We start from the raw sequence: 1,153,433 nt of genomic DNA on the forward strand, positions 1-1,153,433 counted from the left end.
TAGCGAGGGGATTTGAGTATAGGAGCAGGGAGGTCTCACTGCAGTTGTACAGGGCCTTGGTGAGACCACCCAGTTGTGTATTGTGTGCCATTTTGGTCGCCTAATCTGAGGCAGGACATACTGGCTATTGAGGGAGTGCAGCGAAGGTTGACCAGACTGATTCCCGGGATGGCAGGACTGACATATGAAGAAAGACTAGATCAACTGGGCTCATATTCACTGGAATTTTGAAGAATGAGAGCGGATCTTATAGAAACATCTAAAATACTGACAGGATTGGACAGGTTAGATGCAGAAAGAATGTTCCCGGTGTTGGTGAAGTCTAGAACCAGGGGTCACAGTCTAAGGATAAGGGATAAGCCATTTAGGACCGAGATGAGGAGAAACTTCTTCACTCACAGAGTTGTGAACCTGTGGAATTCTCTACCAAAGAAAGTCGTTGAGGCCAGTTCGTTCGATGTTTTCAAAAGGGAGTTAGATGTGGCCCTTACGGCTAAAGCGACCAATGGGTATGAAGAGAAAGCAGGAATGGAGGACTGAAGATGCATGATCAGCCATGATCATATTGAATGGTGGTGCAGACCCGCAGGGCCGAATGGCCTACTCTTGCACCTACTTTCTATGTTTCCGTGCTTCAATCTTCGCAGCAAACGAGAATCTGAACGACAGACAAGCGACATACAACTTGTAGAGACCCCTCATTTTGCAAGGTATTGATACGTACGTTGGAGGCCAATACAGCTGGATAGATTAGCAATATTTTCTTTACCCAGAAATGTGCAATCACTAAAATTGTCTTGATGCTCTAACTTAGGGTCACACGAGAGCATGCAACGTAGCAGCGTGCGCAACAATTTTCAGCAGATGAGTAAATGAAGCACAGTATCATATCTGCATAATTTCGTGCAGCAGAGCAGCTGCTGCTAGCTTTAACTGAAGGTTGCTGAAACAACAATCGCTTTCGCCGGGTGCAGTGGCGCGTGCCTGTGATCCCGCTGCTGGGAGGCTGAGGCTGCAGGATTGCTCGAGGTCAGGAGTTCTGGGCTGCTATCGCCTGTGCCGATCGGGTGTCCACACTAAGACCGGTATCCACATGGTGGTCCTCGGTTAACCTGGGATCACCAGGTCCGATGAAGAGGGGTGAACCGGCCCAGGTCGGGAACGGAGCAGGTCAAAGCCCCCGTGCTGGTCAGCAGTTGGGTCGCACCTGTGAATAGGTGCTGCAGTGCAGCCTGGCCAATACAGTGAGACGCATCCTTTTGCCACACTTTATGCATTTTAATCAGAAAAAAAAACGCAGCCATCGGCAACTTTGCAAACAAAATCAAACATCATCGCATCAACTCTACCAGCCTTTACAACAAAAACACCAAATAAACCTCGCACTTTACCACACGGAAATCTTCACCAGCCCTCGACACATACACACACACACACACACATTCACACGCTCATGCACATGCACACACAGTCTGCTCATCATCTCCACTGCATTCAAATACCACATTCCACACTTTGTCTCCTTCACATTCAACTCACTCTCACTGCTCCCTGCAGCTCACTGCAGTCACTGCACTTGCACAATCACCAGTTTACACAGCTATGCTCGCCGTGACCACGAGAGAGCGTAAACCTCATTTCATCCTCCTGCGCACACGACCCTCGACGAAGTAGTGTACATTTCGTTTGCCAACCATGCGAATTCACCCTGGCTCTCTGCTCGTTTCCTTCCTTTTCATTCATTCACTTACACCATTCAATGTACTTCCAACATTAGAAAAACTAGAAACTTTTCACTGCACTATGCCCATTGAAAATACAACTGAAGGAGAAAAAGCAAACGTTTCATTTAATTTCCACTTACTAAGTTATCTCCAAGCCACATTTTGAGATCACCGTAAACCCGTTGTTCAACGTCGTCGCTACTTATCATTACATCAAGGAGAAAGCCAGGGCAGAAAATAGGGGCCGAGGAAACAAGCTGATTGTACCTTGACAGTTTCACTTAGTAAAAACTGTGCCTCAAAGGGAAACATTTGTAAGAAGAAATTACTCTGCTCTGCTGCGGAAACACCAAAGGGCAGAAAACATTAGTGGGAGTTGTGTACAGACCAGCAAGCAGTAGTAGCAAGGTTGGGGATGGCATCAAACAGGAAATAAGGGACGCGTTCAATAAGGGTACAGCAGTTATCATGAATGACTTTAATCTGCATATTGATTGGGCTGACCAAACTGGTAGCAATACGATGGAGGAGGATTTCCTGGAGTGTATAAGGGACGCTTTTCTAGACCAATGTGTCGAGGAAGCAACTAGTGAGCAGGCCATCCTAGAATGGGTCTTGTGTAACGAGAGAGGATTAATTAGCAATCTGGTCGTGAGGGGCCTCTTGGGGAAGAGTGAACATAATATGGTAAAATTCTTCATTAAGATGGAGAGTGACACAGTTAATTCAGAGACTCGGGATCTGAACGTAAAGAAAGGAAACTTCGACGGTTTGCAACGTGAATTGGCGGGGATAGACTGGAGAATGATACATAAAGGATTGACGGTGGAGAGGCAATGGCAGACATTTAAATATCACATGGATAAACTACAACAATTGTACATCCGTGTGTGGCGAAAGAATAAACCAGGCAAGGTGGCTCAACCGTGGCTAACAAGTGAATTTAGGGAAAGTGTTAAATCCAAGGAAGAGGCTTATAAATTGCCAGAAAAAGCAGCAAACCCGAGGACTGCGACAAAGTTAGAATTCAGCAGAGGAGGACTAAGGGTTTAATTAGGAGGGGGAAAATAGCATATGAGAGTAAGCTTGCAGGGAACTTAAAAACTGACTGCAAAAGCTTGTATATATATGTGAAGAGAAAAAGATTAGTGAAGACTAATGTAGGTCCCCTGCAGTCAGAATCAAGGGAATTCATAATGGAGAACCAGAAAATGGCAGACCAATTGAAGAAATACTTTGGTTCTGCCTTCACTAAGGAAGACACAAATAACCTCACGAAAATACTAGGGGACCGAACGTCCAGCGAGAAGGGGGAACTGAGGGAAATCCTCATTAGTCAGGAAACGGTGTTCGGGAATTTGAAGGGCCTGAAGGCCGATAAGTCCCTATGGCCTGATAGTCTGCATCCCAGCATATTTAAGGAATTGGCCCGAGAAATAATGGATGCATGGTAGTAATTTTCCAACATTCTATCGATTCTGGTTCAGTTCCTATGGATTGGAGGGTAGCTAATGTAACGCCACGTTTTATAAATGTAGGGAGAGAGAAAACAGGGAATTATAGACCGCTTATCCTGACATCGGTTGTGGGGTAAATGTTGGAATCAATTATTAAAGATGAAATAGCAGCACATTTGGAAAGCAGTGACAGGATCGGTCCAAGTCAGCATGGATTTATGAAAGGGAAATCATGCTTGACAAATCTTCTAGAGTATTTTGAGGATTTAACTAGTCGAGTGGATAAGGGAGAACCAGTGGATGTGGTGTATTTAGACATTCAAAAGGCTTTTGACAAGGTCCCACACAAGAGATTAGTGTGCAAAATTAAGGCACATGCTATTGGGGGTAATGTACTGACGTGGATAGAGAACTAGTTAGCAGACAGGAAAGAGTGGGAATAAACGGGTCCTTTTCAGAATGGCAGGCAGTGACTAGTGGGGTGCTGCAGGGTTTAGCGCTGTGACCCCAGCTATTTACAATATACATGAATGATTTAGACGAAGGAATTAAAAGTAGTATCTCCAAGTTTGCAGATGACACTAAGCTGGGTAGCAGTGCGAGCTGCGAGGAGGAAGCGAGGACGCTGCAGGGGGATTTGGACAGGTTAGGTGAATCGGCAAATGCATGGCAGATGCAGAATAATGTAGATAAGTGTGAGGTTACCCATTTTGTTTGCAAAAACAGCAGGGCAGATTATTGTCTGAACGGTGACAGATTAGTAAAAGGGGAGGTGCAACGAAACCCTGGGTGTCATGGTAAATCAGTCATTGAAGGTAGGCATGCAGGTACAGCAGGCAGTAAAGAAGGCAAATGGCATACTGGCCTTCATAGCGAGGGGATTTGAGTATAGGAGCAGAGAGGTCTCACTGCAGTTGTACAGGGCCTTGGTGAGACCACCCAGTTGTGTATTGTGTGCCATTTTGGTCGCCTAATCTGAGGCAGGACATACTGGCTATTGAGGGAGTGCAGCGAAGGTTGACCAGACTGATTCCCGGGATGGCAGGACTGACATATGAAGAAAGACTAGATCAACTGGGCTCATATTCACTGGAATTTAGAAGAATGAGAGCGGATCTTATAGAAACATCTAAAATACTGACAGGATTGGACAGGTTAGATGCAGAAAGAATGTTCCCGGTGTTGGTGAAGTCTAGAACCAGGGGTCACAGTCTAAGGATAAGGGATAAGCCATTTAGGACCGAGATGAGGAGAAACTTCTTCACTCACAGAGTTGTGAACCTGTGGAATTCTCTACCAAAGAAAGTCGTTGAGGCCAGTTCGTTCGATGTTTTCAAAAGGGAGTTAGATGTGGCCCTTACGGCTAAAGCGACCAATGGGTATGAAGAGAAAGCAGGAATGGAGGACTGAAGATGCATGATCAGCCATGATCATATTGAATGGTGGTGCAGACCCGCAGGGCCGAATGGCCTACTCTTGCACCTACTTTCTATGTTTCCGTGCTTCAATCTTCGCAGCAAACGAGAATCTGAACGACAGACAAGCGACATACAACTTGTAGAGACCCCTCATTTTGCAAGGTATTGATACGTACGTTGGAGGCCAGTACAGCTGGATAGATTAGCAATATTTTCTTTACCCAGAAATGTGCAATCACTAAAATTGTCTTGATGCTCTAACTTAGGGTCACACGAGAGCATGCAACGTAGCAGCGTGCGCAACAATTTTCAGCAGATGAGTAAATGAAGCACAGTATCATATCTGCATAATTTCGTGCAGCAGAGCAGCTGCTGATAGCTTTAACTGAAGGTTGCTGAAACAACAATCGCTTTCGCCGGGTGCAGTGGCGCGCGCCTGTGATCCCGCTGCTGGGAGGCTGAGGCTGCAGGATTGCTCGAGGTCAGGAGTTCTGGGCTGCTATCGCCTGTGCCGATCGGGTGTCCACACTAAGACCGGTATCCACATGGTGGTCCTCGGTTAACCTGGGATCACCAGGTCCGATGAAGAGGGGTGAACCGGCCCAGGTCGGGAACGGAGCAGGTCAAAGCCCCCGTGCTAGTCAGCAGTTGGGTCGCACCTGTGAATAGGTGCTGCAGTGCAGCCTGGCCAATACAGTGAGACGCATCCTTTTGCCACACTTTATGCATTTTAATCAGAAAAAAAAACGCAGCCATCGGCAACTTTGCAAACAAAATCAAACATCATCGCATCAACTCTACCAGCCTTTACAACAAAAACACCAAATAAACCTCGCACTTTACCACACGGAAATCTTCACCAGCCCTCGACACATACACACACACACACACATTCACACGCTCATGCACATGCACACACAGTCTGCTCATCATCTCCACTGCATTCAAATACCACATTCCACACTTTGTCTCCTTCACATTCAACTCACTCTCACTGCTCCCTGCAGCTCACTGCAGTCACTGCACTTGCACAATCACCAGTTTACACAGCTATGCTCGCCGTGACCACGAGAGAGCGTAAACCTCATTTCATCCTCCTGCGCACACGACCCTCGACGAAGTAGTGTACATTTCGTTTGCCAACCATGCGAATTCACCCTGGCTCTCTGCTCGTTTCCTTCCTTTTCATTCATTCACTTACGCCATTCAATGTACTTCCAACATTAGAAAAACTAGAAACTTTTCACTGCACTATGCCCATTGAAAATACAACTGAAGGAGAAAAAGCAAACGTTTCATTTAATTTCCACTTACTAAGTTATCTCCAAGCCACATTTTGAGATCACCGTAAACCCGTTGTTCAACGTCGTCGCTACTTATCATTACATCAAGGAGAAAGCCAGGGCAGAAAATAGGGGCCGAGGAAACAAGCTGATTGTACCTTGACAGTTTCACTTAGTAAAAACTGTGCCTCAAAGGGAAACATTTGTAAGAAGAAATTACTCTGCTCTGCTGCGGAAACACCAAAGGGCAGAAAACATTAGTGGGAGTTGTGTACAGACCAGCAAGCAGTAGTAGCAAGGTTGGGGATGGCATCAAACAGGAAATAAGGGACGCGTTCAATAAGGGTACAGCAGTTATCATGAATGACTTTAATCTGCATATTGATTGGGCTGACCAAACTGGTAGCAATACGATGGAGGAGGATTTCCTGGAGTGTATAAGGGACGCTTTTCTAGACCAATGTGTCGAGGAAGCAACTAGTGAGCAGGCCATCCTAGAATGGGTCTTGTGTAACGAGAGAGGATTAATTAGCAATCTGGTCGTGAGGGGCCTCTTGGGGAAGAGTGAACATAATATGGTAAAATTCTTCATTAAGATGGAGAGTGACACAGTTAATTCAGAGACTCGGGATCTGAACGTAAAGAAAGGAAACTTCGACGGTTTGCAATGTGAATTGGCGGGGATAGACTGGAGAATGATACATAAAGGATTGACGGTGGAGAGGCAATGGCAGACATTTAAATATCACATGGATAAACTACAACAATTGTACATCCGTGTGTGGCGAAAGAATAAACCAGGCAAGGTGGCTCAACCGTGGCTAACAAGTGAATTTAGGGAAAGTGTTAAATCCAAGGAAGAGGCTAATTAATTGCCAGAAAAAGCAGCAAACCCGAGGACTGCGACAAAGTTAGAATTCAGCAGAGGAGGACTAAGGGTTTAATTAGGAGGGGGAAAATAGCATATGAGAGTAAGCTTGCAGGGAACTTAAAAACTGACTGCAAAAGCTTGTATATATATGTGAAGAGAAAAAGATTAGTGAAGACTAATGTAGGTCCCCTGCAGTCAGAATCAAGGGAATTCATAATGGAGAACCAGAAAATGGCAGACCAATTGAAGAAATACTTTGGTTCTGCCTTCACTAAGGAAGACACAAATAACCTCACGAAAATACTAGGGGACCGAACGTCCAGCGAGAAGGGGGAACTGAGGGAAATCCTCATTAGTCAGGAAACGGTGTTCGGGAATTTGAAGGGCCTGAAGGCCGATAAGTCCCTATGGCCTGATAGTCTGCATCCCAGCATATTTAAGGAATTGGCCCGAGAAATAATGGATGCATGGTAGTAATTTTCCAACATTCTATCGATTCTGGTTCAGTTCCTATGGATTGGAGGGTAGCTAATGTAACGCCACGTTTTATAAATGTAGGGAGAGAGAAAACAGGGAATTATAGACCGCTTATCCTGACATCGGTTGTGGGGTAAATGTTGGAATCAATTATTAAAGATGAAATAGCAGCACATTTGGAAAGCAGTGACAGGATCGGTCCAAGTCAGCATGGATTTATGAAAGGGAAATCATGCTTGACAAATCTTCTAGAGTATTTTGAGGATTTAACTAGTCGAGTGGATAAGGGAGAACCAGTGGATGTGGTGTATTTAGACATTCAAAAGGCTTTTGACAAGGTCCCACACAAGAGATTAGTGTGCAAAATTAAGGCACATGCTATTGGGGGTAATGTACTGACGTGGATAGAGAACTAGTTAGCAGACAGGAAAGAGTGGGAATAAACGGGTCCTTTTCAGAATGGCAGGCAGTGACTAGTGGGGTGCTGCAGGGTTTAGCGCTGTGACCCCAGCTATTTACAATATACATGAATGATTTAGACGAAGGAATTAAAAGTAGTATCTCCAAGTTTGCAGATGACACTAAGCTGGGTAGCAGTGCGAGCTGCGAGGAGGAAGCGAGGACGCTGCAGGGGGATTTGGACAGGTTAGGTGAATCGGCAAATGCATGGCAGATGCAGAATAATGTAGATAAGTGTGAGGTTACCCATTTTGTTTGCAAAAACAGCAGGGCAGATTATTGTCTGAACGGTGACAGATTAGTAAAAGGGGAGGTGCAACGAAACCCTGGGTGTCATGGTAAATCAGTCATTGAAGGTAGGCATGCAGGTACAGCAGGCAGTAAAGAAGGCAAATGGCATACTGGCCTTCATAGCGAGGGGATTTGAGTATAGGAGCAGAGAGGTCTCACTGCAGTTGTACAGGGCCTTGGTGAGACCACCCAGTTGTGTATTGTGTGCCATTTTGGTCGCCTAATCTGAGGCAGGACATACTGGCTATTGAGGGAGTGCAGCGAAGGTTGACCAGACTGATTCCCGGGATGGCAGGACTGACATATGAAGAAAGACTAGATCAACTGGGCTCATATTCACTGGAATTTAGAAGAATGAGAGCGGATCTTATAGAAACATCTAAAATACTGACAGGATTGGACAGGTTAGATGCAGAAAGAATGTTCCCGGTGTTGGTGAAGTCTAGAACCAGGGGTCACAGTCTAAGGATAAGGGATAAGCCATTTAGGACCGAGATGAGGAGAAACTTCTTCACTCACAGAGTTGTGAACCTGTGGAATTCTCTACCAAAGAAAGTCGTTGAGGCCAGTTCGTTCGATGTTTTCAAAAGGGAGTTAGATGTGGCCCTTACGGCTAAAGCGACCAATGGGTATGAAGAGAAAGCAGGAATGGAGGACTGAAGATGCATGATCAGCCATGATCATATTGAATGGTGGTGCAGACCCGCAGGGCCGAATGGCCTACTCTTGCACCTACTTTCTATGTTTCCGTGCTTCAATCTTCGCAGCAAACGAGAATCTGAACGACAGACAAGCGACATACAACTTGTAGAGACCCCTCATTTTGCAAGGTATTGATACGTACGTTGGAGGCCAGTACAGCTGGATAGATTAGCAATATTTTCTTTACCCAGAAATGTGCAATCACTAAAATTGTCTTGATGCTCTAACTTAGGGTCACACGAGAGCATGCAACGTAGCAGCGTGCGCAACAATTTTCAGCAGATGAGTAAATGAAGCACAGTATCATATCTGCATAATTTCGTGCAGCAGAGCAGCTGCTGCTAGCTTTAACTGAAGGTTGCTGAAACAACAATCGCTTTCGCCGGGTGCAGTGGCGCGCGCCTGTGATCCCGCTGCTGGGAGGCTGAGGCTGCAGGATTGCTCGAGGTCAGGAGTTCTGGGCTGCTATCGCCTGTGCCGATCGGGTGTCCACACTAAGACCGGTATCCACATGGTGGTCCTCGGTTAACCTGGGATCACCAGGTCCGATGAAGAGGGGTGAACCGGCCCAGGTCGGGAACGGAGCAGGTCAAAGCCCCCGTGCTAGTCAGCAGTTGGGTCGCACCTGTGAATAGGTGCTGCAGTGCAGCCTGGCCAATACAGTGAGACGCATCCTTTTGCCACACTTTATGCATTTTAATCAGAAAAAAAAACGCAGCCATCGGCAACTTTGCAAACAAAATCAAACATCATCGCATCAACTCTACCAGCCTTTACAACAAAAACACCAAATAAACCTCGCACTTTACCACACGGAAATCTTCACCAGCCCTCGACACATACACACACACACACACATTCACACGCTCATGCACATGCACACACAGTCTGCTCATCATCTCCACTGCATTCAAATACCACATTCCACACTTTGTCTCCTTCACATTCAACTCACTCTCACTGCTCCCTGCAGCTCACTGCAGTCACTGCACTTGCACAATCACCAGTTTACACAGCTATGCTCGCCGTGACCACGAGAGAGCGTAAACCTCATTTCATCCTCCTGCGCACACGACCCTCGACGAAGTAGTGTACATTTCGTTTGCCAACCATGCGAATTCACCCTGGCTCTCTGCTCGTTTCCTTCCTTTTCATTCATTCACTTACGCCATTCAATGTACTTCCAACATTAGAAAAACTAGAAACCTTTCACTGCACTATGCCCATTGAAAATACAACTGAAGGAGAAAAAGCAAACGTTTCATTTAATTTCCACTTACTAAGTTATCTCCAAGCCACATTTTGAGATCACCGTAAACCCGTTGTTCAACGTCGTCGCTACTTATCATTACATCAAGGAGAAAGCCAGGGCAGAAAATAGGGGCCGAGGAAACAAGCTGATTGTACCTTGACAGTTTCACTTAGTAAAAACTGTGCCTCAAAGGGAAACATTTGTAAGAAGAAATTACTCTGCTCTGCTGCGGAAACACCAAAGGGCAGAAAACATTAGTGGGAGTTGTGTACAGACCAGCAAGCAGTAGTAGCAAGGTTGGGGATGGCATCAAACAGGAAATAAGGGACGCGTTCAATAAGGGTACAGCAGTTATCATGAATGACTTTAATCTGCATATTGATTGGGCTGACCAAACTGGTAGCAATACGATGGAGGAGGATTTCCTGGAGTGTATAAGGGACGCTTTTCTAGACCAATGTGTCGAGGAAGCAACTAGTGAGCAGGCCATCCTAGAATGGGTCTTGTGTAACGAGAGAGGATTAATTAGCAATTTGGTCGTGAGGGGCCTCTTGGGGAAGAGTGAACATAATATGGTAAAATTCTTCATTAAGATGGAGAGTGACACAGTTAATTCAGAGACTCGGGATCTGAACGTAAAGAAAGGAAACTTCGACGGTTTGCAACGTGAATTGGCGGGGATAGACTGGAGAATGATACATAAAGGATTGACGGTGGAGAGGCAATGGCAGACATTTAAATATCACATGGATAAACTACAACAATTGTACATCCGTGTGTGGCGAATGAATAAACCAGGCAAGGTGGCTCAACCGTGGCTAACAAGTGAATTTAGGGAAAGTGTTAAATCCAAGGAAGAGGCTTATAAATTGCCAGAAAAAGCAGCAAACCCGAGGACTGCGACAAAGTTAGAATTCAGCAGAGGAGGACTAAGGGTTTAATTAGGAGGGGGAAAATAGCATATGAGAGTAAGCTTGCAGGGAACTTAAAAACTGACTGCAAAAGCTTGTATATATATGTGAAGAGAAAAAGATTAGTGAAGACTAATGTAGGTCCCCTGCAGTCAGAATCAAGGAAATTCATAATGGAGAACCAGAAAATGGCAGACCAATTGAAGAAATACTTTGGTTCTGCCTTCACTAAGGAAGACACAAATAACCTCACGAAAATACTAGGGGACCGAACGTCCAGCGAGAAGGGGGAACTGAGGGAAATCCTCATTAGTCAGGAAACGGTGTTCGGGAATTTGAAGGGCCTGAAGGCCGATAAGTCCCTATGGCCTGATAGTCTGCATCCCAGCATATTTAAGGAATTGGCCCGAGAAATAATGGATGCATGGTAGTAATTTTCCAACATTCTATCGATTCTGGTTCAGTTCCTATGGATTGGAGGGTAGCTAATGTAACGCCACGTTTTATAAATGTAGGGAGAGAGAAAACAGGGAATTATAGACCGCTTATCCTGACATCGGTTGTGGGGTAAATGTTGGAATCAATTATTAAAGATGAAATAGCAGCACATTTGGAAAGCAGTGACAGGATCGGTCCAAGTCAGCATGGATTTATGAAAGGGAAATCATGCTTGACAAATCTTCTAGAGTATTTTGAGGATTTAACTAGTCGAATGGATAAGGGAGAACCAGTGGATGTGGTGTATTTAGACATTCAAAAGGCTTTTGACAAGGTCCCACACAAGAGATTAGTGTGCAAAATTAAGGCACATGCTATTGGGGGTAATGTACTGACGTGGATAGAGAACTAGTTAGCAGACAGGAAAGAGTGGGAATAAACGGGTCCTTTTCAGAATGGCAGGCAGTGACTAGTGGGGTGCTGCAGGGTTTAGCGCTGTGACCCCAGCTATTTACAATATACATGAATGATTTAGACGAAGGAATTGAAAGTAATATCTCCAAGTTTGCAGATGACACTAAGCTGGGTAGCAGTGCGAGCTGCGAGGAGGAAGCGAGGACGCTGCAGGGGGATTTGGACAGGTTAGGTGAATCGGCAAATGCATGGCAGATGCAGAATAATGTAGATAAGTGTGAGGTTACCCATTTTGTTTGCAAAAACAGCAGGGCAGATTATTGTCTGAACGGTGACAGATTAGTAAAAGGGGAGGTGCAACGAAACCCTGGGTGTCATGGTAAATCAGTCATTGAAGGTAGGCATGCAGGTACAGCAGGCAGTAAAGAAGGCAAATGGCATACTGGCCTTCATAGCGAGGGGATTTGAGTATAGGAGCAGAGAGGTCTCACTGCAGTTGTACAGGGCCTTGGTGAGACCACCCAGTTGTGTATTGTGTGCCATTTTGGTCGCCTAATCTGAGGCAGGACATACTGGCTATTGAGGGAGTGCAGCGAAGGTTGACCAGACTGATTCCCGGGATGGCAGGACTGACATATGAAGAAAGACTAGATCAACTGGGCTCATATTCACTGGAATTTAGAAGAATGAGAGCGGATCTTATAGAAACATCTAAAATACTGACAGGATTGGACAGGTTAGATGCAGAAAGAATGTTCCCGGTGTTGGTGAAGTCTAGAACCAGGGGTCACAGTCTAAGGATAAGGGATAAGCCATTTAGGACCGAGATGAGGAGAAACTTCTTCACTCACAGAGTTGTGAACCTGTGGAATTCTCTACCAAAGAAAGTCGTTGAGGCCAGTTCGTTCGATGTTTTCAAAAGGGAGTTAGATGTGGCCCTTACGGCTAAAGCGACCAATGGGTATGAAGAGAAAGCAGGAATGGAGGACTGAAGATGCATGATCAGCCATGATCATATTGAATGGTGGTGCAGACCCGCAGGGCCGAATGGCCTACTCTTGCACCTACTTTCTATGTTTCCGTGCTTCAATCTTCGCAGCAAACGAGAATCTGAACGACAGACAAGCGACATACAACTTGTAGAGACCCCTCATTTTGCAAGGTATTGATACGTACGTTGGAGGCCAATATAGCTGGATAGATTAGCAATATTTTCTTTACCCAGAAATGTGCAATCACTAAAATTGTCTTGATGCTCTAACTTAGGGTCACACGAGAGCATGCAACGTAGCAGCGTGCGCAACAATTTTCAGCAGATGAGTAAATGAAGCACAGTATCATATCTGCATAATTTCGTGCAGCAGAGCAGCTGCTGCTAGCTTTAACTGAAGGTTGCTGAAACAACAATCGCTTTCGCCGGGTGCAGTGGCGCGCGCCTGTGATCCCGCTGCTGGGAGGCTGAGGCTGCAGGATTGCTCGAGGTCAGGAGTTCTGGGCTGCTATCGCCTGTGCCGATCGGGTGTCCACACTAAGACCGGTATCCACATGGTGGTCCTCGGTTAACCTGGGATCACCAGGTCCGATGAAGAGGGGTGAACCGGCCCAGGTCGGGAACGGAGCAGGTCAAAGCCCCCGTGCTGGTCAGCAGTTGGGTCGCACCTGTGAATAGGTGCTGCAGTGCAGCCTGGCCAATACAGTGAGACGCATCCTTTTGCCACACTTTATGCATTTTAATCAGAAAAAAAAACGCAGCCATCGGCAACTTTGCAAACAAAATCAAACATCATCGCATCAACTCTACCAGCCTTTACAACAAAAACACCAAATAAACCTCGCACTTTACCACACGGAAATCTTCACCAGCCCTCGACACATACACACACACACACACACATTCACACGCTCATGCACATGCACACACAGTCTGCTCATCATCTCCACTGCATTCAAATACCACATTCCACACTTTGTCTCCTTCACATTCAACTCACTCTCACTGCTCCCTGCAGCTCACTGCAGTCACTGCACTTGCACAATCACCAGTTTACACAGCTATGCTCGCCGTGACCACGAGAGAGCGTAAACCTCATTTCATCCTCCTGCGCACACGACCCTCGACGAAGTAGTGTACATTTCGTTTGCCAACCATGCGAATTCACCCTGGCTCTCTGCTCGTTTCCTTCCTTTTCATTCATTCACTTACGCCATTCAATGTACTTCCAACATTAGAAAAACTAGAAACTTTTCACTGCACTATGCCCATTGAAAATACAACTGAAGGAGAAAAAGCAAACGTTTCATTTAATTTCCACTTACTAAGTTATCTCCAAGCCACATTTTGAGATCACCGTAAACCCGTTGTTCAACGTCGTCGCTACTTATCATTACATCAAGGAGAAAGCCAGGGCAGAAAATAGGGGCCGAGGAAACAAGCTGATTGTACCTTGACAGTTTCACTTAGTAAAAACTGTGCCTCAAAGGGAAACATTTGTAAGAAGAAATTACTCTGCTCTGCTGCGGAAACACCAAAGGGCAGAAAACATTAGTGGGAGTTGTGTACAGACCAGCAAGCAGTAGTAGCAAGGTTGGGGATGGCATCAAACAGGAAATAAGGGACGCGTTCAATAAGGGTACAGCAGTTATCATGAATGACTTTAATCTGCATATTGATTGGGCTGACCAAACTGGTAGCAATACGATGGAGGAGGATTTCCTGGAGTGTATAAGGGACGCTTTTCTAGACCAATGTGTCGAGGAAGCAACTAGTGAGCAGGCCATCCTAGAATGGGTCTTGTGTAACGAGAGAGGATTAATTAGCAATCTGGTCGTGAGGGGCCTCTTGGGGAAGAGTGAACATAATATGGTAAAATTCTTCATTAAGATGGAGAGTGACACAGTTAATTCAGAGACTCGGGATCTGAACGTAAAGAAAGGAAACTTCGACGGTTTGCAACGTGAATTGGCGGGGATAGACTGGAGAATGATACATAAAGGATTGACGGTGGAGAGGCAATGGCAGACATTTAAATATCACATGGATAAACTACAACAATTGTACATCCGTGTGTGGCGAATGAATAAACAAGGCAAGGTGGCTCAACCGTGGCTAACAAGTGAATTTAGGGAAAGTGTTAAATCCAAGGAAGAGGCTTATAAATTGCCAGAAAAAGCAGCAAACCCGAGGACTGCGACAAAGTTAGAATTCAGCAGAGGAGGACTAAGGGTTTAATTAGGAGGGGGAAAATAGCATATGAGAGTAAGCTTGCAGGGAACTTAAAAACTGACTGCAAAAGCTTGTATATATATGTGAAGAGAAAAAGATTAGTGAAGACTAATGTAGGTCCCCTGCAGTCAGAATCAAGGGAATTCATAATGGAGAACCAGAAAATGGCAGACCAATTGAAGAAATACTTTGGTTCTGCCTTCACTAAGGAAGACACAAATAACCTCACGAAAATACTAGGGGACCGAACGTCCAGCGAGAAGGGGGAACTGAGGGAAATCCTCATTAGTCAGGAAACGGTGTTCGGGAATTTGAAGGGCCTGAAGGCCGATAAGTCCCTATGGCCTGATAGTCTGCATCCCAGCATATTTAAGGAATTGGCCCGAGAAATAATGGATGCATGGTAGTAATTTTCCAACATTCTATCGATTCTGGTTCAGTTCCTATGGATTGGAGGGTAGCTAATGTAACGCCACGTTTTATAAATGTAGGGAGAGAGAAAACAGGGAATTATAGACCGCTTATCCTGACATCGGTTGTGGGGTAAATGTTGGAATCAATTATTAAAGATGAAATAGCAGCACATTTGGAAAGCAGTGACAGGATCGGTCCAAGTCAGCATGGATTTATGAAAGGGAAATCATGCTTGACAAATCTTCTAGAGTATTTTGAGGATTTAACTAGTCGAGTGGATAAGGGAGAACCAGTGGATGTGGTGTATTTAGACATTCAAAAGGCTTTTGACAAGGTCCCACACAAGGGATTAGTGTGCAAAATTAAGGCACATGCTATTGGGGGTAATGTACTGACGTGGATAGAGAACTAGTTAGCAGACAGGAAAGAGTGGGAATAAACGGGTCCTTTTCAGAATGGCAGGCAGTGACTAGTGGGGTGCTGCAGGGTTTAGCGCTGTGACCCCAGCTATTTACAATATACATGAATGATTTAGACGAAGGAATTGAAAGTAATATCTCCAAGTTTGCAGATGACACTAAGCTGGGTAGCAGTGCGAGCTGCGAGGAGGAAGCGAGGACGCTGCAGGGGGATTTGGACAGGTTAGGTGAATCGGCAAATGCATGGCAGATGCAGAATAATGTAGATAAGTTTGAGGTTACCCATTTTGTTTGCAAAAACAGCAGGGCAGATTATTGTCTGAACGGTGACAGATTAGTAAAAGGGGAGGTGCAACGAAACCCTGGGTGTCATGGTAAATCAGTCATTGAAGGTAGGCATGCAGGTACAGCAGGCAGTAAAGAAGGCAAATGGCATACTGGCCTTCATAGCGAGGGGATTTGAGTATAGGAGCAGAGAGGTCTCACTGCAGTTGTACAGGGCCTTGGTGAGACCACCCAGTTGTGTATTGTGTGCCATTTTGGTCGCCTAATCTGAGGCAGGACATACTGGCTATTGAGGGAGTGCAGCGAAGGTTGACCAGACTGATTCCCGGGATGGCAGGACTGACATATGAAGAAAGACTAGATCAACTGGGCTCATATTCACTGGAATTTAGAAGAATGAGAGCGGATCTTATAGAAACATCTAAAATACTGACAGGATTGGACAGGTTAGATGCAGAAAGAATGTTCCCGGTGTTGGTGAAGTCTAGAACCAGGGGTCACAGTCTAAGGATAAGGGATAAGCCATTTAGGACCGAGATGAGGAGAAACTTCTTCACTCACAGAGTTGTGAACCTGTGGAATTCTCTACCAAAGAAAGTCGTTGAGGCCAGTTCGTTCGATGTTTTCAAAAGGGAGTTAGATGTGGCCCTTACGGCTAAAGCGACCAATGGGTATGAAGAGAAAGCTGGAATGGAGGACTGAAGATGAATGATCAGCCATGATCATATTGAATGGTGGTGCAGACCCGCAGGGCCGAATGGCCTACTCTTGCACCTACTTTCTATGTTTCCGTGCTTCAATCTTCGCAGCAAACGAGAATCTGAACGACAGACAAGCGACATACAACTTGTAGAGACCCCTCATTTTGCAAGGTATTGATACGTACGTTGGAGGCCAGTACAGCTGGATAGATTAGCAATATTTTCTTTACCCAGAAATGTGCAATCACTAAAATTGTCTTGATGCTCTAACTTAGGGTCACACGAGAGCATGCAACGTAGCAGCGTGCGCAACAATTTTCAGCAGATGAGTAAATGAAGCACAGTATCATATCTGCATAATTTCGTGCAGCAGAGCAGCTGCTGCTAGCTTTAACTGAAGGTTGCTGAAACAACAATCGCTTTCGCCGGGTGCAGTGGCGCGCGCCTGTGATCCCGCTGCTGGGAGGCTGAGGCTGCAGGATTGCTCGAGGTCAGGAGTTCTGGGCTGCTATCGCCTGTGCCGATCGGGTGTCCACACTAAGACCGGTATCCACATGGTGGTCCTCGGTTAACCTGGGATCACCAGGTCCGATGAAGAGGGGTGAACCGGCCCAGGTCGGGAACGGAGCAGGTCAAAGCCCCCGTGCTAGTCAGCAGTTGGGTCGCACCTGTGAATAGGTGCTGCAGTGCAGCCTGGCCAATACAGTGAGACGCATCCTTTTGCCACACTTTATGCATTTTAATCAGAAAAAAAAACGCAGCCATCGGCAACTTTGCAAACAAAATCAAACATCATCGCATCAACTCTACCAGCCTTTACAACAAAAACACCAAATAAACCTCGCACTTTACCACACGGAAATCTTCACCAGCCCTCGACACATACACACACACACACACATTCACACGCTCATGCACATGCACACACAGTCTGCTCATCATCTCCACTGCATTCAAATACCACATTCCACACTTTGTCTCCTTCACATTCAACTCACTCTCACTGCTCCCTGCAGCTCACTGCAGTCACTGCACTTGCACAATCACCAGTTTACACAGCTATGCTCGCCGTGACCACGAGAGAGCGTAAACCTCATTTCATCCTCCTGCGCACACGACCCTCGACGAAGTAGTGTACATTTCGTTTGCCAACCATGCGAATTCACCCTGGCTCTCTGCTCGTTTCCTTCCTTTTCATTCATTCACTTACGCCATTCAATGTACTTCCAACATTAGAAAAACTAGAAACCTTTCACTGCACTATGCCCATTGAAAATACAACTGAAGGAGAAAAAGCAAACGTTTCATTTAATTTCCACTTACTAAGTTATCTCCAAGCCACATTTTGAGATCACCGTAAACCCGTTGTTCAACGTCGTCGCTACTTATCATTACATCAAGGAGAAAGCCAGGGCAGAAAATAGGGGCCGAGGAAACAAGCTGATTGTACCTTGACAGTTTCACTTAGTAAAAACTGTGCCTCAAAGGGAAACATTTGTAAGAAGAAATTACTCTGCTCTGCTGCGGAAACACCAAAGGGCAGAAAACATTAGTGGGAGTTGTGTACAGACCAGCAAGCAGTAGTAGCAAGGTTGGGGATGGCATCAAACAGGAAATAAGGGACGCGTTCAATAAGGGTACAGCAGTTATCATGAATGACTTTAATCTGCATATTGATTGGGCTGACCAAACTGGTAGCAATACGATGGAGGAGGATTTCCTGGAGTGTATAAGGGACGCTTTTCTAGACCAATGTGTCGAGGAAGCAACTAGTGAGCAGGCCATCCTAGAATGGGTCTTGTGTAACGAGAGAGGATTAATTAGCAATTTGGTCGTGAGGGGCCTCTTGGGGAAGAGTGAACATAATATGGTAAAATTCTTCATTAAGATGGAGAGTGACACAGTTAATTCAGAGACTCGGGATCTGAACGTAAAGAAAGGAAACTTCGACGGTTTGCAACGTGAATTGGCGGGGATAGACTGGAGAATGATACATAAAGGATTGACGGTGGAGAGGCAATGGCAGACATTTAAATATCACATGGATAAACTACAACAATTGTACATCCGTGTGTGGCGAATGAATAAACCAGGCAAGGTGGCTCAACCGTGGCTAACAAGTGAATTTAGGGAAAGTGTTAAATCCAAGGAAGAGGCTTATAAATTGCCAGAAAAAGCAGCAAACCCGAGGACTGCGACAAAGTTAGAATTCAGCAGAGGAGGACTAAGGGTTTAATTAGGAGGGGGAAAATAGCATATGAGAGTAAGCTTGCAGGGAACTTAAAAACTGACTGCAAAAGCTTGTATATATATGTGAAGAGAAAAAGATTAGTGAAGACTAATGTAGGTCCCCTGCAGTCAGAATCAAGGAAATTCATAATGGAGAACCAGAAAATGGCAGACCAATTGAAGAAATACTTTGGTTCTGCCTTCACTAAGGAAGACACAAATAACCTCACGAAAATACTAGGGGACCGAACGTCCAGCGAGAAGGGGGAACTGAGGGAAATCCTCATTAGTCAGGAAACGGTGTTCGGGAATTTGAAGGGCCTGAAGGCCGATAAGTCCCTATGGCCTGATAGTCTGCATCCCAGCATATTTAAGGAATTGGCCCGAGAAATAATGGATGCATGGTAGTAATTTTCCAACATTCTATCGATTCTGGTTCAGTTCCTATGGATTGGAGGGTAGCTAATGTAACGCCACGTTTTATAAATGTAGGGAGAGAGAAAACAGGGAATTATAGACCGCTTATCCTGACATCGGTTGTGGGGTAAATGTTGGAATCAATTATTAAAGATGAAATAGCAGCACATTTGGAAAGCAGTGACAGGATCGGTCCAAGTCAGCATGGATTTATGAAAGGGAAATCATGCTTGACAAATCTTCTAGAGTATTTTGAGGATTTAACTAGTCGAATGGATAAGGGAGAACCAGTGGATGTGGTGTATTTAGACATTCAAAAGGCTTTTGACAAGGTCCCACACAAGAGATTAGTGTGCAAAATTAAGGCACATGCTATTGGGGGTAATGTACTGACGTGGATAGAGAACTAGTTAGCAGACAGGAAAGAGTGGGAATAAACGGGTCCTTTTCAGAATGGCAGGCAGTGACTAGTGGGGTGCTGCAGGGTTTAGCGCTGTGACCCCAGCTATTTACAATATACATGAATGATTTAGACGAAGGAATTGAAAGTAATATCTCCAAGTTTGCAGATGACACTAAGCTGGGTAGCAGTGCGAGCTGCGAGGAGGAAGCGAGGACGCTGCAGGGGGATTTGGACAGGTTAGGTGAATCGGCAAATGCATGGCAGATGCAGAATAATGTAGATAAGTGTGAGGTTACCCATTTTGTTTGCAAAAACAGCAGGGCAGATTATTGTCTGAACGGTGACAGATTAGTAAAAGGGGAGGTGCAACGAAACCCTGGGTGTCATGGTAAATCAGTCATTGAAGGTAGGCATGCAGGTACAGCAGGCAGTAAAGAAGGCAAATGGCATACTGGCCTTCATAGCGAGGGGATTTGAGTATAGGAGCAGAGAGGTCTCACTGCAGTTGTACAGGGCCTTGGTGAGACCACCCAGTTGTGTATTGTGTGCCATTTTGGTCGCCTAATCTGAGGCAGGACATACTGGCTATTGAGGGAGTGCAGCGAAGGTTGACCAGACTGATTCCCGGGATGGCAGGACTGACATATGAAGAAAGACTAGATCAACTGGGCTCATATTCACTGGAATTTAGAAGAATGAGAGCGGATCTTATAGAAACATCTAAAATACTGACAGGATTGGACAGGTTAGATGCAGAAAGAATGTTCCCGGTGTTGGTGAAGTCTAGAACCAGGGGTCACAGTCTAAGGATAAGGGATAAGCCATTTAGGACCGAGATGAGGAGAAACTTCTTCACTCACAGAGTTGTGAACCTGTGGAATTCTCTACCAAAGAAAGTCGTTGAGGCCAGTTCGTTCGATGTTTTCAAAAGGGAGTTAGATGTGGCCCTTACGGCTAAAGCGACCAATGGGTATGAAGAGAAAGCAGGAATGGAGGACTGAAGATGCATGATCAGCCATGATCATATTGAATGGTGGTGCAGACCCGCAGGGCCGAATGGCCTACTCTTGCACCTACTTTCTATGTTTCCGTGCTTCAATCTTCGCAGCAAACGAGAATCTGAACGACAGACAAGCGACATACAACTTGTAGAGACCCCTCATTTTGCAAGGTATTGATACGTACGTTGGAGGCCAATATAGCTGGATAGATTAGCAATATTTTCTTTACCCAGAAATGTGCAATCACTAAAATTGTCTTGATGCTCTAACTTAGGGTCACACGAGAGCATGCAACGTAGCAGCGTGCGCAACAATTTTCAGCAGATGAGTAAATGAAGCACAGTATCATATCTGCATAATTTCGTGCAGCAGAGCAGCTGCTGCTAGCTTTAACTGAAGGTTGCTGAAACAACAATCGCTTTCGCCGGGTGCAGTGGCGCGCGCCTGTGATCCCGCTGCTGGGAGGCTGAGGCTGCAGGATTGCTCGAGGTCAGGAGTTCTGGGCTGCTATCGCCTGTGCCGATCGGGTGTCCACACTAAGACCGGTATCCACATGGTGGTCCTCGGTTAACCTGGGATCACCAGGTCCGATGAAGAGGGGTGAACCGGCCCAGGTCGGGAACGGAGCAGGTCAAAGCCCCCGTGCTGGTCAGCAGTTGGGTCGCACCTGTGAATAGGTGCTGCAGTGCAGCCTGGCCAATACAGTGAGACGCATCCTTTTGCCACACTTTATGCATTTTAATCAGAAAAAAAAACGCAGCCATCGGCAACTTTGCAAACAAAATCAAACATCATCGCATCAACTCTACCAGCCTTTACAACAAAAACACCAAATAAACCTCGCACTTTACCACACGGAAATCTTCACCAGCCCTCGACACATACACACACACACACACACATTCACACGCTCATGCACATGCACACACAGTCTGCTCATCATCTCCACTGCATTCAAATACCACATTCCACACTTTGTCTCCTTCACATTCAACTCACTCTCACTGCTCCCTGCAGCTCACTGCAGTCACTGCACTTGCACAATCACCAGTTTACACAGCTATGCTCGCCGTGACCACGAGAGAGCGTAAACCTCATTTCATCCTCCTGCGCACACGACCCTCGACGAAGTAGTGTACATTTCGTTTGCCAACCATGCGAATTCACCCTGGCTCTCTGCTCGTTTCCTTCCTTTTCATTCATTCACTTACGCCATTCAATGTACTTCCAACATTAGAAAAACTAGAAACTTTTCACTGCACTATGCCCATTGAAAATACAACTGAAGGAGAAAAAGCAAACGTTTCATTTAATTTCCACTTACTAAGTTATCTCCAAGCCACATTTTGAGATCACCGTAAACCCGTTGTTCAACGTCGTCGCTACTTATCATTACATCAAGGAGAAAGCCAGGGCAGAAAATAGGGGCCGAGGAAACAAGCTGATTGTACCTTGACAGTTTCACTTAGTAAAAACTGTGCCTCAAAGGGAAACATTTGTAAGAAGAAATTACTCTGCTCTGCTGCGGAAACACCAAAGGGCAGAAAACATTAGTGGGAGTTGTGTACAGACCAGCAAGCAGTAGTAGCAAGGTTGGGGATGGCATCAAACAGGAAATAAGGGACGCGTTCAATAAGGGTACAGCAGTTATCATGAATGACTTTAATCTGCATATTGATTGGGCTGACCAAACTGGTAGCAATACGATGGAGGAGGATTTCCTGGAGTGTATAAGGGACGCTTTTCTAGACCAATGTGTCGAGGAAGCAACTAGTGAGCAGGCCATCCTAGAATGGGTCTTGTGTAACGAGAGAGGATTAATTAGCAATCTGGTCGTGAGGGGCCTCTTGGGGAAGAGTGAACATAATATGGTAAAATTCTTCATTAAGATGGAGAGTGACACAGTTAATTCAGAGACTCGGGATCTGAACGTAAAGAAAGGAAACTTCGACGGTTTGCAACGTGAATTGGCGGGGATAGACTGGAGAATGATACATAAAGGATTGACGATGGAGAGGCAATGGCAGACATTTAAATATCACATGGATAAACTACAACAATTGTACATCCGTGTGTGGCGAATGAATAAACCAGGCAAGGTGGCTCAACCGTGGCTAACAAGTGAATTTAGGGAAAGTGTTAAATCCAAGGAAGAGGCTTATAAATTGCCAGAAAAAGCAGCAAACCCGAGGACTGCGACAAAGTTAGAATTCAGCAGAGGAGGACTAAGGGTTTAATTAGGAGGGGGAAAATAGCATATGAGAGTAAGCTTGCAGGGAACTTAAAAACTGACTGCAAAAGCTTGTATATATATGTGAAGAGAAAAAGATTAGTGAAGACTAATGTAGGTCCCCTGCAGTCAGAATCAAGGGAATTCATAATGGAGAACCAGAAAATGGCAGACCAATTGAAGAAATACTTTGGTTCTGCCTTCACTAAGGAAGACACAAATAACCTCACGAAAATACTAGGGGACCGAACGTCCAGCGAGAAGGGGGAACTGAGGGAAATCCTCATTAGTCAGGAAACGGTGTTCGGGAATTTGAAGGGCCTGAAGGCCGATAAGTCCCTATGGCCTGATAGTCTGCATCCCAGCATATTTAAGGAATTGGCCCGAGAAATAATGGATGCATGGTAGTAATTTTCCAACATTCTATCGATTCTGGTTCAGTTCCTATGGATTGGAGGGTAGCTAATGTAACGCCACGTTTTATAAATGTAGGGAGAGAGAAAACAGGGAATTATAGACCGCTTATCCTGACATCGGTTGTGGGGTAAATGTTGGAATCAATTATTAAAGATGAAATAGCAGCACATTTGGAAAGCAGTGACAGGATCGGTCCAAGTCAGCATGGATTTATGAAAGGGAAATCATGCTTGACAAATCTTCTAGAGTATTTTGAGGATTTAACTAGTCGAGTGGATAAGGGAGAACCAGTGGATGTGGTGTATTTAGACATTCAAAAGGCTTTTGACAAGGTCCCACACAAGGGATTAGTGTGCAAAATTAAGGCACATGCTATTGGGGGTAATGTACTGACGTGGATAGAGAACTAGTTAGCAGACAGGAAAGAGTGGGAATAAACGGGTCCTTTTCAGAATGGCAGGCAGTGACTAGTGGGGTGCTGCAGGGTTTAGCGCTGTGACCCCAGCTATTTACAATATACATGAATGATTTAGACGAAGGAATTGAAAGTAATATCTCCAAGTTTGCAGATGACACTAAGCTGGGTAGCAGTGCGAGCTGCGAGGAGGAAGCGAGGACGCTGCAGGGGGATTTGGACAGGTTAGGTGAATCGGCAAATGCATGGCAGATGCAGAATAATGTAGATAAGTTTGAGGTTACCCATTTTGTTTGCAAAAACAGCAGGGCAGATTATTGTCTGAACGGTGACAGATTAGTAAAAGGGGAGGTGCAACGAAACCCTGGGTGTCATGGTAAATCAGTCATTGAAGGTAGGCATGCAGGTACAGCAGGCAGTAAAGAAGGCAAATGGCATACTGGCCTTCATAGCGAGGGGATTTGAGTATAGGAGCAGAGAGGTCTCACTGCAGTTGTACAGGGCCTTGGTGAGACCACCCAGTTGTGTATTGTGTGCCATTTTGGTCGCCTAATCTGAGGCAGGACATACTGGCTATTGAGGGAGTGCAGCGAAGGTTGACCAGACTGATTCCCGGGATGGCAGGACTGACATATGAAGAAAGACTAGATCAACTGGGCTCATATTCACTGGAATTTAGAAGAATGAGAGCGGATCTTATAGAAACATCTAAAATACTGACAGGATTGGACAGGTTAGATGCAGAAAGAATGTTCCCGGTGTTGGTGAAGTCTAGAACCAGGGGTCACAGTCTAAGGATAAGGGATAAGCCATTTAGGACCGAGATGAGGAGAAACTTCTTCACTCACAGAGTTGTGAACCTGTGGAATTCTCTACCAAAGAAAGTCGTTGAGGCCAGTTCGTTCGATGTTTTCAAAAGGGAGTTAGATGTGGCCCTTACGGCTAAAGCGACCAATGGGTATGAAGAGAAAGCTGGAATGGAGGACTGAAGATGAATGATCAGCCATGATCATATTGAATGGTGGTGCAGACCCGCAGGGCCGAATGGCCTACTCTTGCACCTACTTTCTATGTTTCCGTGCTTCAATCTTCGCAGCAAACGAGAATCTGAACGACAGACAAGCGACATACAACTTGTAGAGACCCCTCATTTTGCAAGGTATTGATACGTACGTTGGAGGCCAGTACAGCTGGATAGATTAGCAATATTTTCTTTACCCAGAAATGTGCAATCACTAAAATTGTCTTGATGCTCTAACTTAGGGTCACACGAGAGCATGCAACGTAGCAGCGTGCGCAACAATTTTCAGCAGATGAGTAAATGAAGCACAGTATCATATCTGCATAATTTCGTGCAGCAGAGCAGCTGCTGCTAGCTTTAACTGAAGGTTGCTGAAACAACAAGCGCTTTCGCCGGGTGCAGTGGCGCGTGCCTGTGATCCCGCTGCTGGGAGGCTGAGGCTGCAGGATTGCTCGAGGTCAGGAGTTCTGGGCTGCTATCGCCTGTGCCGATCGGGTGTCCACACTAAGACCGGTATCCACATGGTGGTCCTCGGTTAACCTGGGATCACCAGGTCCGATGAAGAGGGGTGAACCGGCCCAGGTCGGGAACGGAGCAGGTCAAAGCCCCCGTGCTGGTCAGTAGTTGGGTCGCACCTGTGAATAGATGCTGCAGTGCAGCCTGGCCAATACAGTGAGACGCATCCTTTTGCCACACTTAATGCATTTTAATCAGAAAAAAAAACGCAGCCATCGGCAACTTTGCAAACAAAATCAAACATCATCGCATCAACTCTACCAGCCTTTACAACAAAAACACCAAATAAACCTCGCACTTTACCACACGGAAATCTTCACCAGCCCTCGACACATACACACACACACACACACATTCACACGCTCATGCACATGCACACACAGTCTGCTCATCATCTCCACTGCATTCAAATACCACATTCCACACTTTGTCTCCTTCACATTCAACTCACTCTCACTGCTCCCTGCAGCTCACTGCAGTCACTGCACTTGCACAATCACCAGTTTACACAGCTATGCTCGCCGTGACCACGAGAGAGCGTAAACCTCATTTCATCCTCCTGCGCACACGACCCTCGACGAAGTAGTGTACATTTCGTTTGCCAACCATGCGAATTCACCCTGGCTCTCTGCTCGTTTCCTTCCTTTTCATTCATTCACTTACGCCATTCAATGTACTTCCAACATTAGAAAAACTAGAAACTTTTCACTGCACTATGCCCATTGAAAATACAACTGAAGGAGAAAAAGCAAACGTTTCATTTAATTTCCACTTACTAAGTTATCTCCAAGCCACATTTTGAGATCACCGTAAACCCGTTGTTCAACGTCGTCGCTACTTATCATTACATCAAGGAGAAAGCCAGGGCAGAAAATAGGGGCCGAGGAAACAAGCTGATTGTACCTTGACAGTTTCACTTAGTAAAAACTGTGCCTCAAAGGGAAACATTTGTAAGAAGAAATTACTCTGCTCTGCTGCGGAAACACCAAAGGGCAGAAAACATTAGTGGGAGTTGTGTACAGACCAGCAAGCAGTAGTAGGAAGGTTGGGGATGGCATCAAACAGGAAATAAGGGACGCGTTCAATAAGGGTACAGCAGTTATCATGAATGACTTTAATCTGCATATTGATTGGGCTGACCAAACTGGTAGCAATACGATGGAGGAGGATTTCCTGGGGTGTATAAGGGACGCTTTTCTAGACCAATGTGTCGAGGAAGCAACTAGTGAGCAGGCCATCCTAGAATGGGTCTTGTGTAACGAGAGAGGATTAATTAGCAATCTGGTCGTGAGGGGCCTCTTGGGGAAGAGTGAACATAATATGGTAAAATTCTTCATTAAGATGGAGAGTGACACAGTTAATTCAGAGACTCGGGATCTGAACGTAAAGAAAGGAAACTTCGACGGTTTGCAACGTGAATTGGCGGGGATAGACTGGAGAATGATACATAAAGGATTGACGGTGGAGAGGCAATGGCAGACATTTAAATATCACATGGATAAACTACAACAATTGTACATCCGTGTGTGGCGAATGAATAAACCAGGCAAGGTGGCTCAACCGTGGCTAACAAGTGAATTTAGGGAAAGTGTTAAATCCAAGGAAGAGGCTTATAAATTGCCAGAAAAAGCAGCAAACCCGAGGACTGCGACAAAGTTAGAATTCAGCAGAGGAGGACTAAGGGTTTAATTAGGAGGGGGAAAATAGCATATGAGAGTAAGCTTGCAGGGAACTTAAAAACTGACTGCAAAAGCTTGTATATATATGTGAAGAGAAAAAGATTAGTGAAGACTAATGTAGGTCCCCTGCAGTCAGAATCAAGGGAATTCATAATGGAGAACCAGAAAATGGCAGACCAATTGAAGAAATACTTTGGTTCTGCCTTCACTAAGGAAGACACAAATAACCTCACGAAAATACTAGGGGACCGAACGTCCAGCGAGAAGGGGGAACTGAGGGAAATCCTCATTAGTCAGGAAACGGTGTTCGGGAATTTGAAGGGCCTGAAGGCCGATAAGTCCCTATGGCCTGATAGTCTGCATCCCAGCATATTTAAGGAATTGGCCCGAGAAATAATGGATGCATGGTAGTAATTTTCCAACATTCTATCGATTCTGGTTCAGTTCCTATGGATTGGAGGGTAGCTAATGTAACGCCACGTTTTATAAATGTAGGGAGAGAGAAAACAGGGAATTATAGACCGCTTATCCTGACATCGGTTGTGGGGTAAATGTTGGAATCAATTATTAAAGATGAAATAGCAGCACATTTGGAAAGCAGTGACAGGATCGGTCCAAGTCAGCATGGATTTATGAAAGGGAAATCATGCTTGACAAATCTTCTAGAGTATTTTGAGGATTTAACTAGTCGAGTGGATAAGGGAGAACCAGTGGATGTGGTGTATTTAGACATTCAAAAGGCTTTTGACAAGGTCCCACACAAGGGATTAGTGTGCAAAATTAAGGCACATGCTATTGGGGGTAATGTACTGACGTGGATAGAGAACTAGTTAGCAGACAGGAAAGAGTGGGAATAAACGGGTCCTTTTCAGAATGGCAGGCAGTGACTAGTGGGGTGCTGCAGGGTTTAGCGCTGTGACCCCAGCTATTTACAATATACATGAATGATTTAGACGAAGGAATTGAAAGTAATATCTCCAAGTTTGCAGATGACACTAAGCTGGGTAGCAGTGCGAGCTGCGAGGAGGAAGCGAGGACGCTGCAGGGGGATTTGGACAGGTTAGGTGAATCGGCAAATGCATGGCAGATGCAGAATAATGTAGATAAGTGTGAGATTACCCATTTTGTTTGCAAAAACAGCAGGGCAGATTATTGTCTGAACGGTGACAGATTAGTAAAAGGGGAGGTGCAACAAAACCCTGGGTGTCATGGTAAATCAGTCATTGAAGGTAGGCATGCAGGTACAGCAGGCAGTAAAGAAGGCAAATGGCATACTGGCCTTCATAGCGAGGGGATTTGAGTATAGGAGCAGGGAGGTCTCACTGCAGTTGTACAGGGCCTTGGTGAGACCACCCAGTTGTGTATTGTGTGCCATTTTGGTCGCCTAATCTGAGGCAGGACATACTGGCTATTGAGGGAGTGCAGCGAAGGTTGACCAGACTGATTCCCGGGATGGCAGGACTGACATATGAAGAAAGACTAGATCAACTGGGCTCATATTCACTGGAATTTAGAAGAATGAGAGCGGATCTTATAGAAACATCTAAAATACTGACAGGATTGGACAGGTTAGATGCAGAAAGAATGTTCCCGGTGTTGGTGAAGTCTAGAACCAGGGGTCACAGTCTAAGGATAAGGGATAAGCCATTTAGGACCGAGATGAGGAGAAACTTCTTCACTCACAGAGTTGTGAACCTGTGGAATTCTCTACCAAAGAAAGTCGTTGAGGCCAGTTCGTTCGATGTTTTCAAAAGGGAGTTAGATGTGGCCCTTACGGCTAAAGCGACCAATGGGTATGAAGAGAAAGCTGGAATGGAGGACTGAAGATGAATGATCAGCCATGATCATATTGAATGGTGGTGCAGACCCGCAGGGCCGAATGGCCTACTCTTGCACCTACTTTCTATGTTTCCGTGCTTCAATCTTCGCAGCAAACGAGAATCTGAACGACAGACAAGCGACATACAACTTGTAGAGACCCCTCATTTTGCAAGGTATTGATACGTACGTTGGAGGCCAGTACAGCTGGATAGATTAGCAATATTTTCTTTACCCAGAAATGTGCAATCACTAAAATTGTCTTGATGCTCTAACTTAGGGTCACACGAGAGCATGCAACGTAGCAGCGTGCGCAACAATTTTCAGCAGATGAGTAAATGAAGCACAGTATCATATCTGCATAATTTCGTGCAGCAGAGCAGCTGCTGCTAGCTTTAACTGAAGGTTGCTGAAACAACAAGCGCTTTCGCCGGGTGCAGTGGCGCGTGCCTGTGATCCCGCTGCTGGGAGGCTGAGGCTGCAGGATTGCTCGAGGTCAGGAGTTCTGGGCTGCTATCGCCTGTGCCGATCGGGTGTCCACACTAAGACCGGTATCCACATGGTGGTCCTCGGTTAACCTGGGATCACCAGGTCCGATGAAGAGGGGTGAACCGGCCCAGGTCGGGAACGGAGCAGGTCAAAGCCCCCGTGCTGGTCAGTAGTTGGGTCGCACCTGTGAATAGGTGCTGCAGTGCAGCCTGGCCAATACAGTGAGACGCATCCTTTTGCCACACTTTATGCATTTTAATCAGAAAAAAAAACGCAGCCATCGGCAACTTTGCAAACAAAATCAAACATCATCGCATCAACTCTACCAGCCTTTACAACAAAAACACCAAATAAACCTCGCACTTTACCACACGGAAATCTTCACCAGCCCTCGACACATACACACACACACACACACATTCACACGCTCATGCACATGCACACACAGTCTGCTCATCATCTCCACTGCATTCAAATACCACATTCCACACTTTGTCTCCTTCACATTCAACTCACTCTCACTGCTCCCTGCAGCTCACTGCAGTCACTGCACTTGCACAATCACCAGTTTACACAGCTATGCTCGCCGTGACCACGAGAGAGCGTAAACCTCATTTCATCCTCCTGCGCACACAACCCTCGACGAAGTAGTGTACATTTCGTTTGCCAACCATGCGAATTCACCCTGGCTCTCTGCTCGTTTCCTTCCTTTTCATTCATTCACTTACGCCATTCAATGTACTTCCAACATTAGAAAAACTAGAAACTTTTCACTGCACTATGCCCATTGAAAATACAACTGAAGGAGAAAAAGCAAACGTTTCATTTAATTTCCACTTACTAAGTTATCTCCAAGCCACATTTTGAGATCACCGTAAACCCGTTGTTCAACGTCGTCGCTACTTATCATTACATCAAGGAGAAAGCCAGGGCAGAAAATAGGGGCCGAGGAAACAAGCTGATTGTACCTTGACAGTTTCACTTAGTAAAAACTGTGCCTCAAAGGGAAACATTTGTAAGAAGAAATTACTCTGCTCTGCTGCGGAAACACCAAAGGGCAGAAAACATTAGTGGGAGTTGTGTACAGACCAGCAAGCAGTAGTAGGAAGGTTGGGGATGGCATCAAACAGGAAATAAGGGACGCGTTCAATAAGGGTACAGCAGTTATCATGAATGACTTTAATCTGCATATTGATTGGGCTGACCAAACTGGTAGCAATACGATGGAGGAGGATTTCCTGGAGTGTATAAGGGACGCTTTTCTAGACCAATGTGTCGAGGAAGCAACTAGTGAGCAGGCCATCCTAGAATGGGTCTTGTGTAACGAGAGAGGATTAATTAGCAATCTGGTCGTGAGGGGCCTCTTGGGGAAGAGTGAACATAATATGGTAAAATTCTTCATTAAGATGGAGAGTGACACAGTTAATTCAGAGACTCGGGATCTGAACGTAAAGAAAGGAAACTTCGACGGTTTGCAACGTGAATTGGCGGGGATAGACTGGAGAATGATACATAAAGGATTGACGGTGGAGAGGCAATGGCAGACATTTAAATATCACATGGATAAACTACAACAATTGTACATCCGTGTGTGGCGAATGAATAAACCAGGCAAGGTGGCTCAACCGTGGCTAACAAGTGAATTTAGGGAAAGTGTTAAATCCAAGGAAGAGGCTTATAAATTGCCAGAAAAAGCAGCAAACCCGAGGACTGCGACAAAGTTAGAATTCAGCAGAGGAGGACTAAGGGTTTAATTAGGAGGGGGAAAATAGCATATGAGAGTAAGCTTGCAGGGAACTTAAAAACTGACTGCAAAAGCTTGTATATATATGTGAAGAGAAAAAGATTAGTGAAGACTAATGTAGGTCCCCTGCAGTCAGAATCAAGGGAATTCATAATGGAGAACCAGAAAATGGCAGACCAATTGAAGAAATACTTTGGTTCTGCCTTCACTAAGGAAGACACAAATAACCTCACGAAAATACTAGGGGACCGAACGTCCAGCGAGAAGGGGGAACTGAGGGAAATCCTCATTAGTCAGGAAATGGTGTTCGGGAATTTGAAGGGCCTGAAGGCCGATAAGTCCCTATGGCCTGATAGTCTGCATCCCAGCATATTTAAGGAATTGGCCCGAGAAATAATGGATGCATGGTAGTAATTTTCCAACATTCTATCGATTCTGGTTCAGTTCCTATGGATTGGAGGGTAGCTAATGTAACGCCACGTTTTATAAATGTAGGGAGAGAGAAAACAGGGAATTATAGACCGCTTATCCTGACATCGGTTGTGGGGTAAATGTTGGAATCAATTATTAAAGATGAAATAGCAGCACATTTGGAAAGCAGTGACAGGATCGGTCCAAGTCAGCATGGATTTATGAAAGGGAAATCATGCTTGACAAATCTTCTAGAGTATTTTGAGGATTTAACTAGTCGAGTGGATAAGGGAGAACCAGTGGATGTGGTGTATTTAGACATTCAAAAGGCTTTTGACAAGGTCCCACACAAGGGATCAGTGTGCAAAATTAAGGCACATGCTATTGGGGGTAATGTACTGACGTGGATAGAGAACTAGTTAGCAGACAGGAAAGAGTGGGAATAAACGGGTCCTTTTCAGAATGGCAGGCAGTGACTAGTGGGGTGCTGCAGGGTTTAGCGCTGTGACCCCAGCTATTTACAATATACATGAATGATTTAGACGAAGGAATTGAAAGTAATATCTCCAAGTTTGCAGATGACACTAAGCTGGGTAGCAGTGCGAGCTGCGAGGAGGAAGCGAGGACGCTGCAGGGGGATTTGGACAGGTTAGGTGAATCGGCAAATGCATGGCAGATGCAGAATAATGTAGATAAGTGTGAGGTTACCCATTTTGTTTGCAAAAACAGCAGGGCAGATTATTGTCTGAACGGTGACAGATTAGTAAAAGGGGAGGTGCAACGAAACCCTGGGTGTCATGGTAAATCAGTCATTGAAGGTAGGCATGCAGGTACAGCAGGCAGTAAAGAAGGCAAATGGCATACTGGCCTTCATAGCGAGGGGATTTGAGTATAGGAGCAGGGAGGTCTCACTGCAGTTGTACAGGGCCTTGGTGAGACCACCCAGTTGTGTATTGTGTGCCATTTTGGTCGCCTAATCTGAGGCAGGACATACTGGCTATTGAGGGAGTGCAGCGAAGGTTGACCAGACTGATTCCCGGGATGGCAGGACTGACATATGAAGAAAGACTAGATCAACTGGGCTCATATTCACTGGAATTTAGAAGAATGAGAGCGGATCTTAGAGAAACATCTAAAATACTGACAGGATTGGACAGGTTAGATGCAGAAAGAATGTTCCCGGTGTTGGTGAAGTCTAGAACCAGGGGTCACAGTCTAAGGATAAGGGATAAGCCATTTAGGACCGAGATGAGGAGAAACTTCTTCACTCACAGAGTTGTGAACCTGTGGAATTCTCTACCAAAGAAAGTCGTTGAGTCCAGTTCGTTCGATGTTTTCAAAAGGGAGTTAGATGTGGCCCTTACGGCTAAAGCGACCAATGGGTATGAAGAGAAAGCAGGAATGGAGGACTGAAGATGCATGATCAGCCATGATCATATTGAATGGTGGTGCAGACCCGCAGGGCCGAATGGCCTACTCTTGCACCTACTTTCTATGTTTCCGTGCTTCAATCTTCGCAGCAAACGAGAATCTGAACGACAGACAAGCGACATACAACTTGTAGAGACCCCTCATTTTGCAAGGTATTGATACGTACGTTGGAGGCCAGTACAGCTGGATAGATTAACAATATTTTCTTTACCCAGAAATGTGCAATCACTAAAATTGTCTTGATGCTCTAACTTAGGGTCACACGAGAGCATGCAACGTAGCAGCGTGCGCAACAATTTTCAGCAGATGAGTAAATGAAGCACAGTATCATATCTGCATAATTTCGTGCAGCAGAGCAGCTGCTGCTAGCTTTAACTGAAGGTTGCTGAAACAACAAGCGCTTTCGCCGGGTGCAGTGGCGCGCGCCTGTGATCCCGCTGCTGGGAGGCTGAGGCTGCAGGATTGATCGAGGTCAGGAGTTCTGGGCTGCTGTCGCCTGTGCCGATCGGGTGTCCACACTAAGACCGGTATCCACATGGTGGTCCTCGGTTAACCTGGGATCACCAGGTCCGATGAAGAGGGGTGAACCGGCCCAGGTCGGGAACGGAGCAGGTCAAAGCCCCCGTGCTAGTCAGCAGTTGGGTCGCACCTGTGAATAGGTGCTGCAGTGCAGCCTGGCCAATACAGTGAGACGCATCCTTTTGCCACACTTTATGCATTTTAATCAGAAAAAAAAACGCAGCCATCGGCAACTTTGCAAACAAAATCAAACATCATCGCATCAACTCTACCAGCCTTTACAACAAAAACACCAAATAAACCTCGCACTTTACCACACGGAAATCTTCACCAGCCCTCGACACATACACACACACACACACACATTCACACGCTCATGCACATGCACACACAGTCTGCTCATCATCTCCACTGCATTCAAATACCACATTCCACACTTTGTCTCCTTCACATTCAACTCACTCTCACTGCTCCCTGCAGCTCACTGCAGTCACTGCACTTGCACAATCACCAGTTTACACAGCTATGCTCGCCGTGACCACGAGAGAGCGTAAACCTCATTTCATCCTCCTGCGCACACGACCCTCGACGAAGTAGTGTACATTTCGTTTGCCAACCATGCGAATTCACCCTGGCTCTCTGCTCGTTTCCTTCCTTTTCATTCATTCATTGATGCCATTCAATCTACTTCCAACATTAGAAAAACTAGAAACTTTTCACTTCACTATGCCCATTGAAAATACAACTGAAGGAGAAAAAGCAAACGTTTCATTTAATTTCCACTTACTAAGTTATCTCCAAGCCACATTTTGAGATCACCGTAAACCCGTTGTTCAACGTCGTCGCTACTTATCATTACATCAAGGAGAAAGCCAGGGCAAAAAAGTAGGGGCCGAGGAAACAAGCTGATTGTACCTTGACAGTTTCACTTAGTAAAAACTGTGCCTCAAAGGGAAACATTTGTAAGAAGAAATTACTCTGCTCTGCTGCGGAAACACCAAAGGGCAGAAAACATTAGTGGGAGTTGTGTACAGACCAGCAAGCAGTAGTAGGAAGGTTGGGGATGGCATCAAACAAGAAATAAGGGACGCGTTCAATAAGGGTACAGCAGTTATCATGAATGACTTTAATCTGCATATTGATTGGGCTGACCAAACTGGTAGCAATACGATGGAGGAGGATTTCCTGGAGTGTATAAGGGACGCTTTTCTAGACCAATGTGTCGAGGAAGCAACTAGTGAGCAGGCCATCCTAGAATGGGTCTTGTGTAACGAGAGAGGATTAATTAGCAATCTGGTCGTGAGGGGCCTCTTGGGGAAGAGTGAACATAATATGGTAAAATTCTTCATTAAGATGGAGAGTGACACAGTTAATTCAGAGACTCGGGATCTGAACGTAAAGAAAGGAAACTTCGACGGTTTGCAACGTGAATTGGCGGGGATAGACTGGAGAATGATACATAAAGGATTGACGGTGGAGAGGCAATGGCAGACATTTAAATATCACATGGATAAACTACAACAATTGTACATCCGTGTGTGGCGAAAGAATAAACCAGGCAAGGTGGCTCAACCGTGGCTAACAAGTGAATTTAGGGAAAGTGTTAAATCCAAGGAAGAGGCTAATAAATTGCCAGAAAAAGCAGCAAACCCGAGGACTGCGACAAAGTTAGAATTCAGCAGAGGAGGACTAAGGGTTTAATTAGGAGGGGGAAAATAGCATATGAGAGTAAGCTTGCAGGGAACTTAAAAACTGACTGCAAAAGCTTGTATATATATGTGAAGAGAAAAAGATTAGTGAAGACTAATGTAGGTCCCCTGCAGTCAGAATCAAGGGAATTCATAATGGAGAACCAGAAAATGGCAGACCAATTGAAGAAATACTTTGGTTCTGCCTTCACTAAGGAAGACACAAATAACCTCACGAAAATACTAGGGGACCGAACGTCCAGCGAGAAGGGGGAACTGAGGGAAATCCTCATTAGTCAGGAAACGGTGTTCGGGAATTTGAAGGGCCTGAAGGCCGATAAGTCCCTATGGCCTGATAGTCTGCATCCCAGCATATTTAAGGAATTGGCCCGAGAAATAATGGATGCATGGTAGTAATTTTCCAACATTCTATCGATTCTGGTTCAGTTCCTATGGATTGGAGGGTAGCTAATGTAACGCCACGTTTTATAAATGTAGGGAGAGAGAAAACAGGGAATTATAGACCGCTTATCCTGACATCGGTTGTGGGGTAAATGTTGGAATCAATTATTAAAGATGAAATAGCAGCACATTTGGAAAGCAGTGACAGGATCGGTCCAAGTCAGCATGGATTTATGAAAGGGAAATCATGCTTGACAAATCTTCTAGAGTATTTTGAGGATTTAACTAGTCGAGTGGATAAGGGAGAACCAGTGGATGTGGTGTATTTACAACAAAAACACCAAATAAACCTCGCACTTTACCACACGGAAATCTTCACCAGCACATGCACACACAGTCTGCTCATCATCTCCACTGCATTCAAATACCACATTCCACACTTTGTCTCCTTCACATTCAACTCACTCTCACTGCTCCCTGCAGCTCACTGCAGTCACTGCACTTGCACAATCACCAGTTTACACAGCTATGCTCGCCGTGACCACGAGAGAGCGTAAACCTCATTTCATCCTCCTGCGCACACGACCCTCGACGAAGTAGTGTACATTTCGTTTGCCAACCATGCGAATTCACCCTGGCTCTCTGCTCGTTTCCTTCCTTTTCATTCATTCACTTACGCCATTCAATGTACTTCCAACATTAGAAAAACTAGAAACTTTTCACTGCACTATGCCCATTGAAAATACAACTGAAGGAGAAAAAGCAAACGTTTCATTTAATTTCCACTTACTAAGTTATCTCCAAGCCACATTTTGAGATCACCGTAAACCCGTTGTTCAACGTCGTCGCTACTTATCATTACATCAAGGAGAAAGCCAGGGCAGAAAATAGGGGCCGAGGAAACAAGCTGATTGTACCTTGACAGTTTCACTTAGTAAAAACTGTGCCTCAAAGGGAAACATTTGTAAGAAGAAATTACTCTGCTCTGCTGCGGAAACACCAAAGGGCAGAAAACATTATTGGGAGTTGTGTACAGACCAGCAAGCAGTAGTAGCAAGGTTGGGGATGGCATCAAACAGGAAATAAGGGACGCGTTCAATAAGGGTACAGCAGTTATCATGAATGACTTTAATCTGCATATTGATTGGGCTGACCAAACTGGTAGCAATACGATGGAGGAGGATTTCCTGGAGTGTATAAGGGACGCTTTTCTAGACCAATGTGTCGAGGAAGCAACTAGTGAGCAGGCCATCCTAGAATGGGTCTTGTGTAACGAGAGAGGATTAATTAGCAATCTGGTCGTGAGGGGCCTCTTGGGGAAGAGTGAACATAATATGGTAAAATTCTTCATTAAGATGGAGAGTGACACAGTTAATTCAGAGACTCGGGATCTGAACGTAAAGAAAGGAAACTTCGACGGTTTGCAACGTGAATTGGCGGGGATAGACTGGAGAATGATACATAAAGGATTGACGGTGGAGAGGCAATGGCAGACATTTAAATATCACATGGATAAACTACAACAATTGTACATCCGTGTGTGGCGAAAGAATAAACCAGGCAAGGTGGCTCAACCGTGGCTAACAAGTGAATTTAGGGAAAGTGTTAAATCCAAGGAAGAGGCTTATAAATTGCCAGAAAAAGCAGCAAACCCGAGGACTGCGACAAAGTTAGAATTCAGCAGAGGAGGACTAAGGGTTTAATTAGGAGGGGGAAAATAGCATATGAGAGTAAGCTTGCAGGGAACTTAAAAACTGACTGCAAAAGCTTGTATATATATGTGAAGAGAAAAAGATTAGTGAAGACTAATGTAGGTCCCCTGCAGTCAGAATCAAGGGAATTCATAATGGAGAACCAGAAAATGGCAGACCAATTGAAGAAATACTTTGGTTCTGCCTTCACTAAGGAAGACACAAATAACCTCACGAAAATACTAGGGGACCGAACGTCCAGCGAGAAGGGGGAACTGAGGGAAATCCTCATTAGTCAGGAAACGGTGTTCGGGAATTTGAAGGGCCTGAAGGCCGATAAGTCCCTATGGCCTGATAGTCTGCATCCCAGCATATTTAAGGAATTGGCCCGAGAAATAATGGATGCATGGTAGTAATTTTCCAACATTCTATCGATTCTGGTTCAGTTCCTATGGATTGGAGGGTAGCTAATGTAACGCCACGTTTTATAAATGTAGGGAGAGAGAAAACAGGGAATTATAGACCGCTTATCCTGACATCGGTTGTGGGGTAAATGTTGGAATCAATTATTAAAGATGAAATAGCAGCACATTTGGAAAGCAGTGACAGGATCGGTCCAAGTCAGCATGGATTTATGAAAGGGAAATCATGCTTGACAAATCTTCTAGAGTATTTTGAGGATTTAACTAGTCGAGTGGATAAGGGAGAACCAGTGGATGTGGTGTATTTAGACATTCAAAAGGCTTTTGACAAGGTCCCACACAAGAGATTAGTGTGCAAAATTAAGGCACATGCTATTGGGGGTAATGTACTGACGTGGATAGAGAACTAGTTAGCAGACAGGAAAGAGTGGGAATAAACGGGTCCTTTTCAGAATGGCAGGCAGTGACTAGTGGGGTGCTGCAGGGTTTAGCGCTGTGACCCCAGCTATTTACAATATACATGAATGATTTAGACGAAGGAATTAAAAGTAGTATCTCCAAGTTTGCAGATGACACTAAGCTGGGTAGCAGTGCGAGCTGCGAGGAGGAAGCGAGGACGCTGCAGGGGGATTTGGACAGGTTAGGTGAATCGGCAAATGCATGGCAGATGCAGAATAATGTAGATAAGTGTGAGGTTACCCATTTTGTTTGCAAAAACAGCAGGGCAGATTATTGTCTGAACGGTGACAGATTAGTAAAAGGGGAGGTGCAACGAAACCCTGGGTGTCATGGTAAATCAGTCATTGAAGGTAGGCATGCAGGTACAGCAGGCAGTAAAGAAGGCAAATGGCATACTGGCCTTCATAGCGAGGGGATTTGAGTATAGGAGCAGGGAGGTCTCACTGCAGTTGTACAGGGCCTTGGTGAGACCACCCAGTTGTGTATTGTGTGCCATTTTGGTCGCCTAATCTGAGGCAGGACATACTGGCTATTGAGGGAGTGCAGCGAAGGTTGACCAGACTGATTCCCGGGATGGCAGGACTGACATATGAAGAAAGACTAGATCAACTGGGCTCATATTCACTGGAATTTAGAAGAATGAGAGCGGATCTTATAGAAACATCTAAAATACTGACAGGATTGGACAGGTTAGATGCAGAAAGAATGTTCCCGGTGTTGGTGAAGTCTAGAACCAGGGGTCACAGTCTAAGGATAAGGGATAAGCCATTTAGGACCGAGATGAGGAGAAACTTCTTCACTCACAGAGTTGTGAACCTGTGGAATTCTCTACCAAAGAAAGTCGTTGAGGCCAGTTCGTTCGATGTTTTCAAAAGGGAGTTAGATGTGGCCCTTACGGCTAAAGCGACCAATGGGTATGAAGAGAAAGCAGGAATGGAGGACTGAAGATGCATGATCAGCCATGATCATATTGAATGGTGGTGCAGACCCGCAGGGCCGAATGGCCTACTCTTGCACCTACTTTCTATGTTTCCGTGCTTCAATCTTCGCAGCAAACGAGAATCTGAACGACAGACAAGCGACATACAACTTGTAGAGACCCCTCATTTTGCAAGGTATTGATACGTACGTTGGAGGCCAGTACAGCTGGATAGATTAGCAATATTTTCTTTACCCAGAAATGTGCAATCACTAAAATTGTCTTGATGCTCTAACTTAGGGTCACACGAGAGCATGCAACGTAGCAGCGTGCGCAACAATTTTCAGCAGATGAGTAAATGAAGCACAGTATCATATCTGCATAATTTCGTGCAGCAGAGCAGCTGCTGCTAGCTTTAACTGAAGGTTGCTGAAACAACAATCGCTTTCGCCGGGTGCAGTGGCGCGCGCCTATGATCCCGCTGCTGGGAGGCTGAGGCTGCAGGATTGCTCGAGGTCAGGAGTTCTGGGCTGCTATCGCCTGTGCCGATCGGGTGTCCACACTAAGACCGGTATCCACATGGTGGTCCTCGGTTAACCTGGGATCACCAGGTCCGATGAAGAGGGGTGAACCGGCCCAGGTCGGGAACGGAGCAGGTCAAAGCCCCCGTGCTGGTCAGCAGTTGGGTCGCACCTGTGAATAGGTGCTGCAGTGCAGCCTGGCCAATACAGTGAGACGCATCCTTTTGCCACACTTTATGCATTTTAATCAGAAAAAAAAACGCAGCCATCGGCAACTTTGCAAACAAAATCAAACATCATCGCATCAACTCTACCAGCCTTTACAACAAAAACACCAAATAAACCTCGCACTTTACCACACGGAAATCTTCACCAGCACATGCACACACAGTCTGCTCATCATCTCCACTGCATTCAAATACCACATTCCACACTTTGTCTCCTTCACATTCAACTCACTCTCACTGCTCCCTGCAGCTCACTGCAGTCACTGCACTTGCACAATCACCAGTTTACACAGCTATGCTCGCCGTGACCACGAGAGAGCGTAAACCTCATTTCATCCTCCTGCGCACACGACCCTCGACGAAGTAGTGTACATTTCGTTTGCCAACCATGCGAATTCACCCTGGCTCTCTGCTCGTTTCCTTCCTTTTCATTCATTCACTTACGCCATTCAATGTACTTCCAACATTAGAAAAACTAGAAACTTTTCACTGCACTATGCCCATTGAAAATACAACTGAAGGAGAAAAAGCAAACGTTTCATTTAATTTCCACTTACTAAGTTATCTCCAAGCCACATTTTGAGATCACCGTAAACCCGTTGTTCAACGTCGTCGCTACTTATCATTACATCAAGGAGAAAGCCAGGGCAGAAAATAGGGGCCGAGGAAACAAGCTGATTGTACCTTGACAGTTTCACTTAGTAAAAACTGTGCCTCAAAGGGAAACATTTGTAAGAAGAAATTACTCTGCTCTGCTGCGGAAACACCAAAGGGCAGAAAACATTATTGGGAGTTGTGTACAGACCAGCAAGCAGTAGTAGCAAGGTTGGGGATGGCATCAAACAGGAAATAAGGGACGCGTTCAATAAGGGTACAGCAGTTATCATGAATGACTTTAATCTGCATATTGATTGGGCTGACCAAACTGGTAGCAATACGATGGAGGAGGATTTCCTGGAGTGTATAAGGGACGCTTTTCTAGACCAATGTGTCGAGGAAGCAACTAGTGAGCAGGCCATCCTAGAATGGGTCTTGTGTAACGAGAGAGGATTAATTAGCAATCTGGTCGTGAGGGGCCTCTTGGGGAAGAGTGAACATAATATGGTAAAATTCTTCATTAAGATGGAGAGTGACACAGTTAATTCAGAGACTCGGGATCTGAACGTAAAGAAAGGAAACTTCGACGGTTTGCAACGTGAATTGGCGGGGATAGACTGGAGAATGATACATAAAGGATTGACGGTGGAGAGGCAATGGCAGACATTTAAATATCACATGGATAAACTACAACAATTGTACATCCGTGTGTGGCGAAAGAATAAACCAGGCAAGGTGGCTCAACCGTGGCTAACAAGTGAATTTAGGGAAAGTGTTAAATCCAAGGAAGAGGCTTATAAATTGCCAGAAAAAGCAGCAAACCCGAGGACTGCGACAAAGTTAGAATTCAGCAGAGGAGGACTAAGGGTTTAATTAGGAGGGGGAAAATAGCATATGAGAGTAAGCTTGCAGGGAACTTAAAAACTGACTGCAAAAGCTTGTATATATATGTGAAGAGAAAAAGATTAGTGAAGACTAATGTAGGTCCCCTGCAGTCAGAATCAAGGGAATTCATAATGGAGAACCAGAAAATGGCAGACCAATTGAAGAAATACTTTGGTTCTGCCTTCACTAAGGAAGACACAAATAACCTCACGAAAATACTAGGGGACCGAACGTCCAGCGAGAAGGGGGAACTGAGGGAAATCCTCATTAGTCAGGAAACGGTGTTCGGGAATTTGAAGGGCCTGAAGGCCGATAAGTCCCTATGGCCTGATAGTCTGCATCCCAGCATATTTAAGGAATTGGCCCGAGAAATAATGGATGCATGGTAGTAATTTTCCAACATTCTATCGATTCTGGTTCAGTTCCTATGGATTGGAGGGTAGCTAATGTAACGCCACGTTTTATAAATGTAGGGAGAGAGAAAACAGGGAATTATAGACCGCTTATCCTGACATCGGTTGTGGGGTAAATGTTGGAATCAATTATTAAAGATGAAATAGCAGCACATTTGGAAAGCAGTGACAGGATCGGTCCAAGTCAGCATGGATTTATGAAAGGGAAATCATGCTTGACAAATCTTCTAGAGTATTTTGAGGATTTAACTAGTCGAGTGGATAAGGGAGAACCAGTGGATGTGGTGTATTTAGACATTCAAAAGGCTTTTGACAAGGTCCCACACAAGAGATTAGTGTGCAAAATTAAGGCACATGCTATTGGGGGTAATGTACTGACGTGGATAGAGAACTAGTTAGCAGACAGGAAAGAGTGGGAATAAACGGGTCCTTTTCAGAATGGCAGGCAGTGACTAGTGGGGTGCTGCAGGGTTTAGCGCTGTGACCCCAGCTATTTACAATATACATGAATGATTTAGACGAAGGAATTAAAAGTAGTATCTCCAAGTTTGCAGATGACACTAAGCTGGGTAGCAGTGCGAGCTGCGAGGAGGAAGCGAGGACGCTGCAGGGGGATTTGGACAGGTTAGGTGAATCGGCAAATGCATGGCAGATGCAGAATAATGTAGATAAGTGTGAGGTTACCCATTTTGTTTGCAAAAACAGCAGGGCAGATTATTGTCTGAACGGTGACAGATTAGTAAAAGGGGAGGTGCAACGAAACCCTGGGTGTCATGGTAAATCAGTCATTGAAGGTAGGCATGCAGGTACAGCAGGCAGTAAAGAAGGCAAATGGCATACTGGCCTTCATAGCGAGGGGATTTGAGTATAGGAGCAGGGAGGTCTCACTGCAGTTGTACAGGGCCTTGGTGAGACCACCCAGTTGTGTATTGTGTGCCATTTTGGTCGCCTAATCTGAGGCAGGACATACTGGCTATTGAGGGAGTGCAGCGAAGGTTGACCAGACTGATTCCCGGGATGGCAGGACTGACATATGAAGAAAGACTAGATCAACTGGGCTCATATTCACTGGAATTTAGAAGAATGAGAGCGGATCTTATAGAAACATCTAAAATACTGACAGGATTGGACAGGTTAGATGCAGAAAGAATGTTCCCGGTGTTGGTGAAGTCTAGAACCAGGGGTCACAGTCTAAGGATAAGGGATAAGCCATTTAGGACCGAGATGAGGAGAAACTTCTTCACTCACAGAGTTGTGAACCTGTGGAATTCTCTACCAAAGAAAGTCGTTGAGGCCAGTTCGTTCGATGTTTTCAAAAGGGAGTTAGATGTGGCCCTTACGGCTAAAGCGACCAATGGGTATGAAGAGAAAGCAGGAATGGAGGACTGAAGATGCATGATCAGCCATGATCATATTGAATGGTGGTGCAGACCCGCAGGGCCGAATGGCCTACTCTTGCACCTACTTTCTATGTTTCCGTGCTTCAATCTTCGCAGCAAACGAGAATCTGAACGACAGACAAGCGACATACAACTTGTAGAGACCCCTCATTTTGCAAGGTATTGATACGTACGTTGGAGGCCAGTACAGCTGGATAGATTAGCAATATTTTCTTTACCCAGAAATGTGCAATCACTAAAATTGTCTTGATGCTCTAACTTAGGGTCACACGAGAGCATGCAACGTAGCAGCGTGCGCAACAATTTTCAGCAGATGAGTAAATGAAGCACAGTATCATATCTGCATAATTTCGTGCAGCAGAGCAGCTGCTGCTAGCTTTAACTGAAGGTTGCTGAAACAACAAGCGCTTTCGCCGGGTGCAGTGGCGCGCGCCTATGATCCCGCTGCTGGGAGGCTGAGGCTGCAGGATTGCTCGAGGTCAGGAGTTCTGGGCTGCTATCGCCTGTGCCGATCGGGTGTCCACACTAAGACCGGTATCCACATGGTGGTCCTCGGTTAACCTGGGATCACCAGGTCCGATGAAGAGGGGTGAACCGGCCCAGGTCGGGAACGGAGCAGGTCAAAGCCCCCGTGCTGGTCAGCAGTTGGGTCGCACCTGTGAATAGGTGCTGCAGTGCAGCCTGGCCAATACAGTGAGACGCATCCTTTTGCCACACTTTATGCATTTTAATCAGAAAAAAAAACGCAGCCATCGGCAACTTTGCAAACAAAATCAAACATCATCGCATCAACTCTACCAGCCTTTACAACAAAAACACCAAATAAACCTCGCACTTTACCACACGGAAATCTTCACCAGCACATGCACACACAGTCTGCTCATCATCTCCACTGCATTCAAATACCACATTCCACACTTTGTCTCCTTCACATTCAACTCACTCTCACTGCTCCCTGCAGCTCACTGCAGTCACTGCACTTGCACAATCACCAGTTTACACAGCTATGCTCGCCGTGACCACGAGAGAGCGTAAACCTCATTTCATCCTCCTGCGCACACGACCCTCGACGAAGTAGTGTACATTTCGTTTGCCAACCATGCGAATTCACCCTGGCTCTCTGCTCGTTTCCTTCCTTTTCATTCATTCACTTACGCCATTCAATGTACTTCCAACATTAGAAAAACTAGAAACTTTTCACTGCACTATGCCCATTGAAAATACAACTGAAGGAGAAAAAGCAAACGTTTCATTTAATTTCCACTTACTAAGTTATCTCCAAGCCACATTTTGAGATCACCGTAAACCCGTTGTTCAACGTCGTCGCTACTTATCATTACATCAAGGAGAAAGCCAGGGCAGAAAATAGGGGCCGAGGAAACAAGCTGATTGTACCTTGACAGTTTCACTTAGTAAAAACTGTGCCTCAAAGGGAAACATTTGTAAGAAGAAATTACTCTGCTCTGCTGCGGAAACACCAAAGGGCAGAAAACATTATTGGGAGTTGTGTACAGACCAGCAAGCAGTAGTAGCAAGGTTGGGGATGGCATCAAACAGGAAATAAGGGACGCGTTCAATAAGGGTACAGCAGTTATCATGAATGACTTTAATCTGCATATTGATTGGGCTGACCAAACTGGTAGCAATACGATGGAGGAGGATTTCCTGGAGTGTATAAGGGACGCTTTTCTAGACCAATGTGTCGAGGAAGCAACTAGTGAGCAGGCCATCCTAGAATGGGTCTTGTGTAACGAGAGAGGATTAATTAGCAATCTGGTCGTGAGGGGCCTCTTGGGGAAGAGTGAACATAATATGGTAAAATTCTTCATTAAGATGGAGAGTGACACAGTTAATTCAGAGACTCGGGATCTGAACGTAAAGAAAGGAAACTTCGACGGTTTGCAACGTGAATTGGCGGGGATAGACTGGAGAATGATACATAAAGGATTGACGGTGGAGAGGCAATGGCAGACATTTAAATATCACATGGATAAACTACAACAATTGTACATCCGTGTGTGGCGAAAGAATAAACCAGGCAAGGTGGCTCAACCGTGGCTAACAAGTGAATTTAGGGAAAGTGTTAAATCCAAGGAAGAGGCTTATAAATTGCCAGAAAAAGCAGCAAACCCGAGGACTGCGACAAAGTTAGAATTCAGCAGAGGAGGACTAAGGGTTTAATTAGGAGGGGGAAAATAGCATATGAGAGTAAGCTTGCAGGGAACTTAAAAACTGACTGCAAAAGCTTGTATATATATGTGAAGAGAAAAAGATTAGTGAAGACTAATGTAGGTCCCCTGCAGTCAGAATCAAGGGAATTCATAATGGAGAACCAGAAAATGGCAGACCAATTGAAGAAATACTTTGGTTCTGCCTTCACTAAGGAAGACACAAATAACCTCACGAAAATACTAGGGGACCGAACGTCCAGCGAGAAGGGGGAACTGAGGGAAATCCTCATTAGTCAGGAAACGGTGTTCGGGAATTTGAAGGGCCTGAAGGCCGATAAGTCCCTATGGCCTGATAGTCTGCATCCCAGCATATTTAAGGAATTGGCCCGAGAAATAATGGATGCATGGTAGTAATTTTCCAACATTCTATCGATTCTGGTTCAGTTCCTATGGATTGGAGGGTAGCTAATGTAACGCCACGTTTTATAAATGTAGGGAGAGAGAAAACAGGGAATTATAGACCGCTTATCCTGACATCGGTTGTGGGGTAAATGTTGGAATCAATTATTAAAGATGAAATAGCAGCACATTTGGAAAGCAGTGACAGGATCGGTCCAAGTCAGCATGGATTTATGAAAGGGAAATCATGCTTGACAAATCTTCTAGAGTATTTTGAGGATTTAACTAGTCGAGTGGATAAGGGAGAACCAGTGGATGTGGTGTATTTAGACATTCAAAAGGCTTTTGACAAGGTCCCACACAAGAGATTAGTGTGCAAAATTAAGGCACATGCTATTGGGGGTAATGTACTGACGTGGATAGAGAACTAGTTAGCAGACAGGAAAGAGTGGGAATAAACGGGTCCTTTTCAGAATGGCAGGCAGTGACTAGTGGGGTGCTGCAGGGTTTAGCGCTGTGACCCCAGCTATTTACAATATACATGAATGATTTAGACGAAGGAATTAAAAGTAGTATCTCCAAGTTTGCAGATGACACTAAGCTGGGTAGCAGTGCGAGCTGCGAGGAGGAAGCGAGGACGCTGCAGGGGGATTTGGACAGGTTAGGTGAATCGGCAAATGCATGGCAGATGCAGAATAATGTAGATAAGTGTGAGGTTACCCATTTTGTTTGCAAAAACAGCAGGGCAGATTATTGTCTGAACGGTGACAGATTAGTAAAAGGGGAGGTGCAACGAAACCCTGGGTGTCATGGTAAATCAGTCATTGAAGGTAGGCATGCAGGTACAGCAGGCAGTAAAGAAGGCAAATGGCATACTGGCCTTCATAGCGAGGGGATTTGAGTATAGGAGCAGGGAGGTCTCACTGCAGTTGTACAGGGCCTTGGTGAGACCACCCAGTTGTGTATTGTGTGCCATTTTGGTCGCCTAATCTGAGGCAGGACATACTGGCTATTGAGGGAGTGCAGCGAAGGTTGACCAGACTGATTCCCGGGATGGCAGGACTGACATATGAAGAAAGACTAGATCAACTGGGCTCATATTCACTGGAATTTAGAAGAATGAGAGCGGATCTTATAGAAACATCTAAAATACTGACAGGATTGGACAGGTTAGATGCAGAAAGAATGTTCCCGGTGTTGGTGAAGTCTAGAACCAGGGGTCACAGTCTAAGGATAAGGGATAAGCCATTTAGGACCGAGATGAGGAGAAACTTCTTCACTCACAGAGTTGTGAACCTGTGGAATTCTCTACCAAAGAAAGTCGTTGAGGCCAGTTCGTTCGATGTTTTCAAAAGGGAGTTAGATGTGGCCCTTACGGCTAAAGCGACCAATGGGTATGAAGAGAAAGCAGGAATGGAGGACTGAAGATGCATGATCAGCCATGATCATATTGAATGGTGGTGCAGACCCGCAGGGCCGAATGGCCTACTCTTGCACCTACTTTCTATGTTTCCGTGCTTCAATCTTCGCAGCAAACGAGAATCTGAACGACAGACAAGCGACATACAACTTGTAGAGACCCCTCATTTTGCAAGGTATTGATACGTACGTTGGAGGCCAGTACAGCTGGATAGATTAGCAATATTTTCTTTACCCAGAAATGTGCAATCACTAAAATTGTCTTGATGCTCTAACTTAGGGTCACACGAGAGCATGCAACGTAGCAGCGTGCGCAACAATTTTCAGCAGATGAGTAAATGAAGCACAGTATCATATCTGCATAATTTCGTGCAGCAGAGCAGCTGCTGCTAGCTTTAACTGAAGGTTGCTGAAACAACAAGCGCTTTCGCCGGGTGCAGTGGCGCGCGCCTATGATCCCGCTGCTGGGAGGCTGAGGCTGCAGGATTGCTCGAGGTCAGGAGTTCTGGGCTGCTATCGCCTGTGCCGATCGGGTGTCCACACTAAGACCGGTATCCACATGGTGGTCCTCGGTTAACCTGGGATCACCAGGTCCGATGAAGAGGGGTGAACCGGCCCAGGTCGGGAACGGAGCAGGTCAAAGCCCCCGTGCTGGTCAGCAGTTGGGTCGCACCTGTGAATAGGTGCTGCAGTGCAGCCTGGCCAATACAGTGAGACGCATCCTTTTGCCACACTTTATGCATTTTAATCAGAAAAAAAAACGCAGCCATCGGCAACTTTGCAAACAAAATCAAACATCATCGCATCAACTCTACCAGCCTTTACAACAAAAACACCAAATAAACCTCGCACTTTACCACACGGAAATCTTCACCAGCACATGCACACACAGTCTGCTCATCATCTCCACTGCATTCAAATACCACATTCCACACTTTGTCTCCTTCACATTCAACTCACTCTCACTGCTCCCTGCAGCTCACTGCAGTCACTGCACTTGCACAATCACCAGTTTACACAGCTATGCTCGCCGTGACCACGAGAGAGCGTAAACCTCATTTCATCCTCCTGCGCACACGACCCTCGACGAAGTAGTGTACATTTCGTTTGCCAACCATGCGAATTCACCCTGGCTCTCTGCTCGTTTCCTTCCTTTTCATTCATTCACTTACGCCATTCAATGTACTTCCAACATTAGAAAAACTAGAAACTTTTCACTGCACTATGCCCATTGAAAATACAACTGAAGGAGAAAAAGCAAACGTTTCATTTAATTTCCACTTACTAAGTTATCTCCAAGCCACATTTTGAGATCACCGTAAACCCGTTGTTCAACGTCGTCGCTACTTATCATTACATCAAGGAGAAAGCCAGGGCAGAAAATAGGGGCCGAGGAAACAAGCTGATTGTACCTTGACAGTTTCACTTAGTAAAAACTGTGCCTCAAAGGGAAACATTTGTAAGAAGAAATTACTCTGCTCTGCTGCGGAAACACCAAAGGGCAGAAAACATTAGTGGGAGTTGTGTACAGACCAGCAAGCAGTAGTAGCAAGGTTGGGGATGGCATCAAACAGGAAATAAGGGACGCGTTCAATAAGGGTACAGCAGTTATCATGAATGACTTTAATCTGCATATTGATTGGGCTGACCAAACTGGTAGCAATACGATGGAGGAGGATTTCCTGGAGTGAATAAGGGACGCTTTTCTAGACCAATGTGTCGAGGAAGCAACTAGTGAGCAGGCCATCCTAGACTGGGTCTTGTGTAACGAGAGAGGATTAATTAGCAATCTGGTCGTGAGGGGCCTCTTGGGGAAGAGTGAACATAATATGGTAAAATTCTTCATTAAGATGGAGAGTGACACAGTTAATTCAGAGACTCGGGATCTGAACGTAAAGAAAGGAAACTTCGACGGTTTGCAACGTGAATTGGCGGGGATAGACTGGAGAATGATACATAAAGGATTGACGGTGGAGAGGCAATGGCAGACATTTAAATATCACATGGATAAACTACAACAATTGTACATCCGTGTGTGGCGAAAGAATAAACCAGGCAAGGTGGCTCAACCGTGGCTAACAAGTGAATTTAGGGAAAGTGTTAAATCCAAGGAAGAGGCTTATAAATTGCCAGAAAAAGCAGCAAACCCGAGGACTGCGACAAAGTTAGAATTCAGCAGAGGAGGACTAAGGGTTTAATTAGGAGGGGGAAAATAGCATATGAGAGTAAGCTTGCAGGGAACTTAAAAACTGACTGCAAAAGCTTGTATATATATGTGAAGAGAAAAAGATTAGTGAAGACTAATGTAGGTCCCCTGCAGTCAGAATCAAGGGAATTCATAATGGAGAACCAGAAAATGGCAGACCAATTGAAGAAATACTTTGGTTCTGCCTTCACTAAGGAAGACACAAATAACCTCACGAAAATACTAGGGGACCGAACGTCCAGCGAGAAGGGGGAACTGAGGGAAATCCTCATTAGTCAGGAAACGGTGTTCGGGAATTTGAAGGGCCTGAAGGCCGATAAGTCCCTATGGCCTGATAGTCTGCATCCCAGCATATTTAAGGAATTGGCCCGAGAAATAATGGATGCATGGTAGTAATTTTCCAACATTCTATCGATTCTGGTTCAGTTCCTATGGATTGGAGGGTAGCTAATGTAACGCCACGTTTTATAAATGTAGGGAGAGAGAAAACAGGGAATTATAGACCGCTTATCCTGACATCGGTTGTGGGGTAAATGTTGGAATCAATTATTAAAGATGAAATAGCAGCACATTTGGAAAGCAGTGACAGGATCGGTCCAAGTCAGCATGGATTTATGAAAGGGAAATCATGCTTGACAAATCTTCTAGAGTATTTTGAGGATTTAACTAGTCGAGTGGATAAGGGAGAACCAGTGGATGTGGTGTATTTAGACATTCAAAAGGCTTTTGACAAGGTCCCACACAAGAGATTAGTGTGCAAAATTAAGGCACATGCTATTGGGGGTAATGTACTGACGTGGATAGAGAACTAGTTAGCAGACAGGAAAGAGTGGGAATAAACGGGTCCTTTTCAGAATGGCAGGCAGTGACTAGTGGGGTGCTGCAGGGTTTAGCGCTGTGACCCCAGCTATTTACAATATACATGAATGATTTAGACGAAGGAATTAAAAGTAGTATCTCCAAGTTTGCAGATGACACTAAGCTGGGTAGCAGTGCGAGCTGCGAGGAGGAAGCGAGGACGCTGCAGGGGGATTTGGACAGGTTAGGTGAATCGGCAAATGCATGGCAGATGCAGAATAATGTAGATAAGTGTGAGGTTACCCATTTTGTTTGCAAAAACAGCAGGGCAGATTATTGTCTGAACGGTGACAGATTAGTAAAAGGGGAGGTGCAACGAAACCCTGGGTGTCATGGTAAATCAGTCATTGAAGGTAGGCATGCAGGTACAGCAGGCAGTAAAGAAGGCAAATGGCATACTGGCCTTCATAGCGAGGGGATTTGAGTATAGGAGCAGGGAGGTCTCACTGCAGTTGTACAGGGCCTTGGTGAGACCACCCAGTTGTGTATTGTGTGCCATTTTGGTCGCCTAATCTGAGGCAGGACATACTGGCTATTGAGGGAGTGCAGCGAAGGTTGACCAGACTGATTCCCGGGATGGCAGGACTGACATATGAAGAAAGACTAGATCAACTGGGCTCATATTCACTGGAATTTAGAAGAATGAGAGCGGATCTTATAGAAACATCTAAAATACTGACAGGATTGGACAGGTTAGATGCAGAAAGAATGTTCCCGGTGTTGGTGAAGTCTAGAACCAGGGGTCACAGTCTAAGGATAAGGGATAAGCCATTTAGGACCGAGATGAGGAGAAACTTCTTCACTCACAGAGTTGTGAACCTGTGGAATTCTCTACCAAAGAAAGTCGTTGAGGCCAGTTCGTTCGATGTTTTCAAAAGGGAGTTAGATGTGGCCCTTACGGCTAAAGCGACCAATGGGTATGAAGAGAAAGCAGGAATGGAGGACTGAAGATGCATGATCAGCCATGATCATATTGAATGGTGGTGCAGACCCGCAGGGCCGAATGGCCTACTCTTGCACCTACTTTCTATGTTTCCGTGCTTCAATCTTCGCAGCAAACGAGAATCTGAACGACAGACAAGCGACATACAACTTGTAGAGACCCCTCATTTTGCAAGGTATTGATACGTACGTTGGAGGCCAGTACAGCTGGATAGATTAGCAATATTTTCTTTACCCAGAAATGTGCAATCACTAAAATTGTCTTGATGCTCTAACTTAGGGTCACACGAGAGCATGCAACGTAGCAGCGTGCGCAACAATTTTCAGCAGATGAGTAAATGAAACACAGTATCATATCTGCATAATTTCGTGCAGCAGAGCAGCTGCTGCTAGCTTTAACTGAAGGTTGCTGAAACAACAAGCGCTTTCGCCGGGTGCAGTGGCGCGCGCCTATGATCCCGCTGCTGGGAGGCTGAGGCTGCAGGATTGCTCGAGGTCAGGAGTTCTGGGCTGCTATCGCCTGTGCCGATCGGGTGTCCACACTAAGACCGGTATCCACATGGTGGTCCTCGGTTAACCTGGGATCACCAGGTCCGATGAAGAGGGGTGAACCGGCCCAGGTCGGGAACGGAGCAGGTCAAAGCCCCCGTGCTGGTCAGCAGTTGGGTCGCACCTGTGAATAGGTGCTGCAGTGCAGCCTGGCCAATACAGTGAGACGCATCCTTTTGCCACACTTTATGCATTTTAATCAGAAAAAAAAACGCAGCCATCGGCAACTTTGCAAACAAAATCAAACATCATCGCATCAACTCTACCAGCCTTTACAACAAAAACACCAAATAAACCTCGCACTTTACCACACGGAAATCTTCACCAGCCCTCGACACATACACACACACACACACACATTCACACGCTCATGCACATGCACACACAGTCTGCTCATCATCTCCACTGCATTCAAATACCACATTCCACACTTTGTCTCCTTCACATTCAACTCACTCTCACTGCTCCCTGCAGCTCACTGCAGTCACTGCACTTGCACAATCACCAGTTTACACAGCTATGCTCGCCGTGACCACGAGAGAGCGTAAACCTCATTTCATCCTCCTGCGCACACGACCCTCGACGAAGTAGTGTACATTTCGTTTGCCAACCATGCGAATTCACCCTGGCTCTCTGCTCGTTTCCTTCCTTTTCATTCATTCACTTACGCCATTCAATGTACTTCCAACATTAGAAAAACTAGAAACTTTTCACTGCACTATGCCCATTGAAAATACAACTGAAGGAGAAAAAGCAAACGTTTCATTTAATTTCCACTTACTAAGTTATCTCCAAGCCACATTTTGAGATCACCGTAAACCCGTTGTTCAACGTCGTCGCTACTTATCATTACATCAAGGAGAAAGCCAGGGCAGAAAATAGGGGCCGAGGAAACAAGCTGATTGTACCTTGACAGTTTCACTTAGTAAAAACTGTGCCTCAAAGGGAAACATTTGTAAGAAGAAATTACTCTGCTCTGCTGCGGAAACACCAAAGGGCAGAAAACATTATTGGGAGTTGTGTACAGACCAGCAAGCAGTAGTAGCAAGGTTGGGGATGGCATCAAACAGGAAATAAGGGACGCGTTCAATAAGGGTACAGCAGTTATCATGAATGACTTTAATCTGCATATTGATTGGGCTGACCAAACTGGTAGCAATACGATGGAGGAGGATTTCCTGGAGTGTATAAGGGACGCTTTTCTAGACCAATGTGTCGAGGAAGCAACTAGTGAGCAGGCCATCCTAGAATGGGTCTTGTGTAACGAGAGAGGATTAATTAGCAATCTGGTCGTGAGGGGCCTCTTGGGGAAGAGTGAACATAATATGGTAAAATTCTTCATTAAGATGGAGAGTGACACAGTTAATTCAGAGACTCGGGATCTGAACGTAAAGAAAGGAAACTTCGACGGTTTGCAACGTGAATTGGCGGGGATAGACTGGAGAATGATACATAAAGGATTGACGGTGGAGAGGCAATGGCAGACATTTAAATATCACATGGATAAACTACAACAATTGTACATCCGTGTGTGGCGAAAGAATAAACCAGGCAAGGTGGCTCAACCGTGGCTAACAAGTGAATTTAGGGAAAGTGTTAAATCCAAGGAAGAGGCTTATAAATTGCCAGAAAAAGCAGCAAACCCGAGGACTGCGACAAAGTTAGAATTCAGCAGAGGAGGACTAAGGGTTTAATTAGGAGGGGGAAAATAGCATATGAGAGTAAGCTTGCAGGGAACTTAAAAACTGACTGCAAAAGCTTGTATATATATGTGAAGAGAAAAAGATTAGTGAAGACTAATGTAGGTCCCCTGCAGTCAGAATCAAGGGAATTCATAATGGAGAACCAGAAAATGGCAGACCAATTGAAGAAATACTTTGGTTCTGCCTTCACTAAGGAAGACACAAATAACCTCACGAAAATACTAGGGGACCGAACGTCCAGCGAGAAGGGGGAACTGAGGGAAATCCTCATTAGTCAGGAAACGGTGTTCGGGAATTTGAAGGGCCTGAAGGCCGATAAGTCCCTATGGCCTGATAGTCTGCATCCCAGCATATTTAAGGAATTGGCCCGAGAAATAATGGATGCATGGTAGTAATTTTCCAACATTCTATCGATTCTGGTTCAGTTCCTATGGATTGGAGGGTAGCTAATGTAACGCCACGTTTTATAAATGTAGGGAGAGAGAAAACAGGGAATTATAGACCGCTTATCCTGACATCGGTTGTGGGGTAAATGTTGGAATCAATTATTAAAGATGAAATAGCAGCACATTTGGAAAGCAGTGACAGGATCGGTCCAAGTCAGCATGGATTTATGAAAGGGAAATCATGCTTGACAAATCTTCTAGAGTATTTTGAGGATTTAACTAGTCGAGTGGATAAGGGAGAACCAGTGGATGTGGTGTATTTAGACATTCAAAAGGCTTTTGACAAGGTCCCACACAAGAGATTAGTGTGCAAAATTAAGGCACATGCTATTGGGGGTAATGTACTGACGTGGATAGAGAACTAGTTAGCAGACAGGAAAGAGTGGGAATAAACGGGTCCTTTTCAGAATGGCAGGCAGTGACTAGTGGGGTGCTGCAGGGTTTAGCGCTGTGACCCCAGCTATTTACAATATACATGAATGATTTAGACGAAGGAATTAAAAGTAGTATCTCCAAGTTTGCAGATGACACTAAGCTGGGTAGCAGTGCGAGCTGCGAGGAGGAAGCGAGGACGCTGCAGGGGGATTTGGACAGGTTAGGTGAATCGGCAAATGCATGGCAGATGCAGAATAATGTAGATAAGTGTGAGGTTACCCATTTTGTTTGCAAAAACAGCAGGGCAGATTATTGTCTGAACGGTGACAGATTAGTAAAAGGGGAGGTGCAACGAAACCCTGGGTGTCATGGTAAATCAGTCATTGAAGGTAGGCATGCAGGTACAGCAGGCAGTAAAGAAGGCAAATGGCATACTGGCCTTCATAGCGAGGGGATTTGAGTATAGGAGCAGGGAGGTCTCACTGCAGTTGTACAGGGCCTTGGTGAGACCACCCAGTTGTGTATTGTGTGCCATTTTGGTCGCCTAATCTGAGGCAGGACATACTGGCTATTGAGGGAGTGCAGCGAAGGTTGACCAGACTGATTCCCGGGATGGCAGGACTGACATATGAAGAAAGACTAGATCAACTGGGCTCATATTCACTGGAATTTAGAAGAATGAGAGCGGATCTTATAGAAACATCTAAAATACTGACAGGATTGGACAGGTTAGATGCAGAAAGAATGTTCCCGGTGTTGGTGAAGTCTAGAACCAGGGGTCACAGTCTAAGGATAAGGGATAAGCCATTTAGGACCGAGATGAGGAGAAACTTCTTCACTCACAGAGTTGTGAACCTGTGGAATTCTCTACCAAAGAAAGTCGTTGAGGCCAGTTCGTTCGATGTTTTCAAAAGGGAGTTAGATGTGGCCCTTACGGCTAAAGCGACCAATGGGTATGAAGAGAAAGCAGGAATGGAGGACTGAAGATGCATGATCAGCCATGATCATATTGAATGGTGGTGCAGACCCGCAGGGCCGAATGGCCTACTCTTGCACCTACTTTCTATGTTTCCGTGCTTCAATCTTCGCAGCAAACGAGAATCTGAACGACAGACAAGCGACATACAACTTGTAGAGACCCCTCATTTTGCAAGGTATTGATACGTACGTTGGAGGCCAGTACAGCTGGATAGATTAGCAATATTTTCTTTACCCAGAAATGTGCAATCACTAAAATTGTCTTGATGCTCTAACTTAGGGTCACACGAGAGCATGCAACGTAGCAGCGTGCGCAACAATTTTCAGCAGATGAGTAAATGAAGCACAGTATCATATCTGCATAATTTCGTGCAGCAGAGCAGCTGCTGCTAGCTTTAACTGAAGGTTGCTGAAACAACAAGCGCTTTCGCCGGGTGCAGTGGCGCGTGCCTGTGATCCCGCTGCTGGGAGGCTGAGGCTGCAGGATTGCTCGAGGTCAGGAGTTCTGGGCTGCTATCGCCTGTGCCGATCGGGTGTCCACACTAAGACCGGTATCCACATGGTGGTCCTCGGTTAACCTGGGATCACCAGGTCCGATGAAGAGGGGTGAACCGGCCCAGGTCGGGAACGGAGCAGGTCAAAGCCCCCGTGCTGGTCAGCAGTTGGGTCGCACCTGTGAATAGGTGCTGCAGTGCAGCCTGGCCAATACAGTGAGACGCATCCTTTTGCCACACTTTATGCATTTTAATCAGAAAAAAAAACGCAGCCATCGGCAACTTTGCAAACAAAATCAAACATCATCGCATCAACTCTACCAGCCTTTACAACAAAAACACCAAATAAACCTCGCACTTTACCACACGGAAATCTTCACCAGCCCTCGACACATACACACACACACACACACATTCACACGCTCATGCACATGCACACACAGTCTGCTCATCATCTCCACTGCATTCAAATACCACATTCCACACTTTGTCTCCTTCACATTCAACTCACTCTCACTGCTCCCTGCAGCTCACTGCAGTCACTGCACTTGCACAATCACCAGTTTACACAGCTATGCTCGCCGTGACCACGAGAGAGCGTAAACCTCATTTCATCCTCCTGCGCACACGACCCTCGACGAAGTAGTGTACATTTCGTTTGCCAACCATGCGAATTCACCCTGGCTCTCTGCTCGTTTCCTTCCTTTTCATTCATTCACTTACGCCATTCAATGTACTTCCAACATTAGAAAAACTAGAAACTTTTCACTGCACTATGCCCATTGAAAATACAACTGAAGGAGAAAAAGCAAACGTTTCATTTAATTTCCACTTACTAAGTTATCTCCAAGCCACATTTTGAGATCACCGTAAACCCGTTGTTCAACGTCGTCGCTACTTATCATTACATCAAGGAGAAAGCCAGGGCAGAAAATAGGGGCCGAGGAAACAAGCTGATTGTACCTTGACAGTTTCACTTAGTAAAAACTGTGCCTCAAAGGGAAACATTTGTAAGAAGAAATTACTCTGCTCTGCTGCGGAAACACCAAAGGGCAGAAAACATTATTGGGAGTTGTGTACAGACCAGCAAGCAGTAGTAGCAAGGTTGGGGATGGCATCAAACAGGAAATAAGGGACGCGTTCAATAAGGGTACAGCAGTTATCATGAATGACTTTAATCTGCATATTGATTGGGCTGACCAAACTGGTAGCAATACGATGGAGGAGGATTTCCTGGAGTGTATAAGGGACGCTTTTCTAGACCAATGTGTCGAGGAAGCAACTAGTGAGCAGGCCATCCTAGAATGGGTCTTGTGTAACGAGAGAGGATTAATTAGCAATCTGGTCGTGAGGGGCCTCTTGGGGAAGAGTGAACATAATATGGTAAAATTCTTCATTAAGATGGAGAGTGACACAGTTAATTCAGAGACTCGGGATCTGAACGTAAAGAAAGGAAACTTCGACGGTTTGCAACGTGAATTGGCGGGGATAGACTGGAGAATGATACATAAAGGATTGACGGTGGAGAGGCAATGGCAGACATTTAAATATCACATGGATAAACTACAACAATTGTACATCCGTGTGTGGCGAAAGAATAAACCAGGCAAGGTGGCTCAACCGTGGCTAACAAGTGAATTTAGGGAAAGTGTTAAATCCAAGGAAGAGGCTTATAAATTGCCAGAAAAAGCAGCAAACCCGAGGACTGCGACAAAGTTAGAATTCAGCAGAGGAGGACTAAGGGTTTAATTAGGAGGGGGAAAATAGCATATGAGAGTAAGCTTGCAGGGAACTTAAAAACTGACTGCAAAAGCTTGTATATATATGTGAAGAGAAAAAGATTAGTGAAGACTAATGTAGGTCCCCTGCAGTCAGAATCAAGGGAATTCATAATGGAGAACCAGAAAATGGCAGACCAATTGAAGAAATACTTTGGTTCTGCCTTCACTAAGGAAGACACAAATAACCTCACGAAAATACTAGGGGACCGAACGTCCAGCGAGAAGGGGGAACTGAGGGAAATCCTCATTAGTCAGGAAACGGTGTTCGGGAATTTGAAGGGCCTGAAGGCCGATAAGTCCCTATGGCCTGATAGTCTGCATCCCAGCATATTTAAGGAATTGGCCCGAGAAATAATGGATGCATGGTAGTAATTTTCCAACATTCTATCGATTCTGGTTCAGTTCCTATGGATTGGAGGGTAGCTAATGTAACGCCACGTTTTATAAATGTAGGGAGAGAGAAAACAGGGAATTATAGACCGCTTATCCTGACATCGGTTGTGGGGTAAATGTTGGAATCAATTATTAAAGATGAAATAGCAGCACATTTGGAAAGCAGTGACAGGATCGGTCCAAGTCAGCATGGATTTATGAAAGGGAAATCATGCTTGACAAATCTTCTAGAGTATTTTGAGGATTTAACTAGTCGAGTGGATAAGGGAGAACCAGTGGATGTGGTGTATTTAGACATTCAAAAGGCTTTTGACAAGGTCCCACACAAGAGATTAGTGTGCAAAATTAAGGCACATGCTATTGGGGGTAATGTACTGACGTGGATAGAGAACTAGTTAGCAGACAGGAAAGAGTGGGAATAAACGGGTCCTTTTCAGAATGGCAGGCAGTGACTAGTGGGGTGCTGCAGGGTTTAGCGCTGTGACCCCAGCTATTTACAATATACATGAATGATTTAGACGAAGGAATTAAAAGTAGTATCTCCAAGTTTGCAGATGACACTAAGCTGGGTAGCAGTGCGAGCTGCGAGGAGGAAGCGAGGACGCTGCAGGGGGATTTGGACAGGTTAGGTGAATCGGCAAATGCATGGCAGATGCAGAATAATGTAGATAAGTGTGAGGTTACCCATTTTGTTTGCAAAAACAGCAGGGCAGATTATTGTCTGAACGGTGACAGATTAGTAAAAGGGGAGGTGCAACGAAACCCTGGGTGTCATGGTAAATCAGTCATTGAAGGTAGGCATGCAGGTACAGCAGGCAGTAAAGAAGGCAAATGGCATACTGGCCTTCATAGCGAGGGGATTTGAGTATAGGAGCAGGGAGGTCTCACTGCAGTTGTACAGGGCCTTGGTGAGACCACCCAGTTGTGTATTGTGTGCCATTTTGGTCGCCTAATCTGAGGCAGGACATACTGGCTATTGAGGGAGTGCAGCGAAGGTTGACCAGACTGATTCCCGGGATGGCAGGACTGACATATGAAGAAAGACTAGATCAACTGGGCTCATATTCACTGGAATTTAGAAGAATGAGAGCGGATCTTATAGAAACATCTAAAATACTGACAGGATTGGACAGGTTAGATGCAGAAAGAATGTTCCCGGTGTTGGTGAAGTCTAGAACCAGGGGTCACAGTCTAAGGATAAGGGATAAGCCATTTAGGACCGAGATGAGGAGAAACTTCTTCACTCACAGAGTTGTGAACCTGTGGAATTCTCTACCAAAGAAAGTCGTTGAGGCCAGTTCGTTCGATGTTTTCAAAAGGGAGTTAGATGTGGCCCTTACGGCTAAAGCGACCAATGGGTATGAAGAGAAAGCAGGAATGGAGGACTGAAGATGCATGATCAGCCATGATCATATTGAATGGTGGTGCAGACCCGCAGGGCCGAATGGCCTACTCTTGCACCTACTTTCTATGTTTCCGTGCTTCAATCTTCGCAGCAAACGAGAATCTGAACGACAGACAAGCGACATACAACTTGTAGAGACCCCTCATTTTGCAAGGTATTGATACGTACGTTGGAGGCCAGTACAGCTGGATAGATTAGCAATATTTTCTTTACCCAGAAATGTGCAATCACTAAAATTGTCTTGATGCTCTAACTTAGGGTCACACGAGAGCATGCAACGTAGCAGCGTGCGCAACAATTTTCAGCAGATGAGTAAATGAAGCACAGTATCATATCTGCATAATTTCGTGCAGCAGAGCAGCTGCTGCTAGCTTTAACTGAAGGTTGCTGAAACAACAAGCGCTTTCGCCGGGTGCAGTGGCGCGCGCCTATGATCCCGCTGCTGGGAGGCTGAGGCTGCAGGATTGCTCGAGGTCAGGAGTTCTGGGCTGCTATCGCCTGTGCCGATTGGGTGTCCACACTAAGACCGGTATCCACATGGTGGTCCTCGGTTAACCTGGGATCACCAGGTCCGATGAAGAGGGGTGAACCGGCCCAGGTCGGGAACGGAGCAGGTCAAAGCCCCCGTGCTGGTCAGCAGTTGGGTCGCACCTGTGAATAGGTGCTGCAGTGCAGCCTGGCCAATACAGTGAGACGCATCCTTTTGCCACACTTTATGCATTTTAATCAGAAAAAAAAACGCAGCCATCGGCAACTTTGCAAACAAAATCAAACATCATCGCATCAACTCTACCAGCCTTTACAACAAAAACACCAAATAAACCTCGCACTTTACCACACGGAAATCTTCACCAGCCCTCGACACATACACACACACACACACACATTCACACGCTCATGCACATGCACACACAGTCTGCTCATCATCTCCACTGCATTCAAATACCACATTCCACACTTTGTCTCCTTCACATTCAACTCACTCTCACTGCTCCCTGCAGCTCACTGCAGTCACTGCACTTGCACAATCACCAGTTTACACAGCTATGCTCGCCGTGACCACGAGAGAGCGTAAACCTCATTTCATCCTCCTGCGCACACGACCCTCGACGAAGTAGTGTACATTTCGTTTGCCAACCATGCGAATTCACCCTGGCTCTCTGCTCGTTTCCTTCCTTTTCATTCATTCACTTACGCCATTCAATGTACTTCCAACATTAGAAAAACTAGAAACTTTTCACTGCACTATGCCCATTGAAAATACAACTGAAGGAGAAAAAGCAAACGTTTCATTTAATTTCCACTTACTAAGTTATCTCCAAGCCACATTTTGAGATCACCGTAAACCCGTTGTTCAACGTCGTCGCTACTTATCATTACATCAAGGAGAAAGCCAGGGCAGAAAATAGGGGCCGAGGAAACAAGCTGATTGTACCTTGACAGTTTCACTTAGTAAAAACTGTGCCTCAAAGGGAAACATTTGTAAGAAGAAATTACTCTGCTCTGCTGCGGAAACACCAAAGGGCAGAAAACATTATTGGGAGTTGTGTACAGACCAGCAAGCAGTAGTAGCAAGGTTGGGGATGGCATCAAACAGGAAATAAGGGACGCGTTCAATAAGGGTACAGCAGTTATCATGAATGACTTTAATCTGCATATTGATTGGGCTGACCAAACTGGTAGCAATACGATGGAGGAGGATTTCCTGGAGTGTATAAGGGACGCTTTTCTAGACCAATGTGTCGAGGAAGCAACTAGTGAGCAGGCCATCCTAGAATGGGTCTTGTGTAACGAGAGAGGATTAATTAGCAATCTGGTCGTGAGGGGCCTCTTGGGGAAGAGTGAACATAATATGGTAAAATTCTTCATTAAGATGGAGAGTGACACAGTTAATTCAGAGACTCGGGATCTGAACGTAAAGAAAGGAAACTTCGACGGTTTGCAACGTGAATTGGCGGGGATAGACTGGAGAATGATACATAAAGGATTGACGGTGGAGAGGCAATGGCAGACATTTAAATATCACATGGATAAACTACAACAATTGTACATCCGTGTGTGGCGAAAGAATAAACCAGGCAAGGTGGCTCAACCGTGGCTAACAAGTGAATTTAGGGAAAGTGTTAAATCCAAGGAAGAGGCTTATAAATTGCCAGAAAAAGCAGCAAACCCGAGGACTGCGACAAAGTTAGAATTCAGCAGAGGAGGACTAAGGGTTTAATTAGGAGGGGGAAAATAGCATATGAGAGTAAGCTTGCAGGGAACTTAAAAACTGACTGCAAAAGCTTGTATATATATGTGAAGAGAAAAAGATTAGTGAAGACTAATGTAGGTCCCCTGCAGTCAGAATCAAGGGAATTCATAATGGAGAACCAGAAAATGGCAGACCAATTGAAGAAATACTTTGGTTCTGCCTTCACTAAGGAAGACACAAATAACCTCACGAAAATACTAGGGGACCGAACGTCCAGCGAGAAGGGGGAACTGAGGGAAATCCTCATTAGTCAGGAAACGGTGTTCGGGAATTTGAAGGGCCTGAAGGCCGATAAGTCCCTATGGCCTGATAGTCTGCATCCCAGCATATTTAAGGAATTGGCCCGAGAAATAATGGATGCATGGTAGTAATTTTCCAACATTCTATCGATTCTGGTTCAGTTCCTATGGATTGGAGGGTAGCTAATGTAACGCCACGTTTTATAAATGTAGGGAGAGAGAAAACAGGGAATTATAGACCGCTTATCCTGACATCGGTTGTGGGGTAAATGTTGGAATCAATTATTAAAGATGAAATAGCAGCACATTTGGAAAGCAGTGACAGGATCGGTCCAAGTCAGCATGGATTTATGAAAGGGAAATCATGCTTGACAAATCTTCTAGAGTATTTTGAGGATTTAACTAGTCGAGTGGATAAGGGAGAACCAGTGGATGTGGTGTATTTAGACATTCAAAAGGCTTTTGACAAGGTCCCACACAAGAGATTAGTGTGCAAAATTAAGGCACATGCTATTGGGGGTAATGTACTGACGTGGATAGAGAACTAGTTAGCAGACAGGAAAGAGTGGGAATAAACGGGTCCTTTTCAGAATGGCAGGCAGTGACTAGTGGGGTGCTGCAGGGTTTAGCGCTGTGACCCCAGCTATTTACAATATACATGAATGATTTAGACGAAGGAATTAAAAGTAGTATCTCCAAGTTTGCAGATGACACTAAGCTGGGTAGCAGTGCGAGCTGCGAGGAGGAAGCGAGGACGCTGCAGGGGGATTTGGACAGGTTAGGTGAATCGGCAAATGCATGGCAGATGCAGAATAATGTAGATAAGTGTGAGGTTACCCATTTTGTTTGCAAAAACAGCAGGGCAGATTATTGTCTGAACGGTGACAGATTAGTAAAAGGGGAGGTGCAACGAAACCCTGGGTGTCATGGTAAATCAGTCATTGAAGGTAGGCATGCAGGTACAGCAGGCAGTAAAGAAGGCAAATGGCATACTGGCCTTCATAGCGAGGGGATTTGAGTATAGGAGCAGGGAGGTCTCACTGCAGTTGTACAGGGCCTTGGTGAGACCACCCAGTTGTGTATTGTGTGCCATTTTGGTCGCCTAATCTGAGGCAGGACATACTGGCTATTGAGGGAGTGCAGCGAAGGTTGACCAGACTGATTCCCGGGATGGCAGGACTGACATATGAAGAAAGACTAGATCAACTGGGCTCATATTCACTGGAATTTAGAAGAATGAGAGCGGATCTTATAGAAACATCTAAAATACTGACAGGATTGGACAGGTTAGATGCAGAAAGAATGTTCCCGGTGTTGGTGAAGTCTAGAACCAGGGGTCACAGTCTAAGGATAAGGGATAAGCCATTTAGGACCGAGATGAGGAGAAACTTCTTCACTCACAGAGTTGTGAACCTGTGGAATTCTCTACCAAAGAAAGTCGTTGAGGCCAGTTCGTTCGATGTTTTCAAAAGGGAGTTAGATGTGGCCCTTACGGCTAAAGCGACCAATGGGTATGAAGAGAAAGCAGGAATGGAGGACTGAAGATGCATGATCAGCCATGATCATATTGAATGGTGGTGCAGACCCGCAGGGCCGAATGGCCTACTCTTGCACCTACTTTCTATGTTTCCGTGCTTCAATCTTCGCAGCAAACGAGAATCTGAACGACAGACAAGCGACATACAACTTGTAGAGACCCCTCATTTTGCAAGGTATTGATACGTACGTTGGAGGCCAGTACAGCTGGATAGATTAGCAATATTTTCTTTACCCAGAAATGTGCAATCACTAAAATTGTCTTGATGCTCTAACTTAGGGTCACACGAGAGCATGCAACGTAGCAGCGTGCGCAACAATTTTCAGCAGATGAGTAAATGAAGCACAGTATCATATCTGCATAATTTCGTGCAGCAGAGCAGCTGCTGCTAGCTTTAACTGAAGGTTGCTGAAACAACAAGCGTTTTCGCCGGGTGCAGTGGCGCGTGCCTGTGATCCCGCTGCTGGGAGGCTGAGGCTGCAGGATTGCTCGAGGTCAGGAGTTCTGGGCTGCTATCGCCTGTGCCGATCGGGTGTCCACACTAAGACCGGTATCCACATGGTGGTCCTCGGTTAACCTGGGATCACCAGGTCCGATGAAGAGGGGTGAACCGGCCCAGGTCGGGAACGGAGCAGGTCAAAGCCCCCGTGCTGGTCAGCAGTTGGGTCGCACCTGTGAATAGGTGCTGCAGTGCAGCCTGGCCAATACAGTGAGACGCATCCTTTTGCCACACTTTATGCATTTTAATCAGAAAAAAAAACGCAGCCATCGGCAACTTTGCAAACAAAATCAAACATCATCGCATCAACTCTACCAGCCTTTACAACAAAAACACCAAATAAACCTCGCACTTTACCACACGGAAATCTTCACCAGCACATGCACACACAGTCTGCTCATCATCTCCACTGCATTCAAATACCACATTCCACACTTTGTCTCCTTCACATTCAACTCACTCTCACTGCTCCCTGCAGCTCACTGCAGTCACTGCACTTGCACAATCACCAGTTTACACAGCTATGCTCGCCGTGACCACGAGAGAGCGTAAACCTCATTTCATCCTCCTGCGCACACGACCCTCGACGAAGTAGTGTACATTTCGTTTGCCAACCATGCGAATTCACCCTGGCTCTCTGCTCGTTTCCTTCCTTTTCATTCATTCACTTACGCCATTCAATGTACTTCCAACATTAGAAAAACTAGAAACTTTTCACTGCACTATGCCCATTGAAAATACAACTGAAGGAGAAAAAGCAAACGTTTCATTTAATTTCCACTTACTAAGTTATCTCCAAGCCACATTTTGAGATCACCATAAACCCGTTGTTCAACGTCGTCGCTACTTATCATTACATCAAGGAGAAAGCCAGGGCAGAAAATAGGGGCCGAGGAAACAAGCTGATTGTACCTTGACAGTTTCACTTAGTAAAAACTGTGCCTCAAAGGGAAACATTTGTAAGAAGAAATTACTCTGCTCTGCTGCGGAAACACCAAAGGGCAGAAAACATTATTGGGAGTTGTGTACAGACCAGCAAGCAGTAGTAGCAAGGTTGGGGATGGCATCAAACAGGAAATAAGGGACGCGTTCAATAAGGGTACAGCAGTTATCATGAATGACTTTAATCTGCATATTGATTGGGCTGACCAAACTGGTAGCAATACGATGGAGGAGGATTTCCTGGAGTGTATAAGGGACGCTTTTCTAGACCAATGTGTCGAGGAAGCAACTAGTGAGCAGGCCATCCTAGAATGGGTCTTGTGTAACGAGAGAGGATTAATTAGCAATCTGGTCGTGAGGGGCCTCTTGGGGAAGAGTGAACATAATATGGTAAAATTCTTCATTAAGATGGAGAGTGACACAGTTAATTCAGAGACTCGGGATCTGAACGTAAAGAAAGGAAACTTCGACGGTTTGCAACGTGAATTGGCGGGGATAGACTGGAGAATGATACATAAAGGATTGACGGTGGAGAGGCAATGGCAGACATTTAAATATCACATGGATAAACTACAACAATTGTACATCCGTGTGTGGCGAAAGAATAAACCAGGCAAGGTGGCTCAACCGTGGCTAACAAGTGAATTTAGGGAAAGTGTTAAATCCAAGGAAGAGGCTTATAAATTGCCAGAAAAAGCAGCAAACCCGAGGACTGCGACAAAGTTAGAATTCAGCAGAGGAGGACTAAGGGTTTAATTAGGAGGGGGAAAATAGCATATGAGAGTAAGCTTGCAGGGAACTTAAAAACTGACTGCAAAAGCTTGTATATATATGTGAAGAGAAAAAGATTAGTGAAGACTAATGTAGGTCCCCTGCAGTCAGAATCAAGGGAATTCATAATGGAGAACCAGAAAATGGCAGACCAATTGAAGAAATACTTTGGTTCTGCCTTCACTAAGGAAGACACAAATAACCTCACGAAAATACTAGGGGACCGAACGTCCAGCGAGAAGGGGGAACTGAGGGAAATCCTCATTAGTCAGGAAACGGTGTTCGGGAATTTGAAGGGCCTGAAGGCCGATAAGTCCCTATGGCCTGATAGTCTGCATCCCAGCATATTTAAGGAATTGGCCCGAGAAATAATGGATGCATGGTAGTAATTTTCCAACATTCTATCGATTCTGGTTCAGTTCCTATGGATTGGAGGGTAGCTAATGTAACGCCACGTTTTATAAATGTAGGGAGAGAGAAAACAGGGAATTATAGACCGCTTATCCTGACATCGGTTGTGGGGTAAATGTTGGAATCAATTATTAAAGATGAAATAGCAGCACATTTGGAAAGCAGTGACAGGATCGGTCCAAGTCAGCATGGATTTATGAAAGGGAAATCATGCTTGACAAATCTTCTAGAGTATTTTGAGGATTTAACTAGTCGAGTGGATAAGGGAGAACCAGTGGATGTGGTGTATTTAGACATTCAAAAGGCTTTTGACAAGGTCCCACACAAGAGATTAGTGTGCAAAATTAAGGCACATGCTATTGGGGGTAATGTACTGACGTGGATAGAGAACTAGTTAGCAGACAGGAAAGAGTGGGAATAAACGGGTCCTTTTCAGAATGGCAGGCAGTGACTAGTGGGGTGCTGCAGGGTTTAGCGCTGTGACCCCAGCTATTTACAATATACATGAATGATTTAGACGAAGGAATTAAAAGTAGTATCTCCAAGTTTGCAGATGACACTAAGCTGGGTAGCAGTGCGAGCTGCGAGGAGGAAGCGAGGACGCTGCAGGGGGATTTGGACAGGTTAGGTGAATCGGCAAATGCATGGCAGATGCAGAATAATGTAGATAAGTGTGAGGTTACCCATTTTGTTTGCAAAAACAGCAGGGCAGATTATTGTCTGAACGGTGACAGATTAGTAAAAGGGGAGGTGCAACGAAACCCTGGGTGTCATGGTAAATCAGTCATTGAAGGTAGGCATGCAGGTACAGCAGGCAGTAAAGAAGGCAAATGGCATACTGGCCTTCATAGCGAGGGGATTTGAGTATAGGAGCAGGGAGGTCTCACTGCAGTTGTACAGGGCCTTGGTGAGACCACCCAGTTGTGTATTGTGTGCCATTTTGGTCGCCTAATCTGAGGCAGGACATACTGGCTATTGAGGGAGTGCAGCGAAGGTTGACCAGACTGATTCCCGGGATGGCAGGACTGACATATGAAGAAAGACTAGATCAACTGGGCTCATATTCACTGGAATTTAGAAGAATGAGAGCGGATCTTATAGAAACATCTAAAATACTGACAGGATTGGACAGGTTAGATGCAGAAAGAATGTTCCCGGTGTTGGTGAAGTCTAGAACCAGGGGTCACAGTCTAAGGATAAGGGATAAGCCATTTAGGACCGAGATGAGGAGAAACTTCTTCACTCACAGAGTTGTGAACCTGTGGAATTCTCTACCAAAGAAAGTCGTTGAGGCCAGTTCGTTCGATGTTTTCAAAAGGGAGTTAGATGTGGCCCTTACGGCTAAAGCGACCAATGGGTATGAAGAGAAAGCAGGAATGGAGGACTGAAGATGCATGATCAGCCATGATCATATTGAATGGTGGTGCAGACCCGCAGGGCCGAATGGCCTACTCTTGCACCTACTTTCTATGTTTCCGTGCTTCAATCTTCGCAGCAAACGAGAATCTGAACGACAGACAAGCGACATACAACTTGTAGAGACCCCTCATTTTGCAAGGTATTGATACGTACGTTGGAGGCCAGTACAGCTGGATAGATTAGCAATATTTTCTTTACCCAGAAATGTGCAATCACTAAAATTGTCTTGATGCTCTAACTTAGGGTCACACGAGAGCATGCAACGTAGCAGCGTGCGCAACAATTTTCAGCAGATGAGTAAATGAAGCACAGTATCATATCTGCATAATTTCGTGCAGCAGAGCAGCTGCTGCTAGCTTTAACTGAAGGTTGCTGAAACAACAAGCGTTTTCGCCGGGTGCAGTGGCGCGTGCCTGTGATCCCGCTGCTGGGAGGCTGAGGCTGCAGGATTGCTCGAGGTCAGGAGTTCTGGGCTGCTATCGCCTGTGCCGATCGGGTGTCCACACTAAGACCGGTATCCACATGGTGGTCCTCGGTTAACCTGGGATCACCAGGTCCGATGAAGAGGGGTGAACCGGCCCAGGTCGGGAACGGAGCAGGTCAAAGCCCCCGTGCTGGTCAGCAGTTGGGTCGCACCTGTGAATAGGTGCTGCAGTGCAGCCTGGCCAATACAGTGAGACGCATCCTTTTGCCACACTTTATGCATTTTAATCAGAAAAAAAAACGCAGCCATCGGCAACTTTGCAAACAAAATCAAACATCATCGCATCAACTCTACCAGCCTTTACAACAAAAACACCAAATAAACCTCGCACTTTACCACACGGAAATCTTCACCAGCACATGCACACACAGTCTGCTCATCATCTCCACTGCATTCAAATACCACATTCCACACTTTGTCTCCTTCACATTCAACTCACTCTCACTGCTCCCTGCAGCTCACTGCAGTCACTGCACTTGCACAATCACCAGTTTACACAGCTATGCTCGCCGTGACCACGAGAGAGCGTAAACCTCATTTCATCCTCCTGCGCACACGACCCTCGACGAAGTAGTGTACATTTCGTTTGCCAACCATGCGAATTCACCCTGGCTCTCTGCTCGTTTCCTTCCTTTTCATTCATTCACTTACGCCATTCAATGTACTTCCAACATTAGAAAAACTAGAAACTTTTCACTGCACTATGCCCATTGAAAATACAACTGAAGGAGAAAAAGCAAACGTTTCATTTAATTTCCACTTACTAAGTTATCTCCAAGCCACATTTTGAGATCACCGTAAACCCGTTGTTCAACGTCGTCGCTACTTATCATTACATCAAGGAGAAAGCCAGGGCAGAAAATAGGGGCCGAGGAAACAAGCTGATTGTACCTTGACAGTTTCACTTAGTAAAAACTGTGCCTCAAAGGGAAACATTTGTAAGAAGAAATTACTCTGCTCTGCTGCGGAAACACCAAAGGGCAGAAAACATTATTGGGAGTTGTGTACAGACCAGCAAGCAGTAGTAGCAAGGTTGGGGATGGCATCAAACAGGAAATAAGGGACGCGTTCAATAAGGGTACAGCAGTTATCATGAATGACTTTAATCTGCATATTGATTGGGCTGACCAAACTGGTAGCAATACGATGGAGGAGGATTTCCTGGAGTGTATAAGGGACGCTTTTCTAGACCAATGTGTCGAGGAAGCAACTAGTGAGCAGGCCATCCTAGAATGGGTCTTGTGTAACGAGAGAGGATTAATTAGCAATCTGGTCGTGAGGGGCCTCTTGGGGAAGAGTGAACATAATATGGTAAAATTCTTCATTAAGATGGAGAGTGACACAGTTAATTCAGAGACTCGGGATCTGAACGTAAAGAAAGGAAACTTCGACGGTTTGCAACGTGAATTGGCGGGGATAGACTGGAGAATGATACATAAAGGATTGACGGTGGAGAGGCAATGGCAGACATTTAAATATCACATGGATAAACTACAACAATTGTACATCCGTGTGTGGCGAAAGAATAAACCAGGCAAGGTGGCTCAACCGTGGCTAACAAGTGAATTTAGGGAAAGTGTTAAATCCAAGGAAGAGGCTTATAAATTGCCAGAAAAAGCAGCAAACCCGAGGACTGCGACAAAGTTAGAATTCAGCAGAGGAGGACTAAGGGTTTAATTAGGAGGGGGAAAATAGCATATGAGAGTAAGCTTGCAGGGAACTTAAAAACTGACTGCAAAAGCTTGTATATATATGTGAAGAGAAAAAGATTAGTGAAGACTAATGTAGGTCCCCTGCAGTCAGAATCAAGGGAATTCATAATGGAGAACCAGAAAATGGCAGACCAATTGAAGAAATACTTTGGTTCTGCCTTCACTAAGGAAGACACAAATAACCTCACGAAAATACTAGGGGACCGAACGTCCAGCGAGAAGGGGGAACTGAGGGAAATCCTCATTAGTCAGGAAACGGTGTTCGGGAATTTGAAGGGCCTGAAGGCCGATAAGTCCCTATGGCCTGATAGTCTGCATCCCAGCATATTTAAGGAATTGGCCCGAGAAATAATGGATGCATGGTAGTAATTTTCCAACATTCTATCGATTCTGGTTCAGTTCCTATGGATTGGAGGGTAGCTAATGTAACGCCACGTTTTATAAATGTAGGGAGAGAGAAAACAGGGAATTATAGACCGCTTATCCTGACATCGGTTGTGGGGTAAATGTTGGAATCAATTATTAAAGATGAAATAGCAGCACATTTGGAAAGCAGTGACAGGATCGGTCCAAGTCAGCATGGATTTATGAAAGGGAAATCATGCTTGACAAATCTTCTAGAGTATTTTGAGGATTTAACTAGTCGAGTGGATAAGGGAGAACCAGTGGATGTGGTGTATTTAGACATTCAAAAGGCTTTTGACAAGGTCCCACACAAGAGATTAGTGTGCAAAATTAAGGCACATGCTATTGGGGGTAATGTACTGACGTGGATAGAGAACTAGTTAGCAGACAGGAAAGAGTGGGAATAAACGGGTCCTTTTCAGAATGGCAGGCAGTGACTAGTGGGGTGCTGCAGGGTTTAGCGCTGTGACCCCAGCTATTTACAATATACATGAATGATTTAGACGAAGGAATTAAAAGTAGTATCTCCAAGTTTGCAGATGACACTAAGCTGGGTAGCAGTGCGAGCTGCGAGGAGGAAGCGAGGACGCTGCAGGGGGATTTGGACAGGTTAGGTGAATCGGCAAATGCATGGCAGATGCAGAATAATGTAGATAAGTGTGAGGTTACCCATTTTGTTTGCAAAAACAGCAGGGCAGATTATTGTCTGAACGGTGACAGATTAGTAAAAGGGGAGGTGCAACGAAACCCTGGGTGTCATGGTAAATCAGTCATTGAAGGTAGGCATGCAGGTACAGCAGGCAGTAAAGAAGGCAAATGGCATACTGGCCTTCATAGCGAGGGGATTTGAGTATAGGAGCAGGGAGGTCTCACTGCAGTTGTACAGGGCCTTGGTGAGACCACCCAGTTGTGTATTGTGTGCCATTTTGGTCGCCTAATCTGAGGCAGGACATACTGGCTATTGAGGGAGTGCAGCGAAGGTTGACCAGACTGATTCCCGGGATGGCAGGACTGACATATGAAGAAAGACTAGATCAACTGGGCTCATATTCACTGGAATTTAGAAGAATGAGAGCGGATCTTATAGAAACATCTAAAATACTGACAGGATTGGACAGGTTAGATGCAGAAAGAATGTTCCCGGTGTTGGTGAAGTCTAGAACCAGGGGTCACAGTCTAAGGATAAGGGATAAGCCATTTAGGACCGAGATGAGGAGAAACTTCTTCACTCACAGAGTTGTGAACCTGTGGAATTCTCTACCAAAGAAAGTCGTTGAGGCCAGTTCGTTCGATGTTTTCAAAAGGGAGTTAGATGTGGCCCTTACGGCTAAAGCGACCAATGGGTATGAAGAGAAAGCAGGAATGGAGGACTGAAGATGCATGATCAGCCATGATCATATTGAATGGTGGTGCAGACCCGCAGGGCCGAATGGCCTACTCTTGCACCTACTTTCTATGTTTCCGTGCTTCAATCTTCGCAGCAAACGAGAATCTGAACGACAGACAAGCGACATACAACTTGTAGAGACCCCTCATTTTGCAAGGTATTGATACGTACGTTGGAGGCCAGTACAGCTGGATAGATTAGCAATATTTTCTTTACCCAGAAATGTGCAATCACTAAAATTGTCTTGATGCTCTAACTTAGGGTCACACGAGAGCATGCAACGTAGCAGCGTGCGCAACAATTTTCAGCAGATGAGTAAATGAAGCACAGTATCATATCTGCATAATTTCGTGCAGCAGAGCAGCTGCTGCTAGCTTTAACTGAAGGTTGCTGAAACAACAAGCGCTTTCGCCGGGTGCAGTGGCGCGCGCCTATGATCCCGCTGCTGGGAGGCTGAGGCTGCAGGATTGCTCGAGGTCAGGAGTTCTGGGCTGCTATCGCCTGTGCCGATCGGGTGTCCACACTAAGACCGGTATCCACATGGTGGTCCTCGGTTAACCTGGGATCACCAGGTCCGATGAAGAGGGGTGAACCGGCCCAGGTCGGGAACGGAGCAGGTCAAAGCCCCCGTGCTGGTCAGCAGTTGGGTCGCACCTGTGAATAGGTGCTGCAGTGCAGCCTGGCCAATACAGTGAGACGCATCCTTTTGCCACACTTTATGCATTTTAATCAGAAAAAAAAACGCAGCCATCGGCAACTTTGCAAACAAAATCAAACATCATCGCATCAACTCTACCAGCCTTTACAACAAAAACACCAAATAAACCTCGCACTTTACCACACGGAAATCTTCACCAGCACATGCACACACAGTCTGCTCATCATCTCCACTGCATTCAAATACCACATTCCACACTTTGTCTCCTTCACATTCAACTCACTCTCACTGCTCCCTGCAGCTCACTGCAGTCACTGCACTTGCACAATCACCAGTTTACACAGCTATGCTCGCCGTGACCACGAGAGAGCGTAAACCTCATTTCATCCTCCTGCGCACACGACCCTCGACGAAGTAGTGTACATTTCGTTTGCCAACCATGCGAATTCACCCTGGCTCTCTGCTCGTTTCCTTCCTTTTCATTCATTCACTTACGCCATTCAATGTACTTCCAACATTAGAAAAACTAGAAACTTTTCACTGCACTATGCCCATTGAAAATACAACTGAAGGAGAAAAAGCAAACGTTTCATTTAATTTCCACTTACTAAGTTATCTCCAAGCCACATTTTGAGATCACCGTAAACCCGTTGTTCAACGTCGTCGCTACTTATCATTACATCAAGGAGAAAGCCAGGGCAGAAAATAGGGGCCGAGGAAACAAGCTGATTGTACCTTGACAGTTTCACTTAGTAAAAACTGTGCCTCAAAGGGAAACATTTGTAAGAAGAAATTACTCTGCTCTGCTGCGGAAACACCAAAGGGCAGAAAACATTAGTGGGAGTTGTGTACAGACCAGCAAGCAGTAGTAGCAAGGTTGGGGATGGCATCAAACAGGAAATAAGGGACGCGTTCAATAAGGGTACAGCAGTTATCATGAATGACTTTAATCTGCATATTGATTGGGCTGACCAAACTGGTAGCAATACGATGGAGGAGGATTTCCTGGAGTGAATAAGGGACGCTTTTCTAGACCAATGTGTCGAGGAAGCAACTAGTGAGCAGGCCATCCTAGACTGGGTCTTGTGTAACGAGAGAGGATTAATTAGCAATCTGGTCGTGAGGGGCCTCTTGGGGAAGAGTGAACATAATATGGTAAAATTCTTCATTAAGATGGAGAGTGACACAGTTAATTCAGAGACTCGGGATCTGAACGTAAAGAAAGGAAACTTCGACGGTTTGCAACGTGAATTGGCGGGGATAGACTGGAGAATGATACATAAAGGATTGACGGTGGAGAGGCAATGGCAGACATTTAAATATCACATGGATAAACTACAACAATTGTACATCCGTGTGTGGCGAAAGAATAAACCAGGCAAGGTGGCTCAACCGTGGCTAACAAGTGAATTTAGGGAAAGTGTTAAATCCAAGGAAGAGGCTTATAAATTGCCAGAAAAAGCAGCAAACCCGAGGACTGCGACAAAGTTAGAATTCAGCAGAGGAGGACTAAGGGTTTAATTAGGAGGGGGAAAATAGCATATGAGAGTAAGCTTGCAGGGAACTTAAAAACTGACTGCAAAAGCTTGTATATATATGTGAAGAGAAAAAGATTAGTGAAGACTAATGTAGGTCCCCTGCAGTCAGAATCAAGGGAATTCATAATGGAGAACCAGAAAATGGCAGACCAATTGAAGAAATACTTTGGTTCTGCCTTCACTAAGGAAGACACAAATAACCTCACGAAAATACTAGGGGACCGAACGTCCAGCGAGAAGGGGGAACTGAGGGAAATCCTCATTAGTCAGGAAACGGTGTTCGGGAATTTGAAGGGCCTGAAGGCCGATAAGTCCCTATGGCCTGATAGTCTGCATCCCAGCATATTTAAGGAATTGGCCCGAGAAATAATGGATGCATGGTAGTAATTTTCCAACATTCTATCGATTCTGGTTCAGTTCCTATGGATTGGAGGGTAGCTAATGTAACGCCACGTTTTATAAATGTAGGGAGAGAGAAAACAGGGAATTATAGACCGCTTATCCTGACATCGGTTGTGGGGTAAATGTTGGAATCAATTATTAAAGATGAAATAGCAGCACATTTGGAAAGCAGTGACAGGATCGGTCCAAGTCAGCATGGATTTATGAAAGGGAAATCATGCTTGACAAATCTTCTAGAGTATTTTGAGGATTTAACTAGTCGAGTGGATAAGGGAGAACCAGTGGATGTGGTGTATTTAGACATTCAAAAGGCTTTTGACAAGGTCCCACACAAGAGATTAGTGTGCAAAATTAAGGCACATGCTATTGGGGGTAATGTACTGACGTGGATAGAGAACTAGTTAGCAGACAGGAAAGAGTGGGAATAAACGGGTCCTTTTCAGAATGGCAGGCAGTGACTAGTGGGGTGCTGCAGGGTTTAGCGCTGTGACCCCAGCTATTTACAATATACATGAATGATTTAGACGAAGGAATTAAAAGTAGTATCTCCAAGTTTGCAGATGACACTAAGCTGGGTAGCAGTGCGAGCTGCGAGGAGGAAGCGAGGACGCTGCAGGGGGATTTGGACAGGTTAGGTGAATCGGCAAATGCATGGCAGATGCAGAATAATGTAGATAAGTGTGAGGTTACCCATTTTGTTTGCAAAAACAGCAGGGCAGATTATTGTCTGAACGGTGACAGATTAGTAAAAGGGGAGGTGCAACGAAACCCTGGGTGTCATGGTAAATCAGTCATTGAAGGTAGGCATGCAGGTACAGCAGGCAGTAAAGAAGGCAAATGGCATACTGGCCTTCATAGCGAGGGGATTTGAGTATAGGAGCAGGGAGGTCTCACTGCAGTTGTACAGGGCCTTGGTGAGACCACCCAGTTGTGTATTGTGTGCCATTTTGGTCGCCTAATCTGAGGCAGGACATACTGGCTATTGAGGGAGTGCAGCGAAGGTTGACCAGACTGATTCCCGGGATGGCAGGACTGACATATGAAGAAAGACTAGATCAACTGGGCTCATATTCACTGGAATTTAGAAGAATGAGAGCGGATCTTATAGAAACATCTAAAATACTGACAGGATTGGACAGGTTAGATGCAGAAAGAATGTTCCCGGTGTTGGTGAAGTCTAGAACCAGGGGTCACAGTCTAAGGATAAGGGATAAGCCATTTAGGACCGAGATGAGGAGAAACTTCTTCACTCACAGAGTTGTGAACCTGTGGAATTCTCTACCAAAGAAAGTCGTTGAGGCCAGTTCGTTCGATGTTTTCAAAAGGGAGTTAGATGTGGCCCTTACGGCTAAAGCGACCAATGGGTATGAAGAGAAAGCAGGAATGGAGGACTGAAGATGCATGATCAGCCATGATCATATTGAATGGTGGTGCAGACCCGCAGGGCCGAATGGCCTACTCTTGCACCTACTTTCTATGTTTCCGTGCTTCAATCTTCGCAGCAAACGAGAATCTGAACGACAGACAAGCGACATACAACTTGTAGAGACCCCTCATTTTGCAAGGTATTGATACGTACGTTGGAGGCCAGTACAGCTGGATAGATTAGCAATATTTTCTTTACCCAGAAATGTGCAATCACTAAAATTGTCTTGATGCTCTAACTTAGGGTCACACGAGAGCATGCAACGTAGCAGCGTGCGCAACAATTTTCAGCAGATGAGTAAATGAAGCACAGTATCATATCTGCATAATTTCGTGCAGCAGAGCAGCTGCTGCTAGCTTTAACTGAAGGTTGCTGAAACAACAAGCGCTTTCGCCGGGTGCAGTGGCGCGCGCCTATGATCCCGCTGCTGGGAGGCTGAGGCTGCAGGATTGCTCGAGGTCAGGAGTTCTGGGCTGCTATCGCCTGTGCCGATCGGGTGTCCACACTAAGACCGGTATCCACATGGTGGTCCTCGGTTAACCTGGGATCACCAGGTCCGATGAAGAGGGGTGAACCGGCCCAGGTCGGGAACGGAGCAGGTCAAAGCCCCCGTGCTGGTCAGCAGTTGGGTCGCACCTGTGAATAGGTGCTGCAGTGCAGCCTGGCCAATACAGTGAGACGCATCCTTTTGCCACACTTTATGCATTTTAATCAGAAAAAAAAACGCAGCCATCGGCAACTTTGCAAACAAAATCAAACATCATCGCATCAACTCTACCAGCCTTTACAACAAAAACACCAAATAAACCTCGCACTTTACCACACGGAAATCTTCACCAGCACATGCACACACAGTCTGCTCATCATCTCCACTGCATTCAAATACCACATTCCACACTTTGTCTCCTTCACATTCAACTCACTCTCACTGCTCCCTGCAGCTCACTGCAGTCACTGCACTTGCACAATCACCAGTTTACACAGCTATGCTCGCCGTGACCACGAGAGAGCGTAAACCTCATTTCATCCTCCTGCGCACACGACCCTCGACGAAGTAGTGTACATTTCGTTTGCCAACCATGCGAATTCACCCTGGCTCTCTGCTCGTTTCCTTCCTTTTCATTCATTCACTTACGCCATTCAATGTACTTCCAACATTAGAAAAACTAGAAACTTTTCACTGCACTATGCCCATTGAAAATACAACTGAAGGAGAAAAAGCAAACGTTTCATTTAATTTCCACTTACTAAGTTATCTCCAAGCCACATTTTGAGATCACCGTAAACCCGTTGTTCAACGTCGTCGCTACTTATCATTACATCAAGGAGAAAGCCAGGGCAGAAAATAGGGGCCGAGGAAACAAGCTGATTGTACCTTGACAGTTTCACTTAGTAAAAACTGTGCCTCAAAGGGAAACATTTGTAAGAAGAAATTACTCTGCTCTGCTGCGGAAACACCAAAGGGCAGAAAACATTAGTGGGAGTTGTGTACAGACCAGCAAGCAGTAGTAGCAAGGTTGGGGATGGCATCAAACAGGAAATAAGGGACGCGTTCAATAAGGGTACAGCAGTTATCATGAATGACTTTAATCTGCATATTGATTGGGCTGACCAAACTGGTAGCAATACGATGGAGGAGGATTTCCTGGAGTGAATAAGGGACGCTTTTCTAGACCAATGTGTCGAGGAAGCAACTAGTGAGCAGGCCATCCTAGACTGGGTCTTGTGTAACGAGAGAGGATTAATTAGCAATCTGGTCGTGAGGGGCCTCTTGGGGAAGAGTGAACATAATATGGTAAAATTCTTCATTAAGATGGAGAGTGACACAGTTAATTCAGAGACTCGGGATCTGAACGTAAAGAAAGGAAACTTCGACGGTTTGCAACGTGAATTGGCGGGGATAGACTGGAGAATGATACATAAAGGATTGACGGTGGAGAGGCAATGGCAGACATTTAAATATCACATGGATAAACTACAACAATTGTACATCCGTGTGTGGCGAAAGAATAAACCAGGCAAGGTGGCTCAACCGTGGCTAACAAGTGAATTTAGGGAAAGTGTTAAATCCAAGGAAGAGGCTTATAAATTGCCAGAAAAAGCAGCAAACCCGAGGACTGCGACAAAGTTAGAATTCAGCAGAGGAGGACTAAGGGTTTAATTAGGAGGGGGAAAATAGCATATGAGAGTAAGCTTGCAGGGAACTTAAAAACTGACTGCAAAAGCTTGTATATATATGTGAAGAGAAAAAGATTAGTGAAGACTAATGTAGGTCCCCTGCAGTCAGAATCAAGGGAATTCATAATGGAGAACCAGAAAATGGCAGACCAATTGAAGAAATACTTTGGTTCTGCCTTCACTAAGGAAGACACAAATAACCTCACGAAAATACTAGGGGACCGAACGTCCAGCGAGAAGGGGGAACTGAGGGAAATCCTCATTAGTCAGGAAACGGTGTTCGGGAATTTGAAGGGCCTGAAGGCCGATAAGTCCCTATGGCCTGATAGTCTGCATCCCAGCATATTTAAGGAATTGGCCCGAGAAATAATGGATGCATGGTAGTAATTTTCCAACATTCTATCGATTCTGGTTCAGTTCCTATGGATTGGAGGGTAGCTAATGTAACGCCACGTTTTATAAATGTAGGGAGAGAGAAAACAGGGAATTATAGACCGCTTATCCTGACATCGGTTGTGGGGTAAATGTTGGAATCAATTATTAAAGATGAAATAGCAGCACATTTGGAAAGCAGTGACAGGATCGGTCCAAGTCAGCATGGATTTATGAAAGGGAAATCATGCTTGACAAATCTTCTAGAGTATTTTGAGGATTTAACTAGTCGAGTGGATAAGGGAGAACCAGTGGATGTGGTGTATTTAGACATTCAAAAGGCTTTTGACAAGGTCCCACACAAGAGATTAGTGTGCAAAATTAAGGCACATGCTATTGGGGGTAATGTACTGACGTGGATAGAGAACTAGTTAGCAGACAGGAAAGAGTGGGAATAAACGGGTCCTTTTCAGAATGGCAGGCAGTGACTAGTGGGGTGCTGCAGGGTTTAGCGCTGTGACCCCAGCTATTTACAATATACATGAATGATTTAGACGAAGGAATTAAAAGTAGTATCTCCAAGTTTGCAGATGACACTAAGCTGGGTAGCAGTGCGAGCTGCGAGGAGGAAGCGAGGACGCTGCAGGGGGATTTGGACAGGTTAGGTGAATCGGCAAATGCATGGCAGATGCAGAATAATGTAGATAAGTGTGAGGTTACCCATTTTGTTTGCAAAAACAGCAGGGCAGATTATTGTCTGAACGGTGACAGATTAGTAAAAGGGGAGGTGCAACGAAACCCTGGGTGTCATGGTAAATCAGTCATTGAAGGTAGGCATGCAGGTACAGCAGGCAGTAAAGAAGGCAAATGGCATACTGGCCTTCATAGCGAGGGGATTTGAGTATAGGAGCAGGGAGGTCTCACTGCAGTTGTACAGGGCCTTGGTGAGACCACCCAGTTGTGTATTGTGTGCCATTTTGGTCGCCTAATCTGAGGCAGGACATACTGGCTATTGAGGGAGTGCAGCGAAGGTTGACCAGACTGATTCCCGGGATGGCAGGACTGACATATGAAGAAAGACTAGATCAACTGGGCTCATATTCACTGGAATTTAGAAGAATGAGAGCGGATCTTATAGAAACATCTAAAATACTGACAGGATTGGACAGGTTAGATGCAGAAAGAATGTTCCCGGTGTTGGTGAAGTCTAGAACCAGGGGTCACAGTCTAAGGATAAGGGATAAGCCATTTAGGACCGAGATGAGGAGAAACTTCTTCACTCACAGAGTTGTGAACCTGTGGAATTCTCTACCAAAGAAAGTCGTTGAGGCCAGTTCGTTCGATGTTTTCAAAAGGGAGTTAGATGTGGCCCTTACGGCTAAAGCGACCAATGGGTATGAAGAGAAAGCAGGAATGGAGGACTGAAGATGCATGATCAGCCATGATCATATTGAATGGTGGTGCAGACCCGCAGGGCCGAATGGCCTACTCTTGCACCTACTTTCTATGTTTCCGTGCTTCAATCTTCGCAGCAAACGAGAATCTGAACGACAGACAAGCGACATACAACTTGTAGAGACCCCTCATTTTGCAAGGTATTGATACGTACGTTGGAGGCCAGTACAGCTGGATAGATTAGCAATATTTTCTTTACCCAGAAATGTGCAATCACTAAAATTGTCTTGATGCTCTAACTTAGGGTCACACGAGAGCATGCAACGTAGCAGCGTGCGCAACAATTTTCAGCAGATGAGTAAATGAAGCACAGTATCATATCTGCATAATTTCGTGCAGCAGAGCAGCTGCTGCTAGCTTTAACTGAAGGTTGCTGAAACAACAATCGCTTTCGCCGGGTGCAGTGGCGCGCGCCTGTGATCCCGCTGCTGGGAGGCTGAGGCTGCAGGATTGCTCGAGGTCAGGAGTTCTGGGCTGCTATCGCCTGTGCCGATCGGGTGTCCACACTAAGACCGGTATCCACATGGTGGTCCTCGGTTAACCTGGGATCACCAGGTCCGATGAAGAGGGGTGAACCGGCCCAGGTCGGGAACGGAGCAGGTCAAAGCCCCCGTGCTGGTCAGCAGTTGGGTCGCACCTGTGAATAGGTGCTGCAGTGCAGCCTGGCCAATACAGTGAGACGCATCCTTTTGCCACACTTTATGCATTTTAATCAGAAAAAAAAACGCAGCCATCGGCAACTTTGCAAACAAAATCAAACATCATCGCATCAACTCTACCAGCCTTTACAACAAAAACACCAAATAAACCTCGCACTTTACCACACGGAAATCTTCACCAGCCCTCGACACATACACACACACACACACACATTCACACGCTCATGCACATGCACACACAGTCTGCTCATCATCTCCACTGCATTCAAATACCACATTCCACACTTTGTCTCCTTCACATTCAACTCACTCTCACTGCTCCCTGCAGCTCACTGCAGTCACTGCACTTGCACAATCACCAGTTTACACAGCTATGCTCGCCGTGACCACGAGAGAGCGTAAACCTCATTTCATCCTCCTGCGCACACGACCCTCGACGAAGTAGTGTACATTTCGTTTGCCAACCATGCGAATTCACCCTGGCTCTCTGCTCGTTTCCTTCCTTTTCATTCATTCACTTACGCCATTCAATGTACTTCCAACATTAGAAAAACTAGAAACTTTTCACTGCACTATGCCCATTGAAAATACAACTGAAGGAGAAAAAGCAAACGTTTCATTTAATTTCCACTTACTAAGTTATCTCCAAGCCACATTTTGAGATCACCGTAAACCCGTTGTTCAACGTCGTCGCTACTTATCATTACATCAAGGAGAAAGCCAGGGCAGAAAATAGGGGCCGAGGAAACAAGCTGATTGTACCTTGACAGTTTCACTTAGTAAAAACTGTGCCTCAAAGGGAAACATTTGTAAGAAGAAATTACTCTGCTCTGCTGCGGAAACACCAAAGGGCAGAAAACATTAGTGGGAGTTGTGTACAGACCAGCAAGCAGTAGTAGCAAGGTTGGGGATGGCATCAAACAGGAAATAAGGGACGCGTTCAATAAGGGTACAGCAGTTATCATGAATGACTTTAATCTGCATATTGATTGGGCTGACCAAACTGGTAGCAATACGATGGAGGAGGATTTCCTGGAGTGTATAAGGGACGCTTTTCTAGACCAATGTGTCGAGGAAGCAACTAGTGAGCAGGCCATCCTAGAATGGGTCTTGTGTAACGAGAGAGGATTAATTAGCAATCTGGTCGTGAGGGGCCTCTTGGGGAAGAGTGAACATAATATGGTAAAATTCGTCATTAAGATGGAGAGTGACACAGTTAATTCAGAGACTCGGGATCTGAACGTAAAGAAAGGAAACTTCGACGGTTTGCAACGTGAATTGGCGGGGATAGACTGGAGAATGATACATAAAGGATTGACGGTGGAGAGGCAATGGCAGACATTTAAATATCACATGGATAAACTACAACAATTGTACATCCGTGTGTGGCGAAAGAATAAACCAGGCAAGGTGGCTCAACCGTGGCTAACAAGTGAATTTAGGGAAAGTGTTAAATCCAAGGAAGAGGCTTATAAATTGCCAGAAAAAGCAGCAAACCCGAGGACTGCGACAAAGTTAGAATTCAGCAGAGGAGGACTAAGGGTTTAATTAGGAGGGGGAAAATAGCATATGAGAGTAAGCTTGCAGGGAACTTAAAAACTGACTGCAAAAGCTTGTATATATATGTGAAGAGAAAAAGATTAGTGAAGACTAATGTAGGTCCCCTGCAGTCAGAATCAAGGGAATTCATAATGGAGAACCAGAAAATGGCAGACCAATTGAAGAAATACTTTGGTTCTGCCTTCACTAAGGAAGACACAAATAACCTCACGAAAATACTAGGGGACCGAACGTCCAGCGAGAAGGGGGAACTGAGGGAAATCCTCATTAGTCAGGAAACGGTGTTCGGGAATTTGAAGGGCCTGAAGGCCGATAAGTCCCTATGGCCTGATAGTCTGCATCCCAGCATATTTAAGGAATTGGCCCGAGAAATAATGGATGCATGGTAGTAATTTTCCAACATTCTATTGATTCTGGTTCAGTTCCTATGGATTGGAGGGTAGCTAATGTAACGCCACGTTTTATAAATGTAGGGAGAGAGAAAACAGGGAATTATAGACCGCTTATCCTGACATCGGTTGTGGGGTAAATGTTGGAATCAATTATTAAAGATGAAATAGCAGCACATTTGGAAAGCAGTGACAGGATCGGTCCAAGTCAGCATGGATTTATGAAAGGGAAATCATGCTTGACAAATCTTCTAGAGTATTTTGAGGATTTAACTAGTCGAGTGGATAAGGGAGAACCAGTGGATGTGGTGTATTTAGACATTCAAAAGGCTTTTGACAAGGTCCCACACAAGAGATTAGTGTGCAAAATTAAGGCACATGCTATTGGGGGTAATGTACTGACGTGGATAGAGAACTAGTTAGCAGACAGGAAAGAGTGGGAATAAACGGGTCCTTTTCAGAATGGCAGGCAGTGACTAGTGGGGTGCTGCAGGGTTTAGCGCTGTGACCCCAGCTATTTACAATATACATGAATGATTTAGACGAAGGAATTAAAAGTAGTATCTCCAAGTTTGCAGATGACACTAAGCTGGGTAGCAGTGCGAGCTGCGAGGAGGAAGCGAGGACGCTGCAGGGGGATTTGGACAGGTTAGGTGAATCGGCAAATGCATGGCAGATGCAGAATAATGTAGATAAGTGTGAGGTTACCCATTTTGTTTGCAAAAACAGCAGGGCAGATTATTGTCTGAACGGTGACAGATTAGTAAAAGGGGAGGTGCAACGAAACCCTGGGTGTCATGGTAAATCAGTCATTGAAGGTAGGCATGCAGGTACAGCAGGCAGTAAAGAAGGCAAATGGCATACTGGCCTTCATAGCGAGGGGATTTGAGTATAGGAGCAGGGAGGTCTCACTGCAGTTGTACAGGGCCTTGGTGAGACCACCCAGTTGTGTATTGTGTGCCATTTTGGTCGCCTAATCTGAGGCAGGACATACTGGCTATTGAGGGAGTGCAGCGAAGGTTGACCAGACTGATTCCCGGGATGGCAGGACTGACATATGAAGAAAGACTAGATCAACTGGGCTCATATTCACTGGAATTTAGAAGAATGAGAGCGGATCTTATAGAAACATCTAAAATACTGACAGGATTGGACAGGTTAGATGCAGAAAGAATGTTCCCGGTGTTGGTGAAGTCTAGAACCAGGGGTCACAGTCTAAGGATAAGGGATAAGCCATTTAGGACCGAGATGAGGAGAAACTTCTTCACTCACAGAGTTGTGAACCTGTGGAATTCTCTACCAAAGAAAGTCGTTGAGGCCAGTTCGTTCGATGTTTTCAAAAGGGAGTTAGATGTGGCCCTTACGGCTAAAGCGACCAATGGGTATGAAGAGAAAGCAGGAATGGAGGACTGAAGATGCATGATCAGCCATGATCATATTGAATGGTGGTGCAGACCCGCAGGGCCGAATGGCCTACTCTTGCACCTACTTTCTATGTTTCCGTGCTTCAATCTTCGCAGCAAACGAGAATCTGAACGACAGACAAGCGACATACAACTTGTAGAGACCCCTCATTTTGCAAGGTATTGATACGTACGTTGGAGGCCAGTACAGCTGGATAGATTAGCAATATTTTCTTTACCCAGAAATGTGCAATCACTAAAATTGTCTTGATGCTCTAACTTAGGGTCACACGAGAGCATGCAACGTAGCAGCGTGCGCAACAATTTTCAGCAGATGAGTAAATGAAGCACAGTATCATATCTGCATAATTTCGTGCAGCAGAGCAGCTGCTGCTAGCTTTAACTGAAGGTTGCTGAAACAACAATCGCTTTCGCCGGGTGCAGTGGCGCGCGCCTGTGATCCCGCTGCTGGGAGGCTGAGGCTGCAGGATTGCTCGAGGTCAGGAGTTCTGGGCTGCTATCGCCTGTGCCGATCGGGTGTCCACACTAAGACCGGTATCCACATGGTGGTCCTCGGTTAACCTGGGATCACCAGGTCCGATGAAGAGGGGTGAACCGGCCCAGGTCGGGAACGGAGCAGGTCAAAGCCCCCGTGCTGGTCAGCAGTTGGGTCGCACCTGTGAATAGGTGCTGCAGTGCAGCCTGGCCAATACAGTGAGACGCATCCTTTTGCCACACTTTATGCATTTTAATCAGAAAAAAAAACGCAGCCATCGGCAACTTTGCAAACAAAATCAAACATCATCGCATCAACTCTACCAGCCTTTACAACAAAAACACCAAATAAACCTCGCACTTTACCACACGGAAATCTTCACCAGCCCTCGACACATACACACACACACACACACATTCACACGCTCATGCACATGCACACACAGTCTGCTCATCATCTCCACTGCATTCAAATACCACATTCCACACTTTGTCTCCTTCACATTCAACTCACTCTCACTGCTCCCTGCAGCTCACTGCAGTCACTGCACTTGCACAATCACCAGTTTACACAGCTATGCTCGCCGTGACCACGAGAGAGCGTAAACCTCATTTCATCCTCCTGCGCACACGACCCTCGACGAAGTAGTGTACATTTCGTTTGCCAACCATGCGAATTCACCCTGGCTCTCTGCTCGTTTCCTTCCTTTTCATTCATTCACTTACGCCATTCAATGTACTTCCAACATTAGAAAAACTAGAAACTTTTCACTGCACTATGCCCATTGAAAATACAACTGAAGGAGAAAAAGCAAACGTTTCATTTAATTTCCACTTACTAAGTTATCTCCAAGCCACATTTTGAGATCACCGTAAACCCGTTGTTCAACGTCGTCGCTACTTATCATTACATCAAGGAGAAAGCCAGGGCAGAAAATAGGGGCCGAGGAAACAAGCTGATTGTACCTTGACAGTTTCACTTAGTAAAAACTGTGCCTCAAAGGGAAACATTTGTAAGAAGAAATTACTCTGCTCTGCTGCGGAAACACCAAAGGGCAGAAAACATTAGTGGGAGTTGTGTACAGACCAGCAAGCAGTAGTAGCAAGGTTGGGGATGGCATCAAACAGGAAATAAGGGACGCGTTCAATAAGGGTACAGCAGTTATCATGAATGACTTTAATCTGCATATTGATTGGGCTGACCAAACTGGTAGCAATACGATGGAGGAGGATTTCCTGGGGTGTATAAGGGACGCTTTTCTAGACCAATGTGTCGAGGAAGCAACTAGTGAGCAGGCCATCCTAGAATGGGTCTTGTGTAACGAGAGAGGATTAATTAGCAATCTGGTCGTGAGGGGCCTCTTGGGGAAGAGTGAACATAATATGGTAAAATTCTTCATTAAGATGGAGAGTGACACAGTTAATTCAGAGACTCGGGATCTGAACGTAAAGAAAGGAAACTTCGACGGTTTGCAACGTGAATTGGCGGGGATAGACTGGAGAATGATACATAAAGGATTGACGGTGGAGAGGCAATGGCAGACATTTAAATATCACATGGATAAACTACAACAATTGTACATCCGTGTGTGGCGAATGAATAAACCAGGCAAGGTGGCTCAACCGTGGCTAACAAGTGAATTTAGGGAAAGTGTTAAATCCAAGGAAGAGGCTTATAAATTGCCAGAAAAAGCAGCAAACCCGAGGACTGCGACAAAGTTAGAATTCAGCAGAGGAGGACTAAGGGTTTAATTAGGAGGGGGAAAATAGCATATGAGAGTAAGCTTGCAGGGAACTTAAAAACTGACTGCAAAAGCTTGTATATATATGTGAAGAGAAAAAGATTAGTGAAGACTAATGTAGGTCCCCTGCAGTCAGAATCAAGGGAATTCATAATGGAGAACCAGAAAATGGCAGACCAATTGAAGAAATACTTTGGTTCTGCCTTCACTAAGGAAGACACAAATAACCTCACGAAAATACTAGGGGACCGAACGTCCAGCGAGAAGGGGGAACTGAGGGAAATCCTCATTAGTCAGGAAACGGTGTTCGGGAATTTGAAGGGCCTGAAGGCCGATAAGTCCCTATGGCCTGATAGTCTGCATCCCAGCATATTTAAGGAATTGGCCCGAGAAATAATGGATGCATGGTAGTAATTTTCCAACATTCTATCGATTCTGGTTCAGTTCCTATGGATTGGAGGGTAGCTAATGTAACGCCACGTTTTATAAATGTAGGGAGAGAGAAAACAGGGAATTATAGACCGCTTATCCTGACATCGGTTGTGGGGTAAATGTTGGAATCAATTATTAAAGATGAAATAGCAGCACATTTGGAAAGCAGTGACAGGATCGGTCCAAGTCAGCATGGATTTATGAAAGGGAAATCATGCTTGACAAATCTTCTAGAGTATTTTGAGGATTTAACTAGTCGAGTGGATAAGGGAGAACCAGTGGATGTGGTGTATTTAGACATTCAAAAGGCTTTTGACAAGGTCCCACACAAGGGATCAGTGTGCAAAATTAAGGCACATGCTATTGGGGGTAATGTACTGACGTGGATAGAGAACTAGTTAGCAGACAGGAAAGAGTGGGAATAAACGGGTCCTTTTCAGAATGGCAGGCAGTGACTAGTGGGGTGCTGCAGGGTTTAGCGCTGTGACCCCAGCTATTTACAATATACATGAATGATTTAGACGAAGGAATTGAAAGTAATATCTCCAAGTTTGCAGATGACACTAAGCTGGGTAGCAGTGCGAGCTGCGAGGAGGAAGCGAGGACGCTGCAGGGGGATTTGGACAGGTTAGGTGAATCGGCAAATGCATGGCAGATGCAGAATAATGTAGATAAGTGTGAGGTTACCCATTTTGTTTGCAAAAACAGCAGGGCAGATTATTGTCTGAACGGTGACAGATTAGTAAAAGGGGAGGTGCAACGAAACCCTGGGTGTCATGGTAAATCAGTCATTGAAGGTAGGCATGCAGGTACAGCAGGCAGTAAAGAAGGCAAATGGCATACTGGCCTTCATAGCGAGGGGATTTGAGTATAGGAGCAGGGAGGTCTCACTGCAGTTGTACAGGGCCTTGGTGAGACCACCCAGTTGTGTATTGTGTGCCATTTTGGTCGCCTAATCTGAGGCAGGACATACTGGCTATTGAGGGAGTGCAGCGAAGGTTGACCAGACTGATTCCCGGGATGGCAGGACTGACATATGAAGAAAGACTAGATCAACTGGGCTCATATTCACTGGAATTTAGAAGAATGAGAGCGGATCTTAGAGAAACATCTAAAATACTGACAGGATTGGACAGGTTAGATGCAGAAAGAATGTTCCCGGTGTTGGTGAAGTCTAGAACCAGGGGTCACAGTCTAAGGATAAGGGATAAGCCATTTAGGACCGAGATGAGGAGAAACTTCTTCACTCACAGAGTTGTGAACCTGTGGAATTCTCTACCAAAGAAAGTCGTTGAGGCCAGTTCGTTCGATGTTTTCAAAAGGGAGTTAGATGTGGCCCTTACGGCTAAAGCGACCAATGGGTATGAAGAGAAAGCTGGAATGGAGGACTGAAGATGAATGATCAGCCATGATCATATTGAATGGTGGTGCAGACCCGCAGGGCCGAATGGCCTACTCTTGCACCTACTTTCTATGTTTCCGTGCTTCAATCTTCGCAGCAAACGAGAATCTGAACGACAGACAAGCGACATACAACTTGTAGAGACCCCTCATTTTGCAAGGTATTGATACGTACGTTGGAGGCCAGTACAGCTGGATAGATTAGCAATATTTTCTTTACCCAGAAATGTGCAATCACTAAAATTGTCTTGATGCTCTAACTTAGGGTCACACGAGAGCATGCAACGTAGCAGCGTGCGCAACAATTTTCAGCAGATGAGTAAATGAAGCACAGTATCATATCTGCATAATTTCGTGCAGCAGAGCAGCTGCTGCTAGCTTTAACTGAAGGTTGCTGAAACAACCATCGCTTTCGCCGGGTGCAGTGGCGCGTGCCTGTGATCCCGCTGCTGGGAGGCTGAGGCTGCAGGATTGCTCGAGGTCAGGAGTTCTGGGCTGCTGTCGCCTGTGCCGATCGGGTGTCCACACTAAGACCGGTATCCACATGGTGGTCCTCGGTTAACCTGGGATCACCAGGTCCGATGAAGAGGGGTGAACCGGCCCAGGTCGGGAACGGAGCAGGTCAAAGCCCCCGTGCTGGTCAGCAGTTGGGTCGCACCTGTGAATAGGTGCTGCAGTGCAGCCTGGCCAATACAGTGAGACGCATCCTTTTGCCACACTTTATGCATTTTAATCAGAAAAAAAAACGCAGCCATCGGCAACTTTGCAAACAAAATCAAACATCATCGCATCAACTCTACCAGCCTTTACAACAAAAACACCAAATAAACCTCGCACTTTACCACACGGAAATCTTCACCAGCCCTCGACACATACACACACACACACACACATTCACACGCTCATGCACATGCACACACAGTCTGCTCATCATCTCCACTGCATTCAAATACCACATTCCACACTTTGTCTCCTTCACATTCAACTCACTCTCACTGCTCCCTGCAGCTCACTGCAGTCACTGCACTTGCACAATCACCAGTTTACACAGCTATGCTCGCCGTGACCACGAGAGAGCGTAAACCTCATTTCATCCTCCTGCGCACACGACCCTCGACGAAGTAGTGTACATTTCGTTTGCCAACCATGCGAATTCACCCTGGCTCTCTGCTCGTTTCCTTCCTTTTCATTCATTCACTTACGCCATTCAATGTACTTCCAACATTAGAAAAACTAGAAACTTTTCACTGCACTATGCCCATTGAAAATACAACTGAAGGAGAAAAAGCAAACGTTTCATTTAATTTCCACTTACTAAGTTATCTCCAAGCCACATTTTGAGATCACCGTAAACCCGTTGTTCAACGTCGTCGCTACTTATCATTACATCAAGGAGAAAGCCAGGGCAGAAAATAGGGGCCGAGGAAACAAGCTGATTGTACCTTGACAGTTTCACTTAGTAAAAACTGTGCCTCAAAGGGAAACATTTGTAAGAAGAAATTACTCTGCTCTGCTGCGGAAACACCAAAGGGCAGAAAACATTAGTGGGAGTTGTGTACAGACCAGCAAGCAGTAGTAGGAAGGTTGGGGATGGCATCAAACAGGAAATAAGGGACGCGTTCAATAAGGGTACAGCAGTTATCATGAATGACTTTAATCTGCATATTGATTGGGCTGACCAAACTGGTAGCAATACGATGGAGGAGGATTTCCTGGGGTGTATAAGGGACGCTTTTCTAGACCAATGTGTCGAGGAAGCAACTAGTGAGCAGGCCATCCTAGAATGGGTCTTGTGTAACGAGAGAGGATTAATTAGCAATCTGGTCGTGAGGGGCCTCTTGGGGAAGAGTGAACATAATATGGTAAAATTCTTCATTAAGATGGAGAGTGACACAGTTAATTCAGAGACTCGGGATCTGAACGTAAAGAAAGGAAACTTCGACGGTTTGCAACGTGAATTGGCGGGGATAGACTGGAGAATGATACATAAAGGATTGACGGTGGAGAGGCAATGGCAGACATTTAAATATCACATGGATAAACTACAACAATTGTACATCCGTGTGTGGCGAAAGAATAAACCAGGCAAGGTGGCTCAACCGTGGCTAACAAGTGAATTTAGGGAAAGTGTTAAATCCAAGGAAGAGGCTTATAAATTGCCAGAAAAAGCAGCAAACCCGAGGACTGCGACAAAGTTAGAATTCAGCAGAGGAGGACTAAGGGTTTAATTAGGAGGGGGAAAATAGCATATGAGAGTAAGCTTGCAGGGAACTTAAAAACTGACTGCAAAAGCTTGTATATATATGTGAAGAGAAAAAGATTAGTGAAGACTAATGTAGGTCCCCTGCAGTCAGAATCAAGGGAATTCATAATGGAGAACCAGAAAATGGCAGACCAATTGAAGAAATACTTTGGTTCTGCCTTCACTAAGGAAGACACAAATAACCTCACGAAAATACTAGGGGACCGAACGTCCAGCGAGAAGGGGGAACTGAGGGAAATCCTCATTAGTCAGGAAACGGTGTTCAGGAATTTGAAGGGCCTGAAGGCCGATAAGTCCCTATGGCCTGATAGTCTGCATCCCAGCATATTTAAGGAATTGGCCCGAGAAATAATGGATGCATGGTAGTAATTTTCCAACATTCTATCGATTCTGGTTCAGTTCCTATGGATTGGAGGGTAGCTAATGTAACGCCACGTTTTATAAATGTAGGGAGAGAGAAAACAGGGAATTATAGATCGCTTATCCTGACATCGGTTGTGGGGTAAATGTTGGAATCAATTATTAAAGATGAAATAGCAGCACATTTGGAAAGCAGTGACAGGATCGGTCCAAGTCAGCATGGATTTATGAAAGGGAAATCATGCTTGACAAATCTTCTAGAGTATTTTGAGGATTTAACTAGTCGAGTGGATAAGGGAGAACCAGTGGATGTGGTGTATTTAGACATTCAAAAGGCTTTTGACAAGGTCCCACACAAGGGATCAGTGTGCAAAATTAAGGCACATGCTATTGGGGGTAATGTACTGACGTGGATAGAGAACTAGTTAGCAGACAGGAAAGAGTGGGAATAAACGGGTCCTTTTCAGAATGGCAGGCAGTGACTAGTGGGGTGCTGCAGGGTTTAGCGCTGTGACCCCAGCTATTTACAATATACATGAATGATTTAGACGAAGGAATTGAAAGTAATATCTCCAAGTTTGCAGATGACACTAAGCTGGGTAGCAGTGCGAGCTGCGAGGAGGAAGCGAGGACGCTGCAGGGGGATTTGGACAGGTTAGGTGAATCGGCAAATGCATGGCAGATGCAGAATAATGTAGATAAGTGTGAGATTACCCATTTTGTTTGCAAAAACAGCAGGGCAGATTATTGTCTGAACGGTGACAGATTAGTAAAAGGGGAGGTGCAACAAAACCCTGGGTGTCATGGTAAATCAGTCATTGAAGGTAGGCATGCAGGTACAGCAGGCAGTAAAGAAGGCAAATGGCATACTGGCCTTCATAGCGAGGGGATTTGAGTATAGGAGCAGGGAGGTCTCACTGCAGTTGTACAGGGCCTTGGTGAGACCACCCAGTTGTGTATTGTGTGCCATTTTGGTCGCCTAATCTGAGGCAGGACATACTGGCTATTGAGGGAGTGCAGCGAAGGTTGACCAGACTGATTCCCGGGATGGCAGGACTGACATATGAAGAAAGACTAGATCAACTGGGCTCATATTCACTGGAATTTAGAAGAATGAGAGCGGATCTTATAGAAACATCTAAAATACTGACAGGATTGGACAGGTTAGATGCAGAAAGAATGTTCCCGGTGTTGGTGAAGTCTAGAACCAGGGGTCACAGTCTAAGGATAAGGGATAAGCCATTTAGGACCGAGATGAGGAGAAACTTCTTCACTCACAGAGTTGTGAACCTGTGGAATTCTCTACCAAAGAAAGTCGTTGAGTCCAGTTCGTTCGATGTTTTCAAAAGGGAGTTAGATGTGGCCCTTACGGCTAAAGCGACCAATGGGTATGAAGAGAAAGCTGGAATGGAGGACTGAAGATGAATGATCAGCCATGATCATATTGAATGGTGGTGCAGACCCGCAGGGCCGAATGGCCTACTCTTGCACCTACTTTCTATGTTTCCGTGCTTCAATCTTCGCAGCAAACGAGAATCTGAACGACAGACAAGCGACATACAACTTGTAGAGACCCCTCATTTTGCAAGGTATTGATAAGTACGTTGGAGGCCAGTACAGCTGGATAGATTAGCAATATTTTCTTTACCCAGAAATGTGCAATCACTAAAATTGTCTTGATGCTCTAACTTAGGGTCACACGAGAGCATGCAACGTAGCAGCGTGCGCAACAATTTTCAGCAGATGAGTAAATGAAGCACAGTATCATATCTGCATAATTTCGTGCAGCAGAGCAGCTGTTGCTAGCTTTAACTGAAGGTTGCTGAAACAACAAGCGCTTTCGCCGGGTGCAGTGGCGCGTGCCTGTGATCCCGCTGCTGGGAGGCTGAGGCTGCAGGATTGCTCGAGGTCAGGAGTTCTGGGCTGCTATCGCCTGTGCCGATCGGGTGTCCACACTAAGACCGGTATACACATGGTGGTCCTCGGTTAACCTGGGATCACCAGGTCCGATGAAGAGGGGTGAACCGGCCCAGGTCGGGAACGGAGCAGGTCAAAGCCCCCGTGCTGGTCAGTAGTTGGGTCGCACCTGTGAATAGGTGCTGCAGTGCAGCCTGGCCAATACAGTGAGACGCATCCTTTTGCCACACTTTATGCATTTTAATCAGAAAAAAAAACGCAGCCATCGGCAACTTTGCAAACAAAATCAAACATCATCGCATCAACTCTACCAGCCTTTACAACAAAAACACCAAATAAACCTCGCACTTTACCACACGGAAATCTTCACCAGCCCTCGACACATACACACACACACACACACATTCACACGCTCATGCACATGCACACACAGTCTGCTCATCATCTCCACTGCATTCAAATACCACATTCCACACTTTGTCTCCTTCACATTCAACTCACTCTCACTGCTCCCTGCAGCTCACTGCAGTCACTGCACTTGCACAATCACCAGTTTACACAGCTATGCTCGCCGTGACCACGAGAGAGCGTAAACCTCATTTCATCCTCCTGCGCACACGACCCTCGACGAAGTAGTGTACATTTCGTTTGCCAACCATGCGAATTCACCCTGGCTCTCTGCTCGTTTCCTTCCTTTTCATTCATTCACTTACGCCATTCAATGTACTTCCAACATTAGAAAAACTAGAAACTTTTCACTGCACTATGCCCATTGAAAATACAACTGAAGGAGAAAAAGCAAACGTTTCATTTAATTTCCACTTACTAAGTTATCTCCAAGCCACATTTTGAGATCACCGTAAACCCGTTGTTCAACGTCGTCGCTACTTATCATTACATCAAGGAGAAAGCCAGGGCAGAAAATAGGGGCCGAGGAAACAAGCTGATTGTACCTTGACAGTTTCACTTAGTAAAAACTGTGCCTCAAAGGGAAACATTTGTAAGAAGAAATTACTCTGCTCTGCTGCGGAAACACCAAAGGGCAGAAAACATTAGTGGGAGTTGTGTACAGACCAGCAAGCAGTAGTAGCAAGGTTGGGGATGGCATCAAACAGGAAATAAGGGACGCGTTCAATAAGGGTACAGCAGTTATCATGAATGACTTTAATCTGCATATTGATTGGGCTGACCAAACTGGTAGCAATACGATGGAGGAGGATTTCCTGGAGTGTATAAGGGACGCTTTTCTAGACCAATGTGTCGAGGAAGCAACTAGTGAGCAGGCCATCCTAGAATGGGTCTTGTGTAACGAGAGAGGATTAATTAGCAATCTGGTCGTGAGGGGCCTCTTGGGGAAGAGTGAACATAATATGGTAAAATTCTTCATTAAGATGGAGAGTGACACAGTTAATTCAGAGACTCGGGATCTGAACGTAAAGAAAGGAAACTTCGACGGTTTGCAACGTGAATTGGCGGGGATAGACTGGAGAATGATACATAAAGGATTGACGGTGGAGAGGCAATGGCAGACATTTAAATATCACATGGATAAACTACAACAATTGTACATCCGTGTGTGGCGAAAGAATAAACCAGGCAAGGTGGCTCAACCGTGGCTAACAAGTGAATTTAGGGAAAGTGTTAAATCCAAGGAAGAGGCTTATAAATTGCCAGAAAAAGCAGCAAACCCGAGGACTGCGACAAAGTTAGAATTCAGCAGAGGAGGACTAAGGGTTTAATTAGGAGGGGGAAAATAGCATATGAGAGTAAGCTTGCAGGGAACTTAAAAACTGACTGCAAAAGCTTGTATATATATGTGAAGAGAAAAAGATTAGTGAAGACTAATGTAGGTCCCCTGCAGTCAGAATCAAGGGAATTCATAATGGAGAACCAGAAAATGGCAGACCAATTGAAGAAATACTTTGGTTCTGCCTTCACTAAGGAAGACACAAATAACCTCACGAAAATACTAGGGGACCGAACGTCCAGCGAGAAGGGGGAACTGAGGGAAATCCTCATTAGTCAGGAAACGGTGTTCGGGAATTTGAAGGGCCTGAAGGCCGATAAGTCCCTATGGCCTGATAGTCTGCATCCCAGCATATTTAAGGAATTGGCCCGAGAAATAATGGATGCATGGTAGTAATTTTCCAACATTCTATCGATTCTGGTTCAGTTCCTATGGATTGGAGGGTAGCTAATGTAACGCCACGTTTTATAAATGTAGGGAGAGAGAAAACAGGGAATTATAGACCGCTTATCCTGACATCGGTTGTGGGGTAAATGTTGGAATCAATTATTAAAGATGAAATAGCAGCACATTTGGAAAGCAGTGACAGGATCGGTCCAAGTCAGCATGGATTTATGAAAGGGAAATCATGCTTGACAAATCTTCTAGAGTATTTTGAGGATTTAACTAGTCGAGTGGATAAGGGAGAACCAGTGGATGTGGTGTATTTAGACATTCAAAAGGCTTTTGACAAGGTCCCACACAAGAGATTAGTGTGCAAAATTAAGGCACATGCTATTGGGGGTAATGTACTGACGTGGATAGAGAACTAGTTAGCAGACAGGAAAGAGTGGGAATAAACGGGTCCTTTTCAGAATGGCAGGCAGTGACTAGTGGGGTGCTGCAGGGTTTAGCGCTGTGACCCCAGCTATTTACAATATACATGAATGATTTAGACGAAGGAATTAAAAGTAGTATCTCCAAGTTTGCAGATGACACTAAGCTGGGTAGCAGTGCGAGCTGCGAGGAGGAAGCGAGGACGCTGCAGGGGGATTTGGACAGGTTAGGTGAATCGGCAAATGCATGGCAGATGCAGAATAATGTAGATAAGTGTGAGGTTACCCATTTTGTTTGCAAAAACAGCAGGGCAGATTATTGTCTGAACGGTGACAGATTAGTAAAAGGGGAGGTGCAACGAAACCCTGGGTGTCATGGTAAATCAGTCATTGAAGGTAGGCATGCAGGTACAGCAGGCAGTAAAGAAGGCAAATGGCATACTGGCCTTCATAGCGAGGGGATTTGAGTATAGGAGCAGGGAGGTCTCACTGCAGTTGTACAGGGCCTTGGTGAGACCACCCAGTTGTGTATTGTGTGCCATTTTGGTCGCCTAATCTGAGGCAGGACATACTGGCTATTGAGGGAGTGCAGCGAAGGTTGACCAGACTGATTCCCGGGATGGCAGGACTGACATATGAAGAAAGACTAGATCAACTGGGCTCATATTCACTGGAATTTAGAAGAATGAGAGCGGATCTTATAGAAACATCTAAAATACTGACAGGATTGGACAGGTTAGATGCAGAAAGAATGTTCCCGGTGTTGGTGAAGTCTAGAACCAGGGGTCACAGTCTAAGGATAAGGGATAAGCCATTTAGGACCGAGATGAGGAGAAACTTCTTCACTCACAGAGTTGTGAACCTGTGGAATTCTCTACCAAAGAAAGTCGTTGAGGCCAGTTCGTTCGATGTTTTCAAAAGGGAGTTAGATGTGGCCCTTACGGCTAAAGCGACCAATGGGTATGAAGAGAAAGCAGGAATGGAGGACTGAAGATGCATGATCAGCCATGATCATATTGAATGGTGGTGCAGACCCGCAGGGCCGAATGGCCTACTCTTGCACCTACTTTCTATGTTTCCGTGCTTCAATCTTCGCAGCAAACGAGAATCTGAACGACAGACAAGCGACATACAACTTGTAGAGACCCCTCATTTTGCAAGGTATTGATACGTACGTTGGAGGCCAGTACAGCTGGATAGATTAGCAATATTTTCTTTACCCAGAAATGTGCAATCACTAAAATTGTCTTGATGCTCTAACTTAGGGTCACACGAGAGCATGCAACGTAGCAGCGTGCGCAACAATTTTCAGCAGATGAGTAAATGAAGCACAGTATCATATCTGCATAATTTCGTGCAGCAGAGCAGCTGCTGCTAGCTTTAACTGAAGGTTGCTGAAACAACAATCGCTTTCGCCGGGTGCAGTGGCGCGCGCCTGTGATCCCGCTGCTGGGAGGCTGAGGCTGCAGGATTGCTCGAGGTCAGGAGTTCTGGGCTGCTATCGCCTGTGCCGATCGGGTGTCCACACTAAGACCGGTATCCACATGGTGGTCCTCGGTTAACCTGGGATCACCAGGTCCGATGAAGAGGGGTGAACCGGCCCAGGTCGGGAACGGAGCAGGTCAAAGCCCCCGTGCTGGTCAGCAGTTGGGTCGCACCTGTGAATAGGTGCTGCAGTGCAGCCTGGCCAATACAGTGAGACGCATCCTTTTGCCACACTTTATGCATTTTAATCAGAAAAAAAAACGCAGCCATCGGCAACTTTGCAAACAAAATCAAACATCATCGCATCAACTCTACCAGCCTTTACAACAAAAACACCAAATAAACCTCGCACTTTACCACACGGAAATCTTCACCAGCCCTCGACACATACACACACACACACACACATTCACACGCTCATGCACATGCACACACAGTCTGCTCATCATCTCCACTGCATTCAAATACCACATTCCACACTTTGTCTCCTTCACATTCAACTCACTCTCACTGCTCCCTGCAGCTCACTGCAGTCACTGCACTTGCACAATCACCAGTTTACACAGCTATGCTCGCCGTGACCACGAGAGAGCGTAAACCTCATTTCATCCTCCTGCGCACACGACCCTCGACGAAGTAGTGTACATTTCGTTTGCCAACCATGCGAATTCACCCTGGCTCTCTGCTCGTTTCCTTCCTTTTCATTCATTCACTTACGCCATTCAATGTACTTCCAACATTAGAAAAACTAGAAACTTTTCACTGCACTATGCCCATTGAAAATACAACTGAAGGAGAAAAAGCAAACGTTTCATTTAATTTCCACTTACTAAGTTATCTCCAAGCCACATTTTGAGATCACCGTAAACCCGTTGTTCAACGTCGTCGCTACTTATCATTACATCAAGGAGAAAGCCAGGGCAGAAAATAGGGGCCGAGGAAACAAGCTGATTGTACCTTGACAGTTTCACTTAGTAAAAACTGTGCCTCAAAGGGAAACATTTGTAAGAAGAAATTACTCTGCTCTGCTGCGGAAACACCAAAGGGCAGAAAACATTAGTGGGAGTTGTGTACAGACCAGCAAGCAGTAGTAGCAAGGTTGGGGATGGCATCAAACAGGAAATAAGGGACGCGTTCAATAAGGGTACAGCAGTTATCATGAATGACTTTAATCTGCATATTGATTGGGCTGACCAAACTGGTAGCAATACGATGGAGGAGGATTTCCTGGGGTGTATAAGGGACGCTTTTCTAGACCAATGTGTCGAGGAAGCAACTAGTGAGCAGGCCATCCTAGAATGGGTCTTGTGTAACGAGAGAGGATTAATTAGCAATCTGGTCGTGAGGGGCCTCTTGGGGAAGAGTGAACATAATATGGTAAAATTCTTCATTAAGATGGAGAGTGACACAGTTAATTCAGAGACTCGGGATCTGAACGTAAAGAAAGGAAACTTCGACGGTTTGCAACGTGAATTGGCGGGGATAGACTGGAGAATGATACATAAAGGATTGACGATGGAGAGGCAATGGCAGACATTTAAATATCACATGGATAAACTACAACAATTGTACATCCGTGTGTGGCGAATGAATAAACCAGGCAAGGTGGCTCAACCGTGGCTAACAAGTGAATTTAGGGAAAGTGTTAAATCCAAGGAAGAGGCTTATAAATTGCCAGAAAAAGCAGCAAACCCGAGGACTGCGACAAAGTTAGAATTCAGCAGAGGAGGACTAAGGGTTTAATTAGGAGGGGGAAAATAGCATATGAGAGTAAGCTTGCAGGGAACTTAAAAACTGACTGCAAAAGCTTGTATATATATGTGAAGAGAAAAAGATTAGTGAAGACTAATGTAGGTCCCCTGCAGTCAGAATCAAGGGAATTCATAATGGAGAACCAGAAAATGGCAGACCAATTGAAGAAATACTTTGGTTCTGCCTTCACTAAGGAAGACACAAATAACCTCACGAAAATACTAGGGGACCGAACGTCCAGCGAGAAGGGGGAACTGAGGGAAATCCTCATTAGTCAGGAAACGGTGTTCGGGAATTTGAAGGGCCTGAAGGCCGATAAGTCCCTATGGCCTGATAGTCTGCATCCCAGCATATTTAAGGAATTGGCCCGAGAAATAATGGATGCATGGTAGTAATTTTCCAACATTCTATCGATTCTGGTTCAGTTCCTATGGATTGGAGGGTAGCTAATGTAACGCCACGTTTTATAAATGTAGGGAGAGAGAAAACAGGGAATTATAGACCGCTTATCCTGACATCGGTTGTGGGGTAAATGTTGGAATCAATTATTAAAGATGAAATAGCAGCACATTTGGAAAGCAGTGACAGGATCGGTCCAAGTCAGCATGGATTTATGAAAGGGAAATCATGCTTGACAAATCTTCTAGAGTATTTTGAGGATTTAACTAGTCGAGTGGATAAGGGAGAACCAGTGGATGTGGTGTATTTAGACATTCAAAAGGCTTTTGACAAGGTCCCACACAAGAGATTAGTGTGCAAAATTAAGGCACATGCTATTGGGGGTAATGTACTGACGTGGATAGAGAACTAGTTAGCAGACAGGAAAGAGTGGGAATAAACGGGTCCTTTTCAGAATGGCAGGCAGTGACTAGTGGGGTGCTGCAGGGTTTAGCGCTGTGACCCCAGCTATTTACAATATACATGAATGATTTAGACGAAGGAATTAAAAGTAGTATCTCCAAGTTTGCAGATGACACTAAGCTGGGTAGCAGTGCGAGCTGCGAGGAGGAAGCGAGGACGCTGCAGGGGGATTTGGACAGGTTAGGTGAATCGGCAAATGCATGGCAGATGCAGAATAATGTAGATAAGTGTGAGGTTACCCATTTTGTTTGCAAAAACAGCAGGGCAGATTATTGTCTGAACGGTGACAGATTAGTAAAAGGGGAGGTGCAACGAAACCCTGGGTGTCATGGTAAATCAGTCATTGAAGGTAGGCATGCAGGTACAGCAGGCAGTAAAGAAGGCAAATGGCATACTGGCCTTCATAGCGAGGGGATTTGAGTATAGGAGCAGGGAGGTCTCACTGCAGTTGTACAGGGCCTTGGTGAGACCACCCAGTTGTGTATTGTGTGCCATTTTGGTCGCCTAATCTGAGGCAGGACATACTGGCTATTGAGGGAGTGCAGCGAAGGTTGACCAGACTGATTCCCGGGATGGCAGGACTGACATATGAAGAAAGATTAGATCAACTGGGCTCATATTCACTGGAATTTAGAAGAATGAGAGCGGATCTTATAGAAACATCTAAAATACTGACAGGATTGGACAGGTTAGATGCAGAAAGAATGTTCCCGGTGTTGGTGAAGTCTAGAACCAGGGGTCACAGTCTAAGGATAAGGGATAAGCCATTTAGGACCGAGATGAGGAGAAACTTCTTCACTCACAGAGTTGTGAACCTGTGGAATTCTCTACCAAAGAAAGTCGTTGAGGCCAGTTCGTTCGATGTTTTCAAAAGGGAGTTAGATGTGGCCCTTACGGCTAAAGCGACCAATGGGTATGAAGAGAAAGCAGGAATGGAGGACTGAAGATGCATGATCAGCCATGATCATATTGAATGGTGGTGCAGACCCGCAGGGCCGAATGGCCTACTCTTGCACCTACTTTCTATGTTTCCGTGCTTCAATCTTCGCAGCAAACGAGAATCTGAACGACAGACAAGCGACATACAACTTGTAGAGACCCCTCATTTTGCAAGGTATTGATACGTACGTTGGAGGCCAGTACAGCTGGATAGATTAGCAATATTTTCTTTACCCAGAAATGTGCAATCACTAAAATTGTCTTGATGCTCTAACTTAGGGTCACACGAGAGCATGCAACGTAGCAGCGTGCGCAACAATTTTCAGCAGATGAGTAAATGAAGCACAGTATCATATCTGCATAATTTCGTGCAGCAGAGCAGCTGCTGCTAGCTTTAACTGAAGGTTGCTGAAACAACAATCGCTTTCGCCGGGTGCAGTGGCGCGCGCCTGTGATCCCGCTGCTGGGAGGCTGAGGCTGCAGGATTGCTCGAGGTCAGGAGTTCTGGGCTGCTATCGCCTGTGCCGATCGGGTGTCCACACTAAGACCGGTATCCACATGGTGGTCCTCGGTTAACCTGGGATCACCAGGTCCGATGAAGAGGGGTGAACCGGCCCAGGTCGGGAACGGAGCAGGTCAAAGCCCCCGTGCTGGTCAGCAGTTGGGTCGCACCTGTGAATAGGTGCTGCAGTGCAGCCTGGCCAATACAGTGAGACGCATCCTTTTGCCACACTTTATGCATTTTAATCAGAAAAAAAAACGCAGCCATCGGCAACTTTGCAAACAAAATCAAACATCATCGCATCAACTCTACCAGCCTTTACAACAAAAACACCAAATAAACCTCGCACTTTACCACACGGAAATCTTCACCAGCCCTCGACACATACACACACACACACACACATTCACACGCTCATGCACATGCACACACAGTCTGCTCATCATCTCCACTGCATTCAAATACCACATTCCACACTTTGTCTCCTTCACATTCAACTCACTCTCACTGCTCCCTGCAGCTCACTGCAGTCACTGCACTTGCACAATCACCAGTTTACACAGCTATGCTCGCCGTGACCACGAGAGAGCGTAAACCTCATTTCATCCTCCTGCGCACACGACCCTCGACGAAGTAGTGTACATTTCGTTTGCCAACCATGCGAATTCACCCTGGCTCTCTGCTCGTTTCCTTCCTTTTCATTCATTCACTTACGCCATTCAATGTACTTCCAACATTAGAAAAACTAGAAACTTTTCACTGCACTATGCCCATTGAAAATACAACTGAAGGAGAAAAAGCAAACGTTTCATTTAATTTCCACTTACTAAGTTATCTCCAAGCCACATTTTGAGATCACCGTAAACCCGTTGTTCAACGTCGTCGCTACTTATCATTACATCAAGGAGAAAGCCAGGGCAGAAAATAGGGGCCGAGGAAACAAGCTGATTGTACCTTGACAGTTTCACTTAGTAAAAACTGTGCCTCAAAGGGAAACATTTGTAAGAAGAAATTACTCTGCTCTGCTGCGGAAACACCAAAGGGCAGAAAACATTAGTGGGAGTTGTGTACAGACCAGCAAGCAGTAGTAGCAAGGTTGGGGATGGCATCAAACAGGAAATAAGGGACGCGTTCAATAAGGGTACAGCAGTTATCATGAATGACTTTAATCTGCATATTGATTGGGCTGACCAAACTGGTAGCAATACGATGGAGGAGGATTTCCTGGGGTGTATAAGGGACGCTTTTCTAGACCAATGTGTCGAGGAAGCAACTAGTGAGCAGGCCATCCTAGAATGGGTCTTGTGTAACGAGAGAGGATTAATTAGCAATCTGGTCGTGAGGGGCCTCTTGGGGAAGAGTGAACATAATATGGTAAAATTCTTCATTAAGATGGAGAGTGACACAGTTAATTCAGAGACTCGGGATCTGAACGTAAAGAAAGGAAACTTCGACGGTTTGCAACGTGAATTGGCGGGGATAGACTGGAGAATGATACATAAAGGATTGACGATGGAGAGGCAATGGCAGACATTTAAATATCACATGGATAAACTACAACAATTGTACATCCGTGTGTGGCGAATGAATAAACCAGGCAAGGTGGCTCAACCGTGGCTAACAAGTGAATTTAGGGAAAGTGTTAAATCCAAGGAAGAGGCTTATAAATTGCCAGAAAAAGCAGCAAACCCGAGGACTGCGACAAAGTTAGAATTCAGCAGAGGAGGACTAAGGGTTTAATTAGGAGGGGGAAAATAGCATATGAGAGTAAGCTTGCAGGGAACTTAAAAACTGACTGCAAAAGCTTGTATATATATGTGAAGAGAAAAAGATTAGTGAAGACTAATGTAGGTCCCCTGCAGTCAGAATCAAGGGAATTCATAATGGAGAACCAGAAAATGGCAGACCAATTGAAGAAATACTTTGGTTCTGCCTTCACTAAGGAAGACACAAATAACCTCACGAAAATACTAGGGGACCGAACGTCCAGCGAGAAGGGGGAACTGAGGGAAATCCTCATTAGTCAGGAAACGGTGTTCGGGAATTTGAAGGGCCTGAAGGCCGATAAGTCCCTATGGCCTGATAGTCTGCATCCCAGCATATTTAAGGAATTGGCCCGAGAAATAATGGATGCATGGTAGTAATTTTCCAACATTCTATCGATTCTGGTTCAGTTCCTATGGATTGGAGGGTAGCTAATGTAACGCCACGTTTTATAAATGTAGGGAGAGAGAAAACAGGGAATTATAGACCGCTTATCCTGACATCGGTTGTGGGGTAAATGTTGGAATCAATTATTAAAGATGAAATAGCAGCACATTTGGAAAGCAGTGACAGGATCGGTCCAAGTCAGCATGGATTTATGAAAGGGAAATCATGCTTGACAAATCTTCTAGAGTATTTTGAGGATTTAACTAGTCGAGTGGATAAGGGAGAACCAGTGGATGTGGTGTATTTAGACATTCAAAAGGCTTTTGACAAGGTCCCACACAAGAGATTAGTGTGCAAAATTAAGGCACATGCTATTGGGGGTAATGTACTGACGTGGATAGAGAACTAGTTAGCAGACAGGAAAGAGTGGGAATAAACGGGTCCTTTTCAGAATGGCAGGCAGTGACTAGTGGGGTGCTGCAGGGTTTAGCGCTGTGACCCCAGCTATTTACAATATACATGAATGATTTAGACGAAGGAATTAAAAGTAGTATCTCCAAGTTTGCAGATGACACTAAGCTGGGTAGCAGTGCGAGCTGCGAGGAGGAAGCGAGGACGCTGCAGGGGGATTTGGACAGGTTAGGTGAATCGGCAAATGCATGGCAGATGCAGAATAATGTAGATAAGTGTGAGGTTACCCATTTTGTTTGCAAAAACAGCAGGGCAGATTATTGTCTGAACGGTGACAGATTAGTAAAAGGGGAGGTGCAACGAAACCCTGGGTGTCATGGTAAATCAGTCATTGAAGGTAGGCATGCAGGTACAGCAGGCAGTAAAGAAGGCAAATGGCATACTGGCCTTCATAGCGAGGGGATTTGAGTATAGGAGCAGGGAGGTCTCACTGCAGTTGTACAGGGCCTTGGTGAGACCACCCAGTTGTGTATTGTGTGCCATTTTGGTCGCCTAATCTGAGGCAGGACATACTGGCTATTGAGGGAGTGCAGCGAAGGTTGACCAGACTGATTCCCGGGATGGCAGGACTGACATATGAAGAAAGATTAGATCAACTGGGCTCATATTCACTGGAATTTAGAAGAATGAGAGCGGATCTTATAGAAACATCTAAAATACTGACAGGATTGGACAGGTTAGATGCAGAAAGAATGTTCCCGGTGTTGGTGAAGTCTAGAACCAGGGGTCACAGTCTAAGGATAAGGGATAAGCCATTTAGGACCGAGATGAGGAGAAACTTCTTCACTCACAGAGTTGTGAACCTGTGGAATTCTCTACCAAAGAAAGTCGTTGAGGCCAGTTCGTTCGATGTTTTCAAAAGGGAGTTAGATGTGGCCCTTACGGCTAAAGCGACCAATGGGTATGAAGAGAAAGCAGGAATGGAGGACTGAAGATGCATGATCAGCCATGATCATATTGAATGGTGGTGCAGACCCGCAGGGCCGAATGGCCTACTCTTGCACCTACTTTCTATGTTTCCGTGCTTCAATCTTCGCAGCAAACGAGAATCTGAACGACAGACAAGCGACATACAACTTGTAGAGACCCCTCATTTTGCAAGGTATTGATACGTACGTTGGAGGCCAGTACAGCTGGATAGATTAGCAATATTTTCTTTACCCAGAAATGTGCAATCACTAAAATTGTCTTGATGCTCTAACTTAGGGTCACACGAGAGCATGCAACGTAGCAGCGTGCGCAACAATTTTCAGCAGATGAGTAAATGAAGCACAGTATCATATCTGCATAATTTCGTGCAGCAGAGCAGCTGCTGCTAGCTTTAACTGAAGGTTGCTGAAACAACAATCGCTTTCGCCGGGTGCAGTGGCGCGCGCCTGTGATCCCGCTGCTGGGAGGCTGAGGCTGCAGGATTGCTCGAGGTCAGGAGTTCTGGGCTGCTATCGCCTGTGCCGATCGGGTGTCCACACTAAGACCGGTATCCACATGGTGGTCCTCGGTTAACCTGGGATCACCAGGTCCGATGAAGAGGGGTGAACCGGCCCAGGTCGGGAACGGAGCAGGTCAAAGCCCCCGTGCTGGTCAGCAGTTGGGTCGCACCTGTGAATAGGTGCTGCAGTGCAGCCTGGCCAATACAGTGAGACGCATCCTTTTGCCACACTTTATGCATTTTAATCAGAAAAAAAAACGCAGCCATCGGCAACTTTGCAAACAAAATCAAACATCATCGCATCAACTCTACCAGCCTTTACAACAAAAACACCAAATAAACCTCGCACTTTACCACACGGAAATCTTCACCAGCCCTCGACACATACACACACACACACACACATTCACACGCTCATGCACATGCACACACAGTCTGCTCATCATCTCCACTGCATTCAAATACCACATTCCACACTTTGTCTCCTTCACATTCAACTCACTCTCACTGCTCCCTGCAGCTCACTGCAGTCACTGCACTTGCACAATCACCAGTTTACACAGCTATGCTCGCCGTGACCACGAGAGAGCGTAAACCTCATTTCATCCTCCTGCGCACACGACCCTCGACGAAGTAGTGTACATTTCGTTTGCCAACCATGCGAATTCACCCTGGCTCTCTGCTCGTTTCCTTCCTTTTCATTCATTCACTTACGCCATTCAATGTACTTCCAACATTAGAAAAACTAGAAACTTTTCACTGCACTATGCCCATTGAAAATACAACTGAAGGAGAAAAAGCAAACGTTTCATTTAATTTCCACTTACTAAGTTATCTCCAAGCCACATTTTGAGATCACCGTAAACCCGTTGTTCAACGTCGTCGCTACTTATCATTACATCAAGGAGAAAGCCAGGGCAGAAAATAGGGGCCGAGGAAACAAGCTGATTGTACCTTGACAGTTTCACTTAGTAAAAACTGTGCCTCAAAGGGAAACATTTGTAAGAAGAAATTACTCTGCTCTGCTGCGGAAACACCAAAGGGCAGAAAACATTAGTGGGAGTTGTGTACAGACCAGCAAGCAGTAGTAGCAAGGTTGGGGATGGCATCAAACAGGAAATAAGGGACGCGTTCAATAAGGGTACAGCAGTTATCATGAATGACTTTAATCTGCATATTGATTGGGCTGACCAAACTGGTAGCAATACGATGGAGGAGGATTTCCTGGGGTGTATAAGGGACGCTTTTCTAGACCAATGTGTCGAGGAAGCAACTAGTGAGCAGGCCATCCTAGAATGGGTCTTGTGTAACGAGAGAGGATTAATTAGCAATCTGGTCGTGAGGGGCCTCTTGGGGAAGAGTGAACATAATATGGTAAAATTCTTCATTAAGATGGAGAGTGACACAGTTAATTCAGAGACTCGGGATCTGAACGTAAAGAAAGGAAACTTCGACGGTTTGCAACGTGAATTGGCGGGGATAGACTGGAGAATGATACATAAAGGATTGACGGTGGAGAGGCAATGGCAGACATTTAAATATCACATGGATAAACTACAACAATTGTACATCCGTGTGTGGCGAATGAATAAACCAGGCAAGGTGGCTCAACCGTGGCTAACAAGTGAATTTAGGGAAAGTGTTAAATCCAAGGAAGAGGCTTATAAATTGCCAGAAAAAGCAGCAAACCCGAGGACTGCGACAAAGTTAGAATTCAGCAGAGGAGGACTAAGGGTTTAATTAGGAGGGGGAAAATAGCATATGAGAGTAAGCTTGCAGGGAACTTAAAAACTGACTGCAAAAGCTTGTATATATATGTGAAGAGAAAAAGATTAGTGAAGACTAATGTAGGTCCCCTGCAGTCAGAATCAAGGGAATTCATAATGGAGAACCAGAAAATGGCAGACCAATTGAAGAAATACTTTGGTTCTGCCTTCACTAAGGAAGACACAAATAACCTCACGAAAATACTAGGGGACCGAACGTCCAGCGAGAAGGGGGAACTGAGGGAAATCCTCATTAGTCAGGAAACGGTGTTCGGGAATTTGAAGGGCCTGAAGGCCGATAAGTCCCTATGGCCTGATAGTCTGCATCCCAGCATATTTAAGGAATTGGCCCGAGAAATAATGGATGCATGGTAGTAATTTTCCAACATTCTATCGATTCTGGTTCAGTTCCTATGGATTGGAGGGTAGCTAATGTAACGCCACGTTTTATAAATGTAGGGAGAGAGAAAACAGGGAATTATAGACCGCTTATCCTGACATCGGTTGTGGGGTAAATGTTGGAATCAATTATTAAAGATGAAATAGCAGCACATTTGGAAAGCAGTGACAGGATCGGTCCAAGTCAGCATGGATTTATGAAAGGGAAATCATGCTTGACAAATCTTCTAGAGTATTTTGAGGATTTAACTAGTCGAGTGGATAAGGGAGAACCAGTGGATGTGGTGTATTTAGACATTCAAAAGGCTTTTGACAAGGTCCCACACAAGGGATCAGTGTGCAAAATTAAGGCACATGCTATTGGGGGTAATGTACTGACGTGGATAGAGAACTAGTTAGCAGACAGGAAAGAGTGGGAATAAACGGGTCCTTTTCAGAATGGCAGGCAGTGACTAGTGGGGTGCTGCAGGGTTTAGCGCTGTGACCCCAGCTATTTACAATATACATGAATGATTTAGACGAAGGAATTGAAAGTAATATCTCCAAGTTTGCAGATGACACTAAGCTGGGTAGCAGTGCGAGCTGCGAGGAGGAAGCGAGGACGCTGCAGGGGGATTTGGACAGGTTAGGTGAATCGGCAAATGCATGGCAGATGCAGAATAATGTAGATAAGTGTGAGGTTACCCATTTTGTTTGCAAAAACAGCAGGGCAGATTATTGTCTGAACGGTGACAGATTAGTAAAAGGGGAGGTGCAACGAAACCCTGGGTGTCATGGTAAATCAGTCATTGAAGGTAGGCATGCAGGTACAGCAGGCAGTAAAGAAGGCAAATGGCATACTGGCCTTCATAGCGAGGGGATTTGAGTATAGGAGCAGGGAGGTCTCACTGCAGTTGTACAGGGCCTTGGTGAGACCACCCAGTTGTGTATTGTGTGCCATTTTGGTCGCCTAATCTGAGGCAGGACATACTGGCTATTGAGGGAGTGCAGCGAAGGTTGACCAGACTGATTCCCGGGATGGCAGGACTGACATATGAAGAAAGACTAGATCAACTGGGCTCATATTCACTGGAATTTAGAAGAATGAGAGCGGATCTTAGAGAAACATCTAAAATACTGACAGGATTGGACAGGTTAGATGCAGAAAGAATGTTCCCGGTGTTGGTGAAGTCTAGAACCAGGGGTCACAGTCTAAGGATAAGGGATAAGCCATTTAGGACCGAGATGAGGAGAAACTTCTTCACTCACAGAGTTGTGAACCTGTGGAATTCTCTACCAAAGAAAGTCGTTGAGGCCAGTTCGTTCGATGTTTTCAAAAGGGAGTTAGATGTGGCCCTTACGGCTAAAGCGACCAATGGGTATGAAGAGAAAGCTGGAATGGAGGACTGAAGATGAATGATCAGCCATGATCATATTGAATGGTGGTGCAGACCCGCAGGGCCGAATGGCCTACTCTTGCACCTACTTTCTATGTTTCCGTGCTTCAATCTTCGCAGCAAACGAGAATCTGAACGACAGACAAGCGACATACAACTTGTAGAGACCCCTCATTTTGCAAGGTATTGATACGTACGTTGGAGGCCAGTACAGCTGGATAGATTAGCAATATTTTCTTTACCCAGAAATGTGCAATCACTAAAATTGTCTTGATGCTCTAACTTAGGGTCACACGAGAGCATGCAACGTAGCAGCGTGCGCAACAATTTTCAGCAGATGAGTAAATGAAGCACAGTATCATATCTGCATAATTTCGTGCAGCAGAGCAGCTGCTGCTAGCTTTAACTGAAGGTTGCTGAAACAACCATCGCTTTCGCCGGGTGCAGTGGCGCGTGCCTGTGATCCCGCTGCTGGGAGGCTGAGGCTGCAGGATTGCTCGAGGTCAGGAGTTCTGGGCTGCTGTCGCCTGTGCCGATCGGGTGTCCACACTAAGACCGGTATCCACATGGTGGTCCTCGGTTAACCTGGGATCACCAGGTCCGATGAAGAGGGGTGAACCGGCCCAGGTCGGGAACGGAGCAGGTCAAAGCCCCCGTGCTGGTCAGCAGTTGGGTCGCACCTGTGAATAGGTGCTGCAGTGCAGCCTGGCCAATACAGTGAGACGCATCCTTTTGCCACACTTTATGCATTTTAATCAGAAAAAAAAACGCAGCCATCGGCAACTTTGCAAACAAAATCAAACATCATCGCATCAACTCTACCAGCCTTTACAACAAAAACACCAAATAAACCTCGCACTTTACCACACGGAAATCTTCACCAGCCCTCGACACATACACACACACACACACACATTCACACGCTCATGCACATGCACACACAGTCTGCTCATCATCTCCACTGCATTCAAATACCACATTCCACACTTTGTCTCCTTCACATTCAACTCACTCTCACTGCTCCCTGCAGCTCACTGCAGTCACTGCACTTGCACAATCACCAGTTTACACAGCTATGCTCGCCGTGACCACGAGAGAGCGTAAACCTCATTTCATCCTCCTGCGCACACGACCCTCGACGAAGTAGTGTACATTTCGTTTGCCAACCATGCGAATTCACCCTGGCTCTCTGCTCGTTTCCTTCCTTTTCATTCATTCACTTACGCCATTCAATGTACTTCCAACATTAGAAAAACTAGAAACTTTTCACTGCACTATGCCCATTGAAAATACAACTGAAGGAGAAAAAGCAAACGTTTCATTTAATTTCCACTTACTAAGTTATCTCCAAGCCACATTTTGAGATCACCGTAAACCCGTTGTTCAACGTCGTCGCTACTTATCATTACATCAAGGAGAAAGCCAGGGCAGAAAATAGGGGCCGAGGAAACAAGCTGATTGTACCTTGACAGTTTCACTTAGTAAAAACTGTGCCTCAAAGGGAAACATTTGTAAGAAGAAATTACTCTGCTCTGCTGCGGAAACACCAAAGGGCAGAAAACATTAGTGGGAGTTGTGTACAGACCAGCAAGCAGTAGTAGCAAGGTTGGGGATGGCATCAAACAGGAAATAAGGGACGCGTTCAATAAGGGTACAGCAGTTATCATGAATGACTTTAATCTGCATATTGATTGGGCTGACCAAACTGGTAGCAATACGATGGAGGAGGATTTCCTGGGGTGTATAAGGGACGCTTTTCTAGACCAATGTGTCGAGGAAGCAACTAGTGAGCAGGCCATCCTAGAATGGGTCTTGTGTAACGAGAGAGGATTAATTAGCAATCTGGTCGTGAGGGGCCTCTTGGGGAAGAGTGAACATAATATGGTAAAATTCTTCATTAAGATGGAGAGTGACACAGTTAATTCAGAGACTCGGGATCTGAACGTAAAGAAAGGAAACTTCGACGGTTTGCAACGTGAATTGGCGGGGATAGACTGGAGAATGATACATAAAGGATTGACGGTGGAGAGGCAATGGCAGACATTTAAATATCACATGGATAAACTACAACAATTGTACATCCGTGTGTGGCGAATGAATAAACCAGGCAAGGTGGCTCAACCGTGGCTAACAAGTGAATTTAGGGAAAGTGTTAAATCCAAGGAAGAGGCTTATAAATTGCCAGAAAAAGCAGCAAACCCGAGGACTGCGACAAAGTTAGAATTCAGCAGAGGAGGACTAAGGGTTTAATTAGGAGGGGGAAAATAGCATATGAGAGTAAGCTTGCAGGGAACTTAAAAACTGACTGCAAAAGCTTGTATATATATGTGAAGAGAAAAAGATTAGTGAAGACTAATGTAGGTCCCCTGCAGTCAGAATCAAGGGAATTCATAATGGAGAACCAGAAAATGGCAGACCAATTGAAGAAATACTTTGGTTCTGCCTTCACTAAGGAAGACACAAATAACCTCACGAAAATACTAGGGGACCGAACGTCCAGCGAGAAGGGGGAACTGAGGGAAATCCTCATTAGTCAGGAAACGGTGTTCGGGAATTTGAAGGGCCTGAAGGCCGATAAGTCCCTATGGCCTGATAGTCTGCATCCCAGCATATTTAAGGAATTGGCCCGAGAAATAATGGATGCATGGTAGTAATTTTCCAACATTCTATCGATTCTGGTTCAGTTCCTATGGATTGGAGGGTAGCTAATGTAACGCCACGTTTTATAAATGTAGGGAGAGAGAAAACAGGGAATTATAGACCGCTTATCCTGACATCGGTTGTGGGGTAAATGTTGGAATCAATTATTAAAGATGAAATAGCAGCACATTTGGAAAGCAGTGACAGGATCGGTCCAAGTCAGCATGGATTTATGAAAGGGAAATCATGCTTGACAAATCTTCTAGAGTATTTTGAGGATTTAACTAGTCGAGTGGATAAGGGAGAACCAGTGGATGTGGTGTATTTAGACATTCAAAAGGCTTTTGACAAGGTCCCACACAAGGGATCAGTGTGCAAAATTAAGGCACATGCTATTGGGGGTAATGTACTGACGTGGATAGAGAACTAGTTAGCAGACAGGAAAGAGTGGGAATAAACGGGTCCTTTTCAGAATGGCAGGCAGTGACTAGTGGGGTGCTGCAGGGTTTAGCGCTGTGACCCCAGCTATTTACAATATACATGAATGATTTAGACGAAGGAATTGAAAGTAATATCTCCAAGTTTGCAGATGACACTAAGCTGGGTAGCAGTGCGAGCTGCGAGGAGGAAGCGAGGACGCTGCAGGGGGATTTGGACAGGTTAGGTGAATCGGCAAATGCATGGCAGATGCAGAATAATGTAGATAAGTGTGAGATTACCCATTTTGTTTGCAAAAACAGCAGGGCAGATTATTGTCTGAACGGTGACAGATTAGTAAAAGGGGAGGTGCAACAAAACCCTGGGTGTCATGGTAAATCAGTCATTGAAGGTAGGCATGCAGGTACAGCAGGCAGTAAAGAAGGCAAATGGCATACTGGCCTTCATAGCGAGGGGATTTGAGTATAGGAGCAGGGAGGTCTCACTGCAGTTGTACAGGGCCTTGGTGAGACCACCCAGTTGTGTATTGTGTGCCATTTTGGTCGCCTAATCTGAGGCAGGACATACTGGCTATTGAGGGAGTGCAGCGAAGGTTGACCAGACTGATTCCCGGGATGGCAGGACTGACATATGAAGAAAGACTAGATCAACTGGGCTCATATTCACTGGAATTTAGAAGAATGAGAGCGGATCTTATAGAAACATCTAAAATACTGACAGGATTGGACAGGTTAGATGCAGAAAGAATGTTCCCGGTGTTGGTGAAGTCTAGAACCAGGGGTCACAGTCTAAGGATAAGGGATAAGCCATTTAGGACCGAGATGAGGAGAAACTTCTTCACTCACAGAGTTGTGAACCTGTGGAATTCTCTACCAAAGAAAGTCGTTGAGTCCAGTTCGTTCGATGTTTTCAAAAGGGAGTTAGATGTGGCCCTTACGGCTAAAGCGACCAATGGGTATGAAGAGAAAGCTGGAATGGAGGACTGAAGATGAATGATCAGCCATGATCATATTGAATGGTGGTGCAGACCCGCAGGGCCGAATGGCCTACTCTTGCACCTACTTTCTATGTTTCCGTGCTTCAATCTTCGCAGCAAACGAGAATCTGAACGACAGACAAGCGACATACAACTTGTAGAGACCCCTCATTTTGCAAGGTATTGATACGCACGTTGGAGGCCAGTACAGCTGGATAGATTAGCAATATTTTCTTTACCCAGAAATGTGCAATCACTAAAATTGTCTTGATGCTCTAACTTAGGGTCACACGAGAGCATGCAACGTAGCAGCGTGCGCAACAATTTTCAGCAGATGAGTAAATGAAGCACAGTATCATATCTGCATAATTTCGTGCAGCAGAGCAGCTGCTGCTAGCTTTAACTGAAGGTTGCTGAAACAACAAGCGCTTTCGCCGGGTGCAGTGGCGCGTGCCTGTGATCCCGCTGCTGGGAGGCTGAGGCTGCAGGATTGCTCGAGGTCAGGAGTTCTGGGCTGCTATCGCCTGTGCCGATCGGGTGTCCACACTAAGACCGGTATCCACATGGTGGTCCTCGGTTAACCTGGGATCACCAGGTCCGATGAAGAGGGGTGAACCGGCCCAGGTCGGGAACGGAGCAGGTCAAAGCCCCCGTGCTGGTCAGTAGTTGGGTCGCACCTGTGAATAGGTGCTGCAGTGCAGCCTGGCCAATACAGTGAGACGCATCCTTTTGCCACACTTTATGCATTTTAATCAGAAAAAAAAACGCAGCCATCGGCAACTTTGCAAACAAAATCAAACATCATCGCATCAACTCTACCAGCCTTTACAACAAAAACACCAAATAAACCTCGCACTTTACCACACGGAAATCTTCACCAGCCCTCGACACATACACACACACACACACACATTCACACGCTCATGCACATGCACACACAGTCTGCTCATCATCTCCACTGCATTCAAATACCACATTCCACACTTTGTCTCCTTCACATTCAACTCACTCTCACTGCTCCCTGCAGCTCACTGCAGTCACTGCACTTGCACAATCACCAGTTTACACAGCTATGCTCGCCGTGACCACGAGAGAGCGTAAACCTCATTTCATCCTCCTGCGCACACGACCCTCGACGAAGTAGTGTACATTTCGTTTGCCAACCATGCGAATTCACCCTGGCTCTCTGCTCGTTTCCTTCCTTTTCATTCATTCACTTACGCCATTCAATGTACTTCCAACATTAGAAAAACTAGAAACTTTTCACTGCACTATGCCCATTGAAAATACAACTGAAGGAGAAAAAGCAAACGTTTCATTTAATTTCCACTTACTAAGTTATCTCCAAGCCACATTTTGAGATCACCGTAAACCCGTTGTTCAACGTCGTCGCTACTTATCATTACATCAAGGAGAAAGCCAGGGCAGAAAATAGGGGCCGAGGAAACAAGCTGATTGTACCTTGACAGTTTCACTTAGTAAAAACTGTGCCTCAAAGGGAAACATTTGTAAGAAGAAATTACTCTGCTCTGCTGCGGAAACACCAAAGGGCAGAAAACATTAGTGGGAGTTGTGTACAGACCAGCAAGCAGTAGTAGCAAGGTTGGGGATGGCATCAAACAGGAAATAAGGGACGCGTTCAATAAGGGTACAGCAGTTATCATGAATGACTTTAATCTGCATATTGATTGGGCTGACCAAACTGGTAGCAATACGATGGAGGAGGATTTCCTGGGGTGTATAAGGGACGCTTTTCTAGACCAATGTGTCGAGGAAGCAACTAGTGAGCAGGCCATCCTAGAATGGGTCTTGTGTAACGAGAGAGGATTAATTAGCAATCTGGTCGTGAGGGGCCTCTTGGGGAAGAGTGAACATAATATGGTAAAATTCTTCATTAAGATGGAGAGTGACACAGTTAATTCAGAGACTCGGGATCTGAACGTAAAGAAAGGAAACTTCGACGGTTTGCAACGTGAATTGGCGGGGATAGACTGGAGAATGATACATAAAGGATTGACGGTGGAGAGGCAATGGCAGACATTTAAATATCACATGGATAAACTACAACAATTGTACATCCGTGTGTGGCGAATGAATAAACCAGGCAAGGTGGCTCAACCGTGGCTAACAAGTGAATTTAGGGAAAGTGTTAAATCCAAGGAAGAGGCTTATAAATTGCCAGAAAAAGCAGCAAACCCGAGGACTGCGACAAAGTTAGAATTCAGCAGAGGAGGACTAAGGGTTTAATTAGGAGGGGGAAAATAGCATATGAGAGTAAGCTTGCAGGGAACTTAAAAACTGACTGCAAAAGCTTGTATATATATGTGAAGAGAAAAAGATTAGTGAAGACTAATGTAGGTCCCCTGCAGTCAGAATCAAGGGAATTCATAATGGAGAACCAGAAAATGGCAGACCAATTGAAGAAATACTTTGGTTCTGCCTTCACTAAGGAAGACACAAATAACCTCACGAAAATACTAGGGGACCGAACGTCCAGCGAGAAGGGGGAACTGAGGAAAATCCTCATTAGTCAGGAAACGGTGTTCGGGAATTTGAAGGGCCTGAAGGCCGATAAGTCCCTATGGCCTGATAGTCTGCATCCCAGCATATTTAAGGAATTGGCCCGAGAAATAATGGATGCATGGTAGTAATTTTCCAACATTCTATCGATTCTGGTTCAGTTCCTATGGATTGGAGGGTAGCTAATGTAACGCCACGTTTTATAAATGTAGGGAGAGAGAAAACAGGGAATTATAGACCGCTTATCCTGACATCGGTTGTGGGGTAAATGTTGGAATCAATTATTAAAGATGAAATAGCAGCACATTTGGAAAGCAGTGACAGGATCGGTCCAAGTCAGCATGGATTTATGAAAGGGAAATCATGCTTGACAAATCTTCTAGAGTATTTTGAGGATTTAACTAGTCGAGTGGATAAGGGAGAACCAGTGGATGTGGTGTATTTAGACATTCAAAAGGCTTTTGACAAGGTCCCACACAAGAGATTAGTGTGCAAAATTAAGGCACATGCTATTGGGGGTAATGTACTGACGTGGATAGAGAACTAGTTAGCAGACAGGAAAGAGTGGGAATAAACGGGTCCTTTTCAGAATGGCAGGCAGTGACTAGTGGGGTGCTGCAGGGTTTAGCGCTGTGACCCCAGCTATTTACAATATACATGAATGATTTAGACGAAGGAATTAAAAGTAGTATCTCCAAGTTTGCAGATGACACTAAGCTGGGTAGCAGTGCGAGCTGCGAGGAGGAAGCGAGGACGCTGCAGGGGGATTTGGACAGGTTAGGTGAATCGGCAAATGCATGGCAGATGCAGAATAATGTAGATAAGTGTGAGGTTACCCATTTTGTTTGCAAAAACAGCAGGGAAGATTATTGTCTGAACGGTGACAGATTAGTAAAAGGGGAGGTGCAACGAAACCCTGGGTGTCATGGTAAATCAGTCATTGAAGGTAGGCATGCAGGTACAGCAGGCAGTAAAGAAGGCAAATGGCATACTGGCCTTCATAGCGAGGGGATTTGAGTATAGGAGCAGAGAGGTCTCACTGCAGTTGTACAGGGCCTTGGTGAGACCACCCAGTTGTGTATTGTGTGCCATTTTGGTCGCCTAATCTGAGGCAGGACATACTGGCTATTGAGGGAGTGCAGCGAAGGTTGACCAGACTGATTCCCGGGATGGCAGGACTGACATATGAAGAAAGACTAGATCAACTGGGCTCATATTCACTGGAATTTTGAAGAATGAGAGCGGATCTTATAGAAACATCTAAAATACTGACAGGATTGGACAGGTTAGATGCAGAAAGAATGTTCCCGGTGTTGGTGAAGTCTAGAACCAGGGGTCACAGTCTAAGGATAAGGGATAAGCCATTTAGGACCGAGATGAGGAGAAACTTCTTCACTCACAGAGTTGTGAACCTGTGGAATTCTCTACCAAAGAAAGTCGTTGAGGCCAGTTCGTTCGATGTTTTCAAAAGGGAGTTAGATGTGGCCCTTACGGCTAAAGCGACCAATGGGTATGAAGAGAAAGCAGGAATGGAGGACTGAAGATGCATGATCAGCCATGATCATATTGAATGGTGGTGCAGACCCGCAGGGCCGAATGGCCTACTCTTGCACCTACTTTCTATGTTTCCGTGCTTCAATCTTCGCAGCAAACGAGAATCTGAACGACAGACAAGCGACATACAACTTGTAGAGACCCCTCATTTTGCAAGGTATTGATACGTACGTTGGAGGCCAATACAGCTGGATAGATTAGCAATATTTTCTTTACCCAGAAATGTGCAATCACTAAAATTGTCTTGATGCTCTAACTTAGGGTCACACGAGAGCATGCAACGTAGCAGCGTGCGCAACAATTTTCAGCAGATGAGTAAATGAAGCACAGTATCATATCTGCATAATTTCGTGCAGCAGAGCAGCTGCTGCTAGCTTTAACTGAAGGTTGCTGAAACAACAATCGCTTTCGCCGGGTGCAGTGGCGCGTGCCTGTGATCCCGCTGCTGGGAGGCTGAGGCTGCAGGATTGCTCGAGGTCAGGAGTTCTGGGCTGCTATCGCCTGTGCCGATCGGGTGTCCACACTAAGACCGGTATCCACATGGTGGTCCTCGGTTAACCTGGGATCACCAGGTCCGATGAAGAGGGGTGAACCGGCCCAGGTCGGGAACGGAGCAGGTCAAAGCCCCCGTGCTAGTCAGCAGTTGGGTCGCACCTGTGAATAGGTGCTGCAGTGCAGCCTGGCCAATACAGTGAGACGCATCCTTTTGCCACACTTTATGCATTTTAATCAGAAAAAAAAACGCAGCCATCGGCAACTTTGCAAACAAAATCAAACATCATCGCATCAACTCTACCAGCCTTTACAACAAAAACACCAAATAAACCTCGCACTTTACCACACGGAAATCTTCACCAGCCCTCGACACATACACACACACACACACATTCACACGCTCATGCACATGCACACACAGTCTGCTCATCATCTCCACTGCATTCAAATACCACATTCCACACTTTGTCTCCTTCACATTCAACTCACTCTCACTGCTCCCTGCAGCTCACTGCAGTCACTGCACTTGCACAATCACCAGTTTACACAGCTATGCTCGCCGTGACCACGAGAGAGCGTAAACCTCATTTCATCCTCCTGCGCACACGACCCTCGACGAAGTAGTGTACATTTCGTTTGCCAACCATGCGAATTCACCCTGGCTCTCTGCTCGTTTCCTTCCTTTTCATTCATTCACTTACGCCATTCAATGTACTTCCAACATTAGAAAAACTAGAAACTTTTCACTGCACTATGCCCATTGAAAATACAACTGAAGGAGAAAAAGCAAACGTTTCATTTAATTTCCACTTACTAAGTTATCTCCAAGCCACATTTTGAGATCACCGTAAACCCGTTGTTCAACGTCGTCGCTACTTATCATTACATCAAGGAGAAAGCCAGGGCAGAAAATAGGGGCCGAGGAAACAAGCTGATTGTACCTTGACAGTTTCACTTAGTAAAAACTGTGCCTCAAAGGGAAACATTTGTAAGAAGAAATTACTCTGCTCTGCTGCGGAAACACCAAAGGGCAGAAAACATTAGTGGGAGTTGTGTACAGACCAGCAAGCAGTAGTAGCAAGGTTGGGGATGGCATCAAACAGGAAATAAGGGACGCGTTCAATAAGGGTACAGCAGTTATCATGAATGACTTTAATCTGCATATTGATTGGGCTGACCAAACTGGTAGCAATACGATGGAGGAGGATTTCCTGGAGTGTATAAGGGACGCTTTTCTAGACCAATGTGTCGAGGAAGCAACTAGTGAGCAGGCCATCCTAGAATGGGTCTTGTGTAACGAGAGAGGATTAATTAGCAATCTGGTCGTGAGGGGCCTCTTGGGGAAGAGTGAACATAATATGGTAAAATTCTTCATTAAGATGGAGAGTGACACAGTTAATTCAGAGACTCGGGATCTGAACGTAAAGAAAGGAAACTTCGACGGTTTGCAACGTGAATTGGCGGGGATAGACTGGAGAATGATACATAAAGGATTGACGGTGGAGAGGCAATGGCAGACATTTAAATATCACATGGATAAACTACAACAATTGTACATCCGTGTGTGGCGAATGAATAAACCAGGCAAGGTGGCTCAACCGTGGCTAACAAGTGAATTTAGGGAAAGTGTTAAATCCAAGGAAGAGGCTTATAAATTGCCAGAAAAAGCAGCAAACCCGAGGACTGCGACAAAGTTAGAATTCAGCAGAGGAGGACTAAGGGTTTAATTAGGAGGGGGAAAATAGCATATGAGAGTAAGCTTGCAGGGAACTTAAAAACTGACTGCAAAAGCTTGTATATATATGTGAAGAGAAAAAGATTAGTGAAGACTAATGTAGGTCCCCTGCAGTCAGAATCAAGGAAATTCATAATGGAGAACCAGAAAATGGCAGACCAATTGAAGAAATACTTTGGTTCTGCCTTCACTAAGGAAGACACAAATAACCTCACGAAAATACTAGGGGACCGAACGTCCAGCGAGAAGGGGGAACTGAGGGAAATCCTCATTAGTCAGGAAACGGTGTTCGGGAATTTGAAGGGCCTGAAGGCCGATAAGTCCCTATGGCCTGATAGTCTGCATCCCAGCATATTTAAGGAATTGGCCCGAGAAATAATGGATGCATGGTAGTAATTTTCCAACATTCTATCGATTCTGGTTCAGTTCCTATGGATTGGAGGGTAGCTAATGTAACGCCACGTTTTATAAATGTAGGGAGAGAGAAAACAGGGAATTATAGACCGCTTATCCTGACATCGGTTGTGGGGTAAATGTTGGAATCAATTATTAAAGATGAAATAGCAGCACATTTGGAAAGCAGTGACAGGATCGGTCCAAGTCAGCATGGATTTATGAAAGGGAAATCATGCTTGACAAATCTTCTAGAGTATTTTGAGGATTTAACTAGTCGAATGGATAAGGGAGAACCAGTGGATGTGGTGTATTTAGACATTCAAAAGGCTTTTGACAAGGTCCCACACAAGAGATTAGTGTGCAAAATTAAGGCACATGCTATTGGGGGTAATGTACTGACGTGGATAGAGAACTAGTTAGCAGACAGGAAAGAGTGGGAATAAACGGGTCCTTTTCAGAATGGCAGGCAGTGACTAGTGGGGTGCTGCAGGGTTTAGCGCTGTGACCCCAGCTATTTACAATATACATGAATGATTTAGACGAAGGAATTGAAAGTAATATCTCCAAGTTTGCAGATGACACTAAGCTGGGTAGCAGTGCGAGCTGCGAGGAGGAAGCGAGGACGCTGCAGGGGGATTTGGACAGGTTAGGTGAATCGGCAAATGCATGGCAGATGCAGAATAATGTAGATAAGTGTGAGGTTACCCATTTTGTTTGCAAAAACAGCAGGGCAGATTATTGTCTGAACGGTGACAGATTAGTAAAAGGGGAGGTGCAACGAAACCCTGGGTGTCATGGTAAATCAGTCATTGAAGGTAGGCATGCAGGTACAGCAGGCAGTAAAGAAGGCAAATGGCATACTGGCCTTCATAGCGAGGGGATTTGAGTATAGGAGCAGAGAGGTCTCACTGCAGTTGTACAGGGCCTTGGTGAGACCACCCAGTTGTGTATTGTGTGCCATTTTGGTCGCCTAATCTGAGGCAGGACATACTGGCTATTGAGGGAGTGCAGCGAAGGTTGACCAGACTGATTCCCGGGATGGCAGGACTGACATATGAAGAAAGACTAGATCAACTGGGCTCATATTCACTGGAATTTAGAAGAATGAGAGCGGATCTTATAGAAACATCTAAAATACTGACAGGATTGGACAGGTTAGATGCAGAAAGAATGTTCCCGGTGTTGGTGAAGTCTAGAACCAGGGGTCACAGTCTAAGGATAAGGGATAAGCCATTTAGGACCGAGATGAGGAGAAACTTCTTCACTCACAGAGTTGTGAACCTGTGGAATTCTCTACCAAAGAAAGTCGTTGAGGCCAGTTCGTTCGATGTTTTCAAAAGGGAGTTAGATGTGGCCCTTACGGCTAAAGCGACCAATGGGTATGAAGAGAAAGCAGGAATGGAGGACTGAAGATGCATGATCAGCCATGATCATATTGAATGGTGGTGCAGACCCGCAGGGCCGAATGGCCTACTCTTGCACCTACTTTCTATGTTTCCGTGCTTCAATCTTCGCAGCAAACGAGAATCTGAACGACAGACAAGCGACATACAACTTGTAGAGACCCCTCATTTTGCAAGGTATTGATACGTACGTTGGAGGCCAATACAGCTGGATAGATTAGCAATATTTTCTTTACCCAGAAATGTGCAATCACTAAAATTGTCTTGATGCTCTAACTTAGGGTCACACGAGAGCATGCAACGTAGCAGCGTGCGCAACAATTTTCAGCAGATGAGTAAATGAAGCACAGTATCATATCTGCATAATTTCGTGCAGCAGAGCAGCTGCTGCTAGCTTTAACTGAAGGTTGCTGAAACAACAATCGCTTTCGCCGGGTGCAGTGGCGCGCGCCTGTGATCCCGCTGCTGGGAGGCTGAGGCTGCAGGATTGCTCGAGGTCAGGAGTTCTGGGCTGCTATCGCCTGTGCCGATCGGGTGTCCACACTAAGACCGGTATCCACATGGTGGTCCTCGGTTAACCTGGGATCACCAGGTCCGATGAAGAGGGGTGAACCGGCCCAGGTCGGGAACGGAGCAGGTCAAAGCCCCCGTGCTGGTCAGCAGTTGGGTCGCACCTGTGAATAGGTGCTGCAGTGCAGCCTGGCCAATACAGTGAGACGCATCCTTTTGCCACACTTTATGCATTTTAATCAGAAAAAAAAACGCAGCCATCGGCAACTTTGCAAACAAAATCAAACATCATCGCATCAACTCTACCAGCCTTTACAACAAAAACACCAAATAAACCTCGCACTTTACCACACGGAAATCTTCACCAGCCCTCGACACATACACACACACACACACACATTCACACGCTCATGCACATGCACACACAGTCTGCTCATCATCTCCACTGCATTCAAATACCACATTCCACACTTTGTCTCCTTCACATTCAACTCACTCTCACTGCTCCCTGCAGCTCACTGCAGTCACTGCACTTGCACAATCACCAGTTTACACAGCTATGCTCGCCGTGACCACGAGAGAGCGTAAACCTCATTTCATCCTCCTGCGCACACGACCCTCGACGAAGTAGTGTACATTTCGTTTGCCAACCATGCGAATTCACCCTGGCTCTCTGCTCGTTTCCTTCCTTTTCATTCATTCACTTACGCCATTCAATGTACTTCCAACATTAGAAAAACTAGAAACTTTTCACTGCACTATGCCCATTGAAAATACAACTGAAGGAGAAAAAGCAAACGTTTCATTTAATTTCCACTTACTAAGTTATCTCCAAGCCACATTTTGAGATCACCGTAAACCCGTTGTTCAACGTCGTCGCTACTTATCATTACATCAAGGAGAAAGCCAGGGCAGAAAATAGGGGCCGAGGAAACAAGCTGATTGTACCTTGACAGTTTCACTTAGTAAAAACTGTGCCTCAAAGGGAAACATTTGTAAGAAGAAATTACTCTGCTCTGCTGCGGAAACACCAAAGGGCAGAAAACATTAGTGGGAGTTGTGTACAGACCAGCAAGCAGTAGTAGCAAGGTTGGGGATGGCATCAAACAGGAAATAAGGGACGCGTTCAATAAGGGTACAGCAGTTATCATGAATGACTTTAATCTGCATATTGATTGGGCTGACCAAACTGGTAGCAATACGATGGAGGAGGATTTCCTGGAGTGTATAAGGGACGCTTTTCTAGACCAATGTGTCGAGGAAGCAACTAGTGAGCAGGCCATCCTAGAATGGGTCTTGTGTAACGAGAGAGGATTAATTAGCAATCTGGTCGTGAGGGGCCTCTTGGGGAAGAGTGAACATAATATGGTAAAATTCTTCATTAAGATGGAGAGTGACACAGTTAATTCAGAGACTCGGGATCTGAACGTAAAGAAAGGAAACTTCGACGGTTTGCAACGTGAATTGGCGGGGATAGACTGGAGAATGATACATAAAGGATTGACGGTGGAGAGGCAATGGCAGACATTTAAATATCACATGGATAAACTACAACAATTGTACATCCGTGTGTGGCGAAAGAATAAACCAGGCAAGGTGGCTCAACCGTGGCTAACAAGTGAATTTAGGGAAAGTGTTAAATCCAAGGAAGAGGCTTATAAATTGCCAGAAAAAGCAGCAAACCCGAGGACTGCGACAAAGTTAGAATTCAGCAGAGGAGGACTAAGGGTTTAATTAGGAGGGGGAAAATAGCATATGAGAGTAAGCTTGCAGGGAACTTAAAAACTGACTGCAAAAGCTTGTATATATATGTGAAGAGAAAAAGATTAGTGAAGACTAATGTAGGTCCCCTGCAGTCAGAATCAAGGGAATTCATAATGGAGAACCAGAAAATGGCAGACCAATTGAAGAAATACTTTGGTTCTGCCTTCACTAAGGAAGACACAAATAACCTCACGAAAATACTAGGGGACCGAACGTCCAGCGAGAAGGGGGAACTGAGGGAAATCCTCATTAGTCAGGAAACGGTGTTCGGGAATTTGAAGGGCCTGAAGGCCGATAAGTCCCTATGGCCTGATAGTCTGCATCCCAGCATATTTAAGGAATTGGCCCGAGAAATAATGGATGCATGGTAGTAATTTTCCAACATTCTATCGATTCTGGTTCAGTTCCTATGGATTGGAGGGTAGCTAATGTAACGCCACGTTTTATAAATGTAGGGAGAGAGAAAACAGGGAATTATAGACCGCTTATCCTGACATCGGTTGTGGGGTAAATGTTGGAATCAATTATTAAAGATGAAATAGCAGCACATTTGGAAAGCAGTGACAGGATCGGTCCAAGTCAGCATGGATTTCTGAAAGGGAAATCATGCTTGACAAATCTTCTAGAGTATTTTGAGGATTTAACTAGTCGAGTGGATAAGGGAGAACCAGTGGATGTGGTGTATTTAGACATTCAAAAGGCTTTTGACAAGGTCCCACACAAGAGATTAGTGTGCAAAATTAAGGCACATGCTATTGGGGGTAATGTACTGACGTGGATAGAGAACTAGTTAGCAGACAGGAAAGAGTGGGAATAAACGGGTCCTTTTCAGAATGGCAGGCAGTGACTAGTGGGGTGCTGCAGGGTTTAGCGCTGTGACCCCAGCTATTTACAATATACATGAATGATTTAGACGAAGGAATTAAAAGTAGTATCTCCAAGTTTGCAGATGACACTAAGCTGGGTAGCAGTGCGAGCTGCGAGGAGGAAGCGAGGACGCTGCAGGGGGATTTGGACAGGTTAGGTGAATCGGCAAATGCATGGCAGATGCAGAATAATGTAGATAAGTGTGAGGTTACCCATTTTGTTTGCAAAAACAGCAGGGCAGATTATTGTCTGAACGGTGACAGATTAGTAAAAGGGGAGGTGCAACGAAACCCTGGGTGTCATGGTAAATCAGTCATTGAAGGTAGGCATGCAGGTACAGCAGGCAGTAAAGAAGGCAAATGGCATACTGGCCTTCATAGCGAGGGGATTTGAGTATAGGAGCAGAGAGGTCTCACTGCAGTTGTACAGGGCCTTGGTGAGACCACCCAGTTGTGTATTGTGTGCCATTTTGGTCGCCTAATCTGAGGCAGGACATACTGGCTATTGAGGGAGTGCAGCGAAGGTTGACCAGACTGATTCCCGGGATGGCAGGACTGACATATGAAGAAAGACTAGATCAACTGGGCTCATATTCACTGGAATTTAGAAGAATGAGAGCGGATCTTATAGAAACATCTAAAATACTGACAGGATTGGACAGGTTAGATGCAGAAAGAATGTTCCCGGTGTTGGTGAAGTCTAGAACCAGGGGTCACAGTCTAAGGATAAGGGATAAGCCATTTAGGACCGAGATGAGGAGAAACTTCTTCACTCACAGAGTTGTGAACCTGTGGAATTCTCTACCAAAGAAAGTCGTTGAGGCCAGTTCGTTCGATGTTTTCAAAAGGGAGTTAGATGTGGCCCTTACGGCTAAAGCGACCAATGGGTATGAAGAGAAAGCAGGAATGGAGGACTGAAGATGCATGATCAGCCATGATCATATTGAATGGTGGTGCAGACCCGCAGGGCCGAATGGCCTACTCTTGCACCTACTTTCTATGTTTCCGTGCTTCAATCTTCGCAGCAAACGAGAATCTGAACGACAGACAAGCGACATACAACTTGTAGAGACCCCTCATTTTGCAAGGTATTGATACGTACGTTGGAGGCCAATACAGCTGGATAGATTAGCAATATTTTCTTTACCCAGAAATGTGCAATCACTAAAATTGTCTTGATGCTCTAACTTAGGGTCACACGAGAGCATGCAACGTAGCAGCGTGCGCAACAATTTTCAGCAGATGAGTAAATGAAGCACAGTATCATATCTGCATAATTTCGTGCAGCAGAGCAGCTGCTGCTAGCTTTAACTGAAGGTTGCTGAAACAACAATCGCTTTCGCCGGGTGCAGTGGCGCGCGCCTGTGATCCCGCTGCTGGGAGGCTGAGGCTGCAGGATTGCTCGAGGTCAGGAGTTCTGGGCTGCTATCGCCTGTGCCGATCGGGTGTCCACACTAAGACCGGTATCCACATGGTGGTCCTCGGTTAACCTGGGATCACCAGGTCCGATGAAGAAGGGTGAACCGGCCCAGGTCGGGAACGGAGCAGGTCAAAGCCCCCGTGCTGGTCAGCAGTTGGGTCGCACCTGTGAATAGGTGCTGCAGTGCAGCCTGGCCAATACAGTGAGACGCATCCTTTTGCCACACTTTATGCATTTTAATCAGAAAAAAAAACGCAGCCATCGGCAACTTTGCAAACAAAATCAAACATCATCGCATCAACTCTACCAGCCTTTACAACAAAAACACCAAATAAACCTCGCACTTTACCACACGGAAATCTTCACCAGCCCTCGACACATACACACACACACACACACATTCACACGCTCATGCACATGCACACACAGTCTGCTCATCATCTCCACTGCATTCAAATACCACATTCCACACTTTGTCTCCTTCACATTCAACTCACTCTCACTGCTCCCTGCAGCTCACTGCAGTCACTGCACTTGCACAATCACCAGTTTACACAGCTATGCTCGCCGTGACCACGAGAGAGCGTAAACCTCATTTCATCCTCCTGCGCACACGACCCTCGACGAAGTAGTGTACATTTCGTTTGCCAACCATGCGAATTCACCCTGGCTCTCTGCTCGTTTCCTTCCTTTTCATTCATTCACTTACGCCATTCAATGTACTTCCAACATTAGAAAAACTAGAAACTTTTCACTGCACTATGCCCATTGAAAATACAACTGAAGGAGAAAAAGCAAACGTTTCATTTAATTTCCACTTACTAAGTTATCTCCAAGCCACATTTTGAGATCACCGTAAACCCGTTGTTCAACGTCGTCGCTACTTATCATTACATCAAGGAGAAAGCCAGGGCAGAAAATAGGGGCCGAGGAAACAAGCTGATTGTACCTTGACAGTTTCACTTAGTAAAAACTGTGCCTCAAAGGGAAACATTTGTAAGAAGAAATTACTCTGCTCTGCTGCGGAAACACCAAAGGGCAGAAAACATTAGTGGGAGTTGTGTACAGACCAGCAAGCAGTAGTAGCAAGGTTGGGGATGGCATCAAACAGGAAATAAGGGACGCGTTCAATAAGGGTACAGCAGTTATCATGAATGACTTTAATCTGCATATTGATTGGGCTGACCAAACTGGTAGCAATACGATGGAGGAGGATTTCCTGGAGTGTATAAGGGACGCTTTTCTAGACCAATGTGTCGAGGAAGCAACTAGTGAGCAGGCCATCCTAGAATGGGTCTTGTGTAACGAGAGAGGATTAATTAGCAATCTGGTCGTGAGGGGCCTCTTGGGGAAGAGTGAACATAATATGGTAAAATTCTTCATTAAGATGGAGAGTGACACAGTTAATTCAGAGACTCGGGATCTGAACGTAAAGAAAGGAAACTTCGACGGTTTGCAATGTGAATTGGCGGGGATAGACTGGAGAATGATACATAAAGGATTGACGGTGGAGAGGCAATGGCAGACATTTAAATATCACATGGATAAACTACAACAATTGTACATCCGTGTGTGGCGAAAGAATAAACCAGGCAAGGTGGCTCAACCGTGGCTAACAAGTGAATTTAGGGAAAGTGTTAAATCCAAGGAAGAGGCTTATAAATTGCAAGAAAAAGCAGCAAACCCGAGGACTGCGACAAAGTTAGAATTCAGCAGAGGAGGACTAAGGGTTTAATTAGGAGGGGGAAAATAGCATATGAGAGTAAGCTTGCAGGGAACTTAAAAACTGACTGCAAAAGCTTGTATATATATGTGAAGAGAAAAAGATTAGTGAAGACTAATGTAGGTCCCCTGCAGTCAGAATCAAGGGAATTCATAATGGAGAACCAGAAAATGGCAGACCAATTGAAGAAATACTTTGGTTCTGCCTTCACTAAGGAAGATACAAATAACCTCACGAAAATACTAGGGGACCGAACGTCCAGCGAGAAGGGGGAACTGAGGGAAATCCTCATTAGTCAGGAAACGGTGTTCGGGAATTTGAAGGGCCTGAAGGCCGATAAGTCCCTATGGCCTGATAGTCTGCATCCCAGCATATTTAAGGAATTGGCCCGAGAAATAATGGATGCATGGTAGTAATTTTCCAACATTCTATCGATTCTGGTTCAGTTCCTATGGATTGGAGGGTAGCTAATGTAACGCCACGTTTTATAAATGTAGGGAGAGAGAAAACAGGGAATTATAGACCGCTTATCCTGACATCGGTTGTGGGGTAAATGTTGGAATCAATTATTAAAGATGAAATAGCAGCACATTTGGAAAGCAGTGACAGGATCGGTCCAAGTCAGCATGGATTTATGAAAGGGAAATCATGCTTGACAAATCTTCTAGAGTATTTTGAGGATTTAACTAGTCGAGTGGATAAGGGAGAACCAGTGGATGTGGTGTATTTAGACATTCAAAAGGCTTTTGACAAGGTCCCACACAAGAGATTAGTGTGCAAAATTAAGGCACATGCTATTGGGGGTAATGTACTGACGTGGATAGAGAACTAGTTAGCAGACAGGAAAGAGTGGGAATAAACGGGTCCTTTTCAGAATGGCAGGCAGTGACTAGTGGGGTGCTGCAGGGTTTAGCGCTGTGACCCCAGCTATTTACAATATACATGAATGATTTAGACGAAGGAATTAAAAGTAGTATCTCCAAGTTTGCAGATGACACTAAGCTGGGTAGCAGTGCGAGCTGCGAGGAGGAAGCGAGGACGCTGCAGGGGGATTTGGACAGGTTAGGTGAATCGGCAAATGCATGGCAGATGCAGAATAATGTAGATAAGTGTGAGGTTACCCATTTTGTTTGCAAAAACAGCAGGGAAGATTATTGTCTGAACGGTGACAGATTAGTAAAAGGGGAGGTGCAACGAAACCCTGGGTGTCATGGTAAATCAGTCATTGAAGGTAGGCATGCAGGTACAGCAGGCAGTAAAGAAGGCAAATGGCATACTGGCCTTCATAGCGAGGGGATTTGAGTATAGGAGCAGAGAGGTCTCACTGCAGTTGTACAGGGCCTTGGTGAGACCACCCAGTTGTGTATTGTGTGCCATTTTGGTCGCCTAATCTGAGGCAGGACATACTGGCTATTGAGGGAGTGCAGCGAAGGTTGACCAGACTGATTCCCGGGATGGCAGGACTGACATATGAAGAAAGACTAGATCAACTGGGCTCATATTCACTGGAATTTTGAAGAATGAGAGCGGATCTTATAGAAACATCTAAAATACTGACAGGATTGGACAGGTTAGATGCAGAAAGAATGTTCCCGGTGTTGGTGAAGTCTAGAACCAGGGGTCACAGTCTAAGGATAAGGGATAAGCCATTTAGGACCGAGATGAGGAGAAACTTCTTCACTCACAGAGTTGTGAACCTGTGGAATTCTCTACCAAAGAAAGTCGTTGAGGCCAGTTCGTTCGATGTTTTCAAAAGGGAGTTAGATGTGGCCCTTACGGCTAAAGCGACCAATGGGTATGAAGAGAAAGCAGGAATGGAGGACTGAAGATGCATGATCAGCCATGATCATATTGAATGGTGGTGCAGACCCGCAGGGCCGAATGGCCTACTCTTGCACCTACTTTCTATGTTTCCGTGCTTCAATCTTCGCAGCAAACGAGAATCTGAACGACAGACAAGCGACATACAACTTGTAGAGACCCCTCATTTTGCAAGGTATTGATACGTACGTTGGAGGCCAATACAGCTGGATAGATTAGCAATATTTTCTTTACCCAGAAATGTGCAATCACTAAAATTGTCTTGATGCTCTAACTTAGGGTCACACGAGAGCATGCAACGTAGCAGCGTGCGCAACAATTTTCAGCAGATGAGTAAATGAAGCACAGTATCATATCTGCATAATTTCGTGCAGCAGAGCAGCTGCTGCTAGCTTTAACTGAAGGTTGCTGAAACAACAATCGCTTTCGCCGGGTGCAGTGGCGCGTGCCTGTGATCCCGCTGCTGGGAGGCTGAGGCTGCAGGATTGCTCGAGGTCAGGAGTTCTGGGCTGCTATCGCCTGTGCCGATCGGGTGTCCACACTAAGACCGGTATCCACATGGTGGTCCTCGGTTAACCTGGGATCACCAGGTCCGATGAAGAGGGGTGAACCGGCCCAGGTCGGGAACGGAGCAGGTCAAAGCCCCCGTGCTGGTCAGCAGTTGGGTCGCACCTGTGAATAGGTGCTGCAGTGCAGCCTGGCCAATACAGTGAGACGCATCCTTTTGCCACACTTTATGCATTTTAATCAGAAAAAAAAACGCAGCCATCGGCAACTTTGCAAACAAAATCAAACATCATCGCATCAACTCTACCAGCCTTTACAACAAAAACACCAAATAAACCTCGCACTTTACCACACGGAAATCTTCACCAGCCCTCGACACATACACACACACACACACACATTCACACGCTCATGCACATGCACACACAGTCTGCTCATCATCTCCACTGCATTCAAATACCACATTCCACACTTTGTCTCCTTCACATTCAACTCACTCTCACTGCTCCCTGCAGCTCACTGCAGTCACTGCACTTGCACAATCACCAGTTTACACAGCTATGCTCGCCGTGACCACGAGAGAGCGTAAACCTCATTTCATCCTCCTGCGCACACGACCCTCGACGAAGTAGTGTACATTTCGTTTGCCAACCATGCGAATTCACCCTGGCTCTCTGCTCGTTTCCTTCCTTTTCATTCATTCACTTACGCCATTCAATGTACTTCCAACATTAGAAAAACTAGAAACTTTTCACTGCACTATGCCCATTGAAAATACAACTGAAGGAGAAAAAGCAAACGTTTCATTTAATTTCCACTTACTAAGTTATCTCCAAGCCACATTTTGAGATCACCGTAAACCCGTTGTTCAACGTCGTCGCTACTTATCATTACATCAAGGAGAAAGCCAGGGCAGAAAATAGGGGCCGAGGAAACAAGCTGATTGTACCTTGACAGTTTCACTTAGTAAAAACTGTGCCTCAAAGGGAAACATTTGTAAGAAGAAATTACTCTGCTCTGCTGCGGAAACACCAAAGGGCAGAAAACATTAGTGGGAGTTGTGTACAGACCAGCAAGCAGTAGTAGCAAGGTTGGGGATGGCATCAAACAGGAAATAAGGGACGCGTTCAATAAGGGTACAGCAGTTATCATGAATGACTTTAATCTGCATATTGATTGGGCTGACCAAACTGGTAGCAATACGATGGAGGAGGATTTCCTGGAGTGTATAAGGGACGCTTTTCTAGACCAATGTGTCGAGGAAGCAACTAGTGAGCAGGCCATCCTAGAATGGGTCTTGTGTAACGAGAGAGGATTAATTAGCAATCTGGTCGTGAGGGGCCTCTTGGGGAAGAGTGAACATAATATGGTAAAATTCTTCATTAAGATGGAGAGTGACACAGTTAATTCAGAGACTCGGGATCTGAACGTAAAGAAAGGAAACTTCGACGGTTTGCAACGTGAATTGGCGGGGATAGACTGGAGAATGATACATAAAGGATTGACGGTGGAGAGGCAATGGCAGACATTTAAATATCACATGGATAAACTACAACAATTGTACATCCGTGTGTGGCGAAAGAATAAACCAGGCAAGGTGGCTCAACCGTGGCTAACAAGTGAATTTAGGGAAAGTGTTAAATCCAAGGAAGAGGCTTATAAATTGCAAGAAAAAGCAGCAAACCCGAGGACTGCGACAAAGTTAGAATTCAGCAGAGGAGGACTAAGGGTTTAATTAGGAGGGGGAAAATAGCATATGAGAGTAAGCTTGCAGGGAACTTAAAAACTGACTGCAAAAGCTTGTATATATATGTGAAGAGAAAAAGATTAGTGAAGACTAATGTAGGTCCCCTGCAGTCAGAATCAAGGGAATTCATAATGGAGAACCAGAAAATGGCAGACCAATTGAAGAAATACTTTGGTTCTGCCTTCACTAAGGAAGATACAAATAACCTCACGAAAATACTAGGGGACCGAACGTCCAGCGAGAAGGGGGAACTGAGGGAAATCCTCATTAGTCAGGAAACGGTGTTCGGGAATTTGAAGGGCCTGAAGGCCGATAAGTCCCTATGGCCTGATAGTCTGCATCCCAGCATATTTAAGGAATTGGCCCGAGAAATAATGGATGCATGGTAGTAATTTTCCAACATTCTATCGATTCTGGTTCAGTTCCTATGGATTGGAGGGTAGCTAATGTAACGCCACGTTTTATAAATGTAGGGAGAGAGAAAACAGGGAATTATAGACCGCTTATCCTGACATCGGTTGTGGGGTAAATGTTGGAATCAATTATTAAAGATGAAATAGCAGCACATTTGGAAAGCAGTGACAGGATCGGTCCAAGTCAGCATGGATTTATGAAAGGGAAATCATGCTTGACAAATCTTCTAGAGTATTTTGAGGATTTAACTAGTCGAGTGGATAAGGGAGAACCAGTGGATGTGGTGTATTTAGACATTCAAAAGGCTTTTGACAAGGTCCCACACAAGAGATTAGTGTGCAAAATTAAGGCACATGCTATTGGGGGTAATGTACTGACGTGGATAGAGAACTAGTTAGCAGACAGGAAAGAGTGGGAATAAACGGGTCCTTTTCAGAATGGCAGGCAGTGACTAGTGGGGTGCTGCAGGGTTTAGCGCTGTGACCCCAGCTATTTACAATATACATGAATGATTTAGACGAAGGAATTAAAAGTAGTATCTCCAAGTTTGCAGATGACACTAAGCTGGGTAGCAGTGCGAGCTGCGAGGAGGAAGCGAGGACGCTGCAGGGGGATTTGGACAGGTTAGGTGAATCGGCAAATGCATGGCAGATGCAGAATAATGTAGATAAGTGTGAGGTTACCCATTTTGTTTGCAAAAACAGCAGGGAAGATTATTGTCTGAACGGTGACAGATTAGTAAAAGGGGAGGTGCAACGAAACCCTGGGTGTCATGGTAAATCAGTCATTGAAGGTAGGCATGCAGGTACAGCAGGCAGTAAAGAAGGCAAATGGCATACTGGCCTTCATAGCGAGGGGATTTGAGTATAGGAGCAGAGAGGTCTCACTGCAGTTGTACAGGGCCTTGGTGAGACCACCCAGTTGTGTATTGTGTGCCATTTTGGTCGCCTAATCTGAGGCAGGACATACTGGCTATTGAGGGAGTGCAGCGAAGGTTGACCAGACTGATTCCCGGGATGGCAGGACTGACATATGAAGAAAGACTAGATCAACTGGGCTCATATTCACTGGAATTTTGAAGAATGAGAGCGGATCTTATAGAAACATCTAAAATACTGACAGGATTGGACAGGTTAGATGCAGAAAGAATGTTCCCGGTGTTGGTGAAGTCTAGAACCAGGGGTCACAGTCTAAGGATAAGGGATAAGCCATTTAGGACCGAGATGAGGAGAAACTTCTTCACTCACAGAGTTGTGAACCTGTGGAATTCTCTACCAAAGAAAGTCGTTGAGGCCAGTTCGTTCGATGTTTTCAAAAGGGAGTTAGATGTGGCCCTTACGGCTAAAGCGACCAATGGGTATGAAGAGAAAGCAGGAATGGAGGACTGAAGATGCATGATCAGCCATGATCATATTGAATGGTGGTGCAGACCCGCAGGGCCGAATGGCCTACTCTTGCACCTACTTTCTATGTTTCCGTGCTTCAATCTTCGCAGCAAACGAGAATCTGAACGACAGACAAGCGACATACAACTTGTAGAGACCCCTCATTTTGCAAGGTATTGATACGTACGTTGGAGGCCAATACAGCTGGATAGATTAGCAATATTTTCTTTACCCAGAAATGTGCAATCACTAAAATTGTCTTGATGCTCTAACTTAGGGTCACACGAGAGCATGCAACGTAGCAGCGTGCGCAACAATTTTCAGCAGATGAGTAAATGAAGCACAGTATCATATCTGCATAATTTCGTGCAGCAGAGCAGCTGCTGCTAGCTTTAACTGAAGGTTGCTGAAACAACAATCGCTTTCGCCGGGTGCAGTGGCGCGTGCCTGTGATCCCGCTGCTGGGAGGCTGAGGCTGCAGGATTGCTCGAGGTCAGGAGTTCTGGGCTGCTATCGCCTGTGCCGATCGGGTGTCCACACTAAGACCGGTATCCACATGGTGGTCCTCGGTTAACCTGGGATCACCAGGTCCGATGAAGAGGGGTGAACCGGCCCAGGTCGGGAACGGAGCAGGTCAAAGCCCCCGTGCTGGTCAGCAGTTGGGTCGCACCTGTGAATAGGTGCTGCAGTGCAGCCTGGCCAATACAGTGAGACGCATCCTTTTGCCACACTTTATGCATTTTAATCAGAAAAAAAAACGCAGCCATCGGCAACTTTGCAAACAAAATCAAACATCATCGCATCAACTCTACCAGCCTTTACAACAAAAACACCAAATAAACCTCGCACTTTACCACACGGAAATCTTCACCAGCCCTCGACACATACACACACACACACACACATTCACACGCTCATGCACATGCACACACAGTCTGCTCATCATCTCCACTGCATTCAAATACCACATTCCACACTTTGTCTCCTTCACATTCAACTCACTCTCACTGCTCCCTGCAGCTCACTGCAGTCACTGCACTTGCACAATCACCAGTTTACACAGCTATGCTCGCCGTGACCACGAGAGAGCGTAAACCTCATTTCATCCTCCTGCGCACACGACCCTCGACGAAGTAGTGTACATTTCGTTTGCCAACCATGCGAATTCACCCTGGCTCTCTGCTCGTTTCCTTCCTTTTCATTCATTCACTTACGCCATTCAATGTACTTCCAACATTAGAAAAACTAGAAACTTTTCACTGCACTATGCCCATTGAAAATACAACTGAAGGAGAAAAAGCAAACGTTTCATTTAATTTCCACTTACTAAGTTATCTCCAAGCCACATTTTGAGATCACCGTAAACCCGTTGTTCAACGTCGTCGCTACTTATCATTACATCAAGGAGAAAGCCAGGGCAGAAAATAGGGGCCGAGGAAACAAGCTGATTGTACCTTGACAGTTTCACTTAGTAAAAACTGTGCCTCAAAGGGAAACATTTGTAAGAAGAAATTACTCTGCTCTGCTGCGGAAACACCAAAGGGCAGAAAACATTAGTGGGAGTTGTGTACAGACCAGCAAGCAGTAGTAGCAAGGTTGGGGATGGCATCAAACAGGAAATAAGGGACGCGTTCAATAAGGGTACAGCAGTTATCATGAATGACTTTAATCTGCATATTGATTGGGCTGACCAAACTGGTAGCAATACGATGGAGGAGGATTTCCTGGAGTGTATAAGGGACGCTTTTCTAGACCAATGTGTCGAGGAAGCAACTAGTGAGCAGGCCATCCTAGAATGGGTCTTGTGTAACGAGAGAGGATTAATTAGCAATCTGGTCGTGAGGGGCCTCTTGGGGAAGAGTGAACATAATATGGTAAAATTCTTCATTAAGATGGAGAGTGACACAGTTAATTCAGAGACTCGGGATCTGAACGTAAAGAAAGGAAACTTCGACGGTTTGCAACGTGAATTGGCGGGGATAGACTGGAGAATGATACATAAAGGATTGACGGTGGAGAGGCAATGGCAGACATTTAAATATCACATGGATAAACTACAACAATTGTACATCCGTGTGTGGCGAAAGAATAAACCAGGCAAGGTGGCTCAACCGTGGCTAACAAGTGAATTTAGGGAAAGTGTTAAATCCAAGGAAGAGGCTTATAAATTGCCAGAAAAAGCAGCAAACCCGAGGACTGCGACAAAGTTAGAATTCAGCAGAGGAGGACTAAGGGTTTAATTAGGAGGGGGAAAATAGCATATGAGAGTAAGCTTGCAGGGAACTTAAAAACTGACTGCAAAAGCTTGTATATATATGTGAAGAGAAAAAGATTAGTGAAGACTAATGTAGGTCCCCTGCAGTCAGAATCAAGGGAATTCATAATGGAGAACCAGAAAATGGCAGACCAATTGAAGAAATACTTTGGTTCTGCCTTCACTAAGGAAGACACAAATAACCTCACGAAAATACTAGGGGACCGAACGTCCAGCGAGAAGGGGGAACTGAGGGAAATCCTCATTAGTCAGGAAACGGTGTTCGGGAATTTGAAGGGCCTGAAGGCCGATAAGTCCCTATGGCCTGATAGTCTGCATCCCAGCATATTTAAGGAATTGGCCCGAGAAATAATGGATGCATGGTAGTAATTTTCCAACATTCTATCGATTCTGGTTCAGTTCCTATGGATTGGAGGGTAGCTAATGTAACGCCACGTTTTATAAATGTAGGGAGAGAGAAAACAGGGAATTATAGACCGCTTATCCTGACATCGGTTGTGGGGTAAATGTTGGAATCAATTATTAAAGATGAAATAGCAGCACATTTGGAAAGCAGTGACAGGATCGGTCCAAGTCAGCATGGATTTATGAAAGGGAAATCATGCTTGACAAATCTTCTAGAGTATTTTGAGGATTTAACTAGTCGAGTGGATAAGGGAGAACCAGTGGATGTGGTGTATTTAGACATTCAAAAGGCTTTTGACAAGGTCCCACACAAGGGATTAGTGTGCAAAATTAAGGCACATGCTATTGGGGGTAATGTACTGACGTGGATAGAGAACTAGTTAGCAGACAGGAAAGAGTGGGAATAAACGGGTCCTTTTCAGAATGGCAGGCAGTGACTAGTGGGGTGCTGCAGGGTTTAGCGCTGTGACCCCAGCTATTTACAATATACATGAATGATTTAGACGAAGGAATTGAAAGTAATATCTCCAAGTTTGCAGATGACACTAAGCTGGGTAGCAGTGCGAGCTGCGAGGAGGAAGCGAGGACGCTGCAGGGGGATTTGGACAGGTTAGGTGAATCGGCAAATGCATGGCAGATGCAGAATAATGTAGATAAGTTTGAGGTTACCCATTTTGTTTGCAAAAACAGCAGGGCAGATTATTGTCTGAACGGTGACAGATTAGTAAAAGGGGAGGTGCAACGAAACCCTGGGTGTCATGGTAAATCAGTCATTGAAGGTAGGCATGCAGGTACAGCAGGCAGTAAAGAAGGCAAATGGCATACTGGCCTTCATAGCGAGGGGATTTGAGTATAGGAGCAGGGAGGTCTCACTGCAGTTGTACAGGGCCTTGGTGAGACCACCCAGTTGTGTATTGTGTGCCATTTTGGTCGCCTAATCTGAGGCAGGACATACTGGCTATTGAGGGAGTGCAGCGAAGGTTGACCAGACTGATTCCCGGGATGGCAGGACTGACATATGAAGAAAGACTAGATCAACTGGGCTCATATTCACTGGAATTTAGAAGAATGAGAGCGGATCTTATAGAAACATCTAAAATACTGACAGGATTGGACAGGTTAGATGCAGAAAGAATGTTCCCGGTGTTGGTGAAGTCTAGAACCAGGGGTCACAGTCTAAGGATAAGGGATAAGCCATTTAGGACCGAGATGAGGAGAAACTTCTTCACTCACAGAGTTGTGAACCTGTGGAATTCTCTACCAAAGAAAGTCGTTGAGGCCAGTTCGTTCGATGTTTTCAAAAGGGAGTTAGATGTGGCCCTTACGGCTAAAGCGACCAATGGGTATGAAGAGAAAGCTGGAATGGAGGACTGAAGATGAATGATCAGCCATGATCATATTGAATGGTGGTGCAGACCCGCAGGGCCGAATGGCCTACTCTTGCACCTACTTTCTATGTTTCCGTGCTTCAATCTTCGCAGCAAACGAGAATCTGAACGACAGACAAGCGACATACAACTTGTAGAGACCCCTCATTTTGCAAGGTATTGATACGTACGTTGGAGGCCAGTACAGCTGGATAGATTAGCAATATTTTCTTTACCCAGAAATGTGCAATCACTAAAATTGTCTTGATGCTCTAACTTAGGGTCACACGAGAGCATGCAACGTAGCAGCGTGCGCAACAATTTTCAGCAGATGAGTAAATGAAGCACAGTATCATATCTGCATAATTTCGTGCAGCAGAGCAGCTGCTGCTAGCTTTAACTGAAGGTTGCTGAAACAACAAGCGCTTTCGCCGGGTGCAGTGGCGCGTGCCTGTGATCCCGCTGCTGGGAGGCTGAGGCTGCAGGATTGCTCGAGGTCAGGAGTTCTGGGCTGCTATCGCCTGTGCCGATCGGGTGTCCACACTAAGACCGGTATCCACATGGTGGTCCTCGGTTAACCTGGGATCACCAGGTCCGATGAAGAGGGGTGAACCGGCCCAGGTCGGGAACGGAGCAGGTCAAAGCCCCCGTGCTGGTCAGTAGTTGGGTCGCACCTGTGAATAGGTGCTGCAGTGCAGCCTGGCCAATACAGTGAGACGCATCCTTTTGCCACACTTTATGCATTTTAATCAGAAAAAAAAACGCAGCCATCGGCAACTTTGCAAACAAAATCAAACATCATCGCATCAACTCTACCAGCCTTTACAACAAAAACACCAAATAAACCTCGCACTTTACCACACGGAAATCTTCACCAGCCCTCGACACATACACACACACACACACACATTCACACGCTCATGCACATGCACACACAGTCTGCTCATCATCTCCACTGCATTCAAATACCACATTCCACACTTTGTCTCCTTCACATTCAACTCACTCTCACTGCTCCCTGCAGCTCACTGCAGTCACTGCACTTGCACAATCACCAGTTTACACAGCTATGCTCGCCGTGACCACGAGAGAGCGTAAACCTCATTTCATCCTCCTGCGCACACGACCCTCGACGAAGTAGTGTACATTTCGTTTGCCAACCATGCGAATTCACCCTGGCTCTCTGCTCGTTTCCTTCCTTTTCATTCATTCACTTACGCCATTCAATGTACTTCCAACATTAGAAAAACTAGAAACTTTTCACTGCACTATGCCCATTGAAAATACAACTGAAGGAGAAAAAGCAAACGTTTCATTTAATTTCCACTTACTAAGTTATCTCCAAGCCACATTTTGAGATCACCGTAAACCCGTTGTTCAACGTCGTCGCTACTTATCATTACATCAAGGAGAAAGCCAGGGCAGAAAATAGGGGCCGAGGAAACAAGCTGATTGTACCTTGACAGTTTCACTTAGTAAAAACTGTGCCTCAAAGGGAAACATTTGTAAGAAGAAATTACTCTGCTCTGCTGCGGAAACACCAAAGGGCAGAAAACATTAGTGGGAGTTGTGTACAGACCAGCAAGCAGTAGTAGCAAGGTTGGGGATGGCATCAAACAGGAAATAAGGGACGCGTTCAATAAGGGTACAGCAGTTATCATGAATGACTTTAATCTGCATATTGATTGGGCTGACCAAACTGGTAGCAATACGATGGAGGAGGATTTCCTGGAGTGTATAAGGGACGCTTTTCTAGACCAATGTGTCGAGGAAGCAACTAGTGAGCAGGCCATCCTAGAATGGGTCTTGTGTAACGAGAGAGGATTAATTAGCAATCTGGTCGTGAGGGGCCTCTTGGGGAAGAGTGAACATAATATGGTAAAATTCTTCATTAAGATGGAGAGTGACACAGTTAATTCAGAGACTCGGGATCTGAACGTAAAGAAAGGAAACTTCGACGGTTTGCAACGTGAATTGGCGGGGATAGACTGGAGAATGATACATAAAGGATTGACGGTGGAGAGGCAATGGCAGACATTTAAATATCACATGGATAAACTACAACAATTGTACATCCGTGTGTGGCGAAAGAATAAACCAGGCAAGGTGGCTCAACCGTGGCTAACAAGTGAATTTAGGGAAAGTGTTAAATCCAAGGAAGAGGCTTATAAATTGCAAGAAAAAGCAGCAAACCCGAGGACTGCGACAAAGTTAGAATTCAGCAGAGGAGGACTAAGGGTTTAATTAGGAGGGGGAAAATAGCATATGAGAGTAAGCTTGCAGGGAACTTAAAAACTGACTGCAAAAGCTTGTATATATATGTGAAGAGAAAAAGATTAGTGAAGACTAATGTAGGTCCCCTGCAGTCAGAATCAAGGGAATTCATAATGGAGAACCAGAAAATGGCAGACCAATTGAAGAAATACTTTGGTTCTGCCTTCACTAAGGAAGATACAAATAACCTCACGAAAATACTAGGGGACCGAACGTCCAGCGAGAAGGGGGAACTGAGGGAAATCCTCATTAGTCAGGAAACGGTGTTCGGGAATTTGAAGGGCCTGAAGGCCGATAAGTCCCTATGGCCTGATAGTCTGCATCCCAGCATATTTAAGGAATTGGCCCGAGAAATAATGGATGCATGGTAGTAATTTTCCAACATTCTATCGATTCTGGTTCAGTTCCTATGGATTGGAGGGTAGCTAATGTAACGCCACGTTTTATAAATGTAGGGAGAGAGAAAACAGGGAATTATAGACCGCTTATCCTGACATCGGTTGTGGGGTAAATGTTGGAATCAATTATTAAAGATGAAATAGCAGCACATTTGGAAAGCAGTGACAGGATCGGTCCAAGTCAGCATGGATTTATGAAAGGGAAATCATGCTTGACAAATCTTCTAGAGTATTTTGAGGATTTAACTAGTCGAGTGGATAAGGGAGAACCAGTGGATGTGGTGTATTTAGACATTCAAAAGGCTTTTGACAAGGTCCCACACAAGAGATTAGTGTGCAAAATTAAGGCACATGCTATTGGGGGTAATGTACTGACGTGGATAGAGAACTAGTTAGCAGACAGGAAAGAGTGGGAATAAACGGGTCCTTTTCAGAATGGCAGGCAGTGACTAGTGGGGTGCTGCAGGGTTTAGCGCTGTGACCCCAGCTATTTACAATATACATGAATGATTTAGACGAAGGAATTAAAAGTAGTATCTCCAAGTTTGCAGATGACACTAAGCTGGGTAGCAGTGCGAGCTGCGAGGAGGAAGCGAGGACGCTGCAGGGGGATTTGGACAGGTTAGGTGAATCGGCAAATGCATGGCAGATGCAGAATAATGTAGATAAGTGTGAGGTTACCCATTTTGTTTGCAAAAACAGCAGGGAAGATTATTGTCTGAACGGTGACAGATTAGTAAAAGGGGAGGTGCAACGAAACCCTGGGTGTCATGGTAAATCAGTCATTGAAGGTAGGCATGCAGGTACAGCAGGCAGTAAAGAAGGCAAATGGCATACTGGCCTTCATAGCGAGGGGATTTGAGTATAGGAGCAGAGAGGTCTCACTGCAGTTGTACAGGGCCTTGGTGAGACCACCCAGTTGTGTATTGTGTGCCATTTTGGTCGCCTAATCTGAGGCAGGACATACTGGCTATTGAGGGAGTGCAGCGAAGGTTGACCAGACTGATTCCCGGGATGGCAGGACTGACATATGAAGAAAGACTAGATCAACTGGGCTCATATTCACTGGAATTTTGAAGAATGAGAGCGGATCTTATAGAAACATCTAAAATACTGACAGGATTGGACAGGTTAGATGCAGAAAGAATGTTCCCGGTGTTGGTGAAGTCTAGAACCAGGGGTCACAGTCTAAGGATAAGGGATAAGCCATTTAGGACCGAGATGAGGAGAAACTTCTTCACTCACAGAGTTGTGAACCTGTGGAATTCTCTACCAAAGAAAGTCGTTGAGGCCAGTTCGTTCGATGTTTTCAAAAGGGAGTTAGATGTGGCCCTTACGGCTAAAGCGACCAATGGGTATGAAGAGAAAGCAGGAATGGAGGACTGAAGATGCATGATCAGCCATGATCATATTGAATGGTGGTGCAGACCCGCAGGGCCGAATGGCCTACTCTTGCACCTACTTTCTATGTTTCCGTGCTTCAATCTTCGCAGCAAACGAGAATCTGAACGACAGACAAGCGACATACAACTTGTAGAGACCCCTCATTTTGCAAGGTATTGATACGTACGTTGGAGGCCAATACAGCTGGATAGATTAGCAATATTTTCTTTACCCAGAAATGTGCAATCACTAAAATTGTCTTGATGCTCTAACTTAGGGTCACACGAGAGCATGCAACGTAGCAGCGTGCGCAACAATTTTCAGCAGATGAGTAAATGAAGCACAGTATCATATCTGCATAATTTCGTGCAGCAGAGCAGCTGCTGCTAGCTTTAACTGAAGGTTGCTGAAACAACAATCGCTTTCGCCGGGTGCAGTGGCGCGTGCCTGTGATCCCGCTGCTGGGAGGCTGAGGCTGCAGGATTGCTCGAGGTCAGGAGTTCTGGGCTGCTATCGCCTGTGCCGATCGGGTGTCCACACTAAGACCGGTATCCACATGGTGGTCCTCGGTTAACCTGGGATCACCAGGTCCGATGAAGAGGGGTGAACCGGCCCAGGTCGGGAACGGAGCAGGTCAAAGCCCCCGTGCTGGTCAGCAGTTGGGTCGCACCTGTGAATAGGTGCTGCAGTGCAGCCTGGCCAATACAGTGAGACGCATCCTTTTGCCACACTTTATGCATTTTAATCAGAAAAAAAAACGCAGCCATCGGCAACTTTGCAAACAAAATCAAACATCATCGCATCAACTCTACCAGCCTTTACAACAAAAACACCAAATAAACCTCGCACTTTACCACACGGAAATCTTCACCAGCCCTCGACACATACACACACACACACACACATTCACACGCTCATGCACATGCACACACAGTCTGCTCATCATCTCCACTGCATTCAAATACCACATTCCACACTTTGTCTCCTTCACATTCAACTCACTCTCACTGCTCCCTGCAGCTCACTGCAGTCACTGCACTTGCACAATCACCAGTTTACACAGCTATGCTCGCCGTGACCACGAGAGAGCGTAAACCTCATTTCATCCTCCTGCGCACACGACCCTCGACGAAGTAGTGTACATTTCGTTTGCCAACCATGCGAATTCACCCTGGCTCTCTGCTCGTTTCCTTCCTTTTCATTCATTCACTTACGCCATTCAATGTACTTCCAACATTAGAAAAACTAGAAACTTTTCACTGCACTATGCCCATTGAAAATACAACTGAAGGAGAAAAAGCAAACGTTTCATTTAATTTCCACTTACTAAGTTATCTCCAAGCCACATTTTGAGATCACCGTAAACCCGTTGTTCAACGTCGTCGCTACTTATCATTACATCAAGGAGAAAGCCAGGGCAGAAAATAGGGGCCGAGGAAACAAGCTGATTGTACCTTGACAGTTTCACTTAGTAAAAACTGTGCCTCAAAGGGAAACATTTGTAAGAAGAAATTACTCTGCTCTGCTGCGGAAACACCAAAGGGCAGAAAACATTAGTGGGAGTTGTGTACAGACCAGCAAGCAGTAGTAGCAAGGTTGGGGATGGCATCAAACAGGAAATAAGGGACGCGTTCAATAAGGGTACAGCAGTTATCATGAATGACTTTAATCTGCATATTGATTGGGCTGACCAAACTGGTAGCAATACGATGGAGGAGGATTTCCTGGAGTGTATAAGGGACGCTTTTCTAGACCAATGTGTCGAGGAAGCAACTAGTGAGCAGGCCATCCTAGAATGGGTCTTGTGTAACGAGAGAGGATTAATTAGCAATCTGGTCGTGAGGGGCCTCTTGGGGAAGAGTGAACATAATATGGTAAAATTCTTCATTAAGATGGAGAGTGACACAGTTAATTCAGAGACTCGGGATCTGAACGTAAAGAAAGGAAACTTCGACGGTTTGCGATGTGAATTGGCGGGGATAGACTGGAGAATGATACATAAAGGATTGACGGTGGAGAGGCAATGGCAGACATTTAAATATCACATGGATAAACTACAACAATTGTACATCCGTGTGTGGCGAAAGAATAAACCAGGCAAGGTGGCTCAACCGTGGCTAACAAGTGAATTTAGGGAAAGTGTTAAATCCAAGGAAGAGGCTTATAAATTGCCAGAAAAAGCAGCAAACCCGAGGACTGCGACAAAGTTAGAATTCAGCAGAGGAGGACTAAGGGTTTAATTAGGAGGGGGAAAATAGCATATGAGAGTAAGCTTGCAGGGAACTTAAAAACTGACTGCAAAAGCTTGTATATATATGTGAAGAGAAAAAGATTAGTGAAGACTAATGTAGGTCCCCTGCAGTCAGAATCAAGGGAATTCATAATGGAGAACCAGAAAATGGCAGACCAATTGAAGAAATACTTTGGTTCTGCCTTCACTAAGGAAGACACAAATAACCTCACGAAAATACTAGGGGACCGAACGTCCAGCGAGAAGGGGGAACTGAGGGAAATCCTCATTAGTCAGGAAACGGTGTTCGGGAATTTGAAGGGCCTGAAGGCCGATAAGTCCCTATGGCCTGATAGTCTGCATCCCAGCATATTTAAGGAATTGGCCCGAGAAATAATGGATGCATGGTAGTAATTTTCCAACATTCTATCGATTCTGGTTCAGTTCCTATGGATTGGAGGGTAGCTAATGTAACGCCACGTTTTATAAATGTAGGGAGAGAGAAAACAGGGAATTATAGACCGCTTATCCTGACATCGGTTGTGGGGTAAATGTTGGAATCAATTATTAAAGATGAAATAGCAGCACATTTGGAAAGCAGTGACAGGATCGGTCCAAGTCAGCATGGATTTATGAAAGGGAAATCATGCTTGACAAATCTTCTAGAGTATTTTGAGGATTTAACTAGTCGAGTGGATAAGGGAGAACCAGTGGATGTGGTGTATTTAGACATTCAAAAGGCTTTTGACAAGGTCCCACACAAGGGATTAGTGTGCAAAATTAAGGCACATGCTATTGGGGGTAATGTACTGACGTGGATAGAGAACTAGTTAGCAGACAGGAAAGAGTGGGAATAAACGGGTCCTTTTCAGAATGGCAGGCAGTGACTAGTGGGGTGCTGCAGGGTTTAGCGCTGTGACCCCAGCTATTTACAATATACATGAATGATTTAGACGAAGGAATTGAAAGTAATATCTCCAAGTTTGCAGATGACACTAAGCTGGGTAGCAGTGCGAGCTGCGAGGAGGAAGCGAGGACGCTGCAGGGGGATTTGGACAGGTTAGGTGAATCGGCAAATGCATGGCAGATGCAGAATAATGTAGATAAGTTTGAGGTTACCCATTTTGTTTGCAAAAACAGCAGGGCAGATTATTGTCTGAACGGTGACAGATTAGTAAAAGGGGAGGTGCAACGAAACCCTGGGTGTCATGGTAAATCAGTCATTGAAGGTAGGCATGCAGGTACAGCAGGCAGTAAAGAAGGCAAATGGCATACTGGCCTTCATAGCGAGGGGATTTGAGTATAGGAGCAGGGAGGTCTCACTGCAGTTGTACAGGGCCTTGGTGAGACCACCCAGTTGTGTATTGTGTGCCATTTTGGTCGCCTAATCTGAGGCAGGACATACTGGCTATTGAGGGAGTGCAGCGAAGGTTGACCAGACTGATTCCCGGGATGGCAGGACTGACATATGAAGAAAGACTAGATCAACTGGGCTCATATTCACTGGAATTTAGAAGAATGAGAGCGGATCTTATAGAAACATCTAAAATACTGACAGGATTGGACAGGTTAGATGCAGAAAGAATGTTCCCGGTGTTGGTGAAGTCTAGAACCAGGGGTCACAGTCTAAGGATAAGGGATAAGCCATTTAGGACCGAGATGAGGAGAAACTTCTTCACTCACAGAGTTGTGAACCTGTGGAATTCTCTACCAAAGAAAGTCGTTGAGGCCAGTTCGTTCGATGTTTTCAAAAGGGAGTTAGATGTGGCCCTTACGGCTAAAGCGACCAATGGGTATGAAGAGAAAGCTGGAATGGAGGACTGAAGATGAATGATCAGCCATGATCATATTGAATGGTGGTGCAGACCCGCAGGGCCGAATGGCCTACTCTTGCACCTACTTTCTATGTTTCCGTGCTTCAATCTTCGCAGCAAACGAGAATCTGAACGACAGACAAGCGACATACAACTTGTAGAGACCCCTCATTTTGCAAGGTATTGATACGTACGTTGGAGGCCAGTACAGCTGGATAGATTAGCAATATTTTCTTTACCCAGAAATGTGCAATCACTAAAATTGTCTTGATGCTCTAACTTAGGGTCACACGAGAGCATGCAACGTAGCAGCGTGCGCAACAATTTTCAGCAGATGAGTAAATGAAGCACAGTATCATATCTGCATAATTTCGTGCAGCAGAGCAGCTGCTGCTAGCTTTAACTGAAGGTTGCTGAAACAACAAGCGCTTTCGCCGGGTGCAGTGGCGCGTGCCTGTGATCCCGCTGCTGGGAGGCTGAGGCTGCAGGATTGCTCGAGGTCAGGAGTTCTGGGCTGCTATCGCCTGTGCCGATCGGGTGTCCACACTAAGACCGGTATCCACATGGTGGTCCTCGGTTAACCTGGGATCACCAGGTCCGATGAAGAGGGGTGAACCGGCCCAGGTCGGGAACGGAGCAGGTCAAAGCCCCCGTGCTGGTCAGTAGTTGGGTCGCACCTGTGAATAGGTGCTGCAGTGCAGCCTGGCCAATACAGTGAGACGCATCCTTTTGCCACACTTTATGCATTTTAATCAGAAAAAAAAACGCAGCCATCGGCAACTTTGCAAACAAAATCAAACATCATCGCATCAACTCTACCAGCCTTTACAACAAAAACACCAAATAAACCTCGCACTTTACCACACGGAAATCTTCACCAGCCCTCGACACATACACACACACACACACACATTCACACGCTCATGCACATGCACACACAGTCTGCTCATCATCTCCACTGCATTCAAATACCACATTCCACACTTTGTCTCCTTCACATTCAACTCACTCTCACTGCTCCCTGCAGCTCACTGCAGTCACTGCACTTGCACAATCACCAGTTTACACAGCTATGCTCGCCGTGACCACGAGAGAGCGTAAACCTCATTTCATCCTCCTGCGCACACGACCCTCGACGAAGTAGTGTACATTTCGTTTGCCAACCATGCGAATTCACCCTGGCTCTCTGCTCGTTTCCTTCCTTTTCATTCATTCACTTACGCCATTCAATGTACTTCCAACATTAGAAAAACTAGAAACTTTTCACTGCACTATGCCCATTGAAAATACAACTGAAGGAGAAAAAGCAAACGTTTCATTTAATTTCCACTTACTAAGTTATCTCCAAGCCACATTTTGAGATCACCGTAAACCCGTTGTTCAACGTCGTCGCTACTTATCATTACATCAAGGAGAAAGCCAGGGCAGAAAATAGGGGCCGAGGAAACAAGCTGATTGTACCTTGACAGTTTCACTTAGTAAAAACTGTGCCTCAAAGGGAAACATTTGTAAGAAGAAATTACTCTGCTCTGCTGCGGAAACACCAAAGGGCAGAAAACATTAGTGGGAGTTGTGTACAGACCAGCAAGCAGTAGTAGCAAGGTTGGGGATGGCATCAAACAGGAAATAAGGGACGCGTTCAATAAGGGTACAGCAGTTATCATGAATGACTTTAATCTGCATATTGATTGGGCTGACCAAACTGGTAGCAATACGATGGAGGAGGATTTCCTGGGGTGTATAAGGGACGCTTTTCTAGACCAATGTGTCGAGGAAGCAACTAGTGAGCAGGCCATCCTAGAATGGGTCTTGTGTAACGAGAGAGGATTAATTAGCAATCTGGTCGTGAGGGGCCTCTTGGGGAAGAGTGAACATAATATGGTAAAATTCTTCATTAAGATGGAGAGTGACACAGTTAATTCAGAGACTCGGGATCTGAACGTAAAGAAAGGAAACTTCGACGGTTTGCAACGTGAATTGGCGGGGATAGACTGGAGAATGATACATAAAGGATTGACGGTGGAGAGGCAATGGCAGACATTTAAATATCACATGGATAAACTACAACAATTGTACATCCGTGTGTGGCGAATGAATAAACCAGGCAAGGTGGCTCAACCGTGGCTAACAAGTGAATTTAGGGAAAGTGTTAAATCCAAGGAAGAGGCTTATAAATTGCCAGAAAAAGCAGCAAACCCGAGGACTGCGACAAAGTTAGAATTCAGCAGAGGAGGACTAAGGGTTTAATTAGGAGGGGGAAAATAGCATATGAGAGTAAGCTTGCAGGGAACTTAAAAACTGACTGCAAAAGCTTGTATATATATGTGAAGAGAAAAAGATTAGTGAAGACTAATGTAGGTCCCCTGCAGTCAGAATCAAGGGAATTCATAATGGAGAACCAGAAAATGGCAGACCAATTGAAGAAATACTTTGGTTCTGCCTTCACTAAGGAAGACACAAATAACCTCACGAAAATACTAGGGGACCGAACGTCCAGCGAGAAGGGGGAACTGAGGGAAATCCTCATTAGTCAGGAAACGGTGTTCGGGAATTTGAAGGGCCTGAAGGCCGATAAGTCCCTATGGCCTGATAGTCTGCATCCCAGCATATTTAAGGAATTGGCCCGAGAAATAATGGATGCATGGTAGTAATTTTCCAACATTCTATCGATTCTGGTTCAGTTCCTATGGATTGGAGGGTAGCTAATGTAACGCCACGTTTTATAAATGTAGGGAGAGAGAAAACAGGGAATTATAGACCGCTTATCCTGACATCGGTTGTGGGGTAAATGTTGGAATCAATTATTAAAGATGAAATAGCAGCACATTTGGAAAGCAGTGACAGGATCGGTCCAAGTCAGCATGGATTTATGAAAGGGAAATCATGCTTGACAAATCTTCTAGAGTATTTTGAGGATTTAACTAGTCGAGTGGATAAGGGAGAACCAGTGGATGTGGTGTATTTAGACATTCAAAAGGCTTTTGACAAGGTCCCACACAAGGGATTAGTGTGCAAAATTAAGGCACATGCTATTGGGGGTAATGTACTGACGTGGATAGAGAACTAGTTAGCAGACAGGAAAGAGTGGGAATAAACGGGTCCTTTTCAGAATGGCAGGCAGTGACTAGTGGGGTGCTGCAGGGTTTAGCGCTGTGACCCCAGCTATTTACAATATACATGAATGATTTAGACGAAGGAATTGAAAGTAATATCTCCAAGTTTGCAGATGACACTAAGCTGGGTAGCAGTGCGAGCTGCGAGGAGGAAGCGAGGACGCTGCAGGGGGATTTGGACAGGTTAGGTGAATCGGCAAATGCATGGCAGATGCAGAATAATGTAGATAAGTGTGAGATTACCCATTTTGTTTGCAAAAACAGCAGGGCAGATTATTGTCTGAACGGTGACAGATTAGTAAAAGGGGAGGTGCAACAAAACCCTGGGTGTCATGGTAAATCAGTCATTGAAGGTAGGCATGCAGGTACAGCAGGCAGTAAAGAAGGCAAATGGCATACTGGCCTTCATAGCGAGGGGATTTGAGTATAGGAGCAGGGAGGTCTCACTGCAGTTGTACAGGGCCTTGGTGAGACCACCCAGTTGTGTATTGTGTGCCATTTTGGTCGCCTAATCTGAGGCAGGACATACTGGCTATTGAGGGAGTGCAGCGAAGGTTGACCAGACTGATTCCCGGGATGGCAGGACTGACATATGAAGAAAGACTGGATCAACTGGGCTCATATTCACTGGAATTTAGAAGAATGAGAGCGGATCTTATAGAAACATCTAAAATACTGACAGGATTGGACAGGTTAGATGCAGAAAGAATGTTCCCGGTGTTGGTGAAGTCTAGAACCAGGGGTCACAGTCTAAGGACAAGGGATAAGCCATTTAGGACCGAGATGAGGAGAAACTTCTTCACTCACAGAGTTGTGAACCTGTGGAATTCTCTACCAAAGAAAGTCGTTGAGTCCAGTTCGTTCGATGTTTTCAAAAGGGAGTTAGATGTGGCCCTTACGGCTAAAGCGACCAATGGGTATGAAGAGAAAGCTGGAATGGAGGACTGAAGATGAATGATCAGCCATGATCATATTGAATGGTGGTGCAGACCCGCAGGGCCGAATGGCCTACTCTTGCACCTACTTTCTATGTTTCCGTGCTTCAATCTTCGCAGCAAACGAGAATCTGAACGACAGACAAGCGACATACAACTTGTAGAGACCCCTCATTTTGCAAGGTATTGATACGTACGTTGGAGGCCAGTACAGCTGGATAGATTAGCAATATTTTCTTTACCCAGAAATGTGCAATCACTAAAATTGTCTTGATGCTCTAACTTAGGGTCACACGAGAGCATGCAACGTAGCAGCGTGCGCAACAATTTTCAGCAGATGAGTAAATGAAGCACAGTATCATATCTGCATAATTTCGTGCAGCAGAGCAGCTGCTGCTAGCTTTAACTGAAGGTTGCTGAAACAACAAGCGCTTTCGCCGGGTGCAGTGGCGCGTGCCTGTGATCCCGCTGCTGGGAGGCTGAGGCTGCAGGATTGCTCGAGGTCAGGAGTTCTGGGCTGCTATCGCCTGTGCCGATTGGGTGTCCACACTAAGACCGGTATCCACATGGTGGTCCTCGGTTAACCTGGGATCACCAGGTCCGATGAAGAGGGGTGAACCGGCCCAGGTCGGGAACGGAGCAGGTCAAAGCCCCCGTGCTGGTCAGTAGTTGGGTCGCACCTGTGAATAGGTGCTGCAGTGCAGCCTGGCCAATACAGTGAGACGCATCCTTTTGCCACACTTTATGCATTTTAATCAGAAAAAAAAACGCAGCCATCGGCAACTTTGCAAACAAAATCAAACATCATCGCATCAACTCTACCAGCCTTTACAACAAAAACACCAAATAAACCTCGCACTTTACCACACGGAAATCTTCACCAGCCCTCGACACATACACACACACACACACACATTCACACGCTCATGCACATGCACACACAGTCTGCTCATCATCTCCACTGCATTCAAATACCACATTCCACACTTTGTCTCCTTCACATTCAACTCACTCTCACTGCTCCCTGCAGCTCACTGCAGTCACTGCACTTGCACAATCACCAGTTTACACAGCTATGCTCGCCGTGACCACGAGAGAGCGTAAACCTCATTTCATCCTCCTGCGCACACGACCCTCGACGAAGTAGTGTACATTTCGTTTGCCAACCATGCGAATTCACCCTGGCTCTCTGCTCGTTTCCTTCCTTTTCATTCATTCACTTACGCCATTCAATGTACTTCCAACATTAGAAAAACTAGAAACTTTTCACTGCACTATGCCCATTGAAAATACAACTGAAGGAGAAAAAGCAAACGTTTCATTTAATTTCCACTTACTAAGTTATCTCCAAGCCACATTTTGAGATCACCGTAAACCCGTTGTTCAACGTCGTCGCTACTTATCATTACATCAAGGAGAAAGCCAGGGCAGAAAATAGGGGCCGAGGAAACAAGCTGATTGTACCTTGACAGTTTCACTTAGTAAAAACTGTGCCTCAAAGGGAAACATTTGTAAGAAGAAATTACTCTGCTCTGCTGCGGAAACACCAAAGGGCAGAAAACATTAGTGGGAGTTGTGTACAGACCAGCAAGCAGTAGTAGCAAGGTTGGGGATGGCATCAAACAGGAAATAAGGGACGCGTTCAATAAGGGTACAGCAGTTATCATGAATGACTTTAATCTGCATATTGATTGGGCTGACCAAACTGGTAGCAATACGATGGAGGAGGATTTCCTGGGGTGTATAAGGGACGCTTTTCTAGACCAATGTGTCGAGGAAGCAACTAGTGAGCAGGCCATCCTAGAATGGGTCTTGTGTAACGAGAGAGGATTAATTAGCAATCTGGTCGTGAGGGGCCTCTTGGGGAAGAGTGAACATAATATGGTAAAATTCTTCATTAAGATGGAGAGTGACACAGTTAATTCAGAGACTCGGGATCTGAACGTAAAGAAAGGAAACTTCGACGGTTTGCAACGTGAATTGGCGGGGATAGACTGGAGAATGATACATAAAGGATTGACGGTGGAGAGGCAATGGCAGACATTTAAATATCACATGGATAAACTACAACAATTGTACATCCGTGTGTGGCGAATGAATAAACCAGGCAAGGTGGCTCAACCGTGGCTAACAAGTGAATTTAGGGAAAGTGTTAAATCCAAGGAAGAGGCTTATAAATTGCCAGAAAAAGCAGCAAACCCGAGGACTGCGACAAAGTTAGAATTCAGCAGAGGAGGACTAAGGGTTTAATTAGGAGGGGGAAAATAGCATATGAGAGTAAGCTTGCAGGGAACTTAAAAACTGACTGCAAAAGCTTGTATATATATGTGAAGAGAAAAAGATTAGTGAAGACTAATGTAGGTCCCCTGCAGTCAGAATCAAGGGAATTCATAATGGAGAACCAGAAAATGGCAGACCAATTGAAGAAATACTTTGGTTCTGCCTTCACTAAGGAAGACACAAATAACCTCACGAAAATACTAGGGGACCGAACGTCCAGCGAGAAGGGGGAACTGAGGGAAATCCTCATTAGTCAGGAAACGGTGTTCGGGAATTTGAAGGGCCTGAAGGCCGATAAGTCCCTATGGCCTGATAGTCTGCATCCCAGCATATTTAAGGAATTGGCCCGAGAAATAATGGATGCATGGTAGTAATTTTCCAACATTCTATCGATTCTGGTTCAGTTCCTATGGATTGGAGGGTAGCTAATGTAACGCCACGTTTTATAAATGTAGGGAGAGAGAAAACAGGGAATTATAGACCGCTTATCCTGACATCGGTTGTGGGGTAAATGTTGGAATCAATTATTAAAGATGAAATAGCAGCACATTTGGAAAGCAGTGACAGGATCGGTCCAAGTCAGCATGGATTTATGAAAGGGAAATCATGCTTGACAAATCTTCTAGAGTATTTTGAGGATTTAACTAGTCGAGTGGATAAGGGAGAACCAGTGGATGTGGTGTATTTAGACATTCAAAAGGCTTTTGACAAGGTCCCACACAAGGGATTAGTGTGCAAAATTAAGGCACATGCTATTGGGGGTAATGTACTGACGTGGATAGAGAACTAGTTAGCAGACAGGAAAGAGTGGGAATAAACGGGTCCTTTTCAGAATGGCAGGCAGTGACTAGTGGGGTGCTGCAGGGTTTAGCGCTGTGACCCCAGCTATTTACAATATACATGAATGATTTAGACGAAGGAATTGAAAGTAATATCTCCAAGTTTGCAGATGACACTAAGCTGGGTAGCAGTGCGAGCTGCGAGGAGGAAGCGAGGACGCTGCAGGGGGATTTGGACAGGTTAGGTGAATCGGCAAATGCATGGCAGATGCAGAATAATGTAGATAAGTGTGAGATTACCCATTTTGTTTGCAAAAACAGCAGGGCAGATTATTGTCTGAACGGTGACAGATTAGTAAAAGGGGAGGTGCAACAAAACCCTGGGTGTCATGGTAAATCAGTCATTGAAGGTAGGCATGCAGGTACAGCAGGCAGTAAAGAAGGCAAATGGCATACTGGCCTTCATAGCGAGGGGATTTGAGTATAGGAGCAGGGAGGTCTCACTGCAGTTGTACAGGGCCTTGGTGAGACCACCCAGTTGTGTATTGTGTGCCATTTTGGTCGCCTAATCTGAGGCAGGACATACTGGCTATTGAGGGAGTGCAGCGAAGGTTGACCAGACTGATTCCCGGGATGGCAGGACTGACATATGAAGAAAGACTAGATCAACTGGACTCATATTCACTGGAATTTAGAAGAATGAGAGCGGATCTTATAGAAACATCTAAAATACTGACAGGATTGGACAGGTTAGATGCAGAAAGAATGTTCCCGGTGTTGGTGAAGTCTAGAACCAGGGGTCACAGTCTAAGGACAAGGGATAAGCCATTTAGGACCGAGATGAGGAGAAACTTCTTCACTCACAGAGTTGTGAACCTGTGGAATTCTCTACCAAAGAAAGTCGTTGAGTCCAGTTCGTTCGATGTTTTCAAAAGGGAGTTAGATGTGGCCCTTACGGCTAAAGCGACCAATGGGTATGAAGAGAAAGCTGGAATGGAGGACTGAAGATGAATGATCAGCCATGATCATATTGAATGGTGGTGCAGACCCGCAGGGCCGAATGGCCTACTCTTGCACCTACTTTCTATGTTTCCGTGCTTCAATCTTCGCAGCAAACGAGAATCTGAACGACAGACAAGCGACATACAACTTGTAGAGACCCCTCATTTTGCAAGGTATTGATACGTACGTTGGAGGCCAGTACAGCTGGATAGATTAGCAATATTTTCTTTACCCAGAAATGTGCAATCACTAAAATTGTCTTGATGCTCTAACTTAGGGTCACACGAGAGCATGCAACGTAGCAGCGTGCGCAACAATTTTCAGCAGATGAGTAAATGAAGCACAGTATCATATCTGCATAATTTCGTGCAGCAGAGCAGCTGCTGCTAGCTTTAACTGAAGGTTGCTGAAACAACAAGCGCTTTCGCCGGGTGCAGTGGCGCGTGCCTGTGATCCCGCTGCTGGGAGGCTGAGGCTGCAGGATTGCTCGAGGTCAGGAGTTCTGGGCTGCTATCGCCTGTGCCGATCGGGTGTCCACACTAAGACCGGTATCCACATGGTGGTCCTCGGTTAACCTGGGATCACCAGGTCCGATGAAGAGGGGTGAACCGGCCCAGGTCGGGAACGGAGCAGGTCAAAGCCCCCGTGCTGGTCAGTAGTTGGGTCGCACCTGTGAATAGGTGCTGCAGTGCAGCCTGGCCAATACAGTGAGACGCATCCTTTTGCCACACTTTATGCATTTTAATCAGAAAAAAAAACGCAGCCATCGGCAACTTTGCAAACAAAATCAAACATCATCGCATCAACTCTACCAGCCTTTACAACAAAAACACCAAATAAACCTCGCACTTTACCACACGGAAATCTTCACCAGCCCTCGACACATACACACACACACACACACATTCACACGCTCATGCACATGCACACACAGTCTGCTCATCATCTCCACTGCATTCAAATACCACATTCCACACTTTGTCTCCTTCACATTCAACTCACTCTCACTGCTCCCTGCAGCTCACTGCAGTCACTGCACTTGCACAATCACCAGTTTACACAGCTATGCTCGCCGTGACCACGAGAGAGCGTAAACCTCATTTCATCCTCCTGCGCACACGACCCTCGACGAAGTAGTGTACATTTCGTTTGCCAACCATGCGAATTCACCCTGGCTCTCTGCTCGTTTCCTTCCTTTTCATTCATTCACTTACGCCATTCAATGTACTTCCAACATTAGAAAAACTAGAAACTTTTCACTGCACTATGCCCATTGAAAATACAACTGAAGGAGAAAAAGCAAACGTTTCATTTAATTTCCACTTACTAAGTTATCTCCAAGCCACATTTTGAGATCACCGTAAACCCGTTGTTCAACGTCGTCGCTACTTATCATTACATCAAGGAGAAAGCCAGGGCAGAAAATAGGGGCCGAGGAAACAAGCTGATTGTACCTTGACAGTTTCACTTAGTAAAAACTGTGCCTCAAAGGGAAACATTTGTAAGAAGAAATTACTCTGCTCTGCTGCGGAAACACCAAAGGGCAGAAAACATTAGTGGGAGTTGTGTACAGACCAGCAAGCAGTAGTAGGAAGGTTGGGGATGGCATCAAACAGGAAATAAGGGACGCGTTCAATAAGGGTACAGCAGTTATCATGAATGACTTTAATCTGCATATTGATTGGGCTGACCAAACTGGTAGCAATACGATGGAGGAGGATTTCCTGGGGTGTATAAGGGACGCTTTTCTAGACCAATGTGTCGAGGAAGCAACTAGTGAGCAGGCCATCCTAGAATGGGTCTTGTGTAACGAGAGAGGATTAATTAGCAATCTGGTCGTGAGGGGCCTCTTGGGGAAGAGTGAACATAATATGGTAAAATTCTTCATTAAGATGGAGAGTGACACAGTTAATTCAGAGACTCGGGATCTGAACGTAAAGAAAGGAAACTTCGACGGTTTGCAACGTGAATTGGCGGGGATAGACTGGAGAATGATACATAAAGGATTGACGGTGGAGAGGCAATGGCAGACATTTAAATATCACATGGATAAACTACAACAATTGTACATCCGTGTGTGGCGAAGGAATAAACCAGGCAAGGTGGCTCAACCGTGGCTAACAAGTGAATTTAGGGAAAGTGTTAAATCCAAGGAAGAGGCTTATAAATTGCCAGAAAAAGCAGCAAACCCGAGGACTGCGACAAAGTTAGAATTCAGCAGAGGAGGACTAAGGGTTTAATTAGGAGGGGGAAAATAGCATATGAGAGTAAGCTTGCAGGGAACTTAAAAACTGACTGCAAAAGCTAGTATATATATGTGAAGAGAAAAAGATTAGTGAAGACTAATGTAGGTCCCCTGCAGTCAGAATCAAGGGAATTCATAATGGAGAACCAGAAAATGGCAGACCAATTGAAGAAATACTTTGGTTCTGCCTTCACTAAGGAAGACACAAATAACCTCACGAAAATACTAGGGGACCGAACGTCCAGCGAGAAGGGGGAACTGAGGGAAATCCTCATTAGTCAGGAAACGGTGTTCGGGAATTTGAAGGGCCTGAAGGCCGATAAGTCCCTATGGCCTGATAGTCTGCATCCCAGCATATTTAAGGAATTGGCCCGAGAAATAATGGATGCATGGTAGTAATTTTCCAACATTCTATCGATTCTGGTTCAGTTCCTATGGATTGGAGGGTAGCTAATGTAACGCCACGTTTTATAAATGTAGGGAGAGAGAAAACAGGGAATTATAGACCGCTTATCCTGACATCGGTTGTGGGGTAAATGTTGGAATCAATTATTAAAGATGAAATAGCAGCACATTTGGAAAGCAGTGACAGGATCGGTCCAAGTCAGCATGGATTTATGAAAGGGAAATCATGCTTGACAAATCTTCTAGAGTATTTTGAGGATTTAACTAGTCGAGTGGATAAGGGAGAACCAGTGGATGTGGTGTATTTAGACATTCAAAAGGCTTTTGACAAGGTCCCACACAAGGGATTAGTGTGCAAAATTAAGGCACATGCTATTGGGGGTAATGTACTGACGTGGATAGAGAACTAGTTAGCAGACAGGAAAGAGTGGGAATAAACGGGTCCTTTTCAGAATGGCAGGCAGTGACTAGTGGGGTGCTGCAGGGTTTAGCGCTGTGACCCCAGCTATTTACAATATACATGAATGATTTAGACGAAGGAATTGAAAGTAATATCTCCAAGTTTGCAGATGACACTAAGCTGGGTAGCAGTGCGAGCTGCGAGGAGGAAGCGAGGACGCTGCAGGGGGATTTGGACAGGTTAGGTGAATCGGCAAATGCATGGCAGATGCAGAATAATGTAGATAAGTGTGAGATTACCCATTTTGTTTGCAAAAACAGCAGGGCAGATTATTGTCTGAACGGTGACAGATTAGTAAAAGGGGAGGTGCAACAAAACCCTGGGTGTCATGGTAAATCAGTCATTGAAGGTAGGCATGCAGGTACAGCAGGCAGTAAAGAAGGCAAATGGCATACTGGCCTTCATAGCGAGGGGATTTGAGTATAGGAGCAGGGAGGTCTCACTGCAGTTGTACAGGGCCTTGGTGAGACCACCCAGTTGTGTATTGTGTGCCATTTTGGTCGCCTAATCTGAGGCAGGACATACTGGCTATTGAGGGAGTGCAGCGAAGGTTGACCAGACTGATTCCCGGGATGGCAGGACTGACATATGAAGAAAGACTGGATCAACTGGGCTCATATTCACTGGAATTTAGAAGAATGAGAGCGGATCTTATAGAAACATCTAAAATACTGACAGGATTGGACAGGTTAGATGCAGAAAGAATGTTCCCGGTGTTGGTGAAGTCTAGAACCAGGGGTCACAGTCTAAGGATAAGGGATAAGCCATTTAGGACCGAGATGAGGAGAAACTTCTTCACTCACAGAGTTGTGAACCTGTGGAATTCTCTACCAAAGAAAGTCGTTGAGTCCAGTTCGTTCGATGTTTTCAAAAGGGAGTTAGATGTGGCCCTTACGGCTAAAGCGACCAATGGGTATGAAGAGAAAGCTGGAATGGAGGACTGAAGATGAATGATCAGCCATGATCATATTGAATGGTGGTGCAGACCCGCAGGGCCGAATGGCCTACTCTTGCACCTACTTTCTATGTTTCCGTGCTTCAATCTTCGCAGCAAACGAGAATCTGAACGACAGACAAGCGACATACAACTTGTAGAGACCCCTCATTTTGCAAGGTATTGATACGTACGTTGGAGGCCAGTACAGCTGGATAGATTAGCAATATTTTCTTTACCCAGAAATGTGCAATCACTAAAATTGTCTTGATGCTCTAACTTAGGGTCACACGAGAGCATGCAACGTAGCAGCGTGCGCAACAATTTTCAGCAGATGAGTAAATGAAGCACAGTATCATATCTGCATAATTTCGTGCAGCAGAGCAGCTGCTGCTAGCTTTAACTGAAGGTTGCTGAAACAACAAGCGCTTTCGCCGGGTGCAGTGGCGCGTGCCTGTGATCCCGCTGCTGGGAGGCTGAGGCTGCAGGATTGCTCGAGGTCAGGAGTTCTGGGCTGCTATCGCCTGTGCCGATTGGGTGTCCACACTAAGACCGGTATCCACATGGTGGTCCTCGGTTAACCTGGGATCACCAGGTCCGATGAAGAGGGGTGAACCGGCCCAGGTCGGGAACGGAGCAGGTCAAAGCCCCCGTGCTGGTCAGCAGTTGGGTCGCACCTGTGAATAGGTGCTGCAGTGCAGCCTGGCCAATACAGTGAGACGCATCCTTTTGCCACACTTTATGCATTTTAATCAGAAAAAAAAACGCAGCCATCGGCAACTTTGCAAACAAAATCAAACATCATCGCATCAACTCTACCAGCCTTTACAACAAAAACACCAAATAAACCTCGCACTTTACCACACGGAAATCTTCACCAGCCCTCGACACATACACACACACACACACACATTCACACGCTCATGCACATGCACACACAGTCTGCTCATCATCTCCACTGCATTCAAATACCACATTCCACACTTTGTCTCCTTCACATTCAACTCACTCTCACTGCTCCCTGCAGCTCACTGCAGTCACTGCACTTGCACAATCACCAGTTTACACAGCTATGCTCGCCGTGACCACGAGAGAGCGTAAACCTCATTTCATCCTCCTGCGCACACGACCCTCGACGAAGTAGTGTACATTTCGTTTGCCAACCATGCGAATTCACCCTGGCTCTCTGCTCGTTTCCTTCCTTTTCATTCATTCACTTACGCCATTCAATGTACTTCCAACATTAGAAAAACTAGAAACTTTTCACTGCACTATGCCCATTGAAAATACAACTGAAGGAGAAAAAGCAAACGTTTCATTTAATTTCCACTTACTAAGTTATCTCCAAGCCACATTTTGAGATCACCGTAAACCCGTTGTTCAACGTCGTCGCTACTTATCATTACATCAAGGAGAAAGCCAGGGCAGAAAATAGGGGCCGAGGAAACAAGCTGATTGTACCTTGACAGTTTCACTTAGTAAAAACTGTGCCTCAAAGGGAAACATTTGTAAGAAGAAATTACTCTGCTCTGCTGCGGAAACACCAAAGGGCAGAAAACATTAGTGGGAGTTGTGTACAGACCAGCAAGCAGTAGTAGGAAGGTTGAGGATGGCATCAAACAGGAAATAAGGGACGCGTTCAATAAGGGTACAGCAGTTATCATGAATGACTTTAATCTGCATATTGATTGGGCTGACCAAACTGGTAGCAATACGATGGAGGAGGATTTCCTGGGGTGTATAAGGGACGCTTTTCTAGACCAATGTGTCGAGGAAGCAACTAGTGAGCAGGCCATCCTAGAATGGGTCTTGTGTAACGAGAGAGGATTAATTAGCAATCTGGTCGTGAGGGGCCTCTTGGGGAAGAGTGAACATAATATGGTAAAATTCTTCATTAAGATGGAGAGTGACACAGTTAATTCAGAGACTCGGGATCTGAACGTAAAGAAAGGAAACTTCGACGGTTTGCAATGTGAATTGGCGGGGATAGACTGGAGAATGATACATAAAGGATTGACGGTGGAGAGGCAATGGCAGACATTTAAATATCACATGGATAAACTACAACAATTGTACATCCGTGTGTGGCGAATGAATAAACCAGGCAAGGTGGCTCAACCGTGGCTAACAAGTGAATTTAGGGAAAGTGTTAAATCCAAGGAAGAGGCTTATAAATTGCCAGAAAAAGCAGCAAACCCGAGGACTGCGACAAAGTTAGAATTCAGCAGAGGAGGACTAAGGGTTTAATTAGGAGGGGGAAAATAGCATATGAGAGTAAGCTTGCAGGGAACTTAAAAACTGACTGCAAAAGCTTGTATATATATGTGAAGAGAAAAAGATTAGTGAAGACTAATGTAGGTCCCCTGCAGTCAGAATCAAGGGAATTCATAATGGAGAACCAGAAAATGGCAGACCAATTGAAGAAATACTTTGGTTCTGCCTTCACTAAGGAAGACACAAATAACCTCACGAAAATACTAGGGGACCGAACGTCCAGCGAGAAGGGGGAACTGAGGGAAATCCTCATTAGTCAGGAAACGGTGTTCGGGAATTTGAAGGGCCTGAAGGCCGATAAGTCCCTATGGCCTGATAGTCTGCATCCCAGCATATTTAAGGAATTGGCCCGAGAAATAATGGATGCATGGTAGTAATTTTCCAACATTCTATCGATTCTGGTTCAGTTCCTATGGATTGGAGGGTAGCTAATGTAACGCCACGTTTTATAAATGTAGGGAGAGAGAAAACAGGGAATTATAGACCGCTTATCCTGACATCGGTTGTGGGGTAAATGTTGGAATCAATTATTAAAGATGAAATAGCAGCACATTTGGAAAGCAGTGACAGGATCGGTCCAAGTCAGCATGGATTTATGAAAGGGAAATCATGCTTGACAAATCTTCTAGAGTATTTTGAGGATTTAACTAGTCGAGTGGATAAGGGAGAACCAGTGGATGTGGTGTATTTAGACATTCAAAAGGCTTTTGACAAGGTCCCACACAAGGGATTAGTGTGCAAAATTAAGGCACATGCTATTGGGGGTAATGTACTGACGTGGATAGAGAACTAGTTAGCAGACAGGAAAGAGTGGGAATAAACGGGTCCTTTTCAGAATGGCAGGCAGTGACTAGTGGGGTGCTGCAGGGTTTAGCGCTGTGACCCCAGCTATTTACAATATACATGAATGATTTAGACGAAGGAATTGAAAGTAATATCTCCAAGTTTGCAGATGACACTAAGCTGGGTAGCAGTGCGAGCTGCGAGGAGGAAGCGAGGACGCTGCAGGGGGATTTGGACAGGTTAGGTGAATCGGCAAATGCATGGCAGATGCAGAATAATGTAGATAAGTGTGAGATTACCCATTTTGTTTGCAAAAACAGCAGGGCAGATTATTGTCTGAACGGTGACAGATTAGTAAAAGGGGAGGTGCAACAAAACCCTGGGTGTCATGGTAAATCAGTCATTGAAGGTAGGCATGCAGGTACAGCAGGCAGTAAAGAAGGCAAATGGCATACTGGCCTTCATAGCGAGGGGATTTGAGTATAGGAGCAGGGAGGTCTCACTGCAGTTGTACAGGGCCTTGGTGAGACCACCCAGTTGTGTATTGTGTGCCATTTTGGTCGCCTAATCTGAGGCAGGACATACTGGCTATTGAGGGAGTGCAGCGAAGGTTGACCAGACTGATTCCCGGGATGGCAGGACTGACATATGAAGAAAGACTAGATCAACTGGGCTCATATTCACTGGAATTTAGAAGAATGAGAGCGGATCTTATAGAAACATCTAAAATACTGACAGGATTGGACAGGTTAGATGCAGAAAGAATGTTCCCGGTGTTGGTGAAGTCTAGAACCAGGGGTCACAGTCTAAGGATAAGGGATAAGCCATTTAGGACCGAGATGAGGAGAAACTTCTTCACTCACAGAGTTGTGAACCTGTGGAATTCTCTACCAAAGAAAGTCGTTGAGTCCAGTTCGTTCGATGTTTTCAAAAGGGAGTTAGATGTGGCCCTTACGGCTAAAGCGACCAATGGGTATGAAGAGAAAGCTGGAATGGAGGACTGAAGATGAATGATCAGCCATGATCATATTGAATGGTGGTGCAGACCCGCAGGGCCGAATGGCCTACTCTTGCACCTACTTTATATGTTTCCGTGCTTCAATCTTCGCAGCAAACGAGAATCTGAACGACAGACAAGCGACATACAACTTGTAGAGACCCCTCATTTTGCAAGGTATTGATACGTACGTTGGAGGCCAGTACAGCTGGATAGATTAGCAATATTTTCTTTACCCAGAAATGTGCAATCACTAAAATTGTCTTGATGCTCTAACTTAGGGTCACACGAGAGCATGCAACGTAGCAGCGTGCGCAACAATTTTCAGCAGATGAGTAAATGAAGCACAGTATCATATCTGCATAATTTCGTGCAGCAGAGCAGCTGCTGCTAGCTTTAACTGAAGGTTGCTGAAACAACAAGCGCTTTCGCCGGGTGCAGTGGCGCGTGCCTGTGATCCCGCTGCTGGGAGGCTGAGGCTGCAGGATTGCTCGAGGTCAGGAGTTCTGGGCTGCTATCGCCTGTGCCGATCGGGTGTCCACACTAAGACCGGTATCCACATGGTGGTCCTCGGTTAACCTGGGATCACCAGGTCCGATGAAGAGGGGTGAACCGGCCCAGGTCGGGAACGGAGCAGGTCAAAGCCCCCGTGCTGGTCAGTAGTTGGGTCGCACCTGTGAATAGGTGCTGCAGTGCAGCCTGGCCAATACAGTGAGACGCATCCTTTTGCCACACTTTATGCATTTTAATCAGAAAAAAAAACGCAGCCATCGGCAACTTTGCAAACAAAATCAAACATCATCGCATCAACTCTACCAGCCTTTACAACAAAAACACCAAATAAACCTCGCACTTTACCACACGGAAATCTTCACCAGCCCTCGACACATACACACACACACACACACATTCACACGCTCATGCACATGCACACACAGTCTGCTCATCATCTCCACTGCATTCAAATACCACATTCCACACTTTGTCTCCTTCACATTCAACTCACTCTCACTGCTCCCTGCAGCTCACTGCAGTCACTGCACTTGCACAATCACCAGTTTACACAGCTATGCTCGCCGTGACCACGAGAGAGCGTAAACCTCATTTCATCCTCCTGCGCACACGACCCTCGACGAAGTAGTGTACATTTCGTTTGCCAACCATGCGAATTCACCCTGGCTCTCTGCTCGTTTCCTTCCTTTTCATTCATTCACTTACGCCATTCAATGTACTTCCAACATTAGAAAAACTAGAAACTTTTCACTGCACTATGCCCATTGAAAATACAACTGAAGGAGAAAAAGCAAACGTTTCATTTAATTTCCACTTACTAAGTTATCTCCAAGCCACATTTTGAGATCACCGTAAACCCGTTGTTCAACGTCGTCGCTACTTATCATTACATCAAGGAGAAAGCCAGGGCAGAAAATAGGGGCCGAGGAAACAAGCTGATTGTACCTTGACAGTTTCACTTAGTAAAAACTGTGCCTCAAAGGGAAACATTTGTAAGAAGAAATTACTCTGCTCTGCTGCGGAAACACCAAAGGGCAGAAAACATTAGTGGGAGTTGTGTACAGACCAGCAAGCAGTAGTAGCAAGGTTGGGGATGGCATCAAACAGGAAATAAGGGACGCGTTCAATAAGGGTACAGCAGTTATCATGAATGACTTTAATCTGCATATTGATTGGGCTGACCAAACTGGTAGCAATACGATGGAGGAGGATTTCCTGGGGTGTATAAGGGACGCTTTTCTAGACCAATGTGTCGAGGAAGCAACTAGTGAGCAGGCCATCCTAGAATGGGTCTTGTGTAACGAGAGAGGATTAATTAGCAATCTGGTCGTGAGGGGCCTCTTGGGGAAGAGTGAACATAATATGGTAAAATTCTTCATTAAGATGGAGAGTGACACAGTTAATTCAGAGACTCGGGATCTGAACGTAAAGAAAGGAAACTTCGACGGTTTGCAACGTGAATTGGCGGGGATAGACTGGAGAATGATACATAAAGGATTGACGGTGGAGAGGCAATGGCAGACATTTAAATATCACATGGATAAACTACAACAATTGTACATCCGTGTGTGGCGAAGGAATAAACCAGGCAAGGTGGCTCAACCGTGGCTAACAAGTGAATTTAGGGAAAGTGTTAAATCCAAGGAAGAGGCTTATAAATTGCCAGAAAAAGCAGCAAACCCGAGGACTGCGACAAAGTTAGAATTCAGCAGAGGAGGACTAAGGGTTTAATTAGGAGGGGGAAAATAGCATATGAGAGTAAGCTTGCAGGGAACTTAAAAACTGACTGCAAAAGCTAGTATATATATGTGAAGAGAAAAAGATTAGTGAAGACTAATGTAGGTCCCCTGCAGTCAGAATCAAGGGAATTCATAATGGAGAACCAGAAAATGGCAGACCAATTGAAGAAATACTTTGGTTCTGCCTTCACTAAGGAAGACACAAATAACCTCACGAAAATACTAGGGGACCGAACGTCCAGCGAGAAGGGGGAACTGAGGGAAATCCTCATTAGTCAGGAAACGGTGTTCGGGAATTTGAAGGGCCTGAAGGCCGATAAGTCCCTATGGCCTGATAGTCTGCATCCCAGCATATTTAAGGAATTGGCCCGAGAAATAATGGATGCATGGTAGTAATTTTCCAACATTCTATCGATTCTGGTTCAGTTCCTATGGATTGGAGGGTAGCTAATGTAACGCCACGTTTTATAAATGTAGGGAGAGAGAAAACAGGGAATTATAGACCGCTTATCCTGACATCGGTTGTGGGGTAAATGTTGGAATCAATTATTAAAGATGAAATAGCAGCACATTTGGAAAGCAGTGACAGGATCGGTCCAAGTCAGCATGGATTTATGAAAGGGAAATCATGCTTGACAAATCTTCTAGAGTATTTTGAGGATTTAACTAGTCGAGTGGATAAGGGAGAACCAGTGGATGTGGTGTATTTAGACATTCAAAAGGCTTTTGACAAGGTCCCACACAAGGGATTAGTGTGCAAAATTAAGGCACATGCTATTGGGGGTAATGTACTGACGTGGATAGAGAACTAGTTAGCAGACAGGAAAGAGTGGGAATAAACGGGTCCTTTTCAGAATGGCAGGCAGTGACTAGTGGGGTGCTGCAGGGTTTAGCGCTGTGACCCCAGCTATTTACAATATACATGAATGATTTAGACGAAGGAATTGAAAGTAATATCTCCAAGTTTGCAGATGACACTAAGCTGGGTAGCAGTGCGAGCTGCGAGGAGGAAGCGAGGACGCTGCAGGGGGATTTGGACAGGTTAGGTGAATCGGCAAATGCATGGCAGATGCAGAATAATGTAGATAAGTGTGAGATTACCCATTTTGTTTGCAAAAACAGCAGGGCAGATTATTGTCTGAACGGTGACAGATTAGTAAAAGGGGAGGTGCAACAAAACCCTGGGTGTCATGGTAAATCAGTCATTGAAGGTAGGCATGCAGGTACAGCAGGCAGTAAAGAAGGCAAATGGCATACTGGCCTTCATAGCGAGGGGATTTGAGTATAGGAGCAGGGAGGTCTCACTGCAGTTGTACAGGGCCTTGGTGAGACCACCCAGTTGTGTATTGTGTGCCATTTTGGTCGCCTAATCTGAGGCAGGACATACTGGCTATTGAGGGAGTGCAGCGAAGGTTGACCAGACTGATTCCCGGGATGGCAGGACTGACATATGAAGAAAGACTGGATCAACTGGGCTCATATTCACTGGAATTTAGAAGAATGAGAGCGGATCTTATAGAAACATCTAAAATACTGACAGGATTGGACAGGTTAGATGCAGAAAGAATGTTCCCGGTGTTGGTGAAGTCTAGAACCAGGGGTCACAGTCTAAGGATAAGGGATAAGCCATTTAGGACCGAGATGAGGAGAAACTTCTTCACTCACAGAGTTGTGAACCTGTGGAATTCTCTACCAAAGAAAGTCGTTGAGTCCAGTTCGTTCGATGTTTTCAAAAGGGAGTTAGATGTGGCCCTTACGGCTAAAGCGACCAATGGGTATGAAGAGAAAGCTGGAATGGAGGACTGAAGATGAATGATCAGCCATGATCATATTGAATGGTGGTGCAGACCCGCAGGGCCGAATGGCCTACTCTTGCACCTACTTTCTATGTTTCCGTGCTTCAATCTTCGCAGCAAACGAGAATCTGAACGACAGACAAGCGACATACAACTTGTAGAGACCCCTCATTTTGCAAGGTATTGATACGTACGTTGGAGGCCAGTACAGCTGGATAGATTAGCAATATTTTCTTTACCCAGAAATGTGCAATCACTAAAATTGTCTTGATGCTCTAACTTAGGGTCACACGAGAGCATGCAACGTAGCAGCGTGCGCAACAATTTTCAGCAGATGAGTAAATGAAGCACAGTATCATATCTGCATAATTTCGTGCAGCAGAGCAGCTGCTGCTAGCTTTAACTGAAGGTTGCTGAAACAACAAGCGCTTTCGCCGGGTGCAGTGGCGCGTGCCTGTGATCCCGCTGCTGGGAGGCTGAGGCTGCAGGATTGCTCGAGGTCAGGAGTTCTGGGCTGCTATCGCCTGTGCCGATCGGGTGTCCACACTAAGACCGGTATCCACATGGTGGTCCTCGGTTAACCTGGGATCACCAGGTCCGATGAAGAGGGGTGAACCGGCCCAGGTCGGGAACGGAGCAGGTCAAAGCCCCCGTGCTGGTCAGTAGTTGGGTCGCACCTGTGAATAGGTGCTGCAGTGCAGCCTGGCCAATACAGTGAGACGCATCCTTTTGCCACACTTTATGCATTTTAATCAGAAAAAAAAACGCAGCCATCGGCAACTTTGCAAACAAAATCAAACATCATCGCATCAACTCTACCAGCCTTTACAACAAAAACACCAAATAAACCTCGCACTTTACCACACGGAAATCTTCACCAGCCCTCGACACATACACACACACACACACACATTCACACGCTCATGCACATGCACACACAGTCTGCTCATCATCTCCACTGCATTCAAATACCACATTCCACACTTTGTCTCCTTCACATTCAACTCACTCTCACTGCTCCCTGCAGCTCACTGCAGTCACTGCACTTGCACAATCACCAGTTTACACAGCTATGCTCGCCGTGACCACGAGAGAGCGTAAACCTCATTTCATCCTCCTGCGCACACGACCCTCGACGAAGTAGTGTACATTTCGTTTGCCAACCATGCGAATTCACCCTGGCTCTCTGCTCGTTTCCTTCCTTTTCATTCATTCACTTACGCCATTCAATGTACTTCCAACATTAGAAAAACTAGAAACTTTTCACTGCACTATGCCCATTGAAAATACAACTGAAGGAGAAAAAGCAAACGTTTCATTTAATTTCCACTTACTAAGTTATCTCCAAGCCACATTTTGAGATCACCGTAAACCCGTTGTTCAACGTCGTCGCTACTTATCATTACATCAAGGAGAAAGCCAGGGCAGAAAATAGGGGCCGAGGAAACAAGCTGATTGTACCTTGACAGTTTCACTTAGTAAAAACTGTGCCTCAAAGGGAAACATTTGTAAGAAGAAATTACTCTGCTCTGCTGCGGAAACACCAAAGGGCAGAAAACATTAGTGGGAGTTGTGTACAGACCAGCAAGCAGTAGTAGCAAGGTTGGGGATGGCATCAAACAGGAAATAAGGGACGCGTTCAATAAGGGTACAGCAGTTATCATGAATGACTTTAATCTGCATATTGATTGGGCTGACCAAACTGGTAGCAATACGATGGAGGAGGATTTCCTGGAGTGTATAAGGGACGCTTTTCTAGACCAATGTGTCGAGGAAGCAACTAGTGAGCAGGCCATCCTAGAATGGGTCTTGTGTAACGAGAGAGGATTAATTAGCAATCTGGTCGTGAGGGGCCTCTTGGGGAAGAGTGAACATAATATGGTAAAATTCTTCATTAAGATGGAGAGTGACACAGTTAATTCAGAGACTCGGGATCTGAACGTAAAGAAAGGAAACTTCGACGGTTTGCAACGTGAATTGGCGGGGATAGACTGGAGAATGATACATAAAGGATTGACGGTGGAGAGGCAATGGCAGACATTTAAATATCACATGGATAAACTACAACAATTGTACATCCGTGTGTGGCGAAAGAATAAACCAGGCAAGGTGGCTCAACCGTGGCTAACAAGTGAATTTAGGGAAAGTGTTAAATCCAAGGAAGAGGCTTATAAATTGCCAGAAAAAGCAGCAAACCCGAGGACTGCGACAAAGTTAGAATTCAGCAGAGGAGGACTAAGGGTTTAATTAGGAGGGGGAAAATAGCATATGAGAGTAAGCTTGCAGGGAACTTAAAAACTGACTGCAAAAGCTTGTATATATATGTGAAGAGAAAAAGATTAGTGAAGACTAATGTAGGTCCCCTGCAGTCAGAATCAAGGGAATTCATAATGGAGAACCAGAAAATGGCAGACCAATTGAAGAAATACTTTGGTTCTGCCTTCACTAAGGAAGACACAAATAACCTCACGAAAATACTAGGGGACCGAACGTCCAGCGAGAAGGGGGAACTGAGGGAAATCCTCATTAGTCAGGAAACGGTGTTCGGGAATTTGAAGGGCCTGAAGGCCGATAAGTCCCTATGGCCTGATAGTCTGCATCCCAGCATATTTAAGGAATTGGCCCGAGAAATAATGGATGCATGGTAATAATTTTCCAACATTCTATCGATTCTGGTTCAGTTCCTATGGATTGGAGGGTAGCTAATGTAACGCCACGTTTTATAAATGTAGGGAGAGAGAAAACAGGGAATTATAGACCGCTTATCCTGACATTGGTTGTGGGGTAAATGTTGGAATCAATTATTAAAGATGAAATAGCAGCACATTTGGAAAGCAGTGACAGGATCGGTCCAAGTCAGCATGGATTTATGAAAGGGAAATCATGCTTGACAAATCTTCTAGAGTATTTTGAGGATTTAACTAGTCGAGTGGATAAGGGAGAACCAGTGGATGTGGTGTATTTAGACATTCAAAAGGCTTTTGACAAGGTCCCACACAAGAGATTCGTGTGCAAAATTAAGGCACATGCTATTGGGGGTAATGTACTGACGTGGATAGAGAACTAGTTAGCAGACAGGAAAGAGTGGGAATAAACGGGTCCTTTTCAGAATGGCAGGCAGTGACTAGTGGGGTGCTGCAGGGTTTAGCGCTGTGACCCCAGCTATTTACAATATACATGAATGATTTAGACGAAGGAATTGAAAGTAATATCTCCAAGTTTGCAGATGACACTAAGCTGGGTAGCAGTGCGAGCTGCGAGGAGGAAGCGAGGACGCTGCAGGGGGATTTGGACAGGTTAGGTGAATCGGCAAATGCATGGCAGATGCAGAATAATGTAGATAAATGTGAGGTTACCCATTTTGTTTGCAAAAACAGCAGGGCAGATTATTGTCTGAACGGTGGCAGATTAGTAAAAGGGGAGGTGCAACGAAACCCTGGGTGTCATGGTAAATCAGTCATTGAAGGTAGGCATGGCAGGTACAGCAGGCAGTAAAGAAGGCAAATGGCATACTGGCCTTCATAGCGAGGGGATTTGAGTATAGGAGCAGGGAGGTCTCACTGCAGTTGTACAGGGCCTTGGTGAGACCACCCAGTTGTGTATTGTGTGCCATTTTGGTCGCCTAATCTGAGGCAGGACATACTGGCTATTGAGGGAGTGCAGCGAAGGTTGACCAGACTGATTCCCGGGATGGCAGGACTGACATATGAAGAAAGACTAGTTCAACTGGGCTCATATTCACTGGAATTTAGAAGAATGAGAGCGGATCTTATAGAAACATCTAAAATACTGACAGGATTGGACAGGTTAGATGCAGAAAGAATGTTCCCGGTGTTGGTGAAGTCTAGAACCAGGGGTCACAGTCTAAGGATAAGGGATAAGCCATTTAGGACCGAGATGAGGAGAAACTTCTTCACTCACAGAGTTGTGAACCTGTGGAATTCTCTACCAAAGAAAGTCGTTGAGGCCAGTTCGTTCGATGTTTTCAAAAGGGAGTTAGATGTGGCCCTTACGGCTAAAGCGACCAATGGGTATGAAGAGAAAGCAGGAATGGAGGACTGAAGATGAATGATCAGCCATGATCATATTGAATGGTGGTGCAGACCCGCAGGGCCGAATGGCCTACTCTTGCACCTACTTTCTATGTTTCCGTGCTTCAATCTTCGCAGCAAACGAGAATCTGAACGACAGACAAGCGACATACAACTTGTCGAGACCCCTCATTTTGCAAGGTATTGATACGTACGTTGGAGGCCAGTACAGCTGGATAGATTAGCAATATTTTCTTTACCCAGAAATGTGCAATCACTAAAATTGTCTTGATGCTCTAACTTAGGGTCACACGAGAGCATGCAACGTAGCAGCGTGCGCAACAATTTTCAGCAGATGAGTAAATGAAGCACAGTATCATATCTGCATAATTTCGTGCAGCAGAGCAGCTGCTGCTAGCTTTAACTGAAGGTTGCTGAAACAACAAGCGCTTTCGCCGGGTGCAGTGGCGCGCGCCTGTGATCCCGCTGCTGGGAGGCTGAGGCTGCAGGATTGCTCGAGGTCAGGAGTTCTGGGCTGCTATCGCCTGTGCCGATCGGGTGTCCACACTAAGACCGGTATCCACATGGTGGTCCTCGGTTAACCTGGGATCCCCAGGTCTGATGAAGAGGGGTGAACCGGCCCAGGTCGGGAACGGAGCAGGTCAAAGCCCCCGTGCTGGTCAGTAGTTGGGTCGCACCTGTGAATAGGTGCTGCAGTGCAGCCTGGCCAATACAGTGAGACGCAACCTTTTGCCACACTTTATGCATTTTAATCAGAAAAAAAAACGCAGCCATCGGCAACTTTGCAAACAAAATCAAACATCATCGCATCAACTCTACCAGCCTTTACAACAAAAACACCAAATAAACCTCGCACTTTACCACACGGAAATCTTCACCAGCCCTCGACACATACACACACACACACACACATTCACACGCTCATGCACATGCACACACAGTCTGCTCATCATCTCCACTGCATTCAAATACCACATTCCACACTTTGTCTCCTTCACATTCAACTCACTCTCACTGCTCCCTGCAGCTCACTGCAGTCACTGCACTTGCACAATCACCAGTTTACACAGCTATGCTCGCCGTGACCACGAGAGAGCGTAAACCTCATTTCATCCTCCTGCGCACACGACCCTCGACGAAGTAGTGTACATTTCGTTTGCCAACCATGCGAATTCACCCTGGCTCTCTGCTCGTTTCCTTCCTTTTCATTCATTCATTGATGCCATTCAATCTACTTCCAACATTAGAAAAACTAGAAACTTTTCACTTCACTATGCCCATTGAAAATACAACTGAAGGAGAAAAAGCAAACGTTTCATTTAAGCCACATTTTGAGATCACCGTAAACCCGTTGTTCAACGTCGTCGCTACTTATCATTACATCAAGGAGAAAGCCAGGGCAAAAAAGTAGGGGCCGAGGAAACAAGCTGATTGTACCTTGACAGTTTCACTTAGTAAAAACTGTGCCTCAAAGGGAAACATTTGTAAGAAGAAATTACTCTGCTCTGCTGCGGAAACACCAAAGGGCAGAAAACATTAGTGGGAGTTGTGTACAGACCAGCAAGCAGTAGTAGGAAGGTTGGGGATGGCATCAAACAAGAAATAAGGGACGCGTTCAATAAGGGTACAGCAGTTATCATGAATGACTTTAATCTGCATATTGATTGGGCTGACCAAACTGGTAGCAATACGATGGAGGAGGATTTCCTGGAGTGTATAAGGGACGCTTTTCTAGACCAATGTGTCGAGGAAGCAACTAGTGAGCAGGCCATCCTAGAATGGGTCTTGTATAACGAGAGAGGATTAATTAGCAATCTGGTCGTGAGGGGCCTCTTGGGGAAGAGTGAACATAATATGGTAAAATTCTTCATTAAGATGGAGAGTGACACAGTTAATTCAGAGACTCGGGATCTGAACGTAAAGAAAGGAAACTTCGACGGTTTGCAATGTGAATTGGCGGGGATAGACTGGAGAATGATACATAAAGGATTGACGGTGGAGAGGCAATGGCAGACATTTAAATATCACATGGATAAACTACAACAATTGTACATCCGTGTGTGGCGAAAGAATAAACAAGGCAAGGTGGCTCAACCGTGGCTAACAAGTGAATTTAGGGAAAGTGTTAAATCCAAGGAAGAGGCTTATAAATTGCCAGAAAAAGCAGCAAACCCGAGGACTGCGACAAAGTTAGAATTCAGCAGAGGAGGACTAAGGGTTTAATTAGGAGGGGGAAAATAGCATATGAGAGTAAGCTTGCAGGGAACTTAAAAACTGACTGCAAAAGCTTGTATATATATGTGAAGAGAAAAAGATTAGCGAAGACTAATGTAGGTCCCCTGCAGTCAGAATCAAGGGAATTCATAATGGAGAACAAGAAAATGGCAGACCAATTGAAGAAATACTTTGGTTCTGCCTTCACTAAGGAAGACACAAATAACCTCACGAAAATACTAGGGGACCGAACGTCCAGCGAGAAGGGGGAACTGAGGGAAATCCTCATTAGGCAGGAAACGGTGTTCGGGAATTTGAAGGGCCTGAAGGCCGATAAGTCCCTATGGCCTGATAGTCTGCATCCCAGCATATTTAAGGAATTGGCCCGAGAAATAATGGATGCATGGTAGTAATCTTCTAACATTCTATCGATTCTGGTTCAGTTCCTATGGATTGGAGGGTAGCTAATGTAACGCCACGTTTTATAAATGTAGGGAGAGAGAAAACAGGGAATTATAGACCGCTTATCCTGACATCGGTTGTGGGGTAAATGTTGGAATCAATTATTAAAGATGAAATAGCAGCACATTTGGAAAGCAGTGACAGGATCGGTCCAAGTCAGCATGGATTTATGAAAGGGAAATCATGCTTGACAAATCTTCTAGAGTATTTTGAGGATTTAACTAGTCGAGTGGATAAGGGAGAACCAGTGGATGTGGTGTATTTAGACATTCAAAAGGCTTTTGACAAGGTCCCACACAAGAGATTAGTGTGCAAAATTAAGGCTGCTGTCGCCTGTGCCGATCGGGTGTCCACACTAAGACCGGTATCCACATGGTGGTCCTCGGTTAACCTGGGATCCCCAGGTCTGATGAAGAGGGGTGAACCGGCCCAGGTCGGGAACGGAGCAGGTCAAAGCCCCCGTGCTGGTCAGTAGTTGGGTCGCACCTGTGAATAGGTGCTGCAGTGCAGCCTGGCCAATACAGTGAGACGCAACCTTTTGCCACACTTTATGCATTTTAATCAGAAAAAAAAACGCAGCCATCGGCAACTTTGCAAACAAAATCAAACATCATCGCATCAACTCTACCAGCCTTTACAACAAAAACACCAAATAAACCTCGCACTTTACCACACGGAAATCTTCACCAGCCCTCGACACATACACACACACACACACACATTCACACGCTCATGCACATGCACACACAGTCTGCTCATCATCTCCACTGCATTCAAATACCACATTCCACACTTTGTCTCCTTCACATTCAACTCACTCTCACTGCTCCCTGCAGCTCACTGCAGTCACTGCACTTGCACAATCACCAGTTTACACAGCTATGCTCGCCGTGACCACGAGAGAGCGTAAACCTCATTTCATCCTCCTGCGCACACGACCCTCGACGAAGTAGTGTACATTTCGTTTGCCAACCATGCGAATTCACCCTGGCTCTCTGCTCGTTTCCTTCCTTTTCATTCATTCACTTACGCCATTCAATGTACTTCCAACATTAGAAAAACTAGAAACTTTTCACTGCACTATGCCCATTGAAAATACAACTGAAGGAGAAAAAGCAAACGTTTCATTTAATTTCCACTTACTAAGTTATCTCCAAGCCACATTTTGAGATCACCGTAAACCCGTTGTTCAACGTCGTCGCTACTTATCATTACATCAAGGAGAAAGCCAGGGCAGAAAATAGGGGCCGAGGAAACAAGCTGATTGTACTTTGACAGTTTCACTTAGTAAAAACTGTGCCTCAAAGGGAAACATTTGTAAGAAGAAATTACTCTGCTCTGCTGCGGAAACACCAAAGGGCAGAAAACATTAGTGGGAGTTGTGTACAGACCAGCAAGCAGTAGTAGCAAGGTTGGGGATGGCATCAAACAGGAAATAAGGGACGCGTTCAATAAGGGTACAGCAGTTATCATGAATGACTTTAATCTGCATATTGATTGGGCTGACCAAACTGGTAGCAATACGATGGAGGAGGATTTCCTGGAGTGTATAAGGGACGCTTTTCTAGACCAATGTGTCGAGGAAGCAACTAGTGAGCAGGCCATCCTAGAATGGGTCTTGTGTAACGAGAGAGGATTAATTAGCAATCTGGTCGTGAGGGGCCTCTTGGGGAAGAGTGAACATAATATGGTAAAATTCTTCATTAAGATGGAGAGTGACACAGTTAATTCAGAGACTCGGGATCTGAACGTAAAGAAAGGAAACTTCGACGGTTTGCAACGTGAATTGGCGGGGATAGACTGGAGAATGATACATAAAGGATTGACGGTGGAGAGGCAATGGCAGACATTTAAATATCACATGGATAAACTACAACAATTGTACATCCGTGTGTGGCGAAAGAATAAACCAGGCAAGGTGGCTCAACCGTGGCTAACAAGTGAATTTAGGGAAAGTGTTAAATCCAAGGAAGAGGCTTATAAATTGCCAGAAAAAGCAGCAAACCCGAGGACTGCGACAAAGTTAGAATTCAGCAGAGGAGGACTAAGGGTTTAATTAGGAGGGGGAAAATAGCATATGAGAGTAAGCTTGCAGGGAACTTAAAAACTGACTGCAAAAGCTTGTATATATATGTGAAGAGAAAAAGATTAGTGAAGACTAATGTAGGTCCCCTGCAGTCAGAATCAAGGGAATTCATAATGGAGAACCAGAAAATGGCAGACCAATTGAAGAAATACTTTGGTTCTGCCTTCACTAAGGAAGACACAAATAACCTCACGAAAATACTAGGGGACCGAACGTCCAGCGAGAAGGGGGAACTGAGGGAAATCCTCATTAGTCAGGAAACGGTGTTCGGGAATTTGAAGGGCCTGAAGGCCGATAAGTCCCTATGGCCTGATAGTCTGCATCCCAGCATATTTAAGGAATTGGCCCGAGAAATAATGGATGCATGGTAATAATTTTCCAACATTCTATCGATTCTGGTTCAGTTCCTATGGATTGGAGGGTAGCTAATGTAACGCCACGTTTTATAAATGTAGGGAGAGAGAAAACAGGGAATTATAGACCGCTTATCCTGACATTGGTTGTGGGGTAAATGTTGGAATCAATTATTAAAGATGAAATAGCAGCACATTTGGAAAGCAGTGACAGGATCGGTCCAAGTCAGCATGGATTTATGAAAGGGAAATCATGCTTGACAAATCTTCTAGAGTATTTTGAGGATTTAACTAGTCGAGTGGATAAGGGAGAACCAGTGGATGTGGTGTATTTAGACATTCAAAAGGCTTTTGACAAGGTCCCACACAAGAGATTAGTGTGCAAAATTAAGGCACATGCTATTGGGGGTAATGTACTGACGTGGATAGAGAACTAGTTAGCAGACAGGAAAGAGTGGGAATAAACGGGTCCTTTTCAGAATGGCAGGCAGTGACTAGTGGGGTGCTGCAGGGTTTAGCGCTGTGACCCCAGCTATTTACAATATACATGAATGATTTAGACGAAGGAATTGAAAGTAATATCTCCAAGTTTGCAGATGACACTAAGCTGGGTAGCAGTGCGAGCTGCGAGGAGGAAGCGAGGACGCTGCAGGGGGATTTGGACAGGTTAGGTGAATCGGCAAATGCATGGCAGATGCAGAATAATGTAGATAAATGTGAGGTTACCCATTTTGTTTGCAAAAACAGCAGGGCAGATTATTGTCTGAACGGTGGCAGATTAGTAAAAGGGGAGGTGCAACGAAACCCTGGGTGTCATGGTAAATCAGTCATTGAAGGTAGGCATGGCAGGTACAGCAGGCAGTAAAGAAGGCAAATGGCATACTGGCCTTCATAGCGAGGGGATTTGAGTATAGGAGCAGGGAGGTCTCACTGCAGTTGTACAGGGCCTTGGTGAGACCACCCAGTTGTGTATTGTGTGCCATTTTGGTCGCCTAATCTGAGGCAGGACATACTGGCTATTGAGGGAGTGCAGCGAAGGTTGACCAGACTGATTCCCGGGATGGCAGGACTGACATATGAAGAAAGACTAGTTCAACTGGGCTCATATTCACTGGAATTTAGAAGAATGAGAGCGGATCTTATAGAAACATCTAAAATACTGACAGGATTGGACAGGTTAGATGCAGAAAGAATGTTCCCGGTGTTGGTGAAGTCTAGAACCAGGGGTCACAGTCTAAGGATAAGGGATAAGCCATTTAGGACCGAGATGAGGAGAAACTTCTTCACTCACAGAGTTGTGAACCTGTGGAATTCTCTACCAAAGAAAGTCGTTGAGGCCAGTTCGTTCGATGTTTTCAAAAGGGAGTTAGATGTGGCCCTTACGGCTAAAGCGACCAATGGGTATGAAGAGAAAGCAGGAATGGAGGACTGAAGATGAATGATCAGCCATGATCATATTGAATGGTGGTGCAGACCCGCAGGGCCGAATGGCCTACTCTTGCACCTACTTTCTATGTTTCCGTGCTTCAATCTTCGCAGCAAACGAGAATCTGAACGACAGACAAGCGACATACAACTTGTCGAGACCCCTCATTTTGCAAGGTATTGATACGTACGTTGGAGGCCAGTACAGCTGGATAGATTAGCAATATTTTCTTTACCCAGAAATGTGCAATCACTAAAATTGTCTTGATGCTCTAACTTAGGGTCACACGAGAGCATGCAACGTAGCAGCGTGCGCAACAATTTTCAGCAGATGAGTAAATGAAGCACAGTATCATATCTGCATAATTTCGTGCAGCAGAGCAGCTGCTGCTAGCTTTAACTGAAGGTTGCTGAAACAACAAGCGCTTTCGCCGGGTGCAGTGGCGCGCGCCTGTGATCCCGCTGCTGGGAGGCTGAGGCTGCAGGATTGCTCGAGGTCAGGAGTTCTGGGCTGCTATCGCCTGTGCCGATCGGGTGTCCACACTAAGACCGGTATCCACATGGTGGTCCTCGGTTAACCTGGGATCCCCAGGTCTGATGAAGAGGGGTGAACCGGCCCAGGTCGGGAACGGAGCAGGTCAAAGCCCCCGTGCTGGTCAGTAGTTGGGTCGCACCTGTGAATAGGTGCTGCAGTGCAGCCTGGCCAATACAGTGAGACGCAACCTTTTGCCACACTTTATGCATTTTAATCAGAAAAAAAAACGCAGCCATCGGCAACTTTGCAAACAAAATCAAACATCATCGCATCAACTCTACCAGCCTTTACAACAAAAACACCAAATAAACCTCGCACTTTACCACACGGAAATCTTCACCAGCCCTCGACACATACACACACACACACACACATTCACACGCTCATGCACATGCACACACAGTCTGCTCATCATCTCCACTGCATTCAAATACCACATTCCACACTTTGTCTCCTTCACATTCAACTCACTCTCACTGCTCCCTGCAGCTCACTGCAGTCACTGCACTTGCACAATCACCAGTTTACACAGCTATGCTCGCCGTGACCACGAGAGAGCGTAAACCTCATTTCATCCTCCTGCGCACACGACCCTCGACGAAGTAGTGTACATTTCGTTTGCCAACCATGCGAATTCACCCTGGCTCTCTGCTCGTTTCCTTCCTTTTCATTCATTCATTGATGCCATTCAATCTACTTCCAACATTAGAAAAACTAGAAACTTTTCACTTCACTATGCCCATTGAAAATACAACTGAAGGAGAAAAAGCAAACGTTTCATTTAAGCCACATTTTGAGATCACCGTAAACCCGTTGTTCAACGTCGTCGCTACTTATCATTACATCAAGGAGAAAGCCAGGGCAAAAAAGTAGGGGCCGAGGAAACAAGCTGATTGTACCTTGACAGTTTCACTTAGTAAAAACTGTGCCTCAAAGGGAAACATTTGTAAGAAGAAATTACTCTGCTCTGCTGCGGAAACACCAAAGGGCAGAAAACATTAGTGGGAGTTGTGTACAGACCAGCAAGCAGTAGTAGGAAGGTTGGGGATGGCATCAAACAAGAAATAAGGGACGCGTTCAATAAGGGTACAGCAGATATCATGAATGACTTTAATCTGCATATTGATTGGGCTGACCAAACTGGTAGCAATACGATGGAGGAGGATTTCCTGGAGTGTATAAGGGACGCTTTTCTAGACCAATGTGTCGAGGAAGCAACTAGTGAGCAGGCCATCCTAGACTGGGTCTTGTGTAACGAGAGAGGATTAATTAGCAATCTGGTCGTGAGGGGCCTCTTGGGGAAGAGTGAACATAATATGGTAAAATTCTTCATTAAGATGGAGAGTGACACAGTTAATTCAGAGACTCGGGATCTGAACGTAAAGAAAGGAAACTTCGACGGTTTGCAACGTGAATTGGCGGGGATAGACTGGAGAATGATACATAAAGGATTGAGGGTGGAGAGGCAATGGCAGACATTTAAATATCACATGGATAAACTACAACAATTGTACATCCGTGTGTGGCGAAAGAATAAACAAGGCAAGGTGGCTCAACCGTGGCTAACAAGTGAATTTAGGGAAAGTGTTAAATCCAAGGAAGAGGCTTATAAATTGCCAGAAAAAGCAGCAAACCCGAGGACTGCAACAAAGTTAGAATTCAGCAGAGGATGACTAAGGGTTTAATTAGGAGGGGGAAAATAGCATATGAGAGTAAGCTTGCAGGGAACTTAAAAACTGACTGCAAAAGCTTGTATATATATGTGAAGAGAAAAAGATTAGCGAAGACTAATGTAGGTCCCCTGCAGTCAGAATCAAGGGAATTCATAATGGAGAACAAGAAAATGGCAGACCAATTGAAGAAATACTTTGGTTCTGCCTTCACTAAGGAAGACACAAATAACCTCACGAAAATACTAGGGGACCGAACGTCCAGCGAGAAGGGGGAACTGAGGGAAATCCTCATTAGGCAGGAAACGGTGTTCGGGAATTTGAAGGGCCTGAAGGCCGATAAGTCCCTATGGCCTGATAGTCTGCATCCCAGCATATTTAAGGAATTGGCCCGAGAAATAATGGATGCATGGTAGTAATTTTCTAACATTCTATCGATTCTGGTTCAGTTCCTATGGATTGGAGGGTAGCTAATGTAACGCCACGTTTTATAAATGTAGGGAGAGAGAAAACAGGGAATTATAGACCGCTTATCCTGACATCGGTTGTGGGGTAAATGTTGGAATCAATTATTAAAGATGAAATAGCAGCACATTTGGAAAGCAGTGACAGGATCGGTCCAAGTCAGCATGGATTTATGAAAGGGAAATCATGCTTGACAAATCTTCTAGAGTATTTTGAGGATTTAACTAGTCGAGTGGATAAGGGAGAACCAGTGGATGTGGTGTATTTAGACATTCAAAAGGCTTTTGACAAGGTCCCACACAAGAGATTAGTGTGCAAAATTAAGGCTGCTGTCGCCTGTGCCGATCGGGTGTCCACACTAAGACCGGTATCCACATGGTGGTCCTCGGTTAACCTGGGATCCCCAGGTCTGATGAAGAGGGGTGAACCGGCCCAGGTCGGGAACGGAGCAGGTCAAAGCCCCCGTGCTGGTCAGTAGTTGGGTCGCACCTGTGAATAGGTGCTGCAGTGCAGCCTGGCCAATACAGTGAGACGCAACCTTTTGCCACACTTTATGCATTTTAATCAGAAAAAAAAACGCAGCCATCGGCAACTTTGCAAACAAAATCAAACATCATCGCATCAACTCTACCAGCCTTTACAACAAAAACACCAAATAAACCTCGCACTTTACCACACGGAAATCTTCACCAGCCCTCGACACATACACACACACACACACACATTCACACGCTCATGCACATGCACACACAGTCTGCTCATCATCTCCACTGCATTCAAATACCACATTCCACACTTTGTCTCCTTCACATTCAACTCACTCTCACTGCTCCCTGCAGCTCACTGCAGTCACTGCACTTGCACAATCACCAGTTTACACAGCTATGCTCGCCGTGACCACGAGAGAGCGTAAACCTCATTTCATCCTCCTGCGCACACGACCCTCGACGAAGTAGTGTACATTTCGTTTGCCAACCATGCGAATTCACCCTGGCTCTCTGCTCGTTTCCTTCCTTTTCATTCATTCACTTACGCCATTCAATGTACTTCCAACATTAGAAAAACTAGAAACTTTTCACTGCACTATGCCCATTGAAAATACAACTGAAGGAGAAAAAGCAAACGTTTCATTTAATTTCCACTTACTAAGTTATCTCCAAGCCACATTTTGAGATCACCGTAAACCCGTTGTTCAACGTCGTCGCTACTTATCATTACATCAAGGAGAAAGCCAGGGCAGAAAATAGGGGCCGAGGAAACAAGCTGATTGTACTTTGACAGTTTCACTTAGTAAAAACTGTGCCTCAAAGGGAAACATTTGTAAGAAGAAATTACTCTGCTCTGCTGCGGAAACACCAAAGGGCAGAAAACATTAGTGGGAGTTGTGTACAGACCAGCAAGCAGTAGTAGCAAGGTTGGGGATGGCATCAAACAGGAAATAAGGGACGCGTTCAATAAGGGTACAGCAGTTATCATGAATTACTTTAATCTGCATATTGATTGGGCTGACCAAACTGGTAGCAATACGATGGAGGAGGATTTCCTGGAGTGTATAAGGGACGCTTTTCTAGACCAATGTGTCGAGGAAGCAACTAGTGAGCAGGCCATCCTAGAATGGGTCTTGTGTAACGAGAGAGGATTAATTAGCAATCTGGTCGTGAGGGGCCTCTTGGGGAAGAGTGAACATAATATGGTAAAATTCTTCATTAAGATGGAGAGTGACACAGTTAATTCAGAGACTCGGGATCTGAACGTAAAGAAAGGAAACTTCGACGGTTTGCAACGTGAATTGGCGGGGATAGACTGGAGAATGATACATAAAGGATTGACGGTGGAGAGGCAATGGCAGACATTTAAATATCACATGGATAAACTACAACAATTGTACATCCGTGTGTGGCGAAAGAATAAACCAGGCAAGGTGGCTCAACCGTGGCTAACAAGTGAATTTAGGGAAAGTGTTAAATCCAAGGAAGAGGCTTATAAATTGCCAGAAAAAGCAGCAAACCCGAGGACTGCGACAAAGTTAGAATTCAGCAGAGGAGGACTAAGGGTTTAATTAGGAGGGGGAAAATAGCATATGAGAGTAAGCTTGCAGGGAACTTAAAAACTGACTGCAAAAGCTTGTATATATATGTGAAGAGAAAAAGATTAGTGAAGACTAATGTAGGTCCCCTGCAGTCAGAATCAAGGGAATTCATAATGGAGAACCAGAAAATGGCAGACCAATTGAAGAAATACTTTGGTTCTGCCTTCACTAAGGAAGACACAAATAACCTCACGAAAATACTAGGGGACCGAACGTCCAGCGAGAAGGGGGAACTGAGGGAAATCCTCATTAGTCAGGAAACGGTGTTCGGGAATTTGAAGGGCCTGAAGGCCGATAAGTCCCTATGGCCTGATAGTCTGCATCCCAGCATATTTAAGGAATTGGCCCGAGAAATAATGGATGCATGGTAATAATTTTCCAACATTCTATCGATTCTGGTTCAGTTCCTATGGATTGGAGGGTAGCTAATGTAACGCCACGTTTTATAAATGTAGGGAGAGAGAAAACAGGGAATTATAGACCGCTTATCCTGACATTGGTTGTGGGGTAAATGTTGGAATCAATTATTAAAGATGAAATAGCAGCACATTTGGAAAGCAGTGACAGGATCGGTCCAAGTCAGCATGGATTTATGAAAGGGAAATCATGCTTGACAAATCTTCTAGAGTATTTTGAGGATTTAACTAGTCGAGTGGATAAGGGAGAACCAGTGGATGTGGTGTATTTAGACATTCAAAAGGCTTTTGACAAGGTCCCACACAAGAGATTAGTGTGCAAAATTAAGGCACATGCTATTGGGGGTAATGTACTGACGTGGATAGAGAACTAGTTAGCAGACAGGAAAGAGTGGGAATAAACGGGTCCTTTTCAGAATGGCAGGCAGTGACTAGTGGGGTGCTGCAGGGTTTAGCGCTGTGACCCCAGCTATTTACAATATACATGAATGATTTAGACGAAGGAATTGAAAGTAATATCTCCAAGTTTGCAGATGACACTAAGCTGGGTAGCAGTGCGAGCTGCGAGGAGGAAGCGAGGACGCTGCAGGGGGATTTGGACAGGTTAGGTGAATCGGCAAATGCATGGCAGATGCAGAATAATGTAGATAAATGTGAGGTTACCCATTTTGTTTGCAAAAACAGCAGGGCAGATTATTGTCTGAACGGTGGCAGATTAGTAAAAGGGGAGGTGCAACGAAACCCTGGGTGTCATGGTAAATCAGTCATTGAAGGTAGGCATGGCAGGTACAGCAGGCAGTAAAGAAGGCAAATGGCATACTGGCCTTCATAGCGAGGGGATTTGAGTATAGGAGCAGGGAGGTCTCACTGCAGTTGTACAGGGCCTTGGTGAGACCACCCAGTTGTGTATTGTGTGCCATTTTGGTCGCCTAATCTGAGGCAGGACATACTGGCTATTGAGGGAGTGCAGCGAAGGTTGACCAGACTGATTCCCGGGATGGCAGGACTGACATATGAAGAAAGACTAGTTCAACTGGGCTCATATTCACTGGAATTTAGAAGAATGAGAGCGGATCTTATAGAAACATCTAAAATACTGACAGGATTGGACAGGTTAGATGCAGAAAGAATGTTCCCGGTGTTGGTGAAGTCTAGAACCAGGGGTCACAGTCTAAGGATAAGGGATAAGCCATTTAGGACCGAGATGAGGAGAAACTTCTTCACTCACAGAGTTGTGAACCTGTGGAATTCTCTACCAAAGAAAGTCGTTGAGGCCAGTTCGTTCGATGTTTTCAAAAGGGAGTTAGATGTGGCCCTTACGGCTAAAGCGACCAATGGGTATGAAGAGAAAGCAGGAATGGAGGACTGAAGATGAATGATCAGCCATGATCATATTGAATGGTGGTGCAGACCCGCAGGGCCGAATGGCCTACTCTTGCACCTACTTTCTATGTTTCCGTGCTTCAATCTTCGCAGCAAACGAGAATCTGAACGACAGACAAGCGACATACAACTTGTCGAGACCCCTCATTTTGCAAGGTATTGATACGTACGTTGGAGGCCAGTACAGCTGGATAGATTAGCAATATTTTCTTTACCCAGAAATGTGCAATCACTAAAATTGTCTTGATGCTCTAACTTAGGGTCACACGAGAGCATGCAACGTAGCAGCGTGCGCAACAATTTTCAGCAGATGAGTAAATGAAGCACAGTATCATATCTGCATAATTTCGTGCAGCAGAGCAGCTGCTGCTAGCTTTAACTGAAGGTTGCTGAAACAACAAGCGCTTTCGCCGGGTGCAGTGGCGCGCGCCTGTGATCCCGCTGCTGGGAGGCTGAGGCTGCAGGATTGCTCGAGGTCAGGAGTTCTGGGCTGCTATCGCCTGTGCCGATCGGGTGTCCACACTAAGACCGGTATCCACATGGTGGTCCTCGGTTAACCTGGGATCCCCAGGTCTGATGAAGAGGGGTGAACCGGCCCAGGTCGGGAACGGAGCAGGTCAAAGCCCCCGTGCTGGTCAGTAGTTGGGTCGCACCTGTGAATAGGTGCTGCAGTGCAGCCTGGCCAATACAGTGAGACGCAACCTTTTGCCACACTTTATGCATTTTAATCAGAAAAAAAAACGCAGCCATCGGCAACTTTGCAAACAAAATCAAACATCATCGCATCAACTCTACCAGCCTTTACAACAAAAACACCAAATAAACCTCGCACTTTACCACACGGAAATCTTCACCAGCCCTCGACACATACACACACACACACACACATTCACACGCTCATGCACATGCACACACAGTCTGCTCATCATCTCCACTGCATTCAAATACCACATTCCACACTTTGTCTCCTTCACATTCAACTCACTCTCACTGCTCCCTGCAGCTCACTGCAGTCACTGCACTTGCACAATCACCAGTTTACACAGCTATGCTCGCCGTGACCACGAGAGAGCGTAAACCTCATTTCATCCTCCTGCGCACACGACCCTCGACGAAGTAGTGTACATTTCGTTTGCCAACCATGCGAATTCACCCTGGCTCTCTGCTCGTTTCCTTCCTTTTCATTCATTCATTGATGCCATTCAATCTACTTCCAACATTAGAAAAACTAGAAACTTTTCACTTCACTATGCCCATTGAAAATACAACTGAAGGAGAAAAAGCAAACGTTTCATTTAAGCCACATTTTGAGATCACCGTAAACCCGTTGTTCAACGTCGTCGCTACTTATCATTACATCAAGGAGAAAGCCAGGGCAAAAAAGTAGGGGCCGAGGAAACAAGCTGATTGTACCTTGACAGTTTCACTTAGTAAAAACTGTGCCTCAAAGGGAAACATTTGTAAGAAGAAATTACTCTGCTCTGCTGCGGAAACACCAAAGGGCAGAAAACATTAGTGGGAGTTGTGTACAGACCAGCAAGCAGTAGTAGGAAGGTTGGGGATGGCATCAAACAAGAAATAAGGGACGCGTTCAATAAGGGTACAGCAGATATCATGAATGACTTTAATCTGCATATTGATTGGGCTGACCAAACTGGTAGCAATACGATGGAGGAGGATTTCCTGGAGTGTATAAGGGACGCTTTTCTAGACCAATGTGTCGAGGAAGCAACTAGTGAGCAGGCCATCCTAGACTGGGTCTTGTGTAACGAGAGAGGATTAATTAGCAATCTGGTCGTGAGGGGCCTCTTGGGGAAGAGTGAACATAATATGGTAAAATTCTTCATTAAGATGGAGAGTGACACAGTTAATTCAGAGACTCGGGATCTGAACGTAAAGAAAGGAAACTTCGACGGTTTGCAACGTGAATTGGCGGGGATAGACTGGAGAATGATACATAAAGGATTGAGGGTGGAGAGGCAATGGCAGACATTTAAATATCACATGGATAAACTACAACAATTGTACATCCGTGTGTGGCGAAAGAATAAACAAGGCAAGGTGGCTCAACCGTGGCTAACAAGTGAATTTAGGGAAAGTGTTAAATCCAAGGAAGAGGCTTATAAATTGCCAGAAAAAGCAGCAAACCCGAGGACTGCAACAAAGTTAGAATTCAGCAGAGGATGACTAAGGGTTTAATTAGGAGGGGGAAAATAGCATATGAGAGTAAGCTTGCAGGGAACTTAAAAACTGACTGCAAAAGCTTGTATATATATGTGAAGAGAAAAAGATTAGCGAAGACTAATGTAGGTCCCCTGCAGTCAGAATCAAGGGAATTCATAATGGAGAACAAGAAAATGGCAGACCAATTGAAGAAATACTTTGGTTCTGCCTTCACTAAGGAAGACACAAATAACCTCACGAAAATACTAGGGGACCGAACGTCCAGCGAGAAGGGGGAACTGAGGGAAATCCTCATTAGGCAGGAAACGGTGTTCGGGAATTTGAAGGGCCTGAAGGCCGATAAGTCCCTATGGCCTGATAGTCTGCATCCCAGCATATTTAAGGAATTGGCCCGAGAAATAATGGATGCATGGTAGTAATTTTCTAACATTCTATCGATTCTGGTTCAGTTCCTATGGATTGGAGGGTAGCTAATGTAACGCCACGTTTTATAAATGTAGGGAGAGAGAAAACAGGGAATTATAGACCGCTTATCCTGACATCGGTTGTGGGGTAAATGTTGGAATCAATTATTAAAGATGAAATAGCAGCACATTTGGAAAGCAGTGACAGGATCGGTCCAAGTCAGCATGGATTTATGAAAGGGAAATCATGCTTGACAAATCTTCTAGAGTATTTTGAGGATTTAACTAGTCGAGTGGATAAGGGAGAACCAGTGGATGTGGTGTATTTAGACATTCAAAAGGCTTTTGACAAGGTCCCACACAAGAGATTAGTGTGCAAAATTAAGGCTGCTGTCGCCTGTGCCGATCGGGTGTCCACACTAAGACCGGTATCCACATGGTGGTCCTCGGTTAACCTGGGATCCCCAGGTCTGATGAAGAGGGGTGAACCGGCCCAGGTCGGGAACGGAGCAGGTCAAAGCCCCCGTGCTGGTCAGTAGTTGGGTCGCACCTGTGAATAGGTGCTGCAGTGCAGCCTGGCCAATACAGTGAGACGCAACCTTTTGCCACACTTTATGCATTTTAATCAGAAAAAAAAACGCAGCCATCGGCAACTTTGCAAACAAAATCAAACATCATCGCATCAACTCTACCAGCCTTTACAACAAAAACACCAAATAAACCTCGCACTTTACCACACGGAAATCTTCACCAGCCCTCGACACATACACACACACACACACACATTCACACGCTCATGCACATGCACACACAGTCTGCTCATCATCTCCACTGCATTCAAATACCACATTCCACACTTTGTCTCCTTCACATTCAACTCACTCTCACTGCTCCCTGCAGCTCACTGCAGTCACTGCACTTGCACAATCACCAGTTTACACAGCTATGCTCGCCGTGACCACGAGAGAGCGTAAACCTCATTTCATCCTCCTGCGCACACGACCCTCGACGAAGTAGTGTACATTTCGTTTGCCAACCATGCGAATTCACCCTGGCTCTCTGCTCGTTTCCTTCCTTTTCATTCATTCACTTACGCCATTCAATGTACTTCCAACATTAGAAAAACTAGAAACTTTTCACTGCACTATGCCCATTGAAAATACAACTGAAGGAGAAAAAGCAAACGTTTCATTTAATTTCCACTTACTAAGTTATCTCCAAGCCACATTTTGAGATCACCGTAAACCCGTTGTTCAACGTCGTCGCTACTTATCATTACATCAAGGAGAAAGCCAGGGCAGAAAATAGGGGCCGAGGAAACAAGCTGATTGTACTTTGACAGTTTCACTTAGTAAAAACTGTGCCTCAAAGGGAAACATTTGTAAGAAGAAATTACTCTGCTCTGCTGCGGAAACACCAAAGGGCAGAAAACATTAGTGGGAGTTGTGTACAGACCAGCAAGCAGTAGTAGCAAGGTTGGGGATGGCATCAAACAGGAAATAAGGGACGCGTTCAATAAGGGTACAGCAGTTATCATGAATTACTTTAATCTGCATATTGATTGGGCTGACCAAACTGGTAGCAATACGATGGAGGAGGATTTCCTGGAGTGTATAAGGGACGCTTTTCTAGACCAATGTGTCGAGGAAGCAACTAGTGAGCAGGCCATCCTAGAATGGGTCTTGTGTAACGAGAGAGGATTAATTAGCAATCTGGTCGTGAGGGGCCTCTTGGGGAAGAGTGAACATAATATGGTAAAATTCTTCATTAAGATGGAGAGTGACACAGTTAATTCAGAGACTCGGGATCTGAACGTAAAGAAAGGAAACTTCGACGGTTTGCAACGTGAATTGGCGGGGATAGACTGGAGAATGATACATAAAGGATTGACGGTGGAGAGGCAATGGCAGACATTTAAATATCACATGGATAAACTACAACAATTGTACATCCGTGTGTGGCGAAAGAATAAACCAGGCAAGGTGGCTCAACCGTGGCTAACAAGTGAATTTAGGGAAAGTGTTAAATCCAAGGAAGAGGCTTATAAATTGCCAGAAAAAGCAGCAAACCCGAGGACTGCGACAAAGTTAGAATTCAGCAGAGGAGGACTAAGGGTTTAATTAGGAGGGGGAAAATAGCATATGAGAGTAAGCTTGCAGGGAACTTAAAAACTGACTGCAAAAGCTTGTATATATATGTGAAGAGAAAAAGATTAGTGAAGACTAATGTAGGTCCCCTGCAGTCAGAATCAAGGGAATTCATAATGGAGAACCAGAAAATGGCAGACCAATTGAAGAAATACTTTGGTTCTGCCTTCACTAAGGAAGACACAAATAACCTCACGAAAATACTAGGGGACCGAACGTCCAGCGAGAAGGGGGAACTGAGGGAAATCCTCATTAGTCAGGAAACGGTGTTCGGGAATTTGAAGGGCCTGAAGGCCGATAAGTCCCTATGGCCTGATAGTCTGCATCCCAGCATATTTAAGGAATTGGCCCGAGAAATAATGGATGCATGGTAATAATTTTCCAACATTCTATCGATTCTGGTTCAGTTCCTATGGATTGGAGGGTAGCTAATGTAACGCCACGTTTTATAAATGTAGGGAGAGAGAAAACAGGGAATTATAGACCGCTTATCCTGACATTGGTTGTGGGGTAAATGTTGGAATCAATTATTAAAGATGAAATAGCAGCACATTTGGAAAGCAGTGACAGGATCGGTCCAAGTCAGCATGGATTTATGAAAGGGAAATCATGCTTGACAAATCTTCTAGAGTATTTTGAGGATTTAACTAGTCGAGTGGATAAGGGAGAACCAGTGGATGTGGTGTATTTAGACATTCAAAAGGCTTTTGACAAGGTCCCACACAAGAGATTAGTGTGCAAAATTAAGGCACATGCTATTGGGGGTAATGTACTGACGTGGATAGAGAACTAGTTAGCAGACAGGAAAGAGTGGGAATAAACGGGTCCTTTTCAGAATGGCAGGCAGTGACTAGTGGGGTGCTGCAGGGTTTAGCGCTGTGACCCCAGCTATTTACAATATACATGAATGATTTAGACGAAGGAATTGAAAGTAATATCTCCAAGTTTGCAGATGACACTAAGCTGGGTAGCAGTGCGAGCTGCGAGGAGGAAGCGAGGACCCTGCAGGGGGATTTGGACAGGTTAGGTGAATCGGCAAATGCATGGCAGATGCAGAATAATGTAGATAAATGTGAGGTTACCCATTTTGTTTGCAAAAACAGCAGGGCAGATTATTGTCTGAACGGTGGCAGATTAGTAAAAGGGGAGGTGCAACGAAACCCTGGGTGTCATGGTAAATCAGTCATTGAAGGTAGGCATGGCAGGTACAGCAGGCAGTAAAGAAGGCAAATGGCATACTGGCCTTCATAGCGAGGGGATTTGAGTATAGGAGCAGGGAGGTCTCACTGCAGTTGTACAGGGCCTTGGTGAGACCACCCAGTTGTGTATTGTGTGCCATTTTGGTCGCCTAATCTGAGGCAGGACATACTGGCTATTGAGGGAGTGCAGCGAAGGTTGACCAGACTGATTCCCGGGATGGCAGGACTGACATATGAAGAAAGACTAGTTCAACTGGGCTCATATTCACTGGAATTTAGAAGAATGAGAGCGGATCTTATAGAAACATCTAAAATACTGACAGGATTGGACAGGTTAGATGCAGAAAGAATGTTCCCGGTGTTGGTGAAGTCTAGAACCAGGGGTCACAGTCTAAGGATAAGGGATAAGCCATTTAGGACCGAGATGAGGAGAAACTTCTTCACTCACAGAGTTGTGAACCTGTGGAATTCTCTACCAAAGAAAGTCGTTGAACCCCAGTTCGTTCGATGTTTTCAAAAGGGAGTTAGATGTGGCCCTTACGGCTAAAGCGACCAATGGGTATGAAGAGAAAGCAGGAATGGAGGACTGAAGATGCATGATCAGCCATGATCATATTGAATGGTGGTGCAGACCCGCAGGGCCGAATGGCCTACTCTTGCACCTACTTTCTATGTTTCCGTGCTTCAATCTTCGCAGCAAACGAGAATCTGAACGACAGACAAGCGACATACAACTTGTCGAGACCCCTCATTTTGCAAGGTATTGATACGTACGTTGGAGGCCAGTACAGCTGGATAGATTAGCAATATTTTCTTTACCCAGAAATGTGCAATCACTAAAATTGTCTTGATGCTCTAACTTAGGGTCACACGAGAGCATGCAACGTAGCAGCGTGCGCAACAATTTTCAGCAGATGAGTAAATGAAGCACAGTATCATATCTGCATAATTTCGTGCAGCAGAGCAGCTGCTGCTAGCTTTAACTGAAGGTTGCTGAAACAACAAGCGCTTTCGCCGGGTGCAGTGGCGCGCGCCTGTGATCCCGCTGTTGGGAGGCTGAGGCTGCAGGATTGCTCGAGGTCAGGAGTTCTGGGCTGCTATCGCCTGTGCCGATCGGGTGTCCACACTAAGACCGGTATCCACATGGTGGTCCTCGGTTAACCTGGGATCCCCAGGTCTGATGAAGAGGGGTGAACCGGCCCAGGTCGGGAACGGAGCAGGTCAAAGCCCCCGTGCTGGTCAGTAGTTGGGTCGCACCTGTGAATAGGTGCTGCAGTGCAGCCTGGCCAATACAGTGAGACGCAACCTTTTGCCACACTTTATGCATTTTAATCAGAAAAAAAAACGCAGCCATCGGCAACTTTGCAAACAAAATCAAACATCATCGCATCAACTCTACCAGCCTTTACAACAAAAACACCAAATAAACCTCGCACTTTACCACACGGAAATCTTCACCAGCCCTCGACACATACACACACACACACACACATTCACACGCTCATGCACATGCACACACAGTCTGCTCATCATCTCCACTGCATTCAAATACCACATTCCACACTTTGTCTCCTTCACATTCAACTCACTCTCACTGCTCCCTGCAGCTCACTGCAGTCACTGCACTTGCACAATCACCAGTTTACACAGCTATGCTCGCCGTGACCACGAGAGAGCGTAAACCTCATTTCATCCTCCTGCGCACACGACCCTCGACGAAGTAGTGTACATTTCGTTTGCCAACCATGCGAATTCACCCTGGCTCTCTGCTCGTTTCCTTCCTTTTCATTCATTCATTGATGCCATTCAATCTACTTCCAACATTAGAAAAACTAGAAACTTTTCACTTCACTATGCCCATTGAAAATACAACTGAAGGAGAAAAAGCAAACGTTTCATTTAAGCCACATTTTGAGATCACCGTAAACCCGTTGTTCAACGTCGTCGCTACTTATCATTACATCAAGGAGAAAGCCAGGGCAAAAAAGTAGGGGCCGAGGAAACAAGCTGATTGTACCTTGACAGTTTCACTTAGTAAAAACTGTGCCTCAAAGGGAAACATTTGTAAGAAGAAATTACTCTGCTCTGCTGCGGAAACACCAAAGGGCAGAAAACATTAGTGGGAGTTGTGTACAGACCAGCAAGCAGTAGTAGGAAGGTTGGGGATGGCATCAAACAAGAAATAAGGGACGCGTTCAATAAGGGTACAGCAGTTATCATGAATGACTTTAATCTGCATATTGATTGGGCTGACCAAACTGGTAGCAATACGATGGAGGAGGATTTCCTGGAGTGTATAAGGGACGCTTTTCTAGACCAATGTGTCGAGGAAGCAACTAGTGAGCAGGCCATCCTAGAATGGGTCTTGTGTAACGAGAGAGGATTAATTAGCAATCTGGTCGTGAGGGGCCTCTTGGGGAAGAGTGAACATAATATGGTAAAATTCTTCATTAAGATGGAGAGTGACACAGTTAATTCAGAGACTCGGGATCTGAACGTAAAGAAAGGAAACTTCGACGGTTTGCAATGTGAATTGGCGGGGATAGACTGGAGAATGATACATAAAGGATTGACGGTGGAGAGGCAATGGCAGACATTTAAATATCACATGGATAAACTACAACAATTGTACATCCGTGTGTGGCGAAAGAATAAACAAGGCAAGGTGGCTCAACCGTGGCTAACAAGTGAATTTAGGGAAAGTGTTAAATCCAAGGAAGAGGCTTATAAATTGCCAGAAAAAGCAGCAAACCCGAGGACTGCGACAAAGTTAGAATTCAGCAGAGGATGACTAAGGGTTTAATTAGGAGGGGGAAAATAGCATATGAGAGTAAGCTTGCAGGGAACTTAAAAACTGACTGCAAAAGCTTGTATATATATGTGAAGAGAAAAAGATTAGCGAAGACTAATGTAGGTCCCCTGCAGTCAGAATCAAGGGAATTCATAATGGAGAACAAGAAAATGGCAGACCAATTGAAGAAATACTTTGGTTCTGCCTTCACTAAGGAAGACACAAATAACCTCACGAAAATACTAGGGGACCGAACGTCCAGCGAGAAGGGGGAACTGAGGGAAATCCTCATTAGTCAGGAAACGGTGTTCGGGAATTTGAAGGGCCTGAAGGCCGATAAGTCCCTATGGCCTGATAGTCTGCATCCCAGCATATTTAAGGAATTGGCCCGAGAAATAATGGATGCATGGTAGTAATTTTCTAACATTCTATCGATTCTGGTTCAGTTCCTATGGATTGGAGGGTAGCTAATGTAACGCCACGTTTTATAAATGTAGGGAGAGAGAAAACAGGGAATTATAGACCGCTTATCCTGACATCGGTTGTGGGGTAAATGTTGGAATCAATTATTAAAGATGAAATAGCAGCACATTTGGAAAGCAGTGACAGGATCGGTCCAAGTCAGCATGGATTTATGAAAGGGAAATCATGCTTGACAAATCTTCTAGAGTATTTTGAGGATTTAACTAGTCGAGTGGATAAGGGAGAACCAGTGGATGTGGTGTATTTAGACATTCAAAAGGCTTTTGACAAGGTCCCACACAAGAGATTAGTGTGCAAAATTAAGGCTGCTGTCGCCTGTGCCGATCGGGTGTCCACACTAAGACCGGTATCCACATGGTGGTCCTCGGTTAACCTGGGATCCCCAGGTCTGATGAAGAGGGGTGAACCGGCCCAGGTCGGGAACGGAGCAGGTCAAAGCCCCCGTGCTGGTCAGTAGTTGGGTCGCACCTGTGAATAGGTGCTGCAGTGCAGCCTGGCCAATACAGTGAGACGCAACCTTTTGCCACACTTTATGCATTTTAATCAGAAAAAAAAACGCAGCCATCGGCAACTTTGCAAACAAAATCAAACATCATCGCATCAACTCTACCAGCCTTTACAACAAAAACACCAAATAAACCTCGCACTTTACCACACGGAAATCTTCACCAGCCCTCGACACATACACACACACACACACACATTCACACGCTCATGCACATGCACACACAGTCTGCTCATCATCTCCACTGCATTCAAATACCACATTCCACACTTTGTCTCCTTCACATTCAACTCACTCTCACTGCTCCCTGCAGCTCACTGCAGTCACTGCACTTGCACAATCACCAGTTTACACAGCTATGCTCGCCGTGACCACGAGAGAGCGTAAACCTCATTTCATCCTCCTGCGCACACGACCCTCGACGAAGTAGTGTACATTTCGTTTGCCAACCATGCGAATTCACCCTGGCTCTCTGCTCGTTTCCTTCCTTTTCATTCATTCACTTACGCCATTCAATGTACTTCCAACATTAGAAAAACTAGAAACTTTTCACTGCACTATGCCCATTGAAAATACAACTGAAGGAGAAAAAGCAAACGTTTCATTTAATTTCCACTTACTAAGTTATCTCCAAGCCACATTTTGAGATCACCGTAAACCCGTTGTTCAACGTCGTCGCTACTTATCATTACATCAAGGAGAAAGCCAGGGCAGAAAATAGGGGCCGAGGAAACAAGCTGATTGTACTTTGACAGTTTCACTTAGTAAAAACTGTGCCTCAAAGGGAAACATTTGTAAGAAGAAATTACTCTGCTCTGCTGCGGAAACACCAAAGGGCAGAAAACATTAGTGGGAGTTGTGTACAGACCAGCAAGCAGTAGTAGCAAGGTTGGGGATGGCATCAAACAGGAAATAAGGGACGCGTTCAATAAGGGTACAGCAGTTATCATGAATGACTTTAATCTGCATATTGATTGGGCTGACCAAACTGGTAGCAATACGATGGAGGAGGATTTCCTGGAGTGTATAAGGGACGCTTTTCTAGACCAATGTGTCGAGGAAGCAACTAGTGAGCAGGCCATCCTAGAATGGGTCTTGTGTAACGAGAGAGGATTAATTAGCAATCTGGTCGTGAGGGGCCTCTTGGGGAAGAGTGAACATAATATGGTAAAATTCTTCATTAAGATGGAGAGTGACACAGTTAATTCAGAGACTCGGGATCTGAACGTAAAGAAAGGAAACTTCGACGGTTTGCAACGTGAATTGGCGGGGATAGACTGGAGAATGATACATAAAGGATTGACGGTGGAGAGGCAATGGCAGACATTTAAATATCACATGGATAAACTACAACAATTGTACATCCGTGTGTGGCGAAAGAATAAACCAGGCAAGGTGGCTCAACCGTGGCTAACAAGTGAATTTAGGGAAAGTGTTAAATCCAAGGAAGAGGCTTATAAATTGCCAGAAAAAGCAGCAAACCCGAGGACTGCGACAAAGTTAGAATTCAGCAGAGGAGGACTAAGGGTTTAATTAGGAGGGGGAAAATAGCATATGAGAGTAAGCTTGCAGGGAACTTAAAAACTGACTGCAAAAGCTTGTATATATATGTGAAGAGAAAAAGATTAGTGAAGACTAATGTAGGTCCCCTGCAGTCAGAATCAAGGGAATTCATAATGGAGAACCAGAAAATGGCAGACCAATTGAAGAAATACTTTGGTTCTGCCTTCACTAAGGAAGACACAAATAACCTCACGAAAATACTAGGGGACCGAACGTCCAGCGAGAAGGGGGAACTGAGGGAAATCCTCATTAGTCAGGAAACGGTGTTCGGGAATTTGAAGGGCCTGAAGGCCGATAAGTCCCTATGGCCTGATAGTCTGCATCCCAGCATATTTAAGGAATTGGCCCGAGAAATAATGGATGCATGGTAATAATTTTCCAACATTCTATCGATTCTGGTTCAGTTCCTATGGATTGGAGGGTAGCTAATGTAACGCCACGTTTTATAAATGTAGGGAGAGAGAAAACAGGGAATTATAGACCGCTTATCCTGACATTGGTTGTGGGGTAAATGTTGGAATCAATTATTAAAGATGAAATAGCAGCACATTTGGAAAGCAGTGACAGGATCGGTCCAAGTCAGCATGGATTTATGAAAGGGAAATCATGCTTGACAAATCTTCTAGAGTATTTTGAGGATTTAACTAGTCGAGTGGATAAGGGAGAACCAGTGGATGTGGTGTATTTAGACATTCAAAAGGCTTTTGACAAGGTCCCACACAAGAGATTAGTGTGCAAAATTAAGGCACATGCTATTGGGGGTAATGTACTGACGTGGATAGAGAACTAGTTAGCAGACAGGAAAGAGTGGGAATAAACGGGTCCTTTTCAGAATGGCAGGCAGTGACTAGTGGGGTGCTGCAGGGTTTAGCGCTGTGACCCCAGCTATTTACAATATACATGAATGATTTAGACGAAGGAATTGAAAGTAATATCTCCAAGTTTGCAGATGACACTAAGCTGGGTAGCAGTGCGAGCTGCGAGGAGGAAGCGAGGACCCTGCAGGGGGATTTGGACAGGTTAGGTGAATCGGCAAATGCATGGCAGATGCAGAATAATGTAGATAAATGTGAGGTTACCCATTTTGTTTGCAAAAACAGCAGGGCAGATTATTGTCTGAACGGTGGCAGATTAGTAAAAGGGGAGGTGCAACGAAACCCTGGGTGTCATGGTAAATCAGTCATTGAAGGTAGGCATGGCAGGTACAGCAGGCAGTAAAGAAGGCAAATGGCATACTGGCCTTCATAGCGAGGGGATTTGAGTATAGGAGCAGGGAGGTCTCACTGCAGTTGTACAGGGCCTTGGTGAGACCACCCAGTTGTGTATTGTGTGCCATTTTGGTCGCCTAATCTGAGGCAGGACATACTGGCTATTGAGGGAGTGCAGCGAAGGTTGACCAGACTGATTCCCGGGATGGCAGGACTGACATATGAAGAAAGACTAGTTCAACTGGGCTCATATTCACTGGAATTTAGAAGAATGAGAGCGGATCTTATAGAAACATCTAAAATACTGACAGGATTGGACAGGTTAGATGCAGAAAGAATGTTCCCGGTGTTGGTGAAGTCTAGAACCAGGGGTCACAGTCTAAGGATAAGGGATAAGCCATTTAGGACCGAGATGAGGAGAAACTTCTTCACTCACAGAGTTGTGAACCTGTGGAATTCTCTACCAAAGAAAGTCGTTGAACCCCAGTTCGTTCGATGTTTTCAAAAGGGAGTTAGATGTGGCCCTTACGGCTAAAGCGACCAATGGGTATGAAGAGAAAGCAGGAATGGAGGACTGAAGATGCATGATCAGCCATGATCATATTGAATGGTGGTGCAGACCCGCAGGGCCGAATGGCCTACTCTTGCACCTACTTTCTATGTTTCCGTGCTTCAATCTTCGCAGCAAACGAGAATCTGAACGACAGACAAGCGACATACAACTTGTCGAGACCCCTCATTTTGCAAGGTATTGATACGTACGTTGGAGGCCAGTACAGCTGGATAGATTAGCAATATTTTCTTTACCCAGAAATGTGCAATCACTAAAATTGTCTTGATGCTCTAACTTAGGGTCACACGAGAGCATGCAACGTAGCAGCGTGCGCAACAATTTTCAGCAGATGAGTAAATGAAGCACAGTATCATATCTGCATAATTTCGTGCAGCAGAGCAGCTGCTGCTAGCTTTAACTGAAGGTTGCTGAAACAACAAGCGCTTTCGCCGGGTGCAGTGGCGCGCGCCTGTGATCCCGCTGTTGGGAGGCTGAGGCTGCAGGATTGCTCGAGGTCAGGAGTTCTGGGCTGCTATCGCCTGTGCCGATCGGGTGTCCACACTAAGACCGGTATCCACATGGTGGTCCTCGGTTAACCTGGGATCCCCAGGTCTGATGAAGAGGGGTGAACCGGCCCAGGTCGGGAACGGAGCAGGTCAAAGCCCCCGTGCTGGTCAGTAGTTGGGTCGCACCTGTGAATAGATGCTGCAGTGCAGCCTGGCCAATACAGTGAGACGCATTCTTTATGCATTTTAATCAGAAAAAAAAACGCAGCCATCGGCAACTTTGCAAACAAAATCAAACATCATCGCATCAACTCTACCAGCCTTTACAACAAAAACACCAAATAAACCTCGCACTTTACCACACGGAAATCTTCACCAGCCCTCGACACATACACACACACACACACATTCACACGCTCATGCACATGCACACACAGTCTGCTCATCATCTCCACTGCATTCAAATACCACATTCCACACTTTGTCTCCTTCACATTCAACTCACTCTCACTGCTCCCTGCAGCTCACTGCAGTCACTGCACTTGCACAATCACCAGTTTACACAGCTATGCTCGCCGTGACCACGAGAGAGCGTAAACCTCATTTCATCCTCCTGCGCACACGACCCTCGACGAAGTAGTGTACATTTCGTTTGCCAACCATGCGAATTCACCCTGGCTCTCTGCTCGTTTCCTTCCTTTTCATTCATTCACTTACGCCATTCAATGTACTTCCAACATTAGAAAAACTAGAAACTTTTCACTGCACTATGCCCATTGAAAATACAACTGAAGGAGAAAAAGCAAACGTTTCATTTAATTTCCACTTACTAAGTTATCTCCAAGCCACATTTTGAGATCACCGTAAACCCGTTGTTCAACGTCGTCGCTACTTATCATTACATCAAGGAGAAAGCCAGGGCAGAAAATAGGGGCCGAGGAAACAAGCTGATTGTACCTTGACAGTTTCACTTAGTAAAAACTGTGCCTCAAAGGGAAACATTTGTAAGAAGAAATTACTCTGCTCTGCTGCGGAAACACCAAAGGGCAGAAAACATTAGTGGGAGTTGTGTACAGACCAGCAAGCAGTAGTAGCAAGGTTGGGGATGGCATCAAACAGGAAATAAGGGACGCGTTCAATAAGGGTACAGCAGTTATCATGAATGACTTTAATCTGCATATTGATTGGGCTGACCAAACTGGTAGCAATACGATGGAGGAGGATTTCCTGGAGTGTATAAGGGACGCTTTTCTAGACCAATGTGTCGAGGAAGCAACTAGTGAGCAGGCCATCCTAGAATGGGTCTTGTGTAACGAGAGAGGATTAATTAGCAATCTGGTCGTGAGGGGCCTCTTGGGGAAGAGTGAACATAATATGGTAAAATTCTTCATTAAGATGGAGAGTGACACAGTTAATTCAGAGACTCGGGATCTGAACGTAAAGAAAGGAAACTTCGACGGTTTGCAACGTGAATTGGCGGGGATAGACTGGAGAATGATACATAAAGGATTGACGGTGGAGAGGCAATGGCAGACATTTAAATATCACATGGATAAACTACAACAATTGTACATCCGTGTGTGGCGAAAGAATAAACCAGGCAAGGTGGCTCAACCGTGGCTAACAAGTGAATTTAGGAAAGTGTTAAATCCAAGGAAGAGGCTTATAAATTGCCAGAAAAAGCAGCAAACCAGAGGACTGCGACAAAGTTAGAATTCAGCAGAGGAGGACTAAGGGTTTAATTAGGAGGGGGAAAATAGCATATGAGAGTAAGCTTGCAGGGAACTTAAAAACTGACTGCAAAAGCTTGTATATATGTGTGAAGAGAAAAAGATTAGTGAAGACTAATGTAGGTCCCCTGCAGTCAGAATCAAGGGAATTCATAATGGAGAACCAGAAAATGGCAGACCAATTGAAGAAATACTTTGGTTCTGCCTTCACTAAGGAAGACACAAATAACCTCACGAAAATACTAGGGGACCGAACGTCCAGCGAGAAGGGGGAACTGAGGGAAATCCTCATTAGTCAGGAAACGGTGTTCGGGAATTTGAAGGGCCTGAAGGCCGATAAGTCCCTATGGCCTGATAGTCTGCATCCCAGCATATTTAAGGAATTGGCCCGAGAAATAATGGATGCATGGTAATAATTTTCCAACATTCTATCGATTCTGGTTCAGTTCCTATGGATTGGAGGGTAGCTAATGTAACGCCACGTTTTATAAATGTAGGGAGAGAGAAAACAGGGAATTATAGACCGCTTATCCTGACATTGGTTGTGGGGTAAATGTTGGAATCAATTATTAAAGATGAAATAGCAGCACATTTGGAAAGCAGTGACAGGATCGGTCCAAGTCAGCATGGATTTATGAAAGGGAAATCATGCTTGACAAATCTTCTAGAGTATTTTGAGGATTTAACTAGTCGAGTGGATAAGGGAGAACCAGTGGATGTGGTGTATTTAGACATTCAAAAGGCTTTTGACAAGGTCCCACACAAGAGATTCGTGTGCAAAATTAAGGCACATGCTATTGGGGGTAATGTACTGACGTGGATAGAGAACTAGTTAGCAGACAGGAAAGAGTGGGAATAAACGGGTCCTTTTCAGAATGGCAGGCAGTGACTAGTGGGGTGCTGCAGGGTTTAGCGCTGTGACCCCAGCTATTTACAATATACATGAATGATTTAGACGAAGGAATTGAAAGTAATATCTCCAAGTTTGCAGATGACACTAAGCTGGGTAGCAGTGCGAGCTGCGAGGAGGAAGCGAGGACGCTGCAGGGGGATTTGGACAGGTTAGGTGAATCGGCAAATGCATGGCAGATGCAGAATAATGTAGATAAATGTGAGGTTACCCATTTTGTTTGCAAAAACAGCAGGGCAGATTATTGTCTGAACGGTGGCAGATTAGTAAAAGGGGAGGTGCAACGAAACCCTGGGTGTCATGGTAAATCAGTCATTGAAGGTAGGCATGGCAGGTACAGCAGGCAGTAAAGAAGGCAAATGGCATACTGGCCTTCATAGCGAGGGGATTTGAGTATAGGAGCAGGGAGGTCTCACTGCAGTTGTACAGGGCCTTGGTGAGACCACCCAGTTGTGTATTGTGTGCCATTTTGGTCGCCTAATCTGAGGCAGGACATACTGGCTATTGAGGGAGTGCAGCGAAGGTTGACCAGACTGATTCCCGGGATGGGTTGTGGGGTAAATGTTGGAATCAATTATTAAAGATGAAATAGCAGCACATTTGGAAAGCAGTGACAGGATCGGTCCAAGTCAGCATGGATTTATGAAAGGGAAATCATGCTTGACAAATCTTCTAGAGTATTTTGAGGATTTAACTAGTCGAGTGGATAAGGGAGAACCAGTGGATGTGGTGTATTTAGACATTCAAAAGGCTTTTGACAAGGTCCCACACAAGAGATTAGTGTGCAAAATTAAGGCTGCTGTCGCCTGTGCCGATCGGGTGTCCACACTAAGACCGGTATCCACATGGTGGTCCTCGGTTAACCTGGGATCACCAGGTCTGATGAAGAGGGGTGAACCGGCCCAGGTCGGGAACGGAGCAGGTCAAAGCCCCCGTGCTGGTCAGTAGTTGGGTCGCACCTGTGAATAGATGCTGCAGTGCAGCCTGGCCAATACAGTGAGACGCATCCTTTATGCATTTTAATCAGAAAAAAAAACGCAGCCATCGGCAACTTTGCAAACAAAATCAAACATCATCGCATCAACTCTACCAGCCTTTACAACAAAAACACCAAATAAACCTCGCACTTTACCACACGGAAATCTTCACCAGCCCTCGACACATACACACACACACACACATTCACACGCTCATGCACATGCACACACAGTCTGCTCATCATCTCCACTGCATTCAAATACCACATTCCACACTTTGTCTCCTTCACATTCAACTCACTCTGACTGCTCCCTGCAGCTCACTGCAGTCACTGCACTTGCACAATCACCAGTTTACACAGCTATGCTCGCCGTGACCACGAGAGAGCGTAAACCTCATTTCATCCTCCTGCGCACACGACCCTCGACGAAGTAGTGTACATTTCGTTTGCCAACCATGCGAATTCACCCTGGCTCTCTGCTCGTTTCCTTCCTTTTCATTCATTCATTGATGCCATTCAATGTACTTCCAACATTAGAAAAACTAGAAACTTTTCACTGCACTATGCCCATTGAAAGTACAACTGAAGGAGAAAAAACAAACGTTTCATTTAATTTCCACTTACTAAGTTATCTCCAAGCCACATTTTGAGATCACCGTAAACCCGTTGTTCAACGTCGTCGCTACTTATCATTGCATCAAGGAGAAAGCCAGGGCAGAAAATAGGGGCAGAGGAAACAAGCTGATTGTACCTTGACAGTTTCACTTCGTAAAAACTGTGCCTCAAAGGGAAACATTTGTAAGAAGAAATTACTCTGCTCTGCTGCGGAAACACCAAAGGGCAGAAAACATTAGTGGGAGTTGTGTACAGACCACCAAACCAGAAAAAACGCAACCATCGGCAACTTTGCAAACAAACTCGTTGGGCTAGACTTTCCACTTTCAGGCTGAGGCTGAAAAAAATGGGCCTTTTTCTAGCGATGCAGGATCTATCGCCTGTGCTGATCGCCGGCTCAAGGCCCATTTTTTTTGCGATTTTCCACTCCGCCTTACCACAGCGATGTCAAATGGGCGATGTGATTTCTCAGCGATCTCACGATCGCCCAAAGAAAACGGAAGTGAATGGAAAAAAAAAGCTTCCCTAGCAATGCATTACTGCGCATGTGCGTGTTGTTTTTTCAGTTGATGTTCTTTCCCGCGTTTGTGGAGGTCAAGGTTCTTCACACATGCTCAGAAGCTCTGGGTGGGTCTGGGAGAGAGAGAGAGAGAGAGGAGAAAGGAAACATTTTGAGAACTGGTAATTGCTATCAATTTAATGGAGGGATCTTTTGAAAGGCGAAGTGCCAAACCCTTCAGTGAGGAGGCCAATGAGGCCCTTGTGAACATTGTCAGTGAGAGGTGAGAGAATCTGACATGGGGTGGGCATGGGAAACCTCTACCCCATGCATATCAGAGGATTTGGGCAGAGATTGCCGACGTGGTCACGTCGGCATCCAATGAAGCCCGGACACTGGACCAATGCCGCAGACGCTGGAACAGCCTACTTTCAGCTGCCAGAGTAAGTTGAAATTTATAATGATCTTAATCGTAACAAGAATCTGCAATGTTATTCGCTTACATTTAAACATAACTAAATTATGAATAACTTTATGCAACCCAGCATAAAGTTAAATGTTGTAATGTGAAATCTGCAACGTAATGCTAATTTGTAATAGAACATTTTAATCTGACAGTCTTAAATGTCTTCAATATCTTAAATCGCCTGCTCCATTTGCTTATGCCGTGCAATGTTATCGTATCATTTACAGAAAAAAGTTTCAATCAATAATCGGGAGCAGCGCAGGGCGGGCCGTGGCTCTGCAATGTTGCAGCCCCAGAACCCCTACAAGGAGCTCGCGGTGGCCTTGGTGGGCCCAGAAAGCCGTTCGGACACATCCCGTGGTGTGGCCGAACCCACTCTTGAGACCTGTGAGTCATGAGAAATATGCATTGTTCATTTGTAGATACAGAAAATATCGTAGTTACTCATGTAATGTTATGAAATTAAAATGTAATTTAATGTTATGCAATGTGATGCAATTACAATCTAATGTTATGCTAATATAACATAATCTGATATATAATGGTGATGTACTATAGATGTTCGAATGAGGTCATTTTAGGTCATGTTGAAGCCTGTGATCAGCTGTGCATAGGTGGTGAATGAAAGCATTGCAAGTTTTTAATTAGAGAAAAATTGTAATGCAATGACTTGAATAATTAATCGTTGCTTATCAAATTAAAGGTCAAGTGGTCGTCGAGTCGTTGGAGTCAACTGCCACTGAACTGTCTCCTACATTGCAGGAGGCTGAAGAAGAGAAGCCACTGCAAACTCCTGCAATAATGCTTCACCAGAAGGAGGAGGAGGAGGAACCGGAGGAAGAAGAGGAGTTTTTTTTTGTTGGTGGGGAACAACCAGCGGCCACCTTGGTTGAAATGGAAGATGCACCGGGACCAAGCGGTGTGCAGGTGGTGACGCCAAGGCGCGTCACATTGCAAACGCCGACCCCACGGAGGTCTGGCCAGTGTGGCGAGCAATTGCCTGCCTTGGAGGGCCAGACAGAGAGCTTGATTTCCCTGTGCAGGGAGACGGTCGCGATCGGTTGCGACCTTATCCAGGGGTTCAAGGGATTCTCAGCGAGCTGGAGCCAGTTCTCTGCGAACTGGAGCCAGTTTCCAGCATCCTGGAGCGAGTTCTCGCAGAATTTGTCCAACTGGTCTTCTGAGCAGTCACTGATTGCAAGGGAGATCTTGGAGGCTATTCGGCAGCAGACAGCCACAACCAATGACCTACGGCATGCGTTGATGGCTGGACACGGCGCTGCACCCCAAGGTGTCGAGTCTGCTCGCAGCGAGAACCCTAGCACGCAAGCGAGTACGGAGGGCACAGTTCCTCCAGACTCGGAAGTAGAGCTCCAGGCTTCCGGTTCCTCTCCATCACCTCCACCACAGCAGGAAGTCTTGACATCCCACTCTGCACGACGTCTTGGTATCGGCCAAAACGGGCGGGTGGGGTGTGAACACGGGGTGGGACTGGATCTGGAGGGAAACGTGGCTGCAGGTAGGGAGGGGGGTGTTGTTTTCTATGTAGTTCACTTGTTTTAAAATGTTCACTTGCTGTTATTCCCTTGTTATTGTTACTGTAATTGTTATTGTTATTGCCACTAAATTAGCCAATATTATTCAATAGTTAAATGTTCACTTGTTATAATTACTTAACTGTTCACTTTCCATTCTTTCTTAAATGGTCACTTGTTAGCATGACTGAAATGTTCACTTGTTGTCATGACTGAAATGGTCACTTGTTGTCATGACTGAAATGGTCACTAATGAGCATGACTGAAATGGTCACTTGTTGTCATGACTGAAATGGTAACTTGTTATCATGACTGAAATGTTCACTTGTTGTCATGACTGAAATGGTCACTTATTAGCATGACTGAAATGTTCACTTGTTATCATGAGTGAAATGGTCACTTGTTATCATGAGTGAAATAGTCACTTATTAGCATGAGTGAAATGTTCACTTGTTATCATGAGTGAAATGGTCACTTGTTATCATGACTGAAATGGTCACTTATTCGCATGAGTGAAATGGTCACTTATTAGCATGACTGAAATGGTCACTTGTTGTCATGACTGAAATGATCACTTGTTGTCATGACTGAAATGTTCACTTGTTAACATCACTTAATTGCTCACTTGTTGTCATGACTGAAATGGTCATTATTAGCATGACTGAAATGTTCACTTGTTATCATTACTTAAATAGCCACTTGTTCTGTAAATTTCTTCTTCATGTAACGTTTTGGGGATTTTGAGGGAAGGGTGGGTTGGTGCGGGGGGTGGGGGGTTGGAGGGAGGGTGTTGTTCATTCGTTGTTTTTAAAAAAATTTGTCTGTTGATAAAAAAAATATTTTTCTAAAACTTTTGTCCCTTCTCTCTTATTTACATAAATTTTACAATGTACAGTTTCTCATGCTTAACTGTTTGTTTATTCAGTTTAACCATGCAAATGAAACTTTTGATTAACCGTTACTGTAACTGAACGTTTGTGTAAAGTCCTGTCCCCTTAGTACAGATGCACACGAGGCATGTAGTGAAGTCAAGGTCACTCTGGACCTGCACCTTTATTTCACAGCTCTGGAATGCTGCACTTGCCTGAGACCTGTCCTTATATACCTGTCTCTTGTAAGTGCACCCCTGGTGGTAAGGTATGCTGGTGGTTACAGGTCATATCTTATTACAGTCATGTATAGCATGTTAGGATACAGTTATATATAATAATGTAAGATACATGACATCACCCACCCCCAAGGTCATATTGTCTTTATACGTTCAGTCTCTCAGGTGGTCTACGCTCTCTCGTGGAGCGTCTGAGTTGTGGTTCAGTTGTTTGCCTTGGTGTCTGTTTTTCTTTGGGTGTGGTTGCTGGTTTCTTGCCTGGGCTGTCTCTTTCGATTGGTGTGATTGTTGTTGACTCGCCTGGGCTGTCTGTTGGGATTGCCCTTTCCTCAGGTTGTTCCCTCTGTCTGTACACCAGGTGTGGTGCGAGTTCCACTTTGTAGTCTGCCTCTGGTTCCGCAGTGTTGTTGGTAAATCTGCTTTTGACTTGGTCTACATGCCTCTGGCAGTTTTTGCCATTGTTCATTTGTACTACCAGTAGCCTGTTTCCTTCCTCGCCTGTTACTGTCCCTGCAAGTCATTTGGGACTCCTGCCATAGTTTAGTACAAACACTTTGTCCCCTATCTCATTCCATCTCCCCCTCGAATTTCTGTCATGGTACTCAGTCAGCTTATGGCGCTTTGCCTCAACGATTTTGTGCATGTCTGGGAGGATTAATGAGAGCCTTGTTTTTAAAGTCCTTTTCATCAACAGTTGCGCGGGGGGGATCCCAGTCAGTGAGTACGGACGAGATCTGTATGCCAGCAGCAGTTGCGACAGGCGACCCTGCAGCGTGGGACCTTGGATTTTAAGCATGCCTTGTTTAATGATTTGCACTGCTCTCTCCGTCTGGCCATTGGAGGCCGGCTTGAACGGTGCCGTCTTGACGTGATTTATGCCGTGGTCAATTATAAAGTCTTGGAATTCTGCGCTGGTGAAGCACGGACCATAGTCACTGACCAATGTGTCAGGGATTCTGTGCGTTGCAAACATGGTTGCGAGGCTCTCCACAGTGGTGGAGGTTGTGCTCGAGTTTAAAATGGTGCATTCGATCCACTTTGAAAATGCATCTACAACTACGAGGAACATTTTGCCCATGAATGGGTCCACATAGTCGACATGCTTCCGCGACCACGGTTTGGTAGGCCAGGGCCAGGGGCTCAGTGGAGTCTCCCTGGGGGCATTGCTGAGTTGGGCACAAATGGTGCACCTTCGGACGCAGAGCTCGATGTCTGCGTCAATACCAGGCCACCAGATGTGAGATCTGGCTATGGCCTTCATGAGATCGATCCCCGGGTGCTCGCGGTGGAGCTCCCGGACAAATGCCTCTCTGCCTCGCAGAGGCATGACTACTCGGCTGCCCCACATCAGGCAGTCTGCTTGAAGTGATAGCTCATGCATGCGCCTGTGAAAGGGTTTTAATTACTCGGGGCAGGCATCGTGAGCCTCTGCCCAGTCACCGGTTAGGACACATCTTTTTGCTAAGGATAACGTGGGGTCACTGGCCGTCCAGGCTCTGATTTGGCGAGCCATCATGGGCGAACCTGTGCACTCAAAGGCATTGATTGCCATGACTATCTCACAGCCCTGTTCGCCAGACCCTTCCGTGGTCGCCAGGGGTAGCCTGTGTCTGTGCCTTTTTGTGTAGTCGTAGGACGCCAGCATGAGTGCCCACCGTTGAATTCACGCCGAGGCGTTGGCATTTATTGCCTTGTTCTCAGATAGGAGGGACGTGAGGGGCTTGTGGTCGGTTTCTAATGCGAACTTGGCCCCGAAAAGGTATTGGTGCATCTTTTTGACACCGTACACGCATGCGAGCGCCTCCTTCTCTACCATTCCGTACCCGCGCTCCGCCCGCGAAAGTGACCTGGAGGCATAAGCTATGGGTTGTAATTTGCCCGCACTATTGACATTTTGCAAAACGCACCCAACCCCATACGCTGACGCATCGCCTGTGAGAACTAGCTTTTAACCTGGGTCAAAGAAAGTCAAAACACTGTTGGAACACAGAAGGTTGCATGTCTTATTGAAGGCGCGTTCCTGGGCGTCCCCCCAAAACCAATCGTACCCCTTCCTGAGTAGCACATGGAGAGGCTCCAGCAGCGTGCTTAAGTTCTGCATAAAGTTCCCAAAGTAATTGAGTCGCCCGAGAAAGGCGCGCAGTTCTGAGACATTCCGGGGCCTGGGTGCCAGGTGAATTGCTTCTGTTTTGGACTCTGTTGGGCGGATTCCATCAGCGGCAATCCTTCTGCCCAAAAATTCAACCTCGGGTGCAAGAAACAGGCACTTGGATTTCTTGACTCGTAGGCCTACCCAATCCAACCGCTTCAGTACTTCCTCCAAATTACAGAGATGGGAGTCAGTGTCCCTGCTCGTGATAAGTATGTCGTCTTGAAATACAACCGTCCCCGGGATGGACTTGAGCAGACTCTCCATGTTGTGCTGGAATATGGCAGCTGCCGACCTGATGCCGAATGGGCATCGATTGTACATGAAAAGGCCTCGATGTGTGTTGATGGTGGTGAGTAGCTTGGATTCCTCGGTCAATTCTTGCGTCATATACGCAGATGTGAGGTCTAATTTTGAGAAAAGTTTACCTCCAGCGAATGTGGCAAATAAGTCCTCCGCTCTGGGCAGCGGGTACTGGTCCTGTAGGGAGACTCTGTTTATGGTGGATTTGTAGTCCCCACAGATTCGTACAGATCCATCAGGCTTCATGATTGGGACGATGGGACTTGCCCAGTCACTAAATTCCACAGGTGATATCATGCCTTCCCGCAGAAGCCTGTCTAGTTTGTGTTCAATCTTTTCCCTCATCACATAGGGTACAGCTCTGGCCTTGTGATGGACCGGTCTAGCATCCTGTGTGATGTAGATTTTGTCTTTGGCCCCTTTGAAAGTGCCTACACCTGGCTGAAAGAGATGTTCAAATCGCTTTATAACTGTTGAGCAGAAAGTCCATTCCTCTAATGACATGGCATGGACATCATCCCATTTCCAGTTTAGTTTTGCCAGCCATCTTCTCCCCAGCAGTGATGGGGGGTCTCCGGGGACAATCCACAGGGGAAGTCGGTTCACTGTCCCTTTATGTGTGACAGAGAGCATGGCGCTGCTGAGGACTGGTATGATTTCTTTGGTATAGGTCCTGAGTGTGGTGTCGACCCTTGTGAGTTTTGGTCTGTCTCTTTTATGCGGCCACAGTTGCTCAAGTTGTTGAGCGCACATGAGAGATTGACTCGCTCCCGTATCCAACTCCATGTTGACAGATATCCCGTTGAGTAGGACCCTCATCATTATAGGAGGCGTCCGGTTGTAGGAGCAGCGGCCATTGATCGTGTTGACCCGCTGTACACCGATGTCCCGGGTACTGTCCCCACCATCTTCTGGTCCGCTTTCCGACCCATCCGATTCGTATACCAGCTGAGCTGCCGTTTTTTTGCACATGCGGGCCAAATGCCCTATATATTCACAATTTCTGCAAACAGCCTGCTGAAATCGACATCCCCTTGACGAGTGCCCACCCCCACACCTCCAGCACAGACCTGTTCCGTTGTTCAAAGAGTTCCCAATAATGAGCTGCGTCTGGCTGATCTCTCTTGAGCTTCTCTCAGTTTGTAGTTGATTGCTCGCATTGTGGGTTGATGAGGTGTGAACGGTCATTCCTGTGGCCCTTGATGGCTTCTGCCTGCTGTCGAGAGCCTGCTCTCCCAGTTTTGTCTGTGTGTTGGGGTAGCAGCTTGATGGCTTCTGTCTGCTGTTGAGAGCCTGTTCTCCCGGTCTTGTCTGTTTGTGGCAGCTTGTTTAGTGCTGTGAACTTCTTCTTCCGATATTTCATTAGTTGTCATACCTGCATTGTAAATCAACCTCGTTTCTTCTTCCCCTACCAAGAATGTCTGTGCAACCAGTGCTGCTGCCTCTAAGGTCAGGTTCTTGGTCTCTATCAGCTTTCAGAATATGCCTGCATGGCCTATTCCTTCAATGAAAAAGTCTCTCAGCATTTCTCTCCTCAGTTCATCGGAGAACTCACATAAACTAGCCAACCTCCGAAGTTCCGCCACGAAGTCGGGTATGCTCTGACCCACACAGCGTCTGTAGTTGTAGAACCTGTGTCTGGCCATGTGTAGGCTGCTCGCTGGCTTCAGGTGGTCTCTTACCCGTGTGCTCAATTCTTCAAACGACTTGCTTGCTGGTTTCTCAGATCCTTCATTAAAGCGTATGTTTTCAAGCCAAAGCTGGTCAAGAGATGGGCTCTTCTCTTGTCTGCCTTATCGCCGCCTAACCAGTCTTTGGTTACAAAGCTTTGCTGGAGCCTTTCTATAAAGTCCACCCAATTGTCTCCCGCATTGTACTTTTCATCTAATCCGTTGTTCGCCATTCTGTGGATTCTGTAATCCCGTAACCCATCGCCACTGTAAAGTCCTGTCTCCTCAGTACAGATTCACACGAGGCATGTAGTGAAATCAAGGTCACTCTGGACCTGCACCTTTAATTCACAGCTCTGGAATGCTGCACTTGCCTGAGACCTGTCCTTATATACCTGTCTCTTGCAAGTGCACCCCTGGTGGTAAAGTATGTTGGTGGTTACAGGTCATATCTTATTACGGTCATGTATAGCATGTTAGGATACAGTTATATATAATAATCTAAGATACATGACAGTTTGAATATCTACAACAATAGGTCATGCGAAGCATTCATTAATAAGCTGCTGACGTAAAAGCTTAGCGGCCGTGTAACTGCCACTGGCTACCGGTCTTCGGGAAAGGTGACGTGGTACCGGTGCTAGATCACCAGGCTGATTAAGCTCCCCTATGTCCTCGCCCACGTCCTCTCCAGCCTGTTCCTCCTCTTCATCTTCACCGGCTGCCTCATCGGTCTCATCTCCTTCTGGAGGTGGACCTGCAGCATGATCTGGCATTATTTGTCCTCTCTTTATAACTAGGTTATGCAGCACGCATCACAAAACAATAAACTGTGCTACCTGATCAGGGTGGTACTGGAGGCTGCCTCCCGAATGATCCAGGCATCTGAAGCGTTGCTTTAGGACTCCAATTGTCTTTTCAACGATGTTGCGAGTCGCTATGTGACTTTCATTATACCGTCTCTGTGCTTCAGTGACAGGATTACGCAGAGGGGTCACGAGCCAACTGGCAAGACCATATCCTTTATCACCAGCATCCAACTGTGACCTTCTGGCTGATTGACAAACAGGTCAGGGATAGCACTTTCACGTAAGATGTGTGCATCATGGATGCTGCCAGGAAATGTAGCATTTACTGTCATAATTGTTTGATTGTGGTCGACCACAAGCTGCACATTTAGTGAGTGGAACCCTTTGTGTTACGAAACACCTCTGCGTTCTTTAAGGGTGCTTTCAGGGCGATGTGCGTGCAGTCTATTGCTCCCTGCACCTTGGGGAAGTCTGCTATTCTTGAGAAACCCAATGCCCTCTCGGTCTGTGCCTCCCTGGTCATTGGGAAGCATAAAGGGCTTCAGTCACCTGTCGAATGCAGCAGTGTGTAGCATGCTGAGAGATATGGCAGATGTCGCCAGCTGAAGCCTGAAAAGATCCCGATGCGTAAAAGGCTAGGGCAGCAGTAATCTTCACTTCAACGGACAGTACGGTTCTGATGGTGCTGGAAGGCTGCAGATCACCCTTGATGAGTTGACATATCTCATCGATGACCTCCTTCCGGAATTGCAGCCTCCTAAGACAAGCATTTTCAGACAAGTTCAGGTCGGATTGCTTCTCCACGTACCTTCGTTGGCGAAACGGTCTCCTCCTCTGTGTGTGCCACCTCTTCGATTCATCCTTTCAGTAACCAGTATGTGAGCAGTTGCAGGGAAAGCATAGGCCCCATAATCACTATCACTATCAATAATTAGTTTCACTAATTTTAATAATCTCTCTACTCTATACTCTCTAATCATTAATGATTTAGACAAGGGGATTAAATGTAGTATCTCCAAATTTGCGGATGACACTAAGTTGGGTGGCAGTGTGAGCTACGAGGAGGATGCTATGAGGCTGCAGAGTGACTTGGATAGGTTTGGTGAGTGGGAAAATGCATGGCAGATGAAGTATAATGTGGATAAATGTGAGGTTATCCACTTTGGTGGTAAAAACAGAGAGACAGACTATTATCTGAATTAGGAAAAGGGGAGCTGCAACGAGACCTGTGTGTTATGGTACATCAGTCATTGAAGGTTGGCATGCAGGTACAGCAGGCGGTTAAGAAAGCAAATGGCATGTTGGCCTTCATAGCGAGGGGATTTGGGTACCGGGGCAGGGAGGTGTTACTACAGTTGTACAGGGCCACACATTGGGCAGTGAAAAGATCTTTGATCTTCACAGGAGGGTCTCCTCTAACACTCCTAACCCACCACACACCTACTCAGATGCTCCTAGATGGGAGGATTAAGGACGGGATGGTGAGCAGTGCCCGCATTGCTCGCTGGACCCTGCTCCTCTCCCAGATGGACCTCAGAGTAGAAGGCCCCCACGAGCCAAGGCTCACAGCCAACCTAATCTACCCAGGAAAAGCCCAGTGGTGCTCCATAGAAGGGGTATGGGAGGTGAAAGTTGGCCTTCGGGCGGGGTTACACCTACAGGCCGGGACATCTACGTGGACGGGTCCAGCACGGTATCTGCTGGCGAGTGACTCACCGGCTGTGGAGTCTATGACCCAAGGGCAGGTATTGCTCTGGCAATCAAGCTCCCCAGCACCATGAGTGCTCAGCATGCTGAACTGTCTGCTGTAATGTACATGGTGACCCACCCCGAGGAATTCCCGTACACGATTTGCTCGGAGAGTATATTCACCTGCAATTCATGTACGGAGTACCTGGCTATCTGGTCTCGTCGCGGATACACGTCCGCTGACGGGAGACCCCTGGCAATCAAGCCCCTGCTGGAGAAAATCATGACAGCGGTGGGAGAAGAGGGAAAGGTCGACATATCTAAGGTGAAGGCCCATTCAAAAACCGAACCACGTGCAGAGGGAAACCAATAGGCCGACAAACTGGCCAAAGACTGGCCAAACTGCCCGCACGGGAAAGTTTTGGGACCGCTATGACACCTGCCGCATAGCAGCGGTCAAGAAGAAGAACACGGCAGCAGCGAGTACAGGAATAGCTTTGGCCCCGGACTTAAAAACAGTTCAGGCACAGGACCCGGTCCTGAAAGCTGTCCTGAATGCGCTAGCGAGAGGAGAGAGAGTAGAAGGTCCATACGGCACAGCAGCCATTACCGTTAAGGAAGGCATGCTGTTTAAAGAGGGACAATGGATCGTGCCACAGCAGCAGCAGAGGGAATTCCTAAAACTGGCCCATGAGGGTCCAGGAGCGGGACACCCCGGGCCTGAGACCACCTGGCAACGGGTGGAACAGGCAGGATGGTGGCCGGGACTCAGGGAGGATGTCTGCGTGTTCTGTGCGAACTGCCTGGTGTGTGCTGCGAACAACCCTGACCTCCAGAAAAGGAAGGTGTCCCTAGGACACGTCAGCAGGGTAGAGGGACCATGGCAGTCAATCCAAATTGACTGCATCGGGCCCCTACCCACCGCCCAGGGAGGCTACAAATACTGCCTAGTCGTGGTGGACGTGTTCTCAAAATGGGTTGAAGCCTTCTCCTGCCGAACAACCACCGCACTCGGGACAGCTAAGATTCTAGTCAGGGACGTGTTCTCCTGGTGGGGTCTCCCACAGTATGTGGAGTCGGACCAGGGGAGCCATTTGACCGGGCAGGTAATGCAGGCAACCCTTAAGGTGCTCGGCATTCAGGGGAAATGGCACGTTGCCCACAACCCACAGTCATCAGGTATTGTGGAGCATTTAAACTGCACCATTAAAAAAAGACTACTGAAGGAAACGGGAGACTCACCCCAAAAGTGGGTGGAGGTCTTACCATTGGTCCTAATGGGGATCCGAGCCAGCCAGTCAAAGAGCACCGGGTATTCCCCATACAAGCTCATGACTGGTCGGATCATGCGGACCCCCACCCATGTCCTAGCCCCGGTGCTCACAGAAGGTCAGCTCAGAGAGGTGAACCGGGATCGGTTTGTCAGGAACCTGTTTGAACATAAGAACATAAGAACATAAGAATTAGGAACAGGAGTAGGCCATCTAGCCCCTCGAGCCTGCTCTGCCATTCAACAAGATCATGGCTGATCTGGTCGTGGACTCAGCTCCACTTACCCGCCCGCTCCCCATAACCCTTAATTCCCTTATTGGTTAAAAATCTATCTTTGACTTGAAAACATTCAATGAGCTAGCCTCAACTGCTTCCTTGGGCAGAGAATTCCACAGATTCACAACCCTCTGGGAGAAGAAATTCTTTCTCAACTCGGTTTTAAATTGGCTCCCCCGTATTTTGAGGCTATGCCCCCTAGTTCTCGTCTCCCCGACCAGTGGAAACAACCGCTCTGCCTCTATCTTGTCTATCCCTTTCATTATTTTAAATGTTTCTATAAGATCACCCCTCATCCTTCTGAACTCCAACGAGTAAAGACCCAGTCTACTCAATCTATCATCATAAGGTAACCCCCTCATTTCTGGAATCAGCCAAGTGAATCGTCTCTGTACCCCCTCTAAAGCTAGTATATCCTTCCTTAAGTAAGGTGACCAAAACTGCACGCAGTACTCCAGGTGCGGCCTTACCAATACCTTATACAGTTGCAGCAAGACCTCCCTGCTTTTGTACTCCATCCCTTTCGCAATGAAGGCCAACATTCCATTTGCCTTCCTGATTAACTGCTGCACCTGCAAACTAACCTTTTGGGATCCCACTATTCATCGGGGACTTGGCCTGGAGGGTGGTGCACAGAGCAGTGCCGTGCAATAAATTTTTAAGCCGGTTCACGGACTCCCAGGCCGCCTGCAATTTCTGCGGTCTGGAGGAGTCCGTGTTCCATGTTTTTATTGAGTGCACGAGGTTGCAGCCCCTGTTCCATTATTTGAAGGGGCTGCTCCTGAAATTCTGGCTGCACTTCAGTCCCACTCTCCTGATCTTTGGGCACCCTGTGCGTAGGGGAGCGGATAGGTCCGAAGGCCTCCTCGTAGGACTGCTCCTGGGCACGGCCAAGGGTGCCATCAGCCGGTCCAGGCAGCGGGCGGTCGAGGGGGTCGTTCAACCTGACTGCCTGCCTCTCTTCCGCTCTTACATCCGGTCCAGGGTGTCCTTGGAGATGGAGCACGCAGTGTCCACCGGTACGCTCGCGGCCTTCCGCGAGAGGTGGGCACCGGAGGGACTGGAGTGCATCATCACGCCCGGCAACCAAATTTTAATTTGATTTTACGTTTTAAAGTTTAATTTGTTTTAATTGCCGGTGCTTTTAGTGTCCCCCTTCCCTTTTATAGGGGGCACTGGGGAAAAATTGTGATTTTAGTGCCCAAAAAAAAACCCCAAAAAAAAGAAAAACACAAAAAAAAAGGGGAAAAAAAGGGCCTTGTAAATGTCTGGTGTGTCACCCAGGTAGGGTGGCACGGTTTAATGTCTTTTGATTTTGCAGATAAACTCCAAAAAGAGTTTCATGGCATGCACAAGGATCTAAATGCGTTTCATGCACAAGGACCCCCAGGTTCCTCTGCACCACAGCATGTTGTAATTTCTCCCCATTCAAATAATATTCCCTTTTACTGTTTTTTTTCCCAAGGTGGATGACCTCACACTTTCCGACATTGTATTCCATCTGCCAAACCTTAGCCCATTCGCTTAACCTATCCAAATCTCCTTGCAGCCTCTCTGAGTCCTCTACACAACCCGCTTTCCAACTAATCATTGTGTCATCTGCAACTTTTGTTGCACAACACTCTGTCCCCTCTTCTAGGTCATCTATGTATATTGTAAACAGTTGTGGGCCCAGCACTGATCCCTGTGGCACACCACTAACCACTGATTTCCAACCGGAAAAGGACCTATTTATCCCGACTCTCTGCTTTCTGTTCGCCAGCCAATTCTCTATCCATGCTAATACATTTCCTCTGACTCCGCGTACCTTTATCTTCTGCAGTAACCTTTTGTGTGGCACCTTATCGAATGCCTTTTGGAAATCTAAATACACCACATCCATCGGTACACCTCTATCTACCATGCTCGTTATATCCTCAAAGAATTCCAGTAAATTAGTTAAACATGATTTCCCTTTCATGAATCCATGCTGCGTCTGCTTGATTGCACTATTCCTATCGAGATGTCCCGCTATTTCTTCCTTAATGATAGTTTCAAGCATTTTCCCCACTATAGATGTTAAACTAACCGGCCTATAGTTACCTGCTTTTTGCCTGCCCCCTTTTTTAAACAGAGGCGTTAAATTAGCTGCTTTCCAATCCGCTGGTACCTCCCCAGAGTCCAGAGAATTTTGGTAGATTATAACGAATGCATCTGCTATAACCTCCACCATCTCTTTTAATACCCTGAGGTGCATTTCATCAGGACCAGGGGACTTGTCTACCTTCAGTCCCATTAGCCTGTCCAGCACTACCCTCCTAGTGATAGTGATTGTCTCAAGGTCCTCCCTTCCCACATTCCTGTGGCCTGCAATTTTTGGCATGGTTTTTGTGTCTTACACTGTGAAGACGGAAGCAAAATAATTGTTTAAGGTCTCAGCCATTTCCACTTTTCCCATTATTAAATCCCCCTTTTCATCTTCTAAGGGACCAGCATTTACTTTAGTCATTCTTTTCCGTTTTATGTATCTGTAAAAGCTTTTACTATCTGTTTTTATGTTTTGCGCAAGTTTACCTTCGTAATCTATATTCCCTTTCTTTATTGCTTTCTTCGTCATTCTTTGCTGTTGCTTAAAATTTTCCCAATCCTCTAGTTTTCCACTAACCTTGGCCACCTTATGCGCATTGGTCTTTGATTTGATACTTTCCTTTATTTCCTTGGTTATCCATGGCTGGTTATCCCTTCTCTTGCTGCCCTTCTTTTTCACTGGAATATATTTTTGTTGCGCACTATGAAAGAGCTCCTTAAAAGTCCTCCACTGTTCCTCAATTGTGCCACCGTTTAGTCCTTGTTTCCAGTCTACTTTAGCCAACTCTGCCCTCATCCCACTGTAGTCCCCTTTGTTTAAGCATAGTACGCTCGTTTCTGACACAACTTCCTCATCCTCAATCTTTATTACAAATTCAACCATATTGTGATCACTCATTCCGAGAGGATCTTTTACTAGGAGATCGTTTATTTTTCCTCTCTCATTACACAGGACCAGATCTAAGATGGCTTGCTCCCTTGTAGGGTCTGTTACATCCTGTTCTAAGAAACAATTCCGTATGCATTCTATGAATTCCTCCTCCAGGCTACCCCGTGCGATTTGATTTGACCAATCGATATGTAGGTTAAAATCCCCCATGACTGCTGCCGTTCCTTTTTCACATGCCTCCATTATTCCCTTGATTATTGCCCGCCCCACCGTGAAGTTATTATTTGGGGGCCTATAAACTACGCCGACCAGTGACTTTTTCCCCTTACTATCTCTAATCTCCACCCACAATGATTCAACATTTTGTTCATTGGAGCCAATTTCATCCCTCACAACTGCCCTGATATCATCTTTTATTAACAGAGCTACCCCACCTCCTTTCCCTTCTTGCATATCTTTCTGAATCGTCAGATACCCCTGTATGTTTAATTCCCAGTCTTGGCCACCTTGCAACCATGTTTCTGTAATGGCCACCAAATCATATCCATTTGTAATGATTTGTGCCGTCAACTCATTTACTTTATTTCTAATGCTGCGTGCATTTAGGTAGAGTGTTTTCATCCTAGTTTTTAAATCATGATTTTTAGTTTTGACCACTCCTGCAGCCCTTTTATATTCAGTGGCCCTTTTTGTTTCTTGCCTTTGGTTTCTCTGCCCTCCACTTTTAGTCATCTCTTTTCTGTCTTTTGTTTTTGTCTCCTTTTTGTTTCCTTCTGTCTCCCTGTATTGGTTCCCATCCCCCTGCCATATTATTTAACTCCTCCCCAACAGCACTAGCAAGCACTCCCCCTAGGACATTGGTTCCGGTCCTGCCCAAGTGCAGACCGTCCAGTTTGTACTGATCCCACCTCCCCCAGAACCTGTTCCAATGCCCCACGAAGTTGAATCCCTCCCTGCTGCACCACTGCTCAAGCCACGTATTCATCTGTGCTATCCTGCGATTCCTACTCTGACTAGCATGTGGCACTGGTAGCAATCCCGAGATTACTACTTTTGAGGTCCTACTTTTTAATTTAGCTCCTAGCTCCTTAAATTTGTCTCGTAGGACATCATCCCTTTTTTTACCTATGTCGTTGATACCAATGTGCACCATGACAACTGGCTGTTCTCCCTCCCTTTTTAGAATGTCCTGCACTCGCTCGGAGACATCCTTGACCCTTGCACCAGGGAGGCAACATACCATCCTGGAGCCTCGATTGCGGCCACAGAAATGCCTATCTATTCCCCTTATGATTGAATCCCCTATCACTATCGCTCTCCCACTCTTTTTCATGCCCTCCTGTACAACAGAGCCAGCCATGGTGCCATGAACTTGGCTGCTGCTGCTCTCCCCTGATGATTCATCTCCCTCAACAGCACTCAAAACAGTGTATCTGTTTTGCAGGGGGATGACCAGATGGGGCCCCTGCACTACCTTCTTTGTACTACTCTTCCTGCTGGTCTTCCATTCCCTAGCTGGCTGTGGATCCTTCTCATGCGTTAAGACCAACTCACTACACGTGCTACTTATGTCATTCTCAGCATCGTGGATGCTTCAGAGTGAATCCACCCTCAGCTCCAATTCCGCAACACGGTCCGTCAGGAGATGGAGGCGGATACACTTCTCACACACGTAGTCGTCAGGGACACCGGAAGTGTCCCTGAGTTCCCACATGGTACAGGAGGAGCATATCACGTGACCGAGCTCTCCTGCCATGCCTTAACCCTTAGATACCCTTAAATTGGTAACAACAATGTTACAGTTTATTTACTGATAGAAAAAATAAAAAGAAAAGCTACTCACCAATCACCAGCCAATCACTTACCCCCTTGGCTGTGATGTCACCTTTTCATTCCTTTCTACTTCTTTTTTGCCTTGTCTCCCCGCTGTAGCTGCACAAGTCACACCTTTTATAGGCTGCTCCGACACTGCTCCCACCTCTCACCAACTGCCACTGCCTGTGGAACACCCGCTGGGCCTTTATAGGCCGCTCCAACGCTGCTCCCGCCTCTCACCAAATGCCACTGCCTGTGGAACACCCGCTGGGCCTTTATAAGCCACTCCGAAGCTGCTCCCGCCTCTCACCAACACCTCAAACAGATTCACTGGCAGGCTGCTAGTAACATGGGCAGACAGCATCAGGGGAACTGATTGCTGCTCGAACCCATCAAACACCACGAATGGGAGATAGGGAACCAGGTCATTGTGAGGAACTATGCTCGGGTAGGGGTTTTTGAAACATTATATATGGGGCCATACAGCATTGTCGACAAGGCAAGCCCGATGGTCTATGCCATAAAGCTGCCCCGCCATACTAAGTGGTTCCACATCAACCAGTGCAAGCTGTACAACCCAGGGTCAGCCAAGCACAGAGGGCAGCCGGGAGGGGTGAACCGTCCTCAGGACAGGGACCCTCCGTTGGCCACCCCCGATGGTGGAGGGTCTACAGGGAATGTGGCAGGCTCAGAAACCGTGCCTATAGGGGCGGTGAATTGCAGTACTGGAGGGGCTATCCCACCCATTGTTTGGAATTCGGACACACCCCCCTGTAACCCAAGCCCTGAGAAGGACCCTCCGTACACCACGGCCAAAGATACCGTGGTCACCGGCATCTGAGCCTCAACGTTCTACCCTAGGAGAAGGGCAGCCCAACAGGGAAGGCCAAAGGTCAGAAGTACAGAGGCCGCTTAGAGTAGGGACCCCCAGCCAGCCGCCTCCAGTGGTGAGGGACTCACAGGAGCAGTAGCAACGAGCTGTCCCAGAGACAAGGGTCTCCAGTTAACCGGCTGTGGAGAAACCCTAGCATCCAGGCGGCTATCAGGCTGCACAAGGCATGGGCCTGACAGGGACTAACCAGGCCACCAGGAGACGGGTGGCAGTTGTACATAGCTCTCATTTTTAATTTAAGGCAGTTGACTGCACCGTTTTACATTTTAAGTTTAGTTTAGAATTAAGGTTAATGTTGCAGTCATGTTTAGGTGATTGTTTTGAGTTTGTCTTGTGTGTCAGCCAGCCTGAGAGCAGTTCTCAAGGGCAGGATCCAGACATTACTGGGTGATGGACAAACCTCAGGAGACCAATTGATGTTGTTTAATTTTAATCTATGTTCTTCCGTCTGTAATGTGGTTGTACATTGCCTACATGCTGGTGAATATAATGTAACTGAAATGAAATGTAATTGTGCTGAAATGCAATTGTAGTGATGGAACCCGCTCCAAGCTGGGAGGGTGTAAATGTAAAAAGTTTGTCACTGTAAAGAGAAAAGTGTATATCTATGGTGATGGTGCAGAAGTGTAATACATATTTTGGATATTAGTTTAGTTAATTTATGGGGAAGGTTATCTCATGGGAGTCAGCAACTTTGCTCACCTGGAAGATGATACCATAAGTGATATGGTATCACAGAGGGGAATGTAGAATTTACCAATATTTCGCAAAGATTCCTGGTACCTTTCCCCTGCAGAGGAGAAGAATCTCTTTCTGGACTTTTAAAATGAGTTTTAAAGGGGGAGACGAAGGCTGCAGGGGTTAAAAGGGGATACATCCATGGAGACCCCCCCACCGCCCCCAGCCAGTGTTTGGACTTTTTGAAAAGAGAATTCAAAATGGACCTAAATTACAGAAGCCTGAGATCCCCTAAACATCTATGGGAAGCAGCATATCAATTTTAAGATTCTACAACATTTTGGCTGCGAAAAAGAGTTATCGAATACAGGAGGTGGGGCTAACCTCTGTAAAGCAGATTCATGTATTAAGGATCCCAGACCGTCTGGGGGGAACTATGCAACACCAATTCACCCCCTAAGAGGTAATCAAATTACTCAATCAAGCACAATGGAAATCATGGGCCGAACTAGATGGTCAGAAAACTGGACAATCCTAAAACAATGCAAAACCAGTGATAGCACATTATCACACCCTAATCGAGTTACTGCTGACTAGCCCACCAAAAACACCTGACAAAGGAGACATTTGAAAATCAATGGACAGAACAGTTTAAACAAAGCCCAAGAACTGATTTGGCACAAAGATAAGGAAGCCTGTTTTAGTATAATGGAAGGCCTGTTCTGGCAGTTAGGTGTGCTTCTAGAGACACTATTAAGTTAGCAGTCTCGTTGCATAAGTTCTACACCAGCCTCGAAAAGTGGGACCCCGAAACATCGGCGAAAGAATCTCTAAAACCCAGAAGGACAGCACCACGACAACAAACAGGCTGTCAAAACGACTATCAGAAAGATGCGGGCCATCGCGACCAACCAAACAGTCAACCGGAACCAACCCGACAAAACTGAAGAAAAAACGAAGATTTTCCACTCTACAAGCTGGTCCTATACTACCAAGGGGTACAGACTACAGAACGTGGACAACTAAGGCGAACCCAGGAGTTGGAGCTGTCAAAAGGAGATTGGTGAGCATGGCCCCTGAAACCCCACAACTATAACATAGTTAGTGAGGGGAATTGGGAGAGCGGGAGGCTGGGATAACTTGTGTAAATGTATCTGCATTCTGCTTTTTACCCCATTTACAGTTTAAGCTGTATTCTTTTCGCCACAGGCTGTAATTTGACATTTTATTCAAATGTGTTATACCCCTCAGTGTGTATTGGTATTAATATCCTGTGTGTTATTAAAGGTGTGCATTTTACTTCTTTTTAGACACAATAAAGCCATACCTGCTTCCTACCTTGAAACCGATTGTCTGTCCAAGTCTGTCACAGTCCTTTCATAATTCCAGTGTCTAGAACCAAGGGTGTGGGAGCGATTTAGAACCATTCATATAATGTTAGAAGGGAAAGATGACCCCCTGCAAACCATCCTTTACAGTATGAGACTAAGCTTGCAGGGAACATAAAAACTGACTGCAAAAGCTTTTATAGATATGTGAAGAGAAAAAGATTAGTGAAGACTAATGTAGGTCCCCTGCAGTCAGAATCAGGGGAATTCATAATGGGGAACAAGGAAATGGCAGATCAATTGAAGAAATACTTTGGTTCTGTCTTCACTAAGAAAGACACGAATAACCTCCCATAAATACTAGGAGACCGAGGGTCTAGCGAGAAGGGGGAACTGAGGGAAATCCTCATTAGTTGGGAAATGGTGTTAGGAAAATTGAAGGGCCTGAAGGCCGATAAATCCCTATGGCCTGATAGTCTGCATCCCAGCGTACATAAGGAAGTGGACCTAGAAATAGTGGATGCACGGAAGTAATTTTCCAACATTCTATAGACACTGGTTCAGTTCCTATAGATTGGAGGGCAGCTAATGTAACGCCACTTTTTTAAAAAAGGAGGGAGAGAGAAAACAGGGAATTATAGACCGGTTAGCCTGACATCGGTAGTGGGGAAAATGTTGCAATCAATTATTAAAGATGTAAAAGCAGCACATTTGGAAAGCAGTGACACGATTGGTCCAAGTCAGCATGGATTTATGAAAGGGAAATCATGTTTGACAAATCTTCTTGAGTTTTTTGAGGATGTAACTAGTAGAGTGGATAAGGGACAACCAGTGATGTGGTGTATTTGGACTTTCAAAAGGCTTTTGACAATGTCCCACACAAGAGATTAGTGTGCAAAATTAAGGCACATGCTATTGGGGATAATGTATTGACGTGGATAGAGATCTAGTTGGCAGACAGGAAAGAGTGGGAATAAACATGTCCTTTTCAGAATGGCAGGCAGTGACTAGTGGGGTGCCGCAGGGTTCAGTGCTGGGACCCCAGCTATTTACAATATACATTAATGATTTAGACAAAGGAATTGAAAGTAATATCTCCAAGTTTGCAGATGACTCTAAGCTGGGTGGCAGTGCGAGCTGCGAGGAGGAAGCGAGGACGCTGCAGGGGGACTTGGACAGGTTAGGTGAATGGGCAAATGCATGGCAGATGCAGAATAATGTGGATAATTATGAGGTTACCCATTTTGGTTGGAAAACAGGAAGCCAGATTATTACCTGAATGGTGACAGATTAGTAAAAGGGGAGATGCAACGAGACCTGGGTATCATGGTACATCATTCATTGAAGGTAGGCATGTAAAGAAGGCAAATGGCACACTGGCCTTCATAGCGAGGGGATTTGAGTATAGGAGCAGGGAGGTTTTACTGCAGTTGTACAGGGCCTTGGTGAGACCACACCTTGAGTATTGTGTGCAGTTTTGGTCTCCTAATCTGAGGAAGGACATTCTTGCTATTGAGGGAGTGCAGCGAAGGTTCACCAAACTGATTCCTGGGATGGCAGGACTGACATATGAAGAAAGACTGGATCGACTGGGCTTATAGTCACTGGAATTTAGAAGAATGAGAGGGGATCTTATAGAAACATATAGAATTCTGACAGGATTGGACAGGTTAGATGCAGGAAGAATGTTCCAGATGTTGGGGAAATCCAGAACCAGGGGTCACAGTCTAAGGATAAGGGATAAGCCATTTAGGACCGAGATGAGGAGAAACTTCTTCACTCACAGAGTTGTGATCCGGTGAAATTCTCTACCATAGAATGTCGTTGAGGCCAGTTCGTTAGATATATTGAAAAGGAAGTTAAATGTGGCCCTTATGGCTAAAGCGATCAAGGGGTATGAAGAGAAAGCAACAATGCGGTACTGAAGTTTAATGATCAACCATGATCATATTGAATGGTGGTGCAGGCTCGAAGGGCCGAATGGCCTACTCTGGATGGTCTGCACCTGGGCAGGACCGAAACTAATGTCCGAGGGGGAGTGTTTTCTAGTACTGTTGGGGAGGAGTTAAACTAATATGGCAGGGGGATGGGAACCTATGCAGGGAGACTGAGGGTGGTAGAATGGGGGCAGAAGCAAAAGATAGAAAGAAGAAAAATAAAAGTGAAGGTCAGAGAAACCGAAGGCAAAAAGCAAAAAGGGCCACATTACACCAAAATTCTAAAGGGGCAAAGTGTGTTCGAAAGACAAGCCTGAAGGCTCTGTGCCTCAATGTGAGGAGTATTCGGAATAAGGTGGACAAATTAACTGCGCAAATAGCAGTTAACAGGTATATGTAATTGGCATCACGGAGACATGGCTCCAGGGTGACCAAGGCTGGCAACTCAACATCCTGGGGTGTTCAACATTTAAGAAGGATAGACAGAAAGGAAAAGGAGGCCGGGTGGCATTGCTGGTAAAAGAGGAAATTGATGCAATAGTAAGAAAGCTTGGATGATGTGGAATCGGTATGGGTGGAGCTACGGAATACCAAGTGGCAGAAAACACTAGTGGGAGTTGTATACAGACCACCAAACAGTAGTAGTAAGGTTGGGGACAGCATCAAACAAGAAATTAGGGATGCATGCAATAAAGGTACAGCAGTCATCATGGGGGACTTTAATCGACATATTGATTAAGCTAACCAAATTGGTAGCAATGCGGTGGAGGAGGATTTCCTGGAGTGTATTAGGGATGGTTTTCTAGACCAATATTTCGATGAACCAACTAGGGAGCTGGCCATCCTAGACTGGGTGATGTGAAATGGGATAGGACTAATTAGCAATCTTGTTGTGCAAGGCCCCTTGGGGAAGAGTGACCATAACATGGTAGAATTCTTTATTAGGGTGGAGAGTGACACAGTTAATTCAGAAACTAGGGTCCTGAACTTAAAGAAAGGTAACTTCGATGGTTTCAGGCATGAATTGGTAGAATAGATTGGCAAATGTAACTTAAAGGGTTGATGGTGGATAGGCAATGGCAAACTTTTAAAGATCGCATGGATGAACTTCAGCAATTGTGCATCCCTGTCTGGAATGTGGCTCAACGGTGGCTAACAAGGGAAATTAAGGAAAGTGTTAAATCCAAGGAAGAGGCATATAAATTAACCAGAAAAAGCAACAAACCTGAGGACTGGGAGAAATTTAGAATTCAGCAGAGGAGGCTAAAGGGTTTAATTAAGAGGGGGGAAATAGAGTATGGGAAGAAGCTTGCCAGGAACATAAAAACTGACTGCAAATGCTTCTAGAGATATGTAAAGAGAAAAAGATTAGTGAAGACAAACGTACGTCCCTTGTAGTCGGATTCAGGTGAATTTATAATGGGGAACAAAGAAATGGCAGAACAATTGATCAAATACGTTGTTTCTGTCTTCATGAAGGAAGACACAAATAACCTTCCGGAAGTACGAGGGGACCGAGTATCTACTGAGAAGGAGCAACTGAAGGATATCCTTATTAGGCGGGAAATTGTCTTTGGGAAATTGATGGGAGTGAAGGCCGATAAATCCCCAGGGCCTGATAGACTACATCCCAGAGTACTTAAGGAAGTGGCCCGAGAAATAGTGGATGCATTGGTGATCATTTTCCAACAGTCTATCGACTCGGGATCAGTCCCTATGGACTGGAAGGTAGCTAATGTAACACCAGTTTTTAAAAAGGGAGGGAGAGAGAATGCAGGTAATTATAGACCAATTAGCCTGACATCAGTAGTATGGAAAATGTTGGAATCAATTATTAAGGATGAAATAGCAGCGCATTTGGAAAGCAGTGACAGGATCGGTCCAAGTCAACATGGTTTTATGAAAGGGACATCATGCTTGACAAATCTTCTGGAATTTTTTGAGGATGTAACAATAGAGTGGACAAGGGAGAACCAGTGGATGTGGTGTATTTGGACTTTCAAAAGGCTTTTGACAAGGTCCCACACAAGAGACTGGTGTGCAAATTCAAAGCACATGGTATTGGGGGTAATATACATAAGTGGATAGAGAATTGGTTGGCAGACAGGAAGCAGAGTGTAGGGATAAACGGGTCCTTTTCAGAATGGCAGGCAGTGACTCATGGAGTGCCACAGGGCTCAGTGCTGGGACCCCAGCTCTTTACAATATACATCAATGAATTGGATGAAGGAATTGAGTATAATATCTCCAAGTTTGCAGATGACACTAAGCTGGGTGGCGCTGTGAGCTGCGAGGCGGACGCTAGGAGGCTGCAGGGTGATTTGGACAGGTTAGATGAGTGGCCAAATGCAGTACAATGTGGATAAATGCGAGGTTATCGAATCTGGGGCAAAAACGCGAAGGCAGAATATTATCTGAATGGCGGCAGATTAGGAAAAGGGGAGGTGCAATGAGACTTGGGTGTCATGGTTTATCGGTCATTGAAAGCTGGCATACAGGTACAGCAGGCGGTGAAGAAGGCAAATGGTATGTTAGACTTCATAGCAACGGGATTTGACTATAGGAGCAGGGTAGTCTCACTGCAGTTGTACAAGGCCTTGGTGCGACCACAGCTTGAGTATTGTGTGCAATTTTGGTCTCCTAATCTGAGGAAGGACATTCTTGCTATTGAGGGAGTGCAGCAAAGGTTCGCCAGACTGATTCCCGGGATGGCAGGACTGACATATGAAGAAAGACTGGATTGGCTGGATTTATATTCACTGGAATTTGAAGAATGAGAGGGGATGTTATAGAAACATATAAAATTCTGACAGAAATGGAGAGGTTAGATGCAAGAAGAATTATCCCGATGTTGGGGAAGTCCAGAACCAGGGGTCACAGTCGAAGGATAAGGAGTAGGCGATTTAGGACCGAGATGAGGAGAAACTTCTTCACTCACAGAGTTCTGAACCTGTGGAATTCTCTACCACAGAAAGTCTTTGAGGCCAGTTCGTTAGATATATTCAAAAGGGAGTTAGATGTGGCCCTTAAGTCTAAAGCGATCAAGGGTTATGAATAGAAAGCAGGAATGGAGTACTGAAGTTGCATGTTCAGCCATGATCATATTGATTGATGGTGCAGGTTGGAAGGGCCGAATGGCCTACTCCTGCACCTATTTTCTATGTTTCTATGTTTCTAGCGAGAAGGGGGAACTGAGGGAAATCTTTATTCGTCAGAAAATGGTGTTAGGGAAATGGAAGGGACTGAAGGTATATAAATCCCCTTGGAAATAGTCTGCATCCCACTTAAGGAAGTGGCCCTAGAAATAGTGGATGTATCGGTAGTAACTTTCCAACATTCTATCGACTCTGGTTCAGTTCCTATGGATTGGATGTTAGCTAATGTAATGCCACTTTTTCAAAAAGGAGGGAGAGAGAAAACAGGGAATTATAGACCGGTTAGCCTGACATCGGTAGTGGGGAAAATTTTGGGATCAATTATTTAGGATGTAATAGCAGCACATTTGGAAAGCAGTGACAGGATTGGTCCAAGTCAGCATGGATTTATGAAAGGGAAAACCTGCTTGACAAATCTTCTACAGTTTTTTGAGGATGTATCGAGTAGAGTGGATAAGGGAGAACCAGTGGATGTGATGTATTTGGACTTTCAAAAGGCTTTTGACAAAGTCCCACACAAGAGATTGGTGTGCAAAATCAAAGTGCATGGTATTGGGGGTAATGTACTGACGTGGATAGAGAACTAGTTGACAGACAGAAATCAAAGAGTTGGAATAAACGGGTCCTTTTCAGAATGGCAGGCAATGACTCGTGGGGTGCCACAGCTTTCAGTGCTGGGACCCCAGCTATTTACAATATACATTAATGATTTAGACGAAGGAATTGAAAGTAATATCTCCAAGTTTGCAAAAGACACTAAGCTGGGTGGCAGTGCGAGCTGCGAGGAGGATGCTAGGATGCTGCAGGGCGACTTGGACAGGTTAGATGAATGGGCAAATGCATGGTAGATGCAGTATAATATGGATGAGTGTGAGGTTACCCACTTTGGTTGCAAAAACTGGAAGGCAGATTATTACCTGAATGGTGAAAGATTAGTAAAAGGGGAGGTGCAACGAAACCCTGGGTGTCCTGGTGCATCAGTCATTGAAGGTAGGCATGCAGGTACAGCAGGCAGTAAAGAAGGTAAATGACATACCTACCTTCATATCGAGGGGATTTGAGTATAGGAGCAGGGAGGTCTCACTACAGTTGTACAGGGCCTTGGTGATACCACACCTTGAATATTGTGTGCAGTTTTGGTCTCCTAATCTGAGGAAGGACATTCTTTCTATTGAGGGAGTGCAGCGAAGTTTCACCAGACTGATTCCCGAGATGGCAGGACTGAAATATGAAGACTGGATCGACTGGGCTTGTATTCACTGGAGTTCAGAAGAATGAGAGGGGATCTTATAGAAACATGTAAAATTCTGACAGGATTGGACAGGTTAGATGCAGGAAGAATGATCCCGATGTAGGGGAAGTCCAGAACCAGGGTTCACAGTCTAATGAAAAGGGGTAAGCCACTAAGGACCGAGATAAGGAGAAGCTTCTTCAATCAGACAGTTGTGAACCTGTGGAATTCTGTACCACAGAAAGTCGTTGAGTCCAGTTCGTTCGATATATTCAAAAGGGAGTTAGATATGGCCCTTACGGCTAAAGCGATCAAGGAGTATGATGAGAAAGCAGGAATGGGGTACTGAAGATGTTTGATCAGCCATGATCATATTGAATGGTGGTGTAGGCTCGAAGGTCCGAATGGCCGAATCTTGCACCTACTTTCTCTGTTTCCGTGCTTCAATCCTCGTAGCAAACGGGAATCTGAACAACAGCCAAGCGACATACAACTTGTAGCGATCCCTCATTTTGCAAAGTACTGATACTTCAACGCTGTCGGCCAGCATAGCTGGATAGATTAGGAATGTTTTCTATACCCAGAAATGTGCAATCACTAAAATTGTCTTGATGCTCTAACTTAGGGTCACATGAGAGCATGCAATGTAGCAGCGTGCGCAACAATTTTCAGCAGATGAGTAAATGAAGCACAGTATCATATCTGCATGATTTCGTGCAGCAGAGCAGCTGCTGCTAGCTTTAACTGAAGGTTGCTGAAACAACAAGCGCTTTCGCCGGGTGCAGTGGCGCGCGCCTGTGATCCCGCTGCTGGGAGGCTGAGGCTGCAGGATTGCTCGAGGTCAGGAGTTCTGGGCTGCTGTCGCCTGTACCGATTGGGTGTCCACACTAAGACCGGTATCCACATGGTGTTCCTCGGTTAACCTGAGATCACCAGGTCCGATGAAGAGGGGTGAACCGGCCCAGGTCGGGAACGGAGCAGGTCAAAGCCCCCGTGCTGGTCAGTGGTTGGGTCGCACCTGTGAATAGGTGCTGCAGTGCAGCCTGGCCAATACAGTGAAACGCATCCTTTTGCCACACTTTATGCTTTATAACAAACAACAAATGCAGCCATCAGCAACTTTGCAATCAAACTCTTCTTTTATCCACATGTTCACCTACCACGCTAATCTTGCGACCCGCACTTCTTTTCCCACTAACATCAAACATCATCGCATCAACTCAACCAGCCTTTACAACAAAACCACCAAATAAACGTCGCACTTTACAATACGGAAATCTTCACCAGCCCTCCACGCACATGCACACACAGTTTGTTCATTGATACTCAGGGCTCAGTGCTGGGACCCCAGCTATTTACAGTATACATAAATGATTTAGATGAAGGAATTGAGTGTAATATCTCCATGTTTACAGATGACACTAAGCTGGGTGGCAGTGTGAGCTGTGAGGAGGACGCTAAGAGGCTTCAGGGTGACTTGGACAGGTTAGGTGAGTGGGCAAACACATGGCAGATGCAGTATAATGTGGATAAATGTGAGGTTATCCACTTTGGTGGCAAAAACACGAAGGCAGAATATTATCTGAATGGTGGCAGATTAGGAAAAGGGGAGGTGCAACGAAACCTGGGTGTCATGGTACATCAGTCATTGAAAGTTGGCATGCAGGTACAGCAGGCAGTGAAGAAGGCAAATGGTATGTTGGCCTTCATAGCAAGGCGATTTGAGTATAGGAGCAGGGAGGTCTGACTGCAGTTTTACAGGGCCTTGGTGAGGCCTCACCTGGAATATTGTGTTCAGTTTTGAACATAAGAACATAAGAATTAGGAACAGGAGTAGGCCATCTAGCCCCTCGAGCCTGCTCCGCCATTCAACAAGATCATGGCTGATCTGCCGTGGACTCGTAATCTGAGGAAGGACGTTCTTGCCATTGAGGGAGTGTAGCGAAGGTTCACCAGATTGTATCCCGGGATGGCAGGACTGACATTTGAGGAGAGACTGGATCGACTGGGACTGTATTCACTGGAGTTCAGAAGAATGAGAGGGGATCTCATAGAAACATATAAAATTCTGACCGGACTGGACAGGTTAGATGCAGGAAGAATGTTCCCGATGTTCGGAAGTCCAGAACCAGGGGACATAGTCTAAGGATAAAGAATAAGCCCCTTAGGACTGAGATGAGGAGAAACCTCTTCACTGAGAGAGTTATTTACCTGTGGAATTCCCTACCGCAGAGATTTGTATATGCCCATTCATTGGATATATTCAAGAGGGAGTTAGATGTGGCCCTTACGGCTAAAGGGATCAAGGGGTATGGAGAGAAAGCAGGAATGTGGTACTGAGGTGAATGTTCAGCCATGATCTTAGTGAATGGCGATGCAGGCTCGAAGGGCCGAATGGCCTACTCCTGCACCTACTTTCTATGTTTCTAGGTTTCTATGGTCATCATCACCACTGCATTCAACTACCACATTCCACACTTTGTCTCCGCCACATTCAACTCACTCTTACTGCTCCCTGCAGCTCACTGCAGCCACGACACTTGCAGCATATCCAGTTTACACAGCTATGCTCGCTACGACCATGTCATCCTTCTCCGCACATTACCCACTACTAAGTGGTGTACATTTTGTTTGCCAACCACTCGCATTCATCCTGGCTCTCTGCTCGTTTCCTTCCTTTTCCTTCATTCATTTATGCCATTCAATGTACTTCCAACATTAGAAAAACTAGAAGCTTTGGACTGCACTGTACCCATTGAAAATACAACGGAGCAAACAATTCATTTAATTTCCACTTATTAAGTTATCCCCAAGCCACATTATGAGATCACCGTAACCCCGTTGTTCAACGTCGTCGCTACTTATCATAACCTCAAGCAGAAGGCCAGGGCAGAGAATAGCTGCCAATCACTGTGCCTCCAACATTAGCAACACAGGAAACTTCGGACTCCATTATTCAAAACAATAACTTTTATTTATAAAGCGAAGTAAAATGTCCCAAGGCGATTCACAGGAACATTCCGAAATAAAATTTGATACTGAGCCACTTAGGGAGATATTAGGGCAGATGACCAAATGCTTGTTCAAAGTGGTAGCTTTTAAGGAGGGTCCTAATAGAGGAAAGAATGCAAGAGAGGCGCACAAAAGCTTATGGCCATAAAGCTGAAGGCACAGCCACCAATGGTGGAGCGATTGAGGGTTGAGGGAATGGAGGGATTTGAAAATAAGGATGAGAAATTCAAGTCAATGCAGTGCTTAATTGGGTGCCAAAGTAGGCTAATAAACACAGGGGTGATAGGTGAACGATACATGGTGTGACACAAAAGCAAAATACTGCGGATGCTGGAATCTGTAATTCTCAGCGGGTCAGGCAACATCCATGGAGAGAAACAGATTTAACGTTTTAGGTCAATGACCCTTTGTCAGAACTGGGGAAAGTTCAAAATTAACAAATTCTTAAGGAGCCCACTGAAAGCAGGAGTGGACGAAAGATCAGAAGGAAATTTATGTGATAGGGTGGAAGACAGGAGAGATTTGAGAGACAAAAGTGATGATATGATATAATTGGGATTACGGAGACATGGCTCCAGGATGACCAAGGCTGGGAACTCAACATCCAGGGGTATTCAACATTCAGGAAGGATAGACAGAAAGGAAAAGGATGTGGAGTAGCTGGTTCAAGAGGAAATTAACGCAATAGTAAGGAAGGAAATGAGCTTGGATGATGTGGAATCTGTATGGGTAGAGCTGTGGAATATCAAAAGGCCGAAAACACTAGTGGGAATTGTGTACAGACCACCAAACAGTAGTAGTGAGGTTGGGGACAGCATAAACAAGAAATAAGGGATGCGTGCAATAAAGTTACAGCAGTTATCATGGGCAACTTTAATCTACTTATAGATTGGGCTAACCAAACTGCTAGCAATACAGTGGAGGAGGATTTCCTGGAGTGTATTAGGGACGGTTTCCGAGACCAATATGTCGGGGAACCAACTCGAGGGCTGGCCATCCTAGAATGGGTGATGTGTAATGAGAAAGGACTAATTAGCAATCTTGTTGTGCGAGGCCCCTTGGGGAAGAGTGAGCATAATATGTAGAATTCTTTATTAAGATGGAGAGTGACAAAGTTAATTCAGAGACCTATGCAGCGGGACAGGGCGAAGTAATATGGAGTCAGAAACAGATGGTAGAAATGTAAAAAGCAATAGTGGAAGGCCGAGTAAACAAAGGCAAGAAACAAAAAGGGTCACACTACATCATAATTCTAAAAGGACAAAGGGTGTTAAAAAAACAAGCCTGAAGGCGTTGTGTCTTAATGCAAGGAGTATCCGTAATCAGGTGGATGAATTAACTGTGCAAATCGAAGTTAACAGATATGATGTGATTGGGATTACAGAGACGTGGCTCCAGGATGATCAGGGCTGGGAACTCAACATCCAAGGGTATTCAACATTCAGGAAGGATAGAATAAAAGGAAAAGGAGGTAGGGTAGCATTGCTGGTTAAAGAGGAGATTAATGCAATAGTTAGGAAGGACATTAGCTTTGATGATGTGGAATCTATATGGGTAGAGCTGCAGAACACCAAAGGGCAAAAAACGTTAGTGGGAGTTGTGTACAGACCTTGAAACAGTAGTAGTGATGTTGGGGAGGGCATCAAACAGGAAATTAGGGGTGCATGCAATAAAGGTGCAGCAGTTATCATGGGTGACTTTAATATGCATATAGATTGGGCTAACCAAACTGGGAGCAATACAGTGGAGGAGGATTTCCTGGAGTGCATAAGGGATGGTTTTCTAAACCAATATGTCGAGGAACCAACTAGGGGGGAGGCCATCTTAGACTGGGTGTTGTGTAATGAGAGAGGATTAATTAGCAATCTCGTTGTGCGAGGCCCCTTGGGGAAGAGTGACCATAATATGGTGGAATTCTACATTAGGATGGAGAATGAAACAGTTAATTCAGAGACCATGGCCCAGAACTTAAAGAAGGGTAACATTGAAGGTATGAGGTGTGAATTGGCTAGGATAGATTGGCGAATGATACTTAAGGGGTTGACAGTGGATGGGCAATGGCCGACATTTAGAGACTGCATGGATGAACTACAACAATTGGACATCCCTGTCTGGCGTAAAAATAAAAAAGGGAAGGTGGCTCAACCGTGGCTATCAAAGGAAATCAGGGATAGTATTAAAGCCAAGGAAGTGGCATACAAATTGGCCAGAAATAGCAGCGAACCCGGGGACTGGGAGAAATTTAGAACTCAGCAGAGGAGGTCAAAGGGTTTGATTAGGGCAGGGAAAATAGAGTACGAGAGGAAGCTTGCAGGGAACATTAAGACAGACTGCAAAAGCATCTATAGATATGTAAAGAGAAAAAGGTTAGTAAAGACAAACGTAGGTCCCCTGCAGCCAGAATCAGGGGAAGTCATAACAGGGAACAAAGAAATGGCAGACCAATTGAACAAGTACTTTGGTTCGGTATTCTCTAAGGAGGACACAAACAACCTTCCGGATATAAAAGGGGTCGGAGGGTCTAGTAAGAAGGAGGAACTGAGGGAAATCCTTATTAGTCGGGAAATTGTGTTGGGGAAATTGATGGGATTGAAGGCTGAAAAATCACCAGGGCCTGATGGACGGAATCCCAGAGTACTTAAGGAGGTGGCCTTGGAAATAGCGGATGCAGTGACAGTCATTTTCCAACATTCCATTGACTCTGGATCAGTTCTTATGGAGTGGAGGGTAGCCAATGTAACCCCACTTTTTAAAAAAGGAGGGAGAGAGAAAACAGGGAATTATGGACCGGTCAGCCTGACATCGGTAATGGGTAAAATGATGGAATCAATTATTTAGGATGTCATAGCAGCGCATTTGGAAAGAGGTGACATGATAGGTCCAAGTCAGCATGGATTTGTGAAAGGGAAATCATGCTTGACAAATCTTCTGGAATTTTTTGAGAATGTTTCCAGTAGAGTGGACAAGGGAGAACCAGTTGATGTGGTGTATTTGGACTTTCAGAAGGCTTTCGACAAGTCCCACACAAGAGATTAATGTGCAAAGTTAAAGCACATGGGATTGGGGGTAGTGTGCTGATGTAGATTGAGAACTGGTTGGCAGACAGGAAGCAAAGATTAGGAGTAAATGGGTACTTTTCAGAATGGCAGGCAGTGACTAGTGGGGTACCGCAAGGTTCTGTGCTGGGGCCCCAGCTGTTTACTTTGTACATTAATGATTTAGATGAGGGGATTAAATGAGGGGATTAGTATCACCAAATTTGCAGATGACACTAAGTTGGGTGGCAGTGTGAGCTGCGAGGAGGATGCTATGAGACTGCAGAATGACTTGGATAGGTTAGGTGAGTGGGCAAATGCATGGCAGATGAAGTATAATGTGGATAAATGTGAGGTTATCCACTTTGGTGGTAAAAACAGAGAGACAGACTATTATCTGAATGGTGACAGATTAGGAAAAGGGGAGGTGCAACGAGACCTGGGTGTCATGGTACATCAGTCATTGAAGGTTGGCATGCAGGTACAGCAGGCGGTTGAGAAAGCAAATGCCATGTTGGCCTTCATAGCGAGGGGATTTGAGTACAGGGGCAGGGAGGTGTTACTACAGTTGTACAGGGCCTTGGTGAGGCCACACCTGGAGTATTGTGTACAATTTTGGTCTTCTAACTTGAGGAAGGACATTCTTGCTATTGAGGGAGTGCAGCGAAGGTTCACCAGACTGATTCCTGGGATGGCGGGACTGACATATCAAGAAAGACTGGATCAACTGGGCTTGTATTCAGTGGAGTTCAGAAGAATGAGAGGGGATCTCATAGAAACATTTAAAATTTTGATGGGTTTAGACAGGTTAGATGCAGGAAAAATGTTCCCAATGTTGGGGAAGTCCAGAACCAGGGGTCACAGTCTAAGGATAAGGGATAAGCCATTAAGGTCCGAGATGAGGAGAAACTTCTTCACCCAGAGAGTGGTGAACCTGTGGAATTCTCTACCACAGAAAGTTGTTAAGGCCAATTCACTAAATATATTCGAAAAGGAGTTAGATGTAGTCCTTACTACTGGGTGGATCAAGGGGTATGGCGAGAAAGCAGGAATGGGGTACTGAAATTGCATGTTCAGTCACGAACTCATTGAATGGCGGTGCAGGCTCGAAGGGCCGAATGGCCGAATCTTGCATCTATTTTACATGTTTCTATGTTTCTACTAGGGTCCTGAATTTAAGAAAAGGTAACTTCGACGGTATGAGGCATGAATTGGTTAGAATAGACTCGCGAATGATACTTGAAGGGTTGATGGTGGATAGGCAATGGCAAACATTTAAAGATCACATGGATGAACTTCAACAATTGTACTTCCCCATCTGGAGTAAAAATAAAACGGGGATGGTGGCTCAACCGTGGTTAACAAGGGAAATTAGGGATAGTGTTAAATCCAAGGAAGAGGCATATAAATTGGCCAGAAAAAGCAGCAAACCTGAGGACTGGGAGAAATGTAAAATTCAGCAGAGGAGGACAAAGGGTTTAATTAGGAGGGGGAAAATAGATTATGAGAGGAAGCTTGCTGGGAACATAAAAACTGACTGCAAAAGCATCAATAGATATGTGAAGAGAAAAAGATTACTGAAGACAAACTTAGGTCCCTTGCAGTCAGAATCAAGTGAATTTATAATGGGGAACAAAGAAATGACGAACCAATTGAACAAACACTTTGGTTCTGTCTTCATGAAGAAAGACACAAATAACCTTCCGGAAATACTAGGGGACCAAGGGTCTAGCGAGAAGGAGAAACTGAAGGAAATCCTTATTATTCAGGAAATTGATTGGATTGAAGGCTGATAAATCCCTAGGGCCTGATAGTCTGCATCCCAGAGTACTTAAGGAAGTGGCCCTAGAAATAGTGGATGCATTGGTGATCATTTTCCAACTGTCTATTGACTTAGGATCAGTTCCTATGGACTGGAGGGTAGCTAATGTAACCCCACTTTTTAAAAAAGAGGGAGAGAGGAAACGGGGAATTATAGAATGGTTAGCCTGACATCAGTAGTGGGAAAAATGTTGGAATCAATTATTAAAGATGAAATAGCAGCACATTTGGAAAGCAATGACAGGATTGGTCCAAGTCAGCATGGATTTATGAAAGTGAAATCATGCTTGACAAATCTACTAGAATTTTTTGAGGATGTAACTAGCAGAGTGGACAAGGGAGAACCAGTGGATGTGGTGTATTTGGACATTCAAAAGGCTTTTGACAAGGTCCCACACAAGAGATTAGTATGCAAAACTAAAACACAAGATATTGGGGATTATGTACTGATGTGGATAGAGAACTGGTTGGCAGACAGGAAGCAGAGAGTCAGGGTAAACGGGTCCTTTTCAGAATGGCAGGCAGTGACTAGTGGGGTGCCGCAGGGTTCAGTGCTGGGACCGCAGCTATTTACAATATACATCAATGATTTAGATGAAGGAATTGAATGTAATATCTCCAAGTTTGCAGATGACACTAAGTTGGGTGGCGGTGTGAGCTGTGAGGACAATGCTAAGAAGCTGCAGGATGAGTTGGACAGTTTAGGTGAGTGGGCAGATGCATGGCAGATGCAGTATAATGTGGATAAATGTGACGTTATTCACTTTGGTGGCAAAAACATGAAGGCAGAATATTAGCTGAATGGGGGCAGATTAGAAAAAGGGGAGGTGCAACGAGACCTGGGTGTCATGGTTCATCAGTCATTGAAGGTTGGCGTGCAGGTGCAGCAGGCGGTGAAGAAGGTAATTGCCATGTTGGTCTTCATAGCTAGGGGATTTGTGTATATGAGCAGGGAGGTCTTACTGCAGTTGTACAGGGCACTGATGAGGCCTCACCTGGAATATTGTGTTCAGTTTTGGTCTCCTAATCTGAGGAAGGACGTTCTTGCTATTGAGGGAGTGTAGTGAAGGTCACTAGACTGATTCCCAGGATGGCAAGACTGACATATGAGGAGAGACTGGATCGACTGGGCCTGTATTCACTGGAGTTTAGGAGAATGATAGGGGATCTCATAGAAACATATAAAATTCTGACGGGACCGAACAGCTTCGATACAGGAAGAATGTTCCCGATGTTGGGGAAGTCCAGAACCAGAGATCATAGTCTAAGGATAAAGAGTAAGCCATATAGGACCGAGATGAGGAGAAACCTCTTCACTCAGAGAGTTGTTAACCTGTGGAATTGTCTACCACAGAGAGTTGTTGATGCCAGTTCGTTAGATATAATCAAGAGGGAGTTAGATATGGCCCTTACGGCTAAAGGGATCAAGGGGTATGGAGAGAAAGGAGAAAAGGTGTACTGAGGTGAATGATCAGCCATGATCTCATTGAATGGTGGTGCAGGCTCAAAGGGCCGAATGGCCTATTCCTGCACCTATTTTCTATGTTTCTATGTTTCTATGATGGGCCAACTTGAAATGGTAATGGTAGACATTCGAAAAAGATGATTCTAGATAGGATCTGAATGGCGGAATAATTTCCAGCTAGCATGGGAAAAAGAGGGATTGGTGTGAGTTCAGACATGGGCAGCAGAGTTTTAGATGACCTCAAGTTTAAACAGTGTCGAACATGGCAGGCTGGCCTGGAATGCATTGGAATAGTCAAGTCTTGGGGTAACAAAAACTTGAATGAGGGTTTCACCAGCAGATGAGCTGAGGCAGGGACAGACGCAGCGATGTTCCGGAGGTGGAAATAGGCAGTCTTAGTGATATGTGGTCAGAAGTTCATTTCAGGCTCAAATATGACAGCAAGGTTGCGAACAGCCTGGTTTAGCTTCCAACAGGGAGAGGAACGCAGTCAGTGGCTCAGGAATGGAGTTTGTGGTGGGGACCAAAGGCAATGGCTTTGGTCTTGCCAATATTTAATTGGAGGAAATGTCTGCTTATCCAGTGTTGGATGTCAGACAAGGAGTCTGAAAATTTAGAGAGCGGGGGTATAAAGAGAGTGCAGTATCCTCAGCATACATAAAATCGTAAAATCATAGAATGAATACAGTACAGAAGAAGGCCATTCAGCCTGTTGAGCACATGCTGGCGCTCAGCTAGACCCACTCCCCTACCTATTCCCCGTAGCCTTGCAATTATTTTCCGTCAGATACTTATCCAATCCCCTTTTGCAAGATAAGATTGAGTCTTCCTCCACCATCCTTTCAGGCAGCGCCTTCCAGATCTTAACCACTCACTGCGTTAAAAAGTTTTTTCTTACATCATCTTTGGTTCTTTTACCAATCACCTTTAATCTGTGTCCTCTGGTTCTCGATCCATCTGTCAATGGGAACAGTTTCTCTAACTATTCTGTCCGGACCCCTCATGATTTGAACACCTTTATCAAATCTCATCTTAATCTTCTCTGCTCTAAGGAGAACAAACCCAGCTTCTCCAGTCTATCAATGTAAATGAAGTCCCTCATTCCTGGAATCCTTCTTTTAACTCTTTTCTGCACCTTCTCTAAGGCCTTCACATCCTTCCTAAAGTGTGTTGGTCAGAATTGTACACAGTACTCCAGTTGGGGCCGAACCAATGTTTTATACAGGTTAATCATACGTTTGTACTCTGTACCTCTATTTATGAAGCCTGGGATCCTGTCAACCTTTTTAACTGCTTTCTCAATCTGCCCTGCCACCTGCAATAATTTGTGCACACATAATCCCAGGTCTCTCTGTTCATGCAACCCCTTTAAGATTGTACCATTTAGTTTATACTCTCCTCATTCCTTTTACCAAAATGTATCACTTCACACCTTCCTGTGTTAAATTTCATCTGCCATATGTCTGCCCATTTCACCAGCCTAACTATGTCCAAGTAATTAATATATATCAAGAAAAGCAATGGACCTAGACTGACCCCTGGAGAACACCACTGTATACCTTCCTCCAGTCCGAAAAACAATCATTCACTCTCTGTTTTCTGTCATTGAGCCAAATTTGTATTCTTTTTGCCACTGTCCCTTTTATTCCATGGGCATCAACATTTCTGACAAGCCTATTATGTGGCACTTTGTCGAAAGCCTTTTGGAAATCCATGTAAACTACGTCAACCGCATTACCCTCATCAACTCTCTCTGTTACCTCATCAAGAACTCGACCAAGTTGGTTACATATGATTTGCCTTCAAAAAATCTGTGCTGGTTTCCTTTAATTGATCCAAACCTATTTAACTGACTGTTAATTTTGTCCCTGATTATTCTTTTGAAAAGATTCCCCACTACTGAGATTAAACTAACTGGCCTGCAGTTGCTGGGTTTATAATAACACCTTTTTGGAACAATGGTGTAACATTTGCAATTCTCCAGTCCTCTGGCACCTAAGTGGCATCTAAGGTGTATTGGAATATGATGGCCAGTGCCTCCACAATTTCCACTCTCAATTCCCTCAGCATCCTAGAATGCATCCCATCCACCCCTGGTGATTTATCTCGTTCAAGTATGGCCAGCCTTTCTAATATCTCTTCTTTATCAATTTGTATCGTAGCAAGTGTTTCCACTACCTCCTCCTTCACTATCTCTATGGCAGCATCCTCTTCCTTGGTGAAGACAGATACAAAGTACTCATTTACTACCTCAGCCATACCTTCTACCTTCACGCATTGGTCTCCTTTTTGGTCCCTAATCGGCCTCACCCCTCCTCTCACTAACCTTTTGTTGTGTATGGAGAAAGAGTCAGACTGAACACTGTGAGCTCAAAGTAAAGTGTGACCTTAGTCTTTTATTGCAGGTCTCCAGAATGCCTCTCCAGCCTGTGAAGCCCTCTTAAGTACCTGTGCTCCGAAGGGATTATGGGATCCCTTGGGACTCCGGGGGATGAGCCCTCTGGTGGCTGTACAGAGTAAATACAAGTCCACATATATAACAACATTCCCCCCCCTCAAAGTCAGTAGTGTAACTATTTACAATGTGAGTCGATCTGGGGCCTTCTTGCCCTGGTTGATCATCTCGGTGTGAAAGCTGGTGTTGTTGAATCATTTGTTGGGCCCTCGCTGGGCTGCTGTGCAGCTGGCCTTGCTGGGCTGCCTGGTGTGTTGGGCCCTGCAGGGCTGCTGTGGATGATGTGTTCTGCTTCGTGGTCAACCTTGGTGGCAGTTGCCACTGGTCTGTATGTTGGGGGATCAAAAAAGATGGGGTCCAAGGTGGGTTGCTCAGGATAGTCCGTAAATCTGAGTTTGATTTGGTCCAAGTGTTTCCGGTGAATGAGTCCATTTGAAAGTTTGACCCGAAACACCCTGCTCCCCTCTTTGGCCACAACAGTGCCGGGAAGCCACTTGGGACCTTGTCCATAATTTAATACAAACACAGGATCATTGACTTAAATCTCGTGTGACACATTTGCGCTATCATGGTATGCACTTTGTTGAAGCCGCCTGCTCTCTACCTGTTCATGTCGATCAGGGTGAACTAACGAGAGCCTTGTCTTAAGTGTGCTTTTCATGAGCAGTTCAGCAGGTGGGATCACAGTGAGTGAGTGGGGTTTCGTGCGGGAGCTAAGCAGGACCCGGGATAGGCGAGTCTGCAGTGAGCCTTCAGTTACCCTCTTTAAGCCTTGCTTGATGGTTTGCACTGCTCTCTCTGCCTGACCATTGAACGCTGGTTTAAACGGGACAGATGTGACATGTTTGATCCCGTTAAGGGTCATGAATTCTTTGAACTCAGCACTGGTAAAACATGACCCGTTGTCGCTCACCAGGATATCGGATAAGCCGTGAGTGGCAAACGTGGCCCGCAGGCTTTCAGTGGTGGCAGCGGACATGCTAGTCGAAATTATCTCACATTCAATCCACTTGGAATACGCGTCTACAACCACAAGGAACATATTACCCAAAAACGGGCCTGCATAGTCGACGTGTACCCTAGACCACGGTTTGGAGGACCAAGACTATAAACTTAGCGGTGCCTCCCTGGGTACATTGCTTAACTGCAAGCATGTATTACATCTGTGAACGCAGGACTCGAAGTCCGCATCGATATCGGGCCACCACATGTGGGATCTGGCTATCGCTTTCATCATTATGATGCCAGGTGGGTACTGTGGAGGTCATTGATGAAGGTGTCCCTGCCTTTCTTGGAGACAGAAGGCAGTCTGCCTGGAGAGACATTTCATCTTTGCGCCGTTGGAATGGCTTTGTCTCTTCCTGCATTTCCACTGGGACACTGGGCACACAGCTTTTGACTGGAGATAATAAGGGGACCTGGCTTGTCCAGGTTTTGATCTGCCGGGCAGTGACGGGTGATTGCTCACTCTCAAATGCTTCCATAACCAAGGCTAGATCTGCGGGCTGTGCCATTTCCACCCCCGTGGTGGGCAATGGCAGCCTACTGAGAGCATCGGCGCAGTTTTCTGTGCCTGGCCTGTGGCGGATGGTGTAGTTGTATGCGGACAATATGAGTACCCATCTCTGGATGCGGGCCGATGTGTTGGTATTTATCCCTTTACTCTTGGAAAACAGGGATATAAGTGGCTTATGTTCAGTTTCCAATTCAAATTTTAGCCCAAACAGGTATTGATGCATTTTCTTTACCCTATAGACACACGCGAACACTTCTTTTTCAATCATGCTGTAGGCTCTCTCGGCCTTAGACAGACTCTTGGATGCATAAGCAACCGGTTGCAGAATCCTGAAATCATTAGCTTGTAGCAATGCACACCCGACGCCATATGATGACACATCACATGTTAGTACCAAACACTTACATGGATCATACAACACAAGCAATTTGTTTGAGCATAACAATTTTCTCAGTTTTACAAAGGCATTTTCTTGCCTTTTGCCCCAAACCCATTCGCCCCCTTTTTGTAGTAAGACATGCATTGGTTCTAACAGTGTGCTGAGACCCGGTGAGAAGTTACCAAAGTAGTTCAAGAGTCCCAGAAACGACCGAAGCTCCGTCACTTTCTGTGGCCTCGGTGCGTTCTCGATTGACTCTGTTTTCGCGTTGATGGGCCTGATGCCGTCCGCAGCAATCCTCCTTCCCAGGAACTCCACTTCAGGTGACAGGAAAACACATTTTGAGCATTTTAACCTGAGCCCCACGTGGTTGAGTCGACTAAGAACTTCCTCCAGGTTCTGCAGGTGCTCGACTATGTTTGTACCTGTGACCAAGATGTCGTCCTGGAAGACCACGGTAATATGTCCTTACTATACAGTACAAATGCACACGAGGCCCATACTAGAGAGAAGGTCACTCTCTGACCAGTAACCTTTATTTGCCAGCACTGAAGTGGAGAAGATGGGTGGAGCTCCCCCTTTTAGACTTGAAAGTCCAGGTTCAGAGTGTCTTCCACAAGTTCACCACCTAGTGATCAGTGTGCTCGTGGTGTACAACTTAGGTCAGCTTATACATGGGTTACAAGGGACAGTAGAATACATGACATCACCTCCCCGCCAAAGTCATTTTGGGATCACAGGTTAAGTCTCTCTGGTGGTTTATGCTCCCTTGTAGAGCGCCTGAGTTGGGCTCCGGTTGTTGGGCGCTGGCCTGAGTGTCTGCTCTTTGCGGTGCCTCAGGCCTGTCCGGACTGCCCACAGTGATTGGGCTGTCCTCCACTTGGTTCGGTCACCTGTGGTGGAGTGAACTCTACATCGTGTTCTTCCTCTGCTTTTTCTATGGGGTGGCTGAACCTCCTTTTTGTTTGATCCACGTGTTTGCGGCAGATTTGTCCATTGGTAAGTTTAACTACCAGAATCCTATTCCCCTCTTTGGCAACCACAGTGCCTGCGAGTCATTTGGGCCCTGCAGCGTAGTTGACATCAATACATCGCGCCCTCGCATTCCCATCATGGTAGTCACATTGTGGCGGGCGGAACCCCTGTGAGCGAATGTGGTCGGGATCTATTGGCCAACAGGAGAAGTGATAAGCGGCTTTGTAGGGAACCCCCTTGGATTCTGAGCATCCACTGTTTGATTATCTGCACTGCTCGTTCCGCCTGCCCGTTTGAGGCCGGCTTGAACGGTGCCGTTTTGACATGGTTGATACCATTTCCTCCCATGAAGCCCTGGAATTCAATGGTTGTAAAGCACGGGCCATTGTCACTGACCAATACATCTGGTAGACCATGGTCGGCGAACATTGCCCGTAGACTTTCTACCGTGGCAGAGGATGTGCTTGAATTGAGAATGTAACACTCGATCCATTTGGAGTAGGCGTCTACAACAACCAAAAACATTTTTCCCATAAAAGGACCTGCACAGTCTACATGGATGCGTGACCATGGCTTGGCGGGCCAGGACCAGGGGCAAAGGGGGGCTTCCCTGAGCGCATTGCCCAGCTGGGCACACGTGTTGCACCTGCGAACACAAAGTTCCAGGTCTGCATCTATCCCTGGCCACCAAACGTGTGACCTGGCAATTGCCTTCATCATGACAATGCCCGGGTGCTCATTGTGGAGTTCTCAGATGAACGCCTCTCTGCCCATCTGGGGCATGACTACTCGGTTACCCCATAGTAGGCAATCGGCCTGAATCGAGAGTTCATCCTTGCGCCTGTGAAATGGTTTAAATTCCTCAGGGCATGTCCCGTACCTGGCTGCCCAGTCCCCATTCAGGACACATTTCTTGACTAAAGACAGTAGTGGGTCTCTATTTGTCTAGACTTTGACCTGACAAGCTGTCACGTGTGAGCCTTCGCTTTCAAAAGCTTCAACAGCCATGACCATCTCAGCAGCATGCTCGGTTGCCCCCTCGGTGGTGGCTAGTGGGAGCCTGCTGAGTGCATCGGCACAGTTTTCAGTGCCCAGTCTGTGCCGAATTGTATAGTCATAGGCGGCTAACGTGAGTGCCCACCTCTGTATGTGGGCCGACGCATTCGCAGTTATGGCCTTGTTGTCGGCCAAAAGGGACGTTAGGGGTCTGTGATCTGTCTCCAGCTCAAATTTCCTGCCAAACAGGTACTGGTGCATTTTTTTTACTGCATATACACATGCAAACACTTCCTTTTCTACCATCCTGCAGCCCCTTTCTGACTGGGACAGACTTCTGGAGGCATAAGCTACTGGCTGTAACTGACCATTGGCATTAACATGCTGCAACACACACCCGACCCCATAGGACGACGCATCGCACATTAAAACAAGTTCCTTACATGGGTCATATAGCGTTAACATTGTTGGAGCATAACAAATTGCGTGCTCTGTCAAAATCCCTTTCCTGGCTGTCCCCCCAGACCCATTCACGACCTTTGCTTACGAGCATGTGTAGTGGCTCTAGCAGCGTGCTCAATTTGGGAAGAAAGTTACCAAACTAGTTCAGGAGCCACAGGAACGAACGCAGCTCCGTCGTGTTCCGGGGTCTAGGTGCTCTCTGGATCGCTTCCGTTTTGGACGCAGTAGTTCTGATCCCGTCTGCTGCTACCCTCATCCCCAGGAATTCTACCTCCGGAGCTAGGAAAACACACTTCGCCTTTTTCAGTCGCAGAGCTACCCGGACCAGTCTGCGTAGCACCTCTTCCAGGTTGTGGAGCTGTTCTTCAGTATTGCAACCCGTGATGAGGATGTCGTCTTGAAAAACCACTGTCCTTGGAATCGACTTGAGGAGACTTTCCATGTTTCGTTGAAAGATCGCGGCGGCCGAGCGAATCCCGAACGGACATCTGTTGTACTCAAACAACGCCTTGTGTGTCGTGATGGTGGTCAGCTTCTTCTACTCACTCGCCAGTTCCTGGTTCATGTAAGCTGAGGTCAGGTCCAATTTTGAAAAAAGTTTGCCACCGGATATCGTCGCAAAGAGGTCCTCCACTCTCGGCAGAGGGTACTGGTTTTGGAGTGACACCCAATTGATGGTGGTCTTGTAATTGCCACATATCCTGACCGACCCATCCGCCTTGAGCACCGGCTCGATCAGGCTCGCCCAGTCACTGAATTCGACTGGCGAGATGATGCCTTCCCTCAGCAGGCGGTCCAATTTGCCTTCTATCTTTTCCCGCATCACGTACGGCACCGCTCTGGCCTTGTGGTGTATTGGCCTGGCGTCCGGGTTTATGTGAATCACTACCTTGGTCCCCATGAAGGTGCCGATGCCAGGTTGAAATATTGAGTCAAATTTGTCCAGGACCTGTGAGCATGATATTCGCTCCACAGAAGAAATTGCATTGACATCGCCCCATTTCCAGTTCATGACAGCAAGCCAACTCCTCCCCAGTAGTGCGGGACCATCCCCCGGGACAATTCAGAGTGGCAACCTGTTCTCCGAATCTTTGCAGATCACGACTACCGTGGCACTGCCGAGCACCGGAATGATCTCCTTTGTATATATCCGTAGTTGTGCGGCAATCGGCAATAATTTTGGCCTCCTGGCCTTGGGCGCCCACAACTTGTCGAACTGTTTGTTACTCATCAGGGACTGGCTGGCCCCCGTGTCTAGCTCCATTGATACTGGGGTGCCATTGAGGAGCACTTTCATCATTATCGATGGCGTCCTGGTGTATGAACTGTATATGTGCTCCACATGAATTCGCTGAACTTCAGCTTCCAGCGATTTCCCCCAGTATCCATTTGGCCTCATAGGGCTTACATCGGGCCCATCCTCCTCGTACATTAACCTGGCTGCAGGCTTCCTGCACATACGCCCCAATTGACCGCTGACATTGCAATATTCCTGATACCTGCAAGCACAGGCTGTGTGTTTGCCTTCACCTCCAACATGAGCCATTGTTGGAAACAAAAGGTCCATTACCAGTCGATCGTCTCTGACTGTCTCTGTAACTGTCCTTAAATGCACCATTGACAGGTGTTGATGGCCCCATTACTGGCCGCATTGTCCCTTGCGGTGGCATGAATCGCTGTTCAGCTAGACATTGTCTCCGTTGAATTCCCCCTTTGGGTTCGACTACATGCTCGGGCATGTCCAATTGCCCCTGTCTGCCTGGAGAACTGTGTGCTGCGTTAACAATGTTGACTCCCTGTCCATTTGCTGCATTTAAACCAAGATTTTTGTCAAACATCATTCTGGTCTCTTCCTCCCCTGAGATAAATGTCTGGGCCATCAAAGCCGCCATTTCCAGGGTCAAGTCTTTGGTCTCAATCAGTTTGCTGAAAACCCCAGTGTGCCCAATGCCCTCAATAAAAAAGTCTCGCAGCATCACCGCTCTGCATGCATCTGGGAACTTACATAGGCTCGTCAGTCGCCGGAGGTCTGCCACGAAGTCTGGAACGCTTTGCTCTTCTCGGCGCCGGTGCGTGTAAAACCAGTGTCTCGCCATGTGCATGCTGCTCGACGATTTAAAGTGTTCCCCGATCAACTTACTGAGCTCTTCAAAAGTCTTGTCCACCAGCTTCTCTGGCGCTAGAAGGTCCTTCATCAGGGAGTACGTCCTGGATCCACAAACCGTCAGGAGATGAGCCCTGCGTTTGTCGGCCGAATCCTGTCCCAGCCATTCCTTAGTGATGAAACTTTGCTGTAGTCTCTCAATAAAATCGTCACAATCATCACCAACACACTACCTCTCATCTGTGCTGCTCGTGGCCATGCTCGCGTGGTTTAAATCCCATCCTCGTCGGCAATAATATGTCCTTACTCTACAGTACAAATGCACATGAGGCCCATACTAGAGAGAAGGTCACTCTGTGACCAGTAACCTTTATTTGCCAGCACTGAAGTAGAGAAGATGGGTGGGGCTTCCCCTTTTATACCTGAAAGTCCAGTTTAGGAGTGTCTCCCACAAGTTCACCACCTAATGGTCAGTGTTCTCACAATGTACAACTTAGGTCAGTTTACACATGGATTACAATGACAGTAGAATACATGACATACGGTGTGCGGGACCGACTTCAGTAAACTTTCCATGTTTCTCTGGAATATCGCCGCCGCTGATCGGATTCCAAACGGGCATCTGTTATAAACAAAAAGACCTTTGTGCGTGTTGATGCAGGTGAGGGCCTTCGATGATTTCTCCAGCTCTTTCGTCATGTGGCCTGTTGTCAGATCCAGCGTTGCAAAGAGGCCGTCGGCTTTTAGTAGTGGATATTGGTCCTGCAGGGAGAAATGATTGATAGTTACTTTGTAATTGCCACAAATTCTGACGGTGCCATCTCCCTTGAGGACTGGGACAATAGGACTGGCCCATTCACTGAACTCGATCGGTGAAATGATGCCCTCTCTTTGTAGCTGGTCTAGCTCGATCTTTACCCTTTCTCTCATCATGTACGGTACTGCTCTCACCTTGTGATGGATGGGTCGCACCCCCGGAATTAGGTGGATCTGCACTTTTGCTCCTTGGAATTTCCTGATGCCTGGTTCGAACAGCGAAGGAAATTTATTTAAGACCTGGGCACACGATGTGTTGTCAGCGGGCGATAGCGCTCGGATGTCGTTCCAGTTCCAGTGTATCTTTCCCAGCCAGCTCCTGCCGAGCAGCGTAGAACCATCGCCCGGTGCCACCCAGAGTGGTAGCTTATGCACTGCTCTATTGTAGGAGACCTTTACAGTAGCACTGCCGATTACAGAAATCAGTTCTTTCATGTAAGTTCTTAGTTTCGTGCGAATTGGAGTTAAGACTGGCCTTGAGGCCTTGTTGCACCACAACCTTTCAAAAGTCTTTTTGCCCATGATGGACTGGCTTGCACCCGTGTCCAGCTCCATTGACACCGGGAGTCCATTTAGTTCAACATTCAGCATTATCGAGGGACAATTCGTGGTGAATGTGTGCACCCCATGTACCTCTGCCTCCTCTATCTGAGGCTCTGGTTCGTTGTGATCCTCCGTGGATCTATCCTCCTCTGCAACATGGTGGTTTGCAGGTTTGGGCTTAGCAGCTCGTCTGCACATTCGTTGGAGGTGTCCCATTGTTCCACAGCCCTTGCAAATGAATCCTTTGAATCGGCATGAATGGAAACGATGATCACCCCTGCAGCGCCAACAAGGTGTTAATGGCCTTGCATTCATCACCCTTGATAGTGGACTCTGAGCCATCTGCAAATGTGCAGCTGCAGGTAAGTGTGACCTGCCCTGTACGTTCCGATTTGAAAAAAACATCACTTTGTTCACAGTACTTGTAGCAGCACTTGTGTGCTGAGAGATTTGCTTTGTGTTATCACTGGTGGCAATGAACGCCTGGGCCATCACTGTGGCCTTACTCAAGGTTGGGGTCTCTACAGTCAAAAGTTTGCCAAGTATGGTTTCGTGGCCAATGCCAAGTACGAAAAAGTCTTTGAGCATGTGCTCCAAATGTCCTTCAAATTCGCAATGTCCTGCAAGGTGTCTTAGCTCAGCGACATAATTCGCCACTTCCTGGCCTTCAGACCTTTTGTAGGTGCAGAACCGGTACCTCGCCATCAGAACGCTTTCCTTCGGGTTCAAATGCTCTTGGACCAGTGTGCACAAATCATTGTCCGATTTCTCCGTGGATTTCGCTGGATTGAGTAGATTTTTCATGAGGCCATATGTTGGTGCCCCACAGACAGTGAGGAGGATCGCCCTTCATTTGGCAGCGCTCTCTTCCCCATCTAGCTCGTTGGCCACGAAGTATTGGTCGAGTCGCTCCATGAAAGTTTCCCAATCATCTCCTTCCGAAAATTTCTCCAGGATGCCCACTGTTCTCTGCATCTTTGCGTTCGCTATCTGTATCTCGATGCCAGTTGTTGTGTATGGAGAAAACGTCAGACTGAACACTGTGAGATCAAAGTAAAGTGTGACCGTAGTCTTTTATTGCAGGTCTCCAGAGTGTCTCTCCAACCTGTGAAGCCTCCTTAAATACCTGTGCTCCGAAGGGATTATGGCATCCCTTGGGACTTCGGGGGCTGAGCCCTGTGGTGGCGGTACAGAGTAAACACAAGTCCACATATATAACACCTTTTACTATTTATATGCCTATGGAAGACTTTTGGATTACCTTTTATGTTGGCTGCCATTCTATTCTCATATCCTCTCCTTAACCCTCTTATTTTTTTTCATTTCTGATTTGACCTTTCTATTTATAGCTTGATTCTCAGATGTATATGCAACCTGACATTTGTCATACCCGTGCTTTTTCTGATTCATCATATTCTCTATCTCTTTTGTCAGCCAGGGAGCCCTGACTTTAGTTGCCCTGCCTTTCCCCCTTGTGGGAATGTGCCTCAACTGTATCTGCACTATTTCCTCTTTGAAGCAGCCTATTGTTCCATTAAAGTTTTGCCCGCCAATCTTTGATTCCAGTTTACCTGAGCCAGATCTGTTCTCATCGCACTAAAATTGGCCTTCCACCAGTTAAAAATTTTGAGGCCGAAATTGCCCATTTTTTAAGAGTGGTTTCCGCCTCATAGAGAAGGTAATGGGGTGGAAATGTGTTACCGCTCAGTTGGAGACCAACGTTGCAACATTGGCCTCATCCCTTTTTCTGCCAGAGAAGGTTACCGCCTCGCCTGTGTTTCCGCCCCATCGGCCACGCGCCGACCCCTTAGCACCCAGCAGCGACCCCTTTCCGCCCCGCAAGGGAAATTGCCCCGCGGGAATGGAACAACTGCCGGTCGGTGCCCCCGACAGCTTTCCCCGGCGGGAAGCTGCCAGTGGCTGGTCGGCACATCCATCCTTAAAGGGGTGGGCACTCCACCACGGCCGCCATTTTATTTTAATTGTCGGCCGACTCTGAAGTCAGCCCACGGGTTCGGCTGGGCCACCAACAGGAAGCTCCGCACCCCACCTTGGGTGCCGGACCGCTGGCCGAAGCCCTTCCTGGTGGTCCAGTGAGCACCGCTAAAGTGGCTGCAGAGCTCGCAGTTACCTTCCCCTTTAATTGAAGGGGAGGGACTTTGTGATGCATTTGCATCGCTCTAGTGTCATAAGAATCGCGCTGACATGCTCAGCGCGACACTCATGACACTGCCCGCCTTCCGCCTGCTATGACCCACTCCTGCCCCTCCGCCGCCCGAAACACTGCCCCGACATTCTGAAATGGAAAAAGAGGACAAAATTGTTCAAATCAGCACCACATTGATTGGGGCGGTAAATCAACAATTAAATCGGTAAGTGCACCCCGTTGGGGTGGAGGGCATTTTTGGCCCCTTTTACTCTAGATTTCTCCCTTTCCTGTTCCATAGCTAATCTAAACCTTATGATACTATGATCACTGTTTCCTAAATGTTCTTCTACTGATACTTGCTCTACTTTGCCTACCTCCTTCCTCAGAATCAGATCCAGCAATGACTCGGGCTGGAAACATATGGACGCACTTATTTGTACTGTGAAAAAGGCTACCATGCTCCACCCTTTGTCTATGATTGGTTCCCTTGGAAGATAAGCCACACCCTGAAGTTTCACTGGAATGTGTAACTGGAACCGCCCATCCCAAGGTCTCACCAACTTTGCAAATTGTAACTCGATCCACTTTGACTTCCTGAAGCGAAAGAGGACAAAGCTCCCCAGAAGACAACAAGGGCCAACCAGAGTGTCTTACTCCAGTCCAAGTGCATGCCTCCCCCAGTCAAAATGCCTTACTCCAGTCCAAGTGCATGTCTCCCCGAGTCGATGTGCATTACCCCAGTCCAAGTGCATCCCTCCCCCAGCCAAAGTGCCTTACCCCAGCGCAAGTGCGTCGATCCCCCCCTCCCCCCCAATCATAGATGGGGCAGGCATTGTGTACAGATCGTTAACAGGTTTGTTGGGTATGAAGTGGACAGTGACAGTGTCGTGACTTCTAGATATCATCCACTCCAACGATGTCCCTTGTAGGGGGTTGGAAGAATGTGATCTATCATCCCCCCACCCGTGTCTCCCCACCCCCCAACCTTGTCCCTCACTCTTCCCCAATCTCTCTCTCCCCCCACCCCCCTCCGCCCCAGCCTTTCTCTTCCCCCCAGCCTCTCGCTCTCTCTCCCCAGTCTGTCTTTCTCTCCCCCCAGTCTCTCTCTCTCTCTCCCCCTAGCCTCTCCCACCCCCCCTCCCCCCCCCCCCCCCCCGCCAGACTCTCTCTCGCTATTGGGCCCACGCTGGCCACTCTCGGGCCCATGACCGCCGCTATCGTCGAGGGAGCGAGTCAGTGAGGGAGCAAATTGGGGCCTAGCAGGTCCTGGAGTGGAGAGGAAGAGAGTCGGCGAGAGAGCGAATCGGCAAGGGAGCAAGTCAGGGCCTAGCGAGTCCTCGGCGAGTCCTGGAGGGGAGAAAGAGAAACGGCGGTGGAGAGTCGGAGTGGGTCGGGGCCTAGCGAGGGCGAGTCCTCAGGGAATCAGCGGCGGAAGAGAGTCAGGACCTCAGGTCCTGCTTCTCGGCACCACGTGGAGGGAATGATTCAGGGCCCGGGAGGGGACTGGGTTGGGGGGAGGGGGGAGCATGACAGGGGCGGAGCTTGTCACCTGTCAGTCAAAATAAAGAGCAGTAAAGGAAGGGGGGACAGGCGGTGGTCGACAGACGGCTATCTGTCAAAAAGGTACAGTACAAATAGTTACTTCGGAAACATATTGATCAATAAAGTTTTCCTGAACACACTTCGGAAGTTTACTGGAATTGACTTGGAGTTTAGAAAGATGAGAGGGGATCTCATAGAAACATATAAAATTCTGACGGGACTGGCCAGGTTAGATGCAGGAAGAATGTTCCCGATGTTGGGGAAGTCCAAAACCAGAGGACACAGTCTAAGGATAAGGGGTAGGCCATTTAGGAGTGAGATGAGGAGAAGCTTCTTCACTCAGAGAGTTGTTAACCTGTGGAATTCGCTACCGCAGAGAGTTGTTGATGCCAGTTCATTGGATATATTCAAGAGGGAGTTAGATATGGCCCTTACAGCTAAAGGGATCAAGGGATATGGAGAGAAAGCAGGAAAGGGGTACTGAGGTGAATGATCAGCCATGATCTTATTGAATGGTGGTGCAGGCTCGAAGGGCCGAATGGCCTACTCCTGCACCTATATTCTATGTTTCTATGTATCTATGTTTCCCCTTCTCTGCCCCTTACACCATTATGATCCCAGTCAATATCAGAATAGTTGAAGTCTACCACTATTACCACTCTATTGCACCTTGCTGTAATTTCTCTGCAAATTTGCTCCTCTATATCTTTCCCACTATGCGGTGGTCTTTAGAATACACCTAGTAGTTTAATGGCACCTCTATTATTTCTTAACGCCAGCCATATAGATTCTGTCCTTGACCCCTCCAGGACATCCACCCTCTCCAGCACTGTAACATTCTCCTTAACCAATATTGCCAAACCACATTCTATTTTTCCGTCCCGAAATTTCCTGAACACCTTATAACCAGGAATATTTAATACCCAATTCAGTTTTTTTTTGAGCCAGGTCTCAGTTATTCCCACAACAGCATATTCCTTTGGGGCCATTTGCACTTAGCAGTCTGCGCGGCTCCCGGCCTGTGAGCACCATTGGAGCAGGCTGAGGAGCGGAAGGAGCAGCATGGTGGCGAACCATTCCAGGGAGTAGCACGTGCTGGGACAGGAGAGCGATTGCAGTGTAGAAGGCAACTGGATTGGACCTCACCAAGATCCAGGTCGATGATTGGAGTGTGGTGCAGGTACAGCAGGAGCGGCGAGGTTGGGGCGCAGGAGCAGTGAGTAATCATGGAGCGATGTGATTGGGGCCCAGGAGAGGCATGAGTTCAGGGCCCAGAAGAGGCAAGGGTTCAGGGGCAGCACGGGCCAGCCTACACTGCGATATGTGTGCGCACGAGATCCATGCAGCAGAGCTGGTCTCCAGTCGTCTTGATTAATCCTTGCCACTGGACCAAGACCTAGCTCTGTCAAGCCCGTGTCGTGGCTGGTGTGCAACGGTCACCACACGTTAAAAAAATCCACGCACAGGCATCTTCCATCCTACAAGATTTAGTTCGGGACCTGGAATATTAGGAATATTGAAATACCTCTGAACATTTTGGTGTGGAAGCAAGTCATCCTCGATTGGAGGGACTGTCTATATGATGATGATTTGTGCCTGCAGCTCACTTACATTGTTTACCATGCTTCATGTGTTCACATACATACACTGTAAGCCCATCTTAGACCATCCTGTATTCTCTCTTAGATTGACCCCACCTAATACCTTACTATCTCTTATTTTAGTGCTCGCTGCCTCTCCCAATCCTTTGAGCACTTTATTTCTCCTTTCTAACATTACATCCTGGTGCCCATCCCCTTGCCAAGTTAGTCTAAATCCTCCACAACTGCACTAGTAAACCTCCCCATGAGGATATTGGTTTTAGCTCTGTTGAGCTACAACCCGTCTGGCCTATACAGGTCCCACCTCCCCCAGAACTGGTCCCAATGCCCTAGGAATCTAAAGCCCTCCTGCACCATCTCTTCAGCCATGCATTCATCTGCTCTTTCCTCTTATTTCTATACTCACTCACTCGTGGCATGGGGAATAATCTAGAGATTACTACCTTTGAGGTTCTGCTTTTTAATCTCTTCCCTCGGTCCCAAAATATGCCTGCAGGATCTCATCCCTCTTTCTACCTTTGTCATTGGTACCAATATGGACCAGGAATTCAGGCTGATCACCCTCCCCCCTCAGAATGATCTGCAGCTGCTGAGAGCCATCCTTAAGCCTGGCACCAGGAAGGCAGCACACCTTCCTGGAGTCATGCCTAGGGCCACAGAAATCCCTGTCTATTCCCCTAATTAGCGAATCCCCATACCACTATTGCTCTCCAACTCTTCTTTCTCTCCCACTCCCTGTACAGCCGATCCACCTGTGGTGTTGTGGACCTGACTCCGTGCTGTACTCCCCAGATAACCCATAGTCCTCACCAGTACTCAGTACCGAATACTGGTTGGAGAACGAGATGCACTCATGGGACTCCAGCACCATCTGCCTGGTCCTCCTCTTCTGTCTGGTGGTCACCCAATCCCTCTCTGCCTGCACATGCTTTATCTGCGGGGTGACCACCTCCTGAAACGTGCTATCCACGAAGCTCTCAGTCTCACGGATGCACCACAATGATGCCAGCTGCTGTTCAAGCTCCGAGACCGAAGGTTCAGCTCCTCAAGCTGATGACACCTCCTCCACACGTGGCTGTCCAGGACACGGTAAGCATCCTGGATTTCCCACATTGCACAGGATGTGCATTCCATGGGACTAAGCTGCCCTGCCATGCTTCTATTTAACAGATTATTAACTAAACTAGCAGGAATAAATTTAAAACTTACCAGCTGCTCACCAATCAGCTCCTTCCCTGGTTGTGTCATCACTTTAACTGTTTTGCAGTTTTTGCTTTTGTTGTTGTTGTTTTCACTGGAGGTACTCTGCCTCCTCACTGCCGCAGCTGTTAAAGTCTGAAGTGCCTTCTGGCCTATGATGTCACTCCTTGAATTTTGTGGTTGAAGGCTCTTTATAGCACCTCTGATCCCGCTTATCTCGCCGCTGATCCTGTTCCTCATGATGCTCCTCTCGACGCTGATCCCACTCCTCTCACTGTCTATGGAAACTGTGGAAACCGACTCTGTGTTTTCAGACGATGTCACTGAGGGGCAGTATGTAGATGACAAATAGGAGGAGGCCAAGCATAGATTATTGGGGGTTACTAGTGTTAATTAGAGAAGCTATTGCAGGTGATTGGCTGGCTATGATTAGATCGATAAGAATGGAACCAGCAAGTGAAGTCCACCCAGCTGGATGACGGCGGAGCGGAGTTGGAGGAGGTTGGTGTGATCAACTGTGTCAAATGCTGCAGACAGTTTAAGAAGGATGAAGAGGGATAGTTTACCTTTGTCAGTCACATAGGATATCATTTGTAACCCTGATAAGAGCCACATTGGTACTGTGGCAGGTGTAGAAACCTGATTGGAAGGATTCACACATGGAGTTCCAGGAAAGATTGGTACAGATTGGGAGGTGACAGCATGTTCAAGGTCTTTGGTGAGGAAAGCTAGGTTGTAGATTGGGTCAAAATCCTGGAACTCTCTCCTTAACAGCACTTTGGGAGCACCTTCACTTCACGGACTACAGTGGTTGAAGAAGGCGGTTCACCACCACCGTGTCAAGGGAAATTAGGGATGGGCAATAAATGCTGGCCTTGCCAGCAATGCCTATATCCCATGAATTAATTGTTTTTAAGTTGGGATGGTAGTTTGCAAGGATAGAGGGAGCAAGTGTTTTTTTTGAGGGGAGGGCTGAGGATGGCAGCGTTGAAGGAGAGAGGGCATTACTTGATGAGATAGAACTGTATATCAGCTAACATGGGAGTTTTGACAGCATTCTTTGAAGTCTCTTAGGCATGCGGTTTAGTGGCTTGAGAACTATGAGAAAAGGTGATCCTTTTCAACATTCACCATGTTCCGGCCATAGATGTAGGCTTCACAGGCAAACACGATCAGGAGAAGTCCTTTCTCAATCCGTGCATTTCTTGTCTCTGCTGCTGTCAATGCCCTAGACGCACGGTTGTCCATTCTGCATCATTGCTGCTCCAAATCCAAATTGAGATGTTCCGCATTGTAAAGTGAATTTTTCTTTGAGATTATCAAACCTAAAACTGGCGTCTGGGGTGACCACTAATTTAATTAATTGCAGCACCAATTCTTGCGATTCTCCCCAGATTCTCTCTGCTTCCTGCTGTGTTAAATCTCTGAGCTATGAGTTATGACAGATGTGAAAGAAACTTACTCAGATATTGAGCAAGTCCAAGCACTCACCGCATCCCTGATTCAGCAGTCGGTGCCAAAACCACTTTAACTTTGGTTGGATCCACACGCAGTCATCTTTCAACAGCAACATGTCCAATAAAAGGAACTTCTTGCATACAAAGTTTCATTGTTATCTTTGTTTAACACCACCCCATGATAATTGCATCTCTGTAAGAAAGCTTCTAGGTGTTGATCATTGTCTCGAATTGCTACTTCAAGCATTTCTCCGAAAGCAACCATTACAAAATCAACTGCAATGACCTCTATCCCGTGCAGTCCTTCCACCAGCTCATGCATTTTTTTTTGGAAACTTCTGGTGCTGAGCTAATCCCAAATGGCATATGCTTTCAGTGATATCATCCAAAAGGTGTGTGGAATGTAGTATGATATAATGACTGTTCATCAAGATTCACGTGTCAAAACCCATTTCAGACGCTGAGAGTCGTGAAGACTTTAGCACTGTGGAGGCGTGTAGCTATATCTTCAATAGTTGGTAGAGGATAATGTTCTCACTTGATAGCCTTGTTCAGGTCTTTAGGATCTAAGCAGATGCGTAGTATGCCATTCTTCTTAGGTACGACTATCATCGAACTGATCCATTAGGTTGGCATTGTTACAGGAGCGATGGTGTCCTGTCTGACCAGACCATCCTGGGTTTCCTTCAACTTATCCCTTAAAACCACTGGTACACAACTTGGACATGTTGGACCAGATCTACTATCTTGTCGTGCCTGATTTGATATTTTCCTTCAAGTTTTCTAACCCTATCACTGAATACCCGAGGGTGTTTCAGTATTAAACTCTCCTTAAGAAAATAAGTACATAAGAACATAAGAAATAGGAGCAGGAGTAGGCCATTTGGCCCCTCGACTCTGCTCCGCCATTTAATAAGATCATGGCTGATCTGATCTTGGGCTCAGCTCCACATCCCTGCCTGCTATCCATAACCTTTTACTCCCCTATCGTTCAAAAATCTGTCTATCGCCACCTTTAATATATTCATTGACCCAGCATCCACAGTTCTCTGGGGCAGAGAATTCCACAGATCTACGACCCACTGAGAGAGGAAATTCCTCCTCATCTCAGTTATAAATGGGCGGCCCCTTGTTCTTAAACTATGCCCCCTAGTTCTAGATTCCCCCATGAATGGAAACATCCTCTCTGCATCCACCTTGTCGAGCCCTCTCATTATCTTATATGTTTCAATAAGATTACCTCTCATTCTTCTAAACTCTAATGAGTATAGGCTCAACCTGCTCAACCTATCTTCATAAGTCAACCCCTTCATCTCAGGAAGCAATCTAGTGAACCTTCTCTGAACTGCCTCTGATGCAAGTATATCCTTCCTTCAATAAGGAGACCAAGACTGTATGCAGTACTCTAGGTGTGGTCTAACCAATACCCTGTACAGTTGTAGCAGGACTTCCCTGCTTTTATACTCCAGCCCCCTTGCAATAAAGGCCAACATTCCATTTGCCTTCCTGATTACTTGCATACTAGCTTTTATGCATTACCCGCATTACCTGCATACTAGCTTTTTATGTTTCATGCACAAGGACACCCAGGTCCCTCTGTACTGCAGCATTTTGTAATCTCTCTCCTTTAAATAATCATTTGCTTTTTTATTTTTCCTGCCAAAGTGGATAACCTGACACTTTCCCACATTATACTCCATCTGCCAAGTGTTTACCCACTCACCAGGCCTGCCTATATCCCTTTGCCGATTATTTGTGTCTTCCTCACAACTTGCTTGCCCACCCATCATGGTATCATCAGCAAAGTTGGCTACATTACACTCGATCTCTTCATCCAAGTCATTAATATAGATTGTAAATAGTTAGGGCCCCAGCACCGATCCCTGTGGCACCCCACAAAAACTGTTTGCCAACCGGAAAATTACCCATTGATCCCGACTCTCTGTTTTCTATTCGTTGGCCAATCCTCTATTTATGCTAATATATTACACCGAACCCCGTGAACTTTTATCTTGTGCAGTAACCTTTTATGTGGCACCTTATCGAATGCGTTCTGGACATCCACTGGTTCCCCTTTATCCACCCTGCTTGTTACATCCTTAAAGAACTCCAGCAAAATTGTCAAACATGACTTCCCTTTCATAAAACCATGCTGACTCGGCTTGACTGTATTAACTTTTCCAAAAGTCCTGCTACTGCTTCCTCAATAATAGACTCCAGCTTTTTCCCAGTGACAGATGTTAATATGTCCTTACTATACAGTATAAATGCACACGAGCCCATATTTGAGAGAAGGTCACTCTGTGACCAGTTGCCTTTATTACCAAGATCTCAAGTGATGAAGGTGGGTGGAGCTTCCCCTTTTATACCTGAAAGTCCAGGTTAGGAGTGTCTCCCACAAGTTCGCCCCCTGCGGTCAATGTTCTCAAGGTGTACAACTTAGCTCAGCTTATACATGGGTTACAATGATAGTTGAATACATGACAGATGTTAGGCTAACTGGTCTATAATTTCCTGCTTTCTGTCTCCCTCCTTTTTTAAATAGGGGCATTACATTTGCGCTTTTCCATTTCGCTGGGATCTCTCCAGAATCCAGGGAATTTTGGTAGATTTTAAACCAATACATCCACTATCTCTACATTAGTTGCAATCTACCAAAATTCCCTTGGATAATGGCTTGTAGACATTGATCGCATATACCGGGTGCAGTGCAGTGGCGCACGCCTTTGATCCCGCTGCTGGGAGGCTGAGGCTGCAGGATTGCTTGAGTTCTGGAGTTCTGGTCTGCTGTCGCCTGTGCCGATCGGGTGTCCACACTCAGACCGGTATCCACATGGTGGTCCTCGGTTAACCTGGGATCACCAGGTCCGATGAAGAGGGATGAACCGGCCCAGCTCGGAAACGGAGCAGGTCAAAGTCCTCGTGCTGGTCAGTAGTTGGGTCGCACCTGTGAATAGATGCTGCAGTGCAGCCTGGCCAATCAATTCACTAAATATATTCAAAAAGGAGTTAGATATAGTCCTTACTACTAGGGGGGGTCAAGGGGTATGGCGAGAAAGCAGGAATGGGGTACCGAGGTTGCATGTTCAGCCATGAACTCATTGAATGGCGGTGCAGGCTCGAAGGGCCGAATAGCCTACTCCTGCACCTATTTTCTATGTTTCTATACCATTACTCCAGTAGATGGTGTTCTATTAATTTCATCATTATCATTGTATATAATCATGTCCATACCCAGGCAGGCCTTCCTACCCAGCAGAGTTCGTATAGTCGTACTTTCGATGAGCATACAGTCCAGCTTACAACTATAATCACCAGATTGGAGCAGAATTCGTACCTGTCCTCTAACAGGGAGCAGGGACAGATTAAACGGGGCGGGGGGTGGGGCGTGCGGCAGTGCAGATGGGGCAGTCGCCCGGGGCCCAAGCCTAGATTGGGGCCAGGCAGGTTTGGATTAAGGGTAAGGGTAAACAATATGACATAAGTGGCAGAGCAAGAGTGCACCGAAGTCACGAGGACTCAGGCGCATGTTATTCGCGACTTGATGTCATCATCATCATCGTCAAAGGCGGTCTCTCTTATCGAGCTTGACTTGTTTCCACACCAAAAAGGAATGAGTTTGCAGGTGTTTCAATGAAGGACCTAATATTACAGGTCCTGAACTACATGCTGAAGGGTGGAAAATACCTGTGCCTGAATTTTTTTAACGTGTGGTGGCCGTTGCTCGCCAGCCTCCACACGGGCTTGACAGAGCTAGGTCTTGGTCCAGTGGCATGAATTAACCGAGACAACTGGAGTCCAGCTCTGCTGCACAGAGCTAGTGCGCACAAATATCACTGTGTGGGCTTGATGTAAACAGACTCGAGATGCACTTTTTCTAGAGATGCATTCTACATACAAATCGGGGGCAAAAAAAAGGAAAGCGTGCCAACTATGTGAGGAGCAAAAGAGATGAGAAGTAGCTAAACTGTTTAAACTGGATACATTTTCCAACTAAAGCACAAGATCATGAAGATGAAGGCCAAGACAAAGCTATGCATTCAACTTCAACAGCGAAACCACAAGTGGCACCTGACCCGGAGTTGGTCGCGTTGGAGCTGCAAGTCTGAAGGTGTGGTGCCCAGAACTGCTACAGTACTCCAGATGTGGTCCAACCAGGATTTTGTATAGCTGCAGCATAACTTCTACCCCCTTGTATTCTAATCCTCTAGATTTAAAGGTCAGCATTTCATTAGCCTTTTTGATTATTTTCTGTACTTATTTGTAAGGGGGTAAAGAGTACACTTGAGTAAGAAGCATAGGGAATTAGGAGGTTCTGAGAAATCGGGAGTTCCTCTGTCTGTCAGTATGGATTGTAATATTGACCGATTATGTAAAACTCGCTTATGTATGTAAAGCACGCTTATACACTTGCTTACATTGGGTTAAGAAGAGGGAGGCAGCAATTCCTGATGGTTAAAGAACCATCTGAAGTAGCTAACATTGCATTGACCCTTAGCACAGAAAATAGAAGATGAAAACATACACTCAGTACTGAAACACAAGGACAGTGGAGAATCAACATCCTCGAAAGATAGCATACCCTGGGAAGCAAGGTCAATCAACACATCGAGAAACTGAGGCGAAGTTGAACACATTCCAGAAGGGTGACATCATGGGAGATGGACAGGTGTGGGAGAGCCACTCAGAGCCAGTCTGAGCCGTAGGCCAATCGGTGGTTTTGTAGGAGGGTCGCACAAATCAAAAAATCGTATAACTATGCTTGTAGAACTCTTGTACTTTGAAGTGTTCATTGGAACATTTCCCAAGCATGTTCAAATAATAAAACCGGTAAACCGAGGTATCGTTTGTTTGATTCCGTGATCGCTATACAGAGGATAGGCATTGATTTCTTATATCAGGGAATCCACCTTTAAGGAGAGAAGTCTTCCTTTTACCCCAACACTGTTCATGACATTTTATTGATCTATGTACCTGTACCCCCAAGTCTCTTTGGACCTCCCCTGTTTTTAGCTTTTCACCATTTAGAAAGTACCCTGTTCTATCCTTTTTAGGTCCAAAGTGGATGATGTCACATTTGCCTACATTGAAATCCATTTGCGACACATTTGTCCATTCATTTAATCTATCAATATTCCATTGTAATTTTATGTTTTTATCTACACTGCCTACAATACCGCCTTTCTTTATGTCATTGGCAAATTTGAAAATGTGGCTTTCTATGCCATCATCTAAGTCGTTACTTGATTTTATAAATAGAGCTTTAGAATATAAAAGCAAATAGATCATGCTAGAACTTTATAAATCCCTGCTTAGGACTCAGCTGGAGTATTGTAGACATTTCTGGGTAGCACATTTCAGGAAAAATGTAATGGCATTAGAAGAGGTGGTTTATCAGGATGTTACCAGCAATTATGAGGAGAGGATGGAAAAGTTAGGACTGTTTCTTCTTACAACAAAGAAGGTTAAGAGGTGACCTAATAGAGGTTTTCAAGATGATGAGAGGTTTTGATAGAGTAAACAGGGAAAAAATATTCCCTCTGTCAAGTGGGTCAATAACTAGAGATTTTTTTTTAATTCCTTCCGGGATGTGGGTATCACTGGCAAGGTCTGCATTTATTGCCCATCCCTAATTGCCCTTGATAAGATGGTGGTGCGCCGCCTTCTTGAACTGCTGCAATCCCTGTGGTGAAGGTGCTCCCACATTGCAGTTAGGGAGGGAGTTCCAGGATTTTGACCCAGCGACAATGATGGAAGAGTGATATATTTCCAAGTCAGGATCGTGCGTTACTTGGAGGGGAACTTGCAGGTGATGGCACTCCCATGCGCCTGCTGCCCTTGTCCTTCCAGGTGGTATAGGCCATGGTTTTGGAGGTACTGCCGAAGAAACCATGGTGAGTTGTTGCAGTGCATCTTATAGATGGTGTACACTGCAGTTACAGTGCGCCGGCGGAGGAGGGAGTGAATGTTGAAGTTGGTGAATGCGGTACCAATCAAGCAGGCTGCTTTCTCCTGGATGGTATCAAGCTCCTTGAGTGTTGTTGGAGCTGCACTTGTCCATGCAAATGGAGAGTACTCCATCACACTCCTGACTTGTGCCTTACAGATGGTGGAAGGTCTCGGTCGGTGATTGGAGTGTGGGCAGGTGCAGCAGGAGCGGCGAGGTTGGGGCGAGGGAGCGGCGTGTGATCATCGAGCGATTTGATCGGGGCCCAGGAGAGGCGAGAGTTCGAGGCTTAGCAGAGGCGAGGGCCTTGGGGCAGCACGGGCCAGCCCACACTGCGATATGTGTGCGCACTAGGTCCGTGCAGCAGAGCAGGTCTCCAGTCATCTTGGTTAATCCTTGCCACTGGAATAAGACCTAGCTCTGTCAAGCCCGTGTTATGACTGGTGTGCAATGGCCACCATACATTTAAAAAATCCACGCAAAGGCATCTTCCACCCTTTAAGACGTAGTTTGGGACCAGGAATATCAGGTCCTTCATCGAAACACCTGTGAACTCATCCCTTTTTGGTGTGGAAGCAAGTCATCCTCGACCCGAGGGACCACCTAAGAGAGAGAGATGGTGGAAAGACTTTGGGGAGTCAGGAGATGAGATACATGCTACAGAATACCCAGCCTCTGACCCACTCTTGTTGCCACAGTATTTATGTGGCTGGTCCAGTTAAATTTCTGGTCAATGGTGAACCCCAGGATTTTGATGGTAGGGGAATTCGGTGGTGATAATGCCATTTAATATCAAGGTGAGATGGTTAGACTTTCACTTGTTGGAGATGGACATGGCCTGGCACTTGTGTGGCATGAATGTTACTTGTTACTTATCAGCCCAAACCTGAATGTCGTCCAGGTCTTGTTGCATGTAGGCATGGACTGCTTCATTTTCTGAGGAGTTATGAATGGAACTGAACTGAATCATCAGCGAACTTCTGACCTTATGATGGAGCAAAGGTCATTGATGAAGCAGCTGACGATGGTTGGGCATAGGACCCTGTCCTGAGGAACTCCTGTAGCAATGTCTTGGGGCTAGGATGAACAACCACAACCATCTTCCTTTGTGCTAGGTATGACTCCAGCCAGTGGAGAGTTTTCCCCCGGATTCGCATTGACTTTAATATTACTAGGGCAGCTTGATGCCGCACTCGGTCAAATGCTGCCTTGACGTCAAGGGCAGCCTTTCTCAATTTACCTCTGCAATTCAGTTCTTTTGTCCATGTTAGACCAAGGCTGTAATGAGGTCTGGAGCCGAGTGGTCCTGGCAGAACCCAAATTGAGTATCGGTGAGCAGGTTATTGGTAAGTGCCACTTGATAGCAGTGTCGATGACACCTTCCATGATTTTGTTGATGATGGGGTGGTAATTGACCAGATTTGCCCAGAGAGTGTTGAACCTGTGGAATTCTCTACCACAGAAAGTTGTTGAGGCCGATTCACTAAATATATTCAAAAAGGAGTTGGATGAAGTCCTTACTACTAGGGGGATCAAGGGGTATGGCGAGAAAGCAGGAATGGGGTACTGAAGTTGCATGTTCAGCCATGAACTCATTGAATGGCGGAGCAGGCTAGAAGGGCCGAATGGCCTACTCCTGCACCTATTTTCTATATTTCTATGTTTCCATGTCCTGCTTTTTGTGGACAGGCCATACCTGGTCAGTTTTCCACATTGTCAGGTAGATGAAAGTGCTGCAGCTGTACTGGAACAGTTTGGCTCGAGGCACGTCTAGTTCTGGAGCACAAGTCTTCAGCACGATATACAGGATCTTGTCGGGGCCCATAGCCTTTGCTGTATCCAGTGTGCTCAGCCGTTTCTTGATATCACGTGGAGTATATCGAATTGGCTGAAGACTGGCTTCTATGATGGTGGGAACCTCAGGAGGAGGCCAATATGACTCATCCATTTGGCACTTCTGGCTGAAGATGGATGCAAACGTTTCAGCCTTGTCTTTTGCACTCATAGATTCAAAATCATTGGAAAAAGATCTAGAGAGGTGATGAGGGGGAAAAAATCACTCAGAGAGTTATCAGGATCTGGAATGCTCTACCTGAAAAGGTGGTGGAAGCTGATTCCAGAAATAATTTAAAACAGTTGGATTGGTACTTGAAGATGAACAATTTACAGGGTTACGGATAAAAAGCTTGGTTGTGGGACCAATCACGACTGTTCTTTCAAGACCCAGCAGAGGTCCTTCAATGCTGTAATTGTTAGGAATCTATGAAAACTTAGAACAAAGCCTCACGCTTCACAATAGGAAAATCTTCACCAGCCCTGCACTCATAATACACACGCGCACACACACTCCTCATCATTCAACCAACACATTCCACACGGCCTGTTCTTTGTCTCCCAACATTCAACTTGCAGAATCTCCATATAAACAACTATGCTCGCCGCGGCCACGAGAGAGCGCAAACATCAAGGACGGCGAATTCAATACTTGTTGCAACTGTTCAAAATGATGTTCCCAATCTCTGAAATGCGAGGCAGGAACCTCGTTCAATTTCAAGTATTCTCCCTAGCTGTTGCTCTAAGCACATAATAACCAATTAATCAGCTGCACTGTTTTTATATCAAAGAAAAATTCAGAAATCAGAAAATAAATATAACTTCATTTTTTATTTAACAAATGCTGCTAACTTTTCTCGCTTTCTAGATCAATGGCACGGGAATAGCACTACATATTTTTTCTTCAAAAATCATATTTTGAGTATGAATTCCTAGGTAAAGTGAATATAATTTTGTCGCAAGGACAGGAGGGAATTTGAAATGAACTTAGCACTCTCCTGTGGCGAGAACAGATGTACATTTCACAGGAGCAAAATTCCAAGTAAAATGTCAAACAGTGAACAGCAGAGAGCGGTAGCAGTGAGCTAACCCCAAAAGGGCAAAAACAGCGTTATTCTTTGGAAATAATTTATTGCATCACATGGAAAGTGAATTTGCAAGTACAGCGTTCAGAAAGTGACTGAGCAATTATTATAGCTGCAGTTGATAAAGAGTGCGGTCCAAAATTAGGTAACTTAAACTAATTTAAGGCTGGGAAATGCATCAACATTTAATCGGTGGTTGAAGAAACCAGGGATATGGGAACAGAAATTCAGAATTGCTGCTCATTGTGGAGGATAAATACCAATTGCGACTGAATTCAATAGCCTGTTTCTGTGCAATACAATTCAATGCAAAATGATGATTCAATTGGAATTGTTTTATTTTGTGTCCCACACTGTATTGGCCAGGCTGCACTCTGTAGCGTCTCTTCACAGGCACGATCCCACGACAAATCAGCATGTGGGGCTTTGACCTGCTCCGTTTCCGACCTGGCCCGGTTCAACCCCCCCTCTTGATTGATCCCACCAAGGTGGTGGTCCCCGGTTCCCTCCCCTCCCCTCCCCCCGGGAGCACCATGTAAAGACACTGAACTGAATGCGGATATATGCCTGATCGACATCAGTCCGGGAGCAGCCCAGAACCCCTGAACTCAAGCAATAGGCAAGACACGATGCAGCCTCCGAAGCAGCGTGGATCACAGGCGCGCGCGCCACCGCGCCCGGCGCCGGCTGCCTGGCTTCGCAACAGCGGCATTCATTCCGCGGCACCGGTGACGTCACAATGAGTGCGTGCTCGGGAGCGAGCGAGGGGGCGGGGCTTCTATTTTTTTTGGCGGCGCTGACGCAATTCCGGGCGAGCGGCCCTGAAGTGGCGCAGGCGCAGGGCGATCGTTCTTTTTCCTTTCTGCCGCCGTCGCCATGGGTCGCATGCACGCTCCTGGGTAAAGAGACAGGCGGGGTGGTGGAGGGGACAAGCCGGCTCCGCTCCCGCTCCCGCTTGGCTCGGTGCTCAGCGGTTCCTCGCCCCGGACTTAAGAGCACCGTCATGCCGCCGCCGCCGAGCAAGCGGAGTGGGCGCAATCTCCGAGCCGGTAATGGCGGACAAGTGAGGGTGGGAGGCGCGCGCGCGCTGCAGCTTCCAGCACCTTCCACCCCCCCCCCCCTCCCACCGCCGACAGCCGTCCAAACAGCGGCGTTTTGGTCGTGGAAGCAAGTCATCCTCGCTCCGAGCGACTGCCGACGATGTGAAACCGCGGCGAGCCGAGCTTTACGGCCACGCTGGCGTCGGGCCCGCGGCCTGCTGTGGGCCGAGGGCGGGCGGGCCCGCGGCCTGCTGTGATCCGAGGGCGGGCGGGCCCGCGGCCTGCTGTGGGCCGAGGGCGGGCGGGCCCGCGGCCTGCTGTGGGCCGAGGGCGGGCGGGCCCGCGGCCTGCTGTGGGCCGAGGGCGGGCGGGCCCGCGCGCGGCCTGTGCCGTTCAGCACGAGGCCCTCGCCGCTCATGGGGCAGGGGTAGCGGCACCTCCTTGCCGTCCTTCCCCCGTGTTGTCGTTAATCTGTTGCCGGCAATGGATGGAGCCCCCCCCCCCCCCGCCCCTCCACACGCCAGAGCCAGCGCTTCACTCGGCAATCTTCGGCGCAAGCTGCGCTTTTCAGTTAAATCTTGAGTTTGATGCCCCGGCTCCCGTTCAGCAGTTACATGGAGCAGAGCGTTCGTTTTATTAAAAGGCGTTCGTCAATAATGAATCCATTCAAGTCGGTAATTAACGTTTAACTTTTTTTTTTAAACAGCAAGGGCTTGTCCCAGTCAGCGCTACCTTACAGACGCAGTGTGCCCACCGTAAGTGGAATAGATTTTCTTGCCTTAACAGTAATTGGTGCACGTCGGAGACTGGGTCATTGAATATATTTATGGTGGAGACAGATTTCTGAGCAATAAGGGAGATGAGAGTTGTAGGGAAGTGGAGCTGAGTCCGTGATCAGATCGGCCATGATCTTATTGAATGGCGGAGCAGACGAGATGGGCCAAATGGCCTAATCCTCCTACCTCTGGTCAATCCAGCCTGTCCCTTCCAGTTGTTTTGATCAAAGATCATCAACACAAAACGTTAACTGTTCCTGACTCCAGAATTGCTGCCTGATTTGGTGGACAATTCCAGCGTTTTCTGTTTTTTTTCCTGCAAAACTGTGATGTCTTGCTCATAATATATAGATTCCACACCCCTCCTGGAACTATGTGATCTCCCCGGAGAGGTAAAAAGGTAGATAAAAATCCAGGCTAATTTGGGTGAGGAGATATTCCTCTCCGACCTCCTTGGGTGATCAAGACTATAGACCCTTAGCTATACTCCTTCATATAAACCTCAATGGAATCACTCCAAAGTCTACATTTCTCTAAAGTGTAGAGTCCCCAGCAATTCTAGCCTGTCTTGGTAACTCAAATGCTTCAAACTGGGAATTAATCTGGTGGCCTCCTTTGCACCCTTTCCTGCTCCAAAGCCTGCCATGTGGGATCAAAACTGGACTCTGTATTCTAATAGGCCTGACCACGGTCTTAAACAAGACAAAGTAAATAGTAAAATATCCTGATCTGTATTCTATGGGATGTTTAAGATCCTCTGAGGTAGACCTGGAAATAGATCTAGTCAAATATTAAAAGATAGTAAATGCTGGAAATCAGCAGTTGAATCAAAAACAGACTGCATTTATATAGCACCAGAGTAGAACACATGTCTGCAGTTTCTTCACTGAACTGTACTCAATCAAGAGTCAAGGTAGGAGACATTGGTGATGGCTGCATTTGTATAGCATCTTTCACGCCCATCGGACGTCTCAAAGCACTTTACAACCAATGAAGTACTTTTGGAGTGTAGTCGCTGTTGTAATGTGGGAACCGTGGCAGCACAGCAAGCTCCCACAAACAGCAATGTGATCATGACCAGATAATCTGTGTTTGTTAATTGAGGGATAAATATTTGACTGACACCAGGGATAATTCCCATCCTCTGTCAAAATAGTGCCATGCGATCTTTTACGTCCACCTGAGGGCAGACGGATCCTCGGTTTAATGTCCGAAAGACAGTGCAGCACTCCCTCAGCAATGTACTGCCGAGTGTAGGCCTAGATTTTTTTTTGTGCTCAAGTTCCTGGAGTGGGACTTGAACCCACAAGTGAGTTTTAAGAGGGGCTTCAATGAAGAGAGGCAGAGAAATATAGGGACAATCTCTTGGGCTTGGGGCCCAGCAAGCTGAATACATGTCTGCTGATCGTGGGATGTAGGGAGTGGAGGAGGCACACAGTTAGAGTTGGGTAATTATTGGGTTGTAGACCTGGCAAAGGTTATCATCATCATAGGCAGTCCCTCGAAGCGAGGATGACTTGCTTCCAAAGGTTATAAATATAGATGGAATTGGGAAGTATTTGTTGAAAATTATATCTGGTTGAAATCACATGAAGAGGTTGCTTACAGTCTAGTTCAACCTAATTCAGTGTTGGTGTGGGCCAAAGACACTGGCTTTGGGCTTCCCAATGTCTGGCTGCAAAAGTAAGATTGGATGTAAATGAGGGCAGTTCCACTGAGCTGCACACCAAAGGAGAGGTGTTTAAGGGGCGGTGATACCAAAAGCCACAGAGGGGTCTGGAAGGATGATTGGGATCGTTCATCGTCGTTACAAGATGTAATGTGTGACAGTCTGGTCATTTCAGTATTTTTAAAATATTTGTTATGGCATGTTGATGTCGCTGGCAATGCCTGCATCCCTAATTGCCCTTGAGAAGGTGGTGGTGAGCTGCTGTCTTGGACCGTGACAGTCTGTGTGGGGCAGGTACTATAACGGGACCGAAACTTGTTTGGAAAGATTCAAACATCAAGTTTGGGAAATAGGGCATGGATTTGCGAAGAGACATTTTCAAGAACATGAGGCAACTGAGGTGATTGCACTACCCCACCGAGAGGGAACCACTTAAAATGTCAGTCAGGGTAGCGGGTGGTTGTGAAGTGCTCTGATAAAGGATCTACAGCTGGAACATTGACAAATCTGTTCTCTGCCTGCTGACTGAGCTTGGTGTTTCCAACTTTTTTGTTTGAGATTTTCAACATCTGCAGAATGTCAAATACTGGGTCTTGTTAGTATTTTAATCATGCTTTCTTGTTATGTTTGAAGTGTTAAGTAAATTTGCTCTCTCCACCCCCCCTCCCCCAAAGAGTGCGCAATTCTTTCTTGCATTTTAAGCTGATTTGTGTTTTCAGTGTTCTGTGTCAGTGAAATGCACAAATAGCTTAAACAGGAAAATCAGTTACTTTATTCCTACATTTGATGAATCTACTTTGTTTCCTCCTAGTGGCTCAAACTCACATCTGATGATGTAAAAGAACAGATTTACAAACTGGCAAAGAAGGGCTTGACCCCATCGCAGATTGGTGAGTGCACAATTTTCGAAAGTTGCATAAAATTTACAGCACAGAAACAAACCATTAATTCCAACTGGTCTATATTGATATTTATACTCTACGAGTGCCTTGCTTTATCTCACCCTATCAATCTTATTCATTCTTACTGTTGGTGCTCCTCTGTTCTCTGCCCTTTTTACATCATATTATCTTGAAGATTATGGGTGGGAGTAGTTTAAATTGAGCTAATAAAACAGCATCTGGACTAGTAGGGTTGGTGGAAGCCGGACCTGGATGACTGGTTACACTTCAGTTCTGGATGTTAGGTCAATGATTAACGCTGACAAAAACATGCATGTTCTTTTAAACCCAATGGAATTTACAGACAGTAAGGCATTTGATTTTTTTTAAAACACACAATAGACTTGTTAGCAAAGTTGAAGCCCATGGGATTAAAGGGACAGTGGCAGCGTGGATTTGAAATTGGCACTGGTGAAATGGTTAGTTGTTTCTCACAGTGGAGGAAGCATACAGTGGTATCAGTATTGGGAGCACTGCTCTTGGATTTGTGTCTACAGGGCATAATTTCAAAGTTTGCAGATGAGACAATGAGGAGGACATGTGACTGGTGATATGAGCAGACATGTGGGAGATGAAATTGAATGCAGAGAAGTGTGAAGTAATGCAATTTTGAAGAAAGGGTGAGGCAATAGAAACAAAATGGTACAATTTTAAAGGGATGCAGGAACAGACTCATGGGGATTATGTATGTAAATTTTTGAAGGTGATGGGACAAGCTAATATGGCTGTTAAAAAAGCATAAGGGATTCATGACTTTACAAATAGAAGCCTAGAGCACAAAAGCAAGGAAGTAATGCTGAACCTTCAAAATCACTGGTTAGGCCTCAGCTGGAGTATTGTGTACAATTCAGTGTGCCACACTTGAGGAAGACTGTCAAGGCCTCGGAGAGGTGCAGGGGAGATTTACTAGAATCTCTGAACTTGCAGGGAATTTATATCTGCCAATATTTTTTAATTTTTACCAGCAGATTTTCAGGTTATCATTTGAGAACTGGAAGTGGCATCACTTAAAAGCTGTTTATTGATTTTAACTTCAGAATTAGAATAGCAAACATAAATTTCTATATCCCAATCATGCACATAAATGCCTTCTATACACCTTAATCTGGTTTCACTGAGCGCTGTGGTAATTTTTCACATTAAAACTAAGTGATGGGAACAATGCTTTATTTGGCTGTGACCCAGTGAGATCATTTATCATTAGGCGAAGTGAGTGCTCACTGTGATGACTGTTTTTCCAACCATTCGCAGTTTCCCCTAGAAAGGACTGGTCCTCGTGTTGGTTCAACCTTCCTTGGATGTCTGAGTGAGCATTTCAAAGTAACTGATCACACTTTGGTGTTGAGAATCTAATTGTATATTCTACATTTTTAGAACTGGCAGACCAATTGAACAAATACTTTGCTTCTGTCTTCACAAACGAAGACACAAATAACCTTCCGGAAGTCGAGGGGACCGAGGGTCTAATGAGAAGGAGGAATTGAAGGATATCCTTATTAGGCGGGAAATTGTGTTCGGAAAATTGATGGGAATGAAGGCCGATAAATCCCCGGGGCCTGATAGTCTGCATCCCTGAGTACTTAAGGAAGTGGTCCGAGAAATAGTGGATGCATTGGTGATCATTTTCCAACAGTCTTATCGCCTCTGGATCAGTTCCTATGGACTGGAGGGTAGCTAATGTAACACCACTTTTTAAAAGGGGAGGGAGAGAGAAAGTGGATAATTATAGACCGGTTAGCCTGACATCAGTAGTGGGGAAAATGTTGGAATCAATTATTAAGGATGAAATAGCACATTTGGAAAGCAGTGACAGGATCGGTCCAAGTCGGCATGGATTTATGAAGGGGACATCATGCTTGACAAATCTTCTGGAATGTTTTGAGGATGTTAGTAGTAGAGTGAACAAGGGAGAACCAGTGGATGTGGTGTATTTGGACTTTCAAAAGGCTTTTGACAAGGACCCACACAAGAGATTGGTGTGCAAAATCAAAGCACATGGTATTGGGGGTAATATATTGACGTGGATAGAGAACTGGTTGGCAGACAGGAAGCAGAGAGTCGGGATAAACGGGTCCTTTTCAGAATGGCAGGCAGTTACTAGTGGAGTGCCGCAGGGCTCTGCTGGGACCCCAGCTCTTTACAATATACATCAATGAGTTGGATGAAGGAATTGAGTGTACTATCTCCAAGTTTGCAGATGACACTAAACTGGGTGGCGGTGTGAGCTGTGAAACATAGAAAATAGGTGCAGGAGCAGACCATTCAGCCCTTCTAGCCTGCACCGCCATTCAATGAGTTCATGGCTGAACATGAAACTTCAGTACCCCCTTCCTGCTTTCACGCCATACCCCTTGATCCCCCGAGTAGTAAGGACTTCATCTAACTCCCTTTTGAATATATTTAGTGAATTGGCCTCAACTACTTTCTGTGGTAGAGAATTCCACAGGTTCACCACTCTCTGGGTGAAGAAGTTTCTCCTTATCTCGGTCCTAAATGGCTTACCCCTTATCCTTAGACTGTGACCCCTGATTCTGGACTTCCCCAACATTGGGAACATTCTTCCTGCATCCAACCTGTCCAAACCCGTCAGAATTTTAAACGTTTCTATGAGGTCCCCTCGCACTCTTCTGAACTCCAGTGAATACAAGCCCAGTTGATCCAGTCTTTCTTGATAGGTCACTCCCACCATCCCGGGAATCAGTCTGGTGAATCTTCGCTGCACTCCCTCAATAGCAAGAATGTCCATCCTCAAATTAGGAGACCAAAACTGTACACAATACTCCAGGTGTGGCCTCACCAAGGCCCTGTACAACTGTAGCAACACCTCCCTGCCCCTGTACTCAAATCCCCTCGCTATGAAGGCCAACATGCCATTTGCTTTCTTAACCGCCTGCTGTACCTGCATGCCAACCTTCAATGACTGATGTACCATGACACCCAGGTCTCGTTGCACCTTCCCTTTTCCTAATCTGTCACCATTCAGATAATAGTCTGTCTTTTTACCACCAAAGTGGATAACCTCACATTTATCCACATTATACTTCATCTGCCACGCATTTGCCCACTCACCTAACCTATCCAAGTCACTCTGCAGCCTCATAGCATCCTCCTCGCAGCTCACACTGCCACCCAACTTAGTGTCATCTGCAAATTTGGAGATACTACATTTAATCCCCTCGTCTAAATCATTAATGTACAATGTAAACAGCTGGGGCCCCAGCACAGAACCCTGCGGTACCCCACTAGTCACTGCCTGCCATTCCGAAAAGTACCCATTTACTCCTACTCTTTGCTTCCTGTCTGACAACCAGTTCTCAATCCACGTCAGCACACTACCCCCAATCCCATGTGCTTTAACTTTGCACATTAATCTCCTGTGTGGGACCTTGTCGAAAGCCTTCTGAAAGTCCAAATATACCACATCAACTGGTACTCCTTTGTCCACTTTATTGGAAACATCCTCAAAAAATTCCAGAAGATTTGTCAAGCATGATCTCCCTTTCACAAATCCATGCTGACTTGGACCTATCATGTCACCATTTTCCAAATGTGCTGCTATGACATCCTTAATAATTGATTCCATCATTTTACCCACTACTGAGGTCAGGCTGACCGGTCTATAATTCCCTGCTTTCTCTCTCCCTCCTTTTTTAAAAAGTGGGGTTACATTGGCTACCCTCCACTCGATAGGAACTGATCCAGAGTCAATGGAATGTTGGAAAATGACTGTCAATGCATCCGCTATTTCCAAGGCCACCTCCTTAAGTACTCTGGGATGCAGTCCATCAGGCCCTGGGGATTTATCGGCCTTCAATCCCATCAATTTCCCCAACACAATTTCCCGACTAATAAAGATTTCCCTCAGTTCCTCCTCCTTACTAGACCCTCTGACCACTTTTATATCCGGAAGGTTGTTTGTGTCCTCCTTAGTGAATACTGAACCAAAGTACTTGTTCAATTGGTCTGCCATTTCTTTGTTCCCTGTTATGACTTCCCCTGATTCTGACTGCAGGGGACCTACGTTTGTCTTTACTAACCTTTTTCTCTTTACATACCTATAGAAACTTTTGCAATCCGCCTTAATGTTCCCTGCAAGCTTCTTCTCGTACTCCATTTTCCCTGCCCTAATCAACCCCTTTGTCCTCCTCTGCTGAGTTCTAAATTTCTCCCAGTCCCCAGGTTCGCTGCTATTTCTGGCCAATTTGTATGCCATTTCCTTGGCTTTAATACTATCCCTGATTTCCCTCGATAGCCACGGTTGAGCCACCTTCCCTTTTTTATTTTTACGCCAGACAGGAATGTACAATTGTTGTAATTCATCCATGCGGTCTCTAAATGTCTGCCATTACCCTTCTTTAAGTTCTGGACCATGGTCTCTGATTTAACTGTTTCATTCTCCATCCTAATGCAGAATTCCACCATATTATGGTCACTCTTCCCCAAGGGGCCTCGCACAATGAGATTGCTAATTAATCCTCTCTCATTGCACAACACCCAGTCTAAGATGGCCTCCCCCCTAGTTGGTTCCTCGACATATTGGTCTAGAAAACCATCCCTTATGCACTCCAGGAAATCCTCCTCCACCGTATTGCTTCCAGTTTGGCTAGCCCAATCTATGTGCATATTAAAGTCACCCATTATAACTGCTGCACCTTTATTGCACGCACTCCTAATTTCCTGTTTGATGCCCTCCCCAACATCACTACTACTGTTTGGAGGTCTGTACACAACTCCCACTAACGATTTTTGCCCTTTAGTGTTCTGCAGCTCTACCCATATAGATTCCACATCATCCAAGCTAATGTCTTTCCTAACTATTGCATTAATCTCCTCTTTAACCAGCAATGCTACGCCACCTCCTTTTCCTTTTATTCTATCCTTCCTGAATGTTGAATACCCCTGGATGTTGAGTTCCCAGCCCTGATCATCCTGGAGCCATGTCTCCGTAATCCCAATCACATCATATTTGTTAACATCTATTTGCACAGTTAATTCATCCACCTTATTGCGGATACTCCTTGCATTAAGACACAAAGCCTTCAGGCTTGCTTTTTTAACACCTTTTGTCCTTCTAGAATTTTGCTGTACAGTGGCCCTTTTTGTTCTTTGCCTTGGGTTTCTCTGCCCTCCACTTTTCCTCATCTCCTTTCTGTCTTTTGCTTTTGCCTCATTTTTGTCTCCCTCTGTCTCCCTGCATAGGTTCCCATCCCCCTGCAATATTAGTTTAACTCCTCCCCAACAGCACTAGCAAACACTCCCCCTAGGACATTGGTTCCGGTCCTGCCCAGGTGCAGACCGTCCGGTTTGTACTGGTCCCACCTCCCCCAGAACCGGTTCCAATGCCCCAAGAATTTGAATCCCTCCCTGCTGCACCACTGCTTAAGCCATGTATTCATCTGCGATTCCTACTCTGACTATCACGTGGCACTGGTAGCAATCCCGAGATTACTACTTTTGAGGTCCTACTTTTTAATTTAGCTCCTAGCTCCTTAAATTCTTTTCGTAGGACCTCATCCCTTTTTTTACCTATGTCGTTGGTACCAATGTGCACCACGACAACTGGCTGTTCTCCCTCCCATTTCAGAATGTCCTGCACCTGCTCCGAGACATCCGTGACCCTTGCACCAGGGAGGCAACATACCATCCTGGAGTCTCGGTTGCGTCCGCAGAAACGCCTATCTATTCCCCTCACCATCGAATCCCCTATCACTATCGCGCTCCCAATCTTTTTCCTGCCCTCTTTGCAGCAGAGCCACCTACGGTGCCATGAACTTGGCTGCTGCTGCCCTCCCCTGATGAGTCATCCTCCCCAACAGTACTCAAAGCAGTGTATCTGTTTTGCAGGGGGATGACCACAGGGGACCCCTGCGCTATCTTTCTTGCACTGCTCTTCCTGCTGGTCTTCCATTCCCTATCTGGCTGTGGACCCTTCTCCTGCGGTAAGACCAACTCACTGCACGTGATACTCACGTCATTCTCAGCATCGTGGATGCTCCAGAGTGAATCCACCCTCAGCTCCAATTCCGCAACGCGGACCGTCAAGAGCTCGAGGCGGATACACTTCCCACACACGTCGCGCCCAGGGACACCGGAAGTGTCCCCGAGTTCCCACATGGTACAGGAGGAGCATATCACGTGACCGAGCTCTCCTGCCATGTCTTAACCTTCGATACCCTTAAATTGGTAATAACAATGTTACAGTTCACTTACTGATATAAAAAATAAAAGCAAAGCTACTCACCAATCACCAGCCAATCACTTACCCCATTGGCTGTGACGTCACTTTTTGATTACTTTCTACTTCTATTTTGCTTTCTCTCCCGCTGTAGCTGCACCGGTATGCCTTTTATAGGTTGCTCCGACACTGCTCCCGCCTCTCACCAACTGCCGCTGGCTCTCGATCTCCCGCTGGGCCTTTTATAGGTCGCTCCCCTCTCACCAACTGCCGCTGGCTCTCGATCTCCCGCTGGGCCTTTTATAGGTCGCTCCCCTCTCACCAACTGCCGCTGGCTCTCGATCTCCCGCTGGGCCTTTTATAGGTCGCTCCCCTCTCACCAACTGCCGCTAAGGGGATGCTAAGAGGCTGCAGGGTGACTTAGACAGATTAGGTGAGTGGGCAAATGCATGGCAGATGCAGTATAATGTTGATAAATGTGAGGTTATCCACTTTGGGGGGCAAAAACGCAAAGACAGAATATTATCTGAATGGTGGCAGATTAGGAAAAGGGGAGGTGCAGCGAGACCTGGGTGTCATGGTTCATCAGTCATTGAAAGTTGGCATACAGGTACAGCAGTTGGTTAAGAAGGCAAATGGTATGTTGGCCTTCATAGCTAGGGGATTTGAATATAGGAGCAGGGCGGTCTTACTGCAGTTGTGTTCAGTTTTGGTCTCCTAATCTGAGGAAGGATGTTCTTGGTATTGAGGGAGTGCAGCGAAGGTTCCCCAGACTGATTCGTGGGATGGCAGGACTGACATATGAGGAGAGACTGGATCAACTAGGCCTTTATACATTGGAGTTTAGAAGGATGAGAGGGGATCGCATGGAAACATATATAAGATTTCTGACAGGGTGGGACAGGTTAGATGCGGGAAGAATGTTCCCGATGTTGGGGAAGTCCAGAACCAGGGGACACAATCTTAGGATAAGGGGTAGGCCATTTAGGACTGAGATGAGGAGAAACTTATTCACTCAGAGTTGTTAACCTGTGGAATTCCCTGCCGCAGAGAGTTGATGCCAGTTCATTGGATATGTTCAAGAGGGAGTTAGATATGGCGCTTACGGCTAAGGGGATCAAGGGGTATGGAGAGAAAGCACGCAAGGGGTACTGAGGGAATGATCAGCCATGATCTTATTGAATGGTGGTGCAGGCTCGCAGGGCCAAATGGCCTACTCCTGCACCTATTTTCCATGTTTTGTAAATGTCACAAGTTGGGAAGGATTGATTATTTCAGCTTGGATCGGTTGAATTTATAAGGAAGTACTGTTTTAAAAAAAAAAACTGTCTTTCAGGTGTGATCCTAAGGGATTCCCATGGTGTTGCCCAGGTGCGTTTTGTTACTGGGAACAAGATCCTCAGGATACTGAAGTCCAAGGGGCTGGCTCCAGACCTTCCAGAGGATCTGTACCATTTGATCAAGACTGCTGTGGCTGTCCGCAAGCATTTGGAGAGGAACAGGAAGGTAACAGTTTTGCATTCTTTGTGTTTGATTTTATTTTTCCTTATTTGAAGGTACTGGATACATTATATAGATCTGTGGGTGACAGCAGTCCTTTGCCTCTGCTTATTTTCTGCTATGCCCAGTGTTTTTGAAGATTCAGCTGATTTCCCCTCCCTCAAACCTTGGGACAGTTAAAGCCAATTCTAGAGCCCTGCTGTTCTTTTGAGATCAACCTGCCTGGTGTATGCCAAGGCTGAAGCCTGAGATTGTTTATATAACTTCACCTGAATCCGTATTAGTCCATTTTATTTAATGGTTTGGCAGTGCAAGAAAATTTTCTACAATAATTTTGACACACAGTAAAGTGTGGCAAGCGGCTAAATTATAATGGCCCGTTATACAAGTACATCTATGAAGTTGTGCCAGTCTCCTGTTGGTGCAGCGAGCAGCCACTTTTATGCAATCATTTTCTTTACAGTGAACATCATGTCAGTGTGAAATGAACTTGCATTTCTATAGCACTTTTCACTGCCTCAGGATGTCCCACAATGCTTTATAGCCAGTGGATCACTTTTGCAGTGTAATCACTGTTGTAATCTCGGAAATACAACAGTCAATTTATGAACAGCAAGCTCGCACAAACAGCAGTGACCAGATCGTCTGTTTTTAGGTGGTGCTGGTTGAGGGATGAATATTGGCTCAGGACATGGGGGAGAACTCGTCTGTATTTAATGTAGGCACTGATGTTTTTTTTTGTGGCCCTTGTGAGAAAGTCGATGAGAAACTGGGTGTGTACTTCAAGTCTAATTCTGCAGTTGAATTTAGTTACAGCAGAATTTTGGGACAGATAAAGCATTTTGAGAGGAGCAGGGCTTGGGGCTTTATTGGCTGTGTTGGAGAGAAAGAGAATCTGGTGGTTTAACTCGATCTTGCAGATTCAAGTTTCTTGTCTAAAATATTCTAGTTCTATTAATTTTTGAATTAGTTTTAATGTTTATGCGTTGCTAAAGCTTCATTATATGCTTTCTTTATAATACCACAGTATGGCTTGCTCGGAATTTAAACTGAAGGGTGGAAATGTGTTGAAAGTAGCTGTTTGCCAAGCTCTGTTTGGGCCTGCTTTAATTTTTTTATTCAAACAGTAATTTGCATGTATTTAGCTCACAATGATGAATGTGTTATCCACCATTCGCAGTTTCCTCCAGAAAGGGGGTTTCACCCTGATGTTGGTAAATCCTTCCTTGGATGTCTGAGTGAGCTGTACAGTCATTTCTAACTTGTCAATTTTGGCTATCACTGGTATTGAAGCAACCAATAATAGATGATTGAGGGGTTGCTGGTTAAATAGCACACGTACTGCTTAGCACTTGGTCTGAAGTGTGATATTTTCATTGCAGGATAAAGATGCCAAGTTCCGTTTGATTCTTATTGAGAGCAGAATCCACAGGCTGGCTCGTTATTACAAGTCCAAGAGGGTACTTCCACCTAACTGGAAGTAGTGAGTATTTATTTACTGTACTGATAGGATTTTACTAACCAAATCTACTTTGAGTGCATTAAAGTAGTCCAGATTGCAATGTAGACTGAAATATGTGCTTGTTTAGCTCACAATGATGATGGTTTATCCAACCATTCGCAGTTTCCCCCAGAAAGGGATTTTCTCTTCATGTTGGCAAATCCTTCCTTGGATGTCTGAGTGAGCTAGTGCTACTTAATAGTGTGATTCAAATGTGCGACTGCTTGAGTTATAGGAGAATGTTGCATGTTTTGTATTGGTCTAACTCTGACTCTCGTGGAGTAGTAATTGCACCTGTTGTCGTTTTTTCAGGTTGATCAGTAACATTCATATTTTCTTATGTAAATTTTGACTAGCTGTAGATCTTGAGAATGTAAGTTCAATCGACACAAGAATCATTTATGCATCCAGTTAACAAATGAACTAAAATCGGAGAATGCAGTAGTTGAATTTAGGATGCCCATTCCCAAGGTTGGGTATCAGATATCAGCAAGTGGCAATCCTTTGTGCAAGTCTGGACATTGACCATTAGTCTAATCCTATCCCCAGTTCTAATCTAGCCTGGATTTTATTTCCTATTCCCATTTTCTCTCTGCCCAACTCCTATTGTGGCCGGCTCCTCGTGGTTAAATAGTCTGCCACTACTTCCTCCCCAAACTCACGAGTAGCGTAATTAGGGAAAGAACTTTGCATCCCTTGGTTGAGTTTTGTTCGCTTGCTTTTAATGCAATGGGCTAATTTTTCTCTTTCTCTTCACAGTGAATCCTCCACAGCTTCAGCACTTGTAGCCTAAGAAGTTTCTTCATTGGTTTATTGGATCTAAAAAAAATAAAATGCTCACATCTTGTTAAACAAATTCAGTCTGTCTGATTTTTATGATTTAATGGAGACGAGTGTTTTGAGATCACAACATTAATGTGTGGAACCACTTCAGGGCTGAGCTTCTAAATACAAAGCAGATATGGTTAGCAATAGCACTACAGATTTAAGAATTTGAAATAGTTTCGATTTGTGTATTGTTGGTTTGATATACCTCGGATCACAGATGCTGTTGAATACAGAAAAATGTGAAGTCGTAGAGTTTTGATGAGGTGAGTGACAGGAAATATATATCAAATAGTAAAAATCGTCCACATATTGGAGGGACGATTGCAGGTATATGGATTTTTCAGTGAGTGCAAGTAGAAGAGGCCATGAAAGCAAATGGGGTTTTGTATGCACAGAATTGAAACTACACATTCCATCACTTGCCCGTGCCAAACTTCTGTTGTTCACCACCTTTTTCCACACACAATTGAGCACCTCAACAATTGTACATCCCTGTCTGGAGTAAAAATAAAATGGGCAACAAGGGAAATTAAGGATAGTGTCAAATCCAAGGAAGAGGCATATAAATTGGCGAGAACAAGCAGCAACCCTGAGGACTGGGAGAATTTTATAATTCAACAGAGGTCAACGGGTTTAATTAGGAGGGGGAAAATAGAGTTTGAGAGGAAGCTTGCTGGGAGCATAAAAACTGACTGCAAAAGCTTCCATAGATATGTGAAGAGAAAAAGATTAGTGAAGACAAACGTAGGTCCCTTGCAGTCAGAATCAGGTGAATTTATAATGGAGAACAAAGAAATGGTGGACCAGTTGAACAAATACTTTGGTTCTGTCTTCACGAAGGTAGACACAAATAACCTTCCAGAAATACTAGGGGACCGAGGGTTTAATGAGAAGGAGGAAATCCTTGTTAGGCGGGAAATTGTGTTAGGGAAATTGATGGGATTGAAGGCCGATAAATCCCAGGGGCCTGATAGTCCGCATCCCAGAGTATTTAAGGAAGAGGCCCTAGAAATAGTGGATGCATTGGTGATCATTTTCCAACAGTCTATCGACTCTGGATCAGTTCCTATGGACTGGAACGTAGCTAATGTAACACCACTTTTTAAGAAAGGAGGGAGAGAGAAAATGGGTAATTATAGAGCGGTTAGCCTGACATCAGTAGTGAGGAAAATGTTGGAATCAATTATTAAAGATGAAATAGCAGCACATTTGGAAAGCAGTGACAGGATCGGTCCAAGTCAGCATGGATTTATGAAAGGGAAATCATGCTTGACAAATCTAGAATTTTTTGAGGATGTAACTGGTAGAGTGGTCAAGGGAGAACCAGTGGATGTGGTGTATTTGGACATTCAAAAGGCTTTTAACAAGGTTCCACACGAGATTGGTGTGCAAAATAAAAGCACATGGTATTGGGGGTAATTTACTGACGTGGATAGAGAACTGGTTGGCAGTCAGGAAGCAGAGAGTCGGGATAAACGGGTCCTTTTCAGAATAGCAGGCAGTGACTAGTGGAGTGCCGCATTTAGATGAAGGAATTGAGTGTAATATCTCCAAGTTTGTAGATGACACTAAGCTGGGTGGCGGTGTGAGCTGTGAGGAGGATGTTAAGAGGCTGCAGGGTGACTTGCTTTGGAGAGTGGGCAAACGCATGGCAGATGCAGTATAATGTGGATAAATTTGAGGTTATCCACTTTGGTGCCAAAAACACGAAGGCAGAATATTATCTGAATGGCGGCAGATTAGAAAGAGGGGAGATGCAACGAGACCTGGGTGTCATGGTACATCAGTCATTGAAAGTTGGCAGGTACAGCAGGTGGTGAAGAAGTCAAATGGTATGTTGGCCTTCATAGCTAGGGGATTTGAGTATAGGAACAGAGAGGTCTTACTGTAGTTGTACAGGGCCTTAGTGAGGCCTCACCTGGAATATTGTGTTCAGTTTTGGTCTCCTAATCTGAGGATGGACGTTCTTGCTATTGAGGGAGTGCAGCGAAGGTTCACCAGACTGATTCCTGGGATGGCAGGACTGACATGAGAGACTGGATCGACTGGGCCTGTATTCACTGGAGTTTAGAAGGATGAGAGGGGATCTTATAGAAACATAAAATTCTGACGGGACTGGACAGGTTCGATGCAGGAAGAATGTTCCCGATGTTGGGGAAGTCCAGAACCAAGGGACATAGTCTAAGGATAAGGGGTAAGCCATTTAGGACTGAGATGAGGAGAAACTTCTTCACTCAGAGAGTTGTTAACCTGTGAAATTCTCTACCGCAGAGAGTTGTTGATGCCAGTTCATTGGATATATTCAAGAAGGAGTTAGATATGGCCCTTATGGCTAAAGGGATTAAGTGGTATAGAGAGAAAGCAGGAAAGAGGTACTGAGGTGAATGATCAGCCATGATCTTATTGAATGGTGGTGCAGGCTTGAAGGGCCGAATGGCCTACTCCTGCACCTATTTTCTATGTTACTCTCCACCGTCTCAATTATCACCTGGTCTACTGAGACCTATGGCAATTTTGCTTGATAATTGACCTAAGCAATGTCCAGGATTTGTTAGATTCTTAGTTTTATTGAGAGGAGGGTTGCTTGATATTTTCTGAAGTTTTGTACTTGTACATGAAGAAAACATTTTCAGTGGTTCAAGGAAGGTTGGAGTCAATATGTAATGGCTTTTTAAAAAAAAAAATGTTTTTAAAATTGTGCGTTTAAATATTAAGGATTCTAATCCGGGGAGGCTTGTTCCAATTTGGTTGGGTTCGAATTGAACAAAGCAGCACTGTGTGCTATGGATTGGAAGCCTGATACGGAGATGTATTATCATTTAGCCTCTGATTTTGACATGTTAATTAATATAATTATTGTTGCTTAAGGAGAGGTTCAAAATGTTCCCATTATTTATTGCCTTCAAGAGTATAGGGAAACTGAAAGATCCCAAGTTTTAAGAATTAGAAAATATTGGTGGAATAGATTATGAAAGATACACCAGGTACTTTCCACAGGAAATATACTAAATGCATATTTAGCATTCTCCTTTATTGATGCATTGCCTGTACAGTAAAACTGCTCTACTACACCAGAATGAAAATAAATATACATTGAAATTCGGACCTTGCAGCACACGAGGCCATTCGGCCCATCACGTCTGTTGGCTCTTTGAAAGAGCTATCCGATTAGTTGCACTCCTGTTCTTTTCCCCATAGCAATGCAAATTTTTCCTATTATACGGGGATGAATTTTGATAAATTGTTCCTTGTGTGTGCACGTACGGAGTCAATGCCAGTTGGTGAATGGAACCCTTTTAGTCTCCACCACTTAAACCAGCCCCAGTTCTTTTGTAATTACAATTGATCATTCTGGCAAATGAACCCAGATTATTGAACTTTTAATGACCGATTGATCTTGGTGAAATCAGCCCCATGTAACACTTCCTCTCGCTGTCAGATTTCACAGGAGAAACTGGAAGGAGTTTATATGGATTGTTCAAGCTTCATCAATTTCACACCGTTTCTGGTGTGTTGCAAAAAAATCCGGTTTATACTTATTTAATAATATTACGACCGTTGACATTTTAGAATTCTGAATCCTTTTTGCGGCTTTTTCAATACAACAGTTATTTTTCCTGCAATGCAAATAGATAACCAGTTCATAGAATTATACAATTAGAAGGCCATTTGGTCCATTGTGTCTCCCGGTTCTTTAGTAGGGCTATCCAATTAGTTGCACTCCCCTGCTCTCTCCCCATAACCCTGTAACTCTTTTCCCTTCAAGTATTTATCCAATTCTCTTCTGAATGTTGCTATTGAATCTGCTTCCGTCACCCTTTCAGTCAGTGCATTCCAGATCACAATTAGTTATGTAACAAAAGCTGTACACTGCAAATACTGGAAATCTGAAATAGAAATGCTATGTAACAAGTTGGAGTAAAAGTAGTGAGACTGCCTACAAAGGACCACTTCCTGACTGCTACTTTGGAGAATCGCCTCCAATTGAGAAGGAAGGATGGGGAGATCTGAGCTCAAATCCCAAAGCTGACTGCTTAAAGAACGTACATTTAGAATAGTGTCTTTCATGACCTTAGGGAATCCCAAAGTGCTTTGCAGCCAATGAAGTACTTGATTGTAAAAAAAAAACTTAATTTCTGAAGTTATCAAAATTCTGCTTGAAATGATCGAACCTGATACACTGGCAACCGTGTATCGCGTTCTCACTCATAACCCACTATAAACCATGGGGTTTGTTTAGTTTGTTGAGCATGGCAAAAGCTAAGTGGATGCCATTTTCCGGGGTGGAAAGATCAGTCGGATAACCTAGAGTCCTAGTGTACATCACTGGAGTACTATGATTTACATGTGACAGGAAAGATGCTTAATCTGGCTTAGAGCTTTGTTTTATTTGAGTCATTGGTGCTTTCTGCAAACTGAATTATGCTATTGACAAAGGGTCAAAAACCTCAAACGTTAACTCTTTCTCTCCACAGATGCTGAGTATTTTCTGCTATTAGAAAAGCACTATACTGTGGAATTACGAGCTTTTATTTCAGATTTCCAGCATCCCCACAATATTCATTTTTTTACAGCTGAAAATATTCAGGTCAAGCAGCATTGGTGGAGAGAGTTACTGGTTCGGGTCGATGACCTTTCATCGGAACCGGAAGTTGAATAACTTGTAAGCAAATACAGAGCCAGGGGAAAGGGGGCCGAAAAAGAATACAAGAGCGATCTGTGAAAGGATGAAGGGCAGAAGTAATTAATGACAAATGCCCTTTAGTGATCCAAACTACTGTAATTCTGAAAAGCCAGCACATGACAAGTTACGTTTTTACAAAATGGAAACTTGCATAGAAATTATAACCGGGAAACTGTCCAGGCTGTTCTGTTGGTGTTTGTCCTTCACACAAGAAATGGGTAGTCTAAAGATTTGTTCAAAAATTGCATTTGGTTGAGTTGAAATCTTTAATTTTCTCTCCAGTAATACAATCTGCAATCATGTCTGCCAATTGAGATAAGTTCTTGCTTTTCAGACTATTTTCTGGTCCCCACTTTCATGGAAATAATCACTTTGAGCAGGGGAAGAGTTTCGGCAGTGAATATTGTCAGGCTATTTTCAGGAAGGAGAAATTTCATACCCAGGCCTGTGCTTGCTTTTGTTTTTAAATCATCATAGGCAGTCCCTCAAAATTGAGGAAGACTTGCTTCCACTCTAACAATGAGTTCTCAGGTGACTACAGCCCAATACAGGAATTATCGTCTGTCACAGGTGGGACGGACAGTCGTTGAAGGAAAGGGTGGGTGGGGAGTCTGGTTTGCCGCACGCTCCTTCCGCTGTCTGCGCTTGGTTCTGCATGCTCTCGGCGACGAGCCTCGAGGAGCTCAATGCCCTCCCGGATGCTTTTCCTCCAATTAGGGCAGTCTTTGGCCAGGGATTCCCAGGTGAGAGTGGGGATGTTGCAAGGCAGCTTTGAGGGTGTCATTGAAATGTTTCCTCTGCTCACCTCGGGCTCACTTGCCGTGTAGGAGTTCAGAGTAGAGCGCTTGCTCTCTATTTGGGAGTCTCGTGTCGGGCATGCAGACGATGTGGCCCGCCCAGCAGAGCTGCTCGAGTGGTCAGTGCTTCGATGCTGGCGGTTTGTCCTGATCCAGAACACTGATGGTGTGTTTATCCTCCCAGTGGATTTCAGGATCTTGTGGAGGCAGCGTTAGTGGTACTGCTCCAGCACTTTGAGGTGTCTACTGTCTATGACCCCCTCTCTGAGCCATATAGGAGGATGGGTATCACTGCTGCCCTGTAGACCATAAGCTTGGTGCCAGATTTGAGGTCCTGGTCCTCAAACACTCTTCTGCAGGCGACTGAAGGCTGCGCTAGACCTCGTCGTCGATATCTACCCTTGCTGATGGTAGGCTCCCGAGGTATGGAAAATGGTACAGGTTAGTGGAGGACCTTTGTCTTACGGATGTGTGTAATGCCCATGCTTTCGTACGCCTCAGTGAAGATGTTGACGATGGCCTAGCGTTCAGCCTCTGCGCAGATGCAGCCGTCGTCCATGTACTGTAGTTTGATGACCGAGGATGGGGCAACCTTGGATCTAGCCTGGAGGCGATGAAGGTTGAACAGGTTCACATTGGTTCTAAAATTTAGTTTCACTCCAGCGGGGAACTTGTTGAGTGAGATGGAACATTTCAGCAAGGAAGATTGAGCGTTGGCATGATAATGCAGCCCTGCTTGACCCCGGTCCAGATGTGGATTGGGTCTGTGGTGGATCCGTTGCTCAGGATCATGGCCTTCATGTAGTCGTGTAGCAGGCGCAGGTGACAACTTTTGCGGGTAGCCGAAACGGAGGAGGACACTCCATCGTCCCTCACGGTTGACTCTGTCAAAGGCCTTTGTGAAGTCAAAGAAGGCCATGTACAAGGGTTGGTGCTGTTCCCTGCATATCTCGGTGAAGATCATATCCGTTGTACCCCTTAGTGGACTCTGGGAGGAGCTCTTCAGCCACAGGGAAAAGACAATTGAGGAAGATTCTTGCGATGACTTTCCCAGTTGCCGACAGAGAGATTCCTCTGTAGTTGCCACAGTCGGATGTCCCCTTTTTTTGAAAATGGTCGCGATTACGGCATCCAAGATCTCCCAGCATACTCTCCTCCTTCCAGATAAGAGAGATGAGGTCATGCATTTGTGCCAATAGTGCTTCTCCGCCATACTTTAGTGCCTCGGCAGGAATTCCATCTGCTTCTGATGCCTTGTTCTTGAGCTGACTGGTGGCCTTTTCTACCTTGTGCAAGACTGGGATTTTGCTAAGATGGTGGCCGGTAGCATGTTGCAGGATGGAGTCGACATTCATGTCGAAGGCAGAGTCTTGATGAAGGAGATCTTTGAAATGTTCCTTCCAGCTAACCCTGACTGTCTCATTGTCCTCAGTCTCTCCCCATTCTTGGCCAGCAGCGGGGTGCTTGGGCCGTAGGTGGACTTAACTGTGGTGAAGAATCCTCGCACATCATGGCTGTCGGCTAGCTGCTAGATCTCTGCTTTCTCCATTCCCATCTATTCTTTAGGGTTTTTTGTTGGACCTTGGCGTTCAGACACCTGTAGAGCTGCTTTGCTGTTCCCGAATTGGGTTGCTGCATTAAGTTCAGAAATGCCTTGTGCTTGCGGTTTATTAGCTTCTGGACCTCCTGATCGTTCTTGTCAAACCTTTCTTGGTGTTTCCTGGTTGACTGACTTAGTGTCTCTTCGCAGGCGCGTGTTATGGTGACCTTGAGGGCAGACCAGGCGCTATAGACACTCTGTGTCTCAGGGTTATCTCGGATCGCCAGGTTGGCAGTATAGCTGCCTGTACATGTCTTTCTTAACTGGGTCTTTGAGTTCCCCGGTGTTGATTTTTCTGCGGCATTGCTTCGCTTTGGGGCTATATTAATATTGATGGCAGAATGGATTTGGCGGTTGTCCATCCAGCAGTCGTTTGCTCCTGTCATGACGTGGGTGATGCGCACATTTTTGCGGTCCCTCGCTTGGACGATGACGTCGTCGCGCAGGTGCCAGTGCTTGGAGCAAGGGTGTTGCCACGATGTACTTGTCCTACTGGCGGAACAAGGTGTTAGTGATGACAAGGTCGTGTTCTAGCCACTTGGTCATGAGCAGGGTACCGCTGGAGTTGGTTTTCCTTACCCCCTCTGCCGATCATTCCTCCCCAGAGGTCTGTGTCCTTACCAACTCTGGTGCCAAGGAGAATCAGTTTGTCGTCCGTAGGGACTCGGAACAGGGATTGTTCGAGGCTGGAGTAGAATTCCTCTTTCGCCTCATCTGTTGCATCGAGTTGGGGTGTATGCACTGATAACTGGCGCACTGGTTCCGGGATAGGACCTCTGACTTCAGCCTCTAGCAGGGGTCATTGGATAATAAGTAGTGACTGATTTTTCTCTCCTTTCTTTCTCCCTCTTCCCCCAGCTCATAATTGGTATATTGAGGCCAATTGTGGTTCCCCTTCAACAGTAACTACTTGCGTTTATATAGAGCCTTTAACGTAGTAAATTGACCCAACGCACTGCACAGGAGCCTTATCCGACAAAATTTGACCCTAGCCACATAGAGATATTAAGACAGGTGACCAAAAGCTGGGTCAAATAGGTAGGCTTTAACGAGTGACTTAAAGGGGTAGGGAGTGAATTCGAGAGCTTGGGCCCAGGTAGCTGAAGGCACGAGTGCACCATCAATGGTGGAGTGAAGGAAATCGTGAATGCATAAAAGGCCAGAATTGGTGCGCAGAGATCTCTGAGGGTTGTTTGGCTGGCGGAGATTACAGAGATAGGGTGGGGTGAGGCCATGTAGGGATTTGAACTCACGGTTGAGGAATTTAAAATCTGGAGGCCAATGTCGGTCAGCGAGCACAGGGATGCTTGGTGAGCAGGACTTGGTGCAAATTAGGATATGGGCATCAGTTTTGTATGAGCTCAAGTTTGTGGGAGGCCAGCCAAAAGATCATTGCTTTGGCTGTTCTGCGAACTCGGCACACGAGGGATTAAAACGTCCATGACTCTTTGATCAGCTGCTCACTGGTTTAACCACTAATGCAAAAGCAAAATACTGTGGATGCTGAAATCTGAAAAGTTCTGACAAAGGGTCAACAGATCCAAAACATTTCTGTTTTTATCACTGGTTCAACCCGTTGAGTCCTGGGGAGTGGGGCTGGAGGAGAATTTTCTTCTTTTTTTGTCCACCCACATCATAGAACACAAAAATTGAATGTGCTTTCAGAGCTAGTCAGTCCCACAATTCAACTAGTGAAAATCGAGTAATTGCACTTCTAAATGTTCACCTGGATATTGCAGTGAATGGTAGCAAAATTATTGATACTCATGACACATCATAACCTGATGCACTTCCTGGTTCAGGGTTTTAGTCCCATAAGGCTGAGTTTTATTTTTATTTGCCTCAATTGAACTGTGAAGTTAATGGAAATAAGTGGGGTTTTTTTAATTTCAATCTGATTGTGAAAAATTAACCTTTTTTGAAGGCGTTTTGATTGGTCTGCCACACTCTTAACCAAACACCACGGCCGTAGACAAGACTCCAGGATGGTTTGTTGCCTCCCTGATGCCAAGGTCAAGGACGTAATTGAGTGGCTGAAGAACATTCTGAGGGCGGAGGGCAAACGGTCATGGTCCATATAGTCATCGTCATCATGATCGTAGGCAGTCCCTCGGAATCGAGAAAGATTTGCTTCTACTCCTGAAGTGAGTTCTTTGGTGGCTGAACAGTCCAATACGAGAGCCACAGTCTCCGTCACAGGTGGGACAGATAGTTGTTGAGGGAAAGGGTAGGTGGGACTGGTTTGCCGCACGCTCTTTTCGCTGCCTGTGCTTGATTTCTGCACGCTCTCAGCGTTGAGACTCTGAAGTGCTCAGTGCCCTCTCTGATGCACTTTCTCCACTTAGGGTAGTCTTTGGCCAGGGACTCCCATGTGTCAGTGGGGATGTCGCACTTTATCAGGGAGGCTTTGAGCGTGTCCTTGTAATGTTTCTGCTGCCCACCTTTGACTCGTTTGCCATGAAGGTGCTTGCATAAAGCACTTGCTTTGGGAGTCTTGTGTCTGGCATGTGAACTATGTAGCCTGCCCAACGGAGTTGATCGAGTGTGGTCCATGCTTCAATGCTAGGGATGTTAGCCTGGACGAGGATGCTGATGTTGGTGCACTTGTCCTCCCAGGGGATTTGTTGGATCTTGCGGAGACATTGTGGCGATATATCACCAGCAACTTGAGGTGTCTACTGTACGTGGTCCATGCCTCTGAGTCATACAGGAGGGCGGGTATTACGACAGCCCTGTAGACCATGAGCTTGGTGGTAGATTTGAGAGCCTGGTCTTCAAACACTCGGTACCAATGACTGTTAGAAAGAGGGATAACGTCCTGCAGGCAGACTTTAGTGAGCTAGGAGAGATTAAAAAAGCAGGACCTCAAAGGGTAGAAACCTCCGGATTACTTCTGTTGCAATGTGCTAGTGAGGATATAGCAGATGAATGTGTGGGTGCAGAAAGGAGAGTTTTAGATTCCTGGGGCATTGGGTCCATTTCTGGGGGAGGTGGGACTGGACAGTTTGCACCTCAACAGAGCTGGGATCAATTTCCTTGCCGGGGGTGGGGTTTAAACTAGCTTGGGCAGGGGAATGGTAACCTGAGCAGATTCAGAAGGGAGTGAGGCAAAGCTGAAATTGGAAAATGGATTTGGAAGGCAGAGGAAACAAAGGTTAGAAAATAGACATCAATGGAGTTTGGCAGTGCTAAATGGTATATACTTCAATGCGAGGAGTCTAAGGAATAGACTGAGCTGAGAGCACAGAAAGACACTTGGGAATATGATATAGCTATAGAAAATAGGTGCAGGAGTAGGCTATTCAGCACCACCATTCAATAAGATCATGGCTGATCATTCACCTCAGTACCCCTTTCCTGCTTTCTCTCCATATCCCTTGATCCCTTTAGCCGTAAGGGCCATATCTAACTTCCTCTTGAATATATCCAATGAACTGGCATCAACAACTCTGCGGCAGGGAATTCCAGAGGTTAACAACTCTGAGTGAAGAAGTTTCTCCTCATCTCAGTCCTAAATGGCCTACTCCTTATCCTAAGACTGTCCCCTGGTTCTGGACTTCCCCAACATCGGGAACAATCTATCCGCATCTAACCTGTCCCGTCCCGTCAGAATCTTATATGTTTCTATGAGATCCCCTCTCATCCTTCTGAATTCCAATGTATAAAGGCCCAGTTGATCCATTGTCTCTTCATACATCAGTCCAGCCATCCCTGGAATCAGTCTGGTGAACCTTCGCTGCACTCCCTCAATAGCAAGAATGTCCTTCCTCAGATTAAGAGACCAAAACTGAACACAATATTCCAGGTGAGACCTCACCAAGGCCATGTACAACTGCAGTAAGACCTCCCTGCTCCTATACTCAAATCCCCTAGCTATGAAGGCCGACATACCATTTGACACCTTTACTGCCTGCTGTACCTGTATGCCAACTTTCAATGACTGATGAACCATGACACCCAGGTCTCGTTGCACCTCCCCTTTTCCTAATCTGCCACCATTCAGATAATCTGCCTTTGCGTTTTTGCCCCCAATGTGGATAACCTCACATTTATCCACATTATACTGCATGTGCCATGCATTTACCCACTCACCTAACCTGTCTAATTCACCCTGCAGCCTCTTAGCATCCTCCTCACAGCTCTCACCGCCACCCAGTTTAGTGTCATCTGCAAACTTGGAGATATTACATTCAATTCCTTCATCTAAATCATTGATGTATATTGTAAATCGTTACATCCTCAAAAAAATTCTAGAAGATTTGTCAAGCATGATTTCCCTTTCATAAATCCACGCTGACTTGGACCGATCCTGTGTCTGCTTTCCAAATGTGCTGCTATTTCATCTTTAATAATTGATTCCAACATTTTCCCCACTACTGATGTCAGGCTAACCGGTCTATAATTCCCCGTTTTCTCTCTTCCCCTCTTTTTTCAAAAAGTCGTGTTACATTAGCTACCCTCCAGTCCATAGGAACTGATCCAGAGTTGATAGACTGTTGGAAAATGATCACCAATGAATGCACTATTTCTAGGGCCAGTTCCTTAAGTACTCTGGGATGCAGACTATCAGGTCCTGGGGATTTATCGGCCTCCAATCCCATCAATTTCCCTGACACAATTTCCTGACAATAAGGATTTCCTTCAGTTCCTCCTTCTCGCTAGACCCTTGGTCCCCTTGTATTTCCAGAAGGTTATACGTGTCTTCCTTCGTGAATTGGTCTGCCATTTCTTTGTTCCCCATCATAAATTCACTTGATTCTGACTGCAAGGGACCTATGTTTGTCTTCACTAATCTTTTTCTCTTCACATATCGATAGAAGCTTTTGCAGTCAGCTTTTATGTTCCCAGCAAGCTTCCTCTCATTCTCTATTTTCCCCCGACTAATTAAACCCTTTGTCCTCCTCTGCTGAATTCTAAATTTCTCAGTGCTCAGGTTTGCTGCTTTTTCTGGCCAATTTATATGCCTCTTCCTTGGATTTAACACTATCCCTAATTTCCCTTGTTAGCCATGGTTGAGCCACCTTCCCCGTTTTATTTTTACTCCAGATGGGGATATACAATTGTTGAAGTTCATCCATGTGATCTTTAAATGTTTGCCATTGCCTATCCACAGTCAACCCTTTAAGTATAATTCACCAGTCTATTCTAGCCAATTCACGTCTCATACCATCGAAGTTACCTTTCTTTAAGTTCAGGACCCTTGTCTCTGAATTAACTGTGTCACTCTCCATCTTAATAAAGAATTCTACCATATTATGGGGTCACTCTTCCCCAGGGGATCTCGCACAACAAGATTGCTAATTAGTCCTTTCTCATTACACATCATCCAGTCTAGGATGGCCAGCCCTCTAGCTGGTTCCTTGACATATTGGTCAAGAAAACCATCCCAAATGCACTCCAGGAAATCCTCCTCCACCGTATTGCTACCAGTTTGGTTAGCCCAATCTAAATGTAGATTAAAGTTGCCCATGATAACTGCTTAGCTTTATTGCATGCATCCCTAATTTCTTGTTTGATGCTGTCCCCAACCTCACTACTGCTGTTTGGTGGCCTGTAAACAACGCCCACTAGTGTTTTCTGCTCTTTGGTATTCCGCAGCTCTATCCATAAAGATTCCACATTATTTACGGGAATGTTGCTTGGACTGGAGAATTTTAGCTATTGGATAGGCCGGGTTTGTCTTTGGAACAGAGGAGGCTGAGGGGAGACTCTTAAAATGTATAAAAGTATGAGGGGCCTCGAGTGGATAGGAAGGACCTATTCCCTTAGCAGAGTAGTCAACAACCAGGGGCTGTAGATTTAAAGTAATTGATAAGAGGTTTAAAGGGGATTTGAGGGGCATTTTTTTCACCCAGAGCGTGCTGGGTGTTTGAAACTCACTGCTTGAAAGAGTAGTAGAAGCAGAAACCCTCATCACATTTAAAAAAAAATACTTGGATGTGCGCTTGAAGTGCTGTTACCTACAAGGCTACGTACCAACAGCTGGAAAATGGGATTAGGTGGGATAGCTCCTTGTCGGCCAGCGTGGACACAATGGGTCAAAATAGTTTCCTTCCATGCTGTCAATGTGCTCCGGAATGAGCCGCATCTCTAGGCAAGCTATTCCAGTACAGCTTACAACACTGGCATCTATCTGACAATATATGTCCTGTCTGCAAAAACGCAGGACAATTGAATCCAGCCAATTATCGCCCCATCAGTCTACTCAATCAGCCAAGTGATGGAAGGTGTCGTCAACAGTACTATCCAGCGACACTTACCAATAGCCTGCCAACCGATGCCCAATTTGGATTTCACCAGGAACATTTGGCTCCAGACCTCATTACAGCCTTGGTCCAAACATGGATAAAAGAGCTGAATTCCAGAGGTGAGGTGAGAGTGACTGCATCAAGGCAGCATTTGACCGGGTGTGGCATCAAGGAGCTCTAGTTGAACTGAAGTCAATGGGAATCAGGGAAAACTCTCCATACCTAACACAAACGAAGATGGTTGTTGTGATTAGAGGTCAATCATCACAGCTGCAAGACATCATTGCAGCAGTTCCTCAGGACAGTGTCCTTGGCCCAACCATCTTTAGTTACTTCATCAATGACCTCTCCATCATAAGGTCAGAAGTGGGGATGTTTGCTGATGATTACAGTGTTCAGTGCCATTTCCAACTCCTGAGATAATGGAGCAGTCCATGTTCGTATGCAGAAAGATCTGGATGACATTCAGGTTTGGGCTGCTAAGTGGCAAGTAACATTTGTGCCACACAAGTACCAGGCAATGGCTATCTCCAACAAGCGAGAGACTAACCACATTCCCTTGACATTCAGTGGCATTACCATCACTGAATCCCCAACCGTTAACATCCAGGGGGTAACCATTGACCAGAAACTTAACTGCACCAGCCACATAAGTACTGTGGCAACAAGAGCAGGTCAGAGGCTGGGTATTCTGCGGCGAGTGTCTCACCTCCTAACTCCCCAAAGCCTTTCTACCATCTACAAGGCACAAGTCAGGAGTGTGATAGAATACTCTCCACTCCTGGATGAGTGCAACTCCAACAACACTCAGGAAGCTCGACGCCATCCAGGACAAAGCAGCCCGCTTGATTGGCACTCCATCCACCACATTAAACATTCACTCCCTCCATCACCAACGTACCTTTGCTACAGTATGTACCATCTATAAAATGCACTGCAGCAACTCCCAAACCTGCGACCTCTACCACCTGGAAGGACAATGGCAGCAGGCACATGGGAGCACTACCACCACCTCCACATTCCCCTCCAACTCACACACCATCCTGACTTGGAAGTATATCGCCGTTCCTTCATCATTGCTGGATCAAAATCCTGGAACTCCCTCCCTAACAGCACTGTGGGAGTACCTTCACCACATGGATTGCAGCGGTTCAAGAAGGTGGCTCACCACCTCCTACACAAGAGCAATTAGGGATGGGCAATAAATGCTGGCCTTGCCAGTATCGCCCACATCCCATGAACAAATGTTAAAAAATGTCTGATACCATGACCACGGGAAATAAATCGCGGATTAAATGTCATTCTCCACAACTGAATTTCCTCTCTTACAAAAGCAAAATACTGCTGATGCTGGAAAAATGAAATAAAAACAGAAAATGCTGGAAATACTCAGGAGATCAGGCAGCATCTTCTCTCTTGTACATATAAAGTTAGATTTTATGGCCGTTTCATTCTATGCAGCTGGTAGCAGGGACAGCAGTGTTTCTGACTCATTTAGTGTGACTGCATAGCCGCGTTTTCGGTGCCAGGGCCGGAGTTTCCTCCGTGACGTTATGGAAACCCGACTCAGAGCCGGGAAACTCCGGTGTTTGAGTGACATTTCGTCTGGTGGATGTTCGAACCTGTTTGTCTTGAAGAGGGGAGGGACTTTCTGGTTACAGCCGAACATTGCAATCAAGCGTCGCCGCCCACTCTCAGCATTTCTGGCTTTGAAAACCAGTCTGTGAGGAGCAGAATTTAATTGCGAAGTGACGAAAGGCTGGGAGTCGGGATTAAATAGGATACATTAACCGGCTGACATTCCTTCTTCCGGGTAACTTTTTTGTGTTAAGAGAGAGCTCCAGACTACTTCCCGTTTGTTTTTTGTTTAACTATAACGTCGCTGGGCTGCTGGCCTGAAGTATTGCCTGCCATGGTTCCTGTAAAGCACCTTTCCACTGAAGACTCGGCCGCCTTCATGGCTAGCGTTACCGGCTCACTCTCCGTGCTGTGGCACCTCGGGCTTACTCTGCTGACACAGTTCAGGGACTTCCTTGGCCTGTTGATCAAGTTCCACACAGGTGAGTGTGAAACTGGCACGGGTCAGCGAGTGCGGTGTTCAAACATTAAAAGCGTGTGTGTCCCTGTTCAAAGTACTGGGACTAGTGCTGGTGGTAATCCATTATTAATGTAACTCAATTTCTGTTTTCCTGAAACACGGTTTGCGCTGTCGGGCTGGTGAAACTTTCTAATCCGTGTGATGTGATATACGGACTGTAAGTGCTTTCTAACTTGATCCCCGCTGTTAACGGCTGCTCGACCATAGTGTGCAACACACCCAGTCCTGGTGGAGGGGAGGGGAGGGGAGCAAAGTGAGATGAAATCGGACGAGTGTTGTGGTCTGACACATGTCCACATACGAATGCAATGCCCATCACTGATGCTCGCTAATGGACCTTCCTTTATTCGTTTATTTGAATTTTGCCTACTCGTTTCCGCCTCCTGAAAAGGAGCGGTTGCCTGTAATAAGCCCGGAGCCAGCCACTTCCTTTCGCTTCTTCCAGCGTGGGTATGTGGTGCAGCATCCTTTCTCGTAATCTGCGTCAGAAAACCCGCACTCTGGCCCGGATTTTGCGGTCAGCAGTGAAGGAACGGCACTCGCTTTCAGCTTGCTGACAGCAACTACTCAGTTTTTGCCGACTTTTGAGCAGTCATCGGGAATCTGACCCCTCGCTACCCCCTTCACAGGGAGTCTGTGGGCAGGAAATGATACGGCGAGGGAATTGCAGATGGGATTAACAGAGATAAAATAGACAGACGGAAAAAATAAAATAAATTATAATACATATATATATCTTTTTTTAAAGATATACAACACTAATTTTCTTAAGGAATAAGACTCCACACGTTAAGTTAAAGAATGCGTTCCTTTAAAACCCCATTCTCTCTCCTCCCCCCCCCCCCCCTCTCCCTCCCTCGCTCCCCCCCTCGCTCCCCCCCCTCTCCCTCCCTCGCTCCCCCCCCCCTCCCTCCCTCGCTCCCCCCCCCCTCCCTCCCTCGCTCCCCCCCCCCTCCCTCCCTCGCTCCCCCCCCCTCCCTCCCTCGCTCCCCCCCCCCTCCCTCCCTCGCTCCCCCCCCCCTCCCTCCCTCGCTCCCCCCCCCCTCCCTCGCTCCCCCTCCCTCGCTCCCCCTCCCTCGCTCCCCCTCCCTCGCTCCCCCCTCCCCCTCCCTCGCTCCCCCCTCCCCCTCCCTCGCTCCCCCCTCCCCCTCCCTCGCTCCCCCCTCCCCCTCCCTCGCTCCCCCCTCTCCCTCGCTCCCCCCTCTCCCTCGCTCCCCCCTCTCCCTCGCTCCCCCCCTCTCCCTCCCTCGCTCCCCCCCTCTCCCTCCCTCGCTCCCCCCTCTCCCTCCCTCGCTCCCCCTCTCCCTCCCTCGCTCCCCCCTCTCCCTCCCTCGCTCCCCCCCTCTCCCTCCCTCGCTTCCCTCCCTCGCTCCCCCCCTCGCTTCCCTCCCTCGCTCCCCCCCTCTCCCTCCCTCGCTCCCCCCCTCCCTCGCTCCCCCCCCTCTCCCTCCCTCGCTCCCCCCCCTCTCCCTCCCTCGCTCCCCCCCCTCTCCCTCCCTCGCTCCCCCCCTCTCCCTCCCTCGCTCCCCCCCCTCTCCCTCCCTCGCTCCCCCCCTCTCCCTCCCTCGCTCCCCCCCTCTCCCTCCCTCGCTCCCCCCCTCTCCCTCCCTCGCTCCCCCCCTCTCCCTCCCTCGCTCCCCCCCCTCCCTCCCTCGCTCCCCCCCCCTCCCTCCCTCGCTCCCCCCCTCTCCCTCCCTCGCTCCCCCCCCTCTCCCTCCCTCGCTCCCCCCCCTCTCCCTCCCTCGCTCCCCCCCTCTCCCTCCCTCGCTCCCCCCCCTCTCCCTCCCTCGCTCCCCCCCTCTCCCTCCCTCGCTCCCCCCCTCTCCCTCCCTCGCTCCCCCCCCTCTCCCTCCCTCACTCCCCCCTCTCCCTCCCTCACTCCCCCCTCTCCCTCCCTCGCTCCCCCCCCTCTCCCTCCCTCGCTCCCCCCCCTCTCCCTCCCTCGCTCCCCCCCCTCTCCCTCCCTCGCTCCCCCCCCTCTCCCTCCCTCGCTCCCCCCCTCTCCCTCCCTCGCTCCCCCCTCTCCCTCCCTCGCTCCCCCCTCTCCCTCCCTCGCTCCCCCCCCTCTCCCTCCCTCGCTCCCCCCCTCTCCCTCCCTCGCTCCCCCCTCTCCCTCCCTCGCTCCCCCCTCTCCCTCCCTCGCTCCCCCCCTCTCCCTCCCTCGCTCCCTCCCTCGCTCCCCCCCTCTCCCTCCCTCGCTCCCCCCCTCTCCCTCCCTCGCTCCCCCCTCTCCCTCCCTCGCTCCCCCCTCTCCCCCCTCTCCCTCCCTCGCTCCCCCCCTCTCCCTCCCTCGCTCCCTCCCTCGCTCCCCCCCTCTCCCTCCCTCGCTCCCCCCTCTCCCTCCCTCGCTCCCCCCCTCTCCCTCCCTCGCTCCCCCCCTCTCCCTCCCTCGCTCCCCCCCTCTCCCTCCCTCGCTCCCCCCCCTCTCCCTCCCTCGCTCCCCCCCTCGCTCCCCCCCCTCTCCCTCCCTCGCTCCCCCCCCTCTCCCTCCCTCGCTCCCCCCCTCTCCCTCCCTCGCTCCCCCCCTCTCCCTCCCTCGCTCCCCCCCTCTCCCTCCCTCGCTCCCCCCCTCTCCCTCCCTCGCTCCCCCCCTCTCCCTCCCTCGCTCCCCCCCTCTCCCTCCCTCGCTCCCCCCCTCTCCCTCCCTCGCTCCCCCCCTCTCCCTCCCTCGCTCCCCCCCTCTCCCTCCCTCGCTCCCCCCCTCTCCCTCCCTCGCTCCCCCCCTCTCCCTCCCTCGCTCCCCCCCTCTCCCTCCCTCGCTCCCCCCCTCTCCCTCCCTCGCTCCCCCCCTCTCCCTCCCTCGCTCCCCCCCTCTCCCTCCCTCGCTCCCCCCCTCTCCCTCCCTCGCTCCCCCCCTCTCCCTCCCTCGCTCCCCCCCTCTCCCTCCCTCGCTCCCCCCCTCTCCCTCCCTCGCTCCCCCCTCTCCCTCCCTCGCTCCCACCCCTCTCCCTCCCTCGCTCCCCCCCCTCTCCCCCCCCCCTCTCCCTCCCTCGCTCCCCCCCCTCTCCCTCCCTCGCTCCCCCCTCTCCCTCCCTCGCTCTCCCCTCTCCCTCCCTCGCTCTCCCCCTCTCCCTCCCTCGCTCTCCCCCTCTCCCTCCCTCGCTCCCCCTCCTCTCCCTCCCTCGCTCCCCCCCCTCTCCGTCCCTCGCTCCCCCCCCTCTCCGTCCCTCGCTCCCCCCCTCCCTCCCTCGCTCCCCCCCCCCCTCCCTCCCTCGCTCCCCCCCCTCCCTCCCTCCCTCGCTCCCCCTCCTCTCCCTCCCTCGCTCCCTCGCTCCCCCCCCCTCTCCCTCCCTCGCTCCCCCCCCTCTCTCTCCCCCCCTCTCCCTCCCTCGCTCCCCCCTCTCCCTCCCCCCTCTCCCTCCCTCGCTCCCCCCCCTCCCTCTCCCTCGTTCCCTCTCCCTCTCCCTCGCTCAGCTGGTTGTTTTGCCTTGGAGCATTAACTTGCTCTAATCTAATTCATGTGCATGATTTGAATCTACTTTATTTTTCCTGCTTTTGTAGTATTTATCATTTACCATATCGTTAAAAATTAACTTACTCCTGAATGCACCAGCCCTAACTTTTTCTGGCATCTTTAGTGGGCAAATACATCAACTTCACACCATTGCTTTGCTTTGGTTTCAAACAATTTAGCTAGCCTGCCAACACTGACTGTCTGGGCTCACACACGTGCAGGATGGCCATTTAGTTGAAGTGCAGGAGGACTGAAAAATATAGATGCAGACCACCACAGATTGATGCCTTCATGAAACACATGTGAATATTGGAAGGGTTGGCAGTGAAGGAATTGAATGGGTGTATGCTGCAACCCCAATTGTCCCAGGCATATTGAGAGAATACTAATGGTGTATCATTCTTCTTGGTACTGTTTGCAAACGCCACCTTCCTGGTGAAGTGAGATGGATTTTTGTTTCACCACTGCTCGGTAGTTTTGGAAAAGGGACAAAATGTATGTAAAAATAAATGATCAGTTTGTCTCCATCCTAATTTTTATGTAATTCAACTCTTAGTGTGTCTTATTTTTAATAAACCGAAGATGTGCCATCCTAGTCAATTTGATTATCTTGAATTTTATACTTTGCAGTTCTTCAGCTGTGCAGAGCAATGCATTTCAAGCTTACCGAAGAGGCACCATCAAGTAGTGGGCAGATTGATGAAGTAAAAAAAGGTTATAAAGAATTACTGATCTACTCCTGGTTTGGAAGAGTGACCAGTGCAAGTGTTCTTCAGTGTGGGTCTATACAGCAAGCAGACATAATTAATTCACAGTTGAACTTAACCAAATGCAATTTAAACAGCAACAAAGGAACCTCCAAGTCTTTGTTTATATCAGAAGACAATACCCAACTAAGTCCTGAGGGGAACTGCATTCAACATTATCTTAACAAGAAGTCCAACCAAGATCATATGAGGGATGACAGGATCTGTACTACTGATAGTGAATGTGTAGCTGTCAATCACTTAAGCAGTCATTGCACAATTCCGAAAACTTTGATATATCCAACAGAATGGAACAACATGGTGACTACTAAGGAAGAGTACAACTCTACTGACAGTGATGAATGGGACGAGTCCGAGGAAGATTCTGACACTCCGTACAGCAGTGATGATTCATTTAGTGACGAGAGTGATCAGGAGCAGGATGAAATGCTCTGGAAATCTTTCTTCACTGCAGACCCTTACAATCCTCTGAACTTCACAGCTTGTCAGACCAGCTCTTTTACAAAAAGAAAAGTGTCTGTGAATTTGATTGGACATGGTTTGGGAGAACATGAAAACAGAAGAAACATCTTGACCAAAGTAAAATCATCAACATCACAGAAACTAATATTACCACAGAGACATTTTCGACAGTTCTGCAAACCCAGCAGTGGAGCAAATGTCAGATTTTATACAGGAAGGAAGTCAGCAAAATGCATAAAATCTGAAGGAGAAAACAAGGAAGTGGAGAAAGCAGTTGTTAAAAAGGTATGCTCATGTCTTCCACATCCTCTGCTATTCTGCTGCGACCATTTACACCTTCTCTGGACCCAAATTTTGTTTCTATACAAAGACAAAACAGAAAATGCTGAAAGTACTCAGCAAGTTAGGCAGCATCAGTGGAGAGGGAAACAGATTTAACATTTCCGGTCGATGACCTTTTGTCAGAACTGTTGTTTCTAAATTTGTTTCATTATCACCTGAGTTTGCCTTGTCATCACTTGTCATTTAATCACTCCTATCTCTCGCTCCTGCCTCCCACCCGATCTCAAACACTTTTTTATTTTCCTTCTCCCTTTCACCTGGCTCTGTACTTGGTTAGGTGTTCATCACTAATATCCTCCCATTCTGATGAAAGACCAATGGCCTGAAACATTAACACATACTGCCTGACCTGCTGAATGTTTTCAGCATTTTCTGCTTTCATTTCAGATTTCCAGTATCTGCAGTATTTTGCTTTTGTCCTACAGTAAACAAGCTCTCAATTACTCTCTTGTTTTTAATCTTTTTTTTCCACCTATCCTGCTCTGAAGGAACTCATTTCAGTGGCCACTCTTCACCTGGAAGTCCAGAGAGGATGCAGTATTACAGAAAGAGCATTATACTGAAGCCTAATTCTATTCTCAACTTGAGTTCGAAACACTTTATTTACTGGATAGTGATTAGCTAAATTGGCACAGACAAGAGATACAACCTGGGACCTTTTTGGTCTGTTATGGTTCATTACCATACCACAATGCATTTAATCACTGAGTCATGATGTGAATGAAAATACTAAAATAATTTTGTACCTGTCTATATCCCTTTTCGATATATTGTAGTTTGCTTAATGTCACTTTGGTTTCCTTCTCTTGCATCGATTTTACAATAAGAAAGTGTATTTAGCATTCTCTAAATAGCTGGGGAGTTTTCATAGTGTTTTGACCGACTGATTAACAGCTCATTCGTATCTTGCTGTTAATGGTTTCTGCATAGTATTCGTAATAAGGGACAGTTTTAACTGTGTGCAGTGTTTGAGACATTTCATTATGGTGATAAATTGCTGCAAGTCTACAGACTGATTATTTGCATGGTGTTTTTGACTCTGCTCATGTGTGCCCATTTATCACTGCACATGCGCATTCGAAATCGATCAGATTTCCAATGCACACTCGAGTGAGTGCTCCTAATCCAGGAGGGTGAGCTCTGTCTGTTCCCTGAAAGCAGTAATTTTAGCACTGAGCTCTGGAGCCTGGCTGTCACAATTAATGGATCAAATTACACATTGCAAAGATCTTGATTGCTCTAGCAGGCAGGATCAAATTATACATTCCAGACAAACTACTGGGTGTGTCTTGTCCTCTCAAAAGGACCAATCAGAAATTTGATGTTGCAAATAGACACGATTGCAATTCTGTTAGGCTGTGATGGTCAGATAATATGACATTTGCTACTTATTTATTCGAACACAATTAGGGATTTTGTTTCTGGTTTAAAACAGAAAAAGGTTTATCACACTCAAATCAAAACCAGAAAGTCTTATTTTCATAACCCCATAAATCATAAAATGGCAATCATTTCTCTTCCAAATATTATAGGCATATATCTCTTGTCCATTTATTTCCCCAGCCCTCCCACGCGCACGCCCCCCTCTCCCCCCACCCCCGGGATAATATAATCGGGAGAGAACTGTCTGGCTTTGCCTGCTGCCATTTTTAGAACTCGTACTCAGTACCAACCATACATGTAATTTTGTTTCAATGTAATTTTCAAACTGCAAAACCCATTTCTTCAGGCCTTCCACTAAGTCGCACAAGTGACCATTCTTCTTGTGAGCCAATTAGTGTTGCAGGTTATTCAGCTATGGGGATCAGTTTATCCAAGCTCGATCCTATCCTTACCCGACATCCAGTTCAAGCACTTTCCAGCAGGAGTTACTGGATCATGACTAGGACCCTGCCTGATTTTTGTTTTTTAAGCATCTCCTCCTAGTTTGGTGTTGAAGTCAATTTATACTGATGCAGCATCTTTTTAATCTCCAAGTTTTGTTTTCTGTGAATTATAAAAATTGTGAGGGTGAGAAACTGCTTTTCTACATTGGAATCTATAGTGAAAATCTGGAACTCTCTTCCCCCAACAAGCTGCAGAAGCTGGGGGTCAATTGACAATTTCAGAACTGAGATTGATAGATTTTTGTTACGCAAGGGTATTCAGGGAAACCGAACGAAGGTGGGTAGTTAGTTAAGAAACAGATCAGCCACTATCTAATTGAATGATGGAACAGACTCGAGGGGCTGAATGGCCAACTCCTGTCCCTGTGTTCCAACACTGATTATGGCTGGACTACCCTTCTGCAAGTACCACAGTGGGCAGTGCAATTGCCTAATAAGCCATCGAGAGGAGATAGTTTGTGAAATTTACCTCATTTTTGTTAAATAATGTTTCCACATTTATTTTATTCATTTTCTTTTCCAGCTCAGATTTTCACCTCATGTTGAAGTTCACAAAATGGTAACGTGGGCCTTTGCATCACGGGAAGCTCGCAGGGGCCAGTGGGTGCAGATGGCTCATGACAGGGCCAGATTTCTGCACAGGATTCGGAACACGGAGCTGGCAATTGGTTGGTGTCTACAGAGAATTCACAGGCAAAAAATATGGGATAAAATTCATGAGCAGAATTGAGGAAAGTGTGCCCCAATATGTGCTTAGTCCAGAAAACACTTCATGGATATACTGCAAGTGATGGATATGCAAATGTACTTTGCTGGTCTGCAGATGTGCACGGGAATGGTTCGGACAATTCAGTACAGTATGAGTGAGATTTGCATAAATCTCTCTCTCTTTCCAGGTAACTTGAGGTTTTTTTGTATCATACAGACAATGATGATTATTTGTCCATGGTAACAATCCTGAGCAGTGTCTTCGTCCACTCTTGATCCAACACACTGCACCACTGAGTCATGGAAGGTAGCTTTCTACACCAGATTTCAAGTGTCAGTTCAGGCAGGTGTTTCCCCATATGAAATAACGTGGTGGGGGGGGCGGGGAGTGGTGATGGAGAGATAATAACCACTAGTTCTATAAAGTTATAAGCGCTGTAGTTTATAGAACCATTTAATTTGCTGTATGGAAGATGAGATAATCCTGCCCCTGACAACATTGCCTTACTTTCTCTCGTTGGGGCGGAAGGGAAATCGGTGTGTTTTTGATCAACCAACAACAGTGATGGAGGCATAACCACAGGTGAAGGGGATATGGTATTCAAGTGGCCTTGGACCACAAATGATTAGCGCAGATTCAAAATGGCGGCCTCTCATCTACTGGAGCTTTATAAAAAAGCAATTTGTGCCATTGAGAATATAGATAAGTGAGTCAATCACTGACGAGAAAAAACAGAATCAACAAACTTACTAACCTGTAAATGAGGCTGAAACAAATTGCCTGAGGAGGAACAAATCAGGTATCAAATCAATGACCTTTGCTGAATCCTCATTGTTCCACATATCAACTTGGTGATATATTTATATTACAGCTGGTGCCAATAATAGTGCAACCACACAGTAAATGAGGTTCTGCTGCTCCCTCCTGAGACCTGAATTAGAGAGGTTATAGTAGCATTGCAGCAGCAATTCAAGCACTGGTTCTGGCAGCCGGCCTCTACAGATCTTTCCTAATTGGCCAGCCAGCAATCGTACTGGAATTGCTGCTGCAAATTGCTGACTTTGGCGCACAGTTCCGCGTGTGCAAGGCAGCTATCATTGGCTTCTACGGATCTTTCCCAGCCGTTGACGAAGCTTCAGCAATCAGGAAATTGTGCTTTTCAAATTTCAGTATGCAGGTACTTACACAATTATTTCTGTTGCTGCAATGTAAAGGCAGAATTCCACAGCACCAGGAGTTAAAGCTAATGCAGAACTGCTTCTGGGTGAAATAGTTTTGTCTCTCAAATGTAGCATTGGAATCTTCTGATCAAAATAGCATATTCTCACAATGATACTGAAAGTTTAATACAGGTAGTTACATTTCAAATGTGTAAATTGCAACAAAATGTTTAATGTATTGTATAATTTAATGTAGAGTTTTTCCATTTGTGTATCAAATTTAATTGATTTATTGTCTACTTTTGTTGCGATCAGCAATTCTGGTGTAAATTTGCAGAGACAAATATATATTTTGAATAAACTGTGCAAAATATAATGTACTATTTTTTTAATAAGGATTGTGGGCAAGGTGGTATGTTTTGCTCTGGATCTTGATTTTAACAAAAAAAATGGATGTGAGTTAACTGAGGAAGCAAAATCTTCTGTTTGGGGTTTTTCTACAAGATATTTTCTTTAGATTTAGCATCAATGGCTACACCTGTACGAGGACTGTCTTTCTATCCTCTCTCTTTCCCCCCTCCCCCCCCCCCCCCCCGTCCCCAACCTACAAACTGGAGTTAACCGTAACCTACTAATTTTATACAAGTAAATGTAGCAAGACCCAAGGGTTGAATGAGAACCCTTATCACTGCACTCCAGATTACTGGAATATATCACCTGCTTCCTTTATAGCTTCTCACTTTTGAGACAGAAGCATCTGCACTCTGACTATGGCTCATGCAATACATTACCAGATCAATTTATTGATAAATGAGTAGTATTCAATTCAAATAATGTTTACAGTAATTACAAACTTTTCTAAACATGTCATCCCAACTCTCAGCATTAAACTGTGCCTAGGAACAGCTCCTTTACTTTCTGTATGGCTATTTGCTGCCTTAGATTCATTGACTTGCTCTGAATCTCTTCTGGCCTCAGACTGACTGGTCTTCGTGCAATGCTGTTGAAAATATAGCTCCGAATGTCTTAGTAAAGCATATTAAAACTGGTTTGTAGTGGTTGGAGGTTCACAGGATTTAACCACACACACATAGCTGCCAAACAAATGTGTCCTCAGAACAGCCACACACAATGTTTGTAATTAAATTGAATATCTTGACTCTCCTGGAGAACAAATACACCTGGTCCAAACTCTTTGCACAAAATAAGTTCTGTTAGTAATATGCCACGTTTTAGGCTATCTCTGGTCACTTTAATAATCAGACTTGACTGTAAAACCAATCTGGTGGATATATTTTGTTTAATCAGAGTTTAAGATGGAATATAACACATTAGTTATATTGCAAAAACATACAACCGTAACAGATAGTTAATACCCATCTCGATCAGACAAATGGCTGGCGCACGTGAGCAGTTCTTTGGTTTACAGTCTCTTTCTCTGTCTAGGGCTTCCTTTAGTAAAGCTTGGGATCACTCCGTGTTCAACCAGCTCGACTTCAGTTTCGCCCTCCCCTCACACCGTCTGTACCTACAAGCTTCAGGGAGGTCACTTTTAATTCTGTTTTTTTTAGGGGTGGACCTCACACTGGAATATTGACGAGACCTTTTGCCCTCTGGAGGCTTCCCCAAAAATGTAATATCCAATAAGATTTCTCGTTCTTTGTCTCAATTTTTGTTCCAAGAACCCTCCTTAAAGATGTCTTACAATTTTGGCAACATGTTACTATCTGTTTATACTAACCCAGGGTTTCTTCCTGTGGAAATCTCTCTCGTCTCGCTCTTCCTTATCCTCTCCTATGATCCCATGAAGCCAAACCAGAAAAGTGCTCACTTTAGAAACGTTATCTCTTTTCTGACGTAGCAACATGTTTACGTTAACTCTCTCAACTTCCATTCATTATCTTCACCAGTAGGTTTGTTAAGCTAACTTCAAATCCTACCCTTTGCATTATATATAAAATACATAAACAAGGTTCAAGTCTTAACTTAAAAACAACAGATAATTGCTTAGCAACAGGGAGACTGTATATAGTACAAAGAACTATACACACCATTTCTCTGATTTGAATAGACTTTCCATCTGCAATTCAAAACAACTATTTAAAATACAGCATATATATATCCGTTTAATACATCCCTGATTTCTAACCGTTCCAATCCAAGATTAATGGCCATCATGTAGGTACAGGAGCATTCCAGTTGATGTCTATTATTCCATAGTTATATCATGCATGGGGACAGTGCAGGAAAGTTGAGGTAGAGGATCAGCCATGATCTTATTGAATGCCGGAGCAGGCTCGAGGGGCTTAATTGGCTACTCCTGCTCCGAATTGTTATGTTCTTGTATCAGTTGCTTTGACATGCTGGATGGCAATAATATATTCTCTATAGCTTGCTGAAACAGCTTAGCAGTGACCAGTTTTAGTAGTGTATGTACTGTGACTAGCAAGAAAGAATACACTAAATATTCCATCAATGCTAAATTTTTGTAAGCCTTTGTCAAAATGTGCATAATTTTGCTCAGGGCTGATTATGTTTTCAACTTTTCTTCAGAATGCGAGTTAATCATACAAAGTAAGTGCAAGATTTGCATGTATTATCAGAAAAGAATTATACAGAGGACTTAGCCCCATAGACTGGGGCACACTGGCCATTGTTGGTTGTATCACAGTTAAGTTGCTGTAGAACATCACCTGTGACCATAAAGAACAGATCTGTTACATTACAGAATCACTGATTTTGACATTCCTGAAAGCATGAGGCTCTGGTTCAGCAAGGGCACTGTGACCCAAGTGTGTGGCCTGGTGCATGAACTCAAGCAGGCAGTTCTCATCTGCACTGCACGACTGGTGACAATACTCTCAACTCTTGTGCCACAGGATCATTTTAGGCAGCCATTGGGGACATTGCAGGAGTTTCTACACTTTCGACCACTAAAGTAGATAATAGATGCCCTGCTTTGCCTTGTTCTCTACATGTGCCTTATCAGAGTCTTTAGCAGCAGCAAATTATTCAACACTCGTCCTGCATCTCCTTTGGCCATCCCAAGTTGCAAGCATCATTCATTGTACACAACAGTTGAATGGCTTAATTGAACTGAGGATTATTATTCCTTTACCTTGTCAATCATATACAACCTTTTCTATTCCTTTCTTTTTCTTTTCCTATCTATTGTGCAGACTGCACAATTTGAGGAATGTACTGGGTGGTGTATGAGTAGCAGAGACCCCTGATGTAAGGGATATATTAAGGGACTTAAGTAATAAAACATGAGTTGGAACCCCCCCAATGCAATGTCAACAACTTGAATTTATATAGCACCTTTAAGGTAGTAAAATGCCCCAAGGAACTTCACAGGAGCATTATCAAACAAAATATGACACCAAACCATGTAAGGAGATACTAAGACAGGTGACCAAAAGCTTGGCCACAGAGGTGGGTTTTAAGGAGTGTCTTAAAGGAGGAGATGGGATGAGGTTTAGGGAGGGAATTTCAGAGCCTAGGGCCTAGGCAGCTGAAGACACAGTCGCCAATAGTGGAGCAATGAAAAGCAGGGATGCGCAAGAGGCTATTATTGGAGGAGTGTGGACGATGTTTCTTTTAAGCTGTGCAGTAATGGCAAAGGTCCCGTGTAGCCCGTTCACCGGCTTCTCCATTGTAAATACTGCACATTCATGGAAATTTAAAGGGACCGAGCACTAAAATAAACAGGCTGAGCAGAACGACTTGCAGCTTACAGAGAATATTGGTTGAACATAAGAACATAAGAATTAGGAACAGTAGGCCATCTAGCCCCTCGAGCCTGCTCCGCCATTCAACAAGATCATGGCTGATCTGGCCGTGAACTCAGCTTCACTTACCCACCCGCTCCCCGTAACCCTTAATTCCCTTATTGGTTAAAAATCTATCTATCGGTGACTTGAATACATTCAATGAACTAGCCTCAACTGCTTCCTTGGGCAGAGAATTCCACAGATTCACAACCCTCTGGGAGAAGAAATTCCTTCTCAACTCGGTTTTAAATTGGCTCCCCTGTATTTTGAGGCTGTGCCCCCTCGTTCCAGTCTCCTGACCAGTGGAAACAACCTCTCTGCCTCTATCTTGTCTATCCCTTTCATTATTTTAAATGTTTCTATAAGATCACCCCTCATCCTTCTGAACTCCAACGTGTAAAGACCCAGTCTACTCAATCTATTATCATAAGGTAACCCCCTTATCTCCGGAATCAGCCTCGTGAATCGTCTCTGTACCCCCTCCAAAGCCAGTATATCCTTCCTTAAGTAAGGTGACCAAAACTGCACGCAGTACTCCAGGTGCGGCCTCACCAATACCCTATACAGTTGCAGCAGGACCTCCCTGCTTTTGTACTCCATCCCTCTCGCAATGAAGGCCAACATTCCATTCACCATCCTGATTACCTGCTGCACCTGCAAACTAACTTTTTGGGATTCATGCACAAGGACCCCCAGGTCCCTCTGCACCTCAGCATGTTGTAATTTCTCCCCATTCAAATAATGTTCCATTTTTCCTGTTTTTTTTTCCCCCAAGGTGGATGACCTCACACTTTCCGACATTGTATTCCATCTGCCAAACCTTAGCCCATTCGCTTAACCTATCCAAATCTCTTTGCAGCCTCTCTCTGTCCTCTACACAACCCGCTTTCCCACTAATCTTTTTGTCATCTGCAAATTTTGTTACACTACACTCTGTCCCCTCTTCCAGATCATCAATGTATATTGTAAACTGTTGTGGTCCCAGCACCGATCCCTGTGGCACACCACTAACCACCGATTTCCAACCCGAAAAGGACCCATTTATCCCGACTCTCTGCTTTCTGTTCGCCAGCCAATTCTCTATCCATGCTAATACATTTCCTCTGACTCCGCGTACCTTTATCTTCTGCAGTAACCTTTTGTGTGGCACCTTATCGAATGCTTTTTGGAAATCAAAATACACAACATCCATCGGTACACCTCTATCCACCATGCTTGTTAAATCAAAGAATTCTAGTAAATCAGTTAAACATGATTTCCCCTTCATGAATCCATGCTGCGTCTGCTTGATTGCACTATTCCTATCTAGATGTCCCGCTATTTCTTCCTTAATGATGGTTTCAAGCATTTTCCCCACTACAGATGTTAAACTAACCGGCCTATAGTTACCTGCCTTTTGTCTGCCCCCTTTTTTAAACAGAGGCGTTCCATTAGCTGCTTTCCAATCCGCTGGTATCTCCCCAGAGTCCAGAGAACTTTGGTAGATTATAATGAATGCATCTGCTATAAATTCCGCCATCTCTTTTAATACCCTGGGATGCATTTCATCAGGACCAGGGGACTTGTCTACCTTGAGTCCCATTAGCCTGTCCAGCACTACCCCCCTAGTGATAGTGATTGTCTGAAGGTCCTCTCTTCCCACATTCCTGTGACCAGCAATTTTTGGCATGGTTTTTGTGTCTTCCACTGTAAAGACCGAAGCATAATAATTGTTTAAGGACTCAGCCATTTCCACATTTCCCATTATTAAATCCCCCTTCTCATCTTCTAAGGGACCAACATTTACATTAGTCACTCTTTTCCGTTTTATATATCGGTAAAAGCTTTTACTATCTGTTTTTATGTTTTGCGCAAGTTTACCTTCGTAATCTATCTTTCCTTTCTTTATTGCTTTTTTAGTCATTCTTTGCTGTTGTTTAAAATTTTCCCAATCTTCTATTTTCCCACTAACCTTGGCCACCTTATACACATTGGTCTTTAATTTGATACTTTCCTTTATTTCCTTGGTTATCCACAGCTGGTTATCCCTTCTCTTACCGCCCTTCTTTTTCACTGGAATATATTTTTGTTGCGCATTATGAAAGAGCTCCTTAAAAGTCCTCCACTGTTCCTCAATTGTGCCACCGTTTAGTCTGTGTTCCCAGTCTACTTTAGCCAACTCTGCCCTCATCCCACTGTAGTCCCCTTTGTTTAAGCATAGTACGCTCGTTTCTGACACAACTTCCTCACCCTCAATCTGTAGTACAAATTCAACCATACTGTGATCACTCATTCCAAGAGGATCTTTTACTAGGAGAGGGCTGGAGGAATGTTATGAGATAGAGGGGGACACTGCTTTGAAAACGAGGATGAGAATTTTAAAATCGAGGTGGTGATTTACTGAGGAAGGCAAGTGATGGATCACCCATCAAGGGAGATATGGAATATGTATGGATATGGAATAAGTAATAGATCCTGCAATGCAAAGGATTGGGGGAATTAGATGGTATACAGGTACACTGATATAGCTGACTAGATATGCAAGTTGAACTGATTGGTCTGCATTCTCATTGCTATTGTACTGATATGGGAGCAATAATTAATTATTAAACAGTTGATACCTGCAGCTAATATCTGAACAAGAAGGATACTGCTCCCCATGGTTTCAGTGGAAGTGCAAGTTCATTTTAACAATTCTGGAATTGCCAACATGGAATGTCTGGGCAACATTGATGAAAACATGACGTGCCCGAGTGGGTCAGGCAGAATTTAAAAAATAACCCCACCATACAGTAATGTTTGGGCAAATGTCAATGGAAAAACATCCATAGTCTTTTAGTGAGCCACAAGGTGGTGCTGTAATGCAGCATTAACGGTACATTTACCGGTTAGATTTTCATACAAGTGTTGCTGTGAAATTTCCTTTATTGTGAATTCTTGTCTTTACAAACCTGTCTTGATTCATTCATCCGAACAGATCCTGACATCCACCCCTCGTTTGCCTCTAGTACTCTGGAATATTTATTCCACATGTTGATCACTCTGTGAAGAATGTCCTGATAATTGTCCTAAAATTACCCTTCTTTCGCTTGAACCTGTGTCCCTTATTGCTACTGCCACAGTTTAATTTAAAGTAATATTCGGAGCTAACTTTTTCTCTGCCCTTAACATACATATCGCTCTAAGACTGCCTCTCAGGAACCTACTTTCCAGGTTGGAAATGCTAAGTTTCTTCAGTCTTTCCCCTGACACTCGGGATTAGCTCTATGACTCTTCTTTGCAATGGTCCTGAATTCACGGCCCCTACAGGTGTGTACAAGGAATGCACGTGCCCATAGGGGCCCTGCAAGTTCCCGGTTTAGGCATACACTGTGCTGCGCCTAAATCCGGAACTTGCGATCTGTCAAGAATCCTCCTGACTGATCGCACGAATCTAGAAGAAAAGGCCCAGCGAATGCCTGTGAAATTCTTATGACTGATCAGCGTAAGTCTTTTAAAGGACAGAAAAATAATTTTTTTTCAATAATTCAAACATTTAAAAACCTGTGAAATAAGGTAAGTTTATTTTTAGACCCTTTAAAATATGTAAATTTATTTTTCAAAAAATTAAAACTTTGTTTCAAATAATTATTTAAATTCCTTTTTGATTTTATTTTAGTGATTTTTAAAAAAAATACGACTATTTTTGATTGGTTGGCCCGGCCCACATGATCCCAGGGATGCGTGTGAAACGCCTTCGTCCCTGGGATATGTGGGCTTCGCATAGAGCCCCACGACTGCAAGTCACCGAACCTCCCGGGCTACCGGGTAGGTTCGTAGATATTTTTCAGGTTGGAGGCATCTGCCCGCAGGAAGCCTCTGAGCGCAATTTCTGCACCAATGTCTTTCTTCAATGCACAACTGAGGGAGTGCTGAACTGTCGAAGGTGTCATCTTTTGGATGAGATGCAAAACCGAGGCCCTGTCGGCCCTCTTAGGTTAACATTAAGGGCTGGATTTTCAGCTTTTTGGGATTGCGTCCGTTTGCGGGCGCAAATCGCGGCAAAATCAAAATTTTCGTGCTGGGTTGACGTTAGCGCAGAGCACGCAACTTTCGCCAAATAAACATTCATGACGGGCGTGAGCGCTAACTTCGGTTTGCACCATAGAATTTGTGTGCCGCAAGTTCCGACCCTGAAAAAAAAAACATTCTCGTGCCTCTGGTCTGCTGCCCAAACGCCGGTGCAGGGCGCGGCTGCGTGCATGCGCAGTACACTTGGGGCTGAATCGACCATTTTATTATTCGGTTTTGATGATGGAGGAGGACAGTAGACAGCTTCTTGTGAAAATCGTCTGGCACGCTAACGAAGCTCTTGGGGCTGTGGAGAGGAGACGGCAGGAATTACACAGGAGGGTCGGATCTCCACCCCTGCCATCCATTTTTAACAGAATATGGAGGGAGATTGCTGAGGAGATCTCTGCCTCGGACACCGTGGTCACGAGTGGGAATCGGTGCCGGAAAAAGTTTAATGATCTTTGTAGGGTCATTAGAGTGAGTACAATTTTTATTGATGCACTCCTTTTATTGCTTAAATTATAAATCTGACGTCATTTGTTCTCATGCTGTTGCTGTCTATCAGCACTCAGTGGATTGCCTCCTAAAATGCATAACACATCGGTAGGCTTAGTGTGGCACCTTATTTGCCTTGAATGATCTTTACACACTATTAAAATTGCTTTCTGAGATCTCAAGCTGTTTCCGCACTTTGATGTCCTCCTGATGAACCACGTGCATTTTCCAAGGCCATTAAACAGAGGACTGTATTACATTCAGACAGTATGTTATAAGTGCTTTGGTGGCTATCTGTGTGTGCCACAAGAGCAGTTGCACCCTCTGGTAACCATTCCCATTTTCACCTTTGCAGGCAAAGAAGTCCCATAATCGGCGCGAGCAGGTGCGGAAAGGCGGCAGTCTGCCTCAGGCCCTGCCACTTACTGACCTGGAGGAGAGAGTGACCGGCCTCATCGGCATCTCAGGTCGGGCACCTGCCAAAGCTCGTGCTGACCTCTGCTTGCATACTGAGGGTAAGTCCTGCACACTCCCTGGGCTGGGTTGAGGCAATATGATGCATAGAAACATAGAAAATAGGTGCAAGAGTAGGCTATTCGGCCCTTCGAGCCTGCACCACCATTCAATAAGATCATGGCTGATCATTCCCTCAGTACCCCTTTCCTGCTTTCTCTCCATACCCCTTGATCCCATTAACTGTAAGAGCCATATCTAACTCTCTCTTGAATATATCCAATGAACTGGCATCAACAACTCTCTGCAGTAGAGAATTCCATAGGTTAACAACTTTGAGTGAAGAAGTGTCTCCTCATCTCAGTCCTAAATGGCTTACCCCTTATCCTTAGACTATGTCCCTGGTTCTGGACTTCCCCAACATTGCGAACATTCTTCCTGCATCTAACCTGTAAGAATTTTATATGTTTTTATGAGATCCCCTCTCATCCTTCTGAAATCGAGTGAATACAGGCCTAGTCGATCCAGTCTCTCCTCATATATCAGTCCTGCCATCCTGGGAATCAATCTGGTGAACCTTCGCTGCACTCCTTCAATAGCAAGAATGTCCTTCCTCAGATTAGGAGACCACAAGATTGCTAATTAGTCCTTTCTCATTACACATAATCCAGTCTAGGATGGCCAGCCCTCTAGTTGGTTCCTTGACATATTGGTCTGGAAAGTCATCCCTAATACACTTCAGGAAATCCTCCTCCACTGCATTGCTATCAGTTTGGTTAGCCCAATGAATATGTAGATTAAAGTTGCCCATGATAACTACTGTACCTTTATTGCACGCATCCCTAAATTTCTTGTTTGATGCTGTCCCCAACCTCACTGCTACTGTTTGGTGGTCTGTACACAACTCCCACTAGCGTTTTCTGCCCTTTGGTATTCTGTAGCTCCACCCATACCGATTCCACATCATCCAAGCTAATGTCCTTCCTTACTATTGTGTTAATTTCCTCTTTAACCAGCAACGCCACCCCACCTCCTTTTCCTTTCTGCCTATCCTTCCTGAATGTTGAGTTCTCAGCCTTGCCCCCCCCCCCCCCCCCCCCCCCCCGAGCCATGTCTCCGTGATGCCAATTACATCATATCCGTTAACGGCTATCTGCGCAGTTAATTCGTCCACCCTATTACGAATACTCCTCGCATTGAGGCACAGAGTCTTCAGGCTTGTCTTTTTAACACACTTTGCCCCTTTAGAATTTTGATGTAATGTGGCCCTTTTTGCCTTTTGCCTTGGGTTTCTCTGCCCTCCACTTTTCCTTTTCTTCTTTCTATTTTTTGCTTCTGCCCCCATTCTACTTCCCTCTGTCGCCCTCCATAGGTTCCCATCCCCCTCCCCAACAGCACTAGCAAATACTCCCCCTCGGACATTGGTTCCGTTCCTGCCCAGGTGCAGACCGTCCGGTTTGTACTGGTCCCACCTCCCCCAGAACCGGTTCCAATGTCCCAGGAATTTGAATCCCTCCCTTCTGCACCACTCCTCAAGCCATGTATTCATCTGAGCTATCCTGCGATTCCTACTCTGACTAGCACATGGCACTGGTAGCAATCCTGAGATTACTACTTTTGAGGTCCTATTTTTTAATTTAGCTCCTAGCTCCCTAAATTCGTCTTGAGGACCTCATCCAATTTTTTACCTATATCGTTGGTACCTATATGCACCACGACAACTGGCTGTTCACCCTCCCCCTTCAAAATGTCCTGCAGCCGCTCCGAGATATCCTTGACCCTTGCACCAGGGAGGCAACATACCATCCTGGAGTCTCGATTGCGACCGCAAAAACGTCTATCTATTCCACCTTACAATAGAATCCGCTATCACAATACCTCTCCCACTCTTTTTCCTGCCCTCCTGTGCAGCAGAGCCAGCCATGGTGCCATGAACTTGGCTGCTGCTGCTCTCCCCTGATGAGTCATCCCCCTCAACAGTACCCAAAGCGGTGTATCTATTTTGCAGGGGGATGACCGCAGGGGATCCCTGTACTACCTTCCTTCCACTGCTCTTCCTGTTGGTCACCCATCCCCTATCTGGCTGTGTAACCTTTACCTACGGTGTGACCAACTCACTAAAGCGTGCTATTCACGACATCCTCAGCATCGTGGATGCTCCCGAGTAAATCCACCCTCCGCTCCAGTGCCGCAATGCAGTCTGTCAAGTGCTGCAGCCGGATACATTTCCCGCACATGTAGTTGTCAGGAACACTGGAAGCGTCCCTGAGTTCCCATATAGCACAGGAGATGTATGACATGTGTCCGAGCTCTCCTGCTATGACTTAACGCTTAGATTGACTTAATTGGGCAATAACAATGCTAAAGGGTATCTACTGATAAAGAAAAAGAAAAGGAAAATCTACTCACCAATCACTTACCCCCTTGGCTGTGACGTCACCCTTCGATTTCTTTCTACTTTTTTTGCTTTCTCACCCTGCTGCAGCTGCACTGGCTAGCCTCCTCGACGCTCCTTTTGGGCCTCACGAACTGCCCCTCAGTCTCCCGCCTCCTGATGCAGTGCCTCTGGACCAGATATAATGGAGTAGCGGCGGTCCTTCAAATGAGCCTGTGCTATGCGACCTCCTTCATGTCACCCTGCCCTCTCCCCTGCTGCTAACCACTCGTCTGTTGCTTTCTACTTCCAGGTGACAGTCACAGGCACTGCATCACTCTGATCAACCCACCACGTCAGGCCATCATGTGGAGGAGGGAGTAGAGGAAGAGGAGTTCACAGAGCAGCCGACTCCAGTTGGGGGCAGGTGCCCTCTTTTTCCACTGGCAAACACACCTCGTCCGAGGATGATGTAACTTTCCTGGGCTCTGATACCTCCGAGGCTCCTGCGACTAGTGCAGCAACGCAGTTCTGGGGTCGAATCTCATATGTCATCTCTTCAGAGGGTGCGATGGCAAAGTCAGTCTGCTGACAAACGGGCAGATGTGGAACTGGCAGGGAGAGCATCCCGCTCACCCAGCAGCTCCTTGATGTCCTGGGTAGGATTCTCATGACCATCGAGAATCTCACTGCGACCATTATGGAGGTGGGGTTGCAGATTGTGTCGGTGCGAGCCGTGCAACCTGCGAGACCATCACTGCCCACACGAGGCTGGTGGCCTCTACCAGTCACACTGGAGTCCCGGAGAGTGTGGCGATCAGCCTTTCCGAGTTCCCCCAGTGTGACACTGACACCACCCCCACACCACCTGTGACGGGCACACTCGGACCCCAACCACCTGTGACTGGCACACTCAGACCCCAACCACCTGTGACTGGCACACTCGGACCCCAACCACCTGTGACGGGCACACTCGGACCCCAACCACCTGTGACGGGCACACTCAGACCCCAACCACCTGTGACTGGCGATGCCGATGAAGAGGCTCGCCAGTCAGAAGCCGGTCCTTCCATGTCACGAGCTGGTCCAGTGTCTCCCCAGATGGCATCTCCATTGCCTCTTCCCCGGCCCAACACAGCAACGCTCTGACAATGTTGCTGCTCGCTATCGTGGTGCTACTTTGGGTATGAGGAGCTGGCAAGGGAGGGTACGGGTGGGCAGGGGGAAAGCTGGTGGTAAAAGACAGTGGGGCAGGGGTGTTGGTTATAATGTTGTTTAATCACACTGCTGCATGCAGTTCATTTATGTTGTTTTATTAAAGTTTCAACGTTTGCAAATTATGTTAGCAAAGTTATAAAAGTTTACAATGTTTCATAAATTCTTTTATTCACCTTAACCATTCCTGTGTAGTGTCTCATTTGCAGAATAAGTGGGGGAATAGTCAACATGGTGGGATAGAGTGGCCAGGCAATGGTCAAACCTGCCGTTCACTCTTCAAGCAAAGTGTTCAATTATGAACTGCTGACGTAAGGCTTTTACATCAGTGAAATTTCCATGATGCCTCCCCTGTGGTTGTGGTGGAAGTGATGGTGGCATGGGTTCCTCACCAGGCTCCTCTTCCTTGTCTTGCTCCTCCACCCCTCTCCCCTCTCTCCCGAGGTGGTTCTGCGATCCCCATTGGCACATCCTGTCCCCTCATGATGACTAAGTTGTGTACCATGCAGCACACCACAATGAACTCAGAGACCTACTGAGGGATGTATTGCAGGCAGCCTCCAGAGTGGTCCAGACATCGGAAGCGCTGCTTCAGCACTCCAATTGTCTGGTCGACGATGTTACATGTGGCTGCACGGCTCTCATTATAGCGATGCTCGGCTTCTGTCTGACCTGTTCTAGAGCGGGGTCATGAGCCAGGTGGCAAGGCCATAACCTTTGTCCCCAAGCATCCAGCTCTGGCCTTGTGTTTGACGCTGGAACAAACCTGAGACACCGCTCTCTAGCAAGATGAAAGCATCATGGATGCTCCCTGGATATTGGGCATTGAGTGCCATGATGCGCTGAGTAGGGTCACAGACGATCTGTACGTTCATGGAGTGGAATCCCTTTTGGTTTTGGTAAACATCTGGATTCTGTAAAGATGCTCGCAGGGCAATGTGCACCCTGAACCTTGGGGAAGCCAGCAAATCGTCCAAAACCGACAGCCCTCTAATTCTGGGCCTCCTTGGTCATTGGGAAGTTTATGAAGTCCTATCCTGCGTGCGTAGTGCATTAGTCATCAGGCGATTGCAGCAATGTGTAGCGTGCTGCGAGATAGAGCATATGTCTCCCTCTGATGCCTGAAAGGAGCTGCAGGCATAGAAGGCAAGTGCCGCAGTCACCTTCACCTCGACGGGCAGTGCAGTCCCATTGCCACTCGTGTGCTGTAGGTCTGCCTGTATGAGCTGGCATATCTCTTGTCAGCCCTTCTTTTCGGTAGCGCAGCCTTCTAATGCACTGTGTCTCTGAGCTGCAGGTATGAGCGATGTTCCCTGTAAAGTCATTGGGGGTAAGGCCTCCTCCCCATATGTTTGCGATCTCTTTGATTATGTTGAAAATGATCATCAATAAGCTGCCTTGCAGCCCAACGCCGTATAACTATAGCAGCCTGGAATAATGGCTGACATATTATAGCCCCCATCTTTTAAAATGTCCTTTAAAACAAACTATAAACTTACATAAATTTCACAATGAAAATTATGCAGTAATGCAGCATTCTTCTCCCAATGCTTTTAATCACTCACAATCCCGACTTTCTCTTCCGTTTCCAAGATGGCACCATTAGCGTCTGGTGCGCCCGGGGTGTGACTGCTTTTTGCTGGTGGGCAGACGCTAAATCGGGCGAAATGCTCGAAAGTTCCGCCCGGGGCACTAGCGCAGCGATGCACGATGATTTATGTCATTCAAACAGTAAAAACAGCCGACAGGCGCAAAACCATCGCCGGAAGTTCTGCCCAGGCGCAAAATCTTGTGCGTCCCGTTTCACGCCTCCCCAAAAAATCATTTTTTTTGCGCCTTGCCCAGGTGCGAAACGGGGCGTAAATGAGCCGAAAATCCAGCCCTTCAGCTGTCGCGGCACTATTTGAAGAAGAGCAGGGGAGATCTCCCTGATGTCCTGGCCAATACTTTTCTCTCCACAAACACCTAAATAACCAGATATTGATGTATGTCGGACCTTGCTGTGCACAAATTGGCTGCCTCGTTTTTTACACTACAACAGTAACTGCTCTTCAAAAAAACAACTTCAATGGGCGTAAAAGCACTGTGGATGTTCTGAGGTCGTGAACGGCGCTATATAAATGCAACTCTTTTCTTGTTTCTTGGCGAGGAGAACTGAATGCAGTATTCATTATGCAATCTGAATAGAGCATTATTAAGCTGATCATTACTTCCTCTGACTTGTATTCTATTCTTTTGGCAATGTATTTCAACATCCTATTGTCCCTGCTGATTGCTGGTCTGCACACCATTCATGAAGTATGCAAGTCGTCCATTTTTTCTCCCTATGTGTCGTACTCTACCCTTATTTGCATTCATTCTCATCTACTTTGTTCTGCCCACTATGTCCAACTCATTTTGTAATTTCTGAGTTGCCTTTTTCCAATTCCATTGCCCCATCAAGTTTGGTATCATCAGCAAATTTTCATAATTATATTTTTGAATCCAAGTCATTGATGTTAATTATAAACAGCAGCAGTCCCAGAACAAAAATATACATTTGCAAACGTACTTTCGTTTTTGATAGATTCTAACCTGACTTACTAAAATGCTACATTTTCAGAATGCACGAGAATGTTAGAAACAGCAGATTATTGCCTCCCAGGACTCGCCCACATAAGAAATAATGCAGCATTTGGTAAGTCATTCCTGAGTTTAATGCTGAGTCTGGAAGAAGAGACCGATGAATTGTTCTGCATAAATCTGAATTACTTTCTCATTTTTTTTCTTTACTGAAAAAAGGAGCTCTTTGATTTGAATATTTGATGCTCAGTGGTGCAATGTGGCAGGACTGGAATGCCTTGTACCAGGGAGCGGTAGATGCGGGTTGCGATGGGGAGCTGGCGTGGTGGGGGAAGTTGTTGCACAGTCATATCGACGAGATGGCACTATTGCCTTTGACATAATGGCCCCAAGTTTCCACATGATTTGCTCCTGATTTTTAGGAGCAACTGGTGCAGAACGGAGTATCTTAGAAATCGGAATTCTCGTCATTTAGTTTGCTCCAGTTCTCGTCAGTTAGAACAGTTTCACTTTGGAACAGAATTTTTTTTTCAAAAGGGGGCGTGTCTGGCCACTGACGCCTGTTTTCAAAGTTTCGTCAGTGAAAACTTACTCCAAACTAACTTAGAATGGAGTAAGTGAAGATTTTTGTACGCTCGAAAAAACCTTGTCTTCACTTTAGAAAATCAGGCGTAGGTTACAAATCAGGCGTAGGGAATGGGAGGGGCGGGGTGTTTAAAGGGAAGTTTACAAACATTAAACACTTCAGTTTTACAAATAAAGAGCCATCATCAATAATAAATGATAAATACATCAATAAATCAACCAATAAATCAATCAAAAAAAATTAATAAGAAATAATTTTTTTTTTAAATCAATAAATAAAACATTTTCTACTTACCGACTGCAGCACCGGGAGCCCTCCAACAGTGTGCTGGGATGCCCCCCTCAGTGTGTCTCGGTCAGTGTCTCTATCTCTCTGTCTGTCTGTGTGTCTCTCATTCTCTGTCTGTCAGTGTCTGTTTCTGACAGCGAGGGGAGGGGGGTAGGGGGAGGGATGGGGGGGGAGAGGAGGGAGGGAAGGGGAGGAATGGGGGAGAGGAGGGAGGGATGGGGGAGAGGAGGGAGGGAAGGGGAGGGATGGGGGAGAGGAGGGAGGGATGGGGGAGAGGAGGGAGGGAAGGGGGAGAGGAGGGAGGGAAGGGGGAGAGGAGGGAGGGAAGGGGAGGGATGGGGGAGGGAAGGGGAGGGATGGGGGAGGGAAGGGGAGGGATGGGGGAGAGGAGGGAGGGAAGGGGGAGAGGAGGGAGGGAAGGGGGGGAGAAGGGGAAGGGGTGGGGGAGAGGAGGGAGGGAAGGGGGGGAGAAGGGGAAGGGGTGGGGGGGGAGGAGATTGGGGGGAGAAGGGGGAGGGAGGCTGAACGGGCCGGGCCCGAGACTTCGGGCAGGGCCCGTCCCCAGCACCAGATTTACAGGTAGGTGGCGTTGGGGGGGGGGTGGTGGGAGGGAGGTCGGTTTCGGTTCGGGTCGGGGGGAGGGAGGTCAGGTCGGATCCAGTCCAGGGGGGGGGGAGCGGGTGTCGGGTCCGGTCCGGGGGCGGGGGTGGGGGGAGCGGGTGTCGGGTCCGGTCCGGGGGGGGGGGGGGCAGAGGGTGTCGGGTTCGGTCCGGGGGCACGGAGGGGTGGAGGGGGAGCGGGAGTCGGGTCCGGTCCGGGGGCGGGGGGGGGGGGAGCAGGTGTCGGGTCCGGTCCGGGGTCGGGGGGGGGCAGAGGGTGTCGGGTTCGGTCCGGGGGCACGGAGGGGTGGAGGGGGAGCGGGAGTCCGGTCCGGTCCGGGGGCGGGAAGCGGGAGTCGAGTCGGGTCGGCAGGAAGCAGGAGCTGGCCGTGGGAGGAGCCTTATTCACGCAGCCCCAGTGAGGCCATTGGGCCAGGGCTAGGGGCTGCGTGCTTCGGGCCCCTCCCACACAGTTTTGGGCGCCTGGAGCTACTGCACTTGCATGCCCACTGTAGCGTGCATGTGCAGAGGTCCCGGCACTGTTTTCGGCGCAGGGACCTGGCTCCGCCCCCTACAGCTCCTGCTGCGCCGCGCCGAGGGCCAGAGGACCTGCAGGGAGGTGGAGAATCTGCAGGGTTTTTTTTAGGCGCACTTTGTGGCGCGAAAAATGGGCGTCCAGGTCGGGACTGCGCCGTTCACGGCGCGGCTCGAAACTTGGGCCCATTTTACTGTTACCTGAAGGGACAGCTCACTCTCCCAGAGGCAGCAGGCATTAGCAGCTATCGCCAATAGTCCAGGCTGCAGTTTTGGCTGTCCGCAGGCAGGAGTGCAGAACAGGAATTGGAGAAAATCAGGCAGAAAAATATTTAAGTCTGTTGTCACTGATGCTGTATATAAATGGGGCAGGTTACAGAGGGCCAGCAGCCTTAGCTAATCACAGAACTGCTGTGTTTCTATGCTACAAAAAGGGCATAAACTTTTTCTATTGCACTGTCTTCGGGAGCTGAGTAAAAAGTGTAATATGGAGAGATTGATCATCATCATCATAGGCAGTCCATCAGAATCGAGGAAGACTTGCTTCCACTCCCAAAGTGAGTGCTTTGGTGGCTGACCAGTCCAATTCGATTTGCTGAGGCTGCTGGCCCTCTGTAACCTGCCCCACTTACATACAGCATCAGTGACAACAGACTTAAATCTTTTTCTGCCTGATTTTCTCCAATTACTGTTGCAGGTGGGACAGACATTCGTCGAGTGAAGGGGTGGATGGGGCTGGTTTGCCGCCCGCTCCTTCCGCTGTTTGCGTTTGACCTCTTCACACTCTTTGCGTTGTGACTCGAAGAGGTCAACACCCTCCCGGATGCACTTTCACCACCTCGGGCGGTCTTTGGCCAGGGTCTCCCAGGTGTCAGTGGTGATGTCGCACTTTGCCAGGGAGGCTTTGAGGGTGTCCTTGAAACGTTTTCGCTGCCCACCTTTGGCTCGTTTAGCATGAAGGAGCTCCACATAAAGCATTTGCTTAGGGAGTCTCATATCTGGCATGCGAACTCTGTGGCCTGCCCAGCGAAGCTGATCGAGTGTGGTCAATGCTTCAATACCGGAGATGTTAGCCTGGACGAGGACACTGATGTTGGTGCACGTGTCCTCCCAGGGGAGGTTGATATATGGGACTTGTCTGTAGTTGAGGAAATTTTGAATGATACCTGTTAGATGATAAAATCCTGTAAATGGAAATTGTTGTGCCTTGAATAAACAGTCAGACCAGATACTGCAAGCTCAAAGTAAGATGTGACCATAGTCCTTTATTACAGAACTCAGAGTGCCTTTCCGGCCTGTGAGGCCTCCTTATATACAGGTGCTCCCAAGAGATTGTGGGATCCCTTGGGACTCCAGGGGATAAGCCCTCTGGTGGTTAGACATGGTATTTACAGGTTTACATACATAACAGAAATGTCTGGCAAATCAAGCTGCTCCATTTTTCCTGCCTTGTCCTGTTAACACAATACACTACTCATTGATCTGTTTGTGCCAATAAACACTCAATGTATTCATACATTTCCAGCTGATGGTTCACATTGGCTGATAAGAGGATTTTGTCCTTGTAATTTCTTTTTCCTTACTCCTCTTTTCCAACTAATTTTTCCACTCTTCTGATGGCATTGACCCCTTGCTGAAGTAAAATTCTGAGCCAGCAATTGGAGCACAAAATCTCGGCAAACACTCCAGTGCAGTGCTGTGGGAGTGCTGCATTGTCGGAGGTGCTGTGATTTGAATGAGCTGTTAAACCGAGGCCCCGCCTGCCCCCTCAAGTGGACATAAAAGATTCCTTGGCACTTTTCGAAGAAGAGCAGGGGTGTCCTGACCAATATTTATCCCTCAACCAACATCACTAAAACAGATTATCTGGTCCTTATCACATTGCTATTTGTGGGGCCTTGCTGTGCACAAATTGACTGGTGCATTTCCTACATTGCAGCAGTGACTAAATTTCAAAAGTACTTTAATGGCTGTAAGGTGCTTTGTGACATCCTGAGGTCATGAAAGGTGCTATATAACTGCAAGTCTTTCTGGACGGATGGATTCTCAGAGATCAGTACTATCCTCCACAACTATGTGTGACCGATAGTATACAAAGTAAGGGGAGATAAAAAAACAAGGATCCGCAGAAACTGACCCTAACAAACCGGTACAATGTACGTCCTACCTGTGAGGATAAGGATAAATACTGTCTGAAGAACAGTTAGAATACTGGCCATGGCACCGTGGAGCAAGAGGCTGTCCAAAGGGGGCAGGAGGAGGAGATGCGTAATGTGGTAGTTTTTGGGGTTTCAATAATTAGGGGGACAGATCTTTTTTAAAGGCATCCTTTGTAAGTAGGATCGAGACTCCCACATGGTATGTTGCCTACTTTGTGCCAGTGTGAGGGACATCTCAAACCGGCTTGAAAGGATGTGGGAGGGGGAGGATCCAGTCTTTGTGGTCCATGTTGGGACCAACAACATAAGAAAGAGTAGGCAAGCAGTCCTGTTAGGAGAATACCAGGAGCACAATGCGCATGCGCTCAAAACCGGCTTTTCCGATCCGTCAAGATCTGACTTGACAGATCGTCCATATCTCCACAGCCAGGACATTCGCGTGGGCAAGATTGCGGTATTTATCATTATCTTGCCCAATGGATGTCCCGAAAACTCTTATGTCAAATAAAAGCAGGCGCAAAACCTACTTTTACAGGTGTAAGAGTTTTAAAACATATAAAAACATAGTAAAATAAAATTTAAAAGAAACATTATTAATGTTAAAAAAACCTGCCCACAAAGGGAAGTTTATTTTAAACCATAATTTTAAAACTTTTTTTAAAAATCGGAAAAATATTTTTTTTATGACATTTGTTAACTTTAATTTAAATTAATTTTAAATATGTGGTGTATTTTTTCTATTTTTTATTTGTGTTTTGGTGTTTGGGGGGATGTTTATCAATCATAATAATGGGAACTCCTACTTACGGAGTTCCTATTATTATGAATGAGATAATACAGTACCTGGATTGGCTGCCCAGTGCCATGTGACTCCAGCTCCAGCTTACGGACGTCCCGACGTGCACGCGCTCCGATGCACAGTCAGTGGAGACCTCAGGACTGGGATTGCTGGTGGGCGCAGCAGGTTCAGGTGGGTGCGCATTTTTTTATACCCTTCTGTCGAGCGCCCGCGGGAACCAACCGACCGAGATTTCTAGTCCATTATCTTTGGTCCCCGCCACAAACTGCATTCCCTAACCACCGGCTCCATCCCTTTCCCTAGCATCAATCTGAGGGTGAACAAATCTGTTCGCAACCTAGGTGTCATATTTAACCCTGAAATGAGTTTACAGCCACATATCTGCGGCATAACTAAAACCGCCTTTTTCCACCTCCGTAACATTGTCCGCCTCCGCCCCTGCCTCAGCTGGTCGGATGTTGAAACGCTCATTCATGCCTTTGTTACTCCGACACTTGACTACTCCAACTCACTCCTGGCTGGCCTCCCACATTCTACACGATGTAAACTTGAGGTCATCCAAAACTCAGCAGCCCGTGTCCTAACTTGCACCAAGTCACGATCACCCATCATCCCTGTGCTTTCTCACCGACATTGGCTCCCGGTTAAACAATGCCTCAATTTCAAAATTCTCATCCTTGCTAACAAATTACTCCATGGCCTTGCCACTCCCTATCTCTGTAATCTTTTTCTGCCTCACAACCCCACAAGATGTCTGCGCTCCTCAAATTCTGGCCCCTTGAACATCCCTCATTATAACTGCTCAACCATCTGTGGAACTTTTAAGGGTTCTTTGTGGCATTTTCTGCCCTTTTGACAGACATATATGAATCTCTAATACCAGTCTTTCTTACACATCGGTGGCCGTGTCTTCAGCTGCTTGGGCCCTAAGCTCTGGAACTGCCTACATAAAGCTCTCCGCCTCGCTACTGGTCTTTCCTCTTTTTATGATGCTCCTTAAAACCTATTTCTTTAACCAAGCTTTTGGTCATCTGCCTTAATTATTTCTTTTGTGGCTCGGTGTCAAATTTATCTGTTTTGTCTTGTTATCACTGCTGTGAAGCACCTTGGGACATTTAACTAAGTTAAAGGCGCGTTATATCTAAAAGTTGTTGTTATTTTTATCACCCGCATTATCCTCGTCAACCCTCTCTGTTACATCATCAAAAAACTCGATCAAGTTGCTTAAACATAATTTGCCTTTAACAAATCTGTGCTGGCTTTCCTTAATAAATCCACAGTTGTCCAAATGACTGATAATTTTGTCCCCAATTATCATTTCTAAAAGCTTCCCCACAACTGAGGTATAACTGACTGGCCTTTGGTTGCTGGGTTTATCTTTACACACGTTTTTGAACAAGGGTGTAACATTTGCAATTCTCCAGTCCTCCGGCACCACTCCCCATTTCTAAGGAGGATTGGAAATTTATGGCCATTACCTCCACAATTTCTTCCTTACATAAGAACATAAGAATTAGGAACAGGAGTAGGCCTTCTAGCCCCTCGAGCCTGCTCTGCCATTCAACAAGATCATGGCTGATCTGGCCGTGGACTCAGCTCCACTTACCCGCCCGCTCCTCATAACCCTTAATTCCCTTATTGGTTAAAAATCTATCTATCTGTGACTTGAGTACATTCAGTGAGCTAGCCTCAACTGCTTCCTTGGGCAGAGAATTCCACAGATTCACAACCCTCTGGGAGAAGAAATTCCTTTTCAACTCAGTTTTAAATCCCCCGTATTTTGAGGCTGTGCCCCCTAGTTGTATGTCTCCCCGATCCGTGGAAACAACCTCTCTGCCTCTATCTTATCTATCCCTTTCATTATTTTAAATGTTTCTATAAGATCACCCCTCATCCTTCTGAACTCCAACGAGTAAAGACCCAATCTACTCAATCTATCATCATAAGGTAACCCTCTCATCTCCGGAATCAGCCTAGTGAATCATCTCTGTACCCCCTCCAAAGCTAGTATATCCTTCCTTAAGTAAGGTGAACAAAACTGCTCACAGTACTCCAGGTGCGGCCTCACCAATGCCCTGTATAGTTGCAGCAGGACCTCCCTGCTTTTGTACTCCATCCCTCTCGCAATGAAGGCCAACATTCCATTTACTTTCCTGATTACCTGCTGCACCTGCAAACTAACTTTTTGGGATTCATGCACAAGGACCCCCAGGTCCCTCTGCACCGCAGCATGTTGTAATTTCTACCCATTCAAATAATATTCCCTTTTACTGTTTTTTTCCAAGGTGGATGACCTCACATTTTCCAACATTGTATTCCATCTGCCAAACCTTAGCCCATTCGCTTAACCTATCTAAATCTCTTTGCAGCCTCTCTGTGTCCTCTACACAACCCGCTTTCCCACTAATCTTTGTGTCATCTGCAAATTTTGTTACACTACACTCTGTCCCCTCTTCCACGTCATCTATGTATATGGTAAACAGTTGTGGTCCCAGCACCGATCCCTGTGGCACACCACTAACCACCGATTTCCAACCCGAAAAGGACCCATTTATCCCGACTCTCTGCTTTCTGTTCGCCAGCCATTTCTCTATCCATGCTAATACATTTCCTCTGACTCCGTGTACCTTTATCTTCTGCAGTAACCTTTTGTGTGGCACCTTATCGAATGCCTTTTGGAAATCTAAATACACCACATCCATCGGTACACCTCTATCCACCATGCTTGTTATATCCTCAAAGAATTCCAGTAAATTAGTTGAACATAATTTCCCTTTCATGAATCCATGTTGCGTCTGCTTGATTGCACTATTCCTATCTAGATGTCCCGCTATTTCTTCCTTAATGATAGCTTCAAGCATTTTCCCCACTACAGATGTTAAACTAACCGGCCTATAGTTACCTGCCTTTTGTCTGCCCCCTTTTTTAAACAGAGGTGTTACATTAGCTGCTTTCCAATCCGCTGGTACCTCCCCAGAGTCCAGAGAATTTTGGTAGGTTATAACGAATGCATCTGCTATAACTTCCGTCATCTCTTTTAATACCCTGGGATGCATTTCACCCGGACCAGGGGACTTGTCTACCTTGAGTCCCATTAGCCTGTCCAGCACTACCCCCTTAGTGATAGTGATTATCTCAAGGTCCTCCCTTCCCACATTCCCGTGACCAGCAATTTTGGCATTGTTTTTGTGTCTTCCACTGTGAAGACCGAAGCAAAATAATTGTTTAAGGTCTCAGCCATTTCCACATTTCCCATTATTAAATCCCCCTTCTAATCTTCTAAGGGACCAACATTTACTTTAGTCACTCTCTTCCGTTTTATATATCTGTAAAAGCTTTTACTATCCGTTTTTATGTTTTGCGCAAGTTTACTTTCGTAATCTATCTTTCCTTTCTTTATTGCTTTCTTCGTCATTCTTTGCTGTCGTTTAAAATTTTCCCAATCTTCTAGGTTCCCACTAACCTTGGCCACCTTATACGCATTGGTTTTTAATTTGATACTCTCCTTTATTTCCTTGGTTATCCATGGCTGGTTATCCCTTCTCTTATCGCCCTTCTTTTTCACTGGAATATATTTTTGTTGAGCACAATGAAAAAGCTCCTTAAAAGTCCTCCACTGTTCCTCAATTGTGCCACCTTTTAGTCTGTGTTTCCAGTCTACTTTAGTCAACTCTGCCCTCATCCCACTGTAGTCCCCTTTATTTAAGCATAGTACGCTCGTTTGAGACACTACTTCCTCACCCTCAATCTGTATTACAAATTCAACCATACTGTGATCACTCATTCCGAGAGGATCTTTTACGAGGAGATCGTTTATTATTCCTGTCTCATTACACGGGACCAGATCTAAGATAGCTTGCTCCCTTGTAGGTTCTGTAACATACTGTTCTAAGAAACATTCCCGTATGCATTCTATGAATTCCTCCTCAAGTCTACCCCGTGCGATTTGATTTGACCAATCGCTATGTAGGTTACAATCCCCCATGATTACTGCCGTTCCTTTTTCACATGCCTCCATTATTCCCTTGATTATTGCCCGCCCCACCGTGAAGTTATTATTTGGGGGCCTATAACCTATGCCCACCAGTGACTTTTTCCCCTTACTATCTCTAATCTCCACCCACAGTGATTCAACATTTTGTTCATTAGAGCCAATATCGTCTCTCACAACTGCCCTGATATCATCCTTTATCATCCTTTCCCTTCTTGTCTATCTTTCCGAATTGTCAGATACCCCTGTATGTTTAATTCCCAGTCTTGGCCCCCCTGCAACCACGTTTCTGTAATGGCCACAAAATCATACCCATTTGTAATGATTTATGTCATCAACTCATTTACTTTATTTCGAATGCTGCGTGCGTTTAGGTAGAGTGTTTTAATACTAGTTTTTAAACCATAATTTTTAGTTTTGACCCCTCCTGCAGCCCCTTTATATTCATACACATTGTCCCTTCCTATCACCTTGTGGTTTACACTTACCCCAGTGCTACTCTGCTCTGTTGCCTCCTGCCTTTTGCATTCTTTCTTGGGGTCCTGTTCATCTGAGCTCTCACCCACTCTAACTAGCTCAGAGCCCTCTCCTGGGTTCCGAATACTCCTTGCATTGAGGCACAGAGCTTTCATGCTTGCCTTTTTATTACACTTTGACCCTTTAGAATTTTGCTGTACAGTGGCCCTTTTTGTTTTTTGCCTACGGTTTCTCTGCCCTCCACTTTTACTCATCTCCTTTCTGTCTTTTGCTTTTGTCTCCATTTTGTTTCCCTCTGTCTCCCTGCATTGGTTCCCATCCCCCTGCCATATTAGTTCAACTCTCCCTCCTCCCCACCCCCCAACAGCACGAGCAAACACTCCCCCTCGGACATTGGTTGCGGTCCTGCCCAGGTGCAGACCGTCCGGTTTGTACTGGTCCCACCTCCCCCAGAACCGGTTCCAATGCCCCAGAAATTTGAATCCCTCCCTGCTGCACCACTGCTCAAGCCACGTATTCATCTGAGCTATCCTGCGATTCCTACTCTAAGTAGCTCGTGGCACTGATAGCAATCCCGAGATTACTACTTTTGAGGTCCAATGTTTTAATTTAGCTCCTAGCTCCTTAAATTCGTCTTGTAGGACCTCATCCCTTTTTTTAACCTATAACTTTGGTACCAATGTGCACCACGACAACTGGCTGGTCACCCTCCCTTTTCAGAATGTCCTGCACCATCCTGTGTTCTCTTTTAGTCTGACCCCACCTAATACCTTACTATTGCTTGCTTTCGTGCTATCCGTATTTCCCAATCCTTTGCGCTCTTTGTTTCTATCTTCTAATACTACATCCTTGTGCTCATTCCCCTGCCAATTTAATTTAAACCCTACCCAACAGCACTAGCAAACTTCCCCGTGAGGATATTGGTACCGGCTCTGTTGAGGTGCAACCTGTCCGGCCTGTACAGACCCCACCTCCCCCACAACCGGCCCTAATGCCCCAGCTATCTAAAGCCCTCCCTCCTGCACCATCTCTCCAGCCATGCATTCATCTGCTCTATTCTCCTATTTCTGTACTCACTAACTCGTGGCAAAGGAAGTAACCCAGAGATTACTACCTTTTGAGGTCCTGCTTTTTAATCTCTTTCCTCGCCTCCTAAAATCTGGCTGCAGGACCTCATCCCTCTTTTTACCTCTGTTATTTGTATCGATATGGACCACGGCCTCTGGCTCTTTGCTCTCCCCCCTCAGAATGCCCTGCAGCTGCTCAGTAACATCCTTGACCCTGGCACCAGGGAGGCAACAAACTTTCCTGAAGACATTTTTACAGCCGTGATGTTTGGTTATGAGTTTGGCAGACCAATCAAAACTACTTCAACAGGTTTATTTTTCACAATCAGATTGAAATTAAAAAAACACTATTACCTGTACTTCTATTCACTTAGCAATTCAAATGAGGCAAACAAAAGAAAAAATAAGCCTTATGGAACTAAAACCCTGAACCATGAAGTACATCAGGTTATTATGTGTCATGAGGGTATCAATAATTTTGTTACCATTCACTACAATATCCAGGTGAATAATTAAATTTTCACTGGTTGAATTGTGGGACTGACTAGTTCTGGAGGCACATCCAATGTTTCTGTGTTCGATGATGAGTGTGGCATCAAGGAGCCATGGTAAAATTGAAGTTAATGTGACTCAGTGGGAAAACTCTCCACTGGTTGGTGTCATGTCTAGCACAAAGGAAGGTGATTGTTGGAGGCCAATCTCAGCCCGAGGACATCATTGCAGGAGTTCATGAGCGCAGTTTCCATCTTCAGCTGCTTCATCAATTACCTTCCCTCCATCATACGTTCATAAGTCGGGATGTTTACTGATGATTGCACAGTATTCAGTTCCATTTACAAATCCTCAGAAAGGGAAGCAGTCCATACCCGGATGCAGCAAGACCTGGACGACATTCAGCCTTGGTCTGATAAGTGCCAATTAACAATCGTGCCACACAAGTGCCAGGCAATGACCATCTCCAACAAGCGAGAATCTAACCACCGCCCTCTGACAGTCAACAGCATTTCCGTCGCTGAATCCTCCACTATCAACATCCTGGGGGTCACCATTAACCAGAAACTTAATTGGACCAGCCACATAAACACTGTGGCTACAAGAGCAGGTCAGAGGCTGGGTATTCTGCAGTGAGTGTTGTTGTGTATTGCTCTGGTACAATAAATGTATGATAAGTACAATGGTGCACCACAGAGGGCGCTGTGGTTGGAGACCTGAAAGTAGCTGCACGAGGCAGTATAAAAGGCTGCCCACCACACCAGTGGAGCACTCTGGAGCTGTTCAATAAAGGACTAAGGTCACAGCAGTTAGATCAACACCAGACCATGTGGAGTCAGTGATTTGTGTGCTACATACATCACATTGGCGACAAGGAAGCGGACGAACTCCACGCAACCATGGCTACTCTGGGCTCGCTGAAGGATTTTACCGTGGGCAATGATTGGGAGGCCATTACGGAAAGGCTCGAGTACTACTTCGCAGCAAACGACCTGACGGAGGACACGGACGCAATGAGAGAGAAGCGTAAGGCGATATTGCTCTCCAGTTGTGGAGATGAGGTTTACTGTCTAGTCAGGGATTTGCTGGCACCTGGGAGCGCCAGAGACAAGTCATACGAGGAGCTGACTGAACTCATTCGTGACCAGTTGAAACCGAAGGAGAGCATCCTCACGGCCAGATACAAATTTTACCATCACTGCAGACCTGAGGGCCAGGATGTCACTAAATATGCTGCAGACCTCAGGAGACTCGCGGCGCCGTGTGATTTTGGCGCACACCTTGACGAGGCTTTGCGGGATGTTTTTGTTATGGGGATTGGCCACGAAGGCCTCCTTCACAAGCTGCTAGCCACGGAACCCACAGTCACCCTGACAAAGGCCATCACCATCAGCCGGGCATATATGACCTCGACTTGCAGTACCAAGCAAATAATCCACACAGTCTCGAACCCGGCAGGCACTGTCCACAGGATAGCGCCCACCACGGACAAAATTGCAGAACGTGGCTCTGCCCGGGGCAGAGAGCATGGACCTCGAGGTCCTAGAACTCAGAGTCCGCTGAGGGGGGCCAATCAAGCAGCACCATGCTGGCACTGCGGAGGAAGCCATTGGGCTCACCGGTGCAGGTTTGCAGAGTATACGTGCCACGTTAAAGGCCACCTTCAGCGTAAGTGTAAAAGAAATAAGACTCACCATGTGGCTGAGGAGATGGTGGATGATCCACTGTTCAGTGAGGAGCAGGCAGAAGAAGATGAGGTGTTGGGACTGTACACGTGTACCGACGATTCGCCCCCAGTGATAATGGAAGTAAAAATTGACGGAGTCCCAGTGAGTATGGCAGTGGATACGGGATCGGGTCCGTCGTTGATGAGTCAGAGAACTTTTGAGAAACTGTGGGGTAACCCGGCTGCATGACCCAAGCTGGTCCCGGTCACGGCAAAGCTGCGTACCTACACCGGGGAACGGATACCTGTTCTTGGCAGAGCGGATGTGCAGGTATCTCACGGGGGTTAGACGCATGGTTTACCTTTGTGGGTCATTGCAGGCGATGGGCCAACGTTCCTCGGCAGAAGATGGATGGGAAAGGTCCGTGGGAGCTGGGAAGACTTCTTCACTCCTCCACGGACTGTTGCTCCCCGGGACCCCAAAGAGCAGCGCCGACCGAGCTGGAGCTTCAGCAGCAGCCCAGAACTCCTGCCCCGAAGCAATCCTGCAGCCTCAGCCTCCATAGATGAGCAGACCCTGGAAGGACAAAGTTGCAGGTCAGCCTCCACCCTGGAAGACCAAGTATTGCTGAAGTGCGGGCCTAATACTGGGATGCGCGCCGGCGGGGTGCTGCGGGCGGGAAGCGGGAGGCCCATCGAGGGCCGGCGGATCGGAGGGGGGCCCACGCAGCAGAACAGTCGGGCGGCGGCAGCAGCTGTGATAGAGGCGGCCATGGCGGCTGCAGGAGGGGCGGCCACGGCGGGAGCAGAGGCTGCGGCGACGGCGGGGGAAACTCAGAGGGACGTGAGGCAGAGCGGCGGAAGTGGCAGCAAGAACGGAGCGACTCACTGTGACTGATCGAGTCCAGGGAGCCACTGCTGCAAGAGGGACTGATCTGGGCCATTTTGTTTTTTTTCCCTTTCCCTCCTTCCTTGTTTCTTCTTCTTTCTTCGCCAGCGAGCTCAAGATGGTGGGGAGCCTCGTGGCAACGGAGACAAAGGCCAGCAGAACACCTAAGATGGCGGCGCCCAAAGGAAGCCTTGTGGGAGCCACAAGATGGTGTCTTAAAAGGGAAATGCTCCCGGGAGTCTCAAAAGGGCCTCACACCACTGCGGTCCCCACATAAAGACTTTTGGACTTTTGTCAGGCTAGAGCGAGTCTAAGTGTGCTATGTGAATGTAGGATGATGGATTTATGACAAGAATTTATATTTTAATGCTGGCTGGCCACTGGGTTCAAAATAATGGACATGAATTGCGAATTATGACACGAGTTAATATTTCAATGCTGAATGGTCACTGTGTTTAAATTCAGGGACGCGGATACCTGACCAACATCACCAATGGGCTAATGCGTTTTTTGATTTAGGGGATTCAAGGAACAGCTTTTTGAACTGGGGGGGAGGGCGGGGGGCAGTGATGTTGTGTATTGCTCTGGTACAATAAATGTATGATAAGTACAATGGTGCACCACAGAGGGCGCTGTGGTGGGAGACCTGAAAGTACCTGCATGAGGCAGTATAAAAGGCTGCCCGCCACACCTGTGGGGCACTCTGGAGCTGTTTAATAAAGGACTATGGTCACAGCAGTTAGATCAACACCAGACCGCATGGAGTCAGTGATTTGTGTGCTACATACACCACAAGTGTCTCACCTCCTGACTCCCCAAAGCCTTTCCACCATCTACAAGGCACAAGTCAGGAGTGTGATGGAATACTCTCCACTTTCCTGGATGAGTGCAGCTCCAACTATACTCAAGAAGCTCGACACCATCCAGGACAAAGCAACCCGCTTGATTGGCCCCCCATCCACCACCTTAAGCATTCACTCCTGGCACCACCAGTGCACTGTGGCTGCAGTGCGTACCATCTACAAGATGCACTGCAGCAACCAGCCCCAAATAAGCGTTCTCTATACAATGCACGGAGCATAAGGAACAAATTGAATTAATTGCAGTTGCAAATTCAACTTGGAGGGTATGACGTGGAAGGCAATATTGAGACATTGCTGCAAGACTAAGAACTAAATCTACCAGATTATATGGTCTACTGGAAAGATATGGGGAAATGGTAGAGGAGGAGGAGCTTTAGTGATTAAGGATGAAATCACTTCAAAGATAAGAGAGGATATAACGAGAGGTACGCTGACAGTAGATACTTTATGGGTAGAATTACGAAATAGAAAAGGATTTAAGAATATAGTAGGAGTTGTGTATCGGCCCCCTGGTATCATCTGTGAAGTGGTAGAATGCAAAAATGCAGAGATGAGACAAGCATGTAGAAAAGGCAGAGTGGTTTTAATGTTGTTTTAAACTTTTATCTAAATTGGGATAAGCAGACTAGCTCATGTCAGAAAGGTAGCAAATTTCTTGAGTGTGTTCAGGATAATTTTCTGCAACAATATATCTTAGAACCAACAAGAGGGAAGGCCATATTAGATTTAGTAATGAGCAATGAGCCAGATTTAGTTAATAGCCGAACTCTGCATGAACATTTATCTAATAGCGATCATGTGATCGAGTTCAACACTGTATTTGAAAGGGGAAATGTAAAACAGCTGCTAAGATTTGAGATTTAGGTGAGGCTGACATCAACGTAATGAGTCAGAGACTGTCCACAATAAATTGGCCAAATCTTTAATTGGGTAAATCAACAGTGGGAGGTGTTCAAAAAAGCATTTAAGGTGATACAGAACCTGTTTATACCCGTAAGGCGCAAGAGCTTTACTTACCAAAAAAAAACAGCCATGCACGACAAAAGAGGTAAGGGACAACATTAAACGAAAAAACATAGAAAAACACAGATCCTGGCAACTGGGAGAGGTACAAAGAACAACAAAAGGTGACAAAACAACTAGTAAAAGCTACAAAAAGGGAGTATGAAAAGAAACTTGCAAGCGATATCAAAATCAAAACAAAGCATTTTTATAATATCTGAAAAAAATAGGGTGTTCAGGTGTCATGTATTCAACTATCATTGTAACCCATGTATAAGCTGACCGAAGTTGTACACCTTGAGAACATTGACCACAGGGGGCGAACTTATGCGAGACACTCCTAACCTGGACTTTCCGGTATAAAAGGGGAAGCTCCACCCACCTTCAGTCTCTTGAGGTCTTGGCAATAGAGGTGACTGGTCACAGAGTGACCTTCTCTCAAGTGTGGGCTTCGTGTGCATTTATACTGTATAGTAAGGACATCATTGGCGACGAGAAATTGGGATTTAAACCACGCAAGCATGGCCACTAGCAGCACAGAAGAGAGGTACTGTGTTGGTGATGATTGGGACAAGTTTATTGAGAGACTACAGCAAAGTTTTGTCACTAAGGAATGGTTGGGACAGGATTCGGCCGACAAATGCAGGGCTCATCTCCTGACGGTTTGTGGATCCACAATGTTCTCCCTGATGAAGGACCTTCTAGCGCCAAAGAAGCCAGCAGACAAGTCATTCGAAGAGCTCAGTCAGTTGATTGGGAACACCTTAAACCGGCGAGCAGCATGCACATGGCGAGACACCGGTTTGACACGTACCGGCGGCGAGAAGGGCAAAGCGTTTCAGACTTCATGGCAGATCTGCAGCGACTGGCGAGCCTATGTAAGTTCCAAGATGCATGCAGAGCGGAGATGCTGTGAGACTTTTTTATTGAGGGCATCGGGCAAGCTGGAGTTTTCAGGAAACTGAGTGAGACCAAAGACTTGGCCTTTGAAGCGGCGGCTCTGATAGCCCAGGCAATTATCTCAGGGGAGGAAGAGACCAAAATGATTTACGGCAAAAAATCTTGGTTCAAATGCGGCAAACGACCAGGGAGTCAACATTGTTAACGCAGCACACAGTTCTCTAGGCAGACAAGGGCATTCAGAAATGCCTCAGCATGTAGTCGAACCCAAAGGGGGAATTCAACAGGGATAATGGCTAGCTGAACGATGATTCATGCCATCGCAATGGACAATGCGGCCAGTAATGGGGACATCAACACCTGTTAATGGTGCGCTTAAGGACAGTTACAGAGACAGTCAGAGATGATCGACTGGTAATGGATCTTTTCTTTCCAACAATGGGGCCTCCAGCTCATGCTGGAGGTGTGGAGGCAAACACACAGCCAGAGCTTGCAGGTATCAGCAATATACCTGCAGAAACTGCAACGTCAGCGGTCACTTGGCGCGTATGTGCAGGAAGCCCTGCAGCCAGGTTGATGTACGAGGAGGACGGGCCCGATGTAAGCCCTACGAGGCCAAATGAATATTGGGGGAAATCGCTGGAAGCTGAAGTTCAGCGAGTTCATGTGGAGCACATATACAGTTCATATACCAGGACGCCACCGATAATGATGGAAGTGCTCCTCAATGGCATCCCAGTATTAATGGAGATAGACACGGGGGCCAGCCAGTCCCTGATGAGTATCAAACAGTTCGAAAGGTTGTGGGTGTCCAAGGCCAAGAGGCCAAAATTATTGCCGATTGACGCACTGCTATGGACACATACAAAGCAGATCATTCTGGTGCGAGGCAGCGCCACGGTAGTCGTGACCCACAAAGATTCGGAGAACAGGTTGCCACTCTGGATTGTCCCGGGAGACGGTCCCGCACTACTGGGGAGGGGTTAGCTTGCTGTCATGAACTGGTAATGGGGCGATGTCAATGCAATTTCTTCTGTGGAGCGAGTATCATGCTCACAGGTCCTGGACAAATTTGACTCATTATTTCAACCCGGCATCAACACTTTCATGGGAACCAAGGTAGTGATTCACATAAACCCGGATGCCAGGCCAATACACCACAAGGCCAGAGTGGTGCCGTACGTGATGCGGGAAAAGATAGAATGCAAATTGGACTGCCTGCTGAGGGAAGGCATCACCTCGCCAGTCGAATTCAGTGACTGAGCGAGCCCGATTGTGCCGGTGCTCAAGGCGGATGGGTCGGTCAGATATGTGGTGATTACAAGGCCACCATCAATCGGGTGTCACTCCAAGACCAGTACCCGCTACCGAGAGCGGAGGACCGCTTTGCGACGCTATCCGGTGGCAAACTTTTTTCAAAATTGGACCTGACCTCAGCTTACATGACCCAGGAGCTGGCGAGTGAGTCGAAGAAGCTGACCACCATCACAACACACAAGGGGTTGTTTGAGTATAACAGATGTCCGTTCGGGATTCGTTCGGCCGCCGCGATCTTTCAGCGAAATATGGAAAGCCTCCTCAAGTCAATTCCAAGGACTGTGGTTTTTCAAGACGACATCATCATCATGGGTCGCGATACTGAAGAACATCTCCACAACCTGGAGGAGGCGCTACGCAGACTGGACTGGGTAGGGCTGCAACTGAAAAAGGCGAAGTGCGTCTTCTTAGCTCCAGGAGGTAGAATTCGTGGGGAGGAGGGTAGCAGCAGACGGGATCAGACCTACTGCGTCCAAAACAGAAGCAATCCAGAGAGCACCCAGACCCCGTAACACGACGGAGCTGCGTTCATTCCTGGGACTCCTGAACTATTTTGGCAACTTTCTTCCCAAATTGAGCACGCTGTTAGAGCCGCTACATGTGCTCCTATGCAAAGGTCACGATTGGGCCTGGGGGGACAGCCAGGAAAGGGCTTTTGATAGAGCATGCAATTTGTTATGCTCCAACAAACTGTTAACGTTATATAACCCGTGTAAGAAACTTGTTTCAACGTGCGATGCGTCGTCCTATGGGGCCGGGTGTGTGTTGCAGCATGTGAATGCCAATGGTCAGTTACAGCCGGTAGCTTATGCCTCCAGAAGTCTGTCCCAGGCAGAAAGGGGCTACGGGATGGTAGAAAAGGAAGCGCTAGCATGTGTATATGCAGTAAAAAAAAAAATGCACCAGTACCTGTTTGACAGGAAATTTGAGCTAGAGACAAATCACAAACCCCTAACATCCCTTTTGGCCGACAACAAGGCCATAAATGCGACTGCATCGGCCCGCATACAGAGGTGGGCACTTATGTTAGCCGCCTATGACTACACAATTCGGCACAGTCCAGGCACTGAAAACTGCGCCAATGCACTCAGCAGGGTCCCACTAGCCATCACTGAGTGGGCAACTGGGCATGCTGCTGAGATGGTCATGGCTGTTGAAGCTTTCAAAAGCGAAGACTCACCTGTGACAGCCCGTCAGATTAAAGTCTGGACAAATAAAGACCCGCTAATGTCTTTAGTTAAGAAATGTGTCCTGAATGGGGACTGGGCAGCCAGGGACGGGGCATGTCCTGAGGAGCTTAAACCGTTTCATAGGTGCAAGGATGAACTCTTGATTCAGGCCGATTGCCTACTGTGGGAAAACTGAGTAGTCATTCCCCAGAAGGGCAGAGAGGTATTTATCAGAGAACTTCACATTGAGCACCCGGGCATTGTCATGATGAAGGCAATTGCCACGTCACCCGTTTGGTGGCCAAGGATAGATGCAGATCTGGATCTTTGTGTTCGCAGGTGAAACACCTGTGCTCAACTGGGCAACGCACCCAGGGAAGCCCCCCTTAGCCTCTGGTCCTGGCCCGCCAAGCCATGGTCATGCATCCATATGGACTATGCAGGTCCTTTCATGGGAAAAATGTTTTTGGTTGTAGTCGACGCCTACTCCAAATGGATTGAGTGTGCCATTTTAAATTCAAGCACATCCTCTGCCACGGTAGAAAGTCTACGGGCAATATTCACCGCCCATGGTCTACTGGACATCTTGGTCAGCGACAATTGCCCGTGCTTCACAAGCACTGAATTCCAGGACATCATGGCAGGCAATGGAATCAACCATGTCAGAACGGCACCGTTCAAGCCGGCCTCAAATGGCCAGGCGGAACGAGCAGTGCAGATAATCAAACAGCGGATGCTCAGAATCCAAGGGGGTTCCCTACAAAGCCGCTTATCACGCCTCCTGTTGACCAATAGATCCCGACCACACTCGCTCACAGGGGTTCCACCCGCAGAGCTGCTAATGAAAAGGACGCTCAAAACCAGGTTATCCCTTATACACCCCACCATGAAAGAAATTGTTGAGAGCAGGCATCAGTCACAATGTGACTACCATGACAGGAATGCGAGGGCACGATGTATTGATGTCAATTACCCTGTTTTTGTCCTTAATTACGCTGCAGAGCCCAAATGGCTTGCAGGCACTGTGATTGCCAAAGAGGGGAATAGGGTTCTGGTAGTTAAACTTACCAATGGACAAATCTGCCGCAAACACGTGGATCAAACTAAAAGGAAGTTCAGCAACCCCATAGAAGAAGCAGAGGAAGAACATGACATAGAGTTTACTCCACCACAGGTGACCGAACACCGGAACCAAGTGGAGGAGAGCCCAGTCACTGTGGGCAATCCAGACAGGCCTGAGGCACCGCAAACAGCAGACACTCAGGCCAGTGCCCAACAACCGGGGCCCCAACTCAGGCGCTCTACAAGGGAGCGTAAACCACCAGAGAGACTTAACCTGTGATCCCAATAAGACTTTGGGGGGGAGGTGATGTCACGTATTCAACTATCATTGTAACCCATGTATAAGCTGACCTAAGTTGTACACCGTGAGAACATTGACCACAGGGGGCGAACTTGTGGGAGACACTCCTAAACTGGACTTTCCGGTATCAAAGGGGATGCTCCACCCACCTTCAGTCTCTTGGGGTCCTTGGTAATAAAGGTAACTGGTCACAGAGTGACCTTCTCTCGAGTATGGGCCTCGTGTGCATTTATACTGTATAGTAAGGACATATCATCTGGAATAATGGGGCCCCTTGAAAACTGGTAACAGTGATTTTGTCAATGTAAAAGAAATGGCAGACATGTTGAATAATTACTTACATCAGTATTTACAGTAGAGGAAGAGACTTGAATGCTAGACATCCCAAAGAAATGAATATTAAATAAGGGACGGACACATACAAAAATTAAACGTAAGGAAAAGGAAAGTAATGAAGAGAATAAATGAAGCACTTTGAGCAGTTCTGGGCACCACACTGTTGGAAAGATATATTGGCCTTGGAGGGAGTGTAGTTTAGATATATGAGAATGATACCTGGTCTCCAAGCGTTGAATTGCAAGGAGAGATTACACAAACTAGGGTAGTATTCCCTGTAATTTAGTTGGTTAAGTGGTGATTTGATCAAAGTTTTCAAGATATTAAGGGGAACTGGTAGAGTAGATAGAGACAAGTTATTTCTGCTGGTTGCGGAGTCAAGGACTAGGGGGCATAGTCTAAAAATTAGAACCAGGCCTTTCAGGAGTGAAGTTAGGAAACATGTAAAGGGTGGTAGAAGTTAGGTCAATTGTCAATTTTAAATTTGAGCTTGACAGATTTTTGTTAACCAAAGGTATAAAGGGAGGCAAATAGAGTTCGGTCACAGATCAGCCATGATCTGATTGAATGGCGGAACAGGCTCGAGGGGCTAAATGGCCTACTCCTGTTCCTATGTTCCTACAACCATGGCTGGTGACACCTATGTGCTTCTCCCAGGATCCCAGCTGGGAGCAGTACAATGTGGCCACCAGAGTCTCATAGAACATACCATAGACATGTGGAAGTTTCAATAAGTCAGGAGAGGTGGAAAATAAAGGGAGGCGTAGGAAGGAAAGAAAAAATGTTGCAGTTTCTTGTATTATACAAGACAATATTTTGTAATCTTTCTCTAGTGATCTATCAACTGATCTCCTGTGGTATTACTTAAGGGTAGTCTTGGGCCTAGAGTTCTGTTGTGATGTTAAACTGCTAAAATGGAGCTGGCCAAATAATTTAAGGCTACAGCTCAGATACTTCTTTTTGGAGAAGCGGTCTAAATAGGCCCATCTGAGACACATTAGAAGCTAATTGCTGATGGATGTTTTGGTAGACTGGTAGCTCTTCATGGCAGAGGTCCAATCAAAAAATAGTGGAGGCAGCAGTGGTGAGAGAGGCAGTGGCTTTTGCGGAGTGTACAGCAGTGCCCGGTGTAGAAGGCAGCAGGGAGGGGGCAGGCCATATTGGGTCACAGGCCTGAGTTTAGTGGGTCTAAGATGGGTGGCACTATGGAGAACTGCACCACCTATCTTTCCACTCTGGGTTTGGAGAAGGGGTGGAGGGAGGTGGTTATAGCAACAGTGTCACCTATCTTCACATCCAAGTTTGAAGGGGTCAATCAGTGATTAGTAAAATGTATAGGTGACTTTGATTGTGACACTAAAGTGTGAAAGACAGATTTGGAAATAGCATGGTTGACAGCAACGTTAGGAGGAAGTAATTAAGTATTACTTGATGGGAATTACACAGATATGGAAGAGTTTTAATACATTATATTATAGTTAGAGGGGCACTTAATCACAAATGTTGGCACTGCAATTACAAATCATCAAATTAAATGTCAAAATATTTCCCAATGTAACAAACTGCCGGCATCTCTTAGCCCAATAAAAACCCTTAGCTGGAATCAATTGCAGGAGCCTAAATTAAATGTATCTTGTCAAGAATCAATTAATCAACAAACTACGGTTTCCCCCAAGCTCCATATTGATAAGCGTGTTGAAATAAAACCGACCTAACCATTCATATTGATGCCCAGGTGCTTGTCTAACATACTGTTGGACGAAGGATTCTCAATGGACTGTTATTAAATTTAACATTATGTAATTTTATGCAGGGAATGAAATACTTCAAACGCGAGTTCCAGTCGCATTTTCAGTTTCAACAGACCATGAAACATGCAGCAACAGAGATCCCTGGATATATATATTTAATGAAGGCAGGATGTATATCCTATTGAAACTAATGTTACTGAATTTTAAATCTACTCTGAAATGACAGGTGAGCACAGATGCTGGTAACAATCTTGCAAACAGCAGCTTCATAATTGCTGTTCACTGTGCGTTCCCAAATGTAATGCTTATTTCAGTGTACAATGTAGAAATAAGAGAATAATTCTAGTGTTACATTGTATAATTAGCATGTCTTAAAATGAGCATTCGATTGCTACCTTGGTGGCTTTGTAAGCAAATTCATATTCTGTGCTGTCCTGATGTGAGTGGTTCCAGGTTTGATCTCCAGTCTGTGCTGAGTTAAATGAGCCCAGCTGGAGTATTAGTACAGGTATTTAAATTGATTTTGGTGCCTCTGGGCTAGAGAAGGGAAAAGAATCACTTAGGATTTCTGCCACTGATCACAATCCATTGTCCTGTACTGAAAAGCATACATATATGGCTGTTGGCAGAGGACAGGATCAAGCTCAGTTGTTCTATCGCCCATTGTGCATTGGTTACTGACATTCACTGCCTCGACTTGCAACTGAACAATTGTCTTTTGGTGAGATACAAGTGGGCAGCCAGCAATAGTGGAATCAGAGCACTAGCCGTTATTAAAAAAGAAAATTGAGCAACAAAGAAATGCTGGAGTGAATAAGGTGCATTTCCTTCTGGAGAGGAACTTGAACAAAGATGATATTAGTTTTCACCAATTTTCGATTACTTTTCTTCCTCTCTTTCAGGTATTCCCTCCTTACTGAGGTATGATACTGTGGCAGTGATTACCTTCACATACTTCACTGAAGCAGCCGTTGCTCATGTGTGAGCTTTGGTAGTGGATGTCCAAGTGTGGAGAATATCATAGCTGACTCAGTCCAATCATCAACCAGCAAACACACACATCTATGCACACTTCTAGTGTCGGCTGTTATATTGTTGAATGCCAAGAGAAGTCTTAATTACTGCCAAACAATCTTTCTGGCACTGAAAGTTACATGTTAAAAGTGTGGAGTATCATTCATTCAGATTTTAATTATTGGATTTACTAAGTTGTTGACATGCTTTGGTGCCAGCTTATTAAATCCTGTAATTCCCCCACGTTCTTCCCTTACCTGTCATCTGCTGAAGGTGCTGACTTGTGCTCTGATCCCATGTCATGATGCCAACAGCCCTCTGCTACCTCAACTAAGTTGCAGTTCTTAACCATACAACAAAGGCAAAGAAATTTGATCTCAGTTAAAATGAATTCTTTATTATTTTTTCATTCTTCACAACCACATATTTGGGGTAATTCCATGTACAATGTATACTATGAATCTAACAAAATGTTACATTGATGTTCTAAAACCAAAGAACAATCACAAAATATTTTTAAAATCCACAATAACTACATTGGTGGTTGGTTGATGCTCCTTTTCCTCCCTCACTTCCTTTCCTGATTATTTGCTATGTATAGTTCCACAAACACAAGCACTGGTTACCCTCTGATACCTTGCCCTGAAAGTCATTAATCAATATTCTTAACGGTGTGTAAATGACAGAATCCCACAACCGGCCTGATCCTGTCCTCAGCTGACATTCCCACAGACACACACTTGTGGGGGTCATTGTGGGTATCATGGCTGATTTTCTCCTTCCTATCCAGGTTGTGATCAGCTCACTCTGCACTAACAGATGATTGAGCTTGGAAACATCCCACTGGGTTAGGCTCAGCTACACACTGGGTAAACTTACTGAACTGTGGGCCCCAATTGGTTCATTTATATAACATTTTCTGATGACCTCAGGATAAGAGAATTTAATTACAATGTGATTGATTATTAATTGTGTAACATTCTGTTATATTGACTTCTTTGAGCTGGCCCCACAAAAATAGTTTTGTTTCCCTTCTTTCCTCTTTGTATTCATCTTTGTTTGTCTGTAAATGTAACATTATTTACAAAAGAAACACACTTGTCTTCTGAGTGCGTTAGGCCTAGAACTTTATTATTACTTGTAAACAGCATAATATAAACATCATCAATCATGATGTTTACATGTGTAAGACATGTTGATGTGTGTTTACTAGATGTAGCACTTACTGTTTTCCCAGCACTCAGCCAATCTGCTTAGCATTATGGGCACTGGTCAGCCTCTGGTATTTAGTTTAAGTGTCTTCATGTATAAGAGCATAAGAATTAGGAGCAGGAGTAGGCCATATGCCCTTCGAGCCTGCTCCACCATTTAATAAGATCATGGCTGAACTTCAACCTCAACTCCACTTTCCCGCCGTATCTCCATATCACTTGATTTCCCCTAGACTCCAAAAAATCCATCTATCAACCTTGAATATACTCAATGTTTCAGCATCCACAGCCATTTGGGGTAGAGAATTGCAAAGATTCACAATACCTCTGGATGAAGAAATTCCTTCTCATCTCAGTCTTAAATGGTCGACCCCTTATCCTAGTGTTGGACTCTCCAGCCAAAGAAAAAACAACCTCTTAGCATCTACCCTGTCAATCCCCCTCAGAATCTTATATGTTTCAATGAGAACACCTTTCATTCTTCTAAACTCCAGAGAGTATAGGCTCAATCTCTCCTCATAGGACAAGCTTCTCATCCCATGGATCAACGCATCCAAGGCAAGTATGTCCTTCCTCAGATAAGGAGACAAAATCTGTGCACAGTATTCCAAGTGAAGGAAGAGGCAGAGATGAACTATGAAGTACTGACTGAATAGAAAGATTTTTCATACAGCAGCAGGACAACAAATGTTCAACTTGAAGTTTTATGACATTTAAATAGTCCACGCCCCTGGTCTGTACTGCCTGGTGTAACATTGAGCTACACAAATCGAGAAGGTCCCAGGTTTGATTCTAGATCTATGCTGATTTAACTAATCTCATGTTGGATGGTCTCAATGTCCCCATGTGAGGGAGGGGAAAGAAAATCAACCAGGGTTCCCAATCCTGCTCACTATCCAATTATCCCAGCTGGAAAGTCCACTGCATGAGGATAGCACTTGGCTGTAATCTTCTCATGGAGGAATAGCTTGCCATCTCTCACTGCTGAGGCTCACACACTTAGTTTAAGTACCGGAGGCCAGCCAGACACCAGCAAGAGTCAGCACTTTAATATAAAAGGGGAAGAGAAAGTTTGAAGCCCTCAAGTGATTTTAAAATAATTACCTCAAGATTACAAATATAATGAAGCATGGAACAAGAAAAGGCCATTCAGTCCACTCCTTCCACATAACATGCATAACATAGATAGAACCTAAGATACTCAGATACTTGGCATTGATTCCTGTGATGATGGAAATAGGGGGAGATTTGTTATTTATGGAGGACAGCAAGCCAGGGTTGAATATGAAGGAATGATTATATCTACCCCAATCTATCCCATTGAGGTCTCTACTCCACTCATAATTTTCTGAAGGAAATTAAGAAAATCTGCATAACATTCACCATTCTTTCATATTCAACTTTGGCGTGCTGTCCTCCACAAATAACAAGTCTCCTTCCCCGATTTCCATCATCACAGGGATCAATGCTAAGTATCTGAGTATCTCCGGTTATATTTATCGTTAAAACCTCCAACCATATTCTCATCAGCCTTGAAACCACCACTTTGTAACATTTAATAATAGTAAATACTGTTTACATTTTTGTTCCAATTTAATTTATTTTGCCCCAAAAGTGGTGTTAGAGCAGGCGCTGGCTTAGAGCAAGTCATTTGGTGATTTTGGAATAAAAGATCTTGGGAGCAGTGGAAGTCCAGTGTCTAAGTGAATCATACCAATACCAAATCACTTGCCTTAATGTGCTCTATACTTTTGATATATGAAGATGTTGGAACAGGGTCTGCAGGGAGCTGAGACACTGCTCTGGCTATTATCTCACTGGGGACCTGATTTTCTCATGAGATTTCCAGTTTTCTTTTATCAATGAACTACTTGAGCATGAAATTAAGAAAGACTTTGCCTGTTTAATTCCAGCTTCTTTCGATGAGCTTCCAGACCAGTGATTCCTTGTTCAGGGCTCGGGTGCAAAAGGTAGTATAAATAATAATTCTAAAACAAACAAAAAGGATGAAAGGGAAGTAATTGTCAGAAATTGTGCATTGTCCCTACATATAAAGGTAAAATAAAAAAATGTAAAGTAATGACATCAGGAGAGTGAAATAAGAAATGTGTCAGAACAAGGACATTAGAACAGAAGGACAGGTTAGAGTGTGTGGCCCAAATATGTGTACTTTGTAAAAACCTACGGAATATAAGGAACAAATTGATTGAATTATCAATTATTGACCTGGTTCGGAAATTGGCCAGGGGACAGAGAGTAGGGATAATGGGCAGGAACTCAAATTGGCAGGTTGTAACTAGTGAGATCTGTATGGGAGCCTCAACTATTCATGACTTTATCAATGACTTAGATGATGGGAGAAAGAGCCACATATCTAAGTTTGCTAATGACACAAAGCTAGGCGGCATTGTAAATGGAAGCATAACAATACAAAGTGATATCAATATATTAAGTGAATAGGCAAAACTGTGGCAAATGGATTTCAATGTGGGCAAGTGTGAGTTCATCCACTTTGGACCAAAAATTGATAGATCAGAGTACTTTCTAAATGGTGAAAAGCTAGAAACAGTGAAGATTTAAAGAGACTTAGTGGGTTCATGTACATAAATCATTAAAATATCAAGGACCAGTACAGAAAATAATCAAAAAGGCTAATGGAATGATGGCCTTTATATCTAAAGGATTAGAATACAAGGGGATAGAAATCATACTGCAGCTATACAAAGCCCTGGTTAGACCACACTTGGAGTACTGTGAGCAGTTCTGGGCATCATACCTTAGGAAGAACATGTTAGCTTTGGAGGAATTATAGCCTAGATTTACGAGAATGATACCAGTACTGCAAATTACGAGGAGAGATTACGCAAACTCGGGTTGTATTTCCTGGAATTTAGAAGATTAAAGGGTGATTTGATTGAAGTTTTCAAGATATTAAGGGGAACTGAAGCGGTAGATAGAGATAAACTATTTCCGCTGGTTGGAGAGTCTCAAACTAGGGGATATTGCCTAAAAATTAGAGACAGGTCTTTCAGGAGTAAAGTTAGGAAACACTTCTACATGCAAAGGGTGGTGGATATTTGGAGCTCTCATCCGCAAATGGCAGTTGATGCTACGTCAATTGTGAATTTTAAATTTGAGATTGATAGCTTTTTGTTAACCAAAGATATTAAGGGATGTGGGCCAAAGCCGGGTATATGGAGTTAGGTCACAGATCAGCCACAATCTCATTGAATCATGGCTCGAGGGGCTAAATGGCCTACTCCTGTTCCTATGTTCCTCCGTTCCTATGTTACTGGACTCGTAATCCAGAGGCCTGGACTAATTGATTCAGCCAGATGAGTTCAAATCCCACCATGGCAGCTGGGGATTTAAATTCAGTTAATTAATTAAAACATAAATCTAGAATTTTAAAAAAGCTGGAGACCGCGAAACTACCGGGCCATGAAATTACCCTTCTGGCTCACTTGTATCTTTTAGGGAAGGAAATCTGCTGTCTTGAACCGCTCTGGTACCTACATGTGACTCCAGACCCACAGCAATGTGGTGGACTCTTAACTGCCCTCTGAAATGGCCTAGCAAGACACTCAGTTGTACCAAATCGCTGGGAAAAACAACAATAAGAATGAAATCGGCATCAACCTAGGCACTGGATTTAGACACGAAAAGGCACATTATGCAAACATTTGGGGACTTGTGCCAAGATTGGGAGAGCTGTCCCACAGACTAGTCAAGCAGTAGCCTGACATAGTCGTACTCACAGAATCATACCTTTCAGCGAATGTCCCAGAAGGGTAATTTCATGGTCTGGTAGTTTCATGGTCTCCAGCTTTTTTTAAATTCTAGATTTATTTTTTAATTAATTAACTGAATTTAAGATCCCCGGCTGCCATGGATGGATTTGAACTCATCCCTGGATATGTCCTGTCCCACCAGCAGGACAGACCCACCAGAGGTGGCGGCAGAGTGGTGCACAGTCGGGAGGGAGTGGCACTGGGAGTCTTCAACATTGACTCCGGAACCCATGCAGTTTCATGGCATCAGGTCAAGCCTGGGCAAGGAAACCTCCTGCTGATTACCACCTACCGCCCTCCTGCAGCTGATGAATCACTATGACTCCATGTTGAACCTGACTTGGAAGAAGCACTGAGGGTAGCAAGGGGACAGAATGTACTCTGGTACGGGACTTCAATGTACATCATCATGAGTGGCTTGGTAGCACCAATACTGACTGAGCTGGCCGACATAGCTGCCAGACATAGCTGCGCATGCGGCAGGTCGTGAGAGAACCAACACAAGGGAAAAACCTACTTGACCTCGTCCTCATCAACCTACATGGGGTACAACGGACATGATCTTTACGGTGCGACAACTACAAGAGAAATGCAGGGAACAGCACCAGCCCTTATACATGGCCTGCTTTGACCGTACAAAGGCCTTTGACACTGTTAACCACGAGGGACTATGGAGCGTCCTCCTCTGTTTCGGCTGCCCCCAAAAGTTTATCACCATCCTCTGTCTGCTCCACGACGACATGCAAGCCATGATCCTGACCAACCACAGACCCAATCCACGTCCCGACCAGGGTCAAGCAGGGCTGCATCATTGCGTCAAACCTCTTCTCGATCTTCCTGACTGCGATGTTCCACCTCACACTCAACAAGTTCCCCGCTGGAATGGAACTGTACTATAGAACCAGTGGAAACCTGTTCAACCTTCGTCACCTCCAGGCCAGATCCAAGACCGTCCCATCCTCTGTTGTCGAGCGACAGTAAGTGGAGTCTGCACACATTCAGAGGCTGAACTCCATCTGAAGTCATCGACAACATCTTCACCGAGGCGCACGAAAGCATGGGCCTTAAACTAAACATCTGTAAGACAAAGATCCTCCACCAACCTGTGCCCGCCACATAGCACTGCCTCCCAGTCATCAAGATCCATGGCGCAGCCCTGGACAACGTGGACCACTTTCCATACCTCGGGAGTCTATTATCAGCAAGGGCAGACATCGACGACGAGGTCCAACACCGCCTCCAGTGCACCAGCGCCTCCTTCGAAGATCAGGCCCTCAAATCTGGCACCAAGCTTATGGACTACAGGGCTGGAATGATAACCCGCCCTCCTGTATGGCTCAGAGAGTAGACACCTCAAATCGCTGGAGAAATACCACCAACTGTGTCTCCGCAAGATCCTGCAATTCCCTGGGAGTATAGACACATCAACGTTAGTGTTCTCGATCAGGCCTACATCCCCAGCATCGAAGCACTGACCACATTTGACCAGCTCCGTTTGGTGGGCCACATTGTTCGCATGCCTGATACAAGACTCCCAAAGCAAGCGGTCTACTCAGAACTCTTACACGGCAAGCGAGCCCCAGGTGGGTAGAGGAAATGTTTCAAAGACACACTCAAAGCCTCCTTGACAAAATGCAACATCCTCACCGACACCTGAGAGTCCCTGGCCAAAGATCGCCCGAAGTAGGGGAAAAGCATCCGGGAGTGCGCTGAGCACTTCGAGTCTCATCGACGAGAGCATGCAGAAATCAAGCGCAGGCAGCGGAAGGAACATGCGGCAAACCAGTCCCACCCACCCTTTCCCTCAAAGACTATGTGTCCCACCTGTGCCAGAAACTGTAATTCCAGTATTGGATTATACAATCACCTAAGAACTCACTTTTAGAGTGGAAGCAAGTCTTCCTTGATTTCAAGGGACTGTCTATGATGATGATGATGTGTTACTACCACTGTACTAAATGGAGCAGATTCAGAACAGATCTCGCAGCTCACAACTGGGCATCCATGTGGTGCTGTGGGCCACCAGCAGCAACAGCTGTAGTGCTCAAGACTTGTGCTCCAGAACTAGCCGTACTTCTATCCAGGCTGTTCCAGTACAGCGACAACACTGGCATATACCCGAAAAAGTGGAAAATTGCCCAGGTATGACCTGTCCACAAAAAGCACGACAAATCCAATCCAGCCAATTAAAGCCCCTTCAATCTACTCTCAATCATCAGCAATGTGATGGAAGATTTCATTAAAAGTGCTATCAAGCAGCACTTACTCACTAATAACCTGCTCACCGATGCTCAGTTTGTGTTCAACCAGCACCACTTATCTCCAGACCTCATAACAGCCTTGGTCCAGACATGGACAAAAGAGCTGAATTCCAGAGATGAGCTGAGAGTGACTGCCCTTAACATCAAGGCAGCATTTAACTGAGTGTGGCATCAAGTAGCTGTCGTAAAATTGAAGTCAGTACGAATCAGGGAAAACTCTCCACTGGCTAGTGTCATGAATCTTACCGAGCACAGAGTACGGTCGTTGTGGTGGTTGGAGGCCACATTGGGCTGATAAGTTGCAAGCAACTTTCGCACAATACATGTGATAGGCAAAGACTATCTCTAACAAGAGACAGTTTAAACACCTCCCCTTGACATTCAATGGAAGTACCATAATCGAATCCCCCACCATCAACATCCTTGGGGTCACCATTTACCAGAAACTTAACTGAACACATAAATACTGTGGCTACAAGGGCAGATCAGAGACTGGATATTCACGGCAAGTAACTCATCCCCTGATTCTCCAAAGCCTTTCTACCATCTACAAGGCACAAGTCAGGAGTATAATGGCATTCTCTCCACTTGCCTGGATAAATGCAGATCCATCAACTCTCAAGAAACGCGACATCATCCAGGACAAAGCAATCCATTTGACTGCCACCCCATCCACCATCTTAAACATTCATCCCTCCACCACAGTGTCTGCAGTGTGTACCATCTACAAGTTGCACTGCAGCTACTTGCCAAGGCTTCTTTGACAGCACTTCCCAAAACCATAACCTCTACCACCTAGAAGGACAATGGCAGCATGCGCATAGGAACACCAGCACCTCCAAGTTCCCTCCAAGTCACACACCATCCTGACTTGGAAATACATTACTTTTCCTTCATCGTCGCTGGGTCAAAATCCTGGAATTCCCTACCTAATGACACTGTGGGAGTACCTTCATCATTGAATGCAACAGTTCAAGAAGGTGGCTCATCACCACCTTCCCAAGGAAAGTTAGGGATGAGCAATAAATGTTGGCCTTGCCAATGACGTCCACATGAGTGAATAAAAAAATATTTACATATATACATCTACCATTTATCAGGTTTGTGTTTGTTCCAGTTCACCTTGTTGCCATCCCTGCGAAATAAATCTGTCTGTGGTATAAAATCTTCCTCGGTTCCGGTTAAGGTTAAATTTGGGCTGAGCATTAGTGTTCCATTTCCCACAGTTGGGTTCTGAGTTATGGTCAAACTATACATGGGCTCGAGGTTAAGGTTGAGAAGGCAGCAAAATTATTTTCGGAACATAGGAACAGGAGTAAGCCTTTTAGCCCCTCGAGCCTGTTCCACCATTCAATGAGATCATTGCTGATCTGCGACCTAACTCCATATATCCCTTAATACCTTTGGTTAACAAAAAGCTATCAATCTCAGATGTAAATTTAACAATTGATCTAGCATCACTTGCCATTTGTGGGAGAGTTCCAAACTTCAACCATCCTTTGTGTGTAGAAATGTTTGCTAATTTCACTCCTGAAAGGTCTGGTTCTAATTTTTAGATCATGCACCCTAGTCCTAGATTCCTCAACCAGCGTAAATAGTACTCTCCATCTACCCTATCTATTCCCTTTTAATATCTTGAAAACGTCGATCAAATCGTCCCCTCAACCGTCTAAATTCCAGGGAATACAAAGCTAGTTTGTGTGATCTCTCCTTGTAATTTAACCCTTGGGAGTCCGGGTATCATTCTGGTAAACCTACTCTGCACTCCCTCCAAGGCCAATATATCCCCCCCCGAGGTGTGGCACCCAGAACTGCTCACAGTACTCGAGGTTCGAGGTGTGGTCTAACCAGGGCTTTGTATAGCTGCAACATAACTTCTACCCCTTGTATTCTCGTACTCGCGAGATAAAGTCTAGCATTCCATTAGCATTTTTGATTATTTTCTGTTATATATGCATTAACTATGTAAACAGGCATGATATACCACCAGAGGGCGCTACTGTTGAAGGCCCCAGGGGTTACCTGCCCAGGTGTGCAGGGCCATATAAAGGGGTGCCCACCATGCTGCTACCTCATGCTGGAGTTGAAATAAATGGGCTATGGCCATACCAGTTTAAGCAGTGTACAGAGCCTTGTGGAGTCTTTATATATGTATTAAAGACATAACATTTTCTGTATCTTTTCTATGTACCTGGAGGTCCAAATCTCATTGGCTCTCCACTGTTTTTATCTTTTCACCATTTAGAAAGTAGTCTGCTCGATCCTTTTTATATCCAAAGTGGACAACCTCACATTTGCCTATATGGAAATGCATTTGGCACATTTTTGCACATTCGCTTAATCTATCAATATCCTATTGTAATTTTATACTTTCATCTCTACACTGTCTACTATGCCGCATAGTTTTGTTTCATCGGTAAATTTGGATATGTGGCTTTCCTTGCCATCATCTAAGTCGTTAATAAATACTACGGTGAGATGTGAGCCATAACTCGGCGCTGAGCAGTGCCTTTTGGAGAGATGGTGAGAGATCCGAGGTGTGGAGAATCGGAGTGAGAGTTTTGAGGTAATGCTTCCCTCTCCCAGGTTTTAGCTCCCAGCTGAGGACCGGCATTGGGATGGCTAGAGATCCGATTCGTAGGAGGAGGAGAGGTCAGAGTGGCTGCCGCCATTGCACGCACCACGTGCTTGATAGGGGCTCCGCAGTTGAGTAGGACCGGTGGCCGGAGGGAGGCAAGATCGTCGCCAGAGTCGGATGTGGACAGGGTACAGCCAAAGCATCGACGGAGCCGGGTGCGAGGGCGGAGAGAGAGGGTACAGTCCGGAACACCACCAGGATCAAGTGTGAGGGCGAAGAGAGAGGGTAGGGCCCAAGCCTGTGGTCGGAGCTGGTTAGAGGCTCAGCAGACACCATCAGGGATCGCGTCGGACAGCTGAGTCAGCCACATCCAGTGGGGGAGTGAAAATCTTGGCAGCAGGAAGGCCCAGGACGACTGGAGACCACAACCTCCAGATCAATCTGGGTGGTAAATCCTGTGCTCACAGATGGAGGTAAGGAGCAGAGATGTTTGGGGGATGGGCAGTGGGCTCAGGTAGCTGCCCTTGCAGCATGGATTTTAGGGTAAGAAATGCACCCACTATTAGGGCCAGGGGAAACTTAAAACAGTGGGGGGGGGGAGGGGGGGAAGGAGATTGGGGAAGAATGAGTGAAGGACGGCAATGGATGGCCAGCGGTAAATTTGTTCAGGGAGAGCTCCCTAAGCAGCTGCCATTCCGGAGGCCATCGGCTCAGATCTCACCGTATAGCTTGGTCTCCAGTCGTCTTGGACCACCTTGCCACTGGGCCAAGACCTCGCTCTGCTAAACCCGTGTGGTAGCTGGTCTGCAACGGCCACCCCACCTTAAAAGAACTCACGCACAGGCATCTTCCACTCTTCAAAATGAAGTTCGGGTCCTGGAACGTCAGCACCCGCATGGACAACCCCAATCGCGACAGAGCGGAACGCCGCACTGCTATTGTTGCCCGGGAGCTCAGACGCGTCAACATTGACATCGCCGCCCTAAATACGACCCGGCAGGCAGGGGAAGGCCAGCTCAAAGAGCAAGGAGGCGGCTACACCTTCTTCTGGAAAGGCAACCCAGAAGAAGAATGCCACCTCCATGGAGTGGGCTCCGCCATCAAGAATGAGCTGGTGGGCCATCTCAGAGACGCCCCTTGCGAGATAAGCGAACGTCTCATGACTTTTCGATTCACTCTAGCCCGGAACCAGTGCACTACAGTCAACAGCGTGTAAGCCCCAACACTGGAGCTACAGTTGAGACCAAAGAGGAATTCTACTCCAGCCACGAACAATCCCTGTCCTGAATCCCAATGGACGACAAACTGATCCTACTTGGCGACTTCGACGCCAGAGTCGGAAAGGACACAGACCTCTGGGGTGGTGTGATCGTCAGAGAGGGGGCAGGGAAAACCAACTCCAGCGGTACCCTGCTCCTGACAAAATGCCTCAAACATGGCCTTGTCATCACCAACACCTTGTTCTGTCAGAGGGACAAGTATAAGTCATCATGGCAGCACCCTCACTCCAAGCACTGGCATTTGCTCAACTACGTCATCGTCCGAGCGGGGGACCGCAAGGACATGCGCATCATATGCGCCATGACATGAGATGATGACTGCTGGACGGACCACCGCCTAATCCGCTCCGTCATTAACATCATAGGCAGTCCCTCGGAATCAAGGAAGACTTGCTTCCACTCTTAAAATGAGTTCTTTGGTGGCTGTACAGTCCAATACGAGAACCACAGTCTCTGTCACAGGTGGGGCAGATAGTCGTTGAGGGAAGGGGTGGGTGGGACTGGTTTGCCGCATGCTCTTTCCGCTGCCTGCGCTTGACTTCTGCATGCTCTCGGCGATGAAACTCGAGGTGCTCAGCACCCTCCCGGATGCACTTCCTGCACTTAGGGCAGTCTTTGGCCAGGGACTCCCAGGTGTCATTGGGGATGTTGCACTTTATCAGGGAGGCTTTGAGGGTGTCCTTGCAATGTTTCCGCTGCTCACCTTTGGCTTGTTTGCCGTGAAGGAGTTCCGAGTAGAGCGCTTGCTTTGGGAGTCTCGTGTCTGGCATGCAAACGATGTGGCCTACTCAGCGGAGCTGATCAAGTGTGGTCAGTGCTTCAATGCTGGGGATGTTGGCCTGGTTGAGAATGCTAACGTTGGTGCGTCTGTCCTCCCAGGGGATTTGTAGGATCTTGCGGAGACATCGTTGGTGGTATTTCTCCAGCAACTTGAGGTGTCTATTGTACATGGTCCATATTTCTGAGCCATACAGGAGGGCGGGTATTACTACAGCCCCAAAACAGCGACGGCAACAAAAACAATGCCGCAGGAAAATCAACACAGAGGCACTCAACGATTCTATTAAGAAAGTCCTATTCAGCCAGCGCCTCACTGCCAATCTGGCGACCCTTGATAACCCAGAGACGCAGAGTACCCACAGCGCCTGGTTTTCCCTCAAGGCCTCCATAATCAGCACCTGAGAAGAGACGCTCGGTCACTCGACCAGGAAACTCCAAGACTCGTTCGATGAGTACGACCAGGAGATCCAGGAGCTAATTAGCCGCAAGCGCAGGCATTTTTGAACTTAAAACAGCAACTCAACATGAGAACAAGAAAGCAGCTCTACAGATGGCTGAAGGCTGAGGTCCAGCAAAAAACCCGTGGCCTAAAAAACAGATGGTGGCTGGAGAAAGCACAGGAGATTCAGCAGTTAGCCGACAATCACGACGAGTGTGGAATCTTCAGCATTGGCAAGACCACCTACAGCCCAAGCACCCAAGGCCATACTTCACTGCTGGCCAACAACGGTGAGGTACTCATCAAGGACAGAGAGGCAGTCAGTACCCATTGGAAGGAGCATTTCAAAGATCTCCTTAACCGAGACTCTGTCTTCGGCGCGAGTGTCCTTGACTCCTCCATCCTGCAGCATGCTACCCGCCAACATCTCGGCACAACCCCAGTCTGGCACAAGGTAGCAAAGGCCATCCATCAGCTGAAGAATAACAAGGCAACAGGAGCAAATGAAATTCCCGCTGAAGCACTAAAGCATGGCGGAGAAGCTCTTTTGGCATGAATACTTGACCTCATTTCTCTTACCTGGAAGGAGGAGAGCATGCCAGGAGACCTCGGGGACGGCGTAATCGTGACCATCTTCAAAAAAGGGGACACGTCCGACTGCAGTAACGACAGAGGAATCTCCCTCCCTGCTGTTGGCCACAGGGAAAATCATTGAAGAATCCTCCTCCTCTACTTCCTGTGGCTGAAGAGCTCGTCTGAGAGTCGCAATGCGGATTCCGTCCACATGATCTTCACCGCGCAACAACTATGAGAAATGCAGGAAGCAGCATTAACCCCCCCGTACATGGCCTTCTTTGACCACACAAAGGCCTTTGACATTGTCAACCACGAGGGATTATGGAGCGCTCTCCTCCATTTCGGATACTCTCAAAAGTTTGTCACCATCTTCCATCTGCTCCACGATGACATGCTAGCAGTGATCCTGACCAATGGATCCACCACAGACCCAATCCACGTCCGGACCGGGGTCAAGCAACGTTCTTTTCGATCTTCCTTGCTGCAATGCTACAACTCACCCCTAACAAGATCCCCGCCAGAGCGGAGCTAAACTATCGAACAGATGGGAATCTGTTCAACATCCACCGCCTCCAGGCCAGATCTAAGGTCATCCCATCCTCTGTCATTGAACTACAGTGCGCAGATGATACTTGCGTCTGTGCACACTCGGACGCCGAACTTCAAGCCATCGTCAACACCTTCATCGAGGCGTACGAGAGCTTGGGCCTTATGCTAAACATCCATAAGACAAAAGTCCTCTACCAACCTGACCCCGCCACACAGCACTGCCCCCCCGATTATCAAAATCCACGACGTAGTCCATTTTCCATACCTCGGGAACTTACTGTCAGCAAGAGCAGACATTGACGACGAGGTCCAACACCGCCTTCAGTGTACCAGTGCAGCCTTCGGTTGCCTGAGGAAGAGAGTGTTTGAAGACCAGGACCTCTATTCTGGCACCAAGCTCATGGTCTACAGGGCACTAGTGATACACGCCCTCCTATATGGCTCAGAGACATGGATTATATACAGCAGACACCTCAAAGCACTGGAGAAGTACCACCAGTGCTGCCTCCGCAAGATCCTGCAAATCCATTAGCAGGACTGACGCACCAACGTCAGTGTTCTCGCTCAGGCCAACATCCCCAGCATCGAAGCATTGACCACGCTCGATCAACTCCATTGGCCAGGCCACATTGTCTGCATGCCCGACACGAGACTCACAAAGCAAGCACTCTATCTGGAACCTCAACACGGCAAGCGAGCCCCAGGTGGAAAGAGGAAATGCTTCAGGGACACCCTCAAAGCCTCCTTGACAAAGTGCAACATCCACACCGACTCCTGGGAATCCCTGGCCCACAACCGCCCAAAGTGCAGGAATAGCATCCGTGAGGGCGCTGAGCAACTCGAGTCCCATCACCAACAACAAACAGAAACCAAGCATAGACAGCGGAAGGAGCGTGCATCAGCCCAGCCTCCCCGACCACTCTTTCCTTCAACCACGGTCTGTCCTACCTGTGACAGAGACTGTAATTCCCGCATTGGACTCCTCAGTCACCGGAGAATTCACTTTTAGAGTGGAAACAAGTCATCCTCGACTCCGAGGGACTGCCTATGACGATGATGATAATAAATACTGTCAATAGTTGAGGCAGTTTCATTTTAAATAAAAATTACATTGAAAATTAAATGATTTTATTGAATTGGATAGTTTAATTTTACCTGAAGGATTTGTCAGTATGTATTATGGGGCCAGTATATTTTGTGACACTGGCCTTGCTGCTGCCAGTTTCTCAGTCACTGTGCTGGTGCCTCACAGCCAGTGGCACTCTTCTTCACGGGCAAAGGCTGTGGGGGCAGGTTCAAATTTTTGGATGTGTCAAGCACTGTCGGGGCATACTGAAAGGCTCACGTGGTTGGGGAGTGGCCATATTCCTCGAGGCTTCATCACGTGGCCTCCCGCCCTACCTACCTACCTAAACAGCCTCCCAATCTCTAATAATTTACAACTAATAAACAAAAAAAGTGTTCAAATATTTTTTTTTTTAATAATGTCCCCTTTATTTTTTTTTTCCAGGGTTGCTTGGAGCAGTGTTCAGGAGATTAATCTTCCATTCCTGGAGACTGTAGTACTATCCTGGAGTGCTGGCAACCTTACGGTGAGCAACCTTCTGAACAAATGGCCCTTCAACCATTATGCAAGAGGACTAACCGTTGTGGCATTGGCAAACTTCTCAATAAATAATGCTCAGCTATATAGCACCCCCCCCCCCAAAAAAAAATCAATATCCATTCTGTTATAATTTGCAGTAGAGGTTGGCAAATGAATTTGATGTGCAATCTGATTAAAGAATGGGATGATTTATTTGATGCAATGTATCCAGTAACAGGTATGCAATACTAAACATTGCAGAATGGGTGCATAATGAGTGATTGTTGCATAGCTGCTTGTTATCAGTGCACGTTCCCACCTCCTTCTCTCTCCCCCCACCACCCTGGCAGCTGACGTGTTAATCGGCGCTCGCTCCTCTTTTAAAGGGATTGAGATTTTTTTTGGGGTGTGGAATTGTTATTTTGCGTCGGCGGACACAAAGCCCGAGCTGCTCCTTTAACCCCGCGGCGCGTCCTTGATCGCGGGCCGATAATCCGGCAGACCATTGAGAGACCGGAGGCAGTGTTTCATGCCAGGATCATGGCGGCCGGATTGAGGCGGGAGACGCTACCTGCTCACTGGTCTTACGGCGTCTGCGGAGATGGTCGGATCTTTTTCATTGAGTACGTTTACCCGGAGCAACTTTCACACAGTCTTGTCGCTTTCAAACGCTCAATGATTTACTTTTTTAAAAAAAAATCACTATTTTATTTGTGTGTGAGACTCTCCCTTTGTTTTGTTTCCCGCAGCGATCAAACACGAACCACCACTTGGTTACATCCACGAACTGCCGAACCTGTCAACTCCGGCCATATGATCCGATCAGGTGGGTCGAGCGAGACTTTACTAACTTTTTAAAAAAGTGGCCAGTTCCTATTTGTATAGATTATTTTTTTTGTGGTTGCAATTGAGACGGGCGCAAACATAAAGTTTCAGCCTCTGACTGGGAACTCTCTCTCTCTCTCTCTCTCTCTCCCTCAATCTCTTTATTTACAGATCTACCTCGAGGATGGGAGGAAGGGTTCAGTGAAGACGGCGCCAGCTATTTCATTAAGTGAGTTGCTGGCTGGTTTTTTCTTTGTTGCTGCTGCAAACTTGTAACACTCCAAGCAGGTGAACCAGGCAAAGATCATATTTAGTTACCACATCCCGCTTTGCCTCAGATCCACCTGTCTTGCTTCCAGTGGGTGTGCTGTTGGGTGGATTTGCTTTAGCATTTTTTTTTGCTCACAAGAGGCCTTTTATTTAATAGTTCAAGCGAAAGCACAAAGGTTACTCAGAAGGTAGAATTTACTACCGGTTGAGTTTACTATTGGGTGCTTTCTGGTCGTGCAAATATTTAATGATTGCAGAGGTGATCATATGATCGTGGAATGTAAGTAACAGGTTGTCACGTGAAGTTTATAACCTGTGAGATTGAGAGTTGCAGTGTTTGAACTTGAGGCTGTATATATTTTGTTTGTGGAGTTTCCTGGCCTCGTTAGTATTTTCTTTTCCAAAATACAGCACCAGAGAAAAAGGGAAAGCAGATAAATGTCCTCTCCTTTCTGTTCCAATGCAAATCATGGACTGACTGTGTTCCCCCCCGGCTGGGTGAAACTGCAAATCAATACAATGTAGAAGCTCAGCTCGTGTCTGTGGCTGTTACGAATTAAATTGGGTTGTTGTGGTGGGTAAAAGGGGAATTTATGAATTATGCGGAATACTCCAGTGTCCCACTAATAATGTAGGAGATGTTAATCTTTGCTTTGTCGTTTCACAAAAAAGCGTTGTAATGACAATATTTTTTCCCCACATTGCAGTTTTAGAATTTGTATGGTTGCTATGGTGATAAACAGCTCCTCGCAGTGAATTGTTCAGTGTCTAATTCAAATTTCTAATGCTTTCTTTCCACTCCCCAGTAAAAACAAGTAGTGCTGATTTTAAAAATATTCCTGGTATTCTGTGTGAAGTGGTGTCCTGATTTGATATTTGTATGGGTAAAACCTGCTTATAATGTGTAGGAGTGAATTATGAGATCGTTACACAGATGAGGAGTCTGATGGTATATAACCTGCGAGAACATTTACAATCCTCATTTGAAGCACAAATTAAATTTTGTTCTGCATTTCATTATTGGCTGTCTCGTAGTTATGTAATGTACAAAAAAATTCTAGTTGCCTGTAGATTTAAAAAGCTCCTAAAAACTGTTGGTGATTTATCTTACAATATGGATTCTTGTAACACATCGAATCATAGAACAGTTACAACACAGAAGAAAGCCGTTCGGCCAGTCAAGCCTGTGCTGACTCTCGGCTCGTCCAATCTCCTGCCCTTTCCCCTGTAGCCGAGCTCCAGATATTTATCCAACTCCCTTTTGAAAGATGAAATGGAGTCTGCCTCCACCACCTTTTCAGGCAGTGCATTCCACATCTTACCCACTTGCTGTGTTTTTAAAAAAAAAAAGTTTTTTTCTTGCATCATCTTTGGTTGTTCTGCCAATCACTTTAAATCTGTGTCCTCTGGTTCTTGAGCCTTCTGCCAATGGGAACAGTTTCTCTCTCTCTCTCGCTATTCTGTCCAGACCCCTCATGTTCATGAAAATAAAATACAATTCTTTTTTATGTTCTAAGCAGGGTATTTATGTGACTGACAGTTTTTTTTTAATGCTGCTTAGTAAACTACCAGGTTATTAGAAGTGATACTGTTTTCCTTTTTTAGATGCTGATTGGAACCATGCGTGTGTATGCCATAATTCAATGGGATGGTGTCTGCATCTTTGTGACAAGTTCCAAAGGGCAGGAGATTGGACTAGCCAAGAGTCAGCACAGGTGTGACTGGCCAAATGGCTGCCTTCCGTGTTAGAATCTTTCTATGATTCTATGTTACAAGAATCCATATTGTCAGATAAATTGCCAACAGTTTTTAGGAGTTTTTTAAATCCACAGGCAGCAAGTAGCTCACCATGTTCAGTTTTCAACTGCATGTGTTATGAAGGGCTTAAGTTTGGTAGCTGAGGCAAATGTTGCTGACGATCATTCTAGGAAATTCTTCAGCATTCTTTTTAAATGGTTTAGTTAAGATCAGAATCTTACGTTAAAATAATGCTCACCTTGCAGGGTCATAGGTCATAAGTACTTCTGAAAAGTAAATTTAAATCAGATGACTATCAAAGATGTAAAGGCCGATAAATGTCCAGAATGATCTGGGCAAGGCAGTAGGAACGTTAAGTGTGTTCAAAATATAGTTAAACGGATATTCAGTTAGAATTCCAGAAGGACATGCTTTAGTAGGACAACTGTCCTTTTCTTGTCCATGACTTTCATTTTTTTTGTAAGACCTGTGCTTCATTTAGTAGTCACGTAGCTGAAACAAAGTGCAGATGCTGAAATAATTTTAATAAAATATTGTACCATCTGAATACAGACACATTGAAATACAGTAAATATAGTTTATTTTTGAACAGACAGCCAGCTTTGTCACTCCTTGTGTGGTGTCTCCTAAAATAATTTTTCTGCCTCTGGCTGATTCTCAGATAAATTGGTAGCACAAGCTAGCACTGGTCTCCGTTTTAAAATGACAAACATTGACAGGCAGCTAGAATCCTTCAAACCCTTGAGGCAGGAGCAGCCTTTTGGAGTGGAGGAGAGAGTAGTGCAGGTGAAGGTTTCCAGAATTATAAATTATTAGTCTTTGGCCAAAGGCCGAGTGAACCAGGCCTTTGGATGCAGTTAGGGACAACACAGAACTGTGAGTGTACCAGGTTCTGGGGACATGGATAGAATGATAACTGTCCTCTCTCTCTCTCTCTCTCTCTCTCTCTCTCTGCCCCAAGGGCTAGGTACACTCGCTATCCTGTCCTGTTTCTAAATATGTCTGCGGGCTTGGTTTACTTGATTCTCCCAAAATGGCTCTGATAATCCATCCCCCGACAGCCCTCGCCTGCCTCACTCTCCGTAAATTGGTGGTGTGCCTTCATTTATCTGGCCCAACCGGCACATCCCCGCACCATGAATTGGAGAATTCTGGCTGACAGTCAGGGTTAAAATTGTGCACCATTTCATGTTGCCTACAACCCCCCCAACCCCCCCTACCCCCAACCTGGCAGAATCACCAGTATCCCATACAAGTCATCCAGAGCCAGAAAAGCTATTTTAGTAATTGCCACACGAGCAGTGTGAATGGGTGCGAGTGAAAACATTCTCAATTCATCGAAAAAGTTAACAGTTTGCAACTCATGATTTTTATATACTTCCCCTCAGCCTCCTCCCCTCATGCCCCACCACCATAATGCAACTGAACGAGTGTATTGGGTATAGCTGCAGCTTAAGTCATGCCCAGTTCATGTCCCACTGCACTTCAACTGTAACTACTTTTCATATGTGTGAGGCTACTGGGTTTCAGTTTTCACAGGCAACATATTGAATTGGAAAATGTCATTCCAAATCGTCAATAAAAATCCTGATATCCAACATAATACAAATAAATTTAACCTATTCTGTTGTCTTGAAACTGTGTCCTTGGTCACATAGCTTTTATGCAAGACAGTGTTTTTTGAATTGTATGTTTTTTGAGTTGTCAGTTTGAACCTGTTCATCAGTTTTTTTGAGTTTTACTGGTTAACAAGTATATTGTTAACTTTTTCTTTAGCTAATTATGGCCATGGGTAAATTCTGAAAGTTTTCAAATCTTCATTGTGTAAAAACATATACTTGTGTAAAATGAATTTGCAAAATGTAACAGATTTCATAAAACATTTGTGATGAGGCAGATCTGCAGGGACCAAGCTGTACTTTATTCAAGCCTAAGTGAATTTACACTTGGGTGTGGATTTATATTTTTGTTTAGGTAAGATCTCCTCACTTGGTACTTGCTTGTCTTGAGTTGCATATTCTGTAGTACAAAGTCCTGTAGTTACTATATATTTTTCCCACTTTTGATAGAGGTTTCTGTTACTAGTGCCATTCTTTGGAAAGACTTATTTTCTCCACAGCAGTCAATTTCACCAATGTACAGGTTCCTTGAATATTGTGTACAGTTTTTGTTATGTCTTGAATAAAGAGTCAGACTAGATACTGCAAGCTCAAAGTAAGGTGTGACCTTAGTCCTTTATTACAGATCAGAGTGCCTCTCCAGCCTGTGAGGCCTCCTTATATACAGGTGCTCACAAGGGATTGTGGGATCCCTTGGGACTCCAGGGGATAAGCCCTCTGGTGGTTAGACATGGTATTTACAGGTTTACATACATAACACTCTGCCCCCCCCGAAAGTCAATAGTGTAACTATTTACAACGTGAGTCGATCTGGGGCCTTCCTTTTCCTGGTTGATCTTCTCGGTGCAAATGCTGGTTTAGGTGAGTCTTTTATTGGGCCCTCGCTGGGCTGCTGCGGGTGATGGGTTCTGCTTTGTGGTCAACCGCTGGGTCAGTTGCCACTTGTGCGTGTCTTGGAGGGTCGAAAAAGGTGGAGTCTATTGTGGGTTGTTCTGGATAGTCTGTAAATCTGAGTTTGGTTTGGTCCAAGTGTTTCCTGCAGTTGAGTCCATTTGAGAGCTTGACCACAAACACCCTACTCCCCTCTGGCCAAAACAGTTCCAAGAAGCCACTTGGGACCTTGTCCATAGTTCAACACAAATAGAGCATCATTTATCTCAATTTCGCGTGACACATTTGCGTGATCATGATATGTATTCTGTCGAAGCCACCTGCTCTCTACCTGTTTGTGTAGATCAGGATGTACTAACGAGAGCCCTGTCTGAAGTGCCCTTTTCATGAGCAGTTCAGCAGGAGAGCCCCAGTGAGCGAGTGGGGTCTTGTGCAGTAACTTAGCAGGACTCGGGATAAGCGAGTCTACAGTGAGCCTTCAGTTACCCTTTTCAAGCTCTGCTTGACTGTTTGAACTGCTCGTTCTGCCTGACCATTGGACGCTGGTTTAAACGGGGCAGATGTGACATGTTTGATCCTATTGCGGGTCATGATCTCTTTGAACTCAGCACTGGTAAAGCACGGCCCATTGTCACTTTTATAAGGACATTAGGCAGGCCGTGCGTGGCAAACATGGCCCGTAGGCTTTCAATGGTGGCAGCGGAGGTGCTTGCTGACATTGTCACATATTCAATCCATTTGGAGTACGCATCTACAACCACTAAGAACATTTTTCCCAAAAATGGGCCTGCATAGTCGATACGGACTCTGGACCACAGTTTGGAGGGCCAGGACCGTAAACTTAGTGGCACCTCCCTGGGCACATTGCTTAACTGTGAACAATTGTACATCACTAGAGTAAAAATAAAACATGGAAGGTGGCTCAACCGTGGCTAATAAGGGAAATTAAAGATAGTGTTAAGTCCAAGGAAGAGGCATATAAATTGGCCAGAAAAAGCAGCAAACCTGAGAACTGGGAGAATTTTGTAATACAGCAGAGAAGGACGAAGGGTTTAATTAGGAGGGGGAAAATAGATTATGAGAGGAAGCTTGTTGGGAACATAAAAACTGACTACAAAAGCTTCTATGGATATGTGAAGAGAAAAAGATTAGTGAAGACAAACGTAGGTCCCTTGCAGTCAGATTCAGGTGAATTTATAATGGGGAACAAAGAAAGGGCAGACCAGTTAAACAAATATTTTGGTTCTGTCTTCATGAAGGAAGACACAAATAACCTTCCGGAAATACTAGGGGACCGAGGGGTAGTGAGAAGGAGGAACTGAAGGAAATCCTTATTAGGTGGGAAATTGATGGGATTGAAGGCCGATAAATCCCCGGGGCATGATAGTCTGCTTTCCAGAGTACTTAAGGAAGTAGCCCTAGAAATAGTGGATGCATTGGTGATCATTTTCCAACAGTCTATCGATTCTGGATCTGTTCCAATGGACTGGAGGGTGGCTAATGTAACACCACTTTAAGAAAGGAGGGAGAGAGAAAACGGGTAATTATAGACCGGTTAGCCTGACATCAGTAGTGGGAAAAATGTTGGAATCAATTATTAAAGATGAAATAGCAGCACATTTGGAAAGCAGTGACGAGATTGGTCCAAGTCAGCATGGATTTATGAAAGGGAAATTCTGCTTGACAATTCTTCTAGAATTTTTTTGAGGATGTAAATAATTAAGTGGACAAGGGAGAACCAGTGGATGTGGTGTATTTGGACTTTCAAAAGGCTTTTGACAAGGTCCCACACAAGAGATTGGTGTACAGAATCAAAGCGCATGGTATTGGGGGTAATGTACTGACGTGGATAGAGAACTGGTTGGCAGACAGGAAGCAGAGAGTCGGGATAAACGGGTCCTTTTCAGAATGGCAGGCAGTGACTTGTGGGGTGCCGCAGGGCTCAGTGCTGGGACCCCAGCTATTTACAATATATATCAATGATTTCGATGAGGGAATTGAATGTAATATCTCCAAGTTTGCAGATGACACTAAGCTGGGTGGCGGTGTGAGCTGTGAGAAGGATGCTAAGACACTGCAGGGTGACTTGGACAGGTTAGGTGAGTGGGCAAGCGCATGGCAGATGCAGTATAATGTGGATAAATGTGAGGTTATCCACTTTGGTGGCAAAAACACGAAGGCAGAATATTATCTGAATGGCGGCAGATTAGGAAATGGAGGTTCAGCGAGACCTGGATGTCATGGTACATCAGTCATTGAAAGTTGGCATGCAGGTATAGCAGGCGGTGAGGAAGGCAAGTGGCATGTTGGCCTTCATAGCTAGCGGATTTGAGTATAGAGCAGGGAGGTCTCACTGCAATTGTACCGGGCCTTAATGAGGCCTCACCTGGAATATTGTGTTCAGTTTTGGTCTCCTAATCTGAGGAAGGACATTCTTGCTGTTGAGGGAGTGCAGGTTCCACCAGACTGATTCCCAGGATTGCAGGACTGACATATGAAGAAAGACTGGATCGACTAGGCTTTTATTCACTGGAATTTAGAAGAATGAGAGGGGATCTCATAGAAACATATAAAATTCTGACGGGATTGGACAGATTAGATGCAGGAAGAATGTTCCCGATGTTGAGGAAGTCCAGAACCAGGGGTCACAGTCTAAGGATAAGGGGTAAACCATTTAGGACTGAGATGAGGAGAAACTTCTTCACTCAGAGAATTGTGAACCTGTGGAATTCTCTACCACAGAAAGTTGTTGAGGCCAGTTCGTTCGATATATTCAAAAGGGAGTTAGATGTGGCCCTTGCGGCTAAAGCGATGAAGGGGTATGAAGAGAAAGCAGGAATGGGGGACTGAAGATGCATGATCAGCCATGATCATATTGAATGGTGGTGCAGGCTCGAAGGGCAGATTGGCCTATTCCTGCACCTATTTTTTATGTTACTATGTTTCTATGCACTCATACACTTGCTGCCGTTGGCCGGTGACCTTGTCTAACCCAGAACAAAATATGCAAGGCTAATGTGGAATATATATTCATACCCTTCCCAATTATTTTCATAGCCCCTCTTCTAGTCTCCAAGGTTCATTATTGTTAATTGTGGATCCAAGTATAGACATAGTCTACACCTGTGTCACTTTTACCTTGGTGCCATCCGGACATGTTTCCCCCTATATTTTTCTACCTCCCAAATGTCCCCTTCTCTCCTCAATGATGCTTGAGAATAATTATGTCAGCATCATGAAGACTGCCAGTGTGAGCTTATGTTTCTGTGCTCCGTAGCTGTGTGTGCCGGAGCTTGAACATAGTCTCTGCTCTGCCTCCGAGACCATAGCTTGCAGAAATTCATTTCCCTGCAAAACCCTTTCCTCCTTCATTGTTCCATCTAAAACCAAACAAGTTTACCGTAGTTCCTAGCCCCATACCCAGATTTTAAAAAAAAATCATTGTAGATTCCGACAGGTCTAATATACCGTGACCTCTCGGTTCCGATTGAAGAAACACGTTGCAAAATACATTTTTGAAATGGTTTCGGCCTTCCTGTTAATGTGGTTTGTATTGCTAAGACTTTGTTAACAAGGTGAGCTCCAAGTGCCCTGAAATATAATGGGCGTGGGTGTAGGGGTTTGGGCGGGGGGGGCGCAGGAACAGGGTAAGACAACTAAGCTCCAGTAGTTTTTCAACAGAGTGTGTTGTAACAGAGTGGAGAAAGTGCTCTAAATGTGAATTCTATAGATTTCAAAAATGTATCTGACCTTGGATTTCAAAACCTGTTTCTTGTTTAGTGTTTAATTGTTTCAATAAACTTAAAGCTTTGCACCACAAGTTGGATATTGTTAAATGATTTTTATGAAGTAGTTATAATCACCCGTGAGCAAATCATTGCCAGATGTTTTAAGTTCACTGTCACTGTAAACCTGTGGGAAAAGTACATGGGCCTTTGCCATAGCTTCTTGCAAGTTTAATTGGCTGAAGATTTTAAGTTGAGGGAAGTGAACATTGAGGATGTTTACACAGAGTCAATATATAAAAGATCTCTCCAGCGAATCTATATGCCTGAATGTTTTATCTTTTTTCCTGCCTCCATGTGTTTTTTGGAAATTAAAAACTCGGTTTAGATTTTGAAGCTTTGTGTCATGACTTGTAAAGTGTAATGGCTTCTGAGCTTGAATGGAATCAAACAGTGTGAACAAAGTGTTAAGAGACCAGTGGGATTTTGCTGAATATGATCCATGAATGAGGCTAACAATACATGCTGCATTGCATATTGTTGCACATCTTTCAGTCCATCGGCTGTAATAAGTCTTTATGGAAAAGATGCAAACTATTGGAACAACATAACAGTATAGATTGACATACAGCCAGTTACTAATTCAAAAACAGTAGACTTGAGTTCTCCTTTTTTCCTCCCCTCTTTGTTTTTTAAAAAAATCATTTCTTGCTGTGGTTTGGTTCCCTGCGTGCTGTCTGATACTGTGTCCTTTCTTCACCTTGTCACCCTAGACATTGGGGGAGGGGGTGCACTTCCCAGATGATCCCAACTTGTGTCTGCACCTAATGACTACCCAAGCACATTTTTAGTAGCGTTTAGGAATGCGAAATGTGGTTGATGGTTCCCCCTTCTCTTTTTCCCCCCCCCCCTCCACCCCATCCCCCTTTCTAGTCCAGGGTGCTGAGGCCAGCTATGGCAGTCATCTCAGTTCAGGTCAGCTGACTCACAACAGACCAAGTTTGAATTCATGATCTGTTCCCTCAGGCTCACTGAGGCTTGCAATATAATGAAGGCCCTGAGTTCAATTCTCGTTGAGTTAGCTGATCTCGGGCACTGAGACAGTCAGGGCACCGCACCTCACTGTGTTGTCTCTTGGAGGAGGTGCTGGAGGTCACAGTACTGTACTGAACATATTTAGGAGATGACAGAGAAAAAGAGAACAACTATGGAGAAAGCTGAAAAGAAATAAAATAATTTGGGAAGGTGTTAAAATCACTCTTTTTAGTTTGGGTGGGAAATTCTTCCTTTTGTATCTGTGTTTTAATTTCTGGTACAATTTAAATTAAAATGCAGAGGGTGAAAAATCAGTTAAGAATGTGCATCCAAATGAAGTGTAAAATGTAACTACCAAATGGTTCTACTTGCAATCGGTAAACATTAATCATGATTTATATGGTTGGTCTTGAGAGATCTCATTAGTAGTGTTTGGGCTGCTATTGGAAAATGATTTAAAAGTTTATAATATGATTATGTTGCTGCATGTACTTCACTGATGGCTCAGTAGTTAAGTGCACCTCATAGTCTAATAATGAGATATAGAAAATCCCAAGGTCAATATTCAACCGCAACTGAGTTATCAGCACAACCTACTCGTACAAACCAGTGAAGTAGTTTAGTTGAAACATAGAAACATAGAGAAGAGGTGCAGAAGTGGGCCATTCGGCCCTTCGAGCCTGCACCACCATTCAATATGATCATGGCTGATCATATAACTTCAGTACCCCATTCCTGCTTTCTCTCCATACCCTTTGATCCCTTTAGCCATAAGGGCCACATCTAACTCCCTATTATCTGAATGGTGACAAATTAGGAAAAGGGGAGGTGCAAAGAGACCTGGGTGTCATGGTACATCAGTCATTGAAGGTTGGCATGCAGGTGCAGCAGGCGGTTAAGAAAGCAAATGGCATGTTGGCCTTCATAGCAAGGGGATTTGAGTACAGGGGCAGGGAGGTGTTGCTACAGTTGTACAGGGCATTGGTGAGGCCACACCTGGAGTATTGTGTACAGTTTTGGTCTCCTAACCTGAGGAAGGACATTCTTGCTATTGAGGGAGTGCAGCGAAGGTTCACCAGACTGATTCCCGGGATGGCGGGACTGACCTATCAAGAAAGACTGGATCAACTGGGCTTGTATTCACTGGAGTTCAGAAGAATGAGAGGGGACCTCATAGAAACATATAAAATTCTGACGGGGTTAGACAGGTTAGATGCAGGAAGAATGTTCCCAATGTTGGGGAAGTCCAGAACCAGGGGTCACAGTCTAAGGATAAGGGGTAAGCCATTTAGGACCGAGATGCGGAGGAACTTCTTCACCCAGAGAGTGGTGAACCTGTGGAATTCTCTACCACAGAAAGTTGTTGAGGCCAATTCACTAAATATATTCAAAAAGGAGTTAGATGAGGTCCTTACTGCTAGGGGGATCAAGGGGTATGGCGAGAAAGCAGGAATGGGGTACTGAAGTTGAATGTTCAGCCATGAACTCATTGAATGGCGGTGCAGGCTAGAAGGGCCGAATGGCCTACTCCTGCACCTATTTTCTATGTTTCTATGTTTTTGAATATATCTAATGAACTGACCTGAACAACTTTGTGGTCGAGAATTCCACAGGTTCACAACTCTGTGAGTGAAGAAGTTTCTCCTCATCTCGGTCCTAAATGGCTTGCCCCTTATCCTTATCCCTGCTTCCCCAACATCGGGAACATTCTTCCTGCATCTAACCTGTCCAATCCCATCAGAAATTTCTATGTTTCGATGAGATCTCCTCTCATTCCTCTAAATTCCAGTGACTATAAGCCTAGTCAATCCAGTCTTTCTTCATATGTCAGTCCTGCCATCCCGGAAATCAGTCTGGTGAACCTTTGCTGCACTCTCTCAATAGCAAGAATGTCCTTCCTCAGATTAGGAGACCAAAACTGTACACAATATTCAAGGTGTGGCCTCACCAACTACTGTAAGACCTCCCTGCTCCCATACTCAAATCCTCTCACTATGAAGGCCAACATGCCATTTGCCTTCTTCACTGCCTGCTGTACCTGCATGCCAACTTTCAATGACTGATGTACCTTGACACCCAGGTCTCATTGCGCCTCCCCTTTTCCTAATCTGTCACCATTCAGACAATAATCTGCCCTGCTGTTTTTGCAAACAAAATGGGTAACCTCACACTTATCTACATTATTCTGCATCTGCCATGCATTTGCCGATTCACCTAACCTGTCCAAGTCCCCCTGCAGCGTCCTCGCTTCCTCCTCGCAGCTCGCACTGCTACCCAGCTTAGTGTCATCTGCAAACTTGGAGATATTACTTTCAATTCCTTTGTCTAAATCATTAATATATGTTGTAAATGGGTGGGTGACCTGCATGAACATTCCGCAGCATTGCAAAATGTTATATTGCCATATTATAATAGAAAATGTTTGAGTCTGTTATGAAGACATACAAGGTACAATTGATATTTTATAAGTTGGTAGGCTTTATGACTGTCCTCTGAGCACTGGCCTGCCTTAACCATGCTTCCTCATAGGCTCCTTTCTAATGGGGAGTATTAAATTGTGATCAAGATTGGCAACACTTAATTTTTTCTTTTCATTCCATATCCAATCATGCTAAATGCCTCATCTCAGCACTGACAGGGATCAAACTTATGCCATTTGTACCATTCTTCAATCCAAATCCAGTAGAGCATTGGATGAGCTTAATTGGGTTATATAAGCACACAGGTTTCATTCTGCCTTATATTGGTTGAAGTGTAGCTTGAGACAGTGTAAGAATGAATTGTGATTATTGTTCTGAGAAATGGGTGTCAAATATTTATACTTTGAACATTATCTGAAAATGAATTTTTAAAGGAAATATATTTGCAGTGATAATCAGTTACAGAATCTGATGACATAATTTGCTTAAAACACCATTTAACAGAAGTTGAATTCTTGTATGGTAAAAACATTTTATCTGTGTTGATTTACACTAATAGTCATTTGTATTACTATGTCTGTTTGCTTAGTTATCTGGCTTTGGTTAAAAAGTTGTTGTGCAGCTATTTGTGAATGAATTGCTGATATATATAAAAAAAACTTTCTGAATCATGAATGTTGGCAACATTAAAAATCACAGATGGGACTGGTGGTGTGGTGATGTAATTATGTCCTCTGTTGTATATCAAGATGATAAACTCTTTACCATCCCTTTAACTGTGAATGTTGAACAGGTCTGCAGGAATGAATCTGTGCTGGTCTGAGTTGGGCTGATGGTGACTGTATTATTTGACTTTAGTTATGATGTTGCATTGTATAATGCATCTATGACTGTTGTCCAATTTAATGAAGTTAGAGTTTTTCAACATTGCATATTTTGTTAAAATAGTCATCCAGTTTTTTGCCCAAGGATGCTACTTGCACTGCATTTACCTGATCGCCTTGGTGTTAGGCGCATCACCCACTTTGGTATCCGTGCTGCTACTTCTGAATGCCCATCCCCTTGCAAAAAGATGGGCATAGACCACCATCTTTACTGCTCGCTATTGGTTTTGTATTCATTCCATTTGATAAAGCTAACAATGTGTTTATTCCCCCCCCCCCCCCCCCCCCAGCCAACTTGCTGACCTGTATCAACCTTCCCCCAGACTTTGGAAATAGATCATCATCAAGTGGGATTAATTTTAATCCCCATTAACCGTGCACTTTAAATAAAAAATAGGTTCTGTTTTATATGAAAACACGAGAATTTTGTACAGTGGTAATATCATCAGTGCACAAATTAATCCTAATTTTATATATCTAAATCCCTCCTTTCCTGAGGGTGCTGTTCTGACAGAGATCTGTGCTGACTGGGATCTTCTGGTCTTTATGGCTTTGTATATGTGGTGCATTTGTTCATTAAACCTTCAGGGGAGAGCTATAATTTGAAATTTCACTGAAATATTTCTGCAATTGTTTCACTTCATGAATGGAACTCTGCAATGAATTAAGCTGATGGGCAACATCCTGCTCCATGCCTTGGGCTGCTCCTCTTGCAGGCTTTCCTGATCCACACAAACAAGTATGTTTTTGAAGTTGAATCATGTGTCTGCTGGACGTGAGTAATTTATTGTACATAATTACACTGTTCTCTTGAGTTTGTAGTTAGTATTTCTTTGCTTATATGCTGAGCCTGCCTACTGTCGCTATTGCAGAAGTGCGTTTAACATTTTTAGTTTGAGATGGTTTCTAGTATGAGTTTCTTCTGGGTTTGTTTTGTTGGCAATAACATAATAGGCCTCTGATTATACTTAAGTATGAAATTAATATGGAGTAGTTTGCGTACAAAATTGATGTGTTCTAATCTAGCACAGTTTCACTAGAACAATAAAGGCTTTTGCAGTTGCTGTTGAACATCACTTCTGTGGTTGTGCTATAAGCATAAACATTAGCAGTTGTTCTGAGATTTGCTACTGAAATAGAATTTTCTGGGTATTACACTTGTATGTGGGCATTGCTCATTGTTGGAGTATTCCTGATCGTTCATTGAGCAAGTGCACAGCCTGCTGTGGTTTTGGGATGTACAAACAAAGAAGGTCACAGGTTCCATCTCCTGAAATGGGTTCCCTTCCCAGCCTGGGAGGCAGTAGGAGCACTACAATCGGTCTGTTTGCTCCTCAACTCGATAGAAATAAATTTATCCGCAGTTTTGCATTCCTGATTGCTATCTTCACTTTTGGGTACATGTGTGCTGGTATAGAACGAGGGTAGGATCAGTGTCTGCTCCATGGTCACTGATAAGCTCATAATAAAGGATGAAACGAAGTACTGTGAGCAATGAGTAAGTGTGACCTTAGCTCCTTTTAATAAGACTCCAGAGTGCAGGTACCGCGTGGGTGGCCTGCTTATATACAGTGCTCCTAAAGGATGCTGGGATCCCTTGGGACTCCAACAGGTAGGCGCTCTGGTGGTGGTGTGATACAGGTTGCCAAGGGTTAAATACATAACATCACTCCCTCGTAAAGTCAATAGTACACTTATTTACAGGGTGAGACGATCTGGGGCTTTTCGCTTCCTTGTCGATCGTCTCGGTACAAATGCAGGTGTCGGTGAGTTGGTTAGTTCTTTGCTGGGCAACCAGCCTTGCTGGGATGCTGGGGCTGGTGAGTTTGGCTTCGTGGTCAGTCATGATGTCAGTTGTCGTGTGTGTGTGTGTGTGTGTGTGTGTGTGTGTTAGAGGGTCAAAGTTGGTGGTGTCTTCTTCGGGTTGTTCGTAGCTGTTACTGAACCGCAACTTGATTTGGTCTAAATGTTTTCTGCACGTTAGTCCATTGGCCAATTGGATCCGAAAAACACTACTCCCTTCTTTGGCTATGACCGTGCCAGCGAGCCATTTGGGACCATGTCCATAATTGAGTACAAACACAGGATCATTAACCTCTATCGCATGACACATTTGTGCGCTCATGGTACATACTTTGTTGATGCTGCCTGCCCGCCGCGTGATCGTGGAGATCAGGGTGGACGAGAGAGAGCCTGGTTTTGAGCGCCCTTTTCATGAGCAGCTTGGCTGGGAAACGCCGGTGAGTGAGTGGAGTCTGGTGCGGTAGCTGAGCAGCACTTGGGACAACCGGGTTTGCAGGGAGCCTTCCGACATGTGTTTCAGGCTTTGCTTGATGGTTTGAACTGCCCGTTCTGCCTGGCCGTTGGATGCGGGCTTGAATGGGGCAGATGTGACATGCTTGATCCCATTGCGGATCATGAATGCCTTGAATTCAGCACTGCTGAAACACGGCCCATTGTCGCTGACTCGGACATCAGGCAGGCAGTGAATGGCAAACATGGCTCGTAAGCTTTCGATGGTGGCAGTGGACATGCTTACAGATATTATTACACATTCAATCCATTTTGAATAAGCATCCACGACAATCAAAAACATTTTGCCTAGAAATGGGCCCACATCGTCAACGTGGATCCTCGACCATGGTTTGGGGGGCCACGACCAGAAACTTAGCGGTGCCTCTCTGGGTGCATTGCTCAGTTGAGAGCAAGTGTTGCACTGGCACACGCATGACTCTAAATCTGAGTCGATGCCGGGCCACCAACATGGAATCTGACTATGACTTTCATCATTACAATGCCTGGGTGGGTGCTGTGTAGGTCACGAATGAACGTTTCTCTGTCTTTCTAGGGCAAGACCACACGACTACCCCACAACAGACAGTCCACCTGCAAAGACATTTCGTCTTTGCACCTGTGGAACGGCTTAATCGCCTTCTGCATCTCCGCTGGGACGCTGGACCAGCTCCCATGGAGGGCACACTTTTTTTTTAAACCAAGGACAATAAAGCATCGTAGCTAGTCCAGGTCCTGATCTGGCGGGCCGTAACGGGTGACTTGTCATAATAAGAACATAAGAATTAGGAACAGGAGTAGGCCATCTAGCCCCTCGAGCCTGCTCCGCCATTCAATAAGATCATGGCTGATCTGGCCGTGGACTCAGCTCCACTTACCCGCCCTCTCCCCGTAACCCTTAATTCCCTTATTGGTTAAAAATCTATCTATCTGTGATTTGAATACATTCAATGAGCTAGCCTCAACTGCTTCCTTGGACAGAGAATTCCACAGATTCACAACCCTCTGGGAGAAGAAATTCCTTCTCAACTCGGTTTTAAATTGGCTCCCCCGTATTTTGAGGCTGTTCCCCCTAGTTCTAGTCTCCCCCACCAGTGGAAACAACCTCCCAGCCTCTATCCTGTCTATCCCTTTCATGATTTTAAATGTTTCTATAAGATCACCCCTTATCCTTCTGAACTCCAACGTTTTCGAATGGATCCATTACCATGAGCAAGTCCGCAGGCTGTGCCATTTCTACCCCAGTGGTGGGCAATGGTAGCCAACTGAGAGCATCAGCGCAGTTCTCTGTACCCGGTCTGTGGCGGATTACATAGTTGTATGCTGACAGCGTAAGCGCCCATCTTTGGATGCGGGCAGAGGCATTGGTGTTAATCCCTTTGCTCTCAAAGAATAGTAATATGAGCGGCTTATGGTCAGTTTCAAACACAAACTTGAGGCCAAATAAGTACTGATGCATTTTTTTTTTTTACCCCGTAAACAGCCGCCAGAGCTGCTTTTTCAATCATGCTGTAGGCCCTTTCGGCCTTGGACAGACTGCTGGACGCATAGGTGACCGGTTGTAAAATCCCCGATTCGTTAGCCTGTTCTAACACACACCCGACGCCGTAAGACGACGAATAGCAAGCTAGCACTAATCGTTTACGTGGGTTATACAGAACAAGCAATTTGTTAGAACACAACAGATTTCTGGCTTTCTCAAAGGCACCCTCTTGTGAATTCCCCCATATCCAGTCATCTCCCTTGCGCAGTAGCACATGTAGGGGTTCTAGCAAGGTGCTTAACCCGGGTAGGAAATTACCGAAATAATTGAGGAGTCCCAGGAACGACCGCAGCTCCATCACGTTCTGTGGTCTCGGCCCGTTCTTGATGGCCTCTGTCTTGGCTTCGGTTGGTCTGATGCTGTTTGCTGCGCTGCTCCTTCCCAAGAACTCGACCTCCAGCGCCAGGAAAACACACTGAGCATTTAAACCTAAGTCCCACGTGATCCAACCGACGAAGAATCTCTTCCAGATTCTTCAAGTGCTCAATGGTATCCCGATCTGTAACCAGTATGTCATCCTGGAAAACCACGGTGCGAGGAACCGACTTTAGCAGGCTCTCCATGTTCTGTTGGAAGATTGCCATGGCCGACCAAATCCCGAACGGGCATCTTTATAGATGAACAGACCTTTATGCGTGTTGATGCAGGTGAGGCCTTTCAAAGATTCCTCCAGCTCCTGCGTCATGTCGGCCGAGGTCAAGTTCAACTTGGTGATCGTCTTCCCTCCAGCCAGGGTCGCAAGTAGGTCGTCTGCCTTGGATCGTGGGTGCTGGTCCTGCAATTATTACTTTATAATCCCCACAAATTCTGACCATGCCGTCACATTTAAGTACCGGGACAATTGGACTGGTCCACTTGTTGAATTCCACCGGCGTGATGATGCCTTCTTGCTGCAGCCTGTCCAGCTTAACTTACACTTTCTCTCACATCATGTATGGTACCGCCCGTGCCTTGTGGTGGATGGGTCGTGTACTGGGAACCAAATGGATCTGCACTTTCGCCACCGAGAAGCTTCCAATGCCTGGCTCAAACAATGATGGAAATCTGCTCAGAACCTGGGCACATGAGGCATCATCGACGGACGAAAGCGCTCGGATGTCGTCCCAGTTCCAGCGGATTTTTCCCAGCCAGCTTCTGCGAAACAATGTGGTGCCATCCTCTGGCACAATCCATAGTGGGAGTTCGTGCACTGCTCCATCATAGGAAACTTTGACTTCTGCACTGCCAATTACTTGGATCTGTTCCTTGGTGTAAGTTCTTAGCTTGGTGTGAATGGGGCTGAACTTGGGCCTGTGTGCCTTGTTGCACCACAGCCTGTAGAAGGCCTTTTTGCTCATTATGGACTGACTCGCACCCGTGTCCAGTTCCATGGATACAGGAATTCTGTTCAGTTCAATTTTTAACGTTATTGGTGGACATTTCGTGGTGAAGGTGTGTACCCCGTACACTTCTGCCTCCTTGGTTCGAGTCTCCAATTCAGCCTGATCCACAGGGGATCGATCTTCCTCTACAACGTGGTGGTTTGCAGAGTTTGCAGCTCGCCTGCACATTCGCTGGAGGTGTCCCATTGTTCTGCAGCCGTTGCATGCATAGCGTTTGAACGGCATTGATGGGTCCAATGATCACCTCCACAGCTCCAACAGGGTGTTAATGCGAGGCAGTTAACGATTGATGTTGGACTCTGGGTCATCTGAGGTCGGGCAGCAGCTGGCGTGTACATTCTGCCGTGTATATTCCTGCTCGAAAACAACATTACTTTGTGCACAGTACTGGCCGAAACCTCTTTATGCTGCGAAACTTGTTTGGTGTTGTCGTTGGTGGACATAAATGTCTGGGCTATCGTTATGGCTTTACTCAGATTCGGGGTTTCAACAGTCAATAGTTTGTGAAGGATTACCTCATGGCCAATGCCAAGCACAAAAAAGTCTCTCCGCATTTGTTCTAGGAATCCATCAAATTCGCAATGTCTTGCAAGGCGCCTTAGTTCGGCGACGTAGCTCGCCACTTCCTGGCCTTCAGACCGTTTACACATGGAGAGATATTGGTTCGACATCAAAATGCTTTCCTTAGGATTTAGGTGATCCCAGACCAGTGTACACAATTCTTCATAGGATTTGGTTGTTGGTTTTACCGGAGCTAGAAGATTCTTCATGAGGCCATAGCTTGTTGCCCCACAGATGGTAAGGAGGATCACCCTTCATTTGGCAGCGTTCTCGTCCCCTTCCAGCTTGTTGGCCACAAAGTATTGGCCTCCCAATCATCCCTTTCTGAGAACTTCTCCAGGATACCAACTGTTCTTTGCATTTTTGTGCGGTTGTTCATTATCTCGTCGCCAATTGATAAGCTCATAATAAAGGATGAAACGGAGTACTGTGAGCCATGAGTAAGTGTGACCTCATTAAAAAGGAGCTAAGACTCCAGAGTGCAGGTACTGTGTGGGTGGCCTGCTTATATACAGTGCTCTCAAGGGATGCTGGGATCCCTTGGGACTCCAACAGGTAGGCCCTCTGGTGGTGGTGTTGTGCAGGTTGCCAAGGGTAAAATACATAACGGTCACAATCTGCCAAGCTAGGGTATCATTTGAAATTTGGCCACTTGCTTGAATGCTCAGGTCTTTTGATGTTTGCAGAATTGTATGCTGGAGGGATAAAATTTGAAAGAAATACAAATTTGTTTTCAGTTATCTCTATTGCTTCTTGAGTCAAGCATTGTTTTCTTTTCCCTCTAACTTCTTCAGTTCTTCACAGCTGAAAATTCACCGTATTGGAGAATTCGTTCCGAATGTGTAATCCTAATAATGGGAACTGTATGGTCCTCCATCCATATCTGTGAAGACCAAATCTGTGCAGTAAAGACAAGAAAAATGGCAAAGTGCTGCAGTACAGCAGGACCTGTGGGTACTTGTGCATGAAACACAAAAGTTTAGTATGCAGGTACAGCAAATGATCAGGAAGTCCAATGGAACCTTCACTTTTATTGCAAAGGGGATGGAGTATAAAAGCAGGGAAGTCTTGCTTCAGTTATACAGGGTATTGGTGAGGCCATGCCTGGAATACTGCGTGCAGTTTTGGTTTCCATATTTTCGAAAGGACATACTTGCTTTGGAGGCAGTTCAGAGAAGGTTCACTAAGTTGATTCTGGGGATGAGGGGGTTGACTTATGTGGAAAGATTGAGTAGGTTGGGCCTCTACTTATTGGAATTCAGAAGAAAGAGGTGATCTTATTGAAATGTATAAGATTATGAGGGGGCTTGACAATGTGGATGCAGAGAGGATGTTTCCACTGATGGGGGAGTCTAGAACTAGGGGGCATAATCTTAGAATAAGGGGCCACGCATTGAAAACTGAGATGAGGAGGAATTTCTTCTGAGAGTTGTAAATCTGTGGAATTCGCTGCCTCAGAGCTGTGGAAACTGGGTCATTGAATAAATTTAAGACAGAGATGGTCAGTTTCTTAACTGATAAGGGAATAAGGGGTTATGGGGAGTGGGCAGGGAAGTGGAGTTGAGTCCATGATCAGATCAACCATGATGGTATTAAATGGCGGAGCAGGTTTGAGGGGCCGTATGGCCTAATCCTGCTCCTATTTCTTATGTTCAAATAGGCTCATGATACTACTTCCATGTGTGTCCCAGTTACATAAGCCAACCATCAGTTTGCCTCTAAGTTCTAATGATTTTCTAGCATGAAGCGAGCTTCTGATGCGCATAATGAAAGGAGAAAATGTATAAGTTCAATGCTTGCAGTGTTGCAGAAGAACAATTTGATTGTGTTTTGTCACATCAGTATGAATGGGGCTGATCAACTTCTCTTCAGAGAGCTGCCTGGAAAATGCGATCCTGACATCACCTGCTGTAGAAGTTTACAAGGAAGCCATTCGGCCCATTTTGTCTGTGCTGGCTCTCTACTAGAGCAATCCAAAACAAATCTCACTGTCCTATATTCTTCTCCTGCTTAAAATATTATCCATTGCAATGATCTCTGCCTCAATCACTCACCGAGGCAAAACAATCCATGCTGTAACAAATCTCCTGTGTAAGGAATTTTCTCCTAACCCAGGACATTGCTTTGATACACCCCAAGTTGAATAGCCTGCCCTATAAAGACACCTCAATAATGCCTACTTAGTTGAGGCACCAGAGGGCTGGTGATTTCCTTTACAACTGTGTCGCAGCAAGGCGGTGTCTCTCTGCACATTTTCACCTGTCTGTATAGTTCCAGTCCACACGTGCATGCTATCACAGTAGTAGTGCCAAAGAATTTGTACACAGATTAGTGTTGTTTGTTTTTTTTTAATTTGTAAACCCTTTCAGTTCTAATAGACCTTTTTTAGGCCGGCAGTCCTGAAGTGGAAACCTGTGGGCGCATAAAAAGGTGAACCATATAAAAAGTTACATCCACAACAGTATTTTGTTAAATTGTGCCAGTACGTGCACTAGTTTAAACTGGGAGAAGGCAAATTTAGACCGTCCTCAGAAAGTTGTTCACAAAAAGAGTGACCAAAATATGGAATGAACTCATTGGGAAGGTGAAGTACCTGAGTCATTGGAGTTGGCTGCAGCGATGGGAAGTGGGAAACTGTGGTACTTCCTAAATGAATAAGTAAAGATGGGTCGAACGCTGTCCCTAATCTCTTTTTATCTTGTAACTTCCAAGTACTGTGTACAGTTCTGGTCACCAAATTACAGAAAAGATATGATTGCACTAGAGAGGCTACAAAGGAGATTTACGAGGATGTTGCCAGGACTGGAGAATTTTAGCTATGAGATTGGATAGGCTGGAGTTGATTTCTTTGGAGCAGAGGAGAGATTTAATTGAAGTGTATAAAATGATGAGGGGCCCAGGTCGGGTGGATAGGTAGGATCTAGTTCCCATAGCAGAGAGGTCAATAACCAGGGGGCATAGATTTAGTAATTGGTGGAAAGATTACAGGGGAGTTGTGGAGAAATGTTTTCACCCAGAGGGTGGTGAAGCTCTGAAACGCACTGGCTGAAATTTTGAGGCCGACACCTTGATCGTATTTAAAAAGTACTAGGATAGGCACTTGAAGTGCGTGTACCCCACACGGCTAAAGACCAAGAGCTGGAAATGGGGATTAGACTGGCTAGCTTTTTTTGGCCGACGCAGACACAATGGGCTGAATGGCCTCGTTCTGTGCTGTAAATTTTTATGATTCTATACTGCTATCCCCTTTGTGTAGCTTGCTACTGGTGATCGTGGAGCCTGTTGGAATGGGGAGGTGGGGATGCACTTGTTTTCAACACATCTGCTAATGATGATGCTACTGGGGTTCAGAATCTGTCTCCTTTGCATTATAACATGGTGCAGTTGGTACCATGCTACTGCTGTAGATAGCATGTCGCCGTCGTCGTCGTCGTCGTCGTCGTCATTATCATCATCATAGGCAGTTCCTCGGAATCGAGGAAGACTTGCTTCCACTCCCAAAGTGAGTTCTTTGATGGCTGATCACTCCAATACAAGAGCCACAGACCCTGTTACAGGTGGGACAGACATTCGTCGAGGGAAGAGGTGGGTGAGGCTGGTTTGCCGCATGCTCCTTCCGCTGTCTGTGCCTGACCTCTTCACGCTCTTTGCGTTAAGACTTGAAGAGCTCAACGCCCTCCCGGATGCACTTTCTCCACCTCGGGCGGTCTTCGGCCAGGGTCTCCCAGGTGTCAGTGGTGATGTCGCACTTTACCAGGGAGGCTTTGAGGATGTCCTTGTAACATTTCCGCTGCCCACCTTTGACTCGTTTACCATGAAAGAGCTCCGCATAAAGCATTTGCTTAGGGAGTCTCTTATCTGGCATGCGATCTCTGTGGCCTGCCCAGTGAAGCTGATCGAGTGTGGTCAGTGCTTCAATACTGGGGATGTTAGCCTGGACGAGGACACTGATGTTGGTGCGCCTGTCCTCCCAGAGGATTTGCAGGATCTTGCGGAGACATTGTTGGTGATTTCTCTCCAGCAGCTTGAGGTGCCTTTTATACATCGTCCGTACCTCAGATCCATACAGCAGGGCGGGTATTACTACAGCCCTGTAAACCATGAGCTTGGTGGCAGATTTGAGAGCCTGGTCTTCAAACACTCTTCCTCAGACAGCTGAAGGTGTGCTCTTTGTATTAAACCTCTTGGGATTCCAGTAGACAACATTACAAATACTTTTGAAACTGATTTGCTGAAAGATGCATCTTTTTTTGAAAAATGACTAGTGCAACCACTGACACAAACTATTCCATTACGAGTTAACAAAGTAATAGTTGAAAATTAAAAAAAAATACATTTTGCACAATGCTGCCGGAAATTATAGTTTAGTGTGTTTCTGTGAACTGTGAGCCATACACACTGTTTAAGGGCAAAACACAATCTGGGCTGTTGCTCCTGATTACTCTATGGCAGCCTTCCCTTCCCCATAATCTGTAAATGCTGTCCAATAGCCTGCTAATACTCGTCAAGGCTTACCCGTGAAGAATAACTAATTAGACAAGGTACTGGGAAATGGCTGTTGCCCGTGGAACCAAAAAAACCATTGGGGAGTCAGTGGCCCATAATTTGCGGTCGGGGGCGGAGCGAAGGCGCTTGCCGCTGGCCCCAAAGAATGCTGCCCAGGAGAAGTTGACCTTATTTGAGGTTCAATTGATTTGATTTCAGCGCTCTGTCATGGGGATTCCTATGGCGATGCTGCAGTGACGTCAACAAGCTGTCTAAGCAGCCAATCACATTGAAGAATTCTCAGACAGGAAACCAGGAAATGAGAAGCTGCTTTTATCTGGACTTTAAAAAAAAAGTTAGATTTACAAAATAAAGATTGGGATGCTCACATGGGTATAAGATAGAAGGTGAAGTATCATGAACAAACTTTACATTTTTTTAAAGTTTTTAAAAATTGTCTTTTTTATCATAACAGAGAAATTTAATACTCCATAAATATAAAAATTTGTTTTTCAGGGCCAAAACATTTGTTTAGCAGTGAACACGCTGTTAAAACCCTAGTTACATCTATTCCAACAAGGCTTTATATTTAATTGAGTAGTTAACAGTGATATTAACGCGGAAAAGCTCAAGTTTCCGCCAGTTTCATTGATTACACTTGTAACGTATGTAATCCTTGCCACCAGGTGGCGTGACTGTTGGAGTCCTAATTGTCACCTGCACATATGTGCAGGGCCAGTATAAAAGGTTAGATGCCATGTTGTTTAAGCACGCTGGAATTGTAATAAAGAAGACTAAGGTCACACTAAGTTTAGCTCACAGTACTCAGCCTTGTGGAGTTCTTCTATCCACAACAACACTGGGATTGCCGACTATTGGATGGGGGGGTTGCCACGGCACAGCCAGTATCTGAGCAGTGAATAACTGCAGCCTTTCCCCATTTAGATGCGCATGCACTAAATCCTGAAGTTACGGTCAGTTTCAGAGGGGTAATGACGATGAACGCTGAGAGTTACCCACTGCAAATTCCTGCCAATATCTTCAGAAGAAGCAGGGAGGAACGGAGGGGTGGGGGGGATAAGGACCGGGGTTGTGTGTATTAATGTGCTATTATTACCTTCAGATTGAGTGACATTTTTTTAAAGAAGCCAGTGGAACAAGAATCTAAATTTATACAATTATGCTAAATATTTGCAATTTGCTCATTAGACCTCAACTGGAGTATTCTATTCAATTCTGGGCATGACACTTTAGGATGGATGTCCAGGCCTTAGAGGATGTAGATGAGGTTTACCAGACATTCACAGTGTAGAGGACATATTCACAAAGAAGCTGGATTGAATTTCATTCTGCTATAATACATCTTCCTTCCTCAGACCACCACACGTTAAAAAGAATCCATGCACAGGCATCTTCCACCCTTCAGGATGTAGTTCAGGACCTGGAATATTAGGTCCTTCATTGGAATGAATACCTGTAACTTATCCATTTTTGGTGTGGAAGCAAGTCATCCTTGTTTCGAGGGACTGCCGATGATGATGATGATAATGATCAGAGACTTCAGTTATGTGGTGAGACGAGAGAAGCTCGGATTGTTCACCTTGGAGCAGAGATGGTTAAGGGGAGATATAATGGATGTATTCAAATTTATGAGCAGTTTTGATAGAGCAAGTCGGGAGAAACCCTTTCCTCCGGCAAGCGTCAGCAACCAGAAGTCGTCGATTTTAAAATAATTGGCAAAAAAAACAGAGAAAAAATGAGAATTTTTTTTCACACGGAGGGTTGTTAAGATCTGAAAGTGTGTTGGATTCAGTTTCCACAGGAACTTTCAAAAGGCAATTGAAATGTCCTTAAAGATGACTAAATTGCGGGGTTATTGGGGAGGGAAAAAGCTGAGGTGTGGGACTAAATTGAACAGCTCTTTCAAAGATCCAGCACAGGCATGACGACCCAAAAGATGGTCTCCTGTGCGGTAAGAACATAAGAACATAAGAATTAGGAACAGGAGTCGGCCATCTAGCCCCTCGAGCCTGCTCCGCCATTCAATAAGATCATGGCTGATCTGGCCGTGGACTCAGCTCCACTTACCCGCCCACTCCCCGTAACCCTTAATTCCCGAGTTAAAAATCTATCTATCTGTGACTTGAATACATTCAATGAGCTAGCCTCAACTGCTTCCTTGGGCAGAGAATTCCACAGATTCACAACCCTCTGGGAGAAGAAATTCCTTCTCAACTCGGTTTTAAATTGGCTCCTCTGTATTTTGAGGCTGTGCCCCCTAGTTCTAGTCTCCCCGACCAGTGGAAACAACCTCTCTGCCTCTATCTTGTCTCTCCCTTTCATGATTTTAAATGTTTCTATAAGATCACCCCTCATCCTTCTGAACTCCAACGAGTAAAGACTCAGTCTATCATCATAAGGTAACCCCCCTCATCTCCGGAATCAGCCTAGTGAATCATCTCTGTACCCCCTCCAAAGCCAGTATATCCTTAAGTAAGGTGACCAAAACCTTACTGTGATTCTATCTTTAATGTAATAAAACCTCCCACGGTGCTTCTTTATTTAAAAAAAAACACAAGTGGGACTCTGTGGGACTGGTAACTGGCAGCATATGGATCATTACAATTACAGTGTTTGCCGAGCTGTTAATGGATTCTGGGAGAAAACTGAGAAAGAGGTCAACGTCACATCGTGGCTGATTACACACACCCGAAACTCAGCTTTCTTCTGCTTTACAATTCTTATCATTTTGCAGGCAATTAGGGTCAGACTGAGGAAGAAAGATGCATTATAGCAGAATGAAATTCAATCCAGCTTCTTTGTGAATATGTCCTCTACACTATGAACAGAATGTTAGAATGGATCAACATTCTAGTCAGCTTGAGGATGAAGGGGGGGAAATGTCTTTCGTGAATAGCACTGCTTTCAGAGAAGTTAAACTTCTCAAACGTGAGCGGGATCAAAGCTTAAAATATGTGACAGTTACACACTTTTATAATCCCCAAATTTTTTCATTTGAAATATTTATGTGTTCACTTGTAAACCTTCTCGTAGGTTCCACCTCGAGTTTAAAAAAACTCACTAACACTGTGTAACTGATTTTTTTTGTTTACTTAGATTATAAAAATAATCTATTTGGTCCATGAAAATATTACTGCAAAAACACTTGGTTAAGATTGATCTGTGATTTTAAATTCAGTGTGTATGCAGGCGAGCTTCATTCTTGTGAGGCATATTGCACACATTTTAAAAGTTCTGCAGTATTTCTTATGAACGTCCAGGAAAATCAACAAGAAGCCCTCATATTGCATTACTTTGGTGTGAAGACATCTGAGATTCTTGCTGTAACCTCTAATCATATTTTTCATTTGAGACCTTAAACCAAAGTCCTGTTTGCCTGTTCAGGTGGATGTAAAATGTCCCATGGCACGATTGATAGAAGAGCAAGGAGTTCTCCTGGTGTCCAGGCCGATATTTATCCCTCCACAAACACCGTTTAAAAACAAGTTGACGAGTAATTTATCGTGTTGCTTTTTGAGTGGTCAATGCTGTGCACAATTTGACGACTGCATTTACCTACATAACTGTGACGACACTTCAAAAGCAGCTTTTTGGTTATGAAGTGCTTTGGTATGTCTTGAGGATATGCCAAGTGTTATATAAATGCAAGCTCGGTCTTTGTCTTTCTTCAGCTGGGAACAAGTTTTGCTGGTTATGCTGGATAAAGTTCATTGGCATGGCCTGGTTTGGAGGAAGAGGGTAGTAAACACGCCTGACTAGATAGCTGGAGGCACATTGCTTGTTACTGAAAGCAGTTACAAAACATCGGTTGTTAGTCAAAGCAGTTACAATTTAGTGGTTTCCTACACTTTTCTAATTTGTATTCAAAACTGAAAAAGTAGTTTTCTTTTTTTAACAAAAAAGCAGCAAAATACTGCAGGTGCTGAGAATCTGAAGAAAAAGTTACAGATACTGAGCAGGTCAGGCAGCATCTGTCAAAAACACACATTTCTGAGGAAGGATCTATACCTGAATAGATAACTGATGTTTTCTCAAATGCTGCTTGATCTGTTCTGTGTCTCCACCATTTTTTCATTTTGTTGCAGTTTCCCTAAATATACATGCCTCCCATATGAACTGAAATGTGTCCCCATGCATGTGCTGTGAATAGGATCGCCTTTAACAGGACTAACAATTGCCCTCTTAGCACAGCATTTTTGCATTGCAAGTTCTGTGGACTGTCCGCTCCCAAAAAAAAGATGGTAAATATCACTACATTATCAAATTGTATTGTTCATACTCATTTATTTATTTATTTTTATTTGTTGCTGGCATATGGGCATCGCTGGCAATTGACCATCCCTAATTGCCCTCAAGAAGGTGATCCATTGCCTTGTGGTGTGGTGCAGGCACTCCCACAGTGCTGTTCGAGAGAAAGTTCCAGGATTTTGACCCAGTGACGATGAAGGAATGGCGACATATTTCCAAATCAGGATGGTGTGTGACTTCGTTGGGAACTTGGAAGTGAAGGAGCTCCCATGCACCTGCTGCCCTTGACTTTCTAGGTGGTAGAGGTAGCGGGTTTGGGAGGTGTTGTCGCAGAAGCCTTGGCGAGTTGCATCAGTGCATTTTGTGTATGGGACACACTGCAGCCACGGTGTGTCTTTGGTGGAGGGAGTGAATGTTTAATGTGGTGGATGGGGTGCCAATCAAGCGGGCTGCTTTGTCCTGGATGGTGTCGAGCTTCTTGAGTGTTGCTGGAGCTGTGGATCCAGGTATGTGGAGAGTATTCCATCACATTCCTGACTTGTACCTTTGTAGATGGTGGAAAGGCTTAGCGGAGTTAAGAAGTGAGACAATTGCCGCTGAATACCCAGCTCTTATGGCCACAGCTCTTGTGGCTGGTCCAGTTAAGTTTCTGGTCAATGGTGACCGCGAGGATGTTGATGGTGGGGGATTCGGCGATGGTAATGTCATTGAATGTCAAGGTGAGGTGGTTAGAGTCTCATTTGTTGGAGATGGTGATTGCCTGGCGTGTGGTGCAAATGTTACTTGTCATTTATTTTTAAATGGGATAATTATGGAGTTATATCAGCTCTTTTTAACCGAGTGATGAATCATTGGTCCAGATTTTGCAGTCAGCGGCGAAGGAAAGGTGTTCACCGTTCAATACGCTAACGGCAGACCAAAGTGTCTATGCGGACTTTTGAGGGGAGATTTGTGGCGTGTGAGTGGAACAAGCAACAGCAAGGCTCTTCAACCAATCGGATAGTAGAATCCTCACTGAGACACGTAGTCTAAACCAGGAAGTATAAATGAGATTTAAATCATATACAGAAATCAAAATAAAGATGGGATTGTGAGAGAGAGATGAAAGGCACATTTTAAAAAAAAAATCCCCAACACTAATTAAATTCTGAAGGAATGAGACTCCACACTTGTAAATTTTAATTTTCAGTGCCAGAGAAGCTATTTGGCAATAATTATGACTGATCACAGTGTTTAAAAATTCACTTGCACATCAATGCATCACTCTAAATTTTACTGGTGTGTTTTTTATGTCCTTAGATGCTCTGATAATGACTCCACGAGGCAAATTATTGCACTTGAACTATAGTGACCTTAGTCCATTTGATATAACTCCAGAGTGAGGATACAATATGGTGGACTCCCTTTTATACCTGGGTACCTGTGGTGTACAGGTGACCCCTGGGCCTTCACCAGTTGCACCCTCGAGTGGTGCCAGCACAGTGTATACAGTATGAACGTTGTTGATGGTACCTCCGGTAAACAAGTCTCCATCTTATGCAATTATACAGTGACTACACAGAGTATATCTATAGTATACATATATAACATGTTTAATTAGTAAGGACAGCAACTTCACGCCCTTGCATAATTTCAATGCTGACACTATCTGTGGGAAACTGTTATAACGCAGCCTTTGGACAAGCCGTGTAACTTGAACCGCAACTTCTGGATTTCCGCATTTAACTGCGCATGTGTGAACTGTTAAAGTTGCTGTCTGATTTACTCCATGATAACGGTAAGTGCTGATAGCCTCACAGTTATTCTCAGCACAAAATCCGGGCCCATTATGTGGCAAAGATCACAGCTGGTGCCCTGTTCGGCCATCTCTGCTGGAATTGGGCACTTAGAACAGGGAACTGGAGTCGATACGTGAGTCCCCCAAACTCTTATGCAACTTTCTGGGATTTCCAAAGTCTGGTTTCAAGATCTAAGGCCAAAGAGGTTCTTTTATAATCTGGCAATTTGAGTACAAACTATTTCTACCATTTCAGTAGGTAAGATGTAAACTGCAGTCTCTCGTCTGTCTTATTTGCTCTTACTATCTGGCCACAACACAAACTATTCTGAAGCAAAATACTGCAGATGCTGGAAATCTGAAATAAAAACAGAAAATGCTGGAAATACTCAGCAGGTCAGGCAGCATCTGTGGAGAGAGCAACAGAGTTGATGTTTCCGGTGGATGACCTTTCATCAGAACTTAATCAGAATAGAAATGATTCTTCCTGTCTGATCATATAAGTTTTGTATTAACATTTCAATAACACTAAATCTGACCATTCAACATTTACCTGATGAGTTTCTCAGCAAATAGTAAGAGCAAAACAATGGCTGACTGCTTCCTGACTGAGCTGATTCTAGCTAGCTTGTGCATTTTGCTTCTGATAGAGAGATGACAACAACAATTTGCATTTATATATCACCTTTTTAATGTGGTAAAACGCCCTAAGGCACTTCATAGCGTGTGGATTTTGGATGAGAACTGGAGCACTTATTACAGAGGCTCACATAAGTAGTGGCCACTTGGGTGAGATTCATGAGAGTGATAGCTTGCTGTGAAATCATACACCAGTGAGGGATTCATCGCCTCTGGGAAGGGAGAAGATTTAGGAAGAAAATTTCAGAAAGAAGGTTTGAAGAATGTTGCTCTCCTCAAGCACTTTGAAACAGGAACCAAAATCCTATAAAATATGTACTTGCTCACCCATTCTGTATCGCTCACATTCAACATCTTGAATGTGAGCAATACAGGATGGGTGAGCATGTACAGCACTGTTCATTTGTAATGCATGATATAATCATTGCACACAGTTATCCCAATATCGTCCTGTGCTACTGTTGGAGTAGAATTTCAAATGGGCACCGAACCTTGGGTGATACTTTCACTTGTGTGTTTGTTTTCATAACCATCTGGTCTGGCACGATATCAACAATGGATAAAATAAAATTAACTTGAGCTTTACCTCTGTCTCCAGTCCTTTTGGTTTAAAATCCATTGTGCGGTATTATTGCTGTGTGAAATTGTATTTGAATGTCCATGAAATAAAAGTAGCAAGTACCCTCTCCCTGCTTCCATGGCCAATTATTAAAAAAACTATAATCAGGTACTGTAAAATAACATCTATGTCGATAGAATTGTTTGTTTTATAACTTTCATTTGTCCACATTACAATATCTTGAATTGATTCCAGTAACAGTGAAAAAAGCACACAAAGTTTAAGAAAGAGTCAGAAAAGAATACATTTGCATTTATATAGAATAAAATAAGGATAACTTAAATGCATGAATGTCAGGGCATCTCAAAGCATTTGACAGCCAGCGAATTGCTTTTGTACTGTTGTCATGTGGAGGAGGGCGGCTGCCAATTTGTACACAGCAAGATCCCCAGCAGTGAGGTAAATGACCAGCTAATCTAGTTTTGGTGGTGTTTGAGCGATAACTGTTGGCCAGAACAGGATCTCTCTCTTACTCTTTGGATACTGCCATGGAATATTTTGCATCTATCTGAACAGACAGCTGCAGTGTAACCTCTCATCTGAAGGATGGCACTTCCAACAAGGCAGCATTCCTTCAGTGCTACACTGAAGTATCAGCGTAGATTTATATGCTCCAGTTTCTGGAGTGGGTTTCTTAACTCATGACCTCCTGACTCAGGCGAGAATGCGACTACTGAGTGAAACTGACAGTTGTGTTTCAGCAGTACAAATCTGGAAGGCCTCAGATCTGTGCTGCTTTGATTGATTTTTAGCCAAGGAATTGGTTGCAGTGCTCGTGTGTCTGGGAAGTGAGAATTATCCAGGATTCCTGGTCGACATGCTGTAACCCTGGTGTGAGAAACTTGGGCTCAGCTGTGATGTGAGGTTTTGAGGTAAAGCATATTATTTGAAGGGTTCAGTACTGATTGATAGAGATTGTTGGTAGATGGGTGATGGAGGTGCATTGAATTGAGCAGTGGATGAGGCTAGTGGTGCAGTTGATAGCATATGCCATTTGAAGATTGAACTCACTCACCTTGATAATTCGTGTCAGATCATTAAACTTCTTCCTGCGCTGCATCCATTTTCTTGGAACTACACTCCAGGCATTGATCTCCACCGTTACTTCTTCCCACTGTTTCCTGAGCATATGTTTGGAGAGCTTCCTGCCCCCTCCCACCCGTAGATACAAGATGTATCTCCTTCTCTCCCCGACTTTCACCATGACCTCTGGTGTATTATCAGAAAACCTTAGTGCTGGCCCTCTCGCGTGTTCAGCCATTCTTCAATCTTTCACAACACAGCTTCAGTTCGCAAAGGACTCCCACCATTTTTTCCAGCCACAACGTGCCTCCCCTTGAAGAGATGCAGGCTGCCTTTAAGAAGTGCTGGCCACCTACGATATGGGGCCCTCTGCTGATGTTGATGTGTGTGGCCAATGAACAGCACAGGTAGTGCTGGCTGCACGTAGCAATCATGTGAAGCAGCAGGTAGCACGAATTTAAAGTGCTGCCTGCAATGCAATGAACAGGCTTCGGTTAATTGCATACCGTGATCCCTAGACCCGTTTTCTGGGGTTATCCAGTTTAACCCCAAAATGTTTTTAGTTCACGTTTCCAAACTATTGTTGTTGCTTCAGAAATTTATGAACTGGAGCACATAAGGTTTCCAATTCCTCTGGTTGGACGTATTCCTGGAGGTTTCATCACATGATCTCTCACCTCCAACTGCCTGGACACTACTGCCATTGGTTGCCTGACATGTCCATCATAAACTGCCTTCCCATACCAAAACTGAACACATTCCTCCCGTTGGGGTCAGACCGAGACTCTGTACAACTGAAGCATCGTTTCCTCCCCTTTGTATTCCAAACCCCTTGAGATAAAGGCCAACATTCCATTAGGGTTTAGACAGGTTAGATGCAGGAAGAATGTTCCCAATGTTGGTGAAGTCCAGAAGCAGGGGTCACAGTCTAAGGATAAGGGGGAAGCCATTTAGGACCGAGATGAGGAGAAACTTCTTCACCCAGAGAGTGGTGAACCTGTGGAATTCTCTACCACAGAAAGTTGTTGAGGCCAATTCACTAAATATATTCAAAAAGGAGTTAGATGAAGTCCTTACGACCAGGGGGATCAAGGGGTATGGCGAGAAAGCAGGAATGGGGTACTGAAGTTGCATGTTCAGCCATTAACTCATTGAATGGCGGTGCAGGCTCGAAGGGCCGAATGGCCTACTCGTGCACCTATTTTCTATGTTTCTATGTCCGCCTGCAGTTGAATACAGTTTTCTGTGTTGAAGGTGCAATATAAAAGCAAGTTGTTTGACTATCTTACTGACACTCACTGTTGAGCTTTGCACCTGGGCAAGGCCCCAGAGGTGGCCTCTGGAACTAAACCTCAGGAAAGAAATCGACACCTTCAGAAAAGGAAGACATTTGAAAATAGGAATAAGAATGACTGATAAGTTGCAAAGAAGAGTTCAATTTTCCCCAATGCCTTTTATTTGGCCTATTGCCAGAGTTACGCCCCTTTTTTTCTAGGACCCAACTACTCCAAAAAAAAATGTGGCAAGTTTTCCCGTTCTATTTTTTGAAATTGGCGCCGTGCAGCCTGTCCTGTCGCCTTGGGGGTGGAGCCTAATGTCTGCACCGAAAAACCGATGCCGCTCCTTCTGCACATGCACAAAAAAAAAGAGGAAAATTTTGACGTGCTTCCTATGGGCGCGCATGCGCAGTACAACTCCCGGTCTGCATTCGGCCATTTTTAAAGAGCCAGTTGTGTGTGAGATCTTTAATTCTCATTTGGAAAAATCAGAGCTGCAATACAAGATGCAATGCGGCGCAAGGACCAAGAATTTCTTACAGAATGAAGTGAAGGCACTAGTTACTGTGATTGAGGGCAGATAGCACAAGCTGGACAGCAGCAGTGATCACATAAGAATTCCAATAAACTTCCATTTCCTGGGTTTTAAGGTTTAAAAAAAAATTAAGCTTTATTAGGTATATTTATGTGCGCTTTACTCCTTCCAAAACTTTGCCTAAAAACAATGGCGTCGTTCTGCGCCGATTTTTTTCATGTGCGCTGGTTTTTCTTAAGTCCCCAAAAGGTTTTTCGGGAGTGGTCACATCCGCCGTCCTCGGAGAAATTTAAATTGGCCAAACTTAAATAATAAAAATTGGTACAGACATCAGGTTACATCAGATGCAAAAAAAAAAACTAACCTAAAAGAAGTCCTAACTAACTGAGTTACACTGGCGCACATTGGGGAAATTTGTATTTTTTAAACTTCGGCCAAAAAACGGCGCAAATCACTGGAGGAAATTGAGCCATATGACTGTGTATATAGCAACACCACTCTTCCTGGCCAGAATGGGGATGATTGACAGGGGAATTACCCAATCACACCTGGAGACCTCACTGCTGTAAGTGACTGGAATTGATTTTAAGCACATCATTTGTATGTAACAATCCTCCACTGGCTGCACTTTGCTGGATAAATAACCAATTTGTATTATGTAACTATCCCCCACTCACTGTATTTTTGGAGGAACCACCATGCTTTTATCAGGAGAAGTTGCTGTAGTTCCAGGCATGTGTGTTGGGTTTGCTGCAGACTCTTTAAAATAGACTCTCGTAAATGGACTTTGTTTGCGAAGTAAATAAACTTTTTGTTTGCTGTAAAATCTATTGCCTGCAATAAATACCTGTAATGCCCTACCTCCAACTCGTGGGCTGACCCAGTGCAAGTCATTGTCTGACACAGCGGTGTCAATAGACACTCCGAATAATGAAGTGAGGATTGGCAAACAGGCAAAAGAAAATGATCCACTTGGACTCTCAATAAAATGAAGAAGTTGGTTTGATACAAGTTAACAAACCACCTCTGAAATTAGGCAGGGACACTCTTTAAACTTTTTATATATAGTTAGAATATACAGTGGAATAGTTTTATTCATCACGAGGTTGGCAGTGGTGGAATTTGTACAATTCCACGGGAAATTTAAAATTAAGCACTACCTCTCCTCAGACACCGAATTGCAGTTCTGCAGTAATTATAGTAAGATTATTTTTGAAAAACTCCTACAATTATTCTTGCCACAATGATCAATAGATGTACATCAAGGAAACTAAAACAAATGATTTGGTCTTGTAACTGTGCATCAATCTGATCCTGGCAGTGGGTATTGGTTCTCTGTGATGAACATACTAAAGGATTAATTATTCTTGTGTTGTTGCTGGAAGTTAATTGAATGGAGCAATTTATTACCAGAAATAATTACTTTACTTTTACTTTATAAAAGCTGATGATCCAATCTATTGTTTCATATCTCTTCTCAATTGGATTACAGCCTTGTAACTCACTTGGACTCCTTTTTTATATTGTCTGTAATGTCAATTTGGTCCCATTGAAAACTATAGTACAGATTCAGTGACAGCAGGGAGCTATGCATGTGTTTTAAAGTTGTGAATGTGGCTTTAGTCCGACTTTTTTTAAGCGTGAATTCTGTGTGTTGCTTTATCATTTGGTTCAGGACTGTACCTAATGTTTGTGGTACAGGCCATCAATGGGGGAGACCCAAATTGGTGACCCGACATGAAATGACAATGTGTAGACTATTCAAAGTTATTGCTTTAAATGTTTATCAGGTTATTGAGTGAAACTCTGTTCCACTAACGGTAAACAGATTGAGTTGTCTGCAGCAGGAGTTTCTAAGCTTATTTTATTTTAAAAATTGGATTCTTAGTGTATGTTTACATTTTATACAGATATTACACATGTCCATTAATACCCGAAGGGGATTTATTGAATTCTTTAAAATACCTATTGAGCCTGTAGGTGGTGCTGTGACAGATATTTTCAGTAGATGTCACATAACATTACAAACAGTAGAACCATCTGTTACCCCATATATGGATATCTCATGCATTACTTCGACTCCAACAGTCTATCTACTTAGTGGCCCTGCAGGAGTTGATGCAATCTGTATGCAAAATCTAAAACTATTGCTCTGATCTTAAGTGTTTCCTCAGAGAGTAGACAATGTAGTATAATTATTGCTTTCTTGCGTGCACACATCATGCCACTTGACATCATTCCAACTGTCACAGGACGGGAGAGTGGAGAGCACCAGTTCCCACTGTCACAGGAGCATCCAGTCGTGCCCCGGTAACTGCCCCCAATGGAAGTGGAGTGTGGGAAATTGCACTCCGCTTCCATTGAGGGGGGGTAAGGCCAATTCTGCGGCGGGAGCAGGACTTCCACGCTGGGGGCTAAAATTCCCGGCCCCAGAAGGTTACCGCCCCCAAGATGGGAGCCTGTGCGGGGAGGCAGAGGGAAGATAAGGGGAGACGGGAGCGCGGGATGGAGGAGAGAGTGGTGGAGGTGGGGGGGGTGCGGAGAAACCCAGGGCGGGGGACAGGAGGGGCCACATTGCAGCGAAGGTCTGGAGGGGCGGGCCTGGGGGCTCTGTGCCTCGGTGCGGGGAGTGTTCAGAGTGGGGTGGATGGGTTGACTGCGCAGATGGCGGTTGGTGGATGTGGTGTGGTTGGTGTCGCGGGGGCGTGGCTCCGGGGTGGCCGAGGCTGGGGGCTCGACATCCGGGGGTGTTCGGCATTTGGGAAGGATTCTGACGGGACGGGGCGTGTTGGGTGCAGTGGGTGTGTTCCCGGTGTTGGGTGGGTCCGGAGCCGGCGGGGGGCGCTCTTGGAATGGGGGGTGGGCTGTTTGGGGCTGGGATTGGGAGAGACTTCTTCACTCGGGGAGTTGTTGGCCTGTGGGGTTCCCTGCCGCAGAGAGTTGTTGATGCCAGGTCATTGGATGTGTTCGGGAGGGAGTTGGATGTAGTTCTTGCGGCTGGGGGGGGTCGGGGGGTGTGGGGGGGAGGTGCTGGAGTGGGTGATCAGCCATGATCTTATTGAATGGCGGTGCAGGCTCGAAGGGCCGAATGGCCTACTCCTGCACCTATTTTCTATGTTTCTATGTAAAGGCGGGGGGGGGGGCGGAGGAGGGAGCTGTAATCTGTTGATTCTTCAGTTCACCACCAACATTGTGTCCTGGCTGGATTGACGGAGATATTGGTTAAGGCTAAAGGAAATTTGCTAACCTGCTAAATACTTTGGCCCATCAACTGGATGTGAATCATGGGGCTATAGAATCTCCACTTTTGTGCTTAACGCCCAAAAATGGGTGTTATTTCCGGCGTGGACATTCAAGGGTTTTCTGATCGCCGGCTTCTCGCCCATTCTCAAAACACCTAGTTTCCTTTTTGAAAATGGGCGTTACCGCAAGCGATATCAAATGGGCAGTGTCGTTAAATTTTTTTGACCTTCTGCCGTAAAGTCTAGCCGTCCTTAGCAACGGCATGGCCACGCTCGATTCCTGCGATTCAGGAGGTCAAGAGTCATTCTGACATGCGCAGAAGGGGAGACAAAAAGAGAGGGAGCTCAGAGAGCACTAAAGCGTGTGTGGCTGTGGTGTGTGCTTGTCTGGCTGTTGTGGGAGACACGAGGGAGATTCACCAGCAGCAAAAAGCCCACTAAGCACCAAGAACGTAGTTGGCACCAAGTTTTTGTCCAACAAATAAAATATAACATGGAAGGGATGGAGGAGGCCCTGGAGCTGGTAGCCAGGAACACTGGTGGCAGAGGGCTCCCAGTGGTCCCGGAGCATGGCACTGCACCCCAAGGTGATGCATCCCCATTGCCAGCCACATACGAGAGCCAGCAACAACATCTTGCTTCTGGCTCGGAGACGTTCCCATCTCTGGACTGTCCTCTCCCGTATCTGTCCAAGCAGCACTTCGGCCATTGCCCCCCCCCACTGAAGCATCGCCTGAGTACTTCCTCGGCCAGGCGGCTTGGAGTCAGGAGGGGAAGGGGTAGAAGTGGCTGGGGGAGGGGGGTTGGGGGGAAGGGTTGGTTTGTATCGAAATACTGATGACTTCAGACTAATGTTCGGTTGAAATGTTTTGTATTTAACAAAACCTTGCAGCACATCGGCTCAGATAGCTGCACCATTACACGCTGGTAATTCCTTAACATCAAAGGGTATATTCAACTTAAACTTTAACTGGCACCAAGATGATGGGCACCATCGATGTCTGTCTGAGCTGCGCACACACAGCAGTGTGTCAACGTTGTCACTCACAGCAGCGCTCTTTCAGGCAAATCTATCAGATATTAGCTCCTCACGTAAGAGTGGGATTTAACAAATGCCAGCCACACTGCTGGCGTTCGTCCACATTTTGTGGACGTTTTTTTGAGCGAGCGATATTATGGGCGATATGTGTGCGAGGTGATGAAATTGACGATGGGCGATCTCCATGGCTGCTAGTTTGGGTAAATATGCTCTTTACGACAAAGAACTGTGGACGGGCGTTAATATTGAATCTCGCCGTTAATTCTGTGCAGAAAGTAACGCTGGGCGATATTATGGGCGTTGATTTGGCCCATTCTGCTGATTCCACCCAAAAAAAGTGGACGGGTGGTGATATTTCTTCCCGGCGTTAAGCACATGGGGAAAGTAACACTCGGTGATAAATTTCCTAAAAAAAACCTGTCTGTTTCCATTTTGTGCTAAAATGGGCGATTTTATATGGGCGTTATACGTTTATACGTCATTTCAGCGGTTAAGTGGGCGTTAAGCATGCAAAATAAGTGGAGGTTCTAGCCCATGGTGTTTTCTTGCAGTGCAGGCACGTTGCGAGTAATTTTACCCCTCCCAAATCGGTAGGTTTGGGTCAGCTGGGAAGTTAAAAATTAAAAAAATTAAAAACCTGAATCCAACGCACCTTGATCCCGTCCACTTCCAGTTTTACTGGAGGTGGGATGGGGGTGGGAGGTGACCAATCGGCACTCAGGAGGCAGCTTAGTCATTGAAACCTTTTTAAGGAGGCTGCATGCCTCCATTTTAACAAGATTTCTGTTTTTAACTAATGTGGGCTGGCTTTCTCAGGCCTCGGGAAACCCGGCGGGTAAAAGGAGTCGAGAAGGGCTGGATCCATCGGCATGCACTGGTTGGGCCAAACGGCCCGTTTCTGTGCCGTATATTCTATGTAATTGACTTTTTACAGCACTACTTGTGGGCCAAGAGGAGCAGGCGTGTTCCTCCCAGCCCAACAAACTACCCTGTGATCCCCCCCAGTCAAACCCCGCCCCCTCACCTCCTGCGATCACCGTGAAAGAGAGACTTACATTTCGATAGCGCATTTTACAAGCTCTGGACATCCCAAAACGCTTTACAGCCAATGAAGTACTTTTTGAAGTGTAGTCCCTGTTGTAATGTAGGAAACGCGGCAGATAATTTGTGCACAAACAGCTCTCTCAAACAGCTGTGTGATGACCAGATAATCTGTTTGTGATGTTGATTGAGGAATAAATATTGACCAGGATATCGGGGATAACTCCTCTGTTCTTCTTCGAAATAGTGCAATGGGATCTTTTATGCCTATTCGAGAGAGAGAGGGAGCAGACGGGGCCTCGGTTTAATGTCTCATTCAAAAGAAGGCACCTCCGACAGTGCAGCACTCCCTCAGTACTGCATTGGAGTATCAATCTTGTTTTTTGTGCTCAAGTCGCTGGTTTGGGACTCGAACTCACAACCTTCTGACTCTGAGGCAAGGGTGCCACCAACTGAGCTATGGCTGATGCCATCACCTGCCCCCATCACGAGACCTACCTGCTTTTCAGCTGTGCCCTTGCTGCAGGCGTTCCTGCCAGACAGACAGGCAGCCAGCCTGCCAATCAGATGCTCTGTCGGGTGGGAAATCTGGAGAAAAATATTAAGACATAACTGCAGGACTTTCGGGGAACCCCTACTTCCAAGTTTCCTTCTATAAACTCTGCTCACAACACCCCATCCCCCGCCCCCGCCAACTCCAAATGTGCAGCTCGGTAAATATCGGGGTCTTTATGTTTCCTGTTGGCATCCTGGGTGTGTTTTCTGCCTCCTCCACCTGCTGAGCATGTTTGCCAAGCCCCTTGAACATATTTTATTTCCTGCCGATGCAGGTGGTGGTGTTCAGTACCTGTCCATACTCTTTGCCATTCACCTTCTGTTAATGGTCAACGTAGGTCACATTCCCAGGTTTCCTTCAGGTATTCTGTTCCGAGCACCCTCTTTGAGGTAAGAGCAGTACACAGGGTGGAGACGGGAGCCTGTTGGGGAGCAATGTTCCCTGTCGGCTGCAGTATGTTCCATGCACCCTGTTTCCTTCAGTGTGCGCTCCCTTCAACTTTCTGCACCTGAACGGTATTTTCAATGTAAAGGTCTGTGAACAGCCTGCGTGGGAACTTGCAGATTACTGTGCAGCCATGCACGCACGCAGCTTAGAGCGAACACTGTTGAGGAGCGGAGGGAGAGGTTTCGAGGGGGATAACTGAAGCTGAAGTCTCAATGTATGGCAGGGTTCTGGAGGTGGCGCTTCAACTGGAGATATTGGTATTGGTGATGTTGGGTGAGGTGAAATTTGTCAGCTAGCTCCTACAAAGACATAATCTGGCCCTCATGGAGGAGCTGGCCGAGTGACTCTGTGGTCATGCCTTGTTTTGTATCCAGCTTGGGTGATTTCTCTCGGGAGCTCGACATTCGATGTTGGGAGAGGGTTGATAGACCCAGTGGGCGGCACAGACCTGGCATGAGGCGGAGACCGTTGTAGCAACGGTCCAGGCTAACACTTCACTGCAGCACTACAAGAGTGCTGCACAGCCTGAGATGCCGTCTTTCTGATGAGAGGGACCTTTTACATCCACCTAAGAGAGCTCCTCTGACAGTACAGCACTCCCTCAGTAAAGCACTGAAGTGTCAACATTAGATTATTTGTTCAAGTCTGTGGAGTGGGAACAGGATGTTGTATAAATCACTGCTCTCATTAAATTGTGTATATATCTCACGCTGTGGACATTAAGACATTTGGGCTAAGAGTTTCTGCTTTGGACGTAATCCGCGATCTGAACACAAATTATGCTCACAATTGTGCTGGTTTGTGCTTTTTGCTCAAGTTTGTGCTCAAATTCATTTGCATATCGTCAAATGCAAGATCTGCCATGAACCAGTGAAATCTGGCAGCGTTTTAGAACAACTTTAAAAAAAAAAAAAATTCTTTCTTGAAAGAGTGATAACTTGGTGCAGTTTTATTAATACAGCTGAAAGTGGGTTTATCTCACAAAATAATCATTTTTAAACAGTGTCGATCCACCACTCATGAGTTACCATTTCTAAATGACCTTAATTGACTTTAGAAAACTATACTGAACTATACCAGTTACATTGGTGTACAATAGTCATTTTCTTAGTAAATTAAAAAAATTATATTTAATAGCTTTCAAAATGTTCTTATTGTCCTTGCACCAAAAAAAAAGCTTAAAATTAAGAGCTGCCTGAAAGGCCCGGAAACAGATGCAATTAGCAGAAACTCGCACTTGTGATTAATTTGATCGGGGCATGTCTAGTTTTGTGGGTGGGGTTTACTTCTCGCAATTTTTCAAAATTAGCGCAAAAAATTGTGGAAACTCAATTTGCACTTGAAATTCCTCAACCTTGGCTGATGGTGGGTGATACAAGCATTATTGTGTTCCCAGCAGATCAGACTGCACACAGGGAGGTTGAAGTACCAGTGACCTCAGTCTTTATTAAGACACTTCAGAGTGAGGAACAGGCCTTGGGGGCCGGCTTATATACAGTGCTCCCAAGGGATGCTGGGATCCCTTGAGACTTCAGGGGATGCGCTCCCTGGTGGCAGAACATGGGAGTGCATGCTTTACAGATACACATCACTCCCCACCACCCCCATCACCCCCCTCACCCTAAAGTCAAAGTGAAAACTATTTACAAGGTGAGGCGGTCGGGAGCCTTTCTTTCCCTGGTGGACTGCCTCGGTACAAATGTCTGTTCTGGTGTGTAAGCTGTGCTCTCACTGGGCTGGCGTGTTGTTGGCCCTGCAGGGCTGCTGGGTGAGCCTGGCCTTGCTGGGCTGTTGGGTGTGATGGGTTCAATTTCCTGGTCAGGGGTGGTGTCGTTGATCCTTTGGGCTCGAAAAAGGTGATGTCTGCTGTGGGTTGTTCAGGGCAGTCTGTGAACCGCAGCCTGTTTGATCCAGGTGCTTTCTGCAAATTTGTCCATTGTCTAGTTTGACTACAAACACCGACTCCCTTCTTTAGCTATCACCGTGCCTGCGATCCACTTGGGACCATGTCCATAGTTTAGCACATACACTGGGTCATTCAGATCAATTTCCCGTGATATAGTGGAGCGACCATCGTTTCTATTTTGTTGCTGCCGCCTGCTCTCTGCTTGATCATACAGGTTGGGGTGAACCAGCGAGAGTCTGGTTTTAAGTGTCCTTTTCATGAGTAGCTCATCCAGGGGCACCCCTGTCAGTAAGTGGGGTCTTGTGCGGTAGCTGAGCAGTACTCGGGACAGGCGGGTTTGGAGTGAGCCTTCTGTGACTCGCTTAAGGCTCTGTTTGATGGTTTGTACTGCTTGCTCTGCCTGCCCATTGGAGGCTGGTTTAAATGGGGCCGAGATGACCTGTTTGATCCCATTGCGGGTCATGAATTCTTTAAATTTGGCACTGGTGAAACATGGCCCGTGTCACTGACTAGTATGGCAGGCAGGCCGTGGGTGGCAAACATGGCCCTCAGGCTTTCAATGGTGGCGGTGGCGGTGCTTCCCGACATTATTTCACATTCAATCCATTTTAAAAAAAGCATCCACCACCATCAGGAACATTTTACCGAGAAACGGGCCCGCATAGTCGACATGGATCCTCGACCATGGTCTGGAGGGCCAGGACCACAAATTTAGTGGTGCCTCTCTGGGCGCATTGCTCAACTGAGCACATACGCTGCATTGCCGTACACAGGACTCTAAGTCAGAGTCGATACCGGGCCACCACACGTGGGTTCTGGCTATCGCTTTCATCATTACTATACCCGGGTGTGCGCTGTGGAGATCCGAGATGAACGTTTCCCTGCCCCTTTTTGGGTAGCAATACGCGGTTACCCCACAACAGGCAGTCTGCCTGAATGGACAGCTCGTCCTTTCGCCGCTGGAACGGCTTGATTAGCTCTTGCATTTCAACGGGGATGCTGGCCCAGCTCCCATGCAGTACACAGTTTTTTACGAGGGACAGCAGAGGATCTTGGCTGGTCCAAGTCCTAATCTGGCAGGCCGTGACAGGTGATTTATCATTTTCAAACACTTCCATGACCATCAAGTCTGCGGGCTGCGCCACCATCAACAAGTTTGGAGGCTGCGCCATTTCCACCCCCGTGGTGGGCAATGGTAGCCGACTGAGAGCATCCGCACAGTTCTCGGTGCCTGGCCTGTGGCGGATGGTATAGTTATACGCTGATAGCGCGAGTGCCCACCTTTGTATGCAGGCTGAGGCATCAGTATTTATCCCCTTGTTTTCAGCAAACCAGGATATAAGGGGCTTGTGATCGGTTTCCAGCTCAAATTTGAGGCCAAACAGGTACTGATGCATTTTCTTTACCTCGAACACGCACGCTAGAGCCTCTTTCTCAATCATGCTGTAGGCCTTCGAGGCCTTAGACAAGCTCCTGGAGGCACAGGCGACAGGGTGCAACTTCCCCGCAACGTTAGCTTGTTGTAATACACACCCGACTCCGTACAACTACGCATCACATGCTAGCACAAGTCTTTTACATAGGTTATATAATACAAGCAGCTTGTTGGAGCATAAAATGTTTCTGGCTTTCTCAAAAGCAATTCCTTGTTTTTTTTTTTTCCCCTATACCCAGTTCTCACCTTTACGCAATAACACATGTAGGGTCTCTAAGAGGGTGCTTAACCCCGGAAGGAAGTTACCAAAATAGTTGAGGAGTCCCAGGAACGACCGCAGCTCCGTGACATTCTGTGGCTGGGCGCATTCCTGATAGCCTCTGTCTTGGCATCTGTGGGCCAAATGCCGTCCGCCGCGATCTTTCTCCCCAAAAACTCCCCTTCTGTTGCCATGAAGACACATTTCGACCTCTTCAGCCACAGCCGCCCTCCAGGTTTTGTAGGTGCTCGACGGTGTCCCGACCCATAACCAATATGTCGTCCTGAAAAACCACCGTACGTGGTACTGACTTGAGTCGGCTCTCCATGTTTCTCTGGAAGATCGCTGCAGCCGACCGAATTCCAAACCGGCATTTGTTGCAGATGAACAGTCCCTTGTGCCTGTTGATGCAGGTGAGGCCCTTCGAAGACTCCTCCAGCTCTGCGTCATGTAGGCCGAAGTCAGGTCGAGCTTGGTGAACGTCTTGCCTCCTGCCAGCGTTGCAAATAGGTCGTCTGCCTTGGGGAGCGGGAATTGGTCCTGTAGCAAGAAACGATTCATAGTTACTTTATAATCGCCACAAATCCTGATCGTGCCATCACTTTTGAGTACTGGAACAATCGGGCTGGCCCACTTGCTGAATTCCTCTGGAGAGATGATGCTCTCACGTTGCAGCCTGTCCAGCTTGATTTCTACTCTCTCCCTCATCATGTGAGGTACCGCTCGTGCCTTGTGGTGAATAGGTCGTGCCTCTGGGACCAAGTGGAGCCGCACCTTCGTCCCGGAAAAGTTTCCAATGCCTGGCTCAAAAAGGGAAGGAAATTTGTTGAGAACCTTGGTACATGAGGCCTCATCGACATGTGATGGCGCTCGGATATCATCCCAGTTCCAGCGGATTTTGCCCAGCCACTTCCTTCCAAGCAGTGTGGGGCCATCGCCCGGGACAATCCAGAGTGGCAGTTCATGCACCGCGCCCTCGTAGGTGAACTTGACCATGGTGCTGCCCAGGACAGTGATAAGCTCTTTGGTGTACGTTCTCAGTTTTGTGTGGATGGGGCTCAGGGCTGGTCTGAGAGCCTTGTTGCACCACAGTCTCTCAAACATCTTTTTACTCATGATGGATTGGCTAGCACCAGTGTCCAGTTCCATGGCTACGGGTAAGCCATTCAATTTTACGTTTAGCATTATAGGTGGACATTTCTTTGAAAATGTGTGCACCCCGTGTACTTCAGCATGCCTCCGCTCTCTGAGGCTCGAAATTGCTTTGATCGACCATGGACCGATCTTCCTCTGCCACGTGGTGGTTAGCAGGTTTTGCAGAGTTTGCAGCTTGTCTGCAAGCTCGTTGCAGATGCTCCATTGTTCCACAGCTCTTGCAAACATACCCTTTGAAGCGGCATGAATAGGCTGAATGGAAGCCTCAACAAAGCCAACAAGGTGTGAATTGCCTTGCATTCATCCTTTGTTGCGGATTCTGAGTCATCTGGGTCACCTGAGGCCTGCTGGCAGTTGCAGACTCGTGGTTTCTGCCCTGTACATTTCTGCTCGCAAACACAGTTCCAGTTAATTTATGAACATTGCTAGCACTTGTGTGCTGAGAGATTTGTTTGGTGTTATCACTGGTGGACATAAACGCCTGTGCTATCGCAATGGCCTTACTGAGGGTCAGTATCTCTACAGTCAAAAGTTTTCGTAGGATGGTCTCGTGGCCAATGCCCCATACAAAAAAGTCTCTGAGCATCTACTCCAGGTAGCCATCAAACTCACATTGTCCTGCAAGGCGCCTTAGCTCGGCGACGTAGCTCGCCACCTCCTGACCTTCATATCGCTGGCACGTGTAGAACCGATACCTCGCCATCAGCACTCTCCCTCGGGTTAAGATGCTCCCGAACCAGTGTACACAGCTCCTCATACGACTTATCTGTGGGTTTCCCCGGAGCCAGAAGATTCTTCATGAGGCTGTAGGTCGGTGCCCTGCAGACCGTGAGGAGGACCGCTCTCCTTTTTGCAGCGCTTCCTTCTCCGTCCAGCTCATTGGCTACAAAGTACTGTCTAGCCGTTTGACATCGGCTATCATTTAATCATTGATTGTAGATGAATGTCCGGGTGGATGGACTTTGTTTTAATAGATTAATTTATACTTTAATTCACGTTGCCAGGTCTAGGTTCTTTAATAACATGCTTTTGAAGATAAGTCGGGCTTTTTTTTGACATCCTAAGCTGGCTGTTGACCACCTCGTTGCAGTGTTTTCCATGGTAACTGACTGCGAGCTTCCCTAATACGAAGTGTCTCTGAGCAACAGAGGTGACGGCCAGTAATCAAAAAACACCAGTCGGCTTCAGAAGTGGTGGATTGAATCAAATTGGTACCTTTTCAAAATCAAGTACAACATCGCTATACAGGTTACAGCGTTGAGAATCCAGAAGCCTTGGGACCGAGGCCGCTCCAGATTCTGTATATTTCCGGACTTCGGAACGTCTTTCCCACGTCCCGAGTCCAGAAACACCTGGGCCGAGGTAGGTAGGTAGGAGAGAGGGTGGGGGGGGGCGGGGGATCGAGTGACAGCGGCGGGGGTGTCGGCCTGAGGTGGGGGCCGAGGGGTGGGGGTAGGTCGGCGACGGCCTGACCCAGGGTCCAGATTCTGGAACATCCTCCGGATTGCGGAACAGTATGGCTCCCGGAGCTGTGGATTCTCAACGCTGTACCTGTACCACTCTAGTACAGGCAACTCTCGATTATCCGGGTCCCTCGGGGATTGGGCTATGCCGGGTAAACGATTTCTCCGTTGGAGCGAGTTGAAATTGCAGTTAATGCTTACAGTACTGCAGGTGTGCTCTAATAGCTGTCGCGTACCTTCTAATCCTTGAATTCTAGTCCTCTTGATCTAAAGACCATTAGGCTTGTTGATTACTTCCTGTAACTGTTCGTGGCATTTTAATGAATTATGAGAGGCAGTGGAACTGCGTGGGAGCAGCAGCGGGAGCTGAGGCAGGGTGGAGCGCTTAAAAGCAAGGCTCAACAGGCAACATTCGAAAGGAACATCAGAGTTTCAAAGTGACGTCGGCAACGCGCACGCACACGGAATTTGAAATGCCGTTACAACGGTTTCCCGTTGCATCCGAGTGCGGATAATCGAGAGTTGCCTGTACTTGATTTATCTTGCAGTGTTGTCTCTGCTGTCAGCCCCAGTTCTGTGGTGTTGCCACTGTCACTCGAGGAGCACGCAAGAAATGTTTTCTGAAGGCAGCAGCACCAGAGGAACAATGTAAAAGGCCACAATTTTAAAAACAAATCTGTGACTGGCTTTCCACTTGTTGGCAAGTGTGAACTCTGTCCAGCTGGAAATGAAAGTTGATTATGCCTTTCAAGTAACTGCTATGCAGATAGTTCTATATTTGCTGCAGTATAAATGGGGCAGATTCCTCAGCACCAAAGAGGATTAAGTGATTCTGTTTAAGTGATTCTGTCCTGCAATTAGTATTTTGCATTTGGAGAAAGAATATTCAGATATATTCACCGTTTAAATTTTTAAAACTTTCATTCCCCATCTTAAGATGCCTAAGTTACGTTCTCGATCTGAGAGAATGCGCCAGTTACCTTCGCCCTGGTCTCTTCCTTTGCTGTCTCTGATACTGGCTGCTAGAAAGTGCACAGAGGACCAACACATGTTGCCTTGTCCTCCTTCTGAAGTCTGTTCTGATTTTTAAAAAAAGGTCATCGACCTGAAACGTTAACTCTGTCTCTCTCTCTCTCTCTCTCTCTCTCTCTCCATAGATGCTGCCTGACCTGCTGAGTATTTCCAGCATTTTCTGTTTTTATTTCAGATTTCCAGCAGCAGCAGTATTTTTCTTTTGCTTTCTTCTCTGTCAGAAAGGACTTCGCTGCTCAGTGCTTTTGCTTAATTGTTCATTTCAGAACTGTGAACTCTCCAAGCAGGAATTTCAAGTAAGATGTTGTGAGTTTTATGACGGTGCATTTTAATCTGTGGTTCAGCCTGTTGGTGTACTTTTTCGTTGACGAGCAGTTTTTGTGTCTTCTCTTTTTTTAAGCCCACCCACCCACTCCTGCTTCTACTCACATTGGTACCCTTCCTTGTCCTCGATGACCAGCAGTCTGCTGTCTGCCACAGCATTTGCTCCTTGTTGGGAGAAGTCGGAGAACAGCCCAAGGTGACTTTTCCCTCCAACAAGAAGTGCTTTGACAGGGATAAGAATGATCCTGATTCAGCACAGACTGGGAATTGAACCTGGATCCTTGCAGTCTTAATGGCATCATACCAAAACAGCTGGTGACTTTAGTCACTGGGCCTGTATGAAAGTTTTCACAAGAACATTTTAAGAACTATATGGGAGCACATGACAACTTTTGGGAAACTGATTTGAAAAGAGGAAGGAAACAGCTTGCTCTGAAGATGAAATTCTATTACTGTGATGCTGCCATTGGAAGCCCCAACTCTGGCAATGATAGTGTAATGTGATTCAGGCAATGCTCGTGCCTCTGATAGCCCAGTGATCCACCTTGCGAGGTGCTTTCTTGCTACACTGGCAAGGACAAGCAGAAATAGGTGCTGCTGGCAATTCCAGGCCCTCTCAACCCTATCCTTCCTCCAAGTTAAACTTTTTTCCCCTCAGTGTCTTAGAATTAAGCAAGTTCGCCGCCTTTTGTCCCTTAGTAAGTAACATGAAATTTGAAGGTGCATCCTTCAGCTAGAGGTATTTCGTGTGAAATGTGTAAACCCACGCCAGTCTCAATTGAGTTTTATGCATCAGAATGGATGCTGTGGATCTGGCAGCTCTGCCACAACTGCCATACACTGAAAGAATTGATGTTTTATATCCTTAAGCCTCTGCAGAAACGGCCTTTAATTCTAATTTTAAAAATGAACATTAGTATTGGTTGCCATAATGTATAATCATAAATGATGTAAAAATTCCATTGAGTGCTAATGAGAAAATGAACACACATTGGGATTAATTTTCCCCAGGAGTTGCTCAGTTTTTTTTGGAGTAGGCTGCTTTTTTTGGCCTAACTTAAACATCCCCAGTTTCCCCAATAAATTTGCATCAGCGTCACTCAGTTATTTTTTTTTTTAGGTTAGCTTTTTATGTCAAAAGAGGGCGTTATCAACTACCTACGCCAGTTCTGGCCATTTAGGCAACTTTGGCCAGCTAGTAGTTACTCCAAATCTGCTTAGACCAGCGTATGTGGCCACTTGAGAAAACCCTTGCGGAGAGTTAAAGAAATCGGTGCAGGCAAGTACATCGGCGGCCATTCAGCCTGAGATAAGGGCGGGAAGCGGAGAGGACCGAGACCTGAACCAACCAAGCCTTAGCGAACAGACTTACAAAACCATCCTTCCTTCGCACAATTAAAATAAGAAGAAATAAAAAATTAGTCCTACCTTCAGCATTCAACTGCAATTCACCTTTCTGCACTTGGTCCGGGAAGGCAACGGGCCGGTGCGGGAGGCCACTCGGCCTGGGCTAGGGGCGGGAGAACACACGGGGAGGCTACTCAGCCTGGGCTAGAGGCGAGAGAACACACCGGGAGGCTACTCGGCCTGGGCTAGGGGCGAGAGAACACACTGGGAGGCTACTCGGCCTGGGATAGAGGCGGGAGAACACACCGGGGAGCCACTCTGCCTGGGCTAGGGGCGAGAGAACACACCGGGAGGCCACTCGGCCTGGGCTAGGGGCGAGAGAACGCACCGGGAGGCCACTCAGCCTGGGCTAGGGCCGGGAGAGAACACACCGGGAGGCCACTCGGCCTGGGCTAGGGGCGAGAGAACACACCGGGAGGTCACTCAGCCTGGGCTAGGGGGCGGGAGAACACACCGGGGAGCCACTCGGCCTGGGATAGAGGCGGGAGAACACACCGGGAGGCCACTCGGCCTGGGCTAGGGGGCGGGAGAACACACCGGGGAGCCACTCGGCCTGGGCTAGGGGCGGGAGAACACACCGGGAGGCTACTCGGCCTGGGATAGAGGCGGGAGAACACACCGGGGAGCCACTCGGCCTGGGCTAGGGGCGGGAGAACACACCGGGAGGCCACTCGGCCTGGGCTAGGGGCGGGAGAACACACCGGGAGGCCACTCGGCCTGGGCTAGGGGCGGGAGAACACACCGGGGAGCCACTCGGCCTGGGCTAGGGGCGGGAGAACACATCGGGAGGCCACTCGGCCTGGGCTAGGGGCGAGAGAACGCACTGGGAGGCCACTCGGCCTGGGATAGGGTCGGGAGAACACACCGGGAGGCCACTCGGCCTGGGACAGAGGCGGGAGAACACACCGGGAGGCCACTCGGCCTGGGCTAGGGGCGGGAGAACACACCGGGAGGCTACTCGGCCTGGGATAGAGGCGGGAGAACACACCGGGAGTCCACTCGGCCTGGGATAGAGGCGGGAGAACACACCGGGAGGCCACTCGGCCTGGGCAAGGGGCGAGAGAACACACCGGGGAGCCACTCGGCCTGGCTCTAGGGGTGGGAGAACACACCGGGAGGCCACTCGGCCTGGGCTAGGGGCGGGAGAACACACCGGGAGGCCACTCGGCCTGGGCTAGGGGTGATAGCAATCGAACTGGGGTACAAAAGGATGCAATGTTGAAATAGGGCAGGGATAGGGTGGGTGATCAGGGGTTCACACCTTCTCTGTGCCTGGTATATGTAAAATTGCAGTCTCTGTCCAAGGTAATTAAATTCAAAGATAACACCAAAATAACGGGGCTGTGGACTTTGAAGAGTCAGCCAGGATCTTGGAAAGAAAGCTTGATGTTGTTTGTAGTTGGGCTCATTGTGGCAAATAAAGTTCAATGGTGACAAATGAACATTGGAAATAAAAATAGGGAGCACTTAAACCCACTCCATTGATTAGTCTTGCAAGTTAAATTAAAGAGAGATTACACTGGTGACCAGCGTTAGTTTTTTTTTGTAAGTGAGAGGAAACTTCAAGAAAAAGACTTTTATAAAGAGCTGTAAGGCAGGAGTTACCTTGGAGCTGCTCCCGCTTCGCACCTGTAACTTCACCGACCGTGCAGTGGAAACCCCGTTTACAATAGCATCAATTTGCAAATGGCTGATTGCCAACTTGCAGCGCTACTGCGTGGCCATCACTATTCCCCACTGCACATGTGCAGACGTCCCAGCACATTTTCCAGCACAGAACGCAGGCTGCACCCCCTGAGGCGACAGGTCACGCTGCGCGGCTGCAGTGAAGAGGCCAGACAGCGGCCAAAGTTGGAACATTCTTTTTCCGGAGCATCTCCGGACGAACTTAAGCGGCGCAACTCTGGTAAGTACGCTAAAAAACGGGCTCGACCAAAATTGTTTGCAACCTTAGCTGTTTTCACAATCCTCCATCACCTTACTATTTTCATGCATTCACACCTACCTATATTGATGAGAAAATACAGTAAAGGCATATTTATGTCTGATGTCAATCTAATGACATTAAACATAAATATTCGAAGCACAATTGTATACACAAATGTGTTGGCTGTAGCAGAATACAAAATTTTACACTGTTCAGGACGATTTGTTTCTTCAAAAGGACACAGTTGATTTTATTAATTGTGGTGAATGAGCCCCTTTTGAAGCATGGACCAAAAACAAAGAAAATGTGCCCTTGTCGTTTATCATCCTCCAGACATTCCAACATGCTTCATAATCAATTAATTACTTTTGTGTAGGCTATTTCTAGCTGTTAAGAATTATTAAACAAGGAGCATAGTTGCCAAATGCACGCCTTTTGAGCACGCAGTACATATTTCAGACCCCTGTTCTCACTGATTCCAGGAGATTTTAAACTTGCTCTTCACTGCCTTGCATCCTTTCTCTTGTATGCATGTACAATATTTCAGTGCATATGCAAATGAACTAGGATGCAAAGTATTGTGGCACAGTTTGACAGGCCCTAAAGCATTGTTAGGCATATTTAGTTTAACAACTATTCTGTCCAACATATTCTGTCCAACCTTTACTCCTTGTGCCAATGCTGACCTTGTATGTCCTTCGGTTCCCCACGAGCCCCATTGCAGCCCAAATCTACCTAACTGCATCGGTTAGATTTTTCCACCCAGTGGGCTCCATCAAGGGGGCATCGGGTTGACTCCCTGAGCTGTTTGTCGTTAGCTTGTTTGATATTTGGAAAGGCTGGTGACTTGTTTGATTATTTAATGTAAAGCTATGGTCTTGATGAATTTTCATGCTTTCAGTCCTTGTGTCTCCCAGAATAATGAATGAACCAGTGTCTCTGGTTTATTTCTCATAGTGCCTCCAGTGCAAAGCAGAACGGATGGGATTTGGATCAAGTTAGTGCAGCCATTTCGTGGGCTATCAACCCTCGATTATTTCTACTGGAACCAGTTTTTAAAAAATAGTTAGAATCAAAATTGAGACATTTTAACAAGTCATGTTTTTGGAATTTTAGTTAGCCGTTTCTTAAATCTCCTGTTCAAGAAGTTTTCTCTATGGTGTGACCTGACTAAATCAAAGATTTAAGGATAAGTTACAGAAATAATTTAATTTTGCTTAATTATCCCATAGCTTTGTTTCAGCAGCAGTGGTCATCTTCTGCTCTAAATGCCATGGAGTACAATCGATGTGGATAAGTTATAATTAAGAGGACAAAGCATGTATAAGAATGTGCTTGAGAAGATGCTATGAGAATTCTGATTTTAAATATCTCCCTGAAAATTCTTAAGACAAAAGAGGAAGTCCCCAATCAGAACTCCTAATTTTTTGATGAACAGATCCCATTATCTGTAAGAGCGGGAGAAATTATTTTTTATAATTACTTGCCAGCTTGACAAATGGCAGCTTTCTTTTTTTTGCAGGTCATCTAATTAAATTTTCACTTGCCAAAAACTGTTGACTACTTCAATCCTAAAAGGGAATAAAAGATGTATTTTTTGCGAATGGATCATTAGTTGGTACAGAAGAGCTGCTATAAGCCAGCCAGGATCTTAATCCTCAGCCCAACTACCCACATTGAAAATTATAGACATATGAACCATACTCTGTATTTTGTAGAAGGAAGACTAGTTTTCAATGGTAATTAGCAATTGTATTGCCAACTATTCCAAGTGAAGCAGTTACTCTGCATTGTACCGACACACAATTCACTGATTCTAGCTGGTCCAAAAACAAAATGAGTACATCAGCACTCTATTGGTTTTTTTCTATAGCAAAGTTCAAACATAGGGTGGAGTTAGGTCTTGGTTCTATTGATTTAAAGTGTTCCTTGTGACATTAACAAGCACCACAGTACTCTAGCTTTAATCGATTTCTGCGCCTCTATATTTGCAACAATTAATTTGGCAAGCACTGCACTGGATGTGTAAATCACAAATGAAACAGTATTCTCACTTAAACATTTAACTCTACAGAAACCCTGACCACACTTGCATTTTCTTTGCTCCCTCTGGAAGGTGTCAATTTTTACATCAGGAAATAGTTATTCAAAAAAAGCAAAACACATTCAAAGAACTAGCATTCAATTACAATGAGGAACTGTTGCAATTGCGTGATGTTATAAATATAAAATTATTTTGGAGGTATATCACATCAGAGACAGCTGTCATTTTATGTTGCATGCCAGCGATACATTAATTGGTTCTTAACAGGAATTAACCGTAATATATGATTACAAAGTACAAGTACAAATATGTTGCCTGGCAACTTTTTGTCACTGATGGGCTCTTAATGAAATTACATTGAAAGCTGTTCATATAATGTAAGCAAATATCAATAATGGCAATGAGCTTTTTTTCTAAAAGAAATTTTGAACAACCTTTAATTCCAAGAGGTAAAATAGAGTTAACTCGAGTAATCAATTCTGAGGGGAAGATGAGGTATTCTATATTTTTATGAATGATTGGCTGATGGAACTCTTCTGTGTCTCTTTGATTTGTTGTCCTTTTAAAGCCGATCTTCACAGGCTTTGATGTCACATCGACAAACAGTAAATGAGAATAGTTGGCCTTTAAATGCCTTTCTCCAGATCATATCAAATGAAGTGTTGCAATCACTGATATCTGCAGATTTGGTCATATTTATTAAACAATAAAGCCTGTTTCAGTAATGGAACATTTACCAACTTCTGCAAGAGCCAAGTATTGAATTGTGTGTCAATCTGACTTTGAAACACAAGACAAACAATGTGCTGTATTTAGCTTTTAATAGTCTCAATGGTTTGTGTGATCTTGATTATTGCTTTCTGACTGAAAATATCAAGAACTGATTGCTACTCATAACTACTATTTCTTTTAATATTTAAATCTTTATCAAACCATTCGTGAATAAATGATGATTGATTGATTCAAATGCTGAATTACTATATGCTAAAAAAAAATGTTGAAAATGTATGAAAGTGTCAAAAATCTACATTTTCATAGAAACATAGAAAATAGGTGCAGGAGTAGGCCATTTGGCCCTTCGAGCCTGCACCACCATTCAATAAGATCATGGCTGATCATTCCCTCAGTACCCATTTCCTGCTTTCTCTCCACACCTCTTGATCCCCTTTTTTTAAAGTCAGAAAACAAAGCAGAGGGGCATGTTCTGGATACACCAAGCGAACAAATTTGACACCAGCAGAGCTCTTCACTTCCTTCAAAAATGTTGAAATCTACCACTGAAAAATTTGCCTATTATATCGTTTAGATTATTTTCTCTCGAAATATAACTGATGCGTCATTGCAATTTAATCATGACCGATTCATGTTATTGCGACATCCAAGATCTGGAATGTTCTGGAATCCGGACATCGGACCAATCTGTGGCGGGGTCGTCCGGAAACTGGAAAATGTTCCGAAATCTGGACTCTCGGCCGGAAGCCTCGGCCCGGCTTCCGGCTGCACAACCTCCTCCGGTTCAATCTCCCATGACCTTTTGCTGCCCGACCTCTCCCCAACTCCGGCTGACCTCCTGTGACCCGACCAACTTTCTTTGGCACGACCCACCTCCCCACCCCCTCCCCCATAGCTTCAACGACACGCCCCCATCCCCCACCTCCGGCCGACCTCCCTTGGCTTCGGCCCAACCGACTCCCCAATGTAATCCAGAGGAACTTAACTTATTCAACTGTCTTTTATTCAGTGCTGCTGTACAGTTGCTTTTGAGTTGTCAATTTTTTTTTTGTGAGGGTAGTGGGTGAGTGTGTGTTTTTTAAGCTATTCATCAAGTTTTCCCCATTTCTTACGTTGGCATGTTCTGTTGGAGGGTTGTGGGCTTGAAGCTCTGTTTTTCCACACCCAAAAACTTTTCACAGCAATCATCTGTCGTCACTGCTAACTAGCTCACAGGAACTAATTGCCACCTATTGTTATCAATGTACACAATTGAAGCACTGACCACACTCGATCAGCTTCGCTGGGCAGGCCACATAGTCTGCATGCCAGATACGAGATTCCCTAAGCAAATGGTTTATGCGGAGCTCCATCATGGTAAACGAGCCAAAGGAGGACAGCGGAAGTGTTACAAGGACACCCTCAAAGCCTCCCTGGTAAAGTGCGACATCACCACTGACACCTGGGAGACCCTGGCCGAAGACCACCCGAGGTGGAGAAAGTGCATCCGGGAGGGCGTTGAGTTCTTCGCGTCTCAACGCAAAGAGCGTGAAGAAGTCAAGCTCAGACAGCGGAAGGAGCGCGCGGCAAACCAGCCCCACCCACCCCTTCCCTCGACGAATGTCTGTCCCACCTGTGTTAGGGTCTGTGGCTCTCGTATTGGACTGTTTAGCCATCAAAGATCTCACTTTGGGAGTGGAAGCAAGTCTTCCTCGATTCCGAGGGACTACCTATGATGATGATGATTGAGTTGGTGTCAGTAGGGCACTGTTACTTACCCACACTGATTTTCCCCGTATATATATTTATGTAGCAAAGAATTAGTCGGTGACCCATTCTGTCGGGACAAAGAGTTGATTGTGGATAATCTGCCTCATGTTCTGATAAGACATGTTTCTTTCGTGGCGTGGTGGAGTTTGGTTCACATAATTCTTCAGACAAGTGTTTGGATTGTTAGCTTGTGCGATTAATGATTCTTGGAAAAAATGTCCAAGTAATTTTACATGGTTGTTTATCCATTTTTCAAATGTGTTTGTCGTTCTTTTCAATTGTTCATTGATTCTTCTGGTGACTATTCTCAACACAGTTGATAGTGCCATGTTACCGGGGTGAGGAAAGAGGAGTTCAGAAATCAAATCCTAGAGGTCTGTTAAAAGTAGTTTAATTTGTTCCAACTTTAATATTTTTGAGGCTTTCTTGTGAAGAGACTTATTGTGGAGTCGTTGACTAGCGGTTTAAACAGGAATCCAATAAATGAATCAAAATATCATTGACCAGCCCATAAATTAATGTCACAATTGCTGTGGTGATCAATCATTTGAAATCTTGCTGATGGTCAAAGTCTGCTGCACATTGATTATAGTTCAAATCTGGTCTGTGAATACCTTATCTCTATAAATAAATAGACCAAGTAAGGTTACATACACAGTGCTGTCTAGAATATTTAGTAGCGAAATGACAGAGTGAGAACAAATTGATCTAACCCTGAACTATTCTCCCTCCTGTGTTCAGTTTCTCCCCACCCCATGAATATTAAAGGAACAATTCCAGCCTACAATATTCATGTACAGAAGATCAGTTTATTATTTTTTTCTACTTTACATGAAAATTCCTTTTCAAATGGTGGTTTTCCTTCAAATTTAAATGCCAACTATGTCACACAGTTTGCTTTGGTTATTCACCAAATTCACACCTGTGACTGCTGCACGGAGGATATTTTGAATTAATGAAAATAGAAAGTGATTAAATTAAGTTATGGATTGGAGAATGCATTTGGAGGAATACTGTGGACCAGGAATCTTTAGCATCCACGGATCCAAGTTTTGGTTTTCCCTTAGAATGGCGCACCTCTGAGAGACACGCCTATTTTGTGGAACAAAAAGTGTGCATAATACCTACCTCCGTATTCTGTGATATTTTTCGGGCCCGTTCCAGGTCAGCGTGGTGCAGCAGAAGCTGCTGGAGGTGGGGCCAAGGCGTTGCGCCGAAGAACTGCCGGCAGGGGGGCGGGATTAGCTCACTGTCACATTTAGAGCCGGCAGCCCTGCGCATGTGCGCTGGAGCATGCGCACATGCGCAGTGGGACATGCATTTCATTTCTTTTCCATCTTCCTCAGCTTGCGAGAGCTATTTTGTATTCCTTCAAAAAGAAAAATTTGAGTCGCACTGGTGAGCTGCCACTGAAATCCATTAATGGTGATAAAATTATACTACATCCCTCTCCTGATTTATACCTTCAATTTTCCAGACATTTATAAACTTTTTAAACTCCCTACTCGTGTCTCAGAAAATAATATAACCATAATAATTCATAGCAATTTTATAGTCTGGCTGGCTCTCCCTCCCAGTACTTTGTACGCCTCCCCTATCCCCTGGCCGAACTAGTTTCTGCAGCTCGGAGCCTGCTGCTGCCGGGCTGTACTGCTCTCTCCTCACGCCAACATCTCACAGCTCGGAGCCTGCAGCTGCTGCTTCAGACAGGTAGGAAAATTTAATTTATTTTTTATTTGATTTATTTATCATTTTGTTATTCATGATGGCTCTTTATTTGTAGACGTGAAGTGTTAAATGCTTGTAAAATTCCCTAACTTCAATCTAACTTCCCTTCCCTCCCTCCATCTCTTGTTCCCTCTGCCTAATTTATAAAGTGTAGGCAAGGTTTTTCTGAGCGTACAAAAATCTACACTTACTCCATTCTAAGTTAGTTTGGAATAAGTTTTTGCTGCCTAAACTTGCAAAACAGGTGTAAGTGGCTGGACATGCCCTCTTTTGAGAAAAAAAACCTGTTCTAAAATGAAACTATTCTAACTCACTAGAATTGGAGCAAACTAAATGCCGAGAATTGCAATTTCTAAGATGCTCCATTCTAAACTAGTTGCTCCAAAAAAAAATAGGAGCAACTCGAGCCGAAACTTGAGCTCCACAGAATGGTTACAGCACAGGAGGACGCCATTCGGTCCGTCGAGCCGATGCCAGTTGTCTGCAAGAGCACATGAGCTAGTCCCACAGCCCCGCCCTTTCCCCGTAGCCCTGCAAATTTTTTCCTTCAGGTACTTATCCAACTGCCTTTTGAAAGCCATGATTGCGGCTGCCTCCACCACCTTTTCAGGCAGTGCATTCCAGGTCCTAACCACTTGCTGCGTAAAAGATGTTTTTCCTCATGTCGCCTTTGGTTCTTTTGCCAGTCACCTTAAATCTGAGACCTCGAGTTCTCGACACTTCCGCCAATGGGAACAGTTTCTCTCTATCCACTCTGGAAAGACCCCCTCATGATTATGAACACCTCTATCAAATCTCCACTCGACCTTCTCTGCTCTAATGAGAACAACCCCAGCTTCTCTAGTCTATCCACGTAACTGAACTCCCGAATTCCAGGTACCATTCGAGTACATCGCTTCTGCACCCTCTCGAAGGCCTGGATATCATGCCAAAAGTGTGCTGCCCAGAACTGGGCACAACATTCCAACTGAAGCCAAACCAGTGTTTTATAAAGATTTAAAGATAAAGACTTCCTTGCTTTTGTACTCTCTTCCTCTATATTCATAAAGCCAAGGATCCCATATGCATTTTTAACAGGCTTCTCGACTTGTCCTTCCACTTTCAATGATTTGTGTACGTATACCTCTTGGTGTCTGTTCCTGCACCACCCCCCTTTTTAAAATTGTACAATTTAATTCATATAGTCTCTGCTCATTCTTCCACCAAAATGTATCACTTCACACTTCGCTGCATTAAATTTCATCTGCCATATGTCTGTCCATTTCACCAATCTGTCTATGTCCTCCTGAAGTCTGTTACGACACGCCTCATTATTTGCGACATTTCCAAGTTTTGTGTCATGTGCAAATGAAATGATGCCCTGTATACCCAAGTCCAGGGTCACTAATGTATATTTAAAAAGAGCTGTGATCCTAATAACGACCCCTGGGGAACACTATGAAAAACAACCATTCACTACTACTCTGTTTTCTGTTCTTCAGCCAATTTTGCATCCATCCTGCCACTTTAATTTTGGCTAACAAGTCTATTTTGTGGTACTTTGTCAAACACCATTTGAAAATCTATATACACAACATCAATCCGCTCCTTTACTTCATCAAAGAACTCGATCAAGTTAGTTAAACATGATTTGCCTTTAACAAATCAGTGCTGACTTTCATTTATTAGCCCATAATTTTCGAAATGTCCATTAATTTTGTCTTGGATTATTGTCTGTCTAAGTTTCCCCACCATCGATGTTCGGCTGGCTGGCCTGTAGTTTCTGGGTTTATCCCTCTCTACTTTTTTTAAACAGGGGTGTAACATTTACAATCCTCTACTGCTCTGGCACCTCCTCCAAAGCAGGGTTGGAAGATTGTGGTCAGCTCCTCTGCAATTTCCACCTTTACTTCCCTCAGTAATCTAGGATGCATCCTTTCCGCACTGGGTGACTTTTTTAATTTAAAGATTGCCAGACTTAGTACCTTCTCTTTATCTATCTTTATCTTATCCAATTTCGCTACTGCCTCCTCCTTTACAGCTACATTGGCAGCATCTTCTCCAGTGAAGACCAATGCAAAGTATGCATTGAATACCTCAGCTATGCTCTCTACCTCCACAAGAATATCTCCTTTTTGGTCCCTAATTGGCCCCACCCACCCTTGGACTAGCCTTTTACTCTGTGTTTATAAAATACTTTTGGGTTCCTTTTTATGTTGGCCTCTAATCTATTCTCATGCTCTCTCTCTGCACCTCTTATTCCCTTTTTTTTAGATCTCCTCTGTACTTTTGATATTCAGCTTGGTTCACTATATAGTATTATACACCTTATATTTGCTATAAACCTCCTTTTCCTTTCTCATTTTAATCTCTATATCTTTAGTCATTCAGTGAGCTGTGGGTTTGAATTCCCTTCCTTTCCCCTCGTGAGAACATGCCTACTCTGTTCCCGAACCATCTCCCACAGTTGAATTACTGTTTTGCCAGCCAGTGTTTCATTCCAAGCCACCTAATCCTTTTCAACTCACCTGAAGTTAGCCTTCCTCCGGTTCAGTATTTTTACACTCAATTGTACCTTATCTTTTTCCATAACCATTCTAAATCTGATTATATGATCCCTGTTCCTCCAAATGCTCCCCCATTGAAACTTGCTCCACTTCATTTCTCAGAATGAGATCCACTACTGCTTCCTTCCTCGTTGGGCTGGATCAAGAAATTTCTCTTTACACATTTCAGGAATTTCTCCCCTCTTTGCCCTTTACACGATTACAACCACAGTCTAGGGTAATTCAGTTAATTGAAGTCCCTCATTATCACCACTCTGTAGTTCTTGCATCCTTCTGTAATTTGCCTGCAAATGTCGTCCTCTTATCTCCTTCCCAATATTTGGTGGCCTATCGTATACACCCAGTAACATAGTAACTCCTCTATTCTTCAATTCTTACCAAATAGATTCTGTCTTTAATCTCTCAACTATATCATCGCTCACCAGGCCAATAATAGTTTATTTGATAAATATTGCCACCTGCTCCTTTTTGCCTTCCATATCTTTCCTGAATACCTTGCAGCCAGGAATAGTAAGTTACCAATCCTCTTCTTTGAGCCAGGTCTCTGTTATTGCGACTATATCATGGTCCAGGCAGGCAATTTTTTGGGTCGGAGGGCCACTTAACAAGTTTTGGTGAGCTAATGAGAGCTGCACACCAACGTTCACCCAAAGGTGCACCGCCCCGTGGTTGCGCAAGAATTGCAAAGTCCCGTGCAGGCTGCTCACCAGCTCTTGCGGCTGGACGCGACACTGTGCATGTGTCGATGCACAGCAAATTTAGAGGGAACATTGCATAAACATAAACATTGCATAAACATACATATTAATTCAGATACTATCTTTAAAAAAAACACAAAATGTAGTGTAAAATCGTCCATCATTGCAATCTTGGCGACATCATCCGCAAACACAGCGTCAGTTTCCACATGTACGCTGATGAAACCCAGCTCTACCTCACTGCCACTTGTCTCGTCCCCTCCACGGCCTCTAAATTGTCAGACTGTTTGTCCGACATTCAGTTCTGGATGAGCAGTAATTTTCTCCAGTTGAATATTGGGAAGACCGAAGCCAATGTTTTCGGTCCCCGCCACAAACTCCATTCCCTAGCCACTGATTCCATCTCTCTCCCCAACTTCTGTCTGAGGCTGAACCACACTGTTCGCAACCTTAGCGTCATATTTGACCCTGAAATGAGATTTCAACCATATATCTGCAGCATAACTCCGTAACATCATGATGCTCCATAAAAGATATCTCTTTTGGTCACCTGGTCTAACACCTCTGTAACATCGCTCGTCTCTACCCTTGCCTCAGCTCAACTGCTGAAGCCATCATCCATGCCTTTGTTACCTCCTAGAATTCCTATTCCAACGCACTCCTGGCTGGCCTCCCACATTAAGAACATAAGAATTAGGAGCAGGAGTAGGCCATATGGCCCCTCGAGCCCGCTCTGCCTTTTAATACGATCATGGCTGATCCGATCATGGACTCAAAGTCCACTTCCATACCCTACGTAAACTAGAGGTGATCCAAAACTTGGCTTCCCGTGTCCTAACTCGCACCAGGTTCTGCTTACCCATCACCCCTGTGCTCACTGACCTACATTGCTTCCGGTTAAGCAACGCCTCGATTTGAAAATACTTATCCTTGTTCTCAAATCTCTCCATGGCTTCGCCCCTCCCTATCTTTTTAATCTCCTCCAGCCCCACAACAACCCCCCCCCCGAGATGTCTGCCCTCTTGAGCATCACTGATTATAATCGCTTCACCATTGATGGCCGTGCCTTCTGTTGCCTGGGCCCCAAGCTCTGGAACTCCCTCCATAAACCTCTCCACCTCTCTTTCCTCCTTCATGACGCTCCTTAAAACCTCCCTCTTTGACCACGCTTTTCATCATCTGCTCTAATTTCTACTTTTGCTGCTCGGTGTCATAAAAGTCCCGTGATGCTCCTTGGGACATTTCACTACGTTAAAGGTGCTATATAAATACAAGTTATTGTTATTAAATGAATGAAATGATTGATCGATCGATTACACGTTGTACTGAAAGTCTACATGGTTGCTTGGTAGAGCGGCCTGAGTCTGTGGGGCCTCCGAAGCGAGAGATGGTCTTTTTAGTGCGCTGAGTACGGGAGCCCGAGGCTTTGCAAGGCCTGAGCTATATCTGGAGTCCGTGTGCTCTGGGATCCACTCACGAAGACGGGAACTCCTCTGCTGTCATACTCTGGGTACCGGGAGAGGGAAGGCGCAATACCAGTTCTTTCTCAGGTTAAACTACATCTTTAGGGCTTGGAGTGTAGGGCCTGTGAGTTCTGGGAGTGGAAAGAGGCAGTGGCAGTCTCTTTCTTCGGTAAAACTGAGATGAACAGCCATGACTCAACGGAGGAGGAGTGTCCAGTGAGTGTGTTCAGCAGCGCCACCACCAGCCAGCGATGAGTGGCAGGTTTTCGAGTGGTTCATGGAGTCAGAGACAGATGTTGAGCCGGGGAGAGAGTCACAGATGTTGGGCCGGGGAGAGAGTCGGAGACAGATGTTGGGCCGGGGAGAGAGTCGGAGTCAGAGACAGATGTTGGGCCGGGGAGAGAGTCAGAGACAGATGTTGGGCCGGGGAGAGAGTCAGACAGATGTTGGGCCGGGGAGAGAGTCAGAGACAGATGTTGGGCTGGGGAGAGAGTCAGAGACAGATGTTGGGCTGGCTCCGAGCCACAAAAGGGAAGCAGACCCATAACAGACATATAGCAGCTGAGGGTGGGGGTGGGGGTATTTTGCCCACCACTGTCATAGTCCCATGTGAATCTGAAGTCCCTCCTCCTGCACCATTTCTCCAGCCATGAGTTAAATTATCTTATCCTACTTTTCCGATACTCATTGGCGTGAGGCACTGGAAGTAATCTCAAGATTATGACCTTTGAAGTTCTGCTCTTTAATTTCCATTGAGAGCTCCTGAAACTCTTGACTGCAGGACCTTAACCCTTTTCCTTCCTGTGTCATTGGACCGTGACTTCTGGCTGTTTTCCTTTCTCTCCACCGCCCCCCCCCCCCCCCCCAAAAAAAATGTTTTGCACCCTTTTAGTGATGTCCTTTACCCTGGCACCAGGGAGATAACACACCATGCAGGACTCACGGCAGCGGTTGCAGAAACGCACGTCTATATCTGCCTATTGAATCCTCTATGACCGCTGCATTTCTACACTTTTCTGAGCCCCCGGTGCAGTTATTTGCCCCACAGTGCCGTGGATGTGCCCGATACAGCACTCCGAGTTGTCATCGCCTTTACCGATATTCAGCACTGGAAAAACCGGTTTGCGAGTGCCACATCCCCGGAGGATTCTTGCATTGCCTGCCTCTTCCTACCCTGCTGGATGGCCACCCACTTACTAATTTCCTGATATCTCTGTAGCTGCAGGGTGGCTACCTGCTGGAACATGCGAGCCAGGAAATTCTCAGCCTATGCCTTGCAGTGACTCCAGCCATGCGTCAAGCTCAGAAAACTTGAGGTAAAGTTTGAGCACCTGAAGGCACTGCCTGCAGATGTGATTATCTAGGACACATGAAGCGTCCTGGAGTTCCCACCTCGCACAGGAGTTGCAGGCAATCGGTCTCGGCTGTCCCATCATTTTGCTTAAAAGTCTACCTGCTCCTTTTATTATTGAATTACTTATCTGGACCAAAATGTTATTTAATGCAATTTGGATCCCTTTTAATGTTGGTATCCTCTACTTAGTTAATTTAAATTAGAATTTTATCCCTTTTAGATCTCATTAATTACTGATTATTTAAATATTAATTTTTTGTCGCTTGGTTTAAAGCACATAGCTAGATTTTCAGCTCGTCGCTGTCTGTTTTTGCCCCGGTGGGGTGGCAGTGGCAGGTAGCCAGCTTCCAGCACCCCACAGGGGTTCTCGGGGCCGATTTTGGCAGGTCGCGGAGCATTACCACCCGGCAGAGACGAGCCGGTGTGCAACGCCCCTGGTTGCGATGTTGGCTCCATTTTTGACTCCCAGCCGACCTGTAGCGCTGCATGGTGCGCCCCCTGCTGGGACCGCCTGTGAAAACGGGTGGTCCGAACTGTAGCGGCTGCAGTGAGCTTAAGTAATGTCGACCTCAGGCAAGTGTGATTTTTTTTTTTGTTGCAATTTATGTTGTGGTGGCGTGAGTTATTTATTGGGATTGTTTTTGCTCTTTATTTCCAGGTTTTTCTTTTCTCCCCAGACCCCTCTCGGAGCGGTCCGAGGCCGGCTCTTTAGCTCGGGATGTTCGCATGTTCAGCAGGCTTAGCGCCCGAAGAGAGGTGCGCATCGCCTGCCTTAGCACTCCGACCCACTCTCGAGGCCCAGCTGTCCAATTTTGCTTACTGAGGAGCAAACTTTTTCCAGGCGGTATCAGGACCGCCCTACTGTCATTGGCGCCCCGAAATCCCGAAAAAGCCGAAAATGTAATCGTTTTGGAAATGTTCTCGCAAACACCCCTTCCCCCCTCCCCCCCACCCCCAGCCATATCCAGAAAGCATTTTGCAATCCTAGAATTTAACGAAGTGTTAGGTTACTGTTGGAGCTGTTCCAATTTGTTTGGCATAAGTGGAACTGCTCTGTGACAGGTTACAATATCTCAAAAGTACTGCTTCAAAGCATGATGTATTGATGAATACAGCACTTGAATCTCTCTATTCATTCTGTTCACCTGTATGGCTCCGCCGCTTTAAGTGTGCAAACCTTTACTTTTAAAATAGTAATATGACCAGAAGACCTGAGGGAAACGGAACTAAAATATGACTTTTGTCTTTACATATCTATGGAAAATATTGTAGCCTGGGAATATAAGTATTGGCGTACTCAGAATTGTCTTCTCTCCCTACCTCCTCCCCGTGCCCCTGCCCTCCCCAATCCTCCAGTGGGGTTGAGCTCATTTTAACCTTTACTATTCAGATCAGAAACCTGTAAAACCTGTTGTATTATGTTGAGGTGTAACTGTTGTGATTTGGCACTCCTGTAATTTTGGGTGTGCTCTGTCTCTTCCTCCTTCACTTATAGTCTGTCATTTGCAGCTTTCCAGCCTGTTTGAAAGTATCGCAGCCAGACTGGTACTCTGCCAGAAGCAAACCGCACAGACACACAACAACACATTGAATGTTGTGTTCACTGTCTGGTCGATTCAAGAATTAACTGTTTGCGATTCTCATGAGCAGAATAGACACCTATTCCATGCAGGGAAATGTGGCGGGCTGAAATCAATTAATTTGATCAGACCATTATTTCCATAATTTGTTGAGCTCTTGCTGATCTGCATATGTTGTGCTTAAACCTGAAATGTGAAATGACTGAAATTATTCTTTATATAATTGATTTATCTAACTTTCCAGTTGGCTGTAAGTTAAAATGGTCAGAACTGGCAGTTGTTTTCATGCCTGGAGCGAATGTTGCAGACAATGTAGCATTCTAGACTTGTCAATCTGTCTTATCCTTGACTGTTATAAAATAGTCTTTCTAGTTAAGTCGGGGGTAAACTGTGTGTAAAATGCTGGCCAAGTGGACATCATTAATATTTATCCTTTTTTGGAGTACAAATACTATTTGTCCCTTCCTGTTGCATTTTGGGTTTTCCTTCAATGTTTTTGTCATGTACACAGTTTCCAGAAGAGCAAGTCCCTTCTGATCCAAAATTGACGTATTTTCTTCTCTGCTGGATGTGGGTTCATATAGTCCGGTTATAATCATTGTGGTAAACAGTTTACCACAGCATACATGGTATGTCTTCATCTCAAAAAGGCAGAGAAACACCACCTGCTTAGACCAGATTGTACAGGCTAAAACTGCTATTTCAATTTGTTTGTTGCACATAAATTTATATGCACAAGCAGAACTGTAGGCAAGATACAGAAGTCAAACTTGCATGTAAAGTGCAGAGAAACAGAGTTGACATTTCAGGTGGGTGACTTTTCATCAGAACTGGAAAAGGTTACAGATGTAATAGCTTTTAAGCAATTGCAGAGGCAGGAAAGGGGGAGGGGAGGAAAGAACAAAAGGGAAGGTCCGTGATAGGTTGGAAGACAGGAGTGATTAAATGACGAAAGTGATAATGGGACAAGGAAAGAAACAAAATCCGGGTAGTTTGGAGAGATGGAGATGGGTTGTGAGAGCAATGGAGGCTGGGGAATGGGTGGTCATGATCAGGTGTCACATGTTCAGATGTCATGTGGTCAGAACATCACGTGATCAAAACCTCCTGGAATGCCTCCAACTAGAGTTGGCAACCCTAACCTCTGCACATAATGGGTAGCAAACCTGAGATTTTTCTGGTCTGTGTGGCTCAGCACCACATGGTGCATTTCCCAACTGAATCATGAGGGAAAATTGAGATTTGGGGATAACCCAGCTGAGGTACACTCTGTTGTAATCTATTTTATATACCTTTCATTTCTTATTAATATTTAAGTTTTCAACAATTATATATATTTTTAAATCTTGGAATTTTAGAAGAAGTTGGGAGATAATTGTAATGCTGTGTATCTGAAAAAATGTTGTACGGCGGGATTTGTGAGATGACTGGTGCCGCAGTGAACTGGACCCACCAAGCAACTGTGCTGCTTTGCACGGTACTAAGGTACCAATATAAGGTCCCTGTGGGACCTTGGTTTCAAATGATTCAAGGTTGACCCATATTGGGGACAGTGATTTAACTTTATTCAGTGCAAGCAAGACTTAATACATTACAGTATTGGAGCAGCAGTTCAGAGTTTAACTAACTGAGACTTGTATTACCACTTGCGTCTGGGTAGAAGCCGCAAGCATGAGTGAGTTGCACCTTGTTTCTCTTGTCTCTCCTCTCTTCTCATCCCCCCCGGGTGTCTCTTTGCTTCATCCTGAAATCTTCCACAATTTGTGCCTGTTGAGACCCTCTTCTTATACCCTTACACTCATTCAAAACCTATGGAATCCTCCTGAACCAATCACTGGCTATCACCCAAACCCAAAATCTAATCACAAAGATGCCACTTTCATAGCACCTTGGCTTGCGCAGGTTCTTGGTCTGATGACACTCTTACATCATCTGTGTTTGACCATCAAAACTCATCTGGGGTAGTTATGGCAGTACAAAAGTAATCTGTCTCCACAGGTTGAGTTATAGCCCCTGCTGTTGGACTTGACTTTTATAATTTACTGCAAATGTTATAACATTCCAGCACAATGGTAACTGCAGCTAACCTTGGTTCCCAGGCTAACTGCAACCTATTCAACTATGGCAATATCATTCTCGCCTCAAGTTGTCTGGTTATAGCTTGCTCACAGACTTTTAAGCACAAGAAAAAGGATTATATGTTATACATAATTTAGATTATACTTGCATTCAGTTGATGATTACAAACCTCGACATTTAATCCTGACACGCAATTATAGATCTATTTCTGATTATTATAAGATATCAAAATAAGTATTCAAAAACAACTATTATTGATTATAAGATATCAAAACAAGTATTCAAAAAAAAGCTAACATGTACTTCATAACAATCTTGCCTCTTAGCTCAGTCTCTGGAATTCCATTCATTCTCGCAGCTTTTCTCACAGACTGACTGTCGCTTTGCAAACGAGGCTTGTTGAAGTCTGCATTTTTAATATTTGGTCAAGCTGGCCTCTTCTATTTTAAGGTCTACCTAAGGCATATTTCACTAGTTTAAAAGTATGCATATTCAAGAATCTGCATGCATTGACGAACAGTTACATAATACAAACTTAAACCTACAACTAAATGCTTATTTCATTTCATCCATGTTGGCTAGTGGGAAACTGAAATGGAAATTTCTCAGGATTCTCACACAGGGCACATCCCTACAGAAGGAAAATAAAATCATGAGGGTGGGGCACACTGAGTTTCTGGCTCAGACAGAGCTCACCATCAAAGGCCGAGACAAAGGTTGCCTGCTATTTTAGCTGTAATAAGTTCATGGTTTGGGAAGGTCCAGGACAGTGAAGTGATGGACGGACTTGTTAGAAAACAAAATGCAAGTCATTTTGAAACACACACATTCTCTCGCTGTTTGAGAAGAGACTGCAGGCTCAGTGGCTCGATCGTGCCCTGTATTGTGGCCTGATGTGATGGAAACTTGCTGGTGCCATTTAAGAAAACTCGTCTCTCTTTGGATGCCAGTGCCATTGACAACAGCTTGCCTCTTTCTTGTGCCTCTGTGGGTGAGTCACTTAAGTTTGCGAACAATGCTGGTCCTTGTTGAAATGTCACAGCTGCAGAATGACAGACTCCGTTGTAATTAATTTCATCGACAGCGAAGTTACAAATGCCTTTTTGGCAGTTCAGCACAGCCCTTTGAAGTCAAAGCAACAACAAATCATATCTCAGTTCTATTTAATATCTGGAGTGAGTGAAATGCCTGATTTACTTGTAGGGTTTCCTGAATAGATGACCTAAGACAGCCTGAATTGTTTTTCTCATCCATATCGCTCTTGTGATCTTCTACGTTTTGGAACTGATTTGCTAAGTTTTTTTTCTCAATAGTATCATTTAATTGTTTTTTTTAAAATTGTTGTGGTTAGAGAAATCATAAAAGAAAAAATGTGATACAATTCTGATGTGAACACAACAAATGCTGGAAATCAATAACCTGTGAAAAGAAAAAAGGCAGGTTTGCTCTTCAAAATATTGATCTGTCTTTTCTCTGTTAGACACTTGTGGACTTGTTGTGCACTCCAGCATTTCTGTGGTCTGAGAACTCAGTTAAGTTTCAACTGAAAAATGACTTCCACCAAAATGAGTGGAGTTTTACTGCATCTCATAACTGATGGGGCTTAAGGCTGGAGGCAGCTGATTTGATTCAATTAAAATAAATGGCCAGTCATGTGCAGTTGAATTCCTTTCCATCTTTCCTCCTAAATTGAACTTCAAAGTCGTTGTTTTCAGGATTTTCTTCCCCTGTGATACAGTTCCACAGTCATCCTCGACCTCCAATAACTCACGTTAGACAATGAGTGTCAACGGACTATGGGGAACATTACAGCTGAGCCCAGTCCTGCCCAGATCTAATGATTCCGCGCACTTTTCAGCAAAAGTCATTGGATAGTGATCAGGAAGTATGTCGCATTTTGTTTTGCTCCTGAGCCCAGGGACAGTGAGCCCAATTGTTCCCCACTGTTGACCAGGCTCAAATAGGGTAAGCTCAACTCAGGCCAAGGATCAAAGCAGGGATGCTTCTGTCACACCACACAGTGTAGTTATGCATTGAGCTATTGAGAATAATTGCTTTTTAATGCATTTATTAGAATAGGAGCTGAAATTGCCCCTTTTTATAGCCCTGTTAGCGCCTCTAGGGGGAAATTGCCCCAGAGTTTAGGGAGCGCCGTGCAGGTAGCCCTGCGCCCCGTGATTCGCGTCCGGGCCCGGTGCACGCCCGGCGATGAGATAATCGCCATGCATGTTGACCCCTTACCGCCCCGCGCAAATTCCTTTTGTGCCCCACGGGGGAAATTGCCCCGCTGGCTGCGAGGCTGGTGGACATTCGCTGCCGTGGCGCCCCTTAAAGAAGAGGACTTTAGCATTTTAGCCCCCACCCCGGGCTGCCATTTTATTTTGGCGGACGACTCTTGCGTCGGCCTGACAATAGCCACCCTCGCATCGACTGGGCGACCATCATGCAGTCCGGCACTCTGTTATAGATGCCGGACCGCTGGCCTGGTCCATTGCATCACTGGTGGCGCAGTGGCTGGCCATTAAAGGGCCTGCAGAGTGCGCTGCGGCCCTCCCCTTTAATTGAAGAGGGGGTGGGGGCGTTGTCGCGTGTCAGTGCTGCGCTGATCCTCCGCATGGCGCATGGCTCCAGAGTACGGAGCTGGACTCTGTGACATGCTTTAACCCCGGGAGCAGCCTTCCAAGGAAGCAGCGTGCCAGACAAAGCGGTCCGCTTTCTTGGAGAGGCGCATGTCCCAATTCCGCGTCGGGGGGGGGGCTGGACTGGCTCGGAAGATTACTGGCCCCGATCGGAGCGTGGGGCAATTTTGGCCCCTTGGAGTTGTAACAATAATTGAGGCACTGCAACTTGGAAGTGCGGAAAATGGAGACAGTCTGAGCTGCTGCTTCTGTGGAGATATTTCCTGCATTGTTAGTGTTGTGTATCTGTAAAGCTTGCACTCCCATGTTCCACCACCAGGGAGCTCATCCCCTGAAGTCCCAAGGGATCCCAGCATCCCTTGGGAGCACTGTATATAAGCCAGCCCCTCAGGCCTGTTCCTCACTCTGGAGTGTCTTATTAAAGACTGAGGTCACTGTTACTTTAACCTCCCTGTGTGCAGCCTCATCTGTGTTAGGAACACGATAGTTAGCTTATGATTAGGAGAAGTTAGTGTGATCGTTGACTCACTGCCAACATTAATCCTGTACCTGGACTGCAGCACAACCCAAAGGCAAACTGCCTGTTCTCCAACACTAATTTCTTTGCATAGTAATCAGCTTGTCCTTTCTAATAAGCTTGTCAGAATGCTACAACTACACTACATTGCGTCTTTTGTTCCTACTTTCATGAATATATTTCAGAATTAAGAGGCTCAAGGAAGACAATATTAGAAATAATTCCTTATTTTTTTCCTTTTTTTCGTAGAGTAATGGATACGTAGAACAGCTATGTAACTGTCAATTAACCTGACGGGAAGCAGGACTTAGAATCATAAGAATAAGTAGACAGAGCTTATCTTATGCTGTGTGAAACATGATGGCATCTAAGTGTTGAGGAAGGAAAGCAATCAAGCATGAATAATATTGTGTGCAAGGTTAGACTGATATTCTGTAGTATTTCTCAATCTTGAAAATAGAGAGAAACTTTGAACCTTTCTCCATAGAGTCAAAGGTGGAATGGCTAGAAAGCTCGGTGGCCTTTTCTGATTTTATACTTGTGTACTGGAATAAAGCCTGGAGGGGTACGTGCTCTGCCTACCCGTCACCATGTGCATTGGCACTTCCAGTAAGAGATTTGTGATGTCATAGTGCTTGTTTTCTGTAATGCTGGTGTGCTCTCTCACGTGAATATTTAAATCTGCTTTAATCACACTGACCCTGCATTTATTACTCTGAAGAGCCAGTGAGAATCATCTCATTTAGAAAACTAGTTGCCCAAATGGCTGTTCACTGGAAATGACCATTTCAGGAAGGAAGAGAAACTAATATTTTTATTTATAATTGGCTAGCTGAACACTGAAATGATGATTTTGACTCAGTGAGGTTGAGGTACCGTTGGGAATATGCATTGCTAAAAAGTTAAATGTCCCTTCTCTCTCGATCCCCCATCTCTTGGTCCTTTGTCTCTTGAAAGTTAGGATAGTGGGTCCCTTGGAGTGTGTCAAAATATTTGCATGGGTTTCCCTGCAGAGAAGATTTTGAAAACCATAAATAATTCCAGAAATAGTTGAATGCTGTGATGTGGTAACTGTGGGGCCAAAATTCAGCTCCACAAAAAGGCCACTTACCGCCAGAAAGCAGCGGCCAGGCGGTAGAGTCGAGCAGCCGCCGACTTCCGGTTCAGTGGCCGCTGCCAGTGAAATTCACCTCGGGAAATTTTCTGGCGGTCCCCAATTCCGCCTCGCTGCTGGCAACCGTCCCAAGTGCGTCATCAAAGGGCGCACTGTCGATCTCCCACACCTGCATCGCACCTTCTGCAAAAGTTAGCTGCACAAATCATTAACCTGCCACGCGGTGCTCCCCGACAGCTTTTTCTGTCCGTGCGCCTTCCTTTCGCTGTGTTAGCCATGGCAATGCAGCGGCTTTTCAAGCGGAGGGCGCACTGCCGCGGCCGCCATTTTTTTATTTGTCTAGGTCAGCCCGACAATTATGCCCCTGGGTTCGGCCTGGACTTCAGTAGGTAGCCTGGCACCCACTCTAGGGTGCCAGACCATTGGCCCAGCCAAACCCCTGGTGGCCCAGTGGACCGAAGGCTCTCCCCTTGAAGTGAAAGGGGGAGCGTCATGACTCTCGCGCGTCGTGACGTCGTCTCCACTCCGTTGCAACTTCACAGCGGCAGCGACTCCGTCCTGCCTCCACTTCCGTCCCTCTAGAGTACATACCGCTCCACTTCCACCCCCATTATGACCGACTTCAGGTCCGCTGCAAAAAAACGCCAAGAGCTGAATTTACTGCAAGAGACAACGTCATCCGAAGTGGTGGAAAAAAGCACTTTAGGAGCGGACGGTGCAACCCATTTCGGGCGGAGGTAAGTTTTGGCCTCTAACTTTATCTTTTCTGGATGAGCTAGGATGAACCAAAGGTTTTCATTATCTTTATTTTTCTTGTGGAAGCTATTGGGGACAACAAAGCAAATTTATTCTTCACAGCAGCTTCAAATTAATACTTAAACTCGCTTAGAACAATGTGAGAAATGTTGCTACTTCTAAGGTACAATGAAACACTTGCTTCAAGGGCAATTTTGATGTTCACTGCTCTATTTTTGAAGACATTGGTTCTTTGAGTGCTAATTGATGACAAATGTGAGAGCCCTTGCTGATGGGCAAACATGTCTACTGGGAATTAAATTGAGATTGCCTAAACTTGTTTCATTACGGATCCTAACAAATGTTGGGGAGAATGGAGACACTAATTACTTCAGTCCAGATTGGATTCCAACTCAGGTACTTGACTGTGTCAATGACACACTGCGTATTGCTTTGTCCCTGTTGGTTTAAAAGCAAAATAGTGAACAGGCCACTTCTCTTCTGTGCCAATCCCAGAAAATTACTTTAAAAGCTTGCCTGGATGTCAATATGTTGAATGAAAAATTTGGAAGTACATGTGCAACGTCCCGAATCCAGAACTCCAAAAACTGGGACTTGTCAGAAAATTGAACATTTTGCGCATAGCTGATGGTGTCGTCCGGAATCCGGAATTATTGTCCGTAAATCAGACATTTTTGATGCAAAACCCGAAATCCGTAAATCGAGTCTGAAATCTGGAATCGTCGACCGAATCTGTGCTGGATTTTGGACATCGCTGCTCAAAACCTGGCACAATTCGTTCGATGATTCCTGATTTCAGACTCTTGATTTTCTTGTCTGAAATCCGGAAAAACCCAAAAACCAGCATGGATTCTGTCCCGAGGATTCCAGATTTCGGACGTTGTACCTGTACCAGTAAGTTTTAAACTTTTCTATGTGGGGGACCCTCTGCCAATATTAATACACTCCTGGGGACCACTGTCTAACTTCAGAAAGACCATATAAAAGCGGAATACTGCGGATGCTGGAAATCTGAAATTAAAACAGAGAATGCTGGAAACACTCAGCGGGTCAGGCAGCATCTGTGGAGAGAGAAACAGAGTTAACGTTTCAGGTTGATGAACTTTCATTGGAACTGACACAGCAAAGAGAGAATATGGAATTCTGAAAATATGTTCATGGCTTGCAGGTGAAGAGAAATCTGATGATCTTTAAGACCTCCTACGATCTTCAGTTTGAAAATCTGTGCTTTAAACCACTCTTTAAAAATGGCCCTAACTGGCTAGAGGCTGCCAACTATTTCTATCGCAAATGTAAGTACAGATTAGGGAGTCATTTAAATCATCTACCTCCTCATTCCATAGAAACCTCCAGTCCCCTCCTAAAACACAGCATTTAATGTCCTCTTGAATGACTCCAGAGTTACAAAGAAAAACAGTTCAGAATTTAAATAATCATCAGAGGCGATCCCTCGAAAACAGGATGACTTGCTTCCACGCCAAAAAAAAGGACGAGTTCACAGGTGTTATAGTGAAGGACCCGAACGACATCCTGAAGGGTGGAAGATGCCTGTGCCTGAATTTTTTTAATGTGGGGTGACCGTTGCACACCAGCCACCACACGGGCTTGACAGAGCTCGGTCTTCGTCCAGTGGCAAGAATTACCCACGACAACTGGAGACCAGCTCTGCTGCATGGACTGAGTGCGCACACATAATACAACCTACATGTAATACCTCCTGTACATTCTAGTAAAAGTGATCTCTAATAAGCTCGGGCTTCTAGTATTGTGCAACATGCTCCATTTACACTGTGAAGCAAATTCTACGACACAAATTGCAACAAATATTTGCCCGCGTGCGCACTGAACTTTCATTTCTGGCTCCAATGGTCGGGGAAGGTGCGTGCAGACCAATGAGCAGGTAGCTGGATCACTGGTTTGTTGTATGGCTAGCTGCAGTGAAAAATTAAATGAGTAGTAGCACTGGTGGCACCGTCGTCTCTGGAGGAGCCCATGAAAACCAGCTCTTGAGATGCCTCTTCACGCCTCTCCAGGGAGTAACATCACCTTTTTATTGCAGCACTGCACTGTTGTATCCGCTGATGGTGTCGATGGCAGCATTGGAAATATCCAAAATTAGTTTGAAAGGTAAACTTTGTACAAGTTTTGGCATAAAAATCGAAGCTGATGCAATGGTATATGAGGAGGGAGTTTCACATTTTGCGGGTGAAATAATTGTGAAAAATTGTGATTTTTTTTTTTCCTGCGCATCTTTTTATTTCAACTATATTGGAATATCTGGAAACTGGTTTGAAGTAGTTACTTTTTAATCAGGGAGCTAATGCACTGCATGCAGTATAAATAACACAATTACTGAAACATTTTGGGTTAATGATTTATTTGCCAATGTTACTTTAGCCCCATCATTATCTGATCCAATAGTTTCTCTCAAAGTATACGTGATGTGTCCTTGCAGCTTTTTTAATTTAAACTAAAATAATTCCCCTCCTCCCCCTCAAGTACACAGGAAAAACAGAAATCATATTGGAATGTTTTGTTTGGTGGTTTTTGTCATGTATCCTACATGGTTACTGCTTGCACTATTTACAAGGTGTGCCACCAGAGGGCACTGCAGTGGGAGATTTGTAGGTTCAGGTGTGTCAGGCCTAGTATAAAAGGCAGGCCACCATGTGTGATCCTCACTCTGGAGTTACATTAAATGGACTAAGGTCACTACAGTTCAAGCACAACATATTGTCTCATGGAGTCATTATTAGTGCATCTGAAGACAAATGTTTTTTTTTAAAGGGCCCCATTGGTGAAGCTTCTAGTTTCAAGATTTTTGACCACCAATCTCCTCTTTTTCATTCCTGAAGATGTTGATTCCATGCTTGTGCATCATCTGCAAATTTGGACACCATTCTTTCTCGTTCTATATTCAAATCAAAAGTGGTCCCAGAACAGTACCCGATGAAACACTACTATTGAGAAAGAAAGACTTGCATTTATATAGCACCTTTCATTACCATCGGATATCTCAGTGGTTTACAGCCAATGAAGTACTTTTGGAGTGTAGTCACTTGTAATGTGGGAAACACGGCAGCCAACTTGCATGCAGCAAACTCCCACAAAGAGCATTGTGACAATGATCAGATGTTTTTGTTATGTTGATTGAGGGATAAATATTGGCCAGTACAGCAGGGATGACTCCCGTGCTCCTCTTCGAAATAGTGCCATGGGATCTTTTACGTCCACCTGAGAGGGTAGACGAGGCCTGGCTCATCCAAAAGATGACCCCTCCGACAGTGCAGCACTCCCTCAGCACTGCACTGGAGTGTCAGCCTAGATTTACATGCTCAAGTTCCTGGAGTGGGTCTTGAACCCACAACCTTCCAACTCCGAGGTGAGTGTGCCACCCTCTGAGCCACGGCTGACATTGCTATTGAGATACAGGTATTACCCTTAGCTCATGTTCTGTTTCCTTCCCTTTAATCAGTTTTTAATCCCATTTTCAACCTGCCATTTTATGCAATAATCTTCAATCTTCTCCAATTGTCTCCTGTGTGGTACTTTTTCCAAGGTGTTCTGAAAATCCATGCAGCCCACATCCACTGTGTTTTCCCCATTCACCATATCTATCATCTCCTCAAAGAATTCTTTAGTTTGTCATGCATAATCTTTCTTTCTGAAATATGTGTTGGCTGTTTCTAATTATTTTCTCCATCTGTGTATTAGGTAATTTCATCTTTAATTAAAGATTCCAGAATTTTCCCTACCATATGTGTTGAACTAACTGGCCAGTAGTTACCTGGGATAGCTCCATTTACTATTTTGAAAATGGGTATTACATTGGCTGCTCTCCAGACCTTTGACCCACTGTTAAATAATGTTTAGGGTCTCAGTTAGTTCTTCTATTTCCTTCGAGATCCTTATACGTATCCTGTTTGGTCCTGGCATTTTGTCCTCATTTATCCTAACTAACTTCTCTGATGCTTTTCTTCTATTTATTATGATATATCTAATTGTGTTTTTATCCAATTCAGGATTTATCTCTCTTCCCCCAATGTCAGTCTTTTTTGTAAACACTGCAGCAAAGTGCTTGCCAAATATTCCAGCTAATTTCTGCTTATTTAGTAACTCATTATCGCCTCTAAGGGTCGCATCTCTCATTTAACAATTCTCTCTTTACTGCTATATTTGTAGAATACTTTATGCTTTTGAATATTTCTTGAGATTCTCTCCTTATAACCCTGTAATCCTTCCTTGCTTTCCTTATCTCTCTCAACTGCTTATTTTCTTGTATTCTCTTCTTTTATTCAAATCAAAGCTATCAGCCCCATATGCATCCTTCTTCAATTTAAGTTTCTTTCTAACCTCTATTTATCCATGACATTCTGAAACTTGAAATTGTCTTTTTTAAATGGTATGTATTCATTCTTCAACTTTTTAATCTGGCGATTTAACATATCCCATTGTTTATCTCCCGTCTCACCTCTGCTAGCTTACTCCATCTTTCTAAAATCTGAATGTGGTATGCTGAAAGTATCACTTCAGCCATTTCATCTGGATCTAATCTGCATTCCCAACAACTTGTGTATTTTGTGGATTTAACCTTGTGCTGAATTCAACTTTAATAGCAACATATTGATCTAAATCACCCAAAATTCAAACCAGGAATTGTCTGGAAACCCTTTGTTGTTTCTCCCCCATTTCCATTTGGCCTCAGTGCCCTCGGATAGGAAGAGGGAAAAATAAGACGGGTTGCCTGCTTCTGATCATATCCAGTGGTCCCTATTATAAAGTGTTTACATGTGGATATTGAATGAGAGCAGGAATGGACAAGAAAATTATCTCGGTGAAATCTTGACCACAGAGGATCTACAGGAAATAAGTTGAAGTGTGGAGATGGGGAAATTGTGGAAGTTTTAAAAAAAGAAAAATTATTTTGTTTAGGAAAAGACTATTTATATACTTGAGCAAAATGGTCTCGAGAAACTCCCTCACAATGAAATGTACTTTCCTGTGTACCGCTAAAGGCTAGTCACATCCCTCCACAGATTCTCGCCGTCCTGCTGTGTCTGCCCATGCTCCAATCACCGACCTGGCCCATGATGACATCACTCTTCGCTGCTGTCGCCCTCTTGCACCAGCTCACGTTGTACCTTGAAGTGATATGCTGCTCCCAGGCCACCACACCTTCGCTCCTTTTATGGCCCCGACCTGATGATGACAGGGTAGTGGTCCCATGGTGCAACACACTTCAGCTCTTATATCACTGTTACTTTTCACCTTTTATCCTGCAAAGCATGCCAGCTGTATAAATATCAGAAGCTTTTGGCACTATATTATGAGGAAAGACCATTACCCAGCAAGGAGTTGAAGGCAATATCATCATCATAGGCAGTCCCTCAAAATCGAGGAAGACTTGCTTCCAATCTAAAAGTGAGTTCTCAGGTGAGTGAACAGTCCAGTTCGGAAATTACAGTCTCTGTCAGAGGTGGTACAGACAGTTGTTGAAGGTAAAGTTGGGTTTGCCACACGCTCCTACCACTATCTGCGCTTGTTTTCTGCATGCTCTCGGCGACGAGACTCTGTGCTCAGCGCCCTCCCGGATGCTCTTCCTCCACTTCGGGCGGTCTTGGGCCAGCGAGTCCCAGGTGCTGGTGGGGCATGCGGACGATGTGGCCCGGCCAACGGAGCTGGTCAAGTGTGGTCAGTGCTTCGATGCTGGGGATGTTGGCTTGATCAAGAACACTAATGTTGGTGCGTCTATCCTCCCAGTGGATTTGCAAGATTTTGCAGAGGCAGTGCTACTGGTGTCTACTGTATGTTGTCTACTGTATGTGGTCCACGTCTCTGAGCCATATAGGAGGACGGGTATCAGTACATCCCTGTAGACCATAAGCTTGGTGCCAGATTTGAGATCCTGGTCTTCAAACACTCTCTCTTCCTCAGGCGACCGAAGGCTGCACTGGCGCACTGGGGCCAATGTTGGACAATCACTGTTTACAGACTGATTGAAATTGTCTGCCTTTGATCACTTTTCTGTCTCGAAGGTTGTTTGCTTCAGTGCTGCATTCTAAGAATTTAAAGTTATGTTGAGCAAATTTTTAAAATGTTTTGATTTGCCATTTACTTAACGAGATTATTCACATTGAGTTGAATCTCATAGTTTTCCATCTCTCCTCCCTCTTTCCTTAAATAAATAAAGAAAACTTTCTATATTTAGTGTTTGCCTTCCATTTTTCCTTCTCCTTTCCTGAAGGTACTGACTCTCTTAGCATCACCAATGCCAGCAGTCCTCCCAAAAGCATCTTGGGATGTTTCATTATGCTCAAGGTGCTACATAAATGGAAGTTGTTGCAGCTTGCCAAGTTGATTCCTGGATGAGTCACAAAGTGGGGAGCAACCAATTCGATTATGGGAGGAGAAATCATAATTTAGTCCCATCTTGTTTGAACTTGATATTTACTTCACTGGATAGCAATTGAGAATAGGATCTGATATTTTGCCCAGCATTCAGTGAGCAATTCTCTACCCCTTCCTATCATCCAGCTGAGCTCTGCTGTTTCAGTACAGCCTAAGTATTGGATCTGGGAGCATCCTGGTCTGTGTGCTTCACGACCGTGCCATTTAGTGTCTCCTGGGCTGTTACGGGGTTAATGTTTTTAAAAAGCCACAGCATAACTTCAACAGCACAAGTAAAAACTTCTGAGAACAATTGGGATGCTTGTTGTCAAAAACAAGAATGTAAAAGTCTTGTGAATTTCTGCACCTTGATCGACTGAGCTTAATTGTATAATTCCAGATTTGTTTTCTTCTGCAGGCAGAGCTAATATTCAAGAGGTTTTTTTTACAATCTGTTTTTTTTTTGCAAAGAAGCGGCTCATCAGCGATAGCTTGTCTTATTTTTAGAATACAAAGAAGTGATTCCTCATTCACAGCACAGTACATGCACGTGATGTAATCCACCCACAATTAAAAGCCAGCGGGAATCCTAATCTATATTATAAATGGTGAAAAAATGTATGGGTTGCTTTGTTGAGTGGAAGCTTTTGTTATCCTGACAAGATTTAAGGTAATTGGCAAAAGAACCAGAAGCGAGAAGAGAAGAATTTTTTTTAACGCAGAGTTATGATCTGGAATTTACTGCTGAAAGGATGGTGTAAGCTGATTCAGTAATAACATTCAAAAGGGAATTGGATAAATACTTGAGGGGGAAAACTTTGCAGAGCTATGGGGAAAGAGCAAGGGAGTGGGACTAATTGTTTAGTTCTTTCAAAGAGCCAGCACAGGCACGATTGAGCAGAATGGCCACCTTCTGTGCTGTGTCATTTTGTGATTCTGTAAGGTCGTACCCCCTATGGTGGTTTGTTGGTAGATGAAAATAAAAGCTGAAGTGAGTTCATTTATGTTAGCACTGGTAAATCCTATTAACACTTGGAGAAACAGCATGAGAGAACATTTGGTAATCCAGCCTGCTCTACCATTTTGTTGTTCAGTGTGACCCTATCTTTTTAATCCCAATTCTCCCCCTTCTTCTACATCCTTCAATACTCTTACTTCCTGGGTAAGTATCTCTGTCCCTTTTTTAAATCTTCCAGTGATAATTCCTTGCTTTTATATCCTGTACCTCTGATGATGACGTCCAACATCCCATTGGCCTTTTTGATTTTTTTTTTGCACCTACAAGCTAGCTTTTAATATTTTATTTCATTTATGTACTTGGACTCTTCATTCATCCCTTCCTCCTGTAATTTCTTATTTGGATTGTATTTGCATTTCCATTCTTCTGTCTAGTGTGTGACCTCACAATTTATGCTAAAGGGTGTGGGCTAATGTTCCATGCGTTTGCTTAATCGATTATCTGGTTTCTTCACGATACTTTCTGATGGTGTAATCTGCAAAATGTTCCCAAATCCAAGCCATTTAAGTATCGAGTGAAAAGCTGGGGCCCCAATACTGATCCGATGGGTGGGGGGCAGCGGGCAAGAGGCATTACGTGTATCCTGTTCTCTATTTACAGCATTTTATGTTGGGCAGGATCCTGCAAGCGATACTCAAACTGCCTTCATGTTCTAGTCTCCTGTTTTTATATGACAAAGAACCATGTCCTTGTAGGCAAATATAAACAAATTGGTAAAATGATGGACTGGAAGCGTGCTGCCAAATGTCACCATGGTGGTCTACCCTAGCGTCTCCAGTTTACCAATTAGCCTCCATTGGGTTGACACTTGGTGATGATGGTAAAGAGGCTGTGACTGCAGTAGCCGTTAATCACACTGGAGCCACTCTAATCCTCTGTGGCTGACGGGTGACTCTTTGAATTTTATGTTGACTTATCCTGGCAAAACTTTCAGTCCCAACGTGAGGTGCAGAATAACAAAGGATGCAATCAGTCACAGCAAATCAGACACCCTTCTTTCCATTTTGACACACCTAACCTATATCTGTGTATATTATTATTATTGTAAATTAAAAATCTTAAGATTAAATAATATATCCTTCATCTTCTGAAGTGCTGTCAAATGTTTGAGAGCATGTGCTAAGGTGCCACACAAATACACATTGTTTGTGTGAGTAGCAGCTGGAACCTAGTTTATTTATATTTTTGTTCACAAGATACTTCGGTGGATGAGGAAAGCCATTTGGTCCATCTTGATTCATCCATCCAGAAAAAAATGACACTTCCCAATGCTGCTTCTGGTTGGTTGCTTAAATAATTCGAGTTTTTTGCCTCTACCACACTGCATGGAACATCTATTCCAAGTTCTGATAACTCACTGCATGAATAAGAACCTCCTGATAGCCATTCTAAAGTTACCTTTTACTAGTTTTGAACCGTGGTCCCCAGGTCTGATTTACACTGTTTAATTTAAAATAGGCTTGTTTTACCCTTAGCCTTCCAAGCCTGGGGAAACCAAGGCCCCACTATTGGGTTGCCTGAGCTGAACGAACTGGGCACAAGCCAGAGACTTTCCCAATATGTATTGCTAAATATCATATCTAAGTAACAATGCATTTACCCACTGACATATAAGGAGAGCCCAAGTTCAGTTTTGTAACAACTATCATTTACTGTACAGAACAAGTGCTGTGAACATCCCGCTTCCTGAATCCATGCTTCAAAGTGTTAAATACATGTTTCCTGCAGTTGTAACTTTCCCCTTTCTACAATGCTCTGTCCAGAAATTTCTCTGTACCACTGAACAATATAGATGTGTTCGTTATCTAACAAAACTCATCTCTTGTAACCTCCCGGAAATCCTGCAATTCTGTACTGTATATTCTGTATATTTCAATCATTACCAGGCAAAGCCTGCAAGCATGTTTAGTAGAATAATTGAATGCTCCCAGCAAACATTGTTCCATTGTAAATGTGAAAGTCAGCATACATTTTTTACATTTATTTCATTATTAAATATGCCAACAGCCGAGATGCCGAATACAGATTTTATGGAGCTTAGTATTAACGGTATAGTGGTAGGATGGAAGGGGCGGAGCTTAAGGTTAGAAAACAGAGAGTCGGAATAAACCAATGTTTTTTAGATTGGTAAGATGCCAGTAGTGCCATGCCCTGTGTTGGAAACGTTTGTGTTCTCCTTATACTAAACGTTGTGAATATCGTCATGGAAGGAACAATAGCAACATTTGCTGATACCCAAGTCGCGGGTATGTCGACCTGTGAAAGAATACAGAAAGACATCGACAAGCTAGGGAGTGATCAGCTATGCAGCAAATGCAGTTCAAGAAAATTAAATTTTATGGTACATTTTGGGGGAAAGGAACCGTAGAATGTACATGTAACCAACTTGATGAAATTCTCAATGAAGTGGAGCAAAGCGAAATCTCGAGGTGCCATTACGCAGGATTGCAGGTGCAGAAAAAACTATAAAATCCAGATGCCCATTTGCCCTTTTTATGAAGCGGGAATTGAATCCAAAAGCAAACGGGTGATGAACCTGTACAAGGCACTGGTTGGGATATAGTTGATGTGCTGTGTGCACTTTTGGATACCCTTTAATGGAAAGGATATTGGAGCCATGGAAAATATGGAACTTTGTCACAAATCTATCATGAGCGATTTAGAAAAACTAGGGCTATGTTCACTATAGCAGTAAAGCTTAAGGGGAGATCTAATAGAAATATTGAAATTATTAAAGGGATTGAGAGGATAAATAATGGAAGATTATTTCCCGTGGTTGTCAAATTAGTAATGAAGAGGCAGAGATTTATGATTCATACTGGAGACATAAAGGGGAAGATTTTTTTTACGCATAAGTTTTTAGAATATGGAATGTATTTCTCCAAGTGGTTATTAAAGGGAGCCGGGTGAGAGCAAGAAAATAGGACAGGTAGATATCTCTGATGTGGACCTAGCACTAGCATGGGCATGATAGGCTGAAAAGCATACAATTTGTATAATTTCATGGTCATAAACTGAGAGTGCTTTTAATGTGTTCTAAGCGTGCAGCTTAGCAACAAGCTTTTCTGTGAACTAATTACTATTCTTTCACTGTGTGACTGTACAGAGGATTGAGCCATTCTTGACCAACTAGATTGAATGAAACAATGGGCTCTATTTTCACCACCATTGAGTTTTTTTGGGTGTCTGCTGATTTTTTTTTTTGAGTAATCGTGAATTTGTAACTTTGCATGCCGGCGGTGACTGTTAGCGCCGGATTTTGTTGTACGCCAGATTTTTTTGGTGCCAATCTAGTTGAAAACTGGATTCCGCGCCCATTTTGGCCATTTAAGCGATTTTTCCCCAACACATTTTTTAAGGACATCGCAGAGTGTCCTTATGTACCGTTCAGAAAAACTCTACATTAACAAAAAAATCTTTGCAGTTTAGTCTTGCTCATAAAGATGGTTTATAAATAATCATGTTAAAGTATGTTCCTTTTCATCTCTTTACATTAAAGATGTTCTGGTGTTGGCCCTCCCCTGATCCCAGTCCTGCTGCAATCCCAGGCCGAATGGACGCCCCCCCCCCTTACTTAAGGAAGGATATACTGGCTTTGGAGGGGGTACAGAGATGATTCACTAGGCTGATTCCGGAGATGAGGGGGTTACCTTATGATGATAGATTGAGTAGACTGGGTCTTTACTCATTGGAGTTCAGAAGGATGAGGGGTGATCTTATAGAAACATTTAAAATAATGAAAGGGATAGACAAGATAGAGGCAGAGAGGTTGTTTCCACTGGTCGGGGAGACGAGAACTAGGGGGCACAGCCTCAAAATACGGGGGAGCCAATTTAAAACCGAGTTGAGAAGAAATTTCTTCTCCCAGAGGGTTGTGAATCTGTGGAATTCTCTGGCCAAGGAAGCAGTTGAGGCTAGCTCATTGAATGTATTCAAGTCACAGATAGATAGATTTTTAACCAATAAGGGAATTAAGGGTTACGGGGAGCGGGCGGGTAAGTGAGCTGAGTCCATGGCCAGATCAGCCATGATCTTGTTGAATGGCGGAGCAGGTTCGAGGGGCTAGATGGCCTACTCCTGTTCCTAATTCTTATGTTCTTATGAGTTCACAGGTGTTTCAATGAAGGACCTAATATTCCAGGTTCAGAACTGCACATTGAAGGGTGGAAGATGCCTGTGCGTGGATTTTTTTTAATGTGGGGTGGCCGTTGCACACCAGCCACCACACGGGCTTGACAAAGCTAGGTCTTGGTCCAGTGGCAAGGATTAACCAAGACGACTAGTGACCTGCTCTGCTGCACGGACCTAGTGCGCGCACATATCGCAGTGTGGGTTGGCCCGTGCTGCCCCTGGGCCCTCGCCTCTTCTGGGCCCCGGACTCCTGCTTCTCCTGGGCCCTGATGACATTGTTCTGCAATCTCTCGCCGCTTCTGCTGTACCTGCCCACGCTCCAATCACTGACCTGGGTTATTGTGACGTCCAATCCAGTCACCCTCTTCACTGCCGTCGCCTTCCTGCACCAGCTCGCGCTGCTCCCTGGAGCGATAAGCCGCCACGCTGACCCCAAGCTGCCACTCGCTGCTCCTTTTATGGCCCTGACCTGCTGCTGATGTTCCCACGCAGGTTGGGGCTGCCACACTGCTTGATATAACCGTGATATATTTACATCTTTTATCCAACTCCTTGGGTAGATAAAATAACATTTGAATTCTAAGCATTAAACAAATAGATAATCATTAAAAATACATAGTATTTCTCTCTTCTTTCAGGAATATAAACATAATTTCTTTTCAATTTCTCCTGGCTGCTTTTCAGAGTGTTTCAAATTTACCTTATTTTCCAATTGCCTCTTCTCGAGCACTTTCCCAAATAGCTTAACTGCTTCTTTTGAACAGAAGAAAAACAAACTGAACTAATCATGTGTTTGCTCAGATTTGCTGCGACTTCAACAATGGAGGTTTGAATTAAGAATCAAATGCATTTTTTCATATATGTTCTACAATATAGGAATACTTACTAATAAATGACATTAAAAATGAATGATTTGACTTGGAGAAAATAATACAGCATTGGGTTTGCCCAGAAGCGCTCCGAACAGTTTTGAAGCAAATATCTGAATTGTTTGAACCCTATGATTTTGTATGTAAAACTAATAGAATCAGTAGATAGCTTCTGTGCTTTCCCTTGTTGTCCTTTTAAGAGTGCTTTACCTCATTTTGTTTTTGTTGCTTTTATTTCTTATCAAACTGTGTCCATTGAGAAACATGCTGATGAATCTGTTCAATTCTGTTTCATTTTTATCAAGGGGTAGCCAATCTGTGAATCTGCATTCTTAACTCAATGTATGTTCTCCAGTATCGCACAGCGGTACGTATTGCATAAAGTGTCTACTGCAGAGTGTTGCATAAAGATTGTTAGAACTTGTAATCAAAAGCAGGATATAGCCATAAAAGCAACTGAATCCTCGTCTGTTAACTGAGTATCTGAACACCGCGGTGCACTGCTCGGCCCTTTATTATAGACTTGATTCATGGCGCTTCTTGTTCCTCTACATAAAATTCTATTTATGTTGCAGATGTCACCATTTCTACTAGCATTCCACTGACCCATCACTAAATCTAGCTTGGCACGGACCTGTCTAAACTAATTGCAAACTTACTTTATTTTTTCCCCTGGTATGATTTGAAATGTTAGGATTCTAAGCCAAAAGCCTGGAGTCTCAGAAAAAATCTGACAAAGTCAAATGTTTGAATCCATTTTAAGTGTGCCTGCTGTGAAAAAGCTTATTTGTGCGGTTGTTGGTTCGGTGTGAAGACCCTTGTTACAATTGTTGAGCTGGAGGTGCTGAGAGGATTTACAAATCCTGTATAGTGATTGGTATGTTTTGGGAAATCTCTGATTTAGAATGTGATCTGCTTTTGGTAAGTTCTGCCATGAGAAGTAATATATACACCCGACTTACACACGCAGCTATAGACTGAACTTTGTTATTAAGTGTAAAACCTGTATACGAGGAGTTAAATTCGCGTAAGTAATACTCAACCTGTCTGGAAAAACATAATTGAACCAGCATCTGGGACTAAATTCAGGGGCTGGCAGAATTGTGAGCCGTGCATGCCATGTTGGTTTGTGACAATAGGATTAAAGAGCAAAATGCTGATGACGCAAATCTGAAGCAGAAACACAATGCTATAAATGCACAGCAGGTCAGTCAGTATCTGTGGAGAGAACACACAAGTTAACATTTCAGGGCAGATTTTCAAAACTGGAGCATAGGTGGCAAACAGACACACCAATAAATTGAAAGGGGGGGTGGGGGAGGGGAAATATATATTTTGGGGGAAAAACAAGACAGCCCCTGAAGGCAATTGTGAGTGAAACGATGCAACACATCATATGTCAAGTAATGGACAGAAACATGAAGACATGAAAAAACCAACGGGTGTGTAAATAGCTAAGGAAGTGGCAAGTCTGGGATTTGTTGAAAAATTCCAGTGACAGTCGCCCATACAATGTTGGAATGTCCTCGTTCACATGAACCCCAGTAGAAAGGTAGCTCTCAACAGACCCACAGGCAGCAACTTTACAATGGTTCTAACTGGTGGTTCTAACTGGTGAAGCCTGAACACAAAGCTGTGGGGGAGGTTTTTCGCCTTCTGTCCAGGTGGAGAAGGCGGCAGTCTGCAGAAGTTGGAATTCACAAGAGTCCGGGGAGGTAGAGAGCACACTTCCTAAGGTTGTGGCCAGTCGTTTCCGTGAATATGGAGTTGTAAAATAAAGCTAGGCTGATAGCGGGGACTAAGTTTGTGATTTCTTTTTTTGTTATGAGGAGCAATAGGAATTATATTGAACTTCACTAAAAACTATATTCTGTTCATTCGTCTATTACATATGTAAAAAAAAAATCTTAGTTTACAATAGGTCTTGTCTCAATAAAATATTTCAGTTCATCTCCGGAAGATCTGAGAAACACGTGTGGGTGGGTGCATGTGTGGAATCGGAGTGTGCACGACATACAATGAGGTGTTTTGTTGTTGTGAACCACCTGGTCATGCTGTTGTGTGTCTGGATATTAAGCGGCAACAGTTGTCGAGAATGTGGGGTCCACTTACGGGAGAGACCAATGATGCTAAATGTCTACTGCAGGTCTGAAACTTGTGATCTGTGCGTAAAACTGGACACTGTGTTCTGATTTGTGATTTAAACTGATTCAGCGTGACCTCCAGTTTTGTATTCTGTGCTCCTGTTTATAAACCTACAATCCCATCTGCTTTTCTTCAATATGGTCTTCTCAATTTGTCCTCCCACATTTTATATATCTGAAGTCCCAAGTGTTTCTGCTGTTCGGGTGTGTCTCTGGATATGCTATTGGGACGATCTCATTTGTGGATCTGTTTGGTTTTTAGGAGACTGATGATGAAAATATAGTGTGTGAAAATTGGTTTTGGTAGCTGAGGATCCTTCTGGCAGGGTCCAGAAAGAAAACTTGGTGACTGGATCACTTAAGCTTGCTGCTGGTGTTATTTTTCTAACTTGCTGTATTCAGTTGGCTATGGTCTGTGCAGATGGAACCTTTCACTAACTGCCTTAGATATGTGTAAAACAGAGTTTTCATCATGTCATCCTAGTGTGCTCTGTTGTTAACATCACATTCCGACAGTTATAATAGAATATTTTTTGATAGCAATACATTTCTGGAGGGATGACCTTGTATAGATGGCATAAATAAAAAGCTGGGTTACATAAAGCTTGTGAATTATTGGATGGATTGCTGTAGTAGGTAAGGAGTTCTGCAGTTAAATGACCCGAGGAAAGAGTAAGTTCAAGTAGGTGACAGCTCATTAAGTTTTAATTTCAACTCTGTGAGGATGCAGGAAGGAGGGAGAGTGTGTAAGATGGCTTAATTAGAGTTTAGAAGAAACAAGAAAGGAAAGTTCAGAAGAGCAATGACCATAGAAGTATTGATTTTAAAAGAGACAAGGTTGCAGTTGAGAGAGTGAGAGAACTCGTATTACACTCTCAATTGCAAGGAAACGGAACAGTTCTTTGACACTCTGGTTGCTTCGCGAGATCTTTTCTCTCCTTTTTCTGACAATTATCTCTCCTCTCCTGAAGGTGTTGAACACTTGCTAGTTTATGATTCCATGAGCACCACTCATTCTTTACGTGGCCATTATTCTTGAGTGAGCTTTGACCATATGAGCAGGCTATTTCAACAAGAGGTATCTCAGCTGAGACCAATCCTGTCCGTGCTTGCATACTTTCAGCAGGCCTCGTCTGGAGGGGAACCTGGCTGAACCTGACCCAACTATATCGTGAAACCTTCACCACCCTGTCTGCCCTGGCTGAGAGCAGCGAACTCGACACAGGTGGGGGATTGAACCTGGTTACTTTCTGGTCCGTGGCGCTCAACTAGTTTGTGCATTAACTCACTGAACCATTGGGTTGCTTGTTTTAAGTGTTTCTGAAGGGATCTGAAAATGAATCTGCTAAGGCTGTTTGAAATATGCATGGGCAATCTGCCTGTATTTAGTTTCCTTTGCCACAATGAACCATGATGTAATATAAATTATTCAGTACAATGAGAAGTTCATGTTTAAATCACGATGCAGATAAATTCTGTGTGTGAAGCTGATGTTTATCACACTGACGCTATGGTTTAGAACATTGCAGTGAAAATTTCTGAAATGTTTATTGATGGCACCCCCAGTGGTTCCAAATGGTTTCTTAATGACTTTATTAAACATACCATTTGTTCATATCCATACATTTGCCTTTAATTACATGCAGTGACTTTATTCATGATGGCCTCACTGAAGTGCTGGTCTGTTGTATCCGTGAAATTAATTTCCTGCAGTATTAAATAATGGGTCTATTTTGGCAAATTAGGTTTTATAATTAGCTAATTACTTTTAGAATGAAGTGTAGTTGATTGAAATCGGAATGGAATCGACCCTTGTAATGGTTAAGAAATTGGCACCATTCCAGGTCCTTTATTTTGTGCATATCCTTTCCTCATATCGGTCTAATTTTTATCCGTCCTCTGGGAGAGCTAGGCCATTTAAGAGTGAAATCAAGAATGACTTTTTCCCCACAAAAGGTGGTGAAAATCTGGAACTTGCTCCACAAAAGTTGTGGATGCTGGATCAATTAAAATTTCAAGACTAAGATAGATTTTTGTTAGGTAAGAGTATCCAGGGATATGGAACAAAGGTAGCTATCAGTGGAGTTGAGGTACAGATCAGCCATGATCTATAAAATGGTGGAACAGGTTCAGGGATTTTTTTTTTTTAATTCGTAGCCAATCTTTCCAATTCTTTGTCAAATCACAAACGCCAGAGGTCACCTTGCACACATCAAGGATCACTCTGCGCCAATGCTCTTAGCCAAAAGGCCTAGAGCCACTGCACCGTTCCTGGAAGTACTGCAATACCAGGTTCGTGCCATGGAGGTGGATGGGTCAGGCCCCCCACACACCTCCGTGGAGTTGGATGGGTCAAGCAACCCCACCCACCTACTATTTCCAAAAAGCATAGGAGAACCACCTTCCTGATCCAGGGAGAACCACTTTGGGGTCATGGTTACTCCCCTGTCAGGTCAGTTACGCATGATCTTAGCCAAAAGGCCGAGAAGCGATTTCAGGGAGTTGAACTGCCCACTCCTGTTCCTAATGAGGTGCTGATTTGTGCTGTGCGATGTTTTCACAAGAGCCTTCCAGTACCTTCTGAAGTGGATGCGGTGTATTTGGACTTTCAAAAGGCTTTTGACAAGGTCCTACATGAGACATTAGTGAGCAAAATTAAAGCACATGGTATTGGGGGTAATCTACTGATGTGGATAGAGAACTGGTTGGCAGACAGGAAGCAGAGAGTAGGAAAAAACGGGTCCTTTTCAGAATGGCAGGCAGTGACTAGTGGGGTGCTGCAGGGTTCAGTGCTGGGACCCCAGCTATTTACAATATACATGAATGATTTAGACAAAGGAATTGAATGTAATATCTCCAAGTTTGCAGATGACACGAAGCTGGGTGGCAGTGTGAGCTGTGAGGAGGATGCTAAGAGGCTGCAGGGTGATTTGGACAGGTTACGTGAGTGGCCAAATGCATGGCAGATGCAGTATAATGTAGATAAATGTGAGGTTATCCACTTTCGTGGCAAAAACAGGGAGGCGAAATATTATCTGAATGGTGACAGATTAGGAAAAGGGGAGGTGCAACGAGACCTGGGTATCATGGTACATCAGTCATTGAAAGTTGGCATGCAGGTACAGCAGGCAGTGAACAAGGCAAATGGCATACTGGCCTTCATAGCGAGGGGATTTGAGTATAGGAGGAGGGAGGTCTTACTGCAGTTGTACAGGGCCTTGGTGAGGCCACACCTGGAATCTTGTGTTCAGTTTTGGTCTTCTAATCTGAGGAAGGAGATTTTTGCTATTGAAGGAGTGCAGCGAAGGTTCACCAGACTGATTCCTGGAATGGCAGGACTGACATATGAAAGACTGGATCGACTAGGCTTATATTCACAGGAATTTAGAAGAATGAGAGGGGATCTCATAGAAACATATAATATTCTGACAGGATTGGACAGGTTAGATGCAGGAAGAATGTTCCCGATGTTGGGCAAGTCCAGAACTAGGGGTCACAGTCTAAGGATAAGGAGTAAGCCATTTAGGACCGAGATGAGGAGAAACTTCTTCACTCGGAGTTGTGAACCTGTGGAATTCTCTACCACAGAAAGTTATTGATGCCAGTTCGTTCGATATATTCAGAAGGGAGTTGGATGTGGCGCTTATGGCTAAAGCGACCAATGGGTATGAAGAGAAAGCAGGAATGGGGGACTGAAAATGCATGATCAGCCATGATCATATTGAATGGTGGTGAAGACTCGAATGGCCGACTCCTGCATCAATTTTCTATGTTTCTATGTCTGCTCTCCGCTACTGTGAACCTAGATTTTTTTTCAAACACAGTTGAGCCTGATTTTATCCTCTTTCAACAGCCATACGGACATACCTTTCTAGTACAGGTCACTGGATAGCAATCTGGAGCTGATTTTATTGATTTTCATATTGCATTCCAAGTCCAGGGTTGTTGAGGCAAATTCTACCACCACTATAGCTGACTGAGATTAACTAACTCAACACAAGATTGGGACCTCCTGCCCTCTCATTGTCATTAAACCTGCTGACTAGGGTGGTGCTGTTGTTTGACGAACCAACCTCTAACTTGCGGAGGCTGACCGTCACCTCTGACACCTCTTCCTCACTCCCCCTGGACCATGACCCCACTACCGAACATCAAGCCATCATTTCCCAAACCATTACTGATCTCCTTTGGAGATCTTCCCTCCACGGCCACCAATCTCATAGTTCCCCAACCCTGCACAGCCCACTTTTACCTCCTTCCCAAGATCCACAAACAGGACTGCTCTGGTAGACCCATCGTTTCAGCCTGTTCTTACCCCACAGACCGGATTTCTTACTGTCTCGATTTTTTATTTTTTCATCCCTTTTTCTTCCCATCTACATCTGCGACTCTTCCGATGCCCTCCCCCACTTTCAGTTTTCAGTTTCCTGACCCCAACCATCTACTTTGCACTACGGACGTCCAAGCCCTCTACACTTCCATCCCCCAACAGGGTGGCCTGAACACGCTCCGCTACATCCTTAAACAGAGGCCCAACCGGTCCCCATTCACCACCACGCTCCTCCAGCTGGCTGAACTTGTTCTCATATTGAACAACTTCTTTTGACTCTGCTCACTTCCTCCAAATTAAAGGTGTTGCTATGGGAACCTGCACGGGTTCTAGCTAGGTCTGTCTTTTCGTGAGATATATGGACCATTCTTTGTTCCAGTCCTACTCTGGTCCCATCCCTTACCTCTTTTTCCGGTACACTGATGACTGTTTTGGTGAGTTACTTGCTCTTGCCTTGAACTAGAAATTTTCATTCACTTGGCATCCAATTTCCACCCTTCCCTAACCTTCACATGGTCCAAGCCGCTCCACTCCCAGTCTGACCTCTCCATCCTCGGTCTCTTGCACTGTTCCAACGAAGCTCAACGCAAGCTTGAGGAACAGCATCTCATCTTTCATTTAGTCACTTTACAGCCTTCTGGACTCAACATCGAGTTCAACAATTTCAGACCATAATCTTTGCCTCTTTTTTTTTTCTGTTTTTTCTCTTGTACACGGCAGCTGTTGATGATTCTGCCATTTACACCCTACCTAGACGACTCTCTTGTTTCTTAACTTGTCCCATTACCATCTCCTTTTGCCTGTACCATCATCCATTTTGTCTTTTAATTTTGTCTGCCTTCCATCCTATCTCAAACCTTCCCTTTTTGTTGTTTTCTTCCCTGGCCCCTGCACTTAGAGACGTAACAGGTTTTTAAACTAACATTTTCCAGTTCTGACAAAGGGTCATCGACCTGAAACGTTACCTCTCTCTCCATAGATGCTGCCTGACCCGCTGACTATTTCCAGCATTTTCTGTTTTTATTACAAAATTGGGACCACCTTAGTCTTTATGGCTCACTTTGACACTTGGGCTTTCGGGGAAGCTCTCGATCCTTATCTCTTTATTTTCAAAAAAGTTGCATCTTGCAGATTTGATCTTGTCTGGCAACACTGCATAGCTGTGGTAAAATTACCTGAAAGTAATGATCATTCAAAACTCCAAGGGCTTCTTTACAATTTAAACACGAATACAAAAGCAAAATACTGCGGATGCTGGAAATCTGAAATAAAAATAGAAAATGCCCAAAATACTCAGCGGGTCAGGCCACATCCGTGGAGAGAGAAACAGAGTTCACGTTTCAGGTCGATGACACTGTGTCAGAACTGAAAAAACTTGGAGGTGTAACAGATTTTAAGCAAGTGTGGGAGGAGCACAAAAGGGAAGGTCCATGATAGGGGGTGGAAGGCAGGAGTGATTAAATGACAAAAGTTGTGCAAGGCAATCGGAGATGGTAATGGGACAAGTAAAGAAACACGAGATGAGTCCAGAAGAGATGTAAATGGGAATGACAGAATCATAAACAGGTGCCATGTGGGAAAAATAGCGGCAGAGGTTATGGTCTGAAATTGTTGAACTCGATGTTGAGTGCAGAAATCTGTAAAGTGCCTAATCAAAAGATGAGGTGCTGTTCCTCGAGCTTGCGTGGAGCTTCTGGAACAGTGCACGAGGCCGAGGTCAGAGTGCGAGTGGAGCAGAGAATTCAAGTGACAGGCGACTGGAAGCTCGGGGTCACGCTTACAGACTGAACGGAGGTGTTCTGCAAAGCGATCACCCAATCTGCTTTTGATCTTTCCAATATAGAGGTTTCAAAATTGAGATAACACGTTTATATCAGTAAGTATATTCAGTCTTGCCGTGACAATATTAAGGTGTGGTAAGGTTTGGGTGGTCTTTGTGTCTTATCAATTTTAAAGGCCGACATCTGCTCAAGGCAGTTTTTTCTTTTAGTTTAAATTTTGAATTCTGGGATTATAATGCCTGACAGTCAGGGGAGAGTACAGTGAACTTGTGTTTACCTCAGTGAATGGGATATTGTTACCCAGACTTATGAATTATTGATGAATGCAGTCGAAGTAAAATTCTCTCTGTTAATGAAGCAGGAAGGAGCTCATGAAATGTTACTATTTATGTTGAAAGAACTATTTGTTAAAGCGACAAATTGGAATTAAGAAATTACGTGAACTTCAACACTTGTTAGCAGGTTTGTGGAAAGCCATTACTTTAATCAGTTATTCTGTTGAGGTTGCATATTTAGGTTCTGTGGTGGAAAATATTTTCGATACTGTCGTGAAGAAGAAAGCAACTTTTTGGGTTGGTGTTGCAAACTTTGTCAAAACCCACTGTCAGTAATGCTCTAACACTAAGTGTTGGAACATGGGTCTGTGCTAGTGATTCCCCACCCATTGGTTTCAAAGTGCCACGTTTGGTAGTTAAGTGGAGTAAAGGCGCCATTATATTTTGCAAGCCGTGGAACCGATGCTTCGAGATGCCATCGTTAAAGAGGAGATTGAAGGAAGCATACCTGCTTGTGATTTAATCCTATTCATAATGATAAAGTGACAATTGGATTCTCTCAGATTACTCCTTGCCTACCTGTGCCAATAGTGGGCATACATAGCTCAGTTGAGGATCAAACATTTTAAAATGGATAAAACTGAGTTGCAGGTTACGACTTGGGCTTAATAAAATGATCTTTATTTTTGTTTGCACTTTTGTGAATTCAGATGCCATGTGTGCGAGAAACCATTCAGTTATTGAAATGAACAGTAAATGGATGCAACTGAATAAATAGTTTAGAATTTAACCAACAGTCTTAAACTACATTCACAGAAGATTTGGCAACATAAGTGACATTATTCTGTTTAAAATTAATGTATGCAAAGTATAAATATTTGTCTCGGATAAACACACTTGAAGTAACAATAAAGGTCATATATTATACTCTAGTTTCAAGGTCTAGAACTTGGTGAGATAGTTCTTACCTTCCAATTCCAGTACATGTCCTGTTCTTGCTGGGAGAGTAGTTTGGTCTTCTAGTCCAGGTTTTAGGTTTCCAGTGGAACAAATGAGGCTGTCGTCTTAACAATAAGGGCTCATGATCGGGATATAAATATTTTAGACTAACTTGAACTGAGAACACCCATCTGTCCAGTAGTAGGTTTTTTTGTTCTAAAGTTGTATTGTGTTTGTGGAGAGAATTTTGAGCTTACAAAAACCATTGGGGTAAAGTACTGATAGTTACAATTCTTTGGGAGTAATGTTAAGTGATGAAATTCAAGGAGGCGAAATTGCCCCGTTAGTGCCTCTGGTGGGCGCTAACAGGGCGCAAGACTGTTTTCGCCCGGGGGAGGGTAGTGCCACTGACTCCCGGGAAATTATCCAGGGGTTTGCGGAGCACGGCCATTGCCGCGCCCCGTGGTTAGCATCCCGGGCATCCGTGCAGCCAGTGATGATATCATCGCTGAGCGCGGCGACCCCACGCAGACCCCTTAACACCATGCGGGGGAAATTACCCCATGGGTCGTGACGCCGACCAACATCCGCTCTCTGGGTGGTGATTAAAGAGGAGGGCACGAGTGCCCCTGGTCACCATTTTTTTTTTTGTCAGCTGACTCTCGGATTGGCTCAAAGATGGTGGCCCAGGCCGCCATCGTGCAGCTCGGTACTCCGTCTTGGGTGCCGGGCTACTGGCAAGGACGTACGCTGCCTTGGTGGACCAGTGGAGGTCATCCGAGGCAGTGCAGAGTGCGCTTATGCCCTCCCCTTGAAGCTTTGCTCATCCCAGTAGCGTCCTGGTTACTGGAGGGATGTGGAGAGGGGGAGAATGTGCTCCGCTTCCTTTCAGGAGCGGTAAGGGCAATTCTGTGTTGGAGGTGAGAATTCCGTGTCGGGCGCTAAAAGTTCAGGCCCCGGAAGGTTACTGCCCCCCCCCCCCCATGTCTCTTAGAACATCTAAATGTTATTGACAAAAGAGCAGGGATTTTTTTTCTTATTGTGTCATTACTAATGCACTAAAATGAGGGTACGAGGTCCAGAAGAGCAGAGGGCCAGGGGCAGCACAGGCCTGCCCACACTGCAAAATGTGTGCGCACTCGGTCCGTGCAGCAGAGCAGGTCTCCAGTCGTCCTCGTTAACCCTTGCCACTGGATAAAGACCGAGCTCTGTCAAGCCTGTGTGGTGGCTGGTGTGCAACGGTCATCACACGTTAAACAAATCCACGCACAGGCATTTTCCACCCCCTCAATTGGAGTTCAGGACTGGAACATTGGGTCCTTCACTGAAACATCTGTGAACTCGTGTGGAAGCAAGTCATCCTCGTTTGAGGAACAGCCTATGATGATGATGAAATAAGCCTAGTGCCAAGGCTTAACCATATTTACTTTTCAAGTTCAGTCCCCTTTTCGCCCTCCCACTTTTCTTCCTCCCAGCAAGATTGAACATGTCTGAAAGGTTGTCACTGACAGCAAATCTCCAAAGTGAGAACCAGTGAAATGTCCCATCACCCAAATACAGCTCTGCTGGGTGAGATAATGAGCAGGTTTGTGACTACTGCGAATGTCAAGTACTTAAACAGTTGAGCTTATGGATCAACTTTGTTCATTTGTTGGCCCACCCAATGAAGACTGTGAAAAGTGTTTCCAGTTCTCCTGTCTATAATATATAATGGAGCTGTCAAAGAAAATCATTTCATCTATATTGATTTGCTGAATTTTAGTACCTTTGGAGAATTTATTGACCTTTTACTTCTAGAATGTGAGGAAATCTTTTGCAGTTTGTGTGTAATGTGTGCTTCCTTGTCTCAGTTGATTGTACACTTGCCTCTGAGTCAAATGGATATGTGTTTGTGCCCTATGCTAAGATTTCCGTTCACAATACAGGCTGATGCTTTAGTGCCAGTACTGGGAGAATGCTACATTGCCAGAGTTGCTGAGATGTTAAGCCAAGGCTCCATCAGCCTGGTCTTCTGGTTCAGGTGGACATTAAAGATCTTGTTGCGTTATTGAAAGGCATTTTCACACTGATACTTGTTCAGATCACAGAGGAGTGGTGCCTATGCGCTGACACTCTGCCTTTAGACGGTTAAAACAGTGCCCTTATCGTGGACCTACCATTTCCCCATTGAGATAGGAGAGCTGTTTCTACGAATGTCAATCGGGGAAGTTGGCACATGGTTATCTCCCACCTGCACTAAAAAAGGATCATGGATTTCTGAGTGTCCTGGCCAACATTCCTTCCTTAACCAACAAAGATTAATTGGTAATTCATTTTGTTGCCGGCAGAGAATGTTTGCTATGTTCATGTACATAACAGTAGTCTGCATTTCAAACTAATTCACTGTCTGAAGCACTTTGAGATGTTGTGATATGAGTAGATAAATGACAGTAGTATTATTATTTATCTTTTTTTGACAACCAGTGACTATAAATATACATTCTTAGAACATTTTGGGAATGTTTGCATTTTCTGTTCCTTTAAATGTTCAGAGAATGGCACCTATTCACTTTCAGTCAATGGATTTCAAATTCCTGACAACGATGCGAATTGGTATGCTTGGTCAGACCGGTGACGTGACATGTGGAAGTTCCTATGATAGAATGATATTTAAGCATAGATTTGCAGATCAAAATGTTTTGGTGCAATCTGTGGTAAAATGCTGAACCTTTTTCTGACCAAGAAGGTGTCTTGATTTGAACTGTATTCTCTGATGAAGCAATTGATTTCAGCTGAGGAAGTGCAATCAAGTCTGTGGTCACAACACCCAGGTTAGGGAGGGGAAAATTAGCCACCGTTCCCATACCTGATTTACTATTAATACTATTACTAAAGCAGACTCCATATGAAAACAAATTTCTTTCCAAACTTAAATCTTTTTTTTTTAAAGCTGCAAGCGAATCCTCTCGTTCATGATTATTATCCATGACGTGATGAAAATTGCACGAGCATGAATATTGATGGAAGGCAATGATGCACTCATGGTGAAATAGCTCACAGTCACTCGCACAAGTAGAATGGTCACCAAAGCAAAGCGGCGGAGGGCTGCTGCTGCTTGTCGAATTGTACCGCAGGAGGAATCAACAACTTGAGAAAAACGCAACTTGTGCCCTCATTTCTACATTGAATTTACAAAAACAAATTGATAAGAGTATGTGGGTTTTTGATACGTAGCTAATGACTGCATTGTAAAGTATTGATGCCGATTATGTTTGGTGTACTTAAACCTGCAGTGGGTATAATTCTATTGTGCAGACCTGTCTGTTAATTAGAGGGGTGATGAATGGTGATTTGTAACCTCTTGGGGCGCATGCTGGAAACCTTTTGTTGAAGTTTTAATACAGCTGAAGTGGTGCTGTGTGCATTTATCTTGTGGAATTATGTGCAGAATCTCATTCAAAAAAAATTCTAATGTACATATGCATCCTCTGCCTAATAATACATCACAATCGCTGTCACCTTCAGTTTTCTAATGGATTTCTCACTGAAGAATTGCTTCCTCTCCAAATTTCACTCCTTTGATGTTGGTTGTGGTTCCAGTACTTCGCCCAACTGGCCATTCACTGACGTAGGTTCGAAGGAGGGCTTGAAAGAAGGAGAGAGGGTGGAGAGGCAGAGTGGTTTAGGGAGGTAATTCCAGCACTTCGGACCTAGATGGCTGAAAGCACACCCGCCAGTGGTGAGGTGAAGAGAGTGGGGGAATGCACAAGAGGCCAGAGTTGGGGGAACTCAGAGTTCTAAGAAAGTTGTAGGGCCGGAGGTGATTAGAGATGGGGAGCGTTGCAGCCATGGATGGATTTGAACATGAGGTGAGAATTTAAGTTTGAGGTGTTGGTGGACACGACCAATGTAGGTTGGCGAGCACAGTGGTGGGGTGCTAGGTGCACGGGACTAGCTGCAGATTACGATACCGATTACGGCAGCAGAGTTTTGGATGAGCTCAAGTTTACGGAGGATGGTAGGCTGGCCAGGACAGCATTGTAATAGACAAGTCTGGAGGTGACTGGGTAGATAAAAGGGAACCAGTGGATGTAGTATATTTGGATTTCCAAAAAGCATTCAATAATTGTCTCAAAAGTTTGCTGTGCAAGATGAGGGCTCATGGAATAGTGGTAATATATAGATAGACAATTGGTTAATGGACAGAAAACAGAGAGTTGGGCTAAATGGATCATTTTCCGTTTGTCAAGCTGTAAGTAGGGTGCCGCAAGGATTAGTGCTTGAGCTTCGCTATTTGCAATCTATATTAAAGACTTAGATGAAGGGATGGAGTGCAATGTATACAAATTTACTGACTATACAAAGCTAGATGGGAAACTAAGCTGTGAGGTTGACACAAAGAGCCTGCAGGGAGATATAGACAGGTTAAAGAAGGCAGATGGAGTATAATGTGGGGAAATGTGAGGTTATTCACTTTGGTAGGAAGAATAGAAATATGGAATATTTTTGTAATGGTGAGAAGCTATTAAATGTTGGTGTTCAGAGAAATTTATGTGTCTCTTACAAGAAACAGAATTAGCACGCAGGTACAGCAAATAATTAGGAAAGCAAATGGTATGTTGGCCATTATTGCAAGGGGGTTGGAATACAAGATTAAGGAATTCTTGCTACAATTGTACAGGGGATTGAGACCACACCTGGAGTACTGTGCACAGTTTTGATCCCCTGAGAAAAGACAGACACACCTTAGATGCGCTGCAATGCAGGTTCACTAGATTGATCCATGGGATGAGAGGGTTGTTCTCGGAGGAGAGATTCAGTAGATTGTGCCTATAATCTCTGGTGTTTAGAAGAAAGGAGGTGATTTCATTGAAACATATAAGATTCTGAGGGGGATTGACAGGGCAGATGCTGAGAGATTGTTTCCCCTGGTTGGAGAGTCTAGAACTAGGAGGCACAGTATCAGGATAATCGGTCAACCATTAACACTGTGATGAGGAGAAACTTCTTCACTGAGAGAGTTGTTAACCTGTGGAATTGCCTACCACAGAAAGTTGTTGAGGCCAGTTCGTTAGATATATTCGAAAGGGAGTTAGATATGGCCCTTACGGCCAAAGAGATCAAGGGGTATGGAGAGAATGCAGGAATGGGGGACTGAAGATGCATGATCAGCCATGATCATATTGAATGGTGGTGCAGGCTCGAATGGCCTAATGGCCTACTCCTGCACCTATTTTCTATGTTTCTATGTTTATCCCCAACCTCACTACCACTGGTGGTCTGAACACAACTCCCACAAGTGTTTTTTGCCCTTTGGTGTTCTGCAGCTCGACCCATATAGATTCCACATCATCCAAGCTAATGTCCTTCCTAACTATTGCATTAATCTCCTCTTTAACCAGCAACGCTACCCCACCTCCTTTTCTTTTCTGTAACACTCTTTGCAACATAATTCTAAAAAGGACAATGTGGCTCTTTTTGATTTTTGTCTTTTGATTTCTCTGCCCTCCACCTTTCCTTATCTCCTTTCTACCTTTTGCTCCTGCCCCCATTTTACTTCCTACATAGAAACAGAGAAAATCGGTGCAGGAGTAGGTCATTCGGCCCTTCTAGCCTGCACCGCCATTCACTGAGTTCATGGCTGAACATGCAACTTCAGTACCCCCTTCCTGCTTTCTCGCCATACCCCTTGATCCCCCTAGTAGTAAGGACGACATCTAACTCCTTTTTGAATATATTTAATGAATTGGCCTCAACAAATTCCTGTGGTAGAGAATTCCACAGGTTCACCACTCTCTGGGTGAAGAAGTTTCTCCTCATCTCGGTCCTAAATGGCTTACCCCTTACCCTTAGACTGTGACCCCTGGTTCTGGACTTCCCCAACATTGGGAACATTCTTCCTGCATCTAACCTGTCTAAACCCGTCAGAATTTTAAACGTTTCTATGAGGTCCCCTCTCATTCTTCTGAACTTCAGTCAATACAAGCCCAGTTGATATGTCAGTCCCGCCATCCCGGGAATCAGTCTGGTGAACCTTCGCTGCACTCCCTCAATAGCAAGAATGTCCTTCCTCAAGTTAGGAGACCAAAACTGTACACAATACTCCAGGTGTCGCCTCACCAAGGCCCTGTACAACTGTAGCAACACCTCCCTGCCCCTGTTCTCAAATCCCCTCGCTATGAAGGCCAACATGCCATTTTCTTTCTTAACCGCCTGCTGTACCTGCATGCCAACCTTCAATGACTGATGTACCAAATACACCCAGGTCTCGTTGCACCTCCCCTTTTCCTAATCTGTCACCATTCAGATAATAGTCTGTCTCTCTGTTTTTACCACCAAAGTGGATAACCTTACATTTATCCACATTATACTTCATCTGCCATGCATTTGCCCACTCACCTAACCTATCCAAGTCACTCTGCAGCCTCATAGCATCCTCCTCGCAGCTCACACTGCCACCCAACTTAGTGTCATCCGCAAATTTGGAGATACTACATTTAATCCCCTCATCCAAATCATTAATGTACAATGTAAACAGCTGGGGCCCCAGCACAGAACCTTGCGGTACCCCACTAGTCACTGCCTGCCATTCTGAAAAGTACCCATTTACTCCTACTCTTTGCTTCCTGTCTGACAACCAGTTCTCAATCCATGTCAGTACACTACCCCCAATCCCATGTGTTTTAACTTTGCACATTAATCTCTTGTGTGGGAACTTGTCGAAAGCCTTCTGAAAGTCCAAATATACCACATCAACTGGTTCTCCCTTGTCCACTCTACTGGAAACATCCTCAAAATATTCCAGAAGATTTGTCAAGCATGATTTCCTTTTCACAAATCCATGCTGACTTGAACCTATAATGTCACCTCTTTCCAAATGCGCTGCTATGACATCCTTAATAATTGATTCCATCATTTTACCCACTACTGATGTCAGGCTGACCAGTCTATAATTCCCTGTTTTCTCTCTCCCTCCTTTTTTAAAAAGTGGGGTTACATTGGCTACCCTCCACTCGATAGGAACTGATCCAGAGTCAATGGAATGTTGGAAAATGACTGTCAATGTCTCCGCTATTTCCAAGGCCACCTCCTTAAGTACTCTGGGATGCAGTCCATCAGGCCCTGGGGATTTATCGGCCTTCAATCCCATCAATTTCCCCAACACAATTTCCTCACTAATAAGGATTTCCCTCAGTTCCTTCTTCTTACTATACCCTCTGACCCCTTTTATATACGGAAGGTTGTTTGTGTCCTCCTTAGTGAATACCGAACCAAAGTACTTGTTCAATTGGTCTGCCATTTCTTTGTTCCCCATTATGACTTCCCCTGATTCTGACTGCAGGGGACCTACTTTTGTCTTTACTAACCTTTTTCTCTTTACATATCTATAGAAACTTTTGCAGTCCGTCTTAATGTTCCCTGCAAGCTTCCTCTCGTACTCTATTTTCCCTGCCGTAATCAAACCCTTTGTCCTCCTCTGCTGAGTTCTAAATTTCTCCCAGTCCCCAGGTTCACTGCTATTTCTGGCCAATTTGTATGCCACTTCCTTGGCTTTAAATACTATCCCTGATTTCCCTTGATAGCCACGGTTGAGCCACCTTCCCTTTTTTATTTTTATGCCAGACAGGAATGTACAATTGTTGTAGTTCATCCATGCGGTCTCTAAATGTCTGCCATTGCCCATCCACTGTCAACCCCTTAAGTATCATTCGCCAATCCTAGCCAATTCACGCCTCATACCTTCAAAGTTACCCTTCTTTAAGTTCTGAACCATGGTCTCTGAATTAACTGTTTCATTATCCATCCTAATGCAGAATTCCACCATATTATGGTCACTCTTCCCCAAGGGGCCTCGCACAACGAGATTGCTAATTAATCCTCTCTCATTACACAACACCCAGTCTAAGATGGCCTCCCCCCTAGTTGGTTCCTCGACATATTGGTCTAGAAAACCATCCCTTATGCACTCCAGGAAATCCTCCTCCACCGTATTGCTTCCAGTTTGGTTAGCCCAATCTGTATGCATATTAAAGTCATCCATGATAACTGCTGCACCTTTATTGCATGCACCCCTAATTTCCTGTTTGATGCCCTCCCCAATATCATTACTACTGTTTGGAGGTCTGTACACAACTTCCACTAACATTTTTTGCCATTTGGTGTTCTGCAGCTCTACCCATATAGATTCCACATCATCCAAGCTAATGTCCTTCCTAACTATTGCATTAATCTCCTCTTTAACCAGCAATGCTACCCCACCTCCTTTTCCTTTTATTCTATCCTTCCTGAATGTTGAATACCCATGGATGTTGAGTTCCCAGTCCTGATCATCCTGGAGCCACGTCTCTAATCCCAATCACATCATATCCGTTAACATCTATTTGCACAGTGAATTCATCCACCTTATTGCGGATACTCCTTGCATTAAGACACAAAGCCTTCAGGCTTGTTTTTTTAACACCCTTTGTCCTTTTAGAATTATGATGTAGTGTGGCCCTTTTTGTTTCTTGCCTTTGTTTACTCGGCCTTCCACTATTGCTTTTTACCTTTCTTCCATCTGTTTCTGACTCCATATTACTTCGTCCTATCTCGCTGCATCGGTTCTGCCTCTCTGCATAGATTCCCATCCCACTGCCATGTTAGTTTAAACCCTCCCCAACAGCACTAAGAAACACTCCCCTCAGGACAATGGTTCCGGTCCTGCCCAGGTGCACACCATCCGGTTTGTACTGGTCCCACCTCTCCCAGAACCGGTTCCAATGTCCCAGAAATTTGAATCCCTCCCTCTTGCATTATTCCTCAAGCCATGTATTCATCTTCACTATCCTGCTACTTCTACTCTGACTAGCATGTGACACTGGTAGCAATCCTAAGATTACTAACTTTTGAGGTCCTACTTTTTAATTTTAATTCCTAGTTCCCTAAATTCAGCTTGTAGGATCTCATCCCGTTTTTTACCTATATGCACCACAACAACTGGCTGTTCACCCTCCCCCTCCAAAATGCCCTGCAGCCACTCCGAGATCCTTGACCCTTGTACCAGTGAGGCAACATACCATCCTGGAGTCTCAATTGCAGCTGCAGAAAGACCTATTTATTCCATTTACGATAGAATCCCCGACCACTATAGCTCTCCCACTCTCTTTCTTGCTCTCCTGTGCAGCAGGGCCACCCATGGCTCCATGAACTTGGCTGCTGCTGCCTTCTGCTGATGAGTCATCTCCCCAACAGTATATCTGTTTTGGAGGACAATGACCGCAGGGGACCCATGCACTACCTTCCTTCCACTGCTGTGCCTGATGGTCACCCATTCCCTATCTGCCTGAGTAACCTTTACCTGCGGTGTGACCAACTCACTAAACGTGCTGTTCACGACATCCTCAGCATCACGGATGCTCCACAGTGAATCCATGCGCAGCTCCAGTGCTGCAATGCGGTCTGTCAGGAGCTGCAACTGGACACACTTCCTACACACTTGGAGCGTCCCTGACTTCCCACACAGCACAGGAGGCGCATAACACGGGCTTGGGCTTTCCTGCCATGACTTAACCCTTAAATTAACTTAATTTGGCATCAATGCCAAAGGTTACTTGCTGATAAGGAAATAAAAAGAAAAGAAAAAGATTAAGTACTCACCAATTCACCAGCCAATCACTTACCCGCTCGACTGTGACATCACACTTTGATTTCTTTTTACTTATTTGTTTCACCTTTGCCCTCTGCACCAGCTGGCCCCCTCCGATCTGCTGCTGCTCCCAGTTGCTGCTGTCACCCTTTGTTGTCCGCGCCGCTCCTCTCGCGATGCTGGCCCTCTTGGGGTTGTGAATATTTGGAATTCTTTACCAGAAAGGGCTGTGAATGCTGAAACATTGAGTATATTTAAGGCTGAGATAGATAGATTTTTGAACTCGAGGACAATCGAGGGAAATGGGGATTGGATGGGAAAGTGGAGTGGAGGTCCACAATCAGCTTTGAACTTATTGAATGGTGGCGCAGGCTCAAAGGGTCCACCTACTCCTACTCCCAGTTCTTATGTTCTTGTGCAAAAGCGGGGATGTGGGTTTCGGTACCAGTTGGGCTGATGCAGGAGTCGAGATGGGCAATGTGACAGGTGGAACTAGACGGTCTCTGTGCTGGAGAGTTAACGCGGTCAGAAGTTTGGCTCGGAGTTGAGTAGCATACCGAAGTTGCTAGCCGTCAGCTTCAACCTGTGGCCAGGGAGGGTGATTGAATTGGTGGTCAGGGTACAGAGTTTGTGGCAGGCGCCGAAGTTGATGGTTTTGGTTTCACCAACGTTTAACTGGAGGAAATTGCGGCTCATAGCGGACTGGATGTTGGACAAGCAGTTGATAACTCAGACAGTGGAGGGTTCGAGTGTGATGGTGCTGAGGTAGAGCTGGGTGCCCTCTGAGTACATGTGGAACTTAATGCCATGTTTTGCGACGATGTCATTGAGGGGCAGCATGCCGATGAGGAAGAGATGGTGGCTAAGGATGATACTTGGTTGACTCCAGAAATATGTTTCGGGTGTGCGAAGAGAAGGCATTGCTGGAGACATTCTGGCTGTGATTGGCTAGATAAGAGTGAACCAAGCAAAGGCAACTCCATTCAGCTGGAGAACATTGGAGGCGGATGGTGTGGTTGACTATCCTGCTTCATCCTTCTGAATCCCTCTGCAGCCTTTGTAATAATGTATCATAGACACAGTTGCAGAAAATATCATTTGTGACTTTGATTAGAGCTGCTTTAGTGATGTGGCAGCGATGGCAACCTGATTGGAGCGATTCGAACATGGAGTTGCGGGACTAATGAACAATACAAAAGAAATCTTCGTCGATCTTACCGGCTGTTTTTAAATACCATGTATTTTTACTTTTCTTCAATAACGCAGACAACCATCATCTAAAGTTCATTCACTAACTCTGATGCTTACATCTAAAAATACACTTTTTCTTAACATGGAAAACACAGTAACTGCCCAGGAAGTGGAAAATTCTGCTGCCTTTCCACTGCCTCCTCCCATAAAAGCATCACGTTCTTACTGGCCCAGGGACAATGTGCTGCTCCTGGCTGAGATCAGCTAGCCCCCGACAGACCATAGATTACTGGGCTTTTACTGGTATGTATGTCTTAACTACTCACTGGGCAGTTGCTGTCAGAAACACAATGTATTCGTAGGTGAAAACATCGGTGCTAGTGAATGAACTCCTAGATGATGGTTGGCTGCGTTATACAGTATTCCAATAATTCTCAGTATTTTGTGTGTGTATATATTAATATCGTAGATTACGGCACATTACGAGGGCACATGCCTTGCTCTTTTCCCATTTAGATTGATGGGTATTGCTTGCTATATTCCACCCAATACTTCCGACAGATAATTTCCTTTAGTACGCCGCTTGCTTTCATTATACATCAGTGGACAGATTGGCAGCAGGTGATTCTTCGTGAAAGCTTAGTTAGGTCTGACGAGAGGTGAAAATAAATTAAAACCTGTGCCGTTCACCGGTCCCATTTGATCGGTGAAACACTGAGTGCACCATTCCCCTTTTGCTTCCTATAAAACATTGTAAAATTGTGCTGTTACTTTTAATTGGACTGTGTGATATTTAATGTCAGTCAGCTGGCAGTGCTGCAACTTTGAAACCATTTAAGCCACACTGGAGTCATTCTATTTAAACTGCCAGTGAAGTGATTTTAATTTCAGAATGCTATCATCTCCTAGATTATTACTGTGCAAATTAGTAAAGAACAAAGGTGTTTGGAAATAATGTTATGGGACGTATAATTACTTTTCTAAAGTAGCTACTTCTGTACCCACAATAAAGTTTTCATAAAGTATACTGATGTTTGATCATTCAAAGCTCTCAACATGGTGCCCTCAAGTCATCAGTAGCAATTGGAAGTAGGACATGAGGACCAAGATGTTAACCTAAGGCTATGTTGTGAAGCATGTGCAATTGTCCATCTCCTTGCTCTCCCCCCAAAAAATGAATCATGGCATAGAACCTATAAGCTAATCAACATCATTAAAAAAAGAAGAATTTTGAATTATGGCGCCCATTTGATGCTCAAGATCAAAACCAACGCGAGGAATTCCAATGTTTTTTTACATTTTCTACCGTGCTTTATCAAGTCAAGGTACCTCAAGTGTTTCACACAATTAATTACTTTCAACTGCAGTGACTGTTGTTTTGTCAGCAAATGGAACATTCTTGGCCCATAAGGTTCAAAGACCAATATGAATGCTCATGTTGAGAGTTTTTTGGTGGAGTAGATTGAAGGAGCATTGTTTGCCAGGATAAAAGGATTCTCCTTTTTGGAATAGTGCCTCGGGGTATTTACTACCTGAAAGGGCAGATGGGACTTCAGTTTAATGTCACATCTGAAGAACAGTACCTCCAACAGTGCGGCACTCCCTTAGTACTGCACACAAAACAGTGACTGCACTTAAGTTAATTGATTGGTTGTAAAGGACATGATAAATATAAGTCCTTTACTAAAGTGTTGGCATGGGTGAAACCTTTAGTATGAGGCTCAAACTCTTGTTGTTCCATGATCGTGACCATAGTGAAAACAATGTTGATGGAAAAGGTTGCAATTATCCTTTCTCGACATATTAGTGATGTTCTAGGCCTGAGTATAAATTGCAAGAGAGTGCTTTTTTTCCTCCTTTTTCCTTGAGTTTTGGCCCATTTTCTGTACTGTTTGATACCGTGCTTAGAAATTATTTTGGATTACTGCCAGGGAGCTCCTTCAGAGAAATGTTTCAGTGTCATTGTGACCAGTTAGATCCAAGTACACAACTCAATTTAAGTACTCTTATCTGCACATTGAGTGAAGTTATATAAAAAAAAATTGAACTGCAGTGACTTGAGTTTTATAAGGCGGAGTGACTCCGGCCAACGAACAGGAAGCTGCACAGAAAGATTCTGTGCACTCCAACAACCGGCAGTATGATGTTTCTGCTTTATTAAAAACAATCACGCTAACCAGCCTGCTCCCTTCAAGGCTTTCTCGCCTGTCCCCTCCCTTCACAACTTAAAATTTTTTTCCCAGCTTTAGTCTGCTTTAAAAGATGACTAATACACAAGCAGCTGAGGGCCCAGTATCACACCAAGCCATTTGCTATTCAATTGGTTTTCAAAGATAACTTGGTCTGTTATGATCGAATTAATCACAATTGTGCATTTGCGCTAATTGTGTCCATTGCTTGCCTTCGAGAAGGCTCTTAAAATTAAGCTTTGTTTTAGGTACGTTTTAAAAGCTTTAATTTAAAAAAAATTACTAAAGAACTGACTACTGTACTTTGTTTTTGGGAGGAGGGTCAGGTGGAGCATAAATACAGCCATAGATGAGTTGGGGCCACATGGTCTGTTTCTGTACTGTAATTTCTATGTAATAAGTCCTGTTTCTGGAATGTTAGTGAAGAAAGATAGCTGTCAGTTAACAGAATATTTTCTTTAGCTATGTGTTACTGATTTTCAGTGCTAAAAACTGTCTGCTGGATCAAATCTAGTTGATTTTCTTTTACGTTTATTTATTCTCTCTGGAAGGCATAATTGTTTTGTATTGGTTTTGTTTAGATCATTATATATTTCTGCCTATAAACATGTACGGAGCATGAAAATTATTTTAAGGGGAAAAGAACTTGCATTTATGTCGCGCCTTTTATGGACATCCCAGCCATTGCATGGCCAATGAATTGTTTTTGAAGTGTAGTCAGTGTTTTGTGGGCAAACACAGCGGCCAACATGCACACAGCATGATCTCGCAAGCACCATTGCGAACATTTACCTGAATATCTGTTAAAGGCAAATTATTTAATAATGGAGAGTTTTTGTTGAGAAAATGCGTATTCTCCCCATTTTTTTTGCAGTGTTATAAACTCAATAAAATTACCTTAGTGGCAAATAAAAGTTGTTTTTAACCATACTCTACTGACCCCTGTGCCAAACTGAGGAAGGCAGAGAGGGAGAGAGAGACACCGCAGAGGGATGAAGATGCGGAATGCTAGCGCATAGTGCAGAGGATCTGTTCGAACTGGCTGAGATTGGAAAGTCAAAGTAGCCTAGGATTAAATTGAAACTGATTATTGTGCCCCTTGTATTTACCTTCCAAATATGTCATCTTTTCCAAATGCATCCTTTTTCAGCTATGTCGTTTTGGAATGGATGCACTTCAGATTCATCTGTCGGTGTACATTTTTTGAAAATCCTTTTGTAGGTGGTGATGTTGCAATCATCTTCCGCTTTAACGATAGTTAAAATTTTTATCTAGCCATCTACTCATTTGTCGAATAATTTTTGCATGTTTGTAGCACTTTTTTTATTTGTGTAGTCAAATCACATTCTATCAAAATCAAACAAAACAAATTGAGATACTGTACAAATGACTACATTTCTCAATCTGATTATTGTTCAGCCCCAATCCCCTGCACTGGCCTCTCTAAAAAGCACAACACTTTCCTGTACACTCTGATGTAACGGGTCCTGACTGGATGTGTCGTCGGTGCTCTGTTTCTGCCTTGGGGTTTTTTCAGAACTGAATACTTTTTTCTATTAGTATAGGTCACCTCTCTTTCTACTGGGGGCTTGGAAGGTGGGTTGATGTCCACATTATGGGCTCAAATTTGGCCCATCCGTTTTTTCGGCGCACTCACGTGAGATGCGCCGACTTCCTAGGATCAAAACGGCGTCAAAAAGATGTCCCCAGATTCTGGCCCCTCTGGAGCTAAGACCCTGTGCCTAAAAGATTGCCGACAGCTGTCCGCATGCGCAGTAGAGCGTTTGCGCATGTGCAGTAGCTCCTCCGATAATGATGATGATGAAGGCTGCAGCGTGGGACCCGATGCATCCTGCCCCTATCCTGGGCCGAGTGGCCTGCCGCACAGGCCGGCCCGCTGCCTTCCCGCGCCGAGGCTATAAGAAACGGGTTGGTGCGGGGAGAGTTTGATCGGGAGTGGGGGGAAGGGTGAAGGAGGAGAGTTTTGATGGGGGTTGGGGGGGGGAAGGGAGGAGAGTTTTGATGGCGGTGGGGGGCGGTGGGAAGTGTGTGATAACTGTGGCGGCAGTAATTTTCATGAGCTTACTCGAGGCTTTCCTTAACCCTGTTGATGAAAATACTTTCCTATGAGCAGGAGGTAGTTCTATTTTTAATTTGGATATTTTGAAAAAATTATATAAATATGTTTTGTCTCTTTACCACTTTTACTTTTGTAGTTTAAGCTTCCAGGAATGCTTCTGTTGTATAGTAAATTAACTTTGTGAAATTTGTCAGTCCTGTATAGCTGTTTGATCCTATTCACATTCTTTCATCAAGTCATTAAGTATCTACCTGCGCTGATTTCTTAAGGATTTTCTGTGCGGCCACAAGCCACAAGTGGCCTAAGTTAGTTTGGAGCAACTATTAGTTGTCCAAACTGGCTTAAATGGCCAAAACGGGCATATGTGGCTGGTAATGCCCCCATTTGAACAAAACTAAGCTAAACTTAAAAAAAAATCCTAACTAACTCTCACTTACACTGGCACAAATTGAATGTGCAAAATGGGGATTTTTAAGATACTACAGAAAAATCAAGTTGCTCCAAAAAAATCAGAGCAACTCCTGGGCAATTTTGGGCCCATAGAAACCGTGTGCTTCTGGGTCAGGAATGACATCATGGAAGATTAGTTAATTTTTTTTATTTTAAAGGAAGGTCTGACTATACCCTCAGCAAAGTTGATGAATGCACCGCTTGGCCTGTTACTGAGCCACACGAGAGAGCTGGGAGTCTCTGGTTTGATTCTTGGTTTGTGCTGGGTTAGCAAAACAATTGCACTCCACATCCTGCGAGAGAGAGGGAACAAAATCAGTCCGCGTTCCTACTCACTGATGTTTAATTTCCTGTGAACTATTTTCAGTGTACTGGTTGGCAAGTTCACATTAATTTCCCACTGTTCAATTTTACATTTGTTTCCTTGATTATTTTAAACTTTTTAATAACTGCTTTAAAATAGTGCAGAAAGGAATATATTTACCAATCTGCAAAATAGAATGGAGATCTTGATGGCTATTCAGTGGCCCCTGCTGGAATCTGGGACTACTGACTTGTGTGGACATGGGTGAAAGGGGGATTGGACTTGACTTTGATGCCCTCCTTTGACAGCTGTCGATGGTTCTGGGCTTGGTGGGGTGGGGTGGGAGAGGGGTCGAATTTAAAGGCTACTGTTTTAATAAAAATCTTAACTTTTAAAACTTTTCAAGTTTGTAGCTCTGATTACAGCCTATATAGGTCAACGTAAAAGGCAGTGTGATTTATCAAATCCGGCCACCCCAGCAGTTCCCCTGAACACTGATATGCACACATTGTGTTTTGAACCTAGGTTCTGTATCCAACCTTGTAAAGCGTGCAGGAAAGAACTGTCCACGTTCTTCACAAGGTTTATTTTTACTAAAATGTTTGCAACTTAGTGATGATGCAATTAGAAATTCTGGACAGTGGCGCACAAACCCAAGAGGCACTGAAGTGATGGGTCTGTAGCACTGTGAGCTCTGTACTTGCAGAAATTGAGAGTGGCTGAACATGCTGAACCTTCTTGGGTTAGCCCTCATATAATGTGTGTAAGGGTCATTCACAGCCTGGATTACATTTGACAACATGAGCTTGTTAAGACGGTGGGCAGGGGGGCGGGGTGTAATGCTCTACTCACTGCGCAGCAATGGGAAAGGACCCGTGCAGGCTGCTCACCGGCTTCTCCGTTGTAAATAATGCGCACGTGTAGAAATTTAAGGGGATCGTGCACTGAAAGAAACGGGCCGCGCAGAACAAAGTGCAGCTTGCAGGGAGCATTGGTGATGGGTGGGGAATATGCAATGGTGTGGAACCTCAGCATTTAAAGGGCTGCAAGCTAGAATTAAAGAGATGCAGCTGCTTAAAGATGAGCACCCACATGTGGGGACAAAATTACTTTTGGTTTTTCCAAAGGCGACAGCTTAAATAAAATGGTCAGCAATGGATGTTGAGCCAGGACACAGTGTGTGGCCGAATGATGAAACAATGCTGTATTCAATCATTTGAGTGAAGGTGCTGTTGCATGAGTGTGAGGAAGGGTTACCCCGTTTGGCACTCCAGGGTACCCATCCCTAGCAGATAGCAGTACTACTTGTCTGGTAGGAGGTAACACCCAGTAGCTTGTACTATTTGTACACCACCCACAGGACCTGAGATTATGGCACACCTTAAGAAAACTTAAAATAAGCCAACAGTGCCATTTATCAGGTAGGTTGGCCATTGGTTACTGCACAAGATAAAAGTTCATGGATTGGAGGTAATATATTAGCATGGATAGAGGATTGGCGAACAGAGAGTCGGGATAAATGGTTCATTCTCTGGTTGGCAACCAGTAACTAGTGGGGTGCCGCAGGGATCAGTGCTGGGACCCCAACTATTTACAATCTCTATTAACCACTTGGGAGAAGGGACTGAGTGTAACGTAGCCAAGTTTGCTGACAATACAAAGATGGGAGGAAAAGCAATGTGTAAGGAGGACACACAAAATCTGCAAAAGGACATAGACAGGCTAAGTGAGTGGGCAAAAATTTGGCAGATGGAGTATAATGTTGGAAATTGTGAGGTCATGCACTTTGGCAGAAAAAAATCAAACAGCAAGTTATTATTTAAATGGAGAAAGATTGCAAAGTGCCGCAGTACAGCGGGACCTGGGGGTACTTGTTCATGAAACACAAAAGGATAGTATGCAGGTAAGGCAAGTGATCAGGAAGGTCAATGGTATCTTGGCCTTTATTGCAAAGGGGATGGAGTATAAAAGCAGGGAAGTCTTACTACAGCTATATTAGGTATTGGTGAGGCCACACCTGGAATACTGCGTGCAGTTTTGGTTTCCATATTTAGGAAAGGATATACTTGCTTTGGAGGCAGTTCAGAGAAGGTTCACTAGTTTCATTCCGGAGATGAAGGGGTGAACTTATGAGGAAAGGTTGAGTGGGTTGGGCTTCTACTCAGTGGAATTCAGAAGAATGAGAGGTGATCTTATCGAAATGTATAAGATTATGAGGGGGTTTGACAAGGTGGATGCAGAGAGAATGTTTCCACTGATGGGAGAGACTAGAACTAGAGGGCATAATCTTAGAATAAGGGACCACCCAGTTAAAACAGAGATGAGGAAGAATTTCTTCTCTGAGGGTTGTAAATCTGTGGAATTTGCTGCCTCAGAGAGCTGTGGAAGCTGGGACATTGAATAAATTTAAGAAATAGGTAGATAGTTTCCTAACTGATAAGGGGAATAAGGGGTTATGGGGAACGGGCGGGGAAATGGAGCTGAGTCCATGATCAGATCAGCCATGATCTTATTAAATGGCGGAGCGGGCTCGAGGGGCCGCATGGCCCATTCCTGCTCCTATTTCTTATGTTCTTATGCATGTTGCTTGTTAGCTAGCTTGCTTATTTATTGCTGGCCCCTGCCAAGTCTTCAAATAACCTTTTATAGCTCTCTTATTTTTCACTATGCAAACTCTGGAGGTTCAGTGTTGAATGGAATAGATGAGGCAGTTTTTGAGGAGGTGGTCTCCAAGGGTCGGGTTGCGATTGCTTCATCTTGGTTTGCTGGAGACCCATGACAGCTGCTAATCTGCCGAATAAAAAAAAAAAGCTTTTTCATCTAATATTTCATTATGCAATAGTCTGAAAAGAAAATTTGTAATGTTCAAAGAATCAGGCTTCAAAATAAAATATTGATGGTGATTTTATTTCCTAGCTCGTGTCTGGAGAATGTAATGGGGGGAAGGGGAGAGGAATGTACACCCCCTCACCCACACACTGTTATAAATACACATGTACTTGCATGTGTGTGTTACATGAGAAAAGCAAATGGCCACTGCTACTTCAGCTAAACTGAATGGGTTGGGTCAATGACATCTTTCTGCATGTGTGCTCACGTAGAAAACTTGACATTAGGTTTATAAAAAGTTGACAACTCCGAAATGACCCTAATAAGGGCCTATGACACATGAAAGGGAGTAATTACATTGAACGTACAACGAACTTGGGCTTGTAACTTAAGCTGCCTATATACCCAACATTCCTTCATTTTACGTACTTGAAAGCCTTAAAGGGATACAAGTAATGAAGATAAAGTATATCCTTTTAGCAGTGGTCTGGAGGCATCTTCCTTTATTTTTTTTTTTTTCCCTGCTCCCAAATTCTCCTCCTGATTTATTTTTTCACTTTTCTCTTCTCTTTTCCTGCCCCCTTCCCTGCTTTAGAAATCTGCTAGATTCTATTTTTTCCCCGAGCCCCCACCCTTAAATGGTGGTCCGAGCATCTCCCTTTTTCTACGCACACCTCCACACACACGCGCGCACCAAGCTGCTGTGTCCTCCTTTTTCTGAAGCAACCCTGCTGAAGTCTTGCCTGCTGGCACTCCTACCCTGACCGCGTCGTACATTTGTGAACAGGAATTCTCAATTTTGTGATGATTCACACTCCCAAGTGCGCAGTGCTGGCAACATAGGACTGCCAGCAAGTAGGACCTCCTGAATTACTGCTTGGAAAAGGGTGCCTCATCTACACTGTGCACATGGACAGTGCCCCTAGAACAGTCAGTCAAAGGTGGACAGTTTTCAAGTATTTTATTGCAAGATGGGCATAATCCTTGTATGTCCTATAATGTCACCTATAAAAGATTATAAAATGCAGATTGCCCTGCATGCAATTTTTATTTTTTAACCATTGTTAAAAAAAAAATCAGTGATTGTGAAGCCTCTGTGATGCATTTTTACAAAATAGTCATAGAAACATTAATAGCCTGGATTTTGCTGTAATAATAACGGCGGGGATATCCGCACTCACGGTTATTCTAGGATAAATCTGACAGTAACTTCTGACAACCGCACGTACGCACTTATGGGAAATCCAGAAGTTGCTGTCAGAGGTACCCTGCTCCTCCACAGGATGTGCTGTTGCAGTCCTCGTCGATAGACTTGTTATTGAAATTACTAATGGCGTGAACTTGGGGTACTTACCCACTAGTTCGGCACTAAAGATGGCTGAAAAGGTTAGGGTTGATGCACTTAGGAGGTGAATTTTTAACAGCATAATAAGTGATAATTATTGCTGAACAACCTCACTGGTCCTTTAAAAGTTAATTTTACAAGCGTGGAGTTTCATTGCTTCAGAAGAAAATTAATGTTGCAGCTTGAAAGAAACATTAAAATTACATTTAAAAAATTTTTTTTCTGTCTGTCTCTTTTATTTCTTCCTTAATCCCATCTGTATTTCCCAATCGTTATTTTGCTTCCTGTACCTGATTTAAATTTGATTTATATTTCCTGCATTTTCTTCCTGGTTTGCAGTCTGCGTGTCTCAGTGAGGATGCTTCAAACTGATTTGTTAAAGAGCCCCGCTGTTGTTTGGCCTGTTCAGACGCCACAGATCTCCTGTAGAGGGCACCACACTGAAACAGGCCAGATTAGTGGAAATCCCTGCTGACAAGCCTGCGAAAAGTCTCTGAGCAAATGTAGGCGAGGTAAACAGTGAAAGCCGTTCCTTCGCCACTGAGAGCAAAATCCGGGCCAATGTGTAGCTGTGGCATGACTCTCTTATCTGTGGAGCTGCTGGAAGTGTGGTCCAGGCAATGGAGTGACTGACATGTGAACAGAAGCAAGAGCAATCAAAGATGACCAGACAAACAATAATTCCACATCCCCGGAGAAAGAAAAAAGCAGTGAAAGAAGCAGTTTTGAGAATCACTGAGCATAAGCTTAAAATGTATATGTGGAAAAAGAAAGACCATTTTGCTCGTAGCCTTTTCCTTCCAAAGACCATGTCGAGGAGCCTACCCAACTCATTCAATCTGATGAGGAAACATTCCATCAAGTTTCTCTTTCTTCCACTTTACCAAAGTAAAAACCAGAAAACATCCAGATTATCTTTCTGATCTTGTATGTTATCTCTGTAACTGCAGGAATCATTACATTCCACATCACTATCTGTACTTTATATTCAATCCTGTCCCTACCCAGATTTTCATTCAACTCTCCTCTTTTCAAAAGGTGTTAATTGACAGTTTAGCTGGGAACCTGTAAACTTTTTAATAAGCCATAATTTGCGGCCCCTATGGACGCTTACGAGATGCATGTGTGCCCATCGGGGCCACGCAAGTTCCGGGTTTCGGCATCCACTGTGCATGCGCGAAAACCCTAAACCTGCAATCTGTCAAGAATTCTCTTGATCGATCCTCTGCCATCCCCAGGAAAAGGTGGCGAATTGGGCTATTTGCCTAACTTCTGCCCAGCAAATGCCTGTGATATTCTTATGCCAGCGTAAGAATATTAAGAAACATTTTTTTTTAATTCATTAATTTAAACATCAAAATAAGGTAAGGTTACTTTTAGTCCTTTTTTAAAATACTTAAATTTATTTTTGAAAAAATACATTTTTTAAATTTAAATGTTTGTTTATATTGTATTTTAATAAATTTTAAAGATGTAATTTAAAAAATGTATTAAATGTATTTTTTATCTGATCCCCATTCATGCCTATGGGAGTTCTGTAGATACAGAATCTCCTACACATGAATGGGAATTCCCTTCTTTGGTTGGGCCGGCCCACGTGATCCCAGGGGCGCTTGCGAACATGGGATATGTGGGCCTCTATGTCTCTGTTGATCCCGAGGCAGAAAGTAAGTACGCAGATTTTTTGCTGGTCGGAGGCATCCGCCCATAGGAAGCCTCAATATGTTTTGTAAAGTGCGACTAACTGCACGTGATCAGCTAATTGCACTTGGAAATATCTTGTTCTGGGGTAGTGGAGACCCATATTTTCTTGGATCGTGAGCTGCCCATGGATTTGTTTATACCACTGGGTAGAATAGTAAGTGGGGCAGAGCAGGCTCTTCAATTGCCGCCTTCTGATGAAGGTCATCGCCCAAAACATAATTCTCTGCTTCTCTTTTAGCTTGCCGACTGGTCTGTTGTGCATTTCACTATTTTAATTTATATTAGGATCAGCTTAATTCTAACATTAGTTCAGTAAGGTTTGTTTATTTAAAGAAATCCAACACTGAGGGAAGCCAGCTCTAATTCCAGATCAATAGCAAAATGCTGGTGAATATTCTGCATTCCTAGTTCATAGCTCGATTAGTCTGCATGCTACTGTTCAGTCTTTATTTTGCTGTCTTCGATTTCTGTCATGCTGTGATTTTGATTTTCTTCAGCAAGTGGAACCAACATGTAACCACTAAATGATTCTTCTCCCCTCAAAGAACACTGAAAGATTACTCTATTGTAGAAATGCAGGGCTGTACCTATGACATTCTTATTGAAGTCTTTCATATCTAGAACATTGTGTACCTATCACCAACTTGAACACGGAATCAAAAGCTTTTCATAACGCCTGATACGGAGTCCAGTTTTAAATCAAATTGTCAAATGCTGCACATATAACTAATGAAATGTCAGCTGATATCGCATGTTTTGTTGAAAATAAGGCACATGAGCAGAAAAAATTGTTATTCGGCTATAGTGTCCTGGTTTTCTAGGTGCACAATAAGGGTGTGGTCTCAAGAATGGACACAGTTACCTCCAGGTTTGGGGCTGCCAGTTTCAGGCCAATGAAAGAATGAAATATTCACGGACAAAGAACAGTAAATCATATTGATTGATTTAGTGGGATGTACTGTAGTGTGTGGCGTGCTGATGGTTGATAATGCCTTTTTGTCCCTAAAGAAATGTGCATTCAGAGAAACACTTTTGAAGCCAACACTTCAGGACACCAAAAGGTTGCTTGTGTATGAGTAAACATTCAGTTGCACAAAGCCAGCATTGAGTATTATTGTACCAGTGGGTGTTGCTCCAAGAATATGGAGTAATTTTTCTTTTTGAGTCGGAGCATGGCGTTTGTGGGTTTCGACATTGAATAAATTAGCACAATAAACAAAAATTGACTTATTCCGAACATGTACATTGTGCAAGATGGAACAGTCTTCCGAGAGACAGCGAAAAAGAAAAGAGAGAGTACAATTTAGTAGAAAACACTATAGGAGGTATAGAATGGGGTCCTATTGCAGCTGTCTGCCAATTAGACAGCTGAGAAGAACCAAGACTGTCTTTAGACGAGGCATTTTTGATACAAACAAACGGATCAAGAATTTTTTTACCTCAAAATTTTCAAGGTAAGATTATCAGTAGGATTTTAGCGGTGCAATGTAGGGCTTGTGAAATTTTTGAACCATGAAGATCAATTATGGCCCTTACCCTTCCAAACGTGAAGCACTGCTGGTTTCATATCTGCCACTGATGGTACTGGTGGAAGCAATTTGAGGTGATAAGAATATCATATAAGAAACTCTATGGCACAACATTAAAGCATATTGGCTTCAAGGTTCTTGCTGCCTATTGTGTATATATTAAATAAGCACAGCGATAACTTTTTAATTAAAGTTGATGGTATAAGAAGGCTATATTGATCAATTGTAATTGGAAGCAGTAGATTCAAATTTGAAGTTTGTGGTAAGATTAGAGCTGTGAATCTATTGACTCTCATATTATCATAGATTATATTAGTTTGGAGCCAAACTGGAGCTTGATTTTGCAGAACAATTAAACTAAATTGAGCAACAAAGCTGTAGAACGGATTAAGATCCAATTAATGTATGTAATTCTTAAACAGAAAGTTGTATGTTAGCTAATGTTCTTTTAATTTTATTTTTGTGTATTGCACGTTTGAGATTTGATAGCATGGTTTAATGACTATGAAATCTGGTGTCGTTGAACTTCAGAATAAATGGCAAGGCTGGAACTGCCACTATTTCTATCACTAAATTGGCGATTAAGACCATACATCGGTATGTTAAGCTTTTCAGAAAAAATGATCATGACGTATTATGCTGTGAAGAGATCTGTACTGAAGTAAATCAATATAAGGAAATAGCTAAAGGTTTTTCTGAACAAGAACTATTGATCTCTTGCCAAATTTATTTAGAAAAATTTGTGTAATGTGTGAGTTTATCATTAAATTATCCCAAGTGAAATGAGTGGTGATACTGAACTAAAGACTAATACTGCTGCATTTGTTCAAATTCATTTTACACTGATAACCCAAAGTTGCAGTATCAGCCTCAGCACAACAGTACAGTGGAATCCTCTTGGTGGCATGTGTAACCTAAAAGACTACCATTCGTCACTATGTAAGGGGCAAAATTGGGACGTCAAGCAGGAACTTTGAGATCCTTCCTCTTCGAACCCCGTGTCCCTGTGCATTGTGCTCTCCACCCATCAGTGATTCTTGCTGCTTGAGCTACTTTGTCCCTTCTCTCATTGGGCTCTAATTTGCCCAAGCCCTTTTTCTGGCCTATTGCTAGAGTTAACTCCTGTTTTACCAGGCCAGAAATGCGGCGGAAATAATTTGCCAAAGTTTCCCTTTGTATAATTTGAATTTGGTGCCACGTGGCGTGTCCAGTCACCTCAGGAGGTGGAGCCTGCTGTCTGCGTCGAAAAACAATGTCGCACCTTCTGCGCATGCGCGGAAAAAAATTACGTTTCTGACGTCGTTGCAATGGACGTGTATGCGCAGTACAGCTCAGAGTTGGCAATCGGCCATTTTTATAGAGCCAGTTGTGCGTGTGAGGAGGAGTGCTGTGTGAGAGCATTGGAAAAATTGCAGCTGAAGCAATACAAGATGCAACAGGGTGCAAGGACCAAGAATTTCTTACAGAAAGATGTGGAGACACTAGTTACAGTGATCGAGGCCACATGGCAGGAGCTGGCCACATGGCAGGAGCTGGCCACATGGCAGGAGCTGGACACCAACAGAGGTCACATAAAAGTTCCACCCAAAGAAATTAAGAAACGCTGGAAACAAGTTGCAGAAGATTACTGCGCAATGGCGATCACCATGAGATCTAGAGGCCAGTGTAAAAAGAAGTGGCACGATCTTGGTCAAGTAGTCAGTGTAAGTAATATTTTCATTTATTCAATGGAATTGCAATTGTAAATGTGACCATCTGTATGTGCCACCCAGCAGAAAGACACCCTGTTTTAAAAAGTTAGGTTTTCATCTTTGCAGAGGAAGATGGCACATAATAAAAGGGAAAGAACTCAAACAGGAGGAGGGCTGGCAAATGTGCACCCACTGACACCATTGGAAGAGAGGGTCGCTGTTTTGATGGATCCTGCCTGGAGAAAAGCAACCACCACTGCACAAGCTGGGCCCACACTCGAGGGAGGGGGTTAGTCCTGCAAGTTCATCCTTCAAATCAGCCTGTTGCCTGGCCTGCGATGTGTGAGCCGATTCATGCCACACACCCTGCCCCCATCTCTGCTGCTAACCATTTGACTGTTCTGTTATAATTTGCAGAACTTGAGGCCAACCCTGACGATGCAGAAGATTCTGATGAGGACGAGCCTGAAGAGGAGAACATCTTCCAATCCGATCCAATCCTCCAGACCAAGAACGTGAGGGGGAGTGGGTGGAGCTGGATGAAGCTCCCACTGTTTTACTGACTTTGGAGGAGGTGCCGCTCATTGCGGTCGGTGACCGCCCCTTCTGTGACTACTGGTTTGGGTGCCAAAGCAGTCCTCCTGATGTTTCTTGGTTGCAGGTCTGCTTTGACCAAATCACAAATCTCAGTTACAACTGTTGTGGGAACTCAGCCTTCTGACATTGTCAGCATCACTCGGGTGGAGGTACGAACACGCGTCTCGATATACCCGAGGTGGGTAAGGCCTCCTGCCCAGCAGCCATCGGGCTCTGATGTTCCTGATGCGATGACATTGAATCTATTGTCTCCTACGTAGCACCGTGATGCAGAAGGCTCGCACAAGGTATGGCATTGTCAGTATTGCCCCCATACTTAAATTTAACCTTTTTGAAAGAAGCTCAAAACAGCAGGAAAGCAGGCAAGACAGGTTCAAAGTTCGCTCTCTTTCTCCCCCCCCCCCAAGGTCTGTATGGATGGACCACACCCAAGGTCTTGAGTCTTCTCCTCTTTCTCCCCCCCCACCCCCCCCCCAAACTAATTGCAGTCATGTGACTTCTCCCCTTTTCTCTCTCCCCCCCGCACCCCTCCACCCTCCCCCACACCCCCCTCATTGCATTTTCAGAAGCCTCCCAATTGGCACATCACTCCCCGGCCTCAGTGCAGAAGGCTTTCGATCGGCGCCTTGCTCCCCCGGCTCGAAGCCTTCCGATCATTACCTCGCTCTCTCTCCTCTTTCCCCCCATGGTTGTTTTCTAGCCGAGCCCCTGTGTCCGGGCGCAGGACCGATTCTGCCAGCCAGAGCTACGATTCTCCAGCCCTGCTTCAAGACATTTGGTCGTGGCGTGTGAGTGAGTAAAAAAAAAAATGAGAGAACTTCTCAAATCCAACAAATTTGCATTTACTACGTTGACTGGTTTTTAAAAAAAAAAGTTGAACTTTATTACTGATTTTGGAAAGTGTTCTTGACTCCCTCCAAAATCTTCGATTTAAAAACAATGGTGTCTTTCTGCAACGATTTCTCAATGTGCGCTGGTTTTCTTAAGTGCCCAGAAGGTTTTTCGGGAGTGGCCAAACACGCTGACCTCGGAGGAAAAAATGTTGGGCAAACTGCGAAAAATTCTAAAATCCGGCGCAGACATGAGGGAACGTCAAAAAGCAACTGGCCACGAAAAATCGTAACTAAGTCAGTTACGCCGGCGCAAATGGCCAGGGAAAATTGAGCCCCTGAACTGTGCCTTGACATGTTCCTCCCTTCTGTCAGAAAGATATTTAAGGTTTTCCTCTTCAAATGTGTTTTACTCCCTCCTGACTTTTTTCCATTTGCTCCCACCCACTTTATCGACTTGCTATCCACTCTGATAAAGTTCTCTGGTGCCTCTCTTTCATCTCAGTTCACCTTTGCAAAGATTGGAGTGGCACATGTATGGATTGGTGTAAAAGATGCAATGGCTTGGATCTGCGATTGTAATGATGGCAAAACTGTCAGCATTGGCCGCCATTACCAAATAAAACTCCGAGCAACTTCGGGCGCCTGCACCTGCGCAGTTGAACGCGGAAATTGCTGTCAGTGATAGCCTGCTCCTACACAGGGTACAATCAAAATAGGATCAATGAATTGACGTGAACTTCAACTTTTTACGCACTATTCTCGCTGTAAAAAAAAAACATTGAAAATAGTGAATGAAGTGTAACTAAGTTTTTAACGTATTAAGACATAATTACTACTGAGCAACCTCTGGCCCTGAAAAACTAATTTTAGAAGTGTGAAGTGTCCTTCCCTCAGATTAACATTTCAAAATTGCATGATTTTTAAAGTAATTTTTATTATTTTTTAAAAAGTCTGATATTTCAGCTTCTACTTTATTCATGTATAAGTCCCATCTTTATTTCACTTTCTGTAAAATGATTAAAAAGTGATTTGTAATCGGTGGTTTTTACTTCTGGGTTTGCTTACCGTGAGAATTCTTCAATCTGATTGGCTGATCAGCCTGTTTGATGACATCACTGTTGCTGGACGCCACAGATGTCCCAGAACCAGAATCGGGGAAATTGACGCTGCAGAGCTTGCTAAATCTTTGTAGGCAGCTTTTTTTTGTGGCCGGCGCTGGGTGCTTTCTTTTTGCCACTGACCACAAAATCCAGGCCAGTGTCCGTTCAAATCACAATGGGGTGAAGCTTTTGCATATTTGGGAGTACTGTCACACCTTGTATGCAAGATCCTCAGACTGTTTACAGGAGTGACCAGCATGGTTGTACTCCAGAACATATCTGTGTTAAACCTTGAAGCTTATAACATGCATTGAACCTAGTGTCAGGCTATATAGTGGCTTTGGGAGAGCTGGTCGGCCAGCTTTCATCATGGATATGGAGTGGTATTATACAATCTATGGCACCTTTGACAGTGCAAAGGTGTTGCAGTCGAGTTGCAGCCTGGAATATGAGCATAAGCCTCGGTATCCAGTTTAAACTTACTACCTTCAGACCCAGAAGCAAGAATGGTACAAAGGGATGCCAGGGTAGGAAATATGCTGCAAATACTTTGAGTCCAGGTACAGCTGTTAATTGTGTGTCTTTGCAAATTGTCCATTTTTAGCAAAGTCAATAAACCATCAGTCCTCCATGCACAACAACCATCGTACCTGATCTTTACGGCAAGCTGTGCTAACCGGCATGAATTAATCAGTAATTCAAAATAATGCACTCACTTCAATGTGGAAGTGTTTGCCTATATTGAATTGGTAAGGGCAACCAGAAGGTCAATCTTAATGCATGAGCCGACACAGTATGTATTGAATGGCTATTTAATTATGTAGGGCATCATAACTAGGCTGTTTTTCATGCAAGCACAAGTTTTCTGCTGGTATTACTAGATAATGATCATGGGTGGAAATGCCTCATTGATATATTTTTAAATCATCTGCTTAACTTGGGGACCCTGAGGTCTTTTGCCATATCCCTACTGCTGTCCTGTTCAAACTTTTGATCTGACAGCCGACAAGGGGCTTTCCAGTTATGGTCTATATGGGTCAGTGACACACCATTTGGTGTACATATCACTGAGCTATTGAGGTATCTCTTGTTGTATTTTTTTAATGAGAATATGAACAAATGGTGTGTATAAAATTTCACCCAAGACAGTGACAAGTATTGGACTTCAATGCCTGTGTTTGGTAGGCTAAAGCCATTATTCACATTCCGACTCTTCGTTTCTCCGTGATTCATTGGTGATGAAAAGATGGCGTTGGTGAGTGCAATATGTTAACATTAAGCTGCTGTCAAGTTTGACCTGGGTAAATTAACAGTGATTATCCACACGAACATTTTTGTGTCCTTCTGCGCATGCGCACCAGGGACTCCGCCCCCTTTTTTGCGCATGTGCGCTGGATGCGGTCACACGTGCGCATTGCAATATATGAGGGAAGCAGAAGTGCAGCCGAGCCACAAACCACGTGGTGCTCCTCTCCACTCGAGCCTGGAGCTGGAGCTGCTACTAGGGCTTTTGGGGTATCTCCAGGACTTTTGCCGAGAATATCGCTGTGATTATCTACATGAACATTTGGCGGGGGGGCAGGGTGGAGAGGCGAGAGAGCGAGAGAGTCTAGGAAAGATTGGGAGGTGGCAGAGAGAGAGAGAGGGAACTCGTTGGGGGGGGAGGATGGGGGTGAAGAGCATAGCGAGCACAGTGGGGATGGTAAGACAGATCACGTTCTCCCTCTCCTCCCCCGACACCTGGTTGATTTATCGGAAAGCTTGGTGGGTGTGTGGCATGTGACCTCATTGGACTGGATGAAATCCGGAAGTCACGACACTGTCGCTATTCACTTCATACCCAATAAACCTGTTTTGACCCCCACACAATGCCCCATCTATGGCAGGGGGAAGGGGAGAAGGTCCTAACCCATGAGAGTGAGCCCGGTCTGTTCCAAGTGAGCTCTGTTCTGTCTGGAATTGGCAATCAGCATGGCGTGAATTACACTTTGCAATGTCCCTGATTATGTAGGCAGGGTGGTTCTAATTACACATTCCAGAGAAACTGCTGGGTGTGTCTTATCCTCCAAGGGGATGAATCAACAATCAGGTCTTGTTATCAAGGGGACCCAATCAGAGCTTTAAGTGTTACAAATAAATGTGTCCTTTAAACAGCAGCAGAAATGGGAGCCTTGTGCTTTAAGAACATAACATAAGAAATAAGAGCAGGAGTAGGCTATTTAGCCCCTCGAGTCTGCTCTGCCATTCAATAAGATCATGACTGATCTGATCTTGGCCTCAACTACACTTTCCTGCCCATTCCCCATAACCCTTGACTCCCCTGTAGTTCAAAAATCTGTCTATCTCCATCTTAAATATATTCGATGACCAGCCTCCACCGCTCTCTGGGGCAGAGAATTCCAAAGATTCATGACCCTCCGGGAGAAGAAATTCCTCCTCATCTCAGTTTTAAATGGGCGACCACTTCTTCTGAAACTATGCCCTCGAGTTCTAGATTCCCCCATGAGGGGAAACATCCTCTCTGCACCTACCCTGTCAAGCCCCCTCAGAATTTTATATGTTTCAATAAGATCACCTCTCATTCTTGTAAACTCCAATGAGTATAGACCCAACTTGTTCAAACTTTCTTCATAAGACAACCCCTAAATCTCAGGAATCAACCTAGTGAACCTTCTCTGAACTGCCTCCAATGCAAGTATATCTCTCCTGAAACAAGGAAAACAAAATTGTACGCAGTACTACAGGTGTGGTTTCACCAATGCTCTGTACAGTTGGAGCAGGACTTCTCTGCTTTTATATTCCATCCCCCTTGCAATAAGGGCCAACATTCCATTTGCCTTCCTGATTACTTGCTGTACCTGCATCCTAACTTTTTGTGTTTCATGTACCAGGACCCCCCAGATCACTCTGTACAGCATCATTTTGTAGACTCTCGCCATTTAAATAATAATTTGCTTTTTTATTTTATTATACTCCATCTGTCAAATTTTTGCCCACTCACTTAACCTATCTAGATCAGATTATTTGTGTCCTCCTCATAACTTGCTTTCCCACCTATCTTTGTATCATCAACAGACTTGGCTACATTACACTCGGTCCCTTCATCCAAGTCATTAATATAGATTGTAAATAGTTGAGGCCCCAATGCTGATCCTTGTGGTACCCCACTAGTTACAGTTTGCCAACCTGAAAATGATCCATTTATCCCAACTCTGTTTTCTGTTAGTTAGCCAATCCTCTATCCAATCTAATATATTACCCCCAACCCCGTGAGCTCTTATCTTGTGCAGTAATCTTTTATGTGGCACCTTATCGAATGCCTTTTGGAAATCTAAATACACTACATCTAATGTTCAATGCATTTGTGGTAACACAGTTAATGTGACACAATGCACTCAGTCAGTGTCGTGTTGATGCAGTTATACTGAAAACGGGAACATTTGAGTCTGTACCTTACATGTGAAATGCATTTGTAATGCTGATTATGTGATAGTCATTTAAACTGCTAAGCACTGCAACATTCTTTAAACAAACTGGACATTGTTCACCGTGTTCAAGTTTCTCACCTGGCCAATAAGTTGTTAGAAAGAAAATGTTTGTTCTACAAATAAATGAGTGTTATGTTTCATGATTTTCTGACTATTTGTCCACAGAAAGGAATTACAAAAAAGTGGCATGAGTGTTGGGTTCTTCAAAACCAAATGGTTTTGCATAGTTTTAAAAAGGAAGGCCAAAGGCTGCAGGCATTTGCTGAATCTGCATTACTCAGTCTGCTATCTTCAGTATTTTGCTTTTGATTAACAAGCTCTTCTAATTAAAGGTTCGGCAGGGGAGAGGTCAGGAGCGTAAGAACATAAGAAATAGGAGCAGGAGTGAGCCATTTGACCCCTTGGGCCTGCTCCGCCATTCAATAAGATCATGGCTGTTCTGATCATGGACTCAGCTCCACTTCCCTGCCCGCTCCCCATTACCCTTTATTCCCTTATCGCTCAAAAATCTGTCTATCTCTGCCTTAAATATATTCAATGACTCAGCCTCCACAGCTCTTGGGCAGAGAATTCCATAGATTTACAACCCTCTGAGAGAAGAAATTCCTCCTCATCTCAGTTTGAAATGGGCGGCCCCTTATTCTGAGACTATGCCCCCTAGTTTTAGTTTCCCCTATGAGTGGAAATATCCTCTTTGCATCCACCTTGCCGAGTCCCCTCATTATGTTATATGTTTCGATAAGATCACCTCTCATTCTTCTGAACTCCAATGAATATAGCCCCAATCTATTCAATCTTTCTCTTTCAAATAATAAACTCTTTAAAAAAAATTTAATAATCACCGTCACAGCCACTGCCTGTCCATGTTCCACCCTCCATGCTCCAACATATATGGCCACTCTGGTGAGGTGCCAGAGAAAATAGGAAGGAATTACCAGTTGGTTAGCACAAGAATAAAGTTCTCATAATGTTGTAAAAGTTGTCTCTTGCCATGTCTCTCCAATCTTGTCCTGTCCTGTTTCCACTTTCAACTAACAACGTATATGGGTATGACAGGCAATTGTCTTCAATCATTTGGTGAGAGTGGATCTTTCAGAGACTTGGAAGAGAGCTTTCATTAATGGCTGTAGCTGTAACACACAGTTAAAGCAGGTTTCTGCAGGAGGAATCTAACCTCCAGTGTGGGGACAAGATGTTTGTAATTTACCTAGCATCATGATCTTGTAAACTAAACATTTAAGTCAATTTGAAACTGAAAGAATGAGATTTAATAATTCTTCACAACCAGTTTAGGCATGACTGTGATACTTTACTTTTGCTGAAGTTGATAAAATGATATTAGGACTGAAGTTGAGTAAAATTTTGCAGGAGTGATAATTTTCTTTGTTATTCCAGAAAGGAGATTGCTATTCTGGCTCCATTTTGTCCATAACTCAGAGCGACAGTACTACTCGTGTTATAACCTGGATGCATGAAACCAACAACACGTTTGTTGCAAAATTCGGTGCAGGTGCAGCATCAAAAATCCGGAGTTCGGGAATCTGGACTCCGGACTGATCGCTGGCAGGGTCAAACGGAATCTGTAACATGTTCCAGAATCCGGATCCGCTGACCCTGCCGACCTCGGGCCTTGCCTTACCACCCCTCGCCTCGTCCTGCTCGCGACCGCTGCCCTTACCTCGGGGCTTCCTCGGCGGGGCCCACCCGAACAGCTCCTCCTCCCTCCTCTTTCTGACGCTCCGAAATCCGAACCTGGGCTTGGGTGTTTCCGGATTTGTGACGTCAGAAAGATGATTGAAAGCCCTCAATCCGGGACGGCCTTGGTCCCGAGGGTTCCGGAAATCTCGACTATGCAGCTGTATTGAATTCAATTTTCAGTACAGCTACTTGTACCAGGCTGAGAGTTTGAGCAACATTCTTATTTAAAAAAAAAAATCCTTTTAATTAGGTGGTTCTAAGGGTGTATTGTGACAGAACTGCAAAAGGGACGGAATTATTAAGTTATGCTGTTGATTGACTTGAAATGCATTGAGCTGTAATAACACCAGCAACGACATGGATTCTGGTTGTTTGAGATCAGAATCTGGGTCAGGTGCATTCCTTGGCAAGGCTGCACAGGTTCCACCGAGTTCACAATACCAGCTGAAATGGATTTCAGATTTTAATTAATGTCTCCAAGGGATTTTTGATCCTTGGGTCTGGTCATGTCGTGTCATTGTGCTGCAGATGGAATAACTGGGGAATCTCATGGAAGTCGACATGAGTAGCTCCCCACCAGTCCCAATTTAAGAAATATTCATTTCCGGAGGCACCCTGCAGTGGTAACCGTGTATTTGTGTGACTACCACCAGAACATCATAGGCAGTCCCTCGAACGAGGATGACTTGCTTCCACATGAGTTCACAGAGGTTTCATTGAAGGACCCGATGTTCCAGTCCTGAACTCCAGTTGAGGGGGTGGAAGATGCCTGTGCGTGGATTTTTTAACGTGTGGTGACCGTTGCACATCAGCCACCACACGGGCTTGACAGAACAAGGCCTTTATCCAGTGGCAAGGGTTAACCAGGACAACTGGAGACCTGCTCTGCTGCACGGACCTAGTGCGCATAAAACCCATGGCAACCCTTTCAGACTGCACATTTATACTTCAATATTAGTTGCCAGCTAGAAACATTCCAATAGTTAGTGTAGCAAGACTGATTCAATGGCCCAAACTATACTGAGACTTATGAACTCATTCAAATGTTTTTGTCAAGACCACAATGAAGCCTTTTGTTCAATAAATAAATCTAAATTAGTACAAAAGGAATGACCAAAATAATCATTTTGAAATCAATACAACCAAATTCAAGCTGGGTCTCTCCTCTCCAAATGTTCACAGCCAAACCCTCTCGTGGCTCAATGAGAGCTTGATGAAAAAGACTGCATGAAGTCGCACAATACATCTTTAATGCAATTAGCCTTTGATGCACAGTTGCCAGTACTTTAACAGCGCACAGCTCATCAGTAAGCATATATTTGTTTGTTTACTTATGTAAACCTCAGAAATCAGAATGACTGCCCTTCCCATGTGACTCAGTGGGTAAATACATACTGTGTGATATGACAGTGAGCTAACAGACAATGAATGGTCCTTTCAACAAGAGCAGGCATTGACGACGAGATCCAACATCGCCTCCAGTGCGCCAGTGCAGCTTTCGACCGCCTGAGGAAAAGAGTGTTTGAAGACCTCAAAACTGTCACCAAGCTCAGGGTCTACAGGGCTGTAGTAATACCCGCCCTCCTGTATGGCTTAGAGACGTGGACCACGTACAGCAGACACCTCAAGTCGCTGGAGAAATCCCACCAGTGAAGCGTCTCCGCAAGATCCTGCATATCCCCTGGGAGGACAGACGCACAAACATTAGCGTCCTCGTCCAGGCCAACATCCCCAGCATTGAAGTATTGACCACACTTGATCAGCTCCACTGGGCAGGCCACATAGTTCGCATGCCAGACACGAGACTCCCAAAGCAAGCGCTCCACTCGGAACTCGTCCACAGCAAACCAGCCATAGGTGGGCAGAGTAAACGTTACAAGGATACCCTCAAAGCCTCCCTGATAAAGTGCGACATCCCCACTGACACCTGGGAGTCCTTGGCCGTAGACCGCCCTAAGTGGAGGAAGTGCATCCGGGAGGGCGCTGAGCACCTCGAGTCTCGTCGCCGAGAGCATGCAGAAATCAAGCGCAGGCAGCGGAAGGAGCGTGCGGCAAACCAGACTCCTTGCCCACCCTTTCCCTCAACGACTATCTGTCTCACCTGTGAAAGAGACTGTGGTTCTCGTATTGGACTGTTCAGCCACCTAAAAACTCATGCAAAGAGTGGAAGCAAGTCTTCCTCGATTCCGAGGGACTGCCTATGATGATGATGGTCCGAGGTTAGATCACTGGTTCTGTGCTGAATCAGCTGATCTTAGCCAGAGCAGTGGTTGGAGCATTTCAGTTGGCCCACGCATCCGGAAAACAGCCAGGGTTCCTGCTCCTGATTGCTATCCAGTGACTCTTGATGCAAGGTCCTCGTATTGAATATCAGCTGAGGACAGGATCAGATTTGGCTGTGAAATCCTCCACAGTTGAATTGTTTGCCAACACCAGCATCTAGATACACAAATGAAGAATGTCTGCTTGGGTGAGGTAGTGGTAATCAGCCAGCCCTTGTCGAACTGTAGCCCAGTAAAACTAGCGTCTCTGTGGAGAGGGGGAAGAAAATGGGCAAAAAGAGATTTGCTATTGCTGTAGAATTCCTGAGCTGCTAGTGTACAGCCACTGCTGCATCTTGTAAAATGTGATTGATACTGAATGTGTTTACTTGGATGCCTGCCACTCAGTGTTGCAAGTTTCCTTGGGAAAGATGAGCTATGGATTGATAGACCAATTAAAATGCCATGATTTGAAAACTGGGCTAATAGGAAATCCATTCTTTTCTAATGGTGCAGTATAACACACAACCTAGCTTTTTAAAATTACTCTTTCCAGTATCGAAAAAATATGACACCCGCATGTTGAAATGAATATGTAGTATTGTAAATCAAATCTCATTACTGATCCTTGCATTGGTTAGGGTATGACCCATCAAGGATACCTCATTTATTATATCGGTAGCCACCTACATAAAGCCACCTACATAATGGAATAGAAATATAAAATGGTTAAAACTGAAAATTGTGGATTTTTAGATAAGTTAGTCCCGGTGTGTGCTCATTTCAGCGGATCTCGGCATGGACTGAGCTGGGATTGCAATGAATGGCTTCTGTGCCAGATCGAGAGGAGAAAAATCAGCCAAAGTTTCTGCTTCAGTCCTTTGCCCAGTGACTCCTGCTGGGATGTCCTCTACAATTGAATAACATTCAGACACTCGGGCCGAAATTGCCCCTCCCAATAAGGCCTCTGGCCTCTGGGGGAACGGCACAGAATGGCCGCTGACTCTCTGTGGCGAGGCCGCCATTTTAAAAATTGCCTTGCCTCCAGGAGCGGAGTGGTGTCTGGGACCGCTCTGTCTGTTTTCCCACCGAGGCGTGCATGCGCCAACCTCCCTTTCCGACTGGCAGCGACCCCTCATGAAATTGCCTTTGCGAAATTGCCCCTTACCCGAAATTGCCTCGCGGGAGAGGCCCCACTGCTGGCCGGTGCCCCCGATAGCTTTTTCTGTATGAAATGGCTGCGTGGCCAGCCTTTAAAGGGGAGGGCACACTGCCGCGATCGGCGTGTTTTTTTTTTTGTCGGCCGACTGCTGGGTCGGCCCAACAATGATGCTAACAGGCAGCCTGGCATCCCCTCTGGGGTGGCAGGCCTGGCCGAAAACCTCCCCTGGTGGCCCAGTGGACCTCCCCTCTAACTGAAGGGGAGAAACATTGTGACGTGTCAGCGATGCGCTGACAACTGATCGGGGCGGCAGACCTGCTGCGGGGTCACTTCCGCCCCGCACTCGACCAGAACATCGCAACACGGAGGAAAGAAAACAGTGTTGAATTTATCTGGTATGGCCGCCCCATGGACTGGGACAGAGAAAAACTTTTAAAACCGGTAGGTGTGCCCCGTTTCGGGCAGAGGGCAATTTCTACCCTTCACTGTCTGAGACAATTTTTGCCATCTCTGATACTGGATCTCAGTCGGAGTTGGTATACTTGCCTCCAAGATGACGGCAACAGCAAATTGCATTTATGCAGCTTCTTTAATGTAGTAAAACGTTCCAAGGCTCTTCACAGGAGTCTTATCAAACAACATTTGACACCAAGAATGTAGAGAGATATTAGGGCAGATTATGGAGGTAGGCTTTCAGGAACATCTTAAGGAGGAGAGTGTGGTGGAGTGGTTTAGAGAGGAATAGAAACATGGAAAATAGGTGCAGGAGTAGGCCATTCGGCCCTTCGAGCCTGCACCACCATTCAATAAGATCATGGATGATCATTCCCTCGGTACCCCTTTCCTGCTTTCTCTCCATACCCCTTGATCCCTTTAGTCGTAAGGGTCACATCTAACTCCCTTTTGAATATATCTAACGAACTGGCCTCAACAACTTTCTGTGGTAGAGAATTCCACAGGTTCACAATTCTCTGAGTGAAGAAGTTTCTCCTCATCTCAGTCCTAAATGGCTTACCCCTTATCCTTAGACTGTGACCCCTGGTTCTGGACTTCCCCAACATCGCGAACATTTCTTCCCGCATCTAACCTGTCCAGTCCCGTCAGAATCTTATGTTTCTATGAGATCCCCTCTCATCCTTTTAAACGCCAGTGAATAAAGGCTGAGTTGATCTAGTCTCTCCTCATATGACAGCCCAGCCATCCCTGGAATCAGTCTGGTGAACCTTCGCTGCACTCCCTGAATAGCAGGAACATCCTTCCTCCGACTAGGAGACCAAAACTGAACACACTATTCCAGGTGAGGCCTCACTGAGGCCCTGTACAACTGCAGTAAGACCTCCCTGCTCCTATATTCAAATCCCCTAGCTATGAAGGCCAAGATACCATTTGCCTTCTTTACCGCCTGCTGTACCTGCATGCCCACTTTCAGTGACTGATGAACCATGACACCCAGATCTCATTGCAACTCCCCTTTTTCTAGTCTGTCGCCATTCAGATAATATTCTGCCTTCGTGTTTTTGCCCCCAAAATGGATAACCTCATTTATCCACATTATACTGCATCTGCCATGTATTTGCCCACTCGCCTAATCTGTCCAAGTCACCCTGCAGCCTCTTGGCGTCCCCCTCACAGCTCACACCGCCACCCAGTTTAGTGTCATCCGTAAACTTGGAGATATTACACTCTTCATCCAAATCATTAATGTATATTGTAAAGAGCTGGGGTCCCAGCACTGAGCCCTGCGGCACCCCACTAGTAACTGCCTGCCATTCTGAAAAGGACCAGTTTATCCCGACTCTCTGCTTCCTGTCTGCCAACCAGTTCTTTATCCATGTCAGTATATTGCCCCCAATACCATGCGCTTTGATTTTGCACACCAATCTCTTGTGCTGGACCTTGTCAAAAGCCTTTTGAAAGTCCAAATATACCACATCCACTGGTTCTCCCTTGTCCACTCTACTAGTTACATCCTCAAAAAATTCCAGAAGATTTGTCAAGCATGATTTCCCCTTCATAAATCCATGCTAACTCGGTCCGATCCTGTCACTGCTTTCCAAATGGGCTGCTATTTCATCCTTAATAATTGATTCCAACATTTTCCCCACTACTGATGTCAAGCTAACCGGTCTATAATTACCTGCTTTCTCTCCCTTTTTAAAAAAAAAAAGTGGCGTTACATTAGCTACCCTCCAGACCATGGGAACTGATCCAGAGTCGATAGATTGTTGGAAAATGATCACCATGCATCCACTATTTCTAGGGCCACTTCCTTAAGTACTCTGGGATGCAGACTTATCAGGACCCGGGGATTTATTGGCCTTTAATCCCATCAATTTCCCTAACATAATTTCCCGCCTAATAAGGATATCTTTCAGTTCCTCATTCTCACTAGACCCACTGTCCCCGAGTACATTCGGAAGGTTATTTGTATCTTCCTTTGTGAAGACAGAACCGAAGTATTGGTTCAATCGGTCTGCCATTTCTTTGTTCCCCAATATAAATTCACCTGAATCTGACTGCAAGGGATCTACGTTTGTCTTTAGTAATCTTTTTCTCTTCACATATTTATAGAAGCTTTTGCAGTCAGTTTTTATGTTCCCTGCAAGCTTCCTCTCGTACTCTATTTTCCCCTTCTTACTTAAACCCTCAGTCCTCCTCTGTTGAATTCTGAATTTCTCCCAGTCCTCAGGTGTGTTGCTTTTTCTGGCCAATTTATATGCCACTTCCTTGGTTTTAACACTATCCTTAATTTCCCTTGTTGGCCATGGTTGAGCCACCTTCCCAGTTTTATTTTTACTCCAGACAGTGATGTACAATTGCTGAAGTTCATCCATGTGATCTTTAAATGTTTGCCATTGCTTATCCACCGTCAACCCTTTAAGTATCCTCTGCCAGTCTATTCTAGCCAATTCACACCTCATACCGTCGAAGTTACCTTTCCTTAAGTTCAGGACCCTCGTTTCCAAATTAACTTTGTCACTCTCCATCTTAATAAGGAATTCTACCACATTATGGTCACTTTTCCTCAAAGGGCCTCGCGCAACAAGATTGCTAATTAGTCCCTTCTCATTACACATCACCCAGTCAAGGATGGCCAGCTCCCTGGTTGGTTCCTCGACATATTGGTCTAGAAAACCATCCCTAATACACTCCAGGAAATCCTCCTCCACCGCATTGCTACCAGTTAGGTTAGCCCAACCTATATGTAGATTAAAGTTGCCCATGATTACTGCTGTACCTTTATTGCACACATCCCTTATTTCTTGTTTGATGCTGTCCCCAACCTCACTACTACTATTTGGTGGTCTATACACAACTCCCACTTGCGTTTTCTGCCCTTTGGACTTCCACAGCTCCACCCATACCAATTCCATATCATTCAAGCTAATGTCCTTACCTCCAATGCATTGATTTCCTCTTTAACCAGCAATGCCACCCCGCCTCCTTTTCCTTTCTGTCTATCCCTCCTAAATGCTGAATACCCTTGGATGTTGAGTTCCCAGCCTTGGTCACCCTGGAGCTATGTCTCCGTGATGCCAATCACATCGTATCCGTTAACTGCTATCTGCGCAATTAATTCATCCACCTTATTCCGAATACTCCTCACATTGAGGCACAGAGCCTTCAGGTTTGTCTTTTTAACACACTTTGCCCTTTTGAGTCTTGCTGTAATGTGCCCTTTTTGTTTTTTACCTTGGGTTTCTCTGCCCTCCACTTTTGCTATTCTCCTTTCTATCTTTTGCTTCTGACCCCCTTCTATTTCCTTCTGTCTCCCTGCATAGGTTCCCATCCCCCTGCCATATTAGTTTAACTCCTCCCCAACAGCACTAGCAAACACTCCCCCTAGGACATTGGTTCCGATCCTGCCCAGGTGCAGACCGTCCGGTTTGTACTGGTCCCACCTTCCCCCAGAACCGGTTCCAATGTCCCAGGAATTTGAATCCCTCCCTTCTGCACCATTTCTCAAGCCACCTATTCATGTGAGCTATCATGCAGTTCCTACTCTGACTAGTACGTGGCACTGGTAGCAATCCTGAGATTACTACTTTTGAGGTCCTACTTTTTAATTTAACTCCTAGCTCCCTAAATTCGTCTCGTAAGACCTCATCTCGTTTTTTACCTATATTGTTGGTATCTATATGCATCACGACAACTGGCTGTTCACCCTCCCTTTTCAGAATGTCCTATACCCGCTCTGAGACATCCTTGACCCTTGCACCAGGGAGGCAACATACCATCCTGGAGTCTTGGTTGCGGCCGCAGAAACGCCTATCTATTCCCCTTACAATTGAATCCCCTGTCACTAGCTCTCCCACTCTTTTTCCTGCCCTCCTGTGCAGCAGAGCCAGCCACGGTGCCATGAACTTGGCTGCTGCTGCTCTCCCCTGATGAGTTATCCCCCTCAACAGTACCCAAAGTGGTGTATTTGTTTTGCAGGGGGATGACCGCAGGGGACCTCTGCACTCCCTTCCCCGCACTGCTTTTCCTCTTGGTCTTCCATTCCCTATCCGGCTGTGGACCCTTTAGTGAGTTGGTCTTACCACAGGTAAAGGTGCTATTCACGTCATTCTCAGAGTTCCAGAGTTTAGGGCCTAGACAGCTGAAGGCGTGGCCGCCAATGGTGGAGTAATTCAACTCAGGGATGCACAAGAGGCCAGAATTTGTGGAGTGCAGCAATTTCGGTGGGTTGTCGGGCTGGTGGAAGTCCAAGATGGTGAGAGCTGAGACCATGGAGGGATTTGAAAACGAGGATGAAAATGTTTAAATTGAGGTGTTTACAGACCAGGAGCCAATGTCGATCACCGAGCACAGGGGTGTGGGTGAACAGGACTTGGTGCGATTTTAAAATTCTCATTTTTTTTTTCAAATCCCTCCATGCGAGCTTGCCCTTCCCTATCTCTATTTTCCTCCAACTCTACAACCCTCAGATCTCTGCCCTCCTCCAATTCTGACCTTTTGCACTTTACCTCTGTTAATTGCTCCACCATTGGCAGCAGTGCTTTCATCTGCTCCAATATCTCCTTCTGCACTCGTGTCAGATTTTGTTTGGTAATGCTCCTGTGAAGCATCTTGGGACATTTTACTAAATTATTATCATCATAGGCAGTCCCTCGAAACGAGGATAACTTGCCAAAAAAAAAATGGATGAGTTCACAGGTGTTTCGAATGAAGGACCGGAACTACATCCTGAAAGGGTGGAAGATGCCTGTGCGTGGATTTAAAAAAAAAATGGCCGTTGCACATCAGCTACCACACGGGCTTGACAGAGCTCGGTCTTGGTCCAGTGGCAAGGGTTACCCAAGACAACTGGAGACATTAAATGCAAGTTGTTGTTATATCAGCAGCAGAGTTTTGGATGAGCTCAAGTTTATGGAGGGTGGAAGACGGGAGGCCAGCCAGGAGAGCATTGGAATCGTCAAGTCATGGATGAGGGTTTCAGCAGCAGTTGAATTGAGGCAGGGGCAGAGACAGGCCATTTCGAGGTGGAAGTAGGAAGTAACCCATTGGTTGCAAAGTACTTGGGACATCCCGGGGTACAGGAATGGCGCTATATAAACACACGTTTTATTTTTCGTTTCTTATCCCTCCCTTTCTTTTTGTCCTTTCTTTCGCAACGGTGACTGCTCCAAAAAGTAATTAATTGGCTATAAATAATTTAGGGGTGTACTGAGGATTTAAAAGGTGCTATATTAAAGCAAGTTTTTTTTTCAGGAAAGAAGGGGAGAAAACTAGTAAAGTAGAAGATAAAACTTATTCCCTGAGGAAAACCAAAAGTTGCTTTTTCTTTTGCAATTTAACATTAAGTTTTGAGATCTGGAAGGGTTCATTATAAATTGAATTTGTATAATTGTGTGTTTTGTTTCAAATTGCCATTATTTTTATATATGCTGAATATCAGTTGTATTGCATCTGCAGGGAAACTGGTATGTCGTGGGTTTGTAGTAGGCAGTGGTTCAGAATAATTAAAATTCATGTCTGAGACAAGCAGGATTTGATAAATTTCATCTTCAGGAAAAACACACATTTAGAAAGATGCAGTTCATTCTGCAAGTAAAATGCTCACTGTGCAGAGTCGTCGATGAAATCATCTGGATCACACTGATGATTGTTTCAAAGCTAACTTTCCAGATTGATGGAGTATAGTTACACCTCTACCGATTTGACTCATTTTGTAAATGGTGCAAGTGGACAGTTTGGCATCACTGTGAGTTACATCTCCTACCCACAGCACAGAGTTATACTGCCCATTCTTGCATGTTCAAATAGGACAGTGCCAAGTTACATTGCTTGTCGTGCTCTCATCTCTACTCACTGCCCTTCTGATTTTAGAAAAAGGTTGTCTGTTGCAATTGATTCTTTTGCTGGTGTTGAAAACATTTGTTACTTGGCAACTAGTTGAATATTTCTCCTTGCATCGGTGTGGCCTGAAAACCACATTACACCATCACAGGATATGCAGTACACCGTTTCCAAAATAAATGATTCTGGACTTTTGTTTCATGTCAGTGTGTATTGGACTGTGATATTCAGAGAATTGTATTTTCAATTCTGATCTTTAAACTGTAATATTTAATACTTTTAGTGAGCCGTATTGCTCATCGGTCTATAAATCCAGCATGCCCTTGATTATTGTACTAATAACTGAAAAATTGTAATTTTTGCTGACTTTTTCAACTGGCAACCCCTACTGATTGACTGCTATGTGAGTGTTGGCAGCTCTCAAACACTGCACTTGCTTGTATGCACCGTTCAGTTTGTTGTGTCAGTGAACAGAGAGAAGCACTTTAATTCTCTCCCTCTTGCACTCCGAGTACACACATGCACAACTTTACTGGTTATTTCAGAAAGAGGTCCTTGTGGTCTTGTGCCCCTTTACGGAATGATTTGAGTTTGCTCCCACTGGTACGACAATTGCAGAATACTTTCCCCCTTCTGGCTGAAGTATAAATTGCAATTTCTGTGAAAACAACTGCGTGAGGCATTTTGAAAATACCCGAGACTAATTTTAAAACAGCTAATAAAGTCTTGGTTAAATGCAGGAAGAATGTTCCCAATGTTGGGGAAGTCCAGAACCAGGGGTCACAGTCTAAGGATAAGGGGTAAGCCATTTAGGACCAAAATGAGGAGAAACTTCTTCACCCAGAGAGTGGTGAACCTATGGAATTCTCTGCCACAGAAAGTTGTTGAGGCCAATTCACTAAATATATTCAAAAAGGAGTTAGATGTAGTCCTTACTACTTGGGGGATCAAGGGGTATGGCGAGAAAGCAGGAATCGGGTACTGAAGTTACATGTTCAGCCATGAACTCATTGAATGGCGGTGCAGGCTCGAAGGGCCGAATGGCCTACTTCTGCACCTATTTTCTATGTTTCTATGTTTACAGGAACTTCTATATCATAGATTGTAATCCACACTGGTTCACAGATGCTGCCATCTCATTCTTGTCATAGTATATGGCAGGCTTATCAACATTATGTACTGTAACTTAGAAACATAGAAACATAGAAAATAGGTGCAGGAGTAGGCCATTCGGCCCTTCTAGCCTGCACCGCCATTCAATGAGTTCATGGCTGAACATGCAACTTCAGTACCCCATTCCTGCTATAGTACTAACAGTACTAACAGAAGATAATTTGATTTATGATTCATATGAAAGGCACCCAGTCCATTCTGAGATTGTGCTTTTTTTTAATATATATATACATATATTTGCCACTGTTTTATTTTTCACCTGTTCCTTTCAAGTCGGTGCTAACTACAACAATAACTATTTATATTTACATACCACCTTTAATGTAATAACACGTCGCAAGGTACATTATCCAAAGAAAAACAAAATTTGACACCGAGCCATACAGGAGATGTTAGGGCAGATAACCAAAAGCTTTGTTGAAGAGCTAGATTTTAAGGAGTGTCTTAAAGGAGGAATGAAAAGTGGAGAGGTGGAGTTAGGGAGGGAATTCCAGAGCTTAGGACCTCGGTAGCTGAAGGCACGACTGCCAATGATGGAGCAATTAAAATCTTGGAAGTGCAAAAGGCCAGAAAAGGTGGAGCGCAGAGGTCTAGGGCTGGAGGAGATGAGGAAGGATGAGGCCATGGAGGGATTTGAAATCGGGGTGTTGTTTAACTGGTAGCCAATGGAGATCAGCAAGTACAAGGGAAATGGGTGAGTGGGACTTGGTGTGAGTTGCGACTTGGGTGACACATTTTTTGATGACACCAAGTTTATGGAGGGTAGAACTGGGGAGGCCGGCCAGGAGTGCATTGGAATAGTCAAATCTAGAGGTGATAAAGGCATGGATGAGGGTTTTGGCAGCAAGTGTATGGTGCAAGTGTCACTGGGCAGCCTCTGGTACCTTGACCAATTGTTTATTCTTCTGGGACACTACGCAGTGACTCAACAGGCTAGTTGATTGCTGGGTCCAATTACTCAAGAATTTTCATGCAATATTCACAGATGAACTTTCTAGTTAATTGCTCGCAATCGGGAATGGGAAAGCTGGTTCCTGCCCCGCTCCTCTCTCATACAAGCATGCACGCGCTTATGGCTGTTTCCTAAGCGACCGCAGCAGTCCTTTTAAGGTCTGTTCAATGGAATTATGCATGAGTTTTGCACGCTCCTGCCGTGTACCCCATAAAAATTATAGTCAGGGTCGTAACTACATTAGATCTCTTTCAAAATGATGGTGGCTGGAGTGTTGGCGTTGTCGGAGCAGCAAGTCTACCGACCCTATTTTGAAGTCCTTACCGCACTATTAATGCCGGTTTCGATGAGTTGAAAATCGGCCTCACACAGTCCCAGAAGTGATGTTGCCAATTTTAGTGCCCGACTGCAGCCCTACCTGAGACCAGCTTAGTTGGCTTGAACTGCAATTGAAACCGGAATCTTGTTCAGTTCAGTTACATGCCTTTGTTAACTGAGCTATTTGGGAAGCTTTGGAAGTAGTGTCTTCAACTGTATATAAAATTGTTTGTATTCTTGATTATTTTTATTCAAGCAAGACACTTGTTAATCCTCTTTGGCTTGTCAATATTTTCTTCTCTCTTGTTATTCGTAAATCCCTGCCTTGTCAGTGAGCCACACTTTTCGGAATAATTGGAAACACTCAGATTTACAGCAGATCTCTCGAGGGTGTTTATTGTGTGCAACAAGCATGCAATAATCAGCAGATGCAGTCTGTGCCAAACTAGCTGTATACGTCTATTCAACCTTTCACACATAATATTTAGTGTAATTTAAAAATTGTCTCTTGCAATGTAACACACTAACATTTTTGGCAGTAACTATTCAGTCTCTTGGATTAAATGCATGAAATCTTTTTGAATGCATCTAACAATCTAAATAGGTTTTTGTCCACCGTACCCCATATTGTGTAAGTTTTTCTTCAAGCTGTTCTGGTCCTTATGTGCAACTAATGTTTCCCTTTGCCTCATAATCTGAACTACAGTAAACTAAAGTAAGGCCCAATCTGTAAATTGTACTTTCTTGCAGGTTTTATGACCTTAAACCTGTGTCTAATTGATTGTTTGGCTGGCCATTCTAAATGTTAAGGTGTAACTTTTACACCCGAATGACCAGTATACTAGCTCCTACTGTGGTGTGGTTCAGTGATCTCTTTTGAAGGGCACTCGCTCTGGAAAGTTGCAATATGGAGCAGTGTTACATGAGTATTTTGTGGTTCCCACTTGGTGAGCTCCTGATTTCAATCATGTCACTCGAAGCAGTTACCGAGGAAGGACCTATTGGAAGAGGAAGAAAAAAGGCCTGATACTTCTATACGAATGAGGTTAACATAGAAACATAGAAAATAGGTGCAGGAGTAGGCCATTCGGCCCTTCTAGCCTGCACCGCCATTCAATGAGTTCATGGCTGAACATTCAACTTCAGTACCCCATTCCTGCTTTCTCGCCATACCCCTTGATCCCCCTAGCAGTAAGGACCTCATCTAACTCCTTTTTGAATATATTTAGTGAATTGGCCTCAACAACTTTCTGTGGAAGAGAATTCCACAGGTTCACCACTCTCTGGGTGAAGAAGTTCCTCCGCATCTCGGTCCTAAATGGCTTACCCCTTATCCTTAGACTGTGACCCCTGGTTCTGGACTTCCCCAACATTGTTCTGAAAGAAAAGAAAGACTTGCATTTATAAAGCACCTTTTATAACCACCGGACATCGTGAAGCACTTTACAGTCAATGAAGTACTTTTGGAGTGTAGTCACTGTTGTAATGTGGGAAACGCGGCAGCCAATTTGTGCACAGCAAGTTTCCACAAACAGCAATGTGATAATGACCAGATAAACTGTTTTTGTTAAGTTGATTGAGGGATAAATATTGGCCAGGACACGGGATAACTTCCCTGCTCTTTTTCGAAATAGTGCCATGGGATCTTTTACGTCCACCTGAGAGAACAGACAGAGCTTTGGTTTAACGTCTCATCCGAAAGATGGCACCTCTGACAGTGCAGCACTCCTGGAGTGTCAGCTAGATTTCTGTGGACACTGGGATAATCTTCTTAATATCATTATCTTGTCTTCTTCCTCTGGAGAGCAAGAAATGTAGCACTAAATCCTGGTTTGGTTAATGTTCCACGGCTAAGCAGATTTTGAATGGAGGTCTAGAGGTGTATGGAACAGCAGGTTTGCTGTGGAACAGGTGAGGGAGAGGCAGTATGCAAATAGACCCCGGGCTGTGTTATTTGACAATGTTGATACAACTTTTGGCATCCTCCTTTAGAGGAGGGCATTCGAATAATTTGTGCAGATGGTCTATGGACACCACTGTGTTAGCCGATGAGTTGGAGGTGGAGCAAACAGATTCTGTTAGAACAGGGTCTTTACGAACTACAGCTAGCTTCATGAATAAAGGGTTATGGGGAGCAGGCAGGGAAGTGGAGCTGAGTCCATGATCAGATCAGCCATGATCTTATTAAATGGTGGAGCAGGCTTGAGGGGTCAAATGGCCTACTCCTGCTCCTATTTCTTGTGTTCAAACAGAATTGATGACCGAAACTCTGGCACCTGCTATAAGTAGGGTTATTTCTCTAGCAAAATGCAGTGAGTTGAGGCTAGTTACATTATACAAATTATGTGCATAAAATCAATCCCAGTCATTTACAGCAGTGCGGTCTCCAGACGTAATCGATGGGGGAATTACACAGTTATCTCCATTCTGGCCGGGAACAGTGGTGTCACTATCGACAGCCTACTTCATGCATGCATTGAACTTCCTTTCGGTTGCCGAGCTGTGATTGTGAACGTGCCATTCAGGAAATCATTCGAATAATCCAAGCCTAGATTCTCTGAGCAGCTTGTTATTGTATATGGAATGTACAACTGTGGAATGTTAAACACCTTCCACTCCGAGGGTAATGATGAAACTGAAGAGCAAGACCCATCTCCTACATTGTCTCATCTTACTGAATATAATAACGCATTTAAATAGCATCCTAAGACTTCATATGATCAGTCACCTTGCACAGTGCAGATCAGTAATAAATCAGCTAAGGGAAAGGCTTCCACCTCTCCCCCTCTCACAAAGTGAAGAATGAAATGAGAAATTCACATTTCATAAATCATATCTAGATATAAATATCATGGTTAATTTATGGTAGATGTGATTCATTTATGCTGTAACTCTTGCTTTGGGCAAAACAAATTGATAGTAAATTGATGTACAAATTGTCCCCTTCACTTTCAGCTATTTTAACTTGGTTTTTGATGCACCCATGAATAATTCAGTCCTCTTACTTATATATCGAAGCTACCTTTTAGGGCTTCAAACATTAATTCATTTTGCTTCATCAAAAAATATAATTAATAATCTGAGAAGTCTGCAGACTGAGTTGCACTTTGCAATTATTTTTCTCTCCACCCCTGCACATTTCCCCCCGATTTTCTGGAAGGCACTGTTTGATGTTGGTGTCTGGTTCCACAGATTCCAGATGGCCCACTGGCCATTCTTCATTTGTGACCCATGGCAAATCAGGCTTTTTGACTTTCGGGGCATCACACCAAGCTCCAATCTAACTTCATTTGATGTCCATGCTTGTGCAACTTTGCAGCAGGAGTCACTGGATAGTGATCAGATTGGGGTCCATGGTTGATGATTATCCCTCCCTCATCTGGGACACTCCCCCACTGCTACATTGTTCAATGCTACACTCATTCAAAAAAATATTGGAAGCACAGTATATCTGAACATAACATTGATAGAATCCTAGAAATTTACACCACAGAAGGAGGGCATTTCCGCTCATCGTGTCCGCACCGGCCGACCAAGAGTTATCCAGCCTAATCCCACTTTCCAGCTCTTGGTCCGGAGCCCTGTAGGTTACGGCACTTTAACTGCACATCCAAGTATCTTTTAAATGTGGTGAGGATTCCTGCCTCTACCACCCTTTCAGGCAATGAAGACTGGACCCCCCCCACCACGCTCTGGGCGAAGAAATTTCCCCTCGTATCTCCTCTAAACCTCCCTGCAATCTATGCCCCCTGGTTGTTGACCCCTCTGCCAAGGGAAACAGGTCCTTCCTATCCACTCTATCCAGGCCCGTCATAATTTTATACACCTCAATAAGGTCTCCCCTTGGTCTCCTTTAATCTTTCCTCCTAGCCAAAATTCTCCAGTCCAGGCAACATTCTTGTAAATCTCCTCTGCACCCTTTCCAGTGCAATCACTTCTTTCCTGTAATGTGACCAGAACTGCACACAGTACTCCAGCTGCGGCCTAACCAGTGTTTTATATAGTTCAAGCATAACCTCCTTGCCCTTGACTAATTAATAAAGGCAAGTATTCCATATGCCGCCTTAACCACCTTATCTACCTGGCCTGCTACATGCAGATATCTGTGGACCTGCACTCCAAGGTCCCGTTGTTCCTCTACACTTTTCAGTGTTGTACCATTTAATGTGTATTCCTTTACCTTGTTCGACCTCCGCAAATGCATTACCTCACACTTATCCATATTAAATTCCATTTGACACTGTTCTGCCCACCTGACCAGTATATTGATATCTTTCTGCAGTCCGCAGCTTTCTTCATTATCAACCACACAGCCTACTTTTGTGTCAACTGCAAACTTCTTAATCATACCCCCAACATTCAAGTTTAGATCATTGATATATACCACAAAAAGCAAGGGGCCAGCACTGAGCTCTGTGGAACCCCACTGGATACAATCTTCTAGTCACAAAAACACCCATCAACCATTACCCTTTGCTTCCTACCTCCAAGCCAATTTTGGATCCAACTTGCGACTTTGCCCTGGAGCCCATGGGCTATTACTTTCGTGACGATGTACCAAAATATTTTACTATGACATACAGGGCCATTGCTTATCTGCAATTGTTCAATTTATTTAAATTGAAACAATTAAGACTTATGCAGAGCAATGTCTGACTTGATGTTGCTGAATTGTTAAAGAATAGCATCCAGCTTTTGGACCATAACATGAGCACAGATTAAGAAAGGTGCTTTTAGTATTGTGCTCCATAGATGCCTGTTGCCATGCTGCTTTGTGCCATTGTGATAGTATTCAGAGAGTTTAACAATTGCGGTTTGTGAGTGCTTTTATATTAACAGTTTCGTAATGTTTGTGTGAGTTTTTCATTGCTCTTTCTCTGATGCAGCTGCCCTGGCAGATATGACACACATTGGGGTCAAAACTTTGAAGATCTTGGTCTATTAATTTTAATTTAAGAAGAACCTTTTTGTGATTAGCTGTACATTGGCTGCCAAGAACCAAACGTGAAATGAATACAGAAAGAGAGCGAATGCTGCGATATCTCACCATACTTTGTGCTTTCTTAGCAACTATGCTTCGGAGGGTTGAAAGAGCATTCATTTCTTCAGTACAAACTGCAATTGAACAAGTGAATCAGACGGATTATATTTGGCGCTGGTATGTAATTAATTCCCTATTGTCCATCAGTCATTTTTGGGAGGGAGTGGGGAAGACATGAATGTGTGTGGTATGGGCTAGAGAATTTCATTTACTTCATGCATGGAATTTAAGAGCTTGACAAGAGAGAGAAAAGCTGGTACTTCACGCTCTGTGGTGCTTTTTTAAAACCAATATAATTACTTTGTGAAGTGCTGAAGTTAACACAGTTTCTTTGCTTCCACTCCTGGTTGCCATCTTCTAAAGAAATATAAACAATGAATTTGAACTGCAATTCTCTTTTTTTTGGTTTGGTTTACCAGAGAGAGTTAACTAATGGAGCAGCGTACAGTTTTAAACTTTTGACTGTTGCTAGCTGTTCTTTAATGTACCATAATCTCCAAAAGCCTGCAATTTATATGTTACTTTGTGCTTTTTTAGTCTTTATTTTTAACAACAAAATAGTGCATATAAATATACTTTAAATCAAATGTTAGGTTAGAGTCACATTTGAAATGTACAATCGACATTTATATTTGCCTTTTTATGTACAACCCGGACAAGCATGGGATTTTGTGCAGGTTTTACCAATTCTCTAGCATTTGGTGTGAGATTTGCATGTGGGATCTCAATGGCTGCCATCTCACGCAAGTGCAGATATTCCAGTAATTTACAGCACTGTGCTTGCTTATTACTGGAGAATACTACATACCAGGGGTTCACAACCTTTTTGCTTCTGAGGGCTGCTCCTGTGTTAAAAAAATTCCATGCACCCCCTGTGGGTGTGGGGCAAAGGGGGAAGAAGGGGATGTGTGGGCTGGGCGGGGGGAGATATGGCTGCATGGTGGAGGGGGAGAAGAGGAGGGTTCATCTCACATGGTTGCCATTAGCAACTTCCAAAGTTCACCAGGACTCTGCCCCTCGACACAAACTGGGATAACTGTCCACCCGCTTTACGGTGCGTCGAGATCCTCTCATCCCGTTCCCAGGGATCACTCGCCCTCCAACAGATCTTCGCTGCCCTCGAAGGTGATCTCAAACTGAAAAGGGTCGAAAAACATTGACGGGTTGACCATCACCACCACGCTGCTCACCTGCACCTTGGTTGTGACTCCTTCGGGGTAATCTTGTGTTTTTTTTTTCTAAACCTCCTGGCCGACCCTCCAACCGATTTAAAACTGAGATCGAAGCCGTGGGCTGGCTTGGCAAAGTGTGACGGGCTCCAAGCTCCGGCCCATCCTTCTCCTCCATCTCCCACTCTCGATTGATTCTCCGAGTGCCGACAGGCAGTGCGCGCCTCGACCACCATCGAAGGCCTGGAGAGCCCAGGTCTACCCACCCCGCAGGGTGCCTGCAGGGTGGCAGCAGTGAGGTGGGTCCACCGAAAGCCACCTTCTAAAATTGTCGATCTCATGGTGTGAACCCCTTGAAATCCTCTCGCAAATGCCCGGTTGAGAAGCACTGCTATAGAGGATGGCTATCCCAGCATTCATAGCAGTAGTCCTCTCAACAGTACTGAGTCTGTAAATCATAATCCGCTGGTCCCAAACCCTACCCATCTTACTACAAATGTGGATTAAGCACCTGTATGACGGATACCAGTGAGGGCTGTGTGATGTATGCTTTCCATGTCGAACTGAGGAATTATCATGCAGTGTGGTGTGGACCACTTTCCTGCAGACCCATGCAAGTTCTCTCTCGGAAGCCCCATAACCCACAGAGGGAGGAATGGGTTAACGCACACAGACAATGGGAGAACTCCACCGTTGCCCCCTGCCCCCCCCCCCCCTCCCCAAGCTGAACAGGAACCCTAACCCTAAACCAAAAGCACTCCAGAAAAGGTGGGATAAGCTACGCACCCGTGACCACCTGTACCATTTTGCAGTCCCTCTGATCCTGAGTCATGTTAAAATACTGTATAAACATAGATAATTATGCCATCAGTGTGTGTTCCTGTAAATGCTGTGCTGAGTATATATACCATTATTATATCAATGTAAAAAGCCAGCTACCAACACATTGGGCTCAATTTTCCCCAATTATGTGCACCGTTTTTTGGGGAGTAAAAAAAAATCTCCAAGTTTTCCCAAAGTTTCTACGCAATCATAATTGACTTGGGTTAATTTTTTTTTTTAGGCTACGATTTTTTTGCGTCATAGGGGCGTACCTTGATGTTTGCACCAGGCTTTGACATTTAAGCAAGTTTGGCCAACTTACATTTTTTCTATGACAGCGTATGTGAGCACTCCCAAAAAACCTTCTGGGCACTTATCAAAAATCAGCGTACATTACAAAATCAGCGCAGAAAGACGCCATTGTTTTTAAACTGAAGGTTTGGAGGGTATGAAGAAGGCAGAGAATATGCATCATAAATCTTCATTTTTTGAAAGTCAAAAGGGAGAAATTGGAAGTGTAATGCAATTCTTGAATTTTTGATTTTTTTTCAAAGTAACACCCTACCACCAAACCTCTCCTCATCAGGGTCTGAGCGTTGGCTGGCAGAATCACTCCCTCGCCCGGACACACGGCCTCTGGGCAGGGTTGAAAGCTGAGCCCCGAACCCCTGTGTCCAGGCGAGGGAGCGATTCTGCCGACCGACGCTCCAACCTTCGAGCCTGGTGAGGAAAGTTTCAGTGGTAAGGTGGTACTTTGGGGGGGGGGGGGAAATCAAAAATTCAAGAATCGCATTACACTTTGTTGCTCCAAATGTCCTCATTGAATACCTAGCTTCCCGTTGTAAGCAAGCCTATCGCGCATGCGCAGACCAGGGTGTGGTCCATACTAGGGCGTCCACCTTGGAGAGAGAGAGAGAGAGAGAGGGAAGAAGTAGTGTGAGCGATTTGTCCTAGTGTTTTGAGGTTGTTGCAAAGCTGCAATTTAAGTATTGGGGCAATATTGACCATGCCATACCTTGTGCAAGCCTTCTGCATGAAGGTGCTGCGGAGGAGAAGATTGATTAGACAGCATCACCTGAGGAATCTCCGAGTACATAGGATGATGGACAGGAGACCTTGCCCTTATCGGGTATATCGAGACAGGCATTCATACCTGCACCCGAGTGAGGCATACTGTGTGAGAAGGCTGCGTTTCTGCAAATAAGTTGTAACTGAGTTCTGTGAGTTAATAAAAGCAGACCTGCACCATAGAAGCGTCAGGAGGACTGCTTTGTCAGTTGAAGTATAGGTTACAGCTGCACTTTCATTTTATGCATCTGGATCATTCCAGGCCACAACTGGGGATATGTGCACCGTTTCTCAACATGCAACCCATATCTGCATTCGGCAGGTGATTGCTGCACTGTATGCCCGGAGGAATGACTACGTAAAGTTCTCCATAACCGCCCTGGCAATGCGTGACAGGGCTATTGGCTTCTCCGGGATTGCTGGATTCCCAAAGATACAGGGCTGCATTGATTGTACCCACATCGCCTTGCGAGCACCGTTGGAGGATTCCGAGATGTACGGGAACAGAAAAGGCTTCCACACGATGAAAGTACAGCTCGTCTTTGATGACGTGCATTGCATCATGGCAGTCGATGCGAGATGCCCTGTGAGCACCCACGATGCTTTCATCCGATGCAAGAGCGCTTTTTCTGCCTTGTTTCAGCAGCAGCCAGAAGGGCAGAGCTGGCTGCTGGGAGACAAAGGATACAGCCTCGCCACCTGGCTCATGACGCCCCTACGCGTAATCCAGATGGAAGCTGAGCGGGAATACAACATGTCGCACATTGCGACGCGCAGCATAATCGAGAGAACCATTGGCATCTTAAAGCAGCGTTTCGGATGCCTGGACCATTCTGGAGGCAACTTGCAATACTCCCATGAGATTGTCGGTCAGTTCACTGTTGTCTGTTGCATGCTGCACAACTTGGCCATCGTGAGGCAACAGCAGCAAATAGTAGAAGATCCACCTGAGGAGAGAGTGGCTGATGAGGAGGAAGATGCAGATGACGAGGAGGAGGAGGAGGAGGAGGAAGCCATGCAATTACCTGAACCCGGAGCACGACGGTGGAGGAGGGCGGGCCGTCGTGCCCCTTTAATGATTACTCGAGCCTTGCGCCAGCAGCTCATCCGTGAACGCCTTGCTGCCTGAAGGCTCAGCGGCAACTGGTCCACATGGACCATGTTTACTGTTTGGACCTGTTCAGTCATGAGTTGTGTTTATAATGGAAAAAATAATGTAAATAATTCAGTTATAATTTAAAATATATATTTTATTCAAAATTTTAACTCTTGTTTGTACTTACAAGAATATTTTTATTAAAGTTATGTTATCAAACTTTAAAATATTCAGTTTAGATCACTTATTAAATTTAAGATCACTTACAAACTTTTAAACCTATAAATTTACAAGTTAAATACCAATACGATAAGAACAACAACAACACCAACAGCAGCAAAGAAAGGCTGCACCCATCTCTCCTCCACCTTATTCTAAGACTGCCCGCTGCGCTTGGTCTTGGTGATTCCACCCCTGCCCGCAGGTGGTTGGCGCAGCGTTTCTCGGGTTGGTACCAAGTTTATTCTTTCGAGCATCTCTGGTAATGTGCACTTGTTGGTCGGTGGGGTGGGGGGGGGGGGGGGCGAGGAGAGAGAGTGGGCAGGCAGTAATGTGCAAGGCCCGTCTGGGGATTGGAGTCGGAGTGGCAGTTGATTCCATCAATCGCCACAGGGTCTGGGTGTGTTCCCTTATTGTAGTAGCTACCTCCGACATTCCCTCCCTCATGTGCCCAGACAGCGTCTCAACTACCTGCTCAATTCCCTCCCTCTTGTGCCCGGACAGTGTTCCCATTCCTCGCGAGAGTATTGTTAGTTCTCCCGACAGTCCCGATACCTCATCACCCGCCCCGGCGATGGTGTCCAGGAGTGATCACATAAGATCGATGCTCTCCCCACTCATTGCCATCATCCGAACCACATCTGTTGCATCCTGCATCTCGGGAGAGCGCTGTCGAGCTTGTCTTCCCCCCCCCCCCCCCACCTCCACCCTGGGTGTGCCTCGCTGCACCCCACTGGAACCCGCAGCCTCGGATAGTGTGAAACCAGGAAATGTCCCAACCTTCGCACCACTCAGGAAAGGGGCTGGCTCCTTAATAGGCGGCACCAGCACCTCCAGAGTGAGTACAACAGTGTGGGCTTCATCCTCCCCCTCACCCACATGCTGTTGGTCTGGAAGGTCGGATTGGAAGATGGTCTTCTCTTCAGGCTCGTCTGCATCTGAATCTTCTGCATTGGCTACAGCCTCGTCAGGGTTGACCTCAAGTTCTGCAAAATATAACAGAATGGACAAATGGTTAGCAGCAGAGGAGGGGCCAGGGTGGGTGGCATGAGTAGGCTCACTCAGCGCAGGCAGCAGGCTGCTTTGAAGGACCACGATGAATGATAGCACATTGCATCAACTGAAGCGTAGCTGAGAGAGACATCCCCATGAACCGAAGCATGGCTAGCCCGCGCAGTACTTAACATTTAGCAAAGCCAGACTGTTCAGGACTTGCCCTATCCCCCTCGAATGTGTGCAGTGGTGATTGCTTTCTTCCAGGCAGGATCCATCAAAGCAGCGACCCTCTGTTCCACGGGTGTCAGTGAGTGCAGATTTGCCGGGCCTCCTCCTGTTACAGTTCTCTCTCTTCTGTTGTGGGGCACCTTCCTCTGCAAAGATGAAAATATTACTTTTTAGAGAGGGTGTCTTTCTATGTTCTGTCTTTCATTCAAATGTAAGGTAGGGCAAAGCTTTCAATTTGAACTAGTTCCTGATGACTTGCTGTCTGTGGCTTATTTTGCTTGTGTGTGGCAGTGTTTTGAGCTGAAATCATTACCTTTTAATGACAAAATTAAATTGTTTTCTCTCTTACTCCTAATTCTGTTAAGGTTTCCTTTGTCCTTCAGCCTTTGTTCCATCAGGATATCCTGCTCGGAAAGTGAGTACTGTATAAAATTCACACCTGCAACATTTGGTATTAAAGTCTTGACATTACGGTTATCTTTAATTAATTTAGAAACCACATGTGTAAGTAACTCCGGCAAGAAGGGACCTTGCAAACAATGTTCTGTTCCACTAAAACTCCGTTTAATGCACTTTGAAAAGAAGCAAGAATCTCAACATGATTTGACAGGATGTTCTTGGAAAATGGTGATGTACTGGTGAATATGTATATTCCTTATTTTCCTCTGCCCTTTCAAATTGCTTGTGCATATAGTTCTTGTAACAAACCGTATGTGTGTTTGGTCAGAATAGTGTTTTTCTGTCTATTTGGCGATCAGGGGGCTGAATTTCAGCCTCTGGCAGGTCTCTGGCAGTCAGAAAGTGGCGGTGTCGAATGGCCGTCAAACTTTCGGCGAATGGCCACCGCTCGCAAAATTCTGCTCGTGTTTTTCTGGCAGTGACCATATCCACTCCGCTCCCCCCACTTTGGCCCCTTGCTGCCGAAGCCGCCTAAGTGCATCATCAGAGCACGTACCGCCCATGTCCAGCCCCGGAAGCGAGATTCAGCGGAGAAAATCTCTGGCCGTTGCCCCCAAAATCTTTTTCTGTCGGCGCACTGTGTTTGAAATGGAGCTGCGGCTGCCATTAAAGGGGCGGCGCACTGCCGCGGTCCCGCCATCTTATTATTTTTTTTTGCTTGCCGACTGCCAGGTCGGCCCGACAATTATGCCCCAGGGTTTGGCTGTGTCACCAACATTACTCTTGGGTGCCAGGCCACTTGCCTGGCAGAAATCCTCCCTGGTGGCCCAGTGGACCTAATTTTTTTTTAAAAAAGCAGAGTTCGCAGTGGCCTTCCCCTTTAACTGAAGGGGAGAAACGGTGTGACGCGCCTGCGCGATGACGTCACCAGCCCGACGCTGATGACTGACAGCAGTGGAGAATCCATCCCGCCTCCACTTCTGCCCCCATTGCGACTGACTTCCGCCCTGCTCGAAAAAAAATCGAGAAAGAGCTGAATTTTACAAGATCGGCCGTCGCATCCACGACAGCGGTCAAAACACTACAAAAATGGTAGGTGCGCCCCGTTGCCAGCGGGGGGGGGGTGAATTTTGGCCCCAAGGTGTGAATGGTGGGCAATCTGTCCTACTTCCAGCGTGACCCAGCAGTAAAACCGTTGATTCATCGCCCTGAGGCACACTGCACTCCATACATAGTTGTTTCAGTTTATAAAGCGGTGCTTTTGGAAACTGCCTTGTGCAATGTGCATGAGGAGTGTTGGGAGATAGCCAAAGTTACAAGAGTCTTGAGTCCAGATTGAGCTTCACCACGGTGGGGGGTGGAGGGCGGGGGGGGGAATTCTATGAATCTCCCAGTTAGAAAATCATTGGGTGAGGCCTCAGAGTAAATGAGTGCGAATGTCATGATGGTATCTAAAAGGAGACTTGGAAGTGGCATCGGAGGACTTTCTTTTTGTTTTTGATATTTTTTGAATATTTCTATTTAACCAGAAACTTTTTCATTGCATTTAGAATTAAATCAAAAATTTACATGAAATCCTCACAAATTTTGAGTCGTCCTGACTTAAGTGGGTCTTTCAGATGAGATGTTGTTGTTGTTGAACCGTGGTCCCGACTGCTTTCTCAGGTGGACATGAAAGATCCCATGGCACTATTTCGAAGAAGCGCAGCTGAGTTATCCCCGGTGTCCTGGCCAATGTTTATCCCTCAATCAACGCAACAAAAACAGACAATCTGGTCATTATTACATTGCTGTTTGTGGGAGCTAGCTGTGTGTAAATTGGCTGTCTCGTTTCCTATATTATAACGGTGACTACACTTCCAAAAACAAAATACTTCATTGGCTGTAAAGCGCTTTGGGACATCTGGTGGTTGTGAAAGGTGCTATAGAAATGCAAGTTCTTTTTTTGTACTGAAGTTTGGTAATATGAATTTGGGATGGGATTGTCAACAATTCAACATTAGGTAGCAGTGAAGGTTTTTGAGAGTTTTTTTTGATATTTTGATACAGTGAAGCGGTGATAATGCAGGACAAACCAGCTATGGTTGGATCAATGGAGCAGCTGAGAGACTAGACATCAAAGGCTTGATAACTTCCAGTGGAGAAAACAAACAGAATATTGTCAATTAATGTTTCGTTTCCTGTCAAATTGTAATTAGCATGCAACCTTTCAGCCGACATGTGATTGTTACAACACCAGGGTTGTGCCAATACAATTGAGTTTATTCTCGTTCTGTGCCTGGCCACTTCATCGTCAACTTTGTGCTGCTACATAAGAACATAAGAAATGGGAGCAGGAGTGGGCCATTTGGCCCCTCGAGCCTACTCCGCCATTCAATAATATCATGGCTGATCTGATCATGGACTCAGTTCCACTTCCCTTCCCGCTCCCCATAACCCGTATCGCTCAAAAATCTGTCTACCTCCGCCTTAAATATATTCAATGACCCAGCCTCCACAGCTCTCTGGGGCAGAGAATTTTATGGATTTATAGCTCTCAGAAGAAATTTCTCCTCATCTCAGTTTTAAATGGATGGCCCCTTGTTCGAAGTCCCCTAGTTTTAGTTTCCCCTATGAGTGGAAATATCCTCTCTGCATCCACCTTGTCGAGCCCCCTCATTATCTTCTAAGTTTCAATAAGATCACCTCTCATTCTTAACTCCAATGTGTATAGGCCCAACCTACTCAACCGGTCAGGCAGAGTCAGCATGGGGAAGTCATGTTTGACAAATTTGATGGAATTCTTTGAGGATGTAACGAACAGGGTGGATAAAGGGGAACCAGTGGATGTGGTGTATTTGGACTTCCAGAAGGCATTTGACATGGTGCCACATAAAAGATTACTGTACAAGATAAAAGGTCACAGGGTTGGGGATAATATGATAGCATGGGTAGAGGATTGGCTATCGAACAGAAAACAGAGATTCGGGATAAATGGTTCATTCTTGGGTTGGTAATTAGTGGGGTGCCACAGGAATCCATGCTGGGACCTCAACTATTTACAATCTATATTAACGACTTGAAAGAAGGGACTGAGTGTAATGTAGCCAAGTTTGCTGATGATACAAAGATGGGAGGAAAAGCAATGTGTGAGGAGGACACACAAAATTTGCAAAAGGACAAAGACAGGCTAAGTGAGTGGGCAAAAATTTGGCAGATGGAATATCATGTTGGAAAGTGTGAGGTCATGCACTTTGGCAGAAAAAAAATCAAAGAGCAAGTTATTATTTAAATGGAGAAAGATTGCAAAGTGCCGCAGTACAGCGGGACCTGGGGGTACTTGTGCATGAAACACAAAAGGTTAGCATGCAGGTACAGCTGGTGATCAGGAAGGCCAATAGTATCTTGGTCTTTATTGCAAAGGGGATGGAGTATAAAAGCAAGGAAGTCTTGCTACAGTTATAGGCTATTGGTGAGGCCACATCTGGAATACTGCCTGCAGTTTTGGTTTCCATATTTACAAAAGGATATACTTGCTTTGGAAGCAGTTCAGAGACTGTTCACTCGGTTGATTCTGGAAATGAGGGGGTTGACTTATGAGGAAAGGTTGAGTAGGTTGGGCCTCTACTCATTGGAATTCAGAAGATTGAGAGGCGATCTTATTGAAGCGTATAAGATTGAGGGGCCTTTACAAGGTGGATGCAGAGAATGTTTCCACTGATGGGGGAGACTAGAACTAGGGGGCATAATCTTAGAATAAGGGGACTGCCCATTTAAAACTGAGATGAGGAGGAATTTCTTTTCTGAGGGTTATAAATCTATGGAATTTGCTGCCTCAGAGTGCTATGGAAGCTGGGACATTGAATAAATTTAAGACAGAGATTGATAGTTTCTTAAACGATAAGGGAATAAGGGGTTATGGGGAGCAGGCAGGAAAGTGGAGCTGAGTCCATGATCGGATCAGCCAAGATCGTATTGAATGGCGGAGCAGGCTCGAGGGGCCGTATGGCCTACTCCTGCTCCTATTTCTTATGTTCTTATAAGTCCACACTCTCATCTCCGGAATCAACCGAGTGAATCTTCTCTGAACAGTCTCCAATGCAAGTATATCCTTCTTTAAGTACGGAGACCAAAACTGTAAGCAGTACTCCAGGTGTGGCCTCACCAATACCCTGTAGCAGGACTTCTCTGCTTTTATCCTCTATCCCCCTTGCAATAAAAGCCAACATTCCATTTGCCTTCCTGATTACTTGCTGTACCTGCATATGGAATATTAAAACTTATTGACTTGGCTGTAAATTTTCCTATCGTGTATTGGCTCCAATTCATCAACTAAAAATTGTTTGTAATGTATTGACATCGCCTATTAATATCAGCGGTACATCCAGTCACAGTCTACTGCAATCTGTAATTTACCATAACTGCATCAGACAGTTATATTGCATAAATAATACCTCGGCTAGTTCAGCCAAATCAGATATACCATTTTACAAATGTAGAGCACTGAATGTAGGCCAATGATTGTTTGTTATAACGAGGTGGAGTTGATATCAATAGACTTGTTCCTTTAAAAAAAAAAGTTTGCAAGGAAACGTATCTCCAGTTACATCGCTTACCATATAGCAAGACACTAGGTGAACCTCAAAAGGATCGAGGCTTGGTTGCAATGGATCCCTTGTTAATAGCCTGTGGAGATTCACTGTGGAGGTGAATAATGCCATCCAGCAGTGCTGGGACCATTCACCTACGAAACTGTATCCTTGGATAAGGAGAAAATGGATTAAGGAGAGATATGGTAACACTTTTTTTTTTTAAATACCGTGCTGAATGCTTAATTACTCCTTGCAAAAATGTGTGATGTCAAATTACACATCCGGTTTCTGCCAATAATTCCCTGCTCAGGAAAGCTGGAAGCTAAGGTTGGCTCCCATTCAAATTGTCTAAATTTTGAGGCCACACAGCAGCATAAAATAGGCCAGAAAGGAACTGGACATGCACAATGTGTGTACAATTAAGGCAGGTTAACATTAATGACCACATTCTCCAGCTGTGTTTACTTCAAATTGTGCATCAGCTATATTGTTTAACATGGTTGCCCGATGGCTTGCGGGGGGGTGGGGGGGTAAATACACCACATATGAGTAGATTTTGGCCGAGCCTGTTTTTCGGCGCACTTACCAGAGTTGTGCCACTTAAATACGTCCAGAGCTGCTCTGGAAAAAATGTTGCAACTTTGGCCGCTGTCTGGCATCTTCACTGCAGTCGCATAGCGTGGCCAGTCGACTCGGGGGCGGAGCCTGCATTCTGCGCTGGAAAATGTGCTGGGACGTCTGCACATGCGCAGTTGAAATTAGTGATGTCCACGCAGGCAATCGGCCATTAGAGATCGGGCACTGTTCTGAAAACAATAGCCAGCTCCTCCCATGAGCAAGGTTACTGAGGCACAGCACTGAACAGAGACAGAATAACATAGAAACATAGAAAATAGGTGCAGGAGTAGGCCATTCGGCCCTTCGAGCCTGCACCGCCATTCAATGAGTTCATGGCTGAACATGCAACTTCAGTACCCCATTCCTGCTTTCTCACCATACCCCTTGATCCCCCTAGTAGTAAGGACTTCATCTAATAAGGAGAGGTTGGATGCAATGAGTTTTGTCTTTACCCAGCAATTCTTCCGCTGCCAAATGACATCAAGGTAAAACACAAGCTTTTTATATTCCATTTAACTTTTTGCTAATCCTCATCTGGCAGTGCTTTTTCTGACACTGGATGCCCAAAATGTAGAAGTTTTGTTCCCTTTCCCAGTTCCAAGCAGTAAATAAGGTGGATTTTAATAACATTTTGAAGGCTTGATACTGTCCCGATGCCGGCCAGTTCGATTGCTCCCACCCCTAGCCCTGGCCGAGTGACCCCCCTGTTCGTTCTCCCACCCCTGGCCCCGGCCAAGTGACCTCCCTGTTCGTTCTCCCACCCCTGGCCCCGGCCAAGTGGCCTCCAGGCGCGATCTGTGAGTTCTCCTGCATGCGTTCTTTGAGTCCCGGGCCGCGTGCTGAAGGTAGGACTTTAATTTTTTATTTCTTATTATTTTAATTGTGCAAATTTCTTTAACTCTCCAAGGGTTTTCTCAAGTGGCCACATACGTTGGCCTAAGTAGAAATGGAGTAACTATTAGCTGGCCAAAGTTGCCGAAATGGCTAGAACTGCCATAGGTGGCAGGTAACGCACCCTTTTGAGAAAAAAAACTAGAAAAAGAGAGCGAGCCTGGAGCGAGGCCAAGGAGGGATTTGAAAATGAGGATGAGAATTTTGAAATCGAGGCGTTGCTTAACCGGAAGCAATGTAGGTCAGCGAGCACAGGGGTGATGGGTGAGACTTGGTGCCAGTTAGGACATGGGCAGCCGAGTTTTGGATCACCTCTAGTTTACGTAGGGTGGAGTATGGGAGACCAGCCGGGATAGTACGTTGGGATAGTCAAGTCCAGAGCTATCAAAGGCATGGATGAGGGCTTTAGCAGTGGATGAGCGTAAGGCAAGGGCGGAGACGGGCGATGTTATGGAGGTGGATATAGGCGGTCTTAGTTATGCTGCTGATATGTGGTCGAAAGCTCACTTCAAGGTCAAATATGACACCAAGGTTGCGAACAGTCTGGTTCAGCCTCAGACAGAAGTTGGGGAGAGGGATGGAGACTGTGGCTTGGGAACGGAGTTTGTGGCGGGGAGCAAAAACAATGGCTTCGGTCTTCCCAATATTAAATTGGAGAAAATTTCTGCTCATTGGACAAGCAGTCATGCAATTTCGAGACGGTGGAGGGGGAGAGAGGAGTGGCAGTGAGGTGGAAACTGACGCTGTGTTTTCGGATTAAATCGCCAAGAGGCAACATATAGATGAGAAACAGGAGGTGACCAAGGACACCAGAGGCTACGATTAGATAAATAGGAATGTAACCAGGCAAGTGCAGTCTCACCCAGATGGATGATGGTGGAGAAGCGTTGGAGAAGGATAGAGTGGTCAACTGTATCAAAGGCTGCAGACAAGTCGAGAAGGACAAGGAGTCATTTGTGACTTTGAGAGCCATTTTGACATTGTGGCAGGTGCGGAAACCGGATTGGAAATATTCAAACATGGAATTGCGGGAAAGATGCGCGCAGGTTTGGGAGGTGACAACACGTTCAAGGACTTTGGAGAGGAAAGGGAGGTTGGAGATGAGACGGTCGTTTGCAAGGATGGAGGGGTTGAGGGTTGTTTTTTTGAGAAGAGGGGTGATAATGGCTGATTTGAAGGAGAGGGGCAGATTTGAGGGAGAGAGGGACTGTACCTGAGGAGAGCAAACCGTTAACAATGTCTGCTAACATGGGAGCCAGAAAAGAAAGTTGGGTGGTTAGCAGTTTGGTAGGAATAGGTTCAAGGGAACAGGAAGTGGGTCTCATGGATAGGATGAGCTCGGAAAGATCATGAGCGGAGATCGGAGAGAAACTGGAGAAAGATGTGAGGGCAGGGGGCTTCCTTAGAGGAAGGTTGGACGGTGGGCGAGGGGAAGGAAGGGAAGAGGCAGAGTTGGCCGAATGGATAGTCTCAATCTTGGAGACAAAGAAGTCCATGAGCTCCCGACACTTATTGTCAGAGGTGAGGGTGGAGACTGGGGAATGGGATTTAAAATGATTGTTCGCAGTGGAGAACAGGAGTCGCGGTTTGTCTTTACATTCCAGGACGATTCTGGAATAGCGAGCGATTTTGGCAGACGAGAACGGGCCCCAATAGTACTTTGTGATCCAGCCAGATCTGGCGGTGAATGGCAGAACCAGTTGTCCGCCTTATTCATTCAAGTCCGCGTCCTTTTGGATTTAAGGGAGCAAAGATCAGGGCTGTACCGGTGGAACGGCCAGGGTGAAAGAGAGTAATTGTTTTAACAGGGACTTGGGCAACACAGTTGGTGGTGATTGAGTAGAATTGTCATGGTGACTGGTGGGCCAAAGGCTGGACAGTTGGGAGTTGATGAGTGCAGTTGGGAGAGAGTTTCCGGGGCGGACACAGAAGGAGGGAGGATTGGGCGGGGGGGTGGGAGAGTGGAAGGGGGATGTGGATGGGGAGCAATATGAGGAGGTGGTCAGAGATGACCTTATCTGTGATTGACCCGTTGGGAGTAGCGAGGCCACGAGAGATGGCAAGGTCAAGGGGCTGGCCGTGAATATGGGTTGGGGAGTTTACCTGGAGGGAGAGATTAAGGGAGGATAGAAGTCTAGTTAGCTCAGAGGAGAGAGAGCATGATGAATTAAGATGGAGGTTGAAATCACCAAGGATGAAAGGTCACTCGGTGCAGAGGGAGGAAAGGAGTGAAGAAATATCAGTGATATTTTTATGGTCCTTGGGTGGGCAATAGAGAATGGGAATTTGAAGTGAGGTGGGGAATAGGGCGAGATCCTCAAAGGAGGAGAAAGTGCTGGAGGAGTAGGGGGCAGACCAAGGTGTGATTTGCTGATGAAAGCCACACTGCCACCACGGTGGTCTGAGCAGGGCAAGTGGTGGAAGGTATAGCCAGGCAGGGAGGCTTGATTTAAGGGGAAGGTGTCATCGCCCTTCAACCAGGTTTCTGTCAGGGCCACGATGTCAGTGTCATCATCCACAATAAGCTCATGGATGGGAAGGGCATTGTTCGCAAGCGAACGGACTTTCTGGAGGGAGATGTGGAGAGGGTTGGTGATGGCTGCCCCACTGTCAGCGTCCACATGGTCAGCGCTAGCGGGGGTGAGTTGGACGGGAGGAGATGGTCGAGATTAGCCCCCAGTGGGCGCGCTGGGCGAGAGAGTAGGATGGGACAGTTAGTATTGCTGCTCGTAAGGAGGCAGTGATGAGTGCCTCAATGTGCCCTTCGTAAGATGCCAAGAGAGGCACAGAGGGAAGCTGTCGGCTTATCGAGGAGGGAGTCAAGCCTGGGACGGTGGCAGGAGAGTAGGAAGGTCGAAGAGCAATGAAGGATTGGGGTAGGGATTTGGGAGGACAGAGTATCTGAGAGAAGAGATGAAAGGAGGCATGACGACAGGAGAGAACGGTCAGGGAGGGATAAAGAGAAAAGGAAAACGGGGGGGAAAAGTGGGCAAGTATTGAATGGCTCAGGCACGGAACGGCAGCAAAAGTGTGCGCGCGAATGGACACGGAGAAAGTACTGGGTACACAGGTCTGTTTAACTGTAGTAGTTAATGGGATACAAAGCAGGGAGCCCAGCGTCAAAGGCGGAAGTCCCGTGGAAGGACAAAGTCAACATGAAGAGGATGGGCCTGCATGGAGCATCGACGGACTGCTGTCCAAACCAGGCGAATGAAGTCCAGAAGCTATTTGAAGTGTAGAGAGATTGAGGATGTGCTGTCGGAAGGAGAGTCGGTAGCAGTGCAGAATGATGATGGCGACGTTGACTCAAGTTTGTGGATCGATTGTTTGTGAAAACAATGTAGTCGCTAAGTCGACGACGCCTTGTTCATGAGTGAAGGAAATCAAGTTTGTTCCGAGCTCCTGCCGATGCAAATTCTGAGGCAAAGAACAATGGCAAGCCGGGTGATGGGCAGTGGGACCTGTAGGCATTGAACTTGGAACTTGTAGTTTTAAATTTGCAGGTTGAGCTTCCAGTTTGGGCTGAAATACCTTCACTATCGGAGGCAGGAGAACATAAGGAGTGGCTGAAAGTAGATTTGGGGAAGAAGAGCCGGGGTTGGCCATGGATGGCCACGGATACAGTTGAGCAGGTCAGAAAGCAGCTTCCACCCCAGGAGCCATTTTGTACCAAGGTCATTTCAGATCGAGCCTTTGTGCTCATCAGGTAGTTGGTAGATCTCCTCTCCAGATCACTGTCCAGTGAGGTCTGATGGAAAATGAACGTGTGGTTATCTGACGAGGATCAGATCAGACTCCGATGCGATGCCAAGTACAGTCCAGCAGCCGACCGAGACACTGTCTGGGCTGAAACTTGAAGAATGGGCACTTGGCTGAGGCTACTGGTGTCTGTGGAACCAAATCCCAGCAAACACTCTGGAGAGGAGAAATTGGCCATAGAAGTTCCCATCACCAGCTTTACAGTCAATCAAGAAATTAAAAACTCCCTCTTTTTCTGACTCTTCCCTACATCCCATTTTAGTTTTGATCTTTTGCAACTTGTTTGGTCTCTCTCTGCCTCCCCTTTATAATACCCCATACATAACGATGTATTTCATTCGCATTTAGGATATGGATTTATGACCGCAGGTCTCCTACATTGAGTGCCATGCCAGTGTGGGAGGCTAGGTGATTCCCCGACCAGAGTGATAAATCCAAGTCCAAATATCCCAGAATGGTGTCTGACACTTACTCCCAATCAGTCTTCAAACATGAGTGACAACATCCCATCTGTTTGGAGTTTGTGATTTGTGCATGGAAGCCTGAATACTAATTGGTACTTTAATAAATACCAGAACAATAATGTTACAGTAACTCAAAACTGAATCTATTTATTCGATTTTAAGTTTTTATTTCTTTGCTTATTTCTTTGCTTCTAGTCTGCGTGTTGCCTGCATTTTCTACTGTTACCAGTGGATTTGAAAGTGTTTCATGTTTTGCTGGTTGTTTGGGACAGGCATTCCTTTTCAAGAGCCGTTGATACGATCTCAAGAAGTGTGTATGTTCAAAAACCGCAGTCACCCTTTTGTTCAATGGGTGGTCTATCTTCATGCCAGAAAAGTGTTCCAGACAGAAAACAATCATTGAGACTATCCTCCATGTTCCCAGCGGTTGCCCAGCACTATACACTGGAAAAGAATTCTGGTAAATGCAAAGGTTTGGAGTTAGAGATTCTACTGTTCTCAGGATCTCTGTCCTCTGACACTGTTTGCTGATCCCCGAAACTCCATTTTTTTTCCTCTTGTGAAAGACTTATGTTGGTGCATAGTTCCATATGTGCTGGCCATACACGATTACCTCACTGAAGTGAGCTTAGACAGGTGACATCACCTTGTCCTTTCAACCAAGATTCACACATTTTCAGTTCCTGTCGGGGAGGGCGGTGGGGTGTGGGGATGGAGTGGGGGGGGCGGGGGGAGGGAGGGGCGGTGGACACGTAGGCAGGGTTCAATGGAATAGCAGAAAACCTGGTTGTATTTTTTGATAAATTGGGTTTAAAAAAAAAAATTGGCTATCATCATTGCGATAGGATTGTAGGTATTGTTTGTTAAAGTTATTGGTTGGAGCTTTAGAGGGGACTTGAGGGGAAATGTCTTCACCCAAAGGGTGGTGGAGATCTGGGACTCGATGCCTGAAAGGGTGGTAGAGGCTGAAACCCTCACCACATTTAAAAAGTGCTTGGATGTGCACTTGAAGTGCCGTAACATATGGATCAAGAGCTGAAAAGTGGGATTAGGCTGGATAGCTCTTTGTCGGCCAGTGCGGACACGATCGGCTGAAATGGCCTCCTTCCGTGCTGTAAATTTCTATGAATCTATGAACATTTCATTAACATTTTTTGTTTTATTGCTGTTAATCATGAATAGTACAGATTCATTTATATTTTATTCAACGCTTCAAGTGCTGTGTGTGAGTTCTCTTGTACAGTAATAGTATTAATCCACCTGATGATGATCTGAACACATCAATCTTTCTGGAGGCCGAGAATTTCGTTTGCACCCGAAAACAGGCACGCAGGGGGAGGAGCGCAGGCTGCACGAGCCTGTTCACAGGTAACAAAGACCATGTGAAATTGGTACAATCGGCTCACTATCCTTAGTCAGATGTGCAATCAACACTACTTAATCGCCCAGATTTTGTGGTCAGCACTGCTGATCACAAAGAATGCTGTCTACAAAGATCGAGTGATCTCTGTGGTGTCAATTTCACCTCTCCCGCCGGTAGTTTGATTCTGGCGCCACCTATAGGTTATCTCTAATGTCCAGCAACAGTGATGTCATTAAGCTGGCTAAGCAGCCAACCACATGGAAGAATTCTCACAGACAGCAAACCAGGAAGTAAAATGCACTGATTATCCTTCACTCTTTTTTAAAAACATTTTACAGCCAATGAAAAAAAGATTGGGACATACACATGGGATTAAGGTAGAAACTGAAATAGCGCAAACTTAAAAAAATATATATATATATTAAAATCCATGGTATTTTTATCATAATGAAAAAATTAGACATTCCTCAAATATAAAATTAGTTTTTCAAGGCTGAACGGTTGTTCAACAGTAGTTATGACACACTCTACACCATTTTAAAAACCCAATTACACCTCATTGAAGAAGGCTTAATTTTTCAGAGATTTTTAGCAGTGATATTAGATCGTAAAAGCTTGTGTTCTCATCAGTTCAGTGATTTCAATTGATTGACGGCTGCGGGGAGTTCAAAAGCGGCCCTGTGGAGGAGCAGGGAATGACTGACAGCAATTCTGGATTTCTGCTTTTAACTTCGCAGGTGCGGATGCCAGAAGTTGCTGTCAGTTTTACAGTTGTAATGACAGCGAGCACTGACAAGTTTCATTGTCATTACAATTGCAAAATCCGGACCATTGGCTGTGTCTGTATAGGATTACATAAAATAAACAGCACAGAAACAGGCCTTTCGGCTCAACCAGTCCGTGCCGCCGTTTATGCTCCATTTTGAGCCTCCTCCTGTCTTTGCTCCTCTAAATCTATCAGCATAACCCTCTATTCCCTTCTCTCTCATGTGCTTATCTAACGTCCCCTTAATGCATCTATACTACTCACTTCAACCATTCACTGTGGTAGCGAGTTCCACATTTTCACAACTGTCTGGGTAAAGAAGTTCCCTCTGAATTCCCTATTTGATTTCTTGGTAGCTACCTTGTATTGTCTGTTGTGGGCGTGTGGGGTGGGTAGTGCAGGGAATTGGGCTTGACTAACACCAATTAAAGGCAACCAACACCTCCTAAAAGAGGAGGTGCACGCTGGTTGTAGACAACAACAGCAACTTGTATTTATATAGTGCCTTTAACATAGTAAAATAACCCAAAGCTCTTCACATAAAATTTGACACCGAACCACATGAGATATTAGGGCAGATGACCAAAAGCTTGGTCAAAGAGATAGGATTTAAGGAGTGCCTTAAAGGCAGAAAGCGAGGTGGAGAGGTTTAGGGAGGGAATTCCAGAGCTTAGGGCCTTGGCAGCTGAAGGCACGGCCACCGATGTTTGAGCGATTGAAACCAGGGATGCTCGAGGCCAGAATTAGAGGAGCGCAGATATCTTGGAGGGTTGCATGGCTGGAGAGGTTTAGAGATAGGGAGTGGTGAGGCCATGGAGGGATTTGAAAACCAATATGAGAATTTTAAAATCGAGGCTTTGCTCAACCGGAAGCCAATGTAGGTCAGCAAGCACAGGGGTGAGCGGGACATGGTGCGAGTTCGGACACGGGCAGCAGAGGTTTGGATGACCTCCAGTTTACATAGGATAGAACATGGGCGGCCAGCCAGGAGTGCGTTGGAATAGTCCAGTCCAGAGGCAACAAGGGCATGGATAAGGGTTTCAGCAGCAGATGAGATGAGGTAGGGGTGAAGTTGGTGGTGGAAATGGGCGGCCTTAGTTATGGCGTGGATATGTAGTCGGATCTCAACTCCGATACGACACCAAGGTTTCGAATAGTCTGGTTCACCCTCAGACAGATGCTCGGGAGAGGGATGGAGTCAGTGGCTAGAGAACAGAGTTTGAGGTGGGGACCAAAGACAATGGCTTCAGTCTTCCTGATATTTAGTTGGAAGACATTTCTGCTCATCCAGTACTGGATGTCGGACAAGCAGGCTGACAATTTAGAGACCATGGAAGGGTCGAGAACCGTGGTGGTGAGGGAGAGCTGGGTATCGTCAGCATGCATGTAGAAACTGACACTGCTTTTGGATGATGTCGCCGAGGGGCAGCATGTAGATGAGAAATAAGAGGGGACCTAGGATAGATTCTTGGGGGATACCAGATATAACGATGTGTAAGTGGGAAGAGAAGCCATTGCAAGTGATTTCCTGACTATGATTAAATAGATAAGAATAGAACCAGGCAAGTGCAGTCCCTCCCAGCTGGATGACCACAGAGAGGTGTTGGAGGAGGATGGAGTGGTCAGCTGTGTCAAAGATTGATGACAGGTCGAGGAGGGATACTTTACCTTTGTCACATCACATAGGATATCATTTGTGACTGATTCGGTACTGTGGCAGGATGGAAACCTGATTGGAGGGATTCGAACATCGAGTTCTGGGAAAGATGAGCATGGATTTTGGAGGTGAAAGCACGTTCAAGGACTTTGGAGAGGAAAGGGAGTTTGGAGATGGGGCGGTAGTTTGCAAAGACGGAGGCGTCAAGGGTTTTTTTTTTAAGGAGAAGGGTGATGACAGCAGCTTTGAAAGAGAGGGGGAACAGTACCCAAGGAGAATGAACCTTTAACAATATTAGCTAACATGGGAACTTGAAAAGTTACTTGGGTGATCAGCAGTTTAGTGAGAACAGGGTCTCGTGAACAGCAAAGAAACTTTCTCAAAGGGATAAAATGGTAGGAAGAGGTGCAAATAGGGCACCCAGGTTCTCGGCTGCAGCTTTTGAGGCCCTGGTCCAGGCTGTTGACAGGAGGAGGGAGATCCAACACCTCCACTGTCAGTAGGAAGGGGTCGTAGAGGACATCAGTGCCAGGAGCTTGGCTCCCAGAACACAGCTGAATTGCAGAAGAAAGTTCAATGACCGCACCAGTGCTATCCAGGTAAAAAATCTTGCCTCGCCTCAATTACTTGCGTCTTACACCCGCTGCCACACTACTTTCAATAGTCCACTACCTCGCTTCACTTTACTCTCCTACAATCCCTGTACCACACTTCAGACTGTTTCCGCAGTCTGCTCTCATGCAGAGCCACAGGAGTGCTGTGGCCCACACACAGCAGAGTGGCCGCGACTCCATGGGAGACACACCTGCTATCTTGTCCCAGGATGACAGCATGCTTGATCCCCCTCCACCAATCCGCCAGTGTCCTTTTAGTTCCACACATCCGGCTTGTCTGGTGGCTCTGGCCCATGCTATGCTGCAATCTGCAGCCAGGTTGTCTAGGTCACCCACCATGGCAGTCCGAAACAAAGCAGCCTTTCACCTCTCGAGCTGTAACAACTTCATAGGATGACTAGGATAGGTAAACAACAACACAATCATTAAGGGGTTGCACAAGAGTGATTCTTCATCATTCCTGTTAAATATTACACACTGATGGAATTGAGGTGTTGAATCACATTTTTTTTTTCTGGATTTGTTGTTGGTAATATTTGTGGTGAAGACCAGGCAGCAATAGCATTGCTTGAGCATGCCGACTGTTCTCACTGGCATTTCTGATGATAGTACACCTCTTGTCATAGGCCACCTCTGCGGCTGTGCCCAAGTTCCTGACAGGAAAATATCTCAATGTACTCCATCATCATCATCATCATAGGCAGTCCCTCGGAATCGAGGAAGACTTGCTTCCACTCTTAACTTGAGTTCTTAGGTGACTGAACAGTCCGATACGAGAATCATAGTCTCTGTCACAGGTGGGACAGATAGTGGTTGAAGGAAAGGGAGGGTGGGACAGGTTTGCCGCATGCTCTTTCCGCTGCCTGCACTTGATTTCTGCGTGCTCTCGACGACGAGACTCGAGGTGCTCAGCACCCTCCCGGAAGCGCTTCCTCCACTTAGGGCGGTCTTTGGCCAGGACTCCCAGGTGTCAGTGGGGATGTTGCACTTGATCAGGGAGGTTTTGAGGGTGTCCTTTTATGTATCCGCTGCCCACCTTTGGCTCGTTTGCCATGAAGGAATTCCGAGTAGAGCGCTTGCTTTGGGAGTCTCATGTTTGGCATGGGAACTATGTGGCCTGCCCAGTGGAGCTGATCAAGTGTGGTCAGTGCTTCAATGCTGGGGATGTTAGCCTGGTTGAGGACACTAATGTTGGTGCGTTTGTCCTCCCGGGGGATTTGTAGGATCTTGCGGGGACATCGTTGGTGGTATTTCTCCAGTGACTTGAGGTGTCTACTGTACATGGTCCACGTCTCTGAGCCATACAGGAGGGCGGGTATTACTACAGCCCTGTAGACAACGAGCTTGGTGGCAGTTTTGAGGGCCTGGTCTTCAAACACACTTTTCCTCAGGCGGCCGAAGGCTGCACTGGAGGCGGTGTTGGATCTCGTCGTCAATGCCTGCTCTTGTTGTTCGGAGGCTCCCGAGATATGGGAAGTGGCCCACGGTGTCCAGGGCCGCGCCGTGGATCTTGATGGCTGGTGGAGGACTTTTGTCTTGCTGATGTTTAGCGTAAGGCTCATGCTTTTGTACGCTTCAGTAAATACGTCGACTATGTCCTGGAGTTCAGCCTCTGTACGTGCGCAGACGCAGACATCGTCCGCGTCCTGTAGCTCGACGAACCATACGACGACTCACTTTGAAGAATCGTCTTTTTTGTATTATAGGCAAATGTGGCAATCGTTGTGTACACAGTAAAATCCCAGGTGCAGCAATAAGATTAAATTGACTTGGTGGTGTTGGTTGAGGATGTTGGTCAACACTGTAGGATTTCTGAATCTCTCTGGGGTTACATTTGACAGTGAGACGATTCTTTCAGAACAATTGGCACAGTTTATTAAAAACACACACATGCATTTAACAGCAGTCGTCAAGTATCCTATAGATCTACCTGAGTTACAACAGAGATACAATGAGGTTATAATAAAAAGCGATATACGTTACGCCCCTTTTGCTGACTGGTTTGAACACACGGCATGTTGATTTGGCTGGTCTTCAACAGGAGGTTTTTTGCCGTGTGTCCAGCAGGGAGAGAAGAGAGAAAAGTTCTTGGCTTGCGTTTTTTATGTTCCTCAAGACCATTGTCCTCAAAGCTCCCGATTGGACTTTGGCTCCAGGGCCGCTCCTTATTGGCTCTCCTCACACATATGTGGCTGTCTAGAGGCCAATACACACAACCCATGCGGCAGCTCTAGGTGCTTTTGTTTTGTTTCTCACAAAACTTAGCCCGTCTGGCAATCTGTGGACTTCCATTTTATCTCAACACACAGGTTTTTCCGTTAATCTACACTTTTAACATTTGTACATGCACATAATCAATCTTAATCATTAATAAACACTTTTATTCTTACGACAGCGGGAGAACTCCTTACTGTTGTTAAGAGAGTGCAATGGGATTTTTATTGTCCATTTGAACCAATAGAACAGATAGAAGAACAGATTTAACATCTCTTCTGAAGAACATAACTATTGTATCAATAATGCAGCACTCCCTTAGTATTTCATCGAATTGCCTACCTAAATTGTGGGCTCAAGTCCTGGCCTGGTATTCCTTGCACCTGCTGGTAATTAAAGGGTTAAAGTAATATGTGTACTTACAAAAGTAATGGATTTAAGTTTTGCAGTGCACTTTAAGTATACAGTCTGTGGGTGTGTGTATAAATAAACGCAGTAATAATACTGAACTGGGACTAGTACCCAAGTTGTCACCATTATTTTCCAAAAAAGTATCCAGTCTGCTCTGCACATTGTAGCATGCAGCTCTTCAGTAGCGAGCCCTTTTTATGAACTCAGCAAGTGTGTGTTTAGAGAGCAACAATACCCATTGCTGCCAAATACCAAACCAGTAACCATGGCAGTCAAGGGAAATGGGTGCGTGTGTGTGTGTCTATAAGGATATATTTCATGGACAGTACTGCCTATTGTGTATACTTGATTGACTGTCTCAGTAAAGCTTAGTATGTGTCTAACTTGCTGATTAATTAATTAAAAGTTTGGCATCTGGAAATTGTTCATGGGACAAAAGTTATCAGCATATCTGTATACAGGAGTTCATAAAGATTGGCTCAAATTCCACATAAATTAAAAAGGAACCAGTAATTAAAAGATAATCTGTACAGTGCACTTCACTATTCCCCTAAAAAAAATCACTGAAAAAGGAACCGATTGTATCCACAAGGTACAGTAATAATTAACATCTAAACACGTCATAAATATCTTGTCCTTTGCGTCCATCACAGCATATTTGTAACTTGAGAGTACAGGTATCATCCATGTGAAGTGTATGACATGCCTGCTCCTGATTGCCTCCAATATATTCAACAACAGCAACAAATCACAACAGAATAATCTTAAAAATCTCACGTGACCTTTCATCCCATGGTCTTGATCAAAGATAACTCCATCCAGAAGAGCAGCAGTTGGCGAGAGGCGGGAGCAGCGTGGTGAGGCCTATAAAAGGCCCAGCAGGTGTTCCACAGGCAGCGGCAGTCAGCGAGAGGCAGGAGCAGCGTGGGGAGGCCTATAAAAGGCCCAGCGGGTGTTCCACAGGCAGCGGCAGTCAGCGAGAGGCAGGAGCAGCGTGGGGAGGCCTATAAAAGGCCCAGCGGGTGTTCCACAGGCAGCGGCAGTCGGTGAGAGGCGGGAGCAGCATGAGGAGGTGCGTGGAGAGGCGAGCCGGTGCAGCTACAGGGAGAAGGCAAAAAAGAAGTAGAAAGAAACAGAAAGGTGACGTCACAGCCAAGGGGGTGAGTGATTGGTTGGTGATTGGTGAGTAGTTTTTCTTTTTTCTCTTCTATAACAGTCAGTAACTTGTTAACATTGTTGTTGCCAATTTAAGTGTATCTAAGGGTTAAGTCATGGCAGGGGAGCTTGGTCACGTGATATGCTCCTCCTGTACCATGTGGGAACTCGGGGACACTTCCGGTGTTCCTGACGACTACATCTGCGGGAAGTGTATCCGCCTCCAGCTCCTGACGGACTGCGTTGCGGAATTGGAGCTGAGGGTGGATTCACTATGGAGCATCCACGATGCTGAGAACGACGTGAGTCGCAGGTTTAGTGAGTTGGTCTTACCGCAGGAGAAGGATCCACAGCCAGCTAGGGAATGGAAGACCAGCAGGAAAAGCAGTGCAAGGAAGGTAGTGCAGGGGTCCCCTGTAGTCATCCCCCTGCAAAACAGATACACTGCTTTGAGTGCTGTTGAGGGGGATGACTCATCAGGGGAGGGCAGCAGCAGCCAAGTTCATGGCACCGTGGCTGGCTCTGTTGCACAGGAGGGCAGGAAAAAGAGTGGGAGAGCGATAGTGATAGGGGATTCAATTGTGAGGGGAATAGATAGGCGTTTCTGCGGCCGCAACCGAGACTCCAGGATGGTATGTTGCCTCCCTGGTGCAAGGGTCAAGGATGTCTCGGAGCGGGTGCAGGACATTCTAAAAAGGGAGGGAGAACAGCCAGTTGTCGTGGTGCACATTGGTACCTACGACATAGGTTTAAAAAAAGGGATGAGGTCCTACGAAACGAATTTAAGGAGCTAGGAGCTAAATTAAAAAGTAGGACCTCAAAAGTAGTAATCTCGGGATTGCTACCAGTGCCACGTGCTAGTCAGAGTAGGAATCGCAGGATAGCGCAGATGAATACGTGGCTTGAGCAGTGGTGCAGCAGGGAGGGATTCAAATTCCTGGGGCATTGGAACCGGTTCTGGGGGAGGTGGTACCAGTACAAACCGGACGGTCTGCACCTGGGCAGGACCGGAACCAATGTCCTAGGGGGAGTGTTTGCTAGTGCTGTTGGGGAGGAGTTAAACTAATATGGCAGGGGGATGGGAACCAATGCAGGGAGACAGAGGGAAACAAAAAGGAGACAAAAGCAAAAGACAGAAAGGAGATGAGGAAAAGTGGAGGGCAGAGAAACCCAAGGCAAAGAACAAAAAGGGCCACTGTACGGCAAAATTCTAAAAGGACAAAGGGTGTAAAAAAAAAAATCCCTGAAGGCTTTGTGTCTTCATGCAAGGAGTATCCGTAATAAGGTGGATGAATTAACTGTGCAAATAGATGTTAACAAATATAATGTGAATGGGATTACAGAGACGTGGCTCCAGGATGATCAGGGCTGGGAACTCAACATCCAGGGGTATTCAACATTCAGGAAGGATAGAATAAAAGGAAAAGGAGGTGGGGTAGCATTGCTGGTTAAGGAGGAGATTAATGCAATAGTTAGGAAGGACATTAGCTTGGATGATGTGGAATCTATATGGGTAGAGCTGCAGAACACCAAAGGGCAAAAAACGTTAGTGGGAGTTGTGTACAGACCTCCAAACAGTAGTAGTGATGTTGGGGAGGGCATCAAACAGGAAATTAGGGGTGCATGCAATAAAGGTGCAGCAGTTATAATGGGTGACTTTAATATGCACATAGATTGGGCTAACCAAACTGGAAGCAATACGGTGGAGGAGGATTTACTGGAGTGCATACGGGATGGTTTTCTAGACCAATATGTCGAGGAACCAACCAGGGGGGAGGCCATCTTAGACTGGGTGTTGTGTAATGAGAGAGGATTAATTAGCAATCTTGTTTTGCGCGGCCACTTGGGGAAGAGTGACCATAATATGGTGGAATTCTGCATTAGGATGGAGAATGAAACAGTTAATTCAGAGACCATGGTCCAGAACTTAAAGAAGGGTAACTTTGAAAGTATGAGGCGTGAATTGGCTAGGATAGATTGGCGAATGATACTTAAGGGGTTGACTGTGGATGGGCAATGGCAGACATTGAGAGACCGCATGGATGAACTACAACAATTGTACATTCCTGTCTGGCGTAAAAATAAAAAAGGGAAGGTGGCTCAACCGTGGCTATCAAGGGAAATCAGGGATAGTATTAAAGCCAAGTAAGTGGCATACAAATTGGCCAGAAATAGCAGCGAACCCGGGGACTGGGAGAAATTTAGAACTCGGCAGAGGAGGTCAAAGGGTTTGATTAGGGCAGGAAAAATGGAGTACGAGAAGAAGCTTGCAGGGAACATTAAGACAGATTGCAAAAGTTTCTATAGATATGTAAAAAGAAAAAGGTTAGTAAAGACAAACGTAGGTCCTCTGCAGTCAGAATCAGGGGAAGTCTTAACGGGGAACAAAGAAATGGCAGACCAATTGAACAAGTACTTTGGTTCTGTATTCACTAAGGAGGACACAAACAACCTTCCGGATATAAAGGGGTCAGAGGGTCTAGTAAGGGGGAGGAACTGAGGGAAATCTTTATTAGTCGGGAAATTGTGTTGGGGAAATTGATGGGATTGAAGGCCGATAAATCCCCAGGGCCTGATGGACTGCATCCCAGAGTACTTAAGGAGGTGGCCTTGGAAATAGCGAATGCATTGACAGTCATTTTCCAACATTCCATTAACTCTGGATCAGTTCCTATCGAGTGGAGGGTAGCCAATGCAACCCCACTTTTTAAAAAAAGGAGGGAGAGAGAAAACGGGGAATTATAGACAGGTCAGCCTGACCTCAGTAGTGGGTAAAATGATGGAATCAATTATTTAGGATGTCATAGCAGCGCATTTGGAAAGAGGTGACATGATAGATCCAAGTCAGCATGGATTTGTGAAGGGGAAATCATGCTCTACAAATCTTCTGGAATTTTTTGAAGATGTTTCCAGTAGAGTGGACAAGGGAGAACCAGTTGATGTGGTATATTTGGACTTTCAGAAGGCTTTCGACAAGGTCCCACACAAGAGATTAATGTGCAAAGTTAAAGCACATGGGATTGGGGGTAGTGTGCTGATGTGGATTGAGAACTGGTTGTCAGACAGGAAGCAAAGAGTAGGAGTAAATGGGTACTTTTCGGAATGGCAGGCAGTGACTAGTGGGGTACCGCAAGGTTCTGTGCTGGGGCCCCAGCTGTTTACATTGTACATTAATGATTTAGACGAGGGGATTAAATGTAGTATCTCCAAATTTGCGGATGACACGAAGTTAGGTGGCAGTGTGAGCTGCGAGGAGGATGCTATGAGGCTGCAGAGTGACTTGGATAGGTTAGGTGAGTGGGCAAATGCATGGCAGATGAAGTATAATGTGGATAAATGTGAGGTTATCCACTTTGGTGGTAAAAACAGAGAGACAGACTATTATCTGAATGGTGACAGATTAGGAAAAGGGGAGGTGCAACGAGACCTGGGTGTCATGGTACATCAGTCATTGAAGGTTGGCATGCAGGTACAGCAGGCGGTTAAGAAAGCAAATGGCATGTTGGCCTTCATAGCGAGGGGATTTGAGTACAGGGGCAGGGAGGTGTTGCTACAGTTGTACAGGGCCTTGGCGAGGCCACAGCTGGAGTATTGTGTACAGTTTTGGTCTCTTAACTTGAGGAAGGACATTCTTGCTATTGAGGGAGTGCAGCGAAGGTTCACCAGACTGATTCCCGGGATGGCGGGACTGACATATCAAGAAAGACTGCATCAACTGGGCTTGTATTCACTGGAGTTCAGAAGAATGAGAGGGGATCTCATAGAAACGTTTAAAATTCTGATGGGTTCAGACAAGTTAGATGCAGGAAGAATGTTCCCAATGTTGGGGAAGTCCAGAACCAGGGGTCACAGTCTAAGGATAAGGGGTAAGCCATTTAGGACCGAGGAGAAACTTCTTCACCCAGAGAGTGGTGAACCTGTGGAATTCTCTACCACAGAAAGTTGTTGAGGCCAATTCACTAAATATATTCAAAAAGGAGTTCGATGAAGTCCTTACTACTCGGGGGATCAAAGGATATGGCGAGAAAGCAGGAATGGGGTACTGAAGTTGCATGTTCAGCCATGAACTCATTGAATGGAGGTGCAGGCTAGAAGGGCCGAATGGCCTGCTCCTGCACCTATTTTCTATGTTTCTATCTCTGACCACTTTTTTTTTTTATCCCTCACCACCCATTTCCAACCCCACTTCCTTCTGCATCTGCTCTGGGGAAAAATAAAACTCCCATAAGTCACTAACAATTGCACTTTTACGCTGCCAACTGCCACAACCTTTGACCTTTAATTTGCCACAATAATTCTGCAGCTGTTCATCTGGTCAGCCATTTCCTCTCCTCCTTCACCTTTTGATGTCCTTGTTCCCAGTAAAATCTTTATTCTCTTCTGCCTCCTCGTCCACTATCACCCACCTTCTAAAGCCCCTCCACCCACGCTTCGAATAACATGTGTGAAGAGTTTACGGATTTCTTTTTCGCTTAAGATTGAGACTATCCTGTCAGCTATCTTTCTCCATTCTCATTAACGACCAAGCCAAACCTCACCACAGTCTTTCCCTGACCGAGCACTAATTCCCCGTCTTTCCCTAGTTTCCTCTTTTGCCCTCACCAAGCTTATCTTGTCCATGAGACCAACCTCCTGATCCTTTCACCTCATTCCCACTAAACTTCCTGTACTGGCCCCATGCTAGCTGAGAGCGTAAACTGTTCCCCATCATTTGGGCACTGTCCACCTCCTTGTCAAAACAGCCGTCATCAACCCTTGCTCAAAAATTGCACCCTCTATTCCTCTGTCCTTGCAAACTATTACATCATCTCGAACGTACCTATGCTCTCCAAAATATTTGAACGTATTGTTCCCTCCCGAATCTGTTCCCAGAACTCCATGTATGAATCTCTCCCATCAGGTTTCTGCCCTGCCATGGCATTGACATGACCCGAATCAAAATCACAAATGGTATCCTGTGTAATTGTGACTAAGGTGCATTTCCCTTCTCATCCTGCTCTACCTCTCTACATCCTTTGACATGGTTGACCATATTTGTGTCCAGGTCAGTGGGACTGCCCTCGCTGGGTCTACTTTTACCTATCCAATCACAACCGCCGCATCTCCAGCAATGACATCTCTTCCTGTTGTACATTGTTATCTCTGGCGTCCGCCAAAGGTACATCCTTGGTCACCTTTTCCTCTTTATCATCTACGTGCTGTTAGTTGGTGGCATCATCTGTCGACATGGGGTCCGTGTCCAGATGTCCACTGGTAACACACAGCTCTACCTTTCTACCATCTTGCTCAACCCCCCACACTGTTTCTGTGCTGTCACACAGCTTGTCTGATAACCAGTCTGAATTAAGCGCAATTTCCTCCAATTGAACAAATAAGTAGACCAAAGACATCATTCATGTCCTCAATGACCAACATTGTTTCCCAGATTCTCAATTTAAAAATCTTATTTTTGTGTTCAACTGCTGTCATGCTTCACCCTACTGTGCCTTTAAAAACCACCAAGAACACTCTCTTTCACTGACTCTGGTCTCTTGTGAATTATCCTCATCATCGGCAGTCCCTCGAAATCAAAGATGACTTGCTTCCACTCTCAAAATGAGTTCTTAGGACCGAACAGTCCAATATGAGAACCACAGTCCCCGTCACAGGTGGGACAGATAGTCATTGAAGGAAAGGGTGGGTGGGACTGGTTTGCCGCACGCTCTTTCCGCTGCCTGCGCTTGGTTTCTGCCTGCTCTCGCCGATGAGACTCGAGGTGCTCAGCGCCCTCCCGGATGCACTTCCTCCACTTAGGGTAGTCTTTGGCCAGGGACTCCCAGGTGTCGGTGGGGATGTTGCATTTTATCGAGGAGGCTTTGAGGGTGTCCTTGAAATGTTTCCTCTGCCCACCTTGAGCTCGCTTGTCGTGTAGGAGTTCCGAGTGGAGCACTTGCTTTGAGAGTCTTGTCAGGCATGTGAAGAATGTGGCCTGCCCAGCGGAGCTGGTCGTGTGTGGTCTGTGCTTCAATGCTGGGGATGTTGGTGCTTCGGTCCCTCCCACAAGCTTGGATGTGATATTTTTGCTCGGAGTGATGACACTTGTGCATTCGCCCCTTTGCCCCAGCATTGATGATCTTGCATTACCTTTAACTGTCTATGCCCTGCAATCTGCAATTCCCTCCTTGAATTAAATCTCTGTCTCTCATCCATTGTTTTGACCAAGCTTTTGGTCTGCTCTCTTTCTTTGGCTTTGTGTCCACTTTTTGTTTAATTACATCTCTGTGAAGCACCTTGGGATATATTTCCGTGTTAAAGCCATTATAGCAAGGCAAGTTGTTGTTGATTACCTTTCCACTCCCCAAGGAGAGGAGCCAGAGTTTTACCAGCAGCTGCAAATCTAGAGAGGAACTTCCTTGATCAGCAGCAATTAGCCTCCGATTGATCCAAAGATATGGTTGATCAGAGCACTTTCCCACACACTTCAGCCTTTTTTTAAAAAAAAGGGACAGGCCAAGTTCAGCACTTGTAGCTAAGCATCAGAATCCAGACTAGCTCTGAGCAGTGCCATAGGGGATCAGCTCGTAATCTATATTATTAATGGAGTGCTCTCCTCTGAACTCCTTCATGGCAAACGAGCCAAAGGTGGGCAGCGAAAACGCTACAGGGACACCCTCAAAGCCTCCCTGATAAAGTGCAACATCCCCACTGACACCTGGGAGTCCCTGGCCCAAGACCGCCCTAAGTGGAGGAAGCGCATCCGGGAGGGCGCTGAGCACCTTGAGTCTCATTGCCGAGAGCATGCAGAAATCAAGCGCAGGCAGCGGAAAGAGCGTGCAGCGAACCAGACTCACCCACACCTTCCCTCAGCGACTGTCTGTCCCACCTGTGACAGAGTCTGTGGTTCTCATATTGGACAGTTCAGCCACCAAAGAACTCACTTCTGAAGTAGAAGCAAGTCTTCCTCGATTGCGTGGGACTGCCTATGATATTATTAAAGATCTTGTTACTGCCTTGTCTACAAATTTTGTTTCCTGTAACACTTTTTTATTATTTTAAAATTTACTGTAGAAATTGTCCATGTCAACCTTTCCAATTGGTTTACATTTATAACCATTTTATAATGGAAGAAGTGTAGGTAAATATCATAAAAATAAGATTTTAAACAAAATAAAAAACAAAATACGTATTTCACAATCGCATGATTAAATGCACCCACTGAATTGTCTATTGTATGTCAAGTTTAATTAAAATTTTTACTTGAATGCTTCAGCCCCTCCCAAAAGCTTGATATTTTGCTCAGAGCGGTGACTCTTGTTAGTTGAAGGCAGAACCTATAGTCTGAGCATGTGCAGAAAAGCTTCTGTAATATAAAGGTTGCGTTAAACTGTCAAATAACTATAAGCACTTACGAAAGCTGAATTGAGGTCTTTTGAACCCATCATCTGTTCAACTGAATACACTAAATTCATTTTTGTTAAATTGTCAGGACGAGCTGTTGCCGTTCTACATTAGCTATGTAATGACGCCATGAAATGGGCTGACCCGACCTCTGTGAGAACAGCACCGCAGGTCGGGGCGATAAATAGAGCTGGAGCGCCGGGTCCTGGAACATGGTGGCGGAGGTGCGGCGAATGAGGGTACGGGGCCCAGAAGAGCCGAGGGCCCAGGGGCAGCAAGGACCAGCCCACACTGTGATATGTGTGCGCACTCGGTCCGTGCAGCAGAGCAGGTCTCCAGTCGGTCCTGGTTAATCCTTGCCACTGGATAAAGATCCAGCTCTGTCAAGCCCGTGTGGTGGCTGATGTGCAACGGTCACCACACGTTTAAAAAAAATAAATTCATGCACAGGCATCTTCCACCCCCTCAACTGGAGTTCAGGACTGGACATCGAGTCCTTCATTGAAACACCTGTGAACTCTCGCGGAAGCAAGTCATCCTCGTCCGAGGGACCACCTATGATGATGAATGATGCTGAGATGCATGTAAACAACCTATTGAGATGTTATAACTGAGGTTCAGGTAGATTAAAAACAAGAGAGTCAGTGTATCTATTATATTGATTTTTATTTTGTATGAACTGTTGGCAATCGAGACAAAATAAACCCAGGGTAATAATGAATGGACAGCAGTTCAGTAAAAAGTAGTAATTTAATCAAACAGTCTTACCAGAGTGAAGCCTGAGTGACTTAAGTATCAGCTGGATCCTTGGATTGAATTACTGTTGTAAACTCTCTGCCAGCCATATGTTGTTCGTTATACTATTTTAAATTAAAAAAAATGTTTACTTAGTTATATAGCAGCCGCAGTCAAAATGTTGTAACTGACATAAAATAGTAGGCAAAGTGTGCTCAAATGGATTGTGCTGCAAGACCTAAAGGTCTATGGCAACCTGGAACTCCCTATCCTTTTTTCAGCAGAGATACTTGAAAATAAAGAATGTATAAATGTATGTAAAATATTTCTGTATTGTCTGCAGTTTGCAATAAGCATGGGTATAGGAAGGCAAACACAATTTATTTGTCTTGCGAGTGACTGGTCCATCAATCTGAGGGATTTAAAGCATGCCGTTTGTTTTTTTTAAACTCGTCTAGTGAATCAGAAGTAATTGAGAATGGTGATGTTTACTCGATTGGTTTGTGAGATAGTGACCAGGAGGGGAATGGATTAGTTGGTGTATATATGAACTTCACCCCTTTTCTGAATAATATGCAGCACTTTTTTCGAAATGAATATTTTTAGTTATAGCAATCTAACTAGTCTCATAAGGTTTCTTATCATTCTGTATATATTTTTAAGAAGTCTTAATTTTGCAGTGAATACATAACGTTTTCATAAATGTCGAGTTTCATATTTAATGTGGTTCATTCTTCCATTTGTGCAGGAAAAACAAAGTCCTGGGTGAAGAGAGTGTTGTTTTTTTTACATTGCTGGAGGCATGCGTTATCAGCTGCACAAAATGCAGAAGGCAGTGCTTGGAATAAGGGAGGGGGTGGGGGAGGAGTCGTGAATTGAATGAAGTGGACTCTGAACATTGAGCCTGCAGCGAGAGCATAGTAAAAGTGAATATCCCATTAAAGTGCTGCCTTTAAGAAAAAAAGCTTTCATTTTTCAATCGAACAAAAACGAAACCTCTGGCATTGTCGAAGGGAATGCAAGAAGCTGAAAGAGATCAAAAGAAATCCAATCCGGTTACAGAGAGAGTTGATTCATCATGCCTTGTGGTCTTCAGGTAAGGGCAGTAAACTTAAACTATCGACTTGTCGCTGAAAGCCATTAACTTGTTGAACTACTGTTGTATAGTTTCAATTCACCGACTCAGTTACTTTTTAATTACTCTTCATTACCGTCTGAGGATTTACAGTTGCCAGCAAGTCATCTATATTGATTTACATTCATGTTTGGGTCTTGACTGAGGTGATTTTTTTTTTACTTTGACAAGAAAAATTGTGCAATTGTGTGATTGTTTTTTGTTCTTCAAACTGTGAGTCACTGGAGCTCAGTGTGAGTTTGCTGTTGTGTCTTGCCATTGCTTTCCTTGCTGCAGCAGACTTTCTTTTGTTTTAGTAACCTTGTGTACAGTATTATAAAATGCCCTTTGACCAAGAAAGTACTTGACGTTTTTTAAATATTCAAGTTTATTGTCGAATGTATTTTTGTTTTAAAAGAATTAAGTTGCATTTGAATTTTGCTATCATTTGCTCGGTTCAGTTTTACAATGCAATGGGATGCATTCTCTAATCAGCGTGACCTTGGAGGCCTGCTTATGTACCATTTATTTCCCATTTATTCATGTTTTTGCTGCCGATCATGATCATCAGTAGCGTTCATCTGAAGAAATGAGACACATAACATCGTGTTTGTTACAAGTTTAGAATTACCGTAGTACCTATTAGTTAGTCATTTAAGTGGATCCTCTGTATCTACTTGGACAATAGTGTAACCCAAGGGTGTAACAACAGTGTCTCTTTCCGGTCTGAATTGGACATGTGTGTGTCTCGTGTACATTTGCATGCATCTCCAATCTTTTTGAAGGTGGACTAAGGAAGCACCTGGTAATTGCAGAGTAACAGTTATGATCGGACTCACTGAATTAAATCGGTACAACTTGTCTTTATGTAATAATTCAAGATAATGAGCGGACGATGTAACCCCAGTGGGTTGTCATAAAGTTATCGTTTCGTACAGCACAGAAGGAGGCCATTCGGCTCATCAAGTGTCTTCCTTGATTTCCAGCTACAATTCTACATCCTAAACTTCTAAGCCAGGTGAAAGCTTGCCCTCGCAACCTATTTTTAAAACCTCTCTGACTGCCTGCGTGTCTGTTTTTTGAAAAAAAAAATCTGCCCTGTGTTTGCAACTCTGGAGGAAGGCTTATGCCAGACAACTACTGCCAAATGCCCATGAGAATGGGCCTGCCAACGCAGTGGGTGTGAGGTGTTTATCAATTACTGAGACAGTCTAACTAATTTCTCAATGTTCACAGTTTGGGGGAAACCACCTCAAAGCCTCATTAGCATTGGCCTCGTTTCATATCTCTGCTGTATTTTTAAACTTGTATGAATATACTTTACTTTAAAGCATAAACTAAAACAAAAAACGGTGAGATACTCAGCAGGTCAGGCAGTATGTGTTGAGAAAGCAGGAGTTACATGACGTTTTAGGTATAAACCCTCAGTACCTGTACTGAAAGATGTTGGAGAAGAATGGCATTTAATAAGGAACCGAACAAGGGGAAGGAAAGTGAGGGTGGCAGAGGCGAGGGTGCGAGGGAGATACATATATAACAACCACACCCAGAAAAAGACCAAATGAACGATATAGTGCTCTGGTCGGCATCAGGAAATGATGAAAGGACAGCTGTGATCTGCGCAGGAGGCAAAACTCTCATTATTGCAATTAATCACTTATTGTGCATTGCTCCAGTGATTTTTGTTTTATTTCACATTTCCAGCATCTGCAGTATTTTGCTTTTTGGCCTTGAAAGTAAGTTTGATTTTTCCAAATCCTTTCTGTGGAAAACTGGTTAATCCTGCAACATGACCATGTTAATTTAGAAAATTCTACGTTACATTTCTTGTGATAGATTGCATCCACCTGAACTTTAGGAAGAAGTTGTAAAAATGACCCGATGGCTTGGTGAGTAAGCGCATTAGCCAATGTGGGATTTGGTTGTATGATCCAGGAGGGTTTTTGGTTCCATCCTGGTCTATGCTGAGATGCGAGATCTTAGCTGTGGCAATGATAGGGGTACAACAATTTGTTTTAGGTTCTTGCGGCGCTAAATTAAACTTGCTAGCGCCCGTTATGTTGGCGCTACCGGTGACATTCAGGGAGCAAAATGACGTCAGCTGTGTGGGCACACACTTCTGTTGTGAATCGGCCGGACGCCATATTGATGAAGGCCTTGCACACACAGCTATCGTTCACCGGAAGTATGCAGAGCAGGCAGACCATGACGTTAATCAGTGTGCAATGTTAAATTGACACATTGCTGCCATTTTGGAGCTCCACACTCCAGTTGACACCCTTTCTTAACCTTGCCCAGCTGAACACGTGTTAAGCATAATGAAGGGCATTCCACCAGATCTATTGAAAGGGATCATCAACTACATACAGGTTAGTTGCTGGTTGATTTCTTTTGGTTGTGGGTACAATTCTACAAGTGCTTGGTGCTTTCCATAGTTGTTTCAAGTTGCAAAAGTCTACAGGGAGTGGTGTGGTCGGTGCTGAAGGACTTTTTGCTGACTTCAAGGCTTCTGTACAAACCAGTTGCTTCCAGACAAGGGTGGCCTAGTGGCCAATGGGTGGCGTTGAGTGGGAGAATGAGCAGAGGCCACGCAGAGCAGGGCAAGCTTTTAGAAGAGCGAGAAGGAGGAGGAGAAAGGGGAGAAGGGCTCTCCGCCCGAAGCCACATCTGTCGAGTGTCATTAGGGAGCAGATCTGTTGGAGACAGATTGCAGGAGTGCTGCGACACTCTTGGAGCCTCTTTGCACACTGGTATTTAGAGCCATGGTGGCAGCAGTCTGAATTTCCTCTCAGACGTTGGGTGGATTCTGCTTGTGCTGCAATGGAAGCTGAGACATCAGCCATTCGATGCTGCGTCATGGTTGGGTCCACGAGTGTGATCATGGAGTTGGCCACCACTCCCATGCTGGAAAGACTGGTCTCCCCGCTATGCGAAAAGCCCTGTGCCAGGTTGGTGCTGGACTCCTCCATGCTCCTTGGCACTGAACATCGGCTTTCTGGCAGGCTTCCCAATGAATCCATCATTTTGCTCTGTACGCCCCTCAGCCACCTTCTGTCGCCTGCTCCATTGAAGTCCTCATTTAATCTTCTGCAGCAGAACTCGTGTGTGTGTGTGTGTGTGTGTGTGTGTGTGTGTGACCTCACTCTCCGGTGAGTAGGTGCTATCCTTGCCCCCTACCCTGGCTGCAGCACACTCGTGCCTGAGTTCTCACCATGTGCAAATCTGGCCTTTATGCTATTCTCCAAATACCCGCAATGTCCATATCTGAGCTGTTGGCTACAAGTGTGAAATCAAGCGATGGTGTGTTTTCATCGTCACTGTCTTCTTGGTGTTCCTCCATTGCCTGACAAGGTTGCAGTTCTTGGGTATCTGAAAGGTATAAGGCAGATGGATAAGGTTTGTGTTGAGGGGAGGGAGGGTAAAGTAAGAGGTCCATGCTTACACCATCTGCAGCTTCCAAGTCAGAAGAAATTGTGGGATGCGATGGAAGGGGGAGGTACATTGTGGCTGGAGCAGGTGCTGGGAGTCATGCAGGAAATGAATGACCTCGGAAATAGTGAAGAATGGGACAACATGGGAAAAAGCAAGCTCCAAGGGTTTCCGACACTGCACTCGAGGAGGAGAGATGTCCTCTATCCGCAGAGAGACGGACAAAAAGCAGCAAGAGCAGATAGCTGTGGAGGGCAGTGTCAGGAGTCTAGACATGAGGACCTGGATGCAGTGCTGCAGTAAGTACAATGACCTCACATGAGGAGGATTAGGTATGGTTTCAGCCCTGCTGCTGGTTTCAGCCCCGCTGCTGGCCACAGCCTCCACAATGGCCATTCCAATAATGGCCAGCACTGTCTCCTCCATGGGGGTCAGGACATGCAGGCATGCCTGTCGCCCTCCAGTTAGGTCCTGCTGCCTCTGGTTGTGTGCCAACTTGCAAGAGATAGGGAAGTGCCATGGAATCTAACTGTGTGATGTGGCTGTCATAGTTGAATAGCTGGCAAGTGTGTGCAAGCATTGAGATGTTTGTGTTAGGCTTGCGGCAGTGCTAATTGTGTGAGGGTGTGCTGGAGCATATGAATGTTAGGTATGAGTCCTGACTGATAGAGATTGTTGGTAGGTGAGTGATCGGGATGTGGTGAAATGAAGAGTGTTTGAGGCTAGTGGTGCAGTTGGTAGGATATGATATTTGAAGATGCATTCACTGACCTTGACCACTCATGTGAGGTCATTGTACTTACTGCAGCACTGCATCCAGGTGCTCAGGGCTAGACTCCTGACACTGCCCTCCACAGCTATCTGCTCTTGCTGCTTTTTGTCCGTCTCTCTGCGGATCGAGGACATCGCTCCTCCTCCAGTGCAGTGTCGGAAAACCTTGGAGCTTGCTTTCTCCCATGTTGTCCCATTCTTCACTATTTCCAAGGTCAGATTCATTTCCTGCATGACTCCCAGCACCTGCTCCAGCCACAATGTACCTCCCGTTTAAGAGGTGCAGGCTAGCTTAAGCAGTGCTTGGAAGTCATAATTTTGGCCTGCTGATGAACAGCGGCTGCATGCGGAAATCATGCTAATGAGCAGGCAGCGCGAAGGTGGCTAGCTGATTTAAACCTCTTTGTCTTTATTGTTATCCGGTGACTCTTGTTGTACTGTTCTTGTATGATGAGGATAGATTGGGCTCCATTTTGGATCTCTTCACATGACGACACTCGCTTTCTCGGCTGACGTATAGAATGGCCAATTGGGTGAGGTACTCGAGATCGACCTGCGCCAGTGGAACTGTACCCCAGCAGGAGTTGGTGCATTTGGGAGGGGAGGCAATCAGGAGGACAAACACACTTGAAAAATTACCTCTGAGCTAAAACATATTGCTTGATTATGAGGAGCTGAAATCTTTTTTCTGGCATGGCTCAATTTTGAGGTTAAGCCTACGGAAATAGTTGAGATATTACGTTTTCCTCTCCATGAATCCGTGTTCTCAGTTTTAGAGCAAAGTTGCTGCAGTCTAAAAATAACTGCAGTTCGTTGAGCTGCGAAGAATAAGAAATTTGTTGGAAAAGAATCCTCCTGGGAATCCCTGTGTGGCACAGTCATTTTATTTTATTATGAAACAGGAAAGTTGATGAAAAGGTGGTGGCTTCTGAAGTGTTGCTGTTAGATTCATCTTAAACTTGACAGACTGATGTGCTGCAATATCTTAAATAATTTGAGTTCACAATGAACATTAAAGGGCCACTAACTTCAAGAAAAAATGTTTAGTAAACTTCTTTTTGTTTGGGCTTTGAACCTTATGTGTCAGTTTTATTATGTTGACACCATGCATATTTGACACAGCAATGGATTTTTATTGTGTTGTATTGACAGACCAGCTGAGTACTAAACTGCCTGATGTGTTACTAAGCCATGCATACCAGGACAGTTCCAGGTTTGATTCTCAATCTGTACGGAGTCACCCCATCTCAGTTGGAGCAGTGGCAGGAATGTTGCAATTGACCTTTGTCCCTCTGCTCAGGAGAGGATGGATCGTCTGGGGTTTCTGCTGGCTATCCAGTAACTGCTGCTGGAAGTACTTGTCCGATGTGTTTGTCCAGTGAGGGCAAGGTCAAGCTCAGCTGTGATGCCGACACAGTTCAATAGCTGCTGATTTGCATTATCTAAGCGCTTATATATGAAAAATGTCCTTTCCAGCAAGTACTGAAAGGTGGCTGTGGAACTATAAGCACCAATGCCATCAGGGAAAGAGGGAAAATTGAACAAGCACTTTTATTTTCATGAGAACATGGCCCTTATAACGTGCAGATGCTGAACGATATCAATGTACAATGACTTTACTCTGTAGCAGGTGTTATGTGTAATTGAGTTATAGATGTGGATTTCTTTGGTAATCCACCTAATCTATGCATGCAAATATGATATAAATAGTATACTTTATTGTCCATATGAGCAAAGCTAATGTAGTCTCTCTAGTATATATTGTGTCTTTCAAATTGCTGGTGAAATTCATTTGCATGCAACATTTCTGTGTAATTACCATAACCCACTGAATTGATTATCATAGTGACAAAAGGAACACAGTACTTTCTCCAGGATTTGGTGAGAGCCGTGTTATTTATTAATGATGAAATGGAATTATTTGACTATATTATCGATGGGGAAGGTGAATGACCCAATGCAACCTGTTCTATTTAGTTGGTTTGTTCAAATTGCAGCCATAAATTAAAAATTTAGTTGGAGTCTACCACGTTTATATTATCATTTGCATCCACTGTAATGTAGGCATATGATAAAGACTGCATTTAAATTTTTTGAATTGGCCTGCAATGGCCCTGTAAGGTGAGCTGAGGTGACTGGAGTATTCTGCTGCAGTCACTAGCCTATGATTTTCCACTTTAATGAGGCAACTTTGCCAACTCACCAAACAGATGTGGCCCATTTAGCAGCACAACCATCGGGCCCACTGTCCAGTGCAGAAGTTAAGAAATCCAAAAGTTTTCGATCGACATTGCAATCGGCAGTTAGCAGATTATCACCTTTGAGTGCTATCGGCTTCATTTACATAACATATGAATGCCTTCAGATGTCACGCAGAGCACCTCCTCTTGTCCAAACCACAATTAATTTACACAATCACATGATGGTTATGGATGAAGAAGGTTCTTTGGTTTATTTGATCTTATCCTCCCATAATCTATATACTCACCATCTATAACATCTGCAAAACTTTTGATTTTCATAGCGCTACCTCATGTGTACTATAACCTTGTCGTCAGTGTTGGGGCTGCTGCTTGTAGCACTGTAAGCATTAATTAATTTAAGGATTTTTTTGTATTTATAAACCTAAGTGAATGATCAAAGCCAAGGATGAAAAGAGTACGGTAAGCTGGTCAGTCCTGAGGTTGTGATTAGTTTACTGCTATTTCATAACAGCAGTCCTCATGTACTGTTTTCAATTCATCTATTGTTTACATTTTTTATTTTGTAATTTGCTGTTCGGAGATGTGTGAAAGACGCTCCAGGTTCATTGGCCCATTTTACAACAACAACAACTTGCATTTATATCGCACCTTAACACCGTAAAACATCCCAGGGTGCTTCACAGCGTTATCAGACAAAATGTGCTACCGAGCCACATAAGGAAATATTAGGATAGGTGGCCATAAGCTTAGTCAAAGAGGTATGTTTTGAGGAGCGTCTTAAAGCAGGAGAGAGGGGTAGAGAATCAGAGAGGTTTCAAGAGGGAATTCCAGTGCTTGGGGCTTAGACCGCTGAAAGCATGGCTGCCAGTGCTGGGGCAAAGAAATTTGGGATGCACAAGAGTCCAGAGTTGGAGGAACGCAGAGTTCTCAGAGGGTTGTCGGGCTGGAGGAGGCTATCGAGATAGGAAGGGGCGAAGCCATGGAGGGATTTTAATACAAGGATGAGAATTTTAAATTTGAGGCTTTTGTTTGATCTGAGGAAATACCTTGCTGCTGCTTAGTCAAGTTGAAGAACTCCCTCTTTGGAGACTTGTAGATATCCCAGAGTGTGTGTGTGTTATGGTCAGTGGATTGTGTCATTTTAAGTGTGGCTATTAAAACAATAGAAGGACAAGAAGTGACATTCGGAATAGATACATTCTGGCAGCAAAGACTTGCAGAAATCCTGCATAATGGGTGGGAGAGTGACAGTAATTGTGTGGCTAGCGATGCCAAAAGCAAAACAAATGTGTTCCAAAAAAGGGATAAATGATGCACCCCATCCCCAAAACTTGAAATACACTCGTTTGTTGTCTTTCTGTTGCTGCTTGTTGCTCAGAAGAGGGCTATGCCTCAGCATAAATCACCTCTTCAGAAGAGTGGAACATACATGCTTAGGTTAACATAAGCCAAGATGACAACTTTGGGATATGTCGACTTTCATGAAATACAGCACCCGTTTACCATTTGGGTCTCCCTACCCCATGTAACATCCATGGCAAGAGTTTCCGATTGCACAATCTGCTACCAGACTTCTCCAAACCAACCCATGTGGCGCATAAATATGGATTGAGGATGCTTCTCGCGCTCGCTCGCTCTCTCTCCATTTTGTGCTATTCCTCAACAATACAGCTTGAGATCAGGATCTCCGTGGGCGAAGGATAAGAATTTCAGACACAAATCCACATTCCAGCACTTCTCTGTCACTTCTCTCCCACCCCCTCCCTCCCACACACATCCTAAACCCATGAGCTAGGTTTCCACTTTGGTCTTTCCATCTACACCTAGTTATGATCTCATTATTGGTCTGTCTGGGTATGTAAACTCTCTCATAATTCATGCTATTATTTATATTCAATAAAACACCATTTTCCAGACATTAGGTGCTACTGTTATTTGCAATTTGGCAGTTCTCTAGTCTGTTTTACAAGACTATAGTCCTGGCCAGTCCACTTTACAGCTGTGAGTTTGACAATTATTTTTAAAGAAGTTAACCTTCAAATGACCTCCACCTTTAGCCCTCTCCTGGTTCTTTGATAGATGACCATGCTCACTGCTGCTTTATCGGGAACACTTTGCTTTTCTTAGCGCTGGTTTAAATGGACATTAACCAGGCCTGATTGGAAAGCCTTTATAAGGAAAGTTGTGTTTTGTAACTGTGCAGTTATCAGTAACCTGTCCTCATCTCAAAAAAGAGGTTTGCCACAAGCTACATCACAGCAGCACTGAACACACTTTAAAGAAAATGCAGGCTCTTTCTTTCGACTATAAGATAAAATAACTTAGATTTATATGGATAATCTACGTGAGTAAATTAAATAGTCGATTATAACCATGAGCATAAAGCTACTGCTTGCTTTCTTAAAGGGGCGTTGCTGATCAGGAATCTCTGGCTTGCAGGTCCTTGATATGAGCAACTGATTTATTCATAAATCCGTTTCTCCTTAAATAGAATATATTACTCAGCTAACTTTTTATACAAGCTGATCATGACAGTATTATGTGCCATTTGGCAAATATCCTGTGAACTATAATTGGGACTTCAGTCTTTTATGTTAAAACCTATAACTAGATATCAGTTAGCTTGGATGGTGTCTGAAGCTGTCATCCAGATGGGGTTTGCAGGATGTCCAGAATCACAAGAGCAAAGCTTGAGGCTCTCTCGCTCTCTCGCTCTCTCGGCTACACTCACTCTTTCTCTCTTTCTTTCTCTCAGCTACATTCTCTCGCCTTCCTTCTCTCTCGTTCCTTCTCTCGTGTCTCTTGCACCTTCTGTCTTTCTTGTGCCTTCCTGCTCTCTTGCATTCTTTCTCTCTCACCTTTCTTTCTCTCCACTTTTATCTCATTCCTCTCTCTCTCTCTCTCTCTCTCGGTCACTCTCTCCCCCTTTGCGTTCTCTCTCTCCTTTTGCTCTCGCTCACTCTCTTCCCCCTTTGCTCTCTCTTTCGCTCGCTCTCTCCCCCTTTGTGCACTATTTTGCACGCTCGCTCCCCATTTGCGCGCTCGGTCTCTCTCTCTCCCCTTGCTCTCTCTCTGCCCCCCCCCCTTGCTCTCTCTCTGCCCCCCCCCCTTGCTCTCTCTCTGCCCCCCCCCTTGCTCTCTCTCTGTCCCCCCCTTGCTCTCTGTCCCCCCCCTTGCTCTCTCTCTGCCCCCCTTGCTCTCTCTCTGCCCCCCCCTTGCTCTCTCTCTGCTCCCCCCTTGCTCTCTCTCTGCTCCCCCCTTGCTCTCTCTCTGCTCCCCCCTTGCTCTCTCTCTGCTCCCCCCTTGCTCTCTCTCTGCTCCCCCCTTGCTCTCTCTCTGCTCCCCCCTTGCTCTCTCTGCCCCCCTTGCTCTCTCTGCCCCCCTTGCTCTCTCTGCCCCCCTTGCTCTCTCTGCCCCCCTTGCTCTCTCTGCCCCCCTTGCTCTCTCTGCCCCCCTTGCTCTCTCTGCCCCCCTTGCTCTCTCTGCCCCCCTTGCTCTCTCTGCCCCCCTTGCTCTCTCTGCCCCCCTTGCTCTCTCTGCCCCCCTTGCTCTCTCTGCCCCCCTTGCTCTCTCTGCCCCCCTTGCTCTCTCTGCCCCCCTTGCTCTCTCTGCCCCCCTTGCTCTCTCTGCCCCCCTTGCTCTCTCTGCCCCCCTTGCTCTCTCTGCCCCCCTTGCTCTCTCTGCCCCCCTTGCTCTCTCTGCCCCCCTTGCTCTCTCTGCCCCCCTTGCTCTCTCTGCCCCCCTTGCTCTCTCTGCCCCCCTTGCTCTCTCTGCCCCCCTTGCTCTCTCTGCCCCCCTTGCTCTCTCTGCCCCCCTTGCTCTCTCTGCCCCCCTTGCTCTCTCTGCCCCCCTTGCTCTCTCTGCCCCCCTTGCTCTCTCTGCCCCCCTTGCTCTCTCTGCCCCCCTTGCTCTCTCTGCCCCCCTTGCTCTCTCTGCCCCCCTTGCTCTCTCTGCCCCCTTGCTCTCTCTGCCCCCTTGCTCTCTCTGCCCCCCTTGCTCTCTCTGCCCCCCTTGCTCTCTCTGCCCCCCTTGCTCTCTCTGCCCCCCTTGCTCTCTCTGCCCCCCTTGCTCTCTCTGCCCCCCTTGCTCTCTCTGCCCCCCTTGCTCTCTCTGCCCCCCTTGCTCTCTCTGCCCCCCTTGCTCTCTCTGCCCCCCTTGCTCTCTCTGCCCCCCTTGCTCTCTCTGCCCCCCTTGCTCTCTCTCTGCCCCCTTGCTCTCTCTCTGCCCCCTTGCTCTCTCTCTGCCCCCCCTTGCTCTCTCTCTGCCCCCCCTTGCTCTCTCTCTGCCCCCCCCTTGCTCTCTCTCTGCCCCCCCCTTGCTCTCTCTCTGCCCCCCCCTTGCTCTCTCTCTGCCCCCCCCTTGCTCTCTCTCTGCCCCCCCCTTGCTCTCTCTCTGCCCCCCCCTTGCTCTCTCTCTGCCCCCCCCTTGCTCTCTCTCTGCCCCCCCCTTGCTCTCTCTGCCCCCCCCCTTGCTCTCTCTGCCCCCCCCTTGCTCTCTCTGCCCCCCCCTTGCTCTCTCTGCCCCCCCCCTTGCTCTCTCTGCCCCCCCCTTGCTCTCTCTGCCCCCCCCTTGCTCTCTCTGCCCCCCTTGCTCTCTCTGCCCCCCTTGCTCTCTCTGCCCCCCTTGCTCTCTCTGCCCCCCTTGCTCTCTCTGCCCCCCTTGCTCTCTCTCTGCCCCCCTTGCTCTCTCTCTGCCCCCCTTGCTCTCTCTCTGCCCCCCTTGCTCTCTCTCTGCCCCCCTTGCTCTCTCTCTGCCCCCCTTGCTCTCTCTCTGCCCCCCTTGCTCGCGCTCTCTCTCTCTCTGCCACCCCCTTGCTCTCTCTCTTCCCCCCCCCCCCCAGTTTGCTCTCTCTCTTCTCCCCCCCCCCCCCAGTTTGCTCTCTCTCTCTCTCTCTCTCTCTCGTCCCCCTTTGCTCTCTCCCTCCCTCCCTCTCCCCCCCCGCCTTTGCTCTCTCTCTCACTCTCTTTCCCCCGCTCTCCCCCCCCCCCCACCCCCGTTCTCATTTCATTTCTACCCTCTCTATCTTCCTCCACCCTCATTCCCTCTTCCTCTCCTCACTCCTCCCTCACTGTTGTCTCTCTCCTCCCTCACTGTTTCACTTTTATTTCCTGTTCCTCACTCCTTCCAATTTCTTCTCTCTCCTTCCACAAAGCCTTTGTGGTCATTTGACCATCGTACCCCAGGCTGCTCTTGGCTGGTGGGAAAGTTGCTTCACACTTCTTAAAACGCTTAAAGAACTCGAACATTTTGCAGCTGTAATATTTGGGAAATCTGTAACCACTGTACCTTTTCTGTTGTATTTAAAGTATTTCTAGAATGTTCTTCCCTTCCCTAGTGAAGGTGGCGACTCACTGATTTGGGGGTAAAGTTCCATGGGTGACAGCAAACCTTCAGTCGGCTGTCTTTGTGAATGAGCCGAGACAGAGTGTGAGCAAACTTTCAGTCTGACTGGGAGCATATAAAATGTGAGATTAATCCAGTCCTCAGCTAACATTCAAGTATATGTACATCCCATCACAGGTCATTGGATAGTGATGGGGAGTGGAGCCATGTGTTTACCCCTCTCTCATCTCTGATGTTTGAGGCCAATGACTCCATTCAAATATTTTCTACTTATTGAGTACACTTTGACCCAAACTTACCATGTTTAAAGGTTTTTAGTTTTTGCAGTTGGTACCTCAATGCGTAACGTCATTAAAAAAAAAACATGTGAAATGTACTTCAATTTGGTTGCTTTGTTTTGTCTACGTTCTCAAAACAGCTGAGCTGTTGTGCGAAATTTGCCTTTAGCGATTGGCTTCGATGCGATTAAAGCTTATCTGGGTTATGTTGAGTGTTGGAATTTTTCCGCCTGTTGATCAGTTTTAAGTTTGATTGCTAGCCAAAACAAGAAGCTGATCTTCACAGAGCAGAGTATAATCCCTATTCTTTATTTCCACGGCAAGAATGTTTCACCACTGTTTTCCCTTGCACAACGTGAATTCATTGCAATGAGTATCCTCCTACACATGCAGGACGTCAGCAGCTGAGTGATTTTACACACTGGAGACCAGTCGCAAAGTGGAGAATGTTACTTAATGCAATTCCACTGAAATCTGATCCGAATGCAGTGTATAATTTCAACATTCCAAGTGAAAGTGAGTGGAAATGTTGGGGTCACTTGAGTGAATATTTAGGAACTGTTGCTTTAAGAAGCAGCTTCAAATGTTGGCCTGGAAATCCCTCTTTCTTTTTCCCGCGGGCATTCGACTAAAAATAAGAGAAAAGATGCACACCTACCTTTTGGTCGAATTCCCACCAGAGATCCCAGACTCGAGGCCTCCTCCTGCGCAACGGAGCCTGTTCACGTTGGGACGTCTGCAGGAGTCCCGTTTCGCCTGGACATCCAATCACGGGTATGTATTTTCTCATTCATTGTAATAGGAGTTTTGTAAGTCTGAAACTCCTATTACTATGAATGAGAAACACACAAACACTACATAAAACATTAAAAAAAAACACCTCATATAAATACACGATAGAAATTAAAGTTGATAGAAATATTACTTAAAGAAAAAAAATTTGCTGACTTAAAAAAAAAAGTTTTAATTATGGTTAAAAATAAATATAAAGTAGTGGGCAGTGTTTTTAAAAATAGTGGTTTTTTAAATTTAATTAAATATTTTTGTATGTTTCTAAATTCTTACACCTGTAACAGTAGGCTATGCGCCTGCTTTTATCAGGTGCAAGAGTTTTGAGGACATTTGCTGGGCAAGATCATCGTAAATCCTGCAATCTTCCGTAGCAAATGTCCTCGCTCCCGGGATGTTTTGGTCACCTTACTTAAGGAAGGATATACTAGCTTTGGAGGGGGTACAGAGACGATTCACTAGGCTCATTCCGGAGATGAGGGTAGATTGAGTAGACTGGATCTTTACTCGTTGGAGTTCAGAAGGATGAGGGGTGATCTTATAGAGACATTTAAAATAATGAAAGGGATAGACAAGATAGAGACAGAGAGGTTGTTTCCACTGGTTGGGGAGACTAGAAATAGGGGGCACAGCCTCAAAATACGGGGGAGCCAATTTAAAACCGAGTTGAGAAGGAATTTCTTCTCCCAGAGGGTTGTGAATCTGTGGAAATCTCTGCCCAAGGAAGCAGTTGAGGCTAGCTCATTGAATGTATTCAAGTCACGGATAGATCGATTTTTAACCAATAAGGGAATGAAGGGTTACGGGGAGAGGGCGGGTAAGTGGAGCTGAGTCCACGGCCAGATCAGCCATGATCTTATTGAATGGCAGAGCAGGCTCGAGGGGCTAGATGGTCTACTCCTGTTCCTAATTCTTATGTTCTTATGTGGAGGATCTGTCAAGCCAGATACTTGACAGATTGGAAAAGCCGGTTTTCAGCGCATGTGCATTGCGTGCTGAAAACTGCCGCTTCCGATGCCTTCCTGGGTCCGTAGAAACTTTGTACAGACCCGGGATTTCCAGGCCGTTGCATTGTTAAGATGTCTATTGTGGTACAGCAGTGTAAAGGGGATTCAGGAACTGGGGGCAATTTTTGCCATCATTGGGCGCCATTTATTTGGTTCCCGCCGATTTTTTTTTTTGGTGTAATGTCAGTTGAAATTTTCCCCAAAGTTTTGGTGCCGACTGTCAGCGGCAGACTCACCAAGGCTCTGTACAACTGCAGTAAGACCTCCTTGCGCCTACACTCAAATCCTCTAGCTATGAAGGCCAACATGCCATTCACCGCCTGCTGTACCTGCATGCCAAACTTCAATGACTGATGTACCATGACACCCAGGTCTCGTTGCACCTCTCATTTTCCTAATCGGTCACCATTCAGATGATATTCTGCCTTCCTGCTTTTGCCACCAAAGTGGATAACCTCACATTTATCCACATTATACTGTGCCAGTTTCCCCAGCAACGATTTTTTTAAAAATGGCCCAGAGAGACCTTAGACCTCCATTGTAAAAAAAGCCTACCTTAAGTTAAGTAAATTGGCACTGGTCCGCAGCATTCCCTGGCCAAAGGTCCTCCATGCCAGACTGAACAACAAACGCATGCGCACTGATTCTTTTTCTCAGCTCATGCGCACTGATTTTTCACACCACAAGCTCCGCCCCCAGAATTGTCTTCGGGTAGCGTGGTGCTAAAAATAAATTTTACTTCGTGGAAAGTGCTGGGTTTTTTTTGCGCTAGCGAGGGTTATCTTACGTGGGCGCCAGAAATTGTGATTGTAGAAAATCGGGGCCCTAGATAATTACTGCAGATTGAAGAAATGTAATTTGCCATCGACTACTCTGCATTTGGGCAGCTGGCCCAGCCTCCCTTAAACTCTGCTGAGTCCTTTCTCAGTATAATGTGGATAAATGTGAGGTTATCCACTTTGGTGGCAAAAGCAGGAAGGCAGAATATTATCTGAATGGTGACCGATTAGGAAAATGAGAGGTGCAACGAGACCTGGGTGTCATGGTACATCAGTCATTGAAGTTTGGCATGCAGGTACAGCAGGCGGTGAATGGCATGTTGGCCTTCATAGCTTGAGGATTTGAGTGTAGGCGCAAGGAGGTCTTACTGCAGTTGTACAGAGCCTTGGTGAGGCCACACCTTGAATATTGTGTTCAGTTTTGGTCTCCGAATCTGAGGAAGGACGTTCTTGCTATTGAGGGAATACAGCGAAGGTTCACCAGACTGATTCCCGGGATGGCGGGACTGACTTTTGAGGAGAGACTGGATCAACTGGGCTTGTATCCACTGGAGTTTAGAAGAATGAGAGGGGATCTCATAGAAATATATCAAATTCTGACGGGATTGGACAGGTTAGAGGCAGGAAGAATGTTCCCGTTGCTGGGGAGTTCCAGAACCAGGGGTCACAGTCTAAGAATAAGAGGTAAGCCATTTAGGACCAAGATGAGGAGAAACTTCTTCACTCAGAGTGTGGTTAACCTGTGGAATTCTCTACCGCCGAAAGTTGTTGAGGCCAGTTCGTTAGATATATTCAATAGGGAGTTAGATATGGCCCTTACGGCCAAAGAGATCAAGGGGTTAGGCGAGAAAGCAGGAAAGGGGTACTGAGGGAATGATCAGTCATGATCTTATTGAATGGCGGTGCAGGCTCGAAGGGCCAAATGATCTGCTCGTGCACCTAATTTCTATGTTTCAATGGCCCCAAGTTTCCACATGATTTGCTCCTGATTTTTAGGAGCAACTGGTGTAGAACGGAGTATCTTAGAAATCGGAATTCACCACATTTAGTTTGCTCCAGTTCTAGTCAGGTAGAACAGTTTCATTTTGGAACAGAATTTTTTTTTCAAAAGGGGTCGTGTCCGGCCACTGACTCCTGATTTCAAAGTTTCCACAGTGAAAAAGTACTCCAAACTAACTTAGAATGGAGCAAGTGAAGATTTTTATACGCTTGAAAAAACCTTGTCTGCACTTTAAAAAATCAGGCGCAGGTTACAAATCAGGCGTAGGGAATGGTGGGGGGGAGGGAGTGTTTAAAGGGAAGTTTACAAACATTAAACACTTCAGTTTTACAAATAAAGAGCCATCATCAATAATAAATGATAAATACATCAATAAATCAATCAAAAAATTATTAAGAAATATATATATTTTTTTAAATCTATAAATAAAACATTTTCTACTTACCGACTGCAGCACCGGGAGCTTGGGGGGTGGGAAGAAGGGGGAGGGAGGCTGAACGGGCCGAGCCCGAGACTTCGGGCAGGGCCCGTCCCCAGCACCAGATTAACAGGTAGGTGGCGTTGGGGGGGGTGGTGGGAGGGAGGTCGGATCGGTTCGGGTCTGGGGGAGGGAGGGAGAAAGAGGTCAGGTCCAGTCCGGAGGCGGCGGGGGAGCGGGTGTCGGGTCCGGTCCCGGGGGGGGGGGGAGCGGGTGTCGGGTCCGGTCCGGGGGCGGGCAGAAGCGGGAGTCGGGTCGGGCCCGGAGGTGGGGGGGGGGGAAGCGGGAGTCGGGTCGGGCCCGGAGTCGGGTTGGGCCCGGAGGCGTGGCGGGGGGAGCGGGAGTCGGGTCGGGCCCGGAGGCCGGGGGGGGAAGCGGGAGTCGGGTCGGGCCCGGAGGCGGGGGAAGCGGGCGTGGGGGGGGGAGCAGGGGTCGGGTCGGGCCCGGAGGTGGGGGGGAAGCGGGAGTCGGGTCGGGCCCGGAGGCGGGGGAAGCGGGCGTGGGGGGGGGGAGCAGGGGTCGGGTCGGGCCCGGAGGCGGGAGGCTGGGGGGGAAAGCGGGAGGCAGGAAGCGGGAGTCGAGTCGGGTCGGGAGGAAGCAGGAGCTGGCCATGGGAGGAGCCTTATTCACGCAGCCCCAGTGAGGCCATTCGGCCAGGGCTAGGGGCTGCGTGCTTCGGGCCCCTCCCACACAGTTTTGGGCGCCTGGAGCTACTGCACTTGCGTGCCCACTGTAGCGCGCATGTGCAGAGGTCCCGGCACTGTTTTCAGCGCAGGGACCTGGCTCCGCCCCCCACAGCTCGTGCTGCGCTGCGCCGAGGGCCAGAGGACCTGCAGGGAGGTGGAGAATACGGAGGGTTTTTTTAGGCGCCGTTTTCGGCGCGAAAAACAGGCGCCCAGCTCTGAGGGGCGCCTTTTTCGCCGCGTGTGGAAACTTGGGGCCTATGTTTCTGACCTTGATAACACTGCTGCGTGAAATCCAGCCACAGTTTTCTGGTGGAGTGTGAGGAAAAGGAGCAATTGGGGAATCAGATCATGCCCTCCCACCAGCTGGAATAGAGTACGTTGACTTGGGAGCTGCAGACCACCAAACTCACAGGCTTTTCAGAACTTAGCCAAGGATGATCGGGTAGAAAATAGTGATTTTATACCCCTCTGTCCTTCCAATCATCAACTATTTCCATATAGTGGGCAGAGGAAACGTCACAAAGACATCCTCAAAGCCTCCCTGATAAAGTGCGACCTCACCACTGACACCTGGGAGCCCCTGGCCAAAGACCGCCCTAAGTGGAGAAAGTGCATCCGGGAGGGCGTTGAGCACCTCAAGTCTCGACGCCAAGAGCATGCAGAAACCAAGCGCAGGCAGCAGAAGGAGTGTGTGGCAAACCTGTACCACCCTCCCCTTCCCTCAACGACTGTCTGTCCCACCTGTGACAGAGTCTGTGTATTGGACTGTTCAGCCTCCAAAGAACTCGCTTCAGGAGTGGAAGCAAGATTTCCTCGATTCTGAGGGACTGCCTATGATGATGATGATTGCCATATATGTCTGGTTTCATAAATGTTTTTTAAAAATTGTTTTCTGTTGAAAGAATACTACTGGTGAGAAGAATGGAAGGTTATCTGGTTTCTATTAATGCGAATAAATGAAAGACACAGAGAATATATTACGTGCTGCTATGTTTGCATGAGAATGACACTGAAAAATGTCCACCAGCTTTAACTACTTTCCCTTACAGGAGCCTTGGCAATGCTCTAATTCTAGAACACTAGAGAAAAAGTACTCGGCAAACTAATGGGTCTGATGGTGGACAAGTCCCCTGGACCTGATGGCCTGCATCCTAGGATCTTAAAATAGATGCCTGCAGAGACGGTGGATGCATTGGTTGTAATCTACCAAAATTCCCTGGATTTTGGAGAGGTCCCAGCAGACTGGAAAACGGCAAATGTAACATTCCAATTTAAGAAAGGAGGGAGACAGAAAGCAGGAAACTCTTGACAAGTTAGCTTAACATCTGTCATGGGGAAAATGCTGGAGTTCATCATTCAGGAAGTAGTAGCAGGTCATTTAGAAAAGCAGTTGAGCAGAATCAGCATGGTTTTATGAAAAGGAACCCATGTTTGACAAATTTATTAGAGTTCTTTGAGGATGTAATGAGTAGGATGGATAAAGGGGAATCAGTCGATGTAGTGTATTTGGAATTCCAAAAGGCATTCGATAAGGTACCACATAAAAGGTGATTGCACAAGTTAAGAGCTTACGGGGTTGGGGGTAATATATTAGCATGGAGAGTCGGGATAAAAGGGTAATTTTCATGATGGGAAACAGTAACTATTGGGGTGCCAAAGGGATCAGTACTGGGGTCTCAACTATTTACAATCTACATTAATGACTTGGATGAAGGGACCGAGTGTAATGTAGCCAAATTTGCTGCTGATACAAAGATAGGTTGTAAAACAAGTTGTGAGGAGGATGCAAAGTATTTGTAATGGGATATAGATAGGCTAAGTGAGTGGGCAAACATGTGGCAGATGGAATATAATGTGGGAAAATGTAAGGTCATCCACTTTGATCGGAAAGATAAAAAAACAAATTATTATGTAAATGGGGAGAGATTACAAAATGCTGCGGTACAGAGGGATCTGGGGGTCCTTGTCCATGAAACACAAAAAGTTAACATACAGGTGCAGCAAGTAATTAGGAAGGCAAATGGAATGTTGGGCATTATTGCAAGGGGAATGGAGTATAAAACTAGGGAAGTCCTTTCTACAACTGTACAGGGTATTGGGCGCTGGTGAGACCACACCTGGAGTGCTGCGTATAGTTTTGGCCTCCTTGTTTAAGGAGGGATATACTTGCATTGGAGGCAGTTCAGAGAAGGTTCACGAGGTTGATTCCTGAGATGAAGGGATTGTCATATGAAGAAAGGTTGGGCCTATACATTGGAGTTTAGAAAAGTGAGAGGTGATCTTATTGAAACATATAAGATACTGACTGGGCTTGACAGGGGAGATGCAGAGAGGATGTTTCCCCTCATGGGGAATCTTGAACTAGGGGGCCTAGTTTCAGAATAGGGTTTTCCCATTTAAAACGGAAATGAAGAGGAATTTCTTCTCTGAGGAACTTGAATCTTTGGAATTCTCTGCCTCAGAGAGCTGTGGAGGCTGGGTCATTGAATTGAGTCATTTAAGATGGAAATAGACAGTTTTTTGAATGATAAGGGAGTCTAGAGTTATGGGGAGCAGTCCAGGAAGTAGAGTTGAGACCAAGATCAGATCAGACATAATCTTATTGAATGGCAGATCAGGCTCGAGGGGCCAAATGGCTTACTCCTGATCCTATTTCTTATGTTCTTATAAGTTGCCATGGACTGAAAAGGACCAATTTGTGAATTTTATGAACTAATTTGTCAATTCTATGACCTAAATTTAAATGTTGTTTAAATCTGTAGTTTTACTTCTGCGAGAATTAGAGCATTGCTAAAATTCCTGCAACATCATTAACTATTTAAATGTATCAATAGATTTAAATGGAAAACATCCAAAGGCAGATGGGAGTTGAAGTATATTCCTGGCTAAAAAGTTTTGAAACATTCTGAACAATTTGTCTGGATCAATCTGCTTCATGATCTTCAATGGAATCATCATATTTTGGGATTGTTTAAAACTATTTTTACACAAGATGGGTTTGAAAAAACTTAATTTTCAAATGTTGTATTTTTTTAGACAAAATATATTCACAAGTTTTTTTTTACAATGCACTGAGACCATGCTCATTAAAATGCTAATAAGCTAAACTTTGATGTTATTTACCCATAGACTGTAAATGATAAGCAATTGATTAGTCTATCTCGGCAAATGATAAACATCTCACACGTACTGTGTTGGGAAGCCTCTGGTCACTTCTGGCTGGGATCACAGTGATTGAAAAAAGAACAGATACAGTTATTTAGGTCCAGCAACAGCTGCCGTGTCAGTCCGGTTGTTTGGATCGAAAACTGCAAAGACCAACTTTGGCTAGGCTCAGAAATTTAGCATGCAGGAGAGTATTAGCAGTTATTTTGTTTACAGACTTACAGACTTGCATTTATATAGCACCTTTCATGGACTCAGGACGTCCCAAAATGCTTTACAGTCAATCAGATAGTTACCAATGTTCTCTAAGTTTGCCGCCGGCCTGCTGGTTTTCCAACAGAAAAACCGCATAAGCAAGGTACAGGTATTTTGAATGGGCCTCGCGGGCCCCATGGGAAAAAAATTACAGGGAACATTGGTAGTCACTGTTGTAATGTGGTAAAGTCAAGATGACATACTTATGTGTGGAAGCAGAGTGTATTCATGACTGTATTTTTACCCTTGGACAAGTTGTACTGATTGCGTTGTTAAGTATGTTAATTTGCTGTGAAATGAAACGGCATAACAATTTGTATATAGATTTGTTTTACCAAGTATTTATCCGTACTTCTATGAAGCGATTGAAGAAGCACACATGTATCGAGTGCAAATATCCAGCTCAGATCATGAAGATACTGTTGCTTATGCTATCACTCCCGGAGTTATGCTATTGTAAAGTTAGAAATTGGGCAGTATGGGCACATCCCAAAATGTAAGAAATTCGGACTGCTTATGATTAGCACTGCTGTATCAGAAAGAGCATGTAAGGCAAGACTATAAACTTGTAATTTGTTTTTATTTCATTTATCCTTTGTGCAAATAACAATCAAATTTGTATTTGAATGTGGGTTTTGTTTTCGAGATGTCACAGCTCTAATGTTGCTGCTACCTGCAATTTCCTTTCCTTCATTGTTTCCTGAAGGTGTTAACTTAGGCTGGGCTCACTCAACCCATCTCTGGTATCTCAACCAAGCTGCCATTCTTTATTCATGATGTCAAAGTGAGAGTATTGGTAAAATATTTGACTCTCGATTAGGGTTGTCAACTGTCCAGGATTGCCAGGGAATATCCTGGAATGGGGCCTGGATTTCCTGGGCATTGCAGCAGTGGCACCCGCTGCTCTGCGATGTCATCTCATCCTCCCACCCCACCCCCGGCACCACCGAGAATCAGGATTGGCTGGTGTGTCGGGAACAGTCGGACATTCTGGGCCAAATGGGGTGTGGGGGCGGCGAGGGGGGGGGGGCGCGGAAAGAAAGGGAGTCTGCAGATGGGGGGGTGATATGGGGGAGCAGGAGTGGGGGTGGGTGGAGGTCGGGAGATGGGTGTTGACGAGACAGAAGGAGAACAGACAATGGGGGTTGGAGGATGAGGCAGAGAGAGAAAAGGAGATTGGGAGTTGTGGGAATTGGAGCACTGGCAATGGGGGAAAGAGAGAGATGGGGAATGAGATGGGTGTGGGGCCCGGCATTTTTTACACAGCTGGGAGCAGCAGATGCAACGATGTGATGAGTGAGAGTGGCATCAATAGAGGATCAGCCAATAAAGGGATGAGTGAAACCTGCGAACTTTACTCTGGGTAAATAGTGAGAGAGCACTTCCACTGGTGGGTGAATGGGGAACGAGGGGACAGAGTCTGCAGATTCACACGGGAAGAACCCAGGGGAAAACAAAGGATTTTGAACTGAGGGCTGTTAGTCCTTAGGATGCTTCACCACATTGAGACAGAGACTAGAACATCACTTAAAAGGGAATGGGAAAAATATTGTAAAAGGAGGAAGTTAAAAGAATCTCTGGGTACTCGGGTTACAGGAGAGATTGCCAGCACCAGAGCCAGCAAGAGTTTATTGAGTCGAAGCTCGGGCTGATTTAAATATGTTGGTGCTGAGCTGAGTTTAAGAGGATGTGCCCCGTGAGAAATGCAACAAACACCCAGCCTGTGGCCCTTCGTGTGATATCTCGATTTTGGTCCAGTTGAAACTGGCTGGTTTTGAGGCTCCCAATACAAAGTTGTCCCCTTTACACAGAATCAGAGACCAAACCCGAGTCCGAGGAGATAGGGAGAGAGGTCGGGCCTATTTAAAAACGGCATCGATTGAGAAGACTGACTGCAACTTGTGTAGCGCAGGAGCATTCTGGCTGTCGTTTCAGCGTGAACTGCAGTGGGTTATAGGATATAGACTACAATTACAATTAGGATTACTCATACTTAACTACAAGGGCCCCAACCATTGTAAGGTAAATGCAATAACATTTGCATGTGGTCTGCACATCATGCAATCAAATCTACAGGAATATATAAAGCCACAGTTGGCAACCCTATCTAGGATGCACCACACCTGCATCCTATCCTGTCATCCACATGTGCGTGCTTTCTACCAGGAATTATTCGATAGTGATCGAATGTTTTATTTTCTTGCTTTGCACATCCCCTTCCCGGGCCAGGGGCAGTGACAGAGCCGAATTACAAACTCTTGGGGCCCTGGGCACCAAGAATATTCAGGCCCCCGTACTCTATCCATTAAATCAAACGTGTAGTAAAATGCATGAAGAAATAGGCCTATAGAATGTTTGCACGCTGTATTAATAATAAAACTAACCCTATCACGATAGATGATGCTTAAATGAAATATTTAGCTGGGGTCCCAGGGCTGATCCTTGTCTGTCCGTGCATTAATCCGACCCCGGAAATTAAACCAAATGGAGTATCCTTCTCGCTATTATTTTGATCAGCTAACTCCACACAGATCAGGAATCGAACCTATGACCGTGTGTGTAATAGCTCTGCTATTCTCCAACTGAAATCCATGTAGCGAGGGAAATAAAGGAAAGTATGATAAAGACAATTTAATAATTCCCAGCAGGCTACCACTCCGTCAGCTTCTGATAGTCCTCAATTCAGGCATGCAACGAGCTTGATAATACCGATCTGAAATTGACACGGGATGTGCATCTTTAAATTGTGTTATTTATCTCTTCAGAATATCTTTATTAATATGAGCCTTAAAATGCATTTCAATAATTTGAAATGTAATGTTATCCCTGAGGAACTCATTTTCGTTCATTAATATTGATTTCCTTTACAAAGCTGAGTTAACGAATGAGACTTATTACATTTCCTAGTTTTCTTATTGGTGTATTGCTGTGTTCTGTTGAAGGTATATGCCTGCACACTGACAATAACTAAAGTCAACAGAATTGATGTTACCATTAAAGTATTGATCTTGACCCTGATGATAAATACCAGCAGAGGCAGTGGTTTATAAATTCTGCACATATGGTTCCTGGTGAATGATTGATTTAGACTGTATGTTGGTGACAATTGTATTCTTAATAAGTTAAGCTGCTGTCATTGCTACATGTGCATTATTTCATCTTGTTCACATGAATGCAATAGATCCTGTCTGTCAAATTGTGCAGCAAAACACACGCTCCTGAAAGTGTTCAGGCGACAGCAGAGTACTTGTGCTGGCTGTCTCTTTGCCTCAATGCTTTATTTTATTTGGTTTCTTGCCGGTGCAGCTGGAGTGTATTTCTAAATAGTTGGGATCTTGTACTACATAGAATGTACAGCACAGAAACAGACCATTTGGCCCAACTGATCCATGCCGGTGTTTATGCTCCACACAAACCTCCTCCCACTCTACTTCATCTAACGCGATCAGCATTAACCTCTCTTCGTTTCTCCGTCATATGTTTATCTCACTTCACCTTAACTGTATCAATGTTCGTTGCCTCAACTACTCCCTGTGGTAGTGAGCTTCACATTCTAACCACCTTCTGGGTAAAGAAGCTTCTCCTGAATTCCCCATTGGATATATTAGTGACTATCTTATATTTATGGCTCCTGGTTTTGTTCTCCCCCACACGTGGAAACATCTTCTCTACATTTACCCGATCAAACCCTTTCATAATCGTCTCTCTCGGCTATCTTTATTTTGAGAAGAAAGCCACAGCCTGTTCAGTATTTCCTGATGGGTATAACCGCTCAGTTTTGATATCATCCGTGTAAATTCTCTTTAGCAGATTTCCAGACCAAAGTTAAATTTTACATTGTTAGGAACAGTAAAAATGTCCAAGAAAATTACTGGATTGTTATAAATTCCCAGCTGGAGTCCTTCAGGCAAGGTAATCTACCACCCCTGCATTGTCGGGCCACAAGTGACTCTCTGTTGCTCTTGTGTGGTTGACTCTTCATGTCCTGTGAAACGGCCTAGCAAGCCACTTAGTTAAACAAATAATTGCTAATTGTGGGAGGACTATCGCCACAAGGACTGCAACAGCTCAAGAAGATGGGCCGTTGATCCCCTTCTCGGGGTAACGACGGGTGGGCAATAAATGTGGCCTAGTCATTGTCAGCCACATCCTGAAAACAAAATTAAATGAAAGGGGAACTAACAGCCCACAAACAGCTTGACTTTGTGATGTTGGGTTCCCTTCTGTAGTAGTGCTGTTTGGAATTACTTGGCCAAATAGCTGTTTACAGTACCTTGAGAAGGGGGAAGCACTTCTAGAATGTAGCATTAAGTTCCAAACCATCTTCTCTGAAAAGCAGCAAATTGTGTTCAAATAAAGTTGCTGCCGACCACTTCTCTTGCCTGTTGCTCCAGCCGACAAAGGATGTTTTCCACATTCCAGAAATAATGACTGTTTCAGTAATGGAAAGTGTTCGTGGAATGTTAGCTGCTCATTATCTATGATTACTTTGAACAACCAAAATAGAGTAGGGAATGCTTTGGCAAAGATTTGATATGGATTTACTGTTGAGTAGCAAATCAAACATGAAGGAGAGGGGCTCTACAGATTGCGAGTTTTTTATATCCAATGTCAATGTCACTATGGAAATATTTCCCAAATAACCTCAGTGTAAAACTTGATCTTTACTCCCGTTTTAAGTACGGAGCAAACAACATTTAAGAGGACATACCTTTCTGAACTGAGAGGAAATGGGATGGTCACTTAAGAATTTGCCGGCAAAAAATGAACACTTGTATTATGGAAAAACCGATAACCAGTTACTCTGTTGGTTTGTGTCAATAATAGATTTCTTATCTGATTATATTTAATGGAAGTGGTGTGTGAGAATGAGGTTGTCTCACTTTACTTCACCTTCAGACTAGCTGGAGTGTAATTAAAACCAGTGAAAAGTGATGCTGAAAAGGTTCCAGGAAACCTACGAAGAGTCAACAGTCCTGTTGGCTGGCTGCTAATAAAATTCAGCAGTGTATGGATATGATGGATCCATGGAGTCATCTAATTCCAGTTCCTAAGATACTCGATATTTTATCTTTTTGTATGAATTTGTAACTTGGCCTCGAACTGTTTACATTGGAAGCCATGGCTGCTGTGATTTAGAGCCTATTGAGAGCCAGCAGGCAAAGCACACTAAACATCACTTCTGGGATCATTGTATATTAATGACACATTTTGTCCCTTTCTAACTGCATTGTTAAACAAGAAAACTGATTTGAGTCATAACAGGCAAATATATATGCTGTCTAGGACTTGAATCTAATTAACTTCAATCTCAATTTGTTGAGTCTCTGTTGGTTGAAATTGTTCACACTTGTGGATTCTATTTTGCCTTTGGTCTGCCAGTGGTTTAAAGTCAACAATTTCTGATTAACTGGGAAGAATTCCTTTTTCTAATAATCTTCCTTTATACGAGGATGGTCATTAAAGCAGAATTAGACATGCAATTAATAACAGTTCTTCTGTTTTTCTACAGAGCTTGGGCAGGTAGGAGTTTCATTTGGTTTATTTCCCATGGAAAAGCTTTGTATCATGGATTCATGTTCTGAAGTTACCGCGGAAAACATTTTAGAACTTGTATTGATTTGTATCAGACAGTGTGCAGTGTTGTGTTTATCTGATGGTTCATTCTTCCATGTAATGTTCCTAAATAAACACAGATTAATAGTTTTAAAGCCTAAACTGTGTGGTCAGCAGCAATAAAAACAGAAAATGCTGGAAATCTCAGCGGGTCAAGCAACATCTGTGGATAGAAACAGAGTTAACGTTTCAGGTCTGTGACCTTTCATCAGAACCGAGTTTCTCTGCACAGGTGCTGCTTGACCTGCTGAGATTTCCAGCATTTTCTGTTTTTATTTCAGATTTCAGCATCTGCAGTATTTTGCTTTTGTATGTGTGGTCTGGTGGCAAGGTGGTTTTCATTGGTTCTGAGAGATTTAGTGTGTGCAAAGGGGTGCAGAAGAGCCGAGGGCCCTCTGGCAGCACAGGCCAGCCCACACTCAAATATGTGCGCGCACTAGGTCTGTACAGCAGGGCTGGTCTCCAGTCGTCTTGGTGAATCCTTGCTACTAGGCCAAGACCTAGCTCTGTCAAGCCTGTGAGATGGCTGGTGTGCAACGGCCACCACACGTTAGAAAAAATCCAAGCACAGGCATCTTCCACCCTTCAGGATGTAGTTCAGGACCTGGAATATTAGGTCCTTCATTGAAACACCTGTGAACTTTTTGGCGTGGAAGCAAGTCATCCTCACTTCGAGGGACTGCCGATGATGAGTGCACACAGTACATGGTAGGTGTATTATTTCTGATGAATACCTGAATGATCGAAGGTGTCGTTGTGCATAAGACCAAACTTTGTTTCATCGGAACTATGGAAGCTAACTTTTTCACTACTAAAAGGACTTGAATTGTAACTATGGTGCCCCGGAGTGGAGCTCTGCGCATGTACACATACAAAGATTGCAGACCTGAACTAAGAGTGGTGTGGAACCGACAGTCAAACTCTCTGCTGTTAGCTCACGGTATTCCACAGCATGTTAGCATGTAAATTCATATCTATTGGCAAGTTCTCAATTTCAGCCATGTTGTGGTGGGAGGAATAGAGAATCTGAGGGTAGTTCATCAGTCCATTGATGACCACCTTGTAAAACAGTACCTGGCTCAAGAACAGAATTGGTCTCGCCCTGAGACTTGGATGAGACTTTAAAGAGTGTGGAATGAAGGAGGAGGTGAACAAAGGTGCATATAAGCCTAAATCGTTTAAGTCTGCGCCAATGGGCTAGGAAAACTTATCCCTTCATGCAAACTTGTCACTCCAGGTTTCAACCTTCCTCTTTCCTATAGGCACTGAATCATATTGGGCTGCCCTCCAGCACCTTGCAACAGTAGCCATTCTTTATGTGCGAACCAAAAATTGCAAGTACAAGCAGGCAGTTCAACTGGGGGTGCATCACAGCCGAGCCAGATCCTACAGTCCGTTGACATCCACCCAAGCACTTTCTCCAGCAAGTTCACTGGGTAGTGATCAGAAATGGAAACTCTGGTGGATTTCTCTCGTTCCTTAGCCCAGGGACACCAACGCCAATAGTACCATTTCACCCTGGCTGAACTCAACTAACTCTGACCAAACTATGGGTTAAGCCTGGGATCTCCCTGCTCTGGAAGTCTTGAGTATCCCACTATATATTTTACTAAAGTACAAGAAATGACTAATAAACCACTGCAAATAACACTTGGGTTCTCTGTTCATAATATGCAGCCAAACCGAGCTGAAGACTATTATTATCATCATCATCATCATCGGCAGTCCCTCGGAATCGAGGAAGACTTGCTTCCACTCTAAACATGAGTCCTTGGGTGACTGAACAGTCCAATACGAGAACCACAGTCCGTGTCACAGGTGGGACAGATAGTCATTGAGGGAAGGGGTGGGTGGGACAGGTTTGCCGCACGCTCCTTCAGCTGCCTGCACTTGATTTCTGCATGCTCTCGGCGATGAGACTCGAGGTGCTCAGCGCCCTCCCGGGTGCACTTCCTCCACTTAGGATGGTCTTTGGCCAGAGACTCCCAGGTGTCAGTGGGGATGTTGCACTTTATCGGGGAGGCTTTGAGGGTGTCCTTGTTACATTTTCTCTGCCCACCTTTGGCTCGTTTGTTGTGAAGGAGTTCCGAGTAGAGCGCTCGCTTTGGGAGTCTCGTGTCTGGCATGCCAACAATGTGGCCTGCCCAGTGGAGCTGATCGAGTGTGGTCAGTGCTTCAATGCTGGGGATGTTAGCATGAATGAGGACGCTGATGTTGGTGCATCTGCCCTCCCAGGAGATTTGCTGGATCTTGTGGAGATATCGTTGGTGGTATTTCTCCAGCGACTTGACGAGTCTACTGTACATGTTATCACCATGGTTTTGCATGTACATTTGATATCCATATTGCATTTAAATATCCTGCTGATCATATCCAGTTTCACTGTTCTTGCTGGAATGCTCGATATGCATCATCTAGTACGATCCAAACTTCGATTAACAGAAAATGGTTAAGTGATGTGAATCAGAAGTTTATATCTGACCTTGTACATCCATCTTTACCTTTGCCCTGCTAAATTTAGATACCTATGTTCCAATATAACACATGTTAAGTAACTTGACCCCAAATCCTTGGAGAATAAGAGATGGATGTTCCTGAATGTTAACTAATTTAATGAGATACTAATTTTAACCTTAATCCACTGAGAATACCAGAGAATCATAGCCAACACCCATTGTGGTGAAACCAGAGTGTTTTGGCTTTGTCCATTGCTGATAAAAATCGGTCCAAGACAATTTGTTGAACTGGTACATGGGTGGAATTTCTGGCCAACCTCCATATAAGGTGTTTTTTTTCCATCAAAATTTCACTAGCAGTGTAATATTGGGTGAGTGACAATTCCATATTCTGTCTACTCAAACAGTGATAAGACCACTGGTGCAGTTATCCATTTTGTCCTTCCAAACTTGTGTTATGTTTTTTTTATTTATGGGATGTGGGCATCTACCCCAAATTGCCCTGGAGAAGAACCGCTGTTCCTTTTGTAGCAGTTTGGTACAATAGAGGGCAGTTAAGAATCAACCACATTGCCGTGGGTCTGGAGTTGCATATAGGCCAGACCTGGTAAGGACGGCAGATTTCTTTCCTTAAAGGACATTAGTGAACCAGATGGGTTTTTATGACAATCCAGTAGTTTCATGGTTACTATTACTGATGCGAGCGGATTTATTTAATTCACTGAATTTAAATTCCCCAGCTGCTGTGGTGGGATTTGAACTCCTGACTCTGGATCATTAATCCAGGTCTCTGGATTACTTGTCCAGTAACATAACCACTATGCTACCATTTCTGATTTTTTTTTTAAATGGAGAGTATTTTGATCTCCGTAATCACTGAGGTGCTTGTGGTCTGTCACTAATTGTGGTTAGAAGCAGTTTTAGGGGAGTCATCAACCAAGTGTTCCATTACCTGTATGTCATTGTAAATACCCTTTTTGTACTTGATGAGAACAAAAGCTCATTCCCCTACCCCCTTCTCAAAAAAAAACCTGGTGTGTTCTGACCCAGTAGCTTTTTAAAAGGGATGGTGTTCAAATCCAAACATTGAGGGTCATTCAGACATGGTTGCCTTTGATCGGTGAATTTTGAAAGATCTCAGTTGGGTCACTAAATTCAGTACTTGGTGGAGCACTTGGTTGAGTAGAGAGAGAGAATGGTAAAGTAACCGAACCCAATCTACCATGTAAAAGTGTGTCCCAAGTAGGGTGGAGGGAGGGATAGTGAATCTCCCAGCTCAGACATCTCCTCACAATCCATTCTAAATATACCCAGCTAGAAGAGAGAGGCTGGTACCCATGGAGAATTTAATGGGGTTAAGCAAAAATGGAGTTAATTCTTCTTTTGTGGCAGTATACTTTGCATGTAAGGAATGGGTCTTGGAGTAGTCTGGTTGTTTCTGCAGCATGGTTAATGGGAGTTTATTTTCAGCTTTCGTGAAGCGTATGTATTGATTCAATCATGATCCTTGATAAAGTACCCACTGACACCTAGGAGTCCCTGGCCCAAGACCTCCCCAAGTGGAGGAAGAGCATCCGGGAGGGCACTAAGCACCTCGAGTCTCGTCACCAAGAGCATGCAGAAATCAAGCGCAGGCAGCGGAAGGAGCGTGCAGCAAACCCACCCTTTCCTTTAACCACTGTCTGTCCCACCTGTGACAGAGACTGTAATTCCCGTATTGGACTCCTCAGTCACCTGAGAACTCGCATCGAGAGTGGAAGCAGGTTTTCCTCAATTTCGAGGCACTGCCGATGATGATGATGATTTGCTTTTTCATGAATGCATGAATTGAATTTTTCATCAAGTTGGCAAGGTAGCAGCTGATAACAGCAATTTCTATTTCCCTGGAAACAAGATAGATGGGGGTGTGCTTGTTAGAAATAAAGTGAAGAGGTCAGTTGTCATTCTATATATTTAAAAAAAAAAGAATTTTGATCAAGTGGTAAATGTAATTGTCAACATTTGAACCATTTCCTACAGGTAACCATAATATTCTTGCAGTGTTATTGGAATTGTCTCTTTTTCCGTCTTATTGTTAGGTGCTACTGTCGCACTATTTTTCTTTCTCCTCCAGTTTTCTTGCTCCTCTCCTGAAGGCGCTGACTCCTGTTCTAAGGGTGCTGGCAGGTTCCCTCCAGTTCTTTGCCAACCTGCCATTCTTCATGCGTGAGTCTAGATGGTGAGCATTAAATGGCTCTTTGACCAATGGTTAGGTCCTCAGGGGGTGGTGAAGATCACAGTTGAGCCCAAACCTGATCTCTTCTGTTGTCCACAGATGAGGGTGTTCCAGTGGGAGAGCCGCTGGCTGATGCTCTGAAAGGGTTGGTCTGATTTCTTCTTTTCTGGCATGCAACTTCCCTCCAAGCTGTGCCATTGTTAATTGCACCCACCTCTGGGACAACGAATCCAACACACAACAGGCTTCGTACCACAGAGGCATGTCGATCCACTTGATCTTGTGTTTGTATTCTTACCTTGGATTACAGAACTACTGGGCCACAAAATCCATTTGTGCTATTGCTACAATTTTGTTTTCATGCTAAATTTAAGCATGCCTAGCTGAATCTCATTCCAATTTGCCAAGTTCTTTATTCATACCTTATCCCACTAATTTCTTCTATTACAAAGGTGTTGAGTCCTGGCCAGAAGACGGTTGCAGCGTGTGGACTAAGTGACCAGTGTCACAAGTGCAAACACTCACCAAACAAACATTGCACAACAAGAATTTAGAAAAAAGAATATAATTCACAGTGGTCCTTATAACTTCACTGAACTATTGATCACCCTGGTGCAACCACTAGTTGCCTGCCTTAAGTGCTTTCCGACCTATTCTCGTGCTCCTGCAAGGTGCCTCTCGGGTAGCTTCAGCTTGGGAGGTGGAAGGCTGCTGGGCGATCGGTGAGGGGACCCGAGATGGCCAGGGATGGTGACCTTGAGGAGCTCGGCTCTGCAGAGCTGTGGCACCTCGGCTGTTGCTGGGGCAGTCTGGCCCAGCTGGCTTTGTGGCACTGGATAAGGGCACAGCGGGGCAGAGGGTGTGCTGTCGTTCTGAGCGTGCACCTTTCCCATGGTGCCACTTGTCACTTACATGGGGCGATGCCTCAGCACTTCGAGTGATCTGAGGGAGGGCAGCGTGTTAGGAGTGCTATGATACCTTGGAAAACCCTACCCGTGCTTTTGTTTAGCTTCGTAAGCGGCAAGAAATGGTGGAGCCCAGAGCTTGTAAGTCCTCAGCTTGTGCTTTCCTGAGAAATGATACCATTGGATAAGTGGGCCCAACTGCGGTCAGCGTAGAGATCACCATAAGCTCCATGGTTGACTGCAGTGGCTCAAAATCATGCATGAGTGCTACAGACAAGCTAGAAGCAGATTCCTCCACATTGTCTACCGTGTTGCATGCCCCCCCCGCCCACCCCCCCCCCAAACAGGCACTCCACTGCATTTGACAATTCTTGGTACGTAGCTAATATATGTTTTTTAAAAGCTGGCCCTATAAAGCCGTCATCTCTGCACTCTAAAGCAGGGTTAGGGCACAAATCGCCTTTGAGAGTTGTGTCTTGAACCATCCTCTCCTTCTGCCCTTGCTCCTGCACACTTGTGCTTGATGCATCACCCAGTGCTGACCCCCTGTAAGTCACTGTCTATAGATCACACTGCTGCTAATTTCTGAGATGGTGCTTACAAGGATAAGAGTGAGTAATGGTGCCTCTTCAATTGCAGATTCTCTCTCCTCGCCCTCTAATGCCAATGAGCTTGGAACAGGTTAGAAAACATAGTTAGCAGTTCGAGACAATGACCTGTCATTGAAAAAGAGTGGTCAATGCAGCACCAGAATGTGCTGCAGATTCAATGAGCAAGTTGGGTAATGCTACTGGACATTTTGTGGGGACAAGTAACTGTACCACATCTCCTCTTGCCTCGCCACCTGCCTCTGCTCCGGCTCTCCCTCTGCCCAGGATATCCATTGCAGCCTCTTCAGCAAATGTTAGAAACGATAGAGTCCGTCCTTTGATACGAGTCCTCTCCCTGGCATTGTGCACAAGTTTGTCTGGCAAGAGGAATTGGAATGGGTTGGTGAGAGGTGTACTGAAGAGTTCTAAACATCTGTGTGTGAGGATAGAATAATTTGTCTTGTGCCAAGAACCACCATCAGCTGTGTACTAGAGAGGGTATTAATGGTGAAATCATCATCATCATCATAGGCAGTCCCTCAGAATCGAGGAAGACTTGCTTCCACTCTAAAAATGAGTCCTTAGGTGGCTGAACAGTCCAATACGAGAGCCACAGTCCCTGTTACAGGTGGGACAGACAGTGGTTGAGGGTAAGGGTGGGTGGGACTGGTTTGCCGCACGCTCCTTCCGCTGCCGGCTCTTGATTTCTGCATGCTCTCTGCGATGAGACTCGAGGTGCTCAGCACCCTCCCGGATGCACTTCCTCCACTTAGGGCGGTCTTTGTCGAGGGACCTCCCCAGGTGTCAGTGAGGATGTTGCACTTTTCAGGGAGGTTTTGAGGGTGTCCTTGTATCGTTTCCGCTGCCCACCCTTGGTTCGTTTGCCGTGGATGAGTTCCGAGTAGAGCGCATGCTTTTGGAGTCTAGTGTTTGGCATGCGAACGATGTGGCCTGCCCAGCGAAGCTGACAGAGTGTGGTCAGTGCTTCAATGCTGGGGATGTTAGCCTGGGCGAGGACACTGATGTTGGTGCGCCTGTCCTCCCAGGGGATTTGCAGGATCTTGCGGAGACGTCGTTGGTGGTATTTCTCCACATGTAATGGTGAAGGCAGTGGCAGAGTTTGGAAGTGTCAGCAGGAGGAGGACTACTAAAGGCTGTTACAATGATTGGATGAGAGGAGTGTGAAGCGAGAAGGTCAAGATCTCTATTTGTGTTCTTACAGTAATGTAATGCAGGGCTGTGCTGACAATGACAACAAAACTGTCAATGGGAGCCTTACTTTAGTGGTCAGGTCATTGAGCATCTTTCTGCCCCGTTTCAGAGTCTGAGAGACTACATTTCTGGCATTCACACACTCGGTCACTTTGGACCATCCTTGCCTGGCAGTGTGGCGGGGCATACTTTATTAACCTCCTCCACTGAAAGCTTCAGGGCATTACCACAAAATTGGGCTTCTGCCGATATTTTTTGCCATTCAATACAGAAACAGGCATCAGCTCAGCTCCACAATGAGCACTGCACTTCCCCTTTAAGAGGTACATGTCACCAGCGCTGACAATCTGCCCATCAGATTTAAGTGAGGCACAAACCTGCAGGTAGTTTGTGCATCGCAGTGACACCACCGGACGATTGATGTGGTCACCTCACCTACTTTGTGCTTGCTTTCGATGCAATTTGAACACCTTCCATTCCTGACTGCATTGTGAATCTCCATCTAGTGGCCAGATTGAGAACTACCAGCACTTGCTGAATTTGGACAATTAAATTGACCACTATGTAGTTTGCAGTCAGTTTGTTGTCGACTGTTAATTTCTGTTGTGGGAATACTGTGTTAATCTTTAATTTAAAAGTTTTTTTTTGAGTAGCAATATATTGCAGTATTTTTTGAAAAGCTTCCAAAATAAAATAACCAGAATAGAGATTGTATGTGCTCAAACTATATATAAATTTACCTGACTGAATAACCTGTTGTAACTTCACGTTCACTAGTTGTTTAAAATCATATACCATGAGACTCCCTGATTGATCAAATGTATTGGCTGGCGTTGCACTGAGCCATATTGACCAGCAAGTCCCATGTTCAATTCTTGCTTACTACATGCTGACTTCACTGATCTTGGTCAGTGCGACACTTTGTAATCTTCTGGACTCAAAATTGATTTCAATAACTTCAGATCATAACCACTGCTCCCATTTTTTCGGACAGCATGTGCTGGTAATGGTTCTACTGTTTTCATTTGCAGCTCCTCTAGACACACCCTTTCTTTCTTTAATGTTCCATTACCTCCTTCTCTTGTCTTCCACCATTATCCCTTTTGTAATTTAATTACTCCTGCCGTCCATCCTAGTACTTGTTCATTCCTCCCCCCCCCCCTCCCACAAAACACCCACCCTGTGTACTTAAAACACTGTAAAATCTCTAACTTCTTCCACTTCTTATGAAAGGTCATTGACCTGAACCATTGACTCGATTTCTCTCTCCACAGATGCTGCTTGACCTGCTAAGTATTTCCAGAATTTATTATTTTTATAAAGGAGTAACTATTTGTCCTGATGCATGCGCAGAAGCGAGAGTTAAGTCAAATATCACCGACTCTGCCACCCCCCCCCCCCCCCCCCCGCAGCGCAATTCCCACTAACCCTTTTCTGCGCATGCATCCTCCTCTCCCATCACACCCACCCCTGACGCCAGATCCAACACCACGTTGCCTCCGATCCATCCAGCAGCAGCTCCGAGGCCCGAGCAGCTAAACGCATCTTCTACGCATCCGCCGAGAATCCGAGGGAGCCTGTAGCGCCCGCTCCGAGCGGGGGGAGAGAGAGAGAGAGAGAGAGGCGCGGGGGCGGGGAGAGAGAGAGAAGCGGGGCGGCAGGGAGAGAGAGAGAGAGAGAGAGAGAGAGAGAAGCGAGGCGGCGGGGAGAGAGAGAGAAGCGAGGCGGCGGGGGGAGGGGGAGAGCGAGAGAGAGAATCGGGGTGGCCACGAGCAATTTGTTTCTCGGGGGAGATTTGATGCATCCCATCGGAAGCAGTTTTCACTCCAGTTATATAGTCTGCGCTCTCCATCGTTACCAGTTATCTCAGCAGCTGTTTACTGTATGTGAATAGTCAAGTGGCACTGTAAAGTGCTCCATGAGGAGCGAGACACGGGGTAGAGAGAGAGAGCCTGGGTTCGGTGGGCAGGGTCAGAAGAGAGAGACATGGGGAGAGAGAGCCTGTGGGGGTGGGGGGGAGGAGGGCGGGGCCAGGAAGAGTGGGCAGTGGGGGGGACGGGGAGAGAGAGAGACACAGGTGGGAGGGGGAGAATCGGAGGTGAGAGGGGGAACTCGGGGGGAAAACTGATCACATTCTTCCAACACTCTGGTGTGAGCAAGCTCGGTGCGTGTGTTACAAGGAACATCGTTGGGGTGGATGAAATCCAGAAGTCACTTCATATCCAATAAACCTGTTAACGATCTGCACACAATGCCCCATCAATGGTGGCTGGTGATGGGGGGTGGTAAGTTCGTGTGCTTGAGTAAGGGTTTTCAGTTAGTGGAGGGATGCATTTGTTCTGGGGTAAGGGTCTTCAGCTGGCGGAGGCTTGTGTAAGGGACTTTGGCTGGAACTTGGTGGCTTTTGAGGAGATCTACCCTCTGTGGCTTCTGAAGTCAAAATGGATCGAATTACAAGTTGGAAAGTCAATCCGAACTTGGGCTGATCGATTCCAGTTACACATTCCAGGGCAACTTCAAGGTGTGGCTTATCCTCCAAGGAAACCAATTCGCAATAGATCATGTGATAATGGAGAGCCAATCAGAGAAACAGCTGCCTTTCAGTTCGTACAAATAAACGCATCCTTTTTATAATAGATGTGTTATAGTTGCCCACAGTCCCCTGGTGCTAGGAAGGAGAAAAATCAAACAGGATTTCAACCACTGGTCATTATTGAGTGACTTCTGCTGGAAAATGTATGTTTGGGCATTTGGTCAGACACCCAACTGTGGAAGAGCCTGCTGATATTCTGGCCTAGCCTTTCTGCATTGCCTTCAGTCAGGATGTATCTCCAGGGGGTTGAAGTTTTACACATCATGGAGACGCTGCCCTGAATCCAGCCAGATTTCTGATCTTGGCTCAGAGTCCTTATCCTATTGTCGGCTGGCTGCTGGCCTACAGGGAGTCCCACCGAAACAGTGGCTGGAGTTTTGACACGGCAGATCTCACTGGCCTGCCACAGCAATGGTTTGCAGGTCGTCTCCTTCTCTTGGGTCTGTGCACACTGCTCTGATCGCTTGCACATGCACTGGCTACAGAAAAACAGGCAGCCCTTTGTCCAGTGCTTTAACAGTATAAATGGCACGCAACATGTGGAGGCCTTCCAAATAACTGGAAAACCTGTTTCACTCTTTCGGCTTGTATGTCAATAATGGCCACTTGGGCAAGATACTGTATGGGCTGTAGATCACATTCCACCAGGGAATTTTTAAGCAGAGAAGAAAGGGTTGACCATGACAATGACATGTCAGGTGAGTGGGAGGGAAAGATGGGGAGAATGATCTCTGGGTTGCTGTCCCCTCACTTGCTGGTGGACAGTGTTGGCACAGCTCGGGGAACAGTTTGTTTACCCTGTCGGACACAATTGATGCCATGAGAGGATGTTTTATTTTAAAAGAAAATCTTGAAAAAAAAATGTTTTTCTTGTCTTTCAATGTGGGGAAAGTTGGCGAGGAGGTAGGGGGTGGGTGGGGAAAGATTGGTCATATATCAATGACAAACAAATCTACCTCGAGCATGAACTAATTTGCAGATTTTGTTTAGTGATGCATCATATTTTGTCTAATTAGCAGAAATATTATTGACACTCGAGCCAAAGTGACACATTGTTTTCAATTCTGTTACGAGATGAAAGCAACAGTGTGCGTGGCTTAGTTCCCACTTACAACAGTAGATATAATGGAAAGACATACTGTATTCTTCTAAACTTGTAAGTCTAGGCTTTTGGCAGTATAAGGTGAACTATTGAGGTAAGCTCAAGGGCTGCTTCCTTTTGTATGTGTCTACAGTTCAAACTGGCTTCACCAGTTTGATGTGAAATATTAGCTTAATTTCAAAAACCCATAGCAGTATTCAGTGACTTCAAACCGTGGAATTGTTGCAGATAGTATGTGTGTGTTGGACACCTTTGAATTGAAGAAGATAAAAATAAAACTATCCTTTTGAGGGAGCTTCTCCCATGGCTAACAAAAAAAAGTGTATTTATACCAGCCGTCTCCATCTTCATTAGCTGATGGAAGGGATTTGCAGTGTACGCAGTACTTCATAGCAGGTACTGGCAGGCTGCCAGACAAGGCACGACTGCTGTTGTAAGGCAGTGGGTTTCTCCTTCAGCCTTCCAAAGCACTGTTCATGCAGGAGAAGAGCACATGAAAAAAATCTTCAGCACTCTGTGAGGAATGCACCTTTTGTTTGTAGCAGAGAAAATGGGTCCTGACTTTTGACAGATTGTGTTGCCGTTGGGATTGTGTGACATTGGAAAACTGAGAGCTTTTTTTTCCTTTGCTTTGAGTGGCACCGTGACTGGGGCAGGATGTTGAGGCGATTTGGATTTTCAAGTCTGCTACCTCAGGTGGCACATGCTTTCTACCAAGTACAGGACAGGTGTGTAAAGACTGTTGTGCTGAAGGTTTCCATTAACGACTGACTGCCATTTACGCTCAAGGTTAAATACATGTGAAGAGCAAATTATGTCTTGTGAAATTTGCGCATGTCCTAACTAGTATTTATTAGTAATGGTCACATCGTGAAATGTAGAATATTTTAATCCCTTCACTACAAGAGATTTGTCGAAGCTGACAGGACTAGACTTGTGGCTTGAAATATCTAATTAATGTGGTAGGTGCACAATAGAGTATCATCATTCCGGGGCCCGGGGCATTTGTGGTCTCTCTTGCATGATTGCTGTATCATTGCCAAGTAATGTTAGTTATTGCAGTCTGACCCATGATGTTTTCAGGACAATGGCCACCATATTAAATATGTGTAATCAGTCATTGTTAGTAAAGCAAATGCCATCTCTGCCTGTTGATTGATTTATTATGCTTAAAGTGTTCGTTAGAATTATTTTGAAGTAGAATTTGTTTGCAATAATTGATGTTGTACAGGAGTGAGCAGTGATGATCAATACTGTACTCTTTGTCAGATCTGTACATTTCTGTAGACCATTTGTCTGACATCCATCTTCAGTGAACCAAAATTTTCTCCAGCTAAACATTAGGACGACAGAAGCTATTATCTTCATCCTCTGGCATGATCTCTGTAGTCTCAGGATCAACTCCGTCCATTCCTCTCCCTGACCATTGTTCCCAGTCTGAACCAGACTGTTTGCAAGTTAGCCATCCTGTTTGACCCTGAGCTGAGCTTCCTACCCCATATACTCTCCATCGCATCCAACTTCTATCTATGTAATGCCTCGCCCCCACCCTGCCCTGCGTGCAGTCAATCAACAACAACCGCTTGCATTTATATAGTGCCTTTAACATAGTAAATCATCCCAAGGCATTTTAAAGGAGCATTATCAAACAAAATTTGAGACTGTATCGCCATATAAAGAGATATTGGGACAGGTGACCAAAAGCTTAGTCAAAGTGTTAGGTTTTAAGGAGTGCCTTAAAGGAGTAGAGAGGCGGAGAGGTTTTTGGTGGGAATTCCAAACCTTGGGGCCAAAGCAGTTGAAGGCACGACCACCAATGGTGGAAGCGATTTTAAAAATAGGGGATGCACAAGAGGCCAGAATTTGAGGAGTGACGAGATCTCGGAGGGTTGTGGGGCTGGAGGAGGTTACTGAGGTGGGGACAGGGTGAGGCCATGGAGGGATTTGAAAAGTAGAATGAGAATTTTAAATTGATGCATTGCCGGACCAGAACCAATGTCGGTCAGCGAGCACAGGAGTGATGGACGAACAGGACTTGGTGCAAGTTAGGATGCGGGCAGCAGAGTTTTGGATGGTGCAAGGTGGGATGTCAGCCAGGAGATGCCACTGACATTCCAATGTATGCTTTCCCCACCTCCGATTTTATTCAAGACAATGTTTTCATGGTCAACCTTCTACCCTCCAGATACTTCAGTTTGTCTGAAACTTAACCGCCCATGTCCTATCCTGTACCAAGTCCCGCTGACCATCAGCCCTGTCCTCCCAGTCGCCAAAGCCAATGCCTCAAATTAGAATTGTTCATCCTTGTGTTTAAATCACTGGCCTGAACCCTCCCATCTCTAACATTGTCTATCACTATCACCTACCCCCTCAAAATCTTTATTCTTCTGACTCTACTCTCTGTTGCAACCCTTCTCCCTTCAGCCCACCATTAGCAGGTGTGCATTTAGCCATCTTGAACTTGTGCTCTGGAATTCCCTCCCTAAACCCATCTGTCTCTTTGCTGCTTTCCCTTCTTTTAAGACCATCCTAAAACCTACCTCAATGCTCAAACTTTTTTTCACCCCATCTAATTTCTTCTTTGGCTTGGCATCCGGCTTTCAAAATGCCTCTACGAAGGTTCCTGAAGACATTTTTCTATCTTAAAGATGCTATATAAATGCAAGTTGCATGTGTGAACATCTGCAGACATGCACCTTTGGCAAAGACCACTGGAGAATGATCAGGATCAGGAAACTAGCTGATTATCCGCTGTAAGATTTCTAAATCTCTGGCATTAAATTGACAGCAAGACCGATTCTTTTAAAACAATTTGGAATAGTTTATTAAACACATACACATGCACATCTATCAGAAAAACTGCTGTCCTCAGCTATCCTACAGATCTACTTAGTTACAAGAGATACAATGATGTTACTTCCCTCTGGCAAAGCACACGGCCTGCTTCTTTGTCTGGAGAGGGAGGTCCTACTTTTGCCATGTGCTAAGGAGAAGAGAGAGAGCAATCTTTGGCTTAAGTTTTTAGACCTCCGAAAGGACATCGGTTCTCAGAAAGCCCCAGGATTGGGTCTTGGTTCCAGGGCTGTTCCTGATTGGCTTCTCCTCCTGCATGTGTCTGTCTGGAGGGCTGATGCCATTCCTTGATTAGGTTAATGGCTTTCCAATTCACATCTTTTCTAGTTTGGTGAGTTTCAAAGCCATGCTTCATTTGTAACTTGATCTCTGCCCAGCCAGGAGACATGAACTTGGGGGAAGTTATCCATTTTGTCTCTTCAAACTTGCCTTTTTGTATAATCTACACTTTTAACATTTATTTATAAATATGTGTGTCTTGTGTGTATGTATATATACACACAAGACTCCCCACCTTGAGTGAGAAATATCCTTATTGACTCCTCATATAGTTTACCTCCTCAGGGTTCACATATCATGAACATTGAGAGGGTTCTGACAGCTCTGCTGTTTATGTTTCTGTGAGGTGGATGACCGCTGTATAATGGGTTTTAAACTTGCGGGGAGAGAGAGCAAAGTGGATGGCCTGACTTGGTGTATGCCACACGTAGGGGATTTACGATCGTACAATAATATCTCCAGCGGAGACCCTCCCCTTCCTGTATCTTCAGTGCACTATCGCTTCTCAAAGCACATTGATGATGGTTGTGAGGCATGCTGCAGCTCCCACTTCTCCTTTTTACCTCGGCTTCGGTAATGGCCAGTATCGTCCTGACAATGGTGAGGATCCGTAAGATGGTCTGTGGGAAACCAGATCAGTGCAGTATTTACTCTTTGGCAGTTTTTAACTGATTGATTAATGTGAAACCATTTCTTGTACTTGAAGTCTTTTTTTCCCCGGTAACTGAATCAAATAAACTGCAGGGTTCAGTCGGTCGATAATCATATGTGGTCCCCACCACCTGGGCTCAAAGGCATGCTTCTTTTTCCCATAATGTGGAATCATTACTGAGACTCGCATCTGATATTCAAAGGGACGTATTTTCTTGTCAAAGTACTTTTTAATTTGTCGTTTTGACTTCCCCAATTTGGTGGCCACAAATTGATTGATCTGATCGGTGTGATCTACCACTTGTTTCAGCCACTTGGAACTACATGGTTTCATTGTCCGGGGACTCATCCCGTTAGTGTTAGGTTAGGTGGCCTGGCGTTCTCATGAGCCTCCCCGTCATGGCCTGGTATGGAGAGACCGCTGTTGTTCTATGAAGTGTGGACCTCATTGCCATGGAGCACATTGGCAGCATGTTAGCCCATTGAGTGGGGTGGTCCGCGCACAATGTTTTTAACATTAACTTGAGGGTCCTGTTCCCCCTTTCGACCCCTTTGGATGACGGGGTGGTGAGCAATATGTAATTTGTGTTTTAGCCCCAACATTTCCTACAGGTGGGTAAAAATTTTACCAGTAAAGTGTGAACCTTGATTGCTGTCCACTTGTACTGTTACTTCCCATCGACAAAACACATGATTCAATAGTGTTTTGGCTGCTGTGATTGCGGTGTTGGAGCGGCAGGGGAATGCTTCGATCCATTTAGTGAATTGATCCACCACCACTGGGGCATGCAGAAAATTGCCTTGCTCCTGTGGAAGTGGCCCAATGAAGTCTATCTGGAGGAGAGTCCATGGCCCTTGGGGTGGGGGTGCGCTTTGAAGCTAGGCTCGGTTAGTGCATGCGGAAGGATTGTGCTGCAGGCACGGCAGGCATCATGTCACATATTGGTTGATTGTCCCTCCTGGAAGGCCACCAAGCTGTGGATGCTACCTTATAGAAGGTTACCAGGGCTGAATAGTGCCCTGCTGTAGGGTGGGAGTGAAAGAGGGAGAGCAGTTCCTGACCCACCTCTGGTGGAGAACACACCACCGGGCAGGCGTTTGGCTTTCTTTTGAACATTAGCATCTGCTCATCTGAGTCAGGGGCAGAGGCTGGTATGGTATTGGGAGCCCAGGCTGTCGGTTGAGGAAGGGGTCTGTCTTCCTCGTCCCAGGCGCTTACAACGGCATATGGCCAGTATTGCTGCTGCAGGGATTTTAAATGTAGGTGATCTGTTGGGGAGGCCTTGCTAACAGCATTGCAGGGCTCAACTATATCCTCTATCTCCCCATCAATCGCAGCCTCCTTGGCTGCTCTGTCTGCTCTGGAATTTCCCTCACTATGTGGACCCCTTTCTATGGACTGCTACCTTTCCTATGAAGCAGGGCTGGGATCGCTGTTTAAGGTATGAACAGAGCAGGCGTAACCAGGGCCCATGGACCAGGGCCTTACCGTCTATCATACAATAGTAATTTTTATGCTTTAGGGGCAGGGAGTGCATGGTGTTTATAGCATAGGCACTATCTGACCAAATATTCACGGGTCTATCTGAAGTTTCCTTCACAGTGGTTAGAAGTGCGGCGATTTCTGCATATTGTGAAGCCTGTCTGTTGCATCTTCGCTGGATGGTTCTTTCTGGCAATACCACAGCATATCCGGTGTGGGGGGAATAGAAACATAGAAACATAGAAAATAGGTGCAGGAGCAGGCCATTCAGCCCTTCTAGCCTGCACCGCCATTCAATGAGTTCATGGCTGAACATGAAACTTCAGTACCCCCTTCCTGCTTTCTCGCCATAACCCTTGATCCCCCGAGTAGTAAGGACTTCATCTAACTCCCTTTTGAATATATTTAGTGAATTGGCCTCAACTACTTTCTGTGGTAGAGAATTCCACAGGTTCACCACTCTCTGGGTGAAGAAGTTTCTCCTCATCTCGGTCCTAAATGGCTTACCCCTTATCCTCAGACTGTGACCCCTGGTTCTGGACTTCCCCAACATTGGGAACATTCTTTCTGCATCTAACCTGTCTAAACCCGTCAGAATTTTAAACGTTTCTATGAGGTCCCCTCTCATTCATCTGAACTCCAGTGAATACAAGCCCAGTTGATCCAATCTTTCTTGATAGGTCAGTCCCGCCATCCCGGGAATCAGTCTGGTGAACCTTCGCTGCACTCCCTCAATAGCAAGAATGTCCTTCCTCAAGTTAGGAGACCAAAACTGTACACAATACTCCAGGTGTGGCCTCACCAAGGCCCTGTACAACTGTAGCAACACCTCCCTGCCCCTGTATTCAAATCCCCTCGCTATGAAGGCCAACATGCCATTTGCTTTCTTAACCGCCTGCTGTACCTGCATGCTAACCTTCAATGACTGATCCCTCAATGTGATATGAGGACCCATCGATGTAGACATTTGGGGCACCCTGTATAGGCTCTTTCTGCATAGGATGGATCTCAAAGTTAATCAGTGGTAACAGACATTCATGCGAGTCCCCCTTATAGATCAGAAATTGTGGCAGCAAGGCGCTGGGTTTGGAAATTGTATCAATGTCTCTTTCCATAAATTCCAATGTCCGTTTGCTGAGGCGCTGCGAGAAAACTAGCGAATCTCCAGGTTTCATCAGTAGTTTGAGGTGTGTGTCTGTTGTGCAGGATTGTAGCCTGTCACCCAATAATAAAGGTAAAGTGATGTACCCACCAGAAGACAGCCAGTAGGTGGCTCTCTCATGCGGAATACTTTTTTTCTGCCCCCTGCAGGATTCGAGAAGCCTATGCAATTGACTATAGTTGATCAGCTCGCATTTGGCACAGGACTGCAGTGAGGCTTTGTTCTGTGGCCCTGACCTCCAAGTGGAAGCACTGCGTAGGACTGGGAGGGATCAGACATGCGGTCTGCATCATTGCAATTTTTAACTTCGCCACAGACTGGTTGTGAGCATCAGTCCATGCCGGGCATATGTCATCACCCTGCAGTTTTATTAAATCATACAGGGGCTTTGGGCACTCTGCAAAGCCTGGGATAAAGTTCCTTTGGTACCCCACCAATCCCAAGAATGATTGTCGGGCTGTTTTGGAAGTGGGTAATGGCAGTTGCTGTATTATATTCACCTTGAGCGTCAGGGGACAATCCCTCTGGAGAAATGGACACTCCGAGAAAGGTGACCCCATTCTTTTACTAATTGAGCCTTACGGGGATTCACCTTTAGTCCCGACTGAGCCAACAATGTCAAAGGTTCGTGCAAAAGCGACAGATGCTGCCCCATGCTGTCAGTTGGCAGCAGTCGGTCGTCTACGTACTGCAGCAAGCACGTAGGGCAGGAAAAGTCTTTTAAAATTGCAGCTATTCTTTTGTGGAAAATCATCAGGGCATTGTAGAACCCCTGAGGCAGGCATGTCCAGGTGTAGCTCTGGTCCTCAAATCTGAACGCAAATTTGTACTGATCTTCCCTTTTAACAGGGATACTCCAGAATCCAATGGCGATGTCGAGGGTCAAGAAGTACTTGGAACCAGCAGGAATTTGAGATAATATGGTTGGAGTTTCTTTTGCTGCCAGTGAGCAGGCTGGTGTTACAGAATTTAACGTTCTGTAATCAATAGTCAGTCAGCAGCAGCTATCAGGCTTTTTAACCGGCCATGTGGGTGACTTGGTCGTGAAAATGCCTGTCCTAACAACACCCTGCTCGACTAGAGATTTTATGGTGTCTCGGATGCAAGGGTCCCTTGGGATGGGGTACTGTTTAGTGAATGAGTGGGGAGGGTCCCTCAATAGATTCTTCACCTGCCATTTTTCCACAGTCATGCTTGCATGTGGCAAACACTGCTAGGTGTTCCTGAAGTAGTTTTGCCAAAGCTTCATTTTCGCTCCCCGGTGGGTCATACTCAGATGGCTTTTTAATAGCAAAAACCGAGTAAGCATCTGCAATTTCTATCACTCGCCTTATATCTTTATGCCATCCAAACACAGTCCCGATTGTCATCTATCACCGCGCCATTCTGATCCAACATATCAGTCCCTACAATTCTGCTTCCGTCGGGAGTGGTCATCAGCATCGGCACTGGGACCTTGCAGGTGAGTCCTCCCAACTGAAGTTCAGTGGCCTTCCTTGTATATGCGATGGTTGTATCACCATTAAACCCTTTAAGGGTCATCCAACCCTTGCCCGCCGCTGCATGGCATTCAGGGTATGGGGTGTGGATGATGGCAACGGCTGAGCCATAATCTGCTGTCATTCCCCTTTTAAGACAACAAGGCATACTGATCTCCCACTACCATCACATCGGAACACACTTCCGACCAATCTTTGGGGGCCGAACCCCGTCACAGGGTGGGTCCTTGAAGGGGTCTCTCGAATGAGTGTGCATCGACGATTACGTGCACTGGTAAATGATTTTGCATCCTCCCCATGACAATTTGGGTTTGTGTGAGAATTATCAATTGGTCCAATTGTTGATTCGTCCCTCGGGAGGTATCTATGTATTGCACAGTGGTCCGGTGCCTGTCTGGGTCTGCTGCAGTCTTTTGCTAAGTGGCCTACCTTCTTACAATTAAAGCACTTCCCTTAAAGGGGTAGTACCGAGATCCCTCCACCGTTGACACTGGTTTATTTGCGGTGGGTCATGACTTCACCTTTAACTGGTCTTTTACCATCTCCCAGGCTATTTGAGCGCTGGTCTCGCTATCTGTCCACTAATTGCTTATGCCCAGAGTGGTTTTAAATAAAGAGCGGAGTTGGGTCAGGAACATCGATTTAAATTGTTCCTGTTTCTTTCCTACAGCAATATTTGCAGGTGCCTGGTTCTGGCTTCATTCACAGATATTGTACCTCGATTACTGAAGGCTCTGTATCATGGTCTGTGGGAAACAAGATCAGTGTAGGATTTACACTTCGGCAGTTTTTAACTGATTAATACGAAACTCTTTCTTGTACTTAACGCCTTTTTTCCTCGGCAACTGAATCAAATAAACCACGGGGTTCAATCGGTCTATAATCTTATGCGGTCCCCACCACCGAGGCTCAAAGGCATGCTTCTTTTTCCCTGAACTTAAGGAAAGGTAACTTCAATGGTATGAATTGACTGGCGAATGATACTGAAAGGATTGACGGTGGATAGGCAATAGCAAACATTTAAAGATCACATGGATGAACTTTAACAATCGCACATCCCTGTCTGGGGTAAAAATAAAACTGGGAAGGTGGCTAACAAGGGAAATTAAGGATAGTGTTAAATCCAAGGAAGAGGCATATAAATTGGCCAGAAAAAGCAGCAAACCTGATGTAGGGAGAATTTCAGCAGAGGAGGACAAAGGGTTTAATTCGGAGGGGCAAAATAGAGAGACATAAAAACTGATTGCAAAAGCTTCTATAGATATGTGAAGAGAAAAAGATTAGTGAAGACAAACGTAGGTCCCTTGCAGTCAGATTCAGGTGAATTTATAATGGGGAACTAAGAAATGGCGGACCAGTTGAACAAATACTTTGGTTCTGTCTTCACGAAGGAAGACACAAGTAACCTTCCGGAAATACTAGGGGTCCAGTGAGTAGGAGGAACTGAAGGAAATCCTCATTAGGTGGGAAATTGATGGGATTGAAGGCCGATAAATCCCCTGGGCCTGATAGTCTGCATCCCAGAGTACTTAAGGAAGTGGCCCTAGAAATAGTGGATGCAATGGTGATCATTTTCCAACAATCTATTGACTCTGGATCAGTTCCTATGGACTGGAGGGTAGCTAATGTAACACCACTTTTTCAGAACGGAGGGAGAGAGAAAACGGGTAATTATAGACCGGTTAGTCAAACATCAGTCGTGGGGAAAATGTTGGAATCAATTATTAAAGATGAAATAGCAGCGCATTTGGAAAGCATTTGGAAAGCAGTGACAGGATCGGTCCAAGTCGGCCTGGATTTATGAAAGGGAAATCATGCTTGACAAATCTTCTAGAATTTTTTGAGGAAGTAACTAGCAGAGTGGACAAGGGAGAACCAGTGGATGTGGTGTATTTGGACTTTCAAAAGGCTTTTGACAAGATCAAACACAAGAGATTGGTGTACAAAATTAAGGCACATGGTATTGGGGGTAATGTACTGACGTGGATAGAGAACTGGTTGGCAGACAGGAAACAGAGTCGGGATAAATGGGTCCTTTTCAGAATGACAGGCAGTGACTAGTGGGGTGCCGCAGGGCTCAGTGCTGGGACCCCTGCTATTTACAATATACATTAATGATTTGGGTGAAGGAAATGAGTGTAATATCTCCAAGTTTGCAGACGACACTAAGTTTGGTGGCGGTGAGAGCTGTGAGGAGGATGCTAAGAGGCTGCAGGGTGACTTGGACAGTTGGGTGAGTGGGCAAACGAGTGGCAGATGCAGTATAATGTGGATAAATGTGAGGTTATTCACTTTGGTGGCAAAAACACGAAGGCAGAATATTATCTGAATGGCGGCAGATTAGGAAAAGGGGAGGTGCAATGAGACCTGGGTGTCATGGTACATCAGTCATTGAAAGTTGGCATACAGTTTCAGCAGGCGGTGAAGAAGGCAAATGGTATGTTGGCCTTCAGAGCTAGCGGATTTGAGTACAGGAGCAGGGAGGTCTTACTGCAGTTGTACAGGGCCTTATTGAGGCCTCACCTGTGTTCAGTTTTGGTCTCCTAATCTGAGGAAGGACATTCTTGCTATTGAGGGAGTGCAACGAAGGTTCACCAGACTGATTCTCGGGATGACAGGACTGACATATGAGGAGAGACTGGACCGACTGGGCCTGTATTCACTGGAGTTTAGAAGGACGAGAGGGGATCTCATAAAAACATATAAAATTCTGACGGGACTGGACAGGTTAGATGCAGGAATAATGTTCCTGATGTTGGGGAAGTCCAGAACCAGGGGACATAGTCTAAGGATAAGGGGTAAGCCATTTAGGACTGAGATGAGGAGAAACTTTTTCACTCAGAGTTGTTAACCTGTGGAATTCTCTACCGCAGAGAGTTGTTGATTCCTGTTCGTTGGATATATTCAAGATGAAGTTAGATATGGCCCTTACGGCTAAAGGGATCAAGGGGTATGGAAAGAAAGCAGGAAAGGAGTACTGAGGTGAATGATCAGCCATGATCTTATTGAATGGTGGTGTTGGCTTGAAGGGCCAAATGGCCTACTCCTGCACCTATTTTTCTATGTTTCTATAATTTTGGAACGATTACTGAGTCTCCCACTTTTCTAGTTGGGTGAGTTTCGAAGCTATGCTTCCTTTTGTAACTTGAGCTCTGCCCAGTCAGGAGACATGAACTTGGGGAACGTATCCAATTTGTCTCTCCAAACTTGTCTTTTTCTATAATCTACGCTTTTAACATTTGTTTATTCTTGCACCACTTCCTAATCCAAGGCCTCTGAGGTCTATGTATCCCCTTAGTTCCATCGTGGCAGAAATCAGCCAAGTCAGCACGGAGCAGGGCTCAAACATCGGCCTTCTTGAAATGTATGGAATCACATTCATTTAATTACTAGTTACTGACAGATTAATATGGAAGTGGCTCCTCCCTCTTCCTGTTTCTGCTCATTGTCTGCTTGGAACTAAAATTTAGGCAAAAAGGATAGCTTTTTTGTGCTTAGTGCCCAGCTTTTGAAAGAGGAATACATTTTAAATTATTGTAGCATCATTTAAGTAGCGAAAGTTACATGGTGTATGTTGGATTTGTTTTGTAATGTTTGTAAAGAGTTGGAATGTTTCATTGTTTTGATTCAGTACCGTAAGAGTGCACATTACGATGTGCTTGTTTTTGTGTGGGATGTTCTCTGGCTTTTGTTTACAGTTCCATTGGTTGTGGCAGTCGAGTTGATCGAAATTCCTGGCAGGGGCGTGTTCTGATGGGCTGATACTATTTATGTCTGATGACCTATAAGGGAGTGCACCTTTGTGGGAGTAAGATTGCTTAACTAAGTTTCATGTGAAAATGAATTGGTGGTTTCAGAACAAAGTAGATTCGGAAGAGGGTGGTTTTAAAACTTCTTCTCCCTGTGACTGGGGATTAAGTAACTTCACTGTGTCGTACAAAGATTTCCTGGTTCTTCGAGTCTGGAAGGCAAGTCCCCTTTTCCCCATTTCTGTGGGTAATTTTATTAAAAAGCTAAGTGTCTGATTACTAAGTTTTTGATGAACCGAACTTTTGGTTTTGTTCTTTTAAAATGATACCGTTCAAGAGCTTAGGTTTAAATTCCGGCTTTCGCTATCACTTGTACTTTGCTCCCGTTGCAGCAATTCACCAAGTTTACTTTGACAGGATCTCTCGACGATAAAGGACAGGAACGTGGGCAAGCACCCCTTCCCAAGTTACTTTTCCTTGTGCTTCAGTTTAATGTGCATTGACACTACAGGAGTGCAGATGTGCATGTCTCTTGCATCACCTGCACACTGTAGTGTAAACAAGCTGAGGTACAAGAACCAGTGTAGACGCATGAAAATGTGGGTCTATAATTCTGTTGTAAATCTGGGGATCCAGATCCACAGACTTGCTCTGTAGATCTCTGTACTAGTGGCAGAGCTGGGCAAGCAAATGGAAATTTGTTCCCGAAGTGGAATGTTGAAGTGGAGAGCAATACATGAAGGTTGTTCTGTCAAAACTGCATCCCAAATCCAATGCTGAAGTGAATAAATAACAGCATCTTTAATATGTACAAAATAAAACTGGAAAAATGCGTCACGGTTGATAGTGATTTACCTACCGTATATACTTGCGTATCCTACGATCTCGCGTATCGTGCGACCCCAAAATTTTCATCCCCAAAACATGATTTTATCATATATCCCATGTATCATGCGAGTCACTTTTTTGAGATACCAGATGACACTAGGCTAGGCTTTCAAACAAGTTTAACAAGTACCCAACACGTAACAAGTACCCTAACACATAACAACGATCGAATACAGACCTTAACAACCGAATCATGAAACGACTCTTCCGCCGTAAACAACCGAATGAGAAACAGCTGTTTTGCTGTTTCTCATTACGATAATAAACCGTTACCGTATTTCGTTCCAAATCTCATCTAAGGTAGTAAACTATGACAAATATATTTTTACATTCTACCCTTAGCCACTATGGAGAAAAGATCTGCGAAGAAATATACTGCCAAATTTAAGCTGCAAGTTGTTGCTGAAGCAGAACAAAGCAACAACGTTAAAGCTGCAAAGCTGTTTGGTGTCGGAGAAAGCTGTGTCCGAAATTAAGAATCGTTTCTGTTTTCCTTTGGTAGTTAGCCTCTCAACTGATTTGGAAAGCGTAAACATTACGTGTGTATCAGCAAGTAAGACAGCAGTTTTATCAAAATCATCTTTATTTGATATACATGTGTACTATTTGACTTACCGTAATGGATACGGTCTGCTTAACAGCCTAACAGCCTAATCTTGGCCAGCACTTCACACCCGCAAATTTTGTATCTCGCATATCATGCTACCCCCCAAATTTAGGTTACAATTTAGGTCTTCAAAAGTCGCATGATACGCGAGTATATACGGTAGTTTTGGTGCTTTACAGTCGATTTTCTGAATATTTGTGTTTTTTTTTAAAAAAAACAATTTCCTCAGGTCATTAGAATAATAAATAAATAGAAATCTAGGGTTTATTTTTTGATTCATTGCTGAAAATATATAAAGTAGAATACTTTATGAATTTTGGTTGTGTAAAGCTGCCTACTTACATCACATTGAATGAGTGTTAGTGTTGTGACTGGCTATCAGTGTATTATTAAAGCTCAACTGCACTTGCTTTGAGTGTTGCTGATGGAATGCTTATTGTGTCCTTCACTCGCCTCTGAAAAATGATTCAGCCATCGTGGTGTGACTGGCATACCCAGCTCAGGCTCTGTGAAAACTATTCTACACCCTTTTTTAAACAAAAACAATTCAAGGCCACATTTGACTTAATCATTTCTGCTCAGGGCGTAGCATCGAGCAAGTATTATTGGAGTTTTAAACCGAATCAGTGATTTTATACTATCGGCCTGCTTCATGATAAAATGCCTGATCTATGTACAAACCTTTCCATTTAATATTATGCAATTTGTTGCCTTGTTTAAAAAAAAAAAATGGGCGTAAACTAGTGCCCTCTTCTCAGTTAGACATTCATATCATCATAGGCAGTCCCTCGGAATCGTCGAGGAAAGGGGTCAGTGGAGCTGGTTTGCCGTGGGTTCCTTCCACTGCCTACGCTTGACCTCTTCACGCTCTTTGCGTTGACTCGAAGAGCTCATCGCCCTCCCGGATGCACTTTCTCCACCTCGGGCGGTCTTCGGCCAGGGTCTCTCAGGTGTCAGTGGTGATGTCGCACTTTACCAGGGAGGCTTTGAGGGTGTCCTTGTAACACTTCCGCTGTCCTCCTTTGGCTTGTTTACTGTCATGTATCTCACATTACTGTATATAACTATCTTACCATACAATACATGACTGTAACTGGATATGAGCTGTAACAATAATCATACCTTACCACCAGGGGTGCACTTGCAGGAGACACTCCATACCTGTCCCACTGTGGTATATAAAGGGAAGTCTCAGGCAAGTGCAGGACTGGAGAGCTGGAATTAAAGGTGCAGGTCCTGAGTGATCTTGACTTCAGCATGTGTCTCGTGTAAGTCAGTACATTAGAGTCAGGACTTAACATTTACCATGAAGGAACTCCGCATAAAGCATTTGTTTAGGGAGTCTCGTATCTGGCATGCGAATTATGTGGCCTACCCAGCGAAGCTGATCGAGTGTGGTCAGTGCTTCAATACTGGGGATGTTAGCCTGGTCGAGGACACTGATGTTGGTGCGTCTGTCCTCCCAGGGGATTTGCAGGATCTTGCGGAGACATCGTTGGTGATATATCTCCAGTGACTTGAGGTGCCTTCTATACATCGTCCATGCCTCAGATCCATACAGGAGGGCGGGTATTACTACAGCCCTGTAGACCATGAGCTTGGTGGTAGATTTGAGGGCCTGGTCTTCAAACACTCTTTTCCTCAGACAGCCTAAGGCTGCACTGGAGGCGATGTTGAATCTCCACATCAATGTCTGCCTTTGTTGTTAAGAGGCTCCCAAGGTATGGGAAATGGTCCACGTTGTCGAGGCCCGCGCCATGAATCTTGATGACTGGGGGGCAGTGCTGTGCGGTGAGGACAGGCTAGTGGAGGACCTTTGTCTTACGGATGTTAAGCATAAGGCCCATGCTTTCATATGCTTCAGTGAATACATTGACTATATCCTGTAGTTCAGCCTCAGAATGTGCGCAGATGCAGGCGTCGTCCGCGTACTGCAGCTCAATGACAGAGGTTGGGGAGATCTGGGACCTGGCCTGGAGACGGCGTAGGCTAAACAGCTTCCTACTGGTTCCACTCCAGCGGGGAGCTTGTTGATTTGTGAGGTGGAGCATGGCGGCGAGGAAAATTGAGAAGAGGGTTGGAGTGATGACGCAGTCCTGTTTGACCCCGGTCCGGATATGAATTGGGTCTGTAATGGATCCGTTGGTAAGGATCACGGCCTACATGTCGTTGTGAAGCAGGCGAAGGATGTTGACAAACTTTTGGAGGCATCCGAAACGGAGGAGGATGCTCCATAGATCCTCACGGTTGACAGTGTCAAAGACCTTTGTAAGATCAAAAAAGGCCATGTATAAGGGCTGGCGCTGTTCCCTGCATTTTTCCTGCAGCTGTCGCGCTGCAAAGATCATGTCCGTTATGCCCTGTAGGGTCGAAATCCGCACTGTAATTCCAGAGAAGCTCCTCGGCCACAGGGAGAAGACGGTTGAGGAGAACTCTAGCGACGACATTCCCAGTGGCTGATAACAGGGAGATTCCCCTGTAGTTGCCGCAGTCAGACTTGTCCCCTTTTTAAAAAATGGTCACGATCACTGCATCTCTGAGGTCTCCCGGCATGCTCTCCTCCCTCCAGATGAGAGAGATGAGGTCATGTATCCGCGCCAACAGCGCCTCTCCGCCATACTTTAGCGCCTCAGCAGGGATTCCATCCGCACCAGTAGCCTTGTTGTTCTTGAGCTGTTTTATGGCTTTGCCTACATCGTGCAACGTTGGAGTTTCACTGAGTTGATGGTGGGTCGCATGCTGCGGGATGGAGTTGAGGACACTCGAGTCAAAGGCAGAGTCTAGATTGAGGAGATCTTCAAAGTGCTGACCGCCTCGGTGTCCTTGAGTGTTTCCCTGTTCTTGGCCATTAGTGGAGTGGGGCCTTGGGAGTTTGGACCGTAGGTGGCCTTGACTGCAGTGAAAAATCCTCGCATATCGTGGCTGTCAGCCAGTTGTTGTATCACCTGTACTTTCACCAACCACCAGCTGTTATTTTTTGTTGGACCTGAGCCTTGATCTGTCTGCAATGTTGTTTTGCAGCTCCCGAGTTGGGTTGTTGCTTGAGGCTCAGAAATGCTTTGCGCTTGCGATCTATTAGTTCTTCAATCTCCTCGTCATTTTTATCAAACCAGTCCTGATGTTTTCTGGTTGAGTGACCAAGTGTCTCTTCACAGGCACTGGTTATAGAGGCCTGGAGGGCAGGCCAAGCGCTGTGGGCATTCAGCATCTCAGGGTCATCAAGGCAGGCCAGATTGTCTGTGAGGCGCTGGCTGTATAGGGCTCTCTCAGCTGGGTCTTTAAGTGCCCTGGCATTAACTTTTTTTCTGAACTGCTTCTGCTGTCCCCTCTGCTTTGGGGATATGTTAATGTTGATGATGGATCGGATTACGCAGTGGTCTGTCCAACAGTGGTCAGCTCCTGTCATGGCGCAGGTGATGCATACATCCTTGAGATCCCTGGTTCGCTCGATGACATAGTCAAGCAGCTGCCAGTGTTTAGAGCCTTGTATTTGTCCCTCTGGCAGAACAGGGTGTTGGTGATGAGTTCGTGTTCTAGACATTTTGTCAGGAATAGGGTATCGCTGGAGTTGGCTTTCTCTACCCCCTCTCTGCCAATCACGCCTCCCCAGAGGGGTGTGTCTTTGCCGACCCTGGCATTAAAGTCACCCAGGAGGATCAATTTGTCGTCCGTGGGGACGCAGGACAGGGATGTCTCAAGGTTGGAATAAAAACCCTCTTTCGCCTCATCCGTTGCACCGAGTGTAGGGGCGTATGCATTGATGACTGTGGCACATTGGTTCCGGGATAGGGTAAGACGAAGAGTCATGAGGCGTTCGTTAACCCCACAGGGGGAGACTTTGAGGCGGTCAACCAGCTCATTCTTGACGGCAAAGCCGACTCCATGAAGGCGGCGTTCTGCCTCTGGTTTCCCTTTCCAGAAGAACATGTAACCTCCACCTTGTTCCTTCAACTGGCCTTCCCCTGCCCGCCGGGTCTCGCTTAGGGCGGCGATGTCAATGTCAAAACGACTGCGTTCCCGGGCAACTATGGCGGTGCGGCATTCCGGCCTGTTGCTGTTGGAGTTGTCCATGAGGGTCCTGACGTTCCAGGTCGTGAACTTCATACCGACGAAGTGGAAGATGCCTGTGCGTGAGTTCTTTTAACGTGTGGTGGCCGCTGCACACCGGCAACGAAACGGGCTTAGCCGAGCAAGGTCTTGGTCCAGTGACAAGGGTGTCCAAGACAACTGGAGACCAGGCACAGCTGTATAAGCCTAATTGCCTACGGCGAAGTGTTGGTGCAAGCTCGGCGCCAAGCAGTGCCGTTGATGGTAGATGGCCCGAGGCTTGGTTGGGGGGCAGGCATTAGGAAGGGTAGGCATTATGGGTCATTTCAGAGGCTATCGTCGAGTCGACAGCATAGAAACAGCCCATTCGTCCCAACTGGTCGATGACCGAATTTATGCTCCACTCGAGCCTCTTCCCACCCCTCTTCATTTGACCCTATCAGTATATATTCCTATTCCTTTCTCCATCACATGGTTACCGAGCTTCCCCTTAAAGGCATCTCTGCTATTCACTTCAACTACACCTTGTGGTCGTGCATTCCACATTCTTGCCACTCTTTGGCTAATGAATATCACAATAAATAGAATCATAGAAATTTATGGCGCAGAAGGAGGCCATTTGACACATCATGTCTGTGCTGGCTGAAAGAGATGTCCAGCCTAATTCCACTTTCCACCTCTTGGTCCGTGGCCTTGTAGGTTATGGCACTTCAAGTGCATATCCAAGTACTTTTTAAATGTGATGAGTGTTTCTGCCTCAATGACCCTTTCAGGCAGTGAGTTCCAGACCCTCTAGGAGAAAAGATTTCTCCTTAACTGCTCTCTAATCTTTCTACAAATTACTTAAAATCGATGCCCCCTGGTTATTGACCTCCCTGCTAAGGGAAATAGGTCCTTCCTATCACTCTATCTAGGCCCCTCATAATGTTATACACCGCAATTAAATCCCTCCCCTCAGCCTCCTCTGTTCCAAAGAAAACAACCCCAGCCTATACAATCTTTCTTCATGGCTAAAATTCTCCAGTCCTGGCAACATCCTCGTAAATCTCTTCTGTACCCTCTCTAGTGCAATCACATCTTTGCTGTAATGTGTGACCAGAACGATACTGAGTACTCTAGCTCTGTGGCTTAACAAGTGTTTTGTACAGTTCAAGCATAACCTCCCTGCTATTATATTCTATGCCTCAGCTAATAAAGGAAAGTATCCTGTATGCCTTCTTAACCACCTTATCTACCTGTCCTGCTACCTTCAGGCACTCCAAGATCCCTCTTTCGCTATATTTTTTTAATATCCTGCTACTTATTGTGTATTCTCTCGCCTTGTTAATCTTCCCCAAGTGCATCATTTCATATTTATCTCGCTGAAATTCCATTTTCCACTTTTCTGCCCACTTGACCAGCCCTTTAATATCTTCCTGCAGTCTGCAATTTTCGTCCTCACTTTCAACCACACGGCCAAATAATATTCTGGCAGCAACACTCCAGCCTGCTGAAAGACCAGACAGTGCTGTTCCTGAACTGGTCATGAAGTGGTGCACAATACATCAAAATGGCCTGGGGTTAGCTGTCCGATATACATTCCTTCATTTTCGCCCAGCTCAGCTTTTCTCCATGCTGAGATTTGGGAATTTACCGTGAGTGCAATTGGTGTATTTTGCCATTTGTTGGCACACACACAACATCTGAGGCTGCAGTTAGTTTAAATTTTTGCATAAGCAAAAATAGTTTTACGTAAGAATTGCCAAAATGCTGGTATAACCCGGCCAAGTTCACCACCTTTTTTGCTTTTTCCTTTTAGCTTTTCATGGAGATCCTCTCGATTAACAGTGAATGTGCGATAGTTTAAGCATTGCCTTGGCTCAGTGGTAGCAGGCTAGCCTCTGAGTCTGAAGGTTATGGTTCCAGCCTCACTCCAGAGAATTGAGCATGTAATCTAGGCGAACCGTGCTGAGGGAGTGCTGCACTGTCGGAGGTGCCGTCTTTCAGATGAGACATTAACCAAAGATGAGACATCAAATAAAATGTGTGCCCTCTCAGGTGGACATAAAATATTACATTGTGGCATTCGAAGAGCAGGCGAGTACTTCTGGTGTCCTGGCAAATATTTATCCCTCAACCGACACTACTAAAAACAGATTATCTGGTCATTTATCTCATAGCTGTTTGACGGCCCTTGCTGTGCGCAAATTGGCTGCTGCATTTCCCGACGTTACAACAGAAAAGATGCTATATAAAAGCAAGTTATTTTTTAGTTTAAGTTGTGCTTTAGAACACAAGAATGCTAATATACTTCTTGGTGTTCATGATTGGGATACATAGATAGCCTCCCTACGTTAAGAGCAGTTAATTCTTGGCCTCAGCACTTAAAATTAGCAACAGAAGTGTAGATGTCCTATCATAAAATAAGTAGCAATGCAGAAGGCAAGGCCATTTGGCTCTTTTTAAAATTCTTTCATCCATCAACACTAAGTTCCATCTCCTCCCCAGGATTTTTGCTTTTATTACTCCTATATGGAAGTCCATTCCATGTACTGATTACGGTATAAAGAATTCTTGACATCAGTCTTAAATTTGGCTCCAATGAATTTGAACTTATGTTCCCTTGTCTTTCAAGTTAGTTGAAAGTGATATTTTAGATGTACCGTTTCCACACCTTTTTATTATTTTGAATACCACAAATAAGATCACGTTTCAGTCTCCACCTTTTGCTGGAAAGCCTAGGGTGGATCTCTGCTGCTGCTTGAACAAGATAAGTCAGGTTGTTTGTACTTCAAGCCGAACCTATGGCTGAAATACAGCACATTTACTTTTGACTACAGTCTAAAAGTAAAATCACCAAAATTTGCAGATGGCCTTGAAATACCTCAAGCTTTTTGGATTTATCCCCAAATCTCTGTTTTTCAAAATGGTGGTATTCCTAAACCTAGTCCGTGATCAGTTCTGTTCGAGCCAGATATTGTGCAAAGTAGGTTTTATTTTTATGAATCGGATGATGTTTCCCAGATGCTGTTTTGGCCAGGAATTGGCTGTGTGAAATACGATCCAGGCGAGGGAATAAGTGAAGTGACTGTTTAGTGGCAGAAAGTCTAATGACTTCAGAGAAAAAAAGAATTCCCTCCTCATTACAGTACAGTAGAATTTACAATTCTGTAATTGGGAGCTATGCAGAAAGCTTCATGTAGTGAGGCACATGTTGTTAAGAGGGTGTTATATGCTTTCTCTCTTAGCAAGGGTTTATGGTATGCAGAAAGAAAGAGTATTAATTATGGACTTAATGCATTTAATTCCTCCGCTGATAATCCATATGCTGTAATATTAATTCTTGAGCACTGGTGGTGAAATCTTTAGTTTCAATAATGGACCCAAGTTTCCCCACGGGTTGTTCCTTTTTTTTTTGGAGCAACTTGATTTTTTTCTGAACTATCTTTTTAGTTACAATTCTGGCCATTTAATTTGCGCCAGTGTAAGTGAGTTAGTTCGATTTTTTATTTTTTTTATTTTTTTAGTTCTGTTTTTTTTTCAAAAGGGGGCGTTCCTAGCCACTTACCCCTGTTTTAGGTGTTTGGTCAGAAAATAGTTGCTCCAAACTAACTTAGGGCAGCATATGTTGCTGTCATGTATCTTAACATGCTATACATGACTGTAATAAGATATGACCTGTAACCACCAGCATACCTTACCACCAGGGGTGCACTTGCAAGAGACAGGTATATAAGGGCAGGTCTCAGGCAAGTGCAGCATTCCAGAGCTGTGAAATAAAGGTGCAAGTCCAGAGTGACCTTGACTTCACTACATGCCTCGTGTGAATCTGTACTGAGAGGACAGGACTTTACAGTTGCCACTTCTGTCTGCACAGAAAAACCTTACCTAGCGTTAAGGAATCGGCGCAAGTAACTACATTTAAAGCACCAAACAAAGCACAAAAAGTGATAAGCAATTAATTAACAAATAAAATACAAGGAACCCTGCCCCTAAAGCACCAAGACCAAAGTAATAAGCAATCAATAAATTACACAAAAAAAAAATAGAAGGAACCCTGCACCTAAAGCACCAAAATCAAACAGTAAATAGCAAATAAAAAATAGAAGTCCTAACTTGGAGAACGCAGCGAGCCGCCGATGCGGGAGCCCATTCAGCCAGGGCTCGGGATGGCATGTCTCGGGGCCCCTCCCACACAGCTGCAGCGCGTACTCACAAATGGCATGCCGGGAACTATGCACATGCGCCCAGACTCTAGCGCGTATGTGCAGAGGTCCCGGCACTGCCCCCGATCCATTGAGTCGCGCTGCGTGATGACCGAAGAGAGGCTGGGGAGTGGCCAGAATACCGATGTCTTTTTTCGGCCCGCTTGGAGGCGGGCAAAAACGGTGCACCTTGGGTGAGGGCGCCAGAAAAACGGATTAGGGAAACTCTAGCCCAAATAAATCACTCAATGTTGTGACAATAGATTGATAGGGTACAGTGCACATCTGCATCGAGTTGTTATTCATGTAATGTTTCCAAGGCTGCACTGAAACACGTGATTCAAACCAGTTTTGATTAAAAATGAGTATGTTATGAGTCATGTTGAATAGGCCCCTTTAATTAATTATTCTATCTGTTGTGGCAGTATGAGACAAATTTTGAGAACCTGACTAAGGAAGTGCAAGAACTTTGTCTTGTAAATGGTCACAAAGGGTGTCACGTCCGTGATCCTGTTGAGATGTCAAGATCAACAGTCAAGCAGAGTCAACATGTTTTTATGAAAGGGAAATCATGTTTGACAAATTTGCTGCAGTTCTTTGAGGATGTAACGAGCAGGGTGGATAAGGGGGAACCAGTAGATGTGGTGTATTTGGATTTCCATAAGGCATTCGATAAGGTGCCACATAAAAGGTTACTGCACAAGATCGAAGTTCACGGGGTTGGGGGTAATATATTAGCATGGATAGAGGATTGGCTAACTAATAGAAAACGGAGTGGGGATGAATGGGTCATTTTCCGGTGGACAAACGGTAACTAGTGGTGTGCCGCAGGGATCGGTGCTGGGGCCTCAACTATTTACAATACATTTTAATAACTTGGATGAAGGGACCGAGTGTAAGGTAGCCAAGTTTGCTGATGATAAAAAAGAAGATCGTGGGAAAGCAAATTGTGAGTAGTACATGAGAAATCTGCAAAGGGATATAGACAGGCTAAGTGAGTGGGAAAAATTTGGCAGATGGAATATAATGTGGAAAAATGTGAGGTTGTCCACTTTGGCAGAAAAAATAGAAAAGCAAATTATAATTTAAATGGAGAAAAATTGTTAAGTGCTGCAGTACAGAGGGACCTGGGGGTCCTTGTGCATGAAACACAAAAAGTTAGTTTGCAGGTGCAGCAAGTAATCAGGAAGGCAAATGGAATGTTGGCCTTTATTGCAAGGGGGATAGAGTATAGCAGAGAAGTCCTGCTACAACTGTACAGGGTATTGGTGAGGCCACACCTAGAGTACTGCGTACAGTTTTGGTCTCCGTATTTAAGGAAGTATATACTTACATTGGAGGTTGTTCAGAGAAGGTTCACTAGGTTGATTCTGGAGATGAGGGGGTTGCCTTTTTCAGATAGGTTGAGCTTATACTCATTGGAGTTCAGCAGAATGAGAGGTGATCTTATCGAAACATAAGATAATGAGGGGGCTCAACAAGGTGATGCAGAGGATATTTCCACTCATAGGGGAAACTAAAACTTGGGGACATAGTCTAAAAATAAGGGGTTGCCCATTTAAAACTGAGATGAGGAAGATCACACTCGACCAGCTCCGTTGGGCAGGCCACATTGTTTGCATGCCTGACACAAGACTCCCAAAACAACTCGGAATTTCTACACGGCGAGCGAGCTCCAGATGGGCAGAGGAAACGTTTCAAGGACACCCATAAAGCCTCCTTGATAAAATGCAACATCCCCACCGACACCTGGGAGTCCCTGGCCAAAGACTGCCCTAAATGGAGGAAGAGCATCCAGGAGGTCGCTGAGCAACTCGAGTCTCATCGCCGAGAGCATGCAGAAAGCAAGCGCAGGCAGAGGAAGGAGCGTGCAGCGAACCAGTCCCACCCTCCCTTTCCTTTAACCACCGTCTGTCCCATCTGTGACAGAGACTATAATTCCTGTATTGGACTGTTCAGTCACCTAAGAACTCATTTTTGGAGTGGAAGCAAGTCTTTCTCGATTTCGAGGAACTGCTTATGATGATGATGATCTCTCAGCGGGTTGTAAATCTGTGGAATTCTCTGCCCCAGAGAGCTGTCGAGGCTGGGTCATTGATTATATTTAAGGCGGAGATGGACAGATTTTTGAGCGATTAAGGGAGTAATGGGTTATGGGGAGCGGGCAGGGAAGTGGAGCCGAGTCCATGATCAGATCAGCCATGATCTTATTAAATGGCAAAGCAGGCTCGAGGGGCCAAATGGCCTAGTCCTGTTCCTATGTTCATATGAGAAATGGAGGTGATCACTTGTTTTGTGCTGATGAAATGAATATGGTTAGCCATGTTGCTGTAATTATACTATGAAAGGTAAGGATGTAGTACTAGAATACAAACTGCTATAATAAGATTGCCGTGCAGATAAGGGCGATGGTGAAAGTTGCTCCTGTCTGGAAAATTGCTTTGTTTTATCTTGACAAATCAGCTGATCGAAGTATAGGCAGACCATGGTTTAAGCTCTCATTTGGACCGGGCTACATGCTGTACCCCAGCTTTGCTGATTATTTGTCACCAGATTATTCAGTTCAGTGCTGCAGTTTATTGAGTCAGGAATTTATAAATTGCCTGACATTTTACAAAAGAACAGTTTAGCTGTCTGTGTGGTACTGAGCCTTAAATATATTCACTCCCTCCACAGCAATGTTCCCCGTCTGAGTCAGTACCTTCAGGTGAGATGGGGAGGGGGAGGTAGAGGGGGAACAGAAAGGGACATGGGAAGAAATATGGGAGGGAAATATTAAATATAAAGAATATTCACATTTTGATGCGGACGAAAAGCAGGTTAGTCATTTTTGTTTTGCTTCTTACTGCTGTGTCGTGTCACAAAAAATATATTTTTTTCTATTGTTACTCTTTCCAGTTAGCAGTACATCGAACTTGTAACTAAAATTGTTAATTGTTGCTTTTACATGACATTTGTGTTTTGACTGTATTTAAGTAAACCTGTGAATCTAGATGAGGAATTTCAGGTTCTCGATATCGAGCAGTGCAATCAGAAGAATTAAAACCAGGAAATAGTCCTGTCATTTCAGAATCCTAAATTCATCGTTGGGTTCTTTCCTCAATGCTTGTCATTTTGTTGGTCCCAGTCACCAGTCAAACAGTTGTACTGGATCTTTTTTTTGGCCGTTTGAGTTTTTCTATCCTTTTTATAGTTGTTAATCTCCCGAAGGCTTCTATAAGACTCTCGAGCTGTCAACCTGCTGTATTACATGTTTCCCTGTCTCTTGTTTGGCACCACTGTTGCCAATCATTCCCAGGAATATCAGAAGAGGTTCTTTTATTAAATAGTATGATGAAAATTAAGAATGGTGGTACTGCAAGTAGTAATTTCCTAATTGTGTCCTTTTATTGTTTGCCTTCATAATTGTAATAAAATTATGATATTTGCAATTAAATGGCTGATTATAGGTTCTGACATTACAATCAATCTATCATTACTGAATCTACTCATAGACTTATATTGTTGCTCTTCCAAGAAGCTGTTTGTAAAAATATTGATGATCATGAATGGGAGTTTATATCCGACTAATTTCTGAATCCATTGTTGATTTGGATATTGGTATTTTATGAAGTGGTTTTCCTTGGTGAACTGAGCCAGTTAAATCCTACATGTGTGCTGGCTGTTGGTGTTACATGCAATGATATTAAAACTTCTGATTTCTGATTGATCGGTTTCTGAAAAGTCCATGTATACTTTTTTTGTATTTTCAAACGTCTTTCTATCACCCATCAAAAGTTCACTGTAGCTAAAGTGTTTGCAGCTGGACCTCTGCTTCACATGTTGCACGTGGGACAGAAGTGATGGGCTGATGATCATGTCTGCCTGTCCTGCAGAGAAGTTGCATTAGAGATGTGGATAGTGGTGGATTAATTAAGGAAAGCCAGCATGGATTTGTTAAAGGCAAATCATGTTTAACCAATTTGATTGAGTTTTTTGATGAGGGTAATGCGGTTGACGTACATGGATTTCCAAAAGAACATAAGAAGCAGGAGCAGGCCATTCAGACCCTCGAGCCTGCTCTGCCATTCAATCAGATCATGGCTGATCTTCTACCTCAACTCCACTTTCCCCATATCCCTTGGTTCACTTAATATCCAAACATCTATCGATCTCGGTCTTGAATATACTCAATGATTGAGCATCCACACCCGCTGATCATTTCAGTCCTAAATGGCCGACCCCTTATTCTGAGACTGTGACCCCTGGTTCGAGACTCCCAGCCAGGGAAAACATCCTCCCTGCATCTACCCTGTCAAGCCCTGTAAGAATTGTCTATGTTTCAATGAGATCACCTCTCATTCATCTGAACTCCAGAGAATATAAGCCTAGTCTACCCTGTAGAACAATTCCCCCCCATCTCAGGAATCAGTCTGGTGAACATTTAGTGCACTCCCTCTCTGACAAGCATATCCTTCCTTAACCAAAACTGTACCCAGGACTCCAGGTGTGGTCTCACCAGGGCCCTATATAATTGCAATCAGACATCTTTACTCTTGTACTTAAATCCCCTTTTAATAAAGGCCACCATACCATTTGCTTTCTTAATTGCTTGCTGCACCTGCATGTCAACTTTCAGTGATTGGTGTACAAGGACATCCAGGTAGCTCTGAACACCAACATTTCCCAATCTCTCACCGTTGAAAAAATACACTGCTTTGCTTTTCTATTTTTCCTACCAATGTGGATAACTTCACATTTCTCCACATTATGGACCCAAGTTTCGGGCCACGCCTAGAACGGCACAGCCCCGACTTGGACGCCCGTTGTTCACGCCCGAAAGTGCACCTAAAAAATACTTACAGATTCTCCGGCTCCCTGCAGGTCCTCTGGAGCTTGGCGCGGCGCAGCACGAGCTGTGGGGGGCGGAGCCAGGTCCCTGCGCAGAAAACAGTGCCGGGACCTCTGCACAGGCACACTACAGTGGGCACGCATGTGCAGTAGCTCCAGGCGCCCGAAACTGTGTGGGAGGGGCCCGAAGCACGCAGCCCCTAGCCCTGGCCGAATGGCCTCACTGGGGCTACGTGGATCAGGCTGCACATCCCACGCCCAGCTCCTGCTTCCTCCCTTCAGCTGGCTCTCCTCCTCCGACTCTTCCCTCCCCCCCCCCCCCCCCCCTCGACCTGACTCCCGCCTCCCCCACCACCCCCGACCCGACTCCCGACTCCCACTCCGGACCCGACCACCAGCCACCTACCTTTAACTCTGGTGCTGGGGATGGGCCCCGCCCGAAGTCTTGGGCCCGGCCGGGCCGGGTCCGTTCAGCCTCTCCTCTCTCCTCTCTCCTCGCCCACTCTCCTCTCCCCCTCCCTCTCTCCTCTCCCCCTCCCTCTCTCCCTCCCTCCGTTTTCCCCCTCCCTCTCCCTCTCCCCCTCTCCTCTCTCCTCTCCTTCCCTCCCTCTCTCCTCCTCCCCCTCCCCACGCTGTCAGAAACACAGACACTGACAGACAGAGAGAGAGACACTGACAGAGACACACTGGGGGGGCCCCGTCCCAGCACGCTGTTGGAGGGCTCCCGGTGCTGCAGTCAGTGAGTAGAAAATGTTTTATTTACTGATTTTTTTATTTTTTTTATTTTTTATTAATTTTTTTGATTGATTTATTGATGTATTTATCATTTATTATTGATGATGGCTCTTTATTTGTAAAACTGAAGTGTTTAATGTTTGTAAACTTCCCTTTAAATCTCCCCCCCCCCCATTCCCTACGCCTAATTTGTAACCTACGCCTGATTTTCTAAGTGTCGGCAAGGTTTTTCTGAGCGTACAAATATCTACACTTACTCCATTCTAAGTTAGTTTGGAGTAAGTTTTCACTGCCTAAACTTTCAAAACGGGTGTAAGTGGCCGGACACGCCACCTTTTGAAAAGAAAAATCTGTTCCAAACTGAAAATTTCTTACTGACTTGAACTGGAGCAAACTAAATGCCGAGAATTGCAATTTCGAAGATACTCCATTCTAAACCAGTTGCTCCAAAAAAAACAGGAGCAACTCAGGCCGAAACTTGGCCCCTATATTCCTTTTGCCATATTCTTGCCCACTCACTCAGCCTGTCTATATCCCCTTGAAGCCCCTTTGCATCCTCCTCACAACTTACATTCCCACCTGGCTTTGTATCGTCAGCAAACTTGGATATAAGACATTTGGTCCCCTCATCCAAATCATTCATGTAGTTTGTGAATAGCTGGGGCCCAAACACCGATCCTTGCGGTTTAAAAAAAAACTTGCCTAAATTGTGGAGCTGAGCAGGGCAAGAGAGCTCTACATTAAAAGCGGTGGACCACTGCCGGCCATCTCTTGCCCCTGCTCCAAGACTCGTCTTAGATTCTTGGCTGGCATTCCATCTGGCTGATCTTGCAGCCCCGTGCGACTGGTGAGCTGCCTCTGAGGCTGCGAGTACCTTTCGCAACTCGGCGATAATGAACAAATGAGGCCGGTGAACCAATTTGTCATCGTCCTGCCTCTGGGCTCTTCAGCATGTGCTGCATCCGGACTCCGGCCATGTTGGAAATGCGTAGTCGGTCCATTAGCACCCGAGCGTTCCCCCCCCCCCCCCCCCGACGGTCATTCATGCAAGAGACAGAGGCACACTCACGCATGTGCTTAAGAATCTCAAAACCGCATAAGCAGAGTTTTTACTTGCCTGATACAGTGCGTACACCCTCCTCATACGCGAGTCAGGCGCGAGTTCGGGGCCCAGAAGAGGCGAGGGCCCAGGGGCAGCACGGGCCAGCCCACACTGCGATATGTGTGTGCACACTAGGTCCATGCAGCAGAACTGGTCTCCAGTCGTCTTGGTTAACCCTTGCCACTGGACCAAGACCTAGCTCTGTCAAGCCCGTGTGGTGGCTGGTGTGCAACGGCCACCCCACATTAAAAAAAAATCCACCCACAGGAATCTTTCACCCTTCAAGATTTAGTTCGGGATCTGGAATATTAGGTCCTTCATTGAAACATATGTGAACTTTTTGACTTGGAAGCAAGTCATCCTCGATTCGAGGGACTGCCTATGATGAAGCAGCATTCTAAGAGCTTACACTCAGTCTGCAACCCAATCATGATGGACATCAAGACCTGGATATGTGGCCTCAGTAACATTTCTCTTTCACATGCTGACTCACCTGCTGGGAAGTTACAGCATATTCTATTTTTAACCTTTATTTCCAGCCTTGTATCTGATCTCTCTTCCCTCATTTTTACTTTACTAAAACATGTATTTAGTTTTACATTCTATCACTCACTTGCTGCCTTTATGCTTTTTTAAAAATGAGTATGCTTTCTGACATTTTACTTTCTTTAATTAACATTAAAGCCAGTAATTAATTTTAATTAAAATTAACATTGTAGCCTGTAGTTCAATGATTGATTGGTAACGTTACACTTGGCTGTTGAAACTAATTCTTCCTGTAACACCTCTGCCAATTGGGCCAAGCCACTGTGCTGCTCTAATGTTGGGAAAGTTTTATGGCTTGTAGATTGTGGAAGAAAAATCCTGCACCTGTGGGAGTGAGCGGATTTGACTGTAATGCTGAACATTTAGGTCACTGTCACTTTCTTAGTGTCTGTGCGGAATGGAGCGCGAATAAAATTGAAACAATACCACTCGTTTTACTGGATCCCTATGTTTAGCTCTGAATTGGCCTAAATATACACCGTCTCTAATTAGTTGTAACATCGATAGCCAGAGGGAAAGAACATAACTCCCACTGAGCACTGCTTCACTTGGAGTACTGTGTACAAACCTGCTCACCACACGACAGTGGGGATGTTCTGGCTTTGTCGTGGGTACTGAGTAGGGCAAGTAAATAGAGAGCAGATACGAGGCAGCCGAGCGACCAGGAGAGAAGGAAGTAGCTGGCAATATTAACATTGGAGAAAAGAAGGCTAAGTAAGAGGAGACCACATCGATGCTTTCAAGATTCTGAGCAGTGTAAGTCGATAGTAAACGTATACAATAGACATGTCCAGAGAGACACTGCAAGCAAATTTGAGTGATCTTTTGCAGAAACAAGCAAGGGATTTGAGAGGTTATTTTTTGAACTTTGGAACTGGCCTGATGAACAGTAATTTTCCTGGCCATTTTCCAGTCCTGGGCATTTCTGTATTTCAGCGGCCATATTGTAACTTGCTGGTTCTCTACCTTTCAGCCAGGTATCTATCTAATAAATGGCACCATGACCTACAGGACTCGGCTTCCTCTGCTGAATGTATACGCAATTATATTAGATTGATAGCTTTCTGTTACCCAAAGTTATTAAGGGATATGGGCCAAAGGCAGGTCGATGGAGTTAGCTTGCAGATCAGCCATGATCTCGTTGAATGAATGGTGGAGCAGGCTGAAGGGGCTGAATGGCCTCCTCCTGTTCCTATGTACGAAACAGTCATTTGGTATTTTAATTTGGGCCATTACGTGGATTCCCCTTTGTCTGTTTAAGAACGCAATCCTAAATTAGCATCAATTTAGACGTGTCTTTTTTTTGCTAGACCTGTAGCTCGAGAAATGAATTTTGGCTCAGAATCCATGTTTGTTGATGTATGTTGCTAATTAATTTAGTAAATATTGTTGTATGAAGTGTTCATAAAGTGTGCTGAAGATCTCTGGAAGCTGGTGAAAGGCATGAAACCCGATCAATGGTGAGATTCTTGATTTTTAAAGTGAGTAAAAGTTTATTCACCCAGTGATTTTATTTCTGATTTATTGGTGGAATTTTAACTGAAAAAAACGGGTGGATTGAGGCCGGGTGGGAGGTTCGAGTTAAAGAAACGGAATCCCGACCCCAACCCGCCCACTTCCCGAGTTTAACGGGAGCGGGTTGCCACCTGCTCGCAGGAGGTGGGTGGCACTTGAAATATTATAATGAGTCTGGCAAGCTTCATGGTAATCCACCATTTCAAATTTGACTCTTGCTGGCTGTGTTTCCCAGGGAAACGAGGATTGCTGGATCCAGGAAGTAAGTGCCTTTCCACTTACCTGCTGGTTCTAACGTCCCTGCCTCACAAACCCCGCCATGATCTCCCTCCTCTCTGTGTGGCTTCGTGCCACAGGCCTATCCAGTCGACAGCCAGCCAACGTCTCCTCTGGCTGGCTGTGAGGCGGGAAACAGCTTTGGCATGTTCATCAAGCCCTGCCGTTAGTGGGAAACCCATGATCCTGGGTTTGCCAACTGCTTTCTCGACCACCGCCTCCTACGTGCCTCCAGATTAAAATTCTGCCCATTATGTGGGAGGAGAAACAGAAGAGCAGCGTCCAAAATTCTTGGATTTTAATGTGATTTTCTTGTGCCTAGATTTTCTGCCAATTAACTGTGAATGAGCAGAATACTCGCCAAGGTGTTGATTATAACAGTATATTATTTTGCAGTAAATCGAAGCAGCTTTGTTTATGGAATCGCTTTAATCTGAAGTTGATCAGATTGAATCCTGCCATCCTTAATAAGCAATTCAAGTGATTTTGTATTTTAGCTGCAATGCAACACAATTTTTGGAGATGCAGTGCAAAATTAGCAGAATATCTTTTTCACAAATCACATCGTTAGCAATTCTACTACTAATAATTTAGTTGCTCTTTAAGCACCATTTGTACAGTTGTAGCGTATCATATTCACACTGAAGTGAGTTTGCTGCTGCAGATCAGAATTGCATGTGAAAACACCTGAAGGCAATGAATGTATTACTGACTGGAAGCGCATTCTACTTTACCTTCACTGGTGGGTTTACCAGATGATGTGACGAGGCAGTTTGGTGCTTAAGTACAACTAAATGTAGTTTGTGTCAGCTTGGCTCAGTGGTTCCACTGTGCCTCTAGTTTTGGGTTCAAGCCCCACTCCAGGATTTCAGCAAATAATCCAGGCCAACACTTTGGGGCTGCATTGTGGCAGGTGCCAACATTCAGACGAGACATTAAACTGAGTCCCTGTCTGCCTTTTCAGGTGAAGATAAAAGATCCCATGGCATTATTCAAAGAAGATTGGGGAATTTTCCCGAGGTCCTTGCCAACATTCCTCCCTGAACCAGCACAACGAAAAACAGATTAACTGACCGTTCATTTTCTATGCCAAAATGGCTGTTGTTTACCTGCATAATAATCACTGCACTTCAAAGTAATTCATTAAATGCAAAGTACTCTGAAATATTTTTAATAGACTTAATGAGGTGCTATATAAATACAGGTCTTTTACTCGCACTTTAGTATGCTTGTGGCATGGAAATTAAGATTTGTTTTATGTGATGAGGCAAATGTAAAACATTCATGCAGTTGACTAATACACCATGCTGACTGCTTTGCAATGACACTTCATTGGCCTGCCAACTGGAGAACTCTCTCTGACCGAGGTAGATCTGTTACTTGTATTCCCCTGTGGTGGTTGGGCAGAAAATTATATCATTTCGTCCTTTAGTGGGTGTCAAAAACCGAACTGAGATGGTGTGGGAACCACCATTAATGCATTGTTTACCGTGACGGATACCTGCGCTGATATTGTCTGAAGGCTGTCTTCAAAGGACATCATATCAACCGCCAAACCCTCTTGGTAGTCCCGAGTTTGTTTGCGTTGGTCCTGATGCAGGCTCGATGAGTATCGCATAGAATTTACCATCTAAGATGGGGTTTCTAGGAATTGGTTTAGAAAATCTACAAGGATTTTGGACTGTCTTTTTGGTTCTCATCAATCTGACCAGTTGATATATATCATGCAAGCTTGATTATTGCAAGGTGTGATTATCTTGCTATTTAAGTTTTTACCCATGTACTATTTTTAGCTGTAAATAAATCTGTCCAAATAATTGAGCCTTTTTGTCATAGTCGAGTGTCATGCTTCATTTTAAAAGTGTTCCTTCAGGAAGACATTGTTTGTGATGGTAGCAATTGATCAAAAAAAAGAAGAAAAACATTGTTCCAAGCCTTGGATATTACATGTGCTTGGACTTTGCTCTCGGTGGCAAAGGAACGGCTTTCTCTCTTTACCGCACAGAGTTGTTCAGAGACTTTTTGTGGGCTTGTCAGTGGGGACTTCGACGAATCCGGCATCTGTTTCAGTCTGGCGCCCTCCACGGGATCTGTGGCGTCAGTGAACAGGACAAACAACAGCGAGGCACTTCAACCAATCAGATTGAAGTATTCTCACTGAGACATGCAGACTGCAAACCAAGCAACAGGAAATATAAATTACATTTAAATCATGTAAAGGAAGCAAAATAAAGATTGGGCAGTACAGATGGGACTAAAGGAGAGCGATGAAAGAAATAAACACACAGTTTTTTAAAAATTTGAGAAAAATCTGCAAGAATAGTTTTCTTCTGAGCGAATGAGACTCTACACTTGTCAAATTAATTTTTCAGGGTCAGAGATAAATGCATCAGCCCGAACTTGTTCAGCCATCTACTGCGTAATTAGTGGGTAAGTACCCGAAGTTCACGCCATTAGTGATTTCAGTGCCAGGTCTATCCGTGAGGACTGAACTCTGTGGAGGAGCAGGGTGTTACTGACAGCAACTTCTTGATTTCCACGTTTAACTACACATGTCCGGATGCCAGAAGTTTCTCTGTCAGATTTATTCTGTAATAACGGTGACCGTTGATTGCCACGCCGATATTATTATAGCAAAATCCGGGCCGTTATATATTTTTTTGTAAAAACACAAATGCATCACAGTGCTCTCACAATCACTGATTTTTTAATGATAGTTAAATATAAAAGATGCATGCAGGGCAATCTGCACTTTGTATTCATTAATAGATAACATTTTAGAACATGCAAGGATCTTGCAATAAAATTCTTGCAAACTGTCCACCTTTGACTGACTGCCATTATTATTAAAGCAAAATTATATTCCACCCTTATCCTGTAACTTCAGTGCTTGAGTTTGTGCTTTTTGTGTACTTTATGGTTGTGTTCAAGTAAATTGTTTCACTGGTGTAGTTAGAAATGTTAAATGCATTTATACCCAAATGCTTAACATTTTACCATCAGTTTGAATGGGAGCTGCTTGTTTTTTTTCATTTTTTTTAATTGTTGTACAGTGAGTTAGCAATAGTTTGTATTGGGGGCGAGTGACAATGACATAAAAGGTTAGAAAGAATAGGACTTTGTCTGAGGTTGCATTTTTCCTCTTTGGCCTGCCCACTTGGTGCTGAATTGAACATAAAACATTTTGGTCAACAGTGTTCATCCCTCAGCACTGAAAGAACTGTCCAGTCGGTGAGAACTTTAATTTGTGATAACACAACTTACTGTAAAATGTACTGGAATGTATCCATGACTTGTGGGGATGGATGAAAGTAGTGCAATCTGAGTCGGTGTGCATTGTCTTGAGATGGTTGGTATCAGAGTGCACTGCACGAGGAAATTCAGATCAAGTGCAACACTAAGCAAAGCTGAAGAAGTTTATAAGCAACATTGATACTCCGTGAGCATATTACAATTTTGGACACAACCCTGAAAGCTATCTCTTACTCTAATTACTTACAGATTCTTGATGATCGTAACGAGATGAAAGCTTTTCCGCTTGCATATTATCATTGTACTTCCTTTCCTTCCAGTGAGGCTTTCATTAAGTATAACAGTACTTAATGAGAAAAAACATTAATTAACTAAAATATTAATTATTTTAGAATTAAAACTAAACCCATGAAAGCCTATTAATAACTGAAACCACGTATCCTTTTCACAATTGCTACCAATGCTTCCTTTTCACTGCTGTTATATTTGTTGCCTTGTGTGGGACAGGATCATTTCCTTTGGATTAGACCAGATTGATGCAGGGTTAACTGACCAGGAAGGCACTAGATTCTATCTTGGTCTGTGAGCTAGCTGTGCAACAATTAGACTTGGCACTTTGGGTGAGGAAGGGGAAAAGTAGTTACGGTTTTGGTTCCTGATTACTGACCAGCGATCCTTGCTGGAAGTGCACACATTAGGTTGTCGGGCAAAGATATGATTGAGCTCAACTGTGATTTCCCTCGATAATCAAATAGCTGCCGACACCCATTGTCAAAGCACGAGTAACCAGTTCTGCAAGGTATTGAAGGTTGACTGGTGCCTGTGAACTGTGCGCGGCAAGGAGTCAAAATGTTCAGGGGAGGAGGGAAAACAAATGCTACGTAAAGATGAAAGGGAAAAATATATATTTCATCTCTAGGTCAAAGGGTCATACCAAGATCACAAGTATATATTTTTTTTAAAAGAGAGACGAGCAGGCAGAAGGATTGAAGGATATGATGAAATGCCAAGCAAGTGAGGTTGAGATCAATCAAAAAGGAATGACTGGTGGACCGAATCGCTTTTTCATCTTCTCAAAACTTCTTATGATGTCAATTGATTTTGATTTAGCAGAAGTGTCAATAAATTCCAATCCGATACCTTCAGATTGCACAGATTTTTATAAAAGGGAGTTAGAGTCTTTAATTTGTCTAAGAACTTATCCATAAGAGGATGTTACTGCTACTAGCATCTTCCAACCATTCTGGTTCAGTGCTCTCGTGTGTGCCTCATCTGCAGTAAGGCACATGCTGTTCAGGAGCACTTTTATGCTGTCCTCCCATCTTCTTCTCGGCCTGGTTCCTGGCCTCCTCCTTATGGATGGTGGTTTAGAAGTGAATGCTCTGTTCGGGTCAGACTCCGGGTGGTGCATGAGGTGTCCATACCAGAGGAGCTGGTATTGATCAACTAACTGGGACAGTGTTGATTGATTAGTCAAGTTGCATACAGTCTCATTTAAGATTTTGTCCTGAGGTCTCAGCTTTAATTGTGACAAGCTTTATAGAATCAAATCTGTTGATTCACACACTAATTTCTTTGGTGTGTACATAAGCTCTGGAATTCCCTCCTTAAACCTCTCTGCCTCTCCACTTCTCCCTCCAGTGTAAGATTTCTAAATCTCTGGCATTAAATTGACAACAAGACCAATTCTTTTAAAACAATTTGGAATAAGTTTATTATACATACACACGTGCAAATAGCCTATCGAACACAACAGCCAGTCTGTTAGTATCCTACGGACTCTACTTAATTACAACAGATACAATGATATAGTAAAAAAGGTCTAAAAGGTACACTTTACTTCCCTCTGACAAAGCTCACGGCCTGCTCATTTGTCCGCAGAGAGAGGTTTTTGTCGTGTGCTTAAGAAAAGAGACAGAGTAACCTTTGGCTTGAGTGTTTATACCTCTTAAGGCCATAGTTTCTCAGAAAGCCTCTGGATTGGGTCTTGGTTCTAGGGCCATTCCTGGTTGGCTTCTCCTCATACATGTGTCTGTCTGGAGGGCTGGTGCTTTTCCTTGATTAGGTTAATGGCTTTCCTATTAACATATTTTCTAGTTTGGCGAGTTTCGAAGCCATGCTGAATTTGTAACTTGAGCTCTGCCCAGCCAGGAGACATGAACTTGGGGAAGGTATCCATTTTGTCTCTTCAAACTTTTAGTATAATCTATACTTTTAACATTTATTTATTTCTAATATATATACATACGGATCAATTTAATGATTACTAAACACTTTTATTCTTACACCAGGTCTTTAAGATGCTGCTTAAAACCTACCTCTTTGCTCAAACATTTGGTCACTTGTCTGAATGTCAACTTTTTGTTTTATATCACTCCTGTCAAGCACATTGGGACGTTTTACTACATTAAAGATGCTTTACAAAAGTAAGTTGTTGTTGTTGTTGTAGTTAATATTTCAATGGCAGTTGTAAACTAAAGCTACCTCCGTGTGACAATAATTTTCTTTCCAAACTTGCATTGATCAAGTTCTTGTCGTACCCAAGTTTCTGAGCCTTATTTGAATATGGATATTACGAATGCATTGTCGAACCATACTTTGGGGTTGCTTCTTGTGTTCAATCTCCATACATGGGAGAGGAGAGTTCATCATGGAGCTCATCAGTGCAATGTGCCTGCATCAGTCAGTAAAATAGTCCCCATTGAGAAAACCATGCTACAGAAGTAAATGAATTGTTTGACTGATTCCACTATCTTGGATGGATCATCATCTATTCTGAAAGTAGCTGGAATTATATTTTATCCTAGTGATTTCACTTTGGTCTTGTTCCAGCTGATCTGAAGACCATGGCTATATTACTTTTTGATGAAAAGTTCATAGAGCTTTGGTGAGGATGTCCACAGTTTAAGCCAAGGCCACGATGTCATTTGCAAAGTCCAGAACTGTATGCATATAGTCATTGCCTAAGCTGGTTCCACAACCATTTTTTACTGCTTTGGTTTCATGACAACACCTGGCAAGAATAAATTTGAGCTGAGAACATCACTCCGTCATGCACTGGTATTAAACGCGAAGGGCTCAGAGAACTCTCTGTCAATACGGGCCCATCACTTGTGTGGGCATAAATCTCCCTGATTGATTAAATAATTTTGGTAGACTTACCAAGGGATTGTAATAGGAGCCATAGGTGCTATCTATTCAGCGAGTCCACTGCTTTTTAAAAATAAATGCAGGCAATAAAATATTAAATAAGTCTGACGGCAACCTGACTTCAACCAGCAGTGTCTCAGTTTTTGCTGTTTGGCTGCCACCTGTTGTCGTAGAAATGTCTGTGTAATGGTGGACATAGAATGGCCCAGAAATTGCGGTCAGAGGCTTCCCGCGGGCAGATGTCTCCAACCTGAAAGATTTCTACGTATCTATCTGGTGGTCCCGTAGGTTTGGAGAATTGTGGTCTTGGGCCTCTACTCGAAGGCCTGCGTCGAGGCCCACATATCCCAGGGGCCTCGGTGCTTCGCGCACATCCCTGGGATCAGGTGGGCTAGCCCAACCAATCCAAGTCGAGATATTCCCATTCATACTTGTGGTGAATCACCATAACTATGAATGGGACTACCCCCAAAAATACACAAACATTTAATTATATATATAATAAAATATATAATATATATTTTATTAATATATATATATATATATTAAATCACATTTAAAATTAATCAAAATGGAATTAAATTATTTAAAACGTAATTTTTTTGACCAATACATTTACATATTGTAAAGGATCTAAATAAACATACCTTATTTAACAGGATTTAAAATGTTTAAATTATTGAAGAAAATGTATTTTTCTGTCGCAAAAATTTCAAGGGCATTTGTTGGGCAAATAGCCCAAACTCTCCGCCCGTGGAGGTCCTTTACTTCCGGATGTGCACGATCTGTCGACAGGATTCTTGACCGATCTCGGGTTCCAGCTTTAGGTGCCTGCCTCAACGCAGAACTTGCGGGGGCCCCTAAGGGCGCGTGCGCACCTTGTGCGCCATGAATTCAGGGCCAGCCTCTTTGAAGTCGTCCTGTTTGTTGTTTGTCATGTTTGTCTCTGGAGGGTGCTTGAGGTGAGCAAGTATCATCCAAGCGAATTCCTTGGGCACCCTCACCACTAGCCATTTGGAAACAGTCACAAGCTTGAAATGCTCCAACATTCTTTATACAGTTGTGAATAAGGAGGACTCTTAGTTTCTGTTACAGTAAATTAGATTTGAACCTCATCAGTTGTTTTTCTGAATGTCCTGTTTGATGCAGAAGTTTCTGAGCTGCTTAGAAATGTTTCATTCTGATTAATTTGAGGAAGCTGCAAACTCTAATATTTGTCATTTAATACCACACTGGGGCCTACATTGTTTGAAGGGCAAGTAGAGAGACATTAAAGTCAGAGTATTCATAGAAGCTGAACAATAAATTCTGTTCAGCGTTTTAACATTTGGAAGCAAAAAAATGAGCCTTTTATAAATGTAATGGGCGTTGTGACCTTTTCTTAATGTCATTTGCTGCAGGATTTCATGTTGCCGTGTGATCGTATCCTTCAGTTTCAATAAAAAAAAAAAGTTCCGCTTTCTACACTTTTCAAACGCTTTATCAACACAACATAACTATCATTTAACATTAGGAGATGGGCAAGAATGCACTAACTCTGCTCTGTAAAGGCCATCATGTGCTGTAAAATTCAGCATTCTCTATGCAATCCTTGGTTTTAGTTGGCTGCAGTTAACACTGCACTGCAGAAATCTTGAGTTTGCCTATGTAAAATTACTTTGAACATTCATTCTGTGCACAAATGCTGTGCTGTCAGCTATCTGCATCTTAATGAAATTGATTGTACTGTTGTGCCTTAGTAGGGTTTTTCTTTTGTATTGAAAGACATGAGGACTGACCTGGTTTTTGAATTTTTAAACAACTTTTGGGAGATTTGCCATACACAGGACTTAAAAACCTTCAGGACCTAAAATGAAATGTATATACACTCGAGTAACCCCTTTTATCCAACAGGATCATTGGGCAGGTTGGAAGCAACCCTCTGCAATCGGGGATCAATGCACATGGGGCAGTGTGCCTTGTTACTGAATCCATCCCACAATATAAATGGTTCTTGTTATAGAGTTGACATTCCGACAATTTCTGGACTGAGCAACACAGATTTTAAACGTAGTGTCCAAAAATTTCTAAATTGTAAACTTGGCATCAAAACTGTTTCCTAATCAGTTTCCTAAATCTTTGAAACGATTTAATTCTGGGATTTATGAGGTGGAGTTATTAAAGTTATTAAAATGAAATGAATAGCTTTAAGAGTCTGATGAGCAGCAAAAGAAACCCAGAACGTAAGGATAAGCTGCCCCATTCTACGCTCAACATTCGATCCAGGGTTCAGATTTGGACTTGGCAAAAGATGACAAACCTAAGGTGAGAACCTTAAATTACTTGAATTAAAGCAAGAAACTAGTGGTTGAAAGCGGGCTGTTGAATCTTATAACACTATTGGCCCGGAATTCGCATTAAAAATAATGGTGAAGCCAACAATGCTTAGCATTATTATAGAGCAAATCGACCAGCAACTTCCGGAGTCTACATATGTGCATTTAAATGTGGGATTCAAGAAGTTGCTGTCCGATTTGCCCTGCCCCTCCACAAGCATTAGCTGTATCGGTACCTCGCCGCGAGACTCGGCATTGAAATCCATGTAATGGTGCGAAGTTGCTTTACTTGCCCTCTGCGGTGGTGCCCTCTCGCAGGTCGGGGTAGCCCACGATAAAAGAACAGCAGGGGCCCTGGAACATCATGGTCCACCCCGACATGCGAGAGGACATTACTGCAGGTCGGGACGATAAAAAAGCATACCACTGCAGCTTCCAGCGCGAGCTGCTACAAGTGTGCAGCGGCTTCGAAGTGGGCGACTGGGTGACGTCGTCAAAACCCAGGACGCCGTTTGGAGCGTGGGCAGGAAAATCGACGAGTCCCAGGTACAATGGAGCAGCGGGAAGGTCGGTGCGGATGAGCGGTGAGAGATCGTGGCGGAGGAACGGCGAGAGATCATTGCGGAGGTGCGGCGAATATTTGTGGCAGAGGAACGGCGAGAGATCATGGCGGAGGTGCGGTGAATGAGGGTACGGGGCCCAGAGAAGCAGAAGGCCCAGGGGCAGCACGGGCCAGCCCACACTCGGTCCGTGCAGCAGAGCAGGTCCCCAGTCATCCTGGTCAACCCTTGCCACTGGGCCAAGACCCAGCTCTGTCAAGCCCGTGTGGTGGCTGATGTGCAACGGCCACCACACGTTTAAAAAATCCACGCACAGGCATCTTCCACCCATTCAATTGGAGTTCAGGAGTGGAATATCGGGTCCTTCATTGAAACATCTGTGAACTCATGTGGAAGCAAGTCATCCTCGTTCAAGGGACCGCCTATGATGATGGCTTACCCACTAAACACATCAGAAAACGTTGGGGCTGGTGCATTCACATGTAAGTGAATTTTAACGACGTGATAGTTCTTAATTACTGCCAAATAACCTTTCGGGAACTGAAAATTTTATTTTAGAAGAGTGGTGTCTCATTACCTCAGAATGTAATTATTGGACATTGCTTAAAAATGTTCTTTCTGTCCCATTTATCTCTCTCTCAATTCCATCTTTCTTTCCCCTTCTTTATTTGTCTTTATGTTACGTGATTTTTTTTATCACGAATCAAATATGCGAGTTGATAATTCCTGGTTCAGACTCTGCCGGGCCGAAATTCAGGGCGGCCAGAAAGCTGGTGGACCTAACTTTTTCTTGAAGTTTTTTCCGATGGGATCGTTGAGGCAGCCTTTCCGTCGATTTTTGTCACTTTGTAGTTTTTTGGCCGTTGGAACGAAAGGCGGTCATAGTGGGGGCAGAATTGCGGCGGTGAGGCAGGCTGAGTGGCGGGATCAATTCTCCGCCACCCGTCACTCAGTGTATGTGCATCACCCCGCTCTCTCCCCTCCGTTAAAAGGGAGAGAACCGGGCACCCAAGACGGGGGGTGCCAGGCTGCCTGTCGGCCGAACCCGGAAGCACTATTTTGCCAGCTGATCGGGAAGTCGACCGGCAAAAGTTAAGACTTGACAGCTGCGGCAGTGGTCCCTCCCCTTGAAGAGCTGCAGGGCCGCACACTGAGAAGGTGGACCGACAGAAAAAGCTGTCGGGGGCATCACGTGGCGGGGCAACGATTTTATTTTTTTTTCCGGCGGTCTTCGGGCGGCGTGTTCTGTGAGCAGGCGAGGGGGAGCGGTGGTGCGCGTTTTGATGATGCGCTTGCGGCGGTCATCAGCAGTGGGGCGGAATTGGGGACAGGCCGAAAAATCCCCGAGCTGAATTTGGGCCGGAGGAGCCATTGGACTGCAACGCGGCGGCCACTCGATGCCGCCGCAAAACAGCGGAAACGGGCCTTATTCGGGACCTGAATTTCGACCCCTGCGCACCTGCATGAGGATTCTTTCATCTGATTGGATGAAGAGTCACACTATTGATGGTCCTACTCACGCATGCCACAGATCCCCTGTAGAGGGCACGTGCTGAATCATACAGCTGATGACTGTAAGTTGCTGCTCCAATTCCCATGGGCAGCTGTAACCATAAGAGAACGGCAAGCACTGGTCCTTCGCAGCTGACCGCAAAATCTGGGCCAATATCTTTAAGGACCATAAGAGATGCGAAAAATAAGGGTATTGTATGGAATTTGTTTCATATGGAAAATTACTCGGGGAATCATGAACAGTGTACGGTATGTGTGAGTGTAGCTCTCAAGATCTTTTGGACTTCATCTGTCCACAGACTCGAGTACAGCAGTCTGGCGTTTATGTGCGTCACTTTGAGCGATCTACTGTTCTGGGTGATAAGTATTTTCAGTCAGTCGAATTGGGTTTCACTTGTAATGACCAATCTGCCTTTGCCAACCTTGGAACCCCCAAGTAGCTGTGTGGCTGTCTTCACTTATGAAGTACGTTGAGGTTCAGTTGTATTGATTTGGATTAGTCTGCTATACCTTGCTGAGATTGTTTCAGCGTGAAAGGAATTTCATGGCTTGTGCACCTGTCATCTGCACAGGGCAAGGAATGTCACGCTAAGTTCAGTTGTAGCCAGCGGCTAATTGAAGCATTTGGGGCAGCTTGTATTTCCTTAGCAGCTCACTTTGGAGTTCAATCTGCCAGGTGAGACTTGATTTGTGCTTTCAAAATGAAGGTGAAAAGAACAAAGTTTTACAAATTGAAAATGTGCAGGATTACGCAAACTAAATAATGTATACATTGCAGGCAAACCTGAATCTCCTCTCGCCTGACTTCCACACTCATGCACTTCTAGCAGGACAGGAGACTGGTTAATTTGTTTTTTAACCATTCTCCTTACTCTCCTTCCCCCAGAGGACACTGAGGCAAATTCTAGCATCACAACTGCTGCCCTAGTTGGAATGAGCAAACTTGGTATAAACTGGGGAATTGAACCTTGACCTTCCGTTCTGCACAGTTTGTTCCTATATCAGGCATTACCTTTATCCCCATGGTCACTGGGGAGATAAAAACATTCTGCAAAAGCTCGTCAATATTTTAAATATAATGCATAAATTATAATGCAAGAAACAAATTTCTCCACTCTTTTTTTTGACCCCTCAGCTCCGTCCAATTCCATTCTTGTAAAGTCTTATTTAATTACGTGTTTACAGAGGGGTACTGAATCTTTTCATGAATTAATTAATTGATTGACTGCTAATTTTGTGCCATGGATTATTCTGTTGAAAGTGACGGTCTACATTAAGATCTGCAATTGTTTACACTAAATAACCACACGGATGGGCCTTTCATGTGAGTTGTGTAAGTGGAGAGTTTAGTTCATTGCCGAAGAATGTTAACTCCAGAGGTGCCCCAGTGGCTCAAGTAGATGACCAGGATCATACCGGGTTCAATCCACAGTCTTTGAGGATTTGGTTGATTTCAATCAGACTACGGTTTTGATTCTGCAATTGACATCAATGCTCCTGAGTTAGAGAGTGAAAAATTGTCCAGGTTTCCCTCTCCTGATCAATAGCTGATGAAGCTTCTGGAAGTGTTCACGTGCAGACGTTTATACACAACTGTATCGGGCTTGCCAGTGATGCTATATCACACGTTTAAATAGCTACCACTCTCACTATCACAGCTTGTACCTGACTAATTGCCATTTGGATGGGGTACTAGAAGGTAGCAGTGTCCCCATGGACCTTGGCAATGAATTGTTATTTTCAAGAGTTGAGAGTACACATTCTGTTGAAGGGAGAGAAAAATGTTAACTCCTGGCTTCCCAGATTGTTCAGTTCGTGATTGCACTGTTGTCCATGGAACTCCACTATATAGACCAAGAAAGCCTTATTCCTTGTCAGCTCTAAGTGAGTTGATCCCAACTACGGTGAGATGTATGATACAGAATTAACCTCATCGACCCTTGGCAAAGATGAGCCAAGATTTCTGCTCGGTAATTACCAAGTGATTCTTGCTGGAAGTGGCACATGTGGAAATTGAATGAGGCGGGGACAGGAGCTGCTCAGCTGTGATGCTTTCCACGGTCAAATATCTGGGCTTGTGCATGGGTGATTTACTCGACAGAAAATGCTGCTCATGGAATTGTAGTCCAGTATGAGTTATTGCCTTCAGGAGAAGAGGGCAGAAGATTGAAAAGGGGAAGATAAATGTTGATTTATTACATGATATTGTCAAACCTCAGTGATTTCCCCTGCTACCACTGATATGTTTTAAGTAATTGTATATATGCACAAAAATACGGGTGGCATCAGGAAGGATGGGACACAAAAATATTGTATTTTGTAAATAGTAAATCTTTTCTGTGGAGCTGTTGCCTAAATATTTCACACAATTTAATTATGATTTTTATTCTATTTTTGCTGTGTTAAATATTGAGAAACTTATATGGGATTTAATTGAACCCCCACCTAATGAAATCGTGCTGGAAATGAAGTGCATTTCGTTAGTGTTTGTGGTCGCACATTCTGACAGCACAATGCTTGTTACTTTTAAAACCGATGGTAATTGCTGATCAGTTTTGACTCGTTAACTCAGAACAAAAAATGGTCACTGAGCTGCAGATTTAAAATACTCTGCCCAGCACAAAACAAGTTAATAAATAGCACAGTAGGTTTGCCAGAACTGAATTAAATTGGACAAATCTTTTTATAGCTGCGCATATGTATATGAGTATGTACAGTGGGTGAAGAATTGGACAAGTCTTCCATTCCAATTAATATTGGTGAGCAGCTGCTGCATTGCATAAATCCCTCGCTGTGTGTCTTGTATTAGATATAGTTTTGTAACTAGCTACAGCACCATTGTCATGGGGCAAGCATATCACTGCCCTTTGAGAAATCACTTCTGTGCCTACTTGAGAAGAGTGAAGAGATTTTTATGTGGTGCACAACAGAACAATAAAGGGTAATGGAATTCATCGTTTGGTAAACTTCATTTACTGATGCCTCAAATTCCTGCTTAATTAATTACCTGGAAAGCACATGATTTGTGATCTTATGGAGTTGTGTTACATTGTTTTGTAAAATTGTATCCCATTTCTGCCTCCCTCCTTAAGCTGGTTGGGTGGGTCATTTGAGGCCATTGACCCCTCTGATATTTGAACCATTACGTGATCTGCTTACGCTATTTCTCTGGGATGTAATTGCTGATCCTGGTTTTTTTCCTTTGTCTTGGGCAGAGAAGGTTCTGTTGTTGCACAACGTACCATTTAGCAGGTCTTCAATTTTCTTCAATAAAACTGGGTGAATTTGAATGACAATCAGCATAAAATAACTTTGTTTTCAATTTTAGGTGCATCTTCTGTTTTAGATGCAGAAACTGCAGATAATAGACCATAGTTCTGTAATCAATTACTGTTCCAGAAAGGTACTATTTTTCTAATAGATCACAAGCAGAATAAATCACTGATGACCGAATGGGCGAAGGTCCCACCAAGTCTGTTGAGTTCAGCCCTGTGTCAGGAGTTCCAGCTTTGAGGCCCTGGGAAAAAATTTTGTGTGATTCTGGTTCCTGTTCAATTCAAAATGATCCAGTTTTCCCTCTGAAGTACTACTTTACGAAACTGAAACATCTACACCGCAAAGTGACAATGGGCCAGATCTTGCTGGAGCGGGCCATCACATGGCGTACGCCATTAGTTAAATTTTTTCCTGTACCCTTAAGCTTGAAAAATTTTTTTGCACCTTAACTCGCTGGAAATGCAATCTGCTAATGCCATAGTGAGGGCAACGGGGCATCTGGGACCATGGTGAGCGGCAGGACAAGCAATGTATCTCCTTAACCAATTAGATATAGAAACATAGAAAATAGGTGCAGGAGCAGGCCATTTGGCCCCTCGAGTCTGCACCACCATTCAATAAGATCATGGCTGATCATTCACCTTACTACCACTTTCCTGCTTTCTCTCCATACTCCTTGATCCCTGTAGCCGTAAGGGCCATATCTAACTCCCTCTTGAATGTATCCAACGAACTGACATCAACAACTCTCTACCTTGCAGACAATTCCACAGATTCACAACTCTGAGTGAAGATTTAAGGATTGAGGAAGATACTGAGGACAGATGGAGAAGGTGGGTGAATTAGAGTGGGTGAATTCATGTTAAATCAGCTACAGAAAGAGAAATAAAGAGAGGGAAAGAAAGATTGGATTAAGTGAGAGAAAAAAGAAATGGATAGAAAGGAAAAGAGAAAAATATAAAAAAATGACATTTTAAAAATCTCGGTACAGGTAGAGCGTCTAAAATCTGGAATGTTATGAAATCAGGATGCTGTGCCGATCCGTGGAGGGGTCATCTGGAATCCGGAAAATGCTCCGAAATCCGGACACCCTTCCAAACCGATTATAACCGCAAGCCGGGCCCAGGGAGGGGGGAAAACAACCCCTAAAATTCCAAAAATAACAAAAACTCACAAAACACTCTCAAACCCCTCCACTACATTGCCAGAGGAAAAAAAAATCAAAAATCACAAACTCCAACCCATCTCTTCTTGCAGGTCTTCACACCCACAGGCACCGCTGCTCCTGGGGCCGTAACGCAGGCCCCCCCCGGAGCATTTTGCCTTGGCCAGAACACGGGCACGCCAAAAGTCCAAAGCACGGTGGCTGCGGCACTCCCAGCTTTGCATGCCGGCGGTCCAGCTAAAACCGCCAGCGCAAGACTCCAGCGAAACTCCGCACACCTGCTCTGCACTTCCCCAAACGGCACAACACCTGCACAAAACAGCCGGCCGAAAGCCGGGCATGCACAGCGCAGTTGTCCGTAATTGGCTCCCCAAACCGGCCAGCCCCTGCCCCCAAATCAAACCACAAAAATAGGGAGCTGCAATCGGATCGCAACGCCCCATGACCCTGAACCGAGCCGATCCAACCCACTCCCACATGCATGCTATTAACATCTGATGAAAATATTTTCGTGTAGGCTGTACCACAATTTTTCTGAACAAAAGTAAATCAAACTGAATAAGGTTACAATAAAGAAAACAATACAATACCTGTATATATTCTGCTCTTTCACAGAAAAGTCCTCTCTTTCTCTTTTTCTCCCTCCATCCCTCATGTTTTGCTGAAGGGTTGTCGATTTGGGATGTTGAAAAGACGTTCCGAAATCCGGAAATATCCGAACCTCGGTCCGGGCGTTTCCGGATTCGGAACGTCGGAATGGCGTTCCAAAATATCCGAGATCCAGAACAGCCTTGGTCCCGAGGTTTCTGAATTTCGGATGCTCTACCTATAACAGCAATTTATTACATTGGAGAATGTGATTCAACAGTTTACATTCACTTTCTGGGACCGAGAGGTTGATTGGTATTGCAATAACAATTATGTCATTAAAAATTACTTAGGCTATTAATTATTTAACTTAACCTTCTGTGGTAATTTTAATGGGCAATTAATGTTCAAGTCCAGCAAGTTGTTAAAAATAACTGAGGCTAAGAGCGCGATGCCATTTGTGTGAAGCGAATGGGGGTGTGGTGTAAATCGACCAGCAAATTCTGGAAATGTGCAAGTTGCACCATATCTGTTAATCCCCTGAACTTGCTGGCTGATTTGCAAGTTATTTTTCCAGCAAGATCTGGTCCAGTTTTGGCAGCTTGCAGGCTTTCTCACTGATATGGATCTATTGCATGCAAACCATATGAAGTCGAAAGATATTTTAACCAAGTTTTAAGCACATCGGGTCTTGCAAGGCTCTGCAGAAATGCCGAGATATGAATATGAAGTTTGCAGTATGTGTGTGTTTATTACTTTCCTGCCTCCATTATAGTCACCTGTTGATTCCTACTTTTCGAAGCATTTAAGTTTATTCCCCAACTCCACCTGTGGGGGGGGGGAAATCGAGGGCTACTATTAATATCTCTGAAACCCTCATTATCCTTCTCAGTAGATATGGCTCTTGAAAGACAAAATCTACAGAGTCAATTTGCAAAAACAATTTGAAATCATAAATATGCTTTACAAACTCGGAAACTGTGATTAAGAAAGCCAAAGTCAAACCCCAAATATATTTGGCAGTAATCCCATCAACACTTGTCTCCCTGGAAGGCTGTGCAATAATAATAGTTATGATGGTCAGCGTGGAAAATGTATTGCTCAAGATGTATGCTTCAATCATCCAGTTTGATTATCTATGTCAAGCCTGGAGTTCCAATTTAATGTAATGTCACGCTCTCTGCATTAAGAGTGCAATGATTCTTCCAACTGACCATTAAGTTTTGCATTCTCTGGTACTAAAGTTGGGGTTAAAATAATACATTTTACAACTGACTTACACAGTCACTTATATCCATGTAAATGTCTGAATTAGTTTTCTAAAGTAGGTCGAGCAGAATGATTCCATCAAATTTATGCTAACCTTTATCTATTGTTTGGCATTTGGATTTAATTTTAAAGGTTTTTTTTTGTACTGGGTCACGTCTCATTTCTTTTCATTTGTTGATGGCGCTGCTACACATTTTTTGAATGGTTATGCTGAAAGAAAGCATTTATTTTCACTTCCATTATGTACTCCCATTTCCTCCAAGCGTTTATTAAAAGCTCAATGCATACCTCTCAGCCTGCAGTGTGTTGAAAGGATGATATTCATCTTTGTGTTTTGGGTGGCTGTAGGGTTTTCTATGCAAGTCGCTTGTTGGCTTGGTAATCTTACAATCTGTTGCTGTTCTTATCATCATCATTGAATCGAGGATGACTTGCTTCCACGTCAGAAAGTTCACAGCAGTTTTAATGAAGGACCTAAAATTCCAGGTCCGAACTAAATCTTGAAAGGTGGAAGATGCCTGTATGTTGTTTTTTTTTAAACGTGTGGTGGCCGTTGCACACCAGCCACTTGCCCCGAACTCGCGCCTCTCCTGGGCCCTGATCACATCACTCTGCAATCTCTCGCCGCTCCTTCGCCCCGACCTCGCCGCTCGTGCTGCACCTGCCTACTCTCCAATCGCTGACACTCAGTGACACTGTTTAATGATGAGCTGTATCAATTAAAACAAGATAGTTGGGAGGAATGGTTTATCGTAAGTTGGATGATGCAGAGGAACCGCACGATTGTGGCCCATTTTGCCATGTGGGAGTTCCCGGTGTTGACGATACCAGAAGGTGGGGCGTATCTGGTGAAGTTCAAATTCTTCCTCACCTGGGATGCAGAGAAAAAGTAACTGAACAGATCTGATTTTTTTTTTTAAATCAAACAATTGAAGTGCAGGGCCAAGGTCTATTTTGGTAGTAAATCAGGACATATTGATTAGATTGTACCAAGCTTGTGTTTTAAAAGCTTTAAGATTGATGGAGCAAAGAATGACTAAATTAGGTAAGGCAGTGCATTCATTTTTGAGGTCCGGGGAAAAATACGGTAAAAGAGAAGACTCGCGATGCCAATGTCCGAGCATGTAGCAAGGAGGACCTGCAGATTGGACAGCACATTTGTAACTTAGAAACAAGGCAAAAGTTCAGACATGATCTCACCTGCACATGTTTTATAAAAGAGAAAAGTAAGAAAGATTTAGGGAGAGTGGTAGAGGCAAGAGATGAGAGTGTAGAAAGAAAAGGGATTGCCTATTGATTTTACTTGTATCTTGTTCAAGAGTGAAAGATGCTGGAATAGCTTCTCTAGATCGGGGAGTAGTATTTAAGTCTCAAAAACCCAAGCCTGTCCAATGCATAATAGTTGTTGAGGGTAAAAGCAGTTTTTAACACTGAAGAGGTAACTGAGCTTCTTGGAGGCAGTGTTAGCAGTGGAGGAGATGTGGAAGTTCTACTGAGCCCAGAGGAAATAGACCAGGAATGCCAATAGATGAAAACTAAGGGCTCAGAGGTTGCAGCTATTAATGAAACTTGAAAGACATGATAGAAACAAGATTTCCATCATATCATTCAAGCGCATGAAGGAGATCACGATGTAGCGATTCACCCTTGCGTTGAGAAGACCGAAGAAAGGGAGACCACTTGCTTTTACTGTTTCATCTTTTCTTCACACCTTTATTACTCCTCGACTTAATTTCTCTCTCGCATTCCTTGCTGTCCTTTCAACTTATCATATCGCGAAACTCCAAATTGCCCCGAACACCAAATCGTCCCAAATTCTACTGCACATATCTGGACTTGCACCAAGTCCCATTTGCCCCTAGCCTCTGTCCTGGTTAGCCTGCACTGGTTCTCTGTCTCCAAATTCATTGAATTTTAAATCCTTCATCCTCATCTATAAATCGATCCCTAACTCATCCTTGTACCACTTCCTCAATTTTCTCTCGCCTCGCTTCCCCTGCCTTGTCTCGAGCATTCTGTGCATCTTCCAGTACTCTGGCTACCTGTGCATCCCCCATCCAATTTCAGCTGCCTTAGCCCATCAAGTCTGGGTGGTCACTATCTATACAATCAGGACTGATTTGCCACATCTTATTTCCAGGATGGTTTAGGCAGTGGCATTGAAACAAGCTTCATGCCTGCACTGTGGATTATAAAATGGTATAGAGCACAGGAAGAGGTCGAAGAGAAGTTTTTTAAAAAAAGAGAAAAATGAAAAGATTGTATCGTGAATCAACTAATGCACTGATAAAGACGGATGTTTGTGTATCAGTGTTTTGAGTCATAAGGTGAGGAGAGGTGTGTGCAGGAACCAATCAATGAGAGAACATTCTGTTCTTCTGTCTGAAGGTTTTATTTACAGAAACTTCCATGTACAATGGTGGGAAATTACTACTGTAACAAGACTATTTTTAAAGTGAGTTATTTTGTAGCAGGATTGAGAATGTAAACATTTGTGGCTTATAAATATTAGCTCAGTAATAGGCAAGAAATGATGTGAAGTGTGGAAGACTTTTGTATATTTCCCACCCCCTTTGGTTAGCCTCTATTTTTGAATTTTGTCCCATCTCTCTCCTTTTCTTGAAGCGCGAATGCTTATTTGGCACAATTCCGCAGGAGGTGGCTGCTATATGGCACCTCGTCCAAGTGAACGCACATCATATGTAGTCCTCGATAGCGAATGTCAACAGGCTTTTTAATCATGGAGGATATTACAGTTGAGCCCGATCTTGAATCATCATCTACCCTTCAATCCAGAGGACTTGTAGCTGCTCTGTTTGAGATCAGATAACTAGGTACAAAGCAAGGATCGAACCTGGGACCTTCAGGTTTGTTTTGTCTTAGTCCGCGCCCTGTGGTGTATTGAGCTATTAAGTCAGCAACAGAGCATTAAGTGAGCTTTCTTTCTTTTTTCGGTAGCACTGAACCTCTAGTTCTGTTCAAGCTTAATAACACTGTAGACAACTGGAATTATAATACTCATGAAGATTTGTTTGACTGACTGCAGAGTTTTGTGGATTTCATTTTTTAACATACTGTGGAATATGGAAATTATGCAGTCTTATCTGTTTAATATTTAACACTAATTGTATCCTCAGGTTTCAGATCAAGCAATTAAAATGTTACAGCTACTCATCGTTTTGAAAAGGCCAGTTGGAAAAATTCTGGAAAGGGGTGGGTCAGTTTGTATAAATTGCTCGAGTCTCTTGTCTCAGAACACCTAATCCAAAACATTGTGCAATAACATTTTATTTCAATTTTAAGTTTATTCAAAGAATATTATTGATACAATTTATTTATCAGTTTTCAATGTCTCGGTTTATATGCAATGGAAATTTGTATTGAGATGGCAGAGTGCAAGTTTCAATTGCCGTTGGAGAAAAATATGCAGCCTGCTAGTTTTCTTGTTCATCCTTGTTTTGCTAATTAAAATACCACTCATTTGGATATCATTATTTAAATATAGCTGTCCAGTCTATTTTTACAGATTGACAATCACAGTGACATCTGAATTGCTTGCGCATTATTCTGCTTTCGTCACTGAGTAATTGGCATATTTTGCACAAGGCATTAGCTTATTAAAAACTGTGCTGTACCTAACCTATGTTTTACTTAGATCATCTGCACTATTGCAATGTTTGGAGAGCACTCATTAAAATTAGCAACCCATTATTTCCAGTTAAAACTTAGTATGACTTGACTTGTTTCCAGTGCTTGTGTTTCAGGGAGATTGTTTGGGTTACCTGCAAGTAAGGGAGGTGTGGTGCTCTCACCTCCCCCATTTCTTCTTCAACTTTTTTTTTAACAGAACTAGCAAATCTGCTGCGACATTGCAAACAGTGAGCCAGAGGCTATATGTTGCTGGAATGTACCCTCTTTGGGACTCAATTTTCCCAGGTCATTTGCGACGTTTTTTCTGGCATAATTATTTAATTCAAAGTTTCCCCTGGAATCTGCTCCGGCATAACTGCTTTAGGTACGATTTTTCTCCGTTAGGTTCTTTTGACATCCCCTTATGTCTGCGCCAGTTTTCAGCATTTTTCGCAGTTTGCCCAACAATGTTTTATCCGAGGTCGGCTTATCTGGCCACTCCGGAAAAACCTTCTGGTGAGTTAACAGAAAGCAACACACATTGAAAAATCGGTGCTGAAAGACCCATTGTGGAGGGAGTCTCTAACACTTGAAATATCCATAACAAAGCTCAACTTTTATAAACTTTCAACGGAGTACATGGAAGTTTCTTGGATTTCTGAAGTTTTTTTTTTTACTCACCCGGCACCACCGAACGTCTTCAAGCAGGGCTGGAGGGTCGTAACTTTGGCCCCGCACCCGGGTGGAAAACAAACCTGGCGAGGGAGGAAGAGCGGTGGCGATCGGAAGGCTGTTACACTCGGCACAAGACTGCAATGAGTTTGGGGGGGTGGGTGGAGGAGAAGCCACAAGAACTGGGTGTAGTGCATCCATACAGACCTTGGGGTGAGAGAACAAAGAACCTGTCCTGCCTGCTGTATGAATAATGGAACAAATCATGAAAATGATTCAGATTTAATATAAAATATATTTTATTCAAAAATTTAACAAACAGTTCTTTGTACTTAACCTTAATAAAAGTTTGTATCAAACTTCAAAGTTTTCAGTTACAATCACTTACAAACTTTAAGATCACGTACAAACTTTTAAACTTGTAAATTTACCATAACTTACAAAAATCTTTTAATTTGAGAACAAGAATTACAACAGTAACAATAGCAGCAGCAAAGAAAGGCTGCACCCATCTTTCCTCCACCTTATTCGAAGACTGCCCACCGTGTTTGTTCTTGGTGACTCCACCACCCCTGCCCCCAGCCGGTGGCGTAGTGTTTCTGAAGTTGGTACCAAGCTTATTCTTTCTAAGATCTCAGGTAGTGCGCACCTGTTGAGGGCGGGCTGGGGGGTGGGGCAAGGCAGGCGGCAATGAGGAGAGCCTGGCTTGGGGCTCTTCAGAGGCTTGTGTGGGGATTGGAGTGGGAGTGGCAGGTTGATTCTGTCAATGGGCGCGGGGTCTGGGCGTGTTCCCTTATTGCAGAAGCTAACTCCAAAATGCCATCCCTCATGCGCCCCAACAGTGTCAGCGTCCTGCAACATTCCCTCCCTCATATTCAGTGATCGTGTTTGCACCATCTCTGACATCCCCTCCCTCATAGTCACTGACATCATTCCCATTTCTTGTGAGATTGTTGTTACTGCTCCCGACAGTCCCGCTACCTCATCACCCACCCCACTGATGGTGTCCAGGAGTGATCGCGTAAGGTCAGTGCTCTCCCCACTCATTGCCATCATCTGAACCACATCTGTTAGATCCTGCACCTGAGGCGAGCGCGGTCGAGCTCTCCTTCCCCTTCTCCCCATGGGTGTGGCTTGCAACCCACCACTGGGACCAGCAGCGTCGGAAGGTGTGGCACTTGGTGTGCCTCGCTGCACCACACCACTGGGACCTGCAACCTTGGAAGGTGTAGCACTTGGTGTGCCTTGCTGTACCTCACCACTGGGACCTACAACCTTGGCAGGTGGGGCCCTGGGTGTGCCTCGCTGTACCTCACCACTGGGACCTCCAACCTTGGAAGGTGGGGCTCTGGGTGTGCCTCGCTGCATCACACCACTGGGACCTGCAACCTCGGAAGGTGGGGCCCCGGGTGTGCCTCGCTGCACCACACCACTGGGACCTGCAACCTCGGATGTCAGGAAACCATGGAATGTCCCACCAACACTCAAACCACTAGCCACGGAAGTGGTTGGCACCTCAATAGGCAGCACCTGCACCTCCTCCAAAGTCAGTAAAATAGTGGGGGCTTCATCCATCTCCATCCCCTCCCCCTTATCCCATGCTCTTGGTCTGGAGGGTGGGATTGGAAGATGTTCTCCTCTTCAGGCTTGTCCTCATCTGCATCATCAGGGTTGGCTTCAAGTTCTGCAAAATATTCCAGAACACAGTCAAATGGTTGGCAACAGAGGAGGGGGCAGGGTGGATGGCACGAGTAGGCTCACACAGCACAGGCAGCAGGCTGATTTGAAGGACCACGATGAATGATAGCTCATTGCATCAACCGAAGCGTAGCTGACGGAGCCATCCCCAGAAACCAAAGCAAAGCTAGCCCGCCCAGTACTTAACATTTAGCAACGGCAGACTGTGGAATTTGCAGGACTTGCCCTCCCCCTCGGGTGTGGGCCCAGTTTGTGCAGTGGCGGTTGCTGTTTATCAGGCAAGACCCATCAAAGCAGCGACCCTCTCTTCAACAGAGTCAGTGGCTGCAGATTTGCCGCGCCTCCTGTTCGAATTCTTTCCCTTTTTATTATGTGCCGCCTTCCTCTGCAAAGAACAAAATGTAACTTTATAGAGAGGGTGTCTTTCTGCTGGGCGGGAAATATACAGCTGGCCACATTTGCAATTGCAATTCCATTGAATAAATTAAAATATTACACTAACTACTTGACCAAGGTCCTGCCACTTCTTTTTACACTGGCCTCCAGACCTCGTGGTGATCACCATTGCACAGTGATCTTCTGCAACTTGGTTGCAGCGTTTCTTCATTTCTTTGGCTGAAACTTTTATGTGGCCTCTGCTGGTGTCCAGCTCGTGCCATCTGGTCTCAATCACAGTAACTCGTGCCTCCACTTCATCCTGTAAGAAATTCTTGGGCCCTGCACTGCGTTGCAGATCCGATTGTTCCAATGCTCTCACACAGCAATCCTTCTCACACAACTGGCTCTTGAAAAATGGCCGAATGTCAACCCGGAGCTGTACTGCGCATGCGCGTCCATTGAAATAACGTCAAAAACGTCACCTTTTTTGTCGCACATGCGCAGAAGGTGCGGCATTGTTTTTTCGGCGCAGACAATAGGCTCCACCCCCCCCCACAAGGTGACTGGTCACGCTGCGCGGCGCCAAATTTGAATTATACATCGGGGAAACTTTGACAAAATATTTCTGGCCAAGAAAAACGGGCATATATCTGGCAATATGCCAAAAACAGGCTTGGGCAAAATTGAGCCCTTTGTCATATAGTTGGGTGCAGCAGTTAGCAAAGTGTTGTTATAGTAATTACTTTTATTCAGTCATCAGGTGGTTTCATTTTCTATTTGGTCCCCGTAATAGATTAGCCCAAGCTAATGGGTGGTGCCCGAAGGGGGCGGAATTAAATGTTAAACAATTAATTATTGGAGTATAAATAAGGAGTTTTCAATGGAATTTGGGAAATGTTACCTTTTTCTTTCCAAATAATACTTGTCTTATGGCTTTTGTTATGGCAATTCACGTTTATTCAGTTCAGGCATTTGAATTCCAATGTGAATATGTCACGACAGTTGAAACTAAAGAGAGTATTTTTGCCAATGAAGATTGAAGGGACTCCAAGGTATCCACTGCATAGAGCCTCGCAAACTAAACTTAAACTTGCCTGGGAAAATTCTGTATAAATACGCCCTGATTCCCAAAGATACTGCAGCAAAACTCCAGATTATTTGTCTGTATTCCCATCTTCACCACTCAACCCTGGCAGCTGCCTTCTACAGACAATATTAACCCCATCCCTTGGTCCCAGCAGTGGAGGGACAATTGTGTCCCTTTGGAGTAATTGATCATCTCGGTCCACACCTATCTTTCTAACCACCACTCTTGTAGAAGAAGTTGATTGACAGCCTAATTTTCATCTATTATTGTTGGGTTGCGGGGAAGAGTTAAAATACAGGTTGAACCTCCCTTATCAAACGCCCTCGGGACCTGGCCTGTGCCAGATGAGGGATTTTGCCGGATGAGGGGAGGTCATTGGCCGGGGGGGGGGGTGGTGGAGGAGAGGAGGTTGGCAGCCCAAGTGGGCCTCGAAGAGTCGGCGTGGTGCAAGCTGGCCCGAGGATGCGACCCGCCGGCCCGACCCCCCCTGGAGGGAACGCTGAGCAGAGGAGCGGCCGGCCCAAGGACACGGCCCACCGGCCTGACCCCCCCCGCCCCCCCCTGGAGGGAGCACTGTGGGGATGAGTGGCTGGCCCAAGGACTGTGGCTGCAGGAGTTCCAGCAGGGTGACGAGGCGGAGCCAGCCAATATCCCCCACATCGAGGCGAAAGATTATATTGGTGAGTACTCTATGAATTTTTTTGTAATGTATGTTCTGAGACCAGGGACGGAAGGATTTTGACCGGCCGAATTCGGCGCATACGCCACGCGGCGGCCTGAAGTGGTGCCGGATAAGGGAGTCCCGGATAAGAGAGGTTCAACCTATATTTTGTCTTATCCCTTGTTTTACATTGTAAACCTAGTTTTGTGTTCGCAGTTCAGGTCAAATAGTAAGTAAATATTTACAACAACAACTACATTTCTCAGTTGAACATCTGGATCACGTCTTCTCTCAATCTTCTCCAAAAAAATTTTTAGCTCAACGATGCTTCCATCATTTCATGGCCTGTTGTGTTAGTAGCTCAGCTCACGAGCCCAATTAGTGTGGCTAGTTTTAACATGGTTTAGAAGCCACTGAGTCTACATAGAAAGAAAGTTCTTGTTGCTGTCTTTGAAACAAAAGGCAAAGATTCAATCAATAGATATTGCAGTTGCAGGTTTGTTTTGATTGATGAGCACTCAAGGGTGATATTGACTTGTCTGTAATTGTGAAATATAGTTCCTGTACAAAAGGGATACATGTCTGCAAACTAACTTTACAGTCATTCCTCAGCACTTTAAATATGAATATATGAAATAGCATAGACAGTGTTAATTTTAAACTATTATCCAGAAATTGATGTAACTAATAACTGGATTTTGATAAGACTTCTCGTCATCAATACATATGATGTTTGAAGTACTTGTATTGATTTCTGTTGCAATGTTTATTGAAATATTGTCCCTAAAACTGCTGCTGATTATTTCAAAACCTTGTCTCCAAGATTGAATAGATCTTAATTTTACTTTGGATTATCTAGTGTGAATGATTTGGGTAGAACTGTGACTCCTGAGTACAAGAACATAGAAACATAGAAAATAGGTGCAGGAGTAGGCCATTTGGCCCTTCGAGCCTGCAGCGCCATTCAATAAGATCGTGGCTGATCATTCCTTCAGTACCCCTTTCCTGCTTTCTCTCCATACCCCTTGATCCCCTTAACCGTAAGGGCCATATCGAGCTCCTTTTTGAATATATCCAATGAACTGACATCAACAACTCTCTGCGGCAGGGAATTCCACAGGTCAACAACTCTGAGTGAAGAAGTTTCTCCTCATCTCAGTCCTAAATGGCCTACCCCTTATCCTAAGACTATGTCCCCTGGTTCTGGACTTCCCCAACATCGAGAACATTCTTCCCGCATCTAACCTGTCCAGTCCTGTCAGAATCTTATATGTTTCTATGAGATCCCCTCTCATCCTTCTAAACGCCAGTGAATAAAGGCCCAGTTGATCCAGTCTCTCCTCATGACAGCCCAGCCATCCCTGGAATCAGTCTGGTGAACCTTTGCTGCACTCCCTCAATAGCAAGAACATCCTTCCTCAGACTAGGAGACCAAAACTGAACACACTATTCCAGGTGAGGCCTCAGAGGCCCTGTACAACTGCAGTAAGACCTCCCTGCTCCTATATTCAAATCCCCTAGCTATGAAGGACAACATACCATTTGCCTTCTTTACCGCCTGCTGCACCTGCGTGCCCATTTTCAGTGACTGATGTACCATGACACCTAGATCTTGTTGCACCTTCCCTTTTTCTAGTCTGCCGCCATTCAGATAATATTCTGCCTTCGTGTTTTTGCCCCGAAAATGGATAACCTCACATTTATCCACATTATACTGCATCTACCCACTCACCTAATCTGTCCAAGTCACCCTGCAGCCTCTTAGCGTCCTCCTCACAGCTCACGCCGCCACCCAGTTTAGTGTCATCCGCAAACTTGGAGATATTACATTCTATTCCTTCATCCAAATCGTTAATGTATATTGCAAAGAGCTGGGGTCCCAGCACTGAGCCCTGCGGCACCCCACTAGTAACTGGCTGCCATTCTGAAAAGGACCCGTTTATCCCGACTCTCTGCTTCCTGTCTGCCAACCAGTTCTATATCCATGTCAGTACATTACCCCCAATACCATGCGCTTTGATTTTGTACACCAATCTCTTGTGTGGGACCTTGTCAAAAGCCTTTTGAAAGTCCAAATACACCACATCCACTGGTTCTTCCTTGTCCACTCTACTAGTTACATCCTCAAAAAATTCCAGAAGATTAGTCAAGCATGATTTCCCTTTCATAAATCCATGCTGACTCGGTCCGATCTCGTCACTCCTTTCCAAATGTGCTGCTATTTCATCCTTAATGATTGATTCCAACATTTTCCCCACTACTGATGTCAGGCTAACTGGTCTATAATTACCCGCTTTCTCTCCCTCCTTTTTTAAAAAGTGGCGTTACATTAGCTACCCTCCAGTCCATAGGAACTGATCCAGAGTCGATAGATTGTTGGAAAATGATCACCAATGCATCCACTATTTCTAGGACCACTTCCTTAAGTACTCTGGGATGCAGACTATCAGGACCCGGGGATTTATCGGCCTTTAATCCCATCAATTTTCATAACACAATTTCCCGCCTGATAAGGATATCTTTCAGTTTCTCATTCTCACTAGACCCACTATCCCCCGAGTACATTCGGAAGGTTATTTGTATCTTCCTTTGTGAAGACCGAACTGAAGTATTGGTTCAATTGGTCTGCCATTTCTTTGTTCCCCATTATAAATTCACCTGAATCCAACTGCAAAGGACCTACGTTTGTCTTCACTAATCTTTTTCTCTTCACATATTTGTAGAAGCTTTTGCAGTCAGTTTTTATGTCCCCTGCAAGCTTCCTCTCGTACTCTATTTCCTCCCTCCTAATTAAACCCTTTGGCCTCCTCTGCTGAATTCTAAATTTCTCCCAGTCCTCAGGTTTGCTGCTTTTTCTAGCCAATTTATATGCCTCTTCCTTGGTTTTAACACTATCCTTAATTTCCTTGTTAGCCATGGTTGAGCCCCCTTCCCAGTTGTATTTTTATTCCAGACAGGGATGGACAATTGCTGAAGTTCATCCATGTGATCTTTAAATGTTTGCCATTGCTTATCCACCGTCAACCCTTAAGGTATCCTTTGCCAGTCTATTCTAGCCAATTCACACCTCATACCGTCGAAGTTACCTTTCCTTAAGTTCAGGACCCTAGTTTCCGAATTAACTTTGTCACTCTCCATCTTAATAAGGAATTCTACCATATCATGGTCACTCTTCCCCAAGGGGCCTCGCACAACAAGATTGCTAATTAGTCCCTTCTCATTACACATTACCCAGTCTAGGATGGCCAGCTCTCTGGTTGGTTCCTCGACATATTGGTCGAGAAAACCATCCCTAATACACTCCAGGAAATCCTCCTCCACCGCATTGCTACCAGTTAGGTTAGCCCAATCTATATGTAGATTAAAGTCGCCCATGATTACTGCTGTACTTTTATTGCACACATCCCTTATTTCTTGTTTGATGCTGTCCCCAACCTCACTACTACTATTTGGTGGTCTATACACAACTCCCACTAGCGTTTTCTGACCTTTGGAATTCCGCAGCTCCACCCATACCGATTCCACATCATCCAGGCTAATGTCCCTCCTTACAATTGCATTAATTTCCTCTTTAACCAGCAATGCCACCCCGCATCTTGTATTAAGATGAGTCTTGTTCAAAGCAATACTTCAAACGCCTAATATGGAGATCAATGGAACAAAATGGGATCTTCATAGAAGTATGCACTGCTTTGTATTACTCGTATTGGGCCGGAATTTGCGGTGGATAATGATGGCCAACTAACTGCGTATCTCAACGCGGGAATCCTGAAGTTGTGGTCAGTCAGTCGCTGCTCCGACTGGGCTCTGCACCCCCCTCCCTCCCATATCCGGCAATCAGTGTAATTAGTGAAAGTGACGAATACGTGGGATTTTCTGTGTGTCGAAAAAGGCAAATTTCTCGCCACCGAGATTGTGAGATGCTTTGCAATTAACTTGCAGCAAACCTATGTACCAACTATTACATAAGAACATAAGAAATAGGAACAGGAGTAGTCCATACGGCCCCTAGAGCCTGCTCCGCCATTCAATAAGATCATGGCTGATCTGATCAGTTCCACTTCCCCGCCCGCTTCCCATAACCCCTTATCCCCTTATCGTTTAAGAAACTGTCTATTTCTGTCTTAAATTTATTCAATGACCCAGCATCCACAGCTCTCTGTGGCAGCGAATTCCAGAGATTTACAACCCTCAGAAGAAATTTCTCCACATCTCAGTTTTAAATGGGCCACCCCTTATTCTAAGATCATGCCCTCTAGTTCTAGTCTCCCCATCAGTGGAAACATCCTCTCTGCATCCACCTTGCCAAGCCCCCTCATTATCTATAACATAGCCCAGTAATGCAGTGAGGACTTTCTTGCTCCGAGTTTATTCAATCTTGATATTACATACGACAATCCTTGCTCTTTGTGTGCCTGATTTCTCAATAAAAGAATTCTGCAATTATTTGAATTTCCTTTTGCTGTGTCTGTTTCATGGTAATGTGGGTTTTATCATACAACAGGTGTAAAAGTTTTAGAATGTTTGCAGTACTTTAAATATATGGAAGACAAAGTACATTTTAAAATGTAGAATTTGTATTGCGAAGGATAATCCAATCCATGATTATAAACATTCCACTTTTTCAAGTTTCAGAATATGCTTGCATTGAGCTAGTCTTTGAAATCTCCTGAGGGATTTCATTCACATTCCATTGTCTAAAAATATTTCGTCCATTGTAAGCCTGGCTCTGAAAATGAAATCCCAAGGTTAATTTGTAGCCATCTCACATTGCCTTCAACATTCTGTTGAGGGGTTGATTGGAATAAAATCCAAAGTGAACAGTACTGCCTTTGCCTGTCAACAAAATGAAGCAAGTAGAACGACAAGGAAGTAGCAGCCGAACTGAAGTTGGTTTGAACAATCAGGTAAGTTTTTGACAATCCATTTTGAAAAATGTTTTTTCATATCCTTTCTTGACGATACTGACTGGGATACAGATCTATCGGCTATGGGTACCCCACATAAATAGCCATTCTTCATTTGTAAACCTGGGTTTTCTAAGTCAATATCTTAATGCCATTGTTAACTGATTTTCTTCAAATAGGTTCATGTTGTCACTAAAATGACACAATTAGAAAATCTAGCTGAGTGTGTCAGGCTAGTTTACTGTGAAGGGAGATTCTGTCTCGCTTTATACCCACATGTATGTACCTTTCAGTTGGGGCATAGAAAGTGATCAGTTCATGGGAATCCCTTCTAACTTCTTTCCTCATCCTTCTCCTTCCAGTCCATGGCTACTGACACCAATTGCAGTGTTCCAGCTGCTGCCATGGTTGTGATCAGCTAACTCAGCACAGACCAAAGACTGAATCTGGATCCAGCACTCTCTCTGACTCAATATCATTCCACACATTTACAAAATAAGCCATCAGTGCAGCTCATTAGTTACCTTCGACCCTATCTTATTAAATCGGGAAAGTTTGCAATAATACTAAATATGATGAAGCGTGGGGCACCAATGTGACTTTTTTAGTCCATGTACAGATTGTGTATTATTTTGACATTTATCAGTGTATTGTGCAGCATTTGAACAGCTTGTTGATCTAAAAAGTGACAGCTATGAAAGGGAAAGTGGATGAAGCGTTACACTGCTTCCTTTCTGCTATGACTGCTGTTTAAGTATAAAATCATGATCCAGTTAGCAATTGAGCGTGAAAATATTTCTTTAATGATTCTGGATGTGGCATGTCCCATGCAGTTGATCTGCCAAGATCTTGCAGCTGAAGATTTTTTTTCTTTGCAGAATTATTGTCTTGACTGTTCTGCGTTTTTGCAGATACCTATGGGATTTCTTGTGATGAAAAGTTGTAACGAAATGGTCTTAACCTAGTTATAGCCATCAGTGAAGGGCTGACAGCTGAGACGCTAGGCATGGCTTTGAAAATTAGTGGATGGGGGATGGGGGGGGTACAAGTGATGAAACATTACTGGGTCTAATGTTTCAGAAGTGAGTGTGAAACACAAAACATTGGTCAGTTTGTGGTGGACAAAATCAATTTAATGTGTCAAATGGTTTTAAAACCTGTTGATGCAAGATCAGCAATAGTGCAGTCAACAAAATTATGCAGGTTAGATCCGTTGATTGTATTATAAATGGAATAGAAATTCCAGCTGCCCATGGAAAAAGCAATTAAGAACACACAGTATGAAACAACAAAAGGATCTTTTGGCTCATCAAGCCCCTGTCCCCTCCTTCCACAGTCCACGGACATGGATTTTTTTTTAATTGCCTCTAATTATTTAGTAGCTCGAAGGAAAGTTATGCATAATTTCTCTTGGGCAAGAATCTGGAATTCTGATACATTTGCATATCTCCACTGGCTTGTAGCTTTCCACACGTGGCATTTCCATGTTTTTCAGCCTTGGGTGTCAGCATTGCCTTTGTGGTAGCACTCTTGCCTCTGAGTCAGAAGGTCGGGGGTCAAACCTAATCCAGGCTGACGCTACACTACTGAGGGAGTGGTAAACTGTCAGAGGTACTGTCTTTCAGATGAGATGTTAAGCCGAGGCCCCAGCTGCCCTCATAGGTGGACGTCAAGGTTTCCATGGCACTATTCAAAGAAGAGCATTGGCGTTCTCCTAATCTGCCAAACACTTATCCAACCAACGCCTATCACTGAAACAGATTATCTGGTCAATTATCTCATTGGTATTTGTGGACGCTGCTGTGTGCAAATTGGCTGCTGCGATTCACTACATTGCAACAGTGACTACACTTCAAAAAATACTTAAATGTCTGTAAGGTGCTTTGTGACATCCTGAGATCACGAAAGCTACTATATAAATGTGAATCCTTTCCTTTCCTTTCCTTTTCTGGAGTACAAGAATCATGGCCTTTTATGGATTATTCAGTGATATCTCTTTAGATGTATCTTGATAACCTGCAGTCCAATTCTTAACCTGATGTTTTTTTAATTAAAAAAAGTTTAAATAGCATCAGCTACTTTTGCGAAGAATCTGGAGGCAGAGGGTAATTTTTTCTAATCTGTAATTTTGTTTAACACTTGTTAATCTCCTTATGCTCTCTAGTTCGACACCTCTTAGTTTGAGTGCATCGTTCTGTTTACATTTACACCATCAATGCAAATTCTTAAAACAGATAAATTCTGCAAAGAGAATGAATGCCGTTAGGGTGGAGGCACTTTTATCCCAATTGCCTCAGGAAACCTTCAGGGGTCCAGTGGCACAATGGGTTAGTACATTTCCCATTTTACTTCTATTGTCACTGGTTAAGTTGAGTAATATTTTGAATAAATATTTCTTCCTTTTAATGCAATTTAAATTCTAATTTATCTTACAAAATGTTATCTGCCGCCTGACAGGACTTTGATGTGGCACATGAATTGTTTTTTCTTAAATGCGTGAACCCAAAAAAAGCAAACTTGGCTCTCTGTTTTTTATTGGTGGGTATTTCGCTCCCTTTTACAATTTCTCACCTTCCCTGCTGAGGTCATACAAGTCATCGAATCAAACAGTGCAGAAGGAAATCATTCGGCCCATCGTGCCTGTGCTTTTGCCAGAGTATGTTCCATTAATCACCCTTCATTACCTCATTCAAATTGCCAGTCATTTTAATGAGCTTTAACCAATGAATGTCACCACTTATTTTATTGTTTAAAAAAGGGTTGGATGGGCTTTACACCCAAACCTCAGCCTGTCCACACAACTTGAACTATCCAGATGGAGGTCACTGAATAGTTATCAGGAGCAGAACCCTTGGCAGATTTAGTCCCCATTCCCCAACTCTGGGACACGAAGGTTAATTGTAGTGCACTACCACCATTCTAGCTGAATTTAGCTAACTCAGCACAGACTGGAGATCAAAGCTGCAACTCTCCTGGTCTGTACGATGAACTTTCACACTGTGCAGTGGATTTACCAACTGAGCCAACAGGAAAGCTTTTTGTTACGTGTACATGTATTGTAATTTTATTTCTGACAATACAAGCATTGTACAAAGGACAACAGCATTAAATCAAGATTTCCAATGATGGGAGTATGTTCACGTACAGGCACTGAATTAATCTTTATGAAATTTATAAAAACTTCAAGACATCTTTTGTGCTGTCATAATTGTGAGCAAGTGAGTTTGCAATTGGTTTGAATGTGGTGATTTAATGGAATTAGCATGGATAGAGGATTGGCTAACGAACATAGAAAATAGAAACATAGAAAATAGGTGCAGGAGCAGGCCATTCAGCCCTTCTAGCCTGCACCGCCATTCAACGAGTTCATGGCTGAACATGAAACTTCAGTACCCACTTCCTGCTTTCACGCCATACCCCTTGATCCCCCGAGTAGTAAGGACTTCATCTAACTCCCTTTTGAATATATTTAGTGAATTGGCCTCAACTACTTCCTGTGGTAGAGAATTCCACAGGTTCACCACTCTCTGGGTGAAGAAGTTTCTCCTTATCTCGGTCCTAAATGGCTTACCCCTTATCCTTAGACTGTGACCCCTGGTTCTGGACTTCCCCAACATTGGGAACATTCTTCCTGCATCCAACCTGTCCAAACCCGTCAGAATTTTAAACGTTTCTATGAGGTCCCCTCTCACTCTTCTGAACTCCAGTGAATACAAGCCCAGTTGATTCAGTCTTTCTTGATAGGTCAGTCCCACCATCCCGGGAATCAGTCTGGTGAATCTTCGCTGCACTCCCTCAACAGCAAGTATGTCCTTCCTCAAGTTAGGAGACCAAAACTGTACACAATACTCCAGGTGTGGCCTCACCAAGGCCCTGTACAACTGTAGCAACACCTCCCTGCCCCTGTACTCAAATCCCCTCGCTATGAAGGCCAACATGCCATTTGCTTTCTTAACCGCCTGCTGTACCTGCATGCCAACCTTCAATGACTGATGTACCATGACACCCAGGTCTCGTTGCACCTTCCCTTTTCCTAATCTGTCACCATTCAGATAATAGTCTGTCTCTCTGTTTTTACCACCAAAGTGGATAACCTCACATTTATCCACATTATACTTCATCTGCCACGCATTTGCCCACTCACCTAATCTATCCAAGTCACTCTGTAGCCTCATAGCATCCTCCTCGCAGCTCACACTGCCACCCAACTTAGTGTCATCCGCAAATTTGGAGATACTACATTTAATCCCCTCGTCTAAATCATTAATGTACAATGTAAACAGCTGGGGCCCCAGCACAGAACCCTGTGGTACCCCACTAGTCACTGCCTGCCATTCCGAAAAGTACCCATTTACCCCTACTCTTTGCTTCCTGTCTGACAACCAGTTCTCAATCCACGTCAGCACACTACCCCCAATCCCATGTGCTTTAACTTTGCACATTAATCTCCTGTGTGGGACCTTGTCGAAAGCCTTCTGAAAGTCCAAATATACCACATCAACTGGTACTCCTTTGTCCACTTTATTGGAAACATCCTCAAAAAATTCCAGAAGATTTGTCAAGCATGATCTCCCTTTTACAAATCCATCATGTCACCATTTTCCAAATGCGTTGCTATGACATCCTTAATAATTGATTCCATCATTTTACCCACTACTGAGGTCAGGCTGACCGGTCTATAATTCCCTGCTTTCTCTCTCCCTCCTTTTTTAAAAAGTGGGGTTACATTGGCTACCCTCCACTCGATAGGAACTGATCCAGAGTCAATGGAATGTTGGAAAATGACTGTCAATGCATCCGCTATTTCCAAGGCCACCTCCTTAAGTACTCTGGGATGCAGTCCATCAGGCCCTGGGGATTTATCGGCCTTCAATCCCATCAATTTCCCCAACACAATTTCCCGACTAATAAAGATTTCCCTCAGTTCCTCCTCCTTAATAGACCCTCTGACCACTTTTATATCCGGAAGGTTGTTTGTGTCCTCCTTAGTGAATACTGAACCAAAGTACTTGTTCAATTGGTCTGCCATTTCTTTGTTCCCCGTTATGACTTCCCCTGATTCTGACTGCAGGGGACCTACGTTTGTCTTTACTAACCTCTTTCTCTTTACATACCTATAGAAACTTTTGCAATCCGCCTTAATGTTCCCTGCAAGCTTCTTCTCGTACTCCATTTTCCCTACCCTAATCAAACCCTTTGTCCTCCTCTGCTGAGTTCTAAATTTCTCCCAGTCCCCAGGTTCGCTGCTATTTCTGGCCAATTTGTATGCCACTTCCTTGGCTTTAATACTATCCCTGATTTCTCTAGATAGCCACGGTTGAGCCACCTTCCCTTTTTTATTTTTACGCCAGACAGGAATGTACAATTGTTGTAATTCATCCATGCGTTCTCTAAATGTCTGCCATTGCCCATCCACAGTCAACCCCTTAAGTATCATTAGCCAATCTATCTTAGACAATTCATGCCTCATACCTTCAAAGTTACCCTTCTTTAAGTTCTGGACCATGGTCTCTGAATTAACTGTTTCATTCTCCATCCTAATGCAGAATTCCACCAGAAAACAGAGAGTCGGGATAAATGGTTCATTCTTGGGTTGACAATCAGTAACTAGTGGAGTGCCGCAGGGATCAGTGCTGGGACCCCAACTATTTACAATCTGTATCAACAACTTGAAAGAAGGGACTGAGTGTAACGTAGCCAAGTTTGCTGACGATACAAAGATGGGAGGAAAAGCAACGTGCGAGGAGGACACAAAATCTGCAAAAGGGCATTGACAGGCTAAGTGAGTCGGCAAAAATTTGGCAGATGGAGTATAATGTTGGAAAGTGTGCACTTGGGCAGAAAAAAATCAAAGAGCAAGTTATTATTTAAATGGAGAACGATTGCAAAGTGCTGCAGTACAGCGGGACCTGGGGGTACTTGTGCATGAAACACTAAAGGATAGCATGCAGGTACAGCAGGTGATCAGGAAGGCCAATGGAATCTCGGCCTTTATTGCAAAGGAGATGGAGTATCAAAGCAGGGAAGTCTTGCTACAGTTATACAGGGTATTGGTGAGGCCACACCTGGAATACTTTGTGCAGTTTTCGTGTCCATATTTACGAAAGGATATACTTGCTTTGGAGGCAGTTCAGAGAAGGTTCACTAGTTTGATTCCAGAGATGAGGGGGTTGACTTATGAGGAAAGGTTGAGGAAGTTGGGCCTCTACTCATTGGAATTCAGAAGAATGAGAGGTGCTCTTATTGAAACATATAAGATTATGAGGAGGCTTGACAAGGTGGATGCAGAGAGGATGTTTCTACTGATGGGGGAGACTAGAACTAGAGGGCATGATCTTAAAATAAGGGGCTGCCCATTTAAAACTGGGATGAGGAGAAATTTCTTCGAGGGTTGTGGATCTGTGGAACTCGCTGCCTCAGAGAGCTGTGGAAGCTGGGAAATTGAATAAATTTAAGACAGAAATAGACAGTTTCTTAAACGATAAGGGGTTAGGGGGAGCGGGCATGGAAGTGGACCCGAGTCCATGATCTGATTAGCCATGATCGTATTAAATGGTGGAGCAGGATCGAGGGGCTGCATGGCCGACTCCTGCTCCTATTTCTAATGTTCTTATGTTGAGAGATAAGGTTATTGATAGTGTAGAAAGAAATTGAACAAATGCGTACAATGACTAAGGCCGTGATTTTACGAACTTCAGTGGGTCCATAGTGGGCGATGCCTGTGGCGGGTTCTGACCCCATCCTGGCCTCTGAAATGGATTTCCCTGATTGGGCGTGTTAAGCCCGCCCAGTGCATTTCCCAGCCAATTCGAGGAAGCGGGTCTGGTGAAGTCATTTGATGCCATCTGTCAGTTTCCTTAAAGGGAGCATGTCCAAATTTACTTCGACATTTGTGCTGTCAGTGTTCTGCAGTATTGAGGTTCTACAAACACTGCCGAGCACTGTACAGAGGTGCAGGTCTGCACCTGGGCTCTGCTATATGCTTATGGAGGGAGTCACAGCACATTGGGCGGAAGAGACCTCCCCAGGAAATCAACACAGCCTGGTTGCACATTGCAGAGGAGAGCACAAGCAGGGATGTGGTCAGAAGGAGCTGGCAGTGATGCAAACCTTTCAATGATCTCAGTAGATCACGAAATGTTAGTAGAAAGTCACGCTCAACCTCATCCTGCTGTGCCTCATCACATCCCCATCACTCTGCCTTCGCTACTCGACTGCACAACCTTACTCACGCCAACTTACCTTGCACTTCCACCTCTCCCTCTTTATCTCCATTATCACATCCCCATCTCATGAGCCACCCCTCACACTCGCCCTCATCCTAGTGCAATCATACCAACTAACAACACATAAGGGCAGGCACTTGGGTGTTTTTGCAATGCTCATGTAAACTTTCATGTTAATGTGATGGAATAAAATTGAAACCTTTATTTTCAATACTTGGCATTCTTGGACACATTTGTGTGCACTTTTTGGAAGTGGCTTCGTGTGTTGCAGTGAAAGGTGAGACATAAGGATACCTCCTGCAATGGTAATGAGTGTGAAAGGAATGGCTTGTGCATTGCAGGGATGCCTTCTGTTGTGGTGTGGTGCCAATCTGGTGCATCATGTGGCAGACAGGGTGTACAGCATCAAGTGAAATAAATCTGACCATGGTGAGGCCATCCCTGGCCTCCCAGGGAGCAATGTGGCCAGCTGCTGATGTCCTGTGCAGCATTAGTTGATTGTGGAGAACGTTGGTGTTGTTGGTGCTACTGGTGTGCCGAACGATGTTCATGTTGTGGCTGATCATGGTGGGATTCTGATGACTAAGGTGAGAGAGTTTCAAGGGCATCCATGCTGATGGAATAGATGTCAGGTGAAGTAGAGATGACCGAAGCGATTTGTCAATGGTGGGAGAGGTCATGAGGTCAGATTGGATGGAGACTTGTGTAAAGACTTGCAGCATTCTGGATCTGTAGTGGTACTACAATTTAGCAAAACTAGTGGTGAAGGGAACATTTCTCAATCAGCTGGGAGCTTTGACTTGACATTTGAAGCTGTCAACTCATCAGCTGATTCAATGGCCACTGACCTCCTGCCTCAGCTTCTCAGATGAGGTCTCGGCACAGTGGGAAACCAGTGGGCGACCTGTCAAATCCAAAAAAGCTGGGAGAAAACCTTTGATAAGTGGCTGTAAACAAGCCACTAATGATTTTAATTGCCTCCCCCACCACTGCATGTCGGATCTGCTCAGCAAAGACAGACCTGACATTTGGTAAAGGTGCGTGGCGCTGGGTTCAGACCGGGGCCCCGAACCTCTTGGTGGGCGGGGGGGGCTCACCACCGATTGTGCCAGCTGACACCCCCCCTCCCGCCCCTCCCCCACCCAAGCAAAATCCAGCCCTATGATTTCAGACTTGACTGGATGCAATTGTAGGACAAACTACCTGAATTGGTCAGGAGTTCAAAGGATTTTTTTGAACTGTATGAAATAACCCATTGGAGCCAATATCTTAGCTAACTGCCATCAGCTTCTATAACAGTGAGTAAACTTCAGCATTGTTGTTGCCAATTTAAGTGTATCTAAGGGTTCAGTCATGGCAGGAGAGCTCGGTCACGTGATATGCTCCTCCTGTACCATGTGGGAACTCAGGAACGACTCCAGTGTCCCTGAAGACTACATGTGCGGGAAGTGTATCCACCTCCAGCTCCTGACTGTCCGCGTTGCGGAATTGGAGCAGAGGGTGGATTCACTCTGGAGCATCCAAGATGCTGAGAATGACGTGAGTAGCACGGGTAGCGAGTTGGTCTTACCGCAGGTGAAGGGTCCACAGCCAGATAGGGAATGGAAGACCAGCAGGAAGACCAGTGCAAGGAAGGTAGTGCAGGGGTCCCCTGCGTTCATCCCCCTGCAAAACAGATACACTGCTTTGAGTACTGTTGAGGGGGATGACTCATCAGGGGAGGGCAGCAGCAGCCAAATTCATGGCACCGTGGCTGGCTCTGCTGCACAGGAGGGCAGGAAAAAGAGTGGGAGAGCGATACTGATAGGGGATTCAATTGTAAGGGGAATAGATAGGCGTTTCTGCGGCCGCAACCGAGACTCCAGGATGGTATGTTGCCTCCCTGGTGCAAGGGTCAAGGATGTCTTGGAGCGGGTGCAGGACATTCTGAAAAGGGAGGGTGAACAGCTAGTTGTCATGGTGCACATTGGTACCAACGATATTGGTAAAAAAAGGGATGAGGTCTTACGAGACGAATTTAAGGAGCTAGGAGCTAAATTAAAACGTAGGACCTCAAAAGTAGTAATCTCGGGATAGCTACCAGTGCCATGACCTAGTCAGAGTAGGAATTGCAGGATAGCTCAGATGAATACGTGGCTTGAGCAGTGGTGCAGCAGGGAGGGATTCAAATTCTGGGGCATTGGAACCGGTTCTGGGGGAGGTGGGACCAGTACAAACCGGACGGTCTGCACCTGGGCAGGACCGGAACCAATGTCCTCGGGGGAGTGTTTGCCAGTGCTGTTGGGGAGGAGTTAAACTAATATGGCAGGGGGATGGGAACCGATGCAGGGAGACAGAGGAAAACAAAATGGAGACAGAAGCAATAGACAGAAAGGAGATGAGTAAAAGTGGAGGGCAGAGAAACCCAAGGCAAAAAACAAAAAGGGCCACTGTACAGCAAAATTCTAAAGGGTCAAAGTGTAATAAAAAGGCAAGCATGAAAGCTCGGTGCCTCAATGCAAGGAGTATTCGGAACCCAGGAGAGGGCTCTGAGCTAGTTAGAGTGGGTGAGAGCTCAGATGAACAGGACCCCAAGAAAGAATGCAAAAGGCAGGAGGCAACAGAGCAGAGTAGCACTGGGGTAAGTGTAAACCACAAGGTGATAGGAAGGGACAATATGTATGAATATAAAGGGGCTGCAGGAGGGGTCAAAACTAAAAATCATGGTTTAAAAACTAGTATTAAAACACTCTACCTAAACGCACGCAGCATTCGAAATAAAGTAAATGAGTTGACGGCACAAATCATTACAAATGGGTATGATTTTGTGGCCATTACAGAAACGTGGTTGCAGGGGGGCCAAGACTGGGAATTAAACATACAGGGGTATCTGACGATTCGGAAAGATAGACAAGAAGGGAAATGAGGTGGGGTAGCTCTGTTAATAAAGGATGATATCAGGTCAGCTGTGAGAGACGATATTGGCTTTAATGAACAAAATGTTGAATCATTGTGGGTGGAGATTAGAGATAGTAAGGGGAAAAAGTCACTGGTGGGTGTAGTTTATAGGCCCCCAAATAATAACTTCACGGTGGGGCGGGCAATAATCAAGGGAATAATGGAGGCATGTGAAAAAGGAACGGCAGTAATTATGGGGGATTTTAACCTACATGTCGATTGGTCAAATCAAATTGCATGGGGTAACCTGGAGGAAGAATTCATAGAATGCATATGGGATTGTTTCTTGGAACAGTATGTTGCAGAACCTACAAGGGAGCAAGCTATCTTCGATCTGGTCCTGTGTAATGAGACAGGAATAATAAACGATCTCTGAGTCAAAGATCCTCTCGGAATGAGTGATCACAGTATGTTTGAATTTGTAATACAGAAAGTAGTGTCTCAAACGAGCGTACTATACTTAAACAAAGGGGACTACAGTGGGATGAGGGCAGAGTTGGCTAAAGTAGACTGGAAACACAGACTAAACGGTGGCACAATTGAGGAACAGTGGAGGACTTTCAAGTAGCTCTTTCATAGAGCTCAACAAAAATATATTCCAGTGAAAAAGAAGGGTGGTAAGAGAAGGGATAACCAGCTGTGGATAACCAAGGAAATAAAGGAGAGTATCAAATTAAAAACCAATTCGTATAAGGTGGCCAAGGTTAGTGGGAAACTAGAAGATTGGGAAAATTTTAAATGACAGCAAAGAATGACTAAGAAAGCAATAAAGAAAGGAAAGATAGATTACGAAAGTAAACTTGCGCAAAACATAAAAACAAATAGTAAAAGTTTTTACCGATTCTATAAAACGGAAAAGAGTGACTAAAGTAAATGTTGGTCCCTGAGAAGATGAGAAGAGGGATTTAATAATGGGAAATATGGAAATGGCTGAGACCTTAAACAATTATTTTGCTTCGGTCTTCACAGTGGAAGACACAAAAACCATGCCAAAAATTGCTGGTCACGGGAATGTGGGAAGGGAGGACCTTGGGATAATCACTATCACTAAGGGGGTAGTGCTGGACAGGCTAATGGGACTCAAGGTAGACAAGTCCCCTGGTCCTGATGAAATGCATCCCAGGGTATTAAAAGAGATGGCGGAAGTTATAGCAGATGCATTCGTTATAATCTACCAAAATTCTCTGGACTCTGGAGCGGTACCAGCGGATTGGAAAGCAGCTAATGTAACGCCTCTGTTTAAAAAAGGGGGCAGACAAAAGGCAAGTAACTATAGGCCGGTTAGTTTAACATCTGTAGCGGGGAAAATGCTTGATGCTATCATTTAAGGAAGAATATGGGATCGGTGCTGGGACCACAACTGTTTACAATATACAGAAGAGAGGACAGAGTGTAGTGTAACAAAATTTGCAGATGACACAAAGGGAAAGCGGGTTGTGTAGAGGACAGAGAGGCTGCAAAGAGATTTAGATAGGTTAAGCGAATGGGCTAAGGTTTGGCAGATGGAATACAATGTCGGAAAATGTGAGGTCATCCACCTTGGGGAAAAAAAACAGTAAAAGGGAATATTATTTGAATGGGGAGAAATTACAACATGCTGCGGTGCAGAGGGACCTGGGGGTCCTTGTGCATGAATCCCAAAAAGTTAGTTTGCAGGTGTAGGAGGTAATCAGGAAGGCGAATGGAATGTTGGCCTTCATTGCGAGAGGGATGGAGTACAAAAGCAGGGAGGTCCTGCTGCAACTGTGCAGGGTATTGGTGAGGCTGCACCTGGAGTACTGCGTGCAGTTTTGGTTACCTTACTTAAGGAAGGATATACTTGCTTTGGAGGCGGTACAGAGACGATTCACTTGGCTGATTCCGGAATGAGGGGGTTACCTTATGATGATAGATTGAGTAGACTGGGTCTTTACTCGTTGGAATTCAGAAGGATGAGGGGTGATCTTAGAGAAACATTTCAAATAATGAAAGGGATAGACGAGATCGAGGCAAAGAGGTTGTTTTCACTGGTCGGGAAGACTAGAACTCGGGGGCACAGCCTCAAAATACAGGGGAGCCAATTTAAAACCGAGTTGAGAAGGAATTTCTTCTCCCAGAGGGTTGTGAATCTGTGGAATTCTCTGCCCAAGGAAGCACTTGAGGCTAGCTCATTGAATGTATTCAAATCTCAGATAGATAGATTTTTAACCAATAAGGGAATTAAGGTTATGGGGAGCGGGCGGGTAAGTGGAGCTGAGTCCACGGTCAGATCAGCCATGATCTTGTTGAATGGCGGAGCAGGCTAGATGGCCTACTCCTGTTCCTAATTCTTATGTTCTTATGAAAGACAAAGTTAATAATGTGTTGTCAGTCAAAACAAAAAAAGTAGTCCCTTGATGCTTTGATGCGAGACAATCAAACCATTATTACTATAACTATACCTTGTCTAAAGTTGCAGACAGGAGCTTAATTGCCAGACGATATCTGTCAATTCAGCTTTTATTTGGGACTCCGTAGAACTTCAGCTATTTTGAATTGAAGAAGGAAATTGTTTTTTGATGGGTTTGGCCAAGGTAGGGAGCAGCAGCTGGTATAAACAATGCTTGGGGTCGGGGTCGGGGAGAGTGGTGTGCAGTTTCACTGCAGCGGAGCAGGTCTCCAGTCGTCTTTGTTAATCCTTGCCACTGGACCATGCTAGCTGTGTCAAGCCCGTGTGGTGGCTGGTGTGCAATGGTCACCACACGTTTAAAAAAAAAATTCATGCACAGGCATCTTCCATCCCCTCAATTGGACAAGAATATAGCCGCCACCAGCTTGCTTGCCTTTGCATAATTAGCCCACCCACGCTTTAAACTGTTCACACGCATATTTTGAAATTGCTTCTATGTGCAGTAAGCAAAGACTGATTTATTTGTAAAATGGCCGCTTTTATTGGAAGCCTGGGACTTCCCCTGGGAAGGTAGTGGTTCTCTCTGCTGTCCACATAATTAGTCGCTTGATTAATGGGCACTTATTTGAGGTGCGAGCGGATGTTTTGGCACCAGTGAATCTGTCGCCCAGCAAGCAGTCAACACGTTCGCGAAAGGAGGAAGGGTAGAGGAAATTGCATAGCAATCTGTTTGGCTGCAATTTCTGGTTTTCAAACGAGTGGCAGAAATGATTGTAAAATGCAAACTTGAGCCTTTATTAAGTTGTTTTTATACTTCTGTATTGTCACTGGTTTAAAAAGCTGGTTCAACAAACACTCAGTGAGTGGTGGTCTTAAATAAGGCAGGAAATGTAGTAGAAGGAACAATGTTGATTTCCACGTCGTTCTTATGGTCATTTTTATGAACAATGTTTATGAACATTCTTATGAACAATGTTGGATTCTTATGGTCATTTGTCACCATCATTCAGAACTGTGGTAATAACAGTAACTAAATAATCAGCTGCTCTGTCTGAACAGCGTTTACAGTAACAAGCAATTCCACATTCCTCAAGCTGTGGAGTACAGCTAACTGAAGCTTGCACCCTTTTGATTTGTTTTTTTTACAATCTTTGAGAGCAGGCTGCTTGAATTGCGACATGAATAGTCGCTGGTGTATAGTAGCATATGGTGGGCAGAGCTTCGTGCAGATGACAGCACCTTTTGTTTTCATGTATGAAGAGATGGAGTTTGCAACTGTATTGGAAAGGAATGAAAAAAACCCGATTGCTGACTGAAATCAAAATTTAATGTAAGGGGAGCTGAGCTAATTTTGTAACAGGATAACAGATTCTGCATGTCTAAGCATAGCCATTGTCAAATTAGAAATAAAATAATACAGGAAATACATAGTAAATTGATCATTATCTGAAAGAAAAAGCACGTAACCTTAACATGTAACTTTAAACTAGATACTAGTTGATCTGTGTGTTTCCAGAATTCTCACCTCTATTGTTACTCGGGGTTTACTGTTGTGGTTATGAAGGGAGAGTTGATCAGCTGGGACTTTATTTATTAGAGCTAAGGTTAAGGGTGGCCTGACCAAGATCTTCACGATTATGATGGGTTAGGTATTTTTATTTGATTAATCGGCATTTGGAGATTTTGGGGGTGAAATTCGGGTACTTTGCATCTCCCATTCGCACCCACGGGGGGTGGTGGAAATTAGTTTTCATCCAGACGCAGCAAAAACAGCACTCCCCGCTGAATTGGGCGGGGGAATTGCAGACACGTTAAAAGGTTGCGCTTGGCCATAATGACGTTATCGCCGTGCGCAGTGCCCGGTTATGGCCCAAGAAGAGAAATTCGGTTGCGTCCTCTGACTGACTACCTGGTGCTGACAACAACAGCTTCAGCTGTCGAGCTTCAATCAGTCGTCAACTGGAGGAGCGATTATTTTTCGGCGCCATCTTTACAAACAATTTTTGTCGGCCATTACTCATTACAGCTTACTAACACATAAGCAGACTTGCTGTTGGACAGATTTGAGCGATTTTCAGTTGAAGGATTGTTCTGCCTCTTAACCAGTCCTGTGTTTCATTTGAGGGCAGATTTGAAACGCCAACATTTATATTGTTTCATGGGGGCTGTGTTGGCACACAACCTCCTGCTCCGATATCACTGTCGGAGGCAACTTAGGCAGGGAGCAAGGTAGCAAAATGTGACCAGAGGGAGGTGAAAGCACAACGGGGCTGACGACAGGAGATCTTGCTCTCCCTGAGTATTCCAGCAGCAGTTCTCCGAGATCAATTTCACTGAACAAGAGTGTGTTCGAAGGCTGTGCTTCAGCATGGTCACGGAGCTCTGCTATCTGCTGCAACCAGACCTCAAGCCTCAGACCAAGGCAAGGACGGCTCTCTCAGTGGCAGTCAAGGTCACCATTGTGCTCAATTTCTACGCTAATGGATCCTTCCAGGGAACAACAGGAGACCTTTCCAACATCATCTAGTTTTCAGTACATTGCTCCATCTGCAAGGTCACAGATGTATTCCGTAACTGCAAAGTCCACCACTCACTGTGCAGATGTTGTGCAACCACACACACGTAAAAACCGCAACGTCAATACCCGCTATCCTGGTAGCAGGCACAATGCCTTCATCATGTGCCAGACCGGTGTGCCAGCTCTCTTCCAGCCACCACATGAAGCTCGTGGCTGGCTGATTGGAGAGCAGGGCTAGCCGCTCTCCACCTCGGTCATGACTCCCCTCCCCAAACCCAACACTCCTGCCCAGCACTCGTATAATGAGAGCCATGCCGCCACCAGAAACATCATTGAACAGACCATCAGAGTGTGGGTCCCTATTCGTCATTGTCTGCTGCATGCTGCACAACTTGGTCAACATGAGGGCACAACCATTGCCACCAGGCATAGCTCCACCACTTGAGGAGAAGGAGAATGAGGATGAGGAGCAGTAACACCAGTGACGGAGGATGCAGGCAAACCCTCGGGATTCTGGAAGGGCGGTCCTCGACCGTCTCATCAGACTTCGATTCCGGTGAATTACATCCCCATTCCCCATTCCCAGTTCCTTCGCATCACCACCTCAATTTGCCCTTCCACACCAAAGCTCCAAAACTGAAATGAGAGATGCCAACAAAGATGAAAATTCCAATTAAATTTGTCAAAACATTTAACAGTATCATAAAGAACAAATGTATTTGTGAATCACCCTTGTGCGTTTCTTTATATCTCCTCTTTGGTTTAACTTTGCTACAACTCCTACACAGTGTGTCTGCTGTGGCTGCAGCACGACTGCTGTGGGTCAGGGCCAGAGACTATAGATGGCCTTTCAGGATGCTCTCGACCAGGTCTGGGCCTGGAAGGCTCAGCTGTAGACTGCAGAACCTCAGGCCGGGCGACGGCAGTCTGGGCTGACTGGGTGACGGGCAGCGACAAGTGCAATGGAGGAGTGGCAGTGGTGGGATCAGGAATGCTGTCATCCTGAGAGAGGACAGCAGGTTCCTGCTCCACTGACCCACTGCCACTCCCCTGGGGCCGCACCTCAGCATCCCCTGTAGCTGGAGCTACAGCTGGGTGAGCTGCTGTGACACCGTGAGATCCTCGGTGGACTGTGGTGGACCCAACGACAATGGCAGCAGTCAGAGCACGCGTGACATCCAGCTGAAACTGCAAGAAAGCGGTCACAGACTCGATGCCAGCACTCACTGACTGCATGACAGCGCCAGGACATTGTATGGCATCAACCTGAGACTGCATGAGAGTAGTCTGAGACTCGATGCCACCAACCATTGTCTGCATCACAGCACCAAGACGTTGCGTTGCTTCCACCTGTGCTGCAATGGCAGCTGCCACATCGCACACGACACGCATCATGAGTTCTGAATCCGCATGTTCTCTCTGGGAGTCCACCATCGTCTGCAGACTGGAAATGATAGGCTCCATGGTGTGCACAGAGCTCCGTGCAATGCTGGAGGTGATCTCCTCCGTGCTCCTTACCACTGCAGAGAGGCTCTCGGGTGCAATGGCAAGGGGGCCCATCATGTCAGAGTGCATGGCCATCACCCTTCTTGTGGAAGCCTTCCCTTCGAGGTTCTCATCTGAGTCCTGTGCAGCAGAGCTCGTGTGCGAACTCTCCCTCTGGGGAGCTGGCTCCCGAGATACCCTTACCCCTTGACCTTTCTGCGGCCCGCTAGGCCCCGGTGCATCACCCAGTGCCGACCCCCTCTGCCTTCCTAACCTCGAAGGACCGCGTAGTGCCAGCCTCTAAGCTGGTGCCTGCGGGTGAGAGATGCAATGACGAAGTGCTCGAGTCTTCCTCCTCTCCTCCTCTGTGTGCGGCGGGGGGGGGTGGTCTCGGGTACAGGCTGCACATCTGCTGACTGATTATCTGAAAGCATAAATGGCACAAGACTTGCATTAACGTGAGGGCAGGGCAGCAGGAATGGAGCAAGGATGGCAAGACAGTCTCAGGAGGTGGAAAGTGATAAAGCCTTCTGGTTTGAAGCAGAAGTGGGATGAGAAAAGGAGAGGGGATAAAGATGCCGTTGTTGCCCCCAGCGGGGTCAACGTCTCCGCCGCCCACGGCGCCCACGACCTGTGGGCCAATGAGCTGCAGCAATTGCTCCTCCAGGCCTCTGAGCTCCTGCAGTTGAGCTTCACCCCATTCAGTCCTCTGCTGCTCCCTCCTTATATATGCCATCCTGGCCTGCAAAAGAAATGGGCTATTGGGGTGGGGGGGAGACTTAAAACAATCACTATCACTAGGGATAATGGGACTAAAGGTGGTCAAGTCCCCTGGACCTGATGGCCTGTATCCTCGGATCTTAACAGAAGTGGCTGCAGAGATAGTGAATGCATTGGTTGTAATCTACCAAAATTCCCTGAATTCTAGTGAGGTCATGGTGAACTAGAAAACCGCAAATGTAACGCCCCTATTTAAAAAAAAAAAAGGAGGCAGATAGAAAGCAGGAAACTATAGACCAGTCAGCCTAACATCTGTCATTGGGAAAATGCTGGAGTCTATCATTAAGGAAGCAATAGCAGGACATTTAAAAAATCATAATGCAGCCAAGCAGAGTCAGCATGGTTTTATGAAAGGGAAATTATGTTTGACAAATTTGCTGGAGTTATTTGAGGATGTAACGAGCAGAGTGGATAAAGGGGAACCAGTGGATGTGGTGATAAGGTGCCACCCAAAACTACACAAGAGCTGACGGGGTTCAGGCTAATATATTAGCATGGATAGAGGATTAGCTAACTAACAGAAAACAGAGAGTCAGGATAAATGGGTCATTTTCAGGATGGCAAACTGTAATTAGTGGGGTGCCACAGGGATCAGTGCTGGGGCCTCAACTATTTACAATTTATATTAATGACTTGGATGAAGGGCACCAAGTGTAATGTAGCCAAATTTGCTGCTGATACAAAGATGGGTAGGAAAGCAAGTTATGAGAAGGCCACAACAAATCTACAAAGGGATATAGATAGGCTAAGTGAGTGGCCAAAAATTAGGCAGATGAAGTATTGTGTTGGCAAATGTGAGGTTATCCACTTGATAGGAAAAATAAAAAAGCAAATTATTATCTAAATGGGGAGTCATTACAACATGCTGCAGTACAGAGGGATCTAGGGGTCCTTGTGCATGAAACACAAAAAGTTAATATGCAGGTACAGCAAGTAATCAGGAAGGCAAATGGAATGTCAGGCTTTATTGCAAGGGGGATAGAGTATACAAGTAAGGAAGTTCTGCTCCAACTGTACAGGGCGTTGGTTATTTAAGGAAGGATATACTTGCATTGGAGTCAATTCAGAAAAGGTTCACTAGGTTGATTCCTAAGATGAGGGGGTTGACTTATGAAGAAAGGTTGAACAGGTTGGGTCTATACTCATTGGAGTTTACAAGAATGAGAGATGATCTTATTGAAACATATAAGATTCTGAGGGGGCTTGACAGGGTAGATGCAGAGAGGATGTTTCCCCTCGTGGGGGATCTAGAACGAGGGGGCATAGTTTCAGAATAAGGGGTCGCCCATTTAAAACAGAAATGATGAGGATTTTCTTCTCTGAGGGTCGTGAATCTTTGGAATTCTCTACCCCAGAGTACTGTGGAGACTGGGTCTTTGAATATATTTAAGGTGGGGATTGATAGATTTGTGAATGATGAGGGAGTTGAGGGTTATGGGGAGCGGACGGGGAAGTGGAGTTCAGGCCAGGACCGGATTAAGCATGATCTTATTGAATGGCGGAGCAGGCTCAAGGGGCCAAATGACCTACTCCTGCTCCTATTTCTTATGTTCTTGTGTGCGAGAGTCCAACTATGTATGTGGACGATATGTCTGCCGTGGTTGAATCGCTGTGAATGTCGGCAAGGCGTGTTATGAGGATGTGAGTCTGAGTAGCTGCACATGTTTGTTGGGGGAGTGGTGGTTTGCTCAGTGCGCACAGACACAAGTTCAGAGGCTGCTATGTATGAGGTGTGGAAGCTTGTACTCACCTTGACCACCCAACTGAGGGCGTTGAACTTCTTGCGGCTCTGTGTCAAGGTTCAGTCGACAACAGTGCTAGCTGACAGCTCCTCGGACACTTCTCGCCTTGAAGACCTGTGGCGATTGCCTCTCCTTCCTGATGCAGGAAACAGCGATTCCCTCCTTCTTGCCACTGTCCCTAACAATGTCTCCAATGCCACATTGTTGGAAGCGTGTGGCCCTCTCCCTTGCAGTAGGATTTGCACCAGCTATCTGACAAAGTTATCTCAGTTGCTCAGAGGTCTGGCTCAAGTGCAGAAATGCTGAAAATGAACAGGTGCAGCTTGATATTACCTCCCATTTAAGAGCTGGAATCAACCAGTGTGAAGGATTGAGGGATGATTGCTGAATACAAGGCAGCTAACATTGGGGAGCGCACTGCAAATAGCACCCCACTGAGATCATTAGCACCTCATTTACCGTCCCCTTCCAGTGGCGCTAAAGCCCAGTTTAGCTCAAGTTCAGAATAGTTTGTGCCTGGCGCTAACTTTTCAAACTTTTAAAAGTTAGCGCCCCGACCAAATTTCGCCCCTTTCTTTTTATCCCATCCCCCGGCGCTTCCATTATGCGTCTACCTGCTATCACTCACTGCATAGAAACAGACCATCAAATCTGGTGTTTTTATCCACAAGAGCCACTTAGTCTAATCCCACTCACCTGCTAGCTTTCAGTTTCTTTTAAAATTCCCCATTTTCAGGCAATTATTTAATTTGTTTTTAAAGGAATTGAAGGACTCTGGTTCAACCATGATTTTTGACAGAGAATTACAAATTCTAACCAGATTCTAAAAGGTTTTTTCTAACATTCCCTTTAATTCTGTGAGATTATCCTTACATTTGTGCCTTCATGTTACTATCTGGCTGCTTAGTGGAAACAAATCATTATTATTTACCTCATTCCTAACTCTCCGTCATCTTGAAGACCTGCGGAAGTCACCCCTTAACCTCAACTCAACTGGAAAAGAGCCCGAACATATCAAGTTTCTCTTCAAACCATAACCTCTAACATCCCAGTGAATCTCTGCTGCACCGTTTCCATTGTTCATGTATCATTCCTACTATGCTCTAAAATGTACACAGTTCTCCAACTGTCACTTATGGTTTTATACAAGTTGAACTGTGAATAAAGTCTTGTTACTGGTTTATATCTATCTTAATAGATTGTGCTTGCAAACTGATGCAACATCTATTTGTTTGTGACTGCTATGTTGTGATTGCAGTTTTTGGTATAAACCTCATTTATTTCATCCAGTTGGACTAAGATCTGCTGAATTAAAATGTGTGAAAAAGAGCCATATTATATATTATTGTAGATAGCTGAACTGCGTTGTCACGTAAGTTTAAAGTGTAAAACTATTTAGTGCAATATGTTTCACTGTGGAAGTCCAAGAGAGATTTTAATGCATTTTCTTCCACCAGAAAAAAAGTCTGGAGTATTGAGAACTAATGCTGATGCAGTAAAACCAAGAACTTGCATTTATATAACGCAGCTCACGACCTCAGGATGTCCCAAAGTGCTTTGCAGCCAATGAGGTATTTTTGAAGTGAAGTCACTGTTGTAATGTAGGAAACTCTGTTCGCAATTTGTGCACAGCAAGGTCCTACAAACAGCAATGAAATAAATGATCAGATCATCTGTTTTTAGGTGTTGGTTCAGGGATAAATATTGGCCAGGACAGTGAGAAAACTCCCCTTCTCTTCCTTGCATAGGGCCTTTTACGTATACCTGAGAAAGCAGCACTCTCTCAGTATTGTGCTGAAGTGGCAGCCACGATTATGTGCGCGTCTCTGCAGTCGGGTTTGAACCCACAATCATCTGATAGAATAAATAATGCAAACTTGGCCCTTGATATAAGCCTACCTTTACATTACCCGTTGACATTCTAAACTGCCTAGTGCTCACTTTGGAACAGGAGAGACTACTTCGCTTTTCAGTCCCAGACCCAAAACCTGGTGCAGACTGCCTTTCCTTTCACCCAGAGAATCAAAAGCTTAAGTCTCGCTCCAGCTTTCTATCAAAGATTGGCTTTTTGAGTTGTCAATCCAAACCTATCAAATCCCCGTTGGTGTGGGAGTCATGACGACCACATTGTCTGACTAGCTATTCTTCCTCCTCTGCTCAATGAATGGAATCAGTCCAAAATTACAGGTGAAAACTGCTCAGCAGTGTGCTAACAAACCCCTCTAGTGTCTCAAACTGATGGGGCATTGTAAGTACACCCAATTTTGTTAATTATTTCATCTGATACCCCAGCTAATGGCCTAATCAGCAGATAGTTTATATTTTTCTGGAAGTTAGCTCCCATGGCCCAAATTTAACTTCATAGCAATAACTTAATGTAAATGAATTCCAAAATCTTTTCTTGGAAAAGTAGGTAAAAATCTCAGTGTGACAGGTATACATGGAAACCCAATTAAATAACAGGCACTGAGTTAACATCACATCTGACAAACAGCAACTCGAATAATACACCATTCTTTCAGTATTGCACTGAAGGGGCAGAATAGATTATAGTCCACGTGCAATCTGTGGTTGAGCAGTGAATGACTGACCGTAACTTCAGGATTTCTACGAGTAGATGTGCACGTGCTAAATCCTGAAGTTGCAGTCAGTTTCAGATGGTTAGTGATGGCGAACGATGACAGTTCGTTGTCATTACCCACCGCAAACTCCGGGCTTATATACTCAAGTCTGTCGTGGTTCTTAAAGCCATAATGTTTGGGCTCAGAGGTACAGTTGGACCTCTCTGGCCTGGCATCCTTGGGAACTGGCCCGTGCCAGACCAGAGAAATTTCTGAACCACGGGAGGTCAACTGGCGACAACGCCGCTGACGACGACCCGGACGTGTTCTGCACGGAAGCCTACTACGCAGCATTTCGTCGTCCAGAATCACTCCGTTCCTTTTAATCCTCAGGCCCAGCTTCGGCATCTCAGTCAGTCAGCTGCCCTGCCTTTCCCTTTCCTTGGCCGGCCCACTTACCTCAATTAACACCAACACCTCAAAAAACCACATACATACACCAAAAAAAACTAGAGACCGGAGATAAAGTGGAGGATAAAGTCAAGGAGAGGCACCGACCCTTACCCACAATCCTATCCCGGCGCCAGTCCGTGTCTAAACCACAGGCAGAGCCTGATTGGTGGAAGCGGCAGCCTCCTCGCACCGAGTCCCACACACACAACAACCTCCTGAGACCAGGGGGGAAATGTCGGCTCAGCCCGGCGCTGCAACCTTCAGAGCATGCGCGCCCACCACCAATCAGCGAGGAGAGGCGGCCTCGGCAGCGAGGCGCGCGTGTCAAACCACAGCCCCAGCCAGTGTATAAAACCTCGAGCTGGTCAGGGAAAGGCTGTCGAGATTTGTCGTCCAAAATGTATCTCGCGTACATTTAACACGTGGAGCCACAATTTTTCTTTCAATGGACGCCACCCACGCCGGGACTGATGCCGGACCCAGGGATGTTTCCGGACTAAAGAGTCCCGGACTGGAGAGGTACAACCTGTACATGTGCTATGTACTGAGCTAAATTGAAAGTTATCCAGAATAATGTAGGCAGCTTGTTTTAGATTGCAATGAGCCTTACCTGAGCTATGCAAACATTAGAAAGCCTGAAGCCACTGTCTTTGGCCCCTGCCACAAACTGCATAACCGCCACCAGTTCCATCCCCTCCTTGGCCATTGTTTCAGGTTGAACTAGACTTCGCAACCTTGGCATCCTGTTCAACACTGAAATTCTTACCCCATATCCTCTCCATCACAAACATTGCATACTTCCAATTTTATAACATTACACACCTCCATCCCAACCTCAGCTGACTTGCTGGTGAAACCCTTATCCATGCCTTTGTCACATCCAGACTTGACTATTCCAGTGCTCTCCTGGCCGACCTTCCATCTTTCACCCTTTGTAAACTTCAGCTCATCCAAAACTCGGCTGCCTATATCCAATGCCACACCAAGTCCTGTGCACCCATCATCATCATCATCATAGGCGGTCCCTCATATCGAGGATGACTTGCTTCCACGCCAAGAAGGGATGAGTTCACAGGTGTTTCAATGAGGGACCTGATATTCCAGGTCCCGATCTGCATATTGAAGGATGGAAGATGCCTGTGCATGGATTTTTTTTAACGTGTGGTAGCAGTTGCACACCACCCACCACTGTGCACCCATCAACCCTGTCCACTGTGCACCCATCAACACTGTTCACTGTGCACCCATCAACCCTGTTCACTGTGCACCCATCAACTCTGTTCACTGCACCCATCAACCCTGTTCTTGCTAATCGAGGATGGTGCCTTGTCTCCAATGCCTCCAGTGTAAAATTCTTATCGTCATGTTTTAATCTCTTCATGGACTTGTCCCACCCGAGCTCTTTAACCTCTTCCAGCCTTACAAACCCCAACTAATCGTCTGTTCCTGCAACTCTGGCCTTGTGCATCCCCCTCTCTTCGCCCCACCATTGTCGACTGTGCATTCAGTCATCTCGGCCTCACATTCTCCCCAAACATTTCCATTTCTTGTTCCTCACTTGAGACGTTCCTTAAAACACATCTCTTTGTGCAAGCTTTTCATCACCTCTCCTGATATCTTGTCCTTTGGCTTGATGCCCATTTAAAAAAATTCTGTCTTTGTGAATCACTTTGGAACGTATTACTATATTAAAGGTACTATATAAATGCAACTTGTGTGTACTTTATCTGAAAGCTTTTATTGTGAGAAAAAAAATTCAAGCCCTCTTCCTATTCTCCTCCTCTCTCCATTTTCGTCCTTCACCCTCTGACAATCTCCTTCCTCCCGCTCCATGCTTCTTCTCTCCAAAGCCTTAAAACCTGGACTCCAAATTAACTTCAACATCCTCACCTTCAGATCCCTTCACCATCTTGTCTCATCCTATGTGAACAATCTCCAGCCATATGTCGCAACTTATATTCTTCTTTCCTCTGACACCAGTGTCCTGCTTGCTATTCTGTCCATGTCTTTCATCATTTGGAGTTCAATCTTTCAGCAAGTATCCCCTCTCCCAAAATTATTTTATGTTGCAAACAATATCCCTCTCTTCCAAATTCTCCTTAGAACTTTTCTCCATGCCTTTTGGTTTTTTCCTCTGCTCCCATGCCCAATACCATCCCTGCCCCAAATTAATTTACTTCCCACTGTTGTCAACCACATTTTTTTCCCAGTAAAACGCTGATACATTCTGTTATGTGTAGAAAACGATTTAAATGAATGGTGCTGGTTCATGTACAAACTTGTGTATTCAGTCAAGTCCTGTATTTTCTTTTTACTCTGGGTCTCCAGATATATTCTTAAAATCATTAACCACAATGAGAAAAAACAAAGATGTTTAAAATGCGTGACATGACAACAAAATAAATTCATCCTCAATTCTGCGTTGGAGGGTAAATGATGTGCTATTTGCCCTGGTCATGCCAAACTTAACAGTTTGCAGCCAGTGATGACATTTATTGTTTGAGTTGTGCCTTAACATGAAGGATGCTGATTTAATGCATCATTTTAAAAGTTTGATTATCTTGTCATTATACATAAAAATGTCTCGTGTTTTTTTGAATAATTGCCAGATGATTGAGTTTCCTCCTTGTGTTATCATTTCAAGTACTGTAACTATCAATGTTATGTTTCAATTTCTGTAATGGGCAGCATTACTTCTGGCAGTTTATCAAGTGTTCGTTTTTTTCATTCACCATTTTGGTTTGAAGCCAAATGTGTTTTTTTTTTAAATTTCCTCATTCGTGGGATGTGGACGTCACTGGCAAGGCCAGCATTTATTGTCCATCCCTACTTGCCCTTGAGAAGGTGGTGGCGAGCTGCTGCCTTGAACCACTTCAGTCCATGTGCTGAAGGTACTCCCACAGTGCTCTTAGCTCGGGAGTTCCAGGCAGTACAAGAATATAACACTAAATTACTGCCATGAAACAACAGAAAATGTTGGTAATTTTTAGATTTTTCGAGTGGGAGTATAATCCGTTTACAACTTCTGGGTTTAATGGAAGCGCATTTGGATGCCGTTAAGAAAGCTACATGTTGAAGTCGTGGACTTAATTCTGGATTCATGGGTACTTATTGTCGCAGTGAACATACTATGGATATGTTAATGAGGTCTTTTCAAATTGTTTGTAACTTGGCTCCAAATGCAGCTTGAGTGGTATGGCTCGGGAAATAGACCAGGGAAATGGAGGTGTCTCTGAGCAATAGATCAGGTGGGTATTTAAACTTGTTCCATCTGAAATAAAAGCTCATTTATTGCAGTTGATGTCTCAATTCCCTCCGGCAAATATTTGGCAGAGAGTACTTGTGTGGATACAGCTGTTTTCAGCCTTGGATGATTTCAAAGTGACAAGATCAGGATGGGAGGCGTGTTGGATTGGTTTGACAGCACATCAGAAGAGGAAGACCATCACCATCCACGGCAGTGATGAGATGCTGCAGTGTGATCAGCACATGCACAGGAAGGGTGGTGCACAGGAGGGGAGTTGAGGGAGGTTGCAGGAGGCACTACCCATGTCACAGTGTTTGCAGAAAGGCTCAGCTTCCCTGATCCCTCAGAAGAGCAGTGCTTCTCCAGGCTGAGGTTGTCACATCAGGTGGTGGCTGACATCTGCATTCTCCTATAAAAAGACCTGCTCCCTGCTGGACCTGGTCGCCCTGCGGTACCGGTGGCTGTGAAAGTGACACGGCACCAAATGTTCAGCAACCTCCTTTCTCCTCTGGTTCACAATGACATGTTTTGAGTAAGCACGAGATTTCGTAGTGGAGTAAACAGAGCAGACTTTATTGATACACAGTGAAGGTGATCAGTATTAACTGCATACAGAGATTAACTTTATCGGTTTCTGTATCTTTCAAGTACACTCTGACAAACTGTTGAAAACTATGCTCCTCAACACCATATTTTGACCACAATCAAGTAAAATATTAATTATCTATTTCCCAAATCTTCTGGAAACAGATTATCTATGTAAACAGTTTGCAATTGTTTACCTGGGAATCATTTCCCTTAAATGAGATTTCCTGATGTAATATTTTCCAGCATCTTTGTCCAATTGTTATCTGTATCTAATGGATAACTATGATGTCTCTGCAAGATCCTGCAAATCTGCTGGGAGGACAGACGCACCAACATCAGTGTCCTCGCCCAGGCTAACATCCCCAGCATTGAAACACTAACCACACTAGATCAGCTTTGCTGGGCAGGCCACTTAGTTCGCATGCCAGACACGAGACTCCCTAAACAATTGCTTTGTGCGGAGCTCCTTCATGGCAAATGAGCCAAAGGTGGGCAGCGGAAACGTTACAAGGACACTCTCAAAGCCTCCCTGGTGAAGTGTGACATCACCACTGACGCCTGGGAGACCCTGGCCGAAGACCGCCCTAGTTGGAGAAAGTGCATCCGGGAGGGCGTTGAGCTCTTCGCATCTCAACGCTGCGAGCGTGAAGAGGTCAGGCGCAGGCAGTGGAAGGAGCGTGCGGTAAATCAGTCCCACCAGCCTCCCCCCCACCCCCCCCCCCTTCCCCCGACGAGTGTCTGTCCCACCTGTGACAGGGTTTTTGGTTCTTGTATTGGACTGTTCAGCCACCAAAGAACTCACTTTAGGGCCCCAAGTTTCCACACGCGGCAAAACAGTCGCCCCTCCGAGCTGGGCGCCCATTTTCCGCGCCGAAAACGGCGCCTGAAAAAAACGCGCTATTCTCGAGCGCTTTGCAGCTCGATGTCTGCTTGGCGCGGCGCCCAGGGGGCGGAGCCTACCACTCGCGCTGATTTTGTAAGTAGGAGGGGGCGGGTACAATTTAAATGAGTTTTTTTTTGTGCCGGCAACCGTGCGCGTGCGCGTTGGAGCGTTCGCGCACGCGCAGTCTGAAGGAAACATTGGCACTCGGCCATTTTAAAAAGTGCTGCAGAAAAAGTGAAAATTTGTTTATTGAACCCTTGCAAAGGCTTGTATTTTAATTTTCTTGATATTTCTGTGTGTGAGGGTGAGGGAGTGCATTCTGTAATTAAAGATAGACTGTGATAAACGGGACACATGCACTTGTTTGAGACTATTCAAATTCTTTGTAGCTGTTCAATTTTTAACATTTTTTAATAAAACCACATTGCCCTTCCATGGTCAGCACTGAGGCTTCTTGCAGCTTTCTCCCCCTGCCGTCCGTCGGGAACGGCTGCCTCAAGCAATGAGGCTTCCTGCAGCCTTCTCCCTGCCTCCCCCCACCACCGTCGGTCAGGTCCGTCGGGAACGGCTGCCTCAAGCAATGAGGCTTCCTTCAGCCTTCCCCCGCCTCCTCCCCCCCCCCACCACACCCCACCGTCGGTCAGGCCCGTCGGGAACGGCTGTCTCAAGCAATGAGGCTTCCTGCAGCCTTCTCCCTGCCTCCCCCCACCTCCCCTCCCCCCCCCACCCCCCAGCCGTCGGGAACAGCCGGCTGCCTGCCTGCCCCTCCCGTCGTGGGGACCGACGCCACACCGCTGACTAAAAGGCCTGCCTGAAGCACTTTCACACAGGTAGGAACATGGTTTATTTAATCTTTTATTTGCTTATAAATTTTTATTCAGGTTTTATTTATTTGTATAATATTTGTATAAGTATAACTAAGGATTTATTGTAGAATTTAATGACTTCCCTTCCCCCCCCCCCCCCCCCTCCTCGTTCCCGACGCCTAATTTGTAACCTGCGCCTGATTTTTTTTTTATGTGTAGACAAGGTTTTTTCAAGCCTACAAAAATCTTCACTTGCTCCATTCTAAGTTAGTTTGGAGTACGTTTTCACTGTGGAAACTTTCAAATCAGGCGTCAGTGGCCGGACACGCCCCCTTTTGAAAAAAAAATTCAGTTCCAAAGTGAAACTGTTCTACCTGACTAGAACTGCAGAAAACTAAATGTGGAGAATTCCGATTTCTAAGATACTCCGTTCTACACCAGTTGCTCCTAAAAATCAGGAGCAAATCATGTGGAAACTTGGGGCCTAGGAGTGGAAGCAAGTCTTCCACGATTCCAAGGGACTGCCGAGGGTGATGATGATGACTTCCTATGTTTATAACCCTAAAACTAAACATTAATCATTCCTGGATGATGTCATCACCAACACTTATTCCCTTACTCAAGCACTTTACATTACATTAGAGCAAACAAGCAATGCCTTCACCTCGGACACTTCAGTATCATCCTGTTTATATCTTGGAAAGCCTGACAAATCATTGCTTTTACGACACTTCCAACAAAACCTGTTGCTTTAAGATACAAAGTAGTTGAACTGTTAAACTTTTAACTTTCACGATGTCGCACAGTGACCATCATCTTCAACATTTCTGCCTCTGGGTTCTTCCAGGGCCTAACACAAGAAGACGTTCGTTCATGCAGATGTACGCCAGATTCCCTGGGAGCGCTCTCAACGCATTTATACTGCGGGAGTCCCAACATCCCCGACCTTTTTGGTCCAGGAAGCGGACACAAGGGCTGGCTTTTTGGCAATAAGGATGCCCCCTTCAAACTTGGCTCATGATACCTGAGCGGAACCCCAACAATGAGGTGCAGGGGCGTTACAACCAGAGCCGCATGATCTCACCGGATTTGTCATCACGCAAGCCATTGGAATGTGGGTGATGCGCTTCAGGTGCCTGGATAGGTCTGGAGGTGTCTTTCAGTACTTGCCAGCAAGGGTCTCCAGAATGATAGTGATATCATCCATAACCATAGGCGGAATCGAGGAAGACTTGCTTCTTCAAAATGAGTCCTTAGGTGGCTGTACAGTCCAATGCAAGAACCGCAGTCCCTGTCACAGGTGGGACAGATAATCGTTGAAGGAAAGAGAGGGTGGGACAGGATAGTGATATATTGTGTCCTGCACAACATTGCACAGCAGAGAAGATTGCGGGTCGAGGAGAATGAAGGGGCTTATCACTCATCTTCGGATGAGGAGAATATAGAGGAAAAGGAGGAAGAGGATGGGGTACCCATTGCCAGACCAGCCGCTTACATTACTGCCAGAGATGTCCTAATATTGCGAAGGTTCACCGAGTGTGAAACATAAGAAATGAAATCCTATCACCCAGCCCTTTGCATTAAACAGTCCTTCAACCACTCATCCACCCATTGCACATCTGCTCAGTGATTCCCGTCATGTATCGACATTCGTCACGAAACAAGGGAAAGGGCGAGTTGACACTTGCGATGTAATAATGGCCAAAACGTGGAAGTTGTGCTAATCAATAAATTTTATGTGGTATTATTTAAAAAAAGAAAATTTAACATAAGGTTTTGTCAAACCTCCATGTGCATACACAGTGAATGACAATTTGTCTAACTTGCACTTCCTATCGCTGCTAGGTGGTGTGGCTTCAGCAGACAGAGGCAGGCTGCTTTCATCCTTGCCCTGACTGCCGAGATGCTTTTGGCCTACTCCATCTGGGTTTGGGAGTTCCCCGCCAAAGACTGCTGCACCTCCATCTGTGCAGGGTCAGAACCTGGCATCGGGAGACGAGGCAGCATGTCTGGTACTAGCTGAATACGGGGGCGTGGGGGTGGGGTGGTGGTAAACTGGTGAGCAGTGGGAGAGCTTTGAATGGAGTCCCCACTTCAATGTCCCCTTTCACCTTCATCCTTCTCCTGGGCCAGTGCCACATCACTCTAACCGCTCTGCTGCAGAACAGCTTGGTGGAGATCAGTGATACATTGTAAGGCTACAGATATGGTATCTGTCATCCTGTTTAAGGCAGCAGACGCCTCCTGCACGTCCGTAGATATGGCCTGCAATGACGCCTTTTGAGATCCATGTTTGAAGTTGATTGGAGACAGCCGCAATCTCCATTGTGACCTTCTCACAATTCCCTGTGCCACCAATCCACAAGCGATCGAGTTGGACTGCTCCGTCCTTTCCTCTGTTGTGCAGAGTGTGCGTGCCACATCTGTCAGTACCTGACTAAGTTGTTGATGCACCTCTAGTCGCCTCCTTCTCAAAGATAGACCCAGGAGTTCAGCATTTGAGCAGTGTTTGGAGAAACCAAGCGCAGGCAGCGGAAAGAGCGTGCGGCAAACCAGTCCCACCCACCCTTTCCCTCAACGACTATCTGTCCCACCTGTGACGGGGATTGTAATCCCTGTGTTGGACTGTTCAGCCATCTAAGGACTCATTTTCAGAGTGGAAACAAGTCTTCCTCGATTCTGAGGGACTGCCTATGTTGAGGGGTTTGGAGAACATTGGCCCCCCCCCACCCCCGACACGGACTCTCCACAGCTGTCCCTGCACCACTGTCTGCTTGTGCTCACTTGTGAGGTGTGAAGCAGTCGATGAAAATCTCACTAAATGTCTAAGTGGGCCCACCGAAGTGTGAGTATTTGCGCTTGTGTGTCCTGTGATGGTGCACCCTCCTGAAGGAATGAGCTCCTCTGCGGAATTGTCCTCATGGATGTCCTGCAACACTTGCTGCTTGCATGAAGGCCCTGGAAGACAAAAGAAAGGGATACGATATAGTCATGGCAAAGTCACAATCTTAACAATCACCATGCTCAATGTTTTCATCGTTTACTCATTGATGAATAAGATATTTGTAATTCTGTCATCAGCTATCTGTGAATTCCCTGTCTCTCCATCTCTGACATGAGAGCTAGCCAGATGTGCCACTTAACTCCAGGATGTCCTCCTTTGCATCAGTGAGCTGGTCTATTTGTGACAACCCACCTCCAGTCCTGTCTCTCTCCCTTGCATATTGCAGACTCTTCTTAAAAGGGGCAAAAAATCAGGCATGTGAGTGAAGGCTAGTTATTCACCTGATGGATGCAGTGCATTTGATGAAGATGACTATGAGACAGACGTATCACATTGCATAAGGATTGGGGTGAGTGTCAACGGCGGATGGATAAATAGGGAGGTGATGAAGTGCATTGAGAGTGAGGGCTGGGTGCTGCTTAATGTTGATTGGGTGCGAGGAGTGATGTGATGGAGAACACTTGGCACGTCAGAGTGAAGGGGCAGGGGGGGAGCTTAAAGCTGGTGAAGCAGCAAATGTACTCACTTTTCCTGACCTGGTTAGGTCATCAAACCGCTCCCTCCATTGCATCCAAGTCCTGGGCACTCCACTGCTGCTGCTCACCTCCTCAGCTATTTCAAACCACGCCTTGTTGGTGAGAGCGTCTGGTTTCTCCCTCGCATTGCTGGGGAAAGGTATGTCCCTCCTGCTCCTGATTGCACCCAGCAGTAATTCCAGTGATGCGTCATTGAATCTGGGTGTGCTCCACCCATCGTGAAACCTTCTAATTTCCATCGGTGCATTGTCCCTTTAAATGCAGCTGAGATCACATGCTGTGGGTCAGCATCGCGTCTGCGACTTAGTTTGGAGACGCGAAACCCAGAAGTCAAAATTAATTGGTACAGTTGAGTTGAGATCGCAGATTCCAACGCACTCATTCTGTATTTTGCCCACGCAATTCCCGACCCTCCCCCACCAGCTCAGAAACCGCCTTCATAATATTTGGTCCTGTTTCTTTGTTTTTCTCTCTCCACAGGAGTTGCTTGACCTGCTCAGTGTTTCCAGCACTTTTTGTTTCTGTTTCAGATTTGCTGCATCCGTGTTATTTCGCTTTTGTAAACTATTCCACACTGGTTACAAAGTCTTCTCCAACCCTGACGTGGAGAGCTGGAACAGTAATATTTTCAGAATGGCTTCTTTACTGGAGTTTCTTGTTTCATTAAAATTCTTTCTTTTCAAACATTCCATTTCAAACCGCCCTTCCAGCCATTATCTTTTTAGATTTCAACTTGACCAGCTCTGTTTGGGATAGTGAACGATACATTGTTAATGGGTCATTTTAGCAATCCCTTTTTTGTGCCACAGTTGTGCTGTGTTACTAAATTCATCATGTCCTTTTATGTACCTGTTTGTAAAATTCAATAGAACGTCAATCTTTAATGCATCAGCAGGGTAGAAATTCTTAAACTGCACCATTACATTAGATAATTGTTTTCCATCATCTGCCTTCACAACTATCAACATGTCCTTCCACAAAAATTTGACTTTCCTGCTCAAGAATCAATGTTCTTATTTATTAGTCAACCATCTGAATGCAAACATTACTATCCTATTCAAAGTGCCTTAAAAGCACTTCACCCAATGAATTACTTTTCAAGTGCTGCGCCTGTCATTTTGGCAAATGTGGCAGCAATTCTGCAGCAGCACATCAAACAGTAATGCAATCAATGGCCAGTTGGGCTATTTTTGATGCTTTTGATTGAAGGAAGAATGTTGACCAGAGCATCAGGTCGTCAAACACCTATTCTTTAAATAGTGGCATGGAATCTTTAACAGCAATGGAACCACTGGCAAAGGTTGACGGGACCTAAATTTCTGTCAGGGCTTCATCATGTGTTAATTAACTTATCGAACTACACTTGGGCAACCTTTTTTTAAAAAAAAAGTCTGGAAATACCAATTATGCAGCTGTTTATAAGAAAAGGTACTGGGTCATCTCAATAACTCAGTACTGTGAGGATATAATGAAGAGGGTAGATAAAGGGGGAACCAAAGTGCCACATAAAAGGTTACATAAGAACATAAGAAATAGGAGCAGGAGTAGGCCATACGGCCCTTCGAGCCTGCTCCGCCATTCAGTAAGATCATGGCTGATTTGATCATGGACTCAGCTCCACTTCTCCGCCCGCTCCCTATAACCCCTTATCCCCCTATCGTTTCAAGAAATTGTCTTATTTCTGTCTTCAATGTATTCAATGTCCCAGCATCCACAGCTCTCTGAGGCAGCGAATTCCACAGATTTACAACCTCTTGGGAGAAGAAATTCCTCCTCATCTCTGTTTTAAATGGGCGGCCCCTTATTTTAAGATCGTGCCCTCGAGTTCTAGCCTCCGCCATCAGTGGAAACCTCCTTGCTGCAAGCCCCTCATAATCAGAGTCAGCATGGATTTACGAAGGGGAAATCGTGTTTGACAAATTTGCTGGAATTCTTTGAGGATGTAACGAACAGGGTGGATAAAGGGGAACAAGTGGATGAGGTGTATTTGGACTTCCAGAAGACATTTGACAAGGTGCCACAAAAGGTTATTGCTCAAGATAAAAGTTCACTGGGTTGGGGGTACTATATTAGCATAGATAGAGGATTGGCTAACAGAGAGTCGGGATAAATGGTTCATTCTCTGGTTGGCAACCAGTAACTAGTGGGGTGCTGCAGGGATCAGTGCTGGGACCCCAACTATTTACAATCTATATTAACGACTTGGAAGAAGGAACCGAGTGTAACGTAGCCAAGTTTGCTGACGATACAAAGATGGGAGGAAAAGCAATGTGTGAGGAGCACACAAAAAAATCTGCAAAAGAACATAGGCTAAGTGAGTGGGCAAAGATTTGGTAGATGGAGTATAATGGAAAGTGTGAGGTCATGCACTTTGGTAGAAAAAATCAAAGAGCAAGTTATTATTTAAATGGAGAAAGATTGCAAAGTGCCGCAGTGCAGCGGGATCTGGGGGCACTTGTGCATGAAACACAAAAGGATAGTATGCAGCAAGTGATCAGGAAGGCCAATGGTATCTTGGCCTTTATTGCAGAGGAGATGGGGTATAAAAGCTGGGAAGTCTTACTATAGCGATACAGGGTATTGGTGAGGCCACACCTGGAATACTGCGTGCAGTTTTGGTTTCCATATTTTCGAAAGGATATACTTGCTTGGGAAGCAGTTCAGAGAAGGTTCACTAGGCTGATTCCAGTGATGTTGGGGAGGGCATCAAACAGGAAATTAGGGGTGCATGCAATAAAGGTGCAGCAGTTATCATGGGTGACTTTAATATGCATATAGATTGGGCTAACCAAACTGGAAGCAATACGGTGGAGGAGGATTTCCTGGAGTGCATAAGGGATGGTTTTCTAGACCAATATGTCGAGGAACCAACTAGGGGGGAGGCCATCTTAGACTGGGTGCTGTGTGATGAGAGAGGATTAATTAGTAATCTCGTTGTGCGAGGCCCCTTGGGGCAGAGTGACCATAATATGGTGGAATTCTACATTAGGATGGAGAATGAAACAGTTAATTCAGAGGCCATGGTCCAGAACTTAAAGAAGGGTAACTTTGAAGGTATGAGGCGTGAATTGGCTAGGATAGATTGGCGAATGATACTTAAGGGGTTGACAGTGGATGGGCAATGGCAGACATTTAGAGACCGCATGGATGAACTACAACAATTGCACATCTCTGTCTGGCGTAAAAATAAAAAAGGGAAGATGGCTCAACCGTGGCTATCAAGGGAAATCAGGGATAGTATTAAAGCCAAGGAAGTGGCATACAAATTGGCCAGAAATAGCAGTGAACCTGGGGACTGGGAGAAATTTAGAACTCAGCAGAGGAGGACAAAGGGTTTAATTAGGGCAGGGAAAATAGAGTACGAGAGGAACTTTGCAGGGAACATTAAGACGGATTGCAAATGTTTCTATAGATATGTAAAGAGAAAAAGGTGAGTAAAGACAAATGTAGGTCCCCTGCAGTCAGAATCAGGGGAAGTCATAATGGGGAACAAAGAAATGGCAGACCAATTGAACAAGTACTTTGGTTCGGTATTCACTAAGGAGGACACAAACAACCTTCCGGATATAAAGGGGGTCAGAGGGTCAAGTAAGAAGGAGGAACTGAGGGAAATCCTTATTAGTCGGGAAATTGTGTTGGGGAAATTGATGGGATTGAAGGCCGATAAATCCCCAGGGCCTGATGGACTGCATCCCAGAGTATTTAAGGAGGTGGCCTTGGAAATAGCGGATGCATTGACAGTCATTTTCCAACATTCCATAGACTCTGGATCAGTTCCTATGGAGTGGAGGGTAGCCAATGTAACCCCACTTTTTAAAAAAGGAGGGAGAGAGAAAACAGGGAATTATAGACCGGTCAGTCTGACATCAGCAGTGGGTAAAATGATGGAATCAATTACTAAGGATGTCATAGCAGCGCATTTAGAAAGAGGTGACATGATAGGTCCAAGTCAGCATGGATTTATGAAAGGGAAATCATGCTTGACAAATCTTCTGGAATTTCCAGTAGAGTGGACAAGGGAGATCCAGTTGATGTGGTGTATTTGGACTTTCAGAAGGATTTCGACAAGTCCCACACAAGAGATTAATGTGCAAAGTTAAAGCACATGGGATTGGGGGTAGTGTGCTGACGTGGATTGAGAACTGGTTGTCAGACAGGAAGCAAAGAGTAGGAGTAAATGGGTACTTTTCAGAATGGCAGGCAGTGACTAGTGGGGTACCGCAAAGTTCTGTGCTGGGGCCCCAGCTGTTTACATTGTACATTAATGATTTAGATGAGGGGATTAAATGTAGTATCTCCAAATTTGCGGATGACACTAAGTTGGGTGGCAGTGTGAGCTGCGAGGAGGATGCTATGAGGCTGCAGAGTGACTTGGATAGGTTAGGTGAGTGGGCAAATGCATGGCAGATGAAGTATAATGTGGATAAATGTGAGGTTATCCACTTTGGTGGTAAAAACAGAGAGACAGACTATTATCCGAATGGTGACCGATTAGGAAAAGGGGAGGTGCAATGAGACCTGGGTGTCATGGTACATCAGTCATTGAAGGTTGGCATGCAAGTACAGCAGGCGGTTAAGAAAGCAAATGGCATGTTGGCCTTCACAGCGAGGGGATTTGAGTACAGGGGCAGGGAGGTATTGCTACAGTTGTACAGGGCCTTGGTGAGGCCACACCTGGAGTATTGTGTACAATTTTGGTCTCCTAACTTGAGGAAGGATATTCTTGCTATTGAGGGAGTGCAGCGAAGGTTCACCAGACTGATTCCCAGGATGGCGGGACTGACATCAAGAAAGACTGGATCAACTGGGCTTGTATTCACTGGAGTTCAGAAGAATGAGAGGGGATCTCATCGAAACGTTTAAAATTCTGACGGGTTTAGACAGGTCGATGCAGGAAGAATGTTGGGGAAGTCCAGAACCAGGGATCACAGTCTAAGGATAAGGGTAAGCCATTTAGGACTGAGATGAGGAGAAACTTCTTCACCCAGAGAGTGGTGAACCTGTGGAATTCTCTACCACAGAAAGTTGTTGAGGCCAATTCACTAAATATATTCAAAAAGGAGTTAGATATAGTTCTTACTACTAGGGGAATCAAGGGGTATGGCGAGAAAGCAGGAATGGGGTACTGAGGTTGCATGTTCAGCCATGAACTCATTGAATGGCGGTGCAGGCTCAAAGGGCCGAATGGCCTACTCCTGCACTTATTTTCTCTGTTTCTTTGAGGGGGTTGACTTATAAGGAAAGGTTGAGTCGGATGGGCCTCTACTGATTAGAATTCATAAGAATGAGAGGTGATCTTATCGAAACATATAAGATTATGAGGGGGCTTGACAAGGTGGATGCAGAGAGGATGTTTCAACTGATGGGGGAGACTAGAACTAGAGGTCACGATCTTAAAATAAGGGGCCGCCCATTTAAAACTGAGACGAGGAGAAATTTCTTCTCTGAGGGTTGCAAATCTGTGTGATTCGCTGCCTCAGAGAGCTGTGGAAGCTGGGACATTGAATAAATTTAAGACAGAAATAGACAGTTTCTTAAATGATAAGGGGATAAGGGATTATGGGGAGCGGGTGGGAAAGTGGAGCTGAGTCCGTGATCAGATCAGCCATGATCTTGCTGACTGGCGGAGCAGACCTCTGTTCTTATTTCTTATGTTCTTAATTCTCATTTTAGGAGAGCCAGTGGGCACTAGCGCACTGATTCACTGGATGGTTGAGTGCAGTCTGCACTCTGTGGAGAGTTAGTGAACTTCAAGTGTGCAGCTTCAAGGGTAAGGGAAATATGTCCTTCATTCTTCACCCCCTGGTTTTAGTGCGTTGCATTTTTAAAAAATGAATCTGGTAAAGAATAAAATTAAGAAACTATTTCTTTACACTATTAGGTCTTGCCCAATTTAATCGACCTATCACTTTGGCATCTTTTTCAAAAGCTGATAGACCAGGAACCATCCAAATTGGTCATTCATTCATATTTTTCAATCCTAATGTTGTTCAAGTCCATTCTATTTTTCTTTCTCTCTTTCTGTGTTCCAAGCTATCAAACTGAACTTTAATGTGATTGCGCACATTCTGTAACTCATCCTATCTTTAGCAATACAGGATACCTCTGAAGGGTGTACAGTATTGTTGCAGAGTCAGCAGCACGGCATGTAGCACCTCTAATCTGGGTTGATGGAATGGCTGCAGTGAGCACATTTTCTCTGCTATTTTTAAGAGGCATTAATCAGTTTAAAATAAACACGCTATTGTATCTTCAGATCACAGACAAAAGAATGTGTTTTGTGCACTAATATTGCATGTGGCAATTCCTAGGCTTCTGGAATTACAGTACCAGTAAACAGATTGAGAATGAAGATTCATTTGATATAATGAGGCTTTGCAGTTGCACAAATTGTTGACTTTTGAATATTAAGTGGGGATTTGTATGTTTGAAGGTTTCATTAAGGTATTGAATGTCTAAGCGAAGAAAACTAATCTGGTCCTGTGTGTGCAGTTAAAATGAAGCTGTTTTCTGGTCTATGAAGACTAGAGACTTTTGTTTCAAGTGGATGATAAGAATATTTTGCAGGTCTATAAATCTCGATGAACTTGGAATGGTTGCCTCGGTGTTCATTTACTATTGAAATGTTTAGCAGTTCTCTTTTCTTCAGTTTTCAGTTTTACAGATGCAATGTCTCCTTGCAAATTGATCCTCATACAATCTATCTGTGCGATAATTTCATTTTTAATCTATCATAAGCATTTGGAAGGTTTGTACCACATAGTTTATGTACTCGCGATACTGATCGCTGTCTTTCGTCCCTGATCAAAACCAGTGGGTGAAGAAGAGTGGTGACCATTATAAAGTGTGTAGAAGCACTTCAAAAATGTACAGTGAAGTAGTGTAGTTAGTCAGCCCAGCTTGAACTCCTCCTTGTACATTTCTAATCAATGTAATAATATGGGGCAGTATCAAGACCTGGATCCAGTTGAACATTTGGGTGTAACTCTCCTCTTCTATCTGTACTGACTCTAACTAATGAATGATTCCATTGGTAGCCCTCCAGTACCTGACCCATTCACCATTTGTGAGCTTCAGGGTAGCTGGTTAATTGAGTGTGGTCGAGGCAACATAGAAAGGCCGAATTCTGTCTTGACTTGACTTCTGTGCAAATGCACCTTCCATCAGGAGACACTGGATAGTGGTCAAGATTGGGAACAGAGCTGTTTTTCTTGCTCTGGGGTGCAGAGGCCAATTGTAATACCCAGACCACACTCACTGCTCTGGTCAGTTAATAGAGTGCATATAGGGAATTGAACCTGGAACTTTCCTGGTCGAGAGGGTCTTTCACTGCACCAGGAGATGGATTTACCCACAAAGCATCTAGAGAACCTTGGGATGCATTTTTAAAGTAAACCCCTATGCTTAAGGGCACTTTCAAGTTTGTTTCTTTTTGTGTAGCACTTTTCTAAATAGCAATGTGTGGGAATCAATGGTGAGTTTGCACCGTGCCAATACTTTGCAAAATGATGGACAGAATTGGCTCCAAGAACAGGAGGCTTGTGATCCACTGGCAGATCGCAAGATCCACGAGAATCTGGGTTTCATATGCCATTTAAACTGTGGAGACTGGATGATTTATATGTGTGTGTTGTCTGTGGAACCCCCTCATGTAAAGGTGCCTTATGTGCAATCTGTATCTTGCTCATGTACATTCCGGCGTGGCACTCATGAAAAAAACATCATGATGACAGAGTTCAATGTTAATTGTGTCGCCTAGTGGCTTTCGCTGTTGTTTGGATCACTAAGATGTAACACAGTATGGCAGTGCATTTTCAAGCAGCATAAAGTCCTGATTCGGCAATGGCCAGTACAAATCCCTCGAGCTTTTGTCATGTTAATCAGTGTGCGTAAATGTGCACTTGACCCAAGCCTGCAATTCCAATGTACCAAGCCATTTTCCTTGTACAGAACACTTAAATGGAAATTCATGCCCTGGCAATAAAATGACTGGTTATCAATTTATTTATGATACTTGCCGTGCTAAATTTAATTCAGGCAAATGCGCCTTCACTCAGAAATTGACATTTTCACTGGCTCCGGAATGTTGATGCAAAATTGAGGTAGAAAAAGCGTACAGATTTGCAGGATTTACCATGGGCCATATCCAGTTTATCGCGATATTCTATTGAAAGCAGCAGTGGATCTTTGAAATCGCCTCCCTTTTGTGTGAAATGTCTCTGTGGAGTGTTTTCTATTATTGTTTGCTGTTGTTTAAGATGTGGTCACATGGGCTTTGGAGAAACATTTACATTTGGATTCTTGCTGGCTGCAGTTTTATAAAGAACTTGAACCAAGCTTAATATTCATTGGCAAACCAGTTTGTACCTGAAACTACCTGCCAGACTGCCAACTCTTTTACTCACCGATATATTTGCATCATTAACTGTTATAATTCTGTAAACAGTAAACTCTAAAGCTCACTACGACCTCTATACTCGTCTTTGGGAAGCCTTTTCCCAATTTTTCTCTCCTTTCCTGAAGGTGGTATGTTTGGGTGGATGCTGACATTCCTTTTGCTTTCCAGCCCTATTGGCCATTCTTCTTGTGAAAATCCAGACACTTGGTATTGTCAGGCCCACTCAACCATACAACCTATAGCCAATTAGCCTAACATCTGTCATTGGGAAAATGTTGGAATCCATTATTAAGGAGGTAGTAGCAGGACATTTTGAAAATCATAATATATCATCATCATAGGCAGTCCCTCGGAATCGAGGAAGACTTGTTTCCACTCTTCGCATGAGTTCTCAGGTGACTGAACAGTCCAATACGAGAACCACAGTTTCTGTCACAGGTGGGTCAGATAGTCATTGAGGGAAAGGGTGAGTAGGGAGCCTGGTTTGCCGCACGCTCCTTCTGCTGCCTGCGCTTGATTTCTGCATGCTCTCGGCGACGAGACTCAAGGAGCTCAGCGCCCTCCCGGATGCACTTCCTCCACTTTGGGGCGGTCTGTGGCCAAGGACTCCCAGGTGTCAGTGGGGATGTCGCACTTTATCAGGGAGGCTTTGAGGGTGTCCCTGTAACGTTTCCTCTGCCCGCCTTTGGCCTCGTTTGCCGTGGACGAGTTCCAAGTAGAGCGCTTGCTTTGGGAGTCTCATGTCTGGCATGTGAACTATGTGGCCTGCCCAGCGGAGCTGATCAAGTGTGGTCAGTGCTTCAATGCTGGGGATGTTGACCTGGATGAGAACGCTAATGTTTGCGCGTCTGTCCTCCCAGGGGATTTGCAGGATCTTGCGGAGACATCACTGGTGGTATTTCTCCAGCTACTTGAGGTGTATGTACATGGTCAGCATGGTTTTATGAAAGGGAAATTGTGTTTCACAAATTTTAAGAGTTCTTCGAGGATGAGGGCAAAAAACGTTAGTGGGAGTTGTGTACAGACCTCCAAAAAGTAGTAGTGATGTTGTGGAGGGCATCAAACAGGAAATTAGGGGTGCATGCAATAAGGGCGCAGCAGTTATAATGGGTGACTTTAATATGCACATAGATTGGGCTAACCAAACTGGAAGCGATACGGTGGAGGAGGATTTCCTGGAGTGCATAAGGGATGGTTTTCGAGACCAATATGTCGAGGAACCAACTAGGGGGGAGGCCATCTTAGACTGGGTGTTGTGTAATGCGAGAGGATTAATTAGCAATCTTGTTGTGCCCCTTGGGGAAGAGTGACCATAATATGGTGGAATTCTGCATTTGGATGGAGAATGACACAGTTAATTCAGAGACCATGGTCTAGAACTTAAAGAAGGGTAACTTTGAAGGTGTGAGACGTGAATTGGCTAGGATAGATTGGCGAATGATACTTAAGGGGTTGACTGTGGATGGGCAATGGCAGACATTTAGAGACCGTATGGATGAACTGCAACAATTGTACATCCCTGTCTGGCGTAAAAATAAAAAAGGGAAGGTGGCTCAACCGTGGCTATCAAGGGAAATCAGGGATAGTATTAAAGCCAAGGAAGTGGCATACAAATTGGCCAGAAATAGCAGCGAACCCGGGGACTGGGAGAAATTTAGAACTCAGCAGAGGAGGACAAAGGGTTTGATTAGGGCAGGGAAAATAGAGTACGAGAGGAAGTTTGCAGGGAACATTAAGACGGATTGCAAAAGTTTCTATAGATATGTAAAGAGAAAAAGGTTAGTAAAGACAAACGTAGGTCCCCTGCAGTCAGAATCAGGGGAAGTCATAACGGGGAACAAAGAAATGGCGGACCAATTGAACAAGTACTTTGGTTCGGTATTCACTAAGGAGGACACAAACAACCTTCCGGATATAAAAGGGGTCAGAGGGTCTAGTAAGGAGGAGGAACTGAGGGAAATCCTTATTAGTCGGGAAATTGTGTTGGGGAATTTGATGGGATTGAAGGCCGATAAATCCCCAGGGCCTGAAGGACTGCATCCTAGAGTACTTAAGGAGGTGGCCTTGGAAATAGCGGATGCATTGACAGTCATTTTCCAACATTCCATAGACTCTGGATCAGTTCCTATGGAGTGGAGGGTAGCCAATGTAACCCCACTTTTTAAAAAAGGAGGGAGAGAGAAAACAGGGAATTATAGACCGGTCAGCCTGACATCAGTAGTGGGTAAAATGATGGAATCAATTTCTAAGGATGTCATAGCAGTGCATTTGGAAAGAGGTGACATGATAGGTCCAAGTCAGCAGGGATTTGTGAAAGGGAAATCATGCTTGACAAATCTTCTGGTATTTTTTGAGGATGTTTCCAGTAGAGTGGACAAGGGAGATCCAGTTGATGTGGTATATTTGGACTTTCTGAAGGCTTTCGACAAGGTCCCACACAAGAGATTATGTGCAAAGTTAAAGCACATGGGATTGGGGGTAGTGTGCTGACATCGATTGAGAACTGGTTGTCAGACAGGAAGCAAAGAGTAGGAGTAAATGGGTACTTTTCAGAATGGCAGGCAGTGACTAGTGGGGTACCGCAAGGTTCTGTGCTGGGGCCCCAGCTGTTTACACTGTACATTAATGATTTAAATGTAGTATCTCCAAATTTGCGGATGGCACTAAGTTGGGTGGCAGTGTGAGCTGCGAGGAGGCTGCTATGAGGCTGCAGAGTGACCACTTGTGGCCGCGCAGAAAGCCCTTGCCGGGAGTTAAGAAATCAGCGTGGGTAAGTACATTCTAAAGCACCAAGCACCAAGCACTAAACAAAGCACAAAAATAAGCATTCAATAACAAAAAAAATACAAGGAAGCTGAGAGGACCTGCACCTAGCACTAAGACGTACAAAGCACTAAACAAAGCACAAAAAAGTAATTAGCAATTAATTAACAAAAAAAAAAGAAGGAACCCTGCACCTCAAGCACCAATACCAAAGTAATAAGCAAATCAATAACACACAAAAAAAAAATAGAAGTCCGACTAAAACACGGCCTGGGAAGGTAGAGGGCCACCGATGATGGAGCCCATTCGGCCAGGGATAGGGGCGGCACGCTTCAACCCCTCCCACACAGCCAGCAGAGCACACTCTCAGATTCTGGGGGGGAGAGGCGCTACTGCGCATGTGCGCACACTCTAGCGCGCATGTGCAGTGCCGGGACCTGGCTCCGCCCTCGAATCCAGTTGCCACACTTCGCCACCATCGAGGAGAGGCTGGGGAGCGGCCAAACTCGGCCCAAAGATTTTTGCCGCCCTTGGAGTTCTACCTTTGGTGAGTGCGCCAGAAATCTGGCCAAATTTGGACCCTTGGATAGGTTAAGTGAGTGGGCAAAAATTTGGCAGATGGAGTATAATGTGGAAAAATGTGAGGTTATCCACTTTGGTAGGAAGAATAGAAAAGCAAAATATTATTTAAATGGAGAGACACTACAGAATGTTGCAGCATAGAGGGATGTGGGTGCCTTCGTACATGAAACACTAAAAGTTAGCGTGCAGGCACAGCAATTAATTCGGAAGGCAAATTGAATGTTGGCCTTTATTGCAAGGGGGATGGAGTATAAAAGTAGGGATGTCTTGCTACATCTTACAGGGCGTTGGTGAGACCACAGCTAGAATACTGCATACAGTTTTGATCACCTTATTTAAGTTGAGATATACTTGCATTGGAAGCAGTTCAGAGAATGTTCACTAGGTTGATTCCTGAGATTTCGGGATTGTCTTATCAAGAAAGTTTGAACAGGTTGGGTCTATACTCATTGGCGTTTACAAGAATGAGAGGTGATCTTATTGAAACATATAAGATTCTGAGGGGGCTCGACAAGGTAATTGACGAGAGGATGTTTCCCCTCGTGGGGGAATCTAGAACGAGGGGGCATAGTTTCTGAATAAGGGGTTGCCCATTTAAGATGGAGATAAGTGGGAATTTCTTCTGAGTGTCGTGAATCTTTTGAATTCTGTACCCGAGAGCTGTGGTGGCTGAGTCATTGGATATCTTCAAGGCTGTGATAGACAGATTCTTGAACTGTAGGGGAGTCAAGGGTTATGGGGTACAGGCAGGAAAGTGGAGTTGAAGCCAAGATCAGATCAGCAATGATCTTATTGAATGACTGAGCAGGCTCGAGGGGGCGTATGGCCTACTGCTTCTAATTCTTATGTTCTTAAACTTACTGCAGTCAAGGCAATTCCTGTCCTCGCCTTGCATTGACAGACATGGAGAGGCCGAAATTCAGGATCTCAGTCAGACTCGTTACCGCCCCTTTGTGGCGGCCATGCGGCAGAATTCCATGGCCGCCGCTTTGCGGTCAACTGACCACCCCGACCCAAATTCAGGTCGGGATTTTCCAGCCTGCCCCCACTTCCGCCCCACTGCTGCCGATTGCTACAAGCGCGTCATAAATGCGTGCACTGCCGCTATCCTGCATCTCCATTTTATTCCGATCGAAATTCAGCTTAAAAAAAAAACCACGAGCCGCTGGGCGGTGCCCCCAACAGCTTTTTCTGTCGGTGCACCTTGGCTCCCCTCTCTCTCGGCCCTGGCGTTGCGGCGGACATTAAAGGGGAAGGCCAAATGCTGCGGCGGCCATATTATTTTTTTGTCGGCCGGACTATTGTGCCCCTCGGGTTCGGCCGACTTTTATATTCCATCCCCATTGCAATAAAGGTCCACATTCAATTTGCCTTCCTAATTACTTGCTGTACCTGCATGCTCACCTTTTGTGTTTCATGCACAAGGACCCCCACATTCCTCATTGGGTGCCAGTCCGCCAGCCCGCCTCGAACCCTCCCTGGTGGCTCAGTGGCCAAAGTTTAAAAAATGCCCCATTCTCTCCCCTTTAACGGAGGGGAAAGCGTGGTGATGCACATGCGCTGTGACGTCACCACTGCTCTGCCGCTGAGTGACAGTGGCACTGAATTTCGGCTCTGGAGTTTCTAGCAGCAGTGATTCGGGGTGGAAACTCTGGCTCGTTTTCTCCCCTCACCAACGCAGGGACACTGAAGCCTGAGCCTTGATCACCATTCTTGAAACACTTTTTGATATGAAATTGATAAGCTTCGGCCAAAAATGTGACCTATTAAGAGGCAAAATAAGTAGTTTGTCGGTCTGATTAGTAATCAGTAAAATAAGAGCTTTGCGTGTTTCCCAGAGTGTAGTTCCACCTCAAGTCTCCAGTGGAAATCGAGGCAGCTCCTACTTTTGCTTTACACTGTACTGTACGGATAAATTGGGTATCTACTATCAGTCACTTTGGCATTTTCTTCAATGAAAAGTTCCTAGAAATATTACTGAAATTTTTTTCATTTTTCTTCATGGCCAGGGAATCCAGCCAATTCTTAATACACTTCAATTTCGATCTGTTGAGTTCACCAGTGCTGCTCCTGGTTGATAATTACTTCATCTCTATCCATATCTGGTCGTCACATATTACAAGAAGTGAGATATGATTGTTGTTTCCTGCCCATTTTACAGAACATCTCTGCTGCAGGAGATTTTAGCCAAACACACTTTGTAAAGGCATTTCAACTCCGTTGGGGCGCGCTTTTCATCACCTTCGTGCCAAATCCCGAACTTTTTCTATCTTGAAAAATGATGGCGTTGTGAGTTTTTTCTCTCCGTCCAAACAGAGGAATGAAAGCATCAGTTCACATTTATAAATAACTGTGATGCAGGAATACTCAACGAGATGGCATATCTTCTGACATGCACATCTTTTGACCTGGAATGGATAAGGATGAGTTGTCATAAATCAGGTCTGGACCCGAGGAACAGTACTGATGAACCCTAAATTAAAAATTTAAACTTGAACAGTATTGTTACATTTTTAATGCATTTGTTTGCATAAGATGCTGGCAACCTTGTGGATTGCCAGTAACTTAGGAATAAAAATCCGAAACCATTTGCAAAATGAGAACCAGAAACTGAATTCGAACTCTGCATTTCTCTTTTTCTTGCAGTGACCAATTAAACAGTTAAATTTGATCAAAGCAAACGAGTAAAAATTTCCAATTATGTTTCATGTGTTTGTGCCAGTTCAAGCACAGTTAATATTTAACTGTAGCCAAACAGTATGTGAAAACTCTTTACTAAGTACCCTCTTTGTACAGGACGAGTCATAACGATAATTAATGACCTTAATATAACAGATTGTGAGTGGATAATGAGAATGTGGACAGAGGAGCCATGGTTTGGATGAGTTCATCACACACAAGCAAGATAAAAATTCCTCTGTTCCCTGTCACAATGTGCAACATGTGAGGGAGGAAGCTCTTTCTACGGCTTCAGTGCATTTTGGACCAGTAAGTGCCGAGCAGTGGAGTAAGGCTGTCCGAGAGCCAGCCGCGGAGTAGATTCCAGCACTGTACTCATGTGGCACGCAATTGTCAGAGGTCCAACAATATTGATGGAAGTGCGGTACTGATGATTCGTAATGACCAAAATATTTTTTCCAGGGCAGGACTAAATTGAAAACTGTAAGAGTACAAAAATGAGAAATTACTAATGCGTGCTAATTAATAACTCGTACTGGACTTTGGAAAGTACTCCAGTAAAATGGAATTGTTTGTTTTGAAGGGAGAGGTTACTGATGTGGAGGACTCTTTGCCTCTCTTCCTTTCTGTGGCAACAGCGTTACTTCGTCGGAAGTGTGTGAAACCTGATAAGGTTCCTAACCACTCTGTCTTTTAATGAATTGAACCTTGACATTTTTATTGGCTGCTGTGAGTGAATCTGAAGCGAAAAGATATTCCTCTGGGAAGATGCCCAGCAGCAGATGTTGGTGTTTGCAATCTAGTCGTTGGTTCTCTTTAATGTGTGAGTGACATTGAAAAATTATGGGGTGCAACAGGACCTTGAATTAAAGGGCAGCTATTTTCTCTTGACTTCAGATTTACTGGTGTCATTTGCGTGAGGTGTATATGTTTTGTGCTTGCAATAGTTAAAGTAAAAGAAGTATGTTTGTATTTTGTCTTATATTAAAAGGAATGTTTTGTTGCTGCAATGTTCTATCACTATATTGTTCTGTGATTTAAAAAAAAAAATTCTGGTTTGTTCCAATATTGAGTGGAAGGGATGGGGCTCTGGTACCACAGGTGCCAAATGCTCTCTGGTATTTTGCTGATGTATATGTTCTTAATGTCTGTGCCCAAGAAGTGTGTGTGGGCACACTATTGAACTGGGATAGTGTAAATCACCGATGAGCCTGACCTCCTCCCCACCATGCATCCACACACACAAACATTGCACTGTGGCTACTGGATAGTAATCGGAAGCACAGACCTTGTGTTTTCTTTCCTCTTTTCCCCTCTGTGCTCAGAGGGTTTAAGCCAATTGTAGTGTCCCTAATATTGGACCAGCTAAGATCAACTAATTCAGCATAGACAAGGGGTCAAAACAGGGATCTTGTTGGTCTCTCAGGCTCGGTTCCTTATCCTGTCGTTCATATTCTAACATCAAGCCACCTATTAACATTTGATGCTGTTCCAGTATAACGAGGGAATTATTTCCAGATGCCATGGTCTTGCATCGGAACATTTTTAGAACAGGAATTCCTGTATGGATGGAAGATCAAATTTTCTGAATCCACTGAAATAGGTTTCTGTGACAAGTAAAATAAAAAGTTAATTGTATGATGGGATATTTCCTTTAATTCATTCCCATAATTCTGTAAACCTTTGGCCCCATTTACATATGTTAAAAGCAGAGACCTGTTCTTTTTTAAAAAAAAAATAACACTTGTCGTCAATAGTGTGCTAACAATGGTTAGATTTGGCTTTAATTAATTTAATGATCTCATTGTCATTTGGGACTCTGTACATTGGATACAAATCCGCCATCTGCCTTCACTTCCAAGATCTATATCGACAAAGTGTTTATTTTTCCTTTCTTCACTTCCTCTGAAGGTGTTAGCACCTTGCTGTGGTATGGTTCCATGGTACCTTGCTCGAATATCGATCAGAGTGATTGTTGACAACGTATCTGATTCATCATAGGCGGTCCCTCAAACAAGGATGACTTGCTTCCACATGAGTTCACTGATGTTTCAATGAAGGACCCAATGTTCCAGTCGTGAACTCCAATTGAGGGTGTGGAAGATGCCTGTGCGTGTATTTTATTTTAACGTGTGGTGACCGTTGCACACCAGCCACCACACGAGCTTGACACAGTATGAGTGAGGTCAGTGATAAACGTGGATTAGTGTTGACGATCAGAGTGAGGTCAATGATAAACCTGGAAAGGTAGTGACACTATGATTGAGGTCAGTGTGTATCTGATTACAGTGAGGTGGGTGGCTGACAGTCGATGCTGTCTTCACCTGAGATGTGTACACGTGCACCAACGGCAATCAGAAGTGGAAACCCTGGCTGATTTTGTTTCCTCCCTGTTCCCAATCCCACAGTGATGCTAACTGTATTCCTGCTGCTGCCGTGCTCGACTGAAAAAAGATAACCCAGCTTAGATTGGGGCGCAAAGCTGAAGGTTTAATGGTAAAAAAGGTTAGCCCTTAAAAAAAAATATATATATATACTTTTTACATTAAAATAGTTTATCATTATCAATGGGTTCCTAGAGCCCACTGCAGAAGAAGTGACTTTCAGCAGATCGGAGTATGAACCCCGATACACTTTGTAAAAATGTACTGCTCTTGCTAACCCAGGGATGTTGAGGAAAATTGCAGCTCCCCTTTTTGCTGAAATCAAATGACTGCTCCGTACGTACTGGGAAAAAAGTTGGGTCTCTTAAGGACCCAAAGGTAAATCTTCATGTAGAGGCAGAGGACATGGCTAAAGTATTAAATTAGTATTTGCATCGAGAGGGACATTATGGACAGGATAGTAATAGTTAGAGAAGATGCACTAAAAAGATTAGCATTACTGAAGTTTGGTAAGTCACCTGGTCCAGATGGAATGCATCCTCGGTTGCTTAAAAAAAAAATCAAAGGTACAAATAGCAGAGGCATTGGTCACAAACTTTCAATCCTCATTGGATACAGGAGTAGTGCTGGAGGACTGGAGGGTTACTAATGTTATACCACTATTCAAGAAAGTGGAGAGGGATAAACCAGGAAACGACAGGCCAGTGAGTCTAACATTGGTGGTGGGGAAGTTAGTGGAAACCTTTATCAGGGATAAAATAAACTTTCATTTTCAGGGAGAGCCAGCACAGATTTGTTAATGGAAAATAGTGTCTGGCTAACTATTGAATTCTTTGATGAGGTAACAGATCAACATAATATAGTCGATGTTGTTTGTATATATATATAGACTTTTAGAAGGAATTCGATGATATGCCATGCAGAAGGCTGCTTAAGAAGAAGGAAGCCCATGCAATTAAGGGAAAAGTGGCAGTATGGATACGAAATTGGCTCAGTGACAGGAAGCAATGGGTGGTTGTGGATGTTTGCCGTACTGCGGGGTGGTTTGCAGTGGGGTTCCAAAAGGGTCTGTTTTGGGTCCATTACACTCTCCAATTTTTATAAACTATCTAGACTCCAATATAGGGAGCAACATTATAAAATTTGCAGATGATGCAAAACTTGGCGAAGTATTAGATAGTGATTAGGATAGTTTTTGGCTTCAGGGTGGTGAAATAGGCAGAAGCATGGCAGCTGGAGTTCATTGTGAAGAAGTATGGAATGATGCACTTTGTAAGGAGTAATATGGAAAGGCAGTACCGGGTGAACCTCCCTTACCCAGCACCCTCGGGATCCGGCCTGTGCCGGATAAGGGATTTAACCAGAGGGGGAGTGAGGGGGAGTGAGGGAGGTGGAGGTCAGTGCCCCGGGCAGGTCCGAAGTGTCGATGGGCCGCGAAGGAGGTGTTGGCGGGCCCTCGGCAGGCCGAGTGTCGGTGCGGCTCCCACCGGCCAAGTGTTGGCGCGGCCCCAAATTCGGGGTGGAGATCAGCCGCGTTCTGCGCTTGCGCCCCCTGCTGCCGAAATCATGCCGGATGAGGGGTGGTGCTGGATAAGGGAAGTCCAACATGGGTTATGGACAAAAAGCGGAGAAGCGGGACTAAGTCCAGCTGCTGTTTGAAAGAGTCAGCACAGGCACGATGGGCCGAATGGCCTCTTTGTGCTATATATTTCTCTGATGTTGGGGATTGAGCCTGGCACCTTCCTTTACAATCTGACTCATTGCCACACCAGACTATTCAGTTAGCAACCAAGCATTGAAAAAATCTGGTCATCCTCGCCGCTATTCTCGACGAATTTGGCAAGTTTACTTTGGAGTTCCTGCTCACTGTGTGATAACCACATGTCAGGAGCTGGCAGTGTGGGCACAGTATGAAACCAACGTAAACTATTTGCCCCAAGCTGACAAAACAAATGTATTCACAGTACAGGAATAATTTCTAGCCAGTAGTTCCAGATCAGATACAAACTGGTGATTTTAAAAAAACACTTAAGAGCTTTCGCAATAGTTCAGTGGGTAAATAGGCTGCTGGCACAGTACGGAGCCTTACTGCGCTTTGTTGGCTAATCGCCACCAACAGGCTGGTCGGTTTGATGGAATTAAAGCCAATACCTTAGTCTGTGGGATGGGGGGTGGGAGAATCTAATTCCTGCTCTTTGCTATGTTGTTACTCATACAGCAAAGTGCATTATCGACACTGGCTGAGGACACGATTGGACTTGAATGTTTTGTGTTCTCAACAGCTCAGCTCAGACATTAAGAATGATAATTTGGGCGAGGTATTAAAGGGCTGCTAGCATCCATATATTTATATATCAGTAGCAATCTGTGACTTCAAGACGGTAAAACATTGGGAACAAAAGCCCATTCAAGGAGTTTGATGTCACCTGAATCTTCTCGGGATTCGGATGTGGTAAATTGATATTTCAGGTATTGTGTTTTTTTTAATTGCTACTGAACCCAGTTACACTTGGTTATGTTGTGTACTATAGTATATGTGGATTGAATTTTAATATAAACATTTAGGACAATTTAAGTTTAGGTGTTTTGCTGAATGATTGTCCATAGGAAGGTACTGCATTCCTGAGTAATAATGTTACCAGTTCTAGATTGTATATGAGGAAGACTGAAGGGTTTGCGAACACTGATCGAGACTTTTTAGATGAACAAATTAATAATTTAGTTAACTTGACTTGTCTGATATCTACACTGTACTCCTTGCTGCTTTTTTCTGATTCCAGCCTACACTTTTCATTAGGTATGAAGCCCTCCCGGGGGGAGATCATCAGCTATCGGTTATTTCATTTGTTTCCTCCCTGGCGTGGAATCCAGAACCAGACACATCATTGAAAGGTGCTCTTATATTGCAACATGCAACTGACAGCATCTGCAGTGCTCGCCTGTCACCGTTGGCACTTGAAATATAAAAGGTTGACTTGCACTGTTTTAGCAGCTGCAGAGCCCCACTATTTTTTGTGGGTTTGTAAACTGCCACAACGTTTTCAGGCTGCTTCTGGCTGCCACATGGTACCGTCTGGAGAAGTAAATGGGGGAGAGCATTGTCAGAAAGCTGGTCATAGTGCCATTGTTTCAATACTGATGAATCAATATAAAGTTGCCATCATACTTTCCTTTTATTGTGGTCTTAGCAACGTGACCTCTATTTCCTTTTCTTGCTGGATTCAATTTGTCATTTGCGTCTGGGCCCTACAGAGCAATACTGTATAATCGAGACTCAATTTGTCGAGGAGTTCAGACCGACAGGACTGGCTTGCCACATTTAGCTTGTACATCAAGAGGCACTTGATCTGAAGGCTGATTCATAGCTCCAGAATTTTGTGAGTCTACAAGACCGTTGCTTCACTGCAGGTCGGTTCTTTATGCAACCCAATGTCAAAGTCTCAGCCATCTGAGTTATGAGCAGAGGCAAAAAGACATGGGCAAGTATGTTGAGGGCTGCAGGCACGGGGGTCACATTACACTGGCAGAGACTTGTCGGGGACTTTTATAAGAACAAACTCATCTAAACTGGAGTTCACAGAATTTACGTATCAGTGGATCACAATTGCCAACTAATAAAGCAAGCACTGTTGGATTGCAGGGGTTAAGAATAATTTGATTGTTACGGCATTTAATGGGAAGAGCCTGGCAGGGAGCTGTCTGCTGTATGTCCACTGAAAATCATTTTTATTTCACTCAACCTCTCCCCACCCCACCCCCCCCTTGTCAATTATCTACTTTTCTAATCACCATCCCTGAGTGTATCCGTTCTAATTCTTAGCCCCTCCCAGAAATAATTAAGAGTGTGGTAACTTTTTGTTTCAATTCAGAAAAATGATTTTAGTTAAACATTATGAATGTGGGGGCTACAACTTTTGAAAAGTAGCGGCAGGCGCTATGATTCTCTCCTGCTGGGAATTTCAGCTCGGCATTCCAAGAGGGAAGTGGAATGCGAAATCAAGCGGTAACCACTTCTCTGGGGGGCGCTAAAGTCCAAGAGCGGGTTGCTAGCGGCAGTCCGCGGAACAATTTACTGCGCATTGCCAACAGCATCAGAAGCCGCTTTCCTCGCTAAAAGGGAAGGGTCAATGACGGTGCACAACATTCATGCCGGCGGTTCAGCGTTGCCAGGCAACCTGCACGACTGCCATTGCAGCCCCAATCACTAAGAAAGCGGAGGGATTGGACATCGTGCAGCAACGAAACTTCGAAAACTTTGAGCAGGCACCAGACTGCTGCAAATAATAACGGTTGGCCTTCCTGAAAACCATTCCCTTTAATCACCGCTCCCCAAGCGGCCCGCCGAGTTGCCAACTCCTCCTCCTCCCGCCGTTGTTCACGCCCGGCGATACAGCAGGGGGCGAGAGGCAATTTCACATCCGGTGTGGTAACTGGGTGTTGCGCGCTTTTTAATGACATCACGGTCTGCGATGGGCTCGAGCCCCAGCAGTAAGAGTTAGCACCAGCGCTCAACCGGCTCTGACATTCCCGGGCATCGCTGCATTCGCCGTGCCCAGTCGCTTACCTCTTAGCTTCCCATTAGCACCCCCACCGGCACTAACAGGAGGCGCAAAGCAATTTCTCCCCCTCTCAACATAAACAAGTTCCTGGAAGATGGAAAACCGCTTTGACAAGCTGCCCCTTCGACATCATCTTCTGTTTCCCCCCCCCCAACACCTCCACTAGTTTATATATTCAATTGTAAGTCTTAAATCGCAGTCGAGGTGTTCATTGATTTATAAAGAGGATGCTATATCCAATGTTGTCACTGAGATTTCTATGAAGTATAATGATGAGTGTGTGAGACTTTTTTCTATGATGTCAGTCTAAACTGTGTTAACATCAAGCAGTATAACTGTAAATGTGAGTCTTCAAAACTTGTTTGTGTCTGGAAAAACATGTTGAGCTATTTAAAACTAGGAGAAAGTACAGATGATAAATTTGAGGCAATAAATGTGTATCACACAACATTACAGTAAGGTGCTTTGAGATCTATACATTCCTGAAGTATATTGGCACCAAGGCATCAAATAATTTCAACCTGGACTATTAGGCCCTGAATTCTCTCTTTCTCGCTCCCTCCTGTGAAACGTTTTTCCTTTCCTTTTGGAATTCATTTTATTCTGAAGGCACCAGATGATGCAAGGATAATGTTCTTGAATAAAGCAATAGGTCTGCCTTGAGGAAGTCTGGCTGTGACTCACCGCAGACTTGGGTAATTGCTTCCCATCTCCCTGTTTCGAGGTGGTGCTTCACAGCAGGTTCAAAATTAGAACGATTTGCAGTTGAGTGTGGTGAATTATGTGATCACCATCTTGGCAGACAAGGAAGCGTTTTTAACTTTTTTTTTAAAAAAAAAGAAAGCCGAAATTCACTTTAATATGAATCACACTTGTGATTTAAATGGTATTCAACAGACCTGACCTTTGAACTGACATCAATGTGTGTGACCTATCAGCTTGATTTTAGTATTTTTGCAGTAATCTGCCAAATACATCAAAGTCAGCATTTGCCAGCAAGCTTTTAATATTTGCTTATAATATTTCCTTTTTAGCTTCCAGTATGGCATTGCTTTAGAAATGAATCTTCAAAAGTTCTGTAGTCTATCAGTAATGTTCCAGAAGGAAGGCAAGATATATATATATACTTTGGAAACTGGTTTGGTTCAGAGTATTTGCAAGCACTGAACAGTGTCATGGCGGGGCATACTGTCATACTTTTTAAGGATTAATGGTTGTCCAATTGTCACAACTGTAACTTACTTTATTGCACCTGCGTTACCACATTAATCTTATTCAAGTTTAACATGAACCATATTTTATTGCTAAAACAAGAAAAAGAAAATGCTGGAAACATGCTGCAGATTAGGCAGCAGCTGTGGAGAAAACAGATCAGTTAACTTTTTGGGTGTGGACAGTTTGTCAAAATAAAGTTTTTCTGCTTTTTATTTCTCATTATTGTCTGGCTAAATGCTCTATTGTGTTGACTCTTGTTCTCCAAATGGCTGATGGGAAAAGAGCATCTATTATCATAAGCCTAGTTCTAGATGGAAAGGGGTTAATCAAATAGTTCCTCGGATTAAGTTGTCCACTAGCTGCAGTTACACAGCATCAGACTGCTGTTTCCTAGCGCTGTCAATTAATGCCAGTTCAGCACAGTTAAAAGGAATATTTACCTAATCTAATCCATGTTTTTTTAAATCTATTTGCCACCCAAAGTTAAGTTTAAAACTTTTTTGTAGCCTGGTGATTCTTCCTTCTGATCCTCTTTGACCACTTGGGGGCCAGAGTGGACTTGGAATCACTGAAAGCTGCCTTTAAAGGCTGCACTTCATGTGCTCTCTTGGTGGGCATTCTTCACAGCTGCTTTTGGAACCTCAAAATAAAATTGAGCCATAATCAATTATGGCGAGTTCAGCTGAATGTAGACTCTTGTCTATTTGCAGTGGAAACCCAACGAACTTCACATTTGTATATTGGTGCAGCTTAATGAGAGTCACAATTTTGGATGACTTAGCTTGCATTTGCTGGCCCTATAAATCAATTGGTAATGCCTGCACCAATCAATTTTTTTTCTGTGCAAGAATGCATATATTCAAATAAAATGTGGCTTTCTGATGTAAAATCTTAAGTAAAGTCAAGTTTGACCCTGAACATTATCATAATGGTGGGTGTGCAACATTTACATATTACTTACATAATCATTTAAACTGAAAACACCTCAGCAGTACAGTTATAGAATATGTGCTTTTAAACTTGGATTATGTTTGGAAAGACACCCTTGAGCTATCTAACGGTAGGCTGCACTTCTGTAGGCTACTAGTCTGTCATGGGTGATGGAAGCAATTTGAGATGATAAATTAAGAGTATTATTGAAGAAGTGTATTCATACAACATTCAGGTGTATTGGCTTAAATGTGTTACTTTTCTCTGCTGTGTATTGGTTCTCTATTCAGCCATTGACACACAGGAATTTAGCCAAAATATTGGGAAGTCTGATCGACTCATGAGAACTAATGAAAAAAAGCATGATTCAATATATCTAATGTTTGCGGCTCTGCAGGAGTACAGGAACATTAGCTTTGGCAGAGAGGTCATTGGCCCAACTGCAATTGTTTTTGAACAGTCTGGAATTCCCCAATCTACTTTACCAGACAAGGCAAATACAAGCTCGTCCCTGACTTTTGATATTTTCTAAGGAAGAATCTCAATAATTGTAAGATGAATATTTGTTTAGTGCTCCCTTTTGCTTGTTGGTATTGGATGTGAAATAGCTCATTTGTTGTGAGCATGAGAAGCAAGTTACTATTAATGTAATTCTTTGTTCTCGCCAGAGGATCATTTGCAGTTGTTTTCTACTATTGATTAATTGCTCGTAGGCTTGTTTGAAAACAAATGCAGTATTACCAAAATAGTATTGTGTAATATTTCAGCTGGGCAGCGAGTTATAGAACTTATTGATTTTCCTGGGGAAGGGACAATACTTCTGTGTAAAATGAGTTTGGACAGTTTTAACTCCTTTCCTCGTGAGTGTAAACCTGCAGCACAAAGCTGTTCCTAACTCAGCACTGAACTGGTAAACTCAGAGGCCCCAAGTTTCGTCCCGCGGCGAAAACGGCGCACCTTCGAGCTGGGCGCCTGTTTTTCGCGCCAAAAACTGCGCCTAAAAAAAAGTCCGACATTCTCGAGCTCCTCGGAGCTCGCTCTTCGCAGCAGGGGGCGGAGCCTAACACTCGCGCCGATTTTCTAAGTAGCAGGGGGCGGGTACAATTTAAATTAGCCTTCGTGGTGCCGGCAACTCTGCGCGTGCGTGTTGGAGCGTGCGCGCACGCGCAGTCTCACACAAACATTGGCACTCGGCCATTTTTAAAAATACTGCAGAAAAAGTGAAGATTTGTTTCTTGGACCCCTGCAAAGGCTTGTAATTTAATTTTTTTTGATATTTCTGTGTGTGAGGGAGTGCTTTTAGCAGCACTGTTGAATAAATCACCTGCTGAAATCAGTGAGTTCAGCTTTTCACTGCTAAACTTGCAGAACAGGTGCTGCATTGGTGCATGCAAATTAAGGACTGTGTGTTTGGAGAAATAAGACTGCCAATTCAACTTTGCAATAATACGTGGTGTTGACAATGCAGCACCCATTCTGCAAATTTAAATATAAAACTGTCGATGTGGCTGCCTCTCCCTGTCCAAATGGCCTCAGACCCCCTCACAGCTCGAAGGCTGCTGCTGTATCTTCAGCTGCCGGCCAGCCACTGACGCCGCTGATATCTCATGGCCGAATGGCCTCACGTCCATCTGCTGCTTCTTCGCGGCCAGCCACGACGAGAATGAAGGCCTGCCTCAAGCACTGCAGCTCAGCTCGAAGCTTGCTGCCGCTGCCGTCGAGACACTGACGCCACACCGCTGCCTGTCTCCAACATGAAAGGCCTGCCTGAAGCACTTTCACACAGGTAGGAACATGGTTTATTTAATCTTTTCTTTGCTTATAAATTTTTATTCAGGTTGGATTTATTTGTATAATATTTGTATAAGTATAACTAAGGATTGATTGTAGAATTTAATGACTTCCCTCCCCCCCCCCCCTCCCCCCCCCTCCTCGTTCCCTACGCCTAATTTGTAACCTACGCCTGATTTTCTAAAGTATAGACAAGGTATTTTCGAGCGTACAAAAATCTTCACTTACTCCATTCTAAGTTAGTTTGGAGTAAGTTTTCACTGACGAAACTTTGAAATCAGGCGTAAGTGGCCGGACACGCCCCCTTTTGAAAATAAAATTCTGTTCCAAAGTGAAACTGTTCTAACTGACTAGAACTGGAGCAAACTAAATGTGAAGAATTCCGATTTCTAAGATACTCCGTTCTACATCAGTTGCTCCTAAAAATCAGGAGCAAATCATGTGGAAACTTGGGGCCAGAGAATGGAAAGCATTATTGAGGTACCATTAAAGATGTTCTTCTAAAGTTGGGGCTAAGGCACATCATTGGGGCAAAGTGGACGGAGATTTACTCTGCATAATTTGTGACCCGAAAATGCTTGATATTAACCCTATGTCGTTGAAATGGAAAAGGATAATCTTACCTTCTTGATGAGCACAACATTCACAAAATAATTGCTGTGGTTAATCCCTTCATTAAGATTCAGAGTTTTACAGTTGTGATTGAAGGTGGTTGGCAGTTTGACAGAATACTGCTCTGTACGAGACTCTGGGTAAGCCTATGTATTTTTTGGGGGGCAGGGGGCTGTGTTACGTGTGTAGCAGGAGTTTATGCTGAGACACTGATTTCTCCTGCCATAACACTTCTCTAAATACTCATACTGGACATTTTCAATACTGGGTGTAATATTTAGTACTTGCACAAATGCAAACATTGCAATTTAATAGAGGAACTTTTACGTATGTTTCAGAACTCTTCTATTACGAAGCAACCTAACTTGTTAGCAGTTCTGTTACTCATCAGTTACCTTTCCTGGGTCTGGTTCATTTACCAAGTTTGCTTTCACCCCTTTGTTAATTATAAAATCTTTGAGCATGAAACTGGTTGAAGTGTCACAGAGTAATTGTTTGCAGCTTATATTGTAGCTTTACAACTGAACGCACATTGCAGCATAAATTCTGTATCTGTAGATCCATTTGTTCAGTGTGTTGTTTTAAGATCGAGCCATGTATTGAACTGTAACTACAAATGAGGCATGTACCTCAGACAGAAAAACCACACCAACAGTGCACACACTTACAGCTGGAGAATCTCAGTTAAGTGGTACTTTCGTACTTATTTAAACCTGGGGTATGATTACACCAGTGCACGAGCTGCCCTCCAGTTTGCCCAAGTGGCCATTTTCAGTGAATGTCATCGGGCTATTGAGCTGCTGGTGCATTATCATCATCATCATCATAGGCAGTCCCTCGAAATCGAGGAAGACTTGCTTCCACTCCAAAAATGAGTCCTTAGGCGACTGAACAGTCCAAAATGAGAACCACAGTCCCTGTCACAGGTGGGACAGACAGTCATTGAGGGAAGGGGGTGGGGTGGGACTGGTTTGCCACACGCTCTTTCCGCTGCCTGCGCTTGATTTCTGCACGCTCTCGGCGTTGAGACTTGAGGTGCTCAGCGCCCTCCCGGATGCACTTCCTCCACTTCGGGTGGTCTTTGGCCAGGGACTCCCAGGTGTCGGTGCAAGGTGGTGGTGCTGGGGGAGGTGCCCATGCACAACCCTAATCTTATTCTTACCTGACAATCCACTTGCACTTTCTAGCAACAGTCATCAAATAATGATGAAGATTGGGAAACAGGCTGATTTTATTCTCTCTCTTCCGAGCCCAGAGGTGCTGAAGCCAGTTGAATCATTCTTGCTGTTGACTCAACTGAACTTAAGTCGTAACTCATTGCCCAAGATTGAATCTAAGACCTTCCTGGACCATCTGATTGTGTACCATGAGCCATCTGCACTGAGCCGTTGCAAGCATTTTGATTCTGTCCTCACCATCCCTTGACCACCTCTGAGTATTGATAGTTAATGTAACACAGGAATAAGAATGAGGCATGACCTTCTGTTGTATTCTCATTTTTCTGTCTTTTTCTTTTGATGAATCAACCTGGGAGCACAATATATTGAGCATTGTCCTGCAATCCACCAAATGATACAATTGCAGTCTTGTCGGTGTTTGCTGAAACCTCATTCTGCTTTTCACTCTGGACAGCTATCTATATTCTTGATGTATGTGCTGTAACTGCTGCAGCTATAGAGAGCATATTGCACACTGAATCAATTATACAGACAGCTCTCTGTAGTCAAGTGTAACATTGGTCGACTCTGAGGTTGCAATTGCAAAATTATTAGTTGACTTTGGATTTAATAATTCGGCACTTCATATAATAAATATTATTTCTATTCAGATAATGTGGTGAATTACCATTGTGAAAACTAACATTAATCGCTAGCAGTTCTGTTACTTGTCAGTTGCCTTTGCTGGGTCTGCTTCATTTGAAGATGGAAATTGAAGTGTCACCTTGGAACAAATATGTATAGCTTACATTTTAGTGAAAGCAATAGTAATAGGTTTGTAATATTAGGATAAACATATTTGAAAGCGGTGTTTGGATATAACCTTTTTTACAAAATGTCTTTCCTCCTCCCCTGACAATTTGTTACAACTATTGATTGTCTTCTCTGTACCATTTGCCCTTCACCTTCACATCCCTGAATCTGCCTCTCTTTGCCTTGCTGGCCTGCATATTTGAAAATTTACGGCCCAAGTTTCCACGAGAAAAAAAACGGGCGCCCCTCCGAGCTGGGCGCCCGTTTTTCGCGCCTAAAATGGCGCCTAAAAAAATCCTCGGTATTCTCCACCTACTTACAGGTCCTCTGGCCCCCGGCGCAGTCAGCACGAGCTGTGGGGGGCGGAGCCAGGTCCCGGCGCTGAAAACAGTGCCGGGACCTCTGCACATGCGCGCTACAGTCGGCACGCAAGTGCAGTAGCTCCAGGCACCGAACTGTGTGGGAGGGGCCCGAAGCACGCAGCCCCTAGCCCTGGCTGAATGGCCTCACTGGGGCTCCTCCCATGGCCAGCTCCTGCTCCCCGCCCCTGACAAGACCCGACCCGACTCCTCCTCCCCCCCCCCGCCCCGACCAGACACCCGCTCCCACCACCCCCCCGACCCGAGACCCGCTCACCTCCCCCCCCCCCCCCCCCCGACTGACCCGACCCGCGCTCCTGTTCCCCGACCCGCGCCCCCCCCACTGGACCCGACTCCCGGACTGGATCCGATCCGACCTGACCTCTCTCTCCTCCCCCCCCCCCCCCCCGCGCTCTCTCTCCTCCCCCCCCCCTCCCCCTCTCTCTCTCTCTCTCCCTCCCCCGCTCTCTCTCTCTCCCTCCCTCCCTCTCTCTCTCTCTCTCTCTCTCTCTCTCTCTCTCTCTCTCTCTCTCTCTCTCCCCCTCCCCCCCTCTCTCCCTCTCTCTCCCTCCCTCCCCTCTCTCTCTCTCCCCCTCCCGCTCAGCGACACGAACGGCTGCAGAATTCTCCCTGGCTGAAGCACTTTCACACAGGTAGGAAGATGGTTTATTTAATCTTTTCTTGGCTTATAAATGTTTATTCAGGTTGGATTTATTTGTATAATATTTGTAGAAGTATAAATAAGGATTTATTGTCGAATTTAATGAGTTCCCTTCCCCCCCACCTCGTTCTGGACGCCTAATTTGTAACCTGCGCCTGATTTTTTTAATGTGTCGAACAGGTTTTTTCAGTTCTACAAAAATCTTCACTGGCTCCATTCTACTTTTAGTTTGGAGTACGTTTTCACTGTGGAAACTTTGAAATCAGGCGTCAGTGGCCGGACACGCCCCCTTTTTAAGAAAAAATTCTGTTCTAAACTAGAACTGTTCTACCTGACTAGAACTGCAGAAAAAAAAATGTGGAGAATTGCGATTTCTAAAATAGTCCGTTCTCCACCAGTTGCTCCTAAAAAATCAGGCGCGAATCATGTGGAAACTTGGGCCCATAGTTTCTCAATCCTGTTAAATGAATTACATACTTCTCAGCTGAGGCTGAAGACCTTCAGATTATCAACTCGCAGTTGAGTGGCAGACTTTTTGAAACATTCTCAGTATGTAAGTGAGCGATCCCATTCCAGCGATACTGCAGACCACCAACTTCCCTTCCTGGCCCCATGTCGGTTATCTTCTAAACGCTTCTCTCTTTTCTGGTACTGTTCCTCTCCCTTTCAAAACTAATCGTCACCCACCTCCTCAAAAATAAACCCCTCTTCCCTTTCAAATTTCACTATCTCCAACATTTCCTTTTCCACTCAAGTCATATTAATGCCTCCCACATCTCTCCTGCAACTATACTCTGCCAGCCTCTCTCAACCCTTTTCACTGTCGCTGTGTTGTCAGACTGCTTGTGCAACATGCAGCCTCAATTTCCTCCAGCTAAACCTTGGGAAGACTGACGGCATTACCTATTGGCCCCCGCCACACACTCTGGATTCTTGCCTCGGATCCCGTCGACTTTCCCGGCCACTGTTTCAGCCTGAATCAGATTGTTCACAACCGTGGCAGCCGATGTTTTCGATGTTTCTATTATATTCAAAAAGGAGTTAGATGAAGTCCTTACTACTAGGGGGAATCAAGGGGTATGGTGAGAAAGCAGGAATGGGGTACTGAAGTTGCATGTTCAGCCATGAACTCATTGAATGGCGGTGCAGGCTAGAAGGGCCGAATGGCCTACTCCTGCACCTATTTTCTATGTTTCTATGTCTATGTTTCTATTCGACCCTGACCGTGAGACGAGCTTCAGATCCGCATACCCTCTGCATCACAAAGACTGTCTATTGCCAACTCTGTAACATCATTTGTCTCAGCCTTAGCCTCAACCTGTCTGTTGCTGAAACCTTCACCTATGCCTTTGTCGCCTTTAGTCTCGACTATTCCAGTGCTCTGCTGGCTGGCCTCCAAAAACTTCGACAGTTCCACTTGCCCAACCTCTGCCCATATCCTCTCCCACTTTAAGTCCCGCTTTCCATCACCCCAGTACTCGTTGGCCTCGATCGGCTCCTGCACCTTCAACATCTCGGATTTAAAATTCTCATTTTTGTGTTTAAAACCCTTCATGGTTTCGGCCCTCATCACTGTAACCTCCACCACCCCAACAACCCTAATTTGCAGGGTTATGGGACGAAAGCTAGGGTGTGGGACTAAATTGCATAGCTCTTTCAATGAGCCTGTGCTGTAAGATTTGATGATTCTAACCTCATACCCTTGAACTCTCTGGCTTCTTGTGCATCCGCTCCTCACTTCACCCCATGACTGAACTCTCTCATAGAAACATAGAAAATAGGTGCAGGAGTAGGCCATTCGGCCCTTCTAGCCTGCACCGCCATTCAATGAGTTCATGGCTGAACATGCAACTTCAGTACCCCAGTCATGCCTTCAGCCACCAGGCCTCGCGTTCTGGAATTCCCTGCCTACATCACTCCACCACATCACGTCCCTCTCCACCTTTAAGACCCTCCTTGAAATTGACCTCTTTAACCAAGCTTTTGGTCACCCCTAGTAATATTGCTCTCTTTGTTATCGGCATCTATTTTTTTGAGTGCACCTCTGTGAAGCACTTTGAGACGTTTCTCTACGTTAAAGGCACGATATTGATGCAAGTTGTTACTGATGCTGCTCAACCAAGTCTTATTATGTGAGTGAATGGCAGGCTACTCAACCCATTCATGTTTCATCTGAATGCAGTTCTCATTTGGATTCTTGACGCTACTGGATGACGTCAAATCAGTTGTCTCTTTGAAAGTGTAAATAACTGTTTTTTAGTGCCAATATTGCCATCTGTTCTCCATATGATGAATGGAAATGGTCTTTCGAGGATGTGAGTGTTGTAGCAAATATTGTTCGGAAACATGTGGACATATTTTATCGGCAGTATTTAGTATGATAACTGTTCCCTTTGTTCAAAGGTTCCATGGTCTAATAACTCTACATAAACTACATTTCTTATTAGCTATTTGAAATTGATGACCCTTTGTTATTGACTCTCTCTTCGCCCCATCAGAACCCTGTATGATTTAAAGAAAAAAACATTATTAAATCACCTCTCAGCCATTCTATGCTCCAGTGGAAATAGTCCTAGTCTATGAAGTCCTCATAACTATTGTTTAATAACTAATGTTGGCAGGCGATTTGACTCGGACTAGTATTTCACTCACATTCTCGCTTGACATCTGTACATAAGCACAGCCAGGTCACTGCATAGTGATCAGATATGAGAACTCTGACTGATTTTCCTTGCCCTGTTCCAAGATTAATAAAACCAATTGTAGTTGAGATCATTTCAGAGCATGAATTGAACCTGCTACATACTGGACTTCTATTTCTTTTCTTACAATTAATTTCTTCTGCTTCATCTTGTGCTGAAAATCTTTCCTTTACTTAGGATATGTCTGCACATATTCCAAGCAGCCTTCAGTACCTCCTGGTTATTAATGTGTGAGTCATGACAGTGAGCGTTGAGAGACTGATTGACTGAAGGGCAACATCGCCAAACCAGGCACACACATGCAAATATACTTTCGGCAGGGATCACTCGATAGAGCAGCAATTCTGGCTAATTTTCCCCTCCCGAACCCAGGACAATGAGACCAGTATTAGCACCTGGCTGAGGGCAATTCAGCACAGATTGGAGGTCAAGTCCGACTTCTTTCATTAAATAAACTTGGTGAGCCACTGGGGGAATTGCAGATCTTTTTAACACTAGTGTCAATGGGCCCACGTTTCCCCAAATTAAAAACGATGGCGCTCACTCACCTGGACACCATTGTTTTTGGCCCCTCGGTGCTGAAAATAAAAATCCAAAGTTTCCTTCCAGCGTACGCACCTTCTGGCACCAGCGCTACCCGAGTCGATCTCGCAGGGCGGGGCTTCCAGAGTGCACCTGAAATGCACAGCGCATGCGCTCCCAAAAAAAAATCTGTGTGTATGTAGACCGTCGGCCTGGGATAGCAGCGGGCCTTCGGCAGGAGCACCATTATTGGTAAGTTTACATTTATTTTTATTTTTATACTTGCATATAGTTCATGTTCACTTTATAAATTCCCTAAAAGTTTATTTATAAGGGACAGGGAGTCCCTTTGGCTGGGGACAGGAGCAGGTCAGCCGTGGATTTCTCTAACTGCAGGCAAGGGTTTTTCCTCTGGTGCTTCTAAGGTCTCAGCGCCGGCGGTAAACATTTTGCTCGTGGGGAAATTTGGCCTTATGCCCAAAAATGGCGCGCAACTTTCTTTTACTGCTACACCAGCGCCAGACTGTATGCCGCCAAACGTTCTGCCGCTGGTAGTAGACGCCAGTGACCCGACACTGGGGAATCTTTCAATTGAGATTCAGCCCCAAAAAAATCACCGGGCAACGAAAAAACGATGCCCGATGCTGGACAAAATTGAGGCCAATGTCTCCGAAATAGAATTGCAGCCCATTTCTACAGTGGCAAGTGCCTTTTGGCTTGCAGGCAAATATTAAATGTTGGTACTGATTAATACTTGCTGCCTGAAATTATCCAGTTGTATTCATATAATACATCCGTTAACAATTTTCTTCAAGTCAAATGGTAGTAAATATATGCACTTTGGATGCATACTCTATATTAATGGCATGCAGTATTTTGTAAATGTAGTAAATCATACACTAAAATACTACTGGTGGTTATCAACTTAAAAATGGGAATGTAACACCGAGCTCAACACTAACATGGGTTTTTCGAACAGGCCCTTGAGTTGCTTTGCTGGCTGCTTTTTACGATGGTGTAACTAGAGTCTCGATGGACAGTTAGTGATCAGATAGCGAGCGAACTACTTACCCTTTCTGTTCCTGTAAAATACAGCTGGACCAATGCTGTCCTGCCATACAGTAAGACAAATCCAAGCTAAAGCTACTTCATTTTGGCACGTCCTTTGCTGTAGTGCAGATTCTTGATGTTAGCCAGTGCAGCTACAGCTTAACTTCTGATGCAGAATGAGAATAAGCCATTGCGACTCAAGATGCTGAAATTCAGAGTGGACAGTAAAAAACAGTTTGAGCGAAGAACAGTCTTACCAGGAAGGTACTGTGTATAATTTGCAAGTTGATTTTGGAAAGGACACTTATTGAGCCAAGCTTTGAAACGTACTGTGCTTGCTGTTCTGCTGCTGATCCTAAAGCATGTTATGCAGCAGTCCGAGCTTTGCAGTGATTTAACTCTTCACTGAATGCCTCAAATAAATCATGACCATCATTTAATCTCTTAACTGTATTCTTTCTAAGGCATAATCTTTGCTATAGAATTATTGTGAGTAAATTTATGTGGGGATAGGAGAAAGAAATAGCTATTAATTGAGTGATCACTTTAAGAATACATTAACTCAGCAATGTTGGGTAATGTATCATTGAATGATTACTTTCAGAGAATGTTGAGAGTAATGGTGGATAATAAATCCAAGTAGTTTGCCCATGGTCTCTGAAAAGAGCTGACTTTATAGGGATAGGTCTGGAGAAAATTGTCTCTTCCCCACCCACCGCTGTGTTTTATTAACTTTTCAGTTTTCTTCCATGCCAACCCCTTAAGGCATTGATGCTAACTGTGGTGCAGCTGCACTAGGTAGACAGTACTCTCGTGTCTGACCCAAGTGACCAAGCTTGATATGTGAGCTTACTGAGTGTTGACAGGATATTCGATTATGGGGGAATCACAGTGAGCCTGATCCTGCGCTCACCTGGTATTGACATTTGCACTTTGTTGGAGGAGTTGTTCGTGATAGGGAGCGGGAACCTGTTTCAGTGTAGGAGTACAAATTTTAAAATTAAGAAGGGGAATATCAGCGAGAAACTTTTCATCCAATGGATAATAGAAAGGAAATTGTAATTCTCAAAAGATAAAAGCAGCAGTGAATTTGAAGATAAAATAGTTAAATAGATATTTTCTCAATATAGTCACTGAAGAGGATAATAGTAACCTGCTTTTTAATTTTTGTAGTACACCCAATATCCTAGAGAATTTTGAAGTCATTTTGGCCGAGGCTCTTGATGAGACAAATTAAGGCTAACCAATCCCCCAGGACTGATGGCATATTTTCTGGGGTGCTCAAGGAGACCATCTGTGGGATCCTCAGCATCATTGAAGGAATCCTGAGGTACTCGCGAGATTTAATTGAACTGGAAATCAGAACAATATAGTGCCTGTATTTTAAAATGGGAAACCAATCTAACCAGGCAACTCTAGGCCCATTTCCTAACATCAGCAACAGACAAAATAACAAAAATGATTTGAATGAGCAGGACAGAGCAGTACTGGTCTAGCAATCCTGTAATTCAATAAGAAATGGGCACCATGGATTTAGCAGGAAAGATACTGCCTGAAAAACATCTCCCCAGGACATTACTGTTAAAATAGATAGTGGACTCCTTTATGATCTCGTTTATTTGAACTTTCAGAAAGCTTTTGATAAAAGTTACGTGTGCAAAACTTTTATTAAAAGTAAAAGCCTCAGAAATTCGGGCTAGAAACTTGTACTGGGTAAGACTTTGGTTGCAAAATAGGAAGTGACTCATCATGAGAAGTGTAATGTTCAAATAAAGCAGGAGGGGAGAAGATTGTTGGCTGTTGAGAAGACTCTCTCAAGGGCCACTGCTTGGACTCGTGTTCTTTCTGGGTGTTGAAACCAAATGTCAGCTCGTCAAGTTTGCAGATATTGAAATGGAGAGTAGTAGTGATTTGGTAAAGGCCAAAGATTTACGGAAGGATTTAGATTAGTTAGGCACATGGGAGGACAAATAACAAATTATTTTCAACACCAAGCAAGGTACTGTATTCTGACATGTGTTGAAAAATGCACATTGCAATTGTGCAATGAATGAAATAGCACAGGGAGAGTTAGAGAGGGTCTGGACTAATTGTCGACTTGTCACTTTTAATGTCTAGACAATGTAGTGAAACGATTAAATAAGCTAACAGAATGCTGAGATAGACAGCCTGAGCAGTACAATACAAGGCAGCATATATGGTAATGTTACATCAGTGCACTGGCCAGACCACAGATGGAGATGGTGCTTAGTTCCAGTCAGCATTTCACAAAATATATAGGCATTGGAAAGGGTACAGAAAAAAACAAGGCTGGTCCTAAGTCTCAAGCAGTTGAGCTATTAGGAAAGATTAGAGATACTCAAGTTCTGAAACGCATAAAATTGGGTTAAGAGGCGATCTTGTCAAAATATATGAAATAATAAATGGTATTGATGAATCAAGCTAAGAATATTAGTTCAAAGTAAGCTAGGAAACTAGAACTAGAGGACATGCATTTAAATGAATGAAAAGTGGATATTAGGAGGAAGTGTATTACTCAGAATAAAATGTTTGAAATAATCTGCCAGACAGAGGAGTAGAGACAAAAATGTGAGGGACATTCAAAATGCAATTAGATGGAAAATGGGACATTTAGGGTAATAGCTGGTTGAGCTTTGGGCCAAATGACCATTTCTCATCTTTAACTTTTTTTGCATCCTTAAATACCATAAAGATCATTGGAATAAACAGTATTGATAGGTTTAAGCTGGAGAGAATCTGGATCAGTGTGGCTGAGATCAAAAGGGGTCAGACCTGTTGCGATTGAAAGGTGACACCTGGGAGGCCCTGGCCAAAGAGCGCCCTAAGTGGAGAAAGTGCATCCGGGAGGGCGCTGAGCACCTCGAGTCTCAATGTCGAGAGCATGCACAAATCAAGCGGAAGGAGCGTGCGGCATACTTGTCCCACCCACCCCTTCCCTCAACGACTATCTGTCCCACCTGTAACAGGGTCTGTGGCTCTCGTATTGGACTGTTCAGCCATCAAAAATCTCACTTCAGGAGTGGAAGCAAGTCTTCCTCGATTCCGAGGGACTGCCTATGATAATGATGATAGATGATAACTTGGCTCAATTTGTTAACTCTCTGTCAAAGAGACAGAAAATAGTAAGTGAAAGCCTTACTTCAGGAATTTAGTATATAATCCAGGCTGACATTTAATTGCAGTACTCTGGGAGTGCTGTATTGTTGGAAGTGTGATCTTTTGCATGAGACTTTAAACCAATGATGGTCTGTTCAGGTGGTTCCCAAAAGATCCTATCGCATTTTGAAGATGATCAGGGAGTTTTCTGATGTGATGACTGACATTGATCAACACCACCAAAAATGAATCAACTGTTGATTTATCTGATTTTGCTGTGCAAAGGCGTTTGCCAACATAAAAACAGTGCTCCTTCAAAAGTAATTCACTGGCTGTGAATCGCTTTGGAACATCCTGAGGATTGATGAGGAAGTCTGTAATTGCAAGTGTGTTCACTCTTTAATGATTTCCTATTCCTAAATGCTTTTCTGTTTGTACTCACCAAGGCATTGGCTGAACTACACCCATTTTATTTGTATTTTCTCCACCCCTGGTCAAACTGCATTAATTCGATCAGCAAGCAGCTCGCCCACATTTGTCGGGAGTGATTATTTGAAAATGAGTCTTTGGTCTCTCACTAACAGCAGCAGCGGTGCCTATATTCTATTGCAGTGGGTAAACAGGGACTTCAGTGGTATCAAATTGACCATTGTGATTAACGAGGAAAACACTTTGCAACCAGCAGTGTGTGTGTTCTCGCTGTGGCTATTCTTCCTTTGCACGAGAGTGATTGAGAGAGAAAAAACTCAACGGCTTTGATCCCTTCGGTTGGAACATTGTTTAATATTTTTGTTGAATAAGTGGAGCACCTCCAACACTCAAAGAGCAAGTGAAGAAAATAGTAAAACTCCAGGCCCCATAGTTTGAATTGATCTGTCATTTTTGATGTTTCGTCCATTTTTACTGTGGGGAAAGTGCGTGACCTCCAGTTAGTAACCAGGGTGTTGAGGTTGAAATCCGGAGTACTGTCTGCGGGATTGCAAGCACAGTCAATCACTCCATGGTGCCGTATGCTCGAATATGTTGCGTGTAGCAAGATATTATTTGGGATTACGGAGCTTGACAAATGAGTATACAAGCTTAAAAAAAGGTTACATTATTGCAGCTGATCTCGACAGCTTTGATCTCTCAATTTTCCATTTGTAGAAATTTGTAGAAGCTGACATTGTTTTAACAAGAAGCAATAGTTCTTTCTGCTGTGTTTTGACGATTTCCAACCAATTGATTCTGGTTTGTGCAAGACAATCATTGGCAAATCGGATATTGTGCTGTAATCAGCAGTGAGGTCATGTTGAAGAACGCACTGCTGGTTGACTTAAATTCCACTTGGAGAAAGCAGACTCTCCCTCCAATGGAGAAGAAGCTTCCATCTAGCAAATGCAAAAGTGAATGGAGAGTAATAATGGTCTTGGTAGAGAGATGTTCAAATGACGAGAAGATTGCAGATTTGATTTCCCTTTCCATACATGATATAAATGTTCATGGCAGTACATGACATTAAATCTATACCTTGTAACTATTTCTTTCATGTGAGAAAAGCCCCAAACTGCCGACTGTTTTACACCACCAAAAAGACATTATCTGGTCATGTGTCACATGCTGTTTGTGGGATCTTGTGTGAAGTATTAGTCTAAATTATGCGCACAAGTTTCTCGAGTGGGGCTTATACCCATAATCTTCCAAGTTAGGGTGAAAGTGCTATCATACTGACTCTTGGTTAAAGAATGAAAAAAGGCCATTCATCCCACTGAAGCTCATCCCACTAATATTCTAGCTGTCTCAGCATAGCATCCATCCATGCAGCTGTGCTCTGGGTATCTCCATTAACCTGCCTGGCAGATCATTGCAGACTTTTTTCACCCTTTGTGAGGAAATTCTTTGGTTTAAATTTATGTTTCAGTATTGAATACTTATAACCTGTGTACCTTATTTTTAAGACATTTAATATTCTATATTCTTCAAGATTCCCATTAACCATTTTCTCTCCCCAGGACTGACCTTTAAGAACCATTCCTCATAAGAACATAAGAAATAGGAACAGGAGTAGGCCATATGGCCCCTCGAGCCTGCTCCGTCATTCAATAATCTAATCACGGACTCTGCTGCACCTCTCTGCCCGCTCCCCATAACCACTTATCCCCTTATCATTTCAGAAACTGTCTATTTCTGTCTTAAATTTATTCAATGTCCCAGCTTCCACAGCTTTCTGAGGTAGCAAATTCCACAGATTTACAACCCTCAGAGAAGAAATTCCTTCTCATCTCAGTTTTAAATGGGTGGCCCCTTATTCTAAGATGATGCCCTCTAGTTCTAGTCTTACCCCATCAGTGGGAACATCCTCTCTGCAACCTTGTCAAGCCCCCCTCATAATCTTATACGTTTCAATAAGATCACCTCTCATTCTTCTGAATTCCAATGAGCAGAGGCCCAACCTACTCAACCTTTCCTCATAAGTCAACCCCCTCTTCTCCATAACTCATGTTCCTCACACTTAGGATCATTTGTGTGTTGTTCTGCCGCCTTATGCAATTCAGGATACTTGCATATGCCCGTTTTGACCAGAACTACACACATTGCACTGTGGGTTATGGTCTTTCCTCACACTAGCCATTTTGTATTGCCTTCCTGAATGAGATGTAATTTAAAACAAATTCAGAGCCAAATTGTATGCAGGTTCGTTCTGAGTCCACAACCACAATCTCATTTCTAATAAGACCCTTACAGACAAGAGAGAGGAAACTTGTATCCTATTAGCTTGCCTTGGATTTGAACCACGTGATGATTTGTTAACCATGAATCACAAGCATTTTTGTGCTTAAGTTATCACAATAACAATGTAGCAGGGTGAGTGCTTTCACGCAACACTCTAAAAGGCACATCACGAAACTTCTTAAAAATTATTCCCCTTCCAGTTTTCTCTCCTGTTCTTTCCCGAAGATTCTGATTTGGGCTATGTTGCCATGGGCACCAGCAGTCCTCTGGCACCTCATTTGTCCATTCTTCATCTGTATGTTTAGATGGTGAGCATTACCACCCTATGTCACCATGGGGAGCATTGCAGCTGAGCACAGAGTCTAATTCTCTCCATCATCATCATCATAGGCAGTCCCTCGGAATCGAGGAAGACTTGCTTCCACTCTAAGAATGAGTTCTTAGGTGGCTGAACACTCCAATACGAGAATCACAGTCCCTGTCACAGGTGGGACAGCCAGTCTTTGAGGGAAAGGGTGGGTGGGGAGTCTGGTTTGCCGCACGCTCTTTCCGCTGCCTGCGCTTGATTTCTGCACGCTCTCGGCGATGAGACTTGAGGTGCTCAGCGCCCTCCCGGATACACTTCCTTCACTTAGGGCGGTCTTTAGCCAGCAACCCCCAGGTGTCAGTGGGGATGTTGCACTTTATCAGGGAGGCTTTGAGAGTGTCTTTGTAACGTTTCCTCTTTCCACCTTTGGCTCGTTTGACGTGAAGGCGTTCCGAGTGGAGCGTTTGCTTTGGGAGTCTTGTGTTTTCTCTCCATATTCAATTCAAAACCCAATTCCAGCCAGAGCTCATTTGACAATGATCAGGAATTGATTTTTCTCCTTCCCTAGCTCAAGGGTACCAAAGGGCAATTGACCAATGACTGAACCCGAGTAGATCTTGGTCTGTGTGGCATAGTTATACACTAGATACTAATTGAGCCACTGGGGGCTATGGCCAGGGGGCATTAGGTCATGCACTTGCTCTGGTGTAAGGGACTTTGGCTGGCACTTGGTGGCTTTTGGGGAGAACTACCCTCTGTGGTTTCTGAAGTCAAAATGGATTGAGTTACAATTTGCGAAGTCAGTTAGAACTTGGGCTGGGCGGTTCCAAGTACACACTCCACAGAAAATTCAGGGTGTGGCTTATCCTCAAGGGGAGCAATTAGCAATAGGTGCAGTAAAATTGAAGAGCCAATCAGAGACAAGGGCAGTACAAATAGACGCATCCACATTTATACAGCACCTTCACCATTGTCCCAAGGTGTCTCACAGAAGCATCATCAGACAAAAATGGACACTGAGCCAAAGGAGGAGACCTTAGGACAGGTGACCAAACACTTAATGAAAGCGATGTTTTAAGAAGGAGATAGGGGTGAAGACTGAAGAGGTTTGGGGAGGGAATTCCAGAGCTTTGAGCCTTGATGAGCGAAGGCACGGTTAGCAATGGTAGGGTGAAGGAAGTGGGCGATGCACAAGAGGCTAGATTTGGAGGAAAGCAGAGTTCTCAGTGGACCATAGGGCTAGAGAAGGTTGCAACGATAGGGATGGGCAAGACCATGGGAGTATTTTAACATGATGGTAAGAATTTTAAAATTCACGCATTGGTGGACTAGGACCCAATGGAGCTCAATGAACACGGGTGATGAGTGAACTTATCTCTGCAACCTTCGAGATATCTACATTCCTCCAATTCTGGCCTCTTGTGCATCCTCGATTTTAATTGGTCCACCATTGGGCCCTCAGCTGCCGAGATCTGAAGCTCTGAAATTCCCTCCCTAAACCTCTCTGCCTCACTTTCCTCCTTTAAGATGCTCCTTAAAATCGACCTCTTTGACCAAGCTTTTGATCATCTACCCTAACATCTGATGTGGCTCGGTGTCAAACTTTGATAATGCTACTGTGAAGCACCTTGGGACATTTGACGATGTTAAAGGCACTATATAAATGCAAGTTGTTGGTGGTGTTGAATGGGACTTGGTGCAAGTTAGGATACGGACTCAAGTTTATTGAGGGTGGAAGATGGGAGGCCATCCAAAAGAGCTCAGTCCTTCGTCTATGCCACTCTGGAGAAAGCTGGTGGGTCACTTGGCTATATGATTCAATATGTCCTGATTGCTTTATCTTCTTTCCCTATGGCATTTACCTCACTTCTGCTTAGTGCTTCCTGCAGATTGGACAGCCAAGGTAGCGAATCGAGCTGGTGTGGTTCATGTATACACCAACATGTGCATATATAACATATTACATACCTTACCAAACTCAGTCACTGAATGTATGGTCTGCATATTGACCTTATCTTTTGGTGTGATCCAATCACAATTTAACACTTTGGGCTGAATTTTTGCCACCATTCTGCACCGTTTTGTTTAGCCTACGCTGTTTTTTTTTGGAGCAGACTAAAATCTGCAAGTTTCGCCAAAGTTTCTGCGCCATTCTAAAGTAGGTACGTCCGATTTTTTTTTTTTTACATCACTGGGGGCGGTATCTGCCGGGTGCGCCATTTCTGGCGAGTTTGGCCAAGTAAGATCTCTTTTCTAAAACGGTGTACTGCACCCTTCTGAAAAACCTTCCCTACGCTTAAGGAAATCGGCGCAGGAAAGAGAAAGTCGGCGGAGAGAAGCCGCCATTGTTTCAGCGGGGGTGGTGCAGGGTCCTTTTGGCCTGGGATAGGTGCAAGCCAGTGCAGAGTCCTTTTGGCCTGGGATGGCAGCCGGCTGGTGGTGGTGGGTCGGGGGTGCTTTTGGCCCGCGATTGTACCGGCACCCGCACTGTGGAGGCGGAAAAAATATCGATAACTGCTAAAATGGAATAAAGGAATTTCATATTGTTTCGTATATTGAGATTTCAGTCTGTTGCCCCAAGACTCACTTAGTGACCTATTTTACAAAGGGGGGAAATGCTTTATTTGTGCCTCAGCTCTTCAGAGCATCCCTTGTTACCCTGGCAACCTCAGTTTTTCGGCACAGAGCTCAAGGACATCTGCACCGCTCCAGAATGAAAAATTATTCCGGCGAAACGTGGAACTTTTTTTTGGCGCAGTTGGGCCACTAAAAAAAAATCGGACGTACCTCTACAACTGCGTCAAAAAAAATCCATTTGGAATTTTGGGCCCATTCTTTGTTCTGCTCCAATTGTGTTGGAGCGTGATTTCTACATTTTGGCCCCCATTGCAGGCCAAGTTAAATGGTTAAATTGAGGATAGCTTTCAGCTGCATTAAATCTTTTCCACTTAAACTAACAGCTCTTAATTAATAGATCTTAAGATGTGCAAATGAAACAAACTACCTGAGTCATTAAAAGTACAAAAGATAAATGATTAAAAGTTGCTGCACTAATGATACAGGCCATGATTCCATTTAAACAGCACAGTTATATTGTGCAAACTGCTCATTATACCACCTTCCACAGTTTTTTTTTTTAATTTCAAAATATACTTTATTCATAAAAAAATCTGTACAGTACATTCAGAGGCATTTCAGTACATTTAGCTGCGGTCAGCAATCCCATACAATACATCTGGGTGCTGACGGCAGTTCCGTTCGTTACATTTCTTGTTTTTTCAGTTCAAGTGAAATTCGGTGCAATAAACGGGATACATTGTGGTACATTCACACAAATTATGTTTCATGTGTTACAATACAGTGCCCGGAATGGGTGACGGTACATTTACATTTTGCTTTTCAAACATGCATTTCGTAACACCTTCCACAGTTGGATACTCTTAACTTGTCTTTAACATTTCCTTTTTCCATAAATCAGGGGAAGTAGAATTCTTCTGTTCACCACTTATATGGGCCCAAGTTTCCACATTATTTGCGCCTGATTTTTAGAAGCAACTGGTGGAGAACGGACTATCTGAGAAATCGCAATTCTCCACATTTTTTTTTCTGCAGTTCTAGTGAGGTAGAACAGTTCTACTTTAGAACAGAATTTTTTCTTCAAAAGAGGGCGTGTCCGGCCACTGACGCCTGATTTCAAAGTTTCCACAGTGAAAACGTACTCCAAACTAAAGTAGAATGGAGCAAGTGAAGATTTTTGTAGAAATGAAAAAACCTGTTCTACACATTAAAAAATCAGGCGCAGGTTACAAATTAGACGTCCAGAACGAGGTGGGGGGGAAGGAAACTCATTAAATTCTACAATCAATCCTTATTTATACTTCTACAAATATTATACAAATAAATCCAACCTGAATAAACATTTATAAGCAAAGAAAAGATTAAATAAACCATCTTCCTACCTGTGTGAAAGTGCTTCAGCCATCGTTCGAAGGAAACCGCCGTTTGTTGCCGCGCAGGGGAGGGAGGGGAAGGAGACAGCGGCTTGTTGCCGTGGAAGGAGGGGAGGGAGGGGAAGGAGACAGCGGCTTGTTGCCGCGGAGGGGAGGGAGGGGAAGGAGACGGTGAGAAGGGAAGCCTCAGTGCTGATGTGCTGATGGCAATGTGGTTTTATTAACAAATGTTCAAAAATTAAACAACTACAAAGAACTACAAAAATGGCCAAGTGCCAATGTTTTCTTCACACTGAGCATGCGCGAACGCTCCAACGCGCATGCGCAGCGTTGCCGGCAGGAAAAAAACTAATTTAAATAGTACCCGCCCCCTCCCACTTACAAAATCGGCGCGAGTGTAGGTTCCGCCCCCCTGGGCGCCGCGCCAAACAGACAAGGAGCTGCAGAACGCTCCAGAATAGCGCGTTTTTTTCTGGCGCCGTTTTAGGCGCGAAAAACGGGCGCCCAGCTCGGAGGGGCGCCCGTTTTTTATCCTGTGGAAACTTGGGCCCCTCATCACTACAAACTTAGTGAAATTGCATGTTCATTCTTTCTGAATTTTACTGATACATCGTTCCCCCAGATTTTGAATAGATCTGTATAATTGCACTACAGCACCGAGGTGTCTATTGTCTAGATTAAAGTTGCACTGTAGATTTCAGTTCACAAAGCAAACATGAATTAGCATATGAACAAATTTATAGATTTTTATGATGAACTACGGATTGTTAACAGGTTTATTGGGTGTGAAGTGAATAGTGACTGTGTCGTGACTTCTGCATTGGAAGAACTTCTCTCCCCTCCGATCCCCCCCCCCGTGTCTCTCCCTTCGCTCAGAGGAGAGTGTGCTACCCACTGAGCCACAGCTGACACTACTTTTACAGTCTGTTTTGATGTCTTGCACTAGTTTACACTCGTATTCTATCTTACCTTTTATTAAATCAATGTCTTGGTCTTCCTTTGCTGAATTCTAAAATCTTCCCAATCCTCAGGCTTACTGATCTTTTTGGCAACACTACAAGCCTCTTCCTTTGATCTAATACTATCTTTAACTTCTCTTGTTAACCACAGTTGGACCACATTTCCTGTGGTGTTTTTGCGCCTTAAAGGAATGTATGTTTGTTGTAAATTATTTATTAATTCTTTACATGTGAGCTGTTGCTCATCTACCATCATATCTTTTAATGTAGTTTCCCCAGTCTACCTTAGCCAACTCGCCCTCATACCTACGTAGTTTACTTTGTTTAGATTTAAGATGCTAGTTTCGGATTGAACTAAATAACTTTCAAACTTCATATAAAATTCTACCTTATTATGGTCATTCTTCCCTAAAGGCCTCTTCACTACAAGGTTATTAATTAACCCTTTCTTATTGCACAATACTAGGTCTAAAATAGTCTGTTCCCTAATTGGTTCTTCAGCATACTGATCTAGAAAACCATCTTATGTACATTCCATGGATTTGTCCTCCACACTATTACTGCATATTTAGTTTGCCCAGTCTATATGTAGATTAAATTCTTTCATGATTGCTCTATTACCCTTGTGACATGCACCTCTAATTTCCTGATTTATATCTGCCCTACATTACAACTATAGTTTGGGGCCGATAAACAACTCCCACCAATGTTTTCTGCCCCTTGCTGTTTCTTAGCTCCACCCAAACAGATTCTACTTCTTGATTTTCCAAGGTAAGTTCCTTTCTCTCTCCTGTCTTTTTCCCATCGTTTATTATCAGGGCTACCCCTCCTCCTTTTGCATTGTGCCTATCTCTTCTAAAAATTAAGTATCCTGGAATATTTAGTTTTCAATCATGGTCACTTTGCAACCATGTCTCCTTACTGGCTATTAGATCAAACCTATTCATTTCTATCTGCGCCATTAATTCATCTATGTTATTGCAAATGCTTCACGCATTCCAATATAGTGCCTTTAGCTTTGACTTTTTTTCTACTTTACCCTGATGTCACCTTTGTCACTGATTCCCTATTATCTTTGGGCATTCTCTCAAAGATAATAGGGCATCTTTCTCTGTCTCTTCCTGACCCACTATACTTATTTTTACCAAAACCTCTGCTCTGCTCTAGAGCCTTGACATTTCTCTTGCTGCTTTTAAATTTACTCTTTCCTGAATCTTGCCACCTTCCCCCCCACCCCACGCCCTTCATTAGTTTAAAGCCCTTTCTACTGGCCTAGTTATTCGATTCACCAAGACACTGGACTGAGCCCAGTTTAAGTGGAGCCCATTCCAATGGAACAGCTCCCTCTTTCCCCAGAACTGGTGCCCCACAAAACAAAATCCCTGTCTCCCACACCACTCTTTAACCCACATCTTTAACCTACTAATCTGCTTATCTCAAACTCTTTCAGCAGAACTTATTCCTAGTTCTACCAATATCGCTGGTTCCTACGTGGACCACAATAACTGGATCCTCCCTCCCACTTCAAGTTCTTCTCCAAACGCGAGGAGTTGTCTTTGACTTTAGCACTGGGCAGGCAGCACAACTTTCAGAACTTCCCTCTTCTCCAAATTCCCACTCTTTCCAAATTCCCAAATAAAACACTCTGTTTAAGTAACTCAGTTTAAGACCTCTCTGTGTACACCGCACATTAAGATAGAAGAATGTGTGTCTTTTTTGAAAAAAACTTCACATGCGAACACCAAGGTGATGTTTTCCATGAGTTTCATGCCATTGGACTGGAAAGTCTTTGCCAAGCATGTTTTTAATGAAGACAGTGCCTGTAAGTATCGCTGTAAGCATATTTAGGATTTACATTATCTGGTTTTAAAAAAACAATGAATCGCCAGAGTGCACTAACTCAGCGACCTTCAGTTAATGTCCTTAATACAACATCTGTTCAGGAGTTTTACAGCAATCCATGCATTGTATCAGGCTGATTTGAATTACTATTCAGTGTAACTTGTCTGTGGTAATGTGGTTTGGTAATGTGTTCGGAATAAAAAAAGAACTGAATGTGCTTGTGCTTTTCTGGTGGATTCCCCTTTTTAATGTACGGCCAGTGCTTAACTTCACAACTTGTTTGGGATGCTTTGTGTTATATATGTAAACTTGTATATACGTTGTACAGCCACCAGAGGGCTCAGCCCCTGGAGTCCCAAGGGATCCCATAAGGAGGCCTCAGGCTGGAGAGGTACTCTGGAGACCTGCAATAAAAGACCACGGTCACACTTTACTTTGAGCTCACAGTATCCAGTCAGACTCTTTATTCATACATAACAACTGACGATGAGATACAGATGACGAATCCAACGATGCAGAGAACAGTGGGCATCCTGGAGAAATTCTCGGTTGGAGATGATTGGGGAAACCTTCGTGGAGCGACTCGACCAATACTTCGTGATCAACGAGCTGGAAGGAGAAGTGAACGCTGCCAAACGAAGGGAAATCCTCCTCACCGTCTGTAGGGCACCAACGTATGGCCTCATGAAAAATCTGCTTGCACCTGCGAAACCCACAGACCGAGAAATCGTACGACGAGTTGTGCACACTTGTCCGGGAGCATCTGAACCCGAAGGAAAGTGTTCTGATGGCGAGGTACCAGTTCTACACCTACAAAAGGCCTGAAGGCCAGGAAGTGGCAAGTTATGTCGCCGAGCTAAGACGCCTTGCAGGACATTGCGAATTTGAAGGACATTTGGAGCACGTGCTCAGAGACTTTCGTACTTGGCATTGGCCATGAAACCATACTTCGCAAACTTTTGACTGCAAGGCCATAGCGATAGCCCAGGCGTTCATTCCCACCAGTGACAATACTAAGCAAATCTCTCAGCACACGAGTGCTGCTACAAGTATTGTGAACAAAGTGATGATGTTTTCAAATTGCAACGTACAAGACAGGCCCCACATGCCGATGGTTGCATATCCGCAGATGTCTGAGTCCGCCATCAAGGGTGATGAATGCAAGGTCATTAACACCTTGTTGGCACTGCGGGGATGATCATCGTTTCCATTCATGCCGCTTCAAAAGGAAAGGGCTGTGGAACAATGGGACACCTCCAACGTATGTGCAGGTGAGCTGCAAATCCTGTTAATCCTGCAGACCACCATGTTGCAGAGGAGGACAGATCCACGGTGGATCACGATGAACCAGAGCCTCAGACCGAGGAGGCAGAGGTATATGGGGTGCACACATTGACCACAAAGTGTCCCCCGATAATGCTGAAGGTTGAATTAAATGGACTCCCGGTGTCAATGGAGCTGGACACAGGCACGAGCCAGTCCATTATGAGCAAAAAGACTTTCGAAAAATTGTGGTGCAGCAAGCCTCAAGGCCAGCCTTGACTCCCATTCGCATGAAACAGAGAACTTACACAAAGGAACTGATTCCCGTAATCGGCAGTGCTACTATAAAGGTCTCCTGCGATGGAGCAGTGCACAAGCTACCACTCTGGGTGGTATCGGGCGATGGTCCCACGCTGCTCGGCAGGAGCTGGCTGGGAAAGATACGCTGGAACTGAGACAACGTCCGTGCACTATCGCCCGCTGACGACACTTCGTGTGCCCAGGTCTTAAACAAATTTCCTTCGCTGTTCGAATCAGGCATCGGGAAGTTCCAAGGAGCAAAAGTGCAGATCCACCTAATTCCGGACATGCGACCCATCCATCACAAGGCGAGAGCAGGACCGCACATGATGAGAGAAAGGGTAGAGATCGAGCTAGACCGGCTGCAAAGAGAGGGCATCATTTCGGCGATCGAATTCAATGAGTGGGCCAATCCAATTGTTCCAGTCCTCAAAGGAGATGGCACCGTCAAAATCTGTGGTGATTACAAAGCAACTGTCAATCGTTTCTCCCTGTAGGATCAATACTCACTACCAAAGGCCGACGACCTTTTTGCTACGCTGGCGGGAGGAAAGATGTTCACGAAGCTGGACTTGACCTCGGCCTACATGACGCAGGAGCTGGAGGAATCATCGAAGGGCCTCACCTGCATCAACACGCACAAAGGTCTCTTCATTTATAACAGATGCCTGTTTGGAATTCGATCAGCCGTGGCGATATTCCAGAGAAACATGGAAAGCTTACTGAAATCGGTCCCATGCACGGTGGTTTTCCAGGACGACATCTTGTTTACAGGTCTGGACACAGTCGAGCATCTGCAGAACCTGGAGGAGGTTCTTAGTTGACTCAACCGTGTGGGGCTCAGGTTAAAACGCTCGAAGTGCGTTTTCCTCGTGCCTGAAGTGGAGTTCCTGGGGAGGAGAATTGCGGCGGATGGCATCAGGCCCACGATTCGAAGACTGAGGCAATCGAGAAAGTGCCGAGGCCACAGAACGTGACGGAGCTGCGGTCGTTTCTAGGACTCCTGAACTACTTTGGTAACTTCATACCAGGTCTCAGCACACTGTTAGAACCACTGCACGCCTTACTGCGTAAAGAAGACGAATGGGTATGGGGCAAAAGCCAAGAAAATGCCTTTGTAAAAGCTAGAAAATTGTTATGCTCAAATAAATTGCTTGTGTTGTATGATCCATGTAAGCGTTTGGTACGAACGTGATGAGTTGTCGTATGGAGTCGGGTGTGCATTGGAACAAGCTCATGATTCTGGGAAATTGCAACTGGTTGCTTATGCATCCAGAAGTCTGTCTAAGGCTGAGAGAGCCTACAGCATGATTGAAAAAGAAGCTTTAGCGTGTGTCTGTGGGGTAAAGAAAAAGCATCAATATCTGTTTGGGCTAAAATTTGAATTGGAAACTCACCATAAGCCACTAATATCCCTGGGGATATATCCGAGAGTAAGGGGATAAATACTCATGCGCGGCCCGCATCCAGAGATGGGCGATCACGTTGTCCTCATATAACTATGCCACAGGCCAGGTACAGAAAACTGTGCCGATGCTCTCAGTAGGCTGCCATTGCCCACCGCGGGGTTGAAAATGGCACAGCCCGCAGATTTAGTCATGCGTATGGAAGCATTCGAGAGTGAGCAATCACCTGTCACAGCCCGACAGATTAGAACCTGGACGAGCCAGGACTCCTTACTGTCCCGAGTAAAAAATTGTGTGCTTCACGGGAGCTGGTCCAGTGTCCCAGTGGAAATGCAGGAAGAGATAAAGCCGTTCCAGCGGCGCAAAGATGAAATGTCTATACAGGCAGACTGCCTTCTGTGGGGCAATCGGGTAGTGGTCCCCAAGAAGGGCAGATACACCTTCATCAGTGACCTCCACAGAACCCACCCAGGCATCGTAATGATGAAAGCGATAGCCAGATCCCACGTGTGGTGTCCTGGTATCGATGCGGACTTAGAGTCCAGCGTGCACAGATGTAACACATGCTCGCAGTTAAACGATGCACCCAGGGAGGCCCTCTAAACCGTGGTCCAAGGTCCATGTTGACTATGCAGGCCCGTTTTTGGGTAAAATGTTCTTAGTGGTTGTAGATGCATACTCCAAATGGATTGAATGTGAGATAATGTCGGCTAGCACGTCCGCTGCCACCACTGAAAGCCTGTGGGCCATGTTTGCCACGCACGGACTACCTGATGTCCTTGTGAGTGACAACGGGCCATATTTTACCAGTGCTGAGTTCAAAGAATTTATGATCCGTAATGGGATCAAACATGTCACATCTGCCCCGTTTAAACCAGCACCCAGTGGTCAGGCAGAGAGAACAATGCAAACTATCAAGCAGGGCTTAAAGAGGGCAACTGAAGGCTCACTGCAGACTCGCCTATCCTAAGTCCTGCTTAGCTACTGCACGAGACCCCACTCACTCACTGGGATTCCACCTGATGAACTGCTCATGAAAAGAGCACTTAAAGACAAGGCTCTCGTTAGTTCACCCTGATCTACATGAACAGGTAGAGAGCAGGCGGCTTCAACCAAGTACACATCATAGCGCAAATGTGTCACGCGAAATTGAAATCAATAATCATTTATTTGTATTGAATTATGGACAAGGTCCCAAGTGGCTTCCCGGCACTTTTGTGGCCAAAGAGGGGAGCAGGGTGTTTTGGGTCAAACTTTGAAATGGACTCATTCACCGGAAACACTTGGACCAAATCAAACTCAGATTCACGGACTATCCAGAGCAACCCACCTTGGACCCTACCTTCTTTGATCCCCCAACACACACACCAGTGGCAACCGGCACCACGGTTGGCCACAAAGCAGAACGCATCATCCACAGCAGCCCAGCAAGGCCAGCTGCACATCAGCCCAGCGAGGGCCCAACAACTGACTCACCAAAACCAGCATTTGCACCGCGGCGATCAACCAGGGCAAGAAAGGCCCCAGATCGACTCACCTTGTAAATAGTTACACTGTTGACCTTTGGGGGGGGGGAGGGCGGGGAGAGAGGAGTGTTGTTACATATGTAAACTTGTGTATATACCTCCAGAGGGCTCTTCCTCTGGAGTCCCAAGGGATCCCACAATCCCTTGGGAGCACAGGTACTTAAGGAGGCCTCACAGGCTGGAGAGGCACTCTGGAGACCTGAAATAAAAGACCAAGGTCACACTTTACTTTGAGCTCACAGTATCCAGTCAGACTCTTTATTCATACATAACACTTTGTAGCAATGAGAAAATTCTATATGGCCATCTGTCATTTCGACCTGTGCTTGCAATGGCTGCTTGTTTTGAGCATTTAGTTGCTTCTGCAAAAATTGGATTGCATAATTCAGTTAATGGTATGCTATCTATCTTCATATTTAGTGCTGTTACTCAGGTTATTTTACATATAATCAGTAAGTTTACACTTGAAACTGTGTTTGTGGCAAGATGCTCTTAATTCATCACCTCAAGTTGCTCTCACCAGCTGTAACAAGATGTGCAATCACCATTTTTGCACAGCTCACAATTCTCTCGCTCAACACAATGCAAGCTTGTAAGTTTGCAGTCGATGATGAGAGGGATGTCCTGTGAGGTGAAATTGAGAAGATGGGGCCTATGAGTAGATGGGGGCCGATACTCTCTGGAATTTAGAAGAATGCGAGGTGCTCTCAATGACATACTAGATTCTGAGGGGCATTGACAAGGTAGATGCTGAGAGATTGTTTCTCCTGGCTGGAGAGTCTCGAACTAGGGGTCACAGTCTCAGGGTAGGGGTCGGCTATTCAAGACTGAGGTGAGGATGAATTTCTTCACTCGGAGGGTTGTGAATCTTTGGAATTCTCTACCTCAGAGGGCTGTGGATGCTGAATGAGTATATTCAAGGCTGAGATGGATAGATTTTTGGACTCTCGGCGAATCGAGGGATATGGAAATCAGGCAGGAAATTAGTGTCGAGGTCAAAGATCATGATATTGAATGGCGGAGCACCTACTCCTATTTCTTATGTTCTTCTGTCTGTTGAGTGTTTTTTGCAGTTTGAATGAATGGAGTATGAAAATATCACATCGATACTATTGTGTTTCACAAGATCTGACTGAAAATGCTGATTGTTGACAAAGTATATGGGAAGGGAGAAATTTTGAAATTTCTGAAAATATTGCTTTAAATTAGCAGTGTTTAAAATCCTATTGAATTAAAATGACAAACTGTTGAGCTTGTGATTTTATATGCCTGCACTTTCAAAGTTAGCAGAAATATACTGATTTGTGCGAAAGAAAATCCTTACATTCTGCTCGTAAGCGTTCTGTTCAAGTATAATGGTCAGTTTTATTTCTAAGATGTGCTCCCCTTTTACAGAACTACACATGACTATTTTATACAGTGACAGTCAGTACAGCCTTTCAAAGCTGCCTTGTGCCTGCTTCGGAAGCTGCTACAAAAACTGTCTCTTTAATCATAAAATGGAGTTCTGAGCATAAAATTGATTCTTTAATAAAAAACCTTTCCTGCTCGCGTCCCTAACCGCTCCCATCAGTGGAGATGGAGGATTTGTTTGTCGCCAGCGGCCTTGTGCCTCCATCAAAAATGACTTGCATGCCCAAAGGCCCGAGAGCTACTTCCTTTATAGTGCTGCTGGTCAGGCTTCCGAGTAGCAACACGGGTATCAGATTGTCATATGATTCAGTATTTGTTTCAGCAGAATAGTCTCAGAGCTGGAGGAGAAATGTACATTTAATATGGAGTCAAATGATTCAAAGTCCTGAACCTTCTGACTTTAGTCAGCAATTTATTCACTTTCAGAATATTTTGCGTGGCATACATTTTAGAAACATTACCTCTTCATCTTTTTCTGTTGTAGTACACAGTAGAAAAATGTTCAGTACTTAATGATGCAAATAAAATATTAATTGCTTTACTGAGATATAAATGCATGACTATATCACCGATAATCCTGAACTCTGAGGAGGTTGCTCAGTTCAGACTTCATCTGTTGGGAGTGGGAGTCGTGTCAAGTACTCCCTGCCTGTTATTGATGTGATTTTTTTTTGTGGCATTTTATCAAAACAGGTGCAGACGGTGAAGAAGGCCAATGGTATGTTGGCCTTCATAGCGAGGGGATTTGAGTATAGGAGCAGGGAGGTCTTACTGCAGTTGTACAGGGCCTTGGTGAGGCCCCACCTGGAATATTGTGTTCAGTTTTGGTCTCCTAATCTGAGGAAGGACATTCTTGCTATTGAGGGAGTGCAGCGAAGGTTCACCAGACTGATTCCCGGGATGGCGGGACTGACATATCAAGAAAGACTGGATCAACTGGGCTTGTATTCACTGGAGTTTAGAAGGATGAGGGGGGATCTCATCGAAACATATAAAATTCTGACGGGACTGAACAGGTTAGATGCAGGAAGAATGCTCCTGATGTTGGGGAAGTCCAGAACTAGGAGACACAGTCTAAGGATAAGGGGTAAGCCATTTAGGACTGAGATGAAGAGGAACTTCTTCACTCAGTGAGTTGTTAACCTGTGGAATTCTCTTACCACAGAGAGTTGTTGATGCCAGTTTATTGGATATATTCAAGAGGGAGTTAGATATGGCCCTTGCGGCTAAAGGGATCAACAATGCCTCCATTTGTTCATGGGATGTGAGCATTGCTGGCAAGGCCATCATTTATTGCCCATCCCTAATGGCTCATCAAGTGTTTTGTGCAAGATATTTTCTTCCAGTTTTGCAGCTGTAGTTTGTGGTAACATTTTATGACCGTGTTCCAACTATTATATAGTGCCATAGCAGCATTCTTGCCTCTATGTCTGAAGGTTGTGAGTTTAAGCCCCACTCCAGGACTTGAGCACGTAATTGAGGTTGACACTTCAGTGCAGTACTCCGGGAATGTGGCATTGTTGGAGGTGTTGTCTTTTTAGTCCGGATGTTAAACAAGAAGTTAAATCAAGGTTATGTCTTTCCTGCGATTGTATGGCACCATTCAAAGAAGATTGGGCACTTCTCCCAAGTGTCCTGGCTAACATCTATCTCTCAGTCATTGCCACCAAAAACAGATTAATTGGTTAGGAATCTCACTGAGAGTCCTGGCAGTGCACAAATTGGCTGTCACATTTGCTGAATAATAAGAGACCACATTTCAAAATGATATTACGTTGAGCGGTTTGGGGTGTCTTGAGGACATGAAATATAGCTATAAAAGTGCACATTTTTCTTTTATATTGATTAAATTAGCAATGTTATAATTTTAAGAGGATGACATTTAATTTGAGGTGGATTACTGGGAATATCACGGCTTTTTTTAGTAAATGTTTCAGACATTTCAGAGTGCAATTTAATTCTCTGGATAAAGCAAAGAATATGTGAGGTGAAGGAACGAACTAGAAAACTGACCACCTCCCCAATGGCTCAAATGATGAACGCTTTGCCCTCAGTGGAATAAAACCATGTCGGCAAGGAATGCTCAAGATTCAATCCCCAATCTGCAGCAACTTAACTGGTGAAGGGGCAGCAGTGCGTTCTAGTTAACGTTAGCAGCCCTGGCCTTAGGAAGTGAAAAAATCAGCTAGAGTTCCACTTCTGGTTGCTATGCAATGAGAACTGCTGGAAGGTGAGTGCGTCCATCAGAAAATCAGATTGAGTTAGCTTGCTGACCCTGTTTGTTGCTTGAAGAATGCCTCTTTGGTGAGAGTGCTTCCAGCACCTTTGGAATTGTACTCCAGGATGACTCAGCACCTTCAGAAGTGGGGAGAAAATGTGGAGAAAAAAAAAAGTTGAATCTTGCATGATAAACAAAAACTCTTCCTTATTAATTCCTGAAGTATTGGCAGAAACCTTGGTTTATATAAAAGGGACCTGTTTATCTACAAGACAGACAGCGAAATAAACAGTGCAAAAGGGAGAGGTAGACAATGGTGAATCAATAATTGTCAGATCTGCTGATTACTATCGGAGCAAGTTGTCAATGAACTCTGGGCGATGCCTTTTTTGTGCAAATGTTCGCACATAATACAACAGTGTTAAACAGCCTGAACATTAAGTCTGACTTCTGCGAGATGTGGGTTTTTAAAATACCAATAAAGTATTAATTGCACAATTTTAAATTTTGTTTTCTTCGAAACATTTAAATCATTGGCTTTTTTCAGATCGGTAGAAACCTTGGCTCAATTTGAGTCATGCTGAGCATCATAACCAGCAGAGCAGAATATATGATTGGAGTGCTGCAGGCTGTTGGCAGATTCAACACACCTGTGTTGAAAATGTAGGAACACACTGAAATATAAGGCATCTTTGTAAAATAAGAATTCACTGCCTTATTCCTTTAAGATCAACAGATCCAACCGGTATTTGAATCACATGGGGGAAAAAAATGCATCTTATACAATGATGAATTGGTGCTAATAATCTTTTGTGGTTTATTCCAGTCATAATCAACGGACATCATCGTTCAGGCACCCGGTGACTGGGCAGATTTCTCCAGAAAACACTGAATACATCCTGAAAGAGCAGTAAGTATTGTGCATTGGAGAGTGTTGCAGTTGCAACTCTGGAACGTTATTTTAATAATGCATTAAGTATCATAATTGGCTCGAATTATAATGTAAAAGGAATGCTGTTAGTTTGTAATTAGTTCTAATGAAATATAATCAGTTACCAGGCCCTTGTAGCTGACATGTCTCTCTTTCATGTTCATTATTCATGGTGTTTTTAACATTGTTCTTCGTTTGTGCAAAATGCTTTGTTTTTGGTTTAAAAACCTCAATAGTTAACAATGTTTTCTGATGACTGCCACATTCATAGAAAATAGATGCAGGAGTAGGCCATTCGGCCCTTCGAGCCTGCACCACTGTTCAATATGATCATGGCTGATCATGCAACTTCAGTACCCCATTCCTGCTTTCTCTCCATACCCCTTGATCCCTTTAGCCGTAAGGGCCACATCTAACTCCCTTTTGAATATATCTAACGAACTGGCCTCAACAACTTTCTGTGGTAGAGAATTCCACAGGTTCACAATTCTCTGAGTGAAGAAGTTTCTCCTCATCTCGGTCCTAAATGGCTTACCCCATATCCTTAGACTGTGACCCCTGGTTTTGGACTTCCCCAACATCGGGAACATTCTTTCTGCATCTAACCATTCAAGCCATATAGACCAGGAAGGTTCCAGGTATGATTCCTGATTGGTCTTGAATTTGCTGATCTCAGCAAGGGCAGCAGTAGGATGTTGCAATTGGTCTCAATCCTCCTGATTAGGGAGGGAAAGATTACACAGATATGTATTGATCCCTGCTGGAAGTGTATGGGTAGAGATGTTGGGTGAGGGCAGGATTGGACTACAATGCCCATAGAGCCATCCTCCAGTAAAGAGTTGATCGTATGGGAGGAAGTGAGAAAATTGGAGGGGAAAAATTGTGTGTGTGGTGATTTCATCCTAGCAGATAATATAGAATGGATTTTCAATCTTCTCAATGATGATATTGGTGTAAAGAACCACTCGAGACATTGGCCCAGATTTTGCAGTCAATGGCTAACAAATGGTGCTTGCCATTCTTTCGGCTTACGGGCTGCCCACAAACTTTTAATGCACCTTTGCACGGTAATTCGAGAGCCATTAAAACCTGCCGCCCTCTCACCTCTCATCATCATGATGCTTATCATAGGCGGTCCCTTGTATCGAGGATGACATGCTTCCACGCCAAAAAGAGATGAGTTCGTAAGTGTTTCAATGAAGGACCTAATATTTTAGGTCCCAAACTACATGTTGAAGGATGGAAGGTGCCTGTGGGTGGATTTTTTTAACGTGGGGTGGCCGTTGCACACCAGCCACCACACGGGCTTGACAGAGCGAGGTCTTGGTCCAGTGGCAAGGGTTACCCAAGACGACTGGAGACCAGCTCTGCTGCACGGACCAAGTGCGCGCACATATCACAGTGTGGGCTGGCCCGTGGCGCCCTCTACAGGGGATCTGGGACCTGTGAACAGGGAAAGCAACAACTCTCTTCAGCCAATCAGATTGAAGAATCCTTACTGAGCCACGCAGAGTCTAAATTAGGAATGTAAGTTAGAATATTTAATTCAATGTTAAATCATGTCTAGAAAATGAAATAAAGAGAGCGAAGGAAAGATCGGATTAAGAGAGTGATAAGAGACAAATAAAAAGTTTTAAAAAAATATTAAATATTTTAAAAATCGCCAACAATAATTAAAATCTGAAGGAATGTGACTCCACACTTGTAAACATTTTCAGTGCCAAACAGGATGTTTGGTAGTAATTAAGACTTATCACGGCATAAAAAAATTCACTTACACTTGAATGGACAAGCCCTAACTTTCTCTAGTGTGTTTAGTGGGTATCTTGGTGGGTAAGTATGGCAACTTCATACATTTCATGTGTTTTAATGCCGAATCCATCACCAAGGTACTGGTGTAGCGAAGCTTGTGGATTAGCAGGGCAAATTGGACAGCAACTTCCCGATTTTTGCATTTTAGTTGATATGTGCGGATGCTGGAAGTTTCTGTCTGATTTACTCCATAATGATGGCGAGCACCAATAGCTTCGCCGTTATTAGTTCTGCAAAATTTGGATTATTGTATCCAGGAATTATAATGGGATAATAATTTTCTCCAGCAGCTTTGTACTTGTGCTCCGGAACTTCAGAGTGATTATTTCCGCTGGTTGGGGAGTCTAGGACTAGGGAGCATTGTCTAAAATTTAGAGCCAGGCCTTTCAGGAGTGAACACTTCTGCACAAAGTGTGGTAGAAGTTTGGAACTCTCTTCTGAAAATGCTAGATAAATTGTTAATTTTAAATCTGATCGAATTTTGTTAACCAAAGCTATTCAGAGATGAGGGCCAAAGACGGGTATATGGAGTTAGGTCGCAGATCAGCCATGATCCCGCTGAAAGACAGAACAGGCTTGAGGAACTAAATGGCCTACTCCTTCCTGTTCCTGTGTTTCTACGTTCACACCTTTGGCTTAACAAAAATCTATCAATCTCAGATTAAAAATTAACAATTGACATTGAATCAACTGCTGTTTGTGGAAGAGAGTTCAAAACTTCTCCCACCCTTTGTGTGTAGAAATGTTTCCTAACTTCACTCCTCCTGAAAGGCCTGGCTCTGGACCATGTCTTTTTAGACTATGGGCCCAAGTTGCCACATGATTTGCGCCTGATTTTTAGGAGCAACTGATGGAGAACGGACTATCTTAGAAATCGCAATTCTCCACATTTTTTTTTCTGCAGTTCTAGTCAGGTAGAACAGTTCTACTTTGGAACAGAATTTTTTCTTCAAAAGGGGGCGTGTCCAGCCACTGATGCCTGATTTCAAAGTTTCCACAGTGAAAACGTACTCCAAACTAAGTTAGAATGGAGCAAGTGAATATTTTTGTAGAACTAAAAAAACCTGTTCTACACATTAAAAAATCAGGCGCAGGTTACAAATTAGACGTCCAGAACGAGGGGGAGGGGGAGGGGGAGGAGGGGGGGGAAGGGAAGTCATTAAATTCTACAATAAATCATTATTTACACTTCTACAAATATTATACAAATAAATCCAACCTGAATAAAAATTTATAAGCAAAGAAAAGATTAAATAAACCATCTTCCTACCTGTGTGAAAGTGCTTCAGCCAGCCTCACAAGTTCGTTCCTTCGTTCCCGATGGCAGGGGGAGGAGGAAGCCGTTCCCGACGGCGGGAGGGAGGGAGGGAGTGCGGGCCCGCCTGTCCGAACGCAGCGGGGGGCGGGGGGAAGGAGGAAGGAGACAGTGAGAAGGCTGCAGGAAGCCTCAGTGCTGATGGCAATGTGCTTTTATTAAAAAAATGTCAAAAATTAAACAGCTACAAAGAACTACAAAAATGGCCGAGTGCCAATGTTTCCTTCACACTGCGCGTGCGCGAACGCTCCAACGCGCACACGCAGCATTGCCGGCAGGGAAAAAACTCATTTAAATAGTACCCGCCCCCTCCCACTTACAAAAATCGGCGCGAGTGTAGGCTCCGCCCCCCCTGGGCGCCGCGCCAAACAGACAAGGAGCTGCAGGGCGCTCCAGAATCGGTAGTTTTTTTTCCGGCGCCGTTTTAGGCGCGAAAAACGGGCGCCCCTCCGAGCTGGGCGCCCGTTTTTTATCGTGTGGAAACTTGGGCCCTATGTCCCCAAGTGCTGGACTCCCCAATCAGTCAGCAGAATTTGTTTCCCTCAATCTACCACGTCAATTCCCCTTAATATCTTGAAAACTTTGATCAAATCACCCATAACCTTCGACATGCCAGGGAATACAGTGCTAGTTTGTGTAATCTCTCCTCGTAATTTAACCCTTGGTGTTTAGGTCTGTGCTGCAACCTCACCCCACCACGCCCCCCCCGAAGGCCACTATATCTTTCCAAAGGTGTGGTGCCCAGAATTGAACATAGTACTCCAGATGTGGTAGACTGGGGCTTTGTATAATTGAAGCATAATTTCTACCCCCTTGTACTCTAGTCCTCTAGATATAAAACCTAGCATTCCATTCGCCTTTTCAATAATTTTCTGTACCTGTCCGTGACATTTTCACACTCGCTACAAGGAGCCCCCGGTCTCTTTGGACCTCCACTGTTTCTAGCTTTTCACCATTTAGAAATCATTCCGATCGATCCTTTTAGGTTCAATGTGCATAACCTCATACTTGCCTGTGCAGGTACAAAGTCCTGAAACCAGAAACCTCGGGACCGAGGCCTTTCCAGATTTTGGAGAAGAAATCCATCATCCCGAATCCAGAAACCCCTGGGCCGAGTTTCGGGTATTTCCGGATTTCAGAGAAGAAAATACAACATCCCGAATCCGGCAACCTCGTGGATGATTTTCGGGTATTTCTGGATTTCGGAGACAATCCTGAACCCAGAACCTTTGGGCGGAATTTTGTGTGTTTCTGGATTTTGGAGCATTAAATCCGAGGGCCCGAATTCGGCAACCTCGAGGTCAGGCCGTGCGGTTTGTGCATTTTTTTTGGATTCATGTTTGGAAAAAGGTACGTACAGCTTAAAAATCTGGTTTTCGGGAAATATTTCCGAATTCCGGACAACGGCTCTTGCAATTTGCACAATGTCCGGTTTTCGGACAATTCCGTTTTTAGATTTCCGGATTCGGGATGTTGTACCTGTATTGAAATCCATTTCCCATAATTGTACCCCTTGAGTTAATGTATTAATATCTTTGTAATTGCTTCCATCTACACTTCTTAGAATACTGCCTATCTTTATGTCATCAGCAAACTTGAATATATAACTATCCTATCCTCTAAGTCGTCGAGACCCCACTTGGGGTTGAGAGTACTACCAAAATGGACTCTTGGCTTAGTTGATAGCAAAACCAACTCAGTTGATAATTTAACCAGAGGCAGCTACTTGAAGATCACAATGCACCTATCTGTCCTTTGGAGAGAGGCAGAGGAAAAATGAGAGAGAGACAGAGAGATAGGTGCAGGGAGAAATTGCTGTGTTGATGGACATTGTTTGTATTAGTTACCAATTGAAATCGTGCAATAAATCTTTATAAATTACCCAATTCGAGCGAAGCACTCACCATAATTAATATTTGAATAGTGCTAATTATAGAACTGCATGGATGATTGATGTTGACGATGTTAAGTTTGGTGTTGGCTGTTGTTACACTATAAAACATAGAAACATAGAAAGTAGGTGCAGGAGTCGGCCATTTGGCCCTTCGAGTCTGCACCACCATTCAATATGATCATGGCTGATCATGCAACTTCAGTCCCCATTCCTGCTTTCTCTTCATACCCATTGACCCCTTTAGCCGTAAGGGCCACATCTATAGACTTTGGGCTGGAATGTTGGCTTGTTGCCACCTCTGTTCTCCCCGGAGGGGAGTAATGGCGGCAGAAAGCATTGAAAAAACTGCTGATTTTTTTTTTAAAAAGAAGAATGATATTGAGGTCAGTTGGAGCATCTCTACCACTGACTGAGATCAGCAAGGATCAGAATTGAAACTGGGACATTCCTGGTCCATTCATACTGGCTGTAAATATTGGTGGACCACTTTGGAATTTCTCATCTGGATAAATTTGTTATATGGCATATGTATATGTGTGAATTCGACATCTACCATAACCATGAAAGTTATTTTTGGGACAAGAAAAGAGAACCCAATAGGTTTATTCAGTAGAGATGCAATTGTATTTGAGCAGCAGTTCATTATTATTAATAGTTATTAGGATAATTGCTGCTCTGTATTTATGTATAAATTATTATCTTTCAGCCCTAAATTAAATAAAACAAACTAGTATTTTCAGACAGCAAATTGAAATGTACAACACAGGGATACTTTCATCAATGCCTCACATCTGTGCAGCTCTTGCTTGAGATCACAGAACAGATTACCTGTGAGACCTATTGTGTAGTATTTTTTTTTTAAAAGAGGTGTAGACTTGTGGCACATTAATTTGCCTCTGGTAAGAGTACATATTCAAGCTGGATTATGAATGCAGAGTAGCACAAGTGTCATCTGTAGAAACTAAATAATCTGTTTGAAATCCTCCCTCAACCCCACCCCACTCCACCCCCATAAAAAGAATAACAATAACAATGGAATTAAAAGCCATTCATAGGTGACACATCTCTATTGGTAGCAACATAGGGAATACACCTCTGGTTTAAAAAAAAAATGAACACTGATTATTTTATTTTAGTTTCAACCTATCTTCTAATCTGAGGTCATACAGCATTCATCTTTCAACAACAGCAAGGTTGCAGGCCCAGTGTTGAGCAATCACTGCAGCTGTTAGTTGAGCCCCAGAGAACCAGCCATGTGCTCTGTCGTATCCCATATATACGGTTACTATGGCAGCAGTCGATGAAAAATATAAGCACTTGGGTTGCAGTGGTTGAAACTTAGGCAAGTGGATGAGGAGAACAATTATTTGTTGTTGTGTTCACTACCTAACGGGATCGTTCAGTGTGGTAAGTACAATTAATTAAAGAGTTGGAGGAATACTGTGTGAAATAATTCTGTATTCAGTTTAGAAAGAAAGGTGTAGCTTTATTTTAAGTGCCATTATTAAATATGTGTCAGATTTCTATGTTCTCTTCTGTGTCTTGTAAAATCAAATTCATAGAGATTACCTTATATTTAGCGACTTCTGAATATATTTCTGTAAGTATAAAACTACTATTAATATATTTATAAATTGAGAGAATGTAGGAATGTTTGCTAAGAATAGACAATATACAGTGTATATATAAAAATAAGCTTATTTTTATGTATTTTTTTATTTATTATTCGGATGTGGGTAACCTGGCAACACAACATTTATTGCCCCCAAAAAAGCAAAATATTGCGGACTGAAGTCTGAAATGAAAAAGAGAAAATGCTGGAAATACTCAGCAGGTCAGGCAGGATATGTGGAGGGAGATACAGAGTTAATGTTTCAGGTCGATGATCCTTCATCCCTAGTTGCCCTGATGGTGGGCTATTTTGTTGAATTGCTGTCGTCCTTATGGTAATGGTGATCCCATCATCATCATCGGCAGTCCCTCGAAGTCGAGGAAGACTTGCTTCCACTCCAAAAGTGAGTTCTCAGGTGGTTGAACAGTCAACTATTGGAATTACAGTCTCTGTCACAGGTGGGACAGACAGTGGTTGAAGAAAGGGTGGGTGGGGAATCTGGTTTGCCACACGTTCCTTCCGCTGTCTGTGCTTGGTTTCTGCATGCTCTCGGCGATGAGACTCGAGGTGCTTAGCGCTCTCCCGGATGCTCTTCTTCCACTTTGGGCGGTCTTGGGCCAGGGATTCCCAGGTGCCGGTGGGGATGTTGCACCTTATCAAGGAGGCTTTGAGGGTGTCCTTGAAACGTTTTCTCTGGCCACCTGGGACTCGCTTGCCATATTGGTGATCCCACAAAGGTGTTAGAGAGTTTAAGGATTTTGACCCAGCGACGAAGGAACAGTGGTATATGTCCAAGTCCGAATGGTGTGTGACTGGGGAGGGGAACTTGGAGGTGGTGGTATTTTCATGTTACTGACTGGAAGGGGAGGGTATTGAGTCCAGTGGCAGGGGCATTGGTCAGGCAGACTGCTTTGTCCTGGCTGGTGTTTAGCTTCATGTGTGCTGTTGCACTTGTCTCCATCCAGGTTCGGGGTGAATTTCCATTACACCCCTGACTTGCAGAAGATGGAGAGGTTTTGCGAGGTCCAGAGATTAGCCACTCATCTTAGAATACCCAGCTTGTGCCTTACACATCTAGTTATATTGTTAATATGGTTGGTCGAGTTCAGCATCTCGTCAGTGGTGAGCCTCAGAATGTTAATCCTGGAGTACTTAGCAATGGTGGCGCTGTTGAAGGTTGGGGCAAATAGTTGGTACTTTTCTTGTTGCAGATGGTTACCTTACACTTTGGTGCGAATGTTACCTGCTATATGTCAGCCCATCCCTGGACATTATCCAGGTCTTGTTGTATGCTGACATGGTCGACTTCCTTTCCAGTAGTGTTGTGAATAGTGCTGTATATTTTCGCCTGGATGTCAGCATATAGCCCCGTTCCTGATCGTAAGCTGAAAGCTCCTGAATATTGTTAGGCTGAGGACACTTCGCTGAAGAACTCCTGCAATAATGGGGATACTGTGATTAGCCTTGAACAAATCATCATCTTTTGTGTCGGGTATAACCTCCGCCACTGGGGATGGTTTTCCCCTTGGCCCCCTTTGACCTCCGTTTTGCTGGAGCTCCTTCTTAATCTCATGTGAAGTAAACTGAATTAGGTAGACGTTGACAATCTATGATGGTCGGGACCTCCAGAGGGAGCACAATGGACCGTCCACTTGGCACTTTTGACTGAAGACTGAAGATATTTGCAAAAACTTCTGACATGTCTCTTGTGTTCATTTGATGGGTTCCACCATATTTGAGAATGTTAATGAACCCTCTTCCTATTAGCTGCTTGATTGCCGACCAGCATTCTCGACTAGATGTGATGGTGCTGTCGAGATTTACCCTGAGCTGTTGGTTGCTCTGTCTGTAGCCTACTGCTTTTTGTATTTATCATGCCGGTCGTCCAGTGTAGCAGCTTCATCGTGGTTGGTGCCTCATTCTAATTTACCTGGTGCTGCTCATTGCATGCTATTTACATTCTCCATTAAGCCAGCATTGCTGTTGGAGGAGGCAGAGATGTGTTGAGCCATGTGGTTACAGATTGTGGTGGTATAGAATAATGCTGCTGCTGCTCATGGCCCAAATGATGCCAAGTTTTGGGATGCTAGATCTTTCCTTAGTCTGTCCCGCTTACCGCAATAATAGTGCTGCACTACATGAAGGAAAGGCTGAACCTGGCAGCTATATCTTTTAGGACTTAGCCATTCTTGGTGGTGGACATTGAAATCCCACCCATAGTACAATCTGAATCCTTGGGTTCCCTCAATGCTGCCTCCAAGTGATGATCAGAATGGAGCCGTACTTATTTGTCAGTTGAGGGAAATGCGATAGGTTGTGATTAGCAGAAGTTTCCTTGACCTTGTCTGAAATGAAGCCATGAGACTTATGTAGTCACCAGTCAAGGTTGAGGACTTCCATGGCCAAGACCACCTGACGGTAAACCATGTGCCTCACTGCTGGTAGAGCTATGCTGCCGGTGGGAGGAGTCTGGGATGATCCGTTTCTTCACTGCCTCTGGATCTCATCGTAATCTCCAGCTTCACCGCCGCCTTTCTGCCCCACGACCATTTCTGCACACCACCTGGCTCCTCACTCCCACAGAAATACCTCCAGCAGTGCGTCCACCAATAGGAGGACCCTTCAAACAGTGACTGGCTCACTCGTCCTCTGCACCTGTCTCCGAACCTGGCATCAGTTCATTGATGCTCGAAGCTGACTCCACCCGACGCACGTCAACTCGATCACACCACGGGACCTCTGACAATACCTCTGGATTCCTTCCTGTTGTCTCTTCTCGATTCCCCATTTACTACCAGGATATATGTATCCTAATCTTGCTGCATAACCAAGCCTATGTAACGTGAAATTTCCCCGTGTCTATTTGCAGGCGCATTTTGGCTGCCGAGTCCAGCACTTCTATTTCCACTTTTTTCTCTCCCTTTTTTTGTTCTTTTCTCTCTACCCCTCCTAGGCCCCTCTCTCCTGTCATCTTGCCTTCTTTCATTCATCCCCTTTCGGGTACTCCGCCCTCCCAAATTCCAACCCCATCCCTTCAGCACTTCTCGTATTTCTCTTATGCTGGTGTTCTGTACTCTATCAAAAGGCATTAAAATTCAACCACCTATTGTGGGAGTGGAGTCACGTATAGCCCAAACTAAGGATGGCTGGTCGATTCATTAGTGAAGCATTCGTAACAATCTGACAGTTTCAGTCGTAACTTTTCTTGGTGCCAGCTGAAAATAAAAACAGATTTATTGAATTCAATTTCACAACGTGTCCTGGTAAGATTTGAATTCACAGCAGGGGTTGCTAGTCCAGTACTATAACCACTTTAGTACCATAACCTGAATACCATCTGTGTACTTCAAGGCTGACTCAATCACTGGCCATTGTAGGCCAAAACCCACTCTCCCTGCAACTGCTTAACCATTTTGCCACAAGTCCACCGCCTGAACATGATAAGAGGTGGCAAGGTAGAAGGATGTCCGGAGGAAGTTCTAGAGGGCAGGGACTTGATGACTGAAGGAGGAACCACCAAGGGGACAAGGAGAAAATTTACGTACTAGGAATGGTATCCGAATTCTTTTAGGAGTAAAATGATTCCTGCTGCAAACTGTCAGTAAAAACTTAAATTCTGCAAAAGGTGCAATGTGAAAGCTTCCTATGGACAGCCTGTGCACCTGCTAGTTTGACACTGCCACTGGGTTTTGAGGCAGTGTTCACAGGCAGTGGAGAGTTCTGCTTTTGGCTTGCATTGCTCTTTAGCCAGGGCAAGCAGAGCTCGATGCACACATGCTTTTAACCAAGTCTTTGCCCTCTTTTCCTGAAGGCCAAATTGGAGCTGAATTGCCCCATTCCATAAGAGCAGTGACCTCCTCAAAGTGGTGGCCACAGGTCGGTAAGGACTCACCCCTCGATCGGCACGGAGGGGCTACCATTTTGGATATTGCACTCCTTTATTTTTGGAGCGGTGTATGGGACCGCCCTGGCTGTCTTCCTGCCCCGTCGGGCAAGCGCCAACCCCTTACCGACCGCATGGAAAATTTCTTGTGGCTGGGCGACGTGTCTGCCGTTAAAGGAGAGGACGCACTGCCCTTAATATTTTAATTGTCAGCTGACAGTAAACCAGGTCGGCCTGACAATGGTGGCCACGGGGTTCGGCCAGGCTGCCAACAGCGCCCGGCATCCTCTCTTGGGTGCCGGGGCCACTAGCCCGGCCGGAACCCTCCCTGGTGGCCCAGTGCTTGCCACGAAAGTGGCCGCAGAGTTCGCAGTGGCCCTCCCCTTTAATTGAAGGAGAGGGACATTGTGATGCGTCAACGCGACGCGGCATGTTCGCGGCACGCTGACGTCATCGGTGCGGCGCTGATGACTCGGAGCGACGGCCGTTCTGACTCGCCCGCACGACCACCCTACTGACAATCCCACATCCGCCCCGCTCCAAAAAAACCCCAAAGAGCTGAATTTCCCCGGATTGTCCGTGGAACACTTTTTAAAAAAAAATGGAAGGTGCACCCCGTTTGGGGCGGGGGACAAATTCGGCTCCATTAACTTTTGCTGGGCTGCAGTTGAACACTCTTAATTACCCCTCTGTTTCTTTGCCGCAGTAGTTTTTCTTTTCTGTTTGAGTCTGGATGGTGAATACCTGAAGTGCCTTTGCACCATGGGGGCTGTACCTGAACTCGTTCTGAGCTAATAGCAGCAATTGTACTTTTTCCAGCAAGGATCTGTGAGCAGCAGTCAGTATTGGGAACCTTCGTTGATTGCTCTCCTTCTCACTCCCAGAGCGGCTGAAGCCAATTTTACTGCCCCCTGACCATAGCCACAGCTCGGATCAGCTAACTGATCAGACTGTGGATCGAACCCAGGCCCCCCTCCTGGTCTGTACAGCTGAGTTTCACACTAGGCAGAGGGTTTACCAACAAAAACCAGAGATGCTGGAAGTTTGTTTGTTGTATGCAGAATTTCAGAAGCAAACTCACAATCGTGATTGACCAACCTTCCTGGAGATTGCAATAGGCTGAGCAGTTTGTGTGTGTTGCCCATTGGTACTGCAGTTCAGTTTCTACAACTATCCCCTTCCCCCTGCAAAATGTAATGTACAATGTTTCCGGGTACTGCAAATACTGGCCTTGATAGTATTGCAACAGCCAAGTCTGAAGCAATCCTATACTGTTTTGTCTCACCACTTAAAAACTAGATATAATGGGAACCAGCATTTAATTAAGGATTAATTACCCACAGGGCAATAATTAAGTGTCTGAGAGACATTTTCATTGTTTACATACAGACAACCAGTAATGATCTTTTTATTCGTTTAAAAAGAAAGCCATAGAATAAGAGAGTGCCACTTGAATTTATGTCTTATGTACTATAGTAAGTATTTGTGTTTTGATAATGATCAAAACAGTCAGTGCTCATTTTATATGAAAATCAAATAAGCATTGTCACTACCTGTTCTCTGGACAAGGTTTAAAATAAGACGAGGTTTGAATTCATCCACAAGGAATTTAGTAGGTTAATGTATTCGTAGCAGCTAGACTATTCCTGGGACTGCCACTTAGATATTTTGTTCCTTAATATCGAGTTTCAGAAGATTTTTTATAAGCAGTCTGTGTGTTGCTTCATTTTTTTAATCCTTTTGTCTCACTTTATCTGGTAGGTAGCTGATTCGAATAATAAGAAATATGAGCAGGAGTCGGCTCCTCGGCCCCTCGAGCCTGTCCCGTCATTCAGTAAGATCATGGCTGATCTTCTAGAATTCCACCTTCCCGCAATATCTCCATTTTCCTTCATTCCCTTAATATCCAAAAATATATCAATCTCTGTCATGAATATACCCAACAGCAGAACATCCACAACCCACTGGGGTAGAGAATGCCAAAAGATTCACAACCCTTTGAGTGAAGAAATTTCTCCTCTTATTCCTAAATGGCTGACCCCTCATTCTGAGATCGTGCCTTTCGTTCTAGACTCCCCAGCCTTTTATAATAAAGGCTAACATACCATTTCCTTTCCTAATTGCTTGTTGTACCTGCATGTTGAATTTCAAATTCAGTTGGAGGGTGAGAAAGTTGGTTCTCAAACCAGGGTCCTAAGCTTAAATAAAGGAGACTACAAAGGTATGAGGGCAGAGTTGGCCAAAGTGGACTGGGAAAATAGATTAAAGTGTGGGACAGTTGATGAGCAGTGGCAGACACTTAAGGAGATATTTCATAACTCGCAACAAAAATATATCTCAATGAGAAGGAAAGACTGTACGAGAAGGGATTACCATCCGTGGCTAACTAAGGAAATAAGGGATGGTATCAAATTGAAAACAGGGGCATACAATGTGGCCAAGACTAATGGGAGGCCAGAGGATTGGGACATTTTTAAAAGCCAGCAAAGAACGACTAAAAAAATGATGAGAGGGAAGATAGATTATGAAAGTAAACTAGCACGAAATATAAAAACAGATAGTAAGAGTTTCTACAGTTGCATAAAAAGGAAAAGAGTGGCTAAAGTAAATGTTGGTCCCCGAGAGGATGAGACTGGGGAATTAATAATGGAAAACAGGGAAATGGCAGAGACGTTGAACAAATATTTTTGTATTGGTCTTCATGGTAGAAGACACTAAAAACATCCCAATAGTGGATAATCAAGGGGCTCTAGGGAGGGAGGAATTATCACTATCACTAAAGAAGTAGTACCTCGGTAAAATAATGGACCAAAAATTGCCCAGGAGTTGCTCCGTTTTTTTTTTGGAGCAACTTGATTTTTCTGGAGTATTTTAAAAATTTGCACCAGTGAGTTAGTTAGGATTTTTTTAGTTTAGTTTGGTTTTGTTCAAAAGGGGGTTTTACCAGCCACCTACACCCGTTTTGACCATTTAAGACAGTTTGGACAGCTAATAGTTGCTCTAAACTAACTTAGGCCAGCGTATGTGGCCACTTGTGGCTGCACCGAAAACCCTTGCGGAGAGTTAAGAAATCAGCGCAGCTGGTACCAAATGACTTGATGAAAGATTGTGAGTAGGATCAAACAGCTATACAGGACTGACAAACTTTGCGAAGTTAATTTTACTATACAACAGAAGCATTCATGGAAGCTTAAACTACAAAAATAAAAGAAGTAAAAAGACAAAACATGTTTACATAATTTTTTCAAAATATCCAAATAAAAAGTAGTAGTACCTCCTGCTCGTAGGAAAGTATTTTCATCAACAGGATTAAGGAAAGTCTTAAGTAAGCTCATTAAAATTACTGGCTACACAGTTATCACACCCTCCCTGAACCTGAACCTCCCCCTCACTCCCCCCCCTCCCCCGATCAAAACTCTCCCCGTACCATCCTGTTTCTTGTAGCGCTCAGCACGGGAAGGCAGCAGGCCGGCCTGTGCGGCAGGCCACTCGGCCCGGGATAGGGGCGGGACGCGTTGGGTCCCATGCTATCGGCACGCATCATCATAATCATGGGAGGAGCCACTGCGCATGCGAGAACGCTCTACTGCGCATGCGGACAACTGCCGGCAATCTTTTAAGCACAGGGCCCTAGCTCTGCCCCCCCCCCCCCCCCCCCATGGACTCGCCACGCTGCGCCAAGCTCCGAGAGAGTTGGTAGATGGGCCAGAATCTGGGGAAATCTTTTTGGTGCCATTTGGATTGTAGGAAGTCGGCACATCTCACGTGAGTGCGGCGAAAAAACGGGTTGGCCAAATTTGGACCCAAATGGGACTAAAGGCGGACAAGACCCCTGGACCTGATGGCTTGCATCCTCAGGTCTTGAAAGGAGTGGCTGCAGAAATGGTGGATGCATTGGGTGTACTCTACCAAAATTCCCTGGATTCTGGGGTGGTCCCAGCGGATTGGAAAATCGCAAATGTAATGCCCCTATTTAAAAAAGGAGGCAGGAAACTACAGACAAGTTAGCCTAACATCTGTTCAGAAAATGCTGGAGTCTGTTGTTAAGGAAGCAGCAGCGAGACATTTGGAAAAGCATGATTCAATCAAGCAAAGTCAGCATAGTTTTATGAAAGGGAAATCATGTTTGACAAATTTGCTGGAGTTCTTTGAGGATGTAACGAGCAGGGTGGATAAGGGGGAACCAATGGATGTGATGTATTCGGATTTCCAGAAGGCATTCGATAAGGTGCCACATAAGAGGTTACTGCACAAGATAAAAGTTCACGGGGTTGGGGGTAATATTTTAGCATGGATAGACGATTGACTAACTAATAGAAAACAGTGAGTCGGGATAAATGGGTCATTATCCGGTTGGCAAACAGTAACCAGTGGGGTGCCGCAGGGATCGGTGCTGGGGCCTCAACTATTTACAATCTACATTAATGATTTGGATGAAGGGACTGAGTGTAATGAGGCCAAGTTTGCTGATGATACAAAGATGGGTGGGACAGCAAAGTGTGAGGAGGACACACAAAATCTGCAAAGGGAGTATAATGTGGGAAAATGTGAGGTTATCCACTTTGGCAGAAATAATAGAAAAACAAATTATAATTTAAATTGAGAAAAATTGCAAAGTGCTGCAGTACAGAGGGACTTGGGGTGTCCTTGCGCATGAAACACAAAAAGTTGTTAGCATGCAGGTACTGCAAGTAATCAGGAAGGCAAATAGAATGTTGGTCTTTATTGCAAGGGTGATAGATTATAAAAGCAGAGAAGTCCTGCTGCAACTGTACAGGGTATTGGTAAGGCCACACCTGGAGTACTGCATACAGTTTTGGTCTCTGTATTTAAGGAAGGATATAGTTGTATTGGAGGCTGTTCAGAGAAGGTTCACTCAGTTGATTCCGGAGATGAGGGGGTTGACTTCTGAAGCTCGGTTGAGTAGGTTGGGCCTATACTCATTGGAGTTTAGAAGAATGAGACGTGATCTTACAGAAACGTGTAAGATAATGAGGGGGCTCGACATGTTGAATGCAGAGAGGATATTTACACTCATAGGGGAAACTAAAACTAGGGGATATAGTCTCAGAATAAGGCACCGCCCATTTAAAACTCAGATGAGGAGGAATTTCTTCTCTGAGGGCTGTAAATCTATGGAATTCTCTGCCCCAAAGAGCTGTGGAGGCTGGGTCATTGAATATATTTAAGGCGGAGATGGATGGATTTTTGAGCGATAAAGGGTTATGGGGAGCGGGCAGGGAAGTGGAGCTGAGTCCGTGATCAGATCAGCCATGATCTTATTGAATGGGGGAGCAGGCTCGAGGAGCCAAATGGCCTACTCCTGTTTCTATTTCTTATGTTCTTATGTTTTTAACTTTCTGGAACAGTTAACATTTGCGAAGGAATTGGGAGCTATCCAAGAGATATTTTTTCCCCTCCCAATTTTCTCTCCTCTTCCCTATTTTCCAAAAAGTGGTAACTCGTGCTTGTGTGGGTACCTGGTGACCTTTAATACATCAACCTGTGAGAGTGGTGAACCTGTGGAATTCTCTACCACAGAAAGTTGTTGAGGCCAATTCACTAAATATATTCAAAAAGGAGTTTGATGAAGTCCTTACTACTAGGGGAATCAAGGGGTATGGCGAGAAAGCAGGAATAGGGTACTGAAGTTGCATGTTCAGCCATGAACTCATTGAATGGCGGTGCAGCCTCGCAGGGCCGAATGGCCTACTCCTGCACCTATTTTCTATGTTTCTAACCCAGGGACTTTATTGTGAGTCTATACATTTGGCTGGATTTTCGCCGACTTTGCGACTGGGATTTTGCCACGATTTGACCCTCCGCAGCAAAAACCCGGTTGGCAGGATATTCAGACACCTCTTTGCGACGGCGCTTCCATGTCCCGCCGTGGTGAGGTGCGCCGACGTGCAACGCCGTGGATTGCGTTACCATCGTACTGTCGGCACTCTTTCCCCCACCCTTACGCCGCACCCAGAATACCGACGGGGTCAAACCTGTTGGTGCAGCCCTGGCAGCAGCGATAAGTATGAAGATCTGCAAAAGGGTAAGTTGAGGCTTTTGGGCCTGAAATTGAAGAACTTTTACTGCCGACTGCCAGCGGCATTTCCTCTGGTCGAACCGCCCAGTGCCACTTTCGACGTGGCCTGTAGCGGGAGAGAGGAGAGAGTCGTCGGGAAGCTCCCGCCGACGTCAGCGGACGGCTGAGTCGTGCAACTGACCTCCCGCCTACTGAGCTGCGATATTCGTGCGGGCGGGAGTTGGTGGCAGAACGGGGTTGGGCCGCTGGCGCGAGGCTGGTCTGTTCCCAACGGTAGGTGGGAAGATGGAGAAAAAAAAGGTTCGTATAGTTTTTGTAATTTTTTTTTTCTTTACAGGGACTTAAAGGTCTTCAGATGGGTTGAACTTTTTTTTTTGATGCTTTTGCTTTTCAGCTCTTCGACCCTCGATGGGCCCAACTCCACCCTCGGTGGCACTTGGTCAGCAAGTGTCTTTGCCGCCAAGAATGAGAGCTCCCGCTGGCTGCTACCCAGATTGGCGGTGCGAGTCACTCATTTGCTGCCCGACGACCTTCAAGGGACCTCTCCGATGAAAATCCCGCCGAAAGAACCGTGATTGGCGGTTCTTTGGGCGGACGGAGATCTTCATCAATTTTAGGCCCTCTATTTATTTATTATATTTCAGCGATTTAGTAGGTCAGAGTTTTTTGAATGTTTTGTAAATGTTTTTTGTATGTTCATTGCAATTTTTTTTTTTTGTTTGTTTGTTTTCCCCTTCCCAAGGCACCTCTCGCAGCACTCCCGGCCCCGGACTAAAGTTGCCGAATCTCGCGGTTTGCGCCGCAAATCCTCGTGCAATGTCGATTTCACCATTGCGCAAAAGGCCGAAAGTTCGGCCTAAAAACGGTAGCGCAGCAAAAACTGTAATTTTGGCGTAAAACTACCGTTTTGAAAACCCAAAATCTAGCCCCTTGAGTGTCAGTGGCTTATTTGACGATGAGGTGAGGATGCTTTGCAACTGTGCCTGATTGTGTCTCTGCTGTTTCTTCAATCGGGTCAGTTGAGAGCAATCATGAGCTAGAAACCTGCATCGTTTGTTTTCTCTTATTAACTCGGTACACTAACCTTAATTCTATTGCCTGTGTCCCCAACAACCTTCTCCCTCATAACAGCAGCTGAGATCAGCTAACTCAGTCAGAGCTTCAACCTGCAACCTTCCTGCTTTTTATGGTATATTTAGCCACTGAACCAGTTGGTTGTTTTTCGCTGAAAAAGATTGCGTTGTTGTTTGAAAATCTTTGGTTATTTGTCAGTTGCTATTTCAAGACTTATTTCAATTTGTGTTTTCCTGTGACTCTTATCTTTTATTGATTTAATAACAGCCAACACAGAGCAGTATTGACACATCCATGCCTTTGTAACCTCTAGATTTGATTTTTCCAATCTACTCCTGACTAGCCTCCCATTTTCTACCTTCCATAAATTGGAGATGATCCAAAACTCTGCTGCCCGTGTCCTAACTCGCACCAAGACCCCCTCACCCATCACCGTGTGCTCGCTGATCTCCACTGGCTCCCGGTTAAGCAACACCTCAATTTGAAAATTCTCAACCTTGTTTTCAAATCCCTCCATGGCCTCCCACACGGCATTTATCTGCTCAATATTTGAATATTTTGGGCTAGAAATTCCCCAACCTGTCATTATTTGATAAATAACATCATTTTAGTGAAGAAATAAGAATAAAAATTTTGGAATTTTTTAGGGGGTAAATATGGCCACAAAATACGCCCGTCGTTAAAATAGTGGCGTTGCAGAGGATTCGCGGTAAAAACTGTAATCTTGCCAACTTTAGCCCGAGGCCTATCAACGCCAAAAATAGAGGAGAAAACACACACACAAAAATTGCAAAAAACCAAAATCAAAAATCACAAAACATTTACATGACTCTTAACTAAGAAATTGCTGCAAAAGAATTTAAAAAATAAAACTCGAACACCTTTTTTGCAGGTCTTCCTACTTGCCAATGTTTCTGAGGCCGCAACGCCTGCTTTATTCGTGTGTTTTTTTTTCATCCAAGAACGGGTTCGCCGAATGGCCAAACTTGGGCGGTGCGGGTTTTTTTTGGGGGTTGTACATTGGCGATGCACTTTTCGGCAATATTTTGAAAATGACATTCTGAAACTTTGGGGAATTTTGTGCACTTCATTTTAAGAACAAAAAAGCACTTTTAACGCGGGAAAAAAAAAATCGCGTTAAAGTGTACATGCGGCTGGGGAAATTCTAGCCCTTTATGAGTAATCATATCACCAAATTACATTTTGAGTCGTAAAACACAGTTATTGTCCCATGCAGCAGTCCCTGCTCCGAGTGTGTTTTATGCGATATAATGGTATTGAGCAGCAAGCCAAGAGATAAATAGTGAAGATGGATGGAGATTCTAGCTTGATTTACTTTGCAGGATCCTAGAGCATTTATGCTGAATTTTGGATGGGGTGGAATGCATGATTGAATATATTAAACATGGACTGTGTGAAATATGGACTGCATGAACAGAATGGCCTTTACCTGTTCTCTGCTTTATATTCTTGTATTGTATGGATGTAGCTTCATTGGCAAATTGAATGGATAGGATGTTTATGATCAAGGTTGTTATTACAGCTCTTTCCCACTGACGGTTGGGACGTGGGTTCAAATCCAGTCCAAATGGATGTGATGACATTTTCTCCTCTTAACTACCTCTGAAGATCTATGTGCACTAATTTTGGCCAGTTTCTCAGGCCCACGGCACAGAACGATAGGGCTGAAATTGCCCTCCGACCGAAAGGGGACACACTCACCGATCTTGAAGATGTTACTCCGCCCCAATCCATGATGCGTCACACCGTCCCTCCCCTTCAGTTAAAGGGGAGGGCTGCTGCGAACTCTACATTTAGTTCAGTTTGACCCACTGGGCCACCAGGGAGGGTTTTGGCCAGGCCAGCGGCCCGGTACCCAAGAGGAGGTGCCGGGCTGCCTGTTGGCGGCTCGGCTGAACCCATGGGCGCCGTTGTTGGGCCGATCTCTTGAGCCGGATGACAATTAAAATAAAACGGTGGCCGCGGCAGCTCGCCCTCCCCTTTAATGGGAAGACGCGCTGCCCCAGCCACGCACAGCTTCCCGCAGGGGAAAGCTGTCGGGAGCACCGAGTGGCGTCCGGTCCGCTCCCATGGGGCAAATTCCCGCAGGGCAATTTCTCACGCGTGGTGGAAAGGAGTCATTGCCGGTCGGCGGCGGGGGCTGGGGGGGGGCCCTGTCCGACAGGCCGCAACACGGGCAGCCTGGTGACGAGTACTGCTGGGGATAAAATGGAGGACAGTTTATGGAATGTCGGCGACTCCACTCCGACAAGGCCGGGAGTCCACACCGACCCATGGCCTCCTCTTTGAGGCGGTTACGCCCCTTATAGAAAGGGGCAGTTTCGGACCCGATAACTCTCTAATTTAGTCACTAACTGACAAGCTCACACAGCGCCCGCAAAAATGGCTGGTGTGGGAAATGAAAAATATCATATCGTTGCACACTCTTGAGTATGGGGCTAAGGAATAGTTATACCCAGAAGGAAACTCCCTCTACTCTGCCAAGCAATGTTAAATCTGATCTGGGGATGCTTGATGCTGACAGTGGGTGCTTGAAACGGTGCAGGATTCCATTTACCACTGCTAAATTCCCTTACCTTGAATACAAAATTCACTCAAAACATTTTGAAGGAAGTAAACTCAGTATTATTTCAACTTGTCTTTTATTGTAACACAATACTGATTTAATAATAGCCAATGTTGCTGTCCACAGGACAGTCAAGTTTGCTGTCATAGCCTGTCTTCAATGATGCATATTTGTATTATTATGAAAATGCTTTATACAGAATCTCTAGGTTCCCATTTGAACAGTCTTGTTCCCTGAACTGAAATCAAACCACAGAGCATGGAGAAAAGCCATCTGACTTTATAAGGACCAGAGATTGTATGAGTGCTTCTATTTCTGGTTTGTGATTAGACACAAACAATGCTTGCTGGGAGTAAGAACTTCAACAGTCAAGAAAAGCTTGCTACTACACTGTAACCAACAAAGTTACAGCATGCCATTTTAGATTACCTATGCCAAGTCTTGTTTAGTTCTTATCTGCTAAATTCCAGCCAGCCAACTCAGTAATTAAGAATAACTGGTGTGGCTTGGGGAGGAACAATGCGTGATGTTAATATAGACATGCAATATGATAAAGAATCATTATTGTCCTGTGCGTCACCTCTTTGAGCAGTTTCTTTTTTCAAAGTCAGAAAAAGACGGGGAGGATGGACAAGTGGATGGGGAATTGATTTGGCTGAAAGGAGAGGAGCTGAACTCCTCCTTAAATAACAACTTTAATTTATATAGCGCCTTTAACGTTGTAAAATCTCCCAAGGCGCTTAACTTATGAAATGTCTCGTTGGCTTCAATTCTTCTTCACTGAAATCCTGTTAGTTTGCCTCCTTCAACCAATGATCCTCTTCCTTTCCTTAGCTCTGGATATAGATGGATTCCCTTTCTCTGACACCAGAAGTGGATAACTTGATCATGCCAGAGTGCGTGAAGAGGGTTAGGCTGGTTTCCCACAGCAGCGGGGAAATCTGAAAGATCTAATCTTAGCTTTATTTTCTCTTTATTTTCCATGTCTGGACAAGTAGTAACTTGTAATTGTACATTTCAAAAAATAACCAAAAACTTTTGGTCAACTTGTAAACCAAGAAATTAAGAATGACTAAGTTAGGAGTAAGCACATTTATTTATTTCCCTATTAATAATAAACTCCCAGAGGTTTAACTTCCTCTGATCGCAGCGGAGTTATCGGGTTCGCATCAAATATCTCTTTTGTGCAATTTTATCACGTGCTTATTTTAAATTAGTCTCCTCTTGCTTTAAATGATATGGGAAGGAATTTTATGGGAAGTTATCACTGTGAACTTACTGACATCCATCCTAAATTTAGCTTCACCAGTTTGAGCCCATGCCTGCTTAAACAACTGTTGGAATTGAACTCGAAACATGTTTTGGATTTACCTTTTACATTTGTTTAACTTTGTTCTATATTCTATAAGACCACCTCTCAGATGCCCTCATTCCAGGCTGAAATGTCCAGGTTTCTGTCGTCTTTCCCGGCAGCTCAGACCTTTGATACAAGGGAACAGCCTTGTTCTATTCTCTGCACTGCCTCCAACACCTGAATGCCATCCCCATGTCTTGGTAACCAGAACTGAATGCAATACTCAAGATATAGTCTGACAAGGATATTGTACATGTTTAATCACAACCTTCTCACACATGTATTCTTCTATTCTGATGATGTATTCAACATTCTATTGGCTTTTTCTAGTGAATTATCAAATACTGTGAATTATTTCCTAATTCATTTTGACATGAGGGATGAAGAGCGAGGAAGAGGTGACACGAGGCCCTATTGCGCCTTGTTCAAGTATCGCAGGACAAAGTGGCACTAATGGAAGCTGTGGAGATGCCTACAGCCTCATCCTCCCAAGTTAAAGGAGAACCATCAACATCATCATTGGCAGTCCCTCGGAATCGAGGAAGACTTGCTTCCACTCTTAACATGAGTTCTTAGGTGGCTGAACAGTCCAATATAAGAACCACAGTCCCTGTCACAGGTGGGAAAGGGTGGGTGGGACTGGGTTGCCGCACGCTCTTTCAGCTGCCTGCGCTTGATCTCTGCATGCTCTCGGCAATGAGAGTCGAGGTGCTCAGCGCCCTCCACTTTGGGCGGTCTTTGACCAGGGACTCCCAGGTGTCAGTGGGCATGTTGCACTTTATCAGGGAGGCTTTCAGGGTGCCCTTGTAACGTTTCTTCTGCCCACCTTTGGCTCGTTTGCCGTGAAGGAGTTCCGAGCAGAGCGCTTGCTTTATATAAAAAAAAAGAACAGCATACAGAAGACGGTATAAATGGAGAAGAAATACTATAGTTTACCTGATGGCTTAGTGATTAAAGATACAAAGTGGTGATTTGTGGAATTGTATTGGGCCACAGCCATAGTGCCACACAGAACAGTCCACTGTTCAATTCTTGACTCTGCTGATTTAGTTGAAACAATGGGGATTCTTTAATGTTCTCATTGTCTTCAGGCGAGAAAGTGATTCCAGCAATGATGCTCCTTCCAGCCAAATAAATTACCACTACTCCAATGGTAAATGCGCATATGAAGAATGGAGTTAATGAGGGGCAGTTGATGCAGTGGAATTGTAATCCAGCATAATTAACTCCTATCAAGAGATGAGGGGAGAGAATTACAACAACAACTTGTACTTATATCGCGCCTTTAACATTGTAAAATGTCCCAATGCGTTTTGATTATTAGGGTAAAAGTATATTTTACTAACAAAGTTGTGAAATTATGAAAACTAGAAGATTATGGTGCTAGCTAAGTTTTTTGGGGCTGTATTGCCCTTTTCTAAGCTTCCATTCCCTTGTGTTCCAACAATATAATAGCATCTCATCAGGTGTGTTTACTTTGATATTTTGTCTGAGCCTGGGTCTTGAGAGGAAGTCACCTGCATGTGCGGCTCTCCCACATTTATGTAGCAAAGTGAGCCATCAGTTCTCCCATTTGTAGTAAGGACAGCTCCAAACAAAAACACATTTTGCTTCATTAAGTCAAGTGTTTGAGTAACAATGGGAGCCTGTTTTTATAACTACTTTACATTACACTCTCTAAGTGATGTATGTCATGACAAGTATCTGAATGAACCTCATTAATTTGTGAGTAGAAGCAGTGTGAACATCTAACTATTACAGATGGTGACTGTTTTCAAATTAATATGTGAAACTGATCTGATTCTGAGCTGGTCCCGTGTGCTTGCAACATGACACAATAATATAATGTCAGCTGGCTGGCGTACTGATCAGGTCAAGGTGTTGAGGTGAGCTCTGAGTTCCTGAACACAGTATGGAGACCCAGGAAAAATTGGGTCCCCATGATAACTGACTCCACACAGGTATTGGTAGATTTACACTTGGTAATGTGGTTGTCTATGCAGGAATTGTGTCTCATCATTGTCATCATAGGCAGTCCCTCGAAATCGAGGATTGTTTCCACTCTAAAAGTGAGTTCTCAGGTGGGTGTATAGTCCAATATGGGAATTACAGTCTTTAACAGGTGGGGCAGACAGTGGCTGAAGGAAAGGGTGGGTGGGGAGCCTGGCTTTGCCGCATGCTCCTTGCGCTGTCTGCGCTTGGTTTCTGCGTCTTCTCAGCGACGAGACTCGGTGCTCAGCATCCTCCCGGATGCTCTTCCTCCACTTAGGGCGGTCTTTGGCCAGGGATTCCCAGGTGCCGGTGGGGATGTTTCACTTTATCAAGGAGGCTTTGAGGGTGTCCTTGAAGCATTTCCTCTGCCCACCTGGGGCTCGTTTGCCCTATCGGAGTTCCGAGTAGAGCACTGGCTTCGGGAGTCTCGTGTCGGGCATGCAGACGATGTGGCCCGCCCAACTCCAGCGGTACCCTGCTCCTGACAAAATGCCCAGAACATGACCTTGCCATCACCAACACCCATGTTCTGTCAGAGGGACAAGTACAAGGCATCGTGGCAACACCCTTGCTCCAAGCACTGACATCTGCTCAACTACGTCATTGTCCGAGCAAGGGACCGCAAAGGTGTGCGCATCACCTGAGCCATGACGGGAGCCGACGACTGCTGGACGGACCACCGCTTAATCCGCTCCGTCATTAACATCCATATAGCTCAAAAGCAGCGGCGGCAACAGAAATAATGCTGCAGAATGATGTGTGGGGAGTTGGTGTCACCAATACAAATCTATCCATAATCTCAATCAGGCATTCCCTTTCTCTTTGTGCTGTTGTTTTGTAATACCTTTCGCTACCTGTTCAATTCAAAAAAATTAAAAAGACTGATTGATTAGGTTTGCTACTAATAGGTTTAATTGGGCTGGTAATTCGATTCTGTAGCTTTTATTTCCATTTTTGTCTGATTATGCTTCCATGAAGCACCCTGGGACATTGCCTCCACATTATTAATGCATTGCTTAATAAATACAAGTTGTTGCCACAGCACTTATTTTTTAGGAACTTCAGAGCTACCAATTCTCCCATTTGTAGTGACGACAGCTCCAAACAAGGCATATTTTGGTTCATTAACATTTGTATCAAGCTAAGTACCAATTTTATTGTTTGTTTTTATCGGATTTATCTTTACTTAGTTTCGCATATCCCTGTTCTGAAGTTTATTTGAATAAAATGCTCTTTTTAATTCTCCACTTCCTCTCCAAGGTCACACCATATTTCATACTATTCTCCCCCTGCTAACTGCATCCAAGGGCAGTTGAGAAATTACCTCCTGGACCATTTGCTAGTATAAAATATTAATTGATATAGATAAGTTGAACCTAGATATTATTTCAAATTAATCCGGGAAAATAGGACTAGCAGACATTATTTTAACTGGTTAGGAAGAACTCTCTGAATTGTTTTGAGTATTCTGAGTGTTAAATGTTTGTAATAAGCTACCCGGCATGGAATTGGCGACAAAAACATGTGGGATGTTCAAAATGCAGCTGGATTCAAAAATAGGTGAGTTTGGGGAGGAAAGGGATCAGTTTGAATGGACGAATGGCCTCTTCTCATCCTTGACTTTTTTCATGTTCTTGTATCAAGCTGGCAGCAGTCCTCTTGCTCTATCGCGTTGTGCAGGAAATTGCCTGGCTTCACTCAGCACCTCCCAAAGTTGGTACAGCAGAGAGGTCTGGGACTTGGCATGTGGAGAATTATAGACACAAAACTGCAAGGAAACATTCCAGGACTTGCAACGCCACTCTGGCTTCATAGATTAGAAAGCTAACTGGGCTTCGAGATGCTTTTTTTGCTTGCATTTATGGCTTGATTTTTATTGTTGCAAAGCCAATTTGAGAACAGAAGCCTTCTCGCAGAGTTGTTGTTTAGTAGCAGTCACTGATGAAATCAAGATTGACTAGGCTTTGAAGCAGTATTAGTGGCTTCTATTTTTCTGGGTGTGCAGAATCCAGACCGGCATTTAAATTAAGTCTAAGGGAGGTAAGGAGTCCTAAATTTTTTTTGGACTTGGAATAAAATGGAGTCGGAGACGGAGCTTTGATTTCAACATGATGAGAATGCAGGGAAGTGGGTGGGGGCTGGGGGGAGGAGGAGAGTGTATGTGAAGGCATACTTGGAGCTGAGGAGACAATTAGAGAGAAGTTCTGAGGTACATAATGAAACAGATTGTTGATGCTGACATTGCTGACATTGCTGAAGTTTCTGAGTTGCTTGTGTATTCACTGGAGTTCAGAAGAATGAGAGGGGACCTCATAGAAACGTTTAAAATTCTGACGGGGTTAGACAGGTTCGATGCAGGAAGAATGTTCCCAATGTTGGGGAAGTCCAGAACCAGGGGACACAGTCTAAGGATAAGGGGGAAGCCATTTAGGACCGAGATGAGGAGAAACTTCTTCACCCAGAGAGTGGTGAACCTGTGGAATTCTCTACCACAGAAAGCTGTTGAGGCCAATTCAATAAATATATTCAAAAAGGAGTTAGATGAAGTCCTTACCACTAGGGGGATCAAAAGGTATGGCGAGAAAGCAGGAATGGGGTACTGAAGTTGCATGTTCAGCCGTGAACTCATTGAATGGCGGTGCAGGCTAGAAGGGCCGAATGGCCTACTCCTGCACCTATTTTCTATGTTTCTATGTGATCCTTTAATGCAAATTAAATGTCTTGTTTTTACAGAAGGATCCTTGGATGTTTCTATCCGTTTCACATTTAAATTTTATTCTGATGCAATAGATTTGATATTGTAAACAGTGGTCATATTTTCTGCACACATTCCATAAACTTGAGACTGTGCAGTGCAATTTGATATTTTGATTTCAGTGGTACAGGCTTGTTTTGTTCAACTGCATGTGAAACTTGGGAGTAATTGAAAATGCTGTTTCTTACTTTTTAGACCAAATACCCACATGTCCAAGCAACAGACAGACCAAAGGCCACATAGTATGGTCAGTGAGACTTCCACAGCAGTAACTACATCCACAGTGGACGCTGCTCCAGGTTCAAAGGTGAGGTTAAGAGCGATTCTATCCATATATTGTGATATATAACACGAATTGTAAGTCGGCCCCCACTGTGATTACAGTATCTTGTCCACTAACCACCATTGGAACTACACGTGTGGATGTCGGGCAACGACAGGATCAGCTCTGATGTTCCCTTAGCTACTGTGATCAAATAACTTGCTGCTGATCTTTGTCTGGGTCTGTGGTTTTGACTTTTTTTCTGTGTGAGGGACCCACTTCACGTAATTCTCGTCATCATAGGCAGTCCCTCGAAATTGACATGCTTCCACTCTAAGGGCCCAAGTTTCCACATGATTCGCGCCTGATTTTTAGGAGCAACTGGTGGAGAACGGACTATTTTAGAAATCGCAATTCTCCACATTTTTTTTTCTGCAGTTCTAGTCAGGTAGAACAGTTCTACTTTGGAACAGAATTTTTTCTTCAAAAGGGGGCGTGTCCGGCCACTGACGCCTGATTTCAAAGTTTCCACAGTGAAAACGTACTCCAAACTAAAGTAGAATGAAGCAAGTGAAGATTTTTGTAGAACTGAAAAAACCTGTTCAACACATTAAAAAATCAGGCGCAGGTTACAAATTAGGCGTCCAGAACGAGGTGGAGGGGAAGGGAACTCATTAAATTCGACAATAAATCCTTATTTATGCTTCTACAAATATTATACAAATAAATCCAACCTGAATAAACATTTATAAGCAAAGAAAAGATTAAATAAACCATCTTCCTACCTGTGTGAAAGTGCTTCAGGCACGGAGAATGCTGCAGTCAGCCTGAGGCGCCCGTTCTTCCCGCGGGGGGGGGGAAGGAGGCAGCCGTTCTTCCCGCGGGGGGAGGGGAGAGGAGGCAGCCGTTCTTCCCGCGGGGGGGGGGGGTAGGAGACGCCCGTTCTTTCCCGCGGGGTGGGGGGAGGAGGCGACCGTTCTTTCCCGCGGGGTGGGGGTAGGAGGCGCCCGTTCTTCCCGCGGCGGGGGGGGGGGGCGGGGGAAGAGACAGTGAGAAAGCTGCAAGTGCTGATGTGCTGATGGCAATGTGCTTTTATTAAAAAAAATGTTCAAAAATTAAACAGCTACAAAGAACTACAAAAATGGCCGAGTGGCAATGTTTTTTTGGCAATGTTTTTTTCACATTGCGCGAACGCTCCAACGCGCACGCGCAGCGTTGCCGGCAGGAAAAAAACTAATTTAAATAGTACCCGCCCCATCCCACTGACAAAATCGGCGCGAGTGTAGGCTCCGCCCCCCTGGGCGCCACGCCAAACAGACCAGGAGCTGCAGGGCGCTCCAGAATCGCGCTTTTTTTTTTTAGGCGTCGTTTTAGGCACGAAAAATGGGCGCCCAGCTTGGAGTGGCGCCCGTTTTTTTATCGTGTGGAAACTTGGGCCCTAAAAGTGAGTTCTCAGGTTACTGCAGTCCAATACGGGAATTGCCGTCTCTGTCACAGGTGGGGGAGACAGTGGTTGAAGGAAAGTGTGGGTGGGGAGCCTGGTTTGCCGCATGCTCCATCTGGTGTCTGCGCTTGGTTTCTGCATGCTCTCTGCGACGTACTTCCAGACTCCCAATAACCCCTTGCCCTTGCTTCTGAAAGACATCATCAACTAACTAATAAAAACAATTAAAATGCTCTTGTGTTGTTCACCTCCAAAATTGTCTACTTTTTATCCCATCATCGGCAATCCCTTGGAATCCACTCGAAAAATGAGTCCTTAGGTGACTGAACAGTCCAATACTAGAACCACAGTCCCTGTCACAGGTGGGACAGATAGTCATTGAGGGTAAGGGTGGGTTGGACAAGTTTGCCGCACGCTCCTTCCGCTGCCTGCGCTTGATTTCTGCATGCTCTCACTGACGAGACTCGAGGTACTCAGCGTCCTCCCAGATGCACTTCCTCCACTTCGGGCGGTCTTTGGCCAGAGACTCCCAGGTGTCAGTGGGGATGTTGCACTTCATCAGGGAGACTTTGAGGGTGTCCTTGTAACGTTTCCTCTGCCCACCTTTGGCTTGTTTGCCATGTAGGAGTTCTGAGTAGAAAGCTTGCTTTGGGAGCCTCGTGTCTGGCATGCGAACTGTGTGGCCTGCCCAGCGGAGCTGATCAAGTGTGGTCAGTGCTTCAATGGCTTGTATGGCTGAGATAACCCACCAAATCAAAAGCTATTCATCAGGCTTAGCAGGGCCAATATAAAGTAAATGAGGCAGCAGTGCCACCTCCTGAGGCATGAAAACCACCTTAATGCTGCAGTTTGCAATGCCAGCTACCATTTGTCTCACTGGGGGCAAGCTGAGTGTTCAAGCAGCCTTGCAACATTCATCAATGTGGATTTCCATTTGCTGGTGCATATAGACCGTTCACAGACAATGGGGAAGATCCTGGGTTAGAAATGTGTGTAATCTGCATGCTCCAGCACACGACTGAACCATTTTGGTTTTCAGAATTGGTCGAACTATATCCTGTCTTGTTCATTTGGGTCCTGTGGAACACTTTATACAAAGAACTGTCAGTGTTGGACCATATCGGTAAATAACCGGTGCTTTATTGAACGTTACTCATCACCTGAAAATCTTTAAAAAGTGTTTGATCAGTTTCACATCAGACTTACTGCCTCGGGTTCTTGGTTCTTTTCAGTCTTGGATGAAAAGTATAAGGAGGGGATAAAAAAGACACATAGAGAACACATGAAGGGATTGTTATTGGAGAAAATTTGCTGTTCTCATCAAGGGATGACTTCTTATTGCTAGTAGAAAAATTAATGTTCTTAACTTTATTAAGATGCTTGGAGTGAGGTAACATTTTCTGTTTTCTGTTTCTTGTCTTCAAAAATAAGAATCAGATGATGGGAGTCCATGGAGCAATATTTACATCCAGACTGAACTAACCATCGAAGCATTTGTCATGATCATTCGAGGGTATAGATGACTTAAAATTGCACACACAGCCTCCACGCTATATTGTCTCTCTCAAATTTAACTCGTATTCGATATCTCGCAATAATATGGAGAATAGCAGTTTCCTTGTTACCTAGCTCAAATTCTCTGTTTTAAGCTATTTTTTTATCTTTGATCGCATCGACACTTGCTTTTTCTCGCAATGTTTTTAATTATCATTGAGATGTATCTGTGCTCAGAAAATCTGAGCCTCTGTTTACCGTGTTTATAGATTCTCTCGAACTAATCCCCCTATAGATTCGAGCAAAAGCTTGAGATTTTAATCTCAATTCTGAACAGCATTACTGTAATCAGCAGGGAGACAGGTAACTCAGGCCTTTTTAAAGCATTGTAAATCTTACATTATTGTCTCTCCTGTCATGCACATAATCATCTTCTGTACCGTGGTCCATTTTTCTGCAAGTGTGTGTGTGTTCTCCCTCATGCCCTCTCCATCCTTTGCCGGTCTTCATTAGTAGTATCGCTCACTTCCCTTCGTTCGGGGCCTGCACATAGCAGAACTCTAATACTTCTGCTTTGGATTACTAAAAATTCAGCAGAATCTGATAAGCCTAAACCTTTTGATGAGATTAATTTCATAATATATCTTTGCTTGCACATAGCATTTACATAGCCTTAGGAAGGGATTCATGTCGGGATGTGTAAACCTCAGGAACTGACTAAATGGGCACCAGTGTAAATATGGTTTAACTAGGGTATTGGATTTTGTTTCAGGAATTGTTAATCAATAAATACTACTATGAATTAATAGTTCAATACTGTCCAGTGAGTTCTGTCCACCATCTTGAAAAATGGGATATGGTAATATTAGTGCTCAATCGGGGATCTTAATCTTGAAGGATACATGGGCAAATATTCCAGTTGTTGATTCTTAACAGTTTTGGGGGCTCTGGTAGATGTCAACTTTGGCCTGGATACAGTCCTTTGGGACTGCAATGGGATGGGGACTTGGCTCTGCTAAATTGCACCTAAACGTTCTGGACTTTGGTATGTGCGTTGTGTCTCTATAAGGAGAGACGGTGTCCTCTATATCCAACATGTGTTGATTTCTCTGTAGCTTGGTTTGGAGATGAGTAAACAATCTGATAAGTTTCTGCATGTATCAGACACCTGACTGATCAAAACGTGAAATCGAGAATGTTTGTGAAACTTAACACACTCGAAGAGTCCAGTGACTCAATGAGATGCAGCTATGTACACTTGATTTTAGATTGAAACTCAGTGTTGGGTACTCTTGGAAACAATTCAAAATTAAATGCTAATTTTGAGATAAAAACAAAAAAAAACTACTAATGCTGAAAATCTGCCTTTAAAAGCAGAAAGTATTGGAAATAGTCTTTGGACCATCAGTGTCTGTAAAGAGATGAGACCGATAATGTTTTAGGTGTAGACCCTTCATTAGAACTGAAAATGAGAATACAAGGAAAAGGGAAGGCAAGAACAAGTAAGTCATGAGTCAGGGATGCTAAGTGCCATCACAATTGTGGCCGGCACGGATGGCGGGTGAGGTACACAGGTAAGTTCAGGGTGGGAAGTATGTTTTTTTTAAAAACTTACCTGCAGGTTTCTTCCACAGTCTGCAACGGTTAGAGACTGAAAAAGTAGTTGAAGCTTATGTCAATGCAAGCACCGATTCCATTTCAGCAGTTTCAGGAACGGGTTGAGAAATGGGCTCGAGCCTCATTTCACTATTGAAACAAAGCCGGCGCTCATTTCAGGCAGCTGCCATAGCGACCTAAAAATAGGCTCTGATGAATTCCCCATTGGCCCAGGCGCACGTGCAAATCAGGCGATGGCTTTTCTGCTGCAAAATTTGTCATCTTTGCACAGGTTTTGCACTCCTAAAACCGGTGCGGTGATGTTGAATTTAGACCTTGGTGACTCTGGAAAATGTTTATCGGCTTGGCACAAAGCCATCCAGTGGCCAGCTTGTGTAATTATAGTGTGAACAGGCTACATGGGCAAAACCCATAGTAAATGTGGGCATCGGGGGTTATAACAGGAAAAAGCTGACAAAATGTGACAACAGAAAATGCATAAATAAGATGCTTAATAAGATGTCGGTTGATAATGCAGTATAGATGTTCAATATCGAAGGTTGGAGCAACTTGGTGCATCTCGACCTGTTGTGTCCTGTTGATCACAGACGGCATAAAATGTTTGTATGATATCAGCCAGCAAAGTTTTGCAGACACTGTGAATTTTGCTGCTGATTTAGTGTTTGCATGAGTATTCTGGCTGCTTTATGGATCATTGGGTTACATTGACTGCACATTGCCCCTCCTGTCAATGGTATAATACAGATTAACTTTGTACAAACAGTCTGCTTAATGTAGAAAGTCAGTAGATACCATAGTGATCAGAAAGTGTAGCAATGCTTTTCCATACCAATCCACCCCCGCCCCCCCCCCCACTCTCACTGAAGTCAGTGACTTACGCTGGGGCAAGTTTCACTTGTGCTGAGAAGCCGAGTTGACTGTACAGAGCTTCACAACTGATCCAAGTTCTGGTCTCACCTGCTATCCACAAATGCACACTTTCCTGCAGCAGTTACTGGCCAGTGATCAGGAGCAGAAAACTGGGGTATTGTTTTTTTTCCTTTCCTAGTGCAGGGGTGCTTGGGTCAACTGTAGCCACCGATTAGCATCCTGGATGAGATCCGCTAACTTGGCACAAACCAGAAATATAATTTGGGATCTTCCTTTTCTGTCTAGTTGAAGACCGCACCAAGTTGTGAATTTACCCACTGAGCCGGCAGTGAGGTAATTCAAACTTTCACTAATATTTACAAAGAAATCTGTAGTGACAACATCATTTTTGATGACTTAAGATTTTTACATCTTAAAACTTGGGACAGACATTATAGGAGGGATTATAATTCTGTCAATGGCAGATGAAGTATAATGTGGATAAATGTGAGGTTATCCACTTTGGTGGTAAAAACCGAGAGACAGACTATTATCTGAATGGTGACAGATTAGGAAAAGGGGAGGTGCAACGAGACCTGGGTGTCATGGTACATCAGTCATTGAAGGTTGGCATGCAGGTACAGCAGGCGGTTAAGAAAGCAAATGGCATGTTGGCCTTCATAGCGAGGGGATTTGAGTACAGGGGCAAGGAGGTGTTGCTACAGTTGTGCAGGGCCTTGGTGAGGCCACACCTGGAGTATTGTGTACAGTTTTGGTCTTCTAACTTGAGGAAGAACATTCTTGCTATTGAGGGAGTGCAGCGAAGGTTCACCAGACTGATTCCCGGGATGGCGGGACTGACATATCAAGAAAGACTGGATCAACTGGGCTTGTATTCACTGGAGTTCAGAAGAATGAGCGGGGATCTCATAGAAACGTTTAAAATTCTGACGGGTTTAGACAGGTTAGATACAGGAAGAATGTTCCCAATGTTGGGGAAGTCCAGAACCAGGGGTCACAGTCTAAGGATAAGGGGTAAGCCATTTAGGACTGAGATGAGGAGAAACTTCTTCACCCAGAGAGTGGTGAACCTGTGGAATTCTCTACCACAGAAAGTTGTTGAGGCCAATTCACTAAATATATTCAAAAAGGAGTTAGATGTAGTCTTTACGACTAGGGAGATCAAAGAGGTATGGCGAGAAAGCAGGAATGGGGTACTGAAGTTGAATGTTCAGCCATGAGCTCATTGAATGGCGGTGCAGGCTCGAAGGGCCGAATGGCCGACTCCTGCGCCTATTTTCTATGTTTCTATGTTTCGATGTCAAAAACCTAGGAGGATAGGAACAAGAAGACCCATTCATCCCAACCCGCCAGCTTTATTTTTCCTACCATTTAAACTTTACCATTTTTCACAGACATTGCTTTTCAAAAAATCATAATTCTGAGTGTCGGCCCAGGAATGTGCTGCTTCCCAGTTTGGAGCCTGTCCCCATTTTCAAAAACAAATCTTTGTTGGCTTTTCTAAATCACGTAGCAAAAAGAAAATTATTGCATTCCACAAGTGTAGCGTTATTGTTCAGTGAATTGATAATTCATTCAGCAACATTCAAAGCAGTAATTTAATTGTAGTGAATTATTACTTCAGAATCTGTGACCTGAAGGAATATTCCAATAAAATATTGGTGTATTATTTTTTCACTGTTGGAAACTTGTTCTTTCCCTCATTATCATTATGTGTTGTTCATTCATAACACACACAGCAAATATGTTATCTGCATACATTTTTGTCATTAAAATTCCATTGCACAGTTTACTATGCAGAGCTTTTCATGGCAGTAAAATGGAATATGGGGATCTATTTATGAAAATAACATTTGCTTTGAAATGCTGCACAATTTTAACAGTGAAAGCATTTACCATGTTAATTAAGGTGATAACCAAGTAAAAATAAATTGATGAGTTGCACTCAAAAGTAGAGTGGTTGTGAAACCATAATCGAATGGTGACTAGTGGCGCCGATTTGCTGCTTCGTTTTGACTTTGACAGACCTTTATCCTGGCAGTCAGATCTCGCACCTGAAACCGGCGGCAATTGCATACATAAATGCGAATAGGGTCGCGTGACATCATTTAGTTTCCAATGCCATTTTTGTCTTTGCCTGCCTGATTGCTGCCAGTTCCTGCTCCTGCCCACCCACCTTGGTGGTGCAAGTCAGGAGGTGACCCATTGGAGCAATGGGTGAAGGGATCCTCAGCTGCAGCTCGGCAACCCTTTTTGGAGACATTTTCCTGGCAGCCGCTTGTGGGTTTTGCATCAGCTCTAAAAATCTTGTGCAGTTAGTGCTGTTACCTGTTGGTTCGGCAGTTACCTGTTGCTCTGCAGTGTTGCTTCCTCCTGATCCTGTTGCTAAATACACCTCCCCCTTTAAGCTGCTGCACCTATAGGGATTTGGCAAGCGGCCACATCATCCGACTTCCTGCCTCTAAATCCATGAACTGCCGAAAGGGGAGCATGTTTTGTGTTGACAGCTCACTGGCTGCATTATGTTGAGGGCTAACCATGAAAATCAATTGAGTCCCATGCTGACTCCTCCAGGGGACCACTGGTTATGCCCTGGTCACCAAACACCTGATTAGCAGGGAAACACGAAAATCACCCTGCAGTAATACCTTTGTTGGAATAGCAGGTGGAGAAATGTCAGAAGAATTACTAATAATATTCCACAATATGATTGCAAGGCAGTTGTGTTCAGTGGTTCTTACAAGGTATATAGGTGCAGCAAAAACACATCTATAAGAAAAGAGTGAGAACTCTTGTGTCTCACACATCCATGAATCATGTTGTTCCATTTTCCTTGTATCAAAAGCTCTGCACTGTCCATTGATGCAAAGCAGTTTAAGGATTAAAATGTATGATTATTCTATCATCTCTATGTTACATCAAGGGGAGACATTTCTCCGTGAACCATTAATAGCATGGTCGCTGATATTTCAAAATGTCAAACATATAAAGTCAAAGGAATAAAGCCTGCCATTTAACACTGACCTTTCTGACTTCGATTAACCTAGCGTCTCCCAAGAAGAGTAGTCAGTGGTTTACAGCAGTTGCCAATTTAAAGAAATTTCCTTCAATAGTTACCCTGAAATTGACTTCAGAATTTGCCTCTTTAAATTACTTTCTCACAGGGAATACCTGAGCAGTGTAAAGTGGCAGACACAGATGTAATATAACTCTCTCTCAGCAGTGAAACATCTCAACCGTGTTACAGACCTTAGTCTACCCGTTAGTAACACCATGGAACAGCAGTTAAAATGTAAGCCCCAGTTTGGCGTGTACCTGAAATGGGCATTATTACTGCACCAATATTTTAAAATGTTTTTTCCATATTTATGAATACTTAAGTTTGCAATGGACAGTTTTTCTTCTTTCAAACTTTAATTGGAAATGTAATGTAGGGAAGTGAATTTAAATTAAATTACTTATGATTTGATCTTGAGCTACTTTCTAATTTGCGGAAGTGAAACATGTGCTTTGAAAAGTGCTCCCCCGACACACACACACCCCTCCCCAGGCATTGACGCACTGCCGTATAGTTCCCTAGTTGATGGCTGCCCTCTGTCCCCTCCCCCCAATTACTACCATCCTATCCTAAAGGTGCAGCCTCCCGCTTGGCTGAGCTCATTCCAATAATCATCCTGTGTTCATAGATGCACACTTGAAGGGATCACTTGACAGATTTCCCCCTCCTGATTCAAGACCTCTGAAACCAACAATAATACTCCATCACCAACCAGACTGAGATCAGTTACCTTGGGGAGACCTGGAGCTAAGCGTGGCATCATCCTAGTTTGTGTACTCTGTACCACATCACAAGGTTCAATTGTTAGTTGATGGCGGGGGGGAAGAGAGAGAGATCCCTGTACCATGTGGGAACTCGAGGACACTTCCGGTGTCCCTGACGACTATGTGTGCGGGAAGTGTGTCCGCCTCCAGCTCCTGACGGTCGCGGACTTGGAGCAGAGGGTGGATTCACTCTGGAGCATCCACGATGCTGAGAATGATGTGAGTAGCACGTGTAGCGAGTTGGTCTTACCACAGGTGAAGGGTCCACAGCCAGTTAGGGAATGGAAGACCAGCAGGAAGAGCAGTGCAAGGAAGGTAGTGCAGGGGTCCCCTGCGGTCATCCCCCTGCAAAACAGGTACACCGTTTTGAGTACTGTTGAGGGGGATGACTCATCAGGGGAGGGCAGCAGCAGCCAAGTTCATGGCACCGTGGCTGGCTCTGCTGCACAGGAGGACAGGAAAAAGAGTGGGAGAGCGATAGTGATAGGGGATTCGATTGTAAGGGGAGTAGATAGGCGTTTCTGAGGCCGCAACCGAGACTCCAGGATGGTATGTTGCCTCCCTGGTGCAAGGGTCAAGGATGTCTCGGAGCGGGTGCAGGACATTCTAAAAAAAGGAGGGAGAACAGCCAGTTGTCGTGGTGCACATTGGTCCCAACGACATAGGTTAAAAAAAAGAGATGAGGTCCTACGAGACGAATTTAAGGAGCTAGGAGCTAAATTAAAAAGTAGGACCTCAAAAGTAGTAATCTCGGGATTGCTACCAGTGCCACGTGCTAGTCAGAGTAGGAATCGCAGGATAGCGCAGATGAATACGTGGCTTGAGCAGTGGTGCAGCAGGGAGGGATTCAAATTCCTGGGGCATTGGAACCGGTTCTGGGGGAGGTGGGACCAGTACAAACCGGACGATCTGCACCTGGGCAGGACTGGAACCAATGTCCTAGGGGGAGTGTTTGCTAATGCTGTTGGGGAGAAGTTAAACTAATATGGCAGGGGAATGGGAACCAATGCAGAGAGACAGAGGGAAACAAAAAGGAGACAAAAGCAAAAGAAAGAAAGGAGATGAGTAAAAGTGGAGGGCAGAGAAACCCAAGGCAAAAACCAAAAAGGGGCACTGAACATAAAGGGGCTGCAGGAGGGATCAAAACTAAAAATCATGGTTTAAAAACTAGGATTAAAACACTCTACCTAAACGCACGCAGCATTCGAAATAAAGTAAGTGAGTTGACGGCACAAATCATTACAAATGGGTATGATTTGGTGGCCATTACAGAAACATGGTTGCAGGGTGGCCAAGACTGGGAATTAAACATACAGGGGTATCTGATGATTCGGAAAGATAAACAAGAAGGGAAAGGAGGTGGGGTAGCTCTGTTAATAAAGGATGATATCAGGGCAGTTGTGAGAGACGATATTGGCTCTAATGAACAAAATGTTGAATCATTGTGGGTGGCGATTAGAGATAGTAAGGGGAAAAAGTCACTGGTGGGCGTAGTTTATAGGCCCCCAAATAATAACGGTGGGGTGGGCAATAATCAAGGGAATAATGGAGGCATGTGAAAAAGGAACGGCAATAGTTATGGGGGATTTTAACCTACATATCGATTGGTCAACTCAAATCGCACGGGGTAGCCTGGAGGAGGAATTCATAGAATGCATACGGGATTGTTTCTTAGAACAGTATGTTACAGAACCTACAAGAGAGCAAGCGAAATTAGATCTGGTCCTGTGTAATGAGACAGGAAAAATAAACGATCTCCTAGTAAAAGATCCTCTCGGAATGAGTGATCACAATATGGTTGAATTTGTAATACAGATTGAGGGTGAGGAAGTTGTGTCAGAAATGAGCGTACTATGCTTAAACAAGGGGGACTACAGTGGGATGAGGGCAGAGTTGGCTAAAGTAGAATGGAAACACAGACTAAACAGTGGCACAATTGAGGAACAGTGGAGGACTTTTAAGGAGCTCTTTCATAGTGCGCAACAAAAATATATTCCAGTGAAAAAGAAGGGTGGTAAGAGAAGGGATAACCAGCCGTGGATAACCAAGGAAATAAAGGAGAGTATCAAATCAAAGACCAATGCGTATAAGGTGGCCAAGGTTAGCGAGAAACTAGAAGATTGGGAAAATTTTTAATAGCAAAGAATGACTAAAAAAGCAATAAAGAAAGGAAAGATAGATTACGAAGGTAAACTTGCGCAAAACATAAAAACAGATAGTCAAAGCTTTTACAGATATATAAAATGGAAAAGAGTGACTAAAGTAAATGCTGGTCCCTTAGAAGATGAGAAGGGGGATTTAATAATGGGAAATGTGGAAATGGCTGAGACTTTAAACAATTATTTTGCTTCGGTCTTCACAGTGGAAGACACAAAAACCATGCCAAAAATTGCTGGTCACGGGAATGTGGGAAGGGAGGACCTTGAGATAATCACTATCACTAACGGGGTAGTGCTGGACAGGCTAATGGGACTCGAGGTAGACAAGTCCCCTGGTCCTGATAAAATGCATCCCAGGGTATTAAAAGAGATGGCGGAAGTTATAGCAGATGCATTCGTTATAATCTACCAAAATTCTCTGGACTCTGGGGAGGTACCAGCGGATTGGAAAGCAGCTAATGTAACGCCTCTGTTTAAAAAAGGGAGCAGACAAAAGGCAGGTAACTCTCGGCTGGTTAGTTTAACATCTGTAGTGGGGAAAATGCTTGAAGCTATCATTAAGGAAGAAATAGCGGGACATCTCGACAGGAATAGTGCAATCAAGCAGACGCAGCATGGATTCATGAAGGGGAAATCGTGTTTAACTAATTTACTGGAATTCTTTGAGGATATAACGAGCATGGTGGATAGAGGTGTACCGATGGATGTGGTGTATTTAGATTTCCAAAAGGCATTCGATAAGGTGCCACACAAAAGGTTACTGCAGAAGATAGAGGTACGCGGAGTCAGAGGAAATGTATTAGCATGGATAGAGAATTGGCTGGCGAACAGAAAGCAGAGAGTCAGGATAAATGGGTCCTTTTCGGGTTGGAAATCGATAGTTAGTGGTGTGCCACAGGGATCAGTGCTGGGACCACAACTGTTTACAATATACATGGATGACTTGGAAGAGGGGACAGAGAGTAGTGTAACAAAATTTGTAGATGACACAAAGATTAGTGGGAAAGCGGGTTGTTTAGAGGACACAGAGAGGCTGCAAAGAGATTTAGATAGGTTAAGCGAATGGGATAAGGTTCGGAAAGTGTGAGGTCATCCACCTTGGGGGGGAAAAAAAACAGTAAAAGGGAATATTATTTGAATGGGAAGAAATTACAACATGCTGCGGTGCAGAGGGACCTGGGGGTCCTTTTGCATGAATCCCAAAAAGTTAGTTTGCAGGTGCAGCAGGTAATCAGGAAGGCGAATGGAATGTTGGCCTTCATTGCGAGAGGGATGGAGTACAAAAGCAGGGAGGTCCTGCTGCAACTGTATAGGGTATTGGTAAGGCCGCACCTGGACTACTGCGTGCAGTTTTGGTCACCTTACTTAAGGAAGGATATACTGGCTTTGGAGGGGGTACAGAGACGATTCACTAGGCTGATTCCGGAGATGAGGGGGTTACCTTATGATGATAGATTGAGTCGACTGGATCTTTACTCGTTGGAGTTCAGAAGGATGAGGGGTGATCTTATAGAAACATTTAAAATAATGAAAGGGATAGACAAGATAGAGGCAGAGAGTTTGTTTCCACTGGTCGGGGAGACGAGAACTAGGGGCACAGCCTCAAAATACGGGGGAGCCAATTTAAAACCGAGTTGAGAAGGAATTTCTTCCCCCAGAGGGTTGTGAATCTGTGGAATTCTCTGCCCAAGGAAGCAGTTGATGCTAGCTCATTGAATGTATTCAAGTCACAGATAGATAGATTTTTAACCAATAAGGGAATTAAGGGTTACTGGAGCTGAGTCCACGGCCAGATCAACCATGATCTTATTGAATGGTGGAGCAGGCTCGAGGGGCTAGATGGCCTACTCCTGTTCCTAATTCTTATGTTCTTATTTTCTTATTTTGTTTTTATATTTGAACATGAAGGGCAATCAGAATATGAGAAAAGATTAGCAAGTATCTTTTCAAAACATATAAAAATTAGAAGAAGGCTTATCGGAATGCTGAGGCCAATTTGGTTCAAAAAAGGAAATCTTCTAATGGAGGCAGAGGGCATGACTGAGGTACTGGATGAGTATCTTGCTTCTGTTTTCACAAAAGAAAAGGATGAAGTTAATATCTGAGTAGAGGAGGGGGAGTAGAGATATTCTAGAGGTTGGCATCACTCAAAGTTAACAAGTTAGCTGGTCCAGATGGGATCCTGGTTGCTGAGGGAGGTGAGGATGGAAATAGCAAAAGCCCTGACCACGATCTTTCAGTTCTCCTTGGGTGTTGGAGTGGTGCCAGAGGACTGGAGGATTACAAATGTTACACCTCTGTTTTAAAAAGGGGAGAGGGATAAACCTGGTAACTACAGGCCAATCAGTTTAATGTCCGTTGTGGGAAAACTACTAGAGGCCATTGTCAAGGACAAAATTATTTCTCACTTGGAGAAGCATGGATTAATAAGGGAAGGTTAGCACTGATTTTATTAAAGGCAAATCATGTCTGACTAACCTGATTGAGTTCTCTGATGAAGTATCAAAGAGGACTGATGAAGGTAGTGCATTATATGGTGGTTTATATGGTGGTTATATCGATTAGGTATGCATTTGTTAAAGTACCTCATAACAGACTAATTTGTAAAATAGATGCACATGGTTCTAAAGGGACGGTGGTAACATAGGTACAATATTGGCTCAGAGATGGAGGCAGAGCGTTGAGGTGAACGATGTTTTTCTGACTGGAGAGAATAATGCAGTGGGCTCCCCTCGGGGTTGGTATTGGGACCATTGCTTTTCTTGTGATACATAAATGACCTGAGCTTGGGTATCGGGAGTACAATTTCAAAGTTTGCAGATGATAGAACATATGACAATGTAGTAATAGTGGGCATGATGGTAGTAGATTTCAGGAGGATGTAGACAGACCGTTAAAATGGGCAGACACATGGCCGATACCATTTAATGTGGATAAGTATGAAGTGATGCACTTTGAGAGAAACGACCTGGAGAGCTGGTATAATCTAAAAGGTACTATTCTGAAAGGGGTGCAAGGACAGAGGGACCAGGGGGTGCATATTCTAGGCAATAATGCTAAACCTTTACAAAGTACTGATTAGACCTCAACTGGAGTATTGTGTACAGTTCTCGACACCACATTTTAGGAAGGATGTCAAGGCCCTGGAGAGGATACAGACAATGTTCCCTCTTATTTTTTGGGGTGCACAACCCCTTTAAGGGGCTGCGTGGCCCATTCACAGTTTTGCGTGTACGTGAAACTTTACATTTAAAAAGCCAGTCTGGGCTGTACGGGAGTTGCAGAGAGGTGGGAACATTGAGTACAGAGGAGGTTTACCAGGAAGATACCCGGGATGAGGGATTTCAGTTATGTGGCGAGATTGGAGAAGCTGGGATTGTTCTCCTTGGAGCAGAGAAGGTTAAGGGGAGATCTAATAGAGGTATTCAAAATTATGAGCAGTTTTGATAGAGCAGGTACGGAGGAACCATTTCCTCTGGAAAGTGGGCCAGTAACCAGAGGTCATAGAGTTAAAATAAGTGGAAAAAGAACGAGAGGGGAAATGAGGAGAAATTTCTTCACACAGTGGGTTGTTAAGATCTGGAAAGCACGATCGGTTGATCCTCCCTATCCTGCACCCTCGGAGCCTGGCCTGTGCCGAGTAAGGGATTTTGACGGATGAGGGGAGGTCAGCGGCCTGAGGGAGAATGGGGGGGGTGAAGAGCGGGCCCTTAGCGGGCCACAAAGAAAGTGTCGGCGGGCTGAGTGTAGGCACGGCCCTAAAGTTGGGGTGGAGGTTGGCCGTGTTCTGCACATGCTCCCTCTGCTGCCAGAATCACGTTGGATGAGGGGTGGTACTGGTTAAGGGAGGTCCAACCTGTATCAGAAAGGGTGGTGGAATCAGATTCCATGGCAACTTTAAACAGGCAATTGGACATGTACTTGAAGAAGACTAATTTTCAGGGTTATGGGGATAAAGCTCTGGCGTGGGACTAAGCTAGACATCTCGTTCAATGAGCCAGCACAGACATGATGGGCTGAATGGCTTCCTTCTGTGCTGTAGGATTTTATGATTCTATGATGATTTTGATAATCTAAACATATTCCATACTTTTAGCTGCAGTTAGCAAGGAGTCGTTTTTCCCGTCGGTGCATTTTGTAGTAGTGTGTGTGGCAGCTGCAAAGTCACTGTTCAAAAAGATGCATTTAATCCAATCTATTGAGAATAAATTCAGGAAAACTGTCAGGAAAGGGGATTAAATCGAGAGACCTAAACTTTCAGTGAGGATGGGAACAGAGATTGAGGCATCAAATGGAGAACAGTAAGGATGAAAAGTAGTCGGGAACTGAATACACATGTGGAGATAACATAAGATGGAGAGAAGAAGACAGGGCTGTAACAGATAGGGGTGGATTAAAAATAAAGAATGGAAGAGTTCGACACAATGTTAACTTATATCCATGGAAGATCAATTTGTGTTCATAAAATCTGTAAAAGCTAAGCTGTTATATCCATGTGGTTCATCAGTCACAGCCAGCATCCAGCCTGGTAAGATTTTATATTTGTTCTTTCCCACATATCCCCAAATGGCTTCTAAAAATGCAATAAATATTTAAAAAGAGACTTGTGCATTAAGTTGACTGTGCTACACGTGCATTTGCCTTGAATACTGTGCAGATTGTAGTAATTCGGTTTGTATGAATTGTTTGTTAGTTCCTTAACACTGATATTGAAACAGCCCCAAGAGTCAGGAGTATCCCATTTTATTCTTCGTGTTCAATCAGCACAGACACCTTCCACTTTAGAGATGAGATGGAATATAATGTGGAGAAATATGAAGTTATCTACTTTGATAGAAAAAGTAGAAAAGCAGAACATTTTTAAAATGGAGAAAGATTGGGAAATGTTGGTGTTCAGAGGGACCTGGGTGTCCTTGTACACAAATCACTGAAAGTTAACATACAGGTACAGCAAGCAATTAGGAAAGCAAATGGTATCTTAGCCTTTATTACAAGAAGAGTGGAGTATAAAAGTAAAGGCATCTTACTGCAATTATATCGTGCCTGAGTGAGACCACACGTGGAGTGCTGTGCACAGTTATGGTCTCCTTAACTAAGGAAGGATATAATTGCCTCATTGGGAATGCGATGAGGGTTCCTGCGATGGGGAGAGGCTGAGGAGACTCGGCCTGTATTCCCTAGAATTTAGAAGAATGAGAGGTGATGTCATTGAAGAGACTTGACCAGCTAAATGCTGAGAGGATATTTCCCCTGGCTGGGGAATCTAGAACGAGGGGTCACACTCAGAATACGGTGTTGGCCATTTAGGACTGAGATGAGAATATTCGTCACTCAAAGGGCTGTGAATCTTTGGCATTCTCTATCCGAAAGGACTGCAGATGATCAATCGTTGTGTATATTCAAGACCGAGAGCGATAGAATTTTGAATGTGAAGGGAATCCAGTGATATGGGGATAATGCAGGAAGGTGGAGTTGAGGTACAAGATCAGCCATGACCTTATTGAATGGTGGTGCAGGCTCAAAGGGCCAAATGGCCTACTCCTGCTCCTATATCTTATGTTCTATGTATTGTTCCTGCTGTACCAGACTTGAAAGTAATTGAAATAGGAAGCAGTTCAATGTACAGAAAATGTTACTGGACAATTAACCATTGATGGAATGAAACTCCGGACTATTGACATTATTGCCTTGAAATTTAGCTTGTCAAATATTCGTGTATGAGCGATTAACACATTTGTATGAAATTCCATTGCTATCATAACAAAGGTACTAAATTGTTTAACATAAACAATATCCTGCTGCTATTAAAATAGCAGACACAGGAATTCTGTCATTAAACATGCTTGTATGCTAATATTTAAAGAACCCAGTTTCAAGGAATAAGGGTCCTATGTAAAATGAGTTGGAATGGTCTCAATCAGTTGTAAGTTGCTTTGGATGTGTGACGATAATTTAGCAGCAGGCACATGGGAACTGCATCACCTGTAAGTTCGCCTCCAAGTTACACACCATCCTGACTTGGAAATATATCACCATTCCTTCATCGTCACTGGGTCATAATCCTGGAACTCCCTCCGTACCAGCGCTGTGGGAGTACCTTCACCACACGGACTGCAGCACTTCAGAAAGGCAGCTCACCACCACGTTCTCGAGGGCAATTAAGGATGGGCAATAAATGCCGGCCATGCCACCAACATCCACAGCCCAAAAAGAATTAAAAAAATAAATTGGCAGTCTCCCTCAGAAGAACCATAAAGTGGTTGGTGTGAGAATTGAGAAATTCCTTGCTGTGCAGGGAGTGCTCTTCTAAGGTTGGGATTGAGAAACATGTACGGGTCAAGTTTCGGCCTGAGTTGCTCCTTTTTTTTGGAGCAACTGGTTTAGAATGGAGTATCTTAGAAATTGCAATTCTTGGCATTTAGTTTGCTTCAGTTCTAGTCAGTTAGAACAGTTTCAGTTTGGAACAGATTTTTTTTATCAAAAGGGGGCGTGTCCGGCCACTTACGCCCGTTTTGAAAGTTTAGGCAGTGAAAACTTACTCCAAACTAACTTAGAATGGAGTAAGTGCAGATTTTTGTACGCTCGGAAAAACCTTGCCTAAACTTTACAAATCAGGCGTAGGTTACAAATGAGGCGTAGGGAACGAGGGGGTTTGGGGGAAGGGAAGTCATTAAATTCTACAAGCATTCAGCAGTCTGTCTTATACAAATAAAGAACCATCCTGAATAAAAAATTATAAACAAAGCAAAGACAAAATATTGAATATTCCTACCTGTGTGAAGCAGCAGCAGCCTTCGAGCTGCGAGGGAAGCTGAGGCCATTCGGCCACGGGATAGGGGTGGCCGAAGACACAGCTACTAAAAGCACTCCTTCAGACACCCAAAAATCACTAAAATTCAATCCCAAGCCTTTCCAGGGGTCCACGAGACAAATCAACACTTTTCTTTAAGTCCCTTTAAGAATGGCCGAGTGCCAATGTTTCTGGGCTACGGCGCATGTGCGCGCTTCAACGCGCATGCGTAGGGCTGCCGGCACGACGTTGCCTCATTTAACTTAGCCCCACCCCCCTCCACTTGCAGAATCGATGCGACTCTGTGGCTCCGCCCCCCGCTGCTCTGTGCACGCCGCGCCGAGCTCCCAGGGACCAGCAAGAAGCCGGAGAATTAAGAGGTATTTTTCTGTCGCACTTTTAGGCGCCAAAAACGGGTGTCCAGGTCGGGGCTGCGCCGTTCTAGGTGTGGCCCTAAACTTGTCCCCTATATTGGGGCACAGTCGACGGAGCTTTGCTCAATATTTAAGCATACTGAGAGCCCCTGATCATGACATACGGCACCCAAAATGAGAGGGCCTTCCAGAGGATCTTGCCAGTGACGGCGACATGCCGAGAATGAACTTTAGAAAGAAAAACGTCAAGGAAAGGTTGATTACACTTGCTATTTTTTTTCATGATCCTGTTCACATGCATGCAGATGTTATATCAGTTGGCTAGAAAATAAGTTTGTGATTATATCGCACCCCATGGTGCTTTAATCACTGAGCCATAAAGATTACTTTGTGGATAAAATCATTTAAAGTTACTATGCTTGGGATGAGTTCCGAGTTTTACTTTTTAAAAGTAACAGTTTAGCTTTAATGTTCTCCAATTAGTCACATGTTTCTGCAGTATAATTACCCAATTGTGGTAATCACAATAGGCCTCAATCTTTTCCTTAATAGAGGATTGTGGATATAATGCATACCTTTTTAATTAGAAGATTGACCTACTAACCAAGAGATTTTTTTTTACTGATTGCAAATATGTTTGTCTCTCATCAGGTTTCAAAACCAAGCGGCAAAATCCATAACTTTGGAAAGAGGGAACAGTCGATCAAGAGGAACCCCAATGCACCGGTCGTGGTGAGAGGATGGCTTTACAAACAGGTACAGCATCCTGCACTCTTACGATGACTGATTCTTCAACAACAAATGGCACAGATTGCCGAGTGACTGACGTAAATAGTGATCGGGTTATTAAGAAAACCGAGATCCAGTGTGTTGGAATTTCACTCTCCCTCTCAGTTTTCCCCAAAGAAACACGTTTGATCAGCTCTGCACTGTACAGGCACAGACATGGCTATCGTGGCCTGGTACTGAGTTTTCAAATTCAAAATAATAGGTCTCAATGGGCAAGGAAATAAAGGCTGCGATATCTCTTCACCAATATGAATTTATTTCAAGCCCCTTTTTTCAGAATGCCTGTGTGGGGTTGGGTGGGGTGTTGGTAGGAGGTGGGGGGCGGTGTTGGTAGGAGGTGGGGGGCGGTGTTGGTAGGAGGTGGGGGGCGGTGTTGGTAGGAGGTGGGGAGGCGCGGTAGAGGCGAGATTATGACATGTTGAAAATATTTCTCTTATACACACCACCACCTATTAGCTCCATTTTATGAATCAAGTGTACCAGGTGACTTCTTGGAGCGGACTTGATATTGAGTAACCAGGCATTTAAGATATTTATACCAGATATTCTAAGATATGTAGCAGCATTGCTGGCCATTGTTCACTATAACCACAGCAGTGGAGGGTGTTTGGAGACCTGCATCTTTGCAGTTCGATGTTCATTGATCAGTTGCCCATTCTAAGTATCAAATCTCTTGCATTTTTCTTCTCTCCATTCAGGAAAGTATCAATTTTCCTCATGAAGAATAATTTAATCCACACCACCACATGTTTGATAGTGTATTGTAAAGCGCATTAACTCTCTGCGGGGAGGGGTCTTTCTGGTACCTAACCCAACTCTTTGTTGTTCATGCTCTAGTTCCACCATCTCTCTTCATCTCAAATTGCCTATCTTCTCATCTTTTACTTTAAAAGCCTCCATCACGTTCTCTGTAAGCCTGCATTAAGCTAAAGTAAAAGCCCAAATTCTTCGAGCCTATCCTGGTAACTAGAGTCCTCAAGCTAGCTATCAATTTGGTACAGGTTGGACCTCTCTGGTCCGGCACCCTCAGGACCTGACCGGTGTCGCAACAGAGAATTTTCCAAACCACGGGAGGTCACGCCGAGGCTCGGCTTACCGGTACCTGTGGACAGTGCCCGGGTTCACGAATGCCTCCGCCATGCTCTGGCTCTTTAGTTTTGTTCCTGTACACTATTATAACATGTTTTCCCACATTGTGTTTCCTTTGTGGCTGGCACTGCTTCCTGTGCAAGCTCAGCAGAGACGGGATTTCCTGTCACATTCTAATATAGTTCAGCCGAAGCTGAAGCCGAATCATGGATGTTTCTGGACCAGAGAATCCCGGATCTGAGAGGTCCAACCTGTATTGCTCATCTGCACTTTCTCCAGAACATGCCCAAATGTTTATAGCCGAAGTGAAGTGCTCTTTGTTTTATACTGGTTAATATTTGCAATACTCTGTTTGCCTTCCCTATAGCTACCTTGTGCACTGTTTGAGTTGTTCACAATGACTCTCCGGTCTCTCCCTCAATAGCGTTTAACAGGTGTGCCACACGGCTGGAGTTCCTCCAACCCAAATGCATGATACTGCATTTGTCAATGTTGAAGGACATCTACCACACATAGGCCCATTATCTCTAAGTATGCATATAAATGACTTTATACACACATTTTCATATCTGCATTCATCCAAATTGTTGATGAAAATTACGAACAGCAGTGGTCTCAATATGGAGCCATCTTGTGACCAAGTCTCATCCAGATCAAATCTCATTAACAACTGTTGCTTCAACCAGTTGCAAAACTAGTATGAATATCTGGTCTACAGTAACAGGACAAGTTTGATCATTGGTATGGTAGTGTAGTGGTTATGTTGCTGCACTGGTAATCCTTGAGGCCTGGACTAATAATCTGGAAGTGCAAGTTCAAATCCCACAATTGCAGTTTGTGAATTTGAATTAAGTTTTAAAAAAAACACAATTAAATAAATCTGGAATGAAAAGCTAGCATCAGTAATGGTGACCACTGACTCTAGAAACTTGCTGTCCTGGCCTATATATGAATCCAGATCCAAAGCAATGTGGTTAAGTCTTAACTTCCCTCTGAAATTGCCTAGTAAGCCACGTGATTGTATCAAAACTGCTGCAAGGAAGTATAATCAGAATAAACCCAGACAGACCACTTGGCTTTGATTTGGGCATCAAATTTGGATATGACAGAAGTATATTCAGTCCAGTTGATTCTGCAATGTCTTCCTCATTAACATCTCGGGAATAGTGATAAAGTTAAGGGAGCTGTTCCACAGACTAGTCATGCTCACAGAATTGTACCCATCCGCCAACATCCCAGATTCCTCCATCACCTTCCCTGGGTATGTTCTGTCCCACCAGCAGGACAAGCTCGCCAGTTGTGGCTGCAAAGTGGCATACAGTCATGAGGGAGTGCCCCTGGGAGTCATCAACATTGACTCTAGACCCCATGAAGTCTCATAGCATCAGGTCAAACATGGGAAAGGGCACACCAGGAGTAGCACCACACAAACCTGAAAATGAAGTGCCAATCTGGTGAAGCTGCAACACGAGATTACATGCATGCTAAACAGCGGAAGCAGCATGCTATAGACAGAGCGAAGTGATCCCACAACCTAAGGGTCAGATCAAAGCTTTGAAGTCCTGCTACATCCAGTCATGAATGGTGGTGGACAATTAAACAGCTAACGGGAGGAAGAGGCTCCACGAAAATTCCTGTCTTCGATGGTGGAGCCCATCACATGAATGAAAAAGACAAGGCTGCGTTTGCAACCATCCTCAGCCAGAAGTGCATGATCCATTCTTTGCTCTTCCTGAGATTCCAAGAATGACAGACATAGTCTTAAGGCAATTTGATTCACTTCGCTCGATATCATGATACAGCTGAGGGTGTTGAATACACATCCTGGTTGTAGTGCTGAAAATCTGTGCTCCAGAACTAGCCGTGCCTCCCGTACAGTTACAACACGGGCATCTATCCATTGAAGTGAAAATTGCCCAGGTATGTCCTGCTCACAAAAAGCAGGACAAATCCAAATGAGCTAATTCCCACCCCGTCGGCCTATTATCAATAATTAGTGAAATGATGGAAGGTGTCCTCGACAGTGCTGTCAAGCAGAACTTATTCACCAATAACCTGCTCTCTGATGCTCAGTTTCTCCGCTAGGACGACTTGGCTCCAGAACTCATTACAGCCTTGGTCCAAACATGGAAAAAGAGCTGAATTAAGGGGAGAGTGACTGCCCTTAACATCAAGACAGCATTTGACTGAGTGTGACATCAAGGAGCCCTAGTAAAACTGGAATCAATGGGAAAACTCACCACTGGCTGCAGTCATACATCGCACAAAGGAAGATGGTTGTGGTTGTTGGAGGGTAAACATCTCAGTCCCAGGACATTGCTGCAAGAGTTCCTCAGAGCAGTGTCCGAAGCCCAACCATCTTCAGCTGCTTCCTCAATGACCTACCCTCCATCATAAGGTCAGAAGTGGGGATCTTCACGGATGATTGCACAGTGTTACATTCCATTTGCAATACCTCACATATTGAAGCAATCCAAGCCCGCATGTAGCAAGACCTGGACAACAATCCTGTCTTGAGCTGATGTGTGGTGCAAATGTTGCTTGCCACTTAAGAGCCAGGCATTGATTATCTCCAACAAGAGAGAGACTAGCCACCCCTCAGATCACTTTTGACCAGAAACCTAACTGGACCAGCCACTTAAGTACTGTGGCTACAGGAGTATGTCAGAGGCTGGGTATTCTGCGGCAACTGACTCCCCTCCTGGATCTTCAAAGCCTTTCCACCATCCATAGGGCACAATTCAGGAGTGTGATGGAATACTTCCCACTTGTCTGGATGAGTACAGCTCCAACAACACACAAGAAGTTCAACACCATCCAGAACAAAGCAGTCTGCTTGATCGGCACCCCATCCACTATCTTAAGCATTCACTTCCAAAACCACCGGCACACTGTGGCTGCAGTGTGTACCATGCACGGCAGCAACTCGCCAAGACTTCTTTGACACCACCTCCTAAACCTGCGGCCTCTACCACCTGGAAGGACAAGTGTAGCAGGCGCATGGGAACACCAATACCTCCAAGTTCCCCTCTAAGTCACACACCATCCTATCTTGGACGTAGATCACCGTTTCTTCATCGTCGCTGGGTCAAAATCCTGGAACTCCCTACCCAACAGCACTGTGGGAGTACCTTCACCACACAGACTGCAGCGTTTGAAGAAGGCGGCTCACCACCACCTTCTCGAGGGCAACTATGATGGGCAATTAATGCTGACTTTGCCAGCGACACCCACATCCTGCGAATGAGTAAATTAAAAAATCCCACATAAGATAAATTTTTCCAATCGCCTTCTATGTGGCACTTTGTCATTCGCTTTTTTGGAGATCTAGGTGTGCAACATCTCCAGGATTGCCATCGTCCACCAGTCTGGTTATTTTATCAATCAGCTTAGTGAGGCAACATCTCCATTTCCTAAAACCCTGTTGGGAATTGCTAATAATTACTGGCACTTTTCACAACCTCAGGATGCCCCAGCCAGTGTAGTTATTTTGAAATATAGTTACTGTTGTAAAGTCGGGCAACATGACAAATAAATGATGCATAGCATATTCCCTAAAACAATACTGAGAGAATCAGCCAGATAATCTGTTCTGGGGTGTGTTGGTTGAGCGATAATGTTAGCCAGACACCTTTGGCAACTTCCCTCCTCTTTGAAAATTGCCATGGGATCTTTTGGATCCAAGACGGCAGATGGAGGCTCCGTTTCATAGAATTGTACAGCAAAGAAAGAGGCCAGTTGGTCCATCCTGTCTGTGCTGGCTCTTTGAAAAAGCTACCGAATCGTCCCATTCCTCTGCGCTTTCCCGATAGCCATGCAAATTATTCCCCTTCCAGCATATATCTAACTCCACTTTGAAAGTTACTATTGAATCTGATTCCACCACTTGTTCATGCAGTGCATTCCTGATCATAAAATATTCTCCTTGTCTCCACTCTGGTTCTTTTGCCAATTATATTAATCTGTGTCCTCTGCGTGAAATGGTTTCTCCTCTGAAAGTCAGCACTTTCAACTCTGCAGCATTCCCTTAGTACAACACCGAAGTGTCAGCCTAGTTTCTGCACTCACATCTCTGAAGTGGATTTTGAACCCGAGACCTTCTGACTCTGAGGCAAGAGTGCTGCCACTGAGCCAAGGTTGAGTGATCATAATTCACATTCCTGCCTGTCAAGAAAAGCAGTGTCTTGATCATGCCGTCTAGTGCATGTAAGGAACACGATCTCGCATCTGATCATTCTTGCAAAGTCAGTGAAAGCGTGTAATCTTGAGGAGAAATAGCACTGTGCAGTATAAGTATTAAAGTCAACAACAAGTGCAGAGTAGAAGGCTGGGCATGTTGGATTATCTTGATAAATCTCGTATTTCAAGTTAACCTATCCATTTTAAACACGTGCTACAAAAGGACGTTTTGCAAATCCCAATAAATCGTTCTATTATTTTGCGTATTGACCTGTGGCCAGCGGCATAAAAGGCAAAAAAAAAGTTTTTAAAATGTTGTTCCCAACTAGCCATAGTTATTTCGATTATATTTGTTTGTGGGAGATGGGAGATGGGGGGTGGGAGGGGGGGTGGGAGATGGGGGGTGGGAGATGGGGTGGGGGGGTGGGAGATGGGGGGTGGGAGGAGGAGGAGAGGAGGGGGAGAGAGAGGGGAGGAGGGGAGGGGGAGGGGGAGGAGGAGGAGGGGAGGGGGAGAGGGGGAGGGGAAGAGGAGGAGGAGGGGGGGGAAGAGGGGAGGAGGGGGGAGAGAGAAGGAGGGGGGGGTGGGAGATGGGGTGGGAGATGGGAGGGAGGGGGGGTGGGGGAGATGGGAGGGGGGCGGTGAGGGGAGGGAAAGAGCAGGGAATGGAGTGCTGGTAATAGTCTCATTGTGCTGATTTGTCAGTTGAATCACTAGAAATCTATTGGAAAGGAGAGTAAACCATTCTTCAGAGAAGGATTGCTGTTGAGACTTGAACTCACCTGAGCTCGTTGGATAAGTATTACGTCATTAACCAGTCAGTCAGATGGCACCGTGCAGTGGAGCTAAACCCATCATTTCACAGGAGGGAGAGAAAAAAGTAAACTCCGCCTCAGCCACTGGTTCTCCACAACTTGGCTCACCCTGTTTCCTGCAGGACATGGGGCAGCACTGGCTTATGTTAAAGAGGAAAGAAGGAATTCTCCCAATAGCATGCCTGCTTCAGGCAATGAGTAGGTGAGCTACACATATAGGAGGGCGCAGGTATTATCCTTGCTCTTTGCTGATTAGCTGATTTTAGCAAAGGCAACAGCAGGGGTGCTACAGTTGATAATGGTACCCTGAGATTCGAGGAGAGAGAATTTTGACAGTGATCCTGCTCCTGATCTGCTCTTAATGAATTCTTGCTGAAAGTGTACATGTGTAAACATTGAGTGAGGGTAGGATCAGGCTCAGCTGTGTTGCTTCATCCGCTCACAGTTGAATAGTCTATTAAAATTCAGTGTTAGGGCTCATATACCAGTGGAATGACCTGACATACCTTGGAGCCGGGAAGAGTAGAAAATTAATAGAGAAAGGAGAAAGAAGAAGAGAGTAGCCATAGAAAAACCTATAAAGAAGATTTGGAACATTGGGCCCAAGTTTCCACAGGATAAAAAACGGGCGCCCCTCCGAGCTGGGCGCCCGTTTTTCGCGCCTAAAACGGCGCCAGAAAACAAACGCGCTATTCTCGAGCGTTCTGCAGCTCCTTGTCTGTTTGGCGCGGCGCCCAGGGAGGCGGAGCCTACACTCGCGCCACTTTTGTAAGTGGGAGGGGGCGGGTACTATTTAAATTAGTTTTTTTCCTGCCGGCAACGCTGCGCGTTCGCGCATGCTCAGTGTGAAAAAAACATTGGCACTCGGCCATTTTTGTAGTTCTTTGTAGCTGTTTAATTTTTGAACATTTTTTTATAAAATCACATTGCCATCAGCACTTGCAGCCTTCTCACTGTCTCCTTCCCCTCCCTCCCCTGCGCGGCAACAAGCCGCTGTCTCCTTCCCCTCCCTCCCCTCTCTCCACGGCAACAAGCCGCTGTCTCCTTCCCCTCCCTCCCCTCTCTCCACGGCAACAAGCCGCTGTCTCCTTCCCCTCCCCTCCGCGGCAACAAACCACTTTCTCCTTCCCCCCCCCCCCCCCCCCCCACCCTGCTCAGCGGCACGAACGGCTGCAGAATTCTCCCTGGCTGAAGCACTTTCACACAGGTATGAAGATGGTTTATTTAATCTTTTCTTTGCTTATAAATGTTTATTCAGGTTGGATTTATTTATATAATATTTGTAGAAGTATAAATAAGGATTTATTATAGAATTTAATGACTTCCCTTCCCCCCCCCCCCCCCCCACCTTGTTCTGGACGCCTAATTTGTAACCTGCGCCTGATTTTTTTAATGTGTAGAACAGGTTTTTTCAGTTCTACAAAACTCTTCACTTGCTCCATTCTACTTTAGTTTGGAGTACGTTTTCACTGTGGAAACTTTCAAATCAGGCGTCAGTGGCCGGACATGCCCCCTTTTGAAGAAAAAATTCTGTTCCAAAGAGAACTGTTCTACCTGACTAGAACTGCAGAAAAAAAAATGTGGAAAATTGCGATTTCTAAGATAGTCCGTTCTCCACCAGTTGCCCCTAAAAATCAGGCGCAAATCATGTGGAAACTTGGGCCTATAGGAACAGGAGTCGGCCATTCAGCCCCTCGAGCCTGTTCCACCATTCAATGGGATTGTGTCTGATCTATATCCTAACTTCATTTACCTGCCCTTGTTCCATATCCCTGAATACCCTTGACTAGCAAAAATCTATCTCTGATTTAAAATTATTAATTGAGCTAGCATCCATTGCTTTTTGTAAGAGAGTTCTACACTTCTACCACCCTTTGCCCGAAAAAGTGTTTCCTAACTTCTCTCCTGAATGGCCTGGCTTTCATTTTAAGGTTGTGCCTCCTTGTCCTAGACTTACCCACCAGCAGAAGAAGTTTCTCTCTCTACCTTATCAATTCCTTTCAAAATCCTAAAAACCTCAATCAATCACCCCTTAACCTTCTGTATTCCAGGGAATTCAAGCCTAGTTCATGTCATCGCGCTTCATAATTTAACCTTTGGAGCCCTGGTAAAATTCAGGGGAATCTCCGCTGCATTGCTTCCAAGGCCAATATATCCTTTCCAAGCTGCGGTGCCCAGGACTGTACTCAATACTCCAAATGTGATCTAACCAGGGCTTTGTATAGTTGTAGCAAAACTCCCCTCTCCTTTATATTCCAAACCTCGATATATAAAAGCTAACATTCCATGAGCCTATTTGATTATTTTTTGGACATGACCACTACATTTTAATGAACTGTGCACATGGACCCCTAAATCTCTTTGGACCACCACTTTCACCATTTAAATAACACTATAATTTTTTGTTCCAAAATTGATGACCTCACACTTGCCTGTCTTGAAATCCATCTACCACAGCTTTGTCCACTCATTTTATCTATGTCTCTTTGTAATTTTATGTTCCCGTTTACATTATTTACTATGCCACACGTCTTTGTGTCATTGGCAAACGAAGATATATGAATCTCTAGTATATTATCTAAGTCATCAATAAATATAGTGCACAGTTGAGGCCCCACCATAGATCCTTGTGGGGCACCACTAGTAACTTCCCTCCAATTCAAGTACATACCCATTATCTCTACTCTCTGTCCTGCTGCTCAGCCAATCTCCTAACCAGGTCAATATTTTGCCTTCAGTTCCCTGAGCTTTAATTTTGGCTAACAGTCTCTTATGTGGAAACTTATCGAATGCCTTCTGGAAGTCCATATATTCTTCATAGACATTCCCCTGTCTACTACTTTAGTTACTTCCTCAAAAAAATCAATTAGGTTTGTTAGATATGACTTACCCTTTACAAATCCATGTTGGCTCTCTAATCAGTTCAAATTTCTGTGAGTGCTCAGTCTTGATATGCCTCGCAAGTTTCTTTTTATATTTCTTTTTGCAGCTCTTACTATCTTTTTTTTTGTCTTCCTTTGGTGTTCTTTATATCTTTCCCAGTCCCCTGGATCTTCACTATTCGTTGCACTTTTCTAGCCCTCTTTGTATGCTCTTTCCTTCAGTATTATTTGATTTTTCTCTCATCTGTTTTATTTGGTAAGTAGAGCTCTCTTGCAAGATTAATTTGGAACAGTGATACACAGCATCTTTCAAATATATTCAATTTTGTGTATCATTTGATTGTCAGATTAAGAATGTGGCTTATTTGTTGTGGCCTCCAGTCTGTTTAGGGACTGGAAACAAAAGGTATTAATCTGTAATAACCTGAGATTGTAGCAGTTTATAGAAACTTAACTGAACAATGGAAAATATTGGATATTTTTACTCAAGGTTAGTATCTCTTCAACTGATTATTATTGCTACTACTCAACACATAGCTGGGGGTCAGGAGATGTGGTTATTTCGGTATTGAACCAGTAAGTTCCAACACCTTTTTGATTAAATGAAACGTGCAGCACAACCAGTAATATTTAGTTCAGGTACTTCACTGTTCAATGTCAGGAGTAATTGCGTTACTAAGAAAACAAGAAAATAAAAGCTAGAGCCACTTGAAGCTCCTATTCGCACTGATCTGTGCTCGTTTCCATTTCACTTTGCTTAAAAGTTGTGCTTTTCAGAAACCTAAATTGAGGTCTGGATATCAGTTTTTTTAATTCTATGGAGATTAAATCTGTATTAAAGTTTAATATTGAGACTGCTGCTTAAAATAATAGTAAAAATGAATTTGAAGGAATAGGCGTGCCACTTTGTGTTGGACAATTGTCCATTCACCTCTGAGACCTACAGGATTGCTGGATCACACTATTTGATTTGCACCAGCTATAAATGCAATCAGTGCAATGAAGCTTTCCTTTTTGGGTCTTCAGTGAAACTAGTTTGGGCGGACTCCATGTGAAATGTCCCATTGGATGTCGACCCACAGCGCAAAACTTCTTTTAAATCACCCGAGTTGGTTCTAAATTGAGTGTTCCTCCAGGAAATCATGAGCATAAATATTTTACAAAATGTAAAAAGTCACAGTGAGGTTGGATTGAAGCACAGTAAAGAAAGCTCATACTTATTTCTGCTTCATGCTTTACAAAGCCTGGGACGGCCCATACTCGATGCTATAATCGACTGATGAAAAGTATTCATTTGTGGGGATCAGCAGCAGGTATAAGGAGATCTGTTTAATGCACGTAATATTTCATATAGATCAATAGAATAGGTGGTGCTCATATTGGGCCAAATCTTCCTGGAAAAGTAACGGTGTGGTATTGAAGCACACCGTTATTAATGCTCAATTCGGTCAGCAAGTTCAGTGGATTAAGAGATACCACACGAGTTGCGAATCCCCAGAACTTACTGATCAGATAACGCTGCACCGCCCTTTGCTTCACACATCCAGAATCTGGTCCTTAGCCTCCCCGTAAAAACTTGCTGGATTTGCACACTAATTGCCCATTAATCTTCCCAAAGAAAGTTAGGCATCATAATTTATAGTGTAAGTACACTTAATTGTGTGGTAATTGTTAATGTAGTGCTAATCAATCTCTGCTCCTGAAAGGGAACAATTTAATCTATTGAGTCCCATCCCTGCATGTAGTAGGTTATTGTTAGAGATTTTAAAATGTCATTTTAAATTGTTACTTTTTTTCTTCGTCTTTTTTTGCATTCTATCTCTTTATTTCTCTTTTTGTACCTGATTTGTCTCTAATTTGCCCTCCTTCTCTGTCATTCCTCTATTTTGTTCTCAATCTTTAAATCTCATTAAGGAGATAGTGTTGTTCCTGCTGTTCACTGACGTTCCAGATGGCCCATTGCTCTCACCATGCCGTTATAAGCTCGCACATCCATCAATTTATGGCACAAAAAATATTTCAAACTTAAGGAAGAAGGAAAAAGTCGAACTAACATCACACGCTGAGAGATGCCCCACTCCAGCAAGATCCAGCCAATACGTAATTACACATTGGCATAGAATTTATTGTAGGGGGCAAACAAATGGCGTCTGCCATTCATTCGACGTTTAATTTCCATTAACTTTTACACAAGTTGTTATTGGTAGGAGATCTGGGAGCTTTGTGAACAAGGCAAGCAACTGTGTCTCTCCTTAACCAATTAGAATGAACCATTGTTGATGAACAGCAAAGAGTCTGAACCAGGATGTGTAAGTTAGAATAGTGAATTCAATGTCAAATCAGGTACAGAAAGCGAAATAGAGCGAGAAGGCAACATTGAATTAAGAGAGAAAAAAAGAGACTAAGAAAAAGTTTTTTAAAAAATTAACATTTTTTTTTTAAATCTCCAACAACAATTAAAAGCTGAATGAATGAGACCCCATACTTGTAAAAGTTAATTTTCAGTGTCAGAGGTTGTTTGGCAGCAATTCAGATTACCATGCCATTAAAAACAGTAGCATAGTGGTTATATTACAGGACTAGTAATCCGGGTATGTGACTTCAATCCCACCACAGCAGCTGGGGAATTTAAATTCGGTTAATTAAATAAAATTGGAATAAAAAGCCAATAATGCTGACCATGAAACTATTGTATTGTCGTAAAAACCCATCTGCTTTACTAATGTCCTTTTAGTGAAGAGAATCTGCCATCATGACCTGGTCTGGCCCATACGTGACTCTAGACTCCCAGCAATCACTCTTAATTGCCCTTTGAAATGACCTAGCAAAAAACTCAGTTATAACGAACCATTACGAGAAACAATAAAAAGAATAAAACTGGATGGACCACCTGGTCCCGGCTTTGGCCATGATAACGGCACAACCACGCAGTCAACCTGGCAAAGTCCTCCTCATTAACATCTGGGGACTTGTGCCAAAATTGGTGGAGCTGTCTTTTTGAATAGTCAAGCAACAGCCTGACGTCGTTATACTCAGAATCCTACCTTTCTGCCAAAGTTCCAGATTCCTCCATTGCAATCCATTGGTATGTCCTGTCCCACCAGCAGGAAAACCCATCAGAGGAGACGGCGCAGTGGTACACAGTTAGTAGGGAGTGGTCCTGGGAGTCCTCAACGTTGACTCCGGACCCCATGAAGTCTGAGGTCAAGCATGGGCAAGGAAACCTCCTGCTGATTACCACCACCTACCCTCCCTCAGCTAATCAATCAGTACTCCTCCATGTGGGAAAATGTTGGAGTCCATCATTAAAGAAGCAGTAGCAGGACATTTGGAAAAGCATAATTCAGTCTGGCAGAGTCAGCATGGATTTATGAAGGGGAAGTCGTGTTTGACAAATTTGCTGGAATTCTTTGAGGATGTAACGATCAGGGTGGGTAAGGGGGAATCATTGGATGTGGTGTATTTGGACTTCCAAAAGGCATTTGATAAGGTGCCACATAAAAGGTGACTGCACAAGATAAAATTTCACGGGGTTGGGGGTAATATCTTAGCATGGATAGAGGATTGGCTAACTAACAGAAAACAGAGAGTCGGGATAAATGGTTCATTCTCGGGTTGGTAATCAGTAACAAGTGGGGTGCCGCAGGGATCAGTGCTGGGACCCAACTATTTACAATCTATATTAATGACTTGGATAAAGGGACTGTGTAATGCAGCCAAGTGTGAGGAGGACACTAAAAAATCTGCAAAAGGACATGGAATCTTGGCCTTTATTGCAAAGGAGATGAAGTATAAAAGCAGGGAAGTCTTGCTACAGTTATACAGGGGTATTGGTGAGGCCACACCTGGAATACTGCGTACAGTTTTGGTTTCCATATTTAAGAAAGGATCTACTTCCGTTGGAGGCAGTTCAAAGAAAGTTCACTAGGTTGATTCAGGAGATGAGGGGATTGATTTATGAGGAAAGGTTGAGGAGGTTGGGCCTCGACTCATTGGAATTCAGAAGAATGAGAGGTGATCTTATCGAAACGTATAAGATTATGAGGGGGCTTGACAAGGTGGATGCAGAGAGGATGTTTCCACTGATGGGGGAGACTAGAACTAGGGGGCATGATCTTAGAAACTGAGATGAGGAGAAATTTCTTCTCTGAGGGTTGTAAATCTGTGGAATTCACAGCCTCAGAGAGCTGTGGAAGCTGGATCATTGAATAAATTTAAGACGGAGACAGACAGTTTCTTAATCGATAAGGGAATAAGGAGTTATGGGGAGCGGGCAGGGAAGTGGACATGAGTCCATGATCGGATCGGCCATGATCGTATTAAAAGACGAAAGGCCATATGGCCTACTCCTGCTCCTATTTCTTATGTTCTTATGTTGAACACCACTTGGAAAAAGCACCGAGAGTAGCAAGGGCACAGAATGTACTCTGGATGAGCGACTTAAATGTCCATCACCAAGAGTGGCTCGGTAGCACCACTACTGAGTGAGCTGGCTGCGCCCTAAAGGCCATAGCTGCCAGACTGGGCCTGGGTTAGGTGGTGAGAGAACCAACATGAGGGAAAAACCTACTTGACCTTGTCCTCACCAATCTCCCAGTCGCAGATGCATCTGTCCAAGACCGCTTTGGCAGCAGTGACCACCGCACAGTCCTTGTGGAGACAAAATCCCATCTTCACACTGATGACACGCTCCATCGTGTTGTGTGGCACTACCACCATGCTAAGTAGGATAGATTCAGAACAAATCTAGCAGCTCAAAACTGGGCATCCATGAGGCGCTGTGGGCCGTCAGCAACAGAATTGTATTCCACCACAATCTGTAAATTCATGGCCGGCATATCCCTCACTCTACCATTACCATTAAGGCAGGTAACCAACGAGTTCAATAAGGAGTGCAGAAGTGCATGTCAGGAGCAGCACCAGGTATAAGTAAAAGTGAGGTACCAACCTGGGGATGCTGCAACACAGGACTACATGCATGCTTAAACAGCAGAAGCAGCATGCTATAGAGAGAGCTTAAGCAATCCCACAATCAACAGATCAGATCAATGCTCTGCAGTCCTGCCACATGCAGATGTCAATTGCGGCGGACAATTAAACAACTAACAGGAGGAGGCGGCTCCATCAATATCCCCATCCACAATTATGGCAGAGCCCAGCACGTGAGTGCAAAAGACAAGGCAAGTGCAACCTTCTTCAGCCAGAGGTGCAGAATGTATGATCCATCTCGGCCTCCTCCTGAGCTCGCAACATCACAGAATCCAGTGTTCAGCCAATTCGATTCATTCCACGTGATATCAAGAAACAACTGAGCGCACTGGATACAGCAAAGGCTATGGGCCCCGACAACATTCTGGCTGTCGTGCTAAAGACTTGTGCTCCAGAACTAGCCACGACTATAATCAAGTTGTTCCAGTACAGTAACAATACTGGCATCTACCTAACCATGTGGAAAACTGCCCAGGCATATCCTGTCCAGCTAAAGCAGGACAAAACCAATCTGGCCATTTACGCCCTATCAGTGTACTCTCAATCATCAGCAAAGTGATGGAAGGTGTCGTCAAAGTACTATCAAGCAGCAATTGTTCACCAATAACCTGCTCACTGATGCTCAGTTTGGGTTCCGCCAGGACTATTCAGCTCCCGACCTTATTACAGCCTTGATCCAAATATGGACAAAAGAGCCAAATTTCAGATGTGAGCTGAGAGTGACTGCCCATTAAAATCAACATTTGACTGAGTGTAGCATCAAGGAGCCCTAGTAAAATTGAAGTCAATGGGAATCGGCGGGGGGGAGTCTTCATTGGCTGGAGTCATACCTAGCACAAAGGAAGATGGTTGTGGTGGTTGGAGGTCAATCATCACAGCCCCAGGACATCGCTGCATGAGTTCCCCAGGCCCAACCATCTTCAGATGCTTCATCCATTATAAGGTCAGAAGTGGGGATGTTCGCCGATGACTGCACAGTGTTCAGTTCCATTTGCAACTCCTCAGGTAATGGATCCATGCCCGCATGCAGTAAGACCTGGACGACATTCAGGCTTGGGCTGATAAGTGGCAAGTAACATTGGCGCCACACAAGGGCCAGGCAATGACTAGCTCCAACAAGTGAGTGTCTCACCACCTCCCCATGACATTCAACAGCATTCCCATCGCCGAATCCCCCAGCAACAACATCCTGGGGGTCACCATTGACCAGAAACTTAATTGGACCAGCCACATAAATATTGTGGATACAAGAACAGGTCCGAAGCTGGATATTCTGTGGTGAGTCTCACCTCCTGATTCCCTAAAGCCTTTCCATCATCGACAAGGCACAATTCAGGAATGTGATGAATTACTCTTGACTTGCCTGGATGAGTGCAGTTCCAATAACACTCAAAAAGCTCAATCCCATCCAGGACAAAGCAGCCCGCTTGATTGGCACCCCATCCACCACCTTAAACATTCCCTCCATCCACCACCGGCGCACGGGTGGCTGCAGTGTCTACCATCTACACGATGCACTGCAGCAACTCGCCAAGGTTTCTTCGACAGCACGTTTCAAACTCGCGACCATAACCACCGAGAAGGACAAGGGCAGCAGGCACGTGGGAATCTGCAAGTTCCCCACTAAGTTTCATATCATTGTGATTTGGAAATATAATCCCCATTCCTTCATGGTTGCTGGGTGTAAATCTTGGAACTCCCTCCCAAACAGCACTGTGGGAGCACCTTCACTACACGGACTGCAGCGGTTCAAGGGCAATAAGGGATGGGCAATAAATGCTGGCCTTGCCAGCGACGGCCACATCCTGCAACTATTTTTTTTCTAAAAAAGGGTACTTGGATTGAAATGGACAAGTCCAGACTTTCTGTGGCGAGTTTAGTTTGTATCATATCATGCAAGTACAGAAATGTTGCATCATTTAATGCATTTGAACGGTGAGTCAGACAGCGAGATGCCGTTTTGGGGAAGGTTTTCAGGGGTACGGTAGCAGAGTGGTTGTGTTACTGGACTAATGATCCGGAGGCGTGAGTTCTAATCCCACCATAGCAGCTGGGGAATTTAAATTCTGTTAATTAAATAAATCTGGAATAAAATAAAAACTAGTGAAAGTGCTGGATTGACATTAAAACCCATCTGGTTCACTAATATCCCTTTAGGGAAGAAAATCTACTGTCCTTGCCTGGTCTGGCCTGTATGTGACTCCAGACCCATACCAATGTGGTTAACTCCTAACTGCACTCTGAAATGACCTAGCAAGCCACTCGGTTATACCAAACCGCTTCAAAGAAGGATGGACTGCAGCGGTTCTAGTGGTTCACCAGCACCTTCTCAAGGGCGATTAGTGATAGGCAATAAATGCTGGTCTTGCCAGCACTGCGCACATCCTGTGAATTATTTTGTTTTAATCTGATGAGCGGAGCATCTCGGACAGCAACTTTTATCTTTAACCACGCATCTGTGCTCGCCTGATGATTGCAAGTGTCATTAACCTCACCATTATTTTGACAGTAAATTCTGGCCCAGTGAGACAAGCTATTCTGAATTGAAAATATCTGCTCTCATGCACTTTCTAACAGGAAACCTTAGGCTGCCAATTATTTGTGCCTTTTAAAACTTTTTTCTTTAGACTGCAAAGTGTATACAGAACTTGTAAGTGCCCGTTTGATTTAGTATTCTTCACAGTCTAATTTCTGTACAGCACATATGTTACCCACAGGCCCTATGATTCTTTTAGTGCTTGAAGAAAATAATTGCTGTATTGAGCCAGATTGAGACTCCTGCCTCCTATAGCAGCTTTGAAGCATTGATGTTCATATGGAGAAGAAAGGGATAGAAAAGATTATGAATGTAATTTAGTGTGTAATTTACCTGTTGGGTTGTAATTTACTTTTTAACACTTGTGCAAAATGTATTGCATAACAGCGCAATAAACGCTGCATGGTTGGACTATTATATGGTGCTCGTTAAAGTGCATCTGTCTTGCAAGGGAATATTTATTTATCCTGGTCAAATGATAGGGTATCATCAATTTACTTGTGTTATAAAACACTTGTAATTTACATTCACTGCATTGTAATATCTGAAGAAGTTCAGAGACTGATAAATCAGTCGGAATATTATGCATTTACCATATAAAAATCACATTTGTACTGCAAATTGCAGGCATGTTGGAATTAATGGCAGTTTTTTAATTTCTCAGATGAAGTCATAAAATACTGGAAAAATATAGCAATTCTACCAGCCTCTCAAAAGGACTATATTTATCTTTGCTGTGTTTTTTGTGCTGTATTTGTGCGCACCAACGCTCTTTTCAATCTTCCTTGCTGCAATCTCACCCTTCGCAAGGTCCCCGTCGGAGTGGAGTTATATTATACAACAGATGGGCATCTGTTCAACCTCTGCCGCCTCCAGGCCAGATCCAAGGTTGTCCCATCCTCTGTCATTTAACTACAGTACATAGACAACGCTTGCATCTGCGCACACTCGGAGGCCGAACTCCAAACCATCATCAACACCATCACCGAAGAGTATGAGAGCATGGACCTTGCGCTAAACATCCATAACACAAAGGTCCTCTGTCAACCTGAGCCTGCCGCACAGCACTGCCCCCCGATTATTAAAATCCACGTGAGGCCTTGAACAACTTGGACCATTTTCCATACCTCGGGAACCTATTATCAGCAAGAGCAGACATTGATGACAAGGTCCAACACCACCTTCAGTGCGGCAGCACAGCCTTCGGTCACCCGAGGAAGAGAGTGTTTGAAGATCAGGACTTCAAACCCGGTGCCAAGTTCATGGTCTACAAGGTAGTAGTGATACCTGCTCTCCTATATGGCTCAGAGACGTGGACTATATACAGCAGACACCTCAAAGCACTGGAGATGTACCACCAGTGCTCCCTCCGCAAGATCCTGTAAATCCATTGGCAGGACAGACACACCAACGTCAGCGTTCTCGCTCAGGCCAACATCCCCAGCATCGAAGCACTGACCAGCTGCATTGGGCGGGCCACATCGTCCGTATGCCCGACACAAGACTCCGAAATCAAGCGCTGTACAAAGAACTTCGACACAGCAAGCAAGCCCCAGGTGGGCAGAGGAAATGCTTCAAGAACACCCTTAAAGCCTCCTTGACACAGTGCAACATCCCCACTGACAACTGGGAGTCCCTGGCCCAAGACCGCCCAAAGTGGAGGAGGAGCATCCTGGAGGGTGCTGAGCTCCTCTAGTTCTATCGCCGAGAGCATACAGAAAGCAAGCGCAGGCAGCGGAAGGAGAGTGCGGCAAACCAGTCCCACCCACCCTTTCCCTCAACCACTGTCTGCCCCACTTGTGACAGAGACTGGAGGTTCCGCATTGGACTCCTCAGTCACCGAAGAACTCCCGTTTTGGAGTGGAAGCAAATCATCCTCGACTCCGAGGGATTGCCTATGATGATGAGGATGATGATTTTAACTTATTTGACTGGTAACTTTACCCGTTCTCCCTTCTCTTCAGTCCTGTAAGAACATCTGCCTTCCTTTTACAGTTCTAATGAAAGGTCTCTCTTTGTCTGTTCCTTTTACAGATGCTCATCGACCTGCTGTGTATTCCCAGTGTTCTCGTTTGATATTTTAGATTTTCATCGTTATGACCTTGGGGTCCTTGCTTAAATTGCTCACTGTTATTTTGCGATGTTGACACAAGCGGCACTCGGCTTCATCTTGCTGCATCTCACTTCCAGCTGTGGTTATTATCTTTGTTATGTTCAGTGCACATGAGCTGACAACACCTTTTTTGCCTTCATTAATGCCACTCTGACTTGATAGATTCTTGTCTGTTTGTATTTGTAGGACAGTTCTGGAATGAGGCTGTGGAAACGCCGGTGGTTTGCACTCTCAGAATATTGCTTGTTCTATTACAAAGGTGAGAACCCGACTGGCACTTCTTCTTTGTTTTAAAAGACTTTAATCGATAAGTTGGCTAAACAGAAGCCATACACTGATTGATTGATTGTCACTCTTGAATCTAGGTGTTACTTGATGCAATGCATGTCCATTTAATCCCTGACAATGATATTCAAATGCAATGTTGATTTAGAATCTCTCATTTTTCATCCATTCAAGCAGCTTATAAACATAGATCCTCATCGTTCTCTAACAGTTACCCAATTAATCAGTCTGCAGAGACTCTCTCGTAACTCAGAGGGAAATGCACCACCTTATCTGCTCAGTGGGTTAGAAGGAAAAAGTAAGCCAGGGCTGCTACTATTGGTAGCCCACTATTGGAAAGTGAGAACATGTCTGTTGAGAACAAGCTTGGGTTTGGTTATGAAGTGTACTCCCTTAGCACCCATGGTCAAATAGGCTGCAGACAGAGCTAAGGGATCCCACAATCAATGGATCAGATCAAAGCTCTGCAGTCCTGCCACATCCAGTCATGAATGGCAGTGGACCATTAAACAACTTTTCTCTTCTATATCAGTGAGTAACTTTTAGCATTGTTGTTGCCAATTTAAGTGTATCTAAGGGTTAAGTCATGGCAGGAGAGCTCGGACACGTGTTATGCTCCTCCTGTGCTATGTGGGAAATCAGGGACGCCTCCGGTGTCCCTGACAATTATGTGTGCGGGAAGTGTATCCGCCTCCAGCTCCTGACGGACAGTGTTGCGGAATTGGAGCTGAAGGTGGATTCGCTCTGGAGCATCCACGATACTGAGAATGATGTGAATAGCACGTTTAGTGAGTTGGTCTTACCGCAGGTAAAGGGTCCACAGCCAGATAGGGAATGGAAGACCAGCAGGAAGAGCAGTGCAAGGAAGGTAGTGCAGAGATCCCCTGCGGTCATCCCCCTGCAAAACAGATACACCGCTTTGAGTACTGTTGAGGGGGATGATTCATCAGGGGAGGGCAGCAGCAGCCAAGTTCATGGCACCGTGGCTGGCTCTGCTGCACTGGAGGGCAGGAAAAAGAGTGGGAGAGCGATAGTGATAGGGGATTCAATTGTAAGGGGAATAGACAGGCGTTTCTGCGGCCACAACCGAGACTCCAGGATGGTATGTTGCCTCCCTGGTGCAAGGGTCAAGGATGTCTCGGAGCGGGTGCAGGACATTCTGAAAAGGGAGGGTAAACAGCCAGTTGTCGTGGTTCACATTGGTGCCAACGATATAGGTAAAAACGGGATGAGGTCCTACGAGACGAATTTAAGGAGCTAGGAGCGAAATTAAAAAGTAGGACCTCAAAAGTAGTAATCTCGGGATTGCTACCAGTGCCACGTGCTAGTCAGGGTAGGAATCGCAGGATAGCTCAGATGAATATGTGGCTTGAGCAGTGGTGCAGCAGGGAAGGATTCAAATTCCTGGGGCATTGGAACCGGTTTTGGGGGAGGTGGGACCAGAGCAAACTGGACAGTCTACACCTGGGCAGGACCGGAACCAATGTCCTCGGGGGAGTGTTTGCTAGTGCTGTTGGGGAGGAGTTAAACTAATATTACAGGGGGATGGGAACCAATGCACGGAGACAGAGGGAAACAAAATGGAGACAGAAGCAAAAGACAGAAAGGAAATGAGTAAAAGTGGAGGACAGAGAAACCCAAGGCAAAAAACAAAAAGGGCCACTTTGCAGCAATATTCTTAAGGGTCTAAGTTAAAAAGGCAAGACTGAAGGCTCTGTGCCTCAATGCGAGGAGTATTCGGAATAAGGTGGACGAATTAACTGTGCAGATAGCAGTTAACGGATACGATGTGGTTGGCATCACGGAGACATGGCTCCAGGGTGACCAAGGCTGGGAACTCAACATCCAAGGGTATTCAACATTTAGGAAGGATAGACAGAAAGGAAAAGGAGGCGGGGTGGCGTTGCTGGTGAAAGAGGAAATTAATGCAATTGTAAGGAAAGACATTAGCTTGGATGATGTGGAATCGGTATGGGTGGAGCTACGGAATACCAAGGGGCAGAAAACGCTCGTGGGAGTTGTGTCCAGACCTCCAAACAGTAGTAGTGATGTTGGGGAGGGCATCAAACAGGAAATTAGGGGTGTATGCAATAAAGGTGCAGCAGTTATCATGGGTGACTTTAATATGCATATAGATTGGGCTAACCAAACTGGAAGTAATACGGTGGAGGAGGATTTCCTGGAGTGCATAAGGATGGTTTTCGAGACCAATATGTCAAGGAACCAACTAGGGGGGAGGCCATCTTAGACTGGATGTTGTGTAATGAGAGAGGATTAATTAACAATCTCGTTGTGCGAGGCCCCTTGGGGAAGAGTGACCATAATATGGTGGAATTCTGCATTTGGATGGAGAATGACACAGTTAATTCAGAGACAATGGTCCAGAACTTAAAGAAGGGTAACTTTGAAGGTATGAGACGTGAATTGGCTTGGATAGATTGGCGAATGATACTTAAGAGGTTGACTGTGGATGGGCAATGGCAGACATTTAGAGACTGCATGGATGAACTACAACAATTGTACATCCCTGTCTGACATAAAAATAAAAAAGGGAAGGTGGCTCAACGGTGGCTATCAAGGGAAATCAGGGATAGTATTAAAGCCAATGAAGTGGCGTACAAATTAGCCAGAAATAGCAGCGAACCCGGGGACTGGGAGAAATTTAGAACTCGGCAAAGGAGAACAAAGGGTTTGATTAGGGCAGGGAAAATAGAGTACGAGAGGAAGCTTACAGGGAACATTAAAATGGACTGCAAAAGTTTCTATAGATATGTAAAGAGAAAAAGGTTAGTAAAGACAAACGTAGGTCCCCTGCAGTCAGAATCAGGGAAGTCATAACGGGGAACAAAGAAATGGCAGACCAATTGAACAAGTACTTTGGTTCGGTATTCACTAAGGAGGACATAAACGACCTTCCGTATATAAAAGGGGTCAGAGGGTCTAGTGAGAAGGAGGAACTGAGGGAAATCCTTATTAGTCGGGAAATTTTGTTGGGGAAATTGATGGGATTGAAGGCCAATAAATCCCCAGGACCTGATGGTCTGCATCCCAGAGTACTTAGGGAGGTGGCCTTGGAAATAGCGGATGCATTGATAGTCATTTTCCAACATTCCATAGACTCTGGATCAGTTTCTATGGAGTGGAGGGTAGCCAATGTAACCCCACTTTTTTAAAAAAGGAGGGAGAGAGAAAACAGGGAATTATAGACCGGTCAGCCTGATATCGGTAGTGGGTTAAATGATGGAATCAATTATTAAGGATGTCATAGCAGCGCATTTGGAAAGAAGTGACATGATAGGTCCAAGTCAGCATGGATTTGTGAAAGGGAAATCATGCTTAACAAATCTTCTGGAATTTTTTGAGGATGTTTCCAGTAGAGTGGACAAGGGAGAACCAGTTGATGTGGTGTATTTGGAATTCCAGAAGGCTTTCGACAAGGTCCCACACAAGAGATTAGTGTGCAAAGTTAAAGCACATAGGATTGGGGGTAGTGTGCTGACGTGGATTGAGAACTGGTTGGCAGACAGAAAGCAAAGATTAGGAGTAAATGGGTACTTTTCAAAATGGCAGGCAGTGACTAATGGGGTACCACAAGGTTCTGTGCTGGGGCCCCAGCTGTTTACATTGTACATTGATGATTTAGACGAGGGGATTAAATGTAGTATCTCCAAATTTGCGGATGACACTAAGTTGGGTGGCAGTGTGAGCTGCGAGGAGGATGCTATGAGGCTGCAGAGCGACTTGGATAGGTTAGGTGAGTGGGCAAATGCATGGCAGATGAAGTATAATGTGGATAAATGTGAGGTTATCCACTTTGGTGGTAAAAACAGAGAGACAGACTGTTATCTGAATGGTGACAGATTAGGAAAAGGGGAGGTGCAACGAGACCTGGGTGTCATGGGTACATCAGTCATTGAAGGTTGGCATGCAGGTGCAGCAGGCGGTTAAGAAAGCAAATGGCATGATGGCCTTCATAGCGAGGGGATTTGAGTACAGGGGCAGGGAGGTGTTGCTACAGTTGTACAGGGCCTTGGTGAGGCCACAGCTGGGGTATTGTGTACAGTTTTGGTCTCTTAACTTGAGGAAGGACATTCTTGCTATTAAGGGAGTGCAGCGAAGGTTCACCAGACTGATTCCCGGGATGGCGGGACTGACATATCAACAAAGACTGGATCAACTGGGCTTGTATTCACCTGGAGTTCAGAAGAATGAGAGGGGACCTCATAGAAACATTTAAAATTCTGACTTGGTTAGACAGGTTAGATGCAGGAAGAATGTTCCCAATGTTGGGGAAGTCCAGAACCAGGGGTCACAGTCTAAGGATAAGAGGTAAGCCATTTAGGACTGAGATGAGGAGAAACTTCTTCACCCAGAGAAAGTTGTTTAGGCCAATTCACTAAATATATTCAAAAAGGAGTTAGATGTAGTCCTTACTCGTAGGGGGATCAAGGGGTATGGCGAGAAAGCAGGAATGGGGTACTGAAGTTGCATGTTCAGCCATCAACTCAGTGAATGGCGGTGCAGGCTCGAAGGGCCGAATGGCCTACTCCTGCACCTATTTTCTATGTTTCTGTTTCTAACTAATAGGAGGAGGAGGTTCCATAAATAGCCCCATCCTCAATGATGGCGGAGCCCAGCACATGAATACAAAAGACAAGGCTGATGTGTTTGAAACCATCTTCAGCCAAAAGTGCCGAGTGGATGATCCATATTGGTCTATCACAGAAACCAATCTTTAGCCAATTCGATTCACTCCACATGTTATCAAGAAAGGGCTGAGTGCACTGGATACAGCAAAGGCTATGGGCCCTGACAACACTCCGGTTGTCATGCTGAAGACTTGTGCTCCAGAACTAGCACTCAATGCCTATGTTCATACATGAGCACAGGGCTGAAATCCTGGAGCATATGGAGCCATATTCTAGGGTGAGTCAGTATTTCAGGGGAAGAGGAGAGAGAAAATTGGAGAGGGGATAGAAGAACAGGTACTGCAAATTATTTCAGCAATTCATTTTATTTTGAACATTGTCAATCTGATACCGCGATTATATTTGAATGCTGATTCTGTCTCTGATAAACAGACATTGCTGAACTTAATGACGTGAGTACATTTTCTGTTATCCTTGCTATGCTAGTGTTTAATTCTTGTGAATGAATTGAGGAATAGGATAGATAATAATGCACTGGCAATATCAAATAATTGTAACACTTAATTCGAAAGGAAAAGTGATTGTTAATCTGATATTGCTTATCTGTTAAGTGTTTAATAGAATATATGTGTTTTTTAATTTGTCTAATTTATATTTATGCTTTTGTCAATGAAAATCTATTTAACTCTGACTTCTTCAATACTTCATGGTTGGCATTTGAATATGCATTTCAAAACTTTTTAATATTTCAATTATACGTTACTTTTATGAATTGGTTAATTGGAAAAGAATCTTGGGTTAGGGAGTGGAAATCAGCCAGAGTTTATCCTTTTGATTGATATCAAATAGCCACTGTTGCAATGTGTGTGTGCATGTGGTTGTTGAGCGATGACAGAATCAGGCTTGGTTTTGATGGCCTTCATGTTTGAATTGCCTACCTACACTCACTGTCTAGTTATGCTTGGGTGAGGTATGGGACGATTCCTGGACCTTTAGAATCGCACCGCACATGTGTCACAAACTTCAGGATATGAGGTGCTAATTGAAGGGTGGAAATACAAGAATCATCAATATTCTGCCTTGATGAAAATTGTCGCTGTAAAAATAACAGTGTGCTGTCGCATTTTGGCAGAGTTGAAAAATAATTTTTATCTTGTGAATGTAATAACATAGAAAGTAGGTGCAAGAGTAGGCCATTCGGCCCTTCGGGTCTGCATCACCATTCAATATGATCATGGCTGATCATGCATATTCAGTCCCCCATTCCTGCTTTCTCTTCATACCCATTGGTCGCTTTAGCCGTAAGGGCCACATCTAACTCCCTTTTGAATATATCGAACGAACTGGCCTCAACGACTTTCTGTGTTAGAGTGTTCCACAGGTTCATAATTCTCTGAGTGAAGACGTTTCTCTTCATCTCGGTCCTAAATGGCTTACCCCTTATCCTTAGACGGTGACCCCTGGATCTCGATTTCCCCAACATCGGGAACAGTCTTCCTGCATCTAACCTGTCCAATCCTGTCAGTATTTTAGATGTTTCTATGAGATCCCCTCTCATTCTTCTAAATTCCAGTGAATATGAGCCCAGTTGATCCAATCTTTCTTCATATATCAGTCCTGCCATCCCGGGAATCAGTCTGGTGAACTTTCACTGCACTCCCTCACTAGCTAGAATGTTCTTCCTCAGATTAGGAGACCAAAACTGTACAATATTCAAGGTGTGGCCTCACCAAGGCCCTGTACAATTGCAGTAAGACCTCCCTGCTCCTATACTCTCATCTTCTCGCTATGAAGGCCAATATGCCATTTGGTGCCTTCACTGCCTGCTGTACCTGTATGCCAACTTTCAATGACTGATGAACCATGACACCCAGGTCTTGTTGCACCTCCCCTTTTCTTAATCTGTCACCATTCAGATAATATTCTGCCTTCCTGTTTTTGCCACCAAAGTGGATAACCTCACATTTATCTACATTATACTGCATCTGCCATGCATTTGCCCACTCACCTAACCAGTCCAAGTCACCCTGCAGCCTCTTTGCATCCTCCTCACAGCTCACACTGCCACCCAGCTTCGTGTCGTCTGCAAACTTGGAGATATTACATTCAATTCTTTCGTCCAAATCATTAATGTATATTGTAAATAGCTGGGGTCCCAGCACTGAACCTTGCGGTACCCCACTATTCACTGCCTGCCATTCTGAAAAGGACCCATTTATTCCTACTCTTTGCTTCCTGTCTGCCAATCAGTTCTCTATCCACATCGGTACATTACCCCCAATACCATGTGCTTTAATGTTGCACACTAATCTCTTGTGTGGGACCTTTTCAAAATCCTTTTGAAAGTCCAAATACACCACATCCACTGGTTCTCCCTTGTCCACTCTACTAGTTACATCCTCAAACGTCTAAGTATGTGAAGTAAATGAAAATAACTTAATATTGTAATGTATTTTGTATTGCACAGACAGCAGAGAGGAGACTGTGTTGGGCAGCATTCCTTTGCCCAGTTATGTAATCTCACTGGTTGAACCTGAGGATCACATAAGTCGCAAATATGCTTTCAAGGTAGGACTCTGCAATAAATTTAGCACATAGAGATTTAAAAACTCTTATTTGTCAAGTACTTCTGTAAAGGTATAAATTATAGCTTTGAAATTATAGCTTATAAACGCAGTTAGATTTGCAAGGTCTCCTAGCTAATTTGTGATACAAAATAACTCTGGGCTCACTGAATGGCTTATTTAAAGACACCGCCCAGTGTGTTACTGAGCCATGAAATCAGTCGTTGCTGTTTCTGCCCAAGATGTGCTCCTAGTGGTGCGGGCATCCAGTGCCAAAATTTAACAAGATGACCTCCCCTTGACATCAAATACTCTGGAGGGGTCAGAAATGGAGGTCATCTGGCACTTAGGCCAGCACAGTGGGCCCGTAGATTTTAGGCCCTTGGATCTTTCCTCACTGATATACCAGTCAGTCGAGTGAAGCTAAATCAGAATTAGCTGTGTATTACTAACTTTAATCTACTGCTAATTACTACTGAAGAAATTTGCTTGCCATCTGTGTGCACATCGCAAACAGAAGAATGTATCATGAGTACAACCGCAATCTTGTATTGTTCTCGTTGCTGAAATTTACGTTATAACCATTATCAAATGCAACCTTCTACACTGTTGGCATTAAATTGTTGTCTTTCGGGTGTAAGATATTTCTAAATTGTGACTGAAAATAATGAGGGCGTTGAAAATTATGAGTGTGAAATTGAGTGATCTTTGTGTTGCTGTTTGTTAGTTATTGGTTAATTGTTTGGTACTAATGGCCAACAGCTTCATTAACAGTTTTCCCGTGCTCTGGCGGAGGTGAAAACGAGAAGAAGGCATGAATCAGTATATTCTCAATTTCTCATTGCTTACTCACTGTAGCACGGTTGGTCTGCTTTGAGCTTATAAATACTGATCTATTTGGAAACTATACAATTGTAACTCACCACAATCTCTTAACATTGCATTATATTGTGAGAATGACTGAGTTCCCTAATCGGCTTATTCATTGTATAAAAGGAGCTATGGAATCCAGACTTTCCAAAGTGAACAGATGTTTCAAATTAAATATTTAATAGCATTAATAGTCTTGCTCATAATAAATTAATTCGTGGCTTGAAGCAATACTGTTATCGTGTAATATCTGGATCAAGCTTCCATGTAATTGCTGGTGTGTAAAGATACATATGAGCAATTTATATGGAAAAGACCTTCTGATCCATCCTGCCTGTCCCACACAATTGTCATACCTTGTACGTCACAATAGGTATACTCTCCACCCCACCCAAAACGAGATGATGATCTGGAAGAGGCTAGATTAAAATTCCAGGCCAATTTGGGGAACAAATGTGGGAAATTCCTCTCTGACCTCACCAGGTGATCACAACTAGTCCAGGAGATCACTGTGACCCTGAATTGTATGCAGTAGCCACCTGATGTATAAGGTGATTTCCACCCCAGCCTCAAACAGGTCCAGCTCTTGCTTGAAGGAATTCAGAGAATCGGCATCTGCCACACAAGCAAATAACCTTTTCTAGAGGTCAACTATTCCATGGGAAAAGAACCACCTCCTAACATTTAACCTAGCTCTGGCCTTGTACAACTTACAATTGTGATCCCTGGTCCTCCCTAACCTGTTCAATTGGTCAACTCAAACACAATTTATTCCCTTCAGCACCTTCTAAACCTCAATCAGGTCACTGCTTTGTCTATGTTTCTCTAAAGCGTAGAGTCCCAGCTTTTTTTTAGCCTATCTTGTTAACTAAGATGCTTTAAACAGAGAATTAGTCCAGTGGTCCTCCTCTACATCCTTTTCAAAGCCTCAATATCACCCACCATGTGAAGAGACCTAAACTGGACACAGTGAGGCTGAAATTCAGTGCAGCCAGAAAGCTGGCGGTGTTAAGGCCTTATTTCCCCGATTAGCGCCGCAAAGTTTGCGCCGGCCATTGGATCCAAATTTAGCTTTTGGATCACAAAAGAAGTGTTCCAGTCTTATTAGCCCTTCAAACCTGAAAGTTTGCAGTCTTAATTTGGGCATTATTCCCACGGGAAATTTACCCTTGGGGCGATGTGGCAGCTGCCATTGCAACACAGGCGCGAGGGAACGAGCGTATCGGTGCTGCTTTGGAGAGGATGACCGAGGCGCTGCAAGAGTTGACGGAGCGTCTAAGTGCTGTCATATCTGGTGGCTTTCAGACTCTGGCTGCTCTCGTGCAGTCACAGCTGGATGCCCCCCCGCGACCTCGGTGTTGCTTTCGCGGCTGGGTCTACCACGGGCCACGGGGGGACCTTCCGGTGTGGCGCCACAGCCCCGACCTGAGCTCCCTCAGATTGGTGGTGGTGGTGGTGGTGGTGGTATTGTGCCGCCCCGGTGAGTGACTCGGGCTCCTCTGGCCAGGAATAGGGATGATGCGTTGCTTCAGGCTCGCAGCATTCCTGGCCCCAGACCTGTCACTCCGCCAGTGCCTCCATTGCATGGCCTCGCCCGAGCCAAGTCAGACTGAACCCTCCCAGGAGGGTGTGGTCCAGTCTCCAGCCGGCCCTCCCAGGCCCAAAGCTGCTCGAGGGTGGGACACCTGCAGCTTCCACACGGGGGGAACACAACAGCCTTCCTCGACCCCTGAGGCAGCCACAGGGGACACACTGAGGTGAAGTCGCAGGTTAGGCACGCGTAAGATCATCATAGGCAGTCCTTCGAAATTGAGGATGACTTGCTTCCACCCTAAAAGTGAGTTCTCAGGTGGCTGAACAGTCCAATGCGGGACCTACAGTTTTTGTCACAGGTGGGGCAGACAGTGGTTGAATGAAAGGGTGGGTGGGGAGCCAGGGGTTGCCGCACACTTCTTCTGTCTGCGCTTGGTTTCTGCTTACTCTCGGTGAAGAGACTCGAGGTGCTTGGCGCCCTCCCGGATCCTCTTCCTCCACTTTGGCCGGTCTTGGGCCAGGTATGCCCAGGTGCCGGTGTGGATGTTGCACCTTAGTAAGGAGGCTTTGAGGCTGTCCTTGAAGCGTTTCCTCTGTCAATCTGGGACCTGTTTGTCATGCCGCGGCTCCGAGAAGAGCGCTTGCTTTGGGAGTCTCGTGTTAGGCATGCGGGCGATGTGGCCTGCCCAACGGAGCTGATCAAGCGTGGTCAGTGCTTCGATGCTGGGGATGTTGGCCTGAGCGAGAACACTGACGTTGGTGCATCTGTCCTCCCAATGGATTTGCAGGATCTTGCGGAGGTAGCATTGGTGGTACATCTCCAGTGCTCTGAGGTGTCTGCTGGAAATAGTCCACATCTCTGAGCCATATAGGAGGGCGGTTATCACTACTGCCCTGTAGACCTTAAGCTTGGTGCCAGATTTTGAGGTCCTGGTCTTCAAAAAAAAAAACACTTCCTCAGGCGACCGAAGGCTGCACTGGCACACCAAAGGCGGTGTTGGACGTCGTCATCGATGTCTGCCCTTGCTGACGGTAGGCTCCCGAGGTATGGAAAATGGTCCACATTGTCCAAGGCCTCACCATGGATTTTGATAACCGGGGGGCAGTACTGTGTGGCGGGATCAGGTTGGTGGAGGACGTTTGTCTTACGGATGTTTAGTGTAAGGCCTATGCTTTCCTGTGCCTCGGTGAAGGTGTTGACAATGGTTCGGAGTTTGGCCTCCGATTGTGCGCAGACTCGAGCGTCGTCTGCGTACTGTAGTTCGATGACCGAGGATGGGACAACCTTGGATCTGCTTGAAGGTGGCGGAGGTGGAACAGATTCCATTTGTTACCGCTTGGAATGCAGAGCTGGAGCGATGGTTCCAATCTGAGCCCCTGGATTAAGATTTCAGTTTTCTATCTGTGAATCTCGGGTTCTCGATTTAACTCTCGTTTTTTTTCCCCTTTTCTCTTTTTATTCTTATTTCTCTCTCTCTCTCCCTCCCAATCAAATTTTCTCATTCTATGTCTTATTCCCTTTCCTCAATTCTATCTCTTTCTCCTTTTTCTTTTGCTCCCTTTCCTCTCCCTCCCGCCCGCTCTCTCTCTCTCTCTCTCTCTCTCTCTCTCCCGCCCGCGCTCTCTCTCTCTCCCGACGGCGCTCTCTCTCCCGCCCGCTCTCTCTCTCTCCCGCCCGCGCTCTCTCTCTCTCCCGCCCGCGCTCTCTCTCTCTCCCGCCCGCGCTCTCTCTCTCTCTCCCGCCCGCTCTCTCGCTCGCTCGCTCTCTCTCTCTCTCTCCCGCCCGCTCTCTCGCTCGCTCGCTCTCTCTCTCTCTCTCTCTCCCGCCCGCTCTCTCGCTCGCTCGCTCTCTCTCTCTCTCTCTCTCCCGCCCGCTCTCGCTCGCTCGCTCGCTCTCTCTCTCTCTCTCTCTCCCGCCCGCTCTCTTTCTCCCCCCCTCCCTCCCTCCCCCCCTCCCTCCCTCCCCCCTGAGTGCGGATTCTGTGCTGAGCATCCTGAGGTCTGGATCTTACCTTCTTGTCTCTCTCTCATCCCATGGCTCTGAGATCCCTGCCACTGTGCACAGGCCCTAAAAGCTAGCGGGAGCACTGTCAGCTAAAGGGCCGGCTGTTTCACTCTGAAAATGTGTCCAGGGGCGGAGAGGCAGCGGTGCGCACTTTTGGCGCGTCCATACTGCCGCAAGTCCCACACTGCCACGAAAGACGGCGGTGGCCCACACCGCTGCAAGACCTCCTGGGCAGAATCTATGTCGAGGCGGCCCGTTGTGCGCAGAGTGGCGGCCATTCGATTTTAACGAATGGCTGCTGCAAACGGGCAGGAAGGTTCCTTCCCAGGACCGTGAATTTCAGGGCCAGTATTCTAACTGAGACCTGACCAAGGTCTTGTATCAGGACAAAATAGCATGCTTGGCAATAACTTGTTGTCAATTGTCCTATCAATGCACCCCACACCCGACTCGCTCGAGTTATTGCTTCACAGCATTGTACATGTGATTTGTGCTCAAGAGCTCCCAGATCTCTTTCTTTCACCACCTGCTTTAATGCTTTTCCCTGAAGGCTGTTTACGCGGGCTCAGCATTCACCCTGCCCACATGCATTACACTGCACTTTTCCACGTTAAACACCATTTGCCAGTCACGCGCCGAATCCCCCAACACGTCAAGATCAGTCTGAAGCAGTCGATCATCATCTACAGTCCTGACACTCGCACAAATCTTAGTATCGTTTGAATATTTGCAGATCGTGCCCCCAACACCCGCATCTCGATCGTTAATAAAAATATTAGAGAAATACAACAATTTTTTTTTTTTTTGTTGCTGACTGACCTAGGCTGCATTCCAAAACAAGCAACAATCACATCTACACTTGACTCATGTTAATAAATGTTAACTTGTCATAAAGCTCCACACCACTCTGTGTCAGGAGGCACACAAATAACCAACAGTGCTGTGGGAAACCATGGAGTGATGAAATTTAGGCCTGCACCTGCAGTTCCTGACATAGATCCTGCACCATTGCTGAGTAAAGGCCAGATACATCCCACAGGAAAAGTAAAATAAACCTCTAGTCTTAATGGAACTTATTGGACTTTTTGGTATTGCCTTATTTTCTCTCGTTGGACAACAAGATAAGATGAGGTAGCAGCACTGAGTCCCTGCTCCAGCAAGCACACCACCTCTGAACAGGCCATGTGTGGGGGTTTATGGAGCATCAGGCTTGTCAAGGACCACCGTTGAAGGGGCCATAAATTACATCCAGCCGATTTCATAAGTACCTATGTCCTACAACTAGTTTGTTGCATCCGTCGATCTGTAAGTCAATAAATCATTAAATCAAGTGCCCCCTAATTAAAGGGGAGGCACTAAAACCGACAACTAAACAAATGAGACTTTAAACATTAAATGGTCAAATTAAAATTTGGTTGCCGGGGGTGATGATGCACTCCAGTCCCTCCGGTGCTCACCTCTCGCGGAACGCTGTGAGCGTATTGGAAGACACTGTGTGCTCCATCTCCAGGGACACCCTGGCTCGGATGTAACCGCGGAGGAGAGGCAGGCAGTCGGGCTGAATGACCCCCTCGACCGCCCGCTGCTTGGACCGAGTGATGGCCTCCTTGGCCATGCCCAGGAGCAGTCCTATGAGGGGGCCTTCCGACCTGCCCGCTCCCCTCCGCACAGGGTGCCCAAAGATCAGGAGTGTGGGACTGAAGTGCAACCAGAATTTGAGGAGCAGCCCCTTCAAATGTTGGAAGAGGGGCTGCAACCTCACGCACTCAACATAAACGTGGAACACGGACTCCTCCAGACCGCAGAAATTACAGGCGGCCTGGGAGCCCGTGAACCGACTTAAAACTTATTGCATGGGACTGCTCCATGCAACAACCTCCAGGCCAAGTCCGCAATAAATAAGAGGAGGACTCCCACGTAGAAAGCACTCCATTGGGGCCCCCCTGCCAATGTCCTACATAACGTAATGTCACCAACTACTTCATGTGTGAAGGAAATAAGCAGTGACCTGTCCCCTAATAATTGCTCGTATTAAGAGTGGTAGTCTGTAGAGTTACAAGTGTGTGCATCAGCCAACTCTGCATATAACCTATATTTGTAATTGATAGTCTCACTGCCATTGCTTTAAATTGTGGGTGAAGCAAATTAGTTTAAATTGGTTTGTTTTCTTCTCTCTATCTCATCCTTGCTATCCAATTGAGGATGTGGGCCAGGTGACCTACTCCACTGTTTATGTGCATCTGTTTAGCAACGCAGTTATGAAGTTGAGGTCTGACCTGGATTTAGTTCTGCTCTCTCCCTTTAACTTTATTTGACTTCTCTCTCCTTCTCAACTTTATTTGTAGACTTGGGGGATTTGTTGTGAAAGCAGGATTGAGGTCCACTGCACACACATGCAGTTAGACTTGAGTTGCCAGGTAAAGGCAAGCACCTCCGATTGGGTGTGCATTGCACCTCCAGTATCAATGTTAAAGGGACAGTTGCTGCTTCCATGTTAGCGCCTGTCCTTCCCTTTACAGTATGAGTGAAATCAAGAATTCACTGTGGGAGCAAGCTGTGGTCATACAATCATATCATGCTCTTTGAGACTGTGCATTCGTCATTGGCATACTACCATGCTAATCTTAAATTAAAAAAGAAAGAGCATACATCTGCTGAATTTCAGAAGGACAATCTAGTCTATGATCTGCTGCAGGGTCTAACACCATGCACAGATTCACATAGCTACATTGTACTTTAGCATCCATATTTGTCACAAACCCAAGAGAAAACATGCTGTACCGTTAGCTGACAATGTGTCTGAGGAAATACCATTTATTTGTCAGGATAAACTACTGTCCTCACAGAAATGTTCAAAACATTCAACAACAAGATAAGACAAGTTCTATTTATGTGGATGAAGGCTTACTGTACAATACGCCTCAAACAGAATTCCTAACGCTCCCTTCAAATTATCCCAAGCCATTTGGGGAGAAAACTTGACATTGTTCAACTGTACATATGCCCAAATATAGCATCTAGGTATGACATAACTTTGCAACAGCTGTTTTTAATTTAACACTGCATTATTTAAGAATCAGATGCAAGTCTGTAACTAAGTTTCAATGCAATTAGCCCTGTACCTGTATGCAAGGTCATTTGTATATAACCATACATTCAAGGAAAAATAGAGAGCAGCTAATTTGGTCCTGTCTTTCTCAGTTAAAATTGATCATTGCCCAATCGATGCAGTGGTTTGAAAAGAGCTCCAAATCTAGAACTCCCATGATGCTGTCTGTGCCTGTACAACATTCTGACCTCTTCATGTGCTTTGTGGTGTTTGGGGATGAGATAAGTACTAATAGATCCCTCCACCAGCCTATATAGGCTTAATTAGAAAATACCTGAAAATAGAATAATTCCAAAAACTTTAGGCTTCCTTGACTTGTCTCCTTTTTTAAAAAAAATGTAAATGTCACCCACCTCCATAAAGGAATATTTTGTGCCTATTTTTATCAGTCTGAAGCAAGAACAATAAAGGTTGCTGTACTCCTTGAAAAGAAAATGAACCTGTTTTATTCGAGTGAGAAGGGATTGATCATGAGCATCTGCTCCCTGATTGCCTGGAGTCAAGTATGAATCTGTTTTCTGTAACTACATCTGTTGAGGTAGAGGTAATTATGTGTCTATATTCATGTATTCTGCAAAGGCTCACACTCTTTGAATTGCATCTCTAGATTGAGCTTTGTAAACATAGCAGACAGCCATTATCTACCATAATGGAGGGATACTTGGAGAATCATTGAATTGGGTGGATAATTGTGTGTATCCAGATTTTGTTCTCAATTGTATTGTATACCCAAGGCACAGAAATTAAGAAAAGTACAATACAAATACCAGAGGAAACTTTAGCTTAGAGCTGTACCCGCTCTCGTGCTGTAACTTTGCTGAAGTGCAACAGAAAACTCGTTTACAGCGATGGAACAGGAGCAGCTCCAAGACAATTCTGGTTTTACTAACCAAGAAAAGATTGAATACATTTTTTAAAAATAGATGTGCAACTAGGTAGCATCTTGTTTACGGTTATGTTCTGTAAAGCTTGTGGTAGATAATCAGGATTGCAGATTAGGGGAGTAGAGATAAGTGGTCCAGTTATACTTGTAACTTGGAAGCCAAACCCGATAGAAAATTGAACTTGCTCTCCTTCCTGGTGTTTTCCCCCCTCCCTCTCTCTCTTGGGCATTGAAATATTGGTGGATAGTTGCGGTGTGAATCTTGTCCATCTCCTGTGCCCCCAATCCATTTCAAGGCAGAAATAGAAAACCTGTCACCCAATGGTATATAAAGGATATACAATGTATACCCACTTTCAATTTTTGCTGACAAGTTTATGCTCATTTTCTGAGAGTTAGAAACAGTGACATGCAAGAGTTAAATGGACCTCCACCCACGACGCCTCAAACCTTAGTCCTACCCCTTTGAGCCCCTTCCTCCCCTGTCCTGTCCCCTACCCTAGTCCTCTTGCTGCTGCTGTAAAAGCTGAAGGTATGGAGTTTCGGCATGGTTTCCTCCCCGATATCAGCGTATATCAGATGTGGAGTATCCACAGTATTCTTTGCTGGTTCACAAGTCCATTCGCCCGCAGCAGACCCCGCCCATGAAGCTGGCCATGCACCCAAGGTTGGAATGCCGAGTTTCCACCGATTGCATCCGTTTGGGGTGTTCATTATACTGCACCCAGAAACTTGGGCACACAAGCACCCGTGATCACATGAATCCAGCATGAATCACCTGTACCTGCAGTGACCAGCAATTAATTGAAGCAAAACCATGTTGTATTTCCCCTGTTGCTGCTGCTGCAGCAGTTACTTTAATTTAAACTGAATGTTGTGGTAAATAACCACTCTCGAGTCTGCAATGTCCAGCAAGTAAAGTGTTTATTTGAGCATATGCAAGGGAGTGACCCTCAGTTACCTGAGATATCACACTCAACAATACAGAGTTTGCAACATACATTTATAGGACACAAGTTACTGTAACTTGGGTTTTTTGCAACAGTCATAAATCAGTACACAGTATTCCAACACTTGTATTACATGACGAGGTTCACTATCCAGTAATCAATGGAGTTATTCAGGTCCAGTAGGTGCCTCCCGTTATCTTAACTTCTCCTAGTCTTGGGCCTCCCACTCCCATGGCAACTGTTATTTGGCCTTCATTCTCCCCATCTTCTTGTTCTGAACAAAATGAGTAATTTTCCCAAGCTTCTAAATGAACTAACTGTATCGAAAGTTACCCTTGGTCAAGTATCCCATCATGCCTAGGTGAAGAACCATTACCATCTTACAGCACTTACTTCAAAGATGCACTTTACTAACAATTCAAGCATTACTATTATAAAGTTAACCGAGCCCCACTTGTCCCAATTCACTGAATTTAAAGTCATTTAGTCTAAATTCAGTCAATTACAGCAGAGCAGGACACACTTGTGTGACTTCCATTGACTGCTGGTACCAAGGCAAGATCAAAGCAATCAATTTAAGCCAATTAAGAAATAAGACTTAAGAGCATTAAATCAGTCAATTAAAGAATGGCTAATTGCCTGGCGAACCCACTACTCTTTGTGATGCTGGGGAATGCCCTGTTGCAGTCACGAGTCGGTTACGAACGACTATGCTGCATGATTGCTCGGATTCATGGGAGATTTTAAGTTTAGGCTTGTGCTAATACATTTACAAGGAAACTTGAGTGTAACTTCGCAGTGTCCAGAACATTCTGGCTGCATTTTGCCGATTGTGCCCCAGCAGAAATTCCACGCCGAAGTGTTTGAACCTCGTTCCATACTGTAGACAGGAATTCTCGTGAGATCAGAAATGTAGCTGCAATGAATCACTTCAGCTCTTACATCTGTTGTTGATGGCTGGCTCCAATTGGCTGGCCTTCCTGGTTTGTGTGCTCCAGCTACTCAATAGATAAGTTCACCGAGTCACGGGGGAGATGTTGCATGTGTTTTAATTTGACACTAGCCAACTCCGCGCAGACCAGGGGTCAATTGAAAGGCAATTCCTGATCTATTCTGAAATGGCTGATATCAGTGGAGGCAGCACAATAATCCTCCGAGGGCAGATGAGGCTTAACTGTGATACCCACCACAAATGAATAGCCTGCCAATGGTTACTGTCGAGCTTCACGTATGAATAATGGCCACTTGGCTGAGGTCAGGGCATCACTCGGTGCCCTTGAAACCATACCTCGGGGGGGGGAAAAGTCAAAATCTGCAGAAGATGGGGTGGCAGGTTGTTTGACAAAACCGGTTGAGAAATTCGGGAGGAAAAATAAAAAAGGTTTTTGTAAGTTTTTCCTTGTTCCATTCTCTTGATATCCCAGGCGATATGTTCTACATGGCAAATATTCTATTATATTGCTGGCGATGCTGCTTTTTAGTTGTTTGCTGGAGTGGAGGATGCTATACGAGAGCACCTCTACTTTTGTATTTGTGTTGTGCTGGACATGTTACAATGGTGGATTGGCTGAGATCTTCCTGTGGACATGAATGAGTGCCCTACTATTACAAAATGTATTACAGACCTAACATGCTGTATGATCACACAGCCCACTATGCAACTAATTAAAATATTTTTTATGATGGAATCTACGACTGAGTCCATAACCACCAGCGATGTAGGATACTTCCTTGAAAGATACTTTTGCAAAACTATACAACTCTTTAAATTGTTTTTATTGAAATGGTAACAAATATCCCAGATGTTATAATTGCATTGGCATTAATGGATATGGTGAGACATTTCTCAAGTTTTTCACTTTTGAAAGTGCTACACAGTCGTATGTACACAATGTTGCTGCACAATGGATATAGTCACAATTAGCCCGTATGATTCAGTAATATAGGACTGTGTAAAGTCAGGTTCGCAGATCACAAGATGAGTGAGGAAAGCCATTTAGCTCATGAAGGGGAAATCATGTTTAACTAATTTACTGGAATTCTTTGAGGATATAACGAGCATGGTGGATAGAGGTGTACCGATGGATGTGGTGTATTTAGATTTCCAAAAGGCTTTCGATAAGGTGCCACACAAAAGGTTACTGCAGAAGATAAAGGTACGCGGAGTCAGAGGAAATGTATCAGCATGGATAGAAATTGGCTGGCGAACATAAAGCAGAGTCGGGATAAATGGGTCCTTTTCGGGTTGGAAATCGGTGGTTAGTGGTGTGCCACAGGGATCGGTGCTGGGACCACAGCTGTTTACAATATACATAGATGACCTGGAAAAGGGTCAGAGTGTAGTGTAACAAAATTTGCAGATGACACAAAGATTAGTGGGAAAGTGGCTTGTGTAGAGGACACAGAGAGGCTGCAAAAAGATTTAGATAAGTTAAGCGAATGTTCTAAGGTTTGACAGATGGAATACAATGTCGGAAAATGTGAGGTCATCCACCTTGGGGAAAAAAAACAGTAAAAGGGAATATTATTTGAATGGGGAGAAATTACAACATGCTGAGGTGCAGAGGGACCTGGGGGTCCTTGTGCATGAATCCCAAAAAGTTAGTTTGCAAGTGCAGCAGGTAATCAGGAAGGTGAATGGAATGTTGGCCTTCATTGCGAGAGGGATGGAGTACAAAAGCAGGGAGGTCCTGCTGCAACTGTATAGGGTATTGGTGAGGCCGCACCTGGAGTACTGCGTGCAGTTTTGGTCACCTTACTTAAGGAAGGATATACTAGCTTTGGAGGGGGTACAGAGACGATTCACTAGGCTGATTCTGGAGCTGAGGGGGTTACCTTATGATGATACATTGAGTAGACTGGGTCTTTACTCGTTGGAGTTCAGAAGGATGAGGGGTGATCTTATATAGAAACATTTAAAATAATGAAAGGGATAGACAAGATAGAGGCAGAGAGGTTGTTTCCACTGGTCGGGGAGACTAGAACTCGGGGGCACAGCCTCAAAATACGGGGGAGCCAATTTAAAACCGAGTTGAGAAGAAATTTCTTCTCCCAGAGGGTTGTGAATCTGTGGAATTCTCTGCCCAAGGAAGCAGTTGAGGCTAGCTCATTGAATGTATTCAAGTCACAGATAGATAGATTTTTAACCAATAAGGGAATTAAGGGTTACGGGGAGCGGGCGGGTAAGTGGAGCACGGCCAGATCAGCCATGATCTTGTTGAATGGCGGAGCAGGCTCGAGGGGCTAGATGGCCTACTCCTGTTCCTAATTCTTATGTTCTTATATTTAATTTGGCCATCCAGAAAATCCAAACAATCCCCAAGCTATGGCTTGTAGCTAGTAAGTGATTTCGAGGTTCTTGCCACCACGACCATACCCAAGAGTACATCACAGATGTTAATTGCTCTTTGTATGAGGAATTTCCAAATATCAGTCCTAAATTTGGCTTTTGTATTTTTTTAAATCTCAACATACTGCTGGATTGTACTTGAATGAAGTAAAGCCCTCAACCCCTGGTATTTTAAACAGCATATCAATAACTACGAAAATGCAACATCAAAATAGAGGGTTATTGGGCGGGAAAAAAGTCGACATCCTTGCTTCTCGTGGACTGTTACATAATGCCTGGAGATATGACGAGCGAGATCATGCATGATTTTGTGAATTGAAGTGGATCACTTTACCGCAGTGACACATGAGATGCAGCTGTCAATGCAAATTATATCTGTATATTTTCTCAATAGCTGTGCCTGTTTATGTGCTCAAATACACAAGCTAATCTTAATACTTTAATCCATTAATCAATGAAAGAGCTTACATGGCGGCCTGCCTTCCAGGATGCCATTATTGGGTTGAAGCCAGGATATGAAACATCCACATGCACAATATCCACCTGAATCAGCCTGGGCTCTGGTTCTAATTAACATTTTGAATCCTGTCTTAACTTTTGGATCTGGTATTGACCCTTAGTGTGTAATATATATTATTTATGGTTTAATTCTAGTTGGCAGCTTTGCCAAATTCCCTTTTCCATGCTTCAGGAACTATTACGGAGTCAGTGAGTGGTAACTTTAGACATTAAAACATTAACACTTGTGTGTGAAATAATTTTTGTTCTTCCTAAACACTGGAGACCAGGCACTTCACAACAAGGAGAAAGTTGGAGGTTGACTCTTCTCAGGTGCTGTCTCTGCGACCTCTGCTCACAACTGTATTGTGGGAGAGGCCTTGTAACAGATTACCTGCACGACATCTCAGCCAAGGAGGATGTGTAGTCCAGAACGTAGGAGAGTATTTTTAAAAACCTGTTTAAAAACATATTCCATGAGATCCTGTGGTGTTGAGTCGCACTAAGTCATACACCCCAGGATGTTCTCCTGTTTGATCTTCAGTCTATGCTGAGTTAGCTGATCTCCGCTTCTCTGGCGTGGTGACTGTAACTCTTCCGATGTAGCATGTTTAAACAATAGACTGCTGTGGCGTGTTATAGAACCACACTATTGAAGTCTAATTCAAGGATGAAATATTACAGTAACCCATTTCTGTCTTGTTAAAATATTAGCTCTAGATTCAATGAAGTTGCCATTTAAATCTGCCCATTTAGGATAAAAAAGACCCACCTTTTCAGTATAATGTGAATGCAATGCCTTTTATTTTAGTATATTGTAGACTCACTATGATCTGGGACAGATTAAGGGTGGCCTGGGCAGTACCCCAGCCATGGGCCCCCTATGTCCATTCACATCCTGCAGTAAATGACATTAGTGAGCTAAGTCACAGGGCACTATACTGAGTTTGCATCAGGTCAAGGTCAGGTCTACATCTAAGATTATGTTCTCGTTGATACTATGACGACACTCATTTAATATTTTATTATGTTTCCAAAACTGTGTCAGTGGGTTGCACTCCCACCTCTGAGTCAGAAGGTTGTGGGTTCAAGTTCCACTCCAGTGACTTGAGCAGACATAATCTAGGCTGACACTGCAGTGCAGTGCTGAGGGAGTACTGCACTATCAGAGGTGCCATCTTTCGGATGAGACGTTAAACTGAAGTACCGTCTGCGCTCTCAAGTGGATGTAAAAGATCCCACGGCACTATTTCGAAGAAGAGCAGGAAAGTTATCCCCAGTGTCCTGACCAATATTTATCCCTCAATCAACATCGTAAAAACAGATTTTCTGGTTATGATCACATTGCTGTTTGTGGGAGCTTGCTGTGTGCAAATTGGCTGCCACATTTCCTACATTACAACAGTGGCGACACTTCAAAAGTACTTCATTGGCTATAAAGTGCTTTGAGACGTCCGGTGGTCGGGAAAGGTGCTATATAAATGCAAATCTTTCAAATAATCAAAACAATATCTTGATGAAACCCTGTTTAAACAGTAAACAACAACGCTTTAATTTTTTTAAATCCTTACATTCTGAAATTAAATCGACAATGACAACAATTTAGAACAAAACAACGCAATTTGTTTGCAAGGCCATCATTTGTCATTTGCATTCCATTTTCTCCACAGAGGCAACTACAAGTATAACATTACATTGCTCTTTTCCTAGTTTTTTGTCAGCTAAACTTGTCAGTGATTTTCGAGAAATCAAATCCTCTCAGTACTTCGCTCTCGATGCTCGTGATTAAAAGACTATTAAGGAAATCTTGTCCAATTCAGTTCCTGACCTCATCCTTGATGCGTTTTAGTTTTGAGAAGGACTGCTCACCACCGCAATTTGATATCATCATCGACAGATATATCCAAAGAGCTATTTCAATGTTAGAAAAGGTTTGGGTGAGGGCGTGTGTATGGAGAAATTGGTACATTCTCGGCTCTGTTGACTTAGTTTGTTTGATGCAAATTGAGGTTTGAAGCTCGGTTGAGGATGCCACCAAGCTAGAAAACTGGATGAATTCACTTTCAATTATAGGTTCCAGATCTTTGGGCTAGGAGCGGGCAAGATTTGCTGCGGCTTGCTTGGTCTCATGAGTCGAGAGAACAGCTAGCTTGAACAGTTGATTTCCTTGTATGCTTCAAGGCGGTGTTTCAAGGTACTGATTAGTTGATCAGTGATGACGAGGAACACTTCAATTTTGAATTTCTCCTTGTGTGACAGCATCAGTGTTGCAAAACAGTGTTTTCAGCATCTCCATCGTCCTAGCGGCAGTTGCGTACCCGGATGTGCCTCCGAGCTGAATTGTACACGTTTTGGCCACACAGTTTAATCCCTCGGTCTTTGAAGTCCTCTGTCCGCTGGGTCTTGACAAAATCGACAAGGAACTCGAGTAAGGACACCATGATGTTCAGATTCAAGCCGATCTCTTGAAGCGAGAGGTTGGTTCAGTGAAAGCGCTTCAAGACTCTGTTCCAAATAACAATGAGAATAGCTGAATCCAGTTTGTCAAGAATCAACTGGATTTCATTTCAGCATTCAACTTTCTGTTCCACGTCAGTTGCCAGGGATTTCAGCACTTCGCATAAGGGAGTGTAACCTTTGAGCAGGGCTGACAGTACTTCATATCTTGCTGACCATCGAGTAGCAGAAAGCTGTTTGACGACAGACAGCCCTAAAGTCTTGAGTTTTTCATAAAGCAGTCGCCAGCGATACATCGATGCAGAGAGAAAAGTATAAAAATTTGACTATCACTGGGCTGCATTCGGCAGTGTTTTTCCCCACAAGGTTGAGTGAGTGCACTGCGCATGGTATAAACATCGCATATGGGCATTGGTGTCCAGACTGTCATCAAAGAGCAATGAATTTCCCACTCCTATGAAGCATTATTATAAGATTGTCCATGACAATTTTGCATGTCGATCCCGTTGCCAGTATTATTTTTGCTATTTCTTGTCCAGTATGATTGATTATCAGCAAGAACTTTAGGAACCTTTCCTCCGGACCAGTCAGTAGAATATAGCGGACTACAAATGTCAGCTGATCTGAGTGTGTTATATCTGGCGTTGAGTCAACAGATATTGAATAGAACTTCACTGATTTCAATTCCTGGATAGTCGTTTCAAGTATTTTGCCACCCATCAGACTAATCAGTTCTTCACAAGTGGTGGAAGACAAGTATGAAGTATGCCCCTTGCCTTTGTTGGCGAACCGCTTGATGTGTTCAGCAAGAAATGCATCATAGTTTGCGAGAACCTCCAACACAGCCAGATAATTACCATTACTTGGAGACCTAACGATTTCATCTCTGCCTCACAAATAAAGACCTTGTTCACAAAGAAATGTTATCACACAGACAGCCTGCTCAGCACCTTATGTCAGTACCTGCCGTTCATTTTCAAACTGGAAGACAATATGACCATCCACACAACCAGTGCCCGCTTGTCTAGTGCACATTACTATGCTGGCGACTGTTTTCATGAGATGAAATCCTCTCATCTCCATGCCATCCAGACATTAAACCCATGAGTAAATTGCTACTTGTTCGTGCTGTGACCTTGCAAGCAAAGCAATAAACTCTACCGTTTGAAGGTGAATAATAGAGCCACGTTCGCTCCACATGTTCACCTGTCAGCGGGTGCACACGTGTAAAGAAGGACTTCGATAAGTATCAGCAACATCCTTCCTTGGCATGAATCACGCCGGAGCTTTGGAAGTCTTTATCACAGTTTCGGCAGTCCTCATTATCTTTTGAAATCCAATGGCTTTGCATGTCTTGTGAGATATTGTCTCCCACAGCCCAGTGTCACTTGTAAGTTGCGCCTCTTTCAGCTCAGTATACGCCAGTTGGTTTTCATCTTCAACTTTTTGGACTTGAAGCTCCAACTCGGCCAACTCTGGGTCCGGTGCCACTAGTGGTTTTGTTGTTGAAGTTGACTGCACAGTGTCGTCTTGGCCTTCATCTTCATGATCTTGAGTTTTTAGTTGGAAAAAATGTTCTAGTTTAAGCAGTTTCGCTACTTCTCATCTCTTTTGTTCCTCACGTAGCTGGTGCTCTTTACATTTTTAAAAATATTCAATATACTGAGTGAGTCTCAGCCACAGCTTTGTAAGTGTAGTCAGCAAGTACAGTATTCAAAGTGCACCAAGTCCCAGATACAATGTTGTTGCTTAGTCATACCATGTGCAATGTTATCAAATGGACATGAGGTCTTGTGAGAAATCCCTGGTATCTTGCATAACCAAGTGTTCTTGGTAAACAAAATAAAAACTGTGAGCCTAGGGTTCTCTCAAACATTCATGGCATCATGTTGGATACTACTACAAGTAACTATTTATTATTTCATCGAACCTTCAATTTCACTTGAATGGAACAATAAAACTGAAATAATATTTAAGTAATTATAGTGGTAGATAGAGAAACTACTACCAAATCTTTAACCATGAACAACAAACTTGGTGATCACAATTTATTAGCGCCGCTACTATGCTATAACAATGCTGAGTATAGTGAGACTGCAATTCATTCGCTGTCGAGACAGAATACTTCCAAACTAGGGAGTATTGTTTCTTCAAGAGATGACTTTAAATTGTAAAATAATATAATTATGTATTGACCTTTTGTAGTAATTGAGCAACAACAACTTACATTGTATCGCGCCTTTAACATCGTAAAATATCCCAAGGCGCTTCACAGCAGCCATTATCAAACAAAATTTGTCACTGTGACACACACATAAGGAGACATTAGGACAAGTGACAAAAAGCTAGGACAAAGAGGTGGGTTTTAAGAAGCATCTCAAAAGAGGAGAAAAAGGTCAAGAGTCAGAAAGGGAGGGAATTCCAGAATTTAGGGTCTAGGCAGCTGAAGGAAAGGCTACCAATGGTGGAGTGATGAAAATTGAGGATGTGCAGAGATTTCTGAGGGGAGTCGGGCGGGAGAGGTTACAGAGATTGGCACGGGGGATGGGGGGGCGGGGAGAGAGAGAGGGCACAGGTGAGGCCACGGAGTAATTGCAAAACAAGGATGCAAATTCTAAAATCGAGGCATTGCCAAACCGGGACCAATGTCGGTCACTGAGCACTGGGATGATGGATGAACAGGACTTGGTGCAAGTTAGGAAACTGGCAGCAGAGATTTGGATAAGCTGAAGTTTACAGATGGTACAAGGTGGGAGGCCGGCCAGGAGAGGATTGAAGTCGTCTAATATCGGGGTAACAAAGGCATGGATGAGGGTTTCAACAACACTTGATCTGAGGAAGGGGCAGAGGCTGGAGGTGGAAGTCGGTGGTCTTGGTAATGGAGCAGGCATAGGGTCGGAAGTTTCGGCCTTGTGAAGGACTGGTTTCGTTTAAAGTAATGGCATCTCCAAGTACAATATGCTATGGTCCAAATTGCTTCACAAATTGAATTTCTCTTCTAATTTTCCAGCTTCCAGAATGATGCTCATTTCTTTGAATGGTGTGGTTGGACTAAACTTGTAAGGGGTTGAGAGTTTTGCTGCATGTTGTATTCTCAAACTATGGGGCTAGCTTTTTCTGCTGACTGTAGTTGCTGATCTAGTCTAATTGTATGCTCTGTTCCTCTTGTAACCAGCACATTGTGTAGAAGGTCACACAATTCTAAGACATAAATGTTATGCACTCTCGGACACTATCATGGGCTTTTCGAGGGTGTTGTTCAAAATCATTTAGTGTCAAACCAAAATACCGTCTGGTTTACCTCTGATTTCACCATTCCTCACCTGAAATTGTTGAGTCTTTGTAGAAGACATTTCTGTGAGCACATGTCTCTGGGACATTACAAAAGTAGTTATTGCTCATGTATGGGCTTAGACAGTGAGTGTTGGCAGGATGTTTGATTATGGAGGACATCCTCGGCTGACAGTCGTTCACATGCACTCTCGATAAGATATCGGGGCATCGTGATCAGGAGTGAATCTCTGCCTCTATTCCCCCCCCCCCCCCCCCCCCCCCCCAAAACAGTTGGTTTCATCCATTTTTTTCCCGGCTTTTCCCCTTCCCCTTCTATTGTCTTCCCTCCTCTCATGCAACCCTTGACTAACGCAAATCTATTGTTTTGTTGGCCTGCGGTATTTTGATCAGTGGTCATTCTTCACATGTCACATGGAAGCTGAGGTAGTGAGCGTTTGCAAGCGGTTCTGTGAGGTCATTATTGTAAATCTTGATGCGGTCCTCACCTGATATCCACATGCAATTCTCAATAGGGGTCACTGAATAGTGATCCAGAGATAGGAACCCTGGCTATTTCCTGGTCCTCAGACCACGGAGTCTGATGCCGAATCTAGTACCGCCTTCTACTATTGCATTTGTCGAGCGATAGAATTGAAACCAACCTCGCTGAGTTATGGTAAACTTGTATCGAACCTTGGTTAGACCACACTTGGAGTACTGTGAACAGTCCTGGTTTCCATATTATAAAAAATTACATAGCGACACTAGAAAAGTTGCAAAAAAGATTTATTAGAATGAAACCAGAACTGAGAGCTTATACCTATCAAAGGATTAAACAGGTTGCTGAGGTTCTTTTCTCCAGAAAAGAAGGCTGAGGGGTCAACTGATCGAGGAGTAGAGAAGATGTTTTCACTTGTGGGGGAGACAAGGGGCCATAAATCTAAGATAGTCACGATAATAAATCCAATCGGGAATTCAGGAGAAACTTCTTTACCCAGAGATTGGATAGAATGTGAAACTTAATACCATAAGGAGTGGTTGAGGAATTTAGCAGAGATGCATTTAAGGGGAAGTTAAGTAAATACATGAGGGGAAAAAAGAACAGAGGGATTTGAGGTTAGATGAAGAAGGGTTGGAGGATGCTTGTGTGGAGCACAAATACTGTAATGGACCTGTTTAGCCCAATGCCCTGTTCCTGTGCTGTAAATAATATGCAAGACTATGGGCTAGAAATAAGCCGCTAATGTCAGGCGGTTGCTAAATTTAGCACCAGAAAATTTTTAGCGACAGGAAAAGTAAAAGTTAGTTGTTACACGCTGACAGTGGAGTGGAATGTTAGGCGAAACATTCCACACATCTCTTAGGGCTCTAGGCCGGGTGCAAAACTGAATATCCCGTGCGAAAGAGCTGGCTTCATAAGGCCCTAAGAGAGGCCTCCCTGTAATAAAAAAAAATCGGAACAAAAAACATTCCCTATACATTACTCTTCCCAAATAAAGTTAAATCGCAAAAAAAAAGAAATATTAATCACACTTACCTCATGTAATCATCGAAACATAGAAAATAGGTGTAGGAGTAGGCCATCCGGCCCTTCGAGCCTGCACCACCATTCAATAAGATCATGGCTGATCATTCCTTCAGTGCCCCTTTCCTGCTTTCTCTCCATACCCCTTGATCTCTTTAGCCGCAAGGGTCAAATCTAACTCCCTCTTGAATATATCCAATGAACTGGCATCAACAACTCTCTGCGGCAGGGAATTCCACAGGTTAACAACTCTGAGTGAATAAGTTTATCCTCATCTCAGTCCTAAATGGCCTACCCCTTATCCTAAGACTGTGTCCCCTGGTTCTGGACTTCCCCAACATCGGGAACATTCTTCCTGCATCTAACCTGTCCAGCCCCGTCATAATCTTATGTTTATATGAGATCCCCTCTCACCCTTCTAAACTCCAGTGTATAAAGGCCCAGTTTTTCCAGTCTCTCCTCATATGTCAGTCCAGCCATCCCTGGGATCAGTCTCGTGAACCTTCGCTGCACTCCCTTGCATTGAGGCACAGAGCCTTCAGGCTTGTCTTTTTAACACACTTCGACCCTTTAGAATTCTGCTGCAAAGTGACCCTTTTTGTTTTTTGCCTTGGGTTTCTCGGCCCTCCACTTTTACTATTCTCCTTTCTATCCTTTTGCTTCAGTCTCCATTTTATTCCCCTCTGTCTCCCTGCATAGGTTCCCATACCCCTGCCATGTTAATTTAACTCCTCCCCAACAGCACTAGCAAACACTCCCCCTGAGGACATTGGTTCCGGTCCTGCCCAGGTGCAGACCGTCCGGTTTGTACTGGTCCCACCTCCCCCAGAACCAGTTCCAATGCCCCAGGAATTTGAATCCCTCCCCTCTGCACCACTGCTCAAGCCACGTATTCATCTGAGCTATCCTGCGATTCCTACTCTGACTAGCATGTGGCACTGGTAGCAATCCTGAGCTTATTACTTTTGAGGTCCTACTTTTTAATTGAACTCCTTGCTCCCTAAATTTGTTTTGTAGGACCTCATCCTGTATTTTTATCTATATGTACCACGACAACTTGCTGTTTACCCTCGCTTTTTTTCCTTCCCTTCGTACCTTGGCACAGCACTGCACGCCAGCTTTCTCTGGCGTTGTCACTACGGAGTGCTATGAGTGCAACCCAAACCAAATTTTGGTTCTGTGTCTCTCCCGGGGACGTTGCACATGGTTGCGGGCGATACTCCTCAGCACCACCGGTACCAGCACACTGAATTTGCTGAGTGGCGCTAATGTCGGCGCTCATGGCTGCAAACGCTTTAGCGCCCCTCACACGGGCTGCTTTCCAACCAAATTTCTCCCCCCTATGTATTGCACTGGCTGGAATCAGCTTAATTAGCACACAGCTGCAAATCAAACCTGTGATGCCCTACTCCGACCCCAGTAATCTCATCCTTTTAATGTCTATTTTCACTTCCATGGACATGCAACATAGACCATTCTCCAACTGTGACAGTGCAGGTAGTGTCCTGCTCTCAGGATTTGGCAATTTCATTCTGTTGGTCATTGGGAGATGCAACACAGTCTAGTTTGACTCAAACTTTGTTTGCTCCTCTCATTCTCCTTAAAACAGTCTGCCCGAGATCAAGATTTTGCCATACTCTGTCGCTGTGGTAGATTTAAGCAAATTTTTCTCGATTATTCGGACTGACCACAGAAGTAAAGAAAAAGAAAACCTAAAAATCTGAAATTTATTGAAACTACGAGAAATGCATTTCTTTCAGAGGTTGACAAAACGACTGACTGTGCAATTTCCAGCCTTCTGTTTTTATGTCAACCCTTAGACTTGCTTGTCTGTAGCTACCCATTGGGAATTCACAAATAACATTTTTACTCTAATGCTAAGCTGCCTTTTTACTCTAACATTCGGAAATGTCATTTGTGAAAGCTGTAATCTTTCTGTTTTTTATATTGTTTCAGTATTTTTGCCCCAGAATTGATTCTTCCTACAAATATGCGCATAAGCAACAATATACTTCGAGGTTACACACCAGAATATTTATACATTTTGTTGTTTTGTTTTGAAAGCACTTTTTGTACAGTGTTCCAATGAGTATCCTCTGATTTATTGTGAAGAACTGAGCTTTGGAATACATTTTAACATGAACATGCATGACTCATGGGTCATGTCCAACCTCAAAGTCTGCAGAGATAGTGTGTCGGAGTTTGAACAGTGCTGACAAACATATAAACAAAGAACTGGGTAAATCATTTTTGAAACAAAGTCAGAAATGATAGTTGATGTGACCCAAGTACAACGTGAGTATGACTAAATTACAAGATTCTTTCGGATGAAGAAGACCATCCCATTTGATCCCATCTTTCCACGAAGCAACCCTACCATCTTATTTCAGTATTTAGTGGGCTGCACATTAAAGTTTCATCTCGGAGACCTAGGTGCAAATTCAGCCTCGACTGATGGGATGAAAGCCTCTGCCAGTTGGTTGTAAGGGTTGCGTGTGAGATGGGTAACCTCAACCCAGTTCCTATTGTGTATGAACCTGTAGCCCGACACTGCCCCCGAGGAATTTGGCACTAAATTGGTAATCTCACTGAGAGGGTGAACGACATAGCTGGCATGGGAAATATTACATTGATCACTGGTGCAGTAGATGGCACTAGCTTGAAATTGGGGCTAAGGGACATTGTTAAGACAGAATAGAGAGAGCTTTATCCTGTATCTAACTGCTATGCTTTACTTGTTGTGTTTGATACTGGGTGCCTGAAATGGGGACCAGGCATTTCATTTCCCATCAATATCCTTTCCCTGGTGAGTCCAAATTTAAAATAAATTTAAAAAAATGCAAAATACAACGTACAATAGGAGTATTATCAAATAGCCAAAGAGCAGGATTTTAACATATTGAGGATAATGTAACAAACGGAGGTCAGGTATCTTGGAAAAACCCCAAAGAGCAAAAACTACCCGAGATCATTAATGCTTTGGTGTTAAATACAGATCATGAAATTAGCTGTCAGAGTGGGCTGGTGGCTTAGTCCTACATGGTGCATTAACTGCACTGGGCAGAGGACAATGTCAATCTTACAAAATGTCATTCAGTTTGAATCATTCTGATCACAAGCAGCTGTATTATTTTATGTTCTCTGCAGGGTCAAAAGTGGGATAAATAAAATTAAACTCGAGTTCTTTTTTTTACTCAAACTGAAAATCTTTGCTGGATTGTTTTTTCGGACTTGCTTCGGAACAGGAGTAGGCCATTTAGCCCCTCAGCTTGGGTCTGGAGATCAAGTATCCTGAAACAGTACATTCTAACTGAGCTGGACACAGCTGACCCTTTTGAACTCATGTTGGTATTCCAGTTGAATACTTATTCAGCAATTTTGCTCAGTTTGTTAAGTGAATGTTTTGGACCCTGCACATCAGATTAAGCAGATTTCATTGTTGATAACAACCCATTGTGTCGGTAATGACAAAGAAAATAAATATTTAGTTTCTCATCAGCAGTTCTTTTTTTTTAAAGGGAGGGAGGAGAAATGGTTTAATTTAACAAACAAGAGTTTGTGGCAATAGAGTTTAAAAATCTCAAAAGATTGAGACAGGACAGTTAAATCTATTTATAGTTTACAACTCATATTTTTCATTACTGCATTACTTTAACTAGATTTTAGAATTCTAATCTGTAATTTGAGTTATAAAAATGAAGCCTTGATCTGTGTAAACGCAATTAAAAAAAATTAATCGTGGGCTAATTTTTTTTTTAAAGTAAGTTCTTAATATATTAAAATGATAACGTCACTGGCAGGAATAGCTCAAACACAATCGACTGCTGACCTTGGTTGAAATTTCCTGAATGGCTGTCAGTTCATGTTAACAGTTTCCCCTGTGGAGATTAGTTTTAACTGTGTGATTACGGAACAGGCTCCGGTTGTTGGACAGGGGCAACTGAACATTGCTGCTGTCGCAATGGGGGGTGAGGCGGCTGTCAGTGGTATGTGTTTAATAAGTACGCACTATGGACCAGATTACTAAATGATGTGCAGGAAGAAATTGCAAAGCCAAAGACAGCATTGTAGAAGCAACCTGAAAATGAGAGGACCATATCCATTGTCGGTGAGAATCTAAATATATTCTGCAGTATTTATGACATTGACATTGTGATTTGGTTTAACTTGTATTGTTACAGTGAAAACTTATCAAATACTTAACACAACAGTGGATGTTATTAGTGCAAGCAGTGAATGTCAGCAGAAGGTAGGTAGCAGATAAGCAAAGAATAGGCTCAAGAATTTTGAGGTAGTTTGACATTATTCCTGAGGACAAAGTGATGCTTGCCTGCTGTGTATTGTATTGCTTTCAGTAGATTTCTTTTAAGCTTAAAATAACAATGTTTTTTTTCTTATTGCTACCAATAGGCCTACAGTGTAAAAAGGATAATGAATTTTTAAAAAAGTTCCTGCAATCTTTTTACCCTCTTTGAAGGTGCTATCTCGTGCTTGGGGTCTAGTTACATGAGTGGCAGCAATCCTGCAGTATTTCACCCAAGTGAGCTTAAACTATTGGGTGACTATTTGATCATGGAAGACGACAACCAAGCCTGATCTTGTCCTCACCAAACATTCACACACATGCACACTTCTGTTGCGACGCATCAGATTTCTATTGGAAGCCCTAGCTATATTTTCCTCCTTCAGTATTTTGAAATGAGTTTCTGTTTTGTTTATATTTATGTTTTTAACTTTAAATTGTTTTGCATTGATCTCCAAAGTTCAGATCAGATAAATATATTTTTTAAAACCTCCGTCCTCCCACCCTCCCAGTCTCATTAGAACGGCCTTCACTTCAGATAAGAAGTCTCTAAATTAGATGCAAGGTTTTGATTCCACGGAATGTATCTGTACAGATTAATGTACGTGGACTGGATTTTAAGGTAACCATCAGCTATAATCAAACTCTAGCATGGTTGCAGGTCGAGTCAGGATGAAAAAGTTTCACAATGAAAATATTCTAAGGTCAATGTAGTTATTTTTCAAATGACCTCTGTCAATTATTTTTAGTTTGAAATTTAATCAAAATACATGAAGGAGTCACTGAGGAATGTTTGAGGTTCTATACTTGTCGCCATACTTTCAATTAATCTCATTTCTTCTGGAGCCCATATTGCTGGTCCCTTTAGTCGAAGGTTATTTCCAAATCGGGCAAAAAGAAAACCAGAGTTAGGCCTCATCAATTTTCTTGGCTCAGACTGTTAACAGTTGAGCATGCTCCCAACATATTTCATGTGCTCAACACAATCGGCAATATCCCTGAACTCAGATTTTAATTCATGTGTAGTGAATCAGGCATATTGTGCCTCAGGGCTAACAATCTATCCTTTAGCTGCTCGTTTATACTATAGTGCTCAGTCGATTTTCCTGATCTCTCCAGGCCCACTGTATTTCCGGAGAAACTTCTTTACCCATAGAGTGGATAGAATGTAGAACTCGCTACCACAAGGAGTAGTTGAGGCGAATAGCAAAGATACATTTAAAGGGAAGCTAGATAATCACATGAGAGGGCTCGTAATTGAAGGTTGGCATGCAGGTACAGCAGGCGGTGAAGAAAGCAAATGGCATGTTGGCCTTCATAGCGAGGGGATTTGAGTACAGGGGCAGGGAGGTGTTGCTGCAGTTGTACAGGGCCTTGGTGAGGCCACACCTGGAGTATTGTGTACAGTTTTGGTCTCCTAACTTGAGGAAGGACGTTCTTGCTATTGAGGGAGTGCAGCGAAGGTTCACCAGACTGATTCCCGGGATGGTGGGACTGACCTATCAAGAAAGACTGGATCAACTGGGCTTGTATTCACTGGAGTTCAGAAGAATGAGAGGGGACCTCATAGAAACGTTTAAAATTCTGACAGGTTTAGACAGGTTAGATGCAGGAAGAATGTTCCCAATGTTGGGGAAGTCCAGAACCAGGAGACACAGTCTAAGGATAAGGGGTAAGCCATTTAGGACCGAGATGAGGAGAAACTTCTTCACCCAGAGAGTGGTGAACCTGTGGAATTCTCTACCACAGAAAGTAGTTGAGGCCAATTGACTAAATATATTCAAAAAGGAGTTAGATGAAGTCCTTACTACTCGGGGGATCAAGGGGTATGGCGAGAAAGCAGGAAGGGGGTACTGAAGTTTCATGTTCAGCCATGAACTCATTGAATGGCAGTGCAGGCTAGAAGGGCTGAATGGCCTGCTCCTGTACCTATTTTCTATGTTTCTATGTTTCTATGTAATAGAAGGTAATGCTGATAGTGATAGTTGAAGAGGGATGGGAGGAGGCTCGTGTGGAGCATAAACACTGGCATGGACCAATTGGGCCAAATGACCTATTTCTGTGCTCTACATTCTGTGTCATTTTACATATTTTCCTGATCTTTCCAGTCGAAAAGCACCACGTAGGTCAGGCCAGCGCTAAACCACGTTTGTTTGATTTTCAGGAAGTGACCTTCCAACATGCTCGACAGAAAATCCCTAAACTTCCATAGGAATTTTTAAAAGATCCACATGGAAGATTATTAGTTAAGCTCAGAGCTGTGGGGTTTCATGGCTAAAGCTTAGGAATAGATGAGAAATTGGTTGAAGGTAGGAAACAAGACCTGATGGCTTGCATCCTAGGGTCTTAAGAGAAGTAGCAGCAGGGATTGTGGATGCATTGATTGTAATTTACCAAAATTCCCTGGATTCTGGGGAGGTCCCAGCAGATTGGAAAACTGCAAATGTAATGCCCCTATTTAAAAAAAGGAGGCAGACAAAAAACAGGAAACTATAGACCAGTTAGCCTAACATCTGTGGTTGGGAAAATGTTGGAGTCCATTATTAAAGAAGCAGTAGCAGGACATTTGGAAAAACATAATTCGGTCAGGCAGAGTCAGCATGGATTTATGAAGGGGAAGTCATGTTTGACAAATTTGCTGGAGTTCTTTGAAGATGTAACAAACAGGGTGGATAAAGGGGAACCAGTGGATGTGGTGTATTTGAACTTCCAGAAGGCATTTGACAAGGTGCCACATAAAAGGTTATTGCACAAGATAAAAGTTCATGGGGTTGAGGGTAATATATTAGCGTGGATAGAAGATTGGCTAACTAACAGAAAACAGAGAGTCGGTTCATTCTCGGGTTGGCAATCAGTAACTAGTGAGGTGCCGCAGGGATCAGTGCTGGGACCCCAACTATTTGCAATCTATATTAATGACTTGGAAGAAGGGACTGAGTGTAACGTAGCCAAGTTTGCTGACGATACAAAGATGGGAGGAAAAGCAATATGTGAGCAGGACACAAAAAATCTGCACAAGGACACAGACAGGCTAAGTGAGTGGGCAAAAATTTGGCAGATGGAGTATAATGTTGGAAAGTGTGAGATCATGCACTTTGACAGAAAAAAAATCAAAGAGCAAGTTATTATTTAAATGGAGAAAGATTGCAAAGTGCCACAGTAGAACGGGACCTGGGGGTACTTGTGCATGAAACACAAAAGGATAGTATGCAGGTACAGCAAGTGATCAGGAAAGCCAATGGTATCTTGGCCTTTATTGCAAAGGGGATGGAGTATAAAAGCAGGGAAGTCTTGCTACAGCTATACAAGGTATTGGTGAGGCCACACCTGGAATACTGCATGCAGTTTTGGTTTCCATATTTATGAAAGGATATACTTGCTTTGGAGGCAGTTCAGGGAAGGTTCACTCGGTTGATTCCGGGGATGAGAGGTTTGACTTATGAGGAAAGGTTGAGTAGGTTGGGCCTCTACTCATTGGAATTCAGAAGAATGAGAGGTGATCTTATCGAAAAGTATATGATTATGAGGGCCTTGACAAGGTGGATGCAGAGAAGATGTTTTCACTGATGGGGGAGACTAGAACTAGAGGGCATGATCTTAGAATAAGGGGCCGCCCATTTAAAACAGAGATGAGGAGGAATTTCTTCTCTGAGGGTTGTAAATCTGTGGAATTCACTGCCTCAGAGAGCTGTGGAAGCTGGGACATTGAATAAATTTAAGACAGAAATAGACAGTTTCTTAAATGATAAGGGGATAAGGGGTTATGGGAAGCGGGCGGGGAAGTGGAGCTGAGTCCATGATCAAATCATCCATGATATTGAATGGCGGAGCAGGCTCGAGGGGCTGTATGGCCTACTCCTGTTCTTAATTCTTATGTTATTATGTTCTTGTATAAAAGAATTATGGTGAGGTAGGGAGCATTACTTAGTGTGGTGCCCCAGTGATCAGTTATGGTATAAGTAGTCTTTCTAATTTACATTAATGGCTTGGATTCAGAAACTTAGGGTTGAATATTAACTCTCAAAAACGAGTGAGTTGGGGTCATGTCAGAGGTTAAAATGCAAAAAATCTGAACGAGAACCAAACCTGCCTCAAAATTCCACACTTCCAGGCTTTAACGGAGGAGGTATGAGGCGTGGGTGATCAATCCGCTCGTGAGGCGGGCCAGTTATTTAAATATTATAATAAGGCTGTCTGCCTTGATTTTAACAGTGATTCTATTTTTAGCTCCTATCGGCCGGGTTTCCCAGGCCTCGGGAAACCAGGCAAGTGCAAGGAGACAAGGGGGGCTGAATCCATGAGGAACGTGCCTTCATAGCACTACTTGTGGGTTGGGAGGAGCAGGAGTGTTTCCTCCTGGCCCAACAAGCTATTAAATCGCCCCTCCCCCGCCCCAGCCCAGCTGATCTGTCTGTTCCCCTCCACCATCGGACCTCCGGATCACCATTTGACCACCCCCCCCCCCCATCAACCACCATCACCTTGTCTAATCGCCCCCCCCCCCAACTAGACTTAATGATTTCCTCGGCTGTGGCCTTGTGCTGCAGGCTTCTCGCCCTACAGGCCGTCAGCCCATCAATTAAGCCTCCAGCTTGTCAATTTAAAAAAAAGAGGGAGGCGGACTTGCATTTATATAGCGCCTTTCACGACCACCGGACCTCTCAAAGCGCTTTACAGCCAGTGAAGTACTTTTGGAGTATAGTCACTGTTGTAATGTGAGAAACGCAGCAGCCAATTTGCGCACAGCAAGCTCCCAACAGACAGCAACATGATAATGACCAGATGATCTGTTTTTGTTATGTTGATTGAGGGATAAATATTGATCAGGACACCTGATAACTCCCCTGCTCGTCTTTGAAATAGTGCATTGGGATCTTTTATGTCCACCTGAGAGAGCAGACGGGACCTTGGTTTAACGTCTCATCCGAAAGGCGGCACCTCCCACAGTGCAGCATCCCCTCAGCACTGCACTGGAGTGTCAGCCTGGAACTTTGTGCTCAAGTCCCTGGAGTGGGACTTGAACCCACAACCTTCTGACTCGGAGGCGACAGTGCTACCCACTCACTAAGCCTCCAGCTTGTCAATCAGGCTGCTTGTCGATGGGAAACTGACAGAATTTCTCTTACAGAAGGCTTGCAGGGTATTTCTCCTAACAGCAGCCCCTTCCCCCGTCCCCCCCACCCCCCGAGCTAAAATCCAGGCCTCAGTGTAACTTTGTTAAATTTGCAGATAATACCAAATCAGCAAGGCCCGTGAAATTGGAGGTAACAGAACAGAAATTACAAAATGATTTTGACAAATTACATGTGGGAAGAAAAATGGCAGATGAAATTTGCTAAATATTGAAAGGAGAAATGAAGTGTTGAAATAACTGTGGGTGAGGCTGAAGGAGACCCAGATGTTTCAGGCGACTCGGAGCTAAACATCTTCAAGCAATGCAGAACAACAAACAACGAATCCAATTCAACATTGAACTCCATAGCCAAAACAGTAAAAATATAACGACAGTTCTGATCACCAAGAAACAAGGGAGTCATTCTAATTTAGGTCAGCAAGGACAGGGGTGATGGGCGAGCTGAATACGACGAGATGAAGCTTACAAAGGATGGTGGATGGGAGCCTGGCCAGGAGTGCATTGGAATAGTCAAGTCTGGAGATCACAAAGGCATAGATGAGGATTTCAGCAGTCGATGTGCTGAGATGGGGTGAGGCAGATGATGTTATGGAGGTAGAAGTTGGCAGTTTCTGTGATAAAGTAGGAGGTCAAATCGGATGCCGAGATTGTGAACAGCCTGCTTCAGCCTGAGACAGTAGTCGAGGAGGGGGATGTCATCGGTACAGCGGTTATGGAGTTTTTGCGGGAGCTGAAGGCAATGCTTTTGATCTAAGTGTTTAACTAGAGTAAATTGTCGCTCATCCAAGACTGGATGTCAGAAAAGCAGTCTGACAACGCAGGCAGTGGAGGGGTTGAGCGAGATGGTGAAGGAGTACAACTGGGTGTCCTTAGCGTACATGTGGAAGTTGACCTCATGTCTTCGAATTATGTCGACGAGGGGCAGAATGTAAATGAACATGACTTTAGAGGTAACAGAACCGGAATGAGAAGAGTTTACGAGGTTAACATGGGCCCAAATGTTCTGCTTCATCATAATTGAGTGATGTCTTATGATTTTGCAAACAAAATATACAAAGAAGCAAGTTAAAACAGCAAATTAAAATAACAAATGCAATAGTTAACTGTCACCAGCATATTATAATGTTTTCTGAGATCATCATTTTAAATAGTTTTGAAATATTATCCTCTCCAGATTGCTTTTAGCTGAGTTTTGATTAATTAAAATATATTCTCATGGAGTCAGTGATTACTGTAGTGCCTTGGACATGTTGTTTCCAACTGAACTAGAGATAAGCAAACTCAGTCTGTCATGTCAGAGGTGTGAATGTTATTCAATACTTGCTTCCCGAGCAGTGTACCCTGTAATCAAGCCAATTTTGCTTCCAGACAAGATTTGTGTTACTTGCCTTTCCAAACACATATTGCAAAGACAAAGAGATCCTTTCCAGAAAGTAGTTAACAAAGTACAGTTTATATAGCTACAATACTCGGCCTAACGACAAATTTGTATAAAGGATACATAAAAGTTATAATTTGGATCAGGATAGATCTCTTATTTACCTTCAAAACACTGCCCTTCTTAAAAATAAACTGGACTGAATGGGAAATGGTCCATTTGAATTTCTTGGTTTAGGTACGTGTCTATCCACATTCCACTCTTCATTGGTAACCTGATACTCTTTTAGGGCTCAATTTTCCCCAGTATTTGCGCTGTTTTTTTTTTGGAGCAGGCTGCTTTTTCTGGCCTAACTTAAAAATCCCCAGTTTCCCCAATCAATTTGCACCAGTGCAACTCAGTTAGTTACGAATTTTTTAAGTCTGTTTTTTTTTCAGCCAAAGGGGGCGTAACCAGCCACCTACGCCACTTCTGGCCAATTAGGGAAGTTTGGCCAGCTGAGAGTTACTCCAGTTCTGATTAGGCCAGCGTATGTGGCCTGTCCTGAAAAACCTTCCCCAGTGTTAAGGAAAATGGCGCAGGAAAAGGAAAGTTGCCCGGACACAGAGAATTTAAAAACACATAGCAGCAACTTACCTCCAACCCTGTCCAGTCCCATTCTCGGTCCCCGGTTCACACACACAGTCCGATCCCATTCTAGACAGAGAGAAATAGAGAGCGAGAGAGTCCACACACACAGTCCGGTCCCATTCTAGACAGAGAGAGAGAGAGCGAGAGGGTCCACACACACAGTCCGGTCCCATTCTAGGCAGAGAGAGAGCGAGCGAGAGGGTCCACACACACAGTCCGGTCCCATTCTCGGTCCCCGGTTCTCACACACAGTCCGATCCCATTCTGGACAGAGAGAGAGAGAGCGAGAGGGTCCACACACACAGTCCGGTCCCATTCTCGGTCCCCGGTTCTCACACACAGTCCGGTCCCATTCTCGGTCCCCGGTTCTCACACACAGTCCGATCCCATTCTAGACAGAGAGAGAGACGAACTGGCGACCAAGAAGACTAGCCAGCTTTTGGGCGGGGTTGGTGCTATATATATATATCTCTCCCTGTCTGTAGAATAACTCCACGAGGCCTAGTGCTGTGCTTGAACTCTGTGACCTTAGTCTCTTTATTGTAACTGCAGAGTGCCTTCACCGTGTGGTGACCAGCCTTTTATACAGCTCCTGCCTGGGCCTCCCACAGTTGCACCCTCTAGTGGTACCAGCATAGTATATACACACAGTATACATATATGACATTTTTCAATTCTTTTAAAATGGTAGGAGGTGGCTGTATGCTTCACTTTGCAGCCTCAGCTTGCATTGTGTCCCTGGTTACCGTGGCAGCCTGATCTTTTTGGCGCAGATCAAGGCTCCACCCCCAAAACTAAAGGTCGGGTTAGGCCACGCCAAAATGAAGAGATCCAACGGGCAAACTTCCAACACTTTTTTGGCATACTTGGGGCCCCCCAAAAATCGGCCGTAACTCTTCAAGTACGCCAAAAAAATGCTTTGGGGAAAATTGAGCCCTTGTAATCTTATCCTGTGTTTTTTTACCCTCTAATCCTCTTTCAATAAAAAAAACTGATACAGTGGAAGCCTCTTAATAGAACATGTGATGGCGAGAATAGTTCTTTTGTCTAATTGTAACTTTTAACAAGAAATGAAGTGGCAAAGGATGTAATACAACTGCCAACAAATTTCATGCTAACTTACTGTCAAGCAGTATATGCTAGTCTCGATGCTTAGGCCACTGTGGGTGATATTTACACCAGTTAATAAATTCCAGCTTCTCCGCTTTCTATTGTCTTTCTATTACTCATGGTCTACAGGGCTGTAGTAATACCCGCCCTCCTGTACGGATCTGAGGTATGGACAATGTATAAAAGGCACCTCAAGTCGCTGGAGATATATCACCAACGATGTCTCCGCAAGATCCTGCAAATCCCCTGGGGAGGACAGACGCACCAACATCAGTGTCCTTGTCCAGGCTAACATCCCCAGTATTGAAGCACTGACCACACTTGATCAGCTTCGCTGGACAGGCCACATAGTTCGCATGTCAGATACGAGACTCCCGAAGCAAATGCTTTATGCTTTATGCGGTGCTCCTTCATGGTAAACAAGCCAAAGGTGGGCAGCGGAAATGTTACAAGGAAAGCCTCCCTGGTAAATTGCGACATCACCACTGACACCCGGGAGACCCTGGCCGAAGACCGCCCGAGGTAGAGAAAGTGCATCCGGGAGGGCGTTGAGCTCTTCGAGTCTCAACGCAAAGAGCGTGAAGAGATCAGGCGCAGGCAGCAGAAGGAGCGCGCGGCAAACCAGCCCCACCCAACCCTTCCCTCGACGAATGACTGTCCCACCTGTAACAGGGTCTGTGGCTCTCGTATTGGACTGTTCAGCCATCAAAGAACTCACTTTGGGAGTGGAAACAAGTCTTCCTCGATTCCGAGTGACTGCCTATGATGATGATGATGATGCTGATTCCTGCACTTTTTATTAAAAAAAAAGTTATTTGGAAATAAGTATTGAAAAGGACACTGTATTAAACAACTTAATAGGACCAAGAATATAAAATTAATCAGATTCAGTTGGTATGCATACCAAAATATTGAAGGAAGTTGGGGAAGAGAATTGTGGGGCTAATAACCATAATTTTCAAAAACTCTTTGGGAATGGGGATTGTATACAAGGCTTACACACAAGGGAATATTAGCAAAGATGAGAGCACATGGAATTAGAGGTAACTTTAGGACATGGTTTGAAAATTGGTTGGGAGGTAGGAGTCACAGAGTAGGGATAAAGTGAGTGCCCTCTGACTGGCAAAATGTCACATGGTGGTCCCAGGGATTTATACTGGGGCCTCAGCTTTTCATCACAAAAAGCAATAACTTGGATGAGGACAAGAGAATCGCACATTCAAGTTCGCAGATGATACTAAGTATAAGAGGGATAGTATTTTGTGGAGATGGGAGCTGGGAGTTACAAAAGGATATGATATCATCATCATAGGCAGTCCTTCGAACGAGGATGACTTGCTTCCACATAGGTTCACAGATGTTTCAATGAAGGACCCGATATTCCAATCCTGAACTCAAATTGAAGGGGTGCAAGATGCCTGTGCGTGGATTTTTTTAAACGTGTGGTGACCGTCGCACATCAGCCACCACACGGGTTTGACAGAGCTAGGTCTTGGTCCACTGGAAAGGATTAATCAGGACGACTGGAGACCTGCTCTGCTGCACGGACCAAGTGCACACACATATTGCAGTGTGGGCTGGCCCGTGCTGCCCCAGGGCCCCGTACCCTCATTCACTGCACCTCAGCCACAATCTGTCGCCGCTCCTCCACCACAAACATTCATCGCACCTCATATTCCTCATGTACTGATCTATTATCCCCTACGCCAATCACAGCAGCAAACCCCCGCGCCCGCTCACAGGGTCAAAGATTTACGCCCGTTGAACAATAAATATTTAAAACCCCTAAAACCCCTCCACTTCCCTCCCATTTTAAGCCTATCCATAAAACCTGCCTCTGACAAAACTTTTGCTCATCCTTCCTAATATCTTTATTGGCTCAACATCTATTTTTGTCGGCCTCCGAAGCAAGTTATTCACTAAGCAGGACACAAACAACCTTCCGGATATAAAAGGGGTCAGAGGGTCTGGTAAGGAGGAGGAACTGAGGGAAATCCTTATTCGTCGGGAAATTGTGTTGGGGAAATTGATGGGATTGAAGGCCGATAAATCCCCAGGGCCTGATGGACTGCATCCCAGAGTACTTAAGGAGGTGGCCTTGGAAATAGCGGATGTATTGACAGTCATTTTCCAACATTCCATTGACTCTGGATCAGTTCCTATCGAGTGGAGGGTAGCCAATGGAACCCCACTTTTTTAAAAAAGGAGGGAGAGAGAAAACAGGGAATTATCGACCGGTCAGCCTGACATCGGTAGTGGGTAAAATGATGGAATCAATTATTAAGGATGTCATAGCAGCGCATTTGGAAAGAGGTGACATGATAGGTCCAAGTCAGCATGGATTTGTGAAAGGGAAATCATGCTTGACAAATCTTCTGGAATTTTTTGAAGATGTTTCCAGTAGAGTGGACAAGGGAGAACCAGTTGATGTGGTATATTTGGACTTTCAGAAGGCTTTCGACAAGATCCCACACAAGAGATTAATGTGCAAAGTTAAAGCACATGGGATTGGGGGTAGTGTGCTGACATGGATTGAGAACTGGTTGTCAGACAGGAAGCAAAGAGTAGGAGTAAATGGGTACTTTTCAGAATGGCAGGCAGTGACTAGTGGGGTACCGCAAGGTTCTGTGCTGGGGCCCCAGCTGTTTACACTGTACATTAATGATTTAGACGAGGGGATTAAATGTAGTATCTCCAAATTTGCGGATGACACTAAGTTGGGTGGCAGTGTGAGCTGCGAGGAGGATGCTATGAGGCTGCAGAGTGACTTGGATAGGTTAGGTGAGTGAGCAAATGCATGGCAGATGAAGTATAATGTGGATAAATGTGAGGTTATCCACTTTGGTGGTAAAAACAGAGAGACAGACTATTATCTGAATGGTGACAGATTAGGAAAAGGGGAGGTGCAACGAGACCTGGGTGTCATGGTACATCAGTCATTGAAGGTTGGCATGCAGGTGCAGCAGGCGGTTAAGAAAGCAAATGGCATGTGGCCTTCATAGCGAGGGGATTTGAGTACAGGGGCAGGGAGGTGTTGCTACAGTTGTACAGGGCCTTGGTGAGGCCACAGCTCGAGTATTGTGTACAGTTTTGGTCTTCTAACTTGAGGAAGGACATTCTTGCTATTGAGGGAGTGCAGCGAAGGTTCACCAGACTGATTCCCGGGATGGCGGGACTGACCTATCAAGAAAGACTGGATCAACTGGGCTTGTATTCACTGGAGTTCAGAAGAATGAGAGGGGACCTCATAGAAATGTTTAAAATTCTGATGGGTTCAGACAGGTTAATGCAGGAAGAATGTTCCCAATGTTGGGGAAGTCCAGAACCAGGGCTCACAGTCTAAGGATAAGAGGTAAGCCATTTAGGACCGAGATGAGGAGAAACTTCTTCACCCAGAGAGTGGTGAACCTGTGGAATTCTCTACCACAGAAAGTTGTTGAGGCCAATTCACTAAATATATTCAAAAAGGAGTTAGATGAAGTCCTTACTATTTGGGGGATCAAGGGGTATGGCGAGAAAGCAGGAATGGGGTACTGAAGTTGCATGTTCAGCCATGAACTCATTGAATGGCGGTGCAGGCTAGAAGGGCCGAATGGCCAACACCTGCACCTATTTTCTATGTTTCTATATACTTTTGTAAGTATGGAAACCAAAACTGCATGCAGTATTCCAGGTGTGGCCTCTCAAATACATTGTATAACTGTAGCAAGACTTCCCTGCTTTTATACTCCATCCCCTTTGCAATACAGGCCAAGATTCCATTGGCCTTCCTGATCACTTTCTGTACCTGCATACTATCCTTTTGTGTTTCATGCACAAGTACCCCCAGGTCCCGCTGTACTGCAACACTTTGCAATCTTTCTCCATTTAAATAATAACTTGTTCTTTGATTTTTTTTCAGTGAAAATGCATGACCTCACACTTTCCAACATTATACTCCATCTGCCAAATTTTTGCCCTCATTTAATCTGTCTATGTCCTTTTGCAGATTTTTTGTGTCCTCTTCACACATTGCTTTTCCTCCCATATTCATATCGTTAGCAAACTTGGCTACGTTACACTCAGTCCTTTCTACTAAGTCGTTAATATAGATTGCAAATAGTTGGGGTCCCAGCACTGATCCCTGCAGCACCCCACTAGTTACTGATTGCCAACCCGAGAATGAACCAAATCTCTGTTTTCTGTTAGTTAGCCAATCCTCTATCCATGCTAATATATTATCCCCAACCCCGTGAACTTTTATCTTATGCAGTAACCTTTTATGTGGCACCTTGTCAAATGCCTTCTGGAAGTCCAAATACACCACATCCACTGGTTCCCCTTTATCCACCCTCTTCGTTACATCTTCAAAGAACTCCAGCAAATTTGTCAAGCATGACGTCCCCTTCATATATCCATGCTGACTCTGCCTGACCGAATTTTGCTATTCCAAATGTCCTGCTACTGCTTCTTTAATAATGGACTCCAACATTTTCCCAACCACAGATGTTAGGCTAACTGGTCTATAGTTTCCTGCTTTTTGTCTGCCTCCTTTTTTTAAATAGGGACGTTACATTTGCAGTTTTCCAATCTGCTGGGAGTAGATACAGTGGGCCCAAATTTCCCCAACCCCTTTTTCTGGCGCACTCACCCAAGATGTGCCGACTTTGTGCACTCCAAACGGCGCCAAAAAAGGCACTCACGATTCTGGCCGCTCTGCTGTGTGTCCCCGGTCCTGGCACGGTGTTTCCCGTGGAGTGGGGGGGAGGGGGGGGGGTGCGGAGCTACAGCCCTGCGCCAAAAACAGTGCCGGCAGCTGCGCGCAGTAGCTCCTCGCCCTCCCAGCGCGTCCTGCAGGCTGTGAGCTGGACCCCATGCTCGAAACCCCTATCCCCGGGCAGAAGGGGCGACCCGATAATCTTTAGTACAGATACTGCTGCTGAGGTGCTTCCGCTAAAGTGACTTCAGTCTCATTTTAATGAAGTGGGAAGTTATGCCTGAAACTTGAACAGGGCTGGAACAGAATATCAACGCCTCAAGGCTTTGTTCGTTCTGCTTCGCTTGGAAATTGAAAAATTTTATGCACCAGAGAAAACCAATGGAACTTTCTTCAGTCATTTCAGAGCCTCACTGGAAAGTTCACCCAAATCGATACAGGGGCAGCAAAGCTAACGATTAGTGAAAGCACCCCTGGCAGTGTGTTGTTTCAAGGTCAAAGGAGATCACAGACTTTATTACAAAAGATGCACACTCCCCATCTGTGATTGAGGTCCAGGGATTTTGAGGACTGGTACTAGGTTACAACTAATTCGTCCCTCGGAGAGAAGTCCGGTCCCTCGGAGAGAAGTCCGGTCCCTCGGAGAGAAGTCCGGTCCCTCGGAGAGAAGTCCGGTCCCTCGGAGAGAAGTCCAGTCGCTCGGAGAGAAGTCCAGTCCCTCTGGGGGTCAAGTTAGGAAAGTAGGACTTAAGTTTTACTTTTTTATTTATTTTTTATTTATTATTGATGGTTTTTATGCTCCTTTAATGTTGTTGTGAAGGTGTTTAGTGCTTTGCAAGGTCCTCTGCTTCCCTCCCCAACCCCCCTTATCTCAGGCTACCTGCGCTGATTTCTTAACTCTCCGCAAAGGTTTTCTGGCCTAAGTTAGTTTGGAGCCAACTATTCCAGACTGGCTTAAATGGCCAAAACAGGCATAGGTGGCTGGTAACGCCCCCTTTTGAACAAAACTAAACTAAACTTTAAAAAAAATCCTAACTAGCTCACTTACACTGGCTCAAATTAAATGTGCAAAATTTGCGACTTTTAATATATTCCAGAAAAATCACATTGCTCCAAAAAAAAACTGAGCAACTCCTGGCAAAATTTGGGCCCGGTCAGTGAAACGATTTCCTCCAATTGGGGGAATCCAGAACAAAAGGGCACAAGTTTAACATTGGAGCTAAGCCATTCAGGAACGGTTGTGAAAATCTGGAATTCTCTCCCCCAGAAGGCTGTGGATCCTGAGTCATTTGAAATGTTTTAGACTGAGATCGACAGGTTTTTATTGGGAAAGGGCATCAAGGATATGGACCAATGGTAGGTAAATGGAGTTGAGGTACAGATCCTCCTGTGCACTACTGCATATCGCTGCCCTCATTGGTGCTGTCTCATCTACAAAAGGATCTAACACCTGTTCCGCAAAAGCAAAATACTGCAAATCCAAAATAAAAACAGAAACAGAAAAGGTTGATGACCTTTCAGATGTTTCTCTCTCCGCAGTTGCTGCCTGACCTGCTGAGTGTTGTCGGTATTTTCTGTTTTTATTTCAACTTCTATTCAGTGTCATTAATGTGACATTGTGGATATATACTAATCAATTAGTGCAGTTTCCAGCTGGCAATTTACAGGGATCAAGTGTCTCATTTCTGCCGTTTAGGAGCTAACTTTTAATTATTGGAGCTGTGTAGTTACTGCGTCTTGAAATTTGTGCTGTTTCTGGCTGGCGGTACTTAAAAGCAATTGCCACTGAAAATTTATTTTAAATGACTTAACTGCTTTACATGGGGATATCGTCCCTCAGTATCTGAGCAAATATTCACTTTGTACATAGAAACACTATTGATTTGGTGCACATTACAATCGATGTGCCTTAGACTGTTTTGGCTGCCAGCTCTTGAGTTAATTCATGATGGAAAAAATAGAACATTTTCCCTCTCTGCACAAGAACTCTGCGGCCACAATTGCCCTCCACCTGAAACGGGGCGCACCTCCAGATTGTTAAGTGCTCCGCCTGGGCGGACAATCCGGGGAAATCCAGCTCTCTGTTTTTTTTGGAGCGGGGCGCATGTGGTGTGGTCAGGGGGGTGCGGAAGTACGGGCGGGTCGGTACGGCCATCGCGCCGAGTCAACAGCGCTGCTCTCATCAGTCATCAGTTAAAGTGGCTGCTGTGAACTCATAAGAACATAAGAATTAGGAACAGGAGTAAGCCATCTAGCCCCTCGAGCCTGCTCCACCATTCAACAAGATCATGGCTGATCTGGCCATGGACTCAGCTCCACTTACCCGCCCGCTCCCCGTAACCCTTAATTCCCTTATTGGTTAAAAATCTATCTATCTGTGACTTGAATACATTCAATGAGCTAGCCTCAACTGCTTCCTTGGGCAGAGAATTCCACAGATTCACAACCCTCTGGGAGAAGAAATTCCTTCTCAACTCGGTTTTAAATTGGCTCCCCCGTATTTTGAGGCTGTGCCCCCTCGTTCTAGTCTCCCTGACCAGTGGAAACAACCTCTCTGCTTTGATCTTGTCTATCCCTTTCATTATTTTAAATGTTTCTATAAGATCACCCCTCATCCTTCTGAACTCCAACAAGTAAAGACCCAGTCTACTCAATCTATCATCATAAGGTAACCCCCTCATCTCCGGAATCAGCCGAGTGAATCGTCTCTGTACCCCCTCAAAAGCCAGTATATCCTTCCTTAAGTAAGGTGACCAAAACTGCACGCAGTACTCCAGGTGCAGCCTCACTAATAACCCTATACAGTTGCAGAAAGACCTCCCTGCTTTTGTACTCCATCCCTCTTGCAATGAAGGCCAACATTCCATTCGCCTTCCTGATTACCTGCTGCACTTGCAAACTAACTTTTTGGGATTGGGCACCGGAGGGACTGGAGTGCATCATCACGCCCGGCAACCAAATTTTAATTTGATTTTACGTTTTAAAGTTTAATTTGTTTTAATTGCCGGTGCTTTTAGTGTCCCCCTCCCCTTTTATAGGGGGCACTGGAAAAAATGTGATTTTAGCGCCCAGAAAAAAACAAACAAAAGAAAAACACAAAAAAAACACAAAAAAAAAGAAAAAAAAGGGCCTTGTAAATGTCTGCTGTATCATCCAGGGCGGGTGGCACGGTTTAATGTTTTTTGTTTTGCAGATAAACTCCAAAAAGAGTTTCATGCACAAGGACCCCCAGGTCCCTCTGCACCGCAGCATGTTGTAATTTCTTCCCATTCAAATAATAATCCTTTTTACTGTTTTTTTTTTCCAAGGTGGATGACCTCACATTTTCCGACATTGTATTCCATCTGCCAAACCTTAGCCCATTCGCTTAACCTATCTAAATCTCTTTGCAGCCTTTCTGTGTCCTCTACACAAGCCACTTTCCCACTAATCTTTGTGTCATCTGCAAATTTTGTTACACTACACTCTGTCCCCTCTTCCAGGTCATATATGTATATTGTAAACAGTTGTGGTCCCAGCACCGATCCCTGTGGCACACCACTAACCACCGATTTCCAACCCGAAAAGGACCCGTTTATCCCGACTCTCTGCTTTCTGTTAGCCACTACTCACTTTAGTGACAAACACTGGGCCACCAGGGAGAGTTTTGGCCGGCCCAGCGGCTCGGTACCCAAGGTGGCAGTCGGCCGACAATTAAAACAAAATGGCGGCCGCGGCACTTCACTCTCCCCTTTTAAGGGAGGACGTGCCGCCCAGCCACAAGATGCTTCCTGCTGGGGAAAGCTGTCAGTGGCACTGACCGGCAGGCGATCTGTTCCCGCCGGGCAATTTCCCACGCGGGGCGGAAAGGGGTTCACCGCCGGTCAGTAAGGGCTCAAAGAGCTGGAAACACGGGCAGAGCGGGGACATTCTCCGCCGGGAAAATCCACGAGGACAATTTTCAAAATGGCGTTCCCTCCATACCAACCAAGAGGTCGGCCATGGCCATATAGAAATGGGCAATTTTGGCCCCTTTAAATCTAGTTGAAATAATTCCGACAAATATATATAAGATTGTAATACAAGCCTCAGTAAACACGAACGCACTTGTTCCATAGATTTTCAGGTACTGATGTTAAATCTGTAACTGAGGTAACCTTTGCTCCAGTACATAATTGTAGGTTTCAGGAACAATTAACACTTGTATTCTGTCGAAACAGAAACGCTTATTTTTCTCACGGGAATTAAATGATGCTTTCTTAGTCCAATTTGTGATTTAAGTGTTTCACTGAAAAGAACAGGAGCTGTTTGTCATTTCTCTAAATGACAAGTTCTTTAAACCTGTGCTATTGCACTTGCACTGGGAAGCATGTTAAAATGTTTTTTGCTTTTTTATGCCTAGATTTGATTCTTCATTTTTTGTTGCTTTTAATGTTGCATCTTCCTTTAATGTGTTCTGCTCAGAATGTTGCTTCTATTCTTAAAATTTGTTAGTATTCTGCACTACAACGACAACAACTTGTATTTATATAGCGCCTTTATCATAGTGAAACGTTCCAAGGTGCTTCACAGGACTATTATGCGCTAAAAATTTGACACCGAGCTGTTTAAGTAGAAATTAGTGCAGGTGATCAAAAGCTTGGTCCATGAGGTATGTGTTAAGTAGTGTCTTGAACGAGCAAAGAGAGGCGGAGAGGTTTAGGCAGGGAGGTCCAGAACTTGGGGCCAAGGCAAAAGAAGGCCGGCCACCGATGGTTATCATCAGGGATACACAGGGGGGCAGAATTAGAAGAGTGCCAACATCTCGAGGGATTGTGGTGCTGGAGGAGATTAGAGATAGGGAGGGGCGAGGCCATGGAGGAATTTGAAAATAAGGATGAAAATTTCAAAATCGAGGCGTTACTTAACCGGAAGCCAATGTAGGCCAGCGAGCACAGGGGGTAATGGGTGAGCGGGACTTGGTGCGAGTTAGGACACAGACAGTGGAGTTTTGGATCACCTCTAATTCACGTAGGGTAGAATAAGAAGTATATTTCTTTCAGCTGACATGGGGTGGAAATTCGGCTTTCTGCCGCTCCTCTTAGCACCCCGGCGGGGTGGCAAAGGCGGCAGAAAACACTTGCGCTCGAGCAGCCAGCTTCCAGAGCCCTGCCGGGACGTTCGGTGCCGTTATTGACGGGGCGCGGAGCATTACCACCCGGAAGTGGCGAGCCGGTTTGCAAGGCCCCTGGTTGCAACAAGGCTTGATTGTTGGTTCCCGCCCAACCTCTGGCGCTCAGTCGCGCACCTTGGTGGGAACGCCTGTGCAAGCAGGTGTTCTCAAACTGTAGCGGCCGCAGTGAGGTGAGTAATACGACCTCGGGTAAGTATGATTGTTTAAAAAAAAAATGTTTTTTGTGGTTTATGTTGTATTGGGAATGTTTCTCATGGGGGTTTTTTCAGGGGTTTTGTTTTGTTGCCCCAGACCTCTGTTATGGTGCCCCGAGGCCAGTTCTTTAGCTCGGGACTTTCTCTCTCGCTCCAAACTCTGGGCCCAGCTGATGAATTTTGCCGCGGCAGACGCAAGCCATTTGCCGGCACAAAATTTACTGTTTCACTCGGGTCACCGTCCAGATTCAGGCGTGACCGACTTTCTCCACACCAGGTTTGTTAAATGTAAGATCACCTTGGAGTGAAATATTTGTATAAATGCAGCATGATCTGGATCTGAATGGTGACAGATTAGGAAAAGGGGAGGTGCAACGAGACCTGGGTGTCATGGTACATCAGTCATTGAAGGTCGGCATGCAGGTACAGCAGGCGGTTAAGAAAGCAAATGGCATGTTGGCCTTCATAGCGAGGGAATTTGAGTACAGGGGCAGGGAGGTGTTGCTACAGTTGTACAGGGCCTTGGTGAGGCCACACCTGGAGTATTGTGTACAGTTTTGGTGGTCTAACTTGAGGAAGGACATTCTTGCTATTGAGGGAGTGCAGCGAAGGTTCACCAGACTGATTCCCGGGATGGTGGGACTGACATATCAAGAAAGACTGGATCAACTGGGCTTGTATTCACTGGAGTTCAGAAGAATGAGAAGGGATCTCATAGAAACGTTTAAAATTCTGATGGGTTTAGACAGGTTAGATGCAGGAAGAATGTTCCCAATGTTGGGGAAGTCCAGAACCCAGGGCTCACAGTCTAAGGAAAAGGGGTAAGCCATTTAGGACCGAGATGAGGAGAAACTTCTTCACCCAGAGAGTGGTGAACCTGTGGAATTCTCTACCACAGAAAGTTGTTGAGGCCAATTCACTAAATATATTCAAAAAGGAGTTAGATGTAGTCCTTACTACAAGGGGGATCAAGGGGTATGGCGAGAAAGCAGGAATGGGGTACTGAAGTTGCATGTTCAGCCATGAGCTCATTGAATGGTGGTGCAGGCTCGAAGGGCCGAATGGCCTACTCCTGCACCTATTTTCTACGTTTCTATGATGTGGACACACACATAATGTATTCCTTAGTGAAGGGTTCCTGAAAGTGCTTCCACCTTTAGCAGCTGGATTTGAATCCAGTTAAGATGGGTGGAAGGTTTTCCTCTTTAGCTGCTGAAGGCTCTAAATTAAATGATTTTCACCAATGTTAACCTGGGAGGAGCAAAGATTTGCCAGTGTTGATATCTCTCCTTTGCTCTCTGGTTTCTCTCTCTCTCTCTCTGTTTTTCTCTCTCTCTCTCTTTCTCTATTTCTCTTTCTCTCTCTGTTTTTCTCATTTTTCTTTGTCTCTCATAAGCACAAAAACGAACATAAAGAAATAAAGATTTGTGACGTCACACTTGCATTGCTGAAAAGTAGCTGAATGATTTTTATAAATGTCTTTTTTTTTTAATCCTTTTTTTTTTCTTTTTTCTTCCAGGCTACCCATACAGGCATGCGGGCATACATTTATAGTAAGAACGCTATTATTGGCTCACAGGCAGACCACACCGGCATGAGAACGTACTATTTCAGTGCAGATACACAGGAGGATATGAACGGCTGGATCAGGGCTATGAATCAAGCTGCCCTTATGCAAGCATACACTTTAAAGAGGTTATTCTGAATTTTTATTACATTCTAAACACTACTAATTTGTATGTATTAAAACCATAAAGCACCATTGTGTGTTGATTTTGGTTCCAGAGAAGATTATGTATCCTAACCTTTGGATGTGACATTAAACTGAGATCCTGTTTGCTTGTTTTGGTGATTCAGTTGGGCTTTGACGATTCCAAGCCAATATTCAAAGAAGAGCATGGAGTTTTGCTGGCCTGGCCAATATTCCATCAATAAACATCACCAAAACAGATTAATTGGTCACTTACCTCCATGCAGTTTGTGGGAATTTTTAGCCATAGAATGGCTGGTATGTTGATTACATAAGAGTCAGTACGATCCAAAAAAATACAAGATGTTTTGGGATAATAAGGTGCTTTCAATGATCCCATTGGAAAGTTTGATTGTCTGGAGGTTGAGTGAGGATAGGATTGGTTTTGGGCATGATGCCTTCTGCTGTTCTACTGTTGGCACCCACTGTCTACGCTCACACATGAGAAGTGGCCATTTCAGCACGGTACCAGAGGACACCATACTCCAACATGAGGTAGCAACAGCAAAGCAGAGGAGCACACAACTTATTTTAAGTGTTCAGTAATGAAGAAAAATACTGAAAATTTACCAGGAAATGTTATGCTTAATAGATAAGCAAGGGGCTATAGGAAAGGAGGAACTTTATACAATAATTTTCACTAAAAAAAAAAGTACTCTGTAAAATAATGGAACTAAAGGTGGACAAGTCTCCATGACTTGCATCCTAGGGTCTTAAAAGAGGTGGCTGCAGAGATAGTGGATGCATTGGTTGTAATCTACCAAAATTACTTGGAGTCTGGAGAGGTCCCAGCGGATTGGAAAACTGCAAATGTAATGCCCCTATTTAAAAAAGGAAGGAGACAGAAAGCGGGAAACTCTCGACCAGTTAGCCTAACATCTGTGATTGGGAAAATGCTGGGGTCCATTATTAAGCAAGCGGTAACTGGACATTTGGAAAATCATAATGCAGTTAAGCAGAGTCAGCATGGTTTTATGAAAGGGAATTCATGTTTGACAAATTTGCTGAAGTTCTTTGAGGATGTAATGAGCAGGGTAGATAAGGGGAAACCGGTAGATGTGGTATATTTGTATTTCCAGAAGGCATTCGATAAGGTGCCACATAAAAAGTTACTGCACAAGAAAAGAGCTCACAGGGTTGGGGGTAATATATTAGCATGGATAGAGGATTGGCTAACTAACAGAGAGTCAGGATAAATGGGTCATTTGCCGATTGGCAAACCGTAACTAGTGGGGTGCCACAGGGATCGGTGCTGGGGCCTCAACTATTTACAATCTATATTAATGACTTGGACCGAGTGTAATCTAACCAAATTTGCTGATGATACAAAGATGGGTGGGAAAGCAAGTTGTGAGGAGGATACAGAGAATCTGCAAAGCTATATGGACAGGCTAAGTGAGTGGGCTAACATTTAGCAGATGGAGTATAATGTGGGAAAGTGTGAGGTTATCAACTTTGGCAGGAAAAAATTTAAAAGCAAATCATTATTTAAAGGGGAGGTATTACAAAATGCTGTGGTACAGAGGGACCTGGGGGTCCTTGTGCATGAAACACACAAAGTTAGTATGCAGGTACAGCAAATAATCAGGAAGGCAAATGGAATGTTGGCCTCTATTCAAGGGGGATGGAGTATAAAAGCAGAGAAGTCCTGCTACAACTGTACAGGGTATTGGTGAGACCACATCTGGAGTACTGTGTACAGTTTTGGTCATCTTATTTAAGGAGTGATATATTGCATTGGAGGCAGTTCAGTGAAGGTTCACTAGGTTGATTCCTGAGATGAAGGGGTTGACTTATGAGGAGAGGTTGAGGCCTATATGCATTGGAGTTTAGAAGAATGAGAGGTGATCTTATTGAAACATATAAGATAATGAAGGGGCTCAACAAGGTAGATGAAAAGAGGATGTTTACACTCGTGGGGGAATCTAGAACTAGGGGGCATAATTTAAGAATAAGGGGCCGCCCATTTAGAACTGAGATGAGGAGGAATTTCTTCTGAGGGTCGTAAATCTGTGGAATTTTCTGTCCTAGAGAGCTGTGGAGGCTGGGTCATTGAATATATTTAAGGTGGAGATAGACAGATTTTTGAACGATAAGGGAGTGAAGGGTTATGGGGAGCGGGCAGCGAAGTGGAGCTGAATCCAAGATCAGACCAGCCATGATCTTATTAAATGGCGGAGCAGTCTCGAGGGGCCAAATGGCCTACTCCTGTTCCTATTTGTTATGTTCTGATGAAGGGTCTTCGACCTGAAACGTTAACTATGTTTCTCTCTCCACAGATGCTGCCTGACCCGCTGACATTGCCAGCATTTTCTGTGTTTATTTCAGATTCCAGCAGCTGCAGTATTTTGCTATTGTCTTGTGTTCTTATGTTCAAGTAGAATTCCCATTATTGGAATGAAAGGGAATTCTACATTGGAGTTCTGTGTTTGGACAGCTAATATGCATTTACTCAGATCCCACTGTGGTATAATATAAAACGGTTTGTGCTCAATTAGTGTACTTGTACTTTTTATAAAACGTCGTCATTCCTTACAAGTTGATGTTGTACAGTAGTAATAGTGCATTGAAGAAAGATTGGCAATATTATTGGATTGAGTATGTCATGTATCCTACCTGGTTACTGCTTGCACTATCACAAGGTGTGTCACCAGAATGCATCGAAGTGGGAGACTTGTAGGTTACCTGTACAGGTGTGCCTGGCCTAGTATGAAAGGCAGGCCACCAGGTGTGATCCTCACTCTGGAGTGATCAATAAAGGACTAAGGTCACTACAGTTCAAGTACAGCACTTTGCCTCGTGGAGTCATAATCAAAGCATCTAAAGATATAACGGAGTACTTGAGCTGTCCTGATGAGGGTTAAGGCACCAAAATTAACTGTTTCAAAGAGAATGGAACACCGAGACCGAGACTGATTGTCTCTGAAGGTCCTGTGTAAACTAACATTGGGCAGTCTCAACCTGATTCTAAGTGGATGTCAGCCCATTGCTCAAAACTCACCCATAACGTGGCAACTCAATTGGCAATTTTGGCAAACCCCAGAAATTGAGAGAATGAATGCAATGCAACAGGAATGCTCTTTTCTAGTCGCGGTTAACATATGCTGAGGCGCAATAAAAAGTACTTTGTTCTGTATTTAACCCATGCTATTCCAGACATGGCAATCTTTGAATACTGGATATCCAAAATGGAGATAAGTTCCCCACAACTAATATTTGTCGCTTAAATGAACACAAAATTCACCCACAACGTAAATTTAGGAAAAGAACTGTAGTTGGTCAGGTAGAATAGTGTTGGTGTACTTATACCACATCCCAATTATAGGAAATAGGAATTCTGCAAATCAATAAGCTCTCCCTATGAGAAATGGAGAGATTTTAGATTTCAAGCATCTGCAGTATTTTGTTTTTGTCAGAAATTGAGAGGGGATGAAGCATGTCCCGAAAGGAAACGAGGTTCAAAGAGCAAGTCAGCTGACACAGATACTGACATGCCTCCTAGCTGTAGCCTGAAAGCACAGTTTGCGAATGTAATTTACTTTAAATATCAGGTGCTCAAGTTTCACATATAGTAAACACTTTATGTTGGGAATCAAATTGTGAGGGAATTCCATGTTTAATTTATGAGCCAAATCCCACTGATTTGTCATGGATTTGAATGGAGAACCAAGTGTAGATAAAGAATTAATGGGATGTTCTTGGCATCTGTTAGATGTATTTCCTCAGCCTGTGCTTAGGATGTAAGGGTAGGGTTAGTTAAATGTTTTTATCAGTTTGCAGCTGAAAATATGAATGAATTTTAAAAAGCTGTAGCATTGAGAATGGGAGCTAAATGGAACTTAGGAAATTAATTCTGCCACAATGATTTATATGTATGATGTGAATGTCACTTTGAGAATTTGTTAGGTGACGTATACTGGACAAAGTACTTGCATGATAAATTGATGCTAGCTTTTAGGGTACACCATATAACGACCGCTGAAAATTCAATTTAAAAATGCAGTATTGTCTTCTGTGGATTATTGTCCTGTGTAGAGATGTTTGACTGTTGTTTTAATGCAGCTGGAGGTTTAAGCAATATTTGTCTGTTATTTTCGGAAGATTGATAAGCTTTCAAAATAATTTTTATAGGAAATTTATATTCAGGTCAAGTGGGCAAATTCATTTTATGTGGTTTTCCATTTAATCATGTGTTGCTCTAGGCTGCATCCACATTCATAAATACATTAATAAAAGTGGAATTAGGCTGGACAGCTCGTTGTTAGTCGGCACGGACTCGATGAGTGGGAAGGGCCTCCTTCCATGCTGTAAATTTCTATGATTCTATGAAAACAAGAAAAAATTAGATATTTTAACTTAATGTCTTTTAATTAATGGTACCTGTAATAAAAGAATTAGAAGTCTTTCAATGAAAGTGAACTGTTGGTGTGTGATTGTATGTATATAAAGCCTAAAAACTAAGCTTCCTGATAGTTCAGTAATTAGCTGAAGCATGCAAAGTAAGAAAATCCACAGTTTGATCTCTGGTTAGCAAGGGTAACACCAGGAGTTCTATAGTTGGTCTCTGTGCTCTTGGGAGGATCATCTAAGGGTCTTTGATCATGATCATTGCTCAGTCACGGCTGCTATCAGCTGAAGACAGGATTAGAATTGACTGTGATGCATCTGCAGATGAATAGCCTACTGACACTGTCAGGGCCAATGCATGCAGAATGGTCACCTGGGTGAAATATGGAAATTTGACCATGGAGTTCCAGCCTAATAGCGATAGTGGAGAAAAAGGGAATAAAATAAACAGATATTTTGAAAATATGTCATCCAAGATCAAGACATTGATAGAGATTGTCATGTATCTTACATTATTATATATAACTGTATCCTAACATGCTATACATGACTGTAATAAGATATGACCTGTAACCACCAGCATACCTTGCCACCAGGGGTGCACTTGCAAGAGACAGGTATATAAGGGCAGGTCTCAGGCAAGTGCAGCATTCCAGAGCTGTAAAATAAAGGTGCAGGTCCAGAGTGACCTTGACTTCACTACATGCCTCGTGTGAATCTGTACTGAGGGGACAGGACTTTAAAGATTAAAAGCCTTTTGTAAAAAAAGAGTATATTGGGGTAGGTTATAAAACCCTGAATGTTGTGGATTTAGTTTATTGATCCAGATGATGGCATGGTCGTGCTTGGAGTGTTTATTGGGTTGGGATGGGGGAGTGTTAATTGCTGTGACACAAGCTTGTTCTACAATGTTTATTTAACCTGTTTTTTTAAACTGCCACTCGTGGCATAATAATGTTTAAAGATTTTCAATATTTATGAAACTTCAATAATGTATTTTTCTGCCATTTTTTTCCCCTTCCTTCTCTCTCGACTGTCTTCACCTGGCATGAGCCTGGAAGTGAGGAGCAGTAAGAACTGAGTCTCGACCTCCTATATCCTGGCATCATCACCTTTAGAATAGAGGTGACTGGGTAGTGATCGGAAGTGGTTGCTTCCCTGTTCCTCCTCCTTTCCTAGCCTCCCCTCCCCAAATCTGTGTTGCTGAAGCTATTTTGCAGTTCTACCACTAATGTTTCAGCACACATATGACATCTGCTCTGCATGGTTCCACACCACACCATGTAATACATCTACTCACTGAGCTACACACGGGCAGGGGAGCAGACGTGATACGTAATGATGAATTATTTCTAGTTCTATCATCTATTTCGAGTAATATCCCTGTAAAATTTACAGTTGTACAAATCTGAAGATTAATTCTAACATCATCACAATAATTGGCAGCCAATGACGCATTAGTTAGCGCACAAGAATTAGCTTGCAACTGGGGTAGAATAAACACATTCAATTCCACCTCCACCCACAACAAAAATAATTACTGTCTAATTAAGGCTTTAATCCCCAAAAATCAGAGGGAGGATTATTCCTCTTTCGTGTCTAGACCAAAATTGCAAACGTTCATATCAAGAATCTGCTGACAATTTTGCTACGAATGGCAAACAGTGACAATCTCCAGCAAACCCTCCCCCGCCCCCGCTGCAAAATCCAGAGAGGTTTTAGGAGAGAAATGTGTATACTTGTTTCAATTACCTTGGTATTGGAACATTGTGGTGCACAGAGAATGTCAGAGAACTGTTTCAACTACTTTTTCTAGCTATCAATGGCACCAACTCTGACAAACAGTTGCATTATGAATTGAACATACATTTATTGCTGGGTCATACTTCAATGAAGCATTTACAAAAATACATGATAAATATCTGAAAAACTGAAACAAGTATTGCGAAAGGGCCAGAGAATGGGACGAAGTGGACAGTGATTTCAGAGAGCAAAGGGTGAATTGGTTTCCTTCTATGTTGTAAAATACTATCTGAGGAGCACTATGGAAGTGCAAGGTAGTTTTTGAGCAATTTTCTGTGTGCTTGTATTGAAAGCATGTTTTTTTTTCTGTTGCAGAGAGCCAGATAGGCCTCGCCTTGCTCAGAGCAACCACATCAACTCGTACAAGGGCTTTACCAAGGCAGAAGTCCTTCAGAGCAGAGAGCATGCTGGGAAAATAGATGACAAGTTTGGGTTTGAGAAACATGAAGACATGAGGAAAGAGAGGGATGAAGAAGAGAGATATGGCTTCCAAAAGGATCCAATGGAAATACAGGCCAGAAAAGGGAGCAAGAACAAGGTGCAAGCAAGTCCCACAGAGAACGACAACATGTTTACAGAGCAGCATCCTTTGTCTCGGCCACAGCCCTTACAACGTAATGGGACACTTCAGCTGTCAACAGGAAGTGCCACTCTGGTAGACCAGAATGGTGTTAATGTTTATCGGAGAGGCTTTGTGCCGCGAACTGGCACAGAGAAGAATGTTCAGCGGAAAAGTTCCATGGTACAAGTAGAACACTGGGTGAAAGCACACAAAGGAGACAGCAAAAGGTCAGAATACATTTTAATTAATTTATGGCCGACATTCATTGCTTGAACATCAAACCATAACAGAAACGAAAACCAGTTCTAATCTGATGCATTGAGCCAATTGCTTAGTTGACAAGTGCTTCTATTTAATGACCATTCTTTTTAAGCTTTAAAATTATTACTGTCATCAGTAATTAAGGTCTTCATTGAGAATATTTACAGCTCAGCATACTGTAATTTTTGGCAATATATTCAGAAATGGTAGAAATTCTGCACACTGTTGCATTTTTTGTACAAGCTACATCTTTATTGCTTTATGATCAGGAGGACTGGTTGGTAGTTTTTGCAAAAAAACAGATGGCATCACAGAATATACTCCACAAAAACCCAATAAAAATCCCATCTGATCGAAGAAGTCAATTCAATTACTGGGATCTGATTATAAATAGCAGCCCTGTTATATACTGATTTACCATTTTCAATAAGAAATGGACAGAATTGCAGAATACGATTCCTTAAAGCACAACTCAACCCCTAAACCCAATTCCGAAAAATGGAAGTGAAATTTTTTTTTGGTTAAATCAACCAGTGACACAAAAAAAATGACTCGCCGGAAATCTGTCGGGTTACTGTACTCTGAGACTTGGAACTGAGTCGTGCCACAGATTTAGGGGACGGGCAACTGCTCCCCATTGTTGATATCTGAGATGGGTTTGTCGTGCCTGCTGGTCTAACTACATGGATTAGAATTTCCTATTTTCTGGGAGTCCTGCCTGAAACTATTGGTTTCATCATCATAGGCAGTCCCTCGGAATCGAGGAAGACTTGCTTCCACTCTTAAAATGAGTTCTTAGGTGGCTGTACAGTCCAATACGAGAACCACAGTCTCTGTCACAGGTAGGACAGAAAGTTGTTGAGGGTAAGGATGGGTGGGACTGTTTTGCCGCACGCTCTTTCTGCTGCCTGCGCTTGATTTCTGCATGCACTCGGGGATGAGACTCGAGGTGTTCAGCGTCCTCCAAGATGCACTTCCTCCACTTAGAGCGGTCTTTGGCCACGGTCTCCCAGGTGTCGGTGGGGATGTTGAACTTTATCAGGGAGGCTTTGAGGGTGTCCTTGTAATGTTTCCGCTGCCCACCTTTGGCTCGTTTGCTGTGAAGGAGTTCCGAGTAGAGCGCTTGCTTTGGGAGTCTCGTGTCTGGCATGCAAACTATGTGGCCCTGCCCAGCGGAGCTGGTCGAGTGTGGTCAGTACTTCAATGCTGGGGATGTTGGCCTGGTCGAGGACGCTAATGTTGGTGCATCTGTCCTCCCAGGGGATTTGTAGGATCTTGCGGCGACATCGTTAGTATTTCTCCAGTGATTTGAGGTGTCTACTGTGCATGGTCGATGTTTCTGAGCCATACAGAAGGACGGGTATTACTACAGCCCTGTCGTCCATGAGCTTTGTGGCAGTTTTGAGGGCCTGGTTTTCAAACACTCTTTTCCTTCGGTGCACTGGAAGCTGCACTGGATGCGGTGTTGGATCTCATCGTCAATGCCTGCTCTTGTTGATAGGAGGCTGCCGAGATATGGGAAATGGTTCACGTTGTCTAGGGCCGCGCCGTGGATCTTGATAACTGGGTGACAGTGCTGTGCGGTGAGGACCGGCTGGTGTAGGACCTTTGTCTTGCTGATGTTTAATGTAAGGCCCATGCTTTCGTATGCCTCAGTAAATACGTCGACTATGTCCTGGAGTTGAGCCTCTGTGTGTGCGCAGATGCAGGCGTCATCTGCGTACTGTAGCTCAACGACAGAGGTTGGGGTGGTCTTGGACCTGGCCTGGAGATGGCGAAGGTTGAACAGCTTCCCACTGTAGTTTAGTTCCACTCCAGCGGGGAGCTTGTCGACTGTGAGGTGGAGCATGGCAGCGAGGAAGATTGAGAAGAGGGTTGGGGCGATGACGCAGCCCTGTTTGACCCCTGTCCGGGCGTGGATTGGGTCTGTGATGGGTCCGTTGGTAAGGATCACGACCTGCATGTCGTCGTGGAGCAGGCGGAGGATGGTGACGAACTTTTGGGGGCATCCGAAACGGAGGAGGACGCTCCATAGACCCTCGCGGTTGACAGTGTCAAAGGCTTTTGTCAGGTCGAAGGCGGCCATGTATAAGGGCTGGTGCTGCTCCCTGCATTTTTCCTGCAGCTGTCGCGCTGCTAAGATCATGTTCTTTGTGCCCCGGAGGGGACGAAATCCGCACTGTGACTCCGGGAGGAGCTCCTCAGTCACAGGGAGAAGACTGTTAAGGAGGACTCTAGTGCCGACTTTCCCAGTGGCCGACAACAGGGAGATTCCTCTGTAGTTGCTGCAGCTGGACTTGTCCCCTTTTTTAAAGATGGCCACGATCACTGCATCTCTCAGATCTCTTGGCATGCTCTCCTCCCTCCAGATGAGAGGGATGAGGTCGTGTATTTGTGCCCAGTAGTGGCTTTCCGTCATGCTTGAGTGCCTCGGCAGGGATTCCATCTGCTCCCAAAGCCTTTTTGTTGTTAAGCTGTCTTATGGCTTTTTCTACCTTGTGCAGTGCTAGGGTTTTACTGAGGTGGTGGCGGGTAGCATGTTGCGGATGGAGTCAAGAACACTCGAGTCAAAGGAAGAGTCTCGATTGAGGAGATCTTCGAAGTGCTCCTTCCAGCGGTCCCTGACTGCCTCGGTGTCTTTGATGTGTGCTTCCCTGCTCTTGCTGTGGGGTGGGGCCTTGGGTGTTTGGACCGTAGGTGGCCTTGACTGCGATGAAGAATCCTCACATATCATGGCTGTCGGCCAGCTGCTGTATCTCCTGTGCTTTCTCCATCCACCACTTGTTCTTTGTACAAGCTCCCATTACTATCAAAGAGAATACCCCCAAAACACAGAAACACAACACAATAAATAAAAAAAAAACATGTCGCATATTTAAAATTAATTGAAATTGATTTAAATTAAATGTTTTAGGAAAACATTTATTTTTTTGAATATGTTTTAAAAATGGTTTAATAGGGGTAAAAATAAACTTACTTTCATGGGCAAGGTTGTTAATATAAAAATTTGTGATAAAATTTTATTTTTTAATCTTTTAAAACACTTATGCTGGTAGAACAGGCCTTGCGCCTGCTTTTACCAAGCGTAAGCGCTTTAAGGACATTTGCTGGTCAGAAGTTGGGCAAACTCTCCGCCTGCGATGGCCTTTCTCCCGGAGATGCATTGGATCTGTCAAAAGACGTTTTGACAGTTCGCAAGCCTGGGTTTAGGCTTTGCATGCCTAAACTCGGAACTTGTGGGGTCTCTTCGGGCGCCTCTTCAGACACAATTTACGGCCCATAATCTTCCTCATAGCCTTTAATTGGGAAATAGATAAATGTTGAAAAGAAAAAATTTATAATCAGTAATTTCCACCGAGAGCGGGAGTTCCACGATCCCCCTCCCCACCCAGTTCATGTTGACATTCTCCTCTCCCTCGTCCTTTCTTCCCACCTAATTGATGCGGCCACATTCAATTATTTCAGATTGCAGCAAAAGCAACAATAGATGGGATGGAGTCACAGAGCAGTGTTGAGTGGGACAGAGAGCAGAATCCGGGAGCAGTACCAGAGCGGGGACGAGGAAGAGTGCCAGCATGAATTTGGCCCGGGCCGGTGGGGGAAGACTTTGAAGTGGAGAATGCCAACATGAATTGGGTATTGGTGGGTGGCACGGGATTTATAAACTGGTGAGAGGAAAGTGCCAGCATAAACTCGGATGGGGCGGTGAGGAAGGTAGGATTATGAACTTGGGGATGGGTAAAGGAGAATGCCAACATAAAGTGGAAGAGAGGGAGGAGAGTGCCAGTATGCACTTTCAGGAAGAATTTGTGAGCATGAACTTAATGGGATGGTAAGGGAGAATGTCAGCATGAAATAGGGGGGGTGAGAGATATGTGCATCATGAACTTGATTCAGAGAAGGAGAGCGCCAGGATGGACTTTGAGGAGGCAAGTTGGGTGCGTGCATCAATGTGAATGTAGCAAAGTTATCTGTATAAAACTTACTGATGCATTCTATCCTATCTAACACTGAGCCTACCCCAGCTTAATGTCTTTCAAATAGTTTTTTTCTATCTCCAACTCTGAGCTAATCTTTGGTCAATGAAAGTATTTACACAAATATTAAAACGAGTATGATATGAATATGGCAAATTGCTTCGTGAAATAACGATTGATCGGGCATTAATTTCTAAGCAATAAATGACCAGATTGATTTGCAGTCATTTATTAACAGTCTAATGCATATGTCCAATGTTATATACTGAACTCTTATCAGGATTTCCTGTATAACAATTTCCAGTAACAGTTCTGCATTCCCTAAGTGTAGCTGGCTGGTACACCAGCCGGGTGGTTTAATAATTCTCTGGCCAGTCGTATTATTTTATTTCTACCTGGCAATATTCAGAAAAGTCTGCTCATAAAAATTTGCTATGCCATGACAGGTTGCAGGTAAACCTTCCTTTATTTAACTTTAATAACCTGTGTGTATTGTGCCGAACTATATCCTTGGAGCATATGTGTACGTCTTCAGAATTCCTAAATAATGAGTTCATTAAATAATTAAATTTTCATAACTATCTAGTTTTTAATATAAATTGTGCGGCATTTGACTCTCAAGTTGCTCGAAGCACTCAGCAATTCTAAAGTCCCTGAGCTTTATTTCTTCAAGCAAAATAATCTGCATCTTGTTACTGAGATTTGAGGCTTGCATTAAACTCATCTCCTACATTTAGAAACATAGAAAATAGGTGCAGGAGTAGGCCATTCGGCCCTTCGAGCCTGCACCGCCATTCAATATGATCATGGCTGATCATTCACCTCAGTACCCCATTCCTGCTTTCTCTCCATACCCCTTTATCCCTTTGGCTGTAAGGGCCACATCTAACTCCCTTTTGAATATATCTAACCAACTGACCTCAACAACTCTCTGCGGTAGAGAATTCCACAGGTTCACACTTCTCTGAGTGAAGAAGTTTCTCCTCATCTCCGTCCTAAATGGCTTACCCCTTACCCTTAGACGGTGACCCCTGATTCTGGACTTCCCCAGTATCGGAACATTCTTCCTGCATCTAACCTGTTCAATCCCGTCAGAATTTTATATGTTTCTATGGGATCCCCTCTCATTCTTTTAAATTCCAGTGAATATAAGCCCAGTTGATCCAGTCTCTCCTCATATTTCAGTCCTGCCATCCTGGGAATCAGTCTGGTGAACCTTCGCTGCACTCCCTCAATAGCAAGAATGCCCTTTCTCAAATTAGGAGACCAACACTATTCGAGGTGTGGCCTCACATCGAGCCCATTTGTTTTGTGTTGAGCGGGGAATTACTGTTCAGACCAAGGTAGCTTCTCGTTTGATATTTTTTTCCTAGTTCTCTATGGGCAAGTGCTTTTCCTTCACTCAGTACTTTTCTGAGGGTCCAACTAAGCATCGAAATTAAAATCCTTGGATTCAGCCTCATTGTACACTTTATTGTAGCATCCTTGCACCATGGAGTCGAATGTAGAGAACCGAAGTATCTTTCAGCACATTGCATTTACAATCCAAGTGCTAAGTCTGTTCTAAAGACATTGTACACTCCTGTGTTTTGGACATTAAACACACCAAAAATCATCATCATCAGACAGGAAGCAAAGAGTAGGAGTAAATGGGGACTTTTCAGAATGGCAGGCAGTGACTAGTGGGGTACCGCAAGGTTCTGTGCTGGGGCCCCAGCTGTTTACACTGTACATTAATGATTTAGACGAGGGGATTAAATGTAGTATCTCCAAATTTGCGGATGACACTAAGTTGGGTGGCAGTGTGAGCTGCGAGGAGGATGCTATGAGGCTGCAGAGCGACTTGGATAGGTTAGGTGAGTGGGCAAATGCATAACAGATGAAGTATAATGTGGATAAATGTGAGGTTATCCACTTTGGTGGTAAAAACAGAGAGACAGACTATTATCTGAATGGTGACAGATTAGGAAAAGGGAAGGTGCAAAGAGACCTGGGTGTCATGGTACATCAGTCATTGAAGGTTGGCATGCAGGTACAGCAGGCGGTTAAGAAAGCAAATGGCATGTTGGCCTTCATAGCGAGGGGATTTGAGTACAGGGGCAGGGAGGTGTTGCTACAATTGTACAGGGCCTTGGTGAGGCCACACCTGGAGTATTGTGTACAGTTTTGGTCTCCTAACCTGAGGAAGGACATTCTTGCTATTGAGGGAGTGCAGCGAAGGTTCACCAGACTGATTCCCGGGATGGCGGGACTGACCTATCAAGAAAGACTGGATCAACTGGGCTTGTATTCACTGGAGTTCAGAAGAATGAGAGGGGACCTCATAGAAACGTTTAAAATTCTGACGGGGTTAGACAGGTTAGGTGCAGGAAGAATGTTCCCAATGTTGGGGAAGTCCAGAACCAGGGGACACAGTCTAAGGATAAGTGGGAAGCCATTTAGGACCGAGATGAGGAGGAATTTCTTCACCCAGAGAGTGGTGAACCTGTGGAATTCTCTACCACAGAAAGTTGTTGAGGCCAATTCACTAAATATATTCAAAAAGGAGTTAGATGAAGTCCTTACTACTAGGGGGATCAAGGGGTATGGTGAGAAAGCAGGAATGGGGTACTGAAGTTGCATGTTCAGCCATGAACTCATTGAATGGCGGTGCAGGCTAGAAGGGCCGAATGGCCTACTCCTACACCTATTTTCTATGTTTCTATCATAGGCAGTCCCTCGAAATCGAGGAAGATTCTCTTCCACTCTAAAAATAAATCCTTAGGTGGCTGAACAGTCCAATACGAGAACCACAGACTCTGTCACAGGTGAGACAGATAGTCATTGAGGGAAAGGGTGGGTGGGACAGGTTTGCCGCACGCTCTTTCTGCTGCCTGCGCTTGATTTCTGCATGCTCTCAGCGATGAGACTCGAGGTGCTCAGCGCCCTCCTGGATGCACTTCCTCCAAAAGTACGCTTATTTTAAATAGGTCTGTTGGTGTCAGCTTTGCTCAGTGGGCAGCACTCTGGCCTCTGAGTCAGAAGGTTGTGGGTTCAAGTCGCACTCCAGGGACTTGAGCACATAAATCTAGGCTGACATTCTGGTGCTGAGGCAGTGCTGCACTGTCGGAAGTGCTGTCTTTCACATGAGACATTAAACCGAGGCCACATCTGCCTCTCAGGTGGACATAACAGACCTCATAGCACTATTTTGAAGAAGAGCAGAGGAGTTATCCCCGTATCCTGGTCAATATTTATTCCTCAATCCGCATAACAAAAAAAAAGTTTATCTGCTCATTATCACGTGGCTGTTTGTGGGAGCTTGCTGTGCGCAAATTGGCTGCTGTGTTTCTCACATTCTAACAGTGACTACACTCCCAATTGGCTGTGAAGCACTTTGAGATGTCCAGTGGTCATGAAAAGTGCGCTATATAAATTTAAGTCTTTGTTTTTCCTTTCTTTTATTCCATTCGCCTTTGCAGTTAACTGGCTGGACTTTCGGCTTTTAGGATTTTGGGGCATTAATGGCGGCGGGCGGTCCTGATACTGCCTGGAAAAAGTTTGTGCTTCATTCTGCAAAATTGGGCAGCTGGGCCCTGAGCGGAGCAGTAAGGGAGGTGTTACACACCTCTCTTGGGGTGCTAGGCTGGCTGAGCATGCGAAAATCCCAAGCTGAAGAGCTGGCCTGGGAGCGCTATAAGAGAGGCCTGGGGAGTAAACAATTACACTTACCCGAGGTCGGAATTACTTACCTCGTTACCGTTTGGCACGCCTGTTTTCACAGGCGTTCCCACCAGGGCGCACCACCCGGCGCTATGGGTTGGGCGGGAGTCAAAAGTCAAACCGGTGTTACAACCAGGGGCGTTGCCCACCGGCTCTGCGCCCCGCCCAAACCGGCCCCGAAAACCAAGGTGGGGCACCGGAAGCTAGCACGTCCGTGCAAAAGTCAAGGCTGAAGCGTTTGCAACCATCTTCAGCCAGAAGTGCCGAGTGGATGATTCATATCGGCCTCCTCCCGAGGTCCCCACCATCACAGAAGCCAGTCTTCAGACAATTCGATTCACACCACGTGATATCAAGAAACGACTGAGCGCACTGGATGCAGCAAAGGCTATGGGCCCCCGACAACATCCTGGCTGTCGTGCTGAAGAACTGTGCTCCAGAACTAGCCACGCCTATAGCCAAGCTGTTCCAGTACAGCTACAACACTGGCATCTATCCGACAATGTGGAACACTGCCCAGGTATGTCCTGTCCACAGAAAGCAAGACACATCAAATCCGGCCAATTACCTCCTGATCAGTCTGCTCTCAATCATCAGCAAGGTGATGGAAGATGTCATCAACAGTGCTCTCAAGTACGACTTACTCACCAATAACCTGCTCACCGATGCCCAATTTGGATTCTGTCAGGTCCACTCGGCTCCAGACCTTATTATAGCTTGGTCCAAACATGGACAAAAGAGCTGAATTCCAAAGGTGAGATGAGAGTGACTGCCCTTGACATCAAGGCAGCATTTGACCGGCGCCCTCCTGCACCAGTTTGCGCTGCTCCCTGGAGTGGTACGCTGCTACGCTGCTCCAGGGCCCGCCACACGTTAAAAACATCCACGCACAGGCATCTTCCACCCTTCACTATGCAGTTCGGGACCTGGAATATTAGGTCCTTCATTGAAACACCTGTGAACTCATTGAACTCACCCCTTTTTGGCGTGGAAGCAAATCCTCCTCGATTCGAGGGACCGCCTCAGAAGATGATGATTTGACCGAGTGTGGCATCAAGGAGCCCGAGTAAAACTGTAGTCAATGGGAATCAGGGAGAAACTCTCCACTGGCTAGAGTCATACTTAACACAAAGGAAGATGGTTGTGGTTGTTGGAGGCCAATTATGTCAGCCCCAGGACATCGCTGCAGGGGTTCCTCAGGGCAGTGTCCTCGGCCCAAACATCTTCAGCTGCTTCATCAGTGGTCTTCCCTTCATCATAAGGTCAGGAGTGGGGATGTTTGCTGATGACTGCACAGTGTTCAGTGCCATTTGCAACTCCTGGAGCAGTCCACGCCCGCATGCAGCAAGACCTGGACGACATTCAGGCTTGGGCTGATAAGTGGCAAGTAACATTCACGCCACACAAGTGCCAGGCAATGACTTTCTCCAACAAGCGAGAGTCTGACTACCGCCCCTTGTCATTCAACGGTATTACCATAGCCGAATTCCCAACCATCAACATCCTGGGGGTCACCATTGACTAGATACTTAACTAGACCAGCCACATAAATACTGTGGCAACAAGAGCAGGTCAGAGGCTGGGTATTCTGCGGAGCGCATGTCACCTGCTGATTCCCCAAAGCCTTTCCACCATCTACAAGGCACAAGACAGGAGTGTGATGGAATACTCTCCACTTTCCTGGATGAGTGCAGCTCCAACAATACTCAAGAAGCTCGACACCATCCAGGAAAAAGCAGCCTGCTTGATTGGCACCCCATCCATCACCTTAAGCATTCATCCCTGCCTCACCGGCGCACCGTTGCTGCAGTGTGCACCATCGACAAGATGTACGACAGCAACTCACCAAGGGTCCGACAGCAGCACCTCCCAAACCCACGACCTGTACCATCGAGAAGGACAAGGGCAGCAGGCGCATGGGAACACCACCACCTCCACGTTCCCCTCCAAGTCATCCATCATCCTGACTTGGAAATATATCCCTGTTCCTTCATCGTCACTGGGTCAAAATCCTGGATCTCCCTCCCTAACAGCACTGTGGGAGTACCCTCACCACACCGACTGCAGCGGTTCAAGAAGGCAGCTCACCACCATCTTCTCAAGGGGCAACTAGGGATGGAAATAAAATTCTGGCCTAGCCAGCGATGCCACATCCAATGAACAATTTTTTTAAAAGTCCTAATACCTGACACTGCTGAAACAACCCTGAACAGCAGTAGAATGCTAATACAACAGAGGCACTGTAACCAACAGGTTTATTATTGAATGCACTGCAAGGATCCTGAAACAATATGTTCGATTCCTAGACAAATTAGGGAATCTTAGAATTCAGTACCAACATTATCTCCAAGACCATCATAGTCTGTTCCATGCTGTACAATGTTGCTATTCAAAGAGATTAGGCGTATAAGAAGGAGGGCCACACTGCAGCTCGTGCTCAAACAGGATTAAGAAAATAAGCCAGAATATATTCCGTCCTTGGAAGCAGAAAGAGCCGTATGGCAGGCACTCATCCTTTAAAAGCTGCAGCTGGGCACTATTTTCCACTTAACTAATTCCAACAAGCAAGTCCAATTCAAGCTGGGAGCTTGTTACGAATAGCTAATGAGAGCAATGGTGGGAAATTCCAAAGATCAGCCGAATGCAGTTTCAGTGTGCACTGTACTTACTGCTCTGGCGCCCATTCCTTTAGTGCTGTGGCCACAAAAATTGCCATGTGATTCTCTGTAGTGTCCTCGACATAGGCCATTGAAATCGACAATCTTAAGTACACATCAACCTATAACGTCACAGAGAGGATCGAGGCACTGGAAGGCTCCCAGTGACCATAGAACTACACCTCAGCTGGAGACAACAACTTGAGGTGAAGGGAAAAATAAGCAAAAGATTTGTTTTAAGGAAAGATGTTTCTGGATGATAAAATGATTGGGAGAAAGACTTGCATTTATGTCACATCTTCTCACTTCTCTTTGAAATATCTCAAGTGCTTCACCGACAATAGTATACTCTGAAATATTGTGATTGTTGTTATGTAGATACATATGGAAGCCATTTTGCACACCGCGAGATTCCACCCACAGCAATGAGATTGAATGGTCAGTTAAGTTATTTCTAGTGGTGTTGAGTGAGAAATGTTGGTCAGGCCACTGGAAGAATCTGCTGTGCTTCAAAAAGCACTATGGATTTTCTGACATTCACTTGTGCCCTGGAAAAGGCAGGTGGGACCTTGGTTTCGTGCATCATCCCAAGGGTGGGACCTCCGACCGTGCAGTACTCCTCTCCTGGGAGGTCAGACATGTTGTGTATGCAACCCGATGTAACCAGTATCATACCGCCACCAGAGGGCATAGCTGTTGGAGTCCCAAGGGATCCCAGCATCCTTTGGGAGCACTGTATATAAGCAGGCCTCCCATGCTATACCAGCACTCTGGAGTTAGAATAAAGGAACTAAGGTCACACTTACTCACGTCTACAGTAATCAGTTACATTACTTTGTTTAAGACATAACAAGACGCACCAACGTTAGCGTCCTTGACCAGACCAACATCCCCAGCATTGAAGCACTGACCACACTTGATCAGCTCCGCTGGGCAGGCCACATCGTTCGCATGGCAGACACGAGACTCCCAAAGCAAGCGCTCTACTCGGAACTCCTTCACGGCAAACGAGCCAAAGGTGGGCAGAGGAAACGTTACAAGGACACCCTCAAAGTCTCCCTGATAAAATGCAACATCCCCACTGACACCGAGGAGTCCCTGGCCAAAGACCGCCCTAAGTGGAGGAAGTGCATCCGGGAGAGCGCTGAGCACCTCGAGTCTCATCGCCGAGAGCAGGCAGAAATCATGCGCAGGCAGCGGAACGAACATGCGGAAAACCTGTTCCATCCTCCCTTACCCTCAGCGACTATCTGTCCCACCTGTGACAGGGATTGTGGCTCTCGTACTGGATTGTTCAGCCCCCCAAGAACTCATTTTAAGAGTGGAAGCAAGTCTTCCTCGATTCCGAGGGACTGTATATGATGATGATGACTGTACTGGAATATCATCCCAGATTGTGTGCTGGGGTGGCGTTTGACTGAGTCATAAATATTAGCCGTGTAGAATTTAGGTGTCCGTGCCTGCATGGCTTTTGTAACCTCAAGCACTGTCTGTCTGCAGCCATTCGGTCCTGCTCCTTGGCTGTTCAGTGAGTGTGGTTCGGAGTGTTTAATGTTTACACATTACCGCTGAGCGATGCTGTGCAGTTTACTCAAATCCTCTCTTCCCCTGTTGTGCCTGGCTTACGGCAGTTTCATTGAGAATGTTTAATAGAATTCTAGGCCTGAGTGTTGATTTGTTTTGTGCCTGTTTAATATTAAACGCAGAATTGTAACCATTGCACCAGTTGATTATTGATTGAGTGCAGCTGTGCTGTAAAGTGGTCCTGCAATGATTGAAAACCTACCCAGATGCAGGCATTGCTTCTTCAATGAAGTTGCGGTTATAATGTTCAGCAGAAGTGCTGTGTTATGTTTGATCTTTCAAACAGTGGCTTTGTTGAACTAACAAGTAGTCTATTATGGTTCTTTTTATTTCCAATTGCTTCTTCAATTAATGCAGTATTATTTTAACCAGTATAAAATTAGTTGATGCAATTACCTTCCTATTGTATCGGCCAAAACGTTTTTTTCCAATCGAGGTACACTTTTGGGATGTTCACACAGCACAAATTGACATTTAAATATACTGTGTCATTTGAAATTCTATTTTTGTGTGTATTGAATGGGTGTTGGAAAGAATTAATCTGTTTTATTACACTATATTGATTTTATAAAAATGTTCTCAGGCAGTTTTAGTGTAAGAAGAGTGCACAACATAATTTTATCAGGATTGTTAGTGTGGGGTGGGGGAGGAGGGGGAGATAATTGTTCTCATTTTGATCATAAACAGTCTCTAGCTGATGCCTCACTTGGTCAATGCACTGCCCAGGATGTTACTGAGTGATGGGAGACCAGGGCAGTCCTGGGTTTGATTTCTGACCTGTTCTGAAATAATTGATTGGAGCAGGTATGCCAGTAGGAGCACTGAGTGACCTTGTTGGAGAAAAATGGATGTCTGATGACCATGGGAATGGGCTCTGCTGTGATGCCCTCCACAATCAAATAGGCTACCAACATCCACTGTATAGGCTTGTCGCAAAATGGCTCCTGAGTTCAATGCAGGGGCAACAATTAAGCAAACTGCTCTGTCCTGGATGCTGTTGAGGTCCAGGAAAGTGGAGAGTATTCCTTCACCCTCCTGACTTGAGCCTTGTAGATGGTGGAGAGGCTTTGAGGAGTCAGGAGGTGGATCCCTTGTTGAAGATTACCCAATCTCTTTCCTGCTCTTGTAGCCATGGTGTTGATATTCCTGGTCTAGTTAAACTTCTGGTCAATGATGACCCCCAAGATATTGATCTGCAGCGGGATTCTTTGATTGTGGTGCCATTGAAGTTCAGAGAGAGATGGCTGGGCTTTCTCTTGTTTGAGATGCTCATAACTCAACACTTAGGTGGCATGAATGTTACCAGCCACTTGCTAGTGCAAATCTGGATGTTATCCAGGTCCTTTTGTGACAATTGCTTCATTATCGGAGGAGTTGTGAATGGAGCTGTCATGTATGTACATTCTGTTTGTAGCCACCAGATGGCGTCATTGTTGGAGGCCACTGAGCAGCACGCACATGGTGCTGCTCAGATATAAAAGGCCAGCCATTTTGAAAGCCAGGCACTTTGGGCCTAAATAAAGCAGAGCCAAGGTGGTACCTTGCTTAGTTAATCAGTACTCACTTTGAACCTTTATTGCATACATAACATTTGGCGACGAGAATAAAATAACCTTTTTTTGCAAAATGAGCACGATTGGATTTTTAGAGTGATTCGTGGAGGGAGAAGATTGGGCAGACTTTGTGAGCCGTTTGAACCAGTACTTCATGGCCAACAAAATGAAGGGGGTCGACGATGCAGATCGGCGCCGGGCCGTGTTCCTCACTGTGTGCGGTTCAAAGATCTACCGTCTGATAAGGAATCTACTTGTGCCTAGTGATCCAACGGAGAAAACGTACGAGGAGTTGTGTACATTGGTACGGGAGCACCTCAATTCAGACGACAGCATCATCATCTCGAGATACAGGTTTTATACACACGTTCGATCGGAGGGCCAGAGCGCGGCGGGATTCATTGCCGACCTGAGACATCTAGCGGGACCGTGCAAGTTCGGGACAGTGTTGGCAGACATGCTGCGGGACTTCTTTGTTATCGGTATCAACCACGAGGTGATCCTGTGCAAACTTCTGGTGGTGGAGGAGTTGGATTTAAAAAGGGCCATCCGGATCATTCAATCTTGTATGAAGACGGACAGGAGTCTAACGCAAATATCGGTGAAGAACCGAACCTCGGCAAGTACTGTAAATGCGATTGATTCGGCGTTCGGCAGAGTGGCACATGGCAGGGCCTATCCGGCCGCATTCGCGAAACCGGTGGCTGCCCAAAGTCCGCCAGCGGGAATGTATCTGACTTCTCTGTGTTGGCATCGAGGGGGAAACCATCGGCACCAGCAGTGCTGATTTAAGCAATATAGTTGCAAAGGCTGTCTGAGAGTGGGGCATCTCCAGTGCAAGTGTCCGCAGATGAGCAAGCGTGCTGCGACACACCACGTGGAGGAATGGAGTCAGACTAGTGTGGATCCGCATACGCAATCCGAGATGCCAGAGGGAGGAAGTGTATGGACTGTACTCTTTCATAACCAAGAGTAAACCAATTTTGATTAATGTGAAGTTTAATGGGATACCGGTATCGGTGGAACTGGGCACGGGGGCGAGTCAATTGATCATGAATGAGAGGGCATTTCATAAGCTGTGGGATACCAAGACTGTGAGGCCCAGGCTGAGCCATGTTAACGCCAAGCTGCGCACGTACACCAAAGAACTGATAAAGGTGATTGGCAGTGCACAAATTAACGTGTCATATAATGGTGTGGTTCACGAGTTACCACTATGGATTGTTCCAGGCAATGGCTCAACGGTGCTCGGCAGGAGCTGGTTGGAGAAAATCAGATACGACTGGAATTACATAAAGGCGTTGTCGTTGTCGGAAGATACATGTGCACATGTATTGAGCAAGATCCCCTCGCTGTTCGAACCGGGTATCGGCAACTTCACGGAAGCCAAGGTGCAGATCCACGTGGACTCGGATACAAGACCTGTCCATCATAAAGCTCCGGCAGTGCCATATATGATGAGGGAGAAGGTAGAAATTGAACTGGACAGACTCCAGCATGAAGGGATCATATCACCATTCGAATTTAATGAATGCGCCAGCCCCATTGTTCTTGTGCTGAAAAGTTATGGCACAATCAGAATCTGTGGAGACTACAAGGCTACGGTCAACAGGTTTCGAAACAAGATCAGTACCCTTTACCGAAGGCTGATTACTTGTTTGCGACGTTAGCCGGAGGGAAGTCATTCACAAAACTGGACTTGATGTCGGCCTATATGATGCAGGAGTTGGTCGAGACATCGAAGTGACTTGCGTGCATTAACACGCACAAAGGACTGTTTATTTACCACAGGTGCCTTTTTGGAATTCGCTCAGCTGCAGCAATATTCCAGAGGAATATGGAAAGTCTACTGAAGTCCGTTCCCAGAACTGTCGTGTTCCAAGATGACATCCTGATCACCTGTCATGACTCCAAGGAACATCTGAACAACCTGGAAGAGGTTCTACTGCGTTTGGATAGACTGGGACTCAGACTGAAATGCTCAAAGTGCATCTTCATGGCACCGGAGGTCGAATTCCTCGGGAGGAAAATCACCGCTGATGGCATCAGACCTACTGACGTGAAAACCAAGGCCATCAAGAATGCACCCAAGCCGCAGAATGTGACGGAGCTATGTTCGTTCCTGGGTCTACTGAACTACTTTGGTAACTTCCGACCTAAATTGAGCAGCTTACTAGAACCACTGCACATGCTATTGAGAAAAGGCAACAACTGGGTGTGGGGCGCATCGCAAGACAGAGCTTTCGAGAAAACCACCAATCTGCTTTGCTCAAACAAGCTGCTGGTACATTATGACCCATGGAAACATTTAGTTTTGGCCTATGACGCATCGTCGTATGGAATTGATTGCGTACTCCAACAAGCCAATGAGTTGAGGAAACTTCAACCTGACGCGTATGCATCCAAAAGTTTGTCTAAAGCAGAAAGAGCCTACAGCATGGTAGAAAAAGAAGCTTTAGCGTGTGTGTACGGTGTTAAAAAGATGCATCAATACCTGTTCGGTCTGAGATTCGAATTAGAGACTGTTCACAAGCCGCTCATTTCATTGTTTTCCGAGAGCAAAGGTATCAATACCAACGCTTCATCCCACATCCAAAGGTGGGCGCTGACATTATCTGCCTCTGATTGTCATTCACCATAGACCTGGCACAGAGAATTGTGCCGATGCTTTGAGCCGGTTGCCGTTGCCCACACCGGAGGTGGAAACGCCACAACCGGCAGATTTAATGTTAATCATGGATGCTTTTGAGGGTGAAGGAACCCCTGTCACGGCTCAACAAGTTAAGATCTGGACCAGCCAGGACCCGATTTTATCGATGGTGAAGGGTTGCATCCTCAAAGGGGATTGGCTTGCCATACCTAAGCAAATGTGCGAGGAGGCCAAACCGTACATTCGTCACAAGGATGAACTGTCTATTCAAGCAGATTGCATATTGTGGGGCAATCGTGTTGTAATGCCCAAGAAAGGGAGAGAGAAGTTTGTGCGTAAGTTACACAGCACACATCCGGGTATAGTGATGATGAAGGCCATCGCCACGTCCCATGTATGATGGCCAGGAATTGATTGAGCTTGAAGCATGCGTGCATCAGTGCAACACTTGCATGCAGTTCAGCAAAGCACCAGTGGAATCGCCACTGAGTCTGTGGTCATGGCCATCCAAACCTTGGTCCAGGATCCATGTAGATTTTGTAGGTCCCTTCCTGGGCAAGATGTTTTTAGTGATGGTGGACGCAGATTCGACATGGATAGAATGCATAATCATGTCATCCAGGATGTCCACAGCAACCATAGAGAATCTCAATGTCATGTTCTGCCTGACACATGATCTGCCTGACATAGTGGTGAGCGACAATGGGTCATGCTTCACCAGTCAGGAGTTTCAGGAATTTGTGAAACTTAATGGCATAATACATGTAAGGTCAGCACCATTCAAGCCTGCATCCAATGGGCAAGCAGAACGTGCAGTACAAATTATCAAGCAAAGCATGAGGAGAGTAACCCAAGGGTCACTGCAGACTCGCTTGTCCTGCATACTGCTGAGTTACAGGACCTCACACACTCACAGGGGTCTCGTCTGCTGAACTCATGATGAAAAGAGGTCTTAAGACCAAGCTATCTCTGGTACAACCGGATTTAAATAATCATGTTGAATACAGAAGACAAAGTCAACAAGGGCACCACAATCGCTCAACTGTGTCACGCGAGATTTCTGTTAATGATGCTGTATATGTGTTGAATTATGGTCAGGGTCCCAAATGGATCACTGGTACGGTCATGGCCAAGGACGGCAACAGAGTATTCGTTAGTAAGCTCATGAATGGGCAAACTTGCAGGAAACACATGGATCAGACAAAGCTGAGGCACACAGACGAACCAGAATAGTGGGGCAAAGAAACCATCGACCCAACCAACCAACAGTCTTCCGAGGACTCGAGGGTCATCAGTGAACTCAGAATTTCAATCATGGACCTGTTCAATAAAAATGGACATGCAATTCCTGACATGGCCACTGCCACGCCCAACAAGTCAGTAATCTAGCCACCAGCTACAACAGACCCCGCACACTCACCCAAGGCTGGAACCGAGCTGAGATGGTCAACCCGGGAGTGAAAAGCACCAGACCGTCTCAACCTGTGAAAGACTGTGCTAAGATCTCAGAGGGGGGTATTGTCATGCATGTACATGCTGCTTGTTGCCACCAGATGGTGTCATTGTTGGAGGCCACTGAGCAGCACACACATGGTGCTGCTCTGGTATAAAAGGCCAGCCATTTTGAGAGTCAGGCACTTTGGGCCTAAATAAAGCACAGCCAAGATTGTACCTTGCTTAGTTAAACAGTACTTAGTTTGAACCTTTATTGCATACATAATAGGAGCTAAGCACTGTACAATCATCAGTGAAGAGCCACACTCCTGACCTTGTAAGGGAGGGATGGTCATTGATAAAGCAGCTGATTGGGCTGAGTACACTTCTCTGAGGAACTCCTGTGATGATGTCCTGGGGCTATGGTGACTGACCTCTGAGCAACTTCCTTGTGATAGGTATGACTCGGAACTCCTTCATGGCAAACGAGCCAAAGGTGGGCAGAGGAAACGTTACAAGGATACCCTCAAAGCCTCCCTGATAAAGTGCAACATCCCCACTGACACCTGGGAGTGCCCTAAGTGGAGGAAGTGCATCCGGGAGGGCGTTGAGCACATCGAGTCTCATTGCCGAGAGCATGCAGAAATCAAAACAGGCAGTGGAAAGAGCGTGCGGCAAACCTGTCCCACCCTTCCTTACCCCCAACGACTATCTGTCCCACCTGTGACGGGGACTGTGGCTATTGTTTTGGACTGTTCAGCCACCTAAGAACTCATTTTAAAAGTGGAAGCAAGTCTTTCTCGATTCCAAGGGACTGCCTATGATGATGATGACTGTACTGGAGTGGGGCTTGACTGAGTCATAAATATTAGCCATGTAGAATGTAGGTGTCCGTGCCTGCATGGCTTTTGTAACCTCAAGCACTGTCTGTCTGCAGCCATTCGGTCCTGCTCCTTGGCTGTTCAGTGAGTGTGGTTCGGAGTGTTTAATGTTTACACATTACCGCTGAGCGATGCTGTGCAGTTTACTCAAATCCTCTCTTCCCCTGTTGTGCCTGGCTTACGGCAGTTTCATTGAGAATGTTTAATAGAATTCTAGGCCTGAGTGTTGATTTGTTTTGTGCCTGTTTAATATTAAACGCAGAATTGTAACCATTGCACCAGTTGATTATTGATTGAGTGCAGCTGTGCTGTAAAGTGGTCCTGCAATGATTGAAAACCTACCCAGATGCAGGCATTGCTTCTTCAATGAAGCTGCGGTTATAATGTTTAGCAAAAGTGCTATGTTATGTGTTATGTTCAGAATAACTCCACAAGACTGTATATTGTAAGCTCAAACTGTTGTGACCTTGGTCTCTTTAATGTAACTCCAGAGACGACATTTTATACCTGCTTGCCCAGAGTGTGCTGGTGACCCTTGGGTCTCCCACAGGTGTGCCCCCTGGTGGCAAGTTTTACATATTGGTAATGTTTACATATATAACATTATGTTTGATCTTTCCAACAGTGGCTTTGCTGAACTAACTAGTCATCTATTATGGCTCTTTTTATTTTTAATTGCTTATTCAATTAATACAGTCTTATTTTAACCAGTATAAAATTAGTTGATGCAATTACCTTCCTATTGTATCGACCAAAACATTTTTTTCCAATCGAGGTACACTTTTGGGATGTTCACACAGCACAAATTGACATTTAAATATACTGTGTGATTTGAAATTCTATTTTTGTGTGTATTGAATGGGTGTTGGAAAGAGGGAATCTGTTTTATTGCACTATATTGATTTTATAAAAATGTTCTCAGACAGTTTTAGCGTAAGAAGAGTGCACAACATAATTTTATCAGGATTGTTAGTGTGGGGTGGGGAGGAGGGGGAGATAATTGTTCTCATTTTGATCATAAACAGTCTCTAACTGATGCCTCACTTGGTCAATGTACTGCCCTGGATGTTACTGAGTGATGGGAGACCAGGGCAGTCCTGGGTTTGATTTCTGACCTGTTCTGAAATAACTGATTGGAGCAGGTATGCCAGTAGGAGCACTGAGTGACCTTGTTGGAGAAAAATGGATGTCTGATGACCATGGGAATGGGCTCTGCTGTGATGCCCTCCACAATCAAATAGGCTACCAACATCCACTGTATAGGCTTGCCGCAAAGTGGCTACTGAGTTCAATGCAGGGGCAACAATTAAGCAAACTGCTCTGTCCTGGATGCTGTTGAGGTCCAGGAAAGTGGAGAGTATTCCTTCACACGCCTGACTTGAGCCTTGTAGCTGGTGGAGAGGCTTTGAGGAGTCAGGAGGTGGGTCCCTTGTTGAAGATTACCCTATCTCTTTCCTGCTCTTGTAGCCATGATGTTGATATTCCTGGTCTAGTTAAACTTCTGGTCAATGATGACCCCCAAGATATTGATCTGCAGCGGGATTCTTTGATTGTGGTGCCATTGAAGTTCAGAGAGATGGCTGGGCTTTCTCTTGTTTGAGATGCTCATAACTCAACACTTAGGTGGCATGAATGTTACCTGCCACTTGCTAGTGCAAGCCTGGATGTTATCCAGGTCCTTTCGTGCCTGGCATGAATTGCTTTGTTATCGGAGGAGTTGTGAATGGAGCTAAGGACTGTACAATCATCAGTGAAGAGCCACACTCCTCTCCTTGTGAGGGAGGGATGGTCATTGACAAAGCAGCTGATTGGGCTGAGTACACTTCTCTGCGGAACTCCTGTGATGATGTCCTGGGCCGATGATGACTGACCTCTGAGCAGCTTCCTTATGACAGGTTTGACTCGGAACTTCTTCACGGCAAACGAGCCAAAGGTGGGCAGAGGAAACGTTACGAGGACACCCTCAAAGCCTCCCTGATAAAATGCAACATCCCCACCGACACCTGGGAGTCCCTGGCCCAGGACCGTGCTAAGTGGAGGAAGTGCATCCGGGAGGGCGTTGAGCACCTCGAGTCTCATCGCCGAGAGCATGCAGAAACCAAGTGCAGGCAGCGGAAAGAGCGTGCGGCAAACCTGTCCCACTCTCCCTTACCCTCAACGACTATCTGTCCCACCTGTGACAGGGACTGTGGCTCGCGTATTGGACTGTTCAGCCACCTAAGGACTCATTTTAAGAGTGGAAGCAAGTCTTCCTCGATTCCGAGGGACTGCCTATAATGATGATGACTCCAGCCAGCTTGGTGCTATACCTGAACAGAGTGATTATTTGCAAAGTCTTCTGTTTCCTTCCGCATATGCACATTCTTTGGGGGTGGAACCTAAACATGGTCCTGCCCCCACTAGCACCACGCATGCGTACCCGACGTTGTGGCTGCATCGGTTCACTGGAGGTTCCAAATGTCCATGTGCCTCGCCACAGGACTGCAGCCTCACCCACGCTTTCCTCCCTGTGGAGAAAGTTCGATGTCCAGAGTGGGGAGAGGAGCTCTGGGGGAGAGGGGAAGGGGTGGGGAAAGGAGAGGAGCTCTGAGTGATGGGAGACTGGAAAGAAATTTTTAAAGTGCAGGTTCAAGACTCGGGCAGAGGGAGGCTGGGGAAAGGTTTGCTCAGGTGGGAAAGCGTAAAGGAGCAGAGGTGATATTTACATTTTAAATGACAAAGAAAACAGAATGAAATATTTACAGAATTTTTTAATGGAAGAGGATATGTTTCTTCTTCACATCTGTAAGTGATCATGGAGAGCAATTCTGCACAGTTAATACTATCACCGAACTGTGATACTGGTGTTTGTAATTAGAAGAATTCAGGAAGTTCCTCATAAATTGAGAGACTTGGGTGAAACACGAGTCAGCTTTCAGGTCACCATCAAGGTTGTAAGAGTAGGAGAGAAATGGTAAATCAAAAATAGTGGTTATCTTCTGCTAAGCCGCTAGTTATTCCTCAATTTTCTAGCCTTTTTCCCAAAGGCACTGACGTGTGTTCGGGTACAGTCCCAACATTTACAGTGAATGTGGGCAGACTGTTTGACTCTGCAAGGCATGGCAAACAAGCTCAGTCATATCCTCGCTTGATATTCATGCATGGACACTTTCCATGGGTTACAATTGGGGGCAGAAATCCGAGCTGGTTTTGTTTTCCCGAGGGGTACTAATGCTAGTTGTAGCACCCTCAATTGTTGCCTTGCAGAGTTTGAAGCTGGGATCTTCGAGTCTTCAGTACTGCACCCTGTGGTACATTTATCCAAGATACCACGGAGCTGACGCCAAGGTGGTAAAACCAAAAAATTGATTTGTAGAATTGACCAGATGTAATGTTTCCATAGCAAATATCATAACTCTCAAATGTCTCTCAAGCACTGGACCTACAGTTAATTATTTAGAATTGTTTATGTCGGCATATGTGGCAACTGTTCTATACACAACAAAATCCAACAAACCCCAATGAGATGAAAGACCAAGGGGCCGAAATTTCTCTCCGCCCCGTTTGGGGCGGATGATTTGAATTAAATGAATATTCTCCACCCGAATCCATGGGGCAGAGAATAAAGGGAAATTGTTCTCTTTAACTTTTGAAAATTGCCGGTGGGTGTTTTCCGGCGGCTGAGGGCCGGAAGCGCATCAGGAGCGTGGCGGAATGCTGAGCATGTCAGTGCGACGCATAGCAACGTCCCTCCCCTTCAGTTAAAGGAGAGGGCTGCTGCGAGCTCTGATGCCACTTTAATAGTGCCCACTGGGCCACTAGGGGGGGGCTTAGGCCGTGCCAGTGGCCCGGCACCCAAGAGGGGGTGCAGGCTGACTGCCCAGCCGAACCTCCATGGCCGCCATTGTCGGGCCAACTTCAGAGTCGGCTGACAATTAAAATTAAATGGCGGTCACAACGACGCGCCTTCCCCTTTAAGGGCAGATGCGCCGGCCAGCCACTGGCAGCTTCCCGCCGGGAAAACCTGTTGGGGGCAATGAGCGACTCAACTCCTGTGGGGCAATTTCCCTCGTGGGGTAGAAACATAGAAACATAGAAAATAGGTGCCGGAGCAGACCATTCGGCCCTTCGAGCCTGCACCACCATTCAATATGATCATAGCTGATCACGCAACCTCATTACCCCATTCTTGCTTTCTCTCCATAGCCCCCTGATCCCTTTAGCCCTAACGGCCACATCTAACTCCCTTTTGCATATATCCAACGAACTGGTCTCAACAACTTTCTGTGGTAGAGAATTCCACGGGTTCACAATTCTCTGGGTGAAAAAGTTTCTCCTCATCTCAGTCGCCGTCGGGCAATAAGGTGTCAATGCGTGCCCGAAGAGGTGAGAACACGGGCCGGGTTTCCACCACCCCCGGCTCGGGGTAATTTTGGATGGGCCGGCCCATTCACCTACCCCTGTCAGAAATGCCTTACCACCCATTACCGCCTCCTAGAGGCAGTAATTGGCCTTTAAGTGGGGGTGGGGGGAGGAATTTCAGCCCCCAATTAACCCTTTTTGTCATGTTGGTTGAGGGAGGAAATCATTACATTTCCTAAAAAATGGAAACATTTTCTATGCCTATTTCAGAAATTCTGTGCCGCATTCATGACTTGCCATTTCTTCTTCTTTTTTTCTTTCTTCAGCCTTGCATCTACCCAGACTCTTCCACATCGGACACCAAGTCAACCTCAGCCTTACCCAGAGAGTTACCAAACTCTGCCAAAGAATATCGGGCAACCTTCGGAAAGCTCCCCTCCCGCGAATCGTAACCTACCAAGTGACTACAAGTATGCCCAGGACCGTGTTGTCCACTTTAAAATGTCGAATGAAGATCGCAAGGCCACTAAAGAGGGCACTGTATGGCAGCTGTACGAATGGCAACAGAGGCAGCAGTTTAAGCATGGCAGTCCAACTGCTCCACTCTACCCCTCACATGCCACAGACTTTGACTCTGGATTATCAAAATCTGCCTTCGATGTTCCTCGCTCAATCTCTGTCCCTCCATCTCCCTCAGATATCCCACCACCAGGACCTCCAAAAGCCCATTCACCTCGAAGACCCCACACTCCTGCAGAAAGGGTCACTGTCAAGCCCTTGGAAGAAAGGCCATTTGAGATTTTGTTAACCGGGTCTCCGAGAAGAGCCCGTGGCCCTTTGACAAAGGTAAAATCTGAGGTTAAACACGGTTTATAAACAGACCAGGCTTTTTCCTATATATGCAGTAATTAGTAGGATGATGTATGTAATCCCACAAACCAGACTTGATCCTCTTTTCTGTGCTGAGCTCGAGTTGACAGAGGTCTGACTGCAGCCGAAATCAGTCACAGTTCTAATTACTGATCATTGATCCTGGTTGGAAAGTGTCCAGAGAGCAAATGGGGTTAATGTAGAAGCTGAAATATCATAAACAAACTTCAAAAAAAGATTTTTATTTTTTAAATCTAATAACTTTTATCATAATGGAGAAATTTGACATTCCACAAATATAAAATTAGTTTTTCAGGGCCAGAACGGTTGTTCAGTTAATATGCCGATAAAACCCCAGTTACAACTAATTCAATGAACCCTAACTTTTTAAGGGGTGTTTAACAGTGATATTAGAGCAAAAAAGAAGGGGCAGAATTTGCTCACCGATGCGCACCAACTGGTTTTGATTTGTTCTGGCTGCCCCATGTATTCAGCACTTTTGGGATTTTTTGGAGTGGGGCTGGAGTGGAGTGGCCGTCCATCGTGGGGCGGAAGTGGGGGCAGGGCGGAGTATCCGAGGCTGTCAGTCATCACCGCCGGGCTGGTGACGTCATCGCGCTGGCGCATCACAACGTCGCTCCCCTTCAGTTAAAAGGGAGGGCCGCTGTGAACTCTGCAGCCACTTTTGTGGCAAACACTCGGCCACCAGGGAGGGTTTTGGCCGGGCCAGGGGCCTGGCACACGAGAGAGAATGCCAGGCTGTCTGTTGGCGACCCGGCTGAGCCTGCGGCCATAATTGTCGGACCAACCTGGCAGTTGGCCGACAAAAAAAAAAATAACATGGCGGCCCGGCAGTGTGCCCTCCCCTTTACGGGCGACCGGGCTGCCATGCCACAGAGAGTGTACCGACAGGAAAAGGAGCAATTTCCCGAGGGGGTCCCCGCCGGTCGGTAAGGGATCGGCATGCTCACTCCACGGCGGGAAAACGCGTGGAGCAGTGCCGGACACCACTCCAAAAGTGAAAGAGGGCAATTTCCAAAATGGCGGCCCCACCGCGGAGAGTCAGCAGCCATTCCGTGCCACCCTGTGGCCGCTGCTTTCAGACAGCCAGAGGCCTTATCAGAAGGGGCAATTCTGGCCCCTCGGTGTTTTTCAATTCGAGTGATTGTCGGCTGTGGGGTGTTCCACAGCCCAGCGTGTGGCGGAGCAGGGAATGACTGGCCGCAACTTCAGAATCTCTACGTTTATCTGCGCATGCGCTAAGTCCTGAAGTTCGGCTCAGTTTCAGAGGAGTAATGGCAGCAACTGCTGATCGTTTTTCCGTCATTACCTCCACAAAATCTAGGCCTTTATTTTCTCAAATCCTTTCCCGAATGTGATAACTCACTCTGAACAATGCCTGCATGGGCACTGGCCACTTTCCAATACCTCATCCAACACTCATTCTTTGAGTGTCAGCCGAGATAGCAAACATGAGCTGGCTGTTTTATCACGAGTGTATCACTGTCGAGCACAGTCTCCTGGTACATCGGTTTGTTTCGTCCATCGTTTAACTGATTTTTCTATTAATGTGCAATGGAACCATGTAAACTTGTCGCTTACAGTGTTCTGTATTTTCTGGCAGAGTTCAGCACACATTGACAGGCGCTCTATGCCTCCCATGGGTTACATGACACATACTGTCAGCGCCCCCAGCTTGTATGGAAAGACAGTAAGTTCAATTATGAAGATATGTCTATTTTTTATAATTGTATTACAAAATTATTATGAAGGTATGCCCATTATTATAATTGCATTACAAAATTGCAGAGGGAGGATTTAAATAATTGACCTCTGTACTTTATATTACCATCATTGAACTGCTTGGTAGGTATTGGTAGAAACATCAGTACTCAATATTGTCTAATGTGAAATTGCATATATTTTCCAATTATAGCTCCCACTCAGGTCTATATGGTTTCATACTCATCAAAATGAACATTTAGAAAAATCACTTGCATATTTATTATGGAGCAGAGAATTAGATATTCACACAAGAGTAGAACAATTATGTTATTTTCAGTGAGAGAGGATAAATTGAGATGTGGAGGACTGGATGTTTCTGCTGATATTTTGAGATAGCCCTTTTTCTACTATTCTAGCCATTAAAAAATATCAAATATTTTGTACTGGCATTGAGGTGATTTGAGATATTTCAGTGACTCAGAATTGAGCAGTATTAATCACAGTTGATGCAGATGAGTTTCATCATAGGAAGTCCCTCGAAATCGAGGAAGACTTGCTTCCACTCTAAACTTGAGTTCTTAGGTGACTGAACAGTCCAATTTGGGAATTACAGTATCTGTCACAGGTGGGACAGACAGTCGTTGAAGGAAAGGGTGGGTGGGAAGACTGGTTTGCGCAGTTTACAAATGCATTGGAAACTTTGGTAAAATGACTCAAACATGCTTTGTATGTAGGACTCGTTAATTAGCCACAATGCTCTTCACCTAGATCTCAATAATTGGCATTGTGCTATTCACTGAGACTTTGTCAAGGTCCGCATGTAGTGTCTCATGTATGCTTTTTGAAATTGGATAGCTTTATATATAAACTCCCAATCATTTGTCACTGTGCTGTTAGACTGAGAAAAGTATTAAACTTTACAATGGCAAATGTATGTTTACTCAACAGGCACAACAAAACAAATCTCTTTCTGTTTTTTGTAGATCTTTAATACAAAATTAATAGACCAGTATAATGCATTGTGACAGAATCGCACTACTCTATATGCATATACACATATAAACAATTAATTATTTTCATGCAACATGCCCTGTTTTATCGCAATTAACTTAGTCATTCTCGAATTTAAAAAAACTTTGAAATCCTAGTTCAGATGAAGCTGCCCCTATTTTATTTTCCTGGTGCATTGTTCACAGCATAGCCTTGCTGAATTTCAGTCCAGTAGATTCTGAACTGACTAGCTCTGTGGGGTTCAAATCAGTAAATAGCTCAGTTTATGCATGGGATGATGTATTTATTACCTGCTGTGTTTGATTTTGTTGACCCTGAAGAAACCTGTCCCAAGTTCAGCCAAATTCATTTGGAATTTGAGAATGGGAATGTTGTCCAAAATTGTGAAATACACCATCCTTACTGAACTTCCGAGGAGATTTGAAATTTATACATCGTGTATTGTTCAGACAAGATAAATGATTTCAAGCTAAATTAATAATGCTTGGTGCTGCTTCATAGCCTGTTTCTAAAAAGCAAGATAACGTCATGTACATCCCTTCATTGGGGGTTTCAGCATCATTCCTTTCTTTTTCTTTAATGTCTTTTACATGTAAATGTTAACAAAGTTAATTACTTGACTATTATTTACTCTTCTGGTTAGGTCTTGATTGTCATGTACTCATATCTAGGTATAGGTGCCTCAGGGTTTGAGTTACATGTTCTAATTGCTAATACCTCCCTTTATGACCAACTATATTACCTGCAGCCAGAAGAACTAACTTTACTTCTCATCCGATTACGGAGGCATCAATCCAAGCTGGCTAATGTTCGAAATCATACACTTACCCAGTTGCAACTAAACAAGCTGAGTCAATCCAACCATCAGGTCAGCTGCTGATTGGCTCGCATATGTCACCTGATGTAGTTGTTTGTCCCAGAATGCTTTGAGGTTACTTGTCTTACGCTTTGTGTGGCTGTACATTCATTTTATTTTAAATGTTCACCTTTATAAACCAAAGCCAGCAAATCCAGCTTCTAACATTTATCGCCATTGAGCATCAGGTTAGGTCATTGCTCAGATGCTATCAACAGTATGTTTGAATGTTTATAAACTGTATTCCCACAAAATTTGCATCATTAACACAGCTTTTCTAAATGTATTGCAACAGAGTATTTGATTGTAACTGGCTTCATTAGGAAATTTAGTTTAAACCAAAATCTAGAACTCCTCGATGGCAAGTGAAAAATCAGTCAGGTTTGCAACTCGTGATCGGTAGCCAATGATTACTGCTGCTAGTGAGGAAAGGATCATTCTCTACCAACACACACTGTCTAGGTTCACGCATGGAAAATAACCAAATAGATGAGGAATCAGAGGGCAGCCAGTGCTCATGGCACCATGCCCCAGTAGGAGTTAGTATCTTCAGAGACCAGGGTAAAAATTGGAGCAGTTCGAGTGGGCGTCGGCAAAAAATCCAGATATTTGCACTGTCTCTTTCTGAGACGCGCAATCTGTTATCGATCATAAAATTCTCTTGCCTAAACTTGAACCCAAATTATCCTGCAAGTGGAGATAAATGACTCTTCATACTCTGGTAATGCTGTTAAATTAATCTTAAAGTTTGCCCATGAATGATCTAATTTTGCAGACCAATATTTAAAAAAAATTTTCTGTGAATTTATAAAAATGATTATTGTTGTTAACTGTTTTAAATACATTTTATTTTGCCAGGACGTTGGCCGGAAAAATGCGTTTTCCGATCAAATCTAATTTTTGCATTCAATGGCTGTTTGATCATTTATATCTCATTATTTCTTTCTATGTGGCGATCAAATATTAAACCTATTGCACTCAAATATTCTGTTTTTTTTTAAAGTGATGCTAGATTTCTTTAACTAAAGTATAATATGCAACATGGTCATCTGCGTTCCCCCCCGACTGTCCAGACCGTGCATGTTACTATATGAACCTTGGATTGTTATTTTTCTTATGAAAGAACAGATCAGAACCAGCTATGCTACATTTTTTTTACAACACGCCATTTTGTTTATTCTCAAACCTTTGGTACAGAGGCTGTTGAAAGTGTGCATAGCATTGATGTATTTGTGTACAAGCCTGCTTGTGAATAGCAGAAATCCAGAACTTTGTACTTTCAACAACTTTAAAGCTTTTTTTCTTTAAAGGAACATTTGAAATAAATTTAATGAATCAGTACTGTAACTATGAAAACATTGACTCTGGCCAAGAGACCTGTGCACAAGAAGCTATTCTGTTCAAAGTTCTGGAGGTGCATTATGCAGTAGAATTTATTTTTCCCAATGAAATGGTGAAAGCTGAGGGTATAAAAAGGAATTTGTGTGATATTGATTAAAATTATTCATTTTGATTTTGCTTGTTCATTCTCTCATCTGCAACGTCAGGCTGACGACACATACATGCAACTGAAGAAGAACCTGGAGTACCTAGATCTAAAGGTGGGACTCGGCAATTGTTGCCTCCCTCCTCTTCTGTCTCTGTTTCTCTGCCTCCCTATTTTCATTCTTCTATTATTCCTGTGGTTTCCTATGTTCCTCTTGTGCACTCTCTCTATTTGGATTCCCACACTTGCTGCCATTCAGTGAGTTGGATGAAGGTCAAGATTTGCCCAAGAATGTAGTTATTTCATATATGTTATCAACTTGCGTATTTTGTTTTAATACAGTACTTGTTTCAGAGGTAAGGCCTATATAGTCTCGTGAGGTGCAATATTTTCCTCATCACTGTTGAGTAATGCAGGATTTCAAGTAAATATTGTGTTTGAGGCTCAGCTTCTAGTAACTCAGTACATTTGATAACTGAAATCAGATTGTTTGCCCACAATTTCCAACTGAATCACAGTCATGTCATGACTAATGTCAAGTAGATGATAGCAAACGGGGAATACATTTGAGTTAATTGTACGAGAAAATGCTCATGGAAGTTGGTAATCATAATTTAATTGCTCTAACCATGTATGAAATGACCTTTCATCTTGACACAAAACTACTAAATTCTGGCAACTCGCATTTGTTCCTAAGTTAATGAGCTGACATTCGGACTTAATTGAAATCTCATTAGTTTAGAGTAAGAGTATACCATTGTGGTGATGTCAGTTTTCTACTTCTGCAGCAGCTGTGTTGGGAAAGATTATGAAAGACTGAATTTATATTGAACGCAATGTCTGTTTAACTGCTTTGTAGTTTACAATTTTTTTGAGGCTGCTTTAGCTCCTACCATTAAGCACTGTTTTTCTTTTCCACAGTTCGGTATGGTAACATTAAATTCAGCTGCACCAGTTTTATTTGTGAATTTCTTCTGATTGCTGTAATTTTCAAAGTGCCACTAACCAATCTCAAATTACTGACGCTCTGCTGTCAGAACTTGCATTTTGCAGCATTGTAGTAACGTTGGAGTATCTCCAGCCGAAATTCAATTTCCTTCTGATTACTATAACTCTGAACTCAAAGTTGATTACCATGACATGAAATGTTACTTCCCACCATCAAAGTCTCTGTTCAAAATTGATGTGCAAAGGTCACTTATGTTACTTTTAAAAATATGGGTGTTTCGTCAATCCATCTCAACTAGACACATTTGGGAGTTTCAAAATGTAGTTCTAGAATATTCCATTTACCTTAGTCAGCAAAAGCAGAATTGTTCTCTATCAAACTCTCAAAATCTCATCCCAGGACCTGTACAATTTCTTCCTTCATTATCAGTTCCATTGACTTTCCAACCCTGATCTTGCAGATCTATCTTCCAAATCCTTTTTCTGCAAAAATGACACAAAATCCTGAAATATGATTGGCTGGCATTTTTTGATTAGCCTGGTTGCAGGATAGAATCTGACTTGTCGGGGCAACTACATAGAATCATAGAAATTTACGGCACAGAAGGAGGCCATTTGCCCCATCCTATCCGAAAAAGGGCTATCCAGCCGAATCCCATTTTCCAGCTCCTCATCCATAGCCTTGTAGATACGGATCTTCAAGTGCATATCCAAGTATTTTTTAAATGCGATGAGGGTTTCTACCTCTACCACCTTCTCGGGCAATGAGTTCCAGTGTTGTAGAGAGAATGGTTTTATTGCATACTTTCTCCAAACAACGCATATTAAGGAATGTCTTTCAGTCAGAAGTTGAATTATCTGCCGTTAATCCTCCTCAAATCGGATCTCCTCTCCCTCCATTTTGCCCTGTTCACTTACCTGCTGGAGACCTCATTCAGCTGAGGCCTTCAAAAAATAATTGGCTGAAGTTTTCCGGGCCCTGCGGCACCTTTAACCTGGCCTACAACCTCTCTGCTGCTGTCCTGATGGTCCAGCTGCAACAACACCTGGATTTTCCATTCCAAGTGGTTTTTGATGAATTCCTGATGCGCACTCCCAGTGGGCAAGGCTCCGTGCCAAGACTGTGAACTCAGAAAATCAGCCGCCTTTTCCTGGGAGCTACTAATCAGCTCCCACTTCCTGGCAGGAATCATCCCAGGGGCCCACCATGCCGAGATAATGGCCCCGACCAATGACTCTAGCCGGAATGATATCCCACCCTCACCTTCTATAGACAGGAAAGGGGAATACTTCCATTGAAACCTACCATGATGAGATTTTTCTCCATCGCCTTTAAATCTGTGCATCTGGTGTTCCTTGACAACAAACAACAAATTAGTTCCTTGAAGAGAATAAATCAATCTGCCTCCACCCTTTCTATATGTTACCACCTTTTTTTTTAAAAGTACAACAAGGCACCTGTTGTACAAGACAGATTTAACCCATTAGTTAAAATGTAGAAGAGTACTGGGAATAGGTGATACTTTTCCAAATGATCATACACACTGCGCTAACTGATCTAGATAGACCCATGTGACAGTCAGCTTAAATGGTTTATATAGTAAAGGCTACATTAAATGACGTAAAGAATACTATATTCTATGAAAAATAACATCATGTTATATTTTTTGTCCTTAGTATGTACACTTTTTGCAGTAAGTGCTACTGGTTTATTTCCTTTTGGCTTCAAGAAGCTGATTTTCTGAATTCCCGCTCCTGGTGCAGTTCTGCGTCTGCTGGGAGTGCGTATCAGGAAATTGGCAACACCCACTTGAACAGAAAATCATGAACAGAGTATGCTCGAGATTTCCTAATAATCGTACCCTGCAAATGGGGCACCTCACCAGGAGCATCATTCAGAAAATTGTCTTGTGTCTTTACAGCACTACAACTTAAACATCCAAAAGTTTAACTAAAAAATGGACATTAATATAGCCGAGGATATCCATGACTGCCTTGGTATTCATTGTTAAGCAGATAATTGTTTTGGTGGACTGGTTAATACAAGATTTCACATGATTCGGAGGTTGCTCTCTCCCATTACATGTCTTTAGCTCTTTGCTGTTTACCTGTTTGTCCTTTGTATTCGTGATTACACTGTTCCACTGTGAATGGTATTCTGGTCTAATTGCCAGTGACTTTCAGCATAATCATGGACTTATTACATGGCGTTTACAGCACAGCAACAGGTCATTCAGCTGGCATTTATGCTCCACGAGCCTCCTCCCTCCCCTCTTCATTTAACCCTATCAGCTTATCCTTCTATTCCTTTCTCCCTCGTGTGCTTATCCAGCTTCCCCTAAAATGCATTTTTGCTATTTGTGAAACTACTTGTGGTAGCATGTTCCATACTCTTTGGGCAAAGAAGTTTCTCCTGAATTTCCTATTGGATTTATATGTGGCTATCTTATATTTATAGCTTCTATAGTTTGTAGTGGACTACTTATCTGAGTATCGTGTTAATGTACAAAAAGTGTTCATGCTGCCTTTACATTTGTCACTTAAAAAGTAAGTTTGCTTTCAAAAGACTTGTTATGTAACTGGATCCTATTAGAGATCTGCTCCGATGTAACAAAGGTTACTTGTCAATGAAACTTCAGAACAGGAATTGTCCTGGGCTACACTGAGTTAGCTGATCACAACCAAGGCAACTGTGGAGATGCTGCAATTGGCTGTAGTTTAGAGCAGGTGAAGTCAGCCATGGTACCTGCTGAATGCTCTGCAGTGACTCCTTCTGGAAGTTTGTGCGTGTGCATGCCAGATAGAATTGGGCTCGGATAGTCTATCCAGATCAAATAGCCTACTGATCTCACGTGAAGCTCTTGGCCATTTGACAAGGTATTCGAGGGTGAGCAGCACCCCATAGGAATCTATGTCTTTGTGATTAGGACATAGAAGAGAAAATTGGAGATTTCTTTAAAAACAGGACTTATCCAGGGAATTGCCGAACATCTGCTTGAATATGGGAACTGCAAGAGTAAATTGATCTCCCACACAATTGAGTCTTGTTACTGCTGAAACAAGCTGACTTGTGCTGTTTTCTTATACTTGTACTTTGCTGTAGGGTGTAGGTCAGATTGGTTTCTGGATATGTTGGTACTTGTCAGTGCTTTTAGATACTCTTTCATGAATTGTTTGTGATTTCTGTTTGGGCTGCCATTTTTGTGTCGTGCGTTCCTCCATTGTTGTGTCTTTAAAATATGTTTTTTTTTGTGTCGTGTTGTGGGCACTGTCATTCTGTTTTATGTGGCTAATGCTTTGTGTAAATGCAAGATGCTTTCAGATTAGCTTGTGAATTGCTGAAAATGTTAAATAAATAACAATAAATGTGACATTTCTGTTTTAATGTTAGTTACCTTGGAAATGAAAATCTGTGAAAATAGAATAACCTGACTACTTCTGGAAACACAGAAAGGGGGTTTGGGGGTACTGAAATCACACTGTTGGCATGGAATTCCTGTCTCCGTTAATTTGATGGTGTTAACCGAGTTAAAATAAACAATTTACTATCTCAAATTAATAGACCTACAGCATTTCATACAAATTAAGCATGGAATGATAGTCTGTGCCGGCTCAATGAAAGCACTATCCAATTAGTCCCATTCCCCTGCTCTTTCCCCATAGCAAAGCAAATTTTTCCTTTTCAAGTATTTATCCAATTCCCTTATGAGAGATATTATTGAATCTGCTTCCACCAGATGAGAACATTTCAGATCATAACAACTCGCTGCGTTAAAAAAAACTTTTCCTCATGTTGCATTCTGGTTCTTTTGCCAATTACCTTAAATCTGTGTCCTCTGGCTGCTGACCCTTCTGCCACTGGAAATCGTTTTTCCTTATTTACTCGATCAAAACCCTTCAAGATTGTGAGCACCTCTCTCAAATCCCCCCTTAACTTTCTCTGCTCTAAGAAGAACAACCCCAGTTCCTCTAGTCTCTCCACGTAACTGATGTCGTTCACCCCTTGTACCATTCCAGTAAATCTCCTCTGCTCCCTCTCCAAGGCCTTGACATCCTTCCTCAAGTGTGGTGCTCAGAATTGGCCACAATTTTCCAGCTGGGGCCGAACCAATGATTTATAAAGTCTTAACGTCCTTGCTTTTATACTCTATGCATCTATTTATAAAGCCAAGATTCCCATATACCTTCTTAACAGCCTTCTCAATCTGTCTTGCCACCTTCAAAGACTTGTGTATGTACACCCCAGGTCTCTCTGATCCTGCACCTCCTTTTAAAATTGTACCATTTAGTTTATATTGCCTCTCCTCATTCTTCCTACCAAAATAAATCACTTCACACTTCTGAAGCCCAAAATATTAAAAGTAAATAGTTTTTCACATTCAGGCACATAATTGATCATTTAATAAAATTATAAAGCCGGAAAATTTAAAGTACTAAATATATATATTTTTAATGTGGCAGATAGGGTGTGCCCTACTGCCCTCGACAGCCCTATACACTCATTTCATGCATTTGATCTTAACTCTTTGCATTGTCCAATCACAAACTCATTCTGAGAGAGGATTTATAGAACAAGAGATGAGTGCAGTAACTTCAGCCATATGCTGTAAGGAGTAGGTTCAAGCATTTTCAATATTGGAACATTGCCTTTGAATAAAAGTCCCGTATCCTGACAGTATAATTTAAAAAGTTCACTGCAATTTATCAGTGTAACTTTAATTTTTAAATTGTCAATGTTCTTCTATATTTTGTGTTTTTATTAACTCAGTAAACAAAAAGTTATTTTTGTAGTACCTTTAAAATTATTACAGGTACTTGTATTTCCCCAGCATAAGTTCCAGTAAAAGGTTTAAACCTGGACACTGGGAATGTGTCGCGACCATTGTTTGGGCTCAGTGTGATATGAACTCATGACCATCAGTGATGCTGTCGAAGATCCTGGAGGAAGCTTTGCTCTCCGATTCAGACTGAGAATCAATGGTATCTGATTTAAAAATTCTTGCGATTCCATCTCCCCCTTATTGTTGTGTACCATGGGCTAGAGGTACCCCCTGGTGGCAGATTCTGTGATAGCACTGCAGCAGTTTTGCACATCTGGCTGGGATCCAAACAATAATAATCTGACTTGCCTTTATAGAACAACTTATGTCAAAATGTCTCAAAGTGCTTAGCGCAAACATTTACTTCTGAAATGCATCGACTGTTTTAATTAAGCAAATGAAACAGCCATTCTGCACCAGTAATGAGATGAATGACCCATTTTATTGATGTATTTGGTTGAGGACCGTTGATGAATATTATGAGGCCTATTTACGGAATGGTGTGATTAGTTCATCATATTTTGAAGCATTGAATGGGATTGTGACAATTCGCTTTTGTGACTTTATATGATTACAAGGAAGAAATCCCCAGTATTGTAATGAAATGTATTCCTCTTCTGTTTGGAACAGATGAAATCTAATGTACCTTTGATCAACATGGTTCACAGAATGGTAACGAAAATCACACCAAGGTTTCGACCCAGTCTCCAAGTAAGGCTGCTAGTTCCAGCTGAAATTAAAACAAAAAAAATCATGTGGCTATTTCATCAGCAGCTTGCTTTCCACCATGGTTTTGTATTCAATGTTTAGAAATCAGCGTGATCCCTTTCTCACTGATTTGGTCTGTTCTGTCACTTCTGTGAAATTAAAATATTATTTTTAAAGATTGATCTTCCATTGCAGGCTGCAAGGCTGGGTTTACTTTGTAATGTTCAAGATCTTATTAACTAATTGTGTTCATTTATACCTTGTGTGAGTGTGTGTTTGATTTCATGGTAAAAAAAAATTTGGCAAAAGCTGCTTTTTTCCTGTTTGTTTCCAAATAAATACCATATAAATTGAGTTGAAATGCAACATTGTATACCTTGTGCATGATACCATCCTGATGAAAATAACGTGTAGTTTATATGTATGCACATGCACTTGCACACACACCCAAACCCACACCATATGATGAACGCTTTTTTCTTGAAGATATTGCCCCTTTAAGGAAGGCAATTTAAGCAACATAAAGCGTGCTTTGTCATGGCAAAGTCCAGCATTTTATTGTGTACCATTAAAAAATTGTGTTTGTGTGATCAAAATTGTAATAGTTGAGCATAAAGGTATAGTTGGTATAAAATTTGGAGTATGTGTTAGGGATCAAGAGGTGCCATTCCTTATTCATTGCAGTCCACTTATGTTAATCAAGTTGGATAGTTGAGAATAGTAATTCAGTTGATTTGAGGTTGTTATTGGTGGATTGTTGCAACAATCTGATGACACAGTTACACAGATAGTGACCGCACCGTGTTTGTTAGCCAAACAAAATGAATGCAACATAGCCTCTTACCCCCTTGTACTCTAGTCCTCTTGATATAAAGGCAAGCATTCCATTAGCCGTTTGGATTATTTTCTGTACCTGTTCTTGATATTTTAATGATCTATGTACCTGAACCCCCAAGTCTCATTGGACCTCCACTGTTTTTAGATTTTCACCATTTAGAAATTACTCAGTTCTATCATTTTTAGGTCCAAATTGGATGACCTTATATTTGCTTACATTGAAATCCATTTGCCACAATTTTGCCCACTCACTTAATCTATCAATTACCCCTTTGTCATATTATGCTATCATCTACAATGCCGCCTATCTTTATGTCATTGGCAAATTTGGATATATGACTTTCTATGCCATCATCTAAGTCGTTAATAAATATTGTGAATAGTTGAGGCCCCAATACAGATCCCTGCGGGATACCAGTAGTCACCTCCTGCCAATTTGAATACCTATGCATTATCCCTACTGTCTGTCGCCTGCTGTTTAGCCAATTTCCTAACCAGGTCAATAATTTGCGCTCAATTCCGTGAGCTTCTACTTCAGATAAAAGTCTCTTATGTGGGACTTTATCAAATGCCTTCTGAAAGTCCATATCAATAACATTCATAGACATTCCGCTGTCCACTACTTTAGTCACCTTCAAAAAATTCAGTCAGGTTTGTCGGGCATGACCTACCTTTCACAAATCCATGCTGGCTCTGTCTGATCAACTGAAAATTTTTGAGGTATTCAGTCACCCTATCCTATAGATTCTAACAATGTAAAGGGACGGTTCCTGAATCTAGAGAACTTTTGAAGATTATAGTTGGGGCACCTGCTATGTGCTCACCTATTTCCTTTAATACCCTGTGATGGAAATCATCTGGTCCTGGGAATTTGTCACTCTTTAGTGTCATTACTTTCTTCTTTATATTAATTTACTTATATTAATTTTATTGAGTCCCTGTCCCCGATTCAATATTTGTTTCTTTGGGATTTCCGGCATGCTTTCGTCTTCTACTGACGCAAAGCAGTTAGTCAACATGTCCGCCATTTCCCCGTTGTCATTGATAATATCACTACTTGGAGTTTTTAAGGGGCCAACATTGCTCCTGACCACTTCTTTTTCCCCGAATGTTACTGTAAAACTTCTTTATTGATTTTGATATCCCTTGCAAGTTTCTTTACATATTCCCATGTAGTACCTCTTACTATCTGTGTTGTAACCCTTTGCTGTTCTTCATTAAATACTTATACGAGAATGGCCAGCATGTGAGAAATACAAACTCCCAATATTCTCCCCTCCTAAAGGCACTGGAGTCATATTGGGCTATGATTCCACAGATACTAACAGACTGTTGCTACCTCCTAACTGGTCATTCTTCATATGATCAGCCTAAACCCTAAACTGGAAATTGGCAATAATGGCAGACAAACATTTGGTGGAATGATGTGTCATTTCTCTAACAAGGGTGTTAACATGCTGACACCAACAACACCATGTTACTGAATTTTATGCTGGTGGGCAATTCAGTCCCAGTGGGTTGCAGTACCATATCTGGTCCTTATCAGATGGTCACAGACATGCACATTCCAACAGGGGACAGTGGAGCATAATCAGGAGTGGGAACCCTGGTTGATTCTCCAAACCTTTCCCCGCCTCCCACCAGCTCGGGGAACAATTGTAGCAGCCCCATTGATGCTTCATCACAAACTTCAGTGTAGAAGAGTTAGTGGCATTGTTTAGGAAGTACTTGTTCATATCATAGTTACTCTCTGAGCTTCGGTTCAAAGCTTTACGTGTGGTTTATCTGATCCTGAGGTATTACTTTGTTGGCAATACACTTTCAGTACTCTGCTGTCCCTTTTTTATAATTCCTCACTTGGTCTATCTGTGCTTTACTTTTGCTGTTACTAGAACCTACTTAATAAACAAGTTTGAATATTCAATCCTAGTTTTATTTATATAATATAAAATGACTTTGTACGTATATAAAATATTAAACTGCAAACTTTTTATTTGGGGGGGACAAATCAACCTAAAGTTAATTGGCTAACATTGTTGTCATTTTCTGCTACCTGTTTTCATTCTGTCTTTGATCTTTTTGTACTAGGTGACGGGTCCAGTTAGGCGTGTTGTGCAACCAGTTAAAATTGCAGAAAGCAATGCTGATGTAAGTTGCGTGTATTTTTTCCTCCAATTTTCTCCTGAAGGCACCAATACTGGCACATGATTCCATAGAGCTGGAAGCTATCCAGCATTTTGTCCTGTGTGATTCTACACAATGAATGCTGGCCAGCTTTTTGATTGTAGGGATTTCACAGGCTGATCCTATCTATTCCAGAATCCACTAGACAGTGAACTGGAGCAGGAATGCTGGCTGATTGAATTTTTGTCTCTCCATCACTCAGGGGTGATGGGAGGTTACAGCTGATATCAGCAGAGATGGGGAGATTAAAGCTGGAACATCCCTAATCTGTATATTTTACCATCACGGCCAATAGTACATTTATCAACTGGTGCGTCAGGGAGATTGAATCAAATGCAATTGTAGTTCGACTTGCCTTGTTCCTTTACACTATTCAGGCTGGGTTTAAATAGATTGGGCCTTTATTCGGAACCTGTGGCTAGCATCATATATTTCAGATTGGTATATGTATGCTAAAGCAAAACTGATAAAAATGTAGTTAACATGGAGATCTGGATCATAGGATTTTACAAAGGTTATTAAAAAACTGAGTATTTTGCAGTCAAAACATTTTCTCCATCGGCGAGTGCTGTATTGGCGCCCTTTTGAGCCTATGCTATGCTGCAGTTGTTGACTTTCCTTCTGTGATTTGTCCACTTGCTGCACGTTCAGTCTCGGCTGAATTATCATTAGGAGACAGCAAGCATAGATCATGCTTTTCCAGACCATGGATGCGGAAAATTGTCAGTTTGATATTAAACCACAAATATTAAGGCTACTCTCATATCAGGAGCAGCTTTAGTATGGTAATATTAACCAATGCACAAAAAAAAAACAATTTTAGTTAGAACATTTTAAAGACTCTAAAGCTACTCACATGTCAACACTATTTTCTCACTTGCTCCTATTCTCGATTCTTTTTCAATTGCATTTCCATTTTCTTGTTGGGAGTTTAACCCCTTTAATTTGCTTCTCAGCTTGATTTTCTTTTCTTCCTTTTGGCTTCCATTATTCTTTTGGTAAGTTTTAAAACAAAAGGGGTTTGCTAAAGAAAGAAAGAGAGAGGGAGGGAGGGAAGAAAGAGAGAAAGAACAAAAAAAACTTACATTTATACAGCTGGGAAAGAAATTTTTAAGTCAACCAAAAGCCCAGATATTGAAAATGGTCATGTAGGTACAAGGGTCAATCTTTGACATAAGAACATAAGAATTAGGAACAGGAGTAGGCCATCTAGCCCCTCGAGCCTGCTCCGCCATTCAACAAGATCATGGTTGATCTGGCCGTGGACTCAGCTCCACTTACCCGCCCGTTCCTCGTAACCCTTAATTCCCTGATTGGTTAAAAATCTATCTATCTGTGACTTGAATACATTCAATGAGCTAGCCTCAACTGCTTCCTTGGGCAGAGAATTCCACAGATTCACAACCCTCTGGGAGAAGAAATTCCTTCTCAACTCGGTTTTAAATTGGCTCCCCCGTATTTTGAGGCTGTGCCCCCTAGTTCTAGCCTCCCCTACCAGTGGAAACAACCTCTCTGCCTCTATCTTGTCTATCCCTTTCATGATTTTAAATGTTTCTATAAGATCACCCCTCATCCTTCTGAACTCCAACGAGTAAAGACCCAGTCTACTCAATCTATCATCATAAGGTAACCCCCTCATCTCCGGAATCAGCCTAGTGAATCGTCTCTGTACCCCCTCCAAAGCCAGTATATCCTTCCTTAAGTAAGGTAACCAAAACTGCACGCAGTACTCCAGGTGCTTTACATGCATCAAAATATGGAAGAGGATGTTGAGTGAGTCTGCTCCGATCTTTATTCCTCATGAGATTACTGATATTACCAAATTTTTTTTTAGGTTTTATTTGGTCAGTTAGGGGACAGCATCACTACCTGCTGGACAGCTGCAACAACCCGTGATGATGATTAACCCTTTTGCATCTGTTAGTGTGTCTTGTTGCCTGGGTAACTGGCACAGGCTTGTGAAAGTGGGAGGGGAGATATCACAGCTAAATCGAGCTCAGCCCACCCTTACGTGCAAAATGATAGTCCTTGTCAGATGGTTTATAGAAATTTACAGCGCACAAGGAGGCCATTTCGGCCCATCGTGTCTGCGCTGGCCGACAAAGAGCCACGCGGCCCTCAGTCAGCAGCCTTGAAGGTTGCATATAAACAATGGCGGACAGGAAAAGAACATTTGGCCCAACCAGTCTGCCCCACAACTGCGATACCCCATGTATCGCAACATTTTACACTCCACCCCACCCGGAGCCATGCGATCTCTTGGGAGAGGTAAAAAAAACAGGCCACTCAAAATTTTATACACCTCAATGAGGTCTCCCCTCAGCCTCCTCTATTCTAAGGAGAACAAACCCAGCCTATCCAATCTGTCCTCATAGCTAAGATTCTCCATTCCAGGTAGCATCCTTGTAAATCTCCTCTGCACCCTCTCCAGTGCAATCACGTCCTTCCTATAATACGACGATCAGAACTGCCCGCAGTATTCCAGCTGTGGCCTAACAAGAATATTATACAATTTAAGCAGAACCTCCCTGCTCTTGTATTCTAGCATTCTTCATGCTTTCTTAACCACCTTATCCACTTGGCTTGCTACTTTCAGGGATCTGTGGACAGGCACTCCAAGGTCCCTTTGTTCAGCTACACTTCTAAGTGGCCTACCGTTTAATGTTATATCCTTTCCTTATTAGCCCCCTCCCAAGTGCATTACTTCACACTTCTCCGAATTAAATTCCATTTGCCGCTGTTCTACCCACCTGACCAGTAGATTGCTATCCTCCTGCAGTCCATGACTTTCCTCTTAATTATCAACCACACAGCCAATTTTAGTGTCATCTGCAAACTTTTTAATCATGACGCCTATATTCAAATCTCATCATATCCATCATCATCATCATCAGCAGCAGCAGTCCCTTGGAATCGAGGAAGAATTGCTTCTGCTCCTGAAGTGAGTTCTTTGGTGGCTGAACAATCCAATACGAGAGCCACGTGCGGCATTCTGGCCTGCCGCTGTTGGGGTTGTCCACGAGGGTCCTGATATTCCAGGTCCCGAACTTTATGTTAATGGAGTGGAAGATGCCTGTGTGTAAGTTCTTTTAAAGTGGGGTGGCCGCTGCACACCAGCTACCACACGGGCTTAGCTGAGCGAGGTCTTGATCCAGTGGCAAGGGGTCCAAGACGACTGGAGGCTAGGCACTGCAATATGGGCCTAGTTGCCTGTGACGAGATGTTGGCCGCAGGCTCGGCACTGGATAGTGCCCTTGGTGGTAGGTGGTCCGAGGCCTGGTTGGGGGCAGGCATTGGGAGGGTCAGTGGCCCACCGGGGTTCAGGGTGGGGAAGGCAGGGGCTCACAGCCATGGAACTCACCACATGTTGATGGAGGAGTAGCGGCCACATCGCCAGTAGGGAAGGAAAGTTCCAGTCGCCGCTGAAGGAGGAGGGGAGGCCAGTCGCCGACGTGGGAGAGGGGGACCCGGTCGTCGTCGAGGAGAAAGTAGTCTGTCGTCACGGGAGGCCAAGTCGTCTGTCACCATGGGAGGTCCAGCTGTCACCGAGGGGGCCCAGACTCCGTCGTGGAGGAGAGGCCCATCTGCCGTCGCTGGAGGTGTTCCGATCAGATCATCGCTGGTGGGGGTGGGGGGCGGATGGAGGCCCGATAGCCAAGTCGAGGACGCCGCCTCCGGATCATTGATGTATACCACAGAAGGCAAGGGACCCAGTATTGAGCCCTGCAGAACCCCACTGGAAACATCCTTCCAGTCACAAAAACATCCATCAACCATTACCCTTTGCTTCCTACCTCTGCTAATTTTGGATCCAATTTGCCACTTTGCCTTGGATCCCATGGGCTTTAAACCTTCTTGACCAGTCTGCCATGTGGGACCTTATCAAAAGCTTTGCTAAAATCCATATACACTACATCGTACACACTACCCTCATCGACCCTCCTGGTTACCTCCTCGAAAAATTCAATCAGGTTAGTCAAACACGATCTTCCCTTAACAAATCCGTGCTGACTGTCCCTGGTTAACCCTTGCCTTTCTAAATGTAGATTTATCCTGTCCTTCAGGATTTTTTTCCAATAATTTTCCCACAACTGAGGTTAGGCTGACAGGCTTGTAATTACTCAGCCTATCCCTTTCTCCCTTCTTAAACAAGGTTACCACATTAGCAGTCCTCCGGCACTATGCTTAATCCAAAGAGGACTGGAAATTGATGGTCAAGGCCTCTGCTATATTCTTTTTGCTTTACTCAACAGCCGGGATGCATTTCAACCGGACCTGGGGATTTATCCACTTTCAAAGCTGCTAAACCTCTTAATAACTCCTCTCTCACTATGTTTATTTCATCCAGAATTTCACACTCCTCCTCGATAGCAGTATCTGCATTGCCCCTTTCCTTTGTGAAAACAGACGCAAAGTATTCGTTAAGAACTTTACCCACGTTATGTTTCGGTAATTCATTCTTAATGCAATTATATATTTTATTTTTCAGATTGGTGGTGATATCACAGTGTTCTCAATCCTGTCACCAACAATGCCAAACCATTGTGTACAACACCATTACTGTTTAATAAATATTTATTCTTTTTCCTCTAGGCTAAGCTGAGCAGACTTTGTGAACAGGACAAAGGTCTCCAAGATCTGGAAGCCAAAGTTCGGCAACTGAAAATAGATAAGGTACACTGCAAGGGGAGGCAAAAAGGAATATTGGAAATGTGAAATGGGAACGTAAGAAAAAGGAGCAGGAGTAGGACATAAGGCCCCTTGAGCCTGCTCCGCCATTTAATAAGATAATGGCTGAACTTTTACATTAGCTCCACTTTCCCGCCCAATCTCCATATACCTTGATTCCCTCCTTCTTCTTGGGCGATCCCTCGTATTGAGGATGACTTGCTTCCACAACAAAAAGGGATGAGTTCACACGGGTTACAATGAGGGACCTGATATTCGAGGAACCCGAATTAGAAAGATAGAAACATAGAAAAATAGGTGCAGGAGTAGGCCATTCGGCCCTTCGAGCCTGCACCGCCATTCAATGAGATCATGGCTGATCATTCCCTCAGTACCCCTTTCCTGCTTTCTCTCCATACCCCTTGATCCCCTTAGCCGTAAGGGCCATATGTAACTCCCTCTTGAATATATCCAGTGAACTGGCATCAACAACTCTCTGCGGTAGGGAATTCCACAGGTTAACTACTCTCTGAGTGAAGAAGTTTCTCCTCATCTCAGCCCGAAATGGCCTACCCCTTATCCGAAGACTATGTCCCCTGGTTCTGGACTTCCCCAACATCGGGAACAATCTACCCGCATCTAACCTGTCCCGTCCCTTCAGAATCTTGTATGTTTCTATGAGATCGTCTCTCATCCTTCTAAGCTCCAGTGTATAAAGGCCCAGTTGATCCAGTCTCTCCTCATATGACAGCCCAGCCATCCCTGGAATCAGTCTGGTGAACCTTTGCTGCATTCCCTCAATAGTAAGAACGTCCTTCCTCGGACTAGGAGACCAAAACTGAACACAATATTCCAGGTGAGGCCTCACTAAGGTCCTGTACAACTGCAGTAAGACCTCCCTGCTTCTATATTTAAATCCCCTAGTGATGAAGGCCAACATACCATTGGTCTTCTTTACTGCTGCTGTACCTTCGTGCCCACTTTCAGTGACTGATGAACCATGACACCCAGATCTCGTTGCACCTCCCCTTTTCCTGAGGCCACACCTGGAGTATTGTGTACAGTTTTGGTCTCCTAACTTGAGGAAGGACATTCTTGCTATTGAGGGAGTGCAGCGAAGGTTCACCAGACTGATTCCCGGGATGGCGGGACTGACCTATCAAGAAAGACTGGATCAACTGGGCTTGTATTCACTGGAGTTCAGAAGAATAGAAACATAGAAACATAGAAAATAGGTGCAGGAGCAGGCCATTCAGCCCTTCTAGCCTGCACCGCCATTCAATGAGTTCATGGCTGAACATGAAACTTCAGTACCCCCTTCCTGCTTTCTCGCCATAACCCTTGATCCCCCGAGTAGTAAGGACTTCATCTAACTCCCTTTTGAATATATTTAGTGAATTGGCCTCAACTACTTTCTGTGGTAGAGAATTCCACAGGTTCACCACTCTCTGGGTGAAGAAGTTTCTCCTCATCTCGGTCCTAAATGGCTTACCCCTTATCCTCAGACTGTGACCCCTGGTTCTGGACTTCCCCAACATTGGGAACATTCTTTCTGCATCTAACCTGTCTAAACCCGTCAGAATTTTAAACGTTTCTATGAGGTCCCCTCTCATTCTTCTGAACTCCAGTGAATACAAGCCCAATTGATCCAATCTTTCTTGATAGGTCAGTCCCGCCATCCCGGGAATCAGTCTGGTGAACCTTCGCTGCACTCCCTCAATAGCAAGAATGTCCTTCCTCAAGTTAGGAGACCAAAACTGTACACAATACTCCAGGTGTGGCCTCACCAAGGCCCTGTACAACTGTAGCAACACCTCCCTGCCCCTGTATTCAAATCCCCTCGCTATGAAGGCCAACATGCCATTTGCTTTCTTAACCGCCTGCTGTACCTGCATGCCAACCTTCAATGACTGATGTACCATGACACCCAGGTCTCGTTGCACCTTCCCTTTTCCTAATCTGTCACCATTCAGATAATAGTCTGTCTCTCTGTTTTTACCACCAAAGTGGATAACCTCACATTTATCCACATTATACTTCATCTGCCATGCATTTGCCCACTCACCTAACCTATCCAAGTCACTCTGCAGCCTAATAGCATCCTCCTCGCAGCTCACACTGCCACCCAACTTAGTATCATCCGCAAATTTGGAGATACTGCATTTAATCCCCTCGTCTAAATCATTAATGTACAATGTAAACAGCTGGGGCCCCAGCACAGAACCTTGCGGCACTCCACTAGTCACTGCCTGCCATTCTGAAAAGTACCCGTTTACTCCTACTCTTTGCTTCCTGTCTGACAACCAGTTCTCAATCCACGTCAGCACACTACCCCCAATCCCATGTGCTTTAACTTTGCACATTAATCTCTTGTGTGGGACCTTGTCGAAAGCCTTCTGAAAGTCCAAATATACCACATCAACTGGTTCTCCTTTGTCCACTTTACTGGAAACATCCTCAAAAAATTCCAGAAGATTTGTCAAGCATGATTTCCCTTTCACAAATCCATGCTGACTTGGACCTATCATGTCACCATTTTCCAGATGCACTGCTATGACATCCTTAATAATTGATTCCATCATTTTACCCACTACTGAGGTCAGGCTGACCGGTCTATAATTCCCTGTTTTCTCTCTCCCTCCTTTTTTAAAAAGTGGGGTTACATTGGCTACCCTCCACTCCATAGGAACTGATCCAGAGTCAATGGAATGTTGGAAAATGACTGTCAATGCATCCGCTATTTCCAAGGCCACCTCCTTAAGTACTCTAGGATGCAGGCCATCAGGCCCTGGGGATTTATCTGCCTTCAATCCCATCAATTTCCCCAACACAATTTCCCGACTAATAAAGATTTCCCTCAGTTCCTCTTCCTTACTAGACCCTCTGACCCCTTTTATATCCGGAAGGTTGTTTGTATCCTCCTTAGTGAATACCGAACCAAAGTACTTGTTCAATTGAGATATTTCACTCTGTTCCTTCATCCAAATCGTTAATGTATATTGTAAAGAGCTGGGGTCCCAGCACTGAGCCCTGCGGCACCCCACTAGTCACTGCCTGCCATTCTGAAAAGGACCCATTTATCCCGACTCTCTGCTTCCTATTTGCCAACCTGTTCCCTATCCACGTCAGTTTCTTACCCCCAATACCATGTGCTTTGATTTTGCACAACAATCTCTTGTGCAGGACCTTGTCAAAAGCCTTCTGAAAGTCCAAATACACCACATCCACTGGTTCTCCCTTGTCCACTCTGCAAGTTACATCCTCAAAAAATTCCAGAAGATTCGTTGAGCACGATTTCCCTTTCATAAATCCATGCTGACTTGATCCGATCCTGTCACCGTTTTCCAAATGTGCTGCTATTTCGTCCTTCATGATCGATTCCAACATTTTCCCCACTACTGATGTCAAGCCAACCGGTCTATAATTTACCTGTTTTCTCTCCCTCCTTTTTAAAAAAAAAAAAAAAAAAAGTGGTGTTACATTAGCTACCCTCCAGTCCATGGGAACTGATCCAGAGTCGATAGACTGTTGGAAAATGATCAACAATGCATCCACTATTTCTGGGGCCACTTCCTTGAACATTCTGGGATGCAGACTATCAGGCCCCGGGGATTTATTGGCCTTCAATCCCATCAATTTTCCCAACACAATTTCCCGCCTAATAAGGATATCCTTAAGTTCCTCCTCCTCATTAAACCCACTGTCCCCTAGTACTTTCGGAAGGTTATTTGTATCTTCCTTCGTGAAGACAGAATCGAAGTATTGGTTCAATTGGTCTGCCATTTCTTTGTTCCCCATTATAATTTCACCTGAATCCAACTGCAAGGGACCTATGTTTGTCTTTACTAATCTTTTTCTCTTCACATATTTATAGAAGCTTTTGCAGTCAGTTTTTATATTCTCTGCAAGCTTCCTCTCGTACTCTATTTTCCCCTTCTTAATTAAACCCTTAGTCCTCCTCTGAATTCTAAATTTCTCCCAGTCCTCAGGTTTGTTGCTTTTTCTAGCCAATTTATATGCCTCATCCTTGGTTTTAACACTATCATTAATTTCCTTTGTTAGCCATGGTTGAGCCACCTTCCCAGTTTTATTTTTACTCCAGACAGGGATGTACATTTGCTGAAGTTCATGCCATTGCTTATCCACCGTCAACCCTTTTAGTATCGTTTGCCAGTATATTCTAGCCAATTCACGCCTCAGACCGTCGAAGTTACCTTTCCTTAAGTTCAGGACCCTAGTTTCTGAATTAACTTTGTCAATCTTCATCTTAATAAGGAATTCTACCATATTATGGTCACTTTTCCCCAAGGGGCCTCGCACAACAAGATTGCTAATTAGTCCCTTCTCATTACACATCACCCAGTCTAGGATGGCCAGCTCCCTGGTTGGTTCCTCGACATATTGGTCTAGAAAACCATCCCTAATACACTCCAGGAAATCCTCCTCCACCGCATTGCTACCAGTTAGGTTAGTCCAATCAATGTGTAGATTAAAGTCGCCCATGATTACTGCTGTACCTTTATTGCACACATCCCTTATTTCTTGTTTGATGCTGTCCCCAACCTCACTACTACTATTTGGTGGTCTATACACAATACCCACTAACGTTTTCTGACCTTTGGAATTCTGCAGCTCCACCCATACCGATTCCACATTATCCAGGCTAATGTCCTTCCTTACAATTGCATTGATTTCCTCTTTAACCAGCAACGCCACCCCGCCTCCTTTTCCTTTCTGTCTATCCTTCCTAAATGCTGAATACCCTTGGATGTTGAGTTCCCAGCCTTGTTCCCCCTGGAGCCATGTCTCCGTGATGCCAATCACATCGTATCCGTTAACTGCTATCTGCGCAGTTAATTCATCCACATTTCGAATACTCCTCGCATTGAGGCACAGAGCCTTCAGGCTTGTCTTTTTAATACACTTTGCCCCTTTAGAATTTTTCTGTAATGTGGCCCTTTTTGTTTTTTCCCTTGGGTTTCTCTGCTCTCCACTTTTACTATTCTCCTTTCTATATTTTGCTTCTGTCTCCTTTTTATTTCCCTGTCTCCCTGCATAGGTTACCTTCCCCCTGCCATATTAGTTTAACTCCTCCCCAACAGCACTAGCAAACACTCCCCCTGGAATATTGGTTCCGGTCCTACCCTGGTGGAGACCGTCCGGTTTGTACTGGTCCCACCTCCCCCAGAACCGGTTCCAATGTCCCAGGAATTTGAATCCCTCCCTGCTGCACCACTGCTCAAGCCACGTATTCATCTCAGCTATCCTGCGATTCCTACTCTGATTAGCACGTGGCACTGGTTGCAATCCTGAGATTACTACTTTTGAGGTCCTACTTTTTCATTTAGCTCCTAGCTCCCTAAATTCACCTCGTAGGACTTCATCTCGTTTTTTATCTATATCTTTGGTACCTATATGCACCACGACAACTGCCTGTTCACCCTCCCATTTCAGAATGTCCTGCACCCGCTCTGAGACATCCTTGACCCTTGCACCAGGGAGGCAACATACCATCCTGGAGTCTCGGTTACATGCATATTGAAGGGTGGAAGATGTCTGTGCATGAATTTCTTTAATGTGCGGTGGCCGTTGCTCACCAGCCACCAAACGGGCTTGATTCCCTTCGTGCCTAAAGGTCAATCGATCTCCGTCTTGACTATATTCAATGTCTGAGCATCCACTGCCATTTGGAGTAGTGAATTCCAAAGATTCACAATCCTCTGAGTGGAGATATTTCTCCTCATCTCAGTCCTAAATGACTGACTCCTTATCCTGAGACATGACCCCTTGTTCTAGACTCTCCAGCCAGGGGATACAGCCTCTTCGCATCTACCCTGTCAAGCCCTCTAAGAATTTTATACACTTCAATGAGATCACCCCTCATTCTTCTGAACTCCAGCGAATATAGGCCCATTCTACTCAATCTCTTCTCGTAGGACAGCTCTCTCATCCCAGGAATCAATCTAGTAATAAAACACATAAAGCTGGAAATGCACAGCAGGGTGATCAAGATAGTTTTGCAATTTGTTTATTACACTTCAGCAGAAATGCCATAGTCAGCAACAATATATCAGGTACGCAATAAGCTCTGTTCAACAAGGACTCACTTCAGATTAATGCAGCTTAATTGTTGCAGTGCCAGACACATGTCTTCAGAGCAAGTCTCAGGCCCCAAGGAACTGTTTTTAAAAATGAAATCTGAATGTAGCATGTTACGCTCATAATAAGTGGTCAGGCTGAGTACTGTGTGTAATGAGCAAGTGTGACCTTAGCTCCTTTATTCTAATTCCAGAGTGCAGGTGCCTTGTGGGTGGACTGCTTATATATTGTGCTCCCAAGGGATGCTGGGATCCCTTGGGACTCCAACAAGTAGGCCCTCTAGTGGACAGATGTGATGCAGGTTACAAGGGGTTAAATACAAAACATCACTTCCTTGCAAAGTCAACAGTACACTTATTTGCAAGGTGAGACGAACTGGGGCTTTGCACTCCCTTGTCGATCATCTCGGTTGGGTTGGTCAGTTCTTCATTGGGCTGTTGGGGATGATGAGTTCTGTTTCGTGGTCAACTCTGATGTCAGTTGCCACTTGTGTATGTGTTGGAAGGTCAAAGTTGGTGGTGTTCTCTTCAGGTTATACGTAACTGTTGGTGAACCGCAGTTTAATTTGGTCCAAGTGTTTTCTGTGCGTTTGTCCATTGGTCAGTTTGACCTGAAATCCCTATAACTCTCTTTGGCTGTGACTGTGCCAGCGAGTCAGTTGGGACCATGTCCATAACTGAGCACAAACACAGGATCATTGATTTCAATATCGTGTGACAAGTTTGCGCGGTCATGGTACACACTTTGTTGATGCCGCTTGTCCTCCATGTGATCATGTAGATCAGGGTGGACCAGAGAGCCTTGTTTTAAGCGTCCTTTTCATGAGCAGCTCAGCTGGTTGAGTGAGTAGGACCTGGTGCGGTCGCTGAGCAGTACTCGGGACAACCGGGTCTGCAGGGAGCCTTCCGACACGCATTTCAAGCTTTGCTTGATGGTCTGAACTGCCCGTTCTGCCTAGCCATTGGATGCGGGCTTGAACGGCGCAGATGTGATGTGTTTGATCCCGTTGTGGGTCATGAATTCTTTGAATTCAGCGTGGCAAACATAGCTCGTAGACTTTCAATGGTGGCCGTGGACGTGCTTGCAGACATTATTACACATTCAGTCAACTTTTGAGTAAGTATCCACAACAACCAAAAACATTTTGCCTAGGAATGGGCCCGCATAGTATACATGGATCCTTGACCACAGTTTGGATGGCCAGGACCACAAACTTAGCAGTGCCCCTCTGGGTGCATTGCTCAATTGAGAGCAAGTGTTGCACTGGGTTACACATGACTCTAAATCTGAGTCGACGCCAGGCACCATACGTGGGATCTGGCTCTGGCTTTCATCATCACGATGCCTGGGTGGGTGTTGTGCAGTTCGCAAATGAATATGTCTCTGCCTTTCTTGGGCAAGACTACGCGATTGCTCCACAAAAAACAGTCTGTCTGCAGGGACAGCTCATCTTTGCATCTGTGGAACGGCTTAATCGCTTCCTGCATCTCCACTGGGACACTGGACCAGCTCCCATGGAGGACACAGCTTTTTACCAGGGACAGTAAAGGATCCTGGCTGGTCCAGGTCCTGATCTGGTGGGCAGTAATAGGGAATTTCTCATTCTCAAATGACTCCATGACCATGAGCTAGTCCGCTGGCTGTGCCATTTCCACCCCGGTGGTGGGCAATGGTAGCCGAATGAGAGCATCTGCGCAGTTCTCTGTGCCCGGTCTGTGGCGGATTACATAGTTGTATGCCGACAGCATGAGCGCCCATCTTTGAATGCGGGCAGAGGCATTGGTATTAATCCCTTTACTCTCCGAGAATAGCGATATGAGCGGTTTGCGGTCAGTTTCAAGCTCGAACTTGAGGCCAAATAAGTACTGGTGCATTTTTTTTTACCCCGTAAACGCACGCCAGAGCCTCTCTTTCGGCCTTGGACAAACTCCTGGATGCATACGCAACCGGTTGCAAAATTCTCAATTCATTAGCCTGTTGTAACACACACCCAACCCCGTATGATGACGCACTGCAAGCTAACACCAATCGTTTACATGGGTTGTCCAGTACAAGCAGTTTGTTAGAGCACAATAAATTTCTGGCTTTCCTAAAGGCAGCCTCTTGTGAATTCCCCCATACCCAGTTGTCTCCTTTGCGCAGTAGCACATGTAGGGGTTCTAGCAGGGTGCTTAACCCAGGTAGGAAATTACCGAAGTAGCTGAGGAGTCCTGGGGATGACCGCAGCTCCGTCACGTTCTGTGGTCGTGGCGCGTTCATGATGGTCTCCGTCTTGGTGTCGGTGGGTCTGATGCCGTCTGCTGCGATTCTCTCTTCCTAAGAATTCGACGTCCTGGGCCAGGAAAACACGCTTCGAACGTTTCAACCTGAGCCCCACGCGATCCAATCGACTAAGAACCTCCTCCAGATTCTTCAAGTGCTCCATGATGTCCCGACCTGTAACCAATATGTCGTCCTGGAAGACCACTGTACAAGGAACCGACTTTAGCAGGCTCTCCATGTTCCGCTGGAAGATTGCTGCGGCCGACCGAATCCCGAACGGGCACCGGTTGTAGCTAAACAGACCTTTGTGCATGTTGATGCAGGTGAGGCCTTTCGAAGATTCCTCCAGCTCCTGCGTCATGCAGGCCGAGGTCAGGTCCAGCTTGGTGAATGTCTTCCCTCCAGCCAGGATCGCGAATAGGTCATCTGCATTGGGTAGCGGGCACTGGTCCTGCAACGAAAAACGATTAATCGTTACTTTATAGTCCCCGCAAATTCTAACCATACCGTCCTCCTTGAGTACCAGAGCAATCAGACTGGCCCAGTCATTGAATTCCACCGGCGCGATGATGCCTTTGCGTTACAGTCTGTCCAGCTCGATTTCCACTTTTTCACGCATCATGTATGGTACCGCCCGAGCCTTGTGGCATACCGGGAACCAAGTGGATCTGCACTTTTGCCCCCAAGAAGCTTCCAATGCCTGGCTCAAATAACAAAGGGAATTTGCTTAGAACCTGGGTTACATGCAGTGTTGTTGATGGACGAGAGCGCTCGGATGTCGTCCCAGTTCCAGTGGATTTTTCCCAGCCAGCTTCTGCCAAACAACGTGGGGCCATCCCCTGGCACAATCCACAGCGGGAGTTCGTGTACTGCTCCATCACAGGAGACTTTGACTTCAGCACTGCCAATTACAGGGATTAGTTCCTTGGTGTAAGTCCTTAGTTGGTGTAAATAGAGCTGAGCTTGGGCCTGTGTGCCTCCTTTCCCCACAGCCTGTCGAAGACCGTTTTGCTCATTATGGAATGACTTGCCCCCATGTCCAGCTCCATAGACACTGGAATACTGTTCAGTTCAAATTTAAACATTATTGGGGGGCATTTCGTCGTGAACGTGTGTACCCCGTACACTTCTGCCTCCTCCGTACAAGTTTCCAATTCCATCTGATCCACTGTGGATCGATCTTCCTCTGCATCGTGGTGGTTTGCAGCTCACCTGCACATTCGTTGGAGGGGTCCTCATTGTTCTGCAGCCATTGCACGCATCGTGCTTAAAGCGGCATTGATGGGGCCGATGATCACCCCCGCAGCGCCAACAGGGTGTTAACTGCCTCGCATTAACAGATGATGGCGGACTCTGGGTCAATTGAGATCGGGCCACAGCAGCCGGCGTGTACCTTCTGCCCGGTACATTTCTGCTCAAAACCAACGTTACTTTATGCACAGTTCTGGCCGAAACTTCTTTGTTCTGCGAAATCTGTTGGTGTTGTCGCTGTTACACACAAATGCTGGGCTATCATTACGGCTTTACTCCGATTCTGAGTTTCTGTAGTCAACAGTTTGCGAAGGATTATCTCGTGTCCAATGCCCAGTACAAAAAAGTCTTTGAGCATTTGTTCTAGGAATCTCTCAAACTCTCAATCTCTCAAACTCTCAATGTCCTGCAGGACGCCTTAGTTCGGCGATGTAGCTCGCCACTTCCTGGCCTTCCGATCGTTGACACGTGTCGAACCGATATCTCGCCATCAAAATGCTTTCCTTTGGATTTAGGTGCTCCCGGACCAGCATACACAGTTCTTCGTAGGATTTCTCTGTTGGTTTAGCCGGGGCCAGGAGATTCTTCTGGAGGCCATAGGTTGTTGCCCCACAGACAGTTAGGAGGATAGCCCTTCGTTTGGTCGCGTTCTCGTCCCCTTCCAGCTCGTTGGCCGCGAAGTATTGGTCGAGTCTCTCCACCAATCGTTCCCCTCTGAGAACTTCTCCAGGATGCCGACTGTTCTTTGCATTTTCGCGCGGTTGTTCATTAACTCGTCGCCAATTGTTACGCTCATAATAAATGATCAGACCGAGTACTGTGTGCCATGAGCAAGTGTGACCTTAGCTCCTTTATTAAGGTTCCAGAGTGCAGGTACCTCGTGGGTGGCCTGCTTATATACTGTGCTCCCAAGGGATGCTGGGATCCCTTGGGACTCCAACAGGTCGGCCCTCTGGTGGACAGGTGTGATGCAGGTTACAAAGGGTTAAATACATAACACAGCCATTTTATTTGGCTCATCTTTACTTACTTTGAATCACTGCTTTCAGTAAAAGAGGTAAGATTCCATTCAAGGGTACCAGCTGCTTTTCAGTACATTACCTAAGTGGCTATTCTTCATTTATAAGCATACATAGTGCAGCCAGCAGCTGTTTGACTGTAAGGAGTTCCACTCTTGTTACCCAATATCCACACGTGTACTTTCCAGCAGATTCAATAGAGCAGGGGTGTTGAGAGGAATTGCTGCTTGAACTGAGATTGGGTAACTTGGCTCAAATCGGTGATGGAACCGAAGGCCTTCCTAGTCAGTGTATCGCGTGATACACTTACCCAATGAACGACTCGGAAAGCAGCACAATTTATAAAGCAGAATATGATCCACTAGGAAGTGATAACATAGATGGAGCAATGATTCTGACAACTTTCTCTCCCTGTTAGAAAGATCTGCTGAGGGAGTGCGATAGGGAGTGAGCTGATTCTTCATGAGATGGAGCTGACCAGGTTGAAAAGTTATATTTAGCCCGCTAACTAGAACAGTGTGGCATGTTTTGGAGGGTCACTGAATCACGATAAGATTTACTGAAACTGTTACTTGAATGCCTTTTTGGACAAACCCACAGCCTCCTTCTGTTCTGCCATGGACAGTCAAGCACTGGAGGCAGAGCAGAGAAGTGTCACAAGGCAGATTCCTAGTGTCAGGGATCTAAGTTATGAGAACAGGGACACATGCAGAAGCTATCTTGTGAATAGCTTTAAAAAAAAAAGAGTTTGCCATCTTAGCCACTGCAAAAACTGATGCTGAACATGCATGGATGTCAGACAAAGTCAGGGCAGGGCTCTGCTCTGGAGCTTAAAAACAGACTAGTTTGTGCTGCTGGTTTTCGCTTAATTTACCCGCCTGCTCCCGAGAGGATAGAACAAAGCAACACTGCCCCATTGGTGAGCAGCAGCTGAGGAAAGCTGATGCTGGAATCTTAAAGGTGAATTGCTATGTTTCATTGTGCTGTTAGTTAGAATGCAAGAGTCCAAGCAAATGGAATCGGGAAAGGATTAGAGATACTTGTATGAACCATAACTGCTTAAATCACAAAACCATTCTGACTCGGCACGGACCGGAAATTGGTGCCTTTTGCCAGTACATCATCAGGGAATGAGCACAGACCGAGGATTGGTGACTTTCCGCAATGGATCCATACTAGGAGTCTCTGTTTTTAAATAAAAAGGACAACTGCTGTTGGATTTGTGAGCCTTGATTTGGAGAATGCTTTAATATTTGGTGAGGCTGTTGATCCAAGTTATGCACCTGTGGGTTAACAGTTGGTTACTTAAATATTGTACTGAGTGTAACAATTTTTGATCCATTTCAAACAAGCCACTGGAGTGAAGGGGCAAGATCCTCTGTTTACAGCCAAGACACATCTCATCTAATCTCTGCCATGCTCGGGTAACCCAAACTCCCTCTGTGTCCAGTCACGTGCATATTTGGCTGCCATTATAGACCCAAGCCTGTTACCTTTATGTCCCCTTTTCCTCCCTCTTGGATGCTTCTTTCCTGTCTCTTAATCTTCCTGTCAATCAGTCATGCCATCTTTCATAAGAATATAAGAAATAGGAGTAGGCCAAACGGCCCCTCGAGCCTGCTCTGCCATTTAATACGATCATGGCTGATCCAATCATGGACTCGGCTCCACTTCCCCGCCCACTTTCCATAACTCCTTATTCCCTTATCGGTTAAGAAACTGTCTACTTCTGTCTTAAATTTATTCAGTGTCCCAGCCTCCACAGCTCTCTGAGGCAGCGAATTCCACAGATTTACAACTTTCTGAGAGAAGAAATTTCTCCTCATCTCAATTTTAAATGGGCGGCCCCTTATTCTAAGATCATGCCCTCTAGTTCTAGTCTCCCCTATCAGTGGAAACATCCTCTCTGCATCTGATACATCCTTACTATACAGTATCAATGCACATGAGGCCCATGCTTGAGAGGAGGTCTGTGACCTGTCCTTTATTCCTTTGCACTCCAAGTGATGAAGGTGGGTGGAGCTTCCCCTTTTATACCTGAAGGCCCAGGTTAGGAGTGTCTCCCACCTAGTGGTCATTGTTCTCACAGTGTACAACTTAGGTCAGTTTATACATTGGTTACAATGCTGGTTGAATACATGACAGCATCCACCTTGTCAAGCATAATCTTATACGTTTTGACAAGATCACCTCTCATTCTTCTGAATTCCAATGAGTAGAGGCCCAACCTACTCAACCTTCCTCATAAGTCAACCCCCTCATCCCCGGAATCAATTTCCTTTCTCCCCGCTCAGAGACTTTGCACCCCTCCAACTGCTACCCCAACCCTCTGTCTTCCTATTCTCCTATCACCTTTCCAGGCTTGAATCCTCTTTGAATAAGTCCTCAGCTACCCTATGTACTGCTGCCTGCATTTCTCCAATGGGCCCGTCATAGCTCCTGTCACTATAGCCTTATGAGCAGCAACCCAACTACCCCATCCTCCTGTCTCGCCGACCTTCCAGCTGCTCGGTGCCAACCTCCTTCCCATCCTACTTATCCTACCCATCACTATGTCCTTGGGCGCTGCCAGCGGATCAATCACTGCTCATCTCCACATTTCCCTCCAAAATGTCTGTTCAATAGTGTATCTGAAATGGAAACCTGGTTCACAGGGATGTCAGAAATAACAGCACCCTTTGTTTCACTGGGTATTACTGAGCTGACAATGATTGCTGCAAGTTCTAATTTGTCATGTCCCTTCAGGACAAGCTTGAATCTGTGCTGGAGGTAACGCACAGGCAACTGGATCAATACAAAGGACAGCCAACCCATACTGAGAAGATTGTCTATCAGCAGCGGCTTTTGCAAGAGGACCTCGTCCAGATCAGAGCGGAGATTTCAAAAGTTTGCACTGTAAGTGCTTTCTACATAATTCACATCACGCCACTTAACCAGTTATGGGGGTAGCTTGTATTCTCTAATCTTAGAAAAAAAAACTCTCAAAATATCAGATCTTCTCAATAATCAGTTGACTGCAAAGGTAGCAGTATGACTTCAGTGTCTGACCCAAGAGTGCACAGAAGCCAAGCAGTGTGACACCTCCTCCACTGGACTGTTTCCTATTGGTTTCATCTTCCACTGACTGCTGTATAACTTCAGTCTGGTGTGAAGCCACATTTTACAGGTGCTCATGCAGCCTGGATACTCTGAGGAATTTTAAAACGTTTTATAGAATCTCTAATCTTATGGAAAAAGTGGATGTTTCCTCCTGCTGTCCTGACCGTAAAAATTGATGACCGAAAGAGCAGAGTTTCTGGTCAGACTGCAGTTCTTCTGCAGCGTAACAAAGGTCTTCCCTTCATCACAGCCAGCAGATCAGTAGCTGCAGTCTCAGTACGTACCCTGAGTGATGCCCAGATACTGTTGCCGCTGTGGTAGCAGGTGTTCTGAGTTGTTGTCATAGTTGTGCATCATCTTTAGGGGAAGTGATTCACTCCCTTTGAGGCCAAATGTTTGGAGTCATTTTATTCAAATAGTGATGTTTAGTTATCAGAAGAATGTTGCAGGATCTGAATGTTGAAGTACAGCTGGTCTTTGTAAAGGGCTAAATTCATTCTGTTTGCTCCCCAATCCATTTTGTCCACGAAACGGCCGCAGCCGATAGGATGTGTCCGAAGGCAGGCAGAAGACCACCTTCAGGTCCCTGTCAACACAGGTCTGCCCCGACTCTGAGGTGTATGATGGTGGCCCAACACTGCATCTAAACCACTGAGCTCTGCATTCAGTTTTAATTTGTTATAAAATAACCATTCTTTGGGTTAAATTACATTAAAAATGATTGACCAATAGTGTTGAGTAGCAGTGATTTCTCCAAGGTCGAATGCACTCACAGAATTAGCAAAGTTTTCGTTGAACCGGAAATCTTAAGTATGGATTAGCAAACTTTTCAGGTGAAACTTTTTACTTGTCTTTTGAATTAAAAATTGCACACTCTCTGGGAAATTAGTGGAAGATTAGAGCTCGAAGAAGCCCCAACGATAGTGAATATATGGATTGCATCACAAGGTCAAGCATTTGAAGCTGGCTGGAACTGAGCTATAAAGTCTCATGTTTATTCCCTGATCTGTGCTAAGATACTGGATTTCTACGTAAGATCATAAGAAATAGGAGCAGGAGTAGGCCATTTGGCCCCTCGAGCCTGCTCCGCCATTCAATAAGATCATGGCTGATCTGATCTTGGGCTCAGCTCCACTTCCCTGCCCGCTCCCCATAACTCTTCACTCCCTTATGGTTTAAAAAATCTGTCTCTTTCCATCTTAAATATATTCAATGACCCAGCCTCCACATCTCTCCGGGGCAGAGAATTCCACAGATTTACAACCCTCTGAGAGAAGAAATTCCTCCTCATCTCAGTTTTAAATGAGTTTATTCTCAGTTTTATTTTGAAACTATGCCCCCTAGTTCTAGATTCCCCCATGAGGGGAAACATCCTCTCTACAACTACCTTTTCGAGCTCCCTCAATATCTTTATATGTTTCAATAAGATCACCTATCATTCTTCTAAGCTCCAATGTGTATAGGCCCAACCTGCTCAACCTTTCTTCATGTCAACCTCTACATCTCAGGAATCAACCTAGTTAACCTTTTCTGAACTGCCTCCAATGCAAGTATATCCCCCCTCAAATAAGGAGACCAAAACTCTATGCAATACTCTAGGTGTGGTCTCACCAATACCCTGTTGGGCAATTCTCAGAACTATTGGGCTAGGAAGGATTTCACTGTTGACATTGGATGAGGACAAGATCAGAGCTGTGAATGCTGCCTTCACCTCCTGTGATCACATCAGTGATCTGTTCGATTGGTTCTCTCGTATTGGACTGTTCAGCCACATATGGACTCATTTTAAGAGTGGAAGCAAGTCTTCCTTGATTCTGAGGGACTGCCTATGATGATGATGATCATTAAGGGTGGTATCGATGTTTGTTCTGACCATTTCTGTAAGGATTTAAGCATTCCTTTTTGCAAATAATAAGGACAGTCATGCAGATAGTGTCAGCAAACTGCAGAGGGAACTGAATACATATGAGACAGAGAAAGCTATAGTTAAAATAATCTATGGTATGTTTTCAAACTTTGGGATTGGATCAATGCATTGCAGTTCTGTGTATTTCTATGTTCACATTACCTTGTGTGATAAGTCAATAAACGTAATTTTTTCCATTAACTACACTGTGGAACTAAATAAACTCGTGTATCACTTCTGTGTAGGAGCTGGAGAATGCATGGAAAGAATATGAACAAACAGAAAATGAGGTGAACCAGCTCAAGGAAGCAATCCTAGAACACGTGAAAACCGTATCAAGCCCCCAGGTAAGTTCATTGCGAAGGAGTTGTGTTTTATTGAGGTAATCAGCTTAGTGCTAAGTGCAGGACAACACTATAAGTTTGAAAAAGGATAGATAAAGATTAGCTCATTTAAGAAGTAAGTGATAAGTAAATGCCACGTTTAGTTTTTAAAAGCATGTAGATTGTGGCTGGAAGTTAGGAATTCTATGGTTTTGAGTTCTTGGAAAAGAATAAATTAGATTAGGAGACAAAAGCTGCAGAATCTGACTGCATCATGTGTAATGCTCGCTTGCTTCTCACTTGGCCAGACTCCATAGATTTTCCATTAATGGGCCCCACTGCTGGGGGAGCAAAGAGGAGGATAGACCCCCCCCCCCAAAGAATAAGGGCCTGAGGGAACATTCATTGGGGGTCATGGAGGCGGGGGGGGGGGGGGGGGCAGGGCCGGGGGCGCAGGTGGCAACCAACCAATGTTCCCTCTCAATCTATTTTTGTGCGCGGTCTCTTTAACTGGCCCATCCACATTTTCGCTCATGCATGTTACTTCCGTATAAACGCCGGTGAGCGCCCAGCGCGGGGCCTCCAGGCCACGGCACGGCCATGCAGCTTAGTGGGAACATTGGTGGCAACCCCTTCCCCACACAATTGTGGCAGGTGTCATATCCAGCTACACGGGACAGGCAGGCACTGGTGATGCGGGCACTTGCCCAGGCCCATTGAGATTCAATGTCCTCTCACTGACCTTGCAAACTGCAGAGGAGTCAGTGCTGGAGAGCAGCTGTGGGTGTGACTTGAAGGTAACAGCTAATATTGGGCTATTGGATTTTCAAGGCCTATGTATTGTTAGGAGAAAGAAAAATAAAGTCTCGAAAAAATATTTTATAAAATGCTAACAAAAATTAATAGTGAGTCAGTTCTTAAAAAATGTACTGGAAAATTAATAAAAGCCAAACAGCTTCAGACCCTTTAAGAACTCAGGATTTGAGCTGAATGTTACTGTTATCAGTGTCTGTTCTGCTCCTGTGCCAAAAGCCTTCATGACTTCAAAATGACCTCCAATGTGTTTAGTCTTGATTAGGTTGTCCTCGAAGAGCACTTCTAGTTTTATAATTTTTGATCCATAAGAACATCATAAACATTCGGCCCTTCAAGCCTGCCCTGCCAGTTCAATCATGGCTGATCTTCTACCACATAGAATCATAGAAGTTTACAGCAGGGAAGGAGGCCATTTCGGCCCATCGTGTCCGTGCCGGCCAACAAGAGGCTATCCAGCCTAATCCCACTTTCCAGCTCTAGGTAACATCAAATTGTTAACAAAGTTGACATTTTGATCCTATTTTCATTATCCATGGCTGTGTTGTGCAGCTCCTTTAAATGTCAGTTAGTTGCCTTGTACTGATAGAATTCCAGACTAAAGATTATTCTCAATCTCTGGTCATAGAGTCAATACGGCACAGAAGGAGGCCATTCGGCCCATTGAGTCCATGCCAGCTCTCTCTAGAGCAATGCAGTCAGTCCCATTCCACTGCTCTATCTCCGTAGCCAGGCAAGTTTATTTCCCTCAAGTGCCTATCCAATTTCCTTTTGAAATCGTTGATCGTCTCCGCTTCCACCCCCCTCGTCGGCAGCGAGTTTCAGATCACTACCACTCGCTGCGTAAAAAAGTTCTTCCTCACGTAGACAAATGCAAGTTGTTGTTGTTGAATAACAACCATTTACCACGACTCGCTGTTTTCTGTCCTTAGGCCAATTTCTTAGCCAAGCTGACACTGACCCTCCTATTCCATGAGCCTCAATTATGTTAACCAGCCTTTTATGTGGTACTTTATCAAATGTTTTCTTAACAGCCACACAGACAAAATCCACTGCATTCCCTTCATCGACCTTCTCTGTTACTTCATCAAAAAATTCATCATCATCATAGGCAGTCCCTCGAAATCGAGGAAACTTGCTTCCACTTCAAAAGTGAGTTCTCAGGTTAATGCACAGTCCAATTCGGGAATCACAGTCTCTGTCGCAGGTGGGACAGAGTCATTGGAGGAAAGGGTGGGTGGGGAGTCTGATTTGCCGCACGCTTTTTCTGCTGCCTACACTTGTTTTCTGCATACTCTCGGCGACGGGACTCGAGGTGCTCAGCGCCCTCCCGGATGCTCTTCCTCCATTTAGGACGGTCTTTGCTCAGGGACTCCCAGGTGTCGGTGGGGATGTTGCATTTTATCAGGGAGGCTTTGAGGGTGTCCTTGAAATGTTTCCTCTGCCCACCTGGGGCTCACTTGCTGTGTAGGAGATCCGAGTCGAGCGCTTGCTTTGGAAGTCTTGTGTCCAGCATGCGGATGATGTGGCCTGCCCAGCGGAGCTGGTCGAGTGTGGTCAGTGTTTTGATGCTGGGGATGTTGGCCTGATCGAGAACACTGACGTTGGTGCGTCTGTCCTCCCAGGGGATTTGCAGGATCTTGTGGAGGCATCGTTGGTGGTATTTCTCCAGTGATTTGAGGTGTCTGCTGTATATGGTCCACATCTCTGAGCCATACAAAAAATTCAATTAGATTAGTCAAACACGATCTGCCTTTTACAAATCCGTGCTGGCTCTCCTTAATTAACCTAAACCTCTCCAAGTGCCTCTTAATTTTTTCCCTGATTATTGTTTCTGAAACCTTACCCACCATTGATTGTTAAACTGACTGGCCTGTAGTTGCTAGGATTGTCCTTACACCCTTTCTTGAACCAGGGTGGCACATGTGGCACTTTTCAATCCTCTGGAACCTTCCCCACATCTAGGGAAGATTGGCAAATTATGACATGCCCTTCTGCTATCTCCACCCCCACTTCCCTCAGCAACCTGAGATGCCAGCCCATCTGGACCAGGTGACTTATCCACTCGAAGCATATCCAGCCTTTCCAGTACATCCTGCCTATCAATTTTCATCCCATCCATTACCTCTAACATCTCCGCTTCTACTGATATTTTGTTACCATCCTCTTCCTTAGTGCCTGTGCCCAACCCCAAGGGTTGCTTTGTGTACTTCGAAATTGTAAATTAATTACTTTTTCTGGATCCAGGATCAAGAACAAATAAGAAAGGACCTGTGGAGGATCGAGGATGTTATGGGAGGCCTCAGTGTGAACAAGAGCAACTATAGAATGATTATTGAATCCATACAGAATCCGGGTGAGTGAAAGTTTAGGAACTTGTTTATAAGTGGTTTCCTTTACCATTGAGTGACAATAGATTCCACCTCCGTGCTTTATTCATTTGTTAAAATAAAATTGCTGGGGATCTTTTTAGCCTGGCTCAATTGGTTGCAATTTTGTCTCTGGGTCTGTAACTTCAAGCCTCCCTCCAGTACTTAAACCCGAGGCTGACACTCCTGTGCCCCTGCTCCAGAACTTGAACCCAAGGCTGACACTCCTGTGCAGAACCAAACAAGTTGCTGAACCTTTGCTGAAATATTAAAATAAGGCTCCATCTCCATGTTCAGGAAGAGCCTCTCTCTCGCAGAAGACACAACAATGGAGACATGCTACAACATCATCTGAGGGAACTAAGATTGCACCCTGATAGCCCCAACATTATACCCTGAAGATCCCATGGTCTTATTTGAAGAAAAGCAAAGAGTTCTCCCAGTGTCCTGGTCAACATTGCTCTGAAAAAAAATTAATGAGTCATTCATGGGATGGCTTTTTGTGGGATCCTGCTATGCATAGATTACTGCCTTGCTTGCCTACATAGTAATGTAATTGCATTTCAAAGAAGCAGAGAACTTCAAAATAATTTATTGTGCAAAATACTTCAAAATGTTTCTGAGATGTGATGGGCATTTGTTATGTTTTGGTTTTATTTTGGTCTTCACAGAAAAGATTTGGAAATGAGTAATGTTTAAGATCTGTGCTTTGAAACAAAATGATTTTGCACAGTTTTAAAAAGCCACTATTCCCTTGCAGTTAAACATCACCCATATTTTTTTTTAATTTATTTGTTCGCGGGATGTGTGCATGGCTGGCATTTATTGCCCATCCCAAATTGCCCTTGAGATGGTGGTTTGCCATGTTCTTGAACTGATGCAGTCCATGTGGTGAAGGTACTCCACAGTGCTAACTTTGTTGTAACAGTTTGGTATAACTAAGTGGCTTGCTAGGCCATTTCAGAGGGCATCATCATCATCATCATAGGCAGTCCCTCAGAATCGAGGAAGACTTGCTTCCACTCTAAAAATGAGTCCTTAGGTGGCTGAACAGTGCAATACGAGAACCACAGTCCCTGTCACAGGTGGGACAAATAGTCGTTGAGGGAAAGGGTGGGTGGGACTGGTTTGCTGCATGTTATTTCCACTGCCTGCGATTGATTTCTGCATGCTCTCGGCGATGAGACTTGAGGTGCTCAGTGCCCTCCTGGATGCACTTCCTCCACTTAGGGCAGTCTTTGGCCAGGGACTCCCAGGTGTCCGTGGGGATGTTGCATTTTATCAGGGAGGCTTTGAGGGTGTCCTTGTAACGTTTCCTCTGCCCACCTTTGGCTCGTTTGCCGTGAAGGAGTTACGAGTAGAGCACTCGCTTTTGGAGTCTCGTGTATGGCATGCAAACAATGTGGCCTGCCCAACGGAGCTGATCAAGTGTGGCTATGCCATTTCAGAGGCCAGTTAAGAGTCAACCACATTGATGTGGGTCTGGAGTCACATATAGGCCAGACCAGGTAAACACGGCAGATTTCATTTCACTAAAGGACATTAGTGAACCAGATGGGTTTTTCCGACAATCCAGTTGTTTTATGGTCACCATTACTGATACCAGATTTATTAATTGACTGAATTTAAATTACCCCAGCTGCTACTCGTGTCTCCGGATTATTTAGTCCAGTAATATAACCACAATGCTACCTTACCCGATATAATCCCAGCTCCCTTGCAATCTGCAGTTAAGCATCACCTATGTGATCCCAGCTCCTTTAATATCTTAGCTCAGACTCATTGTACAGGTACTGACAAAAGGGCTGTGCCCAAAACATTAACTTATCGTTCCTTTTTCAGAGTGTTGGCGGACTTGCTAATGTATTTCCAGCATTTTCAGTATCTTATTTCAGGTCCTCGGCATTCAAAAACATTTTTTCTTTTCATTTGTTATTTACCATCTTGGCCTTTACATTGAACATTACTGGAAAAATAAACTTGTTTACAAGCCTCATCAGAAATTCAGCCATATTGAATGGATTTTCTCTCATTTTTTTACTTCATTCAGGAAATAAAAGTGTTAAGTCACAAAGCCAAAATATAGGTCTGTTGGCATGGTGATCCTTACTATTGTTCAGTGACATTGGTTCACTGTTAGGATGATGCAGACTCACTTGTAACTCAAGTTATGGGGGTCCAATGTTATGTCATTTAGAACACCGGATGAATTACCAAAATGCTAACATTGCAGAGTGCAACTCAAAAAGGTAGCTATTTTTACCTATGATCTTTAGCATTGCTGTCACTTAGTACCAAGTTTGGCAGCATAATTAAGTCACCACCCAGGAATGTGCCAAAATGTAACAGGACAGTTATGGGTGAGGCAGATTTTTAAATGGAGACCTACTACCTGAGTGTCAGCTCCGATCTGATGTACCTAAATTGAAGCAAGTTTCTCTGTTTGGTAAATATTAGCTGAGCTAATTCAGTTCGCATTAATTTGAGTTTGATATGGGTTTTAAGAATTATCTTGAGCAACCTTTTGAAGGATAAGCTACATGCCAATTTAATGTATTTTACTTTGGAATAAGGGAGGAAGTAAAATACCCTTCTGTGATGACGATCTCTGGTCGGTTGGTAGGTCACTTAGAAGTTGAGGAATATCATCTGATACCTTGGTAGTCCAATGAGGGGAAGCTAAAACATCTTTCACCAATCCATAGTATTCAAGCCAATAATGGTGACTACTCTTAACTGTCTCTCTTATGCAGACCAAACAATTTTGCAGACTTAAAAAGCAATTCCACTTATCCGAAGGACCAAGATTATGTATTGCAGTGTTAAATTAAAATGCTAGTTTTTATAGAACCTGAATTTTATCCCCATCAAAATTGAACCTGAAGTGGGAGATTTATCACTGCTAACTATTAAGGGCAGCGACAGTGTATCTTAGTCCAAGCTCACTTTGGCGGTAGTTGACTAACTCATTTCCTCACATATCTATTTAAAAGGTACAAATTTTAGGATATTGACGTGTCTATGTTCTCCAATAAGAGCTCCTGCTCTTGCTCTTGACTTCATGCTGAGGTACTGAACAGAGGATACTTGTGTTCCCAGATAAAAAAATAATCATCCGAGAGGGAGAGAAAGTCAATCGACAAGTCACTCTAATTATTCTTGTGTATTTCCAAGCAAAGTGACCAAAGTGTGAAAAGATGTTTTTTTTGGCCGCCCCAAGCCAAAAACTGTAATGTGGACACTTAAAAGTGGGGAGGACAGCTTATGTATTGCGTTCAACCCTGTGCTCGCTGACCTACATCGGCTCCCAGGCCGGAAATGCCTCATTTTAAAATTCTTATCCTTGTTTTCAAATCCCTCCATGGCCTCTTCCCTCCCTGTCTCTGTACTCTCTTCCAGCCTAACAATCCTTCAAGATCTCTGCACTCATCTTGCCTCTTGTGCATCCCCAATTATAATTGCCCCACCATTAGGGCCATCCCTTCAGCTGCCTTGGCTCTGGAATTCCCTCCCTAAACCTCTCTGGCTCTCCTCCTTAAAACTTAGCTCTTCTATCCTAATATCTCCTTATGTGTCAAATGTTGTTGAGTGATGCTCCTGTGAAACACCTTGGGATATTTTACTAACTTTAAACATGCTATATAAATGCAAGTTATTGTTCGTCAAAATCTTAGGGACCTGGCCCAAACACTTGACACTTCTAAATAAAAGCAAAAGCTAGCCGTACATTAATTTTGCCCCTTTCCTGATTCAGACTAAGAATTTAATCATTTGTTTTTGTAGAGAGAAAAACTGTGCCTTCAGTGCCTTCCTCAACAGTGCCTTCTGTATTAAATATACACACAATGCAAGAGAGGAAAACTCCTATTCAGCTGAGTCCCCCAGTCAGTCCGGTGCTGCCTTCTCTGGGGCCTGTGGAAACAAGACTTCAACCTCTGCAACAGCCTGTTAGTCTGCCGCTGTTCAAACCTCAACCTCTGCCTCAGGTCAGACATCATCCAAAGGTGGTAAGTCTCGCCATAAGTTTGCCAAGGCTAGAATAAACCTTCTTTGAATAGGAAATAATTGAGATTTTTCACTTAAAAACGGAACGCAACATTTTTCAACAGATGGAAATTGTGTGGAAAGAGACCAGGAAATTTGGCATTCTGCAACCCTGCAACACTCTTGCATGAATCCTGCCAATCTTCATTTTCTGGTTGCGCTTAATGCCCATGTACATCAATTGTTTCAGTTTTAAAGTTTTGGGAATAAGAAAAGGTCCATTAGTCCAACCCGATCTCAACGTCACCTTCCCATCATATCTCCCAATTCTTCCTTTCTCGAGACATACATATAGTTAGTTGTTCCTTGAACTCATCTGTTTGTTTCAATTGTCTTTCATGGTTACTTATTCCCGTGTATAATTATTCTGTTTGAAATCCCCATTTAATCCTGGATTTTAGATTTTGTCCCCTAATTTTTGAATCCTGCAACTTGCCTCAATCAGTTTTAGCTGTATTTTTTATAGTTTTAAAAACTATTGTTATTTCTAAATCACTTTTCCAGCTGCTTAACATGCCACATAACGTAGATTCCTGAGACATACTGACCCCTCTCAAGGGCAATATTCTTCCTATAGTGCAGTGATCAGTACTCCAACTGTGGCCTTACCAGTGTCTTGTCCGGATTTGTCGTCATCTTAATAATGTCTCTTTAGTAAACTTTTTAATCTTACTAAAAATCTCATGCAGCTGGACGATCAAGCTCCTCCTCGACCTCCTCTCCCCCACATGTACAGTCCTGATGACCAGCCGCCAGCTGTACCGCCTCTTCCAAAAGATGCTACAGTCATCAGGCACATGTCAGTCCGGGGGCTGAAACGGCAATCCGATGAAAGGAAGAGAGACCGAGAGTATGGCCAGTATATGAATGGAGATTACAAGGTTAGCAAATGAAGCATAACTTTCCATCATTACCAGGGAAATGGCCATTTGCATTTTATGACTGCATATAATGAAGACTAATTGACATTTTTACACAAACAATCATTGTGGTAATTGTTTTTTGCAACTGCACGGTTACTTGTACAGGGCAGAATGTTCAAAATATAGAGCAGTGCAAAATCATAATCACGAGGTATAATTTTGCAGATCACAAGGTAATTATGGACGAAGAAGAAAAACAGAAAATGCTAGAAATACTCAACAGGTCAGCAAGCATCTGTGGAGAAAAAAAACAGAGTTAATGTTTCAGGTTGATTACCTTTTGTCATCGATCTGAAACTCTTTCCACAGATGCTGCCTGATCTGCTGAGTATTTCCAGTATTTTCTGTTAGTATTTAAGATTTGCAGCATCTGTGGTATTTTGCTTTTGTATGGACGATGAAAGCCATTTGGTCCTTCTAAATTCATCAATCCAGAAAGACCATCCAGTCCCATTACAGCATCTAATTGCTTCTTGAATGACTCTGGCTTTTCACCTGCACTGCTGTCTGGAAGTTATTTCACCTGTTGATTTCTCTGTGTGAAGAAGAATTTCCTGATATTCGTACAAATTTACTTTTTACTAATTTGACTCTGTGTTAAAGTAATAATTTAAAGTACTATTCCAGATTTATCTTTTTCCATTCCTTTAACTATCTCGTATATAAGATCACTCTCGGATACCTCCTTTCCAGACTGAACTCACAAGTTTCTCCACTCTTCCCTCATTAGTCAGATCTTTGACACTGGAAATCAGCTTCTTGACCAGTACTTAAGGTGTGGTCTGACCAGCCAATTTTACAGGTTGACCAGATGGCAATGCAGATTGTGAAAAAAGGGCCCATCAGTTGGATATCATTTGTCAACTGACTGTTGATATTATTTATGAATAGTTTGTACTGAAAGTGTTATGGGAGAGCTCCATGGGTGGATTCTTAAGTGTTTTATTTATTGCTTTGTTGCAGGCAGAGCTACGTTCTTATATGAGTGAACCCGAACTCATATCAGTGGGAAATGGGTTCAGTAAGACCACAGCTGGAGCTTTGGGCCTTGACAGTGGTTTGCAGACACTGCCTAGTAGAGGTAGGTTAGGACAAATGTTAAAGTGTTAGAGGAATTTCTTGTGTCCTTTTGCTGTTGGTGTTTCTCCCTCCTGAAGGCTTTGGTTTCTTGCGTGGGTATGGGCCATTGCTGAACCCATTCTTCATGTCTGACCCTAAACAGTGAGTGCGGATAGCTGATTCCACGGTGAAAGGAATCATAGCCAATTCCAATTCTGACCACATCAGATCTCCAGATATGTATACTTCCCCAGCCCAACTAAGGGGAGAGGCTGAAGCCAGTTGTAGCATCCTGCTGCTACTTGGCTGAGATCAGCTAACTCTACACGGGCTGGAGACCGCACCTGGCACTTTCCTGTTTTCCATTGCTCAGCTAGTTACTGCCGTAACCAGTTGAGCTATTGGGGAAGAGCTGTTTCAAAAGACATGAAAAGTTGTGGTCGTGGGTAGAGCGCCAACACATGATGGGTTGCAGATCTGCACCGCCATTTATGCAACAGTGAGGTTCACAGCAGAGACCAGGAGCTGCTTCAGAGAGAAAAGGGGAAGGTAAAATCAGCCCATGTCACGATTGTAGTTCCTAGCACATGGGTTTACTGTGCCGTTGGCAGGAGTAGGTTATCAATTTGCCATCACAACAATGCCTGGCCGGTCCTTGGAGACCAATGGAAAGAATTTCACTGGAAAATAATTCAGTAGGGGTCACGAGCAGATCTCCGTGGTGTTGCGTATGGTGAGTCAAAATGTGATGTCTGAAGTGTGATACCCAAAGTGTAACAGGAGGTAAGCCAGATGTTTATGGGAAATGGGTGCTCTATTCAAGACTTTTACTATATTGTAGATTACAAATTAAGTGCATGAATTTCTGATTTATAACAATGAAGGCTATTTCAACTCGAGTATTGTTATGCTTGTGCACACTATGCATTCTGATGGCCCAATTTCTGATTGGGAATTCCCTGCCCCTGGAACAGTGGAAATACACCCACGTTCTTTTTTGAAGTTTTTTTTTTTGGTTCCAGATTATGCCTCCAATTTCTGTACCTCTCCTCTCCTAAAGCTTTGGACTCTCTCATTAACGTTTGGTTCCACAGGTAGAAGTTTTCCACAGCTACCTCACCCAAGTGATCATTATTCACATGTGAGCTTTGACACGTTGAAGGCACTGAGTGAGAGCAGGATACCCAACTGTTGATGACACTACAACTGAGCCCAATCTTATACTTACCTGCTGTCGACACACCTCAGGCATCCCGCAGGTGTCGTCGTATCAGGACTGGTAACACTGGCCAATTTTCAGCTTGCCAAACTTGGGAGTTGCTAATTGTAGTACCCCTACCAGTAACCCAGCTAAGGTCAACTAATTCACCAGGGACTGGCAATTGAATCTAAGGGCTCAAGTTTTGGCTTGAGTTGCTCCTATTTTTTTGGAGCAACTAGTTTAGAATGGAGTATCTTAGAAATTGCAATTCTCGGCATTTAGTTTGCTCCAGTTCTAGTGAGTTAGAATAGTTTCATTGTAGAACAGATTTTTTCTTCAAAAGGGGAAGTTTCCAGTCACTTATGCCTGTTTTGCAAGTTTAGGCAGTGAAAACTTACTCCAAACTAACTTAGGGTCAAGTTTCGGGCCACGCCTAATTTCCGCGCTCAAAACCGCGCCGAAAACTTACCTCGGTATTCTCCCCTCCCTCAGGTCGATCCAGGCTCTCAGCGCGGTGCAGCACAAGCTGTGGGGGGCGGAGTGCTGGGACCTCCACACATGCACGCTACAGTGTGCGCACATGTGCAGTAGCTCCAGGCGCCCGAAACTGTGTGGCCGAATGGGCTCACTGGGGCGGCAAAGATCGGACTGCACCTCCCTCCTTGAGCTCCAGGTGTGGCTCCGGCTCCGGCTCTCTTTCCCCCCCCCCTCCCCTCCCCCCGCTCCCGCTCCCGGTCCTGCTTGCTCCCTCACCCCCCCAGCTCCCGCTCCGCTCCAGCTCCCCCCCCCCGCAGCTCCTGCTCCGCTCCAGCTCTCCCCCTCCCCCCCCCCCCCCCAGCTCCCGCTCCGGCTCCCTCCCCCCAGCTCCGGCTCCCCCTCTCCCCCTTTCAGGTCCGGTCCGGTCCACTCCCCCTCCACATTTACGGCGGGGCCTGCCCGCCCAGCATCTTGCTGGGGACGGACCCCGCCCGAAGTCTTCGGCCCAGCTGCTTCTCGTCGGCCGGGCCCGTTCAGCCTCTCCCCTCTCCTCTCCCTCCCCCTCCCCCTCTCTCCCTCCCTCCCCTCTCTCCCCCCCCCCCTCACCCCACTCCTCACTGTCAGAAACACAGAGACACTTACAGAGAGACAGAGAGAGAGAGACACACACTGGGGGGGCCCCGTCTCAGCATGCTGTTGGTGGGCTCCTCGTGCTGCAGAGTCGGGGAGTAGAAACTTAATTTTTTATTTACTGATTTTTTTTTTTTTTGATTTATTGGTTAATTTATTGATGTATTTATCATTTATTATTGATGTGGCTCTTTATTTGTAAAACTGAAGTGTTTAATGTTTGTAAACTTCCCTTTTTAACTCCACTCCCCCCCAACCATTCCCTACGCCTGATTTTCGAAGTGTAGGCAAGGTTTTTCTGAGTGTACAAAGATCTACACTTACTCCATTCTAAGTTAGTTTGGAGTAAGTTTTCACTGCCTAAACAGGCGTAAGTGACTGGACACGCTTCGTTTTGGAAAAAAAAATCTGTTCTAAAATGAAACTTCTAACTCACTAGAACTGGAGCAAACTGAATGCCGAGAATTGCAATTTCTAAGATACTCCATTCTAAACTAGCTGCTCCTAAAAAAAAAAAAATAGAAGCAACTCAGGCCGAAGCCCACAGAATGGAGTAAGTGTAGATTTTTGTATGCTCACAAAAACCTTGCCTACACTTATACATCAGGCGTAAGGAACGAGAGATGGCGGATCCGGGGTGGGGGGGGGGTGCAGTTTACAAGGATTAAACACATCACTTTTACAAATAAAGAGCCATCATCAATAATAAATGATAAATAAAGTAATCAAAAAAATTTAAAAAATTAAAAATAAAAAAAACCCGACCAATCAATAAAAAATTAAGTTTCTAATCACCGACTGTAGCACCGGGAGCCCTCCAACAGCATGCTGGAACGTTTCTTCCCCCCCCACCCCACCCCAGTGACTCGCTCTCTGTCTCTGTCAGTCTCTCTCGCTCTCTGTCTCTGTCTCTCTGACAGCGGGCGTGGGGGTAGAGAGAGTGGAGGGGGGAAGGTGGGAGAGTGGGGGGGGGGGGGAGGTGGGGGGTGGGGAGAGAGAGACAGAGAGAGAGGAGGGGGGTAGGGGAGAGAGAGAGGGGGGAGGGGAGAGAGAGAGAGGGGAGGGGGGTGAGAGAGAGGGGAGGGGGGTAGGAGAGAGGGGAGGGGGGTAGGAGAGAGGGGAGGGGGGTAGGGGAGGGGGGTAGGAGAGAGGGGAGGGGGGTAGGAGAGAGGGGAGGGGGGTAGGAGAGAGAGAGAGGGGAGGGGGTAAGAGAGAGAGAGAGGGAAGGGGGGGAAGAGGGAGAGGTGGGGGAAGAGGGAGAGGTGGGGGAGGGAGGGTGGAAGAGAAGGAGGGAGGGGAGGAGAGCGGGAGAGAGAGAGAGAGAGAGAGGGGAATAGGAAGAGAGAGAGAGAGAGGAGGGGGAGAGAGAGAGAGGAGGGGAATGGGGGAGAGAGAGAGGGGAGGGAATAGGGGAGAGAGAGGGGAGGGGGATGGGGGAGAGAGAGGGGAGGGGGATAGGGGAGAGAGAGGGGAGGGGGATAGGGGAGAGAGAGGAGAGGGGATAGGGGAGAGGGGAGGGGAGGGGAGGGGGGAAGAGAGAGAGAGAGAGAGAGAGGAGGGGGGGGAGAGGTGAGGGAGGGAGGGTGGAAGAGGGTGAGGGAGGGTGGAAGAGGGTGAGGGAGGGAGAGTGGAAGAGAGGGAGGGAGAGTGGAAGAGAGGGAGGGAGGGGGGAGAGCGGGAGGGAGGAGAGGAGGGGAATAGGGGAGAGAGGGGAGGGGAATAGGGGAGAGAGAGGGGAGGGGGATAGGGGAGAGAGAGGGAGGGAGAGAGGGGAGAGAGAGGGGAGGGGGATAGGGGAGAGAGAGGAGAGGGAGGGGGATAGAGGAGAGGGGAGGGGGATAGGGGAGAGAGAGGGGGGGGGATAGGGGAGAGAGAGGGGAGGGGGATAGGGGAGAGAGAGGGGAGGGGGGAAGAGAGAGAGAGGAGGGGGAGAGGTGAGGGAGGGAGGGTGGAAGAGCGAGAGGAGAGGGGGGAGGGGAGAGCGGGGGGAGGGAGGAGAGGAGAGGGGGCTGAACAGTGGCGGGGGGGGAGGCGGTGTTGCTGAACGGGCCCCGCCACCGATGTCGCCAGTTCCAAGGACGACTTCGGGGGACTTGGTGCGGGGCCCGCCCCCAGCGAGATGCCGGGCGGGTGGACCTCGCCGACGAGGTAAGATGCGTCAGGACACTCGGCCCGGGATGAGGGGGGGGGGGGGAACGTCCCTTCGGCCAGGGATAGGGTGGTCGTCCCGGAGACAGGACGCGCTGGGAGGGCCGGGAGCTACTGCGCACGCGCGCAGCTGCCGGCACTGTTTTTGGCGCAGGGCTGTGGCTCCGCCCCCAGCAGCTCCTGCTACGCCGCGCCCAGCTGGAAACGGGCCGACAGCGATCGGAGAATCGCGAGGTAAGTATTCGGCGCAATTATTGTTCTACAAATTTGGCGGGCCTTGCCGATGTGCGCTGTTCTAGCGGGCATCCAAAACTTGAGCCCGAAGTGTTTCTTGACCTGTATGGCTCATAGACAGACCCTTTGCCTCTGAGCCATTACATTTACACTAAAGCCAAATTCTTAGCACTGGTGCAACATGTTGGTAGAATAATGCCCTGCAAGTATTGCTTGATATTTACTCCTTTCTCTTCAATGTTATAAGGTACAGAGAATATTCTTTTCAGAAAAACTAATTTCCTTTCTAATGTTTTCAGGGTTGTCAACATCTAATTCAGGGCTGCAGCAGTCATCAACCATAGCGTCTTACGTCACACTGAGGCGGAAAAAAAATGAAACCAGCTCTAAGGTGAAACCATTTTAAAATCCATGTTTCTTATGTGACTCGCACTTAAATTTTCCCTTATACAGTAAGCTGGTTTTCCTTTAAGTTGCAATGGTGGGCATGTGAAGGTTTCCAACGCGGTACACTTGAAGTGCTCAATAGTAGAATTATAGATTTTGTGCTCCCAAACTTGGAATGTGTCTGGAGAAAGCACTTCGAGATGTTTAACACGAGCATTAGATACTGTTGATGACAGAGAAATCTCAAATGGTGGTAGTAGTGAGAGCACTTCCAGATGATGAATTAAAAGCATTGCACAAGAAATGTGTTGCACCACAATAAAGAATATTGGCAGAGGTACATTTTTTCCTGTAATGTATAAGGAGTAATGCATTAAATAAACCCACTGATGACGGTTCTGAAAACATATTCATTCTATATTAAAACTATATGGTCTGTTCCCAATAAGACCTCCTTATTTTTACCAGAAATGTTATTTAAAAAAAAGTACCTGTGCATTGAGCAACTTATTCCAAGTTGAAGGCCTCCTTATATCGAATCAAATAGCTACATCTGTGTTATGCTGTTCCACCTCACCACCTATGGAAGCCAATGTAGCCAGCTCAGTGCAGCTGAGCTCACTTCAAGGAATTTGGGGAAAACAACTGCATTCTATTCCGATTCGGTTTCTGATTCTTAAAGATTCTAGGAATTGATTTCCCTTTACCATTTACATGAATTAATATAACATGTTATAATCTAAAAGATAAATTCCTTCAAACTACTTTATATATATTTTTGGGGCAATATATTTCTTGAAAGTGAAACAATAATGTATCTTGTTTATTTTAACCTCCCTGGGCCATGTATTTCCTGCCTACAAGAGAGTGAATTTCCTGCTCCTTGGCTTCTACCTGTATTATTATTGACTTGACTGTTCGGAAATGGCTTCAAAACAGATGTTTTTTTTGGTTCAATGTCACTTATTTGAGCTAAAACATCTGGTCTCCACTTAGTGCCTCCCTATAAATGAGAACAGGAACTCGGGGAAATTTTTATGTGGTTCCATCCACTCTCTCTCAATTTGATAATCCCAATAAGCTCCCCAATTGCTACCATGTTCCATACTTACTTTTATAACCTTCAATAATATTCTGGAACACAGTTCCATTCAGCTCCTGTTTAAAGGAGCTAAGTAATATGGTACTATGGCACCGACAATCTTAGTTAATTGTAACATGCAATTTTTTGCTTATGTTCTCTATCTAGATGATAGTGCTCTAGATAACTGCTTACATCTACACTATTCTACGCCTTTCAGACTTTTAAATACCTTTATCAAGTTGTGTCCCTTCTCTGCATTATACTCCAGTGAGAGCAAATGCAATATTCGTCAATTTGACTCTTATACTTTCTGAGCCCCAGAATCATCCTACAGAAGCAGCTTTTCCTCAGATCGTATATCTCCTATACCAATCTCCAGTTGGTACAGTATAAGGGAGCTGAATGAAATTCCAGAGGGAAGATTCACCACCTCAACTCATTTCAGGCAATTATTTTGCCATGTTTCCAAGTCTGGAGCTCTCTACTTCTGTTTCATCATCATCATCATAGGCAGTCCCTCGAAATCGAGGAAGACTTGCTTCCACTCTAAAAGTGAGTTCTCAGGTGACTGAACAGTCCAATACAGGAATTACAGTCTCTGTCACAGGTGGAACTGACAGTGGTTGAAGGAAAGGGTGGGTGGGGAGTCTGGTTTGCCGCACACTCCTTCCGCTGGCTGCGCTTGGTTTCTGCATGCTCTCGGCGACGAGACTCGAGGTGCTCAACACCCTCCAGGATGCTCCTCCTCCACTTCGGGCCGTCTTGGGCCAGGGATTCCCAGGTGCCGGTGGGGATGTTGCACTTTATCAAGGAGGCTCTGTTTAATAGGGAATTGGATGCTTAGCAGTTTCATTATACAGTTTGGTGAGAAATCCTCGCTGGACTGCTGATTTTGTGGTCTGTAGATCTTCTGATTATGAAAGCACTTCTATAATGTTAAATATCTAGATTCTATGTGGTTCTATCCAGCTTCTCTTGGCTTTCCTGAAAACCAGCTATTTCAGCACTACAGCTTCTGGCCTTCTGCTCCGAGCTAGTATTCTTAGGTACTGAACTTGAGGTTTGCTGTACTATCTCTTGTAACCCATGGATAGAACACTTGTTACTAAAAGCCAGATCAATAAAACTCAGCAAGGGATTTCACCTACCTATCTAAAATTAAAAGTGATTGGAGAACATTTTTCATGCGGAAAGACAAGTAACATCCACCAAAATGGGATAATTTAAAGTGCTACAAAGTGGTAATCCATAAAAATTTGTTCTCACATTTTAAATAAAATAATGCAAAAAGTAATTGTGAAAAATCTTGTTTGTATAAATGACCTGTAAAAATAACTTCTCATCCCCCTTTGCCTATGTTGTCGATCATGCAGGAAAGGCCAAAGAGTGCCTTGGAGCGTCTCTATGGAGAACACCAAAGAGGTCGAATGAGTGCGGAGGAGCAATTGGAACGTATGAAGAGGCATCAAAAGGCTTTGGTCCGCGAGCGAAAGAGAACGCTGAGTCTTGGAGAACGCCATACCACTTCATCCCGAACGTCTTCCAGACCATTCTCTGCTGATGTTGGCTCAGTACGTTGGCACCTCCAAAAAAATATAGTACCAAATATCTGAGATAAATAGGATATGTATTTCTGCCTGAAGAAGGATCCATCTGAATAATGGGACTGATATGAATATTCTGTTAGATAATCTGAAAGGATCATGAAAGTTAGCAATTATAGCATAATTAACAAAATGAGTAGCTGCGCATTTTTATCAGCTATCAAATGTGGGAAGGCTATCTGATGTAAGTGCAGGTAAGTTGGTTTGAGGACTGTGCGGTTTGAGCAGAGATTGAGAGTTATTAGATGGTTTTGGATTTGGAATAATAGTCCACTGGAGGAAAGCAATTATGTTAATCGAACGTGCTTTCAGTATAACCCTCGTAGTTAACCATTTCATACGTGGAGCAGCTTGAGCCTTTCAGAACCTTCTGCAGCAGTTTTTTTTTATTAAACAGGAAAATGAAATTATTTTTGAAAACCATTTCTAGAATTTGAAGAGGCCAAATATTGTCATTTTGTACTTGTAAAAAAAAATCTATTTAAATTGAATTAGGAAACATGTATTTGTGTTTTACTATTGTTGAGTATTATTGTCCAGAAAATTTCAACTAAAATGCTTTTTTTGATGATTCTTGGAATTTAAAAAAAATACTTTAAATAATCCCAATTGTCAATGGATGCGGATGAAACCAAATCGATCTGTAATAATTGATAGTTTGGATTTTCAACTGAAGTTGCTGATAAGGCTCGGTGTTCTTGTACTGATTGCTGAAGGGCATTAAGCAACAATGCTGCAGCCAGTACAATCAACGTGTTGCTTCCCTGGGAAAGAAATCTTGTAAGTGAATGGTGATCCCTCTCCATCACTAACCATGTGCAATTAAACCACTCGTTGGCAGTTAACCTAGAGTGCAGTCGCACTGCCAATTGTATTCTGCACTGTACCTTTTTTGATTTATCCATGCAACTCCTCTATATCTGAATCAATGCACAAGTTACCCAACTGCTGGCAATCTGTCACCCATTTCTCATGCTTTCATTATTAAGACCTTTACTTACTTGTCAGTAACATCTAACAGGATCCCTTGTCTCTTGTGTATCACCAGGCCTCACTGTGTTTCTGTGTAGCTATGCAATGTGGTGCTAGTATAGTAATGCAGTACTTACAACTCATTTCAGATCCTTAATCTATCTACCTGTTCCCTTTTGGACCTAATATTTTAAAAATTAAGTCACTTTAACTCATCCTTAAGTCAAACAGCTAAATGGCAGTGATTTCTGTTACCAATTTACTACATTCCTGAATGTTGTAACATCCTGAAAAGGTGCAAAGGTCTGTAGTGAGTGACCATGTTGATATCAAGTGTCCACATAGTCTCTGCTTCAGTTGGCTGTTAATCGAGCAGAATTGTACTGCTTTAGCATAGGACATTGATTACTTTGGATTACTAGATGCTGCTGTTTCGTTATCTTTGGTCATTTTGGATTTAAAAAAATCTGAATTCATAATTTTCAATTATGTTTGTAAATAGCAACTTTAAGTCACTAGCGACTATTTGCTTACAGTTGGACATTGTTTTAATGTACAGATTTCAGCATGTGTTGATACTTGGTACAAAATCACTGCCTAACATCCAGAAATAACCCACGTCGAATCCAACATCCAGAGGGGTCAGGAATGGGGAAAAAAATATTTTAATATATACATAAAACTGCTTGGAACTGAATTGTAAAACAAATAATTTCATTATCTGGAATGTATTTTGCAGAAGTGCCCTTAATATGGTAAACCAATCGCCTGCACTTTTAACATGATTTTATATGTACATTTTCTGGTTTACCAGCATATGTGCTAAATGGAATTTTTATCATGTGTAAAATAACTGCCAGGATATCCAGAGCAAAACTGTATACAATACTGTAAAAACCCATGTATAAGTTGCATCTTCATTACCAGGTTATTATGTCTAAATCGAAAGTTGTGATCTGTGCAAGTTCATTTTTTTTTCAATACACAACTTTTAACCAAAACAGCCACCATAAAAATAGGATGCAATTTGTACACAGGTGTGATGTATAATCTGGACTTTATGGTAGTTAATAGCAAATGAAACAATATGGTTGTGGTAGATGCCATTTATTTGTTATTTAACTATAAACTCACACATCAAATGTAGCTTGCTATTATATGAAAAGCAAATAAATCTGATAATTAAGACATTAATCTGTGATGAATTTTCATTACCATTTTGACTAATATTTTTCAATGTATTTTTATGTACTGATGATTAACCCCATCACATTGAGGCCTGGTTCTAGATACAAACTGTTTGTTCATTTGTTAGTGCTTTGCTGCACACACACACACACACGAATAATCTCTTGGAATGAAAGAGTTGCATGTGAATGTCATACTCCTGGAATTGGAAGGATCATCTTGTGAATTAATTCACCAGAAAGCTAAATATGATCTATAAACATAGACTTTCAATACTTCTGACTGTGTGACACACTATGTGGCTTTGAAATAAAGTGGTGACATTTCTCTTCTTTACTTTTTCACTCTTTCCCTGACTTGTGTCACATTTGGTGCTTGTGCATTATCAATTCAGGAATAAAGAGTGGTTGAACTATTGGCTAACAAAATGGAATTGATGCTGAATACCTAAATGGATGTAGAAATAAGGCTTAAATTTTCAGCTTTTTTTGTGCCTTGAACGTGTCATACATTAGTTACTCTGAGGCTTAGCTTAAAAACTATTTTCCTAATTTAGTATTGTAGATATTTTGTCGATGCAATTGGATAGTTTTACAGTGGGGAGAGATGTGTTTGCTGCTATCATTGAAGAACCTCACCAGTTGACATCTGTGCATTACAGTTTGTCTCTTCAAAATAAGTCTTTGGACTCTGTGATTAGTAATGGAGGTTCTGCTTAATTTTCAGATCTCTTATGCACAATGTGACTTTAATCCAAGTCAGCTCTTTGAATAGGATTGTTTGCTTGCCTGACTTTTATATTATTTTGAAGTTATTATTTTCTCTGCACGAGTACCCCAGTGTACAGGATTTCAAAGTTGAACATGGCAGTGTAAATTAGAGACATGTCTTTATCAAGCAGTTTCAGCCACAGGAGGTCCATTTTATTGGAACAAGTGCCTTGCACCATTGCTGAACAGTTATGCTTCTCCCCAGTCTCGCTCTCTACAAGATTCTGTTTAATACTAGTACATCTCCCAATAAGCTGTTCAAGTTATTTGGATTTCTAGTGCTCTGCTTGTTGGTCCAAACTTAACCAGCCTCCTCCCTTTCGTTCACAGGCAGACCAATAGAGTATAGTGCACCTGGCCAAGTTTGAAGGCTAATTCACTTTTCTCAATTGGCAACTTGACATTAATCCCATTCATATAAAGCCAGGGTTTACTTTTTGACGAGGGAGGTCGAGGACTGATGGCTCATTGAAACTGATTTCAATGCTGTCAAGCACAGAATTCAAAAAATTGCATACCATAACTTGCCAGCTGCACAAGTTATGACATACCAAATCCCACGCTCCTCCGTGAAGCAATGCACATGAACATAGCCAATTCCCAGACTGACAAAGTAAATTATCGGCATCTCATTTTCCAGAAGCTGTGGGCAAGTTTCTGTGGTAATCAATGTCAAGTATCATAAGTATTGCTGTGAACATTGATGCCTAAATTAGTCACTTGGTGATTTTCCACATGGTATTGGCCATTGGGTATAAGCCACAATGTTCAGGTGAGGTTCCAAGGCTTGCCCTATTGAAGTGCATACTTCTTCAATTCAGATCAAAGATTCACTGCGCAAGTACCTCAGTGTACAGGATTTTAATGTTGAATAAGGTAGAGTAAATTAGAGACATGTCTTTATCGAGCTGTTCCAGCCACTGGAAGCCCTATTTTATTGGAACAAGTGTACCAGAGATGGATGGCTCATTATTGGACTGAGAGACAGCAGCTAGAAGACCATAACTATGAATACCCACTGCGCCATTCAGAGGACCTGGCATATGTTTAATGCCTCACTGTGCACCAAGGTAGGAAACCCCACCATAACGTTTTATTAATGCTCTGTATTAAGCATGTATAACACCCAGTGTTATCTCCCCCGCCTACAATCTTACCATACTTTGAATGTTTCCTATGGTTACTCATTATGCAACAAAGTACCTTCACAACAGGAACCTATCTCTTAAGTGCTTCTTTCACCTTAAATTGTTTTTCCTCAATGAATCCTTCCATTTACTATAGCTGCATGATGCGTGTTTAAGTAATCATATCCAATATGGGCTGTACACTAACACATGGATATCCCTGTTTGTCCCTCTGACAATTTCAATTTCTCACCTCTTCTACTCTGCAGGAGAGTATAGCACAAAACATAGGATTCCCACGAGGAGGCACTCTTGCTCCTTTGAGGAGGCAGCCCACGTGAACCTTGGCGGAGAGGCAATTGAGGGGGCAGGGATGATGAAAGGGAGGTATATCCTCAGCTCAGTGTTTATATGAAAACTTTTCCTTTAGTTTTTCTCAATCTGTTCACTCACTCATTGGCTTCAAACCATATGTTAAAACACAACTCCATGTTAACCTATTTTACTGAAAGTCACATCTGAAGATTTCTTTTCAAGACGTTATTGTAACATATGTTCTTTTTCTCTAGGTGTGCCTCACGATGCTGAGTTGGAATCCAAAAAACCAGCATGCATTTTAATCCTGCAAAGTACGAACTCCAGTCCATCCACCCCGGATGATTTTGAGAGTGAGGATGAGGAGTATGCACTGGGTGATGCACATAGCAATGAGCAGGAACAGTTGGTGGAGGCAGAGGAAGAGCAGGAACCTGCTAACCAGAGGTCCATTCTCGGCTGATAAAAACATGAATCAGGACATCAGGGAGCCTGCTTTTTTTTGAAGTGTAAATACAGAGATTGCTGCACTCATTGGAGTCTGCAAATTAACCTTCAGCAGCTAATGTGGAGGAGTCCATATTTGCACTTTGTTGAGGCAAGGCTGTCTCCTTTTACCTAGGACAGAGTTGAGATTGTGTGGAGAGCTTTTATAATCTAATTTCTGCCATCAGGTATGAGCTCTCCGGGATCAGTCAGAGAATGGGTATTGGTGATGCTCTCTCTCAGGTTGACAACACATCAGCATTTTCTGTTCCCCTTCCTCTGTTGGCTGCACATGCACCTGCAAGTGGGCTGAGCCAAGCTCCTGCATTTGTGAAAGATACAGAACTGGTGAAAGGTCATTGACCTGAAGCGTTGGCCTCGATATTAGACCCGCCCCCCAATGGGGGGGGGGGGGGGGAATAAAATTTTTAAATGGGAAACGCGTCCTCCATCAGCCGCACATGTGCCCATTGCCATTTTTACGGCGAGGGATAACGAGGCGTGCGAGTGACCCACCCTTGAGGGGCGTGGCACATCATTAACATATTGAAATCAGGCTCCCACATTGCAACTGGGATTGAAGAACGAGTAGAATTCCAACAAAAGTAACGTTGCCAGCCGGGGTTTTCGAGGGCTCGGCAAACCCAGCAGGAAAATGAAAGCAAGCGCTACCGGCTCCAGCAGGCTAGTGTTTTTACAGCATTCCTTGCAGCCAGGAGGAGCTCGGGTGCTTCCCCCAACCCCTCAAGGAAGCCTTTGGTCTCCCTGCTACCGCTTGTGTCCTCTCTTTGACACCCACTGCGATTGCTAGCCCCCATCCCCCACTCACCCACCCTCCGCAAACCCAGATCTGCAGCACCCAATTGCTGCTCTCTTTTTCTCCTCCGGCCCCAGCCCTGATCTCTCACTCACTGCCTCCTACTTGCCATTCTCCTCTTCCTCCAATCCCACCGAGCCCCAGCTCCCAATTAACGGGAACCATCCTCCAAAAGCCCCAGCTGCGACCTCCACCTGCTGGTTTTCCCGCCCAGCAGCCGGCCAGCCAGTCAATTGGGTGGGTGCCGGGCGCGAATATGGAAGAAAAAAGTTATGACGAACTCGTGCCATTAAATTTGACCGGACCTCTGTGTCTCCGGCCTTTTGGGTATTCCCGTGTTCCCGCTCATCCTCCCTGGAAATATTGGGGCCGTTAAATCTGTTTCTCTCTCCACAGATGTTGCCTGACTTGCTGAGTGTTTCCAGCATTTTCTGTTTTTATTTCAGATTGCCAACATTTGGAATATTCTGCCTTTTATTTGCTCTGAGGTTGTACTGAGCATTGGACATTTCAGCGGTCACCACCTCCTGCCGCTGTTTGAGACCGTGTAGAGGCGAGTTTGGGTCGGGAGCAGGCCGGTGTCCATCATTGCCGCATCGATCACGTCAGCATGGCGGTGATGACATCAGCGCGATGCGGACGTGCCGTGTGGCGCTGATGCGTAGCAATGCCCTTCCCGTCACTTAACAGGGAGGGACGCTGCGAGGCAGAGTGATGCCTCCTTGGTGCCCACTGGGCCACCAGGGAGAGGTTCGGCCAGGCCAGCGGCCCGGCGCCCAAGGAGGGGTAACGAGCTGCCAATTGGCAGCCCGGGTGAACCAGCAGGCGGCCATTGTCGGGCTGAATTGAGAGTCGGCCAACAATGGTGGCCACGGTGGTGCGCCCTCCCTTTTCCGGGCGGACGACTGTCCAGCCGCCGGCAGCTTCCCACCTTGCGAAGCTGTCAGTAGTACTGACTGGCGGCAGTCGCGCTCTCATGTATATTGTAAAGAGCCGGGGTCCCAGCAATGAGCCCTGCGGCACTCCACTGGTCACTGCCTGCCATTCTGAAAAGGACCCGTTTATCCCGACTCTCTACTTCCTGTCTGCCAATCAGTTCTCTATCCACGTCAGTACATTACCCCCAATACCATGTGCTTTGATTCTCCACACCAATCTCTTGTGCGGGACCTTGTCAAAAGCCTTTTGAAAGTCCAAATACACCACAACCACTGGTTCTCCCTTGTCCACTCTGTTAGTTACATCCTCAAAAAATTCCAGAGGATTTGTCAAGCATGATTTCCCTTTCATAAATCCACGCTGACTTGATACGATCCTGTCACCGCTTTCCAAATGGGCTGCTATTTCATCCTGAATGATTGATTCCAACATTTTCCCCACTACTGATGTCAGGCTAACCGGTCTAACTGGTTGTCAGACAGGAAGCAAAGAGTAGGAGTAAACGGGTACTTTTCAGAATGGCAGGCAGTGACTAGTGGGGTGCCGCAAGGTTCTGTGCTGGGGCCCCAGCTGTTTACACTGTACATTAATGATTTAGACGAGGGGATTAAATGCAGTATCTCCAAATTTGCGGATGACACTAAGTTGGTTGGCAGTGTGAGCTGCGAGGAGGATGCTATTAGGCTGCAGAGTGACTTGGATAGGTTAGGTGAGTGGGCAAATGCATGGCAGATAAAGTATAATGTGGATAAATGTGAGGTTATCCACTTTGGTGGTAAAAACAGAGAGACAGTCTATTATCTGAATGGTGACAGATTAGGAAAAGGGAAGGTGCAACGAGACCTGGGTGTCATGGTACATCAGTCATTGAAGGTTAGCATGCAGGTACAGCAGGCGGTTAAGAAAGCAAATGGCATTTGGCCTTCATAGCGAGGGGATTTAAATACAGGGGCAGGGAGGTGTTGCTACAGTTGTACAGGGCCTTGGTGAGGCCACACCTGGAGTATTGTGTACAGTTTTGGTCTCCTAACTTGAGGAAGGACATTCTTGCTATTGAGGGAGTGCAGCGAAGATTCACCAGACTGATTCCCGGGATGGCGGGACTGACCTATCAAGAAAGACTGGATCAACTGGGCTTGTATTCACTGGAGTTCAGAAGAATGAGAGGGGACCTCATAGAAACGTTTAAAATTCTGACGGGTTTAGACAGGTTAGATGCAGGAAGAATGTTCCCAATGTTGGGGAAGTCCAGAACCGGGGGTCACAGTCTGAGGATAAGGGGTAAGCCATTTAGGACCGAGATGAGGAGAAACTTCTTCACCCAGAGAGTGGTGAACCTGTGGAATTCTCTACCACAGAAAGTAGTTGAGGCCAATTCACTAAATATATTCAAAAGGGAGTTAGATGAAGTCCTTACTACTCGGGGGATCAAGGGTTATGGCGAGAAAGCAGGAAGGGGGTACTGAAGTTTCATGTTCAGCCATGAACTCATTGAATGGCGGTGCAGGCTAGAAGGGCTGAATGGCCTGCTCCTGCACCTATTTTCTATGTTTCTATGTTTTCTCTCTCCCTCTTTTTAAAAAGTGGTGTTACATTAGCTACACTCCAGTCCATAGGAACTGATCCAGAGTCAATAGACTGTTGGAAAATGATCACCAATGCATCCACTATTTCTTGGGCCACTTCCTTAAGTACTCTGGGATGCAGAATATCGGGCCCCGGAGATTTATCGGCTTTCAATCCCATTAATTTCCCGAACACAATTTCCCGCCTAATAAGGATATCCTTCAGTTCCTCCTTCTCACTAGACCTTCTGTCCCCTAGTACAAGCGGAAGGTTATTTGTGTCTTCCTTCGTGAAGACAGAACTGAAGTATTTGTTCAATTGGTCTGCCATTTCTTTGTTCCCCATTATAAATTTACCTGAATCCGACTGCAAGGGACCTATGTTTGTCTTCACTAATCTTTTTCTCTTCAAATATTTATAGAAGCTTTTGCAGTCAGTTTTTATGTTCCCTGCAAGCTTACTCTATTTTCCCCCTCTTAATTAAACCCTTAGTCTTCCTCTGTTCAATTCTAAATGTCTCCCAGTCCTCAGGTTTGTTGCTTTTCTAGCCAAATTATTTGCCTCTTCCTTGGCTTTAACACTGTCCTTACTTTTCCTTGTTAGACATGGTTGAGCCACCTTCCCCATTTTATTTTTACTCCAGACAGGGATGTACAATTGCTGAATGGCAAACATGTGATCTTTAAATGTTTGCCATTGCTTATCCACCGTCAACCCTTTAAGTATACTTTGCCAGTCTATTCTAGCCAATTCACGCCTCATACCATCGAAGTTACCTTTCCTTAAGTTCAGGACCTGATTTTCTGAATTAACTGTGTCACTCACCATCTTAATAAAGAATTCTACCATATTATGGTCACTCTTCCCCAAGGGGCCTCGCACAAAGAGCTTGTTAATTAGTCCCTTCTCATTACACATCACCCAGTCTAGGATGGCCAGCTCTCTAGTTGGTTCCTCGACATATTGGTCTAGAAAACCATCCCCAATACACTCCAGGAAATCCTCTTCCACCGCATTGCTACCAGTTAGGTTAGCCCAATCAATATGTAGATTAAAGTCGCCCATGATAACTGCTGTACCTTTATTGCACGCAATCCCTTATTTTTGTTTGATGCTGTCCCCAACCTCACTACTACTGTTTGGTGGTCTGTACACAACTCCCACTAGCGTTTTCTGACCTTTGGAATTTCGCAACTCCACCCATACCGATTCCACATCATCCAAGCTAATGTCCCTCCTTACAATTGCATTAATTTCCTCTTTAACCAGCAATGCCACCCCGCCTCCTTTTCCTTTCTGTCTATCCTTCCTAAATGCTGAATACCCTTGGATATGTTGAGTTCCCAGCCTTGGTCACCCTGGAGCCATGTCTCTGTGATGCCAATTACATCATATCCATTAACTGCTATCTGCGCAGTTAATTCATCCACATTCCGAATACTCCTCGCATTGAGGCACAGAGCCTTCAAGCTTGTCTTTTGAACACACTTTGCCCCTTTAGAATTTTGCTGTAATGTGGCCCTTTTTGTTTTTTTGCCTTGGGTTTCTCTGACCTCCACTTTTACTATTCTTTCTATCTTTTGCTTCTGCCTCCATTTTCTGTCTTCCTGCATAGGCTCCCATCCCCCTGCCATATTAGTTTAATTCCTCCTCAACAGCACCAGCAAACAATCCCCCTAGGGCATTGGTTCCGATCCTGCCCAGAAGCAGACCGCAAGTGTTTAAAAACATACATAAACATAATTAAATTAAATGAACACATTTTATTGTTTAACAACTCTGCCCACTAAGGTAAGTTTATTTTTAACCCGAATTACAAAACTTAAAAAAATCAGAAAAATATTGTTAACTTTAATTTCAATTAATTTTAATTATGTGAGTTCTGTTTTTTATTTTTTATTAGTGTGTTTTTGTTTTTTTTCCCCATTAATAGCAATGAGAACTCGTAGATACGGAGTTTCCATTGCTAGTAATGGAAAAGCTGTGGAATACAGTACCTGATTGGTTGAGCAGTTACACGTGAATGCACCTTCTGCACCCTCCGGATGAGAGTGTGCATCGCAGCGCAGGAAGAGAAGGCCTCCTCAACGGAATCCAGGGCTCCGCCGAGACCACCAGGTAAATTCGTAAAAATTCTCCGGTCGTAGGCAATTGCCCTCGGGAAGCCTCTGACCAGAACTTCCGGGCCTATATCTGCACTGTTCCTCATATAAGCCCAGGTAAGTTTGCTTTTGTCTTTGTATGTGTTTTGCTTGCAATCTGACATGGTTGGCATCCCTCTATGCTTTCTCCTCTTCCTCTGCTCAATAATATAAATATAATGCAATTCCCAGAGAGAATTGTAGGTGTGAAACAAAAAAAGGGTGGCCTAAAACCCGTGCAACAAAGCTCCTGCAGCTACTGAGTTAGCTCTGAAAAGAGAAATAATGAGCAAATTAAGTTATTTTTAAAATGGAAAGCGTACATTAAATTTGTAGGCTGATCCTTTAAAAAGCTTACCTGGATCCTGGATCATGTAACTGAAATGTAACGCCCCTATTTAAAAAAAAAAAGGAGGCAGACAGAAAGCAGGAAACTATAGACCAGTTAGCCTAACATCTGTCGTTGGGAAAATGCTGGAGTCCATTATTAAGGAAGCAGTAGCGGGATATTTAGAAAAGCATAGTTCAATCAAGCAGAGTCAGTATGGTTTTATGAAAGGGAAATCATGTTTGACAAATTTACTGGAGTTCTTTGAGGATGTAACGCGCAGGATGCATAAGGGAGAACCAGTGGATGTGGTGTCTTTGTATTTCCAGAAGGCATTCAATAAGGTGCCACATAAAAGGTTACTGCACAAGATAAAAGTTCACGGGGTTGGGGGTAATATATTAGCATGGATAGAGGATTGGCTAACTGACAGAAAGCAGAGAGTCGGGATAAATGGGTCATTTTTCGGTTGGCAAACAGTGATTAGTGGGATGCTGCAGGGATCAGTGCTGGGGCCTCAACGATTTACAATCTATATTAATGACTTGGATGAAGGGATCGAGTGTAATGTAGCCAAGTTTGCTGATGATACAAAGATGGGTGGGAAAGCAAATTGTGAGGAGGACACAAAAAATCTGCAAAGGGATATAGACAGGCTAAGTGAGTGGGCAAACATTTGGCAGATGGAGTATAATGTGGCAAAATGTGAGGTTATCCACTTTGGCAGAAAAAATAGAAAAGCAAATTGTAATTTAAATGGAGAAAAATTGCAAAATGCTGCAGTACAGAGGGACCTGGGGGTCCTTGTGCATGAAACACAAAAGGTTAGTCTGCAGGTACAGCTAGTGATCAGGAAGGCAAATGGAATGTTGGCTTTTATTGCAAGAGGGATAGAGTATAAAAGCAGAGAAGTCCTACAACTGTACAGGATATTGGTGAGGCCACACCTGGAGTACTGCGTACAGTTTTGGTGTCCGTATTTAAGGAAGGATACACTTGCATTGGAGGCTGTTCAGAGAAGGTTCACTAGGTTGATTCCAGAGATGAGGGGTTTGACATGAAGATAGGTTGAGTAGTTTGAGCCTCTACACATTGGAGTTCACAAGAATGAGAGGTGATCTTATCAAAACACATAAGATAATGGGGCGGGGGCTCAACAAGGTTGATGCAGAGAGGATATTTCCACTCATAGGGGAAACTGAAACTTGGGAACATAGTCTCAGAATGAGGGGCTGCCCATTGAAAACTGAGATGAGGAGGAATTTCTTCTGAGGGTTGTAAATCCATGGAATTCTCTGCCCCAGAGAGCTGTGGAGGCTAGGTCATTTAATATATTTAAGGCGGAGATAGACAGTTTTTGAGTGATACGGGTTATGGGGAGCGGGCAGGGAAGTGGAGCTGAATCCATGATCAGATCAGCCATGATCTTATTGAATGCCGGAGCAGGCTCGAGGGGCCAAATGGCCTACTCCTGCTCCTATTTCTTGTGTTCTAATGTCTAATTTATATGAGTGAATTATTCCCTAATATCATCACTTTGCACTCTTTGACATTCATTTGCTATTTATCAGCCCAACTTCTCAATCGATCCAGCTTACCTCTACACCTGATCAACCTGCTGTAATTTGTTTGTAACTTCCCAATCCCCATCTGATGATTGGATGATGTTTGGTGGAGGGATCAGTTTCTCAATGGTTGGTATGTAGCTCTGAGGAGTTAGGGGTGACTTCCCTGCACCATGGCGAGAGGACATTGGGTTACCATCAGGGTGGGTTTAACATTGGGCCAGCGACATTTCCCTGTGTGATGAAGGGGGCGTGGCCCGAATCCATCCCCCTGCTCAGTCGGCTGAAGTCCTGCTCAGTCGGTGGGACCAAGTAGCTGCTGGGGCAGGTCTGTCGGCCTTAGATGGTTGTCATTGTGGAATGGATAGGAGAGGCGTTATTATAGACCAGTATATGATGTGTCCAAGATGCTGAGGGTTGGTGGGTTAAGGTGGGAGTGATTGCTTTTGTGGTGGGTGGGTGGGGAGGGAGGGGGAATGCTGTCACTATAAGAAAGGGAACTGGACTGGCTGAAACGCTGCTCAGTGGTGGAACGGTTTTAAATGTCAGAAATGTTGTTGGTGGTCGGGAGGTTAGGATGGCATATGATTTATTGCCCAGTGTTGTGGCGATAGAAGGGGATTGGAGAGGGAATGGTCCTGATGAAGAATGCTGATCTGAGTGTGAGGGGTGATTATCCACTGCCGCATCAAAAGAAAAGAAACATTTGCACTTAAATACCGCCTTTAATGTCCTCTGATCATCCCAAAGCACTTTATAACCAGTTGAGTACTTTCTTGAAGCATCGTCACCGTCGTAATGTAGGAAACATGGCAGCCAGCGTGCACACAGCAAGATCCCATAAACAGAAATGTGATCATGACCAGATACTCTGATTTTTAGCTGTTGGTTGAGGGATAAATATTGACCAAGACACGGGGGAAATCTTCCCTGCTCTTCTTCGGAATAGTGCCATGGGATTTTTTACGTCTACCTGAGCAGTACAGAAAGGTTACAGTTGTTTAAGCAGGGCAGTAAGTCGATGAGATGTAAGACGGAGGTCGGAGGTACCCCAGAGGAGGCGAAGCAATCGTGATTGGGCAGATGAGCAGAAATGATGCCACTTAACGGGTTGTGGGGTCAGGGGTCAGATACACGAGCTCTGCAATCAGGGTGGCTTGAGGAAGGATATCACAGTGGGGTGAGGTAGGAGGAAGTCTGGGGACCCATAAAGAGCCAAGAAATATTATTAAAGTTTAATTAATTTATTAACTATACCTTTTGTTACTTGTAACAACATTGACTGCTGGCTAAGATAAACTTAGGCTGTTGCAAAGCGACACTCGGTGGCCAGAACCTGTAACTGCATGCATGTTTAACCAGTTTTTTTGGTGTTCACTCTCAATAGCCCCTATTTTGCCCAGCACTGGAGGGCTTTTTTTTGGAATTGAAGGTCAGTTAAAAATTTCCCCAGTGTTGGGGCGCCGACTGCCAGCGCCAGAATGTTTGGCACCATATATTCTGCCACCGGTGTACGTTAAAAAGCAGTTTACCCGCCCTTTCTGACCAAAAGGCCACTTTCCCCAATAACGTTTTTTTATTGAAGCCGTGCAGACAGATTTAACACCATTGGAAAAAGCCTTACCTACACTTAGAGATCGGAGCTGGTCCGCTCCTATCCCTGGCCGAAGGGACTCCCTGGCTATTTTCTATCAACTTAATGCATTTTGAAAATAATTCGGCTAAAAGAAAACTTACATTGAATGCTCCTCCTTCGTTGAGAGAACTGCAGGCAGGCAAATTAAACAGAAATCTTCACCATTCACCTTTTCCATCGAAGTTCCAAGTGGCTAAACATTTCCAAAGATACTCCAAAAGTGCAATACTTCAATAAGAAGCCGCCTTATTACAAATGGCAGCCACAATCAGCACATCAACAGGAGGCATCTTTCAAAAAACACCCTGGGCAGCCTTTTCCAATTGTTCTATGCAGCCAACTCGACCCGCTGCTATCCCCGGCCAAAGGTCCTCCACGCAAGACAACAGTGCAACACACTCCAGGTACATAGAGAAGCATTAGTGATTTATAGTAAAGACTGGACATTTAATTTTCTTTTTAAATAATCCCCCTAAAATGATTAATGTTTTAATACAGTGTTGCAATGCTTAGGTGGACCTGAATCAACAATAATATATTTGAAGGGATATTTAATTAGCGTAAAAATGTCTTTATACACTTGAATAGGGTCTGATCAACCTCATAAGTATGTTTAGTACCTTGCTTAGAAGCCTACCTCTACCCTTGCCTTAGCCCATCAACTGAAACCCTGATGTGTGCCTTTTTCATGTCCTGAATCAACTATTGCAATGTTCTAGATGGGCTTGCATCCTCCACCTTCCTTAAACTTTAGCTCATCCAAAACTCTGCTGCATATAGTCCCACTGACCCATCATCCCTGTACTAGCTGCCCTACATTGGCTCCTGGTCCAACAACACCTCCAATTTATAATTCTCAGCCCGATGTTTAAATTCCTTCATGACCTCTGCCACTCTAACCTCCTCTAGCCCTAAAATTCCCACCAGAACTCTGCATTCTTTTCTCCCCTTGCCCCACCATTGGCAGCTGTGCCGTCCACCATCTGGGCCCCACATTCTGGAATTTACTCACTGAACCTCTCTGCCATCCTCTCCTTTAAGAGCCTCGCAAACCCATCTCTTTGACCCTGATTTTGATCACCCTTCCTAATAACTTCTTTCTTGGCTGGGTGTCCTTTTTAGTCTGAGTACACTTGTGTGAAGCACCTTGAGACATTATTCAATGTTAAAGGTGTAATATAAAAGCTGGTTGCTGCATGATATGCTCCTTAACAATAGGAGGTACCTAATGACAACTTAATTCCCAATCGGATGTTCTTACCAATCTCAACATGTCAACGGATTCAACATGTCAAATGACCTCATTCCTTGTAACCTATAAGTTTAAATGAAACAGAGACAGGTTCCAGTACTGAGGTGTTCATGGATCTAGACTTGTTCAGGGTCACTGATACATGTACCATGGTCCTGCGTTACATGTACCAGTGATCCAGAACAAGTCAGGATCCATGAACACCTCAGTACTGGAACCTGCCCCTGTATCATTTAAACTTATAGGTTACAAGGAATGAGGCCATTTGACATGTTGAGTCTGTTCCATTATCCAAAAATATTTAATTGTTCCGCATTAGAAAAATAAAGTGCAGGAGTCAGGTTAAAAGTCCAAAATAAATGTTTATTAAACATTTGTATGGCACAGTTGTACTTAGCGTAACATGACTTATCTTTTAACTTTAATAACTTTTAAAACTTTAATACATTTCATGTCAAACTTTTAAATGTACGACCAACAAACAAGCCATCCATCCTCTTCCTTAGCACTGTGCGCCTCTCTTGCCCCAGTAGATGCTGCTATCCCTGCGTGTGCCCGTTGTTACAGACTTCTGCTTCCTGGCCTCCCCCCTATCCCAAGGTTTATTCTGTATTTTCTCTGATGCGGCGTTTCTTGTTAATTGGGTTATGACCGGGACAGAGCTAGCATGTGTCAATGTGGAAGGCCCAGGTTCCTCTTCGTAATCATCCTCAGCCTATGGATCAATCCATGATTTTGATGTGGAGTTTATAACATTCCTGGGAGCAATGACAGCCTGGATGGCCCCCTCCCCCTATTGTTGCTACTACCTCTGTCATCTGTCCTGAAAGTCTTGCTACCTCTAATGACAGTCCCGCAATTTCTCTCCTCACCTCACCCATTTTTCCAGCCAGCCTTGCTAATTCATCTCTCAGTTCCGCTAACTCTACCCTCACCCCACCGAAGGTTTCCGGGAGCAATCGCGATTGTTGGATGTTCTCCCCATTCATCCCCATGAGATGTCCTATGTTCTCTGCATCCTGTGTTTCTGCATCAGCTCTCCCTTCCACCCCCCTTTGAAGGTCCCGCAGGTGTGGCTTGCTGCGACACACTGGGACCCACAGCCTCAGACGGCACACCTCGAAAACGTCCCATCGGTTGATTGGCTCAGGAACGGGCTTGGAATCCTCGAGGGGTTCACCATCTCCAAATCCAGTGTAACCATCTCGTTGTCGAAGTCTTCCTGCTGCCCTTCATTCTCCTGATGTAGAATATCTGGAATGGCGGTTTCCTGAACATGCTCTCCTACTTCAGGTGCACCTTCTGTCTCCTCCTGATGCGCAACATCTGCGAACCAAAAGATCGATGCTTGGTTAGCGGCATTGAGGAAGGAGAATCATAGGCGGCACACGCAGTGCGTAACATTTAGCCAACCCAGACTCTGCCATTTGCAGGGCTTACCCTCTTGGAAAACTGGGCCCAGCTTCCGCGTTGATGGTTGGTCTTCTCCTGTGGCATTTAATCATAGACGCCATCCTCTGCTTCACGGCTGCTAGTTGTAGCCTACTTGCCGGACCTCCTCCAGTTTGTGACCGTTCTCAGTTGATCTGTGACACCATCTTCTGCACAGATGAAAATGGAACTTTTTAAGAGAAGGTCCTTCTGAATGAACACACACACACACACACACACACACACACACACACACACGAATCATATTTACAGATGTTATTGCAGTGCATAAATATAATTAAAAACGTAAATAAATTAAAATGATTACTTACAGTCACTGCTTGTCCAACGTCCCGCCACTTCTTTTTCAGCTGCACACCGGTTCTCGGGGTAATGGACATTGCATTAAACTCGACTGCGACCTGGACTCAAACTTTTGCGAATACAGAGGGTTTAAGTTTCTTTTTACCGAAGCTCCCCGTGTTTTTCAGAACTTCCCATCTGCTCTCAGTTGAGTCTACCAGGAGCTCAATTTCTTCAGCGAGAAATCTCTTGGCCCTTACAGCTTCCCCTTCTCCGTCTACATCTCTTTGGCCTTCTCTGCGCCCTTCCCTAGCATCCATCTCTTGATTGAAGCTGTATTTCCTACCTGCAAATCCACCTCTGCCACCAATGGATTCTCACAGATGATCCACACAGTCCCCACACGTGCTGTTTTTAAACATTTATTTTACAGCGCATGCGCAGAGTTTTGTTTTCTGCATGCGCAGTGAGTAGTTCTTTTCTTTTTCAGCGCATGCACAGTGCATTTTAGGCGCACACTGTTAGCACCGCCCCCCGAGATGGACTCTGGTAGCGCCGGCGTGACAGTCAGGTTTCCTTTGCCGGAAACTAGGGTTTTTTTTTTTTTGCTGCTGAGGGTGCTCAAAGAAACGTGCGTACAGGTGAGTGCACGCCATAATTTTTGTTTGGGGGAAATTGGGGCCAATATACCAGTACTATGTTGCAGTAGCTGCTTTAAAAGCACATTGTGTGATATTTAATGATGACAAATCCTATCACAGTATCACCTGCATGCATAACAGGTTACTACAGGTAAATATTGCCACTTTCACAATGGTTTTTGCAGTGAGATTGTTGGCCAGAATTTAAAGTAAAAATAACAGGCTAATGGCGGTCACTGTTACTTATGCGCAAATCGGACAGCAACTTCAGGCGAGCACAGATGCACAGTTAAAAGTGAAAATCTGGAAGTTTATCTGAGATGTGCCACTCCTTAAACTGTGCGAAAATGGCATCTCCATTCAAACGTATTGCACAGTGTGAAGTTCCTACACTGACATTGTAGATACAGACTAAACTCGCCACAGAAAGTTAGGGCTATCATAAAATAGAGATTAGATGATGCAAAGCTTGGAATTTGATAGCCTGAAGATCGTAGGAGGAAGCCAACTCTGAGGGAGATTAGGAAAACTTCCAGTAAGGATTTAGGATACAAGGAAGAGTGTGTAGGACCATGCATTTGGAGTTTAGACAGAACATGAGAAGGCTTGGTGTTTAACACAACTCACTGTACTTGGCAATATGTAGTATTTCTGATAGATTGTGCAGCCTGTGGCATACTTAACTCTCCTGTATAAACCCACAAAAACTAAACCAGGAGATGAATTTGATTTTGAATCTATTTCCATTTCTGAATGAGGTGCCAATGATGACAACAAAATTCCAGATAATTGCTGTGAATTAGAGAACCTTTTGTACAATGGATAGACTCAAGCAATCTGTATTGTGCCCATTGTCACTACTTGGAATAAACAGACACACAGACTACTTAACCTTTAGATAGCATTGTCCTTTTATAACTATGTAAACTTTGCAGGATATGAAAATTCCAAACAACCCTTTGCCTCATAGTTGCCCAACACTTGTGTTTCATGTCAGCAGCCAGCAGTTTTGGTCTTGGTTTGAACTCCTTGAGCCAGGACGGTTTAAGTAGCCTGATAATACATTGCAGGTTATAACTTTGGCGCATGTGACTTCAGCCAGCTGAAATTGCAAATGGCACTGGAGAGGCAGGAACTTTATACTCACAAGTAGTGCTCCAAGAAGGGTAACAAGAGGAACAAAAAGGGAGCCTTTCCTTGGGCCCAATTTTGGGCATGACTTGCATCAATTTTTTTGGAGTAAGTTGTTTTTTCTGGCGTAAGTTTAAAAAATGTCATTTTCCTCAAAATATTTGCTCCAGATTAAGTCAGTTAGGTACGATTTTTTTTAGTTCCGTTTTTTTTTTCAAAAGGGGCCGTTCCCAGACACTTTATGCCAGTTTTAGCCATTTATGCTATTTTGGCCAACTAAAAGTTACTCCAAATCCACTTAGGTCAGCGTATGTGGCCAGCTCTGAAAAACCTTGTGGGCAGTTAACAAATCGCCGCAGGTAGGACCTGCACCAAGCAGCAAACATTCAATATAAAAGTTCAAATAACGACATAAAATTAGGGTAAACAATTGAACAACAATTTAAAAAGTTGAATTAAATCCTACCTTTAGTTAAAATCGGCCGGGGAAGGCAGCGGGCCGGGTCGGGAGGGGGTGGAGGGAGAGGAAAGGTTGGTCTCGCCAGCATCTTTATAAAGTAGAACTCAAACTGGTTTGTTGTGTGCCCCTCAGTTGACCTTCATAAAATGGGACTGCACGTGGTCTTCATAGGCAGCTTGTCTGTTCTCTGGAAAGGTCCTTTGGCACACTGGACACTCGTAAACAAAGCTCGAAATCAAAGTCCTCCAGATTGAGCGGAAGACGATCCCACAAACTGGGTACTTTTGGCTGTCAACAATCTCCTCTTCGGTGGCCTATGAATTCTCCTTGCCATCATGGCTCTGTACCAAGTCAATGCTCGCACCAGTCTGCGATCCTTCAATATCAGAGAGTGCCACAGGCCACTTGGCCCGGGATAGGGATGGCGTGCTTCGGCGCTACCCACACAGCTTTGGGCTGTGAGGAGCCACTGCACATGCGCACACACTCTAGCGCGCATGTGCAGAGGTCCCGGCACTGTTTTCAGTGCCAGGACCTGGCTCCGCCCCCGAATCGAGTTGCCACACTGTGCCACCAAATGGAGAGAGGGTGGGGAATGGCCAAAATGGGCCTGAAGATTTATGGCGCCCTAATCGCTCCACAAAAGCAGTGGACCTTTGGTAAGTGCGCCAGAAATTTGTACTGGCCAAAATTGGGCCACTTAAAACCATAGCTAAAGATGCTACTGCTGTCTTTTAATCTTATCACAATACATTGAACAATGAGATGTAAAGAGATTAAAGCAAATTTAGAACACGTAATAAAGACTGGACCAGAGGGAGGGGGAGGGGGCTAGCAGGGGAATAGCTTGCACCTTCTGCACCAGGAATGTTATCTTGTTAATCAACAACAACTTGCATTTATATAGCACCTTTAATGTCGTAATGTCCCAAGATGCTTCAGAGGAGTATCATCAGAGAGAAAATTGAACCGAGATAAAGAAGGAGACACAAGTACAGGTGACCAAAGGTTGCTAAAAGAAGTAGGTTTTAAGGAATGTCCTAAAGTAGGTGAGAGAGATGGAATTGCTTAGGGAGGGAATTCTAAAGCTTTGAGCTCGGATAACTGCTCATCTTTAAGGATAAACTTAAAATTATCCTGAGAAATAGCTATTGGCTATTACTGCATTATTTTATGGATCACTTTTACTGTTATAATCTGTGTAATGTGGAATTATAAAGCACTGAGTTCTGCTTGCACAAAGTACAGGCTGGATTCTGTAGTCAGATACCATCTGTCCTATCTGCAGCCCTGTTTGTACTTTACAATCCCATGAATAGCACAGGCTAAGAACAATGACCTTAACGCGGCACGATTCCTTCCAGGGTTTGTATTGAGGCTTGTGTGGGAAGGCAGGCTGAATTGTACCAATTGAAAATCACAAAGTTGCACCCACTGAGTGATAATCAGTGGTTTGCTGTGTCTGCTAATAAAATAATACTCTGGCACTGCCTCTCACAACTTACTGCAACTGTGCTGAGAATTCATGAAGGGGAAATCATGTTTAACTAATTTACTGGAATTCTTTGAGGATATAACGAGCATGGTGGATAGAGGTGTACCGATGGATGTGGTGTATTTAGATTTCCAAAAGGCATTCGATAAGGTGCCACACAAAAGGTTACTGCAGAAGATAAAGGTACGTGGAGCCAGAGGAAATGTATTAGCATGGATAGAGAATTGGCTGGCGAACAGAAAGCAGAGAGTTGGGATAAATGGGTCCTTTTCGGGTTGGAAATCGGTGGTTAGTGATGTGCCACAGGGATCAGTGCTGGGACCACAACTGTTTACAATATACATAGATGACCTGGAAGATGGGAACAGAGTGTAGTGTAACAAAATTTGGAGATGACACAAAGATTAGTGGGAAAGCAGGTTGTGTAGAGGACACAGTGAGGCTGCAAAGAGATTTAGATAGGTTAAGCGAATGGGATAAGGTTTGGCAGATGGAATACAATGTCGGAAAGTGTGAGGTCATCCACCTTGGGGGGAAAAAAAACAGTAAAAGGGAATATTATTTGAATGGGGAGAAATTACAACATGCTGCGGTGCAGAGGGACTTGGGGGTCCTTGTGCATGAATCCCAAAAAGTTAGTTTGCATGTGCAGCAGGTAATCAGGAAGGTGAATGGAATGTTGGACTTCATTGCGAGAGGGATGGAGTACAAAAGCAGGGAGGTCCTGCTGCAACTGTATAGGGTATTGGTGAGGCCGCACCTGGAGTACTGCGTGTAGTTTTGGTCACCTTACTTAAGGAAGGATATACTAGCTTTGGAGTGGGTACAGAGACGATTCACTAGGCTGATTCCTGAGATGAGGGGGTTACCTTATGATGATAGATTGAGTAGACTGGGTCTTTACTCGTTGGAGTTCAGAAGGATAAGGGGTGATCTTATAGAAACATTTAAAATAATGAAAGGGATAGACAAGATAGAGGCAGAGAGGTTGTTTCCACTGGTCGGGGAGACTTGAACTAGGGGCACAGCCTCAAAATATGGGGGAGCCAATTTAAAACCGAGTTGAGAAGGAATTTCTTCTCCGAGAGGGTTGTGAATCTGTGGAATTCTCTGCCCAAGGAAGCAGTTGAGGCTAGCTCATTGAATGTATTCAAGTCACAGATAGATAGATTTTTAACCAATAAGGGAATTAAGGGTTGGAGAGCGGGCGGGTAAGTGGAGCTGAGTCCACGGCCAGATCAGCCATGACGGAGCAGGCTCGAGGGGCTAGATGGCCTACTCCTGTTCCTAATTCTTATGTTCTTATAACAACTGTTTTATTTCCAATCTGGGCTGCTAACAAACCAAGGTGAAAAGGCAGCGTTCAAACCGATCATCATCATAGACAGTCCCTTGGAATCGAGGAAGACTTGCTGCCATTCTGAAAATTAGTTCTTAGGTGACTGAACAATCCCAATACGAGAACCACAATCCCTGTCACAGGTGGGACAGATAGTGGTTGAAGGAAAGGGTGGGTGGGACTGGTTTGCCGCACGCTCCTTCCGCTGCCTACGCTTAACTTCTGCATGCTATCAGCGATGAGACTCGAGATGCTCAGCACCCTCCTGGATGCACTTCCTCCACTTAGGGCGGTCTTTGGCCAGGGACTCCCAGGTGTCGGTGGGGATGTTGAACTCTATCACGGAGGCTTTGAGGGTGTCCTTGTAACGTTTCCTCTGCCCACCTTTGGCTCGTTTTCCGTGAAGGAGTTCCGAGTAGAGTACTTGCTTTGGGAGTCTCGTGTCTGACATGCGAACAATGTGGCCTGCCCAGTGGAGCTGATCGAGTGTGGTCAGTGCTTCAGTGCTGGGGATGTTGGCCTGGACAAGGATGCTAACGTTGGTGCGTCTGTCCTCCCAGGGGATTTGCAGGATCTTGCGGAGACAGCGTTGTTCAAACCCACTGCACCACCCAATCCCACACATATATTGCACAACCATTCTTTGACATATATCTCATAGCTTCCACGGTTTTAGACTAGGCAATGCACTGTTTAAAGCATGCAGTTTATTGGTTTCTTGTTTGAGAGTCCTGATAACCTCATAAGGAGTTTCAAACTCTGCTGTAAAAATGTTGTTGAAGATGTAAGAAGCAAAATCTCATAGGAGAAACATAATGTGGTTCTGACCTCACTCCATGGCGATGACTTTTGCAGGTTTACTGATCCTTGAGTATTTCTTCCAGACTGCCCAGTAACTAACGTGGAATCTTGAATGTAATTGAGAATGTTCCTTCCCACACTGCTTTTCCCTCCTTATTTGTGTGCATTTTTTTCATATTCCCTGCCTGGTCAGGTTTATTAACCAGCTTTAAAGCATTGCCCATCCAAACCCGTGTGGAGAATTTAGCTGCAGACAGTGATAGATCGTTTGGGGTTTTGGATGACCAAAGTGCAATAATTCACAGTAAACAGACTGAATTGCAGAAGGTGATGCTCGTAAAAATCCTGAAATCCAATCCAATAGGAATTTAACATAATTCAGTTGCCCTGAAGCAGTGGCTAGAGTCTTTATCCACGACAGTTTTTATTTGTGCATTGTCTTTTAAGCTGTCCGGTTTTCTCAGGCTGTGTCAGCTTTTTTGAAAATGTTTGGCAGCTTTTCCAAGATTTGTAGGTTACCATATCTATTGTCTAGTTATGCTTACAATAAAAAAAAAAAAATTTTAATTCAAAAAAGCTCCACCATTGAGTTCTCCAGAAAAATCCTATTTTTATGTCCTTTATTTTGCCAGTAATTTAAAGAATAGGGCTCACTTTTCCCCAATGCCGTTTTTTGGCGTATTTGAAGAGTTATGCTCGTTTTTTTTTGGGGCCCGAATATGCCAAAAAAAAAGTTGTACGTTTCCCGGTTTTAACTTGTGAATGTGGGTGGAACCCAAGGTCTGCGCCAAAAAGATCGGGTTGCCAGGGTAACGAGGGACACACTGCGGGCTGAGGCTGGAAAGTGAAACAGACAAAACATTCTGGCCAGCTCACAGCAACCTGTACAAGCACCCTGTACATTGCTGCTATTTAAGGCAGCAGCTTACCAACATGAAAATATTAAGAGTCTTTGTGCCAAAAGTCTATCCTGTAAACTGAATTGGAAAGGGACCCACCCCTCCCGCCTCCCTTGCTCCCCCGGAGCCGGTGCTGTTCCGAGCCTAGGCCGAAAAGCCATCACTCTATCCCTCTCTGGCGCTGCTATCCCGGCCATGGAACTGGATCTTCTGTGCTGATTCTTTTTTCTGTGCTGATTTGTTAACTGCCCAGAAGGTTTTTCAGAGCGGACACATAAGCCGTCTTAAGAAAAATCATAGTTAACCAAACTTGCTTAAATGGCCAGAATTGGCACGGGTGGCAGGTTACGCCCTCAATGAGGTGAAAAAAATCGTACCTAAGTGAATTTCGCAGGCACAGAAACTTTGAGGAAACTTGGAGATTTTAGTTTACTCCCAAAAAAAACGGCGCAGATAATTGGGGAAAATTGAGCCCATACTATGTGATTTAGTTTAATTTGGTTTGCAATATTGTCACTAAAAACTCTTGAATAATTCTTTATTTTTTAATTTTCTTTTGAATGTAGTGACGTTAATTTGCATCTTTAGAGGCACTGGGCAGCTCATCCAAGTGGCCCTTCTTCATTTGTTAGCTTATACAGTGAGCATTGGCAGGCTATTTGACTGTGGAAGGCATTACAATCTAATTTAACCCTGTCCTCACTAAATATCCACACACAGGCACTTTACAGTGATTGTCATTGGTTAGTGATTAGGATAGGGATACTGGTTGATTTTTCTTTCCTTTCGAGCCCAGGGTGGATTAGCCCTGTCATTGCCCTGATCATCTAACTCAGCTCAGACTGGAACATTCTATGGTTCTATTTCAATGTGTTACTTCCAGAATCTCTCCGATCCTATCCTTCGTCATTGTAATGAAATTACTTTAAAGATCTTTGTGATATGTACACATCCAAAATAAGCACTTCCTCTTATGCCTGTTATAATTGATTAACTTTATATCTTTCAAATAGTGAAACTGATTCTGACATTAGACATTGTAAATAGTGATAAAACAGAAGGCAAAAGTCACTGGGACTTTTACCTTGACCAAGAGGTTTGCTATGTTGTATCAAGTATGTGCTCAAACCTTTGGAAGCCATCCTTTTGCCGCCTTTATTCCTGTACATAATGACAGTCTCGTGTGGAGATCAGTCAGCCACTTCAGTATCTTTGTAGCTCATTGTCCCTCAGTTAAAGTGTGGTGCAGTTACACTGAATGGCTGATTTGAAAGCAGTCATATAACTGTGTGCCATCTCTGTAGTGTCTCAATGCTACGAGATCCCTTGAAGAACAAAATGGTACCTTTACAACAAAAAGTCATAATGGAGATGATGTTTGCAGGCCAGAGTCACAGTGTCTGCTCAAAAATAGCCTGAATTAAGATGTTCTATCAATAACGCCAAAATTTAATGGAAATTTTGTCACATTTATAGTTAGTAAACTTTTACATACCCAGACACTGACCACAACACATGATGAAAACATGTCCTATGTTTTTCCCTGATTTCCTCTTGCTATGACATTACACCCGGCTCTGTAATGCTAAACAAAAATAGCCTATAAATATTAACTAATATGAAAAAAGTCTTTCTCCCACCTCCCAAACCCTCCAAAGCTGTATCCAAATGATTATTAAAATATCAGAATATTTTGAGAAGTGCTGGGCCCAGCTGCAATGTCTCGCTGTATCTATACAATACTATGGAGGTTTACAGCACAGAAGGAGGCCATTCAGCCCATTTTGTCTGTTTAGGCTATTTCCTCCAGTAATCCCACATCACAGAGCTGAGGAGATTGTTCCTGCAATCCGGAAAACTGAGTTTTGGAAGTTGCCTCGGTCATGGTGAAGAGGTATAGCATGTAGCTAATACAAACAATGCCAAATCGATCCAACCTGCCCTATATTCCTTCAGAATTGTGAATGGTGTGGGTAGGATTATAAATAGCTAGAATTATTTTTAATTGGACTTAAGATAGAAGCTTGTCTTTTATAGTAATAGACTTCTTCAAATCAAAACATGCATTTACACTCCAGGGATGTATATTCTGCCTCTGCAGTATGTTAACAGATTGAAATTATTTGTCTGTTCCCTTTAGTGGAAACGTGAACAAGAGTTTGATTTACAGTTACTGGAAAAAGCGGTGAAAGGAGAGCATAATTGTCTTCAGGATGGGCCTATAAAGTCAGTACCAGTGGTGGAAGTTGATGTGGAACCACTAGACTACGATCTGGATCTCAGCAAAGAGGTAATAATATTACTGAGTATGACTCCTAATTATCTACTTGTGAAGAAAATTAAGGAAGAACTTGCATTTATATAGCTTCTTTCACAAACTCAGGACATCTCAAAGCACTGCACAGCCAATTAACTTTAGTCACTGTTGTAATGTAAGAAAACACATTCGCCAATTTGTACACAGCAGGGTCCTACAAAGTGCAATGAGTTAACTGACTAGATAATCTGTTTTAGTTTTAGTTGATTGAAAAATCTTGGCCAGGACACTGGGAGCAAACTTTACCATGGGATCTATGAGGCCTCGATTTAACATCTCATCCAAAAGACAGCACCTCTGACAGTGCGGCATTCCCTCAGCACTGCAATAAAGCTCCACCCTAGATTATGTGCTCCACTAGATTATGTGCTCAAATCTCTGGAGACTCAGAAGCAAAAGTGCCACGACTGAGCCAAGGCTGACACCTAATATAAATTCTTATGCTAAACCAGAAACTTTGTCCTATTGATACTGTAAAGTCCTGTCCCCTCAGTACAGATTCACACAAGGCATGTAGTGAAGTCAAGGTCACTCTGGACCTGCACCTTTATTTCACAGCTCTGGAATGCTGCACTTGCCCGAGACCCTGTCCCCAGGGCCTGATGGACTGCATCCCAGAGTACTTAAGGAGGTGGCCTTGGAAATAGTGGATGCGTTGACAGTCATTTTCCAACATTCCATTGACTCTGGATCAGTTCCTATGGAGTGGAGGGTAGCCAATGTAACCCCACTTTTTAAAAAAGGAGGGAGAGAGAAAACAGGGAATTATAGACCGGTCAGCCTGACATCGGTAGTGGGTAAAATGATGGAATCAATTATTAAGGATGTCATAGCAGTGCATTTGGAAAGAGATGACATGATAGGTCCAAGTCAGCATGGATTTGTGAAAGGGAAATCATGCTTGACAAATCTTCTGGAATTTTTTGAGGATGTTTCCAGTAGAGTGGATAAGGGAGAACCAGTTGATGTGGTATATTTGGACTTTCAGAAGGCGTTCGACAAGGTCCTACACAAGAGATTGATGTGCAAAGTTAGAGCACATGGGATTGGGGGTAGTGTACTGACATGGATTGAGAACTGGTTGTCAGACAGGAAGCAAAGAGTAGGAGTAAATGGGTACTTTTCAGAATGGCAGGCAGTGACTAGTGGGGTACCGCAAGGTTCTGTGCTGGGGCCCCAGCTGTTTACACTGTACATTAATGATTTAGATGAGGGGATTAAATGTAGTATCTCCAAATTTGCGGATGACACTAAGTTGGGTGGCAGTGTGAGCTGCGAGGAGGATGCTGTGAGGCTGCAGAGCGACTTGGATAGGTTAGGTGAGTGGGCAAATGCATGGCAGATGAAGTATAATGTGGATAAATGTGAGGTTATCCACTTTGGTGGTAAAAATAGAGAGACAGACTATTATCTGAATGGTGACAGATTAGGAAAAGGGGAGGTGCAAAGAGACCTGGGTGTCATGGTACATCAGTCATTGAAGGTTGGCATGCAGGTGCAGCAGGCGGTTAAGAAAGCAAATGGCATGTTGGCCTTCATAGCAAGGGGATTTGAGTACAGGGGCAGGGAGATGTTGCTACAGTTGTACAGGGCATTGGTGTGGCCACACCTGGAGTATTGTGTACAGTTTTGGTCTCCTAACCTGAGGAAGGACATTCTTGCTATTGAGGGAGTGCAGCGAAGGTTCACCAGACTGATTCCCGGGATGGCGGGACTGACCTATCAAGAAAGACTGGATCAACTGGGCTTGTATTCACTGGAGTTCAGAAGAATGAGAGGGGACCTCATGGAAACATTTAAAATTCTGACGGGGTTAGACAGGTTAGATGCAGGAAGAATGTTCCCAATGTTGGGGAAGTCCAGAACCAGAGGTCACAGTCTAAGGATAAGGGGTAAGCCATTTAGGACCGAGATGCGGAGGAACTTCTTCACCCAGAGAGTGGTGAACCTGTGGAATTCTCTACCACAGAAAGTTGTTGAGGCCAATTCACTAAATATATTCAAAAAGGAGTTAGATGAGGTCCTTACTACTAGGGGGATCAAGGGGTATGGCGAGAAAGCAGGAATGGGGTACTGAAGTTGAATGTTCAGCCATGAACTCATTGAATGGCGGTGCAGGCTAGAAGGGCCGAATGGCCTACTCCTGCACCTATTTTCTATGTTTCTATGTATATACCCGTCTCTTGCAAGTGCACCCCTGGTGGTAAAGTATGCTGGTGGTTACAGGTCATATCTTATTACAGTCATGTGTAGCATGTTAGGATACAGTTATATATAATAATGTAAGATACATGACAGATACAACAAGAATGTTCTCAGCTGATGCAGTCGTGAAACAATATAATTGGCCTGCACCCTTTGGCTAGGAAGGGGCATATCCGCTCGAGTTTTTGATGCTGATTACTATTTCCTGACCAATTTCCTCCCTTTCTCTGTCATGAAGGTGGTGATTCATAAAGGCTCAGTTCTTTGGTGACCACAGCCCTCAGCTACATTTGTGTGAGCTTGAAGAGTATTAGCAGGCTACCCAGCTGCGGACAGCACTACAGCTGAGCTTGCTTCTGTTCTCATCTGTAATGTACTTTCCAACAGCAGTCTTTGGGCTGCAGGAACCTAGGAACAGGTATAGGCCATAAAGCCTCGCGAGCCTGTTCCATCATTGAATTAGATCATGGCTGATCTGTATCTGAACTCCATCCACCCGCCTTGGTTACGTAACACCTAATACCCTTGCCTAACAAAAATCTATCAATCTCAATTTTGGGGCAGAGTTCCAGATTTCCACAACCCTTTGTGTGAAGAAGTGCTTCCTGGCATCACCCCTGAATGGTCTAGCTCTAATTTTAAGGTTAACCCCCCCCCCCCCCACTCTTGATCTGGACTCACCCAACAGAGCAAATCATTTCTCTCTATCTACCTCATCAATTCCTTTGATCATCTTAAATAACTCAATTAGATGATCCCCTAATCTTCTATACCCAAGGGAATATAAACCCAATTAATGTTTTGTTCTCACCATCATTGTGGGAGACTGAGGTCAATAGTCGTGCCCAAAATGCACATCAGCTGACTCATCACAGTTTAGGGACCAAATATGAAACATTCCTGATGTGTGGCTCAATTCCACAACAGCCACTTTTATTTATATAGCGCCTTTAATGTAGTAAAATGTCCCATGGCGTTGCACAGCAGTGTATTAAGACAAAGCAGATACATTTGATACTGAGCCACATAAGAAATTACGGCAGATCTTGGTCAAAGAGGTAGGTTTTAAGGAGCATCTTAAAGGAGGAAAGAGAGCTGGGGAGGTTTATGGAGGGTGTTCCGGAGCTTAGGGCCTAGGCAGCTGAAGGCACGGCCACCGATGGTTGAACAGTTATAATCAGGGATGCTCGAGGGCAGAATTTGAGGAGCGCAGACATCTCATGGGGTTGTGAGGCTGAAAGAGATTATAGAGATCGGATGGGGCGAGGCCAGGGAGAGATTTGTAAATGAGGATGAGAATTTTGAAATCGAGATGTTGCTTAACCGGGAGCCAATGGAGGTCAGCGAGCACAGGGGTGATGGGTGATCAGGACTTGGTGCGAGTTATTAGGACACGGGCTGCCAAGTTTTGGATGACCTCAAGTTTACGTAGGGTAGAATGTGGGAGGCCAGCCAGGAGTGTGTTGGAGTGGTCAAGTCTAGAGGTAACACAGGAATGGATGAGGGTTTCAGCAGCAGATGAGCTGAGGCAGGGGCAGATGCGGGCGATGTTACAGAGGTGGAAATAGCCGCTTTTAGTTATGTCGCAGATATGTGGCTGGAAGCCCATTTCGGTCAAATATGATGCCTAAGTTACGAACTGTCTGGTTTAGCCTCAGATAGATGCTAGGGAGAGGGATGGAGTCACTGGCTAGGGAACGCAGTTTGTGGCGGGGACCAAAGACAATGGCTTTGGTCTTCCCAATATTTAATTGGAGAAAATTTCTGCTCATCCAGAACTGCATGTCAGACAAGCAGTCTGACAATTTAGAGACCGTGGAGGAGTCGAGAGAATTGGTGGTGAGGTAGAGCTGGGTGTCGTCAGCGTACATGTGGAAACTGACTCCGTGTTTTCGGATGATATCGCCGAGGGACAGCATATAAATGAGAAATAGGAGGGGGCTAAGGATAGATCCTTGGGGGACACCAGGGGTAACGCTGTGGGAGTGGGAAGAGAAGCCATTGCAGGAGATTTTCTGGCTACGATCAGATAGATAAGAATGGAACCAGGCGAGTGCAGTCCCACCCAGCTGGACAATGGTGGAGAGGCGTTGGAGATAGATGGAGTGGTCCAACTATGGCAAAGGCTGCAGACAGGTCCAGGAGGACGAGGAGAGATAGTGTGCCTGAGTCACATTCACAAAGGATGTAATTTGTGACCTTGATGAGAGCCGTTTTGGTACTGTGGCAGGGCGGAAACCAGATTGAAGGGATTCAAACATGGAATTGTGGGAAAGATGACGACGGATTTGGGAGGTGACAACACGTTCAAGGACTTTGGAGAGCAAAGTGAGGTTGGAATTGGGGCGGTCGCTTGCAAGCACAGTGAGGTCAAAGGTTGTTTTTTTGAGGAGAGGGGTGATGATAGATTTGATGGAGAGGGGACAGTACCTGATGAGAGAGAACCGTTAACAATGTCGGCTAACATGAGAGCGAGAAAAGGAAGCTGGGTGATCAGCAGTTTAGTGGGAATAGCATCAAGGGAGCAGGAAGTGGATCTCATGGACAAGATGAGTGGGGAGATCAGAGAGAAAGTAGAGAAAGATGTGACATCATTTGTTCAGTCAAGGTTCAATTTACCCATTGAACCACTGATGCTCAATCATGCAACACCTATATACAGCACAAGTTTGATGTTTAAGTTGATTGGTTTAAATCAGCATGTCTCTAACAAAAGTCAGTGAACATCCCGTTTGCTACTAAGATGTAATTAAGTATTTTCCCTTGCCCCCAAGTGGCTGGGACAAGAAACACTTCGTGTATTGTTTGAATTAAGAGACTATATATTGAGTGTATATTGAATATATGAGAGTTTTTAGTGCTGGGAGGGGATACAGGGTCAAAAAATGTTACAGCTTTTATGTTACATGAATAATTCTGTATTTAAGAGAAAGTATGAAGGCTGATAATATATTTGAAAAAATTCAAAGTTGAATCCAACTTTTAACAAAAAATAAATCTTGAAATCCTGTCAGACTTTTAATAGTGTTTATCAAATTAAGTGACTGTGGCAGTGTCTATAATGTTGTAACTATAATTCTTTGTGTTTTATTAAAATTTTTACTGTACCACAGACAATTCAGTCAGTGTCTCCAGAAGGTTGGCTGTCTGTCATAAACCTCAACGATGCATATTTTCACATTGTCATAAATGTCCTGTCCTTTATTTGATGCAATGAAGTATCATATTCTTCCCAAGCTCCAGTCCCAAAGGAAAATGTTACATAGAAACATAGAAAATAGGTGCAGGATTAGCCCATTCAGCCCTTAGAGCCTGCACCGCCATTCAACAAAATCATGGCTGATCACCCACCCCAGCACCCAGGCCCCCTCCACACCCCCCACCCCCCAGCCGCAAGAACCACATCCAACTCCCTCCCGAACACATCCAATGAACTGGCATCAACAACTCTCCGCGGCAGGGAACCCCACAGGCCAACAACTCCCCGAGTGAAGAAATCTCTCCCAATCCCAGCCCCAAACAGCCCACCCCCCATCCCAAGAGCATCCCCCCCGCCCCCCCGGCTCCAGACCCAACCAACACCGGGAACACTCCCCCCGCACCCAACCCGCCCCGTCCCATCAGAATCCTTCCCAAATGCCGAACACCCCCGGATGTCGGGCCCCCAGCCCCGGCCACCCCGGAGCCACGCCCCCGCGACACCAACCACACCACATCCACCAACCGCCATCTGCGCAGTCAACCCGTCCACCCCACTCCGAACACTCCCCGCACCGAGGCACAGAGCCCCCAGGCCCGCCCCTCCAGACCTTCGCTGCAATGTGGCCCCTCCTGTCCCCCGCCCTGGGTTTCTCCCCCCCCCCCCCCCCACCTCCACCACTCTCCCCTCCATCCCCCGCCCCCGTCTCCCCTCATCTTCCCTCTGCCTCCCCGCACAGGCTCCCATCTTGGGTGCGGTAACCTTCTGGGGCCAGGAATTTTCGCCCCCAGCCTTACCACCCCTCAATGGAAGCGGAATGCAATTTCCCACACTCCACTTCCTTTGGGGGCAGTTGGCACGACTGGATGCTCCTGTGACAGTGGAAACTGGTGCTCTCCACTCTCCCGTCCTGCGATAGTTGGAACTGGTGCTCTCCACTCTCTGTCCTGTGACAGTGGGAACTGGTGCTCTCCACTCTCTGCCCTGTGACAGTGGGAACTGGTGCTCTCCACTCTCTGTCCTGTGACAGTGGGAACTGGTGCTCTCCACTCTCTGTCCTGTGACAGTGGGAACTGGTGCTCTCCACTCTCTGTCCTGTGACAGTTTGAACTGGTGCTCTCCACTCTCTGTCCTGTGACAGTGGGAACTGGTGCTCTCCACTCTCCCGTCCTGTTACAGATACAATCAGCTCCCTTTTGCATTGATGTTGGCACCAGAGTTCTTACCAAGAGCTTGTCTGTAGTGGCAACAGCATTGTAGTTCAAATACCTACACGACTACCCATACCTCATCTCATCCGAGCTCTTTCAAAAGATGCAGTAATAACAGCAGACCCAATAGGCCCCCTCATTATGGGCTCAGAATTGGCCCACCCCTTTTTTCGGCACTCACTAGAGATGTGCCGACTTTGTGGGCTGAAAAGGTTGCCGATAAAATGTCCCCCGATTCTGGCCGCTGTGTTGCCTCTCCCGGGGCATGGTGCGGCGTGGCCAGTCAATTGGGGGGGGTGGAGCTAGGGCCCTGCGCCAGAAACCGTGCCGGCAGCTCTGCACATGCGCGTTGGAGTGTGCGCGCATGCACAGTAGCTCTGCCCCCAGCCTCTGTGTGCGGCTGCAGCGTGGGACTCGATGCATCCCGCCCCATCCCAGGCCGAGTGGCCTCCCGCACAGGCCGGCCCGCTGCCTTCCCGGGCTAGAAGGCCACAACAAACAGGTTGGTGCAGGGCCCCATGTCAAGGCGGAGGGGGAATTTTAATCCTGGTGGGTGGGTCGGGGGGGTGGGGGGGGGAGTGGGCGCGGGATTCCAAACTGCAGGGTGGGTTCGATTACTGACCCCATGGGCGTAGGGGATTCCAATCCCGTGGGGGGTCTGATCCCCGACCTCTTGGGAAGATCTGATCCCCAGATGTGTCCGATCTCTGACCTCAGGTGCTGTTCTGACCCTGGAGGGTCTGATCCCCGACCCTGGGAGGTAGGGTTGTTTGTAAGGGGCGGACCGACGACGGGTGAGCTTAGGCGGCTGGGAGAACATAAGAATTACAAGCAGGTGGTACTTCTGGATATTTTGAAAAAATTATGTAAATACGTTTTGTCTCTTTTTACTATTTTTGTAGTTTAAGCTTCCATGAATGCTTCTGTTGTATAGTAAATTAACTTTGCGAAGTTTGTCATATGATGTCCTGCCTAGCTGTTTGATCCTATTCACATTCTTTAGTCAAGTCATTAAGTTCTGCTGGCCTCCGATGTACCTACCTGCGCTGATTTTTTAACTCTCCGCAAGGGTTTTCTGCAAGTGGCCACATATGCTGGCCTGAGTTAGTTTGGAGTAACTATTAGCTGTCCAAAGTAGCCTAAATGTCCAAAACGGGCGTAGGTGGCTGGTAACGCCCCCCCCCCACCTTTGAAAAAAACTAAACTAAACTAAACTAAAAAATTCCTAACTACCTCACTTACACTGGCACAAATTGAATGTGCAAAATGGGGATTTTTAAGATACTCCAGAAAAATCAGGTTGCTCCAAAAAAAAATAGAGCAACCCCTGGCCAATTTTGAGCCCTATGTAACAATCTGCGACACACGGATAAAATGGAAAAAATCAGAAGAGCCTATCTTTCATGAGCACTTGGTTTCAGATATTTCTGGAGTTATGTTCACTACAACCGTACCTCATTGCACACTTGAGGGTTCCCTAATCCTTGGTCCTTATCTCTGCCTCATTTTACTCAAGGACTCAAGATCTTGGAGCACTAATCATAAATAGGTTTTTTTCTCTCTCGCACAGTAAAAATAATTTTCCCTTCATCCCACTTCCAAAAAAAAAGGAATCCTCATTCACAGGATTTGGAGATAAAACTAGATGAAAGTCTGATCAGTATCGCCGTAAGAGATAGTGGCCTTAGAACTCATGGGATTTGCACTCGTTTAATCAATTCCTAGCAGACTGCACATGTGTGACTTGTGTGATTTTGTTTTATCTATTACAGTACTTGCAGATTAGTAGTTTGCAGAAATGCAGTGTTCACACAATACGATTGTATTTGTTCTCATTGCACCATTGTATTGTACTTTTTTGCGAATTTTGTGCTTAACAATGGAACATTTTCCCAATTTGGTCACCCAGTGTTGGCATCAAGCCACTTAAGATTGGTCTGGCCCATTTAGTTACTGGAATAAAACTTGAGATATTCTACTTGAGCAATGTTCCTCAATTCGAACCTCAGAAGAGCACTCCCTTTTATACCCGTGTGCTATTTTCCACACTAGCCTTTCTGCGCCCACTAGGAACTGCAATGAAATGATCTAAATCAGTTTCATGCAGGACCCCTTCAATCAGCAGAAGATGGGTGACTTTTATTTTAAGTAACTGGGCTAAATTTAAACCCAGTGTCCAAAAGTAAACGGCCAGTGTCCACCCAAGTACAACAGTCTGTCCTCCCATCTCGTGTTAATATTTTGTTTGTTTTATTCCTTTACAGTTATCCAAGCCAGACATGGTTCTAATTCCAGAACGTTACATAGAGATGGAGCCCGAGGAACCACTCACCTATGAGGAACGTGAAGCACGGAGACGCAAGGTGCAAAAAATCAAAAACATCCTTGCCAAGTTGAGGTACTCTCTCTATAACTGCATGTTTTTTCATTGTATGTGCTTACTCTAGACTCTCAAAAGAATCTATTCATGAAAATAAGCTGTATTGTAAGAGCGCAAACTCAGAGTTTTAATGTTGGGTCTCACCGAGCAATTTTAAAACTATTAAATAGGATCGAGAATCTTTAGGAATTTACACCACAATGTGCTCCCACTTTTTTCCCCTCGCAACTCACTACTAATCACTGCATTTCAGAGTTCCTATATTATTATTTAGGAACCGTTTGGCGTAGCATAGTGGGTGTATAAATCATGCTGCTAATGGGGTCAAATGAGCAAAATTTATCAGCGAATCAGGAATCTAGGTGCTTCCAACAGGCCACATTTACTGTTGTGATATCTTCCCCATCCAAGAAGCCAAGTAGACTGGACCTGTATATAATGTTTAATTCACAACATTACTGCAACATATTACACACACTATTTGGCATAATCTCTCTGCAGATAATTGCTTTGATTTACATTATTGGGGTAAAAATCCACGATAGCTTTGTTTTGCCTGCCGTTAAAGAGGGGTCTGCCACACCTGTAGCAACTCTGAAGATGAACTCTGCTGTATTATTTCTGGATGTGGCACACAGGATTAATGTGTGTTTTTTGTTGTGCATCAGTGTTCAGGATGTGCAGTCAGGAGTTAACAACAGCAGTGAGAACTCCTTGGATCTCGATTCACATCTGCAGGAACGGGAACGGATCATCACTATGTCTTATGCATTGGCTTCTGAGGCTTCCCAGCGCAGCAAAATGGTCGCAGGTAAATGCCACACTTTTAACGTCCACACAACTTACTTGCATTGAATGGAACTGATTTTTTTTTTAATGTAAAGTCTGCTTTCATACGTGTTAACAATTGAGAAAGAAGATTTTGAGGTAGGGTACAGCTTTCCTATACCTTGACGGAGGTGAAAATTGGAAGTTAATTATGTCTGCTGCCGACTGAAATGGAGAGAGCCAGGTTAGCTGCCTATCTGTCAGCTGAGGAACAATCTCATTAAAATCTAACCATTTGTTTTGTTGTTTGATGAGACTAAACAAATGTCAGAATTGGATTTTGAAATGGCAATTCAAAACTTCAAATACCAACAAAGCATATATTCAATTGTAATGGTCGTAATATACATTTATATAAAATAATGCAGGGAAGTTAGTTACTGATTGAGGCCGGAAAGGACTCAATCTTAAGGAATCGTAGAATGGTGACAGCACAGAAGGAGGATATTCAGCCCGTCAAGCTTGTGCCGGCTCTCTGCAACAGCACTCCAGCTCGTCCCAATCCCTGCTGTTTCTCCATAGCCCTGCACATGTTTTTCTTTCAGGTATTTATCTAATTCCCTTTTGAAAGCCTCGATTGAATCTGCCTCCACCACCCTTTCAGGCAGTGCATTCCAGATCACAGCTACTCACTGTGTAAAAAAGTTTTTCCACACGTTGCCTCTGGACCTTCTGTCAATCACCTTATATCTGTGTCCTCTGGTTTTCAACCCTTCCGCCAATGGGAACAGTTTCTCTCCCTCTCTTCTGTCCAGACCCCTGATGATTTTGAACACCTCTATCAAACCTCCTCTCAATCTTCTCTGCTCTAAGGAGATGGTATCCCTGTCGGTCCACGTGGGCGTGTGAGAGTGTGACAATAGCTGATATATCTTGAATAGAATGTTCGAGCAATTCCTTCAGAGTTTACTTCTTCTTTTATTCCAGTTTAAAATATATTTTTCTTCTCCTTTTACTTTTGCATGGCAATAAGCTGGGCACGTGACTTGCTCCCAGTGATCTGTTACAAAGAGGAGCACAAGAATGTCCCTGAATGAATTGACTACTGGGTTTGCCCTTTTTTATTACAGGGAAGTTTCAAGTTTTTTGCCACTCTTGAAAGCCATGCCAAGATTGAGAGCTCATTGTTTGGTAAACTCAGTGCAAATCCATTTCCAAAGCACTGTGGGTTGAATAGTGTCACAGGAGTCCTGTCACCTTTAGAAATTGGGTTAGAGCCAACTCACTGATGAATAAATGTCTCTTCTCTAATGGCATAAATATCTGGCATGAAATGTGTTTGGGCAGTCTCAGTCTAGTTCCTATTGGACATTAGCCAAGTTCACACCAAGTTTAAACAGCCTGTGGTTTCTAGCAATGCCTGGCGTTCCGTTGTCATATTGTTCAGGTGCAAACGGATTTGCTCTTTGTTCATGACCGATCTCCAAACACTACCAATTTAGTCACCAGAGAGAAGTGGTTTTTTTTTCCATATTTCTCCTGACGATGGTGATAGGTGCTGGGCTACAGTGCCAAAGGTGCAAGCAGTCCTCCATTCAAGCAGTCCTCCATTACCTTGTCCAAGTGGTAATTCTCCATGTGTGAGCCCACATAGTTGATGGCAGGTTATTTGACTTTACTTGGCTGTCCTCATCCAAAATCCACATACATGTATTTCCAGCAAAGATCACGAGATAGCAATCAAACGTGGGAACACTGGTTTACTGTTTCCCTCTCTCGAGATCAGGCAGCCAAATACTGTTCCAGCTGAAATCAGCTAACTTCACAGAGATCAAAGTGAAGTGTCAGAGCAGGTGATATATTTATCCATTAAACCATCAGGGGAACTAAAGAGAAGTTTTTATTTAAAAAATATCCTTATTGATTTCTGAAAATTCAGCAATGTGAAAGGTTAACTGATTCTTTTATCACTAATAACTAAGTAACACATTAACTCATTTTAATGTCCCCTTCAGACCTTTTCTACTAATACTGTACCTGTATTAACAGAATGATGTGTGAAATATGCAGTTACATGTTCATTGCTCTGGCAGTACAAAGTGCAAACAATTAAATTCAATGATTTATCGCAGTCAAATAGTGTTCTAATCACCTCTAACTAAAGTCTTAGTCAGTACTTTTGAATAATTAAAGAGCTGAAGGCCAAGTACACAGTTGGTTAGAATTCGGACCTTTTGCATTGGGTCTGAGCTTCAAATCCAGTACAGACTGTGAGTGGTATATGTTCTCTCTCTGGCGGTAAGGATTGTGACCGAACTGAGTTTGATAAGTCTTAATCCAATTTTTTTCTAGTGGCTATGAGCCACTAGCACAAAGCTGCTTACTATTCAGCACTAAATTACCTATTTTGAGGGGAAAGGCCACAAGGATGGCAGAAAATGGAAATGTCAAACTGAAGCAGGAGAGGTTGGTCTACGTTGAAGTTACGGTATTACGGTATATTGATGGGATAAAGCAGAAGGAGATTTATTCTGTAATTCATCCATTCTGTAGCATTCCGGGGAATGTGTAATATTGAATTGGGCTACAAAGGTAAGAAAAATGTTCCATAGAATTGCAAAGAAATTACAACGCGGAAGCAGGCCCTACGGTCTGTGTTGATATTTATCTACCACACAAACAGTAGCCCTGATGCCATGTGCCCGATCTGTAACTCTATCCCTTTACACCATTTTCCTTCAACTATCTGTCTATAAACTATTCTAAATGTTAACATTGTCTCTGCTTTGATGACTAATTCTAGTAGCACATTCCACAACCTCAACACTCTGTCTGAAAAGGTTTCTCCTGCTCGCTGTCCTAAATCTGTTGTATTTAATCTTGTATCAATATACCCTTCTAGACCCCTCAACAACTGGAAACACATTATTTCTATCTACTGTGCCCCATAACTTCTCTATTGCCTCAGCAACCTTCCCGTAGTGTGGAGCCCGACTACTCCAACTGTGGCCTTGTATAGATTCACCATTACATCTCAACTTTACTATTCTATACCTCGTGCCATCAGCTTATTTATGCCCTTATCCACGTGAGCTGTTACTTTTCATGTCTTGTGAACCTGAATCCCCCAAAGGTTTCTACTCTTCCACATCTCCAGCTTCACCCCATTCAAAGTATAATTATAATAGTTTTATTTTGTTTTTAACCGAAATGTACCACTTCTTACTTACTAACATTGAATTCCATCTGACACATTCTTGCCAGTATCCCTTGCAACATCCTTTGGTCCTCCATACTTATTAACTATGCCTCATATTCTCTTATCATCTGCAAATTGGCATCCCACTCTCTCAAGCCCTGTATCAATGATGTGCACAGTGAACAGAAGTGGTCCCACAACAGAACCCTGTGGATGTCCACTTCCAACTTCCAACCACTCTGAGAACCTGCCCTTATTTTTACACTCTTATTTCTACCCCGCCAACCAGTTGTTAATCCAATTTGCTACCCACCCCCAACTTCATTATCCCTAAATCTTCTGCAATGGTTTCCTGTGCAGTACTTTGTCAAAGGCTGAAGGGCATTCATGTACAGTATATCTGCTGCATTTTGCCCATCCATTTGCCTAACAATTAAAAAAAAAATTAACTGGACAGTTGAAAATTGCAGTAAAATTTTGACTTTTTCTTTCCAATTTCTGCTCCTTATAAAAAGAAAAATATATATGCAAGTTGTACATTTTGGTCACATCTCCAGGAAAATTGGTTACAAAGTTATCCAGAGAGCTAAATTTAAATTCAGTTAAATTCAGTTAAAGTACTCCGTTATTTACTAGCTCAGTTGATTTGTTCTCCCTTACTTTTGGTCACACCGGCCCCTCTCTTAGCCAGCTTCCTCTCTCTGTCCCCCCGGTTCCCTTCCATGGTCCCTGTTACTATCCTACAAAGACATACAAGTTCTGGGTGTCTGAGAGGGCAGGGAAGGTTGCTGTGACTGGACCACTGCCAATTTACAGTCTCCAGGAGGTGCATGAGAGATATTTGGCAAATATCCGGCATTTCACTTCCCTACCCCCTCCTGCAGCAAGCATGAGCCCAGCCTTTATTTGACACTTCATCAGAGGAGCAGACTGGGATTAGTAATACAGAAAAGTCTCGGATCAAATCTGTGTCCACCATTCCAAGCTGCCATGTTGGGACTCCAATACACCACAATGAAATATACCCAGTTATAGTTAGTTTAGCTGTTCAGAATACTCTTCCTTTAAGTAACAGAAACATAGAAAATAGGTGCAGGAGCAGGCCATTCGGCCCTTTGAGCCTGCACCACCATTCAATATGATCATGGCTGACCATACAACCTCAGTACCCCACTCCCGCCTTCTCTCCATTCCCCCTGATCACTTTAGCTGTAAGGGTCACATCTAACTCCCTTTTGAATATGTCCAATGAACTGGACTCAACAACTTTCTGTGGCAGAGAATTCCACAGGTTTACAACTCTCTGGGTGAAACACTCTTATTATTGCTATCACCAAATTAAATTGATCCTGGCCAGTGACATCTGTGGGAAATTGCATGTGTAGACGTTGTCTGAGAACAGGATTCGGGTCAACTGTGATGCCTTATGGTTGAGCAGCCTGATGACAATTACTCTCTCTACATATGAAGAAAGTCCACTTTGGCAAGATACTGGAGGATTACTAGTGCTTGTGGAATATGTCCAACGAACATATGTTTCCAATGTAAGTCAGTACATTCGGAAAATTCAGGAGAACTTCTAATAAAAGTATAAACTAATCAAGTATTATTCTTGTGGTTTATATCCTTTGATACCTTTGAATAGAATATTGCCTATGATCACTTGCAGGTATCTATTATTCTTTACATAAATGTTGATTACAGCTGTGTGATTGTTGCATGTGGACAGAATGTCATGAAAATAAATAATAACCTATCAAAGCACAGTCAGAGATAATGAAGAATTAACATTACATACTGGCTGGCTGAGATCGTAAAGTTGCCATTGTCTTGTTGTTAACTCTTGTCTTTAACAATTTGTGCCCTTGTCTCTCTGTATGTGATCCCTTCCAGCTCAACAGCAAGTCCATCCGTCTGCTGCACCTTCCCCTCCTCAATCCCCACTTAGCAATGGATTCCACTACACATTTGTCTAAGCAAAGCTGCAAAGTAAGAACTAACAGCTTTTTGAAATGATTCTTCTGCTTTAACTAGTCTCATGTCTTGATTACAATCTTAGTTTTACGCAGTGCACTAATCCTGTAACTCCTTCAATAAAATTATTTGATGTTTGAGGTTCAGCCAAAAAAGAGAAATACAGAGCAGAATATCACATTATGGACAGTATCATCAACTGTTTGTTGTTTCTTATTCAAGGAATACTCAGCAGTTAATGTTAAGGTCAGCAACCACAAAGGTTTTTTTATGGATTGAATGTAAAAAGAATGTTAACTTGGCCCTAAGTTTTTAGCTTCAAAAATATTCTATAAATTCATTGTGAAGTTTTGCCACACAATACTTGTATGTGACAGTCATGGCTCTGTAGGTAGCACTCTCGCCTCTGAGTCAGAACAACAACAACTTGTATTTGTATAGCACCTTTAACTAGTGAAACATCCCACGGCGCTTCACAGGAGTTTTGTGAGATTAAACAAATTGACACGGGGCCGCATAAGTAGAAATTAGTGTGCAGGTGACCAAAAGTTTGGTCAAAGAGGTTGGTTTTAAGGAGCATCTTGAAGGAGGAAAATGAGGTAGAGAGGCGGAGAGGTTTAGGCAGGGAGTTCCAGAGCTTGGGGCCGGGGCCTCGGCAACAGAAGGCACGGGCACCGATGGTTGAGTGATTATAATCAGGGATGCTCAAGAGGGCAGAATTGGGAGTGCAGACATTTCGGGGTGGGGGGGGTGGTGGAGGGGTCTTGGGGGCTGGAGGAGATTACAGTCGATAGGGAGGGGCGAGGCCATGGAGGGATTTGAAAATAAGGTTGAGAATTTTGAAATTGAGGCATTGCTGAACCGGAAGCCAATGTAGGTCAGCGAGCACGGAGGTGATGAGCGAACGGGACTTGGTACAAGTTAGGACATGGGCAGCTGAGTTTTGGATCACCTCTAGTTTATGCAGTGTAGAATGTGGGAGGCCAGCCAGGAGTGTGTTGGAATAGTCAAGTTTAGAGGTAACACTGGCATGGATGAGGGCTTCAGCAGCAGATGAGCTGAGGCAAGGGCGGAGACAGGCGATGTTACGGAGGTGGAAATAGGCAGAAATGTGGTCAAATGCTCATTTCAGGGTCAAATATGACACCGAGGTTGCAAACAATCTAGTTCAGCCTCAGACAGAATTTGGGGAGAGGGATAGAGTCAGTGGCTAGGGAACGGCGTTTGTGGCGAGGACTGAAAACAATGGCTTTGGTCTTCCCAATATTTAATTGGAGAAAATTTCTGCTCATCTACAACTGGATGTTGGACAAGCAGTCTGACAATTTAGGAACCGTGGAGGGGTTGAGAGAAATGGTATTGAGGTAGAGCTGGGTATCATCAGCGTACATATCGAAACTAAGGCTATGTTTTCGGATGATGTCGCCAAGGGGCAACATGTAGATGAGAAATGGGAGGGGGCCAAGGATAGATCCTTGGGGGATACCAGAGGTAATGATGCAGGAAGATAAGCCGTTTCAGGTTATTCTCTGGCTACGGTTAGATAGATAAGAATGGAACCAGGCGAGTGCAGTCCCATCCAGCTGGATGACGGCGGAGAGGCGTTGGAGAAGGATAGAGTGGTCAACCGTGTCAACGGCTGCAGACAAGTCAAGAAGGATGAGGAGGGATAGTTTGCCTTTGTCACAGTCACAAAGGATGTCATGTGTGACTTTGATGAGAGCCGTTTTGGTTCTGTGGCAGGGTGGAAGCCAGATTGGAGCGATTCAAATATGGAATTGCGGGAAAGATGGGCACGAATTTGGGAGGTGGCAGCACGATTAAGGACTTTGGAGAAGAAAGGGAGGTTGGAGATGGGTTGGTAGTTTGCAATGACTGGGATCGAGGATTGATTTTTTGAGGAGAGAGGTGATGACGGCAGATTTGAGGGAGAGAGGGGGACAGAACTTGAGGAGAGCGAACCATTAACAATGTCGGCTAACATGGGAGCCAGAAAAGGAAGTTGGGTGGCCAGCAGTGTAGTGGGAATAGGATCAAGGGAGCAGGGTGTGGGTCTCATGGAAAGGATAAACTCGGAGAGGTCATGAGGGGAGATCGGAGAGAGACTGGAGAAAGATGTGAGTTCAGGGCTAGGGCAGGGGGGGGGTTCCTTGGAGGAAGTTTGGGCCGGTGGGCTAGGGGAAGGAAGGGACGGCCAAATGGATGGTTTCAACCTTAGAGACAAAGTCGTCCATGAGCTCCTCAAACTTATTGTGGGAAGTGGGGTTGGAGACTGGGGAGTGGGGTTTAAAAAGATGGATGGCAGTGGAGAATAGAAGCCGGGGTTTATCTTTACATTCGAAAATGATTCTGGAAGAGTGAGTGATTTTGGCAGACGAGATCAGGACCCGATAGTGCTCTATGAGGTCCAGCCAGATCTGGCGATGAATGGCTAAGCCAGTTGTCCGCCGTATCCATTCAAGTTTGTGTCCCTTGGCTTAAGGGAGCAAAGACCGTACTGGGGGAACAGCCAGGGTGAGAGAGAGTAATTGTTTTAACAGGGACTGGGGCATCAAAGCTGGTGGTGAGGGTGTGATTGAGCAGATCGGTAGCTGCAGAAACGTCATGGTGACTGGAGGGCCAAAAGGATGGACAGTTGGGAGTTGATAAGTGCAGTTGTAGAGTTTTTTTTCCAGGGACGGACACAGAAGGATGTAAGGTTGAGGGAGATGGAAGGGGGTTGTGTGGGTGGAGAGCGATACAAAGAAGTGGTCAGAGATGGCCTTATCTGCAATTGACACGATGGGTGTCGCGAGGCCACGAGAGGTGGCAATGCCGTTGGGCTAGCCGTGAATATGGGTTGGGGAGTTTACATGGAGGGAGAGATTGAGGAAAGATAGGAGGCTAGTGAACTCAGAGCAGAGAGAGCATGATGAATTGCGATGAAAGTTGAAATCACTAAGGAAACAGAAACATTGAAAATAGGTACAGGAATAGGCCATTCGGCCCGTCGAGCCTTGCACCACCATTCAATATGATCATGGCTGATCATGCAACTTCAGTACCCCATTCCTGCTTTTTCTCCATACTCCTTGATCCCTTTAGCCATGAGGGCCATATCTAAGGATGAGAAGTCGTTCGGTGCAAAGGCAGAGGGAGGAAAGTAGTGAAGAAATATCAGTAATAAAATCTTTATGGTACTTGGGTGTGTGATAGAGAACGAGAATAATAATTGAGGGGTGAGAGGGGGGAATAGGGTGAGTTGCTCAAAGGGGGAGAAAGTGCCGGAGGAGTAAGGGTACAGACCAAGATGTGATTTGCTGATAGCCTCACCGCCAGCATGGCGTCTGAGCGGGGCAAGTGTGGTGGAAGGTGTAGCCCAGCGGAGAGGCTTGATTTAAGGGAAAGATGTCTTCGCTTCTCAACCAGGTTCCGTCAGGGCCATGATGTTGTGCAATCATCCACAATAAGCTCATGGATGGGAAGGATCTTGTTCACAAGCAAACTGACTTTCTGGAGAGAGATGCGGAGAGGGTCGGTGATGGCTGCCCCTCTGATGTGTCAACAAGATCAGCGCTGGGCGAGGGGTGAGTTGGACGGGGAGGAGATTGGCAAGATTAGCCCCCAGTGGGCACGCTGGGCGGGAGAGTAGGAATGGACAGTTGGGGTTGCTGCTCGTAAAGAGGCAGCGATGAGTGCCTCGATGGGCTCTAACCCTAACTGCCAATTTGAAAATTTCAGTGGTGCAAAAATGTAATTTAATCAGTGTAAGTGGTTGTCTTGCCCTGCTTGATCCAAGCTTCTTACATTAGCTTATTGTCTATGGCTCTCACCAGCTCTGTGCTGATTTAGTTAATTGGAACCCCAGTTAACCTATATTATGAAGCAGGCACAAGAGCTGGTGCTCTTTTAATTGCATAATATTTTTACCAGTAAACATTTCCTACTTGTTCACTCTGCCACAAAAATAGGAAACATACATTAAAACACCGGCTTTGTGTTTTCTGTTTCCAGTTGCCACTGGACAGTAAAGCTACTGTGCTTCAAACACCTCTAGCTTCTGCTTTGCTGGAATACTCTGCTCCATTCCCCTCCTAACTGCTTTGCTCCCTGGTACATCTTATTTCCTTCCCCCTTTAATTCCCTCTGGACCTCGCACCCGAGGGGACATCAGCAGGGAGACAGCCTACTCCAAAAGCTCTGCCAGGGTCCCGACAGACCAAATGAGAATAGCACAAGATGACTTGTCCGCTGAGTTCTTCCTCTCTCCCTGTGAGAGAGTGCTTTTTTTTTTATTGTGATTTAGACCCATTTTGTTGGGAGGCGGGGAGAATATTTTTTCTTTAAACATGGTGTCATGTATGTACATTCTGTTTGTAGCCACCAGATGGCGTCATTGTTGGAGGCCACTGAGCAGCACGCACATGGTGCTGCTCTGGTATAAAAGGCCAGCCAATTTGAGAGTCAGGCACTTTTTGGGCCTAAATAAAGCAGAGCCAAGGTTGTACCTTGCTTAGTTAAATAGTACTCAGTTTGAACCGTTATTGCATACATAACACATGTAGAGTGAGCCAATGAACAAATATGGTAGCACTCATACTCTGTGTCAGCAACCCACAACAGGTAAATACATAATAACATGTAAAATGCAGGAAAAACAATAAGCTAAGAACAGCTAAATAAGTGGAGAAAACACCACATGCCCACTAAAGCTTCCTTCACCAGTACCTTTACTCAACCATCATGACATCCACTTGTATTTTGAATAATACCCATGTGTTTGCCTCTATCATTCTGATCCTTTGCTACGTTCTTGGCCTACTTTCAAGCAACTGGGTTTACCTTATCTATACCATTTAATATTTTATACATGTTGAAATTCCGTCCCCAACTTAAATGCTGCTTGATTAACTGTTGGACTTCTCTAATCTTTACACTTGGGATCAGTCTAGCTGATCTTCTCTGTAAATTTTTTAATGTTGGTGTGTATTTTTTTTTTGTATGGTATAATAACCGAAACTGAACACCATATGATAAGCAACTTTCCTGCTAAGCCGTGTGACCGTGGTCTGGAGGTCCCGTGCAGGCTGCTCACTGGTTTCTACAGGGAATAAATCATGCATGCGTGAAATCAAGCCTGTCCCACACAATTGCGAAACCTTGTGCATCATAATATATACACTTCAACCCTCCTGAAACCATGTGATCACCTGGCAGAGGCAAAAAAAAACAGATAAAAACCAAGACCAATTTGGAGAAAGAAATCTGGGAAATTCCTCTCCGACCCCTCTCGGCGATCAAAACTAGTCCAGGAGATCACTCTGGCCCTGAATTCCCTGCAGTACCTACCTCTGAAAGAGGAGATCTCTGCCCCAGTCAGAAACAAGTCCCGCTCTCGCTTGAAGAAATTCACCGACTCAGCTCACCACTGCACGAGACAGCAGCATGTTTCAGTGGTCCATTATTCTCTGGGAAAAGTACCGCCTCCTGACATCTAACCGACATCTAGCCTTATATATCTTACATTTGTGGCCCCTGGTCCTCCCTAACCTATGTAATTAAAACAAACTGTCAACTGGAACACTACCTATTCCCTTCATTATCTTCTAAACCTCAATCAAATTCCCTCTAATCCTGCACTTCTCTAAAGTGTAGAATCCCAACACTTTTACCCTATCTTGAGAACTTTTTATTATTCCTTCATGGGATGTGGGCAAGACCAGCATTTATTGCCCTTGAGAAGGTGGTTATGAGCATTCTTGAACCGCTGCAGTCCATGTGGTGAAGGTACTCCCACAGTGCTGTTAAGGAGGGAGTTCCAGGATTTTGACCCAGCAACTATGAAGGAGCAGCAATATATTTCCAAGTTAGGATGGTGTGTAACTTGGAAGCAAACTTGCAGGTGATGGTGTTCCCATGTGCCTGCTGCCCTTGTCCTAGGTGGTAGAGATCGTGGGTTTGGGAGGTGCTGCCGAAGAAGTCTTGGCCAGTTGATGCAGCGCATCTTGTCGGTAGTACACACTGCAGCCATGGTACACCGGTGGTGGAGGGAGGGAATGTTGAAGGTGGTGGGTAGGGTGCCAATCAAGCGGGCTACTTTGCCCTGGATGATGTCGAGCTTGTGTGTTCTTGGAACTGCACTCATCCAGGCAAGTGGAGAGTATTCCATCACACTCCTAACTTGTGCCTTGTAGATGGTGGGAAGACTTTGGGGAGTCAGGAGGTAAGACACTTGCTGCAGAATACCAGCCCCAATCAGCTCCTGTGGCCACAGTATTTATGTGGCTAGTCCAGTTAAGTTTCTGGTCAATGGTGACGCCAAGGATGTTGATGGTGGGGGATTCAGCGATGGTAATGCTGTTGAATGTCAAGGGTCAGTGGTTAGACTCTGGCTTGTTGGAGATAGTCATTGCTTAAAACTTGTGTGGTGTGAATGTTACTTGCCACTTATCAGCCCAAGCCCAAATGTTGTCCAGGTCTTGCTGCATGCGAGCATGGACTGCTTTATTAACTGAGGAGTTGCGAATTGCACTAAACACCGTGCAGTCATCAGCGAACATCCCCACTTCTGACCTTATGCTGGAGGGATGGTTATTGATGAAGCAGCTGAAGATGATTGGGCCTAGGACACTGCCCTGAGGAACTCCTGCAGCGATATCCTGGGGCTGTGATGAAAGACTTTAGACTTTGAATGAGTCAACTGGCCCTCCTCTGCACCCTCTTCAAAGCCTCAAAATCAGCCATGTGAGGAGGCCAAAACTGGATGCAGTATTCTAAGTGCAGTCTGACTAAAGTCTTGTACAAGGACAAATAGTACGCCTCGTCTTATATTTAATTATCCTGTGCATACACCCCAACACCCTATTTGCTCCAGCTATCACTTCACGGCATTGCTCATGTACCTTTAAGGATGTGTGCATTAGAATACCCAAATCTCTCTCTATCTCCACCTTCTTTAATGCTTTTCCCTGAAGGGTGTATGAATGTTGAGCATTTGCCCTGCCCACATGCATAACACTGCATTTATCTAAATTATGCATCACTTTCCAGAAATAGCCCAATCTCCCAACACATTTGGATCTGCCTGAAGCAGACGATCATCATCTACAGTCCTAATACTCACACAGATCTTGGTATCATTCACAGATTGTGCCCCCAATACCTACAGCCAGATCATTTAATAAATTAATAAAGAGCAACGGTCCCAACACTAATCCCTGCGGCACATCACTGGTGAGCGGTCTCCAAAACAGATCCAAATCCATCTATAATTACGTTTTGCCTACATCCTGCCAGCACCAGTTCTCAAATCCAGCTCATTATATTACCACTAATACCAGAGGCTTTGATCTTATAGAGAGGCCTCTTGTGCGACACCTTATCAAAAGCTTTTTGGAAGTCTAAGTCAACAGTGTCCACTGGACTTCCCTCATCCACCTACTTTGTAACTTCTTCAAAAAATATAATTAGTTTTGTAAGACATGACCTCGTTTTTATGAAGCCATGTTGGGTGTGCCTTATATGTCCCTCCCTATCCAATTAGTCATATATTGCATCCCCAATGATTCCCTCAAGCATCGTACTTATTATCGATGTTAAATTCATGGGCCTATAGTTATCTGGCTCTGTCTTGTCACCTTTTTTTAAAGATGGGGACTACACTAGCCCCTTCCAGTCTGTAAGAATCATTCTAGAGTACAGTGAGCTACTAAAAATACAGGCTAGTGGCTCACACAACTCGTGTCCCATCTCCCCGAGTCCCTCGGGTGGATACCATCTGGCCTGGCTGCTCTATCGATTTTCAAGTTCTTAATTCTTTCTAAGTTAAAGGGACCACGCACTTTAAAAAAAAAATTAGAGGGAACATTGATGTGTGGCCTCACCATTTAATGTTCATCCTGGACTTAAAGAAACAGGAAAGAAAGTCCAATATCATCACATATTTCAGAGGCAATGTCTCCATGAAAAGTTGTTTTGATTTGGAGACAGATCAGAAACAGAAGAGTCATATGTCATTTTTAGAATGAGACATACGCAGGTGAACCAATGCATTTTGAATCAGATTCCATCATTGTGCTGTAATTTTGATAAACAAGCAAAGTAAATATTTGCCAGATAAGTTAGTTTTAATCATGTAGATGGTGTCCCTCTAAGTATTCAGAAACCAAATTGAGTTCTTCAAAGCATCTAGGTGTGTCTAATCACTGCAGTGAAGAGGGAAGTGTAACCCAGCCAAGTTACTACTCTTTAAATGATACATAGGATCATTCATGATTTGAAGTTTGTGTAGTCAATAGTTTGGTTGTTATTTTTGTGTTTAAGGTAAAGTTCAGTAACAGTGCCATCTAGTGATTATGAACAAAATAACATCGCAACAAATCTCTTTCTATATATAGTATTCTATATAATATATTTTATATATAAATATAAATATATATATATATATATATAATAATTATATATACATACATACTAGAGTTAATTATTTCTCTTAATTGAAACTGGGCAGCTCTTACTAAGTCTTAAAAAGCGTTCTAGGGTAAAGCTGTTGAAATCTGAGTTCATGAAAAGGTCTCATATGGCAGCTATTAAAGGGAACTTCAGGTCATTGGGAGATCAGCCTACGAGTGACGAGTGTTAAGAAATTATAACCAGATATTACTTTTATATTAAACAGACAATGTTTTTACCAATCATTATAGATCATAATTGCAGAGTTTAGATTAATAGAAACCATAAACGTTATAGTAGATGGTTAAATGGCCAGAATAAAATGGCAAAATTTGTTGCATTTTACAAAATATTTCTATTATAATACTTCTCTGAATATTTATCGTGTTACACTCTTATGTTAATATCAAAATCTTAAACTGTGATACTGTTATATCGGCCTTGCACATTGTTGTTCAGGAGTACAATATACATACCGGAAAGGTGCTCAGGTTGATTGCAGGTCTCTGCTGAAGAAATGCAACGACTATTTATCAGAGAGTGGAGAGCGCCAGTTCCCACTGTCACAGGAGCATCCAGTCGTGCCCTGGTAGCTGCCCCCAAAAGGAAGTGGAGTGTGGGAAATTACACTCCGCTTCCATTGAGGGGGGGTAAGGCCAATTCTGCGGCGGGAGCAGGACTTCCACGCTGGGGGCTAAAATTCCCGGCCCCAGAAGGTTACCGCCCCCAAGATGGGAGCCTGTGCGGGGAGGCAGAGGAAAGATGAGGGAAGGCGGGGGATGGAGGGGAGAGTGGTGGAGGTGGAGGGGGGGGAGAAACCCAGGGTGGGGGATAGGAGGGGCCACATTGCAGCAGAGGTCTGGGGGGGTGAAGTGTGTTGGAGGGGCGGGCCTGGGGGCTCTGTGCCTCGGTGCGGGGAGTGTTCGGAGTGGGGTGGACGGGTTGACTGCGCAGATGGCGGTTGGTGGATGTGGTGTGGTTGGCGTCGCGGGGGAGTGGCTCCGGGGTGGCCTGGGGCTGGGGGCTCGACATCCGGGGGTGTTCGGCATTTGGGAAGGATTCTGACGGGATGGGGCGGGTTGGGTGCGGGGTGAGTGGATGGGTCCGGAGCCGGGGGGGTGGGGGGGGGGGGCATGCTCTTGGGATGGGGGGTGGGCTGTTTGGGGCTGGGATTGGGAGAGACTTCTTCACTCGGGGAGTTGTTGGTCTGTGGGATGCCCTGCCGCGGAGAGTTGTTGATGCCAGTTCATTGGTTGTGTTCGGGAGGGAGTTGGATGTGGTCCTTGCGGCTGGGGGGGTCGGGGGGGGAGTGGAGGGAGCGTGGGGGGGCGGGGGGAGGTGCTGGGGTGGGTGATCAGCCATGATCTTGTTGAATGGCGGTGCAGGCTCGATGGGCCGAATGTCCTACTCCTGCACCTATTCTCTATGTTTCTATGTTTCTATTGCTACTCTAGGCTAGGAAATGCAAAAATCTGCCTGGGTTCCTACTGCTGATGGTCATTTGGATCAGGGGTTGAACAGTGGAAATGCGGGGATGGCTTGATATTTTGCAGTTTCGCTTCATTACCTTTTGGAGATCAGGAAGTTATTCATGCAGAACTTTTTCTCAGGAGATTAAGTGGGTGGAGTAGAGACCTTGTACTTTGATCTGTGAAAGGTTGATGGGCTGAGCATATCTTTTTAATGAACTTTAAGAGAATGAAAAGGTGACACTCACTTAAGAATTCTTTCTGTTCTTCCCAAACTAGCCAAAGCCTTGGCTGAACACTAATCGCATGAGAGGAAGCAAGCATTGAACAAGGAAAGAAAATTGCAAGAAACCTGCAAAGCTGATCTGATGGAGAGCAACACTGTATTGCAGTTAACTGTACTAACCAGACAGAAATGAAAGTAATTTTCTCACTTATCTTTTTGTACTAAAACAAAACAAAGACAATTTTTCTTTAGTAGACATTGAAGCTGGATTGTAATGACACTGAATTATTGGATTGAGTATTTAAAAGGGAAGCTATTTTTCTAAAACCTAAAGCATACAGAAACCATCACGGTGAAAATTTGGTGACTCACATATTGGAAAATGAAGTTTTTTCTTCGCACAGAAGAAATGTGTGCAGTAGGTTTAATTATTTTTAAACATATATATGGTATTGCACTTTTTTTATAAATATATATATATATATATACACACACACACATACCATGAAAAGCTGATTTGCTGCATTTTAGATTATGAATGTGTTGAAACAAATTTATACAAAACATGCGATTGTTCAGAGCAGTTTTGCAGTGTTTGTGAAATGTGTTTAATTTTATTAGCCTGTTTTCAGCTGTAATATTTTATTGTATTCCAATGGTGACTATAAATACTGCAAAAGAAAAAGGACCAATTCCCTGGTCCTCTCGTAATTTACATTAAAATACTGATCTATTTTTGAATTTGAAATTAAAATGTGATATTCCTACCTTTTTTGGATCAATTTTAAAATGAATTTATTTTGTCTGAATTGAGCACTGCCAGAATGAACTTTATTGCCAAAACCAAATGGATTCTATTGTCATTTCTGCATGGACATTTGCAAAGTGAAAAGCACAGCGAAAAGATTATTTTGAAAGACATAAAGAGGGAGTATAGAAACATTTTTGAAATCTGCAGGAAAAAAAGTTGCATACATGTAAATATTAAAAAAAATTCAACTGCAAGATATTGTGTTTTATTTCATAATACTGAATGAATATATGCATAAATTTGACTTGATAGTACAGAGTCTGTTTTAATGAGGTAGGAGTTCATCTTGTGGCTCAGTAGCCAAGGTATCACCCGCTTTAGTGGTGCGCCATACAAAGCAAGAAACTCACAGCCCTGTGCTAAGTTCCCTGATCTCAACAGTTAGCATTAGTTTGCATCAGTGCTTCGGAACAAGGAGAGGGTTGGAAAAATCCAACCTGTTTTACCCATCCTGATCCCTATCTAGTGACATTGTTGGAAAGTGGGTATACATGGACACGATCAAATAGTCTCCATCTCTTAGTGTCCAGGCTCATATATAGAATGGTGAAGTACTCGAGAGCTGTCAGTGCCCCGATACTGTTCTCTAATATGAGCCACTGCCTTCAGGAAAGGAGGGTAGAAAATGGGAGACAAAAATATATGGTGGGAGAATGCTTTGTAAGAAGTAAGTACCTAAGGGTAGACCCTCTAAGCATAGTCGATGTAGTATTTAGCAGTACAAATTTATGGAACATAACTGACAGAAGCTGTATGACAGAAACTATACTTTTTTTATTCAGTTAAGTTATCAATGATGCACCCGTGCAAGTGCCCTAATCTTATGCCATGAAATTCGAGGGACACCGGGAACATCTGTCATTCACCATATACAAAATTTTGCCCATCACTGGTGGACTGTCTCGGTGATGAGCCAGAGCTGAATGGCTTCTACACACAGAACAAAGGGAGAGGAGAAACTGCAGGATGAATCAGCCTGTGCAATTCTTTCATATCTCTAAGCAGTGGGGTACACCATCCTGATCACTATTATGCGGCATTGTTGGAAAATGTGTATGGCCCATCTGGATTACTGCGTTCAGTTTTGGACACCGCACCTCAGGAAAGATATATTGGCCTTGGAAGGGATTTACAGCGCAGATTTACCAAAATGATACGAGGGCTTAAAGAGATAAATTATGAGGGTAGGTTGCATGAATTTGGCTTGTACTCCCTTGACTTTAGACAGTTGAAGGATGATCTAATCAGGGTATTTAAAATGATTAAGGGATTTGATAGGGTAGATACACAGAGACTATTTCCTCTGGGGTGAGAATGCAGAGCAAAATAAAATTAACCAGATCATTTGGACGTGAAGCAGGAAGCACATATTCACACACGGTATAATGGAGATTTGGAACAAGCTCCCTCAATAAGCTGTGAATGCTGGAACAATTGAATTGTATTTAAGACTGAGTTTGATAGACTTTTGTTAAGAAAGGGTATCCAGGAATAAGAATAACACATGACAGAAATACATATTCAGTACTCAATGATATACTGGTAATAATATGGGGTATGCTATCTCTGTGTCGCATGCTGCAAAATAAATCTATTTCTTGCAGTATGTATTATGTAAGCATCAGCTTGGCTCATTTGGTGACACACTTGCCTCTGGGTCAGGAGTTTGTGGGCTTGACTGCCACAGCAGGATTTGAAAGAATAATCTAGACTGACAGTGCTGCATTGTTGGAAGTGCATCTTTCACGAAAACAAAGTCCCATCTGGCAGCTCTGATAATTCAAGTGGACGTGAATGATCCCACTATAGTCCGCATTGTGACTCACGGAGGAGCTCTTCAGTCACTGGGAGGAGACGATGGAGGAGCATTTTTGCAATGATTTTCCCTGCGGCAGACAGCAGGAGAACTCCTCCCTAATTACCGCAGTCAGATTTGTCACCTTTCTTAAAGATGGTCACGATTACGGTGTTTCTCAGATCCCTTGGCATGCTCTCCTCCTTCCAGATAAGAGATGAGATTGTGGATTCGTGCTGAGTATATCACCGCCATGTTTTAGTACTTTGGCAGGGATTCCATCTGCTCCTGAGGCCTTGTATTTTAGTTGTCAGATGGCTGTTTCAACCTCATGCCGGGCTGGGATTATGCTGAGATGGTGGTGGGTAGCATGCTGTGCGATGGAGTCAAGAGTCTTGGTTGAGGAGATCCTCGATGTGCTCCTTCCAGCGGGCACTGACTGCCTCTCTGTCCTGGTTGAGCACCTCTCCACTCTTGGCTCTCAGTGGAATAGGACCTTGAGTGCTTGGGCTGTAGGTGGTCGTGATTGCACTAAAAAATCCATGTACATGTGATTATCAGCTAGTTGATGTATCTCCTGCGCTTTGGCCACCCACCATCTGTTCTTTAGGTCACGAGTTTTTTGTTGGACCTCGGCCATCAGTTGCTGGTAGATCTGTTTTCTTTCGCTCGAGTTGTGGTGTTTCCAGTTCAAAAATGTCTTGCGTTTGTGGTTTATTAGCTCCTGGATCTCCTGGTCGAGTCTTGGTGTTTTCTGGTAAAGTAACCAAGAGTCTCTTCACAGGTGTTAATTATGGTGGATCAAGATCCATGATGAGACCTTGGATATCTTGGGAGCCTACTATCAGCAAGGACATAGGAGCAGGAGTAGGCCATTCGGCCCTTCGAGTCTGCACCGCCATTCAATATGATCATCGCTGATCCTCTACCTCAACACCATATTCCCACTTTTTCCCCATACCCCTTGATGCCTTTTGTTTCTAGAAATCTATCTCCCTCTTAAATATATTCAGTGACTTGGCCTCCACAGCATTCTGTGGTAGAGAATTCCACAGGTTCACCACCCTCTGAGTGAAAAAATTTCTCCTCATCTCGGTCCTAAATTTCCTACCCCGTATCCTGTGACCCCTTGTTCTAGACTTCCCAGCCAGGGGAAACATCCTCCCTGCATGCAGTCTGCAGACATCGATGACTAAGTCCAACACCGCCTTCAGTGTGCCAGTGCAGCCTTCGGCCACCTGAGGAAAAGAGTGTTCGAAGACCAGGATCTCAAATCCGGCACAAAGCTCATGGTCTACAGAACAGTAATGATACCCGCCCTCCTATATGCTTCAGAGAAATGGACTGTATACAGTAGGCACCTGAACGCACTGGAGAAGTAACACCAATGCTACCTACACAAAATCCTGCAAATTCATTGGCAGGATAGGCACACCAATGTCAGCGTTCTCTCTCAGGTCGACGTCTCCAGCATCGAAGCATTGGCCACACTCGATCAGCTTCGATGGGCGGGCCACATTGTCTGCATGCCCGATACTAGAATCCCGAAACAAGCACCCTACTCCGAGCTACATCATGTAAGGGGAGCCCCAGGAAGGCAGAGAAAACGCTTCAAGGACACCCTCAAAGCCTCCTTGACAGGATGTAACATCCCCACCGACTCAAAGTGGAGGTGAAGCATCCAAGAAGGTGCCAAACATTTCAAGTCTCTTCACTGGGATCACGCGGAAGCCAAGTACAAACGGCGGAAGAGCGAATGACAACCCAAGCATCCCATCCAGCCGTCCTTCCAACCACCATCTGCCCCACCTGTGACAGGGACTGTAGATCCTGCATTGGACTCATCAGTCACCTTAGAACTTATTTTAATGTGGAAGCAAGTCATCCTCGACTCTGGGGGACTGCATAAGAGAAGGCAGTTTTCTGGCCAACATTGCTCCTTCAACCAACATCATAAAAACAGATTAATGGATCATTCATCCCATTGCTTATTGTGGGACATTGCTGTTATAGAATGATTGCCACATTTGCCTGCATATTGAGGTCACTGCACTGTGTGAAGTGCTCTGAGACAATTGAACGTTATAAGATGCTATATCAATGAACTTTTATATAGGGACTGAACTTAGATTTCAGTCCTATTATTCATTCTCAGGATGTTGACATCGCTGGCAAGGCCAGCATTTATTGCCCATCCCTAATTGCCCTCGAGAAGGTGGTGGTGAGCTGCCTTCTTGAATACAACTGAGTGGTTTGCTGGGTCATTTCAAAAGGCAGTTAAAAGTCAACCACATTGCTGTGGATCTGGAGTCACATATAGGCCAGACTCGGTAAGGACGGCCGATTTTCTTCCCTAAAGGACATTAGTGAACTGGATGGGTTTTTAGCAACAATCCGGTAGTTTCATCGTCACCATTACTGATACCAGCTTTTTATTCCAGATTTATTTAATTATTTGAAATCCCCAGCTGCCGTGGTGGGATTTGAACTCGTGTATCCGGATTATTAGTCCAGGTCTCTAGATTATGAGTCAAATCATATGCTACCATACCTATCCCCTGCTACAAATTTGATTTAAAATGCTGATTCCATATTGATAAAGCTGTACATGTTAGGCATTGGTACTTTTGTTTTTAAGAAAGTAACACATCATGGATTGAAGCAATGGTGATAAACCCGACCTACCTGCTTGTAGTTTGTGATATTATCTGAACCCCTGAAGCGTGCGTTCCCTTATATCCCACGTCAGCCTGTAAGTGGTCAGTGATAACTTTAGCAATTACCTTCTCTGGATGTTTTCCAGAAGGGTTTGAGCTGATTGGAGTACTCAAAATATTTGCTCAAGTGCCACTTGTGGGTATGAATTGTCATTGGCTATCCTTGCACTGAGTGGTTACAGAAATGGGATCAGGTCATAGCGATGCTGAATCCTACAATAGGTTTCATTTTTATGCGCGTGCAGTTTCAATTAAATTACAGAAGATTGTTCTGCAAACAACCGCACCTAGTCAAGTGACTTTTATGATATTGAAAGCCTTGATAATGCACAATGATGTAATGTTCGAGGAGTTGGGATACAAATTGAAAATGAGAACCTCAAAGGTAATAATCTCTGGGCTAGTACCTGAGCCACGTGATAAATAGATTAGAGGTTTTAAATATGTGTATGAAAGATTCATGTGGGAGGCAGGCATTTCGATTCATGGGGTACAGGCACCAGTATTCGGGCAAGAGCGACCTGTTCCATTGGGTCAGAGACCACTTCGGCAAATCATCCTGGTGAATCGAATAACTAGGGAGTTAAATAAGGTTTTAACCTAATAAAGGGTGGGGAAGGGTTCAGGTAAGGGTAAATCTATAATTCTGAAGGGAAAAGTTAAACCTTTAAAGGAGAGTATTGATTTGCATAAAATCAAGCAGATTGTGTCAGGAAGGGACAGAGTTTAGCAATGGTAATAGGACATTCGCGACTAAGGCCACATCAGTGAAAAATAGTAAAAAGGTAAAATTAAGGGTGCTACATATGAATGCACGAAGCATTCGTAACAAGATAGATGAACTAATGGCACAAATAGAGTTAAATGGGTTTGATCTAGTAGCCATTACTGAGACGTGATTGCAGTGTGACTAATGTTGGGAACTAAATATTACAGGGTGTTTGACTTTTAGAAAAGATAAACAAAATGTAAAAGGAGGGGTTTAGCCTTGATAATAAAACATGAGACAAAGGACATAGTGAGTGATTGCATAATTCAATCAAACAGAGTCAACATGGTTTTATGAAAGGGAAATCATGTTTGACAAATTTGCTGGAGTTCTTTGAAGATGTTACGAGCAGGGTTGATAAGGGGGAACCAATGGCTGTGATGTATTTGGATTTCCAGAAGGCATTTGATAAGGTGCCACATAAAAGGTTACTGCACAAGATAAAAATTCACAGGGGGTTGGGGGTAATATATTAGCATGGATAGAGGATTGGCTAACAGAAAATAGAGAGTCGGGATAAACGGGTCACTTTCCGGTTAGCAAACAGTAACTAGTGGGGTGCTGCAGGGATCGGTGCTGGGGCCTCAACTATTTACAATCTGTCTTAGATGAAGGGATTGGGTGTAATGTAGCCGTGTTTGCTGATGAACTGAACTTACAGGAGGCACCTCAGGGGGACATACAAAATCTGCAAAGGGATATAGACAGGCTAAGTGAGTGGGCAAAAATTTGGCAGATGGAGTATAATGTTGGAAAGTGTGAGGTTATGTACTTTGGCAGAAAAAATAGAAAAACAAATTAAAATGTAAATGGAGAAAAATTGTAAAGTGCTGCAGTACAGAGGGACCTGGGGGTCCTTGTGCATGAAACTCAAAAAGTTAGTATGCAGGTGTAGCAAGTAATGGGGAAGGCAAGTGGAATGTTGGCCTTTATTGCAAGGGGGATAGATTATAAAAGCAGAGAAGTCCTGCTGCAACTGTACAGGGTATTGGTGAGACCACACCTGGAATACTGCATACAGTTTTGGTCTCCGTATTTAAGGAAGGATATACTTGCATTGGAGGCTGTTCAGAGAAGGTTCACTAGGTTGATTCCGGAGATGAGGGGGTTGACTTATGAAGATAGGTTGAATAGGTTGGGACAATACTCACTGGAGTTCAGAAGAATGAGAGTGATCTTATCGAAACATATAAAATAATGAGCGGGCTCTACATGTTGGATGCAGAGAGGATATTTCCACTCATAGGAAAACTAAAACTAGGGGGCTAGTCTCAGTATAAGGGGCCACCCAGTTAAAACTGAGAAGTGGAGCAATTTCTTCACTGAGATTTGTAAATCTGTGGAATTCTCTACCCCAGAGAGCTGTGGGTCATTGAATATATTTAAGGCGGAGATAGATTTTTGAGTGATAAGGGAACAAAGGATTATGGGGAGCGGGAGGGAAGTGGAACTGAGTCCATGATCAGTTCAGCCATGATCTAATTGAATGGCGGAGCTGGCTCAAGGGGTCAAATGGCCTACTCCTGCTCCTATTTCTTATGTTCTTATGTCAAGGATCTTAGCCCAGAAAATCAGGATGTAGAATCAGTATGCATGGAGCTAAAAAAAATAACAAAGGGCAGAAAACACTGGTAGGAGTAGTTTATAGGCTCCTAACAGTAATCGTAGTGTTGGACTGAGTAGTGTTGGAAATTAGAGGAGCATATAACAAGGGTAATGCAATAATGCTGGTGGAAATTAATCTTTATATACAAAAGCAAAATACTGCAGATGCTGGAAATCTGCAATAAAAACAGAACGATCATCGACTGACGAAATATCATCGAGCTGCAATGTTAACTCTGAGGGCTGGACTTTCCACTTGAGATTGCTGGACTATCACCCATTTATCACCCAAAAAGGCAGGCTATCACCCATTTTACCTGAAAAGTCGAAAGTTGGGCCAGAACATCGCCCAAAGATCGCTGGCCCAACTTTTGTTTCATATCGCCGGGCTGATCGCCCACCACAACTTTCGACACGTCACCTACACATCGCCGGGCTGATCGCTTGCCGAGAAGGTCACTGGAGAAAAGCTACTCTTACCTGGCACTCGTCACAGGACTCGGCTCTACAGACACCATTTTGAACGTTGGAGGAAATGAGAGGCTGCTTAAAGAAGGGGCTTATAAAAAGCTGAAAGTAGCAATCCCAAAAATGGGCTGAAGGCTGAAACATCGCCCAGGCTGGAACACTGCCCATTTCTTGAGCCCTAGCAATCTAAGTGGGAAGTCCAGCCCGCAATGTTTCTCCACAGATGCTGCCTGACTTGCTAATTATTTCCAGCATTTTCTGTTTTTATCTTAATCTTCATATAGAATGGGCAAACTAAATTGGCAAAAGAAGCTTTGAGGACGATTTCATAGAATGCATTCAAGACAGTTTTCTGGAACAATATGGTGAGGAACCAACTCGGGAATAGGTTATTTTAGATCTAGTATTGTGTAATGAAACAGGATTAATTAGTAATCTTGTAGTAAAAGATCCTCTGGGGAAGAGTGATCAGAACATGATAGAATTTCATATTCAGTTTGAGAGTGATCAGTGTCTGAAACGAGGCTCTTAAATTTAAACAATGCCAATTATGGAGTTATGAGAGGCTGAGGTAAATTAGATTGAAAGATGTGACAGTAGATAAGCAATAGCAAATATTTAAATACATAATTCATAATTCTCAACAAATAGATATTCCCTTGAGGAATAAAAATTCCACTGGAAATGTGGTACTACTATGGCTAACTGGAGAAGTTAACGATAGTATTAGACTAAACGAAGAGGCTTACAATGTTGCCAAAAAGGGTCGTAGGCCTGAGGATTGGGAGGGTTTTAAAAATCAGCAAAGAATGATCAAGAAATTGATAGAGGTAGAATATAGAATGAGAGTAAACTAGCGAGAAATATAAAAACAGATTGTAAGAGCTTTTACAGGTATGTAAAAGGGAAGTGATTAGCAAAAAGAAATTGGGGTCCCTTAGAGGCAGAGACAGCAGAAGTTATAATAGGGAATAAGGAAATGGCAGAGACATTAAACAAATATTTTGTGTTTGTCTTCACTGTAGAAGGCACAAATAAATGGAAAGTGTGGGGAACCAAGTGTCTAATGAGAATGAGGAACTTAAAGTAATTAATATTAGTAAAGAAAAAGTACTGCAGAAATTAATGGGACTAAATGCTGACAAATTCCCTGGACCTGACGGCCTACCTCCGAGGGTTTTAAAAGAGGTGGTTGCAGCGATGGTGGATGCACTGGTTTTAATCTTCCAGAATTCCCGAGATTCTAGAACGGTCCCCATGGATTGGAAGGTAGCAAATGTAACATCGCTATTCAAGAAAGGAGGGAGAGAGAAAGCAGGGAATTATAGATCAGTTAGCCTGACAGAAGTAGTAGGGAAAATGCTAGAATCTATTATTAAAGATGTGGTAACAGGGCACTTGGAAAATCACAATATGATTAGGCAAAGTCAACATGGTTTTATGAAAGGGAAATTGTGTTTGACAAATTTATTCGAGTTTTTTGAGGGTGTAACTGGTAGGGTAGGTAAATGGATTTACTATATTTGAATTTTCAGAAGGCATTCAATAAGGTGCCACACAATGGGTTGTGACAAAAGATTTGGGCTCATGGGATTGTGGGTAATATATTAGCATGGATTGAGGATTCTACCCTCTGTAAACTTGAGGTCATCCAAAACTCTGCTGCCCGTGTCCTAACTCGCACCAGGTCCCGTTCACCCATCGCCCCTGTGCTCGCTGACCTACATTGGCTTGTTTTTAAAATTCTCATCCTTGTTTTCAAATCCCTCCATGGCCTCGCCCTTCCTATCTCTGTAATCTCCTCCAGCCCCACAACCCTGCCCTTTTCCAATTCTGGCTCTTGTGCTTCCCTGATTTCAATCGCTCCACCATTGGTGGCTGTGCTTTCAGTTGCCAAGGTCCTCAGCTCTGGAATTCCCTCCCTAAACCTCCCTACACCTCTTCCTTTTAGATGCTCCTTAAAACCTACCTCTATGACCAAAGTAATATCTCCTTGCATGGCTCGGTGTCAAATTTTGTTTTATAGCGCTCCTGTGAAGCGCCTTGGGACATTTTAATATGTTAAAAGTGCTATATAAATACAAGTTGTTGTTTTATTAATGGACAGAAAAGAGAGAGTAGGAATTGATGAGTCATTTTCAGGATGGCTGGGATAATTAGTGGAGTGCTGCAAGGATCAGTGCTTGGGCCTCAGCTATATACAATCTATGTCAGTAACTTAGATGAGGGGACTGAGTTTGCTGATGATACAAAGCTAGGTGGCAAAGTAAGCTGTGAGGAGAATGTAAAGTGGCTGTAAAGGGATATAGACAGGTTAAATGATTGGGCAAACAGCTAGCGTGTAAAATATATGGACGTGTGACATTATCTACTTTGATTGGAAGAATAGAAAAGCAGAATATTTTTTTTAAGTTGAGGGTAATATAGGACCATAGGAACAGGAGTACGCCATTCAGCACCTCGAGCCAGTTCCGCCATTCAATGAGATCAAGGCTGAGATGAGATCTAAATCCATATACCTGCCTTTGGCCCATATCCCTTAATACCTTTGGTTAGCAAAAAGCTATCAATCTCAGATTTAAAAGTAACAATTGATCTAGCACCAATTTCCATTTGCGGAAGAGACTTCCAAACTCCTACCACCCTTTGTCTTTTCTAATTTCACTCCTGAAAGGTCTGGCTGTAATTTTCAGACTATGCCCCCTCGTCCTAGACTCCCCAACCAGCGGGATTTGTTTCTCTCTATTTACTCTATCTTTCCCCTTAATATCTTGAAAACTTTGATCTACTAAATTCTAGGGAATACAACCCTAATTTGTGTGATCTTTCCATGTAACTTAACCCTTGAGATTCGGGTATCAATCTGGTAAACCTACGCTGCACTCCCTCCAAAGCCAATATATCCTTCCTAAAGTGTGATGCTCAGAACTGCTCTCAGTGCTCCAAGTGTGGTCTAACCAGGGCTTTGTATAGCTGCAGCATAACTTTTAACCCCTTGTATTCTAGTCCTCTACATATAAAGGCCAGCATTCCATCAGACTAGTAAATGCTGTGATTCAGCAGGATTTGGGTATCTTTGCACACAAATCACTGAAGGTACAGCAAGCAATTAGGAAGGCAAATGTTATGTTAGCCTTTATTGCAAGGGGGTTGCAGAATAAGAGTAAGGAAGGCTTGCTGCAATTATATAGGGCTTTGGTGGGACAACATCGGGAGTACTGTGCACTGTTTTGGTCTCCTTGCCGAAGGAAGGATATACTTGCCTTACAGGGATTGCAACAAACGTTCACTAGATTGATTCCTGGGATGAGAAGTGCAGAGGAACAGAGAGACCTTGGAGCGCATGTTCACAGATCCCTGAAGGTAGCAGATCAGGTAGATCACGTGGTTAACAAGGCATACAGGGTACTTTCCTTTATTGGATTAGGCGTAGAATATAAGAGCAAGAAGAGTTGTGCTTGAACTGGATAAAATACGAGTTAGCCCACAGCTAGAGTATTGTGTACAGTTCTGGTCACCACATTACAGAAAGATGTGATTGCACTAGAGAGGCGACAGAGGAGATTTATGAGGATGTTGCCAAGTTTGCAGATGCCTCTAAACTGGGTGGCGGTGTGAGCTGTGAGGGGGACGCTAAGAGGCTACAGGGGGACTTGGACATGTTAGGTGAATGGGCAAATGCAGGGCAGATGCAGTATAATGTGGATAAATGTGAGGTTATCCACTTTGGGGGCAAAAAAGCGAAGACAGAATATTATCTGAATGGCGGCAAATTAGGAAAAGGGGAGGTGCAATGAGACCTGGGTGTCATGGTTCATTAGTCATTGAAAGTTGGCATGCAGGTACAGCAGGCGGTGAAGAAGGCAAAATGGTATGTTGGCCTTCATAGCTAGGGGATTTGAGTGTAGGAGCAGGGAGGTCTTACTGCAGTTGTACAGGGCCTTGGTGAGGCCTCACCTGGAATATTATGTTCAATTTTGGTCTCCTAATCTGAGGAAGGATGTTCTTGCTAATGAGGGAGTGCAGTGAAGATTCACCAGACTGATTTCAGGGATGGCAGGACTGACATATGAGGAGAGACTGGATCAACTGGGCCTTAAAACATTGGAGTTTAGAAGGATGAGAGGGGATCTCATAGAAACATATAAGATTCTGACGGGACTGGACAGATTAGATGCAGGAAGAATGTTCCCAATGTTGGGGAAGTCCAGAACCAGGGGAGACAGTCTTAGGATAAGGGGTAGGCCATTGAGGACTGAGATGAGGAGAAACTTATTCACTCAGAGAGTTGTTAACCTGTGGAATTCCCTGCCGCAGAGAGTTGTGGATGCCAGTTCATTGGATATATTCAAGAGGGAGTTAGATATGGCCCTTATGGCTAAGGGGATCAAGGGGCATGGAGAGAAAGCAGGAAAGGGGTACTGAGGTGAATGATCAGCCAAGATCTTATTGAATGGTGGTGCAGGCTCGAAGGGCCGAATGGCCTACTCCTGCACCTATTTTCTATGTTTCTATGACTGGAGAATTTTTAGCTCTGAGGAAAGATTGGATAGGCTGGGGTTGCTTTCTTTTGAAACAGAGAGGCTGAGGGGAGACTTGATTGAGGTGTATTTAAAAAAAAAATGAGGGGCCTAGATAGAGTGGATAGGAAGGACTTATTTCCCCTAGCAGAGGGATCAATAACCAGGGGCCATAGATTTAAAATAATTGGTAGAATGATTAGAGGGGAATTGCGGAGAACAATTTTTTACCCAGATGGTGGTGGGGGTCTGGAACTCACTAAAAGATTGATAGAGGCAGAAACGGTCATAACATTTAAAAAAAATACAAAGAGCCGTAACCTACAAGGTTACGGACAAGAGCTGGAAAGTGGGATTAGGCTTGATAGCTCCATCGACTGGCACAGACACAATGGGCCGAATGGCCACTTTCTGTGCTGTAAATTTCTATGATTCCTCTGATGCTATTACATTGAAATGTATAAAGTCCTTAGAAGGCTTACATAGGAACAGGATTAGGCCATTTAACACCTTGAGCCTGTTCTGCTATTCAATGAGATCATGGCTGATCTGTCTCTTAGGCAATCCCTCAGAGTCAAGGATGACTTGCTTCCACAATAATATGACTGATGAGACCAATGCAGGACCTACAGTCTCTGTCACAGGTGGGGCAGACAGTGGTTGGCGGGACGGGTGAGTGGGGTGCTTGGGTTGTCGTGCGCTGTTTGCGCTTGGCTCCCGTGTGCTCTCGGCGAAGAGATTCGAGGTGTTCAGCGACTTCCCGGATGCTTCTCCACTTTGAGTGGTCCTGGACCAGGGATTCCCGGGTGTCGGTGGGGATGTTGCACTTTTACAAGGAGGCTTTGAGGGTGTTCTTGAAGCATTTCCTCTGCCTATCTGGAACTTGCTTGCCGTGTCGGTGCTCTGAGTGGAACACTTGTTTTGGGAGTCTAGCATCGGGCATGTGGATGATGTAGCCCATCCATCGGAGCTGGTTGAGTGTGGTCAGTGCTTCGATGCTGGGGATGTTGGCAAGAACACTGATGTTGGTGCACCTATCCTGCCAATAGATTTGCAGAATCTTGCGGAGGCAGTGTTGGTGGTACTTCTCCAGTGTTTTGAGGTACCTGCTGTTCATAGTCTATGTCTCTGAAGCATGTAGGAGGGTGGGTATCATTACTGCTTTGTAGACCATGAGCTTGGTGCTGGGTTTGAGGTCCTGGTCTTCAAACACCCTCTTCCTCAGGCGACTGAAGGCTGGCACACTGAAGTCATCGATGTCTGCCCTTGTTGACGGTAGGCACCCCGAGGTATGGAAACTGGTCCACGTTGTCCAAGGCCTCGTCATGGATCTTGGGGGGGGCAGTACTGTGTGGTGGGGGAAGGTTGGTAGAGAACCTTTGTCTTAAGTGTAACGCCCATACTCTCGTACACTTCGGTGAAGGTGTTGACGATGGTTTGGAGTTCGACCTCTGACTGTGCGCAGACACAGGCATCGTCTGCATACTGTAATTTGATGACGGGGGATGGGACGACCTTGGATCTAGACTGGAGGCGACGGAGGTGGAACAGTTTCCCATTTGTTCTGTAGATAACTCCACTCCAGCAGGGAGCTTATTGAGAGTGAGATGGAGTAATGCAGCATGGAAGATCGAGAAGAGTGTTGGTATAATGACACAGCCTTGCTTGACCCCGGTCTGTAAGTGTATTGGGTCTGTGCTGGATCCGTTGGTCAGGATCACGGCTTGCATGTCATCACGAAGTAGGCGGAGGATTGTGACGCATTTTTGAGGGCAGCTGCATTGGAGGAGGACCTTCCATAATCCCCTCACTGTTGACAGTGTCAAAGGCCTTTGTCAGGTCAAGGAAGGCCATGTACAGGGGTTGGTGCTGCTCCCTGCAGTTCTCTTGAATTTGACGTGCGGTGAAGATCATGTCCACTGTGCCCCTTAGTGGGCGGAATCCGCATTGCGACTCTGGGAGGAGCTCTTCAGCCACTGGGAGAAGGCGATTGAGGAGGATTCTTGCGATGACTTTCCCTGTGGCAGACTGCTGATCTGTAACCTAACTCCATTTACCCGCCTTTGCCCCATGTGTCGGGGGGGTGACTGTCCCTTCTGACTGCTGGAAAGTAATTCAACCCTAGTTTGTATAATCTCTCCTTGGAAATTAACTCTTGGAGACCAGTATCATTCTGGTAAATCCATGCTGCACTCCCTCCAAGGCCGATATATCTTTCCTAAGGTGTGGTGCCCAGAACCAAGCACAGTGCTCCAGGTGTGGTCTAACTCGGACTTTGTACAGCTGCAGCATGATTTCCAATCCCTCGTGTTCTAGTCCTCTCGATATAAAGGCCAGCATTCTATTAGCCTTTTTGATTATATTTTTGTAGATGCAAAGAGGCTGTTTCCCCTGGCTGGAGAGTCTAGAACCAGCAGTCATTGTCTCAGGATAAGGGGTCAGCCATTTAGGACTACACTGAGGAAGAATTTCTTCACTCAAAGGGTATTGTGAATCTTTGGAATTCTCTACCCAGAGGGCTGTGGTTGAGCATTCAAGACTGAGATCGATAGATTTTTGGGCGCTAAGGGAATCAAAGGATATGGGGATAGTACGAGAAAATGGAGTTGATGTAGAAGTTCAGCCGTGATCCTATTGAATGGCGGAGCAAGCTCGAGGGGACGTGTGGTCGACTCCTGCTCCTATTTCTTATGTTTTTTATTATTTGGGTGCCTTTTGAAATTGATTCTAGAATATGTTTTGTAATACAGACCATGAAAAATAATTAACTTCAATGTTTTATCTTCATTACATTTGTAAAGTCCTGACCCTGCAGTACAGATTCACACGAGGCACATGCTGAAGTCAAGGTCACTCTGGACCTGCACCTTTATTTCACAGCTCTCGAGTGCCACACTTGCCTGAGACCTGCCTTTATATACCTGTGTGGAACAGGTATGCAGTGTCTCCTGCAAGTGCACCCCTGGTGGTAAAGTATGCTTGTGGTTACAGGTCATATCTAGTTACAGTCATGTATAGCATGGTAAGATACAGTTATATACAGTAGTGTGAGATACATGGAATCACTCTCCCCCAAGGTCTTATTGTCTTTATAGATTCAGTCTCTCAGGTGGTCTACGCTCTCGCATGGAGTGTCTTATTTGTGGTTCAGTTGTTTGCCTTGGTGCCTGTTTTTCTTTCGGTGTGATTGCTGGTATCTCGCCTGGGCTGTCTGTTGAGACTGCCCTTTCCTCAGGTTGTTCCCTCTGTCTGTCCACCAGGTGTGGTGTGAGTTCCACATTGTAGTCTGCCTCTGGTTCTGCAGTGTTGTTGGTGAATCTACTTTTTACTTGGTCTCCATGCCTCCGGCAGGTTTGGCCATTGTCCATTTGTACAACCAGTAGCCTGTTTCCTTCCTTGCCTGTTACTGTCCCTGCAAGCCATTTGGGACCCCTGCCATAGTTTAGCACAAACACTTTGTCCCCGATCTCATTCCACCTCCCCCTCGAATTTCTGTCATGGTACTCAGTTAGCTTCTGGCGCTTTGCCTCAACAATTTCATGCATGTCTGGGAGGATTAACAAGAGCCTAGTCTTTAAGGCCCGTTTCATCAATAGTTGCACGGGGGTAATCCCAGTCAACGAATGCGGACGAGATCTGTATGCCAGCAGCAGTCGTGACAGGTGGCTCTGCAGCGTGGGACCTTGGATTTTTAGCATGCCTTATTTAACGATTTGCCATTGGAGGCCGGCTTGAATGGTGCCGTCTTAAAGTGATTCATGCCGTGGTCAACTATAAAATCTTGAAATTCTGCGCTGGTGAAGCACGGACCATTATCACTGACCAATATGTCAGGAATTCCGTGCATTGCAAACATGATTCTTAGGCTCTCCACAGTGGTGGAGGTGGTGCTCGAGTTTAAAATGTTGCACTCGATCCACTTTGAAAATGCATCGATGACTACGAGGAACATTTTGCCCATGAATTTTCCCCCCTTCTGCGCACGCGGGGGGAAAAAAATGACGTTTTCTACGTGACTGCTGTGGGTGCACATGCCCGGTACACCTCCCGGGTCTGCTTTCAGCCATTTTTAAAGAGCCAGTTGTGTGTGAGAACTTTCCGTCTGACTTGGAAAAAAAATAGGAGCTGCACTATGCAACGCGGTTGAAGGGCCAAGAATTTCTCACAGGACGAAGTGGAGGCATTGGTTACTGTAATTGAGGCCAGATGGCATGAGCTGGACACCAGCAGAGGTCACATAAAAGTTACACCAAAGGAAATGAAGAAACGCTGGAACCAACTTTCACAAGATTACTGTACAATGGTGACCACCCCGAGGTCTGGAGGCCAGTGCACAATGAAGTGGCAGTTGGTGTAAGTAATATTTTCATTTATTCACCGGAATTGCAATTGTAAATGTGACCATCTGTATGTCCCACCCAGCAGAAAGACACCCTCTCTAAAAAGTTATATTTTCAACTTTGCAGGGGAAGGTGGCTCACAACAAAAGAGAGGGAACTCTAACAGGAGGAGGCTCGGCAAATCTGCACCCACTGACACCCGTGGAAGAGAGGGTCGCTGCTTTGATGGGTATGTAAACATTGTAACTGTGTAAGACTTGCCGCCAGAGGGCGCAACTGTTGGAAGCCCCAGGGTCACCTCCACACCTCGTGCAAGGGAGTATAAAAGGTTGTCTGCCATGCTGCTTAGGCACTCTGGAGTTGTATTAAAGAGACTAAGGTCACATCAGTTTTAGCTCACAGTCCTCAGTCTTGTAGAGTTCTTCCATACTTAACAGGTCCTGCCTGGAAAAAAAGCAACCACCATTGCACAAGCTGGGCCCACTCGAGGGAGAGAGTAAGTCCTGAAAATTCCATAGTCTGGCTTTGCTAAATGTTAAGTACTGTCAGGCTAGCCATGCTTTAGTTCATGGGGATGTCTCCGTCAGCTATGTTTCAGTTGATGCAATGTGCTATCATTCATCGTGGTCCTTCAAATGAGCCTGCTGCCTGCGCTGTGTGAGCCTACTCATGCCACCCACCCTCCTAACTTGAGGAAGGACATTCTTGCTATTGAGGGAGTGCAGCGAAGGTTCACCAGACTGATTCCCGGGATGGCGGGACTGACCTATCAAGAAAGATTGGATCAACTGGGCTTGTATTCACTGGAGTTCAGAAGAATGAGAGGGGACCTCATAGAAACGTTTAAAATTCTGACGGGTTTAGACAGGTTGGATGCAGAAAGAATGTTCCCAATGTTGGGGAAGTCCAGAACCAGGGGTCACAGTCTGAGGATAAGGGGTAAGCCATTTAGGACCGAGATGAGGAGAAACTTCTTCACCCAGAGAGTGGTGAACCTGTGGAATTCTCTACCACAGAAAGTAGTTGAGGCCAATTCACTAAATATATTCAAAAGGGAGTTAGATGAAGTCCTTACTACTCGGGGGATCAAGGGTTATGGCGAGAAAGCAGGAAGGGGGTACTGAAGTTTCATGTTCAGCCATGAACTCATTGAATGGCGGTGCAGGCTAGAAGGGCTGAATGGCCTGCTCCTGCACCTATTTTCTATGTTTCTATGTTTCTATGCACCCTCCTCTGCTGCTAACCGTTTGTCTGTTCCGTTATATTTTGCAGAACTTGAGGCCGACCCTGATGAGGCTGAAGCCGATGCAGAAGAAGGTTCAGACGCGGATGAGCCTGAAGAGGAGAACATCTTCCAATCCCACCTTCCAGATCAAGAGCATGGGGGTGAGGGGGAGGGGGAGGATGAAGCCCACACTGTTGTACTCACTCTGGAGGAGGTGTTGGTGCCGCCCATTGAGGTGCCAGGCCCTTTCCTGAGTGGTGTAAGTGTTGGGACATTTCCTGGTTTCACACTGTAGGAGGCTGTGGGTCCCAGTGGGGTGCAGCGAGGCACACCCAGGGTGAGGAAGGGAAGGAGAGCTCGACAGCGCTCTCCTGAAATGCAGATATAACAGATGTGGTTCAGATGATGGCAATGAGTAGGGAGAGCATTGATCTTACGCCATCACTCCTGGACACCATCGGTGGAGGCGGGTTATGAGGTATCGGGACTGTCGGGAGAAGTAACAATACTCTTGCGAGAAATGGGAACTCTGTTGGTGAACGTGAGGGAGCGAATGTTGCAGGTAGCTGCCGCAATAAGGGAACACGCCCAAACCGCACGGAATCAACTGCCACTCCCACTCCAATCCCCAGACCAGCCTCTGAAGAAGCCCAACCCGGGCCTTCCACATTACCGCCTGTCCACACCCCCCAACAAGAAGTGCGCATTATCCAAGATGCTCGAAAGAATAAGCTTGGTACCAACCCGAGAAACACTGTGCCACCGCCTGCGGGCAGGGATGGAGTCACCAAGACCAAGCGCAGCGGGCGGTCTTAGAATAAGGTGGAGGAGAGATGGGTGCAGCCTTTCTTTCCTGCTGCTGCTGTTGTTATTATTATTGTTACTGTTGTTCTTATGTTATTGTTATTTACCTGTTCTCAAATTAAAAGTTTTTTGTAAGTGATGTAAATCACAAGTTTAAAAGTTTGTAACTGAATAGTTTAAAGTTTGATACAAGAATATTTTTTATTAAAGTTCAGTTAAGCACAAACAAGTTTTAAAATTTTGAATCAAATATATATTTTAAATTATAACTGAATCATTTATATTATTTGTTCCATTATTAACACAACTTTTTGAACTAACGAAGAATCATTTACTTTTTTTGTTCCATTATTAACACAACACAACATTTCGGGACAGGTCCAAACAGTAAACATGGTCCATTTGGAATAGTTGTCGCTGAGCCTTCAGGCAGCAAAGCGTTCACGGATGAGCTGCTGGCGCAAGGCTCGAGCAATCGTTAAAGGGGCACGACGGCCCGCCCTCCTCTGCCATCCTGCTCCGGGTTCAAGTAATTGCATGGCTTCCTCCTCATCATCAGCCACTCTCGCCTCAGGTGAGCCTTCTTCTACCAGCTGCTATTGCCTCATGATGGCTAAGTTATGCAGCAGACAACAATGAACTGACCGACAATCTCAGGGGAGTATTGCAAGTAGCCTACGGAATGGTCCAGGCGTCCGAAATGCGACTTCAAGATGCCAATGGTCTTCTCTATTATGCTGCGCGTCACAATGTGCGACATGTTGTATTCCCGGTCAGCTTCCGTCCGGGGTTACGCGTAAGGGCGTCATGAGCCAGGTGGCGAGGCCGTGACCTTTGTCTCCCAGCAGCCAGCTCTGACCTTCTGGCTGCTGCTGAAACATGGCAGATATAACACTCTCGCATAGGATGAAAGCATCATGGGTGCTCCCTGGGTATGTCGCATCAACTGCCATGATGTGATACATATCATCACACATGCTGCACATTAATGGAGTGGAAGCCTTTTCTGTTCCTGTACATCTCGGAATCCTCTAAAGGTGCTTGCAAGATGATGTGGGTACAATCAATGTAGCCCTGTACCTTTTGGGAAGCCAGCAATCCTGGAGAATCCCATAGCCTGTTCTCACATTGCCTGGGCGGTCATGGGGAACTTTATATAGTCATTCCTCCAGGCATATAGTGCAGCAGTCACCTGCCGAATGCAGACATGTGTTGCATGTTGAGAAATGGCGCACACATCCCCAGTTGTGGCCTGGAATGATCCAGATGCATAGAATGAAAGTGCAGCTGTAACCTTCACTTCAACTGACAAAGCAGTCCTCCTGACGCTTCCAGGGTGCAGGTCTGCTTTTATTAACTCACAGATCTCAGTTACAACTTCTTTACGGAAGCACAACTTTCTCACACTGTCTGCCTCACTCAGGTGCAGGTATGAATGCGTGTCTCAATATACCCGATGTGGGTAAGGCCTCCTGGCCCATCATCCTACGTGCTCCGAGGTTCCTCAGGTGATGCTGTCTAATCAATCTTCTCCTCTGCAACACCTTCATGCAGAAGGCTTGCACGAGATATGGCATGGTCAATATTGCCTCCATAATTAAATTGTAGCTTTGCAACAACCTCAAAACACTAGGACAAAGCACTCACACCTCTTCTTCCCTCTCTCTCTCTCCAAGGTGCATATCCTAGTATGGACCACACCTTGGTCTACGCAAGCGCAATAGGCTTGCTTACAATGGGAAGCTAGGTATTCAATGAAGACATTTGGGGCTACAAAGTGTAATGTAATTCTTGAATTTTTGATTTTTTTTCAAAGTACCTCCCATCACTGAAACTTTCCTCACTGGGCTCGAGGGTCGGAGCGTTGGCCAGCAGATTCGCTCCGTCGCCCGGACACAGGATCGAGCCTGGTGAGGAGAGGTTCGGTGGTGGGGTGATACTTTGAAAAAAATCAAAAATTCCACTTCCAATTCCACTTCCAATTTCTCCCTTTTGACTTTCAAAAAATAAAGATTTATGATGCATATTCTCTGCCTTCTTCACACCTTCCAAAACTTCGGCTAAAAACAATGGCGTCTTTCTGCGCGATTTTGTAATGTGCGCTGATTTTTGTTCCGTGCCCAGAAGATTTTTTGGAAGTGCTCACATACGCCGTCGTAGATAAAATGTAAGTTGGCCAAACTGACGCAGATATCAGGTTATGCAAAAAACATCGTAGCTAAGTGAATTACACTGACGCACAAACTTTGGGGAAACTTGGAGATTTTTACTTACTCCAAAAAAAAACAGTGCAGATAATTGGGGAAAATTGAGCCCAAAGTGCTGTATTGAATGACTATGGCCCTTGCGGTCTTTGGCAGTGGGTTATGGGTATTGCAATGCTAAATAAAGTCTGCAAGGGATATGGTCAGTGGGAACAGCTAAAAAGAAGCAAACATTTTGCATTGCAAGATTCATTTTCAAAGTAATGGTAGAAATCAGAATGCTATCCTTAAAACACTGGGGGAAATCATGGATTTCGATATAACAAAAACGAAATTTGATTTATTCAGCCACTGCCAATCCAGTAGTTTATCAATCGAACAGTTCTCTTATCAGGAGTTTAATGCACTGATGTCATGTGATCTTCCCCTATTCCCAAACTGCATGAAAGCCTCGCCCATGAACAATCTTCAATTTATTTACATCTATCATTCACCATAATATCGCAGCTATTGTCCCTGTAGAAACATGATCAGCGATTCTGCTCTGGAATTGACAGATTTTCATTGATGAAGATTTATTGTCATCCAAGTTTCATCGCTTTACATTATCTCATGGATCCTGGAAAAAGCTTTGGAATTTTCAATGTTTGGACAATAACAAATATAAATCTGATTTTTAGTGAATAGTTCTGTTTATCATGTCTGCCATTTTGGGCATCCATTGTCAGCAGCAAGCACTGCGAGATGAGGAATTGCACAGACTTATATTCCCTCGCTCTGCCTTTTTAACTCCCACACCCTCAGTAAAATATCCACTACTGCACTGATGTGAATTTTTCCAGTTTCCGTATCCAAGCTATTATTCTGGCCTCCCTGAAATTGCCAGTCTGTGCGATGGGCCTATACCCACTTAGAACAGGATTGAAACTGCTGAAACCCATTTCACAAAGACATTGGAAAGAAAGCACTTTCATCGCGTCAGACTGAGCTAGATGGTAGGACATAATAACATTAAAAAATAGAAGCAGGAGTAGATCATACGGCCCCTCGAGCCTGCTCCGACATGTAATACAATCATGGCTGATCCGATCATGGACTCAGGTCCACTTCCCTGCCTGCGCCCCATAACCCCTTATCAGTTAAGAAACTGTCCAACTCTGTCTTAAATTTATTCAATGTCCCAGCTTCCACAGTTCTCTGAGGCAGCGAATTCCACAGATTTACAACCCTCTGAGAGAAGAAATTCCTCCTTATCTCAGTTTTAAATGGGCGGCCCCTTATTCTAAGATCATGCCCCCTAGTTCGAGTCTCCCCCATCAGTGGAAACATCCTCTTTGTATCTACCTTGTCAAGCCCCCTCATAATCTTATACGTTTCGATAAGATCACCTCTCATTCTTCTGAATTCCAATGAGTAGAGGCCCAACCTCCTCAACCTTTCCTCATAAGTCAACCCCCTCATTTCCAGAATCAACCTAGTGAACCTTCTCTGAACTGCCTCCAAAGCAAGTATATCCTTTCGTAAATATGGAAACCAAAACTGTACGCAATTTTCCAGGTGTGGCCTCACCAATACCCTGTATAACTGTAGCAAGATCCCTGCTTTTATACTCCATCCCCTTTGCAATAAAGGCCAAGATTCCATTGGCTTTCCTGATCACTTGCTGTACCTGCATACTATCCTTCTGTGTTTCATGCACAAGTACCCCCAGGTCCCACTGTACTGCAGCACTTTGCAACTTTTCTCCATTTAAATAATAACTTGCTCTTTGATTTTTTTCTGCCAAAGTGCATAACCTCACACTTTCCAACATTATACTCCATCAGCCAAATTTTTGCCCACTCACTTAGCCTGTCTATGTCCTTTTGCAGATTTTTTCTGTCCTTCTCACATATTGCTTTTTCTCCCATCTTTGTATCATCAGCAAACTTGGCTACATTACACTCAGTCCTTTCTTCCAAATCGTTAATATAGATTGTAAATAGTTGGGGTCCCAGCACTGATCCCTGCGGCAGCCCACTAGTTACTGATTGCTAACCCGAGAAGGAACCATTTATCCCAACTCTCTGTTTTCTGTTAGTTAGCCAATCCTCTATCTATGCAAATATATTACCCCCAACCCCATGAACTTTTATCTTGTGCAGTAACCTTTTATGTGGCACCTTGTCAAATGCCTTCTGGAAGTCCAAATACACCACATCCACTGGTTCCCCTTTATCCACCATGTTCGTTACATCCTCAAAGAATTCCAGCAAATTTGTCAAACATGACTTCCCCTTCATAAATCCATGCTGACTCTGCCTGACCGAATTTTGCTTTTCCAAATGTGCTGCTACTGCTTCTTTAATAATGGACTCCAACATTTTCCCAACCACAGATGTTAGGCTAACTGGTCTATAGTCTCCTGCTTTTTGTCTGCCTCCTATTTTTAAATAGGGGCATTATATTAGCAATTTTCCAATCTGCTGGGACCTCCCCAGAATCCAGGGAATTTTGGTAAATTACAACCAATGCATCCACTTTCCCTGCCGTTACTTCTCTTAAGACCCGAGGATGTAAGCCATCAGGTCCAGGGGATTTATCCGCCTTTAATCCCATTATCTTACTGAGTAGCACCTCCTTAGTGATTGTGATTGTGTTAAGTTCCTCCCCTCCCCATAGCCCCTGAATATCCACTGTTGGGATATTGTTTGTGTCCTCTACCGTAAAGACTGATACAAAATATTTGTTCAGAGCTTCTGCCATCTCCATGTTCCTCTCAGGGACCAACATTTATTTTAGCCATTCTTTTCCTTTTTATATACCTATAAAAACTCTTGCTATCTGTTTTTATATTTGGTGTTAGTTTACTTTCAAAGTCTATCTTCCCTTGATCATTCTTTTAGTCATTCTTCGTCGGCTTTTAAAAGCTTCCCAATCTTCTGTCCTCCCACTAGTTTTGGCCACATTGTATGCCCTTGTTTTTAATTGGATACCGTCCTTTATTTCTTTGGTTAGCCACGGATGCCTATCGTTTCTCTTACACCCTTTCCTCCTCACTGGAATATATTTTTCTTGAGAGTTGTAAAATATCTCCTTAAATGCACGCCACTGTTCATCAATCGTCCTACACTTTAATCTATTTTCCCAGTCCACTTTAGCCAACTCTGCCCTCATACATTCACAGTCTTCTTTATTTAAGCTTAGGACACTGGTTTGAGATCTAACTTTCTCATCTTCCATCTGAATTTGAAATTCAACCATGCTATGATCACTCATTCCAAGGGGATCCTTTACTAGGAGATTGTTTATTAATCCTGTCTCATTACTAGAGGACCTGATCTAAGATAGCCTGCCCCGTGGTTGGTTCCGTTACATACTGTTCAAGGAACCCGTCCCCTATGCACTCTGCGTGTGTGCTTAATCCCTGTGTCATCAAGTCTCAAACATTGCTATTTAAATTTGACAAGCTATTTTCTTTTCCCCTGCAACCATAATCTACAGTACAGGTTTCCTTCATCAAACAAACAGAGGACTGATTTGTGGGAGGGGCTGTGCATGGTATTGTAGATCACATCAATTTACAGAATATAAACTCTTGAGGGGAGTGATTATTTTTCCTCTCTGGGAGAAAATGGGATTATCCCAAAGCCTAAGATTCAAACTGGTCCCTTTGGCATGTAGTATGCCTGAAAGAAACAACGACGGACATTTATATAGCGCCTTTCATGACCACCAAACGTCCCAAAGCGCTTTACAGCCAATGAAGTACTTTTGAAGTGCAGTCACTGTTGTAATGTAGGAAACGCGGCAGCCAGCAAGCTCCCATACACAGTAGTGTGATAATGACCAGATAATCTGTTTTAGTGATGTTGATTGAGAGATAAATATTGGCCAGGACACTGGGGATAACACCTATACTCTTCTTTGAAATAGTGCCACTGGATCTTTTATGTCCACCTGAGAGAGCAGGTTCAACGTCTCATCTTTCTGACAGTGCAGCACTCCCTCGATACCACACTTAAGATACGCAAAACCCCTAGCTATGAAGGCCAACATACCATTTGCCTTCTTCACCGCCTGCTGTACCTGCATGTCAACTTTCAATGACTGATGTACCATGACACCCAGTTCTCGTTGCACCTCCCCTTTTCCTAATCTGCCACCATTCAGATAATATTCTACCTTCGTGTTTTTGCCCCCAATGTGGATAACCTCACATTTATCCACATTATACTGCATCTGCCATGCATTTGCCCACTCACCTAACCTGTTGAAAGCACCCAGCAAACCTCTTAGCGTCCTCCTCACAGCTCACACTGTCACTCAGTTTAGTGTCATCTACAAACTTGAAGATATTACACTTAATTCCTTCATCTAAATGATTAATGTATATTGTAAGTAGCTGGGGTCCCAGCACTGAGCCCTGCAGCACTCCACTAGTCACTGCCTGCCATTCTGAAAAGGACCCGTTATCCCAACTCGCTGCTTCCTGTCTGCCAACCAGTTCTCTATCCACGTCAGTACCATGTGCTTTAATCAATCTCTGCTATGGGACCTTGTCAAAAGCCTTATGAAAGTCCAAATACACCACATCCACTGGTTCTCCCTTGTCCACTCTACTAGTTACATCCTCAAAAAATTCCAGAACATTTGTCAAGCATGATTTCCCTTTCATAAATCCATGTTGACTTGGATCGATCATGTCACTGCTTTCCAAATGTGCTGTTATTTCATCTTTAATAATTGATTCCAACATTTTCTCCACTACTGATGTCAGGCTAACCGGTCTATAATTACCCGTTTTCTCTCTCCCTGCTTTTTAAAAAAGTGGTGTTACATTAGCTACTCTCCAGTCCATAGGAACTGATCCAGATTCGATAGACTGTTGGAAAATGATCACCAATGCATCCACTATTTCTAGGGCCACTTCCTTAAGTACTCTGGACTACAGACTATCAGGCCCCGGGGTTTTATCGGCCTTCAATCCCATCAATTTCCCGAACACAATTTCCCACTTTATAAGTATAACCTTCAGTTCTTCCTTCTTGCTAGACCCTCGGGTCCCCTCGTACTTCCGGAAGGTTATTTGTGTCTTCCTTTCAGAAGACAGAACCAAAGTATTTGTTCAACTGGTCTGCCATTTCTTTGTTCCCCATTATAAATGCACCTCGATCTGATTGCAAGAGACCTACATTTGTCTTTACTAATCTTTTTCTCTTCACATATCTATAGAAGCTTTTGCAGTCAGTTTTTATGTGCCCGGCAAGCTTCCTCTCGTACTCTATTTTCCCCCTCTTAATTAAACCCTTTGTCCTCCTCTGCTGAATTCTAAATTTCTCCAAGTCCTCAGATTTGTTGCTTTTTCTGGCCAATTTATATACCTCTTCCTTGGATTTAACACTATCCCTAATTTCCCTTGTTAGCCACGGTTGAGCCACCTTCCCCGTTTTATTTTTACTCCAGACAGGGATGTACAATTGTTGAAGTTCATCCATGTGATCTTTAAATGTTTGCCATTGCCTATCCACTGTCAGCCCTCTAATTATCATTTGCCAATCTGCTCGAGCCAATTCACGTCTCATACAATCGAAGTTACCTTTCCTTAAGTTCAGGACCCTAGTCTCTGAATTAACTTTGTCACTCTCCATCTTAATAAGGAATTCTACCATATTGTGGTCACTCTTCCCCTAGGGGCCTCGCACAACAACATTGCTAATTAGTCCTTTTTTCATTACACATCACCCAATCTAGGATGGCCAGCCCTCTATTTGGTTCCTCGACATATTGGTCTAGAAAACCATCCCTAATACACTCCAGGAAATCCTCGTCCATCGTATTGCTACCAGTTTGGTTAGCCCAATCTATATGTAGATTAAAGTCGCCCATGATAACTGCTATACCTTTATTGCACGCATCCCTAATTTCTTGTTTGATGCTGTCCCCAACCTCACGACTGCTGTTTAGTGGTTTGTACACAACTCCCACTAGTGTTTTCTGCCCTTTGGTATTCCGCAGCTCCACCCATACAGATTCCACATCATCCAAGCTAATGTCCTTCCTTACTATTGCGTTAATTACCTCTTTAACCAGCAACGCTACCCCACCTCCTTTTCCTTTGTGTCTATCCTTCGTAAATGTTGAATACCCCTGGATGTTGAGTTCCCAGCCTTGGTCACACTGGAGCCATGTCTCCGTGATGCCAATGATATCATATTCATTAATTGCTGCCAGTGCAGTTAATTTCTCCACCTTTTTACGAATACTCCTCGCATTGAGGCACAGAGCCTTCCAGCTTGTCTTTTTAACACACTTTGCCCTTTTAGAATTTTGCTGCAATGTGGCCCTTTTTGATTTTGCCTTGGGTTTCTCTGCCCTCCACTTTTACTTTTCTTTTTTCTATCTTATGCTTCTGCCCCTATTTTACGAAGACGTCCCTGCTCCTATACTCAAATCCCCTCGCTATGAAGGCCAGCATGCCATTTGCCTTCCTCACCTCCTGCTGTACCTGCATGCCTACCTTCATTGACTGATGTACCATGACACCCAGGTCTTGTTGCACTTCCCCTTTTACTATTCTGTCACCATTCAGATAATAATCTGCCTTCCTGTTTTTGCAACCAAAGTGGATAACCTCACACTTATCTACATTATACTGCATCTGCCATGCATTTGCCGATTCACCTAACCTGTCCAAGTCCCCCTGCAGCCTCATAGCATCCTCTTTGCAGCTCGCACTGCCACCCAGCTTAGTGTCATCTACAAACTTGGAGATATTACATTCAATTCCTTCGCCTAAATCATTAATGTATATTGTAAATAGCTGGGGTCCCAGCACTGAATCCTGCGGCACCCCACTAGTCACTCCCTGCCATTCTGAAAAGGACCTGTTTATTCCCACTCTTTGCTTCCTGTCTGCCAACCAGTTCTCTATCCACGTCAATACATTACCCCCAATAGCATGTGCCTTAATTTTGCACACCAATCTCTTGTATGGGACCTTGTCAAAAGCCTTTTGAAAGTCCAAATACACCACATCCATTGGTTCTCCCTTATCCACTCTACTAGTTACATCCTCAAAAAACTCTAGAAGATTTGTCAAGCATGATTTCCCTTTCATAAATCCATGCTGACTTGGACCGATCCTGTCACTGCTTTCCAAATGTACTGCTATTACATCTTTAATAATTGATTCCAACATTTTCCCCATTACCGATATCAAGCTAACCAGTCTATAATTCCCTGTTTTCCCTCTCCCTCCTTTTTTACAAAGTGGGGTTACATTAGCTACCCTCCAATCCATAGGAACTGAACCAGCGTCTATAGCATGTTGGAAAATGACTACCAATGCATCCACTATTTCTGGGGCCACTTCCTTAAGTACTTTGAAATGCAGACTATCAGGCCCTGGGGATTTATCGGCCTTCAATCCCATCAATTTCCCTAACACAATTTCCTGACTAATAAGGATTTCCTTCAGTTCCTCCTTCTCGCTAGACCCTCGGTCCCCTAGTATTTCTGGAAGGTTATTTGTGTCTTCCTTCGGGAAGACAGAACCAAAATATTTGTTCAATTGGTCTGCCATTTCTTTGTTCCCCATTATGAACTCCCCTGATTCTGACTGCAAGGGACCTATGTTTGCTTTCACTAATCTTTTTCTCTTCACATATCTATAAAAGCTTTTGCAGTCAGTTTTTATGTTCCCAGCAAGCTTCCTCTCATACTCTATTTTCCCCCTCCTAATTAAACCCTTTGTCTTCCTCTGCTGTATTATAAAATTCTCCCAGTCCTCAGGTTTGTAGCTTTTTCTGGCCAATTTATATGCCTCTTCCTTGAATTTAACACTCTCCTTAATTTCCCTCGTTAGCCACGATTGAGCCACCTTCCCTGTTTTATTTTTACTCCAGACAGGGATGTAGAATTGTTGTGGTTCATCCATGTGATCTTTAAATGTTTGCCATTGCCTATCCACCGTCAAACCTTTAAGTATCACTTGCCAGTCTATTCTAGCCAATTCACGTCTCACCAGTCTATTCTAGCCAAGTCACCCTTAAATTACTTAATTTGGCAACAATGACAAGGTTTCTTACTGCTAAGAACAAGAACAAGAAAAAGATAAAGAAAAAGAAAACTACTCACCACGCAACCAGCCAATCGCTTACCCTCTTGGCTATGATGTCACAGTTCGATTACTTTTTACTTCTTTCTTACTTTTGACCCTGCTTCCGCTTCCCTCACAGATCCGCCTGCTCCCACTGCTGCTCTCGACTAGCTCAGTCTGGGCCTCGAGCCTCGGGCTTTATTGAAGATCTCCGCTGCCGCCGCTTCCCACGCAGGTACGCCCGCTCCCGCTGCTGCTCCCGACTAAGTGAAGATTTATCCTGTCCTTCAGGATTTTTTCCAATAGTTTTCCCACCACTGAGGTTAGGCTGACTGGCCTGTAATTACTTGGTCTATCTCTTTCTCACTTCTTAAACCGAGGTACCACATTAGCAGTCCTCCAGTCCATTGGTACCACACGTGAAGCCAGAATGGATTGGAAAATGATCGTCAAAGCCTCTGCTATTTCCTCTTTAGCTTCGCCTAACAGCCTGAGATACATTTCATCTGGGCCTGAGGACTTATCCACTTTCAAAGCTGCTAAACCCCTTAATATCCCCTCTCTCACTGTTTATTTCATCTAATATTTCACACTCTTCCTCGATAGTAGTGTCTGCATCGCCCCTCTCTTTTGTGAAAACAGACGCAAAGTTTTCATTAAGAACCATACCCACATCTTCCGCCTCCACACACAGATTACCCTGATGGTCCCTTTCTTTAGTTATCCTCTTGCTCTTAGTATATTTAGAGCAGTATATTTTTGGGTAGAAAAAGTAAAAATGAGAGGATCCTGCCTCTTGTGTCATGAATCAAAAGCAATGAAGTATAGTGTGGATTGGCACATTACATTCAGAAAGGACTTTTTATCGCAATGGGTGATTTGTAACGTAATTGAGAAAATAAATAGATGTGTAAAACCATTGAAAAACATTCAAAAAGATGCACATGAAACTGTCATGTTTTGGGTTTTTTGAGTATTTTGCTATGGAACGATTTTGTTATAATTTATTTATATAATTTATATTGAAATGTTGCTTAGAAGTTAGGTTTATCTCTCAAGGGGATAAATTCACCGAACAACCAAGAATCGGGGGATCTGTATTAAAACCAGATGAACCAGTTCGTAAAATAGTGCTTCTCCCAAACCACTCCAAGTTGAGAGGAAATAGCTTCTTTCCTGTGGACTTATTGGGACTGAAATTCATTTTGGGTTTTTCTTTATTCATTCAAGGCCAACATTTATTGTCCATCCCTAATCGCCCTTAGGTTAGTGCCTTGTCAGGCCATTTCAGAGGGCTGTTAACATTGCTGTGGATCTGGAGTCACATATAGGCCAGACCGGGTAAAGAGGCAAATTTCCTTCCCTAAAGGATATTAGTAAACTAGATGGTTTTTTATAACAATTTGATAGTTACATGGTCACCATTACTAATACTAGCTTTTTATTCCAGATTTATTTATTAACTGAATTTAAATTCTCCAGCAGCCGTGGTGGGATTTGAACTTGGGACTCTGGATCATTACAAGCAACAAAAGGGCAATGGCATATTGGCTTCCCATTTTACACTCCACCTGATTTTGTTTTCCTACTTGCCAATCCTGGGTATAAATGACCCATTATGACAAAAATCCTTTCTGAACAGTAGCAGTACTGAACTCTGTTGTTTCTCATTATGCCTCCCTCCCCCATGTTCTCCATCTCTTTTCTTAGGTGTTGAATTCATTAAATTAAAATAACTCTCAGAACTTCAATGTTGAATCTGCTTAATCTGAACCATTAGTTCTAACAGCATTCACCAGTGGGGACCTGCAGTTTGGATTGAAAGAACCTTAGTTAATGCTGGTAGTAGATGCAGTGTTAGTATAGCTGGAGCTGAGGATCTCTAGACTAGCAGGCATATCGAATTCTTACCTGAGCTGATGGAGGAGTTCTTAGTCGACTATAAGAAATGTTACATTGGCTCCAATGGATGAGTACAATACATGGTGTGGTACTAAGCTATGTACATCAAAAGATCCCAGGTTTAATCCCTGATCAGTACTGGGACAACAGTCGGGTGCTATAATTGGCTTGAGCAACACTGCTAGAGAAAGGAAAAATCGGCCAAATTTCCCACTTTTGATCAATATTTAGTGACCTCTAATTAATGGACATTGGGCATGTGCACATTTTTAATGAGGTCAGAATTGTGATTCCTACGATGGTTGAATAGTCTGCTAGAACTGTCTACGTTCACACATGAAGCATAGCCACTAGGTGAAGTACCAGGAAGGGGGGAGAGATAGGGTGCTACCAGCCCCCATGGAACTGTAGACCTGCTGTAGGGGAGAATGGGGAAGTAAATTGTACGGTTTTACATTACTATTAATGCTGACTCTGGTTGTCATAAAGGATAAGCATTTAGAATTTAAGGCATGAATTTTCTGCTTTTTTGGTGTACATGCATTCTCCAGATATTGGAATAACATCTAATTATCAAGATATATACATATTTTAGACATAACCGAAGTAAGCCATAAAAAAAGGATTGTGCTATTGCAATTTAAATATAAACATTCTGACAAATGCAACGGACACTGAAGAATGGTTACACCCAAAGTGCTAACTTGTCTTTCCTCATTACAGATGCAGACTGATCTGTATTTCCTGCGTTTTCTAGTTTTATTTCATAATTACTGTGTTTATCAGGTTGATATTTCCGCGGAATGGAATTGCATGTTATTTGTTCCTTTGAAATGGTTAACTCAGTATGTGTAATGAAATCAGAAGTGCAGAAGCCCTCAGGCAGTCAAACTCCCCTATTGTAGAGCATGCACAACACCTCTTCTCACCTGAGTAACATTTGAATGAAGGCTAGCTGGCTGTTGTGGTGCTGAAAAGGGCAACAACTTTCATTGCATTTTAGGCAAAAGGCAATTTTTCTTCTTAGAACCCCAGTACAAAGAAAAAGACAAAATGTACATACATCACAGTCCCTGCAATTCTGTTTGAACACTTGTATTGATCATCTTGAGCCAACTGATGTGTAGCTTCTATTAAAATTTCTTAAGATGTTATTCTGACTTCAAAGCCTCTCATTTTTAAAGGGCATTTTTAATTTGGGGCCCCATGGTGTATTATGCAGGAAAATATGGTGTTAACAAAGTAATAATGTATAGATGCATAGATACACTGCAAGGGATCTGAGAGCTGGCTACGCTGTGTACAAGCTGTTTTTGTTTTCGTTGTGTGCGCTGCCAAACAGTAGAGCTACTGAGATGTGGCAACTGGGGGAAGGGTATAAGCCTTCAAAGAATCGCCACCTGCTTCCTCTTTCACCTCTTAGTCTGGAGTTCGGCCAGGAACATTAATTTGAACTAGTTCTGAGTCTACAGCCTGCTAGAAGCTGGGTTTGCTGCCAGATTCAGAAACAACTTCAATGCAGTATTTGACAGGCAGCCTGTTCACTTTCAAGCCTATTTTCTGATACCTTTGATTGTATCATGACTGTTACCGGCAGAAAAACTCAAAGGTCTACACGGCAAAGGTAACAAATGGATCTTGGTCTGAATCATGACCTTTAAAGGTTTAAAGGTTTCAATAGAGTTCAATACATAGCAATATTTGCCATGCTTCATTTTTCTCTCTCTCTCTCTCTCTGTACGACAACAAAAACTTTTATTTTTATGGCGCCTTTTTAAGGTTAAGCAATATCCCAAGGTGCTTCACAGAGGCAGAATGAAAAATGGATGCTGAGCCAAAGACAGACAGATTAGGAAGAGTGAAAGAAAAAAAGCTTAGTCAAAGCGATGGGTTTTAAGGAGGGTTTTAAAGGAAGGTGGAGAGGCAGAGAGGGTTATGGAGTGAATTCCAGCGCAAGGGCCTTATGCAGCTGAAAGCACACCCTCCAATGGTGGGGCAAAGGAAGGGCAGAGGAATGGAGAGTTGCGTGTCTGGGGGAGATATAGGGCTGTATAGGATAAGCATTTTTAATCTGCGGCACATAATGACAGACTAGCTTGTGTACCTCCAGCATTTTGTGTTTTAACCCAGGTGTTGTTTTGCTGGAACTCAGTATTTCAATTAGTGGCCATACTGACAAATGAACAAATTCACTCTATTGGTGCAGCTCAGTTTGAATGTCAGTTAGTCTTGACTGCAAGGTCCTCACTTTTCTGGTGGACATCTATATGGTCTGATTTAGTCATTATCTCATGTAACCATCTATGACAATAATCAAATTCAAGGACAATAATTTGACCTATGACAACAAATGTGTCTGCATTTTGTTGCTGAATTGAAAAGCAAGCCCATTTTAAATGAGTTGTACAGTCTTCCAAAAATGGCTTTAAACTTGTCATGTATTCGACATGGCTACTTTTGGTACTATCTCAAGGTGTGCCACCAGAGGGCATAGCAGTGGGAGACTTGTAGGTTACCTGTACAGGTGTGCCTGGCCTAGTATAAAATGCAGGCCACAAGGTGTGATCCTCACTCTGGAGTTAACTAATAAAGGACTAAGGTCACTACAGTTCAAGTACCACACACTGCCTCATGGAGTCATTGTTAGAGCATCTAAGGACACAAGAACTGGCGACGAGATTACTAACATTCACACGGAAATGGCTACCCTTGGTACGTTGCAGCAGTTCGCCGATGGTGATGATTGGGATGCCTTTGTGGAGAGGCTAGAACACTTCTTCACAGCAAACGACCTGGCAGGAGATGACCCGGCTGCACTGGCTGATAAGCGCCACGCTTTCCTGCTAACCAGTTCTGGGCTCAACATCTACGGCCTCATCAGGCACCAGTGAAGACAACAACCAAGTCGTACAAGGAGCCTCGTATCCCCGATCCAGGAGCAACTCAAGCCCAAGGAGAGCATCCTCACAGCCAGACACCGGTTCTATACCCACCGACGGCCCGAAGCCAGGAAGTCGCGAAGTACGCCGCAGAGCTCAGGAGGCTGGTGGCACCGTGCGAATTCGGCAACCACCTCAGCGAAGCGCTGCGGGACAGTTTTTCATTGGAATCGGCCACGAGGGCCTTCTTCACAAGCTACTGTCGGCGGATACCACAGTCACACTGCAGAAGGCCATCTCTGTGAGCCAGGCATTCATGACCTCGACCTGCGGTTCTAGGCAGATGTCTCACCCTCAGGACTCAAACCCGGCAGGTACTGTGCACAGAGTGGCGCCGTTCAGGGGCTCGACTGTAGAGCGCGAATCCTCTCGGGGAAGAGAGAATAGGCCCCCCCGAGTCCCTTAGCTCAGAGTACGCCGAGGGGGACTAATCGAGTAGCACCATGCTGGCGTTGCGGAGGGAATCACACGGCTCACCAGTGCCGTTTTAAAGGCTATGTTTGCAAACGCTGCAGTACAAAGGGCCACCTCCAGTGAATGTGTAAGAGAAATAGGACTCACTGTGTCGATGAGGAATTCGCAGATGGCCATGAATCCAGTGTGGAGTATGAATTGTTAGACAGAGAGACAGCCCAGTCCCACGGGGAGGTACACAGCATGTTTACCTGCACCACCGAGTGGTCCCCGCTGAAGATGGAAGTCGAGATAGAGGGAAGTCCAGTCTTCATGGAAGTGGACATGGAGGCGAGCCAGTCAATGATGAATCAAGGAGTCTTTGAGAAGTTATGGGACAATCCGGCTGAACGACTCGAGTTGACCCCGGTTCAGGCAAAGCTGCGCACCTACACCAATGAAATCATCCCAGTCATTGATAGTGTGAATGTAAAGGTACTCCATGATGGCACGGTGCACAAGTTACCTCTGTGGATTGTTGCAGGGGATGGACCAACGCTGCTTGGCAGAAGGTGGATGGAGAAGATCCATTGGAAGTGGGAAGACTTCACCCCTCCAGCAATCGAAGCCCTCTGCGCTCAGAGGCAAAGCAAGCCCTCACCTGAGGGTGGACCCGGAGAGCAGACCAGCACGGCACCCGAGGCACAGACCGCTCAGCACGACTGCGTGGAGATGATCCAGTTGAGACGACCTGAACGCACCTTCCAGGCTCCAGTGGCAGGACTCCGGAGGAAGAAAATCAGATCCAGAAGCGACTTCCCAACTGTGGAGGCAGAACCCGGGGAGAAGAGGATCACCGCAATCGACATCGTTGACGAAGAAAATATGGCGCCCGAACCACGAGGTGATGCGCTGAAGACAAAGATGGTCACGGCCAGACCACAAGGTGCAGCACTGATGGAGCAACACGTGGCACAAAACGGAGAAGCGGATTGGGGTAAAGCAAGCAAGGCTCTCTTAAAGGAGGCCTGCAACCCACTACAATTAAAGGGACAGTTCCACACACTTAAGCAATGTAACAGTAATTGTAAGTTAGAGACAAAAGGTGTAACGGATTATGTAAAGTGTGTAACTGATCATGTAAAATGTGTAACTGATAATCGGAATTGTATACATGCAACCAGCGAGGAAAAGTCACGCGATCATATACAATGTGTGATTGATGATCTGAACTGTGCATATGCAACCAGTGAGGAAAAATCACGCGATCGTGATCGAACCCCTAGAGTGTCCATCATTAGTAAGGAAAAGCAGTGCGATGCAGAATTCCCACTGCACGCAGCCAATGCAGCGGGCAGACACCCATCGGGTGCACACAGGTCCAGCGAGCTACCCAATGCTGTAGCCTGCGTCTCAGGGACCAGAGTCATGCACCACGAAGTGTGGCCACAAGCAGCCAACACACACGAGCTGCGAAGCAAGTGACCGCAGCAGGGCAACGGCAACAGTATTAATGCCATGCCCTGGGTCGGCTCCATCTCTCAGGCAACCGATGGCACCAACGGCCTCGAGCTTGAAGGAGCAGACTGCACTAAGGCCATACCCCTAGATGTCTGGTCACTCGCCACTGTTCCCCCAGAGGAAACAAGCGCCAGCCAGGATTCCAAACCAAACGACGCTCAGGCCAACGAGTCAGCAGCTCCTTGTGCACAGCGAGACGACAGGTCCTCAGGGAGCAGCTGTGACCCAGGGCATAAAGAAAGGTCAGGGAGGTCACAGACATCTGTGCACGCACACCGACGCTAGGGACCACGGCAACAGCCCCGAGAGCAGGCTACGCAAGCCAACCGAGTTCCCACTGCCAGCATCGGGCACTGAGCCACCACCAGACTGCAGGGACACAACCCAGCAGCTCCGGAACAAGCTTGTCCTCACGCACCAGTCACCGCATCGACAAGACATCTAACGCACTTGTCGCACCACGGAACCACAAAAAAAAATGCAAAACCCACTTACCTGAACTTGAATGTATATGAATGTCAGGAGCCCCTGCCACATCAGTGTGGGTGGGGGATGGGGGGGGAGGGGGAATGGAATGGTCAGGAACACACACACACACACAAACAGCAACCACCAACACGCTACTGCACCAACTATCCATCCAAGGTTGAGCTGGCCTGCCAGAGGTCAACCACTCAAAGCCCACATAGAGCTAAGCTCAGAGCACAGTCAATGCAGAGGCGATTTGCACTGAGAGTTCAGGGGGGAGTGATGTCATATATTCTACATGGCTACTGTTGGTACTATCTCAAGGTATGCCACCAGAGGGCACAGCAGTGGGAGACTAGTAGGTTACCTGTACAGGTGTGCCTGGCCCAGTGTAAAAGGCAGGCCATCAGGTGTGATCCTCACTCTGGAATTAACTCATAAAGGACCAAGGTCACTACAGTTCAAATACAACACACTGCCTCGTGGAGCCATTGTTAGAGCATCTAGGGGGAGTGTTTGCTAGTGCTGTTGGGGAGGAGTTAAACTAACATGGCAGGGGGATGGGAACCTATGCAGAGAGTCAGAAGGAAATAAAATGGAGGCAGAAGCAAAAGATAGAAAGGAGAACAGTAAAAGTGGAGGACAGAGAAACCCAAGGCAAAAAACAAAAAGGGCCACATTACAGAAAAATTCTAAAGGGGCAAAGTGTGTTAAAAAGACAAGCCTGAAGGCTCTGTGCCTCAATGCGAGGAGTATTCGGAATAAGGTGAATGAATTAACTGTGCAGATAGCAGTTAACGGATATGATGTAATTGGCATCACGGAGACATGGCTCCAGGGTGACCAAGGCTGGGAACTCAACATCCAGGGGTGTTCAACATCTAAGAAGGAGAGGCAGAAAGAAAAAGGAGGTGGGGTGGCGTTGCTGGTTAAAGAGGAAATTAATGCAATAGTAAGGAAGGACATTAGCCTGGATGATGTGGAATCGGTATGGGTGGAGCTGCGGAATTCCAAAGGACAGAAAACGTTAGTGGGAGTTGTGTACAGACCACCAAACAGTAGTAGTGAGGTTGGGGCCAACATCAAAGAAGAAATAAGGGATGTGTGCAATAAAGGTACAGCAGTAATCATGGGTGACTTTAATCTACATTTTAATTGGGCTAACCAAACTGGTAGCAATGCGGTGGAGGAGGATTTCCTGGAGTGTATTAGGGATAGTTTTCGAGACCATTATCTCGAGGAACCAACTAGAGGGCTGGCCATCCTAGACTGGGTGATGTGTAATGAGAAAGGACTAATTAGCAATCTTGTTATGCGAGGCCCCTTCGGGAAGAGTGACCATAATATGGTAGAATTCTTTATTAAGATGGAGAGTGACACAGTTAATTCAGAGACTAGGGTCCTGAACTTAAGGAAAGGTAACTTCGACGGTATGAGGCGTGAATTGGCTAGAATAGACTGGCAAAGGATACTTAAAAGGTTGACGGTGAATAAGCAATGGCAAACATTTAAAGATTCAGCAATTGTACATCTCTGTCTGGAGTAAAAATCAAACGGGGAAGATGGCTCAACCATGGCTAACAAGGGAAATTAAGGATAGTGTTAAAGCCAAGGAAGAGGCATATAAATTGGCCAGAAAAAGCAGCAAACCCGAGGACTGGGAGAAAGTAAGAATTCAGCAGAGGAGGACTAAGGGGTTAATTAGGAGGGGGGAAATAGAGTATGAGAGGAAGTTTGCAGGGAACATAAAAACTGACTGCAAAAACTTCTATAAATATGTGAAGAAAAAAAGATTAGTGAAGACAAACGTAGGTCCCTTGCAGTCAGATTCAGTTGAATTTATAATGGGGAACAAAGAAATGGCAGACCAATTGAACAAATACTTTGATTCTGTCTTCACGAAGGAAGACACAAATAACCTTCCGAATGTACTAGGGGACAGTGGGTCTAGTGAGAAGGAGGAACTGAAGGATATCCTTATTAGATGGGAAATTGTGTTAGGGAAATTGATGGGATTGAAGGCAGATAAATCCCCAGGGCCTGATAGTCTGCATCCCAGAGTACTTAAGGAAGTGGCCCTAGAAATAGTGGATGCATTGGTGATCATTTTCCAACATTCTATACTCTGGAGCAGTTCCTATGGACTGGAGGGTAGCTAATGTAACACCACTTTTTAAAAAAGGAGGGAGAGAGAAAACGGGTAATTATAGACCGGTTAGCCTGACATCAGAAGTGGAGAAAATGTTGGAATCAATCATTGAGGATGAAATAGCAGCGTATTTAGAAAGCAGTGACAGGATCGGTCCAAGTCAGCATGGATTTATGAAAGGGAAATCATGCTTGACGAATCTTCTGGAATTTTTTGAGGATGTAACAAGCAGAGTGGACAAGGGAGAACCAGTGGATGTGGTGTATTTGGACTTTCATGAGGCTTTTGACAAGGTCCCGCACAAGAGATTGGTGTGCAAAATCAAAGCGCATAGTATTGGGGGTAATGTACTGACGTGGATAGAGAACTGGTTGGCAGACAGGAAGCAGCGAGTCGGGATAAACGGGTCCTTTTCAGAATGGCAGGCAGTGACTAGTGGGGTGCCGCAGGGCTCAGTGCTGGGACCCCAGCTCTTTACAATATACATTAACGATTTAGATGAAGGAATTGAGTGTAATATCTCCAAGTTTGCAGATGTCACTAAACTGGATGGTGATGTGAGCTGTTAGGAGGACGCTAAGAGGCTGCAGGGTGACTTAGACAGGTTAGGTGAGTGGGCAAATGCATGGCAGATGCAGTATAATGTGGATAAATGTGAGGTTATCCATTTTGGGGGCAAAAACACGAAGGCAGAATATTATCTGAATGATGGCAGATTAGGAAAAGGGGAGGCGCAACAAGACCTGGTGTCATGGTTCATCAGTCACTGAAAGTGGGCATGCAGGTACAGCATGCGGTGAAGAAGGCAAATGGTATGTTGGCCTTCTTGGCTCGGGGATTTGCGTATCGGAGCAGGGAGGTCTGATTGCAGTTGTAAAGGGCCTTGGTGAGGCCTCACCTGAAATATTGTGTTCAGTTTTGGTCTCCTAATCTGAGGAAGGACGTTCTTGCTATTGAGGGAGTGCAGCGAAGGTTCACCAGACTGATTCCAGGGATGGCTGGACTGTCATAAGAGGAGAGACTGGATCAACTGGGCCTTTATTCGCTGGAGTTTAGAAGGATGAGAGGGGATCTCATAGAAACGTTTAAGATTCTGACGGGACTGGACAGGTTAGAGGCAGGAAGAATGTTCCCGATGTTGAGGAAGTCCAGAGCCAGGGGATATAGTCTTAGGATATGGGGTAGGCCATTTAGGACTAAGATGAGGAGAAACTTCATCACTCAGAGAGTTGTTAACCTATGGAATTCCCTGCCGCAGAGAGTTGTTGATGCCAGTTCATTGGATATATTCAAGAGGGAGTTAGATATGGCCCTCACTTCTAAGGGGATCAAGGGGTATGGAGAGAAAGCAGGAAAGGGGTACTGAGGGAATGATCAGCCATGATCTTATTAAATGGCGGTGCAGGCTCGAAGGGCCGAATGGCCTACTCCTGCACCTATGTTCTATGTTTCTATGTTTCTATCTAAGGACACAACAAAACTGAAGATGGCAAACATCAGCTTTGGGTTATTCAGCATTAAGAGGGCATGGATTTTACCCTAAGTTCTGTGAAAATTTTGAAATTATTACCCTGTGACAGTTTCTACCATGTAATAATAACAGAAAGTCAATCCAATACTTACTGAATATCTCATCAAAGAAATAGGAACCTAAATTTTTAACATCCAGATGACTTCTTTCTGAACTTAATACTGATGGAATAATTTTCCTAAGTTTCCATTAGTTGACACTACTAATTGTTGATTCTACTTTTAATACTAGCTTACATGGGATCGATTGTACTGAATAGTGGCTTACTAGAAAATAAATCATGTCTGGATATCAGGTTTGCATGATACATAAACCTTTAGGACATTGGCAAGAGGTAGATTATTTTCCAATAACCACTCGCAACTTTGTAGCCTAATTTCTAATTAGTAAGTACTGGACTTCCCACAATGGCTGACAGGAGGAATAACCCAGTATCTAACCACCTCCATGCATTAGAAATATTTATTGTTAATCCTCAATCTACATCTCAACATGATTGCATTAAGACCTTTCACTTTTACAGACTCTTGCACCTTTTGAATACCAAGATTGATAGCATCTGTATTGGGGCTTTACTATAGAATAGATTTTCACAGTTCTTCATATGACAGGATTCAATCGTAGGTCACTGAGGGGTAGTGCATACCATCTTCTCGATTTACAGTAAATCATTGATTTTTTTTTAAAAGTGAGATTCACCATTAGTATCCTTTAAAATTAAAATGGTTACATCCTTATGTTCTTGGGTCTTTACAATCCCTCTATCTACTCTAGACCTGCAGCCCTTATATCATTCTCATAGGTGAGTTCCAATCGCTATGTTTTGACTAGCCTTACCATCTAGGTAAATGTTTGATAATACACCTAGGATAACAAATTAAAAATGGTTCATTATTTATAAGCTACTGGAGGGGGTGGGGGAGAAACTGGGGTTGTTTGTGGTCCGTTACAACAGGAGGAACAAACGACTTTTCACCCGGGCGTGGTGCCGCTCACGACTCCCGCTAAATTCCGTGGGAGTTTAGCCGGTGGCAGTAATCGGTAGCACAGTGCTCCGCTGCGCCGGCGATGACAATGTCATCACCGTGTGCAGCGACTTGTTTTCGCCCAAACTTTGGGAGTGCTCCCTGAAGGTACCACAGGTGACCGAACACCGGAACCAAAGGGAGGAGAGCCCAGTCACTGAGGGCAGTCCGGACAGGCCTGAGGCACCGCAAACAGTAGACACTCAGGCCAGCGCCCAACAACCGGAGCCCCAACTCAGGCGCTCTACAAGAGAGCGTAAACCACCAGAGAGACTCAACCTGTGATCCCAATAAGACTTTGGGGGGGGGAGGTGATGTCATGTATTCAACCAGCATTGTAACCCATGTATAAACTGACAAGTTGTACACTGTGAGAAAAATGACCACTAGGTGGTGAACTTGTGGGAGACACTCCTAACCTGGACCTTCAGGTATAAAAGGGAAGCTCCACCCACCTTCCTCACTTGAGTGCTGAGGAATAAAGGACAGGTCACAGACTGACCTTCTCTCAAGCATGGGCCTCGTGTGCATTTATACTGTATAGTAATTTCATATCAGTAGTTATGGATAAGGACAAGGATAGACCAAGAATAAATGTTCCAAATTGGGGAAAAGTTAATTTTGCTAAGTTAAGAAGTGATTTGGCCACAGTGGACTGGAAACAGCTACTTGAAGGTAAAGGAGTGTCAGAACAGTGGTGGGCATTCAAGGAGGAGATCTGGAGGGCTCAGGCCAAACTTGTGTCCTTAATGAACAGTGATGTACAGTTGATAAACAGTGGTGTACATTTAAAGAGATACTTCACAACTCTCAAGAGAAATATATTTCAGTGACGAAAGGGTGTAAAAGAAAAGATAACCATCCGTGGCTAACTAAAGAAATAAAGGACGGTATCCAATTAAAAACAAGGGCATACAAAGTGGGCAAAAGTAGTGGGAGGACTGAAGATTGGGAAGCTTTTAAAAGCCAGCAAAGAATGACTAAAAAAATGATTAAGAAAGGGAAGATAGACTATGAAAGTAAACTAGCAGGAAATATAAAAACAGATAGCACGAGTTTCTATAGGTATATAAAAATGAAAAGAGTAGCTAAAATAAATGTTGATCCCTTAGAGGAACATGGAGATGGCAGAAACTCTGAACAAATATTTTGTATCAGTCTTTACAGTAGAGGACACAAACACTATCCCAACAGTGGATAATCAAGGGGAAGAGGAACACAATCACTAAGGAGGTGGTACTCAGTAAGATAATGGGATTAAAGGCGGATAAATCCCTTGGACCTGGTGGCTTGCATTCTAGGGTCTTAAGAGAAGTAGCGGCAGAGATAGTGGATGCATTAGTTGTAATTTACCAAAATTCCCTGGATTCTGGAGGTCCCAGTAAATTGGAAAACCACAAATGTAACGCCCCTATTTAAAAAAGGATGCAGACAAAAAGCAAGAAGCTACACACCAGTTAGTCTAACATCCGTGGTTGGGAAAATGTTGGAGTCCATTATTAAAGAAGCAGTAGCAGCACATTTGGAAAAACATAATTCAGTCAGCCAGAGTCAGCATGGATTTATGAAAGGGAAATCAAGTTTGACAAATTTGCTGGAATTCTTTGAGGATGTAACAAACTGGGTGGATAAAGGGGGACCAGTGGATGTGGTGTATTTGGACTTCCAGAAGGCATTTGACAAGGTTCCACATAAAAGGTTACTGCACAAGATAAAAGTTCACGGGGTTAGGGGTAATATATTCGCATGGATAGAGGATTGGTTAACTAACAGAAAACGGAGAGTCGGGATAAATGGTTCATTCTCAGGTTGGCAATCAGTAACTAGTGGGGTGCCACAGGGATCAGTGCTGGGACCCCAACTATTTACAATCTATATGAATGACTTGGAAGAAGGGACCGAGTGTAATGTAGCCAAGTTTGCTGACGATACAAAGATGGGAGGAACAGTAATGTGTGAGGACACAAAAAATCTGCAGAAGGACATAGACAGGCTAAGTGAGTGGGCAAAAATTTGACAGATTGAGTATAATGTTGGAAAGTGTGAGGTTATGAACTTTGGCAGAAAAAAATCAAAGAGCAAGTTATTATTCAAATGGAGAAAAATTGCAAAGTGCTGCAGTACAGCGGGACCTGGGGGTACTTGTGCATGAAACACAAAAGGTTAGTATGCAGGTACAGCAAGTGATCAGGAAGGCCAATGGAATCTTGGCCTTTATTGCAAAGGGGATGGAGTATAAAAGAGGAAAACTGCAAATGTAACACCCCCATTTAAAAAAGGAGGCAGACAAAAAGCAGGAAACTATAGACCAGTTAGCCTAACATCTGTGGAAGTCTTGCTACAGTTATACAGGGTATTGGTGAGGTCACACCTGGAATACTGCGTACAGTTTTGGTTTCCATATTTAAGAAAGGATATACTTGCTTTGGAGGCAGTTCAGTGAAGGTTCACTTGGTTGATTCTGGAGATGAGGGGGTTGACTTATGAGGAAAGGTTGAGTAGGTTGGGCCTCTACTCATTGGAATTCAGAAGAATGAGTGGTGATCTTATCGAAACGTATAAGATTATACGTTGGTTGCAGAGAGGATGTTTCCACTGATGGGGGAGAACTAGAACTAGGGAGCATAATCTTAGAATAAGGCGTCGCCCATTTAAAACTGAGATGAGGAGGAATTTCTTCTCTCAGAGGGTTATAAATCTGTGGAATTCGCTGTCTCAGAGAGCTGTGGAAGATGGGACATTGAAAGATTTAAGACAGAGATAGACAGTTTCTTAACCGATAAGGGAATAAGGGGTTATGGGGAGCTTAAAAGTAAAAGGATGGGAATAACAAATCTAGAGCCCCCTGGATGTCTAGAGACTTACAGGGGAGGATAAAGAAAAAAAGGGAAGCTTATGCCATGTACCAACAGTTAAATACTGTATAATCTCTGGAGGAATATAGTAAATTAAGAGGTGAAATTAAAAAGGATATTAGGAATGCTGAGAGAGAGCATGAACATTCTTAGCAAGTAAAATCAAGGAAAACCCAAAGATGTTCTATAAATATATTAAGAGCAAGAGGATAACTAAATAAGGGGCTATTAGAGATCATTAGGGTAATCTGTGTGTGGAGGTGGAAGTTGTGGGTATGCTTTGTAATGAATACTTTGCATCTGTTTTCACAAAGGAAAGGGGCAATGCAGTTACTGCTATCGAGGAGGAGTGTAAAATTCTGGATGAAATAGACATAGTGAGAGAGGAGGTATTCGGGGTGTTTGGCACCTTTGAAAGTGGGTAAGTCCCCAGGACCGGATGAAATGCCTCCCAGGCTGTTGAACGAAGCAAGAGAGGAAATAGCAAAGGCTTTGTCCATCATTTTCAGGCTACTTTGGATTCAGGCATGGTGCTGGAGGACTGCTAATGCGGTACCTTTGTTTAAGAAGGGAGAAAGGGATATGTCGAGTAATTACAGGCATGTCAGCCTAACCTCAGTGGTGGGGAAATTATTGGAAAAAGCCCTGAAGGACAGGATCAATCTACATTTAGAAAGGCAAGGATTAATTAGGGTCAGCACAGATTTGTTAAGGGAAGATCGTGTTTGACTAAACTGATTGAATTTTTTGAGGAGGTAACCAGGAGGGTCGATGAGGCTGGTGCATACAATGTAGTGTATATAGATTTTAGCAAAGCTTTTGATAAGGTCCCATATGGCAGACTGGTCACAAAGGTAAAAGCCCATGGGATCCGGGGCAAAGTGGCAAATTGGATCCAAAATTGGCTTGGAGGTAGGAAGCAAAGAGTAATGGCTGATGGATGTTTTTGTGACTGGAAAGATGTTTCCAGTGCGGTTCCGCACAAAAGAATGGGCATATAGCTAAGATGGTTAATGATGCAGGGGTCTGGTATACACAAAGAAAAGCAAGAAAATTGAGGAAATTGGAGAAAGAAAAGAAACCTACAGGTTCTGGAAGTCTGAAATAAAAACAGAACAAAGTGAAAGCATACGTGGAGCTCCCTTACGTCATATTTGTTCTAAAGATTCCACTTTCTGCACCTGAGTTTTTGAAACATAGAAAATAGGTGCAGGAGTAGGCCATTCGGCCCTTCGAGCCTGCACCGCCATTCAATATGATCATGGCTGACAATGCACCTTCAGTACCCCAAACCTGCCTTCGCTCCATACCCCCTGATCCCTTTAGCCGTAAGGGCCACATCTAACTCTCTTTTTGAATATGTCCAACAAACTGGACTCCACAACTTTCTGTGGCAGAGAATTCCACAGGTTCACAACTCGCTGGGTGAAAAAGTTTCCCCTCATCTCCGTCCTATATGGCTTACCCCTTATCCTTAGACTGTGTCCCCTGGTTCTAGGCTTCCCCAACATCGGGAACATTCTTCCTGCATTTAACCTGTCCAGTTCCCTCAGAATGTTATACATTTCTATGAGATCCCCTCTCATTCTTCTAAGTTCCAGTGAGTATAAGCCTAGCCGATCCAGTCTTTCCTCATTTGTCAGTCCTGTCATCCCGGGAATTAGTCAAAAAATATGCTCCTTTTTCATCAGCTGAGGTTTCTCCCCACGGTGGACAACTGGACCTGCAGAAGGTTAAAGCACTCACCATTGTCTTTATTTTTTACAGACTGATCTGTGTATTTCTAGTACTTTTTCTTTTTGTTACAGTTAATTCTTATATAGTTAAATGAAATAAACTGTAACTGTTCAAATTATACTCCAAACTCAATAGCAGCAAGAGTAGAGCTACACAGATGAGTTTTGTTGTCAGTCATCACTTAGCACTGCAAAGACTAAAGACCTCAAGCAGTACTGAATTTTCAAATGACCTTCTCCCCATCTGTATATAGGTGCCAGTTCGGTAATAAAAAAGCTAATATGGTGCATTCTTATATTACTAATGTTCAACTTTTATTATGCAATGTTTTAAAATTGTATACGAGATCATTCTGAATATCTGCTTTACCCAAAAAATTTTAATTATTTAGAATAAACTTGTATTTATATTAAGTAAATTATTCAAATTCATATCACACATGATCTGGTGCATCAGATAATGTGTGATTGTTTATTTTGTGACATTGTGCACTTGGGGAAGTAAGCTGTAATCAAATTAAAGTAGATTTCACAAGAGCTTCATGAACACTTCTACTAATTTATGTATATTCTTACTCATGAGTTCCTATGTTCAAGTGTAGGAGCTCCCTGCTGGAGTTGAGCTAATCTACAGGACAAGCGGGAAATTTTTCAACCTACAACGCCTCCAGTCCAGATCCAAGGTTACTCCAACCTCTGTCATTGAATTACAATATGCAGATGATGCTTGTGTTTGTGCACACTCAGAGTCCGAAAAGCAATCCATCGTTGGCACTTTCACTGAAGCGTATGAGAGTCTGGGTCTCACATTAAACATCAGTAAGATAACGGTCCTCTACCAATTTGCCCCTGCCACACAGTAATAGTCCCCGGTTATCAAGATCCATGATGAGACCTTGGACAATGTGAACCACTTCCCATTCCTTGGGAGCCTACTGTCAGCAAGGGCAGATATTGATGACGAAGTCCAACGCCGCCTTCAGTGTGCCAGTACAGCTTCGGCTGCCTGAGGAAGAGTGTGTTTGAGGACCAGGATCTCAAACCTGGCACCAAACTTATGGTCTATAGAGCAGTAGTGATACCCGCCCAGAGACATGGACTATGTACATTGGCACCTCAAAACACTGGAGAAGTACCACCAACGCTACCTCCGCAAAATCCTACAAATTAATTGGCAGGATCGGTGCACCAACGTCAGCGTTCTCTCTCAGGCCAACATCCCCAGCCTCGAGGCATTGACCAAGCTCGACCAGCTCCGGTGGGCGGGCCACATTGTCCGCATGCCCGATGCTAGACTCCCGAAAAAAGCACTGTACTCCAAGCTACATCACGGCAGGCGAGCCCCAGGAGGGCAGAGAAAACACTTCAAAGCCTCTTTCAAAAGATGCAACATCCCTACCGACTCTTGGGAATCCCTGGCTCAAGACCGCTCAAAGTGCAGGAGGTGCTTCCAAGAAGGCGCCAAACACTTCAAATCTCTTCGTTGGGAGCACATGGAAGCCAAGTACAAAAAACGGAAGGAGCGTACGACAAATCAAGCACCCCATCCACCCGTCCCTCCATCCACCGTCTGCCCTACCTGTGACAAGAGACTGTAGGTCCCGCATTGGTTCATCAGTCACCTAGGAACTCACCTTAATGTGGAAGCAAGTCATCCTCGACTCCGGGGGCCACTGAAGAAGAAGTAGTATTAAACTCAAAAGATCACCTCTCACACTGCATTAAAGTAGGAAGACTAAAAAATATGTAAGAGCTAAGAGATGCAAAATCACTGTTAGGGAAAATTAACAAAGCAAATTTCAACTGACTTGAGAAAATAGTCTATAATTTGAAAAGGAGGTATATAGGGCTATTACTAGAAAAATCACGAGAAATACATAAAGTATAGTAGGGTGGTGAAAAGGGAGATTAGAAGGGCTAAATGAAAATATGAAAACAATACTAGCAAATAATTTAAAAGGAAATAGTAGGGTCTTTTTAAAGGTAATGTAATAGAGAAGGCAGGAGTGTTTAGCGATAGGAGATTCAGATTGTGGAGGATGAAGGTATGGCAAAGATATTAAATATTTTGCACTGGCATTTACAAATAACAGTAAAAGTGAGAACATGGATGTGGAACAATTGATAAGAGATTACTGTAGAAAAAGAATCAGTTTGAAAATATTAGTGGAGGTCAAAATGGATTACCCACTGGGCCGCGTGTTAGAAATAGCCGTTAAAGCTATCTCTGGTCACTTTAATAACCATAATCGAGCGTAAACCAATCTGATGGGTATATTGTATTTAATCAGAGTTTAAAACGGAATATAACACATTAGTTATACAGCATAAACATACGACCATGACAAGTAGCTGATACCAATTTGATCGGACAGAAGGTGCCGCACATGAGCAGTTCTCTGGATTGAGGCCTCTCTTCCTTTTGTCTACAGCCTTCTTCAGTAGAGCATGGGATCGCTCTTAAAGAGTGTTCGACCAGCCCAACTTCTGGTTCTTCCTTCCATCGTTTGCGGGGATAAGCCCTCAGATTTATCTTTTATTTGTTACTTTTATTGTGTTTTTAGGGGTGGGCCTGGAATGGGATATTGACAACACCTATTGGCCTATAGAGATTCCCCTAAAAACTCAATAACTAATGGGGCTTCGAGGTCTTTGTCTAAACTTGCCGATGAAGACCCACCCTGAAGGAGGGGTCTTCACAACCATTACACACCTTTTCTTGTTTATACATTTTGAAGGCCAATCCATTCACCTGGACCTCTTTATCTCGTCCAGCCTTATTCTCCCTGTTGTAGCCAGTGAATGTCTCAGGCACAACCATGGACCATTAAATCAGAGGCCCTGTGTTAGAGCTGTCTCACTTCAGCCAGTCATCATGGATACCCATCTATTCTATGTCTTTTATACTAATTCACTTTTAATTATCTTCGCAAGCAGTTCTGTTAAACAAACTCCAAGTTCTACCGTAGCATTACAATTGGTTATAAGCAATAATGGGAGAAACAGAGATTGGTCTTTATTGGCCAAATTAAAGACTAAGTCAAAATGTTATGCATTCTCTAATCTAACTCATTAAAGACACTATCTCGATTCTAATGCAAGTCCTCCTAGGAAAGCGAAACTTAAGCAGTCCCGAGTAAAACATATAACGTATTAACCCTTTACTTGTCTCGAGCAGAAACAATATCTTTTAGGTATCCTTAATTTCCAGCACCTGATGACATGCACCCTAGGCTGTTGAAATTACAGTTAGGGCGGAGATAGTAGAGGCTTTGGTCACAATTTTTCAATATGCAAGTTGTGTCATAAGACTGGAATAAAGCCGATGTAACACCATTGTTCAAGAAAGGAGAAGGATAAATGGGGTAACTATAGACCAGTTAGTCTAACATCAGTTGTGGGCAAACACATAAAATCCATAATTCGAGATAACATAAGTGATCATTTACAAATGCAAGGCAGCCAGCATGCATTTATTAAGGGCATGTCATATTTGACTGATAGTTATTTTTTAAGAATTGGCCAATAGGATAAAGGTAATGCAGAAGATGTAGTGTATATAGATTATCAGAATGCATTTGATAAGGTGTCTTTCAAGAGGTTTGTTTGAAAAATTCAAGCAGGTGCTAAAAGAGGAAATGCAGTAGCATGACTAGAAGGTTGGAGTAAATGGGTTTTGCTTGAATTGGGGAAGGGGTGGCAGTGCTGTATCCCAGAGGCCAATGCTGGGTTCACTTAGTATGGATAGATGATTTGGGTTTGAGCAGAGGAAGCACAATCTTGAAACATGCTGACAAAACAAGAGTAGAAGGTTTGGTAACCACGGGGAAGGCTGTAAAATAGATCAGGATAACATACCAGAAGGGCCAGCAAACAGATGCAGTTTAACAACAACAACTTGTATTTATATAGCGCCTTTAACATAGTGAAACATCCCAAGGCGCTTCATAGGAGTATTATAAGATAAAAAATTTGACACCGAGCTGCATAAGTAGAAATTAGTGCAGGTGATCAAAAGCTTGGTCAAAGAGGTAGGTTTTAAGCAGCGTCTTAAAGGAGGAAGGAGAGGTAGAGAGGTTTAGGCAGGAAGTTTCAGAGCTTGGGGCCGAGGCAACAGAAGACAAAAGTACGGCCATTAACGGTTGAGCGATTATAATCAGGGATGCTCAAGAGGGCAGAAATAGAGGAGCACAAATATCTCGGAGGGGTGGGGGGGGGTGGGGGTCGGGAGGGGGGGGTTGTAGGGCTGGAGGAGATTAGAGATTGGGAGGGGCGAGGCCATGGAGGGATTTGAAAATAAGGATGAAAATTTTGAAATCGAGGCGTTGCCAATGTCGGTCAGCGAGCACAGGGGTGATGGGTGAGCGGGAGTTGGTGCGAGTTAGGACCACCTCTAGTTTACGTTGGAATAGTCAAGATCGAGAGGTAACAAAGGCATGGGTGAGGGCTTCAGGCAGCGGTTGAGCTGAGGCAAGGGCAGAGACGAGCGATGTTACGGAGATGGAAGTAGGCGGTCTTAGTTATGCTGCTCGAAAGCTCATTTCAGGGTCAAATGTGACACCAAGGTTGCGAACAGTCTGGTTCAGCTTCAGACAGAAGTTGGGGAGAGGGATGGAGTTTGTGTCGGGGACCGAAAACAATGGCTTCGGTCAACCCAATATTCAATTGGAGAACATTTCTGCTCATCCAGAACTAGATATTGGGCAAGCAGTCTGACAATTTAGAGACCATGGAGGGGTCGAGAGAAGTGGTAGTGAGGTAGAGCTGGGTGTTATCAGTGTACATGTGGAAACTGAAGCTGTGTTTTCAGATGATGTCGTCAAGGGGCAACATGTAGATGAGAAATAGGAGGGGGCCAGGGATAGATCCTTGGAGGACACCAGAGACAACGATGCGAGGGCGGGAAGAGAAGCCGTCGCAGGTGATTCTCTGGCTACCATTAAATAGATAAGAATGGAACCAGGCGAGTGCAGTCCCACCCAGCTGGACGGTGGTGGAGAGATGTTGGAAGAAGGATAGAGTGGTCAACCGTGTCAAAGGCTGCAGACAAATCAAGAAGGACAAGGAGGGATTGTTTGCTTTTGTCACAGTCACAAAGGATGCCATTTGTGACTTTGATGAGAGCCGTTTCGGTACTGTGGAAACTGGAATTGCGGGAAAGATGGGCACGGATTTGGGAGGCAACATGTTCAAGGACTTTGGAGAGGAAAGGGAGGCTGGAGATCGAGCGGTAGTTTTCAAGGACGGAGGGGTTGAGGGTTGTTTTTTTGAGAGGGGTAACGAAGGCAGATTTGAGGGAGAGGGGGGACAGTACCTGAGGAGGGAGAACCGTTAACAATGTCAGCTAACATGGGAGCCAGAAAAGAAAATTGGGTGGTCAGCAGTTTGGTGGGAATAGGGTCAAGGGAGCAGGAAGTGGGTCTCATGGACAGGATGAGCTCGGAAAGGTCATGAGGGGAGATCGGAAAGAAACTGGAGAAAGATGTGATATCAGGGCTAGGGCAGGGAGATCCTTAAGAGGAAGTTTGGGAAGGAAGGGAAGAGGCAGAGGTGGCCGAACGGATGCTCTCAATCTTAGAGATAAAGAAGTCTATGAGCTCCTCACAGTTATTGTCGGAGGTGAGGGTGGAGTCTGGGGAGTGGGGTTTAAAAAGATGGTTAGCATTGGAGAATAGAAGCCAGGGTTTATCTTTACATTCCAGAATGATTCTGGAATAGTGAGCGATTTTGGCAGACGGGAGCAGGACCCGATAGTGCTTTATGTGGTCCAGCTAGATCAGGCGGTGAATGGCTAAATCAGTTGTCCGCTGTATCAATGTGGATAAGTGTGAAGTAATATTTTGGGGGCAAAAGTGAGAATGGGAGTATACACTCAGTGGAATAACATTGATGGTATGGATGAAAAATGAGACCTGGGTTTTCAAATATATAATTCCCTGAAAATTAGATTGCAGATAAAGCCTTAAAAAAGGCCAACAACGTTTTGGGTTTTTAAGTATTACAGTTGCACAAAACATTGGTTGTGCTGGTTATTGTATTGTTCTGGACATTAAGGCTACAGAAAGTGCACAAAGTAGGTTCACCAGGATGATACCATGGATTGGAAACTAAAGTTACAAGAGACACTTATGATATGGAACTATATCCACTGGACTAAGCCAACAGATTTAATAGAGGTTTTTAAAAATATGAAAGGTTTTGAAGGAGTGAATAGAGAATTTATATTTCCTCTGATTGGGGAGGGTAGGATACCGTAGTTGTGTACATAGGATTAGGATTTGGTTTAATCTCATATGATTAAAGATTTTGGTTGTGATTCGTGTATTTTCATGGTCACATTGCGAAACGCGATGGCCGAGACTGTCTTGAGACAATGGAGACAGGATGGAAAACAGGTTGGCATTAGACGTTTTGAAGGAAATACTTCCTTTCTGGGGGTCTTTTTCAAAATAACGCTAATCATGTCACAATGAATTATCACTGACAGTATTCGTGAGAAACAGACTATACAGATCCTAAGCTTTTCTTTAACAAGTTGTAGTGTTCGATTCAAAAAGGAACAACAAAGGTACATAAAGTAACTAAGAGAGTGAGTACAAAGAGCAGGAAATCGAGAGGCCAAGGGAGTATAAAAGTGTAAAATTACTGATAGTCCATTAAATTAAATAATTCAGACTAGTTTATTAACAGGATTAATAAAACTATAAATATCCAATTGAATAAAGGCTTTTACAAACTAAGTAAATAAATCATCATCATAGGCAGTCCCTCGAATCGAGGATGACTTGCTTCCACGTCAAAAAGTTCACAGGTGTTTTAATGAAGGACCTAAAATTCCAGGTCTGAACTAAATCTTGGAGGATAGAAGATGCCTGTGTGTGGATTTTTTTAACGTGTGGTGACCATTGCACACCAGCCACCACACGGGCTTGACAGAGCTCGGTCTTGGCCCAGTAGCAAGGATTAACCAAGATGACTGGAGACCAGCTCTGTTGCACGGACCAAGTGCACACACATATCACAGTGTGGGCAGGTCCGTGCTGCCCCTGGGCCCTCGCCTCTTCTGGTTGACGTCAGCACAAGGGAAAGAGCTGGTTAGTGTTTTTTTTTTAAACTCCTTCGTTTTATTTTCTGTTAAGTGAGTTAATCTAAGTTAAGTGAGGTATGGCAGGGCACCTCAGACCCGTGGAATGCACGATCTGCGCCATGTGGGAACTCCAGGACGCTTCCCGGGACCTGGACAACCACAGGTGCAGGAGGTGTCATCAGCTGGAGGAGCTCGAGCTCCGAGTTTTGGAGCTCAAACAGCTGCTGGCATCACTGCAGTCCATTCGCGAGGCTGAGTGTCGCGTGGATAGCACGTTTCAAGAGGTAGTCACCCTGCAGCTCGAGACCGCAGGCAGAAAGGGACTGGGTGACTGCCAGATAGGCAAAAAAGAAAAGGCAGGTATTTGAGGAGACTCCATCCCGAGGGCATCTCGCTCTCTCACCAGTTTTCAGTTCTGGATGCTGATGGAGAAGATTGTTCCCGAGAGCACCGTGGTGGCTCAGCAGTACAGTGGGTGGGGCGAGGAGAAAAATCAAGAGAGCAATAGTTATAGGGGATTCTATAGACAGGGGAGCAGAAAGGCGTTTCTGCGGCCGCAGTCGAGATTCCAGGATGGTATGTTCCCTCCCTGGTGCTAGGGTCAAGAATATCACTGAGCAGCTGAAAAACATTCTGAAGGGGGAGGATGAACAGCCGGAAGTCGGGGTCCATATTGGTACCAACGACATGAGTAGAAAGAGGGATGTGGTTCTGCAGGCAGATTGTAGGGAGTTAGGGAAGAGATTAAGAAGCAGGACCTCAAAGGCACATAATCTCCAGATTACTCCCAGTGCCACATACCAGTGAGTACAGAAACAGGAGGATAGAGCAGATGAATGCAGGCGGGAGGGCTTTAGATTCTTGGGACATTGGGACCGGTTCTGGGGGAGGTGGGACCTGTACAAGCCGGGCACGTTGCACCTCAACATTGTCGGGACCAATATCCTCATGAGGGGGATTTGCCCGTGCTGTTGGGGAGGGTTTAAATTAACTTGGCAGGAGGATGGGAAGCTGAGAGTAGATTTAGAAGGGAAAAAGCAAAGCTGGAACTGGAACGCAGAAAATTAGTAAGCGAATTTGGAAGGTAGAGCAAACAAAGGTTGGAAAATAGACAAGAAAGGAGTTTAGCTGTGCTTAATGGTATATACCTAAATGCAAGGAGTATAGTGAATAAGGCAGATGAGCTGAGGGCACAGATAGACACGTGGAAGTATTATATATTAGTGATTACTGAAATATGGCTTGAAGAGGGGCAGGAATGGCAGCTCAACGTCCTAGGTACAGGGTTTTCAGACAAGATAGAGAGGGGGTTAAAAAAAGCCAGGGGGTGGCAACATAGGTTAAAGAAACAATTATAGCTGTGAGAAACTCTGATTTGTTAGAAGGATCATCAAATGAGGCTATATTGGTTGAACTAAAGAACAAAAAAGGGGCAATCACACTGCTGAGAGTGTACTATAGACCCCCAAACAGTCCGAGAGAGATAGAAGAGCAAATTTGTCGGCACATTTCTGAGGAGTACAATTTGCACTTGTCAGATTTCAACTGCTCTAATATTTATTAATTGGGATACAATCAGTGTAAAACGTATAGAGGGCACAGAATTCCTAAATTGCATTCGGGAGAACTTTTTTTTAGCCAGTACGTAGCGAGCACAACAAGAGGCGGGGGAGGGGGGCCGTTCTGGATTTAGTTTTAGGGAATTAAGCTGGGCAGGTGGAAGGAGTAGCAGTGGGAGAGCAGTTTTGTGGTAGTGATCATAATTCAGTTAGGTTTAACACAGTTATGGATATGGACAAAAATAAGAGAAAAAGTTTTCAATTGGGGGGCAGGGGGCGGGGGGCAGGCCAATTTTACTACGTTGAGAAGTGATTTAGCAAAAGTGGACTGGAAATAGCTACTTGAAGGTAAATCAGTGTCAGAACAATGGGGGGCATTTGAGGAGATGCATCATCATCATAGGCAGTCCCACGAAATCGAGGAAGACTTGCTTCCACTCTAAAAGTTAGTTCTTAGGTGACTGAACAGTCCAATACGGGAATTACAGTCTCTGTCACAGGTGGGACAGACAGTGGTTGAAGGAAAGGGTGGGTGGGGAGTCTGGTTTGCCGCACGCTCCTTCCGCTGCCTGCGCTTGCTTTCTACATGCTCTCGGCGATGAGACTCGAGGTGCTCAGCGCCCTCCCGGATGCTCTTCCTCCATTTAGGGCACTCTCTGGCCGGGGACTCCCAGGTGTCGGTGGGGATGTTGCATTTTATCACGGAGGCTTTGAGGGTGTCCTTGAAACGTTTCCTCTGCACACCTGGGGCTCGCTTGCCATGTAGGAGTTCCGAGTAGAGCGCTTACTTTGGGAGTCTTGTATCAAAGAATGAAAACAATGTGACCTGCCCAACGGAGCTGGTCGAGTGTGGTCAGTGTTTCGATGCTGGGGATGTTGGCCTGATCGAGAACACTGATGTTGGTGCGTCTGTCCTCCCAGAGATTTGCAGGATCTTGCGGAGACATCGTTGGTGGTATTTCTCCAGTGATTTGAGGTGTCTACTGTAAATGGTCCACGTCTCTGAGTCATACAGAAGGGCGGTGTTTTGGATCGATAATAATAGACCCAGGTTCGGGATCTAGATGAATGTTAAATAAGAGACAAGACAAATGAAGTAAAGATAAAACACCATTTACTGAGAGAAAAGAAACAATAGTTTACGAAGAAAAGAGAAGTATGATAAGATGCAGCAAAGCTCACAGCCTTTGGCCCGTCGAGGACTCCGCAACGACGGTTGGCCAGGAGCCTTGGGGGTCCCGGCCTCGCTCGCAAATCACGGTCCAAGGTGAAGTTCAAAGAGCTACTGGACAGTTCCGTTCCTTTATACTATTGAACAAACATGGGTGCATGTGGCTTATGGCCAACTCCTAATCTGTAAGGCCCCAGCTGTTCTTCCACAAAGCATGAGACCTCGAGGTGCTGATCGTCCCATAAACAAGATGGTGTGCACATCAAGTTCTCTCTCTCTCTCTCTGCATCAACAACATTCCACGAGGCATGAAGCAGAAATCACACTGTAAATGTCGGAATATCATAATTAACCCGATGTGATTAACCCTATACAATACAGGCGGGTATCACTGCAGCCCTGTAGACCTTGAGCTTCGTGCCAGATTTGAGGGCTTGATCTTCGAAAACGCCCTTCCACAGACGGCCGAAGGCTGCGCTGGCACATTGGAGGCGATGTTGAACCTCGTTGTCGATGTCTGCCCTTTCTGATAATAGGCTCCCAAAGTATGGAAAGTGACGCATGTTTTCTAGGGCCGCGCCATGGATCTTGATGACTGGGGGCCAGTGCTGTGTGGCGGGGTCAGGTTGGTGGAGGACCTTTGTCTTACGGATGTTTAGTGTAAGGCCCATGCTTTCGTACACCTCGGGGAAGATGCTGATTACGACTTGGAGTTCAGTCTCTGAATGTGCGCAGGCGCAGACGTTGTCCACGTACTGTAGCTCTACGACAGAGCATGGGACGGTGTTGGATCTGGCCTGGAGACGACGAAAGTTGAACAGGTTCCCACTGGTTCTGTAGTTTAGTTCCACGCCGGCAGGGAGCTTGTCGACTGTGAGGTGGAGCATGGCAGCGAGGAAGATTGAGAAGAGGGTTGGGGCGATGACGCGGCCCTGTTTGACCCCGGTCCGGATGTGGATGGGGCCTGTGATGGATCCGTTAGTAAGGATCAAGGCCTGCATATCGTCGTGGAACAGGCGGAGGATGGCGACAAACTTTTGGGGGCTGTCAAAATGGAGGAGGACGCTCCATAGTCCCTCGCGGTTGACAGTGTCGAAGGCCTTTGTAAGGTCAAAGAAGGCCATATACAAGGGTTGGTGTTGTTCCCTGCATTTCCCTCGGAGTTGTCGCGCTGTCCGTTGTGCCCCATAGTGGATGGAATCTGCATTGTGACTCCGGGAGGAGCTCCTCAGCCACAGAGAGAAGACGGTTGAGGAGGAGTCTAGCGGACCTTCCCAGTGGCTGGTAACAGGGCGATTCCTTTGTAGTTGCCGCAGTTGGGTTTGTCCCCTTTTTAAAAGATGGTCACGAATACTGCATCTGAGATCTCCCGGCATGCTCTCCTCCTTCCAGATGAGAGATGAGGTCATATATTCATGCCAATAGTGCCTCTCCGCCATACTTTCGTGCCTCAGTGGGGATTCCATCCGCTCCCGTTGCCTTGTTGTTCTTGAGCTGATAGAAACATAGAAACATAGAAACTAGGTGCAGGAGCAGGCCATTCAGCCCTTCTAGCCTGCACCGCCATTCAATGAGTTCATGGCTGAACATGAAACTTCAGTACCCCCTTCCTGCTTTCTCGCCATACCCCTTGATCCCCCGAGTAGTAAGGACTTCATCTAACTCCCTTTTGAATATATTTAGTGAATTGGCCTCAACTACTTTCTGTGGTAGAGAATTCCACAGGTTCACCACTCTCTGGGTGAAGAAGTTTCTCCTCATCTCGGTCCTAAATGGCTTACCCCTTATCCTTCGACTGTGACCCCTGGTTCTGGACTTCCCCAACATTGGGAACATTCTTCCTGCATCTAACCTGTCCAAACCCGTCAGAATTTTAAACGTTTCTAATGAGGTCCCCTCTCATTCTTCTGAACTCCAGTGAATACAAGCCCAGTCGATCCAGTCTTTCTTGATAGGTCAGTCCCACCATCCTGGGAATCAGTCTGGCGAATCTTCGCTGCACTCCCTCAACAGCAAGAACGTCCCCCCTCAAGTTAGGAGACCAAAACTGATGGATGGCCTTTTCTACCTCGTGCAGGACTGGGGTTTTGCTGATGGTGGGTAGCACGCTGCGGGATGGAATTGAGGACATTCGAGTCAAAGGCAGAGTCTCGGTTAAGGAGATCATCGAAGTGCTCCTTCCAGCGGGCCCTGACTGCCTTGCTGTCCTTGATGAGTGTCTCCTCGTTCTTGGCCAGCAGTGGGGTTGGGGCCTTGGGCCGTAGGTGGACTTGACTGCGGTGAAGAATCTTCGCACATCATGGCTGTCAGCCAGCTGCTGAATCTCCTGTGCTTTCTCCACCCGTCATCTATTCTTAAGTTGCGGGTTTTCTGTTGAACCTCGGCCTTAAGCCGTCTGTAAAGCTGGTTTGCTGCTCCCAAGTTGGGTTGTTGTTTTAGGTTCAGAAATGCCCTGCGCTTGCGATTTATTAGCTCTTGGATCTCCTGGTCATTCTCATCAAACCAGTCCTGGCGTTTCCTGGTTGAGTGACCAAGAGTCCCTTCGCAGGCACTGGTTATTGTGCCCTGGAGGGCAGACCAAGCGCTGTGGGCATTCTGCGTCTCGGGGTCATCAAGGGTCGCCAGGTTAACATTGAGGCGCTGGCTGTATAGGGCTCTCTTAGCTGGGTGTTTGAATGCCCTGGCGTTGATTTTTTTGCGGCACTACTTCTGCTGCCGTCGCCTCTTTGGGGCTATGTTGATGTTGATGATGGAACGGATTAGGTGATGGTCCGTCCAGCAGTCGTCAGCTCCTGTCATTGCGCGTGTGATGCGCACATCCTTGCGATCCCTGGCTTGAACGATGACATAATCGAGCAGGTGCCATGATACCTTGCACTTGTTCCTCTGGCGGAACAAGGTGTTGGTGATGACAAGGTCGTGTTCTAGGTATTTTGTCAGGAGCAGGGTACCGCTGGAGTTGGTTTTCCCTTCCCCCCTCTCTGCCGATCACACCTCCCCAGAGATCTGTGTCTTTACCGACTCTGGCGTTGAAGTCGCCGAGGAAGATCAGTTTGTCGTCCGTTTAGACATGGGACAGGGATTGTTCGAGGCTGGACTAAAATCCCTCTTTGGCCACATCTGTTGCGTCGAGTGTTGGCGCTGATGACTGTGGTGCACTGGTTCTGAGATAGGGTGAGTCGGAGTCAAGAGACGTTCGCTATCCCGCAGGGGGCATCTCTGAGGTGGTCGACCAGCTCATTCTTGATGTTGAAATCGACTGTCGAGGTGGTGTTCTTCCTCTGGTTTGCCTTTCCAGAAGGTGTAACCTCCAGCTTGTTCCTTGGGCTAGCCTTCCCATGCCCACCAGGTCTCGCTTCGAAGCATCTAAGTTCCCGGGCAGTGATGGCGGTGTGGTGTTCCAGTCTGTCGCTGTTGGGAGTTGTCCATGAGGGCCCTGACGTTCCAGGTCCCAAACTTCATTTTGAAGGGTGGAAGATACCTGTGCGTGAGTTCTTTTAACGTGGGGTGGCCACACACGGCTACCTCACGGGCTTGGCAGAGCAAGGTCTTGGTCCTGTGGCCGGGGGGGCGCGGGGGGTTCCAAGACAACTGCGAGAGGGATGGAGTACAAAAGCAGAGAGGTCCTTCTGCAACTGTATAGGGTATTGGTGAGGCCGCACCTGGAGTACTGCGTGCAGTTTTGGTCACCTTACTTAAGGAAGGATATACTAGCTTTGGAGGGGGTACAGAGACGATTCACTAGGCTGATTCCGGAGATGAGGGGGTTACCTTATGATGATAGATTAAGTAGACTGGGTCTTTACTCGTTGGAGTTCAGAAGGATGAGGGGTGATCTTATAGAATCATTTAAAATAATGAAAGGGATAGACAAGATAGAGGCACTGGTCGGGGAGACTAGAACTAGGGGGCACAGCCTCAAAATACGGGGGAGCCAATTTAAAACCGAGTTGAGAAGGAATTTCTTCTCCCAGAGGGTTGTGAATCTGTGAAATTCTCTGCCCAAGGAAGCAGTTGAGGCTAGCTCATTGAATGTATTCAGGTCACAGATAGATATTTAACCAATAAGGGAATTAAGAGTTACGGGGAGCGGGCGGGTAAGTGGAGCTGAGTCCACGGCCAGATCAGCCATGATCTTGTTAAATGGCGGAGCAGGCTTGAGGGGCTAGATGGCCTACTCCTGTTCCTAATTCTTATGTTCTTATGACTGGAGACCAGGCACTGCTGTATGAGCCGAGTTGCCTACGGCAGGGTGTGAGCCGTAAGCTCGGCACTGAGCAGCGGCCTTCGGTGAGGTGGTGAGAAAGCTGAGGCGAGTCATTGGGAAGGTCAGAGGTCCACATTGCAGGAGGAGAGGTCAGAGTGACCACAGCCATTGTGCACATCACGTGCTCGACAGGGACTCTGCCATTGAGTGGGGCAAGCAGCCAGGACGTCGCTGAAGCGGTGACGGCCAGGACCGCGCCAGAGGATTGCAAGCCCAAGCGTTGTCGGGAGGGTTCGGAAACCCAAGCGTCATCAGAACTGGTCAAAAGCTCACCGCAGCTGAGTCGGCCGCTGCGGGGCCAGAGTCCAGCTAGAGGGCCCTTGGTAGTAGAGAGGGCGACCTGGAAGGTGAATTGTGATATGGGGGTGGACAGTGGGCCCTTGCAGCACAGGTTTTAGGGATAGGAGATACAAGGGGTTCAGGATAAACGTGTTCCCAGAAAGAAAAGGGTAGAAGTGCCAAATTTAGAGCCCCCTGGATGACCAGGTGCATAGAGTAAGATAAGGCAAAAAAGCGACGCTTTCTCAGACGTTGAGAGCTCAATACTGCAGAAAACCTGGAAGAGTATAGAAAGTGTAGGGGTGAAACTGAAAAGAAAATTTGGAAAGCAAAGAGAGGTCATGAAAAAATACTGGCAAGTTAAAATCAAAGAAACCCCAAAGATGTTTTATAATTGCATCAGGAGCAAGAAGATAACTAAGGAAAGAGTAGGGCCTATTAGGAACCAAAATGGTAACCTATGTGTGGAGGCAGGGGATGTGGGCATGGTCCATAGCTTGAATACTTTGCGGCTGTCTACACAAAAGAGGGGAATGATGCAGACGTTGAAGATAAGGAGGAAGAAAGTGAAATATTGGTTGGGATAAACATAGTGAGAGAGGAAGTATTAAGGGGTTTATCATCTTTGAAAGTAGGTAAATCGCCAGGACCAGATGAAATATATCCTAGGCTATTAAAAGCAAGGGAGGAAATTGCAGAGGCTATGACCAATATTTTCCAATCCTGCCTGGCTGCAGGAGTGGTGTCAGAGGATTGGAGAACTGCTAACGATTGTTTAAAAAGGGAGGAAGGGATAAACCAAGTAACTACAGTCAAGTTAGTTGAACCTCGGTGGTGGGCAAATTATTGGAATCAATTCTGAGGGATAGTATAAACCTTCATTTAGAAAGTCATAGATTAATCAAGGACAGTCAGCATAGATTTGTTAAGGGAAGATCGTGTCGGACTAGATTGAATTTTTTGAAGAGGGAACAAGGCAGATCGATGAGATAACAAGGAGGGTGCTTTTGATGGTCATTTTCCAACATTCTATAGACTCTGGATCAGTTCCTATGGACTGGAGGGTAGCTAATGTGACCTCACTTTTTAAAAAAGGAGGAAGAGAAAACGGAATTATAGACCGGTCAGCCTGACATCAGTGGGGAAAATGTTGGAATCAATTATTAAAGATGAAATAGCAGTGCATTTAGAAAGCAGTGACAGGATCGATCCAAGTCAGCATGGATTTATGAAAGGGAAATAATGCTTGACAAATCGTCTAGAATTTTTTGAGGATGTAACTAGTAGAGTGGACAAGGGAGAACCAGTGGATGTGCTGTATTTAGACTTTCAAAAAGCTTTTGACAAGGTCCCACACAAGAGATGAGTATGCAAAATTAAAGCACATGGTACTGTGGGTAATGTATTGACGTGGATAGAGAACTGGTTGGCAGACAGGAAGCAAAGAGTTGGAATAAACGGGTCCTTTTCAGAATGGCAGGCAGTGACTAGTGGGGTACCACAAGGTTCAGTGCTGGGACCCCAGCTATTTACAATATACATTAATAATTTAGACAAAGGAATTGAATGTAGTATCTCCAAGTTTGCAGATGACACTAAGCTGGGTCGCGGTGTGAGCTGTGAGGAGGATGCTAAGAGGCTGCAGGGTGACTTGGACAGGTGCGTGGGCAAATGCATGGCAGATGCGGTATAATGTAGTTAACTGTGAGGTTATCCACTTTGCTGGTAACAACAGGAAGGCATATTATTAGCTGAATGGTGAGATTAGTAAAAGGGGAGGTGCAACGAGACCTGGGTGTCATGGTACATCCGTCATTGAAAGTTGGCATGCAGGTACAGCAGGCGGTGAAGAAGCCAAATGGCATATTGGCCTTCATAGCGAGAGGATTAGAGTATAGCAGCAGGGAGGTCTTACTATAGTTGTACAGGGCCTTGGTGAGACCACACCTTGAATATTGTGTAGTTTTGGTCTCCTAATCTGAGGAAGGACATTCTTGCTATTGAGGGAGTGCAGCGAAGGTTGACCAGACTGATGTCCGGGATGACAGGACTGACATATGAAAAAAGACTGGATCGACTAGGCATACAGTCAATGGCATTTAGAAGAATGAGAGGAGATCTCATAGAAACATTAAATTGACGGGATTGGACAGGTTAGATGCAGGAAGAATGTTCCCAATGTTGGGGAAGTCCAGAACTAGAGGCCACAGTCTAAGGATAAGGGATAAGCCATTTAGGACCGAGATGAGGAGAAACTTCTTCGCTCAGAGTTGTGAGCATGTAGAATTCTCTACCACAGAAAGTTGTTGAGGCCAGTTCGTTAGATATATTCAAAAGGGAGTTAGATGTGGTCCTTACGGCTAAAGGGATCAAGGGGTATGGAGAGAAAGCAGGAATAGGGTACTGAAGTGCATGATCAGCCATGATCATATTGAATGGTGGTGCAGGCTCAAGGGGCCGAATGGCCTACTCCTGCACCTATTTTCTATGATGTAGTGTATATGGATTTTAGCAGTTTTTGACTAGGTCCCACATGGCAGGCTGATCAAAAAAGTAAAAGCCCATGGGATCCAAGGGACAGTGGCAAATTGAATCCAAAATTGGCTGAGTGGCAGGAAGCAAAGGGTAATGGTTGACTGGTATTTTTGTGACTACAAGGCTGTTTCCAGCGGGGTTCGTCCCTTGCTTTTTATAGTATAAAGAAGTTTGCAGATGATACAAAAATTGGCTGTATGGTTGAGTGAGGAGGAAAGCTTTAGACTGCAGGAAGATATCGATGAACTGGTCAGTTGGGCAGAAAAGTGGAAAATGGAATTCAATCTGGAGAAATGTGAGGTAATGCATTTGAGGAGGTGCAAGAAGGGAAGGGAATACACAATAAATGGGAGGATACTGAGAGGTATGGAGGAACAGAGGGACCTTGGAGTGTATGTCCACAGATCCTTAAAAGGTAGGACAGGGCAAGAAGGTAGTTAAAAAGGCATAGGGAATGCTTCCCTTTATTAGCCGAGGCATAGAATATAAGTGCAGGGAAGTTATGCTGGAACTGTATACAGCACTTGTTAGGCCATAGCTTGAGTACTGCGTACAGTTCTGGTCTCCACATTACAGGAAAGATGTGATTGCACTAGAGAGGGTACAGATGAGATTTATGAGGATGGAGTTAGCACTAGAAAACTTTGGTTCTGAGGAAAGACTGGATAGGCTGGGGTTGTTTTCTTTGGAAGAGAGGAGGCTGAGGGGAGATTTAATTGAGGTGTGTAAAATTATGAAGGGCCTAGATAAGAGAGGACAGGAAGGACCTATTTCCCTTGGAGGAGGCCAATAACCAAGGGGCATAGACTTAAAGTAGTTGGTAGAAGGATCAGAGGAGTGAAGAAGATTTTTCACCCAGAGGGTAGTAGGGGTCTGAAACTGACTGCCTAAAAGGTTGGTAGAGGCAGAAACCCTCACCAATTTAAAAAGTACTTGGAGGTGCACGTAAAGAGCCATGACCTACAGGAAGGTGGATTCGGCTGGGTACCTCTTTTTTGACCAGCAGACACCGATGGGCTGAATGTTCTTGTTATGTGTCATAATTTTTCTATGATTCTATGAAGGTTACATGTCTAGCTATGGAAATTGGGGTAATGTTTGTTTCTCTGTACTTCTACTGCTCAAAAATATTGTATGTATCGGGACTTGGTTGAATACAATAAACAAATGTTGCACACCTATATTTAGGTGTCAGAAATCAAACTGCTTACAGGAGTCAGTGATGAGGGATATTCAATATAAAATCATCACTAAGAGAAGGGAGGACAGAGTAATGTATTTCTGTAAAGAATTGTTGGAGAATGGAATGCTTTGTCACATGGATGGTTGAGGCAAAGACCACGATATCTTTTAACATTTGAAGCAGAGAAAGATACGGGGTGATTGGGAGAGCCCAGGTGAGTGGGATTAGTACTGGATTGCTCTAGCAAATTATGTCAGCTGTGGCTCAGTGGGTAGCCCACACACCTCTGTGGGTTCAAGTCCTACTCCAGGAACTTGAGCACATAAATCTAGGCTGATCCTCAGTACTGCACTGTCAAAGGTGCTGTCTTTTGGATGAGATGTTAAATCGAGGCCCCATCTGCTCTCAGGTGGACATAAAAGAACCCATGGCACTATTTTGAAAAGCAGGGGAGTTTTCCCTGGTGTCCTGTCCAATATTGATCTCTCAATCAACATAAAAGATTATCTGGTCATTACTGCATTGTTGGTTGTGGGAGCTTGCCATGCACAAATTGGCTGCCGCATTTCCCATAATTACAACAGTGACTACACTCCAAAAGTATTTTCATTGGCTGTAAAGCGCTTTGGGACATCCGGTGATTGTGAAATACGCAATATAAAGGAAAGTCTTTCTTTCAAGGAGCCAGCAGAGGCATGATAAGCTAAATGGTCATCTTCTGCGCTGTAAATATTTATGGCAACACTGATTGATAGGTAATTAAGACCTGGCTGTATAAATGAGAGCTGGAAGCTGATGCTACAACCAAATTTCCACGTTATTTTTCACTATAGGTGGCAGTAGTATTGTCTCCATAACAAGGGCACTGTAGCATTGGTTTTCAATTATTTGAAACAAAAAAGAACTGGGCTGTGACAAAAACAAAATTAAGTTTAGTGCAAGATGTAAAGTATTTTCGTTCTAGGAAGATGAGAGGAAAAAGGCAACATATGATCTAGGTATGAATCACCAATAGTCATAGATGGTGTAGCTATAAGTAGGTTTTTTGACTTCGTGAATACAGAATGTGACATGGGCTGCTAAAAGTCGCTAACCTCAGTAATTCACATCACTCTCTGATGTGGCTGCATGGAACAGCAATGAAATGTCTAGTTGTATCTTTTTATTTGATTTCTATTATTTGCCTTACTATATTCTCCTCAAATAATTTGTTGACCCAAGGTATCTTTCTCAACAAAAAAAATCCCCAGCATAAAACAGTTAAATTATCTTACAATTAAGACTTCATGGTTGGCAAAATGGACAGACAAATGGAACACGAAATTTAATGCAGAGACATGTGAAGTGATGCATTTTGAAAGGAAGAATGAGAGGTAATATAACCTAAATGGTACAATTTTAATGGGGGGTGCAAGAACAGAGACCTGGGGATCACATACACAAATCTTTGAAGGTAGCAAGACAAACTGATAAGCATATGGGATTTTGGACTTTATAAATAGACACATTGAGTACAAAAGCAAAGAAGTTATGCTAAACTTTAATAAATCACTGGTTAAGCTTGTGGGAATTTTGTGGCCAATTCCAGGCATCACACTTTAGAAAGGATATGAAGGCCTTGGAGAGGGTACAGAAGAGGTTTACTAGAATGGCATCAGGAATGAGGGACTTCAGGTATGTGGAGAAGCTGAGATTGTTCTCTTTGGAGTACAGAAGGTTATGAGATTTATTAAAGTTGTTCAAAATTATGAAGGTTTTGGAAAGGGAATTGTTTCCACTGTGAGTCAATAACCAGGAGGACACAAATGTAAGATAATTAGCCAAAGAACCATGGCAAGATAAGTTTTTTTTAATAAACAGTTACAATCTGGCATGCACTGCTTGAAAGGATGGGGAGAGCAGATTCAGTGCTAACTTTTAAAGGGAATTGGATATATACTTGAAAAGGAAAAAGTTAGAGGGCTATGGGGAAAAGAGGTGAGCGGAACTAATTGGATAGATCGTTCAAAGAGCTGGGCACAAGCACAATGATCTGAATGGCATCCTTCTGTGATTTTATGAGGTATCAACATAACGGCTATGTGGAGTCCCATCAAAAACAGTTGAGGCCAAGGCTCATTCAATTAATGGGAGCTGGAGATAGGTGTTGATTGAGATTTAAAAATACACCATGTGATGCAACGGTTTCTGGGCTGAGAGGAGAGGATAAATGGAGCATTTTGGCTGTTGGCCAGTACACCATGGTGAATAGTGAAGATGTGATAAATAGATGGTGAGTTTGAAGTTTTGCTCAATTACCTTGGAGGGTCAAATATTTTTTTTTATTAACACAGAATTCTGCCTCAAATGAGTAGAGATTATGTCAGTGGAAAAATGAACTGAGCTCATTCCATAACACAAAAGCAAAATATTGCAGATGCTGGAAATCTGAAATTAAAAAAAAACACAAAATGCTGGAAATACGCAGGTCAGGCAGCATCTGTGGAGAGAGAAACAGAGTTAATGTTGCAGGTCTGACCCTTCATCAGAATTCATTCCATGCATGACGTACATTGTAGATTAACTAAAGCATCAGGAACAAACTTGATAGAAACATTCCAAAAAAGAGGGATGCAAGGTTGGCAGGAAAACCAGATGAAAAGGATGGGGGCGGATCCTGATTTTTTGGTGATGTTTCCCATCATCCTGTATTTTGAGCAGGCAGCAATGGTGTACATCAGCAGTATTTGTAAAATTGTCTGATCTGTGCAAATCACTGTCAATGTCTGCAAATACACTGTCACGGTCTAGTAACTACATTTTCGAAGCCTTTGATTTTCACACTTGCATTGGTTTTTAAAATTTAGTTTACATACATTTGCATATTGCTAGAAAGAAACTTAATTTCACCATTATCGTAGGGTTTGCAAGTTTAAAAAAAATCTTATCTACTCACTAGTGGCATTTTCGGGAAGTAAATATTCGTAGGCAATATTAACGTGACTGAAAAAAAACACGAGAAACCCACTCAATACAGAGACAATAATATTTGATTATTATTGTGGGAGAATCCTTAGGCAAAAACAGCCATTTAAAAAAATAAAAGAACTTGGATCAAGGGCCATATCACAGGATGCTATCCAGAGAGAAAACCAGGGAGGAGTGGCCACATAATTGGTCAGTTCAGTAAATCCTGTAGATGGAAGAGGAAAAGTTGAAAGAAATTTAAATGCACACGGTATCCAAGTAAGCTACATATGTTTGGATATATTAAATCTGTTATAGCAGTTCCCCATATTGAAATTACTTCATCGAATACCAAGAGTGATCAGAAATCCTGAAATGAAATGCGGATCATTTACCAACGCGATAACACCAACACTCAAATCAATCCTGCTACTATAAGAATCACAATGTTCCTGTAGCTAAGAGTTGCCCAAGTATTTAAAGTATAATGTCATCGTGATACTGGCTTCCAAGCCACAAGTTCCTGGCTCCAAATAGCAGCCATTTTGGAGGGGCAGAGATGGTCCCACAAATAGAAGCCTGTTGTAATTCTTCAATTCCAGGATCATCATAGACAACGGGTCTCCCCCCACCCCCCCAACCCCCCCCCCCCCCACCACCCCAGTCAAGATTAAGCTGTTTGAACAGTTACAACTTTGTTGAAGGAACGAAAAAGCCTTGTGGTGCATACTGTGGTGTTTGATTCTTTAAAACTTGCTGCTTTTGTATTGAAATTTCTGGTTCTTAAGACTGGAACCTCCTGACAACAATGATCCAATAGCTACCAGATGCCAAGAATCCTTCCTTTAGAGCAAATGAGAGAAAATAGCAAAACTTGTAACAGATTTTTCTCAAGTTTTATTTTATATACAGTATATGAACAGCTAAAAATTCTTGAGTTTCAACTAGCCTTTACCATCTAAATTTGATTACGTTCCTTGTATTGGACATTACTCACTTAAAAAAAAAAATTGCACAAATGATATGTAATTTATAAATTACATAAGAGTCATAAGAAGTATCTCATCTTCATTTAGATGTTACACACTTGGAACTCTTAAAATATGAGCAGGAAACTTTGGAAAACATGTAGCCATAAAAAAAATGAAGTGAAAAACTCACAGCCAATTTCACAAAATGGAGAGATTTAAAAAAAAAAAGAAAATGTGGAAATAGAACATGAGGACACAACAATGTAGTAGGCAAGAATAGTCATGTACCACTAAAATTGGAAACTAAACCCAATGCAATCCTGCGTTCAGTAAAATGTATAGTAATTGTACAATCCAGAACAATGAACAGAACAGGAGACTGTTAAAGGATGAGTTAGTTTGTAGATGACTTTACAAACATCATTTTATAATTGCTTTTCAGGTCCTGCTTTTTAGCGTCTCCATCTTCCGACTGAAGCTCCTCACCGCTGGATTTCATGCTGTCCGAAGAATAATCCTTTAATTGACCTTTACTTTCAGAGTCATTCAAGCTATCGGCTGCTGAATCTCCAGAAGCACTGACCGGTTGCACTTCTGGTTCCTCTGCCTCTGGCTGCAAGACAGGTGAAAGTTTTTAAAGAGCTTTCTAGACAACCATCACTATTTAAAAAAAAATCTATATAAAAGATGATTGAGTTACTAAATAACTGATGAACACAGGTCCTGGACCACGAGTACCATGCAACCACAACATGAGTTTTTTTTAATGTATATCCTGCCCCAAATTGTTCCTGCTAAACATGTGCACCCATCCTGCCCCATATCCTTGTGTCCACATTCATCCTGGCTGCCCAGCTAGCTCCTTCCCAACATGATATCCCACCTAATGCCTCCCCCCTAATCATGATTTCATATCCTGAACCACCTCAAGTGCTCCGATCCACGCCCAGTCTGACTGTTCTGGCTCTAGAGAACAGGTTCTTTGACTGTGCTCGGTGAGGAGGATAAAAAGGAACCTGGTTAAGGGGGCAGAGAAGGGAGAAAATGGGGAAAACAACGCAAGAGAATGTTGGCGAAAAACCACACCATCTCTATGGCACCAACAGGTTCCTTTATCTTTCCCTAGGTACAATCCATGCAAAGTACGAGACACTGTGATCTAATGAACCCGATGCCAATGATCACCGGACAGGTCACGTTTCAGTGTGGAGTTACAGATCCCCCTTGGCTTGAAGATAAAGGTCCAAGGCCTTGAAGTTAGGCCAATAAACACAGTGAGACAAACATACTCTTAAAAAGCTGATATTTACACAAATCTAAGATGAGCCAGTAGAAGAACTCTGCCACTAAGAATTCTGATATGCTCATGAAATGCTTACATCAGTTATTGATGCCTTTTTTTTGTCAGTTTAATTCTCAGAGCCTGACCTTTGCATTTCTGTACATTCATAGTCAATTGCAAGTGCCATGGTGAGGATAAACTCAGACATACTGTGCAAATTAAAGTAAAGCAGAGAAGTTTTATGACCCCCCAATCAAGGCATTGATGCAGGCAGAGTGTGCAGCTCTTTGGTACCTCCTCCATGAGCATTAGATCAGGGAAGACACCAGAGCTGAATTTTCCCTTCCCTAGCCCAGGGCCATCCCCAATGTCACCAGAGCCAAGATCAGCTAACAGTAAAAACCAACGGTCAAACTTCAGGCCTCGATTCTGAACGCTTCAGTAACAAATCAGGTCGCACATTCCACCCACTAAGCAAGAGAAACATTTTCTGTAAAAACAAGTGCCTTGGGAATGATTTCAATCTCACTACCACCAGGTTTTATCAGCACGAGGTAGTAGCGAAACGAGAATCTTAAATTTAAAAAAAAAAAGCACTCAGCACCAAACTCCTGGCCGCTGTAATTTGTGAGCGGGCCTCCATTTAGGCAGCCAGTGCTCCTGCCAGAAGTTGGCAGGAACCTCATTAGTCCATGTAAATTGAGGTCCTGTTAATAGTTAATATCCCAATGCCATTTTGATAAAGGACAGCTCGGTGCCCACTTCAGTGCTGGATTCTATTATAGTGCATTTAAGGGGAAGCTAGATAAGCATGAGGGAGAAGGGAATACAGGGTTATGGCAGCAGATTGAGATTAGGAAGGATGGGAGGAGGTTCGAGTAGAGCATAAACACTGGCATGGATTGGTTGAAGCATACAGAATGGTACATGTACCAAGCACTTTATTGGCCAGTTACTAAAAAGACTAATACAGCAACAAGAGCCCCATATGCTCTTGCATGCTGCATCTCAGAGGTTCACTGCTATAATTTCTCCTTGGGAGCAGTCAACTTGAGGCTCGCCACTTCCCCCACAGTGGAGGCAAACAAAAAGGTCAACCAGGCACTGGTTCACCTCGCCTAATGGGAGACGAAAGAACGTCACTCAATCATCAAATCATAGCAACAGGAGTAGGCCATTCAGCCCCTTGAGCCTACTCCACCATTCAATTCGATCATGGCTGATCTGCACCTCAACTCCATTTACCACCGTTGCTCCATATCCCTCAATAGCATTAACTAACAAAAATCTATATTTCAGTCTTGAAAGCTACAATTGTCCCAGCATCCAGACTTTTTTTTTTTGGAGGGGGGAAAGAGAGTTCCAGATTTCTACTACCCTTTTGCAGAAAAAGTGCTTCCTGATTTCACTCCTAAAATAGCCTAGCTCTAATTTTATGATGTCCCATTGCTCTGATTTTACCCAGGGGGGAGGGGGAAAAGGGAGGAAAGAGAAAGAAAAACAAGGTTTTGAAAACAGGTTAATGCTTCTGGGAACAGGATGCCCATTACCTCACTGAAGCCTAATCCACAGTGTCGTCTGTTTCTTCCCGACAGCTGACTGTCCAAACTCTGATGAAACTGATGCTCCAGCTCCTCATTTATTTTCTTATCTTCATCACCTAAAAAGCAAATACTTCACTACAAGTCTTCATATCAGCCATCCTGGGAACTAGTTTAGGAAGACTATTTTTATGGCAGAATTATCATGACAGAAGTCCAAGTAGCAAAAAAAATAATCACTGCAATCTTGGTGCTGGCTCTCTCTCCCCCGCCCCCATGGCAAGATGGTTTTAAAATAAAACCTTAGTATTTCTTAAAGAAATGATCACTGGGATAGAGCAGCTTTAAGAATGTTTCAATAGCTCCTAAGCAATTCATACATGCATTGTATACACTCTTTAAAAAAAAGTCATTAGCTTCAAACTACTTTGCATAATTCTTTAACAAGTCATGAATATCCAACATATAAGCTCACCACTGATGATGTCAATGTGACTGGCAGTATTTAGTCATAATGCAAAGTCAACCTCCCCATCTATCCTCAAAGTGGAAGCATGCATGTCCACCACTCCCCCTCCCCCAAATAAAAATCTGGAAATTTCTTGCATTTTATTATTTACGGTTCAAATAAAAGTTGGCAGATATGGTAGCCTCATGGTTATGGTACTGGACTAACAACTCGAGGTCAAATACCACCACGGTAAGCTGTGAAACTGAATAAACCACAGGTTTCTTTTTTCACATGGAGAACATTTAAATATTTCTTCCAAAATGTGTCCTTTAAAATTAAACTATCACCTGCAGCAAGAAAGTTGGCTAATAACTGCATTGTTTCCCATCACATCATTCTATAAATGGGTACAGGTTGATCCTCCCTTATCCGGAACCTGGCCTGTTCTGGATAAGGGATTTTTCCGGAGGGATGGTCACGTTAAATTGGATGGTACAGGTACTGAGCAAAGGGATATTGGGGCTGGCTGGCTTGGAGCTGGGAGTGCGGCAGGTGGGGAGGGGGGGGGGTTGTGGTGGATCGCGGGGCCAGGCCAACGATTGCAGGAGTCGGCAGCGAGGAAGGACTTCAATTTGTTCATGTCAGAGCAGCCGGGAATAGCTCTGGACGAGGAGTGGTTCCGGATAAGGGAATCCTGGATAAGGGAGATTCAACCTGTATGCGTATCCAAAAGCAAGAACTGGTTTTGTAAGGTTATTTTTGCATAACTGTTTATACAAAGGCAGATTTGCAGTTCTAAGCATTTAAAACAAACTTTGGGCAACCGAAAGATCGTTCATCTGGCTCCAGTATGGGATCAAGCCTTGAGGAGGAATCAAGTGGTGGTATGTGGGGAAGAAAGGCTGAATTGAGAAAGTAACGCATATGTGTGTGTGTGCGCGCGCGCGCGCGCGCGCTTGCACAAGGCAAGTTAGAGCAAGGCAGTAACTCAAAATGCCCTGGTTTCACTCACCTGTCCTGAAGAGCGAGGTTGATTTGTGGTCTCCTGGATGTGGGCGTCCAGTAATATCTTTCTAAAGAGAAAAATTAAACATTGCAGTCAAAAAGAATTGGGCAAATAACTCAGGACGGTATTAGCATTCAGACCTGAGCCTTTTATCTCTCTTACACTTCCTTCTCCCGCTTTTTCTCTTTCCCTCCCATGTCAATATCTAACATGTTGTAAGACTGTTGAAGCGCCTTGGGAAGTTTTACTACATTAAAGTTATAAATAAAAGTTATTATTTTTATACAAACTAACCTATAAAGCAGGGTCAGATATTATACCAGTTACAAATGAAAGCCATTTCTCTCTGAACCACAAAACTATGAAACAATCTTCATTAGACATTACAAGCCAGTTCCTCCTCAGAACGGTACACCCAGCCTAAAGTATGGTGATCAGAATTGGACGCAACATTCTAGTTATGGCCTAACCAGAGCTTTATATCATGCCCCCCCCGACCTGCGAGAGAACAGCTCCACAGGTCAGGCTATAAAAGAGCTGGAGCGACGTACCACTTCAACCTCCAGCGCGAGCTGCTCCAAGTATGCAACGTTTTTGAGATGGGCAGGAACATCGGTGGGGCCCTGGTAGAGGAGTGGGAAGGACGGGGCGGATGAGCGGTGAGTGTTTGCGGCGAGATGCGATGAATATTTGTGGTGAAGGAGCGGAGAGCGATCGTGGCGGAGGTGCGATAGATGAGAGTACGGGGTGCAGAAGAGCCCAGGGCCCAGGAGCAGCATGGGCCAGCCTACACTGCAATATGTGTGCGCACTAGGTGTGTGCAGCAGAGCCGGTCTCCAGTCGTCCTGGTTAACCCTTGCTACTGGATAAAGGCCTAGCTCTGTCAAGCCCGTGTGGTGGCTGGTGTGCAACGGTCACCCCACGTTAAAGAAATCCACGCACAGGCATCTTCCACCCCCTCAATTGGAGTTCAGGACTGGAACATCGGATCCTTCATTGAAGGAACTGTGAACTCGTGGAAGCAAGTCATCCTCGTTCGAGGGACCACCTATGATGATGACACCCAAATTGCTGCATTCATACTCTATCCTCATGGTAAAGTGATCAATTATTGCAATTGCGGGCACTTTTGGAATAGCTGTGGTTTTTAAAAAAAAAACACACATTTGATACAAAGCAAGTCACTTTGTACACTAACTGAACCTGGTTTCTACTGGGATCATGAGTGAAACTGAGTTTATTAGATGCAATTAAAGCAGTTATTGATAACTGGAATGATATATAGGGCCACAATTAAGACTTCAGAAAGAGTCCCAGATAAGAGCGGTGTTCCAATTATTACTTTCGTAAGTTGAATTCGATGACTACAGTAGCATACTGATTATGTTACTGGACGAGTAATCCAGAGACCTGGACAAATAATTCAGAGCCGCGAGTTCAAATCCCACCCCGTCAGCTGGGAGATTTAAATTCGGTTCATTAAATAAATCTGGAATTATAAAGCTGGTATCAGTAACAACGACCATGAAACTACCAGACTGTTGTAAATCCTTATCTGGTCTGGTATATACGAGACTCCAGACCTACAGCGCTCTCCGAAATGGCCTAGCAAGCCACTCAGTTGTACCAAATTGCTGGGGCAAAGTCAGCACTGTGGGAGGACCTTCAGCACAGACTGCAGCAGCTCACCACCACCTCTCAAGGGCAATAAATACTGGCCTTGCCATCGACAACAGCATGCCATGAATAAATTCATCTTAACTAAATGTATGAAACGGTAATTGATTTTAATGAAAAATTCTCTTATTAAATATTGTAATAATGACTATTGCCAGATAGTATATGTAGGCTACAGGTGATTTAAATTCATTTGTTACAAATTACATTTCAGAAACTTTCTAGAAAGTGCTTTAATACCAGCAGTTACTTTAAACAAATTCTGATCCTTAAGCTTTCTTTTCAACTGCATATTAGTCAAGGATTTTGCTTTCCCAGTTTATGCCCATTTCCCTTCTGGATTGTTATTTTTCTCCTGATGTTCCTCGTACACAGCAAGGGGCTGCATCCAGTCATATGGTGTGCAGACAAAGATGGCTACAATCAACAGGGATTCAAAGTCCCCATAATGATTGAATAAGTTCTCAAGGAAAGAGTCACTTCCAGACTGCAGCGGTAAACTATAACTTTAAGGAACTGAGAAGTAACATGAATAAATCTTCTGCCTCAAGGCATTGCCACAATAGCACATCAGCATTATTTATGTATAATTTGTATTCGCCATGAACCGTATTTCCCTACAATATGCCTTTGATACAACCAACGATGCAATATCTCAATCTCAGGTATTGCATTTTGAAGTGAACATAGTTCTTTGACCCAAACATTGATTGCGATTTCCTCCTTAAACTTGAATCTCTCCTGAGGAGCTTGTTTGAAACCCAGGGAGAACTGATCCAGAGACCTGGACTAATAATTCGGAGCTGCAAGTTCAAATCCCACCACGTCAACTGGAGGATTTACATTCAGTTCATTAAATATATCTGGAATTATAAAGCTGGTATCAGTAACAGCGACCATGAAACTACCAGATTGTTGTAAACCCTTATCCGGTCTGGTATGTACAAGACTCCAGACTTATAGTAATGTGGTTGACTCTTAACTGCTCTCCGAAATGGCCAAAATACAAGGGGGTTGACTTATGAGGAAAGGTTGAGTAGGTTGGGCCTCTACTCATTGGAATTCAGAAGAATGAGGGGTGATCTTATCGAAACGTATAAGATTATGAGGGAGCTTGACAAGGTGGATGCAGAGGATGTTTCCACTGATGGGGGAAGACTCGAACTAGAGGGAATGATCTTAGAATAAGGGGCTGGCCATTTAAAACTGAGAGGAGGAGAAATTTCTTCGCTGAGAGTTGTAAATCTGTGGAATTTGCTGTCTTAGAGCTGTGGAAGCTGAGACATTGAATAAATTTAAGTCAGAAATAGACAGTTCCTTAAAAGGGGATAAGGGGTTATGGGGAGCGGGCATGGAAGTGGAGCTGAGTCCATGATCAGATCAGCCATGATATTGAATGGCGGAGCAGGCTCGAGGCGCCGTATGGCCTACTCCTGTTCCTATTTCTTATGTAAAAGGCCCTGTTCACATGAAAAGTACGCTGCTGCTGATGCCGGAGCCTGCACTCAGGTTTGGTCCTAAAAGCAACTGGAGCAGTCCCCAGTTCCCTGGTTGATTTTTTAAAAAACCTGAAAGGAACCAGAGTAAACTGGAGACCAAGGTTTGGGTGTGTGATCAATAGGAAAGCACATAAAGCAGCAGGTTAACATGAGGAAACTGAATTCCTTTTCCAAATCACTACTCGCAGCCAGCATCTGCACAAGCCAAGCCTGCATCGAGTTGAGGCTGCTAATAGTATGCCTTACCAACAAAAATTTGAGCCTGTCTACTACCCTCAAGGTATATTCCGCATCTCACTGAGCTTTTCTTCACCAAGGATCCAGGTTATAAAGAGGCCTACTGAGCTTTCCAAATGTAGGACTGTTCTCGGCACATGTTTTTCAAGGTTTGGGATTTGGATTGATCCCAATTTAGCAAGTACTGAAGGCTACCCTAAGGGGTGCAACAACCACTGGCCATGTTTAATAATAACAATGCAGTTAGTGATCTTAAACTGAAGTATAAATGTGCTTCCAGCAGACCCAGGTTAACCATAAAGGAGCCTTGTGCATGCATGCCTGGACCTATCCAGAGCTCTATTTCCTAGAAGGCTCCTTTTCAATTTGAGAAAATTGCAGGGCAGAGTGTCTGCTTTCTCCAAACATTTAAATGTTTGTTAAGTGCCCAGCTGTGTCTTCGTTTGAAGTAGACAACACCCAGTGTGAACACAGACCCATGTGGATTGGCTTCCTGAAGGGCATTATAGTATAACTTTAGCGTGCTCAGGGCAGATCAGAGCCTGACTAAGCTGCACTGGCACCTTCGCATTGATATGCGAATTACTTCTCTGCATGGATATGAAAACAGCATTATAACACATGCAAGCAACAAAGATACTAGGCAAAACCTTGACTGAGTTCAGGGTGCTGAATGTTACATTAACTGTTCAGTCAGGGAGTGTGGCATGTTGAGCTGAAACAACACGAGAGTCAGGAGCAGAACAACAAGCAGCCAGCACAGCACCCACTGACCTGGGAAGATAAGTAAAAAGAATCAGAATCACAGTGTGACGTCACAGGAAAGCAGTGAAGTGATTGGTTGGTGAGTTTCTCTCTCTTTTCCGGGGCATTGGTTTAAATTAAGAACTGGGATTAAAAAGAAAACTTGAAAACTTAATTAATTAAATCATCATCATAGGCAGTCCCTCGTATCGAGGATGACTTGCTTCCACGCCAAAAAGGGATGAGTTCGCAGGTGTTTCGATGAACGACCCAATACTCTCCAGGTCCCAAACTACATGTTGAAGAGTGGAAGATGCCTGTGCGTGGATTTTTTTAACGTGTGGTGACCGTTGCACACCAGCCATCACACTGGCTTGACAGAGCTCGGTCTTGGTCCAGTGGCAAGGATTGAACAAGACGACTGGAGACCAGCTCTGCTGCACAGAGCTAGCGCGCACACATATCGCAGTGTGGGCTGGGCCCGTGCTGCCCCTGGGCGCGTGCTGCCCCTGGGCGCTCGCCTCTTCTGGGCCCCGATCACGTTGATCTACAGTCTCTCGCCACTCCTTCGCCCCGACCTCGCTGCTCCTGCTGTACCTGCCCACGCTCCAATCGGCGACCTGGACCTTGGTGACATCCAATCCAGTTGCCTTCTTCACAGCTGTCGTCCGTCTGAGCCGGCTCGAGCTGTACCTTGAAGTGGTATGTTCCACGCTGCTCCTTTGAAGGCTCCGACCCACTGATGGTCCTTGCAGGTCGGGGCCACCGCACCGAATGCGGGTCGGGCTCCATGCTGATCCTTTAATTAAATACATTAGAGACGACAGGGCAGGCAATGTGTTACTGCTGCTGCACGTGGGAGCTGGTTGACCCCACTGAGGTACACGGTGACCACATCTGCAATAAGTGACTGCATCTCAAGGAACTTCGGCTCAGTGTTGATGAGCTGGAGTCCGAGCTGCAGACACTGCGACACATCGGGGGGGCGGAAGAGTGTTACCTGGACGCTGTATTCCAGGAGGCAGTCACACCCCGTAGATTAATTAATTCAAATTTGGTCCGTGGTCAGGAGGGTGTGACTACAAGTGAGGAAGGTATGGAGACCCAGGAGGTAGCATTGGAGGAGTCGCAGAGCGTGCTCTTATCCAACAGGTCCCTGTGTGGACGAGAGCAGGGACTGCAGGGAGGATGAGCAAACTGACCACAGCACATAAGAACATAAGAATTAGGAACAGGAGTAGGCCATCTAGCCCCTCGAGCCTGCTCCGCCACTCAATAAGATCATGGCTGATCTGGCCGTGGACTCAGCTCCACTTACCCGCCCTCTCCTCGTAACCCTTAATTCCCTTTTTGGTTAAAAATCTGTCTATCTGTGACTTGAATACATTCAATGAGCTAGCCTCAACTGCTTCCTTGGGCAGAGAATTCCAGATTCACAACTCTCTGGGAGAAGAAATTCCTTCTCAACTCAGTTTTAAATTGGCTCCCCCGTATTTTGAGGCTGTGCCCCCTAGTTCTAGTCTCCCCTACCAGTGGAAAGAACCTCTCTGCCTCTATCCTGTCTATCCCTTTCATGATTTTAAATGTTTCTATAAGATCACCCCTCATCCTTCTGAACTCCAACGAGTAAAGACCCAGTCTACCCAATCTATCATCATAAGGTAAACCCCTCATCTCCGGAATCAGCCTAGTGAATCGTCTCTGTACCCCCTCCAAAGCTAGTATATCCTTCCTTAAGTAAGGTGACCAAAACTGCACGCAGTACTGCAGGTGCGGCCTTACCAATACCCTATACAGTTGCAGGACCTCCCTGCTTTTGTACTCCATCCCTCTCGCAATGAAGACCAACATTCCATTCGCCTTCCTGATTACCTGCTGCACCTGCAAATTAACTTTTTGGGAGCTCTCCGCTGGCTGGAGTGGCGGCTGTCCTGCAGGAGCTGCTGCTCGGGAATCCGTACCTCCACGACCAAGGTTTTATGTGGCGGTCGGAAGAGAGGGCTGTGGCTGGTGAGGTGACCAGGGTCAGGGATCTGCTCGATGGCGGAGGAGCGGGCTGGATGGCGCCAGGCATGCTGGCGCGGCGCCTAAATTCAGCCAACGTCTGCCGCGCGGCCGAAGCCATCGAGTCGCTAAAAACAGCTTTGGGCCCTGACTCTGTTAGGTGCATCGAGGAGGCTCAAGCACGTGGGGAGATCCTGTCCGGACGGAATTCCTCATCGGCGCCAAACCCCGGAACCTCCCTCGGGAGCCGGCGCCTCACAACTTGAGCCGCCTCGAGGAAATCCCCTCCGTGCCTTTCAGTTCCGCGCGGACGGGTTTCCTGTACGGGCTGCTCCTGCACACTCTCAACTTTGCCATCCTCGCCGGCCGTCCGGACACGCCATGGCGTACCATCTTGCCGTCCGGAGGAGGCGGGGGGTTCCCGATGGAGGGCACTATGCGGGAGTCCTCCCACTATTCATCGGGGACTTGGCCTGGAGGGTGGTGCACGGAGCAGTGCCGTGCAACAAATTTTTAAGCCGGTTCACGGACTCCCAGGCCGCCTGCAATTTCTGCGGTCTGGAAGAGTCCATGTTCCATGTTTTTATTGAGTGCACGAGGTTGCAGCCCTTGTTTTATTATTTAAAGGGGCTGCTCCTGACATTCTGGCTGCACTTCAGTCCCACTCTCCTGATCTTTGGGCACCCTGTGCGGAGGGGAGCGGGTAGGTCCGAGGGCCTCCTCGTAGGACTGCTCCTGGGCACGGCCAAGGGTGCCATCAGCCGGTCCAGGCAGCGGGCGGTCGAGGGGGTCGTTCAACCTGACTGCCTGCCTCTCTTCCGCGCCAGGGTGTCCTTGGAGATGGAGCACGCGGTGTCCACCGGTACGCTCGAGGCCTTCCGCGAGAGGTGGGCACCGGAGGGACTGGAGTGCATCGTCACGCCCGGCAACCAAATTTTAATTTGATTTTGTTTTAAAGTTTAATTTGTTTTAACTGCCGGTGCTTTTAGTGTCCCCCTCCCCTTTTATAGGGGGCACTAGAAAAAATGTGATTTTAGTGCCCAAAAAAACCCACAAAAAAGAAAAAAGGGCCTTGTAAATGTCTGGTGTGTCATCCAGGTCGGGTGGCACAGTTTAATGTTTTATGTTTTTCAGATAAACTCCAAAAAGAGTTTCATGCACAAGGATCCAAAAAGAGTTTCATGCACAAGGATCCAAAAAGAGTTTCATGCACAAGGACCCCCAGGTCCCTCTGCACCTCAGCATGTTGTAATTTCTCCCCATTCAAATAATATTCCCTTTTACTGTTTTTTTTCCCCCAAGGTGGATGACCTCACACTTTCTGACATTGTATTCCATCTGCCAAACCTTAGCCCATTCACTTAACCTATCCAAATCTCTGCAGCCTGTGTCCTCTACACAACCCGCTTTCCCACTAATCTTTGTGTCATCTGCAAATTTTGTTACACTACACTGTTCCCTCTTCCAGGTCATCTATCTATATTGTAAACAGTTGTGGTCCCAGCACTGATCCCTGTGGCACACCACTAACCACCGATTTCCAACCCGAAAAGGACCCATTTATCCTGACACTCTGCTTTCTGTTCGCCAGCCAATTCTCTATCCATGCTAATACATTTCCTCTGACTCCACGTACTTCTATCTTCTGCAGTAACCTTTTGTGTGGCACCTTATCGAATGCCTTTTGAAAATCTAAATACACCACATCCATCGGTACACCTCTATCCACCATGTTCGTTATATCCTCAAAGAATTCCAGTAAATTAGTTAAACATGATTTCCCTTTCATGAATCCATGCTGCGTCTGCTTGATTGCACTATTCCTATCTAGATGTCCCGCTATTTCTTCCTTAATGATAGTTTCAAGCATTTTCCCCACTACAGATGTTAAACTAACCGGCCTATAGTTACCTGCCTTTTGTCTGCTCGCCTTTTTTTTTTAAACAGAGGCGTTACATTAGCTGCTTTCCAATCCGCTGGTACCTCCCCAGAGTCCAGAGAATTTTGGTAGCGTGGTAAAGGGGGCCATTCAAGTGGGGATGGGGAGAGAAAGAGTAAAAATAAATGTTGTAGTGGTAGGGGGACAGTATCATTAGAGGGGGGATACTGTTCTCTGCAGCCGAGACCATGAGTCCCGAAGGCTGTGTTGCCTGCCCGATGCCAAGGTTAAGGACATCTCCTCTGGGCTGGAGAAGAACTTGGAGTGGGAGTGAAAAATCCAGTTGTCGTGGTCCACGTATGTACCAATGACAAAGGTAGAACAAAAAGAGGTTCTGCTGAGGGAGTATGAATAGCTGGGGGCTAAATTAAAAAGCAAAATAATCTCTGGATTATTACCTGAGCCACGAGCAAATTTGCATAGGGTAAATAATATCAGAGAGATGAACACATGGCTCAAACATTGGTGTGGGAGAAATTGGTTTCGGTTCATGGAGCACTGGCACCAGTACTGGGGTAAGAGGGAGCTGTTCCATTGGGCCAGGCTCCACTTGAACCACGATGGGACTCATGTCCTGGTGAATCAAATAACTAGGGCTGCAGAGAGCGCTTTAAACTAAATAGTGTGTTGGGGGGGGCGGGGAAAGAAGGATTCAGGTGAGCGGAAATTCAAAAAGTCAAAGAGCAATACAGCAGGGTAGTGATGGGAAAAAAGATAACCAGAGTGTGACAGGAAGGGACAGAACATATAAACATAAGAGTGCATCAGAAAGTGCAGTGAAAGCAGGGAAAAATGGTAAAAAGAAAAAATTAAAAGTTCTTTATCTGAATGCACACAGCATTCATAACAAGATAAGAGTTGATGACTGCACAAATAGATATAAATGGGTATGATCTGATAGCCATTAGAGAGATGTGGTTGCAAGGTGACCAAGACTAGGAACTGAATATTCAGGGGTATTTTACAATTCGGAAGGATAGACAGAAAGGAAAAGGAGGTGGGGTAGCTTTGTTCATAAAGAATGAGATCAGTGCAGTAGTGAGAAATGATAGTGGCTCAGAAGATCAAGATGTAGAATCAGTTTGGGCGGAGATAAGAAATAATAAGTGGAAAAAGTCACTGGTGGGTGTAGTCTATAGGCCCCCTAACAGTAGCTACACTGTTGGATGAAGTATAAAGAAAGAAATAATGGAGGCTTGCAAGAAAGGTACAGCAATAATCATGGGCGATTTTAATCTTCATGGGGATTGGACAAATCAAATTGGCCAAGGTATCCTTGAGGAAGAGGTCATAGAGTGTATCCGAGATGGCTTCCTTGAACAGTACACGTTGCAGAACCAACCAAGGAGCAGGCTATCTCGAATCTGGTACTGTGTAATGAGGCAGGATTAATAAATGATCTCATAGTAAAGAATCCTCTAGGAAAGAGTGACCATAGCAAATTTCAAATTCAGTTGCGACGGAGAGAAAGTTGGATCTCAAAACAGTATCCTGATCGTAAATAAAGGCGATTACAAAAGGTATGAAGGCGGAGTTGGCTAAAGTGGACTGGAAAAATAGATTTAAGTGTAATATGGTTGATAAACAGTGGCAGGCATTTAAGGAGATATTTCATAATTCTCAACAAAAATATATTCCAGTGAGAAGACTGTGAGAAGGGAGAACCATCTCTGGTTAACTAAGGAAGTAAAGGATGGTACCAAATTGGAAAAAAAATGGCATACAAAGTTGCCAAGATTAGTGGGAGGCTAAAGGATTGGGAATTTTTTAAAAAATCAGCAAAGATCAATTAAAACAATTATAAAGACAGGGAAGATAGAGTATGAGAGTAAGCTAGCAAGAAATCTAAAAACAGATAGCAAGAGCTTCTACAGGTATATAAATAGGATGAAAGGAGCTAAAGTAAACATTGGTCCCTTAGAGGATGAGACTGGGGAATTAATAATGGGGAACAGGGAAATGGCGGAGACTTTGAACAAATATTTGCATCGGTCTTCAAGGTAGAAGACACTAAAAACATCCCAATAGAAAATCAAGGGGCTATAGGGTGGGAGGAACTTGAAACAATCACTAAAGAAAAAGTACTCGGTAAAATAATAGGACTAAAGGTGGACAAGTCCCTGGACCTGATGGCCTACATTCTAGGGTCTTAAAAATAGTGGCTGTAGAGATAGTGATGCATTGGTTGCAATCTACCAAAATTACCTGGATTCTGGAGAGGTCCCAGCAGATTGAAAACAACAAATGTAACACCCCTATTTAAAAAAGACAGACAGAAGGCAGGAAACTATAGACCATCAGCAGGCCGGGGCCATTAGAGGGAGCATGGTGCGGTGGCATGCCACTTCAGGGAGCAGTGCGTGCTGCTGCAGGAGGGCAACGGCTGTTTCCAATGTGGGCAGGTACAGCAGGAGGGGCGAGGTCGGGGCAAAGGAGTTCGTAGAGGGATGTGATCAGGGCCCAGGAGAGGCGAAAGTTCGGGCCCAGGGGCAGCACGGGCCAGCCCACACTGTGGTTGTGTGCGCACTAGGTCAGTGCAGCAGAGCTGGTCTCCAGTCGTCTTGGTTAATCCATGATGCTGGACCATGACCTAGCTCTGTCAAGCCCGTGTGGTGGCTGGGGTGCATCAGCCACCACACGTAAAAAAAAAAATCCACCCTTCAGGATGTAGTTCGGGATCCAGAATATCATTGAAACACCTGTGAACTCTTCCACTCTTGGCGTGGAAGCAAGTCATTCTCATTTCGAGGGACTGCCTATGATGATGATGAATCAGTTAGCCTACCATTGGTAAAATGCTGGAATCTATTATTAAGGAAGCAGTAGCAGGATATTTGGAAAAGCATAATAGTCAAGCAGAGTCAGCATGGTTTTATGAAAGGGAAATCATGTTTGACAAACTTTCTGGACTTCTTTGAGGATGTTAGGAATGGCTTGCATAAAGGGGAACCAGCGGATGTAGTGTATTTGGATTTCCAAAAGGCATTAGATAAGGTGCCACATAAAAGGTTACTGCACAAGAGCTCACGGGGTTGGGGGTAATCCATCATCATCATTGGCTGTCACTCGAAATCGAGAAAGACTTTAATCCAAAAGTGAGTTGTCAGGTGACTGAACAGTCCAATACGGGAATTACAGTCTCTGTCGCAGGTGGGACGGACAGTGGTTGGAGGAAAGGGTGGGTGGGGAGTCTGGTTTGCCACACACTCCTTCCACTGCCTGCACTTGTTTTCTGCATGCACTCGGTGACGAGACTAGAGGTGCTCAGCGCCCTCCCGGATGCTCTTCCTCCACTTAGGGCGGTCTTTGGCCAGGGACTCCCAGGTGTCAGTGGGGATGTTGCACTTTATCAAGGAGGCTTTGAGGGTGTCCTTGAAACGTTTCCTCTGCCCACCTGGGGCTTGCTTGCCATGTAGGAGTTCCGAGTAGAGCACATGCTTTGGGAGTCTAGTGTCGGGTATACGAACAATGTGGCCCGCCCAACGGAGCTGGTCGAGTGTGGTTAGTGTTTCAATGCTGGGGATGTTGGCCTGACCGAGAACACAGACGTTGGTGCATCTGTCCTCCCAGATTTGCAGGATCTTGTGGAGGCATCGCTGATGGTATTTCTCCAGCAATTCAAGGTGTCCTCTGTATATGATCCATGTCTATGAGCCATACAGGAGGGCGGGTATCACTGCAACCCTGTAGACCATAAGCTTGGTGCCAGATTTGAGGGCCTGATCTTCAAACACTCTTTTCCTCAGGCGGCCGAAGTCTGCTGGTGAACTGGAGGCAGTGTTGAACCTCATCGTTGATGGCTGACCTTGCTGATAATAGGCTCCCACGGTATGGCAAGTGGCCAGGACCACGCCGCGGATCTTGATAACTGCGGGACCGTGCTGTGTGGCGGGGTCAGGTTGGTGGAGGACCTTTGTCTTACGGATGTTTAGTATAAGGCCTATGCTTTCGTATGCTTCGGTGAAGATGTTGACTTGGAGTTCAGCCTCTGAATGTGCGCAGACACAAGCGTCGTCCACGTACTGTAGCTCGACGACAGAGGATGGGACGGTCTTGGATCTGGCCTGGAGATGACGAAGGTTGAACAGGTTCCCACTGGCTCTATAGTTTACTTCCACTCCAAGCTTGTTGAGTGAGAGGTGGAGCATTGCAGCGAGGAAGATCGAGAAGAGGGTTGGCACGATGACGCAGCCCTGCTTGACCCCGGTCCGGATGTTGATTGGGTCTGTGGTGGATCAGTTGGTCAGGATCACAGCCTGCATGTCGTCATGGAGCAGGTGGAGGATGGCGACAAACTTTTGGGGGCAGCCGAAATGGTGGATGACGCTCCATAGTCCCTCGTGGTTGGGGGTAATAGGCTCCCGAGGCATGGATAGCGCATGAGCTAACAGAAAGTTGAGATAAATGGGTCATTTTCTGGTTGGCAAACAGTAACGAGTGGGGTGCCTTGGAAATCTATGTTAATTACTTGGATGAAGGGACCGAGTGTAACATTGCCAAGTTTGCTGATGATACAAAGATGGGTGGGAAAGCAAGTTGTGAGGAGGACACAAAAAAATCTGCAAAGGGATATTGACAGGCTAAGTGAGTGGGCAAATATTTGGCAGAAGGAGTATAATGTGGGAAAGTGTGAGGTTATCCATTTTCGCAGGAAAAATAAAGCAAATTATTATTTAAATGGAGTGTAACTACAAAATGCTGCAGTAGAGATGAACCTGGGGGGGTCCTTGTGCATAAAACACAAAAAGTTAGTGTGCAGTACAGCAAGTAATCAGGAAGGCAAATGGCCTTTATTGCAAGGGGGATGAAGTATAAAAGCAGGGACGTCCTGCTACAACTGTACAGGGTATTGGTGTGGCCACACCTGCAGTACCGCGTACAGTTTTGGTCTCCGTATTTAAGGAAGGATATACTTGCATTGGAGACAGTTCAGAGAAGGTTCACTAGGTTGATTCCAGAGATGAAGGGGTTAACTTATGAAAAGAGGATGAGCAGGTTGGGTATTATACTCATTGGAGTTTAGAAGAATGAGCGGTGATCTTATTGAAACATACAAGATATGGAGGGGGCTCGACAAGGTAGATGCAGAGAGGATGTTTCCACTTGTGGAGGAATCTAGAACTAGGGGGCATAGTTTAAGAATAAGTGGTCGCCCATTTAGAACTGAGATGAAGAGGAATTTCTTCTTAGTCATAAATCTGTGGAATTCTCTGCCAGAGAGCTGTGGAGGCTGGGTCTTTGAATATATTTAAGGTGGAGACAGATTTTTGAGTGATAAGGGAGTGAAGGGTTATGGGGAGCGGGGCCGAGCCCAAAATCAGATCAGCTATGATCTTATTAAATGGTGGAGCAGGCTCGATGGGCAAAATGGCCTACTCATGCTCCAAATTCTTAAGTTCTTGACAGAGGCAGCTTTACCCTGTTGAAGAATTGACCCACATCAGAGAAGTAACCTGCTGGCCCTTTGCGCAATACAAGAGTTCTTTCTCTCATGAGACCACAATTGTTACCCAACTCTAAAGGACTGGCGAGGAATTGCTTCTATACTGGAATCGCTGGCAGAAATCTAGCCAGTCAGTAGCAAATGCAGCAACGATGGGTCAGATCATCTGAGCCCATGTATTATTGATTGATATATTGCCGAAGTATGTTTTAAACTGTCCCCTGGACTTCAGACTTTGATCTAGTGGGTAAGCAGGGCACCAAGTAAGCAGGAACCTATAAACAGTTTAATGAACCAAACAGCAGAGTCAAAACAAGTAGATCACTTACTTCTGGCTATATAGAAACTAACAAATGAATGAACGAGCCATAAAATAGTGCTAATATTTTTGTTCTAATTTCTTTCCAAGTATTTTTTTTTCTCCCCATCATCTGGTGCCATTGGACCAGAGTCCATTCCCCAGCTGAAATGTCAGGTAAACAGTCCAATTCAGTCTTTGCTGAACTGCATCCAGTGGCTGAGATACACGAGAATTTCTTGGCTGTCAAGGTCTCTTCCCAGAAGAAAATGTTTTGTTGGCTCAGCCAAGATAAGGATCCTCTCCCAAAAAAATCAATCAAGAAAATCCTACCTCTTTATAGGGTGCTCTGCTCACTCATCCCCCTGTGCTTGCTGAACTACATTGGCTCCCGGTCCCCCACAATGTCTCAAATGCAAAATTTTCACTTGTGTTTAAATCCCTTTATAGCCTCATCCCTCCCTATCTTTGTAACCTTCTCCAACCCTCCAAGAACTGGGCTCATTCAACTGTAACCCCTTGTGCATCCTAGTTTCTTCGCCCCAGCATTGACAGCTGGACTTTCAGCCATCTAGGTCCAATGCTCTGGAATCCACTCCCTAAACCTCTGGCCTTTCCACCCACCCCTTCTCCTACGAACATCCATCTATGATCAAGCTTTTAGCTGCCCCTCCTAATATCTCCATCTTTTGGCTTGGCATCAATTTTTGACTAATTACACTTCTATGAAGTGCCTACAGATATTTTTCTACGTTAAAAGGCACTATATAAATGAAAACTGTTGCTGTCGGCAATATCTCATGATCAAAAAAACTCTCTTTCCTACCTCAGGTTTATTTGTGTAAAATATTGGATGTTCATCCCACCAAGTTGAAGGGTAGAAAGTTTTGTAATTTTTGCAACCATTAAACACACTCCCCCACACAAGTGGAGGGTAAAGAATGGACAAACCTACATTTACCTCATCACATCCTCAGGATGTTCCAAAGCACTTTACGGTCAATTAATTACTTCTGAGGTGCATTCACGGTTATGATGCAGGCAAACATGGCAGCCAATGTGCACACAGCAAGGTCACACAAACAATTAAGCTGTTTTTGGTGGTATTGTATAATGGTGGAATGTTGGTCAGTACACCAGGAGAACTAAGCTTCTTCAAGTTGTTCCATGGACACTTTACCTTTCACCTGAAAAAGCAGAATGGGCCTTGTTTTAACATGTCATCTAAAGGACTGCACCTCTGACAATACAGCACCTTTTCAGTACAGTACTGGAGTGTCAGCTTAGACAATGCCCTCAAGTACTCGAATATGGTTCAAAGCCACAACCTACCAACCCAAAGGAAAATGAGCACCATAAACTAAGCCAGGATAACTCCAAAAGTTCTTTACACAACTTCAAACTCACAGCACTGGTGTATTATTTGCACACCAGCCATTTTTGTGGTTCCTAAATGTAAATGGACAATCCACCCATCCCCACCATGAATCAACTTGAAACTGCACAGGCTTATTTCACTTATCGATACAGAACATCATCTAGTTTTGCTTTTATTTTTGCACTAACACCAATCTAACCACAAAGATACCAGATGGCCAAGTAATTTTATTACTGCCTTCTTTGTAGTGTTTGGACATTAGAACATAAAAAATAGGAGAAGGCGGCCATTTGGCCCCTCGAGCCCGCTCCGCCATTCGATAAGGTCATGGCTGATCTGATCTTGGCCTCAACTCCACTTCCCTGCCCGTTCCCCATAACCCTCGACTCCCTTTTCGCTGAAAAATCTGTATCTCCAACTTAAATATATTCAATGACCCAGCCTTCACAGCTCTCTGGGGGTAGAGAATTCCAGATTCACGACCCTCTGCAGAAATTTCTCCTCATCTCAGTTTTAAATGAGTGACCACTTATTCAAAAACAATGCCCCTAGTTCTAGATTCCCCCACGTGGTGAAACATCCTCTCTGCATCTACCCCATCAAGCCCCCTCAATCTTATACGTTTCACTAAGATAACCTCATTCTTGTAAACTGCAATGAGTGTAGGCCCAACCTTTCTTCATAAGACAACTCCTTCACCTCAGGAATCAACCGTGAACCTTTTCTGAACTGCCTCCAAAGCAAGTATATCCTTTCGTAAATATGGAAACCAAAACTGCACGCAATATTCCAGGTGTGGCCTCACCGATACCCTGTACAACTGTAGCATACTAACCTTTTGTGTTTCATGCACAAGTACCCCCAGATTCTACTGTACTGCAGCACTTTGCAATCTTTCGCCATTTAAATAATAACTTGTTCTTTGATTTTTTTTTTCTGCCCAAGTGCATGACCTCACACTTTGCAACATTATACTCCATCTGCCAAATTTTTGCCCACTCACTTAGCCTGTCTGTCCTTTTGCAGATTTTGTGTGTCCTCCTCATGCATTGCTTTTCCTCCCATCTTTGTATCATCAGCAAGCTTGGCTACATTACACTCGGTCCCTTCTTCCAAGTCATTAATATTGTAAATAGCGAAGGTCCCAGCACTGATCCCTGTGGCACCCCACTAGTTACAGTTTGCCAATCTGAAAATGACCCATTCATCCCGACTCTCTGTTACCCTTTATTCACCCTGATCGTTACATCCTCAACAAACTCTAGCAAATTTGTCAAACATAATTTCCCCTTCATAAAACCATGCTGTCTCTGCTGGACTGTATTATGATTTTCTAAATGTCCTGCTGCTACTTCCTTAGTAATGGACTCCAGCATTTTCCCAAGATGCTAGGCTAACTGTTTAGTTTCAGGAACAAAATACTGAGATGGCTTTGGAAAGAGTACAGCTTCCATTCCCATTAAAATCTACGACAGAAAGTAACTTGCAGTTTACCTTCCCAGCTCCCATTAGCCGTAGGAATTTCAACTTCCGTTCATCGTCACCCAAATCAGCCGATTCCCAGGTAGTACTAGATCCTTTATCCTGCAAAAGGAAAGAGGGTGATGAACTTCTTCACACTCAGATCGATCACTAATTCGAGCATTTGCAGTAAAAATGGTACCGGGCAAAGGGTACAATTCGTCTTTGTACCACATTAGTTGATGGTAAATTTCAGATAAATGAGCTACATATCCAATCTGCAACTAAAATGGTAACTTATTACAATGTGCAGCTAGTAAATTCAAATTTCAGAATACTTCCCCTAGATGCAGTTGACAAAGACTTACTAAAGCCAATGGGCCTAAAATTGCGGTCGGAGGCTTCCTTCGTACGATCCCCAAAAAATCTACAAAAGTACCTGGTGTTCTCGGAGGAACGCAGCCATGAACTCATTGAATGGCGGTGCAGGCTAGAAGGGCCGAATGGCCTACTCCTGCACCTATTTTCTATGTTTCTATGTTTCTAAGATCCCAGTCGGAGTCCTAGATTTGCTGTGCAGCGCATGGGGAGAGGTCTTTCCGGTACGCAAGTCCAAGCTGGAGTCACGTGGGCCTGGCACATTGATAACATTGGGAGCTCTGTTTGTACAAGTTCCCATTACTATCAATGAGAAAACCCCCCCCAAGACACCCAAACACAGAATAAATAAAACATCTCATTTAAAATGAATTGAAATTAAATGCAATTAAATGTTTTAGAAAAAATAGTTTTTTTTTTTAAAAACTGTGTTAAAACATAAACTTACCTTAATGGACAGGGTTTGTGGTAAAAAAAGTGTATTTAAATTTAATTTTTATATGTTTTAAAACTCTAATGCTGGTAAAAGAAGGCTATGCACCTGCTTTCACCAGGTGTAAAAGTTTGAGGTCATTCGCTGGGCATGAGTTGGGCAGATAGCCCAATCTCTCCTGCGTGATCGAAACGTAGAAAATAGCAGTAGGCGGCCATTCTGCCCTTCGAGCCTGCACCGCCATTCAATATGATCATGGCTGATCCTCTATCTCAACACCATATTCCCACTTTTTCCCCAAACCTCTTGATGTCTTATGTACACAAATCTATCTATCTATCTCCCTCTTAAATATATTCAGTGACTTGGCCTCCACAGCCTTCTGTGGTAGAGAATTCCACAGGTTCACCACCCTCAGTGAAAACATTTCTCCTCATCTCAGTCCTAAATTTCCTACCTCGTATCCTAAGACCGTGACCCCTTGTTCTAGACTTCCCAACCAGGGAAACATCCTCCCCGCATCCAGTCTGTCTAACCCTGTCAGAATTTTATACATTGCAATGAGATCCCCTCTCATTCTTCTAAACTCTAGTGAATACAGGCCTAGTCGACCCAATCTCTCCTCATACGCCAGTCCTGCCATCCCAGGAATCAGTCTGGTGAACCTTCGCTGCACTCCCTCTATAGCAAGTATATCCTTTCTTAGGTAAGACCACCAAAACTGCACACAATACTCCAGGTGCGGTCTCACCAAGGATGCGGAGGATCCGTCAAGAGAAATCTTTGATAGATCAGAAAACCGGCTTTTGTGAGGCCTCACCAGGTCCGTGCGCACTTCGTATGGACCCGGTGAAGCTGGAATTTTAGGCCCGATGAACCTGCATTTCTATGGTACTTTTAACATAGAAAACATGTGTTTGAATACATTTCCAGTCATAGAAACATAGAAAATAGGTGCAGGAGCAGGCCATTCAGCCCTTCTAGCCTGCACCGCCATTCAATGAGTTCATGGCTGAACATGAAACTTCAGTACCACATTCCTGCTTTCTCGCCATACCCCTTGATCCCCCGAGTAGTAAGGACTTCATCTAACTCCCTTTTGAATATATTTAGTGAATTGGCCTCAACTACTTTCTGTGGTAGAGAATTCCACAGGTTCACCACTCTCTGGGTGAAGAAGTTTCTCCTCATCTCGGTCCTAAATGGCTTACCCCTTGTCCTTAGACTGTGACCCCTGGTTCTGGACTTCCCCAACATTGGGAACATTCTTCCTGCATCCAACCTGTCCAAACCCGTCAGAATTTTAAACGTTTCTATGAGGTCCCCTTTCACTCTTCTGAACTCCAGTGAATACAAGCCCAGTCGATCCAGTCTTTCTTGATAGGTCAGTCCCACCATCCCGGGAATCAGTCTGGTGAATCTTCGCTGCACTCCCTCAATAGCAAGAATGTCCTTCCTCAAGTTAGGAGACCAAAACTGTACACAATACGCCAGGTGTGGCCTCACCAAGGCCCTGTACAACTGTAGCAACACCTCCCTGCCCCTGTACTCAAATCCCCTCGCTATGAAGGCCAACATGCCATTTGCTTTCTTAACCGCCTGCTGTACCTGCATGCCAACCTTCAATGACTGATGTACCATGACACCCAGGTCTCGCTGCACCTTCCCCCTTCCTAATCTGTCACCATTCAGATAATAGTCTGTCTCTTTGTTTTTACCACCAAAGTGGATAACCTCACATTTATCCACATTATACTTCATCTGCCACACATTTGCCCACTCACCTAACCTATCCAAGTCACTCTGCAGCCTCATAGCATCCTCCTCGCAGCTCACACTGCCACCCAACTTAGTGTCATCCGCAAATTTGGAGATACTACATTTAATCCCCTCGTCTAAATCATTAATGTACAATGTAAACAGCTGGGGCCCCAGCACAGAACCTTGTGGTACCCCACTAGTCAATGCCTGCCATTCTGAAAAGTACCCATTTACTCCTACTCTTTGCTTCCTGTCTGACAACCAGTTCTCAATCCACGTCAGCACACTACCCCCAATCCCATGTGCTTTAACTTTGCACATTAATCTCCTGTGTGGGACCTTGTCGAAAGCCTTCTGAAAGTCCAAATATACCACATCAACTGGTTCTCCTTTGTCCACTTTACTGGAAACATCCTCAAAAAATTCCAGAAGATTTGTCAAGCATGATCTCCCTTTCACAAATCCATGCTGACTTGGACCTATCATGTCACCATTTTCCAAATGCGCTGCTATGACATCCTTAATAATTGATTCCATCATTTTACTCACTACTGAGGTCAGGCTGACCGGTCTATAATTCCCTGCTTTCTCTCTCCCTCCTTTTTTTAAAAAGTGGGGTTACATTGGTTACCCTCCACTCAATAGGAACTGATCCAGAGTCAATGGAATGTTGGAAAATGACCGTCAATGCATCCGCTATTTCCAAGGCCACCTCCTTAAGTACTCTGGGATGCAGTCCATCAGGCCCTGGGGATTTATCGGCCTTCAATCCCATCAATTTCCCCAACACAATTTCCCGACTAATAAAGATTTCCCTCAGTTCCTCCTCCTTACTAGACCCTCTGACCCCTTTTATATCCGGAAGGTTGTTTGTGTCCTCCTTAGTGAATACTGAACCAAAGTACTTGTTCAATTAGTCTGCCATTTCTTTGTTCCCCATTATGACTTCCCCTGATTCTGACTGCAGGGGACCTACGTTTGTCTTTACTAACCTTTTTCTCTTTACATACCTATAGAAACTTTTGCAATCCGCCTTAATGTTCCCTGCAAGCTTCTTCTCGTACTCCATTTTCCCTGCCCTAATCAAACCCTTTGTCCTCCTCTGCTGAGTTCTAAATTTCTCCCAGTCCCCAGGTTCGCTGCTATTTCTGGCCAATTTGTATGCCACTTCCTTGGCTTTAATATTATCCCTGATTTCCCTTGATAGCCACGGTTGAGCCACCTTCCCTTTTTTATTTTTACGCCAGACAGGAATGTACAATTGTTGTAATTCATCCATGCGGTCTCTAAATGTCTGCCATTGCCCATCCACAGTCAACCCCTTAAGTATCCTTCGCCAATCTATCTTAGCCAATTCACGCCTCATACCTTCAAAGTTACCCTTCAAGTTCTGGACCATGGTCTCTGAATTAATTGTTTCATTCTCCATCCTAATGCAGAATTCCACCATATTATGGTCACTCTTCCCCAAGGGGCCTCGCACAATGAGATTGTTAATTAATCCTCTCTCATTACACAACACCCAGTCTAAGATGGCCTGCCCCCTAGTTGGTTCCTCGACATATTGGTCTAGAAAACCATCCCTTATGCACTCCAGGAAATCCTCCTCCACCATATTGCTTCCAGTTTGGCTAGCCCAATCTATGTGCATATTAAAGTCACCCATTATAACTGCTGCACCTTTATTGCACGCACTCTTAATTTCCTGTTTGATGCCCTCCCCAACATCACTACTACTGTTTGGAGGTCTGTACACAACTCCCACTAACGTTTTTTGCCCTTGTGTTCTGCAGCTCTACCCATATAGATTCTACATCATCCAAGCTAATGTCTTTCCTAACTATTGCATTAATCTCCTCTTTAACCAGCAATGCTACCCCACCTCCTTTTCCTTTTATTCTATCCTTCCTGAATGTTGAATACCCCTGGATGTTGAGTTCCCAGCCCATCACGTGTCCACACGTCACAATTACTGTGTGACACTTTATAGGCAATTTCATTCCACTTCTGTTACACACAAAAGTAACATTTATTCCACCCAATTATGAGACATTATTCTTTGATACAAAACAATAATCGACCAAAACACATATTTTTTTTCTTAATTCTGACCTGGAGATTGACTACCATTTTACAATCTACAAACAGAAGCTTCAGTTACTTACAAATTTATCAGTTTGCCTTTGTGGTCTTAAACACTTAAAAAAAAAAAGAAATCTAGCATTCTTTCAAGAGTTCAGTTATTACAGTTGTAGCCAGCACACACCTATACTTTAGTAGCACTGTGCATTATAATGATAGAAATCTCTTGCCCTTATAAAACAGCACCCTAGTCTGATGACTTACTGGGAGCAATATCATGGAAGAGCCCTGTATTTCAAACACATGTTGCAAGAGTGAATCATAAAGGTTTCATTGCTTGACTCTGCTGAATTTAACTCTGCTGAATTAATTGATGGCCCGGACATCAAACAGGGTGGCCAAAAGCATGCTACAATTTTACTTCAAGCTATTTTTGTGGCGGGGGGGGGGGGGGGGGGGAAGAGAAAGAGAGCATGGTGCAAACTCCCAATCGCTATCCAATGATGTGTGCTCAAAAATGCACCAAGTATGTTTTTCCAGGATGAAATTCAGCTGTGGGGGGGGGGGGGGGGGGGGTGTCAAGCAAGTCTTTTGAAACTGAGGCAAGGGCCAAAATACTGGATGGGTTGCTAATGCCCCTAGAGCAGCACTGATGTCAGTGTGGGGGGGGGGGGGGGGGGGGGGGAGAGGAAGGCGGGATAAAACGACAGCTCCACATGTTTACTAGCTCATGTACCCGCTCAGGCGTCGTTGACAGCTCTGCCAAAACTCAACAATAACCAACAAAAAAAAAACACACACACCTTCCCCTCCCCTCCCCAATTCCCCAAACCATGGAAACATTGCAGGGGTATAGAGAGAGGGGGGGGGGGGGGGGGGCAATTCAGCAGCTAGTCAAAAGTGGTCGCTGCTTGGTGATGGAAAGTTTGGTTTTGGGGGGTCAAGTTTGTGATGAGCCCCCACCGCCGCGGAGCTGGCCCCCTATTTTAAAAAGGTGGACCAGAAAAAAAAAGAGACAATCCCCCGGGTTCTGGGGGAGGGGGGGGGAGGGAGGGAGGGAGGGAAGGAAGGAAGAAAGGAGGGAAGGAAGGAGGGAGGGAAGGAAGGAAGGAAGGAAGGAGGGAGGGAAGGAAGGAGGGAGGGAAGGAAGGGAAGGAAGGGAAGGAAGGAGGGAGGGAAGGAAGGGAAGGAAGGAGGGAGGGAAGGAAGGGAAGGAAGGAGGGAGGGAAGGAAGGAAGGGAGGGAGGGAAGGAAGGAAGGAAGGAAGGGAGGGAGGGAAGGAAGGAAGGGAAGGAAGGATGGGAGGGAAGGAAGGAAGGGAGGGAAGGGAGGGAAGGGAAGGAAGGGAGGGAAGGAAGGAAGGACAGACACCGCCTCAGCCCCGAGGCCGCAGACAAGCCGAAGCTTCAAACCCCCTGACTGAAGCCCGGCCGCATCCGACACAAAGGGCCTTGAGATCCCCCACCCCCATATCCCCAGAAATTGCCTCGTCCTCCACACGGGCCGGGCCGGGCCCACCCCCCCCTCTCTCTTTCACAGGCCTCGGGCTGGATTTATTTATTATTATTTTTTTTAAAAACAACCCACAAAAATTAAAAGGTCGGAATTTACATTGGGCGAAGCGGGCCGCTTGGCGCCGTGGTGCTGCTGCTGCTGGTGCTGGTGGGCCCGCTGCCTCCGCTTCTCGTCGGCCGAGCTCATGGTGTCCCTGTCCCTGTCCCTGTCTCTCCCCCACCCCCTCGCCTCCTCCTCCTCCGGCAGTGGCGGTGGCGGTGGCGGCGGACAATCCCCGGAGCCCGCGGCCTCGCCTCGCGCGTCGCTTTAATCTCCCAGGCTCGCTCTTTCCCGGCACCCTCCGCGCGCCACACCGCCCGGCCGGCCGCCGCCGCCGCCGCGCTGCACCCTGGGAGCTGTAGTTCCGCCCGCCTCCGCTCCAGCCGGGCCGCCCGCCCCCGCCCGCTGCCGCACTACAACCCCCAGCATGCACCGCGATATATGATATATATATATATATATGTAGACAGTGAGCGAGAGGGACTGCTGCGCACCACACAGCCCAGCACAAGCTGCAATGTGCATTGTGCTTTTTCTTTTTGGAACAAAAAAAACTTTGCAGCTGGATATGCACCTTTGGAGAGTCACACACAAACTGCAACTGCTTCATCAGCTTCCTGCAGAGAGTCGGGATAAATGGGTGCTTTTCGGGTTGGGGATCAGTGGTTAGTGGTGTGCCACAGGGATCGGTGCTGGGACCACAACTGTTTACAATATACAGAGATGACCTGGAAGAGGGGACAGAGTGCAGTGCAACAAAATTTGCAGATGACACAAAGATTAGTGACAAAGCGGGTTGTGTAGAGGACACAGAGAGGCTGCGAAGAGATTTGGATAGGTTAAGCGAATGGGCTAAAGGTTTGGCAGATGGAATACAATGTCGGAAAATGTGAGGTCATCCACCTTGGAGGAAAAAAAACAGTAAAAGGGAATATTATTTGAATGGGGAGAAATTACAACATGCTGAGGTGCAGAGAGACCTGGGGGTCCTTGTGCATGAAACTCTTTTAGGAATAAACAGAAAAACATTAAACCGTGCCCCCCGATCTGGGGGAAACACCAACATTTACAATGCCTTTTTTTTTGGCACCGAATCGAATTTTTTTTTTCCAAGTGCCCCCTATAAAAGGGGAGGGGGACACTAAAAGCACCGGCAATTAAAACAAGTTAACTTAAAAAACATAAAATCAAATTAAAATTTGGTTGCCGGGCGTGATGATGCACTCCAGTCCCTCCGGTGCCCACCTCTCGCGGAAGGCCGCGAGCGTACCGGTGGACACCGCGTGCTCCATCTCCAAGGACACCCTGGACCGGATGTAAGAGCGGAAGAGAGGCAAGCAGTCAGGTTGAACGACCCCCTCGACCGCCCGCTGCCTGGACTGGCTGATGGCACCCTTGGCCGTGCCCAGGAGCAGTCCTACGAGGAGGCCCTCGGACCTACCAGCTCCCCTCCGCAAAGAGTGCCCGAAGATCAGGAGAGTGGGACTGAAGTGCAGCCAGAATTTCAGGAGCAGCCCCTTTAAATAACAAAACAGGGGCTGCAACCTCGAGCACTCAATAAAAACATGGAACATGGCCTCTTCCAGACCGCAGAAATTGCAGGCGGCCTGGGAGCCCGTGAACCGGCTTAAAAATTTATTGCACAGGACTGCTCCGTGCACCACCCTCCAGGCCAAGTCCCCGATAAATAGTGGGAGGACCCCTGCGTAGAGTGCCCTCCATCGGGGACCCCCGCCTCCTCTGGACGGCAAGGTGGTACGCCATGGCGTGTCCGGATGGCAGGCGAGGATGGCAAATTTGAGAGTGTGCAGGAGCAGCCCGTACAGGAAACCCCTCCGCGCGGAACTGAAAGGCACCGAGGGGATTTCCCCGAGGCGGCTCAAGTTGTGAGGCGCCGACCCCCGAGGGAGGTTCTGGGGTTTGGCGCCGATGAGGAATTCCGTCCGGACGGGGGTCAGTTCGGACAGGATCTCCCCACGTGCTTGAGCCTCCTCGATGCACCTAACGGGGTCGGGTCCCAGAGCTCTTTTTAGCGACTCGATGGCATCGGCCGCGTGGCGGACGTTGGCAGAATTTAGGCGCCGCGCCAGCGTGTCTGGCGCCATCCAACCCGCTCCTCCGCCATCGAACAGGTCCCTGACCCTGGTCACCTCACCAGCCACAGCCCTCTCGTCCGACCGCCACCAAAAACCTCGGTCGTGGAGGTACGGATTCCCGAGCAGCGGCTCCTGCAGGACGGCCGCCACTCCAGCCGGTGGAGAGCTGCGCTTGGTGGAGACTTTGTTCCAGACCCTGATGAGTTCCTTGTAAAAGACAGGCAGCTCCCGGAGGGTGGTCCTGACGCCCCCCACACTCACAAACAGGAGCTGCGTGTCGTAGTTGAGGCCGTGCTGCTGGCGGAGAAATACATCGCCAGAGCACGCCACCTAGGAGGGGGCTCAACATAAAGGTATCTCTGCAGGGTCTGAAGACGGAAAGTCGCGAGCTGGGCGCTGACGCACACCAACGACTGACCGCCCTCCCTAAGCGGGAGACTCAAGACCGCGGCAGAGACCCAGTGCTTCCTGTTGTTCCAGAAGAAGTCCACCAGCTTCTTCTGTATCTTGGCGACAAACGCAGGGGGAGGGGTCAAAGTGACCAGCCGGTACCACAACATGGCGGCCACCAGCTGGTTTATGACTAGCGCTCGACCCCTGTAGGACAGCACTCGGAGCAGTCCTGTCCAGCGCCCTAGGCGAGTGGCGACCTTGGCCTCCAGCTCCTGCCAGTTCGCCGGCCAGGCTTCCTCGTCGGGGTTAAGGTAGACTCCCAGATAGAGGAGATGGGTCGTGCTCCAGGCAAAAGGCCTGAGCTCCTCCGGCAGGGAGTCCACCCGCCACTGACCCACCAGGAGTCCGGAACATTTCTCCCAGTTGATTCTGGCGGAGGATGCGGCCGAGTAAATCTCCTGGCACTCACGCATCCTCCGCAGGTCAGCGGGATCCTCTACCGCGAGGAGCACGTCATCGGCGTAAGCCGAGAGGACGACCTCCATGCCCGGCCCTTGCAGAGCCAGTCCCATCAACCTCGTCCGCAGGAGGCACAGGAAAGGCTCCACGCAGATGGCATATAACTGGCCGGACATGGGGCATCCCTGGCGCACCCCTCTCCCAAAGCGAAGGGGTGCCGTCAAGGACCCGTTAACCTTAATCAGACACTCCGTGGCGGCGTACAAAAGTCGGATCCGGGCGACGAAATGCGTCCCGAACCCGAAAGCGCGCAGAGTTCCGAACAGATAGTCGTGATCCACCCTGTTGAACGCCTTCTCTTGGTCGAGGGATAGGAAGGCAACCGACAGACCAGCCTCCTGGGAATAATGGATGAGGTCCCGGACCAGATGGATGTTATCGTGGATTGTCCGGCCCGGGACCGTGTAGGACTGGTCGGGGTGGATCATGTGGTCCAGCACGGCACCAAGGCGAGTAGACATCGCCCTGGCGAAGATTTTGTAGTCCGTGCTGAGGAGGGAGACCGGGCGGCAGTTCTTAAGGAGGCGGAGATCGCCCTTCTTAGGCAGCAGGACGATGACTGCCCTGCGCCAAGAGAGGTGCATCTCCCCGGTCGGCAGACTTTCCCCCAGGACCCGCGCGTAGTCGCCCCCCAGGACGTCCCAGAACGCCCTGTGGAACTCCACGGTCAGCCCGTCCAGCCCCGGGGCTTTTCCCCTCGAGAGCCGGTCGAGGGCACCGGTCAGCTCCGCCAGGCTTAGCGGAGCTTCCAGATTTTCGGCGCCCTCCTGGCTGACCTTCGGCAGGTCCTCCCACAAAACTCTACGCACTTCCTCGCTGGACGGCTCCGGAGAGAACAGGGCCCCGTAATATTCACGGGCCCTGTTGTTGACGCCCTCCGGATCCGAGACGAGAGAGCCGTCGTCGGCCAGCAGCATCAAGAGCTGCTTACGGACACTCTGCCTTTTTTCCAGCGAGTAGAAGAAGGGGGAGCCGCGGTCCAGATCCCGCAGGAACCGGATCCGCGACCTCACGAACGCGCCTCGGGACCCGACCAGCTGCAGGTCCTTCAGAGCGGCCTTCTTCGCTTCGTACACCGTCCGCAGGGCCGGGCCCTCGACGACTTGACCGAGACAGGACTCCAGGTCGAGCACCTCTTTTTCTAGGCGCCCGATCCTGGCCACCCGCCTCTTGGTCGACCCCCTCGCATACTCTTGACAGAAGACGCGGACGTGAGCCTTGCCCACGTCCCACCATAGCCTCAAGGAGGGGAAGCCCCCCTGCTTCCTTCTCCAGTCGGCCCAGAATCCTTGTGCATGAATCTCAAAAAAAAGTTAGTTTGCAGGTGCAGCAGGTAATCAGGAAGGCGAATGGAATGTTGGCCTTCATTGCGAGAGGGATGGAGTACAAAAGCAGGGAGGTCCTGCTGCAATGTATAGGGTATTGGTGAGGCTGCACCTGGAGTACTGCGTGCAGTTTTGGTCACCTTACTTAAGGAAGGATATACTGGCTTTGGAGGGGGTACAGAGACGATTCACTCGGCTGATTCCGGAGATGAGGGGCTACCTTATGATGATAGATTGAGTAGACTGGGTCTTTACTCATTGGAGTTCAGAAGGATGAGGGGGGATCTTATAGAAACATTTAAAATAATGAAAGGGACAGACAAGATAGAGGCAGAGAGGTTGTTTCCACTGGTCGGGGAGACTAGAACTAGGGGGCACAGCCTCAAAATATGGGGGAGCCAATTTAAAACCGAGTTGAGAAGGAATTTCTTCCCCAGAGGATTGTGAATCTGTGGAATTCTCTGCCCAAGGAAGCAGTTGAGGCTAGCTCATTGACTGTATTCAAGTCACAGATAGATAGATTTTTAACCAATAAGGGAATTAAGGGTTATGGGGAGCGGGCGGGTAAGTGGAGCTGAGTCCACGGCCAGATCAGCCATGATCTTGTTGAATGGCGGAGCAGGCTCGATGGGCTAGATGGCCTACTCCTGTTCCTTGTTCTTATGTTCCGCTCACAGCTCTTTCAAATATGACGATTTGCAAATTGAATACAAACAAAGTGGGAGTTAGATATGGCCCTTATGGCTAAAGGGATCAAGGGGTATGGAGAGAAAGCAGGAAAGGGATACTGAGGTGAATGATCAGCCATGATCTTATTGAATGGTGGAGCAGGCTCGAAGGGCCGAATGGTCTATTCCTGCTCCTATTTTCCATTTTTCTATGTACGGCACCCACCAGAACCCGCAAATGAACAAATAAGGTTAACGGGAACCTCAACAAATTGAGGGCACTGTGCTTTTGCGAACTAGTGCCTAATGTATACCTTTTGAGAGTCAAACAATCTATTACTGCTTAATCAGCTTCTAGCTCACAACTCTTTTAAATAATACAATTCAACTTGTTAAAGGGGCACAACCACCAGAACCCACAAATAAACAAAAAAAAAATTAAAGGGAACGGTAACAAATCAAATGAAAGTTCTGTTCCCTGTTGTAATGATGCATTCCAGTCCCTCCGGTGCCCAACGGTCACGGAAGGCCTCGACGTACCAGCAGACACCGCGTGCTCCATCTCCAGGGACACACAGGCGCGAACGTCGCCGCGGAGGAGAGACAGGCAGTCGGGCTGAATGACCCCCGTGAGAACACTGTGCTGATTCTTTTAAATACTGGCAATTGCCAATTAAAAGCCAAGCATAATACTCCCTTTTTAAAGGGGCATGGCCAATAAAGATTGTAAATTGACAAGTTTTAAATTAAACTTAATAAATCAAATAAAGATGTTGTTCCCGGTTGTGATTATGCACTCCAGTCTCTCTGGTATCCACCGATCGTGGAAGACCTCGAGCGTGCCAGTGGACACCGCGTGCTGCATCTCCAGGGACACCTGGGCACAAACGTAGCCGCGAAAGAGAGACAGGCAGTCGGACTAAACAAACCCCTCGACCGCCCGCTGCCTGGACCTGTTGGAGCATTTGCTGAAGAGTGAGCCAGCTTGCCTATTTTTTTAAAAGAGAGACTTGCATTTATATAGTGCCTTTCACAACCACCGAATGTCCCAAAGCGCTTTACAACCAATGAAATACTTTTTGAAGTGTGGTCACCATTGCAAATAACAGTAATGAAGAAAATAACTGCACTAAAGAGTGACAAATCCCCAGAACCAGATGGTTTCCATCCCAGGATTTTAAAGGAAGTAGGTGAGCACATTGCAGATGCCTGAACTATAACCTTCCAAAGTTCTTTCAATCCAGCTTGTCCCAATCTACATGAAATTTAAAATCCCCTATTAAAACCACTCTGCCTTTTCTACATGCTTGCCTAATCTCTGCATTTATGTACTCTGCCACTTCACAGCTACTACCAGGGGACCTATACACAACTCCCATAACAGTTTTAAATCATTCTCTATTTTGTAATTCTACCCGTAAAGTCGTCACTGCCTCGAGAACTCGAGGGCATAATCTTAGAATAAGGGGCCGCCCATTTAAAACTGAGATGAGAAATTTCTTCTCTCAGAGGGTTGAATTTGCTGCCTCAGAGAGCTGTGGAAGCTGGGACATTGAATAAACTTAAGACAGAAATAGACAGTTTCTTAAAAGATAAGGAAATAAGGGGTTATGAGGAGTGGGCGGGGAAGTGGACCTGAGTCTATGATCAGATCAGCCATGATCGTATTAAATGGCGGAGCAGGCTCGTGGGGCCATATGGCCTACTCCTGCTCCTATTTCTTATGTTGTTATGTTCCTTTAGATTGGAAAATTGCACGTGTTATTTGCCACTATTTAAGAAAGGTGAGAGGGAAACCAGGGAATTATAAACCTAATAGATTAACATATGTAACACCTAAGTGGAGAAAACATAAAAGAAAATAACTTGGCAATAACTGGAGCAGTCAATAGCTTGTTATGAGAAGTCAATAAGCATATTTCCTTCTCAAAGTAGGGAATGTAAGAAATCATGAATTGTAAGAAATAACTTGAGACCAAAAAGTCTCTTCAGACTGGTGTTAGAATTTAAGGATTCATTCCATGGTACAATAGCTAAAGCTACTTGAACAGAATGAACATAAATAACTGATAACAGGCAGCTCCAAATATCTGAAGGCCAAGGATGGCCTGTCTGACTCCAACCTTGGGAGGATGTGAAGAGGAGGGTTTCATCCAAGAGTTGAGACAAAGAACCCGATATATCATCAGTTAAATGGTCCTGCAATATCCTACACCAGGCCCACCCCTAAAGAGAGAATAAAAGAAAGACCGAGAAGGCGTTTCAGAGCAGACGGTTGAGATAAGAATGTTGCGTGCCACCAGCAGTCTGTCCGATCGGGACTAATACCAGCTACTTGTCACGCTCATATGTCTACTATGTCTGTCCTGATTGGTGTTGTGTTTGACCATTTGAACTAACGCTCCCTTAATAAAATGTCTTATAATTCCTAAGAACCTTTGGGTATCTGTGTGTGACCTGTGATCCAAATCTTAGAGTGGATGAACACCTTGAAAACTTTCAGCTGATCAGAGAGAGCCAGCATGGATTTTGTAAAGGGTATGTCATGATTGATGAACCTGACAATCTTTTTGAAGAGGTGACTAAAGTAGTGGACCAGGGAATGGCTATGGATGTTATTTATATGGACGTCCAGAAAGCCTTCACTAAAGTCCCTCATTAGAGGGGGCAGACAAAAGGTAGGTAACTATAGGCCGGTTAGTTTAACATCTGTAGTGGGGAAAATGCTTGAAACTATCATTAAGGAAGAAATAGCGGGACATCGAGATAGGAATAGTGCAATCAAGCAGACGCAGCATGGATTCTGAAAGGGGAATCATGTTTAACTAATTTACTGGAATTCTTTGAGGATATAACGAGCATGGTGGATAGAGGTGTACCGATGGATGTGGTGTATTTAGATTTTCAAAAGGCATTCGATAAGGTGCCACACAAAAGGTTACTGCAGAAGATAAAGGTACGTGGAGTCAGTGGAAATGTATTAGCATGGATAGAGAATTGGCTGGCTAACAGAAAGCAGAGAGTCGGGATAAATGGGTCCTTTTCGGGTTGGAAATCGATGGTTAGTGGTGTGCCACAGGGATCGGTGCTGGGACCACAACTGTTTACAATATAGATAGATGACCTGGAAGAGGGGACTGAGTGTAGTGTAACAAAATTTGCAGATGACATAAAGATTAGTGGGAAAGCGGGTTGTGTAGAGGACACAGAGAGGCTGCAAAGAGATTTAGATAGGTTAAACGAATGGGCTAAGGTTTGCCAGATGGAATACAATGTCAGAAAGTGTGAGGTCATCCACCTTGGGAAAAAAAACAGTAAAAGGGAATATTATTTGAATGGGGAGAAATTACAACATGCTGCGATGCAGAGGGACCTGGGGGTCCTTGTGCATGAAACTCTTTTTGGAGTTTATCTGCAAAACAAAAAACATTAAACCGTGCCACCCGCCCTGGATGACACAGCAGACATTTACAAGGCCCCTTTTTTTTTCATTTTTTTTTTTTTTTTTTGGGGTGCTAAAATCAAATTTTTTCCAGCGCCCCCTATAAAAGGGGAGGGGGACACTAAAAGCACCGGCAATTAAAACAAGTTAAACTTTAAAACGTAAAATCAAATTAAAATTTGGTTGCCGGGCGTGATGATGCACTCCAGTGCCTCCGGAGCCCACCTCTTGCGGAAGGCCGCGAGCGTACCGGTGGACACCGCGTGCTCCATCTCCAAGGACACCCTGGACCTGATGTAAGAGTGGAAGAGAGGCAGGCAGTCAGGTTGAACGACCCCCTCGACCGCCCGCTGCCTGGACCGGCTGATGGCACCCTTGGCCGTGCCCAGGAGCAGTCCTACGAGGAGGCCTTCGGACCTACCCGCTCCCCTCCGCACAGGGTGCCCAAAGATCAGGAGAGTGGGACTGAAGTGCAGCCAGAATTTCAGGAGCAGCACCTTCAAATAATAAAACAGGGGCTGCAACCTCGTGCATTCCATAAAAACATGGAACACGGACTCTTCCAGACCGCAGAAATTGCAGGTGGCCTGGGAGTCTGTGAACCGGCTTAAAAATTTGTTGCACGGCACTGCTCCGTGCACCACCCTCCAGGCCAAGTTCCCGATGAATAGTGGGAGGACTCCCGCATAGAGTGCCCTCCATCGGGGACCCCCGCCTCCTCCGGACGGCAAGATGGTACGCCATGGCGTGTCCGGATGGCCGGCGAGGATGGCAAAGTTGAGAGTGTGCAGGAGCAGCCCGTACAGGAAACCCCTCCGCGCGGAACTGAAAGGCACGGAGGGGATTTCCCCGAGGCGGCTCAAGTTGTGAGGCGCCGGCCCCCTAGGGAGGTTCCGGGATTTGGCGCCAATGAGGAATTCCGTCCGGACGGGGGTCAGTTCGGACGGGATCTCCCCACGTGCTTGAGCCTCCTCGATGCACCTAACAGAGTCAGGGCCCAAAGCTGTTTTTAGCGACTCGATGGCTTCGGCTGCGTGGCGGACGTCGGCTGAATTTAGGCGCCGCGCCAGCGTGCCTGGCGCCATCCAGCCCGCTCCTCCGCCATCGAGCAGGTCCCTGACCCTGGTCACCTCACCAGCCACAGCCCTCTCTTCAGACCGCCACATAAAACCTCGGTCGTGGAGGTACGGATTCCCGAGCAGCGGCTCCTGCAGGACAGCCGCCACTCCAGCCGGCGGAGAGCTGCGCTTGGTGGAGACTTTGTTCCAGACCCTGATGAGGTCCCTGTAAAAGACAGGCAGCTCCCGGAGGGTGGTCCTGACACCCCCCAAGTTCACAAACAGGAGCTGCGTGTCGTAGTTGAGGTCGCGCTGCTGGCGGAAGAAATACGTCGCCAGAGCACACCACCTAGGAGGGGGCTCGACGTAAAGGTATCTCTGCAGGATCTGAAGACAGAAAGTCGCGAGCTGGGCGCTGACGCACACCAACGACTGACCGCCCTCCTCACCTTGTGCATGAATCCCCCCAAAAAAAGTTAGTTTGCAGGTGCAACAGGTAATCAGGAAGGCGAATGGAATGTTGGCCTTCATTGCGAGAGGGATGGAGTACAAAAGCAGGGAGGTCCTTCTGCAACTGTATAGGATATTGGGGAGGCCGCACCTGGAGTACTGCGTGCAGTTTTGGTCACCTTACTTAAGGAAGGATATACTAGCTTTGGAGGGGGTACAGAGACAATTCACTAGGCTGATTCTGGAGATGAGGGGGTTACCTTATGATGATAAATTGAATAGACTGGGTCTTTACTCGTTGGAGTTCAGAAGGATGAGGGGGGATCTTATAGAAACATTTAAAATAATGAAAGGGATAGACAAGATAGAGGCAGAGAGGTTGTTTCCACTGGTCGGGGAGACTAGAACTAGGAGGCACAGCCTCAAAATACGGGGGAGCCAATTTAAAACCGAGTTGAGGAGGAATTTCTTCTCCCAGAGGGTTGTGAATCTGTGGAATTCTCTGCCCAGGGAAGCAGTTGGGGCTAGCTCATTGAATGTATTCAAGTCACAGATAGATAGATTTTTAACCAATAAGGAATTAAGGGTTACGGGGAGCGGGCGGGTAAGTGGAGCTGAGTCCACGGCCAGATCAGCCATGATCTTGTTGAATGGCGGAGCAGGCTCGAGGGGCTAGATGGCCTACTCCTGTTCCTTGTTCTTATGTTAGAGACTGTTAGCTAAAGTTGAAGCTCATGGAATTGAGCTGGTTAAGAAAGTTGTTGAGTGGCAGAAGACAGAGAGTAGGGATAATGGGCAGGCACACTAATTGGCAGGATGTGACTAGTGCCATACCTCAGGGCTTTGTGTTGAGGCCTCAACTATTCACCATATTTATTAACAGCTTTGATGTTGGGACAGAGAGCCACATATCCAAGTTTGCGAATGACACGAAGATAGGCAGCATTGTAAGCAGTGTAGATGGAAGCATAAAATGACAAAGAGCTATTAATAGACCAAATCAATGGGCAAACCTATGACAAAAACATTTCAAAATAGACAAGTGTGAGGTCGACCACTTTGGACTCAAAAAGGATAAATCAGAGAACCGGCACCTCACAACTTGAGCCTCCTCGGGGAAATCCCCTCCGTGCCTTTCAGTTCCACGAGGAGGGGTTTCCTGTACGGGCTGCTCCTGCACACTCTCAACCTTGCCATCCTCGTCTGCCGTCCGGACACGCTGTGGCGTACCATCCTGCCGTCCGGAGGAGACGGGGTCCCCAATGGAGTGCACTCTACGTGGGAGTCCTCCCTTTATTTATTGTGGGATTGGCCTGGAGGGTGTTGCACGGAGCAGTCCCGTGCAATAAGTTTTTAAGTCGGTTCATGGGCTCCCAGGCTGCCTGCAATTTCTGCAGTCTGGAAGAGTCCATGTTCCATGATTTTATTGAGTGTGCGAGGTTGCAGCCCCTGTTCCAATATTTGAAGGGGCTGCTCCTCAAATTCTGGTTGCACTTCAGTCCCACACTCCTGATCTTTGGGCACCCTGTGCGGAGGGGAGCGGGCAAGTCGGAAGGCCTCCTCGTATGACTGCTCCTGGGTATGGCCAAGGGGGCCATCAGCCGGTCCAGGCAGCGGGCAGTCAAGGGGGTCGTTCAGCCCTACTGCCAGCCTCTCTTCCACGGTTACATCCGAGCCAGAGTTATACTCTGGCTCGGATGTAACCGTGGAAGAGAGGCAGGCAGTAGATGGAGTAGATGGCAGCAGAGGCAGGCTGGAGATGGAGCGCGCGGTGTCCACTGGTTTGCTCCCAGCCTTCCGCGAGAGGTGGCTGCCTGAGGGACTGGAGTGCATCATCACCCCCGGCAACCAAAAAAACAAAAAACAAGGGGGCACTTGTTTGAAAGTGTTTGGAGTTTCACACCTCCACCCCTCCCCCCCCCTTTAATCAGGGGGCACTTGTTTTAATTATTTAATTGTTCACAAGTTGTTGAACCCTGTGCGGAGGGGAGCGGGCAGGTCGGAAGGCCTCCTCGTGGGCCTGCTCCTGGGCATGGCCAAGGTGACCATTAACAAGTCCAAGCAGCGGGCGGTTGAGGGAGTCGTTCAGCCCGATTGCCTGCCTCTCTTCCGCGGCTACATCCGAGCCAGGTTGTCCCTGGAGATGGAGCACACGGTGTCTACTGGTACACATTGCGGCCTTCCGTGAGAGGTGGGCACCAGAGGGACTGGAGTGCATCATCACCCCCGGCAACCACATTTTAACTTGATTTAAGTTTCCGTAAAAGTTTATTTGGAAATTTGTGGGCTCTGGTGCCCATGCCAAAAGAGGGCACTTGATTTAAAGTTTAGTTTAAAATAGTTGTAGAGCTGTTGACACTATTTGAAGGGGCTGCTCCTCCATTTTTGGTTGTACTTCAGTCCCACGCTTCTGATCTTTGGACACCTGGTGCGGGGGGGAACGGGAAGGTCGGAGGGCCTCCTTGTAGGACATCTCCTGGGCCTGGCCAAGGTGGCCATTAACTAGTCCAGCAGAGGGCAGTCGAGGGGGTTGTTCAGCCCGACTGCCTGCCACTATTCTGCTGCTACGTTCGAGCCAGGGTGTCCCTGGAGATGGAGCACTATATGTCTACCGGCAAGCTTGTGGCCTTCCGTGAGAGGTGGGCACCGGAGGGATTGGAGTGCATCATCGCCCCCGGCAACCAAATTTTTATTTGATCGTTTAAGGTTTTCTTTAAGTTTTATTGTTCATTTGTGTGTTCTAGTGTCCCTTTAATAAGGGGAACTCGGCTTTATCTGTGAACCAAAATTAATTGTAGAGCTGCTGAGTTGAGAGTGGCTTAGCCAGTCACCTGATGTTCACAAGGCTCAATAAAACCCCAGCCAGTTTGGTTCGGAGGATCCATGATGAGGTAAGTGGTTGTGAGCCTGCTGGATGAACTGGTAATGTGTCGTGTGATAGCTGGTCCAGGCAGCGGGCGGTCGAGGGGGTCATTCAGCCTGACTGCCTGCCTCTCTTCCGTGCATACATCCGCGCCAGGGTGTCCTTAGAGATGGAGCATACGGTGTCCACCGGTACACTCAGGGCCTTCCGCGAGAGGTGGGCGCCGGAGGGACTGGAGTGCATCATCACCCCCCGGCAACCAAATTTTAATTTGATTTTATATGTTTTAAAGTTTAATTTGTTTTTATTGCCGGTTTTAGTGTCCCCCGAGTCAGGGGGCACTTGTATAATTTGTCTCTCGGTGCCCTAAAAAAACCCACAAAAAACCCCCCACAAAAAAAAAAGGAAATAAAACAAAAAAAGGGCACTTGAAAAATGTTTGACAACCCACTGCTACGATACGTTCCCTGATTTCGGATCTGTCAATGATGAACAGACCCGACACGTAGCAGCGGGGAAGGCAATTGAGCCAATTATTGGCTTGTTCAGAAGCCATTAACAGCGATATTTTACTCACATTTTAAATTTACCAGGTCGCCCATGGATTTCCTGGACCCCGTCTGTTCATCTGAGGCAGAGGTTGCATGGCTATTGAAGCAGATGATTGGCGTCAGTGTTAAAACTTGTTTAAAACTTCACAATTTACGCGTGCACACTTTCCAAGCCCAGAGACGCTTTGGTTTATCCTCTTGAAGACAGATTGCAAGTCTTTGCAGCCAACTCTCCAGCCAGCCTCACCACATTGCAGCAGCCTTTCTCGCCTTTGACAGAGTGCTTCTGTCATCTTATCTCCAACTGGTATATGACAAGGTGCCACATAAAAGGTTACTGCACAAGATAAAAGTTCATGGGGTTGGGGGTAATATATTAGCATGGATAAAGGATTGGCTAACTAACAGAGAACAGAGAGTTGGGATAAATGGTTCATTCCCTGGTTGGCAACCAGTAACTAGTGGGGTGCCGCAGGGATCAGTGCTGGGATCCCGACTATTTACAATCTATATTAACGACTTGGAAGAAGGGACCGAGTGTAACGTAGCCAAGTTTGCTGACGATACAAAGGTGGGAGGAAAAGCAACGTGTGAGCAGGACACAGAAAATCTGCAAAAGGACATAGACAGGCTAAGTGAGTGGGCAAAAATTTGGCAGATGGAGTATAATGTTGGAAAGTGTGAGGTCATGTACTTTGGCAGAAAAAATTTTCAAAGAACAAGTTATTATTTAAATGGAGAAAGATTGCAAAGTGCTGCAGTACAGCGGGACCTGGGGGTACTTGTGCATGAAACACAAAAGGTTAGTATGCAGGTACAGCAAGTGATCAGGAAGGCCAATGGTATCTTGGCCTTTATTGCAAAGTGGATGGATTATAAAAGCAGGGAAGTCTTGCTACAGACATACAGGGTATTGGTGAGGCCACACCTGGAAGACTGCGTGCAGTTTTGGTTTGAAGGCAGTTCAGAGAAGGTTCAATAGGTTGATTCCAGAGATGAGGGGGTTGACTTATGAGGAAAGGTTGAGTAGGTTGGGCCTATACTCATTGGAATTCAGAAGATTGAGAGGTGATCTTATCAAAACGTATAAGATTACGAGGGGGCTTGACAAGGTGGATGCAGAGAAAATGTTTCCACTGATGGGGGAGACTAGAACTAGGGGGCTTAATCTTAGAATAAGGGGCCACCCATTTAAGACTGAGACGAGGAGAAATTTCTTCTCTCAGAGGGTTGTGGATCTGTGAAATTTGCTGCCTCAGAGAGCTGTGGAAGCTGGGACAGTGAATAAATTTAAGACAGAGATACATAGTTTCTTACCCAATAAGGGAATAGGGGGGTTATGGAGAACGGGCAGGAAAGTGGACCTGAGTCCATGATTGGATCAGCCAAGATCATATAAAATGGCGGAGCAGGCTCGAAGAGCCATATGGCCTACTCCTGCTCCTATTTCTTATTATTCTTATTCTATTCTTATACTCCATCAGGATGGGAACCATTTACACTCTGACCACGATGAACCCGAACACCAGCATCACCAGGCACACCAGCAGCACCACCAACAACACCAACCTTCGCTGCAATCGAATGACACAGGACACAGGACATTAACATAGAAACATAGAAACATAGAAAATAGGTGCAGGAGTAGGCCATTCGGCCCTTCTAGCCTGCACCGCCATTCAATGAGTTCATGGCTGAACATTCAACTTCAGTACCCCATTCCTGCTTTCTCGCCATACCCCTTGATCCCCCTAGTAGTAAGGACCTCATCTAACTCCTTTTTGAATATATTTAGTGAATTGGCCTCAACAACATTGCTGCCTGGGACCCCAGGGATGGTCTCACCATGGTCACACTTACTTCACCTGAAGCTATACACCCTGGCTGCCACATGAAGCGTCAGGTTGGCATCACCCCACACCAACACCATAAAGCATCCATGCAATGCTCAAGCCACTCCTTTCTCGCTCATCAGCATTGTGGAGGGAGCACCGTTATGTCTCACCATTCACTGCAACTCACTAAGCCACTTCCAAAGGTACACACGAATCTGTCCAAGAAAGCAATGTGCTGAGAACAAAGATTTCAATGTTTGACAGCACATTAACAGAAACTTTACATGAACATTGGCGAAAACACCCAAGTGCCTACCCTTGTGTGTTGTTACTAGGATGAGGGTGAGTGTGAGGAATGGCTAGTGAGATGGGGAAGTGATAATGTAGAGAGAGAGGGATGGGTGGAGGTGCAATGTAAGTTGGTGTGAGTAAGGATGTGCAGGAGTAGGGTAGGGAAGGCACAGTGATGAGGATGTGATGAGTGGCACAGCAGGATGAGGTTGAGTATGGCTTTGTAATAACATTTTGTAATCTACTGAGATCATTGAAAGGTTTGTGCCACTGGAGCCTGGCCCTCCTGTGCAATGTGCAACCAGGCTGCGTTGGTCTCCTGGGGAGGTCTCTTCCGCCCTTTGGAAGGGAAGAGAATCTCCCTGCATGCTGCGACTCTCTCCATAATTATATAGAGGGAGAGTCATGGGAGAGCCTGGAAGCAGCCGTGAACCTCTGTGCAACGCTTGTCAGTTTGCAGCACCTCAATGCTGTCAAACACAGACCGCACAACTGTCAAAATTAATTTGCGCGTGGTCCCTTTAAGGAAATCGGCTGATGCCGCATCATCAAGTGATGTCATTGGACCCGCTTCCCTTTATTTGCTGGGAATCTCATTGGGCGGGCTTAACAAGCCCAATCAGGAGAAAATCGTGTGGGAGGCTGGGATGGAGGCAGCAGCGGGTCAGGACTTGCCACTGACGTTGCCTGCCTCAGTCGGTGAAATCGCGGCCATCAACTCTGTTTCACTCTCCAGAAATGTTGCCTGACCTGCTGAGTAATTCCAGCATTTTCTGTTTTATTTTGAATTCCTTAAAATTTAGAAGCTTAAGGGATGATTTGAAGAAAGCTTTCAAGATATAATTGGGAACTGTTAGGGTAGATAGTGAGAAACTATTTCTGCTGGTTGGGGAGTTTAGGGCTAGGGCACATAGCCTAAAATTTTGAGCCAGGCCATTCTGAAGTGCAGTTAGAATGGTAGAAGTTTGGAACTCTCTTCCACAAACAGCAGTTGATGTTAGGTCAACTGTTAATTTTAAATCTGAGATTGATAGGTTGCAGATCAGCCATGATCTCATTGCATGCTTCGAGGGGCTAAATGGCCTTAATATCTTGAAAACTTTGATCAAATCGCCCCTTGACCGTCTAAATTCCAGGAACTACAACCCTAAACTCGCTTCATAATTTAATCCTTGGAGTGCAGGTGTCATTCAGGTATATCTATGCTGCACTCCCTCCAAGACCAATATATCCTTCCTAAGGTGTGGCATGCAGAAGTGAACACAGTACTCCGGGTGTGGTATAACTAGGGCATTGTATAGCTATACCTCTACCCCCTTGTAGTTTAGTCCTCTAGATATAAAGGCCAGTATTCCATTATCCCATTTGATTATTTTCTGTACTGTCCATGAACATTTTAATGATCGATGTACATGGACCTCCAAGTCTCTTTGGACCTCCACTGTTTGTAGCTTTTCAGCATTTAGAAAGTATTGTGTTCTATCCTTTTTAGGTCCAAAGTGGATGAACTCACATTTGCGTATATCGAAATCAATTTGCCATCATTTTATCTATTCACTTAATCTATTAATATCTCTTTGTAATTTTATGCTTCCATCTACTCTGCTTACAGCCTCTTATCAACAAGAGCAGACATCGACGACGAGATCCAACACCGCCTCCAGTGCGCCAGTGCAGCCTTCAGCTCCCCGAGGAAAAGAGTGTTTGAAGACCAGACCCTCAAAACTGCCACCAAGTTCATGGTCTACACGTCTGTGGTCATACCTGCTCTCCTGTATGGCTCAGAGACATGGACCATGTACAGTAGTCACCTCAAGTCGCTGTTGAAATACCACCAACGATGCCTCCGCAAGATCCTACAAATCACCTAGGAGGACAGACGCACCTACATTAGCATCCTTGACTAGGCTAACATATCCAGCATTGAAGCACTGACCACACTTGATAAGCTCCGCTGGGCAGGCCACATTGTTCGCATGTCAGACATGAGACTCCCAAAGCAAGTGCTCTACTCGGAGCTCCTTCACGGCAAACGAGCCAAAGGTGGACAGAGGAAATGTTACAAGGACAACCTCAAAGCCTCCCTGACACCTGGGAGTCCCTGGCCAAAGACTGCCCTAAGTGGAGGAAGTGCATCCGGGAGGGCACTGAGCACCTCGAGTCTCACCGCCGAGAGCATACAGAAATCAAACGCAGGCAGCAGAAAGAGCGCGCGGCAAACCAGTCCCACCCATCCTTTCCCTCAACGACTATCTGTCCCACCTGTGACAGGGACTGTGGTTTTCGTATTGGACTGTTCAGTCACCTAAGGACTCATTTTTAGAGTGGAAGCAAGTCTTCCTCGATTCCAAGGGGCTACCTATGATGATGATTACAATGCTGTCTATCGTTGTGTCATCAGCAAACTTGGATGTGTGGCTCTCTATCGCATCAAATAAATCATTAATAAATATGGTGAATAGTTGACGCCCCAACACAGATTCTTGTGGGACATCACTTGTTACATCCTATTAGTTGGAGTCCTTTCCCATTATCCCTACTCTGTGAGGGAGAAATTGGGTGCATTTGCCCCAGGGGAACTAACCGAGCGCAAATGAGTTGGCAATTGGGTGTGGCGCCACTAATGCCTCCCGCTAAATTTGGCTAGAATTTAGCGACGGTGCCAGGGGGTTGTGCCCCGATCTCCTGCACCTGGCGATCGTGATGCCATCGCCATGCGGATTGCTCCAGTAGTACCCCAGCCCCTAAATTGGGTTTCTCCCCCTGAAGCAGCATGGGGCGATAACGGTGACCGCTTCAGGGGATGCGTGCCATGCGGCCACCCGTTACCGGTGCGGAACTTAAAGTGGTGGTGGCCGGCTGCTGTGAATAAAAATTTGCCCTTTTCGTCGCTGCTCCGCTCGCGATATGTTCGCGGGGTCGGTGCCATGATCGCTCAGCCCGGCACTCTGCCTGATCGCGCAGCACCCGCCGCTCCCCGGTGGTCCAGGTAGGTGGCTTCTTCTTTGACAGAGTATGCAGCTTGGGTCCTTCCCTTTAATTGAGGGAAGAGCCCCTCGTACACGGCCGCGCTACGCGGCCCAGTGCATGGTGCTGCTGAGGCGTTCCCCCGTTACCGCCCCAGGAAGGAAGTGGAGTGCCACTTCCTTCCAGGGGCAGTAACCCGAATTTAATGAGCAGGGCGGGACTTCCGCACCTGGTGCAAAGTTTCCCGCCTGACGGATTATTAACCAGGTTGATACTTTGCCTTCAATTCCATGAGCTTCAACATTAGCTAACAGCCGCTTCTGAGGGGCATTATCAAATGACTGCTGGAAATCCATATAAATAACATCAATAGACATTCCCCTGTCCGCTACTTCAGTCACCTCTTCAAAAAATTCAGTCAAGTTCGTTAGGCATGGCCTACCCATTACAAGTATATGCTGGCTCTCTCTGATGAGCTGAAAATTTGTACGGTGTTCAGTCACCTGATGAATGCATTAGTCACTTGTTTGATATATGTACAGCCAGCTCAGTAGTAAGTGGATTTGGCTGGAGACAGAAAACATAGAAACAGAGAAATTTACAGCGCAGAAGGAGGCCATTTCGGCCCATCGTGTCTGCGCCGGCCGACAAAGAGGCACACGGCCCTTGGTCAGCAGCCCTAAAGGTTACATATAAACCTACGAACAATGACAGAAAGGCAAAGAGCACCCAGCCCAACCAGTCTGCCTCACCACAACTGCGACACCCCTCATACTAAAACATTCTACACTCCACCCCAAACAGAGACATGTGATCTCCTGGGAGAGGCAAAAACCAGATAAAAACCCAGGCCAATTTAGGGAGAACAAATCTGGGAAAATTCCTCTCCGACCCATCCAGGCGATCGACACTAGTCCAGGAGATCACCCTGGCCGTATTCTATTCCCTGCAGTACTTACCATTATATCTGCTCCATCCAACAAAAGGTCATCCAGTCTAATCCCAATTACCAGCTCTAGGTCCATAACCCTGCAGGTTACTGCACTTTAAGTGCCCATCCAATCATCTCTTAAACGTGTTGAGGGTTTCTGCATCCACCACTCTTCCAGGCAAAGCGTTCCAGATCCCCACAACCCTCTGCGTAAAGAAGCCCCCCCCCACTCAAAACTCCTCTAAACCTTCCACCAATCACCTTAAACTATGCCCCCTCATAATAGACATCTCCACCAATGGCAATAGACCCTTACTATCCACTATGTCCAGGCCCCTCAATATTTTGTACACCTTAATGAGGTCTTCTCTCAACCTCCCCTGTTCCAATGAGAACAAACCCAGCCTATCCAATCTGTCGCCATAACTAAAATTCACCATTCCAGGCAGCCTCCTAGTAAATCTCCTCTGCACCCTCTCCAGTGCAATCACGTCCTTCCTATAATACAGCGACCAGAACTGTATGCAGTACTCCAGCTGTGGCCTAACCAAAATATTATACAATTTAAGCATAACCTCCCTGCTCTTTATCCTACGAAGGTGGTGATGCCCATGATTGCCACTGGCAGAGACATGGCCATGTTACAAGTTGCCTGCAGATGTCCTTTTAACAATAGCATAGTTCTGCAACTGCACTGCAAGCTGACCTGAATTGCAGAGGTAGTGGTCCTTGGGTATTGACATGTAAGTGTCCTTGTAATCATGCCACAGCCTGCAGATGTAGTTAAAGGCATAATTCAAACGTAGCCAGTGCAGCTCAGATGTTTGTTGATATCGCCTGGCATGCCACATTTCATGTTATAATACTTTATCCATGCAATACAGTACTTGGAGCATATCAAACCTTAACTTTCACTTGCCACCTGCCACAACAACTTTTACCTAGCTGCCTTGTAGCTCTGTGAGCTCCAAAGACAGTTGGTATTAGAAAGCTCCCCTTCGTGTGCTTATAGTCTGCTTTCTGGTGATTTAGGGGACAAAAATGGACCATTTTATTCAGGACCTTTGAAAACAAACTTACCATAATCAAATAAAAAGTAAATAAACATGTCCCTCAAAAGATAGTTCTAAAAAGATATTAATAAAAACATCAGAAGTACTGAAAAAAATCTCATAAAAACAACACAGGACTACAATAAAAATACTGTAAACCTTGCAACAATAAAAACCATACAAAGCCCCTTTTAGAGTTGCATTGCACAGGGAGCTTCCCCTGCACCCATTCAAAGTGTGCTTTGAAGGTAAAAAGCCCAGCCCCAGTGCCAAAGCTGGGAAATCCATTTCAATATTTTTGCTATGCATTCTGAGGCCTTAATGAAATGTGTGAAAGGACACTGGGACACAAAACGAAGCCAGCTGGATAATAGAGAACAGAAGGAATTGGATGCAAAACCTGCAGACTGCCTGCTGGCCAATTTTCTGATCCCCTTGTGACCATTCTCCACCTGCACAACCAGCATATCTAATTGGAAAATGTATCCTTATACGTGGTACCATGTACATCAAACAGAGATAGTGAGCAATAGGTAGTCAGCTCCACTTAGTGGCTTATGGAGGCCCAGGAGTTTGATTCCATTGAACAGTATTGCTTTTTACTGTACAAAAGCAAAATACTGCGGATGCTGGGATCTGAAGTAAAAACAGAAAATGCTGGAAATCTCAGCGGATCAGGCAGCATCTGTGGAGAGAAACAGAGTTAACGTTTCGGGTCGATGACCCTTGGTCAGAAGAGTTTTTATTGCTATTTACTGTTGTTGCTTGTTGAAGCAGTGTCGGTGTATGGTTGATCTTTTTGGCTGCGCTACCAATTTCCATGGGAAGCTGAGAACCTCTCTTCTCAGGCAGATCCCCGGAGTCGAGGATGACTTGCTTCCACACTAATATGAGTTCTCATGAGATCCTGATGAGACCAATGCAGGATCTACAGTCTCTGTCACAGGTGAGGCAGGTGGTGGCAGCTCCCCCCTGGAGTGGAACTAAACTGCAGAACCAGTGGGAAGCTGTTTAACCCACGCCGCCTCCAGGCCAGGTCCAAGATCACCCCAACCTCTGTCGTTGAGCTGCAGTACGCGGACGACGCCTGCGTCTGCGCACATTCAGAGGCTGAACTCCAGGATATAGTCGATGTATTCACTGAGGCATCTGAAAGCATGGGCCTTACGCTTAACATCTGTAAGACAAAGGTCCTCCACCAGCCTGTCCCCGCTGCACAGCACTGCCCCCCCATTCATCAAGATTCATGGTGTGACCCTCGACAACGTGGACCATTTCCCATATCTCGGGAGCCTCTTATCAACAAAGGCAGACATTGATGCGGAGACTCAACACCGCCTCCAGTGCACCAGTGCAGCCGCCGGCCTTCTGAGGAAAAGAGTGTTTGAAGACCAGGCCCTCAAATCTACCACCAAGCTCATGGTCTACAGGGCTGTAGTAATACCCGCCCTCCTGTATGGATCTGAGGCTTGGACAATGTATAGAAGGCACCTCAAGTCACTGGAGATATATCACCAACGATGTCTCCGCAAGATCTTGCAAATCCCCTGGGGAGGACAGACGCACCAACATCAGTGTCCTCGACCAGGCCAACATCCCCAGTATTGAAGCACTGACCACACTCGATCAGCTTCGCTGGGCAGGCCACATAGTTCGCATGCCAGATACGAGACTCACTAAGCAAATACTTTATGTGGAGCTCCTTCGTGGTAAACGAGCCGAAGGAGGACAGCGGAAACGTTATAAAGACATCCTCAAAGCCTCCCTGGTAAAGTGCGACATCACCACGGACACCTGGGAGACCCTGGCCGAAGACCGCCCGAGGTGGAGAAAGTTCATCCGGGAGGGCGTTGAGCTCTTCGAGCCTCAATGCAGAGAGTGTGAAGAGGCCAAGCGCAGGCAGTGGAAGGAGCACGCGGCAAACCAGCCCCACCGACCCCTTCCCTCGACGAATGTCTGTTCGAACCTGTAACAGGGTCTGTGGTTCTCGTATCGGACTGTTCAGCCATCAAAGAACTCACTTTGGGAGTGGAAGCAAGTTTTCCTCGATTCTGAGGGACTGCCTATGATGATAATGATGATGGAGGGACAGGTGGGTGGGGTGCTTGATTTGTCGTACGCTCCAGGTGCTGAGAGGAAGCTGGACCAGTCCTTGGTGTGGCAGAGCTCACATGCGTTGCCCGTGATTAACCTCGGTGAATGTGACGTAGGTCGGCTGATCAACTTCTTTAAATGGTAAATATCAATTTCTTTGATCTATTTCTCCAATGTGTTACTGTAGCTGCAGGGAAGCAGTCTTATACATCGTGTGCTTAATCCTTAAAGCCAAGATCCGTGTGAAACTTCTAATATGTCCAAATATTAATATTTCCTCGGGTATAACATTGGCAGCTGTGTGTAAACATTTTGTCTTTTTTTAATTGGACATATTCATCCGTTATCCAGAGGGTCTGGTTATGGTATACAAAGGACTATAATGCACATGTGGTTCAGTTAGTCAAATCCTGAGTTAGAGAATTCTGGAGACACTGTCATAATTCTTCAGCACTGACGTAGCTCGTGGTCTTCATAGCGAGGGGCTTTGAGTATAGGAGCAGGGAGGTCTTACTGCAGTTGTACAGGGCCTTAGTGAGGCCTCACCTGGAATATTGTGTTCAGTTTTGGTCTCCTAATCTGAGGAAGGACATTCTTGCTATTGAGGGAGTGCAGCGAAGGTTCACCAGACTGATTCCCGGGATGGCTGGGCTGTCATATGAGGAGAGACTGGATCAACTGGGCCTTTATTCACTGGAGTTTAGAAGGATAAAAGGGGATCTCATAGAAACATATAAGATTCTGACGGGACAGGACAGGTTAGAAGCGGGTAGATTGTTCCCGATGTTGGGGAACTCCAGAAGCAGGGGACACAATCTTAGGATAAGGGGTAGGCCATTTAAGACTGAGATGAGGAGAAACTTCTTCACTCAGAGAGTTGTTAACCTGTGGAATTCCCTGCCGCAGAGAGTTGTTGATGCCAGTTCATTGGATATATTGAAGAGGGAGTTAGATATGGCTCTTACGGCTAACGGGATCAAGGGGTATGGAGAGAAAGCAGGAAAGAGGCACTGAAGGAATGATCAGCCATGATCTTATTGAATGGCGGTGCAGGCTCGAAGGGCCGAATGGCCTACTCCTGCACCTATTTTCTATGTTTCTATGTTTCTATGTTTGCGCTTGGCTTCCGCGTGCTCCTGGCGAAGAGACTCAATGTTCGGCGCCTTCCCGGATGCTTCTCCTCCACTTTGAGCGGTCTTGGGCCAGGGATTCCCAAGAGTTGGTGGGGATGTTACATTTTTTTCAAGGAAGCTTTGAGGGAGTCCTTGAAGCATTTTCTCTGCCCTCCTGGGACTCGCTTGCCGTAATGTAGTTCTGAGTAGACTGCTTGTTTCTGGAGTCTAGCATCAGAACTGATCGAGTGTGGTCAATGCTTCGAGGCTGGGGATGTTGGCCTCAGCGAGAATGCTGATGTTGATGCGCCTATCCTGCCAATGAATTTGCAGGATTTTGCGGAGGCAGCTTTGGAGGTACTTCTCCAGTGGTTTGAGGTGCCTACTGTACATAGTCCATGTCTCTGAACCATATAGGAGGGCGGATATACTTCTCTATAGACCATGAGCTTGGTGCTGGGTTTGAGATCCTGGTCTTCGAACACTCTTTTCCTCAGGTGACCAAAGGCTGCACTGGCACACTGAAGGTGGTGTTGGACTTCGTCATTGATGTCTGTCCTTGCTGATAGTAGGCTCCCAAGGTATGGGAAGTGGTCCACATTGTCCAAGGTCTCGTTAAAGGTCTGGGTAATCAGGGAGCAGCACTGTGTGGCGTAGGAAGGTTGGTAGAGAATCTTTGCCTTACGGATGTTTACTATAAGGCCCAGACTCATAAACGCTTCATTGAAGGTGTCAACGATGGTTTGGAGTTCGGCCTTCGAGTGTGCACAAACACAAGCGTTGTCTGCATAAGGTAATTCAATGACAGAGATTGGAACAGCCTTGAATCTGGACTGGAGGCGATGGAGGTTGAACAATTTCCCACTTGTCCTGTAGATTAATTTCACACCAGTGGGGAGCTTGTTAAGGGTGAGATGAAGCTTTGCAGCGAGGGAGATTGAGAAGAGCGTTGGTGCGATGACACAGCCTTGCGAAGACATAATCTGCACTTTTATTGGGTCTGTGGTGGATCCATTGGTCAGGAGGATGGTGATGAATTTTTGAGGACAGCCAAATTTGAGAAGGACACTCCATAATCCCTCATGATTGAGAGTCGAAGGCCTTTGTGAAGTCAAATAAGGCCATGTACAGAGATTGGTGCTGCTCTCTACATTTTATTGGATTTGTCATGTGGTGAAGATCATGTCCATTGTGCTCCTTAGTGGGTGGAATCCGCATCGCGACTCTGGGAGGAGCTCTTCAGCCACAGGGAGAAGGCAATTGAGGAGGATTCTTGCGATGATTTTCCCTGCGGCAGACAGCAGGGAAACTCCTCTGTAATTACCGCAATTGGACTTGTCACCTTTCTTGAAGATGGTCACGATTACAGCATCTCTGAGATCCCTTGGCATGCTCTCCTCCTTTCAGATAAGAGAGATGAAGTCATGGATTCGTGCCAAGGGTACTTCTCCGCTATACTTTAATACTTCAGCGGGGATTTCATCTGCTGTTGAGGCCTTGTTGTTCTTCAGTTGTCAGATGGCCTTTTCAACCTCATGCCGGGCTGGGATTGTGCCAAGGTGGTGGCAGGTAGCACGCTGGCTGACTGCCTCTCTGTCCTTGATGAGCACCTCGCCATTCTTAGCTCTCAGTGGAATATGACCTTGAGTGCTTGGGCCGTAGGTGGCCTTGACAGTGCTAAAAAAATCCACGCACGTCGTGATTGTTGGCTAGTTGCTGGATCTCCTGCGCTTTGTCCATCCACCGTCTGATCTTTAGGTCCCAAGTTTTTTGTTGGAACTCAGCCTTCAGTTGTCTGTAGGTCTGCTTTCTTTCTCCAAGCAGCCCTCTATAAAGCAGCACAGATTGGCCTGTGACTGTGTTATCTGCCACTTTTGGCTAAAGAATGGTGTGTGGTGCAGGAGGATCTAAAGAAAAAGTGAAAATAGTTCAATGATCTTATTGAATGGCGGAGCATGATCTTATTGAATGGCGGAGCAGGCTCGAGGGGCCAAATGGCCTACTCTTGCTCCTACTTCTTATTTTCTTATGTTAGCAAAAACTAAAGAATTGTTTAGGATAGTCAGAAACGTTCTCTGTATCTCAAATGATCGCCCTGAAATGTTGGCCCCGAAATTAATCTGAGCATTGCAGTGTGGGCTAGAATTGTGTGGGCAAAACCCAGAAGTCAATTCAGCGGGTTGCGATCACAACTGAATGAAGCAATTCATTTTGACTTTCGGGTATTGCGTCTCCAAGTTGCACAGCAGGCGCAAAGCACAATCGCAGCATGTGATCTCAGCTGTATTTAAAGGGACAATGCAAAGATAGAAATCTTCCACCCTTCAAGATGTAGTTCGGGATCTGGAATATTAGTTTGGGATCTGGAACATTGAAGCACCTGTGAATTCATCTCTTTTTGGCGTGGAAGTAAGTCATCCTCGCTTCGAGGGACGGCCTAGGATGATGACCTCACCTTCACTCACAGGTCTGTTTTATAGCCCCTTGTAGAAGAAAGTGCAAATGCAAGGAAGAGAAAGAAGATGGGAGGTGGCATGCCTCAAATAGTCCAGCTCACAGATGCAAAGGAGGAGATAACTGCCACATCCGCGTCCCTCTCAGACAGAGTTGGAGAGACAGGGAGCCGCAGATAGCTGGTGACAGAATTACAAATATCTCTGACACATATATGCTGACTTTATTTCATCAATGTCTGACCAACGAGAAGACTGAGTGTGGTGATTGTCAAGCTTGTGAATTTGCCACAACTAAATCATATCCCTTTATTTTGTCTTCCAGGGCCTTCATGCGTACAGCTTGTGACACAGGACATGCACGAGAATAATTCCTCAGAGAACCCCCTTCCTTCTGAGGCTGCACTTTCACAGGACGTACAGCCATGCACCAGTGCAAATACTCACACTTCGGTAGGCCCAGTTAGAGAGCTGGTTGCGTTTTCACTTGGTGATTCATGATTCACAAGTGAGCACGAGCAATCACTGGTCACATGGACAGCTGTGGAGAGGCTGCACAATCCCTTCCAAGCTCTGCTTCGCTGGGTACAGATGTTGAACCTTGGAGGCTATCATTGGGAATGAGAATGCTAGAGGTGCATCAGCAACATAGCCAGCTACTGGCAGACATGCCACACACACTCTCCACAATAGCGAAGAGGATGGCGGAGTCCAGATCGATTGCTAGTGGTTTGGTGGTGCAGGGAATTGTGAGAATATCTGCCATGGAGAGAGTGCCTCAAAATTGAAGTCAATGGGAATCAGGGGGAAAACTCCCCCCTGGCTGGAGTCAAACCTAGCAGAAAGGAAGATGGTTATGGTCGTCAATCATCTCAGCCCAAAGATATCGCTACAGGAGTTCCTCGGGGTAGTGTCCAAGGCCCACTCATCTTCAGCTGCTTCATCAGTGACCTTCTCTCCATCATAAGGTCAGAAGTGGGGATGTTCGCTGATGATTGCACAGTGTTCAGTTCCATTCGCAATTCCTCAGATAATGGACCAGTCCGTGCCCGCATGCAACAAGACCTGGATGACTTTTAGGCTTGGGCTGATAAGTGGCAAGTAACATTCATGCCACACAAGTGTCAGGCAATGACTATCTCCAACAAGCGAGAGTCTAACCACTTCCCCTTGACATTCAACGGCATTGCCATCGACGAAACCCCACCGTAAACATCCTGAGGGTTATCATTGACCAGAAACTTAACTGGACCAGCCACATAAATACTGTGTCCACAATCGTAGGTCAGAGGCTGGGTATTCTGCGGTGAGTGTCTCACCTCCTGACTCCCTAAAATCTTCACACCATTTACAAGGCGCAAGTCAGTGTTGGAATACTTTCCACTTATCTGGATAAGTGCAGCTCCAACAACACTTAAGAAGCTCATTACCATCCAGGACAAAGCAGCCCGCTTGATTGACACCCCATCCACCACATTAAACATTCACTCCCTCCACCACCGGCGCACCGTGGCTGCAGTGTGTACCATCTACAAGATGCACTGCAGCAACTCGCTATGTCTACTTCGACAGCACTTCCAAACCCGCGACCTCTACCACCTATTAGGACAAGGGCAGCAGGCGCATGGGAGAACCATCACCTGAAAATTCCCCTCCAAGTTACACTCCATCCTGACTTGGAAATGTATTGTCATTCCTTCATCGTCGCTGGGTCAAAATCCTGGAACTCCCTCCCTAACAGCACTGTGGGAGTACCTTCACCACACGGACTGCAGCGGTTCAAGAAGGCGGCTCACCACCACCTTCTCAAGGGCAACTAGAGATGGGCAATAAATGCTGGCCTTCCCAGCGACGCCCACATCCCAGGAACAAATTTTTAAAAATGAAGCTTCAACTTTGGCTCTCAACTGAGTCCATACAGGCCGTGACCATGGCTGTGCAGGAGTTGGCTGCTGCCTTAAACAGAATAACAGATACTTTATCCATGGCCGTACAATGCATCACTGATCTCCACCAACTGGTCTGCATCAGAGTGGCAGGAGTGAAGTGGCACTGGCCCAGGAGAGGGATGATCGTGAAAGAGGACATGGAAGTGGGAACTCCACTCAAAGTGTTCCCGCTTCTCACACGTCACCCTTCCCTCCCTCAGCCATGCTGCCTTGTCTCCTGCTGGCTGAGTCTGCCCATACACAGGTGCAGATGGAGCAGTCAGGGCTTAAAAACCTAGGCCCAAAACCTTGGCGTAGGCCCAAAACATCTCAGCAGTCAGGAGAGGGGTGTGAGCAGTCTGCCTCTATCTCGGCTGAAGACACATGGGATGCACCACATAGAAGCAGCAGGAAGAGTAAGTTAAACAAATTGTAATTCACCATGAGTGTGCACATGGATGCATGACAAAAAGTTATGTGGTTAAGTTTCCTTTTTTTATAACAGCAGTAAAATATATTGATTAGAAGCACTTCCTCGTCGTGTCCATTATTGCGTTCTGAGTGTAAGCTCGTCCTTCCACTTGTCTCATGGTGAATGTCAGTACATGACAGGACCCATTGGGAGGATGTGCAAGGAGTGGATGAGTGGTTGAAGGTCTGTTCAGTGCAAAGGGTTGTGGTGGGGGCGGTTGGTGCTCGTGGCAGGAGTGGACCGCAGGACTTCAATTGGTATGTTTTGCTGTGTGTGCCAATACTAGGTGAATCTTTGCAATATTAGGCTATCCTGGCACCCCTGACAGCAAAGTATGTGGCTGGACTGGTGATGGGTCTTCCTCCTCCTCTTGCTCCTTCTGCTCCTCTATGTTCTCATCTGAAGATGATTGATGAGCCCCTTCGTCCTCCTTCACCTACAAGCCTCTCGGTTGTGCAATGTTGTGCAGAACGCAGCACGCCATTATTATGATGGACACCCTCGCTGGTGAGTACTGAAGGGACGTATTGAAGTACCTGAAGTGCATCTTCAGCATTCCAATGGCTTGATCGCGGGCACACGGTGGACATGTGCCTCATTGGTGGGGTTCCTCACAGGTGTCATGAGGCGCGTTTGCAGGGGATATGCATTGTCTCCTATGAGCCAGTCCTGAAGTCTGCTTCCTGGCATGAAAAGGTCTGGAAGGTTGGACAGCCACAGTATAAATGCACCGTGACAGTTCCCAGGGAATCTGGTGCAGATCTGCATGACCTTCCTGTGGTTGCATACCAGCTGCGCATTGACGGACAAATAATCCTTGCACTTTCTAAATACTCTTGGTTGCTGTGGAGGTGCTCGGTTTGACATGTGTGCAATCGATGGCATCCGATAGCTGGGGGAATCCAGCCAGACAGGCGAATCCGAGTGCCCACTCTTTCTGGTTATTTTCATCACAAGGGAGGTTTACATAACTCCCAGCCCTGGCAAACAATCCATCCATCATCTGCCTTATGCATTTAGGTACAGCGGACTGCGAGACCCTAGAGATATCTCTGGTAGTGCCCTGGAACGAACCAGAGGCAAACCAATTGAGCGTAGTGGTGACCTTTACACCTACTGGCAATGCATGTCCACCAGCTCCAGCAGGGAGCAGGTCTTCTTCTAGGAGGCTGCATATGTCGGCCACCACCTGATGTGACAAACTCAGCCTGGGGAAGCACTGCTCTTCCGAGAGATCAAGGAAACTGAGCCCCTGTCTGTAAACTGTGTGGTGTGGGTAATGCAACCTCAGCCTCTCTCCTGTGCACCTCTCTCCTGTGCATGGTGCTGATCCCACCACCGCACGTTGTCTCTGCCGTGGATGGTGATGGTCTTCATATTCTGATGTGTTGTCAAACACATCCAATGTGCCTCCATCCTGATCTGGTCAGTTTGAAAGCCTCCAAACTTTAGAAAGTGCTGCCCCCCACGCAGCCACTCGCTGCCAAACATTTGCCAGAGGGAACGGAGACAACAGCTGTAATCAGTGAGATTTTGTTCAGATGGGGCAGTCACAAGTTTAAATACTCACCTGGACTGTGGCTCAATCTTGTCTCCGTTTCACGGATCAGTTTCCCGAGCTGGAGAAGTTGGCCCGGAATTTGTGGTCAGCGGTGAAGTGAAGGTGTTCACTGTTGGTCCCGAAGTACACTTCGCACAAGGGTCTTGCGATCCCTGAATCGCGAACTTCGGGTTTTCCGACGTTCAATTCAGAGCAAGGGAATTTAGTGGGGGTCCACTTGTGCGAACTGCTGTGACATTAACAGGCTGTCTAAGCAGCCAATCAAAATGTAGAATTCTCACAGACAGCAAAACAAGGAAGTGAGCAAGCTCTTAAAATTCTAACTTTAAAAAAATATTAGAGAGAGCATAACAAAGATTGGGGCTCTCACGTGGGGTAAAAGGCAAACCTGAAATAAAGATGGACAAACTTTAAAAAAACTTAAAAAACATTTTTAGGAAATTCTTAAAACTTTTACTTTTGATTAAGATAGAGAAATTTCAAACTGAACCAAATTAAAATGACATTTCCAGGCCCTTAACATTTGTTTTGCAGTAATAACACTGTCAAAACCCCAGTTACACCTATTCCCTTTGGGTCTAACTTTTGTGGGGAATTTAACAACGTACTTACTGTGGAAGAGTCAGTTTCAATGATTTGGCTGATTACACTGATTGCCAGCTCTGTGGAGGGGGTGCATGGCACTGCCTGTTTCGGAGCTGTCAATGACTTCCGAACGATTACCGAAGTTGCAGTCAGTCTCAAAGGCAGAAGAATGATGAATGCTGCCAGTTCGCCATCATCCTGATCGCAAACACTGGACTGTTACATTTAAACATAAGTAAAATTCAATTAAAAACACCTCATCAACGTCTCCAAAGGACGTTAATTGCAGCAGTAAGTACCCTCCCAACTTCACTAATTAACACCTCAAACTCAGCGAGTAGGTTACTCGCAGGCATCCAAATATGCCTGTGGTAAACCCGGATATGGGCGCGGTGGAGCCGGGTTAAGATTCACATTTTAAAAATCAATTATTATAACTACCCAGCTGTCCCCAACCTACCCGTTCTTGGGGGTACAGGGCTTGAAAAGGCGGCAGCACAACGAGATCGGGAGGAGCCGGGGATCGGGAGGAACCGGGGATCGGGAGGAGCTGGGGATCGGGAGGAACCGGGGATCGGGAGGAGCCGGGGATCAGGAGGAGCTGGGGATCGGGAGGAGCTGGGGATCGGGAGGAGTCGGAGATCGGGAGGACCTGGGGATCGGGAGGAGTCAGAGATCGGGAGGAGCTGGGGATCGGGAAGAGTCAGAGATCGGGAGGAGCTGGGGATCGGGAGGAGCCGGGTATCGGGAGGAACCGGGGATGGGGAGGAAATGGGGATCGGGAGGAGCCGGGGATCGGGAGGAGTCGGGGATCGGGAGGAGCTGGGGATCGGGAGGAGCTGGGGATCGGGAGGAGCCGGGGATTGGGAGGGACCGGGGATGGGGAGGAAATGGGGATCGGGAGGAACCGGGGTTGGGGAGGAAATGGGGATCGGGAGGAGCTGGGGATCGGGAGGAGTCGGGGATCGGGAGGAGCCGGGGATCGGGAGGAGTCAGAGATCGGGAGGAGCCGGGGATCGGGAGGAGCCGGGGATCGGGAGGGACCGGGGATGGGGAGGAAATGGGGATCGGGAGGAACCGGGGTTGGGGAGGAAATGGGGATCGGGAGGAGCCGGGGATCGGGAGGAGTCGGGGATCGGGAGGAGCTAGGGATCGGGAGGAGCTAGGGATCGGGAGGAGTCGGAGATCGGGAGGAGCCGGGGATCGGGAGGAGCCGGGGATCGGGAGGAGCTGGGGATCGGGAGGAGCCGGGGATCGGGAGGAGCCGGGGATCGGGAGGAACTATCTGCAGCAGCGATAACAGTAAGAGACAAAATGTAAAAAGATTCGAAATCGAAGTGTGACATCACAGCCAAGCAGGTAAGCGATTGGCCGGTTGATTGTTGAGTATTTCTCTTTCTTTTTTTAAAACCTTGGGCATTGGTGTAAGTTAGGAGCTGCAATTAAATAGATAAGTGATCTTTATTATCTAAAAAACATAATTAATTAAATCAGCTGTTTGCTGAGTAGCGGCTGGGTGTGATTTGCTGAGGTTTAGAGTTTATTTCTGCTTGATAGTTGCGACTGTAACTAGAGGGATAGCAGGGCAGCTCAGTCCCGTGGATTGCACATCCTGTGGCATGTGGGAAATCCTGGATGCTTCGCGCAGCTGGGACGACCACATGTGCAGGAGGTGTCTCCAGCTGCACCAACTCGAGCTCCGTGTTCTGGAGCTTGAGCGGCGACTGGAGTCACCGCGGTGCATCCGTGATACTGAGAGCTACGTGGATAGCACATTTCTAGAGGTGGTCACTCTGCAGCTTAAGAGTGTGCAGGGATTGTGTGACCGCCGGACAGAAGAGGAGGACTAGGCAGATACAGCAGGGGTCTCCAGAGTCCATCTCGCTCTCCAACCGGTACTCTGTTCTGAGTACCGGTGAGAGCGATGGCTCTGGGAAGTGCAGCCAGAGCCAAATCCATGGCACCACGGGTGGCTCAGCTGCACGGGGGGGGAGGAAGAAGAATGGAAGATCTATAGTGGTAGGGGATTCAATAGTCAGGGGAACAGACAGACGTTTCTGTGGCTGCAGACGTGACTCCAGGATGGTATGTTGCCTCTCTGGTGCCAGGGTTAAGGATGTCACCGAGCAGCTGCAGGACATTCTGGGGGGAGAGGGTGAACAGCCAGAGGTCATGATCCATATTGGGACCAATGACAGGTAGAAAGAGGGATGAGGTCCTGCAGGCAGAGTTTAGGGAGCTTGGAGAGAGATTAAAAAGCAGGACATCAAAGGTAGTAATCTCTGGATTACTTCCGGTGCCATGAGCTAGTAAGTACAGAAATAGGAGGATAGAGCAGATGAACGCGTGGCTGGAGAGATGAGTTGGGACCACTTCTGGGGGAGGTGGGAACTGTACAGGCCGGACAGGTTGCACCTCAACAGAGCCAGGACCAACATCCTCGGGAGGGGGGGGGGGGGTGCGGGGGGGTGCTCTTGGGGAAGGTTTAAACTAGCTTGTCAGGGGGATGGGAACCTGAGAATAGATTCAATCGGGAGGGAAGTAAAGCTGGAATTGAAAAGCAAGAATGTAGAAAGTGAATTTGAAGGACAGAGGAAACAAGGGCTAGAAAGTGGTCAACAAGGAGGTCTGGCTGTACTAAATGGTATCTACTTCAATGCAAGGAGTATAACGAATAAGGCAGATGAGCTGAGAGCACAGGTAGACACTTGGAAGTATGATATTATAGCTGTTGCAGAGACATGGCTAAAAGAGGGGCAGGTACGGCAGCTCAATATTCCTGGTTACAGGATCTTCAGACGGGACAGAGAGGGGGGTAAAAAGGGAGGTAGGATCGCGCTATTGATTAATGGAACTTCAGCTATGAGGAGGGATGATATGTTAGAGGGATCATCAAAGGATGCCATATGGGTCAAACTGAAAAACAAAAAAGGGGCAATCACGCTGCTGGGCGTGTATTATCGATCCCCAAACAGTGAGAAGGAGATAGAAGAGAAAATATGTAGGCAAATTTCTGAGAAGTGCAAAAACTATAGGGCAGTAATAGTAGGGGATTCCAACTATTCTTATATTAACAGGGACAAAATTAGTGTGAAGAGTGTAGTGGGTGAAGAATTCCTAAAATGCATTCAGAGAACTTTTTTAGCCAGTATATAGCAAGCCCAACATGGGAGGGGGTGGTTCTGGATATAGTTTTATGGAATGAAGCTGGGCAGTTGGAAGGGGTATCAGTGGGAGAGCATTTAGGTGCTAGTGACCATAATTGAGTTAGATTTAAGGTAGTTATGGAACAGGACAAGGATAGACCAGGAATAAAAGTTCTAAATTGGGGAAAAGCCAACTTTGTTAAGCTGAGAGGTGATTTGGCCATAGTGGACTGGAAACAGCTACTTGAAGGTAAATAAGTGTCAGAGCAGTGGGAGGCTTTCAAGGAGAAGATCCAGAGTGTTCAGACCAAATATGTGCCCATAAAGAAAAATAGTGGGACTAACAAATCTAGACCCCCTTGGATATCTAGGGACATACAGGGTAGGATAAAGAAAAACAGGGAAGCTTATGACAGATACCGAGGTCTAAATACTGCAGAATCTCTAGAGAGTATAGAAAGTCCAGGGGTGAAATGAAAAAAAGATATCAGGAAAGCAAAGGGAGAGCATGAAAGAATGGGCAAGTAAAATCAGGGAAAAACCAAAAATGTTTTATAAATATATTAAGAACAAGAGGATAACTAAAGAAAGGGTAGGACCATCAGGGTAATCTGTGTGTGGAGGCGGAAGATGTGGGTATGGTTCTTAATGAATACTTTGCATCTGTTTTCACAAAAGAGAGGGGTGATGCAGACATTACTATCAGGGAGGAGGAGTGTGAAATATTAGATGAAATAAATATAGTGAGAGAGGAGGTATTAAGGGGTTTAGCAGCTTTGAAAGTGGATAAGTTCCCAGGCCCAGATGAAATGTATCCCAGGATGTTAAATGAAGCAAAAGAGGTTTTTTGGGGTAAAAGGAGGCTTCTCTCCCTCAAGGTCGACTAACTGATACAGTTAATCGACACCTGCCCATCTGTTGGGGTAAAAGGAGGCTTCTCTCCCTCAATGTAGACTAACTGATATAGTTAATCGACACCTCGCCCTTCCTCCTGTTGTATAACGATCATGGAAGTGAACACACAAAATCCCAGGTTCAACCAGCTTGTATTACGAGCAATTGCAAGGGAAGGTTCCGATGTGGAACCTCCAAAATACAAGAGTTTTCAAGCATAATTTATACAGGTTTCGGAGAGGAGCTATCCTCCTACAAAATCATTGCTATTGTTATCAGCAAAGTTACATTGATTTGTTGACTCTTATCCGACGGGCTTTGAGTGGTACATGCAATTGTTTTGTTCCATTTTGCTCTCTATCCCAGTCTATCCGATGCCTAGGGTGGTTTGTACTGCCTTCTTTATCTCTTCCTCAGGAGCTTTTAAACAAACTGCTGACTTTGGCTGTTTAAATGTTACTAAGGTTAAACTATAGTTTAATGTGTATAAGTCTGCTATACATATACAAGCAAGTGTTACATACATAGGCACTTTATAAGTTTGCTACCTTCAGCATAATTCTGACTCCCTTTTTGCAACCTTACAATTTATCCCTTACAGAGATAATAGCAGAGGCTCTGACCATCATTTTCCAATCGTCTCTGGCTTTAGGTGTGGTGCCAGAGGACAAGAAGACTGCTAATGTGGTAGTTTTTGTTTAAGAAGGGAGAAAGGGTAATTACAGGCCAGTCAGCCTAACTTCAGTGGTGGGAAAATTATTGGAAAAAATACTGAAGGACAGGATAAATCTACATTTAGAATGACACGGATTAATCAAGGACAGTCAGCACGGGTTTGTTAAGGGAAGGTCGTGTCAGACTAAATTGATTGAATTTTTCGAGGAGGTAACCAGGTGGGTCAATGAGGGCAGTGCATATGATGTAGTGTATATGGATTTTAGTAAAGCATTTTATAAGGTCCCACATGGCAGACTGGTCACAAAAGTAAAAGCTCATCGGATCCAGGGCAAAAATGGCAAGTTGGATCCAAAATTGGCTCAGAGGCAGGAAGCAAAGAGTAATGGTTGATGGGTGTTTTTGTGACTGGAAGGATGTTTCTAGTGGGGTTCCGCAGGGCTCAGTACTGGGTCCCTTGCTTTTTGTGGTATCATCAATGATCTAAACTTGTGGTATACATCAATGATCTAGACTTTGAATATAGGGGTTATGATTAAGAAGTTTGCAGATGATACTAAAATCGGCTGGGTGTAGTTGATAATGACGAAGAAAGCTGAGGACTGCAGGAAGACATCAATCAACTGGTCAGGTGGGCAGAACAATGGCAAATGGAATTTAATCCAGAGAAGTGTGAGGTAATGCATTTGGGGAGAGCTAACAGGGAAAGTGAATACACATTAAATGGTAGGACACTGAGAAGTGTAGAGGAACAAAGGGACCTGGGATTGCATGTCCACAGATCCCTGAAAGTAGCAGGCCAGGTAGATAAGGTGGTTAAGAAGGCATACGGAATGCTTGCCTTTATTAGCTGAGGCACAGAATATAAGAGCAGGGGGGTTATGCTTGAACTGTATAAAACACAGGTTAGGCCACAGCTGGAGTACTGCGTGTAGTTCCGGTGACCGCATTACAGGAAGGACGTAATTGCACTGGACTGGAAAAGGTACAGAGATTTACAAGGATGCTGCCGGGAGTGGAGAATCTAAGCTATGAGGACAGATTGGATAGGCTGGGTTTGTTTTCCTAGAAACAGAAGAGGCTGAGTGGAGACCTCATTGAGGTGTATAAAATTATGAGGGTTTAAATATAGTGGACAGAAAGGGCCTATTTTCCTTAGCAGAGGGTCAACAACCAGCGGGCATAAATTTAAAGTAATTGGTAGAAAGTTTAGAGGGGATTTGAGGGGAACTGCCTTCACGCAGAAGGTTGTGGGGGTCTGGAGCTCACTGCCTGAAAGGGTGGTAGAGGCAGAAACCCTCACCACATTTAAAAGTACCTGGATGTGCACTTGAAGTGCCGTAACCTGCAGGGTTACGGACCTCGAGCTGGAAAGTGGGATTAGGCTGGATAGCCTCTTGTTGGCTGGCACGGACACGATGGGTCGAAATGGCCTCCTTCTGTGCTGTAAACTTCTATGATTCTATGATTCTATGAAAATTCCCTCCATTAACTCAGATTCTCTCTCCACAGATACTGCTTGACCTGCTGAAACTTTCCAACATTTTCTGTTTTTAATCGCTGCATTTATTACAAGTGTTAAAGGTAATACAGAAAGCCACCATCTGGCTGTGGTGAGGGGTGTTTCAGTTAAGTAGAACTCAAAGCAAAAAGGACTGTGGCTCAATGACACTATTGCACACAACTTTTCTGTTACCAGCACTATGCAGGATAATATTAAGTTGCCAATTTATAATATTCCAGGAGCTCTGGATGGTAAATGTGCTGTGAACAATGGAACTGGTCCAATAGGGCCCCAAATTCAACCCTTTGTCAGTGTTGAGATAAGTGATCTCAGCAATGGTAGCAGCATCCTAGGGTCTTAAAAGAAGTGGCTGCAGAGACAGTGGATGCTTTGGTTATAATCTACCAAAATTCCCTAGATTCTGGTGAGGTCGTAGTGGATTCAAAAACGCAAATGTAACGCCCCTATTTAAGAAAGGAGGGAGACAGCAATCAGGACATTATAGACCAGTTAGCCTAATATCTGTCACTGCGAAAATGCTGGAGTCCATTGTTAAGGAAGTAGTAGCAGGACATTTAGAAAATCATATTGCAGTCAAACAGAGTCAGCATGGTTTTACGAAAGGGAAATCATGTGTGACAAATTTTCTGGAGTTCTTTGAAGATGTAACGAGCAGGGTGGATAAAGGGGAACCAGTAGATGTAGTCTATTTGGATATCCAAAAGGCATTCGATAACCACCAGCGATGTCTCCGCAAGATCCTACAAATCCCCTAGGAGAACAAATGCACCAACATTAGCGTCCCCGACCAGGCCAACATCTCCAGCATTGAAGCACTGACCACAATTGATCAGCTCCGCTGGGCAGGCCACATTGTTCGCATGCCAGACACGAGACTCCCAAAGCAAGCGCTCTACTCGGAACTCATTCACGGCAAATGAGCCAAAGGTAGGCAGCAGAAACGTTACAAGGACACCCTCAAAGCCTCCCTGATAAAGTGCAACATCCCCACTGACACCCAGGAGTCCCTGGCCAAAGACCACCCTAAGTGAAGGAATTGCATCCGGAAGGGCACTGAGCACCTCGAGTCTTATCGCCGAGAGCATGCAGAAATCAAGTGCAGGCAGCGGAAAGAGCGTGCAGCAAACCAGTCCCACCCACCCCTTCCCTCAACGACTATCTGTGACAGAGTCTGTGGTTCTCATATTGGACTGTTCAGCCACCTAAGAACTCATTTTAAGAGTGGAGGCAAGTCTTCCTCGATTCCGATGGACTGCCTATGATGATGATGACATAAAAGGTTACTGCACATGATAAGAGCTCACGGGGTTAAGGGTAACGCATTAGCATGGATAGAGGATTGGATAACTAACAGAGAACAGAGTTGGGATAAATGGGTCATTTTCATGTTGGCAAACTGTGGCCTGGAATTTCCATTCCATTTCCGCCGGTTTTCTTGGTGGATACTGCTCGTTTCTGGCAAAAATCTACCCGGTGAAAGTTTCCACTCCATTTCACAAATAGTTCCGCCGGCGGTTTCGAAATATCGCTGGGGAGCGGACCGCTGGCATACACTGCCGAAAAAACCGCTACCGCCCAAGTTTGGGCTCAGTGGTGACCCGTAGGTAAGATCGGAAAAACTGCCCACGAAAAGCAGCCGGAGCTGGACCTGCAAAGAAAGGTAAATTAAAGTGTTTTTTTTATCATTCTTTTAAAATTCTTTTACAGCGATTAAGTTAAAAAGGGTCCTGAGAATGTTTTCTGAATTTTTATTTTTTGTTCCTTGGAAAAAATATTTTTGGTATTTCCCCCCTCCCTAGGTCCAACCGCAGCATCAGTCTAAATTTGAGTAATTACCGGCCATTTTGATTAAGAATGGTCCAATTTTCCCAAGATCGCATTTAACCGCCGGGAATCTACGTGTAAGATCCATTTTCTCACCGGGCGGTATTTTTTCCTTTTTTTGTGCAATTATTCGCTGGCGTTAATTTAAGAATCTTAGCGATCTTTTGGGCAGCAATCCAGCAATGGCGGGTTTTATGGAATTTCTAGCCCTGTAACTTGTGGGGTGCCACAGGGATCAGTGCTGGGCCCTCAACTATTTACAATTTATATTTATGACTTGGATGAAGGAACCGAGTGTAATGTAGCCAAATTTGCTGATGATATAAAGATAGGTGGGAAAGCAAGTTGTCAGCAAGACACAAATAATCTGCAAAGGGATATAGATAAGCTAAATGAATGGGCAAAAATTTGGCACATGGAATATCCACTTTGGAAAATGTGAGGTTATCTACTTTGGTAGGAAAAATAAAAAAGCAAATTATTATTTAAATGGGGAGAGATTACAAAATGCTGAGGTACAGAGGGATCTGGGGGTCCTTGTACATGAAACATAGGTACAGCAAATAATTTCGAAGGCAAGTGGAATGTTGGCTTTTATTGCAAGGGGGATGGAGTTTAAAAGTAGGGAATCCTGCTACAACTGTACAGGTCATTAGTGAGACCACACCTAGAGTACTGCGTCCAGTTTTGGTCTCCTTATTTAAGGAGGGATATATTTGCATTGGAGGCAGTTCAGAGAATGTTCCCGAGGTTGATTCCTGAGTTGAAGGGGTTGTCTAATGAAGAAAGGTTGAGCAGTTTGGGTCGATACTCATTGAAGTTTACAAGAATGAGAGCTGATTTTATTGAAATGTATAAGATTCTGAGGGGGCTTGACAGGGTAGATGCAGAGAGGATGTTTCCCCTCATGGGAGAATCTAGAACTAGGGGGCATAGTTTCAGAATCAGGAGTCACCTATTTAAAACTGAGATAAGGAGGAATTTCTTCTCTCAGAGGGTCATGAATCTTTGGAATTCTCTGCCCCAGAGAGCTGTGGAGGCTGGGTCATTGAATATATTTAATGTGGAGATAGACAGATTTTTGAATGATAATGGCGTCAAGGGTTATGGGGAACGGGCAGAGAAGTGGAGTTGAGGCCAAGATCAGATCAGTGATGATCTTATTGAATTTCGGAGCAGGCTCAAAGTGCCAAATACCCTACTCCTGCTCCTGTTTGTTTGGGTGTGGACGCTGGGTGAAGATAGATGCAGATTTCAATGTCATTCCTCTTCTGATCCAAGAACAACAACTTGTATTTATATTGCGCTTTTAACGTAAGAAATCATCCCAAGGTGCTTCACAAGAATGTTATCAAACAAATTTTAATATCGAACCAAAAGCTTGGCCAAAGAGGAAGGTTTGAAGGAGCGTCTTAAAGGAGGAAAGAGTGGTAGAGAGGCGGAGAGGTTCAGGGAGAGAATTCCAGAGCATGGGGCCTCGGCAGTTGAAGGCACTGCCGCCAAATGTGGAGCAATTAAAATTGGGTGCGCAAGAGGCCAGACCTGGAGGAGTGCAGATATCTTAGAGGGTTGTAGAGCTGCAGGAGGTTACAGAGATAGAGAAGGGTGAGGTCATGGAGGGATTTGATGAGAATTTTTAAATTGAGCCGTTGTGAGCAAATGTAGGTCAGTGAGCACAGGGGTGATGGGTGAACAGGACTTGGTGCTGCTGACACAGTGGGAGATTGTGCATGAAGAATGGCCATTGCTTGTGGATTCAACCCCCAGCACAAGTCTTCAGAAAAGAAGGGGGGGTGAAGGGAAAACATTGCAAGTATCAATTAAGGACTCTTGGCATCTGACTGCTTCTTTTCCACGGTATTAGGGCCATTTGATGGATGATAGTGGAGAGGCAGGAATTCTTAATATTCCTTGTGCTTTGGTCACCATTCCTTCTCTCTGCTATCCATCAGAATAGGTGGCAGGATGCAGAAGGTGGTGATGCTTACCGCAGCATATTTGCAAATTGATTTCTGTGCTCCGAGGCAAATGAACATTAATAGCGTGAGACTGGCATCACCAGAATTTACGATTGTAAAACTGAACATCAAGCATGTTAAGGTATAAGCTTTTTTCAATTAGTTAACAGATTTTTCCTATAAAATTTTAACCAAATGTAAAAGGTTTTCATAATGACCAATTAAGGATGACTATGCCAGAATATTTCAGTGATTACAACTAAACTTATTAGCTAAATACTTTGTCAGAGCTTGCAAACAGATTTGCAGGTCCCATGCCACCATTCATAATGTACTTTACCCTCATTATAACAAATTGCAGCTGTAATTATCATGGCATTCACAGGAAGTGTGGAACGTGCCATGAAAATTTCCCAGCCCCAGTATTCTGAATTAAAGGAATAAAATCAGGAGAGAAGCTCAAACTTCAATAAGAAGTACCTCCGTGAAGCCCTGAATATCTACCAAGGGAGTGAAAATAACAGCATTTTTTGTGTGTGACAATCTTACAGTTGCAGATTCCAGTCTGAGACTTCAGTAACTATAGTCCAGGTTTCATCCAGCCAGTACCCTACTTACTTTGCCTGCATGAAACTTGAATTCCATTGCCCGGGAGAGAGCTCTCTGCCTGAATGTTTACACGCATGTGCAAAGCTCTCTCCCAGTTAAAAGTTTCATGTTTAGATACCGCGGCCACCCTCTTTTCATTTAAATTAATTGAGGTAGGTTTAAAAAGTGATCTGGCGATCCAAATGATACCCTGCTTTTAAAATGTGGTTTGACACCTGGATGGAGTACCTCCTCCAGGGAATCTTACTTTGCTTCTCTCCTGAATTAGGTAAGAGCTATACTTTGAATTTGCGTTGCAACGTTAGCGTCAGTGAGAAGCGAAAACCACTTCATAGCGACACTAAAGTTGAAATGTAACTGAACTCTTAAGTACAAGAATTATTGCATTGCAGTACTGCAACTGCCATTCTCATTTCCGAATGCAAATGTTAAGATTCTCTGATGACTCAGTGTATAAATAGATCTTGTTTTGTCGCAGACAGATTACGAACATCTGAAGTTTAAACCCCAATCTCGGCTGAATTAGCTAATCTCAGACAGGGTGCTAAAATTAGCCTTGGCATCCCTGAGTTTAGTAGGTGAAAAAAAAAAATCAATCAGGGTTGCCATCTTGATTGCTATTCAGTGACCCCCAGCTTGAAAGTGCACTTAACAACCGAGCCACCAGGGGAGCCATCTGGAAGAAGATTTTTCAAACAGTTTGGCTTCCTGACCCAGAACAGCAAAATAATCTACAACAATTGCGAGCACTACTGCTTTGCATTTAATTATCCCGATGAGAAACCAATTGACTATTTATTTATTCATTCTACTGCACTTCTTCCACATTTCTGTTTGGCAGTTCAGGCATTTAAGATCTGCCAAGCCATGTTTATCGGGCAATGGAGAAGTAGGGTTAACAGAAGCTGGCATGATAAGATTGACCATTGATGCTCCGACATTGTACCTTGCAGCAGTATTTCACTTTAATTTGTTTACATTGCAGCAAACCGAATTTATATTAAAAAATTATCCTTTTGAGAACTGCAGTGCTGCTGTAGCCAGCAGTCCTTAATAACATAATCAGTTCGCGATACTGATTCATACATGTCCCATCACATGTGGGGCAGGCTTGATGGACAAGCTGGACTTTTCCTTCCCATCAATTTCATATGTCCGTATGTTGAACTATTTCCTACTTGTTCTTTAAAATGTTCTACCTGCATTGGTAACATAAACTACCCGAAACAAATTTGTGAAATGCCTCTCTGGTTGTCAATCATGGAGCAGGATTGATGACAACCATTCATAAATCTCCTATCCAAAATACATACTGTCATGTATGTATGCTTGGGGTTACTAGCCACCAGGGGACGCCACTGTCGGAGGGCTATGGGCTGTATGCATGTGCATGTGGGCCAGGTATATAAAGCAAGCCACCATGTAACGTGGGCACTTTGGGCACAAATAAATTTGAGCCAGGTTTGCACCTGAGTGAGTTTACAGTATTCAGTCTATCGAGTTATTACATACATAACACATATCCTCACAGCTGAAGGGTGCACTATGGGATTAGGTAGCAAAATTAATGAAGCTTTAATTGCTAAACTGATATTAATAATGAATGCTGAGGCACGGTCTTACACCTGAAATGCTGACTTGTCCTTTCCTTTCATAGATGCTAACTGACCTGCTGTCTACTCTCAGTATTTTCTATTTCTAATTTCAGATTACCAATATTTGCAAGTGTTTTCCTTTTTATTTGTAATAGTGGCCTTTGAAAACTGTCAATGGTTTTGATACTATCATTGTAATGTCATAATGTGGTAATGTCGGGAAGCGCCAATTTGGTTACAGCAAGGTCCCACAAATGGCAACAAAATAAATGATCATCTGTTTTAGGTGTTGGTTGAGGGATAACTGTTGACCAGGATACCGGGAGAGAGTGAACCCTGGATCTACTGGGGATAAGAACATAAGAAATCAGAGCAGGAGTCGGCCATTCGGCCCTCATGAGCCTGCTCCGCCATTCAATAAGATCATAGCTGATCTTCTACCTCAACACTTTCCTGCACTGTCCCCATATCCCTTGATTCCCTGAATATACATAAATCTATCAATCTCTGTCTTGAATATACTCAACGACTGAGCCTCCACAACCCTCTGCGGTAGAGATTTCCAAAGGTTCACTACCCACTGAGTGAAGAAATTTCTCTTCATCGCAGTCCTAAATTGCCGAACCCTTATTCTGAGACGGTGACCCCTGTTCTAGACTCCCCAGCCAGGGGAAACATCCTTCCTGTATCTACCCTATCAATCCCTGTAAGAATTTCAATGAGATTATTCTTCTAAACTCTATAGAATACAGGATCTGCCCATGATGCGCTCTGATAAGTTTTCTGAGAAAAATGGTGGCTGGATTAAAATGCACGTGCAAATAAAATGAGTTTGGGAGAGGATGATTTCAACCACCCTGAACCCTGTCAATTTCAATTCGTGTCTGCCCCCATAATGACCCCTTGTATCTAACAGGTGTTGCTGACAAGACCTGATAGCATGGCTGGAAGTAATTTCTTTAAGGAAGTGAAAGTAACATAATTTTTTTGAATGACAATCTTGGGGCATTTTTACACTGCATGCTCTAACTTTTCCTTGCTTTGGTGTTTCTGGAAATGTTTTCAAGGCTACAGCTTGGAGCTTCACAATGTAGTATTTTTTGAGTCACCACTTCTACAGATTTTGGAGGGATGTCATTCAATGGACTTTCCTTTGTATATGCTCAATATGATGGAAGAACAACAGGCTGTCAGGGAAGCCAGGAGAATCAGCCAGCACTGGAGATGAGCCAGACTCCTGTGTTTTGCCTGTAGTCCCTGCAGCTTTGAGCTTAAATAGCAGCCTTTCTCGTGGAACCTTATCCAAGGCCCTTTGGAGGTCTCACTACCTAACATCACAGGGCTCACCACCGTTGTCACTTCCTCAAAGAAATCAAGGTTAGTCAGGCAGATCTTTCCTACTTAAAGTCATCTTGGCTGCTGTTAATTAGGTTGTTGTTGTACAGATCATCTTCAAGTTTAATCTTGATAACCAATTCCATTATTCCATTTTACACAGAATTTAAATAAGTGTCATTGGTCTGTAGTTGTCTGCGCCTGTTACATTTACCCATCTGTTTCTAACAATTGCTGATTGACCTTTGTGCATGTCCAACATATTCAGATTTCCAGCATTGTGCTTCTTCTTTTAACCCAGATTCACAAAGAATTATCTGAATTGATTGATTCACATTGGGATTAAAACAGTATGGGGGCAAAATTGCCCCGTGCTCGGTTTGGGGTGCTTAATTCAAATTAAGTGATTTTTTTTTTTGCCCGGTGGTAGGCTTATATAAGAGCCCCGGAATTGGGCATTTTAATTTTTTAAAAATCATCTGGGCGCTCTCGGGGCGGGAGGGAGACGGAAGCGGGCATTGTGAGTCAGCACGCGCTGATGTGTCGCAAAGTCTCCCTCCTTCTCGAAAAGGGGAGGGCAGCTGCAAGCTCTGCAGTCACTTCCATGGGACCCACTGGGTCACCAGGGAGGGTTTCAGCTGAGCGAGCGGCCCGGCACCCAAGAGGAGGTGCCTGGCAGCCTGTTGGCGGCCCGGCCGAACCAGTGTCCGCCATTGTCCTGCCGACTGCAAATTCGTCCGGAAAAAAAAATATGCCTGCCGTGGTGCAAAGCCCTCCCCTTTAAGGGTGGGCGGGGCGTCCCAGCCACCACAGCTTTGCGGGCAATTTGCCCCGCGCGGCGTAAAGGGGTCGGCGCGGAGCGATAAGGTGTTGGTGCGCACGCTGATGACATCATTGCCGTGTGCACCGATGCCTGGGGCAAAAAATAAGGGGCGCAGTGCAAACCCATTTTCGCCACCGCCATCTCGGGGAAAATACCAGCCGGGTCGCTCCTGCTGCGTGCCCCCGGGCGAAAAGTCCTTATTGCCTCATTAGCCCCTCCCGGAGGCGCTAACAGACTTTTCGGGAATGGGCAATTCCGGCCCCTTTGCCTTTATTTTAAAAGAAGATACTTAATTTAAAAATGACTTTGGGGCTGACATGCCTTTGGAAAACTAATAACATCTTACCAATAATACACATTCTCTGACATTCCTTAAACTGTTGAAGTATGTATGTGTGGTTAAACAGTCTAATGTTGCAAGTAACTGGCTGCAGTTGACATTGTCTAAACTAGCCCTAAAGGTTGGGCGTGGTTTGCTGTTGTCCTATCATCAGCACAGTAAAACCTGACCACATGCCACTTCCCATTAGGTTAAATGGGTTATTGAGCTATATAAAAAGAATTGTGTCTGTGTTCCCAGTACTTATGTCGACTCCATAGACTCCAGAGAGTCTGTGAATCAAAAACTATGGGAAATCATTAGTGGAAATAGCAAATACATTTAGCCATTTGTACGAGGTTTCAACATCAAAATAGCAGTGTAGATACATTAAGAACTCTATAGATGTTGAAGAGGTGACTGCATTTAATTGAAACACTTGTTTTTCAGATTTTTTTCCAGGTTGTTCCTTTAACTCCCAGGGGTCCTTTTCAGAATGCCAGGCAGTGACCAGTGGGGTACTGCAGGGTTCAGTGCTGGGACCCCAGCTATTTACAATATACATCAATGATTTAGATGAAGGAATTGAATGTAATATCTCCAAGTTTGCAGATGACACTAAGCTGGGTGGCAATGTGAGCTGTGAGGAGGATGCTAAAAGGCTGCAGGGTGACTTGGATAGGTTAGGTGAGTGGGCAAATGCATGGCAGATGAAGTATAATGTGGATAAATGTGAGGTTATCCACTTTGGTGGCAAAAACAGGAAGGCAGAATATTATCTGAATGGTGACAGATTAGTAAAAGGGGAGGTGCAACGAGACCTGGGTGTCATGGTATATCAGTCATTGAAAGTTGGCATGCAGGTACAGCAGGCGGTGAAGAAGGCAAATGGCATGTTGGCCTTCATAGCGAGAGGATTTGAGTATCAGAACAGGGAGGTCTTACTGCAGTTGTACAGGGTCTTGGTGAGGCCACACCTTGAATATTGTGTATAGTTTTGGTCGCCTAATCTGAGGAAGGACATACTTGCTATTGAGGGAGTGCAGCGAAAGTTCACCAGACTGATTCCAGGGATGGCAGGACTGACATATAAAGAAAGACTGGATCGACTAGGCTTATATTCACTGGAATTTAGAAGAATGAAAGGGGATCTCATAGAAACATATAAAATTCTGACGGGATTGGACAGGTTAGATGCAGGAAGAATGTTCCCGATATTGGGGAAGTCCAGAACCAGGAGTCATAGTCTAAGGGTAAAGGGTAAGCCATTTAGGACCGAGATGAGGAGAAACTTCTTCACTCAGAGAATTGTGAACCTGTGGAATTCTCTACCAATGAAAGTTGTTGAGGCCAGTTTGTTAGATCTATTCAAAAGGGAGTTAGATGTGGGCCTTACCACTAAAGGGATCAGGGGGTATGGAGAGAATGGGGTATTAAAGTTGCAAAAATGATCAGCCATGATCATATTGAATGGTGGTGCAGGCTTGAAGGACCAAATGGCCTACTCCTGCACCTATTTTCTATGTTTCTATGAATTATCCCTCATTCAACATAACAAAAACAGAATATCTGGTCATTACCACCTTGCCGTTTGTGAGAGCCTACTGCTCTCAAATTGGCTGCCGTGTTTCCCACAATACAACAGTGACTACACTTCAAGAAGTACTTAATTGGCTATAAAGCGCTTTGAGCCATCTGGTGGTCGTGAAAGGCGCTATATAAATGCAAGTCTTTCTTTGCTTTTCCCTTCATCTCTTAAAGGTGATGAGTCTGCTGGGCTACTGGGCTACAGCCCCACAGATGCAGGCAACAGAGTTCCCAATCCTTCAGGATTAGTTATAAAAATATTGGGCATGAGTAAAAAGGCTGGTTGGGTGGGTGGACAGTTGGAGGCTGGAGGCCATCTGATGAAACCTCCAGGAATATGTCCATCCAGAGATGGCATTAGCATTTCCCAGTAGGGTTGCTGAATAGCAATCTGGCTGATTTTTTAAGCAATAAATTCTAGCAACCCTGCCACCTCCCCAGCTGAGATCAGCTAACTCAGCACAGATCAGGCATTAAACCTGGGAATATAACAGCAGTTTATCAATTCAATTTGTGAATGACTGCAGTCATATCTATTACAGCTGTCTCTGAAGTAAATCCATGCATTAAAAAAAATGTCAAAAGAATTACAAAGATGCAAAATATCATTGTGCAGCACATTCATAGTTGAAATACAATATGTGATGGGCTCCTGAATACCAAAACAGTTGATTATTAACTCAGCTTTGAACGTACTTTTGAGCTATATGATTGGGTCAGTCATATTCAATATTCCACAAACATACAGCCTTTTTTAATAGATTTTCAAAAGTGTTTAGTGGGTGAAATTCATCTTTTAATGTAAAATGGAAGAATTTTCTTCATAATTAATGACCCACAAACAAAATCACATTTTCAGAAAGCGCATGTTTTAAAGCTGCAACTTTGTGCAATTTCATGAGCAGCGCGTTAATTATGGGGAAAAAACAGATATTCTTCCATTTCTCATTACAAGAGGAATTTTGAGCTAATTTATTGTTGTTTTATTTTCCCTAAAATAGCATTTCTCCACACTCATCCTAACGAGAGACAGACAAGGGCGTAGGTAGCTGCACAAGAATTTCCTCCCCCGAGTCATGTTAATGTCCCAGGGAACTGCAGGTGCAGAACTGCCCCCTGGCTGGGCCTTGGGCCTAATAAAACAGTAGCAATTTCTAAACAGTGCAGAGGTCTTCATCTGCATATCAAGCCTTTGCGACCAGAGTCCCCTGGCTGTGCATGGCAGTGGAAAATCTACAGTTGACTTATCAACAGACTCTTGGGCAGGGACATGAGCACAGTAAATTGCATTAATCTCTCTGATTCCTCCTCTTCTTTCTCAGCGGAAGTGCCACATTTCAACTTACTGCCTCCACGGATAGCCTGCCCAACTGCAATTGTGAGACTGGAACCCGGTATTGGTACACTAATGTGTTCTCTCAATCGGGCTGATCAGCCTCTGCTGCAATTTTGTAGGCCGATTTTGAAATCCGAAGATATTGCCGGTAAGACTAATCTTAAATATGACAACCATCCCACTGTACTATTTGAAAACCAGGGTTCTGTCTGACTACAAAGACAGAGGTTGGGCTCATTTGGTTTCATGCTGCATGACAATAGTTCATGACAATAGCTCCACCAATGACTCAGTTTGAAAGTGCACTGCCAAGTGTGGAATTCAGCCGTATGAACAGGCAGGCCTCTGCAGTCTGTGCTGAGTGAGTTGACATCAGGGCAGCAGTTAGGGTGGTACAATTGATCTCAATGGCCTTGCTCTAGGGAGTGGAGAAAGTATTAAATGGGGTTCGCACGTATGTTCCCTATCCTTCCCTATCCTGCAGGAGTGTATGAGGGTCAGTTGTGATGCCACCATGCAGCCAAATGACTTCTTGATGCTCACTTTCTGGAGATGGAGAGCTTGATGAGGTAACAGTAGGTGGAACCTTCATGAGTCAGCGCCTTCAGGAGGGGAGCGGAGTAAAAAGAGTTAATTTTTAATGTCTCTGAACTAAAGATCAGGCTGAACCAGGAAAAGGGACATCAGCTTTCATTTTTCTGTACGTTATTTTTGAATTTGATCTGAAGTCACTGGACCTGAGCGAATTGAACAGGACCTAATTGATTAAAAATTTACAGCCCCCTTAAGCTCTAGTAAGCATTTTCAACCAGATCTGGCTATAAAAGTACTTTTCAAACCAAATTTATATTCCTGAAATGTGTGTTATAGACACCACACGCCCCACTAACATAAGCACCGAATGGGAAGGAAAATTGCCTGTGGCATTTACTGCTGTCTGGTAATTTCTTTTATATTCCAAACATCAGAGAAGCTCTGTTTTTTTTAAAATAAAGAAAGGTCTTTAATTCCTACAGAAAATGTTTATTCAACCAGACTCCCCTCGTGCTTGCATTGCATGTTGCCAGATCTTACTTATTAGAAATAACAGCTATATATCTTGATCCTATCTATTTTAACAATGTGTAAAGTGTAAGAGGCATTCACTTCAATCTGTGTATATATGTATCTAGGAATATATATATATATATATATTATATAGCCTAAAATGTGATACTTGATGACAGATCTATTTTACCTGATAAAATGCAGAGTTGGACTCTTAACGTTTTGATAGTGTGTGACAGTTCATTAGGAAAATGAGTAACTGTTCCTTTGGCTCAGAGAGTGGCTGAGTGCATTCACTAAAGTTTATTGCCTATAATAATAAGAATGAGTGATAGATAGAATATTGATTTTTTTTTTGTTTAATTTTCTCGCTCTTCTCCTTAAGGCACTGATTCCTCTCAGCACACTATTCCCCTAGAGCTGGCTGATCTCCGCTACTTCATCCGAGTGGCCATACTTCATGTGTGAGCTTGGACAGTGAGGCCTTGAAAATCTGCAGGCAGCTATATCCCAGCATAAGTGTCAGGGTTCACCGACCAGGAACCTCCAATTTTGGCCATGGCAGACTTACTAGGGCCAGGAGGTGGTGCTCTAATTTTATTGATCGAGCTGGATATCAATGCCACTTGGGAATGTCAAACAGGGTAGGCTGGTCGTTCTGGCAGAACGTGCTCAATTTTCGCTGGAGTGAGGGGGTGGGGGGGAGGGGTGGCGGTGGAGGAGGGGGCGGGGGAGGGGGGGGTGGAGGAGGGAGCGGGGGAGTGGGGGTGGGGGGGAGGATCTTGTTGGGAGCTCTACTCCCACAGAAACATGCTGGATTTGCCCATATAAAGGCCCTGAAAAAATCATGAACCCATTTTCACCGGTTGACAGGCTGTCCGGTCCCTTCTCACTGGGCATCCTGGCACACCGGGGCATTACAGGCTGAGGCCAAGGAAATTCCGGCCTGGAAGTTGCCTCCCCCTGACCATGGCCCTCTGATCTAGGTGATCTTGTTCTGGGTGATGGAGTTTTTGACTCAAAACAGGGTTCCCCACAAACTGGCAAGGAAAGCCAAAACCTGGTGTATCTGGGTCCTGGCCTAATGTCCGGCCCTTCTGCTGCATTTTTATTGTATTATTGTGGGCCAAGAGGGCTGTGACTTTTGTGCTCCCAAGAGTTGAATGTGAAGGACATCGTGGTTTGAGCCAGTTTATGTTCTGATCTGATATCTATACACATATTCCCATAGGAATCAATGAATAACAATCAGGGGTGAAAAGCGTGAATTATTTCACCGCTTCTCTAGCTCAATGTTTCTGAAGTCAAATAGAGCACCCTTATTGTCTTCCTGACTGAGATCAACTAGCTCAGCACAAAACCAAAAGCTAACTTGGAACCTTCAGTACCTCTTTTGATAATGCATTTATCTAACAATCCATCAGGAGAAATATTCTTTACCTTTTCCAATTCTCTCTTATATTCTGTCTATATTACCCACCGTTTTTACTGTATCAGGCAGGAGAACACAGAATATTGATACAGACTTCTGTGGAACTGAAATTGATGATGAGTCACTGGAGAAGAAATAAAACCTGAATTGTTGCTGCAGGATGCCCAGCCGTTGAGAGTGTTTTACCTGGTGCCAACCTGGGAGACTGCAGCTTTGGGTCTTTTCTACAGGCCGGAAGAAAGCAAAGGAAGAAATAGTATGATCAGCTGAGTGCTCGGCCAACAACCAGAAAGCACAAGTACAAACTCCAGAATACCTACCACTCAACTCTGCCTGTTGACAAGGCTCAGTGGATCTAAGGCACAGAGGAGGAGGATCCCTGCCTTCCAGCTTATCTCATTTGAATAGTGTCACGTGCTGGCTAACCATGGAGCAGCATTGATGGTCGTCATGGAGAGCAGTCACAGAGAGACCCAGAGTACATCCCCCAAAATAGAAGAGAAACAAAAGGGAAGAGAATGAAATCTAAGTAAATGTTTTAATTTATCCATAAAAGATTGTGGCAAATGATTCCACCATTGGAACACCTTTACTTACCAGACTTGTTGATTGTAGCTGAGAAGAATTAATTTTACAACTGTTTAATTATAGAAAGAAAATAGAGGACAGTTTAATCCTTTGAAGACTATTTATCTTTCTGCACCATAAATTCAGGATTGGGTGCTGCAGTGAGTTAGCAGACTCAGAGAGTAAGTGATGGGCTATTGTCTTGCTCCAATGGTATTCCAATTACATCCAGGGGGTATTTGCCCACCCTTCATTTGTGCTGTTCAGCAGACTTAGCTATACATATGCCCCTGCCCATTCATGGTCTGTCCACCGGTGGGACATTGACTGATCTGGGATGCAGTGCTGTTCTGGCTCCTTTTCTAGCTGCCCATCAAAGGATTGCTAGATTACATAAAGCAAGTGAAAATAGAACTTTTGATCTGATAGCTTTATTTTTTTCTTTCTTGCTCTGTGGGGAAGTGTGTGGCCTCGACTTGGAAATGGCCCACAACGGCGCGAATGAAATCAGGGGCTCACCTTGTGCGGAATCACAGATACACATTGTGTCCAATTATTCAGTCGCAAAGCCCTCGAGGTTGGGATTGTGGCCTCCAACAAAAAGGCCAGTGAGTAATTCTGGGATTCTTATCGTATGCACGCCAAATCTGAAACAGGCTGTCAGGCACCGCCTAGTGGACAATTATCCCAAATCTCTGTCAATGCTATAATTGTCCACTTGGCAGAGATTTGGGAGCAGGTTGGCTGGCAGCCTCTTGGTGAGGAATCGTGTGGTAAAAGAGAAACCTAAAAAGGCGTGAAAATTAAATTAGAATGGAGAAAGAAAATTGGTTAATTTTTTTTTAATTCTGAATTTTCTTTCACAAGCTGTGCCATAAATGAGGGAATTTTTTACTGGCCTGGACTGTATTTTCACTGTGGTTCGAAGGCTTTCCCAGGGCATGATTTCAGAAAACTTTATGTTATTAAAACACACAAAGTCTTCGAGACCTGAAAGCATCAATTATATATAATATAGGGTCAATTATATGCTGGGATAACAACACAATATTTAAAACAACCAATTTAATTCACGTTCCGAGGTTTAGATCTATTATGGGCTAGAAATTCGGGTATTTGCAATATTGCCGTTTTTTGGGGCGATAATCGCGGCGGTAGTTTTATTTTTTACCACCGGGGTACCACTCTCACTGGACCTCGCAAAATTCGGCAAACGGTGACCAGCGATAGCGAAAGCGGTAAATCCGGCCTTGCACGACAGCGTTTGTGTGCCGGAGCCAAAATTAGCGATATTTTTTAAAAAACGGAACTTCTGTGCATGCGAGAATTTCCTGGTCTCTTTCTTCTCCCGATTCTGGTCAGCTTTCAGGGTGTGCCTGCGCATGCGCAGTACATCCAGGGCTGAATCTGCTATTTTTCACACAGCAGGCATGATGCAAGGAGAGTTCAGCAGACAGAGAGCCAAAACCTTTAGATATGAGGCGAACGAGGTCCTCATTGCAGCTGTGCACAGTCGATGGGGGGAGTTTAATAGGAGGGGTGGTAGTAAACCCCTCCCAGCTGTGCTAAGGCCTCTGTGGTCCAGCGTGGCCAAGGAGGTTACCTCAGTGGATGGCATCAGGAGGGACTACAAGCAGTGTCGGAAAAGGTTCAATGACCATTGCAGGGTCGTCAGAGTAAGTCATATTTTTATTCATGCACTCCTTGTAAATCTGACACATGTTGATAAAGGTAGGCTTAGTGTTGCAGCCTATTTACTATGAATGATCGTTGCACAGTATAAAGACTGCTTTTTGGCATCTTAAAAGATGTGTCTGCACTTCGATGAATGCACACATTATGGTATAAGTGCTTTGATGGCTATCTGTGTGTGCCACGAGAGCGGAAGTGCTCTCTGGTAACCATTCCAATTGCTATCCTTTCAGGGAAAGTTGTCGCACAACCGCTGGAAACAGCGGTGCACAGGCGGGGGTCCGCCCCAGACACTGCCACTGACGGACCTCGAGGAGAAAGTGGCAGCTCTGATCGATGCCTCAGGGAGGTCGACAACCCCGTGGGGATGCTGAGCCCCTGTTCAAAAGGGAGGGTAATTCCTGCAAACTCCCTGGGCTGGGTTGGGGCAATGTGATGCAGTGTCTGTGGACTAGGGTTGGGGCAATGTGATGCAGTGTCTGTGGACTAGGGTTGGGGCAATGTGATGCAGTGTCTGTGGACTAGTGTTGGGGCAATGTGATGCAGTGTCTGTGGACTAGGGTTGGGGCAATGTGATGCAGTGTCTGTGGACTAGGGTTGGGGCAATGTCATACAGTGTCTGTGGACTAGGATTGGGGCAATGTGATGCAGTGTCTGTGGACTAGGGTTGGGGCAATGTCATACAGTGTCTGTGGACTAGGGTTGGGGCAATGTGATGCAGTGTCTGTGGACTAGGGTTGGGGCAATGTCATACAGTGTCTGTGGACTAGGGTTGGGGCAATGTGATGCAGTGTCTGTGGACTAGGGTTGGGGCAATGTGATGCAGTGTCTGTGGATTAGGGTTGGGGCAATGTGATGCAGTGTCTGTGGACTAGTGTTGGGGCAATGTGATGCAGTGTCTGTGGACTAGGGTTGGGGCAATGTGATGCAGTGTCTGTGGACTAGTGTTGGGGCAATGTGATGCAGTGTCTGTGGACTAGTGTTGGGGCAATGTCATGCAGTGTCTGTGGACTAGTGTTGGGGCAATGTGATGCAATGAGTGTGGACTAGTGTTGGGGCAATGTGATGCAGTGTCTGTGGACTAGGGTTGGGGCAATGTGATGCAGTGTCTGTGGACTAGGGTTGGGGCAATGTGATGCAGTGTCTGTGGACTAGGGTTGGGGCAATGTGATGCAGTGTCTGTGGACTAGGGTTGGGGCAATGTGATGCAGTGTCTGTGGACTAGGGTTGGGGCAATGTGATGCAGTGTCTGTGGACTAGTGTTGGGGCAATGTGATTCAGTGTGTGTGGACTAGGGTTGGGGCAATGTGATGTAGTGTCTGTGGACTAGGGTTGGGGCAATGTGATGCAGTGTCTGTGGACTAGTGTTGGGGCAATGTGATTCAGTGTGTGTGGACTAGGGTTGGGGCAATGTGATGTAGTGTCTGTGGACTAGGGTTGGGGCAATGTGATGCAGTGTCTGTGGACTAGGGTTGGGGCAATGTGATGCAGTGTCTGTGGACTAGGGTTGGGGCAATGTGATGCAGTGTCTGTGGACTAGGGTTGGGGCAATGTGATGTACTGTCTGTGGACTAGGGTTGGGGCAATGTGATGCAGTGTCTGTGGACTAGGGTTGGGGCAATGTGATGCAGTGTCTGTGGACTAGGGTTGGGGCAATGTGATGCAGTGTCTGTGGACTAGGGTTGGGGCAATGTGATGCAGTGTCTGTGGACTAGGGTTGGGGCAATGTGATGTAGTGTCTGTGGACTAGGGTTGGGGCAATGTGATGCAGTGTCTGTGGACTAGTGTTGGGGCAATGTGATGCAGTGTCTGTGGACTAGGGTTGGGGCAATGTGATGCAGTGTGTCTGGACTAGGGTTGGGGCAATGTGATGTAGTGTCTGTGGACTAGGGTTGGGGCAATGTGATGCAGTGTCTGTGGACTAGTGTTGGGGCAATGTGATGCAGTGTCTGTGGACTAGGGTTGGGGCAATGTGATGCAGTGTCTGTGGACTAGGGTTGGGGCAATGTGATGCAGTGTCTGTGGACTAGGGTTGGGGCAATGTGATGCAGTGTCTGTGGACTAGGGTTGGGGCAATGTGATGCAGTGTCTGTGGACTAGGGTTGGGGCAATGTGATGCAGTGTCTGTGGACTAGTGTTGGGGCAATGTGATGCAGTGTCTGTGGACTAGGGTTGGGGCAATGTGATGCAGTGTCTGTGGACTAGGGTTGGGGCAATGTGATGTAGTGTATGTGGACTAGGGTTGGAGCAATGTCATGCAGTGTCTGTGGACTAGGGTTGGGGCAATGTGATGCAGTGTCTGTGGACTAGTGTTTGGGCAATGTGATGCAGTGTCTGTGGACTAGGGTTGGAGCAATGTGATGCAGTGTCTGTGGACTAGGGTTGGTGCAATGTGATGCAGTGTCTGTGGACTAGGGTTGGGGCAATGTGATGCAGTGTCTGTAGACTAGGGTTGGGGCAATGTGATGCAGTGTCTGTGGACTAGGGTTGGGGCAATGTGATGCAGTGTCTGTGGACTAGGGTTGGGCAATGTGATGCAGTGTCTGTAGACTAGGGTTGGGGCAATGTGATGCATGTCTGTGGACTAGGGTTGGGGCAATGTGATGCAGTGTCTGTGGACTAGTGTTGGGGCAATGTGATGCAGTGTCTGTGGACTAGGGTTGGGGCAATGTGATTCAGTGTCTGTGGACTAGGGTTGGGGCAATGTCATGCAGTGTCTGTAGACTAGGGTTGGGGCAATGTGATGCAGTGTCTGTGGACTAGGGTTGGAGCAATGTGATGCAGTGTCTGTGGACTAGGGTTGGGGCAATGTGATGTACTGTCTGTGGACTAGGGTTGGGGCAATGTGATGCAGTGTCTGTGGACTAGGGTTGGGGCAATGTGATGCAGTGTCTGTGGACTAGGGTTGGGGCAATGTGATGCAGTGTCTGTGGACTAGTGTTGGGGCAATGTGATGCAGTGTCTGTGGACTAGGATTGGGCAATATGATGCAGTGTCTGTGGACTAGGGTTGGGCAATGTTATGCAGTGTCTGTGGACTCGGGTTGGGGCAATGTGATGCAGTGTCTGTGGACTAGGGTTGGGGCAATATGATGCAGTGTCTGTGGACTAGGGTTGGGGCAATGTGATGCAGTGTCTGTAGACTAGGGTTGGGGCAATGTGATGCAGTGTCTGTGGACTAGTGTTGGGGCAATATGATGCAGTGTCTGTGGACTAGGGTTGGGGCAATGTGATACAGTGTCTGTGGACTAGGGTTGGGGCAATGTGATGCAGTGTCTATGGACTAGGGTTGGGGCAATGTGATGCAGTGTCTATGGACTAGGGTTGGGGCAATGTGATGCAGTGTCTGTGGACTAGGGTTGGGCAATATGATGCAGTGTCTGTAGACTAGGGTTGGGGCAATGTGATGCAGTGTCTGTGGACTAGTGTTGGGGCAATGTGATGCAGTGTCTGTGGACTAGGGTTGGGCAATGTGATGCAGTGTCTGTGGACTAGGGTTGGGGCAATGTGATGCAGTGTCTGTGGACTAGGGTTGGGCAATATGATGCAGTGTCTGTAGACTAGGGTTCGGGCAAAGTGATGCAGTGTCTGTGGACTAGGGTTGGGGCAATATGATGCAGTGTCTGTGGACTAGGGTTGGGGCAATGTGATGCAGTGTCTGTGGACTAGTGTTGGGGCAATATGATGCAGTGTCTGTGGACTAGGGTTGGGGCAATGTGATGCAGTGTCTGTGGACTAGGGTTGGGGCAATGTGATGCAGTGTCTGTGGACTAGGGTTGGGGCAATGTGATGCAGTGTCTGTGGACTAGGGTTGGGGCAATGTGATGGAGTGTCTGTGGACTAGGGTTGGGGCAATGTGATGCAGTGTCTGTGGACTAGGGTTGGGGCAATGTGATGCAGTGTCTGTGGACTAGGGTTGGGGCAATGTCATGCAGTGTCTGTGGACTAGGGTTGGGGCAATGTGATGCAGTGTCTGTGGACTAGTGTTGGGGCAATGTCATGCAGTGTCTGTAGACTCGGGTTGGGGCAATGTGATGCAGTGTCTGTGGACTAGTGTTGGGGCAATGTGATGCAGTGTCTGTGGACTAGGGTTGGGGCAATGTGATGCAGTGTCTGTGGACTAGGGTTGGGGCAATGTGATGCAGTGTCTGTGGACTAGGGTTGGGGCAATGTCATGCAGTGTCTGTAGACTCGGGTTGGGGCAATGTGATGCAGTGTCTGTGGACTAGTGTTGGGGCAATGTGATGCAGTGTCTGTGGACTAGGGTTGGGGCAATGTGATGCAGTGTCTGTGGACTAGGGTTGGGGCAATGTGATGCAGTGTCTGTGGACTAGGGTTGGGGCAATGTGATGCAGTGTCTGTGGACTAGTGTTGGGGCAATGTGATGCAGTGTCTGTGGACTAGGGTTGGGGCAATGTCATGCAGTGTCTGTAGACTCGGGTTGGGGCAATGTGATGCAGTGTCTGTGGACTAGGGTTGGGGCAATGTGATGCAGTATCTGTGGACTAGGGTTGGGGCAATGTCATGCAGTGTCTGTGGACTCGGGTCTACAGACACTGTGGGCTACATATAATGGAGTAGCACCGGTCTTTCAAATGAGCCTGTGCTATGTGACCTGCCTCATGTCACCCTGTCCCCTCCCCTGTTGCTAACCGCTCATATGTTGTTTTCTTTTTCCAGATGAGGAGGTGCCACATCCTCCAATGGAAGCCTCCACCTCAGCCCATCACGTGGGGGTGGAGGAGGAGGATGAGTAAGACACTGAGGATGATGAACCTCACTGGAGGAGGAAACTGATGAAGGTTGGGGGGGTGCAGAGGGGCAATGAGGTCACGACCTCTTTTTGCTGCGACCACTATTTCTTCCGAGGAAGAAACATTCTCGGGCTTTCGCCCATCCGAGGCCCCGAGTACAAAGCAGCACGCAGCAACCCACGCCCAGGGTTGAATCGTGTATGCCGTCTCTCCAGAGGGCGAGTCGGCAAAGCCGGTCTGTTGACAGACAGGCAGACGCACACCTGGACAGGGTGGGACTGTCCAGGGAGAGCGTCCAGCTCAGCCGACAGCTCCTGGAGGTCTTGGGTGGGTTTTCCCGCAAGAATTGCGGCACTACCTGCGGACACGAGGGAGGACATAGCGCGGATTGTCGCTGCAACCCGCGAGGCTGTCAATGCCCACGTGCAATTGATGGTCTCGACCTTTGACATTACAGTCCCCAGTGTCACAGCACCCACATTACCTGTGAGTGGTGAGGCTGAGCAAGAGCCTGGCCACTCAGAAGCCAAGCCTTCCACACCCCGGGCTTCTCCAGGGGATCCACACATGGCGTCTCCAATCTCTATCTCCCTTTTTACAGCAGGACTCTGGCCGCCTGGCTGCGCGGTTTTGGTACCACCTTGAGTGCGGTCATGGCGCAAGGGAGGGAGGTTTAGGGGGAGGCGGGGAGCGGGGGGAGAGGGGCGGGAGGAGAGGCTGCAGGTAAAAGATGTTCGGTGCAGGGGTTGTTGTTGTTTTGTTGTTTTGTTGCTGTTCTGTTGTTGTTGTTATTTTATAAAAGTTTTAAAATTTCAAAATTTTTATTCCAGTTTTCACATGTTTAATAAATCTTATTCAAAATGTATGTTTAATAAATTCTTTTATTCACCTCAACCATTCCTGTGTCGTGTCTCATTTGCAGAATAAGAGCGGGAATAATCAACATGGTAGGATAGAGTGGCCAGGCAATGGTGATACGTGCCGTCCCATCTCCAAGCAAAGCGTTGAATTATGAGCTGCTGATGTTAGGTTTTTGCAGTGGCGAGAGCTCATCGGGGCCTCCCCTGTAGTGGCAGTGGGGGTGATGGCATGGGTTCATTGCCAGGCTCCTCGCCCTCCTCCTCCTTGTCTCCTCTTGGTCTTCCTCCTCCTCCTCCCCCTCCTCCACTTTTTCCTGAGGTGGTCCTGCAGTCCCCAGTGGCAAATCATGTCCCCTCATGATGACTAAGTTGTGTAGCATGCAGCACACCACAGTGAGCTCAGAGACTTGCTGAGCGGGAGTATTGCAGGCCGCCTCCAGAGTGGTCCAGGCATCGGAAGCGCTGCTTGAGCACTCCAATTGTATTTTCGACGATGTTGCATGTGGCTATATGACTGTCATTATAGCAATGCTTGGCTTGTGTCTGAGGGTTCCGGAGTGGGGGGGTCATGAGCCAGGTGGCGAGGCCGTAACCTTTGTCCCCAAGCATCCAGCTCTGGCCTTGTGGCTGATGCTCAAACAGGTATGAAACACTGCTCTCACGCAAGATGAAAGCATCATGGATGCTCCCTGGAAATTGGGCATTTACTGCCTTGATGCGCTGAGTATGGTCGCAGACGATCTGTACATTCAGGGAGCGGAATCCCTTTCGGTTTTGGTAAACCTCTGGATTCTCTAAAGGTGCTCGCCGGGCGATGTGCCTCCAGTCAATGGCAGCCTGAAACTTGGGGAAGCCAGCAATTCGTCCACAAAATATAGACCTCTCATTCTGTGCTCCTTGGTCATTGGGAACTTTATAAAGTCCATCCTGTGTGCATACAGTGCAGTAGTCACCTGGCGAATGCAGCGATGTGTCACGTACTGGAAGATGGAGCATATGTCCCCTGCTGATGCCTGAAAGGAGCCGGAGGCATAGAAGGCAAGTGCTGCAGTCACTTTCACCTCGACGGGCAGTGCAGTCCTTTTGGCGCTGGTAGGCTGTAAGTCTGCCTTTGTGAACTGGCATATCTCTGTGACCACCTATTTTCGGAAGTGCAGCCTTCTAACGCACTGTGCCTCAGACGCAGGTATGAGCGCTGTTCCATGTAAACTCATGGGGGCTAAGGCTTCCTCCACATACGTCTGCGAGTTTTTTGATTAAGCTCAAAATTTTCTTGGATAAGTCTTCTTCCAGCTCGATGCTGCATAGAAAAAGCAGCCAGGAATAATGGCAGAGATATTATAGCTCCCATTCTTTTAAATGTCCTTAAATATCCTTAAAGACAAACTATAAACTCACTTAAAGCTCACTGTGTAAAACGCAGCCTTCCCTCCAAATCCTTTTATGCACTGAACTTCTGCTCCATTTTTCAAGATGACGCCATTAGTGCTGAGAACTCCCTGGATCCGACCTGGTAAGACTTGATTTTTTTCGGACGTGTTTCTGGACGGGTAGTAAAAATGGGGATATCGGCGAGTTTTCCACCCCCGGCGATAGCGCAATGTTGCACGCCATAAAAACGGCTAAAAAAACGGGTGGGCGATCATTTTTAGCGCCGTCGCAAAACCAATGCCGAATTTTCCGCCCAGGAGCTAAATTTTGTGCCAAAAAATTTATTTTTTTCCGCTTTGCCATGGTGGAAAAATGGGCACAAATCTGCCGAATCTCACTGACTTTATTCTTATTTCCAAGATGTATATTCCTTCCATTTCATACACTCGACAAAATGGAGACAAACCAATGAGAACTTCTATGCCCGTTGGAAAATGTGTTTTTAATTTTGTTCCTTCAGTTTTCTCTACTTTAATATGTTTGCGGTAATATAACACCAACATTGACAGTTGTTAACGTTATTTGGAAAATTGTGGTTAAACAAATTGTAATACAGTTCTACCATGAACAATCCAAGCAGCTCCCCACCCATTCCACCCACCAGCACCAGCAGTGAGGGCTGGAATCTGCCTGGGTCAGCTTCTTGGTCAATGTGTCACTGTTCATTTTTTACAGTTTCTTTTCTCTGCCGAGCATTACCCTGTCATAAAAAAAATGCACGCTCTGACTCTTGGGACTGGATTTTCAGCTTTACTGATTTCGGGGTGGTAATGGAGCACGGCGGTCCAGATACCGTCTGGAAAAAGTTTGCGCCGTCTTCTGCAATTTTCACTAAAAAATTAGGATCCATGATCGGGGGCCCTTAAATTAGGCGTTAAACAACGAACTTTGTACACCCAAGCCAAAATTCGTAGCGTTAAAAAAGGTGGCCATTTTGCGCAAGCGTAGACGCGGTTCAGTTTTCCTGGGCGCGGTCGGTACTTTAGGGCACGGTGGTTTCCTGCGGGCAAGCGCAGATGACCCAGCCCACCATTGAGACTTCGGCAGTGATGGCACAGCAAGAGGGCAGGCAGCGTGCCAGGAGATTCTCCTAAGAGGCTGCTGAGGCCTTAGTGCAGGCCGTTGGAAGGAGGTGGTCTGCACTGCGTCTGATTGGGGGAGGGAGGCCATTGCCCTACATTTTCAAATGCATCTGGCCTGAAATCGCACAGGAGGTGTCTGCGGCATACATGGTGGCCAGAACTGGCACACAATGCCGCAAGAACTTCAATGACCTAACGATGATCGTCAGGGTGAGTACCCTTCACATTTATGTAGGCCTGCCATTCTGCCCCGCCCTCCCTTTCACTCAACGACTGTCTGTCCCACCTGTGACAGAGACCGTGGTTCTCGTATTGGACTGTTCAGCCACCTAAGAACTCATGCTAAGAGTGGAAGCAAGTCTTCCTCGATCCCGAAGGACTGCCTATGATGATGATGAAGATCAATGTAACACACAATGTGAATTATTTAATGGAACTGCCCCTTCTCAATGTGTTGAAGGTTGCAGAAAGCTGAAGGCTCACTTCTCCGGCCATTCCCTCTGCATTCAGGATGCACATATCCTCTTGTACCCTAATCATTGTCAAGCCTCCCTGCACTCCACCCTCACTGCTGATATGCGTTTCATAAATATCATCCTGAGCCGCTATGCCACCTCCTCCCAAGCTTTGGCAACAGCCACACAGATGGAGTGTTCTCGACTCCATCCCGCAGCATGCGACCCCCCCCCCCCACCACCTCGGTGAGACCCCAACACTGCACGAGGTAGGAAAAGCCATAAGACAGCTCAAGAACAACAAGGCTACAGGACCGGATGGAATCCCTGCTGAGGCGCTAAAGTATGGCGGAGAGACGCTGTTGGCGCGAATACATGACCTCATCTCTCTCATCTGGAAGGAGAGCAAGCCGGGAGATCTCAGAGATGCAGTGATCGTGATCATCTTTAAAAAAAGGTGACAAGTCCGACTGCGGCATTAACAGGGGAATCTCCCTGCTATCAGCCACTGGGAAAGTTGTCGCCAGAGTCCCCCTCATCCATCTTCTCCCTGTGGCCGAGGAGCTCCTCCCGGAGTCACAGTGCGGATTTCGTCCCCTACGGGGCACAACGGACATGATCTTTGCAGCGCGACAGCTGCAGGAAAAATGCAGGGAGCAGCACCAGCCCTTATACACGGCCTTTTTCGACCTTGCAAAGGTCTTTGAAACTGTCAGGTTTATTAATTTTACCAAATGTCACTTGTAAAATGGGTATCCGTCCAGAGGCCTTTGACCTTACAAAAGACTTTGACACCGTCAACCGCGAGGATCTATGGAGCGTCCTTCTCCGTTTCAGATGCCCCCAAAAGTTCGTCACCATCCTCCGCCTGCTCCACGACGACATGCAGGCCGTGATCCTGACCAACGGATCCATCACAGACCCAATCCACGTCTGGACCGGGGTCACACAGGGCTGCGTCATCGCCCCAACCCTCTTCTCAATCTTCATCGCTGCCATGCTCCACCTCACCGTCAACAAGCTCCCTGCTGGAGTGGAACTAAACTACAGAACCAGTTGGAAGCTGTTTAACCTTTGTCGTCTCCAGGCCAAGATCACCCCAACCTCTGTCGTTGAGCTACAGTATGCGGACGACGCCTGCGTCTACACACATTCTGAGGCTGAACTCCAGGATATAGTCGACGTATTTACTGAGGCATACGAAAGCATGGGCCTTACGTTAAACATCTGTAAGACAAAGGTCCTCCACCAGCCTGTCCTCGCCGCACAGCACTGCCCCCCAGTCATCAAGATCCATGGCGCGGACCTGGACAACGTGGACCAATTCCCATACCTCGGGAACCTCATCAACAAAAGCAGACTTTGACGAGGAGATTCAACATCGCCTCCAGTGCGCCAGTGCAGCCTTCGGCCGCCTGAGGAAAAAAGTGTTCGAAGACCAGTCCCTCAAATCTACCACCAAACTCATGGTCGAGAGGGCTGTAGTAATACCCGCCCCCCTTTATGGCTCAGAAACATGGACCATGTACAGTAGACATCTCAAGTCGCTGAGATATACCACCAACGATGTCTCTGCAAGATCCTATAAATCCCCTGGGAGGACAGGCGTACCAACATCAGCGTCCTTGTCCAGGCCAACATCCTCAACATTGAAGCACTGACCACACTCGATCAGCTCCGCTGGGCAGGGCATATAGTTTGCATGCCAGACATGAGACTCCCAAAGCAAGTGCTCTATGCGGAGCTCCTTACACGGCAAATGAGCCAAAGGTGGGCAGTGGAAGCGTCACAAGGATACCCTCAAAGCCTCCCTGATAAAGTGCAACATCCCCACTGACACCTGGGAGACCCTGGCCAAAGACCGCCCTAAGTGGAGAAAGTGCATCTGGGAGGGCGCTGAGCCCTTTGAGTCTCAACGCCGAGAGCGCGCAGAAATCAAGCACAGGCAGCAAAAAGAGTGTGCGGCAAACCAGTCCCACCCACCCCTTCCCTCAACGACTATCTGTCCCACCTGTGACAGAGTCTGTGGCTCTCATATTGGACCAAAGAACTCACTTCAGGAGTGGAAGCAAGTCATCCCCGATTCCGAGGGACTGCCTATGATGATGATGATGAGATTGAAGTGAATACATTTGCACATCCACACAGTGGCAGCTATTGAACTATGGAAGGCATATGTGGCACAACAGGAGGTGAACCCTTTTTATTTCTCTTATTGCTGGTGAAGCTCTCGTACAACAGACGTGAGCAACGACGTACAGGAGGGGGGCAGCTGGACCTAACAGATGTTGAACAACGAGTCTTGGTCCTCATGGGCAACCCAGTTTGGAAAATGGCCAGGGGGCGATGCCAGGCCTCCTTTGGGTAATGAGGGTATGTAAATGGAACACGCGACTAATGTGACTTCATTGATCCCTAATATCAAATGGCTAGCCGTTTTACATGTACAGGCGCAATGCCACCTTCCTGCTATCACCCTGCCCCCTCCCCTGCTGCTAACCACACGCCATAAGAACATAAGAACATAAGAATTAGGAACAGGAGTAGGCCATCGAGCCCCTCGAGCCTGCTCCGCCATTTAACAAGATCATGGCTGATCTGGCCGTGGACTCAGCTCCACTTACCCGGCCGCTCCCCGTAACCCTTAATTCCCTGATTGGTTGTTGTTTTCTGCTTGCAGATGACCAACCACAAGCACAGCAGCCTTCTCTGGAGCCATCTACATCTGCCCCCGGGGGAGAAGATGAGGCAGGGGATGAAAGTGTTCTGCCTGAACCTCACAGCCTAGTAGTCGCCCCGATCTGCCGACTCTACATCTGGGGACGAAGCTGATTTTCTGGGGTTTGAAGACTCTGAGGCTCATGGCCCCACTGGCCTACTGCAATGCCCAGCGGACGTTGAGTCGACACAGTATACCCGCTGAAGAACAGGCAGGCGTGGGCCTGGACTTGGTGGCAATGTCCAGGGAGAAAGCATAGAGGCACCATGAGCTGCATTGGGTCGGAACCCCCCGAGAGAATCGACAAACTTGCTGTGAGTGATGCGGAGGCTGCCTCACGCATTGTCCGTGCTAGTCAGGACTCCAGCGAGTCCATCCCTGCCCACCCACAGAGGCAGGTGGCCTCAAGTAGCGACAGTGGTGTGCCAGAGTGTGTGGCGTGTGCCATTGATCACGTCACAGCAGCGATTGCATCACAGGTACAAGCTACGCTGCAGCTTGGTGATGTCATGCGGTCGCTGACTGGAGCCATCCTCTCTGTCTTCCCCACTGTCCAACGGGGAAGTGACAGTGCCGAAACAGGCCAACAAGTTGTGGAGACATATCGTGCTCCGGATGCTGAGGCCCAGCCCCGTCTGAGTGGCAGTGGCTCCCAGGAAACGAAAGGTGCTGTCCTTCCTCAGGATGACAGCATTCCGGCTCCCACCACTGACTCTCCAACCGTGCACCTTATGCGGTCCGCACCACAGCCATCAGAGGCTGCTTCCGCCGATGGTGAGGAGAAGCAGTCCGTAGCCAGGCCTTCCAGGCCCAGAGATGGTCCAGGGCATTGTCTTACGCCTCCCTAACACAGCAGCCCCCAAGCAGCCTTGCTGTAAGCACTGAGGCCTCATTGAGGAGAAGCAACAGGCATGAGAGAGGGATGAAAGGAAGCGGGGGTGGGGGGGGGGGGGCGGAGGGAATATCAGAGCAAGTCCCATTAAGTAGTGGCACAAACGTGTACAGATGCATTGCCGTATAATGAAGATGCCTGTAAAAAATTTTTTTGGAAAATGAACTTGTTGATCCCTGACTTGCAGCAGAATGCTGTTTATTGTTTTGTTTGCTTTTGTTGGTTTATTGTATCATTTGGTGTTGTTGCGGGGGGGGGAGGTGGATTATTCACAACCCTCTGGGAGAAGGAATTTCTTCTCCCAGAGGGTTGTGAATCTGTGGAATTCTCTGCCCAACGAAGCAGTTGAGGCTAGCTCATTGAATGTATTCGAATCACAGATAGATAGATTTTTAACCAATAAGGGAATTAAGGGTTACGGGGAGAGGGCGGGTAAGTGGAGCTGAGTCCATGGCCAGATCAGCCATGATCTTGTTGAATGGCGGAGCAGGCTCGAGGGGCTAGATGGCCTACTCCTGTTCCTAATTCTTATGTTCTTATTGTCTGTTACTTGTTTTGATAAAAATGTTACTTTGAGCCGTTGCCATTGGTGTTGTGTGTATCATTGCGAAGCTCAGTGTAGCTGTGCCTTTATGGTGGCACATAGCGTGGACAGTATTAGAAATATCCCTCAGCTTCCTCCATTCAAGCAACCTGTACATTATGAGCTGGTGACATGCGGCTCTTGCTCCGGCAGCATCTCCACGCTGCCTTCCCCGTGGATGGGGTAGCTGTGCAATCGGTGCCTCGCCAGGCTCCTGTTCATCGTCCTCCTCCTCCTGAGGTGGGCCTGCAATCCCCACTGGCAATGCCTGGCCCCTCATGATGGCCAAGTAGTGGAGCATGCACCACACCACAAAGAATTTGGAGACCTGTTGAGGGGAGTATTGAAGGCTGTCTCCAGAGCGGTCCCGACATCGGAAGCACTGCTTGAGCACTCCAACTGTCTGTTCGATGATGTTGCGGGGGACCGCATGGCTCTCATTGTAACGCTGCTCGGCTTCTGTTGTGGAGGGGGAGGGGGTTATGAGCCAGGTGGCTAGGCCGTATCCTTTTTCCCCGAGCAGTCAGCCGCGCCCTTCCCTTTGGCGCTGAAATATTCATGAGGTACTGCTCTCAACCAAGATGAAAGCATCATGTGTGCTTCCTGGATAGCGGGCATTAACTGCGAGGATGCGCTACATGTAGTCGGACACCGGCTGGATGTTGAGGGAGTGGTATACTTTCGGTTTCTGAAAACCTCTGTGTTGTGGAATGGTGCTCACAAGGCCACGTGTGTGCAGTCAATGGCTCCTTGAACCCTCGGGAAGCTTGCAATCCTGCCAAGCCCACATGCCCGCTCATTCTGACTCTCCTTGTTCATTGGCCACTTTATGAAGTCCATTTTGTGGGTGTACAGAACCTTTGTAATGGGCCGAATGCAGCGACGTGTAGCAAAGTGAGAGACACTGCATATGTCCCCTGCTGCAGCCTGGAAGGAGCTGGAGGCATAGAAGGCCAGCACCTCAGTCACCTTCACTGCGACGGGCAGCGTAGTCCTGGTGCCAATGTGAGGCTGTAGGTCTGCCCGTATGAGCTGGCTTATTTCTGTCAGCACTTCCTTTCGGAAGCGCAGCCTTCTCACACACTGCTCCTCAGAGAACTGGAGGTATGAGCGTTGCTGACTGTAAACCCCATGGGGGGCAAGGCCTCTTGTCCAGATGTCTTCGGCCTCTCCTCATCCATGGCCTGACATGGCCAGCAGCCATTTTTCTAGCTTGACGCTGTTTTGGCAATAGCAACCAGCATGATACGCTGGCGAACAGGTATTGCCCCCATTAAACTGTCTCACTGATCTTGTAAGGACACTGTAATGGCAGATAAAGCTGCTGCTTTCATAAGAACATAAGAATGTAAGAAATAAGAGCAGGAGTAGGCCACTTGGCCCCTCGAACCTGCTCCGCCTTTCTATGAGATCATAGCTGATCTGATCGTGACATTGCATACATTTTCACACTTGCACCCTTTAATTGCATCTTTAGCTTTAAAGTCCGTGTACTCAAGTAGTTGGAACTTCCCCTTTAAATTTTTTTGGTTTCCTTTAAGGGAGCTTTCAAATCCAATTGGCCGCTCGATGTCACATGATGCTCTTCCATGTTGACTCGCATTTTGAATGCAGGTCTGCTGCTCACCAAGCTCCTTTGTGGTGCTCCTTTCTTCCACGTACTTGTGGTGCTGCAGCCATTCTGTGGTCTTGCTGCAGGCAGGCTGTCGTGGTCTTTTCTTCCACAGCACCACTTGCCTGATGTGGACCCGGTTCATCCAATTCCTGTCCAGCAGCATGGGAACGTTGCCGGCTACAATCCACAGGGGGAGTTTGTGCCGCCCTGGGAGACCTGGACATCTACACTGCCAACGATTTGGATTTTATCTTTGGTGTACGTGAGCAGCTTTGCCTGGACAGGAGATAGTTTTGGTCGAGTGGCAGGATTCCTCCAAATTTTTTCAAAGGTCTTTTGGCTCATCACAGACTGGCTCGCCCCTGTGTCAATCTCCATGGAGACTGGGACCCCGTCGATGTCCACTTCCACCATCCACGGAGAACTTCCGGTGGAGCAGGAAAAGATTCCATACTCCTTTCCCCGGGTTAGAGCAGCTTCATCTTCATCTGTGTCGGAGCCCCGGTGATTAGCCAACTCATCAGAGACACAGTGAGTACAGCCTTTTCTGCACATTCTCTGAAGTTGCCCTTTTTCTTTGCAGCTTTTGCATGCATAGTCTTTGTAGCGGCACTGGTGGGCCCTGTGGTTTCCTCCACAACGCCAGCACGGGGCCATCCGGTTTGCCCCATGTGGCGGACTCAGGGTTGCGGGACTCGGGGCAGCATTTCTGCCTTTAGAAGTGTCCATATGGTGAACTGCTCTCGCCGGTTTAGAGTCCTGGGTCAGTGTTCGCCTGGAGTCGCTGGCCGAAACCATGTAGGCCTGGCTCACTTGAATTGCTTTCTGCAGGGTGACCGTGATGTCAGCCGAGAACAATTTGTGTAGGAGGCCTTCGTGGCCGATTCCGATGACAAATATGTCCCTTAGTGCTTCATTAAGGTGGTCGCCAAACTCACACGGTGCAGCTAGTCTTCTTAAGTGTGCAGCATACTTGGCAATTTCTTGGCCCTCAGGTCGCCGGTAAGTGTAGAACCGGTGCCTGGCTGTGAGGCTGCTTTCTTTCGGTTTTAGTTGTTCCTGTATGATTGTTACAAGTTCCTCATAACTCTTGGTGGTTGTCTTCTCCAGGGCTAGTAAGTCCCTGACGAGACCGTAGATGGTGGGCCCACAACCGCTAAGCAGGATGGCCCTGTGTTTGTTCGGTAATGTGGTCGGTGTGTCCCCGTCCAGGTCGTTGGCTATAAAGAAGTGTTCCAATCTTTCCACAACAGCGTCCCAATCTTCCCCCTCCTGTAAAATGCTGAAAGTTGCTGAGGTTAGACATGTTGAGCGTGTAGTTCATGATCCCATATTCCCGTCGCCAGTTGTAGTGTATGTAGGCACCTTTAGTAATGACTCCACAAGGCAGGGTATGGTGCTTAAACTGTGCAGACCTGCAGTCTTTTATTAGCAGCTCCTGAGTGACGACAACAAGCTGTGAGTTCCTTTTTATACTGGGTTACCTGCCGTGTGCAGGCAACCCCTGGGTCTCCAGCAACAGCACCCTCTAGTGTACCGGTAAGGTGTGTACAGTACAAGGGTACATTGAATGTTGCATACAGTGTTACAGACATCACACAGCAAACAGGCATGCTTACACAACAGGTATGAAGCATCGTCTCGCTGGAGCACAGAAAGGACAAACTGGAATTGAGCATTGCACCGCTTTCGTTACAGAATCTGCTGGATTTTCCTTCTCTAATTAACAATTTCCTCACCAGATTTTCCTTTCCTTTTTGTGCTCAACTGCGATGTCTTTAACATTCAGGCGGCAAAGACAAATATCATTCCCAATGTAGTTCTCACATAGAAACATAGAAACATAGAAACATAGAAAACAGGTGCAGGAGTAGGCCCTTTGGCCCTTCGAGTCTGCACCGCCATTCAATATGATCATGGCTGATCATGCATCTTCAGTCCCCCATTCCTGCTTTCTCTCCATACCCCTTGATCCCTTTAGCCGTAAGGGCCACATCTAACTCCCTTTTGAATACATCGAACGAACTGGCCTCAACAACTTTCTGTGGTAGAGAATTCCACAGGTTCACAATTCTCTGAGTGAAGAAGTTTCTCCTCATCTCGGTCCTAAATGGTTTACCCCCTTATCCTTAGACTGTGACCCCTGGTTCTGGACTTCCCCAACATTCGGGAACATTCTTCCTGCATTTAACATGTCTAATCCCGTCAGAATTTTATATGTTTCTATGAGAGCCCCTCTCATTCTTCTAAATTCCAGTGAATATGAGCCTAGTCGATTGAGTCTTTCTTCATATGTCAGTCCTGCCATATGAAGAAAGACCTTACCCTCCTATCCTCTAATATTATGCCTGAATCCAGCGAGCTTTGGAAGATAATGGGGGGAAAATTTCGGTTGGAGGTTTCCTTTGTACGAACGCATCCGACCCCCAAAAAATCTACGAAACTACCCGTTGGTCCCGGAGAAACGTAGGATTCTGGTCTGAGGCCTTCTTCGCTGCGCAGTGTATGGGGATCTGTCCTTCAGGTACAGATGTCTATGTTGCAATCCCGTGGGCCTGGACCACCAATCACTAGGTCGTATTCTCATTGCTAATAGTGGGAACACCATTTGTACGAATTCCCATCACTATCAATGAGAATAACCCCCCAAAACAATAAAACACAGTACAATAAATTTTAAAAAACCTCACATATTTAAAATTAATTGAAATTAAATGTAATTAAATGTTTTAGAAAAAAATTGCGGGAATTTAAAAAAATTTTATTTTAATAGGGTTAAAAATAAACTTACCTTAATGGATAGGGTTTTTAACATAAAAATGAATGATTAAATTTAATTTTTCTATGTTTTAAAAGTCTTATGCTGGTAAAAGTAAGCTATGCGCCTGCTTTTACCAGGCGTAAATGTTTGAAGGACATTCGCTCGGCATGAGTTGGGCAAATAGCCCAATCTCTCCCGTGCGGATGTCCTTCTCCCGGGGATGCATTCTATCCGTCTGAAGAAATTTTGACAGATCGGAAAAGCTGCTTTTCGGCTCATGCACATCGTGCCCCGAGAATCAGCTTTTGCGAGGTCTCGCCGGGTCCTTGCACACTTTGTACAGACCCGGCGAGGGCATTGAATCATAGAATCATAGGAGGCCATTTCGGCACATTGTGTCCGTGCCGGCCAACGAGAGATTATCCAGCCTAATCCCACTTTCCAGCTCTTGGTCCGTAACCCTGCAGGCTATGGCACTTCAAGTGCACATCCAAGTACTTTTAAATGTGGTGAGGGTTTCTGCCTCTACCACGCTTTCAGGCAGTGAGTTCCAGACCCCTACAAACCTCTGCGAGAAGAAATTTCCCTCGAATCCCCTCTAAACCTTCTACCAATTACTTTAAATTCATGACCCCTGGTTGTTGACCCCTCTGCTAAGGGAAATAGGCCCTTTCTATCCACTATATCTAGGCCCCACATAATTTTATACACCTCAATGAGGTCTCTTCTCAGCTTCCTCTGTTCCTAGGAAAACAAATCCACCCCATCCAATCTGTCCCCATAGCTAAGATTCTCTGCTCCCGGCAACATCCTCGTAAATCTCCTCTGTACCCTCTCCAGTGCAATCACGTCCTTTCTGTAAAGCGTGACTAGAACTGCACGTAGTACTCCAGCTGTGGCCTAACCAGTGTCTTATACAGTTCAAGCATAACCTCCCTGCTCTTGTATTCTATGCCTCGGCTAATAAAGGCAAGCATTCCGTATGCCTTCTTAACCACCTTATTTACCTGGCCTGCTACTTTCAGGGATCTGTGGACATGCACTCCCAGGTCCCTTTGTTCATCTACACTTCTCAGTGTCCTACCATTTAATGTGTATTCCCTTTCCTTGTTAGCCCTCCCCAAATGCATTACCTCACACTTCTCTGGATTAAATTCCATTTGCCAGTATTCTGTCCATTGACCAGTTGATTGATATCTTCCTGCAGTCTATAGCTTTCTTCTTCATTATCAACCACACAGACAATTTTAGTTTCATCTGCAAACTTCTTAATCATGCCCCATATATTCAGGTCTAGATCATTGATGTATATCACAAAAAGCAAGGGAGCTAGTACTGAGCCCTGCAGAACCCCACTGGAAACATCTTTCCAGTCACAAAAACACCCTCTGTTTTCCTAGGAACAGAGGAGGCTGAGGAGAGACCTCATTGAGGTGTATAATATTATGTGGGCCTAGATATAGTGGATAGAAAGGGCCTATCTCCCTCAGCAGAGGGGTCAACAACCAGGGGGCATGAAGTTAAAGTAATTGCTTCCTGCCTCTGAGCCAATTTTCGAACCAACTTGCCACTTTGCGCTGGATCCCACGGGCTTTCACTTTCGTGACCAGTCTGCCATGTGGGACCTTATCAAAAACTTTGCTAAAATCTAGATACACTACATCATACGCTTTGCCTTCATCGACCCTGCTTGTTAGCTCCTCGAAAAATTCAATCAAGTTAGTCAGGCGCAACCTTCCCTTAACAAATCCGTGCTGCCTGCCTTAATTAATCCGTGTCTTTCGAAATTAATATTTATCCTGTCCTTCAGGATTTTTTCCAATAATTTTCCCACCACTGAGCTTAGGCTGACAGGTCTGTAATTACTCGTTATATCCCTTTCTCCCTTCTGAAACAAAGGGACCACATTAGCAGTGCTCCAGTCCTCTGGCACCACACCTGGAGGATTGGAAAATGATGGTCAAAGCCTCTGATATTTTCTCTTTTGCTTCGCTTAACAGTCTGGGGACTTAACCACTTTCAAAGCTGCTAATCCCTTTAATGCAACCTCCCTCACTATGTTTATTTCATCGAATATTTCACACTCTTCCTCGATAGTAGTGTCTGCATCACCCCTCTCTTTTGTGAAAATAGACGCAAAGTATTCATTAAGAACCATACCCACATCTTCCGCCTCCACATTACAGATTACCTTTATAGTCTCGAATAGGCCCTACCCTTTCTTTAGTTATCCTCTTGCTCTTAATATATCATGACTGCCATGATGTGCTGAATATGGTCTCAGATGATCTGTATATTCAGGGAGTGGAATCCCTTTCGGTTTCGGAAACCCTCTGGATTCTCTAAAGGTGCTCGCAAGGCAATGTGCGTACAGTCGATGGCACCCTGAACCTTGGGGAAGCCAGCAAATCGACCAAAACCTGTAACCCTCTCATTTTGGATCTCCCTGGTCATCGGGAAGTTTATGACGTCCATTCTGCGTGCATGCAGTGCATACCCTGCAATGCAGCAATGCGTAGCGTGCTGCGAGATGGAGCATATGTCCCCCGCTGATGCCTGGAAAGAGCCGGAGGCATAGTAGGCAAGTGCCACAGCCACCTTCTTCTCGACGTGCAATGCAGTCCTATTGCTGCTGGTCGGTTGTAGGTCCACCTGTATGAGCTGGTATAGCTCTATCAGCATTTCTTTTCGGAAGCACAGCTTTCTAACGCACTGTACCTCAGAGAGCTGGACGTGTGAGCGATGTTCTTTGTAGACTCGTTGGGGGTAAGCCCTCCTCCCCCATACTTCTGCAGCCTCTTCGATTACATTGCAAATGATCAACAATAAGCCTTCTTCCAGCTTGAAGTCTTATGGCAATAGCAGCCAGGATGAACGGCTCCCGACCTAGCATGGCCCCCATCTTGTAAAATGTCCTTAAATGTTCTTTATAAAACAAACAAGAAACTCACATAAAACTTCACAATCAAAAGTAAGCAGTACTAGTGCTGCAGCAAAACCATTGGCGAAAGTTCTGCCCAGGCGCAAAACCTTGTGCCCCTCGTTTGTCGCCCAGAAAAACATTTCTGTGCCCCGCCAAGTCGCTAAAAGGGGAGCAAATTAATCGAAAATCCAGCCCAATGTCTCTTATCCTGACAACTTCCACACAACACACCATTCAGGATTCCCAGTCAAAACTGCAGAAAAGGCTACTTCTTCTAGTCACATAATCACTCTTAACTATCTGTTCTTGTGAGTATATTTACTTTTCCCCATGGATAACCATTTATTTCATGGTGCCGTTGTGTTACTTATGATCATCCTTTTTGTGTCATGGTTCTTGTTCACATAACAGACATCCATCACTGTATGTCGACTGGACAATTTCAGACTCACAGGATCTCTGTACCTGTTCTTTTGATCTGCTCTCTGCTCCACGATGGATGATCAACTATTGTCTGTCCTCTGCCTCACTCGTTCTCTCTACTTGTGGTGTGACCATCTTCTGGAATGTACATTTCGGAAACTCTCCTTCACTGTCTTACACTGTTGCTTATGTTCATTGATTTTGATGTTGTGTGTGTCTACTTGGAGGTATTCTTTGTTTTCGTGGCTAGACAAAGCGTCATGTCTGCTGACTAAAATTGGAGAGAGGTTGTTAGAAGGAGGTATTTTGCTAAGCCCTAATAGCATGCAAGTATGTAGGTTAGAGAGAGGTTACACTGGTTGTGAGAGCAAAGAGTGCGATTAAGCTGAAGAACGGCACTGATCCGAGCAGGAGGTAGATGCTGAGAGAAGACTGATCCATCACACGAGGTCAGGTAAGAGATAGTTTTCACTTAGCTTAGCTCATCACACTTATTGAGGCCAAATAGTGAAGATAAGTTCATTATTATGCAGTACTTGCATAATGTGGGAATTCCTGCAAGCCAAACTACTCAGTGCCAATTTCAGCACATACAGTTGCTGGTTATTGCCAGACCCTTTCTGATTCTTAGCAGCCTATAAGCTAATTAATTTAACCAATTGAACTTCCTAAAAAATATATTTGGATCTACATCACTCTGTTGGTTCTTACTCTTTTGCTCTTGCAGTTCTTTCCCCTTTGTTGTTGATGAAATATCACTTAGTCTGTGTCGAGCTACATTCAATGTTTATAAATCTGTTGTCTACTTTAGTTCACAGCGATTCTAAATACCATACTGTCATTGGAGATGTTGGCCTCATATTTTTGCAGTTGCGTTGTACTATGGTGTGATTGACAGTCACGCCACAATGGTTGTAGTAAATATTTTGACATGGCTACATTTTAATCTGTGTTTATTATTTTGGCTATTTGGCCTGTTATTTCTGTTAAGTTACTGAGCCATGGACCAAACAGTCGCTTTTGATAACTAAATATAATTGTCTGTGGTATTCAATGAGAAAGATGTAAATTGGTAATAAATGTCACATGAAGTATGGGGAAGGCTTAGAAGAGCCTTCTTTGCCTAATGTTCTGGACTTCCAGCTTTCTCAGCAGCAATAGCTTTCAGACTGGTTACTAACCCCTTCTGTAGCATGCTTACAAATTTGGCTTAAGTCCTTAATTGATGGGTGGAGGCTTTAATCTTTCTCCTCACTGTGGTTTGCTTCTATCACGTAATAGTTTTATGTCAGAGATGAGTGAGTATTCCAGCTGTGACTTGGAGAATTGGAATTTAGAAAATCTTTATCTGAATTCCAACCACAAAGGGGACATGTTTTTATTATATAATATACTAGTCGATCTCTTGTGGTGTTTACTAGCGTCAAGACCAAGTGTAGTCATCGGGTGGTGTGGTTACAGGTTGTGGATAATTGGACCAGGACACACACACATCTTTCATTCTCATAGAATCATTACAGCACAGAAGGAGGCCATTCGGCCCATCAAGCCCATGCCAGCTCTCTGCATGAGCACTTCAGCTAGTCCTACTCCCCCACTCTTTTCCTGTAGCCCTACAAATTTGCTTCCTTCAAGTACTTATCCAATTTCCTTTTGAGAGCGACAATTGAATCTGACTCCCCCACCCCTTCAGGCAGTGAATTCCAGATCCTAACCACTCTTTGCCTAAAAATGTTTTTCCTTATACCACCTTTGGTTCTTCTGCCAATTACCTTAAATCTGTGTCCTCTGGTTCTCGACCCTTCTGCCAGTGGGAACAGTTTCTCTCTATCTACTCTGTCCAGATCCCTCATGATTTTGAACACCTCCATCAAATCGCCTCTCAACCTTCTCTGCTCTAAGGAGAACAACCCCAGCTTCTCCAGTCTCTTATCCCTGGAACCATTCTTGTAAATCTTTTCTGCACCCTCTCTAAGGCCTTTACATCCTTCCTAAAGTATGATGGACACAATACTCCAGGTTGAGGCCGAACCTGTGTTCTATAAATCTTCAGCATAACTTCCTTGCTCTTGTACTCTATGGGGCCGATTTTCAGCAGCCCACCGCCCGCTGCCCATTGACTACTGCCCACTCCCGCCGACATTCCTCCTGCAGATCTGCCCTTGTACCACTTTGGAGGTGGCCTGGAGCAGGTGGGAGGAGAGAGCAGCCGGGAACTGCCCGCTGACGTCAGCGGATGGCCGAGTGGTTGTCGAAATCTCGACCTCAGAAAAGAATGACTCCGACACTTACAGCTCCGATGGAAGTTTCCCTTTTTAATTTACTTGCTCGCAAGGGGTAGGTTTCACTCAGTCAAGGGCCAAATGAACACCTCCGCAATGGTACAGCTTCACAAGATATTTATACAGTAAAACCCAAGTTCTGGCCTCTCCCTGTGTATTGCTCTGTCTCACAGTCAGTGAATACAGATAAAGAGTTAATTACTATATCCTGGTACTGAAATGGTGTCAAGATATTTCCTTTTGTCAGGGTTATCAGAAAGCCAAACGGCCATTACTCCATGAGTCATAGGTAATGGGCTATCACCTGTCTTGTATTGTGTCAGGATTATCCAATTTCCTGGTCAGTTTACCTGTTTGCTTCAAATGGATGAGGTAAAGGAAAGAGATAATGGCTAGAAGATAAGGGTGGGGTGACATGGAACTCCTGTAGTGTAGACAATAGGAGAGCACCATGGGGGGTTACTTGTCTCAGCATGACTTGTCTCCTAGCTGTCTGATAACCATCAGCCATCTAACAGCAGGTTTAGCTGTTCATAATAAGCTGGCTGCTAAAATGCAGAAAGTTCTGGAAGGGCCAGGACTCCATTTTAATCAAAAGGCACACAAATACCGTATGGTATCAGCTTAGATAAAAATACATTTCCACATTCCCCCATTTTGTCCTTCACAAGGACAACTCAATCCATTCTGATCTTGTACAGTCTCTCCATTTCCATTTCTTTTAGTTTCATTACTCACTAGGCATATTATACCCTCAGGATTTCCTATTCTGGGAGTAATGCTTAGGAAGGGAGGCTGATGGTTATTATCATAATTGGGCTGGTACCATCCCTGGAAGGCTGTAAGTTTATACCCTGCCGACCTCCATTCTGTTTGCTCCTTTGTTTCTGGTCCCTTAGTTAGTTTTGTCCTGTTTTGCACTGTCAACCATTCTACCATTTCTGATTCGTTAAAGGGGACAGATCTCAGGGGAATACCCCCCCTGGAGTGGACAGGCACATGGGAACATATCCAGCAACTCGACAAGTTTCTTTCTTGAGCATACCTATGACTCAGTGCCATAAATACGTTTACGTGCAATTCCCTTCGGTGGTGGGTCTGTACCCCTGGTGTAATCAATAATGCGAAGTAAAACCCTGTCAAGCCCAGCACCATCAGTCCCCATAGTCCATACAGTTCTTTATTCAGTCTTCCTTTTTCTGTTCCTCTGATTCCTTCGTCCCTTCCTCCTGGTCGGGTGCCCGTTTGCAATGGGATGCGTGGATCCATGTTGGTCTTTCCTTTACCTTGATTGCAGTATTGGTCGCCAGCAGGACCTGGTATGGTCCTTCGAATCTTGGCTGTAGACTGCTTTTCCTTTTAAAAATCTTGATGTAAACGAATTCCCCTGGCTCCAGGTTATGACACTTCCCTTCCGCTGGCTTGACTTGGGCTTCCTTTACCTGTGAATGAAAGCTGGAAATACATTTGGTTAGTGCAATACAATAATTCAACATATTTTCCTCCATTTTGTGGATGTCCATCTGTTTTGCAGTAAATGGTGCTGTAAAAGGTAGTCGTTGGGGACGTCCCATAACTATCTCATGTGGTGACAAGCCTGTTGTTCTGTTGGTTGCAGATCGCATTACCATCAAAGCTAAGGGCAGCAGTTCTGTCCATTTCAGTCCAGTGTCATTGCATAGTTTTGCCAGCTTATTTTTAAGCATTCCATTATATCTTTCAACAAGTCCAGCTGATTGTGGATGATAACTGCAATGAAAACGTTGATTAATCTGTAAAGCTTTACACATTTCTCTTATGACAGTTCCCGTGAAATGTGACCCGTTATCACTGGAAAGCTTAGCAGGGATTCCGAAGCGCGGTACAATTTCTTTTAACAAACATTTAGCAACAGTAGTGGCATCGGCCTTTTTACATGGAAAGGCTTCAATCCATCTAGAGAACACATCTACAATAACTAATACATACTTGAATCCCATACACATAGGTAATTCAATAAAATCCATTTGTAAATGTACAAAAGGCCCGACTGGATTTGGGTGGGAGGCAGATTCTACTTTTTCCGTCTTACCCGGATTCATTGTCTGACAGGTAACACAATTTTCACAGATTTGTTTTGCAATTGCCGAAATACCTGGTGCATACCAAGTTGCCAAAATATAATCTGCCAATCCCCCTTTGCCTGCATGTGTGAATGTATGAACACATCGGGCAATCCATGGAAGTAAGGATCTAGGGGCCACCACGCGGCCGTCATGGTGAACCCATATTCCTTCTGGATTTTTATAACATTGATCCTTCGTCCAGGTCACCACCTCCTCCGTACTGGCCTGTGTCTGAAAGGCCAGCACGTCATTAATAGTGGGTGGCGGGTCTGAGCAATTATTTTTCCTTAGTGGGAACAATGACACCTGCATCCCCCCTTTCGACAGAGCTGCTGACTTAGCTGCATTATCAGCTCTACAGTGTAGATATTAACTGTGTGTCCTTCAGCCAGAATACAGGCTCGAGTTAACGCAAACAATTCGGCTTGTTGGGCTGAAAAGGAGTCTGGAAGAGAGGCTGTTTCGACAACATTAAACTGAGTTACAATTGCATAAGCTGCTCGAGGTTGGCCCCTATCATTTCGTAGGGCTGATCCGTCAACATAGTACATTAGATCAGGGTTACACATTGGTACATCTGTTAGATTGATACGTGGTTTAGTCACTAATTCGGTTACCATTTCACATGAATGGGGTTCGCCGTCGTCTTCCGTGGGGAGTAGAGTGGCTGGATTTAAGGTAGTGCATCTTTTGATGACAAGGTTCGGATTTGATAACAGTTCGACCTCGTATTTGGTGGTTCTTGCGGAGGTTAGGTGTTGGGTGGCACATTTAGTAAGTAAAATCTCGACAGAGTGTGGGATATACAAACTGGTCTGATGATTTAGAGTTATTGGCTGAGCCTGTTGCATAGCATAATAAGCTGCTGCCAACAAAGGAAGACATCCTGGTAGTCCGCGTGCCACTGGGTCTAGTTGGGTACTGAAATATGCTACCGGTCGCTGCCTGTCCCCATGTAACTGAGTCAAAACAGATTGTGCAAAACCCGACTTGTGATGCACAAATAAGTTGAATAGCTTAGTGTAATCTGGTAATCCCAAGGCTGGTGCTGAAGTGAGGGACTGCTTAAGGTTCTGGAAAGCATTCCGGGATACTTCATTCCACATCCTTTAAGCATTGTGAGAATATAGTAGATTCATTCACAGCTCGTAGGTCATGGACAAACCTTCATTTGTGTGGGCTTCTGAACTGGACAAATCTGTGTGTTACACGGACTTCTCATTTATGCTTATAGTGATTCACAGATCACAGAATGTAAAGTACTTGTTTTCTAATTTTATTAAAAGGCTTCCAAACCCAAGATTTTTCCAATACACCCAAAATGTTGATCAAGAGATCACCTGAAATATCTCAAAATCCCAATTCAACTGTTTTACTGCCACTCTTTATCAAAAAAAAAAAAAATCCTCTTACTGAGCTAGAAGCTTTTGTACCAAGAATTTACACCAAGGACAATGAGAGTGTACTCCCCCAGCCTGCACCTCGAGAGACCCACAAAGGCTTTTTTTAAAAAAAAGCATTACAACTTTTAACCACCGGGACCATGTCTCAACAAACCCATCCTTTGTGCATTTCCTAGCTCCGTAACCTCTCATCCGAATAAATCCACACCTGCGCTTCTAACTTAAAATGTCTTAAACTTCCCACATACAGGACAACACTATGAAGGGTTAAAAAACTTCACTTTGTTTGAAAAAGTGGGCGGAGCTAAAACAAACAGGCAGCTCCACAACTTTTCCAAACAGGTTTCCAGACACAAGGAAAAAAGACAGAAGCACTCTCATTCAAAGACAAGACATTCACAAGTCTCTCTCCATTCAATAAAGCTTTTTCTTTTACTAGCTTCATTTTTTTTTCATAAGTCACTATCAGGTTCTCTTTTTTTTTTACATTTGATTTACTTCCTCTGTTAATTTTACATGGGCTTGAAGAATCGGAACCCAGGCCTTTTCTATTACTTTCCTTTTTTTTTTTGGATCTCTGTTTATAAGACACTCCTGGAGACAAGTTGTTCTCTCTAAATTAAATGAACCATCGGGTGGAAATGGCCTGTTTTCACCCTTAGTCCACTTTACTGGTTTTTGTTTCTTTGGTCAATTGAAGACTGACCACAATTCTGGAGCATGACATAGGCTGGTGTGCCTTTTGTGGTGTTTTAACTTGCTCTGGCACCCATTCTGGATGATTAAGATTTTCCCACGGTTTCTGATCTCACAATCCTTTCGGCCAACCGAGTTCTCTACGCCCACTTCTCCTGGCCGTTACGTGGCCTGAAAAGGCTCTTAATTCGGGCTCAGTCTGGGTGTGTGAGATATGTTGGCACGAACCAACCGTAGTTGATCAATCAGTTACTGTTTCTTTTCTTAATCAATCCTTGTGGTTTTTTTTTTTTTCGAATCACAATTTTCCCTAGTGACTCTTCCCGTTTCTCTAATGGCAATGACTCACAAAGGTATTGCAACCAACAGTAATACAAGGACAACAAACAATATTCCCGTGAGTACACAAATCATAACCTCTAAACAAATTCTCAGTCTGCGTTGTACGCCACTACAGACCGAGTCCTTAACTTATCCTAATAACAGCTGATAAAACTTAAGGTTCCGTACCCAAACTCTTTGATCGATTGCGCTCTTTTTTTTTAATAGTCTTATCACATAAGAACCCCTTCCGAATTAAAAACAATAAAAATCTTATCACATAAGAACCTTCGATCGATTATTAGCGCTTTCTTTTTTCTTTTCTTTTAATAGTCTTATCACCATAAGAACCCCTTCCGAATTAAAAACAATAAAAATCTTATCATATAAGAACCTGGAACCCTTTTCGATCGACTAGCGCTTTCTTTTACCTACTGAAACCTTCCCCGGGCTGTCTCGAGATTTTTTTTCCAGAACCTGTTCTCTTCTGCTGGCGAGCTGAGAAAGAAATGGTTATAAAAAAAATACCTTTAACTTTTAAATGCCGAGTCTTGTAGATGCAGTACCTCAGCTGTGGACAACAGATTACATCTGCGATTCAACAGTGAAGAAACCTCTTGTGAGCAAAGGCTCACCTTGTTTGGCCACCGAAGCCTTTCACTGGAGAGGCACTATGCCTGTATCCGTTTTACTCACAGAACAGAGAGTATGCATCTCGGTGGAACCTCCATTCAACTGTCGAAATCTCGACCTCAGAAAAGAATGACTCCGACACTTACAGCTCCGATGGAAGTTTCCCTTTTTAATTTACTTGCTCGCAAGGGGTAGGTTTCACTCAGTCAAGGGCCAAATGAACACCTCCGCAATGGTACAGCTTCACAAGATATTTATACAGTAAAACCCAAGTTCTGGCCTCTCCCTGTGTATTGCTCTGTCTCACAGTCAGTGAATACAGATAAAGAGTTAATTACTATATCCTGGTACTGAAATGGTGTCAAGATATTTCCTTTTGTCAGGGTTATCAGAAAGCCAAACGGCCATTACTCCATGAGTCATAGGTAATGGGCTATCACCTGTCTTGTATTGTGTCAGGATTATCCAATTTCCTGGTCAGTTTACCTGTTTGCTTCAAATGGATGAGGTAAAGGAAAGAGATAATGGCTAGAAGATAAGGGTGGGGTGACATGGAACTCCTGTAGTGTAGACAATAGGAGAGCACCATGGGGGGTTACTTGTCTCAGCATGACTTGTCTCCTAGCTGTCTGATAACCATCAGCCATCTAACAGCAGGTTTAGCTGTTCATAATAAGCTGGCTGCTAAAATGCAGAAAGTTCTGGAAGGGCCAGGACTCCATTTTAATCAAAAGGCACACAAATACCGTATGGTATCAGCTTAGATAAAAATACATTTCCACATGGTGCAACTGAGCTCCTGCCCGCTGAGCTCCCAGAATCCTGCGGGCGGGACTTGGCGGCAGAACGGGGGCGGACCGCTGGCGACAGGCTGGTCTGTCCCCAACGGTTCTGAAGAACTTGAAAAAAAGGTAAGTGAACATTTAAAAAAAAAAAAATTTTCAACAGCTACTTACCTGCATGGGGGTCCCCTGAAGGTCTTCGGATAGCTTTTGTACTTCTTAGTTGTGATTTTTATTTTCAGCTCTTCGACCCTCCGTGGGCCCGACTCCATCCTCGGTGGCACTTGGGCGGCAAGTGCTTCTGCCGCCGAGAATGTGATCTCCCGCCCGCTGACGCCCAGATTGGCGGCGTATGTCTTCCATTTGACCCCCGCCGACCTTCGAGGGACCTTCTTCATGAATATCCCGCTCAAAGTACCGTCCGGTACCTCGGCGGCCATTGGCGGCACTTTGTGCGGCACTTGGACGGGCAGGGGCCTTGTTGAAAATCGGCCCCAATGCCTCTATTTATGACGCCCAGTATTTCGCATGCTTTTTAATCCCGTTCTTAATCGCTTTCTCAACTGCCCTGCCACCTTCAGTAATTTGTGCACATATATCCCCAGGTCTCTCTGTTCATCGCACCCCCTTTAGAATTGTACCTTTTAGTTTATATTGCCTCTCCTTGTTCTTCCTACCAAAATGTATCACTTTGCACTTTTCTGCTTTAAATTTCATCTGCCACTTATCTGCCTATTTCACCAACCTGTCTATGTCCTCTTGAACTCTATCAACTATTTACAATATACATTAATGATTTAGAAGAAGGAATTGAATGTAATATCTCCAAGCTTTCAGATGACACTAAGCTGGGTGGCAGTGCGAGCTGTGAGGAGGATGCTAGGAGGCTGCAGGGGGACTTGGACAGGTTAGGTGAATGGGCAAATGCATGGCAGATACAGAATAATGTGCATAAATGTGAGGTTATCCACTTTGGTGGCAAAAACAAGGCGGCAGATTATTATCTGAATGGTGACAGATTAGTAAAAGGGGAGGTGCAACGAGATCTGGGTGTCATGGTACATCAGTCATTGAAGATAGGCATGCAGGTACAGCAGGCAATAAAGAAAGCAAATGGCATGCTGGTCTTCATAGCGAGGGGATTTGAGTATAGGAGCAGTGAGGTCTTACTGCAGTTGTACAGGGCCTTGGTGAGACCACACCTTGAATATTGTGTACAGTTTTGGTCTCCTAATCTGAGGAAGGACATTCTTGCTATTAGGAGAGTGCAGCGAAGGTTCACCAGACTGATTCCTGGGATGGCAGGACTGACATATGAAGAAAGACTGGATCGACTAGGCTTATAGTCATTGGAATTTAGAAGAATCAGAGGGGAACTCATAGAAACATATAAAATTCTGACGGGATTGGACAGGTTAGATGCAGGAAGAATGTTCCCGATGTTGGGGAAGTCCAGAACCAGGGGTCACAGTCTAAGGATAAGGGGTAAGCCATTTAGGACCGAGATGAGGAGAAACTTCTTCACTCAGAGAATTGTGAACCTGTGGAATTCTCTATCACAGAAAATTGTCGAGGCCAGTTTGTTAGATCTATTCAAAAGGGAGTTAGGTATGGCCCCTACGGCTAAAGGGATCCAGGGGTATAGAGAGAAAGCAGGAATGGGGTACTGAAGTTGCATGATCAGCCATGATCATATTGAATGGTGGTGCAGACCCGCAGGGCCGAAGGGCCTATTCCTGCACCTACTTTCTATGTTTCTATGTATCGCTATGCTCCTCACTGTTCACTATACTTCCTAGTATTGTGTCATCTTCAAATTTTGAAATTGTCCCCTGTACACCCATGTACAATTCATTAATATATATCAAGAAAAGCAGTGGTCCTCGTACTGACCCCTGGGGAACACCACTGTATACCTTCCTCCAGTCCGAAAAACAACCCTTCACCTCTACTTTCCTGTCATTTAACCAATTTTGTATTCAGGCTGCCACTGTCCCTTTTATTCCATGGGCTTCAACTTTGATAACATGCCTATTCTGTGGCACTTTATCAAACGCCTTTTGGAAATCCATGTACACCACTTCAACCGCATTGCCCTCATCAACCCTCTCTGTTACCTCATTCAAAAAAAATCGATGAAGTTAGTTAAACACAATCGTGTAGGCTTTCCTTAATTAATCCATACTTGCCCAAGTGCCTGTTAATTTTGTCCCCGATTATCGTTTCTAATAGCTTCCACACTACCGAGGTTAAACTGACTGGCCTGTAGTTGCTGGGTTTATTCTTACAAACTTTTTTGAACAAGGGTGTAACATTTGCAATTCTCCAATCCTCTAGAACCAGCCCCATATTAAAGAAGGATTGGAAGATTGTGGCCAGTACGTCTGCGATTTCTTCCTTCACTTCCCTCAACGTCCTAGAATGCATCCCATCCGGTCCTTGTGAATTATCTACTTTAAGTACAGCCAACCTTTCTAGTACCTCCTCCTTGACAATTTTTATCCCATCCAGTATCTCAACTACCTCCTCTTTCACAATGATTTTGGCAGCATCTACTTCCTTGGTAAAGACAGATGCAAATTACTCATTTAGTACCTCAGCCATGCCCTCTGCCTCCATGCGTAGGTCTCCATTTTGGTCCTTAATTGGCCCCAGTCCTTCTCTTACTACCCATTTACTATTTAAATGCCTATAGAAGACTTTGGTATTCCTTTTTATGTTAGCTGTCAGTCTATTCTCAGACTCTCTCTTTGCCCCTCTTATTTCCGTTTGCACTTCTCTCTGAACTTTCTATATTCAGCCTGGTTCTCACTATATTCTCAACCTGACATCTGTCATATTCCCCCTCTTTCTGCTCCATCTTACTCTCTATCTCTTTCATCATCCAGGGAGCTCTGGCTTTGGATGCCATACCTTTCTCTCTCGTGTGAATGTACCTCGACTTTACCCGGTCCATCTCCTCTTTAAAGGCAGCCCATTGTTTAATTACATTTTTGCCTGCCAATCTTTGATTCCAATTTACCCGGGCCAGATCCATTCTCAACCCACTGAAATTGGCCTTCCTCCAATTAAATATTTTTACTCTAGATTGCTTCCTGTCCTTCTTCATAGTTAATCTAAACCTTATGATGCTGTGATCACTGTACCCTAAATGTTCCCCAACTGAAAATTGCTCTACTTGACCCATCTCGTTCCCCAGAACCAGATACAGCAATGCCTCCTTCCTCGTTAGGCCGGAAACTGATCAAGATAGTTCTCCTGAACACACTTCAGAAATTCTTTTCTCTTTACACTATTACTATGCCAGTCTGTATTCGGATAGTTGAAGTCCCCCATTATCACTACTCTACAGTTCTCTGTAATTTCCTGCAAATTTGCTCTTCTATATGCTTCCCACTAGTTGATGGCCAAATGAATGCACTCAATAGCGTAATGGCACCTCTATTGTTTCTCAACTTAAACAAATAGATTCTGTTCTTGACCCAATGACATCCTATTTTTCCAGCACTGTAATATTCTCTTTAATCAATACTGCCACCCCTCCTCCTTTCTTCCCTTCCCTATCTTTCCTAAACACATTATATCCTGGAATATTTAGTACCCAATCCTGGCCTTTTTTGAGCCAGGACTCCGTTATCACCACAACATCATATTCCCATGTGTCTATTTGTGCCTGTCGCTCACCAACCTTATTTATCACACTTTGCACACTTGCACTGTAAACCTATCTTAGACCTTCTTGTATTCTCTCTTAGTCTGACCTTACCTAATACCGCACTATTTCTTCCTTTAGAGCTATCCGTCTCTCCCAATACTTTCTGCAGCTTGTTTCCCCTTTCTAATGCTACATCCTGGTGCCCATCCCACTGCAAAATTAGTTTAAACCCTTCCCAAGAGCACTAACAAACCCTACCGCAAGGTCAGTAGTCCCAGCTCTGTTGAGGTGCAATCTGTCCGGCCTGTACAGGTCCCACCTCCCGCAGAGCCGTTCCCAATGTCCTAGGAATCTAAAGCCCTCCCTCCTGCACCATCTCTCCAGCCACACATTCATCTGCTCTATCCTCCTACTTCTATACTCACTGACTTGTGGCACCGGGAGTAATCCAGAGATTACTACTGTTGAGGTCCTGCTTTTTAAACATTTCCTAGCTCCCTAAAATCTGCCTGCAGGTCCTCATCCCTCATTCTACCTTTGTCGTTGGTACCGATATGGGCCATGATCTCTGGCTGTTCATCCTCTCCCCTCAGAATGTTCTGCAGCCGCTCAGTGACATCATTGACCCTAGCATCAGGGAGACAACATACCATCGAGGAATCACGTCTGCAGTCGCAGAAACGCCTGTCTATTCCCCTAACTATCGAATCTCCTATCACTATTGCTTTCCTGATCATCCTCTCCTCCTGCACAGCTGAGCCACCCATGGTGCCATGGACTTGGCTTTGGCTGTACTCCCCAGAGGAACCATTACCCTCATCAGGATTCAGTACTGAATACTGGTTGGATAGCGAGATACACGCCTGCACTATCTGTCTGGTCCTCCTTGTCCTCTGTCCTTATTTTTATATAATACTTTGATTTAAGGTCATTTATAGTTACGTAGAGAAGTTTACGGCAATTTGGGAAGCAGACATGTAGAGTTGGTTGGAGCATAGGAGTTTCTGCGCAGTACAGACTAAGGAATTAGGAAATGCCAAACTCTGGTATTGCAGTTCCATCACTGGTGGGATGGTGTGACAATGAGTCCATTATTTCTATCTCCATTTTACTTTTCTTTTGGTCCCTCTCTCATCCTTTTCTCCTGTATTCTCCCCTTCCTGTTACCTCAACATGCCAATCCTCTCAATTTATTTTTGACCCCACCCCCCAATCTCTCCCCACTCCATCACTACCTTCTGCTTTCTTACTCTCCTTGAACATGTTGTTGCCTGCCAAATATTTCACCATCTTTCCCACAATTCCACATTTGAATCTCTCTAACCAGGTTTTTGCAACGCTGGAGTACTGGAACAACCCTAATCAAAATCACAAATGACATCCTCTGTGACTATGATCATGGTCAATTTCCCCTCGTCAACTCTCGGAGCCTTTGTCACAGCCGACTGCATTATCCTCAATGCCATTTTTCCATTGTCCAGCTCAGTAGGATTGCCCTCACTGGGTTCATTTCTTACATATTCAATCATAGCCAGAGCATCTTCAGCAATGGCTTCTCTTCTCACCCCATTACAGTTACTTCTGGAGTCCTCCAACGATCTAGCCTAGACCCTTTTCTTCTTCATCCGCATGTTGTCACTTGATCATCCGAAGACATTGGGTCAAATTCCAATTGTACACTGATGACACCCAGCTCTACCTCTCCACCACCTGTCTCGACCGTCCACTGTCCCAGCTTGTCTTATATCCAGTCCTGGATGAGTGACAATCACTTTCAGCTGAACATAGGAATTTATAATGGCAAAAGTTTGACACAAAAGTGTGACAAAAATGTGACAAGAGAATTAATAGTTTTGTGGACAGAAAATGCCTGCAGATATAAGATTTATAATATAGTGTTGATCTTTATGCATATTTGGTGTCTGTGCTTAATGTTAAATGTGTCACCATCATAGGCAATCCCTCGGAATCGAGGAAGACTTGCTTCCACTCTTAACATGAGTTCTTAGGTGGCTGAACAGTCAAATATAAGAACCACAGTCTCTGTCGTTGAGGGAAGGGGTGGGTGGGGCTGGTTTGCTGCGCGCTTTTTCTGCTGCTGCGCTTGATTTCTGCATGCTCTCACGATATGACTCGAGGTGCTCATTGCCCTCCTGGATGCGCTTCCTCCAATTAGGGTCTCCCAGGTGTTGGTGGGGATGTTGCACTTTATCGGGGAGGCTTTGAGGGTGTTCTTGTAACGTTTCCGCTGCCCACCTTTGGCTCGTTTACCGTGAAGCAGTTCCGAGTAGAGCGCTTGCTTTGGGAGTCTCATGTCTGGCATGCGAACTATGTGGTCTGCCCAACGGAGCTGATCAGTACTTCGATGCTGGGGATGTTGGCCTGGACAAAGACGCTAATGTTGGAGCGTCTGTCCTCCCAGGGTATTTGTAGGATCTTGCGGAGACATCGTTGGTGGTATTTCTCCAGCGACTTGAGGTGTCTACTGTACATGGTCCAGATCTCTGAGTCATACAGGAGGGCGGGTATTACTATAGCCCTGTAGACCATGAGCTCGGTGGCAGCTTTGAAGACGTGGTCTTCAAACACTCTTTTCCTCAGGCGGCCGAAGGCTGCACTGTCGCACTGGAGGTGGTGTTGGATCTCGTCGTCAATGCCTGCTCTTGTTGATAGGAGGCTCCCGAGATATGGGAAGTGGTCCACGTTGTCCAGGGCCACGCCATGGATCTTGATGACTGGGGGACAGTGCTGTGCGGCGAGGACAGGTTGGTGGAGGACCTTTGTCTTGCTGATGTTTAGTGTAAGGCCCATGCTTTCATACGTCTCAGTAAATACGTCGACTATGTCCTAGAGTTCAGCCTCTGTATGTGTAAACTGCACTTTGTAATCATTTATTCTAGTTCCCTATCCCATTTTTGGTCTCTTTGGTACAATCTAAAGTGGTCATTTTTTGTGTGTGAATCTAAACAAGGAGTATGGGCAGACTATTTGATCATGAGGAGATCATAGATGAGCCAGAACCTGCCCTGAATTGACATTCATACACATGCACTTTTCAACAGGAGTGACTGAACGGTGATCATGAGTTGGGACACTTGCTAATTTATATCCTCCCTAATTCAGAGTGCCGATACGAGTTGTGGAACTCCAACCTCTCCTGTGGCTTAGATCAGCTAACTCAGCACAGCCTGTGCATCCAGGACATTCTCGGTCTGTGTTCAAAACTTAGTGGGGGTTAAATTGACTAACCCCTGAAAGCGGGTATGTGAATCGCGGTATGGAATTAACACGCACCTGTTGCAGGCAGCATGTTAAATTTGTGCTGCCTACAATTTTAAATGCAGCCAGTACTATCATTGGCTGCACATATCAGCAGCGGGACTGATATTGCGAGTGGCTACCACTACTTAAAGACAGCCTGCATCTCTGAAAGTGGAGGTGCATTGTGGCTGCATGAAGTGGTGGGAGTTTTCTGAAAAGTGAATCTATGCTCTGATACTTTGTGCAATTGTTGAACATGTGAGAGAGCGAAGCACTGGAGATCTTGCTGGAAGATGTGGAGAGAAGGAGAGATTTCCTGTATCCATGGTGAGATAGGGGGGAAGGGGGGGGCGCAGAGGTGTCAGGAGGCCCTTCAGACAAATGTTCAGGTGAAAGTGGGAAGAAATAGGGGTGGAGTTCAATGCTGGAATGCAAGAACATGGATGTAGTGCAGGAAGAAGTTTAATGAGTTGACAGGAAGTGTCAAGGTGAGTGAGTTTATCTTCAAATGGCCCAAGATACTCAAGAGAGCAATGTGTGTGCAGTAAGTGGCACCCTACACAATGGGGAAGCCTGCAATTCCTGCAAACCCTTGTGTTTGCTCCAGCTGCTTGTCCCTGGCAAGAGGAAATGAGATTAAACGCTTTCTCGGTGTATAAGAACATAAGAACATAAGAAATAGGAACAGGAATAGGTCATAAGGCCCCTCGAGCCTGCTCCGCCATTCAATAAGATCATGGCTGATCTGATCATGGACTCAGCTCCACTTCCCTGCCCGCTCCCCATAACCCCTAATCCCTTTATCATTTAAGAAACTGTCTATTTCTGTCTTAAATTATTTAATGTGCCAGCTTCCACAGCTCACTCAGGCAGTGAATTCCACAGATTCACAACCCTCAGAGAGAAGAAATTTCTCCTCATCTCAGTTCTAAATGGGCGGCCCCTTATTCTAAGATCATGCCCCCTAGTTCTAGTCTCCCCCACCAGTGGAATCATCCACACTGCATCCACCTTGTCAAGCCCCCTCATAATCTTATACATTTCTATAAGATCACCTCTCATTCTTATGAATTCCAATGAGTAGAGGCCCAACCTACTCAACCTACTCATCCCCGGGATCAACCTAGTGAACCTTCTCTGAACTGCCTCCACAGCAATATATCTTTTCGTAAATATGGAAACCAAAACTGCATGCAGTATTCCAGGTGTGGCCTCACCAATACCCTATACAGCTGTAACAAGACTTCCCTGCTTTTATACTCCATCCTCTTTGCAATAAAGGCCAAGATTCCATTGGCCATCCTGATCACTTGCTGTACCTGCATACTATCCTTTTGTGTTTCATGCACAAGTACCCCCAGGTCCCGCTGTACTGCAGCACTTTGCAATCTTTCTCCATTTAAATAATAACTTGCTCTTTGATTTTTTTCTGCCAAAGTGCATGACCTCATACTTTCCAACATTATACTCCATCTGCCAATTTCTTGCCGACTCACTTACCCTGTCTATGTCCTCCTGCAGCCCCTTTATGTCCTCCTCACACATTATCCTTCCTCCCATCTTTGCATCATCAGAAAACTTGGCTACGTTACACTCAGTCCCCTCTTCCAAATCATTAATATAGATTGTAAATAGCTGGGGTCCCAGCACTGTTCCCTGTGGCACCCCACTCGTTACTGATTGCCAACCAGAGAATGAACCATTTATCCCAACTCTCTGTTTTCTGTTTGTCAGCCAATCTTCTATCCCTGCTAATATATTACCCCCAACCCGGTGAACTTTTATCCTATGCAGTAACCTTTTGTGTGGCACCTTGTCAAATGCCTTCTGGAAGTCCAAGTACACCACATCCACAGGTTCCCCTTTATCCACCCTGTTTGTTACATCCTCAAAGAATTCCAGCAAATTTGTCAAACATGACTTCCCCTTCATTAATCCATGCTGACTCTGCCTGACCAAATTTTGCTTTTCCAAATGTCCTGCTACTGCTTCTTTAATAATGGACTCCATCATTTTCCCAACCGCAGATGTTAGGCTAACTGGTCTATAGTTTCCTGCTTTTTGTCTGCCCCTTTTTTTGAATAGGGGCGTTACACATGCAGTTTTCCAATTTGTTTCAGTGATGTCCCTTATGCAGCAATGCACTGCAAGCTGCGGAATGTTGCTTATATCTCCAGCAGCAGTTTGGAAAAAGCCAGATGCACGAAGGTTAAGAGCCATGGTCCCCTTGAGAGCAACAGGCAATGCTGACCTTGCCCTACTTTGAGCTTGCAGTTGTGACTGCAGCAGTTGGCACATTTCAATCACAACCGCTCGTGTGAACTGAACACATCGCATGCATTGGTCCTCGCTGAAGTTGAGGTAAGAGAATTACTCCCTAAATGCCCTCAGTGGATAAGGCCTATCCCTCCCCTTTTCCTCCTCCACCCTCTTTATAGCAGCATGTCCTGCTCTGCATGGCCTCTCTTCATTCTCTCAGTCATGTTCAATTTCCAGAGGAAGCCTTACCAGGCCACCCATTTCTGGAAGCAACATGTTTCAGCACAAGCTTTTAAACGAACAAAAAGGTATTCAGCACCAGCCAGATCCCTCCCTGGAGAATATTCAAACTTTAGCCAAGTATAGGAAAGGTCTAAAAACATGTACAATTGGACCAGCAGCCAGAAGAAATAATCCAACAATTAAATTGTAAGTACTTCATGACCTGTTTGATTAGTACTGATGGGGGGGTGGGGGGGTCCTTCATTCCATTTAATGTTGAACCAAATTTTAATTTGATTTTACGTTTTAAAGTTAATTTGTTTTAATTGCCGGTGCTTTTAGTGTCCCCTTCCCTTTTATAGGGGGCACTGGGGAAAAATTGTGATTTTAGTGCCCAAAAAAAAAAAAAAAAGAAAAAAGAAAAAAACACAAAAAAAAAAAAAAAGGGGGGGAAAAAAAGGGCCTTGTAAATGTCTGGAGTGTCACCCAGGTCGGGTGGCACCGTTTAATGTTTTATGTTTTGCAGGTGAACTCCAAAAAGAGTTTCCATTTAATGTTGTGTTTAGCTGTGCGAGGTTAAGACAGGGCATTGGCTGGAGTGTGTAGTTGGAAAACAACAGTACACTGATTGATGGTCATAATCTGCCTGCTCTGCATGCTGCCAGCAGTCATTAGCTGTGCGTACGCAAACCCTTTTACCAAGGTGGCATCCTGCACAATTCCCATCGGCGCATCTCAGGCCCTATTTTCGAGCATTAGGTGGCTGCATAGTGCCAAATTACAGTCCAATTTAGCCGCCACTAAACCCTCACTAGATTAGCATTTTATACTACTCTCAATCAGAATTGGATTATGAATCACAGCAATTTGAATTTCTAATTTTCAACACCGGAGCATATTGGATTATGTGATTCACATTTATAGAAATGTGATCACAGCTGCTATTTGTAAGGGGGCTAATGTTATAGTTATTGGAACCCCTCAAAGGAAGTTTATATGAGCCCCTCATCCATTATATCCTGTACTTGTGGATGAATAGCATATATTGTTCAAAAGAAGCCATGAATATAGAATCACACGTTATTTCCAGCACTGCCTTTTGATTTAACTGTGCAGTTATGTGGTAATGGTTTTCCCTCTTTCCCAGAGGGGAAATCTGATGCCTTTCACTAATTTGAGTTTTTGCCTTAATTCGTGAGCCCGTTGGAGCAGTATACAGCCCAGAACCATTCCTGCTCTGTTCAGATCCTCAGGGCTATTTTCAGAGATTTTAGTTTCAGCAGCACCTGACATTGAGATACAAAAATTCAACCAATTGATTCACCTGAAAGCCGATAGACTTCTTACTTCCTTCTCATTTAATAAACTTCAAAGGGCCCGAAATTCAGTACTGCTGGAAAGCCGGTGCTCCCCCCAGCTTTTTGTGGCCCTTAGCGTCAAAAAATGTTTTCGTGGCTGGGCCACCCCATATTCAGCTCCAAAAGTGAACAAATGGGTTCCAGCGCTAATGAACCCTTCCAAAGTGGATTTTTCAGCGGTGTGCCTGTCTTAGTTTGAGCGTTATCACCATTGAGAAATTCAGCATGCAGGTAAGGGTTTCTAATGAGCCAGCTGCCCCCTGGTCTTTTTAAAGTCTAGGGATTGCAGCAGGGCCCTGAGGGGAGTGGGGGGCGGGGGGGGGCGAGGGGGGGGAAAGGAGTTTGGAAGGACGGCGGGTATAAGAGGTGCAAGGCGAGCCAACAGGTTCACTGATGTGGAGCTGGAGTAACTGATGGACGGTGTGGAGGACAGAAGAAGAACACTGCTTCCTGACGTGGGGAGACCTGGCAGGCAGGCAGTACGTAATGCATGGAGGGAGATTGCAGGGGAGGTATCAGGCACCTCTATATATGTGAGGACGCACCCACCCAGGAGGGTGCTGGCCAGTCTGTACCCGGCATTTCCAGGGTGGCGATGGGTCGACGCCTCCTAGCTCTGGGAAGACGGGGATTCTCCTCCTCCTCCTGCTCCTCCTCCTCCTCCTCCTCAGGTGGTACTGCTGGCTCGAGCTCCAGCCGCTGTCCCCTCATGGTGGCCAGGTTGTGCAGCATGCAGCAGTCCAGGGCGATGATGGAGACCCGTTGAGGCGAGTACTGCAAGGTGCCGCCAGAGTGGTCCAGGTAACGGAACCTCTGTTTAAGGATGCCTATGCACTGCTCGATGATGCACCTGGTGGCACAATGAGCGTCATTGTATGCATGCTCTGGCGCTGTC

The 1,153,433-nt window shown here is 45.1% G+C and overlaps 4 protein-coding genes, 3 non-coding genes and 1 pseudogene across 11 annotated transcripts; 6 read left to right on the forward strand and 2 right to left on the reverse strand.

Moving 5' to 3' along the window:
- The first annotated feature begins 262,229 nt into the window (after positions 1-262,229).
- On the forward strand, positions 262,230-275,886 carry rps13 (ribosomal protein S13). Of its 2 annotated transcripts, XM_070899896.1 has the most exons (6): positions 262,230-262,327; positions 263,175-263,223; positions 265,725-265,803; positions 273,366-273,535; positions 274,912-275,012; positions 275,790-275,886. In XM_070899896.1, the coding sequence occupies exons 1-6, from the start codon at positions 262,305-262,307 to the stop codon at positions 275,821-275,823; spliced, it is 456 nt and encodes a 151-aa protein (XP_070755997.1). In that variant the 5' UTR covers positions 262,230-262,304; the 3' UTR covers positions 275,824-275,886. The 2 variants fall into 2 exon arrangements, with proteins under 2 accessions (XP_070755997.1, XP_070755996.1); XM_070899895.1 differs by lacking the exons at positions 262,230-262,327; positions 263,175-263,223 and adding an exon at positions 263,033-263,142.
- On the forward strand, positions 267,072-267,164 carry LOC139280417 (small nucleolar RNA SNORD14). The gene has a single exon (XR_011596673.1). It is a non-coding gene; the product is annotated as a small nucleolar RNA SNORD14 (small nucleolar RNA).
- Positions 274,676-274,771, forward strand: LOC139280416 (small nucleolar RNA SNORD14). The gene has a single exon (XR_011596672.1). It is a non-coding gene; the product is annotated as a small nucleolar RNA SNORD14 (small nucleolar RNA).
- Positions 275,120-275,214, forward strand: LOC139280419 (small nucleolar RNA SNORD14). Its single transcript, XR_011596674.1, has one exon. It is a non-coding gene; the product is annotated as a small nucleolar RNA SNORD14 (small nucleolar RNA).
- A 14,850-nt stretch (positions 275,887-290,736) lies between the features above and the next one.
- On the forward strand, positions 290,737-299,616 carry LOC139279558 (protein phosphatase 1 regulatory subunit 15A). Its single transcript, XM_070898682.1, has 3 exons — positions 290,737-291,247; positions 295,370-296,253; positions 298,720-299,616. The coding sequence occupies exons 1-3, from the start codon at positions 291,100-291,102 to the stop codon at positions 298,924-298,926; spliced, it is 1,239 nt and encodes a 412-aa protein (XP_070754783.1). The 5' UTR covers positions 290,737-291,099; the 3' UTR covers positions 298,927-299,616.
- A 53,610-nt stretch (positions 299,617-353,226) lies between these two features.
- Positions 353,227-966,025, forward strand: plekha7b (pleckstrin homology domain containing, family A member 7b). Of its 4 annotated transcripts, XM_070899897.1 has the most exons (29): positions 353,227-353,288; positions 354,031-354,107; positions 354,278-354,335; positions 612,867-612,938; positions 714,311-714,394; positions 740,929-741,040; positions 760,217-760,321; positions 779,144-779,216; positions 786,359-786,459; positions 831,024-831,199; positions 837,720-838,193; positions 861,333-861,852; positions 863,501-863,587; positions 867,016-867,069; positions 876,356-876,415; positions 881,045-881,125; positions 894,496-894,645; positions 897,001-897,102; positions 900,139-900,247; positions 904,044-904,267; positions 904,994-905,185; positions 906,191-906,308; positions 911,276-911,367; positions 913,821-914,018; positions 939,794-939,943; positions 948,850-948,983; positions 949,634-949,776; positions 954,826-954,921; positions 965,085-966,025. In XM_070899897.1, exons 2-28 carry the CDS (start codon positions 354,095-354,097, stop codon positions 954,906-954,908), a joined length of 3,765 nt encoding a protein of 1,254 aa, XP_070755998.1. In that variant the 5' UTR covers positions 353,227-353,288; positions 354,031-354,094; the 3' UTR covers positions 954,909-954,921; positions 965,085-966,025. The 4 variants fall into 4 exon arrangements, with proteins under 4 accessions (XP_070755998.1, XP_070755999.1, XP_070756000.1 ...); XM_070899898.1 differs by lacking the exons at positions 353,227-353,288; positions 354,031-354,107; positions 354,278-354,335; positions 612,867-612,938 and adding an exon at positions 530,555-530,743; XM_070899900.1 differs by lacking the exons at positions 353,227-353,288; positions 354,031-354,107; positions 354,278-354,335; positions 612,867-612,938 and adding an exon at positions 678,973-678,992.
- LOC139280376 (U2 spliceosomal RNA) lies at positions 442,147-442,384 on the reverse strand (annotated as a pseudogene).
- A 66,764-nt stretch (positions 966,026-1,032,789) lies between the features above and the next one.
- c14h11orf58 (chromosome 14 C11orf58 homolog) lies at positions 1,032,790-1,060,351 on the reverse strand. Its single transcript, XM_070899901.1, has 5 exons — positions 1,060,112-1,060,351; positions 1,053,880-1,053,969; positions 1,037,173-1,037,233; positions 1,035,719-1,035,828; positions 1,032,790-1,033,499 (listed from the first exon to the last, which is right to left on the reverse strand). The coding sequence occupies exons 1-5, from the start codon at positions 1,060,199-1,060,201 to the stop codon at positions 1,033,281-1,033,283; spliced, it is 570 nt and encodes a 189-aa protein (XP_070756002.1). The 5' UTR covers positions 1,060,202-1,060,351; the 3' UTR covers positions 1,032,790-1,033,280.
- Positions 1,060,352-1,153,433: the final 93,082 nt, after the last annotated feature.

The sequence above is a fragment of the Pristiophorus japonicus genome, chromosome 14 (assembly GCF_044704955.1).
Source record: "Pristiophorus japonicus isolate sPriJap1 chromosome 14, sPriJap1.hap1, whole genome shotgun sequence".
Classification (NCBI taxonomy): domain Eukaryota; kingdom Metazoa; phylum Chordata; class Chondrichthyes; family Pristiophoridae; genus Pristiophorus; species Pristiophorus japonicus.

Coding starts and splice junctions, on each gene's coding strand:
- c14h11orf58 (XM_070899901.1), bottom strand. CDS start 1,060,201: ATGAGCTCGGCCGACGAGAAGCGGAGGCAGCGGGCCCACCAGCACCAG. Junction 1,037,234..1,053,879: donor GGCTAATGGGAGCTGGGAAG/GTAAACTGCAAG, acceptor TTTTCTCTTTAG/AAAGATATTACTGGACGCCC. Junction 1,033,500..1,035,718: donor GTGGATTAGGCTTCAGTGAG/GTAATGGGCATC, acceptor CCTGTCTTGCAG/CCAGAGGCAGAGGAACCAGA.
- LOC139279558 (XM_070898682.1), top strand. CDS start 291,100: ATGGTTCCTGTAAAGCACCTTTCCACTGAAGACTCGGCCGCCTTCATG. Junction 291,248..295,369: donor GTTGATCAAGTTCCACACAG/GTGAGTGTGAAA, acceptor TATACTTTGCAG/TTCTTCAGCTGTGCAGAGCA. Junction 296,254..298,719: donor AGAAAGCAGTTGTTAAAAAG/GTATGCTCATGT, acceptor TTTCTTTTCCAG/CTCAGATTTTCACCTCATGT.
- rps13 (XM_070899895.1), top strand. CDS start 263,056: ATGCCCCGGCTCCCGTTCAGCAGTTACATGGAGCAGAGCGTTCGTTTT. Junction 263,143..265,724: donor TAATGAATCCATTCAAGTCG/GTAATTAACGTT, acceptor GTTTCCTCCTAG/TGGCTCAAACTCACATCTGA. Junction 265,804..273,365: donor CTTGACCCCATCGCAGATTG/GTGAGTGCACAA, acceptor ACTGTCTTTCAG/GTGTGATCCTAAGGGATTCC.
- plekha7b (XM_070899897.1), top strand. Junction 838,194..861,332: donor CACAAAGGAGACAGCAAAAG/GTCAGAATACAT, acceptor TTCTTTCTTCAG/CCTTGCATCTACCCAGACTC. Junction 867,070..876,355: donor TGGAGTACCTAGATCTAAAG/GTGGGACTCGGC, acceptor TTTTTGTACTAG/GTGACGGGTCCAGTTAGGCG.